At 38.9% G+C, this 1153433-nt stretch overlaps 7 protein-coding genes and 2 pseudogenes across 21 annotated transcripts; 6 read left to right on the forward strand and 3 right to left on the reverse strand.

Annotated features, from left to right (window-relative positions):
* The first annotated feature begins 1127 nt into the window (after positions 1–1127).
* Positions 1128–14985, forward strand: LTV1 (LTV1 ribosome biogenesis factor). Its single transcript, XM_081250818.1, has 11 exons — positions 1128–1297; positions 2303–2434; positions 3596–3769; positions 7636–7723; positions 9236–9377; positions 9743–9998; positions 12087–12214; positions 13135–13274; positions 13562–13614; positions 13807–14007; positions 14133–14985. Exons 1-11 carry the CDS (start codon positions 1295–1297, stop codon positions 14241–14243), a joined length of 1428 nt encoding a protein of 475 aa, XP_081106944.1. The 5' UTR covers positions 1128–1294; the 3' UTR covers positions 14244–14985.
* Positions 14303–49889, forward strand: ZC2HC1B (zinc finger C2HC-type containing 1B; the record flags this gene model as incomplete). Its single annotated transcript, XM_081250500.1, is given in 12 exon segments — positions 14303–14396; positions 14847–14905; positions 24046–24147; positions 24149–24226; positions 26530–26591; positions 26593–26644; positions 27172–27310; positions 37233–37372; positions 40737–40842; positions 47695–47780; positions 48003–48205; positions 49165–49889. Coding segments are annotated over 11 exon segments (999 nt in total). The 3' UTR covers positions 48084–48205; positions 49165–49889.
* Positions 49890–49911: 22 nt separating this feature from the next.
* PLAGL1 (PLAG1 like zinc finger 1) lies at positions 49912–114652 on the reverse strand. 3 transcript variants are annotated; one of them, XM_081250821.1, is made up of 8 exons: positions 114176–114652; positions 109831–109900; positions 95650–95691; positions 80776–80849; positions 76687–76718; positions 72207–72276; positions 56783–56924; positions 49912–52454 (listed from the first exon to the last, which is right to left on the reverse strand). In XM_081250821.1, exon 8 carries the CDS (start codon positions 52448–52450, stop codon positions 51215–51217), a length of 1236 nt encoding a protein of 411 aa, XP_081106947.1. In that variant the 5' UTR covers positions 52451–52454; positions 56783–56924; positions 72207–72276; positions 76687–76718; positions 80776–80849; positions 95650–95691; positions 109831–109900; positions 114176–114652; the 3' UTR covers positions 49912–51214. The 3 variants fall into 3 exon arrangements, with proteins under 3 accessions (XP_081106947.1, XP_081106945.1, XP_081106946.1); XM_081250819.1 differs by having other exon boundaries at positions 49913–52454; positions 56449–56924; positions 114176–114650; XM_081250820.1 differs by having other exon boundaries at positions 49913–52454; positions 56449–56928; positions 114176–114650.
* A 64104-nt stretch (positions 114653–178756) lies between these two features.
* SF3B5 (splicing factor 3b subunit 5) lies at positions 178757–179536 on the reverse strand. Its single transcript, XM_081250963.1, has 2 exons — positions 179106–179536; positions 178757–178994 (listed from the first exon to the last, which is right to left on the reverse strand). Exon 1 carries the CDS (start codon positions 179384–179386, stop codon positions 179126–179128), a length of 261 nt encoding a protein of 86 aa, XP_081107089.1. The 5' UTR covers positions 179387–179536; the 3' UTR covers positions 178757–178994; positions 179106–179125.
* A 9581-nt stretch (positions 179537–189117) lies between these two features.
* Positions 189118–190584, forward strand: LOC308626298 (large ribosomal subunit protein uL4-like; annotated as a pseudogene). The gene has a single exon. The product of its transcript is annotated as a large ribosomal subunit protein uL4-like (transcript).
* Positions 190585–219561: 28977 nt separating this feature from the next.
* Positions 219562–251956, forward strand: STX11 (syntaxin 11). Of its 4 annotated transcripts, none has more exons than XR_014017242.1 (2): positions 219562–219759; positions 229340–229378. XR_014017242.1 is itself a non-coding variant. In XM_081251394.1 (2 exons), the coding sequence occupies exon 2, from the start codon at positions 249602–249604 to the stop codon at positions 250463–250465; it is 864 nt and encodes a 287-aa protein (XP_081107520.1). In that variant the 5' UTR covers positions 219562–219759; positions 249597–249601; the 3' UTR covers positions 250466–251956. The 4 variants fall into 4 exon arrangements, 3 of the variants coding, with proteins under 3 accessions (XP_081107520.1, XP_081107521.1, XP_081107522.1); XM_081251394.1 differs by lacking the exon at positions 229340–229378 and adding an exon at positions 249597–251956; XM_081251395.1 differs by lacking the exon at positions 229340–229378 and adding an exon at positions 249597–251956 and having other exon boundaries at positions 219562–219734.
* A 64442-nt stretch (positions 251957–316398) lies between these two features.
* UTRN (utrophin) lies at positions 316399–842250 on the forward strand. Of its 8 annotated transcripts, XM_081250827.1 has the most exons (75): positions 316400–316871; positions 321744–321908; positions 427075–427136; positions 440996–441088; positions 442329–442406; positions 442971–443063; positions 445528–445700; positions 448064–448179; positions 448869–449035; positions 454249–454452; positions 455362–455543; positions 456513–456663; positions 457835–457954; positions 460102–460203; positions 463920–464027; positions 464308–464487; positions 466803–466972; positions 472571–472694; positions 476551–476638; positions 481576–481817; positions 481981–482161; positions 484342–484487; positions 485141–485353; positions 494881–494994; positions 496000–496155; positions 500207–500377; positions 509649–509828; positions 513024–513158; positions 515056–515205; positions 516350–516511; positions 516966–517094; positions 517759–517932; positions 519637–519792; positions 524415–524585; positions 528719–528898; positions 531100–531228; positions 533429–533599; positions 535913–536074; positions 536512–536649; positions 542124–542312; positions 543188–543360; positions 551237–551387; positions 552623–552798; positions 556741–556876; positions 558557–558706; positions 561788–561863; positions 567695–567909; positions 570249–570366; positions 573274–573479; positions 576900–577054; positions 592774–592963; positions 685369–685541; positions 699707–699863; positions 722357–722486; positions 736416–736684; positions 742786–742932; positions 745402–745480; positions 748571–748631; positions 763965–764026; positions 765694–765768; positions 773865–774066; positions 784013–784098; positions 788349–788506; positions 790289–790455; positions 791359–791470; positions 807949–808085; positions 813042–813080; positions 813306–813371; positions 814457–814522; positions 821447–821605; positions 821996–822236; positions 825419–825527; positions 826862–826954; positions 837863–837885; positions 840246–842250. In XM_081250827.1, exons 2-75 carry the CDS (start codon positions 321830–321832, stop codon positions 840252–840254), a joined length of 10305 nt encoding a protein of 3434 aa, XP_081106953.1. In that variant the 5' UTR covers positions 316400–316871; positions 321744–321829; the 3' UTR covers positions 840255–842250. The 8 variants fall into 8 exon arrangements, with proteins under 8 accessions (XP_081106948.1, XP_081106953.1, XP_081106951.1 ...); XM_081250822.1 differs by lacking the exon at positions 840246–842250 and having other exon boundaries at positions 316399–316871; positions 837863–837954; XM_081250825.1 differs by lacking the exon at positions 840246–842250 and having other exon boundaries at positions 448869–449029; positions 837863–837954.
* Positions 842251–842695: 445 nt separating this feature from the next.
* Positions 842696–843286, reverse strand: LOC308626453 (ferritin heavy chain-like). Its single transcript, XM_081251492.1, has one exon. It carries the CDS (start codon positions 843281–843283, stop codon positions 842732–842734), a length of 552 nt encoding a protein of 183 aa, XP_081107618.1. The 5' UTR covers positions 843284–843286; the 3' UTR covers positions 842696–842731.
* A 263032-nt stretch (positions 843287–1106318) lies between these two features.
* Positions 1106319–1107062, forward strand: LOC308626067 (large ribosomal subunit protein mL48-like; annotated as a pseudogene). Its single transcript has one exon. The product of its transcript is annotated as a large ribosomal subunit protein mL48-like (transcript).
* Positions 1107063–1153433: the final 46371 nt, after the last annotated feature.

Below are 1153433 nucleotides of genomic sequence, written 5' to 3' on the forward strand. Positions count from 1 at the left end.
TGCCAGGCACTATTCTAGGTCCTGAAAATAGATACAGTAGTAAATAAAACAGATCAAAACAAAACAAAACCTGCACTCATGAAGCTTAATTATAATGAATGTGTAGCACATAGGAGTGTTATGTATCAATATTATCCCTGTTACAAAGCATTATCCCAACACAAGTTCTGTGGTCCTAAATTGTTTCTATAATTTTTACTGTAATAAAACTATAAATATTCTATAGATTTTATAGTAATAATAGGTAGGACATAAATACACAATTCAAGATAACTCAGACATTGGAAAGACCAGAAATTGGGAAGGGGAAATAGAAATTTGAGGAAAGGTCTGCTGATAGAACTTTGAATGCATTACTATCCTCTTTTGCCCAGGAAAAGCTATGAGAGCGCGCCAGCACCTACCTGAAATCCTAAGCAGGTGTGCTTATAGCCTATTTGCTTAAACTACTTTCAAACGTTTGAGGAATGGCGTGAAAAAGAATAAGCATTAGTTTCCACCTTCCAAGATAAGGCATGCAAACACCAAAGAGATTCTGAATATATTTTATTAGTCCAAATGCCTCTACTGTCAACAGAGTCTGGGGGGGGGGGGTGTTGTTAACTGGATGTTTGAACGCAGTTCGTTAAAAGGAAAATAAAGACCTGATTAAGCCTGGTGCAGCCTGGAATAGCAAGGCCCTAGGATCCTCCGTTGCTAAGGCAACCAGCTCCGCACCCGGCCAAAGGAGAGGGAACCTGAAACCTCGGTGACCCGGGAGGGTGCCCACCTTCCTTCTGTGTACACAGTTTGTGTGGGGTTTTTTTGTGTGTTTACGGTTGGGAATAGGCAAGGAATACACCTGTCAATGGGGATGCTAGATTCGTGGCTTCTGTTCTCGGTAGAGGGCGCTATAAAAGCAAGTTCGCCCACAAACACCGAGACCCCGTTTCTCGCCTCATCGCAGCACAGACGCCCACAACTCGCTTCCGCAGCTGATTTAATTTTGGCCAGAAAAGCCCCGCCCCCTCGGGGTTGAGCAGCCCCACCTGCCAATAGCTTCTCGCGATCCTTGAGACGGCGTAAGCTTTGCGTAACTTCCGGTCGTGACCCTTCAGCCTTTCGGCGATTGGTCCGTTTTCACGGCTTGCTGCGTGACTTCCCGGCCGGTTCCCGGGGCAGCACGTGTGGAGCGGCGTAAAGACGCGGCTGCGAGCTGGTCCTCAGTGGCGTCCGGGAGGTACCGTGTCACCTTCCGTCCGACTAGGAGAGAGCCGTCGCCCCTCTTTGGGGTGAGCGCCGCGCGGCTGCAAGCATGGTGAGTAAGCCTCGCTTTCTCGGGCGCTCTGGTTTGGCAGAGACCGGGTTCTTCTGGCGCCAGTGGCTACTGCGGCCTGGAACTGGGAGGGCTGGTCTGAAGGTGAAGACAGGCGGCTTGTGGACCGGTGCCCCGGTTTGGGTTACCCTCACCACCCCGGGCATGGTTTGCAGTTTAGAGTGGATCTCCCGCGGCCAAGCGTTCTTGGGGAGTAGACAGAAGAGAATGGCCTACCCTTTACCACCCCCGCCCCCGTCCCGAGAGGCCTAAAAACCTGTGATACGGCAAACAAACGCGCCACCCAGTGCTTCATGGGGTCGAGCAGAGAGGGAGTTGCTAGTCTCTCCAGCCATTGGAATGGCAGGTGTCTGCCCCATCTATTTGCTCTGGGGAAAAGGAGGGTCTAAGTTTGGGCCCGAAGCAAGGCGGCTTACTCAACCGGAATGATGCTTTCTCAGTTCAGAAAATTAAGGTTGTGTAGTGAAATAAAAACGCAGAAGGATGATGAGTCTTACTAAACTTCAGCTGTTGTGTCATGGTTTTGTTTAATAGTTGGTACAGGAACTGTCTTCCTCAGATTTTCCTGTGGCAGGCTCCTGTCATTCTGGTTCAGACTGTCCGGGACCTTCTCTGAGCACTCATTCTAAAGTAATTCTTGAGTTATTTGCACATCGCTGTGTTTTGTTTTTATTGTCTTTACCTGAAATCATGTTCTTGATGATTTGCTTGCGAAGAACAGGAACTTTGACTTACCTATTGCTTACCTATTCCAGTGCCTACAACAAGGTCTGGCACAGAGTAGGTGCCAACAAACGTCTGTTGAAGGAAGGTAGTATACATTGTATTGAACATAGTTGATGTTTCTTGCCCTGGAAGTGCAGGTTTTAAAAATCTGTTGATCATAACATAACTTATTGAAGATGCCTATGTGGACTATGATATTATTCACTGTTTCGGTGGTGTTGTTCTGATTTATTTTATTATTCTGATTCTGTTTCTTTGAAGCCTCACAGGAAGAAAAAGCCCTTTATAGAGAAGAAGAAAGCTGTGTCTTTTCACCTGGTCCACCGGAGCCAACGAGATCCTTTAGCAGCAGATGAGACTGCACCCCAGAGGGTTCTGTTGCCTACACAGAAAGTGGGTCCTGTTCTATAGCTAATAAGTTTGTAGGTAGACTGTTGATAGTTTTTAATAAATTATGTTAGCCAACTGCTATTTTCAGATAGCTGTGATCTTCTGGAAAACAAAATCTGTGACTTAATTTTCAGTAAATACATTTTTTTTTGGCTACGTTGGGTCTTCATTGCTGCACGCGGGCTTTCTCTAGTTGCGGCCAGCGTGGGCTGCTCCTCGTTGGAGCGCACGGGCTTCTCATTGTGGTGGCCTCTTTTGTTGCAGAGCACGGGCTCTAGGCACGTGGGCCTCAGTAGTTGTGGCACACGGGCTTAGTTGCTCTGCAGCATGTGGGATCTTCCTGGACCAGGGCTCGAACCCGTGTCCCCTGCATTGGCAGGCAGATTCCCAACCACTGCGCCACCAGGGAAGCCCAATATGTTCATTTTTACATTGTGCATATTTATTTTGATGGATAATTTATCTTTATTGGAGATGTTTAAATGAGCCGTCTCGTAGAGTAGTGGAAAATATTTACTAAACCATCAGCAACAAGGCTGCATGGTGTTATTTAGGGCACAACCGTATGCTTAGTCTCTGCTTTCCATAAGATCTTGGCGTTTCGTAACCACAGACTGCATTTTGCCTCTTGGTCATCTCATGAAATATAAAACTCGTGAATTAGCTTTAGAAAATACCAGGGAGCCTTTAAGAGGTTGATTTGGTAATTATCAGTCAGAGTATACTTGTTAAGTGTGGGTAATGTGAAAGGAAGTGTTGGGGAACACTGGCATATGTAGCTTTTTAGTAAAGCCCGTGGGTATTGTGCATTGAGAAGTTTCTTTGCATATAAATACAAGAAATTGTACTTACCTTTCAGTGCCCCCTAGTCTTCTAATCTTCCACATACATGATAAAACAAAGTGTGTGTGTGTGTGTGTGTGTGTTTCTTGGCTTAAATTGTTGCCCAGAAACGTCTAGTGGAAGGAGGAATTTTTTTTATTCCATTTTAATTTTATGTGGCATTTTGTGTTTCCCGAGTTGGTCAAGAATTCTTTGTCTCATTCCTATCAGCCAAAATGTTCATGGGCCATTTGTCCCCTGTTCTGAAAGCTGTGCTCATTGGAAGGTTCCTGAGCCTTATCCTTGGAACAGGTACTTATTCCATTTTGTTTATTATCCTAGATAAAAGATGAAGAAAGGCGAGCAGAACAGAGGAAGTATGGAGTGTTCTTTGATGATGATTATGACTACCTGCAGCACCTGAAGGAACCGTCTGGGCCCTCAGAGCTCATTCCCACAAATACCTTTGGTGTACCTTACGGGGAAGATGAGAAAGGAGAACCTTTAGCACCTGCAGTAAGGCTTTTTAGCAATTTAAATGTGAGAGAGAGTGTGTGAGGAGCCATGAGTGAAGAACCACCATTTTTTAAATCAAGATAACTGTTTGGGGCAAGGAATGGTGTCAGTGTGAAGAGCACAAAGATAAGCCGTGCCTTCGCTTAAAATTGTATATGTGTATGCACATACGTACCGTCAGGAGGGAGCAGGTCTCCTGTTCTTGGGTTGTTGAAAGTAACCGTTTTTGACAAGGTTGGAACTTTTGATTAGTAGTTATGGTCATGCTAGGTAGCACTTTTCAGTAGAAGAAAAGCTGCTGATGTTCTGTATGTTAGCAGCTTAACTGTTTCAGCATCTTAAACTGCTCTAAGATAGACTTAACTTTTGTGGAACTTTCATAGAATGTTCAGATCTTTAACGCTTGTAGAAGCTGCAGGCTAACCGTAAGAGAGAATGGAGGCAATAGATTGTAATGAAGTTTCTGTTGCTCTTAACAAAAATGCAGTCCACTTTAATACTTTATCTTTTAAGTACGTATGAGAGCACATGTTTATATGAAATTAGTGCTCCTAATTTAAGTTCTGTTTTCTTCTCCCTGCTTATGTTAAGGATGCCCATGTTGCATACCTTTGTTATCTCATTTTTAATTTAGTATAGAGTAAATTTCCCTGTGAAACTTTTATATCACTTGGCACTTAAAAAAAAAAAAGATACTAATGTACTGTGTTTATTGACAAAAAGAAGAGATACAAAGGGCACCAATTCCCCCTGCTTCTCATTCTCCAGTCCTATCGTGGTCTAGACATTCTTTTCCTTGGGGAAGATGTGATCATAACCCCTCCAGTCCATACTTGTTGTTTAAGGAAAGTCAGAAGGGTTAGGTTTCAGGGTATCATACCAAAAAAGAGGTAATAACTGCACCTGTTCATTCACTCACTAGGTCATAGCTCTCGTGAGGCCTCACACCCCACTGCCACATCTTTAACAGAAACTACTTCTCTACACCTTCTTCCCCAAGGCTATTGTATCAGTCATAGGATATGTATCTTATTGACTCATTTCCTTGTACGACCCACTGAGGGAGGGGAGGTGGTCCAGTAGTGACTTAACGTCTTTATCTTATGTAGTAAGAAAAGTTTTAATAAAGTCCTAACATTCTTCTGGCTGAATTGTGTTGGCCAGTAAAAGATTAGTTTTTAATTCTTAATTCATTTTGGGTAAAAGTAACCACTATCGAATTGGCTTTTCTAACAGAGTAAGACTCTTTCTTTTTCTTTTTGCTATGCCGCGTGCGGCATGGCATATGGGATCTTAGTTCCCCGACCAGGGATCGAACCCATGCGCCCTGCAGTGGAAGTGCAGAGTCCTAACCACTGGATCACCAGGGAATTCCCCAGAATAAGACTCTTTACTGGACACTTCAGTGATGTTTATAAGGACGAGTGAATTATGTTTGAAAACAAGTGCCATTGGTTTTCTGTAGCGTGATGCAAAAATATGGATAAGTCCCATGTGTTTCTTCAACTTTAATTTGTAACAAACCACCAAAATTGAGTAAACCAGCAACATTGAATATGCCCTAAAAACAAAAGCAGTGCAGAAAGATAGTGGAGAATTAGTAGTGCTTGATTAGCCCCTGATTTTCACTTGAAGGAAAGCAGGTGCTGCCACAGTGGAAAGCAGTTGGGCAAACCTCATGTAGTTCAGAGCCACTGAAATCACAAAAAAATTACAGTTCCCTTTTTAAAAAAATGTAATCACTATCTACACTTTAATTATGTATATGATTCTTTGACTGTTTTTCACGATTTGAAAAATATCTCCAAAGGTAATTCATTAAGCACAAGCTCATCCTCCCTTTTTTTTCAACCCCAGTTTCCAAGGATAGATAATCAAAAAGAGCATCTTAAATATATTCTACCACAATTTTTTTAAAAATTAATGTAATGTGCACCAAAAATGATTAAATTGTGCACTTAAAGTGGCTGGATTGTGTAGTATGTGAACTATATCTCAGTAAAGCTTTTTTAAAATAGGATTCTACATCAGAAAGCCAGATCTTTGTCCATGTTTACGCCACCGAAAAACTCTGGAAGCCATAACAGCTCACTAGGTATGCACTCATGCTCCTCAGAGGCTTCCATTTCAGCAGGCTCTGTCTGTGAGCCAGTGAGAATGAGTGCCTCAGCTTCCTGCCTGCTGCTAGACTGAGGACGGGATGGTGGGCAGGTCCATAGACAGAACACCTAGTGCTGACGCTCACATTATTAACTAAGTGGTTGTAGGGATGAAACGAAAGCATAAGGACCGGTCAGAAAGTACGTGCCAGCACATGTTGAAGTAGATTGGATGGTTTGCAGAATGAGGGGAGTTCACATGAAGGAAAGTTCCAGAACAGTAATCAAGAAGGGCTTCATGGTGAAGGAGGGAACTGAGCTGGTCCCTAAAAGGGTGGCTTTGGGAATTCCCTGGCTGTCCAGTGGTTAAGACTAGGGCTTTCACTGCCATGGACCCAAGTTTGATCCCTGGTGAGGGAACTAAGATCCCACAAGCTGTTCGGTGCAGCCAAAAAAAAAAGGAAAAAAATGGGTGGGTTCTATTAAAGAGAGAAGAAGGACCGTTCCAGTCAGAAAGAAGGGACATGAGGTAGTATTGTGGGTCATCATGTCCAGCACATGTGTGCTCCATAAGTTACTTTGAAATATTCCATGATGTGAGGAACTGGACTTGATTTACATGGAGGTTGCATTATAGAGTAACAGGGTACATAGAGTAGACCTTGAGTTTATAGTGCCTTGAAAATCAGGAGTGAAAAAACCTGTTAAAAGTTCGGGAAGGTCATATTATAAAATTTTAAGGAGTTTTAACCTGGCAGTAATATGAAGATTGGACTAGATGTAGACTAAGCAGCAGCTGTGGTCATCTGTGTCCTGGTTAACCATGAGTAAGATGGTGCCCAGAAGACAGGTGTGAAGTAACTGTATACAAGAGAGTTCAAAGGGATGGGTGGTTAGAAATGATTTACGACCAGCCTAGGATTTAAGCAGCCAATTTGGAGAAAAGCTGTGCCAGTACTAGAGATTAGGACGTTATCTCTGGTTTAAATAGGAAAAGATTAATTTTGTTTTGAAATTTGAGGAGAGTGGAGTTATGAGACCTGGAATTGAATCTCAAAACCCCACTTAACTAGTCTCAGGCAGGCATGCCACTTAACCTTTCTTAGCTTGTGTTTCACTGAAACATACTGAATTCACGGGGTTGTAAGGATTAAGTGGGATAAAATACTGGAGAAAGCTTTGTGAAGTATGTCAGGGAGGTTGCTTTTGAGATAATGATGGAATATACATGTTTAAAGTATGTAACTGGAGCACAAGTGAGAGACAATGCAGAATGTAGTTGTATTAGTAGGATTGCTGTAACAAATTACCACAAATTACCACTGGGTGGCTTGAAACAACAGAAATTTATTCTGTCACAGTTCTGGAGGCCAGAAGTCTGAAAGTAAGCTTTCAACAGGGTTATTCCTTCTCGGGGCCTCACAGGCAGAATCTCTTCATGCCTGTCTCCTAGCTTCTGGTGGTTACCAGCAGTCCTCAGTTTTCCGTGGCTTGTGGGTGCAGTGCTCTGGTCTGCCTCCATGCGTTCTCCCCGTGTGTCTTGTCTTCACATGGCTTCCTTACAAGGACACAACGGTCAGTGGATTAGGCCCCCCCATCGTCCAGTATACCTCATCTTAACTGGTTACATCTGTAAGGAATCTGTTTCCAAATAATGTCACGTTCTGAACTCCTGGGTGGACATGAATTTTGGGGGGGCATTTCAACTCTTCATAGTTCAAAAGTATTTCTAAATAAACCTAACCATTGTGTAACTTCTTTTTCAAGACCACTGGAATTAAATTGCCTTCCTCAGTGTTTGCATCAGAGTTTGAAGAAGATGTTGGATTGTTAAATAAAGCAGCTCCTGTTTCAGGTGTGTATAATTTCTTTAACTTTTCAAGTGGATAGAGCTGTGTTTTACAAAAAGAAACGTATAGTAATGATATAGAGTTTTTCTGTCCCCGGTAAAGAGCTTAAAGAATTGAGATGTGTTTGAATTCAGATTAGAGATCATTAAATTAGGAAGGGATGACTGTGATCTTCGTCCTTTCCTTTTATTGCCATCAAATTCTTAGTCTCTATAAAGTTCCTATTTGGAGAGGAAAGTGGGAAAATTATTTTCGGTGATCTAGTAGGGGAATTTTGGCCTAGCCTAACCTCTTACAAAGGAAACAGTGATATTCAATAAGCCTTACATTCATATAGTGCGATCTTAAAAATACTTAATCTGTTAGCTTTCAGAGTTTCTCCCAAGAGTGTAGAAGTATTTTATAGAAGTCCATTTTACCGTCTGTTCCAGATACACCAAAAATTATAATGTTTGTTTTTTTGCAGTACCAATACTGTATTTTAGAACAAACACAGAAGTCCACAGAAGTGGTGTTTGATATTTCCTGCTAAATTACCTTAGTTATTGACTAACATTTGCCATGTGGCACTCATTCATTAATTCATTCTACAGATTTCTGAATTGCCACTATGACTATGTTTGGGTTAAATCAGAATAAAAGCATGATCCCTGACCTCAAGGAATTTACCATCAGTTGGGAAAGATAGACAATAAATGGGAAATTACAGTTATAGTGCAAATGAATAAATAGTGGTGAGGCACCAAACCCAGCCTGGGGGAGTTGGGCAAGGTGTCCTAGAGGACATGAGGCAAGGTTGATTTCTTAGGTAGAACTTAGGCAGGTGAATGTAGGAGAGTGGGGTGGGGAGGAGAGGATATTCCAGACACAGGAAACTATGTGCAAAAGCAAGAGAACACAGATACAGGAACCTGCACACCTTTTAGCATGCCTGGAATGAAGGGTGAAGATTAATATGAAATGAGGCTGTAGAGTCAGACAGTGGCCATTTTGGGAAGGGTGATGGAAGCCATGTCAGTTTACAGGTTTGAACTTGAAAGTTTTTCTAGGACTCTATAGTATTTCTATTGATACATATAGAAGAAAACAGCTGAAGAAACAGGTTGAGATTTTTAAAAATCTCATGGTCTGAAAAGACAGAGTTTCACAGGCTACAAATACTAAATTTATTTCTTCTAGCAGGTGAGAGTTACTTCTAACAGATGAATTTAAAGCCCAGTTTTTCTGTAGGTAAAAGCTTTGGATTTTGCTAAATAGACACAGCTTAATGTTGTAGATCTATAATGAAAGTTTTTACTAGTGAGTATTGAAACCAGAGGGATTTTTTTCTTTTTTAAATTTTCTTGGAGTTCTCTATCTCTATGTCTATTCCTGAACTGAACTTTTTAAAGTTTTTAATCATTGTTTTATCCTCAATACATAGGCAGAGTCTGGCATATAATAGCTACTCAGATTATGTTAAGTGAAGGAATCATGCTTTCTTGGAAATTATTGCTCAATTTTTGTTTTCCTTCTAGGACCTCGGCTGGATTTTGATCCTGACATTGTCGCGGCTCTTGATGATGATTTTGATTTTGATAATCCGGATAATCTACTTGAAGATGATTTTATTCTTCAGGCCAATAAGCCAACAGAAGAGGAAGAGGGAATGGAGATACAGTATGTGTGGTTGGTTTTGAAGCAGGAATGACCTGACTGTTGCTTCTTCTATAGGATAGTAACCATTAGATGTTATGGCTGGAAGAGGCCTTCAAGAGCATTTAATCTGAGACTTCTGATTTTAGAACAGAAAATGTGAGACTTGAGGTCTTTACAGACCATCGATAGATGGGGCTAAAGTCCAAGTTGCTTGATTGCTAGTTCATTACTTTTCCAGCCAAACCAGACGGGTCAAGCAGCACAGCTGTTCCTGCCTAAACAAGAATCCTGCCTCTGAAATACCCTCAAATTTTACTTGTGCAAAGTCATTTGGCTCTGTTGTTTTTCAAGTTGTTTTGACATTTAATTTATGGCTCTGACTTTAGGAAATCTGAGGCTGAAGATGACAGTGAGTGGGAAGATGTGGATGATGAGAAGGAGCGAGGTAGTGATGATGATAAATATGACCCTGCAGGCTCATCAGATGAGGATATGTCTTCCCCTAGAAAACCTCTTGGGGCTGTAGAAAATCACTTGTTCTGGGAAGAAGAAACGAAAAGTCGCTTTACTGAGTATTCTTTGACGTCCTCAGTCATGAGGAGAAATGAACAGCTGACCCTACATGATGAGAGATTTGAGAAGGTAAACTCTCCAAATAAGGGGCCTTTTAGTACTAGTTCCTAGTACGATTTATGACATTGGAACCCAAAGCTAGAACTCTCAGCATTAGAAACAGACTATGTCTTTTATTAAAACAGAGCATAAAACCACCCCAGTTTTAATTCTGGAAAGAATGTGTATAAGTCAAAAGGTGACTGATGAAACCTCCAGACTTCCTCTTAGAATCTGATATTTTGATTCTGAACCTCTCTGATCCCAGTCCCTAAGATTATGCTATCTTCCTCAAGCATTGGCCTGAGCATAAACAAAATTCCATTTCTTTCCTTTTTTTTTTTTTTTTTTTTTTGAGTGATTTTCTTACTGTTATATCCCAGGGCCTAAAGTGGTATCTGGCATATGGCAGGGATTCAGACTGTTAAGTAAATGATGAGTAAATTCCCTCAAGATGAATCTAAGATAAAGGTTCTGACTTTGCTGCCTTTTCACTAAGTGCTCATTTCCCTCTTCTCTCCAAGCAATAGGAAAACGATTAGTAATAAGCTCACTCTTCAGGAGCTGTATCACCCCCTGCTTATTCTCTTACAAAGCCCAGCAGAGTTAACAGCATTGGAATAATACAGTCAGCATCATCTAAACCAGAATGAAATTTGTACATAAACAGGAGGCTCTTTAGTTACATGGTCTTCTAGCTTGCATAAGCAATGAATTTGAAAACGTCTGTGAAATACTATGAGGTAAAGATTTCTGCCTAGCATTTTGTTCACCAAGCTGAACAGAATAACTGCCTTTCATTTTCATTTTTAAAATTGAAGTATAGTTGATGTACAATATTATGTAAGTTAGAGGTGTACAATGTAGTGATTCACAATTTTTAAAGGTTATATTCCATTTATAGTTATTATAAACTATTGGCTATATTCCCTGTGCTTGCACAATATATCCTTATTTTATACCTAATAGTTTGTACCTCTTAATCCCCTGCCCCTATATTGCCCCTCCTCCCTTCCCTCTCCCCTGGTAGCCACTAGTTCGTTCTCTATATCTGTGAGTCTGTTTCTTTTTATTTATGTGCACTAGTTGGTTATATTTTTTAGATTCCACCTATAAGTGATATCATACTGTATCTATCTTTCCGTGTCTGACTTATTTCACTTAGCATAATACCCTCCAAGTCCATCCATGTTTTTGCAAATGGCAAAATTCCATTCTTTTTTATGGCTGAGTAGTATTCCATTGTGTGTGTGTGTGTGTGTATACACACGCACATACACACACTACATCTTCTTTATCCATTCATCTGTTGATGGACACTTCATATCTTGGCAATCATAAATAATGCTTCTATGAACACTGGGGTGCACATATCTTTTCAAGTTAGTGTTTTTGTTTCAGATATATACTCTGGTGTAGAATTGCTGGGTCATATGGTAGTTCTATTTTTAGTTTTTTGAGAAGCTTCCATACTGTCTTCCACAGTGCCTGCACCAATTTACATTCCCACCAACAATGTACAAGGTTCCTTTTTCTCCACATCCTCACCAACATTTGTTATTTGAATTCTTTTTGGTGATAGCCATTCTGTCAGGTGTGAGGTGATATCTCACTGTTGTTTTGGTTTGGGTTACCCTGATGATTAGCGATGTTGAACATCTTTTTATGTGCCTGTTGGCCATCTGCTTTTCCACTTTGGAAAAATGTCTCTTCAGGTTTTTTGCCCATTTTTTAATCAGGTTGTTTGGTTTTTGTGTTTCTGATGTTGAGTTACATGAGCTGTTTATATATGTTGGATATTAATTCCTTACTGGTCACATCACTTGCATAAGTTTTCTCCCATTCTGTAGGTTGTCTTTGTGTTTTGTCAGTGGTCATTTTCATATTAAATGGCAGCCTATATTCAGACTAGATGTCAGTCTTAGAGTGCTGAGTAGAATGTCTTCCACACCGTACTGTTACGGTGCTAAATCCCTGCTAACACTTAAATGGTAGTTGTGATCCTCCTAGGGCTTAAATATTGTACAGGAGTAAAAGTAATGTAAAAATAACATTTAACTGCTATAGTCTTAAAGAATACATTCATTTTTCATCTTATCTTTTTTCTTTATATTCAAGTTTTATGAGCAGTATGATGATGATGAAATTGGAGCTCTGGATAATGCTGAATTGGAAGGTTCCATTCAAGTAGACAGCAATCGCTTAGAGGAAGTTTTGAATGACTACTATAAAGAGAAGGCAGAGAAGTATGGTGACTTTTCCTTGATTACTTCCTTTTTTTCGTTTCAAATAAAGTCTGTAATCGCACAGCTGAATCTAGAAAATCACCCAGTCAAGATCCATGTTTAGAAAATATATGTTTTCCTTAACCTTTGGCTCACGTTTTGCTATTAAGAGTTCTGAAGCTGAATATAACAGTGGGTGGAAACATACTGAGAACCACTTTCTCTGTAGCTTTGACCTGAGAGTCATGATGGAATAACTGAGGATTAGGGTACAAGGTCATGTTCCACTTGGAGAAGGAGATGGTGCTTCTAGCCTCTTTGGCTGAAGAATTATTCTGACTTCTAAGTATATACACTCTTCATCTTCCTGAAAAAGGTGTTCTGAGAAGTAGATCAGAGTTTGTCTCTGCAGCCTGATTAGCATAACTTTCTATCCAAATATTTGGTAAATCATCATCCACATCAAGGTGATTTCTCTGAGAGAAACTAATGAAGTGTTTACATCTGCTAGAAAGGTCTGATTTCCCTGATCACTATCATATGTAGATCCCAGAGCAGGACAAGGGCTATATTCTTTGAGTGAGTTGTTTGAATACTTTGAAGAGGCAGATGGGCTGATGCTTTTCAAGGCTTTAAACAAGATCATGTTATATAGGAAAGATGCCGTCTTGTTTAATGTGTTAAAACCTTGCAAAGACACAGAGAGAATTTTCCTTCCTATCAGCAGAATGTATGTCCAGAACCTGCTGTAGAGGAGAGGCAAGCCTGAGTAGAGCTGATTTTGACAGGAAGTGACAGATGGGGCAAATGAGTTGGTGGATTTTAAAAAATGCTGTAGGTCCCTGAGCTCTTTAAGTGCAGTTTCAGTAACGTAACAGTGTAATAATGGGTGGTATTTTTTTCCCCTCCTCTATCTTCATTTTTGAAAACTCAACCAAAAGTTGTGTAAAACTGAATACTCTTGAACCCTTCGAGGATCAGGACCTGCCAGTGAATGAGCTCAGTGGGTCTGAGGAGGAAGAGATTGTTACTGTAGTTCTTGAAGAAGCCAAGGAGAAGTGGGATTGTGAATCTATTTGTAGTAAGTATCTTAGTGTACATTTTACTGCTAAAAGTATAATAGTAATTTTAAAGTATTGGGTACATCAACTTTTTTGGAAAAGTACATATTTGTGAAAATGATTTTGAAAAATAATATTTCAATTATTGAGTTGTAATTGAAACATTTAAAAACATAAGAGAGACTCCATTATTTTGAACTATGAAAACACTAAAGTCAGGAGTATAGGAGGAACTCAGTAATGTTTGGCTGAACTGAAAGTATACTTATTGATACATGATTTTTGTGTGTGTGTGTGTTTTTTTAAGGTACATACTCAAATTTATATAACCATCCACAACTTATCAAGTATCAACCAAAGGTAAGTAAGTCCTAGTGTCCTGAGCTATTCGAAATATGCAGTGCAGGAAATGGAATGTACAAAATTATTTTCTCACAGTAGCCCCTTTGTGGCTTGCAACACCATTATAAAAAGCAACAAAAATGTGCCATTAGTGAGCTGTTTTTTAATAGGAGTAGAAAAAAACACAATGCCATTTGATCTTTCTTTCAGCCCAAACAAATCCGACTATCTTCTAAAACAGGAATACCTCTCAATGTCTTACCTAAGAAAGGACTCACAGCAAAGCAAGTTGAACGAATGCAGATGATTAATGACAGTGATCTGCCTAAGGTATCAACCCAACCACGTTCTAAAAATGAAAGCAAAGAAGATAAAAGAGCAAGAAAGCAAGCTATAAAAGAAGAGCGCAAGGTAAAGTAATTTTTTCATATGTGAGATTTAGAAAGAGCTGGGGTGGGGGTGGTCACGGGAATTTTCTTCTGTAAAGTCAGTCTGCATCAGTGTGAAGATCTGAATAACAGCATATTCTTGCACAGGAACGGAGAGTGGAGAAGAAAGCTAACAAATTAGCCTTCACACTGGAGAAAAGAAGGCAGGAAAGAGAGCTGCTGAACTTGAAGAAGAATGTTGAGGGTCTAAAACTATGACAGTGGAACATTTCAGATAAGGTGCATTCCCCATTACGGGCTCTTTGTTATGTACAGTAATGAACGAGGATCTTCAAAGAGATAAAACTGTTCGCTCTGCAATTTTTACTGGCAGGTATTCAAAAGAAAACAGTACAATATTTGTTTATACCAGTAAGTTTTCTCTGCCAGCTGTCTTGTAAATATTGTAATATTTTTAAATTTAATATTATAGGCTTAAATTTGCTTAAATAAATGACTTCATGAACATGAAATGTTTGGATAAATTAAAGGAAAATGTCTTCATAACTTAAATGGAATTGATTTGTTCTTCATTTATTTGTGTGGTTGTTCCAGTTGCCTTTTGCAGATGTTCTCAAATATTTCTTTGAAATCTCTCCACTCCTTTTCAGTACTTAAGTGGTTTGATTTCCTGTATGTAGAAAAGTAACCCAGTTAAGAACTCATTTGAAATAGTGGCAAGAAGAGCTTCCCTGAGAAGGTTCCACTGGTAGGAATCTAAGTTTCCCCTTGCTGTATGCAAAGGGCTATTTCAAAAGGATGGTAAAACAATATTGAGGTTATTGGGACTCAGTTACTGGCTGACTTGTTTTTGGAATTTAGGAAGAGTGAAGACAGGAAACAGAATAGAAGAAACAATCAAGAAAACTTCCTTGGCTTCAGTGAGTACCTGGCTCAACATCAGAAATATTGACTTCAGTTTAAACTAGAAAGCTTGTCTTTTCAACATTATTTAATGCTTGGAACCATTCATACTTGATTAAAATACATAGTTGAAAATTTTCCCTGTTTTTTGATGAGATTTTTTAACTTCTCAACTTTTTCAAGGTTCAAGCAATGACACATCACAATTGTTAATTATTTGGTAAACTGTGACTTTCTTGGAACAGACAAGTTGTTAGTGACCCATGTTCATGTGTCCATGACTAATATGTTGTTATCTGGACTGTCCTGGAAAAAAAAAAATCTGTGGACACTGTTGGTCTGAGTTGGGTACAGAATGGCTGAGGCAGAACCATTCTTAACAGGTGAGCTGCATTTGATATCTAAGTTATTAGAAAGTGTCTTCATCTATAATTTGATTATGGCTTTTCCTCAGCTGGGAGGTGTTATCTTGTTCTGTACGTTATCGGTTCTAAATCTAATCATTGTAGAATTTTTAAAAGAGTTGTGAAAAACAATAGCATTAGGTACTCTGCCAACACTGATAGAAAAAACTTGGCTGAAGAGCTTGTCATTACAGAAGTAGAATACTGGAGAGCGTGTATTTAAATGCCAACCTGCAGAAGCAAAGGGCCAGATGATGGTTTATGTTAGTATCAGGAATGTACTAAATCCTAAAGAGGTTGACCATTTATTTTGGTAGCCATCTCATGTGAAGGTTCTTAAAACCAGCAAGAATCTAGAATGTTACTTTGACTTGGTGCACTTCAGATTCCATCTTTGGAGCTTTTAAGTTCACCACACCTGACCCAAATGGTTTAAATTAACACGTTACGTATTTTGCAATTAAGAGAATGTGCCTATAAGCCACTAGTCTTGGTGAAGCATATTGTGATTTAGACTGATTATCCTCCAAATTTAAAGATCTTGATTTTATTCTGGAAAAAAGTTCTTACATGATATTTTGTATTATTTCATAACATTCATAACGATGTCAGTCATATAAACAGTGGTTGGGAACTTAACATAAGCTCCATGTTCAATGTTAGGTGTCCAAAGCAATAAGGGGGTTTTGCCTTCAAGGACTGCATTGTCTGAGGAAGCAGGGTGTGTGCAGCAAAATATAATGCCAAGTCACTGTGATAAGTACCACTTGAAATGAGGATCTTGGTACTTGCTGTTCCCCCTGAAGTGCTCTGGCTGTAAATAAATCATCCTTAGGGATGGTGCTCAATTGTCACCTCCCCTATAAACTTTTCCCTGACTTGTATATTTAAAAATAGCACAAACATCCCTCCTCTGCATTCCTTATGCTCCTTGCCTGCTTTATATTCTCCTTAACATCTACTGGCATCTGATGTTATCAGTTTTTCAGTCTTGTCTCACTAGAATAAACTGAGGGCAGGTTATTTTTGTTGACTGCTTTATCCCCAGGGTCTAGAACAGAGCCTGCCATTTGGTAAATGGTCACTAAGAAATATAAAAATGAATGGATAGTTGGGACAGACAATTCAGAAAAGAATTGCTTAAACTTGGAACAAAAAGACCTAGCCTCAGTGTTAGCCAGAAAGAAGACCGCAGGCATCCCAGACAGATGGCAAAATCATGAAGAATTTGCCTGCTGTATCTTAAGGACCTATTTTGTTTAAGCACTGTCTATGATTGGTATAAAGTCACTTTTTCAGATACTTTAGAACTTATCTTACAAGTCAAACTAAGTAGCAAAAGTTCTTACTATTTGTGACTATTACCAGTGATGTATCCACATCTCCGTTGCGCTGTCATCAAATCACCTCAGGTGAAGGACAGAACTTTAGCTGTCTTGTAACTTTACTGTTAGATTATCAGTACTTTTATGTTGCTTCTTGTATGCTGACATTAGTATGTTTTATCCAGCTTGTTTGTTCCAGTTAAAGGTCAGAAGAAGGTAAAACTTCTAATGGCCTTATGGAGAATGTATAATAAAACAAACATACCCGCTATTCAAGTTAAGAAGTAGAACAACTTATTCAAGTTAAGGAAATAGAACACAGAAGCCACCTATATAGGTGGCTTGAATAAATCCTCAATTTATTCAATTTTTTCTTTCCTTGGGTAACTTTTATGAATTATCTGGACTTTTATATTAATCCTCACCTGCATGGCATCCCTGTAAACACAGTATCTTGTTTTGAGCAACTGAGAAGCACAAATCTAGCTCAATGAGGGAAGTAATTGCTACTGTTTGATCAAGGCATCCTTGAGAAGATGAGCTGAATAGTTTCTGAGTCTACTTCAGCTCTTAGAGTTTACAAGAGCCCCATGTGGTGATGTCAGTGAGCCAGGTGATGAGTGAGTCCTGGGAACACAAGTGACCATAGTTGAAGCATCCTGAATCTCCTGCCAAACTAGGCTTAGCAATTGTATGCTCATTTTATATTTTATGCTTCTATACTTATTATGACCTCTCTCTGTCTCTGAAGAGATGAGTGCAGAACTTTCCTGTGGAGTGAAATGAGTATCCTCAGCTTATCTAGACATGAGAGTATGAAGGGTGAGAAGGCACTTCGCTGGGATTTTGTCAAGCAAGCCAAGTATAGAACAGAATGAGAGCCAGATATATATAGGACATGCTATCCTCAGATTACAAAGGCAGTGAATATCTAGGTTATGACAGCCTTCAGCATGTCTGTGTCTTTAGTCACTCTCCTCCAGTCTGAACTGGTTGCTTCTCTAGTTCTGGTGCCCAGCTGTTATCCTGGGAATCCCCTTTCTCTCCCTCCTCTGTGGAATGGCTATTTGCTGTATCTTTTACTCACCTTGTTGTGGAGTATATCCTCCAGTAATTCTTGAGACAGAGTACATGGGATGTAAACTTTTTGAAAGCTTGCATGTCTGGAAATGTATTCTACCCCCATATGTGATTGATAGCTTGGCTGGGTATAAAACTGTGGGTTGTAAATAATTTTCCCTCAGAAGTTTAGAGAATTTTTCCCCATTTATTTCCAGTTTTACTATTTGTAAATCTGAAGCCATTCTGACTCCTCATACTTTGTATGTTACTTTTTTTTTCCTCTAAGTAGGATCTCTGTCTTCAGTGTTCTGAAATTTTACAATGATATTTATTGTTCTAGACATATTTTCATTTGTGTGGGTGTCCTGTCAAACAGGAGGCTCATGTCCTTTCACTTCTGGGAATAGTTTAAAATTATTTTTATTTTCTTCCTTGCATTTTCTCCTTTTCTCTTCTGAACTCCTATTATTTGGAGTCGGACCTCCTGGGCAAGTATTCTAATTTGCTTATGTTTCTCTCCATTTCTGTGCCATTTCACTCTACTTTCTGGGAGATTTCCCTAATTCTATCTGCCAACCTACTGTTGAGTTTTTAATTTCTAAGAGCTTTAATTTTCCTTTAAATTTCTCTCTTGTTTACTTTGGGCTTACATGCTAGAGATGTTCCTCAGATCTTTGGAAATTCCTGTCTGTTTGTTCATGATTAAGATTGCAGGACGGGAACACTAGGAACTCTGGATGGGTAACATTGGATGATTTTGAGCTTTTTTTTGTAGGGTGGTCTGGGTGAGCTGTTTGGGAATCTTCCCAATGTCAGTATCTTTAGCTCTTTCTCCATGGAATGATTATATTCCCAGGGAAGCTTCCATTCTGCCTTGAGAGTAAGGGTCTGGCAGGGAGAATTCTGTGAGCCAAGTAGAGGAAGGTGGGTGTGGGATATTCTCTGCTTCCAGCATCACTGATCATGAGGTTAATCACTAGATTATATACATACACACACACTTTTGTGTGTGTGTATGTATATATGTGTATACATATACAGTTAATCCTCATTAATCATGGAATCCCTATTTGCAAATTCACCTCCTCACTAAAATTTGTAACCCTAAATCAATATTCATGGTGCTTTCATGGCCATTCACAGATATGCACATACCAGTTAAAAAGCTGAGTCAACCAACACACATGTTCCCAGCTAAGGCAGAGCAAGGTGATGCTCTGCCTTCTTGTTTCAGCTGTCCTACTGTAAACAAGTGTCCTTTTTATGGTCTACTTCGTGTCATGCTTTTCATAATTGTGCACTTTTTCTTGGTGATTTCACTGTTTAAAAGGCTCCCAAGCATGGTGTTGAAGGGCTGTCTAATGCTTCTAAGTGCAGGAAGGCTGTGCTATGCCTTATGGAGAAAATATGTCTATTAGATAATCTTCATGCAAGCATGCATTATAGTGTGGTTGGCTGTGAATTCAATATTATTGAATCAGCTATATATTTAAATAAGGTATCTTTAAACAAATTCATAAAACAAGGTTGTGTGTTGATAGGTTGATAAAAATGTTGTAACTTTGTATTTCCCCAGGGAAATAGAAATCCATTTGTACAGTGCATTATTTGAGAGTAATGAATGAGTCAGTATTTGTTCATTTAGTGCTTGCAGGGATTTATGGAATGTAACTAGCACAAGTAATGAGAATCAACCATGTATATGTGTATATACTTCTGTATCTGCCTACCCATGCCTTCAGCTGTGCCTCATGTTGACTCATGCACAGACGACCTCTCATCCTTTCTGGAGAGTAGACTTCTGCTAGAATTAGAGAAAGACAATCACCCAGGGGCTGTGGGATGAAGGGGGGCGTTCTAGGAATCTTCACTTCTTTTTAGAAAACTTTCTCCCTGATCCTCCATATTTTAGCAATCTCTTCTTCCTCCTCTTCACGTATCCTGTCCCTGTGTCAGAGGTATATGCTGCTCCAGGGGTTTCTGTGATTTTGAAGGGCTCTGCAGTGTAAATCTGGATGGTTCTCAGTTTTTTCTACCATCAGCTTGGGAAGTGGATTTTGATGTAGTTTTATGTCCTCCAGGTTGGCTACCATGGTCCCTCAGCTTTCCAGATTCCAGTTTTTTATTCTTGTCCTCTTTCCTCCCTGTCCTCCTGGTCCTCCATGTTTCTGCGTCCCTTTACTGTAGTGTTTTGGGGGAAAGCAAAAATAAGATGGAGTGTTCTCTTTGCCATCCTAACTCATTAGTCTCAGTTCCTTTTTTTTATAAGTCATGTTCCTGAGATAATAAGTTTCAGCTAGTATGCCACCCCCTTTGCCATAAGGCCCTGGAAGATGTCAATATTGCTAATATTTGCATGTCCTGGACTGCAAAGGACTTAAAAAGAGTTTCTTGACTCACTGACAGCTAAATGAGAAAATGTCTTCCTTTTTCCTTCTCTGTAATGCCTTTATAAGGAAATGTGGATTGGTAGGTATCTCTACAAAGCATTCTTAACTTCCAGCTCAGAAAGAGAATGTCTAGTCTCAAGTAGAATTTCTTCCAATTCATTACAGCTGTAATCCTCTCCAGGTTTCTTATAAAATTTTTGAACTGAGATCTTTGTAATGCTTATTTTTTCATTGTTAACATACTAAACAAAACTGTTGATCACTTCCAGATCACTTTCCTCATTTAAAAAATTGTCTTAAGATTATGAACCAATGTATAAAAACAATAGCCACTTTAATAGTCTACTGAGACTCCAGTTAGAGAGGGTAAAGTTAGAAATAGCTAAGTTAATACACATTGTTTTAGAATCTTTTCTATCAAAAGGGTTTTTTTAATGTCATTCTTTTATTTTTAAACAACAATGCATAATCTTTATAGAAAAATTGAAAATTTAGGAAACTAAAGAAATAGTCACCTTTTTTCTTACCACTCAGAGGTAATTACTATATATTAAATATGTAGTGTGTGTGTACCATATATATATATATATATGTATATATATCCTTCCAGTCTTTATTTGTAAATACATGAATACAAATGCATATTAAAATTTTCCATGTTATTCTCCCACAAATCATTTTTAATTACTACATTCTCATTCACTCATTGGCAACCTACTTCTGTAAATGCCAGAAAGTATAATTTTTGGCTTTGCAGGTCATAAGGTCTCTGTTACAACTACTCAACTCTGCTGTTGTAGCACGAAAACGACAGTAGATATTTTATAAACAAACAAATGGGCCTGGCGGTGTACCATTACAACTTTATTTACAAGATCATGCAGCCTCTGATGGGGCCCACTGGCCACAATTTGCCAGCCCCTAGATATGTAAACTTGTAATTTTGACATAATTCATGAAAAGTTGCAAAATATTACAGAGAGATTCCTGCACTCTTTATGCAGTTTCCCCCAAGTTACATCTTCACTACAGTACAATGTAAAAACCAGAAAGTTTGCATTGGTATAAGGAGTGTTTATAGTTCCATACCATGTTATTACAGGCATAACCACCACCTCAGTAAAGATGAAGAACTGTCCCGTCACCCAGAGGTCTTCCTCATTCCACCTCTGTATAGTCACAGCCACCTCCCTCCCTGACCATGCCTACCTCTTAGCAGTCACTAATCTCTTTTCCCCCTCAAACTTGTCATTTTGAGAATATTTTACAAATGGAATCATACAGTATGTGACCTTTTGAGATTCACTTTTTTCACTCAGCAATGGGATTGAGTCAGGTTGTGGCATGTATCAGTAGTGTTCCTTTCTATTGCTGAGCTGTGTTCCAGGGTATGGATATAGCACAGCTTGTTTAACCATTCACCTATTGAAGGGCATCTTGGTGGTTTCAAAAGATTCTTTTAAGGTTCTGTTGATCTCTGTGTTTGGTTCTCCGTGTTCCCTTTCTTTCTCATTGTCAAGCTTCCAAGTTGAATGTGGTTCAGAATGTGGTGGTCCATCTATCTCAGGTGTTCAGTTGAGTCTTATTGTATCTGTCATTATTTCAAACGCATTGAATTCAAAACTCACTGATTTAAACCTAAGGTCATTGATCCTCCAGGGACTTCCATTTGCTTTGCAGGTTAGTAGTGATACAGTATCTCTCTATTTATGGTGATCATTGAGTAAATAGTCTTAATACTCATAGAGACAGAGGCTCAAGTTTGAGTCTCAGTGTTACTACTTACTACCTGTTGTCCTCAAGAAGTCACCTAACCTTGAACCTTCATTTTCTTACCTGTTTAAAAAAAAAAGTATCAACCCTATCTCATAGGATTGCTGTGAGGAGTTAAATGAGATTACATAGGAAAAGTGTTTGGGGGACAGGAAATCACCCTACAAATGTTACAGTAATAGTCATAAAAGTAAATCATCCTTCATTAGTATTTTAGATAAAAGCAGTTTTGTAATTAGGATGAGTAGCTTTTATTAATGAGTAAGTATGTGGAGGGGTGGGATATCCTTGCTGGAAAAAAAAAAATTAAGACCCAGTTTTTATAGAGTTAGAAGGCCAGAAGAACAGAGAGGAAGAGTGGTATTTCTGTATGCTGTAATGGATGACCTGTGTTGCAAATATAATACCATCTGGCAGATGTGAGAAGAAGTCATTTAAATCAACAGTGTCTGTAATGAGCTACCATCTGATTCCTGTTAATCAGGCCTTCCTTTTTCAAACCGTCTTCCCATGGTTTCCATGACCCTGTTCTCTCCTGCTTCTCCTTCTGGCTTATCATCATCATCTTCTTGGCCCTTAAATATGGAGTTCCCTGGGGATCATCCCTGTACTTCTCTTTCCATGACCTCTTCCCTGGCAATATCATGCCTTTACATCACTCTCCAAACAAAGCCTACATCTGTGTCTCTAGCCCTGACCTCCCTCATTTCCATCCTGCTGGCTGGATGACTCTATCTCAAACTCAGTATTTCCAAAGCTGAGGTCATTTTTCTTACAAGATGGCCCTTCTTTTCGAATTCTTTATTTCTATCCATAGTTCTACTGTCTTCTCAGTCCCTCAGCGTTCTTCTCTCTGTCACCTCCCAACTCCCCCCAAATCTAGTCATCTTATTGATTCTTTGACCACAGTTTCTCCCATTTCCTCTTTCCATTTCAGGCCTACATCTTCAGCCTTTTAACTAATAATCCCACTTTCCATCCTCACCACCATCCATTCATCCCTCCTCAGCTTTGTCACATGAATCTTCCACAGCTCTGTTCAGATTCTTCCTACTCAGTGTCCTTGATTGCTCCCCTTGTTCGTAGAAGAGAGCCCAAATGGTTAGTCTAATACAAAATCTTCTGCATGATCAAACTGCCTTTTAAATCTTATATACTCAACTCCAGATGAACTTAAAGGCAGTAATATGAAACAAAACTCTTATTTTTCAGAATTCCACAATGGTTTGCTTTTCTAACTTCATTTAAAGTAATTTATGGGCATACTTTCCTTTTCTATGCTGGATCCATGTATGGTTTCTCTCAGTATTCCCACAGAGTTACATATGGCAGGTGTTTAATTATTTATAGAATGAATGATTGGTCCTATGGTAGAAACTCAATTCTTGTTTGACCCATACATTTAACAAGTAATTATTGAGAACCTTACTGTGGGTCAGGTACTTTGAGGCATTGGGATATAGTGGGCACAGTCAGTCAGTTTTTGTTTTTGTTTTTTTTAATTTGAGTTTATTCTTCATTTAACTTCGAAAACACTACAATAATGGAATATTTTTAAAAAAACAGTAGCAAGTAGTGAGCATATTATGATTGTAGGCCTTCACTCATTCTCTACTGCATATAAAATGTCAGCAGTGAATGTTCTTCACGGGCCCCCAAAAGAGATCCTACACTAAGCACCACCCTGGGATGATGTTCATCATCCTCATGTGCTTCTCCATTGTAACGGCTCTGTCTTTCCTGATTCAGAGCAAAGCCCACCAATTCTACTTGGTCCGTTTCATCCTCTTCTACTTCCTTCCTCTCAGGTAGGAGTTTTTCCGACAAAGAGGTTTATCAGGAGAGAGAAAGCCATTCTCAGGAAAGTTTACCATAAATTCAATGACTAGGCAACCCTTTTCATACTTTCCATGAAAAAATAGCATGCCTTCATTTAGCACATACATGGCCTTACATTCTAGTAGCAGTCTTAAAAGATGTTACCATTGGATTATTTATGACTTCATACTAGGGTATCAACTTTGTACTTATGTCTAAAGCTAAGCTATCAGGCAGTTAGTTTAAGAATATATTAAATATTAAATAATTATACTCTAGTTGCCTGAAGCATGTGGAATTTATCTGTTCAGTGAAGTGAGAACTCTAGGTTAGGAGAAGAAAATGGGTGAGTTTTACAAAGGATCTTCCTAATAGAAGGAAGTAGTTGGAGAGGGGAAAAGAGAGTGAGGCTATCAAGCTATTGAGGTCTCCTCCAGTTAATCATTTCTTCTCGGGCAGGCAATTCTGTGAAATTAACATAATGTGCTCTTGGATCCTATACAGATGGCAATCAGGAATTATTTGTCTGTGAAGTCTGTGGAAGACGCTTTGCAGCAGATGTTCTGGTAAACATAAAGACATTTTGTAGATGTGTTTCATTGGAGTTAAATGAACTGTCAAGTCAGTGAGGAGGCCACAGTGGCAAAGATTAAAGACAGATGTGGAGGGAAAGCAAGGGGAGAAACGTACATAACCTATGGCTGGCAGGCCCAGAGGACACTTAAGCACATCAGTGCTGCCCCATTCAAAAGGGAACTTACTAAACATGGTCCTCTTACTAAAAGGAAGCCAGATGAAAGTATCTTGGCACAGCTGATTGTCTCTTGAGAGGTTTTGGCTCTTTCGCCTTTTCTATAAGCATCAAAAATTCAAATTTTAAGGCCAAAGCACCAGGGAAATTAGCTAGTCAAGAGGAATGAACATTGAATTTGGAGCATCTGGAAACTTGGCTTTTAGCCTCAAATTTGTCACTAATTCTGACAAGTCCTTTAACCTCCCTCTGTTTCCTGCTTTGCCACGTATAAAGACAGAACTCTCTAGTTTCAGGGGTTTTATGTAATTTGAACAAAATGGATGTAAGGCTTGTTCCAAGACCTAATTGTTAATTAGATTCAAGCTAACTGCATGTCAGGTCCCCAGATTGATGCCTATAAAGTTGAATAAAAGCTTGATTTATTTCAAAATTAGGGAAACAAACAGGTAGTAGGCCCCCCATATTATGAAGGAGTTCCCAAGAAAAACGATTTAAAACAAAAATCTAAGATGATAATGAACTGTTAGTTGGGACATTTAGGTCAAAGAGACTTGTTTTGAACTTAAAGAATTTGGACTATAAACCTGACTACATTTGGGGCAAAAGACTACCAAATGAGGTTGTAGGTTTTGTTTCTCGGGGGAATTTAAGAGTGAAATATCTGTTCTAGTTAACCACAGCTAGAGTTTGCTGGATCTAGAAGGGGAACTCACAGGGCCTGTTGTAGCCCAACAATCCACTAGGGAGCTGCCTTTGCTAACCCAGGACTGTACCCCATGAGAATGGATTTGAGACCTAGAAGGTACTGTTTGAAGAGGGATCAGTAAATGCCAAGTGTTCTTGGGTCCTCTTGAGTTTTACTTCATTGACCCATTTCTAGTCTACAAAGAGCATTTGATCAAGTGGTCTGTTCTCTCTCTCTCCTTCAGTTTAAAGTGGTATGGCTTGTTCGTAGCCAGGTGCAGTGATTTTCATGGAGCCTGTATTTTTTGGGTCTGGACAAAGCAACTGTCTAAGTGATAGCTATTATGAGTTACATGACCACCAAGGAAGAGGACTGAAGAGTGGAAGGCAAACATCCTGGCATAATCCCATAGTGGTGCAGTGCAGACTTTATAAAAGTGGTACACAGGCAAAGCTCTGTGTGCTGGCTCCCTGGTTTTTGTACCAGAAGTGCTAAGTACTTACAGGTCTACTGCCTGGAGTAGTTTTCTCTGCCGCTTGTCTTAGTTTTCTCTGCCGATTGTCTTATAAGTATTGTAATATTTTAAAATTTAATATTATAAGCTTAGATTTGCTCTAAAATAAATGACTTCATGAATGTGAAATGTTTGGACACACTAAGGGAAAATGTCTTCATAACTTAAATGGAATTGGTGTATTTTTCATTCGTGGTATGGTTGTCCCAGTTGTTTCTTGCAGATGTTCTCAAATATTTCTTTGAAACCTCTCCACTCCTTTTCAGGAGTTAAGTGGTTTGATTTGCTGTGTGTAGAAAAGTAACCCAGTTAAACTCAATTTTGAAATGTTGAGTGGTAAGAAGAGTTTTTCTGAGAAGGTTCCACTGGTAAGAAGCTAAGTTTCCCCTTGCTGTATGCAAAGAGTTCCTTCAAAGTGATGGGAAAACAGTGTTAAGGTTATTGGGACTCAATTCCTGGATGACTTGCTTTTGGAATTTAAGAGCAGTAAAGGCAGGAAACAGAATAGAAGAAATAAGAAAAGTTCCTTGGCTTCAGTGAGTACCTAGCCGAATATCAGAAATAATTTATTTCAACTTAAACTAGAAGGTTTGCCTTTTCAACATTATTTAATGCTTGGAACTATTCATTGAGCCCAAGTGATAGAGTTAAATATGTAAGACCAAATTTTAAGTAAGTTTTTTCAGCTGAAGAGGCCTTTTATTGACCTTGCCCAAACACAATATCTCGTTATGTGTAACATGGGTGAAGAGAGCCAGATGGATTTGCTCTGCTGTGATTTGAGAGTTAGAGAATGAACTTGGCTCTGAAGGTGCAACCCAGTCATTGCAGCAGGGGCTGCTTGAGTACACTGAGGCATTACGAAGTTTGTGATTGTACATGTTAAAAATTTTAATCCCCACTCCTTCTTTTCTAGGAAAGGCACGGACCAATATGTAGAAAACTGTTCAACAAAAAGCGTAAACCTCTCAATTCCTTAAAGATTACAGGGCATTGACATTCCCACTGTGTGGAAGGCTTCTCAGTCCAAGGTACTATTGATATCTTCCTTGCTGTTCTTGATTATCTCCTTCAGTACATTAAAGCCTCTTTCTGGCTCTCTGGTTTCATTTTTGCTTGATAATGCAGTGTAATGTCATGTAAGTATAATCCACCTTTACTGTTTTCTTTTTAATCATGCTCACTTAGATTTCCAAATGTATTTCAGATACTTTCCAGATGTGGCAAAAAAATCTCGTGTATATTTTCATTAGAGTAGCATTAAATCCAGCAATTAACTTGGAAGACAGTCACTTTTAATCTTACATTTAAGTCTTCCTTTAAAGTTTTATAATTTCTTTGTTTTTCTGATTGTTATTTTGTGTTTTCCCTCACTGTTGTGACTTGCAAATTTCATTACTGTATTTTCCAAACCTCTTTTGGTACTTTTGGAAAACAAATTCTCTTTTTTCTCCAAATTTCACAGTTCTGTTTCTTGTAAGTTCAAATCCTAGCTTTAAAGAAAATGACCATGGTGAGATATATAGTCTAGGTTAGTATACGTTTTATTTTTTTATAGCCTCAACCCATGAGAAAATCTAACTGGAGACAACAACATGAAGACTTCATTAATGTGATTCGATCAGCAAAGCAGTGTACACTAGCCATTAAAGAAGGCCGGCCTCTCCCACCTCCACCCCCTCCGTCCATCAACCTAGGTGTGTGGCCAGTTTGGTTTGCTTTTGACATTTTACTCTTAACCAGTTGAGGCTATGCTTGATTTTTGGCCTAGTCATTATGCCTTCCTCCTATAAACTCTACAATTAACAACAGTAATTAAATTATATAAAAGTAAGTTTATCATAAAATTTATATTATCCTATTTTTTTCAATTCTGTGTCAAGATTCTGTGCTTCCTTCTTTTTTTTTTTTTTTTTTCTTTTTTTTTTTTTTTTTGTGGTACGCGGGCCTCTCACCGCTGCGGCCTCTCCCGTTGCGGAGCACAGGCTCCGGACACGCAGGCCCAGCGGCCATGGCTCACGGGCCCAGCCGCTCCGCGGCATGTGGGATCCTCCCGGACCGGGGCACGAACCTGTGTCCCCTGCATCGGCAGGCGGACTCTCAACCACTGCGCCACCAGGGAAGCCCTGTGCTTCCTTCTAACTCTACCTCAACATGAGTGCACCACTGTACCCAATGTCATGGCATTACAGAACTCCAGGGGATGCCCTCCACATCCTGGTTTATGAGAACGGAGCTGGGCAGAGCAGTTTAAGCAGTTCTGTAATAGCTCCATAGCATCAAATACCCACAGCTCTTTTAATTTTTTGAAATAAAAATATAAAATATAAAATCACCATTTTAACCATTTCAAGTTGTACAGTTGGTGGCCCACAGCTTGTTTACCCTAAGCTTTTTATTTTGAACATTTTCAAATATACAGAAAAGAGGAAGGAATAGTACAGTGATCACTCACATACCTTCCACTTAAATTTGACAATTTGGACATTATTGTCATATTTTTTTTATCTCTTTTTTTTTTTGTGAGGGGGCATAAATATTTAAAAGTAAGTTTTAAACATCATAACACTTTACTCATAACTATTTCACCATGCATTTCTTAAGTACGTTTTTCTGCATAACCACAATACTATTATCACACTAAATATATAAAGTCATATTTTCCCAGTTATCTTTTTTTTTTTTTTTTTTTTTTTTTTGCGGTATGTGGGCCTCTCATTGTTGTGGTCTCTCCCGTTGCGAAGCATAGGCTCCGGACGCGCAGGCTCAGCAGCCATGGCTCACAGGCCCAGCCGCTCCGCGGCACGTGGGATCCTCCCGGACTGGGGCACGAACCCGTGCCCCCTGCATCGGCAGGCGGACTCCCAACCACTGCGCCACCAGGGAAGCCCTCCCAGTTATCTTAAGAATGTCTTTTGAAGCTCTCTCCTCACCACTCAGCCACAATCCAGGATTAAGTCAAGGTTCATGCATTGTCTTTTGTTGTCTCTTTAGTCCCTTTTAATCCTGCACAACACCCCTGCCAGGCCACTTATCTTTTAGAATGTCTCATGTTCTGGATTTGTCTGCTTTTTAAGTCATATTAACATTTAACTTGTTTCTCCGTCCCTTGTCTTCTTGTAAATTAGAAATTAGGTCCAGAGGCGTGATTAGATTAATTAGATTAATTACTTAATCTAATTAATTAATTAGATTAATCCATGCCACGAATCCCTTATCAGGTGTAGGATTTTCACATATTTTCTCTCATTCTGTGGACTGTCTTTTCACTCTCTTGATGGTACCTTTGATGCCCAAAAGTAATTTGATGAAGTCCAGTTTACCTATTTTTTTGTTTGTTGCCTAGCTTTTGATGTCAAATACTCCAGTATCTTGAAGTCTTTCCCCTGTGTTTTTTATTCTAACAGTTTTATAGTTTTAGCTCTTATATTTAGATCTTTGATCCAGGTAATTTTTGAATGTGGTATAAAGTAAGATCATTGGAAGTTGGATATCTAGTTTTACATGTGGTACCTTTCTCAGCACTTTTTGTTGAAAAGACTGTGCCTTCCCCATTGAAAGGTCTTGGCACTCTTATCAAAAGTCAATTGACTATATATGTGAAGGCTTATTTCTAGGCTCTTTATTCTATGCCATTTTTCTATATGTCTGTCCTTATACCAGTACCACACTGTTTTGATTACTATAGCTTTGTAGTATGTTTTGAAATCAAGAAGTGGAGAGTCTTTTAAGATTATTTTGGCTATTTAGAAACTTTGAGATTCCATATGAATTTTTAGGATGGGTTTTTTTTCTATTTCTGAAAATGCCGTTGAGTTTTGATAGGGATTGCATTAAATCTGTACATCACTTTGGGCATAGTTGTCATCTTAACAATATTGTCTTCCAGTCCATGAGCATGGAATGTCTTTCCATTCATTTACGTCCTCTTTATTTTCTTTCATCAGTGCTTTGTAGTTTTCAGTGTATGAGTCTTTTGCCTCTTTGGTTAAATTTATTTCTAAGTACTTTATTCTTTTGATGTTATTGTAAATGGAATTGTTGACTTTCTTTTCAGATTGTTAGTGTATAGACGTACAGGCAATTTTTGTGAGTTGATTTTGTCCTGCAATTTTGCTGAATTTTGCTTATTAGCTCTAACAGTTGGTTTCTGATGTGGAATCTTTAGGGTTTTCTACATATTTGATTATGTCATTTGTGAACAGAGATAATTTTACCTATTCCTCTCCTATTTGTATGCCTTTATTTCTTTTTTGTGTCTAAACCTTCTGGCTAGAACTTCCAATACCATGTTAAATAGCATTGGTGAAAGCAGACGTCCTTGTCTTGCTTTCCATTGAGTATAATGTTAGCTGAGGGTTATAAATGACTATTTTTAAAGTGTAAGTAATAACATGGGTATAATAACATTTGGAAGTGATATGTATGAAAATAATAGGATAAGGTTGAGTGAGGAAAATGAATGTATATTGTTGAGAGGTTCTTATGGTATACATGAATAGGTATAGCATTGTTTGAAGGTAGAGTATTATATCATAAAGATCCCTATTAATAAGCCCTAGAGTAAACATTCAAAAATATTGATGTATAGCTAATAAGACAATACATAGACTGGAGATAAAATGGAAAAAAATTCAATCTAAAAAAAAGACAGGAAAAAAGGAACAAAGACCTGGTAGGATAAAAACAAATAGCAAGATGATAGATTTAAACCTAACCATATGGACAATTGCATATAAATGACCTAAACACTTAGGATAAAATGCAGAGATTGTCAAACCGAATAATAAAGCAAGGTCCAATTCTATGCTTTCCACAAGAAACACACCTTAAATATAAAGACACAAATAAGCACACCAGGCAGGTGACAAAATGAGGTGAGCCAGGTGGGCCTAGAGATGCTACACCCTCCCTAAGGGACAGCTGCTCCTGCCTCAGCACACAGCTGCCTCAAAGGAACGCACACCCAAGGTTGCTGGGTCTGATTTCTCAAAGGATGGCAGAAATGTAGACTTCCTTATTTATAAATATCAGAAACTCAATTTTTTAGAAACTTCAGGTTTCAGTCTCTGAGATTAGAAGTCAGGAGGTCATTTTACTTGGAGTGGTGGGGACAACTAGTAGGCAACTCAAGGGGGATTGGTGGGAACTCTCTGTGTCTTGATCTGGGCTGTTTTCATGGGGGTGCACAGTTTGTGAGATTTCACGGAGCCATACACTTAAGATTTGTGCTTTTCCTCTGGATAAAAAGAGAAATAAATACCAGCAATGTCTGAACAATTGTAGATTGACATGTTAAAAGCACAGGAAAAGATAGATATGCATTCAAATAATAATCATAAAACGGGAGTAGCTAATACTAATATACTAATATCAGGAAAAGTAAACTTCAGGGCAAGTATTATTAACAGAGATAATAATTAAAAAGATATATTCATCAAGAAGACCTATCAGTCTGAAATGCTTGTAAGATTTTGACCCAGTTGACATCTATAGCTATAGTGTGATACACAGCAACAGCAGAATACAATTGTTATCAAGTACACATGTAACGTTCAACCAAGATAGGCCATGTGCAGGACCACAAAGTGGGTCTTAATCTAAAAGGACTGAAATCATACAGACTATGTTATTTGACCACAACAGAATTAAATTAGAAATTAATGATGAAAATATATCTAGAAAACTCCTGAATATTTGGAAATAAATCATTTCTAAATACCTCATGGATCTAAGAAGAAAGAACAAGGAAAATTAGAAAATATTTTGAACTGAATGGTAATGGAAACATATCAGAGTTTGTGGGATTCAGCTAAAGCAGTGCTTAGAGGGAAGTTTATAGCTTTAAATGCTTATATTAGAAAAGAAAAAAGGTTTAAATCAATTGCCTTAAACTTCCTCTTTAAAAAGTTAGAAAAAGGGCTTCCCTGGTGGCGCAGTGGTTAAGAATCCACCTGCCAATGCAGGGGACACGGGTTCAAGCCCTGGTCCGGGAAGATCCCACGTGCGGTGGAGCAACTGGGCCAGTGCGCCATGGCTACTGAGCCTGCGCTCTAGAGCCTGTGTGCCACAACTACTGAAGCCCACATGCCTAGAGCCCGTGCTCCACAACAAGAGAAGCCACTGCAACGAGAAGCCCGCGCACCACGACACAGAGTAGCCCCCACTCGCGACAACTAGAGAAAGCCCGCGCACAGCAACGAAGACCCAATGCAGCCATAAATAAATAAATAAATAAATAATTTTTTTTAAGTTAGAAAAAGAAGAACAAATTACACCTAAATTAAGTAGAAGGAAGAAAATAGTAAATGTAATTCATCATATTAACAAAATATTTTTTAAAGCATATGATCATCTCAGTAGCTACAGGAAAAAAGGCAACAATGTAAAATGCTTTTAATGTATAGCACTTCATATATACACAAGTGACTTGTGTTTATTGGCAAAAATCAGAATATTCAAAAATACAAGAAGAGGAAATAATAATTACAGTGCACATCAATGCATATAGTATTTTTTGTTTGTTTGTTTGTTTGGTGGTATGTGGGCCTGTCACTGTTGTGGCCTCTCCCATTGTGGAGCACAGGCTCCGGCCACGCAGGCTCAGCGGCCATGGCTCACGGGCCCAGCCGCTCTGTGGCATGTGGGATCTTCCCGGACCGGGGCACGAACCCATGTCCCCTGCATTGGCAGGCGGACTCTAAACCACTGCGCCACCAGGGAAGCCCCTCACTGTGGTTTTAATTTACATTTCCCTGATGAAAATGATGTTGAGTATCTTTCCACATGCTTATTGACCATTATTTTGTGATGTTCTGTTCAAATACGTCTCTTGCATTTTCCTTATTGGGTTGTCTGATTATTGAGTTATAAGACTTCTTATATATTCTTGATATTTGACTTTCATCAGATACATGTATTATAAATATTTTCTTATCCTGTACCTTGCCTTTTCATTCTCCTAATGGTGTCTCTCAAAACTAATGTTTTTAATTTTGGTGAAGCCCAATTTATCAACTTCCTTTTTAAAAACCTGTTGCTACATTTTGTATCCTGCTTAAAAAATCTTTGTTGACTCTTAGATCAAAGATGTTTGGTTTTTCTAGAAATCTTATAGTTGTAGTACTTTATAGGTCAGTGATTCATTTTGAATTAATTTTTGTGTATAGTATAAGACCATCCTTTCCCATGTTGAATTAGTTTTGTTAAAAATCAACTGCCCATAGATTGGGGGGAGATCTATATTTAGATTCTCTTTTCTGTTCAACTGATATATTAATACCAAATTTTCATGATTACTGTAACATTATAGTAAGTCTTGACATCAGGTAGTGTAAGTCCTCCAATTTTATTCTGAAATGCTTAGGCATATATTTAAGAAAATACGTGTAAGACTTTTAAAATGAAAACCACAACACATTGCTTAGAGAAATTAAAGAGGACTAAAATAGATGGAGAGATTTACCATTTTCATGGTTTGGAAGACTCATGCATTGTGTTATCATGTCAGTTCTCCCCAGATTGATCTATGGACTCAATGTAATTCCAGTGAAGATCCCTGCAAGTTTTCTTTGCCAAGTAGGAATTGACCAGCTGATTCTAAAATAACACAGAAATTCAAAGGATCTTGAATAGGATAGTTTTGAAAAAAGAATAAAATTTTATTCCTCAAAGTTCATTCTAAAAAATATAAAAAGGGAATTCTTTGGCGTTCCAGTGGTTAGGACTCCACACTTAAACTGTCGAGGGCGCGGGTTTGATCCCTAGTTGGGGAACTAAGATCCCGCAAGCCAAGTGTTGCAGCCAAAAAATAAATAAATAAAATAAAAAGTAAAACAAACAGAACCAAAGTGTAATACTATAAAAATCATCCATAAAATAAATCATCTGAACTTCAGTACCAGAAAATACTCTTAATAAATTGCTTCATTTTTGCTGGGTGCTTATGAAAATTAACTTGAAATCGTGTTGTCTTAAGATGTTCCATAGAAAGATCCATGGCTGTGATTTTGATAATACTTTGGCAACAAGCTTTGTATAATAAAAGCATCTTTTATGAGAACTACTTCATTTTAATAGCAGAAACTGCAGGGTTGATGGCTACCTTCTAGTTCTTTAGTTGAATAGTGAAACCATGTCAGACGGTCTGCTGTGTGAATTTCTCTAATTTCCACATTGGATTTAAAATGTGGGGATTATTGTTTCTTTAAGATAAATAATTCCCTTTGTAAGGCCTCATCAAGTGTACAGTTTATTTTTCTGCCCTTTACATTTTTATGCTAAAATACAGTTTTATAATTAAATTCTTCCCTATGCCCTTATTATAATTTTATGCACCAAGCAAAATGATTACCTCCAATAGCACATTTTCATTACTATTCAATTATTTTGATTGTGCAGGGATTTTATATTAGCCCATATATTCTCCAGCTTAAATACTTAGGAAATTTATACAGATATTACTAGCGTTATTAATCATATGGCCTAGTATGTATGAGTTTGCAAGTAATTTCCATTTTTTTTTCCAGCATGATTCCTTATTTCATGGCTCAGTTTTTGTGACGTGCATATATTTATTCTAATTCTTACTGACCTAAGTAAGTTTGCCAGTCATTCAACTTTCCAGGATTATGTGACAGTTTATGAGGGCAGTGATATAGAATATTTACAATTGGGATTTTCAGTGGTCCTGGGACATTTGGTCCGCGTTTCACAGGGCTTTGTAGACATGGGTACTCAACAAAGTGCTTGCATTTTTAAATGATGCTTGTTTTTCTACTTTAATCTTTTATGAGATATGGAATAAGACATTAAAAATCATTATCAGGGGGACTTCCCTGGTGGCGCAGTGGTTAAGAATCTGCCTGCCAATGCAGAGGACACGGGTTTGAGCCCTGGTCCAGGAAGATCCCACATGCACAGAGCAACTAAGCCCATGTGCCACAACTACTGAGCCTGCACTCTAGAGCCTGCGAGCCACAATTACTGAGCCCACATGCTACAACTACTGAAGCCCGCACGCCTAGAGCCCGTGCTCCGCAGCAAAGAGAAGCCACTGCAATGAGAAAGCTGCGCACTGCAATGAAGAGTAGCCCCAGTTCGCAGCAACTAGAGAAAGCCTGCGAGCAGCAACGAAGACCCAACGCAGCTAAAACTAACTAACTAAATAAATAAATTTAAAAAAAAAAAAAAAAAAAAAAAAAAAAAAAAATCATTATCAGGAATCCCCTGGCGGTCCAGTGGTTAAGACTCCAAGCTTCCACTGCAGGGGGCACGGGTTCTATCCCTGGTCAGGGAACTAGGATCCCACATGCTACATGGTGTGGCAAAAAATAAATTAATTAAGAAATTAATTAGTTAGTTATAAATCATTATCTATTGAAATAGATAGCACATAGTGATTTTTATGACATCATTATTGATAAAGGAAAAGGTGACTCAGATTGAGACGAGGGTCGAACGTGTAGCTCAGTCATGCTGTGTTCAAATTATTGTTGCAAGAAAAGAGTTTTTGCATTCTCAGTATATTTGATGTCCTCTTCCTCTGCCCCTTAAGTCTGGGCTTCATGTTCCTCCTGTGGACTCCTGGAGGACCTAGTGCTTCCTCCTTTCAAAGCTTATTCCCCGGAATGTTAATTGTCTGCTTCTTTACTTAGGCCTCTAGTCGTCTCTAAGGTCTTCGTCAGCAGGGAAATACTACACTTCAGCTTGGTTTCCTCCACAGTGGCATATAGCGCCAAACACGCAGGAGGGCGCAATGAATGAATGAACAAGTGGGATTAAGGAAGCAACACAGTGCCTGCCATAATCACTGTCTTTGCCCAAACTGAGTCTGGTTTATGGTAGCAGCACTTCTGATATAAACCTTGACTTTTCAGCTGGTAAAACTAAAGAAATAACCCCTGAACCACGAACCCAGTTCTAGATGTTCTTCTACACCATCGTAGATGAGTTCTGCGTGATAATGGCACTTCCTGTTTTACTTTTCATAAGCAGTTTCTTTCCTGTTTGATAGTTGGAACATAACCTGGCTGGGCCTGTTTCCTTATAGTTACCGCATGTTCTACCCACCCACTGTACCAGGCCCTACTGTGGATTATCATAGTTAACTTTCATAACAGCTCAATGATACAGGTGATATGTAGGTACTGGGGAAATTGAAGCTTAAGGAGGTTCAGAAACGTGCCCAAGTTCACACACATAGTAGGTGAAGAGCTCAGGCTCAAAACCAGTCAGGCAGGCTGCAGAGCCTTCACCATTTCTATTTTATTTTATTTTGTCCTATTCTATTTTGTTCAAGGAATTTGTCACCATGGGAAAATTTTGTTTCTGTATTAGAATGCTTAGTCCTTGATTACAGAGACATTGTATCCCCAAGTTGCTTGGAGCATAATAGGTGTTTAGTAAGTATGGAATTATGATGAAGTAATGCCTTCCAGAGTGTGCAGTTAACTGTTAGGTTAAGTACTAACCGTTTCTTTCATTCCAATTTCTTACATATTCCAATTCTTTCATTTTATGAGTATGAAATGATTTGTTCAAGTAGAAAACTCCCCAAACTGCTTTAAAAGATGTCTTCAAAAAACTCTTAGCTTTGAAGACATCACTGCCTTAAATACCCATTCACACACGTAGGAATTTTGACTCTGTGCTAAACCAAACTTCCACACAGAGTTTAAGGTGGTGCCGCCTCAGGTCCTTCCTGGGGAGAGAGGTAATTATTCTCTTACGTCGCACATATCCACTTTGTCATCCTTCCAGGCGCCTAAAGCAAAACAAAACAACACAACCCCCATGGTCCCCCTTGCTTTGGAGGAGGTTTTGGAACATGTGAGCATCTCCACGTTCTGAGAAGACCTTGGATCTTTCTCACTGCTCCTTTCTCCCACTGTCTAGTAATTGCAAATGAGACAAATTGAAACCAATGGGTATTCCCCAGAACCTCAGAGGACCCCGTGCCCCCAGGGCTGCCAGAGAGGTTCTAATGCAGGAAGCTCTTCCTTTTCTGTTTTTGAACCCTCACGTGCTCCCTTTTCCTAACCCCATTTCTGAACATATCATTTGCCTCCTCACTTAGGAGTTCAGTGGGAAAATCTAGCCACTGCAGAAGGACTGTGACATTGGTTTCAAATCCCATCCCCCAAATCCACATTTTGAAACATCTTACTCCCTCTGTAGCTCCGTAACTTTTGTATAAACTTCTGTCCCACTCGGTACCACAACTGGGGCTTTTGAATCTTCTGTGCCCTTCAGTCATCAATATTCTGTGATTCTAGGACTCCTTTCTTTACGTAATCGTTCACTAAGTAATTCATTTAATTGGGAAGTTCCTAAGTATATATAGTTAATCTATTATCTAAAAAACAACATAGCATGTAAACACTTTAAGGGAACACTTTTAACTGAAATAAGTGCATAGGTAGAAAAAATTTACCCTACCTTGTCCTTTAGTTGAGCCCTTGCATGTCTCCCCCTCTGGAACAGCCTGTCTCAAACCAGAGTTTGGCACCTCTCTTTCATGTTGGAGCAGAGTTCATATTCTGTTCACTTCATTTCATATAGTCCCTTCCAGAGTTGTTCTTGAAATGTTAATTGCCTTTTTGTTATCTTTCCATTCAGATTATATTCGCTGTCCATATCGTATGAGGAGATTTAATGAAACCGCAGCCAATCGACACATTAATTTCTGCAAGGATCAGTCTTCTCGCCGAGTCTTTGATCCAGCCCAGACAGCAGCCAAATTGGCATCCAGGGCACAGGTGAATATCTCTCCACAAGTGCTGGCTCTTGTGCCCTTACATGCCTAGGAAAAGCAGGTAGAATTTGCTAGGGAACCTAAATTACCCATCCTGAGAAATGTAAGGATCAAGATAGCCAATTACTGTCACTCATCTTCATGGGACTTGGCTTCTTTTTGAGGGATGCTTTCCAGCTAACAGCACCTTTGGGTGTTGTAGAAAAGAATTTTCTACAGTGTTTGAAGCTTCTTAGGTTGAAGACTTAGATGTATAAGTAGTGCTTCTATGGTATTATGGTAAAATTCTAACCAGTGGTGGTTATCAGCCTTAACCATCTCAAAAAGACTCTTGAACCTGAGGTGAAACTGGCCTAAGTGGGGGAAGCCGTCACAAGGAGGCCTTGTTCTACAGGTCATGTGTTTGCTCTGTGGAGAGGGGTCTTCACCCTATTCAAAGCCAGAGTCAGCAATTGAAAGTAAATGGATAAAACAGCTGTTATAAATAGGTACAAATAAGTAAAATAACACTGGACCAGGAAGACAGTAGATTTATAAAAACAACACTGGGGAGAGCAGACAGCTCCATACACATCAAAGGTGCCAGGGACCTAGCTTACAGCATACCATGAGAACCATTAGTTTCATAAACATGGCTTAGATACCAAGAAAAGGTTAAATTGTTCTGAATACTTAACAGTATGAAGCATGTTTAGAAAGATTTCCATGATATCCAATATGTAATAGGGATGGGACCCTCTCTAATGATAGCACACCCCACGGACTATGGACCTGAGCTCTAGCTCAGCATATACTAGACAGTTACTGAATATCTATGCTGAAGCAGCCACTGTGCCAAGTGCTGGTTGACCAAGGATTTGTGATTCAGAGGAGGAAGTGGCCTTGGAAACGGTGCAGTAGGAAGGTGTAGTGGTTGGCACATATAGGAGTGAGATGGAGGCAGAGGCCACTTGTGATTCAGCAAAGGCTTCAAAGAGGAGCAGATACTTTCTGCAAAATGGCACATGGGTTTACCAGTCTAGATTTGAAGTTGGGAAGGACACTGCAGTGTCCAGCTCGTGGCCTGAGGAGCCCGCCACGTGGAGCAAAGCCCAGAGTGCCTGTGGCTGAGTGACGGGATGGGACAGTCCAGGTGAGCGTCGGAACCACAAGGGCTTTAAGCCAGGCTGGCTCAGAGAGGAGGAAAAAGGGGATTAAGTGAATAGGTGCCCTAAATCTGAGGCCAGCCAGCCTGAGGGCCTGGAAGCAGGAATTGAAAGTTCCCTGGAACCCAGGAAGTCCTCCTGTCCATCTTTCCATCTTGTCTCTTCTTCCTACTCTGCTGCTGCTTTCTCTTCTCCCTGCAGACTGACCTTCTCAGCTTTTCTGTCCGACCATCCATCACTGGCCTCGTGTCATTCTGTATGCAGTGTAAACTGGCCACATAGTGCAGATTGGAGTGACATGGAATTGGTTTTTTAGAAAGATCACCCTTGCAGTTAGTGTTCAAGATGGTTTGGCGAGAGACCAGTTAGAAGCCACAACAACAGGAAAAGAAAATGAGGGCTCAGAGTAAGAGGACTAATGGGGTGTGTGTGTGAGGAGCGGGTAGATTTAAGAAATAATTGTTGGAATGGAGAAGCTGATCGAATATAAGGTAAAAGAGGATCAGGGCTGGCAAAAAGGTTTTTAACTTCAGAGCCTGGCAGATAATACCACACATCTAGATAAAGGAACACAGGAGGCAGGAGATAGGTGTGTTGGCGGGGCAGACAAGGTGGTTATGATAAATATAGTTGTAGAGATTCAGTCTTTACACCTGAAATACCATGGGAAGCAGTGCAATGTAGAAAGAGCCCAGATTTTTCAGTCAGTAGTCAGGGTTTGACTTTCAGTTTTATATTATCTACACGTAAACTTGGAAAAGTTACTTAAATTCTTTGAGGCTCACTTTAACGTGTGTCTTGCCGAGCTGTTGGGAGGATTATAGGCAATACCAGTACAGTGCCTTGCACACAGGGTGCCCTGGCCTTTTCCTCTTTCCACATTGCCCCGCCCTCCTTCCCCTCTCTCGTGGTCTTTCCCTATAGTGGGATAGGCACCACAGTTTGGGGGGGAATATGACTGCTTTGGGCTTGACTTCAACTTCGTTTTGGAAAAAGCACAACTCTATCTATACTTCCTAAAGCAGTAAAGGGTGCATTATGTTTCTTCGAACGATTCTTCTAACCAGTCCACAAAGTTAGTGGGCGTCAGTGGGCCCAAGGGGAGCAGAGGGAAGCAGCGGACGGAAGTGCTTTTTATTCCTGAAGAAGGCCAGCTGGCTGTCCTGAGTGCAACCAGTGACTTGGCCCTGTTCCTCTCCTTGTTTTCCAGAGCTAAGTGGTGATTGGGAACACAGAAGAAAAATTGCTTGCTTTCTGAATTGCTTGCTTTCTGAGTAAACTCGCTGTAGAGTGTATTTGAACAGCAGCGCTGTTTCCCTTATGCCAGCTTCACCACTCTGGGGCCCTGCCTAATAGTGGAGCTTATTCAGAAGGAGAACAAAAAGGGAGGTGTTGTTTCAGTTTTGAAGGGCTGTTAACAGCACAGCTGAAATGTGTTTCTATTTTAAACATAATCAAGTATAAAAATGTGTTATACCCTTAACCAAAAGAGACCAGTATGGGCCTCTGAAAATAGCTTTCTTTGTTTGGTTGGGGATGAGCTGCCTGCTATAGCCTCCTAGCTCTCCTTGCCCAAGTGAGGATTCTCACTTGGAGGAACAGGTTATCTTTATACTGGAGTTGCCATGGAGATGTTGAGGGATCAGTAGCGAGGTAAAAAGGAGAATACAAAGGAGCTCCCAAGGAACCTTTCGGTCCTTCTTCTGTATTAGTGTGACTGTTCTACTGCTGCTCGGCAGAGAGGGGAGTGGCACGGAGATGTTGGAATTCCATGTTTAAAACACTTGCTGCCTGCCAGCGTCTGTTTTTCTTCTCTGTTCGTGTATTTAAAAACAAAATCATCTTCAAGTGTAATGAAAAGCTAAAATGTTCCATAACTATCCTTATTGACATTAAGTGATTTCTTATGTCTCCATACAACTAATTTTACAGGATTAACATATCACACTCCACCAAGGGCTTGATTATGGAATGAAAGCTCTAAAACCCCAGACACGGTTTTGATCCCCAGCAGGGAGGACAGGAATGAGGCTACTAGGGTGTGGGGTGTGCACATCCCCCTCCCCTGGGTGTCGCAGGTCCCAGACATGACTCCAGCCTGCTGCTGGTGAGGGGGAGACAGCTTTACATCCTGTGTGCTACCTGAGGTTACAGAACTCTTCCCCTCTGCCCCGTCTCTCTGTTTCTCTCTCTCTCTCTCTCTCTCTCTCTCTCTCTCTGTAGGGTAGGGTTCAGATGAGTCCAAAAAAAGGAACGACTGTAACCAGTGCCGTGGGAGCTCTGCTGCAAAACAGGGCCCTGGGGGCCAGTGTGGTCCCAACCAGGCCAGGTGAGTTGGAGTGAGCATCTCAACTATCGAATGACAGAGTCAGAGGGGGCCACTGTTGGCTTTGGGATTTGCTGGCAGTCAGCAAAAGCTATGACATCCAAAGTTGCTTTGGGATATAAAGATATGTGGGTTTGTTTGAGGTTAAAACTTATTTGCCAAGAAAGGATATTTCCTAATTTACCAGGATTAGACAACTCTGAAAATGTACAAAGTTAGATCTGATTACAACAGCGGGGTCTAGAACCAATGTTCTCTGGTCTGGTAAAATTAAAAAGAGATTAAAGATAGGAGATGGCAGTGTGCCAGGTTTTGTGTTGAAAATAAGGGAAGAAAATGAAATCACTGTCTCAGAGAGATATCCATACTCCCATGTTCATTACAGCATTTTTCAAATAGCCAAGATATAGAAACAACTGACTTGTCCGTTGATGGATGAATGGTTAAAGATGGGGGTATATATTATTCAGCAGTAAAAAAAAAAAAGGAAATCCTTCCATTTTCGACAACATGGATAAACCTGGAGGGCATTATGCTAAGTGAAATAAGTCAGAGAGAAGGAGGACAAATACTGTGTGCCCTCACTTACGTGTGGAACCTTAAAAAGTTAAACTCGTAAAAACAGAGAATAGAATAGTGGTTGCCATGGGTGGAGGGTAGGGTGGGAGAAATGGGGAGATGTTGGTCAAAGGGTACAAACTTCCAGTAATAAGATGGATAAGTTCTGGGGATCTAAAGTACAGCATGGTGACTCTAGTTAACAATACTGTATTATATACTTAAAAACTGCTAAGAGAGTAGATCTTAAATGTTCTCACCACATACACACAAAAGTAACTATGTGAGGTGATGGGTGTGTTAACTAATCTTACTGTGGTAATCATTTTGCAATATATACATGTATCAATCATCATATTGTACATACACCTTAAACTTATACATTATATTCAATTAGATCTCAGTAAGGCTGGAAAAAAAGAAAAAAGGGAAGAATTTCCTTCCTAGAATGAAATAATTTCTTCAAAGTAGCGAAAAGGTATGACCACCATTATAGTACTTACTATATGCTCGACCCATTTCATTTAATCTTCGCAGTAATCCTCCAAATGTTTTAATCTATGGAAAGGGAAACCGAGGCTCAGTTAAGGCACACAACTGGTAAATAGCAGAGCTGGATTAGATATCTACTGTGCTATCGCTCTTCATTGAGCTGCATTAGTAATAATGCACATTCTTCTTTATGATCAGCATGTACTGGGAGGCAATATGAATTAACTCATGATCATGTTGGCCCGTCTGGTCACTAGTCTTATTTTGAAGGCATTATCAGAACCAGAATAAGAAGTGCCAATTTCACAGTCAAAGTAATAACAGCACTAGAAATTTTTATCATTAGTTTTTAGATTCCTCATGAGTTGCTTACCATGGGCTTAAAAACTGAATTGATAATTTAAAAATTTCCCCACAGCCATCTAAACTCAAATCATTAGTTTTTTCCTGATCTGTAAAAACTTAACAATGGGGTAGGTTTTAGTTTTCACTTAGAAAAAAAATAATTCAAATTATATATGTGTTCTTTTGATAAAACTTCCACTAACAAGCTTTTTTCTAAAGTGTAACAATTAGTGTCCTTCAGAAAAGACAATTTCTTTCTACTATAGCTTCTTTTCTTATTTTTTCAACGAATATATTATAATGCTTCCCTTCCAGTGAAAAACATCCTTTTGATTTTGAGGTTGAAGCTTATTTGCCAAGAGGGAATATTTCTTAATTCATTGGGATTAGACAACTCTGACAGTGTGCCAAGTCAAATCTGAGTACAGCCTCGGAGTCCAGGACTTTCATTCCCCACTCTAGTAAACCTGGAAAGAGACTGGGAATCGGGGGAGACAGGCGTAGTGTTGAAAATAGGGGAAGAGTTTCCTTCTGTGAACTAAATAATTTCTTTAAAGCAGCAGCAAGGCACCAGTGGAAAGGTCCTGAATTAGGGCTTAGCAGTCCCGTGTCCCAGTATGTGGCATTAAGCGGGACGCTACAAAGACGCCATTCTGATACACTCAAAGCAGAGGAGTAGGCCAGCAGATCTAGGCAAAACGGTATTCTGTTTGTTCTTGACTAGTGAATGGTGGCTTATAACTACTGCGATGTTGCTAAGTAAAAGGCAGAGTCCAGCTGGGCCCACACTAGGTTCTGTGCCACCACCTGACCTCACCGTCCACTGTCTCCTCTCAGTCCAGCTCCAGCGGCCTCTGTTGCTCCTGCTCACTGCTGGCTCAGGGCCTTTGCACTGGCTGCCCCCTCTGCTGAAAACCAAAACCCTCCCTCACTAATCTGCACTGCGGTCTCCCTCCCTCCCTCCCCCCCTCCAGGTCTCTGCTGAGTGTCCTCTTCCCGGTGCACCTCACCCCCAACCTCTGTATTTAGAAGTGATCAAGGCCTCCATAATTCTCTTTGTAGTTTTTCAAAATGGCATTTATCATCGTCTAACTTCATTACAGGTTTGTTTATCTCCTTCTTGTCCCCCCACCCCCAGAAAAAGTTTCAAGAAGGCAGGGATCTGTCTGCTTGGTCTATTTTGTATTGTGCTGCTGTGTCCCTAGCTGTTAGAATTGTTCACGGCAGTTATGAAGTGCTCAGTAAATACTTTTTGAATGAAATACGTTGGAGAAAAGTGGGTATCTTGAGTCTATAATTTCTCACTTAGATTACTGGCATATGATAGAATTGTCCTGTTAATTAGCCTTAAGAGGTAGCTTTTTGTTTTATTTCAGGCTTAAGATGCTTTTTCAATTTAATTTCTATTCTTTCCTGTGGCCTCACCTGTTTACATTTAAAATTAAAATTGTCAGGGTTAGTGTGCCTTTAAATTAGACACATTTCATTTGGAGCCATTCTTGGGAGGAAGCAGAAGTCTACTGAGGGGAGGTTAATTTTCAAAACTCTTTAAGGCTTGGAGAAAAGCACTGAGTCCCTCTCGCTGATGTAAACAGGCCCTTGTGTGAATCAGATTCGCATCTGCTGGCCATTGTTTTTGTTCTGGTCACTATTAATCTATTTGCAGTATGAGCGTCTTTTAAAAATTGTTGTTGGTCTTGCTCTTTCTACATTGACAGTCGATACTTAGGCTACTTGGTGTCACTCGCCTTCCACATAAATTCTTTACTGTCTTCATCTAGCTGGTAGTTAGCCCTCTAAAACTCTGGCTATCATTCTTCAACTCTCTTGAGTACAATAAGCATTTAGAATCTCTCATTTATAACATTTTGTACTGAATTCACAGTCAGGGGAAATGTGTGTCAGGCACAATCCTTATCCATCCCAGAGTCTTCTAAGAAGTTTTGTATGTACAGGAAAATCTGCCCAAGAGAACATGTGACGTTACATGAAGTTGATACACAGCTGCCATGGATGTTCAAAAGGATTCACTCACTCAGCACGGAGTTAATTTTGTATGGTTGTTTCTTACACCCATGGATTCTTTAAAAAGTCTAGGGGGAGAGGCAGTCAGTAATTATTAATATCTAATATTTAACAGTGGGATATAAAAGTCCTAAGGGAATCAAGAGATCAACTTTGCTGAGGAGGCGACAGTCAGAGAGAGAGAGAGGAAGCTTCATAGAGGCAGAGGCATTTGAGGTGAGCTTTCAGGATGAGCTACATTTTTTTTTTTAACTCAGCCTTAGTTTCTTTGTTTTGTTTTGATTTTAATTTATTTAGTTGTGCTGGGTGTTAGTTGCGGCAGGCGGGCTCCCTAGTTGTGGCTTGCCAGCTCCTTAGTTGCAGCAGGCAGGCTCCTTAGTTGCGGCTCGCCTGCTCCTTAGATGAGGCAGGTGGGCTCCTAAGTGTGGCATGTGAACTCTTAGTTGCAGCATGCATGTGGGATCTAGTTCCCTGACCAGGGATTGAACCCAGGCCCCCTGCATTGGGAGCACGGAGTCTTCTTTTTTTTTTTTTTTATCTTACTATTTTGTTTTTAACATCTTTATTGGAGTATAAGTGCTTTACAATGGTGTGTTAGTTTCTGCTTTATAACAAAGTGAATCAGCTGTAGATATACATATATCCCCATATCTCCTCCCTCTTGCGTCTCCCTCCCACCCTCCCTGTCCCACCCCTCTAAGTGGTCACACAGCACCAAGCTGATCTCCCTGTGCTATGCGGCTGCTTCCCACTAGCTAGCTATTTTACGTTTGGTAGTGTATGTGTGCCCATGCCTCTCTCTCACTTCGTCCCAGCTTACCCTTCCCCCTCCCCACGTCCTCACGTCCATTCTCTACGTCTGCATCTTTATTCCTGTCCTGCCCCTAGGTTCTTCAGAACCAATTTTTTTTTTTTTTTAAGATTCCACATATATGTGTTAGCATACAGTATTTATTTTTCTCTTTCTGACTTACTTCACTCTGTATGATAGACTCTAGGTCCATCCACCTCACTACAAATAACAATTTTGTTTCTTTTTATGGCTGAGTAATATTCCATTGTATATATGTGCCACATCTTCTCTATCCATTCATGGGAGCATGGAGTCTTATCCATTTCACCACCAGGGAAGTCCCAGGATGAGCTAGATTTTGACCAATGGAAAAAAGTTGCAGAAGCAATGAACAAAGATATGGAAATACGAATGCAGAGGACATACTCTGGAAACAAATGGCCCATTTGGCCAAAGCACGGAGAAGAACTGGGGTTAAAGTTAGAATGGAAGGCTGGCACTTCCAGAGCAAGGAGGGCCGTAAATGCTTGGCTAGACGTCCAGACTGTATGTGACTAACGCCGATGCCGGTGTCACATCCCCAGGCACGCGCATGTGTGTAAGTTAGACTGTTATGACTTAGGAACTTCTTGGTTCTAGACACTTTAAGTTAGTCTGCAAAAACGTCTCTTGAGAAAGAGCATGTTTTTAATTGCCATGTAAGAAATTAATGCTTACTGTAGAAGATATTGGAAAATGGTATAAAGAAATGGTATAAATAAGAAAAAGTGTAAAGAAAATAAAAAACGTCTATAATTCCACACCCTGTTAACATTGATACCTCTTTTCACTTTTTCTCTTTATACTCCTTTTTTGTTTTCCTTTTATCAAAGCTAGGATCATAGTCTGTGTACACTTCCTGATTTTTTTTCACTAACAAACTTTGAACATTTCCCTATGGCAAAGAGTTTCTTTAAAAACATGGTATTGTATCACAAAAATACAGTGTAACTTGTTTATCTGTTTTCCTGACTTGAATAGGTAGGTTGTTTCTACTTTTTTGCTGTACTGAATATCCCTTCTTCACGGACAGGAGCCCATGCTTAATTGTACGCTCTTCTAAGCTCTTCATATATTAATTTTCATTAATCCTCATTTAATCCTCAGAGTAACACAGGGGAGTAGACATATTATTCATATCCCTAGTTTACAGGTGAGGAAAGCGCAGAGAGGAAAAGCAACTTGCACAAGTAATTTTTGATAGGAAATGGTAGAGCCAAGCAAACCTTTATCGACTTTGGGAAAACTGGGTCAAAAAATATAAAGATTAAGGAGATAATTATATAAACATATATTTATATATTATTATATATTACATTATTTAGTACCTATTATATACTAGTATATATTATATATTACTTAGTAGGTATATATTATTTCGTACATATATGTTAGGAAATTGTTTTAGAAAAAAGGTGTGGCTCTTTCTTCATTCTCATGAAGATTCTTGGGAACTAGAATCTAGGGAAGGTTCAGATGGGAACTGAGTGTATAGCCTAGCCAGCAAGTATCTACATGGCTATTTTCTCAAGGGTTTTGATATAAGAGTGACAGATTTACAGGGAAGGTACCTCTGGGCAGCAGCTTCTCCAGCACCTTTATACAGAGAGACTAAGATCACTGTGAAAATGTAGTTCTGGGTTCTAGAGCTGCATTGCTTCATACATTTAGTGAATTGCCTGTAAAGTTTTGTTGGTGTAGGTTCTGCTTTGGTTTCTGGAGCCAGTGGATTTGATCAGGTTAAGCATCTTCCCTGTACTAGCCTCCCCTCCGTACCTAGCCTAATCGCGTAGCAAATGTAATGAGTTTTGAAGGGTCGGTTGCTGATTCCTTGGAAAAAATAAAACTTGTAGATCTTTGGGTAATATGAACACTTTCTTTCTATCTTGTGTTCTTTGATATTGATTCACAATTTCCTTGGGTTGTTTGGTTATTCCCCCTTTGTAAAACACTGATTAGATAGAAAGGAGGCCTCTAGGACAGAGAGCACTAATTTTTTTTTTTTTTTTAATGATTTCCTTGAGAATCCTGTCCCATACCATCTGATCCTTTAAAACAGACTATGGTATGGTATGCCTATATCCATAAACTCCTACATCTCCATACCCAGCAGTGCTGCTGGACACAAAGGAAAAGAGTCCTGTTTGGGGATTGAGTCCATCACTGTGTAGATAACGCCTGAGAGGGAAGGCATCTCATGCTTCCATGAGGCTTATCAAACCCTTTCTAGCATGAAAGCAGGCAAAGAATTGTGAAGATATGAAATACTCAGGATACATTTTGAAAGCCAGGGCAGTAGTGGGGAGAGGTGTTGAGGGTCAGCTTGTATAAACGGTGGCCCACTGAGGTGGTGGTCCAAAGGGCCCATCCATGGGCAAGTGAAGCCCTAGGGGTAGAGGAGAGAAGGCCTGAGACAGTTTCTGTTTCCTTATTATTTGGCCCAGGATGGGGACTGAGAACTTGTCTATAGCTACAAAACTAAACAAAACAAAAGAAGAATAGAGATTTTTGAATCCAGTGTGAGGATTTCGTAATCATTCCTTTTTTTTGTTGTTGCTAATGTTTGCTTTTACATAATAACAAATCTGTTTATGTCTGCAAAGGATTAGCAGTGGACCCTGCTTCTGGAGCAAAACTCAGACAAGGATTTACTAAATCTTCTAAAAAAAGATTAACTCCTAGAGGCCAGGTAAGAAAAAAAAAAATTAACCTCTAATCCAGGTGTTGCCTATCATCCAATGGGCAAGACAGTTAATGAGCCTTTAAGAGAATGAATCCATAGCAGGCCAGTCAAAGAGGAATTCGGGCAAATCCTGATTTGTGTTACTAAAATGTATGTTCTTGAAATTTACTCTTTTGTTAAACATATAGTTTGAAATGACGTTCAGTTTTTGTTTCTTGGATTTAACAGGAAAGGGGAATGATTTTTCATTTTGACCTGGAAGGTTACTGCCCTGTCCCTTTTTCTCAGGGAACAAGGACAGTTCCCTGAGACCGACACTGAATAGGACTGCTGTGAAGTTGGAGACTTTTTGATATGTGAATTGTTAGAACAATTAAAATTTAAAGAGGCCTATATTAACATTCTCAATGTGGAAGCAACGAAGTTCTAAGGTAAATGCCTTTTCTTTCTGCTTTCAGACTGGCTCCCTAAAAGTCCTCAGCCTGGATGGCTGTGTACCCAGGAAAGCCACCTGAGGGGACGGAGGGGGAGGCATCTGTTTACATGCCCATGATTTCTCTTGAGACATCATGGAGAACAAGTAAAAACTAGCTTCAAATTTCCTTATCTACTCCCTTCAAAATTTTCCCCCCAAATCATTAAACAACACATCAACCTGTATGATAATGCTTGATTTAAAGATTCATTTGAAGCTTTTTTTTTTTAAGTGGACATTTAATAAGCTTTTAAAGAAAATGTTGCTTTGATATTAGAAACTTTTAGTGAAACAGTCTCCGGTGTACTAACGTTATTGCTTTCTAGGAAAATCGTTTTTTACCTAGCTTTATTCTATATAATAGCTGTGAAATGTCAGCTTTGTTATTTGCTTCTAATGAACATTAAACTGTAATTAGTAACCATTCCTATTTTCAATGTCCATCTGTATACCATGTAGAATTGTCTCACATACACCAGTGTACACAGTTGGTTTTGGGGGAACACTACAGTGGAAGGAACAGGTTACAGTAACTTTCCCACCCTGCGGAGAGGATGCTCTAAGTGGCCTCAGGCCATTTATTGATCATGGCCAACTTGGAAGTCAACTGTTCATTTCACCATTGGTTTATGTAGCTCTGTTGGGAGGTGGTGTCTCAACTGTTTTTTTCTCTTGGTCATCTTAAGGGTTAGTAAACTCTTTTTGTAGAGTCATTTATACTTAACTCTTGCTTTTTAATCTCAGAATTTTTTTATCTTTTATTAAACTCGGAATTTTATTTAGGAGTAAGCCATTTTTTTTTGTCTAATTAGGAGAATACCGACCTACTCCCACCTGTGGTGCAGCAAACATGACATCTGAAAGTCTTACAATCTGTATTTTGGGAACTAAATGCTATGTTTTATGCTCAATCAGGTATGTGTTCTGGAATTGACTGAAGACTCGTAAGCCACATAAAAGTATTTATGGAACCTTCTGTAAATGGAATTTGGGAAGCTTTAGCTGAGGGGAGCTGCCACTCTACCACTCTCCGCTTGCTCTGGGAGACTGCCTTCCCTTGGAGAGGTAAGAGTGGATTTGGGAACTGAGACATCCCAGAGCAGCAGATGCCTACTGACGAGGTAAGCTATGTCCCTCTCATTTCTTCCCTGCAAGTGAAACCGTAGTTTAAGGACCCACCATGTCAGTTCCACACATGCAACAGCCCGGCCCCAGGTAGCTTATCTACAATGCCTCCCACCCTTTATGGTCATCAGCATCACCTTTAAGGACTGTGAACCACGGTTTCTCACATTTGGCTAATATGCTGCTTTAATGGGCAAACGAACTCAAGGGTTCCCTTTCTCTACCCACCCCCACCCTATTTAGAGGTAAAACAAGCAAAAATAAACAGTATTATGGGGGAATAATATTTTCTGAAGAAATCCCAATATGAAATAATTTCTAATTTGTACTAGAAATTAATAGTAAACACCATTGTAAAATGGGATCATGGTAGCCTAGCCTAGACAAAACTTCAGTAGCTAGTATTCTGACCTTATATATCAGAAATAAATTACACAGCATTCTGGAAGGATTCAGAATGTTATACAGTGATTTTTAGAAATAAGTTCTTAGCACAGTGAATCTAATGAAGCATAAGCTCCTACCTTAAATCATAATTATTTTACTCAAAAAGAAGTGGGGGGGCTTAGTTTCTAATAGATGCTGACTAGAGGTCAGAATAGTAGTTTCTGTAGGGGATGTAATGGCCAGGAGGGGGCATGAGGGAGCCGGCCAAGGAGCTGGAACCGTTTTCTATCTCAGTGTGGATAGTTCCGCGGTGTGGTTGTATATAAAAATCAAGCCACGTGCAGAATTTGTAGAGTTTATTATACGTAAGATATATCTTCATATAGAAAGCCTCTAAACACAAAAGACAAAGGAGCTTTAAAAAAAGGTTAGGTTTTATATTTTAAAAACTCATTAGATACCAAATTCAAGAGATAGATTATAGTTACATTGTAAAACGTTATCTTTTTTGAATAAAACTAATATTGACTTAAATGATGAATTTTAAAATGCATTTACTTATTGGTGATTAAAAATACTTAAGCAGAGTAGTATTTTAAGCCAGACAGAGCAAAGGAAATTCTTGTTTAATATATATATATATATATATTTTTTAATTCCAGTAATATTCTTAAATTCCTGTTAAAAATATAATCAATATTAAAGTCAGTAAAATGCCTTTTTCGACTGACGCCTGGATTATTTTACCGCTTAACCTGGTTACACAGTGATTTTTTTTTTTCTGTCAGATGTAACTGACAATCAGTTTAGTCTTTAAGATAAATGAAGTGATAACTCACATTGTAGCATCCTGTGGAAAATATTCAAACTACATTTAAAATGCTTTTAAAATGGAGACATCTATTATTCCACAAGAAATTGTTTCTGTAAAACTATAGGTTGGCTATGGCAATAGTAACTAAACTACATCCAACCCTGAAGGTAGAAAAATCCCTGAAAAGAAATACACAGCCTAGTCATAATATGCAATATAAAGGTTATTTTCTTATTTTAAAAATTCTCCCATTTTGGAGAAATCCAAACCTTTCCGTAGTTCCCTTACTAGGCGGTGCCACATAAAGTTATTTAGTTAACATGATTATGATCATGGCTTACGATTAAGTTCAATTTGACAAACACCTATATATAGCAGCCCTCGTATGGATGTCGGTTATGACAATGGTTGCAGTTCCATTAAAGAATACTTGCTTATTAAATTTGGTACAAAGCATGAATACTCAGGACAGATTGGCACAATACATGCAGTTCGAGAACTCTCTTCTCTCAAGCCAGTCATCACTGAATAAGCCATATTCCAGTCCTGCTTTCTAACTCTTTCCTTGTATCATAGCTGATGTTTAAAATGCCTCTTAAAACATCTTCCAGAATAAGAAAGGTATGCTTTAAAAACCAGTCATCTGAATGCATGGTGGAAATGAGGCAGGATAGCTGAACCAGTGCCAGCTGGGAAAACATGGGGGATGGGGGGCAGGGGGAGCTGGCCCAGGCTCATAGTGCTCATGGCGAGTGAGGGGTCTTGTTGCTGCTGCCCCAGACAGCTTAACCTGTGGGGCAGAGACTCCCCAGGCCCCAGGGTGAGACTGCTATTCCCAAAGGCATTTTGGGTAGCAGGAGGGGGCAGCTGCCAGAAGCCCAACAGAGGGGAAAGGTCCAAAGAGGCAGGTATTGTTAGGTTCACAGCGTCTGCAGGTAGCTCCTTGGGCAGGTTTACTTTACCAGCACCTCCCTTAGCCAGATCAAAACCTGGGTTGAGCTTGTGAGGTGACTGAGGCTCTTGCAGAGGCAAGTCCTCAAGCAAATTGGTATTGCAAAATCCTTTAGTATCCGCTTTGAGGGGCAGGCTTGCAAGTGGGGAGTATGAGGTAGAACTGGTGTTGTACTTGTGATTCTGGAGGGGTGGGGGAGGAGAGCTGGGGGATGCTACGGGGTGGAGCGGGGCCAGGAGCTCTGGCAGCGCTGGCACAGGCTGGGGGGTTTGCTCCGAGGGGCCGTGGGTGTGGCTGTGTACCTCAGCTGGCAGGCCGCTTGCAAGCCCGTTCTGGGCAGGAGCCCCTAGAGGGAAAGGGGGCAGTGGGGCGGCCTTCAGCTGGAACTGGGGGGAGAGCGAGTGGAAGGTGTTCAGGAGGTCTCCGGACTGCAGACTCTCTTTCATCAGCTCCTGCGAGTGTGTCTTCTTGGTGTGTCGCGTGAGGTGGTCCTTGCGCCCAAACCTCTGGGCACAGAACTGACACAGGAAGTCCTTGCAGCCTGTGTGGACCACCAGGTGGCGCCGCACGTCTTTCCGGGTGTAGAAGCATCTTTCGCAGTGGTCGCACTGGTGCTTCTTCTCCTTGGCTCCACTTGGGGGCTTCTCTTCGGCGTGGGCCTTGAGGTGGTCCAGCAGCACCTCCGTGCTCCCTAGCTCCAGGGCACAGACCCCGCAGGTGAGGTCGCCACTGCTGGCCGCGTGCAGGGCCAGGTGCCTCTTGTAGCCCAGCATGGTGTTGTACTTCTTCCCGCACTCCTCGCACCCAAAGGCCATTTTGTTGGGGTCGTGCGTCTGGAGGTGGTTTTTCAGGTGGTCTTTGCGGTTGAAAGTCTTCTCACAATGAGCGCACTGGTGGGATTTCTGGGGCGAGTGGGTAGCCATGTGCCTAGGAGCAGAAGGAAGAAGTTCACAATAGACCCAGTGTTTTAAGAGCTGGAGAAACGTAGAGAAACAAACAGTATTAAAATGTTGATAGTAGTTTTCTCTAGGTGGTGGCATATGTGTTTTAGTTTTAAAATACTTTTCTGTATTTTCCAGATTCTACACATAAACTTTATAATATAAAGGTACTACATGATGCCGTTTTCACACGTGTAGAGAATATGCTTTGAGAACACGTTTTCCTAATGTACACAGAGATTTCTAAACAAATACAAGTATACAAGCATTTTAAGATATATGATGATGGAGAAATATTTTTCAGGAAGGCGTTTAAATGACTATTCTATACTCTTAAAATTTCTGAATTTCCAGAAGTGATCCAGTTTGCCTTCTACACCGAACCCCATACCCCTGCCCCCCAGTGTTGTTATTTTTATTGTTTCCAGTACAGTTTCTGCTTGGTCTTTGAGACCAAAAGTTCAGGCCTTAGACGTAAAGCTAAAAAGTCTATCATCTTTAACCTCAGAGAAAGTGTCTTAACTGGACCCAGAATGCCAACCCCACCACCTGTTCTCGGAGCGTCAGCCTCCTGCCTCCCATGAGACCTTTACGCTGAAGTCTTAGTTTCTGCCGTTTAATACTTTCCTATTGGCTATCATGTCACGTGCGTGCAGCCCGTCTCCATTTCTTCAAGATCCCTCTTAGACACCTTCAATTCGCTTCCTAAAGGTCACTGGTAAGTTCTTCGGCAAAGTTCAAAAGGACTTTTTCTAGAAGGACTAAGACAGTAGAGGGAAACATACGCTGACTGCGGCAGGTTCTATGAGACAGGTACAAACCGTGTTGAGGAACGGGGACAACGCAACAGGTATTTGGGGGATCTGAAGTGATGCTGGTCTCTCCAAGTTTCACATGCATATTTAAATACATTCATAGGTTGTCGAAAGGATTTTTCGAGGCTGCTAGAGGGCAAATAACAAACTTGACATTTAAACAGTTTTCCTTCTATTTGGTCCAGCACTAATGTTTAGGAACCCTAAAGCTCTGTTCTGGATCTTGTCCCTCTCCCCTTTTTCTTTTGTGAAGGATTTTTATCTGATTAAATTTCATTTATCACCCCTGCGCAGATCAGTGTAACAACTCTGGTCCTGGTATTTCCTACCCTCAGTTTCCTGTCCTACTGCTGTCCTGCCTGTGAGAAAGGCTCAGGGGGACACAACTCCTACCTGAGCAGTAACACTTTTCACATCTACCAGCTACCACCCCGCTTTGCTGACTCTTTCCTCTGCCTGGCATCCAATCCTTCTTTTAATTTCCCCCTCACCTGCTCATGCAACACTTCCAACCTAGAACATGATCATCTTATGGCTGAAATCACTTCCACATTTTGTTTCCCTCCCTAACTTCTCCTCTTACCTCACAACCCAAGAAACCACCAGTTTCAGTCTGTCCTGCAGTCACCAAGTACCACTGTCTTTGGGCGTCACCTGGACCACATCAATGATCTTAGAATTCCTCCGGGGTTAACTGCTCACACTGGGACTTCGTCTGCCTTTGCCAAATCACTGTTCCTGCCCTTTGCTGTCCCCATCTAACTGCTTTCATCCTTTGCTGTATTAAGAAGTCCCATGTTCTCCTTTCTAGTTAAGCAAGTCAGTTATTTTCTTCTTCAACCTCTGCTTATAAAATGGATCTTATGTTACAACTGAGGGACACAGGATGGAATGCTGCCCTTTTCTTAAAAAAAAAAACAAAGCAAAACCTAGAGCATCCTGCCCTCTCGCCACTCTTCTATCCCTTTATTAGATCGCTGCTTCAGGCCACAGAGAGGCAAGAAATGCCAGTGACTGCGGCAGGGAAGGCCGTCCTCGCCTGAAGTACACTGCTTCCCTTTTTTGCTTCTCTTCACACCCTTAGCTGAACAAGTTGTTTCCCTTCCTCAGAACCACCTACCTCCTAAATATTGCTTAAGACATCTTCTTCAGTGCGGTTTACCACAGTAATCCCACCTGATTCCTGTCATTCCAGTCATCTGTTAGCGCCACTGTCTCTTCCAAATATTTATCTCCTATATGTGTTTTGGTCTTTATCCATGGTTATAATATCCTCACTGTGGCTTAACTGCAGCTAACACTGCTTTTGGTGTTCGCGTAAGGATAATTGCTGTGTACACATAAGAAGCGGGTTGCAAAACAGGAAGCCTTTGCAACAAAATCGGTGCATACAGTAGGCACTCAACACATTTATGGCAACTAGAGATCGGCCGATGTACAGAACACTTGAATTTTAGGCGTGTATAGGCTTATTTTAACAAATCAGCTTATTATATTACATCACCTGTAACAGTGCTATTCTTTTTTTTTTTTTTTTTTTTGCGGTATGCGGGCCTCTCACCGTTGTGGCCTCTCCCGTTGCGGAGCACAGGCTCCGGACGCACAGGCTTAGCGGCCATGGCTCACGGGCCCAGCCGCTCCGCGGCATGTGGGATCCTCCCAGACCGGGGCACGAACCCGTATCCCCTGCATCGGCAGGCGGACTCTCAACCACTGCGCCACCAGGGAGGCCCAGCATTGCTATTCTTAAGAGCCATAATTTATATCTCTCTTAATTCTTTCAAGTGCCTTCCTCCAGGGGCATTCCCAGATCTAATTATAATGTGGTTCGTGTTCATACCACTCAGGTGGAAACTCTCTCCTGCTAAATTCTGACTCTTAACCTATGCATTTATATGTTAGTCTGAAAGTGAAAGTTCATTTCATGAAAATTAGAGGCAAAAGATGCATTTCCCTTAACCAGGTATCAAAAGAGGCACAGATTAGTGGCAGTTCTGTGGGTATAGCTCTGAAAGTACCATATATTCAATACTTAACACACACAGCATTCATTGTCAATCAGCCTACTGTGTGACTTACTGATTTTGAGTATATATTGTTTTTCTATAGTATAAAAATCCTTCACAGGCAGAAACTACATCTCATATTCATTTCCCTCAGGGAAGTGAGTACCTAATAGGCACTCAAGAAATACTGATAATTCAGACTAAATGTACCGTTTCTAAAAAAGGACCTAGCTCCTAAAAGAGTAGTTTTTACCCTCTGTCATATCATGGATGCCTTTGAAAATCTGATTAAATGCACATACTTAACATCTGTATACCCAACAGAATTCCACTTGTTAGGGTGGCTTCTAGAGCCAAGTTGAGAAACTGCTCCAAAAGCCAACGCTCGGAGATGAACCCTCCCCCCCCTCCATGCTCACTCTCAGAACCTGGACACGCTCTCCGTATTTCATACCTGGACTGTTAACAACAGATTGCAAATCAGTCAATGGGCCTCTTCCCTCTTCTCCAAATTACTATCAGAGCCATCTTTCTAACATCCTGACCAAATCATGTTTTTCAGTTCTCAGACTTACCAGAAGAAAACAAACCCTTTAGGACAGCAGACAAGGCCTGCTTTGAGCTGCTTCCTTCTCCCCTACACTTTGAGCCTCACCCCCGTTCTCATCCGCCGCTACCCTCTGTGCACGTGTGCTTCAAGGACAAGGCTTAGGGCTTTCCCAGAACCTCCTTCCTCACTGTCTGCCTCCCATTCATTCTTTAGATCACAGCTAAAGACAGTACCTTTCTGAGGAGCCTCCCCAGGTCTCATCAAGCAGTGGAGAACAACTTCCGCCACCTGCATGGCTCTGTCAGAGCCCTTAGATTACATTTTAATGGTGTTTGCATGACTATCTCCCCAGCCACGTGTCTTCTCATCTTTCTGTTCTTAGGCCTGGCTTATTGTAGGAACACGAGAAATATCTGTTGAAAAAGTGAACTGGACACTGCAAAGCACAACTGTCATACAAAAACTATAGGAATCACTGGAGATCCAGCCATAAAGGCTAAAATGCATCCACATTCTGCATCCCTTTTCCCCTGCAGTGTTGGGTCTGAGGGCTAGCAAAGCCTTTTAAAGGTATGTGTAAAAGTACATACCTTTTCTAAAGCCTCTCACCTCATTAATTTATATCTGGAAATGAAGGCTTTGCCACAGTCTGGCTGCAAGCACTTGTAAGGTCGCTCCCTGGAGTGGGAATAATTGTGGATAGTGAACTTCTCCAGGGTGAGGAACGTCTTGCCACATAATTGGCAGGGGTAGGTGGCCATGGGCTTTGTCTCTCACACCTTCCTTTTCAGATGCGCTGACCAAATGCTGTGCCATTTAAGTACAAATAGAAGGACGGTGCTGAGCACATCAGCAGAGCCACAGCAGCTGACCGTCAGGCCAGGGGGGAGGCAGCGTTGTGGTCCCGGACCTGGTTCTACCCGGACATGGGCCTCTCAGTTACCACTGTCTCTGCTTCCTGCTTCCCACATCCCAGTTTCCACGCAGTCTCAGGTTGAGAGGAGCAAGTCTGAGGCATGGATGAGGTTCCAGAGCAGAAAGGCAATCGGCATCACTAGAGCTGGGGCACGTCCTGGATCACCAAACTGTCTGTGGAGAGAAGAGGAACAGTTTCCTTGCATTTCATCTGAAAACAGTGCTTCTCCTCCCCCACCAGCTCAGTATCAACTCCCCGGAATCAGTGTGTTCCTTTAAATGGCTTGAATGCAGCACAACTCTCCATCCTCCTGTGTGTTTTAAGAGGTCCTTCTGCATATAAATCCACCTGTCTGTGCTTCTCCTGGGTGGCAGGAGTCAAGTGCACAGTGTTTTGAACGGTAGTTGAAGCACACTTTCCCTTGTGATAGAGACAGCTATTTCCATAGAGTCAGTATTACCGACCTCAAACCATGATTTCGGGTCATTGTGAAGTTCAATCCACCAATTCAAAGAAAAAAACAAAAAAACCTCCCCAGTGTGTTCAAGTGTTTTACTGGTACAGGAAAAAAAAAAAAAAATCATCCCTGCTTGTGCAAACCATGGGCTAGTCCTCTTCACTCATTGTTGGCAAAACGTAAGTTGTTTATCACACCTGTTTAAACTTCCAGGGGATGAGCCGAAATAATCTGTATACTTATAAGTTCATTTGTTTGTGAGGTTACCGCGCAGGACTCAAGTCTACGATGTAAACAAAGTGGGAATAAAGCTAGTTTAGTTCACTGATGTGGTGCCTTTAGAGGGGAGACAAGAGATTCCCACGGAGACAAAGGGACAGCTCGGGCAGAGCTCAGAGCACATTTAGGGGTGCAGGCACCATCCTCCAGGAAACTCGTCGACTCTTCTTTTCCCCTTTCGTTTATGGGGACACTTCCTCATTCCCCAGCCCCAGCCTGGGGAACCAGCTACCTGTTGGAAGGCCACTGCTAGGAGGTGGGCTTGCCGCCTCAACCTGCCTCAAATCCCAGTTATTACCGCCCTTCCAACCCAGGCTCCTCTTCTACCAACAGACCATCATTTGGAAGCCTTAAGAGTCCAAAGCAGCAAAGCATCATGAACAACACAGTAAAAGCCTGGCTACCTAGAATCCTGTGCTATTCTAGACAGTTAATCCTCAGGCAATGGACATTAACCTTTCAAGTGCCAATATTTAATAAAAAAAAAAAAAGCATACATTAAACACACTGGAGTAGCTTTTGTACCCAGGCCAGCTTTTTCTGAACTTTGTCAAGTGAGCAGGGCACTCATGGCAACCTGACCAATCACAGCAGGTCTTCAAGGTGTCTGTTCCCTGCAGTCATTCATTTATTGCCAACTCTTTTAGAGCTGCTCTTTACTGTTAAAAGTTAATTTTTACTTACCTTTGTAGTTACTTTCAGATCAGAAAGTTGGAGTCTAGCTAGATGGAATTTTACTATAATAATAGTTCAAGCATCTTTAAACATATCAGCACCTAGCACATGCAACATAGACAAACACATTCCTTTTTTAAGGGGCAAAAATTGCAGGAAACGTCTTGCGTTCCTCATCAGCTAGCTCGGGTGTTTTTAGTGTCCGGTCAGAGTTCACAAGGAGCCGGCACCAGGCAGACACCCCTCACCATCCTGCCCCACCTGCTTGGAACCTTCAGAGCTGACGTGTGCACTCTGACCTGAAGCTTCAAGCACGGATCCAAAGCCGGGGACGCTGGCGTTCTCAGCTAGCATCTTGGCACCAAACCTCCCTTCTGATGGCGACACACACACACAGCTTATTCCTCTGTGACCAAGTGTGACTTGAACTGAGCCCCTGTCCCAGCTCTGTCCAAACGCCTCTCCCCCAGCTCCTTGCTCCTGCAGCGTCTGCCAGCTCACCTCGCTGCCCGGCCTCGAGGCATCTCTACCACCCTGGCCACAAAGTAATTCCTTCCAGGAATTCTACCCTGTGTGGCCGAGTTTTTGCTGCCAGGACTCATGGTGTGTCCTACTTCTCATCCAGCCTAAGTCTGGCTATAATACTGGCCCAGCTATAAAGGCATAGAATTTATCATCATCATTAAATATACTCATTCACTGGAAATTGCTGTGTTTTTTCCAGGTCTATTTTAAGAGATTAAAATGTACACACAATATGAAGTTCGAAATTCATTTTTTTCTTGTTCTCTTCATAGCTGAACTCAGAATAGCGCTAGTCACCCAGAAGGAGCTGGTCTGGCTTCTCACCTACACCGATCCCCTGCACGTATACTTTAAACTCATTCTCCCCAGCTCCAACAGAACTTTCTGTGACCGAAATGGATGGCTATTGAACACTCGAAATATGATACTGAGAAACTGAAATTTTTCTTATTTAACCTTAAGTAGCCACAGGAGGCTAGTGGCTGCTGTACTGGAAGGCACAGGCACTCAGTTTCACTGTCCAAAGAGACGAAGGCAAGGCTACCCTTTCCTTCAGGCACAGCTATGCTGCTCATTTGCCCTCAGGCGTTTCCCTCAAGCACAAAAGGTATTTATGTAGATCCAGTCATTTGTTTTATGAATACAGTAGAGAGATTCCCTACTTCAAATTCCAGCTCACCCCCTTGTTAAGCTGTCCTGAGTTTCAGTTTGTGTTATCTATCTGATGCATGTAAATGAGCTGGTAGGGACAACCAACTGAAACAAGATGGATCTGAAAGTGCTCTGTAATCTAAAAACACACCATACAAATACATGGTAGTATTTGTAAACACTGGGATTAAAAGCAGAGACCATCAGCTGCAAACTGGCACATGGTTCTAACCACTCAGCTATAGATATAATAGAAAAGAGACACACGTTCTCCCCTATGTATGCTTCACCAACCGTTACTCATAGTGGGAGGACCCAGTAGCCTGGATGATACACATGCTCAACACACACAGGACATAAGAGGCTGCAAGTAAAAACTGGCCTGAGCTCTTTGTTTCTCAGCAGATATCAACTTTGCTCACCAACGCACCAAGCATACAAAGGAAAAATAAGATTTATTCAAGGAAAAAGTACCTGCCTTTGGCATTGAATAAAGTTTTCCCAGATGCACTTTCCAGCCACTTCCCTAGATTCAGAAGTCCAACAAGCTGTAGACCTCATTACCTTTCCCTCGGGCTTTCAAAGATGGTGGGTATATAATCAAGGCGTTTTAGACACGGCCATACTGTATTTAAATGTGAGACATTTCCTCCAACTCTTTCCCCATTAAACTTCCAAAGAATAACAACAAAACATTAAGTCACGTAAGCATTTTTATATTTACTAAACTTACTGCATTAATGTCTTTGCCAAGACTGTTACCTTTCTGAGTTTTGGTCTCTGTGTTAAATACACCTAGTCCAACACTAAGTGCAAAATTGGTCGTCAAATGTTGAACTGAATTGATTTATAATAGTAAACATTCCTCAGTTTCTTCAGGAAGGCTTTTTTTTTAATGATGAACTCAAATTCACAACTAGTTATAACATTTCATTCACCATAACTCTGTATTTCATTAATACGGATCTTCAAATATAAATATTTGCACTGTTTTCATGATATAATCACAAACTATTATAAACATAGTCTTCCCAACAGATTATAAATTCATTGTGGCTGAGGATCAAAGCCCAGCTATTTTTAAAAAATAAACTGTGTGGATAATACAGCATCTCCCATCACCATGTACTTGACCAGTACTGGCTGGCTGCTGCTGATTCCAATCTTTGGTTGAAACCTGATGAGCTTTCTGGCCACCACACCCTTAAAACAGACTTGTGATTAACTTTCTATTATTTGGCAAACCTCCAACAATCCTAACGGAGAACTAACAAAGGGATGGTCCTGATGATAATCGGTCAGTTCTGTAACTTGACATACAGATTGCATTTGAGTCTTAAATACGGTAATATTTCAACACCTGTCACCCTGGAAAGATAGTAAGTCTTCCCCCAAAACATCTCAGGACATAATTTTCAATCCCCTTGATTCTAAAAATACTGAGTGAGTGATACAGATCTGCCAGTATGCCAAAGAAGGCTTGTGCCATCTGCTTCATTCTGTTCATGCTGATTATTTTGGGGATGAGAGAGCATCAGATTGGAATAAGAACATATATATATGGCAACAGCCAGGAAGGACTGTGTTCCCTGAGGGCTGATGGTATACGACGGCGGAGGGAGAGGTCAGGGCACAAGTGCAGTTCCAGGACGTCCCCAGTGCTGCGTAACACAATCAGCTAATGGGAGACAAATGTTTTACAACATTCTCAAAATAAACTATGACTTCTGGCTTCTATTTCCATTGTCCCCAGTGACACGATGCAAGGCCCATTTCTGAGAGGAAACTGAATTTCCATTTTTAGTCTTGCAACATGGGAACTCTTAAGTTCTTTTCTTGACTCCATTCATCACTCCTTGTGGACAAGAAGGTTCTACTCCAAACTTTTTTCTCTCTTAGTCCTGAAACCTGGGATTGCTTTTATATATGCGTGTTAAGGCCCATTTTAAAAGGGCCTCTAATAAGGTTCTGTTTCTTCTTACACTCACAGACTATGCAAGAGCCAATCATGGAGCAGGGCAGGTGTAAATGCATTGTTTGTTTGGCTCCAGGAGGCTCCTAGAGAGGGTGCTCCCCTCAATATTTGAAGGACTCTGATAGCAAGTCTCTATCCTCTATGAAGAAACCATCCAGAAACATCAGCTGGAGGAAGAAGATACTCAGAACCTCCAGGTGGTTTCTACTTCTTGTTTTTCATTATGCACATGCATTGTAAAACTTACTGGGTGTTGTACCTGAGCAAGCACGGTGTTGGAAGAGTTGGGGCTCATTATATGTCGCATCAGCGCAAGAGGAGCTCTTGGGGCTGGACTAGTAACTTGGTTGAGGATTACAGGTGTGAAGCTTGATGAGTACCCTACCAGATGGCTGTGGCTGGGTTTGCAACCTTAACTGAGAACAGGGGTTCATAAGTGGGGCCCATGGCAGAGGTGCCAGGGCCCATGGCTGAGAACTCTCAAAAATTTTGTGCAAAATTAGGAAGCACGTGTATTAGAGCTCTTAAGAGAGGGACCATAGCTTTCTTCCGACTTTCTAAGGAGCTCTAGATGTAAACAGGGTGGAGGACGCTGGCTTAAAGGAAAAAGGGAGAATCCCTCTGGGTGCTACCAGTTCAGGTTCACTTTTCACAAAGTCACTGATATTTCCTAAGCGATGGACCATATATTTGGTGCCTCAGTCACTGCATTTTATCAGGTTAAAGTAAAAACAAGGGGGGGAGGGGGTCTATAATAATTTTCTTTGGAAATTCAAGCAATAAACACCTTCTACCAATTCCATTTCAAACGTGGGTACCGATGATAATTAATAGATTCTGTCATCTAAAACAGGCCTACCTTTTGACTAGAGGGAAGGTTGCCCTCAAAATCATAGGGATTCATTTGTCAGCATCTTTAAAAATCTTTTTTTTAAGTGTGTGTGTGTCTGTGTGTATGTGTGTATCCTCAATAAAGTACTAAGATACGATCATTAAAATCCGTAACACCTGAGCTGACATACCACTTAGAAGAAGGCTCTTGCCTAGCATGAACTCTCAGGCTGGATCCCCAAAGCCTGTCACCCCACTATGTCTGCAGACCTCTCTCCCACAGTGGCCCAAAGGCAACCACAGCTGCAGATCCATCTACTTGGTATTTCCTTAACGTGCCACCTTCTCTCACGCTTCTGTGTTTTCCACACTATGCTATGCTCCTTCCTGGACTATCCCGCCACCCCTTGTCTACCTGGCCAACTCCTACTTTCCTTCTCACTCGCAGGCAGAGGAATGAGCTCCTTTTCCACATGGTGAGATGGTGAATCGGGGACTCCACCAAGAAAGCAACTGGAACAGTCCAGGTGAGCCCGTAGGGGCTTGGGCTAAGGTGGTCGTGGTGGAGATAAAACAGAGCATTGAAAACCACGGCTCAATTAGAAAGGGAAGATCGGTTTGGTGAGAAACTGCTTCCACAAAGGGTTCTTCTGTGTGCCCTCCGGAACTATTTATTCAACACCGGGTAGACATCTCCACTTTAATATGTTTGAAACAATTTGCTTTCAGTGGTGGGAGGCATCGGCTGCCCGCCCCCAGTTCTGCTCTGGGGGGCGCCATGCACAGCAAGCCCCTGCCTCCCCAGCCTGCCAAGCAATCAGGTTTGCAGCCTACTGACTCTTTTAAACTGTCACCTTGAGAGGCTTTATTTTGTTAACCCAGTGACTAAGCTCTTATTTTCTTAGAAACAAGGCTGAAGATAAGCAAGAAAGCCAAAGTGAACTGTTTACCTAATACCTAGAGAGAAAATTACACCACAGCTTTAGAACACCAAATCTATGCATTAGACTTAGAAAAAATGAAAAAGGACGGGGTGCTAACCTTCTATTCACAAACAGTATGAGTAATATCTAGTTAAAGATGGTAAATTGAATAAAAGTATGTAGCCCCAGTCTCTCCCGAAACCCTACTAAAACAGTATTAATGAGATTTTTTCAAAAACACAACCTAAGATAACAGGAAAGGAGAAAACTGCAACAAACTTTTGGAAGCTGGAAAGCAGGTAAACAAGCAGTAACTGACTTAGCCGTCCTAAGAAAGCGGAATTCTAAGCCAGTAATGAAAAGCTATGAAGCAACCTGATTCACCCTGCAGAACCCATCAAAACTCTCAAAGTTGGGCACTAGGTACTTCTGGAAGTGGGGACAGAGTGGGGATAGAAACAGAGAGAGCGGTTTAAAGTCTGTCAGTGCATTCAGCCCTCTGACCCCCTCCCGAAAGAGGGTATGAGAAGGGGGTACTATGCTGAAACAGGGTGAATTAAGTAGAAGTTTGCATACTTCCCCTATTCGCCTATCAGAACAAAGGCAACCAGGCCTATTATACTCTCCAGGACAGGAGACTGAAAGAGTCTTCTCTGGGAAAGCTGACTAGCCCAAGAGAAAAGAGCTAACGACAAGGACAAATGGCAGTCCTGAAGGGTTTACCCATATTCCCCTACAAGGAAGCCCTTGTTGACAAGCCCTATCTAAGCACACAAAGCTTCCATCAGCTTTTCTATGGCTCCACTCACAAGTCAGTAGGCCTCCAAGGATCACCAGAAATCAGAAGCAAGCATCTATTAGGAAAAACCGACATAGAACAAACAGAAAAAAGCAGCTAGGATAATGAAGAAGAAAAAAAACTGTATGGAGAAAACTTCAGAAACAACTATCACTAATATCCTAGAGAGAACAGAGATATCCCCAAAGGAACCGGAGTTTAAAAACAGAAAACAACAAACAACAACAACAACAACAAGGACAGTGACAAGTGCAAGACCCCGGGGGCAGGCATTTGAGTCAAACTTGCTGGGGGAGCATCTGAGAATCTGCAATTTTAATAAACTCCCCTGATGACTCTTAGGCACCTTTATGTTTGCCAATGTGGCTCCTTTTGAGGGTCCTTGCTATTTTTACATCTTTGTTAGTCCTAATGCTCACTAGTGATTAGCACCATGAAGCAACCTTTTATAACCCAGAGACTAATTAACTGTAGACCATCCATAGGTTAAATTGTTAAAATGTTCATCATTAGACTAAGAAACAGGAAAGAGGAGATAATTTTTAAGTTAATGAGACGGTTTACTATCTTTGTCATATGAGAAAGGTGCCTATTATCACTGTTTCTTATTAAACATTTGTACTAGAAGTTGTGGTCGAAACAATAAAGCAATAAAAACACTTAAAATTAGAATGGGACAAATCTTTTGCCATTCACAGATGACTATATAGAAAACTCCAAAGAATCCACACATAGAATATGAGAATTAGAAAATCTGACAAGGTATTTAGTTACAAAAATCAAAATACAAAATCGACTGTATTTTTAAATGCCAGCAAACAGAAATATAATTTAAAATTAATTAGCCACAAAGCAAAGATAGCTAGGAATAAATCTAACCAAAGACAAACAAGATATTTGTGGAGAAACTATAAAACTATACTGAAAGACAAAAGAAAACCTAAATGAGAAATATACCATGTTCATGAATAGGGAAATACAGATAGAATTACTGTAATATTGGCAGTTCTCTTCATATTAATATACTGATTCACTGAAGTTCTAATAAAAATTCAACAAGGTTCTTTGTTGGAACTTGACAAGATCATTCTAAAATTTTATATGGAAGAGGAAAAGTCAAGAATAGCCAAGACTTTCTCCACTCAACTGGCTTATTCTCATCATCATAAAAACAGACCAAAGAAGAAAAGGTAAAAGATAACAGATTAAAACTTTTATTTAAAAAAGCTACAGGGCTTCCCTGGTGGCGCAGTGGTTGATAGTCCACCTGCCGATGCAGGGGACACGGGTTCGTGCCCCGGTCCGGGAAGATCCCACATGCCGCGGAGCGGCTGGGCCCGTGAGCCATGGCCGCTGAGCCTGCGCGCCCGGAACCTGTGCTCCGCAGCGGGAGAGGCCATAACAGTGAGAGGCCCGCGTACCGCAAAAAAAAAAAAAAAAAAAAGCTACAGTAATTAACGCAGTATGATATAGGCATAGGATTAGACAAGTGGACCAATGGAGTAGAATGAATAGCCGAGAAACAGACCCACTTTTGTATGGCAACTTAATATACGACAGGGCTGGCGCTGCAATCATTGGGGAAAGAATGGACTACTTAATAATTGGTTATCCATATGGAAAATAAAGAAACTGGATTCCTACCATACATCATATAGGAAATTAATTCCAGACAGATTACAGGCTTAATGTTTAAAACAAAACTTTAAACCTTTAGGCAAGAACAAAAAAATAAAAAGGTATTTCACAGAAGGGGAAACCCATGTAGCCAATAAACAAATGAAAACATGTACAGTTTTATCCAGGTTAGATCTCTTGGTCCATCATTAAAATCACTTCCCATGTACATTTTACTCTGTGGGCCTTCCCCCTTCTTGACTGGCAAAACTTCAATCCTGGTTAATTTATTTAATCCCCACCCCTATCCCTGGCACTCCTTATGCCTCCATACCCTGCCTCTTTTTTTTTTTTCCTTTGTGTCATGCACTTACCATATCTGACACTTTTTGTTTTATTTCTTAACACCCCCCTCCCCGACTAGATTGGCAAAAATTAGAAAGGCAAAACCAAGTAATGCCCAGTGGAAGGGAAAGAGGTAGTATACAAGCCTGGAGTCAGGACAGGTACATCCTAAGACGCTCTTCCTTAAGAACTAAGATACGATGCAATTAAATTGCTCTATAAAGGCTTATGCATGAAAAAAAGTGAAAACAATCATTGAAACTCAAGATGGATAAGAAACATGGTTGTCGAAGGAATAATCATCTCTTGCTTGGGAGATCAGGAGAGGTTTCATGGAGAAGCCAAAGTTTAAGCTGAGCCAGCAAGTTTACCTGGTGTTCAAGGGGGAGGTGGTCTATTGCAGGCCAAGGGAATGAATCAACACAGGGTACTTGAAAATAAGTACTTCAGTATGACTGGATATGGATGTAAACCTGGGGGTACCATGGACAAACAGGCTGGAGAGAGACAGACCAAATCATAAAGCGCCAGTGATGTATTGCTCTACTGCACTAGGAGAAGGTGGGCTTTTTGTTGTAATATTTTAGCAGGCTGACTAACATGTTTAGTCAAGGGTAGCCACTAACTCTGCGTTTATGTGGAGGTGGAGTGAGGTGGGGAGAGAAGTAGAAACAGGTAGAAAAATGCCAACAAAACACTGTCTCAACAGGAGTTGGAGGCATTCCTGCTGAGTGATGGAAAAGGCATAATAAGCGCAGGAATCTAAGCCTCAAAGAGCCACAGAAGACCAAGAGGAGGCAAACTACAAGGGGCAGGGATCCCAGGAGCCCACTACAGTAGGCGCCCCTTATCCACAGCGAATATGTTCCAAGACCCCCAGCGGATGCCTGAAACCACAGGTATTACCAAATTGTACATACGCTATGTCTTTTCCTACACATGCATGCTTAGGATAAAGCTTAATTTAGAAATTAGGCACAGCCAGAGATTAACAACAAGAACAAAATAGAACAATTATTTCAAACACTATAATAAAAGTTATATGAATGTGGTTTCTCTCTCTCTCTGAAAATATCTTTTCCAAAATATCTTATTGTACAAATTTAATGCCTTTTCCGCGCCTCAACTAAGCGCTCATCACGAACCGTGGCCGTAACATTTGCGGTTTGAGGTGAGACAGCAAAACTAGCACAAATTTCTCTTTCCTTCTGCACAATTTCACAGATAGAAGATTCCTTCTTACTATAGAGCTTAGCAACCTCGACATATGATTTTTCTCCTTATTAAGTTGGTAAGTTTCATCTTTTCACTTAAAGGAAGCACTTTACGGCTTCTCTTCGGCTCATCCAAATTGACAGCATCGCCAGTCTTGTGCTTATTAAGTAAAATAAGGGTTACGTGACCACATGCACTGTGATACCGACAGTGGGTCTGACAACTGAGCCAGCTACTAAGGGACCAACAGGCAGGATATGCTGGATGAAGGGATGACTCACGTCCCGGGTAGGATGGAACAGGCTGCCATGAGATTTCATCATGCCACTCAGAATGGTGCACAATTTAAAATTTATGAATTGTTTATTTCTGGAATTTTCCATTTAATATTTTTGCACCGAGGTTGACCGTGGGTAACTGAAACCACGGAAAGTGAAATCTCAGATAAGGAGGGACTACTGTAGTTAAATTACGACTTAGAAAATGGTAGAGGAAACGGGGGACAGTGACGGTGGAGAGGGAAAGAAATGTCAAGCCCCAGAAGAAAAACCTAGCAAAACACAGGAGTTCAGAGTTCAGTTTTAGATGTATTGAATTTAATGGTGCCTAACGGGCATTGAGGCCAGCCAGGAGACTTCCACATGGAGGAGGCCCAGAGGTCATCTCCCAGACTAAATAATAGCGAATAATACCCTTGCCTGCAGGGAAGTGGATACCATTCTGAATCTGACTTCTGTAAGTGACTTTATAAATTACTCTGGGCTCTGTGTATGTGGGTGGCTTCAGATCATCAGGAAGGGCGCATGATCAACCTTGATCACCAGTGCCTGTCCTCCCCAAGTGGTCTGGTACAGGGGGGTGGCCTGGGCTGGGGAGGGATTTGTTTTCTTTACAGCAGGCCGCAGCTAGACTGGTCCTCCCTTAGGGGACCTAGTCTGCACTGTGGAGCCAGATGGAAGTGGGCGTGTGGTGGCATGTCCCTCTTGGAGGCTCTAAGGACAGAGAAGCCTTCTACCTCAATTCCCTCAGTTCCTCTTAGGTAAGGTAGTGTAGTGACAAGTCTGTGGTGATAAAAATAAGCAAAATGAGAATTAAGTTTGCATTTTTAAAAAACTTGATAAGATGTTGCAAAATAATTTCTAGATGGTGATAATACAAAACAAGACCCTAATAGATCAAAGATCCTGTTTGGTTGCCCACTCTACGGGAAGAAGTGGGCTTTTTTTTTTTTTTTTTTACAGATGGGAGCCTTTTATTATTATACTGTGTTTAGCACATCGAAGATAACATGTAACTGATTTTGTCAAGACTGGCCACTCCAGGCCTACACGGAGGTGCGGAGAGAAGAAAGAGGTAGAAGCAGAGAGAGAACGCCCATAAAACTCTGTCTTGACTGCGATGGGAGGAAGCACTGGAAAAGGCAGACGCCCAGGAATAGGAGCCTCGATGAGCCACAGAAGACTGAGAGAAAGCAAACTACTGACGGCAAAAGAGGACCGCTGACCAGGAGCCAGGCTCCATCACCACGGAGGCGTCATCTGAAACCATCCTGTTATGACACCACTCCCTCCCGCACCTGTATGGAGCGGAAGCAGGGGGCTTACACAGCTCGGGACTCCCCAGACAGGGCCAAAGCACCTCTGCGGGACCGGTCACTCGGCATAACATCCATCAGGCAGAGAGGAGGGAAGGAAACACCTTTACAGGTTCTTAAATCCTCCCCACTCCTCCTCGCCCCACCTCATACACGGTGTTCTTAGATATTAACATTTAGGAAGAAACAGACAAAGGTCTACAAGCAAGCAAAATAGGTAAGTGCATCCAGAGAGGCAAGTGTGAGGCCCAGGACTGGTTCTCGAGCTGAGATGGGACGGAATGTGTCAGGAAGACTGTTAATGAACTCTAGGTAGCATGGCAGGGGGTGGGGTGGGGTGGAGCACGGACCCGAAATCCAGACAAGAGCCTTTGGTGTTAGGAGAAGATTTCCTAGTCATTAAAGTCAGCGGCAGGGACTACTCCTTTGTGACAGCTGGAAATATATCCCCCTCCCCCCTCCCAACAAATCCTCGGCTACTCGCCTTTATGCCCTTTACGATGTGTTTCTATAGCTGACAGCGGTGATCTCTTTTCCTGGAACTCTAAGAGCAGGGCACAGAGGAACCAAAACTTACCTAATTATCGGCAGGGCCTATTGTCCTAATACGGTTACCATTCTAGGGAAAAGAAAAGCCTGATTCCTTCCCAGGAAGTGTGTGAGGGCAAAGGCTCACACTGAGAAAAGAAATAAGAAAAGCTCACTAGTCACATGGGTGACGGGAAGCCAGACGCCCGAGTTAAAATCTCTTGACGGAACCTCAAAAGCTACATGAGATCGGGAAAGGATGCTCAAGACTTGGGTGGACTGTTTCATCCTTAAAAAAAAACGCCTAAATAAATAGAAAAAGGGCTGAAAGTGCAGATAACAGTATGTCAGCGAAGGGTCGCTAGGGGGCTGAATTAGAGATGACTTTCTTTGTTTTTCCTCTTTGAGTATCCGTACCTTCTAAATTTTTATAATGACTACTTGGGCTGAGTTTAGGAGCGAACCAGGTGGACAAAAGGGAGTAGGTCTCCTTCAGGCAGAGGGGAGACCATGTAAAAGCACAGAGGCATGAAGCAACACAGGGCAGCATGGACCATGTGCTCTAGTTTGGCTGGAAGGCAGGTGTGAGCAGAAGAGGGACAGCAGGAGACGGGCCTGCAAAGAAGGCAGTGCCCTGAACACAAGGGCTCCGACGCGCCAGGAGGGGGGATCTGGGAGCCAGGGAAAGTGAGGGCGCCGTATCAACTGACTGCTGTCCACAAGAAAAAAGTTACACGTAATCACTAATCCCTCCCCCATGGATAACTTCATTACCCTGCGGGAACAGCAGATTTAAAAGTACTGTTCTGAAACCTCTAAATGGTTCCTTTTTTTTCCCACAAGGAGGGCCTGAGACCTAATCTGATTAACTGAATGGACACAGATGTAATTGGCAGTTTCAAAAAACAATTTACACTTTTTTTTTCCAAGCTTTTTCAATGGATGAACATCCGGAACTCACTTGACTATAAACTGTGTACACAGTTCAGAGAGAAAAGTGAAATTGCTGTGCCCACTCCAAAGCTCACACCCCTTCCTCCAGAAGCAGAGGTCTGCCCACCTCTGCGGCCACATGTGTTATTTACGGGACAAAGCTACTATCCAGTGCTTGACTGAAAATCTTCTCTTGGCCTTTCCACGGCACCTCCGATAAATTCAAAGGATGCCAAGCAAACTGTTCACCCAGAAATACCTGGTTAGAAATATAAAAATATTTATCACTAGTCCTTTAAGAGGACCCCAGTTTTTCATTTTTGTCTTGGTAAGGTGACAAACATTTTATTTCATCCTGTTTCCAGTTTAAAAGGAAATGGCACTGGAGAGACAAGGCAACTTTTCCAAGTTACTGCACTGTCTTCTCTGAAAGGGAGAAAGGAATGTCAAGGAAGGGGGGGGCTTAAAAAGAGTGGAACACTAGCAAGCAGGGCCTCCCCTCCTTTTCACCTTAAGTCTTTTCTCTCCCTCATTCACAGCTTTAGGTTCTTTGTTTGTTTAACAAACCATTACAATCATAGCCAGTTCAATGGGAGGAATGTGAACCTCTCTAAGTAGCTGTCCTCGCAATCCACATGTGTGGTCCATCCACAGCCCATCCGCAGGGGCTTCAATGTGCCGTCCTGTGCTCCGGTCGCCCTGGAGGCCGGGCACCTTGCTTACAATAAGCCCCAATTTCCCGCTGCCGCATGCTTGCTGCTCCTTCCCAGTAGCCTATAGCGATGCCTCATGTTGTTCCTCCTTCCCGGCTTGCCTGGCGATTGCCCTGTCCATTTTGCCTGAGCTTGTCCCGCTAAGCTCCAGAGACACACAGGGCCTGGGGTGTTCGCCACCCCCTACCTGTCTTCAGCCCACAGACTCACCACCCAATACTTGGCAGTCACATTCCAGGATCTTACCAGTTGTCACGCACGGTCTTCCAATGTCAATCAGACAGTGACCAGAAGATACAAGGGCGAGACACTCCCACCCCCCACACCCACCCCTAATGAGAACTGCCAGTGCCTTTCTCAGTTCCTAGTAGATATGCTGGCCACGTTGGGATGAATTTCAATTTCTGGCCAAGAAATCAAAATATTATTTAGTAAGAATATTCTATTTCAAATGGAGCCAAAATAACCTTTAGTAAAACAATATTACATTTCAGTTGAACTCATAAAGTCCTCTCATGCTACTTTGTCTACTAATGCCCATCTGACAGCCCTGTGAGACAGGCTAGAAAGGCATCTTTATCCCCATCTAACAGATGAGGAAACTGAGGTCCAGACACCTCAGTCCTTTGCCCATAGGCACTGACTAATAAAAAGATACTGCAGGTAACACACTGTACTAAGCAAAGCCTAATGCACAGTGTTAACTTCTAAGACTGTTAGCTCCCACTAATGTCATGACTGATGACGACAGTGGTGACCAGAGGCCAAACCCGGATGTTCTGAGCTAAACCAAACACTCTCCACTCCCACCTTGCCATCCTCCCCGGCTAAGCTGTCTACACAGAAGCGGACTTCAGCAGTAGCTTTTACGGCAGTATTTCCAAACAAAGCCTTGGAAGCTGTAGCTGGACTCCCTAGTGCAACTGGTACGTGACCAGCATCTTCCTCAGGCTTATCAGTCAACATCTTCCACAAACGGGAGGCAACCTTTACACATCTTCTTATGTACACAAGTGAGGAGTGAAGATAGGGCAGCTTTAAAGCTTCTGAACTGACGGGCGTTGTCAGCAGAAAATTCCAGAGATCTGCAGGTATTACGGGGGCTGTGTGTGGGGAAGGCAGAGGATATGAGAAGTTGCTAACTGCAGGATCTGATTCCCCGAAACACAGAGGATACTAATTTGCTTTTTAAAAAGAAAAGGTTAAAAGAATTCTGTTCTAAGGTATTTCACAGTTTGAGGGGGAAATGCAGCTCATCTCTACCAGAGCCATTTTGAAGTGCCTTGAACCTCCTGCATGTCCTTGACCTCTTTTACTATGTGTTTACAAGCAATTACTAATAAACATGCTCAGATAGAAGTAATTTTTTAAAGCAATCATTGCTTGCGTACCTACTTGGCAACAGGAAACATCAGCTCGAAGGCAGTCAGGGAGACCTCTCAGAAGTTTGAGGCTTCAAACCTGTAAGAAGAGATCTTGCACACCTTAAGTGAACGAAGCTAGAAAAACACTCCCCCTGCCCCCCACCCCCGCTTACGTGGCAACTTGAGCTTGCTCACTTCAAGAGCACAAACACATACACAACTGCTAATGTGTGGAGGAGATTTTCTCCTGCTTTTCAGGCATTTTAATAGATGATAGATCAAGTTCAGATGTTAAAATCCTACAGTATAATACTTCAATAGACCCACCACCCTTACTTTTAAAATGTCTCAGATACACCATATGGCAAAAGTCTGTAGCATTTAGATCATCTGATATATTTAAAAGGTGTGCTGAAGTTCATAATGTTGTAACTTAAAAGGTTTTCAACGTCTCATGTAATCTTGCCCAAGAAGATCTTTAAGTATTTATATTATATCCTTTGTCCTACTTGCAACTGGATTAGAAAAACCCTCATGTTTTCCCCTGCTTTCTGCAAGTAGAAAAAAAACAACAACAACCATGAACTTGCTTACATAAAATATTCAAAATAGAACTCAGAGGAAATGGCATTTAAAAAAAACCAACAGTATTAGAATACCGTAAAACAGGTATGCAAATCTATGTAATAACAGAACCTAAAACAAATTATGAACTGAAAAAAATCAGCAATAACCAGTAGACATTCATTTTCAACAAAAGCTTCACATAAAAAGCTTCATATCTTCATATAGATTTATCAACTGTGGAGGGTGAAAAGGCTGAAGTCTCCAATTTGCATATACAATTCTGCAGTTACCAAACCTGGCTATACGTTAGAATTACCAGGGCAATCTTTTAAAAATACAGATTCCTAGGCTACAGTACAAACTAACACTGACTGACAGCATTGCTGGGGCCCTGGGAACTTATGTTTTCACCAAGTCTCCAGAAAGGTCTACAACCAGCTTCGCACCACTGATCCCTGGTGAGCATTTGGAAAAGGGTATCCCTGTTCACCAATCAATGATAAAAGTTGGCTTCTTCCAACTAAGACTATTCTAACCAGTCGATCCTCTTGGGGGGAAGCTTTTCGGGATTCTCTTTACCAGTACAAAGGTAAATCTATTATGTAACAGCCAATTATATCTCACCTAAGCGATTTATTCACCTGGTCGCCTGTTTTCTTCTCTTAATTTGCTCAAAAAGGCTATGTCCATTTATTTTGAATCACATAAGTTATTAAACAGGAAAATTAAGGCCATTTTCAGACAACTAAAGTTTAAAAATAATCCACCACAACTTAGGGAAAAAACTGGAGGTGAGTAGGTTCTCTGAATCATCCAGAGTATTTGTTTTAAACGTATTCCTTGCTTTGCATGCATAAACACTTCTCAAATTATCCTCATGGTCCATCTCTCTTCTCAAAATACTCATCCTTTATTGTGGTGGTTTAATCGGGTGGTCTCCAAAGGCCTATATTAATTTTTTTAAGGGCTGTAAAACACATTAAAGCAAGAGAGTACAATTCTTCTGGATGATTCCTCCTCCGCTCCTACCCATCTCATCAATGGACAATACCGATTTATGACTTTATGAGGAGAGGCAGAGGCTCTCTTCTGCTTCACTAGAAAGGGTGCACATGACGTGAAGTACGCAAACCAGGCAGTGGAGTAGCTTAGCTTCATTGTCAAAATATTCAAATTATCACTAAAAGAAAGAGATTCCTTTCTGAATTCAACAATCCTCCTTGGCCTCCGAGGGCTCACACAGGAGCTTATTCTTAAGCCGTTCAATGTAAGCAGCACTAGTGAAAGCGGAGAACTCTGGCAGGGAGGAGATCAAGTCCCTCGGCCTTTCCCACCTGCCATCTCAGCCCCAGTTTAATGCTTAAATAGTTAACAATGCAACAGAGAACCTGAAAGCATGCGTGGCCCCAGGGGAAAAATCATGTGCAGTCTACAACAATTTAATAAAGCAGAGCAGAGGCAGTTAGGAAAAATAACACATCTACATTTGACAGGATGCTACTTGCAGACTGTTGTTTTTCAGGTCAGAATTTGGATTTCAAAAATCACAGAAAAAAGGTTTTAATATGTCAATTCTATTATTTTTTTTTTGTAAAGAATACGGTTTTTTAAAATGACCCAATACCGTTAAACACTTCTAGATATACTTGTTTCTGAGCTTCAGAGTAGCAAGAAAAATCACATTTTTCTAGGAACGAGGATTGGTGCACGGTAAACAGATCAGTTAGAGGGAATTGTCTTAAATAAAGGGGAGATATTTAGGGGGAAGTGATTTGTTTATTCAGTGATGACGAAAACTAAAGTTTCCTGAATCTAGAGCGTTACGATTTCTAGAATGCATTTCGGCTGTCACAATCTGTTTTTCTAAGCTTTAGCTTCTGAGAGCCGCTTTGAGAAACACGTCTTTTTCTCTGTTAATGAACTGGTTTAGCTGCCTGCTGAGCGTTCACTGAAACCCGAATTGAACAAAGGGATTTCCCTCCAGTTTCAGCTCATTCACTTGGAGCTACTCCTGATTTTGCTTAAGTAAATTCTTCAAACTGACTTTTTTATTTCAAGTGATTTGAGTGGGAAAGAACTGGGCAAGCCTTGACGCCGGGAGGCCTGCCTCGGCTTCCAGCGAAAGACTCCTCTGGGTTGAGGATGTGCAGGGCCTGTTTTCGAAAAGCCTCCCAGATAAGTTTTTTATTTTCTAAGGACTGTAATTCCAGACGGAAAGGAGCCCACCCGATTTGGCAGATTACAGGCAACTAAGTCTTACTTTGGGGAGCTGGATCACCGCGACTGAGATTATACCTCTGAAGTGGAGACCGTATACAGGACATTCCTATTCATTTCACAGCAATGGAGTCGTTTTGAAGACAACACGGAGGAGCGTGTTGTGAAAGGGTCACTCAGAGTTTGAACAGATCTGTGGGCCAGGCACCCAGCCCTCTACCTTCTCACACAATCCCTGGGGGACTTCAGTCACCACCCAGGGTTTCAACTACTCCTTGGGGTCACAGACCTCCCAAATCTCTATCTTCAATCCTGAACTCCTTTCAAATTTCAGGCGAATCCATCTACCTTCCTCCTGCACCTCTCAGCTTAGATATCATCAGTGCCCCTGAAGGTCACCTATACTAAAGCAGGGGCTCCACACGGCTAACCCGCCAGGCTTGCTCCTCCAGCATCAGCGATTTTAGCCACTGGCACCACTAAGTGATAAGAGCTAACATTTACTGGATGCTCACCAGGTCACGGCCACTGTTTTAAGCACTTTACTTAATGCTCCAAACAACCAACCATACGCGGAGGAAGCATTAACCTCATCTTATTTATGGGGAAACTGAGGCTTAGGAGTGATGCCAATTTGCCCATGGTCACACAATCAGCAAGCAGCTGAGCCGGGCTTTGCATCCAGAGTGTGGGATTTGAAAGTCCGCATTATTAATAGTCTCTTCACTGTGTTGCTCCCCAGCTGCTCCAAAGTTAGAAACTCTGGAGGCAAACTAGATTTTACTCACTGACTAAGCTACACAGATTCTTCGAGCTTATTGTCTCTCAAATCTGTTTCCTTCTCTTCATTTCCATAGTTACCAGTGTTTGGGTGATGTTTTGCCTTCATTACAGCCTCCAAATCAGTGCAGCAGGACAACTCTGGAATTTTACTTCGTTTGTCCTCCCAACATCCTTTCTAGCTCATTTAAAACAGGTGCAGGCTTTGTAATTCCTTGTATTTTAGCCCAGATGACGGCAGAAGCAGTCTGTCTTTCTAAACATTTAAACCCAGTGAGGAGACTCTGCCCAACTTCAGGGTCGAGAGAAGCAGAGAGCGGTAAGAGGGAGAGAAAAAGGCACTGTCCCCTCCACCCCCAGCTCCTGGGGCTGGAAAGGAAAAGGGGCCCTGGCACAGCTCTGTCCCCAAGGCAGGGCAGAACCCTCTAGAGGACAGCTGCGGGTGTGCTCAGGGAGGCCAGGCCTGGGGCAAGAGTGGCAGGGCTTCAAGAGACCACTACCCCACTGGCATATACCAAAGACCAGCCCTCACCTACCAGGTGCCAGGGAAATCCCCAGATTCTAGGACACACTCCATGGGGGAAAGGGAGACACCTAAAAATGACTGCAATGAAATTTCTCTCTAGGCTGGAGGAATGGGGAATACAAAAGTGAGTACTTCCTGCATACTTGACACCGTGGAATGAGATTCAGACCTGTGAGGGGCGCCTGAGTAAGGTGCAAAGAATCACAGACTCATGTGCATCTGTGCTATAGACTAGCTTCAACTGCTACAATGGGAGCCAGATTATTTTTCAAAAAATGCCACCACCCCTCCTCTTGTAGAGAGGAGTGTGGACTCTGCAAAGGTGCTGGGGACCTGGCAGCTGTCCTGTGCTTTAGTCCCGGGGGCAGGTAGAGAAGGAAGGAAGGAAACAAGTGCTGATGTCAAGAGTTTACTCACAAGATTAACGCCTCTGATTCCTATGCAAATACCTAGAAAGGGAGAGACGGAGAAAGTTATCTTTAAGGCCTTTATCTTAAACTCTGAATTGCTTAAAAACCAAAGGAAAAAACCAGCAGTCTACTAGGAAGAGAAAAGAGAGGCCAGTGCTGCTAGAATCTTGGGGCCCAGGACACTGCCGCTTCTGAGCCTGGACGTGCCTCCCAGACCAGCTGCCTGGACGGAGTTTCCATCAGTTTGGAAACCAACTGTTTCCAACAGTTCTGGAAACTGTTGGTTTCCAGAAGATGGAAATGAGAGTGTGCTGGAAACTGGGGTGGTGTCGGGGAGGAGAAATGATATAAATGTGACAAATTTGTTGATTCAAAGATGTTGCAGTAATGGTAGGTCCTTGTGACACCAAATGTCTACAGGGATTTGGACTTTGAGGTCAGTCATGTCCTCAAAACAAATTCCATTTAAATTCTGTGGCTGAATATCTGAGACTTCGGATGAGGCTTATGAAGGCCCTGATGAAAACCAGAGAGGATTCTAGATAAGCCAGGATGTATCAGCCAGTATGCCGAGATTAGAACTTTTGGAACAGGGAGCTCTGGTTGGAAGAATTTCAGACATACAAGAATCAGCAAATAGGGGACCCCATTTTCCTGCTGCACAAGCACCCACTAAGTCTGCCCGGCATGTGGGGCGCGTCCAGAGGGAAGACGGACCCGGGAGAGGAGGAGCTATCTGGGGGGCAAGTGCCCCGTCACAGAGGCAGGGCGCGCCAAGACAGTCCCCCCCCCGCTTCAGTTATTAGGAAAATGAGTATTTGGTATTAAATGGTGCCCAAGAAAAAAACCCCAGACAGGGAACTTGGAAGTTAGGGTGCGTTGAGCAAGCAGATAGAGGTCCGGAAAACCAGAGCGCAGGGCCGCTCTCCTCTCCTAAGGGTCTGGCCTCTGCTGACGCTCGCTTCCCTTCTCACACCAGATGGGGGAGCCCAGATGGAAAAGAGGAGGGGGCAGTCAATGAGCACTCACAGGGCTCAGCCCCAACCCTCACCATCCAACAGGGGCAACCATGTGCCGGAGGCTACCTTCCAACCTGTGGTGCCCCAAAACTTAGAGGCGGTGGAGGGTATGCTGGACAATGGGGACCGGCCCACCCTACTGGCCAGAACTCAATTTCCATGTGGCTTCCTTCAAACTACTACTAGCCTGGCAAGTAAAGAGCTTATCAGTAAAGGGTCATTTCTACGTACTGGACACGGAGATCCCTACTGGTTCCTCAGTGTCTCTGTTCTCAGACTGGCTCCGCTTCATCCCTTCATTCTAATCACAATGCTGCTGTCAGAGTGATTCTTCTAACATGCAAATACACTCCCCTCACTTGGCTGTTTGGAATTCTTCAGTGGTCCCATTAATTTCCGTCAGTTGCAACCAACAGTCCTGACTGATCCACTGAAAGTTTTTAATCAGGAGAGCGATACGCTAAGGGCTCGCGTTATAGAAAGAGACCTCAGACAGCAGACAGATTATGCTCCTGCATTTATCCATTCTATACATGAAAATCAGTAATTCCATAGGAAAAAACACAGAAAACAGTTTTTTAAAGCTGTGCACACAAAAGACGAACAGCAATAACTGAACACTGAAGTTTCTCTGTAAAACTGAGTGTTGACAGGGAGCTCTAAAGCTCCCCTGAATCGGAACTAGCAAACGGGAACCATTTTAGGGAAACAACAAAAAATGATGATCACCCTAATGTGGTTCTAATTTGCACGTTGACTGTGTGTGTGCGCGTCTGTTTTATGAATCACTTTTAATTCCTGTGCTCAAACAAAAAGGGAAAAATTACCTTGGTAAATGCCACATAATGGATCAATTAAGTTATTCCCCAAATAAAGTACACTTTGTCATAGTATAAACACGCATAACTCCTAGCACTATTTTAAACACATTGATAGAGAGATGTGCTTTATTTATTAAACACCCTCCTATATTATGACCCCCCCAACGCCCTTCATCCCCAATGGCCTTCACTTCAACTTTTTGTTTGTTCAGGGAGTCAAGGAAGTAAAAAAAAAAAAAAAATTAATGGTATTTCTTGGATAGTAACTTTCCTTACCTAAAGGTGGTATGATAATGTGTTTTACTCTCCCTTATTCTTTTACTAGAAGCATACTCTACTTAATACTAGGTTGTGTTCCTACAGTTAGTTAAAAAACGTTAACCAAATGATACTCTTCTGCTGGATGCAGTCCAAGAAAGATGGGCTGGTGGAGTGCAAAGAGCACCGGCTTTGGAGTCACGTGGCTCTAGGTCAGAACACTGGCTCTGCTACTTGCCAGGTATGTAACCTTAAGCAAGTTCCCTAACTTCTCTTCATGCTTACATCTCTCTACCTGGCAGAGCTGTTGTAAGATTATGCATTACATATGTCCACACGGAGGCACAGTGACTGGGGCAGAGTCTGAAGTTTATGTACAAAGTAGATGTGGCCTGTTAATAAGTATCAAGAATGATTTTATACACTGGGTAAGGTCACAATTAGGAAATATTAAGAACCTGTTTCAGAATACAATACATATAACACAAAGTATGGATTATTGGTTCACTTCAATCATCCTTCTTTAATTTGGATCATGACACAATTCCATTTTCTAACACATACTTGTAAAAGAAATTTCTAATTATTTCCTGCCTGCTTCAAAACTTTGTATGTCATGTATTTGAAAGATTTTTAAATTCTTAAGCAGTATAATATTATTAGCTCTGCTTTTAATGGCAATGTCACATTTAACTAGAGGAAACAACTACAAATAGGCCTGGCATGAATTGGTCTTACAGGTATCATGAAGTCACCCAAATGATATACAGAAGTGATTCTGGCACATTTGGATTTTGCTAGAATCTTTCTTTTGAATGTATAAGTGGGGAAGTGGATTAATTTCAATTAGAACCATTTGGAGAACAGGAATTTAAACACACACATCTAATATTTCACTTTGGCCCTTCACCTGGAGCAGCTGTGGACAGCCTTTCTAGAAGTCAGTCCAAGAGCAAAATAAATTTGGAAGTGGTTCATCTAGTTTAGGAGAAAAAAAACCCCAAAAAAACTCAAGTGTAAGATGGGATATAAGAAAACTTACAGAGAAGACTGGAATAAAAAAATATGGCATATTACAGTCAAGGACATTTTGCAAAAAAATATGTGGAGAGAGGCCAAAAGTTATGGTTAAGCAACACAGCACTAAAGCTGCAAAACAGGGGGAGGGTTCCTTTGGGGTGAAGAAGGCAATGGGCTTAAAACAGAGAACTAATACATGTTACAGGAGAAAAACAACCAAAATGTCGGATATGAAATTTAATGACTAAGTGTCATTATTTTGAAATAGGTGCTTAAAACAAATCATAATCTCTATATGTATGATGGAGAAAAATAAAAAATCAAAACTTCTGATAAATATTGGGGATCCTGTCGACCACAAGTTCCCTCAAATTTAGGGGCAAATTTAGGTTACCTCCACTGGATTTAGTGGCATACTTATTTCATAATTTTAGGAAATTTGGACAGAATATATGCAAATTGAGAATCACCTCCCATTATGACTTTAGGAGCATGATTTAGAGACTCTGAATTGTAATGTATGCAACATACTAAATATGATTCTAAATGGAGTCTAATACCCCCAAATTTCCCCTAGCATTAATTTGTTATTTGAAAACATCTTTTTAAGTGTCAGGGAGGGAGATCACAAGTTTCTAGTAAACAAGTCATGATAAATAAAAGGCATTTGTATAGTGCCCCTTATTTCTAAAGTTATATGAATATCAATGACAGTTCTTAGCATGTTCTCTTGATTTTTCTAAAGAGTGAAAAATAGGCTTTCATATTCCCCAACCATAATTTTTCCCTCAAGGTCTGCAGTTCCTCAAATGAAAATTCTCGGAGAGCAAGTGTTTTCTGGAACATAACCCCCTCTACCGTGGAGAGCGGGAAGCTTTGGCGTGTGCTCTAACGTAAGAGAATGAGAACACAGACTCACAACGGGCCACAGAGAGCAGCCTGGGCAGAAGTCAGCGGGGGTAGCGGAGACACACTTACCTTTCTAAGTTTGAGGTACAGAGGAGTTTCAGATGTGACATGAAACAGAGGCCACATCAGATGTGAGAGCAATCCTAGAAGAGGAAAAAAATGTCAAAAGGTTAAAGAAAAAAAAAAGGCATCGAGAAAAACCACAGCGATACTGTGTTAGGAGACATTTATATACAGAGTGTGAGTTCAGGAACGCCGGGATCAAAAACTTCTTTCCGTCAGTATGCCACCGTGTTATATTCCAACCTTCCAGAGACACACCTCTAAGTTCTTACAGGATTTTTAGTTTGAGAGAGACAACGTGGTGACGTGGGGACGAGCTGGGGCCATGGTGCCAGAATGCCTACATTCAGATCCAGGTGTCACCCAGAGCCACTCAGAAACCTCACACCACTTGTTGAACAGCTCTCTGCCTCAGCTTCTCGCCTGTAAAATGGAGCCGATAACCATACCTATAGCCTAAAAGCCTGTTGAGGATTAAATGAGTTAATGTGAGCGAAGTGCTGGACACTGCACCTGGGAAGCAAGGTGGACTCCTGTATCTGCAATTCTTTTCCAGAGACCCCAATTCAAGTGAAAATTTCTCAGAGCCTCAGGAAGAAATCAGATGATAATCAGAACCTTTTGTAAAAGGGTCAACTAAGAACGTTATCCTTTAGGAAAAGGAAGCAAGTACCCAAGTAGGGCTGAGCGTGCACTGGGGAAGAGGGGAAGAAGATGACAAAGAGCAAGGAAAGACCATTAAAAGGCCAAAAACAAACAAACAGGCAAACAAAAACCAAACCAAAAAAAAAAAAAACCCAAAACCAAAGGAACCTTTGCTTAACTGCAAGTTTTTTTTTCAAAGACAAGCTTACTACTCAGAGGAGAGGCCTGAAGGGCAGGACTTGTTGACAGTAAGCATACCCGTCTTTCTTGTAATTCAACCTAACCCGTAAGGAGGATGTTTCCCTTTCAGTGACTAGATCAGCCTGTATTAGGGCCGCTTTATTTGGATGGATGGGAAGCTGGCTAAGAGGGAAGTATCTTTCTGCTAGGAAGTTTGTCTGTGGAGATAAACACACACATAAATACAAAGATCTAATATATGTTGATCCCCAAACATATTTTGAGGGTCTGACTTAAATTATTTGAAATTCTTCTTGTATAGGACAAGTCTTCAGGCCTGAGAAAAGGACTCTTTTATGGAGGATCATGTAGTTGACGTTATCTGGTTCTATAAACACAGCAAGAACACAACTTTTAACTACAGTCACTCCCTGGGGCCTGTCTGTAGTTCTATCAATGTAGACAAGATACGCCTCACCGCTTTTAAGCTGAAACATCAAACGGAAAAGTGTCGTTTGATTTCCTACTTCTCCTTCCATCCTCCACCCCTCCCGACTTTGGTATGATGTCACACGAAATTACTTCCAGAAACTGGGAGGATTGAGCAGCCGAGTTATAAAACCTAAGTCAGAGGCTTACAGCTTTCTTATCTACAAGTTAATACTTACGGGGGCGAGAGTCTATCAATGATCAAGGCCATGGTAATTTTCCTGTTTTGTAAGAAATCTAAAATCTCAGCAGAATCACAGCCTGCTGAATCGACCACATTTGTATGACCTATACAAGCACCTATCCCTCTACAAGACTGCTACCACGACTCATAAATTTGTAAACCTGTATTTTAAACTTCATCCCTACTTTTAATCCAGACAGAAAACCAAACAGATTGCTTTTAACGTAATCTTTGTGGTAAAAACAAAACAAAAATAACATGGAGAATAAAATATTAGCCAGTTCCTGTACTTGGGTGCTTACATACCTCTCCCCTACCCTCACCTTTTCTAAAGTTTTCCATTATGATTTTAAGATGTTATTTTTCTCAAAGAATCTTGACAACTATTTCCCACTTAAAGCTCTGGTTTAAAAAGAAATCGGGTTTAACTTGAGAATAACTCAGAAATTGGGCTTGTCCTAGGGTCCTGTGAAATCACAGTAGTCCTCTAGAATGAAAATTTCCCTTACACACTTTTCACTTAGAAGTAAAGGTGCTTGCTTCCTTTGACAAGAGGTTCATAACATAGAGTGGTGGTAAAGCTGGTTAAAGAAACTGTCAAAGGTTTTGTTTTGCATTATTTAACGTTACATCATAGAATGAAAACCTGAAAATGGAAGTCTATCCATCTCAATCACTAAATCTGGTCAGGTGAAAGTCTACAAAACTCTAAATTAAACGTTTTTTCATCTTCTTACTGAAAATACCTAAACACTGTGCTGAGACTTATGTTTTTTAAAGAATATTATAGAAGAGAGCTTGGATTTGAGAAGGGCAATGCCATACGCTTTCTATGCCTCCTGTTCAGAGGCTGACGGACTGCCCAACAAACTTGCCACATTGAAAAACTGTTTAATAATTCTCCATAAAGGAAAGATTTTTAAAAGCTATGGCACCAATCAGGTAACAATAGATCAATCAGGTTTTCCTAAATGTAGTATTTGCAGTTGAAGCCTGGATAAGTAATTACATTCAAAGTAATGTACAGGGAGCTATCAATCCCCATTCATTCAGCACACATTCACTGAGCCAAGAGCTTTGCTGGGTTTGGAGATATAAAAATGAATACGACACAGCTGCTTTACTTCCAGCTAAAAGAATACACCTAAACAAAGAGCTACAGGGCAATGTGTTAAGTGTTATAATAGAGGTGTGCACAAAGGGCTGAGGGCCAAAGGAAAAAGCTATAAATTCTTCCTGGGAAATCAAGCAAGTGAGGGGAGAGATAAAAGAAGGTATGGTGATGTTTCCTTGTGATAAACTCGACTTTTTCTTTACTGTGTTGTCAAAAGTAAGGCAGTAGTTTTAGGATTTATGAACTGTTCTCATCGCAAGTGCTAAATTGGTCTACAAGCCAGTTTCATTTATGTTTGACGCAGACTTCCAGTTATAACATCCCAAGAATAAACATTTTAAAAATAAATGTGATTTGTAGTATTTCCACTCAACACACACAACCCAGAACAGCACAAACAGCTAAGTGAATGAAACTTAGACACAAAGTTCAAAGATGTTTTGAAACATAAATGAATGAAAGACACATTCTAGAGACTTAGTGATACCACATTAACCATGCCTAAAATAAGTACCCATTTTTTTCTCTTCTTCTTAAAGCAAAAATAAAAGAATCACCTGATTATATCATGGTTAATATTTGTCTTTCTCTACTTCTGTGTTTAAAAAACTAAGGAGGGTATTGAATCCACTTCTACTTAACGTCATTTATTATGCACATCATATTCCTGCTTATAACACAGTTGTGACAGAACCTCCATTGTTCACTACACACTAGCCCCAAACTTGAGGAATTCTAATGTAAGCATGAGAAACCACGTCTCCTTTGGGGTGAATTTCCAAATTCCTCTGTGTTAAATTGAGGTCTAATTTTCCCTGTGCCTGGTTTTCACAAGAAGGTCCATTCCACCCCATGTGCTCCTTTTCAGCTGTCAATAAACAGAGGCAGTGAATTCCCCCACGGCTTCACAAAGCTAGTTAGGCAGAGCCATTCATTCCTTCAGGAAAACAGGGCATTGATTTCAGTGAGTTCCCAGGGAGCAGCTGCAACAAAGAGATCAAAGGCCCACCTCTCTTTCCCTCCACTGCTTTCATTAGGCCAGGCCCAGACAAACAGCGACAGGTTTCCTCGAGACAAGGAGAGGGCCGGCAGACCACCTCATGGTTCAATTCAAATTCATCCGTTTCCTACATTCCAGTGACAGTCCAGAATGCTAACCATGACAAACCAGCACAATCACCCGGCATAATATACTGCTCGCTAGTTCATCCAAGGTCAGAGGGAGAAAACAAGCGCTGAGGGAAGTCCTCCGCTTCTAGGGCCCGCTGAGCCACGATGGCCCCCCGACATTCCATAAATAAACTATGCTCGCTCACTCTCCCTTTCTTTCTCCACCCTGCAATCCCACAAGCGATGGTCTCACTGAATCTGCAGTTTCTTTCGTGTCACCATACCTAAACCACTGGGACACTCTATTCTCAACCTGATGGTTCTGCTGATGATGGGAGGTCGGCTACCCGCACTGCCCTTCTTGGTTCACACCCAGTAAACTACTACCGTGGGGTGAACTGAGAGCTGTAACTCCTGGGGCTTCCCTCAGGCCTCATCTCCAGAGAAGGCCACGCGACCTAGAGAGACTCCGTTTGCACAAATTCTGTTTGCAAAACACAAACATGAACAGAGATGGAACAGTTAGCTTTTTGATGTGAGCTAGGTAATCACCGAAACTGGTAATCCAAGCTCTTAAATGACAGTCTGTGGGTGAATGAGCTGTGTGTGTGTGTGTGTGTGTGTGTGTGCGCGCGCGCACGCGGCACGCGCATGTGAGTGAAGAGGGTTAGCGAGGGGGGAGGGGAGAGCCAGAGGGACTAGGAAAGAAAGTGGATTAATCTGATTGGTTACCTACACTGAACACACAGAATTAAAAGACTTCCAAAGTCTCCACTGAATTCCGAGCTGCTACTTTGACACCACGTTCACGACAGCCCGTAACAAAACGCGTTCATTTTATTGTGCTCCCCTCCATTTCTGCTGCTATTCCTGAGTCAACATGGGAATAGATGGGTTAAGTTTCAAAATTCCTAAACCAAAAAGAAAATAAACAATACTGGAATGAAAGGTATGGAGAACTCACTCCATGACACAGAACACAACCTTCCCACGTGCCCATCTTAGGAGCTTCGGGACTGACCTGGGGGGGTCCATTCATTGATTATTCATTTGACTGCCAAAGATGCCATTTTGTATAGGGTACTGAACAGTCCTGAAGGTAAAGACTTTCACTTTTCTCAAACTGGGACAGAAATAAACTTAGAAAATACAGAACTCCCAACTGCGCAGGAAAGGTAGTGGAATTCTTGGTAGGCTCAGTGTGACAGTTATATTAGGAACCTCAAAGCTGACTCTGGCACTGATTCACTTTGGCCTCTGTGTCTCCCTGCTCTTCCAAAATGGAGACAAACATCCGTGAAGAATTCCTTTACGAACTATTGTGAAATAATCGTTCCTCAAAAACGATGTACTTCATCGAAGAAAGCTGGTCTTATGAGTAGAACCTCCTTCTATAATAGATCACTCTAATTCAATAGAGCTGCTTTGGAAACTCACTACGTTTCTGTAAATCAAATCATTTTTTAAAAGCACTCAGAAAATTTACTACTTGAAGAACGGCTATGGCAAATGACAACATATACTCATCAATTCACTTATATACTTTTCAAAAGCATTTACAAAGCACTTAGAAACATCAATTTGATCTTCACCATAACCATCTGAGATAGGTGGTTTTATGAATTTCTATTTTTGAATGAGGAAAAAAGCCTCAAGAGAGGTAATAAATTGATTTGCCAAAGTCACAGAACAAATAAGTATATGAGTCACAACTTTAAATACTGTTTCTAAATCCCATGCTGTTTCCTTTGCCCCTAGCTACCACCTCTGCATGTAATTATTCACTGACGTTCTCCGTAACTGTATTAAATAAGTAATCAGAATCTATTTCTAAGCCCAATGCATTGTACCACTCATTCAAGGAGGCAGTGTTTAAGAGTATGGACTCTGGTGTCAGGTTCACATTCAAATTTTAGTGTCACCTTTTAGTAGTTTTTTAAATAAAGCAATTTAACAGTATTTCCAGAACCTCGGTTTCCTCATCTGTAAAAGAGGAATAATACCTTCTTTCACAGGGCTTGCAAAGGATAGAATTAGATAACCTGTGTAAAGCACCTGGAGCAGTGTTAGCATATAAGAAATGCTCAATAATGGTAGCTATTATCATTGATGTTGAAAATCAAACCAATATAAAACTTGTTAAAAGGGGGAAAATGCTTCCTTTTCAATAAAAAGACACAAAATTTAACTTTTAGCCTCTAGATTACATGATTCCCTCTAGCACTAAAAATTTAGCACTCAAGTCTAGGATTTTATGGGGCCAAGTAATAAACCAAGATCAAACTGTCATAAAAGATAGCTACTACACAAAATAGAAACACTAACTGAACTGTCTTAAAAAAAAAAAAAAAAACTGAGGCAATTCCGTGGTTGCTATAAAGCAGCAATGTTGTTTTTCTGTACAATCAGTTTTACTTCTTGCCGTTTAACCATTTTAAGTAGAAATGTATTGGTGTTAGGCAGAAATTCACAGACTATTGCCACACGAAGAGAAAAATACCTAATAGGAATATTTGTTTTATGTAACTAGTGCGTTAAAGTTTTCAAAGAACTAATACATGTCTTACTTCATTTGACCCTCATGCTACTCACTAGGAGAAAATGGATTAACTTTCTAGCACAAGAAAAGACTGCCAGTGATAAAAGGCAAACCTTACTTTTTAACTCCTTGTCTCATTTTTCATGACCCCTTATTGATAGATGATGGTATGTAGATGCTACAGTGCAGACTGTACAAAATACTATGGGAAGACAGAGACAGGCCAGTAAGTCTTGGAGAGCCAGAAAAGGCTTTGGAAAGCAGATGGCATTTATCCAACTTCTACCTGGTACACAAGCACATCTAGAATATTCTTGATTGTTCTTGAGCTTCATGGGATTTTCTCTGAATTCTGAATATGTCATTCAGTGATTTAGTTGTGCTGATCTGCAAACTTCAATGGTTCCCCCTTTAAAAATGGTTTTTATCCAGCGCTTTGATATTTAAAAAGGCAGGGAATCGAGGCCACTGTTGTTTGACTCAACACCACTTAAGGCTCCTTCTAATTCTATAGTTCTGTGATTTTTAAAAATTACTGCTCATTCTTACATTGCATTACCTACTATATAACACATCAGTTTAAATGTGCTTGTTTATCTATAGCCTATTAACACTGAGAAATTTTTTTTTCCTTCACTACCAGTTATCTCAGAAATTAATAGTTGGGAAGAACCCTTAAGAATGTCTAAGGAAGCATGTCTCACTAAAGAAACTCAGTCCATAGCTGTGGAACTTTGATCATTATTTCTTTATTATGAAGGGCTAAGAATTGCCTTTTTATAACCACTTCTAATTGTCTTCTCCAACAATATGAAACATGTTTTTTAACAAAAGACATTCAGATATTTGAAGGCAATTTTAACAATCCCTTACCTTGAGCCATTAATTTGAGACTGTTCTTTCCTAATATAGATACCTAGTGCTATAAGTTTCCCTCTAAGCACTGCTATAGTTGCATCCTAATTATTTGGAAATATGTTTCATTTCCATTCAGTTGAAAATATTTCCCAATTACCCTTTTCATTTATGTCACATGGGTGATTTGGTAAACTTCACCAGGGTGACCATTTGGGCCTGGGTGTTTTCTTTTTTGGAAGGTTTTTGGTGGTGGTGGTATTGTTTATTTGTTTTTAACATATACTATTAATTTGATGTCTTTAATAGATATAGAGCTGTTCAGGTAATCTGTTTCTCCCTGAGGGAGTTTTGGTAGTTTGTAATCTTTCTAGGATTTGGTCCATTTCAAATTTGTGGGCAGAGATTGTAGTATTCTCTCATTAGCCCTGTAAAATCCACGAGGTCAGTAGTCATGGCTCCTCTTTCCTTCCTGATACTGGTAATTTATGTCTTCTCTCTTTTTTCCTTGGTTAGCCTCGCTATATGTTTATCATTTTATTAATCTTGTTCAAAGAAACCAGCTTTCCATTTTGTTGATTTTTCTTTATCATTTTCCTATTTTCAATTTTGTTGACTTCTCTAATTTTTATTATTTACTTTCTTCTGCTTGCTTTAAGTTTAATTTGCTCTTCTCTAGTTTCATAAGTTGGAAACTTCAATTATTGATTTTAGGTTTTTTTCTAATATAAACATTTAATGCTATAAATTTCCTTCCAAGCACTATTTTAGCTGCATCCCACACATTTTTATAGACTATATTTCACTTTAAAGTATTTTTAAATACTTCGTGAGACTTCTTTGATGCAGCAGGCATTATTTAGAAGTGTGTTAATTTCCAAATATTTGAGAATTTTTACACTATCTTTTTGTTATTAATTTCCATTTTATTTCCACTGTTGTCTGAGAATGTATTTTGTATGACTGGCATTCTTTGAAATGTAACATGTTCTGTATGGCCTAGAATGTGCCCCTGGGTTATTTAGTTATAAGATACTTTTCCAGATACCTTTCTGTTCTGATTTAACCTTTGTATGATTTAAACCCTTTTAAATTAATTGTCTTGTTTTTTTTACCCAGAATATGGTCTATCTTGATAAATCTGGGCATGCTTGAAAAGAATGTGTATTCTGCTTTTGTTGGGTAGAGTGTTCTATAACTGTCAATTAGGTCAAGCTGGTTGATAGTGGTGTTTTAGCCTTCTATATCTTTATTGGTTTGTTATCTACTTGATGTACCTGTTCAGAGACGGTACTGAAATCTGACTACATTTGTGGATGTGTCTATTTCTCCTTGTATATACTGAAACCCTGTTATTAGGTGCATAAACATTTAAGATGATGTTTTTTTGATGAATTTACTTTATCATTATGAAAGAATCCTCTTTCTCCCTGGCAATATTCTTTGCTCTAATTTCTACTTTGTCTGATATTAATATAGCCACTCCAGGCTTTTTAAAAAAAAAAACTTATTTATTTTCTTGTATTTTTTTTTGGCTGCATCGGGTCTTAGTTGCGGCACGCAGGATCTTTGTTGAGGCATAAGGGATCTTTCACTGTGGCACGCGGGCTTCCAGGGCACATGGGCTCTGTAGTTGTGACACGTGGGGTCCACAGCACATGGGCTCTGTAGTTTGCAGCACATGGACTCTCTCATTAAGGCACACGAGCTCAGTAGTTGTGGTGCACGGGCTTAGTTGCCCCTGGCGCATGGGATCTTAGTTCCCCGACCAGGGATTGAACCCACATCCCCTGCATTACAAGGCAGGTTCTTTACCACTGGACCACCAAGGAAGTCCCCACTCCAGGCTTTTTTTTTTTTTTTTTGGCTGTGTTGGGTCTTCGTTGCTGCGCCCGGGCTTTCTCTAGTTGCAGCGAGTGGGAGCTACTCTCCATTGCACTGCATGGGCTTCTCTTTGCAGTGGCTTTTCTTGTTGCGGAGCACGGGCTCTAGGTGTGCAGGCTTCAGTAGTTGCAGCACATGAGCTCTAGAGCTCAGGCTCAGTAGCAGTGGCACACGGGCTTAGTCACTCCGCGGCATGTGGGATTTTCCCAGACCAGGGATCGGACCTGTGTCCCCTGCATTGGCAGCTAGATTCTTAACCACTGAGTCACCGTGGAAGTCCACAGGCTTTTTAAAAAATTAGTGCTGAAGTGTATATTATTTTCCATCCTTTAGCTTGTAATCTATTTGTCTTTATATATATGTTGTACACTATTTTTGCAGGCAGCATAGAGTTAATCCTTGTTTTTTGGGGGTTTTTTGAACCTAATCTGATATTCTTTGCCTTTTAATGAGAGTATTTAGACCATTTATACTTAATGTGATTATTGATATGGTTAGGTTGAAATGTAGCATCTTGCTTTTTTTGTATTTGTCCCATCTGTTCTCCATTCCCTTTCCCCTTTTTCCCTGCCTTCTTTTGAACTAATTATTTTTTTTTTCTGATTTATCTCCTTTGTCTTATGACTATTTTTTTATGCTTTAGTGTTGATTTAGGGTTTATGGCTATATCCTTAACTTATTACAATATCCCTTTAAGGGATATTGTACTTCTTCACATATAGTAAAAAAAAAACTTTAATATTATATTTCAATTTTTCCCCTCCTGACCTTTGTGCAATTATTGTCACACCTTTTATATGTTATAAACCCCAACTCCACTATTACTATTTTGTTTTAACGATTACCTTTTTAAAAAGATTTAAATTTAAAAAAGCAAAACTTTATACATTTACCCAGGTGTTTACCATTTCTGGTGCTCTTTATTTCCACTTGGTATTATTTTCTTTCTTCCTGAGGACTTTAACATTTCTTGTAGTGTGGGTCTAACAGTGATTAACTCTTTAAGCTTTTGAATGTCTGAAAATGTCTTTATTTCACTATCTTTTTTGAAAAACATTTTCATTAGCTATAGATTTCTAGGTTAACAGTTTTTTCTTTCACTACTTTAAAGACATTGCTCCACTGTCTTCTGGCTTTTGCTTTGCTTTTGATGAAAAGTCTGCTGTCGTTCTTTTTTCCTCTAAATGTATAGTTTCTTCATTCTCTATTTTAAAATCTTTCTCGTTATTACTGGTTTTAAATTATCCGATTAATGTGGTGCCTTGGTGGAATTTTCTTCATTTTTTTCTTTCCTTTTTTTTTTTTTTTTGGTGATTGCTAGCTTTTCATTGAGCTTCTGAGATTTGTGGGCTTATGGTTTTCATTAAATCTAGCAAATTTTCAGCCATTATTTAAAAAAAAATTTTTCTGTTCCCTCCCTCCTTTGGAGACTCTAATTACACAATATTTTTTGGCTGTTTAAAGTTATCCCATAGCTCACTGATGGGCTTTTTTTCCCAGGATTTGTGTGTGTGTGTTTTATTTTGTATAATTTCTATTGCTGTGTCTTCAAGTTCATGCAATCTTTCTACAGTGTCTAGTCTGCTGTTAATCCTATCCAGTGTATTTTTCATCTCAGATGTTTATGTTGTCTCTAGAAGATCAATTTGGGTCATTTTATAGCTTTCATGTCTTTTCTTAACAAATGTATGCTTCCTCTATTATCTTGAACATACAAAACTTAGTTATACTAATGTTTTTAATATCTTCATTTAGTGAATGTTATTTATTAAAATCTTATTAAATTACTTAAAATGTTTATTAAGTTTGTTTATTAATATCTGTTTCATTTCTGAGTCTATTTTTATTGATTGAAGTTTCTCTTACTACTGAATTTTCCTGTTTCTTTGCATATCTGGTAAATTTTGATTGAATGCTAGACATTGTGTACTTTACCTTGTTAGGTGCTGCATATTTTGTGCTTCTTTATATATTCTTGAGCTTTGTTCTGAGTTGGAGTTAAGCGACTAGAAACAATTCGACCCTTTTCTTTTTTATTTTAATTTTTTGTCCGCGCCATGCGGCATGTGGGGTCTAAACCGTGCACCCTGCAATGGAAGCGTGGAGTCTTAACCACTGGACTGCCAAGGAAGTTCCACAGTTTGACCCTGTAAACCGGAAGTCTGCAAATTATGGTGCACAAGCCAAATTTGTCCCAGAGTCTATTTATGTAAATAAAGTTTTATTAGAATACAGCCACCCCCATTCATTTACATATTGTCTATGACTGCTTTAACATTACAATGGCAGAGCTAAGTAGTTGCAGCAGACGTCATATTGCCTGTAAAGCCTAAAGTATTTTCCATCTGGACCTTTACTAAAAAACTTTTATGATTCCTCTTTAATGGCTCACTTTTAAGATTTTGTTTTGTTTTGTATTTTTGGCCACACAGTGAAGCTTGTGGGATCTCAGTTCCCCAGTCAGGGATCGAGCCCAGGTCCACGGCAATGAAAACCTGTGTCCTAGTCACTGGACCACAAGGGAATTCCCACTTTTAAGATTTTTTAGGTAGGATCAGGGCAGCCTTTAGTCTAGGGCTAATTTTGCCTCACCCTTCTGAGCACTCCATGTAATGCCACCTGTATTACAAAGTTTTTCTACTCTGAATGGTGGGGATGCACACATCCCAGCCCTACATGAGCTAACTTTCCCTTCCCAGTGGTTTTTCTCCAAGCCTTGGGTAGTTCTCTCATAAGCATGCACTAATCAGCACTCAGCTGAAGGCTCCAAGGGAACCCTCCGAAGAGCTCCAGAGCTCTCTTCTCTCTGGTCCTCTGTCCTGCAAATTCTAGCTGCTTCAACCTCCCTGAATTGCCAGCTTAATCACGTCAATTCAGGGTGACTACTGGGCTGTGTTTGGGTTCCCCTCTTACACTGTGGTCTTGGGCACATCATTTGTTTCCTTTATCTCAGGGTTAACTGTCTTATGCCACTTGTCACCCAATGTCTGAAAACCTTTGTTTCATACATTTTATGGGGTTTTGTTTGTTTGTTTGTTTGTTTTGCTAAGGTAGGATAATAAATCCAGTTCCTGTTACTACATCATGACTGGAAGTCATGGTAGAAGCCCCCTCAGTATGATATTCCAATACCTTACATTTGCATTAATGTTTTATAGTTACAAATAAGTACTGACAAATCTACACTATCTCATTTCATCCTCTCTACATTGCTAAAGTGTAGAGATTACAAAATATGCAAAAAATGTTCTGGGGTCACATTACAGAGCAGCTCATGTCTCCTAGTCATTTTCTCTTCCATAAAATATACATAATTTTTTCAAAATTTACTATATGTAATGACATAAATTATAAAGGACTGTCTTCTCTACAAAGTACACTGTAAAATAATTTATTACTAGTATCTCAAGCTTATAAAACTGAGCAATATCAGATTAAAGGATTAATAGTTACTGAATGTTGCTAATGGCCAGTTCTATCACCTAAATTAATCCTCATAAGCCTCACAACTATTATTATTTCAATTTTATAAAAGACAAACTGTGGCTAAGAAAGCCTCATTAACTTGCTTATGGTGTACTCACTGGAATCACAGCCAGAATTCAAGCCAGGCTACACTTGATTCTAAAACTTGTGCTATCCACCATTCTGTCTGCTCTTAATTTATAGCTCTTAAAAAGCACACTCTAGAACTAAATTCTGATAGAACACTCTAAATCTTCAGTAACAAAATGGTATTAGGAGTCATTTACTGAAAGTATCAATATCTACTCATTTTTACCAAAGAACTTCTGATCAAACAAGCACTGAAAAGAAAATGAAGTATATTCTTAGAAGAAATTTCAAACCTAGTTTTTCTCCCAGTAATCCTTAGAAATATACAGATGATTGAGATTTTAGTTGCTTTTTTCACTTACCTATCTCTGTGGTCACGAGGCAACAAGAGAAGGTTGTATTAGGCAAAGTCAGTAACCGCTATACAATCCATTTTCCCTATCCCACTTTCCCATCTTTGTAAACAAAACACACAAAAATTACTGCTCTCGTAGAGTTCATCTTCAAGTGAAAGGGAGAAAGACAAGTAAAATATATAACAGAAGGTGGTTAAAAAAATAAAGTACTGGGATTTCCCTGGTGGTGCAGTGGTTAAGAATCCGCCTGCCAATGCAGGGGACATGCGTTCGAGCCCTGGTCCGGGAAGATCCCACATGCTGCGGAGCAACTAAGCCCATGTGCCACAACTACTGACCCTGCGCTCTAGAGCCCGCGAGCCACAACTACCGAGCCCACGTGCCACTACTGAAGCCTGCGTGCCTAGAGCCCGTGCTCTGCAACGAGAAGCCACTGCAAGGAGAAGCCCACGCACCACAACAAAGAGTAGCCCCTCTCACCACAACTACAGAAAGCCCCCATGCAGCAACGAAGACCCAATGCAGCCAAAAAATAAATAAAAACAGATAAATTTATTTTAAAAATAATAAAAAATAAATAAAGTACTGTAGTGATAGGAAGTGCTGGGAGTGTAAGGCAGGGAGAAACGGTGGTAATTTGAAATAAGGTAGTCAGGGAAGGCCTGGATGCAGAGATGACAATTTTGCAAAGATTTAAAGGAGGTAAGGAAGTGAGTCATGTGGCTATTTGTGGGAACAGTAATTGCAAAACCCCCATGTAGGAATAAGAATATTGGTATGGCTAAAGCAGTGAGTGAGGGGGAGCAGTAATAGGTTAGGTTAGATCAGAGGTAATGGGGGCCCATATCATGTAGAAGTCGATAAGCCTCTGTGAAGAGAGGCACCGGAGTCACTGGAGCAGAAAAGTAACCTGATCAGACTTAAGAGTTTTAAATAATTTATCTGGCTGCCATTTGGAGAATGGGTTATAGGGGAGAACGTGTAAAAGCAGGGAAACAAGTTAGGAGGCTATTTTGATAAAAAGATGAAGGCTTTGACCAGTATGGTAGCGGAATACATGGTGAAAAGCAGTCATCTTCTAGATGTATTTAAGGCAGAGCTGACAGTATTTCCTGACAGCTGAGTGTACAGGGGGTGACAGAGAGAAGAGGGGATGATGGTGCCACGGAGGCTATCCGAGCAACTGGGGGAATGCAGGTGCCATCGACTGAGAGGAGGAAGACGAAGGAAGAAGAAAGTTTGGCTGGACTGGAGAGGATTAGCCATTTAATACTGTAAATGTTTTCAGTGATAGAGGGGCTAATTCATTTCCCAGGTTAAAAATGTTTGTTCAAATCTATTTCAAATGTTTAGATTTCACTGAATTAAAAAAACTACCATGAAACAGGAGATCTAAATTCTTCTTCAATATGCTACAAGAAAAAGTTACTGAACAGAAATATAGCTACTCCAAATGATAAAATGAGAATAAAGCTAAATTCTCCCAATCTGCAGTTCTCCCTTCTTTTCATCTCATTGCCAGATTTGCACAGATAAACGAAACAGAATTGGTTATACCTCATTAGTCAAACCATTCACATTAGTGGCTTTCTCCCAGGATGTTGTGCCCCTCTTACCATCTGCCACAAGGATGTTCTAGGTGAAGACTGTGATGTCCAACAGGATGGATGGATGTGCCACCTCAGCTCCACAGATGGCACTTTGCTCCTGCTAATCATAACCCTGATAGAAAGTCACTCCAAAGAAACAGATGGCCGTAGCCCAAGATGTGTAATTCAAACCTTCTCAAAATAACTATCACCTAATTGTATGAGAAAAAGTGAGACTTTCTTTAAAATAATATAAGAACCAAATAAAAGAAAGGTTTTGCTCTAATTTTTGTTCAGGTCCTCTAGAAAAAGACTCTCATGTAATTAGAAAATATACAAGGTTGGAGGTGAAGGATAAAGAAATGAAAATATCAACTTACAAAAGCCAATGATGACTATGTTGTCAATCAGGCGGCAAAAACCTAAAAACAAAAGTAAAAATTATATATTAGTTTTATATAGTAGTTGTGTGTGCATTTTTATTTGTAACTTCATTGAGATAACTGCAGATTCACATGAAGTTTTAAGAGAGATCTTCAGTATCCTTTACTCAGTTTCCCCAGTGGCAATATTTCACAAAACTGAAGTGCAATGTCACAATTACTATATGTGTGTATATATATATCATATATATTATACAATACACTGGTCTTTTAAAAATAAATTTATTTATTTATTTTTGGCGGCATTGGGTCTTTGCTGCTGCCTGCAGGCTTTCTCTAGTTGCAGCAAGCAGGGGCTACTCTTCATTGTGGTGCGCAGGCTTCTCATTGCAGTGGCTTCTCTTGTTGCAGAGCACAGGCTCTAGGCACACAGGCTTCAGAAGTTGCAGCATGTGAGCTTCAGTAGTTGTAGCATGCGAGCTCAGTAGTTGTGGCTCCCACTCCCCACACTTGTACATACATCTCTCTGCTAACATCCCTACTTCATGCTTCACTGAGAGAGAGAGAGAGAGAGAGAGAGAGAGAGAGCAAGAGCGAGCGAGAGCGAACGTGCTACTGGACGGAGCATCTCATCTTCCCAATGCTAAACCTACAAATTTCTCTTCCTAGCACCAAAGGTCAACCCCACCTTGCCATCCAAAGTTTTCTCTCCATTATCATCGTCTCCCTTTCTACTAGAGGTACTTCTCCCCAACACACAATCATGCTCTGGTATTTCCCAACCTTTAATAAACAAAACCTTCACTGACCTCGCATTGCCCTCCAGTTCCCACTATGTTTCACAGACTAACTTTCTCAGATTAACTTCACAGAAAAGAATTGAAAACAGATAATCCCCATTTCCTCACCTCCTATTCACTTTCCAACCCATTCCCTTGGCTCTTATCTCCACCACTCTATCAAAGGATCCTTATCAAGGTCATCAAAGCAATTCCTATTAACGTCATTTAACAAATCAGGACACTGAAGCTCAAGAGAAATTATTAGGTTGAGATAGTAAAGATACATACCTTCCCTTGGAGATAAGCAAGAGCCTAGGGCTGCCCCAAAGCACTCTTTTCAGGATATTAAACTAAGGACTTTATCTTCCACGGACCCCCACCTCTTTCCTTCCTTATGTCACCCTCCCCGTACTAAATCTCAGATTTACTTCTTAAAATACCTCATTATTTTTCATTATTTTAATTGAGAAAAAGCCTTTGCTTGACCTATGAATATTTTCTGTGTAGGCCACTTGGTGTATATTATATTGATCACAACAACCTGAGAATAGGTGGGTTTATCCCCTTTATACAAATAAGAAAATTCTGGCTCAGAAAGAAAAAAAACCTTCCTAATATCAGACAGTTATGAAGTAGTAGAGCTAACATTTGATCTGATCACCCAGATTCTGCTCCCCAGGCTGACGGCCCTTCATGATGGTTAGATCTCACAGTTTCTTAGTTGTTCCTATTACATGGTAACAGGGTAAGGGCATCACTCAGAGAGATGTGACATAGTCCCAACACCTCCATAAGGTCAGAAAACCTAGGATATAAATTTGCTATGAGCAAACACATAAGAAACTGATTTATATATTATAATGAGGACTTTATAATAAAAACAGTAATTGTCAAGACATTCAACTCAACTTTGGTGATCGGGGCATTTTCCCTTTCTAGCTCTATCTAGGAAGCTAAATTAGTAAGCACGAGAATGGTATAGATTTCCGTGCTCATTCATATCTTATTCTCATTTTCTAGCCAACACAGATATTACACTTGCTCAGCACTGTCCTTAAACATGGGCAAGAGTGGTTCACAGCAAATCATTCCCTCTACAGTGAAAAGTCCAAGTGTCTAAGGGGACATACCCACCCAGGCCCAGACTCCCCTCCTAGACTATACTCCAGGATCCTGGAACCATGGAATTCTTGTTCAAAGAGCTTCAAGCCTGCCACCAGGGACGGCACAGTCCTTTCACCTAAACCTGTTACTTTTTAGGACAGATCATGCCACTCTATGTGCCACACTAGGCTCAAGAGGTGGCCAAGCGGTGGCTGTTTGTAGGGGTGTGGACATGACCAACTGTGTGCCCTTCATACTGTAGAACTGGGCCAAGGATGTGAAGCAAAGAGAAGATGAGCCGGCTCTCCCGACAATGTCATGTTCTAAAGGTGCAGAAACCTCAAGACTAAGAAGTCCACATTCAAACCTGGTTTTCCTGGTCATTTGAGATCAATCTGTCAAGGAATGACAGAGTATATTTTTATAGCTAGTTTACTGTCTTAAAACTTCTAACTGTTTAGAGTCACAGTACCAGTCCTTCTGTTTATATTCCTGCTTGGACTTCTCTACCTGCTTATAGTTAGGCAGGGCCATGTGACTAGCTCTGGGCTGCCAACAAACAGTTAATGACTGGCACAAGACCATTTAATATTATCTTTCCCTACCATGTAAATCGAGAAGACCAAGTGTTTCAGAAAGCATACAGCTCAAGATGGTGATGCATCACAGGCCTAAGTCTGACAATGTGGATGGTGTAGAGCTTCCCACAAATCCACAAAGGATGTTTAGTGTGAACAATAAACCGTTCTTCTGTGAAGCCACTGAGGTTTGGGGATGGCTCATTAGCACAGATGACTTTAGCCCATCCTGACTATATAGAAATTGGTACCAGAAGTAGGATGCTTCTCTAGCAAAAACCTAAAACACATGACCATGGCTTTGTGGTCAGGAAGCAGTGAGAAAAATTATCTTAAGAGCTGGAAAGATAGTGGTGTGTTTTATACAGTCGTCTATTTGGTAAAGCATCTGCTCCTGGTGCCTTGGGAGGCAGATCACCTACCTCATGAAACTGCAGCCCTAGAAGAGGTAACAAAACAAAACACTGGAAGAGTGCACTGGTTACTGGTTGCATTTAGCAAGGTATTCAAGAAAGAGATGAGCTCAAAAAAGGACTATCCAGTCTTCAAGAAGTGGAGGAATGGAGGAGCAGACATTTCAGATGTGCAGTATTAAAAGAACTAACTACTTCTCAACTCCCATACTAACAGTTTAAAGACTTTGAAGGTCATAAGCCTAGGAAAATCTTTTTTTTTAATTAAATTGCCTCAGGACAATGATAGATAATGTGTCCACTAAGACATTTATATGGCTAAAATGACTGAGAAAGAAGATGAGATTAAGGGTAAAGATTTCCAAAAGAAGCAAGCCAGTCCCAAAGTAACTTTCTTTGGGTCAAGAAAAAGAGCTACAGGAATGAGAAAGCAAATCAATGCAGCAAATCTAAGAACCATATCTCAAAACAAAAGAAAAAATAGGGATGTATTTACTAGCACATAGAAATCATTGGCAACAGACAAGAAACCTTCTAGATTTTGGAGAGAATTATGCTGCCAAAAGAACCAGCATATCAATTGAAGTCTTAAAATGATACTTTGGTTCCCAACCTTCTATTTGGAGGAAGTGGGCAGAAAGAGTTGCTCAGTTCCCAAGTACAGCAAATTCTTTACTCTCCACTTCATATGTGGCTAAGGGAGAGAAAAGAAAAGAAAGAACCCTCCAAAGGGAAGATCCAGGCCTCTTAAAACAAAGAACGAGAAGGTAGAATCAGGCCCTAATTAAGAAATATTTGTTCCCCTACGTGTCATGATACCTGTCATGAGGGATTTCAAAATTGCTATGGACCAGTGACTCCAGTGTATCTTCCAGGTTTCCCTTTTCCAATCTACTTTGGATATGTGGCATAGGCAAACAATAAACTAATACTTTTCATTGTGTTAAACCATTGAGCTTTTGGAGTCATTTGTTCTATAGCATAACCTAGCCTCTCCTGAGTGATACACAAGGCTCCTTAGTGTAATCCAAACAAGGTAAGTTAGTTAAATGATTTTAATGGACAGTGGTATCAAATGCTGCCAATCAGAGGAACCAACTTTACCATACTCTAAGTCTCAATATAGATGTTGGGGGACCCAACAGTCTTTTCTGTCATCAAATCTTTCTTACTTGGTCATGTTAAAAATGCCACCAAATCTCTTGTGGAAAAAAACATATCCAGTAGATACATTCTTTCTTTAATTATGTAAACAGCATTTATAAGCTATAGCTATTAAATCCTGTTCTTCCTCCTTTCTGATCTAAAAAGAGATTGTGCCTTTTAAAGTAGATTTCTGCTCATATCAAATTCCTTCTATTATGTTGCTTTTTTACTAGTTCTAGGATGCCTCACTATTGCCACTATATACTGTCTGTGTTTTTACCACAGTCACCTGCTTTTAACAGATCTATGATCTCCTTTTCACTTGGAAAACTTTTCTAGGTACTTCACTTCATTTCCCACTTAAAAACGGGGATCTCAAAGTGACAGTTCAGGAGGAACCATTATACATCTGTCCGTGCGCCAAAAAGGGAGGTCAGATGCTGCCTTTACTAGAATTAGCTCTACGTTAGCTGTTCCTAAATCTTCCACAAAGATTTTATGTAGTCTTGGATCCTATTTGGCCAGTGAAGCCTGACGTTTCCAATTTAAAAACAACACATATGTAATTCAGGTAATTCCATATCTTCCCAGGCAAGATATGGAAAAGACTACATCACTTTCTCTACCTGTCAAAACAATTACAGGAATAGGGATGCTGGCTTCTAAACAGCTGAGAGCTTCCAACATAAGATTCATGGGATACACATGGACTTCAACATATACAACCTTTGATCAATCTTCTTCAAAATCTTGCAACCTCATGGACCAACAAGTTTCTTCTTCCTCTTTCTTATTTTAACTGAAGCAAGCATAAGAGGGGGCGGGGAATTTAGGTGATTATAAGATATTTTGAATTGCCAACCTAATAGAGGAAATCAAACGTTCCTTCTTTTACACACACACAGAGATACCATCTACTCTAATTTTTAAAACTCTGAGTAACATGTTTATGCTTTAAAACTAGAATGCTTTCCGTCATCTACTCCTCCGACATGGTGGGGAAAAAAACTAGGATTAACTGAAACAGGTAAGTCACTACAAAACAAAACCAAACAATTCCTAAAGTGTACTGGCGAAATTCATAATCTACAACATCCAAAGATGGATCTGTATTATCTTAATAATCCCAGAAAGGTATCAGAAAAATCAACACTTTTCCTATATACTGTAGATTTTTTAAATGTCACAGTGAATGATGTTCTACATCACATCCTCTGAGAATATGAACATCTTTCCCCAGATGTTTAAAAACAATTCTCTGGATTGCAGTTTTAAACATCTCTGTGATGTGACATGGTATTATCCCCAAAACATATGACACTGACTTCATGCTCCGCCGAAGCACAGACGGATTTAACACAACAGCTCTACTTCACACAAGCTCTCAAAATCTCCAGCAGGAGCTAAACTAAACTAATTGCATTATGAAAACTCTGGTTATTCTTATGAAATATATGGCAGAGAGTGAAAGCAGCATGAACACGAAAGCAGCTTATATTCAGTCCCAATATTTGACTGCTGCATGCATTTCTAGAAAACCCATTGTTATGGACTGAATTGTGCCCCCCAATATTCATATGTGGAAGCCCCCAATGTGACTGTATTTGAAGATAGAGCCTTTAGAAAGATAATTAAGGTTAAATGAGGTTGAAGATGAAGCCTTAATCCAATAGCATTGGTGACCTTAGCAGAAGACAGAGACACCAGAGACCACTCTCTCTCCATGCACACACCCAGTGCATAGAGGAAAGGCCATGTGAAGACACAGCAAGAAGGCAGCCACCTGCAAGTTGGGAAGAGAGCCTCACCAGAAACCAAATTTGCTAGCACCTTGATCTTGGACTTCCAGACTCCAGAACTGTGAGTACATTTCTGTTGTTTAAGCCACCCAACCTGTGGTATTTTGCTATGGCGGCCCAAGCAAACTAATACATCTACCCTTCTAGGATATTTCAGAGTATTTTCCCCCAGGAATGAAAAAAGGAAGGACGCTTAACACTGGGTGGGTCCAAGCCTTAATTATCAAACAGAGACCTTTTGTTTCAAGGTCTAGCAATACTAAATATTTCCTATGAAATGAAAAATCTGCATCTACTAACTGCATTAGTGGTAATCAACAGTAAAATTACCTGGAATCTACAGGGCTTCCCTGGTGGCGCAGTGGTTGAGAGTCTGCCTGCCAATGCAGGGGACATGGGTTCGAGCCCTGGTCTGGGAGGATCCCACATGCCACAGAGCAACTGGGCCCGTGAACCACAACTACTGAGCCTGCTCGTCTGGAGCCCGTGCCCCACAACAAGAGAGGCCGCCGCAATAGTGAGAGGCCCGCGCACCATGATGAAGAGTGGCCCCCGCTCGCCACAATTAGAGAAAGCCCTCACAGAGAAACGAAGATCCAACACAGCCATAAATAAATAAATAAATTTATTTATTTATTTATTTATTTATTTAAAAATTATCTGGAATCTAGACCTTCAGTCTCTTTTCCAAAATATAAAGGATGAGAGATGTTTGGGAGCTAACCAAGACCAAAAGATGTTTCATTTGGTCTCCCTCCCACCATAGTCCACTCTATTGTAAGACCTGGGGAGCCACATCTTTCTTTAGATTTTCTTGATTTAGAATTTCATTACCTCCCAACTGCTATGATGGCAACAGTGCCATATAAAGAAGAAACACTGGTAATCTGAGAGGAACTTTAACAAGATCCGAACATTTGTCTCACTAAGAAGTAGCTAACCCTGTCACTACTTGGTACTCTTCCTGTTAAGTAGATCTGGGAAAGTCTTCTATCACAGGCCTATATGTATGATTATGAGGCTGCCATTAGAGGTAGCTGAGAGTTAATCAAATATCAAGCACTTACAAAGTGCATACAAATAGAAGCTATGGCAACGACAGCCAATTCTCCCCGATATCTATTCTTCCCTTATTCCTTTGTAATATAACCTCTGAATTTTAAAAGGGCAGCTATACTGAAAAAAGTGCCTTGACCCTTATCTCACATCATAACAAAATTCTGAGATAGATCATAGAATGGATCACAGACCTAAATATGAATGGAAAATGAATACCTTCATGACTGTGGAACAGACAAAGATTTCTAAAGCAGGATACAAAACACAGTAACTATTTAAAAAATTGATAAACTGGATCTGATTAAGAACTGTTCCTGAAAAAACATCACTAAAAGAGGAAACAGAAAAGTCAGACTGAGAAGCTATTTGCAATATACACATGCAACAAAGGACATTTTCCAGAATACAAAGAATTCCTACAAATCAATAAGATGACGAACAACCCAATAAAAATGTGTGAGAGACTTAAACAAGTACTGCTCCAAAAAATATATCTATTTTTACCTTATCAAATTAGCCAAGATACACGTGAAAAGGTGCTCAACATCATTAATAATGAAGGAAATGCAAATGAAAACCATGACGGCATCTCACATCCACCAGAGGGCTTAATATGAAAAATAATAATATCAAGTGCCAGTGAAAATGTGGAACTACAGTTGTAACTCTCACTGCTACCAGGAGTGTCCATTTATTCATTCACTGTTGGTAAACTGTTTGGCAGAATTCACTGAAACTAAATATACAGCTGTTCTGTGACTTAATTCTAGTCTTACATATGTTCCCAAGCGAAATACTACAAATGTCCACCAAAACATCTGTGTATGACTATTCATAGCAGCTTGATTTATAATAGCCAAAATCAGAACACACCCACACATCTATTAACAGAATGAATAAACAAATTGTGGTATATTGATAGAATGGAATGCTAATCAGAAAAAATATATATGAGAAAGAATAAACTATACATGCATCAGCATGGATAAATTTCAAAAAAGTTATGCTGAATGAAAGAAGTCAGACACGAAGAAGTACATACTACTTGGTTACCCTTAAAGTTCAAGAATAGACAAAACTAATCTAGAGTGATGGAAATCAAAAGAGTGTTACTTCTGGGGAGGTAATGGCTAGGAGGTGCATGAGAGAATTTGCTTTTTCTGGATGGATGTAATATTTTCTATCTTCATGCAGTAATTATACAGGTAATATGTTTTTAGAAAAATCATCAAGCTGTTTATTTAAGATTGGCATACTTTATATGCTCTCCCTACACCCATGTATTTTACATCTCAATAGAAAAAGTACTTCACAAAAGACAAGCAGACTATTTTTACCTAGTAAAAGTTATTAGGCAAATGCAAAATATTCTTCTTCAAAATAAAACAAATTGTGCTTAAGTTTCTATTTCACTTACCTCCACAATAAGCTAAAATTAGATTATCAAACCTTATTCATTAGTATCAATGAAAACTTGGAAGGAAAATCCAAAGAAAATAGGAGTATATCAGTTAGTCCACAGCAACTAACTTAGTCACTGAAACGATGACTCCAAGTAGCATATTGGTAATGTAAGTGAAGCAATTTCAATGATGTGTTTCACCAAAAATATATCTGTTTAATAACTTTATTTAACTATTTATTTTTAGTACCAAGGTGGGATGACATACAAGAAATCGCCAGAGCTTTTGAATCAGATAGACCAGTTTTGCCACTTACTAACTATACTGGTGTTGGGCAAGTTTCTTAATCTCTTTGATACTGAGTTTCTTCACAACTTAAAAGAGAGACAATAACACTTTGCAAAATTGTAGCACGATTATAGTAGGTATTTAAGAGTGGTAGCTATTTAGCAATAGCTCTTTGTACGCAAAGTATCATGGCAAGTACTGGAACCCCATCTCTAAGAACCTGACCAACTGGAAGTGACATTTAGATATAAAGATTGGTGATGAAGGAAAGAATGTAACAAGGGCTATAGATTACAAATTACAGGGTTCCTATCTAGCTAGTAGGATTGTGGACTGAGTATTCTCTGAACAGAGCCTAGAAGATTTTTGGGAAATTCACTCAAGACAGAGGAAATGGCATGAAAAAGCATAGCCTGCCAAGAGCATTTCCTGGCAAGAAAAAGCATAGCCTCAAAAACAGTGCACTGACTTCAAGTTCTAATGAGTAGTTAAGACCACTTGTGCCACTGGACTAATTCTGAGGAGTAAGACTATAAGGCTAGTAAAGCCACTTGGGACTAGATGGAAAAATGACCACTGTCAGGTTAAGAAGTCAAGGACCTGTTTTCTCAAATCCTTGGATGTCACTGAAGGATTCTTTCCAGGGAAATGACCCCAGCGGTCATTACACATGATAGGAAGGGAAGGAAAACCTCAATATGGGTGGAAATAGCATAGAATGATAAGGACCTAATCCAAGATGCTGAGAGGAGTGGAAAAAACAAAGACATTAGAATTCAATTTTATCAACTTCTTAAAAAGTAACAGAAATTGAGTTTCCCCGAATGATTCAAGTAGGCCTAACTTCAACTTTTAAAATGATCTTGACTGTCCCATAAGCTCCCCCAAAAGCAAAAAACGTATCCCAAACACATTGCCTGGCACATTGAAAGTGCTCAATACATACTGTTGGCAAATGAATCTTTTTAAATATTCCAAATATTGAAACCTCTACAATAATACAATGTTCAAGGTAAAACATGTAGAAAAGTTAAAAATCATTTCTCCTTCCTGCTGAGTGGCCATTTTTCACAATATATGCCAAGTTTTGAATTTGCTCAATTTAATATTTAAAAAGATTCATTTGCAAAAGCTATCTCTACCTCTAGCTTTACCAAAGAGTCAGATAGAAATCGTTTTAGAAAGTTAGGAATGTTGCCACCTCAGTTGCTAAGCCTTTGTGTAATTTATATATATATTTTTAGGAATCTATCATTCATTGTGTCCTTTGCTGTGGCAAAAGAACACCTGCCGTATGACTCATGAATATTACATGAAAAAAATTAAAGAGTAAATTAAATCCAGGTCATATATGTAAGCTTTATCCAAGAGTACAAGATGATTTCATAATAAGATAACTTGTATAATTATTGAAATAATTAAAATTAAAATAACTTACCACATTAAGAAATAAAGAAAAAAATGAGTACTTCCTAGGCACTAAGCACAATTCTTAGCCCTTTCTACATTAGTTCTTTTAATCCTCTCAGCAACCTTCTATGGTAGACACTTGTTATCTACATTTTACAGATGAGAAATTTGAAATATAGGGAAGTTAAGTAATTGTCCAATATTACACTGTAGCAAGGAAGGGGCAGAACTAGGGACTGAACTCAGGCAGTCTGGTTCCCGAGTCAGAATTCCAGTTAATAAATATAGAAAGAGGGCTTCCCTGGTGGCGCAGTGGTTGAGGGTCCGCCTGCCGATGCAGGGGACGCGGGTTCGTGCCCCGGTCCGGGAGGATCCTGCATGCTGCGGAGCGGCTGGGCCCGTGAGCTGCAGCCGCTGGGCCTGTGAGTCTGGAGCCTGTGCCCCGCGGTGGGAGAGGCCGCAGCGGTGAGAGGCCCGCGTACCACAAAAAAGAAAAAAAAGAGAGAGAGAGAGAGAGGGAGGGAGGAAGAAAGAGAAAGAAAGAGAGAAAGGAAGGAAGGAAGGAAGGAAGAATAAAAGAAATGGAAATCACCACTAGAATACCACAATAATAACTGCTACAGGCAAGGTCAGTTGAATGCTAAAATTAGTGAGCAAAACTTTAAGGAGAAACAGGACATTTGCACAACCTCAAAATAAATCCCTCAAAATATTTATTAACTATTATGGTAGTTTTATTTATTTACTTATATATATATATATTTTTTTGCGGTACGCGGGCCTCTCACTGCCGTGGCCTCTCCCGTCACGGAGCACAGGCTCCGGACGCACAGGCTCAGCGGCCATAGCCCACGGGCCCAGCCGCTCCGCGGCACGTGGGATCCTCCCGGACCGGGGCATGAACCCGCGTCCCCTGCATCGGTAGGCGGACTCCCAACCACTGCGCCACCAGGGAAGGCCTGGTAGTTTTAATATATACTTACAAATCATTTGATATTTTTCCCTCTCCTTCCCTTGAATGTGTACCTGCTTCTAATAAACAGTGTGTGAAAAACAGAACTGTTACAATGGACAAGTCTGGCAGACACTACCTAAACTGTGTAATCAAGGTTAATGTGTTGATATGGATATCATGTGCCCCCAGATAGGATGCAGTGACAGGACATCTCTGTGGTATTCTTCCTTCAAAGTCCATAACCTCAGTCTAACTGTGAGAAAACATCAGACAAACCCAAATTGAGGGACACTGTACAAAATACATGGCCATTACTCTTCAAAAGTGACAAGGTATCGAAAAATAAGAAAAGACTTAAAAACTGTCATGGATTAGAGTAGATTACGTAACAATGAAATGTAATGTGGTACATGGATTATGTCCTGGAACAGAAAAAGAACACTGGTGGGAAAACTGGGGAAATCTGAATAAAGTCTATAGTTAATAGTATTGCACCAGTGTTAATTTCTTAATTTTGGCAAATGCATCATGGTTATGTAAAATGTTAACATTAGAGGAAGCTAGGTGAAGCATATATAGGAACACCCTATACTACCTTTGCAACTCTTTTGTAAATCTAAAATTATTTCATAATTAAGTTTTAAATTTTGATACACACTTGTGAAAACAAATTTCAGTAAACCAGAAATAGAAAAATTTCTCCATCTGGTAAAGAGCATCTACAAAATATACAGTAAACATCATCCTTAAAAGTGAAATATTTTCCCTTAGGATCAGGAAAAAGTAAGGATGTCCATTTTAACACTTCTGTTAAATACTGTTCCAGTGTTTCCAGCCAGTGCAACAAGGCAAGAAAAAAAATGAATAGAGATTAGAAAGACAAATTTAATCTTTTTTTTTAACAGATGACATGATTGTAGCTTTAGAAAGATCTACAAACTACCAGAACTGAAAAGTGAATTTAGCACAGTCACTAAATACAAGCTCAATATACAAAAATCAATTACATTTCTATATACTAGCAAGATGGTTGGAAAATAAAATTGAAAAAAAGATACCATTTACAATAGTATCAAAAAAATCAAGTGGCTAGAAATAAATTTAATAGTGTGTAAGTCCTCCACAGTGAAAAACATAAAACAGTGCTAAGAATAACTGAAGAACTTATTCAATTAAGAGATTTACCATGTTCGTAAATTGGAAGATTCTATTAAGATGTCCATTCTCCTAAAATTGTTCTACAGAGTCAATGCAATCCCAATCAAAAGTCTGGTAGACTTTTTCTTTAAACAGATGTTGACAAGCTCATTCTAAAATGTGCATGGAAATGCACAGCACTTAAATAGCTGAAACAATCCTTAAGAAGACCAAAACTGGAGGGTTTACAGTACTATATGTCAAGACTTAGTATAAACTATGGTAATTAAGAAAGTGCAGTACTGATGAAAGAATTGATAAATAGTTTAAGTGGAACAGATTAGAGTCCAGAACAGACCCAAATATATGATCATTCATTTTTTTTTTTTTTTTTTTTTTTCTTTTTGCGGTATGCGGGCCTCTCACTGTTGTGGCCTCTCCCGTTGCGGAGCACAGGCTCCGGACGCGCAGGCCCAGCGGCCATGGCTCACGGGCCCAGCCGCTCTGCGGCATATGGGATCCTCCCAGACCGGGGCACGAACCCGTATCCCCTGCATCGGCAGGCGGACTCTCAACCACTGCGCCACCAGGGAGGCCCTCTATGATCATTCATTTTTAACAAAGGTCCCACTGCAATTCAATGGAAAAAGTAAAGTCTTTTCCATAAATGTGTAGAGTAGCTAGATGACCACCTGGAAAATAAATACTGACCCCCACCTCACAAAATCAACTGTAGATAAATCAAAGACCCAACTGTGAGGACTAAAACTATAAGGCTTCCGATGGAAAACAATAAGCAAATGTCTTCAGGGCCTTGACGGAGAGCAACAATGAAGGTGGAAGAGAATTCTGTGAGCAGGGTACAAAAAAGCACTAACCCTCCACCCTCCACCCCCACCCCAAAAAAAACTGATAGACTGGACTTCATAAAAAAAAATCTGTTCATCCAAAGGCACTATTAACAGACTAAGTAGACAAATTCAGACAGGTAGAAAATACTTGCAAACATGTGTCTGATAAAGGTTTCCTATTCAAAATACATAAGGAACTAAAAACCACTAACAAAAAGATAGCCTAATTTTAAAAAGTGGCCAAAAGATTTACACAGGCACTTCATAAGAGAAATCTGAATGGCCAAAAAAGATATAAAAGGATGTTCAACATTATTAATATTCATGGAAATGCAATCAACTTACCCAAAGACCATCAATTCAGCTCCTTGGTATATATCCAAGAGATATGAGTATATACATTCACCAATGGCAGTTTCAAGAACATATATAGCAATTTTATTTATAATGGCCCAAACCTGAAAACAACTCCAATGCTTATCAACAAGAAAAAGGATAAATAAATTGTGGTATATCCTTATAATGCAATACTATAGAAGAGACATCACTAAACTTTTTCTGTAAAGGGTCATATAATAGCTTTATGGGCCATATGGTCTCTGTTATAACTACCGAACTCTGCTGAATGGACATGGCTATATTCAATAAAATTTCATATATGAAAATATGTTATGGGCTGGAATTGGCCACAGTTTGTCATGCCTTGCAACTTATACATGCAATGTGCATGAACAAAAGAAAAGCAATATAGAAAGAATAAACTATATGATTCCATTTATACGAAGTTCAAGAACCCGTGAAAATAATCTATGGTGATAGAAGTGAGGAGAATAGTTGACTAGGGGAGAGGAATGGCTCTATGGATAGAGACAGGAGGGAACTTTTGCAGGGATGAAAATGTTCTGTTTCTTTATCTGGGTGGTGATCACACAGGCATATACATATGTAAATTTCATCAAGCCATACACTTTATTCTTATGTCTTCATTGTTTTTAAATGATAGTTCAATTTGAAGAAGAAAACAAAAATTAGACAAAGATCAGAATACAGATCTGAAGAAATTATCTAGAATTCAACAAGGTCAAAAATATGTATAATATATAAAAGCGAGATTAAAAGACATGGACGACAGAATGACAAAGTCTAACAGAAGTCTAATCAGAGTTCTTAAAGGGAAGAATGGGAAAAATGGAGGACAAGCAACACTGAAAGACATTAAAGATAGAACTTTCGAGAACTGATGAAAAACAAACCTTAGAGACAGGAACACAATAAATCCAGGATAAATGCAATGTCCACATCTAGACACGCTCTGTCATAAAACTGTAGAAAACAAAAGAAAGAGAAGATTTTAAAATCAGGCAAAAAAAAAAAAAAAAAAGACAAATTACCAACCAATAACAGTTATTTGAACTAATTCTAACATTGAAAGTAGAAGTCAATGGAATGTCACCTCCAAAGGGCTGAGAAAGATACTGGCAACCTGGAACTATATGTCTAACAAAATCATCATTCAAGAATGAATGCAAAATAAAGACATTTTCAGATAACATTTGCCATCAACAGTCCCTTAATAAACAAGCTTGTAAAATATATATTTGAGGAAGAAGAAAAGAAAGATCTGAGATGCAAGGAGGAATGACAAAGAATTCATGAAAAGAAAAAAACAGTGATGTCAAATTTATAGGAAAAAAAATCAAAATGGAACTAAACTCTGGAAGACAACAACATTTAAGCTGGGAGATTAACTGGTGTCAAGGCAACTCACGTTTCTTGAATTATTCAAAACAAGAATTAAAAAAAAACAAGAATTAAACTTTACATTAAGTTAGTACATTAAAATTTTGAAAGAAACCACTAAAAGAAATAAATTAGTAACCTTCATACTAGTCAAGAGGAAAGAAAATGGAATAAGAAAAAATCCAAAAGGTGGCAAAGAAGAGGGAAAAACCAGTAAGACAGGATAAAAACAACCCTAAAAGATAATGCTAACTTTCATCCTAAATATATTAGTAATTACACTAAACTTAATTGGACTGATAGACCCAGTTAAAGGACAAATTGTCAGAGTGGATTAGAAAAAACTATGAGGTTTTACCTATTTGAAAGAAATATTCTAAGCAAATGCTAACTAAGGGAAAGGTGTGACTAGGAGATTACAAAACAAAATGGATTTTAAGGTTAACAGGCATTTGGTTGAGGAGGCGTCACTATAGAATGACAAAAGGTCCAATGCAGAGAGGAGAAAGAGCAATTCCAAACTTGTATGTACTTTCCACTTTTATAAAGCAAAGCTGACAGAATTACAAGAAGAAATTGAGAAAATTCATTATTTTACGGTGTTATTTTTATTACACCAATCTCAGTAATTGACAGATCAAAGAAACCAAAAAATTGGTAAAGTTAAAAAAGATTTGAACCTCACAATATTTATGCTTGATCTAAGACATATACCTACCTTGCCCCAAGTCTGTGAATATATATTCTTCTCAGTCATTCAAGGAGCAGTTGAAAAGCTAACCATGAGGCCGTAAAGCAATTCTTAAATTTCAAAGAATCGGTAGCATAGAACCCTCATTTGCTGACTACACTGCAAGTTAAAAAATCAACAACAAAAGGATAACTCATAAAACTTTCCACATTTGGAACTAGAAAATACTTCTAAAAATCTCAGAGGAAAAGAAAGAAAAAATTTTTTAATTCTTAGAACTGAAAAATATACTACATACAAAACAAAAGAAAATAAAAATTGGTAGTATTTGCAGAAAGAGACAAATCAATGGCCAGAGTACAGAATCCAGAAATGAGCCCAAGCATTTCTGGAAGTATGTATATGACAGAGGTGGCACTGCAAATCTCTGGTACTGGGACAATTACCACATGGGAAAAAGCAAACACATTAATCTTGATCTCATTGCATAAATAAAATATGTTCATCTATATATACATATATACATATACATGTCAGGTAAATTAAAGAACCAAATGTAAAAAATGCAAACTTTAAAACTTTTAGAAAAAGTTTTCAAAATATATTTCCTTAATAGTAAAGAACATCTTAAGACACAAAAGCACAAAGAAAAAATTGCCTGCAGTTTATATAACCAACAAAGGGTTTGTATCTTGAACAATGTTTTCTGATAGAAATTTCTGCAATGATGCAAAAATATTGTTATATAATATAGCACAATATAAAATAATACAGCAAAATACAATATAAGAGCCACTAGTCACATGCAGCTACTGAGCACTTGAAATGTGGCCTAGAGTGACTGAGGAACTGAAATTGTTGAAGTAAATATAACAGCATGTTAGGTTAGCATTTTAAACTCCTTGATGAAGGTCAATGAAGGTCTTTTATGTATTCATATACTTTTCAGTATTTAATTTTTTTATAAAGAATTTGATTTTAGCTTATATTCTATATGAAACAATTTCAATTTTGTAAAAAATACATAAAAGTCGCTTTTCAGAAAGCAAGCACAGTAAAATGTTCACAGTATTATCTGTGAACGATTTTTATTTTCTTCTAAATATTAAAAAAATTATTAAAGATTAAAAAAAATTTAATGAACACTGATGTATCCACAACAGAGTTTTGATATTATTTAAATTCCCTAGGTACCTCTTCCTGATCATGACTTTTCTTTTTTTTAAAGAAAAGCTGGACAGCTTCAGGTTTCTTCATTTTGTGACACCCATATTTTAATATACTTTGGGGGAAATTTAATATACAGACATTACATGTAGCGTTTAACAGAGAGTTATAAAGCAAACACCCATGTCACCACTGCCCAGGTCAGGAGATAAAAGCATTTTCAGCATCCCAAAACCCTGCAGTGTGTCCCGTCACATTCATATTCCCCCTCTTCATCCCCAGGAGATGACCACTAACTTGATTTTTATGGTATTAATTTCTTTACAATTTTTCTTTACTATTTTTAATGCCTACACATGCACCCCTAACAACAGCCTTATTTCACCAAGTTCTGAATTTCACATAGATGATAGTCTTCTTCAGCAACTTGTTTTTTTTTTTTTTTTTTTTTTGGCTCAACATTATTGAGACGCATTTGTGTTAAGACACAAAACTACTTCATTCACCCCTGTACTGGGTGGGTTCCATTTTATGACTGCAGTATAATTTATCTTCCTCCTTCAGATGGACATGAAGGTCGCTTCCAGCTTTGGGGTTTTACAAATAACACTATAGTAAACCCTCTTGTACACGTCTGCTTTTGTATATGTATGAAAATTTATCTAGGGCAGTGGCTTTCAAACTTTTTTGACCATGACTCATACTGAGGAATGACGTTTTACATCATGACACACATCTGTGTGTGTATAAAACTGAGGGAAAAAAAGCAAAAAGAAAAGTTTCATGAAGCAAATACCCTATGACCTGATAGACATTCTGATATTTTCTATTCTGTTAGTTCGTGTTTTACAAATTCTGATCCTTATCCACTTAACTGATTTCACGACCCACTAAATGGGCTTCAAGCTTTGAAAAACATCATGCTACAGGATAAATACCCAGGAGTGGAACTGCTAGGACGTGCAGCACGGACGTCGGATGTTGTCAACTCTTCTAGATCCTTAACTTTAAGTAAATGTTCTTATCTAATTTACCACTCTATAACTTTAGAGCTAAAACTGCGAAACATCAGCTCGTTTTATCTTTTCCTTTGGTCGTTAAACAGTATTAATCACTTACCATGTGCTAAGTATCCACTGGGCTCCGAGCGAGACTGATGGGTTAATACACAGTCGGTGGGGGGGGGGGCGGGGGGGAGGACATAAGGGACCAGGACCTCAGTGAGGCCCCAGAAAGCTCACAGGAGGGGCCTCCGATCCTGCCTGGGGAGGGAGGGGTTAGAGAAGGATTCCTGGAAGAAGGAGGACCTAAGCTGAGTGTTTCTATTTTTAATTTTTATTGGTTTCCTAAAACATAAAAGTAACACATTTGTTGGGGGAAAAAAAGTCAAAATTACAGGAGTATGTTTATTAAGAAGTAAAAAACCCCCAGCACTGCCCCTAAAGTTTGATGCTGAGACTAAATAACCAAAGTTGCATTATCAGTTATCCTAGGAAAATTTTTAAGAGCCCACATTTTAAAACAGTCTTAAGAGCATACCTGATAGGGTCCCTAATACTAAAGCATAAAACGAGTCACATTTTCCATAATGAATGTAAACGCAAACATTTCATGTTTAGTCACATTATTACTTTTCACAGACTTTTTTCCTGGCCTTTTAGCAAGGTTAGATTGCCAGGTTTCAAAAACCGAGGTCTATTTACCGCATACCAACTATATGCGAGCGCTTCAAAAAGTGGCATTAAAAACGACCAGGCGAAAGAATTTGTTGTTCGAGCCGACTTGGCTTGCCCGGTGACAATTCGTCAGAGTTTCACACTTCGTCCCGAGGAGCCCCGGACCCCGTCACGTACACGGCGCGTCGGCACCGGCACACCCTCCCGAGCGCGGCACGGAGCCCAGCGCGGTCCTCGCTCCGCGGCAACGCCGCCACCCCACCGTCCCCAGGCCGGCCGCGGCCCCACGGCCCCCAAGCGCGGCCGCGAGCCCCCTACACCTACCCTGCGGGGTCCGGAGCCCCCCGGAACTCAGGCGCGGCAGCTCGGGCGCGCCGCCTCCGCGGCCATGACGGCGACCCGGGGAAGCGCCCCGCGCGCCAAGGCCCGCGGTCCGCCGGGCTGGGAGGAGAGCCGCCCCGTCCGTCCGTCCGTCTGTCCGCCAGGAGAGTGAGGCCAGAATCCGCCCCAGACGTGTCTAAATCAAGGCTCGGGGCGGTACCGACGGGCTGAATGACAAATGGCAGATGCCGTGGGCTTTGCCGCCCTCGGCAGCCGCGAGGATGGCTGCGCCGAGGAGGCCGCGCACAGGCGGAGCCCGGGAGCCGGAACGGCGCGTCCGCGAGGAGGGCGCTGGGGCCCCTGGCGGGGGCGTCACGTGGCAGGAGGAGGCCCCGCTGGGGAGCCAGGGGGTCGGCGGCCTGGGCGGAGGAAGAGGACAGGCGCCCAGACGCCTGGCCGATTGAGTCATCCGTGTGGGCTAAGCCAAGGTCGCCCAGGTGCAGAGCTGGCGCAGGTAGACCCGAACCAGCCCGAAGCCCCGTACCGTATCGGGGGCTGTTCACTTAAGTCACCACCAGGATGAACCGCCCAGAGCCAAATCATAAATGAGAAACACGACAGATGCTAGGAGAACACTGCAATAGGCCAAACTTACCTCCTTTCTCCTATTCGTGCCGCGTGGAAATCATGGCAGCCTAAATGTGCCCACTAAATGTGAGCCAGGCACTGTGCTAAGCACTTAACAGGTAAATAAACGTAATCCTCACGACCCCCTAGTGAGAAAAACTACTCCTCCCGGTCTTACAGCTGCAGAGACTAAGGCGCAGAAAGATTAGACGGAAATTATTTTACAGTTGTGGAATCATTCTGTGTATGCTTTAAGTAATTTTAAAATGTTCTTTGGATTTAAGAAAAAGAAACAAGCAAATCTCCAGCTGTTGCTTTCTTCCCTACAAGATACACGTCCCTAAAAGAGGCCTGTAAACACTAAGTAAAAAGACTTAAATGTTTCTAGGCCTTAATGTAATATGGAGTTCACGACAGGTTTCAGACAGTCCCATAGCTCTGAAATATGATGTAAGAACATCTCACACTTCTATCCATCTTCACCGCTGTCTCCGGATTTCCATCGCTTGTATTACTTCTGGCTTACCAGCGCTTAGTACATTTACAAGTGCTCCACCACCTTATTCTCCCAGATGGTCAGTTTTAATTCTATACTTAAATGAATTCAGTGTTCATCATAACATATCCGTTCCTGAATTATTTTTATTCATTGCTTGATGGACTGCTCTTTTTCAAGTTGTTTTCTTAAGGAGCGCTTATAATGTTTTATCTGCTTTTTATCTCTACACATTAAAAAAAAACCGGAGCAAGGCAAATATTTTGGATTCACACCTTCCTTCAACACCTAACAGAAAAAGAAGGTAACTGCTTCACTGATTTTTGACATCATAGATTTCTGTGGAGAGAACTGAATCCTATGTGATTTTCCCTGGGAGGTGATTTGATTTTTCTGCTTGGATGCCTGAAGAATTCTTTATCATTAAAGTACCCTGTATATCCTTAACTGGGCTATGTCTCAGTGTCAATTATTCTCTATCAGTTTTTTTCCCCTGAGTATACAGTATGATCTTTCAACTTACAGATTCCATTCTTCTTAGTATAGTATCCCATTAATATTATATATCTGAATAAATTTATCTTTCATTGGTTGGCTTTTCTACTTCACAGTCACCAGTTGTTCTTATACTTGATCTTTATTTTCCGTATCCATCTTCTTTCGATTTGCATTCACTGTGATTCTCTAAAAAATTCTGTTCATTGGTTTTTCTAGCTTATTGGATTAAAATTATGTTCTTTTGAAAATCGATTTTCTCAGCTATGCAATTTCCTTTTTCATCACATTCTCATATTGTCCTTGAACTACTTTGTGAAATCATACTATTTTTTTTTAAAGTTTATTTATTTTTTTAATTAGTTTCTGCTTTATAACAAAGTGAATCAGTCATACATATACATCTGTTGAAATCATACTATTTTTTCTGTTGAGTCAAACACATATAAGGAATATAAATTTCTGTTCCTTTGTTTTCTTCCAGACTTGGTTTTTCATCTGTCTTCTGCATGCTATTTTCCTTGCTTCTCACCCCCATCTCCCATGTTATAACATGTTTATACAACAGCTATGACATATCTTTTTTCTTGCTTATCCTTAAACGTTAACAACAGACCTTGTTTTTGCACTAACATACGGAGAGTGAAGTCCCGGTGCACTTTCCTCTTCACCTGAGATGTGTTTGTCTTCCCTATCCAGAGCTTCAGTTTTAGGGCTGAGTGTTGTTTCTATCTACCTTTTCTGTGACCTGAGGGTTTTAGGAAGATGGGGGGATTGTAGAACTCTGATTGAAGCTGAATACAGAGCTTGCTGGGGAAAATCAGCCATCACTTCTGAGGTTCCTTTAAGTCCTCACCAGTCCACCTTCAAGCCAGCCAAGGGACTATTCCATGCCTATAAGCTTCAGTTCATTTGCCCAGTTCAGCACAGTACCCCAGAAGGTGGCAAACTGTCCTGCTTTGGTCAAGATCCAACAGTGGTATGTAAAGGTTCCCTGATGTTTCACAAGGATGTCAAACTGACTTCTTTCCCAGTTGGAGGACATCTGTGAAAATTCTCAGCATTTGGTCTGATCATCTTTTTCCTCAGTATGTCTTGCAGTGGGGTGGAGGGACATAGACACCACACATTTGCAGACTCTTTGGCACCTTTGCTTTGCCATCACGTCTCACATTTTACATCATACGGTTGTACTTCTTTCTTCGGTTGCAGTAGGTGAGGATTTTGTTTGTTTGTTTTTTGCTGTTTGCTTTGTGTGGTTTAGGGTTTTGATTTTGATTTTTTTTCTTAGTGCTTCTTTGTCCCATCTTTATCCACAAGTCATCAATCAGACTGTCTCTCCTGTTGGTAATGAATTATATGAAAATCCTTTTTTACCTTTAGGTTATTTCCACAAAGTTCTCTTGGAACATGAATATTTTGACCTGGCAACTGTGACACCCTCCTTTTCTCCAGGTCTTCTCTCAGTGACACATGCCTTGGCATTACAATGTGCCCCAACAAAGGTTCTAGAGCAAAGGTTGTAAACTCAAAGCTCTATGGAGTTTACAACAAAAAAGAGCGGGATTATGGTAAAGTGAAAAGATCATTCTTTGTGTAAGGGGCAGATTCTATACAGCTCAGGCCAGCATTGCCAAGTGTATATAATTTTCAGGAAAAGCATGGTATATAGTGTTTCAATGTAAAATTCCTTAATTTTGGAAGCACTGTGGAAGCCAACTGAAGTATCTCTCAAGGCCAAATTGGACCAGTGGGTTACCAGCATGGTCCCTGTTATAGAGAACCATTCAGGATAAATTTTACGATCATGGTTTTTCTCTTCTAAGTATTCTGAGATACAGTTTTGTTCTCCCGACTCTTCAATGACTTCCTAAAATGTCTTTAGCAAATATAAAGCAAGAAGACCCATGCTGACATATTTACCATTTGAAACAATGTGTTAGGACCCAATACTTTCACAAACAGGTGCCACTGGAGTAACAGCTATGATCGTACTAAAATTAATACAATGAAAGCAGAGAGTCTATACAGATTATGACCATGTTAACAAAATAGCAGGAAAAAAGATTTTTCAGTTGATGCAGAAAAGGCATTTGACAAAATCCAACACCCATTCTTAAAAAAAAAAAAAAAAACCTAGGAAAAGAATGGAACTTCCTCAACCTGATACTGGATGTATTTGTTTCCTATGGCTGCTACAATAAACTACCATAAATTTGTGGCTAAAACGAGAAATGTATTCTCTCACAGTCCTGGAGGCCAGAAGTCCGAAATCAAGGTGTCAGCGAGGCTTCACTCCCTCTAGTGGCTCTAGAGGTGAATCCTTCCTCGCCTCTTCCAGCTTTCGGTGGCTGTTGGCATTCTTTGGCTTCCTTGGCTTCCTTGGCTTCTGGCCACATCACTCCAATCTCTGCCTCTATTTTCACATTGCCTTCTTCTATTTTCACATCGCCTTCTCCTCTGTGAGTGTCGTGTGTTTTCTCCCGTGTGCATCTATCTTATAAGGATACTTGTCATTGGATTTAGGATGCACCTGAATAACTCAGGATGATCTCTCTTCATCTCAAGATCTTTAACTTAATTACATCTGCAAAGACCCCTTTTTTCCAAATAAGGTAACATTCACAGTTTCAGGGATTAGGATATGGATACATCTCTCAGGGATCCATCTTTCAACCCTCTTATAATAGACAAATTCATAGTCAGCTTTGTTGTGGAACTTGACAAGCTGACTTTAAACTTTACATGGAGATGAAAAGAACGTAGAAGAGTGAAAATGAAAAAGAGAAACAAAGTTGGAAGACTTACACTAACTGATTTTAAGGCCTACTACAAAGCTACAATAATCAAGTCTGGATCATACTGGCTTAAGGATAAATGGAAACATATATTAAGTCCAGAAATAGACCCACACATATGATCTATTGATTTTGGACAAAGATACAACATAATTCCATGGGAAAAAGATAAATGGTATGGGAACTGGTTATCTGTATGGAGAAAAAAAAAAACTTACACTTAACATCATACACAAAAATTAGATCACAGACCTAAAAAAAATAAGCAGGAGCTTCTATTACTGCCCTGTCCAATATGGTAGCCACTAGCCATATTATTGAGCACTTGAAATGTGGCTGGTCCAAACTGAAATGTGCTGTAAGGATAAACTATACTCCAGCTTTCAAAGACTTAGGATAAAAAAGAATGTAAAATATTTCATTAATAATTTTTATACTGATTACATGTTGAAATGAAAGTATTTTGGACGTACTGGTTTCAATAGAATATATGATTTAAATTAACTCCAATTGTTTTTTAGTTTTCTGATGTGGCTACTAGAAAAAGTTACATGTGTGGCTCACATAATTTCTGTTTGACAGCACCATTCCAGAAGAAAACATAGGAACAGGCAAAGATTGTTTGGTTAGGATGCAAAAAGCAATGACCACAAAAGAATAAATTGGTAATTGGATTTTACCAAAAATAAAACCTTCTGTTCTTCAAAAGAAAGCATTAAGGAATTGAAAAGTTAAGCCACATACTGGGAGAAAAATATTCACAATGGATATCTCTAACATAGAACTTGTGGGACTTCCCTGGCGGTCCAGTGGTTGAGACTTCACCTTCCAATGCAGGGGGTGTGGGTTTGATCCCTGGTCGGGGAGCTAAGACCCCACATGCCTCGTGGCCAGAAAACCAAAACATAAAACAGAAGCATACTGTAACAAATTCAATAAAGACTTTAAAAATGGTCCACATCAAAAAAAAATCTTTAAAAAAAAGTATTAACATAGAACTTGTTAGAGTATTTGAAGAACTCATACAACTCGATAAACAATGCAATGAAAATGGGTAAAGACTGGAAAAGACATTTCACCAAAGCAGACATATCTATGGCCGATAAGCACATAAATGACTCTCAACATCATTTCCTCAATGACTAACACAAATTAAAATTATAGTGAAATACCGTACATACCAACTGGAATGACTAAAGCTTAAAAGACTGACAATTCTAAGTATTGCCAACAAGGGAGAAAACGAGAACTCTCAGACACTGTTGGTGGAAACATAACACAATACAACCACTCCGGAAGACTGATTGAAAGCTTCATATAACGTTAAACATACACTTACTGCAAGACCCTGCAATTCTACTCCTAGGTATTCATCCAAGAGAATTAATAACACGTCTACACGAAGACTTATACATGGACTCCCCTGGTGGAGCAGTAGTTGAGAACCTGCCTGCCAATGCAGGGGACACGGGTTCGAGCCCTGGTCCGGGAAGATCCCACATGCCGCGGAGCAACGAAGCCCTTGCGCCACAACTACAGAGCCCACACTCTACAGCCCATGAGCCACAACTACTGAGCCCACGTGCCACAAATACTGAAACCCGCACGCCTAGAGCCCGTGCTCCGCACCAAGAGAAGCCACCTCAATGAGAAGCCCGTGCACCGCAATGAAGAGTAGCCCCCCGCTCGCCGCAACTAGAGAAAGCCCGCACGCAGCAACGAAGACCCAACGCAGCCAAAAATAAATTTTAAAAAATAATAAATAAATTTATGAAAAAATAAGACTTATACACAAATATTCCTATTAGCCCCAAACTGAAAACAACCCCAAGGGCAGTAATGAAATGAGCAAACTGATGATCATCTCATAGGTAAATCTAAAAAACATTATGCTGAGTAAAAAAAGCTACACATAAAAGAAGACATATGTACTATGTGATTCCATATATGAAATTTGGGGGGGAATCTAATCTACAGAGTGACAAAAAGCAGATCAATGGTTTCCCAGGGTGGATGGAGGGGAGCATGAGGGAACCTTGCAGGGTAACAGAAATGTTCTGTATCTTGATCAGTGAGACAATTACATGGAGATATATATATATGTGTCATACCTCCCTGAATGATACACTTAAAAAGGTGCATGTTGTTATTTATGGACATTAAACCTCAATGAAGTTTATTAAAAATTTTCTATTCTTCCTTGCATGGAATGGGGAGAAAGAAATTACGGGAGACTGTTTTTCTCTTCATCCCCAGCAGTTTGAATTAGAAATCACCTTCTGCTTTTGTTGACTTTTTCATTAGTACTGCCTTGTACTTTATCAGTTCATTTTCTCACCTGGAGGATTTAGGCGGCAGAGATGAAACTCAAATCCTCTGACTCCTAATCCAGTGTTCTTTCATTACACAGTGTGCATTATGTTTAACAGATTTAAACCATAACAACTTTATCTTCTAGTAAATTCAACTCAATAAATATTCAGTAGGTGCCTCTAGATTTAATTTTCTCTAACCGAAACATAACACTTTCAAATACATATAAACATACAGTTCTTCTAAGGCCCATGGCTTCTGGTCAAACTACCTCTCACTGGCCATAGGCTAGCCTCTCAACCTTCAAGTCACTTCTCCTTTTCGAGAGACTGTAATTCTCGGCTCACGGGATTTCTTCCCCCGTTCCCTGCTCTTGTCGCTGTTTGTAATGACTTCTTCAGCCAGGCATCACTTCCTCAAACAGCCCTCCATGAGAATATCTTTTTATATTTCCCAAAGCAACACTGACTAACGTCCATTTCTTTCTTCAACCGACTGATATTTGCTGAACGCAGTAAGCTCACCAGGTGATGTTTGATATATGTCAACATTTTTTACACTATGTGGCAAAGATTTTCTGTTACATGCATGTTGGAAACTGCAACAAAATAATCATGTTGCTTAGCCATATATCAACGACCAGGACGGTACATGAGATGGAAGAACACAGCCACTTGTGGCTCTCAAACAAGTTGGTAAGGCTGGCCCACTGATTTAGGCAGCTATGTGTTTTCTGTTTCTGTAGTAAAATGTACTGATGTGATTCAAATTATACAAAGTGTGGATATGAATTTTAAAGTTTTAAGTAGGAAAATTCAGTGTCTAGCTTGAAATGAAAATACCACATTAAAAGTGAAAAAAACAACTCCAAACTTTCACCTTTTATTAATAAGCAACCAGGACCAGTCAGAAGTGATTTAAAATAGAATCAATGGCATCAATTTTCATTCCTGTTTCATGTGGCATGAAAAAAACTAAGCTGACAATGATTGACCAAAGGCTGGCCTTTGGAGCAAAGAAATAAAAGCAGTACACAAATGCCAAATATCGATAGTTATTCTAGTTTTCTCTCTACTATAATTAAAATTTCATCATAAAATTCAACTGCAATAAGCAAGATGATACAAGAAATAGGGAAGGTGGTAGAGGCTTTTCATAACTTAGGAGTACTAACCACTCATTTTAAAGTAAAAGGATATGGGAGGCTGACTGTATCTATTTATCTTATCTCTCTTCCAGACCTCCGCCAAAACAAGGACATCAGAGGAGACATGAGCTGTCTTGGAGAGAGTTCAATGAATTTTGAAAGACGAAAAGCAAATGCAAGAGCAGTAACTGACTTAGGAATGGAGAAGAGCCCCCCCACCCCACCAGGGGCTGGACACTCAGCAGTGCCAGAGAGTAAGAAGTCGAGGTATGAGGCTGTCAGAAAAGCACTGGTTGAAAGTTTTTACTTTGCATACAGAACAACTGGGTGACCGGGTCCCTCCTGTAGTCAGGTAAACATGCCACCCCGACCCCCAGAGGAAACCAGAGTTCTAATCTGGATAAACTGAACTGAGAAAGATGCAGACTCCGAGATCCATAAAGGAAGAGGATTAAAACAGGAGAATTACTGAACATCTAAAGACTGAACAGGGGCACCATATATTATTTTTCTTTCAATCTATCATACACTTTTCATTAAAACTTTTTAAAAAACACTTAAAAATTAAAACAATGAACTGCCTTGCACTAACTACATAACTGCTTCATCATATTCTTGACTGTTCATCTTATTTAAAATTTTCCTTTCCTTTTCAGAGTTAGCAGGCTGATAGCTTGAACTCTCAGTCCATGAACTTCACCAATAATTACATGTGATTATCAGAAGATATATTTTCCTCCTCCTCCCAAAATGTCCCCAGTGATTCTTAAGCTTTTGCTTTAACACATAAACTCCTACACCTTTACCCTAGAGGGTAAAAATTGAAGAATAGGATATTTACACAGTCTACATAGTTCCCAAGCATCTATCTCCCCACAAATTACTTCTTAATTTCAAAGGTGAAAACAGTAACTTTACAGTAAAGAAACCTACCAGATACCACCTCAGCCAAGTTATCAAATTTAGTATCGCCAATAATGGAACAAATTGAGAGTGCCTCGATGCAATACACTGATAAGAATACAACATAACGTATGTAGTAGTCCTGCTAAAAACACAAAATCCAAGTTTTACAATGAGGAAACAGACTAACCAAAATTGATGGATCTTCAGAAAAAAATGACTAGACTGTATGCTTCAAAAACATCAGTGTTATGAAAGACAAAGTAAGGCTTAAAAACTCTTCTAGATTAAACGAGATGAAAAACACTACACTGAATGCAATGCTTGATTCTAAAAATCATGGAGTTTTTTTTTTCAGGCTATAAAGGCATTTGGAGAAACTTGAATGTGGACTATCCATTTAATAATTGTATCGTGACCATGTTAAATTTCTTGAGTATTATCATTGTTATGTGGTTATGAAGAATGTCATTGTTCCTAGGAGATAAATGCTGGAGTATTTAAGATTAAACAATCATAAAGTCTGACTTACTCTCAGACAGTTCAACAACATAATTATTATATATGAAAGTGTTATAAGGCAAACGTAGCAAAATGTTAACAATTGGTGAATCCATGCCAAGGGTACAGGGGAGTTCATTCTTTCCATTTTTTTTATCTTGAAAAGCTTCAAAACCACAAAAAATTATTAAAAACACAAGAAAAATAAATAAATAAAAACACAAGGTCAGATTTAACCATCTGATTATGATGCTCCCATATTCTGTTGAGAAACACTGGGAAAACTCCCACAAATGAAGACATTCATGAAGATGGATATTGCCTGATATCGCCAGGTCAGCTCAATCTCATTTGATGGGTAGCTTTTCTAAACTTTCATCCCTCTCTTCAAACTATCTCCAACACCCTCACCACCTTCCTACTTCCTGGAAAGCTGAGATTATTGAGAACAAACTCTCACCTTCCTCGCCTTCCCACTACCTATGAGCTTGTCTATATCACCCATCCTGCCCCTTCTTTTGTCCAGAGCTCCTTCCTCCGTGTGTCCTGTAAATTCTCATGCCCTCCCAACTCTTCAAAAAACTTATTCCGTCAGTCAGCACCCCTGTATCTCCTCAAACTCCCACCTTTAACTCTCCATTGGCTCTTTCTCCTCTATAAACAAACATATTAAAGTTTCTCCCAAACTAAAAAAAAAAAAAATTAAAACCCAAATCCCAGATCACCTCTAGCTACATTTTATAATCCTGCTTCCCCTCCAAGCTCCTTGAGAGTAACCTCCACTTGGGCTTTCTACTTTGTCAGCATGCTTCATGCCTCAGTCTTGAACCCCCAGCTGTCAGCTATCCTGTCTCCATCACTGCTCCATGGATGCCCTTCTGTACTCGGTAAGCCAATGGAAAGTCTTTTGTCTGGGATCCCTCTGCAGCCTCTGGTGCTATTCCCCACTCCTTCCTGCTTGGAATAACCCTCTCTCAGTGTCAATGGTACCCTTCTCTCTGGGTTTTTCTCTTACTTCTCTGACCATTATTTCTGAGCCTCTTGGGAAGGGTAAGAGTTTCTACAAGGACGATTTTGCCAGGGAATTTCAACAATAGTCTCTTTCACAGGCTCCTGAAATGTCTTTGGTCCTCTGATATTCTCACTCAAAATACAACACCTAGGTGACCTCATCTAAACCAGTAGTAGTAGCAGCAGCAGCAACAAATTTATGCCAGGCACTGCACCAAGCACCCTTTAAGTTATATTAGTTTCTTTGACACAGCAATCCAAGTAGGTACTATTATTATCTACATGGTACACATGAGGAAACAAAGTTTAGGGAGGTTAAGGAACTTGCCAAAAATCTCTCAGCTAATAAGTAATGAAGTTCTAAACTCTCTCTTTCTGATTCCAGAGTCTGTGCTATGCTACTCCCACAAAATCATTAAGATAAGACAACACGGGCATAATGGCAGAAGCCAGAAACAGAAACTAAATGGGTAATAGGACTTTCTGACTGTGAGGTTTGAGTTTATAATGCATTACACTAAAATTGAAGTTGAAAAGTTTCTCCACGTCCCGCATTTATTTGATAACACCATGGGATGGTGTAAGAGCCTCCACAAGTTCAATTTTGTTAGGAAATTTTAGCAATTATTTTTGTACTTTTTGTGTTACTGTTCTAAGGTTTAATTAATATCTAAAATTATTCCATCTGTAGATAACCTTCAAGGTACTCTACCCTTACTCTTTGTGAGTCTAATAACTTGTAGTTTTCCTGTTCTGCCCTTCAGGGGACATTTTTGCAGGGAAAAAAACCCCCGAGTTTTACAGCAATGGAATCTGCTTTTTAATGATGGAGTAACTACATAGAGGAAGGATAGAGAGAAATTCTAAACTGCCAAATTGTTTTCTCACCTACCTACAAGTGTACAAAGTTCATAATACATGGTAAACATGGAGTTCATTTCTATGAGCAGTACCTCTGAGATATGATCCAGTAGATTTCTGTCGTACTGTCATTTTAAAGTAACTGACAGATTTATTTCACTCTGGCATGCCATCATAACAGTTGAGTTTTAGGCAGTGGGAGTAATAAAATTCCACAAAGAAATAAAAGGCTCTCGATGTCGGGATCATGCAGTTCTTTTCCTTTGTGAAAGCAATTAGAAAGGTAAGGAGATTTAACTGTGTACTGGTAGCATTCCAGGAGGGTTTCAAAAGGTCAGGTGGTCACGGAATCATAGAACTGAAAATTGAAAGATACCCACTCTCTGGAAGGTAAATTAATATTCCTCATTTTACAGATGAGGCCATCAAGACCCAGAGAGGCTAACTAGTAAGAAATGGAAAGGGAGTGGAGAAGGTAGCTGAAAAGGTGATCCAACTCTCCTATTTCAATCAGGTCTGGGACTTTGAACTAGAAGTTCAGAATCACCCAAAAAATTTTTTAAAACCCACATGCCCATGACCAGACACAGACTGGGAGCAAATATTTGCAAATCACGTATCTGATAAAGGACTTATAAGCACATATACAAAGAGTACTTAAAACTAAACAATAAAAACACGAGTCAATTAAAAAGATGGGCAAAAGGTCTGCATAGACCCTTCACTGAAGGAGATATACAGATGACATAAAAGCATATGAAAAGATACTCAACATCATTTGTCATTAGGGAAATGCAAATTAAGACAAGATACAACTACACACTTATTAGAACAGCTAAAATCAAAAAATCTGACAATACCAAATTCTGCCAAGTATGCAGAGCAACAATCCATCATGCTGGTGGGAATGAAAAATGGTACAGCCACTCTGGGAGACAGTTTGACAGTTTATTACAAAGCTAAACATAAACATACCATACCATCCAGCCACCACCCTCCTTGGTATTTACTCAACTGATTGGAAAACTTATATCTGCCCAAAAAACATGTACATGAAAGTTTACAGCAACTTCATTCATAATCACCAAAAACTGGTAGCAAGCAAGATATCCTTCAGCAGATGAATGGATAAACAAACTATGATACATCCATACTACAGAATATTATTCAGCAATCAAAAGGAATGAGTTACTAATTCATGCAATAACATGGAAGAATCTTAAAGCATATTGCTAAGTAAAAGGATCCAGTTTCAAAAGACTACGTACTGTATGTTTGCATTCATATAACATTTTAGAAAAGGGAACACTGTAAAGATGAAAACCAGACTGAACTCACCAGGAGTTTGGGTAGGGAAGAGTACTGACTAGGTGAAGCACAGGAGATTTTTTAGGACAGTGAAGCTATTCTGTATGGTAACGTAGTAATGGACACATAACACTATGCATTTGACAAAACCCATTGAATTATATAGCATAAAAAGTAAACCTTGGGCTTCCCTGGTGGTGCAGTGGTTGAGAGTCCACCTGCCGATGCAGGGGACACGGGTTCGTGCCCCGGTCCGGGAGGATCCCACATGCTGCGGAGCAGCTGGGCCCGTGAGCCATGGCCGCTGAGCCTGTGCGTCCGGAGCCTGTGCTCCGCAACGGGAGAGGCCACAACAGTGAGAGGCCCGCGTACCACAAAACAAACAAACAAAAAATGTAAACCTTAATGTATGCAAACTTAAAAAAAAATCAACTAGGAGATCAAGGGATCCCAGAAAGAAACGCAGACTGTGATAAAAGAATCCACTGCTAATGTATGGCATAAATTCACTGAAGTGGGTTGAAGAAAAAGGGTGATGACCTACGTAACTTTGGAAAGGACTAAAGACAAGAGGAACTGTACATAAGGGCTGCACTCTAGTTGGTAAAGTTGTTTCCCATGGGGGTACATATTAACAGTTCTGAAACCACATACTGGAATGAAAAATTAGTAAATAGATGGTCGATGCTGAGAGCCAAGTTTCTTTCACTGTTGGAGAGGAAGGTTACAGATGAGAAAGGGGGAAGGCTAGAATAAGCCATGTCATACTGGATTAGAGTCAGAGATATCATTTTGAGCTCATGTTTAGCTTAACAAAGATACAGATGGATATAGAAATAGTTAGAGATATGTGTAATACACAGGTTCATATTTCCTATCTCTGTGTGAGAAGACCCAGATGCAATGACACACCATAGCAAAGAGCACACCCAGTGCTCAGATCTTTCTAATAACATCCTCCGATAAAAGAAATCGGCCCCTTTGGAGAAATTGCTGATTCCACGGCTGGGACACAGAGTACACAAGATAAACCCAGAGCATCTTGTAAAGCCAGTAAGCAGGGAAGTGCTCAAAAACAAAATGATGATGGCAGTATCTCAAAGGGACATAGGAGCCAACCTGAAAGAGTTCCCAAAGACCAAAACTGGAACTATTTGAGCAACAAAATCATTCATGCAGTGTTGAATTACAAGCCAAAGTATAAAATAAAACATCCACTTATATCAGTATGAGCCCATACTGATATAAATAAATAAATAAATAAGGGAGGGAGAATAGACAAATCCTGTGTAGGAGAATTCCTAATAATTTGTGTAGCCATTCTGCCCTCGAGGAGGTAGTGTACCCCCACCGCCTGGGTGAGCTGCACACAGTGACTCCCTTCCAAAACATACAGTATGGAAAGGGGAAGAAGGGAACACTGCAGTGGAGAAACCTGACAAACACCATCCCAGCCAGGTGATCAAGGTCAACATCGACAGTAATAAGTCATATTTACAGCACGTATCCTCTTCCTTTACCTTTATGGTCTTCTTCCCCAAAACCCCAGTTAACTGTGAAGAAAACAAACCCAGGCAAACCCAAATTGAGGGACTTTGCACAAAATTCCTGACCAGGACTTCTGAAAACTGTCAAAGTCATCAAAAGAGGAAAATGTGAGGTACTGTCCCCACCAAGAGGTCCCTAGGGAGATAAGAGGACTGAATGTATGTGCTATCCTGGATGCGATCCTGGGACAGAAACAGGACATTAGGAAAAAACTAATGAAATCTGAATAAAGTATGGAGTTTAGTTAATAATAACATCTTATTATTGGCTCACTTCACAAATCATGACAAATATACCATAGAAATGAAAGACATTAATAATGGGGGAAACTGGGTGCTGGGTATCTGGGAGCTCTCTTGACTACCTTTGCAACTTTTTTTGTAAATCTAAAACTACTCTAAAATAAAAAGTATTTTAAAAAAAAAACACCACTTGCCACCTAAAGAGATTTGAATTCAGTCAGTCTGGGAACACTGCCATGATTAGAAGCCAACAGGAATACTAAGTAATAAAGGACAACAAGTAATGGACAAAATCTGCCTCTAAAGAATTTCTCTAGTTTACTCTAGCTCCTCATTACTCATTCAACTCAATCATTCATATACTGATAAACATTTACAGAAGGCCTACTACGTGCCAGGAGCTCTGTAAAGTATTATCAACCAAAACCTAATAAGCCACCATTTTTGCAACAGTGGGACATAAATTACTGGTGGGTCATGAAATCAATCTAGTGGGTCACAACCAGCATTTTTTCCCTATTGAAATGAAAGGATTAAAAAAAATCACAATTTCCATAATAAGGTTTTGCTTTGAGAAATTGAGTGTGTGTGTGTTTGTCCTGTATTATGATGTAAAATGCATTTAATTTAGATTAAAGGCAAAAGAACTTGAAAGCTACTGCAATAAGGTATGTCCCTGGCCTCAAGGAGCTTAAGTTTAGCAGGAGAAGAGAACCAAGTAAATCTTGAAGAAAAAAAAAAATTTTAACTATAACATAATGAACTATTTTCTATGAGTCACACAAAAAATAATGGTACAGTGCTAACTAGTTCACACAATCTTAGCCCAAGTAGTATCACTGCATACTTATAATTATTTACTTATAATTTATTCTACCTGTTAAAGACTGAATTATGCCCCCCATCCAAATTCATATGTTGAAGACTTAACCCTAAATATGACTATTTGGAAATAGGGCCTTTAGAGAGGTAATTATGGTTAAATGAGGTCCTATGGTGGGACTCAAATCTGATAGATCTGGTATCCTTATAGGAAGAGGAAGAGACACTGGAGATCTCTCTCTCCACACCCACAGAGAAGAGGCCATGTGAAGACAGAGAGAGAAGTCAACCATCTATGAGCCAAGAAAAGGGATCTCACCAGACGTTAACCCTGATGGCACCTTGATCTTGGACTTTTAGCCTCCAGAATTATGAGAAAATAAATCTCTGTTGCTTAAGCCACCCAGTCTGTGGTATTTTGTTAGGGCAGCCCTAGCAGACAAATACACTACTATACCCCCAAAGGAATTTAAGGCAGCTAACTAGCTAAGATAGTCAGCCAGGCTATGAAATTTAGAGACCTGGCACTCACTTGCTGTACAAATTTTATCGATAAATGGCTCAACAAATTTCTGATAGTATATTTTTATAGAAATCCTTATAGCCATGACTTTCCAATAACATTATCCAAGCCTCTGAATTGTTTACTAAATCTATTTAGCTGTTATTTTGAGTTGGGATATACATTCATTTCTAATCTCTAGATCAATTCCATAAGCACACAACGATGTTTAAGATAAATTAGTATTTAATCCTTTGGATGGCCTGCAAACCATTGTAACTACTGGTAAACAGATGGAAAAAAAAAATCTAAAGACTGAAAAAGTAACTTTCAATTTAGACTTCCAGGTTGGATCAATTCACCTGAGGGTTCTCAAAAGCAAAGCATATTAATAAAACTTAGTATTAACATTGTTTTATCTGAAGTACACAGTTTTTAAGAAGTTAAATCTATAGTAGTCAGAATAAAAAGTGAAATTGCAAGTGAGAGCCTTCTTTTTGTTTCTTTTACAATTCCAAGAAAAGAGGCTAAGGAGGAAGAGAAAACAGGACAAAAGAAGAGTAGGGGAGAAGCAGCTGAAGGGCAGAATGAACAGGAGGGTGCCCAAGCCCTCACATGTGAGGGAATAAAACCAAAACAGCCAAAATAACAGCACTGATCCCCATTCCCACCCACCTCCGGCATTAACTGTACCACACTGAAAAGAATCTATGAAATTTCCACATTCAGATTCCGAGATTGTGCAATGGTTTGATTTACACAAACACAGGCTCTTGCTCCAACAGATGAAAGCTTCTTTAAGTGTTTCTCTTTTGAAATGAGGTTTGATATTTAAAATAATCTCTTTACCGGGAAACACTCTGCTCTGTGGGGAAATCTTAATCATGTTTGCCAAACTTGCTATTATATATCTATCCTAATTATCTCAATTTCTCCAGTCTTGCTAATATGTTTACAGACTCACATATAAGATCCTAAAGAAGGGATTTTGCTAATGCTCCCCAGTTGCCTCAGAGTATCATTCATTTTGATATGAGCATAAACAAATGCCTTGCAGGATTAAGAAAAAAAGATGACTAGGAAATGTAAAGGAATCAAAACACCCAAAATGCATAAGACTGTCCCTTTGAAGTCTCAGCACCTCAAAGAATTCAGCTAATGGCTCATATGGCTCTTTATCGTGTTTACTTATTACAATTTTATGCTATAACCAAAGCAGAGTTCCTTTGTGAAGTTAATTATTTAACTATATACAGTTACTGTATAAGCCATTAACTTTTCAAACATTTATACCTCTTTTGAAAACTCTACCTAAAACTAACTGTCACCCTTGTAGGTGTTCCAGAGTATATTAGTCTAAAATAATTATATCTTTTAAATTATATATATTTTAAAGTCAGGCCTCTGTAGTCTCCTGATGCAAATGTTCTATCTTAATTGTGGTGGCAGCTCTAAGGATAAACACATTTGTCAAAATTCAAGCATTGAGATTGGCTGCATTTTATTGTTTGGAAATTATAACTCAACAGAGCCCAGAAGAAATACTCTACCAAGTGTTATGAGGGTGTAGAGAGCAAAAAAGGGGGAAAAAAGGTTTAATTTTAAACAAAAGACAGACCACTATTAAGAATTTCAAAGAGAATTTTTTAAAAAAAATCACTATTACACACTGACTTTAGGGTACCATTGTAATTTGAGCTGCACTTATTCTACAGTGAAATACATAAAGGAGAATGTTCCCTGAGATCCTGATATCTGACAATAGAAAAAGAAAAGAAGAAAATCTGGATAAACTAGCTCTATTCTGGACAAACAATTATCGGTTTTCTTTGTCCCATTGCTGGGCTGCTGAGGGTGTGGAGAATGTCAAGTAGCTGAAGCAAGTGGATCCTACAAAGCACACAGTATACGATGCACACAGAATTGCAGGGCCATCCATGTGGTATTTTTCCTTACTATAAAAAGACACGCTCTTTTAGAAGTTGACAAAGAACCAGAAGACATTTTAAATAATAATAATAAAATAATCTCACCACCCAATTACAGTGATTAATTTGCCTTCCACTTATTCCTTTCCATTTTTTTATGTCATGGAGATGATCTGGAATAGAAAGGGTCTTGATTCTGGTCTCAACCTGAACACAAACATCTTCCCATGACATTCATTTGTAAACATGTGAGCAACTTCCTCTAAACCTTATTTATACAGGTTGCATAATAACCCATTCTATAGCGATAATCACAATTAAAGCAATCATTCTCCAATTATTGAACTTCTATATTGTTATCAACTTTTTAAATTACAAAGAATGCAATAAATGTAAGCTTTCAACATACTTGAAATTACTTCCTGTGCTAAGGAAAGCCTTCCTAAGTTTGACACAAACTCCTAAAGCCATGAAAAAGAAATTGATAAATTCAACCATGTAACAAAATCAAATTTTCTGCATGAGAAAACACACTATAAGCAGAGTTAAAAGACAACAAGCTGGAGCGGGGTTGGGGGGAGGGAGGGTTCTGTGAGTCATGACAAAGGGCTGATTTCCTTAATATAGAGAGAGCTTCTACAGATCAGTAAGGAAAAGACCAACAACTCAATAGAAAAATGAGCAAAACATATGAACAGACACAGTTCATTTAGTGAAGAATACAGAGATAGCTCTTAAATCTATTAAAAGATGCTCCTCATCACAAGAGAAATGTAAATTAAAACTATGCTGAGATTTTTCACTTATCAGATTGGTAAAGATTCCAAGATTTTAACACATACAGTGTTGTCAAGGGTTTGGAGAAAGGCACTGTCATTCCTTGTGTATTGCTTGTGAGAGTATAAATTGGTATATCCCAGCAATTGGACAACATCTATCAAAAGTATAAATGTGTGTACCCTTTGATCTCACAATTCCAGTTTTAAGAATATATCCTGGAGCTAGATTAATGTGCTATATGACATACGAACAAGGTTAGGCAATAAAGCAATGTTTACAATAGCAAAAGTCCAATAATACAAGATATAAATTTCCACACATCCATGAATGACCAACATGGGAAAGACAACTCTGATACAACATAGTAAGTGAAGCTGAAGAACCTCATGTTATTACAGGAACACAGAGTTGAGCCACTTAGCTCCACTCAGCAGCAGAATCCAATTTTCTAGAAGAGATTACTCTATAGATTAATGTAGAAAATAAAGACATCAGCTAATACAGTGGGATGAGCATGATAGGTGCTATGGACTGAATGTTTGTGTCCCCACCCCAAATTCACATGTTGAAGTCCTAACCCCCAATATGATGGTATTTGGAGGTGGGGCTTTGGGGACAGACTTAGGTTTAGATGAGGTCATGAAGGTAGACCTCCCAGTGATGGGCTCTTGTAAGAGGATGGTGAGACCAGAGCTCACTCTCTCTGCATGCACACACTAAGGAAAGGCTATGTGAGGATAAAACCAGGAAGAGGGCCCTCACCAATAAGCCAACCATTCTGGCACCCTGGTCTTAGACTTCCAGTCTCCGGAACTGTGAGAAATAACTGTTTGTTGTTTAGGCCACCCAGTCTTTAGTAATCTGTAAAAGCAGCCCAAACCAGCTAAGATGGAAACTGGTACCGAGAAGTGGGGTGCTGTTATAACAAATACCTAAAAATATGGAAGGGGCTTTGGAACTGGGTAATGGACAGGGGCTGGAAAAGTTCTGAGGTGCATGCTAGAAAAAAGCCAACATTGCTGTGAAGAGACTTTTAAAGAAGATTCTGGTGAGAACTCAGAAAGCAAAGAGAAGAGCTGTAGAGAAAGCGTCTAGCTTCTTAGAACATACATAAGTAATCATGTACGGATGCTGGTAGAAATATAGATGGTAAAAGCTTTTCTGATGAGATCTCAGATGGAGATGACGAACTCACTACTGGGCCATGGAGAAAGGCAATCCTTGTTATAAAGTGACAAAGAACTTGGCTGAATTGTGTTCATGTTTCTGTGTTTTGCAGAAGGTAGAATTTGCAAGTGATGAAATTGGATATTTAGCTGAAAAGATTTCTAAGCAAAGTTTTGGAGGAGCTGATTGGTTACTCCTGATGGCTTATAGTCAAACATGAAAAGAGAAAAAGGAATTGAAGAAAAAATTGTTAAGCAAAAAGGAACCAAGAACTTAAAGATTGGGAAGAGTCTCAGCTTATCCATATTGCAAAAAAATGAGAAATATGTTTAGAGAGAACACTGTGTCTGACTGACTGTTTGATAAGGAGATTAGTATGGGTGTGGACCATGGACCTGACCTAATCAGCCACCCCAGCAGGAACACTGCCAGTTTGAACTGAAGGGGGAAGAGATGGGACAAAATGAAGGCAGGCTGTCAGACTTCTCAGATCCTACAGGACCTGACCATAGAGTTATTCGGTTGTGATCATACACTATTCTTCAAGACAAGAGAAAGAACGACACTTCAAGAAGATTCAGAGATTATCAGGCTGCCATTCCCACCACAGACCCAGAGTACATGGGCCCAGAGAGGGCAAGGCTGCCCCAACCTAGGTTTCAAAGGGTGGGACCACTGCCTAACAGAGCTGTGTGGGTGAGGCCCACCCAGAGTGGTAGGGACACGACCCCAGCCTGGCACAGCTGCAGAGTCAGGACTATTGCCCCAGTAGGTCCAGAAGATAACAACAGCCAGCCAAAGAAGATTCTTCTCAAACCTTAAGGTCTAATGGAGTATGCTTTGCTAGGTTATGGACTTACTTGAGACCCACCAACCCTTCCTTCTTTCTTACTTCTCCCTTTGGGGACGGGAATGTATATCTTATATCTGTCCCATCATGGTAGTTTGGGGGCACATCACTAGTTGGTTTCATAGGCTCATAGCTGGAAAAGAATTTTGCCTCAGGCTGAATCATACTTCAGGTCTCACCCATAGCTGATCTAGATGATATTTAGATGAGATTCTGGACTTTAGAGTTGATGCTAAAATAGGTTAAGACTTCTGAAGCTGTTGGGATTGAATACATGTATTTTGCATGTGAGAAGGGTACAAATTTGAGGCGGATAGGGGCAGAATGCTATGGACTGAATGTCTGTGTCCTCCCAAAATTCGTATGTTGAAGGCCTAACCCCCAAATGTGATATTTGGAGGTGGGGCTTGGGGGAGATAATTAGGTTTCAATGGGGTCATGAGGGTAGAGTACTTATGATGGGATTATCAAAAAATTATAAGGGGATAATGAGACCGCAACTCACACTCTGGGTACAAATACTAAGGAGAGGCTATGTGAGGACATAACCAACAAGAGGGTCCTCATCAAAAACACAACCATGCTGGCACTCTGATCTTGGACCTCCAGCCTCCAGAACTGTGAAAAATAAATGTTTACTGTTTAAGCCACCCAGTCTATGGTAATCTGTTACAACCGCCCACACTAATACATTAGGTAAAGGGAACGCCATAAGAAGTGCAGAGATATGTAAATGACATGATATCTACAGGGAACTACCAGCAGCTTGTTATCACTAAAGCCTAAATTACACAAAGACTGGTGAGAGAGAATGCTAAAGAGCTACTGAAGGGTCAGCCCAGACTTGTGACCTATAGACCTGTGAGGTAATAAATGCTTTAAGCCACTAGGTTTACATGAATTTGTTATGGCAGCAAATAGAAAACTAACATGGACTTTCGTGCCTGGAAGTGGTATGCTGTTACATCAAATACCTAAAAATATGGACTAGCCCTGGAATCGGGCAGTGGGTGGAAGCTGGAAGAATTTTGAGAAACATGATAGAAAAAGCCTAGATAGCCTTAGACTGTGAGTAAGAATATGGGCATGAATGGTGCTACCAGTGAGGACTCGGAAGGAAATGAGGAACACGTTACTAGAAATAAAGAAAGCGACACCTGAAATTGATCTATAAGTACAACACAATCTATCAAAATCCTAGCTAACGTCTATGTAGAAACTGAGAAGCAGTTCCTAAAATTCATATGGAAATTCCAGGGAACCAGAATTATCAAAACAACCTTGCAAAACAAGATCAAAGTTGGAGGGCTCACCCTTCCCAATTTCAAAACTTACTATAAAGCTACAGTAATCAAGACAATGTGGTACTTGCAGAAGACTAGATACAGATCAACAGAATAGAACTGAGGGTCCAAAAATAAACCCATATGTCTATGGCCAGTTGATTTTTTACAAGAGTGCCAAGTCAATTCAATGGGGAAAAAATGAGTCTTTTCAACAAATGGATAAATAAAATATAATATACCCATACAAAGAAATTTTATTTGGCAATAAAAAAAATGAAGTACTGATACATGCTACAGCATGGATGACCTTTGAAAACATTATGCTGTGTGAAAAAAAAGCAGTCACAAAACCTACATCTTGTATGGCTCCATTTATATGAAATTCCTAGAATAGGTAAGTATAGAGAGACAGAAAGCAGATTAGTAATTGCCTAGGGCCGGGGTAGATGGAAGGATTGAAGGTGATGACTAAGGGGTATGAGGTTTCTTTTTTAGGTATTGAAATGTTTTAGAATTGATTACGGTGATAGATGTACAACCCTATGAAAATACTAAAAGTCGAAAACTGTACGTCTTAAATGAGTCAATTGTATGGCACATAAATTATATCTAAGTTGTTTTTTAAAAAAAAGAAAAAGAAAACCACATTAAGACACATCATAATCAAATTGCTGGAAATCAGTGACAAAAATTTTTCAAAAGCAGCTAGAGGAGGAGGAAAGGACATAAAGAAAATGAAAAGACAAACCACCAATTTGGAGATAGGCTTATTATCTCAGAATTATAAAGGACTACTATAAATAAATGAGATAAACAATCCAAAAGAAAACTGGGCAAAACATTTTTTAAATGGGCATCTCACTGAGAAATAAACCAGAGTGGTCAAGAAACAAATGAAAAGATGGTTGACTTCATCAGTAATCTGATAACGTAATTTAAAATATCAGATGCTGGGAATTCCCTGGTGGTCCAGTGATTAGGACTCAGTGCTTTCACTGCCGTGGCTCAGGTCCAATTCCTGGTCAGGGAATTAAGGTCCCACAAGCTGTGCAGCACCAATAAGTAAATAGAAATCAAATCAAATCAAATGTTAGATACCATTTCACATCCCCAAATTTAAAAGTCTAACAAGAATGTTTACACTTGTGATGGGTTTATCAAATAGCATAACCACCTTACCAACAATTTGTAATATTCAATGATACAAAGGGCTATATACTAAATGTCCCAGAAATTCCATTCCTAGGTATGAATCCTAGAAAAACTTGTGTATATGTATGCCAGGATACACATACAAGAATGTTCATAGCAAACCCATTTAGAAGAGCAAAAGGTCCAAATGTCCATCAACAGGAAAATGAATAAATTTTGGCACATGACATTCTTTATGTCAATAAAAATAGATGAAATTATAGTTTTGTTCAAAAAAGAAGCCTCAGGATAATTTATATTGTATAATTCCTCTTATAAAGTTCAACAATATACAGAAGTATTCATAAATATGCACAAATATTAAGTAAATCTATGAAGAAAGTAAAACACTGAGAGAGAAATGGGGAGGGAAGGATTTAGGGAGGGACCCAGGGAACTCAAGTTAAAAGTACGAAATACATAGGGTTTCAGAGTAGTCAAAACAGAAAATAGTTTATAATTTTTGTATCTAGTCAATATCCCATTTAAAAAAATCTCTAAAAAGAAAATAAAATCTAATAGAAGAGGGAGAAGTAGAGACAGCTAACCTTGAATTGTCTGTAAAACGCTTGGGAAGGAAGAGGAAAGAGAATATAGTAGTTAAAAAGGGACCGGGGTCAAGAGAATGTTTGGCTTTATTCTTTTCCAGAATAGGAAATGGTTCAGCAAACATGGGCTAAGGGGTGAAAACCATAGAGATTTAGAGATTACCACCGTTTTTATATAATGGTGGTAGGAGGAAGAGGAATGGTGGAAACTAACAATTCACTGAGAGCTTGTACTAGAGACTGTTCCAAGCCCCTTAGCCTGCCTTAGCTCATGGTGTGCTCACAACACTACAAGGTAAGCACTATTTCTAGTCCCATTTTTCAAATGAAAAAATTGAAGCACAAAGAGGTTAAGCAATATGCCCATGGTCACACATTCAGAAAGTACAAAATCGTATTCCAACCTGGCATACTTTGGCTCCAGAGCCAGGATTTTTATCCTCTGTATGCTGAGCCTTTGATTATGAAGGAGAGGGTATAACTGCGGGAGCAAAGTCCTGAAGGAGAGAAGATGGGTCTTAACTAAGAGAGATACATCTGAGGCTGGAGAAGAGAACAATAAACAGCAGGGGTGGGGAAGGATGAATGGGAAGGAAGCAGTTCACAATTTATAGCCTCTTTTTTTTTTTTTAAATGAGGTAGGATGTCAGGTTGTTTGCTGAGAGTAAGTGGGGTACAGTTGTGCTGAACTAAAAATACTTATGTATCTGGTAAGAGCTGAGCAGAATTAAGACCAGCTAAAGGAAGAAGAGATTCACATCCCCATGCTATACTATTCCAGAATATAAACCCATTGTGTGAAATGCTAGGTACAACCTCCTGCACTAATTATTAGTTAGTTCTGCTCTTTCTTTCTCTTGACCTTGACTAGTTGAACTCAAGTACAGTAAACGTGCCCATAATGCAATCCCACTGGAAGGTATTTGATACCAGCAACCAGAGCTCAGTCAGCTTTCCTGCCCAGACCCTTCTCAAGGAAATTTTCTTTTGTATGTTGTTCTCCTGTCCTCTGCCTGAGGAGAGAAAAACACCTCTACACCCTTTTAAGGTTAGCATTTCTTCTATGTTTCTGTCTCCATAATTAGATTATAAGCTTACTCTAGGGAATAAGTTCATGCCTTACAAAGAATAAGCACATAATATTTAAATACATCTCTGTCCTGGTCATCTCAATAATTGAGACTCTACACATATCTCTGAAATAAATTACAACATAGAAAGGTAGATTTTTTTTCCTTATGTGCTTCCAAAGATGTATTTAGGCACATATTTAAAACTCTAAAAATCTATTTACACAGTTTTTTTTAAGCATCAAGCTCTTATCTTTCCAAAGTATCAGTCAGTCCAATCCCTGCCCAAATTATCACAAATTCCAAATTAGTGATTTTTCCTATAATTTATGAAAAACCCCAATTTAGGGAACTGTATCTGTTACTCTTTTTTTAATATAAATATCTTCAGGCAAAATCCACTAACATTTAGAAATTAAATGAGAAAAATAAAATATTAAATCAGTTTTAAAGTAAGTTAGTATGTAATATTTAACAACTCTATTATAATCAGCTGTAGACTTTATCATAATCAGATAATGTATAGGACATTGCCTCAATTAGTTACTTTATTTCCCCAAGTTTCTCTATATGCCATGCAATTAAATTACAAAATAAATATGTTTCAAAAAATAACGAAACCACTCAATACAGGAAACCGCAATAAAAGTATAGGACACAGGGAAACCAGTAACTGCAACGTGTGTGTGTTTAAAGAAAAAAAAAATCTGTTCAGGCCTATATTCAGACGTCAGATAACTTCTACCAGTACTTTCATCACACAAATTCTACTTTATTGCTATGAATGCTTTAGGTAAACAATACACACACTCAAATGATAGCTAAGGATAATCATACACCTCTATTTTTGTCACAAACACTATCTTACCTGATGCCCTTTAAACCAATGTGTTTCAAATTTTTTTTTTTTTTTTTTTTTTTTTGCGGTATGCGGGCCTCTCACTGTTGGGGCCTCTCCCGTTGCGGAACACAGGCTCCGGACGCGCAGGCTCAGCGGCCATGACTCACGGGCCCAGCCGCTCCGCGGCATGTGGGATCTTCCTGGACCGGGGCACGAACCCGTGCCCCCTGCATCAGCAGGCGGACGTTCAACCACTGCGCCATCAGGGAAGCCCTCAAATGTTTTTGACCACGACCAATAGCAAAGAAAAAATTTCATGTTGCAACCTAATATAAACATATAATCATGGAATAAAAGTGTTACATAATATTTACCTTACTAGCTTTGATGCACTCTAAGATTTTTTAAATTCTTTTTTTTTTAATGCTGGTTCCATTCTACCAAATTAAAACTCAAGATTTTGGAAAAATACTGTTCCAGTTCCTTTATTTTACTCACATATCATTTTTAGTAGCATGATCTTAGGTTACTATTCAGAAACTGAATATGATTTGCCCTAGGACACTCTCACAGACAGTGTATCTCTCTGCATCCATACAATTCTGCATAGGATGGGAAAGAGTGGACCACAAACAAGGGGAGAGTAAAAAAAAGGCAGACAGAACCATCCTGCTGATCATCAACCAGCGTCCTCCAAAATTACGTGAGATAGTGTGGTGTAGAGGTTAGAACACTGAACTGAGGATCGAGTCCCAGTTCTACCACGTTGGGCAAGACACTTTGGAGAGCTTTAATTTTCTCATCTGTAATGAATAACATGGGGCAGGGGCGCAGTCTTGTGCCCACGACTCTATTCCCAGAGTCTAGAACAGTGTTTGGCCAGGCAGTAGGTGCTCAACAGATATTGTTAAATGAATGGATGGATGAGTAAGTGTCTTGTTCATATGGTTGTAAGCAGGATGTCATCCAAATACGGGATTCTGTTTCTAAATTCAGTCTGAAATAATTGGAGAAACAGTATGCTGGCAGCTTCACATTACTCCGTGATTGATTAAGTGCTTTCCTCTTTTTTTCCAGGAAAAAAAGGTGGGGGTGGGTTGGGGGGGACAGAACTTTCCTTCTGGATTTTTCCTTCTCTGCCAGCTACTCCATATGAATGTAAGCAGTATGTGTAACCCTCTCTCTACATCCAGTATATGTGTAACATTGGTGCCCTTTTAAACCACAAATGTAAAAACTGAGCTACCCACCTTCATGCATGTAAGCCATTTAACTCTCTCTTGGTGTCAAAAATTGAGATGATTGAAGAGGGTCACAGAAAGAAATTATAAGTCACAGTACTCACTTTTTCAACTTAACATCAATCTGGTAAATATTTCTCTAAAGGAGGATGAAATTATTTATTTTAATTGATGCTCAGTCAGATTGGATTATCCTTATTATCGATAACCTCACATTGCCCAAACAAATCAGTCATTTATTTCATTAGTCATTAATTCTTGAGTTCTTTTAAAAGTACAGTATCATGCCAGCTTCTATGAGGAACACAAAAGATGCCAGTCCTTGCAGTCTTCACATGATTTATCATGAAACTGTCCACTAACTACATAAAATATTACCTGATTAAGTATAATCTATATACTAGAATCCTTAAGAGATTTGGACAAAAAGAAATGTTTACCTTCATAAAGAAACTTATCACCTAAAAGTCCTGACTTCAGGGACGGCCCAAGATGGCAAATGATTAGCCATTTTCTTCATCCTCTAGTATCCATGTCAGGCCAGTTATTGGAACTTAGATATGATCTCAGAATCTTTCCCAACACATCACTCTAGCCACAATCAAGTACGATGAAATTTATTTTTCATCTCTGGGCTCAAGCCTCATAAGGGTTGGAGAAAAGTCTTTGCTTACATTATCTAACACATGAACCCTGTCCAAGTACACACCCAAAAGAACACCATCAACTCCTAAATCCATCAAAGAAGAGGTATTCATTTCTCTACATGGTCTAACAAAATGATACTAGTTACTTTAGGTCTTAAATTGCTTATGTCAAATGGTGATTGTATCTATAAATCCAATAAAATAAGATACTTTATCATAAAGGCTCATTCCATAACAAATCACATGAATGAAATTATAAAAACTAATGTGTTCATTGTAACAAACAATACAAAAGCACCTAAAATAGAAATTCCAAGTTTACTGGCCCTTCTAATAGTCCACTCCCCAGAGGTGGCCACAATTAAGTTTGGTGTATATCCTTCAAACTTCTTTTATATTTACAAAAGGAAAAATAAAATGTGTGTGTGTGTGTATTCATATGTGAGCTATACTAGTTTACCAAAATATTTCTGGCAAATGTAAAATTTATAAATGAAATACAGTATTTAAATAATAGATGACTGATAATGCAAATTTTAAAGCCATTTAATTTTATTGTAATGTTATTTTATTTTATATCTAACATAGCTTAGTGTCAAAATGAAACACGGGAAAAATGCATTAACCCAGTGCTTTTTCAACATGAAAGATGTTCCAAATACATGTTTCATATTTCATAATGAAAGATTCCACCCAAATCTTGTTAAAGCTCAAAAAAATGGAACGTTCATTTGAAAAACATCCTGAACAGATGGTGGTAACACATAGATTGAAAAAGAAATATCTAATTTGTGTTTATATGAGAAACGTGAAATATGAGAAATGTGCACGGAGAGGCACATCCATAGATATTCATGAAAACACTTGCCCTAAAGCACAGGTTGTTCAGCAGAGAAGGAAGCTTGCTGAGCGCTTAGTTTAACACTTTCATTTTATATATAAGGAAGCAGACTCAAAGGTCACAAAGCCAAGAACAGAGGCAGCACCAGAACCGCAACCCACGGCCTCTTGCTGTGCTTGCTGTACAAAACCGCGCTGCCTCGGCATTCTTTACCGTGAGGAATTGTATTATATAGATGAGGGTTGTCTTAAAATACATATACGGTTTAAACACAATTGCCTTTGTTTCCAAATCTCACTTCTTAGCATCCTGGATGCCTCTATCTCAGGACCCCTAGCCACCCCCGAGCCTGCAATTCTTTCTCCTCTGATCCAAGCTGGATTCTCCACCCTCTTCCATTAGCAGCCCTCCTGTCGGTTCATCTCCCCTCTGCCCAGAACCCTGCCCTACATTCATCCTTAGCAAAGTCTTGAGGCTCAAAAATGGGAAATGTGGATGTGCTCATCTCCAGATTGGGAGCCACAACTGTCAGAGAGAGAAATCATAAGTCAAGGTGGCTTTAGGAAAGCCAAAGGTACGTTTCTATTATTAATGATAACCAGGCCTGGGAGAGAGAATCCGATCCCCACAATTACACAGCCAATGTCCTGACTCGAGTACGATATTCACAGGGAGATTTACTTTCCAAATACAGGGCAGCCCTATAATTCGGGATAAAATTTAACCTTTGAAAGCTCACATAATAGCGGCGCTCTTACTTTTGAAAACAGATACACCCTTTTTCATAACGATATCATATCAGAAGCTCAACATAGAAAACAGATAAAATTCAACAGATGAGTTGAAGGAGCAACAAGGTAAAAGACGATTTGCTTTACTTTTCCCTCATCTCTTCTCCCAATCCACATCCACCTTTGAGCACTCCTGAGGAATCTACAGTTCCAGAGCACAAGTTTGAGAACCACTACTTTATATATTTTGACACATTCACCTTTATTAAGCAATGTCAACACCTATATAAGACAGGGTAAATGACCTGTGTGAAAACACTGTAAATTGACAATAATGGAAAGTGTTCTATTTATCTGGTGGTTAAAAACTTCACGCTCTTATTTTCCCCAAACATTAATGAACTATTTATAAATACCTTCTTCTGTATTGGATAATATGTATATTGAAAGCCATTTTTTTCTGATCACAAATGCACCCCACATGTATCCCTGGCCAAGGACTATTTCATCCACGGCAGGAGGAGGGCATGCCCCAGCACCAGTTGCTCAGGCATGCTGCCCAGAGAACCGTACCCTTCCATGCCTCTGGTGCCATCTCCCAACACACCCCCAAAATTCCAAACCTTCAAACTGCTAAAGACACTATATTCCCTTTGATCCTCCTCCAAAAAACCCCCACAAAAATTAGCATTATCAGCTCATGCTTTTAGCCCCTCTCCCCAAAAGCCCAGGCTAGGTAATTGTGCTCCTGAGGTAAGAGGTTGTTAGGGGTGGGCAGTTGCCAAATACCATCCTATCCCATCCCCCACCACCACACCACTCCCCTCCATCTCTCTTACCTCTAGATGCTGCTTCTCTCTTCCTCAGCTCAAAGTCCTCAGGTTCGTGGACTCACACAAATTGATGCTTGAGGAACCTATTATTATTGCAGTTGTACCTTCAGCCAGATGTTGATCCAAGTTGAGGCCGAGCCAATATTTGATTGTCTCTGATAAGAGTGACTCCAAGTTCACACACCTCTACTGAAGCTAAAATTGGTGTAGTTGCCAAAATAGTACTCAAAAGTACTAGTCTTTCTCCAAAGAGAAATGACCTCCAATTTGGGCGAGATGATCATAACTAAATAAATCAAAATCATAAACATCTGACATGTGGTTGACAAATATAAGTAAAGGCTGGTGGTGATATCTGGGAGTCTAGGAAAGGAGACTTGAAGAAGAGCATTTCATCCGGCGAGGCGTCTCTACCACGTGCAATCATGTGCAAGGGGGAGGCAGGCCGGCCAGCCTGCCAGCAAAGAAGTCCTTGTTCATGAACAGGTGAAGGGCGTATCATAGGCTTCCATGGCCTTGTGACACCGGCACTGAATCAGTCCACTCTTTTGTTCTCTTTTCTCAGCAAGTAGCCCTCCAGCCTTTAACTGTTTTCCCCTGCCATGAGGAAAATGCCTAAACCTGGCTGAGAAAAAGTAAATGGGTCTGCTAGGCACTTTCATCTTTCAGATATAACTTAATAATCTGAAAATGGGATGTGTTAGATTCTTACGAGTTAACTTAGTGCAACACAAACCCACAGGTCCTGCTAAGGTGCATCCAACATCTGGGCAAGACTCAAGAGCCTTTGTGTCTAATAATGAAGGTCCCAATCAAAGTCCTCTCCCGATACCTCCCCTCCAGTTCCCTTTCCCAGAGATCCTGTGACTTCCTCATCTCTAACCCGTTCCCAAAAACAGAGAAGAATCACCTATACTTTGATAAAACTACTCACACCCCTAGCCCTAATTCGAACCCTAACTTTCCCAGATTTTTTTGATATATTTAGCAAATGTATTCAACAAATAGATACTGCCTATCATAGCCACTCAAGAAATCTTCTCTCATGTCTTGTGAATTTCCGGGAGCCCGTCAGAGGAAGCTTTGTCTTGCCACTAATATTCTTCCATCCTGAAGGCTTCCCAGCAAGTAAACATGCTTTAGTCTTCAGGGATACCTGGGGTGGTTCTGGGGCATCAGCCTCGAGGTCTCAGTTATTTGTACCTTTACTCTTTCATCTCTCTATCCCTAATGCCACCCACTGTTCCTGCATCCCCAGGTGATGGGGATTTGAAAGGCCATTCTCACCCTGCAGCAAGGACACATCCCTTCTCCCCCTCCAGGAAGCTTTCTCAAACTCTTTGAGAGCCCTCTGATCTCTTCTTTTCAGCAGACCGTGCCACACCTATTTAGCATTTACATTAATTGCACCTTAGGCTAAATGCTGACTTTCTACCTTCCAGTATCACCTATAGCATCCAACACTATCCTGGGCACATACATTTTTAATTGCTTGATTGAGAAGGTCAAAAATGATGAATTGAAAGATATGAAATTGGGGGCCATCTGCACCTGAAAGTAGAAAGGTCATCTATGAAGATTAAGTATACTTCTTCATGAGAAAAAATGAACCAACGATGAGGGGCTACTCAAAAACATTCTTCCTTTATACATTTCTGTATCTTTGTACAATAAAGAGATTCTTGGTCATACTTTTCCACTGCAAATTACCAATTAACATCCTAATTAAAAGCTGACCCACATCTAGGAGCTCTCTGTACGGAGCCATGATCCCTTCACTGGCTCCCCCCGCCCGCCGTCTCTTCAGGGACCAGACACATGTATGTGAAAGGGGATATCGCTAGGAAATATTATTTCTGCACCAGAACCACCAGCTGCAGATGAAAGCAGTTAAGTCGCTGAGCAATAAAGCTATTTTTTCTAGTAATATTACAACACATTACTGGAAGTTGGAGAGAGGGGTTCCGCCTTCGAAAGCTCTTCCATGTGTGACTTCCTTATGGCTTTCCCACTGTCTTCCCCTACCCCCTGTAGGAATTGACTCTCACCTAATAAACCTCAAAGAAAAATGTAACTTATGTAGAAATCAACAATAAGTGGAAAGTCACTGGGCGACAGTGTGTGTGGACAGTGGTAACAGATGCCCACGATTACAGACTCTGTGCCTTTAAACTCCAGGGAGAGTCAACCTCAGCCATAGTCGAATCAGCAACAGCATGAAGCAGGAGAAAGGCACAGGACTAAATTGCAGAAGACATAGCTTCTCACTTCAGTTCATCTACCCATTAGCTTATATGACTTTAGCTGCTAAAGTTTAGCAAGTCAGCCTCTCCCAATTCCAGTTTCTTCAGCTGGAAAGAAGCACAACGCCATCTGCCCAGTTTACCAGTGCTTCCACTAGGATCCAGTTGGGTTAGAGAAGAAAAACAAGAGCAGAGGCCACTCCTGATTGAGGCTTTATCACAGCCAGGTGTCCAGATTTACAGCATCATAGCTGTTAAGCCTCACAAGCCTCCTGTAGCTCACATTAACATCTTCGTTTTACAAATGAGCAGACACAGCTAGTTAAGGCCCTTGCCCAAGGTCACTAGCTAGTAAATTATTCAAACTCGGGGCTCTTTAGCCTATGCTTTAACTACCACATTATACTGCCTCTCTCTGTTTTTGAAATAACATTGAAAACTAAGAGTCTATAAAAATGTTCAATCGAAATGTAAGACAACAGATCCCCAAAGAAGCTGGCGGCCATATTTGATTCACCCATTTCTTTTTGACTCTTTTCCCAGTAAGTGCTTACTACTTCTGCTCCTTTCTTCCACCAATTTTGTCAAACTCCTTTCTCCTCCTGAACTCTTTCTTCTAGTTATTCCCTTTTTATTCCTCTTAGTTTTCCTTTTATGTCCTTCTCCTCTATTAAATCATTTTAAGCTTTCCTAATTAACACTATGAAAACCACCCAAAAAAAGTATAACCTTTAAAAGTGCATGTAATTAAAAGAACTTACCTAAATATTACTAAGTGGAACTAAATATTTAGGAAGAATGTAGGGGAAAAAATGTAGGACACATTTACCTTTTTTCTTTTTGTTTGCTTAACAACCTCTTTCTTGGATTAACTTTAGACACAGCTGAGACTTTTACAAAGGTAAAATGACAGAAAGCCTAGTAAATTTTTAAAAGAGTCATCATGAAACCAAAGTCATTTCTACTTTAGACTGTCAGCATATAAGTACATGAGAATTTCATCAGACTGAAAAATAAGAACACAGATTTGACTATACACAGAATCCTAAATTCTCCAAGCTTCTGCAGAAGGGCGCTATTTTCCCATTCCAGTGTTGCCTCTTATGGATGCCCTTCCCCCAAAGCTGATGGAGCTTCTCTTTCCTCTGGGCCACATGGCACTTTGTTCATTCTCTACCTGTATTATCATCATAACCAGGTTATGACTGGCATCTTCACATCAGTCGCCTCCACTAGACAGACGTGGCTAGGGCAAAAAACAGCATTTTACTCATCTTTGTATTTTGAGCATGCTTACATCAAGGTCCTCAGCACAAATTTGTTGAATAATGGAACAAAAACTCACATGTAGTAGAAAAACATGCAACCTCAGACAGACTGGGGTTATCACAAGGCAGGACACATTGGTGATTAGTGGCTCTTGATTTGCCTAAATGAAAATAATATAAAGCCTCTGGTTTTTGAGAAGAGGAAATACACACGTGCATTTTTCAAACCATCATCCGCAGATGGGGCAGGCTGGAGCTTGCCTGCTTTTCATCTGGATGATACTGATTTTCTGGGTTACAGTTTACACCAACACGGTTACAGATCTGATCACCTGAAAACAAGCCCCCTCCTTTCCTTTCCAGGCATGGGGATTCTTCCTCTCGCCTCCCCTTAGTCTACACATCACTTGCAGAACAAATGCATGCATCCTTTGTTGCCACTGCACCAGAATTTTGTATCATTATTCCGATTTCTCCCTTTTCGGCACACGACCACACATCCCATACTATCTGATCTTGAGAACAAATTCTTAGGGGCCACTTCACAGATGAGGAAACACTGAGCTTAAAATTTGCTCAATGCCACGCAGTAGAATCCAGTTCTCCTACCTCCTGCTTCCTAACCAGGCAACCCCAGCAAAATCCCCAGGAAACTTTTACAAAAATGCCCAGGTCAGGGTTTCAGCCCCACCACCTGTGATTCAGGACCTTTGGGGTGGGCCCAATGGGGCTCATTTGAAAAACTCTCCAGGTGCTTACCAGCGGTGCCTCAGGTTAGGCACCCCCGCACCAAACAACATAAATCTTGTGTGTCATTATGTACTCCATGTACACTTCGGAGTCATTTCTCCTTTCTTTCAAAGATGCTCAAGACTACGATATTGAGGTAGCTGCAATAGTTGTCACTTGACTCATCTTTCTCAATAGAACAAGGGGCTCCTGTGGACCTCCTCACACTTGGTAAATGAAACTAGTACCGGGGGTCGTTTTCCCTTGGCAACCCTCCCCCACCAACACACACACACACACACACACACGCACGGGCGCCTTCGCTGATACCAAAACAACACAGCTGCGCACCTGCAAACGCTACCCCGACTACCTTCACCCAACAAGGACACCCCGCCCCCGTCATTCTGCTGTGCGTCGCCTAGGGTCCCCGGGGTGCCACGGCCCCCGGTCCCTTTTCTCCCGAAGTCTGTGGGGACTTCCCTCGCCTCCACTCTGTCATTTTCTTCCCATCAACTCAGTCTCTCTGGGGACGGGCTACGCTTGAACTTGAGGTTCTTTGGGGTGGTTCAGAAATGATTACCCTTTGGTAACGCAGACCTCCTGCCCCCTCCGCCCCCTCAGCTTCTGTGCGCCCTGAACTTGGATCAGGCAAAACACGCCCCCCGCGGGAGACGGCTGGGCGAGCGGGAGGTGGCAGCGCCTCCGCTCCTCGTCACCGTCACCCGCCCCGCCCCGCGCAGGAGCGAGCAGCCGCGGGCTGGAGAGAAAGGGGAAGCACGCCCCGAGCCGCACAAAGGCGGCCCGGACGCCCCGCAGCACGCCCGAGCGGCCTCGCCGGGCGGCCTGCACCCCGCGGCGGCCGCGCGCGGGGCACCTGCCGCCCCGCGGCCGCCCGCGCGCCCACCCGGCCCCTCGAGCCCACCTGAGCGCCGCGCCCCCGCGCCCGGCTCCGGCGGCCGCCCGGCCCCGCCGCGCGCCTCACTTTCTCATCCTCCCGACTCGCCGCCAAGTTTCTCTTCCCTGCAAAGTTCCAGAGCCAGACCCCGCGGCCTGGCGCCGGCAGTCGGAGGGAAGCGGGCCGGGCCGGGCGGCCGCGGGGCGAGCGGCGCGGCTCCGGCTCCGGCTCGGCGGCGCGGAAAAGGAGAAGGGGAAGGGGAGGAAGGGGCGGGGAGCCTCGGAGGGGTGATCCCCTCCGACCCCAGCCTGCCCGCCGTAGCTGCTCCGGGGGGCTCGTGCGCTGGTTTTCCGCCCCGGCGTTGGCCGTTCTGCCTCTCTCCCGTTGGCATCACCTCCAGCGGCCAAGAGTCTCGGGCTCTGGGGTCAGGCTGCTTCGGTTCAAATCTTGCTCCACTGCTTAACAAGTGTGTTATCTTACGCAATTTACTTCACCCGTCTTTGCAAAATTAGGAAAAGAATAGTACCCATCTGGGACGAATTGAGATTTTGTGGAGCCTGAAACGTAAACAATGGGGGGAGGGGTGTCCTTCAAGGGAAGATAGGAAATTAGATGCAGGACTTCGGGGGGGACTCGTGTAAGTAAGGGGGCCTGCTGCTGAAGCCTCATTAGCTTTATATGTGAAATGCTCTCCGTCAGGTTGTTGCGAGAATTAAATGAGGCGAACGGCGAGAAACGTCTGGAATGGGGCCTGGCACACTCAACAGGTGTTGTTTATCAGGATGATTTCCCTGTAACCGGTCAGGTGGACCTGAGAGGGGAGGAAATGACACTGATTGTCAATTATGTGACAGATGTTTTAAGTACACATAATTCATGCACAAACGTTATGCCAATTTTACAGCTCAAAAATCTCAGGCGTAGAGAAGCCATGTAACCTCGTGGCCCACGGTCGCACACAACCCAATTCGGTCACCTTGCAACTACCCGGTTTTTCCACAATTCCACCTCACAAATGTTGATGTGTAAATATATCACTATAACTTTATTGTTTGAGCAAGAAAAGAAGAAATTCCCCCCATGAGGGAACGAAGTGCCTCAGAAATACCTGTATTTCTGAATTTTCATTGCAGAATGTCCCCAGCTAAGTACAGCAGCAAATGGATTGCCCTTGAAACTACACGGCCTGCATGTGAAGTACCCTGCTGCAAAATCAATAAATGGCTTTACTTAAATGTGTTCAGGTTACACATTTGCTTGCTCGGCTAGCATTATGTGTTTACTTTTTCTATCGATTATTAATACTACAGCAATTCAGATTAATGGGTTTATAAACTATCCCCAAAGGGCTTATAAACTAAGACAAACAATAGCATAATGAAAGGAAGTCTCCTTGTATAAGGCACTTAGAGTATAAAAAATTACATACTTTTGAATCTCACTGAATCTCCACATCTCTTTGTTCTAGTTGTAGTTACCCTCCGTTAACAGATGAAATCTCAAAACTGTAAATGTGTCTCTTTTCACACAGATAGCCGGGATTTGAACCCAGTTTTGCTTGAATTCTAAACCTTGGCTCTTTTTCCTACACTTCAGTGAGAAGAGAAGAAACTAACAAAAACACACAAAGTCACGTGTCTTGCAAAGTGGGAGAAAAGAAGATATCCATTCTAGTAGTTATTTTAAGTTTCTATAGCAGAAGAACAAAACGTAAAGCTTAGACCCACAACTTGCTTTCATAGAATGAGAAAAAGTGCCTAGTGTAATGCCAGGCACATAACAGTATATTTGTTGAATGAATGAATTCATAAAAGAATTAATGAAGTGGTACTTGGTGGTGCTTATTAAGTCAATGGGTGTTGATTCTTGTAAAATGACACCATAGCAAAGAGCTTTTTCTTCCCCCTCTATTTTTTCTCGGCTGTCTCCACTCTGGAGTCACTATTGGCCAATAAAATGTGCAAATCAAATTAAGAGGGAGCAAAAGGAAAAAGGAGAGAACAAAGAATAAAAGGACCATAAGCAAGAGTGGGGGAACAATGAGGAGGGACATCCTTTTTCTTGCCTGTTTCTCAGAGGGAAAAGATTTTATATCCAAGAAATATGAAAAAAAAAATGCTAAAGGACGTTAAATCCTGTAAATTGTGAGACTGAAGCCATGGTTTTGTTTTTATTGTATTTGTGTAAAAAAAAGCAATATTTTGTTAAGACAGAAAATAAAATACCTGCCTCTAAGCAATCCGTTGGTGCCTCCCCCACCCGCCCCCAACTAGTTAATCACCTTGTGGGTTTGGATGGGTTGGGGGATGGGAGGTACAAGTTTAGATAAAAAAGGCAAGTTCACTAACTCTCCCTCGGGCAGGGAAGCATTCATGCAGGAAGTGAACTTTCAAAGACTTTCAAAAACAAATTCAATAAAGGAAGTGAGAGGGGGGCATACATGTAACTTTCAAGGAATAGGTGATTTTTTCAGAAATTCTGAGGAGGGGATGAAATGGTGGCTCTAATGAAGGGAATCACAGTTAACATTTTAATGTTTACCCAGGCAAGCTGACTCAGAGTCCATGCTCTTTAGCCCATGCAGTTAAGCACTTCCAAGTAGAGCACGTTAGACCATCTGATGTAGATACGGCAGGCTGGAGAGTAGAAAAGGAGGGGGAAAGGAGCTCTAGGTGCTTTCTTAAATGACCCGCAGAAGATGTGAGGTTCTTGAGCCTAAATTTAAAGCAAAGTTTAAAGAAATGGGTGAAGGGGATCAAAAGGTCAAAAACAAAAACACGTGTGTTAAATGAATGAGTATGTTGGCCAAACGGCAATCTGAGTCACCTCTTAGAAAAAACAAGAACACAGAATTGACTTTACTCATTCAACTTTCATTCAATAAATATTTAGTATTTTTAGCCTTGTATTTTTTTATCACAATGTATACATATAGCTCATGAATGAATAAACATAAAGTTAAGCATATTGAGACAAAATAACTTCCACTCTGCATTTTTTTCATTGAGCACAAGATCAGCTTTGATGCTCAGCAATTGAAATATAATTTTTCAATTATCCTTCTGTATTTTTTTTTTTTTTTTGCGGTACGCAGGCCTCTCACTGTTGTGGCCTCTCCCGTTGCGGAGCACAGGCTCCGGACGCGCAGGCACAGCGGCCATGGCTCACGGGCCTAGCTGCTCCACGGCATGTGGGATCTTTCCGGACCATGAACCCATGTCCCCTGCATCGGCAGGCGGACTCTCAACCACTGCGCCACCAGGGGAGCCCCCCTTCTGAATTTTTAATAGATGAATAGCAAATCACTTATGGTATAATTCTCTAACAAGACCAAAAAATAAATGTATTACCAATAAAAAAATTAATACAATGATTAAAAAGGATACTTGTCTCTACTCACAGATTTCAAGAGTAAGGTTATAAGACAGTATATCCTGAAGTATTATAACTGTTTTGTTGCAGCAAAGTTATGGAACAACTCTATGAAAATTATATCAAAATATAAAATGCAAAGAATGGTGGAAATGCAAGGAAACGTTGACAAATCCACTACTTGTTGGAGGAGGTCATCGAGAGGACGTGACCACTGGTAGACTCGAGAGCTGGACCTGGGCAATCAGAGGTCCTTAACCCCTCACCACACCCCCGTCCTTGGAATATCTGCTGTACCCACCCTTCCCACAGTGCAAGCCATGTTCAAGGACATAGCCTTGAGAGAGAAAGGTGTTGCTGAGACCATCTGGACTGTGTACGTGACTGAACCCAGTTAAGGCCTCTATATAAACTTTTAAGATTGGTAGGTGCAGAGTTCTACTCACCTTTTAGCCACCCAAGACAAGCTTCATGTGTGAGTTTCTTTGCTTATTAAACCTGTCACCTACCAATCTGGAGTGGTCTGCCTCTGTGTACAGGGGCCAGTTTAAGAACCAAAACTACTATAGCAGGAGATTTCAACAGACTCTCTCTACATTACTGTTGGGTTCAGCAGACAAAAATAGTAAGGATATAGGAAGTTTGAAAAACATAAATAACAAGCTTGATCTACCAGACATATCTAAAAATAAAATAAAGCAAATTCATTCCCCAGTCCCAGATTGAGAATACAGTTCTCCTTAGTTACATATCTAGTTAGGACAACCCTCATATCCAAATTTCACTGGCACATCCAGCGGACCTCAACTTGCAAATGCAGTCCCTTAGTTGTGAACAGACTGCACAGTTGTACACTCTACGTTAAGACCCACCCCCATACCCCAGCTACCTTTCATACACCACATTCCATCTGGGTCATCATCTGCTGGGAGATGACACGAGCTGCTGAGTAATGCGTGCTGCTATCAGCTGCTCACCAACAGGTCAGGCTCCTAGGGGAGCCTGAGTAGTGCTGGTGGCTTATGGCCCCAATACCCAGTGCTCCAGACCAAATGACAGTGTTCTTCAACCTCTGCTGCCCCACAGATGGCATCTGGAAGGAGGCTGGTGGTGGGGGGGGTCACGTCCCAGAGTCTAGACCGTGTTCCACCCAGTGGGTGGTGGGGTAGTTCATGATGGTTCTGGCAGACAGCCTCTACCCCTCAATGACAGCTTCAATCCCTGTCCCCTCCCCTGTTCCAACTAGACAGCCTGGCCTGACCCTGGAAGCCAGGTTTAATCTCTCTAGGTGCCTGGGTCAGGGGTGCCAGCCACTGTCTATCTTCCTGCTTGGGGTTCAAGGGTGGGGGCAGGGAGGCTATAACTCTTACTTGCTCCCCAGTTGGCTCAAGCCTGAAGGAGCCAGAGCTGGCAGAAACCGTAATGAGGAATTTTGTAATCATTTATTTGTTGTAGTAATGAGAACCATTTATAACATTTATGGGTTTTCTTTCCTTATACATTTGCCTTTTGAACACATTTCCGGGAACTCATTAGTTACCCATGTAAGGCACTGACTTAGTGAATACATTACTCCAAGGTTACAGAATTCTCATCTCACACCACAGCCTCTCGTTCTGCCCTGGTTTGTTTTGTTTCCTATTCTAAAAAAATGTCTCTATGACCTTTAATCCCTAGAACTCCTTCCTATTTTCTCAGTCCATTACCTCCATTCTGACTTCCCTTATCTCCCTACCCAGTATAGGTCAGTTTATTGGGGTTATTTTTGTTTTTTTTTTCTAATGCATGTATTTCCTTACCACCATGAAACTCTTCATTCCCTAGACCTCCCTCCATTCGGGGTCAGGAATCTCCTCCCATCTACTTTTACTGCTACTTTCCCAAATTGTTTCGTGTTGCTGGAACACCAGAGGAATACGTTAATTGGATCCACTGTGAATTCATATAATCTCAGAAGAGCATTTACCACTTTTTAGTATCCTTTTCACCCTCTCTCCATTGCATGTTCTATCTCCACAATTCTAAACCTTTTCCATCCAAGACCTCAACTGATGCCTCTCCTCACTCTCAATGGATGGAGCTACCTTCTACTTCAAGTAGAAGTACTTCCTTCCCCCTGGAGTTTCCACAAATATCTTTTCATCTTCCCATTATCTATCTTTCTTCCTTCTCCTCTCTGAGAAACTGCTCCTCCCAGAAAAAGCTAATCCTTGTGCCTTAAACCTCAAACCCCCAACTGATCCGGGATTAGACCCTATCAATTGTCATCTCTTATTTGTGTTTTCAAAGTCCTCCCCTTTGTTGGCTCTTGGGTTTCTACATTCAAGCCAAGGCCTCTACTATTCTTTAAATTAAAAATTATTAATATTAATATAAAATTGTCTAACAGCTCTGCCATTCCCTCCAACTATTTACCTATAGCTAATGTTCCCTTACCATCAAGCTTTGTCAGTGAGTATCTATCACCATTGCCTCAAATTCTGGCCCTTACTCTCTACAGAGCATCTTAGAATCCACCCCTTTGGAATCTGGGCTTCCCAACCATTCTAGTTTACCTCCTTCCTTTGCAATCAATAGTCATGTCCTAATTGCGGATACACTGGGCTCAGTCTTCAGCATCATTGACTTCTCTGAACCACTTACCAGGTTGACCTGCCCCTCCTTTGCACACTCCTCCCAGGGCTTTTCCTTTTTTTAAAGGAAAATTAATGGATTTTTAAAAATTGGCTACACGACATCTACTGATATTACCCTAATTGGAAGTTCCTTTGGTAATCCATCAGTTTGAACACTTCAAAACAAGCCAGATTCCTGGGCATCCCATGTCATACATCAATAATCCAAAATTATGTAGATTTCACATACCTACATTTTATATAGTCTTTCAATATTTTCTACCTGTACACTTGCTGGGGAGAGGGAGAAAGGGTTGGAAAGAGCCTCAAGGAAATATCTAACATCTCTAAGCAGAGGCAAAGCAATTATCAAGAAGCTAAAGGAAATCCTACATGAAATTATCTGTCCATTCAAAGCTATTATCTCTGAATTGAGGAAATAATGTCAGCTCTGGCAGCAAACAATTCCTCACTTAGCTTCTGTGATTCTGTATCTCCCAGTTCTTCCAACACTCAGACACTTTCTATCTCCATACCTTCCTCTTCCCCTTTCCTAAACGTGGGTGGTTCTTCAGTGTTCCAGCTTCAAACCTTCTCCCTCTTCTGTCTTCTCTCATTCTCCTTTCCACTCATGTCCTTAATAAGTTTATTCTGAATCACTTGCAGGCACACACATTGTGAATCTCTAGCCCTGAGAGATCGTGAGTCATTTTCCCCTGGGCTTCCTACCTGCCCTATTAACTCAATATTCCAGCCTGAACTCAGTATCTTGTCACTATAACTAGCTTCGTATTTCAGTTTACATAATTCCACCAGCTCCGCCATTCTCCTAGACACCCAACTTGAAAACTTAGTGCCTTTTGGGGTTTTTTTTTTGTCCCTTTTCTCCCATATCCTACGTCCCAAATTTTATCACAAGTGTGCTGGGAATATGCTTGGCATGTATATTCTTATGATACCTGTCTTACCTTGTCTTGAATTACAATATGTGACAATGTTAAGAGAAAAAAATCTGTAAAGGAAATTTAAATGGTACTATTTAGATACTTAATATTATTATTCACTCTGTAAAAATGTTATTTATGGCAAGGACAAGATGTAAAACTCAACCTCTACCTTTAAATTTTAATAAGCTAAAATTACATGCAGTTATATTTTTACCTACTAGAAAAAACTAGTAATATTTTAAAACTATATATTTTGAAAAAGTAATTTAACTTTATTATGTGTTATGGACGGAATTATGTTCCCCCCACATTCACATGCTGAGGCCTTAACCCTCAAAATGACTGTATTTGGAGATAGGGCCTTTAAAGAAGTAATTAAAGTAAAATGAAGTAATAAGGATGGGGACCCAACATGGCTGGTGTCCTTATAAGAAAAGGAAGAGGTACCAGAGATGCACATGCACAGAGAAAAGGACTCGTGATGACACAGGGAAGGGAAGAAGCAACCATCTGCAAGCCAGGAAGAGATCCTCCACCAGAAAACCGTCCTGTTGGCACCTTGATCTTAGATTGCCAGCCTCCAGAACAGTGAGAAAATAAATGTCTGTTGTTTAAGCGACCCTGTCTGTGATTTTTTTGTTATGGCAGCCCTAGCAGACTAATACATTATGAAAAATCTAAATATACAAAGAAGAAAAAATAGTAAAATGAGCCCCCATATAACCACTTCTCAAATTTAATAATTACAATCGACCCTTCATATCTGCAGGTTCTGTATCCTTGGTTTGAAAAAATATATATATTTTTTAATTCCAGAAAGTTCCAAAAAGCAAAACTTGAAATTTGCCAAGTGTGGACAGCTATTTACATACCATTTACATTGTATTCACAACTATTTACATAGCATTTACATTGTATTAGGTATTATAAGTAATTTAGAGATGATTTAAAGGATATGGGAGGATGTACGTAGGTTATATGCAAATATTATGCCATTTTATATAAGGTTTTTGAGCATCCACAGATTTTGGTATCTGAGGGGTCCTAGAACCAACCCCCTATGGATACTGAGGGACAACTATACCAAGATTCTGTCACATGTATATCATATATTTTTCTTCCTTTGCTGAAGTATTTGAAGCAAACCCCAGACATCAGCTTATTTCACCCCTCCTTACTTCATGCTGCACCTCTTATACAACATCAAAGCCATTATCACACTAACAAAATTAACAATAACTTGGAATTGTATAAAACCTAGTCCATATTCAAACTCTCAATTGTCTAAAAATGTGTTTTTACAACTGTTTTTTGTATTGTTTTGTTTCAATCAAGATCCACACTAGTTCCTCCCAGTGCATTTGATTGCTATGTCTCCTAAGTTCTTTTTAATGTTTTTTATTTTCTATGCCATTGATTTATGAAAGAAACCAGGTCCATAATGTCTTAATGTCCCACATTCTGCATTTGTCTGTTTACTTCATGCCTGTGGTACTTGTTCCTCTAGCCCCATATTTTATTTATTTATTTATTTTGCGGTACGCGGGCCTCTCACTGCTGTGGCCTCTCCCGTTGCGGAGCACAGGCTCCAGACGCGCAGGCCCAGTGGCCATGGCTCGTCACGGGCTCAGCCGCTCCACGGCATGTGGGATCTTCCCGGACTGGGGCACGAACCCGCGTCCCCTGCATCGGCAGGCGGACTCTCAACCACTGCGCCACCAGGGAAGGCTATAGCCCCATATTTCCTGTAAACTTATGCTACTTGGTTTTTTTTTACATTTTGTTTTTTTCCCTCTACCTTATGGGTCACTCATAAAAACATGTCTTTCAGTGATGCCTTTTTTTTTCTGAATTCATCTCAGTTGGTTCTTAATCTTTTAATAGGTACCAATTGTGATGAATTAGTCATATTCTTATGGTTTCCCTAAGAGTAGAATGATGACATAGTGTAGGATCTGAAGACACATAAACATAAGTCAAAATTATTCTAGAAGAAATTCAGGAAATGATTATCATTGTTTTATATGACTATGTTCTTTGATTCAGTATGCTCTACTGTAATATTCTCTCTTTAAAAATTTACCCATTTAAAAAGAAATAAAAAACTCCCACACACCAATTACCTTTCTTGATTAAGAGGGCTGGATTTTGAAGCTTTTAGATGTATAGAGGCAATTATTTTTAAATAACTGGAGGGATTTAGCTTATGTGTGTGCAGACACGCTATTCTTGGCAGTGTACATGCAGAATCTTGTGTTTATAGGTTATAAACTGGAACTCAATAAGATGAAGTGTCTTTCCCAAGTATATATAGATATTATAGTTATATATTTTATCATATATATATAACTTTCTCATAAGGATGTAGTTTCTAAATATTTTCTTTAGACTTGATAATTTCTCAATGTTATGGAAATTTCATAAAGGATATGGCACAATTATGATTACTTACATTTATTAGGTACCTACAATGTTGCAGGTATTAGTTTACACTCTTTATATGTAATAAAGCATTTAAATTTCATAACATACCTAAAAATAGGTTCTAGAATTATTCCGATTTAATGGGTGAGGAATTAGTCACAAACCAATTAGGTTCCACGTTTTTTCTTACAGCCGGTAAGTAGCAGAGACAAGATTTGAATCTAGGCAGCTTAACCCCCTGATCCTTAGAGGCCTGATCCTGAGCCTTAGATCCTTAATTTCTATGCTGTGCAAAGCCTGTATTAAAGTGGTCTAAGCAGGGAGGCAGGCGGAAGTCACTAATTAGTTCTCAGCCTGTGCAGGCCAGTGCCCACTTCCCCCGTGGCTCCGGGGGACTTCTCCAGTTTCAAAGGGGATTCAGGGAATCCCCATCCAAATAAGGCAGTGTGGGATGGATCTGAGAATAGTGCTGAAGAGCAGTGGAAAGCCCCAGCCATTGAGAGACCTCTAAGAATCTAGCTATTTCCTTTCCTGTCTCTTCTGACAGAACTAGTCAAAGTTAGTTTATAGAGACTGCAGCAGGTCAAGAAAGAAGTGGATGTAAGTGCCTTTGGAGGAGTATGGATCTAGTCTGTGTAAGGCCGCATTGCCTAGATCCACCATACCTTCCAAGAACATTGAGGACAGACAGTGGAGTTTTCGTTTTGAAGATTAGTTCTGAGGGAACTGACTTGGTGACAAGTTGCTTGTCACACATACCTTTTTATCCTTCATGCTGAATACTTCACTTTAGATCTTCAAAGACTACTGCAAAGAAAGCCTGCCTACAATAAAAAGACACTGTGTTAAGGTTGCAATTGGTCTGGTTGGGCTTTCTTCTGTTTTATTGTAAAAATCCCTCTATGTATCTGAAACTAATTGTACCACCTGGAAAATTGTTGTGAAAACTATACGTATTAGTTTCTTAGGGCTGCTGTAACAAAGTACCACAAACTGAGTAGCTTACACAACAAAAATTTTTCTATTCTTAATTTTTTGAAGAATTGCCATAATGTTTTCCATAGTGGCTGTACAAATTTACGTTCCCACCAACAATGCACAAGGCAGGCTCTCTATGCTCCTTTGCATTTCTGTGGTATCAGTTATAATGTCTCCTCTTTCATTTTTGATTTCATCTCCCAATGCATCGGCAGGCGGACTCTCAACCACTGCGCCACCAGGGAAGCCCTATACCCACTTTTTTGAGAGTGTTTATCATAAATGAATATTGAATTTTGTCAAATGCTTTTTCCGCATCAAGTTGATCATATGACTTTTATCCTTCATTTTGTTGATGAATCACATTGACTAGCTTGCAGATGTTGAAACACCTTTGCATCCCGGGAATAAATCCCACTTGATCATGGTAAATGATCCTTCTAATTTATTTTTGAATTCCACCAGCTAATATTTCATTGAGGATATTGCCATCTATATTTATCAGGAATATTGGTCTGAAATTTTCTTTTCTTGTCATGTCCTTGTCTGGATTTGGTATGAGGGCAATGCTGGCATCATAAAATGACTTTGGAAGTGTTCCCTCCTCTTCTATTTTTTGGAAGAATTTGAGAAGGATTGGTATTAATTCTTCTTTAAATGTTTGGTAGCATTCACCAGTGAAGCCATCTGGTCCTAGACTTTTTTGTTGTTGTTGGGAAGTTTTTAATTATGGATTCAATCTCCTTAGTAATAGTTGCTCTGTTCAGGTTTTCTGTTTCTTCATGAGTCAGTCTTGGTAGGTTGTATGTTTCTAGAAATTTTCCATTTCTTCTAGGTTGTTCAATTTTTTTGGTGTATAATTGTTCATCGTAGTTTCTTATGCTCCTTTGCATTTCTGTGGTATCAGTTATAATGTCTCCTCTTTCATTTTTGATTTCATATATTTGATTTCATATACTCTCTTTTTTTCTTGCTAAGTATAGCTGAAGGTTTGTCAATTTTTGTTTATTTAAAAAAAAATCAGCTCCTGGGAATTCCCTGGTGGTTCAGTGGTTAGGAATCCATGCTTCCACTGCAGTGGGCATGGGTTCAATCCCTGGTCAGTGAACTAAGATCCCACATGCTGTGACACAGCCCCCCTGCCAAAAATCAGCTCTTAGTTTCACTTATCTTTTCTATTGTCTTTTTAGTCTCTATGACATTCATTTTCTCTCTGATTTTTGTTATTTCCTTCCTCCTACTAACTTTGCACTTCATTTGCTCTTTTTTTTTTTTTCTGGTTCTTTGAGGTGTAGAGTAATGTTGTGTTTTGAGTCTTTCTTTTTTCTTACTGTAGGCATTTATTGCTATGGAATTCCTTCTTAGAACTGCTTTGCTGTACTACGTACATTTGGGGATGTTGTGCTTCCATTTTCATTTATCTCAAGATATTTTTTTAAATCTCTTTTGATTTCTTTTTTGACCCACTGATTGTTCAGTAGCATTGTTTAATCTCCACATATTTGTGAATTTTACAGTTTTCTTCTTGTAATTGATTTCTAGTGTCATACCATTGTGGTTAGAAAAGATGCTTGATATGATTCAATCTTCTTAAATTTATTAAAACTTGTTTTGTAGCTTAACATACGATCTATCCTGGAGAATGTTCCTTACGCACTTGAGAAAAATGAGTATCCTGTTACTTTTGGTTGGAATGTTCTGCATCTGTCTCTTGAGTCCATCTTGTCTAATATTTCATTTAAGGCCAATGTTTCCTTATTTTTTTTTTCAATGTTTCCTTATTGATTTTCTTTCTCAGTGATCTGTCTGTTGATAGAAACTCTACCACTATTGTATTGCTTTCTATTTCTTTCTTTAGATCTGTTAATATTTGCTTTATATATTTAGGTGTTCCTATTAACAAATATTATACACTCTTGTTGGATTGACACTATTAGTATTATATAATGACCTTATTTGTCTCTTATTACAGTCTTTGTTTTAAAGTCTATTTTGTCTGATATAACTACCCCAACTTTGTTTTAGCTTCCATTTGCTTGGAATATCTTTTTCCATCCCTTCACTTTCAGTCTGTGTGTGTCCTTAAAGCTGAAGTGAGTCTCTTGTAGGCAGCATATAGTGTCTTTTTATTTTTTTTTACCCATTCAGCTACTCTATGTCTTTTAATTGGAGAATTTAGCCAATTTCCATAAAGCTGTTACTGACTGGTGTGTGCTTATTGCCAACTTGTTAATTGTTTTCTGGCTGTTTGTAATTCCTTTGTTGATTTTTCTCTCTTGCTCTCTTCCTTTGTGATTTGATGATTTTCTGTACTGGTCTGCTTAGATTCCTTTTGCTTTCCCTTTTGTATATCTACTATAGGCTTTTGCTTTGTGGTCACCATGAAGCTTACATAAAACAACTTATAACAGTTTTTAAAAAGTTGATAACAACTTAAGTTTGAATATGTTCTAAAGCTTTATATTTTCATTCCCTCCCCCATGTTTTATGTTTTTGATATCATGATTTATATATTTTTATCTTGTGTATCCCTTAACAAATTATTGTAGTTATAGGTTTTTTTAAAACTATTTTTGTCTTTTAACCTTCATACTAGCTTTATGTAAGTGATTAGCCTACCACCTTTACAAAATGAGATTATTTTGAATTTTACTGTATATTTACTTTTACCAGTGGGGTTTATAATTCATCTTTTCCTCTTATTAATCAGTGTCCTTTCATTTCAGCATATAGAAGTCCCTTTAACATTTCTTATGAGGCCAATCTAGTGGTGATGAACTCCTTTAGCTTTTATTTGTCTGGAAAACTCTCTATCTCTCCTTCAGTTTGAATGACAACTTTGCCAGATAGATTATTTTTGTTTGGCAGGGGTTTTTTTTTTTGTTTTTGTTTTTGTTTTTTGTTTTGTTTTTCTTATCAACACTTTGAATGCATGCCACTTCCTTCTGGCTAGCAACATTTGTGGTGAAAAGTCTGCTGTTGGTCTTATGAAGGTTCCCCTGTACAAAACAAGTTGTTTTTCTCTTGCTGCTTTTGAGATTCTCTCCTTGTCTTTAACTTTTGACACGTTAATTATAATGTGTCTTGGTGTGAGTCTCTTTGGGTTCATCTTATTTGGAACTCTCTGGATTTCCTAGATCTGGATGTCTGTTTCCTTCCCCAGGTTAGGGAAGTTCTCAGCCATTATTTCTTTAAATAAATTTTCGGCTTGCCCCCCTCTTTCTTCTCTTTCTGGCACCCCTATAATGAGAATGTTGGTCTGCTTGATGTTGTGAGAATGTTGGTCTGCTTGATGTTATCCCATAAGTTGCTTCAGCTATCTTCACTGTCTTTCATTCTTTTTTCATTTTGCTGCTCTGATTGGGTGAGTTCCACTGTCTATCTTTGAGTTTACTGATTGCTTCTTCCACTTGAAAAATGTTGATTCCCTCTACTGTATTTTTTCGGTTCAGTTATTATATTCTTCAAATCTGTGACTTCTATTTGGTACTTTCTTATATTTTCTGTCTCTTTGTTGAAATTCTCACTTTGTTCATCCGCTCTTCTCCTTAGCTTGGTGAACGTCTTTATGACTGTTATTTGAACTATCAGGTCTTTTTCTGGAGTTTTATCTTGTTCTTTCATTTGGAACATGTTCCTCTGTTTCTTCATCGTCTTTGACTCTACTTGTTGGTTTCTATGCATTAGATAAAACAGCCACCTTTCACAGTCTTGAAGGAGTGGCCTCATGTAGGAGTTGAAACTTTTCATTTAACCTTGTCCTAGTTCTTAGTTGTCTTTCAAATCTTTGTGATTGTTGAAGCAGCCTACTTTATTTTTTAGTGGTTCCCAGTAGTTAAGGGCATGCCAAGAACTGTCAGTGTCTCAAAAGTGAGGATCTCACTCAGTACGTAGATTCAGGATGACTGGAATCCGGACCCTCAGCCAGCAGCTTTTAAAGTATGCGAATATTCATCTTTCAGGGGAAGACTGGGAGAATAGTGTTTCTGCCTGCTCCCTCTGCACTGAGCCCTGGGGTAACAGCCAGTTAAGAAGTGTTTCTTTCTTTGCTACTGATCACAAGTCCCACTTGCACCAGAGCCAGGCTATCACGGGATGTGTCCTCTGGGTGGCAGACACAAAACTCAGGGTGCTGGATGTGTACAAGCTCTTTCTTTGGGACAACAATGACCTGGAGCAGCAGAGAGATAGCATGATGATGGCACCCACCAGCCTCCCTGTTCTCTGGACTGGATTGTAATCAGTACTAGGTGTGGGCTGAATTAGAAGCCTGCCCTTCAGGCCACAGCTATGACGATAAGTTAATGGGCTTCTTTCACAGAAAGACTGGGTACCTACATCTGTTGCCTCTGCTGTGTCCTAGGGTTGGTAGCTACGAACTCTTTCTCAGGTTTTTTACAGTCCTGGGGGACCTGTGAGCATAAACCCTGCCCGCCACTAGAGCTCAGCGATCTAGAGGTATCTTCTGGGAGACAGCTGCAATAATCAGGGTACCAGCTGAGTACATAAGCTTCTTTTTAGTAGATACTGGTGAGTTGCAGTGAGGCAGAGAAAGATGGCACTCACTGGCCTCCATCTTTGAAGAATATTTCAGTGGGACCCTAGATGTGTGTTCGATTAGATGCCTCCCCCTCAGGCAGGTGCTTTAAGATAAACAAATAAGCCTCTCTCAGAGAAAGTTTGGCTGCTTTTCAGTCTGCTGCTTCTGTGCCAAGCCCCGGCCTGGGTGAGTCTGTGAGAGCCCTTAAAGAACTGTTTCTCAGTTCACTATAGTCTTATGGATCTCATGAATGCAAGCCCCATTGGCTTTCAAAGCTAGATGTTTTGGGGGCTCACTTTCCGGGGCAGGTCTTAAAAGTTGGGGTACCAGATATGGGTCAAATCCTTCACTCCTCAAGGAGAAGCCATGGAGTCTGAGTTTCCTTCTTATTGTGATTGGTGCACTGGGGTTGGAGTTAATGGTAAAATTGATTCTCAGCCTCTCCCACCTGCTTCAATGTGGCTTTTTTCTCATTCACCCAATCTGTAGGAGTCGCTCAGCTAGTTTCTGGGTTTTTTCCAGAGGAAACTGTTCCATATGTAGCTGTAGATTTGGTGTGTCTGTGGGAGGCCATGAGCTCGGAACCCTCCTGAATCGCATATTAGAATGGATCTGCTCGCCTTCTATTATTTTCATTTCTATTTCTTTCTCAGATTATTTGCTCTGCCTTCATTCTTCAATGACAGATGACAGAACTTTCTTCTTCTTCATTCTGTACCCTGTCCCTTCTACCTCCTTCACTCTTCCGTCTCTAATACTTTCTTCATATTGATTCCAGCTTAATCTTCTAACAGCATAATTTTGAACAAGTAAATTTCTGCTTGGATATCCCCATTACCCCAAGACTCATAACATTGAGTCCAGACTCCTTCATTCTCCTTCATTGGGCATTTGGAGATCTTTCACAATCTGGCCTCCAGCATAGATTTCCTTAAAAACTTTCCACTCCTGACATTCCCTGAACTACTCATTCTGGCCAGGGGCATCTTTCTTCCTAAGGTACATATTTGTACCTCCATTTTTTCCTTACCATCTGTTCTATTCCTTCTAGAACACCTCTCTCATCTTCATCTTTGTTTATCTGAGTCACATGCCTACTATTGATAAAATGCCAAGTTCAATACCCACTTCTTTCAGAAGAGAGTCCCTGCTTACATGATGCAACCTAATTTCAGAGATATAAAAGAGGGGGGGGAAGAATATGCATTTTCAAATAAGTGAAATGAAATATGTAGCATGTATTTGACTGACTAAATATTTGACAAAGTGTAAGTATTTACAGGCGATAACTATGGTTTATTTTTTTTCTAGTGTCCATTCAATCTTCTTCTGATAACTGTTGCCCTATTTCTCTCAATGGGTCTACACCCTTGCCTACTGTGGGATCAGGCACCTCTGGAGGCATTGACTCCACTTGGAATCCAGGGGTGGAACACATGCCCAAGGCTAAATTAGTCAATATATTAATACCCCTGACCAAAATGATTGGTTCAGGAAAAGTCTGGGGCTTGAACCTGGAAGTATATAGTCCCTGGAGCTATTGGCAACTTTCAGGAAATGGAGGCAACACTGAGGAATCAGAAATAAGAAATTAAGACAGAGAAAAACAAAGTTCTGACCATGTATTATGTTTGAATCCTGGATCATGATGCACCAAGACAGAAGCACTTGGACTGGTTAGTAACATGAGCCACTAAGTTCCCTTTTTACTTCAAGCAGTGTGGATCTCAATACCCTTTTTTGCAACTAAAATAATCCTGATTTAGAATAGAGAAGACAAATCCCTAGGCATAAAGACACATTCAACAAATATTTATTGTGTGCCTACTGTATCCCAGCACTGTATATAGTTAATGAGTATATAAAAATGAGTAAAATTGTCTCTCCATTCAAGTTCCTTTTAGGTAGAAAGGACAAATCCTTCACCAGATTTTCCCAGGTCAGTTTGGCATTCTACCTCAACTCCTCTGTACACCCTGAACGGGATAAATACAAATTTCATGTAAGTGGCTGCATCGGGAGGAATAGTACTGTAACAGATACAGTTTGGACTTTTATTAACCACATATTTGTGGTAAACTCTATCCTTTTAGAAAACCATAATCTCTCATTACAAAAAATTAAGCCATGACACCAATTTAGAACGTAGATTTAACATTATCTCTTAAAAGCAGCAGTGCTCTTTCAAGGAAGCTGTTACTAAAGATACCACATAGAAATTAGAGGGTAGTTTGAATTAAATCCTTTTTAGGTTTATGTGCTGTGCACTTCTGATATTTAAGGTTCAGTTACTTGGTGGAAATCTGGAACAGAAAATATTCAGCAGATTAGGCAGAAGAACAAAGAAAAGAGGTGCCATCCTGGGTACAGTACTTGGTGTACAAATCAATGCCATATTCACTTCAATGCTTAATTGACAGATAAGCCAACTGATGCTGACTACTAACATGCTGGGCATATAAAATTGCATTTTAGCATTCCCACAAATAGTCTGACAATGAAAGATTTCAGCAAATTAGACCTAGTCATAAAGCTCATAAAAAGCTCATAAAAATTAGTATTATTACATGCATACTTGAAAAAATGAGCCAGTTATTATTAATACTAATTGGAATTTTAAAAATCAAAGGCTAAGCGGAAACACAGGGTTTCAGTAGAAATCTGTACATGTATGACATTATTATCTAAAACTTAAAAAAGGACATCACACACAGTGAGAGCCAAATTTTACCCTGTTAATTGCCCAGGACCTTGTGTTGGAGGCAAAAGTGGGCTTTCACATAAATTAGTAATGATACATTAGAATGGAAAGGGACCTTAATGATCTGTAAAATTACCTAGATATAGGGCAAACTCCTCATTTATAGAGGAAGAGTCAATTGAATACATACAAATATGATTTTCATAAAGGCATGAGGCAGCCCTAATCTGACAAAGAACAAGTATGAGTAATTTTACAGGCTTTGAATATCAAAGAAATTTTCTGTATGGTGATATCTATTTCTATATATCTATATCTATTTCTTTCTATATATCTAGAAATATATATATATATTCTAAAAATTAAAATAATCCTTCCATAAATACAAAATCAATAACCACTGTCCAAACTCTGACTCTTTTTTTGCGGAGCACAGGCTCCGAATGCACAGGCTCAGCGGCCATGGCTCACAGGCCCAGCCACTCCGCGGCATGTGGGATCTTCCCGCCTGGGGCACAAACCCGCGTCCCCTGCATCAGCAGGTGGACTCTCAACGACTCTGCCACCAGGGAAGCCCAAAACTCTGACTCTTTAAAGAGCACTATTAGGAGGCAACACTGGCCTTTTACAGCACACATGACACTCTGGGCAAGACATGCCCTTTGGTTGGCTCTCAGGTAACAGCATCCAGGCAGTTTCCTCTACCTTCTCACTAGAAACATTTCCAAGAGTCCTGGCCTAGGTAGGGTTGTAGTTTTTATCTCATCATAGAGTTTGTAGTGAGCAAAATTATTGGCTTAAATAGTGAATAAACCCACGTTTATGGTCTTATTCAAAAAATACTTCTGTTAAATTCATCACCCTTAAATTTTTTAAAAAGAAATTTGATACAGAAGCATGAACAACCAGCTCAAATATAATTAGTACATTAAACATACTCAAGTGCTCCTAATACAAATGAATAACCCTGACAACCTCCTTCTACTGTACCCACTCTTAAAGATATATAAATATTATTTAGCATTCAATCTCCCATTAATAATGCTCATTTATAAAAATAAATGTGTGCTATCAAACTACGGAATCCTTCACACAAATATGTCTTATTTGCTACCTTAGAATTTCATGTCTCTATGACATGAACTTCAGAGTATGTGAAATTAGTTAGCACTACACGTCTTAATATGTGAATCCTAAAGAAGTTTTAGGGCTGGGAGAAAAGGTTAAAGATTTATTGGCACCATTACACTAATTATCTGTTAAGTTTCTTATGACAGAACAACAAGAATCAAGAAGAGATAAGTGAGGAGGGAGATAAAACAAAAACCAGAGGGAATACTAAAAACAGAGAAAAAAATGAATGCCATATCAGCTGACAACCTTACGAGTATAAATATATTTTCACAATTCAGACTCTAATAATTACAGGCCTATTTAAATTAACTGGAAAACAAGGTGCATATTTAGTCCTGTGCTGCCATATTATACTCATCATCCCCAAAGTGGGTCCTTACTGAGATGTATGTATCCTAGATTTTATTTTCCATAAATTGATAATTATTTTCTACCACCTATGGGAGATGTCTGTGTTCAGCAAAATGTCCTTTCCCCAAGAAATTAAGAAAAAGAATTCTCATGTGATCCTATAAAAATGGATATTGTGAAATTGCTTATTAAATCAAAAATTTTGAGATTTACTTAGCTTAAGGTTTTCATTTATGTGCAATTGTCAAGGTGGGTATTTGATATTTTTCACATTGCTTCTTCATATGCCAAGTGATAGGCAATCTATGTTCAGCAATTTCTTTTCTTTCTTTTTTTTTAAAATTTCATTTATTTTTTGGCTGCGTGGGTCTTCCTTGCTGCACGCGGGCTTTCTCTAGTTGCAGCAAGCAGGGGTTACTCTTCGTTGCAGTGCACAGGCTTCTCATTGCAGTGGCTTCTCTTGTTGCGGAGCATGGGCTCTAGGTGCACAGACTTCAGTAGTTGTGGCATGTGGGCTTCAGTAGTTGTGGCTCGCGGGCTCTACAGCGCAGGCTCAGTAGTTGTGGTGCACGGGCTTAGTTGCTCCGTGGCATGTGGGATCTTCCCGCACCAGGGCTTGAACCTGTGCCCCCTGCATTGGCAGGCGGATTCGTAACCACTGTGCCACCAGGGAAGCCCCTATGTTAAGCATTTTCAATACCCATCTCAACTTTACCCAATCCCCATTGCTTCTTATGTATTTTATCCATTTGTTCATTCACTTATTCAAATTCAACAAATGAAGTTAATGAGTGTCCACTATTCTAGAATCAGGAGATGCATTTGTGTACTGTTTTCCCCATTAACTATTTCCTTATTTTTATCATCTTTGTATTGCTTCGGTGCCTAGGACTGTGCTTTACGTGGTCTGATGATAGAATCTACGAGTGCTGTTGGTCATAAATATTTTTAAAGCATCTGTGGTGTGTTGGATGCTAAGCTACATGATGAATGGTATCAGCTAAAATCATTGTCGTTGCTTAATAATTCTTTACCATCTAATGTTAGAGTTAACCTAGCAGAAAGACAAGATAAGGATGTTTAAGCCCTAAATTTCATGGGAAAATGTCCATTGTGCCCTTTTAAACTCACTTTCTGAAAAATTTCTTCCAAGGCTTCTACTTGTTTTGCAAGTAAGTAAGGATAAAGGAAGGACTCTTGGAAAAGAGGTTGGGATGATTAAAATGCTGCCTAGGGGGTTAAATAACAAATGGAAACAGTGGGAGGGAAAGGGGGCAAGTGGAGGGAAGGAAGAGTGAGAAGCTGAGGTGGGTCCAGATGAAAACTACAGAGCAGAAGGAACTGCCTTGGAGAGACCGAAGTGTTCATGAGTTTGTCACCTCTGATTCTAGTCAATTGATTACTCGTCTGCTTCCCCAAAGACTGTAAGATCCACAAAGCCCGTGACCCTGTTTGCCTTGGTGCAGGTTCAATAAACATTCATTAAATGAATGGCCAAGAGTAAAGGTTCTGAAAGTAAGAACCCTACATTTATACAATGCTTTACACCTTTCAAAACACATGATACACATCTGTATCCTGATAGAACACCTTGCCCACACCTAAGGAGACGTGGATGAGGCTGTTCAGTACATCGCTGTTTGAAATAGTGAAATGTTGGGAGCAATCTCTGTGCCCTTAATTAGGGAATGGATATATAAATTGTGGTATAGTCTCAGGGTGCAGCATTAAAAGAAATAAACTACATGTCCATATCTCTCAAACAGGATAGATCTTAAAAATATAATGCATGTGATCATTTCGTAATGTATAAAAATATGGAATCACTATGTTGAACACCTGAAATTAACATAATATTGTATGTCAATTATAATTCAATTATATATATATAATATGTAAAAAAAGCATGGAATTACATGTACAATATACTATATATAATATATATATAAACACAGCTTTATTGAGACAATTCACACACCATATAATTCATTCATTTAAAGTATACTATTCAGGGCTTCCCTGGTGGCGCAGTGGTTGAGAGTCCGCCTGCCGATGCAGGGGACATGGGTTCGTGCCCCGGTCCGGGAAGATCCCACATGCCGCGGAGCAGCTGAGCCCGTGAGCCATGGCCACTGAACCTGCGCTTCCGGAGCCTGTGCTCCGCAACGGGAGAGGCCACAACAGTGAGAGGCCCGCGTATCGCAAAAAATAATAATAATAATAAAAAAATAAAGTATACTATTCAATGGTTTTGATATATTATCTTATTAATTTTAAAAAATTGTGGTAAAATATATGTAGCATAAAATTTACCATTTTAATAATTTTTAAGTATAAAATTCAATGGCATTAATTTTTTTAAATTTAACTTATTTTATATTGGTGTATAGTTGATTTACAATGTTGTGTTAGTTTCAGGTATAGAGCAAAGCAATTCAGTTAAACACGTACATATATCCATTCTTTTTCAGATTCATTTCCCATATAGGTTATTACAAAATTCAATGCCATTAATTATTTTCACAATGTGCACCCATCACCACTATCTTTTCCAAAACTTTTTTGCTCCCTAAACAAAAATTCTATAACTATTAAGTAATAATTACCCCTGTGCCTCCCCACAACCCCTAATAATCACTAAGTAACTTCCAGTCTCTGTGAGTTTACCTATTCTATGTACCTTATATAAATGGAATCATACAATATCTGTCTTTTTGTGTCTTGCTTATTTCATGTAATATAATATCTTCAAGATTCATCTATGAATCTTGTATCAGAACTTCAATACTTTTTATGGCTGAATAATGTTCTATTATATGTATATACCATACTTTGTTTATTCATTCATCTGTTGATGGGCACTTGGATTGTTTCCACTTTTGGCTATAATGCTGCACTGAACATTGGCATGCAAATAACTGTTCGAGTCCTTGCTTTCAATTTCTTTGGGTATGTACCTAGGAATGGAGCTGCTGAATTGTATGGTAATTATATGTTTAGCTTGTTTAAGGAACTGACAAATAGTTTCATTTGTGTATTTTTTAAAACACAAAATACTTCTATACTAGATAGATAGATAGATAGAGACATATGTTTGGTCTAATGGATATACTGAAAGTATACTCATAGAGATCATTTGGTGGTAGGGATTGATATGAGGAGAGAGAAAAAACTAGGCTAGGAGTGGTCAAAGGAAACATTAGTTTTATCTGTAGTGCTTCCTTTCATTTTTTAGAAGGGCCACATTTACATACATTATTTGCAAAATTATTTTAAAAATAGGAAAGAGAGAAGTACATTTGACAGAACATCAACAGTTGTCAATTTGAGGAAGAAGGTATATCCATGTTATACTGTTCTTTACACCTTTCTTATTAATTAGGAAAAGACAAATTTTTCTAAAAAGTACAATATCACTTGATCCATATCAAAATTGGTGAAGGAGATAGGACCATGATATTATCTTTATTATAAAGGGTAGAATTCTGAAATAGACAGTGGTAGACCAGAACCAGGACTAGTGCTCTGGTCTGCTTAGTAGAGGGCTTGGATTGGAAAGGGAGGCTGAGAAGGTGAACACACTTCAATGCTGTATGCCACAACCCCTAAAATTGCCTACTACATTTCTTCCCCATTTTTAATGGTATGAAGACATTTCTGTTTTGAAGTCTACTGCTTTCATGAGGCAACATGGAGGAAGAAAGGATAAGGTTTGCTAAAGCTGGAGGATAGAGTGATGAGAGGTAAGGCTGGGGGACAAGATAACAACTGAGAACAGTGGATAGGAAATGAGGGAAGTGGAGGAAAGGAAGGATCTGGAGGTAAATGGCCATTTGTAGCAGGCCATTTGCACCCAGTGAAAGGTGAGATGGATTCTTCCATGTCTTGATTTCCTCCTAGCACCTCTTACCCCTTCCCACTATTAATCACTATTAATTAATCACTATTTCCATGCTAAGTGATTGAGTGGGCAGGTATGTGTGATGTGTGTATTGCAGGTAAGGAAAATGAAGGACATGGGGAGCCTGGAAGGAATGTGCGATGTGAGATAAAAAGTCAGTTAAATTAAGAACAAATTGTTGGACTTCCCTGGTGGCGCAGTGGTTAAGAATCCGCCTGCCAATGCAGGCGACACGGGTCCGAGTCCTGGTCCAGGAAGATCCCACATGCCACGGAGCAGCTAAGCCTGTGCACCACAACTACTGAGCCTGCGTGCCAGAGCTACTGAAGCCTGCGCACCTAGAGCCTGTGCTCCACAACAAGAGAAGCCACTGCAATAAGAAGCCCGCGCACTGCAACAAAGAGTAGTCCCTGCTCGCCACAAATAGACAAAGCCAACACACAGCAAAGACCCAATGCAGCCAAAAATAAATTTAAAAAATAATAAAATAAATAAATTTTAAAAATAAGAGCAAATTGTCATCTCTCTGAAGTAGACCAACTGTTGGCTGTCAGATTATTCACTGCCGATGCTTTGTTCAGTATACATCTTCCAGACACCAATAAAATGAGTAAACAAAAATGTCCAAATTCCTCACTAACATTGCTGTTTTCACATCCTTGCCATGGAGAATGGACCCTAGATAGCTTCATAACTAATTTGTGCAATATAATTAAGTCTCTTTTGTTTCTAATGTCTTTAAGTCACTAGCTATGGAGACATGAAACGCATCAGAGCTGAGAACAAAGAACTCTTCACTCACAAATGTACTTATTTTCAGCTGAAGGAATTAGAATAATCTAAGAAGGAAAGGAAAGTTATCTGTGGTTATGAGTTCCACCCACACACTGCCAGCAAATTCATTTTCTCAAGCCCAGGGTTGAACACACCATTTCTCTATTCAAATTTCTTTCATTGACAAAAGCAGTATCCCTCCCAAAAATTTCTCAAAATTATCTTGGTATTTCTTAAGAAAAGGAACTCCAAGTTCAAATAAGTTTAGGAAATGATAAGCAAAATTTCTAACTGCAGAACTTTAAAAAATTAATCTGAAGCATGAACCTCCATCGTGTGGAGCAATTCTGAAACTTATTTAACCAAAATACTCCCTTCTCCTTATCCACCTGCCCACCCCCCAGAAAAGAAACCATCTATAACTTTTCATGCAATTAGAATTCTGTGAGACATAGTTTGAAAACCTTGACCTACCCTATGAAAAACGTGGATGCTAAAATCAGACCTGGGTGTAAGTCCCTGCTCAACTGCTTACTGGCTGAGTGATATTATGCAAACAACTTAATTTTTCCTATTTCTGTTTGCTAATTGTAGAATGAGATAATAACCTTTTCAGCGTTGTTGTGAAGATTAATTGAGATAACATTTTTATCCTAGGATTTAGACCTTAACTTGCTTTTCCAGCCTTCTGAAGAGAGCGGGAATCAAAGAGTGAAGGGCCCTATAAGCCATAAGTTATTGGAAGTAATGGAAGGGTTTTAAATAGGAATAAGCAGTTTGAATTCTCCTGGCCTTGCTAGGGCAGCTTGGTCGTATCTCCAGAGGCTCCTCATGGCTTGCCCTTGTTTTAGCAAATATAAATCCTACTTATCGGGACTTCCCTGGTGGTGCAGTTGTTGGGAGTCCTCCTGCCAATGCAGGGGACACGAGTTCGAGCCCTGGTCCGGGAGGATCCCGCATGCCACGGAGCAACTGAGCCCCGTGAACCACAACTACTGAGCCCACGTGCCACAACTACTGAAGCCCGTGCTCTGAAACAGGAAAAGCCACTGTCATGAGAAGCCTGCGCACTGCAACAAAGAGTAGCCCCCACTTGCCACAACTAGAGAAAGCCCCCGTGCAGCAACAAAGACCAAAAGCAGCCAAAAATAAAATGAATAAATTTATAAAAAAATAAAAATAAAATAAATCTTACTTATCACTCAAGGTCCTGCTTAAAAGCCTCTTTCTCAACAATGTCTTCATCCACTCACTCTCTCACAGGCAGTTTGAAAATTCTTCTTGTAAACTCTATCACCTTTTTTCTATCTTTCTTTAGCACTCACCTCTTGCCATTACAGATCAGAGTTATTTATGTGGTGCTGTATCCATTTCCCTAACTAGTATCCTTTTAAGGGTAGGGTCCTTACCTTGTCCCATCCTTGTAAGTATAATACCGTGATCTGTAGTATTCACTACATATTTGTCAAAGATAAAACATGTTTATCACTTTATAGTTCACGAAGTGGCTTTCTAATGACATCACTGAAAATAATATAAAAAGAATTGATTTTCTCCCATTAGCAGAAATCTACAAGTTTAGAGCTCTTTCCAAAAGCAATTTCTACCAGAGTATCATCTGCTGCCCTCCTGTGTTTGATACAAATATTATTTTATACCAGTACAGAAAAAAGAGTAACAGGTTCAAGTAAATTTATTTGAACTGCATTTTGTTTACTTTCAAATCTTTCAATGGATTTTTTCCACATAAATTATTCCCATTAAAATTATCTTTACACAATATATTTCAAATTACATTTTTTTACTTAGAGTTATATAAGAACTTTCACACTGGTCTGATATTCCTTCATTAGAACCTACTAAACTTTTAATATTTCCATTTTTCATCTGAGACAGTAACTTATTTCAAATTATTCTAATATGATTTTCATATACTAGACCTCCATGGGCAACAGTATATTTAAGACTTTGTACTTTGCAACTAGAAAGACTTGGTTTAAATCCTGGCTTAGCCACATAGTAATTGTGTGACCTTGGGCAAATAGCTTTTCTGAAGCTGTTTCATCTGTAAAACAAAGATAATACCTCCCAGAGATCACATAAGATAGAACACTTGGTACACCATGAAAGCTACCAATATGTTAGCTATTATGACTATCTAAGAAGCATGTTTTCAAATATCTCTTTTCTTTGGTATGACCTACTTTGGTGAACTTGAAGACTGCCTAAAACATAAATTAGAGTATTGTCTAGATTAAGCCCTATCTTTCCACATCACCACTCAACATTTATTGAACACTTGTCATGTGCCAGCACAATTCTAGACACTTGAGCTATATCAGGTAATAAAACAGACCAAAATCCTTGTCCCTGTGAATCCTAACAATATAAACCAAGCCAGTTCATGGTGGTCTTTAGGTTACTAACTTTCTTCTAAATTCTTGCAGTTCTTTATTTTCCACATTACTCATTTGATTCTTATTTATTTATTTATTTATTTTGGGCTGCGTTGGATCTTCATTGCTGCCCACAGGCTTTCTCTAGTTGCAGCGAGCGGGGGCTACTCCTCGTTGTGGTGCGTGGGCTTCTCGTTGCAGTGGCTTCTCTTGTCGCAGAGCGCGGGCTCTAGACACGTGGGCTTCAGTAGTTGCAGCTCGTGGGCTCAGTAGTTGTGGCTCGTGGACTCTGGAACGCAGGCTCAGTAGTTGCGGCCCATGGGCTTAACTGCTCCATGGCATGTGGGATCTTCCCGGACCAGGGATTGAGCCCGTGTCCCATGCATCGGCAGGCGGATTCTTAACCACTGCACCACCAGGGAAGTCCTCATTTGATTCTTTATATAAGCTACCCCATACTAAATATCCAGTGCCTTCTTTACTTCCAATTCAGGTTGTCATCTCTCTTGGTCTACTGCTACAGACTCCAATGAGGGACAAGGGCTCACTCTCATGCCAATTTTGTAAGGATGGGGATTTACAGTTTGACTCTCTCCTACTCTTTATGGGGGGAAAAGCATTAGTATTGATACTTTTATTTAGTTGCTGACAATTACAATCTGTTCTCTATTACATTACCTATTATCTGTTCTCAACACAGCAGCCAGAAAGATCCCCTGAAACAGCAGTTCAGTTATTTTCCTTGAAGTGATGGCCCATCTCATTCATTTATGGAGAAAATATCTGCTAAATACTCAAGTCTAAATAACTATAGTTTAATCTGTCAGTCTCTTAGTTTTATTTTCAAGTGAAAATGGTAGGAAAGGAACTTCAGAGATCTGTGAAGTCAACACTATTTTCTTAATAATACTAAGATTTTATTCGCCCTTTTCACTGTGTTAACATTTGTACAGATGGTACAAAAGCAACAGTGAGTAAAACTACTAGCACTTAGCATCAATCAAGATAGTGGCACCGAACTACTGGTAGTCATTGTATTCTCCACTGCCATGTACTCGCAATAAAAACAAAATAAAAAAATCAACTCAGTTTCACTTCAGAATGTCCTTGATGAAGCAATAAAACGTACTGATTTTATGAACTCTTAGCCCATGAGGACACATCTTTTAAAATATTTCTCATGACAAAATTGGTAGTATGCATAAAGCATTTCTGCTGCCACCAAAGCACAACGGTTTTCTCAAGAAAAAGCACTTGCTATTGAGTTACAAACTCAACTGGCTTTTTTTTCTTAAGGAACATCATTTTTACTTGAAAGATTGATGAACTGCAGTTACTCAGGGTATTTGACAGATATTTTCTTGAAAAGGAACCAAACGGGCCTGTCATTTCAAGGAAAACAACAGACAGTATTTGCTATCAGTGACCAAATTTAAGCTATCAAGCAAAAACTCCAAATTGTGGAAAACTTATACCACCGTTGTTAGTTTTTCAGCTTTCATATACTATAAGACTTTCCTGATGAGATCAGTGGTGATACTAATAATATGTACGAAGTACATATTTTGATATGTTGACACAATGAAATGTGTCAACACTTAGAGGGCCTGTGTAACTCAGTGAGCCAACACTTTCCAAATGAGCAATGCAAGATATTTCAAAATCACATATGGGTAAAAGATCCACAAAGTTCAAGACAGATTAATGAATATTAATGTAATAGAGAATGAAAAGTTGATTGACCAGCCCCCATGTTGTAACTAATTTCTAAGAAATTACCACTTGTTGGGTTTTGCTAGAGTGTCAAAGAATATCCACAATTATTTGAAAAGGCTATTAAAATATTTCTCCCTGGGGCTTCCCTGGTGGCGCAGCGGTTAAGAATCCGCCTGCCAGTGCAGGGGACCCGGGCTTGAGCCCTGGTTCGGGAAGATCTCACATCCCTCGAAGCAACTAAGCCCATGCGCCACAACTACTGAGCCTGTGCTCTAGAGCCCGCGAGCCACAACTACTGAGCCCGTGTGCCACACCTACTGAGCTCGCGTGCCACAACTACTGAAGCCCACACACCAGAGCCCATGCTCCATGACAAGAGAAGCCACTGCAATGAGGAGCCTGCACGCCACAATGAAGAGTAGCCCCCACTCTCCGCAACTAGAGAAAAGCCCACACGCAGCAAGAAAGACCCAACACAGCCAAAAATAAATAAATTAAAAAAAGATTTCTCCCTTACTACATATTTATGTGAAGTGGTCTTTTAAATACTTCAACCAAAACTTCATATCCCAATAGTTTGAATGCAAAAGCAGATACAAGAATCCAGCTGTTTTATCCTAAGCCAGATACTGAAGACATCTGCAAAATTGTTTAAAAAAAAAAGCGCACCACTTTTCTCACGAAATTATTTGTTTTGGAAAATAGTTATTTTTCATAAAAAATGTTTTTGTTAACATGTAATGGTTTTATTATTGTTATTTAAAAATGAATTACAGGTATTTAAATTTTTTCTCAGTTTTGATTTCTAATTTGGTGACCAGCAACAGCTATAACCTTCTAAAACAAAAGCTCTGTGGGGTCTTCAAGAATTTTTAAGAATGTAATGGTGTTCCAAGGCCAAAATGTTTGAGACCCACTGATCTGAAATATGTCAGATCGTATAATTTAATAATCTTCCAGGGCCTCCCTGGTGGCGCAGTGGTTGAGAGTCCGCCTGCCGATGCAGGGGATACGGGTTCGTGCCCCGGTCCGGGAGGATCCCATATGCCGCGGAGCGGCTGGGCCCGTGGGCCATGGCCGCTGGGCCTGTGCGTCCGGAGCCTGTGCTCCGCAGCGGGAGAGGCCACAACAGTGAGAGGCCCGCATACCGCAAAAAAAAAAAAAAAAAAAAAAAAAAAAAAAAAAATCTTCCAATGGCTCCCCACCTTTTCAGGGTAAAAGCCACAAGTCTACACTGGACCACCAGGCTCTACTCTTACCTGTTCCCTCTCCATAATCTATCCCTGTACTCTTCCCCTTGCTCACTCCCTTCAGTCATACTTGTTTCTTTGCTGTTCCTCCAACAAGTCAGACACAATCCTGTGTTAGGAACGTTGCACTGGAAGTTCCCTCTGCCTGGAAAGTAATAGCCTTAGTTTTTGCATGGCTATTTCCCTCACTTCCTTAAAGCTTCTGCTCAAATGTCACCTTCTCAATAGTCTAACATGAGCGTCCTGTTTAAAACTGCAACCCTACTTCTAGTCCCATTCTCCACAGCACCTTCTAACATTTGCTTACTTATGTCTACAGTTCGTGGGGCCTCCTGCTCCCCCATCTAGTGTAATACAAGCCCCTAAAGCTTGGGAAATGCCTGCCACATAGCGCTCAACAGATATTTGTTGAATGGTGAATTAATGAAATAACTCGTTTTGACAGGTTGTCAATTCTCGAAACACGTCCACAAAGTCCCAAAAGAAAGAGAGGATGCAATTTACAGAGAGAGGGCAATGCCAGCAAAGATATTTTTGAATGAAAGAAAAAGAAGGGATACAATGATCACAAACCTCAATACTGAAAGCGTTATGGGCCTGAAAAAAGCTCTTGGGAAAAGTCGGGGTTGGGGAACATTCTAAACGTTGGGCAGGACGCATTTAAGTGTCCGGCAATGAACATTGGTCCTGCACTACCGCCCAACCCCTCCGCAACCCTCCCCTTATTTATCCGCCCCCATCCTCCCGCCTCCCCTGAAACCACAGTTCCAGAGCTGTCCCTGGACCCCTCCACCAGAACACAAGTAGTCCACACCAAGAGACTGAAACATTTCCAAACTTTATAGAAAAAACAACAACGACAATCAACTAGCCGAAAACGAGCCTCTAAATCCCGTCTCACTCCAGTGCCGTCTTCTCTAACGTTTGCTGGCTTTAGGCTCTCTCCACGGTCCGGTAACAGTTCTCAGGGGTCCTGACGGTCTCCCAACGCTGTGTTCCACAAGAAAACAGGGTCCACAGGAAGGCAGGTCAGGCGGGACGCCCCCAGTAAGCACCTCTGCACAAGTAAAGCACGAGAAGCAGAGCCATGGAAAATCAGTCCCCTTGGGGAAGGAACACGCGGGAATGACGGCAAACCGGCGGAACTCAGGGAGAGATGCTCACGTACAGCGGTGACACGGCGGGGTCTCAGTTCTCCTCCGGCTTGTCGGCTGGCGGGCCGCATGGCTGCAGCATCTTCTCCATCAAGTTGAAGCGGACTCGCGCTTTGCTCTCATTCTCGGCAATGGCGAAGTAGTTGAGAAGGTCGAAGTGGCCCATGTAGGAGCAGTAGGAGTCACGGTGCTGGTTCACCAGCCACTCCCACTTGGTGGTGTCGGCGTGGCCGGTGCCGATGTACTTGGACTGCAGATGCTCTAGCTGGCTGTGGATGGTGTAGCGGTCCGTCATCTCGCCGCTTTTCCCTTTGCTCCCAGGTCAGAGGCCGCAGACGACAAGGAACCGCTCTGGGGCTTCAAACCGGAGAGGCCACCCGGCGTAACCTCCGGAGCCGCGCGGTCGCAGACGGACGACGTCACACTACGAAGTCGTGCAGACTCCCGGTCCCAGGGCTCAGAGGCGGAAGCGGAAGTGTATTCTGTCACCGAATTGGAGTTGCCCAGGCGACGCTACCACTGGGCCGCCCCCATAGAGAGCCCCGCCCCTTCGCAGAGCGTTGCATCCTGGTCTAGTTAGTGGCCCTTTTCTAACAGGAGCTTTGCATGCTGGGACTTGTGGTCTCCGAGAGGTGGTGAGCGCAGGCTTCTTGGGACCCCTGAGTGATGTTTGAAAAACGGTGGGCGGCTTAATGGAGCGCGGTGTCTGGGAGGTGTGAAGCATCCTCCGGCGGTTTGGGGCTGGGTGGAAATGAGAAACTCTTAATAGGACAGGGCTATAAGCACCTGGGCAAATGAACTCTTGGTGTAATTCCGCTTTTGAAGCTAACGAGGCACAGTAGCCCCTTCACGACCAGGGGTGGACCACGCTGAAGTCAGGAGACGCGAGTTCTGGTGCCAACCAAGTATCTTACAAGTTGTGTGGAAAGTTATTTCAGCGCTTGTAGGGCCGCCGTTTCCTGCCTGGTGACGAAAGTACAGCACCAGTTCCGACACGTTCCGGCGCCCACATCAAGCCCCTCCTTCCTCTTGAGCTTCTAATTTTGACATCCTCCCTCCAACTTCTCACCCCACCCTACACGCCCTCAGCCTATACTTCTTTCTCATCTTTCCGTGCGGCTCGCCTCTCCATTTCTCCGTAGGAAGTGTTCCCACCGCTTGGAATGCTTTTGTTCCCCTGGCAAACATTTCTCCCTTTAAGTCAGCTCGAAAGTATCTCCTTGAAATTGCCTTTGGCTACTCCAGACAGATGTAAATTCTTCCTCTTTTTATCCTGTACGTCTCTTTGTTATTATCACTTTATAACCAATATTTGGTTTAACAACTTCCTCACGCGAATACAAACTACTTGAAAAAATAGTTTACTTTCTTCAATGATGTCTTGTATCATAAGCTTCTTTTTTTTTTTTTGTGGTACGCGGGCCTCTCACTGTTGTGGCCTCTCCCGTTGCGGAGCACAGGCTCCAGACGCGCAGGCCTATCGGCCATGGCTCACGGGCCCAGCCGCTCCGCGGCATGTGGGATCTTCCCGGACCGGGGCACGAACCCGTGCCCCCTGCATCGGCAGGCGGACGTTCAACCACTGCGCCACCAGGGAAGCCCCATAAGCTTCTTTTATGATATCCTCATAGGCTGGCAGAGATTGTTTCTCAAAAAACGTTTGATGAATGGATAAACAACTGCATGACAGCCAAATAGAACTCTTTACTAGGTGAAAGATAACTTTAAAATATTTTTATTCTGGTACACAGTTGCAGTTATGTAGGACCAGTAAGTCTAGAGATCTAATGTACAGCATGATGACTATAGTTAATACTGTGTTGCATACTGAAAATTTCCGAAGAGGGTATATTTCAGGTGTTCTCAACACACACGTAACTATGGGAGGAGATGAATATGTTAATTAGCTTGACTGTAGTACCGTTTCACCGCGTATATGTGTATCAAATCATGTTGCACTCCTTAAATACATTCAACTTTATTAAAAAAAATTTTTTTTAATTACAAAAATATTCCTTATGGGATCAAATAAATGCCAGTATCAAAAATGAAATAAAGGGCTTCCCTGGTGGCGCAGTGGTTGAGAGTCCGCCTGCCGATGCAGGGGACACGGGTTCGTGCCCCGGTCTGGGAGGATCCCACATGCTGCGGAGCGGCTGGCCCCGTGAGCCATGGCTGCTGAGCCTGCGCGTCCGGAGCCTGTGCTCCGCAACGGGAGAGGCCACAACAGTGAGAAGCCCGCGTACCGCAAAAAAAAAAAAGTTGCCCCTAAAGTTTAATTTTTGTTATAAATGTATCATTCCTAAAACGTAGAGACTATTATAAGGCATGCCTGTGGATTTACCATCCAGATATATCAAACCTTGCCATTTTGCCATTTTTGTTCCCAACTTTGTTATTTTGTTTTGGTTTTGTTTTTTAAAGAAATAACTGTACAAATGAACTTGAAAATTTCTTTGTATTCCCCTCCCTAAGTTATTCACTTCAGGATCCTGTCTTGAATCTAGAATTAATTATCCTGATGCTGTGTTTTTGATTGCTGAAAGTTTGTATATCCATAAACAATAGATGTTTTGTTATGCATGTTTAAAAGCATCATATAAATGACACTATGTATGTATTGTTATGAAAGTTGTTTTTTTCCTCATCAGTATCCCTGTTGATATATGTAGCTTTAGCTATGTGTTTTATCTAGCTTTTTAAAAAATGTTTATTGGCCTATTATATTCCTGCTTCTGTGAATTGCATATTCATATCCTTTGCTCATTTTCTTACTGGGATGTTTGTCTTTGTCTTACTAATTTTTAAGGAGATCTTTAAATAATCAGGATACTTCGCTTGCCAGTTATTTGCAATGAAAATATTTTTTTTTTCCAGTCTGGGGATCATCTTTACCCTTTCTTTATGGAAAGAGAGGGTATCTCTTGTTACACTGAAGTTAAGTTTAAAGTAGTCAGATGTATCAGCCTTCTTTTATGGTTTGTGCTTTTTGCATTTGGTTTAAAAAAATGAAAATAGGGCTTCCCTGGTGGCGCAGTGGTTGAGAGTCCGCCTGCTGATGCAGGGGACACAGGTTCAGGTCCCGGTCCGGGAGGATCCCACATGCCGCGGAGCAGCTGGGCCCGTGAGCCATGGCCGCTGAGCCTGCGCATCTGGAGCCTGCGCTCCGCAACGGGAGAGGCCACAGCAGTGAGAGGCCTGCGTACCGCAAAAAAAAAAAGAAAGAAATAAACAAAACTCTCTTTTCCTCTGGGACCATAAAAAATAGTTTCCTTCATTTTCTTTAAAAAGTTTTAGAATTTTGCTTTTTCATGTTTAGAAACTTAATCCACCTGGAAGTTTTTGTTTTGTTTTGCTTTAGGGATCTATATATGGCTAACTAGTTCCCAGTGATAACCAATCACTCATTAAATAGTACATTCTTTCCTTACTCATCTTTAATGCTTCTGTTGTACGTGTGTAGGTCTGTTTCTGGGCATTCTATTCTATTAGGCTCTTTGTCTGTACCCATACCAGTAACACAGGATCTTAATTAGTGTAGCCTTACAGTAAGTCTTGATATCTGACAGGGTAAAAGCCTGTACCTTCTTTCACAAATGTCTTAACAATTCTTGATCCTTTGCTCTTCCACATGAATTTAGAATTGTCAGTAAAATCCTCATGGAAATTGTGATTGAGTAATCAAATAAAGCCATGAAAATTAATATTATTTCTATATCATTAAGAATGATTCTAAGGATATGAGAGGAAAAACCTCAAATTCAAAGACCTTTGGAGCTAGATGGGAAACACATTTACATGTATTAATTAAGAGCCAAGGTGTATTAGTTACCTAGGGCTGCCAAAACAAAGTACCAAAAACTGAGTGTCTTAAATAATAGAAAATTATTTCCTCACAGTTCTGGGGGGCTAGAAGTCCAAGATCAAGGTGTTGGCAGGCTTGGTTTCATTCTGAGGACTCTCTCCTTGCCTTGCAGATGGCCATCTTCTCTTTGTGTCTTCACAGGGTTTTCCCTCTGTGTGTGTGTGTGTTCTAATCTCCTTTTCTTAGAAAGACACAAGTCATATTGGATTAGAGTCCACCCATATGACCTCATTTCACATTAAGGTCCTATCTCCAAATGCAGTCACACTCTGAGTTACTAGGGGTTAGCAGTTAAATGTTTGTTGGGGCCTTTAACCCCACCATTTGGTGGGGCTGGGGCACAATTCATCACTGTTTTTTTTTTTGTGTGTGTGTGATACGCGGGCCTTTCACTGTTGTGGCCTCTCCCGTTGTGGAGCACAGGCTCCGGACGCGCAGGCTCAGCGGCCATGGCTCACCGGCCCAGCTGCTCCGCAGCATGTGGGATCTTCCTGGACCGGGGCATGAACCCGTGTCCCCTGCAACGGCAGGTGGACTCTCAACCACTGCGCCACCAGGGAAACCCCCATCACTGTTTTATACAGTGATGTGGAATATATGAGAACTTTAAAAAAAAATTGTAAATTTAATTAATTAGATTTGTGAAAATAATTTACGTACATGAAAAGGTTTGATTTGTTAAGTCAGACAATTGCAATACTTGAAAGGAAAATTGAAGTATTACATTAAAAGGTATGGTATAAAATGTTTAAGAGTAAAAATTTGGAGTGAAACTAAATTTTATCCAAAAGCCTCTTAAAAGTGATTGTGGGGGGCTTCCCTGGTGGCGCAGTGGTTGGGAGTCTGCCTGCCGATGCAGGGGACACGGGTTCATGCCCCGGTCCGGGAGGACCCCACATGCCGCGGAGCGGCTGGGCCCATGAGCCATGGGCACTGGGCCTGCGCATCCAGAGCCTGTGCTCTGCAACGGGAGAGGCCACAGCAGTGAGAGGCCCGCGTACCGCAAAACAAAAACTACAACAACAACAAAAAAAGTGATTGTGAAAATTTACTAAGCTAATAAATAGTTTAGGATTTTTTGCTAAGCTTAAATGCTTAAGAGGCAGTTTTTCAATTTATAACTTTAATAAATTGAACATTAACTTTTAAAATCTAAATAAATCTCTGAATAGTATTTTGTACTCTTAGTCCCCCAAATGACTCTCAAAGTCATCAAAAAAACCTTCCATGTATCAAGATCAGCTTACAGATAACACAGAAACCCTGCTTCACATTTAATTGTAGTTACACTGAATTTATAGATTTGGGGAGAATTGTCATCTTAACTATATTGAATTTTTTCTTCTATGTACATAGTAAATATTTCCATTTATGTAAGTCTACTTTTTTTTTTTTCTTTTTGCGGTATGCGGGCCTCTCACTGTTGTGGCCTCTCCCGTTGCGGAGCACAGGCTCCGGACGCGCAGGCCCAGCGGCCATGGCTCACGGGCCCAGCCGCTCCGCGGCATATGGGATCCTCCCAGACCGGGGCACGAACCCGTATCCCCTGCATCGGCAGGCGGACTCTCAACCACTGCGCCACCAGGGAGGCCCTGTAAGTCTACTTTTTTGACTTTAAATAAAGCTTATATAATTTTCTCCATATGGATCTTTCACATCTTCTATTAGATTTATTCCTGGGTATCTGCTATATCTGCTATATATATTTAAAGATGTTCCTTATGAGTCTGAAATTGTCACCTAGTAAAGAATATCACATTTTCTTACACTTCTTGTCAATAAAGACTTTTGGTTTGGAACCAGTGGCCTTGTTGGCAAGACATGCCAGGAGAGCTGTTACTATTTGCAGTCCCAAGATACTACCTCAAGTGGATCCTGCCTGTTAGGTTGCTTCAATGTAACTATCAAATGCCATTGTACAATTTGGCATTTGAGTAAGGAAAATAAGCAAGACAAGATGCCAGTGGAAAGGATATAAAATAAAAAAATGTATAAGGAAAAGAAAAAATATATGTTTTTAGATAGAAAATTACATTTTGTCTATTTTTTAAGTCTGCAAATTTGAGGTAACATTTTTCTCTTTTCATCTTTTCTTGGTCTATCTTTAAAGCTGTGGGCTTTAAAATTTTTTTAAAGTCACTTAATATTTTGAATGGTCAAGGCATTGTTCAAAACCAAGAATGTATACAAAGGAATGCAGTTCCCAACATGTGCTCACTTCCCACGCCCATCCTCAGTAAGTAACCATTGCCATACATATCTTATTTATCCTTCCAGAGATTTTTAAAATGAAAACACAAATATATATGATATATTTATTTAAGTATATACAGATATATATGATATTTTACCCCTTTTAAAATTTAGATGGTAGCAAAATGCTCACCATAGTTCTCTACTTTGACTTTTTTGTTTGCTTTTTGTTTTATTTTCTTTGACATATCATGGTGATCATCTCATATGAGTACATAAAAATCTTCCTTATTCATTTTGGTTTTTTTGTCTTGTTTTAAAGCTGCATACTATTCCACTGTATGGGTGTATTATACTCTAAATAACTACCCTCTTATTGATTGTCAAAGATCTTGTGTATCCAGAAATTATATTTAAATTTTATTACTATTGCAGAAAAATACAAAGTTCAAATTGAAATGAACAAAAATCACATCTCATTTGGTGAAAAATTATTTTAGATACCCTTTTTCTGTAAGCAAGTTTTAAAGTCATAAAAGGATTTTCTATACGTACAGGTGTTGATATCATGTTTCACACTAGGGGTCGCCAAAACAGTATTTAAGGCCAACAAACAGACCAGTGATAGAGAACATTTTATAATTAGGCACCTTGAGTTTCTCAACCATGGTAAGCAGGAAAGTTACATTGTGACTGAAATGCTGAAGACAAAACTTTGGTTTGCTGTGTTTTCAAAGGCAACTATACTGATAACTTAGGAGAAAAGCAAGCAATCTTTCCCTTACCATCATACATATTTTACTTTGGGTTTTTATATTTAGCTGGATTAAGTGATGATGTGGAATTTAGGTGATATGGAATCTAGGGAATTTTTTAAAAGAAATTTGCTGGACATGATCCTATTTTGCTGTGGTCAAAAATGTCTTTAGCTTCAGCTTTTCTTTTCCCAGCTACCATGGGTTTCATATATCTGAGCAGACCTAGAACTCTCAATTTTTGGAGGGTTTTATCTCTAATTGGGCCTATACTTCAAAAGGATAAAGTGTTCTATACTTTTAAAATTCTCCTAGAGCAGATATGATTGGCATGGGCATGTATTCAATAACTTTTCACTTGAGGTTTTATAGGCTGGTCCTTCTCCGTTTAGTGATAACATTCAATCACAAGCTGGTGTAATTTCTGAACAAAAATTTCTCACAGGAGAAATTTCACAAAGGAACTTTGAAGTATTATGTACATGTTCCATTTGTTGCAGTAATATGAAATCTTGCAGCACTAAGATTAATGATTGACATATCATAGGTACTGAATCAATATTCAGTGAAAAAATGAATGAATGATGAATGTTCACGACAGCATCTTAAATGACAACAAAAGATTGGAAACAATTTTGGTGACAACAGTAAAGGAATAATTACATAAATCATGCTGTAAACTGGGTACATATGGCATATCTCATTTGAACATAAGTTCCTTTGAAATATGTAACTCTTTTCTCCATTATATTAGCATAGTGATTTACCCATTGTCGGCACTCAATAAATACTCATTGAATAGATTAACACACTGGATTAAACATGGATATGCCCCCAAATCTCAAAGCATCCCCCAGGAGTTGGGACTATCCACCTCAAAGTCATGACCATCCTTTACTCTAAGCCTAAAAGATGTGGATTTGGGGGGAACAATTTTTTCTATGGAGTTAATGTCAGTAAACAAAGACCCATGACAAGGCTTTACAAAATTATGAATATATTAAATGTTAACTGTTTTAGAGTTGCTTCAATCAGTTATCTATATAGATTGCAAGGAATAGTTTTTCATAGCTGAGTCAGTTCAGCTGAAGTCCTTGAACATCAGTAATCACAAATTAGCATACGGAATCTGAGAACAAGAAGTGAAATGGATTGGGGAGGAGGGATAGATTGGGAATTGGGGATTGACCTGTATACACTGCCATATTAAGATAGATAACCAACAAGGACCTACTATTAAAAAAAGTGAATTGGATAGGAATGACCTTCTATGCAACATTTCAGGTATCTAATTAAACGTGATTCATTATGGTCTACATAGAGTAAAAGTCACAGGTTAACCTGGAGGATAGGAGCTGAGTTTATACCTTTCTTCTGATTTGAATTGAGAAAGTATAAGATTTGTCTAGTTCCTAGGAGAGGTTTAATGCCTGGCAGTTTTGAGTCAACACAGGGAAGTTGTTTCGTCTTGAATTTTTAGAACAAGTATGTGCATAGAAGAGAAGCCTTTGGGCTTATCAAAGTATGGTTTCTTTCACTTTTCACAAGTTCCACTTATTTTCATAAAACAGAAACATATTTCAAAATCTGTATGTGTATTTTTGTGATTTTGTTCATTTGTATTATTTCTCCTTCATTTGTCACCTATGAGTGTTTAACTTAGCATTCCCCAAAGGATCTGTGTTAATATGCTGTGTACAGTGGCCCAAAAAGAAAATGACACAGAAGCAAGCCTAATATTTTTAATGCTGTTAATTTATTTATGCTAGCTTAAAGCCAAAAAGGAATTTGGGGGATGGAACAGACTGGCACACACAGTCATGGCAAAGTACCAATGGTGCCCTTTCCCCACCTGTTCCTTTCACATTTTCTTCAGCTTATGTAAACCACTCTGCAAATGCAGTTTCAAGTCTCCCCACTTGCAACTAGATATCTGCCTCTAACCTTCTCTTATAAAGGAATTCTTGCATTACAGCTACTGAGGACTGCTCTAATAATAAAGTTTTAGTGAGTTAACAGTTTCAGTTATCTGAGGAACTGATTTGTTCTACAGAAATACAAAAATATGTCCAGTCACCATCTTATTCTATGGGGCCCTCGGGAGAGCAAAATGCTGTTGGTATAGGCTTTTGTCTCTACTTTTGAGTCCCTTGATTTGTTAGGATAATCTTTATATTTGGCCTAATAGCTTTACTTTAAAAAGTCAGAAAAGCACCTGAAGTTTTGTCCTAGTTTAGGTGCAGTTCTGCCCCTAGATCAAGGCAAGAGTGGACCTGGTGTTGGGCCCCCCTCACTTTAGAAGGGCCTGCTATGGCTCCCCTCTAGCTGCACCCTCCCAAGAGCTGAAAAGTCCATGGGTCAAGGGGATGTACCCATCCCTGCTGATACTCCCTTAACCCCTGGCTCAAACACACACAGACCAAACTTCGAAACACAAATTCCAAGAATCACAGGGCTTGTGCAGTCTTCTTCCCTGGCCTGTACTCCCAAAGGCTCACTTGCTGATGGTGTGCACACCCTTGGGCCTGCAGAGGGCTCAAGGAATGGCTATCGGCTGGGTTATTTACTTTATGAACTCAAAGAGGCAGGTTCAGAAATTCCACTTGAGGGGTTTGGGCTTGGAAGCCACTCTTAGAGATGGTTTTTAGGACCCACGTGTCCACCTGTAGTTCAGAAAAGATTATCCTGAACCTAAATTTCCCCCAGGTCCTCTTCCTAGTCTCAAATTTCTTACTGGTAAGTAATCTTCTGGTTATAAATTGCATAATTAGTAACAATGACTTGCTCCAGGCGGTAACTTCAGTTCTCCTGAAATAGAACCTCTCTGATCATCTTCAATTTTAAAACTGCTGCTTCATTTAGTAGATGAATGACTTTTTTTTTTTTTTTTTGCGGTATGCGGGCCTCTCACTGTTGTGGCCTCTCCTGTTGCGGAGCACAGGCTCCGGACGTGCAGGCTCAGTGGCCATGGCTCACGGGCCCAGCCACTCCACGGCATGTGAGATCCTCCCGGACCGGGGCACGAACCCGTGTCCACTGCGTCGGCAGGCGGACTCTCAACCACTGCGCCACCAGGGAAGCCCAGATGAATGACTTTTTAACCAGAGGAAGATTTATAATTAAATGCAAAGGTGATAAATGAAATCATACCATTAGTATTAACACTTTCATGTTAGGTTTAAGAATAATCCGTTTATGTATGTTATTTAAAGTATTTGTAGCTTTTCCTGTGGTAGCCGCCAGGTTGAGGGGAGCGTGGCCTTCTCCTCTCCCGCCATGGCGTGTGCTCGTCCACTGATATCAGTGTACTCTGAAAAGGGGGAGTCATCTGGCAAAAATGTCACTTTGCCTGCTGTGTTCAAGGCTCCCATTCGACCAGATATTGTGAACTTTGTGCACACCAACTTGCGCAAAAACAACAGACAGCCCTATGCTGTCAGTGAATTAGCAGGTCATCAAACCAGTGCTGAGTCTTGGGCAACTGGCAGAGCTGTGGCTCGAATTCCCAGGGTTCGAGGTGGCGGTGCTCACCGTTCTGGTCCGGATGCTTTTGGAAATATGTGTCACGGGGCCCGCATGTTTGCGCCAACCAAGCCCTGGCAATGTTGGCACCGCAGAGTGAATACAGTGCAGAAGCAACATACCATCTGCTCTGCGTTGGCTGCCTCGGCTTTATCAGCGCTGGTCATGTCTAAAGGTCATCGCGTAGAGGAAGTTCCTGAACTTCCTTTGGTGGTTGAAGATGAAGTTGAAGGCTACAAGAAGACCCAGGAGGCTGTTTTGCTTTTGAAGAAACTTAAGGCCTGGAATGATATCAAAAAGGTCTACGCCTCACAGTGAATGAGAGCTGGCAAAGGCAAAATGAGAAACTGTCACCGTATCCAGCGCAGGGGACATTGCATCATCTATAATGAGGACAACGGTATCATCAAGGCCTTTAGAAACATCCCTGGAATTACTCTGCTTAATATAAGCAAACTGAACATTTTGAAACTTGCTCCTGGTGGGCATGTGGCACGTTTCTGCACTTGGACTGAAAGTGCTTTCCGCAAGTTAGATGAGCTGTATGGCACTTGGTGTAAAGCTGCCTCCCTCCAGACTAACTATTGATACAACCTCCCCATGCACAAGATGCTCAATACAGACCTTAGCAGAATCTTGAAAAGCCCAGAGATCCAAAGAGCCCTCCGAGCACCACGCAAGAAGATTCATCGCAGAGTCCTGAAGAAGAATCCACTGAAAAACCTGAGAATCATGTTGAAGCTAAACCCATATGCAAAGACCATGCGCCAGAACACCATTCTTTGCCACGCCAAGAACCACAAAATCCGGATGGATAGGGCAGCAGCAGCACTAGAAGCCAAATCAGATGAGAAGGGGATTCCAGGCAAGAAGCCTGTGGTGGGAAAGAAAGGAAAGGAGGCTGCTTGCATTAAGAAGCTGAAGAAGCCAAAGAAGGCTTTGGTGGAAAAAAAAAGGCTGCAGTGACCAAGAAACCAGCAGCTGAAAAGAAGCCCGCTAAAAAAAGAAGCCCACAGAAAAGAAACCCACCACAGAGGAAAAGAAGGCTTCTGCATAAACTTAAATTTGTTTATTCAGTAAAGGTCAAATCATTTTGGACAGCTAATTTTGAATAAAGACCTGATCAAAGAGGCAGTGAGAAACATGAAAAATAATAATAATAATAATAAAAAGTATTTGTAATACTTGAGAGACTTTTTTTTGCCTTTTAGACTATCTGCTAGATAAATACGGTTCTATCTACTTAAAACATGTAATTGATTTATAATTTCAAATTAAAAGAAGTAAGAATGTGAGCAAGTTTGTAAGTGGTATTCTAATATTTAAGAGAAATGGATTTACCAAATTTATAAGTGAAATTAGATTTTCAGAGCCTTTGAAATGCTTTGGAAGGTTTTTCTTACAAGGAGCATGGGTTTGCTTGGTCAGGCATTCAAAATGCTTAGAAGTAATTTGAACATATTAAATCTATTAATGTAGTTTAAAATATTTAAGGGAGGTTGCTGGATACAAAATCAATATAAAGAAGTAATAATATTTCTATATTCCAGCAGCAAAAAAATAAAAACAAACTGAAATGGCCCCCATAAAAAAAGATACTTGATAAATGACATAGGTGTACTGCAGGGAAGTGAGAGAAAGCACAATCTTTCCAATAAGTGAAGCTCAGACTTTTGTGTACCGTGTGGGAAAAAAATGAAATTGGATTCAATTCACACCATACATAAAAGTCAACCCCAGGTGGATGTGAGATCTAATATGACACAAATTATAAAGTCATTCAATGATTAATATATCTTCACAACCTTGAGGTAGAGAAGGGTTTCTTAAATGAGACACAAATACACTAACCGTAATGTAAAGATTAGGAGGGTTGCAGGAGGCTCTGAGCTGAAGGCAACAGGTCCAGAGAGGGCGGCCAGCCAGCTCCGGGTCATGAAGCCTCTGGGAGGAGGATCAAGTAGTCCTTCTGTAAGTCCAGAGGAAGCTGTTTCTCCAAATAGGCTCAATAGGATGGCACGTAAAATTTTGGATCAACGGAAGAACCTCAGAACACACTTAAAAGGACTACCCCCCGCCCAACAGGAGGAGAGGAAGTGGTATCTTGGACGAGTGGATGGCATCTGAACCCACCTGGTGGGAAGACCAGTGATGTTTTCGGGTCCCCAATTACTGCCACTTCACCCTGGCACACCTAAACAAACCCAAGGGTCACGTTTTCCTATGTGAAGGAGGAGACCCCAAATCAGATCTTAAACTGCAATGACTGTCTTCCCCAGAGAAGAGCCAAACCAGAAAGGTGGCAGGAGGGAGGCAGATCAGGCCAAGGAGCCTGAGCCCACACCGCAGACTCACAGCCAGGAGCCCTCACAACAAAGCCCTCACCCTACTGGGAGGCAAATCCAGCAACTCCTTCCATTAAGAGAAGCAGCTTGCTTCCCCGTAGCCAAGCAAGAAACTCGAGGGATAGGGTGTCAAATATGAATGTGTCTCTTAGCCCAAAGGAGTGGGGTGCGAAGAGGGCTTGTGTATTTGAAGTCTCCTGAGAGCTGCACAGAGGGCTCTGCCTTCCAGACTGCCCAGCGTGACTCCCTAGTGATGCTCATTTGTCATTCCCTACGAGGGGAAGTGTAAGAAGGGCTGGGGAGGGAGGTGTAGGGTGCAAGGCCACAGTGAGGCTTGATGAAGTGGGACCTTCCACATCCTTGTTGCACCAGCGATCTGTCAGCTAACTGGGTATATAGAAATGACTAAAACAGTAGCAGAGTTTAAAGCCATTGAAAAAAAAACAAAGAAACAATCTGTCCATTGCTGTGGGATAGAGAAGGAAGGCATAAGCAGTAACACTAAAGGTTGTGAGGAGTCTCTGGATACTGCACTTAGGTCCAAATGCCATCTACACTTCAGGGATTCTGTCTCCACTCCTGAGACTACCGCTGCTAAACCCCAATGCATCCTTTTTATTTCATCCCTGGCTGTTGTTCTGCGGTCTTTTCTTGGAACATCTTGATTGCTTTTCCTCGGTAGCTGTCAACAAAAACCAAAAAGTTGCTCTTGGTCTTATGCTTTATGGAAAGATTTTGTACCCTCATCTTCTGAGGTGTCCTGTTTCTGCCATGGAAACCTTCCCCAAGTCTTACATAGGAATGCCTGCCTTTGGTTCACAAGGGACTGATTTTGGTCTCTTTACAAGCGGTTTTGCTTGTGAATTGTTCCTTTGACTCTCTCACCAGCCTTAAGTCTTGGCCTTCCCAATGACACGGACATTTCCCTTCCAAAGCTACCGTTCTTCCTCTCTCTGGGCCCACTGACTTCTGCAAGATTTTAAATCTATCCAGATATATTCAGGCAATGGGGTTATTTAAAACCATCATAGGTCTTTCTTCCTGTTAATGGTGGGAAGAAGATGCTCAAGAACCTTGGGCTCTGAGATTTGAATTCTTTAATAATATCTAAAAAGCAATTTATGCTTCACATAAATGACTACTGACTCTGGTCTGTTTCTGATACTTTTCCAGAAAAAAGTCAGCTACTCAGGTTCACCAAAGGGGAAGAAAATTTCACTTAGACCACTTTATAAAGTTTTGCAGAACCTCTGGACCATATTTACAAACAATTTCCAGAAGAGACTTGGAGACCTTAGGCCAGGAAGTTAAGCAGTTTGGCGGCAAAGTTTCAGCCTGCCAAATCCATGATATTTGCCCAAAGGTAATGGCAAGGGTCTTGTTGCTTTAATCTGTCAGGTGAAAAGTTTCTCCCAGTCAGTGCCTAAAGGGCTACAGTCTCAATTCCCACCCTTCACTCCTGTTGGAACAACTGTTAACAAAGGAGAGAGGGTGGTGGAGCTATTGGTATGAGTGCCTACAAAGCTGATGCCAGGTGCTAGAAATATCTTCATCATTATAAAAGTTTAGAAAAGCAGTAACTGTATTTAGTCATATTCCCATCAGTCTAGCTGCTTAAGTGCCTGCAAGAGCTACCTGCCAAACTCCACTTCTTATACTTGGCACATTGCAGGGATTTGCACGCGGCTTTGTCAACCAGATAGTTTTCCCTCTTTCAATTGCCCCCCTGACTTTGGAGCCAAGAAACTCATTCCATGTGACTCTATTGAGTACTTCCTGTCTCCATCCTTTAAATGGTTTGTGGTTCAAAAGTCATTATAAGAAAGTGGTTTGGAATTCAGAGCATTATTTCTCCCATTAAAAAAATGTCATAAATGGTGATTAGCTTTTTAAGCCCAAACATACTAACTTGTTTAACTTAGAGTGTAATGTTCTAGTTGTAGAAATGAACTACCATTTATAACTGTGGTTTTTTCTTTTTAATACAGAAGAAAATTGTTTGTGAATTCCAAATTGGACTGCCAAGAAGAAACCTGAAGTTGCAGCGCTGGCCCTTGTGGTCCACCCCTCTCAAGCCACTCACTGCTGTCGGCCAAATGAGAGGAAAACCTCTTAGCTCTACCCAAAGGCAGGGATTTCTGGAGTGGAGATGGGGGAAACAGGAGGTGGGAATACAGGCCTGGGGGAAAGAGTAAAACGTGAACTATAGCAAAAGCCTCTTGGCAGCAGTGACAGAACTCTCTGCCTTACTTTCTTCTCATCTTTCCCCCCTTCTTTTCCTCCATGAGGCCGTCAGCATGGGTTTACAATGCCTGGGTAGTCTGGTCACTGGGAGAAGCAGAAGAGGTGTTTCTATACATGTGAGCCTGATGGGGGTGGTCATTTGTATTTGCAAGAAATTCTATGCATTGGGGACTGCCTGTATTTGGAAGATTCAAGAATTCTTAGTATTCTTTTCTCAACTTCTAGGCTGCATTGAGAAATTATTAGTCTCTATTAAGCCTTAAAACTTTCTAAAAGTGCATTTGGTGCCAAACTTTATAGAGTTGTATCAAAAACAAAACATCAAACCTGTACTAACATTGCAATGTAATTTTATTTATTTCTTTATTTTATTTATTTTTGGCTGTATTGGGTCTTCATTGCTACGTGTGGGCTTTCTCTAGTTGAGGCCAGCAGGGGCTACTCTTTGTTGCGGTGCGCGGGCTTCTCATTGCAGTGGCTTCTCTTGTTGCAGAGCATGGGCTCTAGGTGCGTGGGCTTCAGTAGTTGTGGCACACGGGCTCAGTAGTTGTGGCACACAGGCTTTGTTACTCTGCGGGATGTGGGATCTTCCTGGACTAGGGCTCAAACCCATATCCCCTGTATTGGCAGGTGGATTCTTTTTTTTTTTTTTTTTCTTTTTGCGGTATGCGGGCCTCTCACTGTTGTGGCCTCTCCCGTTGCGGAGCACAGGCTCCGGACGCGCAGGCCCAGCGGCCATGGCTTACGGGCCCAGCCGCTCCGCGGCATATGGGATCCTCCCAGACCGGGGCACGAACCCGTATCCCCTGCATCGGCAGGCGGACTCTCAACCACTGCGCCACCAGGGAGGCCCGGCAGGTGGATTCTTAATCACTGCGCCACCAGGGAAGCCCACAATGTAATTTTGATAGGAACATTTTGTTATTTTCATAGGGCAGGATTGGGTAGAGCAGTTAAATTAAACTTAGCAATCATGTTTTTTTTTAAAAAAAGCAAAGATTAGTACATTAATTACATTAAAAGAAAGCACTTCTGCTTAACAAAAAATACCATTAAAAAATAAAAATAGGGTCTTCCCTGGTGGCGCAGTGGTTAAGAATCCGCCTGCCAACGCAGGGTAGACGGGTTTGAGCCCTGGTCCAGGAAGATCCCACATGCCACGGAGCAACTGGGCCTGTGAGCCACAACTACTGAGCCTGCGCGTCTGGAGCCTGTGCTCCACAACAAGAGAGGCCGTGATAGTGAGAAGCCCGTGCACCGTGATGAAGAGTGGCCCCCGCTTGCCGCAACTGGAGAAAGCCCCCACACAGAAACGAAGACCCAACACAGCCAAAAAAAAAATACATAAAAAAACAGTGGTCCCCAACATTTTTTTTAAAAAGTGTTTTTAACATAATTAGTAAACAGAGATATGTTAATTAGAACAATGAGATACCACTATATGCCCACCATTATTAGCAAACTATCAAGTTTTATAATACCACATATTGGTGAGGTATTCTAATTTTTGGTGGGAATGTACTGTAAATTGTACAGCCACTTTGGAAAACAGTTTGGTATTATCTAAATTGAGGATATCCATACCCTATGTTCAAGCAGTTCCACTACTGGATGTATAGAAGTGGTTTTCAAAGTAGGGTCCCTGGATCAAGCAGCATCAGCATCACCTGGGAACATGTTAGCAATGCAAATTCTTGGGCCCTACATCAGATCTACTGAATCAAAAACTTGGGAGATGGGGCCCAGAAATCTGTTTTAACATGTCCTCTAGATGATTCTGATGAAAACTAAATTTGAGAACCACTGACTTAGAGATTATTCTGTACATGTATACAGAACAACACAAAAACAGAAAGTTCATAGCAGATTCCCAAATGGAAACAACCCAAATGTCCATTACTAGTAGAATGGTAAATTCATTTTTAACTTCGGACTAACTGAAGCATCTTTATATACTGAGGATTGAGAACAAGTCAAGGGAAAAGATGAAGTTAAAAGAAAAGAGCATAATTTGATGGAATAAGTTGAAGATCAGATAAAATCTAAATGGGAGGGTGTTATTTGAGGAGAAAAGAGGTGCTCCTTTGTTGAAGACTAGAGGAGGAAGGCAGAAATGTCACTGAGGGGGTAAAGTAGGAGGATTTGAAGTTTATTCATACATGAGAGCCTTTATTTTCTTTATTATTAAAAATCAAGGTCATATGCAGAGAAGAAAGACAATTCACCCGGCTTAGTTCGACCAGAATGATGAATTAAACGGAGGATATAATGAGACCCATCACCCCTGCATCCTTTGAATTCTTGAGGGTGACACTAAACTCTGCCACTCCACTCCTGAGATGTAATATTGTTTTTGATTTACAGTCTTGGCTGAGAGGTGAGGGTGTAGTTTCAGGGACTTCTACTTGCCTTTCCTAGTACAATAACTCTTATTCTACAAGTCAAGGAACTAACATGAAGGTTTTGTAAAATCCTAATGTCTGTTCCAATTATACTTTCAAACACTGGGGAAATGATCTCTGTGTAGATCTGTGGATGAGTAGACATGTATACCTGGCTAGGTCTCTATTAATACCTTGACCCTCACATACTCCTACTCTAACAAGGGTGTCAGAAGGTGCTTTAGGTCTCTGGATATTAACATCAACTCAGACTCTATCTAATAGTCCTTAAAAGAGCCATGTATTCCCCTGTCTCTAGTGCATGGCTACCCTAGTGCACAGCCATAAGACCCTTTGGGGAAGAACTGGGAGAATGAGTACTATATACACTTGCCACGCTGTTGCAGGGTCCTTCTTCATGGGGATCTAGCCTCTTTTTCAGACAATCATATGTTCTGTGGTGGGTTTGAATATTGGCTCAGGCTTGAAAAATGGGCAAGGGATCATGACTTTCCATTGAGGCAGCTGATCATAGGCTTCTGCTCATCTATTCTTGGTCTCTTTTGATTATATATATTAAGCAATATCCTTGGTGGATGCACATCTATCTCACTCCTTAGAACACCTTCTTGTATTAAATATCTCCATAGATTCCTAGAGATCAGCCCCCGATCCACTCCATTCCAAACTTGCTGCCCATTAAGAACATTATACCCATGTTGATTTTGGTGGTAAAGTGCTACCATATGGCTTCTGCTTTTCTGGGAATCCTATCACCTCCATGGCTATTAGGGATCCTAGTTCTATAACAGAACCTTTCATCAATTCCAGCCTACAGAAGAGAGCCACCACTGAACTCTTTTTTTTTTTTTTTTTTTTTTGCGGTACGCGGGCCTCTCACTGTTGTGGCCTCTCCCGTTGCGGAGTACAGGCTCGGAATGCGCAGGCTCAGCGGCCATGGCTCACGGGCCCAGCCGCTCTGCGGCATGTGGGATCCTCCCGGACCGGGGCACGAACCCGTGTCCCCTTCATCGGCAGGCGGACTCTCAACCACTGCGCCACCAGGGAAGCCCCTGAACTTCTTAATGACACTGATTCAGTGGGAACTCTGGAGCATTAATTGCACCTGAGAGTTGGTCCCTTCTTGAGACAAGGAGCTCAGTATTTAGTATCCCAGTGTTAGTCAGTAGCTGTGGTCTGCACCAAGGGCAAGGCGGCTCCTATTCAATATGGGGCAATTCCCTGGAGAAGAAAGCACTTCTTCAAAAGTTGATAGCAGCCAATGCCTAGAGCAGCTGGGGGATGGGTACAAGGATGTGATCAAAGTGATCTGGGTGGGGCAGATCCTGAAACTTCTGCGCATTAGTTTCCTTTATCTATAAAATAGGGATATCAGTACTTAGTTCTCGGATTTATTGGGGAAATAAAATGAAATTAAATGATAGGCAGCTTGGGGCTTCCCTGGTGGCACAGTGGTTGAGAGTCCGCCTGCCGATGCAGGGGACATGGGTTCGTGCCCCGGTCTGGGAAGATCCCACATGCCCGGAGCGGCTAGGCCTGTAAGCCATGGCCTCTGAGCCTGCGCGTCCGGAGCCTGTGCTCCGCAACGGGAGAGGCCACAACAGTGAGAGGCCCATGTACAGCAAAACAAAAACAAAAACAAAAACAACCAAACAAACAAAAAATGATAGGCAGCTTGAATCTAAGTGGAATTTGGACAAGCCAGGATGTCTGGGGAAAAGGGTTGACTCAGTCTGCCAGTAGGCTGTTTGCACGTAGATTAAAGAGCATTGTGGGAGAAGATTCAAATTGTGATTGTTATTAAGATTCACTTGGTCATTTACTCCTTGACAAACATTTAGGGCTCTTCATTCATGGGTCAGCACTCTGCTAGGCTGTGGATGTTCTGACTGGTTTAAATGTGTGGAAGTTGGGGAGGTGACCTATCGGAAGTCCTTTCCTCTCTGTCTTGGAGCTAAGAAGCACTGGGACATGAATCAGGCATGATGAGCCTGCCCAAGTCGGAGACCTGCAGAGACTGGGGGTAATAAGGAAAAACAAGCGGGTATTTTACTAAAATCTCTAATATACTGGCAACAAGGAGCACAACCTAGGAACTCATCTAACAAAGTCTTGCATGTGAATGGGGGTGGGGATCAGGGCAGCTACTTCCCACTTCACAGCAGAACATCAACAGCTTTGTCATCTTAAGGGCTTCACTGCCTCCAGTGTGATGGTAGACAACTGTGCTGGGAAGACTTGTCAGTAGATAGCACTGTGACTCTGCAGGACTGTGGCAGCAGGTGACAGGTGTGGACATTCGTGAGTACATGTGTGAACCCTCTGGGAACTCTCAGAAATTCTCCAGGCCCCCTCCTCAGCTTCAGGCTGATGAAGCCTGGGGAAGCTTGGTTACAGCTCTAGCCTGTCGAGAACATTCAGCTGGGTGTGCAAAGCTTTACTCCCATTATTCCAGCCATTATTCCATTCATCTTCCCCAATTTAGTGTCGTAAACTTGAGCCCCTATGTCACCAAGGAGGCACCCTAAATAGACATTTTAATTACTGTCAGTTTAAGGAACACTCTAGCTCCCAGACACACCCTCCCAAATTCTTTCATTCAATGAGAAACTCTCTGTCAAAATCTGTTTTTTTTTAAATTAAATTCCAAAATGGCAACTATTTATTCAAAGTGAGTAGAGGAACCAAAAACCTAGTGTTCAAAACTAACCTTTGTAAAAAGATACTGGTTTGTTGTTTTTGTTATGCTTTGTTTTGTACCTAGATGATTCCATGAGTCACTGGCTGAATGATTTGTCTTTTCTTTTGTTTTCCCCTGCCCTAGAAAGATAACTGACTTTCCTTGTATCAAAAAATGACTCAACATTGGATAGAATTAGGGCTAAAAATATTAGCCTTATGGTTTATTTTCATTCCATCCATATACTTAACCTAAGCCTCCTTTTCTAGCTTAGGATTCTGCTGGAGTGATGTGTAATCCTGAGCTCTGACGGGTGTCCCAGTCCTCCCTTAAAACCAAGGTTAATACAAGTGCATGAAGTAGTTTTAATCAGATCAGAAACAAGAACTATGGCCTCAAAAAGAAGTCAGATATGGGATAGACAGAGGGACAAATAACATAAAATTACAAAAGGGTTAATATGAAATCCCATTTCTTATAAAGAGGTGTCCTTATAAAGCCAATGTGGGGTTTATTTTCAAATAATTTATTAATCTTAAATTTGGAGTTTGTTTATTTCAACAAATATAGCCATATTTTTCCTGTCTTAACCTATTAAAGAGCCAACATGGCCAACATGGACAAATGATTAATATGAAATAGAATCTGTAGTCTTATTTTAACACACAGACAATTCAACGTTGAAACTATTTTCATTTCAACTCTGTCACAAAAAAATTAGCAGTCAAAACTATAATTTTCTTTTCTTCCTACTTCTGAATAGGCCTGAGAGATTAAAATAGAAAGTTAAGTAACGTAAGTGACCTACTAAATGACCTAGCAAGTGTTTGACTGAGGTAAGTTATAACACTTATGCTAAAAATTGAAAACCTGTCACTTCCCTGTTAGAGCTGAAAATAGCTCTTACTGTTGTTCTTCCTGATGCAAATCCATATTCAGCTTTGTATTATTAACACAAGTCACTCAAAACAATTCCAAATGAGCACATATAGACTTGACAGAATTATGTAATAAGTAATACTAGATTGTTGATAAAGCCTTTAATCCAATTTGAATGAGTGCCTCATCCAAAGTGAGCTGGCTTGAGGTTTTTCTCCTTCTTTCTATAAATTTAGTGCTTATATACCAATCTCATTTAATGAATATGTATTATGCAGCTCTTAGGTAAAAATCCAGAGATTAGGTGTTCCCAGTACTACAAAGGTCAGTACTATGTAATTTACAATATAATTGTTGCTATGAATATGAACATTTTACAATTTATTATAAAGGAATGCAGCATAAAAACAGCAACTATTCAGAGAACTGGTAGGTTATTTTTAGTAGAAGTGGTGAAAAATGACTTTATAAAGAAATATCATTTGGGAGAGGTTTGGATGTCTGGGCAGCATTTCAAAAGTTGGTGCTGGGCTTTTAGGAGATCATTCTAGTGGAAGGTCTGTCATGGGAAAAACCATGGAGAATGGAAAGGTCATGGTATATTCAGAGAATGGCCAGTTGAAAGGGATAAAGTAGGGTAGGGAAGGAGAGGGAGAACAAGTTGAAATGGTATTATGAAGGATTTTAATATTGTGTTCAGTAAAAGCGTTTGGACCTAATATGTAAGTAATAGGGACCCACTGAAGATTAGGGGACAATAATTTAATTAAATCTTTTATTTTTTAATTTTTTTGTGGGGGGTACACGGGCCTCTCATTGTTGTGGCCTCTCCCGTTGCGGAGCACAGGCTCCGGACGCGCAGGCTCAGCGGCCATGGCTCATGGGCGTAGCCGCTCCGCGGCATGTGGGATCTTCCCGGACTGGGTCACGAACCCGTGTCCCCTGCATCGGCAGGCGAACTCTCAACCACTGCGCCACCAGGGAAGCCCCTTAATTTTTAATTTTTATTGGAGTATAGTTAATTTACAATGTTGTGTTAGTTTCTGCTGTACAGCAAAGTAAATCAGTTATACATGTATCGACTCTTTTAGATTCTTTTTCCATATAGGTCATTACAAAGTATTGAGTAGAGTTCCCTATGCTATTCAGTAGGTACTTACTAGTTATCTATTTTATATACAGTAGTGTGTATATGTCAATCCCAATCTCCCAATTTATCCCTCCCCCCACCCTTTTCCCCCTTGGTAACCATAAGTTTGTTTTCTCCATCTGTGACTATTTGTGTTTTGTAAATAAGTTCATTTGTACCCCTTTTTTAGATTCCACATATAAGCAATATCATATGATATTTGTCTTTCTCTGTCTGACTTACTTCACTCAGTCTGACAATCTATGTCCATCCATGTCACTGCAAATGGCATTATTTTGTTCTTTTTTATGGCTGAGTAATATTCCACTGTATGTATATGTACTACATCTTTTTTATCCATTCCTCTGTCCATGAACATTTAGGTTGTTTCCATGTCCTGGTTATCGTAAATAGTGCTGCAGTGAACATTGGGGTGCATGTATCTTTTCAAATTATAGTTTTCTCCGGATATATGCCCGGGAGTGGGAATTGCTGGATCATATGGTAAACCTGTGCTTTAAATTTATGACTAATGACAGTGACCTAAAAGAATATGAAAGTGGAAGCAGATAGACTAGTGAGGTGGTGTGATTATAATCTAGGCGGGAGGTCAAATTTTGAAGACCCTTGAAATGTTAGGCGCCTGAGTCAAGGACATCTTGTTTTCCCCAAGGTCCGTTTCCCTCTTCTTCCTGTACTTATAAATCCCCCCATTTTAGTCAGACACATGTCCATTTGGAATAGAGATTAATCCCTGCCTCCCTTGTAGTTAGATGGGTCATGTGTCTAAGGTCTGGCAAATGGATGTAAGTGGAAACAGCCTGTATAACTTCTGTGGAATGATATTAAAGGAAGAGGTTTCATATTCATCCTTTATCCTTCCTGATGGTTAGAATATAGTGTACTGAATGTTTGTCCTTGCCCTCCCACCCCCAAATTCATTTGTCAAATCTTAAATCCCAACGTGATAGTATTTGGAGGCGGGGCCTTTGCAAGGTGATTAGGTCATGAGGGTGGAGCCCCAGTGTATGGGATTAGTGAGCTTATAAAAGAGACACAAGAGAGATCTCTTGACCCTTCTGCTATGTAAAGACATAGAGAAAGGACAAACATCTACGAATTAGAAATCAGGCTTTCACCAGACAGGAAATCTGCCAGCACCTTAATCTTGGACTTCCCAGCCTCCAGAACCATGAGAAATAGATTTTTGTTGTTTAAAAGCCACCCAGTCTATGGTACTTTTGTTACAGCAGCCTGAACAGAATAAGACATAGGAACATAATGACTAGAACTGGAGCAGTCATGCTCTTGGGCCATGAAGTAAGCTCAAACATGGAAGCCAAGCATGGTAGAGCAACAAGATAGAAGGAACCCGAGTCCCTGACATCCTGGCTGTACACATGAGAACTGGAATACTTATCTCTGGAACTTCATATGAGAGAAATAAACTTCTGTCTTGTTTTAGCCATTGTTATTGGGGCTTTCTGTCATTCATAGCTGGCCATAATCCTAAACGCAGCACCCCATCCATGATCTGTGAAGAGCCACAAAAAGTTTTAAGCAGAGGAATGAAATTATGAATATAATCTACTGTAGAAGATTGCTCACCATATCTTGAAAGAACTGGAGAGATGAAAAACTCTGGGCAGAGACACACCTTGGAAGGCTACGTCAGCAAATCTGGTTTAAGATGGACCTGGACAACAGTGGGTTAGCGGGAATGAAAGGCTAAATGTGATGTCATTCCCTGAATATACCCACAGCCCTCTCACAGCTCCCACATTTTTGTTCTTGCTATGCCTTCAGATTAGAAAGACTTCACCTTCAAGACCTAGTCCCATGACATTGTCTTCAACATTCTCAAGTAGAGTTTTATTTTTCCATAAAAGTTTGCCCGCTTATTTATTTGTTCATGCTAATAGTGCTCTTTCAAACTCTTTCTTGTTGAAACTCCTTAGCCTTGCAGACAAGGCTCTCCAGGAGCTAGCAGTCATGGAGTGTTTACTATGTGCCAGGCAGTGTATTAAGCCCTTTATATGCATGATCACAGTGAATCCTCAGTACATCTCTATGAGTAGAATAGCCTGTCTCTAAGAACACTCCAAGATTCCCCGCAAAGCAACCTCTCTCTCCTGGTTATCCTATATACACAAGGGGATGTGTTGTTTCTGCCCTGGTGCTTTTCAGGAGGCCTCTGGGGAGATGGCTGTCCCTAGAGATGGAAGCTCCCAGAAAAGAGAATGTCAGAGTGGTCAACACCTATTGTCTTCTGCTTTCTGTATTAGATACAATTCCTCAACAACAAATAAACTCTACGCCCACTGATCCAGTGACTCAACAAACATTTACTGAGTACCTACTTTGGAATTTATATTCTACAGTTTATTTTGGTGAAGGAAATAAAAAACAACAGTTTTATTTCATATTATTTTACCATAGACTAGTCAGTTACTCTAATACCACTTGCTGAGGTACATATTTCCCTCTCTGATTTGAAATAGCACATTAAAAAAATTCCTCGTAAAAGAATTTCATATATGTGTGTGTTTATCTTGACTTTGTACACTCAATTTAGTATTTATTCCTGGGGATGACCTTGTAATTGTGTTTTTCTTTTAGCTTTTGTTTTGAAATAATTATAGACTCACAGGAAGTTGCACAGATAGCACAGAGTCCCATGTACCCTCCCCCCTTTGGTGACATCTTACATAACTGCACAACATCAACACCAGGAAATTGATGTTGGTAACTTACTGTTAACTATACTTATTTGATTTTTCACCATTTAAAAAAATTTCAGGCACTGTTGGTATGTGTGTGTCTGTAGTTCTATGCAATTTTATTCTGTATATAGATTCATGCTACCACTACCACAAATCAAGATACAGAGTGATTCCATGAACAAACTCTTGGTATTTGCACCCACCTCTCGCCTTCCCCCACCCCACCATTATCATCCCTGTCCCCTAGCAACCACCAATGTCTCCACCTCTATCATCTCATCATTTTGAGAATGCCTTATAAATGGAATCACACTGTACGTAACTTTTTAGCAGTACCATTTTTCACTGAGCATAATGCCCTTGAGGTCTATACAGGTGGCTGCCTGTATCAACAGTTCGTTTCTTTTTATTACAAAGTAGTATTACATTGTATGGATGTAAGTTTGTTCAACCATTCATCCGTTGAGGAACATTTGGGTGGTTTGTAGTATTTTGTTATATTATGAATAAAGCTGCTATGAACATCCGCATATAGATTTTTGTATGACTATAAGTTTTCATTTCTCTGGGATAAAAGAGTGTGACCGCTCGATTATATGGTAAGTGCATATTTTGTTTTGTAAAAAATTGCCAAATGATTTTCCAGAGTACCTATACCATTTTACATTCCCACCAGCAATGTAGGAGAAAGTCAGTTTCTCTGTATCCTTGCTAGCATTTAGCATTATCACTATTTTTTCCGTTTTTTGAAAAATTGCAATACAATTCACATACCATAAAAATCACCCTTTTAAAGCATACAATTCAGTGGGTTTTCACATATGCACCATCACCACTATCTAATGCCAGAACTTTTTTTTTTTTTTTTGCTGTATGTGGGCCTCTCACTGTTGTGGCCTCTCCCATTGCAGAGCACAGGCTCCGGACGCACAGGCTCAGCGGCCATGGCTCATGGGCCCAGCCACTCCACGGCACGTGGGATCTTCCCGGACCGGGGCACGAACCCGTGTCCCCTGCCTTGGCAGGCGGACTCTCAACCACTGTGCCACCAGGAAAGCCCATGCCAGAACATTTTAATCATACCTGAAAGAACCCCTGCGCCCATTAGCAGTTATTCCGCACTCCCCACCCCTCCCCCCAGTCCCTGGCAACCACCAATCTACTTTGTGTCTCTATAGACTTGCCTATTCTAGACACTTCATATAAATGGAATCAATATGTGGTCTTTTGTGGTAACACTATTTTTAATTTTAGTAGTTCTAATAGGTGTGTAGTGTATCTAATTGTAGTTTTAATTTGTATTTCCTTAATGGCTAATGATGTCGAACATCTTTTCACGTGCTTATTGGCCATCCTTATTTCTTTTTGGTAAAATATTTTTTCATGCTTTTTGTTTGCTCTATAACTGGATTATTTACTATTGAGTTTTGAGAGTTTTTTAGATATTCTAGGTATAAGGCCTTTGCTAGATACTGTATATGCCTTGCAAATCCTCTCCAAGTTTGCAGTTTGTCTTTTCATCCTCTTTGCAAGGTCTTCCATAGCACAAAAGTTTTTCTTTTTTTTTAAATTTATTTATTTTATTTTTGGCTGTGTTTGGTCTTCGTTGCTGCACGCAGGCTTTCTCTAGTTGCGGCGAGCGGAGGTACTCTTCGTTGCAGTGTGCGGCTTCTTACTGTGGTGGCTTCTCTTGTTGCAAAGCACGGGCTCTAGGCGCACGGGCTTCAGTAGTCGCAGCACGCAGGCTCAGTAGTTGTGGCTCGTGGGCTCTAGAGCACAGGCTCAGTAGTCGTGGCACATGGGCTTAGTTGCTCCGCGGCATGTGGGACCTTCCCGGACCAGGGATCGAACCCTTGTACCCTGTATTGGCAGGCAGATTCTCAAGTACTGTGCCCAGGGAAGCCCCCAAAGCTTTAAGTTCTGGAAATTTATTAATGTCCTCCTTAATGATCATACTTCTGGTGTTATGTCTAAGAACTTGCCTAGCTAGCCCTGCTCCAAAGAATATACAAAAACAAAAAGCACATAATAATGAACCTATTGAAAGTTAGTGATATAGAGGAAAACCTTAAAAGGCACTTAGAAAAAATGTACATTAAATATAGACTTTAAAGTGCTGAAAGAGAAGGTACAAAAGGAATTATTGATATTTTAATTTCATGAATATATATATGAATATGTGTGTATACCTATACATACAGGGGGTCGACCTTACACAGTTGGATTGCTGGTTAAGCAGACTCTGCAAGGCCGATACTGGAGCCTGAAGTCCAGATAGGCAGACAGGAAAGGAATATGGGCATAAAGTGAGGGAGAGTAAGAGCAAATACCCCAAAACATGCCCCAGAAGGGTTTTAAACACTTTGTTTAATGGAGAATATATCCGGCTAGGTCCCAGCAAAAAACAAGTTCCTTCCAGGCAGGATTTAGATGAGAATCTATTAAGTTTACATAAGTGAAGATAGGTGAAGAGAACCAGGAAGGAAACCTGAGGCATCCAGAACCGGCAGGAAGGCTTTCCTTCTCCGGAGCTGCAAGCAGGCCCCAGGCTCCACGGGAGCTACAGTGATCAGGGACACTGTTACTGCCAGAACCTCGGTGTCACCTGGAAGGGAGTGGGAAAGAAATATTCTGTCTAGTCTCATCCTGCCTTTGGAACTCCTGGGGATTAAAGAAGCAGATAGAATGGCTGAAAATGAACCTGGGAGGACACACAGAGAATAGCTAACACAGTGAACGATCTCTAATTCAGCCAAACTTCCTAACGTTTTACCAAAGAGCCTGAAATAGTTATAATGGTAAATAATATAGTATAGAGTTTACATTTTCTGTAAAACTTGTTCTTTTCCACTGGTGTTGAAACATATTCATCATCATCTTGACAAATGCCATTAATTTTCATTTTCCCTCAAATGGAACATTGCCCTATAAATCATTTTCATAGGAAAGACGGACTCAACTCTCAATAAAAGTGATTTATGGAAATCTGCCATGTTCTCACTCGGCTACTCAAATTTTCTGCATGCAGTCAACTTTCTTAAGTGTTCTGAGCCACAGTAACTCATGGTCAGGCATTGAAATGCAATTCAACTATTACCAAGATGAAAGTGTATAATGGGTTAATACGTCATTCAAGTAATAACATAAGAAAGCAAGCAGCTCAATAAAGTCAAAGCACTCTATGCACTTAGTTTGAAAAGTGGTGGATTTAACTCATAAAGTCAATGCCATAACAAAACACTTCTCAAGTACACTCTAACCTTAAGTATAAGTTTAAAAAGTCAAGCATAACTCTCTGGCTCTTTCTCTGGAATATAATTGGCACTCACCCTTTCTTCCTTCCTCCCTTCCTCCTTTCTTCCCTCCTTCCCTCTCTTCCCTTCTGTCTCTGTTTTCAAGCACTTTTATGTACACTGTCTTATTTAATCCTGAATAGAGGCATTATCCCATAATGCAGATGATAAAACTGAAGCCCAGGAACTTCGAATAACTTGCCCACTGTATCTAGCGAGGGAAGGTACAACCCAAAATTGAAAGCAGATCATCTGCTTCCAAAAACTCCCTACTTTAATTAAAATACTTTGTAATATTTTAAAACACCATTTACCTGCCTGCCGACTCTGTAACCTATACTTTCTGTGACCTGTCATCTTAAAAATCAGTCTTCTAGCTTCACTCTTATGATCGCCCTGCTTTGCTAGAGGGCTGTGTTAATATAGCCTTACAGAAAAGCTTAAAAAAATTTTTTTAAACCTCTTTGTAAACTTATCAGCTCTACAGTGACTTTCTTAAAAAAATTCAAGTGTGAATAGTGACCTTTAAAAGCCACTCTAGGTCAAGAGATAATAACTTGGCTATAGGAACAGAAGTCACCAAATGCACCTGAAACATACATAGCCAGCTCCTAAATCAACTCGAAAGAGGTGTCTTGCCAAAAGTCTGTTTGTCTATTTAATCTTCAACAAGGAATGGAGAATGCAGGGTAGAGGGTAGGGTTTCTCAGACACATATTTTCAGGAAAATCTACTCTCATTCATCACTCTCTCTCCATTCACAATATAATACTAATAGTATTTAATGAGTACTCACTACTTGCCAAACATTCTTCTCAGATCTTTACATAGTAAACTCACTTAATCATCATATGGATCCTGTGAGGTAGGTGCCCTTATAATCTTGATTTTACAAATAACGCAGCAAGCAGAGGGATGTGAGTAACTTGGTCCAGCTAGTACTGGCAGAGCCCAGGTGGTCTGACTCTTATACTCTGCATCTTACTGCCCTCCAGCCCAGGTCTTCATCAGGTCCCACTTAGATGTACTCCCATCCATCTGTGACCTTCTTCCAGAACAGGAGCCATCTGTTCTAGTAGAGTGCTCAGTACTATAAACGCTCAGCAAAATTTATTGAGTGATTGATGAATGACAGGAAGGAAGGAAGGAAGGACAGAAGGAAGGAAGGCAAGAAGGGTGAAAGAATATACAAACGGGTTCAGAAAGGTCAGAAAAAGAAAAGATTCTTTTAGAGTAGGTGGGGTAAGAAGAGCAGGTTACATCAAGGAGTCTTGACTTTCAATAAGCAAAGATAAAGAAAAGGGAACTTAGGTGGACAGTTATATAAATAATTATATAAAGAAACTGGAAATTACATAAATAAATTGGAAAGGCTGAAGATGCATTCAGAGAACAGCAAGTTGCATAAATTGGCAGCGACTTAGTCTTGGGCTGCACGAGGGGAATGCAGGGGGAGGTATGATCAGGTAAGTTAAGGCTAGTTTGTTGAATGTTTTAAATGGCAGGCTGGAGGGATCGCTGCATAAAGAACTGGAAGCCGCTGGAGGAGTCTGAAGGAAGAGGAGAGAGGATGACAGTCTCAAGACTGCACTAGGGAAACTAAAATGGCATAAAATTTCAGAGAGGGTGTGACTTTGCTTCAGCCAGTCTGGTGGCATCACCAAACCAATTCCACTATAAATTAAACTGTCTCCTTGAGGCTCTTTGTCCCACATAGGTAATGTGAATTCAGACTTCATATTTCTATGACTATCAACTTTATGCAAATTCTCAGGGGGGATTTTTTTCCTCCCCACATCTTGTGTCACGTTTAGATAGAGGTAAGACCCAGATTGAGACAAGATGGCGGGCTTTCAATGAGGAGCTGTCAGGGGATGAAAATTGGTGTGACTAGAAGCAGATTGTAAAAGCAGTCTCTATCAACATTTTTTCCACTCCATCTGATAAGCATCTTGATTCTTTATGGCAGCAGCAGCAATAAAATAGGTAATATCAAACAGAACTATCTTGAAACATTTATTTCTAATTCAAAATGGAGCTTTATACTGTGTTTGTTATAAATCTACATATTCTTCTCTTCCAGATGACTATAAATGCAAAGCAGAGCTTGCTTTGACACTTTCAACAATGAATAGATTCACCCAGGCAGAAAATCAATAAGGAAAAATTGGATTTAGTCTGCATGTTAGACCAGATGGGCTTAACAGATATTTATAGAACATTCCATTCAACAGCAGAATAAACACTTTCTCCAGTACACATGGAACTTTCTCCAGGATAGATCATATATTAGGCCACAAAACATCCCTTACTAAATTTAAGATGAAATTAAATTTAATTATGAATTTTGACTTGCACGGGGGCATGTGTTTTGTAAATGTTTCTTTGTGACTAGGGATGCTGGGTTGTGTCAAAAGTTCCTGTTTCATAATTGACCTTTGCCATTATCAACTTATAGAAAATAGGGTTTCAAGAAGTCAGATGGAGTGGCCCGCTTTCAACACCCAGAGCTAGTGATGCGGGACCAAGTCAGCTCCTACCAAGGATTCCTGCTCACACTAGGACATGTAAGTAAGGTAAGGAGCTGTGGACCTGAGAGGAACATCTGTCAGCTTCTCCAAAGTCTTCTCAACAAGATCATCATCCCAAGAGCAGGTATCCTCAAGGAAAGACTGTTCATTGGATCTATGAGTTCACTGCTCAGACTTCAAGCTATTTTCATTGTATCACTTTTTACTAAGTTCGTCTTAAAAATACTCATCTTTTGAAACACTTCTGTTTTTTGTGGTACCAATATTGTACTTTTACATTTTCTTTAGGGTCATGAAAGAATGCTGGTTGTGGTCCATGAACTCACAGAAATTATAAACCATCTTTGAGGAAGGAATCAGTCCATCTGAAGAGTGTGTTAAAGGGAAAAATAAGACAAATAAAGACATGGAGCTGCAGCAAGGGGACAAAATGGATGAAGAGGAAAAAGAGAAGAAAACCACATCTTTTTGCTGTAGAAACATGTAGTTTCTAAATGGATAGCAGAAATTAAGTAAGGCTTTTTGCTGTAGAAACATGTAGTTTCTAAATGGATAGCACAAATTCTTCTAAATGAACAAAATATGGATGTAAAAATATTTAGTCTGTGAAAGCTACACTTTTGAGAACTAATTTAATTACTCAAATTCAAAACCAGTATTTAAAGGCTTATGACTAAATATTATCTGTAAAAGGCATGGCTTATTTGTTACATTTTGCTTACGCTTTTTTTGTTTCACTTTTATCAGTTCTGCAGGACAGGACTATGGTGCAAAAAGGGATTTACCAGAAGTGAGTATTGAGCAACAGTCTCATCTTAAAATACTTTTGCAAGTTGTTATGCAAAATCAGTTGCAGAAAAATTATTGAGCTATTAAACAGATCAATTATGCTATCTGTAGTCGAGATTTGTTTAGCCTGTTCTCTTTCACAGAGAATGTTCTATTTGTATGCATAGAGTAGCCAATACATGCTAAATGTCAGGCCTCTTACAACAAGTATGCCAATGTAGCAGAGGGAAGTTTTCATTTAATTGCAATTTGCATTAAAATAAAAATACAATGGTGTCATTTCAGGAACTGTAAAATGTAACTAATAGCAAAATAGTACAATTTCCACTCTCATTTTCTACCCCCTCTTGTGTACCATGCACAGAAAAATAAGCTTACTAAACAAGAGATTTACTTCTCTATGAGAGCTATCTGTTGCATTTTTTCTTTTCTTTTTTTGGTAATTTTTCTAAGCTTACTTAGATTTTGACATTGTTCTTTGAATGCAGGAAACAGGATGAAATAAATTATTTGCTTTGGAAAGTTCTTATTTTTTGGGTTTTCTGTGGTCTTTGAATTGCTGTTGGATGCTTTACTGGTAGTTAAGAACATAGACTTTTGTGTTGGACACTAGGATTTGAATCTAGGGTCCTTTGCTTGCTGGTGCTGGGACAGTAGACAGGAGACTTCTTTTTTTTTAAATATATATATATATACATATAAATTTATTTATTTATTTATTTACTTACTTTTGGCTACGTTGGTTCTTCGTTGCTGCGCGGGCTTTCTCTAGTTGTGGCGAAGGGGGGCTACTCTTCGTTGCGGTGCGCGGGCTTCTCATCACGGTGGCTTCTCTTGTTGCGGAGCACAGTCTCTAGGCACGCGGGCTTCAGTAGTTGTGGCTCGTGGGCTCTAGAGCGCAGGCTCAGTAGTTGTGGCGCATGGGCTTAGTTGCTTGGTGGCGTGTGGGATCTTCCCGGACCAGGGCGCAAACCCGTGTCCCCTGCATTGGCAGGCGGATTCTTAACTACTGCGCCTCCAGGGAAGCTCTGGACGGCAGATTTGAAGGCTCATTTCCTCCTCTGTCAAATGGGGTTGAGTTGTGCGTACCTCATACATTTGTGATGCAAATGATAAGTGTTGGTTATCTTTGATATAGGTATTAGCATTATGGGGTTTATTATTTTTAATGATCTGTTGTTTGCTAATAATTAATTGTACATTTAAATCTCAAGCTTCAAAGGTGTCAATCTAGGGGCTTCCCTGGTGGCGCAGTGGTTAAGACTCCGCCTGCCGATGCAGGGGACATGGGTTCGTGCCCCGGTCCGGGAAGATCCCACATGCCGTGGAGCAGCTGGGCCCGTGAGCCATGGGCGTTGAGCCTGTGCGTCCAGAGCCTGTGCTCCGCAACGGGAGAGGCCACAGCAGTGAGAGGCCCATGTACTGCTTAAAAAAAAAAAAAAAAAAAAAAAAGGTGTCAATCTGTTCGGGCTATATGCTATACAAAAATAGACTAGGTGGCTTATAAGCAACAGAAATTTATTTTATTTCTCACAGTTTTGGAGGCTGGGAAGTCTAAGATCACGGTACCGACAGATTTGGTATTTGGTGAGAGCCCACTTCTTGGTGCATAGACGGCTATCTTCTTTCTATGTCCTCACACAGCAGAAGGGGCAAGAGAGCTCTCTGGGGCCTCTTTTATGAGGGCACTAATCACATTCTTGAGTGCTCCATCTTCATGACTTAATCAACTCCCAAGGTTCCACCTCCCAATACCATCACATTGGGATTAGGTTCTAACATATGAATTTCAGGGAAACATTCAGTGTATAGAAAGGGTTAGAAACTGTGTTCCCTGGTAAGCTGTGTATATTGAGTAACGATGGCTTGTTTGAAGTACTGAGGTACGATTTCCTCACATACCTTTAAAGAGCTTATTAGATACTGGGATATCTGAAATGTTAAAAATTTCCCTATTTACTTTATGAAATCTTATTTCTATATTTTCATAAATTACATTTTATGTAGAGAAGTTATATACAAAAAGATTTGTCTGTGAATCTGAGAATATTTTTCTAGTCTGAGTATACTAGATAAAAATTTATATCATATGACATACAACATTGTTTCTTCAAAAAGCTAACCAGTGGATTTAAATAAGAAGATGAAAATATCATCGGGGAACATTTTCGTAGACTGTACGTATAAACATAACAAAGCAGGGATTTGGACACTACGTTCTAGCTACCATTTAAGAATGCTGTATCGGGGCTTCCCTGGTGGCGCAGTGGTTGACAGTCCACCTGCTGATGCAGGGGACACGGGTTCGTGCCCCCGTCCGGGAGGAGTCCACATGCCGCGGAGCGGCTGGGCCCGTGAGCCGTGGCCGCTGAGCCTGCGCATCTGGAGCCTGTGCTCTGCAACGGGAGAGGCCACAACAGTGAGAGGCCCGCAATTCAAGGAAGGTTTATAAATAAAGGTACTATTATAAAGGTGTAGGCAGAGTGGGAACTGTAGGGACCTCTGGGCTGTCACAACCCAGCCCTGAGAATCATGAGTAGAGAGTGGTATCTGGAACGAAGGAAGAGGGAATCACGAAGAACAGATCACCTTAGAGGAACGGTAAGCTTATGCTGAGGGACACAGAGATCCCTTCTGTTTGGAATAAATTCCCTGACCTCATCCCCTGCTTCTGCTCTCCCGCAAGAGTGTCCTATTGGCCAAACCCAAGGGAAGCAAAGAGCACAAGAGCCTGTTAGAATAATCCTTTCAGATCAACCTCCCAGGGTTGAGAGCAGGATAGAGGGTAGTAGAAAGTGGATCTGAAGGGGCAAACAGAAGATATCTGCGCACATGCTGACATTATAAAATCTAGAATTCATTTTTTCTTGTTATATTCATTGGTGGCAAGTATTCATAAAATAGAGTTGAAGTTTTATAGACATGCAATAGACAAGAACCTTACAGGAATTTTAAAGCTACTTTTTCAACAGTGGGATAAAAGAACATAGCCTAAATTCCATGTTCTGTTTAAAAAAGAAAAGTCTTTTTAAGCTATATCAGTGCTAGAGACATATTCCTAAATCTTGTTATGCCTGCCTGCCACCCTCTAAAAATGCTCTCTCAGTACCCTGAGCTTCCCCAGGTTCTGCTTGGGGCTTACTTTGGTCATTCACTCACTCATCATCTAACAAATATTTATTGAGAGTCTCCAATGTCTGAGGTATTGTGCTAGGCTTTGAGTAAACAGTAGTAAGTAGAATAGACACAGCCTCCACAGTGATTCTGAGAATGTTTTTCAAAACTTATGGTTTAGTAGGTAAGTGTTTCAAAGGATGTAAAGAAAGACTTAAATAGTTTATAAGTCTGTGTTCATAAAGGTAATTATCAAGTGCAACAGAAACACATGATCACTAAAAGTCCAAATTAATATTCAAAGATAAAAATTTTGAGAATTCACAGAGCAGCCATTTATGTGCCAAAGAGCCATAGACATTTTAGGCTGCATATTTCCTCCCTTCTAAAAGAAGGATTTTTATCTTAAATTTTGGCTGTCCAGTTCTGGAAAAGCTTATCCAAATATGATTTGTGAGACAAAGAAGAAGTGGCTACCAGGATCTAGAAAGTGCTGTCCAAAAAGAAGAAAAAAAAGGAAGTGTTGTCCAATATAGTAGCCAAAGAACTGTCTGCAATAATGGAAATGTTCTATTCTGCACTGTCCAATATATTGGATACTAATAAGCACTAGTTATTATGGTGAAATGTCACTAATGAGCTGATGAACCGAATTTAAAAATTTGCTTAATTTTAATTAATTTAATTAGCCACATGTGGGTACAGTAAGACAACAAGGTGTGTGAGGTGGGGCTTGCTGAGTACAAGTTGATTCATTTAAGCTCACTTCCCTTTTCTACAGGGTTAATAACAGTTTTTTATTTACTCATACAGCATCATGTGCCCAGCAGGGTATCAAATAGAGAGGGAATAAAAAAGAGCTTATATGAAAATAGCAAGTGCTAACAAAGAAGTGGAAAACTTGGAACCCCTGTGCATTGCTGTATGAATGTAAAGCAGCGCAGCTGCTGTGAAAAATAGTATAATGATCCCACAAAAAAATAGAATTACCATACAATCCAGCAGTTCCATTTCTGGGTATATACCCCCCAAAAAGGAGAGCAGACACTGAAAGAGGACTATTATTCAGTCTTAAAAAGGAAGACGATTCTGACACATGCTATAACATGAATAAACTTTGAAGCCATTAGGCTGAGGGAAGTAAGCCAGTTGTAAGTGGACAAATATTGTATGATTCTACTTATTTGAGCTATCTAGAGTAGTCAAATTCACAGAGACAGAAAGTAGAATGGTGGTCGCCAGGGGCTGGGGAGAGAGGGAATGAGGAGTTAGTGTTTAATGGGTACAGAATTGTCAGCTGGGAAGATGAAAAAGTTCTGGAAATGGACGGTGATGGTTGCACAAGGGTGTGAATGTACTTAATGCAACTGAACTTCATATTTTAAAATGGCTACAATGGTAAATTTTATGTCGTATGTGTATTTTAATCACAATTTTTAAAAGATAGGTTAAACACGTGTCCTCAAGTAACTTGAAAACTAGCAAAGAGAAATGGCAGTTGGTGATGAAAACATGGGGTAGGGATATACAATGACTATTCATAGATGACCTTCCAACCCCAAGATTCCATGTGTTTATGAGCCCTTCAAATGAGGGACGGCAGTAGTACACAAGGTGATGCCCACAGCATCCAGGGGATGAGCCTTGATGTGGCAGCTATGTCCCTCTTCAAGCGCTGGCCCTGCTTTATCTGGGCTTTGCCCTAAAGTACTCACAGCTCAAAAAATCTAGACTGGAGGTGAGAGCCAACATCTCCAGAAAAATATCTAAAACACAGAAGACCTAGCAGGGGGCCTGGCTGGGGGGGTCAGGTCAATTGCAGAGAACCCCTAGAACGCGCCATTAGCCATAGGTGCACCCCTGCATAGTCCACTGTCTCAAACCCAACTTGTCTTTTTTACCAACTGAATCTCTCTAACCTGCTAACTGCAGCAATTTCTTGACACCCTGGAACTTCCAATCCATTAACCTAATATCTTTTTATTTGGCCTCATCACTATCATTCATGTCCTCTCTTCTCTCGTCAGTCGGTTTAGATGCCGTGGTCCTTCATTATAATCATTCCCTTGCATAGACACTCAACACTCTTGTCCCTGTCTCCTCTATCATATTCACCCGGCAGCTCCAAACTCTGGTTCTATCTGGACCTCTGTCTAGTTTTATGCGCCCAAGCAGGCAAATGAGGCTCGTGAAAACACACAACTATACCAACTGGCCTCCCTTTATATTCATGATCCCGGACTTCAAATGAACCCTTAGTACTATTCAACAATCTGACTATGTTTTCAAAGTCCATTTACTCTCTCCCTGTCCCGAGATGCTACTTCCTACTTTCTCCTCTCTTCTCAAACTTCCTCTTACGCTTCATTCTCAGCCGATGGTCTTGCTTCTTCATTGATGATACATATTCCTGTCTCCACATTTACCAGCTTCTGTGCCCATACATTCTGCCTCCCCCTCTGCCATCAGGGAAGGACTCTATCTTCCCCAATAAACCCCAGCTTTCCATCTGTGTACTGGATCCCATCTCTGCTCATCTACTCAAGAGCATTGCTCTGGCAATTATCTCTTTTCTCTTCTGCATTGTCACTTTTTCCTTCCCTTCAGGCTCATACCCATGAGCATACAAGTATGTATATCTTCTAATTAAGAAAAAAATTCTCCCTTGACTGTACATTTCCTTCCAGTACTGCCTCATTCCTCTGTCTCCACTTACTCTCCTTTTATTCTCTCTGGGCTCCAAGGAGTCTTTGGTCACCACACACCACCAAACTCTTCTCATCAAGTTCACCATTGACCTCCATATTTAGTTTTTGATCCTAGTTTTACCCATTTTAGCACCATTTGATAGAGTTGACCATTCTTGAAACATTTTTTCATTTGGCTTCTGGAACATTCTTTGTCAGTTTACCTCTTATCTCACTGATTATACCTTCTCATTCTCCTTTCTTGTTCTTCATCTTCCTGGCCTCTGAACTTTGGAGTGCCCCAGGACTCAGACTTCAGACATCTAAATTCTGTCTGCACATCATGTACGTGCTGAAGACTTCCACATTGAACCCATTATCCCAAACTCACCGATCCAACTGCCTTCTTGACAGCTTAACAACTCCAATCTTCAAGTGTCCAAAATGGAACTCTTTAGTTCCCCACAAACCTCCCCTCCCCTCCCTCAACCTCCACAACTTGCTTCCTAGGCAGTCTTCCCCACCTCAGCATAAGGAACCTCTTTTCTTCTCGTTGCTCCAAGGAAAAACCTGGACTCATCTTTGACTCCTCTCTCACCCCACCCAATCAGTCAGCCAGTCCTGTCAGCCCCTCCTTGGGAACAGATCCGGAGCCTGCCCATTCTCACCAGCTCCACTGTCATGGCGTTGTGTCAGTCAGGGTTTTCCAGAGAAAGAGAACAAATAGGAGATATATCTATATCTATATCGAGAGATTGAACTGTATTGTAAGGAGCTGGCTCGTGTAATTATGGAGTCTGAGAAGTCCCAAGGTCTGCAGGTGGCAAGCTGGAGACCCAGAAAAGTTGGTGATATAAGTCCAGCCTGAGTCTGAGGGCCTGAGAAGCAGGAGGGTAAATGGCCTGAGTTCCAGTTTGAGGTCAAGTCTGAAGTCAGGAGAAAACTGATGTCCTAGCTCGAAGACAGTCAGGCCTAGGGAGAACAAATTCTCCCTTATCCTGCCTTTTGTTCTATTCAGGCCTTCAACAGATGAGATAAGGCCCACCCACACTGGGGAGGACAATCTGCTTTACTCAGTCTGTGGATTCAAATGCTAATCTCATCTAGAAACACCCTCACAAACATACCCAGAATAATATTTAACCAAATACCTGGGCAACCCAGGCGTAGTCAAGGTGACATGTAAAATTAACCATCACAGCTTCCTAACTGGCTGGCCTACTTCCAGTCTTGTCCCTTAATCTATCCTCAACACAACAGTGGGCTGGAAAAAAAAAGCCACATCAGGTCATACCTCTGTTAAAATTTTTTCAATGTCTTCCCTTCTCAATAAAAGTAAAATTTAAAAAATATCATGACCACCAAGGCCTTACATGCTCTATTTCCCACCCCAGTTCCACCACCTAGCACTCTTCCCTCATTCATGCTGTTCCACCCACACTGCTATTACTCCAAGAAGCCAAGCATGCTCCTGCCTCAGGGCCTTTACATCTGCAGATCCCTTGGCTTGAAATGGTCTTAACCCAAATATCCACATTGCTTCCCCCCTCAACGGTTTTATCTTAGAGGCCTTTGCAATAAACCTATTTTCTTCAGTTTATTATAGTACCCCTTGATCTCTCTTACTTTGCTTTACTTTGAAAATAAACTTTATTTTTTAGAATGGCTTTAGATTTACAGAAAAATTACAAAGATAATATAGGGAGTTTCCATAACCCTCTTTCCCATGTTTCCCTATTATCACCATTGTACAATTAGTATGGTACATCATCACAACCCATGAACCAGTCTTGATACTTTATTACTAACGAAAGTCCATACTTTATTCAGATTTCCTTAGTTTTTACTTAGAGGCCCCTTTCTGTCCCAGGATCCCATCCAGGACACCACATACATTTAGTTGTCAGGTTTCCTTAGGATCCTCTAGGCTGTGGTAGTTTTTCAGACTTTCCTTGTTTTGTTATGACATTCACAGCTTTGAGAAATATCGGTCAGGTATTTTGTAGGATGTCCCACTACTGGAATTTGCCTGATGTTTTTCTTATGACAAGACTGGGGTTATGGGGTTTTGGGAGGAAGATCACAGAGGTAAAGTGCCACTTTCATCACATCATATCAGGAGCACATACTATCAATACGATTCATGACTGTTAACGTCCACCTTGATCACCTGGCTGAGGTAGTGTTTTTCAGATGTCCCCATTGTAAAGCTACTCTTTTTCCGCCTTTTCCATATTGTACTTCTGGGGAGAAAGTCACTATGAGCAGCTTGTACTTAAGGAGTGGGAAGTTAGGCTTCTACTCCTTGAGGGTGGCGTATCCGCACAAGTTACTAGGAATTCTTCTGAAGGAGAGCCTATCTCTTCACCACTTACGTATCCAACCATTTATTGCTATGACTCATGGCGGGGGAGGTTGTTTTGGGGTTGCTTGTTGGTTTTTACTTCAGGTTGTGATCTAATACTACTTCATTTTGTTGTTCAAGTTGCTCCTCCTTTGGCTTTGGGAGCTCTTTCTGTTGGCTCCTGCATTTCTTTGACATTCCCCATCAGTGTAGGTCTTTTTATCACCCCCCTTTTTGAGCACTTTCTAACTTTTTAAGCCTCAGCCTTATTTTTCAAGATACCACTAACCTCACATGATAAACACTTTATCTGTTCATCTTTCCTCACTGGAATGCCGGGTCCTTGAGGGCAATGTCTTGGCGGTGCTTTTGGCCACGCAGTATCCTCAGCACTTGTGTGGACGCTAGGTTAGTATCGAACGAACGAAAGAATGAGTGAACCGGGCTGGCTTTTAAAGCTCACTGGAAAGGGCTGAATCCGGGTGGGTTCTGGGAGGGCGGTGCTCAGCCTCGGGGGGACCCGCAGCCTCCTCGCCGGCCGCCGACAGGGTCGCGCGGCAGGTGCACAGCCGGCCGCAGCCCCTCGCAGTCACCCCAGCACTCAGAACCGTGCGGGAAACGCACCGGCACGGCCCGCAAACGTCACCAGCGAAGGGGGGGATCCCGGCGGAAAGTCCCGCGCCTTTGGGCCACGCCCCCGGCGCTGGGGGTCGCCAAGGAGGAGGGGGCTAGGAAACGGGGTGACGTACCTCGGGCGGCGCACTCCGCGGCTCTCAGCTCCTCCGCCCAGAGCATCCGGGGGCGCACAGGAGGGGGAGGAAGCGGGAGAGGGTCCACCGGAGTCCCAGTGGTCCGGAGCGCCCTGGCTGCTGGCGGGGCGGGGCGGGGCGGGGCGGGGCGGGGCGGGGCGCGCGGGGATCCGGCGCCGCCGTCCGGGGGCGGGGCCTGGTCCCGTACTGTAGGAGCTTCCGACGCCCGGGGGGCCGGGCCGACGCCCAGATGCGGCGGCGGCAGCGGCGCGGAGCTGGGGAGGTCGCAGTGGAGCCGCTGGAGGCGCCGGGAGCCCATCCGCCAGGAGTCGCGCCACAGGTTTCCATCCCCGCCCGGCGCCCGGCGTGGCACGGGCGCCCACTGGAGAGGGCTTCTCGGTTCGCACGCGCGGTCCCGTTCCTGGTTTGTGTTTCTTCCCTTGGGTCTCTTTTTCTCTCGTTCACCGCCCCTAGGAGCGAGGACGCGCCCCGCTAGGCTGTGCGCTGAGAGCTGTGGAGCGACTCGCTTGGTCGGGGACACGAGGGATGCCTTTGGGGGGATGTCGGGTCTCTTGCCGCCTCTCGGCACGTCGGGGAACACGGCATTTGGGTTCCTAATACCGAGCGCAGTGATTGCTTTTTCTCCTAGTGGACAAGGGACTGCGCATTTAGAGCTTCATAGAAATTATTTCAGAGATCACCTGTTGTAGGCTTACCTTATACAGTATCCACCCAAGACTACTTTTGTTTTTGAGTCGAAAGGCTGATTTTTTTTTTTAATTAGTGGAGGCATTACTTCGGTTTGATCATCTCTTCACTTCCTATTAGGTTGCACTTTCTCAAAAATACCAGAATGGGGACTTCTTGACTTGAACTTGGCAGTATGACTCAGGAGCCAAGAAATACGGAGAAGTTGATACCGCCTTGAAATAGTTCTTTCCAAGCCCACATAAAACTGTTTTCTTTTCAGAAGAATGGGGACAACAGGTAGTGGCAGCGCGTAGAAGCACCACACCGTCCCGAGAGGGAATTCTATCTAGACTCGGCTCATAGTAGCCGAGGTCTGTGTTACTTCCTGTGGTTCTCGCGCACTTGTTTAAGCCGTTTCTCAGCAAAGGGAGGAGTTGTTATTTCCACACGGGTATCCAAAAATGAGTCACAGCGCTGCTCTCTTAATTGTAAGACTTTGTTAATGAACTTTTGAAAAGTGAGGTTTGCTCTGGCTGTATTTAAAATAAGATTAAGATGTGAAATGCAGGCGCTGCTAAACTGGGGCTGGTGGTATAGGAAGTAACCGTTTAAAGTTTTGTTTGCAAGAGCACCTGATGGTACAGCATACCAGCTAGGGTCACTAGACTGATGTAAGATAACCATTAAAATCATGTGCTTTGCCACAGAGGCCCAAGAGAAAATTAATTTCATTATTCAATAACTGGTTTGTTATTACTTTCATTGGGATGGTGTTGTGGAAGTGTGTCACATTACCTGGTGATTGTATGTCACTCTGAATCAAGATATTTTAGACAGTTTGTCTTTAGTAAATTAGTGCCACATGAAAAGTTGTGAAGATGGTGGATACCAGTTGGAGCTAAGAAATTAAAATGTTGAAGCTGATAGGTCTGTTGCAGCAGGTTAGCCGCTCTTAGGAAGGGACACAGTAGAGAAGTGGACAGCATCACTGTTGGAGCTGAGTTGAGCTGAATTCAGCCCAGCAGACAGTCATTGGGCACCTTCTCTGTGCCAGTCTCTTTACCGAGCTCTGGTTATACAGCTGAGAATAAGACAGGATCTTGCTGACAAGAGCCCTAAAGGCTGGTGTAGAAGGCTGGCAAACCCACTGGAAAGTCTAGTAGAAGGAGGTGAGTGCAATGACAAATCTATGCCCACAGTAGAGCCCAATATATCCCAATATATCCCAATATATCCCAATATATCCCAATATGACTGAAGTTCTTGCAGATCTGGGATTTTCAGTGAAGTGCGTCATCATTTCTGGAAGAACGAGGAAGGTTTTGGGTTTAATCATCTACTTGTCTTTGTAGGCAGCCTGTTGAGCTTATTTGTCAGTGTTTCATTCAATAAGTGATTTAAAAATATATTAATTAGAAAGGCATGATTTTTAGAGATTCTGAATTGACTGTATTTCATATTATCTAATAACCATGTAAAAATAAGTCTAGCCTGTTATTACCCCTAGACAATCACAAGCTTTTTTTTTTTTTTTTTTGCGGTATGCAGGCCTCTCACTGTTGTGGCCTCTCCCGCTGCAGAGCACAGGCTCCGGACGCGCAGGCTCAGCGGCCATGGCCCACGGGCCCAGCCGCTCCGCAGCATGTGGGATCGTCCCGGACTGGGGCACGAACCCGTGTCCTTTGCATCGGCAGGCGGACTCTCAACCACTGTGCCACCAGGGAAGCCCAATCACAGGCATTTTTAAGTGACCGATTAATGGCATAAAAACGTTATAACTCCATATTGAAGCAACTTTCCGATCACTGTTTTTTATAGTTCAAATCAACCTTTTCTAACGCATTATAGCTGTATGACTCAAAATGAGTAAATCCACTGTTGGGACTGGAATCTGCTGAGGTGCTTTTGGACCTGATACCAGAATATATTCAATTTCTCCAATTCCATAAGATATCCAGCTAGTGAGGGAAACAGTGGTAAATTGGAGACAACTTTTCCTTAATCTCCATACTTTATTTCTCTCTCAGGAGCCTCAAAATTACTTTTTCTATGAGAAAGGGTTGAGTGTGATCTTCATCATTGTACTGCCTGAACTTGGCACAGGCTTCAGTCATGATAAGTGTTAGGAAGTAAGTATTAATTAAATAATGAACCTTAATGTAAGAGGAGGAGTCATCAGCAGATGGAGGGCTAGACCACCCAGCAGAAGGATCAGCCTGTTTGGGGGTGGACACCAGCTGGGGAGGGGCCTGGAGAGACGGGCTGGGCCAGGTCAGGAAGGTCCGTATGTCATGTAGGAGCTCTGAGTTTATCCTGTAAAGGACTTTAGTCAATCGAATGATATTGTCAGATACCTGTTTTAAAAAGACAACTTAGGATCAAGAGAGAGAAGAGATTGGATGAGAGTGGCACTGGCCTTAGGGAGACACAGAGGAGATTGTTGTAATATTCAAGATGAGAAATTAAAGAAGGCTTGAGTCAAGTAGTGACAGTGAGGAATGGAAAAGAGGGAAGGAGCTGACAGATGTTCAGTAGGTGGAACCTGGCCACAGAACCCAGAAGTGGGCAATGAGGGAGAGGGAGGAGGTTAGGAAGACTCCCGCGTTTCTAGTTAACGACTAAGGTAGGAACATAAATGGAAGAGTTGGTTCGGTTTCAAGGACGATGAGGAGCTCACACAGCGTTTGGCATATAGTCAGTACTCGTGAGACATTTTTGAATGAATACTAATAATAGCTAAAATTTATTGAGTGCGTATTATGTTCTAGGCACTATTCTAGGCTCATTACGTGAATCAAGTCTTTTACTCCTTATTGCAATTCTGTGAGATAGGTATGATAGTTAACTACTTTTCACTGGTGAAGGAAGTGCAGTGTTAGTAATTGTCAGAGCCAGGAAACTGATCCCAAGCATCAGGCTCCAGACCTTGCTTTCTTTAAAAAATTTTTTTGATATGATTTTTATTTTATATTAGAGTTGATTTACAATTTTGTGTTAGTTTCAGGTGTACAGCAGAGTGATTCAGTTATACATATACATATATCGATTCTTTTTCAGGTTCTTTTCCCATATAGGTCATTACATAATATTGAGTAGAGTTCCCTGTGCTACACAGTAGGTCCTTGTTGATTATCTATTTTATATATAGTAGTGTGTATATGTTAATCCCAAACTCCCAATTTATCCCTCCTCCTCACCTTTCCCCTTTGCAGACCTTGCCTTCTTCACCACTCTGCTCTGATACAGTGTCTTTATGAACGAACTAGTGAATGAATGAATGAATGATGTTTTGGACACTGTGGTGAACTCAAAGTAGAGTCACTCTCCTGATCCTGACAATTCTCCCTCAACCAGGAATAGCCCAATCAATACATGAGATGGGGCTCCCTCTGGTCCTATTGTGCTGTGGCACCCCTCCCCCCCCACCTTCACCCCAAGAAATACCTGGTTGGTCTAGGAATAAACCTAGAATAATCAGAACCTTTCTCCTGGGAATTTAAAACATTTTAATGGAGTGACTGAAGGTTCCCACAGCTTCCACACAACTGTCCTCAGAGTTGCCTCAGTTTAGCGCTTTGTGTTTCTTAGATGCACTCAATATTTTGTTGCTAAGATCTGTAGTATCGCTCCCACGGGGAAGCAGAAAGGGTGGCCAGGGGGTATTCATCTGCAGAGCAGAGTCTGGTGGTAGAAGATTTACTAACAGATGCAGGCAGGTCCATAACAACTCCAGACCTTATACTCCTGGTTCATAATTTGCCTTCTGGGGCCTATTTTGTTCTGGTTTTACCCCGAAGCAGGTACTTACCAGCCTCTCCTTCTTCTAACTTCCAGAATCTTGGTAAGTGAAGCTGGCGCTGCTGTATCCCCTGTTTTCTTGATTTTTGCTGAGCAAAATGATTCAGGTTTCCTGGTTTGGGCCCTCATTTCTATTTTCAGGTCGATTCCTTTGGTCCTGACAAAGATATTTTTTGACTAACAACCCCACCTTCCCCCCTAAAAATAATATGACCCCAACTCTTCACTATTATCATTTCATGATTCAGCCTACCTTGGCATGGAATAATTCTCTGAGTTTTCTTCAGCAAGCACGGTCTCATTCTCTTTTTCCTCCGGGGCCTCTACTTTGGACCATGTAAGGATTATAGACATTGAATTAATGTTGTACCTAAACGAATCAGCAAACTCACTGAAAGTTTGAAGTTTTAAAATGTTCAAGTATCTAAAACTTGAAGTTTTGAAATGTTTTCTCCACGTACAAACAAAATGTTTAGCTTTACCAGGAAATCTAGATATTTATAGTTTCTCATTATATGACACTGACATGAAGCCTTCCAGGATGATCCAGCCCACATGTTTACCCCTTGGTCTAAATTCCTCTGTGCCTGCCTGTAATTCATTCAGTGCTCAGAGAACAATAAAGGGAAGGGTTTTGGTTAATATTTCATGTGGGTTTGTCTGGCCTCCTCATTTTGACTGTGGTTTCCCTGAGAGCGGAGAATTGCCAGAGTTAGGGGCTCTGGTAGGTCTCTAAGCCTCCGAGTGCTAACCATTCTGTGACTTTTGCTGATAATGAAACCGTCTGTCAGGGTAAGTCATTTGCTGGTCAGTCCTTCTGAGTCTGTGGATACCAGACATTATCTGTGTATCTCATTCAAGTTCTTTGTAAGGCTCAATAATTTGGTAATTTTTAATAGGGAGAAGTTTTAGGATTGGTAATTTCCAGTTATCTTTCTTAAGCTAATTAAATGTTTTCAGTTAATGTACTTTTTTTTTCTTTTTAGTGGATACAGTATCAAGGTAATCCAGAAATAAGAAGTTGCTTAGAAAAGTGTTCCCCCTTTTGTATACCCAATTGTTATACTTGTTTCTCTGTTCAAAGATATAAAATGACATTTCATTGCTCATTGCATAACTTTTTGGGTAATCATGTGAATTCTGACTTTTCAGAGTAGTGGAAATAACTCTACTGCTATCTTCATATGGAAAAAGAGTGAACAAGGATGGTTCTCACTTCTGTTTCAGTTTCAGGGTTGCAGCAACGCGTGTCTCACCTCCTGGGTTTTTTTTTTTTTTTAAATTTTCTATTATGTGCCTGGGTGTATTGATTAGTGACGCAGATCTTTTAATTTCAGATAAAGTCGGGCACGGTGTGTAAGCTGAATTGTATAATATTAGTAGATATCCCACTTCTTCCCCCCCGCTTCCCTGATTATCACATGGTTAACCAACATATAGTGATGTCAGCTGACAAGACTGTACAGTTCTTCATTACTTACAAAGTACTCTCATGGATATTTTCTCCTTTAATTCTCATAAAAGCCTGGCAAAACAGATATAATAAGTATTATTGCTATTGTTGTCTGTATTCAAATTCTATAGATGAGGAAGGAGACCCTGGGAGAGATGAAGGGACCCCCCAACGTTACCCAAGAAGTAAGGTGCAGAGGCCCAGTACGCTGTGCTCTCACTACTTGACTAAAAGAGGCAAGTCCAGTACCTTAGGTCAGGTTTCCTGGAAACAAACTCTGAGATTTGCACACAAGAAATTTACGGGGAGGTGCCCTGGGAATAACACTTGGCAGGGAGGGAGGACAGCAGGATTATGCAGAGGGAAGAATTAACTGCAATGCATGTACAAGGGTGGTCTCAACAGTGGGGAACTTTGGAGGTGGGATGGCCCTTCAGAATTGTTCTGCCACCATGAAGCAAGGGTCACTGTATCCCCAAAATCACGTGGGCTGCGTTCAGGCAGAAAGTGTAATCTTGGACAAAGCAACTCCCTTTAGTCAAGGGCAATTCCTGGAGCTGTGAGCCTTCCGCAACCAATGTTCCTGGCACCCGGGGAACAAGGGCCTTGGTCGTGAAGGGATCTGAGTATCACATCATCCACTACATTTCTCTGGAAGAAAGTGTTCTCCGCTGCGAGGGCCTTGCCGTTTATTTCTAAGCCAGATCATTGCCCTGATGAGTGAAGCCCAGGAAGCTGGCATTTTGTCCAAGACCCTTAAGGATTTCAAATAGCTAACCAGAGAGCAAGAGTAGCCTTAATCCTGGGAAGATTAGTCGCAGAAGAGCCAAGTGAGGCTTGGCTAGGATGAGTGGAGTGGGGTGCACAGTAGAGAACGCTAACCAAACACCCAGGCTGTCCAGACCACCGACAGAAGTGCTGGTCTTTGCTGCAATCCAAGGCTTTACCCTTGTTAAATGGTAAACAGTTTTGTGATATGAAGCTACCTTTTCTCTCTCTTCTCTCCATCCTCCCCTTTCCCTTTTTTATAAGCCTTTGACAGGCCCCAAACTGGTCCAGTGAATCTCAGTATGTAGCCTGTAGGTTATAAGATCAGAATTGCCTGAGATATTTTAAAACATCCGCTATGAACAAACAAACAACAACAAAAAGAAAACAGAAAGGGAAGTCCAGGCCACCATTCAAGATCTACTAGAACAGAATCTTTAAAAGTGGAGCCCATGAATTGACATTTTCAACACATTTTCCCCAGATGATTTTGATCCATGCTATGGTTTTAAGAACCATTGCCCTGAACCATTATGCCCTTGAGGGTGACCAAGCCTATGGGAATTTTTCAGATTAGCAAGAAGCCAAGGGAACTGTGGAACGGAAGAGCACCTGAGCCTTAATCCCAGCAGGCTTGTTATAGTGATATTCACCCCTTGTCTTTCATAGCATATTCCTGGTGTGGCCAGTGGAGAGCCTGGCCCAAATTCCTTGGCTGGCTTCCGACCAGGATTGCTGGAGAGAGAGAGAGAGGTGTTTCTGGCTTGGCTTTTTACTATCTTGATAACTGGGGGAGAGATGCCAAATTCCTGGAATAGTTGTAGATAAAAGTGTGTGGGGGGAATCAGTGAATTTATAGGAATCAGTAAACTTTCTAGGAGAATAAGATTTTCCAGAAAAATCTTATACCAGTTGAAACTTTGAGGTGCTGTCTTAAAGCTTTAAATGACTATCTAATAGAATGAGACAGGTAACTATGTCAGGGAAATATATTATCTGATTCACTGAAATGGGGAATAATTATTTTTCTTCAAAAGGAAAGGCACTGAATTTGAGTCAGGTCATTGTAGGAAATGTTAGTCACCTAAAGAATAATCTGGTAAAACTCCTAGCACGTATTGATATGTTTGGTTCACTCCGGCAGCACCGAATTGCTCTAGTTCCTATACCTTCAATGCTTTATGCCTTTGCTCAGGTTGTCTCTGCCTGGTCCCTTCCCCTTCTCCTTGCCCAGCTAACCCCTGTTAAACCGTTTAGAATCAGCTCAGACATCACCTTCTCTAGGAAGCCTTCCCTTCCCCTTATCCAGTTGAGTTCACCATTTTCTACTGAGCTCAGAAAGTAAACCCATATATCCCCCTATTATTACATTTTTTATCATTATCCTCCCTACCAGCCTGTGAGCACCTTGAAGGCAATGACTGTCTTCTTCATCTTGGTGTACAAGACACCTAGCCTCATCAAAAATGATTGAAAGAAATAATCAGTCTAGCAAGCATAGTTATTCAACAGATATTTATTGAGGCTCTTCTATTAGCTGGACATTTTGGGGTGCATGGCAAACATAGTAAGTACAGCCCTTGACCCCATGGAGCTTACTGGCAAGCAAAGAAGACAGGCAATGAAACAGTTAACAATAGAATATGATGAATATTAGGAAAGGGGGTATAAGAAAGTGTGAGATCATGGAGTCAGGAACGCAGCTTAATCTAAGGTCAGAGAAAGTGTCCCACTCTTATGAAACACAATTTATATAAAAATAGAAGCTATGAGCCTGGCTTTCATTATAAGACAAGGGACCTCTTTTTAAACAAAGGAAGATCTTTTGGTCTCTCTAGTTCAAAACTGACCAATCCTTCACATGCGTGTGTGTGTGTGTGTGTGTGTATGTGTGTGTGGTGTGTGTTTATAGTATGTGAGTGCACACACTGGCAAAGAGAGAACAAGAAAATGACTCCTTCATTTATTGAATAAAATAGATGCTAAGGAACAGAGAAGGAAGTTTCTGTGTGTCTCTTTCAATGTGCCATTGCTAGAAGCTAATTTGTTAATATTTTAATATGTAATATACAGTAAAATGATGTAAACTTAAAGCTCTGAAAATCATGAGTTTATATTACAGCTTTTTAAGAGTTAATTTTAAGAATCTGATGATTATGGCCTAGGAGGGTGCTTGACAGATTTGCCTTTGGGTCTTATCATAGACCAAGGTTGGAGAACCTTTGCTTAGAGGTCAGTGTCTGCTCTGACTTCTCATCTTTCCACTTCACTTTCTCAACTCTGCTGAGAGAGGATGCAGCACTTGTATTGCAGTTGGTAGCCTCTGCCTGGTTTAGCAGCTCAACTCATGCTAATTCCCCAATGGATGCTAAGACCATCCATTGGGGAATTCCCTGGCAGTCCAGTGTTTAGGACTTGGCACTTTCACTGCCAAAGCCCAGGTTCAGTCCCTGGTTCAAAAAAAGAAAAAAAGAATACCATCCATTTGGCTGATTGCAGAGAAGGGAGGATTAAGTCATCATGGGGCAGCATTTACTAGATGTAGATGGAGGTGTAGAATGCTCTGCTGTATCTCATTTAAGTCAACGTAAACATACCTACACCATCCAGCATCTCAAAACAACGTTGATACTAAAAACTGGAATTAAAGACTATAGTGCAAGTGAAAATAGAACTCAGACTGGAAGTGTGATTTTTAAGTGAATGGACATGTGATGTCCTATGATGACCATTTGCAATGTTTTCTCACATCTTTACTTCCATGCTTTGGCATATTCCTTGGTATTGCAAGTAATACTCAATTTATGTTCTAATTTTTTTCTTGCTTTTACTATAAATATTGTATATAGGGAGTATATGAATGGTGAGGAAATAATTCTAAACATTTGTTCTTACACTTTCTATTTTGCATAGTTCGAGCTTGGTTTATTGCTGCAGTGTAGGTGGGTGATGAGTTTAACCACTGTGAATCCAATTGAATACTTTTGTAAATTATGTCAACTTTTATGTTTTCATTGAGAATGAGAATTTTTTAATAAAAAGCTATGGTGGTGAACTGTAATATTTTTCTCCTTTTGGAAATGTAGAACTCTTTAGAGGATGAAGCTTATCCCTTAAAGAGTCAAAACTATAGTAGTGTCAACTCATCTGAAAAGATTAACAGTTTGTAGAAGAAAATTCCATGTAGTCAGCATAATTTTGTTGTTGTTTAATTAGAAAATTTCTCAAGGTATTAATTGCCCTTTCCTGAAACGTAGAGTGCCACGAACATTTTCTCCTTTCTGTTGACATCTAGATACCTACACCTACCACTGACAGCAGCATAAATACACAATAAGTGTTTTCAATTTTATTCTTCCCATCTAGTAACTAAAGCATCGATAAACATTGTATTGTGATTTTTCCCCCTCATTTTTGTCTAAGTCTAAATTAGTATCTTATTTTTAATTTGTATTTATTTGCTAAAGAGCAGATACTATCATTTCATGTTTTTATTGAGAATATTTTCTCTCCTGTGATTGTCTTTCTGTATATTTTCCTCAATACATTTTGTCATGTTATTTTCTTATCAGTTGAGGTTGTCTATTCACATAATTTTGTGTACCTACCTAATGTCTATTATGTTTTGTGCAAATATCTTCTTCCAGTCTCTTGCTTTAATTTTTAGTATTTATTATTCTTTTTTGTTGCATAGAGATTTCAAATTTTATATAATCAGATTTGGTTGTCTTTTTCCTTGAGAGTTCTTCCACAACCTCAAATCTCATAGAAAGTTATTATCCCAGAGTACTGATAAATATTCCACTTTATTTTCTATTAATACTTCTGTTACTGATGTTTGCATTTTTAATTCTTTGATGTTCTTGAGGTATATTATGGGGTCTTTGGTAAGGATTAGAGAGAAATACATTCTTGCTAGTCAATTACATCACTCTAGTTGCTTAAATTGTTTCCTCCCCTATTATTATTATTATTATTATTTATTTATTTATTTTGGTACACGGGCCTCTCACTGTTGTGGCCTCTCCCGTTGCAGAGCACAGGCTCCAGACGCTCAGGCTCAGCGGCCATCGCTCACGGGCCTAGCCGCTCCGCGGCATGTGGGATCTTCCCGGACCGGGGCACGAACCCGTGTCCCCTGCATCAGCAGGCGGACTCTCAACCACTGCACCACCAGGGAAGCCCCCCTATTATTTTTTGATGGCTGCTTCTTCATACACTAACATTTTATATATAATTGGTATATTTCTCCATGTTTTATTTGTGTCCATTTATCTAATTTTCAGGTTGGCAAAAGTATCACGCTTTAATTATTGTCTTATAATAGGTGTTAATATCTGCTAGGGCTTCCCCCGCTTCACCAGTGCTGTGTTCTTTTCAATTTCTAAAAAAATTAATTATTTATTATTTGAGCTTTATTTTAGGATCACTTTCTTTTTCAGATTTTTTTTTTTTAACCCTGGCAGGAATTTTGGATTTAGTTCAGTCAAAATATTAACTTGAGGAGAGTTTCAGATTCCACTTGTAAATGTGTGTAAGTGTTAATTCTAAAGCAGAACCTGTAAAGAGATGTTTACATGAGAAAGAGAGAGAGAAAGAAGTGAGCACACAAGATGGAGGATTCCTAGAGTTCCTGCTTAGCGCCAAGCCAAACTCATAAATTCACACCATTGCCCTTTGGATTACTGTTTTGGATATCTAGAAAGCCTTTTTTCTCCCTTCCTGCTTTCTTCCCTCCCACCCTCCTTTTCTGCGTCCCTTCCTGCCCTCCTTCTTTCCTCTTTCTCTCTAGTTTTTAGTTTCATCAAACTTACTCATACATAATTAGAGTCAACTAGTTCCGTAAAACATTTAATGAAAAATAAAAGTCTAATGACAAAAAGTCTGTTTAATATCCCCCTTCCGAAAGGCAGCTACTTTTGACTATTTTTGCTGTTTCTTTTAGAATTTATATTCATGTCTCTAAATAACACTCTTCTGTTACTATTTCTTGATTGTTTTTTGTTTTGTTTTAGGCGTGACCTATTGACTGCTCTGTATGGACGATGGTGTTTTAGCTCATTTTCACACGTCTTTTCCCCAGACACGCACCCTTTCTCTCCCCTCCTCCCATCCTCCCAACACAATTCCATTATAATTTGTTAGATCAGTATTCCACGATTGTATTTTTATGATTATGAAAATGCTAATCACAGCTGAGCCATGTATTATATCATGATTACTTTCCTGTAACTACATAATGTTTTTTTCTGGAACTTAATTGGTTTTTATTGTTGTTGTTAGTTTCATTTACACTCACAACCTACTCAGCCCCAAATTGTCTAAATCTCTGCTCCAGATATTTTGACCCATCGGGAATTCTATCAGTTTCATTTTTCTGAAGAAATCTCTCCTGCCGCCTACTCACCTAATCTAGACAGACATCTTTTCAGCCAGGTTCATAGTTATCATCTTAGAGTTTCCCTTTGCCATCATCCTGGAATGCCTTTGCCTCTCTCCTGTGTTAGAACTCATGTTAGGATTCTTTATTTTGTATCTTCTCTGCTTTACTTCCTTATTTCCTGAGAAAGAGAACATAGGATATAAAAAATTTTGAGACTGTAAATCTGAAAATGTCTTTATTCTACTCTCACATTTGATAGATGGTTTGACTGAATTCTGGGTTGAAAATACATCTTCCTCAAAAGTTTAAAAGACATTGTTCCATTAGCTTTTTTTAAAATAAATTTTTATTTATTTTTATTTTTGGCTGTGTTGGGTCTTCATTGCTGAGCCTGGGCTTTCTCTAGTTGCGGCAAGTGGGGGCTACTCTTTGTCGTGGTGCGTGGACTTATTGCGGTGGCTTCTCTTGTTGCAGAGCACTGGCTCTAGGCATGCAGGCTTCAGTAGTTGTGGCTCGCAGGCTCAGCAGCTGTGGCTTGTGGGCTCTAGAGCACAGGCTCAGTAGTTGTGGCACACGGGCCCAGCTGCTCCGTGGCATGTGGGATCCTCCCGGACCGGGGCTCGAACCTGTGTCCCCTGAATTGGCAGGCGGATTCTTAACCACTGTGCCACCAGGGAGGTCCCATGTTTCATTAGTTTTAAGTGTTTTGACCTTTAATGTTTTGTAGGTGATCTTTCTCTCTCTCTCTCTCTCCTTGTATAATGTCCTCTGTCTGCAATTCCTATTATTTGGAATTTGAACTTAAAGGATTGGACACCTAAATTCCTCAACTTTTCTGTTATTTTTTACTTCTTTTTCTTTCTTTCTACTTTATGGAAAACGGTCTTCCATTCTCCTGCCTATAGGACATAGGTCAGTGTGCTGGATGGTAGGTGAACAGAGGGCTTGGAGGTCCAACATTCCCTATAAAAACATTCACTTAATCCTCCTCTCTCCAGGTGGGTATCTCTAACCCAGTCTAGATTCAGAGTCTAGCCTTGCTGCTTTCCTGCCAGGGTAGGACAGGGGATGGTGGATACACTCACTTGTTAAAAAGGCTTCTAGGGCTTCCCTGGTGGTGCAGTGGTTGAGGGTCCGCCTGCCGATGCAGGGGACACGGGTTCGTGACCCGGTCCGGGAGGATCCCACATGCCGCGGAGCGGCTGGACCCGTGAGCCATGGCCACTGAGCCTGCGCGTCCGGAGCCTGTGCTCTGCAAGGGGAGAGGCCACAACAGTGAGAGGCCCGCGTAATGCAAAAAAAAAAAAAAAAAGGCTTCTAACCAAACATATTTGATGTTACCCCGCCACCATCACCTCATTTTCCATAAGTACTCAGCCTTCAATTCTGGTTCCTGAGCCTTTGAGTACTTATTTATGGTGTAACCATTTCTTGGCCTTCTCCACTCTTTGCTTAGGATTCAACTTTCTTGTATCTGCTGGGCTAATTGTCACTGCCCATTTGCTTTACGACTTCCAAAATTTTGTTGCTGCTCTCTTCTATGTTGTTTTTTACCTCATTGGCGTATGCCTTTTCAAAAGTTCCTTTAGTGGAATTTTGGAAGGGAACAAAAGTAATGTTTAATTTGCCATTTTATCCAGAATATAGGTCTTCTTTAAACATACAAGTGTGTTTTCTGGATTGAGCAGTATGTTAAGCTACTAGCACGTAAGAACAGATACATTCATCAAAATAGCTATTTACTGCCTTAAAAAAATAGAGAATGGAACATAGGATTGGGATGTTTAAGTAGGCAAGCTTTTCCTTTAATTTTTTTTTTTTTTTTTTTTTTTTTTTTTTTTTGCGGTATGCGGGCCTCTCACTGTTGTGGCCTCTCCCGTTGCGGAGCACAGGCTCCGGATGCGCAGGCCCAGCGGCCATGGCTCACGGGCCCAGCCGCTCCGCGGCATATGGGATCCTCCCAGACCGGGGCACGAACCCGTATCCCCTGCATCGGCAGGCGGACTCTCAACCACTGCGCCACCAGGGAGGCCCTAATTTTTTTTTTTTTATTAATTTTTTGGCTGTGTTAGGTCTTCGTTGCCGCGCACAGGCTTTCTCTAGTTGCGTCGAGCAAGGGCTGCTCTTCGTCGTGGTACGTGAGCTTCTCATTACAGTGGCTTCTCTTGTTTCTGAGCACAGGCTCTAGAGCGCAGGCTCAGTAGTTGTGGCTCGTGGGCTTAGTTACTCTGCAGCATGTGAGATCTTCCCAGACCAGGGCTCGAGCCCTTGTCCCCTGCACTGGCAGGTGGATTCTTAACCACTGCGCCACCAGGGAAGTCCCAAGTTTTTTGTTTTTTTAATATGTATTTATTTATTTGGCTGCGCTGGGTCTTAGTTGCAGCATGCAGAATCTTTTAGTTGTGGCATGCAGGATCTAGTTCCCTGACCAGGGATTGAACCCGGGTGCCCTGCATTGGGAGCTTGGATTCTGAGCCACTGGACCACCAGGGAAGTCCCTAAGTGGGCAAGTTTTGAATTTGGATAGGGATTGGGAGGGGTGAGGTATCTCTGGTTGCAGGGCAGGATGCCGTGGCCATAGTGGAGTTTCTTTGGGCCAGGACATACTAAGGGCAGTGAAGTTAAAAGTGAGTAGCTCTCATTTACAAATTTTCCTGTTGATAGTTACGGAGAGTGTGTATGTTTACCAACATGAGTAAAACCATAAGTATCATGTGAGAAAATACTTGCCTTTGTTGAGAATTCACTAACTGTGTCTCAGGCACCTTACTGAGAACCTCTGGAGATTGATAGTGTTTTTCCAATTTGCTTAGAGCTGGGAATCCATTGCAGGTTTATTTGACTTTGCAGCATGATTTAGATTCTAAGCTGTTATATCTTCATGTCATAGATGACACCAGTTACTGAAATTAAGAAAAATTTTGTAATTACACAGAAAACTGAAGATGTATTTCCTTCATTATCTTCATAGTTATGCCTTTAAATTGTTGAGAATGAGCAAGTTGCATAAGTTTAGTTTCAGCTATACCTGTATTTTAAATATTTCAAAAGTCTTATTTCACATTTTTGAAATTTTCATTTATTTCTTTAAAAATGCTTTCTATAAACATTTTTTGCTTATCTAAAATACATACATATGTGTATATATATATATATATATTTTTTTTTTTTTTTTTTTTTTTTTGCGGTACGCGGGCCTCTCACTGTTGTGGCCTCTCCCGTTGCGGAGCACAGGCTCCGGACACGCAGGCTCAGCAGCCATGGCTCATGGGCCTAGCCGCTCTGCAGCATGTGGGATCTTCACAGACCGGGGCACGAACCCGTGTCCCCTGCATCGGCAGGCAGACTCTCAACCACTGCGCCACCAGGGAAACCCTAAAAAATATATTTTTAAAGGACTGAGACCATGACTCTTTTGCTCACTGAGTTAACCTCATCCCCTCTTATTTCCTGGCACATAGTACAATAGATACTCACAAAATACCTGTTGAATAAACACATGAAAGTGTCTGTCCCAGTAGCTTGTGCAGGCATATGTGTCCTGAAGATGTGCACAAGAACATTAAATCACATAGTCTATTTCATGAATATTACTTAGAAGCTAGTTAACACAGTGCCCAACTTGGTTTATCTAACAAGATGCCATGATTTCTACACTCTTAATATATTTTAGTTAATACAATTGAGATTTTTTAAAAATATAATGTTAAAATCTGATTACAGTATAATGAATGCTCAACAGAAAAGTGAAAGATATGATATTTAAAATTGTATGTGTTTCATGATTGCTGGTAATTATTCTACACGGATATTGATAGTTTGTTCATGAGAGAACAAATAAAGTTATTCTTTAGCTATAGAATTTTCTGCAGTTTTGGTCGGATAGGAGGTTATCCCCTGATTCCAATTATGAACATTACCAATTACCACTGCAAAGATGCAGCATCTCTTTAATACAGAATAGAAGCTCAGATATAAGGGAAATATAAAATTCTGTTAATATTAAAAGATCTGTAAGATTATATTTTTGGTGTTGATTCTATATTAGTAGTAAACAACACAACTGCTATGTGGAACAGTTTATATTGGGGTAAATGTATAAGAAATTTGGTCAGCTCCTGCTTTTTAGTTTGTTAGTTTTGTTTTCAAAAAGTTGTTATTTGTCTTCTTTGATAAGTGTAATGTGAGATATTCCCTTTAAATTTCATTATGATAAATGAGTTTGTTTCCTTGGACATCTTGTATACAGTAACTGCAAGGCATTTAACTCATACTTTGCTGAGGTTCTGAGTGAATATAGGGCATTAATATTCTGTCACTTGAGTTAAGGAATAATATAGAAACTGATGTTAGAATAGTTGTTGGGTTTTACAGGATCATTTTAAATCACTTGGTCTGCACATGTTTCTTAAGGAGTAGTACTTGTAGTATTTTAAATAAACTACCTGGTGAAGTAAACTGATTATGAGTGGCAACTGTGCAAAATAATAACTCCTAACGCCATGTTTGTAAACGATGTTTAAATTTACAGAGTGCTTTTATGTACATTATCTACATCATTTACTGATCAAAAAAGAAACCCTTATGAGATAGACAGTGTCATTACCAATTTACAGATGGAGAAACTAACACTCAGAGATATGAAATGTCTCGCTCTACTTTATACAGCTAGAGAAGGAAACGGGGAGCAGTCCTCTGACACCCAGGGGAGCGCTTTTTCTCGCACGCGCCACATTTGTTTTCAGGACTCAAGTCAGTTAGCTGATGAGCAAGACTTCTTCCCAGTATGTTCCTGGAAAGCAAAACAAACACCGCTCCCCCACTAGCAACAAAACCTCATGGAGTGGGGAATGGGGCTTACCTTTGTGAGACGTTTATGAGGGAGATGTTCGAAGGATGTTTACTGAATTAAATTTGTTCATCTGTTCCCACAAGAAAGCCTAGCCACTGACTTTACAAACCCTGAGTCCTGAACATACCAGTCCTCAGACTGGCTTAGGCACTTCAAGACTCGGTCTCCCAAATGTGTGGAATTGGAGTAACCGCTTTGGGATTCTTAAGTGTGAAAGTAAAACATGAGGATTCTCTCTCTTTTTTAAAGAATTTCCTTTCCCTTTCCAGGTTGCCCTCGGTGTTCCTTTTTACCTGATACCACCTGCACGAAAATGTTGGTGGTGCAAAGTATGGTGGTACCTGCCCTAGAGCCCTGCATCCCTGAGGGACCCCCTGGCAGGAGGAAACCCAGAGAACTCTTGCAGTTTACGAGAAAAATGTTCCATAGTTCCCAGTATCAGGGTCAGTTCTTCTGGATGCTGTCTCTTAAGAGTTCACAACTTTCTAGATTAGAGAAGAGTCTGGAAGAATATGTATTAGCCTTTTACCATTGGTTATTTTATAGTTATTATATATAGTGGTATTAAATGATGAGAAATGTTTACTTTCCATGTAAAACAATTCTGTCATTGGATTATTTCTTCTTCTTTTCAAAGAGCAAGGGTTGCATTCATTCTCAGAAAAAGAGAAATTTTTACAAAAAAAGAGTTGGAAAAAAAAAGTTATTGAAAACCTTAAACAATCTGGTGACCCACAGGTATTAGTGTTCACTTATGATTATGAGATGAGTAACAAACTGTTAGTAATAAACTGTTAGCAACATATCAACAAATGCACTATTTATACTAATAGTTACTGAATCTGCATTCGTTTTTTGAGTAAATTAAAATCACAGAATAGACGATAATCGGGCACATATACAGAGTGCTTACTGTCTGCTGGGCACTCTTCTAAGAGCTTTACCTGGATTATCTCATTTAATTCTCTTCCTCCTCTTACGCAGTCAGTCGGTATTTATACATGTGGAAGATAAGGCAGAGAGAAGGTGACTGCAAGGAAATGTGACATCAGCAGACATTTGAAAAGCACTTATCTATTAGGAATCGCCCTCTCTTACTGCTGGGAACCCTGAAACCAGTGAGAGAGCCCAGGTTAGTCCCAGGGGTGGCAGAGTTTGTCTCCTCAGGCTGGACACTTAGCCACTCTCTTCCACTGCCCTGAGTGGATGTGGAATTCTAACCAGATTCTACAACTGAGAAGCAGTATCCTGATTGCCTTAAACACTCTGAAAGACGAGTAGGGTCTTAATCCACTTCTAATGTTCCTTAGGAACCTGGTACACATTACACTAATTTTTATTCTTTTTCGTTTGTTAGCAAGAATTGTCTCTGGTTCATTCTTGGATGACAAAGGGAGGTTTGGAATATGGCAGGAGAGTCATGTTCGGAAGTTGTATTTTGCCTGACTGGTGTTCTTTACTTTAGTGATCTGAACAATAGACTTGTGATACACTTAACTATCTACCTCCATTTCAAAACTGGCTTTTCAAGTTCTCAGAAACTCTTATCAGACTGAGACTCAGCCAAGGTTAGAACTGCCTAGTATCTCTGTGCTGTCCTGCCCCCACTGCTCAAGAACCCCGATTTAGCATACTGCATTATCAAACAGCTTCTGCAGAATCTTGCTTGTGTATGAGATAATCTTTTTTTAGCATCATTTTTTTTTTCTCCTCACCATGCTAATGACCATATTCCTCAAAAGGAAAGGAAAACTGTCCTCAGACTTGTTAAGAAACACATGCTCCTTTATGTGTATGCTTTGCATTAACGTTTGTATACAATATGAATAGAAAATTGTAAATGTATACTGAATCAAAATCCAGGTGTGTACTTAGGCCATGATCATCAAGTAGGTGTCATATATCAACAGGACAATTATTATGTTTGTATTTTTAAATTGTGGCAATGAACTCTGTTCATTGCAATGAATGCAACAGCATTTACTTTCCAAAAATTACGATTTATCCATGAGTCTCATCATCCTCCTAGGTCCTGTTTAAGAAGAACACACATCTTGGGGTATAGAGAAACCGAAAGAGGAGTGTATCAGTTTGCTTTGTCAGGGTAACAAACCATCACCAAATCACGATTTGTTATCTCTTATGGTTATGAGGGTTAAAGGAGATAATCTATGTAAAACTTCTACAACAGTACCTGGCAGAAAGTAAATACTGAGTGCTTCTTCCAGTGGCCTCACTTGGGCTCAGTCATACTGATGGAGCAGTGGGTCACCTGGGGGCTGGCCTCTTTCCATATGGTCATCATCCTCCCGGAGGCTAGCCTGAGTTTCCACACATGGAGGTTTCAGTGCTCTTAGTAGTAAGAGGGGACAAGCCCCAATATGCTAGTGCTTATTCAAGCCTCTGCTTGCAGCATGTTTTCTGTTGTCCTCTCTGTCAGAGAAAGTCTCACAGCCAAACCCAGATTGGAAGAGTAGAGAAATTGATGCTACTTTTTTTTTTTGAGAATTATACTTTTTGTTTTAATACAAATAATGTAAGCCTGCATTCATATAAGTATATAGATTGACAGTTAGCTTTTCCCCCTCAACTGAAGAACTATTAAAAACACTTTGCCAGGGCTTCCCTGGTGGCGCAGTGCTTGAGAGTCCACCTGCCGATGCAGGGGACACGGGTTCGTGCCCTGGTCTGGGAAGATCCCACATGCCGCGGAGCGGCTGGGCCCGTGAGCCATGGCTGCTGAGCCTGCGCGTCCGGAGCCTGTGCTCTGCAACGGGAGAGGCCACAGCAGTGAGAGGCCCGCATACCACAAAAACAAACAAACAAACAAAAAAAACAAACCAAAAACACTTTGCCAGACAGAACCAGTTAATATGTTGACCACTGCTTAACACAGGCTGGTCGCCTTTTCTTCCATGTGCTCCCCAGATTCTGTTGCACCGTCTCTTCTAGGGGTACCCCACTTATTTCCAGAGCTGTGACTTTCCTAGCCCTTTGCCCTCCCTGTGAGTTGCCATACACTGACTGCTGAGAAAGCAGCAGATTACTGCCAATGAAGCTTTGCCTCGCTCTCCCAAAATGCCCAAGGTTAAGAGCTTCTATTAACAGGGCATGTGTTTCCCATCAACACCACTTGTTGATCAGGGGTACTGCTAAGAATTTGTGGCTGGTTGGTTTGTTTGTTTGTTTGGCAATCAAATATAGTCTGCCTTTGGTAAAAAGGACTCACATTTCTCCTGCAAGAAAGATACGCTCCCCCCATCGTAGGATTTTCAGAAACTTCATCCCATTAAGGCATCAGCCTCTAAGTCCAGAGGCTTATCCATGATCTGCATCACTTCTGGATACAGATGAGACCCCTCAGATACAGCCCTTCAGATGTGGATCCTCTTGATCCTGAGACAATGAACTTTTTAGTTATCTAGTTATCATAGATAACAATCATATCTATATAGCATATAGATATGATATATATACTCTCTATATAACATAACTATATATTTTAGTTATCTATTTATCATAGTTTTTAGTTATCATAAACAAGTTACTTCCCCATACACACCCAACGTATCATGGTGAAACAGGGAAAAGATAACCCCCCCAAAACTACAGAAACAATATAAATAGCATCAGCACTCCACAGCAGCTCTATCCAGGTCCGTGCTGCTAGGTGTCCCCCCACTCCTGAGCAAGAGGAGGTTCCTTGATGAGGACCCAGTTCTCTTCCTCGGGAATGGGTCACTGGTGTCTATTTCTCTACTGCTCTTGGCTCTCCCCTCTGAAACATTCTTCCTTTTCCATAAGAAGTGGCTTATTTTTGCTTCTAAATAATTTCCTTAGCCTAGTTCTTACTGTAAAAAATCGAGCATCCAGAGGCCTCTTTTTCTTTGAATGGTCTCTGTCTCTTTTAGGTCATACTTTTGTGCTTGTCAGTAAAACTCTCTTAAAAACTTTGTGCATTTCCTAAGACTCCCGTAGGGTTCAGGCCCCTGAAACCCACAGCCAGAATTTTTTTTCAAGTCAGACATATCTTTCTCTCCTCTGGGCTGAGCATCAAGGTGCTATGAGACAGTGCCTCAGGGAGTCTTAGAGGCCCTTTTGTCCAGCTGAGAAGCGCTATGAGGCACCACGTTAAATTTTACAAAGGTCTTCACTCTGAGGCCATTTCTTGCTCTAAAATTCTTGTCCTCCAGCTGAAGAGACTGGAGAGGTAAAAGATTTTCTTTTCCGGTCACATGAGTTCTGGTTCTTCTCTATTTTCTCTAAATAATGCTTATTAGCTAGATAATTCATGTTTCAGCTCATTCCTCTTTTGCAGAACCTTATATGCAGCTAGAAACACTCAGTGAACTATTCCAACATTCTTCCTGGAGATCTTTGCAGCTAACTTCAAAGTTCGTTGTGTATCTTTCATGCTGCCACAGACATCACTTTTGCCAGTTGTTTTGCTGCAGCAGAATGTGGGTTGCCTTTTTCCCTGACTGCTGTACAGTTTCCTCGTCACTTCTCCAGTCTCCACCAACAGTTTGCATGCTATTTTTCTGGGTTTTGCTAATAGTTAACTCACTACTTTCCACCTGCTGTCTGGTCCCAAAGCTGATACTGAATATTTTAGGTTTTTATTATGGCAACATGCTACTTCTAGGTACCAATTTCTGTATGTTAGTTTTTGTGGCTTAAGAAACTGCTACAGGGGCTTCCCTGGTGGCGCAGTGGTTGAGAGTCCGCCTGCCTATGCAGGGGACATGGGTTCGTGCCCCAGTCCGGGAGGATCCCACATGCCGCGGAGCGACTAGGCCCGTGAGCCATGGCCGCTGAGCCTGCGCGTCTGGAGCCTGTGCCCCGCAATGGGAGAGGCCACAGCAGTGAGAGGCCCGCGTACCACAAAAAAAAAAAAAAAGAAAAGAAACTGCTACAAATCTTAATGGCTTTAACAGCAATGATTAATTATTTCTCACAATTCTTTCGATTGGCTGATCCATCTTCTGTTGGTGTCTCCTGGCTCATTCATGTAGCTACAGTCAGTCAGTGGGTTAGCTGGGGGCTGGGTTCAGCCGGGATTACTAAAACCCCTGGGTCTCATCCTCCTGCAGGCCAGCCCAGGCTTCTTCATATGGTTGTATCAGGGGTCTGTTACAAGAGTAATAAGCTCTTTTGCACAAGTGCTTTTCAAGCCTCTGCTTGCATTATATTTACTAACATCTCATTAGCCAAAGCAAGTTCCAGTCTAATGGCCACACTCCAAATTCAAGAAGTTGAGAAATAGTCTATACCTCTTGATTGGAGGACATGGAAAGAATGTTGGTTGAAAATTTTTTTTCAGCTGTTCACAAAGAGTGTGTACATATTTGGGGGGGAAAGAATGGGCCACATAGGAAGTCAGGTCAAGAAAGTAGGTTATGAATTGATGGTCATCACATCATGGAAATAATCTAACAATTTGATGCTTTCATAGTTATTGTGAAGATTGTTGATGGGTTGGTTATATATCAGTTGTCCAGTAAAAAGGCAGGCTCACATTGGACACTCAGTTTGCCACTGACTGAGTTAGTTTTTCTTTCCTTGCTTTACTTAGTTTCGACTCTAGAGTGTTGCTGACCCACTTATAGCTTACCATTGTTAAATGCTTGGTTTTTATATAATTTCTTGGTCTGATACAACCTGTATGGGGAGAGAGAGGAATGTCAACAGCAGTATATGGAGATGACTGTGGTAAGGTTTGACCTTGTAGCCGTGAGGAAAGAGAAACATTTCAAAACAAAAGTGCATCATCACATCGTTCAAAGATGTTAGTAATGATAATCGGAGTCACCAATAAATTGTATCCCATGTTCTCTCTTTAAGAAAGGAATGAAATATGTCATTGCAGTTTAGAAGAGGATTTCCAACAAAAAGGAGTGAATACTTTTCACATTTGAAGGGAGAAACTTTGGTTAGGTAAAAGTCGCTTACACGAGAAAACCTCATGCACTGATGATGTTGGATAACTGAGATTTTTCTGCAGTCGTGTAAAAAATGCCAGCTGAAAATAATAATTTGTTTCCTTGGAGGATTAAAGAGGAGTAACCAGCCAATAGGATTAGGATCAGTGGCTTGTAGGACTTTAAGAGGAAGAGGAACAGAAAAGGAAATGTAAAAATTCTGTGGGATTGTCCTTAGCTAGTATTATGAGTTGGAAAATAAAAGTCATTAATGATTCTGAAAACTCTATTGACTTCTCTTTTTTAAAATACTCCATAAAAACTTTATATTTTTATGAAATATAAAGTTTAATTAAACTAGACTCAATGATTTATTCCCCATCATTTTTTCTTTCTACATAATTTCCTCTGTATTTTCCAGACAAAAGTTTGCTTCACATTCCAAGGCCAAAGCCAAATCAGATGTAAGATACAACAACAACTGTGTTTGTTTGTAAATGCTGATACAGATAACAGTGGAAAAACTCGTATGGATGATTTGACCCTTGAACCTGGAGCGCTCCTTTCTTTACTTTCTCCCTTAGCAAGGCCATCTGCTAGCATTCCCTCAGTTGTCAATTCTATGCCCCTGACTGTAAAACTTCTACCTCCAAGTATCAGTGCTTTGGTATTTCAACAGTCTTGGGTCAGTCATAACCACAGTGAATCTTTATTAGAAGAGAATTATCTGTGATTGCTAATACTTTTGTGGGCTTTTGGACAGTTGTGATGAGTGACTACCTGATTGAGTGCTCTAATAACTGAAACATTACAGTGTTGGGGAAACTGATATGAAGAGATTATTGTGGGAGAGAAGGTAATGGTTGTAATAGTGGAAAGATTTTCATGTGTTCATCCAGATCTAGGTTATTAGAAGCTAATAATTCCTCCAAATATAAAACCTCAATTAGGGAATGCTACAATCTGGATGCTTGTGTTCCCCCCAAAATTGATATGTTGAAATCCTAACCCCCAAGGTGATGGTATTGGGAGGTGAGGCCTTTGGGAAGTGACTAGGTCATGAGGGTGGAGCCCTCATGAATGGGATTAGTGGCCCCATAAAAGAGACCCCAGAGAGCTTGCTTGCCACTTCTGCCATGTGAGGTTACAGTGAGAAGAAGGCCGAGGAAGCAGGCCTTTACCAGACACAGAACCTGACCATGCTGGCACCCTGATTGCAGACTTCCAGCCTCCAGAACTGTGAGAAATGAATTTCCGTTGTTTACAAGCAAATTTCTGTTGCTTATAAGCCATCCAGTATGTAGTATGTTGTTACAGCAACTCAGATGGACTAAGACAGGGAGTAAGTTCCCTATAAGATTAATGATTTCAGAAACCTTTTTAGGGCGAGGCTCAGGAAAAACAAGCTAGTGTAGCTTTGTGGTTTACAGAAGGGCTCTCAAGTCAGATTTTCTGGATTCAGATCTCAGTTCCATATTTATTAACTGTGTGACTTTAGGCAAGTTGCTTAAAACACCAGGTTTTACTTATTTGAGTGAAATTATTATTTATGGATCTGAATCAAACTGGCTGGGAAAGTACACTCCTTGCCCTTTAAGGGTCGTGTTACTATGGTGTGTCTTAAAAAGTAACTGCTAAATTACTGTGACACAGGACCTATGGGATTTCCTGGCCCCTACTGCAGTCTGTGGTGGTGATGGGTAGGAGGGACTGGGTAAGGTGGTTGAGAAAGGTGTTTTCAGGGTGATCCCATAGGGCTTTGCAAGTTGTGGTCAGCACAAGGGTGAGGGGGGCTGGAAACCTGTCCCATGCCAGATTATCAGTCCCTGTGCCCTGGAGGAGGGCTGCATCCACCCAGAGATGTCATATGGCAGATGTCATATGGTCCCTACACAAGGGCTCATCAAGGCACCATATGGACCAGTGGTGGACCTAGGCATAAAGATACATTCTGATTTGTAATCATCATTTTCTTTTAACAAGATTTTTAAAATTGTTATAAAATCAGGATATAGGAGATAGAGATTATAAAATCTGAAAATCAAAATGTGGGTGCTACATTTCTTGTTTTTTGTGGGATTTTTTTTTTTTTGGCCACACCCTGAGGCATGCAGGATCTTAGTCCCCAACCAGGGATTGAACCTGTGACCCCTGCAGTGGAAGCACGGAGCCTTAATCACTGGACCGCCAGGGAAGTCCCTGGGTGCTACGTTTCAAGTCACTGCTTGAAAGTGCTCATTTGGAGCATATGTTTGGGGGCAGGATCTTTTTAGTTTTACTAGTAATTGAATCCTCTGTGTGTTTACGTGTGTGGGTATGTGTGTGTCTAAATGTGTACTTCAGTTTCTGTTGAAACAAGAATCCTAAACTTTCTGGACTCACATTACATAGGAGTAGTCTCTAAAACATCTTGTCATTGTAAATACAGAAAGGAAAGCTCTTCCATGCTTTTGGATTCCTTCCCCTCCTGTAATCTATAAATTTATCTCCATAATAAACCTCTTATGATTTGTACATCCGCTGCTCCACATTGTATCTCCCTGTGTCTGAAGTTTCTCACATATTGCTGCGAAACAGGGATAGGTTTTTATTTTTTCCTGGTAGTAGGCAAAATTTACTCAATATATGTATTGCTTAAGGTATTATAATATATGTATTATATAAAGATCTCTTTTGAACTTAATTCTCTCTTTAAAGACCTTATCTCCAAATAGAATTATATTCTGAAGTACTGGGATTAGGGCTTCAACATATGAATTTCTGGTGGACAGGAGGGGGCTGGGGGCAACTTAGCCCGAAACTATGCACGAACAGTTTTTTTCTTGTTCTCCTTAAAATAAGTCGGCACAAAGCCTCTCTTTTATGATCAGAGATATGACTATGTGTTGTTGTTTATAACTGGTTCCCTTAGAAGCAAGTAAGGAATAATGCTTTCATTGGTTATTCCTTGTAGCACCCAGCATGTTGCGTTGTTTAGGTAGTTATAACTCCCACTCATTGATCTTCTGAGGTAGGTAGAAACCTATTTTCTGAATCTTCCTTTCCCTATCTTTTTGGATCCTTCCCTATCAGTTGTTTGCTTATCAAAACTGCCCCAACCTGGGGACTATTAAAAGTCATTCAGTATTGCATGATGTTTATGAATAAAAAGCTGCTATGGTAAGTATCTATGGAATGGGTCACAAATTTGAATGTGCATTAAAATCACCCATAGGTCATCCTAGACCCTCTGAATCAGAACCTCCATGGTCTCAGGCAGCTGTAATGTTTGTGGCTCTCCAAAAGTTGCTGTTGCCTCCTAAAGTCTGAGAGTCACTGAGCTACCATCATCTGTCTCTTTATTTTCTCTTACATCAAATCATATTGCCCAACGAAAGAAGGCTTACACAATTTCCCCAACTTCCCTATGGGATTCAGGTCTCAGGACAGATGACATGCGTGCCTGAAAAGAAAATTAGAAAACAGAAGCAGATTTCTGGTAGCTGGTTGTAAATTTTCTTTTGAATTCTTCATCTCCATGTGAATCAAAGCAGGGTTTATTTTAACAACTTTATGAATACAGTTTACCAAAGTTTATTACATTATCCTTTATCATAATGGGACAGGAAAGTCAACAGAATTGTTTGACTTTTCTTTCTCATTTACCATAGTTCCCTTTTTCAGATATCACAGTATAGAACTAAGCTCTTGAGTGTGTAGCTTATTTTGATGTTCTTTCTATGCCTACTTCTATATTTTGGTATAACTACAGTAAGGACTACATTGTAATCTTTTTTTTAACATCTTTATTGGAGTATAATTGCTTTACAATGGTCTGTTAGTTTTTGCTTTATAACAAAGTGAATCATCTATACATATACATATATCCCCATATCTCCTCCCTCTTGTGTCTCCCTCCTACCCTCCCTATCCCACCCCTCTAGGTGGTCACAAAGCACCGAGCTGATCTCCCTGTGCCATGCGGCTGCTTCCCACTATCTATTTTACATTTGGCAGTATATATAAGTCCATGCCACTCTCTCACTTTGTCCCAGCTTACCCTACCCCCTCCCCGTGTCCTCAAGTCCATTCTCTACGTCTGCGTCTTTATTCCTGTCCTGCCCCTAGGTTCTTCATAACCTTTTTTTTTTTTAGATTCCATATATATGTGTTAGCATACGGTATTTATTTTTCTCTTTCTGACTTACTTCACTTTGTATGAAAGTCTCTAGGGCCATCCACCTCACTACAAATAACTCAATTTTGTTTCCTTTTATGGCTGAGTAATACTCCATTGTATATATGTGCCGCATCTTCTTTATCCATTCATCAGTCGATGAACACTTAACTTAGGTTGATTCCATGTCCTGGCTATTGTAAATAGAACTGCAATGAACATTGTGGTACATGAGTCTTTTTGAATTATGGTTTTCTCAGGGTATATTCCCAGTATTGGGATTGCTGGGTCGTATGGGAGTTCTATTTTTACTTTTTTTTTTTTTTGTGGTATGCGGGCCTCTCACTGTTGTGGCCTCTCCCGTTGTGGAGCAAGGCTCCGGACACGCAGGCTCAGCGGCCATGGCTCACGGGCCCAGCCGCTCCACGGTATGTGGGATCCTCCCAGACCTGGGCACGAACCCGTGTCCCCTGCATCGGCAGGCGGACTCCCAACCACTGCGCCACCAGGGAAGCCCCAGAATTCTCTTTTAAATCATTATCTAAAAAAGTTCCTGCCAGCTTATGGGGCAAAAAGAAATCTCAGTGGTTTAATTTGCATTTCCTTGTTTTGATAGTGAAGTCCCTCATGCTCACCTTTATACACCTGCTGGAGATAGTTGACTGTAGTGGTTAAGTGGGGCTACTCTAGAGCCGGACTCTTCACTTACCGGGGACCTTGGGTACGTTCCTTAACCTCTTTAAACTCACTTACCAACTCTAATAATGACAACACCTACTTCATGAAGTCCGTACGAAGATTAAAGAGGGTAGCACATGAAAAGGGCTTAGAACATGTTTACTGGCATTACAGTAAGTACCTGATACATATTAACTATCCCTGTGTTCGCTGGCATTTATAGTTCTTCTTTTACGAATTGCCTTTTCATCGTATTTGTTTGGGCAAGTGGTTTTTTTGTTTTGGGGAGGCAGGAGTTTTTAATATTGATACATTAAGTACGTTAACCATTATCTGCCATATATTGAAACCCCCCCCAGCTTGTGGTGTGTCTTTAAATTTTGTTCAAAATGAGGAAATATTTGTATATCAGGCAGTTCAGGCCAGGGAAGGCATAGTTTTGGTCCAGCCTGGGTCTTTTTTCTGCCTCTCAGTTGTGCTTCTAGGAGTCACCTCCCCATCACTGAGAAAGTCCAGTATTGATTTTTGTCACTAGAAAGCAGAAATGGCATTTTAAGCAGGATAACTTGTATTAAAAATCACCACTATGGAATAAAACCTTGCTTAATTTATGTAAATAATGACCATGGCAGACAACCCGTGGTTAGTATTTCACCATTTTCCATTTATCACTAAATCCAACTTGTCAGCATTCCATTAGTGGGGCGGTAAAATTAATTACTTCAACTTGAGAGAAGCTTCTAATTTGAGAGCAAGATCCCTGATAGATTGAGTAGCCATTAAATGCTGCTGTTGACATTTTCCCTCTCTTTTCTGCAAATTATATAGTAGAAAGAAACCTTTCTAGCCACAAAATCTTATATAAAAGGGCAAAATGTTTATTATTTTGGCATCTATACATGCTATTAAAAATAAAAGTTTTTACTTCATTGGAAAAAATATGGACATAAAGAACACTGTTGTGCCTTGCTAAGCAGGGAACTGATCAGAACCACCCTTATAAAAACATGGAAATTCTGTTTGAGCTGCCAACTTGTTTCAAGAAGCCATTAAAAATGGGCAAATAGGGCTTCCCTGGTGGCGCAGTCGTTGAGAGTCCGCCTGCCGATGCGGGGGACGCGGGTTTGTGCCCCGGTCCGGGAAGATCCCACATGCCATGGAGTGGCTGGGCCCGTGAGCCATGGCCGCTGAGCCTGCGCATCCGGAGCTTGTGCTCCTCAACGGGAGAGGCCACAACAGTGAGAGGCCCGCGTACCACAAAAAAAAAAAAAAAGAAAAAAAAAAGGGCAAATATTGCTGCTCTGTGATGGATAAATGGGAGTTACATTACTGCTACAAGGCTTGTGTACAATTGAAATTTTCCATATAAAACTTTTTTTTTTAAGTTTTGTTAATGATACACTACTAGGGACCTCGGGAAAAGCTGAACATCTTTCACTTCTGATTCTTCATCTGGCTTGTGCTATGTGATTCCCACCTAGATAAATATCTTTTCTGCTCACCTCTCCTACTTACTAAAATCACATAAAACACCTAACTATTTCTCTATCTCTTTTACTCTTAATATTTTCCAGTAGAATATATTTTGGGGTTTTCCCCCCAAATATTTTTAAGCACTGAGTATCAAACAGACATTCAAACTCTGAAGTGTGTACAGGTGATATTAGGCAGAAGAGCAAGGAGATTTCAGCTTCCAAATTTTATGCTTCCTTTTTAGATTTTTGTCTTTGTTCATTTTGTTGTTGTTTTACTTTAAGCATGTTTTATTCTTATAATATTTTTAAGATAAAAAATTAAACCATGATTTCTATCATTAAAAAAATATTCTTATGATACACAGGATGCTCACCAGTGCTGAAATAGACACAGGATAGACAACACTTAGAGTTGGCCCCAAAGCCTTGTAAATTGACTGGCCTTAATTAACAATCATTATCCTTGCAAGTCTTTTATTCTTATTTTTCTTTTCTCTTGTGTGCTTTTATTTGCAATTATTGGAGAACAGTAAAGCAAGAAAAAGAGATGGATTCCCAATGCAATCTAAAATTTGAAATTGCTGATTGAGTTCTGGGCACCTTCTCTATTGCACTGAGATACTACAAGCTATAAAATACAAGTGTGGGGCTTCTCTGGTGGTGCGGTGGTTGGGGGTCCGCCTGCTGATGCAGGGGACGCGGGTTCGTGCCCCGGTCCGGGAGGATCCTGTGTGCCGCCGAGGGGCTGGGCCCGTGAGACATGGCCGCTGAGCCTGCGCGTCTGGAGCCTGTGCTCCGCAACGGGAGAGGCCACAACAGTGAGAGGCCCGTGTACCGCAAAGAAAAAAAAAAAAACAAGTGTGTTCGTGACTCTCAGTCACATTAGTCCATTACTCATAAGCAAAATGTTATGAAACATTTAGCTCCTTTACTGCATTTCTTACCTACACCCAGGAGTAAAGAATTGGGAGCGCTGAGCAGTGAGCCAAAGGTTTCTTTATTTCAATATTTAATTCCCTCAATGCAAATATCTGACTCTCAATAAATTAAATTCTGAGGAATTTAACCTCAGTATCTCTATTTACAGGCATAATGAAGGACCGACTAGTAGAACTTGTGGAGTTAACCAAACGGTATGAACAGCAGTTCCCAGACAAGGACAATGAATTTGACTCGCCCCCCGAGGATATCGTGTACGAGACGGACCACATCCTGGAATCCTTGTACCGAGACATCCAGGACCTTCAGGATGAAAACCAGCAGCTGACTGTCGACGTTAAGCGGCTGGGAAAGCAGAACACCCGCTTCCTCACGTCCATGCGGCGCCTCAGCAGCATCAAGCGGGACACCAACTCGATTGCCAAGGACATCAAGGCCCGGGGAGAGAACATCCACCGCAAGCTGAGCGCCATGAAGGCGCTGAGCGAGGTCGCCGAGACCCAGCACGGCGCGCACTCGGCCGTGGCGCGCATCGCGCGCGCACAGTACAGCGCTCTCACCCGCCCGTTCCAGGCCGCCATGCACGAGTACAACCAGGCGGAGATGAAGCAGCGCGAAAACTGCAAGATCCGCATCCAGCGCCAGCTGGAGATCATGGGCAAGGACGTGTCGGGCGACCAGATCGAGGACATGTTCGAACAAGGCAAGTGGGACGTGTTCTCAGAGAACCTGCTGGCTGACGTGAAGGGCGCGCGGGCGGCCCTCAACGAGATCGAGAGCCGCCACCGCGAGATGCTGCGGCTGGAGAGCCGCATCCGCGACCTGCACGACCTCTTCCTGCAGATGGCCATGCTGGTGGAGCAGCAGGCTGACACCCTGGACGTCATCGAGTTCAACGTGCAGAAGACCCTCGACTACACCGGCCAGGCCAAGGTGCAGGTGAGCAAGGCCGTGCAGTACAAGAAGAAGAACCCCTGCCGGACCGTCTGCTGCTTCTGCTGCCCCTGCCAAAACTAGCAGGGGGCCCAGGCCGCCACACCCCATCCCCGACCGGAATGGGAGGGGAAGCACACTGGGAAAGATTTTGAGGCTGTCTGCACTGGGGTGAGTTGCCCTAATCCCTAGGGACCTCAGTCTTTAGAGAAGGAAAAAACTCGAGGTCCCAGAATTCCAGTCCAGCTCGTACTTGGAATGAGAGTTGTTCCCACCCGCTGTTTCCTCTGTAAGGACAGATGCCTACTGAAGTTTTGTGAGGTCATTATATGGCACATAGCACCCTTGCCTCTTAAAGGAAGCCAAATAAGGAACTGACGTGGTAGCGTACTCTACGGTTGATGTCCAAGGCATGTTTGTACATGGATCTCTAGGAGGAAGTCAGTTCTGCATCGGCTCACAGCATGAACTCGTTACCAAGGCTTCATTTACCCTATCCTGAAAGTACCTCTGTTGTGTTCATTTTTGAGTGAACCAATCTTGGGAAAAACTGCACATCTGCCATTTCTTATTCTTCATCTGGTTTATGCTATGTGATTCCCGCCTGGATGTATATTTTCTTTCTGCTCACCTCCTCTACTTATTAAAATTACATTTAACACTTACTATTATTTCTTTACCTCTTACTTTTAATATCTTCCATCAGAATGTATTTTGGGATTTTTTTCCCCAAAGATTTTTAAGCACTGAGTATTGAACAGGCATTCAAATTGAAGTATGTATGTCACATTATATATATTCTTCATAAATAAAAATAATTTAAAATTTATCTTTGTACTTGATTATTACAAATGTACATATATGTAAATGTAAACTACCAATATTTACTACTGCATGTACATAATGACCAGTTGGTTTAACTTTACTTTTGTAAATATGGTATATAAATATCGATGAAACATTTTTACTGGTTGTTGGTGTTGGTTTGCTTGTTATGAGTTTATCTCACTCCGATCTGCATCTCCATAGTCCACTTTGGGTCAAAACTTTATTTTGAACAACTCTGTGTTGGTTACAATGGTAAAGAACAGGTGTCAAATGCTGAAAATGCATACAGAACTAGAAATATTAAAAAACGGTCTTAGAAATAATTACTTTTGTTTTACTGTGGCCCATTCTTTTCATGCATGGAAATGTAGTAACTTAAAATAATTCTGGTCACATTAGTTTAACAAACATTACATTATCAACATTCTGTTTATGCATTTGTGTGTTGACCATTTAAATCTTAGTCTGCGTTTTCAATTACTCTTTTAAAAATTTTTCTACTACCTGCTTGAGGCTTCAACAACTGGATGGAACTCTGAATGGGGGGGGGATGACAAATAATTCACATGGGGTATGTTGCTTTCTCTCCTGAGTTATTTGTAATAGTTTAGCAAAATCATCATGTTTTGGAGATTTGGTTTCATTTGCAAGCTTTGTAATGCCCTTACCTGCACTTACCATGTTTCCTATCTTTCTTTTGAGTCAACTATTAACTTTTTCTACTTATTTAATAAAAGAGAGAGTTTATTCAGTGGTCATTATTCTCGGGTCCTTCAGACAGTGAACTTTTAAAAGGAGTAAAAAGAAGAGTATGTGAACTCTTTGGAACTCACTGACTAATCTGCTTATGACCGTGACATCTAGCCCTGCTCCTAATTTTAATTTCATGGTTAAATATGAGAATCGTGGAAACCAAGTCCCACTGGGCTCTTCTCAGATTTCTCCCAATTCTTTCTCAGCTAGCTCCAGGGATAGGTTTCACCTATGACCTAATTAACTTTCTCTTAAAAAAAAAAAGTCTTCACACAGCTCCATTGCTATGTCTTTCATGGTAGGGAAGAGATATTGGAAATACAGGCCACCAGCTAGTTTCCATAAGAGAGAATAGTTCATGAATTCAACCCATAAAGCAGTTTCTTCGTTTTTTGGAATCATTCATAAAAGGGAGTTTGCTGGCTCTATGTATTTTTTAATTCCCCACATTTAACATTGGAGAATTAGGTAAAAACTTCACTTTAGTATACTAAGAGATTAGTGTACTGTTGCTTATTGAAAAGGCAAGAATTCTTCTTCCTGGTTTTTAGTAACTGTCTGGGTGTGGCATAGTGGTTAAGAACACAGATTGAGGACCCTACTCTCTGGGTTCAAAACATGACTTTGCCATATACCAACTATATAATTTGGGCACGTTACTTAACCTCCCTGTGCCTGTTTCCTCATCTGTAAAATGGATATAATAGGACCTACCTCATAGAGTTGTTGGAAGAAGTAAATGACTAAATATGTAAAAGCACTTAGGACAGTGCCTGGCACATGCTAAGTGCTATGTTCATTATTGCATAACTTTCTTGCAGACTGAGAGCGCTGCTATTAATTAAATTAATAGTTATTAACTTCTAAGGAAAAGTAAATATTCTTCTGTTAATAGTCTTTAATAAAATAGAATTAAAAAACCCAAGACCCTATCTTCTTTGAATATTAGGATTTTAAAATTTTTTTACAATGAAAGAGTTGTTTTCACAGTGGCATTTCATTTCTTATATCCAAGCATGTTATGAAGATGAAATTGGATGTTCCACTCAAAAAATAGTTAATCAGGAAGCAGCTGTTCTGCTCAATTTGGCAAGTGTTTTCCCCTAATTCTTTCTAAGCTATGAGTCAAAAAGTCCCAGAAGAAGTTCAGCTGTGGAGGCCAGGTCACAATAGACTAAAGGAAAGGGATCAGTTGGCTTTTCCCATATCCTGCCCTGTTTCCCAGAAGCCCTTCCTAGCTCTGACTGTGGTGCCAAGAAGTGGGTGAAATGCTGGCTTTTTCCTTAGGAAAGGGTGATCCAGTGCCACCAAGAGGTGTTGTAGAATTGGGTTTACCTGATCCTGTGATGCTCATTTGGCAAACTCTGCAAGTTGACTCTGGGTAAGAAGAAGACCTTGTAGCAAATCTGCAAATTTCATACACTAATGTCACTTAGGTACAAAATGAAAGAACCAATCACAAAGAACAATAGATCCTTCAGGGGCTGAAGGTGGAAATCTTTTAAAGCTATTTTAACATATGCAGTGACTGCTAACTAGCCAAATGCCAAACCCTGCAGTCACAGCCACAGACTATAGGTGGTGACAACTCCAGAAATATCAAAAATAGGAAAGATGCTCACCTAGGATGCATTGTTGTCCAGGATAATAAGAGTTAGAATTTATAAAAAGCTGATCAGGGGACTTCCATGGGCACAGTGGTTAAGAATCCTCCTGCCAATGCAGGGGACCTGGGTTCAAGCCCTGGGCCAGGAAGGTCCCACAGGCCATGTGGAGCAGCTACGCCCATGCGCCACAACTACTGAGCCTACTCTCTAGAGCCCACGAGCCACAACTACTGAGCCCACGTGCCACAGCTACTGAAGCCCACGCGCCTAGAGCCCATGCTCCACAACAAGAGAAGCCACCACAATGAGAAGCCCATGCACTACAACAAAGAGTAGCCCCTGCTCACTGCAACTAGGGAAAGCCCGCGCACAGCAACAAAGACCCAACTCAGCCATAAATAAATAAATAAATAAATAAAAAGCCGATCAATAATATGAAAATGTTTGAACTGTGACATCACAAGAGTAAGTTTATGACCTTTCAAGATAACAACTTGTAAAGAGAACAGGGTTCTTGTACCAATGCTTTATAGTTAAATGTCATATGCAAATATTTGTCAGGCTCTACAAGTATAAACTTCCTATCTTGACAGGAAACTACTGAATGTTATGCATAACTTAAAAATAATAAAATAGGGTAATGGTAGTCTTGGATTCTCTGTATAAATCCTGCCATTCTATTTTATACCATCAGACTCCTCTCTTCAAAATATGCAAGGTATCTCGAACTGCAGCATGCAAGTCACTCATTTGTAATAGTTTGAAACATCCATTTGTAATCAGAGTAACAGTTGACTTGCTTTTGACAGCAGAATTGAAAATCACTGGAATTAATAAAATAGGACTATTAGAAATGGAAAATGAACTGGATCTAGAGTGTAATAACTTCACCATCATATGAATATTGAGCATCTTTATTATCTACATGTGTTCTAAAGAATGGACAAGATGTCCTCATACACTAGAAGCTTTGTTGTAAAGATTATATATATATATACTGGTGAGAAAGAAGACTTTCTGAACGGATGATCTGAGTGGGACTGCACAGGATGCTTCAATACTAGTGATATCCTAAAAAATGAGGAGTGAGAGACAAGTCCCCAAAACTGTCATTTTTAAATTCTTGATGTTTATTTTTTAAGTATTTTATACCCCAATTTAATTGCAACATCCCTAGCCACTTCTTGGACCTTTTCTGTTTTTCCTAATCTATAGATATATAGATAAATTTTCATGGTCCTATAGCGAACTCTTTAGACATAGCCCTCTCTCAGTTTCCCAGCATCCCATAACATTCTACAGTGGGTAAAAAGAACAGAGCATGCAAATTACACATATACATACATATATATAAATACATATGTATATATATTAATAATATATATCCTTATCTCTCTGTTTTCAGATAGGCCCAGCTATTTGCATGTGCTCAGTCTCGCTATCCCAAACAGAGATGCACCTAAAGCCATTTAACAGGAACATGCATGTACTGAATGTGTTTCTATGTCAGGATCTTTATACTTCCCCATTGATGTGGTCTCCACTTATATGCCCCTTTTACCTGCGTAGGGTACCCACACTTGGAGATTTGTTCTAAGCCACCATAAATCTATTATGGAACAAGGTAGGAAAAGAATGAAAGAGGGAACGAATACATATCTACATGTACCAAGGCTCACTGGCTGACACTGAGCAGTGCCTCAGTTTTCTAAGTTTTCCTGGAGATAGATGATACCTCTTATCTGTTCTACACTCATGCCCTCTCTGTTTCTTCGGTTTGTGTACTGTGTGGGCACCAATCTGGATCTGACCACACTTTGCTCAATAGTCTTCCCACAGCAAACATGTTCACCCAACATAACAATACCTGTTGGTATAACACTTTTCTTTTTTTTTGGCCTCGCCACCAGCTGGTGGGATCTCAGTTCCCCGACCAGGGATCGAACCCGGCCCTGGCAGTGAAAGCCTGTAATCCTAACCACTAGCCCACCAGGGAACTCCCCTACAAGATGCTTTGATTTCATATTTTTATGACAATTCTGTGAAGTAATATTACCATCTTATTTTTTCTAAGAAGTGGAAGCTAAGAATGTAGTCCTGTGCTGGGTGCTGGGCCCAGAGTAGGGGGCAGTGTCCTGGGAGCAGGGTAAAGTCTTGGTGAGAGGAAGAGAACCAGGATTGGAGAAAAAGCTACTTGGGGAGAAGCAGATCGTCCAAGGGAATGGTCAGTCTGAAAAGGTTGCACAGAGAGAGAATGAAGATCTGAGTCATAGGGACTGAAGTGGGCAGAACTGGGGGCAAATAGAGACCAGGATTGGCTGCACGAGGTAAGGCCAGGAAGACTCTGTACCTTATTAAAGGTACAGACCAAAGTGGGATGCAAAGGAAGTTGTAAAACTTTTTAAGAAGGGATTTTTTTGGGGGCTTCCCTGGTGGCGCAGTGGTTGAGAGTCCGCCTGCCAATGCAGGGGACATGGGTTCATGCCCCGGTCCGGGAAGATCCCACATGCTGCGGAGCGGCTTAGGCCCGTGAGCCATGGCCGCTGAGCCTGTGCGTCCGGAGCCTGTGCTCCGCGGCGGGAGAGGCCACAACAGTGAGAGGCCTGCGTACCGCAAAAAAAAAAAAAGAAGGGATTTTTTTCCTTTTTATTCTTCCACTCAAATAAAACTGATTATTTTAAAAATTGTGGACAAAATGTGTTGGCTTGGGTTTCAGCTGTACATATTCCTCTCTCACGCGGCATCTAGTGGGGTAATTTATGCAAAATACTTAGCTCCCTGCTTCTAGTCCTAACAGGCTGTGTTTCAGGGTGGTGGCTTTGAGCAACAGTCCTAAACTGTCCTCAATCACTGAGGTCTCTTTTTATGAGGCTCCCCTGAGATGCCTCAGTCCATTTTCCTGAGTATGTCGGGGCATCCCCTCACCCCCCACACACATACAGACTCCTTAGGGATCCATAATACTCAATACAAAAATGTTCAACTGCAGGTATACCGTGCAGAGAAATAACTGGCAAAGGCCATTCCTTCTGCTGCAGGAGTTGAAGATCAAGGAGAGATTGGAGGACCCCAAACTGCCCTTTCTTTGAGCTCTGAGCTCGGCTGGGCTGCAAGGCCTCACTCTCTCCCTGTTGAAGTCGTCCTGGCAGACCTACTGTTATGTGCCTCCCAGCTGCCAGCAGCTGGTGCTCCAACTCTTTCAAAAGATGGTTTTGGACCAAATCAAGAAGAGAATCTCCAGGGGGTAGAGAGGACATACAAGGAATGTCACCCTTCGATAAAAAGAAATTATTTAGCCTGCATGTGACAAAACAGGAATTTCTCTTGTGGCTAGGAATGTTTAACTAGTTTATTCTTTTGCCCTGCCCTGTGGTTTCCCCTGGTCTAAAGCACCCTTAAAAGGGCATAGATGAGGTAACAGCCTCTCTTCACGATCTTCATCACACTTGGTAACCTGGTTCATGGAAGAAATCTGTCAAACGAGAAATGTTACTGAGTGGCAAGATGTTAAAACATGCACAGACCCAGGAGAAAGTAAATCTGTCTGGGAAATGAAAGAAAGTGTCTGTTCTTTCAATGCTGGGACTCATCAGTAGGGAAGTTTCTTGTGTTTGGCATCCTGCCTTGGGGGTTATCAATATATGAAATAACTTTGCAACAAGTGCTCATTTCCAAAAGGAAACCATAGCTTTATTAGCATCCCTTCTCACTGATAAGAGTTTCAGTGTTACATTAAAAATGACTGGCAGAGGGCTTCCCTGGTGGCGCAGTGGTTGAGAGTCCGCCTGCCGATGCAGGGGACACGGGTTCGTACCCCGGTCCGGGAAGATCCCACATGCTGCGGAGCGGCTGGGCCCGTGAGCCATGGCCACTGAGCCTGTGCGTCCGGAGCCTGTGCTCCACAGCGGGAGAGGCCACAACAGTGAGAAGCCCGCGTACCGCAAAAAAATAAATAAATAAATAAAAATTAAAAAAAAAAAAAAAAGACTGGCAGAACTCACTGGGGAATATAAAAATGGTGAAGAGAAATCCTTTCCTTCTTGATAAGAGACAAGAGGCTTAAAATAAATATTTTTGGAAGGAATCATCCAGTGGTGTGAATGAATTTGAGAGTTAAAATAAGAAGAGAGAAAGGAAGAAGGAAGGATGACCATCCTAAGGTCAGACAGTAAGGTAACTGTGGACACCCAAAAGAGCAGAGTGGGATCAGGGGACATGAAGCTGAAAATACTGAAAGTAAACTTTCCTGTGAACTAACCCAGTTGATTTTCATCTGTGCACTGACAGTAGAAATTGTGAGCAAACGACTTACTTGGCTGACATGTCAACAGGGACAATGGTTTCAACTAGAAGTTGGTAGGTTACCTTTTTTTTCCCTCTGTGTATGCGCTGTGAGTATAATTTGGTTAAATTATGTACTATGATATTCTATAATATAATTTTGTTTGGGCTTAAATTCAATGTAGTAAGTGGGGTGAGAATTTTGGAAATTTCTCCTAACACCTAAAGGCCTGTATAGATTTCTGATAACTCAGAGCCTTTATATTCACTTGCATATTCATTTATTTTCCTTTTACTTTTTTTGTAAAAAAGAAAAAATGAAAAAAATTGTGCCTCATGGGTTGATAAAATATAATTACCACCCCTCTCTTCATCCAACTATTGCATTATTCTTTAACAGTTAATAAAACTGGGAGAGACTGATGCTTTTTTTTTTTTTGCATTACGCGGGCTTCTCACCGTTGTGGCTTCTCCTGCTGTGGAGCACAGGCTCCGGACGCGCAGGCTCAGCGGCCATGGCTCACGGGCCCAGCCGCTCCGCAGCATGTGGGATCTTCCCAGACCGGGTCATGTACCCGTGTTCCTGGCATCGGCAGGCGGACTCTCAACCACTGCGCCACCAGAGAAGCCCCGAGACTGATGCTATTAATTCCATTTAGTCTATTGTTTCTTTGCTTGGTCTGCTTTTTTATTCAGAAGAAAATTTATATGCATATATATGATGAAATGTATAATATATAAATTATATATATATATATTTCCATTTTCAAAATTTTCACAAAGACTTAAAAACAAAATAGATACTACAGTTTACACCTCAAACAAAAACTCCTGGAATTAAAGGTACACCATGTAGCAAGTGAACAACTGAATTACCTCCTTAAAGTATATTGCCAAAACAAAACAAAACAAAAGGAAATATTCATGCATTCAGATTTATATTACCAACTCCTCTGATTTATTTGACAGGAGAAAGAGGCTGTGATTTGCCAATGTCCACATACCCTGTGTGGGCTTAGTTGACAGTATTTGCCTTCTCTATAGCTACACCTGCATACTACACAGCTATAATAAATCATCAGATATGGTTAAGGCAACTAAGAAAAAAGGGGAGGGAAATGACTGCTCCCCAGTGCTTGGTAGCACAAAAACACAGAGGTACCTCATCTATTCTTCAGAGCATTGGGTCAGATAAGTTAGCCCACACACTGTCACGTGAAATGGCCAAGGAGTCTACCCTTGACTCTTTTCTTCTCTGTACCTCCTTTGTGGTTGATCTCATCCATCCCATGGCTTTGCTACCCTATGGTGATAATTTCCAAACCTTTGTGGAGAGAAGATTGGTCACTGATGACCCCAGCAGCTCTCTTTAGTTTGCCTGATAAGGAGGAAACATACAGTCTCAACTGTACCCAAGGTACCCAGGTGCTGTCAGCGTAAGTGGGCAACCTCCCTGAGCAGGTGGCACCCAAGCTAGACTCTTTTTCTTCTGCTTGCCAGACTCCTCTTATTCTCACCTTTGAAAAATATTGTTTTTGAGTAGCAGGGGTGAGCTCATGATAAATTCAGCTGGGTACTGCCCAAGCATATCCTGGGATCACTAGACACGACACAGCATCATCCTGGGGCTGCCCCTCCCCCACCTGTTGTTCCGCCTGCACCGTGGGACATCAGATGTTTGCCTGAGCCATTCACTCAATAATCTACATCTTTAGCCTAGATTTGTCACCTGAACTGCATACTTTTATATCCTACTGTCTACTTGACCTCTCTTCCTGAATGTCCTCTAGGTTCCTCAAACTCAGCATTCTGTTCTTCCTCTGATGGACCTCCTTCAGTTAATGGAATCATTACCCTCCCAGATAGCTAGAGGCAAAACATGTGAATCACCTTCATTCAGTTCTATCCTCCTCTCTGTCCACAACCAAATGAAATTAAAGAATTGCTGTTTATACTTAAAAAAAAAGATGAATATTTGTGGGCTATTGTGTGGTTAATAATGTAATCCAAAATGCACACCAGATACTTGGGCTGTAAAGGCAGTTACAATTTTCTGTCTGGATTTTCCTAATTGACCCAACGAGAAAGCTTCACACATCAGGAATTACGTTTTGATTTACATTTAAGTTTATATAATCTTCAGTGTGGTTGTTCATTCAATAAACGTCTATTAAGGGCAGAGCTGATATTACTTAACTCTGGTCCAAACTTGCATACATATTTCTTTTACATACGTAAGTTGCCTTGGAACCAGCTTCTTGCAGACCTGTTGTCCCAGCATAACTTTTAATAGCTTCTCCTTTCACTTTCACAAGTGTCTGAGTTTGGATGATAAACTGTACAGTCACCCAACATATATATGATATTTAATTTGGGTGTCCCCTTGTATGACATTTTCTAAGTTCACCCTGCCCTTTAATATCTAGCCAACTGAATCTGACTCTCCACCCTGAGTGGCTGCAGGAAGACCCTACCTTTTGTTAGATTGTCCCTCTCCTTGTTGTGGAAACTGTGGGGACAGAGATGTGGCCTTTCTTCACTGCCACCTCCTGGGGCCGTATTTCTTACTTGCCAAAAACCCAAAGTAAAATAAATATCCCTGAAAAAAAATTAAGTATAATAATACAAGGAAGAGAGAAAATTAAGAAAAACTAAACAGTTAAAATTAAAATATAAGGGTTAAAATAGAAATGTCATGAAAAGTGAACTATTACAAGATAAAATAACCAGATTTAATTATAAAATAAAAATTAAAAGCTACAATATGTAAAATAAAATCAAAACATACAGATTAAGAAAAAATCTAAACGAGGAATAAATATAACTTCAGTTGGATGTAAAGTAATAATACTTTTAAAGGCAATGCAAATAAAGACAAAGTAAGGAAAACAAGATAGAGGCAGAACACTTAAAGAATAAAGAACTAAAACAGAAATGGGGAAAATTAGGTAAAATGAATAAAATGAGGTAACACATGTAAAGTGCTTCTTACGGTGAAGTGATGCTAACACACTGCTCTATAAAACAAAATTTGTCTTTAGTGAAATTGGAAAACAAAAGATGAGGGGGAAGGGAGGAGAGAGTAAAGAGCCCTTTTGAAAGCAGGCTAGGAGTCCTTTGCAAAATTCCCACCGGACCTCTCTGTAGTTGAGCCCTGAATTGCTGGGAGATGGAAGGCACCAGGCAATACAAACCTCCGTCGCCCGACCCTTGTCCCATGTCCCAGCAACCCTGCATCCCTTTGTGGTATCTCCGGCCCAGAGCTGTCTGAAAGAGCCTCACCACAATTTCAGCAGAGTTAGGGTTGGTTGACCTCACACTCGCTCAGCCATCAACTCTGTTCTTTGGAACCCAGAAGAATTGCACACTCAGGTATCTGAAAGTGCCTGGAAAGTATTTCGTAATCCCCAATGTAAGTAACAGAATGCTTCTTGTTTTCACCTTCAGATGAGAAAATATGTCCTAGTATTGATGCTGCTTAGTGATCATGATACCGACCTTGGACTCTTTAATCAATAGAAACTGGTAAGAGGCCAGACAAGAAATTCAGGCAAGGCTTTACTGGGACTCATGCTGCAGCAGGAGGGAGAGAAAACAAGTAACAGGTTCCCTTGCTCACTCGCTGAGGGGGCGTGGTAAACTGGTTCCTTATATGGGAGGATAGGGGTGGGCCCCGGGGTTAGGTTGGGGGGTGACTTAGGTGGTCTGCCCACCCCCTTGGCGGTGCTGTGTGCAGGGATCATGCGCAGTACCCTGCTTTTGCTCCCGGCTCTTCAATAGTGGCAGTTGGGTTTTTGGTCTTTTCGTATCTTGTTGTTCATAATTTGCCCCAGCTGCGCATGAATGCAGTTATTTCGAGTCCCTTATAGTTTCTTTGTATCCTGTTCCTCAAGGAGATGTTTGTCCAGGTGCAACCACTGCAGCAAAGGGTCCCAGGTCCCAGGTGCCAGCCTGTCTCAATGATACTCTGAAAATCTATGATACGGCCATATTTCTTCAGTGTTGAGATAAGGAGGGGGTTTAAAAGTAAAGTTTTGAAGTTGAAGGGTTTCACTGATGTTGAAATAAAAGGGTGTTAGGATGAAATTAGGAAGTGAGAGATTTCTGGTAAAGTGAAAGTGAAGAGTCCATCAAAGACAAGACACACCTGAGGAGAAGGCTGCTTCAGGGTTCCACACAATCATTTGTATATTTATTTAAATACAGAAAGACAGCAAGTGCACCCTCAGGAGGTAAGCTCACTTAGGGGAAAAAAAGGTAAATGATAAGAAATCAAGCCAGTAATGGGGAATCAGTCAAGGAAGCAACCTTTGCGGAATACTGTAGAACCCTTCATCCACTCTACACATACTGTCTGAGCCCTTAGGAAATGTTTCCTCAGAAACCTACGGTGAAAACAGGGCCATTAAAACCCGAGCATGCCTCACAATCACCCAATTCTGAGACACAGATTCAGGAAGTTGGGGTAGGGCCTGAGAATTTGCATTTCCAACAAGTTCCCAGGTGATCCGGATGCTTTGAGAACCACTGGCATGTATTTCAAGACGTTAATTATCCCATACCTCAGGCAGATTGGAGGTAGATAGTCTCTGGCTAGCTCTGGCTCATAACGGTCTCTAAGGGCAGTTTCCTTCAAGCCCATCCTTCTGGCATCTTTGGGTGTTATCCATTGGCTTGTCCCCTTGTAGTCACAGGACGCTAACACAGCTCCAAGAAGTTCATTTCACACCAGCTCATTGAAGGCAGGAAGACAAAGGGAAGGAATAGCACAAGCTTTCACTTCCCAAGACTCTTTTTTTTCTTTTTTTAATTCTGAAAGAATATCTTTCTCAGAAGCCCCAGCCAACTTTCCTTATCTCTCATTAGCCAGAACTGGATCACTGGCCCACTCTCCCCCTTATCCTTGCCCCAGGCCAATTATTGGCAAAAGGCCAATAATAATTCACCCCCCCCGCCACCCCGGGGCAGGGGGAGGAGTCTACCTTTCTCGAAATCAAGCTGGGAATAGCTGTGGCAAAAGCAACAAACACCGACTATCACAGGAGCCCACCTCCAGCCAAGCACCCTGCTAGATACTTTACATATATTTTTTTCACTTAATTGTCACATTTCTCTGAGGTAGGTGTTATTATTCCCACTTTACAGATGAGGAAACTGAGACTTGAAGACGTTAAGTATATTGTCTCACAGCTTGGAAAAAAATTAGAATTTGAACTAGATCTATTGACTCCGCAGCCTAAATACCATCTTTACATTATGACATCCTCTGCCTCTTGTTTCCTCTGTAGAAAAAATCATTGTTGTCATAACAACAACCCTTAAGTATGGACAAAAAGACTAATTTATGTGCTGCTTAATATATAGGAAATGTGTATTCTACATTTCATGAGATTTGAGACAAAATTTTAAATTCTATAACTTAGAAAATTATGTCACTGAAAATGTTATCACATACCTTAATGTTATCCTAATGTTATCACATACCTTAATTATTATAATAAATAAGATCAGTGATAAGGATGCTTCTGTAGTGTAATTTGGAACTTCCTAAGTTTTTTTTTTTTTTTTGCGGCACGCGGGCCTCTCACTGCTGCGGCGTCTCCCGTTGCGGAGCACAGGCTCCGGACGCGCAGGCTCAGCGGCCATGGCTCACAGGCCCAGCCGCTCCGCGGCCTGTGGGATCCTCCCAAACCCGGGCACAAACCCGTGTTCCCTGAATCGGCAGGCGGACTCTCAACCACTGCGCCACCAGGGAAGCCCCTTCCTAAGTTTTGTACACTCATATTTGCAGGTAAGTGTAACTTCATACTCATTTCACTTTACAATTCTATGTGTGGTGGGAAGGTAGGGTTTATGCCGGGCCTTGGAGGAGAGTTGGGCAGAAAGAATCACGAGGAGAGAGACAGAAAATGGCTTTGCATCTCTAAGGGACAAGGGGTCCCGATTCAGTATAACTGGAATGACAGGGGTTGTGGAAAGGGGTTATGCATTCTACTTTATTCACTTCTATATTGTTTGAACTTCATACAACTTTCACAGTTTGAATGTCTTTTAGTAAAGATATTTTCATTGTGAAAAGATAAAGAGAGAGAAAAGTAGAAGCCACACAGCAGAGGATTCTGGGAAAAAGTGAAAGTAAATGAGTGGACTTGGAAAGTTTGGGCAACTCCATTCAAGAGTTTGGAAACAAATCGAAGAAGAAAAGTTCAATGTTAGCAAAAGGGTCAGCAGGGTCTTTGTTTGTTTTGGGCTATCATGAATTGATTAAAGTGCAACAAATGTCTGTATGTATGTGTGTAAGTTTTCGTTTCTCTGGGATAAATGCTCCTGAGTGCAATTGCTGGGACCTATGGTAGTTGTGTGTTTGTTTCTTTTAAGAAATGCCAAATTTTGTGCAGAGTGGTCATACCATTTTACACTCCTACCAATCATGTAAAAGTGATCTAGTTTGTCCCCCATTATCTTAGGCAATTGGTGTTGCCATCAGCAGGGTCTTTTAAGATACATGTATGGAAACAAAATATATGCCTGTGAATACATTGTCAAAGCTAGAGATACTAACTCTGGCTAGTTTGTCTATTAGTTATCTATAGCTGCATAAAAATAACACACAAATATTTACCTTATGTAGTTTCTGAGGGGCAGGAAATCAAGGTTTCGCTAGGTGGTTCTGATTCATGGTCTCTCAAGAGGTTGTAGTCAAGATATTGGCCAGGGCTATAGTCATCCGAAGGCTTGACTGGGCTGAGACTTCAGTTCCTTGCTGGCTGCTCTTCCCCACGTGGGGCTCTCAAAAGGTTGCTCCAGACATGGCAGCTGGTTTCCTCCAGAGGGAATCATCCAACAGAGAGAAACCAAGTTGGTAGCAACAGTGCCTTTTGATGACCTACTCTCCGAGGTTGCATACTGTCTCTTCTGTTTTATTCTACTCCTTAGAAACAAGATCCAGCCCACATTGAAGGAGAAGGGAATTAGGCTCTATGCCTTGAAGGGAGGAGTATCAAAGCAGTTATAGACATTTTTTTTTTTTTTTTTTTTTGCGGTCCGCGGGCCTCTCCCTGTTGTGGCCTCTCCCGTTGCGGAGCACAGGCTCCGGACGCGCAGGCTCAGCGGCCATGGCGCACGGGCCCAGCTGCTCCGCGGCATGTGGGATCTTCCCGGACTGGGGCACGAACCTGTGTCGCCTGCATCGGCAGGCGGACTCACAACCACTGCGCCACCAGGGAAGCCCTGGACATATTTTTTAAACCACTATAGAATGCATAAAGAATATCATGGCTTAAATAAACACACACACACAGTGAAAAATAGTTTAAATAGAGGGAAGCATTTCCCCATGAGAAGTATGTCAAATGCAATTTCCTGAAATTCCAGTGTTATAAAATCTATCTTAATATTGTCATTTGCTCTCTAATATTGTCACTTATAACAAGTGTCATTGCACCCTGCCTTTCACATTTTGTTCTAACATGCAAGTGGATATTTGTCATGCCTTGCAGTTGCCAGCGTCTTTTGAACACTCTTCTGACGTTTGGGGAATTTCCTCCATTTTGAGGCCTGCTTCCTAAGGCACAAGCCAGAACTTAGCCTCCGAGATGGAGATGGTGAGTTAGTGGGTGGTGATCCTGTGTCATCATCACACCAACGTCTCTAGACCCTGGCAAGAGTCCAAGTTCCCCTTCTTCTCTCAGCAGGGCAGGGCCAGGCCGGAGGAAATGTTCTATCGCTGTTCTTGACTGCACGCTCCTGGAGGGCCAGGCCTCATGTTCAGCGGGAGGGATAGTGTTGAGGCCGGAATGTAGACGCAGGCCACTGATCCCTCACTATGTTAAGTGGCAAAGCGGGTAGGGGACAATTCCATCCACTGCTATCCGGGGTAGCTCCCTCAGGGGCGGTCATGTTCTTGGCTGGAACTCAGAGAACCAGAGCAGCAGGCTGGGCGAAGGCCTCCACAGGTCAGGGCAGTGTTCCCAGGGATCACAGGCGTCCAGGAGGTGGCAGGGCAATGGGTTTCTCACAGTGTGACCCAGTGGGTGACGAGCCAGTGGGTGACGTGAATGCGTAGTCTCCTGGGTGACCTAAGTTCTCCGTCAAAGCTGCCTGCACTGTCTCAACAAGGGCGTGGCTGCCGGATGGTGGCTCAGTCCCCAGGCTCCCTGACGCTCCAGAACACAGAAGCCTTGGCTCTGTGGTGGCTTCCAGGTCCTGTGTGGTGGAGAGTGGAGCGAAAGCCCTGGAAAAGGAAGTCAACTGAGAGGACGAACTGAAATCTCTTGTGCACAGGCAGGAAGGAGGGCACTGCAGAACAGTTAAGATACGAGAACATAAACATGTAGGTGCAAGGGAGGGTCTGGGAACAGAGAGGAGGTCCCCGGCACTGCGTCTGAAGCGTGCCCGAAGCCAGTCGGGAGGGCGAATTGTGCCGCGCTCCCAGCACGTGGCGCCGCAGTGTAGTCACGGGTCGCTACAACACTACCTGCCCGTGTGACTTGTTGAGAAGAAAAGCGGCCCATAGGGCCGGGCGTCCAAGAACTCTGCTGCTGCCCATGCAACTCGTTCCTTGTAGTTTATTCTACCTGGAATGAAACAAACCAAAAAACAAACTAAACGCCACTCTCTGGGCTCCGTCCCAGCACCGCCACCAGTCCCGGGCGCCTCCTAAAACGTGCTGCTAGGAATCCAAAGGTTTACGTGCGTGTTTGTTTCCCGCGCCCGCGCACCTCGAAACCGAAAGTAGAGTGGCTGGGCCCGAGTTCCGCCTAAGCGACCGGAGGGTCGCCGCCGCCGCCGCGGAAAGCGCGCCGAGCTCGGCTGCAGTTGCCCTGGCGGCCGCGGCGGGCTAGGGGCAACAGTGAGCTGCGGCGGCGTTAAAAGGAGGCTCCGGCTGGCAGGCAGCTCCATCTCGGGCTGGGAAAACTAAGGGAGCGGCGGCGAAGGGCCCTCGGCCTTCTCAAGGGCGGGCGCGAGGAGAACGGTGGAGTACGACTTGTAGGAAGAGCGAATAGAAGATTGTGCGCCTTCACCAGGATGGCCGAGTGGTTAAGGCGTTGGACTTAAGATCCAATGGACATATGTCCGCGTGGGTTCGAACCCCACTCCTGGTAGTTAATTTTCCTCTTCTCTCATTAAAAAATTAATTTATTTTTAAAATGTAATTTCACCGAGCACACCATGTTTTGGACTCAGGAATTCTGTCTCCTGGCTGAGAGAGGCGCAACCGCGACAACACGCGGACCCGCCGCCCACAGGCCAGAGGTGACTCAGCGAGCGGGCTGGGCGTGGGGCGCGGGCGCTGTTTCCCGGGCCAGCACGGGCGGTGGGGTGGGTGTCGCTGCCGGTCAACGGCTTCGCGGGGCTCAGGTGGGGTTGGGACTCCGGCGGCAGCCCGCGCCGCGGGGATCAGTTCCCTCGCTTGCAGGGAGGCAGCCAGCTGGGCAGGAAGGGCGCTTGTGATACAGCATCGTAGTTAGAAAAGTGCCTGTGCAGAAAAGTCAAAAGTTCATCTCTACCTTTTCCTAGTTTTTCGCCAAAATTAATTGTATGCACACAATTCTTCCGTTAAATCCATGAAGGCGGAGACAGTATGCATCATAGCTACAAAATGGACTGTAACTGGTAATCGGCTAAGAATTTTAAGATACGAATGGTGCGGTCTGCTTTTTGTTTTTTAAATACTTTTAAAAAGTGAGAGTAATCTAAAATCTAGAGGGGGGGACGTTGCAAGTACAGTGGAAAGAATTTTTTTTTTCAAATCATTTGAGAGTAAGGTACCAAATAGATACTCCAGTACAACCATTAAAATCAGGGAATTAACGTTGATAATTTACTACCATCTAATCCCCAGGCCCCATTTAATCACCAGAGGTCCTTTAAAGTAAAAGTCTCCTGTTCAGAATAATGCATTGCATTTACTTGTCACATTGCCTTAAGCTTCTGCAATCTAGCACGATTCCTCAGTCTCTCCTGACTTTCGTGATCTTGAATCTTCTGAAGATGACAGGCTCGTCATTTTGTAGAACATCTGTTTGTCACTTTGGGTTTGTCTAATGTTTCCTCTTGATTAGATTCAGGTTATGCTTATAAATAAAGCAGGGCTATCCTGGAAGTGACACTGTGTTTGCACTGTAGTCTCTCAGGTGGCATGGTTTTGGTCTGTCCTGCTAACTGATCTTAACTTAGTTCACTTGATAAGGCTTTTCTGCCAGTTTTCTCCACTATAGTTAACCCTTTGTGATTAATGCATATTTTGAGGGGAAGTGCTTTGAAGTTATGTAAATATCCCATTACTCATCAAACTTTCCATTTTATTCAATTATTATGGAATAAGGTATGTAAGTATGCACCCATGGTGTCCTATTTTAATTAATGGTTACAATCCATTTTATAATGATTACTTTTCATGCTGAAAGTGTCCCAGATTCGGTCAGTGGGAGTCTATTCAAGGCTGACGTTTGACATGTCTTCATCATTTTTTAGCACTTCCTTACTTCCTAGTCCAAGATATTCCATGCTTACCTGTATGCCTCCTGACCCAGACAATGTAGAATCAGACATTTTGAAAAGAACCCCAGTTTCCTTTAGTGAAGAATGCTAGTTAGGAAGCAAGATCTCAGTACTAGGTGTGCTCATTGGTTTTGATGTGTTACTGTTCCCAGGCCCTCTCAGTAGACAGAATAAGGGAGTATATGTGTCTGTGTGTGTGTCCACACCTATATTTATCTATCTATCTATATGTATCTATTTAGATTTGGGAGTTCCTACCAATATTCTGATCCAACACTATAAATTTTGTTCTGGTTTTTCTATCCATATTTGTAATTCTCAGAATTGCCCCCCGTCCCCTGCCCCAGTGTAACATCTACCTTGCTTGGGCCCATCTAACGGATTTAGAATTGAATTGTTCAAGAAGAAGGGAAGAGGAAAAGAGAGAGTGTCTAAACCGTTTAGAAATAAGCATCCTGCCAGCGCTGAGAACTGGCTATGCGTCACTCGCTGTTAGACATTTGAGATGTGCAGATAAAGAAGCCAGCCTCTCCTTCAAGGAGCTTAGATGGTGAGAGACAGAGATTTTAGTAAACCACATTTATAATGAGGAAATATAAATTATGCCCAAGGTGCTAAAGGAGAAGTTCCAAAAGCCCTAACTCTTTCCCAGAGAGTCAGTTTTGGTTGAGAACTGAAGGAAGAGGAGTAGGGTTCAGGGAGAGGCAGGGAAGAGAGGGAGAGGGATACAGGTGGGGGAGAACATCTTGAAACCATGCTAAGTATGGTGCCTGGAGTCCACTGAAGGATCCGAAACAAGAAGCAACGTGATTAGTGTTACATTTGAAAGGATATCTATTGATGTAGAAACTCGGTCGGTCCGTATATGCTCAGGACGGGGGTGGGGGGGGGCATGTTGAATTGGCAGAAAATATTTTTTAGGGGAAAATTGTTTAATTCAGTCAACAGCCAGTTAGACTGAGCTCAGTCTATGTCTCTCTTCCTCCTTAAAAGCTGAGCAAGGGGAAGAACACTATTGACTTAATAATAAATTAAGTCCCTAAATTGATCTATAAATAAGAGTGTGGATTTATAAGCATATTTTAAGTTATTCAAAATGGATTTCTTCTGTTGGACTTCATGCAGAACTCTGTAGGAAAAATATTGCCAATACAAGAACAATATTGACTTCAACAGTATTGAAGCTTTCCCAGTCTGAACGCAGGGGCTCTTGCTAATTTATTTGTATTAATATGTTCAAGTGCAAATACTTCCAAAAATAGGCAGAGTAGTTAGATTTTTACTTTGTTCCTTTAAAACTATATTGTAAATCAAGCGTCTAGTCAGTAATAACCAGCTACTGTGCTATAACAGAGATGGCAAAAGACCAGCTAGTATCCTTGTGCTTGTTAAAATTCTGACACACAGATCACTGAGATGCCACAAAGAGGGCTGAAATGATGTCTGAAAGCTGCTGGTCTGGAAACAAGAAAATCTATCAGATGGATCCTAGGGCACTGAATCACAAGTTTTTGATGGATCAATATGTATGGCCTATTTAACTGCAATCTTCACATGCCAATTTAGAGGGAATCTTTTGCTTTACTATACCCTACTCTATAAAGTGTTCTATCATTGCTTTCCTCTGACTAGCAGGATTCTGTAAGTGAATTTCAGTTTAGTGCAGCAAACTTTAAGAATATGATTCAGTTTACGAAGTACATATCACAAGGTCACTCAGTAGGAAGAACGCAGGCTTTGGGGTCAGACAGACTTATCAACTTTCCCAGGTTATCAACCTTCTTTCTTCATTTGCAAATAGGAAAATAAAATTTACCTCCACAAAGTGGTTGTGAGGCTGTAATACTCTTCTCACAAAAGTGGGTGTTTCGTAACTGAGTTCCCTTCCCTTTTCGGGAGCCATCATTTTTGGGAAGTACAGTAGAACTACACTGTGCAAGTAGGAAGAAATCTTACCTTGCATGTATAGACTACTTTGCAGTTTTCCAAAACACTTTTACATTCGTATCCTCCTTTGACAGACAATATCATACACCCAAACCCATTGTACCTAGGTAGTAGGTACAATTAGGCACAATTTTCCTTAATAAATTTAAAGAGTCATGTTTTCTTTCATCCAAAATTACATAGATAGAGCTAGAGGATATCAGTAGTTCTTAAAAATGTAAACCCTGTCCTAAAATGTAGCAGAAGTTTTTCTTTTCCTTGAGAAGTAGACCTGTTATATTAGACCCTTTTTTTTTCATTCTTAAAATATTTTGAATTTAAATTTGAATCATTTGTAGGTATACCACCACTAAGCTTAGAAAGATTTTCCAATGATTATCTTAACAATAATAAATTAAGTTCCTAAATTGATCTATAAATAAGAGTGTGGATTTATAAGCATATTTTAAGTTATTCAAAATGGATTTTTTCTGTGGGACTTCATGCAGAACTCTGTAGGAAAAGTATTGCCAATACATTTAAATAGTGACACCTACTGGTTAAATTGAGGCAAATTTGTTTGCTAAATTCTGTCTGCCTTATTCTGACTGTAAAATCCTGATGGTTATTACACAGTTACTGTGTTTAGGAGCACATTAAGGCTATGTGTAATCCAGCCAGTAAGTTGACCTTTGTTTTCTCTCTTTCAGTCATTAATGATAAATCTGCCATTGAAAAGAATCTCAGATCACTGACGGCACTTGCGTGAGCTGTTATTTTAATTGTATGAATAGGGCTTTTATCTCATAGCCATCATCTTTGTTTCTTTCAATATAATATATTTTATTCAAACTCCAAAACTCACTATGAAGTTGAAGAGAAATAGGATTTGGATTAGTCATCAGCTTTACAGAAGTCATGTCCAGTTTTAGAAATCTTGAACAAGAAGCTTTCTTTGTCCTTAGTAGCAAGTTGGAATTTGGAGATCTTAATTATTCCCTTTGTTTCACATTTTGCTTTTAAATACAATTGCATCTATTTAATGAACAAATTAATTGCATGGCACACACTTGCTAATTGTTCAAATGATATAAATGATAATGCCCCGAGTTTTTTTTTTTTTTTTTTTTTTTTCTTTTTGCGGTATGCGGGCCTCTCACTGTTGTGGCCTCTCCCGCTGCGGAGCACAGGCTCCGGATGCGCAGGCCCAGCGGCCATGGCTCACGGGCCCAGCCGCTCCGCGGCATATGGGATCCTCCCAGACCGGGGCACGAACCCGTATCCCCTGCATCGGCAGGCGGACTCTCAACCACTGCGCCACCAGGGAGGCCCGCCCCGAGTTTTAATGAGTGTGTTCCGTTACAAAGATGCCATGTAAGAATCAGGAACATAATTCCAGGTCCTTTGCATCCACTCTATTACTGGATAGAGACCCATTGTGAATCACCCGGTTCATTTGTGAACCACCTGGTTTCATTTTTATCCACACAGGTTTTGATGTCTCTGAACAACTTATCAGAGTGCTTGGCAGAGAAGCAATGATTGCACTGGGTCCTTACTGAAGTGAGATGGAAACTGCCTAGCAGAGTGTCTCTATACATTGTACGCACTATATAAATACTTGTTGAATAAATGAACAACGTTGAAGTCCACTGAGTATATTTCACAGCTCATTCTATTTATTGTACACACATTACTCTTCATTTAGGATATGTGTTTTAAAATGTACTCAGGATTTGTTTTAATCAGGTATGGTAAGACACTCAGATATAGAAATGACTGTCATGAAGGAAGTATTTTTCTATACTCACAGGTTCCCTGGAAACAAGAGCCACGGCACACCATGCAGGGCCACATAGGGAAGAATTAGGGTCAGTCAGGAGGCAGAGGGAGCAAGGAGAAAGCATGGGCAAGAACTTTTATTGTGGTTTTCACAGGAAGGAATGGGCAAAGCAGGGTAACCAGTCTTAGGATTGGTTACTTTGAATCATTTCAGCTGAGTGTAGGGGCTGCCTGAGTATTCTGGTATTTCTAGGAATTATCTAACCCTGGGAGAAGCAGTCCCTCCCTGGTCAGCAAGGTCCCAGATGCCAGAGCATCAAGAATATAGAAAGTAAGAAAGTATAGTTAGTCACAGGGAGATCAGCTCGGTGCTTTGTGACCGCCTGGAGGGGTGGGATGGGGAGGGTGGGAGGGAGGGAGATGCATGAGGGAAGGGATGTGGGAACAGATGTATATGTATGACTGATTCACTTTGTTATAAAGCAGAAACTAATTAAAAAAAAAAAAAAAAAAAAAAAAAAAGTATAGTTAGTATGGTATGGGTTCAGGCATGCTCACACTTCTTTTTTCCTTCTCTTCCTCTTTCTTCAGCTAAGGTAGACCTTACTCATTAGGAGAATCAAGATTCAGAAGCCCAAAGAGACAAACACTTAAGTAGTTTTTGAATCATTTCTATCTGGATAAACTATGTAATATACCTGTGCAATTCAAGTCTCAAATTTATCTTTGGGTTTAGGTTGCATTTTCCGTCATTTTCTTCATTACTATAGTGTAACGAGGCTAGCAATTCTGAATAAGGTAACTTTTAAAATTGCATTGGAAACATGGATTACTAAAAAGAGTGTTGCCTATTCATCTCAATTCCACAGTCTCCTTTAAATATAAACATAGGAGTATGTGTATTTGTAAAATATGCAGTGTAGGTCCTAAGTGGCAACATAGAACTGCGATTAGGAGTCAGATGGACCAAGTTTTTTTTTTTTAATATATAAGTTTCAGGCGTACATCATTATAATTTGACATATGTGTGCACTATGAAGTGATCCTCACCACATGTGTAGTTACCATCCATCACCATGCAGTTGACCCCCTTCATCCATTTTGCCCACCACCCGCCATGCCCCTTCCTCTCTGGTAACCCTAATCTGATCTCTGTATCTATGAGTTTGTCTTTGTTTTATTTTGTTTGTTTTGTTTTTTGATTCCACATATATGTGAAATCATACAGTATTTGTCTTTCTTCTGACATTTCATTTAGCATAATGCCTCCAAGGTCCATCCATGTTGTTGCAAAGGGTAGAATTTTGTTCTTTTTTTAATGGCTGAATAATATTCCATTGTATATAGAGATGTAGATAAAGATATAGATACAGATGTAGATACCATAGCTTTTTAATTCATCCATCATTGGAAACTTAGGTTGTTTCCATATCTTGGCTATTGTAAAAATTGCTGCAATGAACGTACGGTTGCATATATCTTTTCTTCTTTTTTTTTTTGCATATATCTTTTTGAATTAGTGTTTTTGTGTTCTTTGGTTAAATACCCAGATGTGGAATTGCTGGGTCATATGATAGTTCTATTTTTAATTTTTTGAGGAATCTCCATGCTGTTTTCCATAGTGCCTGAAGCAATTTACAGTTCCACCAACAGTGTACGAGGGTTCTCTTTTCTCCACATCCTCTCCAACATTTGCTATTTCTTATCTTTTCTATTATAGCCATTCTAACAGGTGTGGGGTGATTTCTCAATGTGGTTTTGATTTTCATTTCCCTAGCAATTAGTGATGTTGAGCATCTTTTCATGTGCCTGTTGGCCATCTGTATGTCTTCTTTGGGAAAAATGTCTATTCAGATCCTCTGCCCATTTTAAAATCAAGGTTTTTGTTGTTGTTGTTGTTGAGTTATATGAGTTCTTTATATATTTTGGATATTAACCCCTTATTGGATCTATGATTTGCAAATATTTTCTCCCATTCAGTAGGTTGCCTTTTCATTTTGATAATGGTTTCCTTTGCTGTGCAGAAGCATTTTAGTTTGATGTAGTCCCATTTGTTTATTTTTGCTTTTGTTTCCCTTGCCTTTGGAATCAGATCCAGATGTTTTATTACTGTTTCATTCTCCTTACTAGTAATTTGTCAGTTCAGATTTTCTATTTCTTCATAATTCAGTCTTGGAAGATTGTATATTTCTAGGAATTTATCCATGTTTTCTAGGTTGTTCAGTCTGCTGCTGTATAGTTGTTCATAGCAGTCTCTTATGGTCCTTTGTATTTCTGTTGTATCAATTGTAACTTCTCTTTCATTTCTGATTTTATTTATCTGAGTCCTCTCTCTCTTTCTTGGTAAGTCTAGCTAAAGGTTTGTCGATTTTGTTTATCTTTTCAAAGAACTACCTCTCAGTTTCATTGATCTTTCCTGTTGTTTTCTTAGTCTCTAATTTATTTCTGCTCTGATCTTTACTATTTCCTTCCTTCTACTAATTTTGGGCTTTGTTTGTTCTTCTTTTTCTAGTTTCTTTAGGTGAAAAGTTAGATTGTTTATTTGGGGTTTTTATTGTTTCTTGAGGTAAGCCTATATTGCTATGAACTTCCCTTTTAGAACCGCTTTTGCTGCATCCTATAGATTTTGGTATGTTGTTTTTCTGTTTTCATTTGTCTCCAGGTATTTTTAAATTTCTCCTTTGATTTCTTCAATGACCCATTAGATGTTCAGTAGCATGTTGTTTAATATCCATGTTTTCGTGGTTTTTCCCATTTTTTTCTTGTGATTGACTTCTAGTTTTGTACCATAGTGGTTGGAGAAGATGCTTGATATGATTTCAATCTTCTTGAATTTATTGAGATTTATTTTTTGACCTAACATATGATCTATCCTGGAGAATGTTCCATGTGCACTTGAGAAGAATGTATATCTGCTGCTTTAGGATGGAATGTTCTGTGCATATCTATTAAGTTCTTCTGATCTAATGTGTTATTTAAGTCTGAGCTTTATTGATTTTCTGTCTGGTTGAACTATCCACTGATGTAAGTGGAGTGTTTAAAGTTACATACCTTTGTTGTATTGCTTTCATTTTTTCCCTTTAAGTCCATTAATATTTGCTTTATATATGTTGGCCTCCTCTGTTGGGTGCATGTACATTTATAAATGTTATATCTTCTTGCTTGATTGACCTGTTTATTATTATGTAATGCCCTTATTCATCTTTTATTAGTCTTTGTTTTAAAGTTTATTTTGTCTGATATGACTATAGCTACTCCAGCTTTCTTTTCATTTTCATACACATGAATATATTTCTCCATCCCTTCACTTTCAGTCTGTGTGTGTCCTTTCTTCTGAAGTGAGTCTCTTGTATGCAGCACATAGATGGGTCTTGTTTTTTTTTTTTTTTTAATCCATTCAGCCAGTATGTCTTTTGATTGTCAAATTTAGTCCATTTTCATAAAGTTCTTATTGATATGTATGTTAATTTCATTAATAGTTTTCTGACTGTTTTTGTAGTTCCTCTCTGTACCTTTCTTCTCTTTCTCTCTTCCTTTATGTTTTGGTGGTTTTCTTTAGTGTTATGTTTCTATTCCTTTCTCATTTTCTTTTGCTTATTTACTATAGGTTTTCTCCTTGTGGTTACCGTGAGGTTCACATACAACATACTATGCAAATAGTAGCCTGTTTTAAGTTGGCAGCGACTATAATTTGAACACATTCCAAAGCTTTATCTTTTACCCCCTGTAATGTGAATGTTATTCTTCTTCATGTTGTCCCAAAGGTCCCTTAAAGTATATTTACTTTTCTTAATTCTTTTTAAATTTTGCTGCTCTGTCTGGGTGAGTTCTGTTGCTTTGTCTTCCAGCTCATTGATTTGTTCTTCTACCTCATCCAGTCTGCTACTGAACCCCTCTAATGTATTTTTCAGTTCAATTATAACTTTTGTTTGGTCCTTTCTTATGTTTTTTTATCTCTTTGTTCAAGTTCTCACTGTGTTCATCCATTCTTCTCCTGAGTTCAGTGAGCATTTTTATGACCACTACTTTGAACTCTTTATCATGTAGTTTGCCCATCTCTGTTTCATTTAGTTCTTTTTCTGAGTTTTTTGTCTTGTTCTTTTGATTGGAACATATTCTTTTGTGTCCTTATTTTGCCTAATTTTCTGTGTTTGTTTCTATATATTAGGTAAATCAGCTCTCCCAGTCTCAGAGGAGTAGCCTTATTTAGGAGATGTTCTGTGGGGCTCAGAGGCACAATCCCACCTGGCCACAAGAGCCAGGTGCTCAAGGGGTGCCCCCTATATGGGCTGCATACACCCTCCTGTTGTGTTGGGGTGTAGCTACTGCTGTGGCATGCTGATGGACTGGGCTGGACCCTGAACTGGCTGCAGGGCCTGGCCATGGCCATTCCAAGTTATAATCCCAGCTCCAAACCTTATTAGCTGTGTGACTTTGGACTGGTTATTTAGCATCTCCAAGTCTTTGTTTTCTCACCTATAAAATGGGGTGATAACAAAAGTACCTATCAAATGATTTGTTGTGAGAATTAAGTGTGATGTTCATAAAGTGCTTAGGAAGTACATGGCATGTAGAATGATCAAGAGATTAATCCATTGTTATACTTTAGTAATTCTTACAAAATGTACTTATGGATTGACTATGAGACCAGTTTTGTTAAAAAGGTAGAAGCCGTTTATGGAATTGATTCTGCTGTAGGAAATACATTGTATTTGACATAGAAATTACAGCAAAAGACACAATTTTTAAAAGACATGAAATATGGGAGAAGGGCTTAGATTGCATTCTTCTGATTTGTTCATTAAACTTCATTTTTCCATTTAAATCTTCAAATGCCTAATTTTCCATCATCAGCATCTCTTTACAAACAAAATTTCCAAAATTCCTTTAATAATTTGTATGTTAAAAAATAGCACAGAGTTCTAAACTCTAAGTTTTCAAATTCATACTAAATGAGTTTATTGTTTTCCCTTGAGTGTCACACTCACTGGATTAGTCACAAATAGCTATATTAAGGATGTTGTTCACATTGTTTAAACACTAGCAATTCTGACTCACCCAGTTCAGCTACAATTTTAAGAGCAACCTGACAAAAAAAATTTTTTTATTCCACATAAGAAAAATAAGAAGCCCCTGTCACTTGGAACATATGCAAAATAATATATAATGTAATGCTTTTAAGTGTGGAAAAGTGCTTCATACAGTATAGCCTGGCATTCAAGCCTATTACTATGCAGGAGAACTCTTTTACAGTGATTCAGTGTAATGCCTAATTTTATTGGTGCATTACAAAGAACAATATGTAAAAGCGTACATAAAATGAAATTTTAAAGTGGCCTAATGAATTCAAATTACCTCAGTAATGTACTAATTGAATCAATTAGTCAATTTCTTTCATGCTGATTTTAGTCTCCTGTAAGTAATTCTCAGACAAAAGTGAGATGGGGATGAACTTGGATAATTCTGGATGGAGAAGCCCTTTAGGTGAATCTGGGGTGAAGAGGATCCCTCCCATTGGATTTCTCTATTCTGCTTCTACATCTCAGTACCATAAGCCATCCCAATGCCTGCTTATAGAATACACAGCTACTGCTGCCTTTTGCCCATGTTTTCAAAATGTCTAGGAAATTCTTATGGAGAAATATCAGCACTGGAAGCAGGGCAACCTCTAGTTCCAACAGAACAATTCATTCATTCTATAAGTATTTTTTAAATGACTAGAATGAGCAATGCTATGCTGGCTGCTGGGATACAGCAATGAATAAGAAAGACAAGGTCCTGACCTCATAGAGCTTACATTTTATTAGGAAACACAGGCATTAAACAACTAACTACAACATTGATTTTTTTCACAGTCACAGTTTCCTTCTTGAACTGTGGGGCACAGTTCAGAGTAGGAGAGGAAAAGCAGAGACCTTTCAGAGAGCAGATAGAATGTGAATGGAGGATGGCCCATAGCCATCTGCCCATCACCAGGAGAGAGCCTGGATTCAGCCCACAGAAAGAAAGAAAAAGAGAGAGAAAAGAGGGAGAGAGGGAGGGAAAAGAATTGGTGGGGGGGGGGAGAGAGAAAGGAAGGAAGGGAAAAGGGGAAAGGAAGAAAGGAGGAAGGATAAAGGTACCCAAGACCTCACTTGAATTCTTGCATCCAGTTGTTTCGGAATCAGCTCCATACTCGTGTTTCCAAGTTAAGACAGTAAATTCCTCTTTTGCGTATGGACGTACACAAGTTTGTGTTGGTTTCTTGTTATCTGAAGCTAAAAGAGTTCTGACTAACATAACTTTTAAGTATTGGTATAAATTGAGTATCTTTTTGAATATCAAAGAAGGAAAAAATTATAATATTTCAGAAGGTGAACAAGTAATGGCTTCATGAGATTTAATCGTGGACTTGTTGAATATTAGAGTTCGAAGGGATTTACTTAAACAAAGCTTTCAATGAGGCAGAAATAACCCACTGACCGCTCCTGGCAGATGTAAACTTGTCTCTAAACCAGTGGTCCTTAACACTGATACCAATGGTCCTGGGGGACATTCTGGAAGAAAGTAGGGCGCTTGTGGGTTGTCATAATAATTTTGTAGGGTCTACTGCCATTAGGGAGGGACCGGGGGGTTGGGCATGCTGCAATGTATGGGTGTTCCACACAATAAAGAATTATCCTTCATCCTGCAAGATTTTGGAATATCCAGCAGGCTATCCCTTTAGGTTAAAAGCCTGTTTACCTGAACCCACAACCTAAATCCATTTTTCATATTAAACATAAAATGTTTTTGCAAGCTTTCAATATACAGTGCATTTTCCAAGTACACAATTACATGTAAATCAAGGGAACATTGTATTTTGTTTTATTCAGAAGTTCTTCAAGAGTTAGTTTCCCTTTTGGAAAACTCACATCACTCACAGCAAAAGCACTGGTGGTATTTGAGTCACTGATTCAACACACCTGCATCAGCATGCGTTTGTAGCTGTTGTACTCCTCATGATTCAATGGGCTCTGTCTTCTATAGTCACGCTCTAGCCCTTATGTATTGAGGTATAATTTAGAACCAGAAGTCTTCAACCTTTTCACTCATCAAGATAGGCCTTTCTGGTGATGTTCACTTTTTTTTTTTTTTTTTTTTTTGCGGTATGCGGTCCTCTCACTGTTGTGGCCTCTCCCGTTGCAGAGCACAGTCTTCGGACGTGCAGGCTCAGCGGCCATGGCTCACAGGCCCAGCCGCTCCGCGGCATGTGGCATCTTCCCGGACCAGGGCACGAACCCGTGTTCCCTGCATCGGCAGGCGGACTCTCAACCACTGTGCCACCAGGGAAGCCTGATGTTCACTTTTACAACTTGGATAAGATGGTTTTGGACAGCTTCTTCACTGTAAAATTAATTACTGAGTATTTTATACTTTCGTCCCCTAGTATTAGCCTCCATTGATGATTTTGTTTGAAAAACTATTACTATGATCTTTTCCTATGTCCATCAGTCCTTCTATATTTCTTAGTTGGCATTCTACTCTAAGATAGACTTTTTTCTTCTCCCTCACATATTAATTCATTTATTTATTTATTATCAGTATGGGCTCATGGATTCCTATTTTATTCAATTACTCATAATCCATACAATCAATACTAAAATTTTACTGTTCAATTTTTTTAAGATTTGGCCAGTGGGAGCCCCATCCTGTTGGTTTCTTCTCCCTGACTCTCTCCATACCTGCCAGCCAAGTGGACCCAGTCTGCTTGCTCTGGTCATGTTGACCTGACACCCTTGCCAACCCTGGCCCATACCCATATCCCAAGCAGCTATGAATCTAAATGATGAACTTGACACAGCTCTTTTAATAACCTTTATTTCAGCTATTTTTTTTAGGTTATTGAGATCATATTGAATTTTGATTCTGTCATCCAGTGCATTCACTGTCCCTCCTACTTTTGAGCCACCCAAGCATTTAATACATTTTATATTCAAGTTGTTGATAAAATCTTGAATGTAACAGAGCGAGACTTTCCTGCTATTAGAGATATCCTTGCCAGGAGGAATTGATACATTAATATACATCTGTGTATGTCATTGTTCAACCAGCTCCAAACTTACTTTTAATGATTATCCAGTTTACGTTTATTCATTGCGACCACAAGAATATCTTGAGATATTTTTTTCTAATGGTGTGCCAAAATTAAAATGCACTCTGTCTATGCATAGTAGTGACCTCATAAAAGATAGAAATTATGTTAGTTTGATGTAAGATGTTATTAATGAACCCATGCTGGCTTCTACTGCTCATTGCTTTCTCATCAGAGGGGTTAAGTAACTTGCTCAAAGTATTGCTACTAAATGAAGTCCTGGAATTTGAATCCAGGCTGGTGTATCTCTAAAGCCTTGCTCTTTTCACAAAATCTCCATTAGTTTACATGGAGATGGGGAAAGGACTTCCTCTTTCTGCTTTTACATTATGCTACTTTAATGAGATTGCCAGGGTACAAGTCTTGGCCCATAGGCATGCCCAGTGGCAAGACAAGGGTTAATGTAGGACCCAGGAGTTATAACCACTGTCTCAGGTCCCTGGTGAGTATACAGGCAGCTATTATTTACAGCTTTTTGAATCCCTTCCCAAGACGTCCTACTGAACTTCCCATTTGATGTATAGATTGAAACCTAACTTAGAAAAGCAGGTGTGTGTCTCTTTGATTAAAAGCCAAGCATTTCTAAAACACAGTTGTGAAACTGAATTATTTGCACATGTGAAATGTTTACTCGACATTATTTTCTCTCTCAGAATATCAGTATTTCAAATATAGGTCTCTATGTAGCTTTTTAGTTCAAGAAAGTTAAGAATTTTTTGGTTGTGTTTTCCTTCCTTTATAACACCTTTAATCTAAGGCTCACAGCTTAGAAAGGCTCACTACAGCTTAGAAATGCCACAAAAGCCACAGACATACCCATACCCATGTACTTGAAGAAGGTGGCTTTGCCTGACAAAATAAAAAAAGAGTAACAAACAAAAATCTCCTTAAGTACTAGGAGTGGTCTATTGAGGCTTTTTGCTGGATATGGTAGAATGTTGTGTGTAAAGATCACATTCTTGAGGTTGTGGTTGTGTTGAAGGGGTAAGAACAGAGGAAGAGGAAAGATTCTGAACAAAGGAAGATTTAAGTTGACTCGCGGGGAGAAAAATCCCCACAGTGGAGCCTGTAAATTCAAGAGAAATGGTGGGAGTCCTCACTGGAATACTCAGAGATGAACTGCACAAAATAACAGAGACCCTTCTGTGGGGAACCATCCCAAGCTGCCAGCTTCTCGGACAAGTCTACCCACCAGGACCAGAGGCACTTATGGCTCTATGGCTCTCTCAGCTTCTGTGTAATGGGTCCCTGCCTACTGCTTCTCAGAAAAATGGCCTGGGCCCTTAAGTCCTTCTAGTGCAAGGGATTCTCACAATGCTGTGTTGCACCTGAAACTGAGCAAGCATGAGGACCCTTGAAAAGAATCCTATGAGCTCACTGATTTTATCCATACAAATATCTTTTTTCTACACAAAATCTTTATACAAAGGAACATTTCCATTCCCTGTCATGATCAAATAAATCTAGGTATTTTCTCAAGGTTTTATTCACTGTTCAGAAAACAGTATTGCTGACACTGCTTGTTGTACCCCTCCCCACACATGTTCTTCACATCATCCACAGTAATTGAAGCGCAATGTTTGATGGACACAGAACTGCCTGGAATAAAGACCACATTGTCTAGCTTCTCTCTTAACTGCAAGCAGCAATGTGAATAATTGGCCAGTGACTTATAATTAGAAGTGTTACTGGAAAGCTTCCAGGAAAACATACTTAAAAGATTGTGTAAGCATGCCCTTTGCCTGCTCTTGGGAACATTAATTTGATGCTTCAACCATCATATTGGACCATGAAGATGGAGGTCACAGCCCAGGATTGGGAGAGAAGTCAGCTAGAGCTTTTTTCCTGAAGCCTTAGTCGAGTCTCCATCCCAACTCTGGACTACGAACTTTCAGACATCCATGAAGACTGAAATAAGCTGTTATTTGGAGAAGGTTTCTTTCATCTGTAGCCAATGCTAGTCCTACCTGGTGTTAGTACAAATTAGTATAAGTATTAATATTAGTATAAGAAATATAAGAAAGACATCACTGACCATCTCCCCATAATAACACTGTAGCTTTTTCTTTTTATCACATCTCTCTTAATCCTGGTCTGAAATAATGACATACAGTCTAAAGGAATTGTTAAATTTTCAACTTGTCTACCTGAGTATTGACTTAGAAGAGAAATACATGCTTAATTTTTTTTTACTTCTAAGTAAAATTACGATATACTAATATTAAGGTGTCAGGCAAAGCAGACAGCATCCTTTGCATATTTTAAGTTTCTTTAGGACAATAAAGGAGTAAAAGAGTCTCTGAAAGTGAAAGCTCTGGTCCCATTAATGTGTCCCTCCTCTCTGGATCCTCCCATTCTCTGCTTCCCCAAGGACCCTCAGAGATATGAGATCAAAACTCAGGAGAGAGTCAGGCTAGAGATATTAGATGAGAGTCATCAACACATAGGTGACAATGAAAGCAAAGGGCTGAATCCAATTATTCAAGAATAAAGAGATAAGTGAAAAGAGGGTCTCTGATGAGGTTCTGCAGAAAGTTCACATTTAAGTAATGGGTAGAGAAAGGGAACGCTACAGTGAAGAAGTGGTCAGAGATTCTGAAGGAAAAACAAAACAGAAAGGACATTATCCATGTCTTTTGTTGATTAACTGGTGAACAGTGTCAGCTTCTTGTGATCTGGGAAATAAGATATGAATGGATAGATGGTTACTTGGATGTAGCAACTAGGAGGTCATCAGTGAGGACGGATGGAAAGAGCAGTTGCAGGTGGCAGGAATGGGGGTGGAGAGAGGTTCAGGCAGGAGGGGGATGAGATTCAGTGCATAGACGTCAACACACACACTATTGTGCTCAATGGCAAAGTCAGCTGTTTGATTTTTTTTTAATATTTATTTATTTGGCTGTGCCAGGTCTTAGTTGCGGCACATGGGATCTTCAGTTGCAGCATGTGGGATCTATCTAGTTCCCTGACCAGGGATGGACCCTGGGCCCCCTGCATTGGGAGCGTGGAGTCTTAACTGCTGGACCACCAGGAAAGTCCCAGTCAGTTGCTTGATTTATTGGACTTTTCAAGTACTTGAAAGCAAATTAAAATTTGTGTGCAGACTCAACCTTTGTTGGAGGAAAAAGAGAACTGGAAAGCAGCTTTTCTGGAGGGCAGATCTTTTTTTATGGCAGGCACCATAGTGCTGCCAAAGTGCCTGGTTGGGGCTTCTGGAAAAGGCAGGGAAGCACTAATGGCCACGACTAGGTTGAATCTTCACATCAGCCTTGAAAGGCATTAGAGATCTGAGCAACTGCTCTGCTGTGTCCAAAACTGGGCAGTTACCACAGGGAGGGAGGCTGAAAACTGGAAGAGAAGAAGCCAGGCCAAGAGCCTGAGAAACTGACTGGTCTTTTGGGAGCCAGAATTAGGATGGAAATTTGGAACTTGGAAGACTCCCTGTCTTTTTTCCCGCTGTTTGTATTTTTCATAATTATTTTCTTTTTGCAAAAGCTTGGTATTTTGTAAAGTTCTCTAATCATGTAGAGCCAGTTTCTTCTTTTTATCTCTCTTTCTCAGTGCCTAGCCTTATCGTGTGCTAAATATATTTCACCATTTTATTTACTTCGGGCTGAAGTGCCAACACCATTATGTGACTTCTCCACATCCAACTCCAAGCTGCACATTTCAAAGACAAATCACTGTAATTATTTATTCTCTTGAGAAGGAGCAGGAGGTGGAAAAGCCAAACTAATAGGCACCTTTAGCCCACCCAAATGAAACTCTGCAACCCGATTGCTCTGAACCCTTAACTTTTGGCTCCCTAGTTCCAAGTGCTCTAATAGTCTGAGATAATTGAGGTTTGTGGAACAAGTTGGGAAATTTTACCTATTTTTCAAAGACTACCAACCACAGCTACATATTTATTAGGATTTTTATTGAGTCCAACAGTGTCAGCTCTTAGGGCTGGTAAATTCATCAAAAACTCAGAAATAAACTGAAAACTAGAGGTCTGGAATTCAGGATGAGCTTTCAAAGCTAGGGCTAGGGAAGTTTTTCTTTGGTTGCTTTGGTTTATTTTTTAGAAGGCAATTTTTTTTCTCACTAGCAATTTTCTTAGGTAACTTAAAATGCAATCATAATCACAAACTCCAATCCCCTTCCCTTCCTGGTGGCAGAAAAAGAAGTTTATTAAAAATTATTTCTTATTCCAGTCTGAGGCAGAAAGACAAGTTTTCTGGACAATTTTTTCTTTAGATGGATGGTCAGAAAAATGGCCCACGTAAGTACCTTGAACTGGCTTTGTAAGGATAACATGCATAAAGGTGATCACTGTTTTCTTCAGGAAATGGACCAGTGTCAGGGCCTTAATGTCAAATACAGCCTCTTATCCCAACACAGTTGCCAAGTGCTGCTTAAAAAAATATTATTTTCTGCTGCAAAAATTTCTTGGTTCATTACCGAAGAGTACTTCCCAGGCCTTTGGGAAAAACCGTGATGGGTCAGAAGTGGTTCATGTTTTCCTTTTCCCTACTCTTGCCTTTTTATTTTAAACACTTTAAAAATGTAATCTCTTAATCACATGCTGCCCAAAGAAATCTTGGTGGAAAATGGGTTTAACCCATTTTCATATAAGCAAAGTTTTTAGATGATGAAAGCTAATCATAGCAGAAGCCAAGAAAATAATATGCAGATTCCAATTCATTGAAGGTCAGTGTTTTAAAAGCTAATTTGTAGACTAACATGTCAAATTATATGAATTTACAAAATTCACTATTTTCTTTTACAGAATGTTCAATTTAGCAAAATGTCAGCGTTTCATATGGGAATCTTTCAGCTCTTACTTTTTTCTTTTTTTTTAAAAAATTAATTTATTTATTTTTGCTGTGTTGCGTCTTCGTTTCTGTGCGACGGCTTTCTCTAGTTGTGGCAAGCGGGGGCCACTCTTCATCGTGGTGTGCAGGCCTCTCACTATCGCTGCCTCTCTTGTTGCGGAGCACAGACTCCAGACGCGCAGGCTCAGTAATTGTGGCTCACGGGCCTAGTTGCTCCGCGGCATGTGGGATCCTTCCAGACCAGGGCTCGAACCCGTGTCCCCTGCATTAGCAGGCAGATTCTCAACCACTGCGCCACCAAGGAAGCTCTCTTACTTTTTTCTTAATATACAAGTTTGTTTTAGATAAATTTTGATTTATTTTAGACAGTTTTACATTTGAAATTTAAAGTTAAAGCTGTTAGAAATGTGAACATATTCCTATTCAAGCTGATAAATATGTAAAATCAATAAACCTGCTAAGTTGGTCATTTGGCAAATTTTGATGAAAACTTTATGTGTGGTGACTAGATCAAGACACGGCCATCCTGTGTAGTGTGTACACTGCATAAATCCAGGGCACAATTCACATAGGCTATGAAATGAATGGGGCCACTTAGAGTTGTGTAACACAGAGACTCCAGACCTGAGCTAGATCCTAAGTGGTCTGGTCCCAGCCAAGTGGCATGTTGGGAGCTCCATGAAACAAACCAGCAATTCCAGTCTAATTTGGAGGCGCATACATGTCCTAGAAGTTCAAACTAAGGGGATAAAGCAGGGCCATTAGCACAACTTGTATGATATGATAGAATCATCTGGCAGAGATTTTTAAAATGCTTATATCCAGGCTGTACCCCAGACCAATTAAATGAGAATCTCTTGGTGGAATCCAGGAATGGACAATTTTTAAAAAGGTTATTAGGCAATTGCAATATGCAGCTGTTGTATAGTAAAGAACCTGACTGGCATCTGTCCTTAGTTCCTGGAGGGGACACTCTAAATTCTTGGAATTCCCCCAGTGACAGCAGTGTCTTTGTTATTCATGGTGGGCCCTTGGATCACACCTGTGGTGTTTTTTTTGTTGTTTGCTTTTGTTTTTTAAGAAGTGGTTGGTTATTATTTATTTATTTATTTATTTATTTATTTATTTATTTATTTGGCTGCACCGCATGGCATGCGGGATCTTAGTTCCCCAACCAGGGATTGAACCCATGCCCCCTGCAGTGGAAGTGGGGAGTCTTAACCACTGGACTGCCAGAGAAGACCCCACACCTCTGTTCATACTCAGGAGATGACTCATCATGGGGGCTGCTCAGGCCCAAAGGACCAACCATGGGGTCCCAGAGTTGAGTCTTTGAGGCACAATGATATTAGTACATGCTTTCAACCTCCAGGAAGGGAGGAGGGCTGGAGATTGAGTTCAGTCATGTGGCCAGTGATTCAATCAATCTTGCCTATATAATGAAACCTCAATTAAACTCTGGACACTGAGGCTTGGGGGAGCTTCCTGGTTGGTGAACACATTGATGTGCTGGGAGGGGGACGTGTCCTGATTCCATGGCAAGAAGGCATGTAGACCCTCCCAGATCTCCCCCTATGTATTCTTCACTTGGCTGGTCTTTGGATACAAAGGATTTGTATCCTTTACAATAAAACTGTAATCATAAGTATAGCACTTTCCTGACTTCTGTAAGTCATTCTAGCAAATTATCAAACCTGAAGGGGTAGTAGAAACTCCCGAAATTTGCAACCAGTTGATCAGAAGGGCAGGTAGCCTGGAGACCCCCAAACTTGCACCTGGTGCCTGCAGTAAAGGCAGACTTGTTGGGGATTTCCTTTAAACCTCATGCTAACTGTCTCATGCTAACTGTAGGTGCTTAACATCAGAATTGAATTGTAGTATGGCAGCAACCACGCTGAGAACCACTATTCCAGGAAATGGTGGTTCAGAGCATTGAGGGCCAGAATCAAATCATCCATCCAGGTCAAGGCAGGGGCACTATCAGGGTCCAACTAGGATGAGAGTGTGAGTATGGAAGGAGGTGGAGGACAGGCAGGAATGAGATACAAGGGCTTGGCCTTAAAGTCCCTTATGGGAATGAGAGTAGATATTATGAACCAGGACAAAAGGTCAGTGTTGCAAAGTGCCCATGTGTTGTAGCTTAGTGCTCAAAAAAATGAGCTCCATCGTCCCCATAGGCAGAGGCTACAAAGCCACAGGCTCTTTCCAACATCACCACCACCAGAAGTGATTGGAAGGAAGCCCTCCATTTAAACAGGACTCATTTTATGACTAGGGTGGAATGGAACTAGCACGTGCTGGAGTTATCATTGTTATGGCTGGATGTATCGAGAGTCAGTAAGTACATGATTTAAATAATTAAAATCCTTCCCATAAATGGCTTCTTAAAAAGGTATGCTGGGACTTCCCTGGTGATCCAGTGGTTAAGACTCCGTGCTTCCACTGCAAGGGCCGTGGGTTCAATCCCTGGTCAGGGATCAAAGATCCTGCATGTCATGCCACGCGGCCAGAAAAAAAAAAAGTATGCTGAGCATACAATAATTTCAATATGTCTTGGTGTCTTGGATATCTTGATATTTGAAGTCTGAATGAGAAGCTCTTGTCAAGGTTGGGTTGTCACTGAGAAAGGTGAACTGACTGGCTGGCTTCCAAGTGGTCTCACAGGTAGACATTTACATTAATGCATTTATCACACTCCAGTCTCTCTTAGCTGTCCAGATGCATAATTTCCATCTTGCCACCACTGTAGAGTTGATTCAACTTGGACAAGCCAACTCACACTGTGTAAACATCAGGAGTCTGAAGTATATAAACCAGAATACGTGTTAATTCCTAATACAACAATATGACTAGGATTTCTCTATACATAAAGCTGCTTGGGAAAAAAAGGTTAGAAAAATGTTTTATGGTGAGCATGCAGTGTATTTAGAGTGCCTAATGGCCCAAAGCTCTATGAGATGTACGGCATCCATCTCTACCATGGGGCTGTGCATACCTGCTCTGTGACCAGCCTTTAGGCTCTCTGTGTGGCACAGGTAAGGCCCCGCAATACTTGCCTCTATGACTGTCCCTTTTCTTTGCTTTCTTTATTGATCAGTGTTCTCTGCTGATTGATTCTTCTTTCTTTAAATGTGTTGTTAACTTTAGTCAGGTTACTGTCAAATCTTGCGGGCCTGAGAGCCATTCTGTCTCTTTATCGAGGTGACTTTACCTAACTCTCCTCTGGTCCATCACATAGTGATTTTATTTTGACTCTCAGAGGATAATTTTTTAAAATTATCTTTATTGTTTTCTTCTGATTTAAAAATGCACTTTTCATTGGAAAATTCAGAAATATATAAAAATAACTCATAATTCCACCATCTGGTTGAAACATATATATATTTTTTACTTACAAAGTTTGTTTCTGCGTTACGGTGAGTATTCTCTTTAAAAAAAACCAGCTCTATTGATATAAAATTTACATTAAAATTCACTCATTTTAAGTGTACAGTTCAATGATTGTTTGTAAATCTATGGAGCTATGCAACCACCATCACGATCCAATTTTAGAACATTTCCATCTGCTCGAATTGATCCCTCATGCCCATTTGCTGGAACCCCACTCATACCTGCAGCTCCAGCAACCACTAATCCACTTCCATCTATAGGTTTGCCTATCTGGACATTTCATAGAAATGGGTCATATAATATTTGATCTTTTGTTACGGGCCTCTTCCACTTAGCATAATATTTTTGAGGTTCATCCATGTTGTAGCATGTACTGTTCCTTTTTTTATTGCAGAATAGTCTTCCATTATGTTTATAGCACATCTTATTTAACCATTCACTACTTGATAGAAATTTGGATAGTTTCCACTTTTTGGCTATTATAAATAATGATGCTGTGAAGATTTATATGTGAGTCTTGGTGTGGACTTAATGTTTTCCTTCCTCTTGGGTAGATACCTAGAAGTGAAATTGCTGCACTATGTGGTAAATTTATGTTTAATATTTTAAGAAACTGTCAAACTCTTTTCTAAAGTGGTTGCACCATTTTAAATTCTGGTCAGCCATGTATTAAGTTTCCAGTTTTTTCATATCATTGCCAACACTTGGTACTGCCTGATTTCTTGGCTGTAGTTATTCTAGTGAGTGTGAAGCAGTATCTCATTATGGTTTTAACTTGCATTTTCCTAATAACTAGTGATGTTGGACATGATTTCATGTGCTTATTAGCCACTTGTATATAGTCTTTGGTGAAATGTGCATCAAGCCTTTTGTCTATTTCTAAAATCCAGTTGTTTTCTTATTATTGATTTGAAAGAATTCTTTATATATTCTAGATACTAGTAATTAATCAGACATATAATTTGTAAATTTTTTTCTTTTTCTACAACTTATCTTTTCATTTTCTTGATGGTGTCCTTTGAAGCACAAAATGTTTTAATTTTGATGAAGTCTAATTTAGCATGGTTTATACCTTGCTCTACGATCTATTCTGAATTTTTCTGGAGTATAATATGAAGTAAGGATCTAAATTCATCTTTGTGCATGTGGGTATTTAATTATTCTAATATCACTTGTTGAAAAGACAAGTCACATTGAATTTTCTTGGCCCCCTTTTCAAAAATCTAATGACCATAAATGCTTCTGAGCTACAAATTCTGTTTTATTGATTTATATGGTTTTTTAAAAAATATCAATGCCACGCTGTCTTGATTGCTGTAGTTTTATATGGAGTTTTGAAACTGGTAACTTTGTTTTTCTTTTTGGCAGTTCTACTCTGCTTTTTGAACAGTAGTCACCACTTGGTATGTTTTTTCTATTTCCTTTCTTGCTATCAGTTCCCATACCTGGTTGCTATCAGGGTATCCAATACTAGGACTCCCTTTTTCTTTTCTTCTCCTCCCTCTTCTCCTCTTCCTCCTCCTCCTCCTCCTCTTCTTCCTTCTTTTTTTCACCAGCTCATCTTAATCATATACTTAGGTCTGGAAACCAAAGAACACTGTCTTATGTTGATGTAATGCTTTCTATTTCTCACATCATGAATAAGTTACCAACATAGAGAGAGGACTGGAAAATAACAACCACTGGTATAGTTTCAGAATGGAGAACATGCTCTCAATCACTACTATATTGATATATAAATTTCATTATAAAGAAGGTGATAGTCCTGCTGTATTCTCTGGTCTTACCTCACCCAGGGTACTGAGTTCATATCGGGACATCACAAGCTCTTCTAGTAAACACAGCTTGCTTTCCCTCTGGGACACCAACTGTTTCCCCACCTAAGGCCATGCATTTCCAATAAAGATGTCTTTATTACTAACTCCTGACCAATCAGCATATTGTGTTCTTTTGGTGACAGGGGTTAGCTCAAGGGAAAGCATTCGACACATTCATAGCTACTAATATGCAATGAGACTTTTTCTGGAATTCCTGAAAGATTCCCACTCTTCTCTACTAGACGTGAGATTGTAAGAAGGTGAGACTGGAATTCTTTAACTGTCTTGCTATCCTGAGGGAAAAGGCTGATTGAATTTCTTTCTTAGAGAAATGGAGCTGGGAGATGAGAGAAGCAGCGAATCCTTATTCTGGGGATCTTCTATGAGCCTCTGTTTCAAACCATGTCTTTAATGAAACTTATTCTGGAGTTTTAAATTATGTGAGCCAGTAAAATCTCCTTTTTGCCTAAGCTAGGTTAAACTGGGTTTTCTGCCATATGCAACCAAAATAGTTTTTACTATTTCATTTTAAGAGAGACACTGATAAATTAGACTAAGCCCAGAGAAGAATTGCCAGTGGGTTGAGTGTGACCGGAACTACGTCAAAGGGGGAGAAATCGAAGAGAATTTGGCTTGTGGAAAGATGGCCTGATGTGTATGTGTCCCAGGAAAAGAAGGATGTTAAAAGAATGGGAGAGGATACTAAAGAAAGAGAAATATCTTCAAATATTTAATTAGAATTCATGATAGGAAGAACCTGAGAAACAAATTTCAGTGCAAAGTGTTAAAGTTTTAACAATTTAATGTATCTGAAAATTAAATAAATTGTGTTGATAACATGCTTGCTAAGTCTAGAAGCATTTTAAATCACTTATCAGAGATATTGTGGAGTAAATTCAATAGATGGTGTTTTCTGAACTTCAGTTATTTGAATATAGTCTTCACAATTTTGCCATATGGGAAGGTGCAATTTGTACCATTTTTTGCTCAATGTTTTCTTTGCATCAACTCCTTTTTTGTCTAAATACGTTTATTTTTAAATGAAACTTCAAATCACTACAAAAGAAAAAATCTCTGTGCCTGTGATCTGGTCTCTGTTTGTTAAAAGGAAAATTAATTGGTTGGAGATATGGTAACACCCACCTGATCATTTCTCTTCCTCCTGTTAGAAGGATTGAAAGAAAATTGAATGGGAAATTTTTTTTCTGACTAAGCAATTCAATGTTTTTAATGTCATACCTGTGTGCCACTTAAAATCATGAATCTATTCACACGCCTGGAAAGCCTACAGCATGGGTGTAATTCACACCAGTGTTTTCCAATCTTTTTTACAACTTTTCACACACAGAGAACGCTACTGTGTGGCACACTGGGGTAGACGAAGACAGCTGCTTATCACCTGGCAGGGACAATGGGCCCAAGGGAGCAGACTCCAGCTCAGGCAGCACCCCACTCCCAGCCCACCTGGGGCAGAGGAGATGGATATATTGACACACAACTACTTCTTCCAGTTAACATTCTATTAAGAGTTTTTGCTAGAAGCCTATAATTCTATACAACTCACTCTCTAAGTTTCTGGAATCCAAACCTTCAGCTTGAAGTAGTTACTTTTTGTATGTATGTCTGTGAACTCATAGGCTGACTAAAGCCCATCTCTGCACCTTCTGGAATATTCTCTCTTGGAGTATTTGGCATCTCCCTTTGTACATATGACAGAGGAGCAGCACTGAAATCAAGTTGCTATGTTACAATGGGAAAACAAATCCTCCTTACTCCCTAACCACCAAATGAAACCACAGACCGCTTCTCTTCTTGGGCTATAAATAGGATTATAAATCCTTTTCTCCAACTGATACCTTGGAAAGTCTGACTCAGTAAAAATGTGGTGTGAGTGTGTAAATAAACCTTTTTTACAATCCTTCTAATCTTACATATGTAAATACACTATAGTTCTGAAAACAATTGGTTCATTCTAAACCAAGTAGATGAGCAGGTAAGAGGAAATCGCTGTCTTTAAGAGCATAGCTTTTGGCTGGGGTTACCTTATTTGGAAGAATTTGAAATGTTGCTAAGGCTCCCGTGGCTCTATGACTGGTGAACATCTGATACCAGTTTACAGATTCCATGATTCACTAAAGGATTTTGGTGTGTTTCTACTCCTTTAGTCCTCTGCCTTTATCGTAAATATTTCCCCACAAACAGACTTCAGCATTTTCCTAAATGGACAGATTTATTTCTCTGAGTTTATTTGTGTGGGGGTTTGTTTTGTTTTGTTTTTGCTTTGTCTTTTTTTTTTTTCTAATTGTGGTGGTTTACTGTCACTGGTATTTTTCTTTTGAGTTCCTTTTTTGGGTGGGAGATCATTTTTGGCTTCAGACTGGAATGTCCCGGAATAACTGCTGTTTAAAAGACTACTTGTGTATTGCAGTATTAAGGAACTCTTATGATTGAGGCCGAGATCTATCTACAGGCACCAAATAGAGTGGGAATATTTATACCTTTGATTTCTGCACTAAGAGTCTCATTACTTCAAAGTACATTTAGCCTAATTCTCTTCTCAGGCCTGGAAGATGCAAAGTAATAAATGGACACCTATAGACTGAATGTTTTATGTCCCCCCAAATTCATATGTTGAAACCTAATCCCCAGTGTGATGGTATTTGGAGGTGGGGTCTTTGGGAGTTAATTAGGTCATGAAGGTGGAGCTCTTATGAATAGGATTAGTGCCCTTATAACAAAAGACCCCAGAGAACTCCCTTCCCCTTCTGCCCTGTGAAGACACAGCCAAAAGACAACTGTTTATAAACCAGACATCAAATTTGCTGGCGCCGTGATCTTAGACTTTCCAGCCTCCAGGACTGTAAAAAATAAATGCTTGCTATTTAAGCCACCTGGTTCATGGTATTTTTGTTGTCGTAGCCCAAATGGATTAAGACTGGATGTTACAACAAGACAGGATTTTGATTCTCAGTGCTTTTCAATCATCTGAGGACCTTGTTAAAATGCAGATTCTGAGTCAGTAGGTCTGGAGTAGGGACTGAGAAATTGTCTTTCTAACAAATTCCTCGATGACACCGATGCTGCTGGTCTTGGCACCATAGTTTGAGAACTATTGGTATATAGTATTTCCCATATTGGCCTGAAGTTAAGGCTCATCAGAAGTGGCTGTTGTATAGACAAAATACCAAATCTTTCCCTGGGAACAGTGGTTCAGAGGTCTGCTTTGGGACTTTAGTCCTCCGTTTCCGAAACGTCTTCATGCTCTGGTTCCAAACGACTTCTTGACCTGAACTGCTGATACTCCTCTACCCTCCATTCATTCATCTTCCTCCCACCCTTCCTTCCTTTCTATCCCTCTCTTTCTCTCCCTTCCTTCTTCCCAACAAATAGTTGTTTCACATGTCTTTGGGATTTATATCTGAATAAGAGAGACAGACTCTACCCTTACAGACAATAGACAAGTAAACAGGTAAATAAACAGGAGAATTACAATTTGTGATACACGCTAAGAAGGAAATAAATAGGGTGATGAGATGCAGAGGTATGGGGCAGAGGTGGGAAACCATTTAAGCCAAAGTTGTCAGGGGTGTTCTCTAAGGAAGACGGTTAAGCTAATATTCTTATCGAACCCTCCAGCCTATACCTCAGTGCTTGCTGACTGTACCTGGTTTTTGCAGACACATTGCCTTTGTTCATGCTGTTTTTTTTCACCATGAGTGTCATCTCACTAATCCCATCTGCCAATTAATTAAAGAGCAATCTAAATGCCACTGCCTTCATCCAGGTTCCCCCAGCCATATGTGATACCTCACCCCTCTGAGCTCCTAAAGCACCAATTATACCTCTGATCTTGTCTTCATATTCTGCCTTAAATTGTAGTTGTTTTGAGATAATAATAGCTGTATTTTGTGAGGGTGCTTTATTAGATTGCATACATTATCTCAAATTACTCAACAACACTGGCGGGTGATCTTGTTATTTCCATATTACAGGTAAAGAAACTGAAACTTGGAGAAGCTAAGTAATTTGCCCAAAGTCACACAACAAATAAGTGACAGAGGTGAGATTCAAAGTATGCCCTCCCAGTTGGTCTGTTTTATCTCCTGTAGCAGATCTTAAGCACCACGAAGGACACGACTATTTTATCTCTGTATCTTTTTTGTTTTTTGCTATGCCTCATGGCTTGTGGAATCTTAGTTCCCTGACCAGGGATTTAACTCGGGGCGCTCAGCAGTGAGAACATGGAGTCCTAACCACTGGACAGCCAGGGAATTCCCTGTATCTTTATTTATTTATTTATTTTAAAATGTTTATTATTTATTTATTTAATTTATTTATTTTTGGCTGCTTCAGGTCTTACTTGTGGCATGCAGGATCTTTGTTGAGGCATGTGGGATCTTTCATTGAGGCACGTGGGCTCTTGGTTGTGGTGCATGGGCTTCTCTCTAGTTGTGGCGTGCGGCTTTTCTCTCTCTAGTTGTGGTGTGCAGGCTCCAGGGTGCATGGGCTCTGTACTTTGTGGCACGTGGGCTCTAGCTGAGGCATGCGAGCTCAGTAGTTGTGGCACACAGGCTTAGTTGCCCCACAGCATGTGGGATCTTAGTTCCCTGACTAAGGGAACTAAGGGATTGAACCTGCGTCCCCTGCATTGTAAGGTGGATTCTTTACCACTGGACCACCAGGGAAGTCCCTCCCTGTATCTTTAAACTAAAAAAAATCAAGTTGCAGAAGAGCCCTAACATTAGTGTAACACTAAAGAGAAAAAAAATTAAAGAGAACAGAATTCCCTTCCCATCTTATATTAGTTTGCTAAGGCACTGTAACAAAGTACACATTTTGAGTGGCTTGAACAAGAGAAATTTTTTTTAACATCTTTATTGGAGTATAATTGCTTTACAATGGTGTGTTCGTTTCTGCTTTATAACAAAGTGAATCAGCTATAAATATACATATATCTCCATATCTCCTCCCTCTTGCATCTCCCTCCCACCCTCCCTATCCCACCCCTCTAGGTGGACACAAAGCACCAAGCTGATCTCCCTGTGCTATGCAGCTGCTTCCCACTAGCTATCTACCTTACGTTTGGTAGTGTATATATGTCCATGGCTCTCTCTCACTTTGTCACAGCCCCTAGGTTCTTTAGAACCATTTTTTTTTTTAGATTCCATATATATGTGTTAGCATAGGGTATTTGTTTTTCTCTTTCTGATTTACTTCACTCTGTATGACAGTCTCTAGGTCCATCCACCTCACTACAAATAACTCAATTTCTTTTTATGGCTGAGTAATATTCCATTGTATATATGTGCCACATCTTCTTTATCCATTCATCTGTCAATGGACACTTAGGCTGCTTCCATGTCCTGGCTATTGTAAATAGAGCTGCAATGAACATTGTGGTACTTGACTCTTTTTGAATTATGGTTTTCTCAGGGTATATGCCCAGTAGTGGGATTGCTGGGTCGTCTGGGAGTTCTATTTTTAGTTTCTTAAGGAACCTCCATACTGTTCTACATAGTGGCTGTATCAATTTTCATTCCCACCAACAGTGCAAGAGGGTTCCCTTTCCTCTACACTCTCTCCAGCATTTATTGTTTGTAGATTTATTTGATATATTATTGGCTATAGTGTTTGTTGCTTGTCTCTTCGAATTATTTTTTACTTGTGCATTCACTTGCATCTACTTTCTCTTCCATATAAATTCAAGACCCTTTTTTCACATACTATTATGCCAAGTCTCTGTGACCTGGCCAGAATACAGATATTCTGTGCCATGTTGTCTTGGCTGACATTGCCCATTTGGTATACCTTACTTTCCCCTGATCACCACATCTCATTTACTGCTAGAGAAAATACTGTTGCTGGATTTTTCCTTTCCAGCCGTCTCATGACAGAGTCCTGACCCACTTGCCCTAGTAAGTGCACAGAGATCTTTTGAGAACCAAACTGCTAGCTATTTGAGACTCATCTTAAACTGATGAAATACCTGTAATACAGGTTTTTGAAACATGGCTTCTATTTTTTTCTTACAATCTTTAGTCTTTCCTCATGCTCTAGACCTGACATCAGAGAGCTGGGAGATCTGCTGGGAGGTTTTTGTTTACTGATTCAATCTCCTTACTGGTTATTGGTCTGTTCAGATTTTCCTTTTCTTCGTGTTTTAGTTTTGGCAGGTTGTGTGTTTCTAGGAATTTTTCCATTTCTTCTAGGTTACCCAATTTGTTGGCATACAATTGTTCATACTATTCTTTCATAATCCTTTTTATTTCGGTAGCATTGGTTGAAATCATTTCTGACTTTAGTTCTTTTTTTTCTTTAACTAAGGGTTTCTCAATTTTACTGATCTTTAAAAAAAAAGCAACCCTTAGCTTTATTGACTTTTTCTATTTTTTTCTATTCTCAATTTCATTAATTTCTGCTCTAATCTTTGTTATATCCATAAGATAGTAATTTTATGTTATGTTTTTATCATAATTTTAAAATTTTTAAACATTTTTTTAAAAAGAGATGAATTTCCCTAGGGGAAGGAACAAGAGTGAGGAGAAGGGTCCTGAGAAAACTTTTGGAGATTGATGGATTTTCTTGATTGTGGTGATGGTTTCACAAATATAAACATATGTCAAAACTCATCAAATTGTACATTTTACATACATATAGTTTATTGTATGTAATTATACCTTAATAAAGCTATCAAGTTGCAGATTTCTAAAAACAAGTCAAATATTTAAATTTGCAGGCATACGTTATTCCAAGTGATTTTTTTTCTAAGTGTAGTCTATTCAAAATTCCTTCACTTAAAAGTCAGTATTTGATAGTATTTGTCTCTTGCACTTTGCGTGTTCCTGGTTCTACAGTTGTGATCCTGATCTGCTGTTCAATTCTGATCCCCTCACTCTCAGTTTCCTTCGGTAGAGGCAGCACTATCAAGGGACTGAAGTTCAACAGAGACATGCTCGCAACCATTTTTCAATTAGACTCTTTCATCATCGTATTTTCAGATAGATATTCATCCCATCAGAGAAGCTTGTATCTATGAAATGATCTTGTTCTCTTAATTTTTAAAAGCAGATAGTGTTTATGACACTATTGCAGACACTTCATATATTTATTTACCTTGGAGATTTATTTTTCAAGAGATTTATTTATCAACAATAAAGCCAGCAATGATGTTACACTACCCCAGATGGCTTTAAGATGCTGTGTTGCTGAAATTGTACAGTTTGTCACAGATGTGACTACTTTTACACTAGTACTTTGAAAAATCTACAACCCCTCTTTGTTAAAGCAACTGAACCTAAAATACTAATATGTGCTCTATAATATATGAAAGATGTTTTACGACAGGCAGACCTATGGGCAATTTGGCATTTTTCTCTTTGATTCTTAATTATTACCAATGTAATCATACCAGGTTCAACGTAATCACAAGATTCTTCCCTGTTTTTGCCTTCAAAACTAGAAATTCCCACTTTTTCATCTAATTGATTCCATTATATACTCCACCACCTTGTATACCTACAGCAACTCCAAATTCACCTAGTGGTTTCATCTGCAATTTAAATATACTGGCTCCAATCACCCCTGTTGAAGGCTATGGCTTCAAAGTAATTAATTCAGCATTTTATTCAAAAGATATTTATTGAATGTCAAACTACGTGCCAGGGCTCTATACCAGATACATGGTAGTGAATAAGGAAAAACATAATCACTCACACGGAACTTATGGTCTAATTGGAAGACAGATATTGAACAAGCAATTATAAGATTGATGAGTGTAACTATAAAGGAAGTACAGAATGTTTGCTATGGGAACATTCCTTTTTCCTCTGGGCTTCAGGGGGCAAAACCACTAGGTTAAAAATGAGCATGTATTCCTTCCAACTCCCTGCTCCTGGCAACCCAAAGGAAAGATTCCACATAGGGAATATCATGTCAAGAAGTAGAAACAAGCCCCTATGACTAATTTTTTTTTTTCCTTTTTAGGAAAGTAGAAGCATGCTTCCTAACAAGAGGCATTCTTCCGGCTTAACTGCTGGCTGAGCAAGACTAGGTATTTATAAAAATTCTCCTAGTTTTCTCTTGGTGGCTACAGCTGTCCCCCATATTTTATAAGCTATCCCTGTCTGGGAGATACTTAGAAACACCCTCAACAAAAGATCGCTTTCCTATGTTTTTAAACAATAGTTCAGAGAGTTGTTAGACCATATCTACAAATTGGTTTCATAAGAGCCTTAAGGAGAGTTTTTTGTTTTCTTTTGTCTTAGATTTCTTGACATACCTGGGAGCTCTCAGAGAAAAGCCTTTATTGACTTTAAGGCTATGTTTACAAGTCAACAGCTCAGAAACATTTTTACTATGAAAACCATTTGGTGGCTCTACAAGCACAGGTAAGCTTGTCAGAGAGTAAGTAAATGAACAACTTAGGCATCTTCTGAAAGATCAGTGGGTCCAAATTCAACCCCAATGTCAACAGCAGCCAAAACAACAGAAAAAGAGAGTCACACCTGGTTAAAAATACAAAAGAGAGATAAGATGCTTTTCAAAAAGGCTAACCTAGGATTATCTTTCAACCAGCGTTAAACCAAATAGAAGATAAATTACAAGTTTGCATGCAGAACCCTATTGTATTCATGCAGACCCAGAGTCCAGGCCTGCTTAAGTGAGTTGCTTTCTCTCCATGTTTGTCACCCCACATCCCAGTTCACAGAGGAGGGGAGAGGAGTTTGGGTACCTGCTACTCAAGTCTTTCCCCAGCCCTCAGCTTCCTAACATCCCTGGTGTGCAGGGGTGGATCTGTGAGACTAGTTCAGCATTTTGATTGAGCCTATAATCCTTCTGGCTGACAAGGACAAAAAATGTGCTGGCAATAGACCTAAAATAATCAGGCAGCACATCTGCGTGAATATTAGCACCTTATGGTGGAAAGAGCCCTGAACCTTGGGAAAATCATGTAACCTCTCTGGGTCTCATTTTTTCCTTGTTTTAAGATGGGCTAGATTAGAAGACTGCACATCTGACTCACTCGGGATACTTGTTAAATGTAGGTATTTCTGGCCCATCCTTGCAGATTCTGGTAAGTGGTCTGGCATGAGGATGGGGGTGGGAGATAGGAGTTGGGCTAGGGATGGGAGTGTGGATTGAAATCTGTTCTCTAAAAGCTCTGCTGGTAATTCTGCTGGGTGGCCAGTCAAATTCTGTTGTAAATTTTTCAGGGATGATTTCAGAAAACCACAAAGTTAATATTCCACAAGGAACACACTAGTATTGTACTATGTAAAGTATTACAGTCTGTGCTGAAAGACAATATTTGGTGCTGTTTCCTCCCATCTCACAAAGACTAATCTGAGTTGACCCCAAAGTTATAAGTAGTAGTAGTAACAATAACAGTAATAGTAATATTAAAATTTATTGCATGCCAGACACTGTCCTAAATACTTCATAGGTCTTCATACAATTATCTCAACAACCCTGTGAGATAGAGTATTACTATTATCCCATTTGACAAATGAAGAAACCAAGGCACAGAGAAGTCAAGTAACTTACATATGGTAACACAGATAGCAAAATGGACCAGTTGGATTCAGGATGGCTCAGAGGAACTTTCTGTCTGGAGAAACCCAAGTAGCTTCCCTGTAACATTTGGGGGCAGCATGGTTTTATGGAAAAAGCCAAGGCTTTGGTGTCAAGCACTTATTCAAATTCTGGTGCAATTACTCATTGCTTGTGTGGTCTCGAGTGACCTTACTAAAATACCATAGCCTGGGTGGCTTAAACAACAGACATTTATTTCTCACAGATCTAAAGACTGGGAAATCTGAGATCAAGGTGCCAGCCAATTTGAGAGGCCTCTTCCTGGTTTGCAGAAGGCCATCTTCTTGCTGTACCCTCACATGGCTCAGAGAAAGAGGGCTCTGATCTTTCCCTCTTCTTATATGGGCACTAATCCCATCATGGGGGCTCCACCCTCATGACTTCATCCAAACCTAATTATCTCCCAAAAGTACCCCCTTCAAATACTATCACATTGGGGGTTCAAGCTTCAACATAGGACTTTGAGAAGACACAACATTCAGTCCATAGCACGAAGTTTCAATTTTTTTAATCTGCAAAATATATATCACAGCTATTTGTAAGGTTTGAAAATAAAATGAAATAAAATTTTTATAAGGCCATAGCTCAGTCTCATAATAAAAGCAAAGTAAAACTTTCAAAAATTTTATTGACTACATATCAGGCTCTGTTGACTAAAATCTAGAGAGTAATTACCATTTATTGTATACCATGTTTTCTAAACTGCATTTGTGCATTGTACTCATTGACTCCTTCATAACACCCTTACGAGGTAAGTGTTATTATCACTATTTTATAGATGAGGAAACTGAGAGGTAAAACATTTTGCTGAAGTCACAGCTCGTGAGTGGCAGAGCGGGGGATGTAACCACATGGTGTGCTCTGAGTGCCTCTTCTGTTTAGACAGAAATATGTGAAATTCCTTATTTAAAATTTTCGTGAAATAAATCTAAATGGATATTTTTAGGACCTAAGAGTTCTGAGGTTACAAGAAATGTTTACTATGAGCCTCAGAAGGAGAGAATTCAGTTCTTTCTTCTTTATGATGACCTCATTTGCAGACTGAAAATCAGGATACATGGGGAGGAGGAATCAGGGAGATATTGATCAAAGAATACACAATTTCAGTTTCACAAGATGAGTAAGTCCTAGAGATCTATTGCACAGCATAGTGCATATAGGTGATAATAATATACTGTGTACTTAAAACTTTGTTAAGAGAGGAGATCTTATGGTTAAATGTTCTTTAAAAAAAAAGGGAGGAAGGAAGCTGAGAGGTGATGGTTATGGTTTTGGCATTGCTTACAGTGACAGTCTCATGTGTGTATACCTTATTTCAAACTCACAAAAATGTGTGCATTAAATATGTACAGCTTTTTTGTGTGTCAATCGTACCTCCCCCTGCCCCTCCCCAATCAAGAGACATGATCTTACAGCGGAGCAAAATGGCTAAAAAAGAATCTAGGGGCCATAGTCTCTGCTTTGCCCCTGTCCACCCTCTACTCTTGACATCTGTTACCCAAGGCCAACTTCAAAGGGAGAAAATATAGCTCTGAAATCATTAGCCTAAGGGCAACATTCTTTTCTAGCTCTAGAATTCTTTAGTGTATGAGCTGTCATCCAGCCCTTAGTTCTCTGTTTCTGATTCACCAGTGGAGTGCAGAAACATTTAATACTCTCTCCTTTGGAATAATTCTTCTGTGACTTTTTCACCTCCAGCCCAGCCTGTAGGCTGAACATCTCGGTTAAAGATAGAAAAGCTTCCTTTTCAGGGGAGATGATAAACAAACTGGGATTGAGTTTCCTTTTTAGGAAAAATTTTCTAGATTAAAAAAAGAAAGCAGTATTATTTTAATATTTTTAAAATGTGTTGGTTGTGAAATTTTTGGAAAAAAATATATAGTAGTGAAAATTTCTGAAGAAACTGCATTGTAATCACAAAACCACACAACTGGTGTTAGAAACAATAGTACTGACAGAAAAGCCTCTTTTCCAACATAACTGGAAAAATGGATATAACCACTGAAACTCTATTTGACAGAATCCAAACACCCGGCTACTTAAGGTAACCACTGGAGAGGTGGAGGTCAAGTCCAAGGAGGTGCCACAGAGAAACCACACTATTCATCCAGCCAACACAAGACAGTTAATCAATCACAAAGACAGAAAAATGAACAATGAGACTTCTAGAATTTAAAGAAGTTAACCCCAGGAATCCTGGCTCTGTTGGTGGAACTACCCCTCAAGTTAATATTGGACAGACCATACCATTATCTGAAGGGAGATAAGCAAAATATGTAGGGCTCTGGCACAGCTGCACTGAGCCACTTAAGGGAATAGCTCTTGGAGAAGGGTCTATGAGTGATGGCCTGGTATTGACATTTTGTGATAATTAAACAAGCATTGTTATTCACAATAATTGTGGCACAACACCAAGAAGTAATCAAAAATTTATCCATGTGTTTTTGTGTCTTAACCTTGCTCCTGACCTTATCTTTCCAATCTATAATTTTAATTTGATCCAGCTTTCCTTGGCCATTTAGTTTCAATTTTATTTATTCGTTAAATAACCTTAAATCCCATGGAGAATCAGCAGATCACTAATTAATTAAATACTTAGTAAGACAATGACCGCAAGAAATTTCTCTCTCTCTCCTCTATTTTTTAAACAAAAATTGAGAGTCCAGTGGTCTCAGACCTAAAGTATTTGGCTTTACCCTTTGTTCAGGGCTCCTGGAAAGCTGGGGTGGGCTATTGATCTACAATTAAGACGACAATTCCCCCTCCCTCCTCTTTTGCCCCACGCTTTGCATGTAGAAACTGAAACTTTGGGATTTTACAATGTGCTAGCACTCTAAAAAACTGTTAATATAATTGCCTTTTTGGTTGACAGATTTGTAGTTACTGTAACTAATCTGAGCTAAAAGATGAAGTAGAGATTTGTGCAAATTCAAACAAAACCTAGTATTATTTTGAAAAAAAAAAGCAAACAACTCAGTTTCCATAATTACTTTCAAAGGACAACCATCAGAACAATATTCTTTCCCCCAAAGTGGGAAATTTTAAAAAATATATATTTTAAAGGATTTTGCAACCGCAAAACAGACAAAAGTCCCTCCACTTAAAATGTGAGTTGAGGGCTTCCCTGGTGGCACAGTGGTTAAGAATCCGCCTGCCAATGCAGTGGACACGGGTTTGAGCCCTGGTCCGGGAAGATCCCCCATGCTGCGGAGCAACTAAGCCCGTGCGCCACAACTACTGAGCCTGCGCTCTAGAGCCCGCGAACCACAACTACTGAAGCCCGCGTACCCAGAGCCCGTGCTCCACAACAAGAGAAGCCACGCAGGGAGAAGCCCGCGCACCACAATGAAGAGTAGCCCCCGCTTGCCACAACTAGAGAAAGCCCGTGCACAGCAACAAAGACCCAACACAGACATAAATAAATAAATAAAATGTGAGGTTAATAAACTCCAGAAATCTTGCTAAACTAATGAATGAGACCTGTTTCCCGAGCCCCTCTTGTTGTAGTTGAGGGAAGAGGAAGTGCCTTTCCCCACCCCCACCACACCCTGAAGGAAGAACTGGAGCAAGAGGCCTGGTAAGAGGCCACCAAAGGGAGGGGTTTATCCCTTCCCAGTGGGCCTGGGTACAATGAGTGCTACTGGGACAGCATGCCGGTTGAGTACAAGCCTGCCTGGAATTCCCAAAAAAGAGGCACAGCCAGGGTGGGGCAGAAGCACAGGTCTCCAAATTCATAGCTGCTGTCAGTTTCCCAAACAGTTTTTAGAATCCACAGGGCTGGGAGTGGAATACGTTATATGCTCAGTATGGTTTGATTTGCAAATCTGGGAAGGGAGCCAGATAAGAGTTTTCTCCCATGATGCTGGAGATGATGTGTGCTCTCCAGAGACGCGAAGTTTCAGACTCATACAACTGGGCCTTTGGAGATCATCCAGTGAATCCGTCCACTCATTTTACAGAACGGGCAGTGGAGGCGCAAAGTGTTAAGCAATTTGTCCAAGGTCATCATATAGTTGTTCTCTGATAGAGCAAGGACTCAGACCCAGTGTTTTCTTCCAACTCATTCATATTTCATAAACCAAGTAGAGAGTATCAATACATCAAAATTGTCAGATATAATTTGAAGATATATAAAACATGGACTTTGGTATAGTATATATAGAATAATTTTAATTGTCATAAAATATAAATAACAAAATTTTTATCTTAACCATTTTTAAGTGTACAGTTCAATGGTATTAAGTACATTCACATACATATATATATATTATAACGCCAGGTATCTACATGGAAATGGAAAAGCTCAGCCAAAAATATTTTTCCTTTATCAATCAATTATTGAATGGACACATACTACGTGACCAATACCATGTTAGGATCGGACACACTCTGGGTCCTCAGGAGCTTAAAATTTATTTAGGCAACAAGATGTGTAAATAAGAGGCTATAAATAAACATAAAAGGCAGTGTGATGCTTTTTTTTTTTGGCTGCATATATTGTGGGATCTCAGTTCCCTGACCAGGAATTGAACCCAGGCCATGGCAGTGAAAGTGCTGAATCCTAACCACAAGACCACCAGGGAACTCCAAAAGGCATTATGATACATTTTATTTTATTTTATTTTATTTTTTTATTATTATTATTTTTTTTCTTGTGGTACGCGGGCCTCTCACTGTTGTGGCCTCTCCCGTTGCGGAGCACAGGCTCTGAATGCGCAGGCTCAGCGGCCATGGCTCACGGGCCCAGCCGCTCCACGGCATGTGGGATCCTCCCGGACCGGGGCACGAACCCATGTCCCCTGCATTGGTAGGCGGACTCTCAACCACTGCGCCACCAGGGAAGCCCGATACATTTTAAATGAATGTACTGACAATAAGAGTTTAGAATCCAAAGAACCCGAATCATTATGGGATCAGTAGTCAAGAAAAGCTTCAAAGAGAAGATGGACTTGAGCCACATTAATAAAAAGGGAGAAGTCACAAGGAGACACTCCAGAAGAAAGAACAGAGGGACCAAAGGTATGGGGGTGTGCTGTAAAAGATATTTTGACGAAAAGTGAATTAAAGGGCTTCCCTGGTGGCGCGGTGGTTGAGAGTCCGCCTGCCGATGCAAGGAACACGGGTTCCTGCCCTGGTCTGGGAAGATCCCACATGCTGCGGAGCGGCTGGGCCCGTGAGCCATGGCCGCTGAGCCTGCGCGTCCGGAGCCTGTGCTCCGCGACGGGAGAGGCCACAACAGTGAGAGGCCCGGGTACCGCAAAAAAAAAAAAAAAAAAAGAAGAAGAAGAAAGTGAATTAAAAGGTCTGAGAATAGCAGAAGAGTAGTTTGCTACCAAACTCAAATGGCCAATTTTATCCAGGAGGCAATTGGGAGCCGTTGAAGACTCTTGAACAACATGATTATAACAACACTATGTAATGAAAAGTGTAGGATAGACTGAAGGAGAAAGAGCTGGATGAGTGAGGCCAATTAGGAGGCCATTAAAAAAGTTCAAGTACAGAGAAGAGAAGGGGTGGTAAGGTTGGCATCTGGTACCATAGATATGTGAAATATTGCGAAGGAAGAACCAACAGAGCTTGTTAATTAGTTAGATGGGGATGAGAGGCAAGAATCCTAGGTTCAAGCTAGAGTGACCAGAATTGTGTTACCAATTGAATGGATTGAGTAAGTCAAGAGAGGGAGATAACATTAAAGGGAAGTTCAGTTTTAGATATGCTGAAATGGAAACAACAGAAAGACATCCAAGTAGAAAAGAGAAAGTACTTAGACAAATGTATAGAGTTGCATACTTGCAAGGTACTATTATTCAAACAAATTTTAAAGAAATTCTTTAAATTTTCACCTGCATCTTTGGGCACAAAGTCTTGATCTCTTCAACTTAACCAGCTGAAATGGGAGTGATTAAGCTGATCACAATGTATGATATAATCTTCATACAGACGTATAAAGACTGTAACAACAGCAAATGTCAGGTTCACTTTATAATAATGGAGAAAGAACTGGAGACAGAAAAGCCTTTTAATATTGTATTCAGTTGAGAATAACCCTATGGAAAATTGAAAATACATCCAAAAACTTTAATATTGGTTTACATTAAGCAGCTAGTTTCAAGCCTTTCAACATGATGTTACTGCTGTGAAATAAATTTGGAAAAATCAAGAGAAAATACTGTGTAAAACAGTTTTGTACTAAGTGTTTGGATCAGAGCAAAAAAAGTTTTGTTTATAAAATTATTCAATTTGCCATCATTCTGACCTAGAAATTTTGATCCCTAGCAGAGAGAGCATTGTTAACTACAGAGTAAACAGAAATCTGTATTTTTCTCCTTTCTTTCTTCTGTAGGGTAGATTTAACCAGCAGGCACAGTGCTTAGGGCCCATGATATTTGTAAAAAGCTCATGAAATTTTATTAAATTTTGTCTAAGAAGAAAAAAAAGTCAAAGTATATAAATTACATCGAAAATAATTTAAAATATTGATATTATAGTGGGCGGGGCCCACAAAGTCAAAAGTGCCTAGGGCCCACGAAAATCATACTGTCGCCTGCCTACTGTACTTAGATCTGGGTCTCTGGTCTAACCATAAACCATTGCTTTTCATACTATTCTGCATGCACTCATGAATTCTGTCAGCCCGTTATTTTCTTTTTATTAAAGTTAAATATATCCATAATTTAAAGAATCAGTTAGTTCTACAAAGTTTGCAAAGACAAATGTCAGTCTCCAACTGCTTTTCTCCATATCCCCTTTCTCAGAAGCATCTACTTTGAACTTTTAAAGCTACTCTTCTGATATTACCTCCAAATCTCTGTCACACGCTTGTAATATTCCTTCTTATTTTTTTCAGGTTTAGATATTATCTATGGACTTCCTATCATGAAGATGAAGATTTAAATATCTTGTCTCCTTCCCTCTTCCTGAACCCAGTCATAAACACTTCTCTGCTGTTCATCTTCCTGATTGAGATTTACTGTAATTTTAATTCACTCAATGTTCAGGGTTAACCTTATTATGACTCTGGATGCTATTCGGTATTGAGTCATCTAGTAAACATCTATGATTACTTTTCCTTTACTGCACAACTTGTAGTTTTCCCTCAGTTAAGAATTGTCATCTTCTCATTTACCTAATGTTCTAGGTACATGCTTACCATTTCTCGGTATACGTGTCTACCAGATGTTTAAATATCTTCTCAGTACATTTCTTTGGGTTGAGTATTATATCAATTTTATTTTCTTAAGTTTCTTCTGGAGCATTTGGGCTTGTATGAGTCCAGATGGGTTGCCCCCATGCTTGGTGCATGATTCTGGGTAAATATGAGAACTCCTTTGCATTCATCCTGTGTTGGATCTCATTTATTCTGAAAAGCATGTCTTCTTTTTTCTTGATTTACTCCATTGTTTGGGTTGTACATATCCTTCAGTAACTCTCTGAGAAAAAGTATGTGTGTGTGGAATGAAGGTAAAGTTTTTCAGTGAAAGATTTTTTTCCTCACAACTTAGTTGAAAAGCTGGCTAGACATTTAATATTAGCTAAAAATCATTTCCCTTTGGAATTTGGAATGCATTCCTCCATTTTCTTCTAACTTCCTGTGTTGCTGTTGAGAAGTTGAGAGTCATTTTGGTTCCTGTTACTTTGTATGTGACCTTGCCCCCACTCCCTTCTCTCTGGAAACTTGTAGGATCTTCTCCCTGTCTTCTGTGCTCTGAAATATCTCTATGATGTATCTTGGTGGGGGCCTCTTTTCATTGCTGGACACTCAGTAAGCCCTTTCATGCTAGAAATATATATTCAGCAATTTTCAGAAACCTTAAATTATTTCATTGATGAAATAATTGTTTTCTCTAGTCTCTCTTCGAGGAACTTCTGGACTTGTCCTTTAATTTGCTTTTGTTTTCCCTCCTATTTTTCAAGTTTTTTTCTTTTTGTTTTCTTATTGCAAGATTTCTTCTACATTCTATTCCAATATACCTACTGAGTTTTCATTTTTAGAACAATGTTTAAATTTTTTGTTGTTGTTCTCTGTGACTCTGTTTTTTTGGAGCTTCCTATTCTTGTTTCATTAATTCAGAAACTTCTACTCTCTTCTGTAGATATTAATAGTAATAAAAAATATTTTTCCTTGCCAGCCAGTCATTGTTTACTTCAAGTTGCCTTTTTCTATTTATATATTTTATTCCGATATTTATGTGACAGGTTATCCTCAGATGTCTGATAATTCTAAATTGTTTGTTGGTGCATGATTAAGGATGTTCTAATAAAAAGCTGAGTGAAACTCCCAGTTCATGGATGACTTTCATTTTTTTCTGTAGGTAGGTGATGTGGGTCGTCTGTTTGTTTTGGAACTTCTATTGTCTGCTTTTAAGTGATTCTTCTTGGGTGTTCAGATTCCCCATAGAATGTACTTACATGATCTATATCCCCATGTGGAGAATATAGACCCGCTGCCTGTATTCTGAGAGCTGCACTGGGAGCAGAGGCTGGAAATATAAGCTTCGAGTATGCATACTCAATCCTCCCTTCTTTGAGTATAGTTCCCTTACCTTTGGCTTGGTTTCCCTGACCCAGAGAATACATTCTGATCTTCTGCTGGGGTTGGGGAGAGGCAGTTGCCCAGCTGTTTAGGGAGGGCTGAGGAATTGAGGGATCTAACTTCTTCTTACAACAAATCCTTTTTATTTTCTCCCCATCACTTTCCTCTTTTAGGGTACCTGGTGCCATCACTTCCTGGGTGTGGGGCTGACATTTCAGTGGAAATTAGATTTATTCTCAGCCTCCCTCCACTGCTGACTTAATTAGTCTTTTTCAGGCCTGCAAAGTCAGTTTCCACTTGACCATCTACTTTCTTGCTTCAAAATTGTTGTCGTCATGGTCATCTTTATCTTGTAGTCTTATGCCTTAAAATATGTCTCTTAGGTTTAGTTTCAGTGGAGTTTTAGAAGAAGCAAGATTAGATGATGTTTTTAATCTCCATCTTTATCTGGAAGCCACTGAAACTGAGTTTTTGACTATATAGAGATTGAAGTATTCAGCATTATACAAGCACAGTGACATATGATGTTTTTGATAATACTTTATAAAAATGTACGATTGTACTGAGCAGTCAACACAGTTATGTGTTAGCCCAATGTTTTTCAAGCTTGAGTAATGTTCTAACCCTATTTAAGGAAAAATACAATCTATAGACTCTGGCACTGAGTTACATTATTTTAATTATAATATTACTTAAATGTGTATTTAAATGTAAATATAGACAATTTATGCTTACAGCTCTTGCACATTTATTTAAGCAAAAAAACCCAAAAAACCAAACAAAAAACACCACCCCTAACTTAATACAAGAAAGTCACATATTTAATTCAAATTAATGACATAAATTTAATGTAAGGTCATTTTAGTGGAAATAAATTGCAACTCTAAATATAAATATGGCACTTATCTCTATGTCCACCATCCACATACTACCATGTATTGTGTGAGAAACAAATTTGCCCATTTCTCTTAATTTGAAATACAGGGAAACCTTTTTTTCAGATAGCAAGATTTGTTATCATATAGGCATCATTTAGCAAGAATGTAACCTTGACCTATTGAGCCTGCATCTGTTCTTTATATATTAGTCTCTAACAAATAAAATAGTACTTCATGATGCCAAGTGGATCATAAATGTGAACAAAAACTTGGTCCTTATTTTAATTTAGAAGCATTCTCTAAAGAAGGCTCTGCCTGCACATGTGAGTTGACCAATGATCCCTTTAGGTCCTTAGATCTCTGGGACACCTCCTTGGTGGAGGTGACTACTGTGTCAAAGCAGGGGCACAGTGCGTACCTGAGTAGAATTGCTTTTCTTTGCAAAGAACAGACACATGAATAAAGATGCTTATTGGAGGACAGATACAGTTGATGTGGTGACATAATTTCATTCTAGTGCAGGCAGCCACTAGTTTGAGATCTGTGGTGACTGTAACTACACTAAAAACCAGTTTGTCCTAATTTTGTAAAATAGTTTATTAAAATAATCAATACTTAAAATTGTCTGCACATTACCTATAAACTGCCCAAATATTTTACCCTGTTACAGTGATTGGGTCTTTGAGTCCTTCTTCAGGTTCACATGGCCGGAAATGCGCAATAATCACCAAGGAGGCACTGATCTGTGCATCTGCGGCCCCTGCTAGTTCTCCAGAGGGAGAAGTCCGCTGACTTCCAGGCGCACATAACACAGGATGGGGAAACTGATGCAGTAATATGTCTTTTAAAAGCAGGGTGAGAACACAGAAGAATTTGGTAACCACTTGAAAACTTTAACAGAGTTTTCAAGATGCAAAAAAATGGTTAATAAAGGAGGGCCAGTTGGTTAACATCATAACTTGGTCAGGCTCGGGTTTAAGTCTTCCCACAATACAGACAGGCCGTTGCCCAGAGGGAGGAGTCTTGGAAAGAAGGGCCGTGGAGACAGCTTGGGCTGTAAAGCAGGTCCCTTTTGAATCAGTCAGCTGTGCACTTTAACGTTTGCCCCCGAGAGGGGCATCAGGAACACGGACCTCACCTCATCAAGCCTTCCTGTTGCATTGGAACCGGAGGAGCACAGCCCAGGCTGGATTCTCAATGCCAGAGGGGTGTATCTATTTGTAAGTGGACCCAAGGGTACATCCAGGAACCTGAACTCTGGCCCTGGGCAAGGAAGCAGGCAGAGCTAGGCTGAGGGTTAGGGCTCTTGCCAGACAGGCTGATGTAGGACACATTCCAGCTGCAATATCCAACTGGAGTTTAAGGTGGGGGAACGAATGCACAATGTAGGCAAATAAAATGTACGACCACGGCCTGGAAATCTAGATGGTGATCCCCATCCAGGCTAAGGCAGTGGATGTATCTGGTTTGGCATGTCTAGCGTTGTCCACAGACAACTGAGGGGGTTAAGCAGGACTTCAACAGAAGGAAGCGTGCCTCCTGCAACCTACCACCACACACGCACATCCTACGCTTTCTTACCCTCAGGCCTTCACTTAGGTCTCCTCTTTACCTGGTTATTTTTTTTTATTTTTTATTTTTTGCGGTAAGCGGGCCTCTCACTCTTGTGGCCTTTCCCGTCGCGGAGCACAGGCTCCGGACGCGCAGGCTCAGCGGCCTTGGCTCACGGGCCTAGCCGCTCTGCGGCATGCGGGATCCTCCCGGACCGGGGCACGAACCCGCGTCCCCTGCATCGGCAGGCGGACTCTCAACCACTGAGCCACGAGGGGAGCCCTTTTTTTGTTTTTTTAAAGAAGATGCTGGGGGTAGGAGTTTATTAATTAATTTATTTATTTTTGCTGTGTTGCGTCTTCGTTTCTGTGCGAGGGCTTTATCTAGTTGTGGCAAGGTGGGGGCACTCTTCATTGCGGTGCGCGAGCCTCTCACTATTGCGGCCTCTCTTGTTGCGGAGCACAGGCTCCAGACGCGCAGGCTCAGTAATTGTGGCTCACGGGCCTAGTTGTTCCACGGCATGTGGGATCCTCCCAGACCAGGGCTTGAACCCGCGTCCCCTGCATTAGCAGGCAGATTCTCAACCACTGCGCCACCAGGGAAGCCCTACCTGGTTAATTTTTATATTACACTGGGCTCGTTCAGTCATAAGTGATAGAATTCCAACATAGGTTAGCATTCAGAAAAAAGGGAGCTATAAAAAGGGCACTGCCTTCCAGGGACTCTTACATCCTCAAGTCTCTTTTTCCATATTTATTCAGCTCCTGGTGTGATGCTTTCATTTTCTCCTCTGTAGGTACAGAACTCTAGCTAGCCGTAGGAGCAGGAGATGGGTGTGGAGGGATTCCATCTTATGCTACTCCAGTTCACTAATTCCAAAGAGAAAAAAAAGAGAAGTTTCCCGTCCTGTGTCACTATGAAAACTCCCCTGGAAGGACTCAGATGGGCCTAGCCTGGATCTCCCATCCTCTCTTCAGGTTAATCACTATCACTGGGGTTGAGGCCTATGATTGGCTGTTTCCAAGTCATAAGCCCACCCCAAGGCAAGATGGAGAAGTGATTGACAGCCCCACAAAATTGGATTGGCGCAGGAGAAGAGCAATTACCTAAAGGAAGAGGTAACATTCCTTCCAAAAGAATAGAAAAGATGCTGGGCAGAGGCAAGACAATAGATGTCCTTTATGACCCCTGTGGCTCAGCTCAGGTGTCACTTCTTGATACCCCTCTGTCCCTGTCTCCTCCTATTGGGTTACATGTTCCTCTCCAGGCTCATGTTACATCTTGGCTGCACTGGTGCACCCATATTAATTTATAGTTGTCCATCTATGTGTTGGTCTCTCTCACTAGACAGGAGCTTTTTGAAGAGAGCTACTGTGGCTTATTCCCATTGGTACACCCAGCCCCTCAGCAGATAATGGGAGCTCCAGGAATGTTTTCAAAAAAAATAATAAATGAAGATGATTACAAGATGGCTCCAAATCTTCTTAAATTAAGAGAAAGAGGTGGGAATAAAATAAAAGTTTAAAAGTGCGAAACTTTGTGATAAATAGTTTTTATTAAGTAATTCATTTGATTTTCACAACAGCATTTGAGGGAGATATTCTTTCTACTTCACAGACAGGAAGTTAAAGGTTAAGGTCCACAAGGTCATATAGCTGAGAACTATCAATATAATAATTAGCACTTAGGTAACTTAAATCCAGCCTGTTATCTTTCAGCTACATTATCTTCTGCCCTCCTCCTCCTTCAGGTTAAGAATGAACTTACATAACATAGCGATGCTCTTTTCCCTTCTTAGTAATTTGGACATTTTCTGCCAATAGGTTGTTTTTTACCTAAATGCACTCCTTAGTCAGTTTTGCATCTTTCATTTGTTTCTTTACCCACAAAATTAGAGGGTTGAAGGAGAGACTCTGTAAAATCCCTGCGACTACCAACGTGATAAAATTATGCAAAGTACATGAAACCAAGTAAAAGTAACACGGATGCTAACGCCAGTTTTCTGGTTGCCAGTGGGCAGGCACACCTGAAGGAGCTGTTCTGGGTTTACACTCTCTACTCTCTGCTCCTCTTTCTTCTGTTTCAGAGCCTCCTTTATTGTCTCCTTTTGTATCAGTTGCTCTTTTCTCCCCAACAGCTTAGTCCTTGTACTTTGTCCTTAGCTTCTCTGGACCCTGCATTTCAGCTCTCATACCCTCCACAGTCCTCTCCTCCTTGGCCTCCTGCCATCAGACCTTCCCTGCAGAGCATCCGGGCAGGCTTTGTACCACCGAGCAGGCTGAATTGCCCAGAAGGCTCCTGAGGTGTGAATGACCTCTGGTAATCTCAAGGGTGATCCACAACCAAATGAAACACTTGAATGCAAAGAGCTAAGGCTAATTGTGGGTAGTTTGAAAGTATGATGGATCCAGTATGGATTTTTTTTTTTCTCCTAGGGCAATTTCTAGACCCATCCAATCAACCATAGTGGCCTATTTGAGGCCAGCCCCTTAGGGAACAGTGGCTCAAAGTGCAATTCCCCAACCATCCTGATCTAACCTCACGTGTTGCTTGTTAAAACTGCAGCTTCCTGGGCCTCACCAGACCTAGTAAATCAGAATTTCTTGGAGCTGGCAGGCAATCTGAATTTAAAATATGCTCCTTGGTGATTCTTAAGTTCACTAAATTGTAAGAAACTCTGCCTTTGTGCTAATTATCCTCTAAAAATTTCATATATTATTATCTCTTTGCTTCTTTAATTATATCAATGAATTTTATTTATAGGTTTCTTCAACTTGCACAAGTATTAGACATTTGACTGAAGAATTTAGCAACAATATTCAGCAAATATTATAGTTTTATTATACATAAGCCACAGAGCTATACTTTCTTGACCTGAAAAAGATGAGGTAAATTCTCCAGCTTATGTCCCTCTTTTAAATGCTTCCATATGGGGTATTTATTCACAGTCAACACCAATGGTAAAGCTGAAGGAGTGCCTTGCTTTGTGCATTTCCCCAGTTTTCTATCGTTTAGAGAGAAACTGTTTTTATAATTTTGCATAAAAGTTTAGTCATAAAGTTTTCTTTTTGGCTCTTATGTTAGGATGCAGTTTCCTGTATACGAACCGTATCTATGTAGAATCACGTCTCTGTATATTATGTATACCTACACATGCCTAAATCTTTATATAGAAATCGATACTCATATCATCATATTTTCTCCTATGTCAAGGGCTTTATCCCAGAGATTATCAGTTCAGTTTTCTTGAATTTTCACTGTTCTCTGGTGACTGTGAGGCAATTCAGAGTTTGGATTAATGGCAGATCCAGGCCACATTCCTATCACTTTCTCTGAATGTTCTACATCCATCTTCGAGGTGGGCAGACAAAACCTCATCACAGGCATATGGACTGCAGCTGGAATGTTGGTCGCAGGGGCAGTAACTGCTACCCACATCCTTATAGTCTGTCTCCACTTTCCCCTCAGCTCTATTCTCAGGCTGTGAAGGAAGTTCACACTGTCTGCTCTGTGGAAACGTACTCCTCCGAGGTCAAAATCTCCCATTAAATGTGGTTTCCTTACTTACAAAGCAAACAGGGAGCAGGACCAGAGTGGGACGCTTGGTTATCCCAGCAGTAGGAAGTTCTTTGGCTCCTTTTGCTCATGGCCTACAGAGAATATCAGTCTCTGAGTGAGGGGAGAAGGGCTAGAAACAGGTAAGGCACAGGTTCCCAGGTAAGGCACCCATAAACCCCTGAAGCTGGGCTCCAGCATGGCTGGAGTCAGTATCATAGAGATGGAGGCTGTTGTCCCATGTGTCCCTTTCCTTAGGTTTTCCAGGAAGCTTAGCTAAACATCCCCTCAGAGCTTGAAAACTCAGAAATTCTATGTCCCCAAACGACTGTGTTTTTCCAAAATTTTGGGTTAAATAAATATTTGTGTATCACTTTGCAATTTACAAAGTGCTTTTCACTTAAATAATTTTAAGTAATGAAATCCTCAGACGCTCCAGTGTGGTTTTATGTTAAAGGAAGCAATCTGAGTTTCCATCAACTCCACCGGGATACAGGGCATGATGAGCAGCTTTAAGGGTCTGTAGAATTATCAGTTAAAAGAAACCTCAGTCTCCCTTGATACAGCCAGACTCAAAAAGCACTTGATCTGTCCTTTTCTTACAGCACTTATCGCGGATCTTGCATTTCCTTACTTACTTGCTTTATCTCACTTACTGGATTTGAAGTTCTTTAAGGCAACATCTCAGATTTATCTTTGCATTATTCACAGCGCCAGTGGAACTGGCAGGCCACAAACTGGTGTTTGTAAAATGAATGAATGAATGAAAGTGGATGAATAAATTATACCCACTTCCTATTAATCTTCTGGATTTTATTTGGCTTAGGTGAAGAAAATCCCCCCAAAGGAAGGAGGCTAAGCTAGAGACTTTATAAGGAATACTATCTTTCAGAACCTCCCCCCACCCCCCAATGGACTGGGGAAACTTGTACTTTATAATTAATAAAAGACTAGTGAGTTCTTTCTGAAAAATTTGTTTAAGGCCCCTAGTGGTTTATCTTTACTACCTCGAAAATTGTTAACTCTCAAATATTAAACCAGCAATAAACCAGAGCTCCCTTATCAATCATCCTTTCCTCATTGTTTATACGAACTAGGAATTTAGGTTGCTGTTTTTTTTTTTTCCGCCTCCCAAGTGTGATGATCATGTAAAAGAATCACAGGAACACACTGAGAATGACATACGTAAGTAAGAAAAATTCACACACAGCACAAACTCATATTTTGCCGTCACCTCAGCCTTGCAACAGGCTCTGTAATAGATGTTTGTGTGTATGTATATTGGAAAAATAGAAAAACAAGGTCAGCGCAAACAGTATTTGTACGTATGAACGAATGTAAAACAAAATTTCAAGTTTTTCTTAACATTAAAAATGACACCAAGAAAATTATATAAAATAAATATACCCTTGGAACTAGGACCCCAAATTCAGCAACATCAGCACACTGAGATGGGAGAAAGAAAACCACCCTGACTAAAGACCAGGTTTGCCTGGTGTGGGTGTGACTCACATTTTCGGATAATCTGAATAAAGGGGATCGTGTCAGCACGAGGCATCCATGCTAGCTCTGGGCTCTCGGCACTCACAGTCCACTCCGGGTGCGCCGCCCCAGGCCAGCCGAGCACCAGCCCGGCTGCTGCAGCCGGGGAGGGCGCGCAGGGCGGGTGCTGATTGACGGGGCGCGCGGTCAGGTGACCCCGGTCGCCACGTTCCCGGAGCCCAGCCTGCGGTGGCCGCCTGGGCCGGGCCGGGGCCGAACCCGGAGCCGAGAGGAGCTGATCTCCCGGAACAAAGTTGCCGGCCCTGCGGTAGCGGGGCTGCAGAGCCGAGGGGGAGGGGAGCGGCTGGCCGGACCTGCTCGTCCCCCTCCTCCTCGGGAGAGCGAACCCCGAGTGCCCGGACAAGAGTCAGTTCCCAGGAGGGCGGCCACGCGCACCCCGGCGGTCCTGCGCCCTCCCCTGCCTCCAGGGCCTCCGGCGCTCCTCTCCCTTCGCCAACAAAGGGGCAGGCCCGCGGGGGGGCGGGGAGGGAGGAGGCGGAGCCGGAGGAAAGAGCCGCTCGCGCACAAAGTTGTGGAGTCGCCTTTCCTCTGAGGAGGGGAGTGGGCAGCCGCAGCCTGCAGCGGGCTTTCTCCCGCCGAGGGGCGAGGAGGAGCCTCCGGCTCCCGAAGCCGATTGGGGAATCTCGGGGAGCGGTGCCCCCCTCCTTGAGGGTCATTTCAGCAGACGGAAAACTCTCTAGTGTTTGGCAAACTTGGTGCCTGCGCGCCCATTCCAGGTTTGCACTTGGACTGTTTTGTTTTTGTTTTTGGAGGAACTACGGGGCAGGAAGATTGCACAAGTTAGGGGCGTTTTCAGTCGGGTGTCAAAAAAATTTTTTTTTTCTTTCGGATCTTGTCTGGTTTTCCATAGTTCCTTTTTAAAAAATACCGCATCACAGAGCTCACGTTCGCACACACCCCCGCGATTACTACGCCTCAAACACAGCAGAGGAGCCCTCGGCCCGCTTAGGACGCGGCGGCGGCGGCGGACAGGCGAGGAGGGCCCGCGGGTCACGGGAGCAGGTAAGTCCATGCATTATTGAGCCTCGGGCCGGGTAATGTGACCGCAGCCCCGGGGAAACGGGGCGTAGGCTGCGGGGAGGATGGACTTTACTGCGGCTCCCGCGCCCAGGATCAGCGTCCCGAGCTCCTTCTCAAGGCTGAGCCTAAGACATAACCAACTTTTGCTTGCACTTTCCTTGGAACCCCAGTTCAGCTCCCCGCGGCGGGACAGAGAATGCCAGAAACGTGGAGAGAGCTCGGGCGAGAAGGTCCTCGGAATCCGTGTAGTAGCGAACGACCCAAACTCCTCCTACTGGTTCCGGGCTCCGTCTTGACTCCCCCAGTCTTCCTCCCGGCTAGGGTGAGAGGGTCGCGCCTCCGTGCGCGCCGGGCCAGTGATCTCCAAGAGGGGACGTGGCTTCCTAGAGGGCCTGTCACACACACCCCAGCCCCGGGAAGGCGGGGCCCCGGAGGTGTCCGCAAGGACAGGGTGGGGAGAGGTTCCCAGCTATCCGCCTGGCAGGAAACGTGCTCGACCTCCGGGCCGTTGCTGCTCCCGAGGGTGGGGCTTTGGAGAGGTGACGAGGGGCGCTCGGTCGGTGCGTAGTCCCGAGCGGTCGCCTCTTCTGGTTTCCCGGACCCTTGGCATCTCTTGCTGCAAGTGGTAAGGTAATTCATGTCCCTTTGTGGCTCCGGGTCCGAGGCTCTGGTTGCCCAAGGCCCCTTAAAAACCAAGACAGCACTAATTTTAGGCTGTGCAACTTTTAGAAGGCACGCTGTTAAAAGTGAACTTTTTCGCCAAGCCCCAGATTACCAAAGGGACTCGTGCCAGGGTTGTTTTAAGGGGAGGAGAAAACGTGTCCGACTTCGAAGAGCCAGGGAACTCTCACTTTGTTTTACGCTTAACTGGGGAGCCCGGGTCTTACCTGGGTTTAACAGCCCCTCTCACAGGGATGCCCCGGGGAGAGCCTCCTCTTTACCAACCTCCAGGTCACCTGGGTCACCAGGGCCTCGCGGGTCGGTTCTTCATGGAACTCCCCTTGGTACGGTCAGTTGCCGTAGCGGGCGTGAACCGAGTTCGGCGAAGCCCCGATTCCCGGGGTTCGGGCGGGAGCTCGCGGCCTCAGGGACCCCCGGCAGTAGCCTCATCCATTCCTTTGTAACTTGCATGGGCCTCAGGAAGTCGGGTGGGCCCCTCCGGACTGGTTGCTAGTGGGCCCGGGGCACGCAGCCTGCCGATAGCGCCGCGAGTCAGGCGAGAGCTGCTGGAATGCGAAGCTCCTGGGTGCATTGGCTTCCAGAGGGCCGGGCGGCGAGGGCCAAGGTTTACGCGGAGTCATTCCCCGCCCCCTGGACCCGCATTTATGGGACCGATGAGACAGCTCTTTAACTCTCCTTCAGGTGTTTACCTACAATTGATTGCCCCTGTTAACAGCATTAACCACAACAGCATGAACCTTCCCTTGGAGCGCTTCCGAGAATGAATGGCAGTTCTTGGCACTGGGCGGTGTCTTTTACTAAGTTTCACGCGGAGCCGCAAACTCTGGCCCTCTGGGCTTCCTTTTCCACTCTCTCTAGCATTCTTAGGTTTTGGTTCCCGGTGTAAATGAATGAACAGTTTTTGCCTAAGGACCCACACCATATTTCCATCATAACTGCACATTGTTAGACATGTTTGTATTCTTACATTTTGTAATTTCCAAATTAAAAAAAAAATTAAAACATTAGATTTGCCCATAAAGCCAACCCCCATACTTTCAACCCGGGTTTATTGTCACACTCTCACGGCTTCTGGTCCATATGACAGCCAGAGACGTTCTGAAGAAAGCTGGTGAATATAGAGTGTATTGGTTTCAGTGAGAAAGAGCTGACTAAACTGTGCAGAACATCATTACGAGGCAACAGAACCTAGAGCAGAGGTAACAATAAATTACAGCTGTAGAGGGTTTAAAGCTTGTAAAGCAATATCCCATTCATTTATTCTGTTTCTCACCTAGCTTGGTGTGGAAAATGGCCTTGCTTCCATATTATTGATGTAGAAGTGGAGGGTCACACGGAGGCACATTGTTAGTGATGAAAGTTTGATCTGTCTTCTGACAACCAATAATGAATTGCTGCCATATGTTACTCAGCTTGGAGACCCCTGCCCATTAGTGGCACCAAGTGTCAGTCAGTGGGTATCTGTTACTGTTAAAATGGTCTTCTGTGCTTCTCCCACCTTCCCATTCTTTCCTTGTCCTCTGATCCCCCTTACTGCTCTATCTTTGTAGCATATAAAGAAGAGAAAATTTGAGAGTTTATCTTAAGTAGTGGCAAAATAAAATATTATGATGAAGGAATATTAATGTGCAAATGAAATAAAGTTCTGTGTGAACAGTTTACTTCTAGGGACTGGGAAAAGTCTTTGGAAAGTGTTGAAGAAGACCTTTGGCTAAGACCACTTATGAAGGAGAGCATTAGAAATATCTTTCAAAGGGAATAATTAGTTGCTTCTAATAAAGAGAATTTTTGGGGGGCAAAACTGATTTTCCATAATGAACTTTTATGTGCATTCTTCTGAACAAAGTTTTTGGTTCTTGAATATAATAAAATACACGTAAGAATTCAGCAAATCTTTTGCAGTTATGTACCCCCCAAAAAGAACTTAATTACATAATAATCCATAAAGTATAACAGTAGTGGACGATATAAAAAATGAAAAATGTTTTTTATACCCTCACAAAATCTGGCAGGCTGACGATCCAATCCATGTATTCCTCCCTTCTAGAGAGGAAATTGTTCCTAAAGCTTTAGCAATCCACCACAGTTTTCATGGACGTCAAACACTTTAACACTTAAAACATTTTTCTAAGGTAATTTTGATCTCTTTATTATTAGAACACACCTTTTTCCTAACTGGTAAGGAAAAAATAATATATTTTATATATTTATATATTATAAAATAATATGGTGTTTTCTTGAATGTTATGTCATAAAACATTGTAATATGTAAAACTTCTAATTATTTCATAAATATGTGAAATGAAATATATTACAAAATAATAATGCCACATGGTGTATCCTTGAAATAAAGAACTGAGTTGTCTAATCCTAGTTAGATGTAAACTTTGGTTGTGATATCTATTGTAATATGTGAATTAATGTCTGTTGCTTGTAGATTAATATTTGGATGTGTTGACTGTTATATTCCCAATTAAATGATTAATTTATTTAATTGGCATTTGGGGTGCTCATAGGGGATGTTAGGATATAGCCAAGTTGCTGAACTTAAACTTGAATTCTGATTCTGTTTGGATTGTTTGGGCATTGTGTTCCAGAGAGTACTAGAGCTATTATTATTGACATTCTTAAAAAAAAGTGGTACTGCAGGATAGAATCCTCAATTCTTTAAATTTTAAAGGTGCCTCTGACTAATTAATTGCTAAAGATTAAAATTATTTTGAGTGATATGTATTCTCAGCAGAATTTTCATGATGTGTTTTCCAGAATACAATCTGTGTCAATGGATATAACATGTAACCGTCCAGATTTATATATAATCCAGACCATTCCTGAGATCAGACTTTTTTGTTATCTCCACTTGTATATCTCAGAGGCATCTCAAACTCAGTAAATCCAAATCACACTCATTATTTCTTCCTTTAGAGGCTCATCCTCCAGTGTTCCCCAGCTCAGTAAATGACTCAATTGCCCAAGCCGAAATTGGGCAGTCATTTTGCACCTCAGTATCCTGGGCATCTCATATCCAATCAGTTTCCAAATCCTATTGACTTTTACTTAATATCTAATATACCCCAAGTCCACGCACTTCTTTCCATTTACCCTTATTTAGGCCACAATCATGTTGCTTCCCAGCTTAAAACCATCTACTGGATTCCCATTGCTCTTTTTTTTTTGGCTGCGTTGGGTCTGCGTTGCTGCGCGCAGGCCTTCTCTAGTTGCCGAGAGCAGGGTCTGCTCTTCTATTCTTCGTTGTGGTGCACGGGCTTCTCATTGCGGTGGCTTCTCTTGTTGTGGAGCATGGGCTTTAGGGCGCACGGGCTTCAGTAGTTATGGTGTACAGGCTTAGTTGTTCTATGGCATGTGGGATCTTCCTGGACCAGGGATCGAACCTGTGTTCCCCTGCAATGGCAGGCGGATTCTTAACCACTGTGCCACCAGGAAAGTCCCCCCACTGCTCTTTAGGAAAGCCTTGACATGGTCTCTAAGGCCCTGTCCCTGGTCCTGTCTACCTCACCTAGTTCAACAGATCTCTCTCCTCTTGGCTGTTCTCTCCAAAAGCACTGGCCTTTGCTCAGATTCATGAATGCTCCATGATTCTTCCTGCCACTTAACATGGGAGATTCTCTTCCCACCTCTCTTTTTGGCTAATTAAATTCATCTCATCCTTGAAGGCTTGGCTCAAATGTCACCTCTTCAAGAAAGCCTTCTTTAATTGCCCAGAGCAAATCAGATTCTTCTTCTGTATGCTCATACTACTCTATGCTTCTTGTTTATACATTTGTAACATATTAGTATTATAATGAAATAATTCATTATATAATTAATTGCTTGGTGTGTATGAATTTCAAGATAGCACAGGCTGTGTCTCTTTTTGATAGTCATATTTCCATTGCCCAGATCAGTGCCTTACACAGAGTCTCTGAATGAATATTTGCTGAATGAATGGTTACTATATATAACTTTATATAACTGTATATGACTATATATATAATGTATGTGTATAGTTTGATATTTATAGTCATATATATTATATAGTCATTATACATATTATAGCTGTATATTATAGCAATATATGTAATATGTTATATATATTAATATCTATGTCAACATATATATTATAGTCATATATATATATTTTTTTCAAATCAATACTTTCCCATTTCTCTTTAGGTATTGATGTTGATCATTATAGAAAACTGAAAGTCTTAAAAAGAGGACCTTGTAAAGTCTTTGGATTATATTGAAACTCAGCTAAGATGGCCAAGTATGGAGAACACGAGGCCAGGGCTGACGATGGGCAGAACGAGTTCAGTGACATCATTAAGTCCAGATCTGGTAAGTAATGGAAGCTTAAGAAAACGAATGATTTTTATGCATAAACTACTTAGAAGACACAGGTTTTTATTGGCTTGTTTTGTACTGTTCTTGTGAGACAGACCTCTTTTGAGAAACATAATTCTGACAAATGACTATTACATTGTAAATGGTAATATAATATCTCTGTGTATCCTATCTTAACTTCTCAACCCAACTTGGTCTCCTGGTATGTTGCTTGGCATTGCTTGGTGAAACTGCCACCTGTTAGCTGATTGCTGTTCATTTGTAAGAAACCCGTTGAACACAAAATGCAACTTAAAAAAAATGATGCTTAAAGTAGGAAGTACTGTGGTTTCTGCTGGGATGGATCCTCTTGAGTTTTGCTTCCATACCGCCTTTCCTCCATCCCATTTGGTGACCATTTCTAGGCCAACAGGTGTCTTCCTACCTGTGCTTCCCATTTTGAAACTTCTTATGAACTTTCTCGAGGCACAGTTTCCACTTAGGTAATATAATAAACTAGACTAAGACAGATTAATGGTTTTCATATGAACATTTAAATTGGGGACTTAAGGATACCACTCCCTCCCCCAATTTTTTTATATAACTGAGTGCTTTTTGACTCTGGCTGTACAAATGAATCAATTGGGGAGTTTAAAAAAAATGCAGATACATTGTCTCCACTACAGAGCTATTGAATAAAAATTTCTGTATTTTTAAAAAGCTTCAAATACAGTTCTAAGATAGACTCTATGGGGAGACATTTTTGAGCAGGCAGGACCTTTCTGAGTTTTGAAAATTGTACAGAACTCCACCCTGGGTGTGAACACTATACTTAAGTAACTTGGAGAGTTACTTTGGGCTATAAACTTACATCCAGTGTCACTTTAAAACCATAAAAATGGGCCTCCCTGGTGGCGCAGTGGTTGAGAGTCCGCCTGCCGATGCAGGGGATACGGGTTCGTGCCCCGGTCTGGGAGGATCCCATATGCCGCGGAGCGGCTGGGCCCGTGAGCCATGGCCGCTGAGCCTGCGCATCCGGAGCCTGTGCTCCGCAACGGGAGAGGCCACAACAGTGAGAGGCCCGCATACCGCAAAAAAAAAAAAAAAAAAAAACCATAAAAGGAACCTAAAGTCTGTTTTTGCTGTGTGCACCATCTTTACTTATGTTAGGAAGTTATTTCTTATTGTATGAATCTGGAGAAATATGCACTGAAAATAAGCTCTAAATTAATAGAGATATACATTTAAGATACATTTCCCTCTATGACACTATTGTTGGTTGATTGGTAAAGATTTTGGTTATTACAGTCTTGGCTTTAAATATGTAAATGCTGTTGTGTAGCTTGAAGGATATTTTGGGGGGTACAGCTTAATATCTTATTTTAAAGTATGCTCTGAGAATGTTTTATTGCCTCCAAATTATTTTTGATTTAAATGCTTTAGTAGTATAGAGTACTATGTCGATATAAGGGATTACTAATATCTTCTTAAGAGTATAGAATGTATATCCAGAAATATATAAATGTAACAAGGAGGAAAATGAACGTGAGACAATTTAATGTATCCATGCTTGTCATGTTCTATAAATTGTGAGGAGTTATGTTCTTAGTTTCCTGAGTCGACCTCCATTACAGTAAGACCTTTGATATTTATAACTATGTACTTTAGCAATGTTCATAAAAAAGTAATTATTATAAGTTTAAAAATACTAGGTATATATGATGAGTACCTATAACTTTCAAACTATTCTTTAAATTAAAAATGATTATTTCAAAAGACTTACTATTCTCATACACTATTGGGGGATAGTTGGGCAAAAATTATTACATGTTTTTTAATTTAATTTTATTTATTCATTTAGTTAATTTTTTAGCTGCATTGGGTCTTCGCTGCTGCACACGGGTTTTCTCTAGTTGTGGCGAGCGGGGGCTACTCTTTGTGGTGGCACGTGGGCTTCTCATTGCAGTGGCTTCTCTTGTTGCAGAGCATGGGCTCTAGGCGCCCGGGCTTCAGTGGTTGTGGCTCGTGGGCTTTAGAGTGCAGGCTCAGTAGTTGTGGCACACAGGCTTAGTTGCTCCATGGCATGTGGGATCTTCCCGGACCAGGGCTCGAGCCCATGGGCAGGGGACTCCCAACCAGTGCACCACCAGGGAAGCCCTATTACATGTTTTTAACATATGCATACCAGTTGGCCCAGTAACTCTATTTTTGGAGTTTTGTTCCTAGGGAACACACAGAAATATACAAGCAAAAATTTGGTCACAGAAAAAAATTATAAACACCATAAAAATCCAATATTGAGGATTGATGAAAGCATAATTTCCCAAAGTATTTTGAAAGCAGCATAAGTTCTAATGTGTAATTCAAATAAGGATGTCATAGGCAAAATAATTTTAGGAAACAATGGTTAACCTACTCTGTTCCTTTTAGTGTAGGGCACTTGAATAAATCATAGAGAGACTCAGTGGAGCTAATTAAATTAGCATGTATTCATAAAGTAGATTATGTATTCATAAAAATGTATGTGTATGTATATGACCATAGAAATATGTTCTTGATGTTACATAAAAAGTACGTGCAAGGGGCTTCCCTAGGGGCTTCCCTTCCCTGGTGGCGCAGTGGTTGAGAGTCCGCCTGCCGATGCAGGGGACACGGGTTCGTGCCCTGGTCCGGGAAGATCCCACATGCCGCGGAGCGGCTGGGCCCGTGAGCCATGGCCGCTGAGCCTGCGTGTCCGGAGGCTGTGCTCCGCAACGGGAGAAGCCAGAACAGTGAGAGGCCAAAGTGCAATATGATGTCATTTATGTAAAAAATATTTTTTTTTCAAAAAATTTTTGCATAGTGTATACTAAAATGTTAATAGTGGTCATCTTGGCGTTTGGGGATTATAATTTTTCTCTTTTTGCTCATATGTACTTTCTAAAGCTTTTCAATGAGACTGTATTACTTCTTAAATTTTTAAAGTATTCTTAAAAATCTCAAATTGCTTCAAGTGTTTTAATGCCAAGGTGATGACTATTACTTTTTTTTTCTTTTTTTTTTGATGGCTCCTACTTCAAAAACATTGAAAAGTTAGCAGTTGCATAGCTGAGATCTGAATCACATTCTTTTGGCTGGATTATGTTGCAAAAACCAGTAGATAAATTTGTATATGAATGGGTCTATTAGTTCCAACCTTGCTTTCTGGAAGGCACTTTTTGGATTCTTTTAAGGTAAATATTAACTCAGTGGTCAGTTCTCATGGTACTCTAAAATTTACATGTTGAACAGGGATCTTTAGTTCAGATTAAGTCAAAGGAATCATCTACATATGATGCATATATTTTTTAACACCTTTATTGGAGTATAATTGCTTTACAGTGTTGTACTAGTTTCTCTTGTACAACAGATTGAATCAGCTATATGCATATGTATATCCCCATATCCCCTCCTTCTTGTGTCTCCCTCCCACCCTCCTTATCCCACCCCTCTAGGTGGTCGCAAAGCACCAAGCTAATCTCCCTGTGCCATGCAGCTGCTTCCCACTAGCCATCCATTTTACATTTGGTAGTGTATATGTGTCAATGCTACTCTCTCACTTTGTCCCAGCTTACCCTTCCCCCTCCCCGTGTCCTCAGGTCCATTCTGTACGTCTGTGTCTTTATTCCTGTCCTGCGCCTATGTTCATCATTTTTTTTAGATTCCATATATATGTGTTAGTGTACAGTATTTGTTTTTCTCTTTCTGACTTACTTCACTCTGTATGACAGACTCTAGGTCCATCCCATAATTCAAAAAGAGTCATGTACCACAATGTTCATTGCAGCACTATTTACAATAGCCAGGACATGGAAGCAACCTAAGTGTCCATCGACAGATGAATGGATAAAGAAGATGTGGCACATATATAAATGGAATATTACTCAGCTATAATGCATATTTTTAAAGATCCTCCTTGGATGCGTTCTATGCTGAATTTTTGCTTTTTCATTTTTTTAAGGGAATGTTGTCCTATAGGAGAATTTTGATTCAAATGTATTTTTCTATGTTTCTTCCTTTTGAGGGACTAGCCATGGGGGAGGGGATAGAGATTAGGGTGGAAAAGAGAAGTGATGTTGAGATTATACTGGTAAATTTATCTCTTGGTTTATGAAGATTCCTCTTCCTCTCCAAATCCTTGAGTTTGGACAGTCTAAAAGCCTGGCATCATAAAAATATTGGTGCATTTTATGTTAAGGTATTAGGATTGTTTATATTGACCATATTCAATATTAATTTGCTTTATGCAGTGTATGAGGTTTAATAATTTTTTAAAGTCATTTTCACCATCTAAGCAGAAATCTGAAATATCAAGAGTAGGTGAGGAAATAGTTTCATGAATATAAAAGTCATACATTTCTTTATGGTTGTAATACATTTGCCTTGGATTTGAATTACTTTTAGAAAAGAGCTTGAAAGAGTATGACCTTTAATGATTCAGGGCCTGGGCTTGGGTAAAAGTAGATCTTTCCCTAACTTAAAACATGCAAGTCAAATTCATCCGTTGAGTGCATCTTTGACAGCCTGAATTAGTGGGCTTCAGAAAGTTTAACAATTTATTAAGTATTTTGAGAGTAGGCCAAGAGTAAGAATTTTTTTTAAGTGAAATATGTTGTCAATGGAGTCTGTGATGCATAAACTTCTGCTTGGAACATTTTAAGCATGAAATAATAAAATGGTTTGAGATATGTATAAAATCAAAGAATATCCTCTCCGCTATTTTATTCTGTCAATAGCTGACACTAATGCCAGTAACATAGAATAAGTCAACCTTTTCTGTTCTTCTCAGTGCTGGTGTGGTAAGTTTTAGCTCAAAGCCCCCTAAAGAGGGTAGACTTCAGGGCTAAAGACTGTGCCAACTAGCTCCAAGTGGGGATTTTGACTGTTTAGGGATTAGAAGCAGAGATTCTCAGATAGGAACATTTGTTGAATGAATTAGTCGGTAAACTCCACATCACTGTATGATTGAAAGCATTCTTTCAAAACCTTTAGGCAGGAAGCCTGAGTGTAACAGTTTTATCATTTCTTTCTTCACCTTTTCTATTCTTGTGTAATCCTGGGATCTAATTGTTGAGGGAACCTTACAGGCCCGATCACCTGGCCGTGCCTGGGCGGTGGTCACCCAGCCTCTGCTTGCACACCTCCAGTGACGGGATCTCACTGATGATGATGATGATAATTCTAGCAATTTACATTTACTGATGATAATAATTCTAGCAACTTACATTTACTGAACACATACAGTGTGCAGTTGTGGTGCTCAGAGTTTAATCCTCACAACCACTGCTTCACAGATGACAGACATGAGCCACACAGAAGTATAATAATTTGCCACACTGGCCTTCTTTCTATTTCTCCAAAGGCCCAGTCACACCTACCTCAGGGCCTTTGCACACGCCTCTTCCCCTGCCTTTGCCTGATTGGCTCTTTCTTGTCATTTATAGCTAGGCTTCAGTGTCACCTCTGAGAGAACTTCCCTGCTGACTTTAGAAAGTAGCTCTCCCAGTTATTCTTGACTGTCTCACTATATTTAAGTTCCCCATATGCTCTATCACTATCTGGTACTTTTCTTATTTTTTGTGCTTGTTAATGTCCTTCCTACTAAAATTTAATTCTACAAGAGTAGGGACCCATATATCCCTGGGACCAAGCCCAGTGTCTAGCTCACAGTAGGTGAGCAATGAATGTCTATTCAATGAAAAGGGCTACAGAACTAGAAAGTACTAGAGCTGGGGTGAGAACTCAGGTGATCTGACTCTAGAAACCCTCATTTGACCTCTGTAGAGTGCCCAGTTTCCTAATTTACCAGGTTGCTGTTGCTGCCAGAACGTTCTTTTTTATTTTGTACCTAAATCTATCTCTTAGAAAATTTGCAGAGTATCAGTTGTATTTATATATCCTCTTCCTTCGTAGTTACAAGATTGGGACCCTGGGCTGGGAGACAGAGTTGCTCCAGGCCTCCGGCTGGCATCCCAGCCCTGCTAAAGGAGGGCCAATTGCAGGAGACAGCGTGCTGCTCCTGGCCCTGATGATTGTGTCTGTTCTCTGTCGTTCTCTGTTAAGAGTTAGCAAAGGGGAAAATAAGAGTTAGCAGTCCTCTGGGTGGAAGGTAGAAAAATTGATAATCTGTTTCTGACATGAATTCCCTTTTCTCTTTTCCCCTGCCTGCTGCTCAAGGCTTTTAACTGACGGGTGAAAAAAAGGTAGTGGATTTCAGATGCACTGCGATATGGCACAGTTTTAAGTCCTGGTCTGATGCCCAGATGGGTATCTGGCGTTGAAAGAGCTGGTAGGAGTAGGGGGAGGGAGAGAGAAGAAAAGAGAGGCCAGTGAAATAAAAATAAAACAAATTATTTAATATGGAATATTATATATACCAGGTTACATTTATAGCAGGCCTAAAAAGATGCTATGTTTGCAATAAAGTAAACTTGCTTAACAAGATGGGGTTTTATGAAACTATGAGGAAAGTTACCTTATTTGTTTATCTTTTAGAGGCCTTTCTTTAGGAAAGACAGTGGTTACGTTGTATTTCCCATTGGTCTACCTCTTTCTCTTTCGTTTAAAGAAATATCTGTGAGGAGATTTTCCTAAAGAGTTTAAGGGACTGTGAAAAATAGTTCTTCTTCTTGTTCTTGTTCTTGTTCTTCTTTTTTTTCTGAAGCTTTACTTGGCTGGAATACCTGTGCTTTGAAGGGAGTCTTTGAGCAGATTTGGTTTTTTTCCATGAGCCCTGGGGATTTGTGGTGAGGGACAGTGACCCTGGTGGAAATTCAACCCCGGCAGAGGAGAGCAGCTATTCTTGTCATGCGCATAAAAATATTCTCTGTGTTGATACCTCATTATGCAGAAGTAGTGCCATCATAGAAAAGATTTCTGTATTCATGTGATTCTCATGACCTGTTACTAGGGTTGTGAAAGCTGTGTCGGTGATCTGTTCTTGAGAGAAAAACATGAATTGTGGACAATGTTCTAAACAGTGGAAGCACTTTATTATATAGACAGAACGGAAAACTCAGTTTTATTGAGCCTTATTTGAGTCCAGATTTGAGCTAGATGCCAACAGGATGATTTTCTGGGAACAAGGGAACATGCAAGACCGTTGATTTTCTGGGAACAAGGGAACATGCAATATCGTTGATGGTTGTAAAAATTACTTAAAATTTTATTGCGAAAGATTACTCAGGGGCTTTCACATGTATTGGTTAGATTTTTTTTTCTCCTTAAGCTGTTTGTGTGGAGGCAGAGGTGTTTCCTGTATTACTCTTTCTATTTTTTTGGTACGCCGTAAGTGTTTAATAATGAATACAGTCAGGTTAGTATTTGAAAGGTGAGTCAGTGTGAGTTTTTAATATATATTTACCTTCGAAATGATGGCTGTGGACTGAAGAATCTAAGCCGGATCCAGTCCTTTCACTTTTCCTTCCTCAGCTCCCCCATTAACACCCGTCAAGCGTGGGAGGCAGGTGGGCCCGGCTCCCCCGTAGCTCTCCGGCCTTGGTGCTGATGCCTTTTCACAACCAAACACCTGAGATTTCTTTATATTCCGTGGGCCTTCTCTGTCAGAAGCTTGGTCTCCTAGCCTAGCTAATAAGGGGAACTGTTTGTGCGTGGGCTCATCTGGCAGCTAAGATTAAGGTTTGGAGTGGTACAACCTCACATTGGTTTTGAAAACTCAATTTACTAAAAAAAAAAAAAAAAAATCCATTTTGTCACAGCCATTGAGCTCATGATATAGAGCAGGAGAATAACATTTCATAGGTGAATATTTTCAAATGAACTTTTTTTGGTAGGTGGGTGGTTGGCTAATTATGATTTCTGTCCAGTTCAATAATCTTAGCATTGAATTATGTAACATTTTTTTCCCCAAAGAGCAGAAGAAAGCACATAATGGCATTTCTGATGTAGCAGAGAAATCCAATAAAAAATATGACTTTATGTCTTGAAAGTGGCACAACTTTGAAAAATGCCGTGGTTGAAAAAATATCTGCTTAGATCATCTTCTCTAATTCCATAGTTTTAATATTTGCACATTTCTTCCATGCCATGTTCTAATTAAGATTTTGGTGTAGGGCATTTTCGTGAAGAAGACCTGGGGGTGGAGAATAGCATTTTGAGGTTAATACTGATTGATTGCTTCTCTTGCTACTCATCAGCTATGTGAGTCTTGTGATTTAATATTAGTTCAGTAATTACATAGATGTAAACATATGCTTTTATTTTGAAAGTCCAGTTTTGGGTTCAGCCTCTATCCGGTTCCTAACTCAGGCTGCATGTCAGATTGACCCCTGGGGATTCCGATCCTGTTAGTGGGGTGGGGTCCCGGCATCTGGAGTTTTAACAAGCTCGGCAGGGTTATTCTGTTTAGTGCCATTGATTTATGGACAAAGGAGGCAGGCTTAAGACTCTTGGAACCAAAGTGAAAGTGGTCTGTGCATTTCAAAGGAGCAGGGAGAACTATAGTCAAATGTTGAGATTATTTCTACTTACAAAATCTTCTTTTTAAATAATTTTAAGAGGTAATGGATTTCTTCGTATTGGACATTTTTTTCTTTTGCCTTGTATTCTGAAGGGTTTTGGTCATGTTGAGCAAAGGTAAAACTGTGTAAAGTGAGTCAGGAGAGTGATGAAACTTGGTGCATTTCTTTTTTTGTGTGTGGTACGTGGGCCCCTCACTGCTGTGGCCTCTCCCGTTGCGGAGCACAGGCTCCGGACGCGCAGACTCAGCGGCCATGGCTCACGGGCCCAGCCGCTCCGCGGCATGTGGGATCTTCCCGGACCGGGGCACGAACCCGTGTCCCCTCCATTGGCAGGCGGACTCTCAACCACTGTGCCACTAGGGAAGCCCTATGCTAGTTTTATCTTTAAGGTTAAGGTGTTACATATGTATTTGCCTCCTTGTTTTTGTAATTTTAAATAGGTGAAATCTAGTACTTACATTTAATATAACTATACTTTCTTTTTGCTATAAAGTAATTTAAAAATGAGTGAATTTTAAAAGATGAATAATGATTTTTTTTGTCAATGATGAATTAGGAGTTAAGTGATGTATGGACCACCACAGCAAGTTCCCTAAGGATCTATAAATACACCCCAGAGGTCTTGGGATGTCCTTATATTCATTTAACCAAACCTAACCAAACACCAAACCCCCAATCTCTATAGTCCTTGAGTTATTTGCAGTAAAGTCTTTGAGCTCTAATCTTTAACCTCTTTGAAGATGCAGAAGGGAATATTCATTTCTTCATTGATTAAATAACCTCCAGGGTGGTTTGAGATACATAATTGCTTTTCTGTAAGTCATTGTGTGGAATTTGAGATCAGTCTCAGAATTTGATGAGATCTATTCCTGAGGCAGTTTTAAGGTTGAGGCTTACAAAGAGACAACCTGGTGAGGCCTGAGTGGGATTGATGATTTCTATTTGAACAGAGACTTTTGTGCAGAGGTTGTGCAAGTGTGAATAAATACTTTTTCCTTCAGTTTTACTGAGATATAATTGACATACAGCACTGTGTAAGTTTAAAGCGTCCAGTATATACCTAAGGGATCATGATTTGACTTACATACAGCATGAAATGATTATCATAGTAAGTTTAGTGAACATCCATCATCTCATATAAAATCAAAATTTAGGACTTCCCTGGTGGCGCAGTGGTTGAGAGTCCGCCTGCCGATGTAGGGGACACGGGTTCATGCCCCAGTCCGGGAAGATCCCACATGCCGCGGAGCGGCTGGGCCCGTGAGCCATGGCCGCTGAGCCTGCGCGTCCGGAGCCTGTGCTCCGCAGCGGGAGAGGCCATAACAGTGATAGGTCCGCGTACCGCAAAAAAAAAAAAAAAAAAAAAAATCAAAATTTAAAAGGTAGAAAAAAAATTTTTTTCTGTTATGAGAACTCAGGATTCACTCTCTTCACAACTTTCATATATAACATACAGCATTGTTAATTACATTTATCATGTTGTACATTACTTCCCTAGTACTTTATCTTGTCACTGGAAGTTTGTCCCTTTTGACCAAAGGGTGGGTAAATTTTTTGTGTGTGATTTTTTTTTTTTTTGGATAATGTTTTTTTTATGGCAAAATATACATAACATAAAATTTACCTTTTAAAACATTCTCAAGTATACAGTTCAGGGGCATTAAGGTACATTCATATTGTTGTGCAGTCATCAACACCATCCATTTCCAGAATTCTTTCATCTTCCCAAACTGAAACTCTGTCTTCATTAAACACTAACTCCTCTTCCCCCTCCCTCAGCCCCTGGCCCCTGTCATCCTTAGGAGGAAGGCTTTTCAGATATATTTGAAACAAATAGACCACAAAATAAAACCAAAATCCACCCCAAAACAGATAGACTTAAAAACCAAATTTGGTTCTAGGTCGTAAATGATCCATTTCTCAAAGTGAATTGTTATATTGCCAGTTTAAAAATTATACTGTCTTTTGAAAATTGAGATATAATTGACAAATAATATTATATGAGCTTCAAGTATACAACATAATGATTCAATATTTGTGTATATTGTGAAACATACTCACCACAATGAGTCTAGTTAACATATGTTCTAGCACCATAGTTGTAACCTTTTATTTTCTTGTGATGAGAGCTTTTAAAATCTACTCTTAACAACTTTTAAATATGCAGTACGGTATTATTAACTATAGTCACCATGCTGTATTTTATAGCCCCAGGACTTATTTATTTTATAACTGGAGGTTTGTACCTTTTGACCCCCTCCTCACTCATGCCCATCCCCAACCCCTGCCTCTGGTAACCACCAATCTGTTCTCTGTGTCTTTGAGATTTTTTTTTAAGATTCCACATATAAGTGAGATCATGAGGTTATTTTCCCTTTTCTGTTGACTTATTTCACTTAGCATAATGCCCTCAAGGTTTATTCATGTTGTTGCAAGGGGCAAGAATTCTATCTTTGTTATGGTTGAAAAATATTCCAATGTACATTTTCTTTATTCATCCGTTGATGGACACTTAGGTTACTTCCATATCTTGGCTATTGTAAATAATGGTGCAGTGAACCTGGGGGTGCATATATCTTTTCGACTTAGTGTTTTCATTTTCTTTGTGTAAATACCTACAAGTAGAATTCCTGGATCATATGGTAGTTCTGTTTTTATTTTTTGCGGGGAACTTCTATACTGTTTTCCACAGTGGCTACACCAATTTATAATCCCACCAACAGTGCACAAGAATTACCTTTTTTCTACACCCTCACCAACACTTGTTATTTCTTGTCTTTTTGATAACAGCTATTCTAACAGGTATCTGGTGCTATCTCATTGTGGTTTTGATTTGCAGTTCCATGGTGATTAGTGATGTGGAGCACCTTTTCATGTACCTGTTTGTTGGTCATCTGTATGTCTTCTTTTGGAAAATGTCTGTTCAGATCTTTTGCCCATTTTTAAATTAGATTGTTTGTTTTTGCTATTGAATTGTATTAGTTCTTTATATATTTTGGATATTAACCTGTTGGAGGAGGTCATCGAGGGGATGTGACTGCTGGTTGACCTGCAAGGAGGATCCAGGCAATCAGAGCCTCCTCACCCCCTCCCCATCCTTGGAATATATGTTCCACTCACTCTTCCTACACTAGGAGCTACTTCAGGGATGTAGCCTTGAGAGAGTAATGTGTTATTGAGACCATCTGGATCATATATATTACTAAATCCCTTAAGGACTCCATATAAACGCTTAAGAATTTGGCCAGGCAGAGATCTACTCATCTTGCTGTCACCAAAGATAAGCCTCCTATGTAAGTTCCCTTGCTTATTAAACCTGTCACCTACCAATGAGGAGTGCTCTGCCTCTTTCTTCCATCTCTCCTTGCCCTTTGTGTATGGGGGCCAATTTCAGATTTTACTCAGGGAGCTCTAAAGGTTGCAACCAACATGACCCTTTATCAGGTATATGATTTGCATTATACTGTCTTTTAAAATTTAAAGTACAAGTATGACTCAGAGCTGGGAGAGTGAATCTGCGTCTTATGTGGTGTTGAAGGCTCCTGGCCTTATCCAAAAGCCACCTTCTCGGGGGGCTCTGAGATAAAACTCCATGTATGCTCTAGTTTACTTTTTTACCGTATATAGTCCCTTCATAGGTGTTTAGAAAATGTTATACTGAAGGATGTAAAGGTATTTATTTTTGTAGTTTTACATGTGGTATCAGTGGCCAGTTCTATAATATAACAGACCCTTCCTCATATGTTAAATCCCATTTTAATGCTTTGTCTGTAAAAAGTTATCAGAGTGACTTGAATTATTTTAACTTACGTGTGCTTTTTCAAGAGATGTAGGCTGTTAGAAGAGTGTTGGTATTTGGAGGACGCACACACATGCTTGCCCTCTGTCTGGGCCTGGCCTTACTGAGAACTTGATGTAGCACAGATCTTATTCTAGGGACCTGGCATCAAGGCAGATTGCTCAGAGAGGGGAACTCATTTGCATGTATGTTTCAATGAAACATTTAGGGAAGTCTGATGCTGTCCTATCTTTCTAGCTGCCCCCAACCGTCCACCGCCTGCAAAATACCCTGTGAGGGAGGCCAGTCGTCCTTTTCTTGCCTTTGGGACATGGCTTACTTTGTTTTCTGTGCTTGATTCTTCTTCCCTCCCCACCCCTTAGTTTTGAAACCCCCATGTTTCAAGCATCAGTCTTCGATGGATCACAGAGCCACAATCCATCTCCTTCCCTCTTGTTCACTCTTTCTTTCTTTCTTTCTTTTTTTCTTTTTTTGCGGTACGCGGGCCTCTCACTGTTGCGGCCTCTCCCGTTGCGGAGCACAGGCTCCGGACGCGCAGGCTCAGCGGCCATGGCTCACGGGCCCAGCCGCTCCGCGGCATGTGGCATCTTCCCAGACCGGGCACGATCCCGCGTCCCCCGCATCGGCAGGCGGACTCTCAACCACTGCGCCACCAGGGAAGCCCTTGAAAGCTCTTTTGAAGCATGCTAAGTGGTTTGATCTTTTCCCTGTAGGGAGCCACTACAGGATTTTAAGTGGGTTAATGTCGAACGGGCTCAGTATTGTTTATCAGAAAGATAACTCAGTCGGCAGCATGAAAGATAAATTTAGGAGGGCGCAGAGCTGAAGGGGGGAAGGGGGCAGGTAAGAGTTGTGAAAATAACTAAGGTTAGAGATCATGGGGCTCGGACCAGCGTGGTACGGGTGGAGGAGGAGTAGGGCAGAGGATCGCAAAGATCCTTGGTAGTTAGTAACAACATGTATAGAGCCACAGTGTCAACTTCACTTCATGGGATTTGTTTTATAGTTTTCAATCCGATGAATAGCTTTTCAAATTATAATTCATAGATATATTTTTCAATCAGATGTACAGTTTAAAAAATTATAAGTCTGGGCTTCCCTGGTGGCGCAGTGGTTGAGAGTCCGCCTGCCGATGCGGGGGATGCGGGATCGTGCCCCGATCCAGGAGGATCCTGCATGTCGCGGAGCGGCTGGGCCCGTGAGCCATGGCCGCTGAGCCTGCGTGTCCGGAGCCTGTGCTCCGCAACGGGAGAGGCCACGGCAGTGAGAGACCCGCGTACCGCAAAATAAATAAATAAATAAAATAAAATAATGTCATGTTATAGCCCTTTCGGTATTAGCTCTTCCTCCAGAATTAATATTCTTTTCTTTTTTTTGCCGCGCCGTGCGGCATGCAGGATCTTAGTTCGCCGACCAGGGATCGAACCCATGCCCCCCTGCTTTGGGAGCATGGAGTCTTAACCACTGGACCTCTAGGGAAGTCCCCAGAATTAATATTCTTGACTTGATTAATTTCTACATTTTGAAGGTAGTTTTTTACTCCTTAGTTACATTGACTACTGCTGTTTTCCTAAAGTATTGCCTCCTGGTCAGTTTGTTTAGGTAACTGAATTGAATTGTTTCAATAGCATTTGTAATTTTTTCCATATGTTTATTCTGAAAGAAAGGTCATGCTGCAGAAAAGAAGTAGGTTAATTAAAATGAGAAAAAAAAAGTTTATTCATATTTATTTAGTATAATATAAAAGTTCTTTGTAAAGGTAGCAAAGAAAGGTAATATTAATCTCATCTTAAAGGGAAAATAATAATCTTGGACAGCTAAAAGAAAATCTACATGTGAAAAGAGCCTGGAAAACTATTTCAGAGGAACTTTAATTGAAGAATAGGCTGTTTCATGTGAGGATAATGTCATCCTGTAATACTAATTTCAGCTTCAACAGATAGAATAGAGTAAATGCAAATTGAAAATAAATTAAGAACAGATGTTGAGAAATACCTTCCATTTAGGGAATAATTAAGTGGTGGAAAGGTGATTGGAGTTAAGTCAATAAAGCGGGGATGCTCAGAAATCATAATTATTCAGGTAACAAATGCTTTTCTTAATGTGACGCTCTGCCGGGGAGGTTTGAGGAGTAGAAAAAAGAAGAGGTTATTATTGTCATGTTGTTTTTCTTTTGAGTTCTATCTTTCAAATCCTAATACAGTAAGTCCCCTCCATACGAACCTTCAAGTTGTGAACTTTCAAAGATGCAAATGTGTGTTCACATGTCCAATCATGTAAGTTAGTTCACGTGTCTGGTGTACATTGTCACATGTGTGCATCCTCTACAAGTGGTTGTGCTTTTGTGTACTTTACTGTACAGTACTGTATAGAGTACAGGTAGTACAGTATCTTTATTTCAAGCCCAGGATATTCACTTGATGCCAGCCCCTGTATGCCAGCTGTTGTACTGTACTACAGTACTTTTCAAGGTACTGTACAGTAATATTTAAAATGTTTTCTATATTTTTTGTTTGTTTTTTATGTATTATTTGTGTGAAAAGTATTATAAACCTATTACAGTACAGTACTATATAGCCAATTGTGTTAGTTGGGTACCTAGCCTAACTTTTTTGGACTTACAAACAAATTGGACTTACGAACGCACCCTTGGAACGGAACTTGTTCGTATGTAGGGACTTACTGTATTCAGTGGGCTAACGTTATTTTATTTTACTTTATTTTTGGCTTTTACTTTTTTTTTATTAGTTTCTGCTTTATAACAAAGTGAATCAGTCATACATATACATCTGTTCCCACATCCCTTCCCTCAAGCATCTCCCTCCCTCCCACCCTCCCCATCCCACCCCTCCAGGCGGTCACAAAGCACCGAGCTGATCTCCCTGTGCTCTGCGGCTGCTTCCCACTATCTATCTACCTTACGTTTGGTAGTGTATATATGTCCATGCCTCTCTTTCGCTTTGTCACAGCTTACCCTTCCCCCTCCCCATATCCTCAAGTCCATTCTCAAGTAGGTCTGTGTCTTTATTCCCGTTTTACCCCGAGGTTCTTCATGACATTTTTTTAAAAAAATTCCGTATATATGTGTTAGCATACGGTATTTGTCTTTCTCTTTCTGACTTACTTCACTCTGTATGACAGACTCTAGGTCTATCCACCTCATTACAAATAGCTCAGTTTCGTTTCTTTTTATGGCTGAGTAATATTCCATTGTATATATGTGCCACATCTTTATCCATTCATCCGATGATGGACACTTAGGTTGTTTCCATCTCCGGGCTATTGTGAATAGAGCTGCAATGAACATTTTGGTACATGTCTCTTTTTGAATTATGGTTTTCTCAGGGTATATGCCTAGTAGTGGGATTGCTGGGTCATATGGTAGTTCTATTTTTAGTTTTTTAAGGAACCTCCATACTGTTCTCCATAGTGGCTGTACCAATTCACATTCCCACCAGCAGTGCAAGAGTGTTCCCTTTTCTCCACACCCTCTCCAGCATTTATTGTTTCTAGATTTCTTGATGATGGCCATTCTGACTGGTGTGAGATGATATCTCATTGTAGTTTTGATTTGCATTTCTCTAATGATTAATGATGTTGAGCATTCTTTCATGTGTTTGTTGGCAGTCTGTATATCTTCTTTGGAGAAATGCCTATTTAAGTCTTCTGCCCATTTTTGGATTGGGTTGTTTGTTTTTTGGCTATTGAGCTGCATGAGCTGTTTATAAATTTTGGAGATTAATCCTTTGTCAGTTGCTTCATTTGCAAATATTTTCTACCATTCTGAGGGTTGTCTTTTGGTCTTGTTTATGGTTTCCTTTGCTGTGCAAAAGCTTTGAAGTTTCATTAGGTCCCATTTGTTTATCTTTGTTTTTATTTCCATTTCTCTAGGAGGTGGGTCCAAAAGGATCTTGCTGTGATTTATGTCATAGAGTGTTCTACCTATGTTTTCCTCTAAGAGTTTGATAGTTTTTGGCCTTACATTTAAGTCTTTAATCCATTTTGAGCTTATTTTTGTGTATGGTGTTAGGGAATGATCTAATCTCAAACTTTTACATGTCCCTGTCCAGTTTTCCCAGCACCACTTATTGAAGAGGCTGTCCTTTCTTCACTGTACATTCCTGCCTCCTTTATCAAAGATAAGTTGGCCATATGTGTGTGGGTTTATCTCTGGGCTTTCTATCCTGATCCACTGATCTATCTTTCTGTTTTTATGCCAGTACCACACTGTCTTAATTACTGTAGCTTTTAGTATAGTCTGAAGTCAGGGAGCCTGATTCCTCCAGCTCCGTTTTTCGTTCTCAAGATTGCTTTGGCTATTTGGGGTCTTTTGTTTTTCCAAACAACTTTTGAAATTTTTTGTTCTAGTTCTGTGAAAAATGCCAGTGGTAGTTTGATAGGGATTGCATTGAATCTGTAGATTGCTTTGGGTAGTAGAGTCATTTTCACAATATTGATTCTTCCAATCCAGGAACATGGTATATCTCTCCATCTATTTGTATCATCTTTAATTTCTTTCATCAGTGTCTTATAATTTTCTGCATACAGGTCTTTTGTCTCCTTAGGTAGGTTTATTCCTAGATATTTTATTCTTTTTGTTGCAGTGGTAAATGGGAGTGTTTTCTTGATTTCACTTTCAGATTTTTCATCATTAATGTACAGGAATGCCAGAGATTTCTGTGCATTAATTTTGTACCCTGCTAGTTTACCAAATTCATTGATTAGCTCTAGTAGTTTTTCGGTAGCATCTTTAGGATTCTCTATGTATAGTATCATGTCATCTGCAAACAGTGACAGCTTTACTTCTTCTTTTCTGATTTGGATTCCTTTTATTTCCTTTTCTTCTCTGATTGCTGTGGCTAAAACTTCCAAAACTAGGTTGAATAAGAGTGGTGAGAGTGGGCAGCCTTGTCTTGTTCCTGATCTTAGTGGAAATGGTTTCAGTTTTTCACCATTGAGGACGATGTTGGCTGTGCGTTTGTCATATATGGCCTTTATTATGTTGAGGAAAGTTCCCTCTATGCCTACTTTCTGCAGGGCTTTTATCATAAATGGGTGTTGAATTTTGTCAAAAGCTTTCTCTGCATCTATTGAGATGATCATATGGTTTTTCTCCTTCAATTTGTTAATATGGTGTATCACGTTGATTGATTTGCGTATATTGATGAATCCTTGCATTCCTGGGATCAACCCCACTTGATCATGGTGTATGATCCTTTTAATGTGCTGTTGGATTCTGCTTGCTAGTATTTTGTTGAGGATTTTTGCATCTATGTTCATCAGTGATATTGGCCTGCAGTTTTCTTTCTTTGTGACATCCTTGACTGGTTTTGGTATCAAGGTGATGGTGGCCTCGTAGAATGAGTTTGGGAGTGTTCCTCCCTCTGCTATATTTTGGAAGAGTTTGAGAAGGATGGGTGTTAGCTCTTCTCTAAATGTTTGATAGAATTCGCCTGTGAAGCCATCTGGTCCTGGGCTTTTGTTTGTTGGAAGATTTTTAATCACAGTTTCAATTTCAGTGCTTGTGATTGGTCTATTCATATTTTCTATTTCTTCCTGATTCAGTCTTGGCAGGTTGTGCATTTCTAAGAATTTGTCCATTTCTTCCAGGTTGTCCATTTTATTGGCATAGAGTTTCTTGTAGTAATCTCTCATGATCTTTTGTATTTCTGCAGTGTCAGTTGTTACTTCTCCTTTTTCATTTCTAATTCTATTGATTTGAGTCTTCTCCCTTTTTTTCTTGATGTATCTGGCTAATTGTTTGTCAATTTTGTTTATCTTCTCAAAGAACCAGCTTTTAGTTTTACTGATCTTTGCTATCGTTTCCTTCATTTCTTTTTCATTTATTTCTGATCTGATCTTTATGATTTCTTTCCTTCTGTGAACTTTGGAGGATTTTTGTTCTTCTTTCTCTAATTGCTTTAGGTGTAGGGTCAGGTTGTTTACTCGAGATGTTTCCTGTTTCTTAATGTGGGATTGTATTGCTATAAACTTCCCCCTTAGAACTGCTTTTGCTGCGTCCCATAGGTTTTGGGTCGTCGTGTCTCCATTGTTATTTGTTTCTAGGTATTTTTAAATTTCCTCTTTGATTTCTTCAGTGATCACTTTGTTATTAAGCAGTGTATTGTTTAGCCTCCATGTGTTTGTATTTTTTACAGATCTTTTCCTCTAATTGATGTCTAGTCTCATAGCATTGTGGTCGGAAAAGATACTTGATACAATTTCAATTTTCTTAAATTTACCAAGGCTTGATTTGTGACCCAAGATATGATCTATCCTGGAGAATGTTCCATGAGCACTTGAGAAAAATGTGTATTCTGTTGTTTTTGGATGGAATGCCTATAAATATCAATTAAGTCCATCTTGTTTAATGTATCATTTAAAGCTTCTGTTTCCTTATTTATTTTCATTTTGGATGATCTGTCCATTGGTGAAAGTGGGGTGTTGAAGTCCCCTACTATGAGTGTGTTACTGTCGATTTCCCCTTTTATGGCTGTTAGCATTTGCTGTATGTATTGAGGTACTCCTATGTTGGGTGCATAAATATTACAGTTGTTATATCTTCTTCTTGGATCGATCCCTTGATCATTATGTAGTGTCCTTCTTTGTCTCTTCTAATAGTCTTTATTTTAAAGTCTATTTTGTCTGATATAAGAATTGCTACTCCAACTTTCTTTTGATTTCCATTTGCATGGAATATCTTTTTCCATCCCCTGACTTTCAATCTGTATGTGTCTCTAGGTCTGAAGTGGGTCTCTTGTAGACAGCATACATGTGGGTCTTGTTTTTGTATCCATTCAGCCAATCTGTGTCTTTTGGTGGGAGCATTTAGTCCATTTACATTTAAGGTAATTATTGATATGTATGTTCCTATTCCCATTTCCTTAATTGTTTTGGGTTTGTTATTGTAGGTATTTTCCTTCTGTTGTGTTTCTTGCCTAGAGAAGTTCCTTTAGCATTTGTTGTAAAGCTGGTTTGGTGGTGCTGAACTCCCTCAGCTTTTGCTTGTCTGTAAAGTTTTCAATTTCTCCATCAAATCTGAATGAGATCCTTGCTGGGTAGAGTAATCTTGGTTGCAGGTTTTTCTCCTTCATCACTTTAAATATGTCCTGCCACTCCCTTCTGGCTTGTAGAGTTTCTGCTGAGAGATCAGCTGTTAACCTGATTGGGATTCCCTTGTGTGTTTTTTGTTGTTTTTCCCTTGCTGCTTTTAATATGTTTTCTTTGTGTTTAATTTTTGACAGTTTGATTAATATGTGTCTTGGTGTATTTCTCCTTGGATTTATTCTGTATGGGACTCTCTGTGCCTCCTGGACTTGATTAACTATTTCCTTTCCCATATTAGGGAAGTTTTCAACTATAATCTCTTCAAATATTTTCTCAGTCCCTTTCTTTTTCTCTTCTTCTGGAACCCCTATAATTCGAATATTGGTGCATTTAATGTTGTCCCAGAGGTCTCTGAGACTGTCCTCAGTCCTTTTCATTCTTTTTTCTTTATTTTGCTCTGCAGCAGTTATTTCCACTATTTTATCCTCCACGTCACTTATCCATTCTTCTGCCTCAGTTATTCTGCTATTGATCCCATTTAGAGTATTTTTCATTTCATTTGTTGTGTTTTTAATCGATGCTTGATTCATCTTTCGTTCTTCTAGGTCCTCGTTAACTGTTTCTTGCATTTTATCTATTCTATGTCCAAGATTTTGGATCATCTTTACTATCATTATTCTGAATTCTTTTTCAGGTAGACTGCCTATTTCCTCTTCATTTGTTAGGTCTGGTGGGTTTTTATTTTGCTCCTTCACCTGCTGTGTGTTTTTCTGTCTTCTCATTTTGCTTATCTTACTGTGTTTGGGGTCTCCTTTTTGCAGGCTGCAGGTTCGTAGTTCCTGTTGTTTTTGGTGTCTTTCTCCAGTGGCTAAGGCTGTTTCAGTGGGTTGTGTAGGCTTCCTGGTGGAGGGGACTAGTGCCTGTGTTCTGGTGGATGAGGCTCGATCTTGTCTTTCTGGTGGACAGGTCCACGTCTGGTGGTGTGTTTTGGGGGTGTCTGTGGCCTTATTATGTTTTTAGGCAGCCTCTCTGCTAATGGGTGGGGTTGTGTTCCTGTCTTGCTAGTTTCTTGGCATAGAGTGTCCAGCACTGTAGCTTGCTGGTCGTTGAGTGAAGCTGGGTGCTGGTGTTGAGATGGAGATCTCTGGGAGATTTTCGCTGCTTGATATTATGTGGAGCTGGGAGGTCTCTTGTGGACCAGTGTCCTGAAGTTGGCTCTCCCACCTCAGAGGCACAGCACTGACTCCTGGCTGTAGCACCAAGAGCCTTTCATCCACCCGGCTCAGAATAAAAGGGAGAAAAAGTAGAAAGAAAGAATTAGTAGTAGAAGAAAGAAAGAAAGAAAGAAAGAAAGAAAGAAAGAATGGAGGGAGCGAGGGAGGGAGGAAAGAGAGAAAGAAAGAAAGGAGGGAGGGGGAGGGAGTGATGGAGGAAGGACGGAAGGTAGGAAAAAGAGAAAGAGAAGATAAAGTAAAATAGAATAAAGTATGATAACATATAATAGCGTTATTAAAATAAAAAAGGAATTATTAAAAAAATTAAAAATTAAAAACAAAACAAAAGAAACAAACAAACAAACAAAACAAAAGAAAACAAAAATCGGACGGATAGAACCCTGGGATAAATGGTGGAAGCAAAGCTATATAGACAAAATCTCACACAGAAGCATACACATACACTTTCACAAAAAGAGAACAAGGGGGGAAAATCGTAAGACTTGCTCTCAAAGTCCACCTCCTCAATTTGGGATAATTTGTTGTAAAAAGAGGAAAAGGGGAAAAAATCATAGATCTTGTTCTCAAAGTCCACCTCCTCAATTTGGGATGATTCGTTGTCTATTCATGTATTCCACAGATGCAGGGTACCCCAAGTTGATTGTGGAGCCTTAATCCGCTGCTTCTGAGGCTGCTGGGAGAGATTTCCCTTTCTCTTTATTCTCACAGCTCCCGGGTCTCAGCTTTGGATTTGGCCCCGCCTCTGCGTGTAGGTCGCTGGAGGGCGTCTGTTCTTCGCTCAGACAGGACGGGGTTAAAGGAGCCGCTGATTCGGGGGCTCCGGCTCACTCAGGCCGGGGCGAGGGAGGGGCACGGAGTGCGGGGCGAGCCTGCGGCGGCAGAGGCCGGTGTGACTTTGCACCAGCCCGAGGCGCGCCGTGCGCTCTCCCGGGGCAGCTGTCCCTGGATCTCGGGATCCCGGCAGTGGCGGGCTGCACAGGCTCCCCGGAAAGGGGGCGTGGACAGTGACCTGCGCTCGCACACAGGCCTCTTGGCGGCGGCAGCAGCGTCCCACGCCCATCTCTGGGGTCCGTGCTGTTAGCCGCGGCTCGCGCCCGTCTCTGGAGCTCCTTTAAGCAGCGCTCTTAATCCCCTCTCCTTGCCTACCAGGAAACAAAGAGGGAAGAAAAAGTCTCTTGCCTCTTCGGCAGCTCCAGACTTTTTCCCGGACTCCCTCCCGGCTAGCCGTGGTGCACTAACCCCTTCAGGCTCCCTTCCCGCCACCAACCGTGCGCTCCGACTGAAACCCGAAACCCGAGCCTCAGCTCCCAGTCCTGTCCTCCCCGGCGGGTGAGCAGACAAGCCTCTCGGGCTGGTGAGTGCCTGAGGGCACCGATCCTCTGTGCGGGGATCTCTCTGCTTTGCCCTCCACACCCCTGTTGCTGCGCTCTCCTCCGCTATTCCGAAGCTTTCCCCCTCCGCCACCCGCAGTCTCCGCCCTCGAAGGGGCTTCCTAGTGTGTGGAAACCTTTCCTCCTTCACAGCTCCCTCCCACTGGTGCAGGTCCCGTCCCTATCCTTTTGTCTCTGTTTATTCTTTTTTCTTTTGCCCTACCCAGGTACGTGGGGGAGTTTCTTGCCTTTTGGGGGGTCTGAGGTCTTCTGTCAGCGTTCAGTAGGTGTTCTGTAGGAGTTGTTCCACGTGTAGATGAATTTCTGATGTATCTGTGGGGAGGAAGGTGATCTCCGCGTCTTACTCTTCTGCCATCTTCCCCCAGCCTCAATGGGCTAACTTTAAATTCCAATATAGAAGCTGGTATTTCAGAATGGTGGTTCCCTTGACCTTTAAAGAAAAACAGAAGGGCTTATCTGAAAATTCTGCATTGTTGGGTTGTGCATTGTGGTTCCTAAGGTTTTGATTTGGCCAATTTAATTGTCTCTCTAGGCTGTGAATATGGCTTTAAGATTCAGCTTTATTTTATGCTATGGAGGTTGTTAGGGAAGAACTTATTTGTCTATATCTACCTATCTGTCTGTCTGTCTATCGATCCATCCAGGTATCCAGCCATCCAGCCATCCAGCCATCCAGCCATCCAGCCATCCATCCTATCCATAAAAGACATTTTGAATAGCATGTTGTTGCCTTGCTGCTACTATATGGCAAGCACTTGGACTGGCACAGGGTGACTAAGACACAATTCCAGGGGTCAGTTATCTTTCACCTAGAGAGCGCAGTTGCACAAGCTTTTAAGTAAGCAGACTGAACAGGCAGTTAGAATTTTAAAAAGTGAAACAACACAGGATGCTGTGTGAGCTCCTGGGAGGGTTAGCTGATGTCTATGGGCTTCAGGAAAGCCACCTAGGGAGAATGGGTATCTAAACTAAGATCAGAAGAATGAATACAAGTGAGAGAAAAAGTTGGGAGGTGAAGGTGAGGAGGGCTATTAAGATCGAGGGAATCAATGACATGTCAGAGGTTTGGAGGTAAGAACTGCAAATCGCTCAGTGTGGCTGAAGTGGGATGTGAGAAGTAAAGATAAAGGCTGGAAAGTTAAGCTAAGACCAATTAATGAAGAGTCTTGTAAGCCACGGTTAGGAGTTTGGATTGTACTCTAAAAGTAACCCTGAAAGGATTTTTTTAAATTTAAAATTGAACATTATTTAAAAAAATATTGAAGCAGTCAATATAAGTAAATATTGACGTAGAGGAAATGATATACCAGATATGTGTGCCCTCATTTGAAATGTATCAGCTATTAATATTTTGACACATTTGCTTTAGAGCATATGTTAAAGACCTAATTATAAAAACATTGATAAATATTAAAAATAATTTTAAGTATAAACAAGCTGCAGAATATATTGAATGGTACCATATATAAAGTCCAAATATCCTCAGAAATTACGATATAATGTTTATGTATTCATAATTACATTCAAAAATACAAAAATGTTCATGGAAATTATAAACACTGAATTAAAGATTGTGGACTTCTCTAGAGATAGTGGGAGAGGAGGGTCTTCAATTGTGTCTTATTCCTCAATGAAAATAAAAATAATATCTGAAGCAAATATGCAATAATGCTAATTTGTAAAGCTGAGTGATGATTGCCTTAATTTCAGTTGCTTGGAAGTAGAATTTGAGACAGAGATTTGTGTGCCCTTGAGAACAGTTCCTAAAATAAACAAGGGAAGAAGGTTTGGGTGGAGGGAAAAACTGAACTGCAATTCAGTTACAACAGGGGCACCATCTCATTCCATAGGGAGCCTTGGAGCTGGGATGGTTCTTCAGAGGTTTTCCCAAGTAAGACTATGGTGTTTGGTCTTGGGACTCATGTTTTGACCTATATACTGACTTTAGGCTGACCCTGGGAAGGAGATGACGTGAAAGTTTGGCCAAGCCAACTACCTTCAGCCACCTGCCCTTCCTGGAGTGATGTGCAGCTATGAGCCCTCAGCTGCCAGCATTTTCAGCTGCTGGCGGAATGAGTGTATGCATTGCCTTCTGTGTAGTGCACCGTAGAATCCCTTACAACGATATACGTTGTGCCATCTTACTATTGTCTGTTTGCAGGTTTGAAATATTTCATAATTTTTCAAACCGCAGCATTAAAAAGAAATCCTCCAATTTCTAGGTGCTTCTCAAACTACTCCTCCAGCATACACACACGCACACACACACACACACACACACACACCATAACACAAACCCCAATTCAAATATGTGGTCACATACTATTTGTTTTTCTCTGGCAATTGGAGATGCCCTCCTCTCTCTCACTACTGGTTTTAGAAGGTTTTGCTGCCTCTGAGACGTTTTAAACAGATGGCTGATCTGATCAGGTGTACTCTTTTTTTTTCTATGTGGTACGCGGGCCTCTCACTGCTGTGGCCTCTCACGTTGCGGAGCACAGGCTCCGGACGCACAGGCTCAGCGGCCATGGCCCACAGGCCTAGCCACTCCGCGGCATGCAGGATCTTCCCGGACCGGGGCATGAACCCGTGTCCCCTGCATCGGCAGGCAGACTCTCAACCACTGCGCCACCAGGGAAGCCCCAGGTGTACTCTTTAGGAGAATAGATGATTTGGGTTGGGGCAGTGGATGGGGCAAGGCTAGAGGCCTGGAGGACCACTGTGTGACCATCACAGTTGAAGGGGGAGGGGTATTGTTGGCCTGAACTAAGGCGTGGTGGTTGGGATGGAGAAGAGGGGAGAGTTGGAAAGCTTTAGGTAGGAGAGAGCCTTGATGGGACAGAGTGGTAGGGAAGAACTCTGCTTTGTGCCTTCAACACCTGGCAGGTGAAGCCTTTCTGTTAAAGTTTTGGGGGGACGGAGATGAGTAAAGGGATGTATTCTTTCTTTCTATGTATCTATGTATCTATATATCTATCTATCTACCTACCTGTTATCTGTATCTCCCAAGAGAGTGGCCTGGAGTGGGATCACATCCTTGAAAACTGGCAGCTGGAATCCTGACTGTTTTCTTCAGTATCTGTAGAACTCTCTTAAATATATCCTTAAAATTTCTCAAAATTTCATCAAGAACTGTTTTATTTCTCTTCATATTGTGTTGGCCAAAAAGTTCGTTCGGGCTTTTTATGGAGAAACCCAAATGAACTTTTTGGCTAACCTGTATTTTCTGAGATTTCTGACTGACCCTGGAATAAGCATCTGGAGAAAGGGTAATTCAAGAGATGGTAGATTACGGCAGTGGAAGTTGAGGAATAAGAAGTAGGTTTTTTTTTTTTTTTTTTTGCGGTACGCGGGCCTCTCACCACCGTGGCCTCTCCCATTGCGGAGCACAGGCTGCGGACGCGCAGGCTCAGCGGCCACGGCTCACGGGCCCAGCCGCTCCGCGGCATGTGGGATCTTCCCAGACTGGGGGCACGCACCCACGTCCCCTGCATCGGCAGGCGGACTCTCAACCACTGTGCCACCGGGGAAGCCCTCTCTGTTTCCGTTTTTGAAAGACTTCCTCAGAAGAGTTTTATATACATAGTTGCAATTCCTCTCCTTTCATTCTCTCTTGAAACCACTTTAATGGCACTTCAGGGCATAGCCCCTACCATTCAACTAAAACTGCTCTTAGCAAAGTTACTAGAGACTACCCTATTGCTAAATCCAGGGGTCAGTTCCCAGTCCTCCTTTTGCTTGATCTCTCAGCAGTATCAACACAGTCCAGCATTCATACCTCCATGAAACAGTTCCTTCACTTGGCTTCCAGGATATACTACATTCTCCCAGTTTCCCTCTCGTTCTTCTTTGCTGATTCTTCTTCCCAACACTGGGGGATCCAGGGTATAGTCCTTGGACCTCTTAGTTATCACCACTTGCTCTCTTTGTCATCTCCCCAGTTTCATGGTCTTAAGTGCCATCTGAACACTGGACTCACATTTCTATCTCTGGCCCAGACCTCTCCCCCTGAGCTGCATACTTGTATATCCAACTGCCCGCTTGGCATCTCTACTTGTATGTTAAAATTTGAACTCCTGACCTCCCCCCCAGGCCAAACCTGATCCCACAGTCTTGCCCATCTCTCCTAAAGGCAGTCTGATTCTTCCAGTTGCTCAGGTTGAAGGATGAACAATTTGGAGTCATCCTTGTAGGGCTTTCTTTCTCTTATAACCACATCCAGTCCCTCAGCAAATCCTGTTGGCTCTATTTTCCAAATACTGTTTATACAGAATCTTGTCATAGTTTACCATCTCCACTGCCACTGCCGTGGTCTAGGCCACCATACACTTGCCTGAATTTCTGCAGTCACTCCTCACTGGTCTCCCCACTTTCCGCCTTGTCCCACTAAGGCTGGTCTGAACCAGCAGCAGAGTGAGCCTATTAAAAACAAGTAGATTTTGTCATTCTAGGTCCACAATTCTGCAGCCACTTCCCATTTTACTTATAATAAAAGCTAAAGACCTGACAGTGACCCACAGGCCCTTGGTGATCTGGCTTTATTTCCCCTTGCCCTCTTGCTCCTTGTCCACAGCCAGCCCTCCCTCCCTGTTCAGGGCCTTTGCCCTGGTGGCCCCTGCCTGGAGCACTCTTCCCTCAGGTAATTGTATGGGTGACCACCTGATTAAAAGTGTAAACTCTCCTTTCTTCAGCACTCTCCACCCACTTTACCCGGCTTAATTTTTTCCCATAACACGTCTCACCCACTAGCATACTCTACAGTTTGCTTGTTGGGTTGCTGATGTTTGCCTCTTTCCAGTAGAACGTAAACTCCTTGAGGGCAGGTCTTTTGTATGAATTGAAGTGCTAGTATCTACAACAGTACCTGGCACATGTGTTCAAGAAATAGATGTTTTGGGCTTCCCTGGTGGCGCAGTGGTTGAGAGTCCGCCTGCCGATGCAGGGGACACGGGTTCGTGCCCCGGTCTGGGAAGATCCCACGCGCCGTGGAGCGGCTGGGCCCGCGAGCCATGGCCGCGGAGCCTGTGTGTCCGGAGCCTGTGCTCCGCAACGGGAGAGACCACAGCAGTGAGAGGCCCGCGTACAGCAAAAAAAAAAAAAAAAAAAAAAAAAAAAAAAATATATATATATATATATATATATATATATATGTTTTTTTGCTGCTTTCAATAAACGTGTAATCCCTGAAACAAACACCAGTTTCATCTTGATTATATCTTTATTGTACTGATTGATTAGCTCCGTGTTAGCCTATGACCGTTTCCCAAGTGCTGGTTGACAGACCACTTGATCTTTTCAACACTCAGACATGAAATGAGAAGACTAAGGCCAATATAATGTAGATACATGTCAGTGTAAGGTTTCAACTGCCTTTTGTTTTCCAAGACTGTCCTTTATTCAGAGACTATGTTAACTTTTTATTTGGCACAAAAATGACCGTTTAATGAAATGATGGTGATAATCTTTCTGTGAGATGAATTCTGGCAGTAGGAAGCTATCTTTAGATTAAGCACTCCAAAAGGACCCAGGTATAGGGCTCTTGACGGTAAGGATGCTAATACTTTGCTTTGTTGTCTTTCCTCCCTCTCTCCCTTCCTTCCTCCTTCCCTTTCTTCCCTTCCTCCCTGCTTTCCTTCCTCCTTCCCTCCCTCCCTCCCTTCTTCTTTCTTTTCTTTCTTCCTTCTTTCTTTTGCCTTAGAAGTCTTTCTGAAAACAAGTCTTAGCTGGAGGCCCGTTTTAGGAATGGGACAATGCATTGCTGTTCTCTTTAACACAGGCTGACAAATGGGGTAGCTTTTAAGGGATGGGAGTGGCAGGAAGCCCACCTCAGGCCCCTGAGGGTCCTTCATGGTTTTTGGAACCTAAATGAAAATCACTGCTTCAGTTGATCAATTGTAGAAAACCTGGACACCCTATTAAAAAGAAAGAACTTACCTTAGTCTCAGAGAGTTAGGTTCTATTTTTGTTCTTCAAATAACCAGATTTGTGACCTTGAAATAATTAGTCAGTTTCTCTGTGCAGTTAATTGATTTGCCTGTAGGGTAAGGAGTGTGGGCTAGATGATCTAACGCTGATGGCTTTAGAAGCTCCAGAGAACCAAATTGTTAGCGTTTAATTGTCAAAGCTGTGTTAGGGCAGGGTTGTGTCTTGTAACCTTCTTCCTCATTGCTATAATTTCAGTTTTGTTTGCATTGACCTTGTGACTGTCCCAAGTATTCTATACACGTGGATTCGTACAAGCAATATTGTTGTTAGGATTATAGAAAGGATTATATGATAGCATTTGGGATAAGCATTTTATCTCTCAATTGGGTTAGGGATCAAGTATAATGTGATATTATTTCATACAATATTTGAAAAGCAGAATAAGAAAATCCTACAGTATTTAAACATTTTATCAGCACTCTCTTGTAGTGATACTATAGGGAGTGGTTCAAAACCATATCAGAAGATGCGGTTTTGAATCTAAACATGGCCAGCCATTGGCTGTGTAAACCTGGACAAATTGCTTAGCTGCTCTGTGCCTCAGTTTCCTTATCAAAAAAGTGGGCATAGTAATAGTACCTCCTTTCTCCTTTTGTTGTAAAAATTAAATTAATATATGTAAAAGTGCTTTGGTACATAGAAGCACTCAATAAGTGTTAGCTATTACTACCATACGAGTACTTATTATAGTTGTGGTTGTATTCTTTCCAATCGTTTTAAAGAAGCATGTAACAATAGCTTTAATCATACCACGTGAGCAAAATTTGTGTCTTTATTTTTTAAGTATATCTAAAATTTTGCTTTTTTATATTCAATAAGAAAACATTCTAGGATAGACTGAGCATTTTCAGGTCATTCTATAGACTTTTTGATGTGCTATGATTCTCATTTGGAGCTCTTTTATTTATTTTTTCTTGTGTGTTTAACTTTATATTTTATACATTTTTCTGGTAGGATTTTTGAAAAAAATAATACTGCATGCATACAAAATCCCTCCTCCCTTTCTGCACTTTTTTTTTTTTTTTCTTGCTAAGGCTTGGTCCTATAGTCTTTTGTCTGGGATCACTATAGTTGACTTATATTGAATGCCTACTGACAAGTCTCTAATTTATAACCAGTTTATTTAGATCATTTGCAGATATGTTACTTAGAAAGAGGCGAAACCAAAGAAACCCCAAATTCAGTGGCTGAAAGAAGAGCAAAGCTTTTCCCCCTTACCTTCCAGCTCAGAGTTGGTAGGTGCCTTGGTGTCTCTGCTCCATTTGGTCTCTCAGGGATCCTGGTTCCTTCTTCCCTGTTGTTCTGTCATCCTGCAGTGCTGTCTCACCTTCTTGCTTGTGGCTGCCCCTCAACACGCTGTCCAAGTTCTAGTCTAAGGAAAGGGGAAAGAGAAGGAGTAAAAAATAAGCAATTTCCATTTTGAAGGATGTGACCCAGAGATCGCATCCAAGATTCCTTTTGCTGTCCTGTTGGCTGCAGCTTGGTCATGTGGTCTCTTCCAGTGGCAGGGGAGGTTGAAAAGTGTGATTTGTGGTGGGTGGCCATGTGCTGAGCTAAAAATTGCAGGAGAACAGGGAGAGGGCTGGGTGTCTGATATCAAAAAGAAGAAGGGGGTGGGGCCTCCCTGGTGGCGCAGTGGTTGAGAGTCCGCCTGCCGATGCAGGGGATACGGGTTCGTGCCCCGGTCTGGGAGGATCCCATATGCCGCGGAGCGGCTGGGCCCGTGAGCCATGGCCGCTGGGCCTGCGCATCCGGAGCCTGTGCTCCGCAACGGGAGAGGCCACAACAGTGAGAGGCCCGCATACCGCAAAAAGGAAAAAAAAAAAAAAAAAAAAAAAAAAGAAGAAGGGGGGCTTCCCTGGTGGCGCAGTGGTTGAGAGTCCGCCTGCTGATGAAGGGGACACGGGTTCGTGCCCCGGTCCGGGAAGATCCCACATGCCGCGCAGTGGCTGGGCCCGTGAGCCATGGCCGCTGAGCCTGCGCGTCCGGAGCCTGTGCTCCGCAACGGGAGAGGCCACAACAGTGAGAGGCCCGCATACCGCAAAAACAAAAACAGAAAAACAAAAAAAACCCTCTACCTCCTAAGAGTTCTATGCCAAAACATGGTGGGCGGGAGAGCTAGCCTTTCCCCTTGTTTTCCCATGTCTGTTCCATTCTGCACTGAGAAGGGCCTTGTGCACAACTTGGTGGTCACCCTGGCCAAACCTTCATGGTCTCTCTCCCACTTGCAAACTGTGGTGTGTCTCACCCTTGGGAAGTGAGCTGAGGGCTCATTTGGGCAGAAGAGGTTGCATGGGCTCTGGGTGCACATGTCCCCTTGGCCCTGTGTTCTCTCCATTCCATGGGGAGGAATGAGGCAGGAAGAGGCCAGAATAGAGCCCCCCAAAAGGGCAGTGTTGAAGGCAGGGCCCTTCTTGTCTAGGTCAGAGGGTGGTACTATAAAGGGAAACATTAACTTGATTTCGTTCTTAAAGTTCTCCACTTTCCCCGTCTACTGCTCATTTTTATGCTTCATTTTACTCATAATAAATGATAACATTTATAGTATGCGTATTATATATTTAATCCGCTAAGAGTGGAGTATCTTTGGAATGAATGGAGTGTCATTTTAATGGATGGTAAGTGTGGGGAAGGACCCGGTGAAGGAGGCTGGAGAATGTTCACTTATTTAGCTTAATGTTTTCAACAGCTTAAAAAAACCCCCTTTGAGTGGCCCTTGTGATTCCATGGCAGTTTGCCCAGACTCGAGGGAGCCAGTGTTGGGAATGAAAACTAGATTCACTTTGAAATTTTAGAAAAAAAAAGTGACTAAACAGTTATAAGAATGTGCTGGATGGCTTGTGTCCTCTGAGAGTAAGTGAGGTACTGCGGCAGGCTTGACTTCCAAATCCCCTCTCTGCTCACCCCTTCAGCTTTTCAGCCTCTGACCCTGTGCCTGGCCAGCTCAGACCCAGGACATGGATCCTGCCCTGCCCCAGGGCTGAGCCCCTGCTGTGCTGACAGTGTGACAACTTGCTGATGGGAAACGTAGTTGAAATCCAGCATATGAAACTGCCCTTGGGTTGATTCAACAAACCACCATCTCCTTCAGTTTAGGGATGGGTTATGATACACTCTCAATCCCTTATCCAAAACCCTTGGAACCAGATGTGTTTCAGAATTCATGATTATTTTTTGGTTTCAGAGAGCTTCTGGGACATATACCATATATGATGTAACGTCTCTGGGGGAGTTTGGGACAGCACCCTGTAATTAAATAGATTAATATTTCTGCATTAACATGTATGAAAATTCACACAAATGGAACACAAACGAGGTTGTAAATAGCGTCAGGTCAGTTCAGGTTGTGTTTTGCTGCCAGATGGGTTATGAGAAAACCTTTGGTTTTCAGAGCTTTTTGGATGCTGGCCTCGTGGGTGAGGGATTGTGCACCTCTGATGGTCACTATTTTCTGTGTTTACTCTGTGTCAGACACTCCCATGTATTGCGTTTTGTAGTGCTCACAACAGAGCTGGGAGGAAGGTATTTTATTATCCTTTCTTCTTTCTCTTTCTCCCTCTCTTTCTTTCCCCTGCCCCCTCCCTCCTTCCTCTGTCTCCGTCTCTCATTCTTTCTTTCTTTTTACAGATAAGGAAACTGAAGTTTAGTGAGGCTGAGTGACTTGCTTGAGGTCAAGAGGAGGGGCTCGGATCCCTGGTCTGGGACTTAACTGTGCTGTGAAAAGTTTCTGATTTGCTTGTTTGAAACTCTAAACTACAAGTTTGCCCGCAGAATCTTATGTCACGTTTAATGGTAGCTGAAAGACAGGATAGCACTAACAGTGCCATTAGAAAACCATAATTCAGAAAGAGTCATGTACCACAATGTTCATTGCAGCCCTATTTACAATAGCCAGGACATGGAAGCAACCTAAGTGTCCATCATCGGATGAATGGATAAAGAAGATGTGGCACATATATACAATGGAATATTACTCAGCCATAAAAAGAAATGAAACTGAGTTATTTGTAGTGAGGTGGATGGACCTAGAGTCTGTCATACAGAGTGAAGTAAGTCAGAAAGAGAAAGACAAATACCGTATGCTAACACATATATATGGAATTTAAGAAAAAAAAAGGTAAAACAGGTAAAACAGGAATAAAGACACAGACCTACTTGAGAATGGACTTGAGGATATGGGGAGGGGGAAGGGTAAGCTGTGACAAAGCGAGAGAGAGGCATGGACATATGTACACTACCAAACGTAAGGTAGATAGCTAGTGGGAAGCAGCCGCAGAGCAGATCAGCTCGGTGCTTTGTGACCATGTGGATGGGTGGGATAGGGAGGGTGGGAGGGAGGGAGACGCAAGAGGGAAGAGAGATGGGGACATATGTATATGTATAACTGATTCACTTTGTTATAAAGCAGAAACTAACACACCATTGTAAAGCAATTATACTCCAATAAATATGTACAAAAAAAAGAATCATCCTTTATCACATTGTGTCTTGATAAAATGCTTCTTAGTTCACCCAGAAGGGCAAGGAGCAGGGTCGGGGGACTGGGCTCGTCTGTAGCTGATCGTTATGGCTCCTTCTCCAAGCCTGGCAGGGGTAGTGGGTCAGGGCACTCTTCCAGGGCTGATGGGAGTGTGGGCGGGACGAGGGTAAAATGCAGGGCAGAGAGGGGAGGGTTTGGGTGTTTGGTGTGATAGAAGAGGTCAGGGAAGGGGAAGTGGGCTGAGATTCTGACACTACTTGGTCAGGGCCCAGATCCAGACTCTTGTTCCTGTTCCCATAGTGGTTGCCATGGGCGCTGCAGAAGGAGGTATCGGAGAGGCGGTGAGTTCTGTGGGTCTGTTAGGGCTGCTGCTTGGCGATGTTTTGTCTTTATGAATGTTAGGTCAAAGCAGTCCCTCTAGGTGGGCAGTTGGGCGAAGGCATCCCCTCTGGAGAGATGCACACAGTCTGCTGGACACACTTACTTAGTGGGCTGTGCCTTTGCGCAAAGAAAAAGGTGTTCCTTCTCAGAGTCCCTGTGCTGGCTGGCTTTCAGCCTCTCTGCCCCCTGGCCCGGTGCCTTCATGCAGTGTACAGACTTCATACCTGAATGTGGCAACTTGGCATTAGTAAGGATCTGCCTGAAAAGCACTTTGTCCATGTTAGAATCCTAGCGCTTTGTCCATTGTTTTATGATGATCCAGAGAATAGATGTGACTACCACTTGACAGCTGAGAGTGCAGTGGCCCTGGGCGCTGCTTAAGAGTTTGTGACTCCTGGCTCCCTGGCGTCCTGGTCAGGGCTATTTTCTGCCCACTCCCTCCTCCCAAATGGAGGATGCAGCTTTGGGATTACAGCATCTGTTTTCCCCAATGTTTCATCTTTCGCTACTCTTTCATTATTGTATTAAAAACGGTAGACCCTGGGCTTCCCTGATGGTGCAGTGGTTGCGAGTCCGCCTGCTGATGCGGGGGACACGGGTTCGTGCCCTGGTCCAGGAAGATCCCACATGCCGCGGAGCGGCTGGGCCCGTGAGCCATGGCCGCTGAGCCTGCGCGTCTGGAGCCTATGCTCCGCAACGGGAGAGGCCGCGGCAGTGGGAGGCCCGCGTACCGCAAAAAACAAAAACAAAAACAAAAACAAAAAAAACGGTAGACCGATATTGATGATTATTTGGAGAAAGTGTCCATTGTTGGCTTTGAGCGACCTCATAGCTCTCACTCCCGTAGATTGGGTTACAGTGGGCTCATGGCTGTGCCACTGAGTGGGGAAATGCAGTTATGTTAAAAGAAAACGTCAAAAATTAGAAGGTTTGCAAAAATATATTAATATACGGATCCCTTTGTTACAGCGTCTTCATTTACACGACCCTCATTTAAAATTCCACGTAATTTGTTAAACTTTTACTTCATGTAATGTATGGGTCCAGGAATCTTAGCCAAAGTCCATTTTTTTTTACGGGAAGTATCTGGATATACATTAACCTTTTAGAATTGTAACTGGTTAGTTACACCGTAAAAGCTAGCAATGTGTGACCTAATTGATTGCTTGCTAAATCCAGAGAACATGAGGAAAATTAATTTTAAGTTGAGAAAGTATTTCCTAAAAGAGAAGGAGGCAGAGAGGTCAGCTTATGTGCTGGGACTTTTCACATACATTATTTCTTTTACTCCCTACATTGATTCTGTAGGGGAAGATATAATTGTTTGTTTTGCAGACCGGGAAACATCTGAGTTATTAGTTGGGTCTTACAGTAAGTTTTATGTAATATTTAAAAGACTTATGCCCCATCTGATTCCAGATTCCTACAGAAAGTCACATATGAAGTAGAATTTGGAAAAAAAGAAATCAACAAAGGTGCAGAGAGGAGAACAAATGAGTTGATTAGTAAGATAAGGCCAAGAGGAGTTAGTCCACAGGCATTCTGCTTGCTTTACATAAAATGCCCTGTCCCATTATTAAACTTTGGATGCACATTTGTTTGAGTGTCTATTAGGCAATGCAAAGAGAGAAATGGTTAGTTGGTATTACCCATACATTTTCAAGAAGACATTTACTAATGTGAAACAGTTTTCTTCCATAGCCCTGAGCCCCCAAAAACGTTTTCTCTGGTACCTCATAATGATACGGAGAAAGCTATCTCCTCAGCTTTTTGTGGTATCTAGACTAACAGACTCTGACTTGTGACATCCTTTATTGTAAGCCAGGTACAGATGTATAAAGTCATTAAAAAAATAGATATGGGAAGAAGTTCTCTGGTGATTTGCCTTAAATCAGCAACAAATGTAAAAGATCCTGTTATCTTGGTCAGTTATCTAATTGTAATATGAGGATAACACCTACTCTTACCTTTCTTTTCGTAAATTAATTTTTAAAAAAGTGGTCTTCAGACTTTCCTGTCAAGAAACCCTGTGATATTTGATCATATCTCATGGTACTTTTCCCATAGTTATGTGTACATTTCTGCTCTGAAAGTCAGTAATTCTTAACATAAGCTTTCTTTCTGGGTTTTGTTCTTTCTTCCTTTCCTGGAAATAGCTTCCAGATGGGAATTTTTTTTTTTTTTTTCCAAACCTCAAGTCCTTATGTTTTACCATTTTTTTTGACCTATTATCTTTTTTTCTAAGTTTCATTTTTGGCTTAGGTACTCTGCTTTTAGAATTTTATTACTCTGTGATATATACTGAAAATGCTTGGCAACTATTTTGAGGCTGCACAATAATTCTGCTAATGATGTTGTGCCCTGGACTTCTGTGGCACTCACTCGCAGTTCTTTGAGGAATAATCTTCCTTCAGTATATTCCTTCTTTCTTACTCCTTTAGGTTTATTTAGAAGATAGCAAGAACTACATGGTTGCTTAGTTTAATTCCTGTATCACCTCTATTGAAAAAATAGTAAAAAAGACAAACTTGCTTGATATTTTTTTGAATTAAAGTAGATTTGTATAATATTTAATTAGGCTTTTTTTCTCATTATTCTTTTGTAGCGTTCTAAATAAAGCCACATGCCTTTCACCCATATAATGTCATGGCCCAAGGTAGTGTTTCTGTCCATAACGTCTTTTCCTCGGGAGTGCTGGTTTTGGGTATGACAGAGTTTCTGTACCTACGTGTTCTCTTCCTTGATACTTAAGGATTTGTTGATAAAATGCTTTCAATTGTTTGTTTTATGAGACATTCACTTGGTCCTTGAGATTAAGATGGTTGTTCTCAAGACTAACTTGGGGGGCTTCCCTGGTGGCGCAGTGGTTGAGAGTCCGCCTGCCGATGCAGGGGACACGGGTTCGAGCCCTGGTCTGGGAGGATCCCACATGCCGCGGAGCAACTAAGCCTGTGCGCCACAACTACTGAGCCTGTGCTCTAGAGCCCGCAAGCCACAACTACTGAAGCCTGTGTGCCACAGCTACTGAAGCCCATGCGCCTAGAGCCCGTGCTCCGCAACAAGAGAAGCCACCACAATGAGAAGCCCGCGCACCACAACGAAGAGTAGCCCCCGCTCTCAGCAACTAGAGAAAACCCGCGTGCAGCAGCGAAGACCCAATGCAGTCAAAAATTAAATAAATAAATTTATATTTAAAAAAAAGAGTAACTTGGGTCCCTAGTATCCTTCTGCTTCTTGGTTTCTCGTCATCATTTCTGTAAATAAGGGAGTCTGGTAGGTTTTTCTGTAGAATTTTATTCTCCATGAGATTTATTTGAGGCATTGTATTTGCCTTCAGTTTTTGTCCCAAGTTATGTAAAATTTTACATTTAAAAAATGTGAAATCTGGGGACTAAGTAGAAGGGAAAGAAGGATTCTACTACATTTTAATAGATTTGTAGAGTTGCCGTGAGGATTAAATGAGTTAAGGGTGTTCAGTGAATACTGTTGGAGGCTCTTGCTTTTCCTGTTGTGATTATTATACTTGTTATTTTCTGCCTTCATTCCCGTCCTCCTTTTCACCTTTGCATCGTTGCTCTTGATGTGCTGCAGGCTGTTGAGTGAGACAGCGGCTACCTCTCTTGCTCCAAGTTACCAGGTCTGGCTGAATGGATTCCCACCCAAGTTTCCGGCCTATATTGCCGCTGTATTGGTTGGCACGTGCCTGATGCTCACACAGTGTGACATTCTGGTTGGGTTTCACAATGTAGGGAGTAAGGGGAGAAGCAGGACAGCAAGGAAGTATATAAACTAAGGCGAGAGGGGGCTTTCTGGAGCCAAGGACAGTTTCTCATAGGTAGGATTACTGAGACAAAAACATTAATCAAAACGAATTAGTGTAAAAACATTAATCAAAATGAATTAGTGTGCAAACATTAATCAAAACAATTAGTGCCACTCACTTTGTTTTTCAGCCCTTCCTTTCAGTCCGGGTGTGAAATATTAGCATCCAGGTTGATGATGGACTCGCCTAAGCCTCATTTACTACTGGGAACATTCACCCGAGTCAGCTTTTTAAAATCTGTTGAGTACTTTCTCAACTCCGAGACGCTCCTTGTGCTTTGTTTACCGTATTCTCTTATGGCCTTTTTCTGCTGATGGGGGTGGAGCGGGGGAAGGTGCTGGTTGAAAGCACTCAGATAAGCTTACCGTGTATGGACGGCTGTATGCGCACAGATGTTTGGAGTCAGCTGATAATTTTAAATAATCTCTGTCTCATCATATTAAATACATTTGCACATGTTTAGTGTTTGCCTAACTTTAATCTGAAATAGCATGTGAAAAAATTTGGTGTATAAGAAGCATTGCAGTAACAAGGAGAGTAGCTTAATGGCTTTTTGCCTGCTTCCTATGCCAGCTACTGTTTAACTGTTTTAATATTATTTATTTATGCAAACACCCATATGTGTGTATATATGTTTGTACACACACATATGTGTATATACATATGGACACACACACATGAATTTATTTAATTCTCAAAACAGCACTATGAAAGTGGCACTTCTGTTATCATTCCCATTTTACAGTGAGGAAACCAAGGCACAGAGAGGATAAGTAATTTACCCAACATAGCACAGGTAGTGAGTGGCAGAGCTAGAATCTAAACCCAAGTAGCTGTGCCACAGTCTAAATCACCACTCTGTAGTACTTCTCAGTGCGTAGTCCTTAATGCCAAACAAATGATAATCATGGTAAAGAAGTCCAAAATTATCTTATTACAAGAAAATCTAAGAACAATATACAGTTGACCTTTGGACAGTGCTGGTTTGAACTGCCTGGGGTTACTTATACATGGATATTTCTAATAGAAAATACTGCAGTGCTACACGACTGGGTGGTTGGTTGAATCCCCAGATGCGGAGGAACCATGGACATGGCAGGGCAGCTGTAAATTATACTTGGATTAACCCCTACCTTGTTCAGGGGTCAACTGTACTTTAAAAAATGGAGCCTGGTTTGTGTTTCATAGCATATATGGGCCTTTGTTTGGGATTTGGCTGTTTCTGTTTGTTAAGTAGACAGTTTAGTTGTCTGGATGTTTTATGTGACAAACATCTTTGTGACTCCCGACATTTCATCCTGCATCAGTGAGTATCCAGCAAGTGTGTCCACTGGATTTACTGTTCCTCATCTGGGAACCTGTATCAATCCCCAAAAGTCTGTGAGTGGCCCTGCAAGTAACTTTGTGGTCCAGGAATTTATTTCAACCACCAAACTCATTGTTGTGATTCATTATGTAGGGCTTTTATCTTTCCTTATTAGGTATTGGAAATTAAAGAAACTAACTTGGAAATGTTTTCCACACAGGAACTCATTAAATGAGACTGATATCTTGGTGCCGGAGAAAAAGAAACAGGATTTCATGGACCATTTTACGTCACTGCCTTGAAGGGTGCTTGACACATAGGGACTGAATACCCGTATAAAGGATTAACAAGTAGAATACCTTAGATTTAGGATGTAGGAAAATGTGTAGGGAGTATTTGATTTTGACTGTTTTAGAAGGTAACTTCTGCTGAGATGTAGAGAGTGGCACTATTTTGGCTTGCCTAGGAACTCAAGGACTAATTCCCACATTTACAGAACAAAGATGGAAAGAAGGAACCTTAGTAGTTTTTAAATTTAGTGATTGGGTTGATTATACTTACTTCAGTAGGCCATTAAATTGTCATAACCACCAGGTAAATTATGGATTAAATACTGTAAATATTATTTGTAAATATTTTAGTATCATTCATCTCCATTCCTCTTATCAAGAGTAATTGATTATTATAATTGACACAATTATTATCGTTTGAATGAGAGCAGAAAGATCCTCCCACTCTAATGATGGGATAGAAAAGAGCAAGGAAATACTTTTTTTTTTTTTTTTTTTTTTTGCGGTATGTGGGCCTCTGAGTACTTATTTCTGTATTTCAGCATGTTACTATTATGGGAATTGCCTTCTGTGTTTTAAAGCATATTTGCAGTTCTGTGAGGCCCTGAGCATTTGGGTTATAGGAACATCTACACTGGGTGTTTTTTCTTTCATAATTAATGATATACTTAGTACAGTTATAGATTTTTTTCTTTAATAAATACGAACTTTGAGTTTCTGTGTTTATTTTAGCATACATTTTCAGAGATAAAATTCATTTGAATTCTTTTTTTTTTTTTTTTTGCGGTACGTGGGCCTCTCACTGTTGTGGCCTCTCCCGTTGCGGAGCACAGGCTACAGACGCGCAGGCTCAGCGGCCATGGCTCACGGGCCGAGCCACTCTGTGGCATGTGGGATCTTCCCGGACCGGGGCACGAACCTGTGTCCCCTGCATCGGCAGGTGGATTCTCAACCACTGCGCCACCAGGGAAGCCCTCATTTGAATTTTAGAAGAAGTTTTAAGGCAATTTAGTATTTTCAATACACATAGTCAGTCTGCACTGAGGTCCCCAAATAGCAGCTGTAATTTGGCTGGATTGAATTACTAAGTGTAAAGTAAAATTTCGCATTTGAAGATTAAGTAAAAAGTAATTTTATACTATAACTATAAAATTTCATTACATATGAAGTTACTGTATTGCACTGTAAATACTGAATTCCAATTGCAAATTGGGCCCAATCATGAAGAGAATAATTAACTGACAGTTACATCTGATGTTACAGATACTACTGTACAAAGTGTGGTTTGACTTTAAAATATTCAGCAAGATTGTATTTTGGAATTCGAGATTGCAAGAGACAGGTCTTTCCTGCACCCTACTGCCATGTGCAACCAGTGCCCAGCTCATTGTAATAAGACCATTTTAGGATTGTTCCTAAGGATAAATTGAAGAGAGCAGAACTTGTAGTTAGAAGTGAAAGAGTACATATGTATTTATCATTGCTACTGCAGTAATAGCACTAGAGTTACCACAAAAGACAAAAAAATGAATAAACTTACGTGGCCAAGGGGAAGTGGAGACAAGGTAGCTGTGTGTGGTCGAGGCATCACATGTTGGAGGATGATGGTAGAGTGGTGACTGCTGAGGGGACCAGAGCAGGGGGTGGCAGCCAGAGGCCTCCTGATGCACCTACCAGACTTGGAAAGCACCCTGACTTAGAGTCACCAGCACTGTCTGAGTTTGGGTCAGGGGAAGTGGAATACGTTTGGAGCTAAAAACTGTAAACTGTGTACTTTGACTCCCAGATCTTTCCCCTTCATCCTCTCCTGCACAGGAGAACAGAGATTTATACATTCTCTGGACAAATTGAACTCTGCCTTGGGATCCCTGTCCCAGGGAGGATGGTGAGGTTCTGGTTTGACAGCAGGAAGACGAAGGGACATCAGAATTCCTGAAGCTTACCCCAGCCCCAATCAGAGGATGCTTTTCTTGGGAGTATAATAGAGTCACAGCATGGAATTTGATGACCTACTTTGAGCTCAGCAGTTGGCAGGTGACACCCAAGCTCATAGAACTTGAGTATTTGCCTCATTTTGAAATGTGAGGGGCTGCCAGGAGTCAGATGTTGGGGGAAAGCCTCTGTCATTAAAGCCACACCCAAACAACAGGAAAAAGGAACTTAGGGGAAACAGAGAAAAATGATACATAATATTATATCTATCAGAGATGTGGGAAAATAATTGCATCTTTGAAACAAGAAAATGCTATAAAAATCAGATTCAGAGAATAAGAGATTATCTTGGAAATTATAAGTATGATATCAGAAACTGAAAGATTGAATATAAGAGAGTTAAGTTCTTATTCACTATAATAAGCATTCTGTAAATAACGTCTGACAATCAGAAAAGAGCAGTGTAAACTTACTATTTAGAAGTGTATAAATGAATATCAGAATAAATAGATAACAGTTGAAAGGGGACAGCCTCTTGAAAGCAAGACTGAAGCAGGACTACTGCATTTTGTTGTAGTCCTATCTGATTTAAAAAACAATGTGCATTTATTACTTTGGTAAAAATTGATAAGTACGTCACGAGAGATTTACTTTGGAAATAATTTTGTTGAAAAAATTTATTGACAGGCTAGAAGATGCGACACAATATTACTCTTTGGCAATCCCAGAAGTAGTATGGTCCCCTAAATTTTTTTAGTAGCTGTCTTTTCTCAGCACCCGATTTCTTGCTGCAGTTAGGTATGGTTATCCTAACATTTTGTATAGCTTCTGCCAGGCCTGACACACTTCGTGGCTTTTGAAATCATTTATCGTGCATGTGAATTGCAAATATCCAGATTATTTTGAGACAAACTCCTCACATTACAACCACATACTTTCCGTGTTGCTAGTGATTATGGGAAGATTTTCTGTTAGACATTGCACAGGTTGTGGTTGTAATGGAACACAAATGTACGGGAAGTTTTATTTATTTATTTATTTATTTATTTATTTATTTATTGCTGTACGCGGGCCTCTCACTGCTGTGGCCTCTCCCGTTGTGGAGCACAAGCTCCGGACGCGCAGGCTTAGCGGCCATGGCTCACGGGCCCAGCCGCTCCGTGGCACGTGGAGTCTTCCCGGACTGGGTCACGAACCCATGTCCTCTGCATCGGCAGGAGGACTCTCAACCACTGTGCCACCAGGGAAGCCCCAAAACGGGAAGTTTTAAATGAACACTAAGAGCATGCAGACCTTCAAGCTGAAATGGTCTCTTTGCAGCATTTTCTGACTTAGAAATCATTTTTATAGGTAAGTGGCCCCCTTCGGCCCTTCCCTCTCCCTTATAACCATGGATGGCTGTTGTGGTAACATGGACCTTTACAGAATTTTAGAGCTGGAAGATGCTTTGAGGGACCATCTAGTCCACTTCTGTTGCCTGATAATTGACAAAATTCATTCAAGGAGCCGTGGGGGGAAATGACTTTCCCAGGATTACACAACGGCCCCAGACTCTGTTCTTTCTGCTTCTCTGGGCTACCTGGACTTCAGGGAAATGTCTTACTCACTTTCCTTCAAATCTCATTTCGTTGTTGATGGTTGTCTGATGGATTTGTGTCTGAAAAGAGACAGATTTCCAGGAAATATTCTGGTGGGCAGGGTGGGGTGTGTGGACTTCTTGAAGGATTTTAGGTTTATATTTACTGTGTTAGGGGGTTTTGTTAATTTCCTGAAAGAGATGTGACATGTGCTTGTGGATTAAAACAGGCAGATCTTGGGCTTGAAGTCTTCAGTCTTAGCATAAACAGGGAGAGGGTGAGAGAGAGGGGAAACAGGAGAAGGAACAACAGAGCAGGGGTGCAAGGACCGTTCTTTCCCGTTATTTTCCTTTTGGTGGGGGAGACTGAGAAGTAATTTGTGTGAAAGGAAAGCTGTGGTGTTCAGTCTTCCAGAGCAGTCTTTACAGTGCAGCTGGGACATGCTGGCTACCATTAAGGTTCATGCAAAATTGGACTTTTGTACCTTCTCTGAACCTTTTTCCACTGACCCAGCCCAGATGTTGTTCACGGGCCTTCTGACTCCATCCAGGCCTGCCCTTTCCCAGAGGTCCTTTTTTTATTGGAGTGTTGTGGGTATTAATGGTTGGCTGATTAAAGCAACTCACCGTAAGTGTGTTAATGATTACTCAGTTACTTCTTCTGGAGGGTATGTGCATATTCTCACAGAGCTGTTATAGAAATAAGATGAGGTGAACCTTCAATTGGTAGGTTGTAACTATGGAAATACCTGGTAGAAGTTGGAGTGTGATATGTTTTGTAATCCTACCTGCCTAGTGTCCTTACTTTGCAAACCCGAGGGGCTTAGTGGCTCAAAGACGAGCCTTTCTGGAAGAAAGTTGGAGAAGTTTCATCACTATCAAGAATACGTGGAAATGGTGCTCAACATCACTAATTATCAGGGAAATGCAGATCGAAACCACAGTAAGATATCATCTCAAACCTGTTAGAATGGCTGTTATCATAAAGACAAGAAATAATAACTGTTGGTGACGATGTGGAGAAAAGAGAACCCTTGTGCACTGTTGGTGGGAATGTAAATTGATGCAGCCACTATGGAAAACAGTATGGAGGTTCCCCCCAAAATTAAAAACAGAACTGCCATATGATCTAGCAATTCCATGTATGAGAGTATATCCAAAGGAAATGAAATCAGTATCTCCAAGAGATATCTGCACCCCCATGTTCTTTGTAGCATTTTTGACAATAGCCAAGACACAGAAACAACCTAAATGTCTACTGACATATAAATAAAGAAGATGGGATATATATATATATATATGCATGTTATTCAGCCATAAAAAGGAAGGAAATCCTGCCATTTGTGACAACATGGGTAAACCTTGAGGGCATTATGCTAAGTGAAATAAGTCAGACAGAGGGGGACAAATACTGTGTGATCTCACTTATATGTGGAATCTAAAAAAAAAAGAAAGAAAAAAAACCCCACCTGAACTCAAAGATACAGAGAACAGATTGGTGATTATAGGGGCAGGGTGTTGGGGGTGGGGTAGATGGATGAAGGTGGTCAAAAGCTACAAAAATAAATCCCGGAGAGTTAACGCACAGCATGGTGACTCTAGTTATCAATACTGTATTGTGTATTTGAAAGTTGATAGGAGAGTAGATCTTGAAATTCTTATCACAAGAAAAAAAATTGTAAGTGTGTGTGGTGATGGATGGTAACTAAACTTTTTATTGTGGTAATCATTTGTAGTACATACATATATCAATTATTTGTGTTGTACACTTAAAACTAATGTAATGTTAATGTTAATGTTAATGTTGATTACATCTCAAAAAAAAGAATATGTCAAGGATATCTGTTAGTTGAACCGTACAGTAACTATTAAACTTGTGAACGTCCCTTGAGACTTTCTTCTTTAAAAGTTGTTTTGTACTAAAACTACTGAAATACATATTTTTATTTATTATAAAAAACAACTTCTTAATTTAATAATTCTGTTTGTTTTTATCTTTATTTTTTTTCGGTACACGGGCCTCTCACTGTTGTGGCCTCTCCCGTTGCGGAGCACAGGCTCCAGGCGCGCAGGCTCAGCGGCGATGGCTCACGGGCCCAGCCGCTCCGTGGCATGTGGGATCCTCCCGGACCGGGGCACAGACCCGTGTCCCCTGCATCGGCAGGCGGACTCTCAACCACTGCGCCACCAGGGAAGCCCCAATTCTGTTTATTTTAAATCATCTTTTCTTTAGAAGTGTTTTATTCATTTTCCCAGTGAGTAAAAATAAGTTCAACTCATTAAAAACAGAATATGTTTTCCTCGATTCATGAAATATTTATATGTTATGATGAGGGTGTAGATTAGGGTTTTTATTCTTTATCATCATATCCCTTCCTTTTTTGCCCATGGACCCCCGTTGGTAGTTTGGTGAATCCAGACAAATTTTTTTTTTAGTTTTAAATTTTTTTTTAATTTTGGGAATTTTTTTAAATTGGAGTATAGTTTTTTTTCTTTTTAAAGCGCATATGGGTTTCACGTTATATTTCTTTTTTAAAAAAATTAATTAATTAAATTTTGGCTGCGTTGGGTCTTTATTCTGCACGCGGGCTTTTTCTAGTTGCGGTGAGTGGGGGCTACTCTTTGTGGTGCGTGGGCTTCTCATTGCGGTGGCTTCTCTTTGTTGTGGATCACGGGCTCTAGGCCCGTGGGCTTCAGTAGTTACTGCACGTGGGCTCAGTAGTTGTGGCTCGCGGGCTCTAGAGTGCAGGCCCAGTAGTTGTGGTGCACTGGGCTTAGTTGCTCTGCGGTATGTGGGATCTTCCCGGACCAGGGCTCGAACCTGTGTCCCCTGCACTGGCAGGTGGATTCTTAAACACTGCACCACCAGGGACGTCCCTATTGGAATATAGTTGATTTACAATGTTGTGTTAGTTTCAGGTGTACAGCAAAGTAAATCAGTTATACATATACACATATCCACTCATTTTTAGATTCTTTTCCCATATAGGCCATTACGGAGTATTCAGAGGAGTTCCCTGTGCTATACAGTAGGTCCTTATTAGTTATCTATTTTATATATAATAGTGTGTATATATCAATCCCAATCTCCCAGTTTATTCCCTCCCTTATTTCCCCCCTGGTAACCATAAGTTTGTTTTCTACATCTGTGACTCTGTTTCTGTTTTGTAAATAAGTTCATGTGTACAATTTTTTTAGATTCCACATATAAGTGATATGATATGAGATTTGTGTTAAGAGTAATTTTACAGAGACGACAACTTGACGTGGAAATAACTCTTTGTTGTGTGCCCCCCCCCGCCCCCAGGCCAGGAACTGTACTGGGCATGGTCCACAAAACTGATGAACACTCAGCGTTGGTGGCCGGCCTCTGCAGTGTGTAGACTAGTAGAAGAAACAGATACCAAACTGCAGAATATACAAAGAGTTGCTTCATAGCTTAGGGGATAAATGTCCTGCAGGGCTGTGATAGTGCGTCATGAGGGCGCTTCACGAGGCCTGGGCTGGGCTCCAGTGGTGAGGGAAGGCCTCCTTAAGGAAGCCAGATTTAAGTCAACACTCGGGTGTTGGCTGAGGGTGGAGCTTGGCCCATGGAAAGCCTGAATGAGGGCAGTGATTGGGAATGAAATGAGCAGAGGGCTGTGCGTTGAGGTTGGCAAAAAGACGCAGTTTGTATTTCACTCGGTAGTGTTTGTACTCCTGCTTGGAGTTTACCTTTTAGCTTGACAACATGTATTATTTAGTGTATTAATGGCTAGATCTCTAAAAGCTTTAGAGATTAGTTTAGAGTATATAGGTTGAAAAATTGATTGTAAAATTTATGAGAACAAGCTCTCTGGCAAGAGCTGGACACTTAAGGACGTTTTTTCTCGTTTAATTCCTAAACATTATTCCTCACCCACGTTTTCATTTGGCACAAATGTAAGAAAAAACTAAGAAGCGCTAGGCTCTTCTGTGTTTGTAGAAATGCATATACCTTCCTTACCTGGCTATTCCTAAGTAGGTAAGTGTTGTCGCACGTCTGGAGTTTAAGGCGACAGGCTCCACAGCCTGGCAGAGGCTCAGATGGCATAGAAGGGGATTGGGCTGTGTTACGGGGCAGGAATGCAACCATTCTGGTCGGGCCAGTTGGGGAGGCACTCCTCTCGCCACGATTCCCACACTGTTTGGCCCTGTATTAAAATTTGACTCCAGCAAAGCACACTCTCCAGCCGAGGGGTACACATATCTTTGTGACTTCAGAAGGCATGCACGGCTGGTTTGTGAACCTGAACTACCTTTGGAGGACGTGCTGAGCCAGCAAGAAATGGAAGTGGCAACCATGTCTACACATGGGGACGGCAAAGGGTCACAGGCAGGTAAAGAAGGCTCACTTAGAATGTTATGGTTCCTTAAACTTTTGTGCATTGGTCGTAGAAAGGAAACCTCGGAATGACTCAGTGAGCCAAGAATTAGTGTGAAAATGACTGAGCAACAGATTCTAAATAATTTTGTCCTATGGGTGACCTTGGCATTTTTAAAAAAACATTTTCTTGTAAAAATATTATGAAAGAAGTTAGTTCCGTATAAAGAATCTTACAGTGTGAGTCATTAGCGATATTTTGGAAATAGGATCTGCTCCGCTTGCTAGTTGTAGATCTTCCGGAACAGGACAGAGCCACTGTCAGCCTTTGGGCCTAATACCTGGCCTGGCACTTCACGCATGCTTATGGATTGTGAATGGATTGGAGCCCATATCTAATGGCACTCTGAAAATTATTCCATCACTTCTCTGTGATGCTGGAAGATTTGTCCCAAAGTGTTTGTTGTATGGAAATCATATGGGGTTAGAAATCGTCTTGCCCTCCCCCCCAGACTATAAATGGGTTAATCAGCTGTAACGGTGGTGCTGTTCCAAACCTCCTAGGCTGAGTAATGAGTTGGCACTGGTGGCCCTTCTGTGTTCATTTGTCCATTTCTGTCTCGGTTTGTTCCCTCACTCACTTGTTATTTATTGCGTGTCTGCTGGTGCCGAATTCCGGGATAGACTACTGGGAAACAGAGACAAATAAAGCAAGACCTCTGCTTAGCGGCTTTTGAACAAGCAATTCAGTGCCGGGTGTTAGGGGGTGTAATAGTGGCAAGTACTAGGTGTGGTGAGATCACGGATTAGGAGGAATTCATTTCTGGAGTTTTATTCTTCCCTGGAGAGTCAAGGCATGTTTCCCAGAGGAGGAACCTGCGGGATGGCAGAGGAGAGTGTGCAAGGGAGGGATTCCAGGCCGAGGGGAAAGTGTGTGTCAGGGAAAAGGCATGTTGGGCAAATTGCTTGGTGAGATGCCGCTTTGCGTCCGTGTTTATAACTTAGCCTCCTCTATCGTTGCCCATCGCCTCGGCAGTGGCCAGCGTGCTGCTCCGCAGACCACCTCTTCGCAGACTCTTCCTCTGCCTGGAATACCTCCCCTAGCTCTTGGCTAGCCCCGTCTACTACAATTGGGCATCGGATTAAATTGCACCTCTTCTGAGGTGTCTGCCCTGACTACCAATCTGAAGTAGATTCGTCCTGTTATTCCTACCAGCCGTCCTGTTGCTTGCTTCAGCACACTTGTTACAATGCTAATTGCTTTGTTTAATTTGTTGCTAAGTGGTCCCCAGACTCAGGGCAGGGACCAGGATTTTCACCAGTGTGCCCATAGTGCTTTGCACAACACCTGACCTGTAGGGATGATAGACCCTTGCAGATGAATGAATGGATGAATGAATGACTGAAAAGGCCTCACTTGAAAACCAATGATATTTGTAATTGACTTCCTATTCCAGTTTATTCCTTGAAGTTTGAGGTAATTCTTAACTAGGCACTTAGGATCTCAGTGAAGAATTTCATTCGAGACCTTTGGGTGTTTGTTACCTTGAGGTAAAAGAAAACGGGAGTTTACTCAGGATCTTGGAAGGAGTGACTCGAAAAATCTAAGGATTCTTTAAATTGAATATACAGGGATGAGAGAAATTCTACTCAGAATACTTAGGCTGTAAACAAAAGAGAAATTCATGAATTTAAAGAAAATTGAATGAAATGTGTCATTAAATCAAGTCATACTTTATAGTCATTTTATAAAATTATTTATTACACTACATTTTTATTTGTACTGCTTTGTTCTCTGATATGTCCTGATAATTTTGATGATTTATTCTTATCTGTGCTCTGAAACCTTTTTCTTTTCTTTTCTTTTTTTTTTTTTCGGTACGCGGGCCTCTCACTGTTGTGGCCTCTCCCACAACAGTGCGGAGCACAGGCTCCGGACACGCAGGCTCAGCGACCATGGCTCACGGGCCCAGCCGCTCCGCAGCATGTGGGATCTTCCCGGACCGGGACACAAACCCGTGTCCCCTGCATCGGTAGGCGGACTCTCAACCAGTGCGCCACCAGGGAAGCCCTGAAACCTTATTTTTATAATTAATATCATTATCATTGTTTAAGCCCCTTATATAAATCAGTGATGTTCTCATACTGATAATTATTCTTTTTATTTAATACAGTATTCATATAACGTTCTCCATCTGTGGACTCAATTTTATTGCCATTTTCCTCTACTTTTTCTGTCAGTTTTTATTGCTCATAAAATGGCTTCATTTCTGGTTCATCTTACCCACATTCATATTTTTCTTATACAGGTCACATATAGCACAAGATATTTTCCATAACATATTGTCAGCAGATTATTTTCATTGTGTTGAAAGATTATACAACAAAATTTATTTTGTAAATTCTGTAGCGATGGCAGGTGGAAACTGTTAGGTGAAATGGCATATTGAATGAAAGGAAAATCCAAAAGTTGATTGCTCAAATGATTATGATTGTTTTTCCCCATTTGGTCTTCTCCAAATGAGAATTCCCTGCGTAGATCTGTTAATCCTAAGGGATGGCAGACAGGGTTTCTCAGCTTTAGCCAGGGGATGGGTGGTTGGCACTTCCTGATATGTTTCTTTCTTTTTTTTTTAATTTATTTTTTATACAGCAGGTTCTTATTAGTTATCTATTATATATATATTAGTATATACATGTCAATCCCAATCTCCCAGTTCATCACACCACCACCAACACTCCCCACCACTTTCCCCCGTGGTGTTCTCTACATCTGTGTCTCGATTTCTGCCCTGCAAACTGGTTCATCTGTACCAATTTTCTAGGTTCCACATATATGCGTTAATATACGACATTTGATTTTCTCTTTCTGACTTACTTCACTCTGCATGACAGTCTCTCGGTCCATCCATGTCCCTACTAAGATCCAATTTCGTTCCTTTTTGTATACATGTACCACGTCTTCTTTATACATTCATCTGTCGTTGGGCATTTAGGTTGCTTCCATGACCTGACTATTGTAAATAGTGCTGCAGTGAACATTGGGGTGCATGTGTCTTTTTGAATTATGGTTTTCTCTGGGTATATGCCCGGTAGTGGGATTGCTGGGTCATATGGTAATTCTATTTTTAGTTTTTTAAGGGACCTCCATACTGTTCTCCATAGTGGCTGTATCAGTTTACATTCCCACCAACAGTGCAAGAGGGTTCCCTTTTCTCCACACCCTCTCCAGCATTTGTTGTTTGTAGATTTTCTGATGGTGCCCGTTCTAACCGGTTGTGAGGTGATACCTCATTGTAGTTTTGATTTGTATTTCTCTAATAATTAGTGATGTTGAGCAGCTTTTCATGTGCTTCTTGGCCATCTGCATGTCTTCTTTGGAGAAATGTTTGTCTAGGTCTTCTGCCCATTTTTGGATGGGGTTGCTTGTTTTTTTAATATTGAGCTGCATGGGCTGTTTATATATTTTGGAGATTAATCCTTCATCTGTTGATTTGTTTGCAAATATTTTCTCCCATTCTGAGGGTTGTCTTTTCATTTTGTTTATAGTTTCCTTTGCTGTGCAAAAGCTTTTAAGTTTCGTTAGGTCCCATTTGTTTATTTTTGTTTTTAATTTTCATTTCTCTAGGAGGTGAGTCAAAAAGAATCTTGCTGTGATTTATGTCATACAGAGTTCTACCTATGTTTTCCTCTAAGAGTTTTGTAGTGTCTGGCCTTATATTTAGGTGTTTAATCCATTTTGAGTTTATTTTTGTGTATGGTGTTAGGGAGTGTTCTAATTTCATTCTTTTACATGTAGCTGTCCAGTTTTCCCAGCACCACTTATTGAAGAGACTGTCTTTTCTCCATTGTATACCCTTGCCTCCTTTGTCATAGATTAGTTGACCATAGGTGGGTGGGTTTACCTCTGGGCTTTCTATCCTCTTCCATTGATCTATATTTCTGTTTTTGTGCCAATACCATATTGTCTTGATTACTGTAGCTTTGTAGTATAATCTGAAGTCAAGGAGTCTGATTCCTCCAGCTCCGTTTTTTTCCCTCAAGACTGCTTTGGCTATTTGGGGTGTTTTGTGTCTCCATACAAATTTTAATATTTTTTGTTCTAGTTCTGTAAAAAATGCCATTGGTAATTTGATAGGGATTGCATTGAAACCGTAGATTCCTTTGGGTAGTATAGTCATTTTCACAATCCTGATATGTTTCTATTTGCGATCGCTCTTGCTCTTGGCTTCTGATTCCAGCCTTTTGTTCCCTTCTTGGAGAAACGGGGAAAAATACACTTACATACTCTTTTGAGGGTAAGATTTTGGTTATCTTTATTTGTGAAGGCAACTTTTAATTTACCTGCTTGTTTCATTCGTTCATCCAATAAATGTTTATTGCCCACCTACTCCATATGAGGCACTATGCTACTCACTAGCACTAAAAAATGTTTTATTATGACCAACATTTAAATTATTTTCGAGTAAAGTGTTTTAAGGCGAGGACAGTGTGAAAGAAGTCTCGTGTCAGCAGAGAAATATTTTGTGTACTGTCTAGTAAATTTCTATTTTTTTCAAAATTGCTACTGGCTAGGAAATGATGATGGCTTCCACTTCTGACAGCACTGCTAACGTTGGCTTGCTGTGCTTGCGCCCTTTGTGCTGCGGAGGCGAGAGGCGTTTGGAGAGTCTTAATTTCACCGGAACGCTGCACCTGTTGCTGGCTAGTCTTGCATGTGAAATCCAGAACCTAGAGTCATTTGCTTTCATTTCCTTTTCCTGCCCCCTCTTTCCGGCGTGGAGGGGCTCAGTTTAGTAACTCATATGAAAAGTAACCACCTTGTTCCTTCGCGGCTATGGTTTTAATGCCCTCGGGAGTGGAAGTGTCAGGGCCTTTTGTCATTCTGTTGTGGAAAGAGGTATCTGAGTGGCCTCAAGATCCTGACGCTTGTGTTTGTGCCAGAGGTTGGGACTGGGGTGGGGTGCAGCTGCTTTGGCTACTTGATACCTGGAAGCTGATTGCTGTTGAGGAACATGTACTTCCTCTTGCTTTCATATGGTTTTTGGCTATGACTGTGAGGAAGAGAGGAAGTATTATATAGTATTGTTTACTCTCAGAAAAATAACTTTGAAACCTCTGGGCTTCACGTTGGTTCAGGCAGTGCTGTTGACAGCCAGCAAGCTGCTTCTAGAAGGCCCACAATGGGATGGGAGGAAAGACCTTGGGGCAGGGAGTTGGTTCAGAGGTTCAGAACACCCACGGCATGAATATGGTGTTTTATTTGGTGTCATGAAACCTTAGTTACCTCACGTTTCAAACAGGACTTGAGGTATCGACGCAGCTTAACTTGTAAGACGTTTGCAGGCATCCATGAAAATAAATGTGAAAGAACTTTAAAGTTCAGAGGTCCCTAAAATTGGTCAGTTTTTACTGACCAAATTACATACTGAGGTTCCAATAGAAACACTGGTAGTTCCAGCCCTCTGCTGGAACTTGGCAACCTCTGGGAAGTCATTTTTAGTGCGGTATTCCTAATTTAAAACCAAGTTTGTTCTATTGGCTCTGTTTATAAATCTTTTATAGATAGACAGATTTACTCATGGACGTTCTCTGGAGGAGAAAGATTTTATGGAAAGTGGAGCTTTGTGTGAAATGGTACATAAATGGTCCCGACCTGCAAACTGTGGAATAGCTTGCTTACCATCAGGCACGGCCCTGGAATAAGGGCCTGGCTTTCTTCTCCTCTTCTTTCTGGATCACCGTTGTTTTCACTTTTGTACCTTCTGGTACTGTTTCCAAGTTCCACCATCCCACCTTCCTCCCTGTTCTCTGTCACTTCTTAGAATATGTTAATAACAGGCTGTTGGTGCATTTCTTGCCTTTGCCGTGTTCGGTCCCCCCTTGTTTGGTAGCCGCTGCCCTCTCCTTTCCCCTTTTGCAGGCCCCAGCCTATCTCAGGGGCTGATCCCTGAGGCAGTGACAGTGAGCACCACACACACCCTCTGCAGCACTGGTGTTGCCTCACTCTGCTGGCCTGGGGACTGGTTCTCGTCTGCACTGCATGGAACAGAGTAGGCGCTCAGTAAACAAATCAGTTAGCTGACTGGCTCCCACAGAACCAAAGCCCAGGAATCTTGTTCCTAAGTTGCATGGCTCATAAATTCTTGACCGATAACCCTTACTTGCATTCTCTGTTCCTCCCCTGGTTATTGCTTGGAAACTGTTTCCTCCTAGAAATCCTGGAACTGAAATACTCGAGGTCATCTCCTTGGCATTGGTTCTGCCTCGTTATTGCCTGGATCCTTCATTTTCTCCCTATTCCCAGTCCTCAGCTGTCACAAGTAGATGATTATGTCTCATTCCCTTGGCCATGACACATGGGAGTGGGGTGGGTGTGCCCGTCAGTAGGCAGGACTATCTTTGTGTGGTTTCAGCTGCAGGCTGAAATACAGATGACTCACGCAAGTTAATACCCATAACTAATGAGTGGCCAACACCTTCAGATTTGCATAAGGGCCTAAGAGCTCCACAGGAAACATTGAATTGAGATTGTCACTGCAGGTGACCAAGGAACAAAGTGTTATGGATGGCACATCTGGATTCATAGGCTGTTGTGCCCTATGGGACTCCTAGGTCAGTTCTCCCACTAGCTGTTTTTACTGCTAACAGCAAAGAATAGTCCCCATGTTTCTTTTCTTCACACCTTCCCATGAAGCTTGAGTGTTCTGGAACCTTCTAGGAACTAGAGAAGTTTCCCTCACAATGGCAGCAGATGTACTTCAAGAAAACTCACTGGCTGATCTTTGCTCCACAGCCCTGCAGCTTGCCAATGAGATTGCCTCTACTTTTACAGCACTTCCATTTCCAAATTAATCCTTCTTTTACATTCCCAAAAGCACCCTTCTCACTTGGTCAGAGCTCTCTAGTCCCTTTCTGTAATGCTGCAGTCTGCCCCAGAACTGCTATTTTTTAATCTAATTAATTAATTTATTTTTGGCTGCGCTGGGTTTTTGTTGCTGTGCGTGGGCTTTCTCTAGTTGCGGCGAGCAGGGGCTTCTCTTCATTGCGGTGCATGGGCTTCTCATTGCAGTGGCTTCTCTTTGTTGTGGAGCACGGGCTCTAGGTGCATGGGCTTCAGTAGTTGTGGCATGCGGGCTCAGTAGTTGTGGCTCGTGGGCTCTAGAGCGCAGGCTCAGTAGTTGTGGCACGTGGGCTTAGTTGCTCCACAGCATGTCAGATCTTCCCAGACCAGGGCCTGAACCCGTGTCCCCTGCATTGGCAGGCAGATTCTTAACCACTGCACCACCAGGGAAGTCCCCAGAACTGCTATTTTTGATTTTGGTTGTATCATAGACCGTGGCACCTCCTTTCTGCATCAGGCGGACTTGTTGTGTAAGCTCTTTGGGTGTGAGAGACGCCCAGGGTTCCTCACACTGTCCTGGTCCACTCTTACTTTTACTCTGATGTCTTCCACATCAGCTCGTGTCTCTTCTTTCAGTAAATGCTCCTTAAGTCCTTACAGTGTTCCAGGCTCCATGCTAAAGGATGACAATACAAAGGTAAATGAGAAATGACAACACTTATTTTTCACCTGATTGATAAAAACAGAACATTTAGAAAATTCAGGAAAATTACTCCCTTTCTCTTTCCTTTTTGGTAATGTTTTTAAAATTCTCTTTCTTTGTAAAGCATCTGAGTTTTATTCATCTCTTTTGATGTCTCCTTAAACAACTATTCCTGCTCCCTGAAGAACCATGGTGATAACCTTCCTTCCTTCTGCTAGAGTGAGGTGTTTGCGACCTGAGTGGCTGTCCCAGGGACCCCTGTCTTAAGCAGTAGGCACTGCAGGGTTCCAGGGCCCCGGCAGATTGGATACTGGCTTTTTCAGAGCAGTGGCATCACTCGGCATCCATGCAGTGTTGGCTTGTTCTACCACGATTGCTGTCTGCCACCGGATACCTCACCTCTGTCGGTTCCAGGCAGTTGTCACTTCTGTTTGGAAGCAACACTGCCAGTGAGAAACCTGCCATGTGTGCACGTGCGTGCGCACACACACACACACACACACTCACACACTCTGTTGTGAGAGGAGGGCCACCCTGGGAGGGAACCCTCCTCCCCTCTCTTGGTGTAGGAAGAGCACAGGTATACCTACTACCTCTCTCTACCCCCCTCATTATGGGATTTGGTGGTGGTGTTCTTTACCTCTTACTCTCACTGCTTTTTTGCACTTTTCCTGAGATAATTGTAAGAAAGGTTATAATTTTATCTTGAAATACAATGTCTAGGAACTTTTCTTTTAATTCATCATTCCAAGTAAGTGTCTTTGCACCTTAGCAAACAAAACTAAAATACTGAAAATATGATTTCTTTCCTCTTTCATTGGCATGCTCCTTAATGTCTGCATTGGAGATCAGCCTTTGTGTGGTTGGGATAAATTCTAAACTCTCTGATGGTGGGGATTTTTGTGTAGCTCACTCTAACATAATTTTGTTGGTTATAATGTCACTTAATTCCATTAGTATACTAATATGGAAACAAAGGCATGGTTTCAGATTTTATTTATATCTTTGTGCTTTGGAAAAACAGTCTCATGAGAAATCATTCAGCCCATTAAATACCATCTTTGATGTTACTTTTTTGAGTTTGCTTGTTTTTAGAAAAGTTTTCCTGGCTTTTGCTCTTTGTAATTGCAACAGTAGCATAGCAAGTATTTTTAGACATGTTTTGTTAGAATCATGTGAAAAATCTTTTTCATGCCAACATGTTGGATTTTGTTAGTAATCTTTAACGTGATCAAGAACTAAGGTAGAATTTCTTAACTAGAAAAGAATGAGTTAAAAAAAATCCCAATACGTTCTTTGATGATTGGAGAAGCTATATTCTATATTTTTACTTAGGTGAAAATATTCAAGAGATTGAATTAAATGGCAGCTTCTTGAGGACAGAGACTATGCCTTTTTCATCTTTGTATTCTTCTTGGGTGTAGCACTGTTAGAGTCAGAGGAGTTGGCTCAGTTGGTGGAAGCCTTGTGAGCTTCATGAAGAAGATTAGACTCCAACCTCCTTCCTTGCATGGGAAATCTTTAAGGATTTTGAAGCTAGAGAGTTGCAAGTACTTTAGAAAGATCAATCTGGAGGCTCTGTGGGAGGGTGAATTGGAGTAAAGAGAGCCTGGAGGCAGAGGCAACATAGGAGGTGAAAGAGGATGTGGTGTGAAGGTGGGTGGGAGGTGCATGAGGCCACGGATTTCATAGGTACAGGTCTACACTCCCTCATCTGCAGTTGTAATAGCTAAAAACAGCTCTAAAAACTGAAAGGTATTTTCTTTGTAATTCATTTGATAGTAAAACCTGAGCTTGACCCGAGCTCATTTGATGGCAAAATTGGACCTGAAGGGTTTGGATGCTTTTAAAATCTTTACTTATCCCACTCACCTCATAAAATACACATATTTACTGCAGAAGTATTAGTGTGTTTGACTAGGGGAAATTGCCCTGGATCTCGCTATTTTTGTTTTAATGTAATGAATAGCCTATGTGCAGTGTAACTTTTCTCAAACGGGAGAAGTTCTGACTTGGCAACACATCTGGTCTAAGGGTTTTGTACAAGGGATTGTGAAACTCCATTTGACCTGTGTTTACAAGATAAGACTCACAGGTTAGGTATGAAGAGCATTGTGGAGGAAATAAACATTTCTAGCCTGGAAGACTCAATGGTTAATGATGAAACTACCTCATCAACATTAAAGAAAACAGCTCTTTTGGGGGGATCAGAAACATTCATTAGTGAATGAAAGGATACATTTTTGAAGTGTTGCTTGTGTGCAGGATCTGGGATTGAATCACGAACCAGAAAAAGGGAACAATTGGAGAAATTTGAATAAGATCTCTAGAGTAGTTCACTGTACTGCATCAGTGCTAATTTTTTGGTTTCGATAATGGTATTCTGGTTATGTAAGATGATAACATTTGGGGAAGCTGGGTGAAGGGAATATGAAAACTCTATTTTTACAACTTTTTGGGTAAATCTAAAATTATTTCAAGTTTTAAAAAATGAGGGAGAAAGTTGCTTGTCAAACCAAGAAATGGTATCATCCATGCTCCCTTTAAGTAGAGAATATCTGTTAGCAGGAATATAGTTTTCTTAGAAATTTTGAACTCTAAAAATGCAAGTTGAGTAGACTTTCAAAGTCAGGTCTCTACCCCCTTCCCATTTTTTTTTAAGGACGACCTTGTTTTTACAGAAGATTAATGGAAAACATTTTGATCCAAGAAAAAGGCTTGATCCTAGCTTATGTGCATACAGAAGAGTTACAACATGAAGCCAGTTGTGTCTGGACAGTTCATGGGAAGTGTTGTAACTTGTATTCCCTCATATTTGGTTTCTCTGGTGTTGGAGGGTATGGTTTATCTCTGGCTTTTGTCTGCTGCTCTGCAGGTTTAGGTGTAGGTTCAGTAGTTAGGACGGACAGTTGTAATAAGATGTTCAAAGCCCAGAGGGTTTGTAGATAATAGAGGGAATGAAGAAAATGTCTGCCTTTAATGGTCAAGGTTGGCTGACCTGGGCTTGGCTGTGCTGATGTGCCCGGTGTATGTCTCCCCAGTGGAAGGAGGATTAGTCTTGAATGCCTCTGCTTCACTCTCTCACTTCCACACCACCTCCTGTAGTTTCAGCTGATTTGTTCTGTAATTCTGCAGTCCACTCCTTTCTTCCCTTTTGGATGAGAGTAAACCTAGGCTGGCAGCCAGTTGCTGTTGAGCTATAATAGAGCTAGTGGTATGTACAAAATTTGATTACTGCTGTCAACACCAGATTGAATAAGAAAGTGCGTACCCTAGACAGATACTTGCAACTTAAATGGTCTATTGATTTCACAAGAACTAGAAATGAGGCCACCATGTAATCTAGCAGAAGAAGGGGTCAGTGGATAGGCGTTACAGAGTAGTTTTTAAAAGTGTGCTTCTTTTAGATCTTTTTGGAAGAACTTTCAGATAACTTTGATAAACTGATTGTTGCTTCTGATTTTCTTCAAGTCCAGTGTTTGCAGAAACTCCATTGTAGGCTTGGTACTTGTTTTTGTTCAGTGGTTTGCCTTTCCTGTGTAGAATCTAGTTTAGAAATTGTACTGGGTGATACACACCATATTTGCTCCTGAACTATGATGACATTTCCACTTAGCTTAATATGAATGTTTTAGAAATTTCCCACAGTGGAAAGTTCTATTTGACATAGGAAGGTTCAGCGGTCAGTTTCATAGTCAGCTGTATGCCAAGAAATAACAAAAACAATGGATTATACAGTGCAGCCTTGGGACATGGAAAATTTCTTAGAAGATGAATGATCATATTATTAATACAGCTTGTAAGGCCTCAGGCCTTATATTGAAAAATAAGGGAAAAAGTTATTTTTCGTTTTTAATGTCTTTATTGGAGTATAATTGCTTTACACTGGTGTGTTAGTTTCTGCTGTATAACAAAGTGAATCAGCTGTGCGTATACATATATCCCCATATCCCCACCCTCTTGCGTCTCCCTTCCACCCTCCCTATCCCACCCCTCTAGGTGGTCACAAAGCACCAAGCCGATCTCCCTGTGCTATGTAGTTGCTTCCCACTAGCTATGGATTTTACATTTGGTAGTGTATATATGTCCATGCCACTCTCTCACTTCGTCCCAGCTTACCCTTCCCCCTCCCTGTGTCCTCAAGTTCATTCTCTATGTCTGAATCTTTATTATTGTCCTGCCCCTAGGTTCTTCAGAACCTTTTTTTTTTTTTAGATTCTATATGTATGTGTTAGCAAACGGTATTCGTTTTTCTCTTTCTGACTTACTTCACTCTGTACGACAGTCTCTAGGTCCATCCACCTCACTACAAATAACTCAGTTTTGTTTCTTTTTATGGCTGAGTATTATTCCATTGTATATATGTGTCACATCTTCTTTATCCATTCATCTGTCGATGGACACTTAGGTTGCTTCCATGTCCTGGCTATTGTAAATAGAGCTGCAATGAACATTTTGGTACATGACTCTTTTTGAATTATGGTTTTCTCAGGGTTTATGCTCAGTAGTGGGATTGCTGGGTCGTATGGTAGTTCTGTTTTTAGTTTTTTGAGGAACCTCCATACTGTTCTTCATAGTGGCTGTATCAATTTACATTCCCACCAACAGTGCATGCAAGAGGGTTCCCTTTTCTCCACACCCTCTCTAGCATTTATTGTTTGTAGATGGAAAAAGTTGTTTTTTAAAGCGTGTAGCCTTTTTGTATTTTCTTTCCTATGCTTTATGTAGATTTTATTCTGTTTAATTTTTTTAAGGGATTAAAAAATTAAAATCCTAAAATAGAATGTTTTAGGAAAGAGATAATTAACATCATTGTACATGAATTTGTTCAAACACGTGGTGGGGTGGTGGTGGTGGTTGAAAAATGAGAAATTAGATTGAGTTAGAATAGATAATCCCTTTGAATTAGAAAATATGTTAATATGAGTTAGATTGGATTAGATTTTTTGAATTTCAAATTAGATAATCTCTTTGAATTTTATTGGATAATCCCTTTGAATTAGATAATCCCTTTGAATTAGAGAATAGTTACTATCCTTCTCCCAATATCACACTTTTTAGAGAAAAGGGGAAAATGTTGCTAGTGTCTAGATCCTGACATGTCCCTCTTGGCTTCCTTAAAATTTTGCGATATCCTCAATCTTAAATTAAATCTGGTCTAAAATTTCTTCCTGTAAATAATTATGGTTATTCACTTATAAAAGGCTGCTTTAATTGAGACTGTTTCTATTTAGGAAGAAGACAAATACAGAAAGACAGGTGGAAACCACCGATTTATAAATTATTAAAGTGTCATATTTTCATTGAGAATTTAATTGTCTTGTAAGTTTTCATAAGCAGACCTTGGGTAGGGGAAGAAGAGCCAACTGCTTTAGCAGCCTCTTGCTAGAGATATAATCTGAAGGCCAGCAGTATTTAGCAGGTATATTATACCAGATTAAAATGTTGAAATTCTTTCACACCTATTGGAAAATTGCCACTGGTAAAACTAGATACCTTCAAGATCTTGCTTCAGCACTGTAGCCAGTATCCATTTGGATTAAGTGGTACCCATGTCTTACTGGTTGTTGTGTATTTTGAGTATTTAGCCCTGCCTATGTAAGTGGAGACATTTTGGGGATACTGATGCAAATTGGGCTTTGATAACCATCAGGGAAATGTATATCAAACCACAATGAGATGTCACTTCATACCTACTAGGGTGGCTATAATAAAAAAAACAGATAACAATATGAGTTGGCGAGGATGGAGAGAATTGGAACCTTCATGAATTGCTAGTGGGAATGTAAGATGGTGCAGCCACTTTGGCAGTTTTTCCAAAGGTTAACCACAGTTATTATATGATCCAGCAATGCTACTCCTGGGTATATATACTCCAGAGAAATGAAAACATAGGTCAACATAAAAACTTGTACATGAATGCTCATAGTGGCATTATTCATATTAGCCAAAAGGTAGAAACAACCCAAATGTCCATCAACTGATAAGTGAATAAATAAAATGTAGCATATTCATTCAATGCAAGATTATTCAGCCTAAAAAGAAATGACATACTGACATACGACAACATGAATGAAACTTTGAAAACATTATGCTAAGTGAAAGAAGTCAGTCATAAAAGACCACATATTCTACGATTTCATTTATGTGATGTGCTCAGGACAGGCAAATCTATAGAGACTGAAATTAAATTTTCATGGTTGACTAAGGCTGGCGGGTAGGGAGAGAAAATGAAGAATGAGTGCTTTTTGGGGTGATGAAAATGTTCTAAAATTGATTGTGGTGATGGAAACACAACTCTGAAAATATACTAATAACCACTGAATTATACACCTTAAATGTGTTAATTGCATACTATGTGAATTATATCTCAACAAAGCTGTTACAAAGAAAAAAGAACTGGGCTTTGACTATGTGCTATAATCTGTATCACTGTGCTTTTCATTGTCTCTGTCTTCACAACAATCCCAGAGACAGGTGAGGTCCCTACTCCCATTTTACAGATTTGGAGATTGAGGCTTAGAGAGAGTATTTTGCCATTCATATAGCTTCTAGTCTAGAAAAATACCGAGATAAGGAGGAGGAGAGTGGGGCGAGTACTGACTGGTTCTCTTTTCTGTATCTCAGCCAGTAGCAGGAAGAGAGATGCCTTCTGATTTAAATCTGTGTGTATCCTGAAAAGGGTACATATTTTATGAAAATCTTTGCTTATAAGTAGAAAGTTTCTATTTCAAAGCAAGAGAGAAAATAGAGTTAAACAGGAATAAGAAAGCAGATGAGGCAATGTGGGTAATGATATTCCTTGCTTGTTGTATGTGTGTGGATGACATCTTCATAAATGATATAGCAAAAGAGCAAGGCAAATACACAAGATAGAATAGGCTGGAAAATATGAATCAAAACTGTTACCTCTCATCTTATTATTCTGTGTGGTTGAGTTTATTTTTTCCATAATAGCAATCTCTAAGGAATGAAGAAGAAATCCTTTTGAATTTCACTTTTCCCAAGGTGTATATGCATATTAAAGTGAAATAACAAGTCTGATTTATTCTTTGAAGTATAGTTAATATGTAACGAAACTCTTCAGCCCAGTTGTCTACTCAGGGCAAACGCCTCTGTTTATATTCATAGTGGGTAAGGAGGTGGGTGGAGGTGCCCTTTACCAGCTGACACTGTCAAAAACAGGAAGCAAAGTTATAATCTCTTTGTAGTAGATCAGAAACCTTCAAAGGCTCTTAGCTGTGACAATTAAGAAAACAACAACAAAAAATGACGTAAGGAATTTTCACTAACTGCTAAGTGTGACTTCCTGTCTGGTATTTAGAGGAGATTCAGTTAGGTTTAGTCAGATCCTCTCATGGGAAAAATAAAAGCCACCCCAAAACAGGACATCCCAGTGTGCAGTTCGCAGGCTGCTTTTGTTAAAATCCACTTCCTCTGCATCTTTTTCCTCCTCACTTAAGCAAATGTAGGTGATGAGTGGCCCGGCGGCCACCGCATCTCGTTGGAAAAAGTGCAGATTTGATTTGCCATGGCAAGTAGCTCGCCAGGCCAGCAAACATCTACCAGGTAAGTTTGTCAACTTGCATGACTCCCAGCCCTCCCGCCCGTGAGGTTATGAAAAGAGGACATCAGCAAAGACAGGGCTCTCTCAGTCACTTACTGAAGCCAGTGTGTTAAGTAACGGCCAGCCGGTGATGGGAACAGCCCGGCCTTTTCTTCCTGACGCCACATCTGTTGTAGACTCTGAATAGTCGAGACCAGCGCTGTGGGCTTCATCCTTCGCTTCAGCATGCGATTGTTTTCCAGTTCTTGGCTTCTTAGGAAAAAGCACTCAAGGGGCCATACCTTTGTTGAGACAAATGTCCTTCATGTATTTTCAAACTAGCTTATTGTGTATTGACTGTTTACTGTGCTGTAGAGAAAGTTTCCTTTATGCTGTTGTATGATGATAGCTTACTGTGCTGACTAAAAATGTATTTTACTTTTAAAAATAGTTTGGAGCTGATTAAGGGGAGGATCAGACATTTGTACTTTTGAGGGGGCTGTAAAATGGAGGAGTTTTGCTTTAAGGCAGTCTTGTTCGGAAGAAATGCAGACACAGAACTTCACGTTGGATTGGTCATTGTCACTGGAGTTTACTTCCAGGGTGACCTAGTTTTTCTAATGGGTTCAGATGTCCATATCTTGTTTAATCTATATGTTTGTGTACTGGCCATGTAAGTTTTCTGAAGAAAAAAAAAACTCAAGTGATACGTAATATTTGACCTTATGTATCATGCTTGAATATTGTTACTATGGGACAACTTTTAGGCTGGTTAGAATTTTTAAAAAATAGTTTTCTTTCCTTTGGAATTACTCTTTCCCTCTTAATGTTTTCCTTCCTAACTCCATATGAACGATGTGGTAAATGCTGGTAGGCATCCTCTCTCTGGAGCACATTTCAACTAAAATGCTTGGAGCGAGCAGCCCATATTTTCTTTGCAAATTTGGTTTCTTGGCCAAGTGTCATAGGAAATCAGTGTGCTCTAATTCTCTTTTTTGGCTATTACTTTTCTTTCTTATTTAAAGATCAATGTGGTCTCAACAGAGAATTAAAATACCTCTCAGGAACTGAATTAAAACCCCACGTGCAGGAGCAGCATTGCAGCCTGTGGCCTTTCAAAGGTCTCTTGACTCTCACTTAATCCTCTTTCTTTCCCCGGCATGAATAGTCTTCTTCGTCTGCCAGTCTGCATGTTACTGTCTTGCTACAGAGGGTCTCAGGTAACTATAGTGGTTGAAGTCAGAAGATAATTAGAAGAAAAAAAATACAAACAAACCTTTAAATATTAAGCACACTTTTAAGTGAGTACACTGCAGCTTTAAATATGAATTCTGGTTCATTCAGATAGCATTCTTTCCTGCCCTGTGATCAGTCCAATGGCTTTAAGAAAATAGAAAGCATTTAAAAAAATTTTTTTTAAAATTTTTTTTTAGAAAGCATTTTTTAAAAAAAATAAATAATTCAGGGCATTCTATTTTAATAAAAATAGAAAGTCAGTATTACATGATTTCAGATTCTACAAGGGCCTAGATGCTCTTCTTATTGGCTGTTATTAAGTTACTATTTTCTTGTATCTGCAGGGTAGATCTCTTTAGTGATCTTGTTATAAAGATATAAAAAAGAGTACATGTTTATGGATGGCATATTCCATTACAACAGTGGCCTTTTTTGGTCTTCAAAGCAGTCTCCATAATAGATTAAACTTTGGGGTGAATCCTTTATTTACAGACCTCAAGTAAGCTGGAAAGAGTGAAACCATAAGTGTTTTGCATTAAACTCTTGACCATACAGGGGCTGATGTTTCAAATGACTGTTGCAGAACCTAACGGGAATAATAAAACAAGTAATAAAATGGAATAAATTAAAATACGTATTTGTTCAAAATTAGCCTTTCAGTGTTATTTTTTGAAATTGCCCTTTGTTGTCTTCTAAAATGTGGAACTCTAATTTAGCACATTTGCCTCTCAGCTATCCGTTGAGATATAACAAGGGAAAACTGAAATCTGAGTATCTATATCTCTCTATCTTTGATATAGAATCTTTATATTTTAAAATATTTACTTTTCCTTTACTTAATCTTGATATCTGTGTACAAATGACCAAATGTTACAAATAATCTAATTGAAGGAGAACAAAGTTTAAAAAAAAAAAGGCTTGGGCTTCCCTGGTGGCGCAGTGGTTGAGAGTCCACCTGCCAATGCAGGGGACACGGGTTCGTGCCCCGGTCCGGAAAGATCCCACATGTCGCGGAGCGGCTGGGCCCGTGAACCATGGCCGCTGAGCCTGCGCGTCCGGAGCCTGTGCTCCGCAACGGGAGAGGCCACGACATTGAGAGGCCCGTGTACCGGAAAAAAAAAAAAAAGCCTTGCAAGTTTGAAATAAAAAATTATTTGGAGTTGTATCCATCTACTAATGCACAGATGATTTAGGTCTAGAAATTGCCCTGCTCAGGAAGCCACATCTGGGAGGCCTTGCTTTTCTTGCCATCTTTCCTGCTTTCTTGTCGGGCTGACAGGACTCTGTGGCAGCTGTTTCCTTTTTAGATAAACGGGTTCAAATATCCTCAACCTCGGTTCCACGGTAGCATCACCAGTGTGCTGGAGCCCCACGCTCAGAAACCTGACATAAATAAACCGAGGCCTTGACTTTGTAGCTGTTAAAGAAACTATCCAAGTGATTGTGACATGGATTCAAGATGGAGGTGCGCAGGGGAGAGTTAGTGGTTCCCTACCGGACTGAGAGCTCCAGAGGAGGGGCAAGAAGGAAGCTTTGTCAGCGCTGTACCTCAGCACCGAACCCGTGCCTGTTAGCAGCGGAGTCTCCGTCTCTGCTTGCGGAATGGTTAGATGAACAGGTTCCCCTGAGCAGCACGAGGCTGGATGAGGGCTGGACCTGCTCGTTTCCGGTTTGCGCTGACGGAGGGGCGTGCGTTATATGAGACGGTGGCGCGTCTGAAGATGAGCTGTCATCAGGAAGAAGCTCTTGGAAGAGATCACAGGGGAGTAGGCTGGCTCAGGGCACGCTGAGCAGACCTCTCTGAAGAGACAGGGCTCCTGGTTGGTGGCGTCTTCATGAAGCAAGGCAGGTGGAGAACTTCGGAATAAGAATTTCCTCAGGGGCTGAGGTGTCTGTGTGTGTGAATGTGGAGGTGGGGTCAGTTGGGGACACTGCAGAGAGGTTGCTCCAAAGGTTCTTGGTGCCAAAGTTAGTTTGAAAGGAAGGGGTGTGATTATCTTTGCCAGATATTAGTGGCTGCCTCACCCGCCTGTTGACTCTATGAGAATAAAGGAACACGTCATTTAGAGTGATCAGAGTGCAGGGAGGTTTGTCTGGGAGAATTTCTCAGGGCTTGTGAATTTTTAGCTGATCTTAATGTTTATAAAGAAAATGAGTTGGTGCTTAGGCAGACCAGGTGGAATGTAATTTGCAGAGGCTTGAGAGAAAAAAAAAATTGTTCAGTTGGGCGAAGGGTAGACGGAGTGACTTGTTTGAAACAGAAGAATTTGGGGCCAGGGAAATGAGAAGTGTGATTAACATGGTACTGAAGAAGTGTCTGCGGGGGGGGGACCTGGGTCCCAGTTCCCCCTACTACTGACTGTGTAAGACACTGAACTTCTTAGACTGGTCTCCCAACCAGTCGTACCCCTGAGGGGATTGTGGTCAGGATGAATGATGTAACATATTTTAAAGCACCTTGCAAGCAATAGTAAGAGTTCCAGGTAAATAAAAGGAATAATAAGTTCTGTAAAAATTATAAAAATATAGTCAGTTGATAAAGAGCTTTGCCTGCAGTGCAGGAATGGGTAATCAAATATGATGTTTGTGTGGTACTTAAAATATATTTAAGTATATTAAGTATATTTAAAATATATTTAAGCTGAAGCTGTGCACTCTGTCATCTTTTTAGTTGTGTTTTTCCTTGGCATTACTTGAAAGGTATGATTGTGACACGGATCCTGGTTTCATGTTTCACTTGGGTTCTTTGACCCTAGTTAGAGGGCACCAGGTGCTTTCTATTCTGACCATTTGCAAATTCAGGGTTTGGTTGGAAGGCCACCGAAAGGACTGGTGTGAGAATTAGATAGGATCTGGACTCAGTGACTCCCTTGCCCCTGCCCCAATATTTTGACCTTGATTTGAACAGTTCAGTGAACTGGCAGCTCAAGTAGTTTTTCCCCGCTGAACTAGAACTTTAATTGTTTGGCAGAGGAAGATGAGTCATAGCCCAGTCCTACCATTGTGACAAAGTGAAATTTTAGTCCAGGGCTAAAGGAACCCAGGTCAAAAACTTTCTGTCTAAACCACAAAATATTGAAACTTGGATTGTGAGCTAGGTGGGAATTAGTGGGAACCTCTCTGTGGGGTTCTCAAGTTAATGAAGCATTTTATTGCATTACATTTTGATGCTAAATCTAATTTTTAGTAATATATTTAAATAATCAGCCTCCTTCTTAAAAATTTTAATGCAAAATTAAAATTATACAAAGTGGCAAATTGTCAGTTCCTCTCCCCCTCTATGATCATTGTTACTAGTTTTGTTTGTCCTGCCACACTTTCTTCTATGAATATATAAATGTACAGCTTTACATCTAAATTCCCACAAGCACAGTTTTTCTTTTTAAACTAAAGATGAAACCATCCTGTCATAGTGCATCCCATTTAAAAAATATAAAAAATGACCTGTGTACATATATTTTAGTTCATTTGGGTAACTTCTGGGGCCAATATACTTTTACTGTTAAACTGCTATCCACAAAGGGCAGAGAGATGAAAAGTAGTAAATAATTGTCTGAACTTGCATTTTTGTATGTGTGTGTGTGTGAAATTGAACTTCTCTGCATATGTTTTTCGGCTTTTGGACAAATTCTTCAATGGATTGCCTTTTCATACATTGCCCTTTTTTCTTTTCCCCCCTGTTGTTTGGATCTCTGACTTTTAAACCCCTACTGATTCTGAAGGGAATTCATGCAAAATGGCAGATTTTGCATGACTTACTTGAATTTTGAGTTTTAAGATGGTTAACTTCCAACTTAAAAGACAGGCCTGATTTCTGGATCTCTGGGACAGAGGGTTGAGTCTTCGGGTTTGGACTCTATATACTCACTTTCTCTTTTGGCTGTGGAAGCTGTCATCATCCCAAACTGTGCTGAGGCTGGTAATGATTTAGGTGCCCTCAAGACAGGTAATTACTTAGGTGCCCTCACTATTTTATTACATTTTCATGTCCCGATAACTTATGTTCATAGGGATGGTGATTCCCAGTATTAGTTTTTAAAATATTTATTTATTTATGGCTGCATTGGGTCTTCGTTTCTGCACACAGGCTTTCTCTAGTTGCCGCGAGCGGGGGCTACTCTTCGTTGCGTTGCACGGGCTTCTCATTGCGGTGGCTTCTCTTGTTGAAGAGCACAGGCTCTAGGTGCGTGGGCTCACTAGTTGTGGCTTGCGGGGTCTAGAGTGCGAGCTCAGTAGATGTGGTGCACGGGCTTAGTTGCGTCCCGTTGGATCTGCCTGGACCAGGGCTCGAACCTGTGTTGCCTGCATTGGCAGGCGGATTCTTAACCAGTGCGCCACCAGGGAAGTCCCCCAGTATTATTTTTAGAATAACCCATTTTCTGTGTAATTTGTAGAACATGTTAGTGTTAGCAGAAAGGCTCTCGACTTAGACTTACACGGTGGAGTCCCAGCTCTTCTGCGTCCTGAGTCTCAGTTTCCTCTCTTGCAAAATGGAGATAATGGGGCTGTTCTAAGTCTTTAAAGGTATAAAATCCCTTGCGCACTGCTTGGCAAATTGCAGGAAGGATTATAATAAATGCTGGCTGTTTCTGTTAGTAGAGTTTTTTAAGTTAATAACAGAAAAAAATACGGTGTAGATATTAAATGAAGATAAAACATTGGCTTGAATGAGGCCCCATGTGCACCATCATAGCGAAAATTTGCCAGTTTTTTCTCACCCTTTGATCGAGATCTGTTAGTGATTTTTAACATCAAAACATCAAAGCTGTAATTCTCTGCTGGGTTCATTTAACCACACATCCCATAAGTGGCAAGAAATTTAGAGCTATACAGGATAGCAAACAGGCTGCAGTTGCTTGGAGAATATCTTTGTGGCAGGATGCCTGAAACGTTTTGCTGGTTTCAAAGTTCACTTTCATTTGTTCAGAAAGGTTTTTATTGTTTGCAAGCAAGCAAAGCAAGCAAAGGGAAAGGGCACACAGCCTCCCATAAGATTCTGTACCATGTGACCTGTTTGCCTTTTGGTGCCTTATGTAAAAAGCTTTATTTAGTCGGCAGAGAGGACTATTTCTCCAAATAGAGGAAAACCGTCATACTGGTCTGGAAACACGATAGATTTCAGTTTAGTGCCATTGATCCAGATACTGTTAGAGGCTGGGCTACACAGCAGTTGTAAGATAGGCATCTTGCACAGATTCTTCTAGGTCACTTGCATATCGTCAATGGGAATGCCTCATCTGATAGCCATGCACTTGGCCTTCTGAGAAACAGCTCTGCCTGTCATCCCAACACTGACCCTTTTCTTCTGTCCTAGCTAGGAACCTGCTGCCAGAATGAATCTCCAGGCTTTTGACCTGGCCTGTTTTCTTGTTCGACTCCTGGATTCTGTGCGTTTACCTTCTGCTTCGACTCTTAGGCAAGAACTCCCTTTATGGTGTTAGAAGCGCCTGGACTGTGTTTGACAGAAGAAATTTGACAGTTTTCCCCAGCAGATTAATTTTCTCCCTCCATAACTCCGACCCACCCATGCAGTCTGGTATCTGACAGTACTCTGAGAACTGTTTAGTTAGTTGTTAACAAATATTTATTGTCCAACTCTGAATAACTAGTGTTACAGCAGGCAAAGGAAAAGTATAGTTTGTGAGTTTTTGCGGGGCCAGTGATTTATGGGACATCTGGAGGAGAAAAGAAATCATTAAATGAAATTCTTACTATGTTTTATCTCTGACCATGTGAACTCTTTAAAATAATGATTACATTCTATCTTTGCTCCTATGCATTTAAAAAATCATGGTGGATTTCATAGTGATGGATTTTTAAGCTGGGAAATTACGGATATTTTGCAAATGGGTTGAGGAAGCAGTTCTCATTTTCTCACTAGATCCTTCTTATCCATCCACCTCCTTCCTACCCATTTCTTTTGCTGTTACAAGAAGAATCCTATGTTTTATGATGAGAATTTTTGTCTGTGGCTAAATGAACAGAGCACCATTTTAAAAAAGTGCTTGAGATTGCATTCTGTGTATTTACTGAATTTGTTGCTAGGCCTTATGCTGCAGAATTTCTCTAAGTAATAAAATCTAAATAAAAAGGAATGGTGCTGAAGGTAAATCTCCCTCTTGATTACTGTAATAAAGAATTGACAGTTACTTCCCATAATTTGGAAGTCATCCAGTAGGTAATAGTTGCCTGGTGTTTTACGACGAACCATTCTTATCATATTTCCCTGTAATTTTCTAAAATTTCTCATCTTTTTTAATTTTTTTTTTGGCGGTACGCGGGCCTCTCACTGTTGTGGCCTCTCCCGTTGCGGAGCACAGGCTCTGGACGCGCAGGCTCAGCGGCCATGGCCCACGGGCCCAGCCGCTCCGTGGCATGTGGGATCCTCCCGGACCGGGGCACAAACCCGTGTCCCCTGCATCGGCAGGCGGACTCTCAACCACTGCGCCACCAGGGAAGCCCTGTTTCTTACATGGAGTAGTGCTCAGTTTTCTGTCAACCTCAACCCAGCCACACATGGTTAAGAATGAAAAGTAAGAAAAAAAAGAGCCCCAAATAAATGATTCAGAGAATACCTGCTGTTTTCTGGGTCCTGTTGTAGTTGCTGAGGTGTTTTAAATCAGGTTTTAAACTGAATGATTCTGGTCACCAGCAGCCCAGGACCACTGTGTGGTCTGCAGGCTGCACATAGATGACAAGGGACGTTTGCACATGTGTGCAGTGTGGGGACATCAGTGAAGTGCCTTAGGCCCTCATTTTAGTGACTGTTTCCTTAATGCAGATTTAGGTACTCAGTTTTGAGGTAAATTTGAAGGGTAGGGGGCCTGAGTGCTGCTAAAAATGGACACACTGAGAATCATGAGATGCACCTCTTGGCAGGCTGAATTAGAGGAGACAAAAACATAAAGAGCAAAGAAATCTCAAAGCCAAACAACCTGAGTCAATATGACATGATATTTTGCTACTAAAGTAGGCAAAAATTGAGAAACCCATTAGCCCATGAAAAAGCTCTTCCGGGGAGATGACTGTGCAAGTGAGCAGAGGCCGGATGGTTTCCTGCAGCATACAATCAGGCCTAGAATCCTCTTTGCATATGTTGTCGTAACTGAATTCCAATGAACAAAGCCCCCTTCTCTGTCCTGGAGTGGCCTGAGTTAGACTCATCTGTGCTGCTGGTTTCCAGCTGCTGGGGTTGGTACTTGGTACCCAGTGTTCCGTTACTTTCGGAAGCTGTAAATGTTCTTGGTACTGAGCCTTCCCCACTCTAAGCAGGATGTGTCCTCAAGTTCATTCTACTCTTAGATTAAAACCAACTCACTCCAATGGTTGGTCAAGTAAACCTTTTCTAGGCATTCTTCCCTGCCTTCCAGGTGGGGGTTGGGTGACCTCTCCTCTGCTTCTCCCAGAGCTTCCCTGCCAGGATCAAAGTCAGTGGTCCCTAGAAGTGTTCATCTGTCCCAGCATTTATGATAGATGTTGTAGATCAGTGGGGTTTTTTTTAAATTAATTAATTAATTTATGGCTGTGTTGGGTCTTCGTTTCCGCGCGAGGGCTTTCTCTAGTTGTGGCAAGCGGGGGCCACTCCATATCGCGGTGCACGGGCCTCTCACTATCGCGGCCTCTCTTGTTGCGGAGCACAGGCTCCAGACGCGCAGGCTCAGTAGTTGTGGCTCACGGGCCCAGTTGCTCCGCAGCATGTGGGATCTTCCCGGACCGGGGCACGAACCCATGTCCCCTGCATTGGCAGGCAGATTCTCAACCAGTGATCCACCAGGGAAGCCCAGATCAGTGTTTCTGAAAGTGTGGTCTACTGCTGCATTTTAACAACCTCCCCAGGTGGTCATTTTGCCTCTTTGAGAAACCTAGCTCTAGTCTGTGAGCTTGGAGACAGGGCCCATTCTTGTCATTGAATCTGCAGACCTACCCCAGCTCCTGGCACATTTTAGTTGCTCAGTTGTCTTTTTTTTGTTCTGTGAATGAGATAGAATTCCAGTCAGAAATGTATGGAAAGCAGGCGTGCATGTGGAATCCAGCAGCACAGTCAAAAGTCACCTGGATGATTCTTGACCATTTTTCTTTATTGTTTTGTAAGTCAACAGTGTGTGAGACTGAAAATGTAATATGGATGAACCAGAATTAGCTTTTCTTATTTTCTTGTACAGAAAAATATACTGTAACTTTATTATGTTTACCTTGTGTGAAGGAAATTTTATTTTAGGATAGTTATACATTTATAGAAATTAAATGCAAAAATGGTACGGCGAGTTCCCATATACCCCTCACTGCATCCCCTTCCCTCTGTTGTTGATGTCTTACATTACTATGTGACATTTACTATGTCACAATTAATGAACCAACACTGATAACATTATTATTCATTAAGTTATTATTAATAACATTAACCAAAGACCTCCTTAAGCGTTATTGTTAAAAGTTTGTAGATTTACAGATGAAATAATATTTACAACTTGTACCAAGTTTTTCTTTAAGTTAGGGCTTTGTATTTGAATTCTTCCACACAGTCACAGTTGCAAGTACATTCACAAAGCAAGTGCGCCATTTCCTGTGATAACTAGATTAAGGAAAAGATTTTTCAGGTGTCATTGGCCTTCTGGGACCTGGAAAAGGGGAAAGTTATTTTCAAAGGCTGACATTCGGTTAATATATCTGAAGTACTCCATATTATTGAAAATATTTGTTGACATCTCAGGTGTTGTTAGGTATGATATTTGTTTTAACTATTTATAGTATATTCAGGCAGAGGTATACTATTAAAATATTTAACAACTGGTATGGCACGGGACCCCACCAATCAGATTGATGTCCAAATAATCAGAAGGGATAATGGTGGTGAATGTGTTTGTCAGTCCTACTAATGTCTAAAATCCCCTAAAAATATCTCCTGACATTGTCAAATGTCTCCTCAGGGGTGCAATTGCTCTTGGTCGAAAACCCCTGATAGAAAGTATTTCGATCAGCCTATTACTGCTTTTGTAAGTGTTGTATAAATACTTGCTATTGTTCTTCTTGTTGGTATCTTCCTTCATTTCAGTTATTGCTGGTGTTTAAAAGCATACAGCTAAGAAAGACATACCAGGATTCTTTATACATTGAAATCTCCACATACAAGTAGGGCTGTATTTTTGATAAGATTTACTCACAGTTTGTCAGACACATACATGTATATGGTGGGAAGAAATCTAAGCTCCATGCACACAGGAGGTTTTCCGCTTTCCTTACCTGCCATCTTCCTTCTGACCTTGTAGCCCATGACTGAGACAGCGCACAGGTGTGGAGTTTGGAGGTTTTTGTAGGTGTGGAATGTGGAGACCGGTTGTTCCTCCTCCCCACTCACACCAGCCTGTAGCCTGCTTTGAGCTGATAGTGGCTCAGCCTGGGTAGGAGCTTGTCCTTTGGTTCATGCCAAATTCCCCTCCTTTCTGCATGACGATATGTTATTCATGTCCTGATCCCTGTTATTTGTGAAGTTAATCTTCGCTTCAGGGATCTCGGAAGATCACAGCATTTTGTTTTTAGTGACTTCATTTCGTAATGTATACTCTGGGGAGGTGAGACTAGACTAGAGACATGTAAGCCCGATGATATGATATCTACAATTAGTGTTTTATGTTTAACCTTCCTATCCATTCCTCTTCAGCATTCTAGAAACAGATGCTTAAATTGTTTAAACAGACAGTCCCCTATTCCTTAGTCTTAGGTATCCATTTTCCTATTGGCAGGAGATAGACTTATTTTTTTAATCCTCAGATCTATGGGAACAGAATATCCAATAGGATATGAGGATCGGAGCAAATCCCCTCATGTTAGAATCATCGATTGTAGGACTTCCTGTGGAAACTCTGACAGCCTTATTTTTTTTCTCCTTTGAATTCACTCAGCTGTCTTTGGCAAGTATTTATTTGTCAATATTGATTGATTATTAAAATAATTATTTACAATATTTAAATCTGAAATAATAAAAATTAATTTTAGTAATTTAAACTTATTTAAAATATGAGATCCTGTTGGTTAATTCATTGTTAGGTCTACTCAGAAAAACTAGGAAACATATTTCAAAAGGCAGGTTTTACATCCTACACATCAGATCCTGTCAGTTCATTGCTGTAGGGAGAGAGCAGGGGCAGAGGCTGTCTTTCCCTCACCCCACCTTGTCCCCAGCACACTTATATTTTGATTGGGGCAGTTGGGCTTTGGAGTCAGACTGCCTGAATTTCAACGCAGGTACCTCCATTTACTGTACACCCTTGAAAAATTCCTTATTTTATTTATTTATGTGTTTATTTTTTAAAAAATTTATTTATTTTTGACTGCATTGGGTCTTCGTCACTGTGCACGGGCTTTCTCTAGTTGTGGCTAGCAGGAGCTATTCTTCGTTGTGGTGCGCGGGCTTCTCATTGCAGTGGCTTCTCTTGTTGCGGAGCACGGGCTCTAGGTGCGCAGGCTTCAGTAGTTGTGGCACGCGGGCTCAGTAGTTGTGGCTTGCAGGCTGTAGAGTGCAGGCTCTGTAGTTGTGGCGCACGGGCTTAGTTGCCCCGCGGCATGTGGGATCTTCCCGGACCAGAGCTCGAACCCGTGTTCCCTGCATTGGCAGGCTGACTGAGCCACCAGGGAAGTCCCAAATTCCTTAATTTTAAATGTCTGTGAGCTTTGCTGAAAAATGGGGTCCATAAAAGCATTTACCTCATATGGATGTTGTGGGGATTAGATTACACAGTAGCCATGTAGGAAGCATTCAATACACGTTGCTAATAATAGCAACAGTAATAATGTTACTAATACTAATATTATTACTATTATTAATACATCTAAAATAACAGTTTAAATTACCTTATGTAATAGAGATGCTATTATGAATCAAACTTAGCTGAATTGAAATTTGATTCTTTTTGCCCATTATCTTTAGGTGATAGTGAACCATGAAATAAGTAAACGATAGAGAAGTAGTTATAAAATCTAGCTAATTCATTCTTACCCTGAACAGGAATACTATGACTTCAGAATTTAAAACACTAACATTTGGTGCTATTCCATGGAAATCCTTCTTCCTAAATGTCTTGATATTAACTGTCTTCTTAGCTTGTTAACTCTTGTGTTGTTAAAATAAGATATTCCTTATTTCATAAGAACTTTCATGCTTTAAGGAAAATTCCAAATTTCTTATCTCCATTGTTGAGTGTTTTTTCTTTTAAAAATTACAGTAATATGAATGTTAGAAAGGAAAAAATATCCATTACTATTTCTGTCATCTTAACAGCATAGTAACTTTCATGTCTTATTTTCCCATTTAGTCTTTATATTCATATCTTAAAATAATTGTAATTATATAAAACTTCTAATTCTTTGTTCTGGTATTTTAGTTTTATTATATTTCAAATAAGTAATTTTCATGCTTCCATTGGGTAGCTTCACATAATTTATTAACTCCTTGTTTTTCGGTATTTAGTTTATTCCTAGTTTTTCAAAATTATGTATAACAGTGCATGGAAAAATTACCTTTATTGATCTGTAAAATGGAGATAATAAAAATACCATAGGATTGTCAAGGATTATATGAGTGAATGGATGTAAAGCAGGGTTTCTCAACCATGTGAGAGCTGTCCTATACATTGTAGATGTTTAACAGCATCCCTCGCTGCCCACCAGTTTTTTTTTTTTTTTTTCCGTTCGCGGGCCTCTCACTGTTGTGGCCTCTCCCGTTGTGGAGCACAGGCTCCGGACGCGCAGGCTCAGCGGCCATGGCTCACGGGCCCAGCTGCTCCACAGCATGTGGGATCTTCCCGGACCGGGGCACGAACCCGTGTCCCCTGCATTGGTAGGCAGAATCTCAACCACTGCGCCACCAGAGAAGCCCTGCCCGCCAGTTTTGATATAGAAAAATGTCTCCAGACATCTCCAAGTGTCTCCTAGAAGTCAGACTCGCTCTCAGTCGGGAACCCCGATATAAAACACTTAGAGCAGCCAGGCACTGCTCTAGTGTGTGCTGTATAAATATTTGTTATTACTATTATTGATGTTTGCTACCATTCTTCATTTCAGTTACTTATTTCTGATATGTTCCTAGAAATAGAATTTCTGGGACAAGAGGTTTAGTTTTAGGGTTTCTGACATGTATGACTAAATGTTCTCCAGAAGGACTGTGTTAAGTTTAATGCCATCAGTTGTATATAAATATGTCAATATCTCTGAGCTCCAGCCAGTATCCAATTGTGAGTACCACATGTTGTTTTAGTTTCACTCCCCATAATTAACTAGTCAAGACAAGCATTTCCTATGTTTCTTTATTTGTATTGTCATATCTGAGGATTCTGGCTTATCCACCTCCCACACACTTTTTTTTTTTGAGCTGCTTTGCCACCATCTACCACTTGAAGTTGAAAAGTCATACCCTCAATAACCAAGTCTGTATTAAATCTCTTTGCTTGACCTTTAATAGCATCCAAGTTGAACATGGTTGAGGTCCTTTCAGATTACTGGGTTTTCCGCAAACACTCCTTTGCTGTTTCAGATTAAGACACAGTAATTGACAGTGTCCCATAATATGAGACCTTTCAGGATTTAAATATAAGGTGACATCCTCTTTTTTGAAGGATATTTTTGTGGAAAGGCGCTCAACCCTGTATTCTGTTATATGTGTCATCTAACGTGGTTGCTTCTGTTTTATCCTTTTGAAAATAATCCCGATCCTAGCTGTAGCAAAGGCTGTTGGTGCCCTAACCGTAACCCCTGCTTTGAGCGCTTTGGTGCACGGGGACTGCCAATTCAGGCGCCTGCATTCTTTTGCTTGGCTGGAAAAGCTCACACCCAGGCTTGGCAGGAAGTGCCAGCCCCCAGCAACCCACTGCCAGTGACTGCTATAGTATAAATCCCCAGCTCTCTTGCATCTCAGGTAAGATAGCTTTGAGGTGAGCATTTTACACTGGTTCTCCCAAGTTCCCTGTTGAATTAAGATTCAGTGATAACTTAACTGAAAATGGCCCTTTTGCTGGCTACCTTTTCTTTCCTGTCTCAATGCTTCACTCCCCACCAGTGTTTCCTGGGATCACCTCCAAAATAAACTACTTATAATATTATAAAATATTTCAATTTTGGGCTTAGTCTAGACGGCTGTGTTTGAGTTAAAAGCATCCAGGAATTGAGGGGGAGACCAGATGGGTTTATTTCTGGATCCTAAAAGGGATGGCTGATAAGGAAAGAAGTGCCTTTTAAACGTGTCTCTACACACGTTGATTCCAGTGATTTTTTTCATTATGCTGCCACTGCCTTACTAAAATTTAAAGAATAAAAACGAAGGCCACATTAATAATAGTTATAATAATAGTAATGGAAACAAAGAAAATGAGTAAAATATTTGCCTTGCTAATTAAAAAAATCAACTCATTGGTGCTGATTTTTAAAAAGTAAAATTTGGCTAGAATGTAACAGCTACATTTCTTTAAATGGGTGGAGTCAAAATGCTGAGGTCCTGGTGTGGTCACCCTAGACAGGGTAGAAATTTCCCCCTGAGGCACTCACTGAAAGAGCCCACCAAGGAAGGGATGTGATCAGCACACACAGAGGCACCTGTATCCCTGGCCCTCCCGACACCCTTCCATCTCCCCATCACCCAGCTGCTGTCTGTCAGTATACCCTCTTCTGAGTACAAACCTCCAGGAGCACTTATCTAAAAGTCACAGAGCTGTGATGTTTCCTCTCCAGCACAATGTTAAATGTAGGTTCTAAAAAGCGGAGGTCATTCCAAGGGCCTCAATGACCTTAGCTGTGAACATGACCCAGAGTGACCCACGGTGAATGCTGGCCCACATGGGTTTTACATTTTTCATGTGAAAGTTCTTCCTTTGTTGTTTGTGATTAATAACTGAATAGGATATCGAGCCAAATGATTTCATTGTTGAACGCAGACTTGAAGGTCATGAGAAACTGCCTGTTCAAAGTAAACTTTGCCAAGATACGGAGAAGAGGTCTGCGTTAACACCTGGATAGTGTTTGAAGCAAGACAGAGAAAAAAGGAAAAAAAAAACACATTAAATGTCATTCTTTATATGATGTGAGAGTTGATTTTAATTGAGTGAAATGATAATTGTATCTTCAGGATAGATGATGACCTATGAGGCTGAGTTTGCACTGTGAGTAACACTTTGAAATAAAGGTGTATTTGAGGATCTTTGTCCAGAATAGAAATGTGGTGAAGAGTTAGTTATAGGTATGTCTACTTTATTAATAGCTTGATTTTTAAGTTTGATATCATATTGGTTTGCTATTTGAAATATGCTTTTGAATTAAGTTTCTTAGTACTTAGCACTTTGAATTTCATGTTTTCAGAGGAATTTAAGAATAACACATAATGATTTAAGAGTAGCACATAATAATTTACTACTTAAATTTAAAAACAGAGAGACAAATAGAGAGACAAAATATTATGATACGAAACCCAGTATCTTCCGGAACTATATTTTGTGCTTATCTTCTTTTCAATGTGTTTTCTAGGCTTTTGAGTCAGAAGTTAGGAAAAGATTAACTTCTAGTCTGTCCATCTTTACTTGTCCCATTGGAGATGGAAGTGCCCCAGCTCCTAGTTATATATTTATGTACACATGTCCATTGGTATGGTGAATTGCCACAAGACCTAGTAGCTATAACTTATATTCTAAGGATAGATTCATTTAGAAAGCAATGCACTGAGATCCTGGCTTTCCCAGGACTGGTGTGATGTAAAATGGTTGAGAAGTGAGTGGACTTGGTTGCATCTTGTTCCTCCTGTTGTTACTTGCTTGCTTTCCAGCTGGGTCTTAAATCTCCTCTTTCAGGACAGCTTCTAGGCCCTAAGTCAGCTGGTAGGAATTTGATTTTGTGTGGTAGGAATAACTGCAGGTGGGGAGAGACAGAAACTACTTACTGAACAGTTCCCATAACAATTTACCCCTGCTTAAAGCAAGCAAACAAAACAAAACAAGACAAAACACCCCCCCACCCCAAACATTATAATTTTGTTGGAGTTGAATTACCCCTGTTAAAGAAGTTTTGTTACATGGCTAACTCTTAATTTCTTTGTAATGATCAGGATTTTTCTCTTTTCCCTAAGGGTATGTAGGGTTATTTCTTTGGTAATTCAGGAAATATTTATTGTATACTTATGGTGTGTAAGGAACTATGTGAAAGAGGCCAAGGAATAAGACAGTTTCTTCCTTCAGGGAATTAAGAATCTCATTAGGAGGGGAGATCAACATGGGCATGGAGACATACTGATATATTATTAACTTTCAAAATCCCCCAAATATTTTGTTATAAGTAAGGAACAAAATATGATGTGAATTTAAAAGTTGGGGGTGGAGTGGGTATTTAGAGTTGGATCAGGGGAGTAAATCTATCTAAAGACTTCATGAAAGAGAGGGTACCATTTGATATGGAAACTGATGGGGGTATTGGGGCTGGAAGAGAATTCCAGGCAGAGGGCACAGATTAGTAGGGGATGACTATAGGAGAGTGTGCTGAATGCCATTCTAAGTAGGTTACTTCACGCTGTATCATATAGATAGCTATAAATGATTTTGAAGGCACTGGGGGATGTTTGGAGATTTTGTGTGTGCAGAACTTTGTGATCATAAGAGGTTAATCTTTCAAAGGTCTTTAGGATGCAAATAGGAGGGTGGATAGTATAGAAGGTTATTGTAGTACATCAAGGGAAGGATTGAGGACCTGGACATTGGGGTTGGTAGCTTGGGAATATCTTGGTTCTGTTGAAGAATTAAATTGAGTTATGGCAAAGCTCACTTCATGGTTTTCAATATTTAGGATTCTGCTGCCAAAAGCTGAGCTAACTCTTCTCCTGGGTGTAGCTGTGATTGAGAGAACTTGTGTGTGAATGATTCTTCCCTGTTGTTGCATTTGCAGTGTCAGTTTCTAGTTTAGGAGCTCAGCTGATACCTGCAGAAATTGCTTCTGATTGTGACCTGCTTCTCCCTTGCTGTCTCTTTTGTGTGTGTGTTTTTTTTTTCCTAGTTATTTTTCCCTTGAAAGATAAAAGGAGGCTCTTAGGCCAAATTTCATTCTTTTGGTTTAGCTCGTGTGGGATTACACCCTGTGTAGGCTTTGTTAGTAGGTGCTGATCTGTATAGAAGCTTGGATATCTACAGCTTTGCTCTCCCTGCTTTGTGTTACTACTTCTGATTTTATATTTCCAAGTTTGTGATTCACAGGCAAGGATGAATGACTGAGAAATAGTGCAGATGAGTGGGTGTGTTTGTTTCCTATTGCTGCTGTAGCAAATTAGTATGAATTTGATGGCTTAAACCAATAGAAATTTATTATCTTACAGTTCTGGAGGTCAGAAGTTAGACACTGGTCTCACTGTACCAAAATCAGGGTGTTGGCAGGCCTGTATTCCTCCTGGAAGCCCTAAGGGAGAATCAGTTTCCTCGTCTTTTCCAGCTACAAGAGGCTGCCCATGTTCCTTGGCTCACAGCCCCCTTCCATCTTCAAAACCAGCAATGGTGGGTCAAGTCCTTCTCACGTTGTGGTGGATAAGTCTTGATTTGCATTTTCTTTTCTTTTTCTTTCTTCCTTTCTTTTTTTTTTTTTAAAGAAAAGAACCTCTGCACAAAGAATCTGGCATGGTGGTTAATTCCCCAATCATTCCTCCTTGTCTGAAATAAATTTTGTCACTTTCTTTTGGCAGCTGACTTATAATTAACTTTTAAAAACGCTGGAAGAAGTGTGTGTGTGTGTGTGTGTGTGTGTATTATATTATGATCTGTATGTTTACCTGATGATGGGGAAAAGGGAAGGAATGACCCATGTGCTTTCAGCTGGAAAGACAGCACGGGATTGCAGTTCTGGAATGGATCATAAAGAGTAGACTTAACTTCGCTGTGACAAAAACATGTAAACCACTCATGATTCTCCACTTTTTACACTTTATTCTGAAGCCATATACTTCAGTTAATGTGATTTAATGGTTTTCTCTCAAAGTGTCATTTGGCAGGATGTTATTAAGGAGAAACATGATGTTGAAGTGTATTTGGGAACAAAACAAGTGAGTAGCCAAATTAAATGACTCATTTTATGAAAAGTGAAGGTCAGAGGTTAGTTAACAAGGTGCTTCTTTGTTCATCTGAGAATCCAGTGATAGTATGACCTTTGGAAGAGATTTATTTTAGGTCAATCAGTATTATTAAGGCAGGTGCTAGAGATTTTATGTTCATTGTATTCTACTGTTGGCATAAGAACTTGGACATTATAATTATCATATGAATATAAAAGTTGATGTGCTATAGTAGTAAAATTTATGTTAATTTAGTTTGAACTAAGGAGCATACCTATGGGAGATGTCACTTCCAGGAAATCTCTACTTATGTTCTTAAGGACTTACATATGAGTCAAGAATTTATTAAGAAAATACTTCCAAGACAATAATAGATGTCACTTAGACACATGACTTCTTCCTTGATATTTTTTTTTTTTGTGTGGTATGCTGGTCTCTCACTGTTGTGGCCTCTCCCATTGCGGAGCACAGGCTCCAGACGTGCAGGCTCAGTGGCCATGGCTCACGGGCCCAGCCGCTCCGCGGCATGTGGGATCTTCCCGGACTGGGGCATGAACCTGCATCCCCTGCATCGGCAGGCGGACTCTCAACCACTGCGCCACCAGGGAAGCCCTTTCCTTGATAATTTTATACATATGATTCTTTTCTGACCTCCATCCCAGTCATCATTATATAGATAAGGCAATTGTCATTGAATAATATTTAGAACTTTTAGAATAATAATATTTAGAATAATTTTTAGAAAGTATACATTTCAGAAATACTCAGTTTACTGTTAGAATGGAAGAAGGGTTTTGTCGTAGACAAGTAGATGTCAGTTTAATAACTTACTAGCTTAGACACTGCCTAAGTCTTTTGTTTTCCTATGATAAATTTGATTACCCTTTACTTTGAAGGAGAAACTTATCTTCAAGGAGATAATTATTTGCTGGATGAAGGCCAAGAGAAAAAGTCTAGGAATGTTAAGCCCCCTTATAACGGGAAGTTTGTGTTTCTGTTATTACTGATAATCCTTAATGATCTAAGGATTGAAGTCCTGTAAGTTTATCACTACTCTTCCTTTTCATTTCCCATAAAGAGCCTTTGTACAGGCAGTTGAGAATGATCACATGGACATTTAAGATGGCCTGGTGCTGGACATTCATTCCTTCAGTTTTTGTATTTTGCATCAAGTAAAAGAAAGAAGGAAAAACCTTGGGCTATATAACAAATAAGAATGACATTAACTAGAGAACAGTGGGTCTGACTTGTAGTAGATGCTCAATAAACAATATTTAAAGGAAGGAACCAAATAATTTGTTTGTATATGTGGTTAAAGTTAGTTTTCATAGGGTGGACTTTCTCTCTCTCTCTCTCCCTCCCTCTCTTTTTGCTTTGGGAAAGGTGTTTGTGTTGTATCCAAAGGAAAGAGACACATTTTTTTAGCGTTTAGAAAGAACTGTAAATTATAAGCTTAAAAATACGATTGGCTTAGGGTCATCCTAAGAATTACAGAGGAGGACCTAAAAGAGATCTAGTGACTATTTTTTCATGATTTAGATGTCTCTACTGTATTTGGCTTAAGAGATTTTGCTTTGTTATCTGATAAAACAAAGATTTGTTATCTGTCTTGACCTTTTATAAAATGAGACCTTATAATAATCTTTTGAGATAAAGTTCTTAAACTATTTTCTGGGTCAGGGAGTCATTTAAAAATTTTTAGGAACTATGGAATTTCTGCCACCACTCCAAATCACATTTGCAAGGACACAATTTTTCTCACAACTTTAAGAAGTTTGTAAAGTCACTAAAACTTCTCCAGATATAGAACAAAATATAACCTTTTGTTCATTTGTTCATTTTATTCATATGTGTTCATTCACTTCCATGGCTTTTAAGGTTTGTAGGATTTTTGGAGAGAATGCTACCCTTGTTTTAAAAAACAAAATATTATGTATATGTGTTTAAAAAGTCAACCATTTCGGGCTTCCCTGGTGGCACAGTGGTTGAGAGTCCGCCTGCCGATGCAGGGGACACAGGTTCGTGCCCCGGTCCGGGAAGATCCCACATGCCGTGGAGCAGCTAGGCCCGTGAGCCATGCCGCTGAGCCTGTGCATCCGGAGCCTGTGCTCCACAGCGGGAGAGGCCACAACAGTGAGAAGCCCGTGTACCGGAAAAAAAAAAAAAAAAGTCAACCATTTCATCACATAAAAATTATGCCCTACTCCATCATTAGATGATTTTTTTTTGGTTTGTGTGCATATTCTAGCAGATGTATTATAATATATAGTCATAATGCCTATTTTTAATAAATATAAAATCATATTGTTTTACAGGTTTTTTTGTTTTGTTTTTTGTTTCTGCTTTAGCTATACATATTGAATCCCTTTCCATGCCAGTATTGGTAGATCTAACATATTCCTTTAAAACCACTACTTCACCCTTTATTTAGCATGAACATAATTCTACAGACATACTAAAATTATTTGTAGATTGACTTTTATATTGAACATGGCTGGTGGCGGAAATAAGAGGAGAGTAAGGAGCGACTGACTGGTCGGAATGACTTCGTCGTTGCTCAAACTCTGCTTTGTTCATCTTCTCAGAGAGTGGTTGTGTAGAGCTGGAGAAGGCATACATTTTGAACAGAGGAGGTTGTTGACCAAGAAATTGGCCTCCCCCTAACACAATACCCACTGTGATGATTTACAATGTTTAAATCTCAGCAAAAATACCACTTGTATTCTGAATTCCTTTGTTTCAACTACATAACTCAATAAGAAAGTTTCCTACAATTGAAAAGAATAGGCACTGTTTAGAGGCCAAGTTTTGCCTTGTAAGGCTGAATGTGCTTTATTTTAAGCTACTCTTTCTTCTCAAGAAGACTGGTATAAACAAGAGGAGGGCCCTCTGGTAATTTCTATGCAAAGCATCAGTAATACTGTTTCTTTTTAAGTTAATTATTTTTAATCCTGCTTATTTATTTAGTGCCTAACGCTAGAACACCTAATGAGCTCAGTGTTTCTGACAGTACATCCTACTAATGAGTGGAGGCAGACTGCCTGTGTTGGAATCTCTTCTTCAACTCTTATTAGCTATGAAGCCTCGGATAAGTTTAGTAACTGTTTCCTCATCAATAAAATGGGGGATACTCATAGGACAAATTCATGGTTGTTACGAGGTTTAAATAAGATAACGCAAATGAAAAGACAATCCAGGGAATGGAAGAAAATATTTGCAAATTGTATTTCTGATAAGGATCTAGGATCCAGAATATATAAAGAATTCTTATAACTCAACAATAAAAAGACAAATAGCCCAGTTGAAAAGTGGGCTAATTTTTGAATAGACATTTCTCCAAAGATATACAAGTGGCCAATAAGCTTGTGAAAAATATGTTCAACATCATTAGTCTTTAGGGAAAGGCAAATCAAAATCACAATGAGATTCTACTAGGATGAGTATAATAAAAAATACAGAAAAGAAGTGTTGATGAGGATGTGGACTCTCGTGCACTGCTGGTGGAAATGTCGAATGGGTATAGTATCTTTGGAAAACAGTTTGCTGGTTCCTCAAAAAGTTAAGTGTTGCATTATCTAACTCAGCAATTCCACTCTAAGTTATATCCCCAAGAGAACTGAAAACATGTCCATGCAAAAACTTGTTCACAGATGTTCATAGCAGCATTTTTCATAATAGACAAAAGGTGGAAACAACCAGAACGCCCATCAGCTGATGAATGGATCAACAAAATGTGGTCTCTCCATACAAGGGAACATTACTTAGCCATAAAAAGCAATGTAGTATTGATACAAGCATGAACCTTGGAAACATAATGCTAAGTGAAGGAAGCCTGGCACAAAAGGCCACATATCATATAATCTATTTATGTGAAATGTCTAGAATAGGAAAATCCATAGAAAGTAGATGAGTGGTTGCCTAGGGCTGGGGGAGGGGAGGTAATGGGGAATGACTGATAATGGGTACAGGGTATGGGGGATAATGAAAATGTTCTGGAATTAGATAGCGATGATTGTTGCATAACTTTGCAAATATACTAAAAACTGCTGAATTGTACACTTCAAATGCATGGATTTTGTGGCATGTGAACTATATCTCAATTGACAAAAAAATGAGATAATGCAGGGGGAGTGGTACCATACCTTCATATGGTAAGAACTCTGCACCTATTAACTACTTCTGCTACTGCTATCGCTATTTTCATTATTACTATAAAAGGATAATTTCTTGTAATGTGCTTATATTATTTCTAGTTCTTTTCTTCAAATTACACAAATGTTAGCAGTTTGGTGCTTGTAAAATGTTTTTCAAGATCTGCAGTTGTAAACAGGTTCTGTGATGGAAAGCCTTTGAGTTATTGTGAGTGTGTTTTTTCCATTTGCTTGCACTGCACCTTCTTAGTATAAAATAAAGTACTTCTTGGCAGGTCATATGGCATTTATAGATTTTTTTTTCTTTTTACTCTCTTTCATTTGATTTATCTGATTGGCTACACTCAACTCTTATGATGAAGAGAAAGCAGAGAAACCAAGAATAGGATAATCTAGAGGAATTCCTCAATCTTGATGAAATCTTTTAATATTTTTCTTCCCACTGTTAAACTAGGAATTTTTCTCCTGGGCAGTAGCTACATAGTATGGGACTTACAGTAGTACAACGTGTTAACATAAACACACTTGGATGTTTTTTGACAACATTTTGTGTAAAATATATGTCAAAATCGAGTCTTTACGTAGTCAGTTATCTGGAATAACATTTGGACTTTGCTAAATATGTCTATGGTATCCTCAACACTGATCCTTTTAGAACTATTAATAGATGAGACTTGGGAGCATTTCATGGTTTTCAGGATTAAGTGGTATTTATGCAAGTATACAAACTTTAATACATTCTAGTTTATAACATGTTAGAATATTTGATTATGGCTAGGGAATTGCACACTATCTGCCTATTTTAGGATCTAAAATTGATCTGAGCTGTGTTTCTAGATTTACTCCCTCAAGCTTACAGGGTGTTCTGATTTTGTTACTATCAATATCAACAGAAGATCACTTCAGTTTCCTTGTAGCTGGGTGTCATGGTGACTTTTTTTTTTTTGGCCAGGCTCTTTCTTTGAATGTGTGACCTTGTTTGACTTGTCTTTGATTATTATATATCTCTACTTAGTCTGATTTGCCTGGCTATTGATTTACTACTTCACTTTGACCTTTGATAAAGCTGTTACACTGACTCTTTCCTAGTGGGGACCCACCTGGTTGCCCTGCCAGTTAGATGCTTTGGTCTTGCTTGCTGGTTGGAGTGTGTCCCTTGATGGCCTGAAAGCTGGTATTCTTTGTATGCTAACATATATATATGGAATCTTAAAAAAAAAAAAGTTCTGAAGAACCTAGGGGCAGGACAGGAATAAAGAAGCAGACATAGAGAATGGACTTGAGGACACAGGGAGGGGAAAGGGTAAGGTGGGACGAAGTGAGAGAGTGACATGGACATATATACACTACCAAATGTAAAATAGATAGCTAGTGGGAAGCAGCTGCATAGCACAGGGAGATCAGCTAGGTGCTTTGTGACCACCTAGAGGGGTGGAATAGGGAGGGTGGGAGGGAGACTCAAGAGGGAGGGGATATGGGGATATATGTATATGTATAGCTGATTCACTTTGTTATACAGCAGAAACTAACACACCATTGTAGAGCAGTTATACCCCAATAAAGATGTTAAAAAAAAAAGGAGAGGAAAAAAACCCCCTGGTATTCTTGTTTCCTAGTTCCTGCCTGGGTGCTGTGTGAGGCACCTGTTTTCTGTTCTAGAGCACAGGCTTGTCTCTGACAGTTGCCACCTTCTGCATGGCAGTTTTATGGCATGACTTTTTTTCGTGCCACACAGGGGTAGCAGCCATTTTTTAAATTGTATGTTTAACATGAGTATTAATACTAAAATCTTATTTATGTATATATGAATACATTATATATGGTTACTGTTTTGCTTTGAAAATTTCTATAATAATGTTGTCCTAAATATTTATATTATTTATATTCTTATTTAGAAAAAAATAAACAGTGAGTTCTGGTAATTTATACATTAAAGAATTATGTGTACAGCTGCCATAGATGCCTTTGGTTAAATTCTTTTATTAAAATGGCACTTTTAGTGAGGTAAAAAACTTACCATAATTTCTGTGTGCATGTGTGTAATATAACATGTATTTATATGTATAATTGAGATAGTAGTTTCCTAGTATGTATTCACATAAATCTATTAAGTTAAAATATGTGCCGTTTATCAAAGTTTGGCACAATTATGTGTTTGTACATAAACCCACGCGATCTTGGAAGTTAGTCTTGGTGCTGGGCTGACTGTCTGTGTGTATGAATGTAGGGGGAAAGACTCATGTGTGGTTTCTATTTCTTTCCACCGTGAGGGCCCTGCACAGTTTCTTTTCTGGTTAGCTGCTACCGACATTATTGTGGGGCTGCTCCCTGTGTGTGGCTTGGCCTCAGAACCCACGCTGTCTGCTTCCAGACCTACTCCTTCTCCTGTTGCAAGTCAGCGTAGTATAATATTTACTGGAAGAGAGTAAGTAGGTATGGTTGCTTTACGCTGTGCTCCAGCTTGCCCTTATTAGTATTTCTTGGTTCTCCCATCAGCAGGTCTCTGATTTCTTCATCAAAAAATAATCTTGTGCAGTCATGATCCTTCTGCCTTTACAAATCAACCAGGCTTTAGAAAGGGAAATGATCATCAAAACTCTAAACACTGGGATAAAATGTTCTTATTTAGATGAACCAGGGGTCAATTTAATTTTCTAATGAGCTTTAGAATTGCTTTTCTTGTCTGCCTTTAGGCACTATTTTAATTCTAGCTTTTCTTCTTTTCAGTGTTTCTAGAAGTCACATTTTCACTCTCTGCTCATAATAAAATGATCTTTAGACACGTGGAAAAGAGGAAATGAGAAAGAAAATCTGGGTTATCTCAGTGATCGTGGTTTTAAAATTTTGCAGATGGATGAAAAGGCCATAGATATAATAGAATCATGTTCTTTTATTGAAGTGGACAATTTATAAGTCTAGATTGAATTATAGTCAATATACAGTTTGTTTGGACTTAATGAACATATTAAATACATTCATTCAATAATTTTTAAAATTGACAACGTGTATTGGGAGCTGCATATACTATGGCAATCAAAGTAGACTTTTCTTGCTCTCATGGACTTACACAAATCAATAGGTAATCAAATTGAGATAGGAATAGGGTGCAAAGGAAAAGAAAACAGGGTACTTTGAGAGACTGGGGAGGTCCAGAAGAAAAGATGTTTAAAATTAGATCTGAAATAGCCATAGGAGTTAAGCAGGTTGACAATGGGCTATAAGCAGGCAGAGCAGCATGAGCAAATATCCTGGGGCAGGAAAGGGCTGGGTGCATCTGAGTAACACAAAAGCCAGTGTGGCTGGAGCTGCTGAGAGGAGGGGAGAGCATTGCAAGATTAGACTTGGCATAGGCAGGGGTCAGATGATTCAGAGCTTTGTAAACCATGTTAATTTAATTGTTGCAGAGTTCATTGTCAAGCTGGCCAGCATTTAGAAAGTGGATTGAAAAGGAACAAGAACAGACATTAGGAGATGGTGTCAGGTTATTGGCATTAGGTTAGTGGATTCCAAGCAGGAGATAACAGTAGCTCAGACTGGGGGATGACTGGGAGATGAAGAGTTGTGGGTGGAGTTAAAGTATATTTAGGAACTTGGGACCAACAGAAATTGGTGATAGATTGTGGTATTAGATAGATTGTGGAATGCCAAGGATTGGTTTCAGGGTCCTGGCATGAATAAGAGGGTGGTTTAAAGTGTTGTGTACTGAGTTAAGAAAGACTGGAGACAGAATTGATTTGAGAGAATACCAACAGTTCAGTTTCAGATGTGTTAAGTGTGAAATGAGTCTGTGAGATATCTCAGTGCAGGTGTCAGATTGACGGTTGGATACATGCTGTGTTATTTGTCTCTTGCTGCATAACAGATTGCTCTGAAACTTAGCATCAGATCTGTATTAGTTATCCATTGCTGTATAACAAATTACCCCAAGCTTTAGCAGCTTAAAACAACAAATACTTACGGTCTCATGAGGTTTTCTGGGTCAGGAATTTGGGAGTGGCTTTGCTAGGTGATTCTGGCCAAGGGACTCTCATGAGGTTGCCGTCAAGTTGTTGACCAGGGCTGCAGGCTTGGCTGAGGCTGGAGGATCTGATCCCAAAATGAGTTATGCACATGGCTTTTGGCTCATCATCGGCCCCAACTGGGCCATATGGTTATCCTTAGTTTCAAGAGGACGTGAGTATTATAACTGGCTATCTTGCTTCAAGGGGGAAAAAAAAATGAGGTCAGATTTGTAAGCAAGAAAGGGAAAAAGGATGATTGAGTAGGTAAACAGCAGTATCTACCACAATGAGTTTGAACAAATACTTTCCTCTGGAGTGAGATAACTAGAGGCACGGTCATAGTGAAAACAATTCTGATTCTAGAATTCAGAATATCTGACTTTATATTCCAAAGGAATATGTTAAAAATATGAGTTTTAAAAGATGAAATTGGGTGCTCGCTTTGGCAGCACATGTACTAAAATTGGAATGATACAGAGAAGATTAGCACGGTCCCTGTGCAAGGATGACATGCAAATTCATGAAGCGTTCCATATTCTTTATATGTATGGCTGATTCACTTTGTTATAAAGCAGAAACGAACACACCATTGTAGAGCAATTATACTCCAATAAAGATGTTAAAAAAAAAAGATGAAATTGGAACCAAGTAAAATTTCCTCATTTGTCTTATTGGGGAATGTATGAGTTGAGACATACTAAATATTTCTTCTTTGAAAATCGGGTTGAAATGGAAACGAAAAATGTTTATTGCATGTGCTTTTTTTCCCTAATTTTTTTTTTTTGTGGAGCAATACATATAACATAAAATTTACCATCGTAACCATTTCTAAATAAACAGTGGTATTAAGTACATTTACATTGTTGTGTAACTATGACCACCATCCACCTCCATAACTCATTTTATTTTGCAGAATGGAAAGTCTGTACCTATTAAACAATGACTCCCAATTCCAGTCTCTCCCCAGTTTCTGGAAAACACCATTCTACTTTCTGTCTTTATAAATCTGACTACTGTAGGCACCTCATATAAATGGAATCATGCAGTATTTCTCTTTTTGTGACTGGCTTATTTCATTTGGCAAAATGTCCTCAAGGTTTATCCATGTGGTACAGTGTATCAGAATTTTCTTCCTTTTTAAAAGGCTAATATTATTCCATTGTCAGTATATGCCATATTTTGTTTGTCCATTCATCCATAGGTGGACACTGGGGTTGCTTCCACTTTTTAGCTATTGTGAATAATACTGCTATGAATATGGGTGTGCAGATGTTTCTTCAAGATCCTGCTTTCAATTCTTTGGGGCATATTATTGCGTGTGCTTTTAACTCAGGTTCAGTCAGGTTTGCTAGTTTACCCTTGTCCTGAGGGAAGTGCTAATGCTTTGAGGAAAGATTATCTGTCCAAATCTTTTTGTTTGATTCACTCTCTTGCTCACTTCAAGAAAACTTTGTCATCATGAATTATATTTTACGTCTAGGGTGATGGAAGAGAAAGGGCAACTGTAGAATCTCAGAAGACACTGGCCATTGGTGTGAACTCTAGTTTTTAGGGTGTCATTAGAAAGGAAATATGAAAGAAAACAGAGAACATATCCTTTCTATGCAAAGCTGTGTTGACTGTGCACATGGATTACTCTCTGAGATTCTAGTCTCCTACTTAAGAAATGATTTTACAGTGAGAGAAGTCTAGTAAGGAAACCTAAGTCTTGGAGCAAATGCTTTTGGTGTTTTTATAAAACTGACTAAAATGATTAAGACTCTTCAGTCTAAAATGATGGAAGTGGAGAGAAGATGTAATCACTGGCTATAAAATCATTTGTTTCAGAAGAGCAAACAAGAATTGTTCTTTGAATCTTCAACTAAATTAATTAATCTTCAACTAAGTTTAATTAATCTAGACTTTTTGATGCTTTAATGAGGTACATTTAAGACAAAGGAAAGGAAGATCTATTATATATAGAAAAGAATTACCAAGTTTTGCTATTCCCAGAGATGGTATAGATTGAATTTACAAATTTTCAAAAAAAGGCAAGTAAATATCAGACCCACAGTAGAGACTATTAAATAAAGATAGTGCTGATTTGAGGCAGGATCCTAATTTTCAACAGTGACATGGGGACTTTCCAGGCGGGCCAGTGGTTAAGTCTCCGCACTTCCAATGCAGGGGGTGCGAGTTTGATCCCTGGTCGGGGAACTAAGATCCCACATCCTGCACAGTGTGGCCAAAAATTTAAAAAAAAAGTGACTTAGAGGATAAATGATCATAGAGGATAACATTAGTGTGCTGGGGGAGTGGTTTCTTGCATTTTTGTTCATACTGTGGATTTCATCTTTCATCTCCCTTATCCAACCCTACCTGAATAAGCTTTTCAATAAAAATTATTAATAACTCTTGTGAACTTTTTATATAGTTATGTAAGTTGAAAATGAGGGAGTATGCATTTTTTAATATAAGGCTATATTTAAATTATTTTACTCATTAACTTTCAGTTTGTACACTTTTAAGCAAAGAGTGCTATGCTTCATGGGCTGATTTCTTCTTTTTTTAAAATTAATTAATTAATTTTTAGCTGTGTTGAGTCTTCGTTGCTACGCGCGGGCTTTCTCTAGTTGCAGGGAGTGGGGGCTACTCTTCGTTGCAGTGCCCGGGCTTCTTATCACAGTGGCCTCTCTTGCTGCGGAGCACAGGCTCTAGGCATGCGGGCTTCAGTAGTTGTGGCATGCGGGCTCAGTAGTTGTGGCTCGCGGACTCTAGAGCGCAGGCTCACTAGCTGTGGTGCACGGGCTCAGTTGCTCCACGGCATGTGGGATCTTCCCGGACCAGGGATTGAACCCGTGTCCCCAGCATTGGCAGGCGGATTCCTAACCACTGCGCCACCAGGGAAGTCCTACCCCTGAGTTTTTTTTTTTTTTTTTTTTTTACCCCTGAGTTTTTAAGGGGAAAGACAGTGTTCCTTTCTGTCATGTTCTTCCTGCTTATTATAAATATCTTGGCCAAAGGATTGCATTTTAATGGACTTGCAATTTTGAAAATTTATTAAAATGACTTCATTTTTTAAAAATTATCTTGTCTTGGTTTTAACTTGTGGCTCAATGTTAAAACATTCTAAAATAGAGAAAAAAGTTTAAAAAACTACTTCTGAAATACTCTGTTTTTCTTATTTAAAAACTGCATTTATACGGCATGGTATTTCATTAAAGTACATGAACAAAGGACAGATACTCCTCATTTTTCTCCCAGATATGTGTTCTTTTTCTGAAAGTCAGTAAAATACAAGGTTTTGAGAAAGTCTAGGTAGCTTGTGTAATCTGTCAATAACTTTATGTTTTGCATTAATCTTCTCTTTTGTCTTCTCGTCTTAATAACTGATCAGTGCGCTGATCATTTTGCCTAGGAATACTTTATTGCAAAAGGTGTATTTTAAGTGATGCAACTCCCTCTTCATCAGTGTTTCCATAGTGAATGGACTAGAAGATGGGGAGAGATCGGCCGACTTAGGCACAGTTATTTTACGTATAGCCAATTATCTCTTCAGGCTGAAGTGGAAAATTCACTGGAAAGACAGATAAAAGTAAAAGCAACTTAACCTGGAGAGTTTCATTTTTAGAAATACGTGCCCTTAACTGCATCTAATTTAGGAGTATGGATCCTGATACATTTCTCTCACTCATCCTCTGGGGTTTGGCTTCATAATGGAGCCCTTCTTGGATACTCAGTGTTGGCATCTAACATCTCTCCCTCCCTCCTAGATCCTTCCTGTCTGCATGTAATTACAGATACATGGAAGTCTCCTATTCTCACCATCCCGCTCCAAGGCAGACGAGACAGGCAGACAGACCTCCTCTCAGCTCAGTTTATTTTTATAGCTGCCAAATTCTCTAACCTTCCTACTTGTCCACATTAAAGTGGAGAAAACTACAACTTTTGCAGGATGGGTGTTTTAAAGAAAAGAATGGTACAGAGTGTTATACACTCATTTCAGAAATTAGCAAATATAGCTAATAAAAATAGAATATAAGAATCTCTCAGGACCTTCTGAGAAATAAACAGTGCTAATATTTTGGTTCTTACCTTTCTGGTCAGATATGTACACATTGTGTAAATGAAGCACCGTGTGTACTCTTTGATGACCTGCATTTTTATACCTTAATATATTATGAAAAATCCTTCCATATCTTTATTTTCTTCTCTAGTATCATTTTTGACGGTTGTATTTATGTATGAAAATATGCTTCTAAATAATCCCCAAGGATGGACATTTAGATTAGCAATTTTTTTCAATTATCAAGTGTGCTTTGAAGCACATCCTTTTAAAGATATCTAAATATTTGTGTATCTAATGATTTCCTTAAGATAAATTTCCAGAATTTCTGGGTCAATGGTTATATAATTTAAAAGTATGGGGCTTCCCTGGTGGCGCAGTGGTTGAGAGTCCACCTGCCGATGCAGGGGACACGGGTTCGTGCCCCGGTCCGGGAAGATCCCACATGCCGCGGAGTGGCTGGGCCCATGAGCCATGGCCGCTGAGCCTGCGCTCCGCAACGGGAGAGGCCACAACAGTGAGAGGCCCGCGTACCGCAAAAACAAAAAAACAAAACAAACAAAACAAACAAACAAAAAGTATGTTAACATCAGTGTAGTTATATTGTCCCAGGAAACTTGTAATAATTTACACGTCTTCCAGCCCAAAGCCAGCTTCGCTGTTCCCTCACAACATCGCATGCCATCTGGGTCTTAGGGGTTAAGTTCACTTTTCTTTTTTCAGGCCTCATTTTCCCCCAGATCCTCCAGTAGCTTGCTTTCACGCTGTGGACTATGTCTTTCTTCTGAAAACTTGAGCTTCTGGGGTGGTCTCCTCCACGTGAAGACCTCTCATTTGCTCTAGTCCTGCTTGGTATCTTTACCCAAATATCCTGCTAATCTCTAATTCATTAGGTGCAAAGGAGAACTTCCTTTCCTAATCCATGTCTCTTCCTGTGCTGTTCTTATGTTTTTTTTTTTTTTTTTTTTAAAGTAGAGAAGCACTGTCATCCTTCAAGTTAACCTAAAAGCCTGGGAATCTTTTTGACTCTCTCTCTCCTTCATTACCCTTGCAATAAGTTGGTAGTCAAGTCCTGGCAACCTTACCTCTAAAACTCTGTACTTGTTGCATCCATCCCTTTTTTTCTAATCTCATTGCTAGTCCACTACTTCAGGCTTTCAGATATCTAGTATGGGAGATTATAATATACCTCAAACTAGCTTCCTTTCTTCCAGCCTCCCTTCCTACTAAATCTAGTTTTCATGTTAAACTCAACTACAGGACACTTCTGATTGTGTCACTCCTTTGCTCAGTAAAAGTCAGTGGCCAACATTGCTTGCTTGTTTAAACCCTCAGCTTGATATTCAAAATCCTCCACAGTCTAGCTGCAGTCTATTTCCAAAATTCAGTGGCATTGCAACTCTGATCTAAAGCCATCCAGCCAGAGAAACGACTCACATTTTTGTCTGCCTGTCCTGTTCTTTTCATGCCTTTAGGACTTTGCTTCAGCTGTTCTCTTCCATAAATGCCCCTTTTAACAATTTTTATATGCCTTTAACATATCAATTCAAAGCCTAATTCAAGTGCAATTTATTCCTTGAATTCTTCTCTGATCTCTTCACTTCCATCAAGAAGAAACATTTTTCCTCTGAATTTATAAATATATCTGTACCTAATATATTAGCTATAGTTGTCCATCTGTTATTTATGTACTTGTCTCACATCCTTCTCCCAAAATTCTTCACACACCTCCCCTTGATAGCTCTTTTTTTTTTTTTTTTTTTTTTTTTGCGGTACGCGGGCATCTCACTTATGGTCTCTCCTGTTGTGGAGCACAGGCTCCGGACGCGCAAGCTCAGCAGCCATGGCTCACGGGCCCAGCTGCTGCACGGCATGCGGGATCCTCCCGGACCGGGGCACGAACCCGTGTCCCCTGCATCGGCAGGCGGACTCTCAACCACTGCACCACCAGGGAAGCCCCCGCTTGATAGCTTTTTGAAGGCAGCACTTGGATCTCTTTTGGGACCAATATAGTTGGTCTGATGCTCAGTAAATGTCACCATCTGTTTCTTTGCACAGTGTTTTCTACAAAATAGATGAACAACTAATTTTCATTAAAAGAGTAGGAAGTATAAAACTTAAATGATGAATATAAGAAAGACTTAGAAATATTTCCTATTCTTATTGTCTATGTATTGGGCTGAAAGTCATAAAATGGACAAAACCAATTTGGTTATGCACAACCATTAATTTTTGCTATAGTTTTACTCAGTAATATTAGTCCCCAGTGCTTAAAAGTGGGGTGTGAAGGGTATCCATTGTCCTACTATCAGGGTTATAATGAAGGCAACTTTCAGACCAAACCTGCTGTGTATATTAGCATTCATTAAACAATCATTATTAGCAAGCAGGCTCAAAAAAAATTTCATGCAGCCTGTTTCATGAGCTTGGAAAGCCAAGGCTCTCTGTCCTTTTGGAGGACATGAAGGTTTTAGTTGCAGGAAATGCAGCAATATTCTAGAGCTGTACAATGCAGTGTGAAGGCTGCTGTGACTAGTCCAAGCTAAGATGTGCTATAAATGTGAAATACACACTGGATTTCAAAGACAGTAAGAAAAAAAGAATGTAAGATATCAATAGTTTAAAGTAAATTGAGTATATGTTGAAATGGTAATATTTTGATATATTGGGTTAAATAACACATATTACTAAAATTATTTTTACCTCTTATTTTAATGTGGCTACTAGAAAATTTAAAGTTATGTATATTTCTATTGGACAATGCTGTTTTAGAGAAAAGATTTAGTTAGACTTATAGACAGCATCGGGTAACTAGAATCTTCCCAGCTAATGGCTGAACACAAGGCCTTAAGGGATCTAGCCTCCTAGACTTGCTAGATTTTATTGTTTAACGATGCTGGGACATGTCTATAAAATATTTTGGCCAATTCACATGCATTGAATAACACTAAATTCACCAGTGGGAGATTGTTTCTAATCTTCTAATTATGCCAGTTCTCAAGCCACAGTAAAAGCACATTTCTCACATTCATTAAATTAATTAGCAAAGGCTCTGGTGTTAATGGTGGCACAGATAATTGATGCCTTTGTAGTGGCCACCTCTGGAGTTTAGCCTTTCTAATTAAATTACAGCTCACCATCTCTGGAGTGTTTTCTTGGGTTGGGACAACTATGAGCCCCTAGAGTGGTTTGCACACTGGAATATGTATGTCCCCTTGTGGCCTGCTTTCCCAGGTTGTTTAAGGAACTTGAGGAGGCATCTTAGGTACCAGCCTTCTGCTTTCCCATCTTTCCTTTCAGGATTCCCCTCCTGCAGTTTACAAGAGAAAGACACACCTCTCACCCTCCCCAAATCTTACTGTGCTGCATTACTTTGAGGCACCAAACAAGGGGGCAGTTTCAAAATGTAAAGCAAAGAACACTTCCTTAAGGATTATTAAAATAGTCAGTGCCTTACTACATCCGGGGCAAGGCTTTGTGTCCCCCTTCCGTCTGTCCGTCCATCCATCCATCTATCTATCCACCCACCTACCTTAGAATGAGAATTCTAAAGTGAGCTTTTGCCCTGGAGTACCTATGAATGTGGTTTTAATTTTTTTTTAATTTTAAAAATTTTAATTAATTTATTTATTTGGCTGCACCTTGCTGCTTGCAGGATCTTAGTTCCCCGACTAGGGGTTGAACCTGGGCCCTGGCAGTGAAAGCGCCGAGCCCTAACCTCCTAACCACTGGACTGCCAGGGAATTCCCTGAACATGGTTTTAATTTTATTTTAATTTTTTAAATTGTAGTTTCTTTATTATGGACTATTTAAAATCTGAACTCGGTTTTTAAATAAGAAAACTAAAGTCAGACTTCCCATGTCAGAAATTATGTCTAATTTAGCGGATTAGTTTGACAGTGAGGACTAGTTTTGCCAATTAGGGAATAGAGGAGACATTTTCTGTTAATCGAATGATCTAGATTTGCAGCTCCTTAACAATGTGCTGGGAGTTATATCTTTTTTTTTTTTTTTTTTTTTTCGGTACACGGGCCTCTCACTGTGTGGCCTCTCCTGTTGCGGAGCACAGGCTCCGGACGCGCAGGCTCAGCGGCCATGGCTCACGGGCCCAGCTGCTCCACAGCATGTGGGATCTTCCCAGACCGGGGCACGAACCCGTGTCCCCTGTATCGGCAGGCGGACTCTCAACCACTGCGCCACCAGGGAAGCCCGGAGTTACATCTTTTTAAGAATTTAAATTTACTATAGGGCTTCCCTGGTGGCACAGTGGTTAAGAATCTGCCTGCCAATGGCAGGGGACACCGGTTCGAGCCCTGGTCTGGGAAGATCCCACATGCTGCAGAGCAACTAAGCCTGTGCACCACAACTACTGAGCCTGCGCTCTAGAGCCTGTGAGCCACAACTACTGAGCCTACGTGCTACAACTACTGAAGCCCACGCGCCTAGAGCCCGTGCTCCACAAGAGAAGCCACTGCAATGAGAAGCCCGCGCACCGCAACGAAGAGTAGTCCCCACCCGTTGCAACTAGAGAAAGCCTGGGTGTAGCAATGAAGACCCAATGCAGCCAAATATAAATAAATAATTAATTAATTTAAAAAATAAATTTACTATAAATATTAGTTGTCAACTTAAAAATGTGCCTGGAAATTCTTTTAGAGGTTCATGAATAAAAAATATTTGAAGCCTCTGACTTTAACACAAATGTAACATCACACTTCCTATGTTGAAATCTTTAAAAGTATATTATAGTCATTATACAGGAAGTTTTAAGAAGAGAAAGAAAAGATGCATCCAGACACTTCAGAAGAGAAATGGTAAAAAGAGACAGACTTAAATGGTGTTTGGATTGCCTCAGGGCGACCAGGACCCGTGCAGGCAGGTCGGCTTCATGGCTGAGAATTCCAAAATGGTAACCTAGGCTACCACAGGTCCAGGGAAGGGTGGTGGAAAAGAATATTCAGGGAGGCAGGATGTAGCAAGGTTTGGATGTTCAAAGCACGAGGCAGGCCGAAGAAGGAGGTAAGTAATAAACATGAAGAGGAGGGAAAGAGGAGAAGAGTCCCAGCCCCGTGATTCTCCAGATGACGGGATGTAGTCAACAAGCTGGCAGCTCTGTTTGCAGGAATGTTCATTCTGGCCCCTAAGGTTGTCTAGACTTTTGCAAGTGTCCAGTCTTGATGAGCAGGAGATTCTTTTTCTTTTATCCTTGAGTTCCTTGCGGTTGCATTGCTTTTGGGGGCTACCTGGGCACTTTTCTGCTTAGCCAAATCGAATGGCAGCACTCGTGTTTGCATGGTTTGTTATTCTCTGGGTCTTCATCTGTCTCAAGGAGTTTGTATGGATCCTGACACACAGAGAACTAAATTGAAGTAGTTCTAGGGAGGGTAGCCAAACCGTCTTGCCTTTTAACTCACTGGAGTTGTTGGCTTCAGAATGTTATCACTGGCGTCTCCAATGCTCATTCAGTGATTAGTCATTGCTCCCTGTTTTTCAGTGTACGTATATTGTTATCTAGGTGATGACCCAGAGTCACGATTGTAGTCGTGATTATAACTGTATGGTATACAGTTAAAAGTTTTCTACAAACCTTTATATAAAGCTTTATATAAAATAATAGCATTCCCACATAGGAGTGCAGGGAGCCATTTGTGTACCTGAAACTATTTTATTTTTCTTGGAATATTTGTCTTTAAGTTTTTTGTTTGGGAAGTACATTTCTTGGATTTTTTGTTGTTTTATCGTATGGATTTATGAGGAATCTTTGAGATTCCTCATAATATGGGGAAAAAGGTAATTAAAAATCAAAAATATGAATATTTAACTATCTTGAAAAGACACATTTTTTGCTCCTATTTTGGAAAGTAGAACTAATGACAAAGAACTTGTCTGAGATCAGATCACTGGAATGTCTTTTATATTCAAAAACATTTTTCTCATGGAAACTCATTTGCATGGATTTTCTACATCTAGAGATATATGTTTATGAAACAGTCAGTTTTTCTTGAGGTTTCTGTAGACAGTGTTTAGAACATAATAGATCTTTATTTAACTTGAATAAAGTGAAGAATCAAATTCACAGAGAATTCTTCAATAAGTCTAACTTTTGTCAGTCACTAACAAAAAATTAGTTTCTATCGGCTTTTCATGACAGTGACTCATCATCTTTGTGACTCACTCAGCTCCTCCTAAATAATGTCTCCTTATTCTATGATATTTCCAGTGCTTTTAATAAAACTCTCTTGCTCTCAGGACAAAACTCCAAAGTGAAGTGTTTGTATGTAAAGTTTACCATTTCTGTCCCCATAAACTAAATCCTCATTCCTCTGCATTTGCAACACATATAATATGGTTATATCTAGGATATTGAGTTTTTCTAAAAGATATTTCCACAGAGAAGGTGTCAAACAATGTCAGATGCCTATAAGCCTTACAGATATTTTTCAGTTAAGTTTAGCAGCTCTAAAAAGTGAAAGTAGGAAAACATTCCCTCCTGTATTGCTGTGCATTCATTTAAAAAGCATGAGGAGCTCATGAAGGAGAAAATTGGTACGAGGTAAATAAACTCTAAAATTAGAAGATGGGCAGGAATTAATGGTTATATCTAATTCTGAAAATAATTCTTTGAGGAATAAATTAATCATTCTGTAATATTGTGTGGATTAAATGCAAAAGAGCTGTCTCTGAATCCCAGCCACTTTGTAGTAGCATGCTTTTGAACTTGGGCTAGTTCAGAAAGTTTTCAGGATAAAAAGTTTGGGGATTTTACTGGGTACTATTTTGCTTGGTAGTTTGCATTTCTAAAATGTAGTCTTATGGTCAGCATCATTAAGTCATTAGAGAAATGCAAATACAAACCATGACGTACCACTTCACACTTATGAGGATGGCTATCATAATAATAATTTTAAAAAGGAAAGTAAATGTTAGTGAGGATGTGGAGAATTTGAAACCCATATACATTGCTGGTAGGAGTGTAAAATAGTGCACCTGCTATGGAAAACAGTTTAGCAGTTCTTCAAAAATCTAAACATAGAAATACCCTATGACCTAGCAATTCCACTCCTAGGTGTATCCAAAGCAACCGAAAAGCAGGGACTGGAACAGACACTAGTATACCAGTTTATTGTAGCATTATTCACAATAGCCAAAAGATAGAGACAACCCAAGTGTCCATCAACAGATGAATGGATAAATAAAATGTGGCATATACATACAATGGACTATTAGCTGCAAAAAAAGAATGAAATTCTGACACATGCTACAACATGGATGAACCTTGAAAACATTATGCTAAGTGAAATAAGCCAGACACAAAAGGACAGATATTGTGTGACTTCACTTGTATGAAATATTCGGAAGGGGCAAATACATAGAGGTAGAAAATAGATTAGAGGTAACCAGGGCTTGGGGAAGTGAGGGAATGGGAGAGCTATTGCTTAACGGTTACAGAGTTTCTGTTTTGGTGGATGAAAAAGTTTTGGAACTAGATAGCGGCAATTGTTGCACAACATGGTAAATGAAATAAATGCTATTGAATTATACACTTTAATATGGTTAAAATAGCAAATTTTATGTTATATACATTTTACAACAATTTAAAACATTAATAATTTAATATATCAAAACATTGAAGTGCATACTTTAAATGGCTGACTTGTTTGGCATGTGAATTATATCTGAATAAAGATGTTAAAATAAAAGAAGGTAGTCTTGAGAGCAGGAGGAGTATTAGATTAGGAGGCATGGATCCTGACTTGATTTATGGTACCAACTAACTGCTTCTGACATTTCTGGTCTCAGGATGGGGTTCGCTGGATCAGGTACCCCTTTATACCATCCCGTTCTTTTACGCTCTGATTCTGTGATACTGAGGTGGGTAGTTTCCGTTGTTTAGGTTGGTTCTCAGCTGGAACAAACATTTTCCCCCAGTGCTGAAAATGATGGAAATACTCTCCACAGTCCTGGTGGGACTGTGGACTTTCTGGAACCCAAGGGCTCCAGAATTGTGATGAGTTTGGGAGCAGAGTGGGTGGGTTGCATATTAGCAGAACATGTGTTGGCTTAAAGAGGTTGATTTTCAAAGAATCTGTGTTTTCTTACGAGAATGCTTTTTGAGCATATATTTCTAACTCTACTGTGTAAACAGTTTTCAGGATTGAAAACTTTCCGAAGTTTGGTTTATTTTAGAACGTTACTTTGATATCATTATGTGTTACAGCCCTCTGTGTTTTCTCATAGATACACAATTATGTTTTGATTAAATATGCTCTTTTTTGTCAGGTATTGGGTCTGAGGGCAGTGTAGTATTCTATCACGTCTTATTGTGTCTAGAATGCCCTTCTTCCCATCTTATGAAGCAGATTTCATCTGTTCTTCAGAACATATTTTAAATGCCCCCTTTCCCCCATGAAACTCTCGTTGACCTCTTTGGTCACTTGGCAGTGCATTGAACACAGGCTCAGGAGTCGGTCACACTAGTTCTGTTTGTGACTTTGCCACTTCTTGGGTGAGTGATGCTGGATGATTCATTTAACTTTTGTCCCTGGGTCTCAGCCTTCTCATTTGATAAGTGGAATTGTTTTCCTTTCCTTCTCACTCCATCCATCTCCATTTCTCCTGAAGAGACCCCATCAGCTTGTATTTTGCTTTTAGAGTGAAGCAAAAGCCATTATTTATTTATTTATTTATTTACTGATATTTTGAAGATGTCCTAAACATTTATTTTTGTTTACTTATGTTTGTTTACTTAACTTCTAATAGAAATGACTCAAATTAAAAAAAAATAGCTGAGTTTTTAAAGCTATATAGTCATCCCTTGGTGAAAGTCTATTTTAAATGCAGTTTTTAGCTTTAATCACTTCAACATATAAATGCGATAAACTTACAGAAAGATCATTTGCAATATTGATTATCTGAACTTCTCATACATTTAGGTAGTTTTGACAGTTTTGAAAAGCACGTTTTTAATTTTAAGGTTTTCCTCAGGTCTTCTGAGAATGTCAGACCAAAAACATTTTTTAAAAATTTAAAAATTAAAAAAAAATTTTTTTGAATTGAATTTTATTGTTTAAAAACGAAAGGAGTTTTTTGTTTCTGGTAGGATTAGTTTAACAAGTGACTGATTGATTGGAGTATAGTTGATGTACAATATTGTGTTAGAGGATGTCAGATTTCAAAACAGATTCAGGACTTTAAGCCCTTGGCTTGAGAGCAGTCTGCCTCATCTCTGTTTCTTTCTCTACCTGCTTATAATATTTTACAGATTATTACAAATATTTATATGTTTCCATATGACATTTTGATGCGTATTGTTTGAATAAATGAATTGGTGATGTTCAGAGAGCACAGATTGGGGGTGAGAAAACAAGGGAGGAAAATGACATGACTACGCCCTAGTGGGAGATGTGTCTTGGGGTTGATTCACGTAGAGTACCCAGAAAAATAAGTGGGAGTACGGTCTGTGATATTTTCATTGCTTCTGAAATAATCTCTTTTGTTAATGAGAAACTGGCTTTCTAGGGTGTGTTAAATTGTGTGAGAGAGGCTTCAAATAAGGTCAATCTAAGTTTGAAACCATCCAACAAGGTATTTCTTTTTTGGCCTAAAGTCTAAGGATTTCTTTTCCGAATAGTTGCATTTTTTTGAACTCAGGTTATCACCAGCCAGTTAGACACTCTTCAGTTGCTTTAAAAGATGTGCTTTGGGCTTCCCTGGTGGAGCAGTGGTTGAGAGTCTGCCTGCCGATGCAGGGGCCGCGGGTTCGTGCCCCGGTCCGGGAACATCCCACATGCCGCGGAGAGGCTGGACCAGTGAGCCATGGCCGCTGAGCCTGCGCGTCCGGAGCCTGTGCTCCGCAGCGGGAGAGGCCACAACAGTGAGAGGCCCGCAAAAAAAAAAGATGTGCTTCAAGGATCCTTCTTTCTCTCTAATTGTAGTAGAGTCTTAATGGTGGTATACATGTTCCTGAGACTTGTGTGTTTCCATAGGGGAAACAACTCCTAATTTCCCTGCCACATTTCCAGATTAAAATTTAAATTGACATTTGTTGCTAGGTTCTGCTAAAAGAATTTTTGATGTGCATTTGAGCTGGTGAAGTGAAAAAACAATTTAAACTAGTTTCCTTGAAGATTTTATCAGGCGGTTTTGTTGATGTTTCTTGCTTCACTTCTCTTACCCATCACAGAAATAAAATTCCAAGCTGGGCAGTGGCCCTTGGATCTGTGTGAGCTTGTCAGAAGCGTTTTAAGAAGAGCAAAATATTTAGAGGAAGAATTTGGAAAATCAGCCTTAAGGGATTTAACACATTTTTCTTCTCCTAATTCAGTCCCGTGTTTGTCCCCCTAATGGAGAAAGGTCATTTATGGGTAAGATTTACTAAGGCAAGAAAGGCTTTTAGAAACAAAATGTTTTTTAAAAAAATCCAAATCTAAAGAAAACACTTGTTTGGAATCCTGAAAGAATATATTTAGCATGTAAGTTATACTTACTTAATACATATGTAAATAATCCAGTTATATATAAATTTGTATTGTCTGCTTATACATTTTTATTTTGGAAACATCAAAATAACTAATTGATTTGATAATTGAGAGTTGAACAAATTTGAGACTTGAAATTTGGTATAAATTTCTGGGAGGGCAAAATGATTGATCAGAATAGCGGGATTTAGGATTTTAGTTGTCCTGCTATCACTTTGCTAGCAAATTTTTGCCTCCCTGAAACAGAGACCTGGGCTAAGGTTGTTAGCATAATTTTTTGTGGTGTGGAGGGCAGTTCTATACCAGTAAGTGTTCAGATTTGTTACATTTAAAAAATCTCGTAATTGAAAAGCTGCAGGCTAATTCCTGTCTTTTACTGAATTCCTGTCTGGTAGAAGATAGGAGGGGAGTGTGTGTGTGTGTGTGTGTCTGAAAAAAGGGAAATGTGAACTAAAGGCTTATTGAGATATAAATCCCTTTTCCCCCCTTTAACTGTACCAGGAAAATGAATAATGCAGAGTGTTTATATATTTTGGAGTACTTTTGAAAAGTTTGAATGCAAGACGATTTAACTTTTACAAGCCAACACTTTATTTCATATCATTTACTTAGACTCATATTCAGACTTTGACCCTAAGATAAAGACTATCATAGAAACATTACCTTTTAATTTTTTTTTTTTTTTGGCGGTACGCGGGCCTCTCACCGTTGTGGCCTCTCCCGTTGCGGAGCACAGGCTCTGGACACGCAGGCTCAGCGGCCATGGCTCACGGGCCCAGCTGCTCCGCGGCATGTGGGATCTTCCCAGACCAGGGCACGAACCCATGTCCCCTGTTTCGGCAGGCAGACTCTCAACCACTGCGGCACCAGGGAAGCCCTACCTTTTAATTTTTATAAACATCTCTGTATCATGGGAACCTATTTTTAAAATTTGATCTCATTCTATATGTGATAAAATTGAAGGTTCTTAGTTATCATTTGCTAAGGTGACAGGTACTCATTTCTTGGTTCACACTATCTCTACAGAGGAACCCAGTATTAGATATTTTAATATGTTTTTGAAAATAAGAAGGTTGAATGCTTGGAAAAGAGGTTAAGAAAAAATAAAATGCAGAAATGTAGAAAAATAAATATAAAATGTAACATAAAATTTATTTTTCAAAATTTCCCCCATTTTATGGTAAACATTAGTAAAGTGTATGAATTTTACAGAATTAAGAGATTTTAATATTTATGACCTTTATATATATTTTTGTTCATAGCAAAATTATTGGAGTTTCCAAGTGCTCTGAACACTGATATTTAATATTAAATTCATATTGGTGGGGCTACTGTAGCACTCTGCAGGTTGATGTGTCTTCCTGCTGTATATACTGCATATAATCTCAGCTCTGTCTCCCTCGGGTGTGACGGTCAAGGCCGAGACATTCAGAGTGTGTCAACAAATCCTCTTGGTTAATAAATGGCTTATATGTGGCATTGATCAGAGGGTAGAAAGCCTGAAATCATGGCTGATGCTGACTGTCTTGTCCTTTCTGGAAGGAAGGCCACTTCTTAGCACAATTAGCAACATGCATTTCTTAGAGAGCCGTTTTGGTTTTCATCCACTTGCCCCCTTTGTGTCTCAGAGTCGGTCTCCAGTTACCTTTATGGATCTGTAGAAGTGCACTCTTTTCTGACGCTGCTGCTATACTTATTCCAGGAGGGACCTTTTAATTACAAACTCTCCTTCCAGAACGGAGTCAGGCCCCAAAATACCACTAACTTAGTGAAGTAGTGGGTCAACGTCGAATTATGCTATTTGGGATGCGTGAGGAGGTCTGGGTTGAAGGCAGCCCTTTGAAACTGATGCGTTGAGGGCAGAGCACACTCGAGCCTTCTCTCTTATTATTTTGCTGTTATCACGTGGGAAGCAGCTTGGCAGTAGGCACGGTCGTGGAACAAGCAGTGTGTATATATGCAGACAGAACCACAGCTTTCTGCGCCCTTCCAAATATTCCTTACGCAGCTTTCAGAACTACTCGGGGACTGTTAACGTGCTGCTTTGTAGGATTTAAGCCAACAATGACTCTGCTAGTTTTAACAGAGAACTGGGGAGCCGTTGAAGAGGATATGATTAGAAGTAACAGAAAGGGTAATATGGATATTTATCTGCCTTGTTCACACATATACTATAATAATAATTATAACTAGAACGACAACAAAGCTCAATGCCAGCTCTTTCCCAAGTGTTTTCCACTTATATCCGCAAATCCTCGCAATGCCCTTGTGAGCATTACTTATTCCCATTTTACGTGGCTTCCTTATGCCTAACTCTGCCCATCTCCAAGAAGTTCAGGATGCTTTCGTTTTTTAAGGTCAGTTTTTATCTGTGTGGCCTGGAAAATGAATTTGTAATCCAGACCAAAGTTGGTCATTTTTTAAAAAAAAACTACTCTGATTTCTCTGCTTGTAAAATGTGTAGATTGCTTTTATAGATCGTTGAAACTTTGTCCTGTCAGTCTTACTACAGGAAAACAGGTTATGGAATTGGCTATAAACCTTATAGTAGTGTTTGTTTTGGAGGGTGTAGGACTTGTATGAAAAGGAGGGAAATCACGAGTTTCTTAGTTTTTAAAGGATAGCTTTGAATTTTGTGTTGAATGTTCTACAACATTTTTATCATGCTGAAACTGCACTTAAACAAAATGCAACAGAAAGTATTGCGTATAATACTTTGAAACTAAAGTCCTGATTCTTTCCTCACGAATGTGGGTTTAATGGCCGGTGGTGATATGCCGAGGTGTGGAGTGAGAAGGCCAGCTTCCTGGGAAGGTGCCCGGGTCTCCCTCTGCTACAGGCGTTCGTTAGCAGGCTCCGTACATGCTGACCTCGTCAGCCATCCCTTCTTCGTTAGCTGTGGATCACTGTGCCTCATGAACTCTACTAATAGACCATTTAAAACTCTCCAAGATGGAGATAATCTTATTTAGCACCCTGAGTAAAGGTACAAACTCTCATACGTTTCCCTCTCTCTCCTTTTCCCTCCCACAGATGAACACAATGACGTGCAGAAGAAAACTTTTACCAAATGGCTAAATGCTCGATTTTCAAAGGTAACAGAGTATTTCAAAAACTTTGATGATTCAGATGTCTCATTCTGGTTGATGGAGTTTGGTTGGAGGTGCAGTGAGTTTTCCCCATGAAATATGACCAGACAGAAATCTTCTGAGTATGCAGATACATTTATTTTTCCTTTATTCTCTCTATAATATGTTTAAATGGAAATTCTGGTGTAAACAGTTCATGGTACAAACATTCATGGTGTGAGCAGCTCTTTATTTTTACCTACCATTCTCTAGATACCAAGGTGACAGTGTGCTGCTTTGGACTCTGTGAATTCTTGGTACATTTAGGAAATAATATCTCATTGGGGAAATTTTGTGTTAACTTAGCTAAAAAGATGATGATTTCATTTTTTGCCTGGTTAAAAGCAAGTTGGTATCATTCAGGTGGCCTTTCTACCTCATGTAGAAATGTTTAGGGATTGTCATACTCATGGTTATGGCTCATAATGCTTAGCTGCCCTGTGTTTCTTTTTTTGTGAACTTCCTCACTTATTTCCCCCAAATCTGTTCTATCTCAGCATTTCTAACCCACCTGGAACATAATCAATGTTTTGATCAGTATTTTTTAGGGACAGAGAATCCTGAAGAGAGAAATTGATAGTGCTGTTTTTAAACTTGTTCTAATATAATTATCCACTGGTTATTGGAGTTGGAATTTTGTCCTCTAAATCTGAGATGGGAGGAGAATTTTCAGGTTAATGGATTATAGGACTACACTATAGCAAGATAAAATAAAAAGAGACCTGTTATGGGGCTTTAAGTTCAAAAATTTCATATTTTTCTATTTGAGAAGCTTGCAAAGGCCAGGAAAATAAACATTGGTATTTCTTTGAGGCAAAATGAGAATGTTTTAGGATTGCTTTGAGTAACAGTGCAGTTTAAAATTTGTTCCACATCCCACTATTTACAATTGGTTATCTGATTGCAATGTATTTTTAGGTTTTGCAAGTTTTTGTTGAGGGCTATTTTATCTTGCTTCTGAGAATGTAAGGAATGTGAAAACTGCCTGACTTTGACAGAGGGTCAAGCAGAAGAATTACTCTCTTAATTGGTGGTTTTATGTGTAGGATTATTCCAAAGCAGACATAGGTGTTTTTTGGTAAATTTTTATTTGTTTTGTTCAAGAGGCACAGGTAACATCTGGGTGCTTTAGATTCAACATTATTCAAAACTTTTGAAGTATCTATCTTCGTGTGACCAGATTCTGGGCAACATAATTTTAGGAACTAAAAGGGTCTGGATATGAGATATTTTATCCCAAGGGTTTCATGAGTGCTCAGTTGTGTAAGATTATCCATCTTGACTATTACTGAGGATAATATGGTCATTTTCTAGATAGAGCAAGTTAAGCAGACCTAGTTTTTAGAGCTTATTTGAGTCACTGGGGAAGAATTACCTTAAAACTGATTTTGAAGACCGATTTGAAAGCTTCATAGTCTTGGTAGACCTACATTTAGGGAGCATTTGAAACTAGGTGAATTACTTTTGTTCCTCTTCTATGAGACTAGAGAGAGGTAGACAGTATGATAGGACACAAAAAGGGGGAAAGTAGAACAGAGGTTTTTAGACAATTGAGATTTTAGACAATTGGGAAAGAATAATTGAAAATGTTTAACCTTATCATTATTGCCACGAATTTGGCTCAGACAAGACATTACCTGGACAGCACGTGATAGACTTTTGAACTGGGGCAGCGCCCAGCAGATCCACGTCATTTCCAGGTCCACAGCCATTATTGATACATTGCAAAGTTAGAACCTTGAACTCAGTGCTGCCCAAGTACTCCTTCACTCTGAGCTTTAAAAATATCCTCACTGCAGTTACTGTCCTGTGACTTCTTTTCCACTGAACTGTTCTCAGTATCTGTTGACCATTTGGGTCATGTACCCAACCGAGTTCTTTCAAGAAGTATCTCAGTATTTGTCACGGGTCATTGATATCTTTAAAAAGACCTGAACACAAAGTCCAGTAGTACTAGAATAGTTTATTTAGTGAACTTGATATTTAAATTTATACATTTATAATGTATGTGTTATTTTGTAGTATTAAATGAGGTCTTTAAGTCCCATGTAAATTCTTTGCCCCAGGAAGCTTGTAATTATTACCAAGACAGTGAAAAGACCAGGTAATGTTATCATTTTTAGTAACAGGTCCAGTTATGTAAACTGACATGGAAGCTAAAAGCTTGTTGTTGTTTTTCAAGACCAATTTTTATTAAGGCCACTATTAGATTTTTTTTCAAGAACAATTTTTTATTAAGGCCACTATTAAAAGCTTGTTTTGTTTGGAGAAAAATGTCAAAGTAGAGCTGACCCTGGAAACATTTCCTTTCAGATTACTTCTAGTAAGAAATCAAAGTCTAGAAGGAAATTAGGATGGGTCTAGAACACATTTATCAAAGGAATTATGACTATTTGGATATATTAAAAAAAGGAGAGCCCATAGCAGTCACACTAAACTTCAGCCACTTTTTTTCCTTTCCTCTGACTGTTTTAATTCCATAAGTCTGGCTATTTCCATGCTGGTGATTGGGAAAGGGAATAATAGTTCTAAAACCGAGAGATTTCCATAAACTCCCCACAGACTTTTGCTGAGTTGGGATAAGGTTGTATTTGGGCACGGTGTCACTAAGTAATCCAGAGGCTAGCAAGAGAAAAAAAAATCCTATTGAGGGGAACAGATTTTATTTCATTTCTTTTTTATCCATGGCCTTTGGTATATTGTGGTGGACTTTAAAATATAATTATTGACTGAGTCCGCTTCTTCTGTGCAGTATGAGTCCCTCTACAGAGCAATAGTGCCCCTGTGCTGAGAAATCCAAACAGCCCCTGATGGCATCTTCTGCCATTTAGGAATTTGTTTTAAATTCCTCCCCTGGACATCTCCTTCTTGAGGCACACCCCCACCCCCCTGCCCCCAGCCAAAGTCTCAAATGCCAAATCTTATTGATTCTAGAACCATATACATTCAACATTAACATTGTCCATTTTTCTCCATCTTTTCTGACACCCCCCTTTGCCAAGTCTTTATTATCTGAGTTAGGAATAATTGCGAAAGACTTTACAATGAGCAGAAAAATGAGTGGGAGTCCTGTCAGCTCAGCCATCTGGGTTATCTGCTTTCCATGATCTTTGAGCTACTGTACAACTCAGTGAGTTGTAGAAAACAGATAGTAACGCAAATGATTCTTATCCATAAAAATGCAAAGTAGCTGGAATGCAATTGATTATTTCCCCTTGGATAGATTTGTTTTTGCATCTGTTGTAAATTTATTTCAACTTTCCTTTATTGCATACAAACATGTGGTTTTTTGAATTTTTCTTTGAACCGGTTGTAACACTCTACTGGTTCCCCGATTACTTAATGAGTTGAAGTCTTTAACATGCTTTAATATTACATTTGTATGAGAATCATGACTTTATCGTTTTTTGAAAATTATTCCTGAACAAGGGGGCCACTGTCATAATCTAATACTGGTTCTTCCTTTCCATGGTTCACCTGAACCTTGGAACCTTCCTTCCATTTTTGACAGAATAGCTGGAGTGTACCTTAAAGTGTAAGTCTAAATGCCTCTTTTCTCTTCAGTAAAATCTTTCAGTGGCTGCCCCTTGTTCTTATTCGGCTTTTAAGACCCTAAGTAGTTGCCCCCTCCAATCTACTCCTAATTTCACTTCACTTTAGCTCCTCATTATACTCCGGCCACCGCAGTGGGCCTTCTCATGGCTTTTACACATGCTCCTTCCTCCAACTTTTTGGGGCAACTCCTACTCCTCCTCAATGCCTGAGCTTAAATGTCACTTTCCCAAGGACACTTTTTCTGAGCTCCCAGACTAGGGTAGATATGCTGTATATTGTTTTTTTTTTTTTTTTTTTTGCGGTACGCGGGCCTCTCACTGTTGTGGCCTCTCCCATTGTGAAGCACAGGCTCTGGACGAGCAGGCTCAGCGGCCATGGCTCACGGGCCCAGCCACTGCGTGTCATGTGGGATCTTCCCGGACCGAGGCAGGAACCCGCGTCCCCTGCATCGGCAGGCGGACCCCCAACCACTGCGCCACCAGGGAAGCCCGATGCTCTATATTCTTAAAGTGTTAGCTTTTGAAGCACTTATCATAATTGTCTTTTAAATAATTGCATCTCAAAATATTTGTCTCTCCTTTCCTAGACAGTGGTACGCTCCATGGGTGCAGGGCTTCTGGCATTTAGTAAGCACCCAGTGAGTGTTTGTAGGCTTACTAAATAAATGAATGGCGGTGACAGAAACATACATTTAAATACCTAATACTGTATATATCCACAGACTGGTTGGAAGTGGTTGTATTGGAAGTAGATGGGAGTAGAGTGTGGCATTGAGTGCAAAATGGCATAAATTGTGTTATTTCATGGAAACAAATGCATCGGGGCTTTTGCTCCATTTATTCACAAAAACAAATCCAGCTATGCAAAATTTCTGCATTTACATGGTTTCTTGGAGATGGGCTGGAGAGATTGTTAAATTATCATTTGGATTTAATACATATGATTCTCTTATTGATGGGATAGGATTCTTCGAATAGGATCCATCTACTAAATTCATGGTGATGAAAAATGAGATTTAAAACTTAAAATCAGCTCAATTCATTCCTTGATAAGGGATTTGGCAAACAGCTTGAGAATACTGAATAATATTTTGATAGCTAAGATAGCATTCACTATAAATGTATATTCTTTTTTTTGCTGCAAGTCCTTGTTACTATGTCACAGAATACACACCACTTTGGAGTCTGGGTATCCTGAGAAGTAACACAGTGTAGGATAACTTATGATTGTTGGGTTTTGAGAAGTTATGAAGAGCTCGGGAGAAAATGATTATCTAAAGGAGATGAGAATTAGGAAATGAAATACTTATTCCTGGATATGCTGCACATTTATTTGTGACCTTGGGCAAATTACTAGCCAATTTTTTTCAGGTCACTTGATTTTTATTCCTTTAGCTATAAAACACACTTGAGCGTAATAGCTTGCCTCATGTTGCTAAGAAATATTGAGGCATTATTGTGAAACATTATAGGAGATTATAATTACTTAGGAATGCTAAATTAAAACTCTGTCAGGGACTACCCCCTCCCAAACTTGTGGTAGCCCTGATCTGTGCTATTCATATATCTTAAACCAGAAGCAGAAAATAGCATTGGCTCATTAAGCCCACTTTATTCCACTGTCTGGTGGGTAAAGGTTGAGGGTTCTGTTCACTCTGATTCTAAGAGCCTCATTTGTTAGTGAGCTGTTTTCCCAAGGGAGGCAGCGAAGGCCTCACTGTCCCAGTGTTGGGAAATTTGTTCTGACTTTGAGCCTGCATTTTCTCTGGCTGACTTGCAGAGCTGCTCATCTGTCAGAGCAGAGACGTACAAATGGCAGAAGCACTTTTCTCAGTTTGCTGAGGTGGTTCTCAAAGGAAGTTTGAAAATAAAGGTTAGGTAGAGAACAGGCCAACTTAAAAATGCTGAACTTCACTTTGGGCAGATTTCTGCTTTTTCTTTTTCGAAGACAAAGATGAGCCAAGTTTTCATTTAGTTACTATTGCACACTTGAACTTTAAATTGATAGGACTTAAGAGAGGAAATCTGTGAAGCATTTTTTACAGGTTTCAGTGTGAAGAGCGATTCCAGTGTGTTCCGTTTGAGACAGTGGGACATTGCTTTCAGTATCCGATTGTTTGCAACTTTGTTCACGTGGGAAGTGGTTGGCCACAAAAATAGACGTGGGAAAGGATGTGTAGGTGGGTGCAACAAAAGCAGTCTGTAGATGTTTAGTCCTCTTTTTAGTATCGTGAAGGAGACTGTACAGGCTTCCTTGTGTGATGATAAATAACATCTATAGTAGAGATTTGAGCTGGAGTTACACACTGGGTCTACTACTGATTTATTTTCATGAATATGTGTATGGCGACTCAACTCATTGTTTTAGGGGACCATAAATATTCAAGTGGTTCCTTAAGTTTCAATTTATATTCAGCAATACCCCTAAAGCAAACAGTAAAATGCACTTCATATTCCTAAACAGCTTCCAGACATGTTTTAGCTATATTATGTAAATATGTTTGGGGTTTTTTTTGCTGTTGTTTGTTTTCATTCAGTTTGATTGTTTTGCTTCCAAACACTATACTTGTAGAGTGACTTTCACTTAGTTACTGTGGTTAAATTAAAGAAACTATACCTAAATATTATTTAACATGCTGTGTTTGTACATATTGAGGACTTAATAAATGATTTTGATTGAGCCTATTAGTATTTGTAATCGTTAAAACAAATTTGGAAATTTGGTAGTATATGCTGTGTCTTTGTAATTGATGATCAATTTTGGTATTGATCTGCTGAGAAGAAATTCCTTTTCACCCTTCACCTAGAGAGGGGAGAGCAGAGCCACCCACGCCTGGCGGCCAGAGGCAGGGCCACTTGCACACTCCATGGGCAAGTAACCAGGAGAGGTCTGCAGGCTGAATAAACCCCAACTCCATATGCCCATCAGGCAGGGTCTGCAGGCCGACTCAATAAACCATACAGCTCATTCCATATATGTACAACTGGCAAAGCACTGGAAATGTTTGAAGAAAGCAGTTCCTCAAAAGATAGGCTTCCATGGGACCAGGGTGAGGCATTAGTTAGGGCATTGATAATGATAGTGTAAAGGAAAAGAGAACATTTCCTTTGTTTAATAAAGGAGAGGCAGCTGCCTTGTCCCTTCCTTCTCCTTAGGGTGTCTCCTTAAAAACATAATAGGCCCAATTTTTTGGTCAGGAAGTAGATAAACCCATCTCCAACTTTCCAGTGCAGAATAACAAAGACCTCAAAGTTAACTCAGAAGTCTCTCTGGAGGTTGACAGGAGACCAGCACGAGGACCATCCATTTGTCTCCCCAGGAGGTACACACTCATTGTCCTTTATTCTACTTTACTGTATGTTTGTGTGAAATTCTGTCCAGACTTTCTGGTCTTCTACCAACTGCCTGCATGCACCTCATCTGATATGAGTATTCAATAACAAAGTGTTTTCTCTGTTTTCTACGTTGAATAAAGATCTTTTGTGAGAGGATTTTTTATTTCCCCAACAGATTATAAAAATAAAAATAACAGGGCTTCCCTGGTGGTGCAGTGGTTGAGAGTCAGCCTGCTGATGCAGGGAACATGGGTTCGTGCCCCGGTCCGGGAGGATCCCACATGCCGCGGAGCGGCTGGGCCCGTGAGCCATGGGCGCTGAGCCTGCACGTCCGGAGCCTGTGCTCCGCAACGGGAGAGGCCACAACAGTGAGAGGCCCGCGTACCGCAAAAAAATTAAAAATAAATAAATAAAATAAAAATAACAGTGTCAGATAACTCCACTTCCCACCCAGTCTGGCTCCCCTCATGATTAGCCATGCTTGGAGGGTGCCTAACAGTAGCTCTTGGAGCTAAAAGCTTCCTAGTACAGTTGAAAATGGTCCCAGGGTCTCCTAGTCCTCTTTAACAGAAAGAGCTTCTTTCCCCCAAAACCACCACCTCTTCAACAATCCTCTCTTTATAACTCACTGGCCCACAGTGACCTAGACCTACTCATCCACGCACCAATCAGAGCCCACCTCCGAAGGTGGAGATGGTGGGGTCACGTGGGCTGAATGCAAAAGCACAAGGTGGCATTTAAAAACTGTTATCTTTTCACTCTTCTCCATATTATACACAGTTAATAACGTCATTATTTATAGTGGGATTAGGTAAATCACAAGATAGACTCTGTACTATATTTCTTATTTGGTACAAACTTGGCAGAATCAAGCTAGCTCATAAATCCCTTTTGCTGTGCTCCCCATGCTGTTGGTACAGATTTTGTTTACTCTGTTTAGATTCTGAGTGCCACAAAGGTACAGACTGCATTTGTCATCCCTCACTTGTTAGTGTCAGCAGGGCACACCACATAAAGGAGGCCATCTTCTGAACCCCAAATCTAAGTCCCAGTTCTACTACTGGTTTGTTGTCTTTACAAAACATTAACAGTTCACCCTTTTAAGAACTCCAAACTGCACTTCCAAAATTTTGCTTTCTTATTCAATCTTTTGTAGATTTTTTTCCCATTACTACTACTGCTGCTGCTGAAAAACTTGACCTACGATGGAAATAATTATGATTTGCGATTATTGAAGAAAGGGGAGAATAATACAGTATTAGATTATTAGATTAGAGCGAGGGTGGAGAGCAGATCACATGGGATCTCTTATTTGGAGTTTGAATTGTATTTCCCCGTGATGGGAGTCCATTAGGTTAAAGCAGAGACATGACATGATGTGATCTGCACCTTAAAATTAGAGTTATTCTGACTCTTATGCAGAAGTAAAGAGGTTGGTTGGCCTGGTATTGGAGACATGGATGCGAGTGGGGCCATTAAGGAGTGGTGGTCACCTTTGGAATGTGTTTTTGGAGGTAGAAATGACAGGGTTGTTATGGATTAGAGATGAGGAATGAGTGAAAGGAGAAGAATCTGGTGTGACTCCTTTGTTTTTTTGGTCTGCACAAGTATAATGACTCCTGGTATTTTGCAATCAATCATTTTCCCTAGTCTGTGGATGGTGGTGTGCGTGTGTGTGTGTGTGTCCTTTCCACAGAGTTTCTCAGTTCCTCAGAGGACTCACTGTTGACTAATCTTGTATTTCCCCTGTATGTGGTTATGCCCTATGAGAGAGATTACCAGTCATCCTAGGATCCAGTATGCCTGTAGACAAGATTTGTTGATCCGGCACAGTGTTTTAGGACATTACAAATATCAGGAGATTATACACATAAATTCAGATTTCCAGCTCTTTTGAGAAACCAGAAGTCCTACCAACAGTGGGCTGGGATTCTCAAATGGCCGCTGCTGGCTGAAACTGAGCACTGGCTCTTTCAGCCTTTAGGGCTGGCCGATTCACCAGGTGTGATGGGCCCATCAGGTTGGCCACATTCAACTGAACCATCACGTATCCATGACTGTATTTGCAGCCTTGCCCTCCCTCAGACCCCAGCTTATCCCTCCTGCATCGTGATGACAGTTTGCTTCTGTCCTCTTGACATTTTCGATTCAGGAGCTTCAGTGTCTCAGCTGTAGGTATTAACGCTGGTCCCTCTTGGAGTCAAAATAGTGTTAGAACTGGTGTTAAGAGAGTTCAAAGAAGTATAGGGGACCAGGGGATGAGAGGAGACAGCCAAAGGGAGTCACCTGTGACATCTGTCATTTGGATTCCTATCGTGTGGCCTTTTTAAATTTTTGTTAAGGTTAAATGCGATGCAAGGCTTATCTGTCTTCCAAGTTCAAGATTATTCATTTGTACTATTTTGTGTTTATTGGAAAACTGTGGAAACCCTTGCTTGTAAATGGGGAGGGTGACCTGAACTTGGCATTTCTGCAGGGCCAGGCACAAAGGAGGTATTCACCAGATATTTGTCCAATTGAATTATTAAACTGTATTCTGTCTGTCAGAGAAGTTTCTGCAAATAAGTCTTTGCAAAGAGTTAAAAATCTAAATAAGGCTTCAACCGTCAGGCTGAATCAGGTTTTATTTTTATTAAACCATGACTTCTGACATTTCCCAACTGTTTCCCAGGGTGGATCCTATGTTTAGAGTCTGTGATTCAGAAGTAGCAGAGATGCTTTAAAGCCATGAGCTTGGAAAAAATTTCATTCTGAGTTCATTTAAATGTGGTATATATCTTGTGCCCTCTTTGGGAAGTCATTAAATGTACCTCCTCCGCTGCGCCACTGATTAACTGTTTCCTTCCCTATATGTCATGACCCTGTGCCCTCATAATTTTAGTAGCAGCTTAGTGTGGACTTTGAGAACCTGGATTTGGAGTCAGATCTGTGGTATGACATCCTAGTTCTGCCTCTAGCTCATCATGTCACTTCTATGTCTCAGTTTTCTTACCTTAAAGTTCTGTCATAAAGAAACAAACAATGCATCTACATCTCTGTAAATCTCTTAGAGCATATCTGATACATAGTAAGTCATACTATTGTTATGTCTAGGGACATTTCGTGTTTGCGTTTTCTGTTTTTGTATGGCCCACGAGCTAAGAATGGTTTTCACATTTTTAGGTGCTTGCAAAAAGTCAACACAAGAAGAATATCTCATGACATGGGGACATTATATGAAATTCAGATTTCCACGTCTACAAATCATGTTTTGTTGGAACACAGTCACCATTCCCATCGTCTCATCTGTTTATACATTGTCTGGGCCGCTTTCACATCTTGACAACAGGCTTGAGAAGTTTCAATAGAGACCACCTGGCCAGCAAAGCCTAAACTAAGTGCTATCTGGACCTTTACGAAAGACATTTTCTGACCTCCATTGTAAGGCACAAAGCACTGAATCACCATACTTATAGGTGTTACTCTCCTAGGTGGTAGGTGGACTGGGCTCTTTGGTATAGTTTGGTTCTTTCCGTCTGCCTATGGGACGTTCCTAAATTGCATTTGTCAGGAATAGGTAGTATTTTGTAGTGATTGGCTATGTGTGTGGGGAGTGTGGGTGTGTGTTTTATATGTAAGTTTTGAACCACAGTTTTAGATTTGTAAGAGCCCTGGTACCTTCCTTCATTGTCCAGTGAAGAGATCCACGGGCTCTATATTCCCTCCTGCAGGTGTACGTGGCTCTTCTGAAGGTACCAGGTGGGAGTGCACACCAACCATGCCATCACTGGGGGTGGGGTGGCGGAGTGTTAGGAGAATAGGCACACAGCACAAAACTTATTTCTTACTGATCGCCATCAATATTTATCTGAAATTTGGAAAAAGAATAAAGAAACTGCATTGCTGTTACTGTCGGGGTTTTTTTTTTAAAAGAATATAAAGACATTGGTTTCCCTAGTATAAGTGATTGACTTCTAGAAGGACAGAACTCTGTCTCAGTTACCTTTGTTTCAAGAGAATGCTTCACAAGGAGTCTTTCTCCAGATTTGTTCCTCAGTAAACAAATGAATGACCCGGACAAGAGAGAGGAAAAGAGTGTCTCATGTGGAGAAATTAATGCTGCCTCTTTTTTTTTTTTTTTTTTTTTTTGCGGTACACGGGCCTCTCACTGTTGTGCCTCTCCCGTTGCAGAGCACAGGCTCCAGACGCGCAGGCTCAGCGGTCATGGCTCACGGGCCCAGCCGCTCCGCGGCATGTGGGATCTTTCCCGGACCGGGGCACGAACCCGTGTCCCCTGCATTGGCAGGCGGACACTCTCAACCACTGCGCCACCAGGGAAGCCCTAATGCTGCCTCTTAATGAATGCCTCCCACTTTACCACTGAGCAGCAGTGGAGCCTAGGGAAGAATCCATTGGGTTTACTGCTGAGTTATGCTTGTCTCACAGTGCATACCTAAAGCACAGGTGTGCTCTTGTATCATCATGTTCATTAGTTTCGAATAGGATATATCCCTACAGATCATCGTATTAGTGAATTCGGGACTTGGAAGATCTTTCTCTGTGAAGTGACACTTACATGCACTCAGGTTCAGAATCTGCTTTTACATTCCTGCCTAAGATGAAGTGCTTACTTGTTTTATCCATTCTTTCATCTACTGTTGAAATTTTATGGCACTTTTATGACAGTAGGAAACATTACTGCTGTAATGATATGATAATGTACTGAATGATAATATCAACCATTTACTGAACATCTGTCATCTTAGTGTTTAACAGATGAGCCAATAGATGTAGAAAGGCCACTTTTCCAGAGTTACACGGCTGGTAGGAGGCTTGTCTACAATGAGGTCATCAGTGGGCGTTCATAACTATTTGTAATATGGACTAATATTTATATTTACTTTATTTTAGTCTATGCTGATTTGTGTTACTTCGTTTCTTTTTTGGAAAATGGATACTGTAGTGGATTTGAGAAGGGTTAAATGCCACCCAGACATTATTTAGCTGCGCTTGTCATCAGTAATTCCTAAGGTCCTTTCTGTGCCTAGATACCCTTATTTGTTTCTCCCATGAACTTTACTTATGTTGTTGTCTCTTTGCTCTGAGACCAGAGTTGTTCACGTCTTCCTGAAAGGGAATCTGGGTATTTGGTGGCTCGTTGGCTGAAGTGTACTTGGGTGGGTTTTGAGAAGAGGAAGGTAAGAGGTAGCAGATGACCAGGGCTACTTCTGCCCTTTGCTTTTACTGAGAGCGGGTAGGAAATCTTTAATGTGCAAAAAACTTCCCCGCTCTGCCTCTTGAAGTATTGCCTCTGGATCTGGTCTCCTGCATCACTCAAATCTGTTGATCATTGTGATCGATGGAGATAATCCATGTATCTCTGACATCGTCACTGCTCACATAGTGGCAGCTGGAAATAGAAAAGCAGCTTTGTTTCAGATATAAATAAGTCATAGTTTATTCTTTACTGATTCTAAGGTGAAGACTTTACCATACTTCCTCTCATTTAGAGTATATGAACTATGGAAAAGCCACGTGATAGAAATCCCTAGTTTGCTATACATTACACATAATTAAAAATGTAAGAAATCAGGAAGAGAGGAAAAAAGGGAAAATGCCAAGTTTTAGGAAACTTTAGGATGGCTTCCTTCCTTCCCCTCGCCCATTTCAAGCTCAGAGTAAAATTTTGTTTCGTATGACTTTATATATATATGTTTTAAAGTGAAGAATAAAGAATATACAATAATTATTGGTTATAAACTATCTTTATTATTGACAGGAAGTAAAACTGTTAATCTCTGGGGATTTCATATTAGAAGGGAATTATTTGATTCAACATAATCATACCACATTTATTACACTGTGCTCTATAGCTATCTGGACATTTTCACGTAATATTCTTTATTTCATCTTTACAATACCTGTGATTTAGAAAAAGGTAAATAGTAGTAAGTAGCTGATTTAGGTTCACCAGTTAGTTAACGGTCAGACAGATTAAAACTGAGGCGTCCTAATTTTCTGTGCAGTAATTGTCCTTTGCATACAACCCTGATACCACACACAGACAGGCAAGGTCCACCTGTGAATGGGGTAGGATTTTTCTGGCATGGACGCTAGAATATGTTTATCAGGGGAAGTTGATGCTGTTTATTAGTCAGAAGCAAGAGTTTAGAAATTCTATAGGTTTTGTCATTCAAAATACAGGATGGAAACTGGATTTAGACACAGAGCCAAAAGTGTCCTAATCATTAAGAAATTGGGACCTAGAAATACCTAGTGCCTGAGAGCTGAAATTGAAGTGGAGAGCTGAAATTGATGATGATGTGACCTGCTTCCATAATGGAAATACCAAAAGCCATGCTTATACTGTGAATGTAAAGTGCAGAGCTGGAATAAGAATCTGCACACTTTTCTTTGGCCTCTGGAGGCCTCTTTGGCCTCCAGGTGCTGTATGCTCATGTATATTTTTAACACATCTTCTCTCTCAGGAATACAATGGACCCTCGAACAACACGGGGGATTAGGGGTGCTGACTCTGTAGAACTGAAAAGCCATGAATAATTTAGTCAGCTCCCTCCTATCCCAGTTCCACCTCAGCGGTTTCAACCAACCACGAATCATGTAATACTCATGTAATACTCTAGTGTTTACTACTGAAAAAAAATCCATCTGTAAGTGGACCTGCACAGTTCAAACCCATGTTGTTCAAGGGTCAACTGTACATACAAGGCATACTGACATTAATCACAGTTTTATTTGCTCCCTTTCTAAGAAATAATGCAATTTATATCTTTCAGCTCAAAACATTTGTTATAGATTTCAAAGTTTTCCATACAAGGCAAACTTGTATAGTCTGGTGATCATCCAGACTTTTAATTGGAAGAAATGAAACTATTCATTTATTTGCCACTTATGTATGAAATTTCTGCTGCTGAAATTGTACCTTTTCTTTTATAGAGTGGAAAACCACCCATCAGTGATATGTTCACAGACCTCAAAGATGGAAGGAAGCTACTGGATCTTCTAGAAGGCCTCACAGGAACCTCACTGGTGAGGGATGCCATGTTCAAGAACCAGGCTAACGGCATATCTCTCATCATTACTGACACTTGAAGACCCTCTTGGAGGTCCTTACAATGTAAAGGCTGAAATAGGAACGTTAAAAAGGGGTTTTAATGAATTTTTTGATTGAGCGATATTTAGGCTTTATTGAGGGCTCTATTTTTATCAAAAAAATACTTTATGTGTTTATTGCTCTCAGACAGTAGAGACTTACAAAGAAGAGTGGATATGTAAAGAGGGCATAATATTTTGAATAGTAGAAAGTAGAGACAAATACATTTAAATGTTATTTAACAAATAGTAAAAAAAAGTTTTGAAAACTGATGGCATTTATTTTTATTCAGATTTTCAGTATTATCTTCATGTTCGTTCCGTCATCAAATCCAACTCTATTGCTTTATGTGTGAGGTACCCAATACTCACACAGAAATAACTCTGCCAATGAAGACGGTGTATTTTATGGGTACAACCTTTAACACTAGAGGTAGAATTACTATAAAAGATATAGAGAGATGCACTTCTGAAGATGAATTTCTTTCTTGCCGAAGTGTGTGGTGTTACACTTTACCTTTTGCCTTCCAGATGGTGGGTAGGCACCTATTGGAGAGATTGATCCCTTTGTCAGATAAGATTCCCTGGCCAATGAGGCAGAAAGAAGCCTCCCAGATCATCCTTCCCTGGGTGGCAATTCCAGTCTTCCCAGTGGGCCCTTGTAATCCTACCTGGAACCTGGGATAGCACCTCTGAATCCTCTCTGCTCTGTCTACACTAGTGCAGGGTGGAGGGGACATAACTTCTAAATCTTTCTTCATCCTGCCCAACTGAGATAGAAGAAGCTTTGTCCCTGGTGGAGCATTGGTTCCCAAACTTGTTTGCATCTTAGAATCACCAGGGAAATCTTTTATAAATTCCAAACCCAGACTATACTCCAGACTCATTAAGTCACAGTCTTTGTTGAACACAGGCACTGGTATTCTTGGAAGCTCCCTAGGAGATTCCAGTGTTCAGGCAAGCTAAGGAACTACTATCTTAAGGTGCTGTTAGTGGGAGAATTTGCATTCTGTCAACACCAGCCTTCATGGTGGCTTGAGAACCAACCCAGCCAGAGCTCCTGGTACGGGGGGCTCTTGTGTGCTGAGCTGCTGTTCCATGTGCATCTCAATGTCAATGTTTGACAGCAACATGGAGAGACTCTCTGTCTCATTCGATTTTGTGTTCTGTTTTCCAGCCGAAGGAACGTGGCTCCACAAGGGTACACGCTTTAAATAATGTTAACAGAGTGCTGCAGGTTTTACATCAGAACAATGTAAGTTTGTAATATGACTTCGGGGGGGGTGGTCCTTTGAGGCCATCGGGATGATTTATTTTGAAACCAACCATCTGCTCTGGACATTGGCATCAACTGATTTTTAGAAATATTTCTCTCTTTTTTTTTGCGGTATGCGGGCCTCTCACTGTTGTGGCCTCTCCCGTTGCGGAGCACAAGCTCCAGACGCACAGGCCCAGCGGCCATGGCTCACGGGCCCAGCCGCTCCGCGGCATGTGGGATCCTCCCGGACCGGGGCACGAACCCGTGTCCCCTGCATCGGCAGGCGGACTCTCAACCACTGCGCCACCAGGGAAGCCCAGAAATATTTCTCTTATGAGATATATTGAACCTGTTCTATGAATGAAGGAATAGTTGTGCTTTTTGTGATTACTTTATTGATCTATTGTATAAGTAATACATTTTTGAGATTTAGGTTCACCTGATTCTCTAAAGTGAAATTTTTCTTGTCATTTACTTATATTGCTGTCCAAACGAGCTAAAACAAAAACCTGGGTTTCCATAGAAAAATTGTCTTAAAAGTTATTTTTTTCATTTTACTAGGTGGATTTAGTGAATATAGGAGGAACGGACATTGTAGATGGAAATCACAAACTGACTTTAGGATTACTTTGGAGCATCATTTTGCACTGGCAGGTGGGAAAATTTTCAATCACTTCTTAATAGGAATTGGAAATGTATCATTTGTGTATTAGTTTCTTAGAGCTGCCACAGAGTACCACAAACTGGGTGGCTTAAACAACAGAAATTTATTTTCTAACAATTTTGGAGGCTGGAAATCTGAGATCGAGGTGTTAGCAGGGTTGGTTTCTTCTCCTTTGTTTGTAGATGGCTGCCTTCTTCCTGTGTCCTCACGTGGTCTTGTGTGTGTGTGTGTGTGTGTGTGTGTGTGTATGTGTGTGTGTCCTAATCTCCTTTGCTTATTCTAAGACACAAGTCATATTGGATTAGTGCCAACCCATATGATCTCATTTTACATAAACTACTTCTTTAAGGACCCTATTTCTAAATATATTCATATTACGAGGTGCTGGGGGTTAGCACTTCAACATATGAATTTGGGGAGGGGACACAATTCAACTTATAATAATTTGGAGTGAAAGAGCCTGACAAACTGCTCTATTTTCCTGGCATAGAAAAAACAGTATCTGTTTTTAAAACATTAGATTTAAAAAATGTCATACTTATAAAAAAATTGTAAAAATATCCCGAAGAATTCCTGGATACCTTTCCCTCAGATTCTCCAAATGTTAACAGCTGTCTGTATTTCTGTGTTTTCTCTCTCTCTCTCCCCCTCTTTCTCTTTGACTAAATAGATCTGTGAGTATTTTGTAAAAACAAATCATTTTTCTAAAAACAAGGAGTTCTCTTACATAACTACAATATTATTATTATGTTAATATACTATAAAATGTCTAATACATAATATTAATATTTATAATGCTAGTAGTAATTATTATACATAGGGTAATTATTATATCATGCACTAGCAGTTAGCATGTAATTATTAAAATCAGGAAAATAATATTGAAACAATACAGTTATGTAATCTATAGCTCTTATGGAGATTTTGTCAATTGCCCCAATAATATCCTTTATAGAAAAAGAAAATACAAGATCATTTATTATATTCATTTGTCCTGTTTTTTTAGTCACCTTTTAATCTGGCATCATTTCTGAGTCTTTCTTTGTATTTCATGATATTGTCATTTTTGAAGAGTACTGAATAGTTATTTCATAGAATGTTCTTCCATGTGGGTTTGGCTAATATTTTCTCATGATTGGATTCAGGTTATTCATTTTGGGGAGGAATGCCACAAAAATGATGTTGAGTTTTTCTCTTTTTAAAAAAATATTTATTTTGTTGCACTGGGTCTTGGTTGCAGCAGGTGTGCTCCTTAGTTGCGGCTCAAGGGCTCCTCCATTGTGGCATGCAAACTCTTAGTTGTGTCATGCAGGTGGGATTTAGTTCCCTGGCCAGGGATGGAACCCAGGCCCCCTGCATTGGGAGTGCAAAGTCTTAACCACTGCGCCACCAGGGAAGTCCCAATATTGAGTTTTTCTTAGTACACCAAAGCAGGAAGCATATGCTGTCCATTAGTTTTTTTCTGGCAGTATTAACTCTCATCATTTGGGTGAGATGGAATCTGCAAGTGTCTCCACTGTAATGTGACTGCCCTTTGTTATTAAAAAGTATCTTGTGGAGATATACTTTGAGACTGTATAAATATTCAGCTACTTATTAAACTTTTGTCTGTTAATTTTAAGATCCATTCATAGTTCTTACCTGATCAGTTATTAATATATTGCTTGGCAAATTGATTTTCTAATTTCATCATTTCTTCTACATTTGTTAATTGTCTTTCCACTTATGAGGAAGAGCTTTCCCTTGTCTTTTATTTCTCTGTATCTATCTATCTATCTATCTATCTATCTATCTATCTATCTATCCATTCATTTATGTATCTGTGTGGATTTTTACTTATTTTATGGATTTTTACTTATTTAATAGGTTCTGATCTTTCACTATTGTTAATTATTTCTCAAGCCCCCTTAAGTTGGCTCTTGTGGGGTTTTTTTTGATATGTCCACATCATTCTTTGAACACTTCCTTGAAATATATGTACTAATTTAGAATAATAATATAAAATATTAGTTCTAGATTATAATTGTTACTGCCATCAGGAAATGCACTTCACTCTTGGATTTTATAGTCAGCCAAAAGTTCTTACCTTCTTCCACATTTCTGTAGAAAATAAAAATTGAGTTTTCTTCCTATAAAAGATGTTTGTAAAGTATAGTTTTAAAATATTACTTTTTTGTGGCTACGAAAGTAATGTTCACTGTAGCCAGGTGTAATATAAGTATTGTTAATATATAGAAAATGCCATAATATATAAAGGTGAGGTTAAAATCACCTCTAAATCAAAATCATTACTGTTAAAATGTATTTATCTTTCCAGTGTTTAAAGGAAAGTTTTGAAATAAAATGAATACCAGTGGCCTGATCCAACGGTTCATGAATATAATATTCCTTATTCAAGGACTGGATTCCAATGACTACTTGAGGTTATTGGTAGCCATGGTTTCTTTTGAACAGGTGAAAGATGTCATGAAGGATATCATGTCAGACCTGCAGCAGACCAACAGTGAGAAGATCCTGCTGAGCTGGGTGCGCCAGTCCACCAGGCCGTACAGCCAGGTCAACGTCCTCAACTTCACCACCAGCTGGACAGATGGGCTTGCCTTCAATGCCGTGCTCCACCGACATAAGTGAGTTGTGACTCTTCTTGGATGTGCAGATTTGTACAGATTTGTACCTCCTCTCTGTCCCTCCCTTACTTACTACTCCCTAAAGGCCCTTCCCACTACCGCCTCTCTCCTCTGTACATGCTCTAAGAAAACATAAAGAATAGAAATATCGTGGAAGAAAAACTACCCATCACGTCTTTGTTTCTATAGGACTTAAATGCCACAGTGCAGTGTCCATGGTTTCTTCTAGGTATTTGTAAGTTAAAAAATGTAAAATAATTCACATAGTTCAATGTGAACTAACTCATTCAGCACTAACCAGTAATATGCACAAAGAAATGTGACAGGTTTCAGCCTCCTACTTTAGTTTTACTGGAAAACTCCCAATTAAAAATAGATAAATGATTCTTTTTATGAAACCTGTGAACAGATTCTAATTATATAGTAAAATACCAAAGGACCAAAAAGAGCCACTACTCTTCTGAAGAAGAAGAGACAGGCTGAAGTACTTCCTGAACAGAAACCAAAACTAATTATGAAGCTATATTAATTGAGACTATATAGTACTATAAATAAAACACTAATATAATAATAGGCTGAAGCATATGAAATTGACAGTATTTGACTGTTTTTGATATAAATGGCAGTTTCATATAGTTCAGCCTAATGGAATAAAGAGCTCAGAAATAGCTCCATCCTGATCTACAACTGAGCCGATGTTGCAGATTAGTAGATGGTATGGAACGAATGGAAATGAGTGAATTGGATCCCTGCCTCACCATACCCTGAATAAACTCCAGATGCACCAAAGGTTTAAATGTGAAAGGCAAAATTTGTTATGTGTTTTATTCTTCTTGTAAATTATTTATTGTCTCAAGTTTTATTTCCTGTATGTTCTTTGCTGATATATGAAAATGCAGTTGACTTTTCTACATCTTATATCTGGAAACTTGTTAAATTCTTACCAAAATTTGTTACTGTAAGTTTTTTTTTTTTTTGGTAGATGACCATGAATTATAATAGTTTTTTTCCTCCCCTCCCCTCTCCTCTCCTCTCCCCTTTCCCCTTCATTTGTGCCTTGTCCTTAATACAATATCAGTTTGCATTGGTGGTAGTGAGCAGAATGTTTTGTTCTTGATAACAGAGGGCGTGGTTTTAATGTTTTACCATAAGACTGCTATTTGCTTTAGCTTTTTTTCATATACCTTTTATCTGGTTAAAAAAAAACCCATACCCCATCTTCTTCTACATCTCCTTTATCAGTTTAAGTGGGTTGCCCACTGTTTCTAGTCGGTTAAGAGATGCTATCATAAAACTTGAATTTTAGCTTAAACATTTTTCCATCTGTTACTTAATTGATTTAACAAGTATGTGTGGGGTGCCTTCTATGTGCTGGACACAGGATGTAGAGCAGAGAACAAAACAAGCAAAACTCCCAGTCTTCCTTCTTGGAATTAATGTTCAAATGGAGGGAGGTAGGCAGTTTTTTAAAAATGAAAATGTTAGTTGTGTAGCATATAGAAATGGTAAATATTGCTGAAGAAAATGCTGAAGAAAAATATGTCAGGCAAGAGGGGAGGAGGTACCTGGCATGTGGGAGGCCACTGGGTGCAGTGGTGTGAGTAAGGGGAATAATAAGAGGTGGAGTCAGAGAGGGAATGGGGCAGGTGGCGACGAGAGAGGCAAATCCCAGAAGTGTAGGTGGGTCCAAGATGCAAGAGCAGATAGAGCGCAGAGAAAATGATCAACTTTTGAGTAAGTCAGAGCAACAATAATGTCCAGTTTGTGGGATTAAAAGAAAATCAAGATAGAAATGAAATACTAGACAGTAGCTATATGGAGAGGGGTGGACAGAAATTCTCTTAGGGTCTTTTTCTTTAGGAGTATCCTGTGAAGAGATTAGAGCTGGATTTTCTATTCTGCTAAACTTGGTCTTTAATCGGAGAATTTAATCCATTAACATTATTGCGATAATTGATGTATTTAAGTTCATTCTCACCGCTTGTTTTTAACTTTTCATTGTTCTTACTTTTTTCTATATCTTCTTTTCTTTCTTGTTTTATACTGGTAAGTTCTTCTTCCCTTTTTTTTTCTTTCACTATTTGGGAAATATACCATTTCTAGTCTTTCAGTGGCTACTCCAGAATTTTAACAGACATGTTTAACCAATACAAAAACCTTAGAATGTTTTACCTGTTGTTTTCATATTTATGGATTACTTTAAAATATTATGTATTTGACAAGACTTTGGGATATAAAAGATAAACTTTTAAATTTATATTCACAAATAAAAAAGTCTAAAACTGAAATGTATTCGATAACAATAATAACTTTGTTTCCACATATTTCATCTTCACTGAATTTTATTTGCATCCTGATTTCAGACCCGATCTCTTCAGCTGGGATAGAGTTGTCAACATGTCCCCAGTTGAGAGACTTGAACATGCCTTCAGCAAGGCTCAAACTTACTTAGGAATTGAAAAGCTATTAGATCCTGAAGGTATTGTTCAGTGTTTAATTACAACCTTGATTTTTCTTTACAGTTTTGAATACTTGAAAAGCAGTGCTTTTTTCCCCCCCTTTTTTGAAAGAATTGTGAGAATTGAGGAGGTGTTTTTCCTTTTGAAATGTGGTACAAGCCATTTTATTACAGACATGGTACTTCTGTGCTTAACAATTTCTAGGATCCTTCAGGAGGAAATTCAATCACATCACTGTAGAATAGTTAATCAATACGAGCATAAGATTTAAAGTTTTAGGAAAACAGAATTATTAGATAAACAATTTAGTATTTGATTTATTTCATTAAAATGTGTTTTTGTGTGAGCTTGTATATGATGTGAAAACTTCAGTTACAAATGTTGCAGGATTGAATTCTAGACGTATTTTCATACTATGAATGAAATCTGTGACGTTATCTTAGATGATAGCTTATCTTCGAGCCTTATGGGGGAAGCTTTTAGGGAAGATTTTTAAGAAATGGGATATTGAACAAAAAAAGTAGGTAATCATCTTTACCTTTGACTCATATATTATATGAAATAGAAATTTACTGAGCTGTGGTATTGCAAAGATAATATACTAGCATTGTTTATGGGTACTAAGACAGTTATTTTATATCCAATATTGAGCAATTCACATACTTTGGACATCTAATTTAAGCTAGTTCTTATTTTCTTCCACTTTTAGATGTTGCTGTTCAGCTTCCTGACAAGAAATCCATAATTATGTATTTAACATCTTTGTTTGAGGTGCTACCTCAGCAAGTCACTATAGATGCCATCCGTGAGGTAGAGACACTTCCAAGGAAATATAAGAAAGAATGTGAAGAAGGAGAAATTAACATGCAGGTACAGGTAAATTTTTATTAATGTGTTTGACTTACCAAATTTGTTTTCTTTTAGGTACTAGATAAAAACACTTTCAGAGCATTTTTTTTCTTGACTGAGAACGTTTTGGTTTCTCAGCATCAGAAGTTCCGTTTATCAGTTGGCATGCTGTCACACATCACCAGCATGTAATGGAGAACCATAACTTTACTGATTTTACTTTTTTTTTTTTTTTTTGCGATACGCGGGCCTCTCACTGTTGTGGCCTCTCCCGTTGCGGAGCACAGGCTCCGGACGCGCAGGCTCAGCAGCCATGGCTCATGGGCCCAGCTGCTCCGCGGCACGTGGGATCTTCCCGGACAGGGGCACGAACCCGCGTCCCCTGCATCAGCAGGCGGACTCTCAACCATTGAGCCACCAGGGAAGCCCTGATTTTACTTTTTAAGAAGGAAAATATATTATTTCATACAGCAAGGCTAAAGTTAGAGTCTAGGATTGTGATCATGCTTCTGCATAACATGCTTAAGGACCTATGTTTTTCTATCATCTGGTCATCTTTTATCACTCTTGTCCTGTACTGAAGGTGGTTTTTCTCATGTCAGCTTAGTTCTGTTCTAAGTACTAAGTTTTAAAATTATTTTGCCATTAAAAAGTGGATTTGTACCATTATATTCTCACAAGGGCCATCAAAATGTAAGGTTTTCCCTTTCTTTTAGGAGGAATAATTTTTTTTTTTTTTTTTTTTTTTTGCGGTACGCGGGCCTCTCACTCTTTCGGCCTCTCCCGTTGTGGAGCACAGGCTCCGGACGCACAGGCTCAGCGGCCATGGTTGACGGGCCCAGCTGCTCCGCGGCATGTGGGGTCCTCCCGGATCGGGGCACGAACCCACGTCCCCTGCATCGGCAGGCGGACTCTCAACCACTGCGCCACCAGGGAAGCCCTAGGAGGAAAAATTGATAATATGTTACTTGGTGAGTTTTTCACTTAAGGGCTGACAGTGGTTTTATTCATCAGGATATAAATGAGGATCCTTTTTTTTCAGGAGATATAAATAAAGTCATGAAATTTTCTTCCTGAATAATCCTGCCTTGAATCAATCCGTATTTTACCTTATTCTGTTTTAGTCTAACCAGTTCTCATAATTCATAAAATGAGAGAATCTTTACAGTGGGATGAGACCTTAAAAGTCATTTGGTCTAACATTTATCAACAAAACAGGCAAAAGGTACACATGGATTTCAAAGTGATAAGAAATACATTTTAGAGAGGCAGAAAGCATGGGCTTTCAAGCTTAAATTCCATCCCTGTTGCTTCTTGTTTTGGGTTGGTTACTTACCCTCTCATCCTCAGTTTTATTGCAAAATCTGGGTAAAACCACCCACTTTATAAAGTTAATAAGTTTGAAGTATCTAAAATGATGTTAATAAGCACTCAGCAAGCAGCAGATATTATTATTATAATTTTTCCTTCTCACTTTGTTTAGGTATTATCATTCATTTTTATTCAACAAGATTTTTTTTCAAACGTTAGTGATAATGATAATGGTCTTGAATTGGCATAGCATTTTCTTTTTTCTTCTCCAAGGTTCAAAGGACTTATTTCAGGTTTTCTTTGGGTAGTAGGTACCACTTCTTTTATTTTCTCCATTTCAAAAAACTATGATTTACAGAAAAAGAAAAAAGCTTAGAGGAAAAGAAGGCAAGAGATGGGGCCAGATCGTGAACCAAGGACTCTTTTTAGTAGTTTTGAGGATCAAGTGATATTGAGGAAAAGCCCTAATGTTTTATCATTGAATGTTTGCTGAGAAGCATTTGTCTCTAGTAGTGTAGTTATTATGCTGCATTAATGATGCATCCTTTTCAGTGGCTCAAAAAATCTTCGGAGTTTGCCTTTTGGTGTTAGAATCATTTTTTCATTGGATTGGGGTTCCTTTTGTTAGAAAGATGGAATATTCTACTTCTTATAGTGAAGGCTATTCTCTTTTAAAAAGAAGGGAGATTTCATTTGCCTTTCATGGTGTGTAGATAAAATAATCACTTCTGTTTAGGGCTCGGGGTGACATGATAAGAATTGCAGAAGCCATTTGCTGTTTGATTAAGAGCAAGTATTGGGACTTCCCTGGTGGCGCATTGGGTGGGAATCTGCCAGCTAATGTAGGGGATGTGAGTTCGAGCCCTGGTCCGGGAAGATCCCACATGCCGCAGAGCAACTAAGCCCTGTGTGCCACCGCTACTGAGCCTGTGCTTTGGAGCCCACGAGCCACAACTACTGAGCCCGCATGCCACAACTACTGAAGCCTGTGCGCCTGGGGCCTGCGCTCTGCACCAAGGGTGGCCACCGTAATGAGAAGCCTGCGCACCGCAACTAAAGAAGGCCCGCGTGCAGCAACGAAGACCCAACACAGCCAAAAATAAATAAATAAATACATTTATTAAAAAAAAAACCCAGCAGGTGTATTAATATTAACCTTTTCATTAATGCTTTCATTAATGCCTTAGAGGTTGAATTAAGTTAATTGGAGAGATGAAACGTGGTCAAGTTGTAATCATCTACTGTTTGACATATCTTGCCATCCTCTACTTTCCTGAGAACACTAATAGCCAGACTTCCTCTCTTGCTCTTTCTACAGACATGTGCTGTAGAGCATTAGGTGGTCAGCAAAGAATTCCTGAATTTCTCTTTAGATTAATCTCTCAGTTGAAAGTCTCCTCTTGTATGTGAATGAATACCTTCTGAACACCTGCATTTAGATAATGCCTTCCACTTCCCACCTCATAGATCCTAGTGCCTGTCTAAATGACCTTTGGCTGGTCACTAACTTTCCTAGTTCTCAGAATTCCTCATTAGAATATCGAGGTTTGATACTAAATGACCTCCAGGATTATTGTGGCTTTCCAGTTTTGGGGTTTTAGGTCCAGAACTTAACTCATTTTCCCTTCTCTGTCTTTGGCACCATCTCTCTCCTAATCATCCATCATTTCATCTGTGGGCTCACTGATTCATTGGTTTTAACTCCTGCATGTTGTTTACCGGGTCCATTTGGATTCTTCCTCCAGAATATCTTTGGTGTGTGTTTTCCTTCTATTCCAACCCTCATACTAATTAAACACCTCATCTCCTCTTGTGGTTTACAAGGCCCAGCCCACCGCCCCAACTCATCTCAGGCCACTGCACGCCAGTCGTGGTGGACTTTCTTCCTCTCCTTCCCCAAGATTCTTGTACGTGTGGGTTGGTCTCTGTGAAACGCACCTCCACCCACTGTTTGCATGGCAAGCTTCCCATCTTTCCTCAATTTCAATGGAACTTTTTCAGAGAAGACTTCCCTGATTAACATAATTGAAATCCAACCCTACACACACACACACACACACACACACACACACTCACACACTCAGTTTCTTGCTGTCACAGTATTTTTGTAAACTATGTTAAGAATTTTAAATTGTATCTTAAGAGCATTGAGAAAGCAGTGAAAGATTTTAAGCAGGGAATTCTTATGATGTGATTACATTTTCCAAACATCATTCTGGCTGCTCTGTGAGAAGTGGGTGGTGGCCGTAGCAGTCTGGGGAGCAGCAGGGAAGCAGAGACACTGGTAGCAGGCTGTTGCAGTGCTGAGGACAAACGGTTGTTGTGAAGATGGAAAGGCCTGGATGGATTTGAGATGAATTTTGAAGGTAGGAATTGCTTATACGTATGTATCAAATGTGGGTGGTAAAAGCTAGAGACCAAGGCTGGCTCCCTGATTTTTAGCTGGAGGGGTCAAGTGCATGGAGAAGGCATTTACTGAAATGGGAAGCATGAAGAGCTTTGGGGGGAAAAAGTAGGGTTTAAATACTGACAATGTTTGATGTGCCTATGAGACATTGAAGTGGAGATGTTAAGGAAGTAGGACATAGGAGTTTGGAGTTTGGGGCCAGAAATATAAAGGTAAGTGTTTGCAGGATGTAGATGGTTCTTTAAATCCAATGGGAATGGATGAAACCATGCAGGCAGAGTACATAGAAGAAAAAAGGGCCCTGGACTTAATTTTGAGGAGCTTCATTACTTACATGTTGGCAAATGCTGTTGAACTAGGAGGAAAGCCAAGATGGTGATTTTGAAGCAGGGAAAGGAGAGCTTCAAGAGGGTGGGGACTGGTCACATGTAGGGAATGCCACTGAAAGCTTAAGGAACATAAGGTGACCGGACCTCCGGGTTTGCTTGGAACAGTTCTGGTTTATGTGTGTTGTTCCAGTACTGTTGATTATCAAAAATGCTCTGGTTTTTTTGTTAATTACATGGTCATCCTAAAGATGATGCTAGAAAAGTGGATTTGTCAATGAGAAGGTTATTGGTAACACTGGCAAAAGCTTTTCCAGGTGTGTGGTGGGGACCAGTGCCTAATCAACATGAAAGGGAGTGTTAACAAATGTAGCTGTTAAATACATGAGCATTTCTTATGTTGTTCTCTATATGTTTGTGTATGTTTGAGATAGTACATAAAAACTGTGGATGAGAGGTGATAAAGTGGAGACAGGCTGTAGGCAAATTTTAAAGAATTTTTGCTCTGGAAGGGAACAAATGAATGAGAGAGGTGGTAGGTTTGGTTATATGACTCTAAAGTATATAAGAAAATACTCCACTGCCTAGAAGGAGCTTGGAATAACTTATTCCACGGACTCTTCAAAAAAAAAGACCAGCTAGTAAACGAGAGGGCAGCTGCCTCAAAAAAATATCACCAGTACGACAGCCTGTATGTGTGGCTGTCTTTCAGTGTCTAAAATGCAATTCAGTAAAAGCATTTAACTAGGGTCAAAGCAGGATTCTAATCTCTGTCTCTTTAAATGACATCCATCCTTCAAGGCCCAACAGGTTCCAGATCCTCTATGAAACTTTCCTATTTTAGCCCTTGGTGAATTCAAATAGCATTCCTTGTTTGCACTCATGGAATTTATAACTTTGTTAATAGCCTTTTTATTTTTGTTCAGAAGTGATTCATGTGGGTTATTTGTCTCTTCCCAGCTATATTAGAATGTCCCTGAGTACAGAATCCATGAGTGATGCAGCTTTTGTACTCTTTGCCATCCTAGCATTAATAAATGCATTCTATGTCACGGCGTTGCTCACCTAGCTCCTGAGAATCAGGTGGATGCCTAAGACACGTGGTGCCTACCTTAGTTTCTCCATCCAGTGTGTCTTTGTTGAACACCTTCTGGTCTTCACAGCGTTTGTGAGTTTTCTTGGCTTTGTTTTTATAGAGCTCAGCGCCAGAGGAGGAACAAGAGGGTCCCCGAGCTGAAACCCCCAGCACTGTCACCGAGGTTGACATGGATCTGGACAGCTATCAGATAGCACTGGAGGAAGTGCTGACCTGGTTGCTTTCTGCCGAGGACACTTTCCAGGAGCAGGATGACATTTCCGATGATGTTGAAGAAGTCAAAGACCAGTTTGCAACCCACGAAGTAAATAATCTATAGCTGATGAGCAGGATATATGTGCCATGGTGCCTGTGCCTTAATCAGGCGCTGAACCCTGATGTTTGTTGTTTACTGAATTCTGCTCCACAGAAAGGTCATGGCATATTTTAAGAATTGTGATATTTAAATAGGGCTTTGTTACAGAATTGGTGTGGGTGATTTAACTGTGCACTGGAATTAGATTCCAGATTTTAATCTTACCGTAATTTGCAGATTCTGTGAAGCCACTGACAAAAAAATCAGTGCATAGTACTGCTTGTTTCTGAAGTGTATTGTTATAGTTAAAACACAAAATGGCTAATTAATACACCAAATCTTTAGATTTGAATGTTCCCCAGGAAGTGATTATTTTTATTTATTGTATGATTAAGAAAACTCATATCCACTATTCCTGTGTAATTTTATATATTGAAAATTCCCTACTATTTCAGGGCTATATTGCAGTGTAGTGATTGGATTATGTGAAGAATTCTTTTGATTAAGTAGTTTCTTGGTGTTGATATATTAATTGGCAGGTCTGATTTGCTGTTTTGGTTTGAAAATAATAGAAATGGTCATTTTCTTTAAGCAGTTTCTCTTGGGTGAGCATGGTGGTTTATTTACTATATCTTTTCATAATTCCACGTTCACGACCTAACAGTAGCATAATCAGCATTTACTTAAAAATAGCTGGTGTTATCACATGTAACATTGTCCTCTTTGATCAATTCTTTTTCCTTCAGGCAGTTGCTTATTCCCTATATTCAGAGCTTAACAAATTGGACCAAAGTCTTATTTATTTGCACTCTACATGGTTACTTTTTCTCACAGCATTAATATTTAGACATTAACAATTTATTAAGATTTTTCTTCTTCACTGAGCAGCTCACAAATCATAATGATGTACCTTCTCAGGCTTTTATGATGGAGCTGACGGCGCACCAGAGCAGTGTGGGCAATGTCCTGCAGGCAGGAAACCAGCTGATAACACAAGGAACTCTGTCAGATGAAGAGGAGTTTGAGATTCAGGAACAGATGACCCTGCTGAATGCCAGATGGGAGGCTCTAAGGGTGGCAAGTATGGACAGACAGTCCCGGTGAGTGGAAGCTCAGAAAGGAACACTGTGCCATAGACTGCATTGCCCAGTTTAGCACAAGTAGAAGTCTGCATGTCTGTGAGAACCAGATCACCAGAGAACTTGCCTTGTAAAATTTTGACTCTTTTCTTTACGTAGTGTTGCTGGGATTTTGTATGATCTTTATGTCCCCTCTGATATGTTAACCAAATGAAAAGGTAAAAGTTGTAATACAGAAATTAGCAAAGACATTTAATATGGACTTCGCAGTATTAAAATTGGCTAACCATTAATTCTGATACGAAGACAGGACTATGTTATATTTATCCCCAATTCTATTTTTTAACATTTATTTTTAAACATCTTTATTGGAGTATAATTGCTTTACAATGGTGTGTTGGTTTCTGCTTTATAACAAAGTGGATCAGCTATATGCATACATATATCCCCATATCTCTTCCCTCCTGGGTCTCCCTCCCACCCTCCCTATCCCACCCCTCTAGGTGGTCACAAAGCACTGAGCTGATTTCCCTGTGCTATGTGGCTGCTTCCCACTAGCTATCTATTTTACATTTGGCAGTGTATATAAGTCCATGCCACTCTCTCACTTCGTCCCATGTAACATTTTTTAAAGTATTTTTTTCCCCATGGTTCGTTTTGTTTCGTGTATTGTGCGTTCAGGAGCAAACTGCATTCCATGGCAATTTCCACCTATTTAATAGGCAGGAATTCCTGACTGAAGAAACAATGATTCTGATACAAATAGTGGGTGCTGTTATTTGCATTCTTTGACTGCATTTAATTGACTCCATTTAGGAAGAAAGTAATTTTTTTTTTTTTTTGCTGGTTTCTGTATTTAAAGACCAAATGCTACTTTAAATGGTTAGAGAAGAATGTGTTCCCTGCCCCATTTCTTTGCTGCCTGGAGTGTGTATTTACTGTTGCAAAGGGAAGGAGGAGTGGGAATAATGCTGTGTTCCCCTCGGACAGGCTGCACGATGTGCTCATGGAACTGCAGAGGAAGCAACTACAGCAGCTCTCTGCCTGGTTAACACTCACAGAAGAACGCATTCAGAAGATGGAAACTTGCCCCCTAGATGATGACTTAAAATCTCTACAAAAGCTGCTAGAAGATCATAAAGTAAATCTGGCTCATATTTCTTTTATACCTTATCAAATATGAAAAAGCAGCACTTAGCATTCTCAGGAGCCGATGGCTTCTATCATTAGTGCAGAGATGGGATACTTCTTCAGTGTGCTCTTTTATTCAGCAGCCTGTAGGATAGAGTGCATGGGGATGTGAGTTTTCTGAGCCAGGGATGAAAGCACAGGTACAATTTTATGTGGGTATGTGTAGTTTTCTTATGAAAGTACATAGTGTTCATAAGATTCTCAGGGTTTTTTTTTTTTTGGACCTATGAGTGGTTAAGAATCCTAGGGTGTTGCATGAATGCAGTGTGTCGGGAAATAAGGAAACCCTCAGATGGATCTCTACCTAATCCTTTCAGGAAAGTTATTGCTTCTTCTCCTAGGTGAAGATTCAAAATTTGGTGGGAGATTTAATTTGGTCACAAATTTAAGAGATAACTTTTCATAGTCAAGGAAAGGTAGAGTAAAATAGGCTGTCTGTGAACTGAAGAATTTTATTTTTCAATGAAATATCTAGATAACTGATAAATAAAGCTTTAGGGATACATGAAACACAAAAACTCAAGGCATCTGATGACACTATTGGTAGTGTTTGAATAAATTACCTATATACATATGTGTTGTGACCTGCAATGCTCTTCCCATGGAAGAAGTGGGAAGAGAAATTGTCTGTATACCCCTAATTGCTTTCCTGGGTAACAAATCAGAACAGCTTCTGACTATCAAATAGCATTTGACTTATCTGTCACTTTATACCATGTTGCACTAGATAAAATAATCTCTGACTATGTGTATTCAAGTTTGGGACTTTATTGACTTAATGATTCTATATTCTTAATTCCTACTATAGGCGCTCAACTTGTTTATGGGACGCCTGTTTTCTTTTTCTTTTGGCCAAAACTTGGAATAAAAATAATAAAAGTGATGACATCCCATTTGCAATCTGTTATGACATTGCATTTTCAAACTGCTTTGGTGCATAATGAAATGTAAAGATGTATAATGGGTTTGTTTCATTAGTAGAACACTTAGGCTAATGATGATTGGAGATTTAAACACAATGCCTCATTAGGTGTCCTTAATTACTATTGACAACTGAGTGGATTTTAAATAGGTAAATGGGAAAGAGTAGACATAATGCTTTATCTTAATTTTTTCTCTAGAGTTTGCAAAATGATCTTGAGGCTGAACAGGTGAAGGTAAATTCTCTAACTCACATGGTGGTGATTGTTGATGAAAACAGTGGCGAGAGTGCTACAGCTATTCTGGAAGATCAATTACAGGTAAGGACCCTGTAAAGTAGGATTTTCCCAAGGGACCTGTGGTCTGAGCCCCAGTTGCACATCGCCCCTATTCTTCCTGTTCAGTCTCACTGTTTATTTAGAATCATAGAACAATCTTCTTTAGGTTGTACTTCCCAGTTGAGATTCCACAGCATGGGGGTTTATAGGAGAACCTAGGTATCATTCCTTTACTTCAGCCCTCGGGGAATGGTTGGGGCCGCTTGTGGTCCACAGCTACCTTGGGCATATGAATAAGATGTGGAAGCATAAGAACTGATCTCAACAAGTGGTCCACAGACTTCTTGCTCAGAATCACTTGACGAATTTGTTAAGATGCATATTTCTGGGCTCTACGCAGACCTAAGTCGCTGGGAGTGGGGCCCAGTGAATATATTAAAAAAAATGTAAAGTTTGAGAATTTCAGCCGTGTGGGATTTAATAACCCTGTTTCTTTGGTAGATCAATGTGTGAATGTCAACCCCAGTTTTGGGAACCTTGCTTCTTTTTGCTCAGTGACTATAGTGTATCTTTACAAGTCTTTATAAAGAGAGTTTTTGGTTGACAGTTAACTCTTGAAAACTTGGGGTTAGGGGCACTGACCTCTCAAGTGGTTGAAAATCCAAGTATAACTTTTTACTTCCCCCAAACTTAACTACCAATAGCCTATTGTTGACTGGAGGTGTTACTGGTTACAAACAGTCCATTAGGACATATTGGGTTGGCCAAAAAGTTCGTTCAGTTTTAAGGAAAAATAAAAGACACACTTTTCATTTTCACCAAGAACTTTATTGAACAACGTATTTATCAACTGAATGAACTTTTTGGCCAACCCAATATTTTGTGTTATATGCATATCTACAGATGTTTTATGCATTCATGAATACCTAACTTTTTCTTAATTTTTTCGATATCCCTAGGTTATGTGCTTCGTCTTTATTTCAAATTGTCACAAATCTCCAAAATTTTTTCCAGTGTATTTATTGAAAACAATCCAAGTATGAGTGGACCTGCAGCTCAAACCCCTGTTGTTCAAGGGTATTTTACTTAAACAATACTTGGATTATCTGATACAATGTTGCCAGCTGATGATTTTTAGTAACTTTCAGACTATAAATTATCATATGAAATTCTTTTTCTTTTGTATCATTTAAAATTAGCCAGTGGTTTTGAGCCTTTGGTGCAGTAGTATTTAGTTATTACAGTAATCTGAGAGGTAGGCATTCATGTCTTGCCTATTTAATAGTGAGGAAATTCAGAGGTTTAAGTAGGCGATGAGTTTTCATGCTGAGACAACAGACCTGTCTTCTGGCTCTGCATTCTCTACCCTTTGAGCTATGCAAAGCTTACTCTGGTATTAAATATTGAAATAAGATAATAGTAATTAAATAATTATTGCTCCCAAGTAAGTAATGAAGAAATAAAATTTACAATTTGTTAATCATTATTTATAAAGCGGTAATAAAATAATTTTTGGGAAAGTCATCATGAAGAACGATTTTTTAAAACTAATCAAATTTATTTAGTTAATTTTGCTAATACTTGTAATATTCTGTTGCTAAGTTTTGTGGAATTTTCTATGGGTCATGCAATGTAAACAGAAAAAATCAATTAAGTATTTTTTTCACAGAAATTCTCTCATTCAAAACATAGTTTTTATAAATTAAATTTTTTTCCATAATTTTGGTACTACAGATGAAAATTGTCTTGGCATGTAAAAGGTGGTTAAAAAACAATTGATGCATTGAATTTTGTCTTAAAGATAATTATAGCCTGAAAAAAATGGAAGCACTGAAAATAGATGTTTGCTTTATTTCGAAGGTATATGTGAAACTGTCAAATTCTCATATAAAAACCACAATAAAATGGAAAAGAGCGGGAATTTGGGGTCAGAAGTTACAGGATGGAGTTCTAATTGTGCCACTTTCTAGCTATGTAGTGTGAAATAATTAAATTCTATGGAAATTAGTTTTTCTCATCTATAAATTTATAGGATTCATCTGTATTACTTAAAGCAGCTTTCATAAAAAATCTTTTTCATAAATTGCTACTCCGTAATAGAGAACGAAGGATGTCAAGAATTTCTTTAAGGATTGTGTTAATTATCTCTTAGGACTTTGTTGACAAAGGATGGTTTCTTCCTTTTCTAGAAACTTGGTGAACGTTGGACAGCCGTGTGCCGATGGACTGAAGAACGTTGGAACAGGTTACAGGAAATCAACATTCTGTGGCAGGAATTACTGGAAGAACAGGTAGGTAGCTGTTATCCATAACGGGCAAAATAAGTGGTGGAAAGTAAACCCATCATTAATTATGGCATTAGAATAAAGTCTTGTTTATTTTTCTTCAAAAGGAAAATTTACAAATATTTATTGTGTTAAAAGTCAGCTTTGTATCCACTTTATCATGCAGTTTATTCATAGAGATTGCATTATATATTAGCTCCATTGTGATAATAATTTGACTTTGTTCATTACTGAGAATGTTAGTATTTAGATATGCTTCTTTTAGGATTTGCTTGACATAATTTTTACTGCATTTGTGTTGGGTAATGTATTTGAACTTGTATCCATACAGCCTAGCATATGGTTTGTGCTCAGTACATAATGATAAATGAATCCATTCAATACTTTGTGAACTTTAAACCACAAGAATTTTTCGTGATTTTTCATCAGGATAACTACTGAAATTAATAAGAAAATATTATTTAACAACACCATTGATTGAACACTTAGTTAATTTTTTTTTTTCACTGAGGATTAACATAGAAAATGAACCTTTGCTGCAAAGCTGCCACTTTAACTTTTCAGTCTGAGTGGTGGCCCTTTGCCCATCTTCATCCTTCCAGAAAAGCAACCGTCAAAACAGAATACAAATAAGCAAGACTTTTCTTCAAAATGCCAAAGAGTTGTGGTGTAGAAAATAAGCAGATACTCTGTTCCCACTTCTCAGTGTCCATTGTGAGTCTTTTAAATGCATTTCATTTCCATCCACAAAAAGCGACTATATTCTTTTCATGGAATAAAAACAGCTGTATGATGTTTTGTGATTTACTAAATATGGTGGCAGAGAGAACATCTTAAAAAGCAGGTTGTTGCAAAAAAATAAAAATAAAAATAAAAGCAGGTTGCAAAATTTGTCCCAGTGAAGTTGTAAGTTACTGCCACCTGCCCCCAAGACCAGAATTGTCCTATTAAGAATCACATAATGGACCTGATTCTGATTTCTGAAATACTTACATTTCGCTTTACAAAGATTTAAATTTACTTAGTCCTTTTATTCAGGCCAATGAGTCACGTAGAATAATTAAAATTTTATTTCATTAATGATTGTGGGAGACATTGATTGCTAGGGAACCATTGTGTTACTCATCTAAGTAAAATAATTTAAAATTTGGAAAGAATCAAAATTTGGTAATTAAAAGTATTTAAAAATAGAGAGTGGCTGGGATTTTGGCCATTTATTACCTTAGGTTTAAAAATGACCTTTGAATGGCCTTCTGTTAGTGATATGGAAGAAGAAATTGTGTTAAAATGTAGAACTGAAGCCAACATTGGTACTTAATTGATAATTTGCTGTTAAAGAGAATGAGACCAATCAACTGTGTCTGAATTAGAAAATCTTTCAAGGGATTATTGTTCACTCAGTTGCAGAGGCTTTAAGATAGAAATGGGCTCTGAGAATTAGTTCAAAATTTCTGCAGCATAAGCCAAGTGTGGCAAGCAAGGTATTCTGTGATTGACTTTAACCTACCTTTCCAAACTTAACTTTCCCTCAGTCCTTCCATGTACCCAGTGCTCATATCCTGAATTCCCAGTTTGTAGCCCATTCCTAGACTGTCAAGACCACGAGAGTAGTGCTGGTTCTTTTTCACTTCTCTATTCCCAATGCATGGTGCATCATAGGTTGCTTATGGGTTTTGTTGTATTGTTTTCATGTTTTTGGAAGAGCGAACTGGTTTTCTAGCCTCTGTGTTTTTAAGTTCTTCCTCGGAATGCCTTTTTACCCATCTCTTTAGTTTTAAGTTCTCCCCACCTGTTACCAACCCTTTTGAGTCCGGCTCCTACAAGGGCCCTCTTGCCCAGTGATGCTCGAGCCAATAGAATGAAACCTAGTTTGGTTCAGAAGCAAAGGAAAGTTTTATTCTTTTTTTTTTTTTTAATTTTTTTTTGGCTGCGTTGGGTCTTCATTGCTGCATGCAGGCTTTCTCTAGTTGTGGCGAGTGGGGGCTACTCTTGGTTGCAGTGTGCAGGCTTCTCATTGCAGTGGCTTCTCTTGTTGTGGAGCACGGGCTCTAGGCGCGCGGGCTTCAGTAGTTATGGCACGTGGGCTCCATAGTTGTGGCTCGCGGGCTCTAGAGCGCAGGCTCAGTAGTTGTGGCACACGGGCTTAGCTGCTCCGTGGCATGTGGGGTCTTCCCGGACCAGGGCTTGAACCCGTGTCCCCTGCATTGGCAGGCAGATTCTTAACCACTGCGCCACCAGGGAAGTCCGAAAGTTTTATTCTTCGAGGAAAGAATGGAGAGGAGTGAGCTTGCGCTCTAGAGTCCATGCTCTCCCCAGCAATCATTGGCGGGGCTGCTTTAGAGGGTTCTTCTTGGCGGGGAGGGGGTGGAGTTCTCGCGGGTCTGGTGCAGGTGTGTTGCTCATGGCTCCAGATTACAGTGCTGGGCGCAGCCTCTCTGCACATGGCCTGCTGCCGCCGTCTTGGACTGAGGTGTCGTGCCTGGCACTTCTGCACACCGGCTGCGGAGCTGAGATGTTGGGCATGGTGGGTCTCCTCTGGGAACCAATCCACCTTGTTAGGTGCAAGGACTCTGCACACTGCCCCCTATAGGCAAGTGAAACTAGACTAAGCACAAAAGAGGAGGTTAGAATTTATCACCTAGATTCCGCCTTATTTTTCCCGGTACCCCAGTGAGCTTTGCCAGTGACATATCCATCTAGGACCACGAAGTCACCTATAAACTCCCTCCCCCTCCCCAGTGTTTCAGAACTGTAAGCAATCTCTTTGTGGTGTCTGCACTTTCTAACTGGTGGCACAGTTATTTTTGTGCGTATCTTATCACTCTTACTACATTGAAGACAGGATCCATGTTTGTCTTGTATTTTCTAATCTTTGTCCTTTTTTTGGTGGAATATAAAGGCAGAGAATGGTTGTTAATCAAACTGATAAATAAAACAACTAGAGAAAGAGTTGATTCCAAACACAGAACCAAGAATTTTCCCCCTCAACTCTATAGAAAAAGGTTTCTGTGGTAAATACTACATTTTGGGAAAAATTATCCCAATGCAGCCATTTTTGTTGTTTTTACTCCTCCTTCATGTTTATCTCCCTACTTTACTAAATATCTTCTGCCCAAAAGACATGCATCACTGGCCAATGAAGTTTAAAGATCTTTATATTGACTTTGGACTATCCTCAAACTTTGTCCTCTAGTCATAATTGCTGTCAAATCTGGAGCATTGATGTGGTTGTCCTGCAAGATGCATGAAAAAACCATTGGCTTCAGGGTGTGGTTCTTTGATCTGGCTCTGCAGTTAACAAGCCAAGAGATCTTGGACATATAATTTGGCTTCTCTCTGTTTCTTCCCTAAAATGAGGGGCTGAGACAAGAAAATCTCTGACCTTCCCTCTGCATCTAGAGAGTTATAAAGTGATTCTTTTGGAGACTTGGATAGTTGGATTTAGCTTTTTAGACCCACCTACCTCCCTGAGAATTAGGTTTAGTTATCCAGGAGTGGGGCTAATTTCAGGTCGATCTGTTGCAAATCTGAGAAGGGTAATATCTTAAAGAAAGATGCCTTCCTGGGTCATTCATGCCTCAGGCTTAGGTGTTTGAAGTCCTTCTTATACCAGATGTGGATAAGCCTCTAGTAACATAAAAATTGGAGAATCTGGAACTTGATTTAATTGAATTACCAAATGATTCCCTAAATATATTTCTAACTTTTATTATTATTTGTAGTGCTTGCTGAAAGCATGGTTAACTGAAAAAGGAGAGGCTTTAAATAAAGTCCAGACGAGCAACTTCAAAGACCAAAAGGAACTAAGTATCAGTGTTCGACGACTGGCTGTAAGTGATGTCATTGTCAGCATCTGTCTTGTAAGCCTGTGATATCTTACTGTTTTATATCAACGGTTAATACAATTTAGTGAATAGACTCATTACCTAACTCTGGAATGCTGCCATGTAATGATCTAGAACCAGGAGTCTTATGTTTTAGCTTGAGGGAATTAATTGCAAGGCAGGTGAATTTTACAATACAATATACATGTTTACATTTCCTGACTGGGGAACAGGAAGATAAAGTCCTGTTAAAAGGGAGTCATCTAATAAGTATTTGAAATACTAGATTTTGAAGGAAGACATGGAAATGAAGCGTCAAGCATTGGATCAGCTGAGTGAGATTGGCCAGGATATGGGTCAGTTACTTGATAATCCTAAGGCATCCAAGAAGATCAACAGTGACTCAGAGGAACTGACTCAGAGATGGGATTCCTTGGTTCAGAGACTAGAAGATTCCTCCAACCAGGTACCTTTTGCTTTGGGTAATGTGTTGTGCCATTAAGTGGAAATTATACATTCAGGTTTGTTTTAGTTTTTGTGAAATAAAAGTAGTAGCTAAACTAAAAAGTTGGTTTCTTATACCTGCTTTACTATAAAATTGAAAAATTGACATGTGAATATCTTCTTTAGTTTTCTAAAGTAAATTTTAGTAGACCTTCAAAAATTTTACTGATATCCAGTCATTCAACCCTTAGTAATGATAACACTTAGACATGAATCCATTAAATGATCTTTAAATCTTAAATAATCTTATTAATTTAAAGAATATTTTAACAAATTGAACAAAATTAACACTTTGGTTTGTACATGAATGTTCATAGCAGCATTATTCATAATAGCCAAAAAGCGAAACAACTGATAATATCCATCAATAGATGGGTGGATAAACAAAATGTGGTATATCCATGCAATTATTAGGCAATAATAAAATGAAGTACTGATCATGATACAACATGGATGAACCCTGAAAACACTGCTGAGTAAAAGTAGCCAGTCACAAGATTAATGCACTATAATTCTATCAATATGAAGTATCCAGAATAGGCAAATCCAGAGAGACAGGAAGTAGATTAGTGGTTGCCAGGGGCCAAGAGGGAGAGAAAGATGGGGAGTGACTGTTTTGGGCACAGGGTTTCTTTTGTTTTTTTTGTTGTTCTCTGAACATAATATCATTTATTTAGATATTAATAAAGGAAGGAGATTTAGGAACCACACTTAAAAAGAACCAAGAAGTAAAAGAAGAAATCAAAAGGACAATTAGAAAATTATTTGAGATTAATAAAAACAAAACCAAAACATACCAAAACTCATGAATGCAGTGAAAGTAGTGTTCAGAATGAAATTGATAGCTTTACATGCCTGTGTTAAAGAAGATCTTATGTCAACATCCTAAACTTCTCCATTAAGAACTAGAAAAAAGAGTATATTAAACCAAGTAGAAGAAAGAGACTAACAAATATTAGAGTACAAATATCTAATGAAAAGAATAGAAAAACAATTGAGAAATTAAATAAAACCAAAATTTGACTCATTGGAAAAATGAACAAAATTGACAAAACTTTAGCCACACCAACTAAGCACAAAAGAGAGGACTCAAATTTCTCAAATCAGAAACATGAGATGATGTCACTACCAACCTTATTGGAATAAAATCATTGTCATCATCACCATCATCTTTTACATATTTTTCCAGAAAGTAGAGGTGGGGAGGATGTTTCCCAAATAATTATAGGAAATGTGTATTCTCCTATGCCAAAACAAAGATATCACAAGAAAAGAAAATTTTGTATAAATATCTCTTATGAACATAGTTGTGAAAATTCCCAAGTAAATACTAGAAAATCAAATCCAATAACATATAAAAAGAATAATATGTTGTGACCAAGTGGGAGTTATCCCTAGAAGGGAAGATTGAAATATCAATCAATGCATTACACCATATCAATAGAATAAAAGACAAAAACATGTGATCATCTAAATAGATATAAAAAAGGCATTTGACAAAATTTAACACCCTTTTATGATAAAAACACACACCAAACTGGAAATAGATGGGAGCTTTCTCAACCTAATAAAGAGCTTCTACATAAAAACCAAAGACCAACATCACACTCAGTGATGAAAGACTGAATACTTTCTCCCTCATGTAAGGAACAGGACAAAGATGTCTTGTACTAGAGTTTCTAGACAGGATGATTAGTCATTAAAAAGAAATAAAACTCATGTGAATTGGAAAAAAATAAAACTGTTTCTGTACTCACATGATATAACCTTTTATATAGAAAATCCTAAGGAATCCATACACACACACACACACACACAAAACCATTAGACTGATAAACATGCAACGAGCTTGCAGGATACAAGATCAGTATATACATTTGAATATATTGCTGTACGTTATTGATAAGTAGTTGTTCCTGAGGTCTGGAGCAGGGGTGTGCAAACTACAGGCCTTGTGGACTAAGTCTAATCAGCTCCTTGTATTTGTGAATAAAGTTTTATTGGAACACAGTCATGCCCATTAATTTATCAATACATATCGTCTATGGCTTTTTTCCTTTCACAATAACAGAGTTGAGTAATTGTGACAGAGACTTTAGGGTTTTGTTTTGAAATGATAAAACTATTCTGGAATTAGAAAGTGGGCATGGTTGCACAACTCTGAATCTATTAATAACCATTGGACCGTACATTTCCAAGGGGAGAATTTTATGGCATGTGAGTTATGTCCCAATAAAGCTGTTATAAAACATTAAAACTGGATGATTTTTATTTCAGGTGACTCAGGCTGTCGCAAAGCTGGGAATGTCCCAGATTCCTCAGAAGGATCTTTTGGAGACGGTTCGCCTAAGAGAACAAGTAACTACAAAAAGGTCTAAGCAAGAGCTGCCTCCTCCCCCTCCCCCAAAGAAGAGACAGATCCCTGTGGATTTGGAAACGAAGAAGAGGTGAGAACAGATAGAGACTATTTTCCAAACCCAATCCCGCACATAATGTATTTTGTACTCCGAACTTATTTTGTACTGATCGCTAATCATATGCAAATTTAGACATAATTATTGTAATGGACATTCAACGACTGAACCACTCACTACCTCTGGGTCTTCTGAATATTTCACTTTACACCGCTAAGCATCTAAATCATCTGGATGATTTTATTTATCTTGTGTTCAATTGGGAGAACTGTGTGACAGAACCCTTCTTCCTTTCCCATCAGTTACCTTGGGTGGATATGATTGTCCATGATCCCTCATTTAGTCTTTCTTTCTCTATCACACTTCCTACAATTTTGCTTTAGATCCATCTCCTTATTCTTCGTGACTCTCCTTCCTCTTCTCACCTTTAAAAAAACTTACTTCGGGGAAGTAATTCATTTTTAGTCTCCTTTTCCCCCTGCTTTCTTTTTTCATGTCTTCTTTCTTTGTTAATTCCTTTGTCATATTTATTAACAGATTCTTCGTGTTGGGCTTTAAAATCCATCTCAGGTAAAATATCTTTTCATTTCTGACTCAAAAGAAACTCAGGCTCCTTATAGGAGGAATAGCCATGGCTGGCATATAGTGAGCTTTTACTAGTGTCAGATCCTCGGTAGAGCCCTCCTGTGGGCAAGGTGCTGTTCCTCACAGGCACTGGAGCAGGTAGTCTCAGAGCAGCCCTCAAGCAGAGCTATCATTCTTGGCCTTTGACTGTAGAATCCCAGTGCTTGGGTAAATGGGCTGTTATTTTTGCCTGAATAAAAATGATATGATTTCCCCAGTTTAGCTTTTGTTAGACAAAGCAGGATAGTAATTTTATCTGATGACTTTCATTTTGATAATAAGGCTGTGTTCCTGCCTCCTAAGAGCATCTCCTTGCAGGACCAGTGGACCTCTGAGTTGCAAGCAGCGGCTGTGGAACTTTTACTTCTGGAGCCAAGGTAGCAGATGAGGGAGATGCTTCTGATGTTGATATCACCATAGACCTTTCATTTCCTGAGTGTTTATATTCTGCCAGTGTATCTGTCAAGGTGTCTCTCTAGTGCTGACTATGTGCACTTGGAAGCTGGGAAGGTTGTAAAAGACTAGGGCACATAAATAGGTTCTGGTACCATTTCTGACTTCACAGGTTTAGTCCTACAAGACTGCTTTCTCTCTTCCTCCTCCCCTGCCCCAGACCAGACGCCAGTTACAAGCCCAGGTTACCTGTGTTTCTTACCGACTGGCTACAGGTTGGAGGTTTCCACGACCTCCTCCTTGGACTTGAGACGCTAGTCGCAAATCCAGGTTGTTACCTATATTCTGACCAACTGGTTATAATTCAGAGGTTTCTAACACCACCTCCTCTGGTTCAGTTAATTTGCTAGAGCAGCTTATAGAACTCAGAGAAACATTTTACTTAACAGATTATCTGTTTATTATAAAAGGAATGCCACCCAGGAACAGCCAGACTGAAGAGATGCACAGGGCAAGTCATGGGGAAGGGGTGCGGAGCTCCCATGCCCTCTCCAGGTGCCCCACTCTCTCTGAATATCCATGTGTTCACCAACCCGAAGCTCTCTGAACCCCATCCTTTTGGATTTTTAGGGAGGCTTCATTACATAGTCATGATTGATTAAATCATTGACCTTTGGCGATTGATTCAACCTCCATCCCGTCTCCTCTCCCCTGAGGTCAGGGGGGTGAGACCAAAAGTTCCAACCCTCTAATCACAGGGTTGGGTCTCCTGACAACCAGCCCACCTTTTTAGGTGGGATCCAAAAGTCATCTCACTACCATAACAAATGACACCTTTGTTGCTGTCATCACTGGAAATTCCAAGGGTTTGGGGAACACTGTGCCAGAAATAGGGACAAAGACCAAATATACATTTCTTACTATAAATCACAACATCACAGTGCATAGCTATAAAATCTTAAACACGACCATGTTATATAGGGTGAATTCTGCTGCAAGAAACAGAATACTGTACCCAAAGTGACTTAACCGATGAGGTCATTGATTATTTCACATTACAAGAAGTCCGGAGGTGGGGCAGTTTTAATGGGATGGTGTGGGTCAGCATCCTGGCACCTTGTCTCTGCCCTCCTCAGCATGTTGGCTTTTCCCTTGGCTTCTCATGGTCCCAAGATGCTGCTGTAGCACTGGGCATAACATCCTTGTATAACCTGCTTTATAGGCAGGTAGAGCAGTTTTTCCTTATTTGTTTAGTTTAAACTTTTTTAATCAGGGAGAAAAACCTTTCCTGGAAGATATCAGCTAACTCCCGCACCCTTGTCTCACTGGCCAGGACTCAGTCACTTGCCCACACCCTGGGTTCCTGGGAGGTTGAAACTGTCCTGCCTTTTCAGTCTCTATAGCTGTGTTCTGGGGTACTGGGGCAGCAAGGAAGAAGTGTGGGGAGGGAGGTGTCTAATGGGTGGGCAACTAGTTGTGAATTCCACAGTCTTTTATCCATGATTTGATTGATGCAGAAATGCCTTCAGTTCATTCCTGGGCAAATGGAGGCTTGAGTACATCCAGTTCATTATAATAGATGGCAGTGAGGTTTCATTATTAGAAATTTTGCCCAAAGTTTGCCCCTCTTAAGTCTATTCATATGTGCTACTTTTGCATCTTGGAGTGATATAGAGCTACATCACCCCCCTTCAATATGGTACCCCTTCGGAATTTAAGGATAGGGTTCATATTCTAATTTACATTGTCCTAAAGTCTAAGTAGTCTTACGCATCCTTATGTGACATGGTTTCCAGATCCTTTAATGTTTTTAGTCTGATGTAGAAACCACTATTAGCTTGTCTTAAAATGGGCTGTCAGAGCAGATGTGAACCTTGAATAACTGCTTAGCGCAGCTTATAATACATGCTTCAGAAATGATGGTTTATTTCCCCTTCTCTTCTCCTGGTGCTGCTAGTGGCTGGGTTTTTTTTTTTTTTTTTTTTTTTGCGGTATGCGGGCCTCTCACTGTTGGGGCCTCTCCCGTTGTGGAGCACAGGCTCCGGACGCACAGGCCCAGTGGCCATGGCTCACGGGCCCAGCCGCTCCGCGGCATGTGGGATCTTCCCGGACCGGGGCACGAACCCGCATCCCCTGCATCGGCAGGCGGACTCTCAACCACTGCGCCACCAGGGAAGCCCGTGGCTGGGTTTTTATTTTTGTTTGTTTGTTTGTTTTTTCAATCACCGTAGGGATGGTCATTTCCTATAATCTAGATACATTTCTGTTAATATGACCTGAGATCACTGGGCCTCTAAGGCGTTCACATTGCTCTGGCTCATACTGAGGGCAGAGCTGGAGTAAGTCTCCAAGGTCATTTAAGACATATGATCGTTGGTTTGTGCTCCTCTTCTCTGAAAGATTAAATAGAAATCTGCTCTTAAGATGACAGGAGGCACGTACCATTGTTTGAGTGATACTGTGACCCCTGGTTATTTACCTAGAGTGTCACAAAATCCCATTCAAAGTACAAGAAAAATTTATCTTGATGCAAAGACGAATTTTCATAATTCACTAGAAACACTTTGAGCCAAGTTTCCCAAAAGGATCAGCAAGGACAACCTGTGCTTACCTGAATGTCTCTGAAAATACCCAGATCTTGCTTTGAGAAACCCTGGGGCAAAGCCCTGGATAAGAGGACAGACTCCAGGTCCATTATCGGATGAATGGATAAAGAAGATGTGGCACATATATACAATGGACTATTACTCAGCCATAAAAAGAAACGAAACTGAGCTATTTGTAGTGAGGTGGATGGACCTAGAGTCTGTCGTACAGAGTGAAGTAAGTCAGAAAGAGAAAGACAAATACTGTATGCTAACACATATGTATGGAATTTAAGAAAAAAAATGTCATGAAGAACCTAGGGGTAAGACAGGAATAAAGCCACAGACCTACTAGAGAATGGACTTGAGGATATGGGGAAGGGGAAGGGTAAGCTGTGACAAAGCGAGAGAGAGGCATGGACATATATGCACTACCAAACGTAGGGTAGATAGCTAGTGGGAAGCAGCCGCATAGCACAGGGAGATCAGCTCGATGCTTTGTGACCACGTAGAGGGGTGGGACAGGGAGGGTGGGAGGGAGGGAGACGCAAGAGGGAAGAGAGATGGGAACATATGTGTATATATAACTGATTCACTTTGTTATAAAGTAGAAACTAGCACACCATTGTAAAACAATTATACTCCAATAAAGATGTTAAAAAAAAAAAAAAAAAAGAGGACAGACTCCTCATCTTGAATCCCAGCTCTACCTTTTGTTAGTTTTGCTGCCTGGAGTAGTTATTTAAAACCTCTGCGAGCTCAATTCCTGCATCATTAGAAAGGATAATAATAGTGTATACTCACAGGGTTGTTGTGAGGATTCCTTGACTTAATAATGCACATAAACCATTTAGAGAAGGGCCTGGCCTATGGCCAGCAACCAGTGACTGTTCCTCCTCTTGTTCCTCCTCACTGTGGTTTTTTTTGTTTTGTTTTTTGTTTTTGTCGTACGCGGGCTTCTCACTGTTGTGGCCTCTCCCGTTGCGGAGCACAGGCTCCGGACGCGCAGGCTCAGCGGCCATGGCTCATGGGCCCAGCCGCTCCGCGGCATGTGGGATCTTCCCGGACCGGGGCACGAACCCGTGTCCCCTGCATCGGCAGGCGGACTCCCAACCACTGCGCCACCAGGGAAGCGCCCTCACTGAGGTTTTGACTGACTTTCTCAACGCCTCTAAAGTCTGTCCCCTTTTCTCCTTTTCCACTGTCACTTGGTTCGGCTTCTGATACTACCACAGCCTGTTCTCTGGACTTGCCTCTCTTTATTCTTTCTCCTCAGTGAACACAAAAGGGTAAATACAATCATGTCCGTCCCATGCTTTAAACCCCTCACTGGCTCTCAGCTGTCTTTTGGGTAAGGTCCAACTCCTTAATCTATTCTGCAGGGCTTTCCAGTTTCTGGTCCCTGTGGCTCTCTGCCACACTGTCAATTGTCCCCCCTGACTACTGCTTGCTATTCCAGCCACACCTAACTACTTATAGTGTGCAAAGTGTGTTCCTCCCTGTCTTTGTTCTCCCTTTATGCGGAAAACTCCTGGGCATAATGCTGTTGTTCCCCAGGAAGCCATTCCGTCCCCATTGGGTTAGGAGGCATCCTGTGAATTCCTGGGATTGTGTTGGTTTACTTTCATATTAAGAGCCCAGTCCAGTGCCTGGCATATCGGAGACTCAGTAATTACATGTTGAATTAAAGAAGGCATTAACTTAGGAATGTCTGTACTTGTTCTTTTCTGCTGTTATCTAACCAAATCTGTTTTTCATGATCTACAGAGGGTGTATGAAAGTATAAGTGGTTTCTTATAATGTTTAAAATTTTTATTTAATTATTTTCTTTATTTATTGACACTACAATTTTGTTCCTGTTTTTCATACTTTTAATTGTAAATGTATGATCTTATTTTGTATGGTTACTGTATTTCTGGGTTGCCTTAGTTTTGAGGAGTGCTTAAAAACACATGCCTCTTTCTTGAGCCAAGTGAAACAATAGAAGAGAAAATGACTGACATTTGGTAACATCTGAATCTCAAATCAGGTTTGATGCTCTAAGTGCTGAGCTGTTGAACTGGATCTTGAAATCAAAGACTGCCATTCAGGCCACAGAGATAAAAGAGTATAAGAAGATGCAAGAAACATCAGAAATGAAAAAGAAGTTGAAGGTAAAACATAAAACAAAAATATTGCAGTGAATAAAATATTTCATCAGGATGGATTTGCTGTGGGCATAAAGATGTGATAGGATCCAAAGTCTTCCAAAATGTAGCCGTGAGATACCTTTTAGAACACTCTAGTACATTTTGAATCTCTTCAAGCTGGCTGGCATCAGATCCCTGTGTGGAGGAGGAGTTTTTTTTCCTCCTTCCTTAACTGGTTAATTGAGATGTGCAGGAAGGGACACTTGCTAAGGTGATCCAGTTGTCATTACTAATTTTTAGCTTCATTAGATCTATCTTAATCTGGTACCTAATAGTACATGTGTGTATGCTGAAAATGTTTTTCGTTCTGAATGCAAGAAACTATTTCAAATCTCAAGATTTCTTCTATATACATTCTTTTTGGAGGAGGGACGTATTTAAAACAAATAAACACTATAAAATCTATGGGATTGTAGCTCTGCTACTTTGTACCACACGTGTGTTACTGTAAATTGCAACAGGAGATTGCAGTGATTTATGTCTTTGGGGTTCATTAAGTCTCTGTACATTCTTGCATGAATTATTTAGGCACCTAGAGCAAGTCTGTATCACCATCTGCATCAGCAATGGCATTTATAAAGAGTTTGGAGAATGTTTAAAAAATAAGACGTATGTGTAGATATCAATGATGTGAGTTAGAAAGTGGTAGGTACTGAGGGAATTGAGAGGAGGCCAGGTTTACAGCTGTCTCTATACACTGGTGAAGTCCAGAAGGCAAAGTGACACTGAAGGAGGGGGCTTGGAGCTGGTCAGAAGGGCACACCAGGCAGGCGGCACCCGTGAGCAGAGGCTCGGTGGGGGGCAAGCGTGTTGTGATGCTTGGAACAAAGAATTCGTTTTGTTTTGTGCTAGGCGTATGTGTAAAAGTAGTAGAGAGTTAAGGCTAGAGAGGTGGTTTAGGACCAGACCCTGGCCGACTTTTAATGTTTGGATGAGAAGTTGAGAATGATGTTTGCCTTATCATTCCACTGTAACTGTTCTTATTTAGAGGTCACCATTGACGACTGCTTTCAAAATCCAAAGGATAGATTTCTATTCTCATCAGACTTCCTTTCTTTGCAGCATTTGCCACCGTTTACCTTCCCTTTTTACATGTCGTTTAAAAAGGTTATTTTTTTAAACTTAAAATGCTAGCAACTAGAACTCAATAATATAGGAAAAGGCAATCTTTTACTTATAATCAAACAGTATGTTTTTTATAGGAATCCACAAATAGTCTAAAATTAGAAAATCTATTAATATACAGCATTAGTAGGTTTAAATTCAAATCAAATAAATTTTAAAAGATAATCATCTCAATAGTAGTACATCTTAACATAGCTTTAAGATGTCCAGTTCAAACCATCAGCCAACATTTTACTTAACAGTGAACTATAAAATAATTCTCATTAAAATACACATTTATGAAATTACTGTTATTATTTAATGTTATTGTTACTAATAATATCATCTCACTCTTGATGAGTTCTAAGATATAAATTTGATTATACAGCTCCAGCGCTTGCAATTAATGAATGACTTGCCATTGCTGTGGGGATAAAATGTAAAGGCCACAGTGCCCTTACAAGGCACTTCCAGACAGCTCTCTTCCCTACCTCTAAGCAGAAACTCAGCACCTTTCATTCACTCGTCAGAGCTCCAGCCCTCCTGACTCCTACGCTTTTCTCAATATCCTGCCTTCCCCATGTGTTGCTTTCCGGGCTCTGAATGGCCCTTTATTAAGCCTTTGCTGTGTGGCTGAAATGCCTCCTACTTCAGAAAGCCTCCTTTAGCCTCATTAGGCAGATTCCATATTGCTTTGGCCATACCTCTGTGAAAGCCCTTATTGCATTTATGTCATTATTTGTTTATATGCCTGCTGCCACTGCTTAGAAAGTGTGGATGATTTTCCCTTGAAACCTGTATTTTCAGCACTCTATAAAGTTCTTGGCTTATGGAAGGAGACCATGATGACTTTGGACAGGGGGAATGTGGAAGCACTGTTATCAGAGCCCTCTGCACAGGGGTTCAAGAGAGCCAGGCATGAGGGCTATGTTCCATCATTTCATATGCTTCTGAAAGACCAGTAGATGATATTAATGATCATTCAACAACCCAATTCTCAAAGGCAGTAAAGTGGCAGAGAATTTGGAAGCTACAGTGATCTTTGTGGAACAAGTCCCACAAAACACTGATAAGCTAAATTCCATCCTGTGATCCAGGAACAATTTTACTTCCAGAAATTGTTACTATAATATTTGAAGGGATACAAGTAACAATTGTGTATGTTTATGTAAGGCATGATTGGCAGTTCCTGTGTTTTTCCTTTATTTATAAGTTCATTTATTTTGTTGTTTTAGACAAGAAGTAGTACATGCCAAAGATCTGAGAAAAATGTACAATAAAGAAAATTTAACCATTGCTTTAATTGCTAATTTTTCTTTCAAATTTGGGAAATATCAACTTAATTTTATTTTAGTGAAAGAACAACTTGTTCCAACTGATGCAATACCTGGGTGGAGAATCCCTAGTCTAATCTACCACCATCATAAAAAAGTAGCCAAAAACAGTTTGTATAAAGCAGGTATTAATTTTTCTCCAGCTTGACGGTGACTTTTTACATTGATAGTTAGTTTAACAAAAATTAGTGGTGTTTTGTAGAATCTCTTGTTCTTTCTTGATCTTTGACTATAAAAATGGTTGTTTTACTTGGTCACATTAAGGTTTGTGTGGATCAAAAGAGGAGAGTTAAATTTATTTGAGAGTGCTTATATTCATAGACCCTACGAGTGGGATTCTTCTCTAGGTTGTCTGGTTGAAGTAATATGGGCTGCCTGGATGCTTTGATTGTGCTATTTTGGACACTATTTGAGTGGTTAGATAATTATCAAATGGAGAAATTTCAAATACTGACTGTGTATACAACACGTGTGTGTGTATGTGTGTCCATGGTTTTGCTCAGCCCTTCCTAACTAATTCTGGAAGATTTTGTCTTCCCCTGTCTCTGAGATATAGGGACATTAAGAATATAAAATCGTAGAGACATAAATATTAAAATTAAGAGCCATTCTTTGAATATAAAGGATAAAATACTTTGGTTTGGGTCCTAAAGCATATTGTTATTGTTAAAAAATTATGTTTGAATTATGCTGGTAGTTGAATGCTTAGTGTAACACCAACAAATGATACTGGGCTCAAATTATTTCTGTCTTTCGTATTAATTAATTTATTTTTGTTCAGTGATCTCTGTCTTCATAATGCATTCAGTTCATTTCAGTCAAACTGTTATTTTTATGGTGTGGAGTATACTGAGGCCATGTATGTGAATAAATATTCTGGATCTAAAATACTAATTTTAATTACCTCCTCCTGATAGGAACTCATGTATGTAGTGTAAAATTTTTTCTTCGTACAAAAGAAACCAGGGACTTCCCTGAAGTCCAGTAGTTAGGACTTCGCCTTCCAATGCAGAAGGTGCAGGTTCGATCCCTGGTCGGGGAGCTAAGATCCCACATGCCTCGCGGCCAAAAAACCGAAACATAAAACAGGGGCAGTATTGTAACAAATTCAGTAAAGACTTTTAAAGATTTTTGTTTTGATGTAGACCATTTTAAAGTTTTATATTGTTTGTTTGAACTTACCTTTTGAAATTTAATCATCTCTAGCTTCTGGAGGGCAGCTTGAAATGGCATAGTTTTATCTTGGTATTTTCTTAGGTAAACTTTGACTGTAACACCTAAGAGAATGTGGGAGGGACATTAAATATAAAAACTTCAGTAAGCATTAATACTATATTGAGAAGAAAGTCTGCACTATTCTTATATTGGGATTTTATTTTCAGGGATTAGAAAAGGAACAGATGGAAAGAAGTTCCAGACTAGATGAATTAAACCAAACCGGACAAATCCTTTTGGAGCAAATGGGAAAAGGTGAGAACCTTGATTTTTTTTTTTTTAATCAATACTTTGCCAGACATATAGAAGTCAATTCTTAAAGCTACATCATCCAAGTGCCCCATTACTCTGTTATAGTAGTTGATGATCTTAAGGAACAAAATAAGCTAAACCAAGAAACCAGGTTTGGTACAGCAGTCGTGAAAGTCAAATGAAAAGAGATAATTTCATTTTTTATAAACATTTCTGTGCTACAAGAGAAGTCACAAAACTTAATTCACATGCATTAGGTAGAAAGGTCCTATCAGACTGCACCGTGCTGGAATTTTTTGATGAAACTAGTTTGAGAAAACCAGTGATGTAATTATTCAAACATCTGTTTTACTAAAGAATTTGATGTGCTTTTCTAACTGAACTGAATCATATATCTGCATCCTTACATAAGCAGACTCTGGGCAAATTACACTCTGTAAAGAAACTTCTTCTACATTAATTATCCATGGCCTAGGATTTATTTCAAATGTATTGAAGAGAAGGAAAGGCCGGGAGAATCACCCAGTTGTGCTTTCATTTCGGTTCAACGTTTCTGGTTTTAAAGCAGCAGTAGGATTAACAGCACTAACCACATGTAGAGAAATAAAATACAGTACTGTAAAATTAGAATAATGGATAAAGTGGAACGACAGTGGGAAATGTTAAAAACCACTTTTACTCTTACTAACAAAAGGCAGACGCTCCCCAAAAATGAGAAAATTAAACCGAACATATGGACCCTATTCAGACCAGTGTCCCAATTTCTAAGCTTCCCACCCCATCCTAAAAATTTTTAATAAGAGATTTTTTAAAATAAATGAATCTCTGCACTCTAATTCTGCCACACCCACTAAAAGCTGACACAGACATGAATTTAATTCAGTTCATAGACTCATGAAATCACCCCACATCACCCAGATAAAGTCTGGTTTCCAAGTTACAGTGTCGATATAGAAGTGAAGAATCTATGATTGTAACTAACATAAATTTAACACACAATTTATTGTAATTATTGAAGTATCTCAAGGGAAATTATATTCTCGCTCTGTCTCTAGGTCCCTTCAAGTAAATACTTGAAAAAGTAATCTCCAAGTGGGGTGTCCACACCCAGTAGTAAGACACCTAGCTAGGGTGGAGTTTGAATGAAAATACTATTCTGTTTGGAAGGAAAGAAGGAGGAAGGGAAGAAAGAGTGGGAGGGAGAGACGGAGGAAGGAAGGAAGAAATTAAGCTGTACAAATAATCTATGACAGTGGTACATTTCCATAATTTCTAAATAAATGAACATATACTGGGCACATCCATACTTTTGTGTATGTATGTGTGTGTGACCCCAGTATATATACAAAATAAATCAACATATTTTTCAAAAGGCAGAGGGAAAAATAATCCAAGCTTTTTTTAAAATGTGGTTTTCTGGGGTGGAGAAGGGTGATTGATCCTTTAGGGACTCCAGGAAACTTTCTGGAGAGGTGGAAATATTCTATGTATTGGTAAGTGTGTGTAGGTTTCTCAGAACAGCACAGTTTCATGTATTTCAATGTAAGTAAATTTTACTTTAAGAAATGTGAAAATAATAATGATTAAATGGGTGAGGAGTGAGTAGGGGTATATAGATAATTCAAGAATGGTAGAATGTCATTAATTACTGAAGCTGGGTAATTGGTACAGGACGTTCATTCTACTGTTCTATTTATTTGTATATATTTCCATTTTCTATAATAAAAAGTCAAAAAATATAAAGATTAAAAGCTACATTTTAGAAGATTCTCGTCAAACGAATATTCCTAATTCTGCCGTGAGTGTCTGTGGCTTTTGTCAAGTAGAGTTTCAGCAGACCTCCAAAGCACTTAATGTTGGAGTAAGGAATAGGGTAAATAAGAAAAGCCTTTCAAAGCAAGGCGAGAAAAAGAATCATATGTAAAACTGCTTGGCAAAAATATTCATCTTTACATTCCCCTGAGCCACTGGGTGTGTGGGGGAGAAAAAGTTCTTTAATGCAGGTAAAAATTTCAAATATAAATAACACCTTATCGGGCTTCCCTGGTGGCGCAGTGGTTGAGAGTCCGCCTGCGGATGCAGGGAACACGGGTTCATGCCCCGGTCTGGGAAGATTCCGCATGCCGTGGAGCGGCTGGGCCCGTGAGCCATGGGCACTGAGCCTGTGCGTCCGGAGCCTGTGCTCCGCAACGGGAGAGGCCACAGCAGTGAGAGGCCCGCGTACCGCAAAAACAAACAAACAAACAAACACCTTATCAAATATAACTATTAAAATATACCTGTCATAAATCAATATAATGCACCAAAAGTGATCAAAATTCAAATAATCTCGGCTTCCCTGGTGGCGCAGTGGTTGAGAGTCTGCCTGCCGATGCAGGGGACACGGGTTCGTGCTCCGGTCTGGGAAGATTCCACATCCCACATGCCGCAGAGGGGCTAGGCCCGTGAGCCATGGCCGCTGAGCCTGTGCGTCCGGAGCCTGTGCTCTGCAACAGGAGAGGCCACAACAGTGGGAGGCCCGCGTACCGAAAAAAAAAAAAAAATCAAATAATCTCAATGAATTTACCTTAATGTAACTACATTTCCCCAATGCTGCCGAAGTAAAATTTTCTTTAACCACCTCCCTGCAAAAAGAATTCCCAATATATCAACATATAAGCCTATGGAATTTGATGATGATCCTATGTTTTGTAAACATTTCCCTTGATTTTAATAGTGATAGATTGAAAAGCTAAAGTCAAGTGAGAGTGACAGGAATATGTTATATGTTATCCCTTTTAGAAAATTAATAAAAGGTTGGGATATTGATTTTGGCTTTTGATTAGTCATCTAAGAGTTGGATGTTCTGTAGAAATAGAAAAAGCTACAACTTTGGATCTCTGGGAATAAAACAATTATTTTAAAAGACAATATACAGTTTGCCTGTTTATAGATGTAAATTGTGATTTATTTATTACTTGACACTGGTCCAAACTATATCAAGCTTAGAGGAGGGAGATTTAAATTTTGAAAATTGGTTTGAAAGGGTAAAGTGAATGGATAGTGAAATATTGTCAGTGAATTAAAAAAACTATGGAAGAAGTTTCTTCAGCTTCCCTAATACCTAAAATGTGTACCTCTTACCTATTTTCTGGATTAGTGGTGATAATTTTCCATCTCAAATTTTTATTTGCCAGCTTAATTTTCTTTCTTGTTTATCATAAATTGTTCTGACATGTAAATGAAGTGGCTGATATTATTCCTTTGCCCACTTAAAATAGAAATGACCTGGCAGACGCACAGCCTAGATCTCCATTGCTCAGATTGTTAGAAAAGTGGTAATTTAGGACTTCCCTGGTGGTGCAGTGGTTAAGAACCCACCTGCCAATGCAGAGGACACGGGTTCGAGCCCTGGTCCAGGAAGATCCCACATGCTGTGGAGCAACTAAGCCCGGGCGCCACAACTACTGAGCCTGTGCTCTAGAGCCCGTGCACCACAACTACTGAGCCTGCGTGCCACAACTACTGAAGCCCACGCGCCTAGAGCCCGTGCTGTGCAACAAGAGAAGCCACCGCAATGAGAAGCTTGCGCACTGCAATGAAGAGTAGCCCCCGCCCGCCACAAGTAGAGAAAGCCCATGCGCAGCAACAAAAACCCAACGCAGCTAAAAATAAATAAATAAATAAATTAGTTAATTAAAAAAAAAAAAGAAAAGTGGTAATTTAGTTAGTTTATGACCTCCATTAACAGGGATACTTGAACTTGGACTGTGGTGTGAATGTTTTGTCTAGGTGTGATATTCTATTACTTGTGTGATGGTGGACAGTTTATTTCAGCAATTGACATGGGTGATATATTCAGATTATGTAATGTCACATTTGCATTTCTAATTTTCAGCAGCTACGGTGTGTTACAGAAATTTTCAAAATTGCATCACCTGTGGATCCTAAGTGACCTTTTGTTTTACATGCCTTTTTTTTCCCTTTAGAGCTCTCGTTACCCTGGATTTTGATTGCTATTATATTTACAAAGTTTTATTGCTTCTGCTCAAATAATAAAGATGTTAAACCCATTTTTTCAATGTGCATGCTTTCCTCAGGACATAAAGATTCCTTTGTAGATTTCCCATACCTTTTCATAGTAATTTTCAATGATTCAATGGTATTTTATATTAAGAGAAGGACTATGATAAAACCTATTATTATATGTAACTATTATTTCTATGAACGTTCTCTGCCTCTCAAAAATATGAGACAAAATTATGAGATGTCAGTAATAAACATAATGGCATTTTTTTTCCTGATGTGTTTCTAAAGTAGATAATCTTAGCACTGCATTGATCTTTTGGCATTTACTGGTCTGTGTGTAGCATTCCCAGTAGGCTTGCTGATGCTTCTTGGGCCTGGCTACTGGTGTAGTATTCCTGCACTCACCAGATTGCTCCCAGCACTAGGAGTTCCAGCCGTTCGTTTTGCAATTCCTATGACCTGTGGTCTGATCACAAGTCTCAAGCTGCCTCCTCCTTTTTCTAGCCAGATGTTTTTCTTGATGACAGAGGGTCTACCTTCTGACGTCAGAGCCCCAGACAAGTCCAGACAGTTCATTTTATTTCTCGTGCTCAGACTGGAAACTAGTAGAACAGGAGGTTGCCAAGGATGGAGACACATGTTCTGTGGAAAAGGCAGTGGCTGACACTCACTCGACTGATGTGCTTTTTCTGTTGGCCATCCCCCTCCTAACTGCTATTTTAAGCTCCCCCTCTCCCGTTTTTATCAAGGAATTAAACATAGTTATTTTTAAGTGCATCATTACAATGTTGTGTGTTAAAAGGGACTTAAGGGAGTGGTCATTATGTATGACATTGCCTCATTATTTTGAATAGGTTAGAATGTTTATAACAAATCCAAACAAGTTTTGTAATAATTTATTAAGTATCTGCTTATTTTTCATGTCTGCGTAGAAGGTCTTCCTACTGAAGAAATAAAAAATGTTCTGGAGAAAGTATTATCAGAATGGAAGAATATATCCCAGCATTTGGGAGATCTAGCAAGAAAGATTCAGCTACAGGAAGATATAAATGCTTATTTTAAGCACCTTGATGAGCTTGAAAAGACCATAAAGGCAAAAGAGGAGTGGGTAAAACACACATCCTTTTCAGAATCTCCCCAGCAGTCCTTGCCAAGCTTGAAGGATTCCTGTCAGGTAAAGACACAACCATCCAGAGCATGAAAGATTTCTATGTCCAGTCCTGTATTTAAAGAAGATGCTCCTTGTATCATGAACTTTAGGTTAATTCTGCTCTGATTAACTTTCTGTGAGGATGTTCATCTTCAGCGAATCATGTGGTCATATTTTCTCTTCATAGCAAGAATTAACAGACCTCCGTAGCCACCACCCCCAAATTGAAATGCTGCGTGCAAGCTGCTCAGCCCTGAAGTCTCAGCCTTCTGCCCCAGATTTTGTCCAGCGGGATTTTGAGAGCTTTGTGGGCCGTTACCAAGCCGTGCAACAGGATTTAGAGGAGCGTCACCAACAGCTCGAGAACGGTAAACCCATTCTGTTGCGTTTTTTTTTTTTTTTTTTTTTTTTTTTTTGCGGTACGCGGGCCTCTCACTGTTGTGGCCTCTCCCATTGCGGAGCACAGGCTCCAGACGCGCAGGCTCAGTGGCCATGGCTCACGGGCCCAGCCGCTCCGCGGCATGTGGGATCTTCCTGGACCAGGGCACGAACCTGTGTCCCCTGCATCGGCAGGCGGACTCTCAACCACTGCGCCACCAGGGAAGCCCTGTTGCGTTTTTTTTATTAGACAATCCACCATCTCCTTTCTCAGTTTGCCTTAACTTAAAAATTACTCCCAATATTTAGACCTTTAGTATACTTGCTTGTTTTGCACCAGCCTCACTCTGTTTTCCTGTGTGCCTGGTACTCTTCCAGTTCTGAAAGTATACTCAGACTATTTCCTGGATTCACCCTTGTTTGTAAAAATGCAGACAGCTTTCATGTGCTATTAAAATTGGGTTAATAGGACATGATGATTTTTAAAGAGTTTTTTTTAGGGATGTTGTTTCTCCTTTTCACTGAAGGAGGCCAACTGATGATCATTACCAGAAGGCCTAAAAAGAATGATCATTTGCTTCTGTTTGCTCAAAATGGTTAAAGTTTTAGCAATGCCATCTCCTCTTTTCAAAGAAATCGTGTTCCTCTTTCAAAGTCTGAAAAAATTTCAAGAGTTTTTACTTCTGACATAAGCCTGGTTTGGGAAAGTTAACTGTTAAAGGTTTTGAAAGCTCATCCTTCATATATTATATTTTTTTCTCCTTGGCTTTTAAGCCAGGAATTGTGCTGCATTATGTAACATTATGGGGAGTGCATGCTAAACAGCTACACACTTAACCGTACCCTTCCTTGCAGCAATCGTAGTTTATGTAATGACTTGTAAGACTCTGTATTTGCATGGTAAGCAAATGTATCATGTTTCCTTTCTTCTGGAAAGGCATTTGGCCACCATACTCTTTGTTTATTGAATTCAGTTAACTTAGACTGTGAAGCGTTTGAGAGTACCTCCTTTTCAATTTGCTGTTACAAAATATGCTTTCATTTTTGACAAAGCAGTTTAAATGTTCAGTTTCTTAACTTTAAAACAATTGGTAAATTTATTTCTTTTTGTTGTTTTTAATTGTGGTAAAATATACATAACATAAAATTTACCATTTTAACCATTTTAAAATGTAGAGTTCAGGAGTGGAAAATATATTCATATTGTTGTACAACCCATCCCCAGAAATTTTTTGTCTTCTAAAACCAAAACTCTGTACCCGTTAAACAGCAGCTCTTCATTCCTTCCTCCCTCCAGCCCCTGGCAACCACCATTTTACTTTCTGTTTCTATGAGTTTGACTAGTCTATATACCTCACCTAAGTGGGATCATACATTTTTTATTTGTTTGTGATTGGCTTATTTCACTTATCCTCAAAGTTCTTTTGTGTGGGTTGCATGTGTCAGAATTTCCTTCCTTTTTAAGGCTGAGTAGTATTGCATTGTATGTATACACCATATTTTGTTTATCCATTCATTTGTAGATGGGCATTTGGGTTGTTTCCACCCTTTGGCTGTTGTGACTTTTGCTGCTACTTGGTTTCACCTCTTTGTGCTTCAAATGAGCTGGCTTCCTCTCCACACAAGTGTTGCTTGTCTGTAAATTTGACATCAGTGGCTGAAGTAGACATCACTCCAGCTGCCTTGTGCAGCCGTTATTTCTCAGGGTACCTGTGCGGCCTGGCTGTGGTGTTCAGTGTAATGTCCACCCCTCTGTGGATGGCAGTTTGTCTACACGCCTGAACTTAGAGGAAGACTGGTTGAGGGGATCTTTGTCTCCTTTTACTCTTTGTGTAGCTACTGGGGAAAAGGAGATTATATGAGACAAAAGGAACATTGTAGTACCATCTTCAGAGAGTCATTTCATCATGATGAAATGAAGAAAAGTGATGGTGGGTTACTTAATATTTCAAACATCAACATCCGCAGGAATGAAGTCACTATATGACTCTCAGAAATGCCAATGGAGTGATTCATTGTGTCTCTAACAGAGACCTTTTTTAATCTTAATTACAGAGTTTAACTTCTTATGTATTAGAATTCACTTATTAAATAGGAAGATTAACAGTATGTATAACAATATTAGTTTCCTGCCATTATTTTCTCAAAGTAAGTATTTTTCAATAAACAGAACTGAAGGGCCGACCTGGACGTGCGTATTTGGAAACACTGAGAACGCTGACAGATCTGCTAAATGATTCCGAAAATAAGGCCCAGACGTCTTTGAATGTCTTGAATGATCTTGCAAAGGTGGAGAAGGCCCTACAGGAAGAAAAGGTAATATATAGTATAGGTCCTAAGACCTATAGACCTAAGAAGTTTAGTCTCATTTCTAGTATCTCATATCACATATTTTGAAATATTTTTTCAGCTATTTAAAAAATATATCAGTTTTGGTCAAAATTAGTCAAACATTTCTTATATTTCTTGTAATTTGAAGGTTAATCACTATAATGTAGGACCTCAGCTAAAAGATAGTTATTAAATATTTTTAATAGAATAAAAGCATCTTTTCTCCTTCTGTTGTGACTAACTTAAAATTCTCAACCATATAAAGTATCTTTAATGAAATGAAGACAATTGATTGTGTTGTTCTTTTACTGTATTGAATGAAAATGCTTCCCTGGTCATTTAAGATATGTGCCTCTGCACTATTTCATCAGATGCAACAGATCCACCATGGAGCCCAGCACACTGGGCCTGTTGTTCCACTGGTTTTTAGTGCAGAGGGTACATTGTGTCTAAACAACACACAACTCATGTAGCTGTGACTTTTTTGATTACACTTATTCTTTTTTCATGAGTTTTTCACAATTCTTTTTTGATCAAATTCTTTTTAAAAAGTGACTTTGACTGTTTATAGCCAGTATTATTACATCTGCACAGACAAATTATTGTGTGTATTTTTAATCTTGAAAACTGTTTTCCAGGCCCTTGATGAAATCCTAGAGAATCAAAAACCTATACTGCATAAACTTGCAGAAGAAACAAAGGCTTTGGAGAAAAATGTGTCTCCAGATGTAGAAAAACTGTATAAGCAAGAATTTGATGATGTTCAAGGAAAGTGGAACAGACTAAAGGTCAAGGTTTCCAAAGATCTGCATTTGCTTGAAGAAGTTACCCCCGAACTCAGAACTTTTGAGGTAAATCTAAAGGCCATTAGGAGTTTAAGTTTATTACAGAGTAAAATAGTAATTATCAGTAACTAACTATTATTTGAGTATTTTGCATTCTTTCTGGCCCCATGTTTATTTCGTACTTAAGTTGGCATGTATAAATCCCAACCAAAGACATACTTTTAATGTGCTGGGGAACACATTTATCTCCTTTGGCCTTGCAAAAAAGCTTCTTGGTAGAGATCAACTGGATGAAGAGTTCCAGAGGAAAGGATAAATGTGAGGATGTAGGAGAAAGTGGTCAAAGTCCATGTCAGATGGGATAGTCAGAATTTTAACATTTCACCTGTGAGGAAGATGGAGAAGTGAAGTAGTGAAGTTTCCAAATCACCTGGTTTTCTAATAGAAAAGGTCTGGATGAAGAATGAACCAATTGCACCCTCTTCCCTACCGCCCTCCCCCCACCAGTGCCTCTTTACCTTGGTCTTTTGTGGTTTTTTTCCTCCACTGATGTATCCCAGGGTATACTTCTCATGCAGTGCCTGGCACAGAGAAGACACTCAATAATATTTTTCAGTGAATAAAATGAGATTAGTAATAGGAGATTTAGATTTGGGGATATATATATGTGTGTGTGTATATATATACATTATATATTTGGATTTGAAGATTTTACATATATATATATTTGGATTTGAAGATTTTACATATATATATATATATTTGGATTTAGGTCCCAAGAGAATATATATGAGATTAAATTTATGAATATATATGAGACAAAATTTATGAAAATGATGTTTTAAAAATCAAAATCAGAGAACATGTGGTAGAAGCTGGTAGACTATACAGATCAGTGTGAAGAGATCCAGAAAGACCAGCAAGTGTGGTGATCACTGAACTTTGAGGGAAGCTCTTTGACACAGGAGTCAATGGACAATTCCAATTCATGACCAGGAGAATAAAGATGGCAAGGGCTCTGTGTGTGTGTGTGTGTGTGTGTGTGTGTGTGGTGGTAGTGGAAGGAAGTGGTTTTCTCTAAGTTTAAGCTGCAGTTTTACAGTGAGATCTCATTAGAACAAACCATTAATTTTGAAGAGGAGGGTGTTTTTTTGTGGTTCAGTATTTTTGGCTCATTTAATTTTGTGAGTGGTTCCACTTCCCCTTGTGTGTCTTCAATTGTAATTCTTTCCAACTTTAAAAACCCAGATTACCCTTATTCAAAATTTAAAATTTTTGGTTATGATCCAAGCATTGGATTGTCAGTGGTTCTCACCAGGGGTCATTTTCCTCCCAGAAGGACATTTATTAATGTTTGGAGACATTTTTAGTTGTCACACCTGTGGGGAAGGGAGGGTGCTATTGGCACCTTAGTGGGGAGAGGCCAAGGTTACAGCGAATGCACAGGACAACTGCCACAATGGAGGAATTTCCTGGCCCAAATTCAGTCGTGTCAAGGTTGAGCAATGCTGGATTAAGTATTTCCCACACAGCTCATGTAGCTGTGAATTTTTGGATTATACTTATTCTTTTTTCATGAGTTTTTCACAGTTCTTTTTTGATCAAATTCAAAAGATCATTGCTTTGTTTTCATATTTAAATCAGAGATGTAGTTCAGGAAATTTACAGGTGAATATTAATCTAATGGTTAATCTCCTTTGACTCTTAAAAGTGTATTTATTTTAGGGTTAGCTAAATGCATGCCAATATTTTAATATGGAATTTAAAGAGAATAAACATTCCTCCAAAACACAAAATAGAGTCCTGTGGTGATAGTAATCCAGATTTAGGCTTTACTGGGTGGTTACTAATGTAGCAAATCCAGGCACTTAAAGTGGCTATTTGGAGCATATGCCACATTTATTTCCATTAAAAATACCTCCCTTTAAGCACCTGTGTCTGGATATTTAGGGTTTTTTTTTATTGCTTTTATTACAGTAACAGATTTGGAATGTAAATTACAAATTTTTAATTGATTTTTTGTTTCCTAACTACAAGATTGTTGAGATGTCAGTATTCCCTAATTCAACTTCTTTATTGAAATGGTTATTTCTAAAGAACATTTTTGCTCTTTTATTTGCTTTGAAGGAATTGCTTGTTACCTAATTACTCACAATTCACTTAGAAAAACTTTTACTTTTTCCCCTAGAGATAATTGCAGTAAATATTCATTTACAGGTTAAAATTGTTTTTCCTTTTTCAGTCACCTGGTATCTATTTTTTTAGGCATTCAGGTTCTACTTGTCTTTAAAGCATGAAGTACAGTAGGTTTTTGATTCAGTGCCAATTTACGCTGATGTTTCTTAGGAACAAAGTGGTTGACTTGTTTATTTTTAAAGTGCATTTTAAATTATATAAGAAATACATAAATACTGCTCACTGAAGACATTGAATAATCGAGAAGTATTGAGAGTGAGCATTTAGAGTTCCCTTTCTTCCCCAATACCATTTCCTTTCCTGGAGGCAGCTAACATTAACAGTGATCCTTGCTGAGGTCAACATACTCAAAGTCAGGAAGAAAAGTTCCTGAATATTACTAATTCTAATCATTTTTTCCACACTGGCAGAACCAGATGATACTGGAACTCCATGAGGGATGTGTAAATAGACGGTACACAAATGCATGAGTATGGATTGGAGTATCAATCCCACTACTCAAAATAATAATGCTTTTCATTGACACAGCACATTTAAACTTTGAAAGTATTTTCATAGCTATGCAGTTACTTTTTTCCTCCCATCCTACAATACTTGTCAGGTTATCTTGTTATCTGTTTATGTGCAAGTTTTAGTTTTCTGTTATTTGTTGACAAATAGTGTTTTCCTTATGTGCCTGCATTTCCTTTATCTACATGGCTGGTTTCTTTTGTACAGGTGGAGGTTGGGCCAGCATTGTTATTTACAGTGTCATGCTCAAATATGTTCTTAAATTCTTCTTTTTTTTATTTATTCCATGCCAAATTAATGACCTCACTTCCTGTACTTAAGAATTAAAATGTTAATTGGTGCTTTTAAAAACTCATGGAAAGACCTACCACTCCTTCCAGGAAGCAAAATATTTAAAAATACACAAAAAAGGTAATATTTTCACTGTTGATTTTACTGACATGACTTTCTTATGAATTATGGGGATTAAATATTATAAAATCCTAAGACGATACTTATCACCAGCAATAATATTTTTGAATTCAGGGGCTGCAAGGGTATTTCATATTATTTCCTTTCCTGTATTCAGTGTCCCCTGCAGGGTGGTATAACCATGAAATTGTGAAACTGTCCTCAAGGCCCACACAAAACTCCCTTATATTGGTATTTACCAATGCTCCCTCCTCTTTGGATCGCCTCTTTAGCCCCGTCTTCTGTTTGCAGACTTTCGTGTCATCTCTTGCCCTGATAATCCCATTACCCTTTAAATCTGACTCCTGCTTGCAACCTCTCCTCTCTTGCATTCACTGTCTTCACTGATGCCAGTGGTATTTCTGGAAAGGATCTGGTTGTCTTTGCCATAATAGTACAAAGTGCTCTCATGAACATCTCATAGCTCCTGCCCTTTCCTTGCCCTGGAGCCCTGTCTGCATCTTCTCCTGTGCACTGCTTCGGGTGGGGAGACAGTGCAGTGGGTCACAAAGAACACATTGGACAATTGCCTTTCTCCGGAAATGTCATTTACTTGCTAGGAATTCACAGCCTCCTCGGCTCTGTGAGCTGCTTCTACAAGCAGTCTTTGGTCTTACTCACCATCACACCTGCAGCTAATTATTCCCTTTTCTTCTACACGTTGTTTACACCTTCACAAGAACCCGGTCTCAGGCCAGCTTTTATTGTGGCTGAGACCTGCCTGTCTGTCCTCCCCCGAGGTGTGAGCTCTTTGAGCACAGGAGCCTTGTCTGGTGTACTGCAGGTGAGTGGGTGTGAAAGGCTCTGCCTTGCAGGTGCCTACAGACATCGTACATACTCGTCCCGTCTAATCAGGTTGGATCTATAAAATCTAAATGCCCAGTTGTCCTTGGCAGGACACCCATGTAGTCATACCTCTTCCTTCCGTTGCTGAGCAAAGACACACACTGAACACTCTGTGTTCTCATGCAGAGTGGGGAAGGGGACGTGCTGGAGCTCTGAGACATGCAGAACTGGGTGTAGAAATTACTCTGGAACACATGTCAGGGTAAAAACCCAATAGTAAATATTTTCTAACAAAAATATGCAGTATAGCTGATTTAATTCTTTCTAGGTAACATATAACTGATAGAATGATCTCATAAGAGTTTTTTTTTTTCTCATTCTGAATGCATTTTACTTTAATAAAGGGAATATTGGTGCTTTCTGAACCTTAAATTTAAGAACTCTGGTGGCTTCTGCTAAATAAATGTAGTAGCACAGTCACTGTTGGCCTTCCCTACTAAGCAAGGGAACACTTTTTAGGGTGTTTTGAGGTTAATGAACATTATAAAACAAACAAAAAACCCTACTGCCTTAAAATACTGTTTTAATTCGTTTTCACAGTTCTTTTGCCTATATCTTGGGTTAGATATTGGCTGCTTAAAAAGCTGTGGACATTCCAACAGATGGGGGAGGAGCAAAATAAAATGCCAAGAATTTAGCTGTAAATAAAATCCTGGGAGGAAGTTGTGTACCTTGGAATCTTATTGTATTGAATCCAGAGTTACCAGGCTTCAGATTTCCTCTATCCCTGGCTCAGGGGCTGGGTGCTAGGAGATGGGGTGTGTGGGGTTAAAGGAATTGTTTTAATGACCTCACATTCCTTTTCTGTGACCCAGCAGCAGGTGTTGCTCATCCAAAGTGCTTACAAATCAGCGCTTTTGAGCAGTGATGGTTAATGTAGCATTTTGACCCCTCCAAACGAGAGTATTCCATACTTTGGTTTTCAAAACTACCATTTAGTCATTTTATATTTCTTTGAGAATTTATGAGTATAAATAGGAATGAGAAATGCTTACCCTAGATTAGTACTTACAGTTTGTTGTTGCATGTGAAATAAGAAGAGACATTTATTTTAAAAATTTACTAGTATTTTACAGTTTTTCGTATTGCTCTAAAAGAACTGAAGTCTCCCCAGAGAAGATAGAAAGTTAGAAATTACCCAGTTTAAATATCTCCATATATCCGTATTTCTATATTCTTTCTGCAAGTTGATGTAGATGGTGAAAAAATTAAATACTCATTATTGTCATTAGAAACTCATAAGTGCATCAGCTGAGTGATTTTTAAATGGGCAGAGGAACACTTCATGTGAGCTCCTTCACTTTCTTTGTAACTTCTTTGCTGTACAATTGACCTAAAGATGAGCAGATTCTGGTTTTTTTTTTAAAAGCACAGGAAACATCTGCTGCAAGTGGATTGAGATAATATTTTCCTTCTAGGGAAGGAAGAGGTACTAGAGGGCACAGCAGAGCTGTCTATCTCCTGCATTCACCTGCACACAAATGGCTGCTAGCAGTGACCTTAGTGATCTAAAAACTTTTCCCACACTGTGTAGCCACAGGGTAGGGATGCCTTGTGAAGCTTCTGTTATCAGGCATTTCTAGAGTTTGGGCCTTTCCTCATGTACTTGGCTTCCTTCTGCTGAGCTGAATTTAGCCGGGTCTAGTCAGAACTGTCATAAGCAGTAGTTCTTTCAAACAGCCACTTTTGAACAGTTATATGATGGAACAAGCATTAGTGTTGGCAGCATTTAAACACATTAAACGGATGCTTATGCAAATATGTACTCACCCTGGCTACTAATTCCTATGAAGTGTCTGTTAGGAATAGACACTAGAACTTGAAGGGGTAATTCTTTCTTTCTTTCTTTCTTTCTTATTTATTTATTTATTTATTTATTTATTTTATTGGCTGTGTTGGTTCTTCCTTGCTGCGTGTGGGCTTTTCTCTAGTTGCAGCGAGCAGGGGCCATTCTCTGTTGCGGTGCGCAGGCTTCTCACCACAGTGGCTTCTCTTGTTGCAGAGCACGGACTCCAGGCGCACAAGCTTCAGTAGTTGCGGCACGTGGGCTCAGTAGTTGTGGCTCACGGGCTTTGTTGCTCCTCGGCATGTGGGAACCTCCTGGACCAGGGCTCGAACCCGTGTCCCCTACATTGGCAGGCGGACTCTTAACCACTGCACCACCAAGGAAGCCCCTGAAGTGGTAATTCTTTCATGGGGTTAATCTTAGTAGTAAAGCACTTGATTTTGTAGATCTGAGTAATACTAGCTACCATTTACTGCATACCTGCTCTGTACCATCTCTGTTTTTCAAAACAATCAGGCGAGGCAGTTGTTATTATTCCTGTTTTATAGGTGAGCTATGGAAGCTCCCTGAAGAGAAATTGAGAAATTAGTTTCTCAAGGCCTCATGGCTGGTAAGGTGCTGAACTAGGTATTCAGACCTTGGTCTTTCTTTTCATGGGGCACACTACCTGTCTTAGAACTCAGTGTGGTCAGGATTACCTGCGGAATTTTTAGTCACGAAAACACTTTTCAGATTCCTCTCTGTTCCCTTTGTTCCTGTTGGGATGATCAGTTGGTCTACGTGGCTTGTCTATGTCTGTTGCTTCCCTCTTTCTTGCTTCTCATGTTTCACTGTAAGAGGAGGAGCAGGTGTGTGTGAATTGTGTGTGCTCACAAGGGTCTGTGTGTGTCTGAAGGAGGGAGGAAGGGGGTTGATGCCATAAAATTTCCTCCCCTGTGCCAGTGATGGGGATCCCTGAGGCTGCTTGCTTCAGTCAAGGCTGATTGTGGTTAAAACCTTCTTGGAATGTAATGCTTCCATATAAAGTTCAAAAATTCTCGGCCCGGGAGACTATCAATTTTCCTTATTCCAAACTAGATTTAATGAATTGCCCAGTTACATAGCAGTAATGCTGCAAGTTCAGACTGGAGATTAACAGTGCGAGAAGTGGTAACAAGTTAAATGGACAGTTAAAAAGGCCCTTTATGAACTCTACAGATATATTCATACTTTCTCTGTTTTTGCACTTTTATCTTTTACACACCCCACTCCACCCTGCCCTGATCATGTCTTCCTAAGCAGTCTTCTAGGATAAGATCTGAGAATGCTGGAGCAAACCCAGAAGAAGAGATATGTCACCAGTTGAAAATATATGAGTAGTGTGGGTGTATGAGAATAGTGACAGACAAGCTGAAGAACAGAGGGAAAGGAAGCTTGGGGAAAGTGCACAGTGTGACTGAAAGGGCTTTCAAAGCTTGCTTGGGAGAAGGGGAACGAGGAAGTGCTTGCACAGGTGGTATAACATGAATAGAATAGACAGAAAGGCCCAGCTATATAAGCACTTTTTGCTTCCCATCTTCATCAGAGAATGATGCTGCAAACTAGAAAGTGGAGAATGGTCATTACTGAGGGTGCATTAGAGCCTGAATTATGAGTTAGATGGAAAAATGACACAGTCCTTCAGATGCCTAAATCTACATCCTGAGTAGCGTGGGATTTTACCCATGATCTCAAGGCCGGATTATGCAACTTGTGAGGAAATTAGCAGAAAAAAGTGGAGATGGGTGAATGTCCTAAATAAGGAGGAACATTATTTTCTAGAAGCTAAAGACCTGAAGTAAGCTTGATGTCAGTTCCTGGCAAAGCTGTAGATGAATGATCAACCAGAGATCTTATATGTGCTTAGGAAAGAATGTGGTGGTCACCAGGAATCAGCATGGATACCACTCATAAGCCTTGTCTGAACTCATTTCCTAAGTACTGGTTGCTTTTATTTATTTTTTGGAGGAGGGATACTAGATTATTAGATAATACAGATTCATAGTCTCACATTTCATGTGTGCTCATTTAGTTCAAACAATGCTGACAAACTGTCATTTTGGGTAAGTCTTGATATCAGCAAAGTATTTGAGAAAATCTCTTATAACCTTACCAGAAGGAAATGGAAAGCTACTTAGATGTTAGAATTACGTTGATTCCCATGTTTTGAAAATGAAGCTGAAAGTTTGTTGGTTAATGAATGAGATGGTGTCCTCATGGGGTAATGCTCAGGTAGGCACTGTAATTGGCCTTATTTTTCATCTGGAAAAAAACCCAAAACCCAACCCAAGAAAACCCAACAGAAAAAGGATAGCTCACTGTCAGATTTGCAGATAAGAGAAAGCTGGGAGGCACAGCTGATAAGAAAGTGGAGAGACTAAAAAGTCAAATCATTCTGTTGGCTTTTTATTGTTGTAGTGTTAACTAGTATCGTTAGCATAATAAGGCAAAATTTAATATTTATAAATATCAAGTTCTGAATTTATTACAGAAGTCAATTAAACAATATGGGATAGGGAAAACGTACTTTTGAGGTAGTTGTGCGAATTTTGGAGTTTTAGCTAACCATAATATTATGAATAATATATATCTAAACAAATTTAAAAAATGAAGGAAACAAAACCCAACTCTACAATAAGAAACATAAAACTGAAAAAAAATTTAGATGGCATTTTCTGAATGTAATATCCATACCTGAAATACCAGTTAGGTTCCATCTTCGTCATTCATTGCAACATTTTAAGGATAAGAGTACTTAGTTCTCAGTGGCATATTTTAAGTACATTAAAAAGTTTATGTAATTTTCAGAGCATGTTGATCACAGTGTTGATTGCAGTATCTGGGTATCATGTACTAGAGACATCATGGAAAGAATTGGGAGTGTTTAATCACTAAAAGACTAAGGGAAGACATAGTGGCTGCCTTCCAATCTGAAGGTTATTTTTGAATAAGATAGTTAATTTATTTCCATTCCTAGGGAGGAATGAGAAGCAAATAATTGAGGAAAGTACAAGGAAACAAATTCAGCTCAATGCAAGGGAAAATAACAAATCAGACTAACCAGTGATGGATGGGGGACCTTGGAAAGAAATGACCATCACTTTACTCTAGTTGTGGAGCTCAAGTTGGACCTAATTATTTGCATTCTTCAAGGTCCAGTTCCAGTGTTACTACCTGTCTGAAGCCTCATTCTTTCTGCAAAATGTTCCCTTTCTCATTTCCCCCAGTACCACACACAGTAACTGGATTACAGTGGGTGCTTAGTAAATGTTGGATGAAAGAATGGAGCTGGGTAGTGGACCATACTGGGTTCTTAGATAACAAGGCATCCAACCACAGAACTAAGAAAAATCTGTTGTATTCCCTCCACTGTGCTATTTATTTACTCCTGCTTTGAGTAGCCAACTTAAGGAGAGAATTGTTCTAAATTATATGAGAATGAAAGATTTTTAAGCTGATTATACCCAGAAAAACATTTTTTACCTTTAATTTGAATTTTTAATCACAGATATTGCTCACGTTAAGCAAAATAACTTTGTTCACTGGAGAGTGTTTCGAAATTTTTAGAATCATCACCAAGATATCATCTCATGAGGATTTCAGGCAACAATGAAGAAAATAATTATTTTCAATGTTGGAAGTTTAAAAAAGAAAGAAATAAAATAAATGAAAATGATGCTATCAGAGTTTTGAAAAGTTGCCTTTTTCCCAGTAGCAATAGATCTTGAGATGTAGTAGGTTGAATGCCACTGAGTAATATCCCCCTTTGTTATTGTGTTTGATTTAGGCTGATTCGAAAGTCATTGAGAAGTGGATGGATGGTGTGAAAGACTTCTTAATGAAAGAGCAGGCTGTCCAAGGAGATGCCGAAGGGCTGCAAAGACAGCTTGACCAGTGCTCTGTGAGTTCTGCTGATCTAGGGAACCTGCTGCACTAAATAACATTTTCTTCTTCTTCTTTATTATTTATTTATTTACTTATTTTTTGCGGTACGCGGGCCTCTCACTGCTGTGGCCTCTCCGGTTGCGGAGCATAGGCTCCGGACGCGCAGGCTCAGCGGCCACAGCTCACGGGCCCAGCCGCTCTGCGGCATGTGGGATCCTCCCAGACCGGGGCACGAACTCGTGTCCCCTGCATCGGCAGGTGGACTCTCAACCACTGCGTCACCAGGGAAGCCCTCTTCTTTATTATTTGCTGCTTTTATTAAAATTGTAAGAATATGACATGACAATAAACCTAGATAAAATATCTTTCATCATAAACCTTTTTTTGACTTTATAGCTAGTCAACAAATGACTGATATTTCATATTTCTCTTTTCGGCCGTGGTTATAGAATTTTTAAAAATTTTTATTTCATATTGGAGCATAGTTGATTAACAATGTTGTGTTAATTTCAGGTGTACATCAAAGCGATTCAGTTATACATATACATGTATCTGTTCTTTTTCAGATTAAATTTTGGGTGGAGAACATAAGAGCAATTTTAGTTCATTAGTAGCTGCTGTTTTATGTACGGTGACAATCTTAGTGTCATAATTACCAGTTGTATATCGCTCTTATTGTGCCACATGGTGAGGCTTTAAGAGAAACATATTTTACAAATGAAGTTTGCCAGTAACACTTCTTGCATTTTATATTTGTTGAAATCATTAGGCTTCTCTAAATTAATTAAAAGTACTATTCCCTGCTGAGAGTCAAGTATTTCCAATCTAATTTGGCAGATGGCTATATGAAACATCCAGGTGAAATGAATTTCTTAAGACAATATTTCGTAAGTAGTTAAAAGTCCTGACTCCCAAGCAGTCTGTTCTTAAAATGTTTGCAGGGATACAGGCAGACAAACTGTAATAATGGCATCTACTTATACAGGCATGAACTCAACAAGGGCTTATGTTATGTTTTCAGGCATTTGTTAATGAAATAGAAACAATTGAATCATCTCTGAAAGACATGAAAGAAATAGAAGCTAACCTTCGAAGCTCTCCAGTTGCTGGAATCAAAACCTGGATGCAAACAAAACTAGCTGACTACCAAACACAACTGGAGAAATGTAGCAAAGAGGTGAGTTTTTAAACTTCACTGCCTGTGGTTTTCAAGAGGTAGATAGTGGCTTCTCTTGACAGAGTAAACTGATGTTATAGCCCATCCAGTCTGAAAAACTGAGGTCTAGAATAACTACAGCATGGGTGGCAGGCTGGGACCAGAATTGGGTCATGTTTTTTTAATGAAGGGAGGGTGCTATTGTACCTTTGGCCCCTGGGTGGGAATGAGCTTGACATATTCAATAAAGAACAAGAAATTTGTTGTAGCTGAAATAGAATGAAGGAAGGAGTTAGCAGGTTGGAGAATGGGAAGATCTGAGGTCAGAAGGTAGGTAGAGATGGACTGTATATGGCCTTTGAAGCATAGATTTTGACTTTTATTTCAAGTATGATTTTACATAGAAGGCAGAGTGTTTTGAGCAAGGAATTGATACATGATAGATCTTTTAAGATCACCCTGGCTTCCGTGTGGATAATTTGCTCTGGGAAAGCAAGAATAAAAATGGGGAGAATACTTAAAGGTTATTGCAGCCTTGGAGAGAGAGGATGGCCCCTTGGACTAGGGAGATAGTTGTGGAAGTCATGAGAAATGTTGGGTTGCACTACATTTTGAAAGTGGGGCTGGGAGACTAGTAATGGATTACATATGTGATATGAGGAAAAGTGAATAGTTAACGACAGCCCAGGATTTTTGCAAAGCTTCCACTTTGTGTGAATTGTGGTGCTATTTACTGAAATGGTGAAGACTCAAGGAGAAGCTTTTGTGGGAGCAGGTGAAGTGATGCTTTCCATACTGGAAGGATTAAATTCAAGATTACGAGACATGCAAATGGGGTCTCTAGCACTTACCACTGGCCAAGGATGCTAAGAAGGAAAGGTCAGTCAGAGGGGAAATGCCAGGAGAGCGTGAGGCCCCAGTGGCCAAGTGGAGAAAGCTTTTCACAGTGCTCAGTGCTGAGGACTGCTGAGACTAATCAGAACTGGAAAGCAAGCTTTAGACTTGACAAGATGATCGCTTTTATGGACTTTGAGAAAAGTGGTTCCAGTGGCGTGGTGGGAAAGAAAGTCACATTGGAGAATGTTGAGGAGAGGAAAGCAAATGAAGTCCTGGGGCAAGTGTAACCAACTTTGAGAATTTCTCTATTCAAGGGAGCCGGGAAATGGGGTAGGTGCTGGAAGGGACGTGGGGATCCAAAGAGCTGTTTTTGTAATTTTTAAAAATAAGGGGTATTACTGGAAGTTTGCATGCCAAAAAGGACTTCATTTAGAAAGAGAAAATGATGCAGAAGAGATTGAGAGAAGATAATTGCTGAAGCAAAGTCTGTGATTAGGCAAGAGGGATGAGGTCCACCCTCTAAGTGAAAGAATTGTTATTAGGTAGTCCCTCTGTGGTAATGAAGGGAAGGCAACTATGTGTACAGTAGGAATATCATGTAGTTCTCTTCCGATTGCTCCTGTTTTGTTAGTGAAGTAATAGTGAGGTTGCATACAGCTGAAGTGAGTGAGAAAGGGGTAAAAAACAAGAGGAGGAAATGTGAAATGCAGGAATACCCCACAGACAGTTGTGTAGATAGTACATATCTCTTAATACAATGGTTTTTGTTTAATGTTTATACACGAAAATTTTATATTTGCATCCCCGAGTATTTTATTTTGTTTCCCCCCAAATTCCTTATTTTGAACAAGTTCAAATTTAAAGAAAAGTTGAAATAATGGTCGAGAGAACGGCCATAAGACATTCCTAAATTTGCCAGCTGTTAATGTTTTGCCACATTTGCCTTTTCTCTCTTTACATACATCCATACACACAGGCACACACACACATACCTTTTTTTTTTGTTATATATGTAGTTTTGATAGGAAGTCGAAAATATTATGACATTTCACTCCTAAATACTTCAGCTTGCTTCTTCCATGAATGAGGACAATCTTCTACAAAACTGCAGTGTCGTTGTCATAGTTAAGAAAATACTTTCATAATATCATCTTATATTCTAGCCAAATTCAAACTCCTTTAAATGTGCTATAATTTGATGACGTGTGCTTGAAGGAGCTGGGGTTTTTTTAGGAAGTAAATAAGGAAACTGGTTTGGAAGTGACAGTGAAGAGCAAGGAAGACAATAGCTAGATGGGTAGATAGATAGATGCTTAGGTACATGTAGATATTTAGATCTGTGTATCTATTTATCTACATATATACATACATACACATATGACAACATAGAATTAATTGTGGATTATTATTGTTTCAAAGTATGGGGATAAATACATGGGAAAAAATTTTTTTAAATTAATTAATTAATTTTTTTCTGCTTTATAACAAATTTAATCAGTTATACATATACATATGTTCCCATATCCCCTCCCTTTTGCGTCTCCCTCCCACCCTCCCTATCCCACCCCTCCAGGCGGTCACAAAGCACCGAGCTGATCTCCATGGGAAAATTTTAAGTGTCTTCAGCAAGGAGGCAGCCACCTGCTATGTAATTATCTAAAGCAGTTCTAGACTATTGTAGATCACTGAGTAGTAAAAGGTTGAAGAAATTTTGGACAAACATAGTGTTGCCAAATTTTTATTTTTCTAAGAAAGGATAGATATATAAAATCAACAAATAAAAACAGTCTATTATATGCATGATATCGTGAAAGGAAAAACATCTTAATGCCAAAATGTAGAAAGTATATAATCTCAGATAATTAATGATAATTTTAAGCTTTTCTTGTTTTGAAAAGTTTGCTACAGTGTCTTTATTTTTCTCACTTCTCTGTGAATCCATGAATATTATATAACTGACTAGTGTTTGGAAACAACTAGTAAAAAGAATTTTGGGGAAGTGGGGCCCTGAAATCTGTATTTTTAAAAAAAGTTCACTAGATCAACAAGACTTGGGAAGCAGGGCTGTGTATATTGCTGGCAGTAGACTCTCTGAGTGCCATGTGGGACACTGAAATCCAAGCTCCTATTTAGTGCCTGTCTATTTTTATGACTGTGATCCTGTTTGGAGAGTGGAACAGGAGGGCCACTAAGTATTCCCCCTTACTCTCGAGAGAGCCATCCTATTCCTGAACTGCCCTTTTGTCACCATCATTGTCACAGCCAAGCAAGCCCTGGCAGGGTGACCACTACTGCGAGATTTCATTTCAGTGGGAGGTTGAATAGTGAAGTGAGCCGTGGATGATCTGTGTGGTATGATATCTTCTCCCACAGAAGTCAGTGTGTGGTTAGAGGGATCTTTCTGAAAGATATTTTTAGGCTTCCTTATATAGTTAAAAAAGCTATTTGGGCTTCCCTGGTGGCGCAGTGGTTGAGAGTCCGCCTGCCGATGCAGGGGACATGGGTTCGTGCCCCGGTCCGGGAAGATCCCACATACCGCGGAGCAGCTGGGCCCGTGAGCCATGGCCGCTGAGTCTGCGCATCCAGAGCCTGTGCTCCGCAATGGGAGAGGCCACAACAGTGAGAGGCCCGCGTACCAAAAAAAAAAAAAAAAAGCTATTGAACCAGATTCAGACAAATACCCATTTTCTAATGTAACTTTTTTGTATCTGTGTGGAATATACAAGTACAGTAGATTATCAAAACCAAAATTTTGTAAAGCAGTGTTGTATCAACATCTTTGATAGCAATCTACTCTTCTCTGCTTTTAAAAAATGCAGTCTTAATGGGGAATCCTGTTAAAAAGGAAAAAATGGACATTTTGGTTGCTTCAGGTTTTTTTTCCCCATAAATAATGTTATAGTAGATTTCCTTGAAATGTATGCTTTTATGGACGTCGGTTGGAGTCCTTCAGTTGAGTATTACTCTGTCAACAGTTACGCATTTTCAAAATTATAATAGATGTTTCCAGATTAATGTCCAAAATGTCATACCAAACCCCAGTTATAATTATTGTTTTCATTATTGCTTATATTCCACAGCATCAGCACAAGATGTATAAAGAGTTTCATCTGAATTTTAAACCTTAAGACTCTTTGTGGAAAGTTATTACTGTGTCTTTTGATATTAGAAACTAGAAGCTGACATTTAATATATCAGGATTTGTTTATTCGCGTGAATGGCTTTTCCTTCCTAGATTACTATTCAAAAAAATAGGTTGTCTGAAAGTCAGGAAAAAGTGGTGAACCTGAAAAAAGACTTGGCAGAGATGCAGGAATGGATGACCCAAGCAGAAGAAGACTACCTGGAGAGGGATTTTGAATACAAGTCACCAGAAGAACTTGAGAGTGCTGTGGAGGAAATGAAGGTGAGGCTGGACAGTCAGGGTCAAGAGGCTTTATATCTCCCCTCCTCCCTTTAAAATCAATCAATCAGTCAATCATCTACCTAGCGGTAAGGCCTGATAATGTACATACAGTCTTTCACAGTAAGATTTCAAGTTACAAAAAAAACAACAAAAAAAGGAGGGTCAGCTGCCATGATTTTAGCACGGATAGGAAGCTGAGAGTCCACGTGTTAACTTGGCCCATGAGTTGTGTCTTGAGGGCCCCTGTGAAAATGTCTTACATTAGAACCTTGGTGAGCCGCAGTGAATGACTCAAAAATTTTGTGGCATCAATTATATTCACAATGTTGTGCAACCATCACCAGTATCTATTTCCAGAAATTTTCAGGAAAAATTATTTTTTGTAAAGAACAAGAGAGACTTCCCAAATAGATTGGGGTTTATCTTTATTTCACCAGCTGTATTCTTCCAGCTAATACATGGGGCACACACATGAATACCAAAATTTTTTTGGAGCAGGTGAGACAAGCATTAGAAATGTTGTCAAGAGATTTAATATCAGTTGGGTCCACAGGATGTATTTCCTTTAAACTTATATTTCTGTGTCAGTAGTCTTGCACACTCTCTTTTTTTATATAATAAAAGAACTGGACATCAATCCCACTTTTCCGACACTCCTTCAAGTGACCTTCAGTGTTGAAGCCAAAGGAGATAGTGTCTTAAAAGCTACTTTTTAACTTATTTTTTATTAGTTTCTGCTTTATAACAAAGTGAATGAGTCATACATATACATCTGTTCCCATATCCCTTCCCTCTTGCATCTCCCTCCCTCCCACCCTCCCTATCCCACCCCTCCAGGAGGTCACAAAGCACCGAGCTGATCTCCCTGTGCTCTGCGGCTGCTTCCCACTATCTATCTACCTTACGTTTGGTAGTGTATATATGTCCATGCCTCTCTTTCGCTTTGTCACAGCTTACCCTTCCCCCTCCCCATATCCTCAAGTCCATTCTCAAGTAGGTCTGTGTCTTTATTCCTGTTTTACCCCTAGGTTCTTCATGACATTTTTTTAATTAAATTCCATATATATGTGTTAACATACGGTATTTGTCTTTCTCTTTCTGACTTACTTCACTCTGTATAACAGACTCTAGGTCTATCCACCTCATTACAAATAGCTCAATTTCGTTTCTTTTTATGGCTGAGTAATATTCCATTGTATATATGTGCCACATCTTCTTTAACCATTCATCCGATGATGGACACTTAGGTTGTTTCCATCTCTGGGCTATTGTGAATAGAGCTGCAATGAACATTTTGGTACATGTCTCTTTTTGAATTATGGTTTTCTCAGGGTACATGCCTAGTAGTGGGATTGCTGGGTCATATGGTAGTTCTATTTGTAGTTTTTTAAGGAACCTCCATACTGTTCTCCATAGTGGCTGTACCAGTTCACATTCCCACCAGCAGTGCAAGAGTGTTCCCTTTTCTCCACACCCTCTCCAGCATTTATTGTTTCTAGATTTTTTGATGATGGCCATTCTGACTGGTGTCAGATGATATCACATTGTAGTTTTGATTTGCATTTCTCTAATGATTAATGATGTTGAGCATTCTTTCATGTGTTTGCTGGCAGTCTGTATATCTTCTTTAGAGAAATGTCTATTTAGGTCTTCTGCCCATTTTTGGATTGGATTGTTTGTTTTTTTGGTATTCAGCTGCATGAGCTGCTTATAAATTTTGGAGATTAATCCTTTGTTAGTTGCTTCATTTGCAAATATTTTCTCCCATTCTGAGGGTTGTCTTTTGGTCTTGTTTATGGTTTCCTTTGCTGTGCAAAAACTTTGAAGTTTCATTAAGTCCCATTTGTTTATTTTTGTTTTTATTTCCATTTCTCTAGGAGGTGGGTCCAAAAGGATCTTGCTGTGATTTATGTCATAGAGTGTTCTGCCTATGTTTTCCTCTAAGAGTTTGATAGTGTCTGGCCTTACATTGAGGTCTTTAATCCATTTTGAGCTTATTTTTGTGTATGGTGTTAGGGAGTGATCTAATCTCATACTTATACATGTCCCTGTCCAGTTTTCCCAGCACCACTTATTGAAGAGGCTGTCCTTTCTCCACTGTACATTCCTGCCTCCTTTATCAAAGATAAGTTGACCATATGTGCGTGGGTTTATCTCTGGGCTTTCTATCCTGTTCCATTGATCTATCTTTCTGTTTTAGTGCCAGTACCACACTGTCTTGATTACTGTAGCTTTGTAGTATAGTCTGAAGTCAGGGAGCCTGATTCCTCCAGCTCCGTTTTTTGTTCTCAAGATTGCTGTGGCTATTCGGGGTCTTTTGTGTTTCCAAACAAATTTTGAAAAATTTTGTTCTAGTTCTGTGAAAAATGCCATTGGTAGTTTGATAGGGATTGCATTGAATCTGTAGATTGCTTTGGGTAGTAGAGTCATTTTCACAATATTGATTCTTCCAATCCAAGAACATGGTATATCTCTCCATCTATTTGTATCATCTTTAATTTCTTTCATCAGTGTCTTATAATTTTCTGCATACAGGTCTTTTGTCTCCTTAGGTAAGTTTATTCCTAGATATTTTATTCTTTTTGTTGCAATGGTAAATGGGAGTGTTTTCTTGATTTCACTTTCAGATTTTTCATCATTAGTGTACAGAAATGCCAGAGATTTCTGTGCATTAATTGTGTATCCTGCTACTTTACCAAATTCATTGATTAGCTCTAGTAGTTTTCTGGTAGCATCTTTAGGATTCTCTATGTATAGTATCATGTCATCTGCAAACAGTGACAGCTTTACTTCTTCTTTTCCAATTTGGATTCCTTTTATTTCCTTTTCTTCTCTGATTGCTGTGGCTAAAACTTCCAAAACTAGGTTGAATAAGAGTGGTGAGAGTGGGCAGCCTTGTCTTGTTCCTGATCTTAGTGGAAATGGTTTCAGTTTTTCACCACTGAGGACGATGTTGGCTGTGGGTTTGTCATATATGGCCTTTATTATGCTGAGGAAAGTTCCCTCTATGCCTACTTTCTGCAGGGTTTTTATCATAAATGGGTGTTGAATTTTGTCGAAAGCTTTCTCTGCATCTATTGAGATGATCATATGGTTTTTCTCCTTCAATTTGTTAATATGGTGTATCACGTTGATTGATTTGCATATACTGAAGAATCCTTGCATTCCTGGAATAAACCCCACTTGATCATGGTGTATGATCCCTTTAATTTGCTGCTGGATTCTGTTTGCTAGTATTTGGCTGAGGATTTTTGCATCTATGTTCATCATTGATATTGGCCTGTAGTTTTCTTTCTTTGTGACATCCTTGCCTGGTTTTGATATCAAGGTGATGGTGGCCTCGTAGAATGAGTTTGGGAGTGTTCCTCCCTCTGCTATATTTTGGAAGAGTTTGAGAAGGATAGGTGTTAGCTTTTCTCTAAATGTTTGATAGAATTCACCTGTGAAGCCATCTGGTCCTGGGCTTTTGTTTGTTGGAAGAGTTTTAAACAGAGTTTCAATTTCAGTGCTTGTGATTGGTCTGTTCATATTTTCTATTTCTTCCTGATTCAATCTTGGCAGGTTGTGCATTTCTAAGAATTTGTCCATTTCTTCCAGGTTGTCCATTTTATTGGCATAGAGTTTCTTGTAGTAATCTCTCATGATCTTTTGTATTTCTGCAGTGTCAGTTGTTACTTCTCCTTTTTCATTTCTAATTCTATTGACTTGAGTCTTCTCCCTTCTTTTCTTGATGAGTCTGGCTAATGGTTTATCAATTTTGTTTATCTTCTCAAAGAACCAGCTTTTAGTTTTATTGATCTTTGCTAGCGTTTCCTTCATTTCTTTTTCATTTATTTGTGATCTGATCTTTATGATTTCTTTCCTTCTGCTAACTTTGGGGGATTTTTGTTCTTCTTTCTCTAATTGCTTTAGGTGCAGGGTCAGGTTGTTTACTCGAGATGTTTCCTGTTTCTTAAGGTGGGATTGTATTGCTATAAACTTCCCCCTTAGAACTGCTTTCGCTGTGTCCCATAGGTTTTGGGTCGTCGTGTCTCGATTGTCATTTGTTTCTAGGTATTTTTTGATTTCCTCTTTGATTTCTTCAGTGATCACTTCGTTATGAAGTAGTGTATTGTTTAGCCTCCATGTGTTTGTATTTTTTACACATCTTTTCCTGTAATTGATGTCTAGTCTCATAGCATTGTGGTCGGAAAAGATACTTGATACAATTTCAATTTTCTTAAATTTACCAAGGCTGGATTTGTGACACAAGATATGATCTATCCTGGAGAATGTTCCATGAGCACTTGAGAAAAATGTGTATTCTGTTGTTTTTGGATGGAATGTCCTATAAATATCAATTAAGTCCTTCTTGTTTAATGTATCATTTAAAGCTTGTGTTTCCTTATTTACTTTCATTTTGGATGATTTGTCCATTGGTGAAAGTGGGGTGTTGAAGTCCCCTACTATGAGTGTGTTACTGTTGATTTCCCCTTTTATGGCTGTTAGTATTTGCCTTATGTATTGAGGTGCTCCTATGTCGGGTGCCTAAATATTTACAATTGTTATATCTTCTTCTTGGATCGATCCCTTGATCATTATGTAGTGTCCTTCTTTGTCTCTTCTAATAGTCTTTATTTTAAAGTCTATTTTGTCTGATATAAGAATTGCTACTCCAGCTTTCTTTTGATTTCCATTTGCATGGAATATCTTTTTCCCTCCCCTTACTTTCAATCTGTATGTGTCTCTAGGTCTGAAGTGGGTCTCTTGTAGACAGCATACATATGGGTCTTGTTTTTGTATCCATTCAGGCAATCTGTGTCTTTTGGTGGGATCATTTAATCCATTTACATATAAGGTAATTATCGATATGTATGTTCCTATCCCCATTTCCTTAATTGTTTTGGGTTTGTTATTGTAGGTATTTCCCTTCTGTTGTGTTTCTTGCCTAGAGAAGTTCCTTTAGCATTTGTTGTAAAGCTGGTTTGGTGGTGCTGAACTCTCTCAGCTTTTGCTTGTCTGTAAAGGTTTTAATTTCTCCATCAAATCTGAATGAGATCCTTGCTGGGTAGAGTAGTCTTGGTTGCAGGTTTTTCTCCTTCATCACTTTAATTATGTCCTGCCACTCCCTTCTGGCTTGTAGAGTTTCTGCTGAGAGATCAGCTGTTAACCTGATGGGGATTCCCTTGTGTGTTATTTGTTGTTTTTCCCTTGCTGCTTTTAATATGATTTCTTTGTGTTTAATTTTTGACAGCTTGATTAATATGTGTCTTGGCGTATTTCTCCTTGGATTTATTCTGTATGGGACTCTCTGTGCCTCCTGGACTTGATTAACTATTTCCTTTGCTATATTAGGGAAGTTTTCAACTATAATCTCTTCAAATATTTTCTCAGTCCCTTTCTTTTTCTCTTCTTCTTCTGGAACCCCTATAATTTGAATGTTGGTGCGTTTAATGTTGTCCCAGAGGTGTCTGAGACTGTCCTCTGTTCTTTTCATTCTTTTTTCTTTATTTTGCTCTGCAGCAGTTATTTCCACTATTTTATCTTCCACCTCACTTATCCGTTCTTCTGCCTCAGTTATTCTGCTATTGATCCCATCTAGAGTATTTTTCATTTCATTTATTGTGTTTTTAATCGATGCTTGATTCATCTTTCGTTCTGCTAGTTCCTTGTTAACTGTTTCTTGCATTTTGTCTGTTCTATTTCCAAGATTTTGGATCTTGGAAATAGAATCTTGGATCATCTTTACTTTCATTATTCTGAATTCTTTTTCAGGTAGACTGCCTATTTCCTCTTCATTTGTTAGGTCTGGTGGGTTTTTATCTTGCTCCTTCACCTGCTGTGTGTTTTTCTGTCTTCTCATTTTGCTTATCTTACTGTGTTTGGGGTCTCCTTTTTGCAGGCTGCAGGTTCGTAGTTGCCATTGTTTTTGTTGTCTGTCCCCAGTGGCTAAGGTTGTTTCAGTGGGTTGTGTAGGCTTCCTGGTGGAGGGGACTAGTGCCTGTGTTCTGATGGATGAGGTTCAATCTTGTCTTTCTGGTGGACAGGTCCACGTCTGGTGGTGTGTTTTGGGGGTGTCTGTGGCCTTATTATGTTTTTAGGCAGCCTCTCTGCTAATGGGTGGGCTTGTGTTCCTGTCTTGCTAGTTGCTTGGCATAGGGTGACCAGCACTGTAGCTTGCTGGTCGTTGAGTGAAGCTGGGTGCTGGTGTTGAGATGGAGATCTCTGGGAGATTTTCGCCGTTTGATATTATGTGGAGCTGGGAGGTCTCTTTTGGACCAGTGTCCTGAAGTTGGCTCTCCCACTTCAGAGGCACAGCACTGACTCCTGGCTGCAGCACCAAGAGCCTTTCATCCACCCACCTCAGAACAAAAGGGAGAAAAAGTAGAAAGTAAGAATTAGTAGAAGAAAGAAAGAAAGAAAGAAGGAAAGGAGGGAGGCAGGGAGGGAGGAAAGAAAAGAAAGAAAGAAAAAGAAAGAAAGATGAAAGAAAGAAAGGAAGGAGGAAGGAGGGAGGGAGGAAGGAGGGAAAGTAGGAAAAAGAGAAAGAGAGAAGATAACGTAAAATAGAATAAAGTATGATAAAATATAATAGTATTATTAAAATAAAAAAGTGATTATTAAAAAAATTAAAAACAAAACCAAACAAACAAAAAACACTAAAAAATAACGGACGGATACAACCCTGGGACAAATGGTGGAAGCAAAGCTATATAGACAAAATCTCACACAAAAGCCTACAGACACACTTTAACAAGAGAACCAGGGGAAAAAAATCGTAAATCTTGCTCTCAAAGTCCACCTCCTCAATTTGGGATAATTCGTTGTAAAAAGAGGAAAAGGGGGAAAAGTCTGAAATCTTGCTCTCAAAGTCCACCTCCTCAATTTGGGATGATTCGTTGTCTATTCATGTATTCCACAGATGTAGGTTACATCAAGTTGATTGTGGAGCTTTAATCTGCTGCTTCTGAGGCTGCTGGGAGAGATTTCCCTTTCTCTTCTTTGTTCTCACAGCTCCCGGGTCTCAGCTTTGGATTTGGCCCCGCCTCTGCGTGTAGGTCGCCGGAGGGCGTCTGTTCTTCGCTCAGACAGGACAGGTTTAAAGGAGCCGCTGATTCGGGGGCTCTGGCTCACTCAGGCCGCGGGGAGGGAACGGTACGGAGTGCGGGGCGAACCTGCGGCAGCAGAGGCCGGCGTGACGTTGCACCAGCCCGAGGCGCGCCGTGCGCTCTCCCGGGGCAGCTGTCCCTGGATTCCGGGACTCCGGCAGTGGCGGGGTGCATAGGCTCCTCGGAAAAGGGGCGTGGACAGTGGTCTGCGCTCGCACACCGGCCTCTTGTTGGCGGCAGCAGCAGCCCCTGCGTCCCACGCCCGTCTCTGGGGTCCACGCTTTTAGCTGCGGCTCGCGCCCGTCTCTGGAGCTCCTTTAAGCAGCGCTCTTAATCCCCTCTCCTCGCGCACCAGGAAACAAAGAGGGAAGAAAAAGCCTCTTGCCTCTTCGGCAGCTCCAGACTTTTTCCCGGACTCCCTCCCGGCTAGCCGTGGTGCACTAACCCCTTCAGGCTCTCTTCCCGCCGCCAACCCCAGTCCTCTCCCTGCGCTCCGACTGAAACCCGATACCCGAGCCTCAGCTCCCAGCCACGCCCGCCCCGGCGGCCGAGCAGACAAGCCACTCGGGCTGGTGAGTGCCGGTCGGCACCGATCCTCTGTGCGGGAATCTCTCCGCTTTTCCCTCCGCACCCCTGTTGCTGTGCTCTCCTCCGCTACTTCGAAGCTTTCCCCCTCCGCCACCCGCAGTCTCCGCCCGCGAAGGGGCTCCTAGTGTGTGGAAACCTTTCCTCCTTCACGGCTCCCTCCCACTGGTGCACGTCCCGTCCCTATTCTTTTGTCTCTGTTTATTCTTGTTTCTTTTGCCCTACCCAGGTACGTGGGGAGTTTCTTGCCTTTTGGGGGGTCTGAGGTCTTCTGTCAGCGTTCAGTAGGTGTTCTGTAGGAGTTGTTCCACGTGTAGATGAATTTCTGATGTATCTTTGGGGAGGAAGGTGATCTCCACGTCTTACTCTTCCGCCATCTTCCCCCATCCCCATATCAAGTATTTTTTGATAACTTTCAATGGCTCCTTCCTCTCTCTGCTTCCCCATGCAATGAATCTTCTTTTCAAAGCCAAGACACCTTTGAATGTCCTCTCTGAAGCAAGGTCCTGATACAGCACCCCACCCAGTGAAGCAGATGGAGGGCACGACCAAAAGCTACTTTCAAAAAAATAAGAGTTGCAGCTTGCCTACAAGTATAACAAAAGCAAAAATCTATGCAGATATTTTTAAAAGGATTGTTTTTCACCAATGCATTATTGTGTATGAGTCAAAGTAAATAAAAATGACTTTTATTGTAGTATTTTCACAGAAACACTTTTTTTTTTAGTGTAGCTTTCCTTGAAACTTTAAAAATATTCAGTATATAAGGTATTTTAAAGGTAGCCTACCATGTTAACAGCCATCTTATTCGCACTACTGACATTGTAGTTCGATGGGTTTTTGTTGTTGTTGTGTTTGTTTGTGTTTTTTTAAGGTCACTATGAATGAGAATTTTTAAAAAATGAGATTAAAACTCTTTATTGGGCAACATTTAATTCTGCCAAACAACCATTAGGATTTTAAGAAAACCACTACACTTAATTATTTTATCCCAACCTAGAGAAATTTAAAACCATTAAGTGGTAAAGAAAGCTACAAGAGAAAGTGAAAGGCTGTTTTAGTTTGATTTTCCTGAGTATGAGACTTCTATGAAGCACAGAAGGAGTCAGGCAGGAAACTACTTTTAGATCAGATCTTCCCAGTATAACTTTGTCATCTTTGAAATGCTGTTAATTATCAGAAGAAAATATGTTTATATTATTTTTAAAGAATACTTCTACCATGGTGCACTTCCATTTTTGCTTGACTTCCAGTGATCAATTAAAATTAATACACTTAATTCTTATTATGGACCCAGACTTTGAAAATACTTCCTGTCAGTAAACATAATTTGGGATAACTTAGGTGTCAACAGTGCTGTTACCAAATGAAAATGTCTGCATGGGGGCTGTGTACACTGGGATATATAATGAGTGAAATTTTGTAGTTAGCATTCTTATTTTGCAGGCACTCTCTGTGGGGATTACCTAATAATGTTCAGATTAGGTAGTTAGAATCATCTGGATGTTTTAATTTTGGCTCAGTTATTTTTTGAAAAAGAAAGAAATTGGTTCCTGAGACAGGGAGCCAGTTTTCGAGTTTATTCTGTCTTGGAACAGAGGGCGAAAGAGGATGTGCTGCAGAAGGAGGTGAGAGTGAAGATTCTCAAGGACAACATCAAGTTATTAGCTTCAAAAGTGCCCTCTGGTGGCCAGGAATTGACGTCTGAGCTGAATGTTGTGCTGGAGAATTACCAACTTCTCTGTAATAGAATTCGCGGAAAGTGCCACACGCTGGAGGTATGATGTTTTTTCCCTGATGCATTTCTGAGATTCACACTCTGTAATGTACTGGCTGCTTCCATATCTTGGGAAAAAAACTCCATTTTTCTTTTCAAATACTAGATCATAAAAGAAAAGTAGTTCTTTCATGATTGAGATAATAATAACAGTAGTAGTAATTATTAGATAATAATTTAGGTAATAGGTTGATAAAAATGAAACAGAGAAAAGAAAACTGGAGAGCAAGATCTGCCTTCAGTTAGTGGAAGTTTCTTGGAAAAGTAGTTTCTTAGCTTTAGACATTTATTACACATGAAATCAAGGTTTTCAAGGTTTTTATATTACAGATGATCTGTAGAGTCTGTTCCAGTCCTAAAATTCTAAGACATATACTGTGAGTACCTCCTTTTTTTTTTTTTTTTTTGGCCTGGTTAGTGCACAGAGATGAATTGAGGTTTCTGTTTTAGAGTGGTGTCTAAAATTATAGGTTTTATTTAGAGTGAAAGAAAGACTAACTTGAATGTGCTGGTATTTTGCTGGACCATTTCCCCTACCCTGGCCATAGGATTTAAGGTGTAGATGATTCTATGATTTTTTGAAATAAAATTAAGTTTTTGATTGTTTGCTTTTATATTAGTGTGACATTTGTCACATCTTATTGAAAAGACTTAAGAAGCTCTTCAGTTTATAGCAATTTAAATTCAGTCTAACCTAAAACAAATGATGGCATTGTGATGAATCCTAAAATGGTAATCACAACTGCAGTATTTAAACTAAATTCACTTATTACTCACTTGTTCTGAATCTATAAAATAAGTGTAATTTGGATTAGTTAATAAGAAAGCTACAAGTCAACAAAGCCTCATTCTTTAATATTAAGATATTGCCTAACTTAAAACACCTGAGGTTACTCATTTGAGAATTTAACATTCTGTGAACATAATATGTAACATTATGTATGGCTAATCTTAAGTCCCAGTAGATGATCCTGGAATTGAATTCTACTACAGTCTTGTCCATGTTTTCTTCTCTGCCTTAATCACCCATGATTTTGCTTTTTTTTGGTTTGTTTATTTTCTTGTCTATTATTAGCCAAAGTAACTACTCACAATATTTTTAAATAATGGAGTTCCCCAGGTTATCCCAAGCTAACAAGAGACCACCATGAATTCTGTGTCATTTCTTTACACTGTCTTTATGACCCAGAGGTGGCAGTTTGAGAATGAGGAATGACATATTTCAAGGTTTTAGTATTGCTTGCAGAATTACTTTTAGAATTATTTTGGAATTAGTTTGAGAGAAGAAAAGGAAAAGTGTAAGAAAACATAAGACACCTTGATGCCTTTGAAAGGGGAAGTCCCCTTCCACGTGGCCTCTCAGGTTTATGGCTTCTCTACAACATGGCTGCTGGCTTTGAAGAGGGAGAAAGCAGAAGCTGCCAGTTCTCTTAAAGGGTAGGTCTGCACTTTGACACAGCATCATCTTTGTAGCCTCTTTTGCTCTAAGCAAGTCACAAGGCCAGCCCACATTCAGGGGAGGAGAAGACAGTTTCACCACTTCATGGGAGTAGCTGTAATAAATTTGTGGCCATTGTTAATCCAGCATAGTTCACTCTCTGGTCATAAGTTAGTTACAGTCCTTCCACGTGCAAAATACTCTTACACTCTCCCAGGGACTCCTAAGGTCTCATCCAGTACAGCATCAAGCTCAAAATTCAGTATCATGCAATCTACATCAGGTGCAAATGCAAATGTGGCTCCTTGGAACAGTTTTCTTCAGGTGCAGGTGTGTGGGTGTGGCACCTCTCGATCTGGCGACCCGGGCACTAAAAAGATAAGTTATCTGAACCTCATATACCCATCACAGTGGTGAGATAGGTACAGGAAAACCTCAGTGGACACTCCCATTCAAAAAAGTTGGGGCAGTGGAAGGTAAAAGGAGCAGGCACTGGTATTAGGGACTCTGAAATCTAATGCTAGTAGTTCTGAAATCTAGCCAGGCACGTGTAGTCAGGGCTCCTACTCTGGGGCCAGGGACTGTTGCTTGATTGTTGCTAGTGCTGCTTCTTGTGAGAACTTCTCTGTAAGCCATCCCTTCCTTCCGATAAGAAATAGGGCTCTGCTTGCAGCTGAGTAGATTTCTCAGCCTGCTTTCTGCCTATAGAAATTTGGGGGACCAGACACCTCTTTTCCCTTTTAGTCTTAGCCAGGAGTTGGCAAATTACAGCCTGTGGGTCAAATCTGTTTTGTGGCCTGTTTCTGTATGGCCCAGGAGCTAAAAATTGTTTGTATATTTTTAATTTTTAAAGAGTTGTTAAAAACAAAGCCACACACAGAAAAAATAAACAAAGAAGAATCGGTGACAGAGATCAGATGTGGCCTGTAAAACCTAAAATATTTACTATCTGGCCTTTTATAGGAAAAATTGCTGACCCCTGACCTGGTAAGTATTCCTCATATGGGGTGTATGCTACTAGAATGTGTCCTCTCTGAGTCAGTGGATCTGCAAGAGGACCAACCCAGTAGGCTCCATGCTGAACTCTGTCTTCTAAATTTATCCGTCAAATAGGCTCCTCCCATGGGGTTTGTTTCTCCCATAATTTTGCTCCTAGGAATTGGAGGATGAATCATACCCCAGCCCCCAACTCCCCACAGGAATGAGGAATAAGTGACTACAACTAATGCAGCAATTATAGTAAAATTCCAGTTTGGGTAAAAAGTTGCTCTGTTTGTATATAGACATGTTCATATGAATATAGAAAGAAGTTGGAAAGAGTCTACATCAAATGGTTACACCCATTAGCTCTGAGTTGGAATAGAGTGGACCCAGGGAACCAATTTCCTGTATAGCTGTTAAAAAGTGTTGCAAGTCTGAGTATTTTTTTAACCTTTCTATTTAAAAACAAACTAATAATGTTTCCCTCCTGGTTTCTTCTACTAATTATATAGTTTTATTTCCGACATTTAAACAGAGCCTTGGAATTTATCTTAGTGAAGCAGCCTCCTACCTCCCTCCAGTTGGTCTAATACAGTTAATCGAAGAATTCGATTTTATTTCACTTATTTGAAATACCAGCTTCATCAGTTTCTAAACGCCCATTTATACTTGTATCTAAATGAAATTATTCTTGATTAGACAGAATGTGCAGCAGTAGAGATGCATTGTATCTCTAAATGGCTTCTTATCTTGTCTAACTTTTCCCTGCCTATTTAGGAGGTATGGTCTTGTTGGATTGAACTGCTTCACTATTTGGATCTTGAGACCACCTGGCTAAACACTTTGGAAGAGCGGATGAAGAGCACAGAGGCCCTGCCTGAGAAGACAGATGCTGTCAGCGAAGCCCTGGAGGTGGGAGCCCACGTGCTGGGTGGTTCTTTTTGTTGCAATGAGGCTGAATGAGTTTTCAAACAAGGAACATAATGCCTTATGCCAGCAAATACTTTCACTTCCTTGGCGGTTTTCAGTGTAACTTGTGTTTTCTTCCATTGCCTGAAGTATTTATAACATCATGTATATTTAGATTATTGGTGACCCACTAAACTCAGCCTTATGAGGTGGTTAGTTGTTTGCTAATTAGTACATTTTAGACTTCATAAAGTGCTCTAGTGATTTTCCAGATTGTTTTTACCAGTCCCTGGATAAAACTCTGCCTTATGTTATTAGGACAATGCTCTCTTGTTTCTTCATAAAGTTATTTTTGCTCATTAAACACGGCAAGGACTGTGTTTACAGTGGCTTCTATTCTGTTGTCTTCAGATGTGAAAATTGGAGGACAGGCTGGAGAAGGCAGTGTTGGAGGCCTGGGATCCTGTCCCCAAGCCTGAACTTGAGTTCCTTGAGGCCAAGAAATGTGCCTGAATTTTTTGTTGTTCCCCAGTTAGTTCCCCAGCACAGCCTGTGGCACATGATAACTTAATAACTGTTTCTTAAGTGGATTAAAGTGTGAAAAGAATAGATTTTCTTAAAAAAAAAAAAGAAGAGGAAGATGATAGCAGTGCTTTTAAAACTGTAAGAATAGGATGTAGTAATTAAGTAGATGACTGGATTAAAGGTCAGAAATAAGTCAAATATGGTACCTAAATTCCAGGAGCCAGATGCTCTTCTGGAGAAAAGATGTCATTTCTCAAATAAAATAGCAGAGTGAGAGATTCAGAGTATTAAAAAATGTTTTGAAAGATTATTTTAAAAACACATACTTTCCTAACATGAGAGTTAATACATGTGCATTCTAGAAATATGGAAAATGGAGAAAAGCATAAAGTGTAAGATAACACTTTAAAACATTTTAGTGTACTTCTTCCGAATTATTATTTTTATGTATATATGCTAGGAGGTAGTACTTTATAGTAACTGGATCAAAGGCTTTGGAATCACCAAGTCTTTGGAGCCAAGTTAGAATCTTAGCTCTTCTTTTTACTGTGTGTGTTGGCAAATTACTTAACTTCTCTGAGCTTCAGTTTTCCTATCTGTAATATGGGAATAATATGTAGCCATATGATTAAATTTATGTATATATAAAGTGTGTATATAAAACAGTGCCTTGAATTTTATATATGCTATAGAAACTTTTTAGTAATATAATCAATAACAATTTGAAATTCTTTTATTTGTATAGTATTGTTTTTTGCTTTTAAACTTTGTATCATACCATGAACATTTTCCCATGTAATTAATAATGATTGAAATTATTTTTATGGAATTGTCATATATCATCATTCATGCTGAGTTCTCAATTTTATGTGTTTATTAGTACCATGAGGGGCATTTTTGTGAAATAATCTTTTTTTAAATACATTTATTTTATTTATTTATTTATTGGCTGCATTGGGTCTTCGTTGCTGCGTGCGGGCTTTCTCTAGTTGCGGCGAGTGGAGCTACTCTTCGTTGCAGTGCATGGGCTTCTCACTGTGGTGGTTTCTCTTGTTGCGGAGCATGGGCTCTAGGCACGCGGGCTTCAGTAGTTGTGGCACGAGGGCTCAGTAGTTGTGGTGCACGGGCTTAGTTGCTCTGCGGCATGTGGGATCTTCCTGGACCAGGGCTCGAACCCGTGTCCCCTGCATTGGCAGGTGGATTCTTAACCACTGCGCCACCAGGGAAGTCCCTGAATTAATCATTTTTGATCTTGTTCCTTAAGTAGATTTCTAGAAAATGAAATTACTGGTTTTAAATAAAACGAACATTTTTAGAATCCTTGATTCACTTTGCCTTGGTAAATGCATTATTCTTTGCCCCTGTCCCTGTTCAGTCTCTAGAATCTGTTTTGCGACATCCAGCGGACAATCGCACCCAGATTCGGGAACTTGGCCAGACTCTGATCGACGGAGGGATCCTCGATGATATCATCAGTGAGAAACTGGAGGTGTTCAACAGTCGATATGAAGAGCTGAGTCACCTGGTAAGAACCGGGCTGTGCGTGAGTGTCAAATAGATGTTTATGATATGGAGCGGACCTCAGGAACTTATACCGAGGGGAAAAGTTGGTAACCAATGGGGGTGTTGAGGGCATTGAAATTCTAGGTGAGGAAGAGCAGACCTTACACTTATATTATAATGCAGGCAGAACTCGATAATTTAAAAATTTGTCTTTCAGATTGTTTCTACTTATGAACTATTTAATTTCCTTTAAGGAACATCTTATAGGTGTATATAAGAATAATGACTCATATTATCTTAGTAAATATTAGAGCCATCAGAATTTGATATAAGCTGCTATTATAAAATACCATAGTCTCTTAGATACATACTCAGAATGTATCACAACATGCATGTCCATATCAGTAAGTAAAGAAAGGAGATTGTTTTTATAGGAGAGTTGGGTGGATATTAGAAGCTTTCGAACACATATTAAAAAATAACTATTGATGTTTAGATCATGAATAGCATCAGACTTAACCCAAAAGTTCAATAAATAGTGGCTCAACACTATGCACATCTGTAGAACTTCTTTAAACTTTGCAAAAAGAGAGATTTCCATGTTTGCTCTACTCATAGACGTTTCTGTTATATTTTATATTCTTGTTTATAGGTTTATTGCTGAGCCCTAAAAATACCCTAAATTTTTAATAAATGGCATATTTTTATTCTCTCCTTTATTTTAATATGGTACGTAGGAAATCTTTACATTTTCCCCTTTTTATTGAAGTATAATTGAAATATAACATTATATTATATGTTATATGTAATATAACATATTTTGTTTTTGTGATTTTTTTAGATTCCACATATAAGTGAGGTCACACAGCATTTGTCCTTCTCTCTTATTTCACTTAAAATAGTGCCCTTAAGGGCATTTTTGTATTTTGTCATTTTCTATAGAAAAGTAAAAATGAGTAATTTCCTGCAAGATGCATAAGATACTAAAAGGACCTTTTCACTGTTATCATTGCTAATTATTATTTATTTATAATGCAGGCCAAAGTCTTAAAGTAGTGCTTTTATAGTATGTCCCTTTTCTTGGTGGTTAGAACATAAGGGTTTTCTTATATTCAGCTCTTTATATTTGTGCTGGGCGACTAATGGGTACATTTTTCCCCCTGTAGGCAGAGAGCAAGCAGATTTCTCTGGAAAAGCAACTCCAGGTCCTGCATGAAACTGACCACATGCTTCAGGTCTTGCAGGAGAGCTTAGGGGAGTTGGACAAGCAGCTCACAACGTACTTGACCGACAGGATAGATGCCTTCCAAGTTCCTCAGGAAGCCCAGGTATTGCCATGGATGTGAGGGTGTTGTAGTTGTAAAGAGAGCATATGTAGTCGTCTCCTCACCTTCAAGGGTACCAGCTCCTCCTGCCATCCCAACCGAGAGTCAGTGAGAAAGGCTGGCCTTACTTACGGGGCAGCATGTGGGTTTGGGGGTTCTCAGGGTTTTTATGTGAGATAATGGCAAATGATCACCATTTAAAAATTATAATTTTCTTAGCTATGAAACTGGGGAAATTCCCTCTTTATAAATAAGTGGCGAACATTTGAAGTGACAAATACAAAGATCTTTGTGCACAGCACGCAGCAGTCCTACGATACAGGTGGCCCATATTATTATTATACGCACACTTATTAAAGCATGGATAGGGGTCAATATATTCTTATCTGTTGTATGACTCTATGAAACTTAAAAGAAAAAAACCAGACATTCTCTCCCTTTTCTAATCTCTTTGTAGAAAATCCAAGCGGAGATCTCAGCCCACGAGCTAACCCTAGAGGAGCTGAGAAGAAACACACGTTCTCAGCCACCGACCTCCCCAGAAGGCCGGACTGCCAGAGGAGGAAGTCAGATGGATGTGCTGCAGGTGAAGGGGAAGAGCAGCTTCCTTTTACTTTTCAGCCTGTTGGGCATGAAAAGAAAATGAGAAAGAGCTGGCGACTTGGATGCCTTTGGTCTTCTCTGTGATGTAAAGAGTTGGATGGGAGTGATGTGTTGAAGGTGCACTGGAAACTATTGGATCTGAGCTTTCTAGTTGAGTTGAGAAGAGAGAGCAATCTAGATTTAGATGTTTGCTTTGTATAGGTTTTCCTTGATGCAGAGCCTCCATCTGTACTGGTATGGCTGGTACACTGGGCAGGCTGAGTGCATGGGATGCAGTACCGCTTAGCCCCTCAATGGGGGATGTAGACTGACCTTCACTCTGACCTTGTGATGAAGGGCATTGTGAGTTCTAGGTTCTTGAATTGTGTTTTAAAAACAGGTAAGAAAATTAATACAGTTTTAATTCCAGCAAGGCTAGCTTACCCTTTCATTATATCTCAGACTGAGACACTGAGTGTCAAGTAATTCAGGACACTGGGCTGTGCAGTCCCCCAAGGTGATCGGGCGACCTCACTAAGTTCCTTTAAAGAATGTTTTTATTGTTGTTTTATTTTACAGCCTTCTAGCAGTATGTGTTATGCTAATATTGTCTGCTGAGAAAGATTATCATTCTGATGTGAATTGCTTATTTTCATTTCTGCAAACAGAGGAAACTTCGAGAGGTGTCCACAAAGTTCCAGCTTTTCCAGAAGCCTGCTAACTTTGAACAGCGCATGCTTGACTGCAAGCGTGTGTTGGATGGTGTAAAAGCAGAACTTCATGTTCTGGATGTGAAGGATGTGGACCCTGATGTCATACAGACCCACCTGGACAAGTGTATGGTGAGGCCATTGGGTGGTTAATGTGTCCAGTGGGTTTTCCCGTCGGTGATATGGCTTCATCTAGCGCTTATGTACATGGTTTGTTCAATAATTGTCAGTCTAAATTGTGCTAAGAATAGGAATAAATGATGAAAAACAGGTTAAAAAATTAGAAGTGTGGTCCTTTCCTCCCAGGAATTTAGAAGAGATAGGAGAGAGATAGCCTGCAGAGAGTAAAATCAATTAGTACAGTGTAATGAGATAAGGAAACTAGAATAAACATGTATATAACATGATTACAAAAAAAAGAAGAAAATACATCTTAATCACAGGATGAAGTTAGGGAGGGCTTTGGCAGAATGTGCCTAATAAGCTAAATTTTAAAGGATAGATTTGAGTTAGCTAGAAGAACCATACTTTGAATGTCAGGAATATTGCAATGTATGACAAATGTGTTCGCAAGGAAAGTAAAATTTTAAATTTTGATTTATAAAGTTTAAACCTGAAGTGTGAAAGAAGAAATTATACTTAGAATGGATGTCAGGAATATTATAGCATAAAAAAATCATTCTCTAGGAAAGTAAAGTTTTAAATCAAAGTTTAAACCTAAGATGTAAAAGAAGAAATTATTTAAAAGGCCTTATTACTGTTTTAGTCTTGAACTTTAAAATTCAATTGCATAGAAATTTAAAAATAATGTGGCCAAGCATGCACAATCGTAGAACTAGTGTTCTGCTTGGGAAGAATCATGAAAAAACTGAAGATGACACAAGTTAAGCTAAGAAAAGTCTGGGAAGAGTTCTTTGTGCTTTTCAAAATTGCAGTCTCCACATGTCTGTTGCATACTGAAGGTTGTTTGATTACTTGAAAGCTTGAATGGGTGGAAGAATGAAAAAATAGGATGAATTTTTATATATAATATGTGCACATGTGCAAGTATGAATGTAAATATTTATTTACTGAGATATAGAGATCAGCAGAGCAAGCACTGTCCTTGACTTTGTGTAACTTAATCTAATGGTCTGTTATTATGTGACAGTGCCACATGAGGTGTTTCAGGTCAAGATTATGATGCATGGAGATAAGAGAACCTGCCCAGAATACAGCTTTTTAGTTTTAAAGTAACAAGGATGAGGGCAGCTCTGAATTTGACCTACATAACTTCGACTTCCTATGGTCATATACACCTTGATGTATTTAGTTTTTATATGTCTTTTCATTGTATAATTAATATGTACTCATTGTGGTAGACATGGTACTTCAGAGAATTGTAAGAAAAAAAATGAATCTTAATACTTCCAAATGCCAACAGCCAGAAATAGCCAGTGTTGGCCTTTTTCTTGTAATAACATTTAGGATTTTAAAAAATGTACTTTAAAAAATGTTAGACGTTCAGTTTTTTGTCCTAATATCTTCCCATTTTATGTAGGAAATATGTTCATATTATCAAGTACTTTCATAAACCTTTAAGATACATGTTTGAGTTTTTTTCTTTTTTAATAAAACAAGTATAACCTCTATGAGTGTGTTTTCTTATCTGATTTTAAAAAGTCATTACAGCCTTGATTTCATTTTACTCATCCTTTGAACCAGATCTGGGAAAGATAAAGTCCTTTGATCTCCATAGTTAGTTCTTAGCTGTCAGTCTTTGTAAGCCATGTTCTGAAATGGTTCCAGCTGGCATGTTTTCACTAATATGTAAAATTTTTCATATTTATCTTTAAGAAACTCTATAAAATTTTGAGTGAAGTCAAGCTTGAAGTGGAGACTGTAATCAAAACAGGAAGGCACATTGTCCAGAAGCAGCAAACTGACAACCCCAAGGGGATGGATGAGCAGCTGACTTCTCTGAAGGTTCTCTACAATGACCTGGGTGCCCAGGTGAGTAGAGCAAGTGCACTGCCTGCCTCTGTCTCTCTCATTTATGTATTTTAACATTTCACTTCTGGGAGAAAGCATATTTGAATTTTATGGCATTAATAATATATATTTTCATTTATGCCAATAATTTTTATATTTCTTTAAATATATGTGTTACTATTACAATGATGAATAGTCACACAGAAATATGTTTTTAATATTTAATCCAGGTTAATTTCTGTATTTTCAATGGCTACTGACTTTTCATAAGTTATTCTAAGGAAACTCTACAAATAATAGTCTGTATAAACTCAAGTTATTGGTCCTTGGATTTCTAGATTGAATAATCTACTGAGAAATGTTAAAAACATTAGGACTCTAATAAATAGTGACAGGAAGTTCGCATTAATCTATCAGGATTTAAAATCCTTTCAAGAAACATCTATAATTCGGGCATTTTAGTGAATTCATGGGGAAGTTGTTAGGCCCTTTACTGTGAGTGACCAACTGGATCCAATAGGCTTAACATCTTCTCTTATTGAGACTCTCTGCCCTGAAACCAGAGAAGCAAAAACAAAATAAAACAAAAAAAGAAACAAATAAAAAAATGTGTGGAAGTGAAACCTCACAAATATTGAAAAGCTGTATTAGGTAATACATTAGACCCTTCTTTGGTTATTAAATATTAATGAAGTTTCTACACAAGCCCAGCGAACACTAGCTGAAATTTTGTGATCACTTTCAGATTAGTAAGAAACAACAGTCCTACATTTCCTGGGCAATTTGGACCACACTTCTGCAGGATTAGATTACTGGTGTGATACATTGTGTATCATTTTGATACACTGCACATCTGGAACACATGTTAGAACCTCTTTGTATATTATACAACTGAAGTTATTTGTGAAATATTATTGTATATATTAATTGGGCATTTTATAAATGGGAATGGTGTGGTTGGTTTTTACAACAGATCTCTAACTGTAATTATGGTTTTGGAGTTAAGTCATTTTCTCATTCAACACAATTGAGACTTTACTGTGTGTGAGGCGTTATACAGGCAGTTAGAGATACGGAGGTAAGCAAAAACATAAATTACCTCTCTGCCTAATGGAACTGAGAGAAATAAAAGAAGAAAACATTAATCAAGTAGCCATGCAAAGTAATGTCAGATTATCAGCCCGAAGTGTAATGAAGGAATGTATGTAGTGCTTTAGGAGTATATGTAAAGGGGGATTTGGTCCAGTCTGGGTTAGAGGAAGTGGTGCATAAGCCGAGATCTGAAGGATGAATAGGAGTAGCCTGGGTGAAACCAGTGGAGAAGCTTCCGAGGCTGATGGAACAGCATGTGTAAAGGCCCTGTGGCAAGAGGCAGCATGGTACGTTTGTGTGGTTAAAGCAGAGACAGCAAGTGTGGGAACATGGTGTTGGAGAGAGGGGATGAGCCCAGATCCGACCAGTGTCTTAGAATTTGTGGTAAAGGTTTTAATCTCTGTGTTAAGAGCAGTGAGAAATTATGGCAGGGTTTTAGCAGGGTGATAACATGCTCAGATATATGTTTTTTAAAAGATCACCCACTGCAGTTTGGAGGGTGGACTGCAGAGAGGCAAGAATGGATGTGAGAAGACCAGTTAGGAAGTCATTGTTACGCTCTTTGTGAGAGATGATGGTGTTTGAACTAGTTTGGAGCAGTGGAGATGGTATGAGCTGATTTTTTAAAGACATATTTAGGAAGTGAAATGAGCAGGACTTGGTAAAGGATTTGATGTGGGGATGCAGGAGTGAGAGATGAAGGATGACTCCTGGGTTTCTGGCTTGATTATGTGGAAAATCATGGTGCCATCACTGGGACGGGGCACTGGAAGGAAAGGCAGAAGCATGGAGAAATCATAAGCAAGTATTGGACATGTCGACATTTTAAGTGTCTTTGAGAGAGTTAATTGCATATGTCAGATATTCACAAAGTTATTCAAGTCTGGAGAATATATCTGGGCTCTCTGAAGATATAAATTTTATGAGTCATCTGCATAGAGGTGGTTAAGTTTTCAGTGATGATGAAATTGTTTAGGGAGAGGATATAGTGAAAAAGAAAAGGGCGTGAATTCAGTCTTGAGGGATTACCTCATTTAGGAGGGAATTTGAGGAAGATGAGCTTGTAAAAAACACTAAAGTATATATGTATGTGTGTGTATATATATGTGTGTGTGTGTGTGTGTATACACACACACATATATATTTATATACATATGTATACCACATTTTCTTTATCCATTCATTTATCAATGGCTATTGTGAATAATGCTGCAATGAATATGGGAGTACAGATATCTCTTTAAAATAATGATTTCATTTCCTTTGTTATATACCCAGAAGTAGAATTGCTGGATCATATGGTAGTTCTTTTTTAAATTTTTTGAGGGACCGCCATGCTGTTTTCTGTAATCGTAAACTTGACATCTGCTAAGAAAGTAGATCTTAAGTGTTCTCACCACAAAAAAAAAAGATAACTCTGTGAGATGGTGGATGTGTTAATTAACTTGACTGTGGTGCTCATTTCACAATGTATGTGTATCAAATGATCATATTATGCACCTTAAAAATTCACATTGTGCAACCATATATTTTACATATATATACAGAACCACAGGTAGTAGCAAGAAGTGGTAACATGCCAGGAAAGTGCTAGGTCTGGGAAGCCAAAGGAAGGAGGGCATTATGAGAATGAGTGTAGGCTCCTGTTTTGAATATTATTGAAAGTTAAATATGACATCCACTTAAAAATGTCCATTAGATCTGTTGCCATTGGGGTCATTACTGAACTTAGGAAAGACAATTTCTGTGGAGTGATGGGGATAGAAGCCAGAATGTCATGGCTTGAAGTATGTGTGGGAGGTGAGAGATGGTTTTGAGAATTTGTAGTGTGTGTGTGTGTGTGTGTGTGTGTGTGTGTGAGAGAGAGAGAGAGAGAGAGAGAGAAAGAGAGAGAGAGAGAGAGAAATGGAGAGACAGACATCATTTGAGTATGTTTCATACCTGGTGGGAATGACCCTATTGAGAGGGAATGGTTGCATATCCAAGAGGGAGAAAGGATAAATGGTTATGTAGAAGTTTACAACTTGAGGGACTTCCATGGTGGTCCAGAGGTTAAGACTGCACTTCCACTGCAGGGGGCGTGGGTTTGATCCCTGATTCCTGATCAGGGAGCTAGGATCCCACATGCCCATGGCCAAAAAAAAAAAAAAAAAAGATTTACAACTTGATATGGCCTGATTCAATATGCAGTACATCTTAAAATGTATTGATTAGGCTGAGAAGAGTGTAAATTGTTATAAGTTGAAACTTAAATTATCTTCTTCCTGGTTTACAGAAATCTTTGGTAGCATTAAGTTTTATGATAATTGTGTAGCTGCCTGGGCATGTCAAAGTCAGATAAATATCATAGTATCTTTTAAAAGAATTCAAGTATTAGTCTTCTAAAGTCTGCACTGAAGTACTATTAATTTAGAGTCATGAATTTTAATTAACCTCCATAGAAAAATATTTCACTTTTAAGAAGGAATTTAATAATAATCAATCCTTGAGACATGAAAGAGTAAAACTGAACCTATGGGACCAGTAAAAAAGAAATGTAATCCCATTTTACTTATTAAGAAAATTTGGTTTTTATATCTAAGAAATTTTGTATCATCTAAAAAAATTTCTTCCCATACATGACTTATCACTGTACTACTTAGGTAATGTTATCATCTATACATATGTACACATGAAAGGAAGAACATGTTTTTTGTATGTATTGTGTTGTGACATCCTTTAAAGTGTCAACTCAGTGTTAGGTTGTGAATGACTTTAGTTTGAGAGTACCATAATGTAATGCAAAGGGTCAGACCAGCCTCAATCTGATGATCATGCCGCCCTGGTTATGGCCTTAACCTTTTTAAGCTTCACTGTCCTGTTCTGTTAAATGGAAAACATTGTGCCTTTCACAGGATTTTATTGTATAACATGTGTAGATTTGTTAGCACAACACGAGAGCTGTATCAAGAGCCTGGTAAATGTTAGTTCAGTTCATTTTGCTTCCCGTCAACAGCAGTAAGAGCAAAATAATAAAGTTTATGTTGCATAGCCATTTACTGTATTTTACGTTGTGGTTAATTGTAAAACATATGATTGTAAAAAATCTTGCTATTTCCCCCTCACATTGCTAGAATATCTGTGTGTTTTTAAGTGTGTTTTTTAAATAGAATCCCTCATTGAGAGGATTTTAAGGCATCTTCTGTTCAAAATAATAAAAGGAACTATTCATTGATTTCTTAACTTTGCTGCAGGGACTGGGTCATGCCCTTTGTGTATGTATTTTTTTTCACTGAAAACTCATAGCAACCTTTTGAGGGCTGAACCTCCACCAAGATCTCTTAGGAAGTAAGTGGAGAGCTAAGGTGAAAACTCAGGGTTGCCTGACATGTAACTAATACAGTATATTGTCCCCCTGCAGAAAAGTAAGAATGGTGTGATTTTAGGTGCCAGAGATAAAGGCTAGGTCTGTCTTGGGGGTTAAATATGAATCTGTTTGGGTCTTTAGTTAATGCTCTGATTCATTCCCACTATGTTGATCTCTCTTGTGCTCTCTCTCTTTTTTTTTTAAGGTGACAGAGGGAAAACAGGATCTAGAAAGAGCATCACAGTTGGCTCGGAAAATGAAGAAAGAGGCTGCTTCTCTCTCTGAATGGCTTTCTGTTACTGAAACTGAATTGGTACAGAAATCCACTTCAGAAAGTTTGCTTGGTGACTTGGATACAGAAATTTCCTGGGCTAAAGTAAGTTGTAGTTCAGGTGAACCACCAATATTATGCCAGTGTAATTTGTGGCATTTTGATCAGGGAAATCTGGGTAGATGTCATTTCTCTCCATTTCATATAAAATATAGTCCTATCTTTTTTCCATGTCTCTGTTCTAAGAATGAATAAGAATATTTTAAAAACAACTATCTTCAGAAGATATTTTTATCTTGATTCTGAAAGAGTTAAACTCACATGGCTCATCAACGAGGGCTTTGTAGTCATTATGCTTAGGTGGTACTTGAAAATCTTATAATTATCACCTTCAAAAGCAGTGACATTTTTTGAGTATTCATTCTTCACAAAGTATTTGTGCTGAATTTATTTATTAATTCTTCTATAGTAACTTTTGTACCAGTAACTAATCTTTCTATTGCCAACTAACTGGTGTAAAGAGCATAGGAACAGAATTTTCAAAAAAAAATCAGTAAAAGATCCAAGAGTTTTCTCTAGCCCTATAGTTACTTAGAGATCAGAGATCAGAGAGTTGATTTGCTAGTTCTATCTTTTGATGTGGAAAAAGACTTGAATGAAACACAAAGTATTGATAGTTTTTCTTTTTTTTTTTACTGAAGCATTCTTTTCCTGAATTTATTTTCTAAGAAAGAAGCACGTATACTAGAGATAAGTGCTGAAAATAAATGATTAATCCTGTGACAGAACTTTATATAAAGCTGCAGGTATCAGTTTTAACATTCTCTACAGGTGTCAATTTATGGGGAGTGAAGAGGAGGTGCTATGTGGAATAATACAGCTCCTTAATTTGAATGCTTCTTTGGAGATAATTGTTGTAAGAAAGTCAAGATATTAATCACTAGGAAGAATGTTCTCAGTTTAGAAAATAGCTCATGAAAAGTGTAATTGCCATGGGCTGTGTGAAGTGAAAAGAAATGTATAAAGGAAGTGAAAAACACTGGAATTCATGAGTTATGGTGGATGAATGCCAACCAAAGGCACCAAACTTTATTTTTGTTACATTTAAGTTTTTCAAGGAAATATCATCTTCTTTCTACAATACACTTTGAAAGCCATTATTTTCTTATAGCACCATAAGTCACATAAGCAAATTGAATAACATTTGCATAGTGTAGTACAAAAAAAAGACAGGAGCAAAAATCATCTCTAATCGAAGAATACCCTGTTATCATTTCAGTTTTTTATAGGCACATATAGACATGCAGGCACAAGCATATATTTAAAACGGAATTGTATCTAGTGTTTCATGACCTTCTTGAAAAGCCTTATATCTTTAACATTTTCCTTTACCTACAAGTGTTTTTGTGTCACACATTGGAGATAGGAATAGTATTTCATTGTATATTTTATTTTTTATTGTCCCATTCCTCCATTCATGTCCATTTAAATTATTACCAATTTTCACTATTGTAAAAAGTGCTGTGATGAATAAAAATACTTGTGGCTGAATCATAGCATACATTCGTAATTATTTCCTGAGGATAAATTCTTAGCTCTAAAAATATTGGGTCAAGGGATATATCCATTTTAACATCTTATACCTGTTATGAAATTGTCCTTCAGAAATGTACCCAGCAGCTATGAGTGAGAATTCCTACTTGCTTGTTTTAACTACACTTTTGACAACGGTAGGCAAAAAACATGTTTTCGTTATTTAATTAGAACATTTTCCATTAGTTTATAGGCCATTTGTAGCTTCTATCACAGCTTGGTCTTTTAATTTAGAGCTCTTTACCTGTTACAATTCTTAATGCTTAGTGTGTTGTGTATTGGTACAAAATTATTATTATTTTTTTGCCACTGTAGTTTTCTTTCTGTTTTGTATGTTTTTAAAAAACTTATTATATCTTTTTTAAAGAATAAAATGCTTTCTTAAAAAATTATTTCTGCCTTTAGTGCTTAGAAAGGCCAACTCTACTCGAAAGTTATATAATTATTTACTTATATTTTCTTCTAGCTCTTTTATAGTTTCATCTTTTTACCTTTAATGCTTTAATCCTTCTGGAATTTAGTTTGGTGTATATAATGAGGTAAGGCTCTAACCTTTTATTTCAAATAGTTTACCAGTTATCTCAGCACTATTTATTGTGTAATTATCCTTTCCCCACTGATTTGACATGCTCAATTCATATATTCTTTTTACCTGTTACTTTGCTTTCTTTTCTGCTTCACTGATCTGACCCTCTGAAATGTTCTTCAACTGTTTAGCTATGTGGCTTTATAATATATTTTAACATGTAGTTAAAGACAGGATTTACTGACTTTATGCTTCTTCTTTTGTATATACTCATATGAATTTTAGAATTATTACTCTCAAATTCTTAGAAAAATTGTTAGAAATTTTGATTTGAATTGCCTTGAATTTATAAATTTGTTTTGAGGGGAATTGACATCTTTGTTATATTTGTCTTTTTAGTAACATGGAATGTCTCATTTCCCCCCCAAATTCCCTTACATCTCTACATAATGCTTTGGTTTTTTTCTTTGTAAATGTTATCATGTATGCAAAAAACTTTATACTTACATATTTATTTTATTTTATTGGTATGTATGAAGTATGCTTTTCTTTTTTTTCCTTTTTGTTTTTACTAATTTCTTATGGCTGGTACATAAGCAATACCAATTTTTGCATATTTAATTTTTAATCATCAATCTGTGCACTCACATAAATTCAATTAGTTTTTCAGTTGATTCTCGTCATTTTTAAGGTAAAGACAGTAAATATGATAAGTTTGTTTCTTCTGGAACTACTCACTCTTAAATTCCCATTTAATCTTATTTCAGATTTGAAATAATGAAGATGGTATATACAAATCATGAATTCATAGCACATTCTCTTCACTAGAGTAAACCAAATGAAACATCAGTATGTAACATAATCACCATTTTTTCAATGTTGTGTTGTCAGATTTAAGAGACATGCATATTTCAAAACATTTTAATGTATTTCCACTACAATATTATGTAAAATTATTTTCAATGCAAAATTTAAATAGCATCTGCATTCTGGAACTTAGTGTTTTTATTCCATAGCTTAAAAATCATTATTTTCAACGTAGCCATTTTCTTTACAATAAAATCTATTAACATAGTGTGTGTACTGTTTACATTTATTTGCTTGTAGTTAATTATTTCTTATAGTTTTTAAAGACTACTGTAGTCAATCAGTCCATAGCCACTGAAGGAATGCAGAAAGTTATTAACTGCAGAGAGCATGGCTGTGGGTATTCTGTTTTATTTTTGTTTTTTCCCCTCCCTGCTGGAGAACACTTGAGAGAAATATTTCAATGTCTTTATAAAAATACCAGTAATTGATGTGGCCAAATGAGTCCTTATACCTTGACTCACTTGTGAATTTGTAGTTTTTATGCCTTTCAAAATGTGATTTAATGATGTGAGATTAAATGTAGATTTGAGCTTATTGAAATGATTTGTTTAAATATTTTTCTAAAAAGGTACAACAGCAGTAGGGTAGATATATGCATGTTACTTTTTGATTGAAAGAATTTTGTAGTTTTAATTTTGGAACCCACCATTCTCTTTATAATTCTCTGACTGCACACCTTCCCTGGTCAAACTTATGAATGTGAAAATCAAGTAATCATAATACCATCTAGAGTATTAGCTTTACATATTAAGACAAGTGTAAAACCAAAGCTTAGATGTTCTAGTTCTCCTATGATGTATAGTACAAGATGAAATGTTTTTTGTAATGCTTATAAACAGACAATATGTTAAGTCATCTTAGAATTTTTGAGTTCTGGGATAGTCCTGCTTTGCCCACTTATAGTTACTGAAAATGGAACTGATTCATTATTTCTAGAGTTTTGATGAAGATAATTGGTGTTGGTGTGTAAGGAATGGAATTTATACTTAAAATAAATGAAATAATTACCTTTCCACATCTAAATTTGTTACATTCTTTGGTGTTTGCATAATTAAATATTTAATTTTTATTTGAAACTTTAAAACTCTCATCATGTTAGTAAGTTGTGGAATCTTGTGAACCTTTGACATGTGTAAATTACCTAGGGAGTCATGTATACGTGAAAGAAAAGTTTTAAAAAAATGAAGGTTGTATAAACTTTTATAATGTTCTGAAAGATCAAGTAGGTCTGGGAACTTTTATTTTCTAGAATATTCTGAAAGATCTGGAAAAGAGAAAAGCTGATTTAAATACCATCACAGAGAGTAGTGCTGCCCTGCAGAACTTGATTGAGGGCAGTGAGCCTGTTTTAGAAGAGAAGCTCTGTGTCCTTAATGCTGGGTGGAGCCGGGTTCGCACCTGGACCGAGGATTGGTGCAACACCTTGATGGTATGTTTCAGGAAGAATTTCATGGTGAAATCTTCTCTCCTTTAATTATTATAAATGAATACTGTTTTGATTAGGATTCCAAATCCTATTTTCTGTTTGTCACAATAATGTTTTGCTTGTGAATTAACTTCATTAGACTACATTTTATCTTTTCCTTTGAAAAGATAATAACTAGAAAGAGTTTAAATGTCTCTATTAAGTCGTAAACCATCTGTGATATACATAGAAATGTGTACTTTAATATCTTAGTAAATACACCTTATTTGCTACATTTTAATGACTTAATATTGTATTTAATTTTCATACTATTATAAACTATATATATAATATTTGTAATGTTCTAATATTGGTGTTCTAGTTAAGGGCACCAGTTCTAGCATCTGATGGCCTAAGTTAAAGTTTTGACTACAAACTGATTGACATTGGTCAAGTTATGGGTTGGCCAAAAAATTAGTTTGGGTTTTTCCATAACATCTTATGGAAAACCCAAACAAACTTTTTTGGCAACCCAATACTTAAATGCTCTCTAAGTCTCAGTTTTCTCATTTGTAAAATGTACATTATTATAATTTCTACCTCATACAGTTTTTGTGATTATGACATAAAACATGTAGGGCTCTTATAAAACTATATTTAAAACAACCAATTTTAGATATTGTGATGATTATGGTAATTGTTAAATGCTATACGTTTTTAGTCTTTGGTTATAACAATACTACTACGCTGTTAACCAGTATTTCCTGGAAATAGTGACCATTTAACTTCATAGTGTTTTTCTGTCCCTTTTATAATAACAATGAATATATGGCAACCGTACCTTCTCTTCCCTTAAAAAAAGTTCTCATCTCTAAATTATTATTTGTTCTGATATATCTGAGATAGGACTCTTTCCAAATTCATAGAATTACTGGGTAATGGATATGAACAGAGAAAAATAAATTATTATGTGTTTGGATATTTATTGAGATCAACCAGAATGTGTAGGGCATTGAAGTTGGTGGGTTTACGTCTTGATCTGTCAGATTCATATCCAGAGTTCATCCGCGACTTACTACCTTCATAACCTTGGGTAACTTACTTAATGTCACTTAGCTTTAATTTCTCTATATATAAAATGGGATTAAAAGAACATATCTAACAGAGTTGTTAAATGTTGAATAACAAATGTGAAATTCTTGGCTCATAAAATATGTTCATTAAATATTTTATATATTCATTTTTATTGTAACTAGTTTTATTCCGCATGCTCATGGCCCTTATTTCTGCCTTCTGCAGTCTGTACCTTCTAAATTCTCCTTTCAAATAATATCTTTCTACTCCTATTAGAACATTTGATTTATCTGCTTTTATCTTATCAAGGTAAATAAGTATGGTGTTTATAAATTCTTCTTACTTAGAATCCAGACCACTGTCAAAACTTTGCTCATATGATTTATTGGTTCTCATTTTATTTTTTCAATGATTCTTCCATATTACAGATTAATAATTTGTTTCCTTGTTTTTAAACACTTTTCTTTGAAGTTTCTTCTAGTTTCCTTCATCCTATAAAATATAGTTCCTAAAAGTTTTTGGTTTCATCATAAGGCTCCCCCACTCTTTTTCATCAAGTTCTAAATTCTTGCCTTAGCCTCAGCAGTTTTGCCTAGTTTTAACTGACTTAACTGTTTTCAAATGTATTCTCTCAATCACATGTTATACCTTGCCTCAGGAAGTATCACTGAGATCTGTTCCAAGTGTAATGTTAAGTGCTGTCGGTACTGAGGTGAAACAACAGGGGCCCTGCCTCTAAGTACTTACAGTCCATTGAGCAGGCAAAATTTGAATCATTTTTTAATATTATTACTTCCTTAAATGAGTTTTTAACAAATATGATCAAGGAGGGGCCAGTGAGATTATTTGTAATATAAGAATGAGGGATAGGGATTAAAACAAAATGAAATTAAAAAAGAAACTTTCACCTTTTATTCTTCTTCAACTTTTCATTGTATTGAGATCTAAATTAAAATTAAAAAGTGCTCAGTCACAGTGTGCATTTTTAGGAATGAGATTTATCCATTGGGGAAGAGCTTTGTAGGAAGGTGGAAATTCTTCTTGAAATTCAGTGTACAGTTAGCACTTTGAAGGTCTTTTAAATGTCTTCTAAGATTATTGTCTTAAATATTTCATATGATTGTATCAGCATTTTATTAATTCCTTTCTAGAACCACCAAAACCAGTTGGAAATATTTGATGGAAATGTTGCTCACATAAGCACCTGGCTTTATCAAGCTGAAGCGCTATTGGATGAGATAGAAAAAAAGCCAGCAAGTAAACGGGAAGAAATTGTGAAGGTAGCAAATGTAGAGGATCAGTAACGCTTCTGGGAATGCAAGGTTTTGCTGTTCTCTTTCTCTCGAGGATTACTCCAAGCTACTTGTGCACACATGCTTCCCATGCAGTAGATTCATTAGCTTTTATGTTGGTGGGATAAACTGTCTTTTTTGTTTGTTCTTTGTATTTTGTCTTAGCTTATTTTTTGTTCTGTTCCTTTCTTGTAAGAATTAGCATCTAAAAATACCACATTATGTGATTGTTAATAAAATTTTTCCATTGCAATTTAAGAAGCTATAAAAAAAACTTCTCCATTTTGTCATACAGGGTAGTTGAGTGCTGGGTCATTAGTTCACTGCAAAAGGTCGTTCTTAGTTATTTTTTTAATGACTTGCAAAATTTCGTGGCAGTATAGAAAGTCAAAGCAAAACTGACTTCACAATGAGTATTTGGCTTTCATTTCTTGCTGCATATTGCCCCCTGACCCAGCTTTGCAGAGGAATCAGCTGTATGAAAAAGATAGTGTACTTTTTCAGAAGCACAGAGTCTGGCAGACTTCTCTCTTCACTTTGCTCAGCCTCTTGATACCCTTACTCAGTGGTGTTAAGCAAAGAAGAAGTTGTCTCGGGGGCTCCAGGGTCTCAGAAAAGTGCCCAGAGTACCCCTTATTCATTCCTGTGTTTCTACATTTAGTTTCAAAGTTGAAGGTCAGATGTAGCTTTTAAGAATTCCTCTTTGGGAGTCTGTTCTTTTTACCACTCAGGCCCCACCAGTCCTTCCTTTAAACCCTTTGTCATGTCAGGCATGGATGAACAATTGAATTCTAGGTTACAAATGTACTTTCTCAACATTTTGCAGACATCCTTGAATGAATCTTTTTTTTCCCTTTAAGTTGTTTATTGATGACAGAAACAGTGCATAATTAAAGATTTGATGAGGAACCTGCAAACAATAAAGCATGTGTCTGTTGCCAGCAAAATACAATTATTCCAGGTCCTTTAGATGTTACAAATAGAGTTCTTTCACAGCAGATGGTTCATACACAAAGCCATTTTAGAGTGTTTAATTGTGCTTCTATAAAACCTTCGAAGAATGAGGTAGTTTCCTTTACTCACCACATTTTCCACATTTCCACGATTACACTTTTAGTGAACTTATTAAATCCTTTTAACATAAACTTTAAACAGTTTTTCATGGAAGCCAAGCCTTATTTACAAAGTGTTTATTTCTTTCCACTAGATTTTTCTTAAAGAAAATTTCAAAAATCACTATACAGCTAGCAAAATTTGAGACAAGCAACGGCTGTTTTTTTTTTTTATTACAATCAGATTTATATGTAAGAGAACACGTTCTAAAAATTCCATAGTTAAGCTGATGTTCTCCTGTTTCTATCTATATACACTGATTTAAAAACAGTTCCTCAAACTACTTATTTTCTCTCAGCCACCATAACAAGTAAGCACAAATTCTTCACAACAGTGGGTTAAGCTCCATGTATTAGCTGATTGGGTACATTGCTGGATCACTCATTCTCGTAAATCACCAGGAAAACATCTGCAGAATTTATAGATGCATACAGATTAGCTAGTTTATTTTTAAGACTTCATTCAAAATCTACTTACAGCCATACATACTCTTGAGAGAATTTCAACACTCTTCAGAAACTTACCAGTGAAGTAGAAATTAAGGCAGGTATGTGCATTCCTTTCTTAGCCCTGAGAATGAATTTAATGACTGTTGTGAAATTAGCTTGAGGAAACTGCATAACGTTGTTGCATATTTTAGTTAAAAACTAAATGATAATATTCGACTAATTTCCAAATCAGTTCACCTTCACCAAGGAAAGGCGGATGGTGGTAAATAGTATTTCTAGGGGGAAAAGAAGTCACAGTCTACTCCTTGCCACTTATTCCTTTAATCAGCCTCAAGAGGCTTTGCAACTCTTAGAATAAAACGGTTGAAGAAATGACACAATAAATCTTATAGACTATTCAATCATAAAATAAATTATTATCCAATCTAGTAGTGATCGAAAATGCTTCCCATGTAACATGAATGAGTCGTAATGTATGAAAAGCTCTTATTCAAATTGATGGTGCTGAAATCTCTTACTAGGAATCTCAGACATTTATTTAAACTACCTTTACTTCCGAGTTAGCATTACACCCATGTTTAGTTTTGATTTTTCCCACGTGATAATTTTGTTTTTCTTACAATTAGCGTTTACTCTCTGAGCTGGATGATGCTAATCTCCAAGTAGAAAATGTCCGTGATCAAGCAGTTGTTCTGATGAATGCACGTGGAGGCTCAAGCAAGGAGCTTGTAGAACCAAAATTAGCTGAATTGAATAGAAACTTTGAAAAGGTTTCTCAACACATCAAAAGTGCCAAAGTAAGCAATTATGTTTTTATATAAAACTGTTTTTCTTATAGATATGTAGCTACGTGATAGATAATTATATGGTATATATATCAAGAATTTTTAAATTAAAATGATTTTATCACTTTGGAGCATTTGTTCTTATTTATTTTGATCATGCATATGAAGGAGAGAATATAAGAAATTACTATTAAAGAAAATAACCCATTAGAGAAAAGGTTTCAAAGTATTGAAATTATGAGAGGAAGGATCATCTTTTTTGCAGGAAGTAAATATTTTCTAACTTTGCTTTGTTTTGAAATACTTGATATAATAGGCCAAGCAATCTTTCATAGCCTATGAATATACTTAGATTATTTGCAACTTAAAGAAAACAACAAAAATCTTGCTTTAACTTTTGTCTTCCTTAGCCTTGACCCTACTTCCTTACCTTCTGACCTAAGCTCACTTATTCTTTTCAATAGATCTATGGGAGATTTTTCCTACATATGTTAAAGAGTAATGCAGGAGACATAGGAGATGGAGTGAGAGAAAGTACAAAGAAAATTATTGTTGTCCCCATAAATAATTTCTGTTAATGTTTTGGCATACATATCCACTCTTACTCATGTGTATGTGATATTGAAATATCAAAAATTTTATATTGTTTTGTATATTCTCTTCTGACAAGGTTTTTAACAGCTATTCAATTAAATGATCTGTTACAATATTCTAAGTCAATTTTCCACTTTTATTGTGCTTTTATAAATATTGTATTGTTAAAATTCTTTTATGCATGTCTTTTTGTTCATTTCTTAGTATGCCCTTAGGATCACTTCTTAGAATTCCTTGATATTGTTGTGAAAGTTGTACCTATAAATGCTGTTAAATAGATTTTTCCAAAGATTCCTACCATAAGTTTGTGCCAGTTTATACGTTCATAACCAGAGTGTGAGATTGCTAGCTTCCCCATGCTCAGCCAACACTTCATGTTATTTTCCTGTATTTAGTTTTATTGAATTTGTTACATTGATTTTAGGCACATAAATATTGATGTGAAGCCTTTCTATATAGATACTGTCTGAAAATACTGAATTGAGAAGCATGTACTTTTTCCAAGTTTCGGTATCAAAATCCAAGGGGCGTTGTACTGGAGAAAGTTAACTGGGAGGCATTCTTTGGGACGTCCCTATACTGGGTAGTGGCCTTTCTTCCTCTCTGTGGCCATGGCAGGGATGGCTTCCGGATCATGGCACTGTTTCCTGCTGTTCTCGCCTGTGGTCCCCGAACCCGCCTCCCACTCCAGGCAGCCACACTCACTTGAACACCAGTTCGCATCCCTCGCTGGAGTTCGGAGAACATGGGTAATCAGAGAAGCCCAAGTTGGTAAAATTATTGCTGTGGAAATGAATGAAATTAAAGTCAATTCAAATAAATGCGAGTTCTTTCTTGACACTGATTAAATGGTGAAAGGTCAAGTTAAGAATATCTTTATTTTTAACATCTTTATTGGAGTATAATTGCTTTACAATGGTATGTTAGTTGTTGCTTTATAACAAAGTGAATCAAATATATGCATACATATATCCCCATATCTCCTCCCTCTTGGGTCTCCCTCCCACCCTCCCTATTCCACCCCCTAGGTGGTCACAAAGCACCGAGCTGATCTCCCTGTGCTATGCAGCTGCTTCCCACTAGCTATCTATTTTACATTTGGTGGTGTATGTATATGTCCATGCCACTCTCTCACTTTGTCACAGCTTACCCTTCCCCCTCCCCGTGTCCTCAAGTCCATTCTCTACATCTGCGTCTTTATTCCTGTCCTGCCCCTAGGTTCTTCAGAACCTTTTTTTTTTTTTTTTTGGATTCCATATATATGTGTTAGCATACGGTATTTGTTTTTCTCTTTCTGACTTACTTCACTTTGTATGACAGACTCTAGGTCCATCCACCTCAATACAAATAACTCAATTTCATTTCTTTTTATGGCTGAGTAATATTCCCTTGTATATATGTGCCACATCTTCTTTATCCATTCATCTGTCAATGGACATGTAGGTTGCTTCCATGTCCTGGCTATTGTAAATAGTGCTGCAATGAACATTGTGGTACATGACTCTTTTTGATTTATGGTTTTCTCCGGGTATATGTCCAGTAGTGGGATTGCTGGGTCATATGGCAGTTCTATTTTTAGTTTTTTAAGGAACCTCCATACTGTTCTGCATAGTGGCTGTATCAGTTTACATTCCCACCAACAGTGCAAGAGGGTTCCCTTTTCTCCACACGCTCTCCAGCAAAAATCTACAATCAAGAATATCTTTTCAAAGAACATTTTTCCTTCTACAGTTGCTGATTGGCCAGGAACCATTATCATACCAATATCTGGTCACCACTGAAGCATTTGAAGCTGGTGTGCCTTTCTCTGACTTGGAAAAATTAGAAAATGATATAGAAAATATGTTAAAAGTTACAGAAAAGCGCTTGGAATCCAGTGATGAAGATGAAAAGGTTGGCTCAAGCAGATTTTCAAAACCGTGGTGTTCTCACTTTTCTTCTCTGTTAATTATATTTTTACATTAATGATGTTTACCCAAATATCTGCCAAACATGATAGAACAGATTTAAATGTGACTTTCTGGTGAGTGTCAGTGTAAGATTTGTCACGTGATTTACATAATGCTTAAAAAATAGACATACTTTCTGACTATAAAGGTGGTGTTATCTTAGTGCTATTTAACTTCTGCTAAACTAGCATTCCTTATGAGTTATTTTAACTTCATATATGAAATATTTTAAGAAAAACATAAACTTTTGTTGTATATCATTCAGATAAACATATGTTGACTTATACTATACTTTGTAGGTTAGTTCTCCTGCTTGGGAACTGATTGTAAGTGACCCTGTGCATTTTTCTTTTGAGTAATTTTTATCTTTTAAACATTCAGCTGGATGAGGAGAGAGCCCAGATTGAGGAAGTTCTACAAAGAGGAGAACAAATGTTACATCAACCTATGGAGGATAATAAAAAAGAAAAGATCCGTTTGCAGTTACTACTTTTGCACACAAGATACAACAAAACTAAGGTATGGTCATGGGGGAGTCTCTGTTCCACTTAAATAACTTTTTCAGCTCTTGCCATTGAGAAATGTGATGTTGCATTCAATGACATCTCAAAACAAACCAGTTGGAATGGCATCTCCTTCTCCTTTCTCGTGTGTATTGCTAGATATGTTTATATTTTTGGATGAGGCGAGACTCACAGAAAATAGAAACATAAAACCTTATTATTGGACATCTCTTTTGGATTTCTGATAATGTTCTAAACCTTTGGGGAGTGACTTTCTCCTTCAGTTCTGTATTTTATGTGTGGAGGTCTTGACCACATTAAAAAAATTTCTAGTTTGCAAATAACTAAATTTGTGAAATTGATAAAATATGATTTATATTCTAGGAAAAGATTCACCACCAGCTCCCTTTTCAATAGCCGTCTTTACAGCTGTATTGTAAATGTGCTGGTGTTCCCCAGAGGTCTGTACTTAGGTAATCCTTCTAGAACCAGTTTTAGTTGATGATGTTGGAATCTACTAGAAGATTCAGGTTTCTCAGCTTGATGCCTGTTGGCTGTCTCTATCTGTTTGTACTGCAGCCTTGTAACAGGTCCCAAGCTGAACTAGCCCTCTCTCCCCTCCTCCAACCTGTTTCCTGCTTTATTCCCTATCTTAGTTATTACTTATAAAAACTACCCAGTTCTCAAGGTGGAAACTTCACAGTCTTATCAGTCATTTCCTGTTCCTCACACCACATTGAGGAAGGATTAGAACCATTAGGTCCAAATGAAGTAGATACAGGTCTGAACATTAACTTAGATACGGCTCTACCAGTTACTTGTATATGACCCTGAGAGAGTAACTTAACTTCCTCAGTCTACTAACCTTTCCATAATTCAGACTCTTATGATTTTCACCCACTAGTTATTCCCCAAGTTGGTTTTTAAGTCCAGGTTTTCTTAACTCTGGCCCATCTTCTCAGCATGTTTTTCTCAGCATTATTCCCCCAAAAGTCATGGCTGATCATATGATTCCTTTCCCTAAGAACTTGTTCAGAAAAAGATTGCAAAATGCAGGAAAAGCTTTAAGTGCAAGGTTTGTCACAATAATGGTATATAGAGGCTTTGGTTTGACCTCTGGCTACCTCTTTGATTCACTGTCATTCACCATGCAGTATAGCTATACTGCTTTTCTCTACCTTATGCCAACATAGTGGTGCCTTAGCACCTCTGGAATCTTGCTAATTTCATTGTTATTCCCTGGTGTGGGTTTTATCTTCTTATTTTACCTGAAAAATGTGTTGTCTTTTAAGACTCGGTTCCATTTTTATTTCTAACATCTTTCAGATTATATTATAGTTCTTTGTTTAATTGTTACTTTTAAAAGTATTTTTCTTCTCTGGAACTTCTTCGTCTTTGGTTCCCAAATCAGAAATCATTAATGGTCCAAAATAGAAATAATTTTTAAACTTTTAATAGATAAACAAATTTGTTTTTCAAAAGTACTAACATATACTATTATAGGCTTGTTTCATTTGGATTTCACTAGCATTAGTTATTGTAATTAAAATTATTTTAAAATATTAAAAAAAATTTTGTCCTTATTTTATTAACACATATACTTCTTCAAATCTGTAGTTTTTAAAACTGTTTTTTAACTGTGAACATTAGAATCCCTTGAAGAGCTTAAAAAGAAATCGAGCCTCAAACCAGTTAAATCAAAATCTCTCAGGTTGTGCCTAGGTGTGGGTGCTTGAAAAAAAAAAAACTTTGTAGAAGATTCTAATGTGCAGTCAGCATTGACGACCAGCAGTTTACGGAACTCCTTCCCTCCCCTCCCCTCCCCTCCCCTCCCTTCCCTTCCCTTTCCTTTCCTTTCTTTTCTTCTCTTTTAGGTGAGCAATGAGCTCCTGCATGCTATGAGCAATATTTTATCCCTGTTGAATGATTTGAGAAAATTTATGTGGATGGGAGGAGATGGGGAAGGGCATAGGAAGGATTGGGTGGTGTGTGCACTGACAAAAAGCATGAGAAGGTTTTTAGCTGAAAAAATTCTTTCATAAGCCCCTCAGTTAGTTTTCATTTGGATTAACCTCCTTATGAATTCAGGTTAGAAATGAGAAAAGGAGTGAGAGAGGAGAAATGGTGGAGATTGGTGAAGAGAGAGAAAATGGAAGGTGGTGACAGGCAGTGGGTAACCAAAGACTATTGAGAAGGGACATGAAATTTCTTGTTTATTTTTGTTTTTGTACTTTAAAAACAGACTTTATTTTTTAGAGCAGCTTTAGGTTCACAGCAAAGAGTTCCCACATACCCCTTGTCCTCTCACCCCCAATACACACATAGCCTCCTCCATGATATCAATGTCCTGCACCAGGGAGATATATTTGTTACAACTGATGAGCCTATGTTGACACATCATAATCAAAGTCCCTAGTTTACGTTAGGGCAGGGACGTTACATTTGTTTCAGTCAAAATCACATCCATCCTCAGTGCCTTCTCTTCAGTCCCATATTTATCATGTAAGCAGACCTGTAGTGGTCCTTGGCTTGTTAGGAACTGGGCCGCACAGCAGGAGGTGAGCGGCGAGCGAGTGAGCGAAGCTTCATCTGCCGCTCCCCATTGCTCCCCATCACTCGCATTACCGCCTGAGCCATCCCCCCCACCCCCGATTCCGTGGAAAAATTGTCTTCCACGAAACTGGTCCCTGGTGCCAAAAAGGTTGTGGACCAGTGATGTAAATAGTTCCTCAGGTCAAGTACCTCCAGAGCCTCCCTTGAGGGTACAGAAGGGCTCATGCATATCATTTTCCTTTTCATTGACTGCCTTTCACATGGTTTCTCCTACAAAGTGATATAGGTGGCTTTTTAAAAATTATGAATTTATTTAAACTAAAAAAAGGACTCATTTTCTTATTTGAAATATATATTGAATGACCCTTTCTCATTTGTTTACTAGGGTATTAACTATTTTAAAATATGCGCAAACTCTTCATAAATAAAGATATTAACCTCTTGTCATATTTGCTATAAAAAGTATCATCTTATTGATTTTTATCTTCTAATTATTTTACCTTTAATATACAGACATTTAAAATTTTTGTTTAGCCACACATGGCTAGGTTTTTCCTTTGTGCTTTTCTTAAAAAGTGCTCATCCTCCAGAGAGTTGACGATGTTCAACTCAGTTTTGTTCCAAGTTTTCCCTACGGTTTGATAAAAACAAAACTTAGAACATTTTTGTAAAGTGTCATTTAAAATCAATTTTTTAATCTATCTGGAATTTAGGTTGCTGTATGACATGAGGTGCATCATGTAACATTTAATGCTACCTTGTAGTATATCTGTATCTTTGTGTCCTAGCTGAATTCTTTAAAAATAAAATTATCCAGAAGTAAAGTCTGGGTCAGATCTTGAGGACCTTTTGTTTTTTTTCTCCTAGGGCATTTTGATTGATCACTGTCTTGGGATGAAATTTTGGGAATATAGAAAGCACATATTTGAATCTTGAATTGACTTGCTGCTTCAGCAAGAGTATGGAGGCTCAGGAAGCCTAGATTATGTGTATAGTATTAATAGAAAAATACAGTATTAATGAACGTGATTTTTTAAAAAAAAACATTGGGACTTTCTATTTACAATACCTACTGACCTCCCCAGTTCACCCTAAAGACTCAGATACATGTGACCTTGCAGAATGACACTCTGTTGTGTAACTGAAGAAGCAGCACAAAATTCCTGGCCTTGTAGTGGTTGTTATGGTATAGAAGTGGCTCTCACCAGTAAGCAGGCAGAGCAGATTAAAAAAAAACAAAAAACCTGGTGTATGATGTTTAGTGATGCTAATGAGGAAAGTACTATATAGTTGAATGTTCTACAAGCACATATCAAATAGCTGGAGGCCTAGAGTCCTTTTTGGTCTTGGAAAAACAGAGGCTGTCTGAGAAGACCCTGGCTGATAGATGAGAAAGCCAAGTAGAACAGGTCCCAGTTTTTTTACTCCTTTGACATGAATTCTCAACCTGTAAATACTTTCTTTGTGTCTTTTTCCTTAAAGTTAAGAAGAGGAACAATTGAGCTTCCCTTTGTGATCTGCCAAAAAATTGGGCTATTTAAAATTAAAATCTGAAAAAAATTAAAAAAAAAATTTTATTAAGAAATACTTCATATCTTTTTATTAAAACTGGTTCCTGGGTGAACACATTATTTATTTCAGCATTCTTTTATATTTGCTTAAAATATAGCATATAGTTTGCCTTCTTAGATATATAGTTAAATACCTAGAAATGTTTTCTGACTAAAATTTGAATGTGTGGCATTAGGATAATAAAATTATTATTAGTGTCAAGTATAAACAAGCCTGTGGATAAAGTCAGGAAATCAATAGGTTTGCTTCTCACCTGGCTATCCAGGACTGCCCATCATTTGGTGAAAGTCATAGTTTATCAAATTCTAGGAGACAAAGAAATGCAAACCTCGAGATTCAACAACATATTATTCACTCAGTGTTGTTAATCTTGGGTATTGGTTTCATTTAGGAATTGTAACCATTTTCAGGATCAGTAACTCAGTGAACATGTACTTACGATCATATTCACTGTCATCTGAGTTTACAGAGGAATATCATTTTTCAAAAGTTCAATATAGGAATATGGTGAAAGTGTCAAGGAAATCCACTTAATTCATGAGAGGATGTACTTTGGCCATTTGCAAGCAGTAGGCAGCAATTATTAAATGGTAGCCATCAAGGCGTAAAGGATGTGAACCCAGGGATGAGTGGCCCATCCCAGAGAGTACTTTATTGTTTAGAAAGCTCTGATTAGAGGATACAGGAGATACTATGCTAGGGTAAATAAGTTATCCACTCAATTTAGAATCTGCCTGAATTTAGCATGGTAGGATCTATCATCTTATGTAGGATATTCATGTTTTGTAATATTGTTCTCAAAGGTTAAGATTATATACTGAATTGCCTGGATATTATTTTAATTAAACCCCCTACTGCATTTGTTATGTTGCGTTACAAATACATGTTTCACTTATTTACTTTTTCACCAGTGAGGCCCAGAAGTGTTTAATCTAATTGTGAGATTTTTTTAAAAAAAGGCGAAATAATATTAGTATTAAAATTTTTACTTCATACAGAATTTTATGATTTGCAGCATATTCTCATTTCTTCAGTAACTTAGGAAAGGAGTCGTTATGTTTTCCTGTTTGCCAAATGAGTTTAGGTGGCTTAAGTCTTAAAAAAAACCTTTCAAGCATTAACAGCTTATTTAAGCCTTTTAACAACAGGCTACAGATGAAAATGAAAATAGAGATTGTTAATGGTTTCTATAGCAGTGCAGGGCAAATTTTAAAAAATTAAAACAAGTTTTTAACTTTTTTCTCATGGTATTGAATTTCTCCACAAAATAGTATTTTTTCTTTGTTTTTTGTGTTTTCAATTTGCTGCTATTCATTGTGGGAATAATTTAAAAGATGTGTGTTATTATTATTCATGTCTTTACAGGCAATCCCTATTCAACAGAGAACAGGTCAGCTCGCTTCTGGAATTAGCTCACCACCTCTCCCCACAGATTATCTGGTTGAAATTAACAAAGTTTTACTTTCCATGGATGATGTTGAATTATCACTTAATACTCCAGAACTAAGCTCTGTTGTCTATGAAGACTTCTCTTTTCAGGAAGATTCTCTGAAGGTAAATATCCAGACACTGCATTTGAATAGCTGCAGTTGATGTAGAAATAAAGCAAGGAATTTGTCATTGTGCCTACTTAGATTATCCATAACCTTTTACATTTGTGCCAAAGAATTAATAATATGTATGAAAAATAAACTTTTCCTATATCCACCAATGAAATACTGTCAAAAAATTTAATTTATTAAAAGTAGATATGGATTTTTAAGTATGCACGGTTATTAATGCTTTGCAACATCAGAGACTTTTTAAAATCAAACACGTGCACAAACCATATTCCTTTCTCGTAAACTTGATTGTCATTTGATGTAAAATGTTGACATTTATCTAGCCACCTATAACGATTTAAGATTGGCTAGTGCTTGGGTATGGAATGACATGTTGATTGTAAGTGAACTAGGGATCTGAAAGTTTTCAGTTAATTCACAAAACTAATATCAAGACTTTCATATAATTTGATTGCATTTATGTATCAAGTCACAATAAAATTGCTGATAGAGCTGATATGTTTGATAGCTCATTTCTGTCATTTAAATTAGTATTATTAGGTATTTGAAAATATAAATAATTTCTAGCTTCAAACACTTCATTACCTTTATGGAATGTTATTGAAGCTTTTTATATGTCCTGTACAAATGCCACTTTGAACATCTCTGAGGATTTTTTTTCCCACCATTAGGATATTATGTAACATTCCTCATGCTTTGGCCAATACAGGGTCTTATTTTTTTAAAAAGTTTCCAGTTTTGATAAGCAACAATTATGATGTCTCATTATTTTTAAGTAACTTATTCAATATAAATTTTTGGCCTCCTGTGATTCCATTCTTTTATCTCTTTGCTGGATTTTGTTAATGTATGACAATATATTCATAGACTATCAAAGACCAACTGGACAAACTTGGAGAGCAGATTGCAATCATTCATGAAAAACAACCAGATGTTATCCTCGAAGCTTCTGGACCTGAAGCCATTCAGATCCGGGATACACTTACTCAGTTGAATGCAAAATGGGACAGAATTAATAGAATGTACAACGATCGTAAAGGGTATGTTTAAATGAATATTTAATTTTTCAAAAAGGTCTATAAGTTCATATGTACATTAAGGTTAGTGAGGATATGTTTCAAATTCTTGTAATAGGCCCTGTTTAATAAATTGTGATGTAGTTCCTTAAAAAAGATCAGCTCACATATACATGATCATTTGCAATGTAATATATAATATTTTAACGATTAAGGAAGCACTTTTATTTATTTGTTTTTATTGAAGTATAGTTGACTTATAATATTAGTTTCAGGTGAACAGCATAGTGATTCAATATTTTTACATTTTATGCACCATACGAAGTTATTACAATATTATTGACTATATTCCCTGTGCTGTACATTATGACCCTGTGACATATTTATTTTATACTAGTAGTTTGTACCCCTCAATCCTTCTTCACATATGTTGCCCATTCCCCCTACCGCCTCCCCTCTGGCAATCACTAGTTTGTTCTCTGTATCTATGAGTATTTTTCTGTTTTGTTATATTTGTTTCTTTTGTTTTTTAGGCTCTGTGTATAAGTGAAAACATACAGTATTTGTCTTTCTCTGTCTGACCTGTTTCACTTAGCATATACCCTCTTGGTCTCTCCGTGCTGTTGCAAATGGCAAGGTTTCATTCTCTTTATGCCTGAGTAATATTCTTGTATATATCTTCTTTATCCATTCATGTGTCGATGGACATTTAAGTTGCTTCCATATCTTGGCTATTGTAAATAAAGCTGCTATGAAAATGAGGGCGCAGATATCTTTTCAAGTTAGTGTTTTTGTTTCCTTTGGATCTATTGCCAGAGGTGGAATTGTTGGACCAGAGGGTAGTTATATTTTTAATTTTTTGAGGATCTTTTATACTGTTTTCCATAGTGGTAATACCAATTTACATTCCCCCAACAGTGTACAAGGGTTCCCTTTTCTCCACATCCACACTAGCACTTGTTATCTCTGGTCTTTTTGATGAAGATCATTGTAACAGGTACGAGGTAATGTTTCATTGTGGTTTTAATTTGCATTTCCCTAATGACTAGTGATGTTGAGCATCTTTTCATGTGCCCATTGGCCTTTCGTATATGTTCTTTGGAGAAATGTCTTTTCAGGTCCTCTGCCCATTTTTTAATTAGATTATTTGATTTTTTGATATTGAGTTGTGTGAGTTCTTTATATATTTTTGATATTAACCCCTTGTCAGACATATTGTTTGCAAGTATCTCCTCCCATTTGGTAGGTTGCCTTTTTATTTTGTTGATGGTTTCCTTTGCTGTGCAAAAGCTTTTTAGTTTGATGTAGTCCTATTTGTATATTTTTGCTTTTGTTGCCCTTGCCTGAGGAGATATATCCCCCAAAATATTGCTAAGACCTATGTCAAAAAGCATACTGCTTGTATTTTCTTCTAGGAGTTTTATGGCTTCAGGTCTTACACTTAAGTCTTTAATCCATTTTGAGTTTACTTTCATATATGGTGTGAGAAAATGGTCGAGCTTCATTTTTTTTACATGTACCTGTCCAGTTTCCACAACAGTGCTTATTGAAGAGATTGATAGTATATATAGAAAATTCTAAAGACTCCACCAAAAACTACTAGAACTAATAAATGAATTTAATAAAGTTGCAGTATACAAAATTAATGTACAGAAATCGGTTGCATTTCTATACCCTAATAACAAACTATCAGAAAGAGAACTTTAAGAAAAAAATCCCATTTGCAATCCTTTTGCATCTAAAAGAATGAAATACCTAAGAATAAATTTAACCAAGGAGGTGAAAGACCTGTACTCTGGCAACTATATGACATTGATAAAAGAAAGTGAAGACAACACAAATAAATGGAATGGTATACTGTGTCCATGGATTGGAAGAATTAATACTGTTAAATGTCCATACTCCCCATAGCAACCTACAGATTTGGTGCAATCCCTGTCAAAACACCCATGTTATTTTTCACAGAACTAGAACACATAATGCTAATATTTGTATGGAACCACAAAAGACCCCGAATAGCCAAAGCAGTCTTGTGAAAGAAGAACAAAGCTGGAGGTATCATGGTCTCTGACTTCAAACTATATTACAAAGCTATAGTAATCATTACAGTATGGTACTGGCAGAAAAAGACATTTAGATCAATGGTATGGAATAGAGAGCCCAGAAATAAACCCACACACATACAATTAATCTACAACAAAGAAAGCAAACATATACAATGGAGAAAAGGAAGCACCTTTAATTTTTAGTATCTGAATAGTGTCCATTTTCTTTAAAAATCTTGAAAAGGATTTTCAGTAACATTCAATTTCTCCACACACTTGATGATTAATGTGAGTGAAGAGCAGAGACAGCTACAGATAATTGGAATCCATATATAACCCCAAAGCCTTTTTTAAAAAAAATAACCTTCTGTTTAATAGAATGTTTTTGAGCCTCCTTCTTTCTAGTCTTTGACCAGGCCTATTAACAGGTAGAAACAAAAATTGGTAAGACTTTTGATGGTAGCTGTGTATGTATGGAAAGTCAAGTATGATGTGAAATAGCTCAATATAAATTACAGTGTAAGAGTAATGTTAACACAGAAAAATATACCAGAAAACCTTAGAGACATACACACAAAAATAGGCATGGTGTTCTTCATCTTCTTTTTTTTTGTTTTAGCTTACATATTTCATGTGATTATACAATCCTTGGAAAGGTAACGTTTAATAATCTTTAGGTGTATTTCTTTGTATCAATTTTTAAAAACTTCTCTGTACATTTAGAGAATATCCTCTTACATACAGCTTTATGCATACTTCTGACTTTAATTAGACTTGATTATTAGATGAAGACTAACTTGTTAAAAAATAATAACATTTTAAGGCTCTAGATTGCATCACAGTACTGGTCATTGTAACTCTGCCAACAACATATGTGAAAGTGTCCTTCTTACTGAACCCTTGTTAACACTGACAGATTTTTTTTTAGACCTTTGCCAATTGTATAGTGATGGATTACATCTCAATATGATTTTCATTTCTTTGATTATCAGCAAAATTCCAATATTTTTACATATGTTTATTGGTACCAGTGTTATTTCTTCTGTTAATGGGTAGGTCATGTTCTGTGCTTATTTTTCTATCATAGTATTATTATTTACTTCTCAATTTGCAAAAGCTTTTTTCTATATTAAGAATATTAACCATTCATATTTTTTGTTCATTGCTTAATTACTCACAGCTTTCCATGTACCCTTTGTCTGTGTTAATGGTGTTTTTTGACATATAGAAATTTTAATTTTCTATAATTATATCTTATGTCTTTTCCTTTGTAATTTCATTTTGTTTTTATGCATATAAATTACCTTTTCATTGTGAGAGTAATTAAATATTTATATATATTTAAAACAACTTTGCTTGATTTAAAATTTACATGTAAAAACTAAACCATCTGAATTTTATTTTGATATGTATTTTGTTTTAAGGCTCCAGTTTGGTGGTTCTATACACCAACTCTTTTTTAAAAATTCTTTTCCATTAGCAATATAGTTCCCTGTGCTATAAAGTAGTACCTTGTTGTTTATCCATTCTATATATAATTGTTTACATCTGCTAATCCCAAACTCTCAATCCGTCCCTCCCCCCTTCCCCCTTGACAACCACAAGTCTGTTCTCTATGTCTGTAAATAGCAACTCTTTAGTACCAAGAGTAGGGGCCATGCATCCCTACTTTTTAAACACTCCCCAGCTCACTTTTTTATGCAGCCTGAGTTAAGAAACACTAACCTGTTCTATTTTGCTGTGTTTTTCTTAAATAAACAACCAATTTTCTCTATATTTTTTGCTGAATAATTTAACTCTCCATTATTGTTGGTGATACTTCCTTTACCATAAACTTAAAGGCATTTCAACTTCATATTTATTTAATTTTGCTAATTCTGCCTTCTCACACCATTAGTTTTAGTCTAATACATAACATTTTCATTTTTAAAGCATTATTAATTTTTTCATCCAGCACAGTAAATTTTCTCTAATTATTCTAACATTAAAATTCATATTCTTTTTCTATATTTATTCTTCCAGTAAAATTTTAGTCATCAATTTTTGAAAAAATGGTGAATTTGAAATGTAGTCTTTCACTCATCTGGGTCCTTTTCTGTGTCCTCAGTAAGGTTTTGAAGATTTGTCTGCATCTTTCTCCCCAGGACTATTACTTGGTAGTTTTGTGCTTTTCTTATTGTTGGTTAGTGTAAAGTTGATGTATGGTAGCTTATTTCTGCATTTTCTGCCCTGCGTGTGTTTGTGCGTGTGTGTGTGTGAGTGTGTGCATGCACGTGTGAGTGTATGCCTGTGAGTATGGGTATAAATTTGATTTTCTTGGCCTTTCTTAGTATACTGACACATCATTTGTGTATAATGATAACTTTTCTTCTTTTTTTCAATTATCCTATTTGCATATATGCATCTGGCTAATGTGGCAGAATTTCAAGAACGTTATGATTAGTAACGTTGATTGCAGATATTCATGCCATTTACTTGATTATAAAAATTTTAACTTTTTAGAAAATACTTTATTCCATAGTTTTTTTTAATTGAGCACAGAACAGTATTCTCTTATGTTAGAAAAGTCTTCTCTATCACATTTTTATTTTATTATTTTGTTTTCTGTGTTTACTAGATTTCATTTGCTAGGAGGTTGTCTCTCTTTTTTTCTTTAGCCCAGCACTTGGATGCATTAGTTGATTATGTTCTTATTCTTATTCCTAATTTTTATTTAGTTTTTGTCTTCCAACCTTGGTAACCTATCCTAAAATGTTTATTTTTCCCCATTCCTATGTGCCCACTTTTACAAGCAATAAGTGAGCACTCCTTTCTATTCTTTTCTTTTCATAGAACATGGAGGCAATGGCAAATATCCTGTGCTTTCATGGTTTCATAACCGTTATCGGTCATGACACCTGGGTGACCACCAAGTCATTTGTCTATGCCAGGTCTCTGTGCTGTTTTGCTTATAAAATTTTTTAAGTATTGTTGGCCTGTGGTAAAAGATAACTACCATGAAAATAAACAGGTATCTTTCTTTGAGAAGTCCCTTATGCCTCCTTTGTAATGGTTCATGGCATTAGCTTTCATATTTTTCCTTAATAAGTAATTTTAGGACCATCTTAGACAAACAGTGGAACAGTGGAGAAATAAGCCAGTTATTTCTTCCTTCTCATCTTAGATCCTTGGATCTTTGTGTATCTTCTCTCCTAAGAATGTCTTCCCAGATATTTATCCTCTGTATCTTCTTTGTGCCTCTCACTGCTGTGTGGACAAAGTTCAGACTTCTTATCTTGACCTTAGAAGCTTTTTAACAGTGTTCTCCAGTTGGCCTAATTTCTAATACCTTATACGTACTGCTCAAAAACAAGTTTTCTTCACTTATTTCACATAAACTTGATTAAAATTTCCTTTACCTTCTTTACCTTCCCAGCTTTCTGATTCTTACTCAGAATTCCATCTTTTACCAGGAATAGTTTTCCTTCCTAATTTAATCAGTCATTCTTTTTCCATCATTTAAAAAGTGTTTAAAACTCAGTTTCATCATAGAAGACTTCACCCATCCACCTACCTATGTATACCTATACCTATCTATCCGTGCACCATTCATTTAATGAATATTTATTGGGTGCCGACTAATGAAGATTGTCTTAATGTATTCTCTTAGTGTTTTGTTTGAAGTGCTCTTATTTTCATTATGCCCAATAGAACATTGCTTCCCTGTGGGCACTCAACAAATATTAATGGAATTTTTATTCAGTGATTTTCATGGAAGAAGGAAACATAAAGATTATTTAGGAGTTAGCGATGTCAGGGACCATTTTATTATTTTAAAAAATAATAATATTACCTTTTTATTATATAAACATTTTAGTAGAATCATTAAAATTTCAGAGATCTCTTCTAAACTTCTCCTAGTACCACTACTCTAAACAAAGAGGCAGAGGGAAATTCTTTAGGATTCCAGTCCAACAGAGCTTTTCTTTTTTACACTTATATATTCCAAATATAACAAGCACTGGAGTTTGGCTTTATCTCATTTCTAAAGGAGTTATGTTTGAATAGAAGTCTTGATAGTCTTTGTTTCATTGCCTAACCTGAGCTTTGCAGGCACTCCCATCCTGTGCTGTGTTCAGGTCAATGGAACACACTGGATTAGTCCCCGCACAGAGTATGTTAGTCTGCTAGGGCAGCTATAATAAGATACCACAGTCAAGGTGGCTTAAACAACAGACATTTATTTTCTGTCAGTTCTGGAGGCTGGTACCAGAAGAGTTAGTTTCCGGTGAGGCTTCTCTTACTGGCCTGCAGATGGCCACCTTCTCACTGTATCCTTACCTTACATGGCCTTTCCTCTGTGCTCTTGCAAAGAGAGAGAAAGAGACAGAGAGAGAGAGGCAGAAAGAGGCAAACATAGATATCTCTGGTGTCTCTCCCTCTTATTAGGACAGCAGTCCTATGGGATTAATGACCCACATGACCTCATTTAACCTTAATTACCTCCCTAAACACCCTGTCCCCAATATAGTCATGTTGGTGGTTAGGGCTTCAACATATGAATTTTGGGGGATGCAATTCCGTGCATAACACAGAGATAATAGACTGCAAGGAAATTTTTTTTAAAACATCTTTATTGGCGTATAATTGCTTTACAATGATGTGCTGGTTTCTGCTTTATATCAAGTGAATCAGCTATACATATATCCCCATATCTCTTCCCTCTTGCATTTCCCTCCCACCCTCCCTATCCCACCCCTCTAGGTGGTCACAAAGCACCGAGCTGATCTCCCTGTGCTATGCAGCTGCTTCCCACTAGCTAGCTATTTTACATTTGGTAATGTATATATGTCCATGCCACTCTCTCACTTCGTCCCAGCTTACCCTTCCCCCTCCCCGTGTCCTCAAGTCCATTCTCTACATCTGCGTCTTATTCCTGTCCTGCCCCTAGGTTCTTCAGAAACTTTTTTTTTTTTTTTTAGATTCCATGTATATGTGTTAGCATATGGTATTTTTCTCTTTCTGACTTACTTCACTCTGTGTGACAGACTCTAGGTCCATCCACCTCAATACAAATAACTCAATTTCATTTCTTTTTATGGCTGAGTAATATTCCCTTGTATATATGTGCCACATCTTCTTTATCCATTCATCTGTCAATGGACACTTAGGTTGCTTCCATGTCCTGGCTATTGTAAATAGAGGTGCAATGAACATGGTGGTACATGACTCTTTTTGAATTATGGTTTTCTTCAGGTATATGCCCAGTAGTGGGATTGTTGGGTCGTATGGTAGCTCTATTTTTAGTTTTTTAAGGACCCTCCATACTGTTCTCCATAGTAGCTGTATCAATTTACATTCCCACCAACAGTATACTGCAAGGAAATTTTGAAGTGTTTTGGCCTTTGGGGTTTTGTTCTAGCTGGGAACTAAGTGTTCTGGAAGTAAAACACGCTATTTTTTTCCTAAGGGAATAGAGTAATTAATCATATTTTACACTTCATGGTGTTTGAAATGTTAAGTGTTTAAATTTGGGTGGGTTAACATGCCTGCAGCTAATCTATCTTGATTTTCCAAGCCAGAGAAGGCTTCTTTTCAGTTAAAACGCTGCCTAGTGTGTGTGTATGTGTGCATGAATATGGGGGGTGGTGTGGTGTATGCAGATTGCTTTGCTCTTGGTATGATGCATGTTTCTCTAAGAGGAATCATTAACTGTAATCCACTATGGAAACTGGTCTTACAGAGCAGTGAGCTGTGAATTCACTCATTTTGAGGCTTTCAGTTTAAATGAGGTTTGAATTTTCATTTTAGAAAATTGCTTCTAGACGGTCCTGGAAAGTTGGGAAACCTATTTTATTTTGTTTGTTGTCCTCTAGTTATTTCGATAGGGCTGTGGAAGAATGGAGACAGTTCCATTGTGACCTCAATGACCTCACACAGTGGATAACGGAAGCTGAAGAGTTGCTGGCTGATACTTTTGCTCCAGATGGTGGCCTGGACTTAGAGAAAGCCAGGATACATCAGCAGGTGAGTGCTTTCTGTCAGAGGATGAGGATCTGCTAAAAAAGGTGGCATATTTATTTAGTATGCGCCATTTAAGACAGATTTCGAAAGTAGGGGCTCACTATATTAATTTTTCAGGAGTATATAGACAATCTGTAATTTTTGTTCAAGTTCTAGTTTCTAGTTTTAAAGGTTTAAGAGAAAATGGTTATTTCAGTTTTTAATAAGGATTTTAAAGAAATTTAAATAAAAAAATACTCTTTAGTGGAATATGTGAAAAACAATTTTATTTAAAAAATTTTATGTTTATAATAACACTTGTAAAATTTTGTACTCAAGACTACATCAAGGCCAGAACGATATCTGCATACCTCACCTCTATTTTCTATACTTAAACAGTTAGGCATCTTATGTTTCTTTGTATCATTGATCATTATCATAAAAGTAAATTATTCTTGAGCTATATCAGGACAGCTGCTCATGTAAGTCTAATTCAGTCTTGGGAAAATATAACACAATAGCTAAATCAGTTCTACTGATAATAATGGGTCGTTAAAAATAATGGTTGAAAGCAAGCAAAATTTCATTTTACCATTGTTGAAGATATTTTCTCTTTTATTAAATTTTTAAAATATATTTTATGTAGAAGGCTTCTGAGGAGTTAGAAAATGCTTTTATTTTTCTCATAAATATGTTAATGCATTTTTTCTTATTTTTAGAGTTATAGAGAAGTGCTTAAATTTGACTTTAAAATATCCTTTCTTAATCCGTTGCTTAAAAATTTACAGACCAGTGAAGCAATGTCTCAGTAAAATGCACATTGAGGGTTACTTATATATGGTAGGACGTAATGGTATATAGGGGTAGATGGTTTAACATTTTTTTAAGAGACACTTTCAAGCACGTGTATAGAAGATAGGCAATTCACTTCAATCAAACATGATTGATGCTTATGCGTCAATGTAAACAGCAGTGATTTATTTTATGTTATTAGGCTGTCCTCTTCCACTCTATTTTGCCTGATGACATTCATGACATTCATGAGAGTGGGTTAGATTTCAAAATAGATTTCATTTAATGTGTTCAATGAAATGTAATTGAAGTGTTAAAAATGGCTTTTTCATATACGTAAAATATCCTTCCAGGGCTTTGTTTCTCTAACACTTAAATTGACACCACACCAATGGTACCTGGGTGGATTCATTACAGAACAGTTTAGTTTAGAAGTGGAGGTAATCTTGAGTTGTTCTCTGTCACAGGAGCTCGAGGAGGGCATCGGCAGCCACCAGCCCAGTTTTGCAGCACTAAACAGAACTGGGGATGGGATTGTACAGAAACTCTCCCCGACAGATGGAAGCTTCTTGAAGGACAAGTTGGCAGGTTTAAACCAACGCTGGGGTGCAATCGCTGCAGAAGTGAAGGATCGGCGGCCAAGGTGATTTAGCCATGATAATTTACATGTCAAAAAAACCTTTATTTCTCTTTTTCCTTTTTATTATGATATGTGACTATGTGGCAGAAACTTGAAGTAGGTGGAGGAACACTCTGGACTCCCAGTCTGAAGATCTGGATTCAGAGTCAGGCCTCTCCCTCACTCGTATCCTGACCGGGCCTCGGGGTCTTCATGAGTAATCCCTCTCACTCGGTAGTTCTTGGTGTCTAAGGGTGTCCTATATCCTTATATGTCAGTGCTGAGTACATAGTGCAGTTCCTCATTAATGTGACATAATAAGTATAATGTATTATTGTGAGTTTTTATGTCAGATTATGTTACAATGCCCCAGATTTTATTAGGGTGTCTTCTGATTACAAACACGTTTGATTACCAGTGAATATAATACTCAACATTACACATATTATTTTAGATATTACTGTACAGTTATTTGAAGTTATGTTTTGAGACAATCAAGTTTTAATGGATGATTCCTATTTAATACATTTCATCTCATTAATGGCCTTTTTTGGGGGGAGCGGGTTAATGATAGTTTTGGGTTAAAAAGTCCCAGGTAATTTTTTTTCCTGCTAATTTTAACTCTGTAGATGATGTATTATTTTACTGATAAGCTATTGTTATGTTAAAGGCTAATCTAATACTTTATCAAGTATATAGTATGACATAAAATATTGAACTTTGAATATTTGGCTTATGGCTGCTTTTTATAAAATAACATCATCTGTTATTTTGTGTGTTTTGGTAGGAGTCAAATCATAGTTTGTGTGTCTTGGTTGAGAGGTTGCCATGTGGAAGAGACAGGGTTTGGCCTCATTTAATCGTCACAACTACTCTCTGAGGGGACTATTTAGACCCATTGTACAGCTTTGGAAACTGAGGCTCAGAGAGGAGAGGTTAAGTAACTTGTCTAGGGTCTCACAGAAAATTAGTGACAGTGCTAACTTATACTCTTAAATACTACGCCTGTAAAACGGGAAGACCTCAGAGTTCGCTGGCCAAGTTTCCTCCCCTTTGAATGAAAACTAGGATATCTTCTTAGAGTGTCACAAAGACTAAAGGAGACGGTGTTTGTAAAAAGTATTATTCTCTGCCTATTCATAGTAAACACGAACGACTAAGGAACTCAGAGAGACTAAGGTGAAGAAAATGTTTAAAGGAAAAAATGATCTGATGTGGTTAAATGACACATTATTAAGAAGGTAGAGTGTTGTCACAGACACTGGGGTGATGGATTGTGGAATTGAGGCATCTCAGGGGAGGGATCCTGAAGCTGGTTTTGAAGCATTTACAGCAATTTCCCATAAATTCCCCTTACGGATGGTCTTGTAGGGAAAAGGCACAGAACAGACAAGATGGGAGGCATTAAATAGTATGGCCAGGTAAGAAATCTGTGAAGGTTGGATGGTGAGGAGGCTTCAGGGGACCAGGGGCAGAATTGGAAGCTGAGGTCCCATAGGATTTATGTGCCATGGTAGTGAGTCGGCAGGGAGAGTCCTTCTAGCTTGAAAATGATCTATCTCTCAGGTCTTCTTAAGGAAAAAGATGTACCTGCTGGCATAGTATTAACAATAACTGCAGGAGTTCCCTTAATCAGTTTCAAATGGCTCTCTGTGGAACGTGGTAATTATTGCTCCTGGGACTAACAAGGTGAAGCTAATAAATGTTTTGCTCATTTTTTTGGAAGAGAAAAGAATAATGAATCTCTTCTCCAGCATCTTGTATTTTAACTAAAACAATATTTGTTTTCATAAATTCCTGTTTAACTTTACTTCAGGTTGTAATTTATCTCAAATTGGGGCCACCTTGCAATTTTATGGGCTTATTATGTGTACTGTTATCAGTCGTTGAGAAACAGCACACAGCTCAATTTATTTTTGTATTGAGTGCCAGTCATTAAATATTTACACAGTTCAGCAACTTATGGTGTTATTCCTTAATGAGCAATTGTTACCTACTGTTTGAACATGAATTTATAACTTGTTTTTACTTAGTGATAACATTTAAAATGTAGATTATATTTAGCTAGTTTGCAGATGAAAATTTTGTGTGACTCAAATATGTCTTACTGAAATTACTTGATAATGTTAGCTTTCTTCATATATTTTCAAAATACTAAATTAGCCATGATTATGAAACATTGGAAATTTAAATTACAACTTTTTTTTTTGAAACGCAAGGTCTATAGTAGTATTTGAGTTGTTTCCAAAGTTGTTATTTAAAGACTCTTCAATACAGAGGGTAAATTACCTGTTTTGGTACTGGTAGTCTAAACAATTTGTACTATTGCTTTATTTATTTATTTTTTTTAAACTTGAAGCAGTGTTCTCTCCTGATGGATACTTAAAAATGAAAACTTGTGGGCCTCCCTGGTGGCGCAGTGGTTGAGAGTCCGCCTGCCGATGCAGGGGATACGGGTTCGTGCCCCGGTCTGGGAGGATCCCATATGCCGCGGAGCGGCTGGGCCCGTGAGCCATGGCCGCTGGGCCTGCGCATCCGGAGCCTGTGCTCCGCAACGGGAGAGGCCACAACAGTGAGAGGCCCGCATACCGCAAAAAGAAAAAAAAAAAAAAAAAAAAAATGAAAACTTGTGATTTTTTAGTGATTGTCATTAATTTTTTTAAATTGAAGAATCGTTTATTTATAATGTTGTATGTGTGCGTCTCAGGTATGCCACAAAGTGATTCAGTTTATATATATATATATATATATATATATATATATATATATATATATATATATATATATATTCTTTTTTATCGATAGATTCTTTTCCCTTACAGGCTATTACAAAATATTAAGCATAGTTCCCTGTGCTATACAATAGGTCCTTGTTGGTTATCTATTTTGTATATAGTATTGTGTATATGTTAATCCCAAACTCCTAATTTATTCCTCCCCCCTTTCCCTTATCAGTTTTTTAAACATTAAAATAGTTTATTTGTGATTAAAAAGAAAAAGTCATAGACATAAAAAATGTAAATCCTTATTAGGGATGACATAATGTAATTCATTTAAAAAATCGCTTTCTATTTTTAAACCAGCAGCTAATAGCAGCAGCTATAAAAATGATACCACCACCAAGCTCTAAATAGCTTCAAACTCTTTCTTAAAAATACATAATCTTGTTTGTCATATGAGTTCTAGTCATATATCTTTTGACAGATGGTTTATATAATTATAAATGTTATTCTTATAACATTAAAAAGATGTAATTGAGGCAGTTTTTTTTATATTCATATGACTATTTGTTTCCTTATAGCCTTTAAAACTTTGACTTTATTTTTTCTAGATTTTTTTTATAACTTGGTGCTATATTCAAATATAATACTATTTTAATGAGCTAATCAAATTTCTATTTTTGCTTGTCTTTCTTAATATTTGTAAAAATTTCCCATTCTCAGTATCTTGCCTTGTTCTTGTTCTTTCTTTCCTATGAATAAAGTAGAGTAATAGTTGCAACCTAATGTGAGTAATATGTCATATAATGATACTTTTCTATATCCATGGAGTACTCATAAAGAATTATGTATTTTTCCTTAATTATTTTAGATAAAGACATTTTTCATGTTTTCTTTTTAAAACCTCCATTATGTTGTACAGTGGTATCTAGCTTAAAATAAGTCCTTTGTATTAAATTTCTATATAGTTTTTCACGATGAGAGAAGACAACATTATTTAGTTTTAATGTTTTTTAATTTAATGAAGGAAGAAATCTTATTATGTTTGCAAATAATCTTTGGTATTGCAGAATGTATGTATTACTATTAACACTCATTTACAAATACATATTAAAATAATTAATACATATTAAATAATTATTTTTTGTGTGTGACATATTTAGTCAGAATATCTAATGCAAATATATAATGTTCTAGTTAATTGGATATTTTTTTCTCAGTATTTTTCAATAATATAATCTTTTAGGTTAAAAGGAGAAAGTAAGCAGGTGATGGATTATAGAAAAAGACTAGATGAGATTATCTGTTGGTTAACAAAGGCCGAGAATGCTGTGCAAGAAAGATCAACCACTGAGCTGGAAGAAAACCTGCAAGAATTAACAGTAAGTGGTTCATTTGTCTCTATATTTGCCAGTGCTTTTTGATGCATGAATATTTTCACTGCAAATAAGATACTGCATGACTGAAGAAGAAAAGGGGAAGAAACTTTGTCCTTTTTGGTAAATGTGGTGAACTTTAAAGAGGAATATCTTTTTTTTTTTTTTAATTTTAAAGAGCAGCTGTCATTTTATTCTTGCAGTGGTAAGGCTTCACACACATAAAAGTAATAAGTCATGTGGTCTCAGTATTGGACCAAAGTTTTCTGGAATATTTTAAGCAGACATCATCATTTTAGAATATAATAATGCTGTGAAGTATAGTTTTTTGCTTTTGGACTTAGAAGATAATTACTGATTACTATCTATAAAACTGAGTCCTATAAGAAGACTCAAAGTGAGTTGAGAGTAACTCACTGCAGCTTACTATGGACTTAGCATCATGGTTGTATTAATCAAATTTTCTTTGTTGATCTGCAACCAACAAGAATTGTTTATAGTTGTATAGGTATACAACATATAAAAATACATAAATATATATAGATGTTAATATACCCAAATATCCATACATTTTTATATCCACAAATTTTATATTTTTGTGCTAAGAATTAAAGTACTTGTAGTAGAACAATAAGCATAATGTGCTCACATTTTTACTAAACAAAAAGAAATTGTGTGTGAGTGTGGATACACACATCTGTGTGCAACAAAGTATACCTAAAAGGATACCCACTAATCTGATAAGAGATTTTTTCTAAAGGAGTATGATTGAGGTATTGTGGGAGAGAAACTTTTAATATTGATGAAAAATACATGGCAAACAATTATTAAGTTTTCTTTTCAAAATGTGACAAATATCTAACAAACTTGCTCGTGTCTTATCTAAAAATTTCAATAGTTTTCTTAGAATATGCCTTTTGTAAACAATTTGGGGGCAGTCACAGGGGATGGGACAGTATATTAGGGTAGGTAGAGATAAGGTAGAGATGCATGCATAAAATGCTCCTGTTTTTTCTGCGTTTTTTTTGGCCTTTCATTAGAATAGGCATTTTATTAGCAAAGAACAGAATGTTAAGTTGTCGATGTAAATATGATATAATATGACCCTGTTAAGAGACAGGGGGTCAGGGGTAGTAGTTCATGTACACACAATGCACACTGAAGGTGGGAGGTCATTCCCAAATTAGTTACAGTTTGTTAAGATAAGTTCAGGCTTCTTAGAAGTTTATTTTCCATTTAAGAAATTAAAGGTCCACATTTATAGGAGTACAGTAAGTTGCTGACATACGAAGGAGTTCTGTTCTGAGAGCGCATTTGTAAGTCCAATTTGTTTGTAAGTCCAACAAAGTTAGCCTAGGTACCCAACTAGCACAATTGGCTATATAATACTGTACTGTAATAGGTTTATAATACTTTTCACAAAGATAATATGTACATAAAAAACAAACACAAAAAATAAAGAAAACATTTTTAATCTTTATAGTACAGTACCTTGAAAAGTACAGTAGTACAGTACAACAGCTGGCATACAGGGGCTTGCACACATGTTCGCATCTTTGAAAGTTCGCAACTTGAAGGTTCATATGTAGGGGACTTACTGTATTTCCAAAGGTATTCCTAATACAGTTCTTGATCTTTTTCTGGTATGACAACCTTTTAACCATACCTCTCTTCTGACTCCTTTAGGACTTAATCCAGGAGATGGATGATCAAGCTGAAAAACTCAAATGGCTGAATAGAACTGAATTAGAAATGCTTTCGGATAAAAGTCTGAGTTTACATGAAAGAGAAAAAATTTCAGAAAGCTTAAGAACTGTAAATTCGACATGGAATAAGGTGTGTGTTAAGAATTACTGCGACACCTTTCTCATGTTTACTGATTTTGTTGTTAAAGAAGTGGAATCAGGCAACTGTTTTACTTTTAAGTATACCCAAATATGGGCACATTTTATTAATGCTTGCTAATATTGATAATTATATTTTTTTCATCTGTTATGGATAGAAGCATGTGTTCTCAAAGAATACTTATTTTACATGGAATTTTTTTGGCCTAGGAGATTTATACATTATATACTATATTAAATAATGAGTATCTATTAGAATTAGGCAATAAAATGCTAATAATTATACTCTGAAAATGAAAGCATTAAAATAACTTTGTGATGTTGCATGTGACTTTTCACATACGTAGATTTATTTTTAATGATTTTATTCATTCAACATGTATTTACCAGGTTCCACGTGGGATGTAATGGTATGTGGCTATAAATATGACTAAGATAAAGTCCTTTCTCTCATACTGTTACTTTTTTTGCAGCTGAAACAGAGGTAGATAAAGTAATAGATTTCTATATATTTTGGCTTGGGTACATACCATAACAGAGTGTGAGGTCTGTCTGGGACATTGAATGGATATGTTTCTGCCCTGGTTTGGATAGGTCCCATATCAGTCATTTTCCTCCCTCTCTATCCTTTTAAAATGATAGCACTCATTCTATATCTAATGATTTGGGTGCTTTATTGATCTAGCCTCTCTGCTTGAGAATTACCGTCTTGATGAGTTACCGTTACTGATGACTCACACATCTGTATCTCTGGCCTGGACTCTCTCATTACTCTAGACTTCATCACAGCTGCCTGCTCAGCATCTCCACTTCAGTGTCTAATAGGTATCTCAGACTAACATACAAAGTCAAACTCCTGATCTCCACCTCCCTCCTGTGCCTTAGTATACTTCTCCCACCTCAGTTACTGGTAATTACATCCTTCTTGTGTTTTATGCCAAAAACCCTGGACTCAGTCTTATGACATGTGAATTATATCTCAATTAAAAACAAACAAACACGTAAACCTTGGAGTCACTATCATCAGCTTCTCCTTCAAAATACCTGTCTCTTTGATGGGACGGTTTGAATGGATGGCTAGATGACTAGATACATGATAAGGCAAATACAGCAAATTTTAACAATTGTACATATTGAGTGGCACATGGGTGTTCCCTGGGCAATTCTTTTTGCTTTTCTTAGGTTTGCGAAATTTCATAAATTTGACCATTTCTCACTACCCCGTGGCCACTAAGTTGTTTCAAGCCACCGTCATCTCTTGTATGATTCCTACAATGGCCACTTCACTAGTCTTCCTGTTTCCTCCTTTTCCCTTTGTCAGTCTCTTCGCAAGAAAGCAGCCAAAGTATTTGTTAAAACATAACTCAGTTTAAGTAACTCCCCTGAACAAAGCCCACTAATGGTATTCCATCACATTCAGAGGAAAGGCCAAAGTCCTTACTGTGACTTATTAGGTTCATCATGTTCTGGCTTCCTGTTATCTCTCTGACTTCATCTGCTACTCTCTCTCCCTGTGCTGCTTTCCAGACTTGTTGGCCCCATGTCAAACATGCCAGACTCAGCTTGTGCATATTCAGTCAGAGCACATGTATTTATTTAACACAGAGGATGTCAATGGGTATTGTGTAGAATAGGGTATCGTGGTCACTTTGGGAGCACGATGTTAGATAGAGCCAAACCTTCCTTTATCACAGGACTTCACATAGATTTTACGCTAATTATGTGAATTACGAATGTCTAAGACCAAGCAATGCTTACTCTGTAGAGAATTTCAACAAACACATTTTAAGAAATACTAATCTGAGATATTTCATTCATTCATGCTTTTATTCATTCACTTAATAGGTTTTTTACCAGACTCTCATTTTATGCCAGGCACCATTTTAAGAGCTAGGAATACAGTAAAGAGCATGAAAATGCTTCTAACCCAAAGAGCTTATTGTGGGTAAGACAAGTAGATCAACAATTATAACAAAGAGGTATCCATGGGGACATAAAGGTAGGGCACCTACCTGGCTTTGGGTGATAACCATGGAAGATTTTGTGGAGATCATATCCAAGCTAAGATAATAAAAGATGAATGAGTATTGGTCAGATGGAGAATAGGGGAAAAGGCATTGCAGGGAAAAGAAGCAGTAAGTGAAATGGTCTAGAGGGGACAGAGAGTGAATCTGGGTCCTGGAAGTAGCTCAATATGAATTGGAAGGACAAGAGATGCTTGCAGAGACCTAGGGGCCTCACCATGCATCACGAGGAATTCGAGTTCCGTCTTGAGGCTATTTCACCACCTTGAAAACAGTGGGAAACTGTTGATGGGTTTTAAACAAGTTACATTTTGAAAGATCACTATAGCTGCACCACAGAGATGGATGAAGTGAACCCAAGGATGGATATGCTTAGGACATCAGGACATCAAGTAACTCCTCTGAGCAAAGCCCACCATCCAGATCAGGGTAACTGATCTGGAAAAATAGTTAGAGTCATTAGACAACTTTGTGAAGAGAGTGTCAAGGAGGCAGATGATGAATCCATATTTGGACACGTCTGAATGTACAGTTGACAGGGAAAGCTGTACTGAAGATACGTTTTGGGGAGTCTTCAGCCTCTTAAAACTCCGCATGATAAGTGAAACCATTAGAAACTAGGACCCAGGGAGAGAGGCCAGTATCGAGGGTTAGAAGACCAAAAAACCTACCCTGTAGAATGTTGGTATTTGGTGGATGGGCAGAGGAAAATGAGCTGGGGAACGACACTTAGAAGATCAGTCAGAGAGGTGGGAGTAAAATCAAGATTGTAGAATACTAACAAAATGCAAGGGAGAGGGAGTGGCAGCATTAAATATTGCAAAGGGGCAAGGCAGTTAAGGACTGGATGACATTCTTGATGCTAGTGGAGCTGAGGGTCAAGCAAGACTGCAGTGGATAGTGGTTAGTGAAAGTGGACACAGAAGCTTAGGCACTGAGGGGGAGGAAAGTGGCGGCATTATCATTTAGAAGGACGCTTCCTTTTCAGAAAACATAACCGTCTTTATTTATATACTATCCTTCTCTTTCTGTTTGGCCTGATGCTCTAGATATGCAGAGAAGTGCCTAGTGCGCTGAAGGAACGCATCCAGGAACCCTGTTCTGTTTCTCGGACAAGAATTGCTGGTAAGATACAGTTTATTTCTTTACAAATTTTTTTATACATAACAAAATTTTATGATTACGAGCATTGTATGTGAATTAGAAAAACTTATTTAAAAACACAATGCAGTGGTGATTTCTTATTCTGCTTTCAATCATTTGAAAAGAACATCTTCTCTAAACACAAGACATATTTCACTGCCCAGTGTGTGCAAGGCATTCCCTCTCATGGGAGGTGAGACTTTTAGCCTTTCCTGGGACCAGAGTAGAACCAGATGCTGCTGGAGGCAAGGGAAGAGGCAAGGTGAGGACACTGAAAGATAGTTTTCTGGGGACATTTTGAAGTGAACAATTCTCCTAACTCGCTGTCCTGATTCTGTTCTTATCTTACCACTCCTCGATAATCTATTCTTCTGATAGCAGCTAAGTGATGCTTTAGAAACAGGTTTGATGTCACTCCTTTGATTTCAGTCTCTTAATCACTTCCATCATACATAAGTGAGTTCTACAGTCTTACCATGGTCCAGAAGACCATGTGTGATCTGTCTGCTACCTGTCTCTGTAATCCCATTTCTTATCACTTTTTCCTTTCTTCATTCTGCCTCAAACACACTCGTCTTCTTGCTGTTTCTAACATGCCATGAACATTTCCATTTATGGTCTTTGTGCTCGCTGTTTCTTCTTTCTTTCTTACCCAAATGTCCTTCCCTCAGATATTGCATGTTTCACACACTCGCTTCGTTCAGTTCTCTTCTCAAATATTCCCTTCTTAGATGAACCTTTCCTGACCTGACCACCCTATGTCAGATACATCCTGTCTCTCTCCAAGATACATCCTGTTTCTCTCCAACTTCTTGCATTGGTTTTACTTCGTGACATATATCCATGCACCCCCACCAGAATGCAAACTCTGTGAGGTCAAGGCCTTTGTCTTACACATTCCCATACCTGTAGCATCTAGTCAAGTGCCTTGCACATTGTAGGTTCTTAATAGATATTTGATGAAACAATGAATGAATATTTAGGTTGTTTTCAATTTTTTTAAAGTACAAAACATGACAGTGAAGATTGGTCAGAATGATGTATGAGGCATTCTCTAGGGTATGTGGTGGTGAATCATTGGGGTGATCGTGGTGAGTACGGGCAACTTTACTTTGCTAGCTGCTGCCTAGACTAGTTGTTCCAGGTTACCCTTCCACCAGCTGAATGTGAGGCTTCTCATTGTTCTATGTTGTTTCCAGTGCTCCAACATTTTATTCCCAGGACTGCTGTGTGCTTTTTAAAATTATTGATTACCCCCAAAGGCCTTTTGTTTGTGTGAGTTATGTCTATCAATATTTACCTAATTAGAAAGTAAAACTGAGAAATTTCAAGTTATGTTTGTCAACTTGTTAAAATAACAATAATAAAATTCTGTTAATAAAATAATATATTTTATAAGATATTAACATAAGAAAGTATATTTTCCAAAACAACAAAAAAATAGAAAAGTGATATGACATTACATTTTTGAAAATCTTTAAATTTCTGCCATAAGAGAAGACACCTGGATTCTTGTATCTGCTTCTTCATTTGCTCTATTGTGATATCATATGTCATGTAGCCTTGAGTAAAACGCCACTCTACATTTGAGAAGGAATGAGCAGGAAGAGGCAAATAACTTACTATGATGATGAGCGTAGTTTTGGCATCCACACCCCTTGGAAGGGTCTCTAGGGACCCAGAGCTCCCCGGACATCACATTTGGAACCTATGACCTGTGGAGATAAGACACTTCATTTTAATTTGCATTTCCTTAATTACCTGTGTGCTTGAGCCTTTAAAAAATATGTTTATTGTCTTTCTTATTTCCTCTTCTGTGGATTGTTGGTTGATGTTTTTTGAGTTTGAAAAAGCTACTTTTGTTACTAATTCCTTGTCTGGAATGTGCATTGCAAATACCTTCTCCCTTAATCTGTGGCTTTTAAAATTTTTATTTGTGGTACTATTTTCAGAATTCTTAAACATTAATGATCTATTAATAGCTTTCCTTTTTGTGATTTATTTTAGAAATCCTCTATTACTCTGAAGTCATAAAGATATTCTTCTATATTTTACAATTTTAGTTTTCATATGCAGGTCCTTAATTCCACTGAAAATTAATTTTCCTAAGGTGCACGTGAGGTCAAAATCTGTCCCATCATCTTCCCGCTGCAGCCATGGGTCACCACTTTTCCCAGCATCATTTATTGACCAGTAAATTCCTCCTCATTGATCTATAATGTAGTCTCTGCCAAGGTCAGGCTTCTCTGCCACCTATGCACTGTGGCTGTTCTCTTCTAGTGGTCTGTTTGAATGTCTGGATCTGTAATACACGAGGTTAATCATTCATTATTAGCTGAGTAATACAACTAAATATCGGGTAGGGCATGACCCTCTATCAAATATAAAATGTTTTGACTGTTCTTGGCCCTTTTCTTTCCTATGTTAATTTTAAAATCAAAATTTGAATGTATAATTTGGTCAAGTTACACACAAACCTGTTGGGATTTTTTTTATATTGTGCTGAATTTACAGATTGACTACATTTTTTAGAAAATTATTTAAGCCTCATTTAATATACCTTATGCTAAAGTGGGTCTAGATAGATCTAATAATTAATTCAACCACCTCTTGTGTAAAAACTAAAGAAAAACAATTACCAGTCTCCCACTGTTCAAAATAAGACAAAAACATACAAACAAAAAATATAGAGAAAATATATATCAAATCTTTGGAGAAGACAAGAGTAAGTTCTGAGAAAACAGTCCCCCAAGACAGATTTATGGATTTGCTCAACTGAACTTTGTTAACATCTATATGATAAAAAGAAAACAAATTAAATACTAAAATAGAAACACTGTTTTCAGCAATGTGACGGGGTTTATCTTTCTTGCATAAAGAGTTCATCCAGGGCTTCTCTGGTGGCGCAGTTGTTGAGAGTCTGCCTGCTGATGCAGGGGACACGGGTTCGTGCCCCGGTCCGGGAAGATCCCACATGCCACAGAGCAGCTGGGCCTGTGAGCCATGGCCGCTGAGCCTGCACGTCCGGAGCCTGTGCTCTGCAAAAGAGTTCATCCAAATTGATAAGAAAGCAGATAAAGAACACATACAGTTATAAATTATACCATATTTGATTACCAAACATGAAGAATATTTATCCTCACTGGTAACCAAAAAGACATGAAATGAAGCAATGGTGAAAGATGTGTGTTTATCCGTAGAGATAGAATTTTGTTTGTGTGGATGCAGGATGTTCATCAGTTCCACACACTGCTGGAAGTCTATATTTCCAACTTTTAAGGAAAACAGTTTGGCAATCAATAGTAGATACATTAAGTTTTTTCATATTTTTTAACCTAGTAATTCTGTTTTGGGAAATTTCTACTAAGATATCAGTCAGAGCTATAAAGAATACACAAAAAGATACTTCTTGCAAGTTCTTTTTTTTCCTGTTTTTTGTTGGTTTTTTTGCAAGTTTTCTTTTTAATTCAACAAATATTTATTGAGCACCTACTATGTGCCAGGTATAGTTCTAGGTGTCAGGGTTTCGTCAGTAAATACACATAATAAATAAGTGGAATACATGGTATATTGGAAGAAAAATAGAGAAGTGTAAGAGATACTGTACCACTGATGTTGGCCGTGGAGCACATGAGGAAATCAGGTGTGCTGAGAGGATATTGAAATTTTAAAAAGAATATCAAGAGACCTCATTTAGAAGATGATAAGTAGGCAAAGCCTAAGAGCAAAAGCACTTTTGTTGAATTTCCTTAATATTATTCTTTATGTTCTCTGATGCACTGTTGTGATAGGAATTTAAATATCCTTGACAGATGGCTATAGCTGCACCTGTGTTAAGTTCTATGCTTCTTTACACCCATTTTTTTTCTAGTTTTATTGAGAAATAATTGACATACATCACTGTGTAAGTTTAAGGCATACAGCATGATGGTTTGATTTACATGTATTGTGAAGTGATTACCATAAATGGATCTTCTCATATAGATACAATTAAAAAAAGAAAAAAGGAAAAAAAATTTCTCCTTATGATGAGAACTCATAGGATTTACTCTCAACAACTGTCCTATATATCATACAGCAGTGTTAACTGTAGTCTTCATGTTGTACATTACATCCTTGGTACTTGTTTATCTTGTAACTGGAAGTTCGTACCTTTTGACCACCTTTCTCCAATTTCCTCTGCCCCCACCCTTCACCTCTGGTAACCACAGGTCTGAATGATCTCTTTTCCTATGAATTTTTTTTCTTTTTAGATACCATATATGAGATCATACATATTTGTCTTTCTCTGTCTGACTTACTTTACTTAGCATAATGCCTTCAAGGTCCATCCATGGTGTCTAAAATGATAGGATTTTCTCATTCTTATGTCTGAATTATATGTATACATTTCAATACTAACCCCTTATCAGATATATGGTTTGCTCATATTTTTTTCCCCATTCTGTGTAGGTTGTCTTTTCACTTTGTTGTATTGATGGCTTCTTTTGCTTGTAGCAGCTTTTTAGTTTGTTGTAGTCCCACTTGTTCAGTTTTGATTTTGTTGCATATTCAAAGAGTCAACACCATGACCCAGGTCAAGGAGCTTTATTCCTATGTTTTCCTCTAGGAGTTTCATGGTTTCGGGTCTTACATTTAAGTCTTTAATCCATTTTGAGTTAGTTTTTTGCGAGTGGTGTAAGACATGGGTCCAAATTTACTGTTTTATGTGTGAATGTTCAATTATCTTAGCACCATTTATTGAAAAGGCTATCTTTTCTCCATTGTATGTTCTTGGCTCCTGTGTCAAATGTTAGTTGACCGTATATGCAAGCTCTTTTTTAAAGTAAAAGTTCAGAGGTAGTCTAAGTATCCAGCTGTAGGAAAAGAGGTAACTAAAAGTTAGAGACTATATACATAGATTATTACATAGGTATTCACAGTGATGTTTATTAAAAGTGACTAATGCTCATGTTGTAAAGGGAAGTGAAAAAGAACAGAAAATTACAAATAAAATGCCTTTACAATTAAAGCAAAAACATCTTGACAAAATAAAATAACACTCCTAATTTTCTCATGGTTGATGTACTTTTTATTTTATTTCCTCTTGATATCAGTGTTAGTTACTTCTGAGTTATTTCTGCCCTAGAATGTGGTGAGACTGTGTGTTTAATTGCCATTATGGCAACCAAAAACATATAGATACTTCAGGAAATACCATTGCCATTTCAGTATTAAAAAATAAAAACCAAGGGCTTCCCTGGTGGCGCAGTGGTTGAGAGTCCACCTGCCAATGCAGGGGACACGGGTTCGTGCCCCAGTCTGGGAAGATCCCACATGCCGCGGAGTGGCTGGGCCCGTGAGCCATGGCCACTGAGTGCGCATCGGGAGCCTGTGCTCCACAACGGGAGAGGCCACAACAGTGAGAGGCCCGTGTACCGCAAAAAATATATATAAATAAATAAATAATAAAAAATAAAAACCAGGCTTCCCTGGTGACGCAGTGGTTGAGAGTCCGCCTTCTGATGCAGGGGACACGGGTTTGTGCCCTGGTCCAGGAGGATCCCGCGTGCCACAGAGCGGCTGGGCCCGTGAGCCATGGCCGCTGAGCCTGCGCATCCAGAGCCTGTGCTCCCCAACAGGAGAGGCCGCAGCGGTGAGAGGCCCACGTGCCACACACACAAAAAAATAATTAATAAATAAAAATAAAAACCTCTTTCAATTGTTTTACTTAAACTAAATTTTACATAAATACACATACATGCCACCATTACATCACCACAGTCAGATTATCCTGCTGTGTTATTGATACTTTGCTATGTTTTTTATTTCAGCTCATCCCAGTGTCCAAAAGGTGGTGCTAGCATCATCTGCATCAGATATTCCTGTTCAGTCTCCTCGTACTTCAGAAATTTCAGTTCCTGCTGATCTGGATAAAACGATAACAGAACTGGCCGACTGGCTGGTGTTGATCGACCAGATGCTGAAGTCCAACATTGTCACTGTCGGGGATGTAGAAGAGATCAATAAGACAATCTCCCGAATGAAAGTAGGTACTAGTGTAAAGGCTTGTCATGGAAACACCAAGATCTGTTTGGATCACTTTTGTTTATCTTAAACTCTGGGAGGATGAGCTTTAAAAAATTCTTGACCTGTCAAACAGCCGTCCTGGGCTAGCTCTGATGAGTAAAGCTTTTCTTGCATTTGTGCTGTTTTTGTAAGAACAGGTTTAACAATGTGAGCTGTAGAGTCACTGTATTTTTATGATCTAAAACTGGTATCATAAATCCAGCCACATCACTATAAATGTAAACTGGTGTTACATTTAATGACTAGTGTCATGGAGAATAATTTGTTGAAGCGCCTTTTCAATTTATATTTCACAATGAGCTTATTTGTTTAATTGCTGACATCGTTAAGTGAGAATCTCCTGACTATAATTTTATTTCTATACATATGCCATCTAATATCAATTTGTAAAGTTCTTTTTTCCACATTCAGTGTGTTTTTGGTACTGGGCTGTGTGTGTCTAGGGATATGGAAAAGAATATACCAGATAGAAACTGGGAATGAACCATGAAATAATAACAGCTCTTGCTAACTCTTATTAAGTGCTTAATGTATGCTAGGTATTTTTCTGAGTATTTTACCTATATTATTTCATTCACTTTAATAATCTTGTGAGGTAGGTATCAGTTTTATTCCCATATTAAAAACATGTGTGACCAGGCACAGTCTAATAAAAGCTGCAGGACAGGTACACGCCACCTGTAAGGGGAAGCCAGAATGAGGAAAGGGATTACATCCACAGTGAAGGAAGGCAGACTACATGGGATTTTGACATTTAGAGACAAAGTAAATGGCATTCCTGGTATAGGGACCAGGGTGAATAAAGACATGAGGTGGGGAGCATGAAGCATATTGGGTCAAGAACTGTGCAGGAAAGAGGTGTAGTGGGAAGTAAGAGAGCAAAGGCAGCTCAAGCTCACATCGTGCAGGAGCTTGTAGACCACGCAAAGGTCTTTGGACGTTTAGTCTGTAAGCAGTTGCCAAGCATCTTGATTTTCCCTTTTTTTTTTTTTTTGTAAGATGTTGGGGGTAGGAGTTTAGTAATTTATTTATTTATTTTTGCTGTGTTGGGTCTTCGTTTCTGTGCGAGGGCTTTCTCTAGTTGTGGCAAGCGGGGGCCAGTCTTCATCGCGGTGCGCGGGCCTCTCACTATCGCGGCCTCTCTTGTTGCGGAGCACAGGCTCCAGACGCGCAGACTCAGCAGTTGTGGCTCACAGGCCTAGTTGCTCCGCAGCATGTGGGATCCTCCCAGACCAGGACTCGAACCCGTGTCCCCTGCATTAGCAGGCGGATTCTCAACCACTGCGCCACCAGGGAAGCCCCCCTTTTTCTTTTTTAAATTGTGACTGGAGACTGATGATACCAATGCTCTGCTTGAGTAAGAAGACTGGGAATTGTGCAAGAGATGCTTAAAACAAGGAGAAAAGCCCTTGCTGAGGGGCTGAGATGATGCTGTTGTAATTAGCAGAAATCAGGAACAGAAGAAATGGAATGTGGATGAGGGTTTGATTGATTTAGTTTCAAATATGTTGTGCTGAGAGGCCCTTATGCCATTTAGAAGGAAATGATCAGCATTCATTGAACTGTGTCTTTGCGATTCAGGATTAGAAGTTGTGAATAAGCCATTTAGAAATAATATTTGACACTGTAGGAATAATTGAAATCTGAAAAATTAGTGAATTCACAGAGGAAGAGCTGGGAGAGAATCTTTGGAAATTGTGTTTTCTAATCTTTATGGCTATTAGTTCTATACTTAAAACACACCATTTTCCGGATATTGCTAACTTTTCTCCCATATTTATTAGTACTAAGAGACACAAACTTTCTAGAGCAGCAGTTTTTCATGTCTAAGATTATTTAATTTGCAGTGATTCCAATTAGGGTTTTTCTAATACTTTACCTCCATCCCTGTAGATGCCATTAGTTTATGTTCGTATCTGATGTAGGACAGATATGCAAAGCCTCAGCTGCAGAAATCACTACTGATGTTTTGAAAGCACTTTTTAGTTTTCAAAGAGATTTTCTTCGTTTAATTTCCTCAGAGTTGATATAGCTGAACTGCAAGCATTTTATTATTTCTTTTTGTGAAAATAAAAACACAGAGAGGTAAAGTGCCTTGCCTGGTGATCCAGGTGATAAGTGGGAGAGCTGAGACTTGAAACTAGGACCTCTGACTTCAATTCCTGCACTTTCTCTGCTACATCACTATCTCTCATAGGAGGAAAACAACAAGTTTTATGTCAGCACACCAATTTTGCTTTGTTACTATTTTATCATATGGCTTATTAACCTATTTTAACAATCATTTTGTCTTAACAGATCACAAAGGCTGACTTAGAACAGCGCCATCCTCAGCTTGATTATGTTTTTACATTGGCACAGAATTTGAAAAATAAAGCTTCCAGTTCAGATGTGAGAACAGCAATCACAGAAAAATGTAGGTTCTTAAAAAAATTATATATCGTCATTCACTTTCCCTGAAAATGGTAACACATACACATACACACATACATTTTTGAAGATTATTCAACCAGAAATTAATATTATTTGATAATTTGATACTCTATTAATAAAATAGCTTTCCCTTGTTTTTTATTTTTTGTGAACATTGTCATAATTCCCTTATGAATTCCTTAAAGTACTAATATCATTACTTTTAAGTAATTACTGATACATTGAAGTTTTTTCTTTTAAGTTAGAATTTCTTTTAAAGGAACAAAAAAAACCCAAAAGTTAGAGAAACCCATAGGAATGCAAATCCATTCTTCTGTTATATTCACTGAAACCAAATCTTACTGTGTCTCTTAACTCATCTTCTCAAAAGTCATTCCAAAAATATTTATTGAGCAGTTACTATACACCTGTGTGCCTGGCACGAAGTTGGGAATACTTTAGTTAAACACAAAATAAAACAAACCAAAAATTAAATACAAAACAGCAACAACAAAGTTCCCTGTTTCAAATTTGCTTTCTGGCTTAAAAGCATCCATTAAATCTGTATGACATACAAAACAAAGTCAAAATTCTCAAGCATGTCACATAGGGGCAATCAGTCTGCTTCCATCACTCCCTTTCTCTCTTTAGCCCTCAGCACTGTCTGTAACTATTCTGTATTGTATCTATTCTTTAACATGCCCTGACATTTCTTAGTCTCCTTACCTTTATTCACATTATTTTTTTCTTCTTGGCCTCTCCCCAAGTGAAATTCTACTCAGCAGCTAAAATGTCACCTCCTTTGTGAAGTCTCTCCCACCCTCTTTTAGTCTCTGGTGAACTATATTTTCCATCTTTAGTTCCTGCTGTGACCTTTCCTCCCATAATTTCGTTGTAGATCTCACAGTTAATTCTCTCTCCCCTCCATAGACTGTAAATACTCCCCTTTTTGGCCCTGAGGCCTCCCCCGTGGCCCAGTACCAATTAGTTACTTAATAAATATTTATTTGTGGCAGAATATAAACTGGAAGGTATTTTATTACCTAGTCTAATATTTCTGAAGGAAAGTCAACTATCCCCCCTATAAAAACTGTTTTGATTTCAAAATAAATGTTGCAGCAACAAGGTTATTATAAGAGATGAATTAGCAGAGAACTTTTAGTGTGTCACAATATTGGTTTATTTTTACTAAGTAAGCCATTTTCTTTCCCCCGTTTTTTTTTTTTTTTTTTTTTTTTTTTTAAATTAACTGGTGGATTGCTTCTGCCTGTCGAACTCTGGAGTGACCCTGTTTCCCATCACATGGCAAAGGAGCTTCTCAGCTTTGGTGACACCAAACTATTTACAAAGGCTTCTCCACTTTGCTTTTTCTACCATCTTTTGTTTTTTCCTCCACCCCTCCTCTCTGTCCAAAGTTTGCTTTAAGGTTTTCTTCTCCTGAATATCTTCCTTTTTCAATTTAACTCCCTCTTTTTGTTTTCTCTCAATTTTTTCTGGTATAGAGGCTGCATGGTCCATATCACCATTCATTATATGAAAAACCACCCTCAGCCAGAGGGTACTACCAATAGTAACTTGCTTTTTGCACTTATTTCCAATGAATAGGATAATTTGCTTATCTTTTATGATAAACCTCTGATACTTGCTGTCACTTGATATCTTTAGTTTTATTTGTTCAGTGTTAAAGATTCTATTAGTTATAGTACTTTATGTAACTTTGTAACTGACAAGTAAACCATTACAATAAATTTTCCCTCTCCCTAAGTTAAAACGTAAGCAATTTATTTAAACTGTTGGATAAGACCACATAAAATAATCTCACTGAACAATTTTTTAGAATTATTATACATAAGTATAATTTACATTTTTTCTGAACAGTCTTACTGATAGCTCTTATGGTTTACTCTAACCCAGTATTGTTTGAAGAATTTTACCAAAAGGTCTCATTATGACTTAGCTGCAATGTTATTTTTTAGTTAAGTTCTTCTTGGCCTGGTGCTTAACTATAGCTCTTCAGTCTTTCTGGCATACAAGGCATCTTCTAGAAGTTTGTTTCTAACTTTCTACTTACTTATTACGAATGGTTGTTGAAGATATTTAAAGTTATTGCTTACTAGTACTTCAGTTCAAATCATGAATTGCCCCTGAAGTAATTAATCAAAAGTTTAAGTTTCCTTAGATCTCTTTTTCCTTGACACATGTTAAAAATACAAGAGGAAAGAAAGTAGGGGAGAGAAAAGGAAGAGAGAAAGAGACAGAAAGAGAGAATGATAAATAGAAACAATAAAAAAGAGAGAGGAAAAGAGCCAATATGGATTTTTTATAATAAAAAACTGCTGGGTACCTAGAACTTGAATCTAATTTACTTTTAGCGCGTCTCTTGAATATATAAAAACACTTCCTTTTAGAGAGGTTTCATGCTAGAGTAAAACAAATATGAAAATTATTCTTAAGTATTTTATTTTCTTTTAAAATCAATACTACGTTAGAGCATTTCCTTAGAGGATGACAAGTGACTATATCTTTGGTTATAAAGTTCTATCATAATGTACTGTTAAAGTCTACCTTCTTCAAACCAGGTTCTGTAAATATAAATTAGGTAGGAATTTATTTTCTTTATACTTTTTGGTTTGTCAGTTTATAATAGTCAATATCTTTATTGTGAGATATTTTAATGCATTTAAAATAGAGTTTAATTCCATATTTTTTCTTCAAGGATGGTTTCAGAAATATATCAGTCATACAGTGTGTCAGACATAATAAAATTACTTTAAAATGTATGTACCATTTTGCCTCCTTTCTCTTTTCTATATATAACCTTATTTGTGATGAATTTGGTATCAGGTATTTTTTCCCTTTCCTGATAGTTACTTTCTGGGATTTTTAAAAATATATATAATGCCTCCTCCAGTGGAAAAGGTCAAGAACCAGTGGGATAGCACCCAGCATGGTGTGGAGTTAAGACAGCAGCAGCTGGAGGACATGATTATTGACAGTCTTCAGTGGGATGACCACAGGGAAGAGACGGAGGAGCTCATGAGAAAATATGAGGCTCGCCTCTATATTCTTCAACAAGCTCGAAGGGATCCACTTATCAAACAAATTTCTGATAATCAAGTAAGACTCATTAGATACTTTCTGGCATTATCAATTTGTGGGATGTGCTTTTTTTGTTCTGTTGCTAACTGTAATTTTTAGGACCCTTGTCATAATGTTTTCCCAAGTGCTTAGAATGTACACTGACACTTATATAAAGAATTTGACCAGGAAGGTTTTTGAAAAATTTCTGGAGGCATAACAGATAGAAATGTACATGTATCCTAGATTTATAGCTCACTGACTCTTTGCAAATGGAACTTACCCATGAACCAGCATCTAGAAAGAAACCATTTTCAGGATCCCAGGAACCCTCCTTTTGTTCCCTTCCATATCTACCCTGAAGATATTTTTTTATTTATGAAATCTCCTGAGACTTTCATTTGAACAAATCAAGTATTAAGTAAGTTTAGCTTCTTCTAATACCTTTATAACCAAACCATTTAATCAATATCATCATAGCAGCTACCTTTTTTGTGATTAGTTTGATTATAGAGTTGATGATATTGAACACCTATGGTATTTTTAAAGTGCTATTTTATTTTATTTTTTTTAATTAAATCAGTTATACATATACATATATTCCCATATCCCCTCCCTTTTGCGTCTCCCTCCCACCCTCCCTATCCCACCCCTCCAGGCGGTCACAAAGCACCGAGCTGATCTCCCTCTGCTATGCGGCTGCTTCCCACTAGCTATCTACCTTACGTTTGGTAGTGTACATATGTCCATGCCGCTCTTTCAGTTTGTCACAGCTTACCCTTCCCCCTCCCCATATCCTCAAGTCCATTCTCTAGTAGGTCTGTGTCTTTATTCCTGTCTCACCCCTATGTTCTTCATGACATTTTTTTTCTTAAATTCCATATATGTGTGTCAGCATACAGTATTTGTCTTTCTCTTTCTGACTTCACTCTGTATGACAGACTCTAGGTCCACCCACCTCATTACAAATAGCTCAATTTCATTTCTTTTTATGGCTGAGTAATATTCCATTGTATATATGTGCCACATCTTCTTTACCCATTCATCGGATGATGGACACTTAGGTTGTTTCCATCTCCAGGCTACTGTAAATAGGGCTGCTATGAACATTTTGGTACCTGTCTCTTTTTGAATTATGGTTTTCTCAGGGTATATGCCCAGTAGTGGGATTGCTGGGTCATATGGTAGTTCTATTTGTAGTTTTTTAAGGAACCTCCATACCGTTCTCCATAGTGGCTGTACCAATTCACATTCCCACCAGCAGTACAAGAGTATTCCCTTTTTTACATCTCTACAATCATAGAAAATATTCTTGAGTCAGAGGTTATGGTTGTTAGGTTATACTTTGGTGTAACATTTATTTACCCTTCAGATAGCCTAAATGAAAGTGTACGCTTGTGTAGAATATAATAAAAGATATATGGGAAAAATCTCAGACATGAGAGTATGTTTTTATTCTTCAGACGTGTAGACTTTCCATGGTTACAACTTAAAAAGCAAGTGGCCAGGTATCCTGGTTTCCTGGATCATTCTCTGTGTTTATGCTATCTGCTGATTTGTCTTCACCAAATGACTCAAAAGTAATAATCAGCAAAGCCCCTGGACACTTAACCAGAGGAATACAGTTAAAAGTGATATTAATGTCTCAATCATCATATTCAGAATATTCTTTTCTTTTTTTTTAATACATCCTTATTGGAGTATAATTGCTTCGCCATACTGTGTTAGTTTCTGTTGTACAACAAAGTGAATCAGCCATATGCATACATATATCCCCTTCCTCTTGCGTCTCCCTCCCACCCTCCCTATCCCACCCCTCTAGGTGGTCACAAAGCACCCAGCTGATCTCCCTGTGCTATGCGGCTGCTTCCCACTAGCTATCTGTTTTACATTTGATAGTGTATACATGTCGATGCTACTCTCACTTCGCCCCAGCTTCCCCCTCCGCGTCCTCAAGTCCATTCTCTATGTCTATGTCTTTATTCCTGCCCTAACACTAGGTTCATCAGTACCATTTTAAAAAAATTAATTAATTAATTAACTTTGGGCTGCGTTGGGTCTTCATTGCTGCACGTGAGCTTTCTCTAGTTGTGGCGAGCGGGGGCTACTCTTCATTGTGGTGCGCGGGCTTCTCATTGCGGTGGCTTCTATTGTTGCGGAGCACAGGCTCTAGGTGCGCGGGCTTCAGTAGTTGTGGCTCACGGGCTCTAGAGTGCAGGCTCAGTAGTTGTGGCACACGGGCTTAGTTGCTCCGTGACATGTGCGATCTTCCCGGACCAGTGCTCGAACCCATGTCCCCTGCATTGGCAGGCGGAATCTTAACAACTGCACCACCAGGGAAGCCCTGTACCATTTTTTTTAGATTTCATATGTATGCATTAGCATACGGTATTTGTTTTTCTCTTTCTGACTTACTTCACTCTGTATGACAGACTCTAGGTCCATCCACCTCATTACAAATAACTCAATTTCATTTCTTTCTATGGCTGAATAATATTCCATTGTATATATGTACCACATTTTCTTTATCCATTCATCTGAGGTATCACCTCACATGGGTCAGAATGGCCATTGTCAAAACATCTAGAAACAATAAATGCTGGAAAGGGTGTGGAGAAAAGGGAACACTCCTGCACTGTTGGTGGGAATGTAAATTGATACAACCACTGTGGAAAACAGTATGGAGGTTCCTTAAAAAACTAAAAATAGAGCTACCATATGACCCAGCAATCCCACTACTGGACATATACCTGGAGAAAACCATAATTCAAAAAGAATATTCTTTTCTAATCAGCAGTGTAGTTCTATTCTGGAACTTTAGGGTGGATTTTTCTGCTAGTCGCTACAAAAATCATTTTAAGAACATTCATTTGTCATTTAGATTTCCTGGGGAGTATCTTGATACAAGAGCTCTCAGAAGTGGAAAAAAATTTATCAAGGAACCAGTGCCTATGGACATACAGCATCAGTTTAGTTTATTCAAGCAACTCTCAGTAAACCTTGCTTAGCTACTGGATCCACCCAAGCAGTTAACTTTGTAAACAGTGATACACAGTGATCCAGGGTCAAGAAGACTTCCATGTTGTTGCCCTTTCCATATCTTCAAGCACCTATAGAGGAACTAACTCTATAGTAAGTTCATTCCTATAAGATACATGTTCCTGTAAGGATCAGATATAGCAGTAGGAATGAAAGAAGACAACTGGTTTGAGGAAGTAAAACATATCAAAGGAGAAAAGACAGTAATCTTTTAATGTTATCTGCTATGTATCTGATCACCTTTCACTTCCAGAATTATTTTTGTTTGAGCTTACATGCAAGAGTTTGTTTTATAATTTGTTTCCTTCTTTTGATATCTGTGTCAAAAACATATTAAAACCTACTGGAAGGACCAGTGTTTTGGTCATACTTGTTATTGAGTGATCCAGTCTAACAGCTACATCTGAAATTACACCTTAGATGTTGCTTCAAGAACTGGCTCCTGGTGCTGGTATCGTTATGGCATTCGATAACGTCCTGCAGAAACTGCTGGAGGAATATGGCAGTGATGACACGAGGAATGTGAAAGAAACCACGGAGTACTTAAAAACATCATGGATCAATCTAAAACAAAGGTAATGCTAAGGCCCTGGCAGGTGTATGTATGTATGTTGTCAAGTTGAGAATTTGATTGCTTTGGCTTTCTCATGGAAGTGTGTGGAACAGGTCACATATTTTATTATTATTTTTAAATTTTTATGCTGTACTGAGTTAGTATTACCACACTTAGTACAGAGTGTATATTTATACATTAGGTACTTGAATTTCTGCAATGGAATTTTTCCTTGAATGAGTCTAAACCTTGCCCGTGATCATGTTATGTGTTCTGATTTTCTTACGCCTCTTGGCATTGCCTAGAGTACATTTTGTAGTACTCTGATGGTAAGGAACACTTAGGTATTACAGAGGCATCAGGGTAATATTATCCCTAATGGTAATTAAAACAGTATGCTGTTTGGTCAGGTCATCCTCGGTTTTGGCTGAGAACACATGGATCCACACTAGACTCCTGAAGTTGAAGTATACTAAGTGTATGTTGGGCTTCAACTAACTTATCTTTTCTTTCATTACTCCATCTCGTCAGTATATTTGGAACAGTCTAAAATAGCATACGTGTTTATAAGAGAAATTTTTCTGTCACTTGAGCATCTAGAATTTGAGGCACTGTAAGCAATGGTTAGCATCTCTTTAAGATTGCATATTTATATTCATCATCAGTAAAAAAGTGTTTGCTTCCTGCATAGTACTGTGAATACCTGTGTTGAAATGAAATTATGGTTTCACACATCTTGAATATTCAGATGCAACTGCCTGAAAGCTAACTTGATATCAAAACCACATTTATTTTGCAGTGAATAAAATGGATAATATCAGAACACTTTATGATATATATTACTGGTAATAATGTATGGACAAGCATTTAGTAACGGTTTGATATGGAGGTATTTTTAGAATGTCATTTTTAGTTAGAATCTTTAATGTAAATTTTGGGAAACTGAAAGAAAAGAATTATGAGTCAGTATGTGAACATGAATGTGTTGCTGCATATCCCTAGGATTCTGGAGAAAATAAAGACAAGGATAGCAAATACAAAACTTCTAATGTTTAAAACAGAATATAGTTATAATATTGGTCTTTCTAGCATTTTAGTACAGCTGCTTTTCTCTTGTTGTAACAGGTAATTTGGATATAGTAAGAATCCCAAAACTAAGGCAGGGAAGAGGAGGAATTAAAAACAGCTTTAAAGTACAAATTTCTAGTTACAAGATAAGTTTTGGGGATGTAAGATACAGCACGGTGATTATAGTTAACAATACTGTATTGTGTATTTGAAAGTCACTAAATCTTAAAAGTTATCACAAGAAAAACGTGTAACCATGTGTAATGATGGATGTTAACTAAATTTACTGTGCTAATCATTTTGCAATATATACATATATCAAATCATTGTTATATACCTAAAGCTAATACAGTGTTGTATGTCAATTATATCTCAGTTAAAAAACCCAGCCTTAACATTGAGAGATCGTCCTTAAGCATACTTTATCTTTGTATTTCCACAAATTCCATCTACTGTAAGAATTATGACTTTGTTTTTATTGTAAACAATACCAGAAAAATTGATCACTTAGGAATGTGTGGCCAGCTTTATTTAGCAACTCCAGTTCTTTTTTTGCTTTTACTTTGTAAATATTTTAAGACAGCCTACAGCAGTGGTTAGATTAGATGGAAGAGGCAATTAAAGATGAATTATATTCCAGGGTGATCTTTCATTTATCATAGCTAAGATAACCACCGTGTTCCAGTTTTATGGTAGTTACAAGTCATTGTCTTTATTCTATTTTCTTTCTGCGTTTTAGGGGAAATAAGTAAACATGTTAATATTTAGACATGGTTTAGGTATATTACTATCTATAAAGCAGAGAAAATACAACAAAATTGTGGCTCACGGGATCCCATCATAGTGATAGCTGAGTTTCCTATGTATTGCCAGGATTTTCTCTTTTAAACACAATGATATTTACAATTTTTAACTGTTTAGTTGAAGATCTTTCTGAAATGTACAAATCTTTCCTTGTCTTCTTTAGCAAAGTACATGAACCTATATTAAACATTTTTTGAATTCTTGGCATTATTGTTATGAAGAGAGAATTAAGGAACTATAAGAGCTGTGCCTGACCTTACAGTTCATTTAAACAAGTGTTTCTCGACCTTTTTTACATTATCCACCCCGCCTAAGGAGCCTTTTCAGATACTTGCCCACAGGACATTTTAATACCATGGGTATCCTGTGTATCTGTGTATATATAGTTATACTTTATAGTTATGCTTTATACATAAAAAGAGTAGATTTTTCCCACTCCCCTCCGCTGAGAACCATGTATCTCTTCCATCGAGAATGCTTGGCTTACTCTAATGCTCTCTCAGACAAGTTAAATGTCACGTTCAAAGGCACATGACAGAGCCAAGATGATATTTTTCTTTACTAAATTATGACAATGCTCTCCACAATCTGAAGAATTGGTGGTGAATTTTTTCAGGCTGCTATGCTTTGTGAGATTTTGTGCTTCGTTTTTAGCATATGAATTTTATTGGGCATCTCCTAATTGTCAGGCTCTGTGCTAAGCTCTTCACTTGCATTATTTTATTTAATCCTCTCAACACCCAAAGGAGATAGGAAGAATTTTTATCAACATTATATCGACAAACAAACTGAAGTAGAGAGAAGTTAAGGAACACCCGAGATCACACAGCTCATACGGGCAGAGCTGAGATTGGAATCCAAGCTTTTTTTGACTGTGCAGTTGGGCTTTTATCTTTCTTTAAAAATCGCTTTATTTTTCTTCTTTGCTGTCAGAACTTCAGCTATTGCTGATGACAATTCTGTGTACCCACCTCTCAGATCTTTGTGATTCTACTTCCTGGTTCTTATCTGTGTTGAGTTTAGAAACCAGATCTGATTAAAGATATGGGGGCCTCTGCTACGAATAAATGTAAGTCTCTCCAGTACATGGCCATTGTGCCTGCTGTAGTGGCCCTGGAGCACCTTTACACCATGGCTTTTCTCTCATCTCCCAGCCATATTCTGAATGTACATTGTAGTCAGCCAAATTCTGGAGGGGTGAAGGGTTATTATATTGCACATAGAACACTATTATTGCGGTATAATATATGAAATTTAATATCAGCATTCAGAGGAAATGTTTTGTCTGAATTGCAGTTGGACTAAGTCATTTGGCCATTCACGATCCCTTATCTACCACACCGAAATCCAATACTCACTGATAACAGAAAGCTTTGAATTGACATGAGGCTATTTATTATGGTCTTTATTTATCCTGCTTAGTGTGAATAGCCTTGTTCCTACTGCAGAAATATTAATGTGTTTGCTGCCTCAGGGCGTAGTTGGGGTTAACATGTCGTTTAGATACATTCATAATAATAGTTTTCTAATGTACAAAAAAATGATTAATTCTTAAACATAACTGGCTCCCGATATTTTGGATTCTGTAAACAACAGGTCTGTCTCTAACATTTTAAACTAATTGACATATCTTGACCACTATTCTTTTTGCTGGTGAAATTTTTTTCTTACATCTCTTGATGCCAGTTAAATTTTGTAGTGCAAATTGAGATAAAGATAATTGAAATGGGCTTATAGTAACTTTTGCAGTGTAGATGCCTCATGTGGGTCTGAAATGTTATTTTAACCCTGGAGTGCATATGTTCATGTATATGTATATGTGTATGTATATACACATACACACATACTTGCACCCATACATATCCACACACATAGTTATTTATGCTGAAATATTATGAAGGAAACGAGACAATATAACTTTATGTTATAAAGAATGTCCTATAGATCATTAATTATTATGTATTTTTCTCTTTGCCCTCCATCCCCCGGAAGCCATCTTTTGCTGCCTACTTTAAGGCATTTCTCGGTTTGTACAGGCAGGACGAAAAGCACACTGGCTGTGGTATCTGGCAGTCCTTGATTAACATCCCAGCTTATTCACTTACCATCTGTGTGAACTTTGACCAAGTTCTTTCAACTCACTGAATCTCAATTTCTTGGTGGTAAAACAGAGAACATATCTAATGGGTAAGATTATTGTTAGGGTCAAGAATTAGCTATAAAAGTTCCTCATACATGGTATGTGCTCAACAAAAGTTTACCCCAAATTATCATCATCTGCTCTGTCATATTATGTCTTCCTTATAAATCCGTTGCCCTTTGGTCTGTTGTACAGTACTGTCTATGGTTAAATCAGCGGAAGGCTTAGTCATTGTCAGTTGTTTGTCTGTAGTCATTTTGAATAGTCTCTGTTTACATTAATGAGAAAATAATTGGTTATCTGATTTACTGAGTGCAGTATAGATATTCTAAATGTTTATTACCAGATGAAACTTTTAGCAAATGCAATTTTCTTGTTAGTGTCTTAGTCTGTTCAGTCTTCTGTAACAAACTCCACAGACTGGGTGGCTTAGAAACTACAGAAATGTACTTCTCAAATTTCTGGAGGCTGGAAGTCCGAGATCAGGGTGCCAGCATGGTCGGGTGAAGACCCTTTTCCGGGTAGCAGACTTCTCCTTTCCCTATGTGGCAGAAGGGGTAAGAGAGCTTTCTCAGGCCTCTTTTATAAGGTCATTAACCTCATTCACGGTGGCTTTGCCCTCAAGACCTAATCATCTCCCAAAGGCCGAACGACCTCCTAATACCATCGCATTGGGCATTAAGATTTCAACATAGGAATTTGAGGAGGACAGATACATTCAGACCATAGCAGTTAGTAAAATCATCACAGTTGCTGAATTTACATTGCATTTAAGTGTTTTCTGCCTAAGCAGAAGTCTAACCATCCTGGAAAGAAAGGGTGTAGTATTTTAAAAAGTTTATTTCATGTGAGAGCCACAAATACAGATTTATCTAATGAAGGCACTTTCTTCTTTAGAAATGACACTGTCTTTCTAATTAATGTTCATTAACTTGTTAATAACGTCCTGCTGGACATGTGGAATGCACATAGTTTACAAGGGGTTATATAAATATTGTGTATACTAAAGACTGAATTTGTGAAGCCCTTGATTATTTTGAAAACATTACATTCCAAAAATTTGAATTTGCCTTTGATTGCTTTCCCAGTTATTTTTATTGTATATTTTGAAACTTTCATTATTTCTGTTACTACTTTTTCAGCAGTGATTGTTTATTGTCCCAACTGACTAATAAAAATGAAATGTTCTTCTTCAGCATTTATCCATTGTTTGATTTGACCAATTTCTTTGAACTGTGGTCAGTGGAGATATTCATATGGGGATTGTGTCCTATGGCCTGACATCAACCTGGCCCATCCTTTGCACTCTTGAAATGAATGTTGTAGCAGCTGTCACTCCCAAATTAATGAGCTTAGGTGAAAAGTACTGGTAGCCGTATCCTTTGAGTCTGTGCGCTGGTATGAGGTTCAGAGATTTGGGTCAGTCAATTAGATTTATCCTCTCCGAAACTTACTTCTTTCCCTGAATGTTACCTTTATTTTCCAACCTGTTTCTTTTATTTTCATTGCTAGCATTTCGGTTTTAGTTTTCCGTTCTGAGCTGGGAAGGAAACTGGTAAAGAAGAGAAGTGTAAAAATTATACTCTTCTTTATTTTCCTTTTTTGTTATATTGTTTTAATATTTCAATTACTGTTTTATTGCCTTTGAAAAAAATTACCAATAATATCTTTGTGGTACATACCTAACAATACTAATGTTTTCATTTTGTACATATCAAGCTCAAGCAAGCAGTTATTTTCTTAATGCATTTAACTCCATAATAAACAACCTAAAGGACCAGTGCCTGTCGCCTTTGTCTTTGCTTTCATTTGTTCTTTTTTCTCATTAGTTAGTTAATTAAATATTTATTTATTTATTTTTAAATTTAACCTTATCTTTTTCAAGCTCTGTGATCAGCCCTGAAGCCCCAGGAAGCTTACCTTTCATAGGAAGAGCCAGGTAGTAAAAAGAAAATAATACATAATTATAGATGATGATTTTGGAGGCAAAAGAAACTAAAGAGGTGCTACGTAAGAGAGGGAATTATTTAGCTTGGCTAAATTTAGAAAGCATAATGCAGAAGGCAGCATTTGAGCTGATTCAGGTTAAGAAGAAGCATCTGAAAAAAATTCTAGGGTCAACAACAAAGGTAAAAGTCATGAGGCAGGAAACAGCATAGAATGCGGTTGAAATATAATGAATAAGGGGGCTTAAGAAGTGGTAGAAGAGGGAGGAAAAGGCAACATCATGCTGAACTTTATAAGACATGGGAAAGGGTTTGGATATTGTTAAGTACAATGGAAAGCTATTGGAATCAGTAAGCAAGGGATGACACTATCTAATTTATAATATTCAATTGAATCTTGCTTAGTCTTATGAGGAGGATATATTTTAGGGATGTAAGAGAATAATTGGGACAGCCAGTAAAGAAGTGATTGTTGTGGTCCAGGTGAGAGATGGTGGGTATCCTGGGATATTGTCTGCCAGCAATGGTGGAAAGAAGGTCACGGCTTTGAGATGTACTTCAGAAGTAGAAAAGATGTTTGATGGATTAGATATGTAATTTGGGGGGGTGGAAACAATCTAAGATGGCGCTTTGTGAAAGGATGAGTGGGTACCATTCACTGGAAAAGGCTGTGGGAGTTTCTGAGAGAAAAAAATTCAAGAACTGGATTTTGACATGCTCATTTGAGATGCCTATTAGATATCCAAGTGTATAGATCAAATAGATAATTGGATATGTGAATCTGGAACTCAAACATTCCAGAGCTCAGATAGGAATTGGGGAGTTCTAAGCATCTACAGTCGAGGTTAAATCTGTGGGATTGGATGAGATCACTGGGAAAAGAATAAAGATGGAGAAGAGGGAGATGGATTGAGTCCATAGAGTCTAGGGTTTGGTGATGGAGCAAAAAAAGGAAAAGAGAAAAGAAAAGGCTCAGAAAAATCTTTGAATGAAGTAGAAACAAAATCCAGGTGTTCAGACGTATAGGGAAGAGAATATTTTTAAGAGGAAATGGAGAGAGGATAATGTTTCTAAGAGGGAACGATCCATTGTGTTTAATTAGGCTGAGAAATTCGAAGAGATGACACAACACCATTCCTGGAATTTCACATTTTGGAGATTCTGGTGATTTTGAAAAGAGCAATTTCAAGGGAGTAATGGGGTAGAAAGTAGAGAATGAGACCAAGTTGGGGAAATAGAAATGATTTGTGGAGAGATCACCAGAGAAGTTTGTTGTAAAGTGGGGCAGAGAGATTAGGTAGTACCTGGAAAGCAGTGAAGGTTAAAGAGAGGTGAGTGACTTTTCTTTAAAATGGGACATGAGAAATAAAGCATGTGTGTATGCCCATGGGAATGATCTAGTAGAGTGATGTCAGACTGAGGTGACAAAGGAAGAGGAAAGAAGTCCTGTTGATAAGGTGAGATCTGTAGAATTGAGTTTGGTAAGAGCTGGGATGCTTTTTCCATTATGACAGGAAGGACAGTGAGAAGATGAGTATAGATGCATGTGGATTGGAGCCTTAGTAGTGGGAAATGACATATTCTCAGTGCAATGACTTCTGCTTTCTTTATGATCCACGAGGCGTGCTCTCAGTGAGGCTGGAGGTGTGACTGAGAGAAGTTTGAAGAAAGAGGATCAGTTGTAAAATCTAGGTGGGTGGGACAGAGAGCTTCCTAGGGGAACTTTAGTGCTGGGCAGTGATGGGTGCCTATTTGTGATTTATTATAATAATGTAAAGGAAAGATAACCCTGTTGTGGTGTTCTTTAGCAATGTGTATCTACTCGGAGGCAAGTAGAAAGAATGCAGATGAAAGTCAGACGGAGAGGGAGCAGGGGAGAGGAAGGTATTTGTAAGGTAGTGGAGACCGGGATGCACTAGTGCGTAATGGTGTCTATCATGTCCCTTTCTCTGGGAGGTGCAGTCCCTCACTGGAGCCTATGGCTTGGCAAGCAGATCTTGAGTTGGATTTCAGACTCCACTTACCTGTTGAGGCAGTGAGCAGCCTATGTGCAGTTACCATGGACCTGGAGGTCAGTATATGAGCATAATGGAAAACGTCTTCTGCTTTGAAGGAGTAGGATTTTGCCTGGAAGATGGGAGAACAGCGGCTTGGAAGTAGCAATTCGAAGGAGGCGGACCTTCATTCCAACACCTGTTCATCATGAAACATACAGGGTCTGAGAGAAAAAAGAAAAAAATTTCGTTAAAAATCTGCAGACAAATTGATGGCACTAGGGAAACCAATTTCACTTAAGACAGGGTAAAATGATTGATCTGAGGAATCTCCCAATCGTAGAATAGGCTTCCAGGCTTAATGGAAGAAGGGTTTTGGGGGTAGATTGGGGAAGGTATGGAGCAGTATTGGGGTTATGGTCCGGTATTGGTTGGCTAAGACCAAATATCTGGTAATGACTTAGTTAAAAGGGAAATAGGATGTGGTGTGATAAATCCTCACACAGGAATAGTTCTGTCTTGAATAGTGGGGTTGCAGGTACCTCTCTTAAGCTTCCCAAGTGGTGTGGTATTAGCAGCTTAGAACAGTCTCCTTGAGTTCCATGGAGTGAATTTTTAAGTGCTTGATGATGACCCAATCTCTATGCAACAGAGACTGGTCACAAAATACCATAGATGGTTGGGGATATCTCCAGTGACCAATTCTTCATTAAATCCACTGCATTAAAGTGTGCTTTAATATATTTCCTAGTAAATGATACTTTATACACCAAAGGACAAATTACCTTGTGAAGGTACTCAATGGGAAGCTTAAAGAATTGTTTCATTGTAAGTTTTTTACATGCCACTCAAACTACTGATGCTGCTATTTTCCACTCTAGAAGAGATAAATATATTTAAATCTCTTGTAACTGTAAACATCACCTTTAAAGTATACCAAAATTTAGCAACACATATCTGTGGGTTTGCTAAGACACTTTTCCATTGAAGTCTTAAAAAAAAGACATATCTACTTGTGTTCAGTCTTTTGACCAATTATAAGCACATGCACATTTGGTTAAACAATATTATATCTTGTAGCTTAAAAATGAAGCATTATTTAACATTTAAAATAACATTTAAAAAATGTCAGTTATATGGGTGGCCATGTTTTGTAATGCTACAAAATGACTATAAGCTATTTTGTAGCCTATCACAGTTGCTTTTATAACAGAAATCTCTTTAAAAGCTAAGAGTTTACATTTAAAAAATCCAAGTTCCCTTTAATATAAACTATTATAAATCTGCCACACATACATTCTTTAAATCTTTTATGAGAAGTTATTTATACTTTCAGTCTGCACCGTTTCTTGCATTAAAAAATTCTATAGTCTGCTACTTCTGTTTGAAGTAAAAAAATTTTTTTGCTAGAATTATCCTTCTAAACTTCAGAAGTTCTGGCTTTTAGGTTTTCAGCCTATCTTTATTCTTTATGATTTGTGGGTTTTACAAGATTTTTTTAAAAAAAAATCTTCTCTGCCTTTGTCTAGCAGCCATAATTTCCTGAACTTAAAATCATTTCTTTTTCTTTGCTAGTGTTCCTCTGTTATACTCTCTCATTTGCATTCCTCAGAACTTCCTCCAGCTTTGTTCTGATCTTGAGATGTAGCAACCAGAACTGCCAGATAGAAACTCTGCACTGAGACTCGAAGACTAGTGTAAGTTCAGTGCTGGATGTGATCTTAGGAATGAATCTTCCACATTAGTGCTTCCTAACCTCTTTGTTCTCTGCATACCACGCATCTATTCCCATCAGTAACATTTCATTTACATGCAGTGATCCTTTTTTTTTTTTAATTAGGGGAAGGATTTCTTTTTAAATATTTATTTATTTGTTATTTAGGCTGCCCTGGGTCTTAGTTGCGGCATGCAGGATCTTTAGTGTGGCATGTGTACTTCTTAGTTGTGGCATGGATGCGGGACCTAGTTCCCCAGCCAGGGATTGAACTTGGACCCCCTGCACTGGGAGCGTGGAGTCTTACCCAGTGGACCATGAGGAAAGTCCCTACATGCAGTGATTCTTAATGAAGCTGAATTTGAAGCTAGGGATGGAGTGAGAATGGAGGAACTCTTCCAGTAGGTTTTATAATCTCTATGATGGAATATGTAGTTTTAAAAGGACCCCTAGAGATTCTGACATGGGCCCTTTACTCAACTAGTCCAAGCTCTTTATTTTAAGGATGGAAAAAGAAAATTGGCGATTTGAAGTGGTTTACCCCAAGGCATATAGCTAGTAAATGGCAGAGGTGGTAAAATTAGTGGTTTCCTTCTGAGAGCAGTGTATAAATGGCATTAAAAGTAATTTATTAGCCTGTGTCATAAAGTGTGTGTACATACTTCTGAGCATCTAATTTTAGTGATTTTTTTGCCTTATGGTATTATGATAAATCATGTGAAATTCCTTGAAAATAAATAAAAGATTCTTGTAGTGTCTTGTCGTGTCCAGTATACCATACTCTAGCCTTTTAAAAAAAGAGTAAAATGAATGATGTGGAGAGCTGATACCTTTTAGCTATATTCTGTTACAGATTTCATATGAAATTATATTAATTTCAAAAATCAGATGTATAAATTAGTATAAATACTATGCTTATACATTTTAAAATGTATATTTATTATAATAACATGAAGACAATTCAGACTGCTATAAATAGAGTTTAGTTTTCAGTATGTTCATTATTTTTAGTTGTTGATTATGATCATGATAAAAAAACTATGACACCAGATATTTGTGAATTAAAAAAAATTCCCTAGGACATTTATTATTAACTTGCACATTTGTATCCTATAAATAAAATTACTTTCCCAGTATTTCACCAAATTCATATACAAGGTTAGGGAAAAATGTTATAAGCCACTATGTTTGTGGTGATTCGTTGTTACAGCAGTAATGGCCTGCTAATAGGCACCATAAGAGAAATTATGGGATGCTATGGAATGAGATACTATAGGTTTGGAAAGTATCTGCACCAAGTTCTGTAGGGTAAGTAGAAATTAACCAGGTGGAAAGGGAAAAGTTTAGTGGGGGGATGGAGGGGTGAGGAAGGATATTTAAAGTAAAAGAAATAAAAAGTAAAGCTCTGGATGTGAAACAGTGACCACTTTGAGGGTTAGTAATTGGTTCATTTTTGTAGGTAGCATGAGGCTTGGAGTAATGAGATGATACTTGGAAAGGTAAGCAAGACTCAGACCATGGAGAACCTTGTGTAGCAAGTGGAGTTGAGGGACGATGAAAATGATGCGTGAGGAGGTGGATAACTTTCCCAGGTTTCACAGCTAGTCAGTGGTGGAGCCATGTCTGCCTTGATCTAAAACCTGTATTCCTTTGCTTTAGTAACCAATAAAGTAGACATCTCTTAACCATTGTCTAAAAGTTAGTTTTTAACAGTTTCCTACAAAATGAATACTTTTAAAGGAGAATCTCTTTTCCCACTGACGACTAGTAGATAATTTGACAGTTTTACAATAAATGCCCTAGCTTCTGGATTCAGGTTGTTTCACTGGTCACCAAAATATGCTGCTGGTATTACCCAACCCAGTGGAACCAACATTGTCTAAGGTCAAGTGCTCATGATTCTCTTAGCTCCCTTTTCCTCTGAAGCATCACTTTAGGCTTTCCCCCTCCCCTGCTAGCCTGGTCCTTCCTTCATGCTTGTTAAGTGTAAAGTGTCTCTCAAGTAGAGGGAATCTCTGCCTTCACCCATGAGGTTCTTAGACATTTGCATCCTTTTCCCTAATCTGAGCATTCTTAGGGTTTAATAGAGCTAATTCATAATGATGTGTTTCTACATTAGCTGTTTGCCACATAACCTGTTATGTACGTGTGAATATTCTTAAGAATAAAGGATATTGATTATGTAAGCTGAATATGTTTGACTTTGCTAAATTTTATAATTACTAAATTTTATGTGTTCTTAAAATAAGAATAGTCTACTTTACTAAATTTTATAATTACTAAATTTTATATGAGTGTTCTTAAAATTAGAATCATCTGTTCATGGTTGATTAATTGTGCCTGTATACTCCTTTAATTCTAGTACTATTTTGGCACAGTCTTTATTTGGCTATTCTTAATATTTTCTTCAGTTGATATTTTAATAATTGAAAATATGAGCAGGCTTAGGTGGAAGATTAAACACCATCACCACCAACCACCCAAATTCTGGTGGATAACTTCTAAAGATAAAAAATTAAATATATGAATATGATTACAAAAATATTTAAAATACTGAAAGATTTATAATAGAGTATAGTGGTACTCTCACTACTCACTACAGTCCCTCTCCCTAGCGGCAGCTTTTTTCTTCTCCTTGCTTGATCATGTTAATTCTATTTTTATGTTTTTGAGGAACTGCCATATTGTTTTCCATAGTGGCTGTACCATCTTATCATTGAATTTTTAGAGAAGTAGATATTCAGTGTTGACATTATTATGCCTGTCTAAACATCATTAACAGCCAGGCACTAAAGTTTACTATAATTTTGCTTCTTCTCTGTTTATTTTACCTGAAATTAATAATTGCCTTGTTTTTATATGCTTAGTTTTCTTTGCACCTATTGCTAATTCTTCCCACATTTTCCAATGGCCTGACAGTGATTGACAAGATCAATCACATTAAGCAGTCTATCACTTCTAATATTTTTTCTTGTAGACATTTCTTCTGGACACAGCTTTCCAGGCCTGCTGCACAGCCATTATCCTGGGGATTTTCTGTGCTTTCCTCCTAGGATCTCATGGAGTTTGTTTGTTTTTGTCCTCTTTTGAGTTATTGTTTTGTCAGATTGTCTCCTTTGTTAATTTTGTCAAATTAAAACAAGAAACATAACAGTTGGAGTGGTGAAGACAGCCCTCATCTGATCCAGTTTGGTGCATTGCCCTCTTTTCTGAGATCTCCTTTCACCATTAGCATGAGAGCCTGTTGGATTTCTTGTTTTTAAGCTTCTTATATTGTCTTCTTTCTGGATTTACAAACTAGGTATTGTAGAGGACTTCTGTCAGTAGCTTCTTGAAAAGTGGAGTTTGGGAGGTAATTTTAAAGGCACATTATAAAAAGATTTTCATTATTCTATAAAACTATCATAATGCTATAATAAAGACTCTGAGGAATATGGAGATACAGAAGACTGCTTCTGCCCATAGTGAGTTTATGGAACAGGGAGACAGACAAGAAATCTCTATGATATAGATAAAGTAAAATTTAAGGGTGAAATAAGATCACAATCTAAGGGCTTTTCCAGGATACGTATGATAAATTTCTGAATGAAGAGGAGTTTTGACCTTTTATGAACTCAGGACAAGGAAACCTAATTGGGCTGAGATGTTCTGAAGGAGGTAGCTTTAACCCTTAAAGGATTGGAAGGACTTTGATAGGTGAAGATTGTCAGAAGGACATTTTTTATGTGGGTATAAAATTATGGACATAGTATTAAGAATATTCTAGAGAAAAAGGAACATACCACTTTGATCTGAACTATTGGAAATAACTAGGGGGGTAAAGCTGGAAAAGTAAGTTAGTGATAGATTATGGAGGACATTGAGTTCCAGCAGAAGCAATTTGAATTTGTTCCGTAGGCAGCCAAGCACTGTTGGCAGTTTTTCAGGACATAAATGCTGAGTTGAAGTTGATGACATTCCAGAATGTCATATAAATGGGATTGTAGTGTGTAGCTTTTATGTCTGGCTTCTTTCACTTAGCAAAATGCATTTGAGGTTCCATTCATGTTGATGTATCCATCATTAGTTTTTAGATTTTTATTGCTCAGTAGTATTCAATTATATGCATGTACCCCAGTTTATCTATTTACTAGTTGATGACATTTGGGTTATTATGAGTTTTGGACCATTATGAATAAAGCTGCTATGAGCATTTGCATACAGGTTTTGTGTAGACATATGTTTTCATTTCTCTTGGGTAAATACTTAGGAATAGGGTTGCTGGCTTGTATCTTAAGTGCATGGTTAACTTTATAAAAAACTGCCAAACTGTTTTTCAAAATGGCCGTACCATTTTACACTCCTACCTGCAGTGTATGAGAGTTGCAATTACTTTACATTCTTATCAGCACTTGGTTTGGTCATTTTCTTAAAGCCATTCTAATATGTAGTGATATCTCATTGTGGATTGAATTTACATTTTTCTGATAATTACTGATGTTGAGTAGCTTTTCATGTGCTTTTTGCTATCCATATATCTTCTATGATGATATGTCTGTTTAAATCTTTTACCCATTTTTTAAAAGGAATGTGTTTATTGATATATAAAAAAGATACGTGTTTATTATAAATTCAAAGAATGCAGAAAAGTACAAATAGGAAAGTAAACCACATCAAATCCCAGCACCTGGAACTATTTTAATATTAGGTTAGTGTTCCAGACATTTCTCGCTCTCTCTCTCTATGTATACAGATAGAAAGATGGATGGATGATGATAAATGGATCGATGAGTGGATGGACAGATAGAAAAAATATGTAAATAAGATCATATTACATGTGTTGATTTTTAAATTGTGATAACAGTTCATATACCATGAAATTCACCCTTTGAAAGTGTACAACTTAATGGTTTTTAGTATATTTTCTCTGTTGTGCAGCCATCACCACACTCTTAATTTCAGAGCAGTTTATCACCCTGAAAAGAAACCCACCACCCATTAGCAGTCCATCCCTATTTCCCTCTACCTTCCAGTCCTAGTCAGCAACTAATCTACTTTCTCCTTCTATGGATTTACTTCTTTTAAGTATTTCATATAAATGGAATCACACAATATGTGGCCTTCTGTGTCTGGTTTCTTTCACTTGGCATAATGTTTTCAAGGTCCATCCATGCTGAGCATGTATCAGCACTTCATTCCTTTTTATGGCTGAGTAATATTTCGTGGGTGAATATACTACATTTTGTTTAGTAATTCCCCTCCCAATTGATGGATATTTGGGGTGATTCTGCTGTTTGGCTCTTCTAAATAATGCTGCTATAAACATTTTTGTATAAGTTTTTGTGTGGACATATGTTTTCAGTTCTCTTGGGTTTAAATATCTAGGAGTGAAATTGTTGGTGCCCATTCGCAAATTAAGTTGTTTATTTTCTTTATATGGAGCTTTGAGATATATGAAGTTTTAAAGGTTGGATTTACAGGTGTGTGTATGTGTTAAATCATGCAACTCCAGGATAGTTATATACTTTAATTTTGATGTAGATTTAATGAAAGCTTTATAAAAACTTGATTGTCCAGTGTCTTCCAAATATAATATTATTATATCAGCTTGAAGAACCAATTTGCATTGATCTGAAGTGTTTAAAATATATAAAGTAAGCCCTTTAAATTATTTGATTGTATCTTAAACACTTCTTCAGATTTTACTTCTTCCTAGAATTCATTTAGTCACTTGTATGAATATTTATTGATATTGCCTTTTGAGTGTCAGGAATGATGCTAAGGTACTGAAATAAAATGTACGGGGAATAACAATGTACAATTACGAACTGTAAAATGTTATAATTATTTTATGCTATAGATGTGATTTTGTTAATATTTATATCTCTCTCCCTCTCCTTCTTCTCAAAATTCACATTACCCCTCCATTAAGGATTATTCAAGACACACATATAAACAAATCTCCCAGTTACATTAGGTACTTAAATAAATAAAGGTTGCTTCGAGGCCATCTGTTAATTTTTCTTTAGAGTGTGCATGATGTGGACTGTCACACTGTAAGTAACGGAGACGTGCCTGTCGTGTTGTTCCTTGCAGCATTGCTGACAGACAGAGTGCCTTGGAGGGTGAGCTGAGGACAGTGCAGGCCTCTCGCAGGGATCTGGAGAACTTCCTAAAGTGGATACAAGAAGCAGAAACCACAGTTAATGTGCTTGCGGATGCCTCTCAGCGGGAGAATGCTCTTCAGGACACTATCCTAGCCAGGGAGCTCACACAGCAGATGCAGGCAAGTGCACGGGAAACTGCGCCTTGTATTATAATTTTTGCTGTGCTCTTTTGATCCATCTACATGCAAAATTTATTACCTTTCAAAGGTGAGGTTGTCACCTTATTTTGGTATGAAATCCATGTTCTGCTATGAATAATTGGTTTCTGGAAATAAGATCTATAAAGTATTTTTACTTAATAATTGAGGAAAAAACACCTTGTTTTATGGGAGTAATAGTTTCTTATTTAGACTTACAGGCTCATAACTATTCTATTTTTCTGTTGTTTTAAGCCCTATTACAGTTAGCCTTATTGAAACCTGAATGTTAAGAGCACTTCCTCTTAACAGGAAGTAGTTTCTTTCTCCATTATTATAAAGACTTAATATAAAAGCTGCAAAGGCTTTGTGGCTTAGTATACAACCAAGAATATTAGGCTTGAGGGTATTACTTTTATGTCTTTAGCTTGATAACTATGATTGTGAATGCAGTCTGAGGTTCAAATTTTCTTCTACATGAAATGTGATAACACAAAGTCTTTCCTTTAAAAAAATATTTGAGGAACCTAATGAAGCATATCTGAATCTTTTTTTCTGCCCCCAAGTACACCTGCTTCAGTGCCCTTGAATTTCCCATTTTCTTTGTGTAGAATGACCTACTCTTGCCCATCACAGGCCTTCTCACTTAGAACTTGGTTTTAAACCTATTTCCATGGAGAAGACTCCTTGTTTACCACAGTTTTACATCTGATTACTTCTTTATGCTGTGCCATTCTCACAGCATTTTGACAGTTATTATTTCTGATATGCTTGTGAACTCATGATCCATTGTCATCTGATGCCTGTCTCCTCTTCTAGTTGATCACATGGTTCTTCAAGGGCAGAGATTGCATTATTCCATATTGTTGCCTGCACAGAGCTCTGTGTGGACATTCTAAATAAATACTGACCACTGCCCTTGGACCCTAAAACTTCACCATTATGAAATTCAGTATGATGATTTTTCTGAACCCTTTCTTAGGAAATCTTTTCCCTTGAAACATCAGAATGTTCACAAATATGTGTGTGGGTCTGGTCGAAGGGTACAGAAGCTTTCTTGGAATTATTCTTACAAATTTTCTCCTAAGTTTGAAATTATTATCCTTAAAAAGTTATGAATTTTAAACAAAGACCCTTTTGGAGTAGGCTTATTAATAACTTATTCCCATGCATAAAGACTGTTAGGGTGTTTTATGGTTGAATTCTCAAGATTAATTTAACAAAAATCTATGTTTACTTATACATTACTTCTTATTTCTTATTCATTGATTCATTACATAATACATTTGTGACTTGATAATGAGAGTGAGCAGGCAGGTAGCAAAGATCAATCTGCTCTTTTTTGTCTTTTTTCTCTTACCCTCTGGTGCCTTATGAGGTCACCATAAATGTTAATTGATAAAATTTTTAGCTATCATCTCATTTTTAGAGGGTTATACAGGGTTCTAAATGTGGGTATGTGCTAGAATATATTATTTTTTATGACTTAAACAACGATAAGCCTGACCTATTAATGTTCACAGATACTCAATTTATGTAATGATGTTAAACTCAAAACATACCCAGGCTATGCACTCGAGAAGGTAACAATTTTAGACAAAGAGCAAAGGAGGCTTGAAATGAGCCTTGTTTTAGCAGGTCTAAAACAAACCTGTTTTAGAGTTTAATAATGTCTTCCAATACATTTTATTCTGGGATATATTCTTACATAGCCAAAAAACTCTTCTCAATATTTAATGAATATTCAAATTGTGGAAGAAATACATGTACATAGAGATGTTTAAAATCTTTCTGAATAAAAATAACTAAGCACAGGATTACTTGTCTTATGGCAACCAGCATCAAGAAAGAAAGGTTGCTGACTAAAATACATTATAACACGAATGATAAATGCTTCTCAAAACTAATTTAGTGTTGCTAAAATAATCCATTTTGTCTCATAAGAAATATTAAAGGGGCATTTATTAAGAGCCTATTAAAATCTATCTAAAGATAAACACATGCATTTGTTTATGTTTTGGATGTTTCACATTATGGTAGTTCGCATGATTTTTCACTCCCTTGCTCCTTTGTTACATGCTGTTAATTTTAAAATGTTCTCTTCACTTTGTTAAAAAAAATCCTTGGCTTTGTTTTGGGCACCATATAGGTAGATGATTTTAAGAGACTTAGTACCATTTGCTGAGTATTTCTGAGGCAAAAGAATTTTAATTTTCCTTTGGGTTTTTGTATTAATGTCTCTCCTTTTGTGTGAGTCAACAGTTAAAATGAAAACTTATTTGGAAATGGAAAGATATTTGTTGAAGAAAATGAATGTGGAAAAGCACCTGAAATTATAAAATAAATGTTCTGGTGGTATGGCGGTGGTGGTAGACGTGTGTGTGAGAACGATGGACCCTGGCAAGTGTGTGCTCTGTGTGCAAGGGGTGTGTGTAGAACTGCTTACACGACACATTCTCTGATTGTACTTGCTTTGTGTCTCAACACAGCTGGATGCAGGGCCGTGGTAATGTTTCATGAAAGTGAAGAAGTTTATTCTGTATTTGGTTTAAGGTGAATTTGGGTACATTTTGATAAAGCATAGTTTGGAAGCACAATGGAAGATGAAGATTAATTTCTGAGAGTATACTGTGATACATGCCATTTCTGGTAATGATGGATGATCACTTGGATTTACGGGTTTATGTTTCACTGCCCTGCTGCAAGGCACTTAGGTTTTTCTCCTCAGCAGAGGACTGTTGGCAAGAGAAAACCTGATCTTTTGGAGACAAAAGCTCCTGGAGAGCTGAGCAGTCCAGATCATAGAGGATCTTGTATGACTTGCTAAGTATTTCATATTTTAACCTGGTGGCAATGGGGAAAAGTCCTTGAAGCATATTAAGCAAGGGAGTGTTGCAGTGGGATTTGTATTTTATAGGAATCTAGCCAATGGCTTTATGGAGAGTGGGTTTGAACTGGGCAAGACTGACAGCCGAGCAGTCCGTTAGGACACTCTAGCCATCTGGTCAGAGGTGATAATGACTAGAAATGATGCAGTGACAGGGGGAATACACCTAATGACTTGATAGTGGGTAGACTAAGGGCGGGGGAAGGGGTACTAACAAAGAAGACTGCCAGGTGGTGTTAGAATCTGAGATTGGGAATATAGGAAAAGAAGTCAGGGCAGCAGTGCAAGTTAGTGCGGAGTGTGATATGATGGTAAATTCCATTTTGACTATGATGAAATGAGGCACCTGAGTAACATCCAGGAGGAGATGCCTGCTATGCACTTGTCACTGTGGATCTGATTCAGATGAGAGAATTTGGCCAAAGATGCAGAAACATTTTTTTTTTTTTTGCTTTTGAATGAAAGTCTATTATTGACTTCCCAGTCAGTTTATCTATTAATTCAAATGCATTTATTCTGAATTTTCATGCCCATATTCTAAGATATTATTATCATTTTAATTATATTTCAAAATACAAGCTTTACATTTTATCAGTGCCAGTTAATTAACATACTTCGATTCTTTCCTGGGTAAAATTCTGTTGCCCTTTTGCCTTTCTGGGGTTGCTGTTTTTGCTCTCTGCTTTGGGATTATTATGTTTTCATCTCCTGTGTTCTCTTTCAGCCTAATTTTTATCCTCTTTTCCATAGGTGCAGACCTTAATTATTTAGATCGTTTCAGATATTCCCTCGTACCAGCTCCATACCCAGCATAGTGTTTGGGGGGTATTACCTGCACTGTGGAAACTTCACCTGCTGGTTTAGGGACAGGAATTACAACTTCATTTTTTTTTTCTGATAACAGCTTTATTGGAATTTCACATACCATACAATCCATCCATTTAAGTTGTACAATTGAGTTGTTTTTACTATATTCTCAAGGTAGTGCAACCATCACCATAATCAAATTAGAACATTTTTGTCACTTCAAGAAGAAACCCTGTACCTCTTGGCTATCAATCCCCTATTGCCAGTTCTCCAATCCCTAAATAATCACTGATCTACTTCCCGTTTCTATACATTTGCCGAATAAATTGCTTTTTTTTTTTTTGCGGTACGCGGGCCTCTCACTGTTGTGGCCTCTCCCGCTGTGGAGCACAGGCTCCGGACGCGCAGGCTCAGCGGCCATGGCTCACAGGCCCAGCCGCTCCGCGACATGTGGGATCCTCCTGGACCGGGGCACGAACCCGTGTCCCCTGCATTGGCAGGCAGACTCACAACCACTGCGCCACCAGGGAAGTCCAAAATTGCTATTTTTAATTACATCATTCATTGATAACCTCTTCTGATTTTGGCTTTATGTAGATAGTTTGACATCGTTAGCCTATCCAAAGGGAGGCAGTATAGGTTCTCAGTACAGAGCTGCAGGGAAAAAGTAGACAAGCAGAAGCCCACAAAAACACTGCTTGATAAACACAACCCTATAAGACCCAATTTAGGGCTTTAAGTCATGCTAAAATTGAAGGACTGAGAAGGCAGGAAAAGTAAAGAAGAGAAACAAATATTTTTAAATGCTGCATTTCTTTTAAAGAATCATGACAATAGTAGAGAAAGGTGAAAATGCAGACTTACCCAGGTTATTAATTTGAGCAGGACACTGATAATGGGAAACCTCTGGGTTCTATTTCTGGCTTTGCCCTTTGGCCCAGTCATTAATCATTCTGGTTTATTTTGCTTATTTTCTAACAGTCTTTACCCCAATTGATATTTATGATGGTATTCAAGCTGAAGTAGAAAATATTATCTGAAATGTATACATATAAACATAAAACCCCAAAATTCTGTACTGAGTTTTTCTATCTATATGATCTCTCTCTCTCTCTCTATATATATATATATATATACTGTCTTATATTTCTTACTCATAAAAATAAAACAGCTTTATGGCAAATAAAATGAGATGAAGATTCCGTCTAAGGGGAAATGTGATAATTTGGAATGTTAGTAGTCAATTACAGGCTTTGTTGTTTTTTTTTAACCTTACTGTTTAATTAGAGGAGTCTTAACCTAACATTGGAAATTCGATTTCTGATGGCTTTCCTCCTAAGCAGGCATCTGAGAGCCTGTAGATGACTCTGATTTTAGGGTATCTTAGGTAAAGCCACATACCCCCTGCAGGTCTTTTTTGTTTTGTTTTAGATGATCTTGTTCTGAGACCTGTGTGGAGGTGATTTATTAGCACTCAGCATCTGGGCTGATATCATTAGAGTCCAGTACCCTTCTGTTCTGCTCAAGATTTGTAATGGGCTCTATTCACTCATCCCACAGAACACAGCCAGAGCTGCATTTAGTCGGGGAACGAACGCATCCCTCTTTAGAGTGAGAGAGTGAATGCCACTCGATCGCTTAATATAAGCCCGCTACAAGGCATGCATCTCGGTGATGTGTTGAATCTCTGCTCCCAGGGGATGTCTGCTTTGTATCTGCAGCTTTAATGTTTCACTTAATATCCTTTTTGGCTACTGAGTGCACTCCTCGCCCGCAGCAGGCAGCGTTTTGGCTGCCCAACAACTTGCTTCATTGTCTGGCTGAGCAAGTACTGGCTGTGAGCATCTGCTGGGGGCTTTCTGGGTGGCGTTTGTGTATGTTTTTTAAATTGAGAAGAAGTTGAAGGAATACCAGCCTTCATTTGCCTAGCACCTAAGTCCCCTGTATTTTTCAAGTGCTTTCCTGGAAACGAGCATGCTCAGAGAACTGGCAAATCATTGTCCAGTGACCGGGAGGAAATGATCATTGCTCTTCATTTATAATGCAAATTCTGAGGTGTCTGCAGAAGTGTGGTAAACTTAAAATGATGGCTGTGGTGAGAACGTCTCTGCAGAAAGTTGTGGTTTTGTTACATCGTTTACAAAGGATGGCAGTTTCTTCTCCTCGATATCAGAAGCTCTGTAAGGTAACTGAGTGATTGAAAATGAGGATCTCTGGTGTCAGACAATTCTGCTGCTTCTCAGGATCTAAAATCTAATCTTTCAGGGTTCTTATCAAGGAAAGATTCCTTTTCTTAGTGACTGACTGTGAAAGCCATTAAAGTGAATTGCTTAATTAAATTTTGTTTAAGAATCAGGAACAAGTACTATTTTAGTCCATACTTTATTTTGCAATTGACAAAATCTTGGTTTTTGAGAAGGGCTAGTGAACTGTTCAGAGAAAATACAGCAAAACTACATTCATTAAGACCTGTTACCTCTGAGATAACTTGTGGTCTTAATAGTAAATGGCAAATTAATCTTAAGTAAATGTCAGTAAATTTTTAAAAAGTTTAAAATAATCTTTGAGTAGGTTACTCAAAAACTGTTCATCTCTCTATAGTTAATTGTTTATCAATTAAAAAAATTAAAACACATTTTAGAAACTACTGGACTTCATCTTATGGTAAAATATTCCCCATATTCTTGAATCTTCATATACTATAGTTAAACATGAAGAACTGAATTTTATTTGGACAGGTGGATTAAGTACACTTTCAGAAGGCAACTTGTTTGACAGTTGCAAATTTCAAATACTACGTCATCCTAAACATAAAACATTGAATGAGCTCCTATATTTTTTTTAAAAGTTAGCTATTATATTTTTGATCATTGTTTTTTTTAATTTAAACTAGGTTCATACTATCTCATTACTTTTGTCTGAAATTGGAGTGATTTAAGAAGGGAAGGGAGGAATTATAACCGGAATGCTAAAGCAATTTACCCAGCACTGCAGTACAATATTCTTCCTTCATTTCATGTTAGTACCACTCACAAGAATGTATCTTGTTGCCCTATTAGCTGCCCAAACTCATTTGTAATTGGAACAACTGTCTCTAGGACAATGTTATTTTTCTGATGTTATAAAATAGGACATGCCTGAGCACCTAGATCCTGCTTATTATATGGTAGTGGATTAGAGGGGAAAAGCAGAATTTTATTAACTGTATCATATATTCTTATTTCTTACAGTTTGGTCAATTAAATGTATTTCTGTCTGGAATCTTTTTTTTTTTCTGAAAAGTTTTAGGAGACAGATTAAGGTAATGGGCATTCTTTACAGAGATACTTAGAAGTGTTTTCATTTGCATAAGAAGTTAATTAAAACTTAATACAACTTAATTTATTCATTTGTAAGAATTCATAAATTATTTATTTTAATATGTTGTGTTTTGGTGCACTTCAGAGAATAAATTTATTCTGGTAAAATGTTTATGTAGTTCATGAACAAGCAGTTTTGATAATAGAGAAGAAAAGCTCATTCACTAATGCATGTTATTTTATCCTTTTAATCTACAGGTATGAATATATAAAACATCCTGTTTTATTAGCTGGATCATTTTTCTGATCCATTTGTATGCATACTTTCACAAAATTAGGTATTTTCCTCAACTCATGTGACCAAGGTATTAAGATAGTTTAAGGTGAAAAGTGGGAGTTAAAATACTGGAGAAGGTTGCTTAATTAGTTTCATAATCATACCCCAAATTAGCACAAGTTAAGTTAATGAAGTCATCGGATAAGTTAATTCCCAACAGAAATACTCTTTGGGCAGACTTCTTGAGGTTTATAATTTCCTACAGAAACCATTAAACTTAAATGTTTGGAATTAAATGTTACTTTTTTCTCTTAGAAAATTAAAATTTGTATTATTCTCAGTTAAGATGTTATCTTTCACATTTCTTTTCTCAAAAGCAAGATTTACAACTATCCAGATAACGAAGTGAGAGATCTATAATTCCAGTTCTTTCCAGCAGGTGTCAATATAAGGCAGTGATACATGAAATTTGGCTGAAGAACCAGAAATTTAAAATAGGAAGTGGCAAAATTACTGTGAAATAAATATATTTTGTTTGCTTGGTTATATTTTGAAAACTGATCTTAATTACTGAACTATATTAGGTCATATAACATGAATAAAAGTTTTAGTTGCAGAATTGCATATTAATTAACAGTTGCCATCTCAAATACTGACATGGGTAAAGTATCTATACCAACTGAAAGTATTTAACTGTATTTTAATTATCAGTAGTCTATGTGTAATACTTAAAAGTTTAAATAAGTTTGCTATTCATTTACTTTAAGACACTATAAATTCTTTTCCCCTTAAATTTTAAATGCTATCATGACTTTATCTCTCTATATACCTTCTACATTCTCTAAATTTAGTTTCTTAGAAAGGAAATGCTAAAGGTTCAGTGTTTCTTCATAAAAAGGTAGAGGCAGTCTATTGTAAATACATTTACAGACTGAAATGAATGGGAAAAAGTGTTAGGAGGCATGACTATTTTAAATTCATATTTGTGTTTTGAAATCCAGTGTCTGTTAGTATTTTATCCCCTTTTTTACTCCTCTTATAGGATCTCTGCTTTTACATATTATATGGAAATTCAGTCTTTCATCAGACTTTTTCCTCTGTGATACCTTATCTTTCTTTGCTTATGTTCATCTTTCGTCTATAGGAAAATAGCTTATGTATGACACAATTGGAAATTTGTGTTGAATATTCTCATTTTGTGTTTTTTTCCTGTACGTTTTGAAGATTAGGGAGGAATGAAAAGAGACACTTGGAATTTATAGCTCTTGGAGTTAAAATATCCTTTTCCCCTTCTCTTAACCTATTTACACTTTCACTTGTATTTTTTGCATTTAAAAATATTTCTTCCTAGTCATACATCCCATAAAATTTGACAGGGTACTGAAACATAAGTGCTGCTTACTTGAAGATATAATTAGCAGCATTGAAATTGCCCTGATGGCCTAAAATCACCTTATGTTGGATGCTAATTTTTCCAGATATGGTGTTGATTGCTTAGTTCCTTTAAAATATTAATGCTATAAAAATAATTTTTCTTCTAATAGAGCACAGTAAAAGCAATGGTGAATGTAAATGATTAAAAAATAAAGATCACTAAATCTTTGCAGTAAAAGCTGAATAAATTTATGTTTTATAAGTGCCTTCTATTCCTTAGTGCCAATTTTCATAAAATATTTATTAATTGAAAACATGGTAAAAGCAGCTTTTTGTAAAGTAGATTGAGATATGAGCCATTATAGAAAAATGAGAAAAATATAAAACTAGTGTTATAAATTGAATTCCTCATGATTTAAGCATTTAAAAAATTTTGACTTAAGTAATATAACTTCTATTTGCCTGCATATATATATACATAACTCACTTTAGCTTACATGGTTTTGATCACCTCCAAACCTTTTGATCAAGTAGTCCTATCAGTAAAAATACTTTAAATAGATGTGTGTGTATACATATATATATTCATATAAAAGTTATACATATATGCCATGGTAAGATTCCATGTTAAATATTAGTAGAGTGTAATTTTGTTCTTACTTTCTACTGTTCTCTTCTTGCACCCCAGTTGGTAGTCTTTTTCTCTCTATGTGGTATATACACACATTTTGGTGCTACTGATTCATCTGTACAGGGAAACTCTGACTATTCTTAACCTAGTCTTCTGGAGCACTCGGGCTTTCAGAACAGTGCTGATCTCAAAGTCATCCCTGAAAGACCATGTCTCCTGTGGTATCAGAGCAGCTGCCTCTGAGCACTCTGTGAACAGAGACCAGAAGATTCTACCCAGCAATTTGATTGACGGGTGATGTCTACAGAAGTCTTGCTGTGTGTGTGTGTGTGTGTGTCCCCGCATGTGGACAACAGAGAGCTATGTGGAGGCTTATGGTGCCGAAAAGCAAAGGTATATGATGACAAAGGCACATCATCTCTGAACAGATTTTCAGATTCACTGAAGAAGTATGTTTACATGCCACTTTTCACCTACGTGTGTGGGTCCCCTTTATTTAGAGGTAGTTAAGGTTGATTATGTGTTTTTAAAGAAGACACAGAGTGGAATGGTGTTCTTCAAATGATTTACACCCCGTATAGTTAAATTTTATGCTTCCTCCCCCACTTTCCCTCCCTGTTTTTTTCTTGGAATATTCTGCATTCCTTGAATAATTAAATCCTCGAGTGTTCTAGGGCAATGGAACTTTACTTTGTCATGTTCTGAGTATTGAGATGTATATATTTGAAGGTCAACTCTCAGATTCCCTCAGTTTCTTTCCGTAATCAAATCACACACATATTGTTTGAACCATAGGAAAGGTCAGAGGTCTCTCGCCTGGAGGTAGAACTCCAGTTGATCACATGAGCACTGTCTCTTCTCGGTTGTGTGAGAAACAGTTTGGTTAGTTCAAAACATTTGTGAAGCCTGAGGTATTTAATGGAAAAAACGTGCCAAATGTGGAAGGATTTGCCTACATCTCACCCGCCTCCATCGATGTCCTGGGTATGTTGCCTCAGGGCTGTATGGACACCTGGGCAGATTACTTCCCTTACTTTCACTCTGTTTCTGTGCTTTTTCAACGGGTTGAGATTACAGCTGAAAGTGAGGCAGGTCAAGAGAGACAGTACCTACATCCCTACTTGTCATCAGATGTTTTCCTGTGACTTCCAAAAGCAGCAGCACTCTTTACATGACTCCCTGATCTCTGTTTTGCCACAGCTCCCCAAGTCAATGTGTATCTTAAAATTATTTTTTAAAAGATATCCAATTAACGTTTTGTTAATCAGAAAACTCATGCTATCAGTGACTTTTAGCTAAAAGCAGTATTATCAGATATGATGTAATGGTTTTCCAATTAACTAAAAAAAATTGAAACCATTCTACAGGATTGCATTTTAAATAGCTTTTGAACAGCCAAGATATCATTATTTGTGTAAGTCTAGATATGTAATCTACAAATCAGGGACAGTCATTCTGACAGTGTTGGAATAGCATTATGGATATGGATAAAAGGTCTCCTTTACTTTTAGAGTATCTAAATTTGATAATTTGTGACTGAAATATTGATGACTTTTGTTTATGTAGGGTTAATGTTTATTAAATTTCAAGAGGAAATTTCCAAGTGGGATGCACTGCTAGGTTTTAAATGTACAGACATTATCAACTCCCTTTACTAGTGACTGTGAGCACTTCCAGCTTCTCTTAGTATATTTGCTAGTTTATTTTTAGCCCTTTAAAATAAGCAATTAGTAGAACTCCTATCATAGAGATAGGAAAATATAGAAAATTTCATGCTATGGTAGCTTTCTCAGTTTCACAAAGTTTATTCATTTCTGGGCAAGGTAAATGAGTCCAAATAATTAAAATCGGAAAGCATATGAAGTGCATCAGAAGGTTTCTTTTCATTTTTCTTCCTCTAGTTTGTTCAGTTCTGTGGAATTCTAGATTAATTTATAAAAAAGCTCACTTATAAAAGCAGACAGAACCTTTTAATGCTTAATAAATAATAGGCTGATATGAAAGTAGATCTAGATAAAGCTTAAGCAAGAATTTTGGAAAAACATCAAATGGAAGAACACACTGAACTGTTTCCACAATAGAGTATTTTACTTTTGCTTTAAGAAAATAGAAAGAGAAGTGGTTAAACACAGCAATAAAATAGCTGCAAGCTTCTGTGACTGAAAAAAGTCTTGTTACTGATGATGTAATTTCTTTTTAGTTTTAGAGTGTTTTAGAATTTACAGAGTATTTTCTCATGTATTTTATCATCAACACATATGGTATTAGTTAATAATTACATGATTATCCTTAAGAGCTAGGTAGGAAAGAAATTTGTCAATATTCCCATTTAACAAGTGGAGAAGCAGATTTTGTAAATTGGCAGGTTAAGAAATACGTCAGTAATTGCTCAGCTAGTATGTGGCACAACTTGAACTAAACATAGGTTTTTGGATTCCATTCAATGTCTCTTTACACTTAATTTCAGATAGTTTTAGGAATTATATACTGGACTAAAATGAGCTATGCATTTATCGAAGGTATAGAAAGAGAAATTAAGTAGTAGGTGTTTAATTCTAAATTATCTTTATGTACATTTCATTTTCAATTATCTTTATGTAAATTTCTAACAGTATCCTTTAGAGTCATGAGCTATAGAATCCTGGAGCAAGAGATGTTAGAAACCATTTGATGCATCCATTTCATTTTACAGATGAGGAAACAGATCATATATAATGGATATTTTATTGCTGCTAGTTTTGTGAGGTGGGGATATACTTGTTTTCTCCTAGAAGTTTAAGCAAAATGAAATATGTTCTTTTCAAAACTATTTTGATATTTGAGTTCTGGCTATATAATTTTAAGAGAACAAAGACTTTGTTCTAGTTTAAATTTGTACATTGGATGCTTTTTTAATGGGCTCATTCTGTAGATTTGAGAAGATGGATTCGTTCATTTAAATGCAAATTTTAGCATAGTTAGTTTTAGTTTTTGATTCATAATTTAGAGTTTCTGTACCAAAAGTATTGAATTACGTATTCACTGAACCTACTTTTCTATACTCAAATATAGTTTTTTTAAATTATTATGTTTAAAAGGGCATAATAGCTCCTTAAAGATTAAATTAAAAAGCCAACTAATTTTCTAGACTGGATTTTTCTAATAAAATATATATATTTTTTTGCAATTCAACTCAAAGATCATGAATTGAATGGCTGTCATGTGCCACAGGTACATGGTAAGCAGCATAAACAGAAACACAATGTTGCATTTTCCATGAAAAACAAGGAATTCAAATAACTTGTTCTGAAGCATTTTAATGGTTAAAAGAGTTGATGCTAGTCTAGAATTAGACTGTGTGAATTCACATAATCCTGGCTTTACTGCTTACCAATGAGGTGACATTGGGCAAGTCATTTAGCATCTCTGTGTCTCAGCTTCCTTTTCAGAAAATGGAGTTGTAATTAGTCTCTCTCTTTCAAAGGGTGGTTGTGAGAATTTTAAAACTTAAAAGTGTTATCATTTATAAAATGTTAAAAGAGAGCCTGGCACATAATAAATACCATGTGTGTTGGTTACTCAGAGTTGGTTATTATCACTATTACCATGATTGTTCCCACGCATTGATGGTGTGTGGATCAAACGAGATGACCCATGTGATGTACCCAGCATAGTGCCTTGAACATAGAGAATTCCTAATGTCTCTGGGCATTGGGGTGTTATCATCGTCCTTGTTATCCTTATCGTTGAAGGAACCTTTAGACCTTAACAAAGAGGTTCACATTGCAGTTGTCCAGGGAACTTTTTCCAAAAGCTTCATGCTCCATAGGTTTTGACTTGCTGGGTCTGAGGTGCAACTTGGGCCATCCCTGCTTTTAACAATGGGGTAGGAAAAAAATCTGACATTTTTCTGGTGTTATTTTCTCTATTTGAGATTCATCTTGAAGAAGTGCAAGAAGAAGCTTCCCTTGACCAATAAGCTTGTGACAGAAACTCTTATAGGATGAGTATTCCCCAGTTTATGAGGGCTCTTCTAGATTATTGATTAGACTCCTAGACGGCAGCTAAAAATCTAGTTAGCACACAGTGAAACTGTTGTAATCCTAATTTCCATAAAACATTATATTAAAAAGATGTCCTGTTCCATTCCTGTAAACTGAACAAAGCAAAGGAAAGGTTATCTTTACTGTGACTGATACAGAAGGAAACAAACATGTTTGATTAGAAGAGAATGGAAAGAAATACAGAGACTCTTAAATGTATTCTCAACACTTTTAAGAATTATTTTGATGCCTTCAATTTTGAGTCTAAGTTTACCCCCCAAACATCTGAACTTACTATTCTTGGTATAGGTGTACTATTAGTTGTAACCTTTTATGTAAAGCTCTTGATACTTGGATAAAAAACAATGGAGGATAAGTTGTTTTACTTTTCTTAGGGCACTCTTTGCAAGAGTTTAAAGAGTTAGAGGGAAAGGGAATTTTTTTTGGTGGAAAAAACATTATCTAAGATCATATTTACTCAGGGTTCAGAATTTTAAAAGACCAAGATGTAGTGTGCACCTACTGACATCTCTCATGCCAGTATGATTGTGATATGGAAGCACGGGAAGTATTGTTTGAAATTAGGTTTCCTTTGGAATTCTATAGCCTTCCTTTTAAACTTTACACACCATTAATATTTTTCCATGCCATTAAACATTTTGTTATATTGTGATTTTTTAAATAGTGTAAATAAAAATTCTATTGAATGGCTGCAGGATAATTTATTTAAGGGATTCATTATGGTTAGATAATTAGCTTATTACCAATGTTCTCATGATAAATAATTCTGTGATGAACATTGTCATAAATCATTAAGACCATCCTGATTATCTCCTGGATATGTTTTTAGAATAGAATAACTGGATCAGTTGGACATTTAATGATGTTTGCTATATACTGCCAGATTTCCCTCTTGCAAGGTAATAGGTATTTACATGCCCACTAGCAGCTTGAATGCTAATTTCCTGTATCTTCCCAGAAAGTATGTGATATCAATTAAAAATATTTTATGAAATTGTTAGAGGAAAAATGAAACCATGTTGTAGAATATAAATTAAAATATAGTGATGTTAACTGATCTGCTGAATTGTGGGAACAAGTAGTCTATTTCAAACTCTCTGAATTCCAGATACTGGGCTGGGAACCCAAACACTGTAATGTCTAAAATAGGATGTGAGAAATATCATATAATAAAGCTAAAAGCTGTTTGAACACAGAGAAAGAGAGTATATTTTAACTTGAAAATGTAAGAGAAGAGTTTATAGAAAAGGTAATACCTAATAGGGATCTTGAGAGTAGGGAGAGTTGAATAGACTAGAGAATTCTGGGAATAGACAACTCAGTGAGCAAAGACATAGGGCACAGAAGGGCGCTCTTTGTATTCCGTGAGCACTGGGTACTTGTTTACCAGAAGTGGCTATGAAAATCACTCATTGACATTTTCATCTCAATAAAAAAAACATTACTCTTTTGATTGCCAACTGTGTATGTCAGTTCACTGACTTTTGACTGTTTCCACAATTTAGACCAGTTTTAATGAAAAAATATTTGTGAATATTGGAGATATTCAAACATGGAGAGCATTTCCAAGAAAGAATTCTAAAATGAAAAATTATATAATACTCATATCGTTGAAATAAGAACATAGTTCTTTTGAATGTCTTCTTTAAATGGAACAACCTTGCTTTGGATGTAAGTCATTTTGGTATGATAGTGACCAAAAAAGTTACACTTTTACATGTAACTCAACTGATGAGAGAATGGCACAATTTTTCAAGCAAAAATGAAAATAATTCACAGTAGCTCTCTATCTAGTATTAATCTAAATTATAGATTTAAAAAACTTTAGAGTACATAGAAATTGTAGAAATTATTTAACTTGTTTTCTCATTTTATGTATGAGGAAACAATGCCTTAATATTTATGTAGAGCTTTATTCTTAATGTGCTTTCATATTTTATGCTGCGCAAGGTCGCACAGCCAAGTGATACTTGGCTACATATTTAAGTTTCCAGGAGATTACTCTAGTGTCCATTACATTTTATGAGTTCTTATTTTTTTTTTTTTTTTTTTTTTTTTTTTTTTTTTTTTCCTTTTGCGGTATGTGGGCCTCTCACTGCTGTGGCCTCTCCCGTTGCGGAGCACAGGCTCCGGACGCGCAGGCCCAGCGGCCATGGCTCACGGGCCCAGCCGCTCCGCGGCACGTGGGATCCTCCCAGACCGGGGCACGAACCCGCGTCCCCTGCATCGGCAGGCGGACTCTCAACCACTGCGCCACCAGGGAGGCCCTATGAGTTCTTATTTTTATAGAATTTATATTTAACTTTGCCTGGTATTAAAATTCACTGTGTATTTCTCTGTTTCACCTTCTGAATTACTGCCAATTTCTTGAATTTGGGGACATATCTTATTTTAAAAGAGTGTTTTGAACAGAGCAAGTATTTATAAATGTTGAATAAATAACCCAAATTTCAATTTTTCTTTAGATTTACAATGTTATGATGATAAGTAAAAATGCTATACTTTGTCTCCTTTTTTTAAAAATAGCTTTACTGAGATGTACAGTAATTCACATATAATGCACTGAAAGTGTACAATTCAGTGTTTCTTAGCATACTCACAGGGTTGTGCAACTATTACTGCAACGAAATTTTAGAACATTTTTGTCCTCCCGCCAAAAAAGAAACCCCCTACCCATGAGAATTCTTTATTTCCTCCCCTCCATTCTCCCAGCCCTAGGCAACCACTAATCTACTTGCTGTCTTTACTGCTTTTTAACATTAGATTGGGAGTAAGAGTTTGAAAACATAAATGTTAGGTAAAAAGGGTGGAAAAATATTTCAAATTCATTATAAATTTACTGCTTTATCTTATAGAATTTGATAGTTTTGGGAGTGTTAATTATTGATAATAATTAAGACAGCTTTTGTTAAATAATTTGTAAACTTTATAGCACTTTTTGTTAAATAATTTGTAAACTTTAATTTGTGAACTATAAAATGTGTAATTTGTCTTTCATGTTAGTTCTTTAGAGTACAGTAAAAGTGAAGTATCATGACAAAAATGCTGAATTTGGAATCAGAAGACTTCAGTTTGATTGTTTTATTTGCTGTTTGATCTACTGTGATGCTCGAGTGCTGTGTCAGTCCTCAGTCCCTAGAAAGTGGGAATAATATACATTCCATTTACTTTAGAAAGGTAGTATAGGATCGATAAGTTAATGTTTATGAATTTGCTATACAGGGCTAGAGTATTACTAAATGGAAATATTAAAATTTCTGTAATTTCTTATTCTGTAAGCAAACAAAAGCAGTGACAGTATTTATTCACATGCTTCACTACTGTTGACTGCTGGAATCATTTTTGAAATAGTGAAAGAACAATGCTAAATAAAAACTTCTGTTTGGAGACTCTGGGAGGGCTCACACCAAGGAGTACTTCCCAGAAATTCTGCTGCCAGTGTCCTTGTTGTCTCGGTGAGACACAGCCACACCCCACCTCTGCAGGAGACCCTCCAACACTAGCACTCGTGCGGATGAAAGGCTCTTGGTGCTCCAGACAGGAGTCAGTGCTGTGTCTCTGAGGTGGCAGAGCCAACTTCAGGACACTGGTCCACAAGAGACCTCCCAGGTCCACGTAATATCAAATGGTGAAAATCTCCCAGAGATCTCCATCTCAACACCAAGACCCAGCTTCACTCAACGACAAGCAAGCTACAGCGCTGGACACCCTATGCCAAACAACTACCGAAACAGGAACACAACCCTACCCATTAGCAGAGAGGCTGCCTAAAATCATAATAAGGCCACAGACACCCAAAAACACAACACCAGACATGGACCTGCCCACCAGAAAGACAAGATCCAGCCTCATCCACCAGAACACAGGCACTAGTCCCCTCCACCAGGAAGCCTACACAACCCACTGAAACAACCTTAGCCACTGTCGGCAGACACCAAAAACAATGGGAACTACAAACCTTCAGCCTGCAAAAAGGAGACCCCAAACACAGTAAGATAAGCAAAATGAGAAGACAGAAAAAAACACAGCAGGTGAAGGAGCAAGGTAAAACTCACCAGACCTAACAAATGAAGAGGAAATAGGCAGTCTACCTGAAAAAGAATTCAGAATAATGATAGTAAAGATGATCCAAAATCTTGGAAATAGAATACAGAAAATGCAAGAAACATTTCACAAGGACCTAGAAGAACTAAAGAGGAAACAAGCAATGATGAACAACACAATAAATGAAATAAAAAATACTCTAGAAGGGATCAATAGCAGAATAAGTGAGGCAGAAGAATGGATAAGTAACCTGGAAGATAAAATAGTGGAAATAACTACTGCAGAGCAGAATAAAGAAAAAAGAATGAAAAGAACTGAGGACAGTCTCAGCGACCTCTCAGGCAACATTACACACACAAACATTCGAATTATAGGGGTCCCAGAAGAAGAAGAGAAAAAGAAAGGGACTGAGAAAATATTTGAAGAGATTATAATTGAAAACTTCCCTAATATGGGAAAGGAAATAGTTAATCAAGTTCAGGAAGCACAGAGAGTCCCATACAGGATAAATCTAAGGAGAAACATGCCAAGAAACATATTAATCAAACTATCAAAAATTAAATACAAAGAAAACATATTAAAAAACAGCAAGGGGGAAACAACAAATAACACACAAGCGGATCCCCATAAGGTTAACAGCTGATCTTTCAGCAGAAACTCTGCAAGCCAGAAGGGAGTGGCAGGACATATTTAAAGTGATGAAGGAGAAAAACCTGCAACCAAGATTACTCTACCCAGCAAGGATCTCATTCAGATTTGATGGAGAAATTAATACCTTTACAGACAAGCAAAAGCTGAGAGTATTGAGCACCACTAAACCAGCTTTGCAACAAATGCTAAAGGATCTTCTCTAGGCGAGAAACACAACAGAAAGAAAAGACCTACAATACCAAACCCAAAATAATTAAGAAAATGGGAATAGGAACATACATATTGCTAATTAACTTAAATGTTAATGGATTAAATGCTCCCACCAAAAGACAAAGACTGGCTGAATGGATACAAAAACAAGACCCATATATATGCTGTCTACAAGAGACCCACTTCAGACCTAGGGACACATACAGACTGAAAGTGAGGGAATGGAAAAAGATATTCCATGCAAATGGAAATCAAAAGAAAGCTAGCTGGAGTAGCAATTCTCATATCAGAAAAAATGGACTTTAAAATAAAGACTATTAGAAGAGACAAAGAAAGACACTACATAATGATCAAGGGGTCGATCCAAGAAGAATATATAACAATTGTTAATATTTATGCACCCAACATAGGAGCACCTCAATACATAAGGCAAATACTAACAGCCATAAAAGGGGAAATTGACAGTAACACATTCATAGTAGGGGACTTTAACACCCCACTTTCACCAATGGACAGATCATCCAAAATGAAAATAAATAAGGAAACACAAGCTTTAAATGATACATTAAACAAGATGGACTTAATCGATATTTATAGGACATTCCATCCAAGAACAACAGAATACATATTTTTCTCAAGTGCTCATGGAACATTCTCCAGGATAGATCATATCTTGGGTCACAAATCAAGCCTTGGTAAATTTAAGAAAATTGAAATCGTATCAAGTATCTTTTCCGACCACAATGCTGTGAGACTAGATATCAATTACAGGATAAGATCTATAAAAAGTACAAACGCATGGAGGCTAAACAATACACTACTTAATAACCAAGTGCTCACTGAAGAAATCAAAGAGGAAATAAAAAAATACCTAGAAACAAATGATAATGGAGACATGATGACCCAAAACCTATGGGACGCAGCAAAAGCAGTTCTAAGAGGGAAGTTTATAGCAATACAGTCCTACCTTAAGAAACAGGAAACATCTCAAATAAACAACCTAACCTGGCACCTAAAGCAATTAGAGAAAGAAGAGCAAAAAATCCCCAAAGTTAGCAGAAGGAAAGAAATCATAAAGATCAGATCAGAAATAAATGAAAAAGAAATGAAGGAAATGATAGCAAAGATCAATATAACTAAAAGCTGGTTCTTTGAGAAGATAAACAAAATTGATAAACCATTAGCCAGACTCATCAAGAAAAAAATGGAGAAGACTCAAATCAATAGAATTAGAAATGAAAAAGGAGAAGTAACAACTGACACTGCAGAAAAACAAAGGATCATGAGAGATAACTACAAGCAACTCTATGCGAAAAATGGACAACCTGGAAGAAATGGACAAATTCTTAGAAATGCACAACCTGCTGAGTTTGTACCAGGAAGAAATAGAAAATATGAACAGACCAATCACAAGCACTGAAATTGAAACTGTGATTAAAAATCTTCCAACAAACAAAAGCCCAGGCCAAGATGGCTTCACAGGCGAATTCTATCAAACAGTTAGAGAAGAGCTAACGCCTATCCTCCTCAAACTCTTCCAAAATATAGCAGAAGGAGGAACACTCCCAAACTCATCCTATGAGGCCACCATCACCCTGATACCAAAACCAGACAAAGATGTCACAAAGAAAGAAAACTACAGGCCAATATCACTGATGAACACAGATGCAAAAATCCTCAACAAAATACTAGCAAACTGAACCCAACAGCACATTAAAAGGATCATAGACCATGAACAATTGGGGTTTATTCCAGGAATGCAAGGATTCTTCAATATATGCAAATGAATCAATGTGATAAACCATATTAACAAATTGAAGGAGAAAAACCATATGATCATCTCAATAGATGCAGAGAAAATTTTCAACAAAATTCAACACCCATTTATGATAAAAACCCTGCAGAAAATAGGCATAGAGGGAACTTTCCTCAACATAATGAAGGCCATATATGACAAACCCACAGCCAACATCTTCCTCAATGGTGAAAAACTGAAACCATTTCCACTGAGATCAGGAACAAGACAAGGTTGCCCAGTCTCACCACTATTATTCAACATATTTTTGGAAGTTTTAGCCACAGCAATCAGAGAAGAAAAAGAAATAAAAGGAATCCAAATCAGGAAAGAAGACGTAAAGCTGTCACTGTTTGCAGATGACATGATACTCTGCATAGAGAATCCTAAAGATGCTACCAGAAAACTACTAGAGCTAATCAATGAATTTGGTAAAGTAGCAGGATACAAAATTAATGCCCAGAAATCTCTGGCATTCCTATACACTAATGGTGAAAAATATGAACGTGAAATTAAGAAAACACTCCCATTTACCATTGCAACAAAAAGAATAAAATATCTAAGAATAAACCTACCTAAGGAGACAAAAGATCTGTATGCAGAAAATTATAAGACACTGATGAAAGAAATTAAAGATGATACAAATAGATGGAGAGATATACCATGTTCTTGGATTGGAAGAATCAACATTGTGAAAATGACTCTACTACCCAAAGCAATCAACAGATTCAATGCAATCCCTATCAAACTACCAATGGCATTTTCCACAGAACTAAAACAAAAATTTCACAATTTGTATGGAAGCACAAAAGACCCCAAATAGCCAAAGCAATCTTGAGAAAGAAAAACAGAGCTGGAGGAATCAGGCTCCCTGACTTCAGACTATACTACAAAGCTACAGTAATCAAGACAGTATGGTAGTGGCACAAAAACAGAAATACAGATCAATGGAACAGGATAGAAAGCCCAGAGATAAACCCACGCACATATGGTCACCTTATCTTTGTTAAAGGAGGCAAGAATATACAGTGGAGAAAAGACAGCCTCTTCAATAAGTGGTGTTGGGAAAACTGGACAGCTACATGTAAAAGAAAGAAATTAGAACACTTCCTAACACCATACACAAAAATAAACTCAAAATGGACTAAAGACCTAAATGTAAGGCCAGACACTATCAAACTCTTAGAGGAAAACATAGGCAGAACACTCTATGACATAAATCATAGCAAGATCCTTTTTAACCCATCTCCTAGAGAAATGGAAATAAAACCAAAATTAAAGAAATGGGACCTAATGAAACTTAAAAGCTTTTGCACAGCAAAGGAAACCATAAACAAGACCAAAAGACAACCCTCAGAATGGGAGAAAATATTTGCAAATGAAGCAACTGACAAAGGATTAATCTCCAAGATTTACAAGCAGCTCATGAAGCTCAATAACAAAAAAACAAACAACCGAATCAAAAACTGGGGAGAAGACCTAAATAAACATTTCTCCAAAGAAGATATACAGACTGCCAACAAACACATGAAAGGATGCTCAACATCATTAATCATTAGAGAAATGCAAATCAAAACTACAGTGAGATATCATCTCACACTGGTCAGAATGGCCATCATCAAAAAATCTAGAAACAATAAATGCTGTAGAGGGTGTGGAGGAAAGGGAACAGCCTTTCACTCTTGGTGGGAATGTAAATTGATACAGCCACTATGGAGAACAGTATGGAGGTTCCTTAAAAAACTAAAAATAGAACTACCATACGACCCAACAATCCCACTACTGGACATATACCCTGAGAAACCATAATTCAAAAAGCGTCATGTACCAAAATGTTCATTGCAGCTCTATTTACAATAGCCAGGACATGGAAGCAACCTAAGTGTCCATCATCAGATGAATGGATAAAGAGGATGTGGCCATATATAAAATGGAATATTACTCAGCCATAAAAAGAAACAAAATTTAGATATTTGTAGTGAGGTGGATGGACCTAGAGTCTGTCATACGAGTGAAGTAAGTCAGAAAGAGAAACAAATACCGTATGCTAACACATATATATGGAATCTAAGAAAAGAAAAAAAAAAGGTCATGAAGAACCTAGGGGTAAGACGGGAATAAAGACACAGACCTACTAGAGAATGGACTTGAGGATATGGGGAGGGAGAAGGGTAAGCTGTGACAAAGTGAGAGAGTGGCATGGACATATGTACACTACCAAACGTAAAATAGATAGCTAGTGGGAAGCAGCCGCATAGCACAGGGAGATCAGCTCAGTGGTTTGTGACCTCCTAGAGGGGTGGGAGGGAGGGAGACGCAAGAGGGAAGAGATATGGGAACATATGTATATGTATAACTGATTCACTTAGTTATAAAGCAGAAACTAACACACCATTGTAAAGCAATTTTACTCCAATAAAGATCTTAAAAAATAAAACTTGTATTTAGAAATAGGGTTACATTACCTCACTTGTAGAGAAGTTTATCTTTCACTCTTCCTCCTTATTTTAACTGAAATATGTTTTAAGTAAGGTTTACTACTGCGTTATTTCTTAATGACAGAATTTGATGATTGTTTTTCACTTCCATTTTTGTACTTTTCTGTATTACATAAAATCTTGGTAACATGTAAAAGAAAAAAGCTTCTGTTTGTCTCAACTTAGGCGGCAGAATGTTGAATACCAACCACCACATATCTTTCTGCACTGCAGGGTCATTTCATTTTTCTTCCTTTCTAGGGCACCAAGCCAGCTTCCATATTAAGATACGTTCTCTGCCAGCAAAGTCATACTATTTCCAACTTAGATTCACATTGGAGCTACATGAAAGGGACCATGTCTTCTGAGCAGGACTAGTGGCCCCTGAGGCAGCAGTTATCTAGTCAAAAGAAAAATTCTGAAATTTCTATTTAATCCAGAATTAGGGCAGCCATTATTTTTATAATCTACACATTATCTCAGATGCTGGTGGGCACAGGTAAGATTTGGGGAGGCTTGAGGAAGATCTTTCTTGAATTTCAATAATTAAACTTTCTGATGATTCTCAGATGATTTTTGCCTAATCTCTATTTTGAGAGTGAGGTTTTGATAGGTACTGAATAACTTGAATTAATGACTGAGTGCTATTTTGCATTAATATTTGAAACAAATCCTAGGTTCTTCATTACATAGCTTGTCATTGTGGGAGATACGTGGTATGGTGGTAAACAAAGGGCAACATTTGCTCTTTTTGAAGTAATTGCTTCTAATGGAAACCTAATGACCTAATATGCGTATTTATAAAAGCTGAGCAGCAAATCTTGATAGGAAGCTATTGAAAGATTGGAGAAATTATAATGTAAACCAAAATCTCAGGAAGTCTCATGTGGTTGAGAATCAACACTTTATGACAATTAAATAGTTCAATAATTTACTTGTGCCAAATGTCACCCTCACTTTAAATCTGGAGTGATTTCTAGAAGTGCATCCTTAGGACTGAGCGTTGGGGTAGAGGGCTGCTTCTGACCAGTTGTCTTGCACCTTTTAGGGGTTTTAAGGTTTCTCTGAATTTCGTATGCAGATTGAATAAGCCAGTGAGAGAAGTTTCCTTGTGGGTATTGAAATGATAAAGCCTTGAAACCAATGGTGACATTGGATATTTTCAAGTTTAGTGCCCTCCTGTTTTAAAGGTGGCAAGACAGGCTTAGAGAGGTTAGGTGATTTGTCTTAGGACATATTAATAGTGGCGATGGTTGAATTGTTTTGATAAGGGTATATTCTATTTTTGGATTTTATAGGCCTATATTATAAAAGTATATTTTATAGGTTCTTGAGATGGACTGACAGCAAATGAATCAAGTAGTTGGTATGAATGATTTACCTGAAGATGATTCCCAATAAATAAATGAATAAATATATATCTCCTTAGGTAAAACACATATGGTAACATCTTACCAGTTGTGAAATCTTGTTGTCGGTATATGAATGTTTATTTTACTTACTATTCTTTCAACTATCATCTATGCTTTAATATTTTCATGATAAAATGTTTCAAAAGCAGCAGCAACTCTACTATGATAATGGTTGAAAAGATTACTTGAAGTTCTGCAGACTTAACTGTTGAGCTTTTAAAAAAATCAGTTGCTCTGTGCATTTTTCACATTTTGTTAACTTCAGACTGTGACAAATACAAAATAGTTTAAAAGTGTCTATTTAAAAAAATAATGCAAAAGTACATTTATTTTAATAGAAAGTTGTTTATGATATAACACTTAGTAGAAAAGGCATATTGTAAAATGGTTATAAAATTTTTTTTTACAAATTTATTGGAGTATAATTGCTTCACAATGGTGTATTAGTTTCTGCTTTATAACAATGTGAATCAGTTATACATATACATCTGTTCCCATATCCCTTCCTTCTTGCGTCTCCCTCCCTCCCACCCTCCCTATCCCACCCCTCCAGTCGGTCACAAAGCGCCGAGCTGATCTCCTTGATTTACCTGATGATAAATATTTGCTCTGTAGCTTTTCATTCTTTTAGCTCATTTCAATTTGAATGAAAGGCATTTTGAAACTCTAATTTTTCCTTTTACAAAAGCTGCATATGCCTACTTGCAAACGTTTGTGACTTCACAAGGCAGGAAATATGTAGTCTTGATACCCTCATTTATTACAGTTTACTAATTCCTATAGAGATTAGAAAGAAAATTTTCCTCTATGAAAGCATTCATTCTTTAAAATTCAGTCTAATAGGAGAGTTTGGTTTGCACCCCTATTTAACAAGATTTTCCAAATCCTATTTGGAACTGGTAACTTTTGTTGAAATGAATGGGGCCTTTTCATTTTGGGTGTTGACATAATGTCTTTGACTTTCACATTTGTCGAGGTTGGTAGAAGTTTATCAAGACGAAGTTCTTAATTTCTTAATCCTGCTTGGGAAAGACGCATAAACTTTTATCACAAAAGCGATTTACTCCTAATAGGTTATTACAAAGACCATTCATAGTTCCATCTTTTTGTTTTAATTTTCGCATTTCTTCTGAGTTGCTGTTTAAAGCTGCTGCTTTATAATTTGACTTAATCACATGTGGTGTGGTTCTTTCAGGACACATGCTATTATCTTTAAGCTTTTTGTCTTTGATACCTCAATATACATAACACTTTTCACATTGCCAGATAAACTGAAGTTTCTCATCTTGTGAAAGAATGATAGGAATTTAATATTTGATACCTAGAGTTGCTCCTTATTTACTGAAAATTGTGTGGAACACATTTTATACTGTGTTCTAAGTCTGAATTGGAATGGCATATTCTGATCCTATAAATAACTGGAAGAGTTGGGAGATTTCAAAACATATTTATTTATAACATGTTTGTGCTCTTAATTGCTCTTGATTAACCTCCGTGCTCTTTAAATTAAATCAAAATTAACAAATATTTATTGCAATCTGGGAGAAACCTCATTTGACGCTCAAAGCACTGTGTAAAACAGTAGAATGTTTCCTTTAATAAAAGCCAAAAATTGAAGACTGGGAATCCACCACCCCATTTCCTGATATATACCTAATTAGAAGAAGTGTGTATCAGGAAATGGGGTGGTAGGTTAGGGCTGGAAGGAATTGAGGAAGGGTACTCATTTAAATATTTCTCCATGTTATATTATCTTTTGGGAGATTAAATAAAGAATTAAGGTATAGTTGACCCTCATTACCCACGGGTTCTGTATCCATGTAGCCAAAGCTCAAAAATCTTTGAAAAGAGAAATTCCAGAAATTTCCAGAAAGCAAAACTTGAATTTGTGGTGCATGCAGCAACTATTGACATAGTATTTAGAATGTATTTACAAGTATTTACATAGCATTTACGAGGTATTAGATATTATAAGTAATCTAGAGATGATTTGAAGTATGTGGGATGATGGGAGAATGTGCATAGGTTATATGCAAATACTATGCTATTTTATATAAGGGACTTGAGCATCCATGGATTTTGCTATCTCTGATGGTCCTGGAACCAATCACCCGCGAGGTACTGAGCCTCGACTTTACTTCTGAAACACTGAGGGATAGTGGAGGGAACCCTAAAGGGCGAGTGAGGGAGTTATCTTTCTGTACATAAAAACTGTATTGAATGAAATGGGTATGTCACTTACATTGCTAAGCCTTGGTTTTTTATCTTGAAATTGATATAAAAATTGTTTTTTAGAAAAAGCTGTGAATTATACTGTTGTCAAAGACAGTAATGATAGTCAGCTTTTAAACATGCATGTGCACGTATAGCAAACCACCTTTAATTTTGTTTGGCAAATTGAAGAAGATTTCATTAGTTTTAAAGATAGCATTTACATTTTTACTCCTGGATATGTTAAAAAAAAAAGTGCTCTTCTTGTAAAGTGCAGAAAGAAAGGAGGAAGAAAATAAAACTTACCAGTTAATTCAACTGCTCAGGAGGGAATGTTATTAACATCTTCCTCTATTTCATTTTACTTTTCTTTTCTTTGTATAAATGTATTTGTATAAAGCATATTTATACAAATTTGGAATCATATTTATATCATGCCTTTTGCATTTTTGAATATTGATTTTTCCTTTCATAATAGTATTTTATAAGCATTTTTATATTTCTTTATATTGAAAAATCATGATTTTTTTCATGGTAGTGTTAGATATTCCATTGTACTATGTGAACTGGACAAATGACTTTTTTCTAATTTTGACCTTACAATGCTGCAATGGATTCTTTCTGTATAAACCTTTGACTGTAATGGATTGTGATTTTTTTGTTAGGATGAGTTCATATAAGTGGCTCTGCTGGATCAAAAGCTGTACACTGTCAGGTGGCTGTCCCCAAATATACTCCTATAATGTATGAGAATATTGGTTTCATCATACTATTGTTAGCCAAGACTTTTATAATTTTAAAATATTTGCCAATTTGATAAATGGTTTTACATTGTAATCACTGATTACTTGTAACAATTTTTCCTTATATTTATTGGCCCTTTGTCTATGACAAAATTTCAATTTCCTTTGAGCTGTTTTACAACTGTTTGATATTTCCACACTTGGCCAACATCTATTTGATGTTACAGAGTTCAAATTTCTTAGGAAGCAGTTCCATCATTGAAGTTATGAAGTAAATAGTTTCCTAAGTATTTGAGAGCAAATCTCAGTTCCTACAGTAAAAGGTTCTGATATCTTATGAAAAAAATCAGATATTCCAATGATTTCTAAAAGATGTTGATTCACAGATATATCTGTTAGTCCTCAAAATAAAAGCAGAAGTTACAGGCATAGTGGTAGCATTATTTAAACAATTAATATTTTCTTGGGAATTCATATATATATATATATATATATATATATATATATTTTTTTTTTTTTTTTTTTTTTTTTTCGGTACGCGGGCCTCTCACTGTTGTGGCCTCTCCCGTTGCAGAGCACAGGCTCCAGACGCGCAGGCTCAGCGGCCATGGCTCATGGGCCCAGCTGCTCCACAGCATGTGGGATCTTCCCGGACCGGGGCACGAACCCGTGTCCTCTGCATGGGCAGGCGGACTCTCAACCACTGAGCCACCAGGGAAGCCCCACATACCTTTTTAATTAATTCTAAAAGGGTCTAGTCCACTCCTGACACAGGAGTAGTGTATCAATATTCATATTTTCCTAAGATTTAAATAAATAAAATGTTTGAATTAAATGATTTTAGATATAATTGAAATGTAAGACTTTCCAGAATATGAATTATGTCTACCCCTGCATCTCTAGTTCTGTTGCCATATAATACCAGAGCCTTTGATTTTTGATCACACTGTTTTGTCACTTTCAAGCTGTATGAACTCTGTTTCCACATCTATGTGGTAGTCATGGTAATTCATATCTCTGAGAGTTGTGCATGAGACAGACTCTGCATGGCAAGGACCTACATAACACACAAATGTAGCAGGTCTCCCAAAAATGTTGTAGCTGTACCTTCCCTAATGGTCTTCAGAAAGGCCAAACGGGATTATGAGAGAAAAAGAAGACTGGGAAGTAGGTGTAACTTCTACCTAATTATGAATGATCTAGTCTTAAGAAATCAATGACCTGATTTTAAGAGTTTAAATAATTAAAAATTGAGTGTTATTTTAACACTTCATAAAATTATAGGCTGGTGTGCAGGTATGATTGACATATAACATTAATAAGGTATTGTTAACTTCAGTCACTGTGCTGTACCATAGATCCTGGAATTTATTCCTCTTGTAACTGAAAGCTTATACCCTCTGACCAACATCTCCCCATACCCGTACTCCTCAACCCCTGGCAACCACCACTGTACTTTCTGTTTCTAAGAGCTCAGTATTTTTAGATTCCACAGATAAGTGAGATCATACTGTATTACAAGTGACTTATTATTATTCCACTAAAGATAGGTGCTTCATAAGGACCCATCCTTCTTCCATCATCTGTCTCCTTAGTATAAGGGATAGGACATTTTGTAATTGTTGCTTGATTCTAAATATTGCAGTTTGGTAGCATGTTTGAAGGCTTTAAAAAATGAAAACTGGGGAATTCCCTGGAGATCCTGTGGTTAGGACTCCGTGCGTTCACTGCTGAGGGCCCAGGTTCAGTCGCTGGTCAGGAAACTAAGATCCCACAAGCCGTGCAGTGCAGCAAAAAAAAAAAAAAAAAAAAAAAAGTCTGCCAATATTTGATCTGAGCCTAGTCTCTTGTAGTGTTTATGGAAGGATACACTCATCATTGTCTATCCTTGGCTCCCCTACAGCTCTGTTGCTATTGAGTAAAATTCTACTGCCCTGAAAAAGTTTTTCCAGGTTCCCGGTGAACACAAGATCTCTCTTTGGCGCTAGCTTGATATTACCTCTTGGGTTTTAGACTTGACTGTATTGCCTTTGTACCACCTCACAGGACCTACTCAATTCATCACTTATTTCTGACAGTTATATTCAAAAGAGCAAGGTACAAAATTTGTAACAAAAATAGATTTCTCTATGCATCAAAATTCTATAGCACATCTGTCAAAGGTTTGCTATATACTGAAAATCACAGCCTTGATATCCAGCACTGGCACATAACAGATGTTCAAAAGCATTTGATGAAATGAATTAGGATAGAATATCAGTTGCTAGGCAGGGCATTGATAATAGAACTTCCCCTGCAATTTCATTGTTAAACTTCAATTCCAGATCTGTTCCCACTCTTCTTTCATTATGACTGAATAACTTTTCCCTTAGCATAACTTCGGCAAGAGATGACCTGTCAATTACTTGTAGAAAGTTACTTAGAAATGAATATTCTATTTATTGTGTCACCTCTACTTTAAAAGGCTACAGGCCCATGTTTCTTGCAACTAATCTCAGAATTCTTTAACTTTAGTGTGTGCACCATTTTTTTTAACCTTCATCTTTTATATCTAACAACTGAACTTAATACTAGGTATGAATAAATTTTCATTTTCAGATTTCATTAGTATAAATGCAGGTAGAGTAAGTTTTCTGATATCTAGGATATTTAGAAATTAATCAGAAGAAATTATTTTGAGGATTTCAGACAGCTTTTATTCTCCTTTTGGATCTCCCTTTTCTTTGTAAATCTTTACCTTTGTGAGTTGCTAAAAAGAATAATTTTCAAGTTGTATACCTGTTTTAATGGTATTTAAGTTCACACTGCAGTGACTCTTTCTTGGAAACTTAACATGGAATATATTCTGTGACTTTTTTCCATGCCTTAACATTTTATTTTGAGGGTATTTCTTTATTAGAACCTAACAGAAATAAATTCTGATTGTACCCCATCAACCTGAAATGTGACAATGGTCAGAGATCATAGATGAACTTCATTTTATTCAGTACTATTTATAAAACAGTGTTTAACATTGGGGAATAAAATAAGTGATCTCTTTGTTATTTTGGTATGGTGACATCATCCTACACAAAGCACAATTTCAAATCATATGCAGTTTATACATGCACAGATGTAGTTGCTAATACAAACCAAAAGAGAGAGAGTGAGAGAAAGAGAGAGAGTGTGTGCACAAGAGCTAGATGGTGGCTAGGGCATATAATAATTAGCATTTGCAGTAACAACATCTGTTGCTGGCAATATTGGCAGCATTGGAGGAGAAAGCAATCATTTAAAATTAGCTAATGCTCAGTTTAAGTGCCATGCAATGTAGTGACATTTTCAATATTTTTACTAGTTTTCTATTTTCTCATTTCAATAAATCCGTGTTTTTGAGGTTGTATGAATACCTTGTATTATATTTAAAGTAGTCTTCAGACCTTCTCTCCAAATTGATCTGATGCTAAATCTTATATATCCAGTGGGTCAAACTAGCTTCGATCCAAATTGTCATAAACATACGTTACCCAGCATCCTTGAACTGGATCTTTGTGTGTTTGATCCTACTCGATTTAGATCCCCTCCCAGTTAGAAATACCCCCCGCAAACCTGCAACACACAATTTCCCCCAAATCTTATTCTCTTACCTTGATACTTCATCCTTCAGTTCCTATTTGGGGTTTAAGTGTCAATATAAACTTTAAAAATTTAGTGGAGCTTATTAAGTCAATCAGATTAATTTGACAGGTATCCTATTGACTCCCGACCTGTGAATTTTGACTGGTAGAGGGATGTGTTGCCCACCAAGCCTCAGGTGAGCCCCTTAAGGAGACAGAAAGTGACGGGCTTCTGCTGCACCACGTGGTGTCCTTGATCTCCTTGCACAGTCTTTGCTGAATACTTGTTTGCTGGCTTGGGAGTATGGCAAAGTGAAAAAAGAAAAGTAATCTATGCTCTCTTTAAAGGTGAAACTCATCAGTGAATCAACATTTGAATCATATACTAAGATACAAAACAAATTTGGAGTCTATGTAATTGCTTATGAGCGTCAATAAGCAGAAGAAGACCCAGAAGTTATGTTTCTGGAAATACTTTGATGTACTGAAGTGTTTCCCATGTATTGACATATCTTGTTAGGCCTGTGTTTAACAAACTGGCTATCTGTTAAACCCTGTTCTGGAAGATATTAAAATGTCTACTGTGAACATGCTTTCTGTGGTCCAATTAGTTTGGAAAATTCTGCAAATTATGCCTTCCTTTGGTACCACACAATGCACATTATATATTCAAGGCAATGAAAAGTCCTGTAGTAAAGAAACATATTTTATTTTGTTCATCTCAGGGTTTTTCAAACATTTTTTCCCCCCTTAAGCCAGTTCTTATCATGGAAACCAGTTTAGAAGATACAGTTTCAGTCATTCCAAAGTTTCACTGCCATTCATGTTTGTTGAAGGTTGCAGAAAGGGCTTCTAGGTAAAGGCTGGTTGTCTGACTTATAACAGGCTTTTTGGCTGTTTGTGATTCTAATAACATTTTCATGGCTGGCTCCTGGATTTTATCCATACACTTAGAGATGGATACTCAATATCAAAATTCACAAGAAGCAGCTGTATAAACCACAATGAATTTATTCATTTATATTGGAGGATGTCTTTTCCAAGGACTGGTGTGCCCATGAACCTATATAAATGTAACGTAGAAGGTCAGAGCCAAACTGGAAGAATTATTGGTAAGATTTAGATGAGGATAAAGGCTGATGAAATATCTCTCCCTGTAGGATGACCTTGTCTAGTCTTGCTTTGGACTTTCCCAGTTTTAGCACTGAAGTCCATTTGCCCGATATACCTGTCAGTCCCTGACAAACAAGGATGATTTGTAGCACAAAACACATTTGCAGTGGCTTCTTGTTTTCCCCACAGTTCATTTTTCTCTTCTCTCACAAGTTGTGATGGTTAATTTTATGTGTCAACTTGGCTAGGCCATAGTACCCAGTTATTTGGTCAAACATTATTCTAGATGTTTCTATGAAATATTCTTTTTAAAATGAGATTACCATTTAACAGTAGACTTTCAGTAAAGCAGATTACCTTCCATAATGTGGGTGGGCCTCATTTAATCAGTTGAAGGCCAGCAGACTGCCTTCAGACTTGAACAGCAACACTTCCCTGGGTTCCAGCCTGATGGCTTACCCTGTGGGTTTTTGACTTACTAAGCCTCTCAATCATCTCTCTCTCTCTCGATGTGTGTGTGTGTATATATATATATATATATAATATTTCTGTTTTTTCTGGAGAACCTTGTTAAGGATTTGTTACATTACCAGATTTTGTTCTTCTGCTCTGTGCTTTTCTATGTTGTCCACCATTTTTTTCCTGAGACATTTGTTTTCTTAGACATATTAGTAAACTTGATTAAGCTACCCTCACTTCCACCAGACCCAAGGACAGGAACTCACTTTCTTCTTATTACGGTACCAATTTAATTAATTTTACTTTGAGGGCAGTTTTCCTGGGAACAATCTCTTTTGTCACAAATGTGTACCAGTTTTTTAATACTGAAAGTCCACAACAGTGAAAGTAACCAGATTTTGCCTACAGAGAAGGATTTGTGATGTTTAATTGTTATCCATCATGATACTCAATATGTTGTTATAGACTCTAGTTTTAGGAGACATCCTACAAGGTCAGGGTCTCACAAAGAAGGAAGACAGTAACTTTTAAAGTTTTATTTTGTTTTTTTTAAACAATGTTCAGGGAGAATGATTCTGCAGCTCTGTTTGACATCCTGTCCTGGTGTTTAATCAGTTTTACTCTCAAATATTTTCTTTGTCAGAATCCAAGCCATCTTGTAATTGCACTCATTATTATTATTATTTTTTTTGCTTAAACATCTCTTTTTCTTTTGTAACTAATAAGCCCAAATATCCAAGCTATTTCAGTTCCGAAGGACATGAAGCTGAAAAGGGCAATTACATTGCATGGGGAAGACAACAGTCAAAGATAGCAGTGGTCTGCTGGAATTCCAAACCATATTCAATCCCAGTGAGATTCAGGTCAGCAAAGATTTAAGTAAATTCCTGCACTCTTAAAAAAAAATGAAGTGCAGAATTATGGAATAATAGAAACTTATTCATTGTTGGTCATTTCAATTGAAGAGAGTCCATAGAACATACTGTAATACAGAAGTTTTGAGAAAATATTTAACTTTTTCTATTTTGGCTTTATTGAGGGAAAATGAAGACGGTGCTGCCTTTTCAGTGGAGCCTCATCCTTTTCTCTTCCCTCCCCACATCCAAGGAGAGGAATATTGCTGTGTTTCTAAAGGTCAAAATTTGGGTTTCCTCACCCTTTAGGAAAGACAGGTCAGTAGACAGACAGACATGTACACATTTTTTGAGGGAGAGGAGAATTTGAGAATGATGTTACTGGGGTGGCCCTTGACATGACTCTCTTGTGTTTCATAACAACACTTCAGGGCAATTAGGCTGGATTATTTGTAGGAAAAGAAAATAAAAATGGTTTTGGAAAGTTAATATTAGTAAACAGCCCTAATTTATTAAGGCGTCTCTGGGTTGATCCGCATGAGGGTGGCAGATGCATTTTTTCTTTCACTTATTTATTCATCCATTCCCAGACTCATTCACAAACCATCGATCAGGTACCTGCTATGGGCAGGCAACGTTTTGTGGCTGGGGATACGCCAATGGACAAATTCAACCTACCCTCCTGGTCCTCACATTCTAGTGGGGGAGTTACGGCTGGGATGGGCAGGGGAGCTCCATTCATGAGTCCTGGGAGGACAGATCTTTCATACTTGCATAGTTCACCGTTAGTTCATTCTGGTTAACCTCAGCTATGTTTGCAAAAAGAGCAACAACTGCTTTGGGAGCTATCTTTGCCCTCCATATGGGCTAGAGCCACATCAGTTTCCCAAGTATTATGAATACTGAATAAAGGATGTAGGTTTGAAGAGAATTTTCACCAAAGTATCATTGGAACTTTACAAAAAAAGTTCATAAGATGAGAGCTCCTTTAAAGTTGTGAGGGCAGTCTTGAATGTTTATAAATGGCATTTTTGTAGTCAAAATAGTACCAAGATTGACCTCCTTCTGCTTTATACTATCCTTTTCCCTAGTGGACAGTAAATGGATTGAAAGCTCTCTATGGAAAGCATAGAGAGTAAATTTAAACTAAAAAAAAAACAAAACAGAGTAATACCACCATTAGTGACACTTTTGAAAGGCTTAAAGAATAAATGAGGATAACATATATTTTCCACAGTTAAGTCCATAGCTATGTTTTTTTCCACCTAAACGTTGTATATGTTGATATAACAGTGCGTTTGAGTTTGTGGATTACTTATGAGCTTTGGGGTCCTTGATGGAGCATAAGAGGCAGAAAACTGAGAAAGGAACTTTAAAAAATTGTGCTAAGATTTAATTATATTTTGTAAAATATAAAATATATATACATACATATTAAAATATATGCGTATACATACATATATATTTTTTAAAAATACTGTTTTCTTTATTCTGACCACTGCTATTAAAAGCATCTGTCAGGGCTTCCCTGGTGGCACAGTGGTTGACAGTCCGCCTGCCGATGCAGGAGACAACGGGTTCGTGCCCCGGTCTGGGAAGATCCCACATGCCGCGGAGCGGCTGGGCCCGTGAGCCATGGCCGCTGAGCCTGTGCGTCTGGAGCCTGTGCTCCGCAACAGGAGAGGCCACAGCAGTGACAGGCCCACGTACTGCAAAAAAAATAATAATAATAAAAAAAAGCATCTGTCAGACTGTTACTAGCTTCTCCTGCCTTTCCCTCACCTCGTTACTGTAGGAAGGAATGGATGGATTCTCTTATTAGGAACCATAGCCTTTTTCTTTTTTTCCGAATTTTCAATAACTTCTTAGCACTAGAAGTGCTCTCGGCAATCTGGTTTGTCCATCATTAATTTTTTAACGGAAAAGAATATATATAATAGATTACGCAGTACAATGCTGGTGTTTAATACCTTCTGCCTGCTTCCAAAACGTGCTGTTTTCAAATGTGTCGAGTGAGATTCTTGGTGGTAAACAAGAACATAAATCCAAACGTTACCTTAAAACAAAAACAGTAAAGCACGGAGGAAAGATTCAGCAGATTCTAGGAAGAGCAGCTGAAGGAGAAAAATGAGTGAAAAAATACAAATTACGTAAGAAACATTATATTATTTTCTCAGATATATAATATGAATTCTGTGTCAGTTGCATATTCTGCAAGCAAAATGAACAAATGACTGAATAAAAGGAGCCTGGTTGTCAGCTTCCTTTGACCTGTGGTGCTTCCATTACCAGCAGCAGGTCAGTTAGTTACATTTAACTTGAAAAGAAGTAGTTGAATGTTGTGCACAGTGGTGTGAAATGTGAGGAAGGATAAATTCCTTTCATAGTTTGAGCTATGGATTCTGTATAAGGTTAGAAATATAACCTTTTGCTAAATTGTTTCCTTCCCAGTGAAGAATTTACATGATAATTACAAGAGTTTAGAAGCAATTCTGATATTAAACAAAAATAACTTCTATCTTTCAATGTATGAGTCTTTAAGAAACCCTAAGTATTCCAAAGGCGTTCCAAATTCGAGCACTTCATTTCCTTTATCAGAAGCTTCACCTTGGGTAGTATACATAGGAGGTGGCTCTTTCGTGGTGTTCATTTACAGGGTGTTAAAATATTGATAGAGAATTTAAGATCAGAAAAAAAGTACTAAATTGTTTAAAATATTGTTACAAATTGATCATAGTGTTTTAGTGTATGAAAAACTTATGATTGTTCAGAAATACTTTTATTGACACAATGTCCCAAACTGGTCTATCTATAGTTTCAGGGAAGAATCAGTATGTATATCATATAAAATTACACACTTCTCAACCGCTCACTTCCAAAAGTCCTTTCCTTTATTATTTGTCTGTTATTCAGTTTCTGAAATGTATGGACCTAATCTTTTAATTCTGACCCTTCATAAGTATTATTCATTCTGACTATGTAAAGTATTCTCTTTAGGAGTCTCCTATCAAATTCCTTCGGGTGTTAAATTGGATATTATTTCTGGAAAGCCCATCCAACTGCTTCTCCCTTTAGACACCTGGCCTAGGAGTTTCTCTGTACTCATGTGGTACCCTTTCCCACCTTGTTATTCTCATCCTGATTAGTTTCTGAATTTTTTATCTCAAAATAAAACCCTGTAAATAATGCTTAATTGCTCATTTTTCACCAATCTCATGCTCCACCCCTATTTGGTCCACATCAGGGAGCACATTTGTCTGTCTCCAAAGCACATTCTCAATCAGACCATTTCTCTCCATCTTCGCAGTTAACCAATCAAAGCCACACCATTTTAACTGGACAAATGTAGTGGCCATCTAAGTGTTCTTTCTGCTTCTGTCATACTCTCCTGCAGTAAAATGAGCAGCCCCAGTGATCTTTTAGCAACATAAATCAAGTCATGTCAGGTCTCTGCTTAAAACACTAAAGGCTTCCCATCACACTTAGAGTAAAATTCAAACCCTTTAACCTGCCCTACAAGGTCCTGCATGATCAGGCTTCCATTTGTCTTTCTGGCCTTATTATTTAAAAAAAAAAATCACTCCTGTCCCCCTGGCCAACCCAATACATTTGAGCCACATTGACCTCTTTTCTTGCACACCAAACTCATTCCTACCACAAGACCTTTGTACCACTGTTCCCTTATCCTGAAACAGTTTTCATGGATCTCCATGTGGTAATTCCTCATTAGTAGCAGCATTTGGCCCTATGGATATACACCATTTAATCCTGAGCTTCATTCAGTTATTCTGAACTAGATAAATAGTGGACCATACAGCATATCAAGGTGAAATCTTGAACCATTTAAGAAATTACTGACTCTGAACTATCACTTAAATAATTCTCACAGTTAGCTATAATTAGCCTTGTTACTTAAGAACTACTTAATAAAGCGAGGCTTGTGGTTGGAATTTGAAGAGAATTTATTAGTTATCTTCAAATAATAAAAATGACTCACACAGATGAGAGGAAATAGCTGTTAGCAAATCTCTTTGGATTAAGCCACAAGCCATAATAATTTGCAGCAGCAAGCCTTGTGATACTGATCATGATTGTGAATCAGTTATATTTGTTTTTATTCAGTCATGAATCAGTGGTTGCTTTGGAACTTTGCATTTTCTCTAACAGATTTTTCTTTGATAGCCTTTTTATTTTTGGATTTGAAAAATTGAGGTGAATTTCACATAACATAAAATTGACCAAAGTGAACATCTTTGATAGACTTTAAACACTGCTTTTCATCTATATTACTACAGTTACTTAGTATTTTCTAAAATGACCCAGAATGTTTTTCCAGTGTTTGAAAAGAATTCTTTCGTCTCCCCAAATCATATACCCACTGGCTCATTGGATGGTCTCTCTGAAATCTATGCCAGTTCTGCTCTTGTGAATTGCGAGCCTGCATTTCTTGTGCCAGGTTCTGCTCCAGGCGCAGGTGGGCTGCAACACAGACAACCTGCCATGGCACTCTACCACCTGGTGAAGAAATCTGTCAGGAGTATGAGAGGACTGTTTGTGACTTTTATTGACTATTCCTTTGCCTTTGAATCTGTGAGCAGAAATCCACTATTGAATAAAGCACCATGAATTCAGTTCAGACCCTGCATTATTGATTTTCAAGCAAAGCTAGTGTCATAATATTGTTATGCTGTTGGTTACATTCAGAGTCAATAGAAATGATCTCTTGGGGCTTCCCTGGTGGCGCAGTGGTTGGGAGTCCGCCTGCCGATGCAGGGGACACGTGTTCGTGCCCCGTTCTGGGAGGGTCCCACATGCCGCGGAACGGCTGAGCCCGTGAGCCATGGCTGCTGAGCCTGCGCGTCAGGAGCCTGTGCTCCGCGGCGGGAGAGGCCACACAGCGGTTAGAGGCCCGTGTACCGCAAAAAAAAAAATCTCTTGAGAAATCAGAGGGCAGTTTTCATTGATATTAGACACGAGCGTGTTCTCGTTTTCCATCTGTCCCCACATTTTAAGTTCTTAATGATTTAATACCAGGTTTGGATGAGTTAGATTCACTACAACCTTACTCTGGTGAATAGAAAGAGAAGCATTCTCTAGAATGCAGATAACGTGTTTAGTAACAGGAACTAAGAATATTTTAAATCACCCATTGATTCAGCTATCTAATCCTTTCCATCAGTTCATTATTCTAAAACCATCATTGTGTTCTCATTTGATATTCCCTGAATTTAAAATAGTATGATTGGAAGTCTGAAAAAGCAGGTTGCATCAATTTGGTACCCAGGCTTGTATTTGGCAACTAATTCCTTCTAACAGCATCAGGAGAGCACATGTTTTAAAGCTAGGCCTGCTGAAGTTATGTTTATGAAGGCTAAGGCTGTGAGTGTTGAGTTATATTTGCTTTGAACATACTCCAGTTTAAAGTCACTGTGACCATTCTCTGTGGATGAACTGTAGGAATTTGATGCCCTTGGGTTTGCATTAGAGCGATCTTAGCCCCCTGCATTTCTTCAGGTCATCTTAGGAGAGTTGAGTTGGACTTCTCTTTAGAAATGTGTTCTTTTTACTTGGCTCCTTATAAATGTCCATCAGCCCTGATTGTTGAAGCATAATCACTTTGCATTTAATAAGCTACATAGATAGAGTTACTATTCTACTGGGAAGTAGACTTGCAGGGAGCATAATCTCAAATTGATTGCCACCCACTCAGGATCATTCAGCACTTGCCTGATAATTTAGGAAGGATTACCTGAAATATGCCATCCAGTCATTCCTCCAGATCATCAAAATCTATCCCCAGATTTAGCAGGCCTTTGGGAAGTCCCTTACTTTGTATTGTGTTGGTTCTCTAAAAGCTTGCTTTGATTAAATTGCACCTTGGTGTTTTTTTAAGCCCTGCACCTTGGTGTTTTAAAAAGAGAATACATGTGAGTGTTAATGCACTTACATTGTAATTCAGAAGATGGATTTTTTTGCAGACTAAATTAAAAGGTATAGCGACCATTCAGAGAATCATCTGTCACTATTTGAAAGTTATAATTAGGATAATAATTTTAATGTCACTGTCATATGTTGGAAAAGAAAAGTGTTGGAGCATCAATTTGAGCTTCTCCCCCCCTCCTCTATAATGTCACACTACTTCAAAATTTGAAAATATATTTGGTTGACTATTTTTTCAGTTTTTAAATTATACTTACTTTTTAATTCTTGATACTGCTGGGCACAATGTCTTCTTGAATATGATATTCCTTAATAAATATTTATTCAATTTATATGAATACTCTGCCACAGCCAATCTTCTATTTGAAATTTGAATTTATACCTCAGTATAAATTAGATAAGTACAAAATAGGAAGTTGATAACTTCATTTTAGTTACAGACTAAAAAACGTTAGAGTTGATTTTCAAAATCTATTTGCTTCAAATAATTTTAGTGCTCAGTAGTTAACCATGAAATTTAAAAAAATGAAGTCCATTTTGATTTTATTTATCTGTCCAGCTATTCATTCATTTGTTTGACAAATATTTATTTGTGCTTACTATGTACCTGGCACTATGAAAACCTTTGCTCACTTCTTTTTCTTGGTCATAATTAATTTTTGGAGATTAAAATACTTTATGGTTATATGCTTTATTAGTTAGAGCTATGCATGATGCTGTGTCACCAAACACAGTCATAACAGCCAAACAAAGTCAGGATGCACCAAATATGTTTTATTTATATAATGTTTAATAAGTTTCATGTTCCATCAGAATTTGTATTTTTTCAAGAAGAACTATTTGTAAGAGGAGAATTAAATTGACCACATGCAATTCTTGATGAAATTAAACTATTTAGTCTTTTAAAATGGAACCATTTCATTGTGACGCTTAGCAAATAGCCCATTATATTAGATATAATTGCTCTGTGATCATAGTAAGTTTAAAATCATTAATGACCCCTCAAAGTTTTAGTAGCATATTATGAATTTGCTATATGTGTGACTAAATGAGCACAGCAAATTCATAGCAAATTGGTCAATACATGTTTTATTATTGTGCCAGTAGACTAGCTGGCTTTTAAGTTATTAATTTTTTCAATCAGTAGGTAGAAGTATGACCACAATTTCATATTCATTAATCAAGCACAACTGCTTTTTAAGCCATTAGGAATATTTGGCACTTAAGCAGTGCTTTCTAATTTAAATGATGCTGTTATCATTTGAGAACTCTGCCTATCAATTTGGCCAGTCTAGAAATGCAACCCATTATGGGATGAAGTAGAATAATTAGCTAATGAAGCAGAATACAGCTTTACAACCTCTTAAACCCGAATATGAAAGAAGTCCAGTTTACTCTTAAAACCTTTTGGTGTCTGCATGGAAGAAGGTGTTAATGTGCCTTGTGAAATTTTTCAAGAAGTACACGGTGGTGAATACATTTGTTGTTCTACATGATTTATTTCTGGAGAGTTCCTTTAATCTGTGTGAAGTTGCCCTGGAATTTGGTTGAGTTTGTCAGTGTACCAAAAACGTAAAGTATCCTACCTCTATGACTTGTAGCACATAATCAGGAGAAGGCAAAGTTAGACTGACTCAATAGGAAAGAAGAGAATTTAAGTGATCTCTTAATATCTCTCCCAATTCTGAGTGTGTGATTTTTGTGAATTAATGTTTATATTAAAATTGAGTTAGTAATAAGGAAGCATTTTAAAACCATGTGGGTGATTAAAGCCTAGACGACCCAGAAAGGGCATTTGGTGTCTTAAAAAAAAAAAAAAAAAAAAAGGTCTTTAACCCTGGAATAGCTCACCACATGTATTGGTTAAGTGTGGACTTCTCTTGAGCCAGCGCCCCAAGCCAGATATCCTGTATGCACATAAGAATACGTCTTGTCTGTCTGTCTCCCTTTCTTTCTCCTTTTTGCTGAGAAGGCAAAAGGAATGTCATATATTGTATTCCTTTTGTATCATTAGTTTACTTTGCTTACCGTCTGCTTCTATTGAGCCTGGCTTATTTGGGGTTAGCTTGTGAATTTAATGAGATCATAACACATTGTGATGGCCACGACTGCAGAATGGAAAATGTCACTACTACGTGCCAGTTCATTTAAATCATTTTTAAATACCCACCTGTGCTGCTAAACTCTCCATTTTAATTTTATTGGCTAATATGTTTTGGGTCCAATTTTGGTTCCTACGTATTTACCTCTTATACGTAGGTAAATTAATCTGGGTGTCTGTGCTGTTGCCCTTTTAACTTCTGTTCTTGTTCTAATAAAGGTACTATCTGCTTAATTGGTTGACATATAGCCCTTTCTATTTTAAAAATCGACTTGAAAAAGCATAGTTTGTAAAGGGCAAGAAGAACCATGACACTTTGAAATGTAATATATGGGAGATATTCAATTTCTGCTGTTGATCTGCTGAATTGTAATGAATGAGAAATAGCATCCAAAACAATACTTCCCTATTTTTTTTTCACTACTTTTTTTCATCCATTGTGCATCCTTGTTTCTGTATTTCATGAAAATCTGCCTTCTCTAGTAGAGGCTTGGTGAGCTGGGGACACACAGCTCTGGGGATTTCCCTGTCTGTCTCACACAGACGCTGTACTCTTTTAATCCTACTGCCCTGTTGGTGACATTACCATGAGAATGAAGAGGGAATAAGGGATTCACAGAGAGTGAAATGGCAGTTTTGCGGTCTGAAACAATGAGAGGAAAGAAGGAAGAGGAGAGGAGTGGAAAAGGATTCTAACTAGAGGCAGGAGGTGAGTCTGAGGTCTGGGATTGCCCTTCTTTTTGTACAGAGTATATTAAATGAGACAGGCCTGACGAGATGCTTGTATAGTAAGGGCTGCCCTGGTGCATTATAATTAGGGTTGATGTTGCAGTACATGGGCTACAGCATGGATCTAAGGCCATCCTGAAGTCATACTGTGTGGCTTTGAGCAAATTAGTTAACTTCTCTTGGCCTCAGTATCTTCATCTGTAAAATGGGGATAGTAATAGTAGTGCTTACCTCTTAGGGTTGTTGTGAGGATTAAATGAGCTATTATAGACAAAGTGCATAGAAAATGCTTATTTAATTATAATAGTCTTATTTAATAATTATTATTTGTAGGAGTGGGAATAGCAATCTGAGTTCCATTTTAGAGAGAAATAGTTTTTTTATTGCTAATATGGATAGACCATACTGTACATCAAATTTTTCATGGGTCTTCGAAGGAATCATGCATTTTTCTGATTTTGTGCCTCTCCTTTTGTCTGCAATGCCTTCTTTCTAGAAACATTTACTGATCCTTCAGGGCTCATCTCAGATGCCATCTTCTCAGGGAATTCTCTCTGAATGCCTTCAGGGAGAATTAGTTTATCTCCTCCCAGGGGCTCCCATGGTGCCTATAAATTTAATATCTTTAATATGGTACTTATTATAATGAGGCTATCTTCTTACATTTGTGTATTCCCTTCTTACTGGAAAATGCAGAGTCTTATAATTTTAATAATTTTAATAATCAACATGTACAGTCTGTGGATATGAAACAGGTGGATGTCACTGCTACTTGATTAGGAAAGGTATAAGATTCTTCTAGTGTTCACAGGTAACACTTCATACCTGTGTGAAGGTCTCTTCATACCTGAGACACTGCCATGCCTTTTACCCTGCATATGAAATCCCATTTTGAGAGTGTAATATACATCTGCTTCATTTCCCAGGAAATGCTCAAGGAAACAGGTAAGCTGATCTGGATGGTTATGGAAAAGAAATGTTCATTTTGTTTCTTCCTCCTCCTTTTCTCCTTTTCCATCTTCTTTTCTTTTTCCCCGTTTTTCCTCTTCCTTCTTTACCCCTACTTCTTTTTATGGGTACAGTTAATTTATTTAAAGCTCCTGTTTATTTTTGCTCATCCATTTAGAGATTTACTTAGTCTTGGTATAAATAGATTTTCATCATATTTATGAAGTATTTTATCACATTTTCATGAAATTTTAATTAATAACCAGTTGAATATTTTCTGTGTATTAACTATTTATATAAACACAATATCCACCCCCAATCTGTTAATTGTTTTATCTTACAACAGGTGGTGTTCTATAATTAAGAAAAAGTATAGTACAATTATGACACCAAATTTAAGAACAATAGCCATATACAAATTTGTGGGATCAGCTGATAAGAGATATATACTGGTTTATTATTCTTAAATGGATTAATAATATGTGTTTTGTTCTGATATCTTTACAGCTACTTTAGAAATCATCTGTATTATAATGCTGTGTCATCTAATCCAAGGGGAAATAAAGCATGAACATTTATAGGATTTTATTTATAAATGCATCTTTTAGATATGTTTCCTCACAAAGAGGAAATTTCACTCTAGAAAACAGGAAAGGATTGTAGAAACTCCCATCTGCTTTGGAAAGTGACTTTTCTTCTCATATTGGGTGAATGATTGTTGCAAATGATATCTATTTCATTCTGAATCACTTCTGTTTAAAAATTAGAGAAGACTAATTAATATAAGGGTGAGATTATTAGCAACTTCATAAATACTAGTATAATGACAGTACTGGTGAGTTATGTTTGGAACACAAAGTAAGAGTTGTCCCTTGGTATCCATGGGGGATTGGTTTCAAATCTGCCCTCCCCTGCCCCCCTTCCCAGGATACCAAAATCTGAAGATGCTCAAGTCCCATATAAAATGGCTTAGTATTTGCATATAGTAACCGATGCATATCCTCCGGTATACTTTAAACCATCTCTGGATTAATTATAATACCTAATACAATGTAAATACCATGTAAATCATTGTAAATACAATGTAAATGCTATGTAAATAATTGTTGAGTGTGTGGCAAATTCAAGTTTTGCTTTTTGGAACTTTCTGGAATTTTCTTTTTCTTGAATACTTTTGATCTGAGGTTGGTTGAATCAGTGGATATGGAACCTGTGGCTGCAGAGAGCTGACTGTATGAGAGGCATTATAAAGAAATGCCATGACAGTGCTCCCAATCAACCGGGTTTTTTTTCCCAGAAAATTATAGAAGAATCTCTCATATAAACTTACTTTCTTACTGGTCGTATTTTATCACTCAAAGGAGTAGCTCTGTTGACTTGAGGTCTGAATGCAGTGTGGGTCCTGACTTTGCAACTTTATTAGCGGCATGAGTTGAGTCATTTAAGTTCTCTGACCTTCAGTTTCTTTGTCTGTAAGATGAGAAAGGTTGAAATAATTGACTTAGCACTGCATTTTATGAATCTTAATAGAAACACTAGTGACATCAGTAAAGCTTGAGCCTATGAAGTCATTTCAATCATTTAAGGAACTTAGATATAAAATGCACCTTTGAAATTCCTTACAGAGTGTTGTATTTTTATTTCATTCATAAATGGAAATGGATCTCGTTTAGGACACTGGGGAAGTTTTCTTTTAATTTCATTATGGCACACAGAATTTAGTGAAGAAAAAGGATAGCCCCCTTTGGGGTAGATTACTAAGTCAGCTGTTTGAAATTCTTGGTGTAAAAGGTCCTAGGGCCCTGCAAGCTATAGAAACAGGAAATATATTTGCTTCAATATTCCCAATGCATTCTTCGCTATGTCAGTGCTTTACAGATTTCAAGGCTTTTTTCTTTTTTAATGAATATTTATGAAATTTGTTCCCTTCATTCAACAACAGGTTACAGTGCACATCTTAGGGAAATTAACCTGCATTTGTAGGGGAAGGCAAGATACAAAGATGAAAGATAGTGATGCCTTTAAAAAAAAACTCTGGAATTTTGGAGGGCAGATAAAACTGTATCACTGGAGCAATAAAAGAAAACAAGTAGAATGAAGTTATTATTGAAAGAGAGGCACAAAGTGTTACAGTAATTCAGACTTGGGAGACATTACTTCTAGTTGGGAAAACTGGCAAACTGGTCAGTGTTTCTCAAGGTGAGAGTGGTGGAAAAGGGGACAAGGGCCCTGGGGACAGAAGGGACAGTTTGAGTAGCAGTTTGGGAATGGGATTAAGCCAGCATTGCCAAGTAGTACTTACTAAAAGGAGAAAGGTAGAATTAGGTCAGATTACAGAGAATTTGGATTTCTTGTAAAAATTTTGAACTTGATGCTTTCTAGATTCAAGGAAGTTATTAAAGGTTTTTGAACAAGGGAGTGCATCAGTGTGTGTTAGAAAGATTAATCTGGCTACAGTGTATAACATAGAGAGGTAATAGATGGAAGGAAGGAGGAGAAATAGGTATGTTGATGTTATTAATACTTTAGCAAAACAATAACAACTGAAGAATAGAAATGTCAGTGAAAATCAACAAGCAGTAGTTGATTTGGGCAGTTAGAATTAGTAGAAAGTAGTCACCAGTATCTGGTTATCAGGGGTGTATGAGAGAGGGGGAGGGAAGAGTTGGAGATGTTTCCCAAGATTTCAGCTGAGAGGATCAGAAGGCATGGTTGGGAGATTCATTACAAGGAAGAGTGAAGCAAGGCTAAGGTTGATTGAGGCTGGGCAGAGGGGACAATGGGAAGGGATGAAGAGTTAGGTTCTAAATTCATTAAGATTTTGACATACATTTCAGCTCTCCAGCTAGAGATCTCCAGCAGGCTTCTGGCCATGCAGTACTAAGTTACTGTAGGAAGTCAGACCTTTAGGAAAGCATTTGAGTAAGTAGCTCTAGGAACTTAGATTAGAAGTATATGCTTCATGAGGCAATGAGTATAGTTATTTTTTTGGCAGTGGAAATAAACCAAATGCCATCATTTAGGTTGAGGGAGTAATGGGGCTGAGAGATTTGTACCCAGTTAGATGATATACATGGAAGAATTGATGAGATGCTACTGGAAAGAAACCAGTGGATATAACTCAGCTTGAGCACACAAGCAGACTGAGTTTCAAATACAGAGCAGACACAGTGAACTTCCATAATACTAGGTCAGCAATGAATTAATTAATACCGGATAGATTTCTTACCAAAATTTCTCTTCTACCTTCATCAAATATTTCAGATACCCGTACAGGCTACCTGGAGTGTGAAAAACTAAGTTCTTACACATTTTGAGTTGTGTTTTTATGGTGTTTGCATTCCATGGAGAAATTTGATAGGATCATTTGTTGGTAAGGTGTTTATTTGTATATTTAATTCCTGTGTATATTTGATACCTGTGACTTATCAACTTTGTTAGTTTTCAGAATTAAAAACTTGAATTTTGTTATGAAAGCATTTTGTCTATTTTTGGCTTGTAAATAATACCTGACATAAAATCACTATCATTAGAATTCACTTAGATTTTTCAAAGGAGGTGGTTGAAAAGCTTGAGGATTCAAGAGAAAAAATTGGTGTACTTTGTTCAGTGAAAAGCTACCAAATTTATGAGGAAATGTAATAATAAAAGTGCTTATGAAATGATTTGCTCTGAATATTTTCCCTAGCTCCCTTTAGTCTTCTGTTACTTACTAGAATCAATTCTATGCAACATGGAACAAAATATAAATTATTTCTTTGGATCAGTTGAATATATTTCACCTTCCTTTATGCATGTATATATGACAAAAATGATTGGGAAACATTGAATGATGCTTAATTATTTTGAAAATAGAAACAAAATTGGAGATTTATAAAGCTTAGTTCTGAAACTGAAATGGGGAAAAAAATCAATTTCCAGCTGGAAATCTTTCTGTTTACCCTGGGTCAAGTAAATAGTTTTCTTCTGAGACAGTATTTCAGTAGCTGCTTCACAGATATTAAAGCCTGACAGTGGCCAGCAAGTAATTCATTTTCACTACCTCAAACTTTTAAAGAAAGCAAATGCGGATTTGGAAAGCTCTTGATTAAAATATATGTAGATAAGCAACAAGAATTTACTGTATAGCACAGGGGATTAGATCCAATATCTTGTAATAACCGATTGTGGAATATAATCTGCAAAAAACCAAAAACAAATTAGTATGCTGTACACCTGAAACTAATACAGTGTTGTAAATCAGCTATACCTCAATTAAAAGAAATATGTTAAGTGAGAATTAGTGAGACCCCTGATTTACTTTTTTTTTTTTTTTTTTTGCGGTACGCGGGCCTCTCACTGTTGTGGCCTCTCCCGTTGCGGAGCACAGGCTCCAGACGTGCAGGCTCAGCGGCCATGGCTCACGGGCCCAGCCGCTCCGCGGCATGTGGGATCTTCCCGGACCGGGGCACGAACCCATGTCCCCTGCATCGGCAGGCGGACTCTCAACCACTGCGCCACCAGGGAAGCCCCCTGATTTACATTTTTAAACCAGTCTTCCTATTATCTCTCGCCTTTTCCATTTGTTTTCCATGATACTACAAAAATTATTTCAATAAATCTGAAAAACTCTTGCTTATGCATCAGTAATAAACAGTCCATAATTCTTAGCATGGCTTTCAGAAACATCTGCAGATTTTCTGTTCACAAAGTACCTCTTTTCCTTTCCTTTTTTAATTTAAAAAAACTTTTTATTTTGAGATGATTTTAGACTTACAGACAAGTTGCAAAAATTGCAGTGAGTTTAAAGTACCTTTTTTTCTAACGCTAGATCTTCTACTAGGTTAAGGACCAGGTTTTATAGATACCTGATATGGTTTCCCCTCAAACATGTCATCGGCTCTCATTTTACAATTCTACTCCACCTTCAAGACACAATCCCAGAGCTATAATTTATGAGAAGCTTCATTTCCATTAGTTCAAAATAACTTCTCTTGAAGAATTGATCGTTGTGATAGCAGTGGACTTGTACAAGACAGCAACTGTCTGGAAGTGAGCAGATGTTCCCCTGCTCTGTTTCTACCCAGTAGCCCTACTGTCGCTGTGTTTTCTGCAACGTTGAGGTTGTCACCTGTCTGACATCAAGTTTGTGCCATTATTTTCCTTACACACAGTTCACTTCGTGCATTTATGGTACCTATATTTCAGTTTGCAGCTCTGGTGAATAGCGTATGTCTGAGCAGATCAGGCCTCTTTTGGTAACAGTTTTAACCATTTTTAAGTGTACAGCTCACTAGCATTAAGTACATTCACAGTGTCATGCAAACCTCACCATTATCCATCTCCAGAACCCTTGCACTACCTCAAGCTGAATCTCTGTGCCATGAATCAATAACTCCCCATTCCCTGCACCCTGATAGTTCTCTGTGAATTTGACTCTCTAGGCACCTCCTATAAATGGAATTATACAATGCTTGTCTCTCTGTGTCTGACTTATTTCACTTAGCATAATGTTTTCAAGGTTCATCAATGTTTTATCATGCATCAAAATTTCATTCCTTTTTTTTACATAAACACAGTATATGTTAATATTTATTTTGCATATAGCCACCAGAGAAAATAAGCCTATTTTGAGCCATTATAGATTTTATATGTATATAAATGTATGAAATTATATATATAGATGTAATTTTAGTAACAGGTATGCTATAAAATAATTGTCTTGGCAACATATTCACTGATTTTTTTCTTTTTTAAAAATTGTGGTATAATACATGTAATACCATCTTAACAGTTTTTAAGTATACAGTTCAATGTTAAGTACATTTCCATTGTTGTGCAACCATAATCGCCATCCATCTCCAGAACTCTTTTCCTTTTTGCAAAACTGAAACTCTACCTATTACACAATAACTTTCAGTCCCTCTTTCCCTCAGACCCTGGCAACCACTGTTCTACTTTGTGTCTCTGATTTTGAATATCCTGGGTACCTCACAAAAGTAGAATCATACTGTATATTTATTTTGATGACTGGCTTATTTTGCTTAGCATAATGTCCTCAAGATTCATCCATGCTGTAGCATGTGTCAGAGTTTCCTTCCTCTTTAAGGGTGAATCCTATTCCATTGTATGTTGGATAACACATTTTGATTATCCATTTTTCTGGTGGTCAACACTTGGGTTGCTTCCAGCATTTGATTTTATGAATAATGCTGCTGTGAACATGGGTGTACAGTACTTGAGTCCCTATTTTCAATTCTTTTGGGTATATATAAACATGACTTTTTAATCAGGCATTTGATTCATCTCTCATAGTTCTTGTCCCAATGTATATTTCTGTTGATATCTAAATGCATATACTATACTTTCATTATTGTATTCCTGGGAGGCGTGTGGTAGCCCCTTTCTTTGAAATGTGTAGAGAACTCCAGTGCTTGAAACTTCCATCTGAAACCATTGGTTCCTATCCCACAAGAATTGCACTGAAGCTCTGCTCTTTGGAAGCTCTGCTGAAACCATGCTTCTTTAGAACTTCTAATATTTGTAGCTTTTCTTTGACTTTTTCTCTAGTAGATTTTCCTTAGATAAAGCTCATTCATTTATTGATTGCTGTCTGAACTGGATTTTCTAGCTTACTCATTATCTAAATTGAGTCATCTAATTAGAGGACATGGAAACATTCAGTTGATTTTATTTTTGTTGGTGTGTTGAGACAGAGGGCTTCTAATTCGATGAATCTAATTTCCCACTTTGAGCACTCTGAGGCTGAGGGTTATAGATTGGATAATTCACAACACTTATCTTCTTGGGATACATCAGCTGTCATTGTAGAGAGGAGCAACCCGCCCTGGGAGACAGGAGGATCTGGGGTAGGACTGGTTTAACTAATCAGGCCACTTAACCTGTATCTGTAATATATCATGAATTTGGGGGCTGTAGAAATAAGGCTCTACAACTGTTAAATTTGATGAATGATTACCATGTGTATGGAAAATTGGTTACTACATTTGCAGCTCTTTTTTTGTTGTTGTTGAAATTTTCTTTTATGCTGAGTGTGGGCATTAGGAACACTTACTCCTATATTTGAGATCTTTCCCTTTAACTATGAGGGCAAATCTTCATTACCTACGCTCAATTTTATTGTGATGTATAGGTGAAGTTTTAACATATTTACTTATTTGTTGGCTTTTACTAATTTTTCAAAAAGTGCTACATATATTTAGTTTTTTAAAAAAGTGGAAAGGATGTGTAGTGAACATTTTCCTCCTGTTTCTTGTGTGTTCTTGTGTGTTCTAGGGATACTTGATGTAGTCCTTTTATTGTACAATACAGCATATACACAGAATGGTATATAAAACATATATGTACAGTATAAAGAATTAGAATAAAAGCCCTTAGGAAATAGTTGTTGCTAGTCCTTCGAAGCTGCCTGTGTGTGCCTCCCTGGTTGGACCCTCCTCTCTTCTCTCAAGAAGTAACCATATAAAACAGGAATAATGACACAGACCTACTTGAGAATGGACTTGAGGATATGGGGAGGGGGAAGGGTAAGCTGTGACAAAGTGAGAGAGAGGCATGGACATATATACACTGCCAAACATAAGGTAGATAGCTAGTGGGAAGCAGCCGCATAGCACAGGGAGATCAGCTTGGTGCTTTGTGACCGCCTGGAGGGGTGGGATAGGGAGGGTGGGAGGGAGGGAGATGCAAGAGGGAAGGGCTATGGGAACAGATGTATATGTATAACTGATTCACTTTGTTATAAAGCAGAAACTAATAAAAAAAATAAAAATTAAAAAAAAAGAAGTAACCATAATTCTGACTTTCATGATAACCATTCTCTGTGTCCAGCAAGGAAGCAGGGACACTGAATCATAAATGCCCTTGTTACATACATCATTTAAATGTAGAGACTGAGTCTTTAAAACACTGATGAATTCTTCATCATATTTTTAAACTAAATTGCAGATGTTTCCATGTAATCACAGTGCTCCTCATCTGAGCTGAAACTCTGCTACTCCTTTAGCCATGACATGATTTAGATATTTGAAAAGTAATTCCACCTATAAGAGCACTTCAAAATTTAATATATTCACGTTATTTTAGGCATATTGCATACCTGCTAATGCAGAATGGAGATTTGGAAAATGGAAGATAATTTTTAAAATTTTAGAGCATTCAAAAAGGACATCTGGGAATTAGTAAATTTTTATTGTGGGAAGGATTAACATTCAAAAAGAGAGCTGAGTCTTGTTCATTTTGATGGCCTTCAGGGTGCTTATACATAACAGGTTATTAATTAATGTTTATTGCATAGTACTGACCTGAACTGTTCATTTGTCGTATGTATTCCTAAGTCTTTCTGCATACCACTAATACTTTTTCCTCTTTTTGATGGCTTGAGGTCAGTATTTATCTACCTGACTCTGTCCTGTGCTGCAGTTGTCACCCTTCCTTGTCCCTCACTCAGCTCCCTATCTTTTACAATAAGCATCCTAAGGAGAATTTTCAGGTTTCTTTTGATCTGAGTGAGAAAAGAAAGAAGAAAAGAAGATACTTTTATTATTTCAGCTTTGGTTCTCTCTTCCCTTTGTCCCTGTAGTTGTATTAGCAGTGATGTCCCCTGACACTGGTAGCGATGGAGCAGAGGCTGTCAGATCAGCTACAGTGAAAAGACTTCTCAATCCTGGTCTGTTGCTGAGCCTGATAACTAACACCCTCTCCCAAGATGAGAATGTAGGGCACTTTTTTTTTTTTTTTTTTTTTCTTTTGCGGTATGCGGGCCTCTCACTGTCGTGGCCTCTCCTGTTGCGGGGCACAGGCTCCAGACATGCAGGCTCAGCGGCCATGGCCCACAGGCCCAGCCGCTCCACAGCATATGCAATCTTCCCGGACCAGGGCACGAAACCATGTTCCCTGCATCGGCAGGCGGACTCCCAACCACTGCGCCACCAGGGAAGCCCTAGGGCACGTTTTAAAGATTTCTTTACTAGTAGTAAAAACCAAAGTGTATTTGTGCATTTATAACTATTCATTTTAAGATGTCCAGGGACTATTCCTGAGTAACTTCCTGTCTAGAATTAACTCATTTCATGTGGCAAACTCCAACTATGCTGATCCTTGGATATTTTACCACACAGCTCATATTCCAAATGTTGGAGCAAAGAGAAGCTTGTAAAAAAATTTCCTTTCACAGAACTTGTAAAATATTCATGGTTCATGATTCGTCATTCTTTAAGTTTCAGAAATGACAGGGTAATTTGTGGAAACAAGTAATCAAAGAAAAAAAAGGTTTTGTGTTGGAAAGGAGGAGCAGGCAGAACAGAGAGCTTGGCGTAGGTCCTGGAAAACCATGGTAATTTAGCAGGTAATCAAAGATGTTGAGAGCAGTGCTTGTAATGATTTCAAGGAAATATAGAATATTTTCTTTCATTTTGTCGACTGTGGGTCAGTTCTCCAGTTTGCTTCTTCTCCCATTTCTTGTTTGTGAGAACTTTGAGTTCTATCTTTTCTCCTTTTATAAAAAAGTCATTTATTTTGTTTAAAATTATATTCCAGTTGACATTGGGAAGGCAATAATGTCTTGTACTTCACTATGGCATACTAATACTTTGAAAAGAAAGAAAAGGAAGGAAAAGAATTCAGAGGAACAAAAGCTAAATTTTCCATGGTGAAGTAATTCTGAACTTTTCTGAGTAATCCTGGAGGACTGACATTCAGATGTTAAAGGAAAAGTCTTTCAGATGCCTTGGCTTCTGAGGGACCTGAGGAGGCTACAGGGTACATCAAAACAAAAAGAAATTTATTAGAACCTGCATCTTTGTAAGCTTTCTGAGTTCCCTGAGGATCAACCAGCCTTCAGAGTATCTTGAGAGAGAAAGTTGTAGTGAGAAAACTCAATTTCCTCCTAACTCAGTCCTGTCAGAAAACTTAAGTCTCAGCCTCTCTAAAGGATATGAAAATGAAACATCTTTTCTTCTTTTTAATTTTTGATTATTCATGCTGTCTGTATTCTGCATGATAGCTGTATCCATCAGTTAAAGAAATCTTTTCTAAATATACTGAAACAGAAAAGGAAATCGAGTTGAGAAACATTTATGGATACAGTTACAGAGTCGCAGTAAGAGATGGCCATCTCCCCAAATATAAGATCCAGGAAGTACAGTTGTCCCTAGGTGTCTGCAGAGGACTGTTTCCAGGACTTCCTGTAAATACCAAAACCCAAGGATGCTTATATATAAAATAGCTTAATTCACATATGACCTGTGCACATCCTCCTGTATACATTAAGTCAAATCTAGATTTCTTATAATACCTAATACCATGTAAATGCTATGTAATTAGTTGCTAGCACACAGCAAGTTCAACTTTTGCTTTGTGGGACATTGTAGAATTTTTTTTTTTTTTTAGTATTTTTGATTTGAGGTTGGTTGAATCTGAGGATGCAAAGGCCACGGATATGGACGGCTGACTGTAAGAGAAACTTATAGACAGATTAAGGTATGGTTTTTATCTTAACTATTTTTCCCTGGGAAATTCCAGAAATATGAGGACTGAAATAATAGAAAACATGGCTTCCATGTCCTCAGACCTTTAAATGGTCTTTCTTAACAGCAGGGATATGCAGTTTTATAAAATATTGTTTCCAGTATTGAGCCACAGAAACGCACATCTCTAATGGCAGCTAACATTTAGATTTATGTGTTTATTTTCACCCTATGATAATAATGAGAACATACCAATGATTATCTTTCACAGATGTTTGAGATGCTGTGTAAGAATATACATCATTTTATATTCTAAACCTTTACCATTTTACAGTGTGCTTTTAAACAATATATGGCATAATTTAGTACTTTGTCAATACTTCATTGCATATTTGCAAAGAGGCATTTGAGATAGCCAAACACGGATCCCAGTGATGCTGACAATGGGCTACCACGCACTCAGAGTTCTGGATCGTCAGGTGGCCTGGAGGTTCAAAGACGAATTCCTTTAAAGCTCATTTCTAAGCAGCTATGCCATCGGAGCCATTGCCTTTACCGTAGAACACACATCCGTCGCTTCTCTGGGAACTGCTGGAAGTGCCTTCTTATCGCTTCTCCTGCTTCTCCTCTCACCATCAGCCTCACTCATCCAACTACTGTCAAGGAAGCCCTCTAACAGAGCCGTGTGGCTAACAGGGTCTTGGTGCTCTGGCCAGGTGTCAGGCCTGAGCCTCTGAGGTGGGAGAGCCGAGTTCAGGACATTGGTCCACCAGAGACCTTCCGGCCCTTCATAATATAAATCAGTGAGAGCTTTCCTAGAGATCTCCATCTCAACACTAAGACCCAGCTCCACTCAACGACCAGCAAGCTCCAGTGCTGGAAACCCCATGCCAAACAACTAGCAAGACAGGAACACAAACCCACCCATTAGCAGAGAGGCTACCTAAAATCATAAGTTCACAAACACTCCAAAATATACCACCAGACGTGGTCCTGCCCACCAGAAAGACAAAATCCAGCCTCATCCACCAGAACACAGGCACCAGTCGCCTCCACCAGGAAGCCTACACAATCCACTGAACTGACCTTACCCACTGGGTGTAGACACCAAAAACAAGAGGAACTATGAAACAGCAGCCTGTGAAAAGGAGACCCCAAACCCAGTAAGTTAAGCAAAATGAGAAGACAGAGAAGTACACAGAAGATGAAGGAGCAAGGTAAAAACCCACCAGACCTAACAAATGAAGAGGAAATAGGCAGTCTACCTGAAAAAGAATTCAGAGTAATGATGGTAAAGATGATCCAAAATCTTGGAAATAGATTGAAGAAAATACGAGAAACATTTAACAAGGACCTAGAAGAATTAAAGAGCAAACAAACAATGATAAACAACACAATAAATGAAATTAAAAATTCTCTAGAAGGAATCAATAGCAGAATAACTGAGGCAGAAGAACGGATAAGTGACCTGGGAGATAAAATAGTGGAATAACTACTGCAAAGCAGAATAAAGAAAAAAGAATGAAAAGAATTGAAGACAGTCTCAGAGACCTCTGGGACAACATTAAATGCATCAACATTCAAATTATAGGGGTCCCAGAAGAAGAAGAGAAAAAGAAAGGGACTGAGAAAATATTTGAAAAGATTATAGTTGAAAACTTCCCTAATATGGGAAAGGAAATAGTCAATCGAGTGCAGGAAGCACAGAGAGTTGCATACAGGATAACTCCAAGGAGAAACATGCCAAGACACATATCAATCAAACTATCAAGAATTAAATACAAAGAAAACATATTAAAAGCAGCAAAGGAAAAGCAACAAATAACATACAAGGGAATCCCTATAAGGTTACCAGGTGATCTTTCAGCAGAAACTCTGCAAGGCAGAAGGGTGTGGCAGGACATATTTAAAGTGATGCAAGGGAAAAACCTACAACCACGATTACTCTACCCAGCAAGGATCTCATTCAGATTTGACAGAAAAATTAAAACCTTTACAGACAAGCAAAAGCTAAGAGAATTCAGCACCACCAAACGAGCTTTACAACAAATGCTAAAGGAACTTCTCTAGGCAGGAAACACAAGAGAAGGAAAAGACCTACAATAACAAACCCAAAACAATTAATAAAATGGTAATAGGAATGTACATATGGATAATTACCTTAAAAGTAAATGGATTAAGTGCTCCAACCAACAGACACAGACTGGCTGAATGGATACAAAAACAAGACCCATATATATGCTGTATACAGGAGACCCACTTCAGACCTAGGGACACATACGGACTGAAAGCGAGGGGATGGAAAAAGATATTCCATGCAAACGGAAATCAAAAGAAAGCTGAAGTAGCAATTCTTATATCAGACCAAACAGACTTTAAAATAAGACTATTACAAGAGGCAAAGAAGGACACTACATAATGATCAAGGGATCAATCAAAGAAGAAGATATAACAATTGTAAATATTTATGCACCAAACATAGGAGCACCTCAATGCATAAGGCAAATGCTAACAGCCATAAAAGGGGAAATCGACAGTAACACGCTCATAGTAGGGAACTTTTAACACCCACTTTCACCAATGGACAGATCATCCAAAATGAAATTAAATAAGGAAACACAAGCTTTAAATGACACATTAAACAAGATGGATTAATTGATATTTATAGGACATTCCATCCAAAAACAACAGAATACACTTTCTTCTCAAGTGTTCATGGAACGTTCTCCAGGATAGATCATATCTTGGGTCACAGATCAAGCCTTGGTAAATTTAAGAAAACTGAAATCGTATCAAGTATCTTTTCTGACCACAATGCTATGATACTAGATATCAATTACAGGAAAAAAAACTGTAAAAAATACAAACAGAGGTAGGCTAAACAGTATACTACTAAATAACCAAGAGATCACTTAAGAAATCAAAGAATCGGATGAATGGATAAAGAAGATGTGGCACATATATACAATGGAATATTACTCAGCCATAAAAAGAAACGAAACTGAGCTATTTGTAATGAGGTGGATAGACCTAGAGTCTGTCATACAGAGTGAAGTTAGTCAGAAAGAGAAAGACAAATACCGTATGCTAACACATATATACGGAATTAAAAAAAAAATGTCATGAAGAACCTAGGGGCAAAACGGGAATAAAGACACAGACCTACTTGAGAATGGACTTGAGGATATGGGGAGGGGGAAGGGTAAGCTGTGACAAAGCGAAAGAGAGGCATGGACATATATACACTACCAAACGTGAGGTAGATAGATAGTGGGAAGCAGCCGCAGAGCACAGGGAGATCAGCTCGGTGCTTTGTGACCGCCTGGAGGGGTGGGATGGGGAGGGTGGGAGGGAGGGAGATGCATGAGGGAAGGGATGTGGGAACAGATGTATATGTATGACTGATTCACTTTGTTATAAAGCAGAAACTAATTAAAAAAATAAATTAAAAAAAAAAAGAAATCAAAGAGGAAATCAAAAAATACCTAGAAACAAATGACAATGAAAATCCGACAACCCAAAACCTGTGGGATGCAGCAAAAACAGTTCTAAGAGGGAAGTTTATAGCAGTACAATCCTACGTCAAGAAACAAGAAAAGTCTCAAACAACCTAACCTTGCACCTAAAGCAATTAGAGAAAGAACAACAAAAAAACCCCAAAGTTAGCAGAAGGAAAGAAATCATAAAAATCAGATCAGAAATAAATGATAAAGAAATGAAGGAAACAATAGCAAAGATCAAAAAAACTAAAAGCTGGTTCTTTGAGAAGATAAACAAAATTGATAAACCATTAGCCAGACTCATCAAGAAAAAAAGGGAAAAGACTCAAATCAATAGATTTAGAAATGCAAAAGGAAAAGTAACAACTGACACTGCAGAAATACAAAGGATCATTAGATATTACTACAAGCAACTCTATGCCAATAAAATGGACAACCTGGAAGAAATGGGTGAATTCTTAGAAAAGCACAACCTTCTGAGACTGAACCAGGAAGAAATAGAAAATATAAACAGAACAATCACAAGCGCTGAAATTGAAACTGTGATTAAAATTCTTCCAACAAACAGAAGCCCAGTACCAGATGGCTTCACAGGCGAATTCTATCAAACATTTAGAGAAGAGCTAACACCTATCCTCAAATTCTTCCAAAATATAGCAGAGGGAAGAACACTCCCAAGCTCATTCTACGAGGCCACCATCACCCTGATACCAAAACCAGGCAAAGATGTCACAAAGAAAGAAAACTACAGGCCAATATCACTGATGAACATAGATGCAAAAATCCTCAACAAAATACTAGCAAACAGACTCCAACAGCACATTAAAAGCATCACACACCATGATCAAGTGGGGTTTATCCCAGGAATGCAAGGATTCTTCAATATATGCAAATCAATCAATGTGATAAACCATATTAACAAATTGAAGGAGAAAGACCATATGATCATCTCAATACATTCAGAAAAAGCTTTTGACAGAATTCAACACCCATTTTTGATAAAAACCCTCCAGAAAGTAGGCATAGAGGGAACTTACCTCAACATAATAAAGGCCATATAAGACAAACCCACAGCCAACATCATTCTCAATAGTGAAAAACTGAAACAATTTCCACTAAGATCAGGAAAAAGTCATGGTTTCCCCCTCTCACCACTATTATTCAACATATTTTTGGAAGTTTTAGCCACAGCAATAAGAGAAGAAAAAGAAATAAAAGGAATCCAACTTGGAAAAGAAGAAGTAAAACTGTCACTGCTTGCATATGACATGATACTATACATAGAGAATCCGAAAGATGCTACCAGAAAACTACTAGAGCTAATCAGTGAATTTGGTAAAGTAGCAGGTTACAAAATTAATGCAAAGAAATCTCTTGCATTTCTATTCACTAATGATGAAAAATCTGAAAGAGAAATTAAGGAAACACTTGCAGTTACCATTGCAACAAAAAGAATAAAATACCTAAGAATAAGCCTACCTAAGGAGACAAAAGATCTGTATGCAAAAAAACTATAAGACACTGCTGAAAGAAATTAAAGGTCATACAAACGGTTGGAGAAATATACCATATTCTTGGATTGGAAGAATCAACATTGTGAAAATGAATATACTACCCAAAGCAATCTACAGATTCAATGCAATCCCTATCAAACTACCAATGGCATTTTTCACAGACTAGAACAAAAAATTTCACAATTTGTATGGAAATACAAAAGACCCCGTATAGCCAAATCAATCTTGAGAAAGAAAAACAGAGCTGGAGGAATCAGGCTCCCTGACTTCAGACTATACTACAAAGCTACAGTAATCAAGACAGTATGGTAGTGGCACAAAAACAGAAATACAGATCAATGGAACAGGATAGAAAGCCCAGAGATAAACCCACACACATATAGTCACCTTATCTTCTATAAAGGAGGCAACAATGTACAATGGAGAAAAGACAGCCTCTTCAATAAGTGATGCTGGGAAAACTGGACAGCTACATGTAAAAGAATGAAATTAGAACACTCCCTAACACCATACACAAAAGTAAACTCAAAATGCATTAGAGACCTAATATAAGACCGGACACTAGAAAACTCTTAGAGGAAAACATAGGCAGAACACTCCATGGCATAAATCATAGCAAGATCCTTTTTGACCCACCTCCTAGAGGAATGGAAATAATAACAAAAACAAACAAATGGGACCTAATGAAACTTAAAAGCTTTTGCACAGCAAAGGAAACCATAAGCAAGATGAAAAGACCTCCCTCAGAATGGGAGAAGATATTTGCAAACAAAGCAACTGACAGAAGATTAATCTGCAAAATATACAAGCAGCTCGTGCAGCTCAATATCAAAAAAAACAACCCAATCCAAACTTGGGCAGAAGACCTAAATTCACGTTTCTCCAAAGAAGATACACAGATTGCCAACAACCACATGAAAGGAAGCTCAACATCACTAATCATTAGAGAAACGCAAGTGAAAACTACAATGTGCTACCACCTCACACCGGTCAGAATGGCCATCATTAAAAAGTCTACATACAATAAATGCTGGGGAGGGTGTGGAGAAAAGGGAAGTCTCTTGCACTGTTGGTGGGAATGTAAATGGATACAGCCACTGTGGAGAACAGTATGGAGGTTCCTTAAAAAACTAAAAATAGAACTACCATACGACCTAGCAATCCCACTGTTGGGCATATACCTGGAGAAAACTATAATTCAAGACGAGTCATGTACCACAGTGTTCATTGCAGCACTATTTACAATAGCCAGGACATGGAAGCAACCTAGGTGTCCATCAACAGATGAATGGATAAAGAAGATGTGGCACATATATACAATGGAATATTACTCAGCCATAAAAAGAAACGAAATTGAGTTATTTGTAGTGAGGTGGATAGACCTAGAGTCTCTCATACAGAGTGAAGTATGTCAGAAAGAGAAAGACAAATACCGTATGCTAACACATATATATGGAATGTTAAAACAAAATGGTTCTGAAGGACCTAGGGGCAGGACAGGAATAAAGATGCAGACATAGAGAATGGACTTGAGCACATGGGGAGGGGGAAGGGTAAGCTGGGACGAAGTGATAGAGTGGCGTGGACATATATACACTACCTAATGTAAAATAGATAGCTAGTGGGAAGCAGCCGCATAGCACAGGGAGATCAGCTCAGGGAGATCAGCTCGGTGCTTTGTGACCACCTAGAGGGATGGGATAGGGAGGGAGGGAGGGATATACAAGAGGGAGAGAATATGGGCATATATGTATATGTATAGCTGATTCACTTTGTTATACAACAGAAACTAACACAACCTTGTAAAGCAATTTTACTCCAATAAAGATTGTAAAAAAAAAAAGAGGCATTTGACAGAATGAATTGGGAATGTCTATGTATAATTCTTTCACCTATTCGGCCAGATAATGTATTTCTTAAGGAGTAAAGAAACTTGAAATACAATCTCCTGGTTCTCCATTTTGAAAACAAAAATATTTTTTCCTCAGAAGTGTGGTATTGAATTATCCATTGTTTTGTAGTGAGGACATTATCTCAGTGAACACACAATTTCTTTCAGATAGTCACGAGAATAATTATCAAAAGGAAAAGCCATACAATTTAAAGTGCTGTACTACACGAATATTCTATTGAGTTCCGTTTGAGAAATTGACGATATTTTTAGTGATCTGTTAGGATAATTTTCACTCTTTTTCTTCCCTTCAGTATGATAAATTCTTTCCAAATGGTTTTATTCAACCCCAGGAAACTGAAAATAAATGGAAAAAATCTTATTTTGCACTTTCTCAGAGAGCGTTTCATCAATTCTTGACTTTCTTGTAATCTCACATGTTGTCTGTATAGTAACTGCTTAGGAGGTTTAAGGTTCTGGGGTTTGATGAGCAGTGATAGGTATTCTGTTAGCCATAGATGTCTAGCTGTACAACCTGGCAGTCAGATCAGGCTGCACAAGGGAATTCTCACTGTCAGCCTCATCCAGAGAGGATCATGCTCCAGTAGCCCAGTGTGCAAGCTGGTGGGTGAAGCAGAAGGAGGACAGATCCAGGCATGGGATTTGTGGATGTGCAGTCTTTCCAGTGGTCAAGAACTCTGGAATTTAGTGCTCTTAAGTAGGGTAAATAGGCCGTGAGAACTAGGGTTTAGAAAACATCCTGACAGCTAGGGCACCAGGAAGTTCGAGGAATTTGGGCATAGAAGTCCTGTTATACGTTGGGAGGCTGATAACAGGTGCTTTCAATTTCTGAGTGTCCGTTGAAGGAGTCTGCTGGTCATCCGTGGTTAGAGCCACCATGTGGGTGACAACTAGAAGACTTTACAGTAATTCTGCACAGATGCATGGCAGGGATGGTTTAGATTCTTTCTGCCTCTGGCAGGGTTGTCTCAGAAATAGGGTTTATACGGTTGAGATCAATGAATACAATGGGGGAGGGTTTTTAAAAAATTTTTTTAACAGCTTTATTGAGATGTAATTCTCATACAATGTAACTTAACCCTTTTAAATTATACAATTCAGTGGTATTTAGTGTATTCATGAAGTTGCACACCCATCACCACAGTCTATTTTAAACCATTTTTATCACTCCAAAAGGAAATCCCATACCCCCTTGCCAGTATTTTCTAATCTCCACATTTCACCAGCCCCTGGCAATCTCAAATCTACTTTCCATTTCTATAGGTTTGCCATTCTGCATATTTCATACAAATGGAATCATACAGTTTGTGGAACTTTACAACTGGCTTTTTGCACTAGACATCATATTTTCAAGAATTGTCCATGGTGTAGCTATTATCGGTATTTTCCTTTTTATTGCTAAATGATATTCCATTGTATGCATGTACCACATTTTATTCATTCATTAATCAGTTGATAGATATTTGCATTATTTCCTCTTTTTGGCTATTATGGACAATGCTGCTGTGAACATTCCTGCACAATTTTTTGTGTGTGAACATATGTTTTAATTTATTTTGAATATTCCATGTATGCGTAGAGTTGCTAGGCTGGTTAATATGTTTTTAATTTTTTATATGTATTTGGGACCATTATAAGCTAGTGTGAAATGTTTTATCAACAACGTAAAACCTCCAGTTATTCATGGTTGCCATTAAAAAGCTTTTTATATTTTCCTTTTAGTACAATCATGTTTTCTGAATTGACAGTAGCCAGCCCTTCTTTTCTGTCCAAATTTTTAAAATATTTAAGCCTATTCTCAATTTCTTTGCCTTGTGATCTCTTAGACAATTATTTTGTTTCTTTGTTATAAGAATGTGTTGACTTTTGGCACCATATAGGGGTTCTTGCTTATACTTTACATGTATGAATTTTAAGTATCTTAAAAATTATAATATATGTATGATGGTATTTTTAAAATAGAAAATTCTAAGATATAATACATTGCAAGTTGTTAATAAATAGTTCCCTTGCATTGAAATGGAAATTTTCATGATTTGATTTGTGACTTCATTATGCTTGTAATGAGATTAATCATTTTTAACTGGATTCTCCAGCAAGGTTTTCCTTTAATGATGAGGATAATAAAGATAGACTAGAGCAACAGAAATATTCTTTTCTCAATTTTTCCAGACATTTTCATAGTCATCTTTATAGTTTACTCCAGGACCATAACTTGGGATTATAGTTGTTTACAGTATAGAATTTTATGTATCTGAATTTTTATTTTTTTCTTGTGAGTCATTCTGAGAATAACTCTTCCTTGCTTTTTTTTTTTTTCCTATTTATTCATTCTCTCTCTCTTCCTCTCTCATACTCCCTTTCACTCCATCTCTCACTGGTCTTGTGAAATAACATGATTAGATTTCTGCTTTGAGCTTCTTTAAATTTGATTCCACACTGTAATAGAATAACATTGAGTTTTTAAATGGTAATTGTTTTGTAATCATGTGGTTGAAATCATACTTATTTATTTTTATCATATTATCATGTTTAGAATCTAAAGCTGTCATTTGGTCCTTAGGTTATACTGATATCCACTATCTTCTTTATTATTTTGCACTTATATTAGATTTTGAAATTATAAAATAATGCATTTCTTTTAAGCAAAACATGAATATAGTAGCATATAAATTATAAATATCTCCCACACTGTGATTTTTTATCTCCCAAGTACTACAACCCAGAACAACCAGTTTTGTACGTGGCCTTCTAGAAAATGTTAATGTACATACACGCACTTATATTCACATACATGTTTTTCTGAAAAAGAAATGGTGTTATTCTATACATTACATATGTTTCAACATCTTGCCTCCCCCCCCATCTATAATTCATATTGGGGAGTGATATAACTGATCTCTGCTCTTATGTTTGCCTTGGCAGTCAGGGAGCTCTGGACTCATGTACAATTGCCAAAAGCCCTCTGTTTAATTACAGTTGCCTACTATAGCCTCAGTTTTCTGGTTTAATTTGTCTTCTCTCTTTTTAAAATCTTTTTTTTTTTGAGGGGGGAGAGTTATTATGTTTTCTTTACATGAGCCACTTAAACAATTTTAGTAAATTAGGAGATTTGGAAAATTATTATTAATAAAAGAGATCTATTTGACCTTATGCACCAGTTATTGTTAGACGCCACTCTGTACAGTTTTAGGACTTTGGAAGCTCTAAGCATCAAGATAACATTCAGGAAATTGCTTTTTCAGTACAGGTGTTGGTGCTGAAGTACTCCAAATGGTTAATGTAGTTCACAAACTCAGGAAAGCTTTTTATCAAATGAGAGCACTATTTTAAAAACACTAATGATTTTCTAGTTGAAACATTTTAAACAAACGTGAAATGCAGCATAATTGTTTTTTAAATGTAGTGACCATTTCATCATTAAGATGAAAGCTTAAGATAAGCTCTTGTGCATCTGTTATCATCCTTGTTGATATAGTTGCACTGTTTTTATTCTTCGGCAACATATTTAAATAGAAAATATATTTCATGGATTTTTGCTGTTCTCTGAGTCTGCAGTGTTATATTTTGAATGTGGTAAATATTGATTTTATACCCTTTGGGACTGCTTATCTCTGGACCCTAGATGCTGCCCTTGAACATGGATTCACAGGTGGTAAATCACTAGAATTTTTGCTTAGCAATGAGAGAAGTCATTTCACATAGGTCTATCCTTGTTTGCCTTTGTATGTAGAATTCTTAGTAACACAGTATCCATTTTCTTAGCAAGGAAATTAGGCCTAGGATATATGTTTAGAAAATTAGATTATAATTGATTTTCAATTAATCAGAGTTACTAATTCATGCTTCAGATTAACAATAGTATTAAAATTATTTTTGGAAGTTGTGTGTGTGTTGTTTATTGTCTTTTTCTTGTTTGATTGAATGCCCATGTATTAAACTGTGGCTGTTGGTTGTGATCCTTTTCTAGAGGGCAATGAGATGAACTGGACAATCACTATCAAGTGACTTTAGTGCTAGGATTCCAGTTATGTAATTAAAAGAACTAGGACTAGAATTATTACTCTTCATACATTCTTGCATCTGTTAGTGGTTAGTTCAGCAAACCTTGTTTTTCAGTGTTTAATGAATCGTCAGGATAAGCTGTTCTGTAACATTCATTCATTCATCATTTCTTTCACAGTCAGACATCTTAAAACAGTTTCGACTCACATTGTTTTGACATCTTCACTTCCATTTGCCCTCAATATAATGCAATCTAGCTTTTGCTTCAAGCACAGCGTTGCCATTGCCACGATCATCAATGACTTTATTGCTTACATCTTCCCAGATCTTACCTAATTTTGTCTTTCTGTACCATTTTATACTGACAGTAGTCTCCAGGTGTTCTCATCTCTTGGTGTATCACATATTCTTAATTTTATTACTGTAGTTGGCTTTCTCTTCTCTTTAATCTTTGGTGGCTTTCTTTCCTTTGTTCAGTATTGAGCTAATTTTTCAGAGTTCTATCCTCAAACTTACTTCATTTTCACTTGATGCCCTCTTCCCTGGCCTCTATAACTGTCCATTTGCTGATGACTCCCAAATCTTTATCTCCAGCATTTGTCTTTCTTTAGCTCTAAATTCTTATGTCTAACTGCTTACTAGATATTTCAGTTGGTGATTTCACAGACCCTTTAAAAACCCAAATGCATGTCTCTTACTGTATTCCTTTGTTTGCTTAATCTTGCCCGGTTACCCAAGACAGAAATTTAGGCATCCTTCTTGAAGACTTCCTTTCCATCATTTGCCACATGCAGGCAATCCAATACCAAGTCCTATTGCTTCTTACTTTTTTTTCTTGTCTTATTGCTTTTACTGCCAGTATTTCTTGAATCACAAAGCCATGTAAACACGCAAGGTACAGTGGCAGGTGTTGTATTAGGGCTGTCTGCAGGAAGCCGCTATGGGAGTTGCTAGATAGAGGGAGGGGGCACTTAACCAAGTCTTGAGATGTCAAAGCATACTTTCTAGAAGTTACCATCTGTAGAAAGAAAAATGTGTTGGCATTAACCTGGCCAAAGGGGCATGAGGCATTATCAGGCAAATGAAAAAGAGGGACCATTTCCAGGAAAGACTCCAGCATGTGCCAGAAATTATGTGGGCAACATTAAGATAAAGCTATAAAATCTAACACTAAAAAGGAGTTTAGGGAAAGCAGTTTAGAAAAGAAACTATTTTAGGTTAAAAAAAAAGAAGAGAAAACTAAAAGAGTCATGATCATTACATTCAAATAGAGGAAGGATCATCTTTTGAAAATGTGAGTTTGTTCTGTGATATCAGCAGAAGGGGAAGGTAAAACATATCACGAGGCACTTTTTTCCCCCTCTTTAATGTAAAGAAGAAATTTTGGAATCTGGCGCATTGAGACGCAGTTCTTCATTGTGTCACAGGTTCATATAGAAATTGGGAAATACTTATCAAGTTTATTTTAGGTGGAATCATAATACTGATTATTATAATGATCATACTACTAATAACATAATTATGGTAAATCACTGTATTAACTGAATCATTATATAAACGTAGATGAGAGAGCCCTCTAAAATCCACTGCAAACATCCTTTGCTATATTACTAAAGAACCTCAGAAACTTTATGGTTTACTGTTAAGCTTGAAAGTATTTGCAAGAATAGACTACTTAATAGACAAAGTCTAAACTTTCTTTTACACCTACTTTCTGAACAGGTATCATAAATGAAATTTATATATTTATTCTCAACTAAGATTATTAGCTTACGATTTCCTGAGAAATTGCCAGAAAAAGAATGACTTACTTTATTTTTATATTCCTTAAAGAGCATCTTGCAACATCCAGATTTGAGGCAGGGAGACATATAATCATGAGCACAGTTTATATTTATTTGTTCAAGGCTCTGGTCTCATGAAAATTGCTATATGAATACTTGTTTTAACAACTGTTATTATTAGGGGTTTGTATGAAAGTCTGCCAACATGGTCCCAATATTTATATTATAGATCAAAATGTTTTTAAAAGAGCTGCTTCTCAACTGTGATCTTTGTTGTTTTTGCAATCCAAAATGTACTGGAGTTATTTTCATTTAATGCAGTTTGTATTGCCAGTTTTTTCCCCCTTTTTTATTTAAAGACCAAAAGTTCTTGGACAAAGACTTTCTATTTCAGACTAATAAGTAAAGTAAAATAAGAGAATTTTTTTTCTGGAACAGAGGAGGGTGAATTAATAAAAATTACATCCTTAAATGTTAGTATCTTAGTGATCCTAACACATTCTCACCAATGATAATAACACATTATTGAAATTATTCATTGGTCCTAAGTTAGTCCTAGATTCTGGATATTATACTAAGTGATATAACAAAATACTAATTTTAGAGTTTGAGTTTGTCTTGCCTTCAGTAAATTCAGTTAAGCAGAACTCAGTTCATAAGGAAAAAATACTCAAGATCTGAATAATATTTCCATGAATAAGGTAATTAATTTGTGATTGGTCCATTTTATGCTTTTAGGTTCACAGAAATTTATTGCTCAGGAATCTTGACACAGGCAATGCAGGTGTTTACATGAATACAAAATTAGCAACTGTACTTAGCTGTAATTAAAATCTAGTACGGTATGTAAAACCTGTTTGCCTTTAACTGGAACTTATTCCAAGTTAATGAGATCTCAAACAAGGCATAGAGTGTATGTCCCTTTTTGAAAAGATGATATTTTCTTAATGAGTGTCTGTGTGTGGGTTAGCCAATTTTGACTTAGTTAAAAACCTGCAAAAGCATGGTTTGAACTTCTTTTTTAATCATAGCTAATTTTCCTTTAAATTTATACTACTTGTACAAATACCCTGTATTAGGAGCCAGGAAATTTCACAGGTGTGGATATAATTTGTAGTGTGGGTCCACAGAGGTTTAAATATTGTATAAAGCTTCAGGTTTTTTTTCTTAGTTGGCCTAGTCATGTTTAGATCTTCCTTCTAGTCATTTCTCTTTAACTTCCTGCTAATCTGATATCATTTTCGCCATAATCAATTTCTTTTTTTCATGCAATCTTTTGTTTTTTTAACCCTAATCCCAGGAGGTAAAATATATTTTGAGGTATTTGGGAGGAATGTTTTTAAATTTCTGTGTTCTGTGTTTGCTGTCCTCCCTCTCAGACAAGTTGCAGTGCTTATGGCTCAGTCCCAACTGTTTTATGAAGTAGGTGACAGAAGGTCAGTTTAGAGATAAAATGTCACAAATCTACCCACTTCCTCCACCCTCTCAAGGAACTCCAGAACTTCCCATTTTCTTATCTTTTAACTGGAAATTATTTCTTTGTTTTTAGAAAATTTTAAGGACACTGATACAATATCCCCAACCCACAAAGGAGATCTTTTTCTAATAGGGCAGTTGTTTATTCTGAGTATAAAGGGTAGTCACCTTTAGAATTAGGGGAATAAATATTGGTATGATTTTATTATACTGACTTCCCTGCATAAATTACATTTACAACTGTGTGATATATTATGGGATGTGCTTCTTAAATAGATGTTCTGTAATCAAGAACATTTTGACTCTGAGCCTAATTTAATAAGTTTTGCTCCTCAATTTACATAGACTAACTTTTGATTTCCCCATGGAGTCTGTCAGAACCCAAAGCACTCTTTTTCAATAGCTCTTCCATCCAACATAATCATACGGCTTTAGTGAAGATCATAGCACATTGTCCTGGAAAATTGGTTGATGCATGGAGGTAAAGTATAAGGCAAAAGTTAAAGGTACTGTGTCATCAAAGACTCTTGTTTCTCTCAGAGAATGATGAGGTCTAGAAAGTAAAATGAGTGGTCACCATTTTAGAATTAGAGAGTTTCATGGAAGAAATGGGGAGGGTACTTTAAAAGTGGAAGTTTAAATTTTGATTTATCAGAAAGAACTGGAAAATAATATGTTTTAAGGGAACTCCCCAAGGTCTAGTTTCAAGTTAAAGTATTGCATGCAGGAAAAACAGGAAGAAAATGAGTTTAACTTTGTCCAGTGACGAGTAGGTTGAATTGGATAGTTTTGCTGGAAATATGCAAGTTTCCATTTATTTTATAAATAACTGGGTTTTATTAAAGATTTATGTTAATTTTGCTGAAGCTGTCCTGAGACTGGATCAGAAATTGTACTGCTGTATACTTATACATACATGCATGTGTACACTTTTCAAAATTACGTTTTGCATGTCCCGTTGAGTTTCTAGTATCTGTGGCTTGCCGTGTTTGTGGTTTAGTTAATTATTTTCATCATCTTCCTGAAAAGAGAAAAATAAGTAGGAAACTTTTCTCTTTAATATGGTGTCACATATGACTATAATTTATTTTTACATTTGCATAAGAGGGATATATGTGAATAAAAGCATGACTCCATAATTGCTGAAGTAAATCAGTACCATGTAGGAAAAGCAAAACCCTATAGAACCATGTACAAAACTCAGTGTTTATTAAGAAAAAATTCCTAATCTTCATCCTTGTCAAATGACAAAAATAATACCATTTAGTAAGTTTGATGTCCTTTATTCAAGGGAGCAGTCCATGGATTAGGGGAGTACAGTGCCTCACAAGCAATGGGACGCTCCTCCTGAGGGATTTGTGGCAAAAGTGAGTTGTATTGCATTTAGAAGAGGCAGTGTGGAAACAAGGGCATGGTTAGCTAGGAGGTCGGGATTTTCTTATAAGGCTAAAAGGTCCCGTTTTCTAGAGTAAAGTAAGCTAGCTGTGGCTGATTGTGATTGGTGTATGCTGTTTCCTTGACATAAGGTGTTTCCCATAAGTGCAGGCTGACTTAGGTTCAGGTTTGTGACCTGGGTTGGGCCACTGGATGACCTCCATTTTGTGGGTCCCAAATACGTATTATCTTTATCATCCTCTTATGCTGTTTTAAATGAACTCTAAAATTAGTATTGAAAAAGTCTCTCTGACTAGTTCCAATGACTGATGTTTATGTCATTTTCGATCCAGAGATCCAAAATACAGGGTTTCATACATAGGTACAATAATTTTCTAGACTGAATTAGGCTTTTGGTATAAAATACCACAGTATTCAGCGTATAATGGCTGCTTATCTGAGTGATTAAGAATTAAAAGAAGAAAATTCATAACACGTGATATGATTTAGTTTTATAAACTGTTAATATCCTAATAATAATTCTAAGAGCTTTAAAATAAAGAGAAAAGGGCTTCCCTGGTGGCGCAGTGGTTGAGAGTCCGCCTGCCGATGCAGGGGACACGGGTTTGTGCCCCGGTCCGGGGAAGATCCCACGTGCAGCGGAGCAGCTGGGCCCGTGAGCCATAGCCGCTGAGCCTGTGCGTCCAGAGCCTGTGCCCCACAACGCAAGAGGCCACAACAGTGAGAGGCCCGTGTACCGCAAAAAATAAAAAAAATAATAATAAAATAAAATAAAGAGAAAATTATGATAGCTAGGTATATGTTTAATTATATATTTGATCATACATTTATTTTTAGACGCCTAATTTATTTTTTCCCTAGCAGTTTTTTAGTTATATTTTTCCATAGTGTTTTTTAAAAAATAACTAGCATTTCATAACTCTTAGTTTATCAGACAAAACAGATTTATCTCATTTCTCGTAAATAGTGATAATGAATTCAAATCTAGTTGACATAGATTCTCTGAAGTCTTGGAAATATATCCATACCAGTGATTAAACTGAATTCTTATTCTCATGTAATTTTTTTTCTTGAGGACACTATAAAGAATCATTTTGTTTGTCCTAATTATTATGCATAATTTTGTTCATCTCGTGCAATAGGATTATAGTTTAATTTAAATAAGTAGTTATAGAACTTAGATACTGTTTAATTATAAAGCATTTGGTTTGAAGACGTGTTTAAATTTAATGGCTCCAAAGACAACTTTTGTATTCCACCTTAGACCTTGCACCTAGTTCAATTTGAAAATAGAGAAAACACAAGGATTTAGGTAAATGACGCAAATATGATCCACGTGGTACATGGTGCTTTGCAGTATTAACAAGGTAGTTAATACAAGTCAACAAGGTAGGTTGACCCTCGCTCTTTGATTAATAACAGGAGACAAAATATTAAGGGTTAGAGCAAATAAGTATGAGTCTGAAGAAAATAAAATAAAATGAACCAGAGAAAGCAGCCTTAAAGTTGGTAATTAACAAATTCGTGCTGAATAGAGGGGATGTTGGGGATTAAGGGAAAAAAAATGGGGGGGAGGGTGACATGTAGAAAGCTGTGTTGGTCAGTGTTCTGAGCTGCTGGGAGCATGGTCCTGACTGGCAGCAAGTGGGAGATACCCATAGGTTGACTGCTAGAGAGAGGAGGAGGGAGAAAGCACCTCTTTAAAAAAATGTATGTCAAACAGGTGTTCATTGGTCCATCACATTGAATCAACACACCTTTATTGAAAACATTATTTAGCACACGGTAGGGGGGCACATTTCTCTTATTCTTTGAACTTGAAAACCTTTTCTTGTTGATCTTTAATATGGCTCATTGAACAGATTCTGTTTTACCTGATTAAATAAATGGTAACAAGACTTAGGTTGACTTCTATTTTACCGAACATACTTAACAGTTCACTTTGTCAAATTTCTACCCCCTCTACAAGATTAAGAAAATTAGTGAAATGTAATTTATTCAGCTTGAAAGTTACTGAGGCATATATTTTCCCACCTTCTTAACCATCATTTATTTGTTAGAAGCATTCCCTGAAGTGTATGATGAGTCAACATTTTTTTTTGCCTAAGTCCAGTAAAATCAAAGCATTATTTAATTTAAAATGTTATAAATCATGTGCATGTTAATGTTCTCTTCTTAACATTTAATTGGAGATCTTTTTTCTCAGTTAGCTCACCAAAATGTTTCTAGGTTCCTCTGTGGCTCTCTGGTATTTGAAGAGAGAGGCAACTAATTAGAATAATAGAACAGCATGATTGTCATTCCTGCATTTTTATAGGTTTTTTAAAGGGATTTTTTAAAGCAATCTGTGCCAAAAATATATATATTACTAAATATAAGATCCATACTCTTCCTTGAGGCACTTTTTCACCTCACTATCTAGACACTCCTTCATTCTCTATCATAATACAAGTCAAGAAGTCAATTGTTTTACCAAGTTAAAAAAAAAACTCTCATGCGTAAAAATTCAAACTGCTAAAACAAATATATCAGGGGGTGGCTTTTAATTTGACAGAAGATCTTCTACATTACAAAAGAATTTCCTGAAGATTACGTACGTTAAATAGACAACTCCCTTGGAGTGCTGAGAATCAAATCAAAGAATGTTCCAAGTTTTAAACATGTTCTTTTAAAGGCACACCTGTTCCTAATATTCATGTGTAAATGGAAGCTATTTACATGTGTGTCCCAGTGTGAGGGGTAAATGAAAACTGGTGAATTGCTAATGTTGGAAAAATAGTCAAAAAAAGTCAAATAGTCAAGATGCTAATGTTGGAAAAAAGTCAAAAAATAGTCAAGAAAAATAGTCTACTCTTGCTGTGTACTATTTTACTCTTTGTGCAGCTAACCTCTCATCCTTTCATCTCACTCCCAGAGGAGTGGGTGGGATGGGAAGTGAAATCTCACTCTAAGAAGCATACTCTGTGGAAAGAGAGGAGACTATTAAATAACACTAAATTTGTTTTTTTTCCTTCCTATTCTAGTTCTTAGTACCCTTAGATTGAAATAATCTATATTTGTCACTCAAGGAAGTTTTTAGTAAATTGATCTATTTAGTTGGATCCTTAAAGCCCATAGGATTTATAGCAGTCATTTCTGTGAATTGTGAATCTGCTCACATTTGTTTTTCATGAAATTGTGGGAGGATTTTCCATGTATTTTCATGGATAGCTCTGAATGTGAGCTCTTTCAAAGTAATACTTTCATGGCTTTTTTTTTAATGGTACCAATTACCTGTACCTTGTACCTTGTACCTAGTACCACATAATAGCTGCCTGAATAAAGGACAAAATATATTGCAATTGTTAGACTTTATTTTACCTCTGCTGTTTCACTTAATCTCAACACAAATCTATGCAGTTGGGTTATTATTAGAATACTCACCTTATATGGAAATAAGTGGACTTGAAGACCACTGTTGCCCAGTGTCATACAGCGAGTTGACTTTAGACTTGCCATGTTGTCATTGACTCATGTACCATTCACTGGCTCTTCCTCCCATTCTCCCTTCAGTAATACAAATTTAAAAACTACAATCTTTAATTCGAATTATTGTGAAACTATACCAGTCATTCATTCATTCATTATTTTGCAGTTATAGTACAAGTGTAAGTAGTTCACTATGACGATCCATTCCTCATTTGTTTGGAAAATTCACCAAGACCAGGAGGGAGAGACTTCAGAGGGGGAAATACATACAATTTGGAGATAAGCTCTATTTTGTTTTAATGTTAAAATTTAACTTTTTATCCCGTTGCAGTATTTACTCAACTGTCAGTAAAATGATAAATCTTCTACCTCATTTCACAAGAGGGCAGCACTTTCTTTTAAAATTTAAAGTATGACTCAAGAAATAAAGTCAAATTAACTTTTTCTATCTTGAAGTTAAACTTGAGTGGTTTACAGAAGGACTAGCACCTCTCTTTCTTTGGGGAAATTTATGAGTCAGATAAGTACAAAATTTTAGAGTAACTTGGGATCCTTTCTGAAAATGGAAAGATGGATTAAAGCAACCCGTAGAATTTTTTACTTGAAAGTTGAATTAGATGAACTCCTTTAGTAACTTTGTAATTGTATAAGAGTCTACCAAGATCATGACTTTCTCTTCAATTATAAAATCACATTAGGGGTGTATCATTTTAGTAAATTCTATTTGTTTTACTCTTGTCAATTAAAAACTATTTATTGAACGGTGGCCATAAGTTAAGCAGTCTACAGGTCACTTGAGGCACAAATTAACTTTTTCTCCTTCTCTCAAAGAGCTTACTCCCTAATGAGGTGAAAGGAAAGGTAAAACAAATTCACAAAATAATCTCTAAACAAAACAAGCTATGTGTAAGTAAAGTACAGGATAATAGTGCAGCATAATGGAGATAGCCAATGTGGAAAGGAAGTTATTGAGTTAAAGCTATAGTACAGGGCTTTGAGTAGAGGGTGGAAATTGAATTGGAACTTGATGGCTGGATAAAATTTGGACAGATAGAAAAAAAGGAGGCTATTATTTAAGAGAAAAGCATCCTATCAACAGAGAAAAAGGCAAGTATGTATTAGAGAAAGTTAGAAAAGCCCATCCTTGAGAATATTGTGAGGAAATAACACCTGCAAGGTATAGCAAGGCCACTAGCCACATGTGACTGTTTACAGTTAAGTTAAAATTAACTAAAATTAAACAAAATCAAAATGTAGTTCCTCAGTCACATTAGCCATATTTCAAGTATTCGATAGACATACTACTTTTTTGGACATCAAAGATAAAGAATATTTCCACCATTGCAGAAAGTTCTATTGAAAAGTGCTACATTACAGTTTAGATATTTGGGGGTTGGGATTTGGAGAGCCATTAAATAAAGATAGAAGGGCCGATATGATAGTATCAAGAACTTTTGGCAAAAGTGGCAGTATGTTTGAAAACAAGGAGGTCAATTTTATTATTTGGCTTTCTTGTTCATTATAAAGGCATCTCGGAAGCAATATTCCAAAAAGGTTTTGTGCAGTAGCAACATCACTTGGGTATTTGTTTAGCCTCCCAAGGTTATAATTTTGATGCCAGCACTCCTTTTATAAGCATAAATACTAGATCCAGTGTCGTGCTTTCAAAGGCTCTATTACTACAATTGTCTCGTAGTTTTATTTTAAAGTTAAAACACCTGCCAGATCAAATTTTGGGTTTAAATTGTGCTCTAAACCCTTGGCTTGACAATATTTAATATGGAGCTAGAGGTTATAAACTTCCTTCAACTATTTGATATAGCCTTAAACAAGAAGTTGCCAGATCTTGGTATCCCAGTGTTGCTTAACCTGTACTGGTCCATTGCCTGCAGTATTTTGTTAGAACATCAAGACTGCCTTCTGCAGATGCAACGAGCAGGGCAGGGTCCACGGTCTTTTCTCTCTCACTACTGTGACTTAGATCCATGAAAGAAATTGCTGTTTCTATTTGCAGCATCTCTTAAACCATTAGTGAACCCTGATACTCAAATCTCTCTGCCAACCTACTAGGTTGGATCACTTAGCCCAGTTTGAAAGATGAAGCCATACTTCAACTGCCTTGAACAAATCAGGCTAGATCTTTTTTGGGTGTATATCAATGGGTTTTATAATCCTTCCCCAATTTTCTGTACCATTAGAATATCACAGTATTAGATGACAATAGGAGTACTGGTTTCCTTAGGAAGAGAATAGCTTGAATTGTATAATGCTTATTTAGACACAAAGTTATTACTTAAATAAGCTGGAGTTACTAGTTATAGAGTAACTTATGAGAACAAAGAGGCTTTGTCTCTGTCTCTTTTAGAAAAGTTTACCATTGACCAGCCCACTGCTGCTGAAGGCTTGTTTCTATTGAGGGCTGATTTCCTAGAATGTCAGACCATCTGGCACCTCAAAGCTTCTGAAGCTTTCAGAGACAAAAATGATTGTCTCTGGTGGCATTTACTTTCAGATCTAATGAGACCACTGTTTTTTAATAGCTATCTACCTAGAAAGATAAATGTGTTTTCCTTGGGAATTTTCCACCTATTTCTTGACTTAATTTTGTGTGGAAAACGTACCATGTGCCCATGGTAAAATTTTCGCACAGTAGAAAAGACAAAAGAAAGGGTCCCATTCTAGGCACTGGTATTTCCAATCCTTCTCTCAGAGGTAACCATCATTGCTATTTTCTGATCTCAGTCCAGAAATATTGTCTGTATGTCATATACTGTACCTTTACATAACTACATCAATCTCAATATATATATGTACACACACACACACACACACACACACACACACATATATATTAGAGATTACTTCTTATCAGCACATAACTACCATCACCCTCTTTCCCATAGCTGTACAGCATTCCTTTGTGGGACTCCATCATAATTTATTGACATGGTTACCTACTGATGGACATTTAGATTGTTTTCAGCTTTTTGCTACATCAGATATGACTTACTGAGCACCCTTGTACATATGTATATACACATGCTTGCAAATTAAATTCCTAGAGATAGAATTTCTGACTCAAAGTTTATATGCATTTTACCGTTTGATGAATATTGCTAAATGATCCCCAGCCCCAGTTAGGCGGATTTTTAAAAGTCAACTCTGCTGCTGTTAATAATCTCCAGGAAATGTAATGGCTTAACTTAATGCTATCAAACATAGGAATTCCTCATTCTCTAGTCAGCCTACAGATTTTATTATGAGCTGCATAATGCATTGTCTGGGTTCACTCTCTATAGAGTACTTTTTGGAAATTTTTTGGGACAGAAACAAAGACGTAATGGAGAACTCGTTGCTTAGTGTAAATATATGAGGGAATGGAGATAAAGGTACCGAAAGTAAATAAAATTAAAGATTCTCGGGGGGGAGCAAAGGATGATTATACTCTATGACTTTGAGGGGAGCCATATTTGTAAGTATAAATGGTTCATGTGATAAGTGTATTGACTGGTTATTGTTGAAACTAGTGAGGGTGAATCATGATTAAGGAGTCGAAGTAGGTTTGGGGTGTGATTTTGCAGAGAATTCCAAATGGGATGCTAAGCAGGAAGATGGCAGGAACATGGATCAGAGTTGAAGCAGTAACTCAGCTCTGAATGGATTGGCCTGCAAGCATCACAAAAGCCCTGCTTCTTTTACTATACACATAAGCATAGCTGATCTCACTGAGTGAGTCTGAACTTCTTCGGGGTTCACTGAATGTCCAGCTTTTGAAATACATATTCAGATTGTAGAAACACTGCCCTCCTGGGAAGAGTACCAATGTATTACTTAGGAGTGAAAACAGCACCTTCAATTTTGATTTATCTTGACACATTAGTTGTTATTAATAAAATTTGTATTTCAATTTTGGCTTTAATTTTCTCAATCTGGGGAGCTGAGGAAAGTTGGAAAACCCTTAGAAAATCTTTAAGGATCTTCTCCAAAGCCCTGTGCAATTTGGTTGCGTATCCCACAGGCTTGTGCTGTCAGTACACATCTGGAATTGTGAGGCTTGGCTGTGTGAGATGGTTTCAGTCTTGTCTGATGCTGCATATTTTTAGGAAGGATATGGTTTTGAAACATTAACATATCTTGGCATTATTTTTAGTCACCGAATAAAGTGCTGTCTGAATCATTAAATATTTAGAAGGTTGCTCAAGGCTGACCCCTGCACCTGCTTGGCTAATTCAGAAGCAGATCAGCTGGCATTTTTCTTCCTCAATCCCCACCACACCCATCCACTCCCCTTAAGAAAAAAAAGCTCTTTGTGCCTTTAAAAATGTCTAGTAGAGTCTTCTGGCTGTAGGTTATGGAAATACTTATAGAATCTTTTTCTTATGAATTATAATTTTTATTTCCCAATTGCTACCTGCATAATTATCAGAATAGATGACATTATTGAAGAGATGAACATTAAAAATAACTCCTTGGGTACAAAGCATATTGCCTGAACTTCCTGGGATAAAAGGAAAGTTCCGCCTTTCATCAGGGGGCTCAGGCCTCCATTTTTGATTGAACCTTCTGCCCTTTAGGGCTGTATATTACTTTAATAGCTACCAGCTGACAGACTTGGTTGCTGGCTGATGTTAACTAGAAAGCTGTAATGTAGTCTCCCCTTAATAGAACCACAGTGGCAGTAGACAATGAATTGAAATCTCAGATCATGATTGGGGTGTCTATGTTGGTTTTAAAGTAAACCCCAAGTTAGAAAAGTTATGGAAAAGATAATTGTGTATATTCCTTTCAAAGCCATTATAATCTGGATCTTTCCTTAAGTCTGAATGGGTTTATAATAAGTAAATTTTTCTACCCATGCCTGAAGCTCTTCATTTTGAATAAAGCCATGATGTACTGATTTATTTGTACTCACCTATTGACCTCCATATGCTTTGCTTTAGAGGCTCCCAAGAAGGCTTTCTTTTCTTTTCTTTTTGTTCTTTTTCTTGACCAATATAAAGAGAAACCTGTTAGGTTTTGCATAGAAAACATACTTTGTCTTTACAGTGTTTATAAATGTGAAGTTTATGTTTGGTGAGAAGGGTACTTTAGGATCCACTGTATGTGTAAGGCATAAATTGTTTTCCAGCAAAGCATTTAGACTTACTTCTCTTTTTGCTTATATTTGACTGAACCCTAAAGAATGTCTTCTTGCCTTGATGAAATTGCTGAATAAGTAAGTCATCTTTTAACAAATTAAATGAAATATAGTTTTTTAGTGTAAAAAGTTTTTAAATTAGCCTAGCCTTTGAAAGTTTTTGCCAAAGCTGTATGTACATTTAGGTCTCTTCATTTTGGCAGTGGAATGTGGTTTTTATTAAGTAATTTAGGTTTAGATTTTACTGATTCCTTTATTGAGTTTTCCTGTGCTTCTCTCTGGTCTGTAACCTCTTTCTCATGGAACTGTGCTGTCTATGTTTGAGGCATGGCTTATTTAACTGGAGAATCTTAGGATAGTCAGTGTTTGTTGATCTGCTACAAACAGATTGATAGTATTATATTATGTTTATTCCACTTCTCGAAGGTTTAGTGCACAATTTATTTGCACACTAGTTTAGACTGGCAAAATGTCAACTACTTCAAATTTCATCATCCAATTTACTAAGTCTCTCTAGTGATGCACTGCTTTCATTGGGGGCCTGTAGTTTTTGTTTTAATGATTACAGGATTACAGGAGATAATTTATCGAAGAGGTACTTGGTTTTAAAAAAAGAAAGGGCTATGGAGATGTAAGGAATATTACCAAGAAGTTATTTTGTATACAGAGTTTAAACTGAGAAAGTATTCCTATTTATAGATACCAAACACAAATACATAATAAAATGTGCTCACAGTTATAAAAACAATTCACATTTACATTTTACAAGTCTTTCTTCTAATGTGTCACTCAGTTATCAAAGAGCACAGTACTTTTGAATAATATATTAAATGTTTAGCTATTTGAATTTTATGGAATATCTTTGGACTTTTACATAAATAAGTTGTCTATTGTTTTGTTTTGTTTTTCTTTTTTCGCGGTACGCGGGCCTCTCACTATTGTGGCCTCTCCCGTTACGGAGCACAGGCTCCAGACGCGCAGGCCCAGCGGCCATGGCTCACGGGCCCAGCCACTCCACGGCATGTGGGAACTTCCCGGACCGGGGCACGAACCCGTGTCCCCTGCATCGGCAGGCAGACTCTCAACCACTGCGCCACCAGGGAAGCCCAGTTGTCTGTTGTTAATGTCAGTTGTACCTCAATTTAAAAAAATAACATTTATAGTTGCTTTCCAGTGTTTTAGTGAGGATATAGTCACCCTCTTATTAAAATTACGTGAGCATTTAAAATTTTTTTCTTTGGAATGATTCCATGTGGATCCACTGAGTCTTTTCCTCCTGAAAAGGGTGTCAACATAGCTAGGTTCATCTGTATCTTCCTAGTTTTTGATATTTTATAACTGTGAATAGGGAGCTTTATTATTATTATTATTATTTATTTATTTATTTTTGTGGTACACGGGCCTCTCACTGTTGCGGCCTCTCCCGTTGCGGAGCACAGGCTCCAGACGCGCAGGCTCAGCGGCCATGGCTCACGGGCCCAGCCGCTCCACGGCATGGGGGATCTTCCCAGACCGGGGTACGAACCCGTGTCCCCTCCATCGGCAGGCGGATTCTCAACCCCTGCACCACCAGGGAAGCGCGGGAGCTTTATTTAAGTATTCCCTTTTCTCCCCAAGCAGAGGGTGTCAGTTCTGAGAGTGGGTATCGAGCATTTGCAGGGAGCATCAGGGAAGCGAGTGGCTGGCAGAGGCTCTGACTTCTAGACACTCTACTCTAGAATTCCATGTGAGAACATACTTTTCCTCTCTTTCTTTATGCTGTCTTTATCTCTTCTAGGACTGAAGCGCCAATCATGCTGATAAAGTTTCCCCTGCTCTTGTCTTTTGGGAAGATTCCCTAATTACACTCCTTCTTTTCCCTGATAAAGATTCGCCTTGTCTAAGGATACAAGATATTCGGGGCTCTAATGATACCATTCTTGTCTTGGTATAAAAACCCTCTAAACATAAGACTTTTTAAGAGAAAGACTGTGGTATTCTCTGTTGTTACAGAGAGTTTTTATTTAATTCACTCTTCTGATATGTGCATGGGGGGTTGCATGTTTGCACATGTCTCTGATCACAGTCATCCAGCACCCTGGGTGGTAGTTGGAAGTTTGCCCAGCTGAGAAAGATTGTTCTTTTTCTCTCTCTCCTTTATTTATTTTTTTGTGATGGTGGTGCTGGAGGTGGTATTGGTGCTGGTGGTTCCTTTTGTCTTGTATTTATGTAAAAAGTTTATTTGTTGCTGCTGAAAGATCTCGGCATGTGGCCCCAGAGCCCTCACAGATCTGGGTTGGCCTGGTCAATTTCTGTATAAGTTTCTTATCTCTGTTTCTGATGATTTGTCTTCATGCTGATGTCAGTGCTTTCTTTCTGGATATAAACTGCACAGATTAATTTTATTTATAAATTTCTGAACAATCAGTTTACCAAACTTGTTTTTGAAATTAGTAGTGTCTGTCTATAAATCTGAATTGGGCACTTTGAGGTGAAACACATTCTGCTAGAAATCTCATAAAGCCAACTTGCCTCTGGAGACATGTTGGTTTTTATGAATAAATGATGAAAATATTTATGAAAGCTTGTTAAATTTTGTACAGATCCGCATATGTAAAACACATGCTATTTAAATACTGATATGAATAAGTTGAGAATGACATGGAAAGAAAAATGGTTTGCAAATCCCAAAAATAATAACTATACTGTATACTGTTCCCTGATAGCATTTTGTTTTTTTCTGTTGTTAATAGAATCTCTTTCTCCACATGAGTGCTAACAATTTAGATATTTAAGTAATTCAAATAGCCTTTTAGAAGATACACATTCTAACATCAGGGTTATTTTTTTCCTTTCCTCTATGCCCTGATGCAAAAAACAAACTTAGTTATATTAAGATTAACATCATTCCATTTGTGAGAGTGTCACTTTTATGAGCATTACATATTTATGATGAAATTCTGCACACAACTAGAGAAATATGTTTCATATGAACATATCTGTCATATTTTTATTGTTATACTAAATAACTATATAATACAAAAACAAAATCACATTTTTGCCTTGGAATGATGTCCATAGTAGCAGTGCAAATGTCCATAATAGCAGTGGATTCAACTTTTTCTTTGAAAACATTTAAGCTCTTAACACTTTGTAGAAGATAGTGTTTCTCTCGGTGCCAGTAATAATTTAATATCAAAATGGAGGGCACATTTAAAAATAACTGGTTATTACTCACATTTTGAGTAGTTTCTCTTATTAAGTTTTATTTTGGAAACAAGTATATTCCCCACATGAAAACAGTCAATGAGATTAAAAAAAAAAAGCAACTTTCCTTTAAAAGGATTTTCCCCATCCACTTTACTGTCAAAACCTTTTTAGAAATAATACAATTGACCACACATGTTTTGTTTGATGATTTGTATTGTTCTGTGCACCCAGCCCCTTTTATTTTCTTGGGTGGGCTCCAAAGTGGAATATGGATCCTGTGATCATTCAGGGTTGAGATAATTTGAGAGATACTGTACTGCCGTTTGGGGTGGGGAGACCTCCAGGAAGTGGGAGTGAGCTTCACTTTAAACTGTGTGTGAGGGGTGGTGGAAGGGAGGATGCTGATTAAAATAATAAACAACTGCTGGAAAGAGAAGTGCATTACCACACTCCTGTCAGATCGGCGAGCCAAAGCTGATGAGGCGCCCTCCCTGCCGCAAACTCTGCAAAGGGGACCATGAGACCTGCTGCTTAAACTTTTCTCCCGGTGCCTAGAACAGCTTTTTAAATAACTTAGCTCTGTTGCACTGACACAGCATCCCTTAGGCATAGCTTGATTTAGGGAACTGGATTGAAAGTAGCTTGGTGGTTACCATAGCAACGCAGGCTGCCAGGGTCTGGGAGAGTGCAAGCCGGTGGTCTCTTGTCCCATGTTTGGGTGTTTCTTCAGACAAGAGTGCCCTCCTTGCTGTTCGAACTCTACATAAGTCATGCTTTTTGAAAACTGGCTCCTTACCCAGGATTTTTTTTTCTTTTTCTTCTTGAAACTAGTCTGAATGGAGGAAGTTGGTAATACTTGGCTCTTTTTTTTTCTTTTCTTTTTCTTTTTTTCTTTTTTTTTTTTTTTGCCTTCTCTCATGCAAGTTTCCAGGATATAGCTTCTTTTTTGCTTTGTGTAATTGAGAACAAACTCTAAGCTTGGGGCCCAGGAGAGAAAAGTTATGGGCTGCAGGTCATTAGTGAGGTGAACAGGAGGGAATCCTGGGCTTTCCAGAGAAAAAGGAGACCATGCCAGCCTCGTGGAACGCGGCTACCAGAGAACATACAAGCAGGTCTATTCCTTCTGAACTCTGAAGTCCATGAAATCCTGGACCCACGGTGGGGTGGCTAAAATGTCCCAGCGCAAGCTGCTGCTGCTCATGGACCATAGCTCAAGGGCAAGGCTTGTAAAGGATTTTACAAAGGATTTTAAAGTATAGCCAGAAAAGATACGGTTTTTAGAAGTTAAACGCTGTTGTCTGAAGGAAGTTTGCCGGAAAGATGTAGGCTTCAAGGGCTACTGGACGATGATTGGTCTGAACTTCAGCTTACGGGAATTGCTGACAAAATTTGAAAAGGTATGCAGAAAGCAGACTTCATCAATGTACTTTTTTCTTTCTTCCTTTTCTTGTCTTTTTTTTTTTTTTACTATGCATTTAGATGGCAGATAGTCTATTGATTCTGATTATTTAATATAACTTCTAAGCCATTTGATTTGATATCCTCTTAAAAATTTTTTTTTTCAACTAAAGATCAAGTTAGCAATCTTTCCTTTGGTCAGGAGGGCTTCTCATGATGCCTGTCAGTTTTAGAATTTCACATCAGAAGAGATCCTTTGTACTGAAGTCGGCTGGTAATTTAATTGAAAGTTATTTTGGAAAAAAACAAAAAAACAAAAAAACAACCAGCAACAACACTGGGTTTTGATGCCAAAGTCTGACTTCATCAGGCCTGGGTTCTGTTTTCCATACCCCTCAGGTTTATCTCCCTGCAGTGGCCGAGCACTGACTTTTCCAGCCTCCTTTCTGAAGATTCAGTTCTGAGAGGCAGGAGATGCCTCAAAGTGACGATGGCACATCTGACCTCAGACTTCTCCTTTTTCTTTTCTGGTTCTGTCTGTCTTAAATGTGGAGTGCTTGTGTGCACTGTAGAGCTTTAATGCTTGGATCATTATTTTTGCATTTAGTTCTTTTTTCCATGGGAAAGTTCTTGGCATACTCTAGGACTGAGTCTAGCCCGCCAAAGGCTACCTTACATTTACAGTTAAACAAAACAGAAAACCTCCATGTGCTGCTCATGGGCTTCTGCCTTCCTTAGCCTTTGGATGCCAAACACCTATGTTCTTTCAACTTACCATCTTTAAAGAAAAGGAAAGGGATGAAGTACTCTCTGTGCATAAATCAATTACTTATCATTATTGTTAAAGATGTACTCTGTGGCTCTCACCACGAATACCCTATGGTTCTTTGCAAGTACAAATATAAGCAGGACTGTATTGAGTCATTTACAGAATAATGCACTTTTTCTTACAAAACCACAATTGCCCGGGGGAAAAAGGCGTAAAACCGTGTCACTTGAAAAGTTTGAAAGCTTTTCCAAAACAATTGCAGTCATTGCTTGTCTCCTGATGGTAGAAACAGTGCAGTGGGAAGAGGGTGGAGAAAGAAGAATTCGCTTCTCCTGGCTGAATGCTCCCTCCTTCCTGGTTCTCTCCCCGCACCCCAACTGTCATAGTAAGGACTGTAACACAGGGTTCACTTTGACCTCTCCCTTTAATATGTTATTAAGCACCTACATTCCTGAAGGTAAAGGATGGTTCCTAGTCAACTTGCTCACCGTTTAGAAGAGGTGGAGGAGGTTAGAGAAACTTTCTTTATGGCAGCTGGTAACAGCAGGTGACAAACTTTATGACCTGTCTGTTAGCTTGGTTTGTATAGATTTGTCTGTTTCTTCCTAAAAAGGTATATAGGGCATACGTTACATGAATAATTCATTACTTAGACCCCCTGAGAGGCAGTAATTGTGGTCAATAGCTGGCCTTTTGTATTGTAATTGCTGCTATTAGTCTTGAAATCCTAGGTCAGATACCAGAGGTTAGTAACCTGCCTCAGCTTTTTGGCTATTTTATTGACAAAGTTACCAGTTCTGGTCATATTAGTTTCCTCCTTTAATTCCTAATCCTTAGTGTCTGCATATTTCTTATTTTTTCTTTTAGTAGTTAAACTGACAGTAAAAGAAGCCTACAGGCTTAGTCCCGTCAAAAGCTTGATTTGGGATTTTTTTTTTTTTTGAGACAAAGAGTAAATTCAGAGAAACAATCTTGCTGCCATTCACATTCTGAAGTTCTCCATATATGTTTATTTTTGTGTTAGACGCCTTTATAAAAATCTATGTGAAAGTTAATCTCTTTGCCATATTTCATTTGTAGGAAGTTGTCATACATGAATGTATTTTTCTCCAACTCAATTTAAAAAAAAATCCTTTGTGTATTTTCACAAAAGCTGTCTCATATATTTAGCCTATGCTACATTGATTCATTGCCAGGAAAGCTGTATTATGGAAAGGTACCACTACCTCACACCTCAAATACAACTACCTTCCCCCAACTCTGAATGCAAAAATGCCAGTTCTAGGGAATGACCAAGGCTTACTGCTCCAATGCAAAAGCCACATGATACCTTTGGAAGCTAATGGTCTTCCCATAGTCCCTTTATTTTCAGTTTCCTTAGTCTTATCTTTTCCTCAATATTAGTGATCTGCTTCTAGAGCAGATCACACGGTGATTTAACACTTGGTGATTTAACACTTTTCTTATCAGTAATTATAATAGTTCAAGCTGATGTTTAAGTTCCCAGAGCAAAAGGTGTTTTGCTGGATTCCTGAAACCACTTCAGGCTTTAAGAAAACTAGAGTACAAGGTTGGGATAGTCGTGGGTCTTCCAATAATGTTAATCTGAAAAGTTGAAGACTGGTCAGATAACTGAAATTTCCAGATGACAGCAGACCTTCAGCATAACTTCAAGACAGCAGTTTGTTTGTGAGATAAATTGAAAGGGGATATCTAGTTGATATTTTTTGAATTTTAAAGAAATCTAGTGGTTTGTGACTTATATTTGGGTATCTGTTCATACATGGATGTTTGGCATGTTGTTGGGCCTATAATCTGGTTATCTAGTCCCAAAATGTGTGACGCTAGAATTGTGGTTTTCCAGCATTAGCAGGATGGGCAAATTGCACTTGGGACTCAGAGTTCCTGGGGATCCAGGGGACCGGAAACATTCTCTACTGTTTCCTCAAGGTGACAGCTCACCAAGGATCAGGAAGCCCTGATTGAAGGGAACCACGTGTTCCCCAGAGTGGTCTTAAAGAGGAGATTGAAACAGGAACTTCTCGCCAAGAGAGGATGACCTTATGGCAAAAAGTGCCAGCCAGCAAGCAGATCCTAATTACCCAACCAGGTGATGAGGGGAGAGCAGTTGTGACCAGGGTGACTCTACAGAGACTTCAGACTCACAGTTGACTTGACACAGAAAGCTGATCCACCGAAATACCTTTCTGAAATCCAGCTTATGAGTTGGTTTTATTGCCACCTTGATTTTAATGAATTGATTTTCTCCTTGAAAGTACTTCATAATGGAAGTATCTGATGGACTCAGTGGCTGTTAATATATTGGTATACTTGGCCATCTGCACTGTGTACTGTCTGTTCCATTTATTTAGTAGTCACAGAGGATAGAATAATGGACAATTTTAGCTTAGTGACATTTTGAGTGACTGTTGCCTTTTATTAATTTATGCAGTTCTGCTACTAGATGATTAATGGTAATGGTAGTTCTCTAAGGGTGTGTGTGTGTGAGAGAGAGAGAGGGAGTCTGAGTAGCACCACTCTCTTGGTGAATCCTTTGGGAAAGATGCTTCCCATAGTGACAACACAGAGAGAAACCGCTCAATGCTAAATTTCCTTTATGATATTGACATCCTTTAGGATGACCAATATTTAAAATTATAATTTGAAGCTATACTTTGCTGCTCAATTTGCAATATCTAATTTTTAAAAATTTTATCCTGGAAAGACACAGTCAACTTCCAATTTCAAGGTCTACTCTTGCTTTAATATTTAGTAAATATTTATGAAGTACACAGTATGTACCAGACACTGGGCTCAATTCAATGATGGCGTGGATAACAGGGTAGACCTCCACTCTTTGAGTTTACAGCCTAGTAGGAGGATACAGACCTTAAACAAGTCTGTATTCTGTAAGCCTGTGACTGAGCAAAAGGAGGTAGCTGTAAGAGCGACAGGTAGACATAATCTAACCTGAGTGCAGTGAAGTTTCTCCTGGAGAAATGATATTTAAACTGGGACTTAAGATGACTTTAAAATTAAGGAAGGAACTGAGATTGTGGGCTTATATGTGGGAGATGTGTGTTGGGGAAGAAAATGAGAGCTTTCTGGGCAATAGGAACTGCTTTTTCACAGGTCAGGAGTTGAAGAGTTGGGTGCCCCAGGACTGTTGTTTAAAACATTTAAAATGGGCTTCCCTGGTGGCGCAGTGGTTGAGAGTCCGCCTGCCGATGCAGGGGACACGGGTTCGTGCCCCGGTCCGGGAAAATCCCACATGCTGCGGAGCAGCTGGGCCCGTGAGCCATGGCCGCTGAGCCTGCGCGTCTGGAGCCTGTGCTCCGCAACGGGAGAGGCCACAACAGTGAGAGGCCCCCGTAACGCAAAAAAAAAAAAAAAAAAAAAAACATTTAAAATACAAAAACCTTTGACTGGGTTTTCAAACTTGTTCAGTTTCATTTATACAATCTGATTTTAGGAATTAGGGTGGGGCAATAGTTTGATAACTTGAAAACATTTGTTAATAACTGTTCTTAAACTCCAGTTCATGTGCAGATCAAACCTGCTTATATAAAGTGCACCTCAAAAGGAAAGCCACTGTATTTTAACTCACTAGGATGTTAGTATGTTTTAGTAACAATTGGTATAGAGTCAAGGATTTTGAACACTTTACTTTGTTGTGAAAAATATTTTTCTTAATAGCAGTGTTTGCTATGTTGGAATTTAAAATGTACTTTGTTTCTTAATTTTTTATCATTTCAAGTTGGCTTATTCAAATTATCTTGAAATTGCAGTTAATTGTAAATTTGTTCCACTTAGTAATTTAACTTTTTTCCTACTCTATTGTCTAACATATATTTATAATCACAGATAATGGGAAAAGAACATTACTGGTATTGATTTCTTACTTTTTTTTTTTTTTTTTGTCTGCGTTGGGTCTTGGTTGCTTAGCACGGGCTTTCTCTAGTTGCGGCAAGCGGAGCTACTCTTCGTTGTGGTGCGCGGGCTTCTCATTGTGGTGGCTTCTCTTATTGCGGAGCATTGGCTCTAGGCACACAAGCTTCAGTAGTTGTGGCACGCGGGCTCAGTAGTTGCAGCTAGCGGACTCTAGAGCGCAGAATCAGTAGTTGTGGCGCACGGGCTTAGTTGACATCAGCAAGTTAATTGTAATAATTGATTAGTTAATTGCAATCACTCACTGTCCCAGAAGTCTCACAAGCTGTCTCAAAGCATATTTACATAGCACATAATGACCTTTGAGGATATTATTAGGTTGTATTTTTTTTAGGTGATACCTAACTATTTTTTAAAAGGTATGATCCCTCATTTTCTAAACCTGAAACTCAGGCAGTGATCCTACTGAGCTCTTGACAATCAATCCTAAACTGTCTCTGAATGCCAGTCTCACTTTTGAAAGGAACAGTGGATTTCTTTTCCCCTAATGGTTAACTTTGTTGATTTAGCCTGAGCCTTGGGGTATAGTTGGGAAGTTGTTGCTAACCTCACTTCTTCACTTTCAGAAAAGGGGTCAGGATTCCTTCAGAGAAAACACTTCTATGGCCATGTAGGGTTAGGTAAATATGCCATGCAAAAATAAACCAAAATTATGTCAGCAAGGCCCAAAGAGGATGAATCTATTCTAATACCAACTTAGTTGTTGAAGACTTCTTAGTGGCACTATTCTAAATCTCTGTTTCTTATAAGAGGGTTCAAGCAGTTCTGTTTATAATAATCTAAGGAAATATATATATATATATATATATATATACATATATATATATATATATATATATATATATATATATATACATATATATATATATATATATATATATATATATATATATACATATATATATATATATATATATATATTTGGGGGGGTGGGGGTTCGCGGGCCTCTCCTCTTGTGGAGCACAGGCTCCGGACGCGCAGGCCCAGCGGCCATGGCTCACGGGCCCAGCCACTCCGCGGCATGTGGGATCTTCCCGGATCGGGGCACGAACGCGTCCCCTGCATTGGCAGGTGGACTCTCAACCACTGCGCCACCAGGGAAGCCCTAAGGAAATATTTTTGCTTACACAGCTGCAGCCACTACTTGATTATAGAACATTATAAAGAAATAAAATGTATGTGATTTACATTATAAAGTGTTTGCATATAATATCTCTATGGGTTATATCATTGAAGAAATGTCCAGTTAGGGCAAAACTGGTATTAAAATATCAATTATTAAATAAGTAAATGAATAAATGTTTTGCTTTATTTGTGCAGTTTATTTTGACCTGGGTAGTGGGTGTTGTATAAAAAAGGACTAATTGTTGATCAGTGAACCTCTGTGAGCTTTTGTAGCTGTCTTCTGCAAGGTTCTTCTGAAAGTGTGCCTCTTAGGCTTTGGATGGTATTTTACTTAGAGAAAAATATGTAGTCTCTTTATTATAACCCTTAGCTTTTCTTAACCTTCTACATTATGCTTACATTGTTTGAAAGTACACTGCAAGCCTTTAAAGCGAATTCTTAAAGTATTTCTTCTGTTTTCAAATGTTAGTTTAACTGCTTGAATACTTTGCTGGGGTCCCTCTTTGCACATGACTGGCTTATGTTAAATGGTTGGAAGAGCATTGCTTTGTGCTTCTAGCTGGATTACATTCCCATAACTAATTATCAATAACCATTTTGTGCTTTAATGTTTATTTAATTGTCAGAAAGGCTTCCAGGTGACAGAGGAAAGCATTAGTAGGGCAAGTCTCCCAGCTGTGCAGTGGGAGTTAACCCTCTTTCATAGAACTTTAATTTATTTTAGCATTTGATGTCACATCAGGGTCATGATTTGACAGACTCCCATGCTGGCATCTTGATTTTAAAACCAGTGCATCATTACACAGGGATCTATGAAGGAGCATGATTCATTAACTGCGGGTAATTCTAAATTTCCAGCGAAGAGCTTAGGCAAGGCTTTGCAGTGCAGGCTTCTAAATAATAATTTCTCCCTGTTAAATTTTTTGAACGAAGAGATTAAACAAAATGATTACTACATTTCCTTCTAATTATTTGTCTGATTTCTCTTGGCATTACAGTGGCTTATATGCCAGTCTATCAAGATGAACTTATTCATACATTCATTTATGCAGTTTTGCATCCATCTATCTATGTATGTATCTGTGTATCTGTCTATCCATATACGTCTATTTTTCATTAGACTTACTCTGTGTAACAGAGACTCTGAAGGATACAGAAGAAATATTAAGATGATTTTCTGTCTTTAGGAGCTCTTGATATATTTGGCCAAATAAATATGCCACCAAATGTTAAATTAAAAAAACAATGTATGCTGATTTCCTTTTCTTTGATCGTTTTCTGGTTGTTGATTTTCTTCCTAATTTTTGATGAGGCTCCTGTGTGGAAGGGTTTTCCACATATTGAAACTTATGTTGCAACAGGAATATATGATCACTGGTGGTGCTCTTAACCAAAACGTTATGGAAATACTTACGATCACTGACTGGGCCAGTGATGCACTTCTGTTTTACTCCATCTGTCATTGTGGCTGGATTGGAACAGGCATCACCTGATCTGAAGTGAAGAGCCAAATTTGCTTCGTGCTTTTGTATCCAAATTTCCTCATGTTGTGGAATGCCCCTGTGAAACTGAGGAAACTATTTATGAATCTTGATGTGCTTCTGTCTTTCTATGTCTCTTGAATATGAAAAGAAGCAAATAGGTCAGGCTGCTACAGGAAGTTGTGGTTTGAAGTTGCCTTGTGATTTTAGGTGTGGTCCACTGATAATGATGTTTAGGAACCTGCACAGGAAATTAGAAGCCAAATTCTCCTTGACAATACAGAGCAAAGGGAGGCCTTGCTTATGTACTCTGTCACTGAGCTTTTTGAGAAAGATGGCTATCATACATATTTACAGCCGAAGTTTAAAACTGGGCTTTTGATATATCTCTTTGGATGTCTTAAAATGCATTTCAGGACACAAAAATAAAACAGTTCTATTCTAAAGAATAGGACTATGTTGTTCAGGAGATGTCATCAAAGAATCTTTTAGCAGAAGTTTCCTTTTCTTTTTCTTTTTTACTGAGAATTTCTATTTGAAACCTCCCAAGTTAAATTTATAACCAGATTGCCATTTACATGCATACTGTTGCGCAGCCTGAGAACCTTGAATCAGTATCTGGCTGTGTTTCCCTGCTTCCCCATCAGTGTCTGCTGTGTACTCTCTGAGATGGAGGTGCTGGTAAAGTTCAGAAGAGTCAACAATGTTAGAGTTTTTGTTCAGTGGTTAACCCTAATGCTGGGTGTACTCAGATTACACTTCGCGGGAAGACCTGATTTGGCTTTGTTGTTAGATAACCCAGAGACCAATGGGCTTGCAAATTTAGAGCATAAATTTTGCAGAAGCCATCCATCAAACTTTTTTTTTTAAATTTATTTATTTATTTTTGGCTGTGTTGGGTCTTCATTTCTGTGCGAGGGCTTTCTCTAGTTGTGGCAAGTGGGGGCCACTCTTCATCGCAGTACACGGGCCTCTCACTATCGTGGCCTCTCTTGTTGCGGAGCACAGGCTCCAGACGCGCAGGCTCAGTAGTTGTGGCTCATGGGCTTAGTGCTCCGCGGCATGTGGGATCCTCCCAGACCAGGGCTCGAACCCGTGTCCCCTGCATTAGCAGGCAGATTCTCAACCACTGCGCCACCAGGGAAGCCCCGTCCATCAAACTTTGTGTTCACCTCTCTCAAATATGACCCTATTAATGTCATCTTAGATGTCACAAATCTTCCCAGAAATTATAATACAGCAGTTCTGCCCCTTAACCTCGTGTGACACCTTTTTACCATGCTGATTGGAGTAGTGAGTTGTACAAGGCTTTTCCATGTGTCCTGGTTTGTGTAGGTCTGTAGATACTTGAAGAATAGTTACTTCAACGCTGGCTGCTAAGCCTTGGTTCTTAATGGAATACATGGATTGCTTATCAGGAGTAAGTTCTAAATTAATAATAGCATTCTGAGTATTCGAAGAATTTCTGTTTAAATTTTTACCATGCCCATTTAGAGTTGGAGAAACTAAAGAAGAATGATGATTATAAAGGAAAGTTGAAGATGAGAAGTGTAACAAAATTATAGTGTTTGAGTTAGCTCTTCTTTTACTAATTCTGATTCATTACCAGAAATATAATTTTTATTTCTGCAATATGTTGCCTTAATATTCCTTACCAATTAATGCCATGGAGACTCACCCCCACACCTTCATGGCCCCTTCTGGTGTCTGCTTTTCTGTTTGTAAGTTCATACTCAGTTGTTGGATAGTAGTGGCTGTCACACTAGAGTTAGCTACACATCCCATTTATTCATGAAGAAAAGGTGATTGCCAAATTAATATAGAAAATTATGTTGACAACCTTATAACAGGAGAGTACTAAACAATTGATAAGACCCTCTGTATTTTAAAGTTTAAATTTGTTGTATTTGTTTAATTACAAAAAGAAACCCTGTTTTTTATAGAAACTTGGAAACTCAGAGAAGTGTAAAGAAGAAAACTAAAACACCTTTAATCCTCTTATATGGAGATCGCGCTATTTTGATTTATTTCTTATAGTCTTCTAATGTATGTGTGTGCAATGATTTACAAATACATAGGCTAATTTAAACACCTACTTTAAAAATTAAATTAACATCACAGTATATAGTTTTTTATCCTCCATTTTAAAACCTAATAATAAACTAGCATTAATGTGTATTATGAAAGTTTTTACTTTTTTATTTTAAAAACAATCAATGTGATAAATGTGTTTATATGTAAATCTTCTTAGGATAGGTAATTTCAACAGTTTTAAGGCTTTTGATACAAATTGCCAAAATGCTTCCTCAAAGTCTGAACCAATTGTTATTATTAATTTATATTAATTCTTATTTTACTTAAACTACACTCAAATTTACTTTTTTTTTTTTTTGTGGTACCCGGGTCTCTCACTGTTGTGGCCTCTCCCGCTGCGGAGCACAGGCTCCGGACACGCAGGCTCAGCGGCCACGGCTCACGGGCCCAGCCGCTCCGCGGCATGTGGGATCTTCCTGGACCGGGGCACAAACCCGTGTCCCCTGCATTGGCAGGCGGACTCTCAACCACTGTGCCACCAGGGAAGCCCTCAAATTTACTTTATAGAAGTGAACAAAATATTTTCCTTTTTAACAGGAGAAATATTATTTTGTCATTATTTTTGTTTCTTAATGAGGATAAACATTTTTATGAGAATGCTTTTTTAATTTTAGAAATAAATTTTATTAGATTAAAAGGATGAACTATTAGTAAGTTTGTCTAAATGTTAAAAAAAAGTTTAATTATGTAATATCTTAGTGACCTCTGTAAAACTACATATTTTGAGGGAAGTTTTGCCTATGTGGAAAGGGGAGAAAGAATTTATTTGGGTATTAAGCAAAGTTGAGTGATTTGGCAGCCACAATTGTACAAAATTTCAAAAATTTCTCATTGAATTTGAACATCTAACTAGCTGATACATGAAATTTAGATTATAATATTGATACATTCTGTTTTTAAGAATGGGGGAAATCAGTGTCTTATTAAAGATTTTAAAACTATTATTTTCAATGTAGAAATTGTGAAAACACTTAAATTTGTTATCATTTAAGCTAAAATTAACTATTTTGCTTTTAAAAAACTCATTTGTGGAATATGAAAAAAGTAAAGTTTGTATAACAATCCCAAGTAATGTTGACACTAATACCTAATATTTGCATTATCTCTTTGCCTTTTTCTGTTCAGGACATCCAGGCAGAAATTGATGCCCACAGTGACATATTTAAAAGCCTCGATGGAAACAGGCAGAAGATGGTAAAAGCTTTGGGAAATTCTGAAGAGGCTACTATGCTTCAGCATCGACTGGATGATATGAACCAAAGATGGAACGACTTAAAAGCAAAATCTGCCAGTATCAGGTCAGCATTGTCAGTATCAAAATAAAAATAATGGGGGAGGAGTATTTTCATGATTTTTGTATATCAGGAGGAGAACAGGAAGCCTTACCAGCATGCTACTTCTTAAGAAATAGTTTAAGATTTAAATGCAAAGATTATTTTTTTTAAAGTTACAGTTTTAGCTCCATTTATGTCCAGTGCCCTCTGTCAACTGTTCTGACTAGTTACAAATTTGCATATTGTATTTTAAACCTAATAATACTAACGATTTTACCAATACCTGCTAGTTGTTGAGTGTTTACCTTGACCAAGTATTGTGTTAGGATCTTTACAAACATTTCTTTATGAGTGTTTACCTTAACCAAGTATTGTGTTAGGATCTTTACAAACATTTCTTTATTTAGTATTCAAAAAATCCTAGTGAGGTGAATAGTAAAATCCTTTCTTACATGAGGTGACAGAGCCTTCATGAATATAAAGAACTTGACAAGATCTTGAGCTAACAAGTGCCACACGAGGATTTGAATCTAGATCCTTCTGACTCTTGGCAATGAACGTGTTTTTCTTCGTCATGCAATTTGTATGTCCAATTTGAAGATGTACTTTTAGAAATTAGATATCACTTATGGACACTAAAATGGATAACTGATGATTCATGTCTCCATTTGGAGAAAGTAAAAAGTAAATAAGGATGAATTTGAGGACCAGAATTTGACTAAGAAAGGACATTGAAAAAAGACCTACTGTGACAGCTATTAATATTATTACTAGGAGTTAAGAAAATTGTAGAATTATGTTTACTAGATGGTGGATAATATGTAACTGGATATGAGTTTAGTGGAAACTGACTAAGAACATGAATGTTGGTAGAAAGACTTGGATATTGCATCTAGGTCAGTTTCTTAAATCTTAAAGTTCAGAAATGGTATGATTTATTGAAAAATGTACAACCTTAAACCAAATGGTCTTGAATTTGACTCTGACTTTACTATTTACTTACTGACCTTGGGCAAGTCACTTATTCTCTCTGAGCCTTGGTTTTCTCATTTACAAACTCAAAATATAAATATTTAACCCACATGATTGCTGTGAAGATTGAATGGGGTAATCTGATAGTTCCTTAGTCTATGTAATTTCTGTCTAATGTAGCATCTGGTTTATTTTTTCTTACATAAAGGGGTTCAGTGGATCTGCTTCAACTGGTTTCTGCATTTTATTGACTACTTCATGGAGAGCAGAAATCTTTCACAGCTTATTTATTTACTGTGAATGAATTTAAAAAAAAAATCCTTCTGAAGAGAAATCCTGAAAGGTTTTTATTCTTCTGGGGCTCATAAAGGGATATTTGCACTTCTTTTTACACTTAAAGAAGGGGGTAATGTAGCGTGACTACAGAAACCTCTGTGTAAAGATCCTGTTGGACGTTATCAACCAACTACTCTTTTTTGGTTAGAGAGGAAAATTAGGGAGTACTGTATAGTGAGAGAATATACTTGTGATTGCTTAAAATTGAATTTTCAACTGGCCAGACCCCATTGGGTTTCACCTTTCTGTTCTCCATAAATATAAATAAATAAAAAGATTTAAAGTGTTAACATAGTAGAAAACATTCACTGAGGTTCTAAGAAAACCAACTAGCGTAACAAGCTAAAAGCCACAGGCCTGGCCCTGGTGAAGACTGTGTACATGGTGCTGGAATTTTGAGAGTTTGGAGGATGCGTTCTTCAGGAAGGAGAATTTAATGAAGACAAAAAAAATCTTTGGGGCCTCCCTGGTGGCGCAGTGGTTGAGAGTCCGCCTGCCGATGCAGGGGATACGGGTTCGTGCCCCGGTCTGGGAGGATCCCATATGCCGCGGAGCGGCTGGGCCCGTGAGCCATGGCCGCTGGGCCTGCGCATCCGGAGCCTGTGCTCCGCAAAGGGAGAGGCCACAACAGTGAGAGGCCCGCATACCGCAAAAAGAAAAAAAAAAAAAAAAAAAAAAAAAACTTTGACCTTTCATGGCCTTTATTGCCTAAGCCTGTCAAGTCACATTTTGTTTTCTAACCTGGAAAGAAAGAACTTGTAAACTATAGTTGGAGTACTATCTAATAAATAATGTTATTTTTAGAAGACGGAGGAATAAGCTTTTGCCAATGGGCTTCTGGATCAAGACAAATCATACATTCCAATAAAATGTGTTAGTAATGTGATAATAAATTAAAATAATTTTTAGCCTGATTACTCATTTCTGGAGATTCAAGCATTTAATAAGAACTTACTTCTAGGTTTAAGGCATTGTGAATCAGAAATATGATATGGCCCCTACCCCTAGGGGGTTCACAGTTCTCTTCAGGCTAAGATGGGTCCAAAGGAGGAAGTGGTTACTTTCACGTCAGATGATCATCAAAGGCTTCATGAAAGAGATGATTACTAAGCTGAGCCTTGAAAGATGTATAGTTTTCCCCAGATGGACTGGATGAGGGCTGGAGAAAGATAGCTAAGCAGGAGGCCAGAAATAACACTGTGTTTTCATGGAGCAGTTAAGAAGTTCAGTCTGACTGAGAACAGAATTTGCTGATGATGTAGAGGGGAAAGACTGTGACTAGCGAAAAAGGTGAGGAGGGAGGTAAGACACAAATCATGGAACACCTGTGTGCACCATGCTCCATTCCACTGGTAATGGAATTTGAAAATTTTTAGGTGGCATGATTAGACTTAAGCTTTGGAAATATCCCTCTCACACAACTATGGAGAGTGCATTATTAGATGAGCAAAGTTCTAAAGACAAAGAGAGCTGTGAAGAGACCCTTTCAGAGAAATACCCAAGAGTGGAATTGCTGGATCGTATGATAGTTCTATTTTTAATTTTTTGAAGTACCGTTAAACTATTTTCCATAGTCGCTGCACCTATTTACATTCCCACCAACAGTATACAAGGATTCCCTTTTCTCCATGTCCTCACCAACACTTGTTATTTCTTGTCTTTTTGACCAAAGCTATTCTGAAAGTTGTGAGGTGATATCTCATTGTGGATTTGATTTGCATTTTCCTGATGATTTTCCTCTATGTTGAGCATATTTTCATGTGTCTGTTGGACATCTGTATGTCTTCTTTGGAAAAATGCCTATCAGGTTCTCTGCCCACTTTTTAATTGGATTGTTTGTTTTTGTATTGAGTTGTATGAGTTCTTTATATATTTGGGGTATTAACCCCTTATGGGGCATATCATAGGCAAATATCTTTTCCCATTCAGTAGATTACCTTTTCATTTTGTTGATGGTTTCCTTCTCTGTGCAAAAATTTTTTAGTTTGATTAGATCCCATTTCTTTATTTTTGCTTTTGTTGCCTTTGCCTAAGGAGACAAATACAAAAAAAAAAAATATTGCTAAGACCAACAAAGAGTGTACAGCATAGATATTTTCTTCTAGGAGTTTTATGTTTTCAGGTCTTACATTTAAGTCTTTAATCTATTTTGAGTTTATTTTCGTATATGGTGTGAGAAAATGGTCGTTTCATTTTTTCACTTGTAGCTGTCCAGTTTTCCCAACACTACTTATTGAAGAGACTGTCTTTTCCCCATTGTGTAGTCTTCCCTCGTTTGTTGTAGATTTAATTGACCATATGTGCATGGGCTTATTTCTAGGCTCTCTATTCTGTTCCATTGATCTATGCTTCTGTTTCTGTGCCAGTGCCATACTATTTTTTTTTTTTTTCTTTTTGCGGTATGCGGGCCTCTCACCGTTGTGGCCTCTCCCGTTGCGGAGCACAGGCTCCGGACGCGCAGGCCTAGCGGCCATGGCTCACGGGCCCAGCCGCTCCGCGGCATACGGGATCCCCCCAGACCGGGGCACGAACCCGTATCCCCTGCATCGGCAGGCGGACTCCCAACCACTGCGCCACCAGGGAGGCCCCCATACTATTTTGATTACAGTTGCTTTGGGTATTGAGACAAAGAAAATGAAAACACTGCTTTGAAAAGATATATGCATCCCAGTGTTCATAGCACCATTATTTACAATAGCCATGACATGGAAACAGCCTGCAACTGTTCATCAACAGTTGAATGCATAAAGAAGATTTTATATATATATGTGTATATATACACATACAATGGAATATTTATATATATGCATATATATGTATATATATGTGTTTGTATATATATATATGTGTGTGTGTGTATGTGTATATATATATATAATGGAATATTATTCAGCCATAAAAAATGACATTTTACCATTTCTGATAGCATGGATGGACCTAGAGGGTATTATAGTTACTGAAATAAGTAAGACAAAGACAAATACTGTATGTTTTCACTTACATGTGGAATCTAGAAAATTAAACAATTGAACAAATATAACAAAACAGAAACAGACTCACAGATACAGAGAACAAACTAGCAGTTATCAGAGGGGAGTAGGGGAGGGGCAACATAAGTGAAGGGAATTAAGGTATAAAACAAAAAGTTTAAAGGATGCAATGTACAGAACGGGGAATATAGTCAATATTTTATAATAACTCTATGGAGTGTAATCAATAAAAATATTGAATCACTATGTTGTACACCTGACACTAATGTTATATGTCAATTATATCGCAATTAAAGAAAAGATAAAATGTTTTATTATTCTTAGTAATGGGCCCTCATATAGTAAGCACACCTCAGAGAGAAGTGGTACAGGATGCATTTAATACTCTGGAGCTAGACTGCCTAGTAAGTTTAAGCACTAGTTTTGTTCCTTGGCAGCTGTGACACTGTGGGGAGGTTACTTGGCCAATACGTATTTCCTCCTGTGCAAAATAGGGATGATAGGAGTAACTTCCTTATAGAGTCATCATGAATAGTTGATTTAATTAGCCTTTATAAAGTACCTAAAACAGTGGCACATGGTAAGCACTAAATAATTAACTATTATTATTACTCTCATTGATTACCATTATGTTTGGAACTAATTAGTTCAAAAGACATAGCAATTCTCACTACCCCATCTTGTTTCATAGTCACTATTATTGGGAATTTCTGAGAAGGTCCCCAACAAGTAGCATCCCTCTTTCCTGGCTGGATTCAGAAGAAATAGAAAACAAAAGTAAGGACAAGTGAGAACAACAGTGTCATGTTAATTACTGACAGAGGCTAGGCTGGAGGAGGTGCTTAGAGTGAGAGCTAAATGGGACTTTAACCAGACTCCAGAAGCAGGCAGAATTTCCCCAGCAGTCACTGGACAATGTGGCCTCCCATGTGGGAAACCCTTCATGGAAGAGTAGAAAAGAACTCCATCTCTGCAGGCTTGTTCTCAAAAGGGAAGAGTGGGCTGAGCTAAGCAGATCCAGTTATTCCCCAAATCTACAAATCAGATTCCTCACTCTACCTCTGCAGGGACAGAGAGAGTGAAAGGGTGGAGAAGAGGCCAGGAATGTACTTAGTGAGAAAACCCCTTCCCAAGGAGCTGGGGTGTGGAGGTGTTCTCTTTAACGAAAACGTGGAGTAACTTCCCCCACAGCCAGCTGCCTCCTTCAGTCCTTACTGAAAATGTTGCTTGCTGAGTGCACTGTGAATTCCTGTTCCTCTGTTATTTCGTCTCATTCCTTTAAAGTATAGTCTACACTTGCACTGGCTTCTATTGTGAACAAATTCTCCTATGTCTTTAATATTTGTTTAAACTCTCCCATCACTCTTCTCTGTAATTGAAAGTTGACTGTCCCCTTAATTGCCTGCTTTACTTGAAACACTCTTTAATAGAGTTCAGTTTTCCCATTTTCCTCACCTGGCAGTCAACAGGAACATTCTGACTATTTAACAACTACTACGGACACCAAGTAGAATGCTAGCCATAAACTGCCAGTATGGCGCCAGCAGACACTGGCTGAACAGCAGCCCTGTGCACAGGGATAAGAGGGAAAGTTGGCAGCCTCATTGATATTTCTTGAGCATTGCTGCTCCATCTCTCAACAACTTGTCATTAGAAGTGGATACATCTATTATTTTACCCTCTCATCATCTTATTCCTGCTTCCTCCTGATGTATAGGACACTCTTCGACTTGACTCATTGATTTGAGCTTCTGACTTTTTATTTCGCATCTTTTCCTCACTTATCATCCTTGGTGTCAATATCTCTACTGATAAATCTGTATATTTTGACTTCTCAGTTTCTTCTTACTTTATCTCTAAATGCTTTTCTTTTTGCAGTACGCGGGCCTCTCACTGCTGTGGCCTCTCCTGTCATGGAGCACAGGCTCCGGACCTGCAGGCCCAGCGGCCATGGCTCATGGGCCCAGCCGCTCTGCGGCATGTGGGATCTTCCTGGACCAGGGCACGAACCCGTGTCCCCTGCATCGGCAGGCGGACTCTCAACTACTGCGCCACCAGGGAAGCTGTCTAAATGCTTTTATCCCTATTTTGTTTCTAAGCCCTATAGATCTGCCCAGGCCTAGGACTTGGTTGACATCCCATGTTATCTTGGCATCCCTGGGATGATCAGTCTCAGGAGACCAGGGGCAAATTGTTTTCAGAGCACACATTTTATTTTTTTACAACCCGCCTGGCCATGCACATCTGTGTGCCATTGATTTTGCCATGTTAGTTGGAGAAGAGCCCTCTGTTGTAGCAAATCAGGATTGCTTAGAACATCATCAGTGAAACAACTCTCCTTCACATTAAAGTTATGGATCTTATGAAGAGGACCTTCCTTCATTAGCTTCATATGTACCGGGACCACCTATATACTATCCCCTAACTTTGTAGTTTTATTCTGTATATATAATTTGTCTACAATATTCTAACTAGATTGTTTAAAAATGCACATCCTCTAATATTTTCAACTGAGGAATTCCTAGCTTTCTTTTTATTTTTCCTTTATCTTCCCGAACCTACACATCTTTCTCCTTATCTTTAGTTGCTTAAGCCCTTCCACTTTTTAGACTTCATCAACCCCATCTACCCAGCTTGGATTTCATTATAAACCATTTCAGTAATGTCAGGACCTTGAAATTCTTCTCACCCTTAAAATTCCTGTCTGCTTTTCCAATTGCTGATGCTCTGATAACCATACCCTCCTTATCCCCTGATCTAAATTCTGGGCTTCCTAGTGTTGCACTGGAAAGTGAAAAATGATAACATTTCTTCACCTGAGACTTGACAGTTTCTACTTAGAATTGCTGTTGCAATTCTGAATGATTTTCTATCATAATCACCACTATCCCTAACTTTTAAAGATTTCGATTCCTCATTGGCTCCCAAAACCTCTCGAAATCTCCCTCTCTGCATTCAGCCTTGCTTCATTCTTTTCTGAGAATAAGGCCATCAGATAGATGTCCCTTCTGTGCATTCTGTATTTCAAATTGTGCTTTCATTGTGCTAAAATCAGTATTGTCATGGCCGGGAATATTTGCTGCAATTTATCATCATTTTTAGAAAAGAGACTATCTGTCAAAGATCATAATAACAGCTAATATTTATTGAACATTCACTGTGTCTACATGAAATACTTGACGTTACCTCCATTGACCACGGCGTGATCATTGGAACTGTGGAATTACATGTGACTCAAAGCCTTGGGTTAATATCTTAAGTACTATTTTCCAGTCTTTTCGGTTAACGTTTTTATTTTTTATTTATCTATATTTTTGGCTGCGTTGGGTCTTAGTTGCAGCACGCAGGATTTTCGTTGAGGCTTGTGGGATCTTTCACTGTGGCACGTGGGCTTCTCTCTAGTTGTGGCATGCAGGCTCTGTAGTTGTGGCGCAAGGGTTCCAGAGCACACAGGCTCTCTCGTTAAGGTGTGTGAGCTCAGTAGCTATGGCGCGCGGGCTTAGTTGCCCCGCGGCATGTGGGATCCCAGTTCCCTTACCAGGGATCGAACCTGTGTCCCCTGCATTGGAAGGCAGATTCTTTACCACTGCACCAGCGGCGAAGTCCCTTTTCGGATAACTTTGATCACACTTTTAAAATACGGAAATCTAATTTACCAACTATTCTTTTGCAATCAAAAAACAATACATACAAGTCTGTATTCCACTTAGATCAATATAAGCAAAGATAGATTTGAAACCTGAGCTAGAAGATAGGCTCTTAGGAACTTTTAACAATGTTTTTTACTTCCTGGAAAAATGTGAATTGGAAATTACTAATAAATTCAGTAATGTGAAGGCCATGCTTAAACTTATATGTTAAATTTGTATAATTTAGGATTATGTTAATTAAATATCCACTTATCAGCTTAATGTTTAATATGGATCCTTATTAACTTACGGTTTCAAAGACCAGTGAAATTCTCAAATCTAATGAAAACAGGGTTCAAAGATAAAATTCTATCTTCCCTTTCTTTTATGAGCCTCTTAAAGATTCAGAGCACCTTTTTAGAGGCCCTTAGAGGAGATTAACCTTTAACATCATCATTACATCTAACGTTATCACACTTTTACAATGTCATTGACACCACTTTTAACTTTAGGTAGTCGATTTTGCTAACCATATTGTAAAACTTCTAACATTTTTTTTCTCACATCTCACAGAGGAAAATTCTGCAGCTTTCCTTCTTATTTTCCTCTGGCTCAGTGCTTTTCGGAAGAACTTTCTACAGTGATGGAAATGTTCTGTATCTGCACTGTTCGCTACAGTAACCACTAGCCATATGTAGCATGTTGAGCAGTTGAAAGGTGGCTAGTGCAACCGGTGAACTGAATTTCCCATTTTACTTATTTTAGTTAACTGAAGCTTTAAATTGAAATAGGCACATATTGCTGGTGGCTACAATATTGGAAGCACAGCTTTGGTGTTCTTTTCAGAACAGACTGAATTCTGAGGACTCAACTTTTTTCTCCTAGTCAGTCTTAATTCCTTTTCTGGGAGTAGAAATAATCCCCTTTTTAATGTTACTGGTTATTCTTGCACTAATGAAGGTATTTTCTTTCACTATAACTCAATTTGTAATCTATGGGTTTTACCATAAAATAAAAGTTTCTTTGTAGTAAGAATGCCAACGTGGGTATTTAATTCTGTGCATTTCTTCCTTACACAATAGGGGATAGTATATCTCTTTTTTGGGGGGGGTATGCGGGCCTCTCACTGTTGTGGCCTCTCCCGTTGTGGAGCACAGGCTCCGGACGCGCAGGCTCAGCGGCCATGGCTCACGGGCCCAGCCGCTCCGTGGCATGTGGGATCTTCCCGGACTGTGGCACGAACCCGTGTACCCCTGCATTGGCAGGCGGACTCCCAACCACTGCGCCACCAGGGAAGACCAGACCTACTACTTTTCAAATGTATCTTTACTTGTCTACAAATATACCTTGGCAGTTTCTATCTGCCCTCTTAAGTGCTGTCCATGATGAAAGCAACATAGTGGAAAGAGATTAGAATTTAGTGTGGATTCCAGATTCTCACCATGGCTTCCTGAGCAAGTTTCTTCCTTCTCTGAGCTGTAGTTGCCTCAGAGAGTTGTTGTGAGGTTTCCTATCTCAGAGTATATTTGGTTTACTTGTCTTCCTCCTAACTTGACCCTGGAACCTTCTATTTCTGAACCAGTGTAGTGCCTGATATCAGAGTGGGCGCTCCATAGATGTTTGACTTTATTGAAAACATGAAAAAATGTATTTTATTTTAATAAATGCTCCTCCTACTCATTCACACTGTTTGCTCTCTTTTTTTTGTATCTGTACTTTGGGAGAAGGTATAAAAACTTCTTTGAAGAAACATGAAAGGTAGAGGCTTTTGGTGATTTAAAATAGATATTAATATTAATACATAGTTTTCTCCATAGTTCCTTTTCTACAATATTTAAATGATGAGGTGCCATTTTTATGGATGTTTATGTTCAAAAAAGTTTTCATATTATAGTTTTAAAAATAACTGGTCATTTAAAAATGTTTAGAGAGTTGTAAAATTGATGACTCAATCTAAAAAGAATTAACTTGTGTGAAGCATTTTCTGACGTAGACATCACCCTGAGTTGCTAATACATGCAATGAAAGCATCTACTGCTTTGCACATGTCGGGTCCCCAAAGAATGAACTGAAGCAGATGAGAGGATAATAAAGTCTCTTATCCAAAATGTAAGTGCCCACAGATATGTGTTAGATAAAGAAACGTTTTAAGCGAAGATTCTGAAAGCATGATTGATGACTGGTTAACTGTAATCTTGGGGAAATATAAGCCTCAGAATGTTTCAAGTAAAACTGAAGAAGTACAACTATACCAAGCACAAATGTAAGGTTTCTTTTTGCAAAGCATTCCACCCAGTGCCCAAGAAAAGGCTTTCATCTTGAAAGATGAAAGAATTAAATTGAAACTAGGACACTGAAGGCTACTACAGAAGCATGCTTTTATTTGGGCATATGGTAGTAATCCACCAAACACATATTTATAATCTATCAGAGAATAACCAGAACAGACTTTCCAGTCAGAGATTCTGTCACCTCAGTTTGCTTTTTACTATGGAAAAAGAAAGATATAGAGAAGCACATAGACCAATGTTATCTTTTTTATTTCAAAGTCAGTTTAGTATCTCGCTTAAAAGAGTATTGCCTTCATCTTTATAAATAGTTCTTCAGTGCTGAATGCCATAGATTTCAGTGATCAATTTCATTATTTCTGTGCAGTCAAAAAGTAAACTGCATTGGAAAAGACATTATCATGTTCTTCAATACAATGAGTGTGTAACTAGATGTCATAGGAATGTAATGTCTGGTTTGGTTATTGATTAAAGAGTTAAACTATAGACATTGAAGATGCAGGATCAAATAATCTGAAATAAGAGGTCAGGGTGTGTGCATAAGTGTTTTGCACACAAAGACACTCAAGCACTTCTTGATTGACTAAGAACTTCTGATTTCTAGCTGTTATTTATTTATTTATCAATATTTATTATTTTAAAATATTTATTTATTTATTTATTTACTTACTTACTTACTTATTTATTTATTGGCTGTGTTGGGTCTTTGTTGCTGCGTGTGTACTTTTCTCTGGTTGCGGCGATTGGGGTCTACTTTTCATTGTGGTGTGCAGGCTTTTCATTGTGGTGGCTTCTCTTGTTGCAGAGCACAGGCTCTAGGGGTGCAGGCTTCAGTAGTTGTGGTGCACAGGCTTAGTTGCTGCACGGCATGTGGGATCTTCCCGGACCAGGGATTGAACCCGTGTCCCCTGCATTGGCAGGCGGATTCTTAACCACTGCGCCACCTGGGAAGTCCAGGATTTATTTTTTGGATTCAAAAATACTGGAAAGAAATTGCACTAACTCAGTTAAATATACTGAGGGCAAAATGCTTTGTAACTGGAAGAGAGAATTTTCAGTTAATATACTTGAAATTATTTAGTTCTGTTCTTTGCCATGTAAAAGTATTGTTTATCAGGGACATATTTGGCCTAAAATTAATCAGTATGAACACAGAAAAGCTGGCCCTCAAACAGAATCAGGATCTCATTAAAGCATAAGTTTGTAATGTGAGGTCAATCATAGCACCTGTAGAATGAACAGAAAAGACTGTAAATACAAGAGAATAAAATAGAATTTCAAATTATAGTTATGATACCTCAAACTTTTTTCTGTACTCCTAACTTCTTTTTTTTTTTCTTTTTTTTGCGGTACGTGGGCCTCTCACTGTTGTGGCCTCTCCCGTTGTGGAGCACAGGCTCCGGACGCGCAGGCTCAGCGGCCATGGCTCACGGGCCCAGCCACTCCGCGGCATGTGGGATCTTCCCAGACCGGGGCACGAACCCGTGTCCCCTGCATCGGCAGGCGGACTCTCAACCACTGTGCCACCAGAGAAGCCCCTGTACTCCTAACTTTTAAAAAATTATTTCATACCTAGATTTTTTGAATAAGACATAGAATTTTATAGTTTGAATAGTTTGTTTTACATTAACCAGCTGACAATGGAACTATAAATAAATTGCTGGAAAGTTGGTCTTTTGTGTGTGACAGAATTCAGGTTCATGGTATTTTAGAGATATGCAGAACTCCCATTTTTTTCTTTTAGCCAAGAATATTGGCTGATAGACTATGGTCATTGTTTTAGGAATTAGAGATGAACTAGAGATCAGAGATACATAGTTGTTCTTCTGAAAAACATTAGGAACTTTTAAACAAGACTTATGATATTGTTGAATATCCACTGCTGGAAATACCACCTAATGTGATCAATGGGGAAATATTTGTTTGAATGAACTATAGCAGAGCTATTAGCTTTTTTTTTTTTTTGCAGTACGCGGGCCTCTCCCGTCGCGGAGCACAGGCCCCGGATGCGCCGGCTCAGCGGCCATGGCTCACGGGCCCAGCCGCTCCGCGGCACGCGGGATCTTCCCGGACCGGGGCACGAACCCACGTCCCCTGCATCGGCAGGCGGACCCTCAACCAATGCGCCACCAGGGAAGCCCATAGCAGAGCTATTAGCTTTGAGACAAAGATTCAAGTAGGTCAGATGTCCAAAAAGGAAATTACTAATAGGTCTGAGGGTCAGTAGTTGCTGTGCTTGGTTGACTTGTTTCATATCACTCAGTAAAGGAGCAATTTTGTGGAAGTGGGGCTCATAAGCCAATGTTAAGGTGAACGTTGTGGTGTGAGAGGATGTGAAACATGGTCAACAGAGATTTCTTGTACCTGGGGTTGCCCCAAATGAGTCATCTTTTGCTATCATAAATCTTTAGTCTTTGGAAGCTGTTGTGTAACAAGGCTTATGTCTGTCTCCATTAGCCTTGCCCCTTTCATTCTGAAAGGTCATGGACAGTCAAGTTAATTCCATTTCATGCAGTTTATCATTTAAGTCCACATTCATGGTCTGTCCACTGGGGTGATGCAAGATTGAGGAAACACTGATTCCTTGAGTCTCTCGAGTTGTTTTTGACTTACTTATCTTTTTAAATCCAACTCATGTGGTGTGGGCTTGAGGCAGGGCTTTCTCCAAGGCTTTGGGCTTTCTCCAAGGCTCTAGCAGGAGCAACTAGCAAATTTGTCTTTTATTTACTTTTCTATTTTCAAAGGCTTTATTCTTATTGAAGCCTTCATCACATAAAAAGTGTTTTTCCTAATGTCATGTGAAGAACATAGGGGTAAGACAGGAATAAAGACACAGACCTACTAGAGAATGGACTTGAGGACATGGGGAGGGGGAAGGGTAAGCTGGGACAAAGCAAAAGAGAGGCATGGACATATATACACTACCAAACGTAAGGTAGATAGCTAGTGGGAAGCAGCTGCATAGCACAGGGAGATCAGCTCGGTGCTTTGTGACTCCCTGGAGGGGTGGGATAAGGAGGGTGGGAGGGAGACGCAAAAGGGAGGGGATATGGGAACATATGTATATGTATAACTGATTAAATTTGTTATAAAGCAGAAAAAAATGTTTTTCCTAAACATAGTTCCCTAATTATGAAGTTCATAATTTAAGAACCTGAAGATACTTTTCTGTACTAAAAACAGAAATTATTATTGAAACAAAGACCTCATCTTTGAATCAGAGTATAAAGTACTGCAGTGATTTCTGCTCAGTTGTTTTCTATTCATAACATTTGTCACTGGACATCAGTTAGCCATAAACGATATAGTGTTCTGTCCAAGTAATCTTTTATTGTTTTTCAACTTTTTGAGATAAATGTTGGTGCTGTTCTGCTTTCAGTAATTTATTTGAATACAAGAGAAATCAAGACATTAGTAATTTTCCCCCCTCAAATTAGCTTTTTTGGAAAGAAAAATCACACGAGCCTGTTGCATATACTCAATTAGTACAAAAATATATAAAAATTAAGCATTTATGGTGTTCTCAGTAGTAACTGCATCTGGTATGTATCTTTCTAAAAATTTTATATGCATATGATTTCTTCTCTCTATCCCTCTCTTTGTATATATAGATGAAATGAGAAAAAAGTTACATTTGAATGTGCATATATACTATACATAAACTACTGAAACTTGCTTAAATAATTTTACATTATATCATGGACATTCTTCTTGAGAACCTCATATTGATGCCTTTGTGGTGTGGAGGTGTATGTTTTAACTTTTGACAGATATTACCAACATATCCTTAATATTCTAGCTTATTCAAAATAACTGTTTCTTACAGGAAGTATATATTCTTTTTACAAAGTTTCAGCCTCCTTCTTAGACGTGAGCATTAGTTGGTTGTACATGATTATTAGGCTAAAGGAAGGTACATAATTTTTTGGATGAATTTCAAATGTCTAAATGTGGTCAGCATTATCTCTTCACAGGGCTCATTTGGAGGCCAGTGCTGAGAAGTGGAACAGGTTGCTGACGTCTTTAGAAGAGCTGATCAAATGGCTGAATATGAAAGATGAAGAGCTTAGAAAACAAATGCCTATTGGAGGGGATGTCCCAGCCTTACAACTCCAGTATGATCATTGTAAAGTAAGTTGATCACATACGGTGGGTTCCTTTCTTTCATTCATTTTGATTTTGGTGAAGTAAGTACTCAAAATAAAATAAATATGTGAGTGGAACCAATTATGACAGGTTTTTTTCCTCCTCTGTTGCTAATTATCAGTGTTTAGGCATTTTATTCAAATTGCATGGGTCACTCCCTTTTTTTTCAAATAAAGTTTTCTCTTCATATTTAACTGAAGGTTTTTTCAAACATTGCAGGTATCTAAAGCACTATATTGCTTTTAGCTGATCATGAAATTTATCTATTTCTAATAGATTTTAAAGTATTAATATATTATATTGGGGGAAATTTTACTGTAAGTTAATCTTAAATTCAGAAGTTATAGAGTCATAAAGAATTATATACTATCTTGTTTTATTAAATGAAAGTAGAAAAAATAAGGACTTGTAGTAGTAAGAAAATAGAATAGATATAAATCTGAAAGCAAATGAAGACTGTTGTATTTAAGATCATTCTATGGGTTTTGGGGGTTTTTGTCTGAACTTAGACCCTTTTTTGTCACATTTTTATTCTGCTCAAATATCTATCTCTATGCAAATTTGTACTTTTACTCTGAAAAGCAGATATACTGAAGTTATCAACTGACATGTTAATTCTTATAACCTTGTATTATTTAAATTCTTTGCCTCATTAACTTTACATTCATTTATATAATATATCTTCATGCCCATTTTCTCATATATCATATATCACCTTGTTTTGTTATATTTTTCCTCTTCAAATGCAATGCAAGTTCTTATTCTAAATCTGTACATTTTAATGTGATGTTAGAACTCTGTTCTCATTTAAAAAATGACAAATGCTAACACATGCTTCTTCTAAAGGAAGACATCCTCTATATTATAAGTTGCTTCAATACAGAATGATAAGACCTTGAAATTTATCTTATTTTGAAGGCTTGTGACCAGGTTATTCAAGTTACCATTTGGGTAAATTTTCTCTTTGTACTTGAAAAGAGAATATGATAGAGAAATAGCTCTAAGATTAAAATAAAAAAGAAAGACACTGTTGGTATGTAATATGCAAAAAATAATAATGATGATAGAAGATTTAAAATTACTGATTTAAGAAAATCAATTTCTCCTTACTTTTTTCAGTTTTCCCTTCTATTAATTATTATATACCCTTTTTGAGGATTCAGGTATTAGTGATGAAGTAGAATAATACAAAGCTCTTCTAATAGAAGTGCTTTGTTAAGGAATAAAATGCGCTTGTGACCGTATGCTACCATTTTGACTAAAACTGAAATCTTGAGGTAGGAAATGATTGTCCACTTCTAGCTTTAACAAGTAAAGTGCACATCGACATTTCCAGTATGTGCTGGCCATGTTCTAACTCCTGCTTCCACCAAGGTTACCCTGTTTTAGATTGTGTTTTGTTCTGTCTTAGGGTGCAGTTGCTCTGCTTCAACCCTCTGGACCCAGGCATTTAGATAATAAAGATAATATTGATAATGATGCTGATGATAATGTCAGTTCATTCATTCAGCAAGTATCTGAGTGCCTAATATGCATCAGGCACTATTCTAGGCACTGGTGAATCAACAAATGAACATAAGTTCTTGCCTGGTTCTGAGCGATACAGACATCAGACCAATAAGCAATAAATATATAATATGTCCCATGGTAGTAACTGCCATGAAAAAAGTAAAGCAAGGTCAAGGAGAGAGAGAGGGAGGGGATAGTATAGGCAGCAGAAGTGTTATTTTATGTGGAGAAGCTTAGGAAAGTGCCGTAAGTGGGATGATTTTCAAATAGAGACCTGAAGTTCAGGAGTTCAGGAATGTAGTTCAGTAATCCAAGTGGGGGTGGTAATGACTTGGACAAGGATATCTCAGTGGAGATAGTAAGAAGTAACTGGTTCCTGAATATATTTGGAAATAACAACAGTATTTGCTTATAGATTAGATGCATGGGCTGGGAGAAAAAAGAGAAGAGACGTAGTGTCAGGAGTCAAAGATTTTTGGACAAAGCAGATGGAAGAATGGAAGTATCATTCAGAGAGATGTGGGAAACTGCTGGATGAGCAGTGTGGGGAGGAAATTTAAGAGTTTTTTGTTTGTTTGTTTGTTTGTTTGTTTGCGGTACGCGCACCTCTCACTGTTGTGGCCTCTCCCGCTGCGGAGCACAGGCTCCGGACGCGCAGGCTCAGCGGCCATGGCTCACGGGCCCAGCCGCTCCATGGCATGTGGGATCTTCCCAGACTGGGGCACGAACCCATATCCCCTGCATCAGCAGGCGGACTCTCAACCACTGCGCCACCAGGGAAGCCCAAGAGTTTGTTTTTTGATGTTTTAAGCTTACGATACTTATTAGGCAGTTAGATATACAAGTCTGATGTTGAGGGAAAGGTCAACAAATCAGAATTATCAGCATATATATTAGCCGTGGAATTGGATGAGATGATCCAGGGAGTCAAGAATTCCAAGACATCAGCCCTGTGACACCCTACCTTTAAAGGTTAGGAAGATGAGGAGACTGAGAAGGCAGAGCCAGAGGGTATAAGAGCCAAGAGAGAACAGAGTCTAGGATACCAAAAGCAGAAAGTGTTTCATAAAGGCAGGTGTAATCACAGGGATCAAATATTGCTGAGAGGCAGAATAAGATGAGAACAGAAAAGTGACCATCTGTAGACCGTCTTGCTGACCCTGACAAGAGTCATTTCAGTGGTGTGGTGAAGTTGGAAACCTGATTGGTATAGATTCAAGAAAGAATACGAATAGAAGAAGTATAGAGAACCCTTTCAAGGATTTTTACAACAAAGGAAACAAAGAAATGAAACAGTAGCTGGAGGGAGAACGTGAGGTCAAGTAATGGTTTTGTAAAGATGGAGAATAATTCAACATGTTTCTATGATGATGGGAATGATCCTGTAAAGCAGGAAAAATCAGTGACGCAAGAGGGAGGGTACCATGTAGGAACAGTGATAGGGTGGGATCTAGTGCACAAGTGGAACAATTTGTATTAGGTAGAAGAGCTCATCCAGTTTAACAGGAAGAAATGTGGAATATATGGGTACAGATGAAGGTAGATTGGTACATGTGGGTGTGGGAACATACAGATGTTCTCTTTCTATTGTCTCTGTTTTCTCAGTGAAATAAGATTAAAGGTCAACAACTGAATATAACAACTGAATATAAGAAGAGGGAAGAAGATGTGGACATCTGAGGAGAGAGGAGGTAGAAAATGTAGTGTAAAAGTGGGTGCATCAGTAAACTAGGAAATATACCAAGAATACAGGGCAGCATAACAGGCTGATCTGGAGTCACTGCTCATGAGCTTAAGGTGAGAACAGCCAGTGTGAATGTTTTTCTTCATCCATGTTTAGTTGCTCCAGTGAAGGTGAGGAATTAATTGGAGAGCTGAACTGGAACAAGCAAATGTGATGGAGTAAGAGAGGGGCCAGGGAGTTACAGAAATACAAGGGAGTTGTATAATGAGTGCTCATGGGATTGAAGCTGGCTAAGGGGAGTTGTGAGGATATGGGAGATATGAGGGGCAGTAAAGCAGTGTTCAAAGTCAGCGCTTCGGGGGACTGAAGAGTTGTTCAATGGGAAACTGGGAGCACGTTCTATAAAGAAAACAGGTGGTGGTCAGAGTAGGGACGCTAAAGTCGAATTTATGGAGGGGTGCATTTATGGTTTATGACAACATCCAGTGTCTTTTTGCTAAAATGAGCTGTGCGAGTTGGGTGGAGAATAAGGTCTTAGAGGAGCGCAGGTTGAGGAGCTGAGAGGCTGGGTAGTGGAAGGATTGTCTATGTGGATAATAAAATCACCATAACCATGAGAGAGAGCCAGATGTCAAAATGATGGTGAAAAAAGGAGGGGTAATGGTGATATAGTTTAGAACTCTAATATAAAGATGATGTTTCCATATTCCATTAATCCTTTGAGTTTTAAAACTACTCAAAATCCCCTTGGTTGGGGATGGAGGAAGGGAATAGTGTAAGTTGGATATAGATTGTCCCTGCTTTCTAGATTTCTTGGTGCCTGGTTCTAGACTTTCTCAGGTTACTTCTTTATCACAATAGCTATCATTTAGCACATTGTGCATGATCCAGACTACCATTGAGGGATTTTTCTTATCAGTAAGTCAAGAGTTTCCATTTAACAGTCTGTACTTCTTTAACTTTCTGAGTTATGTATTAGATGGTTTATATGAATAGCCCAGATTTTCTGAGTATGTGTTCTCACTCACTGTTATATCCTCACTGGAAATAGTCCTTTGTAGAGGTTTGTGTTGATTCTAGATTCTAGAACATATTTTATCATAGTCTGCCTTCCAATTTATCAATGATCCAAAACTATAAGTGTTCTTAATATTATATATTATTAATGTTTGCCAAAAGCTTCATCTTTAACTCTGAGAACTAAGCAGGCTAAGATGCTAGGAGATATAAATTATGGAATAGTGTTCAGAGTTAAGTTTGTGGAGATGTGTATTAGTTTCCTAAGGCCACCATAATAAAGCCCATAAACAGGTGGTTCAAACAACAGAACTTTATTTTCTCATAATTCTGGAGGCTAAAAGTTTGAAATCAAGATGTAAGCAGAGTTGGTTTCTTGTAAGGGCCCTCTCCTTGGCTTGTAGATGGCCGTCTTCTTCCTGTGTCTTCACATGGTGTACCCTGTGTGGGTATCTGTGTCTTAAAACTGCTCAAAGTACCCTCTTTTTATTAGGACCCCAGTCATATCAGATTAGGGCCCACCCTAATGAATGTCCTCATTTTAACTTGATTACCTCTTTAAAAACCCTATCTCCAAATACAGTCACATTCTGTCAAAAGTAACCTTCTTTCCCAACTGCCAAGAGTAATGTTTCTAATTGCTATAAATTATTACAAGGAGGGCGAATCACTATAGTTAGTACAATTAGGGTAATATTTAAAGATGTGACACCTACCTGTAGTAGTTTACCTTTCTTACTGAACTTCACCAGCTATAGGCATTGTATAGTCTAACTGTAGTGGAACCTCAGCCTTGCTTATGTTCTAACCTAATTCTCTAATTTATCCTCAATCTTTTCTTAAAATCAAAATCCATTTGGGTGTTCATGTGGTAGCTCTATGTTTCAGGCAAGATTTTTCTTTCCCATGTTCTTGGAGATATCTTTTCCCCTGGTCTTCCGATTTTTTTTATCAGGGAAAATCTTGTGTGTGTCTGTGTGTGTGCGAATGAGTGTGTACAGCTTAGAATTGTCAATTATTAGGATTGAAAGAAACCCAAGAAATAATTCAGTCCAATCCCCTTATTTATAGTGGAAGCAAATGAGAGGCGTATGATTTAATGATATCTGAGTTTTCCTTCCTCCTTCCTTCACTTCCAGCAAATACTTACCATTTACTTAGTGTGTCTGGCAGTTTCTAAGACACCAGAAGGACACAGATACAGAAAACAGACACAGTCCCTGTCCGCATGGAGCTTCCAGTCAGGGAGAGCCTATGTTTGTAGCTCTCAAACTTACAGTTCCTATGTCTTCTCTGTGCTGTGAGAAATCATTGCCAACAAAGTTTGTGGCTGAGCTGTGAACTGCACATTGCTGTCCCAAATCTCTGGTTGTCTGCCTAACCACCCATTTCTCTAATCCCCTACTTTGGTCCGTTGGTTATAATTCAGGCATGTTTTCAGTTCGTGTGCACATTTATTACCAATCTTTTTTCCTTAAGGGATTGTAGAATTCTCTTCAATTATAACATTATGATGTAGCTTTAAACAGAACATAAAATAATTTTTAAACTAATTTTTTCACAGATATGTTTAGCATTAAATGTAGCATTTAGTCTTTTTCTTTTCATTTTTTCTTTTATTACAAACTTTGTAATTTTTTTCTGACTTCTTGGTATTTAAGTCTCTGTCATAATAAATTTTAAAAAATCTTTTTAACTTCAAAGAATGCTTGCCTTATGACTTAAAAGTATATACATAGTTAGAACAATCAAAATCAACCCTTAAGTGGTTTGATACTGATATTAGGCAAGATATTTTGTTCTCTAAAATTTTCCTATAGAAAGAGGGGACCTTGTATTTGATTTCAAACTCATTCTCTCATTTTACAGGTGGCTGTCTGACTTACTTTATTTTGAACCACACACCACTATTTAGGGAAGTTGAATTAATTTGACATAATCTCTCCAAGCTCAATTAGAATAGCTTGAGATTACTAGATGGATTTCTTTTTAAATACGAGGCAAAGAAGTTTAACTCTGATTTGTTAATTATTCCAGGAGATATGATCACATAAATGCAAGTCTTGAATATCGTTGTACACAAATCTTGTAAAGATCAATTTAGAAAGAGATACCATATGTTCTTCTGCTATGGACAAGACAAATACACATCTACCAGATACAGCTGAAAACCACCTGTGCTGATGTTACACTTAATTAATGCTTAAGTTTTACATTAAAATTTTCAGTGACGTTGTTATATACAAACTAAAAAACAAGTCTATGTCTCAGAACCTTAGGTGGATGTGGGGTTAGTTACTACATGCTGGAAAACTGTTAGGTGACTCAGAAGTTACTTCCAGTGATGTCAAAATCTGAGGTCAAGGAGTCATATGAAGAATTTGAAGAAAATAATTATAAGTAGACATCTGACTATTTAACGCATATCCTCAGCAGTGTTTGCTTTCAACTTCACTGAAAACTTTTCTTTGGCTCTTCTTACTTGGATAGTGGTGTATTATTCTGTATTCTAGGCACCTTATGTTGGCCCTGTCTGTACAGAGTGATTGAACCTAGCACATGGGCTTAGGTAGATATGATTTCAATTCCCACCCCCCCTCCACACACTAGCCCTATAAACTAGGCTTTGGGGCATATTCTCCAATCTCTGGTATCCTGTTTCTGACCATCACTATGTATAAACCACTTAGCAGAGTACAAATAGTAAGTGTTCAATAAGCAATAGCTGTTTGGAGTTATTCTTTAAACTAGGACTTATTTTATAGTATATTTTAAATTTTAGTTGCTCTGTGTCTGCATTTTGTATTTTTCCTTAGATTCACTATGTTTGGGCACTATAAGTTTTGACATCATAACATACACTTGTTGTGTTAGCCTATTGGTGCCTTAAAAAAACGTAGACTCCTCAAATAATTGGATGAAACCATTGAAGCAACAATATTTTTGAGAATTTATATGGGATAATATATGAGCCTAGAGACTGGAAGGTGATTTATTTCTTGTTCTTAATAAAAGAAAACAGCTTATCATGGAAAGGCCAAACCCATGAGACACTTCTGCATGCACTGCCTTTAGTTAACTTATTAATGGCTAATAGGCAAATTATATATGTTTAATCATGAATCTAATTACCTTGAAAGACAATATTTGAGTGTTTATAAGTAAAAGAACACAAATAGTATACATTGTCTTACATTTGCATCTCTTTACCCTGGATCCAGTCTGCTTACACCATCTACAGGTGGTTAAGAGACTCTGGTATCTCAGATATAGGTGTTCAGTCACCTCAGATACAAAGGGGTTGGTTTATGGGAACTCATATATTCTCAAAGCTTTCTGAGTCCCACATATATTTCTATACTCTAGTCCTTTATATGTACATCAGTGATTTAATGACACTTTTTCATAACCTTTCTTTGATAATGGCAGTGCAAGTCACTTCATCATCCATCTATCCATCCATCCACCCCCACTATTCATGGAATGATGTATATGTTGAATTGATGCTGAATATACCGAGGGCAATAAGGCACAGCCTCTACTCCAGTGACATATTTTAGTCATTCCTATACCTAAACGCTCTATGCTTGTGACTGTATCTAGAAGGAATATTATACATTTAAATGTTTAGGTGATGGCTCTGAGACTTCAAGGTCAGAGGTACTGTAAGGTCATACTTCAAAGCACCTCATCTGCTCAAACACCTAATAATTATAGATAAAATGTAAAAAACAGAAAATCAAGCATGGCAAAATTGGGCTCCAAAATACAACAAACATTCCATAGACCAGAAACAAATCAGAAAAGCTAAGTAGTTAGTAGGGTTGACGCTTCTTGAAAAATGTAGCAGTCCTAGGCAATGAGCAAGCAGAAAGCCCCACAGCAAAGGCTCAGCTCAAAAATCTATGTTATACAGTGAAGTGGGTGACTCACGGATTGGCATCTTTCCCTTCTGTTATGTAAATGTTCCAGGAACTGATATTATGAAACATCAATATATTTTGGACCCTTAATTAAATACCTCTACTTTCTTGGATGTTTAAACCAGTGACTCAGAACATTAACAGATTTTCAGCAAGAACCATAATAAATACTTTGTTCAATGTTTTAACAACCCATCACATAGGCAGACTTGTTAAATCATAATCATAATCATAAGTCAAAGTGCCTTGATGGTTGTTTGGCGTGAGACCTGGTCCACAGTAAATACTCAGTAAATGGTGGCTAATCTCATCTCACATAATTGCTGAGAATTTTTCTTGACAGTTTTGATCATTTTTGTTTTGTTTAAAACTGTCTAGGCTATATGGGTTGTTTTAATTAAACAAAACCATATTAACATCTGCTATTTACTGTCCAGCAAAACTAGCCCCCCATTACAATCTAGGGTCAACCTGTTAAATTAAACAGGAATCACCTTCCAAACTTTTAGGTATCTGTTTGGTAAAAACACAATCATATTATTTTTTTTCTCACATAGGTACAAATTTCATCCTGTCAAATGTCAAAATAAATTACTACTTTAAAATATATAATATTTCTAATGACTTCTAGAATAAATTGATAAAGTTGAATTTTCCCACTTAATGACTTAAATTTGTAGTATCATTTAAAAAGTGTTTTGGAAAGTGAGGTCACATATATGTAGCTTCACTTTCAAAAGTGTGAGATTATCATTCAATCAACAATTACTTAGAAAGCACCTATAATGTATGTAGCGTTCATTTGTAATGTTATGAATTTACTTGTCAGATACTTGTAGATTGGAGAAAATTGCAGATTCAGTTTTTGCTATTCAATTTGCACTTCATTTTCATAACAATGTACCTATTAACTTAGGTAGGAGCAGTTATCAGAGCTCTAACACTCTTTCTGCTGTATAATACACGTTTGCCTTTAGAAAAGGAAATCACCAAGAATAATTGAAAGTGTATGATTCAGGTACAATATCTTAGGGGCTTTTCCATTCCTTCAGGGCTATTCTGTCCTTTGCTTAACCCAATTTAATTCCTATATTCAAACCTCATTATATAAGAATCAGGACATTTGGGCCTTAAACTGAATTGCCAAGATACATTTGCAAGCTTACTCATTAAAATAACATTGTCTTTAAAACAGCAACACTCCGCCATTAAATTTAGTTTCTGTGTGTGTGTGTGTGTGTGTGTGTGTGTGGTTTTTCTCCCTACTAAAGTAATCTGACCCTCTGTCTGCAAACCTGAAATTTCAATGTCTTGCTGTGTTATGAAGTTACCTAATGAAAAATTGGCCTTCTTCTAAAATTGATTGTTTCCCAAGTTCCCCTTCAGCCTCTGCCACCTATGTTGACTGCCTTCTTACTAAAAGCACAGCCCCCTAAGGTGTGTTAGCAAAGTCTGTGTGAAGACCTGAAGCAGCAGTTCTCTATGTGAGCCTGCACCTACCTGCCACACCCCATTCAGTTAACTGCATTTGTCTCCCAAGCCTGATGTGGGTAATTGGAACCTCACCCCAAAGGGTCATAGAATATCCGAGTTTAGAGGAAGAGGCAAGGCATCCTAATAACTGTCGGTCCCTAGTGGTGAAATTAAAGAGTAGACAACAGATGTAGGCAAGTAGAGGTCTGTAAAACCAAGCAATACAGCCCCTTGCTAATGAACTGCCTCTGGACATATTTACCCCAGAGACAGTTTCATTTATCTAACAGTTTTTTTATTCATTCAGGAAACTTTTGAGTTGCACCTGATGTTTGCTACCTACTTTGCTAGGGGCTGGGTATACATCAGTTCCTAAGATTGTTTTTGTTGTCACAGATTTCACCATCTAATGGCAGAGACAGGCTCAAAAACAAGTGACTAAAGTAGATATCAAAAGCACTGTAATGTGAGTATGAACACACAGCCAGGGAGACACAGATAAATCATGATTGTTTGTACTTGGGAAGGTTGGAAAAGCTCCATAGTGCAGGTATGTAGCCTTCTAGCTGGGAAGAGACCTTGGAATAAGAATTCACTAAAGAGTGTTATCAAAACTCCTGGAGGGAAAATCCTCCAAATTAGCCATGGCGTGACTTGGAGTATGCAGTAGAGCAAGAGATGTTTCTTCCCTCCCTCTTTGTTTATATGTAGAACAAGGCTGAAAGAAAAAGAAAATATAAGTTCAGGAGCTAATACAGTGCCTGATGATAGTAAACACTGAATATATTTGCTAGATGAAGGAATACATTTATGTGGGCACATATTTTTTAAAGTGTAGGGAAGAATACCATTTTATTACTGTGAGAAGCTAGAGGATTCCTATCTTAGTTTTAGCATTCATACTTAGTATTCTGGTTCAGGCATCATTTTTTATGTCAATGGGGTGGAACCAAAATGAATTTATATATTAAATGTTCATTCAGGGGCATTAACCAAAACTTTAAAAACACTATGGAGATTTAAAAAATTTTGTCTGCATACCAATGAAAAGTAAGCCTGTTTTCTTTCCCTTTTTTCATGTAGCTTTATTAGTGCTATCAAATTTAACGACTCTGCTGCCCTTTTTTTGCTGTCATACTATAATGACTTCAGATCTGTATATGCTGATTTAGCCTTGCAAGCAAGTTGGGGAAAAAAGTAAATTACATTCTGACATATTCTCCTTATGTTTGTATCATTTCTTTTTTCTGCTTGCATTCTCCAATAATCAGATAAGTGCCTTTTTGAAACCAGAAGCTAAGAAATCCTGCTGTACCAGCAATACCTATTTGTTACAGTTCAGATGCCTTGCATAATGGGTGTGCGTCCCATGCAGTCACGATCACACAAGGTTCTGTTCTTTGAAGGGCACTGCACTTGATTTAATGCTCTACTGCCGCCATCTTGAAATTCTTAGTAATATTTGGACAAGGGGCCCTGCAATTTCACTTTGCACAGCGTTCTGCAAGTTATATAGCCAGAGCTGCTTGCATCAAAAAGAAAAACATTAATGTATGTTTTGACATACATAAAGCAACACTTTTACAATAGCAAAAGCCTCTTAAAACTTAGTGCAAGCATCTCTTTTCTCCTCAAATAAGTAAGCTGTCCTGAGTCCCCATTCTGAGTTATATGTCCCTCATTGTAACATGTCATGTCTCTGTTGATGTTGGCTGAGTTGTGACCATTATTTGTCCTCCCTTTCCTGTTGACTCACTAAGTGTACTTCTGCTCTGTCTCTTTACCTGACTTCTGGGATACTGCTCCATCCCGATTTTCTTCTCACCTCACTGGTAGCTCCTTCTCGGTTTCCTTTGTTAGTTCCTCCTTTCCTCAGCCTCCTGAAATTGCGATGCCTCAGGGGTCAGGCATGCCAAATTCTCTATATTGTATCATTCCTTCCTGAACTCATCTGACCTCCTGATGAGTTTTACATGTCACCTAAATGTCAATCACTCCCAAATTTATATGTTTACATACCATCTCCACCTGGGAATCTCCAGCTTAGTATATGTCTGAACTAAATTCCTGAACCTGCCCCTCAAAACTTGTTCTCCCCAGTCTCCCTCATTTCAACTGATAGAATCCTATTCTGATTGCTAGGTAAAAAATAATCACCTTCGATCTTGTCTTTCTTGCGTATTCAGTCTGTTAGGAAATCTTGTTGGTTCTACATTCAGAATATAGAATTTGAATCTGTCTCCCTCTTACCAGGTGTTCAGAGCTACAGTTACGTCTCTGTTATTCTCGGCACAACAGCCAGAGTGTTCCTATTCAGATAAATCAGAAGTCTGTAGTGACTTCCTATGTCATTCAGAATAAAAGCTACAGTTCTCACAATGGTCTGCAAAACCTACATCATCTGACCTACCTCCCAGTGACACCTTGCTCATCTTATTCTTACTATTCTCTCTTATATGCTGGTTTCAGCCACACTGTGCCTTCAGTCACAGTACCATGCTGTCTTCTATGCCTGGAATGCTCTTTCCCTGGTATCCACATGGATAACTATCCATTGCTTTCAAATGTTTGCTCTGTGATACCTTCCTAGTGAAGCCTACCTAGACTTCTCTACTTGAATTGTAATTCCCATCCCAGTACTCCTAAGCTCTCTTATTTTCTTCTCCTGTTCTCTTTATTCCATAGCATTTATCATCATCTAAGATAATTATTTTCTATCGTATCTTTGTCTACTTCTGGCATTCTAGAGGCTCAGTTAATATTTGTTGAACATTGAGTGAATGAAATATACCCAGAGACAGCAGGTCCTTTGGTATGAATGTTCCTTTTTGCTCTTTGTCTCTCTATAATCCTTTTTTATTTGTACGAAAAAATATTACATTTTGAAAATATTTCTACTTTTAAATAGCTGAATCTTTTTTTTTTTTTTTTTTTTTTTTTTTTTGCTGTACGCGGGCCTCTCACTGTTGTGGCCTCTCCCGTTGTGGAGCACAGGCTCTGGACACGCAGGCTCAGCAGCCATGGCTCACGGGCCCAGCCGCTCTGTGGCATGTGGGATCTTCCCGGACCGGGGCACGAACCCGTGTCCCCTGCATCGGCAGGCGGACTCTCAACCATTGCGCCACCAGGGAAGCCCTAGCTGAATCTTTAATAAAGATAATAGCTGGCAGAAATGTAAGCAGCAATCTTTCCCCAAGAGCTAGAAATAACGTACTTGAAGTTGTAAGAAAATTTATCAACACCATTATGCTTTATGCCTTAATATTGTAGTCAGGTAAGAGGTTACCCAAGAGGTTACCTTTTTCCTGTCTTAATACTGCCTAAATTATTCAAAACTAGAGTTGGAAGGATTTTTTTATGGGGGAAAAGAATTGGCATATTTTTGATTGTTGAGGTAGGTTTTTAAATATAGCTTATTATTCTACCCTCTGAGTACTGAGTACCACCAGATTCTCCCAGTGTTTGAGATTCCCTCTTGTGTCTAAATTTGACACCTTAAAAGCTAGATGAGTTAAGATCCCTAACAAACATAGGGAGTGACTTAAACATATGGAGTCTCTCATTTAGTAACTATGTTGTCATGTATTACATTTATAAATAAATCTAACTTCAGAGAGGTCATTGAAGTAAAACATAATGCAAAAGTTTTATGATTGTTATAAAAAGTATGCTTCTAAAACACATTTGTAATTCTTAATAATGCTGTTCTTTAAAAGTAGTAATTTGTTCAATTATAAATGAACTTGATTCCATTTGGCATTCTTTTCTTAAAAGCATAATTTTTAATTGTGAAAATAATTTATTACAGATTTTATAAAATAAAGAGCAAAATATTAGCCATAATTTTACCACTCTAAAACATCCATTTTCATTTTGGGTTATTTTCTTTTCGCATATTCACCTTTCACAGTTTTAATAGGGTACATAGGTTTTTTCCTTTCTTTTCCACTTAGATACATGTCATATCTATTTCTTCATGTTGCTATGCAGTCATTTTCACAATAATTTTTCAAGGTTATTTAATGATCCCTAGTGTAACTGTATTGTAGTGAACCTAAATATTTTCCAGGTGTTAGATGTTTAAGTTGCTTTCATTTTTTAAATCATAAGTAATGTTATAATGAAAACTTCTGTGTTTGTAGCTCTTTTTGGATCATTTTCTTAGGACATAATCCCAAAGGCGAAATTCTTGTTTCACACAATATGAACATAGTAATGACTCTTGGTATACTGCCAACTTACTTTCCCAAATGATTGAACCAGTTTTCTGCTTCCACCAATGCATGAAAGTAAAGTTTCACTGCAACCTTGCTTACGATTTCTCATTTTTGTCCCTTTTTCCTGTGGACCTTGTATTTATTAGCATTAAAACGCCAGTATTCCATGTCAGCATGGGAGTTTAGAAAACAGTGTTAGGATGCCCAGTTTAAGTTCTCTCCCAAAAAGAAGAAAGAGGGAAAATGGGTGGCTGTGTTTGATTTAGTTGTGCCTAGAAGGATAGGGAAAAAGACCACTGTTTGTTGGACTGATCAGTTGAAGAAATTTGATATTTATACCAAATTAGTGTGAGTGATGTAATCTGGCTAACCATTTTTACCACCACAGAGGTTTACATTGACGTTTTATTCTGGAACAGAGTGGTTCACGAAAAGACATTACATTTATTTGTTTGCCTTCTAAGAAACTGAAGTGACTTAATAGTCTTACAACACAGTTTTATGCTTACCAAACATTTTGACTTAATCTTGGAGGACCACATAATTCTGCTTTGCTCATAATTAAATAATTTACCCCTTAGAAAAGTTAAATTCAATTGTTCCTGCTAATGGAGGTTTGGGTACTGGTTTTGTTCATCCAAAGCTGTAGATAAAACAGCTAGAACTTTCCCCACAAATAACAGTGAATAAAGTCCGAGGAAAGAAACTCGGTCTCGGAGAAGTGCTGAGACTGATGGTAAGACTTTCGATTAGCATCATTTTTGTAGTAACTAGTTATTCTACAGCACTGAATAGTTTCAGGGTATGTTTGCATTCAGTATCTCACCTGTGAAGTTAGTAGAATGATTTTGTTATTAACCTGCAGAGAAGTTACGGGACAAATTCAAGGGCTCGTGGTGGGTAAAGGTGTGCCTAGATGGTGTGCACTGGACTGTTAACACAAGGCTGTTGGCTGCAAATCTCTATCTGGTTTTACTACACCACAAAACACTTTTTAAAAATGCCTCCTGATTCTTTCATACACAAATTCATTGAGTTTCTACTCTGTCCTCTGGGACATAGACGTGAACCTTCAGAACATTCTGGTGTAGGAGTCAGGTCTGCAAAGAAGCCAGGACAGAAATGCATGGTGAACGCTCCAGCAAAGTGGATGCCAAGCACTGTAGTGGCAAAGAGGAAAGTGGGCTGGCTCTGCTGGGCAGGCGATGTTTATACTGTTGGTGAGTTTGGTATTAGAGCTGGGTCCCTAAAGGGTCAGGAAGGGTGACCCTTGTGGATCTCTTTGACTTTGACCAGTGAGGATCAGTGAGATTGCTAAGAAAGCCCACAGATATTATGTCTTGAGAAATAACTTTTTCTGTGAAGAGCTCTAAGGAGATGACTGCTTTCCTCCCCCACTGCTCTGCTTTTTTCTTCCGCAGACCAACTTTGTATGAGCTACTCCCATTTCCCAGGAGTTTTCCTTCCTTGAATCCCACATTTTCCTTCATGTCAGTTTACTCATTTCTTTATTCATTCACCCAACAGACATACTGAATGCAGAGATTAAATAATGAGAAGGAGCCAGTCTTTGGAGCTGTGAAGCAAAAGCTTTCTGGATTGCAAAGGCCACGATGTGGGAAAAGCTTGACATATTCTAGGAACAGAAGTAAAGACTTTGAGACTGGAAATTAGGGTGTACTAGTAGTTGAGGTTCAAGAGTAGGGAAGCTCTGGATCTTGGTAGGAAGTCGAGATTTTTTTCTAAGTGCAGCAGGAAGCCATTGGAGGGTTTTTAGCAGAAGAGCAAAAAGATCTAATTTAACAAAAAGATCATATAATTTTAATATGATCTAGAAAGTTTAAAGAAAAGTGCATCCCAGTGATGCCACTTGATATACAGACAATGCGGATAATGGCTTTAGATTAAAGAGAGGAGAGGGGACAGTTGTGATTTAAAGCAGAGGGGATGACACCGGGATTTAGTGCACACCCACGTGTTGGTCATTCCTCTCCCCCTATCTCAGTCCAGTGGGACAAGTTGCCAGCTGAGGACAGAGGGCATGGCAGGGATTCCCCTGCTCCCTCCAGGTTCTCTCAGACCCTGTGTTCATACTCAGGGGCTTGCAGGATCCTGTGCATCTCCATGTCAGTGCTGCAAGGAGCAGCCGATAGATAGTACTGCTGTTTCCTTGGCAGCAAGTCAGCCATCACAGTGAGCGATGTCACGTTCACGATGCAAATGAAGAGGAGCTGATTGACTGCTAAGACTCTCTTACTTAAGCCATGCCGGTCACTTCTTTATACCGCCTTATCCCTTAATCCCCTCCCTTCCCATGAACTAATAGACGGTGGGGAGAAACGTTCCCCGACCATTCAGGGGGATCCCTGAGAATCTCCCTTTAGGCATTTGAAGTTGACTCAGAAGCAGTTTACTCTGCTGCCTGGCACGCATGGGAACAGCAGGAGCCACTGAAGAGAAGTGGAGGGAAAGCGGGCTCTGCTGAAGGGCTTGTTGGGTTCATAGAAACGATTGAGAATGAGAACTCTGTGGTTTTACTAGTTAAATTCTGATATGCGCATCAGGTCTTCATCAGTCTGACATTCCGGGGCTTCATTTCATTTAAATGAGCACGCAGAAGCTACCTAACAGGGAAAACAATGAGGGACTAAATTACCTTACCTGTTATTCTGTTTTCTCGAATTGCTTTTCCCCTAATTACCTTTAATCTGATTCCAAGTTCTTTTTCAAAACACGCTTTACACATTTTTGAGAGGTTGCTTGCTATTGCCTCCACCTCCCTCCCTCCTCTGTGTGTTTCCTCAGTGCCCTATTTATACGGCTCTCAAAGACGGGTGGCACTTACCACGTTCTTACTAGCACTATCCTCTCTCTTTATAAGTTCCTTAAGAGTTCGAATCATAGGCTTATTAATTGCTGTCTTCTCTTGTGCCTGGCCTATTTCTTTATAGACTGTATGAATTTAATATGAGTTTTGAAATTCTAATTTTGATGGAAACGTTTGTTGGAAAATTCTGTTATACACTCTCATGCCACCTTGGGATGGCAGGGAAGTCAAATATTACGGCCATGGGACAATCATTGTGCCCTCATTTATTAATCTTGACTCTTGAGGTAGCTGAGTCTCTATCCCTTTATATTAAACACCTTAGAGCACACAACTTTTAAGATACAATTTTCAATTTTGTTTTTTGAAATTATTCTGTATCTTTTTCTTGTTACAGCTGATCGTGGGTCTTTTAGGCCCAAGCTTCATTTATGTGTGTCTGTCTGGGAGGGGGATTAGGATCTTTCCACCTATGTAGTAGAATAGAAAATGCATAAGCTTTGTGACAGGTTGCCACACGGAGAACTTTTAGGTTGATGGCCAAGCCTGAGTCAGCAAGGTAGCCAGATATCTGCTGTATGAAGAAGTATGTGGTTACCAGGTACCTCTCCTAACAACCATAAAGCATTTTTCCCCTCTAACTTTCATGATATAGAATATTTTTACAGAAGTAGTTACCCTTATCATCCACTCATTCAGCTCTGACAGTGCCAGCCTGCTAAGCCTGGCAAACACTTCCCTCAGGACCTTTGCAATTATAGCTCCCTTTGCCCGGATCGCTCTTTTGTCACCCTCCCTCTTATGGCTGGCTCCCTCACTTCCTTCAGATCTTTCTTCAAAGATCACTGTTTTGAGATGCCTTCATGAGAACTTCTATAAAATATTACCAAGTCCATGGGGCAATATTACCCACCCAACCCTCCCTTTCCCGCTTATCCTGCGTGGCCGATTGCTAAAAGAATGAAACTTGCTCTCTATGTCCAAAACTCCATGCAAAGGGACATTGTGGTTGACTATATTTTTCCATTCTCTTGAATCTGTGCTGGCCTTAGGACTTGCTTCAAATGATAGAATGTGATGGAAGTGACGTGCAGATTCTAGAGCTGTGCTGTCTAATACGGGAACCCTTGCCACATGTGATCATTTCTACTTAATCAATTACAATTAGATAAAACTTAAAATTCAGTTCCTTAGTTGTACCAGTCGTATTTCAGGTACATACCAAATAGCCACACACAACTAGTGTTGCCATAATGACCTGCATAGTTGTAGAACATTTCCATCATTAGAAAGTTTTTTTTTGGACAGAGCTGTTGTAGAGCTAATGCCTTAAAAGATCTTGCAGTTTTCACTCTGCCCTCTGGGAACACCAATCATCATGTTGAAGAAGCCCAGTCCAGCCTATTGGACAATTCGAGACCATATAGAGGGAAACCGAGGTGCTCTAGCTAATAGCCAGCAGTAATTTCCAGACATGTGAGTGAGACCATCTTGGACTTCTATTCCCATTCAAGTCACAGATGATTACAACCTTAGGAGTAATCCCCCATGGCAGTGGCAGAAGAGCTGGTCAAATTGCCAGTCCACAGAATCATGAAAAATAAATTGTCATTGTTTTAAGCCAATATGTTTTATTTATTTATTTTTTTCTTTTTATTTTTTGCGGTACGTGGGCCTCTCACTGTTGTGGCCTCTCCCGTTGCGGAGCACAGGCTCTGGACAGGCAGGCTCAGTGGCCATGGCTCACAGGCCCAGCCGCTCCACGGCATGTGGGATCCTCCCGGACCGAGGCACGAACCCGTGTCCCCTGCATCGGCAGGCGGACTCTCAACCACTGCGCCACCAGGGAAGCCCGCCAATATGTTTCAGATGGCTTTGACACAATAGTAATAACAGTTACCACCTTCAATCTAATGACTGCATTCATTTTGAAACTATGCCCAATGCAGTTACCTCATGAATTAGAATATGGAAAAATGAGGGAAGATGAAGTATCACCCCTTTCAGTGAGATCAGTTCCTTGTTTAGGGAGAGAAAAGGATATTTGCTATTAATAAAATAATGACCCACAGCAAACTGAAATACTTAGTACTTCCTAGCTGAGTTAGATGATAGGAGAAAATTAACTTTGCATCAAAAATTATTTACCAATAATTTTCAAACTAGTTCAAATAATCCAGAGCTAACTGGAATCCAATAATTATTCCATTTTAGGGTAATCAGATTTGGGGGACTTTGGTATACTTTGCTTGGTCATAATTTAAAATCATAAATAGTATTTAATTCTGAAAACATGTCTTCTTTTATTCATTGTTCCTCAAGCGTTTATTGAGTACTTTCTGTATATGTCTAGACAGGCACTGAGAATTTTGAATGATTAAGTCTTAATCACCAAACATTTTATAGGAGAAGAGGTGAGCCTCCCCTGGAGGAACTGAAAGTATAATGGAGGGGACAGAGGCATGGTCACAATATAGCAGGATGAGCTGTGTTAAAGGAGTAGGATGTGCTCTGGGAACACTGAGGTGGGAACATACTAAATATACAAGATGAGCTTTTACCTTGCAGATGAGGGGGGATAGAGGTTAGTAAATAAACAGAGTGCCTAGAGGACATTTTTGGGAAAAAGAGCAGAATTATTTTATTTTAATAACTTTATTGAGATATTATTCACATGACATGAAATTCATTATATTAAAGTGATCAGTCCAGTGGCTTTTAGTATATTCAGAGTTGTACCACCATCATCACTATCTATGATAGTTTTGGAACATTTTCATTACCCCGCAGAGAAGCCTGACCCATGAGCACGTACCCATTCTTCCCTCAACCTCCCATCCCTGAGCAGTCACCAATCTACTTTCTGTCTCTAGACACTTACCTATTTGGACATTTCATAGTAATGGGTTTTTGTGTGTGGCTTCTTTCACTTAGCATAATGTTTTCAAGATTCAACCATGTTGTAACATGTATCACTATTTCATTCATTTTTGTTGCTGAGTAAGATCCCATTGTGTGGATATACAACATTTTGTTTATCCATTCACCAGTTGATGGTGACTTTTCTTTTTTTTTTTTTTTTTTTGGCCACACCGTGTGGCATGAGGGATCTTAGTTCCCTGATCAGGGATGGAACCCATGCCCCCTGCAACGGAAGCATAGAGTCTTAACCACTGGACCACCAGCGAAGTTCCCACCGACCAGTTGACGGATGTGTTTGGGTTGTGTCCACATTTTGGCTGTTATGAATAATATTGCTATGAACATTCATGTACAAGTTTTTATGTGAACATATGCTTTTCGTTCTCTTAGATATATACCTAAGAGTGGTATTGCTGGGTCATATGATAACTATGTATAACATTTTTAGGCATTTCCAAATTGTTTTTCAAAGTGGATGCACCATTTTAAGCATTCCAACAACGGTGTATGAAGGTTCCAACTTCTTCACATCCTTGCCAATACTTGTTATTGCCTGAGAACAGAATTGTTTTGAATGAAAATATAAAGTCATTAAAATAGAAAAAATTCCAATTACATTTAAGACCGCCCAAATATAAGTCATGTCATATTAGAACCTAAATCTGAATGACACTTTGTAGCTCTGTGTACAAAACAACTCTGTTGGAGTCTAATTATCTTATCATTAATGTTCACCAGGTGGTTAGGAAATGCTGGTTTTCTTTTATATCTAATTGAGAGGTAAAGGGCAGTGAAATGATTATATGTGTAGTGCTGTTGAAAGTTAAACCCATTTCTGACATGCAATTAAATATAATTGAAATAGAACAAATTGAATAACAAAATTTTGCAAAGTAGAGTATGAACAGATATTAAATGTATGCTGTCCTCTGGGATATTTGGGTGGTGAGTTGGCATTAGAGCTCGACCCCATATTTTTACTTCCTCTGCGTAGTTCCCACCTGCCCACGCTTGCCTCCTCTACTTCCCTACCTTGGCATCTCCAAGGAGTTCAGGAGACATCCCCCTGCCAATACCCTGTGCAGAGAGGATTGTTTTATGCAGCGCTGGGGTTTAGTGTGGTCAGGAAGGAAAATAGGTTCTCCAGACCTGTGGGGCTTTCTCTCAGACTCAGACTTTCTTTGTGGCCATGCCGCGTGGCATGCAGGATCTTAGTTCCCTGACCAGGGTTCGAACCTTTGACCGCTGCAGTGGACGCTCTGAGTTCCAATCACTAGACCACTGGGGAAGTCCCCAGGCTTGTTTTTTTAATGACTATCAGAGACCTGACAATGATACTATAAACAAACAAAAATATATATCTGACAGCCCCCCACCATCACCACCGTCTTGTCCAGCTCTTCAGTGACTTTCCAGCACCCAGTATTTGTTAAGTCTCAGGTGCGCGGGACACAGTCACTGTCACGCCATTTCTCTCTACTCCTTGCCTGCTCTTCCCATCCCTCCCCACCTGTGATGGTCTCTTTCAACTTCATTACCAGTGTTTTTCTGTTGTTCACTTTCAGTTTTTTTATGTAAGATTATTCTGTTATTTCTGGAAATTAAAAATTTTTGCTTTTTATTTACTGTGGAAGATGAGGATATAGCCTCCAAATACCCTGTCATCCCAACATATATCAAATGCTGTTTAAAAAGTACTTATGTTCAGAAGGACTTTGTTGATTCTAAAGTACTATCAGAGTGTAATATTTTAGAAAATGAAAAGTTGAGTTTTCATAATGCATTGCTGAGAAACTGTATTAAAAGCAAAATATTAGAGCCAGTAGGTGTTTATGTACATAATTTAAGAGGTAACACTATTAAGAGCAATTTTGATTTAGCTACAGTATTAAAATAGCACGAGAAAGTCTTCATTTACTCTTATCTTGCAGTAGTCACTGGACGAGTTTTGTTGTTTTTAAACCCTAGTCAATTAAGTCTTAATCACCAAACATTTTATAGGAGAAGAGGTGAAAGTTTGACCCTACTTAAAACCACAGAAGTGCGGCTTCCCTGGTGGCGCAGTGGTTGAGAGTCCACCTGCCGATGCAGGGGACATGGGTTCGTGCCCCGGTCCGGGAAGATCCCACATGCCGTGGAGCGGCTAGGCCCGTGAGCCATGGCCGCTGGACCTGCGCGTCCGGAGCCTGTGCTCCACAACGGGAGAGGCCACAACAGTGAGAGGCCCGCGTACTGAAAAAAAAAAAAAAAAAACCACAGAAGTACTAAAAACAAACTATTCTGAGACTTATAGATTTGCATGAAAAACGTCACAAGGGAAAAATAGTAATTGCCTCAGCATGAGAGATGGAATATATTTTAAGATAATTGGAGACTGTCTTTTATGTGTTCTCTTTGGTTTAGTTTTGATTTCAAGTACTTTAATTTGTTTCTATCTCTTAATTTTTTTCTTAATATATTCCAAAGAATGTAAAACACTTCTGAGGATCTCATTACTACTTGTGAAATCGCCTCTATCTCTACCACTGGATGTAATTTTTTTGGTCAGTCAGTCTTATAAGAAAAAAGTATCTTAGATTTAGCAGTCTTATGGTAGTGATAACCCTAAAAGTACATTTTGTGTAAGATCAAACATACTGTAGCAAATTCCCTTAGGGAATATTGTAAATTTTGGAGGTTCTGATGGGTTTTTTTTTTCATATAAGTTCTACAGGAATCATCTTTTTGCTTTTATTCATGTTTCATCATTCATATGTGTAAAATTTACATTTTTACTGCTAACCTCGCTAACATGCTGGTGATTAGACATTCCCTTGACAAGTGTGATCAGAAGTGGTCTAATTGAAGATGTTCCATGACTTGAACACATTAGGTTACAAATTCAACTTTTGCTTCTCTTTGCAAAGGCACTGAGACGTGAGTTAAAGGAGAAAGAGTATTCTGTCCTGAATGCTATAGACCAAGCTCGAGTTTTCCTGGCTGATCAACCGATTGAGGCCCCTGAAGAACCAAGAAGAAACCTACAATCAAAAACAGGTGAGACTGATTTCTTTAGTACATCATAAAAACACATGTGAGGAGAACAAAACACCAGAATCAACAAGAGAATTTTCTTACAGCATATCAGGACCTGATATTTTTAAATGTCTTACAGAATTTCAGGATCTAGTATTAAAATTTTTCTTCTAAGTATTACTTTAGTCAAATATGTCATTTTTAACAAATATTTAGATTCTTAAATTAAAAATAAAATGGCTGTATACTTCAGTATCATTATTTTAAAGGGAAATTAACTGCAGAAAAATACTTTGTTAAAAAGCATAGTATAACTAAAAATAATTTCTTTAAGAAATAGAAATTTATATTTCTTATATTTAAACTACATGATAAATGATTATAAGTAGAAGAATGATATTTAAAATACAAGAGTAAACATAAATTATTTAAATATCTAGAAGGTAAGATTATTTAACTTCTCTTTTTCAAGATTACTGTTTTAAGTAAGACACCAAAGCCCCTTTCTTTTACAAGCAGACGACAGAAGTTCTTTAATTTAAACATAACAACCTATATTATTTATGTACTTTGGCTTAAAGCTGAAACAGTATCTACCTTACTAGCAGATAGTAATAAATCACATAGTAGGTTTAAGAGATGAATTTGGGGGCCAACATATATCTTTATTTTGATTTTTCACTTTTGGCATAAAAGCATTCTGATGCATTTAAAAAAATAAACATGCCATTCAAAATATTTTCTCATCATTCACTTTCCATAGTAAAAGCAGACCTGAAAGACTGCCTCATGCTATGTCCAGCAGTGTAATTCATGAGCATTTATTACTTGTAAGGGAAGTACAGTTGGAAAATGCTTTGACTGTAGCTGGAACTGGATCAGACATTTGGAAAGTAGCCATTTTCCTCCTCAGCCTTTCTCAGGGAAGCTCTACTTCAATCGGAATAAGTTTCCCATCAGGATCATGATTTTCTTGACCCTTTGTGTGTGTGTGTGTGCATGTATACAGAGACACACACAGCATACTTATCATCTCTTCCAGCGTTGGTTTTTATTTTCTGCTGGCAGTATCACCGTTTTTCTAGTCAGCCTACCGGGGACCTAAGTCGTTGTTGAGTCTCCGCCTCTCTCAGTCTGCAAATCACTCATGATTGTTACTTCTATCTTTGGAGACTTATGCCTTCTGAATTATACATGTATTATATACACACACGGACATACATATGCACACAACATGCACACAGCTACATAGTAGGTGGTTGAATGACTTGTATGCTTAGCACACTCGGGTGTGGGTAGGGGGTCATTAGGCTGGGACAGGATCACTGGAAGTAGCAGCCCAGAGAGAGGGGCAGAGCGGCTGTGTGTCAGGGGAAGTCAGCAGAGCTGGGGGCAAGGCAGTTGGGGGCAGGGGCTGTGCCTGGACAGGGGGTAGGAGTGAGGGGCTTGTACATGCTGTATGGTGCAGATTACAAGGCCCTGGAAAGTTGGACAGAGCATTTCGACTTAAATACAGCAAGAAGAAGGCACTATTTCACTGTTTTTTTTTTTAAGCTTGAAAGAAAAATAAGTTTACTTGTCTCGCCTTATCCAATTTAAAGTCTACCTTAAATCTGCTTGTCTCATGTCCTTGCTTTTCAGAGAATAGAGGAAATGTTTTTATAATAAGCTATTTCATAGCAGTAAAAAAGTGTTATATCACTAGAGTTTCACTTGGCTATAAATTTTCTTCTTTAGTGGTTAGTCAGTTTAAAGGGTAAAAACATATTGCTTTTGAGTCCTTATTTTGCTGTTACATCAGGACCTATTTTCACATACTGTATTTGGGAGACAAGAAAAAAATCATGTCAATTTAACTTTATGATTTTTTTTTGTTTTGGAGTGTTTTTTTTGTTTGTTTGTTTTACAATTAGCCATTTTCATGCTTTCTCCTTTTCTGATATTATTTTGTGTAATGTTGGCTGACTTTACCTGTTGTTAAAAGTAAATAAAAGAAAGTTATCCGTAATAGCTTTTATACTTTGTTGTTTACCATGGCTTACGAACAACTGCTATCAGTAATAGTGTTTGAACATCAGTTATCTTGTGTGATGCTACTCAAAGTACTCAGTGTTGGAGGGACTAGAGCAGGGAGAAATTGTATAATGATTTTTTGGTTCTATTTAATAAGCATTTATTGAGTATGCTACGTGTAATGTGCCAAAGGACACACCAAGGTGAATCCATCTCTTTTTTTGTTTGTTTGTTTTTTGTTTTTTTACATCTTTATTGGAGTATAATTGCTTTACAATGGTGTGTTATCTTCTGCATCTCTTTGTTTTTAAGTAACTATTCCAGAAAATACTTCTTGCCATGATTTTTCTCTCCCAAAGCCTTTTCTCCTGGCTCCTTTTTTGTTCTGTTATCAATTATCTTATAGTGTCATATGTGTATATATGCATTTTATGATAGCTTATGGAGTTATGCGTAGCACAGGATGAGTTGCTCTCAGGCATCTTTTAATTGATAAATGCTGTTGAAAACAAGCAAACTAATTATTTCAACCAAGTGATCAGTTGCTGACAAATAATTTTATCAGGTATGCTCTGCTATATATTGTCTTTTTTCCCCCAGTTTTATTGAGATATAATTGACATAACATTGTACAAGTTTAAGGTGTACAACATAATAATTTGATATTTGTATATATTGTGAAATGATCACCACAGTAAGTATAGTTAACATCTATCACCTCACATAATTACAATTTTTTTTCCTTGTGATGAGAACTTTTAAGATCTACTCTCCTAGCAACTTTCAAGTATGTATATTTTAAACATTTAAAAATCATTACTAATATTAACTGCCCTATTTCAGCCCCTTACCATCTTTTGCTAGGACTTTTCGGTACTTTCTTTTTTTTTTTTGGCCACTCCGTGTGACTTGTGGGATCTTAGTTCCCTGACTAGTGATTGAACTCACGCCCTTGGCAGTGAAAGTGTGGAGTCCTAACCACTGGACCGTCAGGGAATTCCCGCAGTACTTTTGTGTGTGTGTGTGTGTACATTTTTTAAAAAAAAATTTAATTTTGTTTACTTTTTTATACAGCAGGTTATTAGTTATCCATTTTATACGTAGTAGTGTATACATGTCAATCCCAATCTCCCAATTCATCCCCCCGACTTTCCCCCCTTGGTGTCCATACATTTGTTCTCTACATCTGTGTCTCTATTTCTGCCCTGCAAACCGGTTCATCTGTACCATTTTTTTAGGTTCCACATATATGCGTTAATATACGATATTTGTTTTTCTCTTTCTGACTTACTTCACTCTGTATGACAGTCTCTAGGTCCATCCACATCTCTACAAATGACCCAGTTTCATTCCTTTTTATGGCTGAGTAATATTCCATTGCATATATGTGCCACATCTTCTTTATCCATTCATCTGTCAATGGGCATTTAGGTTGCTTCACAGTACTTTCTTAATTGGTATCCCTGCATCAACATAAATAGATGCTACAGTGATACATCTAGAACACAAAACCGGCATCTAAAAACCACTGGTAGTCGCTGAAATGGGATCTGAGCTCCTTTACCTGTCATACAAGGCTGCACAGTGATTTGGCCTCAGTTTTCCAGTGTGGCAGCATCTCATGCCTCTCTCTGCTCCAAACTAATGTCCGTTTGACACCCACCAGCTTCTCATGGTGTTCTGCAGAAGACCATTGTCTTCTTAACTTTATTCTGTTGTCTATTCTGGTTTTTTTCTGCCCATAGGTCCCTCCTACCTGATCTCCAACTCCTTCCTCCTTTGCCTGCCCAGCCCCTGCTCATTCTGTCCCACTCACTGCAGGCTTTGTTTCTTACTGGACCGATTCCTCTCCCAGCTCTCCTCCTTGCCTCCCTGGTACCCTGTCATCTCTCTGACTATATTATTAATATCTGTATCTGAAGCTCAGCCCTGCCCTTGCTTAATGACCTTTCTCAGTCACTGAGAATCTGAAAGAATGTGAACAATTATCTGAGCAGCCAAGATAGATATTATGTAGAAAATATAGTGAAGATCTTATTAGCTCTTAGAAAAACCACCCTCTGGGAGGTATTAACTCTTACTTTAGATACTGTTGTAAGTAGTTTAACTTGTTTTCCAGTGAATTATGGGTATGTAGCAAGATGGAAATGACAGGACAGGGGAAAAGGGTGACAGTGAGAAATGACTTCAAGAAGTCTTAACAGCAATGAGGAGAAAGAAAATTATAAAAAGGTTACATGGAGATTCTAAAATAAAACAAAACAGTAGTCTTTGGGGCCTTTTACAATAAAAGAAAAGCTGAAGCTATGAATTGTAGTTTGTTTATTTTTGAAGACAGAATATAAATCAGTTAAGAGAAGGCGTAGGAGTTTATACTATATTTTAGTGAATTCCCTTCCAAAATGGCAACCGTAAAAAAAAAAATCAGGTTAAATGAATGAAATGTAGCTCTCTGGACCACTCAGCTACCCAGAATTACTCATTCTGCTTATAAATGGTTATTAAGTCAGTATAATTTTTAATCGGACTAAAATTACCTGAATAATTACAGAAATTTTACAAAGTTCACAACTTTGTCAATAGTTCCCTTATCTTGAGTGATATGGAACTACTTAATTGGATTTCAATTGTGTCATGTCAGCGTATAATATTTCCTCTTAGTGAAGTTGAATGGTTTCTCCTTTGATTTTAACCACGTGGTTTATATCTGTTAAAAAGTAGAACAGTGGAACAACAAATGTCCCATCATTATTCACATTGTTCTTTGTATTTGTACTTCTCAAACCACTTTTTTATTCTCCTAACTATCTCAATGAGTTGAGCAGATCATACAGTATGCCTTTATAAAAAAAATTTAAGTAAAAATACAAAGGCTACGAAAATATTGTGGTGCCGACCAAGGTCATCAGCTAATGTAGGGTAGATCAAGGGACAGAGCACTAAGCTTCTATGGTGGTGACTCTCCTTAACCCCTGTTGTTTTGGCTGGCTTTCGACTCATCCCTTCAGTTTTATCTCCTCTCTCTTTCTGCTCACTGGCCACTGACCTCCTAGCTCCTTCTTGGCTTTCAGTGTCTAGAGCCTCTTAACCCTGCACAAATGTTTCTTGGCTTCTTCCTTGTTCACCCAACCTCCCTGCTGTTCTCAGTCCCAGATTTGAATTCCTTTGAAAACCACACCGTTGCATAGTGAAAGTAGATGTGCAAGACAGCCCGAACACCTCTTGAGGTAGTCAGGGAATACACGTGCCTTCTCACATGTTCGTTACCTGCAGCTTAAGTTAAAAGTCAAAATTGTACAGGGGAGTTAGAGCCTTATGTCTACGTCCCCCTCTCTACCACACACACATTTTATGAGTTGAGGCTATGGTATCGATTACTAAATTAACACTTTAATAGGATATGGCACCTCTAACAGTGTTTAGAAAATTATACAAATGATTGTATATGTGGGTGTAGAAAAGCTATTTTCCTCTGCTCAGGTTTTAATTTTAAGACAAAAAAAGATTGCATTTTTTTTGTTCATAAATTTCCCCTTGAGTCTTCTTTAAAATTTATTCCAGTCAAGGCGTTACTATTACTACAACTATTATTTTACTGCAGACTGTCTGAACATTATTTCTTTTTCAGCCCGGTGAAGTTACTTAATTTATTTTGTTTCATTTAAATCATAGAGGGGGAAAAAGCAGCTATTGCTTTAGTGTGTTCATAGTTGTATGTAGTGTCTATAGTTGTGTATGTGTATTGTTTATTCATACACAGCTTTTTATGGTTGTATACGATAGTACCTGTGACTAATGGCTAATAATAAACATTTCAGATAAAAAAGTATGTATGGATTAGTGTTCTTCCTCTTTGGTCTTTGACAGCTGTGTGTGTATTTAGTAGTAGTTAATATTTTAACTCAGAATATACTGTTTTCTTTTAATTATTAAATTCTTCATAATATTTTAGAAAGCCAGTTAGGAGTATTTTTCACCTATGTGAAATCTCATGTATTTTATGATACAACAAAGAAGTATTAAATGACATTTTTCAGTCTACTATGTCAGTCCATTTTGTGCCAGTATTAGCAAACTTGTGCAAATAAAATTTCATGATCATTAAATGAGTGAAAAGGTGAAATTATCATAGAGTTTAGAAATTACTTTTATACTGATTCTCAGTATAACATAAGGTTACATAAAAAAGATGGCAATAATTATTTCCTTGCATCTCATAAAATGAGGCCAAATTACACATAACCTTACCTAAGTAATTAGGTAGTAAAACTCATGGGTGTTTTTCTCCAGGGCATTTTTTGTTTTCCTAGTAACCACTTTATTAATTAGAACCCCATTCATTGTAAACGACAGACAGCCAGCTTCCATAAGTGGAGGCACATGGGTGAATGTATTGGCCCCCATAACCAAATTACAGTGAGGGCAAGGACACAGCTGGCCACAGGAATCTAAATGGCAGTCAGAGCCTTTCTCCATGTCTTCCTTTCTGCCTCTCTCCACAAGTTTTCATTTTCTTTGCTTTCCTATGACCTTATTTATACCTCACAACCACATACCAGGGAGGGAAAACCCTTCTTTAGATCCAGCACATTCCAAAAGAGAGCAACAACTCACTCAGCTTGAGTAACATGGAGCTCAGGGTCTTCTGGGATTGGCAGACCCCCTTTATAAGCATCATGTTAGATGGAGGAGGAATCAGTGCCCAAAAAGGAAGGGAGAAGAGAGAAATGGTAGTCAGCATAGATGTTCACAACAAATCAACATTTATCAGGGTCCTACAGTGTTCCAGGCACCGTTTCCTTTAATTCTCATAACAACTCTTTGAGGTATGAGTACTGTTGCCACCCATTTGATAGATGAGGAAACTGAGACTTTGAGATGTTTGGATGCCTAATGTCACCCATGTGACAGAGCTGAAACACCAACTCATGCTTGTCACAACCCTTGATGCCCTGAACCATCATAGCATACTATCTTAACTACCCCAATAATCAAAGCACTTCTAGATAATCAGTAAAAATAAGATTTTGCTTTCTATATTCTTCTACTTATAAAAATTTCATGCAATAATTAATATGTTTTTCCCTTCATTCTTACTTTTCCTTTTCTGAAATAGTAGGCTGCTTAATAGAATGACATGCCAGTTCACTGATTTCCTAGCACCAAGGGAGAAGGTGTTTAGGCAATATTAGACTTTGTCTTTTTAATTTTCATTAAAAAACTTGAAGGAATAATAATTGCTTTCAGGCCTATAGACCAGGGCAATAATTTAATTAGCGTCGTAAGTCCAAATTAGATTAGTAAAGTTATAATGCATGAAAAGACACAGAAAAATATAATGTTACTTTCATTTCCAGTGTTAACTACAGAGATCCAGTGTGATCCTTCCCATTTTAAGGTTCCATAATGTATGAATGGATGTAATGAATCCAGTCTTCAACTTTCCTAAAATATAATGAGCCGGCTGAGTAAGCGTATTGGATAAAAATTTCCAAAACTTGTTTGCATGCTAATGAATACCATCATAGTGCAATTCAATTTAAATAAATCAACATTCTTGATGAAGAATTATATGATAACAAAGGTTAGTTTGATGGACACAGCATTTTAAATTAATTGTTTACCATCTGTTACCGTCTCTAATCACCATTACAGCCATCCATAAATCACATGTGCCTCGTAAAAAAAGATGACAGTAATTTACCTGTATGTATTTTATTGAAATCAACATCTGGAGTGTCACTCTGATTTAACCGTAAAGCACAGGAGGAGACTAAATACTTTCAGTGTGGTGTGTTCCTCTTTTCCTGTTGTTGCTGTTTCTCTTGAGAGCTGGAGTCTTCACGCGTGAATTGGAGGGTTTGCTATCTTTTAAAAAGTATAATCCTAGCCAAGGCATAAATTCTCCACTTTAAACTTCTCACTTATTTTGGCAGTACCTAAACCTAAGACATGCCTAACTTCTTTCATAAGAATGGCTAAGCTTGAATAGAAGGCCCAGGATTTCTTTTGTACGTTGATGGATCATTAGCGGCTATGTTCCTCAGGGAAGCAGCCTGGGGAGAGATGGGCAGTGGTGTGGCCAGAAATGTGAGACTTTTAATTGAAGAGCCCTGTCCTTTGATCTTAAAGGTGAATTTTTTTAAATCAAAACAAAGATATTGAACATAGATCTATTTATTCATTTGACCAGTACTTATTGAATGCCTACCATGTGCCAGGTAGTATTCTAGATATGGGGAGACAGCAGTGAACAAAACATATCCTTGCCCACCTGGTACTTACATTCCCAACTTCTATTCTCCCCTCTCAGAACCACCAGTGACCTATCTGATGCTGTCCAGCACTCAAAACTGACTTGAATAAATTATAAAACTGCCATTAGTGTGAGGAAATTCAGAGAATATTCCATTACAGAAAATGGATCTCATGTGGCTTAGCTAGTTCTCTTCCATGGCCTTTCTGCTGTTCCTACATTTTTCCTTGGAGGTTAACCTTCTTAATGGTCTCTTCATGCTTCATCCTTAGCTCAATGCTGGGTTTATTTACTTTGGCCCACTTTATAGGAAGAGTAAAACATTAAAGTATTCAGACTCTAGCTCAACCTTGATTGACTTCTGGTCAGAAGTGCTGGTTATCTCTCTCCATGGTGTGGTCTATATTCCTATTCTCTCCATCCGTCCCACCTCCACCCATAACCCCCATTAATACCTTATATTTTGGTATTTGTGGAAGATGTTCCCTAAATCTCTTTACTTTGGAGTTCTTGCTTTTCCCTAAATGTATCTGTCCACGATCTTTTTTTTTCCCTTAAGGGTTTGACAAGTTCGTTGGCAGCATGGATGTATCCTTATCATCTTTATCATATTCCTACTGAAAGATTTAGGCTACACATTATCAGGTTAATCTACTTTGGTTAGCCTCTTACTATTGTCATCTTTATAATTTATTAGATGAAAATAATTAGAAATATTTTAGTAATCAGCTGATGGCACTTGATGGTGTACTTTTAATCTGGTTCCTAATGAATTGTCACCAGTTATCATACAGTATAGGAAGTGGGCAGGGTCCTCTTCAACACTGATCATTTCAGACAGATTAAGTTGATCTTAACCATGTAATCGGAAAATTTGAGGAGAATATGTTTTGCATTGTCTGAATCAGGAGCATCTTTTGGTCATGAAGAAGAGAGAGAAAAATGGCATGGGGATGAAGACGGAGAGTGAGAGTAGGTCAGGTCTAGTCTCTAGATCTACAGGAATGCTTTGTTTTTTCCTGTGAATTCTTGTTGGCTAATCACCTTGGTTTGCTTATGTGAAAACCTCTAGAGATATCTAAACCTCCCAGACTTAGCAACAAAATCATTTTAAAAATGAAAGAAATTAACCTCTGTTGAAGCTTTTCTGTGTGCCAGGCATGTATCGGTAGCTTTATAGGTATTAACTGAAGTTCAAGGAGATAAGCAATATATCTATGATTATATAATTAGTTAGTATTGAAATTGGCCTATGAACAAACCTTTCCTTGCACCAAATTGTCCATGGGGTGAAAATGCTACTCTGGAGAATTTTTTCCTATACTTGTTTGTCTTAATATCTCCTCTTCCTCTCTTGGTGAAATACAATAAGATTATAGATACATGTAAAAAAATAAGCAAACAGTACAGATAAGGTGGAATTACCATACTTGAAATGACTTTGTAAGGTTTATCCTTTTCTTTCACAGTAAAAAAAAAAAAAGTGGGGTTGTTTTTTTTTTTTCAATATAAATGCTGTCATGGGTTTGGGAAGGAGGAAGAAAAAATAAGTGGGAAGATTTCCACTTAAAATTATGAAGTTGAATATTCTCAATAAAGAGTAAAGCTGGAAATTCCATTCAGAAAATTGAAAATTTCAATTCAGTAATTATATATATTGAGGACATACTAGTCTGTAGACTGAGTACTGCAAAACCAAGATGAAAAGAACAAACATGCATGACATAAGGCTTTAGACTCTAAGAAGTCAGTATGGAGATTATGTGTCTATTCTGTAATTGAGAAAGGAAATACGATAAATATGGAAAATATTTATTTAAAATAACTGGGCTGATTCTAATCGATTTATACATTATTTCATAGGAGGAACATATACTTTAATGTTTTTAAATGTAAAAAAAATTATAGGCACACAAAAGGAGGTTTTTTTTTTTTTCCTCTACTGTAAGATTTCTTGGAGACATACAACGGCTTTGCCTTTCTTATATAATTGAATTTCAGAGGTAAAAAAGGCCCTTAGTGTAAAATGTTTCCCCAGATGAGAAAATAGGGTTCCCACTTGATAAAGCTGGGATGAGCAGGTCATCTAGCTCACCTAGGAGCCAAGGGAAGGATGGGAGCAGTGCTGATTGCAAGTCTTGGTCTCTGCTTCTGGTCCAGGTTCGTGTTCCACCTGTATTCCAGTGAACATGTGAGTCTTTCTCCCCAGGGTAGAAAGGAGAGAGTGGTGTAAATGCCATGCAATTAATTTGCATATTTGAAGAATAAAAGCCACTGGACAAGAAAGAAAACTTCAGGATTGGTCATTCCTTTTTCCTCTTTCTTCTTCCTTCTTCCTAAAGATAATTATCTACTCTTCCTTAAATGTTTTGTAACACAATAAAAAAATTGCTATTTTAAGTATATAAATATAAAGTAAATATGTTAATATTTATAATACATCATATCACATTATACTATATATACTATGTAATATTAATATAAAAATTAAATACAATTCCATCCTCAGGTTTTGTCCAAATAAATGAGGTGTGAAGGGAGAAGAATGGGAGAATGAAGAGTGAAACAAAGTACTGTCTCTCAAAAACATCCCCAGACACACACACACACACACACACACACACACCCAGGGAGTAGGAAAGTGACCTAGGAAAAGGGCTTCTGGTCTGTGAACTGTTACTAAATTTTCTTGGTTTTATCCTGCTGTTTCCTCTGTCTCTTGATTAGCCTCTATTACTGCCTTTTCAAATGCAAATTCGATTACCCTCTTATCACTGAGCTTCATTTGCTCTCCCACCTTCAGTAGTTAGTGCCCTGCTCTGCATGGGAATGACAGAGCAGCTCACTGGATTGGAAACACTGTCCAGCTTCAACAGCAGTGACCAGAGAAATCAATTCATAAGCCAGTAGGCTGGCGGTGTTCTGTTCTGGCAACACGTTACAGTCACCTGGGGAGCTTTTAAAAATTTATCCAGGCCACCCTTCACCCTTGACCAACTAAACCAGAATCTTTTAATACTTCGTCCTTGGGGATCAGCATTTAAAAACAAACAAGCAAGCAAACAGACAAACTGTCAAGGTGGTTTCTAATATGTCACCAGAATTCAGAACCACTGGTCCGGAAGATTCTCCACTCTTGCATGAGGGTCTTAAAATTTACTGCGAAGTATCCATTCAGAAAATTTGAAGCAAACTTTGTCCTTTGATTTTCAAGTGACACGAGGATTTCTTTTTAATGTTGGGATATCCCTTTATTATTTTCATCTTTCATGCTCTCTTGCTGTTTTAATTTGTTTTTTCTATTTTCTTACCCCAAACTGTCATAACTTGGGATTTCACATGTTGCTTCTTATTACCTGTTTCACAAACATCCTGGAAAGTTTTTGTTTGGCTTTTTACTTTGCTCTGTTCTTGGTTTAAAGTATGCGTTAAACTGCGATTGCTGCTGCAACAGGAAGCACTTTTATTCTGACTCAGTGATTAGTTAATATGCTTCCTTTCTGGCAAACAGATGGTGAATTGAACGTAGAACTTTTCTTCTGAGTAGCTGCTTGAGTGGGGATTATATTATAAATAGTCCAAAAAGACTGCTCAATCAAAAGATTTTACATTAAGTGAAGACAAAAAGTCACAGCTGGTGTTGGGTATTTTGTCACAGGACAAAGAAGCCGTATGTCTCCCTGCCAGGTTATTCAGTGACTAACTTAGAAACAGTTTTTACTTTATCCAGAGGAAAATCATCATAATTAAGTTGTCTCTTCTGAAATTGGCACTGTATTTTTTTTTTACAAAAGTCAGTAAAACATGAATGCTCAAAATATATCTTTGAAAAAGCCGAAGTGACTTATTAACAAACACAGGGGTTACCATCATAAAAATTATCAACTCCCTTTCTCATCAGGTTAAGGATGATTTTTTTCACCTTACACAGAGCATGGTATATGTATATAAAATATAGATCGTATTAATATTACATATTTTTCATTTTATAAAAGAATCTTGAAGGCTTAAAGATTTAAATAAAGTTGCCCTTTTAATGATGTACCTTTCCTTACAAAGCTTTTTCTAAGTTTCCTAAACTTGAAATCCTGACATATTATAAGTTTTAGGGCTTTTTTCCAGGATTCTCGACTGCCTCCCATCACCGTTGTACTGGACTGTATCTGAGCCTAAACATTCCTTGAAGCTGGGTCTCTAACTCACTTATTTTCCTTATTTATCTTTTACTGGTATCTACTTATCATAATATTGTCTCTTCTTGTAATCAATTCAGCTGACAGGGGATTGGTCATGTTTCTGTGTATTCTCACAGCCTTTCAGCAGCACACTCAGAGTTCTGTGGTTGCTAAACTCTTCATCATCCATGTAGTTCCCAGGGATTTATTATAGCTGCTTTCATCTAAATATTGAGGTCTCGAAATTTCTGGAAACTTAGATAAAAATAAATGTTCTGTCCCTTTGACTTTTAAATAATATTTAAATAAAGACAGGCAGACAAATTTATGTTGGGTAGGAAAGTTACAGTTTAGGAGAGCTTGCTTCGGTTCATCTTACCAGAAGTTTGATGAACTTCAGTGCATTTTATGAATGGCTTGGAATGTTTTGAGGGGAAGTGGATGTTGCTAATGTGATTGATACTAAAAGATGGGATGTTATCTCAAAGAAGAATATGCACTTCTATCTTAAATTAATGTACAGTTTACCTTGATTGTATGTTTCTGACTTGCCTCTCTGTTGTCCAGGGGACACTTAGGACAACCATCAAACCAGCTAGAGAGGAAAGGAGGCATCCTGGGGTGTTGAGGGTAGTGAGGCCCAGGAGTGTTTAGCTGGGGATCTATTTAACCTGTTTTGAGAGTGTCTGCTCTATGACCATTAAGTTCCCCTGCCCTTGACTTGCCAGCTTCTCATCACTATATTTCTGACCCTTGGCTTTCAACTTGACGTTGACTTCCGTCCGTTCCCTTTGTTTGTCTTCTAGACTCTTACTCTTTCTTCCTGCCCCTGTGCTGTGGCAGCATCTTGCATTATGCCTGTCCTTTCCTGTCTGAAAAGTCTACTTTATTTCAGACATTCTGGAAGCCCTCTTGCTCTGTTAAATATTTAGGGTGGTCCTTGAAGCCTTGCTGTCTTCTTGTTGAAATATTTGTGGACGTGCTACACTTCTGGGCTACCAAGAATGCCTCGTATTAAAGATTCAGCGATGATGAAGTATCTAAGATATGTTACTTGTCTTCAGTTGTAATTTTTTGTAACACGATAAATTAATCTTACTTTTTCAGAGTTTTTCCTCATGACTTAAAGCTATTTCTCTCCCAATTATCATTCCCATTTCTCTGAGGACAAAGAAAAACTAATGAAAAGCTGTCTTTGGATTTTATGTAATTAATTTATGTTAAAGAAAAATTGTTTTATTTCTTCAGTTATCTTGTTACATTTCAAGGTTTGCAAATACATTAAAATTCAGAAGTTACCAAAACCACTGGGCCACTTTTACTCTGAGTAGCTCTTTTCTTCTTTGGAGAAGTAGTAGGGATTAGTGGAGGAAGTATGGAAACAGTTTTTCTTACCCTGGCTAGTGTACGCTAGTAGCAACCCTTCAAAAGGTGATTCACACTTGGCTCTAAGAATGTAGAGTTGATCAACCATCCAAATATTCTTTCTCTTTTTTTTAATCACAGAACTGACTCCTGAGGAGAGAGCCCAAAAGATTGCCAAAGCCATGCGTAAGCAGTCTTCTGAAGTCAAAGAGAAGTGGGAAAGTCTAAACGCTGTTACTAGCAATTGGCAAAAGCAAGTGGACAAGGCGTTGGAGAAGCTCAGAGACCTGCAGGGAGCGATGGATGACCTGGATGCTGACCTGAAGGAGGCGGAGGCCGTGCGGAATGGCTGGAAGCCTGTGGGAGACTTGCTCATCGACTCGCTGCAAGACCACATTGAGAAAACCATGGTCAGCATCCCTACCTCAGATAAAGGATTTAAGAAATCCTTTATTGTTAAATATAACACAAATAAGGCTAGCCACATATATAAACTGTTATGAGGGATTGTTATATTGCCAAAACTGTTGGCATTAGAATATAGAAATTTTCCAGACATAATATGTTTTCCATATGCCTCTCACCATCAGAACCCCCCTGCCCACCAAAATAACGACTAAGGTGACTTTTACAATAATTTACTTTTACTTTTCTTTATACGTTTTCACCCAGCTGTGCATCCCTAAATGATATAGGTTAGTTTTACCTGTTTTTGTTGAGTTTTTTTTTTTTTTAATAATACAGCCGAGGACCTTTAATTATATTACTGAGGTTGGGTCTTTTTTTTTTTTTTTTTTGGCTGCGTTGGGTCTTTGTTGCTGCTCGCGGGCTTTCTCTAGTTGTGGCAAGGGGGGACTACTCTTCCTTGCGTTATGCATGCTTCTCGTTGCAATGGCTTCTCTTGTTGCGGAGCACGGGGTCTGGGTGCGTGGGCTTCAGTAGGTGTGGTGCACGGGCTCAGTAGTTGTGGCTCGTGGGCTCTAGAACGCAGGCCCAGTAGTTGTTGCACAGGGGCTTAGTTGCTCCGTGGCATGTGGGATCTTCCCGGACCAGGGCTTGAACCCGTGTCCCCTGCATTGGCAGGCAGATTCTTAATCACTGTGCCACCAGGGAAGTCCCTGTAAGAATATTTTAAAGTCCCTTTTAATCTCCAGATTTCCCATTTATCTTTTGTTTGTTTTCTTTGCAATGTATTTGTTGAAGAAACTGAATTGTTTCTTTGACAGTGTTTCTCACAGCCTGATCTTACAGAATGGCATCCACATGGTGTAGTCTGTCAGGCTCCTTTTTAAATCGGTGGTTGGATTTAGAAGTTTAATCAAAAGTATACTGTTTTCCTGGGAGTTCTTATCTGCTAATTATATCTTATTGTCTGAGTATGTAATGAAGAATTAGTTTAGCTATAAATTCTGTTTGTAATCAGGTATTGCCCAAAGTTAAGGATGTTAGACCTCTGGTCTAGATTCCCTTTGGCTCCCGTATTGGAGAACATATCCACAAAAGCAGTTAATGGAATTTAGGCAATAAAAGACACAAATAACAGATTTAGAGTGTATTAGGTTTTTAGTAGCATAGTAAACTATATACTAGGTAGTCATGAATCAAATCAAAGGATAAACGGATGAAAAACCAGACTGACAATATCAATATCATGAATGGAATTTTTATTGCAAAAGATATACATCTTTTGTGCACAGATATTGGATAATACTATCCCTTTGTTTCACATGTGGCTGAATAGGAAAGAGAAGAAAGGTCTAGGAAATTAACTGAATCCTACTCGGGCAAATTACATGAGTAAATAAATATATGTGTAGACATAGGGATAATAATAATAGATAGCATTTACTGATGTTTACTATGTGCCAAGAACTGTTCCTAGTCAGTTTACATTGGTATCTCTTTTAATTCTCCCAGCAACCCAACAAGATAAGTATTATTATTATGTCCATTTTACAAATGATGACATTGCAGATGTTGCTCAAGCCCACACAGCTGGGAAGTGGTGGAGTTTTCATGATTTCTTTCTTGCTCTTCTCTTTCACTGTAGAGACCTCATTCATAATAATGTAATTAAGCTTAGCTTTGATCAACTACTTGAATTTGAATCTTTAAATTGATTAAATCTTGAATCACATGTTTCCAGTGACCCTGTGAATTAAGGCTTCTTCCTTGACTGTAGTATCCAAAACACTTTTCCATAATTGAATCTGAGTTAAAATAACAAACCAAAAATAAACCTATCCTTTTAGGATAGGTTCTTTGGAAGTTGCACACTTCTTGTATTTTAAAAGATGATTTTTAAACACTGATAATCTTTAAGCCAATGGTTTACAAAAAGTATGTTTTATTGGTTTGCAAAAATGCCTCTTGGTTGGAGCAAGAATTTACCCATTTGAATTTGAAAGCATCAGTTTTTAGTACAGGATGACTAGTGTTGAGGGAAAAATGAAGTTATATCTGGACTAAAAATTTGGCAGTTGTTAATCCCATTTGATTGAAGAAATTACCCATCTCTGCATTCAAATCCTTCTGTTTAAATTTCTGCTTATGTGGGAAAGCTAGGAAAAATACAGCTAATATTTAAGACAAAGTAATAAACTGTGGATTAAGATATTTTAACATCTTATTAGGAAAAAAGAAAATAAAACACAAGTCTCTTTAAACCAAGTAAAATTGACGCAAAGTCCGAGGTGTTTTACATGTGCTCTTAAGTATACCCCAATCCCGGTGAAGCTATAGGCACGTAAAAATAAGTTCTGATTATTGCCAAATATTATTAAATATGCCAAAGCAACTGGAAAACAAAATCTTTTAGGGTAATCGAATAATTTTAACTTCCTAAAGTTATCCTTAATCGTTCTTATTTGCAGAATACACACCTCTGACAGGAGAAGGGCTGGGATTCACATCTGCCAACGGGCTGCCAGTCAGCACCTTTAACACTAACAGATGCTTCTGTTTTTATAGCAAAGAAAACCACATAGATTTTTATTCTCTTATAGGAAAGTACAGCCAAAACATGATAAATTGGTTCTTTATATTACATACATACAACAGATCTGAAACCATTTAAAAATTTGCTTTATTTTAGAAAGCCCCTTAATTTGGAGCTATTAAAAACCAAAAGATAAATTTTCTTAATAGAAAGATTCCTTGTTACCATAAAATATTGGACCACAAAAACAAAATTAAACCTAAAATGCACTGTTTGTCTAAGGACTTTTATTTTATTTTCTTATTTATTTATTTTATTTTTGCCTGCATTGGGTCTTCGTTGCTGCGCACGGGCTTTTCTCTGGTTGCAATGAGTGAGGGCTACTCTTCGTTGCCCTGCGCGGGCTTCTCATTGCAGTGGCTTCTCTTGTTGCAGAGCACAGGCTCTGGGCGTGCGGGCTTCAGTAGTTGTGGCTCGCAGGCTCTAGAGCGCAGGCTCAGTAGTTGTGGCGCACGGGCTTAGTTGCTGTGCGGCATGTGGGATCTTCCCGGACCAGGGCTCTATCCCGTGTCTCCTGCATTGGCAGGCAGGTTGGTTCATAATCACTGACCCACCAGGGAAGCCCTGTCTAAGGACTTTTAATGGTTTTACCTGTGGCTTGTAAGAGAAAAAGCATTACTTTTATAGAGGGGGAATAAGTTTCTTCTATAAGATTAAAAAAAATCTATCTTGAAGTTATAATTTTTAAAAAACTGTCACCATCTTTTGAAATAAAACTGGTTATTATTTAAAATTATATAAATCTGAGAATATTTTCTAGCATTTCATTTTTTAAATTTATTTATTATTATTATTTTTTGCGGTACGCGGGCCTCTCACTGTTGTGGCCTCTCCCATTGAGGAGCAAGGCTTCGGATGCGCAGGCTCAGCGGCCATGGCTCATGGGCCTAGCCGCTCCGCGACATGTGGGATCTTCCCGGACCGGGGCACGAACCCGTGTCCCCTGCATCGGCAGGCGGACTCTCAAACCCTGCGCCACCAGGGAAGCCCCTAGCATTTCATTTTTAATCGTTAATACCTTCAAAATACAAAGATATTGATTCAAAAAGCTGATTACTAGTGTATGATGTAAAGTCAAAACTGAAGAAACCTTGAAAGATTTGAGTTCTGTAATTGTTCTCAAACTGAATCTGAGGGCATTCAGGTCTTTTCAAAGTCCAGACTGAAAAATTCTCTTTTCCCACCCCTCTCTCTGTCCCATGCTTCTATATTAATTATGAATTTTTTAGACCTATAATGTCTCTGTTATCATATATCTGCTTTTCTCATTGAACTGTATTTGTGAATCCGTTTATTTGTATAAATTCTGTCATCCATGAAAGACCAGTGTCTGCAGTCATGGAGAAAAACTATCACAGCTCTGAATTCCTTCCATGCTGCAGCAATTTTCACATCTTCATGAGCTTCCCTTCTTCTACCTGATTCTTAATTTTTTTTTCTTTATGCTGTATTACAGAGTAATTTACCTAATCCTGCAACCTCAGGCATCATTTATTTACAGCTGAATCCCAAATGTCCATCTCCAGGCCTGACTTTGAAATGCTGGTGTCTTCAGGGTTCTAGTGATATTTCTTTCTGTACATTGACTTCCACGCTCACTGTTTTGGGTGTCGTTTACACAGTTACCCCCAAAGTCCGTATCTTTCACTCTGTCTCTGGGCTCCAGATCTGTTCTTCTGACTCTCCAGCTTGACCTTCCTTGTGGTTTTTGGACATATTCAAGAATTTTGAAATGCTGAAACGTATTCTCAGATTTACCTAAAATTAATTTTCTTTTTAAAAATAAGGTCATATTCTTAATATTCTTTTGATGTTTACCAACCATAATGATTATTTCTAGCCTTTACATGTTATAAAAGGGGTAACTGGGAAGTGGTTAGAGAGGTTTTCTTTTTATAAGCATAAGGAGGAAGTCAAATTAATATTGTAGTGTATTAATAAAACTTTATAGCCTTCAAAGCACTTTGATACTTATTATTCATTAGCTAAACTTGGAGTGATGAAAGAGGAGAAGAAAGGGAGCTCATAGACATAGGCCTAGTCTCTTAAGGGGTGGAGATTATAGAAATGATGAAATTTGAGAGCTGATGCTAATAGTATGTTGATAACGCCTGATACCTGTAAGTTTGGTACATGATTAATTTTTGACACACCAAAGAGTTAAAACTATGCTGTTCTCTTTTAATACCCCAGTTCTGTTCCCAATTCCATATTGGCTTAATCTTGCCTCAAGTACCATTTTTGGAGCCTTCATCATTAGAAATGAATTCTGCCCCACTTGTATTGCAAACTTTGTGCTGAGTACTGGAGATTGTCCATTCTCAAGAAGCTTCCATTCTGTGGGGGGTGGGAGGGCATTAAAATATGAATGCTTACAATACCACGAACTAAGAGCTCTGATAAGACATGATGTTTAAAATCTATAACAAGTGGTTCATATGGCACCAAACAATCAAGAATGTCTCCCACCGTAAAACCTGATTTGTGTGTCCGGAGATGTGCAGCCTGGAAATCCTGGCTAGGTTGGAGATGGCAGGTAGAATGCTGGGGAGCACATGGGCGGGGCCTGCAGCTAGGGCTGGGGAGGGAAAGACCTCCGGGAAACCTTCCCAATGGGTTGGGCACTTCAGTGAGTTTTTTAAGGGATGGGTCGGATCTAAGCAAAGACTTTGTGGGGAAAAGGATACATGAAAATAGAGGGGGTTGGAATTATGTGGAGAAAGGAGAAAACTTAGTGTTTTCATTATTTTGTTGTTCATTCTCACAGGACATATCACTGTCATTGACCTGAAATATTTTTTTTTTTCCCCCTCTTCACATATACCCCATCAATCCGCACTTATAACAGCTCTCTTACTGTTCTCAGAACCATAATTTGTCAGTTCTAAGCTTCATTTACCTCTTTTCTGATAGACCCTGCTCTTCCTGGCCTACCTTTAACTGCAAAGAGAGGTCATAAATGACTTTGAAAGAGATATATAAATATATAAATCTATGAGTATATAATGTGCATAGATTTTGTGGTTAGGAAAGGTTTGTTTTACTGGCCACTTTCTAACTTAATTTTAAATGGAAAGAGTTCAAATCAAGTTGTTGCATCAGGTGAAAAAATATTAAGGTATCCACATTAAAAAAGGAAAATATGAAAGGAAATTAAAGATAAAATCAAGACTAGAAATTAGTAAAATGGATAAAAGTGGCAAACATTTTCCAGATTAAATTGCATATCATGAAAAATTTAAAGGAAATACATAATCATTTAAATGAGTTTGCATTATAATTTTTCTCTTCATGCATCTATTTAGATTCTCTAGCTTATAAAGGGTGATTCTTTGGCTGGTGGTCCTGGTTGCTCAAGACCTGAGTTGAGTCAGCTGTTACTGAGTGGGCAGCTATAGTTGATGGCCTTAGCTGGTCTTGGTTTTTTTTTTTTTTTTTTTTTTAAGGAAATATGGAATACTAGCTTTTGTTATATTCTTTTCTGATGACATTATTCTTGTCCTTTGCTTCCAGGCATTTAGAGAAGAAATTGCACCAATCAACTTAAAAGTTAAAACAGTGAATGATTTATCCAGTCAGTTGTCTCCACTTGACCTGCACCCATCTCTAAAGATGTCTCGCCAGTTGGATGACCTTAATATGCGATGGAAACTTTTGCAGGTGTCAGCTGATTCCTCTTCATAATGCAGGCTTACACTTTGGACTTTAAGCCCTACCTCTCTGTTCTACCACCTGTGATCCTTTTCTCTTTCTTTATGGGTTGCATTCGATAATGGATTTCTAGCCTGTGATGACATCAATTGTCTTTCAGTATCTTGAACCCAAAGGCCTCATTTATTTATGAATATAGATTTTAATGTAATTTTATGATGTTCTCTTCATATGATATTTTTAGAAAATTGCAAAAGGTCAAATAAATCACAGAAATTGAAACCTATAGTAGGTCACAGAAACATTTTTTCCATAATGGCTCATAAAGGAGTCATTTTTCTTACTTTAATCATGTATTTTTTATTTTTTCTTTTGAAAAGTTAAGAAAGTCCCCATCCTTCTTCTTCCTCTGCCTGCTATTTAGGTATCTTGCTCATTTTTTCCAGCTAGCATACTTTACTGTAGGGGTGTTTACCTTTAGCCCTTAGATCTTAGTTGCTCTAATGCAGTTGTTCTAATGACTAGGCCTAACTTGTGCATCTCAGATTTAAAAAAGCCAAACCAAGAAGAGTCCTCCTGAGTGTTACTAAGTATCAGCATTTGCAAGTCACCACATGTGCCAGTCAGTAGTTTTTGGCTCAGTCTTTGTGGAGCTTTGTCACATTTAGTGACCAGTTTCTAGGAGTCATAATAATTATTTTTTCCCCCTGAAAAGTAGTGGGATAGTTTAAGTGGAAGATTGAAAAAATAATTCTTACTATTCTTTCTCTATATTTTGTACCTAAAATGGTGTGATATATAACAAGATAAATATGTAATTTTGAGGTAGCACATAAAATCATTTTATTTTAAAGGTATAATATTTTATAGCCTGATAGGTCCTGAATTAATTCAAATGTTGAACCTCCCAATGGTTTATATATTTTCTTCATGAAATTGAAGAGGTAATAAATGAGTGTATAGTATTAGACAGTCTTTTCTGTCTTTGAAAAGAGTATTAAGAATCTGGGATTAGTAAAGCAGGATCTGTTAAACTCATACATGCTTTTCTAGTGAGTAGAACAGAAAAGCATTTGATTTGTACTCCTTATTTCTTCTGCTCCCTTTCTCTAATTCATTATCTTCATGTACGTATTCCTGTGGTCCATCTTGATTCCCTTCCCACTCTGCTTCTGTTATTACTATCTGCAAAGATTGGAAGTCAGGGAATACGTTATGTGTGAAAAAGGATGTGTATTCCTTCATCCTGATCTCTGAGCTTGGTAACCACTCGAGCTCAGATGTTAGCTGCTGATTGAACAAGAGGAGCACAATTTATGCTGGCAGACAACAGTGTTAAATTTCAAGAGCAGCATCTTGTGTTCTCCTCTGGAATGTAAAAGTGTGGTGTTTGAATGCTTTTTGGCCATAACAAACAAAGTACCTGCTAATGTAATTTAAATAGCTAACCAGGAGAAACTAGAGGTGCCCAGTGAGCCAGACACACGTTCCATTTAAAGGCAGCTGAAAATAAGATTGGCAATCTAAGCGAAACACCTGACTAGCATTACCAGACAAAGACCAGGAAAAGGAAACGGAAATGTCAGTAAGGCTGTGTGCAATTGTTATTGATTTGCAATTAGTTTCTCAGGGTACCAACTCTGCCTTTTCAAAATATAGAGAGCTAAGAATGTGGTTAAAAAATATATAGAGTATATTATTCAGCTGGTATCTACTTGAATACTTCCAAATCAAGATGATGGACATGAATTTGGAGGAAAATAAGACATTCCATATTCATATGTCCTTTCACTTTCCATCTCTATCTATCTATTTATCTATCTATCTATTTATCTATCTGTCTATCTATCTTCATCATCATCATCATTATCATGTATCTATTCATCTGTCTGGTTTTTCCCATGGAATATTTTAGACTTCTTTTTCATTTGCTCCCCTTAACCCTTTTTTACCACCTTCCTTACAAAAGAGAGATGAGTAGCCACTGACCCCATGACCACATCCTGACTTTAGATACTTTAGAATGTTACTGCTTTTGAGTTAAGTGTAGAATAACTTAACTTGCCTTGACTAATAACAATCTATGCCTTGACTAAGGCATAGATTCTGGCAACAGATGGGCTGGGTATGAATACTAGCATTGCCACATACTAACTTTATGTCCTTGGACACCTCTTTCTATCTCAATATCTTCATCTATAAAACAATGATAATAATGAGTAATACCAATATGATTTTTGTGAGGGTTAAAAGAATTAATTCATTTAAACTACTTGGAAGGGTACCTGGCATTATTTACTGTTACTTGATGTCAGAAGGAGTCTATTTTCTTACCAATATTTTGATTCCAGATACAAAGGAGTCTGTACCAGCAATCATATCTTGGGCAGTAGCATCATTTATTATAATACTTAAATCAATTATATTATTAAGGTTATTGTTTTGAAATCAAATTATTTCTTGTTTGTGTATGTGCAGGTTTCTGTGGATGATCGCCTTAAACAGCTTCAGGAAGCCCATAGGGATTTTGGACCATCCTCCCAGCATTTTCTCTCTAGTAAGTACCAATAAATTTGACTGATCTCATTAACTGAATGAATGAGCATATTATTTCACTCTCACTCAAGAAGCTATATTCTTTGCTATAAATATATTTATCAGATGAATATATAAAAGAAGATATCCACATCAATGACAAGATTGCTTATTGGTTATTGTTTCTATAATCTGGTCATTGTAAGTCTTTGAAGTGAAGCAAAAATTAATTCGTCTTAGCTAGGGTTTTTCACTGGACCATCTGTTATAATAACTTATATAGTATCATATCATTGCTATGCCATATGCAAAGATTATGAACTTTTTCACAATAAAGAAATCATTTTTATATTTTAAAATTTTAAATTAATTTTCCTCCTTAAAAAGTGCATATTTGTTTAAAATGCACCTGGAGCTTTAAAAAGTAAAAAAAAAAAAAATTACTTCCCACAAATCTTTGAGAAGATTTTGGTTTATTAGGCTCACTGCAATCATACTTGGCTTTTCTTCTGGTTAAATATTGCAAATTTAGCCAAACCCACATACGTAGATTTTTAGGCAGTAGTCTCCAACTGAAATGTTTCATTTTATGGACTGTTCATGAGATCTTAAATAAGTAATTTGAGCTCCTACTTTGTTTATCACTCACTGCTAAGGAAACTAAAGAATGTAGAATTCAGAGTCACTCAGATTGAGATTAAAATATTTATTCTGCCTTTTACCAGGCCTGTGAACCCCTGAAAGTGAATTTCTTTATCTTAAAATTACTATAATAATACTTATTTCCTCTGATTTCCTCGAGGTTTAAATAAGAAAACAGATCAAGTTACACAAAGCACCTAACACAGTTCTTCGCACAAATGCTTTCACTAAATGTTAATTCCTTTCCTTTCCTTTTCTCTGGCAAACATATGTAAGCAAGCACTTGGTTTAATTCAATTTAAGTGAAGGTTGAAACTTAATGCAAAGCTTATTTTCCCAATTCTGGTACCTTTGTATCTATAGCCATAGAGAAAACTGAAGTAATAATATCGTGTCTTCTAACTAAATTGCCTACATTTATATTTTCTCTTAATCTTTGTCATGGTTGGTAATCTGCTTTACCTCAATTCAAGGTCAGGCTTTTCTTACTCTCACAATTTCAAGAATCCTAATCAGTCATTTCCTGACTTTTCTGTCCTGTGCCTCTCTAGTGCTCAAAGTAGCTCTCACTAGTGTTTCTTCCTCTGTCTCTCTGTCTCTGTCTCTGTCTCTCTCTCTCCCTCTCTCCCCTTCACCCTCCCTTACTCCACCCCCCGCTCACACACACACACACACACACCTGTTTCACACCCCTGAGCTCTTAGGTAGCCTATCTTTGAGTGATGTTTAGTCCTTCCTGGAATGTACTGTCTACCTGGGTGCCAGGATGCATTTCCATTTGGATACTATCAATGTTGATGAAATAAATGGGCTTGCAGAATACTCATTAGGTATGAATTAACTCCAGATTGCTCACACTTAATTTTATAGAATGTAAAGCTATATGCTAAGACCAAATTAAAGAGAAATTTAACAAATAATTGAGATTCTATAGTTCTAAGGCATATGTATTAGTATTGATGAAACTGAATCAAACTCTTGTTCATTAGGAAATGAAACTTTAAAAATTGTGAAACTCAAGCACATTGCCTTTCATTGCCTAGCACTGGCAGTCCAAGGAGGTCAAAGTTATTCAAATCAAAACAATTATTAAAATGAATGGAGAAGTGTAAACAAAATCCCAATTAATAAATTTAATAATTGTTATCCATTGCTGCTCAGAATCTTTGGTTTTATTATATTTCTTGGATATTAGCCATGGTTATAAAAGGAGGCTGTTTAGTTAGGCACAAAATAAAAACTGACCTATTAGCCTGGTGCCAGTGCTGAAACGAGGTTGGCTCTAATGAGAAATTTAATATACCTAGTTCCACATTTTGATCCGCCTTTTATACTTTCACGGACATAGTTGGAGAAGGGAACGCTCATACTTTATAAAGAGAGGAAGAATTGTTGAATAGAAATATTGCTGAACTAGTGGTCAGAAATCCTGAAATCACGTCTTGGCTCAGCCATTTATTTATTGGGCAAGTAATTACACCTCTAATATTTAGTTCCTCATAGTTGACTTCCTTATCAATAGATGTATTTGAAAATGCAAAGTTTAGAATGCTACACATTAGTAAGACGGTATTATGATACCATATTCAGGAAAGAAAAATTGGTGACAACTGGTTATATGAGAATCTAGTGATATTTGCAAAGTTTTATTTCAATTTGCTTGTTTATTAGTTCATTTACCAAAATTCCTTAATAGTTCTAGATACATTTGTACAATTCTTCTTAATAAGTCTTAAAATAATTGGTTTAATGTAGGAAAAGAATATTTCTATAAAAAAGGAGTAAATGGATTTGTAAAAAGTTAGTACCTCAATAAAACAAAACATAAAATCTCAGTCATAGTGATGTCTAGTGTAAAAGTAGGGAACTATATTTTCTGTGCATTTCAGGTGAAAATAAGTATTTGGAATTCTTCTATCTAGATAATTGCCTTGGTTCTTTACAACGCTTTGCCTATGTTTATTTTAATTTTCCCTTTTTAAAATTCATATAATTGAGTTTCTTTAAATGCCATTTGTCCTAAATAGTTATTCCTGTGACTATGAAGTGAAGTGAAGAGTGTTATTAATGATCTGGAAAATTCGGTCTTAAGAAATCTAGTTTACAATCTGGGTATACCAGGTAAAATTAATTTTGGTTTTAGCTTAATCAAAGTATATACAGAGTGCAATTTCCAGATAGCACTGAATTTTAATTTTTGGTTCTTGTAAACAATAAAACTTGATATTTAAAAATATTTGTATCAACAGATTCAATTAGAGTTGGCATTAGAAATTGAGACTGTATTGTTTCTTTCCTTGTTTCAAATGAATCTTTAAAGCCACTCTTTGTTTGGCCTAGCAGATTTCATAATTATAGGAATCCAGCAGTTCTCATTGAATTTGCTGCAAAACGTGTTCAGTTGTTTTGAATTAAGGCATAAGGCTTTTGGGTTAGCAGTGTTTCCAATAACCTCCCTTTGTTTCTTCAGCTTCAGTCCAGCTGCCATGGCAAAGATCCATTTCACAAAATAAAGTGCCCTATTACATCAAGTAAGTTGATTTTAATTCTCCTTTACAATACCAAGAAAATAAAGTTATGTTGATAACTTAAGAGGCTTTAAGTTATCAACAGTTGTTAAGTATCAAAGTTATGAAGTAACTTTAAAAAATAGATTTCAGTCCTATTATATTAAGGAAATTATATATCTATGTTTATAAAGATATAAAGAATATATATTTAATATTTGAAAGAAATTAGTTTAAAACTCAGAGTGATATTTGTAATTCATTAGATGAGGCTATAGGTATATTTAGCTGATATTTTTATAAAGCAGGTATTAAAATATTTGGGGAAAATGACAAAATTCCTAAATATTCTTGACATAATGATGTTTATCAAACTGTATTGATTCTAAGCCATTTTTGTGTCTCCCAGAAAATGCATTTAAAAAGTACTTGGACACTTCTCATTTTAATCCACCAAAAAGAAAATATTTTACCATTAAAAAGTTCAATATTTTCAAGTTCTTTTAGACTTATGGAAATTATCTACAACATTAGTTTTATTATCCAACATTTTTGTTGTCAACTTGACAGTTTCTTCTTTTTTACATAGTAAGTTTCTCCTTATTATGTAACATTTTATAAATTTTGTATAACTTACATAAGGTCTGCATAGGATTTGATCCTTGGCTTAGTCTGTGGGTTGTCATTGGCAGAATGATAAAATTCATCTTGTGAAATCCCTTGAGATGTAAATTATTGATTTACAATGTGATAAAGGTAATAAGAGTTGTAGTTGGATCTATTTTATGTATAAGTTGAACGGTGGCCTAGTTATGAGAAGAATGTTCGCTGTTACCAGGAGCCAGTGCTGTTTCAGATTAGTCCTGTGACCTTGCACGAGTCAAGTGAAGATCTCTGGGCCAAGTTTCCTATATATCCTTCCTAAAATGGCATGTGGTATCTCCAAAATCCATGCCAACACTAATAATCTGCTCTTCCAGTATCCCTCTTTGTGTGTGAAATCAAAATGTTTAGAAATAGTATTTTCCTATGAAGGTTTTATTGTGGTCTGAAATGTATCCTCAGATTAAAAAAATAATAATTTTGCCATAATACATAATAAATATAATAAGCAATATATGTTACATTGTTTTAAGAGAATTTAATACTTTTATCAGTGTATAATCTACCATGTACTGAGTTGTGATAAATTTAGGTATAAGGTAGCAAAGCAGTTGATTAGTATCAAACTCGCGCAGGCATGAAGGGAAAGAAGTCAGAGACTCAGCAAATTGACGTCTTTATTAAGAAAAGATGCGATCCTCTGATCCAAATTTAAAACATTTTAATTTATATTCTACATAATAATAATAGTTATAGTATTAGAGAGTTTCAATTTGCTAGGTGAATATTGACTTGAATATTACAGGTTTTAGTATAAATCTGATGTGCTGCAATAGGCAGAATCTGGCCATACAAAGATGTCCACATCCTGACCCTTGGATGTGGATAGATTAGGTTATATGAAGTTGCAGACTGGGATATGAGCCAGGGAATGCAGACAGCCTCTAGAAGCTGGAAAAAGCAAGGAAAAGGGATGTGCTCTTGGAACCTCCAGAAAGAAACACAGCCCTGCAAACCTTGTTTTTAGCTCAGGGAGACATTTATTTTGTGGTAATTTGTTACAGCAGCAATAGAAAACTGATATATGTATTATACAAAATCTAGAAGTCCATGCAAATTAATTAATTTACTGAATTGACCCAGACTTCTTTATCATCTGATTTTTAAAAAATGTAAATTGGATCCAAGAGGCATATTTTTGCTCTTACTAGGTAAAGAAAATACTAAATTCGGGAATTCCCTGGCGGTCCAGTGCTTAGGACTCCTTGCCATCACTGTGGAGGGCGCGGGTTTGATCCCTGGTTGGGGAACAAAAATCCCACAAGCTGTGTGGTTCGGCCAAAAAAAAAGAAAAACAAAATTTAAATCTGTTGCTTGACTATGTTTATGCAGTGGTTATCTATTTGATTTGGCACTTTAAAAAATCCATCTGTTGGGGCTTCCCTGGTGGCGCAGTGGTTGAGAGTCCGCCTGCCGATGCAGGGGACATGGGTTCATGGGTTCGTGCCCCGGTCCGGGAAGGTCCCACATGCCGTGGAGCGGCTAGGCCCATGAGCCATGGCCACTGAGCCTGCGCGTCCGGAGCCTGTGCTCCGCAACGGGAGAGGCCACAACAGTGAGAGCCCCGCATACCACAAAAAAAGAAAAAAAAATCCATCAGTCATTTCAACATTACTATTAAAAGGAATTTCTAATGTCCAGGTCGGTTATACATGACTGAGAATTACATTGTCTAAGTTAGAATTTCACTAATTCAGTGTTTTTATAATTTTGAGAGGATCTAGCAGAATTGTATCCTTGCTCAGTCTACAAGGTTCTTATGGGGCAGACAGGTAGAGTGAAAGCTGGGTTATCTGGCACCTTATTGGCTAGAGCACTATAATCAGCATTTCAAAATATATATAATACATTGATGACCAATATTTTTAATGTGACCTATAGGATTGTAGCATCCTGAAATATTTTCAACATCATTAGTGAAAGATTGGATTTTCTTAAATATTTTAAAATTTTAGTGTTAAATGCCTTAGGATTGTCAAATATTTAGAAATCTGCCCCTGTATATAGAGTGAATTCTCTTATTTTTAGAAAACTTGTTTTAACCAGATTCTTTCATTATTTGCTCTGTTGTGTAACCTAACAGTTTATTTCCTCATAAAGAAGGAACATCAGTCACTAGAGATAAGATTATACAGGCCAGTATTTCCAGATGAAAAATCATTATGAAAACAAAATTTAATTCCCAAATAAATTAATAAGCAAGTAAATGATTAATGAAAAGTCTTTTAGTATACACTTCCCTTTGCATGGCTGCACAAGTAAGTAGAAGAAAAATGTTAGAAACAAATTTCGCATGATTGTCATGCAACTAGAGTTTCCTGGAGCATATTAGGATGTATTAATTTGGCCAACAAAAAAATAATCTTCAGATAGAAATATTAGATATTTTCAATATTTAAGTATATAGTTTTATATACTCTAATGCCAGAATATAGCAAGAAATATGGCAGAGAATGGGAAGGACAAATCGTTTTTATTTTGTATTTTAATTTTATAGGATAGTTAAAACATACTTGGATGGCTCCCCAGTGTACTTCTTTCTCTCTAGGTAATTCATTATTAATATTTTGAGGTGTACTGCCATGGCTCCATGACTCATTTGTTTCTAGAAAATGATACAATATAGATCTGAACCATAAGAGTCTATGTAGTGTAAATCCCTCTATGTTAATATCTTAAGTTGAAACTCATATCTTTAAATGATATTTGCTGCATCTAAGGTAGACTTTCCGAAGCTGATCTAATTATTTTTCTTTTCTAGTATAGTCCAATGACAGCTCATTGTTCCATCAATTTAAGGAAATTTGAAATGGGTCTTGCTGCCTTCACAATGTACAAAAATCTACTGTAAAAGCACGATCTCTTTCTCTGTAAATTTTTGGTCATGTGTTGTGCTTTCTACAGGTTGTGCATTTCCTCAACTAAAACTTAACATCCAGGGAGTTTCAGGTGTAAAGGGAATGATGAATAAAAGCCTTGGGTTGAATTTTCTTTTCTTTTCTTTTCTTTTTTTAATTTCATTTATTTTTTGGCTGCGTGGGTCTTCATTGCTGTGTGCGTGCTTTCTCTAGTTGCGACGAGCGGGGGCTACTCTTTGTTGGGGTGCGTGGGTTTCTCATTGTGGTGGCTTCTCTTGTTGTGGAGCACGGGCTCTAGGCGCATGGGCTGCAGTAGTTGTGGCACATGGGCTCTAGAGCACAGGCTCAGTGGTTGTGGCACGCGGGCTCTAGAGCACAGGCTCAGTAGCTGTGGCTCACGGGCTTAGTTGCTCCGTGGCATGTGGGATCTTCCCAGACCACGGCTGGAACCTGTATCCCCTGCATTGGCAGGCGGATTCTTAACCACTGTGCCACCAGGGAAGTTGGGTTGAATTTTCTTAATATGTCATATTAGTCATAGAAATCTCATTGCTTCTCTTTTTGATCCAAAAATAATAATAATAAAAAAATAATAAATAGTCATAGTGGGTGGTAATAATGGTCATTGTAATAAATTATATGTTTTGAATATTCATTTGCCAGCCACTGTGCTAATCCTGTGCAGGGGTTTTCTCTTTTAATTCTCACAGTAGCCCAGTGAAGTATAGGTACTATCATTACCCCCATTTATAGGCAAGGCTTAGGTAATAAGAACACATACAGCTTGCTTGAGATTACACAGCCAGGAAATCTAAGAGCTGGCATTCAAACCCAGGGACTGACTCCAGTGCCTGAACCCTTGACCACCATGCACCTACTGCCTCCTGTTCTCTGTGTTAGAGGAGGTAGAGGACAGAAATTTTTAGTCCCATGAAAAATTAGGGTGGGATAAAGGATTATATTTAGGAAAGTGCAGTCAGGTGGAGAAAGTATGAGCAGACATCCTTTCTTCCACACTATAGACTGGTTACCATTTACTGTGTACCTGCTATGTGCCAACACTTAAGTGCAGAGCTGTCTAAGAGCAAGACCATGCTTTCTCCAGTGCTGCACACTGCCTTTTCTGTAGGATTCATGATAAGCCAATTACTGTAGGCCAAATATATGATTAAGGAAGGTTCACACTGTGGTCTGATGATGAACAAAGGTTCTTTTCTATCGATAGCAAATGTCATTCTCCACAGTCCTGCCAGTGGGATCATGACAGGAGTTCTGGGGTGGGAGAGCAAACTCTCTGGTCCTCCTCTACCTTTGCTCGTTCACAAGGTCTGGAGTTTTCTGGCACTGGGGAGATTTCCATCTGAGAGGCTCCTGGCCAACAAAGCTTTCTTATAGGTCCCCTAATAGGGACTTTTAGCATAGGTGATTCTCTGCCTTATTCAGCCTGTTAGTAAGCCATCCTGCTTCATAGAATTTAGTAAAGGATAATTAGGAAATATGGTTTTCCTCTCTCCCTCTACAGTGTCTTCTCTAAACCCCAAGTGCATGACTTTGTCTTGGTACAAATGATGATTCTGCTCAAGCTCACAGCTCACCAGTTCTATAGCTTTGTTTTTCCCACTAGAATCTGAAGTACAAAGCTTAATTCTTTATAATGCAGTCACACACACCCAGCTTTAACATGAACACTTTAGTCATCTCTGATTATATAGATAATACCTATCACATTCTCTACAACTGACATCCCTCAATATTACAGTGTATTAACCAGAATAAACTAATCTGTATCTACAAATACCACTACCTTGCAGTCTCTACCTTGTTCTAACTCCCCCTTATGAATAAGTCTAAATCAAGATTTCCCTCAATTTATCACATCTCTTTTATATTTCCTTTTCTGTCCTTGTCTTCATAATGGGTAATCCTGCAGTACTGTTTTAGACCCCTGTCTTGCCACCCAAGGGTACCCTCTATTGCCCTAATCCATCAGTTGCTAGAAAAAAAATGTAGTTTATAGTTATAAATGAAATCTTGGAGAGCAAGTAGTTGTTCTTTATAGCAGTCATGCAGTTTATTTGCATAAACTGCATATACTTGTCTCATTTATGCACAGTCTAAAGGAGAGAATTAATGCTTATTTCTTTAGAGGAATTGCGAACCCCGCTTAGATGATGTAGGTGAAATATTTCTTCCCTAAATAAGAGCAGAGAGGAGGGGCAGTAATGGGAAATTCAAATATCCAGCCTCACTGGAAAATCAGAGCTAACAAATGTATAGGTATAACAACACCAAAAGAGAAATTAACATAAAGCATTTTATCTTTAAATGTTAAGGAAACTCATCCCCAAACAAAATAAATCCATAACAAAGATATTTCTAATAATGGAAGATAGTTCTCTCTGAAAGGCTTCCTATAGCAGCCTTCATCACTCTCATCTTCCTTAATCATGATGGGAGAGGGCATCTTTTCAGTTCCAGAATTTTAAGTGGAGACATCTTGGGACACACTTTGAGTCTCTTTCCAGAAATGGGGCTTGTGTTTTTGGTTTTAGTGATAAATAAATAAATGAAATAGAAATATAAGAGAATGGACTGGAGAGTCTCTTTTTCCAAGAAATGGTCTGTGACTTTATTTTTCTTGAAAATAAATGTTTAAAACTCACTGGGCTAACTCTGCTGATGAGGAGGTAAGAATAAAATTGCTTTATGAATGTAAGCGCCTTGGGATCACTCAACCTTCTGGAGGTGGAGGCAGCTTCAGACAAACGAGGAGCATACCTTGGCTAACTAGAAAACTAAGCAGGAGACCGCCTGCTATGCAGCAGCCCCAAATGGGCAACTACTAGAGTATTTACCAGTGTCCTAGTTTGTTGAGGTAATTTAGGTGAAGTTGACACTGTCTTAGAAATACATTGACTAGTTCAGGACTTAAGAAGATACCATCTTTCCTGCCATTCATCCATACGTTGCTGGTGCCGGAGTTATTATAACTATGAAGTGGAATTTTGGCTTGGAATCTTCTAGATTACTCAGTTACATTGAATTATAATAGCAGCATCAGGCTTACTACACAGTGTGATTTTTAGAGTCAGGGATGCAATTGATAAAGGTCTACCATACGGTACAGGGAAGATCACTGAGGGGTCATTAAGGGAAGGAGAAATAAAAGATATCTGTACTTGAATTTGTACTGATTAAATTTTTAAATAGTCATTACAATTAGCAACAGTACAGAAGTAATAATGTGAAAATTGTGAAATAAATAGAATATTTTTTTCTGTACTGATTATTAGCTGAAATGATACAGTAGAAGATTCAATACAACTCTATAGAAAAAATTAGAATTAATTTCTCATTTAAAAATATATGTGGGGCTTCCCTGGTGGTGCAGTGGTTGAGAGTCCGCCTGCCGATGCATGGGACACGGGTTCGTGCCCCAGTCCGGGAAGATCCCACGTGCTGTGGAGCGGCTGGGCCCGTGAGCCATGGCCGCTGAGCCTGCGCATCTGGAGCCTGTGCTCCGCAACGGGAGAGGCCACAACAGTGAGAGGCCCATGTACCACAAAAAAAAAAAAAAAAAAAAGTGAAATAGATAAAGTAGTTAAATTAAAAAAAACCTAAATGATGTAAATTCAGCTTTGAAAACAAACTTTAAGGATACAATGATAAACTGAACTCTGGTGGGAACATAATCCTGGGGTTAACACCCCCAGGCAGGAGTGTACAGGGCTCCCCAGTGCAACAACAGACGGCCTGCAGCAGTGTTGGTTGATGGTCTGATTCTCCCAAGTTTGAGGGTTTAAAGAGACAGGAGGGTAGAGTTGGGTGAGATTGGGACTCCCTCTGAGTTCTGGGTCCATGTAGAGATATTACCAGAGGAGAGGCTCCCCAGCGTTTATTAAGTGTTTATTCTTCCAGACAGTCTTCCATTGCCTTCAAAACAAGTGTCACCTGAATCTCCTCTCACACGCAGGCATATCCACTTTGGTCGTTAATCCTACTACTTAAAAACAGACTCAAACAAACCTTGTCTTGTTCTATCATTCATGCCTGGGGTATTGACACTTGTATTTTGGGGTGTGCTGTAGCCTGTGTTTCTTTATAGCCCTTTACATGATTGTATCTTTGAAATAGATACAATTTCTATTTTGTATCCTACATGTGAAATAATTTTAAGTACATTGTTAAAAAGCAAAATTCAACTGAGAAAACTTAAAGATCTCATTGGCTTTATTCAACGATCTATGAATTGGACAGAAGCCCATCTAGTAAAGAGAAAAAAGGAGCTTCAAGGAATTGTACAAAATGGAAGACTTATGTAGAAACTGGGGGGCTGAGGCTGATAACAAGAAGGTTATTAGCAAAATAAAAGAAAAGACTGATTCAGGCCAGGTCATCTTCTTTTGTGGGAAAGGGAATGCAATAGTCTTCTTATATAGATTCCCTCACTAGTGCTGACCAGGACATTCCTGACTGGTTTATTCCACTCCTGGGAGAGGCTGAAACTGCAGTGAGATTAGGTATTAAGTCTCCATGGGGTGTAGCACAATTGACTCCATTTTGGGCTTATTGTTTCTTTTTAACAGCAATTTTATAATTGAATCCAACAGATTTGGAATTATCCATTGTTCACAATTTAGTCTTCCTGATTTGTGTCTTCATTTTGATGACAAACTAATGGCATTTTCTTAAGGAAGATGTTGTGCTTTTATGATATCCGTTGTCAAGTGGGATCATCTATCTTATTTGGATCTTGAACAGAAGGGTTTTTTTTTTCTTGAAATGTTGACATTCAAACTTTAAGTTTTCCCTTAGATTTATTCTTATGTTTCCAAAAGTATAACCTTGGATTTTCTGCCTTTAAAAGACTAGAGAATGGTAGAAAGTGTTTGTGAGGGTTCAAGACGTTACATATAACCTGAGGAACATATACGTTTACCCTCACACAGCATCCTCATGTGCTACCCCGTCCCCTCCCCAGAGGCCCCTCAACCCTAGTCACACACACAAGCACACACAAACACACAAGCACACACACAGAGAAAGAATCAATATTACTGATAGGAGTATTCCATATTCTTCATATATTCATGCATGATGAAACCAAGGTTGAGGGGATTAAAAATTCCAAAATGTTACCTCTTAGGTCTTTAAAAAGATATTACTCAGATAAATGACATCACATCAGGTTGCCAGAATGTGTTTTCAGTCTTTATGCTTTAGTCACCTGAATGCAAATTTGATTACTTGAGAGCCCTGCTTGATTCCTATATATAACTTGTATAAGTATATGTAAAGAGGGTGTTCAAAGAGCCTACATTTCGCCTGTGTGAACTTCATTCTGGAGATTCTATTTTTTACACAGCACCTCTCAGCTTCCACTATACTGTGTAACTTACTTGTGAAGTTTATTGTCTCTTCCTTATTTCCCCCCACTTGTGAGGAGAGGTCTAGCGAGCTGAAGACAGAAAAGCAGGCATTCCACTTGACAACATGGAGTTTACTGATAATTTTGACAGGACCAGTTTGGATGGAGGAGTGAGGTTAGAAATCAGATAGAAGTGGGTTGAGTCCTGAATGAGACATGAGGATGTGGACTCTTCATTTGAGAATTCTGTCTGTAAAGACGAGAAAAGGGGTGCTAGCTAGCAGGAAATATAGATGCAAGATAGGGGGTGTGTTGTTGTCGGGGGGTGGAGAGAGAGAGAGAGAGAGAGATTAAGGATGGCAGACCCTTCAACATTTACATTCTGAGACCAGTCTTATTGAGACTAGTGGATTAACTACACAAGAGTTGTTTCGAAGTCTTTGGGAAGAACCTTTGATAGGAGAGGGGATCACTCCTCATTTTAAAAAGGGGAAAAAGACAATCTGGCAGATGGAGGGAAGTTTATTGATTTAGTGGTGGGAAGTTGAAGGAATTCTAGTCTGATGGTTTTTAGTTTTTACAATGAAGTGTGAGATCCAGTTAAATGATACTTAGGCAGGCCGGGAAACATACTTAGGTTTGCAGAAAGAAATGGCTGTAGTAAATTGTTGTTTTGGTCTCTGGAGGCACATTTATTAGGGAATGTAGTTCATTTGCCAGCACTTGGACATTTGAGGTTTGAAGTCAAATACTTAAAGTAAAATCAGTCTGTCTGTTGAGTGATTTTCTCCAGCTGTATTCATGCACAGCTGCTCCCGTCCAGAGAAGGCAAGTAATTGAGCTGATCCATGCTTGGGTTTTGCCAGGAGTGAGAGAAGCAAGAGAGATGAGGTTGTTTGTAATGATTATAATGATGGACCTCAGACTCAAATTTAGACAGATTCATCAGAAATACTTTAAAACCACAATCGTGCAAGTACACTTCCATATTAAGGACTCAGGCTTTAAATCAGACCATCTGTGTTCAGATTCCATTTCCACTATTTACTAACTGTGACCTTGAGCAGGTTATCTAAGTTTGTCCTAGTTTTCTTCATTTGTAACGTGGGGATAATATTGGCACCAAACTCAGAATTATTGTTTGGATTTGAGGTTACACATAGAAAGAGTTTAGAAGAGTACCTGGTACAAATTGAGCACTCAAATAATAGACTATTACTGTAATTAATGTTATACATCCTCACCTAGTGTGTCCTCGTTCACTAGGTACAGCAAAGAAGAAATATTTCTCTTACTGTGATTGTCTTATCCAGAGCATTATACGTATCCTTTTTCTCACACTTGTATTTTTAATTAACTCACTCACCTACAATTTTTTTTGTCTTATACACCTTTAAAATTGGAATGGAGGGGCTTCCCTGGTGGCACAGTGGTTAAGAATCTGCCTGCCAATGCAAGGACACAGGTTCGAGCCCTGGCCTGGGAAGATCCCACATGCCGCGGAGCAATGAAGCCCATGTGCCATAACTACTGAGCCTGTGCTCTAGAGCCCACAAGCCACAACTACTGAGCCCATGTGCCACAACTACTGAAGAAAGCCTGCGCACAGTAACAAAGACCCAAAACAGCCAAAAATAAATAAATAATAATAATAAATAAATTAAAAAAAATTGGAATGGAATGATAAATGGCAAAACCCACAAAATCCAGTTTCAAACATAAAATTGGACAGATAAGTAACAAGTAAGTGTGTTTGGTAAAGTGTCAGTTTTTGGATAACCAGGATCCCATCTCAACATCTTTTAATGGAAAAAATGAGACCACTCTAATGAGAACAAATGCGTTTTAAAAGTACCTTCCCCAGAGCAGTCTTTGCCCAGACATTAGTATCTTATCAACGTTACATGTAAATTGCTGTTGGTTCATTGTCTTATATACTGGGCAGTGTTGTGACACAACATTCTTTGTGTTCTATTCATTGGTGTACAATCTTATTTGTGTTTAACTTTCTGTGGCTTGTGAGAATACATTATGAATAATAATAGGTAGAAGCATATGCTACTTATTAACCTTACTGGTTAAATATTTCCTCAAAGTCCATAAACTCTAGGGTCATGTGTTATCCCAACTGGGACACTTAAGAGTACAGGGGCACTTTAATAATTATATGTGACAGCAGGTATAAACCAGAACTGTCCCAGGTGTTGAAGGATAATTTTAAAAATTAGGTAATGGAGATCTAATGCACAGCACAGTAATTTATAGACACCAATGCTGTATGATAAACTTCAAAGTTGCTAAGAGACTAGACCTTAAATGTTCTTACCACAAAAAAGGAAATGATGATTATGTGATGTGCTAGGGGTGTTAGCTAATGCTGCAGTGGTGATCATATTGCAAAATATACAAATATATCAAACCAACATGTTGTACGCCTTACACTTACACAATGTTATATGCCAATTGTATCTCAATTAAAAATAAAAATTTTAAAAATTTTAATAAAATTTAAACTAGGTAAAATCTTGACTTGTACAAATATAAAAAGAGCATATGTCAAAGATTTCAGTTCAACTCACTAATTAATAAGGGAATGGGTAAGAAGTTATAACAGGTTCCAAGGAGAATACTAAGTACTAGTCTTCATAGTCAAGTTAAGGATGCTAAAATGAATTAAGGATGGATGCAAAGCTGACAGATTGGCCAGTATCCATCAGGACAATAATCAATTGCATTTGACTGGACACAATTTGCATTTTTTGTGGACAAAATACCATTTGCATTACTATCAGTTTTCTTCATTTTGCAGAGTTGAAAATAGCCCAAAGGTAATCTCAGCTACACAGGTGTATCACTCACTAACTTCTGGCCCACATCAAAGGTGTCACCATTTTTCCTCACGCAAGCAAAACTGGTCTGGCTGGGCACCCTAGTTAGTTATATGTTACATATTCTCTCTGTTGTTTTCCTCATATGATTTGGACTCAACTCCTAATTGATGCTTGGTTCGATTTTTTAATTTTTCGTTTTATTCTTGGACAGATTCCTGTGTCTGTTCCCTCTTTCAAAGAGGATCTTTAGGAACAAAATTGCAACTTTATTTTATTGTTTATCAAGCTGTACAATATTGAGTGCTACTCCTCTTTCATATTTGAGATTGGCCAGAACCTAAACTGTTGTTATTTTGGGGGGAAAATGCTTCTTTTATTCTGTTTTGGTTGCCTCCTCTGGGAGGACTGGGAGCGTTTTGGCAGGATGAGCTGACCAATCTGCAGCTGTTCAAATACTTTGAGCCTTTGGATTGAGTGTGGATTTTGCTTTAAAACCCTCCCCCAACTTAAGAAAAAGAAAGAAAATCCAACAGCCAACTGCATCTACTACTTTTTTTTTTTTTAACTGCTGTTTGGTAAGCTGCAGTTGTACTTTTGTAACAAGAGGCTGTGTTTATTTTCAGCGTTGGCAGTTCTGCCTAATGAATCAACTGGCATTGAATTCACAAAGGGAGGTGCCGTTTCCCTCCTTCCATCTGTTTGCCAAATGTGTGTGTGTTCCCTCAGCTCCTAGTGCTGGTTTCACTAAAAAGAGCCATTAGCAAGCGGGTGTTCTCATTGAATTCTCAGTCCTCTGTCTGACTGCTTGGTGGTGTTTGTCCCTTGTGGTACCATAGAGGTTGTTTGCCAAAGCACAACACTTGTGATTCTAGAGAAAGTGTACTTATATTTGTTGTTTCAGTATAAAGATTGGCTCTGCATTACTCATAGTTTTAGTTTGGTTCTGGAGCCTTGGTTTGGTCCTTGAGCCTGGTTTGGTCCTTCACGATGGGATGTCTATCTCTGAGCAGTAGTGTTGCCATGGGGATTGAAATTACTCCAGAGGAGAGACAAGAGATCAAGTGAATACTGGTCGGCTCTCTTAAAACTGGGAGCCTGTGATGAATTTCTTTCACTTATACTGTATTTTCAGCAAATCCTTCTTTAATTCTTTTTTTTTCTTCTTTAATTCTTATAAATAGTAGGGAAGAGGTTGTTTTATTAGCAAAATTTGGAGATGTCTTTTCTATTTTTATTTTGTACTTTCATTCATATATTAGGAGCCTTTTAGGTCAGTACTTCTCAAACTTGAATGTGCATATGAATCACTTGAGATTTTGATGAGATGCAGATTCTGGTTCCATACAGTTAGGGGTCTGAGATTCTGCATTTCTGTCAAGCTTTGGGCCACACTATGAACAGTAAAAATATCAGGGCACACAGCTTTGGTGCTTTCTCTGTGGTTTTGGGAGCAATTTAGATAGTCAAAGGGTAGAATGATGATTTGGTTGGTGTTCGGTAGCAAAATATTTGGAAATATTTGCCTTCGCATTGGTGTCAGGAACCCGGTAGAGGAATCAGACAACTTTCCAACTCTTGCAGAGACAGACCTTCACATTGAACATATGTTATTTTGTTTGAGATTTTGGAATTTCCAGGACATTTTACATACCTAAAGTTTAGATTCTTCAAATCTAAACTTGAAGTATTTTTCAAAGCAAATTATGAGTTGTTTGGGGGTTCTGTTACCTGTGTACAATAACATCGATTATGTTCTTTTCGCAGTTACATGCCCCACTTCTTGATATATTCCAAAGGTTTTAAACATTAATTTCCCTGAAATTTGATTGTATGAATATTTTAATATCACTGTCTCTTGTGTACTTTGCAATTTCACTTAGCTTACTAAACAGTTTTATAAAAACTGAGTGTCATCCAAGAAGTCTTTGGAGTACTATTAAATGTTATTACTCTATTCTGACCTAGATAATGGACAGTAAACTATTTTTAAATAAGGCCACTGACCCACTGAAGAGCTGCTCTCTCTCTCTCACACACACACACACCCACACACACACACACAAAGAAGGAACCTAATGTAAGCACTACATTGATCTGTATTATTACCCTTACCTTATTCCCCAAAACTTCTAATTAGTTTTGGAATTTACAGAAAAAGAGAAAGTATAAAAACTTGCTTCTAAAGTGAAGAATAAGGATCATGAAGAAAACTGTTCCAATACCTATAAAAAATACTGGTTGGGCTTCCCTGGTGGCGCAGTGATTGAGAGTCCACCTGCCAATGCAGGGGACACGGGTTCGTGCTCCGGTCCGGGAAGATCCCACGTGCCACGGAGCGGCTAGGCCCGTGAGCCATGGCCGCTGAGCCTCCGCGTCCAGAGCCTGTGCTCCGCAACGGGAGAGGCTACGGCAGTGAGAGGCCCGCGTACCACAAAAAAAAAAAAAAAAAAAAAAATACTGGTTAACCAGGGGAGTCTGAGACCTGAGAGAGGAGTGTGAAGTTAAAATGACAAAAGAGAAACACATATATAAGGGGAGTGGAGAATCCAGATACTCACGAAGAGCATATCAGGGAGGAGAAAGAATTTTTTTTCTCTACCCTCTTAGGTTCAATTTCTGGTGACTTCTGAATTAAACTGACAAAAGGCAAATTAGCAAGAGAAAAGAGTTTATTTATGGATGCAATCTGCATACAGTGATGAGTAACTCAAAAAGGAGGTTGGAATTTGGGGCTTATATATTCAATTTAGTAGGGGAAAGGAATTGGGGAGAAAAGGCTCCTATGAGAAGAACCAGTAGGTTTCTTTAGGAGAACAAACATGAGATAAGAAAGTTTGTGATAATGTTTGTTTGTGCAGGTGCTAGTGGTTTTTCTGTCTTCTTCATAGCCCTGAAACTCTCCTGAGAGGATTTTTATGGTAGCCTCATTTCAAGAAGATGCTACTTTTAAGTCAGATAAAGGAAGCTCTGACAAGGCTTCTTTCTGCATTTGTTGACTCGCTTAAGATAAGCTTTGTACCAACTCTAGGTTTCTGAGTGAGTCTCCACTGGGAAAAAGGGCACATTTACACTGAAGAAAGAAAGACTCAAGGTTAAAGAGGGGGAAGACTCAGTAGATTGTGAGGTGGAGATGTTATTCACAGTTAAACTATTTCTCTGTTCTTTGGAAATCTGATTAGGACTTCTAAAGTTTAGCAACTCTTCAGAGCACTTCTGCTCTCAGAGGATTTATTCTGAATGAGAATCTATATCTACCGAACGTGAGTAGAATTATTCTGGAGCCTACACTGATCTGGCTACATCGAGGCTGAGGCTCCAGGGTCCATGACAGTCACATTTTATATCTAGGTTTTAATCTTTAGTTGTAATTGTAATTTAGTTGTAAATAGTTGCTTTTTGAAATAGATAAAGCAAATTATTTCATGTATAGTTTCATGATATAATCCTCAAATAAAAATCTATTGTTTCATATATTAAGTAATAACTGGGCATCAGGTTTCTGAGTGATCCATCGGGGGATAATTTTGCATGTATTCTTAAACATTTGAATTAAAAAAAATCCTATTTGCATATTTTCTGTGTGACAGTTATTATTTTATACATTCTTTTATTTAAGTATATTACTATTTTTTTCCAGTCATCAGACACAGACAACATCTTGGGATCATCCTAAAATGACTGAACTCTTTCAGTCTCTTGGTGAGTGTTATTTTAGTTAATAGTAATGAATTAACCTGAACAACTGAGAGTTGTATATTCTTAAATGGACAGTAGTCACCATCTTTCCTTACATGGCATGTTATGTTTAAAGGATCATGTCATGGGCATGTGAAAGCAGTTGAATTTCTAAGGTCAATGCAATAAACAGAGTTTACCTTTCTTCTTAAGAGAATGCAGGGTTTGAAATGGTATGAGCCAAAGAAGGTTGATTTTAAAAGGAGTGTAATTTGTTTTACCTCTCTCATATTGAGTCATCTTAAACTTCAGCTTTGAGTGAAAACAAAAACAATTAGAGTACAGCAGCCTCTAATCCACTGATTTAAATTTGCTTTTCACTCACTTTTTATTTAGTAAATATTATTAAATTAGCTTGCCTAGTTTCATTTTGTCTAAGCTGTCATTAAAAGCTAAATTCATTTTAATATAAAAATGCATGAAAACACGTGAGATGAGAATTATGACCTTGTAGATTTCTAGTAGAATGTGACTTTGAACTGATTATTTAGCTGCTTCCCTTAGGTCATTCCAGTGGCTTTGAAAGAGTTTTCTTTTGGGGGGAGCTAAGGTGCTGCTGGAGAGGGAGAGTAGCACCCCAAAGCTCTCATGCCCACTCCCGTTTCAGCAAGGAGGGGGCACTCCTTTTTATCTCTTTAAATATCAGGCTTCTGTGTGAGCTTCTGTTTGGTAGGTGAGGACAGCTGCAAAGGTTGATCAAGCAAGAGAGAAGCCACTGGATTGTTTAGTTGGTAAAACGAAGAGGCCAATGTTGATGATTTCTGAGTTTTCTTCTAACTCTTCTAGTCTCTCATATGGATACTCTGTCTTTAAGGAGACAAAGAAAGAAATTCCAGTGTCTTTTCTTTCTCAACTTGATGCTAAATCTTTAAGATTTTTTAAAAATTAGGATAAAATTGACATATAACATTATATTAGTTTCAGGTGTACAACGTAATTATTCGCTATTTGTATATATGTGAAATGATCACCACAGTTAAGTCTAATTAACATCCATCATCAAACATAGTTACATAATTTTTTTCTTGTGATGAGAACTTTTAAGATCTACTCTTTTAGCAACTTTTAAAAATACAATACAATACTATTAACTGGAGTTAATCTATTGTTTCTAAAGATTTGAGTATTGATTATAGTATAATTTTACCCAGATTGATAAAAGGGCAGAGGAAGCAAATAGATCAGGACAGAAGGAGCATAGAAATAAGACTAGCTTTGTGAGTAATGAGATGGACAGCCTAGTTGACAGAAAACTGATTGTCCTTGGGGAAAATGCCCTGGAGGAGGATCCCTCTTAGCAGTAGAGAAGTCAGGGCCCTCAGCCTACAGTGAGATGTATTTATTAGGCCATGGAAAGTCAACAGGCTGTGTTTCCTTTTCCTCATTTCCCTCCGTTTCCTTTTTGAAAATGCTTTCTTGAAATCCGTGTAGCACTGCTTTGGAAAGTATCTCACCATGGTGCTAATGAACATTTAATTATTTTCTTAAATGTTGTAGACTTTAGGAATAGACCTTTTCATGTGAACAGACATAATACGTTTCCATCATTGAAGTAAACAAATATATTCTTGCCGTTCAATATAAGTTAAATCATAAGCATGCTTTTGAATGTGTCCCGTTTTCCATTTCAGCTGACCTGAATAATGTACGTTTCTCTGCCTACCGTACAGCCATCAAAATCCGAAGACTACAAAAAGCACTATGTTGTGAGTTTATTCTGCCAAAGTTAATCACTCTGTTATTTGGATTGCCTTTCTTGTTCGTTTTTTTTTTTTTTAAGACAAAGATAAATGAAGAGGGTGATGTGTTTGTGGAGTTAATCTGATTTTCAGTGTACCTCACTCAAGGAGTTGGCTGTGTTTCTGTGAATGCTTTATTATTCGCCCCATCAGCATGCGTGCAGTAGTAAAACCAGTGAACATATGCCATTCTCAGTTGGAGAATGAAATTAACCAAAATACAGGAGTCACATTAAAAGCTTTTTCAAAAATTATGCTGCCACCCAATTTATAAGGATTAAATCAAGGAATCAAAGTAGTAGATCATTGCCTTTTTAGTACTTTGGATTCATTTGGAAGTGTAGGATTCCAAACAGTTTGATTCAGTGCAATCATATAATAAAGAAACACTGGAAAATGGCATTCCTGATCCAAATTTGAACTGGTACCTAGAATATTAGATAAAGGGCTCTGTGTTCATTTAAACATGTCTTGAGACATTTAATGTTATCAACATGAACTTTAACCTGTAGAGAGTATGTTCAGAGTGATAGTCTGTGATAGTTTTACTAAAGGATGATTCCTTTCCCCATAACCTAAATTTAAGTATATATATGAATGCTTGTAATAGAGTATAGATTTAAGCTGTCTGGATTCTATTTGTGGTTGCAGTTTTAATGATTGAGTCTACTCAGAGAACATTTAGGCTTTGTCAGTTAGTTAATATGGAAAGTAACATTTGCCTATACGTTTACAACAGCATAATTTGAATAATTCCGAATAGTCTTGTTTGCTGCCTTTTGTTAACAGTTGTATGTCTAGGCTGTTCAGTGAAGCTTTGCAGAATACCCTTAGAAAAATAATATATTAAGGTTAAAAACCTCCTCTGTAAGTCAGTAGAAATTAGAAATACATTTTAAGCTGGTTACATGAGGCGAGCTGAGGAAAGAGATGCGTAGAATCATTCCGAGAAAATATGGTAACGCAAAGCTTTAGAATAAGAAAAACAGGCTACGTGTGGAAGAGCTGTCTGAAGGGCTGAAAAACACCTCCAGATTAGGCGATGGACGAGAGGCTGAGATGGCCTGGAAGCCCGTAATCCTTGGAGCCCCAAAGATCATTGGCAGGTTGTAGTGGTCACAGCAAGTATGGCAGGATAACCAGTCTCAAAATATAAAGCCAGCACACTCTGGCTAGTGATCTGTATGTTGACCCATAAGGGAATAGGAAGTGAATTAGGAGCACTCAGAAGGGATATCAGTGAGCTCAGTCGGGCCAGGGTGACAGCAGTTTTGAAAGAGGCTCAGCTGCATGTCCAGAATCCAGCTGACAGACCTGGAAGGGCTTCTCAGGCCTGATGAGCTATAAAATGAGGACAAATGACTCAGCCCCAAAATCTCCATTGATGGGAGACTGCTTTGTATCACTGTGAACATGGGCCCAGTTTTTACTAATACTTCTGGGCAGATAAACATATTAACGCATTTGGTGTTTTCTTCTGTGGGTTCTTTTGAGTCCTAAAGAAAAAACTCCATCCGTCAGCTCATCCCTCCAAACCAGAGAGAAGCAGAAGAGAGATGCCTCCCACCTCTAAACTAAACGACATTTAGTAACGCACACTTAGAAACATGCTGGGTTGGGTTCGATTGTAAACGTTCGAGGTGATATCCTTAGGGCCACCTGGCGGCCACTTTCCCCGCTGCCTTCTAGCGGGGCCTTGGCACCACTGACCCGGCTGACCCAGCTACCTGTTTATGATTAATCTGCTTCTTCCTCTGCCATCCTTTCTGTTTACTCGAAATGCCCTGACCCTTCTTCCTCTGCAATCGTCTGTAACCCTTTGGTCCTCCCAAATTCTGTTAAAAATTTACTTCTTTTGGAAACATTTACAAGCTAATCCCACCTGCCTCCAGTTTTTCCAGAACTTTATGATGGCCTGTAACGACTTTTGCTCCCATCAGCCCCTCTCGCATGGCTTTGTGTGACAGATAATGTGAGGAGGATTGCCCCATCTGTGTTGACACCTGCTTTAGGTCAACGGTTGCCTCTCATTTCATGTCAATCTCCACCCAGCACAGTGTCCTAACAAAGAGGGCACACTGTTGTTACTGTCATTGTTCATTCATTTATCGGGCTCCAAGACTGTGCAAGAGATAAAACAATATAAGAAGACTTGGTTCCCCGCTCAAGGAACGTAAATTCGGAGATAGCATGTTACACGTGGACACAACCCCCCTGCTTACAACAGATCCTGCTGTCCTCAGCACAGAACGGCCTTTACCTTGGCCGGTCTCTCCATTCACCTCGTTCACCACAGCCCACAGCGGGCTCTCACAGTTCTAGTGGACATAGAAATGGTGACCTCTGTATTTTGTTCCTCTTGCCTGAAGAGCTCCTGTCTAGCTCTTTGTGGCTGGTGCGTTCTTTTCCTTTTTAGGTCCTAGTTTAACCCACCCGTCTCTAATGAGTCTTTCTTGGCTACTCTGCTCCAAACTAGGTCACTCCTGATCTTCCATGTCATAGGTTCCGTTTCTTTCCTTATGTGGCACTTGTCATAATATTTGCTACTCTATGTATTTACTTACCTACCGTCTGTCTCTCCAAATGAACTAACCTTTTATGTGAGGGGTGAGTCTGCTTTCTTCTCCACTTCAGGCCTCATACAATCTCTGGCACAGAGCAGTCTCCTAGGACACAAGTGAATGATTTTTTTTAATAAATTTATTTATGCATTTATTTATTTTCTTGGCTGCGTTGGGTCTTCGTTGCTACGCGTGGGCTCTCTCTAGTTGCAGCAAGCAGAGGCTACTCTTTGTTGCAGTGCACAGGCTTCTCATTGCGGTGGCTTCTCTTTTTTGTGGAGCACGGGCTCTAGGCGCACGGGCTTCAGTAGTTGTGGCATGCAGGCTCAGTAGTTAAGGCTTGCGGCCTTTAGAGCACAGGCTCAGTAGTTGTGGCGCATGGGCTTAGTTGCCCTGCATCATGTGGGATCCTTCTGGACCAGGGATTGAACCCATGTCCCCTGCATTGGCAGGAGGATTCTTAACAACTGCGCCACCAGGGAAATCCCCATGGGTGAATGCTTTGAGTTTGAAAATTATCGGAGTACTCCAGGAAATATGTATAGGATTTATAGCAGCACTTATTAATAGTAACATTTGTTTCATTTTGGCATATTCATAAATATGATATACAGCAGCAAAAATAAATAAACTAGTAATCAGCATCAACATGGTTGAATCTTAGAATTATAAAGTTGCATGAAAAAAATCAAGTAGCAGAAGAAATTTGTACAGTTTGATTCCATTTATTTATATAGTTCAAAACTAGGCAGAACTAAGTGCTCTGTTATTTAGGGACACATATATACTTTCAGAAATTAAAAATGAAATACAGGGCTTCCCTGGTGGCGCAGTGGTTGAGAGTCCGCCTGCTGATGCAGGGGACACGTGTTTGTGCCCTGGTCCGGGAGGATCCCACATGCCACGGAGCGGCTGGGCCTGTGAGCCATGGCCACTGAGCCTGCGTGTCCGGAGCCTGTGCTCCACAGTGGGAGAGGCCACGATGGTGAGAGGCCCGCATACTGCAAAAAAAAAAAAAAAAAGTGAAATTCAATGATTAGTGGTTCTCCCTGTGATTGTGAGGGGATGTAATTAAGGAGATTTTTCCAACGAGCTTCCAACATACAGTGATAGCCTATTTCTATAGCTGTGTAATGAACTAATGGGAGCTTGTTCTATTATTTTTCTTTAGACCACACATATGTATTATACATATTCTTTTGTGTTTTGATTTTAAAACTTTATGTGCTAGGCAGCAACAGAAAGCCAAAGGGAAATACTGACAGAGATTCCCTTCATTGTGAAGTGTAAGGCAAAGCTTCCTTGAGTAGGAAGTATATCAGCCAGGATCTAAAAGCCACATAGGATTTAGGCACACGGCTGTAATCAAGGGTAAGAAGGAAGGGAGTTATATTCATAAGAATCAAAGGCTTGGATGGAGTTCAGGGAACATCATGTAATAATGGTGTCTAAATGGAGTAGCTTATGAGCTAGTTTGTCCAGTATTCTGAAATGTCCTTAAAATCAGTTTAGGTCCAGTTTCAAGGTCATTTTTAACAAAATCTTCTCTGATTCCCTTAGTTTTTTGTTCCTCAAACTCTCACAATGTTGTGTTTAATGTTTGGATATTTTCTTTACAGACTGGGGTGCTATAGAACAGTTTTCTGTTTTGTGTAAGTTAGGACATACGGCCAGTCGTGGATGTAGGTGTTAGACAATATCTAAGATCAAAGGACCAAGGGAAGAGAGGACAAGTAAAGAGTTCAGGTGAAAGGTGATGGAGGCTGAGCATAGGAGGGGAGATGAGGGCATGGATTTGTAAGGAGGGAGGAGAGCTAATAATTGGGAGGATTTGGTACTTGATAGATTGCAGAGTGTGCAAGAAGGAGAGTGGTAGGATATCTTGGGATTTGCAGACTCATGGTCTGTGTAGTAACAGCATTACTGGATTTCTGCATAACAAGAAAGCAAGACCTTTATTTGGACATATTAAGGTGGAGATTCCTGGAAGACGATAACATAGCTCTGGTTGGGAACAAAGCAGTGGGAATGTGGATCAGGTATTCAAGCAGGAGATCAGGATGAGAAAACAGAACCTGGAGTCATCCAGAGAGAAGTAATAACTGTAGCAATGAAAGTGAATGAGAGCATCAGGCTTGTAGAGGGAAAGGGCAGACATGAGACCCTGAGTGCCACTGACATTTCTGAGCTGTCCAGGGGGTGCTAAGAAAGGACAGTCAAACAGAGAGGAGGAGAGTCATAGAAGCCCAAGGTCGGATGCTAAACGGTGTGTGTTTTTGCAGAACAGGAGAATGATGATCCAATTCCATTCAACCCCCTTTGCCTCATTGTGGGCTTAAAGAAAAGCCTGAAAGTTGGTAGAAAGTGATTCTGCTATTTGTTTCATTTGCTGCATGACTGAGCTGTCATTTGTCTCCCTCTGAAAAGAGAAAATCATAATTTTCTGTGACTTAAATGTAGTCAGTCTTTAAAGGTACCTAAATGTGACACACTTCAGGGAGATGTATTCCTGGCTTAAGCACGAAGGCAAAGTGTCAGAGTAAATCACTAAAAATTGAAGACATGATAGTCTGTGGGATGTGGCAAATTACTGTCACAGCTACAAAGTGTATCACAAAGGAGGCTTTTCCAGAAGAAATACAAGGACAACCTGATTCAGGAAATGGTCTTTTTGGAATTTGGTCTTTTTTTCACCTTTAGACCATGTAGGGATGTAATAGCAGTGTTGTGTTGCTGGCATAATTAGTGTTGAAATTCAGAAAACTTAGAGCATTTTGGTAGTATTTGAATATGTTTCTTTATATCTGTGAGGAATTATAGTTCTGTGGCCACTGTCATTTACTAAGCACTCTCTTTGTCAAGTACTGTGAAGAATGAATTTGAATTTTACTCCTGCCCTCTGGAAGTTTATAATTGAAAATAGTGTACAGTGCCAAGAAATGAGGTAAAAATGACAATGAAAATTCCAGATGGTTCTTTTTTTTTTTTTTTTTCTGACACCATCTCGAACTCATGTGAAGCTTACACAGGTTACTTTTGTAATTAGCTGAAATTTTACCAGTGATGTATTTGACATCTAGAGGAAATGGACTGATCTTTTGTCCAGACTTGTGTGTTCTATATTTGTGTGTTTCTCTCTTTTAAAAAAAAATGGCCTCTCTGTTGAGTTGTTTTAAAAATAATTTTAATCTGCATAATTTTAAAGCAGTTCTTTTCCATTGTAGATAATTTGGGGAAAAAATCATTCTATGGTATTTAAGCAGCTAGAGTAGACACATTTCATAAATGTCTTTAAAAAATTCAAAATTAGGGCTTCCCTGGTGGCTCAGTGGTTAAGAATCTGCCTGCCAATGCAAGGGACACAGGTTCAAGTCCTGGTCCAGGAAGATCCCACATGCCACGGAGCAACTAAGCCCATGCACCACAACTACTGAGCCTGTGCTCTAGAGCCCGCGAGCCACAACTATTGAGCCTGTGTGCCACAACTACTGAAGCACACACGACTAGAGCCTGTGCTCCTCAACAAGAGAAGCCACTGCAATGAGAAGCCCGCACACTGCAACTAGAGAAAGCCCACACACAGCAAAGACCCAATGCAGCCAAAAATAAATAAATAAATTTATTTAAAAAAAAAATCAAAATTAGTGGTTATTCAATGGTTAAAATACAAAGGAAGCTATTTGTTCATTTTACTTAACTGTCAAAATGTGTCATGCTTTTGAGGGAACAGTTGTGTGTCATGCAAAGAGAAAGTAGTTGTTTATATATTAAAAAAAGTTTTCCCAAGTTTATTTTTTTAACGTTAAAAAGTTAAGTATGTAGATGGGGAAGAATTTTATAAAGCAGTAATTTCCATGAGCAGACCTTAAGTTCATGTGGTTCCAAACCTACATGTTTAGATTTAGAAGAGTCATCTCCACACTCAGTAAATGTATAAATACATGGCAATTTGATAATCTAGTATGTTTTCCTGTTTTCAGTTAGCTAATGAATGACTCAAAGTTGATTGAAAGGAAAGATTATGTAATGTTCTTCTCTTTGTCTAAACTCTTCCTCCTGACTTTGGAGGGCGCCCCCTAGGCCAACATGGCCTGCCCCCTGAGCTCGGTGCGTCTACCTCACGGTAACTATGTGCCACCCACGTGTGACCACACACCATCCACACTGCCATCATCGGTTCCCAGAGCTGCCCAGACTTCCTTGAATTCTTGTCTTTTTTCAAGCAGTTCTCTCTTCCTGGAATTCTTTCCTTGCTTTATATGGATCTCTTGTATTTTAGCTTTTTTTTTTTTTTTTTTTTTTTTTGCGGTACGCGGGCCTCTCACTGCTGTGGCCTCTCCCGTTGTGGAGCACAGGCTCCGGACGTGCAGGCTCAGCGGCCATGGCTCACGGGCCCAGCCATTCCGTGGCATGCGGTATCCTCCCGGACCGGGGCACGAACCCATGTCCCCTGCATCGGCAGGCAGACTCTCAACCACTGCGCCACCAGGGAAGCCCTATCTTAGCTACTTTTTAAGGTCCATTTCAAATCCCACCTTTCCAGGGAGCTTTTTCTCGGCTGCTTCCACTCCCCTAGCGGTAATAGCTCTCGTGGAAACTTATGTCTTCTTCTTTTAGGGCATTTCCACCCCTTTTAGTGAAGTTATCAGTATGCTTATCCTCCTTCTCAGACTGGCCATCTTTGAAAGCAGGGCTCCACTTTATCCTTATGTGCCCACCCTGCATAGTCTAGCACCAGCCATGCCCACTGTAGAGGTTCTGTCCATGAAGGGCAAGGAATGGGAACAAATACATGAAGAGCCGTGGATGGGTGGACCTGTACTGTGAACCTCCTCTAATCCTACCTAGCTACAAGTTGCCTATGTGCCAAAGGGTCATGGGAAGCAACCCAGGTTAGAGCCAGATTTTGAGGGCCTTACAGATCAGGCTTGATTCAGTAGGCAGTGGAGAACTATTATTTTTCTCCAAACCTGTTTTATTAACGGAATAACTTCAGTGAACTTTGTATCTCATGATGTGCATGTGGAGAAACTGTTTAAGAATGATCAGTTACACAGTGATATAAAGGATGAATGAGAGGTGAACTGGCTATTCTCAAAAGTGAGGAGAAAGAGCAATGTCATATTTTAGCTGTTCTACCATTGGGATTAGACTTAGAGATTTATGCTTTCCTACATTCAAAAGTACAAAGAAGCTGAAGAGAGGAAAGCCAGAAAAGTAAAGGTGGAAAAATTTACATTCCAAAGAGTGAAAAGTGAGGTCATATTGAAAAGTGGCAGAGTTTAGATTCAAAAGCATAAACATAAGCGATGTGGGTAAAAGAAGAGTTTAGAGATGTAAGAATGGAAATGCTATTTATTTCTTTAAAAATTGAAATTAGAGAAAAAGGATAGATTCTGAAATTGAAGAATCAAGCTAAAAACTCAAGACTGGCAGTGGTTTTGTTTCAGCGTTGTTCTATAATGTAATGACTGTGCATATTCCTTTTTCTCACCTGATTAGTGGATCTCTTAGAGTTGAATACAACAAATGAAGTTTTCAAACAGCACAAGCTGAACCAAAACGATCAGCTTCTTAGTGTTCCAGATGTCATCAACTGTCTGACAACAATTTATGATGGCCTTGAACAAATGCATAAAAATCTGGTCAACGTTCCTCTCTGCGTGGATATGTGTCTCAACTGGCTACTCAATGTATATGATACGTAAGTGCATTTTTTCCCATTAAAATACAGTCACTGGGTGAAATATGTTGATAGTGCAAAATGTCTACATTTTTAAAGTGAATTTTTAAGAAGATACTTTCTTTCAGTCCTTTTCCCAGTGGAAATATTTATGTTAATTGTTGAAAAGAAACGACTTTACAAAAATTGAGCTCTTAACCAACAATAGAACAAAAAAGAATGTCTATCTATGATTTTTAAGATTTTGCTTCAATTTATAAAGGTTGTCAAATTTGTAGCATTTTTAGTCACTGTGCTAGGGGAAACCTAATGGGAAGAAGTCCGATTTCCTTCCTACATAGTGTTTTATAGTATTTCTTTTTTCAAAAGACAAAATTTTGTAGTTATTGTTATGAATTTTAAAATTTGTTGGCTCATAATAATCCACTCTGCATTTCTTGTATGACAACTTAAGAGCAATTTGGCAGTTAAAAGGATTTAATTTCTCTTTTGGTATTAGCTTTTTTTATTGCAGTGGTGGTTATGTGTATATATGGTGTTTTAAATAATTTATACTATAGGACACTCCAATATCTGTAATTTAATTAGGTGCTCACTGTTACATAAAGAGCACTCCCAGCTTTCAGCATAACTCATTTGCCATTAATTTGGCTTTTTTAAATGTGACAATGCATTTGTAAAATAATCAATTCTAGAAAGACCTGCGGTGGGCTGACATTTCTGAAACATTGAGAATTATTCATTCTTCTGGTAGGGGGTTAAAGTATGCAAAGATGAAATAAGAAAACTAGAACTGTTGTTTTTCTCTCACACTCTAAATTTTATTTTCTGTTAATTAGCTGTATGAAAATTTGTGCTTATCAGTTTTTTATTTGATTTAGAGAGAAAGAAGATAGATGATAGTTCATAAATGCATGCATGGTTTAGCAGCTGATTGATTCTGTATAAGAAGTAAATGATAGATACAAGAGCTTTCAAGAGCTTTCAGTTAATTAAAATTTCATTTATTCTCTTGATTAGAAAAATCTTTTATCTTTCAATACTGACAAATATCATAACAATGTCTTTTTTTAAAATAATCAAACAGCCATTGTGTGCTTGAGGCTCTTAAACTCACTGAAGAACAGATAGCATGGATCTCTGTTACCATGATGAATGTGGGCTTTACTATCTCCCTGTGTGACATCTTTCAGTACATTTCATTTTAACACAAATTTTTATACTCCTAGGGTAAAATATGACTGTTAACATTAATTCACTGTTAAGTTGATCTTCAATTTTTTAAACCTCTAAGAGACATTTTCTATAGTAAATTCACTAAAATGACTGGTCAATTAGGTGTGGTTTTTTTTTTTTTTTTACATAAAATAATTTAATAAACAACCAGCATGATATTTTGGTGATATAATCTTGGGAAAAGTAATTTTGGTAGGGAGAAGATGCACACAGCAAAAAGCTTAGGTCTAATAAACTCACTGAGAGCTTAGATTCAAAATTCTACTTATGAAAACTGGATTCTGCCTTTAACACTGATCAAGTGAATATATAGATATACAAACAAGATATAAGTAGAACTTAAAAGTTTATAATAATTGTCTCTCAAAATCGAGGACCTATATTCATTTAATCATACAAGTATTTGTTTAGGTCTGCTGTACATCAGACACTATGGTTGGCCTGGAAGCGATAAAATTTAGTAATCCATGAATTCTACTTTCTTTTTTTTTTTTTTTTGCTTTATAACAAATTTAATCAGTCATACATATACATATGTTCCCACATCCCCTCCCCTTTGCGTCTCCCTCCCACCCTCCCTATCCCACCCCTCCAGGCGGTCACAAAGCACCGAGCTGATCTCCCTGTGCTATGCGGCTGCTTCCCACTAGCTATCTACCCTACGTTTGGTAGTGTATATATGTCCAAGCTGTTCTTTCACTTTGTCACAGCTTACCCTTCCCCCTCCCCATATCCTCAAGTCCATTCTCTAGTAGGTCTGTGTCTTTATTCCTGTCTTAGCCCTATGTTCTTCATGACATTTTTTTCCTTAAATTCCATATATATGTGTCAGCATACAGTATTTGTCTTTCTCTTTCTGACTTACTTCACTCTGTATGACAGACTCTAGGTCCATCCACCTCATTACAAATAGCTCAATTTCATTTCTTTTTATGGCTGAGTAATATTCCATTGTATATATGTGCCACATCTTCTTTACCCATTCATCCGATGATGGACACTTAGGTTGTTTCCATCTCCGGGCTATTGTAAATAGGGCTGCTATGAACATTTTGGTACATGTCTCTTTTTGAATTATGGTTTTCTCAGGGTATATGCCCAATAGTGGGATTGCTGGGTCATATGGTAGTTTTATTTGTAGTTTTTTAAGGAACCTCCATACCGTTCTCCATAGTGGCTGTACCAATTCACATTCCCACCAGCAGTGCAAGAGTGTTCCCTTTTCTCCACACCCTCTCCAGCATTTATTGTTTCTAGATTTCTTGATGATGGCCATTCTGACTGGTGTGAGATGATATCTCATTGTAGTTTTGATTTGCATTTCTCTAATGAGTAAAGATGTTGAGCATCCTTTCATGTGTTTGTTGGCAGTCTGTCTATCTTCTGTGGAGAAATGTCTATTTAGGTCTTCTGCCCATTTTTGGATTGGGTTGTTTGTTTTTTTGTTATTGAGCTGCATGAGCTGCTTATAAATTTTGGAGATTAATCCTTTGTCAGTTGCTTCATTTGCAAATGTTTTCTCCCATTCTGAGGGTTGTTTTTTGGTCTTGTTTATGGTTTCCTTTGCTGTGCAAAAGCTTTTAAGTTTCATTAGGTCCCATGTGTTTATTTTTGTCTTTATTTCCATTTCTCTAGGAGGTGGGTCAAAAAGGATCTTGCTGTGATTTATGTCATAGAGTGTTCTGCCTATGTTTTCCTCTAAGAGTTTGATAGTGTCTGGCCTTACATTTAGGTCTTTAATCCATTTTGAGCTTATTTTTGTGTATGGTGTTAGGGAGTGATCTAATCTCATACTTTTACATGTCCCTATCCAGTTTTCCCAGCACCACTTATTGAAGAGACTGTCCTTTCTCCACTGTACATTCCTGCCTCCTTTATCAAAGATAAGGTGACCATATGTCCATGGGTTTATCACTGGGCTTTCTATCCTGTTCCATTGATCTATCTTTCTGTTTTTGTGCCAGTACCATACTGTCTTGATTACTGTAGCTTTGTAGTATAGTCTGAAGTCAGGGAGCCTGATTCCTCCAGCTCCATTTTTCGTTCTCAGGATTGCTTTGGCTATTCGGGGTCTTTTGTGTTTCCATACAAATTGTGAAATTTTTTGTTCTAGTTCTGTGAAAAATGCCATTGGTAGTTTGATAGGGATTGCATTGAATCTGTAGATTGCTTTGGGTAGTAGAGTCATTTTCACAATATTGATTCTTCCAATCCAAGAACATGGTATATCTCTCCATCTATTTGTATCATCTTTAATTTCTTTCATCAGTGTCTTATAATTTTCTGCGTACAGGTCTTTTGTCTCCTTAGGTAGGCTTATTCCTAGATATTTTATTCTTTTTGTTGCAATGGTAAATGGGAGTGTTTCCTTGATTTCACTTTCAGATTTTTCATCATTAGTGTATAGGAATGCCAGAGATTTCTGTGCATTAATTTTGTATCCTGCAACTTTACCAAATTCATTGATTAGCTCTAGTAGTTTTCTGGTAGCATCTTTAGGATTCTCTATGTATAGTATCATGTCATCTGCAAACAGTGACAGCTTTACTTCTTCTTTTCCAATTTGGATTCCTTTTATTTCCTTTTCTTCTCTGATTGCTGTGGCTAAAACTTCCAAAACTATGTTGAATAAGAGTGGTGAGAGTGGGCAACCTTGTCTTGTTCCTGATCTTAGTGGAAATGGTTTCAGTTTTTCACCATTGAGGACGATGCTGGCTGTGGGTTTGTCATATATGGCCTTTATGATGTTGAGGAAAGTTCCCTCTATGCCTACTTTCTGCAGGGTTTTTATCATAAATGGGTGTTGAATTTTGTCGAAAGCTTTCTATGCATCTATTGAGATGATCATATGGTTTTTCTCCTTCAATTTGTTAATGTGGTGTATCACGTTGATTGATTTGCGTATATTGAAGAATCCTTGCATTCCTGGAATAAACCCCACTTGATCATGGTGTATGATCCTTTTAATGTGCTGTTGGATTCTGTTTGCTAGTATTTTGTTGAGGATTTTTGCATCTATGTTCATCAGTGATATTGGCCTGTAGTTTTCTTTCTTTGTGACATCCTTGTCTGGTTTTGGTATCAAGGTGATGGTGGCCTCGTAGAATGAGTTTGGGAGTGTTCCTCCCTCTGCTATATTTTGGAAGAGTTTCAGAAGGATAGGTGTTAGCTCTTCTCTAAATGCTTGATAGAATTCACCTGTGAAGCCATCTGGTCCTGGGCTTTTGTTTGATGGAAGATTTTTTATCACAGTTTCAATTTCAGTGCTTGTGATTGGTCTGTTCATATTTTCTATTTCTTCCTGATTCAGTCTTGGCAGGTTGTGCATTTCTAAGAATTTGTCCATTTCTTCCAGGTTGTCCATTTTATTGGCATAGAGTTGCTTGTAGTAATCTCTCATGATCTTTTGTATTTCTGCAGTGTCAGTTGTTAATTCTCCTTTTTCATTTCTAATTCTATTGATTTGAGTCTTCTCCCTTTTTTTCTTGATGAGTCTGGCTAATGGTTTATCAATTTTATCTTCTCAAAGAACCAGCTTTTAGTTTTATTGATCTTTGCTATCGTTTCCTTCATTTCTTTTTCATTTATTTCTGATCTGATTTTTATGATTTCTTTCCTTCTGCTAACTTTGGGATGTTTTTGTTCTTCTTTCTCTAATTGCTTTAGGTGCAAGGTTAGGTTGTTTATTCGAGAAGTTTCCTGTTTCTTAAGGTGGGATTGTATTGCTATAAACTTCCCTCTTAGAACTGCTTTTGCTGCATCCCATAGGTTTTGGGTCGTCGTGTCTCCATTGTCATTTGTTTCTAGGTATTTTTTAATTTCCTCTTTGATTTCTTCAGTGATCACTTCGTTGTTAAGTAGTGTATTGTTTAGCCTCCATGTGTCTGTATTTTTTACAGCTCTTTTCCTGTAATTGATATCTAGTCTCATAGCATTGTGGTCAGAAAAGATACTTGATACAATTTCAATTTTCTTAAATTTACCAAGGCTTAATTTTTGTTTTAACTACAAAGCCTATAACTTAATTTTATGTCCCAGGAAGAATGCTAAAGTCATGGGATACTTAGTTAAGGACTTCATTAAGCTCTATGGAGTATGGTAGAGCCAGACGTGTGTATTTTGAGACATGTTTTAGGGAAGAACTGGAGAAGATGTTAAATCACCCTGCTTCAGCATCATCTGTGGCTCTAACACTCTACTTGGACTGCCTTAACAAAGTATCACAGACTAGTTAACTTAAACAACAGAAATTTATTTCTCATAGTCCTGGAGACTGGAAGTCCAAAGTCAAGATGTCAGCAGGGTTGGTTTCTTCTGAGGCCTCTCTCCTTGGCTTATAGATGGCTGTCTTCTCCCTGTGTTCCCACATGGTCTTTCTTCTGTGTGTGTCTGTGTCCTAATGTTCTATAAGAACACCAGTCATATTGGATTAGTCCCCACTCTCATGACTTCATTTCAACTTAATTACCTATTTAAAGACTTTCTCCATATATAGTTGCATCCTGGGGTACTGGGAGTTAGGACTTCAACACAGGAATTTTAGGTGGATGTAACTCAGCCCATAACACATATATATGCTGTTTTCACTGGACAGCCCAAAGGGAATAGTGCCACTTAGCTGGGAAGGAAGCAGTATGTGAAACATCGTAATTCATATTCTAGGGAGTTAAATGTTGGCATATTTTTACTTTCTACTGTCAAATGTGAACAAATGAGAAATGCAACACAGAGATACTGTTTCTTATTTAGAAAGACAGTATCTTGAAATTTTCCTTTTCAAAGGACAAAAAGCTTTTAGGATTTATCTCCCTTCCATGCCAAAGAAATATAGCAAGGACCATGCTAGGTTAGAACAGTGTCCATTCAGTCGAGTTTTCCACCTTGGAGAGGAATATCATGAATTAACCTAAGGAAAAAGTACAGTTACTCATATGATGGTAGTCTCAGATGGCCAGAGTTGATTACCTAAATTTCTCTAGCAACTATGACTTATTCCTTTATCCAAACAAGAGTTATTAACTGTTTTCAAGTCATTAGTTTCCTTTGAGAATCTGATGGAATTATGATCTACTCCATCCAATGCACCAGGACGTTATGGACCCCTAAGAAGTTTCTGAACCTTGTAAATGGTACCATGATCTAACCCGTCCATTCATTCAGTCAATCTGACATTCATCTATTAACCATATATTTTTTATTGCACTGCTTTGGTTGCAGCCAGACCTGGTATTTTCAGCCCTTGAAATATATTCAACCAGCTCTTGAAATAATGAGTGATGCACACACAGGAGATCCTAGAATTCTAGAAGCAGAAGGACTTTGATGATCTTCCATTCTGCCCTCCTCATTTTACTGATTGAGAAACTGACCCAGTGAGATAAGACAGTTTATCCATAGCCACCTACTGCATATTAGTAGTAGATATGGAACTATATTCAGCTTTTTTGATAATCACTTGATTATTCCTACCATACTGCCATATCTAAGAAAGATAGTACTTTATAAATTATATTGTTTACTGTTTCTTTCAGCTTTTAACATGTACCCAACTCCTAATATTCTGAATTGTCTGAAAAAAGAGTCTATTTTCTTCTGTTGTAGAGGAAAAGAATCCAAATTTTTGGTTCTGGTTGCTTTAAAACTTGACAGCCGCTTAACTTTTGGCATCTCAATTTCTCATCTGAAAAATTGAGATAAAAATATCTGCTCTGCTTCACATACATAAGTGATTGTGAAGGGCAAATGAGCTAATATATATATAGAAAGGACTTTATAAACTATAAAGATAAAACTGATTCCATTTATGAGTTCACAACCTCTCTCAGTCTTCATCTTCCTGGGCTAAAAAGTCTTAATTCCACAATCTCCCTTCTAAATTTAGTGGAAATTAAATTTGTTTAAATCAAGATTTAAAGCAGTAGTCTGGATTTCTTGGTTTAAATATTTTTGTCCCTGCAGAGAATATTAACCTCATTTGATGCAGTGTTAAGTCATTTTTCCCACTATTTCAAGGCGGATATAATTTTATTTATAGGGTACATATCTTTCTGGTTGAATTAATTTCAGGAGTTACTTATGAAAACTATCAGGGAATCAAATACTTAAATATTGTGTTATGTCACTCACAATAAATGACTCCCTGTTACCTTTCAAATTCTGATATCTTATTTAACATCAAAGCCCTCTATCCTCTGGTTCCATATAACCTGGACAACTTTATCAACCATTTACTCTTGATGCAAGTTCTCGCTGTACCTGATGAATCCTGCCTCTGGTGCTCACATCCCCTTTCTCTGTCCCCTTGTCCGGGCTTTTCCTATGATAATCTACTTTCTCCTAGTCAGGACAGTCCAGCTGTGTCGTGCCTTCAGTGTCTGATTTTAGACTTATCTTCTCTATCAAATGTTGTGAGACTAATAACTACTCAGACTAACCACCAATCATTAATGACTAGTCAGCCACAATTATCTCATTTATTTCCATGCATAAGATTGGTCTAATATTTCCTTATGATTCTCTAGTTGTTTCCTTGTCTCACCTCTCCAGCTAGTCATGGGTAGGAATCATGTCTTACACTTTTCTCTTGGTCCTATGGAACATAGAACAATGCTGGGATCACAGTAAACCTTCATAATCGTTGATGGTGCCATGAATGGATGGTTGACATTTTCAGTAGTCTTCCTGATGATGTTCCCTTCCGGTGTTGTCACCAAAGACTGGAGGTCAGCCTCCAATACGTACCAGTTTGATCTTTTTTTCCCTTAAGGGATTACTTTGTCCTTAGCCACAGTCATGTACTAGTCTATTTGCACAGCCTTTTGTTATTTTCTTCAAGTCTATTGTCTGACTGTGTACAGAGAATAAAATTTCCTGATTTTTGGAAGGAAGAAAACAGACATAGTCTATTTTCATGTGATAATTAGGAAACACCTAAAAAATATGAAATACAAACACACTTCATAGCATGGCTCAGTTTAAGGTTAATTTGGAACTAGTATTTCTATAATTGTGGGAAACTGAAATGAGTATATAAACCTTAGGTTTCTGCTTATAATGGCTATATTTATTTTAAAATTTAAGTATTAGTTATTTTATAGGTCAATTCTGAATGTTGTACACATACATAGCAAGGGTTCAATATGTTTGTTGGGTATGATTTAGTATAGATTATAAACACTAGGCTATTGAGGGACTATTTTTTTTTTTTTTTTTTTTTTTGCGGTTCGCGGGCCTCTCACTGTTGTGGCTTCTCCCGTTGCGGAGCACAGGCTCCGGACGCACAGGCTCAGCGGCCATGGCTCACGGGCCCAGCCACTCCGCGGCATGTGGGATCTTCCCAGACCAGGGCACGAACCCGTGTACCCTGCATCGGCAGGCGGACTCTCAACCACTGCGCCACCAAGGAAGCCCTGAGGGACTATTTTGAAAATACATTTTACCAATCCCTAAGCATGTTTTCCTTTTTTATTTATTTCATACTTTATATGTCATTGTATGTTTACAGAAACTTAATTGAGTATTTATAATTTGAGAATGAAAGATATCAGTTAGTAGTAATAGTAAAAATATCAAGGAGCCAGACTTAAATACAGTTTGACAATAAGGATGCTTAAAATTAAAGTTACATGGTACAAATATTTATGTTTTTAAATAGCATGAGTTACTAAATTTTAAGTATTCATGTAATTATGTAAACATTTAGTTATAGGTTTTGAATGTGTTGTACTTGCGTATTAAAAACATATCATAAGAAAATTAACAGTAAAAACTGAAACTGAAAACTGTGATCCTGTTTATATGAAATAATAAAGATAGAAATCTTTATATCTTGATTTTTTTCTGGACTATGTGTTATTTCATAGCAAGGATCATGGATTAACTTTTGTAGCTTCTGCATTTCCCTTTCCCCAGCTCCAGGATCTAGTACAGTGTGACATTTGGTAAACAACTCATTTATTCTTTGATAAAAGACAGAGTAAATATAACTCTATGCTTTTACAGATAAAATTATTCTTCCAGTCAAATTATAAGTGAAATTGAAATGGTCTCTTATTGGCATAATATGAAGCTATTTTCTAGTGTTAATTAATTAATACATTTTGTATTTAATTATAATTTGATATTTCCCCAAATAAAGATTGCACACCTGTGTGTTTAAGATCATTGACTATTATAATTGCAGTAGTAATTTAAAGAAACTGCATTGACAGAGATCAAAATCAATGAAGACGAGAAGTTTTTAAGTATTCAACAAGTTATAGCCCTCAGCATATAGTTAATTTTCCAGTCAGTTTTCTTACATCTGTTTTTAGATATATCATTATACCTTTCTTGCTGTATTATCACATGCATATTATATATATCTCTAGCTATTATTTTGAATCTTGCATTTATAATTATTAACAGATTTTAATTCATAGTGTTTATAAAAATGAAATATTTTTAGCTTTATAATTAGCATTTTACTTTCTTTTGTTCTTCCTAGTTCATATGTACGTAAAGTGACTTCAGGCTGTATATTCTTGCAGACTAAGTCAAATATACTATTAAAATATGTCATAAACTTATGGTATGGGTTTAACATTAATTAATAAAAGTGAATAGAAAGTTGCATTTTTAAGATGCAGTTTTTTTTCCCATTTAGTCTCAAGGAAATAGATATTCAGAAATAATTAGCATACTGTATACAGTTTTAAATGTATCTAACACACTGAGATTCTTATAATTTCAGGGGTCGGACTGGAAAAATAAGAGTGCAGAGTCTGAAGATTGGATTGATCTCTCTCTCCAAAGGTGTCTTAGAAGAAAAATACAGATGTATGTAAGACCTTTCTTATATCAATAATGTTTTTAGTAATAATAATGATAACAACTTATTAGAGACTTACTTTATATGATTTGCTAGTAATAGTAGCTCTTTTTTTTTTAACCCTGATCATACATGTACGAGGCTAGACAAAGGGTGTCAGTGCAAAGTGATGTGAATTTGTGTGAAATGGAAAGCTGATTATAGGATCAAGATGTGAGGTGCATTGATGGAGTAAGAACTGACTGCAGATTGTATCTCACTTAATTCATAAATGCCCCATAATGTAGGCATTGTGATTTCCATTTTCCAGCTGAAAAAAATAATTCTTGGGAGGGGTTAGAAATCTAGTCAAGGCTGTAGAGACAGTGAATCTTGGGGCTAGAATTAGATCACAGATATTTCTGACTCTAAAGCCCAAACCTTTTCTATTTCCCTATATTTCCAATGCTTAAGAAAATCAGCATGGACTAGAACTGTTATAGTCACAGTGAGACAAATAATTATATTTTATAGTAGAAGAAAGTAAAGTGATATATTTTTTAATTTCGTTATATTTGTTCTTATTCACCAAATAAATCAGTGGTGACCTTTTAGCTGTCAGTTAATGCAGGGCATCTTGACATTTGGAAAGGGACAGGTTCGGGAGCCAGGGAGACCTGCCTTCGAATCTCAGCTCTACAATTTAGTGGCTGCTGGATGACTCTGGGCAGGTTACACGATTCCACTGAATACCGACAGCTAAGAGGTAGTAATAAGATTTCCATTTCACATTCCAGGGAGCTGAAATTTAGTGAATTTTCTTCAACAAAGAATGACGCTAGTAATTCTTGCTTTGAAAGCAACTAGAAATCATATGTGAAAAGTACCTAGAAATAGCAGTTGTTGAATAAATGGTAGCAATTGCTGCTATGTCTCCGAACACTTAATTACTGTAAATTTTTTAAATTTAATTTTATCTATAAAATGTGAGTAAATTGATCCTGCCATGCATAGCCTCATATGATTCTGTACAGATATATCCATACCTTCGAGGGAGAGGGAGAGGGATATTTCATGAATAGAGAGATACCAAAAACAGGAAAATATTTGATCACAGGTCCTATAAATTTTAGGTTCTTCATCTTCTGTGAACATACATACATTTTAAAATACTTTTATTTTATGGGATGGCTGTGAAGCAATTTGTTTTTGAATTCCAGGGCTAGATCATGGTGGCTTGTTTTTTTTAGATAGTTTGACAAGAATGTCAGTGAAAATGAAATGAAAAGCTGATTGTAGGATCAGGAGGCAATGTGCCTTGATGGAGTCAGAACCTAGTAAGCCATGCAGAAAAAAGCTTTGCACAGGCTTCTGTTTGGTGGCACTTTATCTAGAATTTAAATTGTCTTCAGCATTATAATTGTCAAAAGATATAATTTTCAAAGCTAAAAAAGTTATTTCTATAATGAGTGGGAAAGAAAAATGTTAATGAAAACGTCAGTGTATCAAATTAGAAAAGGACTTTAAAAAAAATCAACTGTGATTTGGGGTTTTCATGTGTTCCTAAAAGAACTTAGGGTTCTCTGAAAGTAGCAATTATGTTACGGTGCTCAACTTACTCTGAAAAGAGTGCAAATCCAACCTCAAAGTTTATCATGAATCTTATTAAAATGCAAGGGTGATCTGTTTTTCTAGATCAACGATGCCTCCTCCCTGTATTTTTCAAGCTGATTATTGGAGTAATCTGAGGCCAAAAGAAAGAGTTACAACATGATGGCTAAAGTTCTAGAGCAAAAACCAAATTCTATGCAATATATAAAAAATGTCTTTTATCTACACACATACTTTCACACGTATTTCTGAAGCATATAATTTTTCAAATGAAGAGGTATTTCAGCGTACATGTACTCATACACTCGTACTACAGTGGACACTCTTTCTACAAATGTCGGGAAACAAATCTCTGTATAATTCCACATTGAATTTTCAGATTATAGCAAGGGAAGCAGAAGCCCTGCAATGAAAATTTCTGATATTTAATTTAATCCATGAAGTATGCCATTTAGAACTTAATTAAATAAGAAATCTTTGGGTTGAAATCTTTAAATCTTTCCTCAGAGTACTGAGACTCTGGAAATATTCTGGGGTTTTGTTTTGTTTTTTTTGTTTTTTGTTTTTGTTTTGTTTTGTTTTTGTTTTGTTTTGTTTGAGGTCCTTAGCAACTCTGATTCCAGTTTTGATTTCCCTAGTGGTATCAGAACACTTCCTCATTATTACTTTCTTTGTTGGAATTAATATTCAAGACACTTTGCACTCCAAACTCAATGGCAGAGGTGCTATTCTGGGTCAGTTGCTATCCAACTGAACGCTGATTTTGCAATGGCTTACCTCAGTGTCTTTACCCCGGTGACACCTTCTTTTCTCTTCGTGCCTTTTTGAGAATGGCCCTTGATTAGGTTCTAACAACACTCTGGCCTTCCTGCTTGTAACTCAGTGGCTTCCTTGCCTCATCAGCAACACATTTACAGAGATCCTTTCGAATGGCTTTTTGCATCTCTTCTGTGATTACTTATTGGAACTTGGGTTTTAGATTGGAACATTCCTCTGATCCATCCCCACATCCTGATACTCCTTTTCGTATCTGACTGTAACATCAACATGTGAACTTTCATAAGAATTCAGAAATATGTCAGAATGTTAAGGAGTCTTTTCTCTTATGTTTTGTGTGTAGTTTTACCTAAATAGTGGCATAGTAGTATAGCTATCTTCCTCAAAAGAGGAAAGCTGGGCATGATTGATGTTGCTGAATATGTACACTTCTCTCTACAGATTATTATTATTCATATGCATCAACTTTGTATTGACTTAGGAGGCCTCTTCTCAGGAACGGGTTTACAATGAGAATCATAATAAGAATCCTGGATAAATACTTTCTGGCTATGATAGTCTTATTTTTGACAAATGAAAAGAAGCAAGTAGAACTCTAACCACCTAAGAGAACAAATGATAACAAAAATTAAATGTATTTTTTATTGAATTTGCTTTCCCTATGTATGCTTATAATTAAAGTCATATTTCATTATAATTACTGTGTCATATCACTGAGCTTGGTTTAGTTGTTTGAAAATTTACTGTTGACAGTGTTAGATCTAGCCTTATTTCCTTAAAAAAAGGGAATGATACCTTTTGATCTGATATTCATTTATCAGGTATTGTTTGAAAATGGTTTTTAGGATCCAATAAATATTTACTCCCCATTCTTTTTTTCTTGGAAAACTTCACATGAAAACCATTTAGAATTTGTGTGATTTTGAATTTTTAGAACTTAGAAATTTCTTTCCAAAAAGTATTAGTTTCTATAATGAAGTGGATTGTTTTTACATGAAATTTCTCCCTACTCCGAAAGTAACTTATTTGAATATATTAGCTTTGTTGCTGGAAATATGGTAATAATTTTCATCTTCAAAATACTATAAGTGATGAAAAGAAGATAAGCCAATTCTAGAAGGAGGAAAAGAGTTTTTATTTTACTGAATCAAAAACTTTTTAAAACATCTTTTTTTTAATGAATAGAAAAGCCTAAGAACTGTGTGAAAGTATGCATGAGTTTTCATTAAGTCCTTTACATTTGAATTAATGTATTTATTACATGAAATGATGTAAAAAATCATTTTTATCGCTAATAAGGAATGAGAGACTGATTGGGCCTAAAAAAATAACCCCTAAAAATAAAAGACACCTCCTTATACTGTTTAATGTTTCTTATGCAAAATAGATTTGAGTATAGAAATCTTTAAAAGAAATTAAAATATATATGTTCAATGAATATTGAATTTAGGAGTGAATACAAAAAGTTGATAAACAAATCTTTTAAAATTTGCTACTTAAGATACATTCATTCCTTTAACAAGTCATAAAGAAAGCTTCTTTTTAGCTGTCTGTCTTTTTCAATTGGAAGGGAAACCTTATAGAGACCACTGAACAAACCTGCATGCATACACTGGACCATTTAAAAAGGAAATTTGTATTTATTGGTCTGTTTATATGTATTTACACACTGCAGTAGATCGTTTTAGGAAACATGTAGTTAACCAGTTCCTGATTACAAATATGCAGAATGTTAAGCTTACCAGAATTCAGGCGACAACTAATGTAATTCATGTCGCCATAAGTTTTTTTTTTAATCTATGTCGTTCATTCCACATAACCAAAGGTATATTTTACTTAAAATTCCAGAACAGGCAGATGGAATTTAACCTCTTGCCTCTCCTCCTTGTAGATCTCTTTAAGGAAGTGGCTGGACCCACAGAAATGTGTGACCAGAGACAGCTTGGCCTGTTACTTCATGATGCCATCCAGATCCCTCGGCAACTGGGGGAAGTAGCAGCTTTTGGGGGCAGTAATATTGAACCCAGTGTTCGCAGCTGCTTCCAACAGGTAAACATTCCTGAAGGATCACTGGTGTATAGAATGTGTGGGGAATGGTATTGAGGATATTCTGAGAAATGGAACAGGGGACTTGGGCTGGAACCAGGTGGTGGAAGATGCTGGTACCATCCCAGTAAGTTTATTTTATTTCTTAAGGCACATTTGATTCAAGGAACAGCAACCCCCTCAAGGAGACTTACTGTTCCTCAAGGGTTAAAACCTCAAATCTTTAACATGTGCCATTAGATTGCTGTGATTTGGCCCTGCTTTTGCCCCAGCCTCATCTTATACCACTGGTCCCCTTGAGCTTTCCAGCCGTGCTGTTTTAGTTCCTTTATTCCGGCCCTAGTGCCTTTGGACATGTGCCCTCTGTTTAGAATGTTCTTCCTTACCCTCCACCCACAAACTCCCTTGACATTGCTAATCCTTATTCATTCTTTAGATCTTCCCTTAAATCTCACATCTGCTGAAAATCCTTCTATGACTCCTTCAGATGAGGTTATGTGTCCCTACTCTATTCACCTGAATCTCCTCTGCCTTCTTATCATGCTCATTAAAATTGATAATCAAAACATACTGAATTATATACCTACTTGTTTAGTGATTTTTTTCTTTTATATAAACCTAAGCTCCATGAACAAGGACTGTTTCTTTCTTTTTACTATTGTATCCCTATGTACAGTGCCTTGAACATCATAGCTGCTTAATAGATGTTTGCTAAATAAATGAATAAAAATGCCCTGACCTCCTTGTAGGCAAGATTTTTTTAAATGTAATGTAAATTAAAGATGTTATTGAAATTGCACTCTTTTCTTTGAGAACATATGTACAAAAGGAGAATGATGTACACAAGTTTTATACTGATCTCAGTTACTGATATTAAACTGGAAAAGCACGTTAGTTTCTTTTCGGATGCTTACTGTATAGAGAAGCATTTTAGAAATGCTTCTACCAATGTTATAAGTATGCATAAAATACAAGCCTACAGATATTTTGCCAAGGCATGTCTAGTGATTTATCATTGCTGAGGAGAAAAATGCTCACACCATCTCTTTAAGAAGAATTGATGTTATGGTTTATTACATTTTATAATGGCCCTTTTTCTTGTTTTAGAGATACAAAAATTACCAAGTGAAAGTTCTAAATATGATTCTCATATGTTCTGGTTCATAGAATGACCTTGACAACAGCAGGAGTAGGACATTGGTACGAATTTAACTTTGCACAAGTGAAAATTACTTAGTATTAAGATTTAAAGAGAAACCAAGACATTTCATACAATTTATCATTGATACATTTGGAAATCCTGCAAAGTATATTCATCGTAATGTGCTCCTGGTATGATGTAACAGGGCTGGAGCAGGACAATGAGATAACAGTTTTTATTGGCGTTTATAATGGCCTTCAAGTTTAGGAAGTTATCAGTGAGTCTTTACTTTCTCAGATGTTTACTGTTTTAGATGAATGAGTTTTATAGTTTTAAAATATCTATGTGAAGAGTACCTAGAACTGTGTGGGTTTTGATTCTTTTTTTAAAATCTAAGTCTATTAAGGTATTGCGATTTTTTTCTTCTTCATAATGACAATTTCTTCTTTTTCTCTTTTTAAATTTTAGAATTTTTTTTCCTTGAAGAACCTTAAATATTTAGTGATTTAACTGACCTAGAAAGAGTTATATAAACTCTCTTTTTACTTTTATACAGATTTTCAGAAGATTTTGAAGCAGGAACACCTGTTGCAATTTAAATGAAGACATTTTCTTCACTTTTAACATTTTTGTTTCTTCACCAGAATAACAACAAGCCAGAGATAAGTGTGAAAGAGTTTGTAGACTGGATGCGTCTGGAACCACAGTCCATGGTTTGGCTGCCGGTTCTACATCGAGTGGCAGCAGCTGAGACTGCAAAACATCAGGCCAAATGCAACATCTGTAAAGAATGTCCAATTGTTGGATTCAGGTAGGCTGATTTACTACCAGTGGTGGTAGGAGGCTATTTTCTGTTCTGTTTGTATAGTTTCAGTGTATGTCCATCATTCCTTCCCACTTATTCCCATTTGGGGGTTTGCCTCCTGAAGAAATGGGATGCTTTTAGCACATTCAGTCCAACTGAAAATGGCATTCCCTCAAAGAGCCAATACGTGAAGCTTATTTTATTATTGTTATTTATACTGTTTTGCTCCAGATCTTTCTGAGTTTCTATTTATATAGGTTACAGAAGTGTTCATGAATAATAATTGCATGACTCATTATGCATATATGACCCTGATGGAATTTGGTGATTTTCTAAGACTTTGGGGTCAAACTTGGTAAGCAGGAGTTTAGCATTTAAATACTAACTGAGAAGTAATCAAATGACTTCATGTTACTTCGGCCAAGTTTGGCATGAACTACATTAACCCGACTTTCACACAAGAAGCCTTTGTCAGGGAATTTTGAAACTCATTTTTTATTGATGGTATAAGTGATATTTTAAATTTTGTTGTGTCAAGCTAATAAACATAACTCTTTTTTCTTCTTTTGTTTTGCATTCATGTTCAAACATTACAGAAAATCTTCTAACATGGATATTTGTCTTCTCATTAGGTTGAAACAGATGAAAACATGTCTTAGAGACTTCAACTACAAAAATTTGCTTTTTTTCTCACTTGGGAGATGGTTTCCTTAATTTCCTTTGTGAAATTTAAGATTCTCGTTCTTCTAATTTGGAGCTAAAATACTAAATAAGCAAATTCCACATTTGTAGCCAATATAACTTTTATTTTCATGGTGATTTGGATGAATGAAATTCCTTACCACAAGTGAGTGTTTTGGACTATATAATAGGCTTTCAAGCCAATGAATTTTCCTTTCTTCTCTCTAGGTATAGAAGCCTAAAGCATTTTAACTATGATGTCTGCCAGAGTTGCTTTTTTTCGGGTCGAACAGCAAAAGGTCACAAATTACATTACCCAATGGTGGAATATTGTATACCTGTGAGTACTGAGCCAGTGTTCGTTTATTTGGTTTTGCTTTAACATATTGCTTTTGAATTAGCTAGTGTCTAAAAGTATTCAGTTTATTTAGACTTAACTTTACTTGGAAAAAAAATCCCTTTCAAGATAACTTAACCATATATTTTTTGTTGCTTTGTTTTCTTTTAAGCAAATACATTATGTTGAATTTATTAGCACAAAACAATTATACTTTTTTCAGAAAAATTAATTTATAAAATTTTATTTGTATCTGTATTTTAATATTAAATGTAGCATTCTTGGTAGCAAACTCTTTTTTTTTTTTTTTTTTTTTTGTGCTACGCGGGCCTCTCACTGTTGTGGCCTCTCCCATTGCGGAGCACAGGCTCCGGACACGCAGGCTCAGCGGCCATGGCTCACGGGCCCAGCCGCTCCGCGGCATGTGGGATCTTCCTGGACCGGGGCACAAACCTGTGTCCTCTGCATCGGCAGGCGGACTCTCAACCACTGCGCCACCAGGGAAGCCCGACATAGACTGTATTTAATGCTTGCTACCATTATTTCTCCATTCGTTCAAATCCCACTTTTTCACAAAAACTGCTTGACTCTTACTTAGTGTGTGAAATCTTCCCAAATTCTTCCAGCTTCCCCTCACCAAAACACATCATTCTGTGGCCTCTAACAGTAGCCCCTACTCTACCAGTTAGTATTTGATTCTGTGTTATCTTGTATTGTTTTCTGTGTTGGTGTTTTTGCCTCCTCAACTATCTTTTTAATTCCTTGGGACAAGGATGACTCATACTTTTCTTACTATGCTTGGTTAATTCTGGTACATAAAAGCCAAATGTGTTCATATCTGACATTATAAATACTATTTATAGAATATTAAAGCTGGAAAGAGTCTAAGAAATTAACTCATCCTTATTTATTTTAAAAAAAAGATAAAGTCTTAGAGAAGGTAAGGATTTGTTCAAAGTTAGTGGCATGGATTTAGTGGTTTAACTCCATTTGGGGAATTTTCTGTATGCTTGCTGGAATATTATATTTGTTGAGTACCTGTTATATACCAGGCATTTTGCTGGGGACTAGAGATACAGAAAAAATATAATGAAAGAGAAAAAGAGGTCTTTATGTGGACAGATTCAACAGGACTATATATATTTTTTGAAGAATAAGTAAGCTTATGGAGCAAGATAATATTCAAATTTTTTTCTTGTTACCTGTGCACTGTATGTTTGAATTCTGGGATTAACATTTATTCTAAAAATAATTACATTTTATATTAAAGATATTCAAATTTTAAGTTTCTTTTTATTGGAATAAGAGTTTATGATCATTTAATTTCACAGTGAAAATTACCATAATTGGATTTTTTTAAAGTCTATATTCTCTGTTGTAAATAACCAAATTTAATTCAAATTCGAAGCATTTTTATATGGTAGGGCATAAAGTAGATAGCTCTTTAAATTAGAGAGTGAGGGTGATGAATTTCACATATGACTTATAAGAGTTCATGCAATTGCTGACAGTGAGAGAGAGCTGAATAGGGTTAAATATGAATGAAAAGGGGAACCACTTGGAAATGCTACTGGGGGCAAGCATGAGTCACCAAGAGGTGAGTAAATTGACTGCTCCATTGCCACAAAAGTGCAGCTGAGGTTGGTTGGCAAGGATTTGCAGTCCGTGACTCCATCATTGCTCAATGGCTTTGAAATTAAAAGATGGTAGGTAAGATTGAAGGCCATGGGCTGAACAATTCAAAGATGTTAATGATACTGGGATTGATTTGGGCTATCCTCATGTTGAAGAAACCAAAGGGGGTTGAGGGGCTAGAGATCAAGATGATGGGGGCAAGAATTAGGAGTAAGAGTCAGAAGGTTTGAGTTAGTGAAAGGTTTTTCCAAGTTAAAGATTTGGGATTGAAAGATGTTTTGAGTTATGATGAAGCTTGACGTGTGGGCAGACCCCAGTATGTGATAGAAGTAGGACACAGGAGGTTTTGGAGATGAGATGGTGTTTAGAAGATCATCAGTTTATCTTTAGAAGTGACAGATGATAGCGGCGTCTGGCCAAGTGCTGTCAAAGGGGAATGGATAGGCATATCGATTTTAGTAGATATTAAAGCTGAGGCTAAGGGGGAAATAGTGTAAACCTCCTTTATTCTTGGCCTTTGATTTTACAGCCCATGATGGAGAGGATTGTAGGGGAGATGGTGTTATCATGGGAGCAACAGTCCTCATCTCATTCATAACTGCAATATGAAATTGCAGTTATGAACAATATGTAGGGGAATGTGTTCATAAGTAGAACACAGAGTCATGCTAACAGCTAACAGGAAAGAAAAGTAATTAGAGGCTGTATGCATCTGCTGTGGGGCAGTGGCACAATCCACGTAGGAAAAGTGGGGAAGTGGGGAAAGTCAATAGAGAGAGTACTTACCCACTGGTAAATATAGCTATCAGGAACTGAAGCATTAGCCCAGATAAGAAGATGGTTTGAGAGTCATGTTAACTCAGGTAGAAGGGATGAGATATTTGTAAAATTTTATTGCTATAAAGGTCAGCAACATCAGCTACTCCCAGCATTCAAATTGTTAGGGATGGAATCATTGCAAAATTCTCTGCTTATGAACTGAGTTTGGACAGGACTAGTTTGTTCTGAGAGTTTTGTTGAGATTTTGGTGAGAAGAGAGGAGGACCGGAAACGGCTTATTAAAAGTTAACAACACTTAAAACAGATTGTATTACATTTTTGCGGTTTTTAACAAGTACGTGTTACTTTTAAAGTATCAGGTTCAAGTATGTTCCTGTCAATATTGGTTAATATATAGGGATATAAAACAAAATTTCAACTTCTGGGACATGAAATGCATCAACATTCGCATTATAGGGGTCCCAGAAAGAGAAGAGAGAGAGAAAGGACCCAAGAAAATATTTAAAGAGATTATAGTCAGAAACTTCCCTAACATGGGAAAGGAAATAGCCACCCAAGTCCAGGAAACACAGAGAGTCCCATACAGGATAAACCCAAGGAGAAACACGTCAAGACACATAGTAATCAAATTGACAAAAATTAAAGACAAAGAAAAATTATTAAAAACAACAAGGGAAAAACAACAAATATCTTACAAGGGAACTCCCATAAGGTTAACAGCTGATTTCTCAGCAAAAGCTCTACAAGCAAGAAGGAAGTGGCATGATATACCTAAAGTGATGAAAGGGAAGAACCTACAACCAAGTTTACTCTACCTGGCAAGGATCTCATTCAGATTCGATGGAGAAACCAAAAGCTTTACAGACAAGCAAAAGCTAAGAGAATTCAGCACCACCAAACCAGCTCTACAACAAATGCTAAAGGAACTTCTCTAAGTGGGAAACACAAAAGAAGAAAAGGACCTACAAAAACAAACCCAAAACAATTAAGAAAATGGTCATAGGAACATACATATCAATAACTACCTTAAATGTGAATGGATTAAATGCTTCATCCAAAAGACACAGGCTTGCTGCATGGATACAAAATCAAGACCCATATATATGCTTTCTACAAGAGACCCACTTCAGACCTAGGGACACATACAGACTGAAAGTGAGGGGATGGAAAAAGATATTCCATGCAAATGGAAATCAAAAGAAAGCTGGAGTAGCAATACTCATATCAGATAAAATAGACTTTAAAATGAAGAATTACAAGAGACAAGGAAGGACACTACATAATGATCAAGGGGTCAATCCAAGAAGAAGATATAACAATTATAAACATATATGCATCCAACATAGGAGCACCTCAATACATAAGGCAACTGCTAACAGCTATAAAAGAGAAAATCGACAGTAACACAATAATAGTGGGAGAATTTAACACCTCACTTACACCAATGGACAGATCATCCAGACAGAAAATTAATAAGGAAACACAAGCTTTAAATGACACAATAGACCAGATAGATTTAATTGATATTTATAGAACATTCCATCCAAAAACAGGAGATTACACTTTCTTCTCAAGTGCACATGGAACACTCTCCAGGATAGATCACATCTTGGGTCACAAATCAAGCCTCAGTAAATTTAAGAAAATTGAAATCATATCAAGCATCTTTTCTGACCACAACACTATGAGATTAGAAATCAATTACCAGGAAAAAAAAGTAAAAAACATAAACTCATGGAGGCTAAACAATACGTTACTAAATAACCAAGAGATCACTGAAGAAATCAAAAAGGAAATCAGAAAACACCTACAGACAAATGACAACAGAAACACGAGAATCCAAAACCTATGGGATGCAGCAAAAGCAGTTTTAGGAGGGAGGTTTATAGCAATACAATCCTCCCTCAAGAAACAAGAAAAATCTAAAATAAACAATCTAACCTAACACCTAAAGGAACTAGAGAATGAAGAAAAAACAAAACCCATAGTAGAAGGAAAGAAATCATAAAGATCAGAGCAGAAATAAATGAAACAGAAACAAAGAAAACAATAGCAAAGAGCAATAAAACTAAAATTAGAAATGAAAAAGAAGTTACACTGGATACTGCAGAAATACAAAGCATCATAAGAGACTACTACAATCAACTCTATGCCAAAAAAATGGACAACCTGGAAGAAATGCATGAATTCTTAGAAAGGTATAACCTTCCAAGACTGAACCAGGAAGAAATAGAAAATATGAACAGACCAATCACAAGTAATGAAACTGAAACTGATTAAATATCTTCCAACAAACAAAAGTCAAGGACCAGATGGCTTCACAGTTGAATTCTATCAAACATTTAGAGAAGAGCTAACACCCATCCTTCTCAAACTCTTCCAAAAAATTGCAGAGGAAGGAACACTCCCAAACTCATTCTATGAGGCCACAATCACCCTGATACAAAACCAAAGATACTACAAAAAAGGAAAATTACAGACCAATATCACTGATGAATATAGATGCAAAAATACTCAAGAAAATACTAGCAAACAGAATCCAACAACACATTAAAAGGGTCATACACCATGATCAAGTGGGATTTATCCCAGGGATGCAAAGATTCTTCAATATATACAAGTCAATCAATGTGATACACCATATTAACAAATTAAGGAATAAAAACCATATGATCATCTCAATAGATGCAGAAAAAGCTTTTGACAAAATTCAACACTGACTTATGATAAAAACTCTCCAGAAAGTGGCCATAGAGGGAACCTACCTCAACATAATAAAGGCCATATATGACCAACCACAGCAAACAACATTCTCAGTGGTGAAAAACTGAAAGCATTTCTTCTAAGATCAGGAACAAAACAGGGGTGTCCATTCTCACCACTATTATTCAACATAGTTTTGGAAGTCCTAACCACGGCAATAAGAGAAGGAAAAGAGATAAAAGGAATACAGATTGGAAAAGAAGAAGTAAAACTCACTGTGGATGACATGATACTATACATAGATAATCCTAAAAATGCCACCAGAAAACTACTAGAGCTAATCAGTGAATTTGGTAAAGTTGCAGGATACAGAATTAATGCACAGAAATCTCTTGCATCCCTCTACACTAACAACGAAATATCAGAAGGAGAAATTAAGGAAACAATCCCATTTACCACTGCAACAAAAAAAATAAAATACCTAGGAATAAACCTACCTAAGGAGGTAAAAGACCAGAAAACTATAAGACACGGATGAAAGAAATCAAAGACGACACAAACAGATGGGGAGATATACCATGCTCTTGGATTGGAACAATCAATATTGTGAAAATGGCTATACTACCCAAAGCAATCTACAGATTCAATTCAATCCCTATCAAATTACCAAAGGCATTTTTTACAGAACTAGAACAAAAAATCTTAAAATTTGTACAGAGAAACAAAAGACCCCAAATAGCCAAAACAATCTTGAGGGAAAAAAATGGAGCTGGAGGAATCAAACTCCCTGATTTCAGACTATACTACAAAGCTACAATAATCAAGACAATGTGGTACTGGCACAAACACAGAAATATAGATCAACGGAACAGGATAGAAAGCCCAGAGATAAACCCACACACCTATGGTCAACTAATCTATGACAAAGGAGGAAAGGATATATGGAGAATAGACACTCTCTTCAATAAGTGGTGCTGGGAAAACTGGGCAGCTACATGTAAAAGAATGAAATTAGAACACTCCCTAACACCATACACAAAAGTAAACTCAAAATGCATTAAAGACCTAAATGTAAGGCCAGACACTATAAAACTCCTAGGGGAAAACATAGGAAGAATACTCTGTGACATAAATCACAGCAAGATCTTTTCTGAGCCACCTCCTAGAGTAATGGAAATAAAAACAAAAATAAACAAATGGGACCTAATGAAACTTAAAAGCTTTTGCACAGCAGAGGAAACTATAAACAAGATGAAAAGACAGCCCTCAGAATGGGAGAAAATATTTGCAAATGAATCAATGGACAAAGGATTAATCTCCAAAATATATAAACAACTCATGCATCTCAATATTTAAAAAACAAACAACCCAATCAAAAAATGGGCAGAAGACCTAAACAGACATTTCTGCAAAGAAGACTTACAGATGGCCAAGAGGCACCTGAAAACCTGCTCAACATCACTAATTATTAGAGGAATGCAAATCAAAACTACAATGAGGTATCACCTCACACAGGTTAGAATGAGCATCATCAGAATATCTACAAGCAACAAATCCTGGAGAGGGTGTGGAGAAAAGGGAACCCCCTTGCACTGTTGGTGGGAATGTAAATTGATACAGCCACTATGGAGAACAGTATGGAGGTTCCTTAAAAAACTAAAAATAGAATTACTGCATGACCCAGCAATCCCTCTATTGGGCGTATACCCTGAGAAAACCATAATTCAAAGACACATGTACCCCAATGTTCATTGAACACTATTTACAATAACCAGGTCATGGAAGCAACCTAAATGCCCATTGAGAGACGAATGGATAAAGAAGATGTGGAGTGTGTGTACATATATATATATATATATATATATATATATATATATATATATATATATATATACAATGGAATATTACTCAGCCATAAAAAGGAACGAAATTGGGTCATTTGCAGAGATGTAGATGGACCTAGAGACTGTCATACAGAGTGAAGTAAGCCAGAAAGAGAAAAACAATATCATACATTAAAGCATGTATGTGGAATTTAGAAAAACGGTACAGATGAATCGGTTTGTAAGGCAGAAATAGAGACACATTTGTAGAGAACAAATGTATGGCACCAACGGGGGAAAGCCAGGGGAGGAGGGTGGTAGGATGAATTGGGAGATTGGGATTGGTATATATACACTAATATGTATAAAATAGATAACGAATAAGAACCTGCTGTATAAAAAAAGAAATAAAATAGAAAAACCCCAAGATTTCGTATTTTCAGTATTTTTAGAAAATATAGAAAAATCAGTTTTCTACTGAAAAAATAGAAAAAGTTTTCTTTTTAAAGTTAAAAGTGAAATAACACCTTTTCTTTACAACTGTATATGGTTGGCAAGAAACAAACAAAAACAAAAAGAACAAAGGAAAAAACTAGAAATAGTTGTTTTGTCCAACCCTCTCCACCCCTGCCAGCATCAATGTATTAGTAAGACTATAAACATCACATATAGAAAATGCTGATTCATTCTTTGGAAAGCTCTCCATTGAGTTATTGTAGTTTGTTTCTTACTTCTTCAGATGAGACTTGGGATGTTTGCCAATATGCTGAAAGCACAGCCTCATTGCTCTTTCTCTGATCTCAGCATCCTAAGGTGGGCTTTCGGTTCTTGCCCACTTACATTATTTTCCCAGTAAGTTGAGTGCATTTACATTGTTGTTAGCTTTTTTTTTTTTTACTTTTTTAATTTAATTTTATTATTTTTGGCTGTATTGGGTCTTCGATGCTGCGCAGGGTCTTTTTTCTCTGGTTGCAGCAAGTGGGGGCTACTCTTCGTTGTGGTGCGCAGGCTTTTCATTGCGGTGGCTTCTCTTGTTGTGGAGCACGGGCTCTAGGCACGCGGGCTTTAGTAGTTGTGGCACACAGGCTTCATAGTTATGGCTCACGGGCTCTAGAGTGCAGGCTCAGTAGTTGTGGTGCATGGGCTTAGTTGCTCTGTGGCACGTGGGATCTTCCCGGACCAGGGCTCGAACCCGTGTCCCTGGCATTGGCAGGTGGATTCTTAACCACTGTGCCACCAGGGAAGCCCTGTTGTTAGCTTTTAAGGTGACATTTGAGCAAAATCCATTTTACTTTAGTTAACTCATTACTTATTCTTGACCCTTTGATGATTCTGTTAATGCTAATATTTTAGTTTCATATTTTTCCATTAGAACTGGAAAGACTCTGAGCTTATCTTACTAATTTCATCCTACCTATAGAATTCAGTGTGTCTGAATTTCAACTTGTTGAAATCTAGGAAACTTAAAGCAAAACTGAGAGGTTGTTTTGCAATTTTTTAAAAACTATTGGAACGTCTTTAAGATAAGCCCTATGATAATGAAATGTTCTCTTTAGAAGTATACATGTATCGTTTGGGACTATTGACTTCTATATGTAAGATGTAATTCCTGCTAATGAGGGTATTGTTCAACAATGATTTTTGTATTTGTGCATGATCCAAATAATAATAATTATTCTACTCATGTGCCAAAGACTGTGTTGTTTCTTATGTAATCTTGGTTTTCCTCCTTGTTCTTCCTTGTTTTCCTCTGTCTATAACTTATGCATATTTGTAGTTAAGTTAAAAGTCTAATGTTGGGAGTATTTGTTAAGAAATTAGGTAATAGTGCCATCCCATGTCATGAATTGACCAAAGAAATTTTGAGGAGATTTAAAATGAATATGGTTTTGTTTTTTTTATTTGTAGTTCTGTAACTCTAAATTTTGCTCTATATGAAGTCTATATTTGTCCCCAGTCAAGGAGTAAAACAGAAAAAAATTCAAAATACCCCCAACTTTGGTTGGCAAAATAGAACTCAAGAGTGAAAAATCATCTCATACCAGCTTACACAGGATTTTTTGGGATTTGGGTAGAGAGTTACATGGACAGACTTACCCCAGGCTACATTTTATAATTCAGCAACACTTTTTAAATAATTGATTTGTACTAGTTGGTGGGGAGCAAGTCAAGAACTAACTACTTAGCATTATCCAAATAAGTTTTTGTTATTATCTCACTGCTTCTTAATAGCAGCATAACAGAGGAAAGTATATTTTAAAGTGTTCACATACCCACTTGTCTGTGTAGGTTCAGTTTTTAAATGGTTTTCACTGTGAGTCACCTTCATTAGATTTCCAAAAATGACAATTTGAAGGACAGTCCTCATTTGGATATGAGAGTTCTTATGTGCTTGTTAAAAATGAGTCCAGAAGGATTTGGGGGAGATGGTGGTAGCAGTGGCTTCAGAATTTTCAATCTCTTTTGCCTTTGCCATTTTCTTCGCATTTGTAAAGTAGTTACATAAAAAGGGACAGAGATCTAGACAGCAAAACCAAACCTCTGGATAACACTTACAACAAAACAAGTAATGGGATATCCCCCAAATAAATCTAGGTGGTAACAAACCACCACCAGTCACAAAACTTGCAACATACTGTTGGGGAAGAAAAAATTTACCTCTACCCGTCTAGGTTCTTCTGACTGGTCTAATAATTAAATTGACGTGAGACAAACTAACAAGAGAAAATCAAAGTTTTAATTTTGTGCATATGAGAGACTCAAAGAAGTGACCAGAGCAGGCAGTTTTGTACCTTTTAGGCAAAAAAAAAAAAAACCCAATAACTTTGTGAAGAACCGACAAGACAAAGAAACTTAGGCTTGGCTAACAATTACTGAAGAATCTAAGCAGATGGTTCCCACAGCTTTCTCAGCCTTGAATTCCCTATTTCTAGCCATAAGGATGTTTCTCTGTGTCCTGGTGCAGGGAGGGTACCTTTTACATGGGAGATTATTTCCTGCTTTCAGGGGGACAAAGCATAGGGTCAGACTGTTCTTGCCCTGGCTGTTTCTCAATTAACTTTAATTTAAACTAATCAATACACCCCTTTGGCATATTTTGGGGTGACAGAACATAGGAAAGAGTTAGAAATAAAAGAAAAATAATTTCAGAAATTAAGACTAATTAATTTTAGTCTTAATAAACAGAGCAGATAAATACCATAAAAGAAATAGAAGGTGAATAAGAGGCAAACCTTAAAACTTAAAAAGAAGTGAAGAAAGCAATATAAGAGATTCAAGAGAAAATGACAAATACTGAAGACAGGCCAAGAAAAAAAACGGACTGGAAGTATGGATAATATGAGTCCCTGAAGAAGAAACCCAAGGTAAGGTAGAACAAACACTAAAAATTAAAATTAAAGGGACTTCCCTGGCGGTCCAGTGGCTAAGACTCCATACTTCCACTGCAGGGGGCATGGGTTTGATCTCTGGTTGGGGAACTAAGATCCTGCATGCCTCATGGTGGGGGGGGGGGGCAAAGGTAAAAAATAAAATAAAATAAAATTTAAAAAGAAGGAAAATTAATCAATTCTACTTCCCAAAAATTTTTTTTGAAGAAAATCTTTCCTCCCTCAAAAAAAAAAAAAAAAAAAAAAAACCCAGAAGAACAAGAAAAAGTGAATCTGTATACTGAAAGAGTATATTATGCCTGAGAACACTAACTCAGAATGATCAACACTATGGCATATTCTGGTAAAATTAATGGACTTAAAAAAAATCCTTTGGTCATTTAAACAAAAGGAAAAAATGACTTAAAAAGGAAAGAAAATTAAATAACCATCAGACTTTTCAACTGCAATACTTTATACCAAAAGAAAATGGAGGAACATACTTAAGAAACTCAAGGGAAAAATATATGAACTAAGGATTTCATATCCAGCAAAACCAACTTTCTAGTAACTAGCAAAGGACACAGGAAAAGCATCATCAACATGTAAGAGCTCAGGTAATATTGGTCCTATGAGCACTTCTTGGGGAATTTTTTAGAGACCAGGCTTAGACAACCAAAGTAACTAGAGACATAACATCCTATGGACTGATGGAGAGCATTAACTATATTGTTACCAGTAGAACTTAAACTAAATGGGACAACAAGGAAGAGGCTCCTACTGGCCAAAGATGGGACAGTTTGAGCTTCAATAATGATAATATAGTTGACCCTTGAACAACTCGGGGGTTAGGAGGAGCAACCCCCTGGAGAGTGGAAAATCCATGTAACCTTTACAGTGGGCCCTCCACATCCACAGTTTGTGTGGTGCTGTAGTACATATTTAGTGAAAAATATCTGTGTATGAGTGGACCCGCGTCATTCAAACCCATGGTGTTCAAGGGTCAACAGTAATTGCAGTAGATCAAAACTCATCAAATATGTTAATCTATGAATTCATAATGATATTTTAAAATAATTTAAAATTGGTCTTCTTTGGAAGATGGTAGGAAACCAATTCATTACAGGGAAAATTGGTCAATAAAAGAGAAAAATCAAACATGTAATCCTGGCTTTCCTGAATGAACTGTACTATTGAGTGACTAAATGGATGAGGGGGATGTCCTTAAAAATTTTTTTTCAACTAAAAATGAATGGTAGAATTAGAATATCACCATTTTAAAGCCCTCATTGGATGGATATAGGCATTTAGCATGAAAGCTACTAGGATTATATAAGAGAGATGACCACACATCATGTGTCTCCTATAATCCTACCAAACACCACCAATAATCTTGCCAAAAGAGCAAACCTGAGTCTCACTGAGTCTCATGCATTCTCTGGATCCAGCTGCCAATTTGCAGGATATCCAAAGGAACATGCTAAACTGCACCAAAAATATGCAACCAGCAAAATCCTACTCTTGAAAACTTTACAGGTTGAACTGCCTGAGTTTCCAATAGATAAATTGTAATGAAATGGCAAGTATGAAGAAGAAATCTGGTAGATTAAAAGTGACTTAAAATATATCAGATTTTTAAAAATGAGCTAGACTAAACTATAGTATCTAGAGACAGACATTGGAGTGATGAAACTATTTTTAAAACACAAGGAAATTATTATTATAAAAATGAGGATGCTGGTTTTAGAGAGGTGGGAAGGGGTTATGACTGGAATGAGGCTTCTGAAATGTCCAACAAAGTTTAATTTCCTGACTGGATGGTATTCACCATATAATTTATTTTATTAAACCAGGTGCCTGTTGTATATAGTTTTATACATCTGTGTTTTATTTTGCAATAAAGAGGATTAAAAAATAAAACAGTCCAATTACAACCATTTTAAGAGTGGTTATCTCTGGGTGACAAAAGAGCTGGCAATTTTAATTTTTCTCTTTCATGTGTATTTTTTTTTTCTAATTGTGCTTGCACTGAACATTTCTTATATATGCAAGTTAAAAGTTATAAAATGAGGGCTTCCCTGGTGGCGCAGTGGTTGAGAGTCCGCCTGCCGATGCAGGGGACACGGGTTCGTGCCCCTATCCCGGAAGATCCCACATGCCGCGCAGCGGCTGGGCCCGCGAGCCATGGCCGCGGAGCCTGTGTGTCCGGAGCCTGTGCTCCGCAACGGGAGAGGCCACAGCAGTGAGAGGCCCGCGTACAGCAAAAAAAAAAAAAAAAAAAAAAAAAAGTTATAAAATGACATTTCAATATAAATTTTGTAAAAATCAGCCACAGGGTATCTTAGTAGTACTTTATTTAAAATAAAGGCAAAATTCAGACTATAATAATAGTTTAGTCAATGGCTATGGCTTCTTTTTCTTACAAGACTTAAGACTGCTCCGTTTTTCATGGAGAGGTGATATAGCTCTGGTATGGTGAAAAGACCCGGGTTTGCAAGAGCAGCTCTTGCCTTACTGACCTTGTCAATCTGAATCCCTGAAAGCCTTAGTGTCAGTTTCCTTTTGGGTCAAAATAGTGATGATACTCTCACTGCCCTTGACAGTAAAAAAAAAAAGATTGAAGGAAAGCTATTTATAAGGTGAGACTTCTGTGCTAATATATTACCCTCGTTACATCTAATGAGATCTACAAAGTCTTTTGTTCGTTTTATTTCTTTTCTTACAGCAATAAGTGAAAACCTAGTCTTTCGAGAAATGCATGGATAACTTAATGCTGGATAATTTCTGTAGTAATGAATGATCCTTTTGATTTCATCTTCATATCATAATATCAATAGTTGTTTGCTTTAAAAAGAAGAAGAATAACTCTGTCTGCATACTAGCATGGAGACAGAGTTGAGTTTGATGATATTCATTATGCTAGGTGGGTGGTCCTCTGTTTAGCTTTTTACCAAACCGTTGCTCTAGCACCTTCAAACAGAGAAATATTAAGTACTGTTATTAGATAGGAAATTAGATCAAATATGTACAAATATATTTAAGCCTTTTTTTTTTTTGGCCACACCACGCGGCATGCAGTATCTTAGTTCCCTGACCAGGGATTGAACCTGCACCTCCAATATTGGAAGTGCAGTGTCCTCACCACTGGACTGCCAGGGAATACCCTATTTTAACCTTTTTTGGTGAGAAAATAGGCATAATTCACTTTCTTGGCTCTATCCCAGCTAAAGAATCACATTCCTGTGGGATGAATTACTTTTCACTTTTCCTTTTAATATTGCATAAAGTTTATGGCGTTAGTGAATTTAGTGCCCTTAAATTACAACTGCTGGTGGTAGTTTTTTTTCCTCATTAGCACTGTATATGAGAATGCACTCATTTTTTCTAATTATCAAATTTGAGCATTATCTGAAACCCCTGCTATAACTTTTTGGGAGGCAGGTAGGTGTTTTTTGTTTGTTTTTTTGTGGGAGAGAGAAGGGTTTTCTGTTGGTCGGTTGGTTTTGCTTTGTTCTTCGATGTCCTGAATGTATTTAGTTAAAGAATGTGTGATGCGGAATTGGACTTGTACTTTTAATGATGTGTCATTTGTTTCCCAAGCAAGAGTTCACAATGAAACCAAAATAGAGATAAGCTAGAAGAACATTATACTAAGTAGAAGAAGCCAGTCACAAAAGACCACATGTTATATGATTCCATTTAGAAGAAATGTCCAGAATAGACAAATCCACAGAAACAGAAAGTAGATTAGTGGTTGCCAGAGGCTGAGGGGAGGAGATGGGGTTGGGGAGAGGGATGGGAATGATTGCTAATCGGTACAGGCTTTCTTTCTTTTTGAGGTGATGATGATGTTCTAGAATTAGATTGTGGTGATGGTTGCACAACGCCATGAATATACTAAAGGGCACTGTATTTTACACTGTCCTGGCTGAGGCAGACTGGGGAAGTGGCCCGGTGCCTTGCCCACCTGGCCTTTTCTCCCAGCCACCCCACTCAGGGCTGCCTGAGTTAAAGACCTGGATATGACTTGAAAATCACTGGCCCGAGCAATAAAAACCTTCTTATTGCCAGATGGAAATGGACCAAGTAAAAGCTGGAGGCCGTTACTTCTTTATCTCCTTGTATATTAACAGTGTGTTAAGAGCAGACATAGAAATAAATTGGGTCATAAACGCTTATTGCATGGGGCCTTCTTTCTGTATTTCTATCATGGAAAGCTTCTTCCTTTTTTTTCTCTCTACCAAAACATTCAGGATAAACATATGTATAAACTTAATGATCTGTGGTTGTGATACCCATTGCTAAAAGTCCAAATGTCCTTTATAGTAGTGATATATCCTTTTGACTTTATTCTCTGTACCAGGCATTGTGTCTCTAAATATTGCCTTCTTTACTCCCAACTGTGTTCTGCTTCTCTCTCCTGTTCTGCCTGGTTAGATTTTAATACCCCCAAACCATCATCTTATAGCAAACCTTTTTCCTCTACAGAGTGCCTTGGATTTTTTTTTCCCATTAATAGCTCATTTTCTACACTTTATATTTGGGAGGGTCTGTATCTATATAACTGCAGGTATTATATAGTTTTTTCTTTGTTATTCAGGAAAAAGATTTGATATTGTGGGTCTGGTAGCAAGGCCTACTGATAATGTGGGCTTTGCTTGCTATACATATCCTTTTAAATAAAGTAAAAATTGATGTATAAATAGCTTGGGCTGATTTATGTTTTCTCTCTGCTCTGCAAACTTAGAGAATCAAAAGTTTCCTTAACTGTTTACTAGAAGAAGACATATTTAGGTGAAATGGGAGCAAATAGAAAGTAACAAAACCACATAAGGGTTGACTCAATTCAGTTGTTTTAAAAAATAATTACATTTTGTTAAACTTCTGTTTGCAAAACAAGTTTGTATGAGTCTTGGGCATGCTTGTCATGAGGGAAAAGACAGACTGGGGAGGGGGCAAGGCCTGGAGGGAAGCAGGTGGCTGGTAAGTCAATATATTTAGTACTCTGTTATTATAGAAAAGTCCTCTGGTTTCGCTTTGTAAAGAGGTTGGCGTGAGGTCTGTCTAGTTGTAGAAGGGATAGACAACTAGGAGTCAGATGACCAAGGTTTCAGTTCAGTTCTGCACACATCAATATTTTAAATACACTTTCAAAAGGACTAAAGTTGATGTCTGTTTAACATATTCCAAAGGAAAAAAACTAGAATTGATGATACAGAGTAGAAAACTGGGGCTCAGAGAACAGTTCATTGAGTGGATGAGGGCTTGGGAGTTGGGGTAGATTCCAGCCCACCTCACCCTAAATGATTAGTAACTAATCATCTTGAAATGCTTCTTTAAAAAGTCACATTTTAGGGCTTCCCTGGTGGTGCAGTGGTTGAGAGTCTGCCTGCCGATGCAGGGGACACGGGTTCGTGCCCCGGTCCGGGAGGATCCCGCGTGCCGCAGAGCGGCTGGGCCTGTGAGCCATGGCCTCTGGGCCTGCGCGTCCGGAGCCTGTGCTCCGCAGTGGGAGGGGCCACGGCAGTGATAGGCCCACGCACCGCAAAAAAAAAAAAAAAAAAAAAGTCACATTTTATATCGCCATTAGTAATTTAGTCTGTGTCAAATAATTATATGTTTGTATGGTTGGAAAAGAACAAAGAATCTGACAGTATTTCTTGCAATATAGAGAACCAGTATGGCCCTGTTCTTTCTCTCTTGTGTATTTCTCTTTTTCCAGATTACAATTTATGTTGACTTGTACAGGCTGTATATATAGCTCAGCTCAGCCTGATTTATTCACCTTATTTAAAACCATATAATATCGAGAATACTTCGGCATCACCAAATGTTTAATAACATATTGCAGCTTTTTTAGTGAAAGGAATCAACCAATAACATTGCCAAAACTAATTTTACTTTTAGGCCCAATTTTTAACATATTGGGGAAATTATCTACTTATGGTTTATGCTCAACAGAAAATTTAAAATTGTAAACTAATTGCTGGATATATTTAATGATGAGTCCTGATTGCCATGTGTTTTGACCTTGTGCACTATTCCAAAAATACATAAAGCGACTGAAACTGTGGTCATGTAATTGCATCAGTTTACATCAACTCTAATTTGATTGTAGATAGTTGTCTCCTTCCATTTTAATGAGAAAAGTGTAATTTTTTCAATCTCACAGACAACATCTGGGGAAGATGTACGGGACTTCACAAAGGTGCTGAAGAATAAGTTCAGATCGAAGAAATACTTTGCCAAACATCCTCGGCTTGGCTACCTGCCTGTCCAGACAGTTCTTGAAGGTGACAACTTAGAGACGTAAGTTTAATTTTACTATTAAAACTTGTATTTGTATATGCTCTTATATCTGCTACTTTTATGTTAGTGACAAAAGAGAAATCTGATACCAAAAAAGAATCTGTGTTTTGGTAAAATGTTTCATTTTAAAAGAGGTAAAATAAACTTGGAATCAGTCTTCACAACATGAATTTTGACTGTTTGCTTTTGATGGCACAGCAAAACTTCCAGGTTTAATTTTGCCTGTGTTCCTAAAATGAAATAGACAAAATTTCTTAAAAGTATATAATTTGAGTTTACAAACATAAGTGAAACAAAACTTCAAGTAACAAAATTACTTTGGGATTATAAAGCAGAGAATAGCAATTTATAGCCTGAAATGAAAAGAAAAAGAAATTTTAAAGTGAGCCAGAAGAAATGCAAGAGCAAATTTTAAATTACTAAACAGTTATACATCAAGATCAAAATAAATATGATTTTAAATCTTTGAATCACTTTTTTAAAATATCAGCATAAATATGCCTGCCAAGGCAATTTTCTTGTGCTTGAATCTTGGGGGAAATTAACTTTTATTGCTAATCATCAGCAGAGTGCCTAGTCGTAAAGAATAGTGAAGTTCTAGTTACAGAAATATGCCCTCTCAAATAACTACAGAAGAGAAGCTCTGAAGTGTGAAGTGTGGAGTTTCCTTCATTATATAGTACAGAAAATTGTAGTAAGACATATAAAAATGTGTTGACATTTAACCTTCAAAACTCATAATTCATTTTATTGTGTATATGAGAGATAATCAGAGAATAGTAATCGTCCAGTGTGTTATGACAGTCCATGTTTTAAAGATGTCAAAATAGAGGGATAGACTATTTAGTCCAACTTTTTTTTCCCATATAAAACCCTATAGACCAGGGACTTTGCTACATTTATGTGCAGTTGTTTTTTTTTTTTTTTTTTTAATTTGTTGAACTGCTAAGAAGTAGAAGAAAGACCACAGCCAAAGCATAGTAGGTATTTTTATCCCTCCATAGGTAACATTATGGGTATGCAGCAGAAAGAAATATAAAGAAGCTGTATATATAGATAAAAATACCACATACTCATTTAAAGCATACCAAGAAATTCAAACTTTTTGATAACTTTGCTTGATTTCAAATTTTGTACAATTAAGATATATGCCTCCCAGTCATTTTTTCCACAGTACATTTTAGAAGAAAGTTTATTGAAACGATTTCAATTTAAAGGACACTACTCAAATACTTAAAATCCATAAGGAAAGGTATATTTTTGGTCCTTTGTTTTGTGGGTAGATTTTTTTTTCTTTTTTTTTCAAAAGTATATGATAATACATTCTTATTTGTTTTAGTATCCAATATATAGCTTAACTATGCTGAACACCTCCTAATAAAGACAAAATTTTACTTATCTTGGTATCAGATCTAAATAACCTTTGGAGTAGCTGCCTGAAGCATAGAATTATCACACAGTGCTTTTATTTATAGGATACTTTGATAGGTTTGAAATAGTGATGTGCCTTTCACTCTTTGGATAAACCATTTGGGACCATTTATGTCCCAGATATCTGCATCCTTTATATGAATCATACAGATAGATAGATCTTTTAAACTCCTTTTAAGCAATTTTGATAATTTGCCTTTCACTGTCAAAGTAATCACTGACATCAATCATTCTATTCTGGGTGACTCAGTGAAAGTAAAAAAGAACAGAAAAGTGTGCCAAATAATTTTGCGCTATGATTTTTGGCTATAACTCTGAAGATGCTTCATTTAGCTAACATAAATTTATCAGCATTGTCAGTGAGAGGAAAATAAGAGAAAGAAAAGGAGTGTAAGATTAAGTCAGATGTCACAAGATCGTTTTTGGAAAAGATTTATGAGTTACTGGATACATTGGGCAGGTTTTCTTCTTTTTTCACTCCTAGGATGCGTTCTTGGGGTCGGTATAGTTCATTTTTCTACTGAGCCCTTTCCAGTACAGGGCCACTTAATCTTCTGGTGTAACAATTTACATGAGTGGGTAGTAAAAAATTTGATTTCATTTATTCTCCTATTTGCGGGAAGAGAACATTGGAGAAAAACCAGCAAAGTGGTAAATGCTTTGAAGTTATATATGAAGCTGACTAGAATTTTCTTTTGCTTCTTTCTCTTTCATCTCTGCAAAATGTAAGGTCTTATCCCCTATCCAGTAATTATACATGCATGTGTGGGGGGGATTTATGGGAAAATTAGTGAAAGAAGGTAAACAAATCCATGATTAGGCTAATTCGATTAATTTTATAACTATGCAAGATTTTTTTTTCAAAAAATAAATCAAAATAAATGAGTAGAGCTTGATGAAAGAGTTACCGTTGAAAATAAACCTGAGAAACAGGCTCAAAGAGTGACAAAGAAATTTGAGAACTGAGTGAGATTTACTGGCCAGAAAGGTTTCCTTGAAGATTAAAAGGAGTAAAATAGACACCTCTCCCTGGTATTGGTTAAGGTGAGTAGATGAGTTTCATGTTTCTTTAAGTTCTTACTGTAGCAAGAACCAACTCATAGTAAGTAGAATTATGGTTGTGGGGGCATTGCACTGGCAGGAAGTGACAGCTAACCTGGAGAACTGAAAGAGTAATAGGGCCAAACGCTCAGTGTTTGGTGCCTGGGGAGGAGAGGGAGAGTTTCAAGCCAAGGCAAACATTTTCAAAAGCCTGAAGACAAGATTGTTTCAGAAACTGGGATGGGAAGCTGGAAATCGTGACAAGTAATGAAAATGGAGAGAAAAGCAAGAACCAGATAATGAAGGACCTTGTAAGCCATGCCACGGTGTTTGTAGGTTACTTGAGAGCCGTGGGGAGCCATTGTAGATTTGTATGTTAGAGCACACTGGGACTGCACTTACTCTGCTTGGGGAGAAATGGACTTCAGAAGGCAAAAAGGTTGGAAGCATGAGGAACGGTCTGCTGAGAATTTAAGGCACCAAAGGAGTCAGGAAGTTCTTCAAAGAAAGTCTGGGTTATATTTTATATAACATTACGTATATTTAATAGAGTCAGATTCCTTCCATATTAGTGTGTGATTAACCAAACTGTTCAAACACCACTCTGGAAAGCAGGGAGAGAGCGCATTATGAAGTCTGGGCTAACACATAGATTGGTCTTACTGTTAACCCCCTTTAATCACAGATTCTAACACTGCAGGGAGAATATTGTCCAGTTTTCCTCTTCTAGAATTAAATGAAAAAGCTTATCACTTAATATTTTTTTTCTGCAAATCGAGATACTTTGAAGTAAATAAAGCCTAAACTTTTGGGGGGTTTTTAACCTTTATTTCTTTTCTTAGAAATTTTCACAATATATAAAAAACTCTCTTGAGAAACTTCAATTCAGGTTTTTGCCTCTGCCATTCTTATCTTAGTTCAGTGAATCACTGTTGTGCTAACTGAATTAACCTTACAAGAACCAGTTAAGCAGTTTCACAAAGCTTTTCTGAGTTCAATTAACATCAAAAAATACATATGTTTCTTACATTTAAAGCTCACAGTGAATGTTGTGGTACACTTGAATTTTAGAAATGGTCTCTCAAGCAGTTCCTATTTTTTGGAAAGTGTATAGCAAATCATTTACCTGACACTTACCATACATATTTCAGAGTTAATGAAAAGTGATGTAAAAAGACTATTGAATAATACTGTTTTGTTTCATTGTTGTTGTATCTATTTTATACATGGGTAATTAAGCCTATTTACAGTATAGATTCTCTAACAAACACAGACTGGATAAATGCCTGTTTTTGAAAGTAGGTCGAAAGAGTCTCAGTTTTCCATCCCAATAAGATGACCTTCCATCTTCTTTTAACCTTTGCTATGCAGACATCAACTTTTGCTTCCCAGTAGGAGATAATGAGATGATTAACTTTTTCTTGAGTATGTATCTGTAATAGAAATAGGAGAATCAAGTAGATCTAGAATAATTTAAACTTTCCTTCCTCTTTGTTTCAATCAGCATTAGCTTTTGCAGGAGACTTTACTTAATTAGAAAACTAATTTTCTTTAGAATTTTAAATTTCCACATTCATCAGTATTCCCTCCTCTTCCTTCCCCTCCAGTAAAAAAGGTTAGGGTGTGAACTAGCTTTTAATTAGGATCATTTGTTTTCAAAGGATACATGGAGACTTCGGGATGTCTAGGCAGTGCTGGGAGGTTGGAGTGTACCCCCAGGTTTAGGAGGGATACTGAATAATCAAGTTCCAGTCTCAAGCCCTGATTCAAGCAATGTTCCTTTTGTCAGTTTCTTAGATAGAACTTCTGGATAAAATTTTGTTTGAAGAGAGTGAGTGTCTCATGATCTAGAAAAGTTGCATTCAGTTTTATGGATAATTGAGAATTTTGGCCGGGTGTAGAGGAAAGCGTCGCATCTAGGTTGTATCTTTTTTCAGTGAATCTGTGAGGTTGAGATACTTTGTGCACACCTGGATTTGGATTTTTACCTTTAAAATTGAGCAAAGCTTCAGAACATTCTCATCTTATCGCAACTCTGCCGTCAGTATACAATGTAGTCTTTGGTATTTAACTTTACCATTCTGATCAAGTTTCTTCTCCAGGAAAAACAAAAATATGATTGCATCTCCCTTCGGTATGTTATGGAACATTATTGTTTAAATTATTCCATAATTTTGAGGTATTTTAGAGCATTCTGTTTCTTTTTTCAATCAGATTATTTAAAGATGTGTTTGCTATCTATAACAAATATCCTGTGATATTTGTGAAAAGGCCCCTGCAGGCACTTGAATACACAGTATCTTTTCTAGAATAAACAGTCATTTCTGTTAGTTTTGATTTTGTCACGGTGGACCTCAGGGCAACCAAACATGGGAGTGGAAGACAATTGAGAATGTCCCCCACCCCTACGCCCCACTGCTTTTGTCTTAAATTGCTCTAAAGTGTTTGTTCTATGACTTTTGTCTCCCTCTGCCCTCTTTGCAGTCCTATCACACTCATCAGTATGTGGCCAGAGCACTATGAGTGAGTATTCACAGCTCCATATGCACGAGACTGATGTTCTGATCAGCTTTATTAGCATGGGGTGGTTACTAAACTCTTGTTCTAAAATAATAGTTCTGCCTCCTGGGTAACAATCCTAGTGGTGTGTTTGCATGTCAAATTCATTATTTAACTAAGCTAACATTCCTAAAGTAACATCTATCAACATTTGTGTGTAAAACTGTTTGTTTGCTTTCTCTCTTATAGCCCTTCACAGTCTCCTCAGCTGTTTCATGATGATACCCATTCAAGAATAGAACAGTATGCTACACGGTAAGAAACTTTGATAGGAGCACTTCACTGCACTGCCACCCAGAATGTATCTCTTTCTGTATTAATCTTATATTATTAACATGCCTTGACTTAAGGGAGGTAGTTTTGCAGAAGTCGTGATTCCATTGTATTTGAAAGCTGGGCTTTCATCTCTCCATGTTGTAATTTGCACTTTACCAAACACCTGCTATACATTCTATGGACTAAATCTCCATGGGAGGTGATTACTGAGCTCATGAGAATCCAAACACTGTACAAGCAGGGTTTAGATAATGTAACCCAGTTTTCAGTGATTGAAAGTGTTCTCAGGAGAGGGTGCACATATGAATTAAAATATGTAATTAAATGTATGCTAAAGCTTTATTATAGGGGTTTATTTTAGAGTCCCCAAACAATATAGAGTAGAGGCTGGTCTTGATGGTATGTACAAACTTTCAGGAAAAAAATATACACTAAGCATCGGCAGTGCTAGTTACTACCTATGCCTTAAAAGGTTAGTTCAAGCACCATAACATAGTAACATTTGAACTGAGTCTAGGCCAAGTAGAAATTTTGGGAGAAAGTCAGGCTTGGACCATTGGAAAAACATACTCAAAAGCATTGAGCTAGGAAAGAACATGGTTTATTTAAAGGATTGCAGGTAGAGAAAGGGGAAAGGATGAGAAGGAATGAAGGAACAGAAGCTGAAGTCCAATAATGGGGGGCCCACTTGCTAAGGAGTAGGATTCTGTCCTTTGGTAAAGGGGAGTCGTGGAGAGTCTTTAAACATGAGAGGAACATAATCAGATTTGTGTGAGAATGAAGACTGACTTAAGGGTCTGGGAGGTCAATTCTGAGACTAGGTCTATTAGGAGACTAAGTAACATGATATAAATAAAATAAAGGTCTCCAGGCCTTAAGGCAGTGGTGATAGAAATATAGCTCAACATTAGAGGTTGTTTTAATTTCAAAGTCTTGCTGGGGGATTTGGGCCGTTCTGTATTTTGTGAGAATTAGGACAGTTTAAGGAACACTGAGGATGTACCAGTCGACATCCTATGCCCTATATGACCACATTCTCTAACCTCCTTATTTACATTTTTCAGACTGGCCCAGATGGAAAGGACTAATGGGTCTTTCCTCACTGATAGCAGCTCTACCACAGGAAGTGTGTAAGTAAATCATGAAATTAGTGCTGCCTGGGAAAGCTAGTTCTTGTATTATGGCTGTCGGATATAATCTTCATTGATTGCAGCCCTGAATTTTGATCCCAATCAAAATTGATAAGTGTGGTTATAAAAATGTCTATATAGATTTTATGCTTTCAAGCCATGATAGTATAAATTGGATATGTTTATTTAGTTAGTTTCATATAAGTTACTGAAAAAAATCCTACATTTGGCCACTCATCTGCCTCAGGAAAATCAGATTGTTTTATTTATAAATACAGGTATAGATATTCATTCCATTTGTCTGATATTTCTTGTTAATTTAACAAATGTAATTCTACAGAATATGTGCTATTCTGTAAAATTCTCTTCCTTCTGTGTGCTCACATTTTCTCCATAATCTCTGCCATTTAATAATTATAACCCACACAGGCTTGGACATCTCTTCCCCACCCTTCATTGAAAAGTGTTGACTCCTCTGCCAATATTTGATTTTATTAGCAACTAGGAAAAGCCTCCTTAACTTAAGAATACTTTTTAAAAACCTTTCTAGACAGATATTTTATCTCTGATTATCCCCCTGTTGTGTGCCATCTTGCTTTTAGAACTTTTCTCACCCTCCACCACCTTGGAATTAACATTTTAAATTCTGAATGATGTCTAAAAGATTTCAATAGTGTCAAGTTTACTTGACTCACACAGATTCATTGTGGTCTGGATCTGGTGGGAAGCTGTAAGGTAGCCAGAAAAGTTGTAGAACATGGTTCTTAGGTGTTTTATACTAAAAAAGATCATGGAGAGAGCCAAGTTGAAATACCTTAGGGGACTCTAACATGGAATGCCTTCTGGTCAATATATATATATATTTTTTTGGCGATACGCTGGCCTCTCACTGTTGTGGCCTCTCCCGTTGCAGAGCACAGGCTCCGGACGCTCAGGCTCAGCGGCCATGGCTCACGGGCCCAGCCGCTCCATGGCATGTGGGATCTTCCTGGACCAGGGCACGAACCCGTGTCCCCTGCATCGGCAGGCGGACTCTCAACCACTGCGCCACCAGGGAGGCCCTGGTCAATATTTTTAAAAAATTGTTTTATTATCATTAAGCTTATAAATAAAAGTTCTCAGGAGATTGTTCAATTTTAAATTTCAAAGATTAGCAAGATAATACTATATAATAATACAGTAGTGATTTACCTTATTATTAATGTACTGTGAGTTTGGAACAATTCCCAAAGCAAGATAATAGCATATTCATAATGCTTGTTTCATATTTAACCTCCTAGTATGTATTTCTTATAAAGTAGTTAAGTATCTTGAATATCCTAAATCCACATGACTTCCACCACATTTGACAAATAGCTAAAGAATTAAACAAAATTAAAAAATAATCATTAAGGGCCTCCCTGGTGGCGCAGTGGTTGAGAGTCCGCCTGCCGATGCAGGGGATACGGGTTCGTGCCCCGGTCTGGGAGGATCCCATATGCCGCGGAGCGTCTGGGCCCGTGAGCCATGGCCGCTGGGCCTGCGCATCCGGAGCCTGTGCTCCGCAACGGGAGAGGCCACAACAGTGAGAGGCCCGCATACCGCAAAAAAAAGAAAAAAAAAAAAAAATCATTAAAACCAAAATAATTAAATCCAAACTTAAATTCTTTAAAATGTGTTTTTTGCATCTTGTGAACAGAGTAAAGGCAATGTTCAAATTTAGTTTCTCCTATTTTCAAATTAGAATAAGCACTATTTATTTTTAAATTTAGCACCAATGCCTGAGAAAAGACAATAATCAGATGACTAACAGCTGAATACATTTTAATATACTATCAGCAGATATCTTAACTCATTCTTCCATCCAGCAAATATTTATTGTAACCCTACCTTGCAGTAGCGTGCTGGAGGCAATTGTGAGAGCTGGTTGTTAAATTTTCAAGAAGTTTGTAAGCTTCTTGTTAAACAGAGCCATTATTCAAGTTCATTTGTATACACTTGCAGTTCAATAGATTAGGTTAAAATAAAAACAAAAGTAACACTCAAAACTCATCACATCCTAATTATTTTACTTCACTTTACTATTATCTATGCTCTTGGGGTGTCAGGTGGTGTGCTGCAACGGTGTATCTTTTCTCAGCTCTACATTCTGTGAAGTCATTAGCTTAAATTGACCGTGAGGAAGGTATTTAAACCATAGAATTAAAAATGCTACAAATCGGGGCCTTTTTATGTACTTATCTTGTAGAGAACCTGCTGGTAAACACTTAGCAGCACACCACTGCCATGCGTCCAATACTGTATACATAAAGGTCGATCTGTCTTCGGGAATCTTACAGGCTAGAGGGGACATGGATACGTGTTCCCACAGGGTAGGAACATGGTGAGGGCATTTGAAGTAGACAAAATAATGGGCCCCCAAAGAAGTCGACATCCTAATCCCTGAAACCTATGAATGTGTCACTTTACATGGCAAAAGGGACTTTGCACAAGTGATTAAATTAAGGATCTTGAGATGGGAAGATTATCCTGGATTATCTAGGTGGGTCCATTGTAGTTGCAAGGGTCTTTGAAAGAGGGAGGAGAGTCAGTTACGGAAGGGGAGGTAACGGTAGAAGCAGAGGTAAGATACAGAGATTTTACAGGTGCTACGCTGCTGGCTTTGAAAATGGAGGAATGTGGTGGCCTTGAGGTGCTGGAAAAGGCAAGGAACCAAATTCTCCCTTCTATGGGAGATTAAATTAATAGTAAGAATAGTAAGAATGTATAAATCACTAAAGAGAAATTGTTTTCCAGTTACTGGTACATTAATATTTTCTTAATGAATATGTTAATAAATCTTACTTTGATAAAGCCAATCTGGAATTTCTTTGCTCTTTCACGGTTTGAACTACTGAGTATTCTGGGGTTCTTTTCCTGGGAACATTCAGGGGCTCCATCAAGTGAGAATGCTGACAAGGACTCAACCCTCGAAACCCTACTCTGGACCTAAAATCCAGTGGTTTGACATAGAATGGTCATTTTTTTCTCCCTTAAATGTATAATATTTACCTTTAAAATATTTTCATTTTAATCAGTACTATTGACTTGACAAGATGAATAAGTATTACAATAATAAATTTGTAATTCAACATCTGCTGGGCCCAACCTCCCAAATTTGGTTTTGGGTGATCTCAGCCATAGGCAATAAAAGAAAGCCCTATGCCTTTGAGATGGGAATTTTGAGACTTGAACTTGTAATTCTCTCTAAGTTACTCAAGGCCCTTTAGCCATTTGTATCTGCAGTTTGAGCCTTTCTCTGTCCTTCAAACTGGTCTATGAAACCAGCTCCCTGGCTCCTATCAATGTGCATCTTCTGTGAAGCTGGTTAATTAGTCATGGTACCTCCATGCATCATGGGCTGCTACCTCCCCAGCCCAGACCTGAATCAATCTCGTGGCTTTTTACTCCCACATAAACTCAATTCTCAGTATTCCCTTTTCTCCTGAAAGTCTGACTGTGGACAATTTAAAGGCATTAATTTTAAGGATACTAAATTTCTTTCAAGGAGGAATTGAGTAACCGTGTCTCAAAAAGAGACAGGACTCAGGATAGTCTTGGGGAATCTGAGTAGCTGGAACTCAAGGACATCTCCTTAGGTCATTGCCATCAGGATGTCTCACTCCATCTGCCATCTGCTCTTGAGCGACACTGTTGTATGTGGAAGTATCAAATTGGGGGGCTGGCCTGATTGGCACAGGCATTGCTGTTTGCAACTCTGAAGCCTGGAACAGAAAAAATCTTTAAAGGAAGGAAATTGCGGACAAAGCGCTTTGCTGTACATTTACTTGACCTGGTTGGTCATATGAATGGCTAGGTTAGGACTCTAGACCTTGTCCGTTAACTTTGGACATTGAATATTATGAGAGTTGGAGGCTAAACATTTTTCTTTCTTTACAAACAAATGATTTCCTGTTTTGTTTTGATTTCTGGCTGATTTCTTGAGATGCTTTATCCTGAATAGATAACATTTTCACTGGGATATATATGACCATTTGTCTTTTGTTATTATTTCTTTTTTCCATACTCAGTCTTTTTAGTTTCTATACTCCTCTTTTTCGCCTGAGAAATATTTACAAATGTTCTCCTCTACTCTTACTTTTTTATTACTTTATTATTTCATTTATATGCACTGTATTTTTATGCTTCGTCCATTTGTCCTGTCCATTTATTAGACCTGTACTTTTTAATCCTCTCTTATTATGGCCTCTCTCTTCACATAAGTTGAGTGAAGTGCCTCCAGGCATCACTGACTTAGAGTCTTGTCATCCTTAGCAGCTAATTGGTATCCCTGTGGTGTTGATACATTAGCCTCACAGCCTTTTCTGCTCCTTCATGATACAGTTATGTTTAGGGTATAATAATAAATTACCCATTTACTCCCTCTCAGGAAAATACCCTCCCCCACCTCCAAACACACACACACATACCTCCTTGCCAGGTTTCTGTTTGATTTTGCTACATGGGCATCCTAGGAGCTTTGGGTTCTGCTTTCTTTCTTTCTTTTTTAATTTATTTTTTTGACCGCACTGCATAGCTTGTGGGATCTTAGTTCCCCGACCAGGGATCAAACCCATGCCCCCTGCAGTGCAAGTGCAGAGGCTTAACCACGGTACCGCCAGGGAAGTCCCTGGATTCTGCTTTCAAACACTGCTGCTCTGCATTGGTGCAGAACCCATTCTCTCCTCTTATCCTCACCCTTCTAAATTTAGAAGCAAGCATGAGATTCTTCTGAGAGGCTCCCTTATTTATTGCACAGCGATATGGTGTTTCCGCAGGACAGGTCATCAAAAGATGATGCCATAGCTTATTTTAGTCCTTCCCATCTATGTTTCTTATTTCCAGTTTCTAACTGTGTTGAAAGAGTCCCACTCCTTTTTTATTCATTTGATAGTAGAAAGGTGGTGAGATTAGGGAGGTTTACTGATAAAGGAAGCAAAGTAAATCAGCAAGTGGCTCATTTGAACCTGTGCTTTGGCTGTTTTGCAGGCCTACCAGTCATTATTTTCAGTTCCTTCTTTATATCACTCTGATCTCAGTGCTCAGGAGATGCCTTTTCTAAGAACTCACTACCTCTCAGATGCAATTTCATGTCCCCTCTTTATCAGAGTAAAGTGTGATAACACAGGGTTGGATTTTCAAATTTGACTCACAGTATCAAAGATCTCACCTAGTATCAAGCATTACTCATAAGCAAAAGGTCCAGGACTGCCCGTGCCACTCACCAGGTTACTTCTGGCTGCGTTAGGATGTGCTCTGACCGCAGGGTAACAGATGAGGTCTTTAAGGGATATTTGCAGTCACATCACTTACACAGCAGGGAGCTGGTTCAGACATGGAATAGCTCCATTTTATACTCTGATAGCTACATAACTTACACGATATTTTTCTGAAGCCCTATCCTATAAATCCATAGATTCCAGGATTTGTTTACCAAAAGCCATCAAAACAGATCAGGTACAGTCTGCCAAAGGTATTCTATAGCAGGACTCTCCTGCTAGTATTAGCCAGGAAGTCTGTCATTTGCACATTTACAAGGAGATCTGACTGGATCTCTGGTAAAAGAAGGGAAGGGATTCCAGTCTTGCTGATAAGCATTTCCTTCACATAAACATATCAACTTTGTCTACTTTGTTATACTTCTGTTTCTGTCAATCATTAGATTTGACCACATTATTAATATGTCTAGTTCATTAGACAAGTAGTTAGAAAAGTGGGAGAACCCAAGTCAGTTAAATGGAGTTCCTTGTTTAATGCAGAATGATTGATCCTAGAAGTGACATGCTGATAATATCAAGTAAGATATCTGTAGCTATTTTATAAATATCTACAATTATAATTTATGCTAAGTTATTTAAATGAAAGAATATAAGGATTTGCTTCTCCCATGCTTTGGGTTACAAAGCATTATAAAATTGCTGTTAACCACATGATAAAGACAGTGAAATCAACTAGTTGATTGGGACTGCTGTAGCAAAAGACTACAAACTAGGTGGCTTATAAATGACTAACATTTTTTTCTCATAGTTCTGGAGACGGGGAAGTCCAAGATCAAGGAGCCAGCGGATTTAGTACCTGATGAGGACCCCTTCCTGGTTCATAGCTGTCATTTTGTAGTTCCCTCACATGGCAGAAGCAGGAAGGGAGCTCTCTGGGGTCTCTTTCATAAGGGCACTAATCCTAATCTTAGAGGCTCCACCCTCATGACCTAATCACCTCCCAAAGACCCTACCTCCACACACCTTTACACTGGGGATTAGGTTTCAACATAATTTCGGGGAGGGGAAACAGTCTATAGCAGTTTATTTATTTATTTATTTTAAATTTTGTGGTACGCGGGCCTCTCACTGTTGTGGCCTCTCCTGTTGCGGAGCACAGGCTCCGGACACACAGGCTCAGTGGCCATGGCTCACGGGCCCAGCCGCTCTGTGGCATGTGGGATCTTCCTGGACCGGGACATGAACCCATGTCCCCTGCATCGGCAGGTGGACTCTCAACCACTGCGCCACCAGGGAAGCCCTATAGCAGTTTATTTTTAATTAGCAGTCTTTTAACCTACTCTTTTGGCATTCAGTTATTGATTTTACCTGTACGGTCTTTCATATTAACTATTTAAGTGTTGTACCTTTTATCCTCTGCTGAGTAAAATATCTCTTCTAAGGTTTGTGAGATATACATGTTAGACCAAGGCAAAGCATGAAATGTTGGTATGTGTGTATAGTATACATACACTATGAGGTAAAATATCTTCCAAGAGTTTTAAAGTGAGGTCATTGGGACACTGAGCTCTAAGGCAGTCATGGCTCAGTAGCCATCCTAACCATCATTGTTTCTATCTACTTCCTTTACCTCCAGACATCCATGTCCAGATGTGAGCCTTTCTGTGTGTCTCCTTTGTCTCCATAGGGAGGACGAGCATGCCCTCATCCAGCAGTACTGCCAGACGCTCGGAGGGGAGTCCCCTGTGAGCCAGCCCCAGAGTCCCGCTCAGATCCTGAAGTCAGTAGAGAGGGAAGAACGCGGAGAACTGGAGCGGATCATTGCTGACCTTGAGGAAGAACAAAGGTGTGCTAGACCTGGGAGGAGAAGATGTGTCACCCTGGGGAAACTTCTGATGGGGAATTCTTTCATATTCACTTCAACATGAGCCTTACCCATTCTTTTTTCAGGACTATTGTCCAGGAAGTACAGTGGAGGCAAAGTTTTAAGAGGACATTAACACACTGGGCAGCTGGCTGCAGATTACAGCTGCATTTCAGGGTTCAGGGATGGTGTCTGTTAGAGCACTTGTTTATTTAAAAGCACACTTTTATTCATGCTTGCTTATATCATTGTTGTACGTGTTTTTACCTATGAGGAAGTTGGTAGCACGGGCTACATTTGGAGCTCATGGACAATTTTGGTGAGAAGGTGAGGTATACAATACTAATTCCAGTTTTCCCTTCTCTACACTAGAAATCTGCAAGTGGAATACGAGCAGCTGAAAGACCAACACTTGAGAAGGGGCCTCCCTGTTGGCTCCCCTCCAGACTCTGTTGTATCTCCTCATCACACATCGGAGGATTCAGAACTTATAGCAGAAGCAAAACTCCTCAGGCAGCATAAAGGTCGGCTGGAGGCTAGGATGCAAATTTTGGAAGATCACAACAAGCAGCTGGAATCTCAACTCCACCGACTTCGGCAGCTGCTAGAGCAGGTAGCGTGTGCAGAACTTGATGTCACCTGTCCCCACCCCATCTGCCCCAGTCCCGTGTCCCATGGGACTCAGTCCCAGAGTTGGTAGAGAGGTTCACTTCCGGTTTCTCCTCTCCATAGTGGATTTAGACTGTGTTAGAAATCCCTCTTCAAACATAAGCATTAAATGCTCACTGGCGCCAAAAAATGCGTTTTCCCAGCTTAAGATGTAATTGTGTATTCTTCTTTAACACTGAAATCTATCTCAGCTCTGAATAGTTTAAGGCAAAAGATCCTATAACATATATCTGCGTAAATTACATTTGGGAAACATCTGTGGGCATTAAGGGAAGGGAAGTGACCTGAACTCTTCATGGTAAAACCTCCTTCCAATGAGCTATTTTCAAGAAATGAAGTAACAGGTGTTTATTAATTTGCAGTTATTATTTCCCAACATAGCTATTAGTTCCTACCATAACATGTTTTATGGCAGTTGTTTGCAGACTTTCTTGACAATAAAAAGTACAATTTGCATTATGATGAATGCATACATGTATGATGAATACACAATGCTAATTGCTGTTATTAAAAAATGCTTCCTCTTACTTTCTATTTTTTTCCTTCCTTCTTTCCTTCTTCCCTTCCTTCCTCCCTCCCTCTTATTTTTCTTCTGTCTTTCTTTCTTAGTGCTGGTTTTATAATTCATCAATGGGTAATAGCCTGCAATTTTGAAAAACACTGTTCTTTGGGATATAAAAGAAGCATCAGATATAGCTTCTGCCTTTTTACCTTCGATCTTGTTAGAGACCATAACAAAATAGTATGATATATAAGGTAGTATCACCTATAAAGACACAACACACTATAGAGAATCAAGTACCTGATTACATCTAGCCGTTAAAGAATAGGTGTCATGTCACAGAACTGGTAGTGAAGATGTCTTTGCAGCAGGTGTCTATTGTATAGAATCCCAGCAAATGGACCTGGAACTTTTCTCTCTTGAAGAATCCCTGACATGAGAATTCATGTCATCTTTTGCCTTTTTCTCTGGCCTATGCAGTATGGGGCCCCTACACAGTGAATAGGAATGACTTTCTCCAGAAATGATTCATTGAGTCAAAGGCAGAAACAACTCTCTCTCCAGTGATTTTCTCAAATTTTAGAAAACCATCTTTTCGCCATTGCTATCAGTATCTTTTAACATGTCAGAATCATTCAAAACAGTGTAATTTTTGCATTACCTGCACAGTAGGCCACAGAATACCCCTTATACTTTCTGAATGTCTGTCACTGTTTCAGCCTTTTTGTGAGACTGCTTGGGGGAAGGTTTACTTTGGAACTGTGCATCATTAGACCTTCCCCAAGGCCTGGCTGGTTTTCTCTAAGTACTTTGAATGTTTGAAGCTTATCTTGGTGCCACTCGTGTACATTGGAAAAGCTACATTGTTAGTAATGTGAATTTGATGTTTCTGAATGGTACCTGGTTAAGGGATGACTCTTCTCTGGAACTCTCTTACTTAGAATATGAAGTGTGAGTATTAAGGATTTACTGCGTAGGTACAATTGTTGTAGAAGGAAGCTGTGCTTGAAAGCTTTGTTTGCTGTAGTCTGTTGATGCTCTTAAGAGAGCCGAAGGCTCTTCTGCTCACCCTCACCTCCCCCTACTAGCTTCCTCCTGTTAGACAGAGCTGCCTGATGGCTCATGAGCCTTCAGAATTGCACAGTAATGCTTTTCGAGAAATCGGATATCTAAATGGCTCTGTGTATTCCAGACTGTGGAACTCTTATCCCTTCTTAATGACTTGGCATGAATGCCAGAAGTTGATGGAAAATTCAACTCTGATAGTAAAAACTAGCAAAACTACCAGACTTCAGCTAATATAGATGTAATAGAAAAATCAGCATCAAAAACCTTGTAACTGGGACTTCCCTGGTGGCCCAGTGGTTGAGAATCTGCCTGCCAATGCAGGGGACGTGGGTTCGAGCCCTGATCCAGGAAGATCCCACATGCCATGGAGCAGCTAAGCCTGTGTGCCACAACTACTGAGCCTGTGCTCTAGAGCCTGCAAGCCACAACTACTGAGCCCGTGTGCCACAAGTACTGAAGCCCACATGCCTAGAGCCTGAGCTCTGAAACAAGAGAAGCCACTGCAATGAGAAGCCCACACACCGCAATGAAGAGTAGCCCCCGCTCACCACAACTAGAGAAAGCCCGTGTGCAGCAATGAAGACCCAACGATGAAGACCCAATGCAGCCATAAATAAATAAATAAATTTATTTAAAATATATTTAAAAGAAAAAACCATTGTAACTTCTGCCTTCCCTTTACAGTGGATCACACTTTTCTAATTTGACCATGTACTTGTCCATTTCAAACTTTCTGCCTTTGTGAAGTATTTATTAGGTGTCAGATTCTGTTCTAATTGCTTTAGAAATACTAATTGATCACCTCCTTCACAAAACCCTCTGACACAGGCACTCTTACCACTAGTTTATAAATAAAAAATTCAGTTTTATAAATAAAAAGCAGATGATCATAAAATTTCCTCAGAGGGACTTCCCTGGTGGTCCAGTGGTTAAGACTCCATGCTTCCACTGCCTGGGGTGTGGGTTCTATCCCTAGTTGGGGAACAAATATCCCACATGCCACAGTGCAGTGCAGCCACAAAAAAAAAAAAAAAAAAAAAAGAGAAAAAAATTTCCTCCAAATTACTCAGCTCCGAGTGACTGAGTTTGTATCCGAACAGCTAAATCCAGAATCGTGCTCTTCACCACTCTCCAGTATTGCTGTTAAATATTGATTTGAATAAAAAAGGAGCTAATTTTGAAATTAGATAAATTTACTATATGAGAAACTGTTAATTTTTTAAAAGATGAATGAAACATGTTTCCAAATTCACTTGGTTGACATAAAAATAATGGAACAATTGAGGAATGACACTGACATTGATAGGTAAAGCTTGCCATACAACCAAGTGAGTTCTTCAAGGTGCCCAAATCAAAAGGAAAGGACCACTTGGTCCTCAGGTGAATACTGGTGAGCCCACCAACTGATGCTAAAATGTATTTGAAAATGACTGAGGGTGAAGAATGTTATGTGATTTAATTATCTGTAGTTGGGGAGGGGAAGTTAGAAACGGAAATGTTTTCTTTAATCGTTATTTGAATCTTTCCTCTGTTCTAACCTCTGAATGTGATTCCAGCCTGAATCGGATTCCCAAATCAATGGCGTCTCCCCCTGGGCTTCACCTCAGCAATCCGCACTGAACTACTCGCTAGATCCGGACCCCGGCCCACAGTTCCATCAAGCAGGTCCGTGTCCCCAAGACTTGGCTACTCCCTCCCCTGGTCTACTCTGGGCTTAGCCATTTGTTGGCTTTTCATTTTAAATAAGATTCTTACACATGGGTGCCTTAGGGCATAAAGGAATTTGTATTCTCTGTGGTCTCAGCTGAGTACAAAGCCATTTTAACTATACCAAAAAAGCAAACATTTTAGAATAATAAACTATAATGCACTTGTTTATATAAGGTGTAGTAGTGGACTGAATTTTGATGAAAGATGAAAAAGAGCTCTTTCCTTTGGGATGAGCACAATTTATTTTTTTCTTTGCCTTAGGAACAATTCTTTTTTTCAGTAAATTTCCTGTCTCTAAAATTTCATACTTGTACACATTCAGAATAAAATACTAAAGAATATTACACCAAACATAGTTTTCTTTGCCCAGGGCTGGAGACTCAGTGTTCTGCTTTCTCCATCCTAGCTCCTACAGACATTTCCGCCCCTCCCACCCCCATTTGAGGCTGAAGTCCCACCCAGCCTCTCATTGGTCACAATGGGGACCTGTCACTACTGCTAGGAAGGGCCCTGTCAACCAGGCATTCTGGAATGACACTTTGTTATTGATGAAATTAAGTTCTAAAATTCTACTGAGGACCACATACTTTAAGCAAATTAATTTGTTTATCTTTTGCTGCATTAATCTGTAGAAAACCTAAAATATTAATATTATTTTAATTTTTAAATAAGAGGACTATTTTGCTATCAATTATAGACTAAAAAACATCAAAGTAAAAAATATATTATAAAATACCTCTAGTGGGAGTTCCCTGGTGGTCCACTGGTTAGGACTCTGCACTTCCACTGCAGCGGGCATGGGTTCGATTCCTGGTCGGGAAACTAAGATCCCATATGCCCCGCAGCATGGCCAAAAAAAAAAAAACTACCTCTAATTTTGTGGCAGTATAAGCTAGCCTATGCTGACGTCTCCAAAAAGAAGGAAGGAAAACGAAATTAATGGAATATCTTTCTCATATGAAAAAATACTTGTAATGCACAATAGTGGAATTCTGACTAATAAATTGCAATAATATGACTATTATTTTTCACTCGTGAATTTTCCCCTGACATGTGGATTCTTCCTTTAGAAACATCTAATAAATTTTAATTATGTAAAACTCTGTTACCACAAAAAAATACAAAAATGGTTTTGGAATTTTCCCCTAAAATTATCCTTTATAAGGAGAACTATTTTCACCTTGATGTTTAGAGGCCAGTACTAGTACTTTCTCCCTGAAGTTGCGTTTTGGTGGAAGGCCAGACATTAACTTCAGAGTGTCTCTTGTTCTTTCTATCTGCTGTCACAGCGGCAGAGGACCTGCTGGCCCCCCCTCATGACACCAGCACAGACCTCACAGAGGTTATGGAGCAGATCAACAGTACATTTCCATCTTGCTGCCGTGAGTATGAAAGATCATAACATGACTGCTACGCTTTTTCCTTCCATTTCTTTTTCCTGAGTGGGGCCCTTTGTCTTCTTTGGTAAGATAACAAAAACCAATATTAGAAACAAGACTGCAAATTATTTGAAGATAAATCAAACATTCCTGATGTCGGCAAAGCAAATGAAGCCCAGCCTATATACCATCATATCACTGGGTGCAGGGCCAGCGAGAACCTGCTCTTTGGGATTCTTTGGTCTGCCTTCTGAGTGATAACATGAGGCAAATAAAACAAGCCTGTCTTTAAGGAGAAATTATCCTCTTCAATGCAGGCTATAGTAAGAAACATGTATTACTTCGAAAGAGAGCTTTTACTGACATACCAAATAAGGTCTGAAAATGGCTTTTTCTAATGTAATTCCCTCTCTTCAGACCTTGTCTTCTGATGTCATCAAATTCAGGTGTAGAAAGGGATTATTTTAAAATTTTCCTTTTTTTTCCCTCCTTTTTTTTTTGTTTTGGTTTGGGGTTTTTTTTTTTTTTTTTGGTTTTGGAGTTCTTTTCTCATGGAATAAAATAGTCACTGTATAAAGGCCAAACTATTTAAAGCATCACAGATTATGACCCTGTCAATTTTCCATATGAAAACTAAGAGCCAGAAAACAACCAAATAAAAACAGTTCAAGTCCCAGAGGAAATTATATAATGATTGCTATTTATTGATTTTTTTCCCAAACATTTTGTTTTCAGTACCTTGCCACCTTGCAGTTTCTGCTGAGCTCTCAAAGAAAACATTTCTGCTGTTTCAAACAGTTTACTGTATATACATAGTATATAGTGCTACAATTATATTTTAAATAATCTTTTAAATAACTATGATTATTTATAAATACATTTATAATTTTGGGGGTGATTAAATCTAGTCAGCTATTAGACTAAGATTTCAGTATATACATATACTGTTATATATTATATATCCTGTATATGTAGTGTATATGTGTGTATATATATATATATATATATATATATATATATATAAAACAGCTTCTCATCACACCCTTTTCCATCTTCTTGGAAAATATTTTAAATGAGGGAAAAGACATTATCAGGAGTGTAGGTAAACATGATATGTTGACTTCGTTTGAAAAGTATGCTTCAATTTATACCACTCTACAGTTTACAAAATGCCAACCTTAGTGGGAAGTGGAAACAGCTATTTGAAATATAATCTTCTCTGAATTTTCAGAAGTAATTGCCTAAAGGACATATGGCAGTTTCCATAAGTCCATAAATATATTTATATTGGGGAGCATATAGTTTCCCAGGTTATTATTTGTAATTTCATTTCTCAAAGTTTGCAGAATCATATGTACCATATATCAATCTTCATGCTCACCCACCCAAAAAGCATGTGCATACACACACACACACACACACACACAGAGGTTTTTGGCCCTGTAGAGTATCACAGAAGCTTCAGAGGGTCAGGTGAAGCCCATATGCTATCAGATTGTTACTTATTTACTAGGCTCTATAACAGCCATGATAGATGAACAGATTAAATCTTTGTATTAATTATAATTCAAGGTTAAATTTAATAGAGATTTTGGTTCCACATTATATTTTACTTAATGGCTACATGAAACCTCATCATAGTCTTTATAAGCCAGAGTTTCAAAATTAAATTACTTTTTAGTTTAGCTTAAATCCAAATACATTAATAATTAGTTAAGAACAAATTCTGTAAGTCAAACCTGTTTAGAAGTTTTTATTCAGCTATCATAATGGATATTTTCAAGTTAAAAGTCAATTGGCAGTGAGAGCTAGCATGGGAAATATATTTAAATATATGCTTTCTAGTGGATATAAAATGTATAATTTCCATATTAAAATTTTTATACAAGAATTCATGGTCCATTTTAAAAGTTTAATTTTTTTAAAGCAGTTACTTTTAAATCTTTTTCACAGTATATTCTTATATGGAGATATTGTATAAAGCTAATCTATGTCATATTTTACAAGAGAATATAATTAAAAATAAATAATAACATAAGTATAGGGCAAAAATAAATCTTAAGGGAGGGGTGCGTTCATTTCATTTTCTGGCTTCCCTTAAAGGCAAGTGTAAAATTCCCATTGGTTGGTATCTTATTAGCCATTAATAGCTATTATTGGTTCCTGAGAACAGTATATATCTTCAGTGGGATCCACATGACAGGTTAAACTCCCACTTTGCATTGGTGCCTTCTCACCTGTGCAATTCTCTATTGTGAGGGTGAGTTGCAGAAACCCAAGATTCCTTAACAGGATGTGACCCTGTGTTCTTACAGTCAAAGTTTACACATTCACAAATATTTATAATATTTATAGTTTTCTGTGGGTGAGTATTACTAGTCATATGTTATTTTGAAGAGCTCAAATACATCCCACATAGGAAATGATGATAGTATTATTTTAGAAATCCTTTTAAATTTAGATCTTATTATTTTTTGTTTCCGAGGTTCTGCTATTAATTTGGGTTTAGATTGCTCTTCTTGGTATTTATATATTATACTTTGCTTTGATAATATAAAAATCTCCAAGATAGGGACAGCTTTCCAGAAAAATAAAGGTGTAACTGATTTATTTGTAAAATTGATATATATTTTTAAAGTTCTGCCTAAAGTTATTAAACCCTTTAAGAAAATGGATGCAGAATAGAAATAAGCACCTGCCATAGATTTGGTGCTCAATACATTTCTGAATTGAATGAATGAATGAATGATTACATATTCCCACTGGGAAGGAAAGTTTAGTTGTTTAAGTTTCCCCCAGATAGTACTTAGAAGATTCTGTAGGATTCCTTAGCTTTGTTGCCCCTTTTAAGTTGCTCAAGCTAGCAAATATTTTAATAAGCCTTCGCATTCCCGAAACTTACTGACCACCTTTGGAGGATTTTTTGAAAGCAAATCAGATTGGCATCCTCCTAATGGCAAACCAATCCCTTGAGCCCCCGTAACTAACAAGAACTTTAAAATTGCTTGTCACCAGCATACAATGAATTGAGATCTGCATGTTAACCTTGACTTTTGATCCTTTGTGAATTAAAAATTAGCATGGTCACAAGTGAATTTCCACTCCTGGAAGTCTAGGAATTAAAAAGAAATTGTATTCTTGAATCCTAATTGCATGAATTGCCTACTTAAACATGACTTTTTTTTTTCGTACTGTGTCTGTATATTGTTGCACGTAACACTTTAGAATTCCTCTGTCTTGGATTAATATCCCACTTGGTCCTGATAGCATCCTTGAATTATGGCCTTTTAAAATTTTCTTTTCATTATTTACATTGAATTTCAGAGCAGAGAGGCAAGTATTTCCATCCCTTCCTGGCAAGAAGTTAATGAAGGGAATTTAAATGTGTTGCCTATAAACCAACATACTAAAATTTCCACTGACTGCTGTAACTAATTTTCTTAGTGTAAAATCTTTTGTTGGTTTTTTCATTTGTATCATCCAAATATATATGATACTAGTAGTAAGCTGAATATTATTTTTTACTAATAGACCAATAAATGCTTTTTCAATTTTTTTATCTACAAGCATATTTTCACTGTGAATTGCCTATATTTATTTATTTATTTATAACATCTTTATTGGAGTATAATTGCTTTACCATGTTGTGTTAGTTTCTGCTGTATAACAGTGAATCAGCTATACGTATACATATATCCCCATATACCCTCCCTCTTGTGCCTCCCTCCCACCCTCCCTATCCAACCCCTCTAGGTGGTCACAGAGCACCGAGCTGATCTCCCTGTGCTATGTGGCTGCTTCCCACTAGCTATCTGTTTTACATTTGGTAGTGTATATATGTCCATGTCACTCTCTCACTTCATCCCAGCTTACCCTTCTCCCACCCTGTGTCCTCAAGTCCATTCTCTACGTCTGCGTCTTTATTCCTGTCTTGCGCCTAGGTTCTTCAGAACCATTTATTTATTTTTTTTTAGATTCCACATATATGCATTAATATACAATATTTGTTTTTCTCTTTCTGACTTACTTCAATCTGTATGACAGACTCTAGGTCCATCCACCTCACCACAAATAACTCAATTTCGTTTCTTTTTATGGCTGAGTAATATTACATTATATATATGTGCCACGTCTTCTTTATCCATTCAACTGTCGATGGACACTTAGGTTACTTCCATGTCCTGGCTATTGTAAATAGTGCTTCAATGAACATGGTGGTACACGACTCTTTGAATTATCGTTTTCTCACAGTATATACCCAGTAGTGGGATTGCTGGGTCATGTGGTAGCTCTAGTTTTAGTTTTTTAAGGCACCTCCATACTGTTCTCCTCAGTGGCTGTATCAATTTACATTCCCACCAACAGTGCAGGAGGGTTCCCTTTTCTCCACACCCTTTCCAGGATATGTTCTTTGTAGATTTTCTGATGATGCCCATTCTAACTGGTGTGAGGTGATACCTCATTGTAGTTTTGATTTGCATTTCTCTAACAATTGGTGATGTTGAGCAACTTTTCATGCGCCTCTTGGCCATCTGTATGTCTTCTTTGGAGAAATGTCTATTTAGGTCTTCTTCCCATTTTTGGATTGGGTTGTTTGTTTTTTTGATATTGAGCTGCATGAGCTGTTTGTATGTTTTGGAGATGAATGCTTTGCCAGTTTACTCATTTGCAAATATTTTCTCCCATTCTGAGGGTTGTCTTTTTGTCTTGTTTATGGTTTCCTTTGCTGTGCAAAAGCTCTTAAACTTCATTAGGTCCCATTTGTTTATTTTTGGGTTTTTTTCCATTCCTCTGGGAGGTGGGTCAAAAAGGATCTTGCTGTGATTTTTGTCATAGAGTGTTCTGTCTATGTTTTCCTCTAAGAGTTTTATAGTGTCTGGTCTTACATTTAGGTCTTTGATGCATTTTGAGTTTATTTTTGTGTATGGTGTTAAGAAATGTTCTAATTTCATTCTTTTACATGTAGCTGTCCAGTTTCCCAGCAAAATTTATTGAAGAGGCTGTATTTTCTCCATTGTATATTCTTGCCTCCTTTGTCAAAGATAGGTGACCATATGTGCATGGGTTTATCTCTGGGCTTTCTATCCTGTTCCATTGATCTATATTTCTGTTTTTGTGCCAGTACCATATTTTCTTGATTACTGTAGCTTTGTATTATAGTCTGAAGTCCAGGAGCCTGATTCTTCCAACTCCGCTTTTCTTTCTCAAGATTGCTTTGGCTATTCAGGGTCTTTTGTGTTTCCATACAAATTGTAAAATTTTTCATTCTAGTTCTGTAAAAAAATGCCTTTGGTAATTTGATAGGGATTGCATTGAATCTGTAGATTGCTTTGGGTAGTATAGTCATTTTCACAACGTTGATTCTTCCAATCCAAGGACGTGGTATATCTCTCCATCTGTTTGTGTCATCTTTAATTTCTTTCAACAGTGTCTCATAGTCTTCTGCATACAGGTCTTTTGTCTCCTTAGGAAGCTTTACTCCTAGGTATTTTATTCTTTTTCTTGCTATGGTAAGTGAGATTGCTTCCTTAAGTTCTCTTTCAGTTTCATTTATTTCAGATCTGATCTTTATGGTTCTGCTAACCTTGGGGGTTCCTTTGTTCTTCTTTCTCTAATTGCTTTAGGTGCAAGGTTAGGTTGTTTATTTGAGATGTTTCTTGTTTCTTGAGGTAGGATTGTATGGCAGTAAACTTCCCTCTTAGAACTGTTTTTGCTGTATCCCATAGGTTTTGGGTCGTCGTGTTTTCACTGTCATTTGTTTCTAGGTAGTTTTTGATTTCCTCTTTGATTTCTTCAGTGATCTCTTGGTCATTTAGTAGCATATTATTTAGCCTCCATGTGTTTGTATTTTTTACATTTTTTCCCCTGTAATTGACATCTAGTCTCATAGCGTTGTGGTTGGAAAAGGTACTTGATACGATTTCAATTTTCTTAAATTTACCGAGGCTTGATTTGTGACCCAAGATATGATCTATCCTGGAGAATGTTCCATGAGCACTTGAGAAGAAAGTGTATTCTGTGATTTTTGGATGGAATGTTCTATAAATATCAATTAAGTCTATCTGGTCTAATGTGTCTTTTAAAGCTTGTGTTTCCTTATTTATTTTCTTTTTGGATGACCTGTGCATTGGTGAAAGTGGGGTGTTAAAGCCCCCTACTAAGATTGTGTTACTGTTGATTTCCCCTTTTATGGCTGTTAGCATTTGTCTTATATATTAAGGTGCTCCTATGTTGGGTGCATAAATATTTACAATTGTTATATTTTCTTCTTGGATTGATGCCTTGATCATTATGTGGTGTCCTTCTTTGTCTCTTGTAATAGTCTTTATTTTAAAGTCTATTTTTTCTGATAGGAGTATTGCTACTCCAGCTTTCTTTTGATTTCCACATGCATGGAATATCTTTTTCCATCCCCTCACTTTGTGTCTGTATATGTCCCTAGGTCTGATGTAGGTCTCTTGTAGACAGCATAGGTATGGGTCTTGTCTTTGTATCCCTTCAGCCAGTCTGTGTCTTTTGGTTGGAGCATTTAATCCATTTACATTTAAGGTAATTATCAATATGTATGTTCCCGTTACCATTTTCTTAATTGTTTTGGGTTTGTTATTGTAGGTCTTTTCCTTCTCTTGTGTTTCCTGCCTAGAGAAGTTCCTTTAGCATTTGTTGTAAAGCTGGTTTGGTGATGCTGAATTCTATTACCTTTTGCTTGTCTGTGAAGGTTTTAATTTCTCTGTCAAACCTAGATGAGATCCTTGCTGGGTAGAGTAATTTTGGTTGTAGGTTTTTCCTTTTCATCACTTTAAATATGTCCTGCCACTCCCTTCTGGCTTGCAGAGTTTCTGCTGAAAGATCAGCTGTTAACCTTATGGGTATTCCTTTGTATGTTATTTGTTGTTTTCCCCTTGCTTCATTTAATATTTTTTCTTTGTATTTAATTTTTCATAGTTTGATTAATATGTGTCTTGGAGTGTTTCTACTTGGATTTATCCTGTATGGGACTCTCTGTGCTTCCTGGACTTGATTAACTATTTCCTTCACCATGTTAGGGAAGTTTTCAACTATAATCTCTTCACATATTTTCTCAGACTCTTCTTTTTCTCTTCTTCTTCTGGGACCCCTGTAATTCGAATGTTGATGCATTTAATACTGTCCCAGAGGTCTCTGAGACTGTCTTCAATTCTTTTCATTCTTTTTTCTTTATTCTGCTCTGTGGTAGTCATTTCCACTATTTTATATTCCAGGTCACTTATCTGTTCTTCTGCCTCAGTTATTCTGCTATTGATTCCTTCTTTAATTTCATTTATTGTGTTGTTCATCATTGTTTGCTCTTTAGTTCTTCTAGGTCCTTGTTAAACATTTCTTGTATTTTCTCCATTCTATTTCCAAGACTTTGAAACATATTTACTGTCAGTACTCTGGATTCTTTTTCAGGTAGACTGCCTATTTCCTCTTCATTTATTTGGGCTTTTACCTTGCTCCTTCATCTGCTGCATATTTCTCTGTCTTCTCATTTTGTTTAACTTACTGTGTTTGGGGTCTCCTTTTTGCAGCCTGCAGGTTCGTATTTCCCGTTATTTTTGGTATCTGCCGCCAGTGGGTGCAGTTGTTTCAGTGGCTTGTGTAGGCCTCCTGGTGGCAGGGACTGGTGCCTGTATTCTGGTAGGTGGGCCTGTATCTTGTCCTTCTGGTGGGCAGGGCCGTGTCTGATGGTGTGTTTTGGAGTGTCTGTGAACTTAGTGTGACTTTAGGCAGCCTCTCTGCTAATGGGTGGGGTTGTGTTCCTGTCTTGCTAGTTATTTGGCATGGGGCATGCTACACTGGAGCATGCTGGCCGTTGGGTGGAGCTGGATCTTAGTGTTGAGAGGAAGATCTCTGGGAGAGCTCTCACCAATTGATATTACGTGGGGCTTGGAGGTTTCTGGTAGTCCAATGTCCTGGCCTCGGCCCTCCCATCTCAGAGGCTCAGGCCTGACACCCAGCTGGAGCACCAAGACCTTGTCAGCCACACGGCTCAGAAGAAAAGGAAGAGAGAAAAGCAAAAACAAAAACAAAAAAAACGACAGACAGAACCCCAGGACAAATGGTAAAAGCAAACCTATACAGAGAAAATCACACAAAGAAGCATAGACATACACACTAACAAAAAGAGAAAAAGGAAAAAAAAAAAATATATATATATAAAAGGAAGAGCGCAACCAAACCAATAATCAAATCCACCAATGATAAGAAGCAGTAAATACTAAACTAAAATAAACATCAAATCAGACACAGAAAACCAACCCCAAGTCTACAGTTGCTTCCAAAGTCCACCGCCTCAATTTTGGGAACATTTGTTGTCTCTTCAGGTATTCCACATATGCAGGGTACATCCAGTTGACTGTGAGGATTTAATCTGCTGCTCCTGAGACTGCACAGAGAAATTTTCCTTTCTTTTCTTGTTCCCACAGCTCCTAGGGTTCAGCTTTGGTTTTGGCCCTGCCTCTGTGTGTAGACCACCCTCAGGAGTCTGTTACCTGCCCAGACAGGAGGGGGTTAAAGCAGCAGCTGATTAGGGCTCTCTTCCATACTCAGGCTGGGGGGGAGGGAGGGATATGATAGTCATAATTGGAATGCAGGGCGAGCCTGCAGCAGCAGAGGCCAGTGTGACGTTGCAGCACCCTGAGGCGTTCTCCCGGGCAAGTTGTCCTTGGATCACGGGACCCTGGCAGTGGCGGGCTGCACAGGCTCCCGGGAGGGGAGGTGTGGATAGTGACCTGTGCTTGCACACAGGATTCTTGGTGGCAGCGGCAGCAGCATTAGCCGTTCATGCCCGTCTCTGGGTTCCGAGCTGATAGCCGTGGCTTGCACCCGTCTCTGGAGCTCACTTAGGCAGTGCTCTGCCTTCGGTGGGCACACTGGAGAGGAATCCCCTCTCCTCGCACACCCCGAAACGAAGGTCTCTTGCCTCTTCGGCAGCTCCAGACTTTTCCCTAGACTCCCTCCCGGCTAGCTGTGGCGCCCTAGCCCCTTCAGGCTGTGTTCACGCAGCCAGCCCCAGTCCTCTCTGGGGGGTCCAACCTCCAAAGCCCGAGCCTCAGCTCCCAGCCCCTGCCTGCCCGGGCGGTTGAGCAGACAAGCCTCTCGGGCTGGTGAGTGCTGGTTGGCACTGATCCTCTGTGCGGGAATCTCTCCTCTTTGCCCTCTGCACCCCTGTTCCTGCACTCTCCTCTGTGGCTCCAAAGCTTCCCCCCAGCCCACCCCGTTCTCTGCCAGTGAACGGGCTTCCTAGTGTGTGGAAACTTTTCCTCCTTCACAGCTCCCTCTCGGAGGTGCAGGTCCAGTCCCTATTCTTTTGTGTTTGTTTTTTCTCTTCTCTTTTGCTCTACCCAGGTACGTGGGGAGTTTCTTGCCTTTTGGGAAGTCTGAGGTCTTCTGCCAGCATTCAGTGGGTGTCCTCTAGGAGTTGTTCCACATGTAGATGTATTTTTGATGTATTTGTGTGTAGGAAGGTGATCTCCACGTCTTACTCCTCCGCCATCTTGAAGGTCTCCTTCTGCCTATATTTATTGAGCTTGACTGACGTTCATCAAAATCTCAAGACCTACTACAGTGCAATGTTTTCCTGATTTCTTTTAAAAATATACTTGTATGATTTGTTCAGTATGACTTACAAGACTATAGGGTTAAAATGTTGATTTGGAGAAAAATGGATTTGATTTCTGTTTGGATTTGGGTATTTGTTACTTAGAAGAGAAGCATAACTCTGCCTATGGCGTACTTCATGGTAATGCAACTAAGCTTTCCCTCAGGATGGTGTAGTTCTCATATGTGTAAGGAGATCCACTCTTTTTCTCCTGATATAATTGACATACCTGGTAGGACTAGGCTTTTTTAACCTGATCATTCCCCCCAGTATTGCTGGGGCTCACACTTTCCCTCCAGGCATCATAAGAAAGTGGCCGTTCTTGCTTTCTTTCTCACAAAACATCCACTGTGTGGTCACAGATGTCTTTTTTTTCCCTCAGCAAAGAAAAATGAGAGATGAAAGGAGTAACATGCTGTTTGATTAGGGACAATTCTTATTTGACCCAGAAAAGATGTTACCATCACTGGGGGTGGAGCTCCGTCTGTCCCCAGGGTTGGGTATAAGTCCAATAATTTTGAGATGGCACAGTAAAAGGGAGAGATGAAAAAGCAGGGGTGTTAAAGCAGAGACTTGCTAGTGCCTGCCCTCCCAGGTCCCACCGGATCAGCTACACTGTCCCATGGCCTCTGTAACCAAGAAGGAATTGAACTGCTCAGATGCAAAGGCAAATTAGACACCATATTCTAAGTTCTCTCATGCTCTTAACTGAGCCCATGGAAGGTACAATTAGCCCAAGTTCCTAGAAGACTTCTGAGTGCTGAGGACTAGGCCAGACCTTTCCTTGATGCAGACACATCGCCACCATCTTCCTAGCCTTTGGGGTAAGGGTGGCAGAAACTAAAGATTCAGGCTCCTTCATTTCCCCAATGACCTCTTGGTCAGAATCTGTACTATTCAGTAGAATGTACAGAATTTGCTCTGTTCTAATACATAAACTAAATATATGGCGTGATTTCAGCAGGAAATTTTAAGATTTTTTTGCAAAACTAATTACTCACTGAATGCTTTAGTGTGTACTTATTTGAGAGAGCTGGCATATCTTTTGCATATTTGGGTGGAATTTTTGTATCTTACAGCACATGAGATATGAGAAGCTAACTAGGGAAACTAGCCCTTTTAAAGCATCTGAGCAAAAAAAAAAAAAAAAAAAAAATCCCCAAACCTGTTCTTCTTCTCTTATTAACATCCACTTAACAGCTGGGAATGGTACAGTCCGCGCTTTTGCATGCCTGAAAGGGGGAACCACAGTACCACCTTCAGTTGATTACTTTTGTTTTCTCTTTCAGCAAATCTCCCCAGCAGGCCACAGGTAAGAGTTAATGGGTTGATTGGTTTAGGTGTTATAGATTATAACCTAGAGTAAGTGATTAGCTACCACCGATTTTAGTGCTACTTTATTCCCCATGTAAATAAGTAAACTTGCTTGACATGTTAATTGATTGAATACAACAGTTTGTCAGTCCAGGGAGGGGGACCCCTCCCAAACCAGTCCTTCCAAATGCCCAAAATGCCAAGTGCTTGACCTTTTGTATTCAAACAGCTTTTTAAAGGCCTCCTATGTACTATATAAAGTTACCCTGGATAGATTTGACTGCCACTGTTCTCCCAGGTGTCTACTTAAGGCAGCTATCACAGAACATGGACTTAAAAGCAATGACTGGAGCGGTGCACAAAGGTGGTTTTGTTCCTTTGAGGGGAAAAGGTTTTGATTTTTCATTTAAAATTCTGCTGAGAACTGTTGGCAGCTATAGGCATGTGCCTTTCAGTATGTTCTTTATCAGGTGCTCTTAGAAACAATGTGTCCCAAGACCACAGTAAATCTTTGGAGGACACTTTCTCTCATGAACTTGTTTATGAATCTTTTTGAAACAGTGAACCCTCTGATTGTGTTACCACCGCCTTAATGGCAAGAGGGGCTGAGAGCTTAAGGAGAAGCACAGGTGGTTCATCTTCAGTAACTGGAGGGACAGCAAAGGCATATGAAGCAGATTACTGGATGCGGTGTGAGAGCTCGTGAGAAGGAGGAACCTCACCCCAGAGAGTAAAAGCCCTCTGACTGCTTCTGTTGTCTTAGTGAGTCAGAAGCAGGGGCTTCGGCAGAGAGTGTGGACGGGGAGGAAGCATCGGAGGTGTGAGGAGAGACTGGAGGATGTGTAGTAGCTGCTTGGAGCTCAGGAGAGCACATGGATAGAGAAAGAGACTGACTACCAGGCAGCATTAATGGCCACCAATTTCTCGCTCATAAATTTAACCTGAGGCTTCTCTGCAGGGCTATGCTTGGCCCTTCAGCAACCTTCAAGTTCATGAGCACAGTACCAGAGTAGGCCAAGTATTGCATTTAACCAAAGTTGAAGCTGTGGTTTGGCCAAGAGAGTACAGCAGTTCAAGGGAAGAGGCAAAGGGTTGATGATAATGATTGAACAAGCACCTGAGTTTGGTAGGAAAAGAAGTGAGGATGCATTAGGTGTGGGAGACCAAATATCAATGGGTTGTAGCACCAAAGGATGGGTGAAGTTGGGGTCCTAGTGGAAGTCAGCTGGAAAGGTACAGGTGGGTTGTCAGAAAGTGGGATGATTGAAATTGAAATGTTGGGGGGGATGCAGGTATTGGTGATGGTCTAGATTTGCAGCTTTGAGTGGCTGAGAAGGGTGAGGATGGATTCTCAGAGGAGAGTAGCTCAAGGAACTAAGAGGCCAGAAGTTTGGAAGCATCGTCTATGTGAGCACTGAAATCATGAACATTTAAAAATAGTGAGTGACAGTGAGCCATTTTTTCTTCAGGAGGTAAGGGGACATGAACCAAGGGGCCAGAAGATGACTGCATAGTGGGTGGTATAGTCTGATGACAAGAGAGTCAAAGCTGGGTATTTTTTAGGAAGGAGAGGGAGAAAGTGCTATGAAAAACACAGTATGGACCTATCCAATATCTGAGGAGTGTGAGGGATGAAAAGCAGTCCTGTGTTGAAGCTGTGTCTTCAGGGGAGATCCAGATATCCATTAGAGCATGCAAGTGAAAGATGCATTCAGAGAAGAATTTGAGGACATGGGTTTTAATGATGACGGACCGAACTGTCTGACCTTCTCTTCGAAAGGTTGATGCCACTACCCTGAGTGTGGTCTGGATTTCTATCCTCCCTTGCCTATGTACATTGGCCCTGAGCCTTTAACTGGAACCACTGCACACCCTTGGACTGTAATTCCTGTCTTGAGTTCTTGTTGTCTGGACCCCAGCTGGGGACTGAGACCAGTTGGAGTGGTCAAGGGTACCGCCTCTGCAGGAGACTTCCCACAGACCCTCAGGGAGAGACAGGGTGCTTACACCAGCCTAATTCACTAAACATTGGTACCTTCCTGCAAAAAAAAAAAAGACCAGTCTTCTCAATTTTAACTTGGTTTCCAGCCTGGGCAAAATAAAAGTCTTCCAGACTTCCCCTATATCAGCTGAGTGGATAAAAAGCAGACTAAGTAACTTCAGGATGAGAGCAAAGGACCTCATCCCAGGAACAAAAGTCACATGGGAGTAAAGAGTCCCCATTGAACAAAGCAAAATAGGGCTTGTCTAGTTCTGAAAAAAAGCACTTTAATTTTTTTTTAAGAGTTGACAGATCTCTGCTACCTGTAATGTTTTCTGTAAATGTTGTTCTGACAGTGCTATTTTCCCTTCCCACAGGCAATGTGACGTATTCATCTAGCCAACCAACATTTCTTAACTTACAGTATTGCCCTTTTCAGCAAATGCCAATTTCAAGTTCCATTTAATCAGAAGCTCCATGACTCTTTGAATCATGCTGTTGAGCGCTGACTGTGTGTTCTACTGAAGGAGTAAAACACTGACTATCCAAAGAGAAAAGGATATTTTGTTTTTATAATAATCATATATTATTGTTTTCTTCTTCCCTTTCTATGCAACTGTAAATTAATGAACAGAGTGGTATTTGGAAGTGGTAATACACTTGTCACTGATTTGTATACTGTATACAGTATTGGGAAAGTGGGTGGGAGCTTTCTAATATGACACCTTCTTTTTAATAACCATAAAAATTGCGTAAGAATTAGAAGACAATTTTACATTTTTACATTCCTTCATATTAACCTTGTACAATAACTTCATTTGTTTCTTTGACTCTTTTACCATTATGTTTTGGTTATTTATAATTCATCAGCCACATGACCAAATAGATTTTCTTTATTTGTTTCCATGATATGGCCAAATTAATAAGCTCATATATTTCAATCAAATATTATATGTTTATGGATTAGACTACATCTCTGTGTATACGGTTTAACTTGATTTGACATCATACACTTATTTCTTTAGCAGTCACTTGGATAACCACAATAAATATCCTGTGGGCCTAACTGGCATTTCTATTGGGATTTTTTTTTCCTGCATTTTATTTCCCTGCTCTGTATCAGTAGGTCTTGATTTCTTTATTTATTTCATGTTCCAATCTATATGACAGGATTATAATAATCTCAAAGATCATTTTACCAAAGGTTGCCCATTTAAGCATATTTTCATTTTGACGCAGAAACAAAACTTGGTCCAACTTTTCCTAGTTCCCAGGTCTTGATTTTCATCATTCAGTAACACAGCAGACATTTACCTAATTGTGATACCAAAACACATGGCTGTCTTTGGTTCCCTTTGAAGAAAGTTTTACAGTTGTTTATGTATACTCAAACCCTCTATGACTCTTGAAGCCCCCAGTTATTTTCCTTCTGAAAGCAGACACAAATTTAATGAATGTCTCATTTTACCTTTTGAGTGAATGAACAGCCATTTTATTACCCTTCATTTGATCAATACACTTGGGAACAATGTTCATCAAAAGCCTACATCACTGCTTCTATAGAAGAATGAAATTAATGCTTACATGCTGGCACCCTGGCTTATACCTTTGAGCGCATTCAGTTGGGTATTTGGTTCGGCTTCTGATTTAACATGTATTTGATTCAGTTTAAACATGTTATGTGATTTACCAAATGTAGAGAAACCAAAAAAAGTGAAAATAATGTGTGTTGATTCAAGCATATATGCTTTTAAAACATCAGGACATTTTAACCTTGAGTTCTCTTTAACTGGGATTTGGCCAGAAGGAGGCTTAAAGTTAGAAATTCCTACTCTTTTAGAATAGGTTGGGTGGGTTGGGGGGCAAGGATATCTATTTGCAGCAGAGATATTTTGAGAAGAAGAAAATTGTTTTATATAAGAGGAAAGCCATGACCACCTTTCTACCTCAGATCCGTCTTCATCCATCGTGTTGGAAATAGCTTTATGCTACTGCAGTCTGAAAAATCTAAAGCTTTTTATCAGACCATGTCATACCCAGTAAAAGTACCTATTTAAAGAAAAAAAAATTCCCTGAACTCTGAACTACAAGTTGTAGATTTGGTGTCTTCCTTGTCCTTACTTTGAAAAGTTACGTATTAATTTTTTTCTGCCTGTAATTGTGTGCAACACGTTCTCTATCTGCTATTAAGGAAAAGCTACATAAAACACTACATTGTAACCTTCTAAGGGATAATAAATATAAGAAATATATTGCAGTAACAACAAGGGGAAATAAGTATGTAGTTCTTTTGAAATATGTGGTAAAGAACTAATCATAGACTATCATCTAATCTGGTTATATCTGTATTTTTCATCCTGAATAAAAGTAATTTTAACACAAGATGACTTTGATATTCTTCAGCGGTGTTCACTGGTAGACTCTGAACTTCAAATGTACATTTATGTAAATAAAATATAAAGAGACCCTATATCCTGATAAATCTACATGTGTTCCTGCAGTTTCTCTCATACACACTAAAATACATTCTCTCTTACTCTCACTGTCTCACTCTCTCTTTCTCTGTGTTCCTCTCTTCTCTCTCATATATATAATTCTCAATTTCCTTTACAGATAGAAGGCTTATTGATAGGGAGTAAATAATGTTGGATGTTAAAAACATGTACATGAAACCTATTGAGCTTTTGTTTTTCATTTTTTTGGGGGGGTACCAAATTACTTTATTTGAAGGTATGGTACTAAGGAAAGAACTTTGTAGATGTTTTGGTACAACTTATAGAAAAGGTAAAGGTAACCCAAACACGCGTGCACTGCCTTGATGCAGGGAAGTCATCCCAGTGGCTACGGGAAGCCAGCCTAAGGCTTAGCTCTCATTATCACTATTTCCCAGGGTGTGCTTGTCAAAGAGATACTCTGCCATGCCACATTCGGGGGCCCCCATCTTGTGCAAGTTGGTTACGTGGCCACCCAATTCTTTAGTGGATTTCACCTGCTCATTCAGGTAATGAGTCCCAATGAAGTTACACAAATAGGTGTCATTTTTGTCAGTGGCCAGTTTGTGCAGTTCCAGTAGTGACGGATTCACACTTTTTTCCAAGTGTAGCACGCTTTCCATTGCATTCAGCCCATTCTCCCAGTCATCACGGTCTGGCTTCTTGATCTCCTGAAGGAAGATTCCGCCATGCCGTGGGTTCTGCAGCTTCATCAGTTTCTCAGCATGTTCCCTCTCCTCATGAGATTGGTGAAGAAAGTATTTGGCAAAGTTCTTCAAAGCCACATCATCGCGGTCCAAATAGTATGACACGGACAGGTGGACGCAGGAGGCATAGAGCTCCAGGTCGATCTGGCGGCTGATGGCAGCCTCCGAGCCCTGGTGGTAGTGCTGGCGCACCTGCAAGGGGGACGCGGTCGTCATGGCGGGTGGCCGAGGAGAGGCGGCGGGGACCTTGGGGCGGCCGGAGCGGCGGGTGAGCGCTGCTTCCATCCCTGCACTGTTGAAGCAGGAAACCGCGGCGACTCTCCGCGAGGACTGTCTGAGCTTTTGTTTTAATAGCTTAGGTGCTATTGGTATTTATTGGTTACCCTTCCAAACCCACTTTTAGCCTCATGCTCTTAAATAATGCGCGTTTTGTATATGCACTGGATTTTACCACGCTGGTAGGAGATTTAGTACATTTCGGAAGCTACCCCAGGGGAAATAGCATTGAGAATCATGTTACTTGATTCTAAAAGTAAAAGCTATCTGTGAAACAGAAAAAAACCCCAAACATATAATTTGTTAAAGAAAATCGATCAGGCTTCCCTGATGGTGCAGTGGTTAAGAATCACCTGCGAATGCAGGGGACTTGGGTTCGAGCCCTGGTCTGGGAAGATCCCACATGCCGCGGAGCAACTAAACCTGTGCTCTGCAACTATTGAACCTGTGCTCTAGAGCCCGTGAGCCACAACTACTGAGCTTGTGCGCCACGACTACTGAAGCCCGCGGGCCTAGAACCCGTGCTGCACAGCAAAAGAAGCCACCGCAATGAGAAGCCCGTGCACTGCAACGAAGAGTAACCCCCGCTGGCCTCAACTTGAGAAGGACCCCCGCACAGCAATGAAGGCCCAATGCAGCCAAAGTAAATAAATAAAATTAAAAAAAAAAAGAAAATCGATCTATTTCAATAAACATACATTTAAAACATCCTGTCTACCTCAAAGTAATATCCACATTAAGCATTCCTAAAGAACGAATTGTTGGTTTCCAGCAACCTGTTGAGTAGGTAGTTGAAAATGGAGCTGAGAACAAATGAAAAAGTTTTGTTTTTATACTAAGCCTAAGTCTTCAGCTTGTTACTTCTATCATTGAGAATGTGTATACATATATATATATATAAAATTTTTTTTTTCTCCCTTCCTTTTTTTTTTTTTGAGATACGCGGGCCTCTCACTGTTGTGGCCTCTCCCGCTGCGGAGCACAGGCTCCGGACACGCAGGCCCAGCGGCCATGGCTCATGGGTCCAGCCGCTCCGCGGCATGTGGTATCCTCCCGGACCGGGACGCGAACCCATGACCCCTGCATCGGCAGGCAGACTCCCAACCACTGCGCCACCAGGGAAGCCCTATATATATTTAAAGAATGTAGCTTGCTTTTGGATATTCCCCACCCCTCTGGACCACCACCATTCAACTGTTTCAGTAGACCAACTTTTTCAAGGGCCTTTCTTAATTCACTCGTTGAGAATTTGTTGAAACCACTAATACCGCACCACCTAACACTGTAAGCAGGCTCCCCACAGTTCATTGACATGATACCAGCTTGTGTTTTTGTGAGGTTAATTAAGTGACAAGAGTGAGACTTCGATGGAGGCCAGGAGCCAATCACAATCATATTACATTCACTACCTGTGGTATTAGTTATTTATTGCCACTATAATGTGACACAGCAGCCATAAAAACTCATAATCATTTATTTAGCTCATGGGTTGTGAGGTTCAGCTGATCTGGGCAGGACTCTTCTGATCCCAGCTGGACTTGCTCACATGTCTGGAGTTGACCGGCTGTTGGGATGGCTAGACTCAGATGACTGTGGCACCTAGGCGGGGTTCTTTCATCCACTAGCAACCTAACTAACTGGGTGTGTTTTTGTGCAATGACAGACTTGTGGGACTGCAGATGGGCTCTGCTGAGAACTGGTGCATCATCACTTCTACTGAATTCTGTTGGTCGAAGCAAGTTATAAGGCTAGGTATGGGGAGTAGATTCCACCTCTTTTGTGAGACAAACTGCGGAGTCACGGACAAAGGGTGTAGCTAAGGGGAGGAGCCATCAGGTTTCACCTTATAAACTTAGAGGGAGGAAAGCAGCAGACATGGGCCAGAATACTAACATGTCCATTTCCTTGGGCATGATGTCCACTGCCTCAATGGAGTGGGAAGGAAGCAGCCTTTTTATGAGGCCTTCTTTTAAAACAAAGATCAAGAAGATCAGCCCCTCCTCCCCAGGCTATCAATCCAATTTCAGAAGGAAACACAAGTAGGAAAACTTACCATGTCTTTGCCCCAAATCCTAGGAAAAGCAGAAGACCTCCTGATAGAAAAGGACTGGTACTAAAATTAGAAAAAATTAGAAAACATAAAACAGTTATTAAAATAAAACAATAAAAATTAGAAAAAATAAAAACAAAGAATAAAGAAAGAAAAAAGCATAGGTGAGAGAATAAAAGGGATATTATTATAAACTGCTCAGAAGTTTTGTTTAAATTGTTAGCTGGAAGAATACACAATACACAGGAGGTTCTTCACATTGACCAAATGAGTAGATACATGTGATATCATACCCTGGCAAGCATTTGTCTAGAAACACGCAACTTATTTGCACTTTGTTTAAACTTACCAACTTGGCACTAATCTTGCATTTTGAAGGCATTCCAATTGGTGACATAGTTTTCATAATTTGGGAATATTTTCAGTGTATGCTTGGGTTCAGCTATTCTTTTACAGATAGCTTATTTTTTTGGTACTGTTTTGAATTTTGTACGTGAGTAATTAGGAAAAGTTAATTGACAATTTGCCCACACCTTGCTCTGTTGTCAGTCCAGAAACCACAAATGTTGAATTTGTAATTAAGTGAGAAGAGGTCCCAGGCTGCCATGGAATGTAATTACAATTAGTTCCTGATTATACTTTCTTAAGAAACATTTTTTGAAAGTATTAAAATACTGATTTTTAACTTTTTACTTCAAATCAATTTTTTTCTTTTAATTTAGATAAAGTAAAATAAAATGACATTATAAAACTGTTGGAAAGAATTGAGCCATTCTAGCATAAATCTGACCCCAGTGAGCCTATCAAAATCTAGAATAGTCTTGTTCATTACATTCCATGAATCTCATGAGCCATGTTTACCCCTTAGCAAACTGAGGACAACTATTTATGCTGCTTGGGATGTCTGTGAGGGCAGTTTCAAAAGCTCAACCCTTCCCCAAATAGTCCTCATGTATCCTGTTCTCTCCCCACTCCCACCCCGACCATGCAGGTTAATATTGGTAATGATATCCAATATAAGAGGCTGCTTAGCACAAAACAAAACGCATGCTGGATGCTATATCCCCAATATGTCATTAATGAAATAATAAAATTTTAAAAGTAAAGAGGACTCTTGTGATTAACTGGAGGATGTTAACCACAGATCAAAATTCTGCCTTGACTTGAAATTTAGTGGCTATAACTGAACTGGAAACAAAATATCCAAGTGGCAGGCAAGGTATTGTTCAAGTTGCAGAAAACAGAGTTAGTTAGGGAACAAATCCCTGCCTGCCTAATCTAATGGTTCAGCCCAATGATAAGCAAGAGGGTATGATAATAGTAATGGGATCTGGAAGGAAGATTAGCAGGTCCTTATAAGAACTTGTAGGGCTTCCCTGGTAGCACAGTGGTTAAGAATCTGCCTGCCAATGCAGGAGACATGGGTTCGAGCCCTGGTCCGGGAAGATCCCACATGCTGCAGAGCAACTAAGTCCGTGCACCACAAGTACTGAGCCTGCGCTCTAGATCCCGCAAGCCACAACTACTGAGCCCACATGCCTCAAATACTGAAGCCCGTCCACCTGGAGCCCATGCTCTGCAACAAGAGAAGCCACAGCGATAAGCCTGCGTACCGCAACGAAGAGTAGCCGCCGCTTGCCACAGCTAGAGAAAAGCCCAAGTGCAGTAACAAAGACCCAATGTAGCCAAAAATAAATAAATAAACAAACAAATAAATAAATTTATTTAAAAAAAGAACTTATAGTGCACTCTAGATCCCCACAGGATGTGTATCCAAATATAGGGATACAGCTCAAGGAAAAATGTGAGAATTAACCACCACCTATAGAACCATATCCCAATAATTTCACTGTGATGTTTCAATGTGCTTGTTTGTGATGTCAGAATCCAAAGAAGACATCATGATGATCAATGAAAATGCAATGGATGTAGCAGGATTTCGCTACTAAAAGGGTTCCTTGACTAAATAATTTTGAGAAACAGTGCATGCTCTAAGGCCCTTTGGAGATTCGCAATGCACATGAACATAATAAAAGCTTTGAGAAATCCTGAAGTAAAGAAACCTACCTAACTGTGTATCACTCTGCATTTCTAAAGCATTCAGCAACAGAACTCTTTTGCCACTTACCTGTAAACATTCTGTAATGTACACTTGAGGTGCTGAATTAGTCATTGGTTTTAATCTTGCAAATATATATAGGTGGTGAGCCCATGAAGTCTAGAAAAGTGACAAGTGAAAAGTAAAACAATTATAAGTATTAATTCAGGATTTTAAAACAGGAAGTAATCTTGTGTGACAACCAATATATTTCTATAATTAAAGAGATACGCTAAAGCATGGGTAAGAGTCAAGACAGTTTGCCCTCTGTTCTCCGTTCAGGAAACATTTTTATTTCCAGAGGAAAGTAATTTCTATTTCTAAAATCCATGTCTTCCTAAACAAGCCATGCATAGCAGGCATTACTAAACCAGGCATGTATTACAAACACCACAGGATCTAGGAATGGCTGGGATATCCAAAATTTTTCCTGAGATCCCAATTTTTTTTTACTTCTTTGCTTAATTAATAATAAGAATTCCTGGTGTGTGCTAAAACTGACCCAAACATTATCCAATCATAATATGATTGCTGGGACTTCCCTGGTGGTCCAGTGGTTAAGACTCCATGCTTCCATTGCAGGGGGCACTGGTTCAATCCCTGGTTGGGGTACTAAGATCCCACATGCCACGTGACCAAAAACAAAGCAAATAAACAAACAAAACAATATGATTACCATGTTAAATGGAGCTATAAATGCCATATATTTTCTCTCTTCCAAAAGCCCCTTTCTTTTGCAATCTGGCTCTTTTGCATGCAGGTAAAAACTCCATCATATTTTCCTCCGGATCTATTCTTTTTTTTTTTTTTTTTTTTTTGCGGTATGTGGGCCTCTCACTGTTGTGGCCTCTCCCATTGCGGAGCACAGGCTCCAGACGCGCAGTCCCAGCGGCCATGGCTCACGGGCCCAGCCACTCCGCAGCATGTAGGATCTTCCCGGACCGGGGCATGAACCCACATCCCCTGCATCGGCAGGCAGACTCCCAACCACTGTGCCACCAGGGAAGCCCTATTCATATTTTTTTAAATAGCAAAACAACGTTCTAGATTGTCACAATCTGTTTGAATTATTCTCTAATCTATTTCTTCAGTGTTTTGAGACATGTACTGATTATTAAATTCATTTCCCACATACTATTGATAACAAACCAAGGAGTTGTAGATAGCAATTTTTGGAAATGAGTGCCGTGAATGTGAATGGGAGTTGTCTGATACGATCTGTTGAAGAAAGAACTGAACAGTATGATGTGCATATACATGGGTTTTTCAGGAAGTTTCTGGAACAATGAAGTTATAATAAAGTAATGATGATGAAGACAGAGGAATACCAAAGCTATGTTAGTGAGGACAATAGAAATTTCAATTCATTACACTGTAGACAAAGTTGAGTGAGTGTATATGCTCTCTGTTCTCAGCTTCTTCAGCCTGAGCTGAAGGATAGACCATTAATATCTGGAAGCATGATCAAGCCACAACTTCACATCAATTTATTACAATCAAGTATCATGTTTCTGGGGTGGTTTTTCAACTGCCATGAGTGTCAGGCTTTCCTGTTCTTTTTGTTGGAGACATTTGTTGGATCATTAAATGTGACAGCAACTACACACAGTATGCAAAACTCTGGGGATCACAGATCTGAACACTGCAACGCAGACAAATCAGAGTTTGCATTCCACTTCTCAGGAGCCACAAGTACCCAAACTAAACCAAGAGAATAAATACAATCACCCATCTGAAGAGCCTGCAGAATTAGCTATGGGGTTATTAGCAAAAGTCTTCAAATTCATAATTTCTTTGTTTGCATACTGGATCTCAGTAATATTTTAGATACTAGAGAGGTCTAGAGAGATGTAATTGCAACACCCTTTTTCTAAAATAGCCCCTGTTCCTTTTAGAGGACCATATTACATGGCAGCTCTATTTTGAACCACCTGATATTTTCCTGTTTCAGTGTTAAGATATGTAGTATCAACAATCAAAACTAAGTCTTGATTTTCTAAACTAGTTTCTAGCCTATCTATTGAAGGGCCTAGATAGTTTGCAAAGGTTAAGCAGTCATAAGTGCCTCCTTCTTAAAGATGATGGAAGAAGAGTAGCAGGATTCAAAGCATTACAGTGATGCACAGAAATATGTGAGAGAGAAAAATATAGGATTTCCTAGAAGGGAAGTCTACTTGCAGAGAGGTACTTTTTATTTTCAATACGTAACAAAGAATGTGCAACATGAGGGACCGTCAAGTTTAAATGAGACCCTAAAAAACAAGTTAACCCAGAGAAAACCATAATTCAAAAAGACACATGCACCCCAATGAGCATTGCAGCACTATTTACAATAGCCAAGACATGGAAGCAACTTAAGTGTCCATCAACAGAGGAATGGATAAAGAAGTTGTGGTACATATATATAATAGAATATTATTCTGCCATAAAAAGGAATGAAATTGGGTCATTTGTAGAGACGTGGATGGACCTAGAGTCTGTCATACAGAGTGAAGTAAGTCAGAAAGAGAAAAATAAATATTGTATATTAACACATATATGTGGAATCTAGAAAAATGGTACAGATGAACCTATTTGCAGGGCAGGAATAGAGATGCAGATGTAGAGAATGGGTGTGTGGACACTGTGGGGGGAGGGGAGGTGGGGTGAATTGGGAGATTGAGATTGACATACACTACACTACCACGTGTAAAAGAGATAGCTAGTGGGAACCTGCTGTAGAGCACAGTCGTACAGTGACATGGAGACTGCGAAAAAGTAGGAACTGCAGTGCTAGTCAGATCCAGGAATTCTTTTATATGTCTCTCAACTAATGGCCTGATAAAGTTTTGAAAAGCCAAATCTGATAAGGGAAAGAAATTTACCTCCTTGGGATAAGTCATGTTCTATGTTTGTTATCTACATGAAACCTAGTTTGTTACTTTGACAAAATTGTAACTTCTTGAAGACCTCGTGCCCTCTCTGAGTTAAAACAGTAAGTAGATAGATGGAATCAATCTTAGAGCTCACCCCATCTTTTTTTTTTTAATAGATCTTTATTGGTATATAATTGCATCATAATACTCTGTTAGTTTCTATGTTGTATGACAAAGTGAATCAGCCATATGCATACATATGACCCCATATCTCCTCCCTCTTGAACCTCCCTCCCACCCTCCCTATCCCACCCCTCCAAGTCTTTGCAAAGCACCGAGCTGATCTCCCTGTGCTATGCTGCTGCTTCCCACTAGCTATCTGTTTTACATTTGATAGTGTATACATGTCAATGTTACTCTCACTTCGCCCCAGCTTCCCCCTCCGCGTCCTCAAGTCCCTTCTCTATGTCTACGTCTTTATTCCTGCCCTGCCACTAGGTTCATCAGTACCATTTTCTTTTTATAGATTCCATATATATGCGTTAGCATATCGTATTTGTTTTTCTCTTTCTGACTTACTTCACTCTGTATGAGAGACTCTAGGTCCATCCACCTCACTACAAATAACTCAATTTTGTTTCTTTTTATGGCTGAGTAATATTCCATTGTATATATGTGCCACATCTTCTTTATCCATTCATCTGTCGATGGACATTTAGGTTGCTTCCATGTCCTGGCTATTGTACATAGTGCTGCAATGAACATTATGGTACATGTCTCTTTTTGAATTATGGTTTTCTCAGGGTGTATGCCCCATCTTAAGAACACAACAGAAGGTCATCCACATACTAGATAAGAATAGAATCACAAGGAAGTTTAGATCCTTGAGGTTGTGGTTGAAAACTTATGAAGAATAGAAGGGTACTTCAATAACACTTTTGGCCATAGTAGTCCAAGTATATTGTTGATTTTTCCAGGAGAATGTAAACAAATATTGATTATTTTGACCTAAAGGACCACTAAAAGAAGCAGAACACGGATTTACTACTGTAGAATTTTAGCTTCAGGAGCCACCAAAAAGAAAATAATATTTGGCCTTGGTACTACAGGGAAGCAGGGAATAGCTATCCTCGTGTCCTGGACAAGTACGTACAGTTGTCACTGAGTAATCCTGCGGGACCCCGTGGATACCAAAATCCAGGGATGCTCAAGTGTCTTACACAAAATGGTATAGTGCTTGCAAATACTATATTCCTGTTACTTTAAATCATCTTTAGATTATGACAATACTTAAGGCAATGTAAATGCTGTATAAATAGTTGCCAGTACGTGATAAATTCAAGTTTCAGATTTTGGAGCTTTATGGACTTTTTTTTTTTTCCAAATATTTTTGACCAGGACTAGGCAGAGCCTTGGCTAGGCGGAACCCGCACTTGGGCGGAGCCGAGCTAGGCGGAACTAGCCTAGGCGGGACCCGTATCGTTTCCGGTGGATTGTTAACAGGAACGATACGAGTGTTAACCGGGCTGCTGCAAGGTATGATGAGTCCTTTCTCTATTTTGGCTGTTGTTTGTAGTCCGTCTTTAACTCTAAGAGGCTGTTGTGAAAATTTGAGTTGATGCTTAGGTGGGGCCGTCTTAACCTTGATGGGCCCAGCCCCGGTAAGTTTATTAGAATATGTTGCCCACGAGAAGTCTGGCGCCTCTGAGATTTGCAATGTGAGCTTGGTTTAGGTATACTGACATTGGTAAGTCACTGTCCAAATTAGCTCTGCCATTGTGATGAATAGAAGGCTCTCAGGGAAGAAAGGAACTATTAGCATATTTAGTTTGGCAATTCAATTTGCACAGTAAACCACTGCATATGAGTTACCAGGTGTGTGATCATTAAGGAGGAAAACATGTTACTCAGTTAAAGATCCGAGGGTGATGGTTATGGCTGGGACATAAGGCGTGCCAGGATTGTTAGAGACGCCCACCACTGAGTATTCTAATAGTTCTGTGCTCCGTTTTAATATATTCTAAAAGTGCATTCCAGAAGTGAGGTTGTATAACAGTGGTAGAATTTCAGGTGGATATTGCATTACCTGTATCAATAAAAATTTTGCAAGTTTTCCCTTTAATATTTAGAGAAATTTCTACTTGTAAGTTTAAAAGTAAAACAGGAAATTGGGTGCTCAGTTCCCCCTTGGAGCACCTTTACTGACTTTTCACTTCATTTTGTTCCTGTAGTTTCTTGGCTAACACAAGATAATTGTTTTTCCAATGCATTTTTGTTTACAGTAACTACTCATGACTTCATCAGAAGATGGCCTTTTCCCATATAGAATGACTGAGGCAGAAGTATCTAGCTGGGTTTTTTGTTTTGTTTTGTTTTCTGTAAGGGAATAAATGTATCCTGAGGCTTACTCTGTTTCTGTTTCAAGCCTTTTTCAAAATATTCAGCAAGGTATTTGAGGCCTGGTAAAAGGCTATTTCCCATTCTAGTTTTTGCTTTCATATTAAATTCCCTCTTTGTAGCTTAAGACTATTGATAAGAGGTGAGAAGAAAGCTGGGGTCACATCTGCCTCAGGATCTACTCCTAAATTCTGCTTAAATAGTAGAGAGCCTGTCCTTGAAATATCAAATGAACTTATCTGTGCTTTGCTACAAGACTATATCATAGTCCAGTCTATTTTCATAGGAAAGTCTGTGGGGATAGCCACCAAAAGACTGTGCTCAATATTTCAAGCTCTTCTAAACCTCTCTAGATCCCTTTTTAATTGGAACTCTATTCAGTTACCCTTGTGATCTTCCCATTCTGCCTTGTTCTCTTAATTTTCTGCACCTGAGTTTCCATAATGCCTTAATTAATTGTTGTATATCGGGAAGTCCTGGATTATTGGTTTCTAAAGTTATCCTACATTTCTCTGCAAATTTCTTTCTATCTTATATAGACTTTGGAAACTATTTGACAGTGGCTTTCAACTCATAGTGAGACCTTAGCTTAAAACCAACCACAAGAGGTTTTTCCTGTTCTGAGGGCAGTTTAAAGAGTTAATTGATCTTTGGGGGTTTCTGTCCAGCTAGGCAGGAAGGAGAGAGTGCCAGAGAGCGAGCAAGAGTAGAGAGAAGTGAAGGTGTGTAGTATGGTAGAAAAGAATCATAGGATAAAGACTAGTAGATTCATTTTGTAATTTGAGGGAATCAAAAAGGGAGATAGTTTTGTGTTTTTCACATTTTCTTTTTCTTTGGTGGAGAATTTTTTTAAGGAAACAACTTTGGATCTGAATTTCTTTTAAGCACTTCCTTATGCTAATCAAAATTTGCAAAAATTGGATATTTGAAATTTTGTTCCCTTTTTGGCTTGAAGGTGACTCTCAAATGAATGCTTTCGATTATATCAGAAAGCTTCCCTGGAGTGATTACTGTAATTCTAAATTATCCTTGGCAAATTATGTCATTTAGAAAGCTAAGCTCATGATTTGCAGTTGTAGTGGTAAAAATATGAGAATGAGATAACTGACCCAGAGGGAACGCAGGTATATATATGGATGGAGATAAACCCATAGGAGTCTGGGAATGGTTAGTCAGAGAGGGTGGTTTGTGAACCTCATGACTCTAGCCCCACAGCCTAATGGCCAGGCCATCTCTGATTAATCACAGAGGATGGAAGAGCTTGGAGAAATCTTTCCCAAACTGGACTCCCATGGGCAAAACAAATGAAGACTGAGGAAAGTCCTCCTACATTTGGTAAGGGACCAGGACAGTTTGTTCAAAGGATGAGTTCTGGTAAGAAACCACTGAACTTCTCAGTTTCTTAGGGCCAGTTTGATGAAGGGAGTTATTGGGACCTCTTTTCCTCCTTTTTTTTTTTTTACATCTTGATTGGAGTATAATTGCTTTACAATGGTGTGTTAGTTTCTGCTTTATAACAAAGTAAATCAGTCATACATATACATATGTTCCCATATCTCTTCCCTCTTGTGTCTCCCTCCCTCCCACCCTCCCTATCCCACCCCTCCAGGCGGTCACAAAGCACCGAGCTGATCTCCCTGTGCTATGCGGCTGCTTCCCACTAGCTATCTACCTTCCGTTTGGTAGTGTATATATGTCAGTGCTACTCTCTCGCTTTGTCCTAGCTTACCCTTCCCCCTCCCCATATCCTCAAGTCCATTCTCTAGTGGGTCTGTGTCTTTATTCCTGTCTTACCCCTAGGTTCTTCATGACATTATTTTTTCTGAAATGGATAAAGAAGATGTGGCACATATATACAATGGAATATTTCTCAGCTATAAAAAGAAACAAAATTGAGCTATTTGTAATGAGGTGGATGGACCTAGAGTCTCTCATACAGAGCGAAGTAAGTCAGAAAGAGAAAGACAAATACCATATGTTCCTCCTTTTTCTATGAACTTTCCTCTTATAGATGTACAACCAAAATGACAAGGACAGATAGAAACAAGTAGTTGTAATAACAAGTAGTTGCAGTTTGCACCAAGAATATATATATATTTTTCAAATATGAGCACACAATAAAGAATTCCTAAAATGGGTTCCTTTTTCCTAGAAGTTAATCTCAGCATTTTGGAAGCTCACCACCAGAGTTTTTTGATTGAGTAGTTTTGGGGGTGGGGCAGGGTTAAGAATGTGCATTTCTAACAAGTTTCCCTGGCAGGAGGTCAAGGGGACTCATAGTAGCAGTGCCCTAGTCAAGGGTCTTGGGCTACTACAGTAAGGAGATCTAGAATGGATGTTGGTAGGAACTCCAAGACTGTCAAACACTGGCTCCCTGGAAAAAACAAACAAACAAACACTAAAATAACCTATTGATAAGACAAAGCTGAGTTTATTTTTACTATGGTGAAAGAGAGCACTGCTTAATAGAGTCTTGGATGGGGATATATATGAGCATTTGGAGTCAGGTTTAAGGTAGATCTTTTAATACAGGTGTTTGACTAGGATTGGATAAGTATCAATATCATGATATAATAGTTAAGGATTTGTAGACCCAACAAGGAAAGGATTTTAAGGCAAGGGTTTTAAAGAGTTGTGAGGAGTAAACAGATGTTTGATGCTATTTATTGAAGATTTGAACAGTTTGATATTCATTTAAATGGTGCTTGGGAAGTTCCTGGAATAAGCAATGAAGTTATTTGCAACTTTTATCTTCCTGGGCAAGAGATTCTTGGAATAGCAAAACCATGTTGATAAAGACAGTGAAATGCTAAAGTTATGTTAGTGAAGACGGCCTAACAGTAAAATAACATTAACAGAAACAGCTGTGCAGGCATAGATTATGTAGATATATTTTCATACTTCTCAGAATATTGCATATACACAAAATATATACAATTGCAATAATATGCAATTGTCATATTATTGATAAAAATGGACTGCAAACTTAGCCATATCAATATTAAAATCAACCAGTGAGCATACAGTTCATCGGGTTTAAGTAAACATCTTCATTCTATCTTTATCTTACACATCATACAAACATTTATTGAAAATTACGCTGTGATTTTTATATTTTGAGTCCAAGAAAGCCTCATGTTAAGGGAAAGAAACAGAATAGGTAATTTATTTTGCCAGGGGTGAGACGTGGGGTGAGGAGTAAGAAGGGTAGTCTTATTTTACCAAATCAAACTAAAAACAAAATGCACAAATATGTTTGACTTACTTTTGGATATAAAAAATTTTAGTGAAGGAGGTGGGATATTTAGGAGAAGTCCCAGTAAACTTTAATTAAATGAGAAAATGGTTGTCAAATTTATGGGAAAGAAAAGAGCTATTACTGATTAAGTGGAATCTTTAGACCAATATTAGATGATCTTTCTAAGCAATTTAATCAATAAATTTAGGCTTACTTTCAGATAGTGGTTCTCCAGGTGTTGTCCCTGGACCATCAGCATCACTGTCCCTGGGAACTTGTTAGAACACAAATCCTTGGGCCCTACTTCAGACCTAGTGACTCAAAGCTCTGGGATTGGGCCTGGAAATCTTGTTTCAACAAGCCCTAATAATGATTCTGATACAGGTTCAAGTTTGACAGCCCCTACTGTAGGACAGAGTCAAATTGCACTGAAACACAGATCACCACGTTTCTTCTGAACGTTTGGGGCCCCAAATATTACCTTGGAACTTCCTTAGTAAAGTCAACTGAGGCTGTGAGAGTTATATTAACAAAGTATAACAAATATAGTAATATTAACAGTTATAGTTTATAGATGTTTTTAGAGATCTCTGAGGGCCCATAGAGTTAGAAAAGAATTGTTTTAATTTTATTAAAAAGTTAAAATCATGACTCTCATACAAAATGAACACATTTCAAAAATTCTATGTAACTCACTAAATCAACAAGAGAACCAAAGATATAAAAACAATGCAGTTGAATATTTCAAACTGAAGCAAAATCAACAAGGTTAAGACTAGGGATTTGTAGCTGAGAAATACGTGGGTACACAAATTTTTTGAAGGAGAAAGTATAGATATGAAAGAGTAGATACCCAATACATTTAAAGAACTTATAGATCAAGAAAAGATGTGACAATTGATTGGGAGATCATTAGAAACTTTAAGAGTACATTTTTAGTAGGGTACTGAATGTATATGCAGATCACAGGGGGGTCATCCAATTATGACTAACTGAATAAGGGGATCATCGGAAATGATCTGTATTAACTCATTTAAGAAGTGTAACTGTAAAAGGGAACGAGAAATATAACATGAAGCATAGAGTAGCAACCGAGACACATAACTTTTCTTTAAGATGGGATCTCCGTTTCAGAGGGTGTTGGTCTGCCAGGGCGAAGTGCCAAGACAAGGGAGAAGGAGCTAAACTCACAGCAAGAGAGACTGCATCTGTAATCTTAGTGTGTTCTCTTTCAGTTCATCTAATGATACCCAAGAAGAGTACAAATTTAACAAAGTTCTGTATCTGCTTATTTTGCAGTTAACAGGGAAGCATCTTTGAAACTTCACTTTGGGGACCTAGATCTTCTCTTTAGTAGAGTTAACCTATATCCATTCTGCTAGTAATAGTCTGTCTTTCTCTCTCTCTCTCTCTCTCTCTCTCTCTCTCTCTCTCTCTCACACACACACACACACACACACACACACACACACACTCAAAATTCAAAGGCAAAGGGGATCTAATTCTCTAATTGACCCCAGGAAAAAAAAACAACAACAAACCAAAAAAAAAAAAAACCCTCCACATAAAATTACAATGCTCATTTGTCTGTAATCATCCCAATTTGGTCCTCATGGAAAACAGGAGGAACAAATGATGATTTCTAACACTGAGAAAGTGATTTTTTTTTTTTTTTTTTTTTTTGCTGAGAAAGTGATTTTGCTTTACATATAGGAAGGAAGGAGTTTTTCTGTTTCCAACAAGGAACAATTTGTGATCCTTTGAACAGGAAACTTTCCTATTTATCCATTTTAAAAATAGTAAGACACCACTGAGCAGTGCAGGATAGACCATTTCTCAGTTTGAGGTCACTATTTTCTCTGTGATTAACAAGAGCTAGGTGTTTTCTTCAGGGATCACGGACGTTGCTCCAGTCCTCATAGCACTGTGAAGATGGGTAATTTGGTCCCATCTTACAGATGAGAGAAGCTGTTCAGCAAGGTGGCTTCCTCAACAGGTAACAGGAAGGCCTGGGCTTTGAACCCAGATATGCCCCACTCCAAAGTTGTGTTCTTACCTCAAAAACCAGCCACTTGAAAGAGCAGGAGTGCCACAGATAATTCAACATCAGTCAGGTTAAAACTCCAGTGAGGCAAGAATGTCATGAAGTAAGGTTTGGGAATGACAACTTTTTTTAGTAGAACTCCAAGTTTTCCTTCATGTGGATTACAAGATGATAGCTTAGATAAGCCAGGTCGGGTGTTTCTAGTGCTGTCTCCATCTCCCTTACATCAGAGACATTCTGGGCATTGAGCCACTTCTTTCTTTTGTTTGACAGGTGCAGAGGGCTGAACTAATCATAGCCTCTAGTTCAAGTCACACTATTGCCCTGCTTGGTGCCAGATCCCTCTCCTGTTTTTATCTCTCTGATTATTCCCTTTTATCACCATTATCCACCCACCTTTCTACTCCCCCTACCACTAAGGCAGAGACTGCAGACTCCAGTCCCAACTCTGCCCCTCCCCAGCCAAAGACATTTCCAAGGCCAGCTCTCCTCTGCGAGCCTGTTCCTTCATCTCGAAGTGAAGGTGAGGCTACCTGACTTGCCTCTTTCTCAGGGTTTTAGGAACCTAATAAGATAATGATTCTAAAGACATTTTTAAGCTATAAAGCTCACATGTATGGTCTTATCTCAGAAATCATCTGTGCTATGAATAGTTGTGGCTGTTTTGATAAGGCCACTTTTTGAAGTTGCCTCATGTAGGAGAAATCTGATTCCAAGCTGTTATGGACTGAAGTGTGTTCTCTCCAAATTCCTATGTTGAAGCCCTAACTTCCAATGTGACTATATTTGGAGATAGGGCCTATAAGGAGATAATAAAGTTAAATGAGGTCATAAGGGTGGGGCTTCAATCCGCTAGGGCTCCTGTCCTCCTAAGAAGAGTAAGAGACACTAGAGAACTCTCTTTCCCCACGCATGCACAGAGAAGAGGCCAGGTAAGGATAGAGAGAGAAGCTGGGAAGAGAGGGCTCACCAGAAACCAACCCTGACAGAACCTTGATCTTGGACTTCTGGCCTCTAGAACTGTGAGAAAATAAATTTCCATCATTTAAGCCACCCAGTCTGTGGTATTTTGTTATGGCAGCCTGAGTAGACTAATATGCAGGCATTCCTCTGCCGTGTATGATTTGGATGCAGAGAAAGCGACTTTAAAGGTGTGATTCCAACGCTGGAATGTTTCTGACACCCTGGGCTGATAACACAATTCAATTTGGAGTTAATCTGCATGTTCTTTAATATGTGCTACGTGGTGCTTTTGAAGAAGAATCACAAAATCAGGACTGCCCTAGGTGACTGCAGCAACCTCTTGGTAACGCATCCATCAGAGAGGATCACTCGTAAGACCCAGTGATGCTACGATTGTTCCTCCTAGGGTGTGTCGCAACAGAGTAACATGAATTTCTGGACAATCCACTTGTTGCTCTCTAACACCTAGAACAGGAAATCCTAAGATCTCAGAAAAGTTTGGCTGGGTAGCAGGTAGTTAAATTAATTTATTTTTTCCTTTTTTGATGCCTCTTTGTTCAGTCCCCCCTTTAGCATTCGTGGACTCAAAGTCATTTCTGGGAATGACCAATATAACTGATGAAAAAGAGCCAATGTTATTAGATAAACATCTGGCATGAGAACTCCCCTTAAAAAGAGAACTATTTTTGTTTTGTTTTGTTTTGTTTTTTTGCGGTACGTGGGCCTCTCATTGTTGTGGCCTCTCCTGTTGCGGAGCACAGGCTCCAGACGCACAGGCTCAGCGGCCATGGCTCACGGGCCCAGCTGCTCTGCGGCATGTGGGATCTTCCCGGACTGGGGCACGAACCCGTGTCCCCTGCATCGGCAGGCGGACCCTCAACCACTGTGCCACCAGGGAAGCCCGAGGACTATTTTTGTGTTTGGGAAATACCTTGGCAGAGCTTGGGGATAGCCAGTGACATCTCAGGTCTCCTGGAAGGAATACAACTGTTCTCAGAAGACAAAGGGAGAAAACGTGTCTATCATTCTGGAAGAGGGCTGTTGAGGGAGGAGACAGAAGAAGAACACCACTGGGGTCAGTGAGAGAGAGGTTCTGCCGAAGGCTGCCTGCCATGTGATAGGACCATCCCCTAAGATTCCTCCCATCTCCAGTCAAGTTAATATATCCGTACATGGTGTGGCTGTATCTGTTATGGACTCAGGTGAAAGGTGAAGCTGTGCCTTGGCAGTGACTGAGGCAGCTCAGATGGACACAGGCTGGAGATAGAAGGCACACTGAGCAAGCTAACCGTCAAGCATCAGGAGAAATCATGTGGAGGTTCTAGGTTCCTACAGGCCTTAAAATTGAGTATTGAGTCAGACTGACCTACACAACCCTGGTGGACATTGAAACCACATAAATAGAAGGAGAAAGCCAAGTTGCCATGAATCTTTTGAACGTCTGGATGGAGTTTGGAGGAATGTGTCTACCAAAATATCTCAACTGCAGCACCCTCAGACTCAGACTTCCACTCAGCTGGCTTTGCCAGGAAGAGGCGAAATGCGGAACAAGAGCCACGTCAGGCTGCAAAAAGGGAAGGTAGGAGTCACAGAGAGACTGAAAATGGTGCACAGGAAGCCAAAGTTGCAAGAGGCATTTGTTGAGCTAGGCTGGGGTGAGCATCATTCGGCAGGTCAGATACTCTCTTTTTTTCTCCCGTTGCGGAGCACAGGCTCTGGATGCGCAGGCTCAGCGGCCATGGCTCACAGGCCCAGCCGCTCCACGGCATGTGGGATGTTCCCTGACCGGGGCACGAACCCATGTACCCTGCATCGGCAGGCGGACTCTCAACCACTGCGCCAGCAGGGAAGCCCCAGATACACTCTTGAAGTTCTAACTGTTCCTCAGTGGCAAGCAGATGAATTCTTCCTTCTGGCCCACGGTTGTGGCGAGCATGTAATCATGCAGCATTTTCAGACACATGGGGAGCTGACTGGCCAGTCTGAGATGGTACCTCATTTTCCTGGATAGTTCTACCTTCCCTTCATTTCTTTGCTAGCAGCAATTTTCTGAGGCTTGAGCTCAGCTTCTTCCTCTATATAATATGGCATACGTTTAAAATGGTTGCATCATTTTAGATTTTGGGAAAACAGAATTAGAAAGGATTGAGAGGGTGTTGGACTGACAGTTTTGCATTGAGCCACCAACAAGGATAGACTCTCTATCTCTGCCTCCTGACAGGTAAGGGGTCAATTTCGTTTTTTATGCCTTCTCTTGGTGAATGGTACTGACCAGGTTTTAATCCATAAAAGGAAGACAGAGTGGCAAACAGTGTCTCTGTTCAGGTGCCTCTCCTTCACTTCCGAGGCCCTCTCTGCCAGCAAAAGAATGGTTCTGACCTATTTCTTTCTAGTAGTAATTATAGCTCTTATCAGTTTTCCATAACAATCAGATGTGGGGAGAAAAGTGAAAACTTGATGGAGCAAAACATGGGGTTGAATAAGAATGTCACTTCCCCTCCCCTGTTTCACATTTCTCATAACTAATGAACACATTCCCTTGGAGGCAGAAACTCAAGGCTAGTTGTGACAGAAATGAATGTCAAGCAATTCAGGTTCATTGCCATAGAAGTGTTACGATTCAGATTCAGTGGACAAGAGGTACCCAGGGAGTCTCCTTGTTTTGCTACATTCTCACCTCCACTCTTTACTGAATTTGCTTAATTGGAAATTAGGATTTACATTATGGGGATGAGGATGTTCTTTCTTCCCGTCTAGGGCCATCACCTGGAACATCCTTATCCCATCGTCCACTCATGGGAAGATGGAGGGGCTGAGGGAGACAGAATGCTTCCCTGGAGGCAAATCGATACATTCAGGCTTTATCTTCTCTGCCAGTGCCTGCAATGGGAACATATGTAGAAACCTCTGGAGACGTTAATGTGGAGCTAGCCAGAAAGAAACATTCTGAAAACGGGTTCCTTTCTAATGAAGCTGTGGGTCATTTTGAAAGCCGAGTTTCATGGTAAATTTGTCACCAGGCTCTCAAACATCTCATGATGGTAAAGAAGCCGGGGTTGTGGCAGTGGGGGACTGGCTGGGGGGAATTGGCAGGGGGCTGTGTGTGTGGCTCACAGGCATAGTGTCAGAGGGACCTGCCGAAGGACTGGCTGAGGCAGTCGGAGAAGAGGAAGACAGAGACTGGAGGAAGCCCACCAATGGCTGCCTGCCCTTGAGCCCTGCTCCCTGCTGCTCTTGAGGGCGTCTGCTCTTCTCTACCACCTGAGACTGACAGGCAGAGAATTCCTGGGTGTCCCAAGCCCAGTCATGCTAGGAAATGCACACTGTCTTGGAAGCACAAGAGGAAAAATATGGCATAGCAAATATAATATGGATGAAACAACATTAAGTGGTCAGAAATTGGAAAATAATCACTAGAAACACAGCTCTCCTCCTACACTGTTTTCATATAGGACTAATTATCCGTTTTCCGTGAAACAGCACCTGGAGTCTCAGTGTGATAGATGGTGACAGGTCTTGGAAATGTTTACTCTGGTTGGCCAACAAGAAACACCACATTGCTTTCCTAAAACTCATGGAGTTCAAGGTTAGCTTGTTGTGCTGGAGGAATCCTTGGTTGGAAATCCCGCTTATTAGCTGACACAAAAGACAGTGACTTTCAAATGAGACATGTGGTTGAATGTGGCTCATCTGCTTTGATAAATATTCAGGGAAGCAGCACTGCCCAGCATGTGGAGATAAAACCTGTTTGACTTTGACCATGTGGGAGTCCTGAGACTCTGATATTTTTAATGGAGTTCAACCTTCTCACCAGTCAGGGAATAAGCCCATGCATTTTAAACATGTGTGGAAATCCAGGAAGCCTGTCTGTGGCTGTCATTAAAAATCATGAATTTATAGTAACTTGTGTGGTTCTGAACCAAGAGGCTGATTCCACTTTGGAAGGATTAGGGAGACTGAGCACGCAGGAAGCAGCACAGACTGTGAGAAGAGCTCAGCCCTTTGAGCTTGGCTTGGGCAGGGCCACCACTGAAGGTCCTCAGGCCAGCTCTCCTGGGCTCTCACCTACCAGATGGGCTTGGATTTCCTAAATGTTGCAGGGACCCAGTGGTCTCTTTGTGCCCAGGAAGGACTTTTTTTTCACTGGTGCCACAAATCCCTTCTTTCCCTGTTATGGGCTGAATTGTGTCTGGTTCCCACCCCTTGTCCCCCATTCATATGTTGAAGCTCTAACTTCCACAGTGTCAGAATGTGACTGTATTTGGAGACTGGACCTTTAAAGTAGCAAGTAAATTAAAATGAGGTCCCTAGAGTGGCCCCTGATCTAATGTGATTGGAGTCCTTGGAGGAAGAGGAAATTTGGATACATAAAGAGACAGGAGGAGCACATGCACAGAGGAACGGCCATGTGCAGACACAGGAAAAAGGCAGCTATCTGCAAGCCCAGGAGAGAAGCCTCACAAGGAACCAAACCTCCTGACATCTTGATCTTGGACTTCTTGCCTCTAGAACTGTGAGAAATTAAATTTAAGATGTTTAAGCCACTCAATCTGGGTATTTGGTTATGGCAGCCCTAGTAGACTAATACATCCCCTTTATCAGAAACTTTTGTTTCCTTCCCCTTCTCCTTTTTGGTTTCCTCTCTCCCATATGAAAACTCAATTTAAAGAAAACATCTCAAAATCATTCAAACTAAAGTGTAAATGACAAAGAGACCTTGAAATGTTCCCTTTCTCTGGGCTCTCATGTCATTTGAATTTAACACGGTCCCTACTGTAAGTCTCAGGATTGGAGATCTAGATAGATGGCCAGGTACCAGGAGGGATGTGGGTGTATACTGGTCCTCCCTGAGGGGTCCCTGTGCATTAGGCCTCCAACTCTGGTGCTTGCCCTGGAGCCTCAGGCCAAAGGACAAGATATGGACCAGAAAGCTGAATTTTGTTCCTTGGCACAGTGGGGATAAAGTGCCAGGCCCTGAGGTAGGATGCCAGGGTCCCTGTTTGGAATTTTCCCCTATCATAGGAAAACTCCAGTGTTGCCCTCCCCGCCCCCATCCCAATTTTCCCATCATCTTATTTTTAAGAAATCTTCAACTGAAAAGGAGAAATGCCAAACTCCAGCTACAGGTTTTGTATGGTAATAGGAACCCAACTCAAAAGGGTTTTAAACATAAAAGACTTTCTTATCTTGAGTATTGGCAAGTCCAGGAGGAGTGTTGGCTTCACATTGATTTAATGGCTTAGGTATGTCGCCAGGGACCCAGTCTGTCCACCCTCTCTCTTTACTTCCCTCAGTGTCAACATCATTCTCAGACATGCCAGCAACCAGAAGAAAAGAAGAGTGTATTTTCCTTTAGCTTTTTCTTAGGAAACCAGAAAACTCCTCATGAGCCTCCCTGGACAATTCCCTTTCAAATTTTGGTTTTCTATAAATAAAGAAGGCTTCAAGTGGGAATAGATGTCAAGTATAGACTAACAATATCCACTGCACAGCACTCTACTTCTAAGTTTTCATCAGACTGGGAGTCAAGCATAGCAATGAATGGTAATAGAATGGGTGTATTGGTGTAAGCTCTGTGCTGATAAGGATATTACAGCCACCTCCAGCAATGGAGCTATGATGAGATCAGTGGCATGAAGAGAGACTGAACTATCCAAGGAACACAGAATAGCTGTGCTTGAAGATTCACAGCCACTCCATAATCCAGCTAACACCTGTGACTATGCTGCTTATTTTGGTCTCTGCTTGTCTTCTTATATTTTATTTCTGTTCCTTTCAGTGCCCACCCACTGGCTATCTTTCTTATTTCCCTATCCAGATTCCATTCAGAGACAGTTTGTGTGGCCTGCCCGGTAGAACCCTTTGCTCTTGACAGCTGTCCTGGGCATGCCTAGCCTACAACCAGGTTGCCCTTAGGCCAGGGGTCTATCTTTGGTTCCATCACCACAGATCTTGAGCCACAGCAGGAATATTGCCATATTCAGTGTAGTCATCATACCTTTCTCTTTTAAACTCCAAGAGCAGGTCTGTATTTAAATTTTCTTAAATGTGGTAATACCAAAAGAGAAAAGGATGTTATGGTCCAAATAGAAGTCGAATGTCATAATCTTTTTTTTTTTTTCAATCCTTACAACTACCTGGAAGTTTGCTGTTATTTTTATTTATTTACTTATTTATTAACATCTATTTTTTTTAACATCTTTATTGGAGTATAATTGCTTTACAATGTTGGGTTAGTTTCTGCTTTATAACAAAGTGAATCAGCTATACATATATAGCTGATATATATCCCCATATCCCTTCCCTCTTGCATCTCCCTACCACCCTCCCTATCCCACCCCTCTAGGTCACAAAGCACGGAGCTAATCTGTGCTATGGGACTGCTTCCCACTAGCTATCTGTTTTACATTTGGTAGTGCATATATGTCCATGCCACTCTCTCACTTAGTCCCAGCTTACCCTTCCCCCTCCCCGTGTCCTCAAGTCCATTCTCTACATCTGCATCTTTATTCCTGTCCCACCTCTAGGTTCTTCAGATCCATTTTTTTTCTAAGATTCCATATATATGTGTTAGCATATGGTATTTGTTTTTCTGTTTCTGACTTACTTCACTCTGTATGACAGACTCTAGGTCCATCCACCTCAATACAAATAACTCAATTTTGTTTCTTTTTATGGATGAGTAATATTCCACTGTATATATGCGCCACATCTTCTTTATCCATTCATCTGTTGATGGATACTCAGGTTGCTTCCATGTCCTGGCTGTTGTAAATAGAGCTGCAACTCTTTTTGGATTATGGTTTTCTCAGGGTATATACCCAGTAGTGGGATTGCTGGGTTGTATGGTAGTTCTATTTGTAGTTTTTTAAGGACTCTCCATACTGTACTCTATAGTGGCTGTATCAATTTACATTCCCACCAACAGTGCAAGAGAGTTCCCTTTTCTCCACACCCTCTCCAGCATTTATTGTTTGTAGATTTTTTCTTTTTTTAAAAATAAATGTAGGTATTTATTTATTTTTGGCTGTGTTGGGTCTTTGCTGCTGCACACGGGCTTTCTCTAATTGCGGCAAGCGGGGGCTACTCTTCGTTGCAATGTGTGGGCTTCTCATTACAGTGGCTTCTCATTGTGGAGCACAGGCTTTAGGCACATGGGCTTCAATAGTTGCAGCATGTGGGCTCAGTAGTTGTGGCTCACGGGCTTAGTTGCTCCATGGCATGTGGGATCTTCCCGGACCAGGGATCGAACCCATGTCCCCTGCATTGGCAGGCAGATTCTCAACCACTGTACCACCAGGGAAGCCCCATACTGTTTGTAGATTTTTTGATGATAGCCATTCTGACTGGTGTGAGGTGATACCTCATTGTAGCTCTGATTTGCATTTCTCTAATGATTAATGATGTTGAGCATCCTTTCATGTGTTTGTTGGCAGTCTGTATATCTTCTTTGGAGAAATATCTATGTAGGTCTTCTGCCCAGTTTTGGATTGGGTTGTTTGTTTTTTTGATATTGAGCTGCATGAGCTGCTTGTAAATTTTGGAGATTAATTCTTGGTAAATTGCTTCATTTGCAAATACTTTCTCCCATTCTGAGGGTTGTCTTTTCGTCTTGTTTATGGTTTCCTCAAAAGCTTTTAAGTTTCATTAGGTCCTATTTGTTTATTTTTGTTTTTATTCCCATTTTTCTAGCAGGGGGGTCAAAAAGGATCTTGCTGTGATTTATGTCATAGAGTGTTCTGCCTATGTTTTCCTCTAAGAATTTTATAGTGTCTGGCCTTACATTTAGGTCTTTAATCCATTTTGAGTTTATTTTTATGTATGGTGTTAGGAAGTGTTCTAATTTCATTCTTTTACATGTAGCTGTCCAGTTTTCCCAACACCACTTATTGAAGAGGCTGTCTTTTTTCCATTGTATATTCTTGTCTCCTTTGTCAAAGGTAAGGTGACCATATGTGCATGGGTTTATCTCTGGGAATGCTATCCTATTCCACTGATCTATATTTCTGTTTTTGTGCCAGTACCATATTTTCTTAATTACTGTAGCTTTGTAGTATAGTCTGAAGTCAGGGAGCCTGATTCCTCCAGCTCTGTTTTTCTTTCTCAAGATTGCTTTGGCTATTCGGGGTCTTTTGCATTTCCATACAAATTGTAAAATTTTTTGTTCTAGTCTGTGAAAAATGCCATTGGTAGTTTGATAGGGATTGCATTGAATCTGTAGATTGCTTTGGGTAGTAGAGTCATTTTCACAATGTTGATTCTTCCAATCCAAGATATGGTATATCTCTCCAACTGTTTGTATCATCTTTAATTTCTTTCAGCAGTGTCTTATAGTTTTCTGCATATAGGTCTTTTGTCTCCTTAGGTATTTTTATCCCTAGGTATTTTATTCTTTTTGTTGCAGTGGTAAATGAGAGTGTTTTCTTAATTTCTCGTTCAGATTTTTCATCATTAGTATATAAAAATGCATGAGATTTCTGTGCATTAATTTTGTATCCTGCTACTTTACCAAATTCATTGATTAGCTCTAGAAGTTTTTCGTAGCATTTTTAGTATTCTCTATGTATAGTATCATGTCATCTGCAAACAGTGCCTCTTTACTTCTTCTTTTCTGATTTGGATTCCTTTTATTTCTTTTTCTGCTCTGACTGCTGTGGCTAAAACTTCCAAAATTATGTTGAATAATAGTGGTGAGAGTGGACAACCTTGTTTTGTTCCTGATCTTAGAGGAAATGGTTTCAGTTTTTCACCATTGAGGACGATGTTGGCCGTGGGTTTGTCATAAATGGCCCTTATTATGTTGAGGTAAGTTCCCTCTATGCCTACTTTCTGGAGGGCTTTTATCATAAATGGGTGTTGAATTTTGTCAAAAGCTTTTTTTGCATCTATTGAGATCATCATATGGTTTTTCTCCTTCAATTTGTTAATATGGTTTATCACATTGATTGATTTGCGTATATTGAAGAATCCTTGTATCCCTGGGATAAACCCCACTTGATCATGGTGTATGATCCTGTTAATGTGCTGTTGGATTCTGTTTGCTAGTATTTTTGCATCAATGTTCATCAGTGATATTGGCCTGTAGTTTTCTTTGTGACATCTTTATCTGGTTGTGGTATCAGGTTGATGGTGGCCTCCTAGAATGAGTTTGCTTAGCCTAGCCAAGTTGACCCATAAAACTGACCATTGCATATGTTGACTGACAAAGCAGGGAGGTGAACATTGTAAATGGAAATGACTGTAGCCCAGAGGGCCTGATCATTCTCCCTATACTTAAGAAAGAAAGGAACAAATACACACAGACACACACACACCTGCTCTTATGCCTAAGCACAAAACACTTATAAGCCAGGAAACTATTGCCCCATGTACAACCTGTGGTAGACAGACCCTAAATGATCCTCAATGATTCCCACTTACTAGTGTTTACATTTTTGTGTAATCTTCTCCCCCTGAGTGTGGCATGACCTGTGACTTGTTTCTAACTACTTGACTTTAACAGAGGTTGCAGGATGTCACTCTTGTGGTTATGTTACATTATGTAAGCCTCTTTTCCAAGAAGACTCACTATAGGTGTTCTCATTTTGGGACTGGTGAAGTGAGAAACTATGTTGAGGAAGCCCAAGAAGTAAAGAATTAGAAGTGATCTCTTGCAGCTGAAAGTGACCTCTAAATGAGTTCTTCCAACAGCCCGAGTGTGCTTGAAAGCAAATTCTTTCCCAGTTAAACCACCACATGAGAACTGTCTTTATTCACAGATGGCATGATCTTCTATAAGGAAAATATGAAATCTACAAAAAAGCTACTAGAAATAGTGAGTTTAGCAAGGTTGTACAATCTAAGATCAATTTACAGAAATCAATTGTATTTCTATCACTAAATAACAAAAAATTGGAAATTAAAATTAAAAAATACCATTCAACATTGCATAACAAATATAAAATGCTTAGGGATCAAAATTGACTAAGGTTGTGTAAGATCTGTGCATGGGAAACTACAAGACATCACTGAGAGAAATTAAAGAAGATCTAAACAAATTGGGAGATATACCATGTTTATGAATCAAAAGATGCAAATAATTTAGGTGGCCATCCTCCTTAAATTAATCTATAGGTTCAATGCAATCTCAATCAAAATATCAGCAAAATTTTTCTATAGAAATTGACAAGCTGATTCTATTGTAAAATTCACTTTGAAAAAGAAAGAGAGCTTCCTCTTGACTCCAAATCTTATTAAAATGTATAATAATCAAGACAGTGTGATATTACATAATGATAGACCAATAGATCAATGAAACTGTATAGAATCTAGAAATAGACTCCTACATATGTGGTCAATTTAAAATTCACTGGTGAAAGGATAGGTTTGCAACACCTGGTGTGGGGAAAATTGGATATACATATGCAAAACAAATGAACCCTGAACTGTATTAAAAAATTAGCACGTAATGAGTTATAGTTCTGAATCTAAAACCATAAACTAGAAAACTTCTAGAAGAAAGTAGGCAAGAAAGGAATATTTGCAACACTGAGCTAGGGAAATCTCTTTTAGACATGACACCAATAACACAATCCATAAAATAAAATATTGGGAATTTAAACTTTATCAAATTTAGGACCTACTGCTCATATAAACACACTGTGGAGGATAAAAAGAGTAGCCACAAAGTGGAACACAATATTTGTAAGTCACCTATCTGGTAAAGGACTTGTGCATAGATATATAAAGAACCCTAAGAACATAAAAACGTCCAATAAAAATGAGCAGAAGATTTGAAACAGCACTTCATCAAAAAAAGTGTGGCATGGATAAAAGTCCATGAGAAGACACTAAATATCATTAATTATTAGGGCAATGCAAATCAAAACCACAATGAGATAACATTATGAACCTATTCAAATGACTAAAATTAAAAAGACTAACCATACCAAGTATCTTTAGGGATATGGAGCAACTGAAACTCTTATATGCTATTGAGGAGAATGTAGAATGATATACCCACTTTGGAAAACAGCTTGGTAGTTTCTTAGAATGTTAAACATATACTTACCATATCACCTAGCATTCAACTCCTAGGTATTTATCCAAGAGAAATGAAAACATGTAATGATGAAAAATTGTACAAGAATTTTAGCAGCTTTCTTTGTAATAGCCCCATATTAGTTTCCTAGGGCTGCCACAACAAATTACAAGAAACTTGGTGGCTAAAAACAACAGAAATGCATTCTCTCACAGTCCTGGAGGCCAGAAGTCTGAAATCAAGGTGTCAGCAGAGCTACACTTCCTCTAAAGGCTCTAGAGGAGAATCCTTTCTTGCCTCTTCCAGCTTCTGGTGACTCCTGACATTCCTTGACTTGTAGCTGCATAACTCCGTTCTCTACTTCTATCTTTACATGACCTTCTTCCCTGTATTTCTGTATATCTCAAATATCTTTTCTCTTATGACACCAGTCATTGGATTTAGGATCCACTCTAAATTCAGGAAGATGACATTCCAAAATCCTTGGCTTGATTACATCTGCAAAGACCCTATTTCCAAACAAGGTCACATTCATATGTACTGGGGCTTAGTACCTGAGCATACCTTTGGGGAGACACAATTTAATCCACTACAGCCCCAAACTAAAAAAAACAAAAACAAAATTTCTATCAAAAGGGAATGGATAAACAAATCATAGGATATCCTTACAGTGGAATACCACTAGTTATAAAAAGGAATGAACTATTCATGTACACCATGATATGGATGAATTTCAAAATAATTATGCTGAATGAAAGAAGCCAGACAGAAGAGAAGGCATACTGTATAATTCAATTTATTTAAAATTTAGAAATTGGGAACTAATCTATAGTGACAGAAATCTGATTATTTCTTGCCTGGGGAGAGGGATGTAGTCAAGTGGGAAGAGGTGGGACAGGAGGTTACAAAGGGACACCAGGAAACTTCTTTAGAGAGAAAGGATATGTTCATTATCTTGATTGTAGTGATAGTTTCACTATATGTATGTGTGTGTGTGTGTGTATATAAATATAAATAGAGACATGTATGTCAAATCTTATCCAATTGGATGGATTGTTAATATTTGCTCTGCTTCTGAACGCTTTCTTTGGTTAAGCTCCCCTTTCCCCACCCCATGTGATTGTGAAAAGCCTAACGAATGACGGAGCACCCAACTCCTCTGCCAGCTGAGGCTACATAGAGACCTTTGTAGTGTTTCCGATGCTGGAACAAAGAGGCCACAGGTATGGACCACGACTGCCTGGTGCAGAGGTTTGGAGGGTCGTCTTTGACACATGGAGAGAGAGTCTTGGTTTAAACAAAGTCCACAGAAGAAAGCAGGGAAAGGGAAAATAAACGGAGACATTGTTTGAATCCTCAGATCCAGCCATTTCTGAAGCCAGTAAGCCATTTCTGAAGCTTGGACTTCCCAAATAAAGAAGCCAGACAATTCCCTATTTAGGTTTAAGGTAGTCTGAGTTTCTGTCACCACAACTGAAGAGGAGATTGACTGGCAAAATGCTGAATCCAAATTTGTGTCACTCCAGAACTGAAGCTCAAAGACACGGTGCTACACCACCTTGCTGGATGTCTTAGTGTGCAAGAATCAGTCCAGTGGAAATGTTGCTTTGGAAGGTAATACACAATTAAATGAAGGTATACAAGGGATGACAATAGTGTTTTCTATAGTATAGGAAGATATAGACATCAAATAATTCAAAAATATAATTCAGGAATCTGCCTGAAGAATGAAGATTAGCTTTCAGGGGCTAATCCCCCCACTCCAGCCCGCCTCCCCCGGGGAAAAGTTCATCTTTTTCTTCCATTTCTTCTTTTGTTACTTGTACTTTGAGAACTCTCTTTGATCTGTTTAAACTTTGTTCCTTTCTCCTGATCATTTCACTCAATTTAGGGGGTTGACTTACTGCTGCCATTGCGTCTATGGAGAGACCGTTAAATTGGACCCTCTTTGTTTAATTTGCTCCACCTCTTTAGTTTGTCTCTGAGGGACAAAGGGTGTGGTGACTCAATGAAGAAACAGCACAGGATCTGGAGTTCCAGGTGTGGCTCTGGGATGCAGACAGTGGTGGCAAAGTTATTCACCCTAAATTGAGACTTCAAGAAAAATGTAACTTTTATTCTCCCTGTGTTACTGATCATTTTGAGAAAGCAGGAGAGATAAGCTGTGTGTATGTGTGAGGGGAGAGAATTGATTAGTCCAGCCCAGTAATTTTAGGATGATAGACACAGCACATTTTTCTGATTAGATAAATAATTCAAGCCCATTGTAGAAAATCCAAACAGAATATAAAAGTAAAGAAGGAAGGGAAAATCTTGAAATTCTGCCAACCCTAAACATGTTGGTGACCATCCTTTGGCTGATCCAGTAATTTAAGCAGTCCCTTTGGGTTGAATGCTTGGTCTTTCAGATCTCCTCCCTTCCCTCCTCTTTCCCAGGATGGCATCTGGGTAAGAGGCTCCCTGTAACTTCCCACCAGCAGAGTGAAAGGCTCTTTATTTCTGGCTCTTCTGGTCTCTATAGCACTATTTTTTGCCCACAGTCTCTGCTGCCATTTGTAGTTTGAAGTTGGAGGCTGTTGTAATTCATGGCTCCATCTTCCATGGTTTGGTCAGGGCCCTTGCTTTAACTGGTTTCACCTCAGCTCCTGCTGGGAATGTGGACCCCTCTGAGCCTCTGACATATCCTCTGTTTGTCTACCTTGCTCCCTGCCTGTGGCAGGCCCATTGATACCCAGCTGAGCTATTTTCATAGGCCACTTGAGGACAGCAATAAGTTCTGGGGATCTAATACAGCATGGTGACTATATTTAATAATATTGTATACTTCAAATTTTCTAAGAGAGTAGATCTTAAGCATTCTCACTCCCCAACAGAGATAACTATGTGAGGTAATAGATGTGTTAATTAACCAGCTTGTAGCAATCATTTCATAAAAGATACATATGTCAAATCACCATGTATTATACTTTAAGTATATACAATTTTATTTGTCAATTATACTTTAGTAAAGCTGGGGTGGGGGAGAATATCTGCTACCTGTCCATGAAGTGAGGGCAGCTCCAAAATGGTCTGTTCCAGAATCCAAATGTGAACCAATGCAAAAGCCTGTGGCTCACGTCATTCCCCTCAGTTTATCTGTACCAACTTCTACTCTCTTGGACAGAGCCTGGAGCAGGGACATTCTTCTGTTTCACCACTGTCCCCGTGCTGTCCTGTAGGGCTAGAAATGATGAGCCTCCCCCTATATCAGCCTGATCCCCCATCCTTGGGCTCCTCCTTGCCCGGGGACTATTCTGGTGGATGAGGTGAGAAGAAAGATGCGTTGGTTTACCAATAAGGGATATACAGTGCCTGTTACAAGGTACAACAAATGACAGGATGTTTTTGAATCTGAGGATTGCCCCACTGAAAAGAGAATGAAAGGAAATGTATTATTCCTCCCAAACAATGTGACTTTTGTAGTATTCTTGATTATACAATTTCTCCCTTTCTAGAATGTCTCATCCATTAAACCTGACCCACTCTCCTCCTAGACAAGGGAAGATGTTCCTACTGTATCTCTAAGACCCTATGGTCATCAAGTATGTTGGCTTGTTTCTTAGCCATCTCAGTGGGGAGAGTAGGGGGAGTAGCTGGAATTATTCATGATTGACTCCTTTGCACCTAGCCCAGTGCTTGGCACGGTTGCCTCTCCACAAACATTTATTGAAGGGAAGAATGAAAAAATAAATGATAGATAAATGCTATTCTACATAGCTAGACTAAAGTTTATTTTGTTTAAAGACTGAGAAACAAAGAAGATACCCCTCCAAGGTCGTGGGTGAGTCTGTGAGTCAATGTACACACTCCCATGGCTAGACAGCAAGATATTCAAATCCGCCAACGTTTCTTGCTGTCCGCTGAGCCGGCTGCTCTACTTGGCACTGACATCTGTAAACAGGTCATTTGTATTCTTCTGTCACCTGCGCTACTCTGAAGGAACATCCCTCAGGTTCACAGAAATTAGTTATCCCGCAGGCTGGACGGATGATGGATAGGTGGCTTTTTCACTGGCTCCACTCGGTTTGGAAAATGCCAGATGCCTTTGCTGTTCCGCCTGTGCTATTGATGCGCATGATTAGAGAGCCGAGGCATGGTCAGAGCAGGAGCACAAGAAGCAGACATGTCTCCCCCAAGAGAGCTGTCTCAAGCGACCCAGGACTGCCATTGCACTGGGACAATCTGCGATGTCCTCTCCACTCCCCACCCTCCCTGGAGAGAAACCTGATGGAGTTGCAACCTTGGAGCAAGGAGGCTGCCAGCTGGTTATCTTCACTTTTCTCAGCGGGGTCTTTCTCTGCCTAATTGTCCCATTTTCTTTTCCTGTTCCCTTTTAAAAGCCTGGCATTCAAAGCAGAAAGAATGCTGTTTAGGATGCTGCCAACATGAAATCTACCCACTTTTGAATTCCAAAATTCACCTTTTTCTTCTAAATAAAAGCAGGACATTTGTTGGTTTGTGTTCTTCTGATACCACCTTCTTTTTTCTTGACTTGTCAGGCAGAACAACCTGTATTCATTGTTCCGTTGATTAAGCTGAAAAGGACCTTCAGATTACCCCCTAAAGCCATCTAGCATCTTTGGGCTACTAGACAAACCTGCTCAGAGCAGTGGGGGCACAGTGGGGGGACGTAGGGGTTTGGCTAGGGATGTGCTCGCACCCTGACTCCTAGAGAGTTCTAGAACATCATGAGTTTTTCATGAAGAAATATTTGGAGTTCATCCTCCCTTCTTCTGTGCCTTAGACTACTCCCTAGAAGGCAAACTTTAAAGTATTATTTTAAACACTCTAAAGAATGATATTTTATGTGTCATTTAGCATATTATTGATAGGAACATCAGCAGACATTCTTTTTTTTTGGTTGTTACAGAATCCACAATGCCATTGAGAAGGTGGCTTTTTTGGTGCCTCATATTTCTTGCAAATACATATTCCCCATTATTTGAACATGTAGCTCATCTTTTTTGATTCAATTCATATTGAAGACTGAATTAGTTTGCTAGAGCTCTCATAACAAAATACCACAAACTGGATGGCTTAAACAAAGAAATTAACTTTCTCATAGTTCTAGAGGCTGAGAAGTCCAAGATCAAGGTTTCAGCAGGTTTGGTTCTTCTGCAGCCTCTCTCCTTGGCTTGTGTACAGCTGCCTTCTCCTGGTGTCCTTATGTGGCCTTTCCTTTGTGTATGCAAATCCTTGGTGTTTCTGTGTGTTCAAATTCTCTTTTCTTTTCAGGACACACTCAGATTAGATTAGGGCCCACTCTAATGGTCTCATTTTAACTTAAATACCCTTTAAAGGCCTAATCGCCAAAAGCAGTCATATTCTGAGGTACGAGGGTTAGGGCTTCAGTGTATGAATTCTGGGAGTGAGGGTGGAAGGACACAGTTCAACCCATAACAAACACCTAAGGATTTTTTCTGAGTGCTCTTTTGTGCCAGCCACTGTGGTAGGCACTTATGCTCTTGTTGAGTCCTCACCATGATCTTGAATAGTCGTATTGATTGTCTACCTGGTCAGATCCTTTAAGCCAGCCACACCCATCTATAGATTACTCACAGGATTGTCTTTGGAAATTTCCTGGCAATGGACTTTGTTTCTGAGCTACACCCCTTACTTCACCCCTCTGGTACTGCAGCCCTAACTTTCATCCATGACCTCAGGTTCCACACACCCAACCCTCCTATATGCTGTGCATTCTGAGGCCTGCAGGTTCTAGTTCCTTTTCTACAGACCCTGGTCCAATAAGACTTGCTTTGCAAATGAGAAAAATGAAATACAAGAGGTCACGTGCCTCCCTCAAGGTCATCCTCCAGCATGCAACAGAGCCATCATTCTGACCTCTGACTCAAGTCCAGTCCTGCCCTTTTTTACCCCATGCAGGCCCCAGTCAGTGAGTGGAACCAATTGAAATGACTAGCATCTCTGCTTAGAATCCTCAAGACTTTCATCAGACCTTAAAAAACATACTCTAAATAAGTAGGCACATCACCCTAAGTCTATTAAATCAAATAATTTGTCAGTTGGTGACCAAATAATTTCTAATTTTTCTGGTGACAAAAATTCCTCACCTCCTTGAAGAAAAAGTGTAAGGGAGGAATTCTTTTTTTATCCTGATGTAGTTAGGATTCTGTTGACCCAGTGGTGTCCTTTAAGCCCCTTGGGGTTCAGTCATTGAGGTTTCTGAGGCTTGGTAAAAGTCAAAGCTTGTTGTAAGAGTCTCTTATTTCCTCAGGTGATTCAGAGGTTTTCTTTCTGAAATGACACAGCCCTCGCCTTTGATTTGTAATGTTTAAAAAAGATACTCTGAGTATGTCTGATTATTAAAAACTGTAGGGCCCTGTGCACCTTGTTTTGTGCACAGCTAAATCGATTTTGAGGTTTTCTTTCATGATGAATTAGAAGTTTCTCTTGGATTTGATTTTGATCTCTGCTCTTGGGGGTTTCCTGAAAGTTCCTCTTAATCGATGAGGTAATTGGGAGTCAGGTGATGTCAGGTTTTATGACAAGGAATGCCTCCCTCCCTCTTGCTCCTGATTGTCTGTCAGGAAGAAGTGTGCCCTGGATTTTCTGAAATGGCAAAAACTGGATGGAAAAAAAAATCCCCTACAGTTTTGTTAAGTACTCACTCATTCTTGGGGACCCTAACTCCATAAATAGTGTTAAATATGTATGTCCTTTGTTTTTCTTATTTTCTAAAAACAACTTTGTGGAAGCATACTTTACATAAGGTAAAATACACAATTTTAAGGGAAGAGTTTAATGAGTTTCAGCAAAAGTGTAGACCTGTGTAACCTTCATGAAAGTAAAATTAGGGAGTCCTCCCGTTATCTCCCAGATTTCTTCTTGGCCTTTGTAATTAATCTCTATACCCAGCACTAGCCTCAAGAAACTCATCTGCTTTCTGTAATTATAGTTTTGCCTGTTTTAGAACTTCATGTAAGTAGAATTAAACAGCATGTACTCTTGTGCCTGGTTTCTTTCACTCAGCATTTTTGTTTTAAATTTGTGATTCATCCATGATATTATACATAACAAAAGTTTATTGCTTTTTATTATGGAGTAATAGTACATTGTATGTGTGTATATTACCACCATCCTCTTACCCATTTACATGTTAATAAATATTTGGGTTGTTTCCAGTTTGGGGCAATTTTGAATAAAGTTTTTTTTTCAATATTTTATTTATTTAAAATTTTATTTGTATATTATATATTTTATGCACACACTCAGACTTACTATAATTGGTACTACAGAAAGCAGTGCAGAAAGCAATCTCTTTTTAATGAATGGAATAAATATGTTATATACAAGTCTCTGTTTTCTTTTTTCTTGGGTTAATACTTAGGAGAGGAATTATTAGGTTGTATGTTAAGAGTAAGTTAACTTTATAAGAAACTGCAAACTATTTTCCAAAGTGATTGCACTATACTACATCCCCATCAGCAGCGAATGAGAGTTCCAGTTGTTCCATATCCTTATCAACACTTGGTATTGTCCGTCTTTTTAATTTTAGTGGATGTGAGTTTCCTGTGTTATCTCTAGTTTTAGATTTATTTTCCTGATGACTAATGATGTTGAGCATCTTTTCATGTGCTTATTAGTTATTTTTAAGTCATTTGAGCACATTTTCATGTTATTAGTCATTTATGTGCTTATTAGTCATGTGTTTAATAACATCATTAGTCTGCTAAAATATTTTGCCCATTTTTATTAGGTTGGCTTATAATTATATTGTAAAATTTCTTTATAAGTTCTGGATATAAGTCCTTGGTCAGATGTATATATTGCAAATCTTTTCTCCTAGAGTGTACCCTACCTTTTCTTTTTCTTAATGTTATCTTTAGAACAGCAGAAGTTTTAAATTTTGTGGAAGTCCAGTTTACCAAATTTTTATGCTTGTGTTCTGTCTAAGAAATTTTTGCCTAACCCAAGAGTTAGGAACCTGAGGTTCCTGTATTTTTTTCCTAAAAGTTTTAACCTTTCTTTTAGCAGTATTATAATTTAGCTTTTATGTTTAGGTTAACACTTCAACCTAGTTTTGTATGTAGTGTAAGATAAGGGGTGCAGTTCTTTCTTTACTTTTTAAAATATGGTTGTCCTGTTGTACAAACACCATTTGTTGTAAAGACTTTTCTTTCTCAGTTGGCATTTTAAAAAAATCGATTGACTGTGTATGTGTGCCTATTTCTAGACTTTATTCTGTTACTTTGATTTATATTTCTATCCTTAAACCAATATTGTCTTGCTGACTTTTGTATTACAATGTCTTAAAAACCAAGTAGGGTAAATTCTATAACTTTGATCTTACATTTTAGAATTATTTTGCTTAATCCTTTTGCATTTCTAGAAAACTTTAGAATACATTTTTCAATTTCCACAAAAAGGTTGCTGGGGTTTTGAATGAGGTTGTGATATACTGAAGATTAATTTGGGGAGAATGGATATCTTAATATTGAGTCTTCCAATTCATAAGCATGGTATATCTCTCTAGCTTTTTCATTATTTTTTTCTCAGCAGTGTTCTGATATTTTATTGTACAGGACTTGCACATAGTTGGTTAAATTTATTCACAACTATTTCATGTTACTGATACTTTTCTGAAGTAAACTTTGATATTTAAAAAGTTTCATTTCCCAGTTGTTTTTTGTTAGTATTTAGAAATATAATTAATTTTTTGTAGTTTGTTAGTATTTATAAATATAATTGATTTATCCTATATCCTAGGACCTTCCTCAATTCACTTACTAGTTTTTGTAACTTGTGGTTTCGTTAGGATTTTCTACATACATGATTACATATCTGCAAATAAAGAGAGTTTCTTTTTCCAATCCATATGCTTTTTATTTCTTTTATATACTTATTATTTTTCTCTTATTCCACTTAGTAGGCCCTTCAGAACTATGTTGAATTAAAAGTGGAGAGAGTAGAAGCTTTACTTCATTCCTGATTTTAAGTGGAAAGGGTTTAAGCTTTTTCTCTTAAGTATGACACTAGTTGTAGGGTCTTTTGACACACACACAAACACACAAACACACACTCTTCATCAGGTTGAGCAGGTTTTCCATTACTAGTTACTGAGAGTTTTTATAATGATGTAAATTCTCTCAGCTTTTGTTTGATAAAATTCTCACCTTTTTTGCAATTGGAGAAAATCAGTTTTATTTATTTGTCTTTATTGAGGTAAAACTCACATAACATAAAATTAACCATTTAAAAGTATACAGTTCAGTAGCATTTAGCATAGTCACAATGTTATCCAACCATCTATCTGGTTCCAAAACATTTTCATCTCCCTCAGAGGAGACTCTGTACCCGTTAAGCAGTAACTCCTCATTCCCTATTGCCCTAGCCCCTAGCAACCACTAGTCTGTGTCCACAGACTTACCTATTCTGGATATTTCATATAAATGGAATCATATAATATGTGACCTTCTGTATTTGACTTCTTCCACTTAGCATGACATTTTTGAGGCTAATCATGTTGTGGCAAACATCAGTACATCATTCTTTTTTATAGCTGAATATTATTCTATTGTATGGATATATCAGAATTTATTTATTCATGCATCCATTGATGGAAACTTGGGTTGTTTCCACCTTTTGGCTACTGTAAATAGTGCTGCTCTGAACATTCATGTCCAAGTATTTGACTGAGTCCCTATTTTCAATTCTTTTGAATATATACCTATGAGTGAATTGCTGGATCATATGCTAATACTATGTTTAATCTTTTGAGGAACCACCAAACTGTTTTCCATAGTGGTTGCACAATTTTATATTCCCACTAGGAATGCAGGAGGGTTCTAATTTTTCCACAGCCTTGCTACCTGTTTCCTTTTTTTAAAAAAAATTATAGGCATTCTAGTGGGTATGAAGTGGTATCTCATTGTATTTTTGATTTGCACTTAAAATGGCTAAAAAAAGCCACTGGCATTTTGATAGGGATTGCATTGATTAAATCTATAGATCGCTTTGGGGAGTATTGTCATCTTAACAGTATTAAGTATTTCAATCCAGACGTCTTTCCATTTACCTAGGTATTCCTTAATTTCTTTCAAAAATGTTCTGTAGTTTTATAAAACTTCTGGTAAAATGTTGAACATAAGTGGTGAAAGTGGGCATGCTTGTCTTATTCCTGATCTTAGGAAGAAAGCTTTCAGTTTTTCATCATTGGGTGTGATGTCACCTATGGGTTTTTCCCAGATGTCTTTTATCAAGTTGAGGAGGTTCCCTTTTATTCTCAGTTTGTTTAGTGTCTTTATCATGTGTCAATGCTTTTTGTGCATCACTTGAGATGATCATGTGGTTTTATCCCCCTTCATTTTATTAATGTGTAACGTATTACATTGATTTTGTATACTGAACCACTCTTGCATTTCTGAGATAAATCCCACATAATTCACCTTCACTTTTGAAGGATATTTTTGTTGAATATAGTATTCTAGATTGGCAGTGTTTTCCTTCAGAAATTGAAAAGTTTATATATTATTTTCTAGCTTCCTTCCTTTTTCTGACACGAGGTCTTTACTAATTCCTTTTTCTCTGGTTGTTTTAAATTTTTCTTTATCCCTGGCTTTTAGCAGTTTTATTATGATGTGCCTTGATGTAGTTTTTCTTTCTTCTGCTTAAGGGTTGTTAATTTTCTTGAATTTGTGAATTTATAATTTCCATTACAAATGGAAAGTTTTTGTCCATCATTTATTCATATGTTTTTCTGTAGCCATTTCCTTCCTCTGGGACCTCAGTTACAATATATCAGACTAAGACATTGTCTCAGAAGTCACTAAGAAGCTGTCTTTTAAGATTATTTTGTCTTTTTTCTCTCTGTGCTGTAGTTTGCATAGTCTCTATTGCTGTTTTCAAGTCACTGATATTTTCAACAGCATTTAATCTTCTCAAACAGCAAGTTACTGCATTATTCTCTGTGTTCTCTGCCTGTGCTTCAGAAAGTGCTTTTCAAGCAGAAATCCTGAGCAATTAAATGCTCACCTTGTTTGATTCCTTTTCTCAGGGATCACAATCTGATACGGCCTACCATCTAGTGCTTGGAGGTAATTATTTCATATATTTTGTCCAGTTTTTAAGTTGTTTAACATAGTCATAACTTTGGGTATTTGCATCATGTCCAGAAGCAGAAGTCCCTTGTTTCTTTTCTTCATTTAGTGCCTGAGTGATAGTTAGGCTTCAACTTTTAACTGATTACCTTAATATAGATGTCTCCAAATGGTTACTTGACTCTGAAATGGATTGATAAATCAGGAGATCTGTCTTCATGACTCTGGTGATTTCAAACAGGAAGTAGATGGTGTTTGGACTAAACAACTGCGTTGAATAGATGCAAAGATCCAATTACCAGTCTGAGGGTCTAAGTCTTGAAAATGTAGGATAGGATGAACTTCTCTCACTTGTAGGTTAGTCCTCTTGACAACACATTGACCTCCTTACCACCTGCCTGCAGGGAGCAAGTGCTGGCCCCAAGTATTCTAAGAGATACCACCATTGCCAACAGGAACCCCTCAATAGCCATCATTGTATTTCTCCTACTCATATTTCATGTATGTTTGTCTAAGGAGCACCATATGTAATTTGATTTAGCACATGGAGTGCAAAATGAAAGAGGAGTTTACAATTTCAAAGGGACTGGAAAGACAGTATCAACAAAAATTAGTTATCACAACTACCATATATTGTATGACTAGTATGTGATAGTACTTTATATGTAATATTTCTAATCCTTGTAACCATTCTAAAAGGGAGAGAGTCTAATCATCATTTGACTAAGGCAGGAACTGTGCACAGTGAGAGAGAGTACTTTCAAGGTCCCAGGCTATGTGACAGACAGAGCTAGAATGAAAATTTCTATCAGATAAACTAGGAAACCTTGTTCGTTCCTCTACATTGTATTGATACCAGCGAATTCTGGAAAAGGAGCAAAGCCATGGTCCCTTGTTTATTTCTTATTTTGCATTTTGTGGAGGAATGGCCTTCACTCTTCTCTCAGCAAGTTTCTTACCTGACAGATACCTCTACTTGATTCTATTACTAAAGGCTCTGATAGGATTCTCACACCAAGGCTTAGAGTAGTCTCCTTTATGCCTTCTGAGGCTCATCTTGTTCAGTTCCCAAATACTCCTCTAAGGCCTCCATGCTAGTTTTATCTCTCCTTAGCAATGACAGTGTGACTTATGACAATATGAAATATGACAAAATGACTTACAGGAATAGCACAGAGATTCGTCATTGTAGAACAGTGGAGATTGCAGCTTCAGCTTGGATGGTATATGTATTATTCACATGGCTACACTCAAACTTTAAAATACTCGGGTCAGTAATCACATTCACTAAAATTATATTTAACATCCAAAATACATGTCTTTTGTTAATATAAAAATTAAATAAACCTCTCTACAAGCCTACATTTGTGTAGCTATCCTAAGGGTAATAAAATCTTATTATTTCCCTTTGCCTATTACTTGAAATATGATGTGAGAATAGTAAGGTGTAATTGAAAAATATTTTCAATAGTCTAGGATTGAAAGAAATCTTTCCAGGTACAGAAAACAAATTAGGTCTGTCTGCAAATCACTTGCAGTATGAGATTTGGAGCCCCTATTCAAAAAATGCATTTTTCTTCTTAATTTTCCAATTGACAGTATTATAAGCTCCTGGAATTTGTCAATGGTTTGTCTCCAGTTATCTTACAAAAATGCCTGAAAATAAAAAGATACACTGTTTTCCTTCCTATAAAAAAAGGCACACTGAGTTATTACTAGCAGTCTCTTAATGGCAACAGTGCTTCATTTTCATAATTCATCACCGATTTTCTGGGACTAACAAGTTATATTTTGACCAGAGACAATGAACCAAATTTTAAAATTATATACATTAATACTTCTAACAATAAACACACAAGTAATAATGGTTTCTTTGTCATTTCTTTTGCTTATCTAATTTTGCCATTATCAGGCGTTTAAAAATACAATTGTAAAATTATTGTTATCTGTGTGCTACTTTCATCTTCCTACCATATTTAAGCTCCTTTAGGCAAGGCCATGGTATTAGTTACCTCTGCCTCTCGTGTAGAGTCTGGCGGTATGTCTGGCAAATAGTAGGCATATGTAATGTATATTTAAGTAAGTGAATGAATGTTCAAAATACATCATTTCCTAGATTTTTCACAAAGATACATTATCAGCTTCACAGTGGGAGATTCTGATGAGTGTATTGAGGATGCTCCATCCTTGCTTTATATATATATATATATATATATATATATATATATATATATATGTATATATATATATGTATATATATATATATATTTAAATGAATCTGAGAAATTTAAAAATTTAGAACAGTAAAAGGAATACAGCAAATACCTATATTCCTACCATCCTGAATTAACAGTGGTTAGCATTTAATTATGTTTGTTTCCTTTTTTTTTTAAAGGCAAAAAAGCATTACAGATACAGCTAAGGTCTTTTTTAATGGCCCCTGCTCCATTGTCTCCTTTCCCCTCATATACTACAGAACCAATTGCTACTATTATATATATCCAAATATAATATACTTGTGAACATTTATTTTAATTTGGATAAATGCCATAATATGGTATGTGTTGACCCATATGTTGATTTTATTACTCAACATAGTATTCTGAGATTTATCTGTGAGAATATGTCACGTCTATTGCATTCTAATTAGCATTTCTATAGTTCTCCATTGTATGGAGTTCTAACACCATTCTCATTTGTGTTGTTTTCAAATTTTGGCTTGTACAAGCCATTCTATACTATACACCCTCGCAGTTATCCTTATGCACATTCATAAAAGTTTCTCCCGATTATATACCAGAAGTAGAATTGCTCATCACAGGTTATGTTCATTTTCTATTTTATTACATACTAGTAAGTTGCTTTCCAAATGTTTCCTTTATCTCCATGTCTTTCCCACCTTTGAAAGTGTCAGACTGTTGAAATTTTGTATTCTGGTGACTCTGAAATGGAATCTTGTTGTTTTCATCTGAATTCCTTTGATTACTAATGAAATTCAGCATCATTTCTTTTATGATCTGTTTGAAATTATTCTATTGTAATTTGATCACAGTTGTTACTCATTTAAAAAATTAGATTGGTAGAGTGGTTGTAGGATTTATGTATTCTGAGTCTTAATTATTTGATGTATATGTTTGAAGAAGCTTCTCCCACTTGCCTTTTAACTTTCTTTCTCTCTCTTCCTTCCTTCCTCCCTCCCTCCCCCCTTCCCCTTCCTCCCTTCTTGCCTTCCTTCTTTTTACATTTTTACTGTATAAAAGTTTTAAATTTTGATTTGTTTATTTCATTAACTTTTTCTTTCATTGTTTGTGTTTTCTTTATTTTAATTATCCTTATCTTGAGATTTATTTACATTATCTATAAATAATGATACTTTTGTGTCCTTTTTACTCTGTATTTTCTTTTTCAAAAAATTGCCTTCCTGAGCTGATTAGAATTTTTAGGCCGATGTTGAATGAAGCAATAATAGCAAAAATTATTTATTTTTTTCTTGACTTTAATAAGAATTCTTCCGGAAGATCCCACATGCCGCGGAGCGGCTGGGCCCGCGAGCCATGGCCGCGGAGCCTGTGTGTCCGGAGCCTGTGCTCCGCAACGGGAGAGGCCACAGCAGTGAGAGGCCCGCGTACAGCAAAAAAAAAAAAAAAAAAAAAAAAAAAGAATTCTTATGTCATCTCACCATTAATTATGTTTATGCAGGTTTTTGGTAGATACCCTTTTAGGTGCTTGAGGAACTCCTAAATTTACTGAAAGGTATAATTTGTTCTGTTTTTTAAAAAATAATGAGCGGCTAGTGAATATTTTTTGCATCTATTGAAATGACATCGTTTGCCTTAAATCTGCTAAGGTGGAGAGCTATAAAAATAATTTTTTCTAATGTTGAACCATCATTACACTCTTAGGCTAAAAACATTAAAAAAATGTGCTTCAGAAATCGGTTTACTAGAAGTTATTTTTGATATTTCCTTCAAAAATTTTATGTGTATATTTACTTAGAGTCTAAAGTTAATATTCTTAACTCTCCTGTGAATTGTAAGTGATAGAGCTTTTTAATTCTGATAATTTTCTTTTCTGTCTTACATGTCATTTTTCACAATTTTTTTTTTTGTGGTACGCGGGCCTCTCACTGTTGTGGCTTCTCCCGCTGCGGAGCACAGGCTCCGGACGCGCAGGCTCAGCGGCCATGGCTCACGGGCCCAGCCGCTCCGCGGCATGTGGGATCTTCCCGGACTGGGGCACGAACCCGTGTCTCCTGCATCGGCAGGTGGACTCTCAACCACTGCGCCACCAGGGAAACCCCATTTTTCACAATTTTAATTCTACCATTAAAATTCATCATTGCCGGGCTTCCCTGGTGGCGCAGTGGTTGAGAGTCTGCCTGCCGATGCAGGGGACACGGGTTCGTTCCCCGTTCTGGGAAGATCCCAGATGCCGCGGAGCGGCTAGGCCCGTGAGCCATGGCCGCTGGGCCTGCGCATCCGGAGCCTGTGCTCTTCAGTGGGAGAGGCCACAACAGTGAGAGGCCCCGCGTACCGCCAAAAAAAAAAAAAATTCATCATTGCCAAAATAATTAATACTATTAGTTTATGCAGTTAATCTTTATGTAGATTTGTCTGCATTTGCCTGAGATTTTGCTCATAATTCTTCTGTGTATCTCAAGACTTGCTCCTAGGTTTGCTTTTTATTTTTTTTTCTGGAGTATTAATAGTAAACTCATTTGGATTATGTCTATCTGAATGATTTTTTGTTCACCTTCATTTTTTGCTGGATCTGAAGGTATTATTCAATTCTTTTCTGCTTTCAATTGTTGACATTGATATATCTGTAGTTACTCTAATTAATTCTGTGTTAAAACACAGTATTTTCCTTCTGTTTTCTTTTAAGGTTTTTGGTATTCCACATATTCATTATACTAGTTGTGGATTTCTTTTTACTTATCTTGCCTTGGATTGATGAATCCAAAGATCTATATTCTGGTGACTCATATCTTTTTATCAATTCTGGGAAATTCTCAGCTCTTCCCAATCACTCTAATCTTCCTTTTCAAAACAATGTTTAAATGAAAAAGATGTATGTTGCATCTTCTTGTTCTATCTTTTCTGTCTCATTACTTCTCTTTCTTTTCTAAGTACTTAATTCTTTTGATGAATTTGAGTTAATTTCTTGAGCTCAATCTTCCATTTTATTAATGATCTCTTTATTGGTGCCTAATTACTGTTAATTTGTCAACTGAGATTTTAATTTTATAAATCAATATAAATTCCTCCTGTAAGTATTTAATCATTTTAATTTTGAACCTATATTTTATAATTCTATTATCTCAAGTTTTTAGGGCATTAAGTTTGATTTTAGTTGTGCCTGCTGGCTTCTGCTTATGAAGAATTCTTTTCCTGTGGGTGAGCTCCTGTTTGGCAGGGCATGATTTGTAGAACCCTGTGTATTTTGAAGAAGGTATCTTCTTCCAGACAATATATGCATTTCTTTATGTAAGGACTACCACCATCTTGGGACAATTCTTATGTTGGTTTCTCACCCTAGTGGTTCTCAGATGACATAGATAATGTAAATTCAAACACCATACTTGTGTGAACACAGACCTGAGCTCTCTGGGGAAAATTATTTTTTCACCTAGATGCTAGCCTTAGGAAGACAAGAGACCTGTCATCTCCCTGGGGTGATCGATGATGTTTTTCTAATTCTCCCTTTTATGGAGGTTATAGCTCATTAAGAGAAGGTTGTTAGTTCTAACCTTTTCCCTCATATGAGCTCAAGGCCTCAAATCTTTTCCCTGTCTGTTAGATCCCAAGCTGCTTGATAGTCAGGAAATGTACCTCCACTCCATACAGCTACAGCATCAACTTCTGCTGTTGCTTGTCTTTAATTCTCCTCTTTGTTTTGACCCTTAGGAATTTATAGTTCTTGAGAGATATTTATTTTCAAGAATTTCTAGTGCTATTTTTAAAAGAAGAGAGTGTTTCTAGTTATTGGTAGCACACTGCATTGCCAGAAACTGATATGTCTATTGGGTTTTCCATGTAGATAGTCATATTCTGCATCAATTGACCATTTTATTTCTTCCTTTTAAGAATATGTATTTTTCCCTCGTTTAATTTGCCAGGACCTTCAGTCTTGGTAATTTCAATATTCAGAATGATACTGGCTATAGATTTCAGGTAGAGATCTTTAATCAAATGAAGAAAGTTCTCTTCTAACACCAATTTCTTAAAGAGTTTTTTGATTTTACTCATAAATGGATTTGAATTTATTACATGCTCTTCCTGCATGTGGTAAAATCATTATCTTTTTTCCTCCATTAATCTCTGGATTTTGAGACTCATATTGACAGTTTTTCTGAAGTTGAACTATATTTTTATTTCTGGGATGAATCTAAACCGATCATGATATATTCCCCCAACTTTTTATTATGAAAAATTTTAAACCTTCTAGTAAAAAGAAATAGTTCAGTGAGCAACCATATATCTTCCAACCACATTTGTTAACTTTTTGCCATATTTGATGTCTGTACATTTCCCTTTGTGCGCACACACAGACACATACATGCACGAGTGATGGGTAGCAGAGTATGTCATCCCAAAATACGCTACTGTGGCATAGGATTATTTTGAGCGGAAGGTATTTGAGAATAAGCAGATTCAAGAAAAGCTTTCTGCCCTTCTCCCTATTTGTCTACAAGCAGACATAAAGTTTTAAAGGTGGTACCCTCTCCTCTCTCTATTAGGAAGGAGAGAAGTTAATCACTGGAGATAATTCTAGATTCTGATTAGTCCAGAGAGATCACCAGAGGAATCTACATAACAAACCATTCTTAAACTAACCTAAGGGTTCTGGGTACCCAATTCCAGCATGTGGGGAGCTGGGTTTTCCCAACACCACAAAGCAATGCTGTAGACACTAGCTGGGTGTCCTACAATTTAAATCAATTCTAACACTGTCTACCTGGAGATGGCATCAGATCCCACAGGTTAAGGATTCAACCCTGCAAGACTGCCCTCCCCCTCCTCTCCCAACTACAGGCACCATTTGCAAGCCCAGGTAATCACCTGTACTTCTGACCAACTGGCTATAGATTCAAGATTCCAATCACCTTCACTTTGGGTTCCATTAATTTGTTAGAGCAGTTCACAAAACTTAGAGAAACATTTTACTTACTGCATCTTTGGCTTATTATAAAAGAATGTAACTCAGTAGCAGTCAGGTGGAAGAAATGCATAGGGTAAGGTATGGGGAAAGGGCATAGGTCTTCCATGCCATCTTCAAGCATGCCATTCTCTCCCAATCTCCATGTGTTCACCAACCTGAAAGCTTTCTGAAACTTTTCTTTTGGGTTTTTCTGGAGGCTTCATTACATAGCTGGGATTGATTAAATCATTGGCCATTGCTGATTGATTCAACCTCCAGCCCCTTCCCCTCCCTGGAATTGGGAGGGGAAATTAAAGTCCCAACCCTCTAGTCACATGGTTGGCTCCCCAGGCAACCAGCATTCCCCCCCCACCACTTCCAAAACCCCACCTCCATCTTTAGGGAATTTCCAAAAATCACCTCATTAATATAAACTGAGTTGTGTTTGGAAGGGACTTGTAATGAATAACAAGACACCCATTTTACCTTTATGGCTCTGAAGTGATTTCAGGAACTGAGGACAAGAAACCAAACAATATAACAAAAAATGCTCCCATTGCTTTTATTGCTAAGGAAATTCCAGGGGTTTTGGGCACTCTTTTCCAGAAAGGGGGACAAAGACCAAATATCTATTTCTTATTATAAATCACAGTATCACATAGCCCTTATCTACTGTTAGTTTCCTCATATATTTGCCCTCCCACAGTTTGCCACTGCTAGAAGCTCAGAGTCCTTTTCCTTTGTCTTGTCACTTTTCTAAAAATTTATTGTTCTTTTGTTAAGATGCTATATAAGCCCAAGTTCTAACCACCCCTTTGAGTTACTCATTGCTGAGGGCTCCTATGTGCATTGATGATGCACATGTTAATAAACTTCTGTTTGTTTTTCTCTTGTTAATCTTTAGTTTGTTAGTTTAATTCACAAGGCCCTAGCCAGAGAACACAAGATGGGTAGGTTTAAAGAAAACTTACTTTAAAGAAAACCTACACTTCTCTTATGTGTTTCTCTTTTACTCTCACACTCACAGGAGTCACAACACTTCTGACACTAGATGTATAGGGTTTTTTTCCAACAGTAAGTAATTCTGCAACACTAGCTGGGTGTCCTACAGTTTAACTCAATTCTGATCTCAGAGGTTAAGGTCTCAGTCCCACAAGACTGCCTCCAATCCCCCACTTCAGTTGCCAATTGTTAGTACAGGTTGTTACCTGTGCTTCTGACCAATAGGTTATGAATAGGAGGTTGCACAACCCTCTTCCTCAGATACAATTAATTTGCTAGAGTGGCTCACAGAACTCAGGAAAACAGTTTACTTACAGTGAACCAATTTATTATAAAAGGAGGTGATATATACAGATGTTGGACTATAATGCTGTACACCTGAAACTTATATAATAATAAAAATGAAAGGATATGATAGAGAATACAGATGAACATCCAGATGCAAGAGATGCATAGGCAAGGTATGTGGGAAGGGGCATGGAACTCCTGTGTTCTCTGTGGGTGCCCCACTCTCCCAGCATCTCCCATGTTCAGCAACCTGCAAGTGAAACCGCTCACCTCTGATTGGGACTTAAACCCATGTGCAGGGACTCGAACCCGACCTAAACCCAGATTACAACTTGAACCCATGGTCTTTTAATTAGAATCACTCACCTAGTGTCTGCACTTACTGAGGCTCAGGTTCTTTGTGTCTCAGTGCAGAAGGAATTCAGCGAGAGGCAAAGTGATAGGCAAGAAATAGATTTATTAACATAGGACCTTTGTGAGAGATGCAAGCAGGCAGGCAAGGGGGCTCTGCCCTGAGGATTAAGTGGGCTACATTTTTATAATCAAAAGAAAGTGGGGGAGAGGGAAAAGACCTCATTCTTCGAGTAGACGTCAGTCTTACATCACTAGCTCCTCCTTCGTATCTGGCAGGAGAGTGTCTGACCTTATGAGGTCAAACTAGGACTGTCATAGTGCTTATTCAAATCAGCAGAATGGTGGTAACATTTTTCTTTCACTTAATGACCTGGGGCATATCTCATGCTTTATAGTTAAGCAAGCCTGCTTCATTCCACAAAGTTTCTTGAGTGATCATTAACTTGAAGTGGTCTCCCATAGTTCCCTGGGTTTCCATCTCTATCTATAATCCCCTACTGGGACTGCTACAACTACCTGTATAACTATCCTATTCTATCCCTCCTATTCTTATGGAGGCTTCATCACATGGGCGTGATCAACCATTAACTCCTTTTCTAGCTCTTCTCTTTTCTCTGGAGAATAGGAAAGTAGGGTGGGGCTGAAAGTTCCAAGCTTCTAATCATGGCTTGGTCTTTCTGGTGACCAACCTTTATCAAGGAGCCCACCAAGAGTCACCTCATTAGAACAAAAGACACTCTGTTACCCAGGAAATTCCAAGGGATTTAAGGAGCTTGTGTCAGGAACCAGGGTCAAAGACCAAATTTTAGACAAAAGATGTTCCTGGTGCTCTTATCACTTCGAAAATTCCAAGGGGTTTTAGGACCTTTGTGCCAGGAACTGGGGTGGAGACCCATATATATTTATTTTCTATTATTTCATAGAAGAGGCAAAAGATTTTTTTCTCTCCCCTACGTATACAGATACACACAGGGTGTATTTTAATGAGCTATTGGAAAGTAATTTCTAAATACTTTAACATGTATCTCCTAAAAAAAAGAATATTCTCTGATATAACTGAAACAGAACAGGAGCCTATGGGGCCCTCCCAGGTACAAGTCTTTTCCATGTCCCCTGTGTCTTGTTTATAGGAATTAGGCTTCATTCAGCCTCCTTGACCTTCCCTGAGTTCCTAAGGGCAGATTCGAACAGCTGCCTATCAGAGAAAAATACAGAAACTAAGAAAGAGCAGTCAAGAAACAACAGTGCAGCAGTGGAGCAGGGTCCTGATTCCTCCTCAAGGAATATACCAAACAATACTTTTGAGTTCTTCTGCAGGAACTAAGGCCCCCACCCAAGTGGAGTATGGTAACTTCAGGCTTAGCACAGGATTCCTGGAACACCACCCTGTTACCTCACCACCAACCAATCAGAAGAAGGTCTGCACACAGTGGAAGATGAGAAGACTCTGCCCCCATCTCCAAATGATTCACCCTTTAAAAACTTTCTTGAGGGCTTCCCTGGTGGCGCAGTGGTTGAGAGTCCGTCCGCCTGCCGATGCAGGGGACACGGGTTCGTGCCCCGGTCCGGGAAGATCCCACATGCTGCGGAGCGGCTGGGCCCGTGAGCCGTGCCCGCTGAGCCTGCACATCCGGAGCCTGAGCTCCACAACAGGAGAGGCCACAGCAGTGAGAGGCCCATATACCGCAAAAAAAAAAACAAAAACAAAAACAACTTTCTTGATCAAGCAGAATCTTTGCAGTTGGGTTTTGGACACAAGTCCACCTTTTCCCCAGATTGCTAGCCTCCTGAATAAAGCAAACTTTCCTTTCCAACCAACACTTGTCTCTCAAGTATTGGCTTTTGAATGGTGAGCAGCCAAACCTCAGTTCAGTAACATAACTTTTATCACACTCAAGAAATTTTTATAATATTCCATATGCGATTCTTAATAAAGGACATTAAATTCATTCCCTAATTTCTATTTCATTTTTCAAATGTAAATATTGATGAAGCATTGTTGCTATGGCAAGCCCCAACTGGCCACAGAACTGAATAATATGCAAAACAGAAATTTATGTTTTGATGGATGACACTTCAGTGGGAACAAAGTGCAGACCTTGCCTTGGCTTTGCCAAGAGGTAAGTCATTGCTGACTTTAAAAAGGGCTGCTTGAGGAGAGTGATGAAGATAGAAGCCTTTGCTGGAGTAGATGGAAGAGTGAAAAGGAGGAGTTGGAAACAGTGAGGTCAGAAACCCTTTTGAGAATTTTGCCATGAAGGGGAGCAGAGAGATAAATAGTAGCTGGAGGGGGACCTGAAATCATGGAGGTTTTCTTTTTTTTCTAATTGGGTGATATTAAAGTGTGTTTATATGTCAATTGGAATAATACAGTGGAGAACAATATACTGAATATTAATAATAAAGGACAAAAGTAAATTGACAAGTGACATCCCTGAGAAGGTGTGAGTGTATATGCTAAGTGGAGGGATAGTGTTAGCTAGAGGAGGGGTAATTCTCTCAAAATAGAGGCTGGAAGGCCAGCAACCTGGGGAGAAGTCAGACTTGTGTCCAAAAATCAACAGCAAAGATTCTGCTTGACCATGAAATGCTTCAAAGGGAGAATCATTTGGAGAGGGGGGCAGAGTCTTCATTATCTTCCACTCTGTGCAGACTTTCTTCTGACTGGTTGGTGGTGAGGTAACAGGGTAGTGTTCCAGGAATCTTGTGCTCAGTCTGAAGTTACCATCCTCCACCTGGGTGGGGCCTTAATTTCTACAGAACTCAAAAGTATGGTTCTGTATATTCCATGAGGAGGAACCAGGACCCTGCCCCATTGCTGCACTATTGTTTCTTGACGGCTCCTCCTTAGTTTCTGCATTCCCTCCCTTCCCTGATAAGCAGCTGTTTGAATCTGTCCTTAGGACCTCAGGGAAGGTCAAGGAGGCTAAATGAAGCCTGTTTCCTATGAACAAGAAATGGGGGACATGGAAAGGATTTGTACCTGGGAAGGCCCCACAGGGTCTTTCTAATTATTTTAAAGTGGGGGAGATAAAGTTTACTAAGGATATATAGTAGCACTGTTTTGCCCGATTAATTGTCCACTTATAAATTGTGGTAAAATAAAATTTGATTAATTAAATTAAACTTAAAAATATTTTAAATTTAAATTAAATTAACTCACCTAATTAAGGTGAGTCCATTCAGCACAGCTGTGTGGTTTTCGCCAGGCTCATTCAGCTGATTTGGTGCAGGTGAGGAGTAAAGGCAACTACCGGAGTTGGGCGTTGCTGAGGGAATTCAGAGGAGGGAGGGAGGGGAAAGGACGTTAAAAGTGTTTGCTCTACATTGAATCCTAAACAGCTACAAGGAGAAGTGAGGACATTAATGTCATATTATTTACTGAAAACGTAGTATTATTGGAGGTCTCAGCAAGGGTCAGTATATTACTGGAATGGAGTTTTTAAGAGTACACTGGAACACAAAACCTGAGAATCAGAAAGAGGGAAGTTAAAAAATGATAGTGAAACCATGCACCTCAGATTTGGACTTGAGCCCACATGCCGGGACTGGAACCCAGCCTAAACCCAGATTGGGACTTGAACCCATGCAGCCAGGACTCGAACCCAGCCAAAACTCACAGTCTTCCAACTGAGATCACATACCTGGTTTCAGGACTTAATGAAGCTCAGGTTCTTGATGTCTCATCGCAGAAAGAATTCAGTGAGAGACAAAGTGATAGGTAAGAAGTGGATTTATTTTGAGAAAAACATACTCCACAGACAGATTGTGGGCTGTCTCAGAAGGCAAGAATGGCCTTAGGAGAAACACACTCCACAGACAGCGTGTGGGCCATCTCAGAAGGTAAGAAATGCACCAGGGTATGGGGTTGTCAGTTTTTATAGGGGTGGGTAATTTCGTAGGCTAATGAGTGGGAGGAGTATTCTAGGTATTTTGGGAAGGGGCGGGGGTTTCCAGGAATTGGGCCACCACCCACTTTTTGATCCTTATGGTCTGTCTTGGAACTGTCATGGCACCTGTGGGTGTGTCATTTAGCTTGCTGATGTGTTACAGTGAGTGTATACTGAAGCTCAGGGTCTAGTGGAAGTTGACTTGTCTGCCATCTTGGACCCATTTGGTTCTACTCAGTTTATGTCATGTCCTCAGGCTATGTCATTCTTTCAAAAGTTGTGTCCTGCCCCCTTCCCTCCTGTTTCAATAGTTTAGTGCAGTCTTTCATCTTGACAGGTATGGCCATCAATTGCATGGCTCAGGTGGGGTTGAGAGCTTAAGAATAATTGGAGCTAAAAACGTCAAGAACCTGAGAAATGTCAAAAGTGGATGTTGAAATCACAATAAATTATGTCAGGGCATATCGTGGACAGTTAGACAGCAAAGCAGTTGCTAAAGCCATTGGTGAGTAAGGGAGAATGATTAAGGGACCATATTTGAAGCAAATGGGAGTAATCAAGGATTTTGAAGTCAGTTGACATGCAGTTCAAGGAAGCAGGTGGAGTTTTGTGTTTTGTTTTTTGTTTCCAAGAAGAAAAAAGAAATTGTAGCCTGAAAACATCTAGACAACAAACATTTATTGTTTGTTCTTGGTCGAATGCTTCCATTAACTAAACATTCTAAATGAAATGAGTCTCAGGGAACTCCACTTCACTGTACAGTAGAAACTAACACAACATTGTAAAACAACTATACCCCAATTAAAAAAAATAAATGAAATACATCTCTCTGGGTCCATTTAGAACTTTTACACTGTCTCCTTGTTGATTACATTTTCTTCAGGGTCACAGTTCTTTTAACTGTGTCATAACAAAGGAGTGCTCTTCTTGTGACCCCAAATAGCTCCTGAAAAGTAGTTAAGAGCTCCCTGTTCTTCATAAAATTCAAACTAAAATTCAAAATAAGGCATATATGGCATAATCTAGCTGCATATCTTTCTGTTATTTGTAAAGTGTGTGACTTTGACCTGCTTTGTAAGAATGAATAAGCCATTGCAAATGCAAAATGTTGAAGTAGGGAGAAATAATTTTTCCTTTGGGCTGAAGCTGCATTACTTCACAATCTCCTTAAAGAAGCTCTGTTTTATAGTCACAAGTCACGGGACAACAGTTGGGTTATGCAACATTCACTGATAGTCTTGGAAGGAGCCAGTGTGTCATACCACCCATGGGGGGCAGTAAACACAGACTGATTAATATTGGGCCTAGGCAAGGAGAAAACTGGACAGGTTAGTTGTCAAAGTTTAATATCTGCTAAGAGCTTGAGAGCAAAACATTAAGAAAGCATCAGATTTATTATGGTCAAGAGAAAGAATATTTATGAAAAAAAATTGAAAACAGATGAAATGACTGGACATCTTTTAAGGAAAATGATAAATTAGCACACTTGACTTAAAAGAAACAAAAAACTTGCATAAACTAATAACCATTAGAGAAATAAAATTCTAATAAAAATTATTTTCTTACCTATTCAACCAAAAAATACACGAGGCCAAGTTTATAGGCAAATTTTTGCAAATTTTCTAAGAGTAGTTAAGCAATATCTTATAAAAAATATATCTGAAAATATAAAAAGAGCAAGCTATCTGACTCATTTTTATTACCTTGATATAAAAACTGGAAAAAGACAGTACAAGAAAATAAAATCATAGGCCAGGAACTTGAATCTAACAGAATATTACAAATAACCATAATAACCAAGTTGCTCTATTGCAGGATGAAATGATAGTTCAGGATTAAAATATCTACCAATATAAAGCTCCACATTACTTGGAGATTAATAAAGAAGAACCATATGCAGAAAAAAATCATTTGATAAAATTCAACATCAACTAATGATAAATCTGTTAGCAATAAAAACTCTTAGCAAACTAAGAGCAGAAGGGACTTTTCTTAACTCAGTAAAGGATATAAAATATCAGAAATAAACATGATGTTTAATGATCAGCTGTTAGAATGTATTCCCGTTAAATTCATGAATAAAACAGGATGCCTGCTCTTCCTACTATTGATTACCATCAAAGTGTAGGTCCTGGTCCTTCTAATAAGAAAAAGAAATGAAAGATAAAAAGATCAGAAAGAAGAAGGTAGAACTGTCATTGCTTGAGAATATTATCATCTCTTAAACAGATGGAGAGGCTAAATGGGCAAACTCTTTAGGCTAAAAGAGAGCTCAATGTTATACAAAATTCAATAACGTTTCACTACACCATTAATAAATGAAAAATGTATTAGGAAAAGTAACACTGGTTTTAAAACTATAAAAAATATGTAAGTCCTTTTCAAGAGCTAAAGTATTGACTAGGCTGAGCATTTAAAAAGATGAACTTCACCATAAGAGGAAAGTGGAACCAGAAGAGAGTGGAGTCAAACACTGTAATGTTTTCAATTACTTAGTTAGCTATTAGTCTATGTTCTGGACTCTTGCTTTTGAAGCAGTTTAGTCCTGTTAATTCTAATAATTCTCACCAGTTGATCCTTATGATTGGAATGCCCTTCCTAGTCATCTGCTGGGTTACTCTGCCAAACACTGAGCTCCCGTCAGGTCTGACTGTATCTTATTCACCTCTGTATCTTTGGTGCCTAATGCCATGTGTGTTTGCCATGAAGGAGAGGGCACAGTACATCTCTCTTTGTTGAATGGCTGCCGCTTGGAAGAGAAAGACTTGCCATGTATATGTTTTTATATAATTTTTTAACGTCCTTGGTCACCTGACACTAAAGATTGAAAATGGTGTGTGTGTGTGTGTGTGTGTGTGGTGGAAACATATATGGAAGGTTGATATTATAATATTTATAGCACATAATAATATTATATCTTAAAAATAAGATAATTTATACCACTCAAAAGAGACTACAGAAGCTTTAAGCCAAGGGCACTCTGTTTATATTTGTGATGAAATGCGCTTTTCTCAGGAAAAGGCTGAGTAGGGTGGTACTTCAAAATAACATCAGGCCCCCAAGCTACTGAAAATACATCCATTCAGGATTCTGTAGGCCCTCAACACTTTGGTCGTGAATTGCGTACTTATCCATTTGGAGCCTTCTGCTCTCAAGCTCTTGTTCTCAAGTAATCAAGCCAGCATTGAGTTTCCCACTCCTGCTTTCTTCCGTAAATTATCATTTTCGGAAGATTGCCTTTGACAGGCTGACTTAATCTCAGGGAGGGATACTGCAGGAGAGCTGGTTTTGCTGCACCACTTGCCCTATCCCTGCGGCACCTGTGGATTTGCTGGTGTCCTAATTGCATTGCCCATTTCCTTTATGATTCCTTTTCAATCCTGAAAAGATAATAACAATAATACCTTATATTTATGCATTGTTTTATATTTAATAATTTTCCAGGGTTCTTTTCAAGTTAAAAAAATTTTTCCCCTCTGTCTTCAAATATTACTTAGAAGCTTAAAATAAATAACCAGATTAAACGGCTGAGAGGCTCTGGTTAACGCGTGTGTGGTGGAGGACGTGGGAGGGAAGGTGTGTCTCAGAGTAGGAAGATTTCTGCCTCCTAGGGCTGCAAGGGTCAAATTTCAGAACCACTGGCGCATATTATTACCTCAACCCTTCAAACCAGATTTTGTGCAGGCGTTTTTAATTCACATTTTCTGAGTAAATGAATTTAAGCAATTTGCCCAAAATCTTGCACCTAGCAATTAACAGAGCCAAGACTGGGGATGATATTTATTCAAAGGAACGCAGTAGTCTTTTCACAAACTTGATGGGCAATTAAAACCTGGCAAAAAATGAAACTTACATATGAAATGAGTTACACTGCATACATTCTAGTTAAAATGATCATACTCATAATATTTTTCTTCAACTAAAAACTTATCCAATTGGTTAAATAAATGATGGTACAGCCTTTCAATGGACAGTTTTACAGTTGTTAAAAAGAATAAGGCACTCTATATGTACTGATATAAAATAACTTAATTGTTAAATTAAAAAAAGCAAGACAGAACATCTGGTATATAGTTTTTAGTGTAAAAATGTATGTAAATATACTTGCATACATTTATATATATATGTATATGTTTAGAGTAGAATGGAAGAATGCACCAGAAACTGTTGACACTAGTTCTTTCCAGAGAGAAACAGGGTGATTGGGGATTAGGAGTGGGAGAGAGAATTATTCTTCATCTTATATCCCCAGTACATTTGATTTGTGCCACCTGAATTTAACCACAATCAAAAAGTAATTGTTTTATATAAAACCTTGGTCCATGACAGTATTTTTTACTAAGGGCCGTTTTCTGACCCTCAACCATATCAGGTTACCCATGATATGTTCTCATGTCACTGTATATCTTTAATTTATTCATCAATTTGCAGTTATTCAACTATTTTGTCATTAGTTGATTAATGTCAATCTTTCACAAGACTAAGCTTCAGAAAGTGAGGACCATTTCTGTTTTTGCTCTTTTAAACTATTGGGAAAATTGTCTAAGACTTGAACATGGGCAAAGAGGTTGCTGGATGTCCTTTTGTTGTCTAGATGGAAACTCCAAAGATTATCTGACTCTCTAAGGGTCTACATCTTCATTTTTCTATTGACTAAGTTATTTTAGAACTCTGTACGTACAAGTTACAGATGACTGATAGTTATGCAAATGATTCTCACCTATAGGAATGCAAAGAATTTGTCTGATAGCTTATGCCTTATTGAAATGATAATACCTCAGACATTACGTTTTATTGCCATATAGGATATTAACCAGTTTTACATCTATTATTAGTCAATTAATTTCAGCATTTTTGATTCTTATTGTATACATATAATGAATAATAATATACCTAATGAATATATATTTATATTCATTCTTCAAATTCTTCTTTGAACCATTTTTAACATTTTACTACTTCCTATTAAGTCAGAAACTGTGAAGTATCTGAGATGTTCCTTTGCTTGCAGAAACACCAGACTCTGAATAGGATGTTACACCTTTATTATTCACGGCAATAACAGTGTAGCACTGGTTCCTCAAGCCCAACACCTTACTAGGTGATGTGATGAGAGACAGATGGTTACACCTGTGCATATAGGAGGTTGCACCACAGGAGAGAAACCCCCAAATTATGAATCTCAGAACTGACATAGGAGCTGGAACACCCGCCCCTCCCCCTTCTAGGGAAAGAGAGATTATTTTTTACTCAGAATGTAAACAAGTCCTCTCTGGAAGGAGGGGAAGATCTCTACCCTGGAAAGTACACATTTGGTTCCGGGAGAGATAGGAATGATATTGTTAATCATTGAATGGGAGCAGATGCCTCTGCCATGAAGGAGACAAACAGCTTCATGTGGAATACCCTTAAATGTGAAGAGCAGATGGTCCTGGGGGGAAAGGAGACATTGCCTATCATCCTAGCGAGTCAGTTTCAGTGCTCCAGAGGCACACCCTGTGTAGGAATACAGAGTAATAGAGGAAGGATTGCCTTCCAACTGTTCCTTCATTAATGAGTTGAGTAAAATCTTTGACATGCATTCATTTTATAATTATACAAAGTAAGAACTTTAGCTTTTTGAAAATTATACTTTAGGAATCCCAGTGTCATTCATAGTACCCACTACATGAAAGATAGTCAATAAATATTTATTGAATAAATAAACAATAAATTAATAAAAGGTAAGAATTTAAGTTCTTTCTATTTTCAAAAAATGATTATGGAATTTTAATGATTTAAATAAAATTATAAAAAATGCCCATCTCTTTCTTCCCTTTTCCATTTTTTTACTGGTAGGACTTGTAAAGTAAGCATTACTAATTGAGCTACTTTATTCTAAAAATAAACCTATCCTACTTTGCACTTTAGGGCCTGTGTTCCTTTATTTCTTCTCGAGATTAGCCATATACATACTGTACCAGCTTGCAGTAAAGGAGGGCTTGATGATCATGTGTGATGCTTTGAGAAGGAAAAAGGGTCTAAATAGGCAAGTTCCAAATTCCCTTGATTACAGTTTATATTGATTAGGTCTCTTTGCTTGAAAATAACAGAAAATCAATCCAGACTACTCTAAGCAAAAAAGAAAATTTGTTGGAGGGGTAATGGACTGTCATTGAATTTGAGGGCAATGAAGCAGCCGAACCTTAGGAACAATAGATTGCCATGCTGCAGGGAACCCAGAAAGCCCTCTCTCCGTCTCTCCTTTCTGCCTCTCTCTCTGTGTACATCTGTTTCATTACTCTCTCTCACTGTTTTCTTATTAGCTGCATGGCCTGGTAGAAAATGGCTGGTACCACCTGCTCCCAAGTAACAGTTACTTATTGCAGACTGGTAACCCAGTAGAAAACAGATCTCTTGCTCGCTCTGGCTAAGGAATTGCTTTCCAATTCCCAGGGAAGAGACTGATTGCCCAGTTGTGTCAAGTACCCAGTCAATGAGACCAGAGGATGTGGGTGTGGGGTGACATGCTGTAGGAATGTGGCAGCTTCTGGAATAACCTTGTGGCCAGTGAAGAAGGAGGTAAATTTCTAGAAAAGTAGAGTTAGTGAGGTAATTCAGTAAGTACTCACTAGAGTAACTTTTCAAAACGATTTGTGAATAAAGGAAAGCATCAACACAGCAAACTGGGAAAGCATAAAAGAGGGCAGAGGCACAGTCTGGCAATTAAGAAACAGAATAGAGAATGTGAAGTTGTGGAAAACAAGAATAAATGAGACTCAGAGGGAGAAGGGAGAAGGTGGAAATTTTCCAGTAGGATGATAATGGTGCTTGCATTTTCCTAGAGGGGTTTGGAAGTCTAATGAACAAAGTTATAAAAGTGTTTTGTCATCTATTCTGTTAAACTTTCTGCAGTGACAGAAACGTTCTATATCTGCACAGTCCAATTTGGTAGTCCATCAGCCACATATGCTATGGAAAGCTTGAAATGTAGCTAATGTGACTGAGCAACTGAATTTAAAATTTTATGTTTTAATTAATTTAAATTTAAATAGCCACATGTGGCTAGTGGCTACCATATTGGATAGTGCAGCCTCATACTGAGAGACTGAATATACAAACAGACAATGGCCATACCACACACAAAAAAATAGAACTCTTAACCCACAACCTGCAGTAAGCTGCCCAGGAAACCAACCCAGGAGGCCAGCCTACTATACCTCAGATTTGTAGGAAGCCAGACTACTATGTCTGGTAACAACCAGGAAGCCAATGACACCTAACATTCAGCCTCAAATGGCCAGGACTTGATTAATAACTGACAGCTTCATTAATCTTTGTCCCTGTTTCCAACTTAGGATCAACCGGAGAAAGCCAAATATATATTCCTAGCTAATCACGTAGGATGCCCGGCTTCTGGTTAGCCTCCTACAGCTTCTTTGTGCCAACAGCCTACAATCAGGGCATACCCGAAGCCTTCCCTTTCTTCCACTATAAAGCTTTCCCACTCCACTGCCTGCATTTGAGTCTCTGCCAGAATGTAAGTGATGGTGGCTGACTCCTGTGCTATAGAAGCTCTGAATATAGGCTTTCCTTGTTCTCATTTGGGTGGTCTTTATTTCTCCATAGCATTTATTTATGTGTCTTAATTTATTCCTGTATGAACATCAAGAAAAGCTAAAGGGTTAGAGATGACCATGCCTTAATTGGCTTGGCATGTGTTCCTTAGTGCTATACTTTCATGGTATTTTAATGGGAAATCACTGTTTCATAGGGATTTATATTTTACAAAATAATTGACAAAAGCCCCAATCATCCTTAGCATATGGGGACATGCATTCAATTGTCTGCTTATATTTATTACCTGTGCCCATTTAGATTAGGGTTGCCAGAGTTAGCAAACAAAAACATAGGACAGCCAGTTAAATTTGAATTTCAGATAAACAACAAATTAATTAAAAAAATAAATTTATTTATTTATTTTTGGCTGCATTGGGTCTTCATCGCTGCACGTGGCCTTTCTCTAGTTGCGGCAAGCAGGGGCTACTCTTCGTTGTGGTGTGCAGGCTTCTCATTGCGGTGGCTTCTCTTTTTGCGGAGCACAGGCTCTGGGCACGTGGGCTCAGTAGTTGTGTCATGCGGGCTCTAGAGCGCAGGCTCAGTAGTTGTGGCGCACGGGCTTAGTTGCTCCGCAGCATGTGGGATCTTCCCGGACCAGGGCTTGAACCCGTGTGCCCTGCATTGGCAGGCGGATTCTTAACCACTGTGCCACCAGGGAAGTCCAACAAATTAATTTTTTGTGTAAGTATATCCCATGCAATATTGGTTTTGATATGCTAAAATGTGATTCATTGTTTACCTGAAATTCAAAATTAAGTTGGCATCCTGAATTTTATCCAGCAGTCCTCGTATATATGCTTCTCCCAATATGTAAGTATGTTTCTTACACAGCCTCACTCTGGCCAGGTTTTATATAGGGCTCAAACTTCAGGAGAAAGGGTGCCAGAAATATTTCTAGATGTTCTATTTTGTCATGTCCCTCTTTCCTTGGATGGAAGGAAAGAGTTAGAATAAAGATAAGAGGAAAGCAGAGCAGAACAATGGTGATGATTGTATTTTCTCAGGTGAGGCAGGGGTACTAGAATGGACAGAATCCCCAGGAGACCAGCCTTGTGGAACCCATGGCATCTGTGCCTTGGTGATTCAGTGCTGTGCAGGATCAAAGGGAGAGTCTATAGCCTCTATAATCTTTCCAGGGGCCCAGAAATGCAGTTCATCTCACTGAATATGAAGAAGCTTCTATATCTGCCTTGTCTCCTTAATCCTGACTCTAACAACCTACAGAGCTCACTCATTTATTAACAATTTTAATGAGAACCTACTATATGCCAGGCAGTGTCCTAGTTTCCAGGAATTTTGCCAATGATAAGGCAAAAAATATCCCTGCCATTATGGATCTTATGTCCTATTCCAGGAAAAAGGTAATAAATCAGCAACAAATAAATGATTGTATATGTACCTGTTAGTAATAAATGATATGAATACAAATTAAACAGGATAAGTAGAAGGAAGGTGGGCAGAGTGAAGTGCCAGCTCCTCTCCCAAATCATCAAAATAACCTGCTGATAAAGCAAAGATGAGGGCTTCCCCGGTGGCGCAGTGGTTAAGAATCTGCCTGCCAATGCAGGGGACGCAGGTTCGAGCCCTGGTCTGGGAGGATCCCACATACTGTGGAGCAAGTAAGCCCGTGAGCCACAACGACTGAGCCTGCACGTCTGGAGCCTGTGCTCTGCAACAAGAGAGGCCGCGAGAGTGAGAGGCCCGCTCACCGCGATGAAGAGTGGCCCCTGCTTGCCGCAACTAGAGAAAGCCCTCGCACAGAAACGAAGACCCAACACAGCCAAAAATAAATAAAATTTAAAAAAAAAAAAAAAAAAGCAAAGATGAGTCAGTTACTACTGTGATTTCAGTGCTGAAAGGAAGAACACTGCCATGACAGTCTTAGATGTGCCTTGGATAGGGAGGGAAAAGGTGGGATATTGATGAGTTTTGGAAGGTCTAGTTTAAGGCAGGCTTTTCAGTGTCAGTCCAGATTGGGATTGTTGAACACACCAGAGGCTTGGATTTGGAATTTAAGAGGAAACTGTTTGATGAGCCCAGCTAATTTACTTGAATGAAGTCTAGTGTTGTTTGGATAAATGAATATTGAGAAGTTCCTGAAATAAGCAGCAATATTGTCTGCAAATCAATTTTCCTGGGCAAGAGTTTCCTAGGATGGTGAAGTCCTGTTACTGCAAACAGTGAGCTATATGGTTTTAACAGTTTGAGGGCTGGGGGCTATTTCAGTTAGTTTGGTCAGGGAAGGTCTCCCTAGTTGATGACAGTTGAGTAAGACCTGACTGATGTGAAGGGTGAGTCACAGGCAGTTCTGGAAAAGAGCATTCCTGGTAGGAGGAAGAGAAAGGGCCAAGCCCCTGGGATGGGAATAATTTTGAGTGTTCAAGGGCCAGCAAGAGAACCAGGGTGGCTGGGGAGCCTAGTGAACAAGAGGGAAGTAACTTTGGAGATATAGTCAGGAGCCAGGTTGTTGAGGACCTTCCTAACACCAAGGAAGGGGTTGGATTGAATTCTAAGTGATATGGGAAGCATTAATGGTTTTTAAAAGAGGAATAATCTGATTTATAGGGTTAAAGGACAACCTTGCAGGGAGACCAGTTAGGAAGCTATTGCAGTGGTCCAGATGAGAGATCGAGGGGCTTGGTCTTCAGTAGTAGCTGTGGAGGTGATGAGATGTCACTGATGTAGAGGTATGTTTAAAGGTAGATTGACGCAAGAGGGAGGGGATATGGGGATATATGTATACATATAGCTGATTCACTTTGTTATATGTGGAAACTAACACAACAGTATAAAGCAATTATACTCCAATAAAGATGTTAAAAAAATAAAGTTACATTGATTGGATGTGGGATGTGAGAGAAAAAGAGGGATCAAGAATAACTCCTAGTATTTTTGACTTGAACAGTAGATGAAATATTGTGTGCTGTTGCTATAGTCTGAATTGTGTTCCCCCAAAATTCATAGGTTGAAGTCCTTACTCCCAATGTGACTGTATTTGGAGACAGTGCCTTTGGGGTGGTAATTAAAGTTAAATGAGGCCATAAAAGCAGGGACCTAATCTGATAAGACTGGTGTTCACCTAAGATCTCTTTCTGCACCCACAGGGGAAAGGCCATATAAAGACACAGCAAGGAGGCCACCGTTTGCAAGCTGAGAAGAGGACTCTCACCAAAACCAACCCTGCTGGCACCTTGATCATGACTCTGGCCTCCGGAACTGTAAGCATATTGTTGTTGTTTAAGCCTCTCAGTCTGGTATTCTGTTATGGCATCCTTAACAGGCTAATACACCATATAATGGTATATAGAAAACTGTGAAAGGATTAGATTTGGTGGAGTGGAAGGGTGGGCTGAAAATCAAGAGTTCTCTTCATGGAGATGTGGAGGTGGTGGTTGGTATATAGTAAAGGATGTTGAGATACAAATGTGGGAGTCAGTAATGTGTGGCTCAGAGATTTTGATTTCCCTTTTCTTCCCTAAACATCTGACCACCATCACCACCAGCCTCCCTTCCCGCCTCTCCAGTACCTACTGCTTTTATGCCATTTCTCATCTTCCTGCTGAAAACTACTTTCTGAAAAGGATTAGCTGTGGTATAAAAATCTCTGGACATGGTGTTAAATACACTGTATTCATATGCCATCTCTAATGCTTACCATCTCTAGCCAGGGAGGTTTGGCAACCAATTCACTTAACCTCACTTGGCATCAAGCTCCTCCCCTGAATTAAGAATAAGGATATTTGTCTTACAGGATTACTGTGAAGTAACAATGATGCAAGATAAAAATAAATGTGAAAGCATTTTATAAAGTTAAAATTTCAATTAAAATATATGGGTTCATTGGTATTATTCAATTACGTTTTAGTGTGGCAAGTTAATTTCCTATGGGTGATTACATATAACCTGTAGAAAAGAAAAATGTGACCCATGAAAAACATGTCTGGAATTAATGATGCAAGAGGACTTGTGTCCACTCTTCTTCCCCAAATCTCATCAGATAAATGAGTAACTGATCTACCTACAAATGAAACCAGTTTCATCCTCAATTCTCTGTGGAGTGGATCTATTTCTGTTTACAAACCAGACTGCCTTATTCTAAAAGGTATAATATAGACTATACCATACAGTTATAAAATCATAGGATGTTAAAGTAAGTGTCCTTAGATATATTTCCAAGGATGGCAAAATTGCAACTTAAACCACTACTCTTCTATCCTTTGACTGTGGAAAACATTTCTTATCCATCATAGTGTACTTTTCCCCTAGGCCTTTGTAGAGCTCAAAAATCCTTTTCTTTATGGTAATCATATAACAACTACCACTCAGTTGTAGTGGACAAATTTTATTTCCTATCTGTGATTTTAGTTAAATCTTCTCATTATACAGATGGAGAAACTGAGACCTGAAAATTAATTTGTCTAACAGTGTGCATAATGTTTTTAGTAGATGCCAAAACTATCTAAGCAGAGCGCTGTATTCCTATATGTGTAAAATAAATGTGCTTATTATGAATGTGCGTGCCATATCCTCAACATCCGCCTGCTCCCCCGATATAGATGATTGTTCATTTGAAGTCTTCTTTTCTGATTGAAGATATCCCTAGGGAAGCTGGAGGTTCATTCATTCAACAAATCTTTCTGGACCAACATTAGCAGTATTGAAGCACTGCTTTCTAAGAGATATGGCTCTTGCCTTTTGCCGACTTAATTGAGTAAAATATAAGTAAGACAGGAATTATTAGATTCTTGTAATCCATTGTTAACTTACTGCATTACAACTGAGCTCTTCCATTCTTAAATCTCTTTTAACTTCTGGAAAAGGCAGGCAGAGAGGTTTCTTCTCCTTTGATCGTCTTAAGGGCAGTGATACATTAAGGGATGCTATCATGTCTCAGGCTGCCAAAATTTAACACTAAAAACACTGTGTGCTCTCTGAACATAATATCCTTCCTACAGTATCTTCCCTTGACAGGCATAATTACTTGAACCATCCACAGGGACCTCTTGATGAGACTTTCTGTGTTTGTGGACCGCTTTGTTTCCTTTAATTAGTTGTCTGCATGAGCAGTACATGAAGAGAGTTGCCTCCTTCCACAAAAAAGGAAGATGGACTAAACTGAAGGTTCCTAAATAAGAAAAATAATCACTTTTGGGGTTTTGAGTAAGCCCTCAATACACAAGCCCCCATGTTACAGTATTTTTTTGTGCCATCTAACCTCACCTATGAATTTGCAAATATTTCATCAGATTACTCTTGACACAGGATGTTAAAATGGGACTCTTCCTATCTCAACTTTAGTTGAGGTCATATACAGTAGAGGCTTCCTTCTAAAGTGAATTCTAAGTCAAGTCACCATGGTTTAATTCACACATAAACCACATTAAAGGTCTAAAAAGTGTTCAGTTATTGGGCTTAAAGAGAATTAGGAGAGGATTTCTTTGGAGAAAGCTACCTTATTGAGTCCACCCCATCAAAAGAGAGAAGTGTATATTTACAGGAGGAAAGTGCTTCCTAATTCCAAATCTAATGAGGAACTCCAATGAGACCACATTAAGAGCTTTCTATGGAATCTCTACAGTTATAGGACACAGATTAGTGAGGCTTGATTCAGGTGCTTGAGAAAGCTAAAGCATCTTGGGGCATGGAAGTGGGCTGCATCTGGAAAAGTACTGCCTCCCTTCCAGCTGCAGATCACAGCACATAAACTGTAGGGAACAAATGTCATAACCAAACAGGTAATGTCAGCTTGACGTAATTTTAAGAGACCAGCCTAGAGGGACTTCCATTAGGGTAGTATGAAGAAGTTGGTGAATCTTCTGACAAACTGGCAAAATTTTAAAAAGAAAAATATTTCAGGACTATGGACCACAGAGTCCATATCGTGTAGACCACAATTTGAGAAGCAAATATTCTTTAAAAAACTAGAGTGCTTTGGGTAAGAACAGCAGGAGTCTAACGCCTTTTTGCTTGGACTGCTCTCAGCCTCTCTCCCACCCCAGCACAACTGGAAAGAAGTATAGTTTTACCAGCTTAGAGCTGGCTGCAAAATTTAGTAGCATTATTGCCAGAGTGGGCAGAATCAATTTGGGCAAGGAGGCAAAAATCTATAACCCTGTCAACTAAAAGTGAAGAACTTGGTAGGAAATAAATGGGGAAAACTTGTAGCTTTGCTTGCCCAAGTTTGTGGTCCTGGTTAGGGTGAGCAGTGGACTAGCAAGAAATTTAATGAGGAGGTGGTCCTGGCAAAGAGAGAACTCTAAAAGACCTGAGTAGATAAGCTCTCCATAACCCTTGGCCTACTGGGAAACTACATTTATCCCAGTTTTTTTTTTTTTTTTTGCAGCATAAATTATAAGTCAAGGGAGACTTGAGAATTTGCTGCAACTTGGAATGTACTTCCTGGTCCTTATACAGATCAATAGGCAGAAGGTCTCAACACAAATTATTGGCTGACCACAAAGCTATGTAGCCACAAGGATGACCCCTAAAAAGACAGACTATAATATAATAATAAGAATAAGAAAACTGAACAGAGACATCTGTTCTGTTCAGAGCACATTGTGGGCAGATAAACATTGAAGTTTATGTCCAGGCAAATGAAAGCAACTCTCAGAAAAATAAAACAGAATTCATAGTTGCTATAATAAGTTATATAAAATGTCAGTTTTTCAACTAAAAATTATGAGACATGCACAGAAATAGGAAAGTATGACACTATACTCAAGGGAGAAACCAATTAATAGAAACTGACTCTGAGTAGGTTCAAGTGTAGGCTTTAGTAGACTAAGACTTAAAGTAGCTATTATAAATGTGTTCAAAAAAGTAAAGAAAAATATTATGACAATGACTCAACAAATAGGGAAACTTAAGAGAGAACAGACTCTAAGAAAGAACCAAATAAAATTCTTGAATTAAAAATTCTTGAATTAAAAAGAGGACATTCTACCCCATGCCCCTACCTGACAAGTTTAAAGGAGAACTGGAGGCCAAAAGTAACATTCCTTTATGAATTCATCCCATCCTTCCTGCATGTCCCTCTTGAATTAAAAAATAGTTAAAAATTGTAATGAGAAAATCTATAGATGGGCTCAAAACAGATTTGAGATGGCAAAAGAAATAATCAGTGAACTTGAAGTTACAGAAGTCTTAAGAACATAGAGAAAAAAGATAGAAGAAAAATAAGCAGAGTCTCAGAGTCCTATGGGATAACATCAGTGTAGCAATATACATGTAATGGAACTCCCAGAAGGAGAGGAAAGAGGAAAAAGGGCAGAAAAAATGCTTAAGAAAATAATGGCTGAAAAATTCCCAAATTTGATGAAAACATTAATTTACAAATCAAGAAGCTCAATAGATACCAATTATGATATAAACAAAAGACTCCCTTCTAGGCCATCATAGTGAAACTGATGAAATCCAAAAACAAGGAGAAAATATTGAAAGCAGCAAGAAAAAAGTTACTCATTTACAATAGGGGAATGTCAATACAATGAATGGTTGACTTCTCACCCAAAACAATGGAGTCCAGAAGGCAGTGGAATGATATACTCAAAATGTTGAAAGAAAGAAATAACTCTCCATTATCTTAAAAAATGGTACAAATGAACCTATTTACAAAACAGAAATAGAGTCACAGGTGTAGAAAACAAAAACTTATGGTTACCAAGGGAGAAAGGGGGGGTGGCTAAGAGGGATAAATTGGAGATTGGGATTGACATATATACTACTATATATAAAATATATAACTAATAAGAACCTACTGTATAGCACAGAGAACTCTACTCAATACCCTGTAATGACCTATGTGGGAATAGAATCTAAAAAAGAGTGGATATACATATATGTATAACTGATTCACTTTGCTGTATACCTGAAACTAACACAACATTGTAAATCAACTATACTCCAATAAAAATTAATTTTAAAAAAGCCTCAAATGTACTTATTCCTGGCTCTTGCTGTCCACTCAGGGAGGAAGATGAGAAGAAACAGGTCTCTTATTTCTCATCTTTTTTAAAAAACGTTTCCAGTCTATCTACATTACCAAGAACCCTCCTGGGTTTCTTCTGTGTCCATCACATCACACCACAAAATCTGCTGGTGCTTCAGCAGTAACAAATCTCTTAGGGTTTCTAGTTTTTAAAGACCCTACAATCCTGGTCTAAGGGGAAAATAATACCCACAGGATTCCAAGAAGAATTGAGAAAATGTGAAATTGGAAAAGGTGAACTCTCAACCTGGAATTTGGCAAGAAAAGTTTGGGTTCAGGAGAACCCTATGTATTGAGGAATCCAATCTAGAACAAGTGTGAGTGTCCATGTATATGTCTGTGAACTTGTGTTATTTTAATTATTGACGATTATAATTAATTGTACATAGTTTGTGAAAATTTACCATTCCAACTGATTTTGTGTATTAAAAAACTAATAAATTAAGAAAAAATTACATTTGTAGAAAGCACACAAAAAAAGAAATAACTGTTCATCAAGAGTCTTATATACAGTGAATTTCTCTTTCAAAAATGAAGATGAAATAAAGATATTCCCAGATAAGCAAAAACTGGGGGAATTTGTTGCTGGCAGACCTGTCCTGCTAGAAATACTAAAGGAATTCCTTCAGGTTGAAATGAAGTAACATCAGACAGTAATTTAAATTCACAGGAAGAAATGAAATAAATATGTGAGTATGTATAAGATTGTGTGTGTGTGTGTGTGTGTGTGTGTGTGTGTGTGTATTTATTTATTTATTTCTCCCTCTCTTCTTCTATAAAGATGTTGCCTTGCCAGGTGAGGCGTCAAGCAGTAAAAAGCCAGGACAGAAATTCAGAGGGAATCAGAAGTAGTTGGCTGAAGGAGAGGATTATGTCCATGATGATAATTGCTGTCAGGGGGGCCCAGGAGGGACATCTGTGAAGAAGGCACAAACGTGACTTGGGAGAAGAATAAGCTTTAAATACTTGCTGGATTCAGAGAGCATGAAGCTTTCTTTAAACAGACATAGTCAAATAAGATCCTTCCAGTCCCCCTTATTCTCCCTCAGCCTGGCTCTGCTTTCATTCTGCCAAGAGTTGAAATAGCTTAGTCAGTGGGGAGAAAGAGAGAAGAAGCCAACCACAAACTTACCTTCCCAAGTGGTGGACAGCTTACCTATAACTAACCCTAATTCAAGGTGAGGAAGGGGATAAGCCTCATCTTTCAATGAGAATTGAATTGTGGATTGATATTGAAATGGACATTTTTGATTACTGGAATGTTTGTGAATTAAAGGATCTGTAGAACTTTTCACTACCTAAGAGAGGCCAGAAGAGTTGAGAGCCTGCTTTTCTAGGAGCAGAGGACATTCTACCCCATGCCCCTACCTGACAGGTTTAAAGGAGAAGTGGAGGCCAAAAGTAACATTCCTTTATGAATTCATCCCATCCTTCCTGCATGTTAAATATCTAGTACACTTGCTTGTTCTTTTTTTAAAATATAAATTTCTTTATTTATTTATTTTTGGCTGCTTTGGGTCTTTGTTGCTGCACGCGGGCTTTCTCTAGTTGTGAAGAGCAGGGGCTACTCTTTGTGGCAGTGCGCAGGCTTCTCATTGTGGTGGCTTCTCTTGTTGCAGAGCACAGGCTCTAGATGCACGGGCTTCAATAGTTGTGGCACGTGGGCTCAGTAGTTGTGGTGCATGGACTTAGTTGCTCCACGGCATGTGGGATCTTCCCGGACCAGGGCTCAAACCCGTGTCCCCTACATTGGCAGGCGGATTCTTAACCACTGTACCACCAGGGAAGTCCCCACTTGCCTGTTCTTTACCAGCACTGAGATTTCTAGTCCCTCAGCCCTTTCAGTTTTTTCCTCCCTGTCCATTCTTATGATTTAGCATTCTTATCAATTCTGAACAGACCCCACAATTTGTTGCTTTAACCAAATTCTTCCCCGTGTGTTTAATGATTACCCCTGTTTTTCCATCATACAAATCTTGTAATCATTCTAACCTTTAGAGAAAATCACACATTTGAGTTCTTGGTACCAGGATCATTTAATAGTCTCCAGCCTCAGATGGACCATTTACACTACTCATCAAGACTTTTGTCTGCCTCTGGTCAGTTTCCTCTCCCAGTCACCACATGTTTATCACAGATTTTGACTACTCTGTTGAAGCCCCTTTTTCTGCACTTGCCCTTTTCCCTTCTAGCTGGTAAAGCTGCTGTCTGCATCCCAAAGATAATTGAAGTTGAAGTGGGATAAACTTCATGCTCACTCACATCTTCACTTCTTACCCTCCAGCCTTAGGGAAAGAAGCTTCTATTTACAGCTGATCTTAAGCTCATTCATCCTCTCTCATCTCTTCTATATTTACCCCTCTTCTGTATTTTTTTTTTTTTTTTTTTTTTTCCCAGTACGCGGGCCTCTCACTGCTGTGGCCTCTCCCGTTGCGGAGCACAGGCTCCGGACGCGCAGGCTCAGCGGCCATGGCTCACGGGCCCAGCCGCTCCACGGCATGTGGGATCTTCCCGGACGGGGGCACGAACCCGTGTCCCCTGCATCGGCAGGTGGACTCTCAACCACTGCGCCACCAGGGAAGCCCCCTCTTCTGTATTTTTAAACTTATCCTCTTCACTAGCTTCTCAACACCTTGGAAACATGCTAAAGTTATTCTCACTTAGAAATTAACCCCGCTGTCAGCCCCTTGTATTCCTTCTCTTAGAGCCCTATATCAGGGCACCCTTTACAACCAGGCATACTGAAAAGTAGTCTCTATTTTCTATCTTCACTTTTTCAGAACCCATTCACTATGCTCCTAGAAATGGGTATTTATATCTTCTGTCTGACAAATATAATGCTATTTTCTCATCTGCCCTGTGAGATTTGATACTGTTGATGACCCCCTCCTCCTGCAGACCCCTCTCCTTCCTTGACTTCTAGGACATCACTCTCCCATGGTTATCTTCCTTCCTCCCTGATGCTTCATTCCCTCTGCCCTTTCCTTCTCTATTTCTGAGAGTTCTGTCCTCAGATTCTTATTGTTTTACTTTATACTTTTGTCCCTAAATGATGACATCTGATCTCAAAGTTTTAACTGTGTACCCATGATAATCTGGATCCCTGGTTCGAATCTCTGTCTGTTCAAGACCTTGGACAACTTCGCTCAGATTTCCCTTCCCCAGATACCATAAACTTAACGTATGGAACACTCATTTTATTAACCTTATCCCATTACACATATCTTGCCTACCATGGTGAGTGGCATCACCTATCATTTTGCTATCCAAACCAGACATCTGAGTTAAATTCTCACCTATTTAATTTACTTCTATCTACACACACACACACACACACACACACACACGTATTTTTTGGCCATGCCACATGGGATTCAGTACCCCGACCAGGGATCAAACCTGCGTCCCCTGCATCCCTGCATTGGAAGTGCAGAGTCTTCACCACTGGACCACCAGGGAAATCCCTATCTACAAACATTGAATTGATTTTCAAATCATGTAAATTTTGCCACCGTGATATCTAGCCTATACTTTTCAAACTCTTCTATTAAAGTCTCAGTCTAGGCCCTCAAAACTCTCATGGATTATTCCTATACTCTCTTTACTTCTACAGCTCCACCAGACTAAGTGTTTTAAAATACACTTTCCTGCTTAACTCTCTTTATTCCCCATAGCTTTCAAGTTAAAACCTAAATTTCTTATCAGGTGTATAGGTCTCTTATGATATAACCTCTGCCTCCTTCCCAGACACTACCATGTTCTCTTCCTCTCCAGCACTACCCAGCTCTTTTTATCTTCCCTAAATTATTTTGTTCTTACATCTACTGTGTGTTTCATGCCAGTGTCCTTTTGTGCATGCTCTCCCCACTGCTCTATGCCTTTTTCCTACTTGCTACTCACCTTTCAAGTCTCAGAACTCTCTTTTTCTCTAGTAGCATTGATTCCTCCCTTATTTCTGCCCTCACTCTATTCTATAAAAACACCATTGTGTCAGCTTGGGATTCAGTTAGGTTTTCTGAAATGTTCTTGAGGACAGAACCTCATCGTTTTCATTATTGTATACAGAACACAGAGCAGAGTGCCTGGAACATAGTTGGCAATCAATCAGTGTTTCTTCAGTATAATTGACTTAATGATAATAAATTGCCCAGTGTCTAGAGAGCACACTTCTTCCTTTTACCAGCCTTAGTCTCTCAGATTTTGTGTGGGGGTCAGGATTGTCAGCTCACACTTAAATAAGCCCTAATGTCATCTCTTGAGGAAACTGAGGGAGAAGCAGGCTGTAGGTGGGCTGTTAGCTCTTTCTCTGGATCTATATGCTGAGCCCCTTCAGTGAATCCCAAGGCAGTCAGGTCAAGTGGGAGGGGTTACACCCATGGTTGTTTTTCGTATTTATTTGTCTATTTTTAAAATAAATAATCAAGAATTTTGGAATACATGCCCTAAAATTCTAGTTACTATTCTCATGTTTGGTACAGTGTAATCATCTAAGGTTCTAAACTAATTGGGAAACATAAACTAATGTTTAGTATTGTATCTTCATTTTTTCAGAGAAACAAAAGCATGTGAGGTTCAATGACTTACTAAAGGAGATTTCTAAGTTTTTGATGAATTAGAAAGAAATGCTCCTCTTATATCACGTCCTGGACCCCTTCCTATGTCCTTTTAAGAAAACTAGAAAATGAAATTGGATGTTATGGAAATATTCTTCTCAAATTGGTAGTGTTTTAGATTTAAATTCTTTATTTTAAAATTTAATTTTAATTCTTTTGGCTGCATTGTGTCTTTGTTGCTGTGCGCGGGCTTTCTCTAGTTGTGATGAGCGGGGGCTACTCTTCATTGCTGTGTGCGGACTTCTCATTGCGGTGGCTTCTCTTGTTGGGGAGGACGGGCTCTAGGCACGTGGGCTTCAGTAGTTGTGGCTCATGGGCTCTAGAGCACAGGCTCAGTAGTTGTGGCTCATGGGCTTAGTTGCTCCATGGCATATGGGATCTGGGCAGACCAGGGATCAAATCCGTGTTCCCTGAATTGGCAGGCGGATTTGTATCCACTGCACCACCAGGGAGGTCCCCCCAAATTCTTTTTTTCTTTTTTTAACTTTATTTACTCTCTAACCATGCAGTCCATCAGAGGATACTGGCTGATCACCTTTTACATGAGACATGGTGCTGCATTTGAGACTTGCAACCATCTAGAGCTGGTCTTACATCTCACCCTTCTGCCTAGCAGCTGTGTGATCTTGGACCAATTACTAAACCCCCTTAAGTTTCTCAGCAGTAGAATGCATTTAGAGGGAGTATAAAGAGACATGATTGATTCTTGCCCTAAAGATTCGTTCTTTAACTGGACACATGTGCACTGTAATCCATAGACCATTGGTGCCACAGCATAAAGACATAGTTTCCAGACTTCAGTTCCACATGAAGTAGAGTGCAGGAAAAGGGGATTGGTCAGAATGGTGAGCAAGGCCAAAAGATGTGTAACTTGTGGACAAGGTTCCATTGATTTTTTTTTTTAAATAAACTTGATGTGTCTTCTTGGCTCAGTGATGGAAGAAGAAATTGCCTTCCTTAATTACATTCTTCCCATCCTCACTTGTTTGCCTCCATTGCCTCTTTCTCTAGTGGCTGTCCTCCTGTAACCCATGCCTTTTATCTGGTGCCTATTTTTCACAAACTATTAGTAGGCTATTTTCTACCTGCTCCTTCTTTAGAACCTGGAAATCTCATTGGTATCATTGATAAAGCCATAGCCCAAAGCTCTAGAATTCTAAAGATCTAATTCTGGGACAGAAAATCCCTGGCTGATGCAGAGAAAAAGCCATTTATTATTATTCTGTTCTATCTTACTGACTTTGTAGATTTGTCATAAGTATAACCTAAAGTAGGGATGTCAGATATTCTGTTTAAGAACAGACAATTCAAGACAGTTTCTGTATTTAATACACATTAATAAAACAGCCATCTAAAGGTAAAGTCCTTTCCATGTGTTCATTCCTTTCTTGCTTGTCCCACCATGCTTTCAAAACCGTCAAGACACACATTCTATAACCACAACACACATGATGCTGATAAGGTACGGCTGCTTAGCAAAGTATTTGAGCTTCCCTTGCATGGACTGTTCTGTACCGGGCCTTGGCATCTACCCCAAACATCAAGAGGCAAACCAGAAAAACGTAATTCTTGAAGCACATATTTCCCTTTATTTGAGGTACAGTTGGGGTACCAAAGTCCTGTGCTATTTCTTTGCAGCAGCAGGGAAAACCAGGTCAGTGAAAAAGGCAGTGATCCCTCTGTCAGCCCAAGCAGGGGTGAGTCAAGAGGAAATATCACAAAAGGAGCTGATGGCACTCTTCTTCACATTGTAGAGCTGCCTATTGGGAGGGATGCTAAGCAGGCAATGTAAGCTTCTTTCTAACAGCTACTGTCTTCCAGCCTTTAAAATGAGCGGGCTGGAATCTTGAGACAATCCTTAGGAGAAAGTGCAGTAATAAAATGTTAACCTTGATGCCAAATGATGCCAAATGTTTTGCCTTCTGAATTATGGCTGTGAAAAATTTGTGGGACCCCAGTTGGTAATGGTTTTCAGGAATGTCTCTTCAGTTGCTTAATAACTTCTCATGGGCTTGGTTCATTGCCATTAGAGTTGGTGATGGGAATTTAAAAATATTTTTGGAGATCATTTTGTAAAAGGCATTAATGAGGGCAAATTATGACATGGTTATCTCAGGTAAATGGTTTAGAATGATGTGCCATAAGATTCAGGAGCATAAAAATAATAGAAATCATGGGATTTAGGGAAAAACTAGTGAAGAGAAGATTAACTTAGAAGTAATTTGTGGGAAATGGGAGCAAAAATCTTCCAGAATTCAAGGATAAGGTGACCTGATAGGGCCAAGGACAAGCAAAAAAAGCAAATATTGATTGAAATAGCTCCTGGGAGCTGTGGGACATTTTTCAAGTACATTCTCTTCTGTGAATGCCATCGCAAATACAAAGGACACTGAGATATGTCTGTGAATCATTCATGAAATGACTTTAAAATGTTCTCTTTAATTAGTGATGACAACCAATTGTCCAGTTTAGGGGCCTCGGTGGACTGGATTCGATTAAGTCCACCAGGGAGGGTGTTCGGTGACCCAGCACATGGGAGAAAGTCCTCCCATCTTGTCAGAGCTGCAGTGTGTAAACTCTGTGTCTGAGCTAGACGAGAAAAACACCCTTCTGACTTTTAGAAGAGACTTTTTGAAACTGGGAATGATTAAAGCATTAGGTTTTCCAGGAAAATGAAGCATACAGAAAATTGACTCCACAGAGAGCAGAGGCCTTTGTCATACTAAGGAGAAAGAATTGAAAAACAATGTGCTTGGCTCTTCTAGAGAGACAGATAATGCACTCTTCTAGGGAGTAGAATAAGGTACTGGGTTTTTCCAATCTTACATTTTCTCCCAGGATTCCAGACGCCATGTGGAGGATGTCTAGGTCCAAATTAATGGTACCTACATTGTGTCTCTATCATTTGCCTTGTCTCCGACTTACATGTAGAGCAATAACATCACTGTGGAGCAAGAGAGCTCTGGTGACCCCAAAAGACAATCAAATTGTGGGAAGCAAATGGCCATATACATACCTGCACTGAAGTCTCACAACTTCCACAGTCTTTGTGTCTGCCTGTCTGTTTGTATATCCGTCTCTCTCTTTCTCTGTTGCCCTTTGAGGTCAAACCCAATCTCCCCAAACTCTTAACGTCCCTAACTGAGAGGGTCAAAGGATCTGTCAGGTGATCATGCTATTGAGTTTGGAATCTTAGATACCCTCTGAAGTAAGCCTTTGACTATGTTATCCAGAATTTGTACATCATCATGGCCTAGGGCTATCAGAAAATTTTTTGTTATTCTATTTTATCTTATATTGTTTTATTTTATTTTATAATTTTATTTTATTATTTGTTAACATGAGGTAATATCTACACTGGATTGACAGACACAGAATTACTGAAAAGTAATCAGACATTTCTCATTACCTTCACAACCATTTCTCTGAGCTATGTCACCATCCATTCTCGCCATGATTATTTCAATTGTTTCTAATTGGTTTTTACCTCTTTCCTTTGCCCCTTTCAGTCTATCCTCCACAAGTGGCAGATTTTAACATAATCCTGGTCATGTCACTCCTTTGCTCAAGTGCCTGCAATGACTCCTTATTTTCAGTAATAGCTGGAGTCCTTACAATGGCCTCCAAGGTCTGGATAATCTGGCTTCTCACTAAATTTCTCTTCAAATCCTACTATTCTTCTCTCTGTTCACTCCTCTTCACATGCATTGGCCTTCTCACTGTTCAGACATGTGAAACTCTGATGAAGATCAGTCTGGAAGCTCTGCTGTCTCAAAAACCAACCACTCAAAGTTCTCTCTTATCTGATAACATAAAAATGCATTAAGTAGGAGGCTAGCTGAATCCTGGAGCAAGAAAAGACTTCAGACTTGGTCTCCTGCTAGGCCTTGATAATACAGAGGTAGACTCCTTGAACTCAGAGCTCAGCCAACCTCTGTCTCATCATCCTGATCTTAGGATCCAAGAGACACATAGAACTCATGCTTGGTGAATGACTCTTTTAGGACATTTATGCTTCTGAAGACACAGCACAGCCCTTTGTTCTCAGGTGTTTTGGAAGATGTGCTGGTTGGTTGTAGATGGAATCCAAGATGCTCAAATGTGGCCAGTGTAGATTGAGAGCCACACATTTGAGACTGATGATTGTGATTGAGCATGGGGATAGTTACCAAACCTGGAATAACCTGAGACCGTTTCCTAAACTACTGAATCCAGAAGAAAGGGTGAGAGAGGATGCTGGGGGTCAAAGGAAGGAAAAGAATATCTTGTCCTTCCTTAGGCAGTGTACTAAATAGCCCAACATGATCTTCCCAAATACACTTCGTAATTAATGCTAGAACCAAACACCAACCTCTGAAGTTGGAAGAAATCAGCAACCCTATATTGGGATATCAACCAAAGATCAACTGATTTCCAGGCACAAATATTGAGGCAGAGGAATACAGTCTCTTTGATGATATATTGGTGTCTGATTTTTGACAGAAAGTTATCTGCAAGTTGGGCTATGACCTGAGTTACAGAACAGGCCATTAAAAGCTCCAAGGAGAATATTATTATACCATAGTACTGGTCAATGTCAATGAAGGGCAAGTAATATTTCTGTTCTTGTGAGAAACTGAGGTGTGGCAGGCTATGAGTCTGTGTGCGGTCATAGAAGAACATGTTTGGATGTTGTTCCTAACAGTGAGGGTGGGTCGCCCTGCAATAAGCACATTTGCCCAGTCTATCCTTGTAGGCTGGCATTTGTCCTGCATTTTCTGCCCAGAGAAGAGACTTGTGTATTCTTTCTACACATTGAGGACAAACCTCAGACTGAACACAGAGCACTCTTTTAAAATATTAAAATCTGGTCATTTAATTCTCCTGCTTAAAACCTTCAAAGCTTCACAGTGCCCCTAAAGTAACAATCAACATTTTAAGAGCCTCCAAGGTCATAAAGAGTCTGACTTGTGTTCACTGGTCATTTTCTGCCACCACACTTTGCTCATAGTGCTCCAGGCACAGTGACCTTCTCAATGGTCTTTGAATTGCACAAGCTAGTCATCCCTCTTTCTGGAATTTCTCTCCCTGAAACACCTCTCCCTGCATACTCATGTGACCAGTTTCCACTCCTTCTTCAGATTTCAGCTTAAATGTCACTTTGGGAGTAAACATCTTGCCTGATATCTCCAAAGATAGGGTGACTGAGATTTTGTTATTATTGTACCTTATACATTTTTTATAACCATCATTTTAGTTGTAATTATTCAGCTATCTCCCTCTTTATTAGACTGCAGACTCCATGACATTAGGATCTGTTTCCACCCCAGACACTGCTGTATTCAATTCCTTGTGCAGGGTCTGGCACAAAGTAAGTGGTCAAGAATTACTTTCTGAAGATTGAATAATTTATAACCATGACCTTAATCATTTTAGCCTCACGCTGGGATTCTTGTATAATGAACCTGCATTGCTGGAAAATTCTTTTAAGACAAATATTTTAAGCTTAACAAAGGGAACTTTTTTTTCTTGATGTAAAAAGGCAACAGCAGAATTCTAGTGGAAATAATATTGCAAGGAGTTCAGTCCTCATGCTTCAGAGAGTAAACCAGTCACCATTTCAGGGTAAGTTGAAAGGTTTTTCCCTCTTGCCTTATCCATCAGGTTATTGCAGTTGGCAGACTTCTGTATGATTTCACTTTTCTTCCTCTGAATGGTCTTGGATGTGGTCTGATATATTGCTCAGTGACACTACAAAGGACAGAGCATCAGAATATTCCCAAAGCAGGGCTGTTCTGTGTCCACAATACAGTATGAAAGGCAAATGTCTAAGAGGTACCACTTTCTCAAAGAAGGTTTGGGCCTAGTACTCCTGATAATTGAAGGATGCTTGTGGCAAGGTTAATTCGTTTAGGTTCATACCTAGTGCTATGGTTGCCTAGCCTTTTAGAATTCTGAGTAGAAGAGCATCTGTTACTAAATTCAATAAAGACAGAACTGTTCCAACTCCAGAAAGAGAAGGTCTCAGAGATGTTCTGCTATCTCACTGCTCAGAGATTCAAGGTTCCTTTTAATCAAGAGGGAGAGAACTCTCTTACCATCTTAGAATTCAGGACCTGTACAGTATTTAAGAATAGGTCTTCTTAGACTTGAGTTTGAATGAAGAGACATGATACAGATTATGATATATTATATACTTATAAATATATACATATTAGTGTTTGTTAATGTATCAACATTAGGTGAGCTCTTTCTAATATGAATGTATATTCTACATATTTAGTAAATTTAATACTGTGTAAACACTAATCCTATTTCCCTTAAACATTGGGGGATTTTCCCATGCCTTTATGACATGAATATTAGTTCTTATTTCCTAGAATTATAGTCACAAATACAGAAACTGTGAAAGACTGGAATAAATTTTTACAAACCCAAGAACATTATCTGAAAATTTCATTTTTTGGACCCTTAATTACTAGTATGAGTTAATTTTCTCTTGTATCTTCCCTCTAAAGTTAAATGCCAAAAAAATTCCAACTGAGTAAGTTATCCAATTTGAGGAGTTCTATTTGTTGGAATACTTGTCATAAATTTAAGAGATGTAATAATTTCTAAATCTTTAACCCTGTCTCCTACAGTATTCCACAGAGATGAAGTTTGTTTGGTCTAAACTTAGGAGACAAAAACCCCCAAACTAAATTCACCTGATTTTTTGATGCCTAGGAATCAAGAGTTTTTACAGAGTTTGAGAGGCAAGTTGAAATAAGTGTGTGTGTGTGTGTGTGTGTGTGTGTGTTATTCTCTCATCCTGAACAGCTCCCTATGGAAGAATAACTTTTATTTTAGTAATACTTTACTTTTATTGGCTACCTACCCTGATGTAGGAATTGTACTTCTAGGAAGATAAAACTGTTCTATTGTAGCTTGTAACTAGAGCATTGTCAGCAGATGGGAAGTTGCATGAATAAAGATTGAAAAAGAGAAGAGGGACTGAGATTATTTTTCCTATTTCCGAACTGTCAAAGGAAGATTTGTTTGCAGGTGACATTTGCAAAAATAATGACATGTGTGAAACATGAGCATTCCCTAAGTAAGGAAGCTAACATGTGGGTCTACTCTACGCCTGATATTACACACACACATACTTCATTCAGTCTTTAAAGTAGACTTGTGAGGTAAATGTTATTATCCACATTCATAGATGTTAGGTTGCTAGTCATAGCATACCTAATTAATAGGTAATTCACATCAGATCTCTCACACTCCAAATTTATGATTTTCCTATGGTAATAATCACACATCACATAAAAATAATTAGATTTTGAGTATATTCCAGCATAAAACAGCAAGGGAAAATGCCTGCCTAAATCTTGATTCAGGGTGAAGAAAAAAATATAAACCCCTCCTGAGAGTTCATAATCACAAGTCTGCCCATAGATGTGTTTGAAAACCTCAAACCAAAAATTCTATTTAAAGTAGTCTTAGATTTGACCCTTAGACAAAAATAAATAAGTAAATAAACTTTTAAAAAATCACAAAATATACAAAGAAGCAATTCACCATCAGTGAGAACAAGGACAACCAACAGTCAGTAGAACAAACATAAAAATTTCAGGTATTGCAATTATCAGACTGAAAATATAAAATAAATATATTTAACATTATTTAAGATTTAAAATATACTCTTAAAGTATCAGCAAATATCAAGAAAGTATAAAAATGACTAAAAAGATTTGTCAAACAACAAATTTCTACAAATTAAAAACATTATAACTGAACTTAGAGAGTTGATGAGTTAATTAGAAGTTTAGAAACAGCTAAAGATAGAATCAAGAAAATAGAATGTGGTTTTGAAGAAAATTTCCATATGTCAACCCAGAGAGAAAACAAAAGCAGTTAATGAATTTGGAACATACAGGGAGAATTTCTATTATGTACCTAATCCCAGAAGGAGATAATAGAGAGGAATAAATAGGAATAAAGAAGAAGAAATATTTGAAGAGATGATGACTGAGACTTTTAAGAACTGTTAAAAGACCTCAAACCTCAAATCCATAATTACCAGTGGGGCAAATAAAAAGACACATCATAGTGGAGAGTATCAATGATACTCTAGTTCTTAAATACATGGAGAGAGAAAAGATCAATCACCTCATATGAAAACAGTTAGACAGAAGGTTAATATCTCAATAGCAACAAAAAAGTTAAAATGCAGAGGAATATTATCTTCAATATGCTGAGAATAAAAAAAACAAACCCTGTAAACTTAGCATTCTACATTCAAAGAAACTACCTTTCAATAACAAGGGAGTAATACAGATGTTTTCAGTCAAGTTGAAAATTGAAAGTGTTAATTACAGTAGACTTTCACTGAGGGAATTTCTAAAGGATGTACTTTAGGTAGAAACCAAATAATCCCAGATGGGAGGTCTACTCTATACATGAAAGTAGTAAATATAAGGTGAATCTAACAAACTCTGACTTCAAAAAACAATGTTAATAACTTCTAATTGGGGTTATAAAACAAGATGAAACTAAAATGTTGGACAGAAACAACATATAAATTGGGAAGAGATGACTAGAGTTCAAGCGTTCAAAGAACCTGGTATTTTCCAGGAAACTGGAAAACCTTGACCTTAAAAGTAGTGAGTAGGCATGTTAAAAGACCTAGCGTATAGAGAGTATAATTTTCAAAGAAGTAGAGAGAATTTATAAGAGTGAGAAAATGAAAAAAAAAAAGATTTGAAAGAAGAGATGTAAGGAGGAAAAAAGAGAGAAAGAAACAGAAAGAGTGAGACAAGTCAGACTGAATTGTGTCTTCCACCTCTTCAAATTCTTATGTTGCAGCCCTAACCTGCAGTACTTCAGAACAGTGATCCCCAACATTTTTGGCACCAGGGACTGGTTTCATGGAAGACAATTTTTCCATGGACTGGTGGGGGGGATGGTTTCAGGATGATTCAAGCACATTACATTTATTGTGCACTTTATTTCTATTATTATTACATTGTAATATACAATGAAATAATTATACAACTCACCATAATGCAGAATCAGGGGGAGCCCTAAGCTTGTTTTCCTGAAACCAGATGGTCCCATCTGGGGGTGACGGGAGACAGTGACACCAAAAGTGTGTTGCTTATGTCCAGTCTACTCCATAATCTCGTTTTGGTTGCTGTCACTGCAGAAAACCCTGCTTCACAAAGATAGGATGTTGGAAACAGAAGCAGGTTTTTCAGTGCTTTTGTGGCAATCTCAGGATATTCTGCCTTGTCTTTTTAATCCAGAATGTATGGAGATCTGAAGTTGTCTCAAACATACTTTTAAGGCCACCGTCATTTGTGCTCTCAAGCAGTTGATCTCTTCTAGCACAGACAAAGTCGATTCACCTGGCTTATTCACAAATGGGTCACGGATCCTTTCCTTCCCAGTTTGGGTGTCTTTTTTTTTTTTTTTTTTTTTTTTGCGGTGTGCGGGCCTTTCACTGTTGTGGCCTCTCCCGTTGCAGAGCACAGGCTCTGGACGCACAGGCTCAGCAGCCATGGATCACGGGCCCAGCCGCTCCGCGGCATGTGGGATCTTCCCGGACCGGGGCACGAACCTGCGTCCCCTGAATCGGCAGGCGGACTCTCAACCACTGCGCCACCAGGGAAGCCCTGGGGGTCTTTTATGGTTGGGAAGTAATGCTCAAACTCTTTTGAAAGCTGAGATAGGTGATCATGCACCAGCTGGGAGAAAGAAGGCCCTGGCTCAGTCTCTTTCAAAATCTCTGCTAATGTTTGAAACAGCTCAAAAATCCCAGTGTTCACTCATCACCCCCCTCCCCCCCAATTCCAGTTTGGCTTTGAATGCAGCCACTTTATCTGCCGACTTGAACACAGTTGTCATTCTCCCCTGAAGTGACAGTTTGAGTTCGTTGAGCAGGCTGAATGTGTCACACAGGTATGCAAGTTTTGCGACCCATTCTGTGTCACTAAAACGTGCTGCCAGTGGTGACTGTTCTTCTAAAAGAAATCTCTGGGGCAGCTCTCGTAACTCAAAATCTGGCCATTGATCTCCCTTTAGACGGCTATCTCACTTCTGTGTATAAGAGAAGATGTGTGTGCTCTGCGTCCATCTCCTCACAGATCGGCAGGAACAGATGTGACTTAAAGGCATGTACTTTAATGTGGTTGATAATTTTAATCACATCCTGCAAAACGTTGTTAAGTTCAGGTGACATTTTTCGGGTAGCCAACATTTCTCTATGGATGACACAGTGCGTAGACTCACGTTCAGAAACGACCTCTTTGACCCGAGTAGTGAAACCAGAAAAGTGTCCAGTCACAGCAGCCACTCTGTCCATGCATATACCGACACAAAATGACCAATTCAGTTTTCCTGATATGTAGTCATTCAAAGACTTGAATAGTTCTGCAGCTGTGGTGTTGGTTGGCAACAAAAGTGCACATAACACATCCTCATGCACATTCTCCTGAAAAATATATTGCACAAAAACAAACACTGTTGCCTTGGTGTCAACATTGGTGGACTCGTCAACCTGGATTGCATACCACGCAATTAATCCACTCTAACGGTTGTGCCTCAGTATCCTCTGCTATTTCGTCAATTTGTCTAGTTATGGTGCTAGCCAAAAAAGGAACATGTGCCACCTTTTAAACTGTAGCCTCTCCTTAAAGTTCATGACAGATGTCCTTAGTAGCAGGCAGGATCAATTCTTCACCAATAGTAAAGGGCTTCTTAGCTTTAGCGATGCAGTTAGCCACTAAGAATGATGCTCTCAGTACAGACGCATTTGATGAAGTGGTGGCCTTCAATAATTGCTTCTGTTCTTCGTGTTCACGTTTTTTTTCTTTTGAAAAACTCCAAAGGCTTGTCTTTTAATGCAGGGTGCTTTGTCTCCATGTGACAAAGCCATTTTGAAGGTTTCATGGTTTCATTGGATAGCCGGTCACCACATATTATACAAAGTGGGCTTGGAGAATGTGAATCACCTGTTGCAATGAACCCGTAATTTAAGTAGCACTCTCGGTATTTTTTTAAATAGATCTTTATGGGAGTATAATTGCTTCACAATACTGTGTTAGTGTCTGTTGTATAACAAAGTGAATCAGCCATATGCATACATATATCCCCATATCCCCTCCCTCTTGAGCCTCTCTCCCACCCTCCCTATCCCACCCCTCTAGGTCATTGCAAAGCACCGACCTGATCTCCCTGTGCTATGCGGCTGCTTCCCACTAGCTAATTATTTTACATTTGGTAGTGTATGCATGTCAATGTTACTCTCACTTCGCTCCAGCTTCCCCTTCCACCAACCCCCATGTCCTCAAGTCCATTCTCTATGTCTATGTCTTTATTCCTGCCCTGCCTCTAGGTTCATCAGTATCATTTTTTTCCTTTTTTTAGATTCCATATATGTGTGTTAGCATATGGTATTTGTCTTTCTCTTTCTGACTTACTTCATTCTGTATGACAGACTCTAGGTCCATCCACCTCACTACAAATAACTCAGTTTCATTTCTTTTTATGGCTGAGTAATATTCCATTTTATATATATGCTACATTTTCTTTATCGATTCATCTGTTGATGGACATTTAGGTTGGTTCCATGTCTTGGCTATTGTAAATAGTGCTGCAGTGAACATTGGGGTGCATTTGTCTTTTTTGAATTATGGTCTTCTCAGGGTATATGCCCAGTAGTGGGATTGCTGGGTCATATGGTAGTTCTATTTGTAGTTTTTTAAGGAACCTCCAGACTGTTCTCCATAATGATTGTATCAATTTACATTTACAGTATTTGTTTTTTGTTGACAGTCTTGGACTCTTCTGCTGTCTCATCAGTGGGTCTTTCCCCCTTTTCAAAGAAGCTCTCCAGCGACATTTGTTTTTTACTCATTTTGGCTAGGGTTAGCTTGTGGGCTCACCAAAACTGTGACTGAGGCAAGTGCGCAGTGCAGGGAAGAGGCACAGACAGAAGTGGTAAATAAAATAATGGGTGGGCCATGTGAAGACTAAAATAAGTGTCAGATTCTAACTTAAAGCCTGCCACCAGGTGCAGCTGTGCAATTGAAGTATATCAACTCACTTGCCACTATGAAGTCTGCCACCGGGTGCAGCTTAATTGTCACTTGCCACTTACTGATAGGGTTTTGATAGGAGTCTGCAAGCAATTGATTTGTTACAGTCTTTGTGCAGTCAAACCTCTCTGCTAATGATAATCTATATTTGCAGCCACTCCATAGCGCTAGCATCACCTCCTCAGCTCCACTTCAGATCATCAGGCATTAGATTCTCATAAGGAACGTGCAACCTAAATCCCTCACGTGTGCAGTTCATAGTAGGGTTTGCGCTCATTTGAGAATCTAATGCCGCCCATGATCTGAAAGGGGGAGGGCTCAGGTGGTAATGCGAGCGATGGGGAGTGGCTGTAAATACAGATGAAGCTTTGCTCGCTCACCCACCCACCTGTCACCTTCTGCTGTGCAGCCCAGTCCCTATCAGGCCACAGACCAGTACCAGTCCATGGCCTGAGAGTTGGGCACCCCTGCCTCAGAATGTGACTATATTTGGAGACAGGGCCTTTAAAAAGCTAATTAAGTTAAATAGTTAAAATGGATTAGGGTGCCCCCATCCAATCGGACTGGTGTCCTTATAAAAAGAGACTAGGATACAAAGGGATACCAGGGGCATGAGGACACAGAGGGACAACCGTGTAAAGAAGCAGCATGAGGGCAGCCGTTTGTAAACCAAAGAGAGAGGCTTCAGAAGAAACCAAGCCTGCTGACATCTTGATCTTGGACTTATAGCCTCTAGAACTGTAATAAAATAAGTTTCTGTTGTTTAAGCCACCAGCATGTGGTAGTTTATTATGGCCATCCTAGCAAACTAATACACACAGTCACCCGAGGACATTTGCACTTGCTGATCTCTCTGCCCATAATACTCTTTCCACAAATACACACAGGTCTCATTTTCTTACTAATTTCACACAGGTCTTTACACAAGTATGATCTTCTCAGTGAGGTCTTCCCTGGTACCCTGCATAGAAGTGTAACCCGCCACTTTGTATACTTGCTTCCCCCTTCCCTGCTTTATTCTCTTCATAGCACTTCTCACCATCTACCGCTTATCTATCTTATTTTATTATTCTCTGTGTCCCATCACTAGAATGTAAGCTCCATGAGGGTAAGGTTATTGTCTGTTTTGTTCATTGCTTTATTCTCAGAGCCAGAATAGTGCTGATCACAAGGTAGGCACACAATAAATATTTATCAAATACATTTGAACAAGCGTCTCTCAGAAGTGCACAAATTAAGGGTTTGAATTACTGTCGTCAAAGGAGAGGACAAGCATTTCCTATAGGGGGAACCAAGCTCACTGGCAAGGAGACCTTGCAGAAGGCTTGCTGAGTTGAGTGGGCTTATAGCCAGGCAAAGACAGGGCTCATCTGTAACCTCACCCAGAAAGCAAAGCAAGCTTGCCATTTCAGGACGTCTCTAGAATTTCAAAATTACAGTAATTCTGGCAATTAGGAAAAAAAATTGTTTTTCTTTATTCAGGGGTGGTATTAGTGAATGCAAATTTTTCTCTTTTAACGGGCAGTTTCTTTTTCTTCCATATTTTTTTAGAAAGTAGAACTTCCATTATTTAGTGCAGAGAATAGAAATTCAATAACAGCCTGCACCATGAGGGATAAAAGAACTCTGCCTCTGTGTGTGTGTGTGTGTGTGTGTGTGTGTGTGTGTGTCTATGGGTGTATGTATGTTTGGTTGGACTCAGCTGGATTTTAAGGTTGTGCTGAGAGAGAACAGACTTTATTTACTCTCTTGGCTCTACTAATTTTCACTTTGCTCTATAATAAATAGATTTATTGTCCTTGGGTGGTCTCCACTGATTTGAATTTAAAGACATACTTCTTTTCATTTTGCATTCATGCATGACACAGGAATTCAGTTGTGCATAAAACGTATTACTTTGCAAAATCAAAATGTTTTCAGATGATTTGACTTATGCCAGTAAGGTGAAATGTGGCCAGGGGTCGTTTGAACATGTTTCATCTCATGAGAATTGAGAATAGTTATGGATCTGGACTTTGGAGTTGGTCAGAGTTGGCTTGAATCCTGTGTGGCCACTTCCAAACTACTGTGGTCAAACCATGTCACCTCTTTTTGTCTCATTGTTCTGAATTTGTGAAATTTGTAATTCAGAAATTTATAAAATCAGGATTCCTCATGAAATCTAGAAGGTCACACTTCAGGGGAATTGAATTGGGAAGAGTCCTTATCACTGTAGAGACAAAGGAAGTTTCTTTCTGGCAGCTTTGAACACAGTAGAATGCAAACAGAAGTTTACCAAATAAACCCATTATTCCCTAAAATGTTTCTATTTATCCCTTTATTAGGTTAGTTGCATAGAATTTCAAGGTCAGAAAAATGAATTAGGGACAAAACAGTTACCTGGTAGCTTATTTGCCTTAATTTGGTAAGTGTGGGCCAGGGAGTTATGGGCAGTGTAGTACCCCTCTGAGACATAGGTAAGAGTGGCCCTTGCTTGGGGAGCCATCCTTTAGAGTTTTTTTCCCTTTATTTATAGAACTTTTGTGCTATGATATTACGCTGTGTTATGTATGTGGAATTCCATTTGTACTCTCGCTCTGGACCCCACAGATGTGAGATGCAGGCTGCAGTGCAGGACATGTTACAGAGAGTCATAGATTATAGAATGTCAGAGCATCATTGTCTAGATCAATATTGTGCAATCATCTCATTTTACAGAGAAGGAAAATTACACCCTTTGGAGGCTAAAATTCAGACAAAAATTTAACAGCGTTTTGGATTCTTGGATAAAAGAGAACACAAGTTCTATAATACAGGAGATACGATGGCTAAGAATGACTTCAACCATGTTAATTATTGTGTTTGAAATTCAGAAGATACTGGTGTTTTATTTTGTGTTCTGTGCACTTAAAAAAGTGTTTGGTTACCTTTTCCGGACAGACGGTGGTTGGAGGTACTGGTGAACTGGAGTTCAGCCTCACATTCCTTAAGGGAGCCAGTGCCCACTTCTGGGAGGTTCTGGCGTAAGCCCTCCAGTGGGAAGCAGACCTAAGTGTATCCTTATACTCAGGTGAACATACCCTGCTCTACCCGGTGCCCTCATCCTGGCCACTACTGAATGCACCAGGAGCATATGCCCAACTCACGCAAGCCCACTTGACTTGCCAGACACCTACTAAGTGGCTGATTGGACTGTCTTGCCTGACAGGGATATTAGTGACTAATTTGACCCTCTCTTAGGAAATCTGAACGTAAAATACAGAGAGAACTGGGAGTGGGTATTGGGGGCAGAAGTGTCACACAGAGAGAAAGCAGCATGGGGACGTCATAAACAAGGAGAAGCTGGTAAGGCAGGAGAAATAAAGTCAAGGAAAGAAGCAATAGATGCAGGTTCAGGGAGGAAAGTTGAGTCATATTAGTGGTGAAGACGGGTGAAAACAAATAGATCCATAGCTGAGGTGGGGTTAGGTTGGGCAGGGGAAACAAAATAACTTTGTCTTTAGCACTACTCAGATTCTCCGTGACTTACCAGTTCATAATATTCCAAACTTCATGAGGCCTGCCTGACTGAGATGGATTTTCCTTCGCAAGAATTCTTACCATTTAGCTTTCCCTGAAGCAGAGAAACATAACACGGATGAATGATAACATTTACTGAGCTCCCACTTTTTGCCCAAACTGTTTAAAAAGTTTTTCAAGGATTTTCTCTTTAATCCACAAAACAATTCTTTGAAGTAGGTACTTTCGTTAACCCCATTTTAAAAATGAGAAGAGCGAGGCTAGAAAGGTTAAATAGCTTGCCCGACGTCACACAGTGAGTAGGAACAGAACTTGGAATTCAAGTGTCGGTGGCCTGATTTAAAGCCCACACTCTAATCGACCATACAGTACCACTCTGCATGGTTGAGATTTGTTTTCTTTATTCTCATGTTTATTAATATTTTGCTGCTCGCTCCCCACACACCATATTCTAGGCAAGGTTTCTGTTTCTTGAACCCAGAGTTCCTAATTATGTAATCTAGTTCTTGGCAACAGCAGACCTGCCAGTCTCAATCACTAGGCAACCAATTCTAATTCCCTTTTCATAGTCATGGGTGTTATGCTGACCCTGCTGTCCACATAAGCAGGCCAGCTCCTTGGCACACAGTGTTTCTCTCTGACCTGCTCCTAAGAAAAGGAATCCTCTGTCCTAACACAGCCTGTCCTAAGCTCAGCTGAATGGTTATGTCTCCTCCCCCAGACTGAGGTCTCCTGAGAGTACAAATTGTTCATTTATTTTTTTGTCTCTGGTACTTCTCACGCTGTCTGGGACAAAGTAGATGCTCCAAAACAGCTCAGTAAATGAACATAGTTCCTTCTTATTTATGCTCTGGGCTTCAGATGTCTGTCTTAGTCTATCTTGGGAACAAGCCAACTGGTTAATAAAGACTATATACCTAAAAAAAAAAAAAAGAAAAGAAAAAGAGTATATACCTAATCCAGGTGGCTTTCAACTCAGAATCATAATATGTGGGCATTAAAAAAGATTCCTTTGGAATTAGAGATAGAAGGTCAAACCAGTAACTTTGTAGCAAGATGTATGTGATTGAGTGACGAGTACATAATTGAAAATAATATCTTTGTGTAGCACTTTATGGAGTGACAGGCATTTTCACTTAAATGGTCTCATTTGATACTCACAGTGTACCTCCAAAGATGTATTATTCTGGTCTTGAAGACTGCTCCTTACTAAACTGTGGCAGGCAGCCACGTGGGCCAGTTGTACCTCCTCTGCTGCTGCAGTTCTGTGGGACTCTCCACTCTGTAGGTCACTGGTGGCCCTCCTTAGAAAACGCCAGGATGTGGGTGGGATGGGGTGGGGATGGAGGAGTTCCTCCTTAGTTCCATCTGTGATCAAGCCTTTGCAAATGAGGGGGCAAGTGGTCATTTCCCCCTGGGCATCACCCTCCTTCTTGCCACCATCCTGCCAGTCTTCTCCAACCCATCACACACCCAGCTCTCATGGAGGTTGAAGATTTCTAATGGCTCAGATTTCAGAGGAGAATGTATCTCTGTCTAAGGACTTTGCCTTTAAAAGAAGGGTGAACCATGCAAAACTCTCTCTTTCCTGATCTCTTTCATCTCTGTTGCCTCCCCCGTCAGTCTTTTCTGCAATCTCCTACACCTTTCCTTGAGAATCTCCGTTACTCTCCACCACCCTTTCTACCTTCCTAAACCTTAGCCCAATTATTAATTCAAGAGGCTCTTGTCTGCACAGTCATGAATTATTCAGAGGCGAGACTGTGGGCCGTGGTCCTGCCAGTGCTGATGGAGATAGGAACTTCAGATCACTTCAGTCTCCTCACCAGAGATGAACCACGTAAATTTCCTCACAAGTTTACCTGGGATGCTGGCACATGTTATCACAGTCCAACTTACTTTCTCTGTGATAATACAGTCAGATATCTGAGGCAGAAAAAATAGTCACCCTGCCTCTTGAGAACAATAAACTCTGGCATTATTGTGAGGACCTTTGACTCTTTCCTGGACTTGGATCAAGTTACCAGAGCTTCTTCCAGGTACAAACCTGTTTCGTTTTGCCATCCAAGAAAGATGACCTGCCTCTGATTAATTTTCTAAAGTTTCAAATTTTTTCTTCTTCCACACCAAACCCAGTCCCTCTTGCCCAAGGGAATGGGGTCAGTTGATTCTACCACAGTGCTAAGAAAATGGAACCTTAGAGAAATTAAGTGAATTACCAAGCAATGGCAGATGTAGGCCCTACAGTGTCTCACTCATAAATATTAATTATGTACTCTGTAAGAGATTTACTGGCGGCTCTGAGGAAACTTCTGGTGGTAAATTATTGAATCTATTTGTTGATCTCATTTTCTACATTTCCTTACCAGCGCCCTCTTAAAAAAAAAGTGTTAAATATATTCAAAACTCTTGATTTAGAATGATCAAGAGGTAAAGTTTTGTCTCTTAAATTGGAAAAGTGGAAATTTCTGAAGATACTAAGGTAAAGGGTAAGTTTTCTTTATGTAATTACTTCTTTATAGCTCCCCCAGAGTGAATGCTCATAGCATATATATTCTATATGATTATCTCTTCTACCAACACTATGCCTTGCACATAGTAGGAATTCAACAAAATCTCTGTTAAAATTCTAAGTATGATATTATTGAGAATGTTGAAATAACATCATCCCAGAAGCTGGACCCTTGCCAGTAATATTCATGCTGGGTGACTTCTCTACTAAATAGTTCTGCTCTGCCATTGAGATTATTTTTTTTAAATAAAATTATATGAAAGTTAATGTGTTTACCAAAATGGAAAGGTCTAGAAAACATTTTTCTCTTTACTTTTTTGGCTGCACCATACGGCATGTGGGATCTTAGTTCCCCAACCAGGGATGCAACCCACGCCCCCTGAAGTGGAGGTGTGGAGTCTTAACCGCTGGACCACCAGGGAAACCCCTATTTTCCTCTTTACTTTTGAGGAGTACCAATCGTGGCAGAAAAAATTCTGGCTCATTATTTTCTAAGCAGTGCCTCGTCTGAGGAGATGTGCCTATCCCTTCCTCACTCAGCTTTTCTGGTCAATCCTAAAGACCACTGAGTTTCAAAAACAAACAACCCCAAAAACCAAACCGAACCGAAACAAACTCTTCATCACTTTACCTCCCTCCTTCTCATTTCACCATCACACAGTCTGCCACACTGCAGTCCCCCAACAAATTGTGCTCTCTCTCGATATCTCTCTCCTGTATTTAATATACACCCACAGAAAGTGGACTTTCCTGTGGTAAATGCTGATTATATTTGTCTTAACAACCATTTTATGTGCTGGGAATTTGTTTTCTCACCTCTGCTAGCAGCCTAAGCACCCCTGGGATATATTTCCAGATTTTCAAGGAAAGAAGCCATGTTTTCACACTAAGGGTAATGGGCTCCTTTTTAAAGATTGGTGGGTGTGCCGCAGGCTGGGTATGACCCATGGTCTTTCCAGTAGCCACGAGAGACTGGCATTCAGAGGTATTAGTTTCCATCCAAGTAATTGTAGAGCAAGGTGAGCAGCATTGCAAGAATGCAGACCCTGAGTAGATACCTGGATGGGATGGACAAGGGAAGGCAGATAAGCCCACAGAGACCTTTATAGAATGGGTCCTGAATAGAGCATATGTGTGTAACAGGATGTTCAGTAAGATTCTTGCTGTTTCACTCATAGCTGAGGCCTCAGATCTAAGAACAGTTGGTGGCAAGTTCCCCACATTCTGAAAAGGATGCTCTATCATTCCCAGAAGATGAGGGTTTCCTTGAGGTAAATAAATGGATGACTGTGCAGGGGCCTTCTCTTTCTGCTGGGGAGAGGAGAGGATTACTTCCCAGTATATCGAGGAGAACCTGAGGACCTCAAGGAAACCTCTCAAAGTTGGCAGGGATGTCTGTCAGGAAGGAGGCTGCCATTTCTATGCCGTTCTCGTGACATGAACATTAAGGAAATTTGTGGTCCTGTGTCATTGAGGGACGACCCTGGATGGGAGCAAAGATGGACAGAAAGTTCTTGGAGAACTTGACCTGTGCCCCCTAGGCTTTGGAGTTTCAGAGACTGCATCTGGTCCTCACCTGGAAGGTCCAAAGGCAAGAAGCTGGCTGACATTGCCCTGATGGCAACACAGAGAGGAAGGGCCACCTACACTTCCAGGTTTGGCAGGGAAAGGTGCTGAGTATTTTGCAGAGAGCCAGAACAAGCAGGAAGCAAGGGCCAGGCTTTTCATCTTGAAAAGGGTCCCACTCTGAAGGGCTGCCTGTCACCAGAAAGAACCCAGCAGGGACAGCAGCACTGTGAGCAAGACTGAGGGGTGCTTCTCAGTGTCCAGCCAGAGACTTCATAGGCCAGAAAAGGGACTGTTTATGGGGGGGTAATCTCTGTGGGGAAGGGGGAGAGAGGTTCTTCAGAGCTGTCCCGTGAAAGAACGAAGCAACATTAGAAGAGAGGACTGAGATGACAGATTGCCACTCTACAGTCAGGAGCCTTTTTACCCTTTCCCCGTCTGAAGCCCTTCCGCCACTGCACGTCCCCAAATCAACTGCAGAACAGTGAGAGGGAGGAAGAGTGAACGAGGAAGATGAAGAAACAGGGACCAGGCAGAGCCTGCTCCTGCCTTTCTTTGGGTTTTGAGCCTGAGTTAGGCTCAGGTCAGAGGAGTCAGAAAAACTTTAAATCAGTTGAGAGAGTGAAACTTGATATTAGACAGGGCTAGGCTTTTTTATACCTAAAGATGGTACCGTTTATTATTATATGAAAGGCACTGGAGAAGCTATGAGGTCTAAGAAATTGCCCAGAGAAGAAAAGAAAAGGTATACATGAGAAAGAATAAAGATTTCTTTCTTTATCTTCACACTCTACTGTGCCCGACTTGTTCAATAGATCCGTTATATGTTCTATCAATAAATGTTTGGCAAAACTCGACATCAATTTATGTCCCTTCTGATGAGAAGCCCCTGGGGCCAGACTCCCTTTAGCACATTAAGCTAAAATGAACAAAACGGATTCTAAATGACTTGGGTGGGAAGGGATTGTTGTATAATAAAGATTTGAAAACCCACTACAAGCTTTCCTAGCATTTGCTCAAGATGTTCATGAGCTCCTTTCGGTTAGGCAGTTTTTCAAATACAAATGCGCTCTGAGACTGGAAGTATAGCTTGGAGCAATTCAGATCTTGGCTCACCGCCTTGGTCCTTGCTGGAATCGTACTTTATGCACTATTACGCCTTCTTGGGAACTATAAAGTTCATTATCTTCCTTTGAATAAGAATTCAGGAGAACTATTTATTTCATGTGTTACCTTGGATCATGTGCAGTGGTCTCTTAATCTAGCTAAACTTTGGCCTGGCCATGTGCCCGAGTGTAGGTAACACACATGGGCATAGAGAAAATTTTACTGTGATGAGTTGAATAATTTTCTGGGGATGGATATTCAGTTTCTTGCAGTTATAAAAGAATTTTGGTATTTGCTGTCTGGGGTCTGGTTCTCAGATGGTCCATAGCTCTAGCCTATAGAGACAAAATGTATTGACACGTGTGCTCAGTTAAGCCCCCAAGCAACGAAACCTTAGGACCTCTGTAAAACCAATGGAAATGTCATGAAGTGCACACTCTGAGAATATTAGGCTTACCCCATGCAATTGCCAAGAATTAGATGATTTTCCTCTCCAGAAGAGATTAGATTGGTGATCTCCAAATATAGGAAGAAAAGTGTAAGTGAAAGGTAATTTGTGTCTTCTTTCTTTTCATATCTCATATGGGTAAAGCCAAAATATTAAGTATAAAATATATGTAGCACCTAAAATTTAGGTTGGACCAAATAAAACATTTAAATAAGGATTGCTGAGAGTGTGGAGTCTCTTGGACTAGTTATATAGCAAAGGCAGTACCCCGATTTTGATTTTGGGATATATGTCACAGAGAGAAAATGACTGGGCTCTAGAAATCCATTCAACACTCTTAACTGTATTCCCCGTATTCCCATATTTCACCAAACATTTCAATTTGGGGTGTACAGATGTCTGTGAAGTGCTGGCCTCCTCTTACTTTGCCTTTCACTTGTGGGTTTCCAGAGCATCAGACAAATCTTTCACTTTAATTTAAATTAGAACCTAGGTTTAAATGTTTTCAAACTGAACTCCTTTTCCTAAAGAATTTTATGATAACTTGACATTCAAAATGAAAATCAAGAGGCTTATTTATAACCAACTATTTAAAAAACATCAAACATTTTGCTCATTTCCATTTGGGAACAACGGACCTATTTGCAAAAAAAAGCTTAGAGAGAGACATACCCTTTTCAGATTCCCCTGGAGTGTCATTAAATAGGGTGTTCCTATTAAGTTGTGTGGTTAGTAGGTAAAAATCTAACACTCTGTAACTCAAACAACTATGGTGAAATGTAATCTGTACTCCCAGTTAAGTGACTTAGTGAAATCATACATGATGAGCTTGTTATCATGAGAAATACAAAGCGGAGAAATGCAAGTTTCTATTACTGTTATGCAAGCAAACTTCTTAGGAAAAATACGATCACAGATGCAATAAAGCTATGAAAGAAAGTTAAATTTTCAATATTAGCCTACATATTTGTATAATCTATTGGCATAAAATTATAATAAACATACTCATGTGAAAGCATCATTCATCTTGAAAGTTCCTCATGCTGTGAATAAGGCAAAGATGCCATCATGAATATTTGAAGAAATAAAGATCAATGCTGTGAGAATCCTGGAAACCCGTACATGTGGCATGTGAAAACAGATTCAAATTCTCTGAGCTCTGTCTGACCCTTCCATAAGGAATTAATAGAAACAGTCACAGCACCAGTAGTGTGCTAGTAAATGTTTAACAACTATCTTTTGGAAAAAAAATATTTGTACATATATATGTACATAAGTACATTATAAATTTTTACTGATATAAAGGATGTGTAGCACACAATTGACAGATAATAATAAAATATAAAATACTCTTCATTGTTAATGCCATATAGCCAATTCGGAATGCTGTAGTTGATTTTTGCTGAACTCTATTTGTATATAGCCAACCTAACGTTGTAACTGATGAATGAGTACAGTTCTGATATGAATGTTGGTTGCTATTTTTATTTATATTAATAAGTAAGACTGAAATAAAAGTGAAACAATGAAGTTGTTTATCAGAACTTCATTAGTGTGTCAGTGATTGAGCAACTTCTTTGCTCCATATACTGGGACAATAGTCCTCAATTTTTTGTGCTACTCACATTGTAATGGCTACAGACACTTATGAGTTTAATCTGCATTATTAACATTTTCTCCATTACTTCTCATGTCAAGACAATCAACAACACCAAAAAAAAAATCAAACTCTGATTGGTAGCCACCATGATCAATTTAAAGCTACAAGTGATATGCACCAGCACATCATCATAAATTTTTTCTAACATACAGATAGAATAGGCATAAATAACCTCAAAGGCATAGATAACAGAAAAATGTAGTTTAATAATTAGGATGTGATGCATTTTGAGTATTTGTTTTTATTTTTAATATGACTCCTTTAATATGTAGGCTTACATAAAGTAATTTTAAATAATGCCTATGTATGACAACTGCTCACAAAATTCCTGAAAAGTTATTAATCAGCGCTTGTGAGCCGGCATAAGTAGGCTCCAAAACACCCCTGGCCACAGCTCAGAAGTATTAAAACATTATAATGATGGGAAATTAGAGCTGGAATGCAGCCCGTCCATTGTCCCTGGTAAGTGTGGACTCAGACATTTTGTGGTTTGTGTAGGAAACTATCAACAGAGTAAGTTCTGATCTGGTTCCCACATTCCTGGCAGTTTGAATCACTGAGAAAGCATCTTTGGCATAAGCTGGCCCTTTTCAAGGGGAAGCTTGGCAGGGGAATGGCAGCTCTTGACGAGGGCCAGGCCAACTTCTGTGTCTCTTTGCCATACTCCGTGTTATGTACATGTATGTGTGGGGAAGGTGGGGCAGAGAAAAATGGAGATGGTAGGAATTTGCATCTCCCACCCAGGATTCTAAACCCTAGGGCAGTCTGGGCCCTTGGGAATGTCTGGGTCCCCCCAGGAGGAAGATGTCCTCTGTACATTCAGAAGTAATTAGTTGAGAGTAAGCATGGAAATGATAAAGTTTTGGAGAGAAATGAAGTTTCAAAGTTGTGATCATGCAGACTGGAGGAGGAAACAGAATCGTCAGCTCCAGCTGGGACTAGAGACATAGTAGCTAAGAACAGTTACCCTGCCTGGGTTACTGCACATTTATGATATGCTAAGCGCTTTACATGCATAACCTCACCACAACCATATAAAGTACATATTACTTTTCTCATCGTTTCTTCAGACAGGGAAACTGGTTGAGATAGTTGCATAAGGTAATACAGATAGTAAAGGGCAGAGCTGGAACTCACAGAAAACACAAACCTTTGAATCATGAACGTACACAGTCCTTTGAATTTCTCCATCAGTTTCCCATGGATTGGGACCAAGAAGAACAGGGTTGTGTTTTACTTGTTAGATGGGATAGAAAAACAAGGAGGAGGAGAGGAAGAGTGCTGTTCTCTGTTCTCTGGAATACTTTTCTATGACCAGAATGAAAAAGGGGACCAACCCAGTTATTTCGGTCACCATTAAAACCCTGGTCTAATACCACCATCACCACCACCAGTAATAACAAAGTACTATGAATAACCAAAGGATTATCAAATTCCAGCATCCTAGACACCAAGAATGAAGACTGTAATGATAGTTCCCTCATTTTAAGCTCCTGTTACCACTTAACTATTTGTCATCATAGAACATTATTTTTACCCCAAAACTAGTCTAAGAACAGAGGCAAATGAGTGCTGAGACTGTCAGACTGAAGATAGGGGTAGGGGTTAATTAAGAAGCAGTGGTGGTATCCATCTTTGGTTATGGAGTCATGTCTCAGTGGGCTGGGCTGCGACTGAATTTCTGCTATTAGTGGAGTAGACAGGAGAAAGTGGGCAAAACATTTGTCTAACAATGGCCCATGGCAGGTCTTGCATGGGTCTGTCCCGTCATTGTCCTGAGTTGGTGATTTGGATTCAGTATTTTCTCGACTCTGTGTATACTCAGCTCTACTTACGATCTTCAAAGTGGCAAAACCACTGGCAACAATATTTTTTCTACGACACGAGTCATCTCTTAGCTTGCTTAATATTTAAAAATAAAGCTTAATTTGTAGCTGTTACTGTGGTGGTTTGACTGGCTAGCCCCAAATGCAAGTCTCATAATAATGAAGGAAAAAGAGACACACTTGCTGTATCATACATCGCAGTTTTAAAACATGGTCTCTAAATTCTGAGGTGGAGTCTGGGTCCTTTCCATGTAAATTTGGGTGCATTTATCACAACAGTTACAGGTTTGCTGGTGATATCTGAGGCTGGTGCAGTTTCTACCTGGGATTAGAACTCTCTCTTTCTAGGAAATTCCACTCAGAACCCAGTCTCCATGCTACCAGAAACTCAAACCATATGGAGAACGACTTGTAGATGCTCTGTTCAACAGTTCTAGTTGAACCAGTCTTTAAGTCAGCTCAGCCCAGGCACCAAATATGTGAGTGAAGAATCCACCTTGGAAGCATCCTCTTGCCCCAGCTATGCCTCCCCTCAGCCATGCAGGTCTTTCAGATTGAGTCCCCAGACATTGTTGGGCAGAGAAAAACAGTCCCAACTGAGCCTTTTCCTAAATCTTGACCTACAGAATCTGTAAGCATAATAAAATGGTCATTGTTTTATGTTACTAAATTAATGATCGTCTGTTTCACTGCAAAGGTAACTGGAACACATACCAAAGAAGCATCTCCACAAACATAAGCATAAACTTTAGCGTGCATCTGGCACAGGCAAAAATCACTATCGCATCATTGCTGTGTGCATTCAGAAGGAAGAGTTCCCTAGGTCGTTGGCTCCTGGAGAAGTGGAGGTTCCATGAGTGCACGTCCTTTCATTAGCTTCTAAGAAACCAGCAGTGACCTAACATTTAAAGTTAAAGTTGATAGAAGAAACATCAGCACAACCGAGGAATAAGGATGGGCCCTATTAATATTGTAATCCCTATAATAATGATGCTAGACATCTGTTTTCCCTGCAATGCATATCCTATTCTATGTGCATTAGAATCTTTGAGTGTTTTGGGTACATAGTGTTCGGGGGCTGTTTCTATATCTTATTCTATTTACACTTGAGTCCATGAGTGTTTTGGGTGCATAATGGTTGCAAGAATTCAGAGTAGCATCTGTGTGTCCAGTGGCAGCGTGAAGCACAGGTGATGATCGTACCCTGGCCCAAATCAAATACAGGGTCAAATGGCTCACATCTCTGTTTTCTTCCCAGAGGCCGCTAGGAGTACGATTGGTAAGACCCAAAGGACCCTTGCTCTGGTTCCTGGCATGATCAGACCCAGGCAAGCTATGACTGAAAATTGTTCTGAGGATGGCGGGTTTCTATTTCCAGACTTCCAAGTGAACTGCACATTGAAAAAAAATGTGGAAAGAATGCCCAGTTTCTGCAGTTGTATCAATATCAAAATTAATTGTCTTTTTTACATACAGTTTCCTGTTGATATTTTATTGAATGGCTTCTGGGTGAAATATTACTTTTTTAAGAACTAAAAGGCAAAGAAAGTAGGTACTGATCTGGGCATTGTTATATGCAAGTAAGTTGTTTGGATTAATTTTTGGGTTAAATAGGCCTACTTGTTCAATCCAACAATTGGTCATTTCCCTCAATATTTGGTAGCTTATTTCCTAAGAATCATTCAGGCACTGTTATTGGATGAAATAGTTATTTTTATGTAACATTGTTACAATTTAGTGCAGACATATTATTAGTACAAGTAAACAAACATTAAACAGTAAATAAACATTTGCATTATCTGCAATCAAAAGCATTTTCAGGAATTATGATTGCCTTACCATCTAGAGTTCTTCCTATAATTACAGAAATCAGAGACGTTTCTGGTCAGTATGTTAATTAAGGAAAAGAAAATATTGCATTTTCTGTGGAAACCCTCATTAACTACAATTTTTTTTTCGAAAAAGAAAGGTGGACCAGTGAAGTAGCAATGACTTTTAGTGTCTCCCCTGCAACCCCGTTTAGAGCCTGTCCAGGCTGGATGAGGGAGGAAATCCTGAGAGGAGAAGGCCCCCTCCTCTTTTAAGGGATGACCATGTATCCCAGTTTGCCCTGGCCAGCCCAAATTTATGTCTGTTCCCCTGACATAATTATTATTAGAATCCCATTTCACTCTTAAAAGTGTTGTGATTTGGATGATAAATTATATGATCACTCTACTCACAAGTCCAGGGGAAAATCTCTCCACCACACACACATACACTTGGTGGCAGATTCCCTTTGTTCACATGAATCACTGGCCACAGCATGGAATCTTGTGTCCAATTTATTTCATCATGCATAAAACAGAATCCATTAAATCTATATTCCCCTTGGTTTTTACTGTAAAACCAATTAAAGCCCAGTTTGTTTAATTTGTACGGATTAAACACCTGTGACTTTTACTGCATCTTTTGGGCTTGGTTTAAATTTTGCAAACATATTATTTGCAATCATTAAAGGCTCAATTATAACATAGTTCCCTAGAATGGACTAAGTACTGTTTTCCATAAGAATTTCTTAGATTCAATTAGACTGCAAGACCAGATAGAGTGTAGAGGAAAGAACAGCAGACTCAGGGTCTGGAGCTCTATGCTCAAGCCCTTACTCTGCCCCTGGTAAGTAGAGGACAATACATCTCAGTTTGCCCAGGATTGTCCCAATTTATATCTGTTCTCCGGTGCAGTTATTAAGAGTGCTCCCTTTCCTTCTCCAAAGTGTCCTGGTTTAAAAGATAAATGATATGTTCACTCTATTTATACCACGTAGAATCAGGCAAATAAGTAACCATTTTGTGTCTTCATCCCTCATTTGCCTAAAAATACCAATCCCAAAAATTTATTTTGAGGAGTGAGAGTGAAAACATGAAAGAGCTTTAAAAAACCCAGTATACTAAGCAAGTGAAACATATTTGATGAGCTTCTTATTTTTCATACTTCTGCCCTGGGGTTAGCAAGATCCAGGATCTGTAGATTCCCATGGCTGAGCCTGATTTTTGCTCTTGGGCGCAGTTGCTGTACTTTCTGTCAGGGCCCAGGCGACTCAGTGAGAAGGCAGGTTAGCGTGTCCATGTGATTGGGTTCTGCCCAATGGAATACTGGCAGATGTGACACAGGCTGCTTCCTGGCCCACACATGATCTCCCACATGTGGACTTCCATACTCTTTCCCTTCTGCCCGGCCAGATGGTAAAGACCCACAGGGAAACACTGAGAGTCCTGGACTGGAGAGCGTTCACTGTGAATCTGGTTTCTAAATTAGTGCTTGGAGGAGAGCTATCCAAAATGGGATGCTAGCATTGGACTGAGAGAGAAGTAATCTTTTATTATTTTTAGTCAGTGAAATTTGAGGTTTGCCTGCTATTATTATTAGTTATTGTTTGTGTACTGGTGCTTTCTTGATCTTATCAGAATAATCAAGGGATCTTTTTATTCCCTCACACACTATGTCACTATAATGGCAGTGACTGTGAGAATCTGCTCACTGTAGGATGCACTTTGGTTTCAGAGGTGTTAACAGGTGAAAAAATGTGCATCTTAGAATTGATGAAATAGGACAATTCATTGTTCCAGTGTGGATTTTTTCATACCATTGTCTGAGTCCCATGATGCCTTGAAGGGTAGAGAAACTGCTATTTTGATGCTCAACATGTAGGCTGCTAGAGGACTTAAAATTCGTCTGCTTTGTTCACTCTTACAGCTTCAACATCTACGGCATCACCTGGTACATTGTAGGAACTCAGTAAAATTTGTTGAGTGAGGGAGTGATGTCCACATTTAAGAAACAAAATGGTAACTTATTAATTTGGGATGAGAAATTTCATTTGATTGTGCTGCCCGCCACATTCAGGTCTGTGTGAGGAGTGAATTCTCCATCTGTAGCGAAGCCTCATGGGAAAGTGAGCGACAATGAAGAGCATGGACCCAGAATCTGGAGTTTTAATGAACGGGATGTTTAAAGGCATCCTGGTCTGCCGCATGTTAGTGGGGCTTCTGAAGCGTGTGGGAGAGGAGTACATGGACACAGGGACCTTACCTTGTAATGCGAACTCCTGAAGAAATGTCTCAAGACCTCAGAAGCCGAATTTATTTATTTATTTGAAGTATGGGTTTCAGTGTTAAAAAATCCATAGAGCTGTTTGCTCTATTTTGTTCTAAATAATTTCAGGTGGATGTTTGTTTCTGATGATTGCCGTTTCAGTCTCCCTGTGAATTTCTCTATGACTAGGAGAAGAACACACACCACGTCAAGAGCTTGTCCTGCTCAGACAAGCCCTGAGTTGGTTCTTTGTGGCAGGAGAGCGAGGGCTGTGTCTTTCTTGCCCATTGCTGCACCCCCAGTGCCCAGGATAGCACTTGGCACAGAAGCGGTGCTCAGTTCCTTTTAATTTGAATGAAAAATCAACACATTTGTACCCTGTGGCAGAATAGAACTGAGACTTACGTTTCAAAATAAACATCTCTGACGTCCTATTCTATGCCCAGTTTATTTTGATTCTGACACTTGCAATTTATTTGCCCTCCAAGAAGTTGGAGTGGCAGTGTGTATGTCGCCCCCTTTTCCCTTCTCTGAGTTCTCACCCCATCTTACACATTCACAGTATCATACCAGTCACAGATTGAAAGTATTTTGCATGTCACACACTGGAATAACTCAACATATTTCACATTTCAGATTGGCCGGCAAAAGCATAATCTCATTTTATTCAGTGCTAGGAACTCAACTAAATGAGGTCATTTTCAGGGAACTGATTATTTGTCAGGCATCAGTTTCTGTAACAGTAGTTCACAGTATTCTTTGCAGAAGCCATGAATGCAGTGCTCACTGTTTTCTGAATGTTGGTCGGAAACCAGCGAAGCTTTGTATACATGGCGATTCTATCCAGAAATTTTCATGGAGGTGCAAGACCACATTAAGGTCTCTGATTACCGTGCAGCAGGGGATTGTGGAAAAACCCAAGTGCAAGGCAGAAGACTGTTTGTTTGTTTTCAGTGAAATATTTTTACCTTAATTTTTGTCCTAAACAATTAAGAAAACATATAACTACGGAATTGAAAGGCAGTCGCTTTTTACACTGCTTCGGAAAATGAGAATGTGAATAAATATCTTTAGGGTGTCACGAACTGTCCTTTGAAATTATTGTCAATGAAAATAATGCCTTAATACTTTCCTCAGCTAGTGTCATACCTCTATCTATAATGATATACATTTGTTTGAACCTCTCTGATTACTGAGATGGTAGAAATAATAAGTATCTCACATGAAATAATGAGACAAGAATGGGCATGGATTTGCAACCATAATCTCAACTTGGGCATGCAAGATGTGTTATATTTCTTTATTGTCAAATAAAGTATATTCTGAGGCCATGTCCTGTTAGACTGGTGAGAAGCTGATAATTACTGGGGACTAGGGAGTTTCCAGTTTATTAGAAAACAGCAACAGTGGCAATAGAAATGACAAGAATAACAACAGCAAAAAACCGAACTTCAAAGTGTCCCCTCTAGTTTTTTGTAAGAATGCAGCTCATCAAGCTTCTGAGGTCCTTAAAAGTCAGTGACTGTGTGGCTTCCACGTCTCATTTTGGCAAGGGAGTGTTTTGATGCCAAGAATGCAGCCTCGTCAGGGACACTTCTTAGTCCTTCTCCTTGGAGGTGCTCATTGGGCAGGGCATGCTCCCTTTGCTTTCTGACCCTGATGTTCTATTCCTGTGACAGGAGGTGGATTTCCTATAAAGCTAATGAAAACTTGCTTCAAGGAGCCTCACTTTCAAGGGGCCCTTCTGAGGTTATCAGAAGGACCCTGGCAGTGTATTCATATGATCATGTATTTTAACCATGATCAGTGAGGACTACTGTCTGCACTCTGATTCCATCTCATGTTAGGTGGCTTTGGTGTTTACTGGCATTCTGGAAATCACACTATATGGAAGTTGAGTGGAGGAAATGTTTAATTTGCTTAGATCATGTTTAGGGCCTTCTGTGTGTGATTATGTTATTGCTAGCGGTAGGTGTAGTATAGGACTGGCTTCCAGGAATCCTCCCAGGACTCATTCAGCTTCGTGAAACAATGGTGCAGGGCCACAGGTTGGTTGGGGTATAAATATATCCTAAGGCACTGGAAATATGTGGGCAGTGGAGAAAAAACGAGGTTTGAAAAGTTTGGAGCCAGCAGCTATCTTATGGGAAATTCTTCCAGTCATCAGCTGCTAGTGTTGAAGCAATTCCTACTAATGTTTAGTTAGAATTCTGCATAAGGAAATATACTTGTTGATACATTATATACCATTATAAATGTGACATTCATTTTCTTTTTAAAATGAAAATCATAAAAAACATTGTCAAAATTTCTGTATTTGTAGAACATAAATCTATAGCAGTACTTTAAATGTTAAGTATTTCTATGTGTGAAATCACGTTTTTTTCATCCCAACACATTAGCTCACATCTTAGTGTATTTGAGGCATGTTGCCCTGAAGTCATCTGGGGGTTGCAGATGCATTGGCGTGCAAAATTACCACCAACATAGCCAAACATCCTCAGGAAACAAGTGGTCCAGTGACAGAGCTCCTACACATATTCATTGATATGTTAATATATTTTATATTAGAGAAATATTATACAACTACGTAGGTCCCTACAGTGTGGAAGCAGACTAAAGATAAATTTGAATTTTTTATATGCCTTAACTTCAGATAAATTACATACATTGTTACCCAGAATTATTAATTACACATAAATTCAGATACTATGGGAAGAGAGTATTCTACTGGAAGCCAAAAAATGTAACAGTCTGTTTTGGCAAAAGACAATTTGACACAAAAAGACAGAATTTGGCATGCCAAGAACTCTCTTATTGCAACTGAAACTAAAAATTTGTATGACCACCAGAGCATGCAGGGTTTTCAATAACACCTTTATTGGGAAAATTCATTGACTTTGATATGTATCATGTTTGTCCTGGATAGCACTGTTTAATAAAAGAAAGCTGTTGTTGTTTTTGTTGTTGTTTTCCAAAATCATGATGCCGGTAATATTTACAGAGAATTAAGCAGAACATACAACAGACATTAGAAATATTTTTCAAGTAGATATTACGAACAACAACAAAAAGAACAATATTCCAACTGTTATAAGATTCCAGCTAGTGAGTCCAAGGTAAGACATTGAATATATTGTATAATTTATGAAGTGTTTCCAATAAGTTAGACTTAACTTCCTGAAAGTCAGGAGGACTCCACAGACAAGAAGGTACTTGAATTACACGTCAGTCAAATACAAGTGTAGTAGATGAACACCTTAAAGAACCGAGAAGAGAGAACCATTTTTTTGACAATGTTTAGTATTATTTTTAAGCATTTAAAAGACTACTTATGCCTATTAAATTTTTAAGTGAATGGGATTTGCCCTTCAGAGGGTACAATGAAAAGTGGTGTTCTTTAAATAATGATAATTACTGAAATCATGAGAATTATTGAACAAATCACTATATTTGATTCAGTTTTGTATGAGCACATTGAAAGAGTCAAAATGAAAAAGTAAACGTGACTCAGTTATACCAAATCATTTTCTCAGAATCAAATAATGGGAAAATATGTAAAAATGAAGCGTTAGGTAAGTAAAACAGATGCCAAATATTACTTCTTTATTGTCATTTCTTCACCAAATGTTATTGGTTGGCTATTATGTATGCTACTCTTCACACTGAAACCCTATGAATAACTTTTAATTCTTTTGCCAGCCAAAACTTTTCTCTGTGTGAGAGGAAGTGATACACAGAGATAATGAATATGCCTTTGGATTGCTTAATAATCCAGTTAATGAAGAGGAATGACTCATACGAACACACTGGAAAACAATCTAAATTTCTTGCTGTCTTGACATAAAATAGTGACTTCATTGATCATATTATAAATGCATAATGCAGCACTACAGTGAAGACAACAACGTGACAAACTGGTCACTGGGTGTCATCAATCAAAAGAGTAAGATTTGTCACAGCAAAAGAAAACTTGAAATGACCTGAAGTCTTCCAGCTCACGCATAAAAGAGACTTGATACAGGTTTCCTGAATTTGACAGCAATTCTCAAAATTTACATGATATTACCAAAAAGAGTAAACAGAAAGAAAATTTTCTAAATTTTAAATAAATAACCAAAGATAATAATATAGCAAAATGCAACTGACCATGCTAGAAGAAATGCTGAATTATCTACATTTTCTGTAGAAAATACACAATTGTTATATGAAGAAATCATTGAAGAGTATGCAGCTGGAAAGTGTAAGCAAAAGCAGTATCAAATGGGTGTGTAGGGCAGTTCATCAATAAAAATATTATATTAATGGATTTGTGATGTTTTCTGTTTTTAATGCCTTTAAAATCTGTAATTTGTGTGATTTCTCCTTAATTTATTTTAAAATCTAAGTTTGTGTTCATAACTTCATTTTTTTTAGAAGATCTCTCCAATTGTTTAAGCTTCAGACCCATGAAACCTTTGGTCTGTACTCATCTTAGGCTTCCTTCCAGTTTGGGAAGGTCTCTTCTTTCTGCCTCTTCAGACCTCTCTTCTTCCTGGAACCAGCTGTGGTTTACACTTTAGCTGAGGAAGTCAGAAGGCAGCTTCTGCTGTAGGAGCAATCACATATTTCTCCCTTGCAACCCTAGAGCCCCACAGAGAGGGGTAATGTCAGGGAGGGTGGGGAAAATATTGTGAGGCTGAAACAAGACTCTACCACCATCTCGCATCCTGCCACACTTGGATTGCTAATTGACATGCCTGCCCCTTGCTGTGCCAGCCTCTCATCTCCTGTTCATTCCCCACTGCAGTCAGAGTAATCTCAGAAGCAAAAATTAGAGTGACAAGTGAAAGCCTCATTTGATCATGTGACTCTAGCTGATTTATTTATTGAGCACCTGCCCTGCCCAAACAACTCTGCACTGTCCACAGCAGGAGTGTTCAAAAGTCTGGGGTCTTCAAGGAAGGACCTTAGGTTGTGTGTGGAGGTTGGAGGTGAGGGGTCAGGTGGCCGCTCAGCAGCCCAGGACAGCTATGTTCTTTTCTACTTTATAGGCTGGACTTTGGTATAAGATTTTCTCAGAGAATGTGTCTGTGTTTAGGAGGATTTTGAATAGTGAGGGAATTTTAAGCTCATGACTTAGAAGACTCCTCGAGATCTAGCCCTTCTTGTATAAGCTCATTGCTTCCCCACAATATGCATTCTCTATTCCAGCCACAGAGAATCGCTGCTCTTTTCTCAAACATGCCAAAGGCTCTCTCCGTGCCTTGCACGCGCTCTTCTCTCCCTCATCCAGGAACACCTTTCCTTCTCTGTTGGAGAGGCAAACTCCTTTCACTCAGCCTCAGCTTAAAAGTCACCTCTGCCCAGTGGCAGCTTTCTTGACCCGGTTCACATTTTCCCTTTCCTTCTGGCAAAGGAAATCTTGTACCTTTGAGACCTAACTCAGGATTTGGTAATATAGCAGGTGCTTGGGAAAAAAAAAATTAAATGAAGAAAAGTTAAAAAATAAGCTAAAGCTCAATATCAAAAAAACAAACAAACAACCCAATCCAAGAATTGGCAGAAGATCTAAATAGATGTTTCTCCAAAGAAGATTTACAGATCGCCAACAAACACATGAAAGGATGCTCAACATCACTAATCATTAGAGAAATGCAAATCAAAACCTCAATGAGGTATCACCTCACACTGGTCAGAATGGCCATCATCAAGAAATCTAGAAACAATAAATGCTGGAGAGGGTGTGGAAAAAAGGGAACACTCTTGCACTGCTGGTGGGAATGTGAATTGGTACAGCCACTATGGAGAACAGTATGGAGGTTCCTTAAAAAACTACAAATAGAACTACCATATGACCCAGCAATCCCACTACTAGGCATATACCCTGAGAAAACCATAATTCCAAAAGAGACATGTACCAAAATGTTCATTGCAGCTCTATTCACAATAGCCCGGAGCTGGAAACAACCTAAGTGTCCATCATCGGATGAATGGATAAAGAAGATGTGGCACATATATACAATGGAATATTACTCAGCCATAAAAAGAAACGAAACTGAGCTATTTGTAATGAGGTGGATAGACCTAGAGTCTGTCATACAGAGTGAAGTAAGTCAGAAAGAGAAAGACAAATACCGTATGCTAACACATATATACGGAATTAAAAAAAAAAAAAAGTCATGAAGGACCTAGGGGCAAAACGGGAATAAAGACACAGACCTACTTGAGAATGGACTTGAGGATATGGGGAAGGGGAAGGGTAAGCTGTGACAAAGCGAAAGAGAGGCATGGACATATATACACTACCAAACGTAAGGTAGATAGATAGTGGGAAGCAGCCACAGAGCACAGGGAGATCAGCTCGGTGCTTTGTGACCACCTGGAGGGGTGGGATGGGGAGGGTGGGAGGGAGGGAGATGCATGAGGGAAGGGATGTGGGAACAGATGTATATGTATGACTGATTCACTTTGTTATAAAGCAGAAACTAATTTAAAAAATTAAAAATAAAAAAAATAAAAAATAATAATTAAAAAAATAAATAAATAAAAAAATAAAAACCTCAATGAGGTATCACCTCACACTGGTCAGAATGGCCATCATCAAAAAATCTACAAACAATAAAGGCTGGAGAGGGTGTGGAGAAAAGGGAACCTTCTTGCACTGCTGGTGGGAATGTAGATTGATACAGCCACTATGGAGAACAGTATGGAGGTGCCTTAAAAAACTGAAAATAGAGTTACCATACGACCCAGCAATCCCACTACTGGGCATATACCCTGAGAAAACCATAATTCAAAAGGAGTCATGTATCACAATGTTCATTGCAGCACTATTTACAATAGCCAGGATATGGAAGCAACCTAGGTGTCCATCGACAGATGAATGGATAAAGAAGATGTGGCACATATATACAATGGAATAGTACTCATCCATAAAAAGAAATGAAATTGAGTTATTTGTATTGAGGTGGATGGACCTAGAGTCTGTCATACAGAGTTAAGTAAGTCAGAAAGAGAAAAACCAATACCGTATGCTAACACATATATATGGAATCTAAAAAAAAAAAAAAAAGGTTCTGATGAACCTAGGGGCGGGACAGGAATAAAGACACAGACCTACTAGAGAATGGACTTGAGGACACGGGGAGGGGGAAGGGTAAGCTGGAACAAAGTGAGAGAGTGGCATGGACATATATACACTACCAAATGTAAAATAGATAGCTAGTGGGAAGCAGCCGCATAGCACAGGGAGATCAGCTCGGTGCTTTGTGACCACCTAGCAGGGTGGGATAGGGAGGGTGGGAGGGAGACACAGAGGGAGGGGATATATGTATATGTATAGCTGATTCACTTTGTTATACAGCAGAAACTAACACAACAATGTAAAGCAATTATACTCCAGTAAAGATATTTAAAAAAATAGATAAGCTAAGCTAAACTATATTTGCCAAGTCAAAAGAATACTTCCCTGAAAAGCCATTTCCTGACCTACAAACCTTTAATTTGTGTTTGTACTAAACACATGAATTGCCAGATGTGTCTTGCCTTCATTCTACCCTGTAAACCCTCTCCCTGATTCAGACAGCCTTAGGCTATCTGCATGATACTTCTTTTGGTCAGTTCTAGAAACTGTATAATGCAATGATTTCTTCCCTACCAATTGCTTCCTCCCTCTGAAATGAGAGCATTCAGAGGATATATTAGCTGATTTCTTTTGACTGTTTTCTCCAATGCTTATTCCACTTTAAAAAAGAATCTAATCTTCTTTTCAGCCCTCTAAGGAAGATTCATTTTCTCTTCCTGCGTTGCATTTCTAAGACAAAATCCTCAAACTGTATCATGGTGTAAGAATCATGTGAATATTATGTTTTTATCAAGAAAAGTGAGGATTGCTTTAAAAATACATGAACACAACAAATAATATTTATTGAGCATGGCCTGTGCTATGTAATGTGGGCATAGAGGTGACAAGGACAGGCAGTGTTCCTGATATCATGGAGCTTGTCTCTAGTTGGGGAGACAGGGTTAAAGAAATACTCAGAACAAGTAACTGTACTAATTTCTAATAATTATGATAGAGATTAAATGCATAAATTCTCAGCCCAGGATGATATGCTGTGTTCTTAGAAGGGCCAGATCTCAGCTGGATGGCCCCTTAGTCTGAGACCTGAAGGTGAGTAAGGGGTAGCCAGGTGATGTGGGGAAGGTGGGTGGAGGAGAAGAGCTTCAGAGACGGAAGCAGCAGCAGGTCAGAGATCCTGGGCTCAGAGGAGCCTGGAAAGATTGAGGAAGAGAGAAAAGTCTGTGAGACAGGAGCAGAGAGGGCTGGAAATGAAGTTCATTAACAGAGTGAAGTAACAAAGCAGTGTGTTCAGCCTTGAAGCCCTTGACACTGTCCACGGGTTCTTTTTCAGGCTGAGTTTCTTTCCTCAGTCTTATTACCTTTCCTGTTGTTTACTTATGAATATAGACATGATATTTTCTCCCCCTCTCCCAATATTGTGCACTTTAACCAAATCATGAGTAATTTAGGTGTTTGTGGACACGTGTAGAACTCCAGCCCACATCTATGTGTTTGCCTCTAGGGGACAAAGCCTCCTGGAGCTCAAACAGCCCACTTCCCATGTTCTTTTGGAGCACCTAGTTTCTAAGTTGGGGAGCATCTGCACTGCTACACAGTTGCCTTGTCTGTGATGACTGCTGAGGGGTAAACATTAAACTCATTGTGAATAGCAAATGATAAGACTTTGTTAATCTTTCAGGGAAATTGTGGTTTTCATAGTTTTATTGTTGAAGGAATAGTTGTCATGACAATAATTTATGTAACATTGAGCAGCCGTTGGTTAAGAAGTACTGTTAATGGTGTACTTTCAATGTACCAAGTACCGCATAATGAAGCTTTTGCTCAAAGCTTTGTCGGGGTTGGTGTATTTTCCTGGTTTGCCTGAAATAATCAATCAGGTTTTCAGAGCCTCAGGTGATTCCTATACATGTTTGTTTTAATCCCTCAAGTTGTTCCATTATGTCAGGAATTGTCCCTCTGCTTCTCTGTGCTTTAATCTTATTCCTTCAGTTGTGTGGGTTTGCAGAATGCACCTGTGAGATTCGAATCTTAGCAACTCCAAAATAATTTAGTCAAATCCAAAAAGTATTTTTGAGTGCCTACTATGAACATGACATGGTGCTAGGCCCTGTGAAGGATAGAATAGATTCTGAGGGATGCATCTAAAAAAACGCAGCAGAAAATTTGGAAATAAGTGTTGCTTGATGTTATGACTCATAACATTTGCAAATAAATAAAAATGCTGCTTGATGTTATGATTAATACAGAGTAGCATTGCCATAAGTTAGAATTTGCAGCTCATGCCACATGAGAGTGAGCTTAATGAGGACTGGATGGGAGGTCGCTGGTGAATTTTCCGTACTCTTTTCTGTCTTATTTTCTTACTGTTTTCTTGTTAAGGGGAGGCAGCATACTGTAGCCATTAAGAGTGGAATCTGGGACTCCTGCACTTAAACATATTTCTTATCTTCTCCGTGAATTCAATTTTTCTTCTCTGTGAAATGGGGTTATAAAACTATTTTCTTTAGATTCATTTTGGAGTCTAAATGAGTTAGCATACACAAAGTACTTAGAGCAGTACAGCATATGCTAAGCAGTTAATGATGATAACTATTATTATTATTGTTAATGGATGGTTGTCCATTTAGACACATCTGGCACATCTTGGTTCCCTGGTCTAGTCCAACTTTGGGTCTTTTTAATCAGTAATTTGTCTGGCTCAAAGAAATGGATACATCCATCCTTCCATCCAGGAATCATGTATTCAATAAACATAAATTGGAAGTCACAGGTTTAGATGCTGAAAATATAGCAATAAATAGACATAGTCTGGGGATGATGGGAAGTAGCAAGATCAGTGGTTGTAGCTGTTTTGGATTTCATGGAGCCATAATTTTGCAAATACAAATTTGGAGAGTGGCACTGGGTTGTTAGCATTTTATTTTGCCAAGTAAGGATGTTAAAAAGAGGCAATTTCATTTTGTATCACCATATTTCAATCCCTAAACAGGAGGAAGAACGTAATATCAGGATAGATAGTCTATAAATTTAAATAAATTTAGTGTTGGGGAAAAGAGCTGACTATGTTTACCTGGCACAAAATAGGTGTTTGATAGTTATTTGCTTAATGATATGCAGACCAGTGAAACTCTGCAGACTAGTTTTAAGGAATGTGGAAGAAAACGGCCTTCTGGTTGTGCACTTAGATTAGAATCTGCAGAGAAAATTAGATGCAAAGATGTATCTGATTAGCAGAAGGTAGGGAGCGATATTCAAATAAAAAGGGTTATCAAGAACAATGCTTGATGGGCTTCCCTGGTGGCGCAGTGGTTGAGAGTCCATCTGCCGATGAAGGGGACGCGGGTTCGTGCCCCGGTTCGGGAAGATCCCACATGCCGCGTAGCGGCTGGGCCCGTGAGCCATGGCCGCTGGGCCTGCTCGTCCGGAGCCTGTGCTCCGCGGCAGGAGAGGTCACAATGGTGAGAGGCCAGCGTACCGCAAAAAAAAAAAAAAAAAAAAAGAACAACGCTTGGAGTGCTCTTCTGTAAATTATGGGAATGAATTTTATTTCATAAATCAAAATTTTTTATGAGCTTTGTGATATTTATATGCTTTGTGGTTGAAGGTTATATTACTGAGAGTTTAAGCAGAAACTTAATGGTTAACAGTTAAATATCTTAGGAGCACTCTTCTGGCACTCAGTAGAGATAACGAGACAGGACCTGTAAGGGTATAAATTGAGAGACCTTTTATTCACCAGGATCATCTTTTATCAGTGCCCTTTGTTCACTATGATCCTATTTTCAAGGAATGTTACTATTTTTTTTACCTTTTGTACTTTATCTTTCCAGCACACAACTATAATAGACTTATGTCAGCAGGATGCTTTCTCCTAAGGCTTATTAGATACAGTTGGGTGCTACATTTTCTCTTAATTTTAACCAAGGCTGAACAATTATTTTTCTTAATGGTTTTATTTCTATAGGAACCACTGATCAAAGAGTGGCTAAAATCCAACTGATTTCTTAAGATCGAAAGTAACAACATTTCTTTTTATAGAATATGATACATTTATCTAAAATGAGGATGATTTTGTAGTTTTGAAAAGTGCCAGCATTTGAAGGACAGCAAATCAGTATGGGAACAGCAGATTGAAAGGGTGTACCTTTCTACTTTATGATTGTTTTTATAAACTTGGACTCTGTGGGGTTGGGAGACTGATGAGTAGGGTAGAATGTTTTTGAAGACATCAAATTATAGATGGCAGGAATGAAGAGTCACATTTCCTGGGAATCAGAGTCTTTTTAAGACCTATCTCGGGTGAGCAGTAACAGACAGACTCTGGATGATGATACCACCCCGGAAGTCCAGCTCAGCTTCTTTGGGATCTAGAAATGAAATTGTCTCCAGGAAGTGGCATTATGACCATTTAAACTTTCTATTTTGATGTTTTCAATTTTCTGTGATAAAAAATAAACTTTTTTATAATCTCTGAGAGAGTGTTAGTACGTTTTTCCAAATAAAAAGTCAAGTAATGTATGTCAAAGACCTAAACTTCTTGAGGAGTAATTCAAATTTTCATTCAAAACCTATTTACCCTTATTCTGGGCACAATTCTAATGTGTTTGGTTACTTGTTTTATTAGGTTGTTTCAGTGGAAAAGGAGTAAATAACAAAGGGTAGAGAACTTGCAGTTGCAAAAGCAAAGGCACTAATTATAATTTAAGAAAAAAAATAGAGGCTGACAGAAAGAATGACAAATATTCTAAATCTAAACATGAAAGAGTTTTTTTAAACATAAAAAATTCCAATCCATTCCACTGAGTATAGGGGCATAGTCTTCGTGCTCTTTGATTCTGTCCCCGCTCAAAGTAACATTATATTTAATGCCTTTTAATTAAGACAACAGGAGTATGTGTAATGTGTTTAAATATTTTTTTTTTCTTTTAAGCATATTTAAGGGGAAGTTGTCATTATAGGGGTAGTTCATTCCTTCAGCCAGGGAATTCTGTTAAATGCAACATGTTTGTTAGAGAGGCAGAATTATAAGTGAATTTATCCCAACCCTCTCCAAAAAAATCTTTTCCTGCCCCCTTAAAATCATGCCTCTATTTAGTAGTCAAGGAGAGTCAGCCAGAGAAAAAGTTACCAGACCGAAGCCATAAGCCTTTTATATTTTCTGCAGAAGAAAACCTAGAACCCTCATTCTCCTTTCCATGGTGATATCCATTAGAATCTAAAGGAAAGGTAAGATTTCTGTGCTATGGGTGGTGATCAACTGGACTCTAGTATTCATCTTCTAAATTGCACTCTGCATGAGCTGCCCTATGGTAATTTCTGAGACATTATATGGGTTTACAGTATTTCTACATCTGGGTATCTTTGTGCTGCTTTTGCTATTTCTCAAATCATGTCAGGTCATTTTATCCACAGCATATGGTCAGGGACCAACTCAAAGCCTCCTTTTCCATGGCCTCATCATCTCAGCACTTACTGATTCCTGTGTTTTCTGACCTTCTGGAGTATTTGTCATTTATTCCACAGAACTTAATCCTTTGTTAACTGCTAACTTCCATTGCTGCTTTTCCATTTTACTCTCTGAGTTTGGGTCAGATTAGAAACTACACAAGGCTATCTCCTATCACTTCTGTGTCACTACAAAGACTAGCTCAGTCCGTGCATATAAGCTGTCACTCAGTAAATATATGATGACCAGTTAATATATTAAAATCTAAGTTTAAGAGGAAATATATTGAGAATTAGGGACATACATAATATTCAAATTATCATATTTGAATATATTTATATATTTATATCACACCTTGACTCAAAATAATTTAATATGGCTTAATATATCTACTTAATGTTTTATCTAGACTGTTTACTTGAAATTTCCTTAACTGATTATTGATAGAGAAGTCAGGGAATACATTAGAGCTTATACTAATATGGATAAACATTGTGAAGTCCAAAAAAAGTTCTGTAAGTCCTCTGTAGATCTGTCTACTTTTAAACACTATGCAAAGATGATTCATCTCATATGTGCTTTATTACACATCTATATTCTGTGATGGTTACACCAGCTATAATCATCTTGTATCCCCACCCTGATAAGAGGTTTTCAACATATGATTCAAAGAGCAGCTACAAAAGCACATTTAGACTTAGTATTGAGCCCAAGATTTAGAAAACTATCTACGGGAAAGGACTTAGCTAGTTTTTAAAATTATTACCTTGTTGTGGACCTAATACTTTTGTAAAATACAATACAAATGGACTTGGATGTTGTAGCAGTATGAAATGTTCTACATGCTTAGACTCGATTTTTGTACTTATCTCATTGCACATTGGTAGCAAACAGTTTGTAAACTGGCATAGGTCCATAAACAACCCTGAGGAGCACTGGTTTCGAAGACATTAAGCCTGAAGGCATTATCTGCAATTGGTCCATTAAATTACTGAATGTGTACAGAATTATGTGAGCTGTGGGAATTTTCAGGTCATGGAGGACAGCCTTGATAGTCAGACAGAATTGGTATTCTAATTCTGTCTCTTCCACTTATTAGTTGTGTGACCATAGGTGTCTTATTTACCTTATTTGAGCCTCAGTTCTTCATCTCTAAAATGGGATATATTAGTCAATGTTCTCCCGAGATACAAAAGCAACAGATATATTTATTTTTATTATGATATTTATTATGTATCTATATCTATTTGAGATAGATAGAGGTTTATATCTATATCTAGATATAATAAAATTTATTATGAGGAATTGGCTCACATGATTATTCAGGCTGATAAGTCCCATGGTCTGCCATCTACAAGCTGGAGTCCCAGGAATCCGATGGTGTAGTTTGAAGGCCTGAGAACCAGCGAATGATGTAGATTCCAGCTTAAGTCTGAAAGTCTGAGACAGGAGTGCCAAGGGTAGATATAGAGTGAATTCAAACTTCCTTTGCCTTTTTGATTTGTTCAAGCCCTCAACAGATTTGGTGGTGCCTGCCGACACTGGGGAGTGCCATCTGCTTTAATCAGTTTAACAATGTAAAAGCTAATCTCTTTTGGAAACACCCTCATGGACACACTCAGAAATAATGTTTAACCAGATATCTGGGAATCTTGCGGCTCAGTCAAGTTGACACGTAATATTAACCATCATATTAATATATGATATTAACTATATCAGCCAGTCAGTTTCCAACTAGGAGACAAAAACTACACAGAGATTATTATTATTTTTTTTAAGACTAGATATTTTAATTTATTCTGGCACTGTCCAATTCCAGAAAGGATTTGGGGCAGCTTACAAAGCTATATGCACAAAGGGAGCGGTAAGGACAAACCAGCAATGGGATGGAGCCGAGGCAGCATCTCAGCGACCCAACACCCACTGGCCTTCAGCATCTCTCTGCTGGCTAATCTGGTGCACATAAAACTTGATGTCCACAGAGATTATTAAAAGAGAAGTTTAGTATAAAAATGGTAAACTATAACAGAAGATGGATATAATGAGAGATTGATTAATAGGAAAGAAGTAAAACTTAGAGTACAAGAATAGTAAAGATAAGGATCAGCCACTATCCTGAGGGCTGTTAGAGCCCCAGGAAAAGGACCCTTCCAGAACTAAGATCCAGACCTCATTGGAGAGGGCATGACTGTGGCTCACTGGATGGCATAGAAGTCACTGTGGTGTCATGCTTGTGGCTTTTGCTGGAAATCCACTGTCTGTGGTTCAAGGGGAATTTGTTGTGAAACTGCCTGGGGCGGTACGTGGGGGTGGGGTGCGGGTGTCAGGAGAAGTTTCTGGGTAAGCATCCAGAACACAGGATTCTCTCTAAACCTGTGCTCCAGTTAATATTCTGTCTTCTGCTGGGTATCCCCGACTCCAACTGCACTCTGATATGGAACAGGTCAAGTCTCTAGGAAGAGTGATAAATTTTCAAGTCTCCTGAAATTTGTTTTTAAGATTCAGGGGAAATGAGGAGAGAGTAAGGAAGGTAATATATATACTGAAAATGTTGAGGCCCTTCTCCAGGAGGATTTAGAAGTCATTTTCAGCAATATGCTGAAAATATAATGAGCTTCGTGGTTTCTAAGCTATACCCCAAAGGAAATATTAATTTGATTCCTTTAAGTTGCAAGAATCAGAAACCAATCCTTTCTAGCTTGAAGAAAAAGAGGAATTCATTGGAGAGATATTAGGGAAGCTCAAGAAATTAAAGAAAAAGTTGAACATCCTGGAGTTTGGAAGAGAAGATCTTAGTGCAGTTCTGGAGTCTCAGAAGCAGAAATTAGTGTCCTTTCTGTCTTCAACTCTTGCCATCCCCTCAACTCAGCTCCAGTAAATGTCAGTCCCCAGGCCTCACTATTAGGCATAGAGGACAGCCTAATGACTGATTCAGTCTGGGCAAGACTGAGCCCTTGCCTGGATCTTCCAGTGATGGCCCAGGGCACAGGTCACAGAATATGGTCATGACCACAAGATATCTGAACTAGGTATCGGGGTCAGAACCAGAAATACTGGCCTTCTGTTGAGCCAGGAAGCCAAAGGAGGGAAAGCTGCACGAAGGAGAAATCTTACCTGTAGCTGTTCTTGCTAATAAAATGTGCAAGGAACTATCTGGGAGCAGCCAGTCCCATTCTCTCAATTGAGAGCTGGTCCTCATTTGGGAATCTTCAATTTGTGACTGGCCAGATTTCCATTACCATCAGATAAAGCCTGGCAATAATGAACATCTTCCTGATAACTCTTGTCATTCTTTTCCAAGGAGCCGAAATGACAATTAATGCAAAAGCTGTGCTTATTGGTTCGTGAAATTGAGTGTGTGCAGTCCTTTGATACTGCATCTTCTTGATAGTGAAAGTTTGGGAGGGGGCGGGAAACATACTGCACATTAAAGACTCAATTTATTTGACAAGATATTGCAACAAAGGCAACCTCATGTATATGAAAATCTTGGGCTTTTGTTTGTTTTACCAGAGACAACAGAGCACGAAGCAGGTGTTCTCTTCATTCCTCCTCCTCTCAGAGCCCCAACCCACTCCTTCACTTTTTTGACCTCTTTAATAAGGCAACTGTAGGGTTGAGATGACATTGACTCTTTCACTCAAGGACACGGCTCAGAGTTCTGCCCATAAAACACCTCTCACTCTGAGTTCTTAGTAGGAGGCCAGGCTGACCAATTTTATCTGATAAATTCCCAAGCCCTCAAGGAGACATCGAGGCATGGAGGGGTAGAAAGATCTCGTCTGCAGCATAAGAAAATAGGAAACTGTGCTTAATTAATAAGGATTCTGGGATTGAGAGCCTCATAACTGGAAGACCTGAATATGCTCCTCCTTTTATTAAGTTGTGAGTTTCAGTTGTGACCAAATCTGGATTGGGTAGGGTTTTGTTGTCTAATGTTTGTCATGATGAAAGTGAAAGAAATGCTGAGGGGAGGCTACAAGAACTCTTACACATACACACACACACACACAGAAGAGGAGGAAGCAATGTGACTCGAGAGACCGAGACTGGAGTGCTGTGACCACAAGCCAAGGAATGCCACAGCCATCAAAAGCTAGAAGATGAGCATAGGCAAGAATTGGAGACTTTGAGCAGAAATAATAGGGAAGTTTCTCAAAATTTGGAACTTTCAGGATTGGAAAATCTAATGGTTTTGGACTCGAAACACTAAGTAATAAGAATGAATAGAAGTTTGAACAAAGACATATTAGGATTTTTGTAGTTAAACAGAAACCTTCCTCTTGCAACAAAGAACTTAAGGATGTTTCTTTCTCACCCAAGTCTATTTTTTAGGTGGCCTCAAAGAAACTACCATTACGATGAAAGACTTGGGAGCGAGAAAACCATAAAATTAAGCAATGTTGAGTAATAATGTCACAGGCTCTTGGCACATGGAGCTGAATAGAAACAATTGTATCAGAAGCCTAAAACAATTGAAATGTCAAAGTCATCACAAGCCTGGACTAAAAAAGTCCTGTGCTTATAAATCAGCCTGAAGCTACCATCAGGACATGCGCTGAAGAAGCCATAGCCTCCAAGGAGGGAACACTTCCCAGTGCCCAGTTCAAAGGTGACCATGGAGGACAATGGACAAAAAGAAACTCCCAGGGAACAGAACCAGGGGTTTTGGAGAGCTATGGACAAGGGAGTTTCTCAGAAAAAGCAGAAACAGAGTCAAAGCATGTAACTTCTTCCCTTGCGAAGGCGGAGGGTCTTTATTATTTCTTCCTGGAAAGATTCCTTATTGCTGTGGACCATGGCTGCCAAGTATCACCATTCTCCCCTTTACACAAAGGAAACCTTAATTGGACTGTGGGTCACGACCCACAAGGAGACACACCTGTCCCTGATGGAGAACACCATACATCATAAAGGGATTCGGACGTTGTCCCAGATACAGTGACTGGATGGGACTTTGGGTTGACTTCTTTGGGGAGGCAGTGAGTGTGTTTTATGTGTGGGAAGAAGGGTGTAGTAGAGGGACTGGCTCTGCAGAGATGGCTCACTGTTCATCAATATTTATGCTTCACCTTGCATATTATTGTTGGGAAATGGTGCCTTGCTAAGAGCCACCGTTACCAGCCTCACTTCCTTCAAGGTGAGGCCGTATGATCAGTACTTCAGCAAGGAAGTGATGTGTATCATTCCTCATTTAAGAAATGCCTGCTCTACCCTCTCTTTCCCTTTCTTCCTGGATGCAATGAACTCTGAGAACTTAGGGTATGATAGAGCCACAAGATGTTAGGTCTGAGGGTCTCTGGACCACCTACTCCACAAGGGAAAAACATTCACCAACCAGCAACACCTGCATTGGGTTGTTACATGAGAGAGAAGAAATGACTTTTACATTAAACTACTACATAATAGGATTTATTTATTATAGCATTTTGTATCATACTAATGTATATATCACATATACACACATGCACAAACACATACTACTCACAGCCACATACACACACACTTTCTTTTTTTTATTGAAGTATAGTTGCTGTACAATTTTATATAAGTTACAGGTGTATAACATAGTGATTCACAATTTCATAGCTATTATAAAGGTCATATTCCATTTAGTTATTAAAAATATTGGCTATATTCCCCATGTTGTACAATATAGCCTTGTAGCTTATTTTATACCTAATAGTTTGTACCTCCTAATCCCCTACCCCTCTATTGCCCCTCTACCCTTCTCTCTCCCCACTGGTAACTACTAGTTTGTTCTCTGTATCTATGAGACTTCTTTTTTACTATATTCACTAGTTTGTTGTATTTTTTAGATTCCACATATAAATGATATCATACAGTATTTGCCTTTCTCTGTCTGACTTATTTCACTTAGCATAATGCCCTCCAGGTCTATCCATGTTGCTGAAAATGGCAAAATTTCATTCTTTTTTATGGCTGAGTAGTATTCCATTGTATATATAAACCACATCTTCTTTATCCATTCATCTGTTTATGGACACTTAGGTTGCTTCCACATCTTGGCATCTGTAAATAATGCTGCTAAGAACATTGGGGTGCATGTATCTTTTTGAATTAATGTTTTTGGTTTTTTTCAGATATATACCCAGGAGTGGAATTGCTGGGTCATATGGTAGCTCTGTTTTTAGTTTTTTGAGAAACCTCCGTACTGTTGTCCACAATGGCTGCACCAGTTTACATTTACACTAACAGTGTTTGAGGGTTCCCTTTTCTCCATATTTGTTATTTGTGTTCTTTTTGATGATAGCCATTCTGACAGGATCATACACACTTTCTTACACTTTATTGGGAAACTCTTTGACTTCTGTGCTCTGCCAGCACATGTGCCAGAAAGTCGCTGGGTCCATGACTTCTTTGGACCATTGAGGGCATATTTACAGTTAGGAGGAGTTCTTGATTAGCAAAGACTGATGTTGCAGTTTGGAATTTATCCAGAAATGCTTTGCTCTCTTGAGCCATATTTTTTAAAAGGTCAAGAGCCCTTTTGCTATACATGGAGATGGGTAGGTGAGGTGGTAGAGTAGAAGTAAGTAGTTAGAACTGGAATGGTCTTGTGGATGGAGAAGTGAGTCAGTTTTCAGGAGACAATGACTAGCTGGTGGTAGAACTAGGCTTGGGGGTGAGATCTGCTAAGTCTCTGTTCAATGATCTTTCTACCTGACTGGTCTTCTTCCCACTTTGAGAAACCATGTAAATCACACATCAGGGACAAATCAGTAAGCTCTAACAAAAAGCTTATTCCTAGAGGAAATTAAAACTATTGGCAAGAGTGAAGTTCAAGATTACTTGTAAGCTCCAATCATCCTGCGATACATAGCTTCATGAATGATTAAATAGAAGGTGGTTATGACAAAGAATCAGCACTCACTCTTCACTCATTATGGGGTTCACTATTTTCGAAAAAAGTGTTTTCCATTTTTTAAAGATGTTCTCCAAAACATCTTTAATGTTTTATTTTTAACCTCATTATTTTTCTAAGTTCAAATAAATATTTTAAGTGAACCCTCTGCTGGTTCCTCCTGGATCTCTGAGCAGCTGGCCTTGCCACATTAACAAGGATTCTGGAGACCATCAGCATGAACTGTTTTAAACCCTGACTCCTCCCCTCAAAGCTGCCTGTACCCTTTCTTACTTAACTTCAGAAGAATAGAAATTCCTCTTCCTGCCTAACTCTAAATCCTTCATCCGTGCTCATGGTACCATTTCTGTCTAGTTCTTCCTGAAGTTTGCATCATCAACTATTCTCTCATTCTCTCTCCTATATGTTTAAATTCTCATCTTAGCCTATAAACATGCCTGCATCTCTTTATAAACAATCCCCAAATTAAACCTTCCCACCTTTTCCAGCTGATACCTTATCTATTCTGTTCCCTTAGATATAATCAAAATTCTTGACTTTTCTGTATTCACTCTCTCCGCCGCCTCATATCTCCTTTACTCCTTACCTCAGTGTTCCTTTGAAAGTTACCAGTAAGTTCCTAATTGCAAAGCATTGGAATCACCTTATTTCTACATCCTTTGACTTATCTGTGATATTTCTCATTAGTTATCACTCCCTTTTCTTTTGACTCTCTTGGTTCTTCTACTGCTCTAAGAGCATGTACTTCATCTCCTTTACCACTTCCTGTTCTTCTTAGGATTTACAGTCTAAAGCTGGGATATAATGGTATGTTGCCCTTGGATTTATTATATGAATGAAATGGTATAATTTATGTAAAAGGTATGACAAGCACTTGGGACAGAGTAAGTGCTTGGAAAAAAATAGTCACTATTAATGAGTTCGGTTTTAGAATGGTCAATTTGAAATGCTTGTCACATCCTACAGGCAGCTAGAAATAAGGATCTGGACTTCAAGACTGAAAGCTAAAGTTGTGGACCTGATTTCATCAGTGCACAGTGACAGCTGAAGATATGGGAGTTTATGAAATCACCCAGGGAGTATGTGTCTGTCAGGATAGGCTAGGTTATGCTGAGGTATCCCCAAGACTTAGTGGCTTTAAGCAACAAATTTTAGTTCTCATTCATGATATGTGTCTATTGTGGGTTAGAAGCTCATTGTTATTATTCAAGTACGCAGGCTGCCTGAATAGTTGCCAGCTCAAACGTGAACAGTTGTAGTGAGAGAAGGAAAGGAGCTCTGGAGAGTCTCACATAAGCAAGAAAGTGCTCTGGTTCCTTTTGCTCACAACTGATTGGGTAAATCTTATCACGAGGTGCACTCATCCATAAGTACTGGAAAGAAGCACATTTCTACCATATGCCATGGAGGTGGAGAGCCAGCAATATTTGATGAGTAGCACCCATTACTACCAGACTATGTCTGGGGTGAAAAGCAAATAGAATACACTTAGGAGAACAGACTGGATTGCCTTTCACTGTCGTCTGCCTTTCCCCTCCCCAGCCCAATGCCTACATTGTTTTTCAGATCTCACTTCTCCAGATACTCAAGCCTGATATCTCTAAATATCTGTGGCTCTTTCATTTCCTTCACTCTTTACCTCTAATTTAAATATAAAATTCTATCAATTCAATAAGCATGATATTTACTGAATCCATTCCCTTCTCTCTATCATCTCTGGGACTATTATTAGAGCCTCCAAACTGCTCTCAGACTGACCTTCTAAAGCACAAGTTTTGTCATCCCACATGGCTTTAAAAATAGATTTTTTTCTAATAAAATAATTTGCAGGATAGGATAAAGATGGAGTGCTGGTGGTTATATATGAGAGTTTTTATATATTAAAGTATAAGCTGGAGGTAGAAAAAATGTAGAAAACAGAAAAGTAAAAAGGAATAAATACATATCCCCTTGTGGAATTTGACATGCTCACTTACCCTTTCTTGAGACTACTCATGTGGTTCTAACATCCTGTCTAGTTTTCTATCTAACTGCTTATCTGCCCTTTATCAGTTCTTTCTTCCTCTGCAGGAATCTTGGGCTCTTGTTTTGGTTCAAGTCTCCTCTTTCCTTACTCTATAGATCCTCTCTGCTTGTCTTAGTGGTCTCATCCATACCTTGTCACACACATATCCATCACCAACCCCTTTCTAAATGTTAAGCATAGTATGTGCAAAATTTAAGTCATTTCTCATATATACACTACCAAATATAAAATGGATGGCTAGTGGGAAGCTGCTGCATAGCACAGGGAGATCAGCTCGGTGCTTTGTGATGACCTAGAGGAGTGGGATGGGAAGGGTGGGAGTGAGGCTCAAGAGGGAGGGGATATGGGGATATATGTATACTTATAGCTGATTCACTTTGTGGTACAACAGAAACTATCAACATTGTAAAGCTATTATACTCCAATAAAGATATAAAAATATAAAATAAAAATTTAAGTCATTTCTCTCCCTCCCACCCCAATTATTCCTCTGCCCAATTCCGTACATGTTGCACAAGCCAGGCATCTAATTATCCTTAAGTTTTCCCTCTTTTGTACCCTTTTTACACAATTAGAAACAAGCACAATTGTTTCTAAATTCGCTCTAGCCTTCTTACTTTCTTCTTAATACCCATTGTCACTGCCTTAATTCAGGCACTTAACATTTCTCACCTGGGGAGCGGCAAGAACGACTCTTTGTGGGTCTCCCTCTATCTCCCTTACCTTTCCCACAACCCTCAATCCACCAATACAGCCTGTCACTGCAGACGTAGACTGATTCTTCTAAAAAATAGAGCTGATCATATTATTCCTCTTTTAATTCTTCAGTGCCTCCCTGTTGTCTTCAAGATAAAATCTATGGTCCTTAAGCACGGCACAGAAGGTTTTCATGACCTGATTCTTCCTTGCTTCTCAGTCTTGCTTGCCGTCTTATCTCTTGTAGATTCTTCAGGAGCCCGTTGAAATTCAGAGATGCCAATTTTTGGTCCTTTAAGGCAGCACATTGTTTACTTCTCTATAAAGATCTTTTCTGCATGGTATGGTCTTTTCTGCATGGTATGGTCTTTTCTTATCCTTCCTATTTCCACACACCCTTTTTCTTATGAGATCAAGTACGTTCTACTCCTACTCATCATTTAAGATTCCACTCTGCAGTGAACTCTTTTCCAGAGTTTTTGTGACATTCCCGAAATCTCCTCCTCTGTTCTAGTTCCATCCTCTGGTTTCCACGACATTCTGTATTCAGCTTTAACTTGGCAATTGATTATTACACTGTAGGGTAATTTTGTATTAACCATGATTTGCTTGAGGGAAAATAACTTTGTATTCCCAGCATCTGGAATAGTACCTGGCACAAACATGGCATTCAGAAATACTAGTGAAATGAATGACAGTGCTCAGTGCTCCCATGGTACTTTAGACCACACTTTTATCACTGTGTTGCAATTATTTCATTTATGTTTCTTTCTCTACCAGACTGTGAAACATCCCCAACATTTATACAATTCTAGCCACAAAGTAAGTACCATAGAAACGTTACCTGATGTTGCCTAATTTGGAAGTTGTTATATATTTCAAAATACTGTTCAAGGTAAGGATTTATTTCAGAGCTTCATATAAAGCTGGATATATGACCTGTTATTATTTTCATGATAACCATAAGATGTAGAGATGAGGAGAACCTGATACTAATTTTATATGAACTTTCTTCTTCCACAGTTAATTTAATTCTCTTAGCTTTTCAAGATTGTTCCTAACAAATATAAGTTGTCCTAATGTCTTCCTAAGGGGAATGAAAGGAGTGAGAGGGAAGTAAGAACAGATGAGAGAAGGGACTTCCCTGGTGGTCCAGTGGTTAAGCCTCTGTGCTTCCAGTGCATGGGGTGTGGGTTTGATCCCAGGTTGGGGAACTAAGATCCCATATGCCTTGTGGTGTGGCAAAAAAAAAAAAAAAAAGAAAAAAAGAAAAGAAAGAATGAAGGAAGGGGAGGAAGAGAAAGGAAAAGATAAGTATAGAAAGGAAAGTTTACTTATCCAATACCCAGATATTTATTTAAAAAAAAAAGAAATTTAAAAAAAGTGTTAATTATTCAAGTGTTTCATTTCAGGAAACAGACTGAAAGATGTCTTTACATATTTAAAGCCACATATAAATATTTATACATTTGAAAGAATTGATTAAAAGTGTACCACATCTAACACCATATTTAAGATGGAAATTCAACATATATTAGAGGAAATGAAACTGTTTTATTCCCCGCCTTGTGTTAGTATCACACTTTGTTATATACCGCAGTGAAGGGACACTGTTGTAATGCTGGAACAAAAGAAACATCAGCGTTTCCAGCACATCTTAAATGCATATTGGCAATAGATGAGAATCACAAATAATTTCTGATATGTTTTTCTTAACTGTTCCATTTTCATGTTTTAACACACTCCTTAAATTTGCTGGTTAAATCTATTTCATCAGTTTTGAATTATTTTCTTGGGGGAAATGATTAAGGAAGAAAATCTCTCTTAGGGGAAAAGTTCTCAGTAATATGAGTTAATCAAAGAACAAATAAAAGAGGATTAAATTCAGTGAGGCATCTACATTTCTAAATATGTTTTCCATCTCTTCAAGCAAGACAAGAGTCTTGTTCTTAAGAGATTTATAATCTAATTGGGGAAACAGAGCATATACATAAAAAAGATGATTAGCGCTATGGGGAATCCAAGTGAATAGGCCAGACAGTAAATGTTTCCAATTTCAGAGTCTGGAGTAGGGCCTGAAAGCTGGGGTGACTGGATTTTAAACTGATCTTCAAAGAAATGGGGGGATCTTCAACAAGGGGTGGGAGGAGATAGGGAGTGATTGTTAATGAATATAGGGTTTCTTTTGGGGGGAGGGTGCAAATGTTCTAAAATTGATTGTGCTGACAGTTGCATGTTATCTGCGACTGTATTAAAAGCCATTTAATTATACATTTCCAATGGGTGAATTGTATAGTATGTGAATTATATCTCAATAAAACTGCTATTTAAAAAAATCAGCTATGGTCTTGGCACCAGTTACTGAAATGGGGACTGCAGGAGCTATGGATATTCTCTCTCCCCTTTCCCTTTTCCTTTTTATACTCTTTTTGTAAAGGGAGTTTGGTGGTGCTAAACTTCACAATTTAGTTCACAAGTCACTAGACCAATAAGAAGCCACATCCAAAATAGATGTGAATGACTGCATATCACCCGAAGTTCATGAATTATTGAGATAAAAATAATGACAGATGGATCTTTATGTCTCCTTTCTGTGAGGAGAGTATGAGAAAAATTTTCCGTAAAGAAGAGTTGCACCATATTAGGTGGAAGCTTGCTGGTGCTGTATGAGAATTAAATATGGTAGAAAGGCAAGAATAGATTCAACGTGATCCATCTTTGGCTTGTCTTGCTCTCAGATCCATTCTTCACTCTTCTTTGACTCTGTAACCTCCACTGGAGTTGTGGGGAGAGGGGTAACTTCTGTGGATTGCATTTTCTAGGTTATAATGACCACTGGCTTCTGGATTGGTTTGTCCAGAAAGAGGCACTAGTGGACACTGGAGGACAAGAAGAAGTGAGAATCCAGGGTATTTCTCACTCTCTTCCTGCTTGAGCAGCGTCTCTGGCAACAGCTGCATCTTTTTTGTTGTTGTTGCTCTAGCTTTTGCCATGGTTGCAGCTTCTGGGTGATCTTAAATCTTGAACCTTCTACCAAAACCTCCTCTCCTTATTATTCTAGTCAAGATTAGCTTTTGCTAATCTATGTGTTACTTCATCATCCCCTGTTTGGCTTCCATCACTTGTGTAACAAATCTTCTGTATTAAGTTCTCTCTGTATAGAACATTTTGAGTGGTTTCTGGTTTTCTGTTTGGATATTCAAATGACAGAGTATGAGCTTAGTAAATGTTTGTTGAATAAATACACTTAGTAAATGAGGAACTGGAAACATCCTGGGTCCAGTACAAACATGGAGACATTTGATGAAGATAGTAAATTTGGGTTTAGGCATGTAGAATTTGGGAAAATGTGGTGATAAAAATCATTGGCTGTAGTATGGGAAGAGGGTTGGGACTGGGTACACAAAACTTGGGATCTGCTTCCATAGAAATGAGTCCTGAAGTAGAAGCGATACGAAAAAATAAAAAATAAAAAATAAAAAACAAGCGAGAATGTGGAGAAGATGAAGGAAAATAAAAGGTCATGGAGAAAAACTTAAGTAGCTATGGAGACAGACTTTAGGGAACCAATAAAGGATTAGAAAGATTAGTCAAAGTTAGGGAAAGATCTGCTTAGCAGTGACAGTGATGTCATGGAAACCAGGTAAAAGAGGGAAAAAATAGTAAAATGGTACATAATACAGGGTAGTCAGGGAAAAGGGAGACTGAAAAAGTTTATTGAATTTGGCGATTAGGAGGTTATTAATGATTTTGAAGGTGTGTTTTCATTAGTAATGTAATGGCTGATCACGTATTGACAAATGGTTATTTAGGTGAAGAAAAAATTGAGGTTAAAGTATACAGAGATAATTTGATTGTAGAACTTTTTCCAGAAATGAAACACAGAACTAGAACAGTAGCTAGAAGGGGTATAATAGTTTGTTTTTTTTTTTAGGAAATTTAAAATCTAGGCAAATTTGTAAATGAAGGAAAAAATACCAATGGATATTGAATGAATGAAAATGAAGGAACTACAGAGGATAAATGATAGAATTAAATGCTGGGAAAAGTGAGCAAAAACAGGGTTCAGGACACAAAGAAGTGGATATACTAGTGAAAATGTGAAATACTTATTTTTCGCTTAGGTAGAGAAACAGATTTGGAGATGGAGAATAGAGAAACTTAAGGAGCTTGTGATAGACAGCCTGGACATCTGTTGAGAGTGAGGGAGGTGGGATATTGATAAACATTTCTGAGAGACTGATGAAGGTTAGGGAGCAAGAAATCCATGACCAGGGTGTCAGCAGAGAAAGGGATTGGTGGGCAAGGTTAAGGGAATGCTGGTGGATAGGGTAGGTTTGAGAAGTAGTAGGATGCGGTGGGAAAGTCAGTAGCACTTGATTACCCATCCGAATGAGGCAACATAGAAAGGGTTAAGTGAAGGCTGACACCAAGTTTACTACCACTGATAGAAAATGTTTCTCTGGATGGGAGTAGGTGAAAAATGTTGTGCTTGGTGTATACATGACATCTTAAGTTTGAGTTGAAAATGTCCAGTGTGCTTTTGGAGATGTTGGACTAAATCTCTGAGAAGCAGATATAAATTTGAAGTCAAAAGGAAAGAGTTGAGAGTGAGGCTAAGAAAGTGAATTGTGAATTGAGAGCTCTGAGATACACAGTGTAGAACAAGAAAATTAGAATGCCGAGAACTAAATGCGTAACCACATCTGGGAATAAGAGAGGAAATGGAGTCAGGATATGAAGAAATGAAAATTAAAAACCTTTTCTCAAGTGGAAAGTAGCAGTGCTTTCTAAGTTAAATTCCCGTAATCCAAATGTTTCACAAGTGGAGCTACTCGTTTTGTCCATATCCTGCACATTTGCATCCCTACTAGACATCTTGCAGATCTCTTTGAATGGCTCTTAATCTTTTTCCATGTTTAAGAAGATGAGCCCATTCACAGAGAAGCACTCTAACTGAAAGAGAAATTTCTGCTAATGGTTCGTAATAGGCACATTCATGGGTTACAAAGCACACTGAAAATTCCTAGAGATGTATGTATAGGAGCTGAATCGATGCTTGTGGTTGGTTGTGTTCAGGGAAAAAAACCACAGGCTCAAAATGACGTCACTTGTGCTAAAACTCATAATACCGAAGCTAGGTGTAAAAACTGACCTGACTGCAGTTTCGACCTTCACCAGAAATGTAATATTAATCAACTAGTCTGGAATTCTCTGGTAAGCACAAGTAAAGTAATGTCATGTGGATCCTCTCCATTCCCCGCTCCTCCAGAGGAAGAAGAGGTAATCTGCATGATATAACCCTTGCCATTCCCACCCCCCCAATCCGAAAAGATGTCTGGGCCTAAAAATAATCCTTTTTTTCTTTTGCTAATTGCTCCCTTGCTCCACTCTTCTTCCTAAAAAACTTCCCATTTGTATCAATACATCCCCTGGGAACACGCTTCTAGTTGCTAAATGGGATGCTGCCTGATTCATGAATCACTGAACGAAGCCAATCCTATCTTCAAATTTACTTGACTGAATTTTGTGTTTTAGTAGTTGAGAGCAAGAACATGGAGCTGTCATAGTCAGGTCTTTAGATTTGTTCTAAGTCCTTTGAAATAGATGACTATAGTCCCAGGTTTTCTTAGGAATTCATTGTGGCCTAAGACTACACTATGGTGGCTTAGTCTTGCCTGAGACATCTGAAACATAAATTAAACAGGATATTATTCTATTCATTTAAAATAAGCTCTTTACCATATTAAAAAAAAGCACTAGTTCCTCAGAGTTGACATGTTCGTGAAGCTACAGGTAGCATTCTGGTAATAGTCATCTCTGACCCCCAATGGATTCAAGCCAAATTGCTTATCAGAGGCCAATAAATAGAAGTGGAAGTAGGGGTGGGTTATATCAATATCACATGAGAAACCCTTTGAAATACACATGCTCTGAAATCTCTCTTCTTTCCCCACTGCATCCCTCCCAAAATACCACCAACTTAAATTTACTTTAGGATAATTCTTGTCATTGTTAAAAGAAATTTATGCATTAATAGTGAATCATGCCTTCTGCTTTGAGGAAATATTCCTGATCCAAAGACCTAGAAGCATCTAAATATTTCTATGACAGCCATCTAGCAATTCCTGTAAGCTTACAGGTATTTCCTGGTTTCAAAGTGAAATCTTAGCCACATAGGATGATTCTAACTTCTTGATAGGGCTCAGATTTGCCCTCTCCTCTCCATTCTCACTGCCGTGTGTGGCTCAAACAACTACCATCTCCAGTCTGATTATGAAACTTATTTCTTAACCCTATCCTTACCTTTAATCTTATTCATGCAACTTTCTTTGTATTGCTATCAGAATAAACTTTAAAATCACAAATTGTTAATGTTATCCATTCGTTTGTTAAAAAAGATTTGTTGAGCATCGACTATTTGTCAGACCCTATATTAGATGCCAGAAATACAATACTGACTGAAAAGTTCAATGGGAAAGACATATAATGAAGTAATCACACTAAAGAACATATGACCTACACAGGGATGTCAGGAAAGTGAGTTACATCCTGAGATGGGGGAGAGACATGTGAAGCAGAGAGGAGGAAAAGGAGGTTAATCTAGAACAAGGAAACAGCACTTGCAGCAGGGGTTGGGGGAGGGGGAACATGCTCTGTTTGAAGAACTGAGGGAAGCTGGAATGGCTGGAGGTCAGAGAGAGTGAGGTGAGATGAGTTGGGAAAGGTAGCAAGAGCTTAACCATGCAGGTTCTTATAGGCCCTTTTCATCATAAGAGTATTATGAAGGTTTTAAACGTGATAAAGATGGGATTAGATTTGCATTTTGAACAGATCTGGCTTTGATGTGAGTATCAGATTGCAGGAAAATCAACTGGGGAGACTGGATAGTTCTTTACCACCATAGTCCAGATGAGAGATAGTGGTAACTTTGATTAGGGTGGCAACAGTGGATGAGGAGATAAATTGATGGATTAGAGAGACATTTTAGTAGTGGTTTGGTGACAGGATGAAAATGAGGATGAAGAGGTTTAGTATGAAGGATGCTGCATATTTCTCTGGCTTATGAAACAGCACAGATGATGGTGACTTTCACTGGAAAGTGGAATACCAGATGAGAGCTAGTCTTGGAGGGAAACTATGTATTGAGTTTGGGTTCATTGAATTTAAAGTGATATAGAGATTTCTAAATTTAAAGGTGTTTAATGGCCTTCCATTGCCAAAGAGTTTAATCAAATTTCTTCAAAATGGATTTATAAAATCTTTGTGATCTAATTCCAGGCTCATCTTCCATCATTTTCACATATGCTCCTTGTTTCAACCATTCTGAATTTGTGGAAATTTCCTGAATGTCCCAAAGTATTTCATAGATTGATAGCTTTGCAAATACTGTTATTTTTGCTGCACAGATCTTTCCCTCTACTTCCTTCTAGAATGCCAAGTTAACTCTTAGAGTTCTTTATATACGTGTGTGTGTGTGTGTGTGTATAGTGTGTGTGTGTACATACATACACACATACATATACATCTATATATGTATATAGGTGTATTGTATATGAAACCATGGGTAATTAGTCAAATCCATTTCACCTGCCTTACTAACCAGGGTTGTCTTAGGATTTGCATGTCCTCCAAGTGGCATGCAGTCTAAGCAATAAGATGTTTGCCTGAGTCGTTTTCCAGAAACCTGGAGCCAGCTGCATCTAGCTCCAGCTGAGCTGGTTAAGACTGGATGGGGCCACCTACCCTTCAACTGGGCCTTGTGCAAGGGTCCACTCTGTGACTTTTCCAATGTGCAGAGACCTGTAGTTTAGTTATGCCTGCACACCTTTTTCCACTCATTTTTCCCCAGGCTCCCCACACCTCCCACACCTCAGACCGCCCTGCTTCTTTATTCATCACATAAATATTCTGAGCCCTTTGCCTTCAGGAAGGTGGATTTGAGATTTGTTCTCCTGTCTTCTTGCTTGGCTATATTGCGAAGAAAACTTCGCTTTGCTACAAACCTCGATGTCTCAGCTTTTTGGCTTGCTGTGTGTTGGGCAAGATGAACCTGCTTCAGTAGCATATGTATATGTATATAATTGTTTATGATTGTCAATTTATTAGCCTCTCCCACTAGATTGTGAATTCTTTGAGGTCGGGAGCTATATTTTGTTCATTTCTATAAACCCAATGTGTAGCAGTCAATAAATGAATTCAATAATGGAATAAATGAAATAATGAATTTTGAATACTTTTCCTTCTTTCCAAGAAAAATTTTTTTAAATAGACTATTTTTGGTTAATGTAACCAGAGACTGCTGACAATACTGAAAAATCAGAACTCCTGCACCTATGAAAGATTTATATTAACAATATGGAATTAGGGACTTCCCTGGTGGTCCAGTGGTTAAGACTTTGCCTTCCAATGCAGGGGGTGTGGGTTCGATCCCTGGGCGGGGAGCTAAGATCCCACATGCCTTGCAGCCAAAAAACCAAAACATAAAAAAAACAGAAGCAATATTGTAACAAATTCAGTAAAGACTTTAAAAAACAAAAACAAAATGGAACTAAAGAATTCATGTCTTTTTTTCCCTGCCCCATCCAAAATAAAACCTGCAATTAAAAAGCCATAATGCCTTTCATAAGATACATAGAATATCATTCTAACATGACCATAAACTAAAAGTCAAAGCTAATAGGAAAAAGCATAATTAAAAATATTTTTTCCTGATTATAGAAATGATGTAGTTCCACTGGGAAAAATACAGAAGAGCACAAAAAATATAAAATGTAAATATAATACTTAGTGGTGAGAGTGGTTCTCTCACCCCCAAGAGAGAACCACTTTTAATATTTTATTCGTAAATCTTTTCGGTTCTTTTTCTGTGTAAGCACATGCATTTTACTGTCTTTCCTAATGGAGAAAAGCATTAGGTATGCCAAAGGCTAGCATTCTAAACCACCTTTTAACTAGCAATCAGAGTGATTATGTGTTAAAAAAATACGTGAAGGTTTTCTGGTTCTCCCCAGGGCCTGTACCTCCCACTTCCTCTCTTCAAGAGGTTAGAGGACTATTCAGGGCCAGGTTCACCTTGGGTAGTCTGGCCATTCTCTCTCTTTCTAGAAATAAATGAACTTGGTAACTTTAAGAGTCACACTTGGAGAGAGTAAAAGATCACACTTGGTCCTCAAGCCTGAGCTTTGTGCTCAACACAGTGTTTTAAACAGGCAGCCTTGCTGTGGGGATATTATTCAACTACTGGGAGTTTTAAACTTAACTGCTGGAATGGATGAGTCATACTGTGAGTCAGATTCATTTCCTTATATATACCCCTCTAAAGAGGTATGTAGGGAGAACACATCACTGTTAAGCAAGTACTCAGGCATTTCTGTATTCCCAGGACATAAATGCATTTGAAATTCCACCTCTGAATTCTAACTAACACTGTGCATCTCATAAGATTAAGGGATAAAGTGGTGGCAAAAGTGTATACAGATCATATGTTCATTTGGCCACATGGAATACCACAATAGCAACTGAGAGATTGTAAAAAAAAAAATATATCTATATCTATATCTATATCTATATATATACACATACACATAAAACACACACATATACATAGTTTGTATATATGTATGTACACACACACGCACATATGTATGTTCATATACACATACATACATTCACATGCAGGCGCACACACACATCATCAAAAAAGTAAGCTCCAGACCTAGGATATTCGTCAGAATTATTTCTGTTTATTTTATGGCAATTTTGAAAATCCCAAATATATTTGCTTTACTTTTGTTTGATTTTACAAAATGACAGTATTTTTAATCAGTTGATACAGTTTAATTCTAATATGGCAGATTGGCTTATTAATTATTAGAAATCTTTGCCCCTAAGTGTTCATTCATTGTCTTATTATTCACTTGGTTACTTGGCTGAGAAATAATGTCACAATAATTGGCTGTGAATTTCTTAGCTTAGTTTTTAAGGCAACATGAACACTGTTGTTTCCCTCGCCCTTGACCATGTCTCTGTCGCATCCTATCATCTGCTCATGCTTAGGTGTAGCCGTTTGCATATACTTTATTCATGGCCCCAAATCCCTGTTTGCTTTCCTACCTTGTGAGTTACAGTGAATTTTGTGGAAATCTGAAAAGAAGGCAACAATGACAAAAACACCAAATGCACCAAACGTCCTCAGCCTCTCCTGTTAAGAGTCCAGTTGGAACCATCCTTAAATGCATTGCTTGTTGGCCTGGTTTTCCCAAAGCTGTCTCACCCAGGAGGCTGTTGAAGATTTGGAGGCTACAGTTGTGTTAAAGAACACCATTCTGGGGAGATGGCACTCTCTTTAAGGGAATCAAAAAGACTTTCTCAGGTTTCTTTTATCCAGAGGATCTGAGAGGACTACTCTCTATGAACTGTAGATCAAGCAAATGTGTCTTTAAAAATGTTTTGTTCAACAATGGTACTGCATAGTTTGACCGTGGCTCAGAGCACTTATTCTAACAGGGATCCATTGAACAAAGAGTCTAGTTGGAGCTTTCCTAGCTTAAAGTTTTCTATCATTATTAAACTTCCTCCTCTATTGTTCTTTTTTGTCTTTGTTTCCCTTGAAATAGTAATTTTTAAATCAGCCGGACTTATGATATTTTTATGTCATCCATCCTTTCACTCTGAAATGTAAGTGATGTTTATTCAGTCATTGGTCATTCTTTGAAAAATTATATATTTTTATAGAAAACACAGCTCATAACACATATGCCACTATAATCCTACACTGAAGATTGTTGAGGCACATTAATCACTTTAAATATTTTTCTAATTGAAGAAAGGAATATACCCATGGGCTTTATTACTTCAGTTTTAAAGAATATTGTTAGATATTGAATAATTTAAAAATTGTGTTTGAATAAATGCTGGAGAGGGTGTGGAGAAAAGGGAACACTCTTGCACTGCTGGTGGGAATGTGAATTGGTACAGCCACTATGGAGAACGGTATGGAGGTTCCTTAAAAAACTACAAATAGAACTACCATATGACCCAGCAATCCCACTACTGGGCATATACCCTGAGAAAACCATAATTCAAAAAGAGACATGTACCAAAATGTTCATTGCAGCTCTATTCACAATAGCCCGGAGCTGGAAACAACCTAAGTGTCCATCATCGGATGAATGGATAAAGAAGATGTGGCACATATATACAATGGAATATTACTCAGCCATAAAAAGAAACGAAACTGAGCTATTTGTAATGAGGTGGATAGACCTAGAGTCTGTCATACAGAGTGAAGTTAGTCAGAAAGAGAAAGACAAATACCGTATGCTAACACATATATACGGAATTAAAAAAAAAAAAAGTCATGAAGAACCTAGGGGCAAAACGGGAATGAAGACGCAGACCTACTTGAGAATGGACTTGAGGATATGGGGAGGGGGAAGGGTGGACTGTGACAAGGCGAAAGAGAGGCATGGACGTGTATACACTACCAAACGTAAGGTAGATAGATAGTGGGAAGCAGCCGCAGAGCACAGGGAGATCAGCTCGGTGCTTTGTGACCGCCTGGAGGGGTGGGATGGGGAGGGTGGGAGGGAGGGAGATGCATGAGGGAAGGGATGTGGGAACAGATGTATATGTATGACTGATTCACTTTGTTATAAAGCAGAAACTAATTAAAAAAATAAATAAATAAACTTTAAAAAAAAAAAAAAAAAAAAAAAACATGGAAGCAAGCACCAGAAAAAAACTGTCAAAAGAATTTAAAATGGTTGTTACTGGTCTTCATAATAAACCTTTTAGTATTAAAAAAAAAAAAAATTGTGTTTGTATCTATTTAACCTGTGTGTCCCAAATCAATGACATATAAATGGTTCATAGTTAAAAACGATGTAAAACAAATACCCTGGATATGAAGATTACATCAACCAAAAGGACGAGATTTGTAGCAGATGCTGTAGTGTTTTTCCCGGACTCCTGAGGACCAAGATACTTATTCATAAAAATAAATTGTTTTAGCAACCTAACAAATGATATTTGAACATCTATGATATAGCAAGTGATAAGACAGACATGATCTTTACTCTCTTTAACATAGAATCCATCAAAGTAGGTGGATATGGAACGAGAAATAAATTTGATGACTAATTTGAAAAGAAACACAAGATAATGTAAGAAACTTAAAGGTAATATCCCAACTTTTACTTCCAGAATTATAGAATAACAAGAAGACAGTTTCTAGAATTTGGAAATTTCTTTCATTGATGGAAGTTCTTTGCAATATACAGAAATATGATTTTATTATTTCAGTATGGAAAATAAAAATAGCATCTCACTCAGGCTCATCTGGTTTTAGTTGTTTTGCTATATACCTTTGCTCCTAGCTTTCTCATGGTTGGCTCCATCTCATTCTTTAAGGATTTGGCCTATTCCAGTCCTTTTCTGACCATATTTCTTTATGTCCTGATTATTTTCATCATAGCACTAGATACTATTACTAATCATTTGATATTTTTTATTGCCTGTTTTTTATTCCCAAATGACAGAACCCAGGTCTGTTTTATTTCCCTATGTATTAGGCAGCAACTATTATTATGTGGACATAGAATTTGCTCTGAATAAATTTTCAATGAAAAATGGATGAGCAAAACTCATAAGATAATGAGGTAAAGTTGAATTTCCAGTTGTCCTAGAGAATATAAATGATACTCTTACCACTTGACCACTGTCTATTAAATATGATCAATGAAGTCCCAAGAGATTTATTTGTTATTTTTTAAAGAGTCCTATGATTGAATAAGTTTGGCAATCATTGACTTAAATAAACATAACCTGAGTCCCTTGGAATTCTCAGTATATCTATATCTATATATCAATAACTATATCTGTAGCTCCATGGAGTATAGTTTCAGAAATGCTTGCTTACTCTGTTAGGAGTTGGGACCTATTAGGTGACAGATCCCAGAGCTTTGCAATCTAGTTTAGCAGTGAACATGGCTGGGTCTGATTCAAAGATGGCTTCAGGAAGACACGGGGACATGAATTGACTAGATAGATTGTGCCTCCATCCTTTTGGGACTGATAGACTTTTATGTAAAGCTACTTCCTAGTCACAGCAAAGACTTCTGCACCCTGGGAGGGAATAGAGAAATGATCCGTCAACTTCCTACCCTGATCCTTGTTGAGCTGTTGCCCATGCTGTACCCCTAAGGCTGTTGTTCTGTGTTCTTTACAATTCAGCCTGTTGAGAATTTTATCTCCTCAAAAATCCTTACACCCCTCTTGCTATTTTATTTTCTTGAAAGTAGCTTACTGGTCTTATCCCTGCCCTACAGGAATCCTATATTAATACACTGCCTAGCAAGAGATATTTTAAGATCAAGAGGTAAAGATGTTCTCCCATCATCTAGACAATTCTTACTCAGAGTTTATGTCCCTGTCCACTGGATGATCTCACTTTATAGGTCTAAACATAAGACCCTCTGCAGTGATAGAGATACAGACCTCTGGTGAGGGTCATCTGACCCTCTCCTTCTGCACGTGGTCCAATAGGCAACTTATAAAGAAGAGGAAAAAGAGGTCCTTCCTGCCTTTGCCTCAGTGTGGCCACCATCTGGTAATTTCCCCTCTCCTGGTGACATGGGTCTCCTGGGTTAACCTTGTGGGACCCATATCTTCTCAGAGCTATGTTCATTTGGAACAGAAGAGCTGGTGAATGGAAGGGAGGCTTCCCGGCTCCAGCCACTTCCATTCAGCCTATGCAATGCCACTCTTATCTCCCAAAGACTGATGATAACGTCTTCACCCAGCTTTCTATAGTGGCCTGTATTCATGTGTTACTTGTAACTAAAATTTAATTTGACAGTAGCAACACTCTTCCAAACCTTTTTTGCTTCCATTCTGATCTAACCTATCCAGATGTATTCCAAACCTATATTGTGGAAATGAATACATCTAGCATGGTGGGATGCTACCATGTCATCTGTCATGAGAGGATTACAGTATGGGTCACTGCTTCCCCTTTTCTGAAGGTGGCCCTTAGCTGTTAAGAATCGCTAGGGATGCAGTCTGTCTTGTAGATGTTCAACATTCTCTTGAGGGCAGCTGTTTTTGTTCAGAGTGACCAGTACTTGAGCTTTAAACAGAGACCATTGCATCACTCTGAGTGGGAGTTGACTCTATTTTTTACCTTTAAATTGAACCCCAAAGTATTGGAGACATGAATAATAGTGTTTTCAAAGTATTTTTAGCCCTATGAAGTATTGAGATATTTTCTTCTTATGATAGGGTTATTGTGAGAATGTAATAAAATATATAATGTGTGTTGCACATTACTTGGCACATCTTGGGTACATCTTGGGTACTCAGTAAGTTTTAATTCTTTTCTCTCTCATAAATCTAGTACAAAGAGGATGAAAATGTATTTGTATTCTTGCTTCCAGTATCCAGTTTTTCTGTATCAGAACCTTAATGCTCCTGGGTCAGAACTCTAGCAGTTGTAAAGTGGAAATTAAATTCTTCTGTAGGTCACTGAAGATAGGGAGGAAGTTGGGGGTTTCTCTTTTGAGCCATATTTTTATGCCACTGAACAAAACTGTAAGAACCAAACTGCACAGACTTCCCTTATCTCACTGACATGCAGCTGAGGTAATACCTGCAGCATTCCTAGCCCATCCGTTTCAGTGGCTCATAATCTTTTCTTTCTGTGAGAGAGGCAAATAGTATTCTTGATCCTGATTACCTGCATTAATATTGAAAAACCTCTTCAGGCTGGTGTCCTAGAGAAATTGAAGGAGCTCCCTTTCCATTTGAAATGACTTAAACTGTGAGGCTGGAACAAAGGATTCATCCCTTTGGTAATCATCTCACCTTCTTGTCACTTGGGGTCCAATTAAATAAATGACTACCTGATTTTTTGTCAATTGTCAGCAGATCTGGCTTTCACTTTTAATCAGCCTGCACATCATGTGAGCTTTTAAATTCTTTTTTCACCCTTTCCTTTGTCCATATATGTGAGAGTAGGAGTTGAAAAGAGTATCTTTAAGAAGAAGATAAATACACAGATTCCTGTAAGCATTCTTCATATTCTTTCTGAGTCACCTTTCCTCTGCAAAAATAATTAGGCCACTGATTTAGCTTGTCAGGATCACTGAATGACTTCCTCAATGCCTTCCATTGAGGAAGCTGTTTTTAAGGACTGTTTTTTTCTACTTTTCACTGCTATTCCTATCTTTAAAGCACATAGCTTCCTTTTAAACAACAAAAACATGCTCTTTAACTGGAAATTGGTTGGAGGAAAAATAGGTGCTTGAAAACAGGAATGTATTATCTCTCTTTGAATGACTTAGGAGTCTGTCCTCCTAGTCTGTGGGTATGGATGGTCCTGTAATGTGTGTTTCTATGCTACTCAGATTGGATGAGATCTGATTCTTTTTCTCAAGAAAAAAGTCCTCAATTCAAAGAGGATTGCAAGTCAAGGGGATACCAGAACGGAAGACAGAAATGTTAACAAGAGAAGAAATAAAGATTCAGTAACATTCACATGGATTGATCAGCACTGTTAATCTATACGTGCGTAGAGTCTTCGCTTCCTTCATACCCTGCAATACAGGCAGTGCCATTAGGAGGGGAGTCTGGAAGTTGACATCTTTTCTGGCAGTAGTATGGATGTCCCAGCACCTGGGAAAAGTTTACCTATCATCTTTTCTTTACCTTTGACGCAGATGAAAATGGTCGCTTTCAATTAATGTGTGTCGGGACCAAAAGTAAAATAACAAAGGAGAGTTAAAAATAGCTTGTAAAACTTTTCTTTCTAGCAGTATGACCCACCAGGTATTTCACTGCCCCCAAAACTTTGCTAGGCAAAATTTAACAAGACATTTTGATTGCATGGCTGAGTGTTAAAGATAGAAAGAGAAAACCCTCATGAGAGGAAGGTGAAAATCAAGGAGATGAGCTGTCTTAGGGGCACTTGCTGGATTTAGTGACCAGGTTTTAATTGCCCCTTGGAGTGGGAGACAGCTTGTGCTCTGAAAGATGGGAAATCAATTAACTTTAACTTCATATAAAGCCAGTATCCTAACAGTTGGTGAAAGAATGGGTTAAGAAAAAGTATATATGTGTCAGCAGAGGTAGACTTTGAGAAAAAGTGTCTGTGTTGGCCTTGGTGGTGGATAGAAGGAAAAAAAAAAGTCACCACTGAGAATTCGTAACCTAGGTCTGGCCACATTTCATTTAGTTTTGAAAAGATAACGTTTACCTCTTGAACATTTGCAGTGATAATGCATATTAGCATAGTCCCCAGGGCACACTAAACTAATGTATGAATCCTTTCTGTAGGGCCATGCTCTCTGCACAGGATAAGAGCAACTGTCATTGGAAGTAACACAAAGCAAATTTGGGACCCCCAAGAACTTAAAATAATGGGAAATCGAGATTCATATTATTTTCTTTAAAGGTGTACTGCAAATTGTTATAAAAAAAGAGATGAAATAAAAATGTGATAAATTAATAGGCTGTTAGAATAAAGCAGGCAGGTTTAGAAAAGAACCAAAATACAATTTCTGATAATGAAAAACACAGCTGTTGTAATGAATCATTTAATAGGCTGAAGAGTAGATTAGACACAGTGAAGAAAGAATTTGTGAACTAAAAGCTAGGCATAGTGAAATTCATCAGGAAACAGCAAAAAGAGATAAAAAGATAAACTGAGAGGGAGATTAAAAGACGGAGAAGAGAATGAGAAGCTCTCACATACATTTAACTTGCATCCAGATAGAGAAAATAGAAAAAGTGAGAAGCAATATTCAATGAGATAATGAGTGAGAATTTTCCAGAATTGAGGAGGGATATGAATCTACAAAATAAAGATAGTCCTAAGCAGGATACATTTTTTAAAAAAAGAAATCCCCACGTAAACACATTGTAATGAAACTGTAGAACACCAAAGACCTTAAAAGCTGCCAGAAAGAAAAAACAGGTTACTTACAATGAAGCTACTCTTATACTGACAACAGATTTCTTAACAACAACAAAAGCGGGAAAAATGCTTGGAACCTAAAAACAGAATGGAGAGCTCAAATTAACTCGTTGAAATAAATCCAAATAAATCAGTATTTATAATAAAATTTAGTAGACTAAAGCTATCACAACAATTTTCTTCACTGAGGAATTTCATGTGATTTTTTTTTTTCCTTTTCCAGTTAAATAGTAAGAATTAGTCTTTTCCTATCAATGAGGCCATATTCATTCATTAAATATAAATAAATTCGCTTCTTTATTTCCAGCACATAGTAGACACTCAGTTTTATGTGCTGGAAACAGATAAGTAAAGGAAGGTGGCAAAGTCTCTGTTGTCAAAGATCTTACATTCATTCAAAAAGCCATTCGCTAACTGACTATAACGTGCAAGATATTTCTTAAAAGACATCTCCACGTTAAAAAAATGTTTTTTGAGCCAAAGGTAGTTTCTTAATTTTCCTGTAAGAAAATTAAAAATTTCTCATTTTTATTTGTTAAGATACAATAAAAAATCACAAAGTTCTGTAACTAAGATTAAGAATTCTACTTTCAGAACATGATCATAGTTCATAGCATTTTTGCTACTGAATTAATGATACCTGAAAAATTTCTGCCAAGACACCCTACTGAGAGTTGAGGAAATATCAGATATTCAATAATTAAATCTATTGGGTAATCGTATCTTACTGGATAAAGAAATGATCAGAAAATTAAGGAATTGAATATCTAGAGTTTATTTCTAGTTGGCTATAAAAGTATCTGAAAGCTCCTCAGGAGTAGGGACTGTCTGTTCTGTTTAGTGTTCTATCCCCAGCATGTAGCACAGTCCCTGGCATGAAGTAAGTGCTCAATAAATACTGATCGAATCTCTGTTGTGAATGAATGACCTTCGCAAGACAACTAAACTAAATTACACCACACGAGGCCAGTGAGAGAAACACAAATCAAAATCAATTACATTTTCTTTTCTGCAATTCTAGGAGATTGGAAAAAATAAATAAACTAGAACATAGGAATATACTTTTGACCCTTTAAATGAAACTCCATATGAATTGAACTGTGATTATCATAGTTTTAAATTTTATGACCTGAATCATTTCTTTACCCAATTGTATTAAATACCAGCATGAGTATAGAAAACCCAGTCTTGCCATACTTGTCAATTAGAGTCACACATGGGCAAATTTTCTGTGTGTTTGGGATTAAATGGGAAATGCAGTATGTATATGTGAAAGAAGGTTAAATACAATGGCTGTCTAACTCTGGTAAAAAAGTATCCGTAACGTTTGCTGATCTCTTCATTTTTTTGATCAGAGAAGAAAGCCCTGAAGGGCCAAAGAGCACTTCCTTTGACTTTTTGTGTACAGCACTTGGCATGGTAGGCAACATGTGTAGGTCGATCCATTTTCTTTGTTACAGTGATAATGGTGAATAAAAGCCAATTCAGAAGATATGAAGAAGCCACACCACGACATGGACTTTGAAGTGGCAAATATTGCTGTAGGGCAAAAGCTCATCATTTAAAAATCTTAGGGGGAAAAAGGTCCTCAGTAAATACTGAGGGTCATTACCAATTGGCTTCAGCATAAAATATATTGGAAACAGACATCTTAAACTGATTTGGGTTTAAAAAATTGATGCTGGTGATAATTTGAATGCATGGAACCATGCCCACATGCCTAAATTGCAGGAAAAGAAAGAAATGAGTGACTAACGTAATCTCAACACAAGATGCTAAAACAATTAGATTGCCCAAATCAAAACAAACATTAAAACTGGTCATTTAGGCCAGTTACCCAAGAGTATAACAAGTATGGGAAAGCATACGTATATTAAGCTCTCAATTATTAATTTTTTAAAAAGTGAGTCTATTATAAAGATATGGGGGAGACAGGAACTTGGAACAAGGGCCAGGGAGTTACTTGTTTGCAGAAGGGTATCTGAACTGGCCTGGGATCCTCTGAGGACCATTTCTATACTGGGGTATCATCATTGGCAAGCACTGAGAGATGATATCTTAACTTTTCCCAAAGACCCAGAATAATAATATGCATTATTTCTTAATTCATCTTTATGAAGATAGGGATTTTTTCCCTTTCCCCAAATAAATAGAGCAAGCAGAATTCAAACACTTTTTACAGCCTCTCATCACTGTCCTATTATAATGACAGAAGACACATTAAGTCTTTAATTATTAGCAATCTGGCTAGCACTTCATAACAAAGTCTACTTGTTAATTGAGATGAAATGTGTTTTGTCATCAGCAAATTGAAACAATATTGCTATGCATGCTACAATATTTGTTTATTTCTTTTCATATCGTAATATGAAAAGATCATTAGTCTAACACCATTTGGTCATCATACCCTCTCTGAGTTTCAGAGCAATTCCTAAGAAATCAGATATTCCAATACAATGCACTCAATCTGTTGAGTTCTACTCATTAATTTTGGAAATTAAATGGTTATGCTTATTAATGTGAGCTTTCACCATTCTCCAAGCCTTCAAAACGGAACTGAAAAAATGGCATTACATGAATCCATATAGGGAAAATGTGAATAATGCCAGTGTTCTTTTTTGGTGGGGGAGGTATTCTTCAAGGGCAAACCAAATTGTTTCTGTTCTATATGCATAGGTTGGGGAGAAGCAGCTTATCAAAAAGGCAGGAAATAAAAGAGCAGGGTAACTATTATAGAACTTCAATTTAGAATTTTTGATTTCTTTGTGCTCAGCCTATTGCTCATGGTGGTGCATCTGAAAGTCACAAAAATCAGTGAGAGGGTTTTTGAAGACACACAGCATGAAGGCCCAATCTGCTGCCTTAATGCCTAATTCCTTGAGGCTGAGAAGGAGGTTAATCAATATATATATATATTTTGGATTTAGATGTATTTCAGGTTTGGCTACCTTCTTTGAAGGATGTGGATATGACTAGATAATCGGCCTCAGTGTCTCTTCCTGACCACAGTAAATCTGTTTTCTCTTTCCATCAATGAGTCTAGAGAAAACATCAGAGGAATACCCTAGGTTTTATCTCAGCATTCACGTGTGCTGACACAGCATGAAAGAGGAACATGCCAAGAAAGATGAGAAAAAAACAGTGGTGAAAAAGTTTCCCATGACTTGTGAACTCTTTCTCTCCTTATGTAATCGTTCGTGGTGTAATCCATAGCATTAAAAGTCAGGCTTTTTAGTTTCTGGCACTTCCTGCAGAAAGAGTTCATTGGCCTTACCTGGGGAAGGAATTACGCCGACAGGCAGTAGCCAGCAGTGACCTGAACGATTTCATCTTCCACGCTATCTGTCATCTCATATCCCAACCGTTTGTCTCAGAGTCATCCGATTCCTTAAAGAAATAAGACTGCCATCTTCTGGTGGCCTTCAGTGTAGTTATGTGACTATCATTAACATAGTCATTTTCTTTGCTATAGAGATTACTTTATTACCATTTATATCATTTAAATATGCTTGTTTTAGGCTTCAGGAATAAAAATTCAGATTGGCCAACAAAATGGAGAACTGACTGCATGCTGACAGTTTTACCATTTTTTTCTTTTGATGTGTTCATATCAACCCATCTGTGTTGTAGGTATTGCAGTGGAATAAAAAGTTACTTGATGATTCATTTCTAGAATCAGCACATCAGGCAAATACTGTATATAGTCAAAACTATATGAGAAAAATTGTTTGAATTGCTCATAAAGTGTAATAAACATGATTTTGTGTATACAATGATACATAGTAAAGAGAATATCACCAGTATATAGTGTCTGCAGTATGATTATATATAATGAAGTATGCAGATATAACATATAATTTTATAGTGTTTTTAATTATGTAAAAGAGGGCCATTTGGTTGAATATCCTAAGTTAAATGTAATATAATATCTCTACTTTACAAACAAGATAATTAAAACTCAGATAATATATGCCCCAAGTCATATATTATAAGAAACAAAATAAAATTTTGTGCTCATATATTTATTCTGAGTGTCAACCTGGTGTTAAAGTTATGAGACTTTAAGGCTTACAGAAAAGACCAAATTCATTGGAGTACAATACTTTTCAAAAAGATATATCTCACTTCTGTACTGATATTTGTTGGTTGATATTTGATATATTATCTCACTTCTGTACTGATATTTGTTGACTCATTTAGTGATTCCAAAATATTTCTTCCCTGTACCTGACCTTGTCTATTTGAACAGATCCCATGTCTCAGCTCATTTCTTCTCTCTTTTACCAGGGAGAATTTAAATAACATACAATTTGTGTTAGAAAAAATTTCTTTAGTTCTCACACTGGTTATCTATCCATATTAATACACTGACATGTCTACTGCTCAAGAAAAATCTGTGAGACATTAACAATAAGTGTGACATTTAATAAAACGTGGTCTATCACTACTGAGCAAAGAACATTAGAAATACAACCTGTATCAAAGTTAAATTCATTAATATTATTATTGATACATACCAAGGTAACTACAGAGTGTTTTGAAAAAGAGGGAGTCAGGGAAATGTACTTGCAGGCTGGAGTTGATCGTATGGCTGGGCTTCTCAGGAACTGGTCAGAATTTGTAAACTGGTGAGTTTTCCAGTTAGAGATTTTATGAATTCAGGCAAAGTTAAGTAGTTTTGTCTTGGAACATATGGGTCTGAATGAAGTGAGAAATTTGATCTTCAATAATTTGCTTGCATGTCACAGTTTGTTATAGTTTACCTGTTTTGTGAGTTAGAAGACAGTTTTGCAAGTTGTTTTTCTGTTTCACTTTCTCAATAATTTAATAATTTCATATTTGGCAGCCTTGATTCTGCAGAGATAAAATTTGTGATTCCTTCCTCTTTGTCTCTAACAGCTATTTTTTCTTCAAATATTTATAAATGATCAGATATGTGTCAGACACCTTACTGTTGTTACATGGAGCTTATAATCTATTTAGACAGTAATTTAATTATATGATTAAAGCAACTATTGTTTGGCTTTTCCACTCTATGTCTGCATTAAAAAAAAGATTCTAATCTGTAATTGAATTCCTCTCTGCAATGAACTGAATGTCATTATCTGCCCCCCCCACCCCAAACACCCAAATTCATTTGTTGAAATCCTAACTCCCCATGCAATGCCATTAGGAGGTGGGGCCTTTGGGAAGTAATTCGGTGATAAGGGTGGAGCCCTTGTGAATGGGATTAGTGCCTTTATAAAAGGGACCCCGGAGAACTCTTTCTGTTTCTTTCCATTATGGAAGAATACAACACGAAGAAGGCAGTCTGCAACCTGAAAGAGGACTCTTACCAGAACCAGACCATGATGCACCCTGATCTTGGACTTTGGCCTCCAGAACTGTGAGAAATAAATTTTTGTTACCACCCAGTCTATGGTACTTTGTTATAGCAGCCCAAACTAATTCTCTCTAATTCATGTGGAAAGATATTTGGTTTTTACCTGACGTGGCAAAGAATATTGTCTGACTTAGCTATAGAGGTCTTGATTTATAGATGAACATGTGGCTGTCTGAAATTACAGCTTGCTATAATTAGGTGTGACCACTTGATGAAATTATGGCAACAGAATATAAGTGAAAATGGTGTTTACACTCAAGGAAGCATGTTCAACACAAAAGGAAGGTGTATGCCTTCTTCAAAACTTTTCCCCTTCTAATGGCTGTAATGCAAATGTGATGGCTGGAGTTGATCAGCATCTTGGGCAATTAGGTAGAATCTGTATGATGAGAATGACAGAAGAACAAAATAGAAGAAACCAGAGTCCCTAAGAATAATTAAGTCCCATTTACCTTCAGAGTTCATTTACTTCAGCAAGAAATAATTGTTTATCTTGTTTAGACCATTTCTACTTTGGGACTTCTGTCACTACTTAAATCTACTTTACTCAAGGGTAAAATAAGCAAGAATTGAAAGTATTGCATATAACAAGCCCATCCACAGATGGATAATCTTTGGAATATTAAATATTTTAAACTTTAGTAATTTTCAATCATGAGACTGTAAAGTTTCTTATATGGAAATTCTTACATTTCATAAAATTTTACAAATGTGAACATACCTGATCCTTATGACTGTGTGTAAAGGAAACAGGAAAAGCATTAATGACCTCATTTCAAGGATGAGGTAACTGTGACTCAGAAGAATTATCACATTCTCAAGCTTACCAAGCAGGGTGGTAATATATTCAGGGCTAAAATCCAGGCCCTCCTGGTCCAGAGATTTTCCTACCACAGTTCTTGAGTGGAAACTCATGCTTTCCCTGGCATTCAGTAATTATGAGAGGTTAATCAGGACTCCATGTTTTTGTCTTAGACACTTATGTTTGATTATATCACAACTGATAAAGGCATTTATTCTTTTCAGAGGCACCTGACTGAAAGAGTCAAGGCTGGGAGTCCTGGGCGCTAACTCTGACTCTGTTCTAACTTAACTTCTTGTCTGTTAAAAGAAAGCAGTAGAGAAAAAATTACCTGTAAGGAATACATTCTCTCTAGGGGGGCATCCAACACTGATACCTTCTGATTGGTTATGAGAGTCTAACCAGCATGTAAACACCTCTTTGCTCCCTACTTTGGAGAAATTATAAAGAATCGAGAGAATATTTATTAGTTTAAAAAAAGAAAATGCTTCCATTAGAAATTTGTGGCTACTCTATTGCAAGAATCCGTATCTGAGAATAAATATCACCAAAGCTTTGTATGAATTGGGAATGATTTCAATTTCTATTGGTTTCCATGACAGTAGGATTGCAATATTTAAAAAATAAAAATGCAGGATGCCCAAAGAAGTCTGAATTTCAGGTAAGCAATGAATACTTTTTTAGTGTCAGTCTGTCCCGTGCAATATTTGGGAAATTCTGAGAATTATTTGTTGTTTATCTGAAGTTCTAATTTAACTGGGTGCCTTGTATTTTATCTGGCAATTCTTTGGGCAGACACTAGAAACTGGCTTGTTTACCACCTAGTCAGCCTCCTTTTAGTGCCTCCCTGTACCGTGGAAGCTGTAAAGCATTTTGCATGTGATTTAGGTATTGTCGATCTGTTGTACTTGTCCAAAACTTAAATTCAGAACTGGGTTACACAGTAAGAGAAGAAAGCGTGAAGCTCTATCGCCTTGGTGCAGATCATACAGAGGCAGTGTTCTCTGGGAACTAACAGATGTAAGCAGAGCTTTCTAGTTTTGCAAGCTGCTTCCTGGTCATGGCAGGAGAAGCAGCTCTTTGGGGTGCCCAGTTAGAGCCTTGAGAATTATTTCTGGAAACTCAACCTAGAGTCTGTTTCCTCAGCCATTGCCTTGATCCGGGAATAAATGCCATCCGGCTTAATCTAGTTGGAATGGATTCTTTTCTTCGTAACTGGACCATGACTGATATAGTTCTTAAATTATTTTAAATATTAAAGAGAAGGGGGAAAAGTGAGATGTTCTTCTCTTCTCTGTTTTTAAGCTTATAAACAGCATCATAAAAATAAACATTTATTAAAGAAATATAGACTCCATACCACCACCCTAAGTAATCCTATATTTCAGTTCATCAAAAAATCGTTTTTGTGTTCCTTCCAGTCCTAGTTCTTAGGCAGACATCATTTTTCATATTGTAATCATAATGCAGATACAATTTTACATTCTACTTTTCTCCCTTAACATTATTCCATAAATACTTTCTGTATTGTTACAAGATTTCCATAATTATTTTAATGGCTGTGTAACTAACAGTTCTTCTAGTTGATGTATCTTAATTCAATTATTCTCTTATTTTTGGATGTAAAGGTTTTTTATGTGTGTGCCATTATAAATAATTGTTTAGTTAAAGATAAATTCCCAGCAGTGGGATAACTAAGTCAAAGGCTGTGAACATTCTGTGTCTCTTAAAATGTTTTTCCAAATTGCTTTCCACAAGGGATGTGACAATTTTAAATGGGTGGCAGATTTCACTGGTGACTGAAGTAAGGAAAGTCAGTGAAACTAAACATCATCCAGAATGTATGTGATCCAGCTGTACACAACCCACACACAAAAAAGAAGAAATGCATGGAACATGTGGCCAAATCAACAAATAAAAATTGTATTAGAAAGCTTCATTTTTAATAGAATATGATTGTCTCTTGTTCTTTAATTGAAGGATATCTTACTGATTTTAAAGCTTAAAAGCATGTCTTTGCATAAGGAGCCAGAAGTAGCTCCTCTGGCCTTCCACCTCATGTTCCCAAACTTTGTCTCATATTCAGCAAAGGGAGCAACCCATCAAGAATATGCTTCTTTTATTAATGCAAATTAATACCCAGTGCTTGTTATTTGTTTTCAGATTTGGCTCAGAAATATTGGTGTTGGTGCCCCTGTGATGTAGAGTTGGCTTCTTGTGAGGAGAAAAGAGACAGGAAGTTTACTAATTTTTAACTAAACTGTTCTTTAAATTTTCTTCCAAAGATTTTCAAATTTGGAGGGTTTTTTTCCCAGTCACTAATTGTAATCTAGACTTATGACTGTCAAATCCTCTTATTTTCCCACCAAAATTACCCCCAGTGTGGCTTTTTAGTTATTCAACTCTAATTAACCTGAAGTAGTTTCTGGGAGAGGATGCTTCATATAGAAGAACCTGGGTAATTCCCATTGGAAGATGGTAATTTTGGTCCCATTTTGAACCATCAAAATAGAAAATGTTTTCAAGTGTCAGATCTCCTTATGACATGTTGCAATCTTGGAAAATTTTGGACAAAAGTGGCTACTTAATTATCAGGATGGAAGCCAACTAACTTTTCTCAGAGTTGACCAGCTTTTCTTATAGCATTCTGACTTCATAAGGCAGGGAAACGGTAAATCTTTCTGTTAAGGGCCAGATGGTAAATATTTTCAGCTTTGCAGGCTGTACAATCTCTGTCCCAGTTATTTAACTCTGCCCTTGTAGCGTGAAAGCAACAATAGAGAATATGTAAATGAATGGGTGTGACCGTGTTCAGATAAAAGTGTATTTACAAAATCAGGCTGCGGGCACATTTGGCCAGCTGGTCGTAGTTTAGCGACCCCTGACTTCAGGAATCTGGCTTTAGATGGCCTCCAGGAGTAATCCATCTGGCTTTAGATGGCCTCCAGGAGTAATCCAACTTTGTTTCATAAATCTCTTAGCACAAAGATTATCAACTTTACAATGAGAGAAAAAAATTAATACGAAAAAGAAATCTTGGCTTAAAATGAACTCTGATGACTTCTTAAAAAAATAAAGGTTGTGTATGAGATAATCCAGAAGTAATAAGAAAGGACACTGATACTTAGAAATAAACTTGGAAGAGCTATCCAGAATTTGAAAGAGCTTTGGAAAAGGGATTCCCTCAAAAGAGTCCAACCAAAACTTAGGACAAGGATTGAAGTAGCTAACCAGTCTCAGGAATAATACCTGTGCCCTAGCCCTGTCATGGTATTGCCTCTCTCAGAGTCTGAGTCAATCTAAGGACAGAGTTATTGACTTTAGGACAGTGCTTTTTACTGGCTAGAGTGGACCAACATCCTTAAGAGTTCTTGAGGCAGACAGCTAACCCTTCCCATTCCAATGCAGAAACCTAGGGGACTGTGTTAAAGGTCGAGTCTCTGGAATGAGGAGGAATGGCTGTGGGGTGGGCATCCTTCCTAGTCCTCTGTAGCTGCCAATCAGTGGGAGAGTCAGAACAACAGCTAGATGTGCTTGTTCGGCCCTCGGTGTGTTGCTGATGTAGTGAACAATAATTTTTAATTTTTTACTTCAAGTTTAGTCAATAGGCTCTCTTTAGTAATATATGCTTATTATTTATTCTGAGTTGGGACATGCTCAGCTATCCTACTTACAGTAAATATAGTCCACATAATATTAGCTAACATTATTGTATATACCTGGAGGTACATGTAGTGTTGAACATACATTTTTCAATTCTCACAGCAACTCTGTTGAGTGGGGAATATTATTAGTCACATTTTATTAGCAAGGAAACAGAGGCACCATGAGTTCAGAGAGCCGTCCTGAATTACCCACTGAACGTGGGCCATTACACACCTGGTTTTCTTGACTGTAAGCCTCTTAAACACGACACACTGTCTCTTTCGGTTAGGTAGGAAACAAGACCTTTTTCTTCTTCTTCTTCTTCTTTTTCCTATTACTTCAAGTAAGCAAGTGGACAGAAGTGAAAAATAGAACACCTCCTATTATGTCAGAGATGTCTGGTCATCTTTAAAAGTGGTAACTTAAAAATAGTAACCTTTGAAAATGAGAAACCTTCCTGCACATACAGGAATGCTGATCTGCCTGTACTTCTCCTGCCTGTTCACTAAGGAAAATCAACCTCTTTGGTGAAAGCAAGCATCCCTCCAGTGGGTAAAACCCTGGAGAGGTAAAAAAACAAGATGGATTCCACAGAGGATGATTCTGTTTGTCCTCTCTGCAGAATCAATAGTGTACATATTTCTTCTCAGTCTGAGCAATATCCTTTGTTTTCTCCTCCTGCCATTAGACCCTCCAGTGGCTGATTTTCTTCTACTCCTTAGAATCATCTTGATTCTCATCCTCTCTAGCTGTGCCTTGGTGTCTGTCCTTGTTCTCTAATACAATTAGAGGTGTTAACTTTTCTTTTAATCAGAGTGACTTTTCTCTAAATTTCAGAGGTTGAAGTGAACATGGAGGTGAGGAAGTCACTGAATGAACATGCCAAGCTGCCTATTTCCTCTGTGTTTCATGGGAACTTACCTTTTGGCAGTCTTGATTTCTGGGTTCTGGAATTCCATGAGTGACCAAAATAGCAAAAACATTCAGGTGTTATTTATAGCTTGGCCAAATTTTAAATTTTGTCTGGTAAGGACATTGAAAAACAAAAACAAAACAAAGGACACTGAAAAACAAAAACAAATATTTACCATCATAACCACTATCATTTCATAAGAGAAAGAACATGTTAAACACCAGAAGTGGGCCGTAATCTCAGAAAAAGAATAGTGCTTTAAATTGAATTCATTTTGTTTTAAAAAAAAAGCTCACTACATTGTCTTTGTATTTTTCATTTTGCTCTGACAGCTTATAACTTAATTTTGAGCTGGTCCAGGTCCAAGAGCTGGTGTTTGGGAATTGCTGGTATAATGGAAAGAATCTTATCTTGGAGTCAGACAGATCTGGCTTAAAATCCTGACTTCTCCATTTGACTTTGAGTAAGTCAGCCAATGGGTCTGAAGCTCTCCTAATGGGAGGAATTGGGAGACCCTCAGGACGTAGCTGTGCATCTGATGAGACCCTGTTCCTGATTCATGTCTACTCTTTGTCTTCCTTTTCTCCTTTATGTGTCACAACCATTGAACAATAAGAAACAAAGCAAACTTACCATGAAAGCAATTTTTAATAGTTTTGTTTTTATTGATATAAGCATACGAGTTATTTGAATTGTCGCCATTCTATAACTTCACAAATACCAATTAGTAAAAATTACTTGGGTGATTTCTAAATTATTTGAATAGTTGGCCAATAAACCAAAAGAAAATAAAACAAAGACAATCAAACATGTGGGTAAATCTGGTCCGTTTCTTGGACCTTGGACTAACACACCTCTGTTAGTGCAAAGGCTACTTGGGTGTATCATCTGACAAGGACTCTCGCTCTTTGACTGAACATTAGTCAGGTTGCTCTGAGCCCTCTTCTCTATTAGGTCTTACCCTTGGCCTGCCAGTCTAGTTCAGCAGGAATCCTGCCAAGCCAGTTTAGCAGGAGTCCCTCTATCCTTGATACCAAACCAAGTTCCTCTTAATAACTATCTACTCCCTCACCTTGCCCATTGGCTACAAATACCCAGATGCCATTGGTGGTATTCAGAGTTACGTTCAGTCTCCATCCCCTATTGCAGTAGTCTTGACCTCTACTGAGATGGTCTTGAATAAAGTCCCCCTTACCTGTTTAACTCCATGCAGTGCGATTTTTCTTTGATGTATCCCAAACCCACGTGATGTTGCAAAGAGATCTACATAAGAAGACGTGGAGGGTCACATGAAGAATTAACCCCAGGAATAGTCAGTTCCAGGCTTTATAAGTTAATTTTTTTTAATTTCAGGGATTAAAACTAGATAGAATTGTTCTAATTTGATCATTTGGGGGAAAAGAGAAGTCAATTTCCATCCCTATGAACTAATAATTTGGGAAGGAATTGGGCAAAAGAAGAATCACTCCTTTTTCACTCATGAAATGTTTGTTAAATGCCTTACATTACCGTAATTATTTTTCTAGTGTTCAGAAGACTAGCAAGGCACGTTTCTTAAGTGCCTTCACTGATGACAGGTTTGTTATAGGTAAAAATGCCAAAGGTTTTTTTCCAGCAAGTGTCAGCACTGAGGTTGCTATTAATAATTACCCCCCCACCAACACTTTGCTTCCTGCTGCTTCATGTTGGCTTCTTAATTATGGAAAAGAAAGGAATCCTGGGGGAAGGGGGAGAAAAAGTAGTTCAGAAAGTTCACTTTTCTCTACAGAGCTGCTTAAGAAACCAGTTGATTTGCATTGTACCTTTTTGTCCTGAAGTTATAATTTTTTTTCTTTGTAGTGGTTTGCAAGCCATTTCACAATATGGCCCACCTGCTGAGTACTCACAACTTTGATTCTCTTACATCAGTCTTCCACTATGTTGCTAACCTGACAGCATCACTGAAAGGAAAAGAAAATCTTTTTTTTTTCTTCTGTGAAAGTCAGTGGCAGTTTCGATGCTAAGCTCCTCCAGTGCAGGATCTGTTCATAAGTATCTTTGTATTCTCTACAGCCCCAATTTGGGGCATAGTTAATGCATAATAAATATGTATTGAATTTATGTAACATCCATTTTTGGACTTTTCATCCAATTTTTTCCTCTGGCCTATGTTAGTTTTCTAGGGCTGCTGTAACAAGTTACTACAGACTGGGTGGCTTAAAACAACAGAAAATTATTTTCTCATAGTTCTGGAGGCTAGATGTCCAAAATCAAGTTGTTGGTGGGGGCCATACTGTCTCAGAGAGTTCCTAGCTTCTGGTGCTTGCTGGCAATCCTTGTTATTCCTTTGCTTGTATGACTAGAGTCTCTCTGCCTCTGTCCTACTCCCCTATGCCTGTGTCAGATTCCTTCTTAGTAGGATACCAGTCATTGGATTAAGACCCACCCTTATTCAGTATGACTTCATCTTAACTTGATTATATCTGAGAAGAATCTATTTTCAAATAAGGTCACATTCAAAGGTCCTGGGTAGACATGAATTTGGGGGGTCACTATTTAACCCAGTATAAGGAATAAAGAATCCTTCACCCCAGAAGGGTAGTAGAATATGCCACCTCAAATATGCCACTTTAGCATAAGAATTGTTTTGAGCTGAGGCAACTGAGAAGAAGCAAATACAAGGAAAGCTGCCTGCCCTCCCCCTATTTGCCTAAATAAATTTTGTAGCGCGTAAATGTGTCCCTCTTCTCCTCTCTACCAGGAAGGACAAAAGTTAATCCCCCAAAACAACTTTAGACCTTATCAGCTTGTAGAAGGTGCCAGAGGAATCTACATAACAAACTTTACTAACTAGCCTTTATCTACTCCTAGTTTTCTCCCATAGATCTACCTTCCCACAGTTTGCCATCCTTGGAAGTCAAAAACTGCTTTCTTTTCTCTTATCATTTCTCCATGATTTTATTGTTCTTTGTTGAAGATGCTATGTATCAGCTGGAGTTTTAAGCCTTCACTTTTGAGTTACTAAGTTTTCCTTGGGTATCTCCCATGCATACATTAGATATACATATGAATAAACTTGCTTGTTTTTCTCTTGCTAATCTCTATTATTACACGGGTCTCAGCCAAGGATTTAGAAGAGGAGAGGGAAAATTATTTTTCCTCTTCTCCTTCCCATATCATTTTAGACTTTTATAGTTATCTCTATAGCTCCAACACCTTAAGATAGCTCTTGGCTATTCAAGCTATTAAAATTTCCTTGTTTTTCTTTTAGCTCTGAGTTAAAACCTAATATCTCTTGATGCCCTTGACCATCACTTGTTTTTTTTTATTAGTTTCTGCTTTATAACAAAGTGAATCAGTCATACATATACATCTGTTCCCAAATCCCTTCTCTCTTGCGTCTCCCTCCGTCCCACCCTCCCTATCCCACCCCTCCAGGTGGTCACAAAGCACCGAGCTGATCTCCCTGTGCTATGCGGCTACTTCCCACTAGCTATCTATTTTACGTTTGGTAGTGTACATATGTCCATGCCTCTCTCTCGCTTTGTCACAGCTTACACTTCCCCCTCCCCATATCCTCAAGTCCATTCTCAAGTAGGTCTGTGTCTTTATTCCTGTTTTACCCCTAGGTTCTTCATGACATTTTTTTCCCTTAAATTCCATATATATGTGTTGGCATACGGTATTTGTCTTTCTCTTTCTGACTTACTTCACTCTGTATGACAGACTCTAGGTCTATCTAACTCATTACAAATAGCTCAATTTCGTTTCTTTTTATGGCTGAGTAATATGCCATTGTATATATGTGCCACATCTTCTTTATCCATTCATCCGATGATGGACACTTAGGTTGTTTCCATCTCCGGGCTATTGTGAATAGAGCTGCAATGAACATTTTGGTACATGTCTCTTTTTGAATTATGGTTTTCTCAGGGTATATGCCTAGTAGTGGGATTGCTGGGTCATATGGTAGTTCTATTTGTAGTTTTTTAAGGAACTTCCATACTGTTCTCCATAGAGGCTGTAGCAATTCACATTCCCACCAGCAGTGCAAGAGTGTTCCCTTTTTTCCACACCCTCTCCAGCATTTATTGTTTCTAGATTTTTTGATGATGGCCATTCTGACTGGTGTGAGATGATATCTCATTGTAGTTTTGATTTGCATTTCTCTAATGATTAATGATGTTGAGCATTCTTTCATGTGTTTGTTGACAGTCTGTATATCTTCTTTGGAGAAATGTCTGTTTAGGTCTTCTGCCCATTTTTGGATTGGGTTGTTTGTTTTTTTGCTATTGAGCTGCATGAGCTGCTTATAAATTTTGGAGATTAATCCTTTGTCAGTTGCTTCATTTGCAAATATTTTCTCCCATTCTGAGGGTTGTCTTTTGGTCTTGTTTATGGTTTCCTTTGCTGTGCAAAAGCTTTTAAGTTTCATTAGGTGCCATTTGTTTATCTCTGTTTTTATTTCCATTTCTCTAGGGGGTGGGTCCAAAAGGATCTTGCTGTGATTTATGTCATAGAGTGTTCTGCCTATGTTTTCCTCTAAGAGTTTGATAGTGTCTGGCCTTACATTTAGGTCTTTAATCCATTTTGAGCTTATTTTTGTGTATGGTGTTAGGGAGTGATCTAATCTCATACTTTTACATGTCCCTGTCCAGTTTTCCCAGCACCACTTATTGAAGAGGCTGTCCTTTCTCCACTGTACATTCCTGCCTCCTTTATCAAAGATAAGTTGACCATATGTGCGTGGGTTTATCTCTGGGCTTTCTCTCCTGTTCCATTGATCTATCTTCCTGTTTTTGTGCCAGTACCATACTGTCTTGATTACTGTAGCTTTGTAGTATAGTCTGAAGTCAGGGAGCCTGATTCCTCCAGCTCCCTTTTTCGTTCTCAAGATTGCTTTGGCTATTCGGGGTCTTTTGTTTTCCAAACAAATTGTGAAATTTTTTGTTCTAGTTCTGTGAAAAATGCCAGTGGTAGTTTGATAGGGATTGCATTGAATCTGTAGATTGCTTTGGGTAGTATAGTCATTTTCACAATATTGATTCTTCCAATCCAGGAACATGGTATATCTCTCCATCTATTTGTATCATCTTTAATTTCTTTCATCAGTGTCTTATAATTTCCTGCATACAGGTCTTGTGTCTCCTTAGGTAGGTTTATTCCTAGATATTTTATTCTTTTTGTTGCAATGGTAAATGGGAGTGTTTTCTTGATTTCACTTTCAGATTTTTCATCATTAGTGTACAGGAATGCCAGAGATTTCTGTGTATTAATTTTGTATCCTGCTACTTTACCAAATTCATTGATTAGCTCTAGTAGTTTTCTGGTAGAATCTTTAGGATTCTCTATGTATAGTGTCATGTCATCTGCAAACAGTGACAGCTTTACTTCTTCTTTTCCAATTTGGATTCCTTTTATTTCCTTTTCTTCTCTGATTGCTATGGCTAAAACTTCCAAAACTATGTTGAATAAGAGGATGAGAGTGGGCAGCCTTGTTTTGTTCCTGATCTTCTTGGAAATGGTTTCAATTTTTCACCACTGAGGACGATGTTGGCTGTGGGTTTGTCATATATGGCCTTTATTATGTTGAGGAAAGTTCCCTCTATGCCTACTTTCTGCAGCGTTTTTATCATAAATGGGTGTTGAATTTTGTCGAAAGCTTTCTCTGCATCTATTGAGATGATCATATGGTTTTTCTCCTTCAGTTTGTTAATATGGTGTATCACGTTGATTGATTTGCATATATTGAAGAATCCTTGCATTCCTGGAATAAACCCCACTTGATCATGGTGTATGATCATTTTAAAGTGCTGCTGGATTCTGTTTGCTAGTATTTTGTTGAGAATTTTTGCATCTATGTTCATCAGTGATATTGGCCTGTAGTTTTCTTTCTTTGTGACATCCTTGCCTGGTTTTGGTATCAAGGTGATGGTGGCCTCGTAGAATGAGTGAACATTCTACGGGAGTGAATGGTGGGAGTGTTCCTCCTTCTGCTATACTTTGGAAGAGTTTGAGAAGGATAGGTGTTAGCTTTTCTCTAAATTTTTTTTTTTTTTTTTTTTTTTGCAGTACGCAGGCCTCTCACCGCTGCGGCCTCTCCTGCTGTGGAGCACAGGCTCCGGACGCGCAGGCCCAGCGGCCACAGCCCACGGGCCCAGCCGCTCTGCGGCATGCGGGACTCTCCAGGACCAGGGCACGAACCCGCGTCCCCTGCATCGGCAGGCGGACTCCCAACCACCGCGCCACCAAGGAAGCCCTCTCTAAATGTTTGATAGAATTCACCTGTGAAGCCATCTGGTCCTGGGCTTTTGTTTGTTGGAAGACTTTTAATCACAGTTTCAATTTCAGTGCTTGTGATTGGTCTATTCATATTTTCTATTTCTTCCTGATTCAGTCTTGGCAGGTTGTGCATTTCTAAGAATGTGTCCATTTCTTCCAGATTGTCCAATTTATTGGCATAGAGTTGCTTGTAGTAATCTCTCTTGATCTTTTGTATTTCTGCAGTGTCAGTTGTTACTTCTCCTTTTTCATTTCTAATTCTATTGATTTGAGTCTTCTCCCTTTTTTTCTTGATGAGTCTGGCTAATGGTTTATTAATTTTGTTTATCTTCTGGAAGAATCAGCTTTTAGTTTTATTGATCTTCATGATTTCTTTACTTCTGCTAACTTTGGGGGATTTTTGTTCTTCTTTCTCTAATTGCTTTAGGTGCAGGGTCAGGTTGTTTACTCGAGATGTTTCCTGTTTCTTAAGGTGGGATTGTATTGCTATAAACTTCCCCCTTAGAACTGCTTTTGCTGTGTCCCATAGGTTTTGGGTTGTTGTGTCTCCATTGTCATTTGTTTCTAGGTATTTTTTGATTTCCTCTTTGATTTCTTCAGTGATCATTTTGTTATTAAGTAGTGTATTGTTTAGCCTCCATGTGTTTGTATTTTTTACAGATCTTTGCCTCTAATTGATGTCTAATCTCATAGCATTGTGGTCGGAAAAGATACTTGATACAATTTCAATTTTCTTAAATTTACCAAGGCTTGATTTGTGACCCATGATATGATCTATCCTGGAGAATGTTCCATGAGCAGTTGAGAAAAATGTGTATTCTGTTGTTTTTGGATGGAATGTCCTATAAATTTCAATTAAGTCCATCTTGTTTAATGTATCATTTAAAGCTTGTGTTTCCTTATTTATTTTCATTTTGTATGATCTGTCCATTGGTGAAAGTGGGGTGTTGAAGTCCCCTACTATGAGTGTGTTACTGTCGATTTCCCCTTTTATGGCTGTTAGTATTTGCCTTATGTATTGAGGTGCTCCTATGTTGGGTGCATAAATATTTACAAATGTTATGTCTTCTTCTTGGATCAATCCCTTTATCATTAGGTAGTGTCCTTCTTTGTCTCTTCTAATAGTCTTTATTTTAAAGTCTATTTTGTCTGATATAAGAATTGCTACTCCAGCTTTCTTTTGATTTCCATTTGCATGGAATATCTTTTTCCATCCCCTTACTTTCAGTCTGTATGTGTCTCTAGGTCTGAAGTGGGTCTCTTATAGACAGCATATATATGGGTCTTGTTTTTGGGTCTTGTATCCATTCAGCCAATCTGTGTCTTTTGGTGGGAGCATTTAGTCCATTTACATTTAAGGTAATTATCGATATATATGTTCCTATTCCCATTTCCTTAATTGTTTTGGGTTCATTATTGTAGGGTTTTTCCTTCTATTGTGTTTCTTGCCTAGAGAAATTCCTTTAGCATTTGTTGTAAAGCTGGTTTGGTGGTGCTGAACTCTCTCAGCTTTTGCTTGTCTGTAAAGGTTTTAATTTCTCCATCAAATCTGAATGAGATCCTTGCTGGGTAGAGTAATCTTGGTTGCAGGTTTTTCTCCTTCATCACTTTAAATATGTCCTGCCACTCCCTTGTGGCTTGTAGAGTTTCTGCTGAGAGATCAGCTGTTAACCTGATGGGGATTCCCTTGTGTGTTATTTGTTGTTTTTCCCTTGCTGCTTTTAATATGTTTTCTTTGTGTTTAATTTTTGACAGTTTGATTAATATGTATCTTGGTGTATTTCTCCTTGGATTTATTCTGTATGGGACTCTCTGTGCCTCCTGGACTGGACTATTTCCTTTCCCATATTAAGGAAATTTTCAACTATAATCTCTTCAAATATTTTCTCAGTCCCTTCCTTTTTCTCTTCTTCTTCTGGAACCCCTGTAATTTGAATGTTGGTGCATTTAATGTTGTCCCAGAGGTCTCTGAGACTGTCCTCAGTTCTTTTCATTCTTTTTTCTTTATTTTGCTCTGCAGAAGTTATTTCCACTATTTTATCTTCCACGTCACTTATCCATTCTTCTGCCTCAGTTATTCTGCTATTGATCCCATCTAGCGTATTTTTCATTTCATTTATTGTGTTTTTAATCATTGCTTGATTCATCTTTAGTTCTTCTATGTCCTTGTTAACTGTTTCTTGCATTTTGTCTATTCTATTTACAAGATTTTGGATCATCTTTACTATCATTATTCTGAATTCTTTTTCAGGTAGACTGCCTATTTCCTCTTCATTTGTTAGGTCTGGTGGGTTTTTATCTTGCTCCTTCACCTGCTGTGTGTTTTTCTGTCTTCTCATTTTGCTTATGTTACTGTGTTTGGGGTCTCCTTTTTGCAGGCTGCAGGTTCGTAGTTCCCGTTGTTTTTGGTGTCTGTCCCCCGTGGCTAAGGTTGTTTCAGTGGGTTGTGTAGGCTTCCTGGTGGAGGGGACTGGTGCCTGTGTTCTGGTGGATGAGGCTGGATCTTGTCTTTCTGGTGGACAGGTCCACGTCTGGTGGTGTATTTTGGGATGTCTGTGGCCTTATTATGTTTTTAGGCAGCCTCTCTGCTAATGGGTGGTCTTGTGTTCCTGTCTTGCTAGTTGCTTGGCATAAGGTGTAGCTTGCTGGTCGTTGAGTGAAGCTGGGTGCTGGTGTTGAGATGTAGATCTCTGGGAGATTTTCGCCATTTGATATTATGTGGAGCTGGGACGTCTCTTGTGGACCAGTGTCCTGAAGTTGGCTCTCCCACCTCAGAGGCACAGCAGTGACTCCTGGCTGCAGCACCAAGAGCCTTTCATCCACCCAGCTCAGAATAAAAGGGAGATAAAGTAGAAAGAAAGAATTAGTAGAAGAAAGAAAGAAAGAAAGAAAGAAAGAAAGAAAGAAAGAAAGAAAAGAAGGACGGAGGGGGGAGGGAGGGAGGAAGGAGGGAAGGTAGGAAAAAGAGAAAGAGAGAAGATAAAGTAAAATAGAATAAAGTATGATAAAATATAATAGCTTTATTAAGATAAAAAAGTAATTATTAAAAAATTAAAAACAAAACAAACAAAAAAACAGACGGATAGAACCCTGGGACAAATGGTGGAAGCAAAGCTATACAGAGAAAATCTCACACAGAAGCATACACATACACATTCACAAAAAGAGAACAAGGGGAAAAAAATCGTAAATCTTGCTCTCAAAGTCCACCTCCTCAATTTGGGATAATTCGTTGTAAAAAGAGGAAAAGGGGAAAAAATCTTAAATCGTGTTCTCAAAGTCCACCTCCTCAATTTGGGATGATTCGTTGTCTATTCATGTATTCCACAGATGCAGGGTACATCAAGTTGATTGTGGAGCTTTAATCCGCTGCTCCTGAGGCTGCTGGGAGAGATTTCCCTTTCTCTTCTTTGTTCTCACAGCTCCCGGGTCTCAGCTTTGGATTTGGCCCCGCCTCTGCGTGTAGGTCGCCGGAGGGCGTCTCTTCTTTGCTCAGACAGGATGGGGTTAAAGGAGCAGCTGCTTCGGGGCTCTGGCTCACTCAGGCTGGGGGTAGGGAGGGGTACGGAGTGCGGGGCGAGCCTGCGGCGGCAGAGGCCGGCGTGACGTTGCACTAGCCCGAGGCGTGCCGTGCACTCTCCCGGGGGAGCCGTCCTTGGGTCCCGGGACCCCGGCAGTGGTGGGCTGCACAGGCTCCCCGGAGGGGGGGGCGTGGACAGTGACCTGCGCTCGCACAGAGGCCTCTTGGCGGCGGCAGCAGGAGCCTTAGCGTCCCACGCCCGTCTCTGGGGTCCGCGCCTTTAGCCGCTCCCCGCGCCCGTCTCTGGAGCTCCTTTAAGCAGCGCTCTTAATCCCCTCTCCTCGCGCACCAGGAAACAAAGAGGGAAGAAAAAGTCGCTTGCCTCTTCGGCAGCTCCAGACTTTTTCCCGGACTCCCTCCGGGCTAGCCGTGGTGCACTAACCCCCTCAGGCTCTCTTCCCGCCGCCAGCCCCAGTCCTCTCCCTGCGCTCTGACTGAAACCCGAAACCCGAGCCTCAGCTCTCAGCCCCGCCCGCCCCGGCGGCCGAGCAGACAAGCCTCTCGGGCTGGTGAGTGCCGGTCGGCACCTATCCTCTGTGCGGGAATCTCTCCGCTTTGCCCTCCACACCCCTGTTGCTGTGCTCTCCTCCGCTACTCCGAAGCTTTCCCCCTCCGCCACCCGCAGTCTCCGCCCGCGGAGGGGCTCCTAGTGTGTGGAAACCATTCCTCCTTCACGGCTCCCTCCCACTGGTGCAGGTCCCGTCCCTATCCTTTTGTCTCTGTTTATTCTTGTTTCTTTTGCCCTACCCAGGTATGTGAGGAGTTTCTTGCCTTTTGGGAGGCCTGAGGTCTTCTGTCAGCGTTCAGTAGGTGTTCTGTAGGAGTTGTTCCACGTGTAGATGAATTTCTGATATATCTGTGGGGAGGAAGGTGATCTCCGCGTCTTACTCTTCCGCCATCTTCCCCCGGCTGCCCATCACTTGTTTTGAAGGGCTACCCAGCCTTTCAGTTTTTTGCCCAGGGGAGCTGGCTTTTTGTTCCACACAGCTCAGCTAAAAACAGGGGACAGATTACAATAATCCCAAGAGCCTGCCTCCCTAGTGTAAATCCCTCAAGACTGTCCTTTTTCAATTAGGATGAATAATTTTCCTCCTCTGAATACTTCCTCAGATCCTTGCCCTTTGAAGCCTGGAACCAGTGTAAATGCTAATTTCAAATTAACATACAATTTATTTTTTGCTAACTTCCCCTGGTTTACTTCCAGCTTCTTAACTTGGCCTCTCACAAACACCTTTGGCACTGATTTACTTCCTTTTTAGAGAGCCCATGACTATTTTTCTCCAGGTGATGTTGGAATCTATTTAAATTCTCTCTGTCTCGTGTGTGTATGAGGGGGTGGGGGGCCTGGGCAGTGTACACATATGCAGGTGTATGTGCAAAACAGAGGCATTGGACTAATGTCCTGTAATGTCCTGTCTAGCTCAGGTACCTATGAGAGCAATATAAAGTTTCATCTGGAAGTAAACAGCCACTTCTTATTTATTACTAAATTTCAGAAGTTTCTGACAGTGCTCACTCCTCAGAAGCAAGTGATTGAAAAGACACTTGAATAGGTAGTCCCACAAGACATTACCTCAAAGACCATCCCTTTTGCCTGGGAGGGTAATATTTTTTACCAGTCATTGTTACTCTTCATTTTCACATGGTGTCCTATAGTTTTTCTCTGATTAAGTGACATCTTTTTGGACTGTTGCATACATGTTGAAAGGTTATGTACTGCTGTTCCTGTGGGTCACAGCTAAGCAATGCCACCTGAAGGCATGCCTCCTATGACCTCTCGATTGGCTTCATCGCATGGACACTTCCTTTAGCTTATCATACTTAATTAGGGTTCACTGCTGTTTGGGCCTTTTATTTCTCTCCCTTATTCTCTTTCTTCTTCTCAAATATTTATTGAGCTTCTGTTCTTTACCAGGGTTGGGGCTAGAACCCATTGAGAAAAATTTAAACAAGTCATAGGGTTTTCCTTGAGACACTAAATATGCAAATGGGCAATGGATTGACTATATATAACAGTGGAACTCTGACCCATAATCTCTGCAGCAACCAGCCTGGAAAGTCAAACCAACACTTCTGCAGCAATCAGGCAGGAACAGTCAGGACTTGGTCTATGAGTGCCAGCTTCTCTATTTTTTTGTCCCTGCTTCCAACTCAGGACCAATGAGAGAAAGCCAAATATGCTCCCTAAACCAATCACATAAGATATCTTGGGCTTCCCTGGTGGTGCAGTGGCTGAGAGTCCGCCTGACGATGCAGGGGACACGGGTTCGTGCCCCGGTCCGGGAAGATCCCACATGCCGCGGAGCAGCTGGGCCCGTGAGCCATGGCCGCTGAGCCTGCGCGTCCGGAGCCTGTGCTCCGCAATGGGAGAGCCCACAACAGTGAGAGGCCCGCATACGGCAAAAAAAAAAAAAAAAAAAGATATCTTGCTTCCAGTTAGCTCCCCGTGTCAACAAACCTCCAGTCACAGCAGACTTGGAATCTTCCTTTTTTGCACTGTAAAATTTTCCACTCCCTTGCCTGCCTTTGAGTTTCTGTCAAGCGCAAGTGATGGTGACTGACTCCCTTGCTATAGAAAGCTCTGAATAAGTAGGCCTGTTTGTTCTCATTTGGATGGTCTTTGTTTATTTCCACAGTTTTCCTGGAGGTTTCACTGAGATCCACTCTGCACAGCCTGTCACTTAGATGTGTGATACTCAATGGACGCCCCTGTGTTTTGCTGCCTGAGGCCTGTTGAATCCCTGCCCCAGTGGTAAGTCAGCACTAGGCCTAAACTGGGCTCTTTTTGTATAACTTGGCTATTTATTCTCAGTTTGGTACCAGGGTTTTGTTATTGGTGCCCATTTGTTTGGCATCCTTGGTGGAATCAAGCCTTTCCTTTTCATCCTCTTTTGTTCTGTTTTGTGCTTCCATTTTTTGTTGTGCGTCTAAAAGTGTTGAAATCAAAAGGAGACTCACCAAACAGATCATAGTCATAGAGCTTTACAGGGTATAATAAGCCTGTTGTTCAAAAGCCAGCTTCACCGACCATTGAGTTTATGGTTTCTCATCAAGCTAGTGCCCGTTTGGAAAAATGTTGTTGTGTGTCAGCAACAAAACTAGATAAGGTTCTCCTTCCGTCTTTAATTTCTGATTTGAGAGCTTGGCTTTGAAAGTTCTGAGAGTTTTCTGCCTGTTGGGGGTGCAGACTGTCCGGTCTGTGGTTGGAGGCAGATAAGTATTAGTTGAGGCCCAAGGCATGAGGTGCACAATCATCACTTTTTAGCGACCATTGCTATGGGGTTGTCTAAGACTAAATCATCTCTTTTTGTTGGAAAAATTTCTGCTGCTTTTAGATGCTCTCAAGTCTTGTACCTATTTTTCTAATGGCGTAGTCACTGAAGATGATTTGGCTTTCAGTGGCCACTCTGGGGAACATTTGACTTGAACAAAATTGTTCATTTGATATTTATGCCACCAACTTTTATGACCCAGAGAGAGCCACAGCCACACACCCCCACCTCCTCCCTCCCCAGAAGACCCTCCAAGACCAGCAGGTAAGTCTGGCCCAAGATCCTATGAAGTCACTGCTTTTGCCCTGGGTCCTGGTGCACACAAGACCTTGTATGTACCCTCTAAGAGTGGAGTCTCTGTTTCCCCCAGTCCTGTGGAGCTCCTGCAATCAAGCTCCATTGGTCTTCAAAGCCAAATGCTCTGGGGGCTCCTCCTCCAGACCTTCAGGCTGGGGAACGTGACATGGGGCTCAGAACTCTCACTCCTGTGGGAGAACTTCTGAGATATAATTATTCTTCAGTTTGTGGGTCACCCACCAGGGCGTCTGGTATTTTACTATGTCACAAGTGTGCCCCTCCTGCTTTCTCGCTGGGTTTCTTCTTTATGTCTTTGGATGTGGAATATATTTTTTGTTAGGTTCCAGTCTTTTTTGTAGATGGTGGTTTGGCAGTTAGTTGTGATTTTGGTGTTCTCATGAGAGGAGGTGAGTTCAAGGTCCTGCTACTCTGCCATCTTGTCTCCAATCTCCAATTGTTCATTTGAGAGACACCTTAGAAAGAAAGAGAATAATATTTTTCAGGCCCAATGGGCAGCATTCTTATTGGTAGCAGAGGCCTCCAAATAAAATTCTCATCAATGATTTCTTTACTAGAAGATTTTTTTGCCAATGCTAACGAGCAACTTGACAAACTCATATAACAAAACATAAGACTCATTTCCCAGGTAAATCCTCCCCATCCTTGACCTCCAGTTGCCCCCACTAACCAAATATTCCTCTTCTTTTTTCCCTTCTGATCTCTCCTTTTATACCTCTTTTGACTCCTCCCTTTCTTTCTCTTGTCCAGATCACCTAATTGTTTTAAGAATCCAAACTCCAATTTCCCCTAAAATCCATCCCTACCATGAGTCAAGTGTGTAAGCAACTGTAGAATTTAAACTTTGGAACCAAATTAAATCAAGAGCTATAACTAGGATTTCCCTAAACCCAGAAAGACCAGCAAATATTCATAGAAGAATTTAAAATTCCTTGGGGTTAATTAGACCCATGGTTATCTGATCTATATTAAGTTGTACACATGTTGGTTGAAACCTCAGATGCTAAATTCTGAATTGCAAAAGGTGATTGGACTGATCCAGAAAGGCAACTATAAGGATCCTTCCTTCCACAATAAACCTGAGAGTCAAAAAATGTACCCCCCTGCAATAGAGCAGTCTCCTAAAAGTCATACCCAAAACATTTCCAATAAAAATCAGTTGAAGATCTGTTGCATAATCATGTGAATGTAGTTAACACTACTAAACTGAACACTTAAAAATGATAAGGAGATTAAGTTTTATGTTATGTGTTTCTTAACCACAATTTAAAATTTAAAAAAATTAAAACATTTTAAAATTTGGTTGAACCATAGTTTAATCATGCAAACAGAAAAGTAATAAAATAATAAGAGGTTTTTAGGAAGATTAGAAAATCCTTCCAAAAATATTTGGGAGCTAAAGAAGGGGCAGTCCTTTCCTCTCATTTTGACAATGGAGTTAAACATGAAATTGGAGATCTAATTCAAAGATGAAATTGGAATGGTAAATGGTTCCTTTACCTGAATTACACCTGACAGAACATTCTGAAAGGGCTTTAGAACCAAAACCAAGATGAAACTCCAAATATCCTTAAGGTCCTATAGATCAAATAGTTAGGTGGCACACTTCCCAACTAACCACCTATTGACAAGGACACTTGTAGATATTGATAAATAGAAATGACACTGGAAAAAAAGGCAGTCCCGTCTAACCAAAGAAAAACCAAGACAAAGAAAAATTCTTTAGTTCGGATGAATGAGGGATGCTTCAGGGAAGGAAAAAGAGCTCAATATTTTCCTTAAGTTTAAACATTCAGGGTGAATTAAATACAAATATAGAGGGTCAACCTCATCAATTACTGGTAGACATAGACAATCCTCTTTCTACATTAGGCTTTGCCATATTTGCTCAACCTCTTCCTGAGAGTAAACACACCACTCAGATGGTAGGTATTTCAAATAATCACAGACGTTCCCTGTCTCCCAGCCCTTAACTGTAACCCTTGGGCCCTTAACTGAAAACATTCCTTCCTGTTCTATGATACCACCCCTGCAAACTTAATAGGGAAGGATTTACTCTGCAAACAAGACTGTAATATGAAATACACACCAGAAGGACTGTTTCCTGAGGATACCCTTATTTGTAATCAAGTTGTTTCTTCTTTGGATAGTCCTTTGTCTTCTCCATTATATTTGATACGTGGCCCAGATGAAGTTCTTTGCATCATACCTGACACTATGAGCTAAAATATCAGCTGACATAGGAAAAATAATAGAAGCAGAAACCTAGCAAAATTCAGGTGGATCCTACCAAACTATTATCCAAACTTCCCCAATATCTCTTGAAGCCAGAAGCAAAAGAAGGGTTCAAACCTATAGTTAAAAGCTTTGTATACAAAAGTCTTATACAACGCAATAGCCTTTGTAACACTTCTGTCCTGCCAGTAAAGAGACTAGACAGATGAAGATATCAATTTGTTCAGACCTTAGGGCCATCAGCAAAATTGTTATCCTTTGGTTCCGGATAGTACCTAATGTAAATACCATCCTGTCATTAACTCTGCCTGTAGCCACTTGCTTTACTCTATTGGATCATTGCTCTGTCTTTTTCAGTGTGGCTTTAGAACAGAATAGGCAATATCTTTTTGCCGTTACCTGAATAAGACAACAATACACCTGGACAATCACACCACAGGGTTTTTTCCTCACATCAATACTTAAAGATTAAATTTCCCTTGTGATTCAATTGTGAAAAATATGTGGATGATCTCCTACTTTATTCAGAGAACAAGGAAACTCATAAAAAAGTATTCAGTTTACATTCTCTCAGCTTTAGCAGAAAAGGGACATACAGTTTCAAAAGAAAACTTTTGCTAAAATATGGTTCATTATTTAGGGTATGACCTATATAAATGAGGGAAAAGCACTCTCTCTGGATAGACTAAAAACAATCTAAACTTATCCTAGACACTTCAGAAAATAACTATTAAGAGAATCTCTAAGTTTAACTGGATATAATAGTCAATGGGTGCCAAATTTTACCGAAATTACGATGCCCTCTTAGGAGTTGACTGAGTCTACGGTACGAAACTCTCTCTTCAGAGAGCCCAAACATTAACAGGCCTTCCATAACCTGAAGAGGGCTCTTCAGCAACCTTACTTTGACACCACTAACTGCAAAAAACCCTTCTGTCTATTTGTGCAATCTGGACAAGATTTTGCCATTGTAACTCAATTTCATGGGAACCACCAAAAACTATTTGCATACTGTAACCTTACTCCTAATGTGACAGCTGTTACTGTAAAACTTGTGGGTGCTTCTGTTGAACTAGATCTGGGTTCCCTGCTTGACCTCATGGCTTCTCATGCAGTATAGATATTACTGCTGGTGGAGAACACACAACACTTTTCAGCCAGCCAGTTAATTTTTATGAAATTCTTTCACTCTCCCTCTCACATTATTATTCTCCATTGCAATACCCTGAATCCTACCACTCTCCCATTCTTGCTGGAAGGGGAGCCTCATGATTGTTATACCTCTGTTAGGAAACTCTCTGTACTCTGCCCAGGTTTACTGGAGACTCCCATTGAGAACTCTGACCTGATTATTTATTGATGGATCATACCTCAAAACAGAGGCTGAAGATTATCAAACAGGATATGATATCACTAATTTAAGCTCCCCTTTAGAATATAGTCCTCTTCCATAGGTAGATATAGTCCTCTACCGTATGTAAAATAAGCCTAAATGGAGAACTTACTGCACTTACTAGACCTTGTCAATTTACCAAAGACCAGAGAGTAAACATATATACATATAGCAGATATGCTTTTGGCATAGTAATGGCTTTGGTGTGCCTTGGAAACAAAAGGAGACTCTCACTTCTGCTAGAACCCCCATTAGAAATGAAAAGCAAGTTAAGGAACTTTTAGACACACTCCTACTTTCCTAGAGAGGTGACTACTATAAAAGTTGAGACTTATGCAAAAAGACATAGTATGGAAACTAAAGGAAATGCTCTAGCAGATCAGTATGTCAAACAAGCAGGTTATTATCCTATCTAATCCCTGAAAGGATAAGTCCTGGAGGGATTCAAAGAGGCCATTATAAATTACCAACATTTGGCCCCTGGTTTGTAAAGGGAAGAATGGGAAAAATCTGGTTGCACGCTTCCCTCAGATGCTGAAACTATTCATTGGCCTGAAACTATTCGTTATTGTACAGACAAATTGGTTACTATCTTAAATCAACATTGGTGGGGAAATTTAAGAAACACAGCTGAGGTTATTTTGGGGTCATATGCCACATGCTAACGGCATAATGCTGGAAAAATTATAAAGGTAGGACATGGCCAGAAACCAAAGCCTCAAGGGCTTTTTGAACACTCTCAAATGCACTTTATCCTGCTTCCACCTCCATGGGATTTGACTATGTTTTAGTTATTGCACATCTATTTTCAGAACAGGTTGGGGCATTTCCTTGCTGAAAAATTATAGCCCCTACAGTTGCTGAAAATCTGCTTGAATTTATGTTTCCAACCTGTAGCATATCAACTTTTATGTCAGTGGCCAAAACACACACTATATGGGGAAAAAAAAAAAAAAGAACTCTGTAAAGTGTTACCCTTTTCTCAAAACCTTTACTGTCCTTACCACATATAATCTTCTGGAAAGGTTAAAAGAACAAAAGGCTTCCTTAAATTAAAATTAGGAGAACCTTCAGAAACCCTTGAGCTCCCTTTGCCAAAGTATTCTCATTAGTTCTTATGGTCATATGGTCCACTCCCTGAGGGACACATTGGTAACTGGAAGTCTCATGCATTTAGTGATTTCATCTTCAATACTAAACTCTTCCCTACTGCATGCAGATAGGACAAAATATTGCAAGGGGCTCAGGTACTATACCCATTCCCTATCACCAACAGATGAAAGCCAACTTCCTACAACATCTTCCCAAAGAACCTCTGTATGATATTCAACCTGGAGGTTTCATATATTGGAAGAGATATCAAAGAAAAACTGCCCTTGAACCTCCCTGGAAGTAACCTTATCTGGTAGTGTTAACAACAAACACAGCAGTGAACCTCGAGGGGGTCAACCTTTGCACTCACATTTCACAACTAAAGAGGCAATTCAAAATTCCACATAATTGGAAGACTACTCGAATAGGGGACCTCAAACTGAGGATTCTCAGAAATCCTTTAGAACGGCTCTATTTTCAGAAGTAGGCACTAGCTCAAGAACTTTAAAACAAACAGATGACCTCAGATAATGTATAGATTCCCCCAAGACATTGGACCAAAACACCTGCCTAATTCTTGCTTTGTTTTTGATTTGCTTGTGTATATTCACTCTTCTTCTCAGTTTCTAAAGAACACTGATTTTTGACTACCTGCAGCTCTTTTTCTTTTTTTATTCCTTCATGATAATAGTTGTTAGTCACTGTATACTCTAATGCCATTCTTAGATTATCCTAAATGCTATCCACTCCCCTCAATCTCACTGATTGCTAGAAATGCCAGCTATGTCCAGATCCCTGTCATAAAAACCTCTGGGCAATTCTGGTCTCATCAAATGAGACCATAGGGAATTACAGCTGGTGATATTTCCACTTACATCTACATGAACAGATGACCTTAAAAAAAATCAACCTGTGACTTTGCTAATGTCCTTCTTTTCCAGGAAAAGGACCAATTATTATAATCTCTTGATCAGATCCTAGATAATTCTAAATTTTAATTCAACAACCTTTGAAGGGCAATGACCAAACACTTATTATTTGGAAAAGAATAATAGAGATCCAAATATGTAACCAGATAATGTAATGGCATTTTATGTCCAACTTTATGTCATAAATGACTCCTTTTTCCCTGGATCTCCACGTGCCCCTATAGGATACTAGTTCCTTTGTGGCTGACACACTGGTCCTGTTTGCGTCACATTAACATCTCATTCACCTCAGGAAAGGTATTCTGAGAATTTTCTGTACATAGAGAGCTTAATTCTCTAAGTCACCAAGGCTGGAGAGAAGATATATTATTATTACAAATCTATAAATAATAAAATCTTATATTACTTACAATTCCATAAATCAGATGTGAGTTCCTAAATGAGGGTACTCATAATTATTCAAATACTCTACCTGGAAGAATTACTGACTCATTGTTTATTCAAACAGAGCAGTATTCACAGTAGTGGAAACCAGACAAATAGACAAATAGTCAGATGTTATTAACAATACCATCTCTGCCTTAAATGGGAAACAGATCAGTTGGCATGAGGAGTGATGCACGCTTCTATTGCTGTTTCTTGTTGGCTAGTTCTGGTGGCATCTGTGACACTGCTAATATTTCTTGCTATACTTGGATCAATGAAATGGGTACAAGGAAGGTAGAACAGGCTTAAGGAAAAAGCCTTAAGGAAAAATCTTGGCTCTCTAAGGCTGATCTTCATAGCGTATAGGATTTATTCTCCTGACCTTGGTTAGGCAACTAGGGTTCCTGATTCTGAATCATCTTACAGGGACTATTCATTATTCTTGTTTTTGTCATAGTGGTTGTGGTGCTGGTTTGTTGTAATTTATCCAGAGTCTTAAATGCTCTGTACAACCTACTCATATGATTTTCATGATGATATAACAACAAAAAGGTCAAAAAGATTTTGTAATACTATTGACCATGGAGACAACTGAAGAATCCTCAGGCAGTGAAGGTAAAGATCTTGATATCTACCTTTCCTGAATTGGTCAACTTTCTGCAAGAGAGTCAGTGATAAAATGGGGATACTGAGAGACTGATATACAAACGGACAATGATCAGACTATATATGACAAAAGAATTCTGACCCACGGTCTGTAACAATCAGCCAAGAATGGTCAGGATTTAGCCTATGAGTGCCAGCTTCCCTATTTTTTACCTCTGTTTCCAAATCAGGACCAACCAGAAAGAACAAACATGTTCTCCAAAGTCATCACATAAGATGCACCGCTTCTGTTTTGCCCACCTCTGCTTCCTCATGCCAACAAGTTCCAATCAGAGCCTACCTGAACCCTTCCATTTTTGGCATTATAAAGCTTTCTCTCTTCCCTTGCCTGCATTTGAGTTTCTACCAAATACAAGTGATGGCTGCTGACTCCCTTGCTATAGCGAGCTCTGAATGGATATAACCTTTGCTTTTTTTCATTTGGTTGGAATTGTTTATTTCCACAGCTCCTCAAGGAACTCACAGCCTTGTGGGGAGAGACAGTATTAAACATATAATTATCATACACTAATATATGCAAAGCCATCTAATGCAGAAAAAAGGGAGTAATAGATATTTCCTTTTTTTCCTCGACTGGCTTATTTTATGGTATCACTTTGCTTCACTTTTGGTGAAGAAAGTTAGAGTAGCCTGAGGATTCCTTGGGAGACTTGTGTTCACTTGTAGCTGAGGAAACCAAGGAATGTAGATGGTGTTCAATCATCATTAGATGGAGCTGCTAATTCTGGAGCACAGCCCCTGACACTCTTTAACCTACATCTACAAAGCAGTAAAGAACATTATAGCCACCAGGATGTCTATCACCACATGACACTGAAGTAGCTTGTAGAGAGAGTACTCCTTGCCAGCACCTGGCTGATTATAGAGCATGATCTGTGACTGGAGGCTGAGTTCGAGGAGGAACTGTGCAGTTAGGATGTTGTACAGTTATGATTCTACTTAGGAGCATCACTGGCAGGGCTGCAATGAAAGGAGAACCTTCTGAGGGAGAGACTTTTCTGTGAACTTACTCTTCCTAAGTCCAGTCCCATGGCGAGCACGTGATCTTCCTACTATAGGGTTTTTGTGATGGTTGGGCACTGCTGAAGAAATCCTGGCTGCCTCGGAAGAGAAAACATATGGATTTTGGTTTGTCATTCCTCCTGGAAATTGCAGCTTTCTGGAATAAGCACATCCATCAGTCTGTGCAAAGCCAATGGCCTTCTCCTGCCATATGGGTCTTATGATAGTTATTGCTCCTCTTCTGTAGGTGCCAAGAAAACAAACTGAGTGAAAAATTAGGAGAGTAAACATTTCAGTGGCTGGGGAGTTTCCACCAAATGTTCTGGCTGCCATGCAAGAAAGGCATGAAGGCTTGATGACCTTTTTTTTTTTTTTTTTTTGGGTGATGGGGAAGATGGGCACAAGGAGCCCTGACAGTAGAATTATAGTAGTGGAATTTTACTAACACTTGGTTTTTAACACCATCATTGCCAACGTCAGCATAGGGTTTATTTTCATAAAGATGTTTGGTGAGTTCAAGCGAAGATGGCCTTATACATCCATCTTCATCTTTTGAATCTGCCTCCCACTGGGCCTGGGCCGTCAGTTCTTGGGCTGCACACACTCTAATAGGGATAGGGTTGACTTGATAATGCCAGTATTGCCACTGGAGCTACTCGTTCTTTCCCTCCATGGATAACTAAGCCCCTTTAATATGGCTTACTATAGTTCTTTAGATTTAACTGTATTTTCATTCTGATTATAGTTGAAATTCGTGGATCTAGGTATGTCTTTCTTTCACAGATGAAATTTGCTTAATTCTTTTCTAATCCTTTAAGCATTGACTTTTTTTTAACTTTCAGAGAAGATATTTATTTTATTTCAGAGTCTGAAGAGGTGCCTCCCTCCAGCCCACGAGAATTGTCAAGCACTTACTTTAAAAAATAATCCTTTTTTTAAATTCACTGATTGACCTGTTTCTTGAGTGTCAATCCTTATAATTATTTCTTAGTGTAAAAGAGCAGAGCTGTAATGAAAAGTTTTTAAAAATTCACTCACATATTCTAGAGGGGAAACTTGATGTTATACTCTTATTATTGAATCTTTGGTCTTATTTATCATACAGAAATCCTCAGTGGGAGAGTGGAGAGCCTCTTAATCTGAAGTCAGGTTGTGTGGGTTTTTTTAATCATTTGATAATTATACTAATATCAAATGTTTGATATTTGTGGAAACGTCAAACATCAGGTGAGTGATAGTTTTTCTAACATAAGGAATTAATTTAAATTCTCTGAGCCTCAGGGTTTTAAAAATGTGTAAATTAAAGATAATAATACCCAAACTGTTAACCTCACAGAGTTGTTGTAAAGAAAAATGTAATTTTTCAAAATACTTCACGAATAGTAAAGTGTCCTATAGTCACATTATTTTATTAAAAATTAGTTTTAATAATACTAATTCTTAGAATATTGATTTTTGTGTAGTACACATATCTTGTGGTCCTGCCCAGTATCCTTCTCTAGGACTAGAGTACTTATTCCCAGATGATGGAAGGGCTAACAGAAAATGACCCTTAGCCATCAGTATTCCTTAGGAATTCTTCCTTAACATTATTTTCTATCTCTTTTCAAAAAGAGAAACAGTTTGTATTCACTTTGGACAGTAGTATTTACCATTTTTTCCAGTGTTATGTCAACTCTCTCTTCAGCTGTCATAATATGGACTAGATGAACATCCTATAGAACATTACACTGGTCTGCTATATTGATAATATCATGTAAAACAGCATGGATAAGCAAGAAATGGCTAGTATGTTGGAGAATGTGGTAAGGGCACATGTGCTGTAGAGAATGGGGACTAAACATTCAGGGACTCTTCACGTCCTCCACATCAGTGCACCTCCTCCAAAGTAAAGGACAGATTATTTATTTTGCAACTTCTACCATAAAGAAGAAAATCCAGTGTTTGGTAGCCTTTTTAAGTTTTAGACACAGCATATTCCACACTTGGGAATAATACTCTGACCTATGTATTGGGTGACACAAAAGGCTGCCAGCTTTGAGTTAGGCCCAGGGCAAGGAAGTCTTTCAGCAAGTCCCGGCTGCAGTGCGAGTGCCTTGCCACTTGAGGTATGTGATCTATCAGGTCATATAGTGGTGTAATAAATAGTTGTGGTGGAAAAACGCATCATGTGGAATTTGTGGTAAGTCCTTACTGGGAAAAAACACAACACAGGTCCACAGGGTATTGGAGAAAGACTATGCCATTTGAAGCAGAGAATTATACATCTTTTAAAAGATAGCTCCTGGCATATTACTGGCCTTAGGAGAGACAGAACACCTGACCATGGGACACCAAGTGCTCATTTGGGCAGAACTGTCCATTATGAGCTGGATTTTATCAGACCCACTATATGGTAAGGTCAGGTACATCAACTAACCATTCACAGGATGGAAGATATTCATCTGGGATCATAAACAGAAATAGGGGCACAAGCAATCTGAACCAGCATGTAGGGCAGATACCCCCTTTCTCTACCACTATTGTCCTAGTGGCTCCCTTTCAGTCTGCATCTGTGGTAACATGGGTCATCCTTTATAACAGCTGATGGAAGAGGAAAAATTCTAAGCATTGTTAATAAGAGTAGCTGAAAATGAACAGTGGTTGCACTATAGTACCATTCAGATATATTCTTGAAAAAAGGTGGTGATAAAAAGCCCTCCCAATGGGTAGAGCTTCAGGCAGTGCATCTGGTCTTTTACTTTGTGGCTCAAGGATGAAACATAAAACACATGGGCAGTAGTGAATGTCTTGGTTGGCTGGTCTAGAGGAAGAAAGATTAGAAGATTGGGGACATGGAGATCTGGGGGAGAGGCACATAGGTGGGCAAGTAGCATGAAGACAAAGTGTGAAGATCTTTCTATTGCATATTAATACCCACCATGGAAGAGGCACTGAACAACAAAATAGAGTGTTAAAATCAGCCAAATTCTCTCTTCATTTACTCCAGTGCTGACATACATGCATGAAATGAGTAGCCATGATTGCAGAGATGGAGTTCTACATGAGCGCAACAGCACTTAAGAAGGCTAATTGAGCTGACAATTCATGTCCACAATACCAGTGGCAGAGACAAAGAATGAGCCACAAATACAGCACCATCCCTTGGGAAGACCAGCATCTTTTTGGAGGCATGTTGACTACTCTTGAGCCCTTCTATCCTGGAAGGAGCAGTAATTCAATTTTGCAGGAAGGACACATATCCCAGGTATGGGTGGTTTGCTCTTCTTGCCTAGAGGGCTTCAGCCAACACCACTCTCATGGGGCTTTCAGAGTGTCCAGTCCCTAAGCAGGGATCCCTATACATCAGGCCAACAGACACACAGACACCTGAACAGGAGGTACAGGTGGGTGTCAATGACCATAGAATTCACTGTGTAATGCATACTGCATCATCCAGTAGTTGCCAGCTTGATAGAATAAAGGAGCAGACGGCTGAAATCCCAGCTGAATAGCTAACTCAAAAATAATACTTTGCCAAGATAAGACTCGATCCTCTAGGATGCAAAATACCTTAAATCAAAGACTTTTCAATGGTGCTGGGTCTCCAATAGGTAGAACATATAGTTCAGGAACCAGGTGTGGGGGAAACAGGAGTGATCCCACTAGCCATAACTCCCATCGACCCACTTAGGAAATTTCCACTTCCCATTCCTGTGAGTTTAGAGATTGTTTTTCTCAAAGAGGCATCACTTTCATCAGGGGACACAGCAAAACTCCCCTTGAACCACAAGCTACAGCTGCTGTCTAGGTACTTCAGGCTTCTTGTGCCAAAGAACAGCAGGCAAGAAGATGAATTTCCTTTTTGGCAGAGATCACTGATCCTGATCAGGAGGGTGTAGGGCTGCTGGAACACGTGGGAACATGGAGGAATACATCTTGCCCCAACGTGATTCACTTGGATACGTCGTGGTGCTCCTTTGCCCTACATTGACTGTAAATAGACAAGTACAGCAACCCCAATAAGAGAAGGTCATAGTGATGAGATTCCAGGGAGGCTCTGAGTTACACCATCAGGTAAATAATGGTGACCAGAGGATGTGTTGGCTGCGGGTGAGAGGAATCTATACTGGGTGGTAGAGGAGGGAGAAAATGAGCATCAGTTGTGGCACTAAGACCAGCTCCATATCCAGGAGGATCTGGCTCTTCTCACTAGTCTTCTCCTAAGCTTCTGCCAGGAAGAGAAGTCTACCAGAATCCTGGAGGAGTTGCTCCCAGAACCTAGAGAAAGAAGTGGATTCATACGGTGCAAGGGTAGGCTGCAGTGTATGGTGTGATGTGCTGCCCAGATGTCTTTCAGGGATGAAGGACAGGCTCCAGCTGCTGGGAGAGCTGCTGGAAGACAGTCCTCGGCTGTCACCCCTCTTTGAGGGTTGCTTCAGCTGAAGTAAAGTGACTCACCCAAGGTTACGCCTCTTTTCAGGGGTAGCCCATATCCAGTGACTGTCAATGAAGGGGCATATTGTTCCTGGATCTTGCCCCAGCTTGGATCAACTCTGGACGGTTGCCATGAGCTGACCGAGGCTGTTGGTAGCCTTGTGTCAGGTTTTACTTATCTCTCTACACGATCCTGCTTCCTTTCTCCTCCTTCATTGGTCTTGCTCCCACTTTTCCTGTGAAAGAGTAGGCCTAGGCTAACAGGCTTCTTATGGGTGACTAGCCCCCACTGCTGAGGAAGAAAAATCCAGACTGGGGGCGGGGGGAGCTGAAATTACTGGGGCCATTTTTTCTCCTGTAAAGTTATGGGTTGGACCTTGAGAAACTGGAACAGTTAAGGTGTGGGGAGTCAAGATGAAAGGCCGTGTAGAGTGTGTGTTTGGCTGGAATGGGGTGGGACGGGGGAGGGGATCAAGTTAGTGGAGTTAGAGAAATTGAGGGAAAATGCATCATTTATGAGAGGAGTCAGGTTGTGGGCTGGGAGAAAGGGTGGAGAGAGTCCCTGGCCACTCTACGTACCATTTCCCAGCTGTAGTTAATTAGGGCCCAACTATGCTTCCTTGACATTCCCCTGAATCAGAGACCCACTTCTCCTGAAACTCCAGATGTATACAAATGGCTCTATCTGAGTTAGCTTGAGTTGGTTGCTCTCCTTGCAACCAAGAGTCTTGACCAGAACAATTACATAATATCATTAACTTTCAAAACTGTTTTTACATATGCTCTTGAATTAATATAAAAATTAGGAATCTGAGCTCATGTTTTAGATGCACAGAATGGAAACAAATGGAAATTTGTATTAGTCAGACAGTGCCCTATAGAGAATATTCCAATATTGTGGTGTGTGAATTCTTGGCCAAGCATATGAGATACAACTAGGCCAGAATTACCATTCACGTTGTTCTTCTTTATTCAGATGTCTTTGGAGCAAGGGGAAGTCCATGAGAATGGAAAAGCTGCTCCATTATTCCCACTGAGACATTTTACAAAGAGGCAGAGTTAGGAGTGAGGGGCAGAGAGAAAACAAGAGTGAAATAGCATCATTAATAAGAATAAATTTATAATTATAAGTCTGTTCAGTCTGTCACCTCTAATTTCAAAAGTTAATCTTCATAGAGAAAAATTAGTGACATTTGAGGAATGATACTGTAATATTATCAAAATAAATATGGGAAGTTATTTTAGGTGCTGTGCCACCATGTTAAGAGTCTGTCCCTGCAGACGTGAAGCCCTGGCATTCTGCATAATTTCATCATGCCTGGAAACAAACGGCCATGTGGGTAGGGATGACGGGAAGAACGGAGTTTACTGATGGACCGGTGGTTTTCAAAGTGAGGTCTTCTGGGCAGCAGCAGCAGTAGCATCACCTGGGAACTTGCTGGAAACGCCCACCACCCCATCCCTACTGTAGGGAAATGCCCTAAATCCTAACCTGCTGAAAATAGTATCCTATGAATCCCACTGACTTTGGACATCAGACACCAAGGTGATTTGGTTTTCTTTTCCCAGACTGATGTGGCTTTGTGAGAAGAGCTACTATTTGCCTCAGATTTTAGGAATAGAGATTATAAATTCGGTGCCTGTGGATTCCAGGACACTGGAGCCTCAATGCCTCAGCAGCAGGTAGTTTGTAGTTTATGGTGTCAACGGAGGTTTACACTGCCGGGTTACTGCCCGAGGACCAGATGGTAGGAGATAAGAAGGAGGAAAGGAGATACAGCATTGAAAACCTGAGTTAGATTCTTTAAACTTTACACTATTGCTTCTAGTTTATCTGTGCATCTCCTTGAAACCTGGTAAATTTTACATGATGATAGTAAAAGACCTTTCTAGGACAAATATTTTAAGTATATAACTACATATGCTTTTAACCAAATTTATTTTCGAAACACTTTCCTTTTAGAAATTAACTAGAATATACACCCAGTACAAGGAGTCTACATATATCTCCCTGACTTACCGAGATGACTGAATCCGTTTTCTTCTACTCATTAGACCAGCTCCATTCAATCTGGGTCAAAAACAAAAATCGCCAAACTGAACTTAAATTCAAAAGGGAGTAGCAGGGCACAGAAGTTGTGTATATTTGTTCATCATCTTCTTCAAGTATTCACGAGCATTTTTGGTTTTTCTTAAATTCCTCTACCCAGAGTCATTTCTAGTTATTACACATCTATTATGTGATCCAACACTGTGTGAGAAAGATTGGCATTGAAATGCTAGCATCTGTTATCATAAAATAAGTTGTGAAACCATTTTTCATTGAGTCTGAAAATACTAGTACACTAATAGTAAGATAGCATGTTAATAAATCACCAAATTTACTAAGCTTTTAAAAAAACCGAAGTCACTATAATCTTCTCTTCCCAGAACCACTTTTAGCTTCATCTGACAAGGGAAAAATGGCTAAGGGAATACAATTAAATATACACCATTTACTACTTTATGTTTTTCCCACTTTATTTTTTTTTCTTCTTTCATGTTGTGTTTATTATACCAAGTGAGTGAACAAGTGTAAGATTGATTTGAATCTAAATTTGATTTCTCAATTCCTGGAATTTTATTAGAATTTGGTTCTCTGGGTAGATATGTAGAACTTGCTACCAAGAGTACAAGCTGGTTTGACTAGGGAAATAAGTAAGAAATGAGGTTCAAGGTCTCTGAAATCGTAATTAGTATATTTCATGCAGCTCCATCTTGTTCAGGCATCCATGTGGAGAGCAGCCAGTTCCTTGAAACTGGTCCGTGAAACTTCATGATTACCTCAACCCTGCATGATCCCCTGCTTTCTCTGGACACTTGTATGTACCACTTATTTGACACTGATCATCCAGTGCCTGAAATTTCATATCTATTTATTCTGTCTGAAGGCTAGATTGCAAGCCCTCTGAGCACAGGAAAAATCTTTTGTAACCTACATGCGATAGAGCTATAGATTCTTGTGTAAAATATTCTTGTATAAAAATCTAGTCCAGCTTCCTACTCGCTTGGGCTAATAAATATTTCTTGTTTTTTTTTTTTTTTTTTTTTTTGCGGTACGCAGGCCTCTCATTGTTGTGGCCTCTCCCGTTGCGGAGCACAGGCTCCGGACGCGCAGGCTCAGCGACCATGGCTCGCGAGCCCAGCCGCTCCGCAGCATGTGGAATCCTCCCGGACCGGGGCACGAACCCGTGTTCCCTGCATCGGCAGGCTCACTCTCAACCACTGCGCCACCAGGGAAGCCCTATTTCTTGTTTTTAATGTACTATACTAATAACTTTCCTCAAAGATTTTTTCCCATAGCAAAAACAATGAAAGGTTTCCCTAAGAATCTCAGAAGTCATGCAATTCAGCAGTATTCTAGAGAATGTTGTTCTCTAAGGCATGCTCAAGAAGAAAGCTATAAAGGAAGAAAAGGGAATATTACAAAATTAAGCAGAAGCAAATAGTGCCACATCTGAAAAGACTGCATGCATGAATAAAGAAAGCCAGATGGTCTTCTTCATTAGAAAGATATGAAATCTGATACCAACATGCAGAAAGAATTTGTTTGTCAGCTTTTCTTCAATTCTAAACTTCACCTTAAATTACAAGTTAAATTGATTCTCCAAGAAAATTCTAAGTGCTTTATGATGATTTTGAGGTTTGTTTTAGGGGATTAAGCTGGTGTTGTCCTTGTATGTATGTCATACCTTTCTAGCTTTGCAATAAGTCCATGCTCCCTTTAAAATGTTTCTATCTTTTATATTATGTAAATCTATATATTAAATCTTCCTTCATGTCTTATTTTCTGTATTTTTCTAGGATTAGAGTTTATGTCTAAAGGATTAGAATCTCATATTTCTCTGCCTCCAGTGTTTTTCTCTTTCTGAGATCACTGTCCTTTCTATTCCTGCTGACTGTGTGTATTCTTGCTCTTTGGTGTATTAAGGTATTGTTATTGACTTTGCTGCTTCATGTCAACCTAATACAAAATTTTAGTTAAAACTCTGCCATTGGGGTTGAGCTGCATGTTTTTATCATAAAGTGAGATTTAGTACTAAAGTAAAAAAGTTCTAGCAAGATCTTATCTACGTTGGCTATATAATAAGACAGATTTGCAGCGTATAAAATATGACAAATATTTGTAATTCTTGAGTATTCCAGTGATGTCAAGTGTATGGAAACTCTCAGCCCAAATGTAGGCAATAGACTTTATCTAAATGTATTCCCAAGTATCTGTGACATGTGTTCTGTCCTTTTGCAGTCCTGTTGCCCAATTTCTTGTGATATTATGTGTAATGCTTAAAGTCTGGTTACTGGCATTTAGGGCAATTTCCCTCCATTCTCTGGGAGAATGTCATCTCCTCATCTTAAAGATACATTTGAATGAAAGTAAGTGACTGAGCCTTTTTAAATGAGTTAGAGCTGCTGATTTTTCAAAATACAACCACAGAAAACTTAATGTAAGTATTTCCAGAAGCAATGTGGTTGCATAGGATTTAGTAACTAAATGTCCATGGGCCCCTAGGGAATCAGTTCATGGGCTTCAGGGAACCCAGAAACCCTCTGAAATGTTGTGTATTTGTGTATCTGTTTTTTTTTTCTATACAGAGAGATTGATCATTTAATCAAAATCATAACAAGGTTAAGAATCATGACCCTAAAGGGAGGCAGCACAGGAAAACTGCATGGAGACTTTAGTACGAAAACATTCACTTAATTCATTGATGTAAGAGTGTTAGACAATAGTGATGCACAGGAAGCTGAGTAGCAGTGCTACTTACCTTAAGAAGGACATTATTTCCAAATGCATGGGACGGGGGTGCAATGGTGTAGACAGTTCCAGATCTTATCATTCCCATTTTGTGGAAGCCTATCAGCACCCAGATGTGGCAGTTCTTTCAAAAATGACTCATCAATGTCCGGGACCTCAGTCAAGGGTGGCAGAGAGAAGAAAAAAGAACCACTACAGTCCCCTCCCAGCCACCAAAGCCAGTTGAGAGAGGACAAGCTGGATTTAGGAAAGGTTTCTGGAAAGAAACTCCTGACAGTTTTGCTCTCCCTGGAATCAAGAAGTATATTGGAAAATCTCTCTATGTGGGTTCAAGATGGTTTGGACAATTAGAAAATTCAATCTTCAGGCAGTGAAAGTTATTTCTGGATATTACTTGGTTCTACATTTGTTAGGATATAGATGTTCAGTGGAACCCTTTTGGCTGTCTTATGGTGCTCTGAGTTTTCAAGCCCAGTGCGATAAGTAAGAGTCAAAGGACCATCTTGCCTAGAGAAGGAAAGCAACCTAATTTTTATAGACTTTGGAACACTGGGATTTTTAAGGCTAAATAAAGTACTCTGATGTGGTTGCGCTGTGTTTTCCTCTCGCTTCTCGTCCCCGTCATTCTGTTCCTCCCCCTCCTCCCACTTCTTCTCTGTGCCTATAGAAAATAAGATCTTGAGGACCCTGATTTACCCAGTGAGTTATGGAATAGTTACCAGTAAAGTTATAGAATAACTATGCAAACAAAGATGTTATCCAGTTCAAACTCCTACCATGTGTGAATTTATTCTAAAAGACATGATTTGCTTAAGCACCACCAGATAGCCTGAAATTTATGTTCCTGCAGAGAGGGCTTTTGAGATTTGGAGAATGGTTCCTAGGGATCCTCTGTGCAGGGGAATGGTGAAGAGTCTGGGAAATCATAGGCAAAATCCCCCAGGCTGGGTAGATGAATACAGGTTTGCACACTTCTTGGAGTTGGCCAGAGCCCTCCAGAGGCTACCTCCTTGCCTGTTTTCCTCAAATGAATACACACTGGTTTCCAAAGGAGTTTTGAGTTGCCCATTCATTGATTCCTTTGTAAGTGTCCTGAACCAGAGCAGAGTGTGAGTATTTGGAATTACGTCCTGGTATAACATAGGGCTCCTTTGGCAAGTCTTCCATCAGAGGGTGACTCATATAGATGCTCCTTACTTCCATAATGCTAAGCCTTCTCCTTGACAATCCTTATTATGTTCTAACCCCTCCCATGCAACTCTCTTTAACCCTTTGCTACTCAGGGGCTCCACATTCTCTCTCAGGACACACCAAAGTGTTGGGAGACCTTGTTCAGTACCATGTGCCTTTCCAGTTGTGTCCTCAGTTATCTTGGCTGGATGTCAGTGGAGCTTCATCTGCTCTAAAAGTCTCCTCATGGCTGAAGGGGGCGCCCTGGTCCTAGGGAGTTGGGGTTGAGAGAATGGAAGGTGCTTCAACTCTTGTTCTATCTTTGCCCAATAGCAGAGCTGTGATTTGATTTTCTCGTCAAGTTTTTGACATAAACAATATGGTGACCATGAGAATTAATTTATTTTCTTTCAAAAATCACCCAAGTCTAGTTTTCATGAGACATGTGTATTCCTCCTTTTAACAAATCTTAGTCATACTTTCTATGAAATAAAGAACCTGGCCTTTTTAATGTACAAGCACATGGTTCCCTTGTTTTTCAGGCATCCCTCCACCTTACATCTCAGTGGAGCTACACATTAATTGACAATGCTACTCTTCAGATAAATGGCACGTTGTTCCCAAATTCCGTTCTATCCTTAAGCTTGTCCCTTTGTCCAGGAAAGGGGTTTTGGTGCTTCCTGTCAAATTAGAAATTATGAGACAAAGATTCCTTAGATGTGATGGCAAAGGATGATATCAAGGACTTGCTGTATTGAGGTTTTAAATGTCTTCGTCACAAATAGGACCATAGCCGTTGCTCCCTTTGAAAGCTTGGTCTTCCGTTTCCACTTGGCTTCTCGAAGATGGATTTATGGTTTGGAGATTAAAAATCAGGAGCAAGTCTTGATTTAAATTCAGAACTCGAAGGGAAACTCATGATATTTAGTGTGATCCAGCCATTAGCCAGACCTGTCCTCATGGTACATATTCCCTCAAGGTAGAATTTGATCACTGGATCTACACAGTGCCTGATAATATGTTTACATGAACAGCTGAGTGCTCTCAGACCCCTTTTAAACGGGTAAAAACCTACCCTATTTTACAATATCCAGAGGTATTTGTCATGATGGTGATTTATGAAATTAGAAGAAAAGATAGACTGACAGTAAGTAATTAGTCATAAGTTCACATGGTGCATGAGGAAGGTTGACAGAGGGTCTGGCCATGAAGGCAGTTAGTTAAAAAAAATATAGTATTGAGTATGTATGTTATAAAATAGACTATCTTTGTAACTGTATAAAGGCTACAAAACCTTTGCATAATTTGGTTTCCTTTTTTTGGTGAAGGTTTAAAATGCATTTTTACAGAAAAAATAATGCAGTACTTTACTTTTTTTCCCCCAGTTTTCCCAACTTGTTAAGTACAATGAATGTGTATGATTACTGTGTTGGGAACAAGTCACTGTGTTTAACTGAAAGCATCTCTGATGTTAAAATTTCATTCTCATTTCCTAAGATATCTTAAAGTAATAGTAAGTTACCCTTCTACAAGATAGCCTATGAAATGATGGAGTGCATTATTCACATGCCACAATGTAATAATCAGAACAACATTACACTTCATAGAATACTATGCCCAGTGACAATACCTGTAATAATGAGCTAATAGCAAGCAGCCTTGAGCACTGAGGGAGGAAGGTGTATGAATCATTGAACAGACCCAACCATTATTATTATTATTTTTTTAGTTTACAAATTATTTTATTGAGGTTATACTGATTTATAACATTATATAAGTTTCATGTGTACAACATTATATTTCTCCTTCTGTATACCCTACAACATGCTGCCACCAAAGATTTAGTTTCTGTTTGTTACAGTTGATCCCTTTTACCCATTTCTTCCTCCTCCACCCCAGCTCCTCCCCATCTGGTAAACACTTCTCTGTTCTCTGTATCGATGTGTTTGTTTTGTTTGGTTTGTTCAGTTATTTATTGTTTGTCATTTTTTTATATTCCACATATGAGTGACTTTGAGTCCTAATTGCCTTCCCTTTATGATAGATAAGGATTTAATGGACACCCGCCACCTGATTCCTCTTTCCCATCCTTTCAAATAGTTGTATCATGATCTTAGATAAATCAGTAATCAGTGTTTATATCATTATGATTGTTTAAATACCAATCACTTTAGAGCTAGATATACTATAATAAAGTTAACTTTGTGGTACAGCTTTTGGTTTTTCCTTGAGTTAATTATCACCTTATATTTTTTCACCTTATATTTTTTTATGTGCCTAATTTTCCTTCTTTTTTTTTAAACATCTTTATTGGAGTATAATTGCTTTACAATGGTGTGTTAGTTTATGCTTTATAACAAAGTGAATCAGCTATACATATACATGTATCCCCATATCTCCTCCCTCTTGCATCTCCCTCCCACCCTCCATTTCCCACCCCTCTAGGTGTTCACAAAGCACTGAGCTGATCTCCCTGTGCTATGCGGCTGCTTCCCACTAGCTATCTATTTTACATTGGGTAGTGTATATATGTCCATGCCACTCTCTCACTTCGTCCCAGCTTACCCTTCCCCCTCCCTTTGTCCTCAAGTCCATTCTCTACGTCTTTATTCCTGTCCTGCCCCTAGGTTCTTCATAACCATTTTTTTTTTAAGATTCCATATATATGTGTTAGCATATGGTATTTGTTTTCCTCTTTCTGACTTACTTCACTCTGTATGACAGACTCTAGGTCCATCCACCTCAACACAAATAACTCAATTTCGTTTCTCTTTATGGCTGAGTAATATTCCGTTGTATATATGTGCCACATCTTTATCCATTCATCTGTCGATGAACACTTCCATGTACTGACTATTGTAAATAGAGCTGCAATGAACATTGTGGTACATGACTCTTTTTGAATTATGGTTTTCTCAGGGTATATGCCCAGTAGTGGGATTGCTGGGTCGTATGGTAGTTCTATTTGTAGTTTTTTAAGGAACCTCCATACTGTTCTCCATAGTGGCTGCATCAGTTTACATTCCCACCAACAGTACAAGAGGGTTCTCTTCTCTCCACACTCTCTCCAGCATTTATTGTTTGTAGATTTTTTGATGATGGCCATTCTGACAGGTGTGAGGTGATACCTCATTGTAGTTTTGATTTGCATTTCTCTAATGATTAGTGATGTTGAGCATTCTTTCATGTGTTTGTTGACAATCTGTATATCTTCTTGGGAGAAATGTCTATTTAGGTCTTCTGCCCATTTTGGGATTGGGTTTTTTGTTTTTTTGATATTGAGCTGCATGAGCTGCTTGTAAATTTTGGAGATTAATCCTTTGTTAGTTGCTTCATTTGCAAATATTTTCTCCCATTCTGAGGGTTGTCTTTTCGTCTTGTTTATGGTTTCCTTTGCTGTGTAAAAGCTTTTAAGTTTCATTAGGTCCCATTTGTTTATTTTTGTTTTTATTTCCATTTCTCTAGGAGGTGGGTCAAAAAGGATCTTGCTGTGACTCATGTCATAGAGTGTTCTGCCTATGTTTTTCTCTAAGAGTTTTATAGTGTCTGGCCTTACATTTAGGTCCAGACCCAACCGTTATTAATAATAAACACTAGGAATAAGGTATTAAGGTTTTCATCATTACTGCTATTGCTCAGACTGTAGATTTATTTTCAAAGTTTGAATTGATGACCACATAAAACTAAGAACAGTACTCACAGAAATAACAAAATGTAAGTTAACATACTATAGAAGCCTTGAAAACCAGCCGTTACCAATTGCTCTAATGCATGGCCTAGATATTTGCATTTAGTGGCTAACTGCTGAATGATAAAGTAGTATTTTCCGAACAGTGATCTGGAGCTCTAATGATTCCTGTACACTGCCTTTGGGGTTGCCTGTAGTCAGGGGTGGGAGGTAGGTAGAGAAGTTTGGTGGCTTCTTCCTCTTAATTTTCTCCTCAAATCCAAACTTCTTTTGTGGCATATTTTAAGTCCTTTTCCCCCCCAGCTGCTTCCCTTGGCTCCAAGACCCTCCTGCTCTCTCAGTTCCCAAGTTGCTTATTATTTGGATCTTTCCTTTTGGCACTTGGGCACACAGATCCTGACCCTGATGGACCTCTCCAAAAAGATGATGTTTCTGAAGTCAGAGGTTGTGCATTATGTTTATTTAATACTTTCCAGTGCATATGGCATTGTGTACATGGCAGGCACTCAATAATTTGAATTGTATGCAAATTATATAATTATAGCATTTTTGACTTTATGAGACATTCAGAAATCATTTAATTCATGTCCCAGTTTTACATCTGAGAAAAATGAAGCCAACAGAGTTAAGTTCTTGCTCAAGGTCATATGACTAATGTATAATTTAAAAATAATCCAAGCACTTATTTGCTTAGGAAGTAGATGTTTCGTTCATATTCTTGCTTACCCTATTTGTTTTCTTAATAGACTTTCCTTTTCACCAACAATGCAAAATTGTACCTCATCCCTACTACTGAGGGGATAAGTCAGAATTTGACATATTTGCCATTCTCTTTAGAGCCCTAATGCTGTGATTAATATGCATAAACACATTTGTTAATGCTTGTAAACTCTCTTTTTTAACTTGACAGTTTTAAGCTTCATTGTCAAATCTCTATCCTTTGTTCCAGTTGGAATTAATGCATCTCTCTGCTCACACAGAGCTTTGTTTCTGCTTCAATTTTGTTGCTTTCCACAGTTAGACCTGTATTGTAGTTTGATGAATGGATGTTTATCTCCCCTACTATTCTGGGGCTGTTTGAGGGTGGGGGAATCACGTAATGATCGCCTTGATTTCTCTATATCACCCAGCCCAGTGCTTTGAGTATAGTAGAAACTTCAAAAATGCTGAAAAATTATTTTGTCCAGTCTAATATAAGGAAATGGTAATTATAAGAATCTGTTCCTGAAAATCAGGCATTTTGCATGAAAACGCTAACCAAATCCTATTGCTCATCATTTAAAAGGAGAAAAGTTATAATCCATTACATGTCAACACAAAACAACCAGCCAATTTCCTAAATGTAACTAAAACCCTGTAAAAGGTCTAGATAGAAGTAACTACCATGTTAGGAAGTAAAAAATTAACCATCCCTTTCTGATCAGCAAACACTTAGTAAGACTATTAATAATGCTTTTTATGCAGTAACATGTACAGTGTTTACTCCATGTCCTAAATATTATGTTTATGATAGGGCATAGAAATAGATACACAGCAATAAATATAGTTGTTAGGGAAAAAGCTAATAAAAATTTACAAGAAAAAGTTCATTTCTTGTAATGAATTCTTTGTCATCTGCAGGCTGAAAAAAGTTGAGAATGGAATTGGGGAGAAGGGTTGAAGCCATTGTTTGTCAAGGGTTATGAAAGGAGATGCTGTAAGGAGTTGGCATTGACTGGGTGAAAGAGGGCAATCTCAGGCAGACTATCAGGATGAAAGGAACTGTAGAGGGGCGCCACATTTCTGAGGCTTTTCTAAAGGCTCCTAAGCAGAAGACTGTGATTAGTCTTCAAGGAGCTGGTTGAGGCTTTAGGATGCAGAAACACTAAAAACAACCAACTTTGCTTATTTTTTTCTTAAAAAGGTTTTCACCAGATTCTTGTCATATCGCCAATGTGTTCCAGCATAATCTTTGTCATCGCATCTTCATGACCCCTGGCGCTATGATCCTCTCTTAGGATCCACTTTCTTACACCAGCAACAGCTGGGATATTCCCTTTATACTCTTTATACTCTGTGTGATGTTGTATTTTGAATGTAACTTAAGACTTTTACCTGTACGGCATGTTCGTAATAATGTTGCACTGAGGTTTGGTGACATAAATTTTTTCCTTTATCATTATTGATAGGAGAACATTGTATTTAAAGATACATGTGTTTTATGAAGTTTGCATGTTAAAATCTAAGAGGAAGTTTACTGAGAAATGACTAATATGGGTTGTATTCCGTGGAAATGTGTACAGTCTCAGCTTGCTTTGTTCCACTTCAAGGGATATATGGTTCTTCCAAGGGAATAAAATTCTCAAGTCATTAAAGATATTTATTGAGTGCATAGAATGTTTATAGCATTGTCAAAAGTATTATAGAGAAGACAGACGAATCAGGGCAAGCATCCTGAGATAAAGCCTGTCTAGATTCAGCTACGCAACTTGGTGGGAAATGATTAGATCTGAAAGCAAGGTGCAGAGTCCAGAGGAGTGGAGTCCTGTGTCACAGGGGAAATAGCTGCATCTGGAATGAATGGGTGGCATCTTCCAGGGCAAAGGTAGAAATTGAACATGAGTATGAGCAAGACTGCACTCATTTAAAAGCAACTTTATTCTTTACAATGAAAGGTATTCCATGGGGAGCAGGGAAGAGGGTGATCATTTGTTTGTGAGTTGGGTGTTCAGTGGCAGGTGGTGACTTTTCATTGAGTTATTGGTGCTCTCCCTCCTGGGTTCTTTGGGAACTGTGGCAAACCAGGGATAGTGCTTCAGTCTGAGGCTTTAGTAGGGAGCTAATCCAAAGACCCTCTGGTTATAAAGCCTGTCTTCACTTCCTCAGAAGAGGGAGACAGGGATTGGGAAGTCATACACACATCCTGATACTGTGGTTCTGTTCAGGGCAAAAGCATAGGAACTATGGATTAATGCTGGTTGGGCACTGATTGGGAGTTTTTTTTTTTTTTTTTTTTTTTTTTTGTGGTACGCGGGCCCCTCACTGTTGCGGCCCCTCCCGTTGCGGAGCACAGGCTCCGGACCTGCAGACTCAGCGGCCATGGCTCACGGGCCCAGCCGCTCCACGGCATGTGGGATCTTCCCGGACCGGGGCATGAACCCGTGTCCCCTGCATCGGCAGGCGGACTCTCAACCACTGCGCCACCAGGGAAGTCCGGGAGCTTTAATTTTTGCGAGGGATGCTGCCTTAAGACAGCATGCACTAGGTAAGTATAGATTTGTAGGGTATAGGAACTAAAAGAACCTGTAGCTAGCACCTACCATCTGTGGTGAATATCTGTTGTCTGCTGCCCAGCATTCGTCCTCGCTCTTATTTTTCCTTTGGCCGCCACTCCCCATTCTTAGCCATCAGGGGTTGGTTTTGACCTCACTGCTGTCTCCAGGGATGGGTCTTGACTGTCTTGAATCTACCAGTGTGTCTCTTTCCCTCAGTAGAGTGACTGGATCAGGGATATTCATGTCATACCCGTGGACAGAATTAGATGTGAGATGTTTGTTGAGGCAGCCACGAGGGAGAAGTTTCTATAAGAAAGAAACTCCTTCTCTTTCTCTCTCCTTTGGATAATGTAAGAAAGTAAGTTCCAGAAGTGATACTGTGTCTTTTATTATTGGTATTTTTTTCGTTTTTAAATTTTAATTTGTTTCACTTTGCTTTCGGCTTTGGCTTCCACAGGAAGAAAACTTGGAGCTCTTGGAAGATAGAGTGGGTGTCTCAGTGCGGGGGGTAAACCAGACACTATGCAGAGCAGGGAGACAGAGAAACTAGGGCCTTGGTGAAAGTGTCGGGGCTATTGGATCAAGCTTTACCTAAAGCTGGGCCCTATGGGGATAAAGAATATCCCTGATGATGTCATGTTATAAATCTCTTCAGTATTGTTTCGGCAAGATTGTGTGTGCGTGTGTGTGTGTGTGTGTGTGTGTGTGTGTACACGCACATGTGCATTCAGTGTGAGTAGGCACAAAGGCCAACCATGTTTGAAATGAGACTGTTGTAAAAATGAGCATGGAAAGGCTCAGAACAGGGTGAGGCAAAGTCATCTTATAGCAGTAGAATGGCCTGCCTTCAGCATCAATATATCGAAAATTGTCTTGGAAAATCCAAGTGAATCAACTGAAAGATTTTAAATTAATGGGAGTTCAGAAAGCGTCTGAATCAGGCAAAATGCACAAAAGTCAATACTTCTCTGTACCAGCAACAACTGGTAAGCAAACATAATGGAAAAAAAATTCCATTTACTATAGCACCCCAAACCCATTAACTAATCATGAACCAATAAAAAAAGAAATGTGTAGTTCTCATATGAAGAAAATTACAAAAGCTGAAGAAAGGTATGAAAGAGGATTGGCTTTTTAGCTAGATGGAAGGACTCACTATTTTAAAGGTATAAATCCTTCTTGAATTAATATTAAAATACTACTACAATTTAAATTCATAGAGCTTTTTTTTTTGAACTTGACAGATGAAAGTAACGTTTTAGGGAAAATTTATAAGTGAGAATAACTGTTTAGGGAATTTTTACTTTTCTTTAAATAGCAAAGAATGTCTCTTTTCCTTGCCAAGCCCCTAATTAATAGTCTTTTTACAGGGAAGTAGATGAAAGTGTAAGAGCTATGAGACAGACATCAGTTTGAAGGGTTATTCGATAAAGTTATTTGATTTTCTCCCCATTATGATATTAAGTTAAAATAAACTATCACCTGAATCGATTTCGGAGCCCTCTGCTGATGGCAACTTTTTTCCTGGAATTCTATTAAATGTCTAAGGAAATCTGGGGATTTATTCCTCCATCTCATGTGAAACTGTGGTCTCGGCTTCTCCTCCAAAGGAACCTGCTTCCCTCTTTAAGGACCAAAAAAAACAATGAGGTCATCAAATACAACTTTCCTTTCTTTTGTTTGTTGGTTGGTTGGGGTTTTTTTGGCACTAGAGTTAGGTTTCCTCAGTCCTCCAACAGTGATATGAAATTGCACATACTTGAAAAATTTTACAACACGATGAAGCCTAAAGAACAGATTATATCATTCTTCTCTTTCTCTCTTTTTTTTTTTTTGCGGTACGCAGGCCTCTCATTGTTGTGGCCTCTCCCGTTGCGGAGCACAGGCTCCAGACACACAGGCTCAGCGGCCATGGCTCACGGGCGCAGCTGCTCCGCGGCATGTGGGATCCTCCCGGACCGGGGCACGAACCCGTGGCCCCTGCATCGGCAGGCGGACTCTCAACCACTGTGCCACCAGGGAAGCCCTTCTCTTTCTCTTATTAACATTTATATAAACTATCTCATGAGAGTAGAATGAGTGACCTAAGTATGGCTGTGCTCTGCTCTCTGGGTGGTATGTATTGACAGTAAAGAAAGCACTTTCACATTCATATTCATATTTCATATTCATTCACAAATGTTTACAGCACTGGTTATCAAAGAAGTGCAGATTAAAACAAGGAGAGAACTTTTTTGGTCAATCAATTTTATAAAGATAGGATAGATGGTAACTCATAAAGCTGCTGAGGGGGATGAAAAAATCACACCCAGGTACTGATGGTGGGCATATATATTGGTACAACTTTTCTGGTAATTCAGCAATAGGCACTAAGAGATTTAAAAATGTTCATTATGTCTCACCAGTAATTTCATTTCTAATAATGTCTCCCATGGAATAAGCCTTGTGCCCAAAGATGTACCAGAGCTTACTTTCCTCATATAATATTAGAAAAATATGGGCAAATAAACATTAAATGCTTAAGGAATAAATTAATAAAGGGTCATGGTGATATGATATCCAGCCCTTAAATATTAAAGCATATTTTTCCTTGCTTATCATTTATAATTTGAAATTGAGCTATAACATATATAAAGTGTACCAATCTTAATCCAAAAATTCAACAAATTTTATGTTTATACAGCCACATCCATAACCCCCTCCCTGACTGCAATAGTAGGTGCATTTCTGGCGTATCAGAGGAGAGTCACAGGATTAAACAAACTTTGGCAGTGACCTCTACAGGGCACTTGTCATGGTTTTTTATTTTATTTATTTTTTGGCCTCACTGTGTGGCATGCAGGATCTTAGTTCCCCCACCAGGGATTGAACCCATGCCCCCTGCACTGGAAGCATGGAGTCTTAACCACCGGACTGCCAGGGAAGTCCCTACTTGTCATGTTTTATGGCTACTCAACTTCTTTTGAACACCTGCTGATCTTTGGGAACGTCCCACATTATGATTCCCATCTACCTGAGATATAAGCCATGCTTCACTTTCCTAGCCTTCCTTGCAGCAGTCATGTGACCTTGGCTTCACCAATTAAATGCATCTGCGTGAAAGCTTGCATCAGAAGAATGTAACATGATGAAGCAGGTGCCAAAAGCAGGTTCCATTTTCTGGTGTGAGAAGCAACGGAGTTGTTTTGTTTTCTTGGGAATCAGTGGGTGAGATTCTCACACCCAGCCTCCGCAGTGTGATCAGTGGTGTCTGTGCTCAGCGAGGCCAGAAACCATGACATCATCAGAGCTCTTGCATGGTGTGATTGGTATTGCCCCTGGCTCATAGCCTCCAAGTCTCTGGCCCTTTCAAGATTCCATAAACTAACTAATGCTCTTTAATAAATAGCTTTTCTGCTTATGCTAGCTAGAGTAGATATTTTTATTTGCACAACTAGAGTAGGGGATGCCCTGGACAAAGTATCCTTCACTGTTCTCCCCGTGGAAATGTATGCATTGAATTACCAGAGTCTGATGCCATTGAAACGTTTAACTATAACTCCCTTGCTCATGAGACAGCTTCATGATTATCATTTGTGTCTACTGGGAGGAAATGCACTGAAAATGCTGATGTGTTCTAAGCACTAAAACAGTTATGCTTCTCATTTTTAATTCATAAACTATAATTCTGGTTTTTGCACAAGTCTTTTGTGAGCTTGCTTTAGTATGAATTAGTCCTAAGAGATGAATTTACTCTCTCTGTGCTGACAAAATCAAATTGCTAAACTTAAAAGCTAGGATCACAAATTGGGTATTGTTACATAATTTTTGAGTTAGTTGACCTCTTGTAAAGACATAACCAAGCACATTCCTTGCTGACACTTTGATATTGCCATGAGATTTTCCTTTTAATATTTACAGTTATTCATATAGGTTCAAGAATAACCTGTGTGACCCTTTTTGGACATGTCAAATATATCAATAAAATATACTTTTAAAAGATAGAGCAGCTCACCTATAACAGAGTTTTTTCTAAATAATGTTTTAAATTTACTTTGATCCAATTAGCTGACCCCTCTTCATGAGCTCATTCAACCTAAATAAAAAAATAAAGAATCAGACTCTTTATTGGAATTAAATTCACGTTTACAGTTTTACATGTAAAGTGGAAAAGAGGAGCAATGGAAAGAAGTCAATTTGAACATGGAATAGATAATCTCCCCCAGATAATAGGACAGATCTTCACTCTGCTGAACTTTCCTTACAGGAATAATTCTCCTTTAACATTGAAAAAAGACTATTGAGTGTTATGAGGCTCTTTGTACTTGAACTACATTCTCTCATTTGGTCAATAGATCACAGTTTCTTCCATATTCTTTCAAGTAATCGAATCAACTTGAAAAAGTGGCTTGTGGCCAAGAAATAAGAAGCTGCTCGTTGAGCAATAGTGATTTAGATTTAATGGTGGTGATTCAGCCTCAAAAGGTTCTTCTATGAAAAGCACAAAGTGAAAGTGTTCAGGGACACTTCAGGGAATTAACAGTAACATTGAAAATGGGAGGTGGTAGAAAGTGCCAGACCTAGAAAAGCCCCAGAAGTCATGTAGGAAGTATTGTAAACAACTCTAGCTATCAGAATGTGGATGGTAGGTACTATTATGGCAAACTTGTCCTATAATAATCATTAAAATCAGGACATTTCAGTCAACTAGTCTTAATTTAAATTTGATGGAACAAAATCAATTGATAGACTAATTTTGGAACATATAAATAAATAAATATATTTTTTAAGATATTAGAGAAGATGTGGAGTACCTGAAACTCTCTTACATTGCTGATGAGAGTAAAGAACACAGCAGTTGCATTTGGAATATGATTTGGCACTACCTACCAAAATTAACATATGCCTAACCTATGACTCAACAATGCTACTCTTATAGATATGCTCAAGAGAATGAATGCATGTACCCACAAAAACACATGTGCAACAATGTTCATAGCAGCTTTTTTCATAATAACCTAACTGGAAACAACAACCAAAATCTCCATCAATGGGAATGGAAATAAATTGTGGAATATTCATATAATGGAACACTAAGTAGAAAGAAAAAAAAACAAGAAGAAGAAACTCCAGATACACATAGTAACATAGATAAATTTCATAGATATAATGTAAGAGTGAAAGAAGCCAGAAACAAAAGAGTACAAACTGTGTGATTATATTTTTATGAAGTCCAAGAATAAGCAAAGCTAAGCTATAGATTTAGAAGTCAGCATAGTGATTACCTCTAAGTGAAGATGTGACTAGGAAGGGGCACATGGCAAATTGCTGGGCTCTGGGAATATTCTCTCTCTTGACAAGATAGTGGTTGCACAGGTATACACACATGAAAATTTCGTTGAGCTGTACACTTATTGTAATCTAAGTCTAATCTAATTAGTGCAATAAAACAAATTTAAAGGGAATTCCTTGGTCCAGTGGTTAGGGCTTGGCGCTTTCACTGCTGAGGGCTCCGGTTTGATCCTTGATCAGGGAACTAAGTTCCCACAAGTCCCGGGGCATGGCCAAAACAAAAACAAAGCAAAACAAAACAAAATCATCGTAAAGTCAGTATTCAGAGGAGAAAATAATATTTGATTGTACCTCTCTTTTTTTCTCCCACTTCTCAACTAGATACTTTCAGCTTAGTGAGGAAGTAATTGCATTATCAAATAGGCAATATTAAATAGAGCTAAAGTCCAACTGGCTCTTTAGCCACAGTTCAGCTGCTGGATTGTTTTAAGTCTTCGTTGGGAAAATCCCTTGTGACTACTGTATTTCTCATTTCTTAAAACTAGTGCCATCAGAAGCCTTTCATATTATATCATCCACCTCCTCCTCTGTGGCATTTATCATAGTGAAAAACAATAAGTACCCTTTTCCAAAAAAATATTTCTTATTAGTTTGATTTGATATCATCACAGATTCATGAGAGCATCACTCAGGTGTAAGATCAGTGGATTTGTCCATTCAACAATATTCTTGTCTCTACAACTGCTGTGCATTGAGCTGGCATAACTTTAAACTTTTTCCAGTTGCATTAAAAAACGAGCTATGGACTTCCGGGTAAGATGGCGGAAGAGTAAGACGCGGACATCACCTTCCTCCCCACGGATACACCAGAAATACAGCTACACGTGGAACAACTCCTACAGAACACCTACTGAACGCTGGCAGAAGACCCCAGACCTCCCAAAAGGCAAGAAACTCCCCACATACCTGGGTAGGGCAAAGCGGAGAGATTCCCGCACAGAGGATCGGTGCCGAGCGGCACTCACCAGCCCGAGAGGCTTGTCTGCTCGCCCCGGCGGCGCTGGAAGCTGAGGCTCGGGCTTCGGTCAGAGCGCAGGGAGAGGACTGGGGCTGGCGGCGAGAACTCAGCCGGAAGGGGCCTAATGAGCCACAGCTAGCCGGCAGGGAGTCCGGGAGAACTCTGGAGCTGCCGAAGAGGCAAGAGACTTTTTCTTCCCTCTTGGTTTCCTGGTGCGCGAGGAGAGGGGATTGAGAGCGCTGCTTAAAGGGGCTCCACAGACGGGCGCGAGTCACGACTGAAAGCGCAGAGCCCAGTGACGGGCGTGGGACGCTGGAGCTGCTGCAGCCGCCGCCAAGAAGCCTGTGTGCGAGCGCAGGTCACTGTCCACACCGCCCTTCCGGGAGCCTGTGCAGCCCGCCACTGCCGGGGTCCCAGGATCCAGGGGCGGCTTCCCTGGGAGAACGCACGGCGCGCCTCGGGCTGGTGCAGCGTCGCGCCGGCCTCTGCCGCTGCAGGCTCACCCCGCACTCCGTGCCCCTCCCTCCCGCCCGGCCTGAGTGAGCCAGAGTCCCCGAAGAGGCTGCTCCTTTAACCCTGTCCTGTCTGAGCGAAGAACAGACGCCCTCCGGCGACCTACACGCAGAGGCGGGGCCAAATCCAAAGCTGAGACCCAGGAGCTGTGAGAACAAAGAAGAGAAAGGGAAACCTCTCCCAGCAGCCTCAGAAGCAGCGGATTAAAGCTCCACAATCAACTTGATGTACCCTGCATCTGTGGAATACATGAATGGACAACAAATCATCCCAAATTGAGGAGCCAGGAGTCAGTGCTGTGCCTCTGAGGTGGGAGAGCCAACTTCAGGACACTGGTCCACAAGAGACCTCCCAGCTCCACATAATATCAAACGGCGAAAATCTTCCAGAGATCTCCATCTCAACACCAGCACCCAGCTTCACTCAACGATCAGCAAGCTACAGTGCTGGACACCCTATGCCAAACAACTAGCAACACAGGAACACAACACCACCCATTAGCAGAGAGGCTGCCTAAAATCATAAAAAGTCCGCAGACACCCCAAAACACACCACCAGACGTGGACCTGCCCACCAGAAAGACAAGATCCAGCCTCACCCACCAGAACACAGGCACTAGTCCCCTCCACCAGGAAGCCTACACAACCCACTAAACCAACCTTAGCCACTGGGGACAGACACCAAAAACAACGGGAACTACGAACCTGCAGCCTGCAAAAAGGAGACCCCAAACACAGTAAGATAAGCAAAATGAGAAGACAGAAAAACACACAGCAGGTGAAGGAGCAAGATAAAAACCCACCAGACCTAACAAATGAAGAGGTAATAGGCAGTCTACCTGAAAAGAATTCAGAATAATGATGGTAAAGATGATCCAAGATTCTATTTCCAAGATCCAAAATCTTGGAAATAGAATAGACAAAATGCAAGAAAGAGTTAACAAGGACCTAGAAGAACTAAAGATGAATCAAGCATCGATTAAAAACACAATAAATGAAATAAAAAATACTCTAGATGGGATCAATAGCAGAATAACTGAGGCAGAAGAACGGATAAGTGAGGTGGAAGATAAAATAGTGGAAATAACTGATGCAGACCAAAATAAAGAAAAAAGAATGAAAAGAACAGAGGACAGTCTCAGAGACCTCTGGGACAACATTAAATGCACCAACATTCGAATTATAGGGGTTCCAGAAGAAGAAGAGAAAAAGAAAGGGACTGAGAAAATATTTGAAGAGATTCTAGTTGAAAACTTCCCTAATATGGGAAAGGAAATAGTTAATCAAGTCCAGGAGGCACAGAGAGTCCCATACAGAATAAATCCAAGGAGAAATACGCCAAGACACATATTAATCAAACTGTCAAAAATTAAACACAAAGAAATCATATTAAAAGCAGCAAGGCAAAAACAACAAATAACACACAAGGGAATCCCCATCAAGATAACAGCTGATCTCTCAGCAGAAACTCTACAAGTCAGAAGGGAGTGGCAGGACATAATTAAAGTGATGAAGGAGAAAAACCTGCAACCAAGATTACCCTACCCAGCAAGGATCTCATTCAGATTTGATGGAGAAATTAAAACGTTTACAGACAAGCAAAAGCTGAGAGAGTTCAGCACCACCAAACCAGCTTTACAACAAATGCTAAAGGAACTTCTCTAGGCAAGAAACACAACAGAAGGAAAAGACCTACAATAATGAACCCAAAACAATTAAGGAAATGGGAATAGGAACATACATATCGATAATTACCTTAAATGTAAATGGACTAAATGCTCCCACCAAAAGACACAGATTGGCTGAATGGATACCAAAACAAGACCCATATATATGCTGTCTACAAGAGACCCACTTCAGACCTAGAGACACATACAGACTGAAAGTAAGGGGATGGAAAAAGATATTCCATGCAAATGGAAACCAAAAGAAAGCTGGAGTAGCAATTCTCATATCAGACAAAATAGACTTTAAAATAAAGACTACTAGAAGAGACAAAGAAGGACACTACATAATGATCAAGGGATCGATCCAAGAAGAAGATATAACAATTGTAAATATTTATGCACCCAACATAGGAGCACCTCAATACATAAGGCAAATACTAACAGCCATAAAAGGAGAAATCGACAGTAACACAATCATAGTAGGGGACTTTAACACCCCACTTTCACCAATGGACAGATCATCCAAAATGAAAATAAATAAGGAAACACAAGCTTTAAATGATACGTTAAACAAGATGGACTTAATTGATATTTATAGGACATTCCATCCAAAAACAAGAGAATACACATTTTTCTCAAGTGCTCATGGAACATTCTCCAGGATAGATCATATCTTGGGTCATAAATCAAGCCTTGGTAAATTTAAGAAAATTGAAATTGTATCAAGTATCTTTTCCGACCGCAATGCTATGAGACTAGATATCAATTACAGGAAAAGAGCTGTAAAAAATACAAACACATGGAGGCTAAACAATACACTACTTAATAACAAAGTGATCACTGAAGAAATCAAAGGGGAAATTAAAAAATACCTAGAAACAAATGACAATGGAGACACGACGACCCAAAACCTATGGGACGCAGCAAAAGCAGTTCTAAGGGGGAAGTTTATAGCAATACAATCCCACCTTAAGAAACAGGAAACATCTCTAATAAACAACCTAACCTTGCACCTAAAGCAATTAGAGAAAGAAGAACAAAAACATCCCAAAGTTAGCAGAAGGAAAGAAATCATAAAAATCAGATCAGAAATAAATGAAAAAGAAATGAAGGAAACGATAGCAAAGATCAACCAAACTAAAAGCTGGTTCTTTGAGAAGATAAACAAAATTGATAAACCATTAGCCAGACTCATCAAGAAAAAAAGGGAGAAGACTCAAATCAATAGAATTAGAAATGAAAAAGGAGAAGTAACAACTGACACTGCAGAAATACAAAAGATCATGAGAGATTACTACAAGCAACTCTATGCCAATAAAATGGACAGCCTGGAAGAAATGGACACATTCTTAGAAATGCACAACCTGCTAAGACTGAATCAGGAAGAAATAGAAAATATGAATAGACCAATCACAAGCACTGAAATTGAAACTGTGATAAAAAATCTCCCAACAAACAAAAGCCCAGGACCAGATGGCTTCACAGGTGAATTCTATCAAGCATTTAGAGAAGAGCTAACACCTATCCTTCTCAAACTCTTCCAAAATATAGCAGAGGGAGGAAGACTCCCAAACTCATTCTACGAGGCCACCATCACCTTGATACCAAAACCAGGCAAGGATGTCACAAAGAAAGAAAACTACAGGCCAATATCACTGATGAACATAGATGCAAAAATCCTCAACAAAATACTAGCAAACAGAATCCAACAGCACATTAAAAGGATCATACACCATGTTCAAGTGGGGTTGATCCCGGGAATGCAAGGATTCATCAATATACGCAAATCAATCAACGTGATACACCATATTAACAAATTGAAGGAGAAAAACCATATGATCATCTCAATAGATGCAGAGAAAGCTTTCGACAAAATTCAACACCCATTTATGATAAAAACCCTGCAGAAAGTAGGCATAGAGGGAACTTTCCTCAACATAATAAAGGCCATATATGACAAACCCACAGCCAGCATCGTCCTCAATGGTGAAAAACTGAAACCAGTTCCACTAAGATCAGGAACAAGACAAGGTTGCCCACTCTCACCACTCTTATTCAACATAGTTTTGGAAGTTTTAGCCACAGCAATCAGAGAAGAAAAGGAATCCAAATCGGAAAAGAAGAAGTAAAGCTGTCACTGTTTGCAGATGACATGATACTATACATAGAGAATCCTAAAGATGCTACCAGAAAACTACTAGAGCTAATCAATGAATTTGGTAAAGTTGCAGGATACAAAATTAATGCACAGAAATCTCTGGCATTCCTATATACTAATGATGAAAAATCTGAAAGTGAAATCAAGAAAACACTCCCATTTACCATTGCAACAAAAAGAATAAAATATCTAGGAATAAACCTACCTAAGGAGACAAAAGACCTGTATGCAGAAAATTATAAGACACTGATGAAAGAAATTAAAGATGATACAAATAGATGGAGAGATGTACCATGTTCTTGGATTGGAAGAATCAACATTGTGAAAATGACTCTACTACCCAAAGCAATCTACAGATTCAATGCAATCCCTATCAAACTACCACTGGCATTTTTCACAGAACTAGAACAAAAAATTTCACAATTTGTATGGAAACACAAAAGACCCCGAATAGCCAAAGCAATCTTGAGAACGAAAAATGGAGCTGGAGGAATCAGGCTCCCTGACTTCAGACTATACTACAAAGCTACAGTAATCAAGACAGTATGGTACTGGCACAAAAACAGAAAGATAGATCAATGGAACAGGATAGAAAGCCCAGAGATAAACCCACGGACATATGGTCACCTTATCTTTGATAAAGGAGGCAGGAATGTACAGTGGAGAAAGGACAGTCTCTTCAATAAGTGGTGCTGGGAAAACCGGATAGGGACATGTAAAAGTATGAGATTAGATCACTCCCTAACACCATTCACAAAAATAAGCTCAAAATGGATTAAAGACCTAAATGTAAGGCCAGATACTATCAAACTCTTAGAGGAAAACATAGGCAGAACACTCTATGACATAAATCACAGCAAGATCCTTTTTGACCCACCTCCTAGAGAAATGGAAATAAAGACAAAAATAAACACATGGGACCTAATGAAACTTAAAAGCTTTTGCACAGCAAAGGAAACCATAAACAAGACCAAAAGACAACCCTCAGAATGGGAGAAAATATTTGCAAATGAAGCAACTGACAAAGGATTAATCTCCAAAATTTATAAGCAGCTCATGCAGCTCAATAGCAAAAAAACAAACAACCCAATCCAAAAATGGGCAGAAGACCTAAATAGACATTTCTCCACAGAAGATATACAGACTGCCAACAAACGCATGAAAGGATGCTCAACATCTTTGCTCATTAGAGAAATGCAAATCAAAACTACAATGAGATATCATCTCACACCAGTCAGAATGGCCATCATCAAAAAATCTAGAAACAATAAATGCTGGAGAGGGTGTGGAAAAAAAGGAACACTCTTGCACTGCTGGTGGGAATGTGAATTGGTACAGCCACTATGGAGAACGGTATGGAGGTTCCTTAAAAAACTACAAATAGAACTACCATATGACCCAGCAATCCCACTACTGGGCATATACCCTGAGGAAACCATAATTCAAAAAGAGACATGTACCAAAATGTTCATTGCAGCCCTATTTACAATAGCCCGGAGATGGAAACAACCTAAGTGTCCATCATCAGATGAATGGGTAAAGAAGACATGGCACATATATACAATGGAATATTACTCAGCCATAAAAAGAAATGAAATTGAGCTCTTTGTAATGAGGTGGATGGACCTAGAGTGTGTCATACAGAGTGATGTAAGTCAGAAAGAGAAAGACAAATACTGTACGCTGACACATATATATGGAATTTAAGAAAAAAAAATGTCATGAAGAACATAGGGGTAAGAAAGGAATAAAGACACAGACCTACTAGAGAATGGACTTGAGGATATGGGGAGGGGGACGGGTAAGCTGTGACAAAGTGAAAGAGTGGCATGGACATATATACACTACCAAACGTAAGGTAGATAGCTAGTGGGAAGCAGCCGCATAGCACAGGGAGATCAGCTCTGTGCTTTGTGACCGCCTGGAGGGGTAGGATAGGGAGGGTGGGAGGGAGACGCAAAAGGGAGGGGATTTGGGAACATATGTATATGTATAACTGATTAAATTTGTTATAAAGCAAAAAATAAAAAAAAAAGAGCTATGTATTTGATCTAAAAAATTAAGCAAAACCAAAAACCTAACAAATAAAAACAAAGGAGAAAAAAGACTCCAAACTAAACAAAACAGTAGAATGTAGCTCCTGGAAAACTGAAAATCAGGAATAAAGTGCTAAAAAACAAGGGACTAAATAAAAGTCTACATGTGTTTGTTGGCAATCTGTATATCTTCTTTGGAGAAATGTCTGTTTAGGTCTTCTACCCATTTTTGGATTGGGTTGTTTGTTTTTTTGTTATTGAGCTGCATGAGCTGCTTGTAAATTTTGGAGATTAATCCTTTGTCAGTTGCTTCATTTGTAAATATTTTCGCCCATTCTGAGGGTTGTCTTTTGGTCTTGTTTATGGTTTCCTTTGCTGTGCAAAAGCTTTTAAGTTTCATTAGGTCCCATGTGTTTATTTTTGTTTTTATTTCCATTTCTCTAGGAGGTGGGTCAAAAAGGATCTTGCTGTGATTTATGTCATAGAGTGTTCTGCCTATGTTTTTTTCTAAGAGTTTGATAGTGTCTGGCCTTACATTTAGGTCTTTAATCCATTTTTTTTTTTTTTTTTTTTTTTTTGCTGTACGCGGGCCTCTCACTGCCGTGGCCTCTCCCGTTGCGGAGCACAGTCTCCGGACACACAGGCTCCGCGGCCATGGCTCGCGGGCCCAGCCGCTCCGCGGCATGTGGGATCCTCCGGGATAGGGGCACGAACCCGTGTCCCCTGCATCGGCAGGCGGACTCTCAACCAGTGCGCCACCAGGGAAGCCCTTTAATCCATTTTGAGTTTATTTTTGTGTATGGTGTTAGGGAGTGTTCTAATTTCATACTTTTACATGACTGCTCAACATCATTAATCGTAGAGAAATGCAAATCAAAACTACAATGAGATATCATCTCACACCAGTCAGAATGGCCATCATCAAAAAATCTACAAACAGTAAAGGCTGGAGAGGGTGTGGAGAAAAGGGAACCCTCTTGCACTGTTGGTGGGAATGTAAACTGATGCAGCCACTATGGAGAACAGTATGGAGGTTCCTTAAAAAACTACAAATAGAACTACCATATGACCCATCAATCCCACTACTTGGCATATACCCTGAGAAAACCATAATTCAAAAAAGTCATGTACCAAAATGTTCATTGCAGCTCTATTTACAATAGCCAGGACTTGGAAGCAACCTGAGACCCTTAGACGAGGCTACCTGAGTCTAATGGAGCCACACAACTGTGAGAAGAGATTATAATAGATGACTGCATTAAAGTTTTATGTTTTGAGGGTAGATTTTAATAAAGCAATAGGTGAGCCAAACAAGGGCTAAATCCTCAATTTTCTAGTTGGAAGTCAAATAACAGAGTATAAACTATTCAAGAAATAGAAGTGTAAGTATAGAGTTTAGACACATGGTTGTAAATATGACAAGAAACAACCCAAAGAGATAAAAATATTTGCTTCTAGAGAACAAGATATGAGGGTAGGGATAGGTGAGACAGGGACCACTGTTAATAGTTGAAAGCCTTATAGTGCTATTTCACTTTTAAAGCTAAATAAGTTTTTTTATCTGAGAAAAATAAAATAAAATTAAAAATCAACCAAAACATGGGGCTATCTATCCTGCCTAGGAATCACATTGTGAGTGTATGAGAATGGAAGCACTTTGAAAACTCTAAAATACTATCCATATGCTTCATTTTACCTACTATTATTTTCCAATTTCCCACTCTGCCTTCAAACTTATTATTCAACAAAAGTTTCAAAAGAATTAATTTATGATGAAAATGTGGTTTGTGGCACCAGTTTTGTACTAAATGTACAAGCCCTTAATCAATTTGGGCCTTGGTTTCCTTACTTATTAATAAAGGAATGAGTAGAAGTCAATATGACATTGAAGATGTCACTTCCAGATGTTACAGTATTTAACACCTCTTGAACTTTACCTTAAAGCTCTTCATTACTAGGCTCTATGATGGTAGATTTTAAATAATCTAGGACAGGAATTCTCACTTTTTGGTCTCAGGAGCCATTTATACTTTTTCAATCATTGAGGACCTCAAAAAGTTTTTGTTTATGTGAGTTATCTTTTAATATTTACCTTATTAAAAATTAAAAATGAAAAATTTTAAAGAAACGTATTTGAAAAAGAATAAATCCATCACATGTTACCATATATTTTTTTAATGAAAAATCATTGTTTTCCTAAGTAAGACAATTTAGTGAGAAGAGTTGAATTGTTTTACATTTTTGCCAATTACTTTAATGTCTGGCTTAATAGATGAGAGTTACTTTATCATATCTGCTTCTGCATGCCACTTACTGCAATGTCACACATTAGGTAACCTCTGGAACACTCCACTGTACACTTGTCTACAGAATGAGAGTGAAAAGGCAAATAATGTTTGGTGTTATTATAAAAATAATTTTAACCTCACAGATGCCATGAAAGGGCTTTGAGACTCCTGGTCTAAGACATTAAAATGCACCGACTATGAAGAACTTTCAAGAGTGAACCTCTATAAGAATCCACCTGCTAGTGCAGGGGACACAGGTTCCAGCCCTGGTCTGGGGAGATCCCACATGCTGCGGAGCAACTGAGCCCACGAGCCACAACTACTGAGCCCGTGTGCCTAGAGTCCATGCTCCACAACCAGAAGTCACCGCAATGAGAAGCTCACGCACTGCAACGAAGAGTAGCCTCCACTTGCTGCAACTAGAGAAAGACCATGCACAGCAACGAAGACCCAATGTGGTCAAAGATAAAATAAATAAATTAAAAAAAAAAAAAGAGTGAACCTCTAAAAATTCAGTCAGCCTTTAGAAAGTTAGTAGATAATAAATTAGAGACGAACCATTTTCTTTGTTTAAAAATTATGAATATGAGCTCAGAGAAGCAGCATAACCTCATGGTTTCTGGAATAACTCTGTTTCTGGAATCCAACCACAGGGGTTCAAGTCCTGGCTCTGCTATGGCAGCTTGGACAAGTTACTGAATCTCTCTGGGCCTCAGGGTTATTATCAGGGTTAAATGTGTCAATATTCCTAAAAACTTAGAATATTGACTGGCACATAATCAGCACTAACATATGTTTGTGGAATAATAGAAGCTTCTTCCGGGGGGCGGGGGGGATCAAATTCAGCTTATCACAAGAATGCTGACCATGAGGCAGAAGGTGTGTGTTCTATCCGGGCTTTATCACTTACGGGTCACATGACATTGGGTAATTATTCAAACACCTGGCTCCTAGTTTCTCTGAGCATGCAACCTCTACAAAACAGCTGTGTGTCTCAACTGAGATGGTATTTGTGAAAACATTTTGGGAAAAGCTAAGAACTATGCTGCTCTGGAAATGTAAAGAGTTATTCTTATTTATATTCTCACCTGTGTGATGATCTGCCTTAAATAACATCATGGCTTTTGATAACTTTAAGTATCACTTGTCCTGTATTTCCTTTGCCTGTAGGTGTCAGGAATGCAACTATTGAAACATTTCTTCCTCTGCCTTTTGGCATTTTGATTTCTGTTTTATAAGTAGTGTTCCTTTCTGAAGTAACCTCATTAGGCAGCTTTTGGATAAATGATTTGGTTTTCACATCACGTAAATTTGCTGAGTTTATCAGTCCCCTGGGGCCTCCATAGGACAGAAGCGGGGAGGGAGACAAAAAGCTCTTAGAAATACCATTATTATTGTAATTATTCACTATAGGCAGAAGCTGATTTTATTTTAGATTCAAAATGTTGCCAGGAGGAGGGAGAGAGAGGAGAGCTGAGACAGGGAAACTGTGATGGCCAGTAAGCACTTTGGCTGGGATGTTCTAGCATATTGGAGGGACAAGAGGCCTTGGGAAGGCTGGTTCCATTCCATCTGCTCAGATCTGAGGGAGATGAAGCAGACACAGCAGTGGAACACCCAGTCTCCTGGAGCCTATGTCGCACCTTCAAGCAGGAGTAGAGATGGAATCATTCCTCTCGAGCTGCAACCAGGAATTAAGATTGTTTAATGACTCTGTGGCCTGTAAAATATAGTCAAAACCTGTTGGGGGGCTTCCCTGGTGGCGCAGTGGTTGGGAGTCCGCCTGCCGGTGCAGGGGGCGCGGGTTCGTGCCCCGGTCTGGGAGGATCCCGCGTGCCGCGGAGCGGTTGGGCCCGTGGGCCATGGCCGTTGGGCCTGCGCGTCTGGAGCCTGTGCTCCGCAGCGGGAGAGGCCGCAACAGTGAGAGGCCCGCATACAGCAAAAAAAAAAACAAAAAACAAAAAACCTGTTTACGGCACAAGATCCTGCCACTCTCCCTACACCCCACCCCCATCATGACACTATGGTCGTTTCCAGAATTGTATGTGTTCTTTTACTTCTGCCTTTGTGCATGCTAGGGCTTCTGCTTGATACTTCTGCTTTTAGGTCTGGTAAACTCTTGTTTTTCCTTCAAGACAGGCCAATTGCTAACTTCTCTGGGACTCCTGTAAGACAACTTCAGTACTTCTTCTCGGTCTACTTCCATTTAGGTCTAGTTTATAGAATCTAGACTTGATTTAAACCCCCCAGGGCATTTATTTATTCATAAATGTTTGGTTAGCATGTCTATTTCTATAGTGGACATTGAGTTTTCTTGTGGGCAGGAGCTCTCACTCCACTACACACATTTCTGTAGCCTTAAGACCTTTCATAGTTCATATTGAGATAATCATTAAATGTTTATGGAATGAATGCATGAGGAATGCCAGGATTGATACATGTCTGGAATCTAGTGTAGGGCAAAACTGCTGAATAACTGTTGGAACCTTCCTTCCTTGGATCCTGGATTTCGTGGTCTTGAGGCTGAGAGCCAGAACACAGGCAGGGTGAGTGGTGGCTTTGAGGGGGCCGTGTAGGTGAGGGTAAAATTCAACTCCTTGTAAGACTCCCATATGGGAGGGGAAAGGAGGGGAGGGGTGGGGTGAGAACACTTCAATTCAAAGGCTCCATCACCCAGCACTTTTTAGATGATTATAAACACATGGATTTCAGTTGGAATTCAAGAAGTTAAGATGGTGCAGTGGATGGAACTTGGGCTTTGGGCATCATATAGAACTGGGTTCAGATCCTGTTCCCACCACTCAGTGGAAGCCTGATTTTTGATGAGTTAGATAACTAATTCCAATGTCAGTTTTCTTGTTTAACTCTGTTTTAAAACAGGACTAAATATTCTTAAGACAGCGAGGAGTTTTTAAACTTAAAGGTGATTGATTTTGTAGCGTTCTGTGTTCAAATTTTAGTTTGGGGATAAACGGGGATAAAAATAGTACCTGAAAGATTGTAAGCATTAAATGAAAGAATGTACATAAATTGCATCCCAATAATGCCTGACATAGAGTTTAATAAATGTAAGCTATTATTTTTATTAGAGAATATGTGAAACATCCAGCACACAGCAAGCACTCAGAGCGTGTTAGCTTCCTTCCCCTTCAGTAGGGTGGAGAGGTATCAAGTTGGCTTGGTTCTATCATGGTGGTCCATTATTTTCATAAAGGTCAGATAAATGAACTGTATGAAGATGTGAGCTCCTCTTTCCCTTTTTCATTCCTTCTTCCCTCTTTCCCTCCTTCCCTACCTTTCTTTTTTCCTTCCTTTCTCCCATCTTCTTTTCTTCCTTCCTTTCTTCCTAGCTGATTAGAGCATTTGAAACTAAACAGGTGTGGTTCTTGGCCTTTTGGAGCATGTGTTGGGCTTCACACAATGTAGGCATCACATTCCTGTGGAGGTAGATTTCTGCACAGCCTGAGGTTAAAGATGCAAAGGCCAGTGGCCATTACTTTTATATTAAATGATCATGCGTTTCTTCCTCCAGACACCTTAATGCACTGTGCTAAAGAAGATCAGCTCCTGAAACTCTTTTTTCCTGTTATCCTGTGTAGGACTCGGATGATAAATCACAAGCTCACCTCCACACTGGTGTCTGGGAGGAAACACCTGGGAGCTGACAAAATACAGTTTAACTAAAAATGGAATTACAAGTGTTTAATCTATATTGAAAAAGTATGTGGCAGGAATGGCAAGGCCCTGGAGGAGGGAGAGAAGGAGAGGAGCCAATACTACCTGCTCAGCTGGAGCTGTGGCCCCTTTTCTCAGGGGCACTGAGATGCAGGTGCCTGAGCCCTTATCTGGGGAGAGCCTCCTGTGGCTTTGGGGCTCAGGCGGATTCTCAGCCTTATCTAAATCTAAATGAACTCTTTTCCTCTTGAGCCTGCAGGAAGCCAGAAAAAGATCTCTCTTTTACAGTGAGGGAGGGCTGCCTGGTTCAGGGATTAGCAAGTGTAGTACAGCAGCTTCAGCTTCAGTGGTTTTGATCCAGGCAAGACAGTTAAGAGTATCTCAGTGAGGCCTGTCAGCTGTTCAGTGGTTATGAGAATTGAGTGTGGGTAGCTGCTGTGTTCTTTTGGAATGATATTCTATAGGTCTCCAAAAAAGTCTACCTTGGGATCTTGACTATATGTGATATAGTTTCACATATGTCTACTCCAAATTCCTGAAAACATTAACAAGAGAGAATTGCCCAGATGTGAACTATTACAGCTATATTAAGATCCATATTTAGAAACAATTTCTATTTTAGATAGGTGTCTTAGTTCATTCAAGATACTATGACAAAAATACCATAAACTAGGTGGTTTAATAACAAACATTGATTTCTCACAATTCTGGTGGTTAAGAAATCCAAGATCAAGGCACCAACAGATTTGGTGTCTGATGAGGTCCTGCTTCCTGGTTCTCACCTGTGTACTCATGTGTCAGAAGGGGAGAACTCTGGTCTCTTCAGCGCCTTGTAAGGCACTAATCCCATTCATGAGGGCTCCACCCTAATGACCCTAATGACCTCCCAAAGGCCCCACTTCCTAATACCATCACATTTGGAGTTAGAATTTCAACATATGAATTTTGGGAGAGGGACACAAACATTCAGCCCATAACAGATAAGCTTACCCAATTTATCAGAAATTATAAATTTCTGATAAATTATAATTTATCAGAAGGGAGCCATGGCCTCTGATACTGATAAAAAATGGTTAGAAATAAGCAAAGATGGAAACCAGTTGTGCAATTTTATTAATTCACCAAACCTTGAACACCACCCAAGGCATGGATGTCATTATCTGTAAATTGTACTTTAACACAGTGGGAGGAGGTCCCTGTGTTTGGGCAGTTATAGGTCTTGTGCAAATATATACTTAGGCTAAGACGGTGTGCTGCCAATACTTTGGGATGAAATACTTGTAACTAGAGCAAACTGAGAATAAAACACAATGTTGGCTCATCCAATGAGCAGTTCATCAGTGAGATCGCCTTTTATCTGCAGAATGACTTTATATCAGCTCTTCTACAGTCTGTTAAGGACAAATCTTGTCATCTAAGATATTTTTGAAATCATAGATTTTAAGACATAAAATTTTCCTTAACAATTTAAAGTTTAACATGGTTTTTAGAATCAGTCCTAACACTAACTGTGTAATCCTGTGTGGTCTTTTCAGCTCTCTGCATTTAGTTTCTTCAGTGTGAAAATTGTGTTGGATCGTGGTGGAACTGGACAATTAATCAATTTTCTTCTTGCTCTAAAACTTTTTGGACAAAATTCTTTGTTTGTAAACACTGAAGAGGCTGACACTGAAGAGAATTTACCTGTAAAAAATTCATAAACACCATGAAATAGTAATCCACTCATTGGAGCCCAGTATACTATGTATTACAAAACTACTTTTTATTAAAATAATGGAAGAGAGGAGATTTTGTTGAATGTTTGTGACTCAGAGTCTCAGTCTCAGTAGGAAATAGCTGGCACACTCAAATGGACACATTTAGGAGAATTTAGGTGAACTAACTATTTACATAGATATATGTGGGATTGAAGGACACCAACAAGGTACGGTGAATACCCCAAGTAAACTGCGATAGGAAACTGTAGCTTCCCCTAGGCCTGAAGAAGTGAGAGGACAGAGTGATTATCAAAACCCAGAGAAAGAGAGACCTAGAACATTAAGATAGGAAAGGACCACTGGACAGGTGCCACAGCCATCAGTCGGATGGACATAGTCATTGCTAACACATGGACCCTCAGGAAGGGAGCCAGGGAATACCTCACTCTTCCCCCTTCCCTCCGATCCTCCTATTGACAAAATCAAATCCAAATCCAAAGCCAGAGAATAGGGAGCCTATGGATATATTAGTCAGGGTTTTCTAGAGAAACAGGACCAATATATGTATATATATATATATATATATATATATATATATATATATATATATATATATATATATATAAAGAGAGAGAGAGAGGGAGAGAAAGACAGAGATTTATTTTAAGGAATTGGTTCACATTATTGACTGTAGAGCCTGGAAAGTGAAATTTGCAGAGCAGCCTGGCTGGCTGGAGAACAAGAAAAGAGTTGCTACTGCAATCTTGAGTCGGAACACAGTCTAAAGATGGAATTCCTTCCTTCTCAGGGGACCTCAGTCTTTGCTCTTAGGTGTTCAGCTTATTGCATGAGGCCCACCCACATTATGGGAATAATCTGCTTTACTCAAAGTCTATTAATTTAAGTGCTCATCACATCTTAAAAATACCTTCACAGGAACATCTAGACTGGTATTTGACCAACAAGCTGGCCACCATGTCTTACCCAAGTTGATCCATGAAATTAACCATCACAGTATCTGTGTGGGTTAGGCTTCAGGGGCACAGAGGACTGGAAAAAGCAGAGATAGGATCTGAGGTGGGGGATACAAACAGAGAATATTTGGCCGCCCAGGTAGATAGCAATTTCACTGATTTCCCATTCTTTCCTGCCAGGCTTCCTGAGGGTAGAAAGTAGGAGTATTTTGTACATTGCTGGGTTCCTGGTACCTAGCCCAATATCTCGCACACAGTTTAGTAGATTCTCCAAGAATACTGATTATATTGGCTTGAATGTTATAGAAGCAAGTTCTGAAAAACAAGTATTTAGTGAGGTGGCCCTGGGGATTAGCAATATCTCAAGAGCAATTTGCAAGAAAAAGGTAAATACCACAACAGTTTTCTATTATCTTTTGAGTGTAGGGCAAAGCACCACACCAGATTAATCAAATGTGATCATATCTTCTAAGGTTTAACACCAGATGACATTTCCAAGCTTCACTCTGTGCCTTATTAATAGAATAAATTTAGTCATTGAACTGGATGATCACCTATGCTGGCAAAGACTCTAAACTGCTCCCTTTGTAACCATGCAATTATATAAAGGATTGGCTATATTGCTGGAGTATGATGGAAGTCATTTATCAGGTAAATAATCTCGAAGACAATCTAGTCCTAATGGTCCACACCTGCGAGGAATGTGACACTGGATTTACTCCCAGCAAAGAAATGGGCTGGGAATCAGAATGCAACTTATGTGTCTCAGGACAATGAAGATAGAATACAAATGGATAAAGTTGAAAAGACCTAGGGTGTAAAGTATACCCTAGCATTTATGACATTATTTTCAAAGTCCCTGAAATGGCTGTTCAAAAGCTACTGAAATATTACCTGTTGAGAAATCAGTCTTTTGGCCAGTTCATTTTCATCATCCTAACCAGGAACAGGGCAGGTATAAAGATGGAAAGAAATGATGAGGGTCATGGGGATGCAGAATGGCACCTCCAAGGCTGTTGTGTTACCAAGTTGCTCAGGAGCTATGGATCAAAACGCCAGTTTGGCTTTGTGTGTCAGTTGGTTCTGATAAGAATCTTTCTCTCGTTTCTGTTGCTTTCCTGGTTTGCCATCAGAATGGTCAGGTTTTTTAAGTGGGAAATTAGTAATCAGGCATCAGAGAACAAAACTGAGGAAACTATGTAAATACCTCATGCAGGCATGTGAGGCATGGGTGGTGCTGCTTCTTGTGACACGTTATAAAAATAAATTATCTTACAGAGACAGCCTGAGGTAAAAGTGTGAAGTGGCTGAAAGTTGTCTCTGGAACATTTACTTTCTGTACCTGCTTCTGCCTCTTGTCTAAAGACCTTGCCATTTCGCCAACATGCCCTCAATACACACGTGCGCGCACATGCGCGCGCGCGCACACACACACACACACACACACTCCCCTCCTGCAGCTGTCCTGGGTCTTATCCCTTCAGAGCCTGATCTAGCTATTTCTCAACTAAGCTGGGGCCATTGACTTTAACTTGTGTCCAGGGGCTTTGCTAAGCCCCTGGAATACTGAAGGTGCCCAGTAAATTTTTCATGAGTGAATGAAGCTTCAATAAGCTATTAGATGAAAGTAGCTCCGCCATTTCTGGGGTTGGGATGGTGTACAATTTAATAAGAAATTCTTCAGCTTAGAATTTCTAATGACAGAATTTCTGGCAATGTGACAGTCAAGGGCCACAAACATGAGCAGCTAGCTTTCCAGAGCTGTGATAAAGTCACGCCCAAATCTGCTTGTCATGTGTGAGCAGAAGGCAACTCCTGGCATTGCTGAGTTCTGGGTTCTATCTCAGGCAGGAGCTTCTAGTCACAGAAGGCTGCCAAGAAGTGGCTTCCATCGTCCCTCAGCTCCTGAGTTAACTGGCAGACAGGGGGTGTCCTTTCTTCCAGTCTTCTGAGGAAAGCATGGTCTAAAACTCAAGTTCTGTGATGTCAGGCATATGTCTTTGTCTCCTGTCGGAACCTAACAGAATATTTTTCAGATAAAAGTTATTAAATACAAACTTTTTTTTTTTGGCGTGGTTGATTTCAACTTGCTGGTTAGAACTACAAATCCTTGAACCTCTGATTTCCCTAAGGAAAGTTACTTTGGAATTTTTCATTGCATTTTTTTCTCCTGGCTAAACATTAAATATGTACATTCTTGCTTAAAATATTCTCCAGTGACTTCTCATTACAAAGAGTGTTTTTCCCCCCAACTCATGTGCTAATGAAACTGAAAAGGACCCTGTGGGGCTCCTGGGTGCGAAAGCCTTTTGGTCCCCCATTTCTTGTAGGCAACACTCCAGCCTCCACGACCTTCCCTGAGTTCCAAAGGGCAGATTCGAACAGTTGCTTATCAAGGGAGGAGCAGCCAAGAAACCCTCTGAGGCGAGATGAAAGGGACCAGAGGAGCTCATCAAGATGAGGAGAAGAGGCCACCTGAGATGAGATTAAGGAAGTACAGGCCCTGCACACCCTAATCTTGCCAGCAACCCCACCCTTGAACTATTGCTGTAAAGCTCCTCATCACATCCTCCCAGGTTGGGATGCACAATTTTGTGAGGCATGAGCCCGCTGTGTCCCCCTTTGCCAGGCAAAGCAATAAAGCTATGCTTTTCTACTTCACCCAAAACTCTGTCTCTGAGATTGGATTTGGCACCAGTGTACAGAGGCTGAGCTTTCAGCATCACGAATAATAGGTCCTAGCCTGATGAAATACTAACACTCATGCCAGCTTAAGATTGTTCACATAGGGCTCTGCATAGCTCAAGGCCCCAGTCTGGTTACCTCTGCCCGTGAGCAGCATCTCTGTTTAACCCAGCTCCCTGCTCACATTACCATTTTCCTTGCATACCATGATGCGGGGTGGGGGAAAGTGTTGGAAGGCATTGCTCTATTGCAGAGGTCAGCAGACTTTTTCTGTAAAGGGTCAGGTAGTGAATGATTAGGTTTTGGGGGCCATATGGTCTCTGTCTCAACTAAACTCTGACATTGTAGCATGAAAGCATCTACAGATAATGCTGAATAGACTGGGTGTGGCTGTATTACAACCAAACTATTCACAAAAATAGGTGGTGGGATGGGGATTTGGCCCAAGGGCCATGTTTGCCAACCTCTAGCCCACAGGATGAAGTTTACTCTCCTTGGTACAGTTGATCTCCCTGTGATCCTGCTGCTCTCTACCTCTTCAGCTCCACTCTTCTACTGGCTCAAATGTCCCACACCCTGCAAACAGTCCATCTTGTTTCCAAACAGAGTTACGTGACCACCTATGTCCATGCTCCCAAAGCAACGTGTTCAGACATCTTCCCACTTCCAAGTAATAATGTTGGGTTGGCCAAAAAGTTCATTTGGGTTTTTCAGTAAGATGTTACAGGAAAACCCATACGAACTTTTTGGCCAACCCAATATGTTGGAAGGTCTGTCTTTTCCATCAGACTGTAAAATCTTTTATGGTGAAGACTATGTCACAGTTACATATGTATCCGTTAGGCAGTATCTGTCATATTGTTGGTTCTCCATGTTCATTGAATGTAGTAGGAAGGAAGGATCGATGGAAAGAAGGGGAAAAGGAAGGAAGGGAGGGAGGAACAAAGGAAGAAAGGATTCTCTCTGGTTGAACATTTTAAGTAAAGTTTCATTGTCTCCAAAGAGTTTGGGTGTCAAGGGATAAGTGTTGATAAAAGAAGGTCAGTGAGGGTGGTAAGGAAAATGAGTAGGTGGTAGATTTAGGGAAAAATTGGGGCCAAAGGCAGTAGGAAGTTGTCTGAATTCTACAAAATTTTTTGGCTGCCTTTGAGCCTGCACTATGTCTGAATTACTTGGTGTTATCCCAGATAAACCCACATCATAAAAATATATGTCTCAGATGGTGAGATAAAAGGTTACTGTGGCAAAAAGCAATTCAGCAATGCATTTGCAGTGACTCTGGGGCTCTACAATTTATGACAAGCAAATGAACCAGAAGTAAATGAATCAGAAACCGTAACAAGGAACAACTGCAAACTACAATTTAGTTAATGATATATCTCAATTAAGTACATTTAGAAACTTCACGAATTCATTTCTTTTTTTTTTTTTTCTTTCTCTTTCTCTTTCTCTCTTATGAATTGTTTCCAGGTTTCCCCTCTGGTGTAAGTAATCATAGGGCATTTTCAGTGTAATTTCATTCCATCACACCCAAGACCTGGAGTGAAAACTTCTTTATCTTAAAAAGAAAAAGTACAAAGTTTCATGAGCTAATGTTAAGTGTATCTCTCTGAGTTATGTTTCTCTAACTATTAGAGCTTAACCCCCAAGTATTTTTAGTGGTGGGTAATAAATCTAAGAAATAGAATCCAGAAAAATGCCAAAAATTAGAATACTATTTTTATTTTCATGTCATAATTTGTAAGTTATAAATAACTTATTTCCATATTATTTTAATTTGTCCTTTAAATCTGAATACTGTAGGAACCTAGACTGTAAATACTGAAGCTCAATCTTTCATTTTTTTGATATTGCCTTATATGGCCTGCATAGAGTCACTGAAGAGACAGGCAAAGCAGAAATTTGGTATCTCCCCCCCAGGTCCTATCAGCATGCAGTACTGTCATGTGCCTGGGAAAATAAGGTGATTTTTTCTATTGACCTTTTTAGTTTATATTAAATGTTCTATATATAATGCTATGACTTAATGGTGTTAATTTATGATGTAAAAAGTTTTATTTGATAGTAAGTTGATTTTGAAATTCATTTCCCAGGTTGGTATCATCCAAAGTGATACAGACTTTACCCTCTAGAAGGTAAAATCTACTAGTTAGAAGAGGCCAATTATGCAAATCAAGGGGGTGCTGTAAGGATGAAATAAAATGTATGCTTGTTCTTCTTCAGGAGCCATTATGTACTGAGATATGGTTGTTCAGTTGAGGTCCATAAGCAGCTTCTTTTTGTAGAGAGTTTATGGACTCTCTTAAGCGAATGGCTGTTCTGATGTCAATTACAAGGGCAAGAGGAGGTTCTTAAGTAAGAAATAAAGACTATGAAGGTAGGTCTTAGGTAGAGGGGAGAGAACACAGTCTTCGTCTGGCTCAGTCTTTTCTCTTTTTTCTAAACAGAAGAGTGTGTACTAGTTCCATGTTCCCAGCAGACTTGGAGGATATGCTGGTACCCACTTGGGGAGATGCACCCAGAAAGAGGATGAGTTAGATACTGTGAACCCCAGAAAGCAAGTGAGGTCTGTTAAGTAGAAGTATCTGCAGTCTCTTCACTCTAGGAATGTATTTTTTTCCTTTTGTTATGGCTGAGGGTTTGAGAAAGGCTTACCCAAACGTTTCAGTCTTGCATCAGCTATACCATCAGGTGCACAAGGTCAGGTTGGAGCTATGCTTCTGCTATTTATTTGAAAGAGTGCAGGGCTCTCTGAGATCAGTATGGAGACAGCAGTGGGAAGTGATGAGATCTTTCTAAGGTAAGTGGGGCTAAGGATACACGTAGTGACTACCATCCATGTAGAGGTCCTTCTTCAGGTTCTAACCTTTCATTATAAAAAGAGCCATGGCTGCTTAGGCCAGATGGGGACCTTCCAACATCTTATAGTTCATTCAACAGGCTCCAGATAGGCCCCAAGCAAATGCAATATCAAACCCACAAAGAGGTGAAACAACATATTGGCCTATAATACTGCTTCTAGTCATTTTCAGTTTATGGTAATTGTGCTCTGATGGCATTAAGCATGTAATTTGAAAACATACAACATTTTAAATTATACTTTTAATGAGATTAGCTTTTCTTCTCAGCTTGACTTGATCCTTCTACTATGTATTGCGACTCAAAAACATACCAGTGGACAATATTTTTTTAATTCCTAAATGTGTACTACGATGATGGAGGTAAAGCTGAACTAGTACAATTCCAGAAACTTTTCTGTAGGTGTCCTAAATCAGTTAACCTAAGACATTTCTATTATTGCCCAAAGGGAAAATATTCTTGGCTTTCACTCCTGTTTACACCTTGTCATATGCACAATAAATCTTTTCCTCTCCTGATTCTCAAAAATTGGGAGACTAGCTAAATTATTCGTCACCAGGTAGAGTACACATTAAGCTCAGCTTTTGCTAAGATTTTTTTTTTCTCATCTCATTTATACCTCTAGGATAGATTGGATTTATGCAGAAGCAACTTTCGGGGGCAGTTGGGTAATTCATCTTCCCCGAGTTCTCTGAGGAAGCACTATTTCACTGGCCAAATAAAATGCTTCTTTTATTTAACCAGGAATATAATGGAAGCAAATGTCTTCAGCTTCAGCATTTCCCTTGGCCTAATATATGTTTTAATGTTCTATAAACTTAAATGATTTTAATGGCCTTATGTTCAGGAAATAAACACATAAATTAGTTGCAGAGAAAATTTTCCTTCAGCGTTTCTCTTTTTAATGCCTATCTGGGGAGAAAAATATATGCAATTTCTATATTTTGAAGAAAATATCCAAGTCCCTCAAGTTACCCCTGGAATGCGTCAAGGGATATGTATGAAAAAAGGGTCTAAAAGCTAACATTTTGGGGTCTAAAAGCTAACATTTTGTTTACTATGTGACATGATTTGTTAGATGTGTTTTGAATGTTTAAAAATGTTTTTAACCCTTATGTGATCTATATGCTTTTATTGTTATCATGCTCATTTTACAGATGAAGAAATGGAGGCACAAAGAAATTAAATAACTTGCTCAAGGCTCTACCACCATTAGGCAGTAGAGGGAGTGTTCAACCTCGGACTTGCTCCAGAACCTGTGCTCTTAGCACCAGGCTGTCTTGTGCCCTGTCATCTAGTTGAGTATGTGTGCCAGGTGCCTCACCTGTGATATTGCTGATACCTGCCACAGCGGTGAAGGAGATATTATTGCCTTCCATTTTCTAGAGGAGAAATGAGAGGCTTACCAAGACAAAGAACTGGTCAGAGCTCACATGGCTCATAAGGAGTAGATCTGGGATGTGAACTCTGATCTTTTGAGTTTTGTTCTTTCCAAGACCACACACTTTTACTCAGTTCAGTGCCACTAAGATGGTTAAAGTTTTCACTGTGTACTCTAAAATCTATTTTGGAAGGAGGGATAATTTAACAGCTCATTCTAAAGCTTCCAAAAAAACTTTCTAAGGGACTTCGCATATTCACAGAGGAGATTAAAAATTAAATTTAGGACTAGGTTCTTGGGGTGATTGTAATTGGAGATTGTAACTCAGAGGCAAACTGTGAGTTGGGGGTCAGCCTGAACTGATTTTCTAAGAGGAACCCCTGGGAATTTAAAAGTGGGTGGTGAAATATTAGGGGAAAAAAGGAGCAGAAACAACACAAAAGACATTTCTATATAGTAGGGGCTATATCCTTAAATCAGGATTTGAGGTCTTTGAAGACCCTGTGCCATGTTTAGGAAATCAGCTGAAAATGGGTCAAAAGCCATGAATACAACTAGCCATAAATACAACTAGATAAAACTTTTCCAAGTAAATTCATCTGTAGCTGATTTTTTGGATTAAGTTTTAGGATGGTGAGTTATAAAGCCTATTAATGTATCCCAATATTTTCACTGACATCTGACATTCAAATAAAGTATATTGTGCTTTCCAGAACATCTAGAAAAGAACTTTAAAACTACCTCAGGGAACACAGTGACTGTACGAGTGAAAACCAGGGGTTGTTTTCTAAAGACTGATAATCATTCTATTCAGAGGTCGATCATTTATTTAGCTATTTTGAAAGTGTTTATCTATAAACTGTTTTAAGTCACAAATATGAAAGATAAAAAGGCAATTAATTAAAATATTTAAAAGATCGAATAGTAATGCTAAGAACAGCAGAATAAAACCTCAATTAGATAACTGAAGTTAGACAAAATAGCTGACCGTCCTATCCTCTCCCAGCAGGTACCTCAGTGTCTAACGAATGACACTGCCTTCTGAATGGCAGAAGGGGAGCTGAACTAACATTCCTCAGACCTGGAGGAATATGGATAAGCCTCAGTTGAAGCAACTTTTTAATTTACACAACAGTGGTTCACCTCTCGATCTGTAGAAATTCTCCAACAAGCAGGATGGGGCTAGCCTTAGGCAACATTGTGTAGTAGGAGAAGTTCATATCTCCTTCTTGCTCTTTTTGTCATATTTTCTCCCCCTCTCACTAGGTGGGTCCTCCTAGATGTGTCCTTTTCCTTATAGAGTGAGCTGTCCAATAAGGTCTCTTCACTGAGCCAGTGGGGATTTAAGTGTAATTCACCCATGGAACCTGTTTAAAAGCAGAATTAGAGATGGAGGTGTGTGTGATGGAGAGTAGAGAGGACCTCAAACAGGGCCCTTTGCTTTATTTTTTGTCTCGCTGGTCATAATCCATTAGCGGGCAAGCATTGTTTTGTGGAGCTTTTACTTTATTTATACGTTTGTGTGTGTGTGTGTGTGTGTGTGTGTGTACTAAGAGACAATGAGGACTATATTTCAAACTGTAGGTCATGGTAAAGACCATCTGCAGTCCAGCAGTAGTGTGGCTAATCTGGATTTGTGCACCAGCATGCAATGGTTCAAACCCCAGCTATGCAATTAAGTAGTTTTATAACTTTGGGCAAATTATTCAGACCACTTGTGACATAATTTCCTAGTCTTAAATAAGTGTCATAACAGGGCCTTTCTCACAGGGTTGTTGTGGTCACTAAAAGAAATTAACAAAAGCAAAGCACTTAAAATAGTGCCTGGCATTAAGTAGGTGATCTTGGATTATGATTGTTGTTATTACTGTCATTACTGTCACCTGGGTAGGCTGGATGACTTACTGCCAACTGTCCTTCTGGGAGAGACTGAGAGGAGTGTGCCCTGAGACCAGCATCACTCATGTTATCCACAAAGTGGCATGTTTCCCAGGGATTAGTGTGCAGTAACTGATGAAGTTCTGATTGCACCTGCTTGCTTTCATAGGCCAGTTACCTTTAGTTTGATTTCTTTCTGGAATGAACACAGGATTTGCTCAGCCATGCATGCATCATTATGCAACTCATATTTGCTGAGTCCTCCTGGATGCCAGGAGCTGTTCTAGGTGTTGATGGCAGTAAGCAAAATGGCTGAGGTTCCAGTCCTCAGGAATTTTTCAGTGGGAGAAAGAAAATACATAAGTATATGTTTAATATAATAGTGCTAAGTGTTGTAAAAAATGAGGCAGGGTAAGGATGATAGAGATTGAAATGGGGCTGGGACTGTTGGAATGATGTTATTTTAGTTGTGTTGGGCAGTGAATGTCTCTATACTGACATTTGAGCAGAGACCTGTGTGAAAAGTGGGGGGTGGCATGCCCTATCTGGGAGAAGAACCTTCCCGGCAGAGCTAGCTCAGGCCCTAAGGTGGGAGGGTGTTTGGCATGTTCCAGGGACATCAAAGAGGCCAGTATGGATATAGTGCAGTGGGCAAGGGCCAGAGTAATAGAGATGAGGTCAAAGGGTGCAGAAGGGGCTAAATCATGGAGGGCCTTAGAGACCGTGATAAGAATTTTGGGTTTTATTCTGGGTGAGATGAAAAGTCATTGAAGTGTTTTGATTGGAGAAGTGATTATTTTCAAAGGATCACTCTGGTTATTGTGAGAAGAGTATGGCAGGGAATGGGTGAAAACAGGAGACCTCATAGAAGTCAAGAATCCAGAGGAAAGGTGATGGTGACTAGAAACATGGTAGTTCTTGAAGAGGTAAGAAGTGGTGAGATCTTGGATAGCTGCTGAAGAAGGAGCCAATGGAATTTGCTGATGGACTGCATCCTGGAGTGGGAGAGAAGGAGAGGGGTCAGTAAACGCTCTTATTCGGAAATGCCGCAAACTTGAATTTTGTCCCATCAGCCAGCTTTCAAACTAGCTTAAGTTAAAAAAAAATCATGAAACCAAACTAAAACGAGCAGGGGAAATGCTGGTCTCAGAACACTCTTTTCTCTCATTAATTTCTCTCTGTCTTCATCTTCTTTCTCTCAGAATAATTTCCCCATGGTTGTGGGCATTTATGAGGTAAGATTCTTAACCACTTGTACCTAGAAAGGAAGGAAATTTCTTCACCCTGCCTAGGTCAAGAGCATCCTTGAAGGAAAGTTACCACAGAGGTATCACCAAGCCAGTTTCTGCTTACCACCCTCAATCAAGGGCTACCAGAAATGCCCCAATTTAAATCACCTCTCTCCCTAGTCCCATTCATGCTCCCAAGTAAGAATCTAGACCAGTTCAGAAGCTACAGACCTTCTGCCTGACACTGTGTGGATTTGGAGGAATTTCAGCTTTTCGTATAGGCCAAGAATCAAAAGGATGAGTAGCAGTAGGCACCATAATTAGGCAGAATATGACAGGCAGCAAGTAAGGTCTGACAACTTAAAACAACCCCAATGAGCTGGTAAGGCTCTTTTCTGTTTCAAAATCCTTTCACAGTTTATTTGATCTTCACAGTAGTCCCTGAAATTGAGTAAGACAGGAAACAAGCTGCCACTCATTCTTCACCCTTCTCCTTTCCCCTTCCCTCCCCCAATCATTTAGAGTGAAGGAAAAGGAGATCAGAGAGGTTAAGGCATCAATCCATGCTGAAAAGCTATTAGGTGGCAGCTTCAGGTATGGATTCCTCAATCTTCTCAGTGCTACTCCTAATTGTACAGAAAACCATATTCGATCACTCATATGTTCCCTAAAGTAGATTGCCCATGCTTCTGTGGCTTTTCTTAAGAGGCTTACCAGATTGTGCAGTTTCTTTCTTTGATAGTAAAACAAAAGAAACACAAACACCAAGCACAGAAAAAGAAATCAGACAACTCTCAGGCTAAGAAATGCAAATTGCTACACAAAAGTATCATGGGAGACTGTTATAAAATATTTTGGACAAAAACATCAGTACCATATCTGATGAGAAGGCAGGCTACCCAAAGAGCTAAAGGCTCTGTAAAACAAACAAACAGCCCCAAAACAAAAACCTGAAATGAACAGGAATGTTTGGGAAGGGTGGCTGGTTATTCTCTCATCTGGGTAGCACCTGTTCCCCAACCCCCCCGCCCCATACAGGCTTGGTGCCCATAGCATCTCCTTCAGAAGTCAAGGGCAACGATCTGACATGGTGAGACAAGTTAGTCATGCAAACCAAATCTTTCATGATGAGAGTTTGTGAAAATTCTCATTCAATTTTGCTCTCAGCACTTTCTGAACTGACAGCAATGATAGACACAGCTTTCTAAGTTTGTTTTTCTAAAGTCTAGACACAATATATGTATTTTTAAAAATACCATGAGCAATGAATCTCCCTGCTATAAAAGGCTGTACAGTCCACAGATTCTTATAATGAAGTTCTGATATTTGTTAATGTGAATAATTTTTCTTGTACTTCATATCAATTCAACATTTATTTCTCTATTTACTCACACATTCACTCACTCACATATTCACTCTCTCCCTCTTACCTTCCTTAATTTCACTAAATATTTCATGAGTGCCTACTATATACAGGGTTCCAAGGTAGATAGGACAGGGTCTTGTGAATGGGGTGTGAATATTGTGGATGGGGTGAATTCTGTGGTCAGTGCTCTTGATGTGGTATATCATCAAAATCAAACCTTTGTCATGAGCTCCAGTTTTAAACAAAATATAGACTATTCTGTTAAGTCAGTCAGTCAGCCCAACCCTGGAGTCTTACCTTCTTTTTTTATTAGTTCTCATTTCCTCTCCAATTATGAGAACAATTAGCTTGGCATAGAGATTTATCTACTGCAAGCAATTCTAAGGAGACTTTGGTCTGTATACTCTTTCGTTGGATGCTAACAAAGTCTTCCATCAGGTGTGGATGGCTTTTGATGCAGGTTTTACTGGTTTTACTGTTTCATATTTATTTCTTTGAATGAGGTGGTAATTGCTCCCAAGGATTCATTTTAGATAAACAAATAATGGCTTCACTTATATCTTGCCTCTTTTGCTTTCCCAAGGCCTTCAGACTAATTTCCTAATCTCATTTCTTGTCCTTATAAGTCATAAACAGTATCTACTGAAGCTCTTAAAAAGGGGGTAGGCATTGGGGAACATAGAGATTGTTTTGATCTTAGATGTTATGGCTGAAGTAGAGAAGAAAACTTAAGTGATGTAATCTATGGTTCTCTCCTAATTAGTGCCCATGACCTTACTTACTGAGTCTTCTCTTTTATTTTAAAAGAGCAATATTCTACTATTCTGACATATATGTCGACTTTGTAGAAGCCACATAACTTTTCGGCTTATTTGAATTAGCTCTGGGCCCCCAGAAAACAACATTGTGTTTTATTCTTCCCACAGTGTAACTGGTAAATAAGTAGGAGTTTAGATGGCATCTTTTATCATTATCCTATCTAGCTCCATCAATACAACATCACTTAGATCTTACCTAGATAATTTGGGGAGGTAAAAAAAAATCCACAAACTTCCTGTTTAAGATAAAAGATTATTTCCTTTGTCTTAGAAAAGAAGTAAATTGGGGCTTCCCTGGTGGTGCAGTGGTTGAGAGTCCACCTGCCGATGCAGGGGCCACGGGTTCGTGCCCCGGTCCGGGAGGATCCCACATGCTGTGGAGCGGCTGGGCCCGTGAGCCATGGCCGCTGAGCCTGCATGTCCGGAGGCTGGCTCCGCAACGGGAGAGGCCACAACAGTGAGAGGCCCGCGTACCGCAAAAAAAAAAAAAAAAAAAAAAGAAGTAAATTGCCTTGAGATGCTCTCAGTATTTTAACCCAGAGAGGATACACATTGCTGACCCCCTCATCAAAAGGGATCATTAGGTTTGCTGCTCGTTTCACATTCGGAACATGAACAGGGATTGTGAAGTAACACAGCATTCTTGATGTTATGTATTGTGATAGTTTAATGTTACAACTCTGTGGCTCCATTTGCCCATGTTGCAATCATACCATGGGACAGGGCAGAATTTGTCATTCGGATGTGTGGGCTGACTTGACGTATTTAAGCACCTATCAGTTTTAGCCTCATTAGATACGTGTAGAGCTTTTACTGTGCACTCAGTTCCGCTTAGAGCTTCTTCTGCCCTTGCCCCTCTCCTTCCTCACTTAGCAGTTTATCTTGACCGCCTGTATAATGCTGTGGTGTACCTCTGCTCCAGCTGTTAACTCTGAGGACTAGTGGTGTCTACTGGAAAGCCCTGGAATTTTTTTTAAAAGTGAAAGAACTAGATTATAGGAAGAGCCAGTCTCCAAGTCAGTTAAGTAAATTGTCTTCTGAATTCAAATTAAGAACCTAGACAGAGGAACCTAATTTTTTACATCAGATGTAGGTTTGGGAGCCAGAGACCTGTACTGTTTTATCTTTAACAACTCCAGTGAGGTCTGAGCTACCTGGGTAGTGGCCCCCTTCTTTAACAAGATGATTGGCATCCAAGAGGCTGCTAATCACACTTCTCTTTGCAGGTAGACACATTTACATTTAGGGATTGCCATGAAGGACACGGGGAAAAATACTCCTCTATTTCTCAGAGATGTAGCCTCTCAAATACAATTCAAAATTCATATTGAAGCCACAGTAGCTAAGCACCATGTGGAATATCTGTCAGCAGTTGGCAACAACATAAAATTATGATGCCAGACATAGTTGTATTCCCCTTGGTGATTCTCCACTGTCATCTGTGAATGTGACAATCTTGCAAGGTTACATGCTACCGTATTTCTGAGAAGCGACGAGGGACATGTGTTGGAGATCCCTTTGGATCTGGTTTGTTTATCTTCTATTTGTGTCATAATGTGACACATTCTTTAAAAGATTTTAAAACAGAGGTTTAACTAGAGGGAATGTTTATTTGAGGGATATGGTTATAACGTGTGCTGTAGGTATACTCATGTGTAATATGTATAATGTGTTCCTGGAGAAAATATTTAACACAATTTTTCTTGTGTGTAGGAAATCAAATGAAGAGTTTAGGGATGCAGTGAGGCCTGAGATAAAACTTGGTAAAAAGAGAAGGAAATATAATCTTATGTGACTATCTAAATAAATTTGGTAATGACAAATTTAACTTCTCAGTAAAAAAAAAAAAAAGTGGGGTTTTATCTTTTTCATTCTTTCCCCAAGTATTGGAGGAAAAAAACTTTCAATATCTATTTTTAAAAGATTTTCCTCTGACAGTCTATTTTGAAAACTGTCAAACCTACAGAAAATTTGCAAGAATAGTACAATCAACACCCATATATCATTTCTCAGATTCACCAATTGTTAACATCTTGCCACATTTGCTTTTTCCTTTTCAACCTCTCTCTGGTTATTTGATGTTCCATTTTAATCTCAGTTGCAGATAATCAGGAACCTTCAGTCCTCTAAGAACAAGGACTTTCTCCTATAAAACAGTTATCAACTTAGTAAATTTAACATTGATTTTATGTTATTATCTAATTTATAGTACGTATTAACATTTCCACATTAATCGCAATAATATCCTTTATGTTTTATCTTTAATCCAAGATCCACTTGGGGCTCATACATTAGTCTTAGTTGTCGTATTTACTATATCATTTAAGGCATTAGAAGAAAACCATACTCTCTGGAAATAATTCTATCTAATAGTACCATTTTAATCTACAAAGGAATCAGCATCCTTCCAAATCAAGAATGGCTGCTGGGTGGTTGAGAGTCCGCCTGCTGATGCAGGGGACGCGGGTTCGTGCCCTGGTCCGGGGGGATCCCACATGCCACGGAGCGGCTGGGCCCGTGAGCCATGGCCGCTGAGCCTGCGGGGGAAAATAAAAAAAGAATGGCTGTTGGGTTTGCTTACTCTCCACATGAGCAGTGCCCCTTGCTGTGCTGTTTGCTCTGTCTAGATCTTTCTGATAGCTCTCTATCTTAACTTAATTGACTCTAGCATTTAAAAAAGTACATATTTTGAGTTTTATTCTCATAGGACCATGCTTTCTCCTGAGATAAGGAAGGTAATACAAAAATCTAGGCCAGTGGCTGGCAAATCTGTTCTGCATAGGACCAGATGGTAAATATATTCGGCTTTGTGGGCCTAAAGTAGTCTCTGCTGCCAGGACTCAACTTCACTGTGGCTTGAAAGCAGCCACAGACAATATGTAAATGAATGGGCGTGGTTGGTTTCCAATGAAACTATTTGCAGCCACAGGCATTGGCCAGGATTTGGTCTATGTACGATAGTTTGCTGACCCTTTATCTAGGCTAACGTGATAATAGGTAGTAATAGTTAAAAAATTAGCCTTCTTGGGTAGCTTAATTTTACATTAGCTGCAGCATTCTGGAAACAGTCCTTTCCTGGGTAAAAAGATTTCTTCTGGACCTTGGAGAGTAAGTAGCCTGACTTCAAGAGATCCGCATACACCACTTTAAGAAATTATTAAACCTTAGTCTCTGAAAATATTTTTCAATTGTGGATTCTCACTGAAAAAGAGAAATCAGTCTTTATAATGACAGAGTGTTCAAAGATTTTCATGTAAATAAAAGAACACACAAAATTAGAAAATTCTATTGGGAACCTCAGACCCACTTTTTGTAAGTGCTGTCTCGACCTGCTGATATGAACTTTAGGGACTGTAGCTGCTACCTGGGAAGTAAGTTTTGTCAGGGTGGGACCTGGGGGTTCGTGAAACTCTAATAACCCCCCAGTATGACCTCATACTCTGTCTACACTGGAGACTGGTCTGGCTGGCCTGCTGGGCTGCTCTCTTTCCACTTGCTTAAATACACATTGGTGTAAACCGTGCAAAGAGTGTATTGCCAGGTAATGAGGTCCAGAGCCTTCTGATACTTTCAGAAGTTGAATGTCAGTTTACTTCCCTTATCCTTCTGTCCAGAACTTCTGAGTTTGATTGCATGTACTAAATAGAAAAACAGTATGAAATCATTTTTTAAATATAATTTTTAATTGAAATTTAACAGTTATATAAAAATGCAAAAATCATAAGTTTACTACCTCAGTGAATTTTTTGAAGTAAATACACCCATGTAACCACTACTCAGATCAATAAATAAAGCATCACAGATACCCAGAAGCCTCCCTCATCATCCCTGGATCCCCAGTGATCCTGTCCCCACCAAAGGAACCACAACTCTGACTTTCATTCCATAAATTATATAATTGGAATTATATAGTATGTACATTTTGGTGTCCGACTTCATTTACTTAATGCTGTATTGGTGATTCATTTGTATGGCAGTAATTTATTCATTACCATTGCCATAGAACATTCCATTGTATGAGTATTTCACATTTTATTTATTTATTCTGCTGTTGAAGGAAATGGAGTAGTTTCTAGATGTTGCCTGATACAACTAATACTGCTATGAACCTGCTTGTTCTTGTGTCTTTGGTCTTTTGGAGCACATAGTATGAGAAAGTTGATTGCCAAGTCATAGCAAGTCATATCTATATACCTATATATAGATATATAGATATAGATAGATAGATAGATATATACACACATACACACATATATGTATATTTATTTATTCAGCTTTAACAGATATTGCCAGTTTTCCAAAGTAATTATCCCAGTTTCTACCTCCATTAACTGTATGAGAGTTCCAGCACCCCTTTTGAAATTAGGTTGTCTACCTATAGGAGTTCTTACATATTTTCAGACACAAAGCCTTTTTAGGGTGTACATGTTGCAAATACCTACTCCCTTTCTATGACTTGCCATTTCACCCTATTGATTATATCTTCTGATGAACAGAAGATCTTGATTTCAATAACAACCAACTTTCAATCTTTTCCTTCGCAGTTAGTACTTTTCTGTGCTCTGTTTAAGAAAAATTTGCTTATCTCAAAATAAAAAGATATTCTTCTATGTCTGTTTTCTAGAAATTTTATTGCTTTACCTTTCACATTTCATTCTTCAAGCCACTTGGAAACAACATTTTGTGTGATATGAGGTGGAGTTCAAAATTCCAGTTTTACACTATGGACATCCAATTAACCTATACTATTTGTTGTAAAGGCCATTCAACCCCCATTGCACTTTACTATCAACTTTGTCACAAATGAATTTCCATATATGGTACTCAGTTCTGCTAAATTGGTTTATTTGTCTATGTGATAAATAAATTACTACTTATACCATCTGACCCTGGAATTTTCTTTGTTGGAATGTTTTAAATTAAGGGCTTTATGTGTATATGTTATAAGTATATATACTTCTTGTGTCAGTTTTGATGTTTATGTTTTTCAAGGAATTTTATCTACATTTTCAAATGTATTGTCAAAATAGTAATAATATGTTCTCATATTTTTAATGTATATAAGATTTTTAATTATATTATTTATATATTATGTAATTATTATGTCATATAATTATGTTACATACTTATATAATATATGTAATAATTATGTAATTATTACTAGTATTTATGATTCATTGCTACTTTCTCATTTGTTTCTTAATCTTTCTTACTAGGGTTTACTTTTAAAGGACAAATTCTAGGTTTGGTTAATTTTTTTTTATTATATTATACAGTTGTTTCTATTTCAGTTAACTGTGTTGTTATCCTTACTATTTTCTCCTACTTTCTTCAGAGTTAATTTGCCATTCCCTTCCTAACTGCTTGAGATGGATATTTATATAATTTTCAGATTTTCTTCTTTTCTAATATATGCATTTAAGGGTATACATTTTCCTCTAAGTATAGCTTTAGCTGCATCACATGAACTACGTTATGTCATATTTTTCATTATCATCCAGTTAACATATTGTCTAATATCCACTCTTGCCCCCTGTAGCTCAAAAATAAGTAAATACCTTGAGGAAAAATGTGGTGTAGAAAGTTAAGCTCACTTCTTTGAGGTTATCTTTTCTTGGGGATCTTGATCTCTCAAGTCCTGAATGTTTACTTCTGAACTTCTGGCTGCCAAAAACTTCAACAACCAGTTTCTGCTCAGCCTCAGTGTTGTACTACTTATGGATCAGCAAATACTTAGGAAGGAAAATGGTGAATATTCACAATACAATGTGCCTTCCTTCTTTCCAGGATCTTTTGCCCTCAGGTCCTGGCTGCCTTAGTTGTTCTCCCATTTTTTTCAAACAGCTATTATTTATTTATTTATTTATTTATTTTTTGCCGTACGCGGGTCTCTCACTGTTGTGGCCTCTCCTGTTGCAGAGCACAGGCTCTGGACGCGCAGGCTCAGTGGCCATGGCTCACGGGCCCAGCTGCTCCATGGCATGTGGGATCCTCCTGGACCGGGGCACGAACCCGTGTCCCCTGCATTGGCAGGCGGACTCTCAACCACTGTGCCACCAGGGAAGCCCAACAGCTATTTTTAAAAATGTGTTATTCAGTTTTTATAGATCTTCTCAGTGGGAAAGCTGATCTGAATCAGATATTTTGTCATAGCAGAGGCACAAGTCTCCTCAACAAATAACTTTGGAGCTGGGAAAAACTTTAGAGATTAAGGTTTTGTAACTGGTCAAATGCTACAGATTACAAAGTGGCAGAGCCAGCACTAGAATCTGCCATTCTTGACTCCTTTAAAAGTACAAACGGCATGAGAATATGGCTCTAGGGCACAGATATACACACAAGGCAGCTGGGACTACTCATTCCTTTCCACAGTTTCAGGTTTAGAGACAACCATTTTCTAATCCCATAAGATCTCCCAAATGCCCCAACTATGTGAATCATAATTTTGAATACAAGGAAAAAATAGAGCCTCCAAACTGTACCCAAACTGCCAAATTTCTCTTGACAGTTGATATTTTATAAAGCATTGTTCCTGCATGTACCACATACTAGGAATTTTTCTAGAGCTAGAAATACAAAGATGAAAAACACAAGTTTTTCCTCAAGCAGCTCACAGCCAAATATGGGAAAGAGGGAGACAAACAGTAAGAAAATTACGTTCATGGGGAATACACAAGTACAATGGGAGCCCTGCTGAAGAAGCAAAGACATGCTTGGGGAGTCATGAAAGGCTTCACTAAAGACTTGAAAGAACTGTCTAGGCTCGAGAGATGGACCGACTCCTGCCAGCGGGGTTGGGGATGGGCACATCAGCAAACAGAAATTTAGATAACTTTCGTGTACCGGTAGATGCTCCGCTTGACTAGAAATGCAGTATATCCAGTAGCAATCGCGAAACGCCATTGGGCTCTATACTTACTTCCTTGTTCCTTATTCATTTTCTATCTTTCTTTTCTTTGTTCCTTGTTCTGCATCCTATAAAAGCCTCCTGCCTTTGGCACCATTTTGCAGTTCTCTAAATCCTTAGGAATGAAGACTCCCCACTTCATGAAATGTTAAGTTCGTTTATATCACCTAAATTGTCTTCTTTGATCATTTTCAACATGTCCTAACACATACACTCATTATGCATATATATGTATATACTCACATATACATAGATACTTGTGTATATGTTAAGTCTGCTGACTTGCACCCCCACCTGCACACACACAGATACACAGACCACACATTTTTTAATAAGCTATGCATCCAACTTTATGTACCTTCATGTTCTTTGTTCCAAATTATTCTCTTCTGTACAACCCAGGCTGGCAACCTTTTGACTTCTTGATTTGTCCCCTGCCTCAATTCTGCATTCACCCCTCAGATCTGCTAGATATAAACTATCCATTCCAGCTCCCTCATCAGACATGAGTTGCGATTTATCTTCATATAACAGCCCTCTCAGATCTGCAGAAGTAGAAGGTAACACACCCAGTGAGTGGTGTCCAAATGACTCTGGATTTGCCCTGCAAGGCTCAGAAATTTAAATCTCAGAAAGTTAGAACACATTCTGCCCCTACTGGAGAGTCTCAGTCCTGAAGTTTTGGTAACTACCTGAAGCCCTTTGCACTCTCTCCATTTTCATCTTTTCCTTTGAACACTACAACATTTTTTGCATTCCCAGGGAAAACAGTGGGTAACAAATGAATAAATGATTCTACCCCATCTGCTATAAAGAAATAGTCAAGGCATAGAGGTTTCTTCCTTCCTCTACTCTGCCCCTGTATCCACCACTTTCCCCTACCACTGGCAGAGCCAAGAGATTTTTCCTTCCCTGCTGCACAATTACAAGAGCAAAATGCCATGTAAAGTGAACACTGGGAAAACCCTAAGTGTGATACTTTCCATGGGTTGCATCATTGGGTTTCCATTTCTTTCTTGTATGTAGTTCTTGGAAATATAATGGAAACTAGAACAAAAATATCATTAAAAAGTGTATATAAATATTTTTTCTCTTAGCATTTATTAAATCACACTTATACCAGGAAACCACTAAAAACTAGAGATTCAAATATAAATAAGAAAAATCACCTGCATTTGAAGAAGCCAGATAAATACACAGATAATTCAAATAAATATGATAAGAATTATGGGATTATGGAGGGCAGAATAATTAATTTGGATATTTTGGAGAAAGAATATCAAGAACTGTTCAGTATTTGAACTGCACCTTAGAGTTATGATAGCAATTGCATGAAATTTCATACATGTAACTAATTTGTAAAATGAGGGCTACCTGTCATTTCCTTAAACTCAATAAATTTATATAATTTTTAAAAAACAGCAAAAACGGACTGAAGTACTCCTGAGAATGGATTGAAAAGGAGATTTTAAGGATGGAAGTAAATTCAAGTAAGCAGCCAAGGTGCCAGGACTCACATTTGTTATATTAAAGAGATGTGTTTACTGCCCTTCATGGCAAGGTAAGCAATATTGACTAGAGGAAGCTATTGTATAAGATGCTGGCCAAGGAGTTAGGTGGCATTCTCTTCTCAGAGCTACAACGAATGTGCTTCCTGACCTTGGGTAAATATCTTAACTTCCTTTTGTTTTCAGAATCTCTCTGTTCCATCAACATTTGGATTATTTTCTTTATGGTATAGCCATTGCCACGGGCCTTTCTTCAAGTGCTCTCATTTCCTAACAAAAATGAAAAATACACAAATGCTTTTGCTCAGATGTATATACCGAGTTCAAGAGGCTCTAAGTCCAAATCTGTAATATGAAAATAGTTCCACTAATTAGGATGACTAGTGCAATCAGTATCGATACCAAAACTCCATGATGAAACCTGTGGAAATATCCACTTTTTTAAATGATGAATTTTGATGTTCCTTGTTTTAACAGAGACAGTCTTCAAAGTGAACAAAACTTTAAAGAAAAGAGGAAAAGAATGGATAGTTATTGAATAGAGCATCACAGATGGGTATACACGAAAACCAAATGGAATATATAGGGGTTAGTTCTAGTTTACCTAAAAGTCAGATGGAGTAAGGAAAATATGGAACCGTGATGAAGCCTCAGTCACAGCCTTATCTCATCACACAGGGTGTCCAGAGCTGAAATGGCCCATTAGAGTTGTCCTATATTGGGCCAAAATGTTCTTGAGATATAAATATCCTTAGAGTACAGAGGTAAATTACCAGGCTATCTTGGCTTGGTGCAAAAATTTTTGTGGCAAGTATTCTTTGAGTGGTTTCCTCATGATGCACCTTTTATATGATCACTCATTTGCCCTCTGCATGTGACCAATCTATCCTCATTCCTAAGTTTATCTACAATTAGAGCAATATGTTAATATTCTGAGCAGTAAAACCAGTTTCTTGTGAGTCTAGAGAAGTACTTGGGCTGCAAAAATTAAGTTTCTGTGGCTACATGTGGAGGACTACCCCAGCACCATGTTGAAGAGGCCCTTATGGCCCTTGCTTGATCTGCACAGAAGCCTTCTTCACCCTGATCTAGCCCATGACTGTGAGGCAGGATGTAGTCTAGAACTCTTTCTTTAGCCATAACTATATTTAGGATCTATATGTACATCTGTACAGCTAATAGACCTAGGTCTATAGCTATTAGTCTATCTATCTATCTATCTACCTATTTTCTTTTCTGAAACACTTGCATTAAAATTGATGGCAAAACTTAGCTGCCGATCAAGATGGCAAGGTATCTTGGAGCATGCCTTCTTTCTTTAGAAGGGGCCCAATCATCCTAGTCATATAATTACCAAGAGAATAGTCACTTACTAGTGTTGGAGAAGCTGGGATATGGGTGAAGTTATTCAACTGTAAATGCCTCAGACTGTATCGTGAAGTGTTCCTATGTCTCACGAACTTCTCTCAGAGAGAAGGGGGAACAGTGAAGGACAGAGTGTAGAGTGAGGTGGGCCTCTGTCTCCCACTGGAAACCTTCAGAAGTCAGGCAAGGACCAAGAGCACGTCAAGGGTATCCAGAGAGTAACCAAAGTTGGGGGAGGTGTGGTTTTTAAGCTGATGTAAATCTGCACGAGGTAAGAGCACAGCCTGAGTGATGACTGTTTGAGAGGTCAAGAGCCTGAGCACTGGGGAATGGAACAGACAGCTGGCAGAGGGGAGGCATGGCGCAGTGACAGACCTAGGGAATCCCCAGAACACTGAGGTCTTCTGTCTTGTAGGTGAACACATTCAAAGGACCGGACATGTGGATTTGCTCATTTTACCTCACACTCCTTTTACTGTGCTGTGATTTGTTCTGATGGGTTGGAGAGGTGGACATGAAAACAAAACAAGAATATTTTTCTTGCATATTGGTTATATATTGCTTGATTTGCTATAGTTTAAGGAATGGCAAATGTGTTGAACAGAGTTATTGCCTCTATTTTTAAAAACAATGTAATCATTATTGTGTGGATAAGGGATTCTGTGTGCTGTCAAGGTGCTAAGGGCTTTGTAGAGCACAGCTTAAATGCTGAAGAGTAAACATTAGTGTAAGAAAGCACAGCACCCTACAGAGAATAAATGATAACTACTGATCCTCACATTTTATAGGTGAGGAGATAAGCTTATAGGGGTTAAATAGCTTGCCCTAGGTCTCACTTCTGATAAGAGACAAATTCTGTTCTGCTTGATGCCAAACCTCAGGCTTTGAACCACTGTGCTCAAAAATTGTTCAATAAATGTAGCACAGAGGAAACACGTTCCCCAAAGTTGCTGTTAAAGACATTCAGGGGTTCTCTAAGGCAGGAATAACTTCTCAATCTCACAAGCTTATCTTCAGCCTTCTTCCTCATCCGTATTTTCATGGGGCCAGCAGGTAAGGACAGCACAAAGGAACAGAATCTATTTGACAGCTCTCAATAAATCTGCCGTCTATCTTCTATTATTATTTGTAGCTAATGCTGTTAAGGGGATCACTAATTAAAAATAATACCTTATATTTATGTGGTTGTTTGCAATTTACAAAATGTTTTCAGGGACGTTATCTCTTCTTTCATTTGATTATGTTTCAATCCTTTATCTTCATTTATTACTTCAGCTTTATCTTCATAAGTCCAAATGTTGAATGAAATGTTTGCAGAGGGAGAAAATGTGAAAATTGGTCATTCAGCCATGGCTGGATGCTTTGCATCTTGAGATACAGCATTCATACGATTGGTTGAATTTTTTCCCATTCTATCAGGATGTTTTGTTATAAGCCTCAATCTAAACTTTAAAAAAAGAAAAAAAACTTTAAAATATATTCAATATCTTTCATCTGTCAGGCTTCCCAGATATTTCAAGTATATTTTATTTACTAGCATCAGGAGTTAAACCAGGCTGTTGTGCAGTGCTATTTCATTCAATCACTTCTCTTTCTTTATCTACTCCTACCTGCCTTTTGAAAAATTCATTTATCCATCTTTCAAGATTCATACCAATATAAATAAGCACACACAAACACACACACACACACACACACACCTAGCATCACAATGGATAAAGTTTGGGTTAATGACATTCCATATGATTTATTGACAAATATTCACATAGAAATTATGAGCTCTGAATTATTAAAATTAAGGTATCTGACATACTAGTTGATTAATCAGAATACTATTCATTTTATCATTGTGCCATTAAGCATATATTGATTATATTTGTTTATCAGAATTGCAAAGTTAAGTGGCTGGAAATTAGATAAAAAATATATAGTCTGTCCCCCAATTTTCAACAAAATGTCTCTTAATCCGTCTGCTCCCATCAACCGAAGTTTCTCAAAAATTAGTTATTTCTCTAATATCTTAGAAGGCCATTGATGAAAATCAAAGCATTTTATTTGAGTTGCCATGCAGTAAAGTATACCTGGATATACGTGTTAGAAAAAATGCATGTTTGATAAACTGTTAGCTTCCTTTATTATTTTCCTTACTTTGTGGTTGACATAAAGGTTATGACACCCTGTATGGATCTTTTTTCTCCTAATTCCCAGGAGAATTGGAGCTAAGTGTTGCCTTTATTCCCAACAAATGCTATCCTTGATATTGACCTTGGACTAGGTTCTTTGATTAAGTATCCCTTCTTTGCTTAGTGTGTATTCTTTATGTTATAAAAGCATGTGGTTAGAATTTTTTTACAAAGTTCCAGTATCTCAAGAGATACTGTCCCAATTAATTCCTGATACACATACGGGCCCTAAATTTCCACAGTGATTGCGAAGTCCTTGATGAATCCTCTTTCCCCTTTTGAATGGAAGATCTATTGATCCCGGGTGTTTCCCCAACAGGTGTGGTCATGGCTGCCATGATGGTCTCCACTAGAGTCACTGGGGGTTGATCACATTATGCAGTCCTCTGTAGCCATTCTCACAGTCTCTTCTTAGAGAGCAAAACACCTGCCTGAACACAAGAGTGGCACCTGATATTCCTGAAATAAGATACTGGTTCAAGAAATGCTCACTCAAAAAGATGGTCCAAATATTCACTATTCAACCATTTTTATGTACCCTGAAGTTTATCTCATGGTGTGCCAACTGTTTGTCCATATTGTATCACATCATATCACATCACATCACATCTTCACATCACATCACATCACCTTTGGACCTGCAGTGCTCTTCTGCATTGTAGGTGAGTTCAGCCATTCACTGTATCTGAACTGCAACTGTAGAGCTAGTGTTCTTTCCACCAGGTGCGATGAGGTTGGGTATTTCTTCTTCAAAGATCTCTGCCCTCATTACTTGGAGGTTGATGTGAGGTCTTGCTTGTGCCCCATTCTCCCAATATCAGGCACCAAAAAGCCATTGATATTATTACCTAAGACTTTTGCGAGCAGTAACAGCACAAAGCCTATCCCAATTTTTGCTGAATATTGAACAATCTCGTAAGGGTACATACCTGGCAAACAGTGTACTCAGTATTCCTAAGCGTGAACAGTGGGAAGAGGAGGCTTCTTGAAATCAGTCCAGCCAAGAGAGAACAGAGAGGTCAGATTTAAGCTGGAAGGACCTGTCCTAGAAGTCTTTTTTTTTTTTTTTTTTTTTTTGCGGTACGCAGGCCTCTCACTGTTGTGGCCTCTTCCGTTGCGGAGCACAGGCTCTGGACGTGCAGACTCAATGGCCATGGCTCACGGGCCTAGCCACTCTGTGGCATGTGGGATCTTCTTGTACCGGGGCTCGAACCTGTGTCCCCTGCATCGGCATGCGGACTCTCAACCACTGCGCCACCAGGGAAGCCCTAGAAGTCTTTTTGATAGTTCATATTATCTGAAGGCATGGATATTTGAAAATAATGTCTGGCCATTAATTCTAGCAAACAAGTAAAAGGGTTTTCTTGAGGTATGAAAATTCCCAGTCTGGGAAACAAGAAGCCGAATTTCTATTCCTGTTTTGTTTTGTTTTCTAACACTGTATCATCACAGTTAGTCTAACTATAACTTCAAGTTATTACAGTATTGAAGATCAAGACTTTTGATTGTCTATAAGGAAATTACATTTGGAATGGAAAAATGGGAAAACATACAACAGAAAGCAAAATTTTGTATACCATGCTGGGATCTTAGAAATAACCCACGGAGAAAATAATTGGTCTATAGAGATGCTTTGAAGGATATCAAAGGTTTTTTTTTTTTTAATTGAAAGTTAAGAACTCTCTCCTAACAAAGATTACAAAGCAAACATTATTACTGGGGCAACAATTCTGAAAAATTCAGAAGTCTGAATTGACATAGTATCATTGCCAAGAGTTCCTAATTTTAAAGAATTTCACTGCAAGCCTGAGTTTGCTAATTATTTCACTAGCCAATTAAAGAAAACTAGCAATTAGGAAGATATTATGAATAAAATCAATATAAGCAATTGTAAAATAAGAAAAGGAAGGGAAAAATTGAATGATTTTTAAATTTACATGACAACCCGTAAAGGATTGCTACTATCAGTAGAACATGAAACATATTTTTCTTTTGCTGATTGCAGAAGTTCAGCTTTACAAAACCTGCCACTTTATTTTCTTTTTTATACATTTTCACTTGCTAGTATTAAATGAAACCTGTCTCTTTAATTGTTTATAGCCTTTGTTGTTTCAGTCTCATTAATTCTATGTTATAGGATTAACAGTTTTTACAATACCAAATATAGACCCAGAAATAAGCAGGCAAAAGCAAGCCAGGCAGAAATGAGCAACTTGGAATTTATTGTCTATCTCCTCTGTGATGCAGGTGAATATGTTTTTCTTCTGTTTTTTTCCAAGGGCATGCTTAAATATTTTCCTTATTTAATCTTGGCTTTTGCAAATTCTTTTGCACTCACTATCTAATACTAAAGTGGGGTGGTGGTGGACTATAGCTAGTGGAATCCAACAGATCTGGGTTCATACTCCAGCTCTGCCACTAAGAGTCAGCCTAGATAAATCCTTTAATGCTCAGAGGCCCAGCATCCTCATCTGTTCGATTGGATAGTAATGCCTGGTTGGTACCAGTGATGTGGAGTTGAGTTGACGTTCTCAGCGCACCTGGCTTTAGTGCCTCGCGCAGAGTTGATGCCCATTAATAGTAGCCTGTGGCAGGACAAGGGGAAACAGATTATTTCCCCAGACACATTTACCTGGTTTCTTCTTTCTAAACAGTCCCTTCTTGCCCTGGTCTCTCTTTCTTTTTAAATGAACGCTTCTGTATAGGGAGGTACTTGTACTTGGTTAGTGAACAAATGGATAAATGAAAATGTTCCAGCTATTACATTAGCCAGAGTTCTCAGTGAACCCCCTTCTCAAATTCTTTGTCTCTAGCTTTCTGTTTCCCGCTAGCCACCTTCTGCATTTGGACAAAGATCAAACATATATTCTTATACGGGTCACTCATTCCTAAATTATTTATGCATATTTCATATGAGTGCTTAAAAATGTCTTTTTTTAAGGCCTTAACTGTTTTAAAAATAGCTATTAATCGTCAGTGATTCTTAGATTATGTCAGTGTCTTTTAGCAGTGAGATAATAAATGTAAAATGCCCAGGAGAGCATGATACAGGATAGAAACTCAGCTGAAATTGAGTTAAGGTCCTTTCTCAATGTTGTCACTTTTACTTTACATAGTAGTTATTATTCTGTAATATATTTTTGGCTTAATCTCCTTTAATAGATTGTGAGTTCTTCTAGGGCAGAGTCTTTGCATTTAAAGAAACCAACCTGCAGTTCAGCTCATAATAGGCTTTCAGTACAAATTTGTTGAATGAATAGAATAGTTTGCCAATGTTTTTTTTTAAATTTATTTACTTTATTTATGGCTGCGTTGGGTCTTTGTTGCTGCGCGCGGGCTTTCTCTAGTTGCAGCGAGCGGGGGCTACTCTTCGTTGCGGTGCATGGGCTTCTCATTGTGGTGGCTTCTCTTGCTGCAGAGCACAGGCTGTAGGCACGCGGGCTTCAGTAGTTGTGGCTCGCGGGCTGTAGAGTGCAGGCTCAGTAGTTGTGGCGCACGGGCTTAGTTGCTCTGCAGCATGTGGGATCTTCCCAGACCAGGGCTTGAACTCATGTCCCCCTGCGTTGGCAGGTGGATTCTTAACCACTGAGCCAGCAGGGAAGCCCCTGCCAATGTTTTTTTTTTTTTTTTTTTCTGCCAATGTTTTAATTAAAGTTTCTTTACTAATTTTACTAAGAAACTTTTTACAATAAATGAAATTTAATTTTATAATGAATAAAATCACCCTGACTCTTATCATATTTTAACCTAAGATCTGGAACAGTTGGCTGTTCAAATTAAACTGATGAATCCCACTCATATAAAAAGGTGAAATAAGGCATTCATTCTAAGCCTAAAATGCTTCACATAAACAAAGTAAGAGAGTGGTCATCTCACCATGCCAGCCTGGAAGAAATCTCATTTACTATTGCTTTAGTCTGGTGCAAAGCCCTAGGACCAAAGGTTGGCAGCATTCCTTCTACAGAGGTCACTGCCTGTGAAGGAAGCATGTCCACTGAGCTACTCTGGTGATGCCAGGGAGTGAAGACGGGAAAGTCAGCAATTCCCAAGTGAACTAGTTAAGAGAACTTAGGTAGCAAATTAAGTTAGAGAATCCCTAGTGACCTGAAGTAAACCAGACAGAGTTAGGAGACCCCACCTGCTTGGCAAGGAAGCAGAGCCTCTGCCTTCTTACTCAGATCCATGGTCTTCAACAAGTAGAATCCCTGTGTAGGAAATCAAATTTTGAGCTAATGCATCAAGTTTTATAACATTGGAGCCAATTATTAACTGGCAACAGTGCCCCCTGTCAATTAACTGAACCAAAAGGTTGTTCTTGGGGGTCCCTTCCCTACTTATAATGCCATGGCACATATTAAAGTAATTTAAGTGAAACTTATTTTAGAATGAATTTAAGGACTCTGCAAAGAGGCTATTTCTGTGATAACAGGTAGATGAACGATTGTAACAATACTTTACAGATTTGTTTCCTTGCCTACAGTAAGTTTGTTTAATGACAGTTCCTGATGAACCCATGTAAAAACCACTTCCTGGCTGTGTGGGAATCACTCCTTGTAATGAAGACAATGTTTTCTTTCCTTCTGATTTTACTTATTGCAAACACAATACTGTCACAACAGAAAAAAGATGCTCTCCAATTTACCTTTGTGGTACGTCTATATTTGGGTTTTCGAAAGGTTGTAATGTGAGTTTTGTGGGTAACCTAAAGCACCAATTGTTGGAAGTGATTAATCATTTCCATGGAAGAAGGAGTGAGCTGAGAAATGTTTCAGAGGAGAGCCATGAAGAAATAGCTTCCCTCTTTCACTCTGTGAAGGTGCATTAATGTCTTTGTTTCCTGATGGGCAAGAAAGTTTATCAAGTATAAAACTAAACTTTTAAAATGTTTATGTCAGGAGGCAGTAACCTGATATTTGTGAATGTCCATGCCAAGAAAGACAGTGTATTCTTCCCACAAACATTTATTAAGCATCTGCTGTGTTCTAAGCATTTTAGTCACCGTGAACACATACCCTTGTGGTTATGCAAACAAATATAGACAGTGACCTACAGTGTTGGCAATAAAAGAGGTACATACAAGATGCAACGAAATCACAGAGAAATTAGCACTGAAGTTTGCCCAAAGTAATCAGAAAAGATGTCACTGGACTTTTTGACTCAGTGCTTTTTTCCTATGACATCTTAACAGCTTAGATGGCCCTGAACTCATATGTGTTCTGTCACCACAAAAGCCATCTCCCCGCATCTACCCCACTCCACCCTTCCTACATCCAACACCTGGACCAGTTCTGTGTGAGGCATTGGGGTGGATTTCTCCTCTTGCCCTTTCTTTTCTTGGCCTCAGCAGCCCTCATCGTCAGAGTGACTAGATACTAACACTCTGATTAATTTTGGGGTCTAAAATGAAGGGCCAAAGAGGTCACTAAGTCTGCTTTTAGTGAAGGCCATAGGCCAGAGACAGCCAATAAGTCTTTCTAGTTCCTCTGTGGTCTAGCCCAGACCCTAGCCATCTGAAACCAAACTATTTTATTCATTCATTCAAGAGATATTTATTGAGCTTTACCAGCACTAGGCTCTATTCTAGGAGCTGAGGATAAAGTAGTAAAAACTAACAGAGAAAGTTTTCACCTTTATAGGAAATTGAGGTGGAGAGAGGTGAATTCATTTGCTGAAGGCCAAACTGAAAGTCACTGGCAAAATCTAGCTTAGCCCTCAGGTCTCTTAACTCCCAGAAGTCATGGAGGTATTTTGCTACTGTTACAGTTGTGCTATTTATATGTTGACCTCAAACGCTCAGGATTCTGAATGTGTGTGTGTGTGTGTGTGTGAGAGAGAGAGAGAGAGAGAGAGAGAGAGAGAGAGAGGAGAGAAACCACACAGCATGCCAGATCCTGCCAACACCTTCAGCTCAGTTAGCCTGGTGCTCACTGTGACCACATAGATGACACAGTCCATGTCGTCAATAATGTTATTCTCTTTAGGTAGATTTTAGCTAGTGCCCTAAGCATGGTAAGTCTTCAATAAATATTTATAGAATGAATGAAGGAACACATGAAATGTGAAGTGCCTGCTGAACAATTTACTATATTAATTGTGCAGAAACACAGTAAAATAAACAATTCACAAATGGAAAAGAATCCCAGAATGAAAATGATCTGAGAAAGTCAACCCTTTAATTTGAAAATGTTCTGCTTCCAAACAGTCTCCCTTCTAGTTTCTCCACCTAGGGTCAATTATTGAATTGGTTTCGCCTAAATTGATATTGTTCTCAAACCCATTTTCAAATTTAGCTAGGGTTTCTGAAAGGCTGCCAGGGGTCACTTTGCACAGCAAATGCACTCTTACCCGCAAATGCCTGAACTGTTACACAGCGGGTGACATAATCACTTCAGCTGTTCAGTAATCAGTGTGACTTACTCTCTGCCATCAGGGCTGATTGGGAAAGTGGTCGAAATGGCCAGAGCACACACATATGTTCAGCCCAAGTTTGCGTATATTTTCCCTCTCCACCTGCCTCTCAAAGCTTCTTTGTTATTAATAATGGCCTTTATTATAACCTGAGAGATTTCATGTGAATTAAAAAAAAAGTAAAAGATTTCATGCCATTTGGTAAAATGAGCATGCTTTTTTGAATTTCTAACATACTCTCTATGGCATTTTTTTCTCCCTTTGCCACAGTTCTAGGACTAAATCATTTCTGTGGTTGACTTTTATTTCTCTGGGGCCTGCTTTACTGGTAAAGAGGCAAGATTCAGCTCTGACGTCCATGCTGTATATTCAAGCCACAGTAAAAATTGTATCTAACTTATTCTCTGAAATGTTGAAAACAATATTGGGGAAGAAGCTAGAAATCAAAAGGTAATAAGGTTTGAGGAATAATTCTGCCATGGCTGTCGGAATGCTGATAAAAGACAGTTTCTCTTCATTTTAATCAGCCATTTCAACATTGGGAGAAAGAAAAAGACAAGGGACTTGTCCTGTACTTTGCTTCCCAGTGACTGGAAGGGAACTCAGGAAAGAGACAGATTGAGGCTCCAGTGCTAAGGGTGAAGGTTCTTGCGTCATTTGTGATAAATCTCATTTTACGTCTGAAGGACTGATGTCTTCTTGAAGATCTGAGCCTGGGCCGCCACCATCACACACCCTCCCAGGGACAGTAGATTGACCTCATGCCCACCTGCCCCCCTGGAAGGATGCTCTTGAAATAATTTCCTGTGATGACAGTATCTGGAGTAACGTGTTTTGCACTTTGGTTCTTTTGATAAAACAACATTGCACTAAAGACTGTTTATGAATCCAAAGAAGGTCTGTTTGTGCAAGAGTAAGTAGTAACTTTTAATTTCATATCATTTTATTTATTTTACAAGCATACCTCGTTTTATTGCACTTCACTTTATTGTGCTTTTCAGATGCTGCATTTTTTACAAATTAAAGCTTTGTGGCAACTCTGAGTAGACTGAGTCTATTGGTGCCAATTTTCCAACAACATTTGCTCACTTTGTGTCTCTGTGTCACATTTTAGTAATTCTCATAATATTTCAAACTTTTTCATTATAGTTGTTATGGTGATCTGTGATTTTTTTTTTTTTTTTTTTTTTTTTGTGGTACATGGGCCTCTCACTGTTGTGGCCTCTCCCGTTGCGGAGCACAGGCTCTGGACGCACAGGCTCAGTGGCCATGGCTCCCGGGTCCAGCCGCTCTGCGGCATGTAGGATCTTCCCGGACTGGGGCACGAACCCGTGTCCCCTGCATCGGCAGGCGGACTCTCAACCACTGCGCCACCAGGGAAGCCCGATCTGTGATTTTTGATAAAGTGATCATTGATGTTACTATTGTAATTGTTTTGGCATTTTTTAGCAGTATTTTTAAATTGAGGTATGTACTTTTTTAGACATAATGCTATTGTACACTCAATAGACTACAGTGTAGTGTAAACATAACTTTTATATGCACTGGGAAACCAAAAAATTCATGTGACTCGCTTTATTGTGATGTTTGCTTTGTTGAGGTGGTCTGGAACTGAGCCTGAAACATCTCTGAGGTGTGCCTATATATGCTTCTATGTTTTTATTTATATGTTCACATTATTTATTTTATATATTTTATATTTATAATGATTGTTTCATAAATATATATTTATTAATTATTTTATATTAAAACATAAAACTTTGGGAAAGATGGGTTATTTTGCCTTGGATTCTCTAGAGGCAGAGCCAGAGACAAGGATTTGGATACAAATATTTTCCTTGCAGGGGGATCCTAGGAAATACTGACAAAGAAGTGGGGAAAAAAGAACTGACTTAAAAAGGAAGCCAATGCAGACGTGCAATGAGCAGGGACTGCTCTGGGCATCTAGGGCTCAGTGCCTCAGTGGCCTCTAAGCCACTTTGTAAAGCATGGCTCAGAGTTCTCCCATCCAAAAGGGAAGGAAGCTGAAGTATTTATCCACCAACATCTACTTCATCCTTGGTTGAGGGCTGCTGCCAGGGGCATTAGCACCAAGAAGTTTGAGACTGGGTTTCGTATAGACAGAGCACACTCTTGTAGCCAGAGAAAGCCCTTGAACAAAAAGTTAGAAGTTGTCAGTAAGAAGCTGTGGGTGTTCCTGGGAGTGGTGAGTGCTGGGGAGAGATGAACGGGACAGCAGTAGCATCTGCTGCAGTGCACCTGATCCATTTCCTGTGTGGGGGGAATCACTAACTAAACAGTACAGGAAATGTAGGATGAGAATTTGGTCAGAGCATCCTGGGGCCTGAGAACTTGCTCCTCCTCTTGTCTTCCGTCTTCTTTAGTGATTTTTAAAAGTGTTTTCCAAAAAGAAATGAAAAAACCTTGAAGAATTGCATGTAAATAAGAGGAATACAAAAGCAGTCTCCCCATATTTTCTGTAGACAACTTCCTGTCCTGCCGCTTTCCTGACAGTCTGGCCATAGCTCATAAGAATAATAATTTGTTGGTTTCTGTCCTGTTCGTTTTCAAAGTGTTCTCACTCTTTTTTTTTTTTTTTTTTTTTTTTTGCGGTACGCGGGTCTCTCACTGTTGTGGCCTCTCCCTTTGTGGAGCACAGGCTCCGGACGCACAGGCTCAGCGGCCATGGCTCACGGGTCTAGTCGCTCCTCGGCATGTGTGATCTTCCCGGACCGGGGCACGAACCCGTGTCCCCTGCATCAGCAGGCGGACCCTCAACCACTGCGCCACCAGGGAAGCCCTGTTCTCACTCTTATTAACTTGTTTGACCTTGCAGAGACAGGCCATTCTCATCTACATTTTCACAAGAAGAAGCTAAAAGCACGTAGTTATTAAATGAATTGCTCAATAGAGCCAGAGATAAAACCTAGGTCTCAATAAATATGTATTGAACATCTATATTCCAGATACTGCACTCAGTTTAGGGGATATAAAGATTAATTAGACATGGCCCTCATCCTTCAGGAAGTCACTGGCTACCGAGGGAAACAGATGTATAAGAATTCAATAGTAATGCTATGTGGTATTCACGAAAACAGATTTCAAAGAAACATGGGCGTACAGAAGAATTAGCAGGTGAATCTTCCTGGAGGAGGTAAGTGGGTGTTATTGGTCAAGATGGAGAGGTTGTAGCTGGGAACAAACAACTCTTAGGGCCTTAATGCAACAGGGAGTTATTTCTCACTTTTTTGTTAGTTTTTATTATGCATTTTTTTATTTTTAAAATTCTGTAGTGCTTCGCAATTTTCAAAAGTTTTCCATGAATTTCACACAATCCCATAATAACTCATTTCCCCCCCTACCCCTCTATTGACTCTCCTCCTTCCCTCTCCCCACTGGTAACCACTGGTTTGTTCTCTGTACCTGTGAGTCGGCTTCTTTTTTGTTTTATTCACTAGTTTGTTGCATTTTTTAGATTCCACATATAAGTGATATCATACAATATTTGTCTTTCTTTGTCTGACTTATTTTACTTAGCATAAAGCCCTCCAAGTCCATCCATGTTTCTGCAAATGGCAAAATTTCATGTTTTTTATGGCTGAGTAATATTCCATTGCATATATATACCACATCTTCTTTATCCATTCATCTGTTGATGGATACTTAGGTTGCTTCCATATCTTGGCAGTTGTAAATAATGCTGCTATGACCATTAGGGTGCATGTATCTTTTCGAGTTAGTGTTTTTGTTTTTTGAGATGTTTCTCACATTTTAAAAATTCTGCTGCGATCAGGTCACTCACCTGGGCAACTGTTCTTTATGTGGTGACATGGTCCAGGATTGTGGTAATATTCACCATCCAGTAGCTCTATAATCTTGAACAGTGGGTCTCCTCAGTTGGTTTGTCAAAGGAAGAGAGAATATAGAATGTTGTGCATAAGCTCTTAATTGTTTTCACATAGAAGGGACAAATGAACTTCTCATACTGCGTTGGCCAAAGCAGGTCATATGGCCACACCTAAGTTCAAGCAGATGGGGAAAATGCAGTCTTGTATGTGTCTGGAAAGAGAAAAGAATCAGGAATACTGCTGAGTATAGATTTCCAGAAGGAAGGGATATTTAAAGTGAGCCTAAAACCATGATGAGGGGAAAGGCATTCTTGGAAGGCAAAAGAATTTGTGTAAAGGCACAGAGATGTGACATGGCCTCACATGTTCAGAGATTCAAAGTTCAGGAACTTTGAGGAACCCAGAGTGCGAGTAGGGAAGTGGCAGGAGATAGTATTAGAGAGGTTGACAAGAGCCAAATAATTAAGTTTATTACCAAATGATTTTGGAATTTATCATCATGGAACCAACAGAAGTTTATAAGGATGAGGGATACATGATCAGCTATGGGTTTTTTAAAAGGTAACCTATTTTTTCTTTTTTTTTTTTTTTTTGCGGTACGCGGGCCTCTCACTGTTGTGGCCTCTCCTGTTGCTGAGCACAGGCTCTGGACGTGCAGGCTCAGCGGCCATGGCTCACGGGCCTAGCCACTCCGTGGCATGTGGGATCTTCCCGGACCAGGGCTCGAACCTGCATCCCCTGCATTCGCAAGCAGATTCTTAACCACTGCGCCACCAGGGAAGCCCAAAAGGTATCCTATGTTAATAGAGAATCACTACACTGTGACACCTCTCAGCCAACACGGATTTCTATATCTATCTGAAAGTGGCTGAACAATCTAGCAGAGTCAATATTTACAGCAGCAAGTGTCAGATAGATTCAGAGAGTTAGGCTCTGTCATATCCCCTCTGGCCTGGCCTCATTCCCCAATGATGTTTCGGGTTAATGGGCACCAAAACACATAAGTACCAATACATTCAAGTGAGACCCATCCTTCATGTGTGTCCTTGGAAGGACAGAAATGGAATGGTCTCTTTACCCCGTGCCCTTGTTTATGACTTTGTGCCCTGTAAGTCTGTAGTCATTTTTTTCGCATTTTATGTGTAAAAGACTGAGGTGGTAGATATTTTTACTGTTGTCAGGCTTAAATAAAGTAGAGCAAACTTTTCATATAAAGATAGGTAGCAATAATGAAGGGCAGGCCTAGAAATCAAAGGCTAATTTTAGGTGTGAGCCAAAATTTGGAACTTTTGTCATCATAAGGCTGATTAGAAAATGACATGGTATCAGTTCAGTTCTCTAATTCTGTACCTTGTTCAAACACCCTTCAGGAAGATATACATTCTCATGTGCTTAAACTCATGAGTCAGTGGTTTATTGGGTGTCAACATGGTAATGAGAGTAGTAGGCGTGTAGTAGGTCCTCTATAAAGAGAAGTGACTTGAACTAAATTAATTACTTATGCTTCCTTCCTCACTACACTATAAATTCCTCAAAGACAATGTCTATTTCTTATGGATCTTTATATCCTAGTGTACATTGGTAACTGATGTTCAATAAATGTTGATTGAATGGAACTTAATTGGCCAAATAACCACTCTCAAGTGCTAACTGGTGCTACACCTGCCTGAAAGAATTAACACATTTTGCCAACATGTGACTAGATTGCTCTACAGTATCTAGTCAAGCCAAGTCAAAGCAGGCCATTTGTTTGGGATGTGTACCTTAAACGGTAAGGAAGACAGACAGCTCACAACTTGACCTACAGACACAGTCTTAAAGAATAACTACACACAATCAAGGAGGGGAAAAAGCTATGTGCCCTCATGTTCTTGGGTCTGCTAGATGTATTACTGTAATTTAGCTGCCAACAACACCCAGCTCAGTTTTACAAATAGCACATGAGAAGATTCTCTTGCTATTTGCAGCTAGCAATTCTACACAGGACAAACAGCCTAGAGCATAGTTTTCAAGAGATGACCTGACTTTCTTCAGGATTTCTAATCAAGTCTGGCCAAGACCCTGCAGATATACCTTTGTGAGATTGCCTTCCAGCCAGATACTCAGTCAAGCTACTGCACTTGGTTTTATATCATCTTATGACATATAAATGGACAGAAATAGGAATCTGCAAATTTAGTATGTCCTTGGTGTCTCATTTTGCTGTTCCCTGTTCTTCAGAATTTCAAAGGACTAATGGAACCAATATTCCTAATATTCTTGACGTCTATGCTCATTATATTCCACAACCCTTACAACTTTTCTTTCACTAATCTATCAAGCCCTGTTAATGTCACTAAAAATTTATTCATTTAATTTGTCTTTTTTTTTTTACCTCCACCATCACCACCACATTCCTTCAATTCCTTCGTCTTCTTTCAGCTAGAATGTTTTAAAATTAAAATCTGGTTATGTTATTCCTCGGCCTAAAAGCTTTCTATGGTTTTCCAAAGTCATGGAAACGTGCCATGAGACCCTTCACACTCTTACTCCTACCTGACTCTTCACTCATTTATTATCACCTATCCCGTCAGCCTCAGCACTCCCACCACAGTTCATCTTTCATTCACCTTCTCCTGCCTACACCGAAAATACTTCCCCTCCCCCAAAGCAAACACTCCCCCTTTAGTCTAATTAACTCCTATTCATCCTTCTGATTTCACGTCCAACACTACTTCCCTGGCGATGTCTTTCCTACCCAGCCCCCGTCGCTCAGATTAACTCACATCCCTCTATTAAGAGATCTCACCCTGTACCTTTTCCTCACAGCCCTTAGAATTATATTTTTGTGAATCTGTATAAGTAATCAGAGGACATGGACGGGGTCCATTTTTCTTGCTGTTGTATCCCCAGCACCAGATGTAGGGCCTGGTCTTTTGTGGACTTTCAGTGTACACTCATATAATGTTGAATGAATGAAGAGTGCCTCCTTGTTCCTGAGTGTATGTGTGGAGTCCGTAAGAGAGCGAGTGATCTGGGCTTCTTCAGGGAACCTGCCTTATAAGCAAAACTTTTCTAGCAAGCTACTTTTGATGTTTTAGGGATCCAAACTGGGCCTACTTCAATTTTTACTCAATGTTAAGTTTTGAGGTTCTGGGGTGGAAAATGACTTTATGGCATTTCTGATATTTGAATTAATTTTACATTTGTATTCTTAGTCATATTTTTATTCCTTTTACAGCCAAGTGAAAAAGAACTATATTGTATTTCTCCATATTCTCATCTCCCACCCATGCTTCAACTCACTGCAATCTGACGTCAAGTAAAAAAGAAATGTACAACGTGAGAGTTGTGAGTTAAATTTTATTTGGGGCAAAATGAGAACTGAAGCTTGGGAGACAGACTCTCAGAGAGCTCTAAGGAGCTGCTCTGAAGAGGTTGGGGGAGAGATCAGTATATATGTGATTCTGGTGAAGGGGGATATGTGCAATCAAGCACACGTTTTGGCAGAAGGTTACTGCTAGTCACGAGGAGCAGATGTCTCCCTTATGATTTTAGTGCTTTTCTAGATATGAGAAGATGCAAGAATCTGGGCTCATAAAATCTTCTCCTGAAAATATCTAATTATCTGAAGGCCTGTTCTTCCAGTTTTTCCCAGAGCACAGAGTGCCTCATTCCTGATCTCCACCCTGAACTCCTTCCAGGGTGTGATGAAGGTCAGTGACTATGGTGGCTAGTGACTTAATCCTTGTAGAGGCAGATGGCAAGTGACAATTTTTAGTTGGCACTGGCCTTAGACTTTATTTTTGCAATGAAATGAACTGTTTTGTGTTGGTTTCAGCCTATCCTTATTGATGCTATTGACTAGGACTACCTGGGGGTACTCATTGGGGCCCATACTACTTGTGGTGGGCCTCACAGACATGGAGGGAGTCAGTGGTGTCTGGGCCAGCTTTTGTGGTTCTTATTATGATTACAAGATGCACCTCAGCAACAACCATCAGGGAACTTTGAAAAAACAAGATTTATTACTTACAAGTCCTGGAGAGTACATGGCACACCCAGGGCTATATCGTATGGTTGTAGGTAGAGAGAGAGAGAAAGAAAGAGAGATTGAGAAAAAGAGAAAGAGAGAGACAACGCTAGCACAGACCTGGGGTTCTGCCCTTACTGGGGTCCAGGGTGGGGTACCTAGGATTTCATGGTTTCACACTTTACTGGTGATTTTTGTTTGTTTGTTTGTTTTGTGGTATATGACAGAGGTTTTATTGAAGAGAGGTGGGAAAAAATGATGTTTTCCAATAAATTGTATGGGAACAATTGATGTCAATATGGAAAAAAATTAAACTGAGATCTTATGTCTTAAATAGCACAAAATTCAATTACAGTTGGAGTATAGATTTAAATGTGAAAGGCAACATTTTCAACTTTTGGAAGAGCATATTTGAGAATGTCTTTATGAACCAGGGTTGGGAAGAATTTCTAAACAAAACACAAAACTAATGGAAAACACTGATAAATGTGTTTACATTAAAATTAAGCAGTTCTTTTTCATTAATGAAAAATAGTGAAAGATGAGTAATAAACAAGAAGACTTTACAACATATATAACTGACAAAGGACTAGTTATCAGTATATATAATGAACTCCTTCCTGTCAATAAGAGAAAGAAATAATATAATTGAAAAAAAAGTCAGGTAAACAAGTTCTTTCTAGAAGAGGAAATCCAAATAGCCAATTAGTATATGCAGATCTGTCAACCTCATTAGTAATCAACAATATGTCAGTGAAAACCGTAATGGTTTATAATTTCCAACCCACTAGGTTAGGAACTTTTTATAAGTTTCACAATAGCAAGTATTGGCAAGGATGTAGAATAATAAGAATTCTCTTCCTGTCCTGATGGTAAAAACACGGTGGAAAAGAGTTTGACGTTTACTTTTACTGGTGATTTTAAGAACAGGAATTAAAGCACAGGAAGGGAAAAGGCGGTCATACAAGGGATCAGTTATCTAGGTCATCCAGTGCTTTATAAGGGGGAACTTCATGGGTGAGGTGACTGTCTAAGCTGTGTAGCTGGAAATATGCTTATTCGAGATGCATGTCTTTGAAACAGATGCCTTGGCAATCAAAAGCCTAATGGCAGGCACTTACATTACAATCAAAAAAGCTAATTGTCAGGCACTTACACTACATTAACCCTTCCCCATTTCCCTTGCTGAGGATATCAACAACCTCCAAATTGCTAAATCCACAGGACTCTTTTTAGTCATTATCTCATTTGATCCCACAAGAGAATTTGACACAGTCAACCAACCTCTCCTACTGTGATTCTATTAGATCCCTTTTCTAACTCACCTCTTATTGACTGACCCATCTTCTCATGACATTACCTCTTTTCCTAATCTTGTACTTTAAGCTCAGCAAAAGGGGTAAGAAAAAAAAAAGGGAACACTCTTGCACTGTTGGTGGGAATGTAAATTGATACAGCCACTATGGAGAACAGTATGGAGGTTCCTTAAAAAACTACAAATAGAACTACCATATGACCCAGCAATCCCACTACTGGGCATATACCCTGAGAAAACCATAATTCAAAAAGAGTCATGTACCAATATGTTCATTGCAGCTCTATTTACAATAGCCAGGACATGGAAGCAACCTAAGTGTCCATCAACAGATGAATGGATAAAGAAGATGTGGCGCATATATACAATGGAATATTACTCAGCCATAAAAGGAAACAAAATTGAGTTATTTATAGTGAGGTGGATGGACCTAAAGTCTGTCATACAGAGTGAAGTAAGTCAGAAAGAGAAAAACAAATACCGTATGCTAACACATATATATGGAATCTAAGAAAAAAAAAAAGGTCATGAAGAACCTAAGGGTAAGACGGGAATAAAGACACAGACCTACTAGAGAATGGACTTGAGGATATGGGGAGGGGGAAGGGTAAGCTGTGATAAAGTGAGAGAGTGGCATGGACATATATACACTACCAAACATAAAATAGATAGCTAGTGGGAAGCAGCCACATAGCACAGGGAGATTAGCTCGGTGGTTTGTGACCACCTAGAAGGGTGGGATAGGGAGGGTGGGAGGGAGGGAGACACAAGAGGAAAGAGATGTGGGAACAGATGTATATGTATAACTGATGCACTTTGTTATAAAGCAGAAACTAACACACCATTGTAAAACAATTATATTTCAATAAAGATGTTAAAAGAAAAAGACAATAAAAAAAGCTATAAATTTTCCAAAACATTGTGCTCTTTCACACTTTTGTCCTTTGCACACGCTGTTTCCTCTTCCTGGAAATCCCTTCTCCTGTTTGTCTATTTGGAAACCTCATTTCAACTTTGCCTACTGTTTAAAGAAATTTCTAGGCCCAAGATGGAGCCACAGTGCCACATCAGCAAACTGAAACTGAGATAACTTTCCCCTCCCTGTAAGTTCTCCATTTGGCCAGAAATGTAGTACGTCCTGTAGCCAATCTCCAAATGCCACATCAGCTCTGGGCTCTATACTTATTTCCTTGTTCTTTCTTTCTTTTCTATTTTCCTCTTCCTTGTTTCTCATTCTTTACCCTGTGAAAGCTCTCTGCCTTCTACCCCATTTTGGAGTCTTCTGGACCCTTGGGAATAGAGACTGCCTGCTTCATGAAGTGTTAAATAATGTTTGTTTGTATACCCTACATTATTTTCTTTAATCATTTTTAACAGATGTTAACTACTGTAGGACTAGAAATTTTCACTCTGAAAAGCATGGTGTTTTATGTTTTTTATTCTTTTTTTGTACATTTAATTTATTTATGGGCCCTTTCGTTTTTAAAAGAAAGCTACAACAGGAGAAACTCTTGTCTCGATTATGCTAAGGGAAACAAGGAGATAGAATTTTGAGTTGTTGATTTTTCAACTAGTGTTATCTATTGATTGATTGATTGGTGATTTGAGAAGTTGCTGGGCCTCACAACTTTAAAAAGGGACATAACAAAGTCTGGTTGAAAGTAAAATAAGTCAATATTGAGCTACGGGGGTGTGGGATTCCAGAAAACTGCCTGTGTTCCCAGAGTGAGATTTTATTCCAGGTTGGCCAGCCTTCAGACCCCCCACCTTCCACTGAATACACAGGCCAGTCCCCTTGTAGGGATGATATGTCACTTTCATCAGTCTACTCCTGCTCTGAATCCATAAAAGGTTTTGGAAAATTGTCTGGGGTCATGGATCCCTGCACATCTCCAGAGTGCTTGAACCCATCAGCCTACTCCTCTCTAGCCTACTGGCCCTGACAACTGGCTAAATGAGTCTAGTTACGTTGCGTTGAATCTCTGGTGTAGCACAGAGTGCCGTGTTCCGGCCTCCTCTTTCCTGCCATTCTCACTTGCGGGGTCCTTTTTTAGTATGCGGGCGCAGGGCTTATCCTTCAGGGGACATCAGTCTCAGTTGATGAGACAGCCTTTCCTCCCTGAGCCTCCTTTATACTTCTTCGATCTTCCAGTTTGAAAACAGAGAAGGATACTTAGAAGCAGAGTTTTAAAGGGAGATAGTGCACTCTCTTGGGACCTGATTTGATGGTGGAAGGGGAAATATCAGTGAGAGGCTCCTAAAGGGATTTGGTGGGACCTCGCCTCCCATCCAGAGACTTTCTTCCTGGAGCTCTTCTTCACTCCAAATTTAAAAGGCTTTTGTTTGTTGGACACTTTATTTTTTTGTATTGTATTGTATTGAAGTATATAGTTGATTTACAATGTTGTGTTAATTTCTGCTATATAGAAAAGTGATTCAGTTATACATATACATATATATATTATTTCTCATATTCTTTTCCATTATGGTTTATCACAGGATATTGAATATAGTTCCCTGTGCTGTACAGTAGGACCTTGTTGTTTATCCGTCCTACATATAGTAATTTGCATCTGTTAACCCCACATTCCCCCTCATCCCTCCCCCACCCCTCAGCCCCCTTGGCAACCACAAGTCTGTTTGTTACGTGTTTGACTACTTTAAAATAGGATGCTTTTCCTTCACAGAAATCTATTTTATTGTAATGAAGAAGTATTTTAGATAAAAACAATTCCCTTGATCTTTATGCATTCATTAAAATTCCCAAATAGCCACGCCTGGTTTGAAAATGATTGTAAAAGTCATCATTTTCCTTTCTTTTCATGGAAATCACACAAACCTCACAAGGAGAACTTGGAACAGGAGTGTAAATTCCAGATGAAACCCGAACTACAAAATAAGTCAAGGGACTGCCAAAACAAGTGGAAATTGAACACGGATGTGCAGGGGTGGGGCTGGGGGACAGAGAGGGGTCTCCAATCTCAGAAGGCCCTGGCTCCTTACACCTCTGTGGCGGGAAGAAACAGACCAAACCCTAGGCCTGCAGCAGTAGGAACATGTGGGTGCCTGGCCGCAGTAGGAGTTTCTCTGCGGATGAAAGGTATTTGCTAGAAGCTGAAGCCCTAGGACAGTGGGGGAGGGGAGAGACCTGACATTTAGAGCCCAAATTTCAGTCTTGAGGAGTCTCTTGCAAGGCTGCCATTTGGTCCAGGCCGGCTTCTGTGGGAGTCTCCTCCTCCTCGTGACCCCCCACCCCCAACATTCGTCACATATTTCATTTTTATTTCTTACTTCTGTTTTTCTCTGCAACCTCTCATCTAGTTAATTAACATATCTAGCGCCACATAGATTTTATTTTATTTTTTATTTTTTTGGTGAGAACATTTAACTTCTACTCTCTTTGCAAATTTTAATTATAGAACCCAGTGTTATCAACTGTACTCACCATGTTATTCATTAGATCCTTAGACCTTATTCATCTTATAACTAAAAGTTTGTTCTACCTATTTCCCCATTCCCTAGCCCCTGGCAACCACTTTTCTACTCCCTGTTTCTTTGAGTTTGACTTTTTTTTTCAAAAAGATTCCACATATAAGTGATATCATGCAGTACGTATTTGCCTTTTCAGTCTGGCTTATTTCACTTAACATAATGCCCTGTAGATCTCTCCATGTTTTCACAAACAGCAGGATTTCCTTCTTTCTCATGGCTAAATTATATTCCTTGTTGCATATATATATATATATATGCAAAAAGGAATATTATATATATATATATATATATATATATATATATATATACACACACACACACACATTTTCACATCTTCTTTTTCCATTCATCCATTGATGTACACAAGTTGTTTCCATTGGAAATAATGCTACAGCGAACAGGGGGGTGCAGGTATTTCTTTGATATCCTGTCTTCATTTCCTGTCGATATATACCCAGAAGTGAGATTGCTGGATCATAGGGTAGTTCTATTTTTAATATTTTTAAGGAAACACCATACTGTGTTCCAATATATATTTGAGTATATTAAATACATTATTTTTATGAATACTTCCCAAATTTCAGCATTTCACTTTGAATGTTTCAGTTTTAACCTTTTCTCTTTTGCAGATCCTTTTGAAGTCACTTTCTGTCCTATAAACTGTTTTGGCAGTTTTAGGATTTAGGTTTTTCTGTGTGAATAATGACAAAACTTACCAAATTATCAACAAATACTTCTTTTTTGAAAAAAAAATAATTCTTCTGTGTAGAAGGTTTATAACAATTAGTATGGCGTGGAATATTTGTAACAATTTTCATGGATTTCAGTATTTTTACTCTGCGTTGAAGTATAACATGGAAATAGCAAAATGCACAAGTGGTAAGGATATATAGCTCAATGAATTTTAACATATGTATATGTCTGTATAACCAGGCCCAGATATAGAACGTTTCCAGTACCAGAAAGCCCTCTCCCTGCACCCCCTTTCCAGTTCGTAACCCTCCAGGCCTCTATCTGACTTCTATTATGACCTCTAATACCATAGGATGGTTCTGTCTTTTCATAACAGCTTTTAAAAAGATTGTTTAATTTTCATCTGTCCCTACTCCCTGCTGCCTCAGCTGCTGGCAGTTGAAGGGTGGGAACTTACTGCTAGTGGAAGAAAGACAGAGGCTGCCAGTCCCAGGCAAGGGGGGGACTGAGGCAGAGGAGAAGAGACTGAGGGAGGGAGTGTGGAGATCCAGAACCCTGGAGCCTTGGCTTCCCACGACTCTTGTAGACCCTGCCAATCCAGCCAATATTAAGTATTAAAGGCGTTATGAACAATTTATTTTTGATAAATACATAAATGTGGAAAATTAATCATTGATGACTTGATCTTTTAATGTGCGGCCTCCCAGTGAATTATTCCTTGGCTGCAGACTCAGGATGAGACACTCGGAGTCCTCTGTAGCCTCTCTTTCTTATAACAGCCAAGCTGCGATGCTGTTTACAGGCCGGCTTTGGGACCGGGAAGGGAGGGATGGGTGAAACTCACAGGCTTGCAGAACTATGGGTCAGTACAGTCCTCAGCTGTACTTCTTCATCCATCCAGAGATGGTGAGGCAGAAACAGACTCGGGGCTTCATGGAAAAAGGAGCTCATGACCCTTGAGGGAGTTGGCCTGCCCTGATAGACCTGGTACTAAACAGCTGTCCCAAAGCAGTGAAGTGAGGAGGGCCTTGAGGAACTTCAGGTAAAAAGTCACAGTTTGACATCAGAACGCAGTTGTTGCAATGATCCTGATCATCATCTCTGACCCTGTGTAGCTTTGACAAGATCTGATCTTCCCTTCTTCCTGTGTGAGTGAAGGGAACCAAGGAGAGGGCAAAACAAGGCCCACCTGGAATTTTCAGGCTTGCTCAACAGGGTTCAATGTAGTGTCATTTGCTAATTGGGAAAAGTAAAGATGCGTGGGGAAAATAAAGACCTCAGTTTTCATGAGGTTACATTCGATTTTCTTACTAGATGGCCAAATGGATAAGCAGTTGGATTTACAAGCCTGGAAGTGAGAAGAGCGAGATAAATTTAGGAATTTTTAGCATATAGTTGTTATTTAAAGTCACGGGAAAGCAGTGTTTGTAGAACTGTGAGTCATGACCCATTAGTCTTATCACATCAATTTAGCGGGTTAAGACCAATAGTTTTAAAAAACGAAATAGAATATGATATCATATAGTGGAGTAGAAAGTATGAGAGAGAATCATATGTTCTCATAAACTATTTGTTTTGTGAAACTGATAATTCCAGTAAACTATGTGTTTATGTATATGTGTGTGTGTATATAGATAGATAGATAGATACACACCCCCACACATATGTGTACATATATATTTGAAATACATGTCATTAAGGTGAGAGTAAAGAAGAGAAGAGGACCCGAGGTTAAGTCCTGAGGGATAACAACACTCAGAGGTCTTACAAATGAGGAATGGTGAACTAGCTGGTGCTGGTGTAAGGAAAACTGGAAACAGAGGGGTCACAGAATTCCAGAGAGAAGGTTTCAAGTATTAGAGAATGAGCAACTGTACTTAGTAATGCTGGGAGGTAGGACAGATGAGGGAAGAACGCCATCTATTGGATTTGGTTCGCTGGAGATTCCTGGTGACCTTGGCAAGAGTCCTTTGAGTGGATAGTGGGAAAGAAGCCATATCAGTGTGGGTAGATGAGAGAATGGCAGATAAGAAAGTGGAGACAGCGTGGATATAGAATCTTTTGGAATGTTTGATTGTGGAGGAGCTGAAACTGAAGGGGGCAGAATGGTACTAGGTAGTTTCATTTTAAATAAATTAATAAGTTAAGTAAAATAATTTTTATGGACAAGAGAATGTAGAATGTATTTGCATCTCCACTCCATTAATTCTAGCTCTGAGGTTGGTTTCTTGGTTTAGACCAAAGATGGCAGCATGGATGGACTGGGAATAGCTGCTTGGAGCAGTGCTGAGAAGGACTGTGAGGCTGCGTCTGACAGCACGTTGCTATCCTTGACTTAGATTGAGATGTTGGAAGACAGGTATGAAAAAATGATTTTAAAGAGGGATGACAGTGTTTAGTGGTTAGATTTTGCTCAGTTGCCTTAAAAAAAGGAACAATCTCATTCATTGAACAAAAATATATTTAATAACTATGTGCCTAGGAAAGTGCTTGTTTTTTTTTGCAGAAAACAAAACAAGATTATATTGTACTATCAAGGATCTTAAAATAAAGGCAGGGAGGCAAGGCATACACACAAAGCTAAAGAGTAGTATATAATTTCATGCCTAAGTGACTGGTAGAGAAAGTAAGTAAGTTCTACAAAATAAGATGATGAAAATGTGCTGTGGGAATTGAGTAAAGGCTCATAGAGCAGTGTTTTTTGAATTGTGAATCTCAGCCCATTAAAGCATTGTATTAATTTGCCAGTGCTGCCACCCTAGCAAACTTAAACAACAGATGACTTAAACAGAATTTGTTTTCTCATAGTTCTGGAAGTTAGAAGTCCAGCGTCAAGGTGTCAGCAGTTTGCTTTCTCCTGAAGCCTTTCTTCTTGGCTTATAGATGACCATCTACCCTTGGTGTCTTCACATGGTCTTCCCTTTATGTGGGTCTGTGTACTAATCTCCTCTTCTTATAAGGACAACAGTCACATTGGATTAGGGCCCACCATATGATCTGATCATACCTTAGTTACCTCATTAAAAACCCTATTTCCAAATACAGTCACATTCTGAGGTAATGAGGGTTAGAACTTCAACACATAAATTTTAGGGAACAGAATTCAGCCCATGACATAGTATCATCATGAAGTCAATTTAGTGGTTTAAGATAAGCATAAAAAAGAAATAGAATAGAATAAAGTACAACAGAATAGAAAATATCAGTGTGTATGCTATAGAATCATGTTAAATAATTTCTTTTTATAGGTTATAGTAAAAACAATAGTTTAAAAGCCACTGTCACAGAGGATCCTGGAATACAGCAATATTTGAATAGATAGGACAGGGGGAAGGTTATATAGGAACAGAACGAACAGGCGATAAGAGGATACCAGACATGACATCTTTTGGGAGATAAATGAGTCACCTGTTTGGAAGTGAACTCTGAAGCCAAGATGTATTTAGAGACCTTAAGGTTGGATCATACTATAGTCTTGAAGACCAGGCTAAGAACATGAATTTTCAAACTATTGGCAAAGGAGGATTTTAAGCAATAATGAATTTGGTAATTTATCAGGATACTCTGGCAACTGAATTGGAGAGGGGAGAGCCTAGAAGCAAGAAGATTGGAAACTGTTGGGTTTCACTGACATGGATTGAGGAGGTCCTTAAACAAGGTAGAAAAAGAAAAAGAAAGATGGCTACCAGATATATATCAGAAAAAAATATCAGTAGGACTTGTTGACAATAAACACAGGAGACAGAAAAAGACAATTAGTGAAGGTTGGAGGGGTTCTGGTTTTAAGGAAGTATATAAAATCTCATCCAATTTATTTTAAAATTAAAATTAAGTAAACAATTCAGTTCCTCAGTCACACCAGCCATATTCCAAGTGCTCAGTAGTCATGATGTGACTAGTGGCTGTGGTATTGGATAGTACAGATGTAGAATATCCATCACCACAGAGAGTCCTACTGACAGCACTAGAGTGCTTCCTTGTGGAGAACTTCCTTTTGAGATGCCACCTCAGTACCCATGCCTTTCATACTCAGAGGCATTTTCAGTTATAACTTTGATAAAATTACTGTGTGGTCACTAGAGAAGTCCACCTGTTCTCAAATCATTCACTTATCAGCCTATTAAATTCCTACCTTTAGTTTCCATTGCTTGGGCTTAAGCCCTATACAGATCTAATTAAATTCCCAATACTCTAAAAGAGGCATGAAAAACCATCATAAAGATGCTTTAAAAATTAATTTTTAAATATGTAAAAAGCTAAGAAAGAATATGGCCCTTTTAAAAGTTAGAACCAACTTTTAAGCAAATGTCAGAAGCAAGCAGAGTTCATAAAATATGAAATGCAGTTAAGAAAACTATTTCCAAGTTAGTTAGCTAATCAATAGAAATAAAATGGAACACAAATATGTCAACATCTTGGGGGGAAAACAAGGACTCTCCAGGCCTGATGTTCAAGAGCCAGTTTAAAATAGAGGAAAACGTTTACATATATTCACTAATCTCACCTTGTGAGATAGTTATTATTTTTCCCATTTTATAGCAGGAGGAAAGGCTGTAGGAGAAGTTCACTAACTTGCTCAAGGTCATTTAGCTACTATGTGACAGAGCCAGGACATGCACTCAGGTCTTTGAGTAACTGAGTGTTCCCACATGCTTTAGCCACCTCTCCACGGGAGCACAAACATCACAGGTTGCTTGTTGGTTGAGTGATGGTCTGGATCAATTAACTGAATTTTAATCGAGGAACTCGTATGATCTGAGGGTATCCTCTTTTTACCTGGCTGGTGGTACCCAAAGACTTGGTGTATGATCAACACTTAGGAAGACTGGTAACATTCAAACATTTCACTCTATTATACCAACTTGTCCTGTCTAATATCTACCCTGGAACAGCCGTCTGATTGAGTTTATTATTATTACCTACTGAGACACATTTTATCGGTAGGATTTTCTTCACCTTTGCTGGCTGACCAAATATGCCTAAACTTAATCCACCAAACACATCCCAAAATATAGAAAAGAATCACATTTTAGGGGCACTCGTGCTCCCTTGTAGCATATCAAAACATCACCATATTGTGTCACAGGGGATGTGAGTAAACCTGGGAACTGATGAAGCTCACCTGTATATGCCAACTTTTCAGAATTTTGTTTCGGGTTTTCAGTGTACATGATTTAGAATTCTTAATGAGCTAGATTGCTGCCAGAGAAATATTTGGTTTTATTTTATAGGAGTATACACTTCAGCTCGTATGCAGATGATGTCATCCCATATGAGATTTTGCCAATTGTTAATACATATGTTCTCCCCATTTGTAGGCACTAACGGTGTGGCAGTAAAAATTCTGCCAAAATTTCACTGAGGCCATGAGTAACTTGCTTTCCCAGATGTATTATACATGACGATATGCTGGGAATTAATTTTTTTTATAGGTTTCAGCAATAAGAAGCCTGAATTTTATTCCTGGTAGGTTGGACAAAGTACATTGTAAAACTGGAATGTGTTGGGAGAAATGCTGCCTGCCTCTGAAAGAACCTAGATGAGTCAAGGAGAAAATATTTTTAAAAATTCCTTCCACAGTTCTATATCTCTAGTACCTATACCCAGGGGTACCCAAAGCCAAAATCCTTCAAAATTGGAAGAAAAACATTGAATTCAATGTTTTTGAAGACTGTTTTTACGACTCAGATTTAGGATGCATAGTGGGTATTAATTGTAGACCTCATAGTAGAGAATAATGTGAAATGGTGTTTTCTCAGTGCAGGATATTATCATTTCATCAAGATATCTTAGAACCATCAACCCTTTCTCTTCTGGAAGATTTTGTAGACTCTGTACCTGCTCATCAGAGAGAAACACTCTGTTAAGGGGATTCTTTGCCAATGATACAGCCTTTCTTGTCATGTCAAATGCAACTAGTTTCATTTTCTCAATACCCACGCATCTGTGCCTGAGAAGCTGCCTATTTCTTGGTTACAAATAGAGGAAAAATGAATATTTTTTTGCTGAGTTAGAACAGTTCCTCCCAGGGACCCAGCCTCAGGAGATGCTGAGATTTGCCCCGTTTTAATATTGATATCCATCCTTTCTTTTGTCCCTTCTCAAGTTAGGCGTCATTTTGTTATCTTTTCAGTCATAGGATCATCATCAGCCCTGTGTACTGATGGAGTCTAAAATGTAACTTCTTCCTGGTTCAGTCTCTCTCTCGTATTACATATGATATATATAAACATATATATCATTTTCCCACTGTATCTTTGAGATAGACTCCCAGAAGTGGGATTGCTAGATCAATGGAAAATAAATATACATGAATTTGGTTGTGTTTTGTCAGGTTTTCTCCATGTGGGTTACATAATTTTGCAGTCCCACCAACAATGCATTACAGTACTTGTTTCCCCACAGTCTTATCAAAAGAGACTGTGGATTTTGCCTACTTGATGGGTGCAAAGTGGTTTCTTAGTGAGTTAAAATTTGTATCTCTCGTAATGTGAGTGAGACTAATCATTGTTTCCCATGTTTAAAGTCCGGTTGAATTAATTTTTCTGTGAACTGCTCATTCATTTTTTTGCTAATTTTTCCTGTGTTGCTGTATGTGGTTTTTAAATTCTCAGTTTTTAGGAGTCCTTCATGCATTAAGAATATTAGCCTTTTATTTGTCAGTTGTCAAAATGTTATATCCAATTTGTCACTTGTCTTCAGACTTTGCTGATGTTTCTTGTCATTCAAAAGTTTTCACAGTTATGTTGTCATATTTATTAATATTTTAGGTTGCTCCTACATTTTGAATTACCTGTGCTATTTACAATCCTTGTTTCATTTTTTACATTTTTTTTTTTTTTCTTTTTGCGGTATGCGGGCCTCTCACTGTTGTGGCCTCTCCCGTTGCGGAGCACAGGCTCCGGATGCGCAGGCCCAGCGGCCATGGCTCACGGGCCCAGCCGCTCCGCGGCATATGGGATCCTCCCAGACCGGGGCACGAACCCGTATCCCCTGCATCGGCAGGCGGACTCTCAACCACTGCGCCACCAGGGAGGCCCAATTTTTTACATTTATATCTGTGATTCCTTTCACTTTTGCATTTTTAACTCAAAATCAATATGTAAAAAAAATTGATTTCTCCTCTTCCACCTCTCACTAGAGTCACTTTCTTCTCTTGACTTCCTTACTTCTATTAATGGCTCCCCAAAATCTCTTTGTCATTTGAGCCCCAAATCTCCAAGTCATTCTTGATTTCTTGCCTGCCCTTTTCACTTCTGAATAGATTTCTTAATTCTGTTTGTGATTTTCTTACCTGGTAGGGGAGAATTCCACAGAATATAAAGATTATAGAAGAAGTCACAAAATCCAGCCTCATTTAGGATTAGATTTCAAATGTGTTTTGGTTTAAAACTACAGTAAATCAAATGTAGTATTTACTGGTCAATAATACGAACTGGAAGAATATTTTGATTTTTCTTAAGTATGATAAATCAGTTCAATCAATGATTAATAAAACTCAAATTCTCTGAATGGGTTTTAGAAAAAAAATTAAACAATGAGAAATAAACTTTTCAACAGCTTAGGTGAGATACACAACCCAGGACCATGCCTGTTTCTGATGAATAGTTAACTCAGGTATGGGGCAACTGAGTGGCATATCTTGTTTGCTGTAAGAGCAAAAATCCCTGAGTAAAATGGTCCAACAGTTACCAAAGTATGATTCAGTAGGAGCCACCAGCATCAAATCTGGTAAAGGTTACATGCAATTGGTAGAAGAAACCTTGAGAACAAAATGTCTTGGACCAAGAGTAAGTATGTGAATAAGAGTTTGGTGATTGGTGTCACTTCCACATTTTTCTTTTTTTGCCTATAACACCCAATAAATAGGCTTATTTTCTTTTTTAAATTATTTGATGTTTTGAAGTTCAGTGTGGGAAACCTGTGGTCAATTTATGTAAGCTATTGCTTAATTTCTAAAAGAAATCCAGATGTCCAGTGTCATTTGGTAACTGATTTTCTTAAGGCAAAATAAAGCTTGTGGAGAGCAAATATTAGAATGTTGATAGTGCCTTGTGTAGATGATAAAATTGGTGGTCAGCAAGACCAGAGTTTTATTTTCATGACTATTCAAAATAGTTCATGTGTTTCTAGGATTACTGATGCATCCAAAAATTATGAGCGGACATACAAGTAACACTCTCTCTATCAAGAGAGTGTTAATTTTCTTTCATGTCAAAAGAGCAACAGCTTTCTTGATTTTAGTTTATCATCTACATTTGAAAGAAAGCTTTTAACAATTGTCAGCGATTGAGCAAAGTGAGGTTAGCTTTAAAGAATGAATTAAAAAAGAACAGTTCTGACAAAAAATAGCAGACTACTTAACCAATAATATTTAGGAATAGAATGAGAAAAATTTTAGACTTAAAAATTTGAAGTTCAAACTGATCATTGATTGAGAAAACCTATGAAACTGAATGATTATTTATTTGTGTGATTTCACAAATAATGATAAAAAATAAATGCCCAAAGATATAAGGACATAATGTAAAGCAAAGTAAATAGGCTCACTATTTATTGATAGTTGATTTTCTACTCAACATTATTTGACTTTCTGTTGCTGTGCATTACTCTACTCCAGATTATTTTGTGCCAGTCAGTGCTATAGCAATTTGAACATGATTTGTGGTTGACAAACAAGTGACACGCATAGCATCTGTTTTAGCCCTGGTCGTACACTGTGATTGATGGAGAATCAGGGACACAGTTTTCCCCAGTTATCTAAAAGGTAGACACTGGGATCCTAGACAAGTTAGCTATATTTAACTTTGTATGTGATTATTTATCAAGCATCAGTTTATAAACATTACCCAACATAAATGAAACCAGAGTAGGACATTCATGAATTACACTATTCCAAATTGAATAACAGAAATTAAGAAATTAAACAAAACAAAAACAGAATCAAAAACAAGTCTAAAACTTTTTATTCCCAGGGATGTCTATTTCTATCAATGTAGTAAATTAGATACCATAAATGACTCTTGTGATTGAAACAATTAAAATTTGGAATAAAATATACTTTGAAAACCTTTTAAAACACACTGATAAAAAGGAAGGACTGTGCAGAGGCAAAACCAAAGTTAAATGGGAATGCTGGGGGGCAAGCAAGTGTTGATGCTGCCTTTTACTCTGGAGTTATCTGCACTGAGACCTTGAGCTTTCCTGCTGAGGCTGTACAAGCAAAGGAGATGGATACAAGTCCTCAGAACTGGGTAAAGTAGAGAACCTAACAAGAGACTTATGAATAAAGCTGGAACCCTGGAGAAGTATATCCTTTACATTCTTAGTATAAGGTAAGTAAGAAAGAAACCTCGTTGTGATGAAGGGGAAAGCAAAGAAACTTAACTATGCTTACCATAATGTGGCGTAGAGGAGAAAACTAATCTCATCTGAGACTGTGTAACTAAATTCAGCCCTTGTGAATATGTGTGGGCTGCATTTATTCTATCTATGTGGTCTGAAGAACCTCAAGCAGCAAATTTAAAGTGTTCCTTGTTTGGAAGTGATCCCAAGCTAGTGATGCAAGCAAATATAATTTACCTTTGGAGAAACTTAACTTCAACCCAGCCCTTGAAGTGTTTTTACAGAAAAAAATTCCAAGGAGAGTGAGCTGCCGATAGTCAAAAATCACAAAGCATGCGAAGTCAGTCCCATGAGAACAGGTGGGACAAGAGACACTAGAACAGACCCACAGGGACTTTGGGATTATCATAAATGGAATATGAAATGGAATATGTCTAAATCAATTCAAAATAAGCTTGAAAATTCGAACAGACAAGACTATTAAAAAAAAAAAACCTCCCTTACAAATAGGAAAAAGAATCAAATAGAACTTTTAGAAATTTAAAATGTACAAAAAAATTTAAAAATCCTATGGATGGATTAAATGTCATGTTAGGTAGAGCTGAAGAGAAAGAAACTCTGTGAACTGGAAGATAAAACTGAAAAAATAGAGTGTTTTCGGATGCCCAGCGGTCGCGGCTTCTTGGGCCGATCTTCATCTGGCACAATTACAGGCCGCGTGGCAGCAAAGGATGAATGGAGCTCTGGGAAAGGTGCTGTGTCTGAGGAATGACACCATTTTTAAGCAAGCCTTTTCCCTCTTGAGGTTCAGAACCTCAGGAGAGAATCCCCTCTATTCTGCAGGTGGCATTCTGCTGAGCATCAGTCGGCACTACAGGTCACAGCCCACGCGTGGCATTGGAAGATACAAGCACCTAGTTAAAGCACAAGAGTTTCTTTCTCTTTTGTTTCCTGTTCAGCCCAGGAAGAAGAGGGGAAAAGTGGAAGTGAGACACATTAATCTGGGGACAGATGATGAATATGGGGTTTGAAACATTCACCTGACTGCCTATGATATGGCCCTGGCAGAGAGTTATGCCCAGTATGTTCACAACCTCTGCTACCATCTCTCCATTAAAGTCGAGGAAAGTTATGCGATGCCCACCAAAACCGTGGAGGCGTTGCAGTTGCAGGACCAAGGCAGCAAAATGCTCCTGGACTCAGTTCTTACCACCCATGGGCGAGTGGTTCAGATCAGCGGTTGGAGCGCTACATATGTAGAGATTTTCTTGGAAATAATTCAAAGCAATCTTCCTGAAGGAGTCAGACTGTCAGTGAGGGAGTGAGCACACTGAAGAAGACTTCAAAGGAAGGTTCAAAGTTCAGCCAGAACTAGAAGAACTGCTAGCCAAGTTGAACTAGCTCACTGCAGACCCTTTCATGCCAGCACTGGTCATACTGAGTGGCAAGGGGAAGAGCTTCCTGGGTAGCCAAAGTTAAGCTGGAGACCCTGACCCTCAATCTCATAAGTACCCACCTCCACAGCCAGGGGTGCCTCCTCTCCCCTGTGGAGGAGTGCTTGCCGATGGTCACCACTTTCCTTTGAGCCAACCCTAGGTATCTTCCATCTAATAAAAATCTGATGATGATGGATGTGTGTGTATGTGAGAAGTCAGTCCATCCTGTCGAGTATAGGTAACTAAGGGATTCAGTTTCTCTTTGCCTGGTGCTTTAGCGTATAAGCATGTCCCCCTTCAGTATTTCTCCAGGTAGAGTGAACTCATCCTTTAAATCAACCTGGCATGGAGTCCCTTTAGTGAAGCAGACAATCATAAGTAAACTTCCTGTGGATTGAAGGCATAGGGAGGGAGACTTTGTATATGAATAAAACCCTCCAGATAGGATCAGGGTCTGTCCATAAGTGAAACAAAAGTACCTTGTGGGGTAGTGAGTGACCTGTCATAAGTATGCAGGTAGATGTTACATAAATGCACATTAGGGTTGCCTGGAATGAGTTTAAGCGAAGAACTGAAGGTTGATCTTGGTCACGTGTCAGAAAACTACTGCTTGTGAGCCAAATCCCAACAACTGCCTATTTGCTTTTAAAAATAATTTATTGAGGTGAAATTCACATGTCACAAAACGAACCATTTTAAAGTGAATAATTCAGTGGTATTTAAAGCATATGCAGTGTTGTGCAACCTCTATCCAGTTCCAAAACCCCATTGCCTGTTTTTGTAAATAAAGGTTTATTGGAACAGAGCCCTGCTCATTCATTTACAAAAAAATAAAAAACTGAAAAAATAGAGAATATAGATCCAAAAAGACAAAATGAAGCAAATTATGAAAAGCAGAATAACTACTATGCTTATGGAGGATAAGAGTGATATATATACATATATAATGTGTGCTTATGGATTATAGGAGTGGTAAGATATATATATATATACACACACATACATATGTAATGTATACCTTACATATAATTTCAGGGATAAGTAATAGAAACAAAATGGAAGAGGCAATAGCTAAGGGATAGTGAATGAAAATTTATCTGAATTGTTGAAAGACACCAATCCTTACGCGTAGGAAACCCAGTGAATTGCAAACAAATTAAGGTACTCCACTGTATACTAACTAGTCCATCTGCAAAATACAGGTATTGGGTTTCTCATAATGTCACAAGCTGCAGCTAAAAGTATGCAATGACCTCCATTATGTTTCCAATATTCCCTTAGTGCTTATGAGCCTTTAGGGGAGTTTCTAGGAGTAAAGTTTGCTGTGACCAGGGGCAATGCAGACTTGTGAAAGGTGACTGAGAAAAGCAGAAGCAACAGGATCCTATTGTAGAGAGGCAGCCTTTGTGTATGTTTCATCCCTAGCATGATCATCTTAAGACATTCATGACTGCTACAGAGAAAAGGGGAATTTGGTTGTCAGGAAGACCTAAGGAATGAATGTGCTCTGCCTTACATTGTCCCTTAGTGCAGTCAGTTAATACTATGCTAATATACCAGTTTGGGGACATTTGGGGGTCAGAGAAACCTGTGCTGCATAAATTATAGGCAGTATGTTTAAGTTTGACCAAAGTTCTAAAAAATGCACAATTATTTATGAGTAGCTGGAAGAGCATAGAAAGGAATTGAATATTTGCATGTGTCTGTGAAATAACCCAAATGCTGTGTTAGGGACTTTATATGCAGAGGTGTTTAACCACTCACTGTCCTACTGACTGTCCTATGGAGAGCTACGAGGCCATCAGTGCTCAGAGAGATGCCAAGTACTTCTGTTGTTTACTGACCAGCAGCATCTTTTCTCTTCCTTTCTTGTAATACTACCTGAATTTCTTTACCCATCCCCTGTGTAGTTTGAGTGACAATGGCCCCACTCCAGTTCTTCAGGTGGGCTCTGACTGCTTTCAGTTAACTTGAGTGTCCTCATTTTCTGGGGGCAGTACTTGCCCTGGGATGGTCCAGTCAGTGTGCCCTGGACCATCACAGGGAAGGCTGGGACTTGGGCTCCTTCTCTTCCATGACTGGGTCTCCCTTGAGGACAGGGAGTTTGGAACTGGGACAAAGTCTCTTTTCTTGACCAGACTCTACACAGACTCCTCTGAGCCCAACTAGACCCTGTCTTGAACATCTCCTCAAGACCCAGTTTTAGCAAGAATCCTGCTAATTCAGGTTATCAGGAGAGACTCCCTCACACTCACTATTTGATCACCCTCAATATCTAATCAAATTTCTCATCTGTCACCATCCCGCAGGTGTTATGTGATCACCCTGGTCTGCCTTAAGCAAGAATCCTCTCAGGTAGGTTTAGGCAGAATCCCCCTTTCTGCTGATGTTTCCTCTTAGTAATTTTCCATCCACTGACCCCCTCACCTTGCTTCTTGGCTATCAATCCTTAGTTTTCCTTGTTGTATTCAGAGTTGAGCTCAATCTCTCTCCCCTACTGCAGAACCTCATTGTTATAGTCCCTATTACAACAATAGCCTATTGCAATAGTCCTGTGTCTGCCTTACTGTTGTAACAAGTGTCAGAATAATTTTTTTCTTTAACAACTGCTATAGCTACCTGGGGGAGCCAACAGGAGAAAATTGCAGAAAAATAATGCAAAAGTTCAGATGACATGGTGAACCTCTGGGCACCCTGGCTTGGGACCAAAATTTTTTTCTGACCAAATCTTTTTTATTTTAATTAATTAATTAATTTATTTTTTGCAGTATGCGGGCCTCTCACTGTTGTGGCCTCGCCCATTGTGGAGCACAGGCTCCAGACACGCAGGCTCAGCGGCCATGGCCCACGGGCCCAGCCGCTCCGTGGCATGTGGGAACCTCCCGGACCAGGGCACGAACCCATGTCCCCTGCATCGGCAGGCAGACTCTCAAGCACTGTACCACCAGGGAAGCCCTTTTTTCTTTCTTTCTTAAAGCACTTTGGATCAATTCTGTTCCTTTGATCTGAAATATTCTGAACTAGTATTAAATAGGAAATGGGATATTTAAAATTTGGTTACCTTTGAAACCTGTACCTCTTGCTCACTGTACAGCTTTCCAAGTCATAAGGACAATTCGAAGAAAGTAAATCTCCATCCACTTGACAAAATAACCTCAAAACAAAGATCCTAATCCATCTTTTGGTCTGACAGTCCTGGTCAGTAAATGAAGAAAGAAAATACTGAGTTAAAATTCAATATATAGTTTAGTAGCAATTTTTATTCTAGTTGTTTATCTCTTCTCTTGACAGAGATAGGCAGAACAGGAACTAAAGGCTAATCAAGACTCAAAAGAGGAAAGGACTGAATAAAAGCAGAATAAAACTAAATCAAAATATTTTGATATTGGATTTTCTACTTCTAGCATTTTGGAAAGCCAGGGTGTTTCAGCTATCAAGAAGGTAGCACTTGTGCATTGATTTTGCTGGTTAAGAAGAAACCCAAACTCTTTTGTTCTAGAGAAGCAATTTACACTATAAACACCAGAGCCCCTGGTCACTACAAATAACTGTTATACACTCCAAGTCAGAATAAAATCCACACATTCATAGTAATTAGTCCATGTGGACATTTGAAATACACTTTTTTTTAACATCTGTATTGGAGTATAATTGCTTTACCATGGTGTGTTAGTTTCTGCTTTATAACAAAGTGAATCAGCTATACATATACATACATCCCCATATCTCCTCCCTCTTGCGTCTCCTTCCCTCCCACCCTCCCTATCCCACCCCTCTAGGTGGTCACAAAGCACCGAGCTGATCTCCCTGTGCCATGCGGCTGCTTCCCACTAGCTATCTATTTTACATTTGGTAGTGTATATATGTCCATGCCTCTCTCTCACTTCGTCCCAGCTTACCCTTCCCCCTTCCCTTGTCCTCAAGTCCATTCTCTATGTATGCATCTTTGAAAGACACTTTTATGGGCCCTTTACCTGAAGGGCTCATATGCCTCAGGTGCCTTCACTAAACTGCTGAGTATCTATTACTGACATTAATTTTAGCAAACAGTTTCTAAGATATGACAGAAATTTATTTTAAGTACTCATCATTCGGATAGGGAAAGAATGCTCCTCAAATTTTGTGGACAGAAATTAGAGGTGCAGAGAGAGATGAAGTGTCCATTAATATCAGAAGCTGACAAGGAGGGCTGCATGATCAGCTGTCTTTGTAGAAGTTCAAGTCTTCTCTTGGTGTTTCCTCTGCTTGCCCTGGAACCACCGAATTCACTCAAATATTAGAAGGTACCAAGCCATAGAGGGGAGACCCCAGGAGAAGCCCATGAAGTGGACAGAACTGTCCCCAGGCAGGTGTTCCCTAAGGAAATGAATTGGATGCTAAGATCCAGCCAACCTTGCCAACTAGTAGGAACCATCTTTGAATGTAACAATAGGTAAGGGACTACTGCCAGGAAATTACTTTCTTTTGGTAAAGCTGGTGCTTTGTCTCCTCAAGTTCAATGGTGTGTGTGTGTGTGTGTGTGTGTGTGTGTGTGTATAAGATTCACCTCAAGTCAGAATTAGCCTTTGAATACAGAGAAATTTAAGGTCTGCATCTATACTCATTTCCACAGCAACAGGATGATCTTCCCCGAGCATTGGCCCCAAATGTCAATTTGCTATTTTACTCTAAATTTTAAAATCATAGCTTAGGTAATGCTAATTCCATTTGTAACTTTTCAGAATTCTAATAGGCATAAATAACCCTAGACCACACTGTAATGAAAAACATAATCAATTAGCTCATATCAATTTTGGAAGATATAGCTAAAGATAAAAGTAAAGAGCTGAAAGACATTTCCTTGTTTGTTTGTTTTTTTGCTTTTTCCTTTTAAATATGCTTTATTTTTCCTCAGGCATATAACAGGACATTTGAATAAAAAGTTACGGTAGGGTAGAAATGTGCCTGAAACAGTACAATGGCAGATACATTTCTTATGTGTTAGTACCTTGCCAGATGTTGATGACACTGGATTCAGTCACATGCTTTCCAGGGTTGGGTAGTTTTTAGTGAAATCTCAATTCTAATTTTGTTCTGTAGCAAGGATCCCTGAAAAATATGTGTTCAAATAGTTCCCCTTATTGAAAAGCATATATAAGTTTTAAAATATCAAATTCAATCACAAACTGTACATAATTGCTTTTCAAAGCTATCAGAGATTTTTGCTGTCATTTGATATTCAAAACTTTGAAAAGATTTTCTTCTGAACTTCATGACAGGATGATGGTAGTAAGGAGACAGTATTCATTACGCCTCTTCTCTTGAGTCTCAGAGAGGAGCAATAATAATCTTGAAAAATGATACAGAAAGGGCATGCCATTCTTAATTGTACAGATAGCAAACTATCCAGGATGGAGCTTTGTACAGTCTGTAACTCTCCATAGGAATTTCTGAAAACAACTGGAAGTGTTAGAATATTGAGGCCTGGAACCCTGAAAACAGCATGTAGCTAATGGCTCCATTCAAAGGAATTGTCACTTCTCTCTTGTCCTTTTCATTAGCCACTGCTTCTCTTCTGTTTTGCCAGTTTCATTTTTCCTCCAGGCAAACATGCTGTAAGGCATAAGAGAAGAGGGTGGGAAACCAATTAGTGTGTCAAGGGGAACTAGAAGGTATGGTGAGAAATTCAGAATCTCATTTTCTTTTCACACCCTTAGAATTGATTTTGCTGTCACCATTTAAAAAATAACAGATGGATGTAATTCTATTGTTTGATGGAGATAAAGTACATTCTTCCTCTCTATATATAATTTGCTGCAAATTCTATTAACCAAATATATATTTCAGAACCAAAATTATTAAAAATTGTGAATGTCTTAAATAGTTTAATTATGGCTATGAAATAAATTGATTTGCATTTGTTCATATATGTAATTACAAGTCCAGATAGAAGTAAGTTAAAAGATATGTAATCAGATTAGAGTGCTTGCCAGAAAAGTAATGATTTTTTAAAAACTATGCATTAGGGGAAAACTTTGCAATCTGCTATTAAAAGCATCCCATTTATGACATTATTTAGTTGCAGATTGAATCAGAGGTAAAGCTTTGTTGTTTGTTTTTAATACACCTCTAGACTCCCATCCTGGTAGAAAGTCTTGTTTATAGTGTGGTTTGTGGCTGTTGACAGAAAGTTTTCACAGATGAACTCTTATTAATGCCTTCTTGTTTTCTTACTGAGGAAGGTGGTAGGCAGGCACCAGCTCTTTCTGTGAGCTACCTTTATTTAACACTGAGAAGCAGGTGATTGATTCCTTTCCCTTGTTATCGTGTTTTGATTGATATTCACATCCTCCCCCATTGGGTGTTGGTGATATGAAAAAGTTAGACTCCCTTGCCAGGGCCTCGTTAATCTGCGGTGTTAGGTATTGATTAGGTGAACGTTAACCCTACACTTCAGTTTCATACCTTGTTTGATTTACTGGTTTCTGCTCTTTTCTCTTGTCCTAAGTGATCAATTCTGTTGTAGGCGTGTTTGTTTCCAATGAGACTGTTTTCCTACACTTTGGTTTGAAGAGATTTATTTATTTCTCGTCTTCTTCCTCTGGAATGGTAGCTTGATCTTATTTTACTTTCTTATTTATATTTATTTATTTGCTTCTTTAATTTGGTGTCAAAGAATTGATGGTCTTCCTTTTGTTTCCCTTTGCTTTCTTGTAGAACGTTATCTTAATAATGATACCTTGTGGTTGGTTAACAGCAAACTTTCACAATATACGAATGAAGGCATTCTATTCTTCTTTCTACGTGGAAGGTAGACTTTCTTTCCTTCTTTCTTTTTTCCTCTTCCCTTCCTCCCTGTCTCCCTCCCTTCCTTCTCTCTCTCTCTCTCTCTCTCTCTCTCTCTCTCTCTCTCTCTCTCTCTCTCCCTCCTTCCCTCCCTCCCTCCTTTCTTTGCCTGGCTTCTTTTCCTGGCCTATTATATGCCAGCTCTGCTTTGGGAAACATATTTCAGTTCTTAATAATGGTTGGGGAAACTACCTGAAGGCACTGAATTATGAATCAGGGTCCAATCCTCATACCCATAAGCCTCAAAACGATCAGACAGGCCAAAGGAGAACTAGGCAGGAGTTCCATAAGGAATCAGTAAAATTTTCTCCAAGTCCCTTTGAAGTCTGGTTTTCATGATCATCTGTGGAAGGCTGGACCAACATAAAGTCTTGTTCTTTTCACAGGGCTTTTAAAAACTGGGTTGAAAACCAATGGACTTTTATCAATTAAAAATAATTGTCTGCCTTCTCCAAAGGGAACAGAGAAAGGAAATTGTTAGAAGTTAGAATAGAAGAACTGGGGAAGTACTAAGTGAAGAATGAGGGTGGAGTAAGGAGGGAAATCCAGGAGGCTGAGGGCTGGTGGAGAAGCACAGGAGCTGACCCTTGGATCAACTTCATGGGGGCCTCACCCTGGCTGTGTTACTTTGGGCACATCCCCTAACCTTTCTGACTTCCAGTTTCTTCCTTCATGAATGGGAAAATAATAAGTGCTTCCCAGGGTTTTCTGAGGATTAAAGGAGATAGCATTTACCCTTGACTATGCCTCCTTTGAGGGCAGAGAACTTGTCTTTTGTACCTTTCTGTGCCCCAGAATGTAATACTGTGTTTGGCACATAGCAGGTGCTCAGGAAACAGTTATTCAAAAGGGAGGGAAGGACAGGGAGCCCAAGAGTAGGGTATAAAATAAGTGGATCAGGAAGATAAGCAGGAAAACAAAAGGGGAAAAATGGAAAAAAACAAAAAAGGGTCGGTGAAGCATGGAGGGCTGGTCAGGAGTCCAGGTTAAAATTGTGAAGTATCCCCAGAGCCACCATCCTCTCTTCTCATGTCTCCTGGAGAGGGGATCTTCTGTGGTCTTTTTCTAAAGCCCATCAAAATCTAAACTGCAGAAACAGGATAGAAGTACATAGTGCTAGTACTGGAGGTAAGGTGTGAGTTTGTAAGCCAGACCCCACTACCCCACCCTGTCAAACGCTGATGGTGGTTTGTTCATATTCCCATCTCAGCCTACACGTTCATGAGAACTACAGTTTCAGTGCCACTTACCTGCACTGATCCACAACCAACAAAATTGTCCTGTGTCATTGTCTTACTTATTTAGGCTAGCAAACACTGCGAAGTGGTAGTCAGTTTTGTTTCTTGTTTTCTCAATGATTTTTATTAATCTTCATTTGACACCTTGAGGAATGCTTATGGGCTGTAGATGGCCAGTCAGAAAGGTCATCTAATGTCAGCTCGGCCCGCAGTGCCCGCGGTGCCCGTGGTGCACTGCAGATGAATCTTGGCTGCAGTGCAGTGGCATCTTGGTGCTTTATTTATCAAGATTTGAATAGTTTTCTCATACTTCACTCTACAAAATCTATGATGTTTTGATGGATTTGGGGGGATCACTCCCTTCTGTTTACATCAAGATCAAGATCTTGATGTTTATCATGGAATTTTCTATGAAGATCTAGTTATGATGTTAATTATCAGTCTCAAAACTCAAAATAATAAAATCTGTATATGCCAATAAAAAAGAAGGCAATAGTATAAACAGGAATGGACATTTCATAAATCATCAATATAAGAGAAACCACCTAATTAAAATACAACTAACCAAGACAACAAAACCTCAAAATAAAATCAAGGTATATGTTTAAAAAACCCAACATTGTAAACTAAATGAAAGACATGGGCATTTCTTGGGAAAAGGACAGTTAAGTGAGAAATGTAAGTGATATACATATAAGTGATATCATCTGATATTTGTCTTTCTGTCTGACTTATATCACATATTAGTATGATAATCTTTAGGTCCATCCATGTTGCTGCAAATGGCATATTTCATTCTTTTTTATGGCTGAGTGATATTCTGTTGTATGAATATATGCTATATATATATATATATGTACACCACATTTTTTTAAACCAATGGTCTTTTGGTGGGCACTTGGGTTGTTTCCGTGTCTTGGCTATTGTAAAGAGTGCTGCTATAAATATCGGTGTTGCCTCCTCTATTTGGGGCTGTCAGCACAGTAGATCCTCAGTCGTCACTGAATACTGCATGGTCTGGGACTGTGACCTCTGGGCTTTAAGAAGGGATGACAGCTGCATTGTTTCCTGGTCATTCAGAATGACCAGGGGAGGAGTTCTTCATGTGAGGTTGATGCATAGGAGTGATGGCGTGATCCAGTTTGCAGCTCTTCTTTCCATAACACAGATAAGGTCTATGTTCAGGTCTATCGGTTTCATTCCCTTTGGACATATTAAATTCTCAGAAGATTTTCAGTATGTGAAAATTTCTTTGAATGAGCAATGAAATTTGATCTTTCAGAATGGACATTCAACACAAGAAGAGTGTTAATGAGGGTAGTGTGACACATTAGATTCAGTATCGATGAGTTTTAATCAACACCTACCATGTCCCAGCACTGTGCTGGGCATTTCCAAACAGGACAGGAAACATGGTAGCTACAGAGGACCGATACATTGTTGTGTATCTTGGTTATTGTCAAGGTGATGGTGAGAGTGTAAGGTGTAAGTCCTCCAGTAAATTATGTTGACATAACACCTCAGACAATAGGCTCCATCTTTTGTTTTTCTGCTTTGTGCATTTTGTAGCCTCCTGGAAATGTCAAGGTAAAGTTCAATTTTGGGGAATAATTCACTTCCTCTATTAGACTGATAAGTGGTAGGCCTTTGCTTAAGCAGAGAGAACACACAGTGCCACTGAAGATAAAATGACCTTGGATTCTATCATTACTTATATACTTGTGACACTGTCTTTCCTCTGCCTTATGAAATGGGCTTTCCTCATGCTTTGTAAGGACTGAAAGGTCATATAGCCTTTGGTTTATCATTCAGAACTCTCAGGGAAGGGTTCAGTATCTTTTAACAGTATTTTCCCCTCACTACATTAGACGCATGTCAGATTGGAAAAATCGGGCTAGGATGGACTAAAGTGCTTCCTTTACCTGTGTTAGGCAGAGCACATTTTTCAATACTAAAAATACTGAAAAACTTAGTTGGAACATTTACTCTGAAGGACACTGTTTTCTCCTATATCCTCCTATTTGTCTTCACAGCAGCCCTGAGAGATAACATAGTGAAGCAAATATTACTCTCCCCTTCATATAGATGTGGCAACTGAGGCTCAGAAAGATTACCTTAGTCTCGCCCAAGGTCAGTCCTAGTTTTATATTTCAGCTCAATAAATATTTGTTAGTCATAGAGTAACTGGCAGAGCTGAAAATACAATTTGATCTTCTAGCTCTGTGTTTCCCCACTAAGTTAGGTTTCCACTACCTGCTAAATAACTAGGTTTGAAATGTTAATTTGTAAAAGTCTGATTATATAGGATCCCAAACACAAATCTGTCTAAAATGGAAGAGAATTGTCCCTGATTCAGAACATATCTCCCCAGACATTGTCAGCCTAAGCCAAGCAGGAGGTGGATCCTTCCTTTGGAAAGCCATTTCAATGCATTTTTGAAATGGTATCCATCATCTTTCACATTTGGAAATTGACAATGAAGTGATAATGTATAAATAGTCCTGGCTTTTTTTACAAACAACTTCAGAAAACATTTGCTTTGTTTTTCCCATTATGCCAGGCTTCTGTCTCATGAATCTTAGAGAGGTATTTCACCCCACTTTGTAGATGTCAGCTCACTTCTTCTGAAAGTTAGTTGAGGGGCTGGCCAATCTCAACCTTGGTTGAACAGCAGAGCAGAACTTTTCCATGGAGGATGGTCATCCTTGGAAAGAAGGATCTGGGTCAGTGAGTACAGGTAGGGTGTACTATGTTCATTTAACAGGATGGCAGTGTACCAAACTGAGAAGTCTCCTCTCATCTCTAGTAGAAACACCTGTTCATTTTCCCTTACTTTGGGAGGTTTACATGAGGGACCAGTAAAAAAAGATCAACAGTATATGGTTTTGAAGAACACTTCTGTGAGTGATAGTGTTTTAAAATGTTGCTTGCCTAAGGTTTCTATCATCGAGCTCCAGAGTGAACATTATTTTAGTGACTATGCTCTGCTGAGCACCCTGATAGATGCTGCTACCCTGTTTGGGCTGAGGGAGAGCCAGCAAAGCAAATTGGGCAGGAAGAAGGAGGTAAAGAGGAACTCAAACACATGAGACTTCAAGCTCTCAGTAAGTATATCTGTCATCTTTTCTGATAAGTGGAAACTAATATTTGTTTGCTTTTCCATTTACAAAAGAGCATCTCATTTAAGAATAATTTCTTAAACAGAAAAATATTCATAGAAGTTCTTAAAAGTCTTCATCACATCATAGTTACAAAAAAATTTATAACTGTGTTGGACGTTGACTATACTTATTGTGGTGATCATTTTGCAATACACACAAATACTGAATCATGTTGTACACCTGAAACTAATATGATGTTATACATCACTTATACCTCAATAAATTCTTTAATTAAAAAAATAATATTATTATCCTAATAGTATTCCATTTCTACTGCTTGTTCTAATTCACCCAGCAGGTAAATTGTAAGAGAGAGCCTCCAGGTACACATAGTTCTCTTTTCACAGCCACTCTTTTGTCCCTTTAATTATGGAAGGAGCTCCCTCAGTGCATGGGCTGTGTCTTCAATAGTATGACCTCCCGTCCCAGCATATTGAGTCTTTGCACACAGTGGCAAGTCAGTAAGTGCTGTCATGCATCTGATGGGTAATAGAATTTTGTGCGTTAGTACAATGGTGCTTTTCCTTCTCAGTGCAGCATGGCTGAGCAATCACATCTACTCCCTGCATGGCTTGCTGTAATCACGGCAGTAGCCTCTGGCTAGAGGGCCAGTTTTTGTTCAGAAAGCCATCATTCAGTCTCCCAGATATATGTGGCTTTCAACAGAATTGCTGGTTTTCAAGCATTTTAGAGGAAGATGAAATTTCATATCCGCAAAAACAAGACAGCAACTGCTCTGGCAAGCAGACATGATAATCCAGCTAAGTTTAGTCTTTATGATGAATCATCTAGAGACTGTTACTTGCTCTGGGTCGTTAGCCGTTTTATTTTTAGCAAATCTGAATTTCAGTTAAATCCATTTGGCTGTACATATCGGAGTGGATTCAGTCCAAACTAGGGATTATAGGTCAGCTGGGGGTGATTATCTCCATCCATGAGCTTGCCCGAGGGTAAGAGGCTCTTTGCAAGGCTTTTAAAGCAACATCGTCTTCCTCAGGACCAATTTAGTATAAATGAAGCTCTTTAAGGGCTTTTCTTGCAACATCTTAACTTAGTTTGTTGTCTTTCTGCCTCTTCCTGGGCAAATTAATCTTCTGGCCAAAATTCTTTCTGAAACAGTGAGAAAAAAGCGTGCGGTTATGCTGAGCTGATACCAATAGACATGTCTGCTGTAGCCAGGCCACCTTCATTTTGGGGTGTCCTTTTTTGGAATATTTTACAAGACTTTCCTGGACAGCTTCAAACCATGCTCCATCATTAGAAAAGAAATTTCACAGGGATACTCTCTCTCCTTAAATTTTGTAGCCCTTAAAGAAAGTTCTAAGGAAGATTGGCAAGACACTTTTCTTTGTAGCCATTAGCAGGAGAAAGCAAATGCTTTCATATTAAATGGCTTAAGGCTGCGGGGCTGGTTTGTGTCTCTCGTGGGAGGGATGATCCTTGGTGTGGCAGTGAGAATTTCTGATCTCCCAGCATGAGCTTCTCCCTGAGCACCATTTTTTTTCTGTTGTTGAGCAGGCAGCATCTCCCTCATCCGGTCGACTCCTCACTGAGCCTCTGCTTCCTTGGCATCTTGTCTGACTGCCATGATGAGATCTAAGAGGTCCTAATAAATGTGTCGTTAACATCACATGCTTTAGATCTTCTAATTTTCACTATCTGCTTAGGGATTCTAGCAGGAAAAAGAAGAAATGTCTATCATTTAGACTCCGTTGGAAAAAAGCTCAAATTTCCCCAGTAGTGGTTGTGTATCATTTCAGAAAATATTGTTTTGGAAACCCCTTTGATGACCGTGTCAGCCTATAGGCTTCCTTCATTGATCACTGGCTGCAGACAAAATTTCTGGCCTCATTTAATCTGGAAATAGAACTTTCATAACTCTTCTATCTCTCACTCTTGAATCTAAATTGCAACAAGTACAATATGTTTGTGCCACTTAAAACATGATATGGTGAAAAGAAATTAATTTGTTAAGTTAGAATAACATGGGTCAACTAATGCAACAGTCATCCATTGATTAATCTTGCCATGCTTATGTAATCTGAGTCTCAGTTTCTTAGCTTAGGTAATGGTAAAATATGTATTCCACAGGATTATGGAAATCATCAGAAATGGTTTACAAACCAATAAATATTCCAAAGCTAATAGTTATTAGCTTACTACTAACTTATACATCCATATGGTCTAATTTAATCACACATATAGGAGGCAGAATTTGGTATTTTATATTGGTATGTGTCTAGGGTCTGTGAGTACTGTGTATGTGACCATTTCTAATACTAGCAGTGTGACAGGTATAGATAGAAACAATATAAGCCAGGTGAGCATGGAGTGGACTAACTAATAACTGAGAAAAAGAAACTGAAATTTTAAAAAAATCGATGGAGTTTTAGAATCATAAATCTGTAAATCACCCGAAAGATGATATAATGTGTTTGGATTTATGGGAAAGTAAGTTCCATAGATATTATGGGATCTGTTCAAAATCTTCTTAGCTAGTTACAGACCTGGGCTGGCCCTAAGTCTCCTGACCTGACCCCTCAGCCATCCCATCCCATTCCCCATCGTGTGTACACTGCCATTGTAATATGGTCTCCTTAAACTCTAGATGCAGGCACACTGGGTAAATATGAAGTGTTACCAATTAGGAGTGAAGGATAACCTAGAAACCAAGGTATATTTGCCACATGAACAGAATATTACAATCGACTTGTACAGTGCCCATCATTTTTGTTTGGCTCCTACCTTCTCCTGAGCCCTAACAACAAGGGTTGGTTTAGCTCTTTTTGCTTCTCTGACCTCTACCTCTGTCTTTCTGTGATCACCTCAGATACATTTATGATTCTGTGGATGGCAAGGAATACTGGAATCTTTTCTTTTTTTCTTCTCCCGTCTGGTGGGAAATATCCTGTGACATTCAGAGTCAGATTTCTGATATTCATTCTGAAGATCTTGAACCCAGTTTATTATAATACACTCATATTTGACTTGATAAACTAGGGTAGACAGGCAGTAAAATGAGGGCCAAATAAAATTCTAGATTGAAGCAAAATAGTTGACATGTTTAGTAGTAAGAATGGAGTCCATCCTGTTGTAACCAAATCAATTCTCTTTAAAAGATACAGAACATTTCCCAAGATTCAAACCAACCCCCAGAACTTATTTTAGAGGGAAAACTGCTGTTGGAAAATAACTTGACTAAATAGCGATCTTAACAGGCCTCAATTTCCTCTGTAAAACAGGGATAATAACCTATTAGCAGAGCTGAAAGGAGACTCCAAAGAGGTAGTAAATTTAGTGCACTTAGCACAGTGCCTGGCATATAGTAAGTACTGAAAAAGGAAAACTAATTTTTTTTAAAACAAAATTTGAGAAAGGAAAAAATCTCATTTTGCACCAAAGAGGAAGTGATATTTGTAGGTTATATTGGACAGGGTACAGATGTGAGTTTGTGTTGTGTTAACTACTTAGATCAGGAGACATAGAGAATGAGTCAGGCTCCAGTTCAGCTCACTGGTCCATCTCTAACTCTGTAGGGTGTTAGCTTGAGATATCTGAGCTATTCCATTTAGAAAGCAAGCTAACCATATAGATCATGTTTTATAGGTGGATATTAAAAATGGTTTTAATTCAGTAAATGTTCAGTTTGATTAGTTGAAGTACTTCCTAAACCGTATTTAAATCTATTATAGGTAACACTGCCTGATTCCAAATGCTTCTAACCCCAGTCCCTGGAGTAGTTAAAGTTCTCATTGCTGAATTATCACTAACTGAATTCTTGAATGGTCTGGCTCAGTGTAGCACTGGCATCAGATAATGGCACAAAGAAAAAGTATACTTTTCTATACAAAGACTCCGCTTCTCTTATCATATAGCCTAGGGATAAGATACATTATCAATACTACATAAAAGCATAGCTAATTAGAATAGATAATTAGGGGAAAAAAACAAGCTAGACATGCTGCAAATTTTCATTATCTATCAAATTTTAATAAATTGCCTTTTCTAATTTTGTTATTTTGTTCATATGTTTTATGTGACTCATTAAAAAATGGTAGGTATAATTATTTTAAAACAAAACAGAACAGAATAACCAGACTTTATTGAAGAAACTGAATTCAGGTTTCTGAAAATAATTTGGAAATGGAAATATATTTTAATTAAGCCAATTTTAATGTAATAAGAGTCATAGACCTGTAGTACCTCAGAAGATGACTAAGTTCTTTTAAGCTTATTCTAATTTGAGAGGAAAAAATGAGTGATAACTTTGAACTAGCTCTTTAAATAGCCTGAAAAAATAAGGATACTGATTTCTCTCTTTCTTCCCTTCCTGTACAATGGACCCTCCTTCTCTTTTACGATCTCCCGATGTTGAAAAATGCTCTTTCGGGTTTTATACTATTTTCCTTCAGTTTCTGTTCTATTAATAAACCCTTGAATTACACTGTTGACTAATCATATTGTCCAAAATTTTATTCGTATATTTAAAATTAAATTTTAAAGCATAATAAATCATCCATCTAACAATATTTATTCAATAGCATTTATCTAGTGCTTGCTGTTTCCCTAGGTTATGAAGATATTAACTTGAGTAAGACCTACCTCACAGAGCTCATTTACATTTGTCATCTGTCCTTGTCCAAGTCGTTCCAGAGACACTTACCCAGCACATTTAGAATGTCCCAGATAGTCACAGATTCAAGCTATGACAGTTGATTTTCTTTGGTTTTCATCACTATGACACTTGACTCTTGCTGGTGACATTTTGGTGCCTTCTTGCTACTTAATTGAAGATTAACTAGAATTTTAAAAAATAGTTTAGACACCACTTACCAAGGATCTGATAGGCAGTGCTTCGCCAGAAATAAGGCTCTGGAGTCTTAAATTTTTTCCCCCTCATTCTGTTACCAATTCTTTGTGTAACCTCATCAGTTTCTTCCACTGCAAAATTCTATTAATAAGTCTGCTGAGAGCTCTTTGAAGATTTGCCAAAACTAAGATCAGCCATAAAAATTTTCAGCTTTTGACAAAGTAGCACAACTAGGTTTATTACGGTTTTTATCTTCTTTTAAATTGTCTGATACAGAAACTTCATTTTGCAAAAATCTAATCAAGCACTAATTCATTTGCAAATAATGGGCAAAAAGATCTCAACATCAGATATCTTCATTTTTACATCAGGGGATATCTCTCTGATTTGTATGTAATGAGATATATTTCCTATAACAAATCACCTATTCCCACTGTCATACACAGGAATATGTTCCCAGAAGGAAAGAAAACAGGACAGTGCCACTCCCACCACACAATAGGTAATCTGTTAGCAATCATTTTATTTTACTTACTTTTAAAACAATTTAAATATTTTACATTTTTCCATATATAAACGTGTACATGTTATTCTCCTATAATGCCTTTTCACTAAGTTAGTCAAATGGCTAAACTATCAAAACTTGCAAACTCATTTTAGTATGGGGCATATATTTAAGTGGAGCACACAATTATTCCATCCTTAGGGGTCCCCTCTGAGTCTGGCTTTGAAAATTTAAACAGTCGTACTGGTTATGTCATTGCTTCAGTTGTTTGCCAGGCCCTGCTAATTACAATAAAACCACTGGAGGCATGATTTAATCAGTTCACCCATAGCGCGAATGTTCTATAAAGGATGTGCACTCTCTTTAAAAAAAAGACTAGACTTCTAGAATTAGATTATCTAGGCCAGCCTTCTACAAGCATCCTTTTTAAGATAACTTTGGAAGGTGGTATCCAACCACCACTTGAATATGTCAAGGGTAACTCACTAATGAATGATGGGGCATTCCACTCCAGTGTTGGATAGTGCAAAGTCCTTTCCCAAAAGTGCTAGTTATGGACGCCGAAAAAACGGAGGACAAGTCTTCCTCTGTCTCAGGACTGTTTCTTGAATATTTGAAGACAGGGCTGTTTCTTAAATACATGAAGATAATATCAGGGTAGAATCAACCTCCTGGCCTATTACTCTGTCCAGTTGGACTTCTCCAGTATTTGCACCAGCTATTGAGAAATGCTGGCTCAGAAAGTTTAAACACCTCAGAGGTTTCCAGTCCACTTTACGAGTTAAGGGCAAAGTGGAAGGCAGGAGTGCGGTGTGCTGTACAGACCTGCTTGGTAACTGTGAAGTCAGATAGCCAGGCAAGGGCAGAAGGGTACGAGACTAAAAGAAGAGAGGGTCTGGGAAGCAAAGGATTTACATGACGGAGAGCTGGGACGTCCTGACAGTAGTTGCTGGCACAGCTCCCTGAATGTTTGTGCTTGAACCTTAAGTACTGCTGTAGAATTCAGAGGGGCTACAAGAGAAAACTTAGTGGTAAACTATGTTGGGGAAATCCTGGATTAAATAGAATTAAACAGGTTTCTTTATTGCAGGACTTGTCAGTCTTTAACATAATGCAGTAGATTGTCATTCTCCCACAGGAAGGTGTAAAATGCAATGTTTTATAAGATCTTTAAACCTGGAATCCTTTCTTTTTGCAGGCAACTTGGGTCTGTTAACTCATCCTCCTTTTGGATGGCCAGCTTCTCTGAGCTTAAGGGTTCATAATAATTTCTCATGTAATTAAAATAATCTCGGGTTGAAAGGAGACAGGATTATTATATGCCAACTCATTATGGGAAATATGAATTCATATTCCCTATGATAGTTGTTATCAAAAGTTGATGTCCTTCAGAATCACCAAGGGAACCAGTCAATAAAGTAAGGCATCTGGACCCTAGCTCGGTATCAGAATCTCCCATATGGAGACATGGAGTCTGCATGTTGAAGTTTCCAGGTGTCTTCTCTTCGGCCATTCTGTCACTGCCGTCATGTCCACAAGACCCCGAATAGATCATTTGACCTATCCCTAAATAATACACAGTGAGCATTTGAGCCTAGTTAGGAGCTGAGGCTTCGCAAAGACCTAAGTCCCATAGTGACTGTTACATGGTTTGTGGCCTTGGATAAACTTTCCAACCTTCCTAAATTTTGATTTCTTCATCTACTTCGTAATACCTTCCTCATAATGTTTTTCTGAGGATAAACTGGAAAAAAAGCAAAGTGCCTACTTTGTTTCATGGCACATACTGAGTTCTGACACAATATCTGGTAGCTCTTGTTATTATTATTTTCATAAGTATGTTTAAATTAATTAAATATAGCTGAAGAGGAAACATTGTTTGACATAACTTCAAAATGTTTTTAGTTAAAAGCAGCTGAGTCTCCTGAAAGCCGTGTATCTCCTCCTTCAATATCTGTGGCTCAGAATAGGAAACAGTCAGATGTTCCAGAAAGTTGACTCAAGGCTCTGTTTCCTTTTCTTAGAAGCTAGGCTTTGACTCTGGCAATGGTATAGGTTCAGTATAGTTTGGAATACTCTGTATATTATGGGATGTGTCATTTAACAAAAGCTAAAACTTGTATTTATGAGTGTGTTTCAAGGATCTCACCTAAAGAGCCCCTTTGCCAGATGCTGGGCAGAGCTTCAGGACTCTGCCACAGTCAACATTTGCTTGATTATTTCCATGGTACATATGGCTCGGAGCTCACCAGCCCCTGAGGCAGTAAATCCGATTTCTGGGAAATGTCAATTAGGAGAAAAGTCTCTCTTACAGTAGGAAACCTGGGAAACCTGGGCTCTGGAAGAGATTCCTTCCACCATAGTACAGACAAACTTCTCTCTGAATTGGTAAGCAGAGTTTTCTGCAGCCACCTTTATATCGAGGGTACCCTTTCAGGTTTCTCCTTTTTGCAGGGGTTTCTGTTCCAACTGCCTGCCTTTTTGGAACCCAATATCTTAAATTCCATCATTGTCTCAGTGTTAGAGCCATTGTCCATTAGGGTGAATTTCTGGGTCTAACAATAGTCCTCTTTCTCATCCCATCTTAATCCCATATTTTCTTCTACCTTCTGTCCTATGGAGATTTCCTTTCTTGTAAGATTTCTCACTGCAATTTCCAGCTGTCTGCTGACGTCACCCGAAAGGTCTTGTTTCTTTTCCACGTAACAGTCCTTTACATATTTGCAGATATGGCATTCTATTTCCTTCCTTAGTTTTAACATTCCCTGTTACTCAGTTTACTCAGATTTTGGTCCATGTTCTTTAGATACTCTTTACTTTTTCAATTTACCTTAAAGGCACAGTCCCAAAGCCCAATGCCTCAGGATATGTTTTAACCAATGTAAGTAGACTAGACTACCCCTCCTTTGTTCTGAATGCTATTCTTCTGTTAATTCAATCTATGATTGTATATACTGGTTCATTTTGCCTCCTGCAATCTGTTGACCCAGATTAAGTTTAGTCAAAGAAAGCTCTTCTATGTGCTGCTGTAATACTGGATAGAATTAAAGTTTAATTCTCTTGACTGGTTTCAGTAAGTTTAAAGAGATTGAAGATAAATGCTAATTACATTGATTTTTGGAGAACTCAGTGATTTCTGTTATCTATTTGAAGTATTTTAGTTGGATTATGGTCAAACAAAAATATTTACAAGTGAAATCTATGAAATTAATTCAAAGACACCATAATTTACCAAGTATAAAAAACTAAAACTTCACTGAAATGTATTCAATATGTGGCCGATTTGGCCTTTTCGCTTGTATTGGCTCAATTTATACATTTTTTACAAAGGTCAGTGTTTTTCATTTTGGTTCTTCTTAATTTTTCATTGTCACTGGCCTTTTGACAATACCTCTAATTTAACATACAAAACATTCAACCTACTTTTTTCTGCAAATTTTTCCTCCCGCCAATGAAAATTTAACTCTACCAAATACTTGCAGATAAATTTGGTTTAATTCAGCAGGTTGTTTCCATTTTTTAAAGAATAGGTGGTACAGTTACTGCCATCTGGTGGAGCGCTTTAGGGGCAAGAAATACAGCAACTAGATTAGTTAAAACATTAAAAAAACTGAACAAGGTAAAATTTCTTCATTAAATCAGTATACTCATTTAACTGAAGCCGTGTAAATTTAATCCAAGCCCACATGAAACTTAAATTAATCTAAACCAAAGAAAAAGAAGTGGTATTTAATTATACTCTTCTTCAGGTTATCAATTTACTGTCCAAACTGGGGACATTTCTTAAAATTATAATTCACATTTGGTTGCTTAGACATGGAGGTAAAAGTCAGGAAAACCTAAATTCAAAAATTTCTATCTTAGATATTCTTAGTTTTTGACACTTTGTATTAATGTTTGTATTCCTTTGTGGATTAGCCTCATTTAGGTTTTTGGGTTTTTTGGGTTTTGCTTTTTTACGCTCATCTGAGTTTTATAGGTTGCTCTATTTAACATTCCAACAAATCAAAATCATGTAAATTTTATATTGGTGTTTCCTCACCCTCTAGTCCCTTTCTTCCCAAGTATTCTTCGTTATTCCTCTTCTTGGTTCATGAATAAATAGTGAAGGATCTAATCCCAATTTTATCATCTTCCTGCTAAACATCTAAGGTAAGCAACTGTACCTTTCATTCTCAGTTTACACATCTTCATAATGACAGGAATTTACTCATTTATATTATATGATCTCTTACAATTCTGAAACTCCATGAAGTCATGAACAACTTAATTAAATTGATTTGATCAGTTAAATTTAATAGAAGTGTTAGCATTTACTTGAGGCACCAGAAGCTGGTAGAGTTGCCTAGACTTCAATCCTAGACTGAACAAGTAGCCTTCCCTTATATCATACCACATGGGCAACTGCTTGGTTTATTTTTTAAAATTTATAACACGTTTATTGTTTCTTTTATTTATCAATATAATAAGTCTATGTTAGGTTTGGGGGACATAGTCATAAATAAACAAAGACCATTAGGAAGATAGACAAAGTATCAGATGATTACAATATAACTCAGTGGTTCATCAAATTTAATATCCATAAAGATCGACTTTAATGTCAAATTGATATAATTGAAGATACCTGGGCTTTACTCCTGGAGATTCTAATTCAGTAGGTTTGGGATAAAACCATAAACCTATATTTTTCAAAAGCATGTCAGGTGGTCCTAATGCAAACTTGACAGGGGGGACAGATTAGAAGAAAACTTGATATGGGGGATGAATGTTATAAAAAAGGCAAGAACACACAGAAGGAGTGTTAATTTGGTTAGAACGATTCAGGGAGGCTGATTAGGAGTAAAGCAAGAGAAGAATGAATCCAGGAAGAGGTCTAAAATCCCAAGCAAAGAAATGAGAGTTCCAGGTGGGAGAACTTGGCACTTTGATGGGATACCAAGTAGTTCAGTATTTCTGAACGGTACAACTTGGTAATGAAATTGACCACATATTCAGATGTAAAGCAAGTGTCAATAAATTTCAAAGAATTAGTCTAATTTGGACAAAGTTTTCTGATAACAATGCATTTCATTTAGAAATCAGTACATTTTATAACTGCATATGCCTGGAAATTTAAAACCCAGATGTTTAAATAGTTCATAGGTCAAAGAAGAAATCATAAGAAAAATTTAAAATGACAAAACGGAAATCGAATGAAAATGCTACACATTTGAACTAGTGGGAAATAACTAAAATAGCATTTACAAGAAAAATTAGAGCCTTAAGATATGCATTTAAATAGGCAGAAAGTTTGAAAATTGAAGTGGAAGGAAAGAAATGATTAAACCATAAGCTACTGAAAGTAGAATCCAAATACAACAGAATAAGAACGGGATCATTGTATCAATTTACAGTGTCTTTGGTAATTGAAAAAGGCATGCACACGCACATGTGCATATATTTTTGGCCTAAGAATTATTTAAACATGTGAGTTATTAATTATTTGACTTTTGAATTGGACTTCTGAGTTGTTGTTCAAACGTGTAGGTTTTAAATTTCCAGACATATGAATTTTAAAATATAAGGTTTGTAGTTGTTGTTATTGATTTCCAGATCTAGGCCAAAGTTGGTACACCTCCATAATCCACCATAATGTGATTCCAGCTGTATCCAAGAATATTACATTCTTTTTTGAAATGCATTTTCATGGGATCAGTTACTGGACAAATGAGCACATTGTTAAGCCGTAGATCTCAGCATGAGGCATGACACGACTCCTTACAGTTTTCCCACCTAGTGATCAGAGAGAGGATGTATTGCTGTCAGGGTTATGGACAGAGATCCAATCCTTTATGTATGTATCATATAAGTATCTTTCTTCGTTGTATGTCAATAAGCTAAAGAAAAGAACCTCCAAAGTAGTTAATATCTGCAAGTAAATAAATGTGTTATTTTTGACAAAATCTTCAACCTTAGGGGATTGGCGCAATACCATTTTTATTTCTAAAAACAATTACAAAAACAAACATGTTCTGATAATACAACTGAGGTAGAAAGAGCCTGTACAGCTGAGTAGTCTTCTTAAATACCAAGTTAATCCTACTTCAGTAGGCCTTATCTTTCTTAAATTCTTGCCCCTAACCCAGTGATACTGAAGAAAAATATCTGCAGCAATTTTTGGTCCATAAACATGTTGTATTAGGCTGGGATTATAATGAAAAACAGTGCTGATAATCCTGGACACTTCGCCTGCCTCTCCCTTTTCACTGCATGCTATTAAGACTCTTGCTGGCACTGCAGGTGTTGGGAGGTTCGGAGAATCTTTGAGCAAGGCAGGAAGCCTTGAAAAGCTAGTTTAAGACCTTGGAGAAGGTGACTATGCAGAAAAGAATGAACATAGTAGACCTGATACTGCTATTCCTAGAAAGCCCCTTTTGTAAGTTGAGCCTTGATTAGTGCTTGTTAACTTGGCTGGTAAACAGTTCTCAACACTGATACAAAACTTCCCCTAAATAAAAGAGTGACTCACTGTGCTTTAACTATTTGTAAAAACAATATGTTTTATACTGAACACCTGCTTTCCTTAGGAGAACTTGGAATTTTGGTACATGGTAGGCTGAGGGTGCCTGTGTTACTAGACTCCAGTAAAAACCTTGGGCACTGAGTCTCTAATGAGCTTCCTTGGTGGAAAACATGTTGTCACAATTCAAAGCTGGGGGGAGTTAAGTATGACCTATGAGACTTTAGTCGTGGAAGCTTGTGCTTGGTTTCATCATCTGGATTTGCCCACCTGCCCTTTCCCTTTGCTGATTTTTCTTTGTATCCTTTCCCTGTAATAAGTTACAGCCATGAGTATAACTATGCTGAGTCCTGTTAGTTCTTCTAGAAATCATGAAACCTGAGGGTGGCCTTGGAGAGCCACAACACAGTAACACACAGGAATAGATATCCAGGAAAGATAAACCTGTCATGTAATGTTCCCTATTCATTTTTCTTGAAAGTGGAATAATACAAAGGAAAAAGAAGCATACATTTGACCAATCTGAGGTTATCTGGACTAATAAACATTCTTTAAAACTGTAAAAATGTCTTCTAAAAGTTCCAAGGGGTTCATCAGTTACATACTGCATGAGCAAATAATACTAATACCCAATACTTTGTAATACTTATGCTAGGAGTTGTCCCAAATTCATTACATGGTTTGTGTTATTCAATCCTTACATTGCCTTGTAACAGAACCTGTAATTATTTCTACTTTACAAATAGAGACTGAGGCTTAGAGTGATTAAGTAACTTGCCCCAGTAACATACCTAGTGAGTAGCAGAGTCAGGGTATGGACATAGGGTGTCTGATTCCACAGCCCACCCTCTTAACCAACACTCTTCCTTGTTATTTCAGGATTTTCTAATCCCCCACAGAAGGAAGAGGAATTTTGATTGGAATAAGGAGGGATAGGTAAATTTGGAATATAGAACACTTGATTCCTAGTAGGTGTAGATTGCAACTCCCTATATTCCATCATACTGTGATTCCATCTGTATCAAAAATAATCATACATTGTACTGAAGACATAAGGGAAGGGTCCTGGAGCTTTTTTGTTCCAGAGGCCTGAAAAGAGGGACTAGAAATGTAAAAGAGATGAGAAAATGAATTAGGAAAGTAGCAAAGGTAAACTTAACCTATTTTTTAAAATGTGCCTAGAACCCAGTGATCTTATTAAAGGAAGAAGAGAGGGCTCAGAGTTTGGAAATTCAAGGAAGGCAGAGGCAGAGGGCTAGCAATAAAGACCATATAGCTATATATTCAATTCATCTTATATATAAAATGTACATGTCTCCAGAGGTCTGCAAAGGAGTCTTCTTCTCAAATCTTTATTGGAATACTGACCTAGGTTTGCATATCAGGAAACTATCTGAGTCAGGGGAAAAAAATCACAGAAAGGAGCAGGCAGAACAATCCCCAGAGCTCACATAGGGTCAGGAACAATTGATGTTCCCAAAAACCAGAGTGGGAAAATATCTTCATACACAGGGCATTGGATACAGTTTTCAGGAAGTTATTATCTCAGTAGTTGACAGATTAGCCCCAAATTACCCCAAGCAGAAGAAACATGAAGAAACCACCACAAAGTATATCATAATAAAACAGCTGAAATCAGTGCTAAAGAGAAAATGTTAAAATCAGCCTGGAAAAACAAAGACATGTTAAGTATAGAAGAGTGATAGCCAACTTGTCATCAGAAAACACTTAACCCAGAAAAAAATGGTCGAACATCTTTAGAGAACTGAAAGGAAAAAGAAAAATCAACCTAGAATTCTTATATCCCGGAAACATTATGCTTTAAAAATAAAATAAAAATAAAGACTTTTTCCAGACATAAAAAGGCTAAGGAGAATTCATTACTATCAGAACTTTACTACAAAAAATGTTAAGATAAGTCTTTCAGGAGGAAAGAAAATGTTACCAGAAGTTTGGATCTACACAAAGGAATGAAGAACATTGGAAACAGTAATTATATGGGAACATTTAAAAGCTTTCAAAAGCATTTTAAAGACTTTAAAAGATAATAGGCTTTTAAAAGCAAAAATAACAGTGTATTTTGGGGTCTATAACATATGTAAAATAAAATATGACACAAAGGCCAGAAAGAAGTAAGGAAATGGAAATACATTATTGTAAGTTCTTATACTATACATGAAGTTGTATCATATTACTTGAATGTAGAAGTTAAAGATGTATGTAAAGATGTATATTGCAAATATTAGAAGTACTGTTAAAACTCCCAAAAGGGGTTTAACTAATGATCCAACAATGTAGGTAAAGTGGAATAATCAAAAACATTCAGTTAATACCAAAACAGCAAGAAAAGAGAAAAAAACCCCAACAACAAACACTAGGTAGGACAGATAGAAAATGAATAGCCAGAAGGTAAGTTTAAGCCTTACTTTATCAATAATTTCATTAAAAATTAATAGTATAATTAAAAGGCAGAGATTGTAAGGTTGATATAAAAGGAAGTCTCAGTCATATGCTATCTAGAAAAATTCAGTTTAGTTATAAAGGACCAAGTAGTTTAATGTGAAAGGATCGAAAATGAGAGTTCATAAAATACTAATCAAAGGAAAGCTATAGTGGTTACATTAATATTAAACAAAGTAAATTTTTGAAACAAGGAATATTACCATGGGTAAAGAAGGTCATTTCCTAGTGATAAAGGTGTCAAATGATCAAGATATAACAATCTTAATTTTGTTTACCCTTATTAATGAGCTTTAAAGTACATGAAGTAAAAACCAATAAAACAAAAAAAGGACAAATCCACAAATATATTTGTACATATTAACATCCTATTCTCAATAATTAATAGAAGAGGAAGACAGAAAAATCAGTAAGAACACACTAGTTTTGAATGACACTATCAACCTATTTAATCTCATTGACATTTACAGAACACTTCACCCACAACAGCAGAATGTATATTCTTTTCAAGTGCTCATGGAACATTTATGAAGACAGACCATATTCTGGGACATAAAACAAATTTCAATAAATGTAAAAGGACTGAAATTTAAAAAGTATGTTCTCTGACCACAATAAAATTAAATTTAAAAAAATCAACATCAGAAACATCTGGAAAACCCCCAGATATTTGTGAATTAAATAACACATTTCTAAGTAAGACATGAGTCCAAGAAAAAGTTTATATGGGAAAAATAGAAAATATTTTGAACTAAATTAAAGTGCAACTACCATGCAATGAAACTTGTGAGTTGCAGCCAAAGTAGTGGTTAGAGGAACATTTATAGCAGTAAATGCTTATATTTGTAAGACCTCAATCAGTAATATAAATTTCTACCTTAAAAAACTATAAAAAGAAGAGAGAAAGTTAAACCAAAGTAAGCAAAAAGAAAGAAATAATAAATATGAGTGTTCAATGAAATAGAAAATACAAAAACAGGGGCTTCCCTGGTGGCACAGTGGTTGAGAGTCCACCTGCCGATGCAGGGAACATGGGTTCGTGCCCCGGTCTGGGAAGATCCCACATGCTGCAGAGCGGCTCGGCCTGTGAGCCATGGCCGCTGAGCCTGTGCATCCAGAGCCTGTGCTCTGCAACAGGAGAGGCCACAACAGTGAGAGGCCCACGTATCACACACACAAAAAAAGAAAAAAAAAACAAAAACAATATAGAATATCAATAAAACAAAAAACTATTTGAAAGATCAATAAAATTGAAAAAGGTATAGTCAGACTGATGAGAAAAGAGAAGACATAGGTTACCAGTAACAGGACTGAGGGAAAAGGCATCACTACAGATCATGCAAATATTACAAGATTAATAAGGGAATAAAATAAACAACTTTATGGCCATAAATTTCCAACTTGTATGAAATGAACAAGTTTCTTGTGAGGTAAAACCACAAAAGTTACTAGTGAATTCTAACAAACACTGAAAGGAGAAATATTATCAATTCTACATAATTTTTAAGGTTAAGTCTTGAAATCAAGTGGTGTTAAGCTCTCCAACTCTGTGTTTCTTAAAATAAAAAAAATTGTGTTTCTTTGTATCTATTTGCAGTTGTTTGTATTTCTATGTAAAGTTTAGAATCTGCTTCCTGAAAATAGAAGAAGACTCTTCCCAAATCACTCTATGAGGCCAGCATTACACTGATATGACAGCCAAAGATGATACAATAAAAAGGAAACTGTTTATCACATTTCTCATAAACATAGATGCAAAAAATTCTTCACAAAAGTTTAGCAAATCAAATTCAGCAATATATAAAAGGGAGAAAAAAATCATAACCAAGTGGGATTTAGTTCAGCAGTACAAGATTGGTTTGACATTTGAAAATCAAAATTGTAGATCACTTCTCACAGTCGATCGACTGTAGTTTCTGTTCTTATCAGTTTAATATCTGATATATCCTTTAGCCAGGACAAAAAAAAAAAAAGAAAAAAGAAAAGAAAAAAAAATCATTGTAATTCACCATGTTAACAAATTAAAAATCATATGATCACCTCAATAGGTGCACAAAAATCATTTGACAAAATTCAACACCCATTTAGACAAAGGATTCTTAGCAAATCTAGGAAAATAATGAAATTCTTCAACCTGACAAAGGCACCTACAAAAACCCTAAAGCTAACATCATACTTCATGGAAACTTTATATGGAAATGCAAACAATTGCAAATAGTCAAAACAATTAAAACACACACACGCAAAGTTGAAGGACTTACTACCTGGTTTCAGGGCTTAACCCTAAAGCTATAGTAATCAAGACAGTATTTGGATAAATAAAACATACATTTATGAACATAATGGGGTATGTGTATAAATCTAATTGATATCCAGCAAAACTGCCAATTGATTTTCAACAGAGGTGCCAAGGTAATTCAAAGAAGGAAAAGATCTTTTCAACAAATGATGTGGAAACAATCAGACAACTATATATAAAAATTAATAAGGAATAAAGGGAAAGAAATTAAACCTCAGTTCTTAGCTCTTACCTCACATCTACAAAAATTAACGCAAAATTGATTTCAGACTGATTTTTGAAATTTGACTCTTCAAAAGACACTGTTACAGCAATGAAAAGAAAAACCAGAGACTGGGAGAAAATATTTATAAAGCACATATTCCATGAAAGCTTTGCATTCAGAATATGTAAAGAATTCTTACTACTCAATAAGAAAGTAAATAACCAAGTAAAAAATAAGGGTTGAAACAAACACTTCACCAAAGATCCACAAATGAAAAGATTTTCAACGTCATTAGTTATTAAACAATTTTCAACCATAATGAGATAGCACTAATATTGCTAAAATTAAAAAGACTTACAATAAATGGGTGATAAAAATTGATGAAAATCATTGAATTGAAAATTTGAGATGTGCATTTTATTGAAAATTTTATCTTAATTTAAAAGTGGCTTCTTAAAATTTTCATAATTAATAAAATGTTGGAAAAAGCTGCTTTAGTCATTCATATCTGAAAAGAGAACTTTTACCCTTCCCATTTCAGTGTTTATATGCATTATTAATATTAATAGTAGTAGAGTAGAAGTAGTGGTAGTAACAATACAAATAGTAAAGAGAGAGTGCTTTGGGTCCATATAAAATATGTCCTCCTATCTTCCTTGATGATTTAATCAGTTCTGTATAATTGGGGTTGTGGACATTTCCAGGGTGAGCATGATCAATATAGAAATCCTTATGCTGCTGATAAAATGTCCATTCTACCACAAAATGACTCCACAAGGAAGAAAAAATGTTAATTTAAAATTGTCCTTTTCAAAGGATAAATAAGCCTGATATTTAAGAGAAAAAGAAATACTTCATGCACATAACAGAAAACTCACTATATTATGAATTATCCAGTTAGAGCTCTTTAAATTGTTTTTGGTTTTTTTGTCCCCTAAAATAAGGAATGCATGAAGTTGGAATTCCCAGACTGATAAAATGGTTCCATGATGCTGCTTGAGGCCCTGGCTTTTTCTCTTTCCACTCAGCCTGTGTTCAGATTCTTCATGCATGTCTCCTAAGGGTTGACCCATGGCTGCAATGCCTCTAGCATCACATCAATGTTCCATGAGGGAAGAATGGAAAGGGCAGAGTCAAAGGTCTTCATCAACGTGCTTTTAAAGAGCTTTTTGAGAGGCCACACATAATGACTTCTGCTTACATTTCATTAGCCAGGAGAATGTCACTGGCCATACATACCTGCAAAGGAGGTTGGGGAAAAAAAAATTTTTTTTTAATGAGGAAACATTGATATCACAGAAACAACTGGGATTCTGATGGTGTAGAATAAAGGGAAATGGATAGTTAATAGGCAACAAAGTGTCTTTACAGGTTCTCTTCCTTGCAATTAATGGACTGCTCTTATTGACTGCCTGTCATACTGAAGACATCATACCTGTATACAAAATTTTAACCTAATTAGGTTTTGGATCTTTATAGATCTGGAGAATAATCCAACTATTTATATGGCGACTTCTGCTTTCCTTTGGTGTAAATTTTGAAGAAAAAGTGAGAGAATGTTTTCCTGAGTGGTGGAATGGCTGCGGCCCCTCTGTGTCTAGTATAAAGACTGTATTCCTTCAGATACTCTTTATCTTGACCTATACAACATTAAAGAGAAAGGTTTTCTTTTTCCCAAGAAACATGTAGATCAGGTTACCCCTCCTGAAGGCTTTTAAATATATGTCTGAGTTATGCCTACTCAAAATGCTAGTTCATCAAAAAATTGCATAAACACCAATTTATCAAATATTACCTTTTTTTTAAGAAACATATGAATACTTGGTAAATGGCATCCTGGAATGTTCATCAATGAGGAATTTTAATCTAATATGATTGCTTACTTTGTCTCCAAAAAGAATTAATTTGTCAGTCAATGGGTTGTGAAGTAATTCATTTACTTTTTTTTTTTGCGGTATGTGGGCCTCTCACTGTTGTGGCCTCTCCCGTTGCGGAGCACAGGCTCTGGACGCGCAGGCTCAACGGCCATGGCTCACGGGCCCAGCCTCTCCGCGGCATGTGGGATCATCCCGGACCGGGGCACGAACCTGTGTCCCCTGCATTGGCAGGCGGACTCTCAACCACTGCGCCAACAGGGAAGCCCAATTCATTTACTTTAAGCATGATAAACATTTTCGAAAGCAACTGTGATTTTGAGAAAAAATATATTTAGAAACAATGAGGAATACAGAAGCATTGCTGCCAAATGTATAAAGTGATGATAAAAGAGAGGCCTAGAAAATTTCGATTTTATTCTTTATTCCTCTACTCTGACTTTCTAAGACTTGCAGAAATTTGCTTTGACTCTATATAATGTCAAAAACATCCAGATGCAAAATGAAAAGGGTTTTGACATCTTTTAGACATAACCTTCATCTATCTGCACTTCAATTTTCTTCATCCTGAGAAAAGAAATGCTTGTTTCTTACCCACTGTGAAGAGATTTTCCTTTAAAGTTTGAATTCTTTAGCCAAATTGATTCCATTACATGAACAATATACAACTTCACCATGGGAAAGAGGATTTTATTGCCATCATTTTAGACTCCTTCTCTTCCCGTTCAAAAACAAAAGCAACTTCCCAACTGAAACAAGCTTGGAGCAGTTGTAATTAATAGAGGTTTAACTTGGAATAGGTGAAAAGAAGAACAAAGGAAAATAAAATGAATACTTATTGAGTATGCTAGTGATATGCTAGGCCCTTTCATGTACCTCATATAGGGAATGCTGATTTAGGAGTCAGAAAACCTAGTTTCAGACCTAGTTCTATTATTAGATAAGTTTGAAATGTTGGACAAACACACATCTATGCCTGGGCCTCATATTTCTTAGTTATACATGGAGATGTAATACTGATACCTACACTAAAAGATGTAGGATCAGTGTGTTTTCCAGTGTCTGCTTTCTCAAAGGGAAACATGGATGTAACACTGAGTCAAAATAACTTCCTTTGTTGTTTAATATATTCATGAAAATGATTCATATTCTTCAGGAGGAATCTGACTGGGCCTCTCAAAGCAAGGTATCACTTGAGTTTGCACTAAGCCATAGCTGAACTGAACTCTCTGACTGACACAGCTCACCTATACCCTAGAAAAACTCAGTGAACTCCTATGAGGCTTTGGTATGATGCAGGCTTGACTAATGGACCACTAGAGCCAGTAGTTTTGCCAGTTGACTAAATAATAATTATATTTGCTGTTTACTTAGCAGATCCTTTTTGGCTGGGCTCTGGGTTTTCATATATTACCTCAAATCTGCAGAACAAAACCTCAGAGGTGGGTATTAGTAGTCCTATTAGAGGAAAACAATTCCCATAAATGTAAAGTAATTGCCCATGGCCAAGTACTTGTTAAATTCCAGAGATGAGACTCAAATCCAGGTCTGCTAGACTTCAAAGTCTTTTTCACATGTTCAAGCCTCAGTCAATTCCTAAGTTTGGAGGGGTGTTGGGTTCCTAATAGGCAATTTCCCATGTAGCACTACCTTTGGCTAAAATAGGACTCCTTAGCATTTCCAAAGCAGTATGAAACTTTTGGAGAATTCCAGAAGTAAGTAATAAACTGTACAAGAGTAGAGAGTTGTTTAGAAAAATCACAGAGCTCCCTCAAATGGGAATACTAGGCAGAGAATTATAGATGGGTTAACATTTGACTTGAGCTTGAAGGAAAAGTAGGTTGACCGATGGCATGAGGCATGGAGGCAGTTGGGAATATTGGTTATGTCAGGAGACAATGAGCGGTCCCTACCCACAGAAGTGCAGAGGGAGTTGTAGCTGAGTTGGGCGATAATATTCAAGGAAAGGAAGACAAAGCAAGAGTTAATGTGTGCTAATTATATCCCATATAAGTGCCTTATATATACATTTTTCAATGTATATAAAGGTAGATAGTTAGTCTTATTTGACAGAAACAGAAACTGAGGTTTAGACAGATTAAGGCACATGCCCGAGACCACATAACTGGGGCTGGTGCTGGCATTTGTACTCAGCTGTGAACCCAGACATTTTGTTCCTAACCAATGTAGTGCTAAAGAACAGACCAAGTAAAGAAATGCCCTGTCATTCTGAGAAAAACTTCGTTTCTTTTTAGAGGTTGAAAAATTGGCTTTTGAGGCTTGGATAGTAAATGAGTTAACATAATGTTAAAAGCATTTGTAATATCAGTCAGACTGTTGGCGATGACTCTTTAGGTAGATAGCCAATGAGATGGGCCCATTAAGAAGGAAGAAAACTTCAAAGTTCTATTCAAAGGCGATCCAGTAAGAATCACTTTGAAAAGAAGTGGGTCCAAATGTGTTAGTGAAGCACATCAAATACCCATCGTGCTTCCAAAATTAAGATCCAGCTGAAAGAGCTGAGAATTATGGAGGGATCTCTGTGCCAGCAGCTGGGTCGTGCTGCAATGTGGCAAGATAAGGCGAGAATGTATTGGAAGCACTGACTCATTCTACTCCCCAGTGCAGCTGTTCTGAGCTTACAGATAAGGTTTAATCGTTGAACTCAATTTGCTGTTAAGGCGACTTATTGAGAGGTGAGGATAATTGCAACTGATCTCTAGTCTCAGTGTATAATAGTCTCTTAAGTGGCATTATCCAGAGTATCTGTGGTTACATGGAGACTCATGGAAGCCAAACTATTCCTGTTGTAGTTCTAATACTTGCAAATGATCAGAGCATTTGTTTCAGGTCGTCATACGGGGTGTCTTCACTTTGGTGAACTCACAGTCAGTCCAGTTTCTGGATCTACAATACTGAGGACCAGTTTATCATTAGGTTAAATTTCACTGGAATTTATTCATGCTACCCAAAGTGCACAGGAGGCTGATTTATAAACCAGAATTCAGTTATTAATTTTAAAGCTTTAAATCATTTTTGGAGTGATTCAGAATATAAATAATGGGTGGCTGGGTGGCAATGTGGAGAGAACAGATGGTCTAGATTTAGACAAAACTGTTTCTGAGAACCTAGTTTAGTTATATGACCTTGAGCAACATCTTAACAGCTCTGAGTTGCAGTTTCCTCCCAGAAATATAATAGAAAAGATGTTACATCATATGGTTAGTTTGGCTCTGGAATACTCAGCTCAAAGGCAAAGGGCATTGGTGGGGAGAAACACAGCAGGCTGCTAAGGCTGACCCCAGCAATCACAGCTGAATGATCCAACACACAGGGTCCCCCCCATAAAAAGCTGTCCAGGTGTGTGTTAGGTTGGTGCATTACCAAGAGTCTTAATCTTAAACTGTTTTGGACCAAAACAGTTTTGAAGGACCTCTCCATTGTAGAAAACCCTGGAGTATGGATTGTCAAGATACTAAATCATGGCTCTGATCAAATGGCATTAGTTTCAGGGTCTGACCCCACTAAAGAAGAAGAGTGGCAACATGACACAGGATGGCCAGGGCACTTTCAGGTGGAGTTCTTGCACTGAGCCGTCCCTTATTAGGGGAGGAGAGTCCCTGGTGCATCCCATCCAAGTCCTAACATTGCATCCCAATGCCTGCTGTGTAATGGACACATGGTTGTTATCCTTCCTGCTATTGGTATGACTAACTTTGCACAGTTGTCAAAGATCAACTCAGGGAGGCAGGGCAGGGTCTATCAGAATAAAAAGGTTGAATAGTAATAAGGCCCTAGAGGAGTTTTAGAAAGTACCTCAACCTCACAAAGAGCATGTCTTCCTAGTGCCAGTAAGAAATCAGCTGGAGCCACCTGTATGTTGAGATCTAAATGACATTAGTCCAGAACCCTCCCCAATTTCTCGGCCTATGGAAGTTGCATGTCAAGATTTTCCTGAATTCCTTTCTCTACTTTCAAGGGAATACTTCTTCCTTCTTTCCTCTCTTCCTTCCTTCCTCTCTCTCTCTCTCTCTCTCCCTTTTTTCTTTTTCTTTCTTTCTTTCTTTCTTTCTCTTTCTTCCTTTCTTTCTTTCTTTTTGCCTTCTTCCCTCCTTCCCTTCCTCACTCCCTCCTTCTCCCTCTCTCTGTTTCTCTGTCTCTTTCCTTTGCATCAGTAACCTTGGTTATGCATCGTGACAGCCAAGGTATGAAATTCATTCTCTTCAAGTTGTACATGGGCGCACGTGCACACACACATACTCTCAAACAAAGTAAGCATTATCATGATCCTGGTAGATTTTACTAGTGGTTTTTGGATATGAATGAAAGAAGAGGTTCACATAATACCATTGGGGAAAATAAGGATAATGTATACTTACCCCATTTCTGGAGATTTCATTACTCTTCTCTTCCTGTTTCCTTCTCATTCCTCTTTATTTGTCTTTCCCATTTCCTTTTAGGCACAAACCCCATGAATTACTCTTTTCTCAGGCAAAATAGCTCTCTGCCACATCAATTATAATGTCCTTTGCTGAGATTTATGCCCTCTGCTAAGTTCTCGTCTTTCTTAATGGAATATAAGGTAGTGTTTTGAGGATCATTTCCTCCCTAAGAGGAATTCTTATGTGACCAGTAAAGATAGTAAAACAAATTTGACCTTATGTACTGGGCACCATGTTACTGGTGCTTAAATGATTCATAGTCTTTATTGAATGGTGCTAAGCAAATATTTACTAATTTGGTAAAAAAGCCATTTCCCTTCTTTTCATCATTCTAGCAAAAGACTTTTCTAGTCTAATGTTACCTAATGACAGTCAACTTCCAAATACTAATCAAGTTTAGTTTTCCTTATATCCATTGCATTTTAGATGAAAGTCCTAGCATGTAGATTTTAGATGACATCCTGCTCTCATAAGCAATACTTTTAATAAAATACCTATTAAAATAAGACTTTTTTAAGAAGAAATTTATAGCATATCTTTCATCTTGTTCTTTGTTGGATTCAATTTCTGAGCATAACCTTTTAACCTTCTCCCATGATTCTGAAGATGGTCCTTACATAAAATTGGTGATTCCCTATTCCCTGGCCATCACTTCCAGGAAGTGTTTTGACAATAACTTTTGAACAAATAAATTATTGTTGTCAATCTAAATGGAAGCACAGTTGATAGGAATTCAAAAGTGTTACTTATGATTTTGTTTTGCAGGAAACAGTGGTTAAGTTTAACCAAAATTTCTGGTGTGACTCTGCCATAAATAGTCTGTCTCTGTGCAACAGATAAGTTCAATTTTGATATGCCCTATTGTGATGGTGGCCACATGTGTTTGTTAGAATAAAAGTTACCTATTTGACCACACTAACAACAGAAATATTTTATAACTTAATTAGTATCTGGGTATTGGAAACTAGGGAAAAAAAGGTAAGGAGTAAGTAAACTGGCTAGTAGGTTAGAACAAAAGTAAAGTGTTTTGTACTTCAAAGTTTAAGCATAAGACTGAATTTTTATAGAAGTTCTCTCTGGTACATACCCAGAGATCTTTTTGGTAATTTCAAATGTCTCAAATAATTTGCATCTAGTTTTACAGTAGTACTCCCTGAAGTTGGGAGACTTGTATAGAGAAAGTTAATACAACATCACAAAAGAAAAAATAAATATAAAACTAAAAACTGCTCAAGCATGTCCCAATAATTTGCTGCTGCCAATGAACCAGGGCACAAGCAATCCTTTTCTGTCATCACTGTACTTTGAATGGTACATTCACTGGCCAAAAAATTGTGGGTCTATTTTTTTTTTTAAAGATTCCAGCACATTAAATAGAAGAAGCTATTAATTACTTGGTGGTACATTATTCTACTGGAAGATTAACATGCTTAATCATGCATGCCTTTCCCACTTCAGTTCCTAAAACAATAAAGAAATATCTGTAGTAATAAAATAGCTTCAAAATATATAGCTTAATATAAACAATCGTTTCCATGTATAAAATAGATCCCCTGCTATTTATGCTAATGATGGGGCCCCAGCTGGGCTGCATTACGGACTATTCTCTAGGGAAGAACTGAGCACAACAGGACCAAATCGTGGGTTGGGGCAGGATAGGAGAAACCAGACTAATAGAGAGCAAGGCTACTTGCTTCCTCCATTCCCAAGAGGGAAGACCAGAAGCCTAAGTCAATGAGTGTGTGACAATCCGGAGTCTCTGCCCAGGCATCATGACCATAGGTGTTGCACAGTCCCCAATCCTTTGGGGAGGGTCACATGGAGCCTGCCGGGTTCTTAATAAGTAAGGATGGTACAAGCTGATACTGAGAACTGTGAGAAGAGTTCTGATAGAGATGGGCAGGAAGAAGAAAGACCTAAAGGCCTCAGCTCCTCAAGCCAGTGAGATGAACCCTCAGGGCTGGTCTCTAATCTTGCAGAGAGCTAGATAGTCAGAGAAAACAAAGTATCTCAGTAGAAGGACCATTGAGGTTGGTTCTGTATATGAAGTGGGTAGATGAGGAGGTGTAGACTGATGCCCATAGTATAAAATTCCTTTCTGAATCCCCAGGAGTATTTCCAGACTCACGGTGCTCATTTATACCAAGGACCTGCATTCCAGTGACCCAGAGCCCGAGTAGCAGAATTAGAGCAGGCATCAAGGTCCAGGTTGTAGCTACCAGATAACTAGAGTTTTGATATAGCGTGTGAAATGATTTGAATAAATTAAAAATTAAATAATATACATCTCCATAAAAATGTAACTTTGAAAAAGTGAAATATGAGCGTTAGACTAAGTTACAATGGCATCTTTATATGAATTTTTTGTTCTTACTCCTTTGGACCCTAAAGGAAAGTAAAGAGTACATTCTCTTCCTGCTGTCCTTGGGATGGATTTCTTAAGACCCAAATGTGCAGCATGTCAGGTAGGAAGGAATTTTTTTATTGCCATCAATATATCTGCATTATTGGCCTGAGATATCAAATAGGTCATATTCTTTTTCATATTCAAACTAGATGATGATAAACCCTTATTCCACCTGTTGCAAGAGTATCTTTTTTCTCTGTCTGGAATCTCTCTCTTATGATAACTGCAAAAATCTCAGGAATGCTTTTTAGTTTATTTAGTCCAAGAGTCAGGCCAGTTACTGTTCTTTTTTTTTTTTTACTACATTGCTGCCATATAGGGTCACTAAAACTCAGCTGGACCTGCCATCCTAATATATACCTTGTTTACTGAAGGGCAATCTGCCTTGAACAGAGCAGGTATCTCAAGATTGACCTGGTAACTCAGTATAATGCTGCAATCCCTGGTCTCTCTTTAGGTGCATTCTCTGCTGAGGTACATCCAAAAATAGGCATGAGGTATAGTATGTGCTTGGGTGTGTTAGTATCTTAGGGCTGCTGTAACAAATGACCACAAACCGTAGCTTAGAATAACATAAATTTACCATCTCACAGTTCTAGAGACTAGAATTGTGAAATCAGGGTACAGTAAGTCCCCTGCATACAAATGAGGTCTGTTCTGAGAGCGCATTTGTTAAGTCTAATTTTGTTCGTAAGTCCAACAAAGTTAGCCTAGGTGCCCAACTAACACAAGTGGCTATATAGTACTGTATTATAATGGGTTTATAAGACTTTTCACACAAATAATACATAAAAAGCAAACAAACACAAAAAATAAAGAAAACAGTTTGAATCTTACAGTACAGTACCTTGAAAAGTACAGTAGTACAGTGCAACAGCTGGCATGGGGGCTGGCATCGAGTGAACAGGCAAGAAGAATTACTGACTGGAGGAGGGAGAGGAGGTGGGAGCTGGTAGGGCTGAAGTAGGAGACGAGAGCAAGCTACAATTTCACTGACGCCTGACGTTGATGGCTCAGGTTCTGGTTCCTTGCTGGATTCAATTCTATTTACCCTCTTGAAAAAAGGATCCAGTGATGTCTGAGTAGTAGCTCTTTTTTTCTCATCATAGATTACATGGTAGCACTGAATTGCATTCTGAATGGCTGCTGCAACCTTCGTTTACGTTCTACGTTCGGGTCCTGTGCCTCAAAAACTAGCAGTGCCTCCTCAAATAAAGAAAATCGCCTTGCCATTTCCTGCCTTGTGAATCTCTTTCATTTTTCAGTTACTTCATCTTCCTCTTGTCTGTCTCCGTCCTTTCTCTGGGCCTCCAGTTCCATCAGGTCTTCATCAGTAAGCTCCTTGTGTTGCATGTCAAGGAGTTCAGTGAAGTTGTCTCTTTGCAGATCTGGCTCCAGCTTCCCACTGAGGGTCACTAAGTTGCTGAAGACCTCTTTGGACTCCTCATCACCTTCTCAAATCCACAAAAATCATGAACAAACTGTGGGCAAAGTTTCTTCCAAACTCCTTTCATAGTGACAGCTGTAACCTCACGCCAAGCAAAGTCAATGTTTTTTATGGCCTTGTAGATGTTATAGTCCTTCCAAAATTGTCACAGGGTTGTTCCTGATTCATCAGTCGCCTTTACTGCCTGATGAAAAGTGTGATATAAATAATATTTCTTGAAAGTCACTATAACTCCCTGGTCTATAGGTTGGATGAGCCATGTAGTATTTGGTGGCAGATGCACTATTTTGACGTTGGGATGAAAGTTGTCCATGAATGGGGGGTGGCCTGGAGCTTTGTTGAGCAGCAAAAGAATGTTGAATGGGACATCCTTCTCCAAGCAGTATTTCTCTACCTCCGGAATAAAGTGGTGGAAAAACCAGTCCTGGAAAATGGCCTGTGTAACCCAGGCTTTGGGGTTATGCTTCCATACAATAGGAAGAGAGCCCTTGGCTATGTTTTTAAGGGCTCTTGGTTTCTCTGAATGATAAACTAAGAGAGGCTTCAGCTTCATATCACTGGAAGCATTGTCACCAAACAACAGAGTTAGCCTGTCCTTTGCTACTTTATAGCCTGACATCAATTTTTCCTCCCACTGATGCAACTTTGGTCTGGCATCCTCTTCCAGTACAGTCCTGTCTCATCCACATTAAACACCTGCTCTGGTAAATACGTGCCTTTATCAATAATTTCTCGAAGAGTTTCAGGGAATTCCCAGGCAGCTACCGTGTTTTCACTTGCTGTTTTACCACTTACTTTTACGTTGTGAAGGTTGGCTCTAACCTTGAACCGATGAAACCAGCCATGGCCGGTATTAAAATATGCGCCCTCTGATTCTTTGCTGTGTTTCTTCTTCAAGTCTTCATAAAGGCTTTTAGCTCTCTCTTGAATCAGCATTAAGCTGAGTGGGACTTGACACTGATGGTGCTCCTGCATCCACACACTGAGAAGTCTCTCCATCTCCTCCATCACTTTTTCCATGCTTCTTCGATATTATTGTCGACATCATCGGCACAGCAGACTTCACGTGTTCCACAATCTTGTCCTTGTTCTTTAGAATCGTGCTACGATTGAACGATTCATGTTATTAAAACAAGTGATGTCTACCATCTTTTCGCCTCGCTGCACTCTCTCAATTATTTTCACTATTGTTTCCATCGTTATCACTTGGAGCCTCTTAGCAGTACCAACTACATCACTGCTGCTTTTACTCTTGCTTCTGGACATCCTGGGCTTGAAATAAAGATACTGTACTACTGTACTCTATACAGTACTGTACAGTAAAGTGCACAAAAAGCACAACCACTTGTAGAGGATGCACACACGTGACAATGTACGCCAGACATGTGAACTAACTTACATGATTGAACATGTGAACGCACGTTCGCATCTTTGTAAGTTTGCACCTTAAAGGTTCGTGTGTCGGGGACTTACTGTACTGGCATACCCATGCCCTCTGAAACCTCTAGGAAGGACCATTCTTTGTCTTTTCTTAGCTTCTGGTGCTACTGACAGTCCTTGGCATTTTTTGGCTTGTAGACGCATCACTCCGATCTCTGCCTCAGTCATTACATGGTGTTCTCCTGTCGGTGTATCTGTGTTCAGCTTTCCCTTATCTTATAGGAACATTGGTATTTGAATTAAGGCCTGCCGTAATCCAGTATGAATTCGCATTAACTTGATTATATCTGCAAAGACCCTATTTCCAAATTAGATCAAATTTACAGGTACCAGGTGTTAGAACTCAACACGTCTTTTGGGGAGACACAATTCAATCCATAACAGTCCAACCTCTGGTCCCCCCAAATTCATGTCCTTCCCACAAGCAAAATACGTTCATCCCATCCCAATATCTCCAAAATCTTAACCCTTCTAGCACTGGATAATTTGGGGTTTTTTCCCTCTCTATGTGGAGTACTACACTCACCAGTGGTGTGGGTTCAGGCTCACTCTTCAGTTACCTGGGTCATTGAATCTATACACACACAAACGCACTTTTTGTTCCCCCTGATGCTTTTCTCAGGTACAAATTGAAACACTGTATATCACAACTAGTGATTAGAAGCAGAGTCTGTGAGGAGAGAGTGGGAAGAAGCTAAAGGAGAGATAAAGTGAAAGAGAACCCTTCTCTTCATGAAGAGTGGGATATATATGTTTGTGTGTGTGTATATATATATATGTATATATATATATATATACATATATATATATACACACACACACACACACACTAATTGTAGGCTATTCCCAGGTTTGCATGAGCACAACCCTTTGAACCAAGAAGTGGCACACCTGGCAATCCTAGTAGCTATTTCAAAGGGAGGTGAGCCCTCTGATATGGTCTGGACACCACAACCTGCCATTCTGTTTAAACAGGACCTACCTCCCTCTGACATCGAGCTTTGACTCCCACTTGGGAACCCCTGGCCCTTCTGTGCTCCTTTGCCAGCAACTGCATTTGGGCTTTAGCTTTCCTTCTCATCTGCATCCTGCTCTAATGCTCTGTCCTCTGCTTTGCTCCATGACTTCAGCCCCACAAAAAAGAATTTCATTGACCTCCTGAAATCCTGCATCCTCCAAACAGACAGCCCAGTTCAAGTAGCTCTTTTTGGCATGGCACCCTCTTTCTGTACTTGCTCATGCAGCCTGATAAACTCTTCTGTGGATCCTGAATTAACCTATCAAGTTGACTACTAGCCTAACTATAGGCTTGTGAGAAGCATGTCTATATTCTGAAGGAGTTGAGAAGTGAAAAAACATGCTGAAAAAATCTTAACCCAGTTGAATTCAAGAATTAATTTCCTTAATCATTTAGTTCAGCACAGTCCAATATAACTTTCTGTGAAGATGGGACTTCTGTTTCTGTACTGGCCAATTCAATAGCTACTAGCCACATATGATTATGGAGTACTTGAAATGTAGGTATGGGCTGAAGAACCAAGTTTCTAATTGTATTTAATTTTAATTAATGTGCATTTAAATTTAAATAGCAATATGTGGTTAGTGATTACTGGATTGGACAGCACAGATCAACTCTATTCCTTTATATTCTGTGGCAGAGCCACAGTTAAACATTCAGGAGCAAATGATCGAATTGAATTCATTTGTTATGGTAAAAACTTTGTAGGATCTTAAGGAGAAAAGAAAAAAGAAAAAACAAATGGTGATGAACTTGGATATCAGAGTCTAACCAAATAGCTCCAGGGCAATACGGCTGAGGTTCATTATCATTTATGTAGTGTAGGAGATTGATATGCCCATCTTTCCAGCTCCAAGCATACTTTAAGAGCTATGGAAAATCTGACAAAGGGTGAAAAATTTTGAAGCATACTCAGCTAAGTTTTCCAGAAGCCTGATGAGATCCTGGAGAAGCTGAGTATCTCAGCCACTTGATCAAATTGCTTGGCTCTCATTTTAAGCTATTGCAGCTTAAGAGATAGATTAAGGAATTATCTTGGCATTTTGAAATTGCCTCTTTAGTTTCTGAGTCCAATTTAGTGTTTTCTTCAGATAAATTACCTTATTAGCATTCACGTGCAAAATGTTATTCAGACATTAAAACTAGAAGATGTCAAAGTAATGCATCTGATTGGGAGATTATCTTGCTCCTGAGCTGGAAATCGAAAGAAATCAAAGAAAAAGAGAGCAGCTAAGCAGAGAGACATGTTATTGACTCTAGGAAGTGCTTCCATCATAAGGCCTGGGGGACAGTATTTTCTTATGCTGCACAAAGATGAACAACTTTATGGAGAATTTAATCAATTTGATTCAACTTTAAGATGTTAGGGCTTCTGAGTTCCATATGTTTCTGTGGTCATCGGGAAATCCTTGCACAGAAAATTTTCAATTAAAGACAGCTCAATCTGGAATTAGTGTAATTTACCTTCCTATCTCACGGGATGGCTCTAGAGCTGTAGATGTACGGAGCCGACAGAAAGAAGGAAATGGATGAGCTGAGAAATAATTTAATAACATTAAGACTCCAGTACCTTAATGCAATTGAAAATACACTTATATAAGCACAAAAGCCTCAGTCTTTTTTCTTTCTGAATTCTCCCTCAAAGAACCAGTAATCTCCAGCGTGTATGATGTTGCATGTCTACGTATTTACATAACGGCTTTTCTATTATTTCCCCAATTTCTTTAGGATACTTGTAAATAAAATCCTCATTTTCATTAGATATGAATTAGCTCCTCTAAAATGTTAATTTGGGGCAATTTTCTTCATCAAAACAAAACACCGAGTCTGTGTGTCTATGTAACAAAGGAGACAAGTCCACTTTCTCCTCCCTCCCTCCCTTCCTTTCTTCCTTCTTTCCTTCTTTCTCTTCTTCCCTTCCTTCTCTTCTTCCTTCTTATCATATTGCTTTCTGGATGTACGTGGAAATTATAGGAGGATTGACTGTGAAAATGTACTATTTTTTTTTTTTTTTCTTTTTGCGGTATGCGGGCCTCTCACTGTTGTGGCCTCTCCCGTTGCGGAGCACAGGCTCCGGATGCGCAGGCCCAGCGGCCATGGCTCACGGGCCCAGCCGCTCCGCGGCATATGGGATCCTCCCAGACCGGGGCACGAACCCGTATCCCCTGCATCGGCAGGCGGACTCTCAACCACTGCGCCACCAGGGAGGCCCTGAAAATGTACTATTTTAATATATTGGTTTTAAAAATATTTGTGAAATCTTTAAGCCAGGCTTGAATAGGATTGTTGCCTGATTTCCATGGTGAGGTGGGAATCACCTGGTTTTGAAACCCTCCTCCTTCTCTGTTACCCATCTCTCATTTTTATCTCTTTAAGACAAGAATGCTTTTCTTTTCATTCCCAGTTTCTCTTTTTATTTATCTTAGTAAGTCCTCTATTTTGCATAGAGATGAGAAGATGTTTTACTGTTCATATCACTGTCACTTTCCAGAGAACTGATTTATCGTATGTGACACTAGAAAAAATAAAACACTAATTTATATTCATGAAGTTCTCATTTATGCTTTCTAAACAGATATAATACAATCCGTCTAACCTCTCCAGGACTTTCTATAGCTCTGTCATTTTGTGACAGTTTCAGTCCCATATAAGCAGGAGAAAAAATAGTATATGAAGGGTAAAACTATTACAAATAAAATTGAATCAAATATTTTTCAAATAATGAAAATTAGAAGAAATTACTAACCGAGGTTTTAGTTCCTAATTTAACTTTATATACACAAAAAGGTGGAACAAAATTTTGACCTGAAATTTGAGGATTATCACAATATGTCTTTCATGTGCAAGGGAATATCTATATTGACAAATAACAAACAAAAACCAAACGACACCCATCAGTAATAACTGGGCACATTCAACTAGAGAAACCTGTGTCAAGAATTCCCCTGTGAACTTACAATGTGCCAAATCTCTTCTTTTTTCTTAGATATCCTGTAAAATTTTACCATAAAATATATCTTAATCAAGCAAAAAATAATATTCATCTTTTTAAGATTTGTTCTTATAATTAGTGTCATAATATTCAAGATCTCCCAGTGAAGGCAGATCAGATCACATAGTTTTAAGTCTCAGTTTAAAGATCACTTTCTTAGGACAAGTTCCCAGATTTGGCTAGGTTCCCCTGACATTTACTTTTGCAGCCCTCTTTATTTCCCTCATAGAACTTTGTACAATTGCAATGTAGGTAATTATTTTGCAAATATTTGTTTCATGACTGCTCAAAATTAGACTAATCTCCAAGATAGAGACAGTGCATTGGTTCTTTTCCCCACTGTACACCCAGGGCTGAACATATACTCTGCTATGTATACTGTACTTGTTGAAAAAACCCTTTGAATTAATGAGTTATGACTTTTACAATCATCTTTCATGTATTTAAAGCACTTAACATTTGCATAAGGATAAAGGGATTGCTCCCTCTGAAGGGAACTGGCTTTGGGGTAAATGTACTATGCTGGCTCAGCACCTCACAGCACTGGATTCTGTCAAGGGCCCAGGGATGTGTTCCTTTGTATTTGCAATTATATTCTGGAAATAAAAACAGTGAGTAATGTGTAGATAAAGTATTTGTGTGATGAGGCCACAATTAGGCTTTCTCCGTGACTAAGATAATTCTTTTTTCTAGCAGAAGTTCAAAGCTGAGGAAAATAAAATGCTGTCTCACATGCAGATGAGAGCAGGGGCTGGAACTCACCAGGAGCCGAACAGGCACAGGCAGCTCCAGAGCTGGAATCCAATACTGATCAATTTCCTGTCTCAGCTAGGCAGAACCTAATAAATTAAAATAGATTCAGAAACTTTTGTAAAGGGTGTTTGGAAAACAGATTGTTGGTAAACATACCAACTGAGTGGTTGATGAGTCTGGTCTTTTGGAGTGTTGAATGCTGGCTCTTAAAATGCCACTGAAAAGCCTGGAGGATCAGGCAAATCTAAGTTTACTAGAGGAGAAGGGAGGGCAAAACTCAGGACATTTTTGAGGCTTTGGCAGCTGGTATAAGGGTTCAGATTGGGTAAGAACCATGACATGATGATGAATAATGCTGTAATGAACATGAAAGTACAGATATCCAAGGTATGGAAACAATCTAATTGTCTCTCAATGGATGAATGGATCAAGAAAATGTGTGTGTGTGCTTGCGAGTGTGGGTGTATTAAATGGATTATTATATATGTGTGTGTGTGTATATATAATGGATTATTATTCAGCCCTTAAAAAGAAGAAAATCTTGCCATTTGTGACAATAGGGATGAAACTTGAGGGCATTATACTAAGTGAAACAAGCCAGACAGAGAAAGACAAATACTGCAGGGAATCAGCTGTATGGAATTTTTTTGAAAAGCTGAACTGATAGAAACAGAGTAGAAAATTAGTTGCCGGGGTGGAACTAGGGAGAGGGAAAGATAGGAACGGTTGATACAAGGATACAAACTTTCAGTTATAGGATGAATAAGGTCTGAGGATCTAACTTACAACATGGCGACTATAGTTGATAACACTGTATTCTATAGCTGAAATTTACTAAGAGAGTAGAACTTAAATATATTCTCACCAAAAAAAGTGGCGGGTAAGTATGTGAGGTGATGGATGTGTTAATCAACTCGATGAAGGAATCATTTCAAAACGTGTATGCATATCAGAACATCACATTGTACACTAAGTAGCTTACTACTTTATTTGTCAATTGTACCTAAATAAAGTTAAAAATTAAAATAAAATAAAATTGGTGGGTCCAGCAAGGCAAGCGTTTTATGGAGAGGCTTCCAAGAGCCTTGGAGAGGAAACAGTCATTTGATGCTACCTCTTGAAAAGCCGGACAGTCTGATATTAGGCGAAATGGGATTTTGGAGAAGTTTCCAAAGTAAACAATGAAGTTATCTGCGATTTTTATGTTGCTGGGCAGGGGTTTCCTGGAATGGTAAAGTTCTGGTGATGAAGACAGTGGAATAGTTAGGTCCTGTTAAAAGTGGATGGTGACCTACCTGGATGGGGATGGTTTCAGGTCTCTGTACTCTTCTTGCTTTACAGCCTTCCTCTGTTTTAGCAAAAGGAGATCCATCATAGGAGCACTGGGGAAATAATGGTTGCCTTAGCACAGAATTGTGGAAGTCAGCAGTGGGAAAGGGCTATGATATCTTTCAACGGACCTACTCTATCATGAGCAAGACTTATTCCTTAACCTCTACTTCAGAGTGGCTATTAGAGCTCATATATTTAAATCCTCTCACTCCAAGATTTCTAATGAAATAAATATAAAACAATAAACAGACACCAGAGCAGGAAAAGAGGGGGAAATGGCAGATGCTACATTTACTTACTTAATTCATGTGCTTAGGGACTTCCAGAAATACTTGGTGGGGGAAATTATTTGCAGTGGGAATAGATAACGTAAATTTATAAGGTTAGTTATTAATGCATTATGCACAATACAATAATAGCGTAAACAGTATAATATTTCTGATAGGTATGTGGGGAAATGCTATTAAGTGGACCAGCTATCATTTGTATTGTCTTGTTATATGCTTGGTTAAAAATGGTCATTCTCATAATTGAATGAATACCAGATGAAGTGAATGTTGTGATTCAATTGTAACAGATGAAAAATGTTTCTAATAAAATACTTATTTAATTTTTTGGAAAAAATATTACAACTTGA

Source organism: Mesoplodon bidens (assembly GCF_964165515.1).
Source record: "Mesoplodon bidens genome assembly, chromosome: 12".
Classification (NCBI taxonomy): domain Eukaryota; kingdom Metazoa; phylum Chordata; class Mammalia; order Artiodactyla; family Ziphiidae; genus Mesoplodon; species Mesoplodon bidens.

Excerpts from the sequence above, each read along its gene's own strand:
- STX11 (XM_081251394.1), top strand. The coding sequence starts at position 249,602 with ATGAAGGACCGACTAGTAGAACTTGTGGAGTTAACCAAACGGTATGAA.
- LOC308626453 (XM_081251492.1), bottom strand. The coding sequence starts at position 843,283 with ATGACGACCGCGTCCCCCTTGCAGGTGCGCCAGCACTACCACCAGGGC.
- SF3B5 (XM_081250963.1), bottom strand. The coding sequence starts at position 179,386 with ATGACGGACCGCTACACCATCCACAGCCAGCTAGAGCATCTGCAGTCC.
- PLAGL1 (XM_081250819.1), bottom strand. The coding sequence starts at position 56,600 with ATGGCCACCTACCCCTGCCAATTATGTGGCAAGACGTTCCTCACCCTG. Across the intron at positions 52,455-56,448 it reads TCCAGATATAAATTAATGAG|GCACATGGCTACCCACTCGC; the intron begins GTGAGAGGCTTT and ends TTCTGCTCCTAG.
- UTRN (XM_081250828.1), top strand. The coding sequence starts at position 383,001 with ATGAGTGGCCCGGCGGCCACCGCATCTCGTTGGAAAAAGTGCAGATTT. Across the intron at positions 765,769-773,864 it reads ACTACAAAAAGCACTATGTT|TGGATCTCTTAGAGTTGAAT; the intron begins GTGAGTTTATTC and ends TCACCTGATTAG. Across the intron at positions 813,081-813,305 it reads ATGTGGCCAGAGCACTATGA|CCCTTCACAGTCTCCTCAGC; the intron begins GTGAGTATTCAC and ends TCTCTCTTATAG.
- LTV1 (XM_081250818.1), top strand. Across the intron at positions 7,724-9,235 it reads TAAAGCAGCTCCTGTTTCAG|GACCTCGGCTGGATTTTGAT; the intron begins GTGTGTATAATT and ends TTTTCCTTCTAG. Across the intron at positions 14,008-14,132 it reads CTATAAAAGAAGAGCGCAAG|GAACGGAGAGTGGAGAAGAA; the intron begins GTAAAGTAATTT and ends ATTCTTGCACAG.